An 832,693-nucleotide genomic window follows, 5' to 3' on the forward strand; every position below is an offset into this window, starting at 1 on the left:
GAATTTGTAGGGGGCAGATGGAAGCTTGTTCCTGGATGGGCTTCAAACTCTGCATTGTTGTCCGAGAAACAAGCTCACCAGAGAAACAGAAAGAGGTGGCAGGGGCCCAAAATCTATTTTAACTTCGCCACGGCCTCACACGAACGGCGGGGCAGGCCTCGCAGAGGGCTGGGGGCTGGGGGAGGACGCAGCCATAACCCGTATGTGGGAGAGTCTGCTAGGAGGGCTTCTCGGACACAAATGCAGCCCCCCTGAGGGGGCTCCAAGGGCAACTGCCTTTATTTTCTCCGTATCTGTGATGTGGGGAGAGGTATCCTGTACCACAGAACGGCAGGGGCGGATGGAAGCAGCATGACCGTGTCTGATCCCTGGGAGGTGTGAACATACCAGCTGGCCTTGAGATGGAGGGACTACCCCGGACTATGGCTGGTGGATCCCATGTGATCACGAGGGTCTTTGTATGTGAAAGAGGAAGGCAGGGAGGAGGGTCAGGGTCAAGAGTGGTGTGACATGGCAAAGACTCCACTGAGCGTTGCTAGCTTGGAATTCGAGGAAAGGTCCATGAGCCGAGGCGTGCAGGTAGCTTGGAAAATGGAAAATGCAAGGACACGGGTTCTTCCTAGAGCCTCCAGAAAGGAAGCTCAGGGAGACCCATTTCAGACATCTGACCTCCAGATCTGTAAGATGCTACATTTGTGTTGTTTCCAGCCACGAAGTTTGGGGGTCATTTGTTGCAGGAGCCGTAGGAAATTAATGGAGAATGGGTTTGCACCTGCAAGACCCCCATGCCACGGAAACCGGCGTTGACCAGGCTGTGGACCTGGAGGGATGGTTCTTTTAATTCTGTGGGCATGCAAATCACCAGGTGTTCTTATCTACACTCAGATTCCTGGCCCCCACCCCGTCACAATTTCAGATTCAAGAGACCAAGGAATGCATTTGAGATGAGATTGCCAGGTGATTCTGGGGGACCTGGTCTTTTATGTTTGGTAATGGCTCCGTATAATGGCTATACGGAGCTGGAATGCACATAGCAGGGAATTCCTCATCTAGAGTCCACAGCTCGGTGGTTTTCCCTATCCTCACAGAGTCGTGTAACCATCACCGTAATCCGTTTCCGAACTTTTGCATCATCCCCAAAAGAAACCCCACACCCTTTACCTGTCACCCCTCAGTCGCCCGTCTTCTGGCCCCTGACAACCACTAATCACTTTCCTGTCTCTCTGGATTTGCCTACCCTGGACATTTCCTGCAAGTGGAGTCTCTAGTATGGGACCTGTTGTGTCTGGTTTCTTTCACTTAAGATGATGGTTTTGAGGTTCATTTATGTGGTAGAATGGAGTCAGTCCTGCATTCCTTTTAATTGCCAGGCGATGTAACATGGTAGGGACAGACCGCATTTTATTTATTCATTCACCCATGGAGGGACATTTGAGTTAACTGTGTGGCTTTCCTTCAAGTGCCTCCTTTAGCCACCGCAGCATTCCCATTTTGTAGATGTGGAAACTGAGGTTCCATAGGGCTCAAACCACACGCTCAAGTTCACATGGTTTGTAAGAGACAGAGCCCGGGTGGGTCCCATCCCCTGGCCCATGATCCAGAGAGACCTCTTGCAGGTGTCTCCACCGGAAGTTACAGAGCTGGTAAAAAAAAAAAGGAAAAAAAATGGAACATCTATTTCTTCCATCTGCTGAATCAGTCTGCCATAATTTCCCTCTGCTGCTGAGTAATGACCCAGGGATACCCTTTACTGAGCGCTAAGCACTTTCTGTATCATATTACCTCACTGAATCCCCGGACAACACGGTGCGATGCGCATTCTTCTTTCCTCTCCTCCCGCATTAGAAGCACACGGAACTATGCGTTCGGGGGAATCCAAGCCATTGGCTGCCACATGGCTGGCTGGTTCTTACGTGGTTTTGTGGAAAAGGCCCTGCCTGGGAATCTGCATTTTAACAAGGGTTCTCCCTACCCCCCCCCCACCAAGTTGTTTCTGAGGACCACACATGAAGAACTCTGTACCATGAGGAAAACTAGTTTCTGGCACTTTCTCCACTATTGCCAACTGTCCCCTTGGCTGCCTGGCCTTCAGGCAGGTCCCCATCTCTGGTGTGCTCGTGGCTGACAGGGCAGGGCTTGGATGCTGAGCCGGCCGCCTCGGGGACCAGGAGCTGACCGGCAGGGCAGGACCACTGGCCAGGATCCTGCCACTTGCTTCCCCAGCAAGGGGGTGGGGGAGGGGAGCAGATACAGTCCTCTCCTCCCCCCTCCCTTCCCTGCACTCTGGGACAGCTGCATGTTCAAGCAAGACCCCAGCTGAGTGCCTGGAAGGCAGGATGATAAATACACGTTGGGGTTCAGAGTTGGCACAGTCAATAATTTGGGGCTTACTTGGGAAAGGACGCGGCAGGCACCTACCATTTGGGCAGCTGGCGGCGGAGGGCACAGGCAGGCTGGGAGGTGCGGGTAGGAGGTGGGCCCAGAGCCTCACCGCTCCCACGCTGACTCAGCAGAGCTCCGGGCCTGCTCCTGCCGACCGGGCGCCCTTCCCAGATGTCCACTCTGGGCTGTCTCTTAAACCTCTCCTGGGGCCGGCTGCAGAGAGCAGAGATGGGAACTAGATCCGGCTCTCCTGCTTCATGAGAAAGAAGGATGAGTGTGAGGGGAGGGTGGGGGCCCTTTATGCCCGGGGGGGGGGGGGGGACACTTCCCTGTGCCAGAGACTCCCGGGGGGGGGGGGAGACACAGGTGCTCTGGGGGCTTCCCAGTCCCTGACCATGTGTGGAGGCAGGCAGGTGCAAATCCTGGGCAGGGTCCAGAGTTTTGACCTGGCAGACCCTGACAGAGAACCCCCCCGACCCTCCCCACGTCACTTTGGATGGGAACCAAGTGGGAGGGCTCAAGGCAGAACTGAAGAGCTCCCTGCAACTGGCTAGCTCTACTCTCTCATTTTCACCAAAGAGGAAGCTCAGAGAGGTCAAGGTCATGCAGCAAGGTCGACCCTGGCTAGACCTAGAAGAAGCTCTGAGACTCAGAACAGGGTAGAGGAAGGGCTTGTCTTGGGCCATTTATGTCAGAGTCCCCTGTATTCTTGAAGGGATGTTGGATCCTGGGATTTTTCTGTACTCTTAAACTTGGGAGTCGCTGCTATAGGGGTTGCAGATGTGGGTTCAAATCCTGTCCTTGTCCTTAGGTGATGGCTTACCCCTGGAATCCTTGGTCCTCATCCATGAAATGGGTGCATGAGACTTTGTGCAAAGTGTTCACACCATGCCGGTGCATGGAGAGTGCTCCGTGATTGGCAGGTCACTGGGCTAGCTCAAGGCCAATCCGTTGCCGGTCCTGGTTGCATCTTGGTGGGGACTGGATGGGGGGGCTCTCTCCCTGTATCAACTGACATGTGCGCTTTGGGGAGCATTTACAGAGTGAAGCTGTGCTCAGCTGGTGATAAGGAGGACGCTTTGGTGCCCATCCCCTGGGGCAGGCCTAAGGCCCATGGAGGGAAGGAGGAAGGATTGGTAGGGCCACAGAGGCCAGGCCTCCTGGACTTTATGAAATTTGGGCCCCACACCCAGACACCAAATACCACAGGGAGAAGAGAGGGCCCATGGCTTTCTGGGGAGAGGAAGGCAGGTGAAGACAGGAACGAATTCAGCACTGTGGGGGCCCCTGTGGCCTTACAGGTCAACAGGAACAGGAATGTGTATGTGAGGAACGGGTCCCAGAAGCAGGGGCATCCAGAAGGAGGCATCCCTCCCCGGGGACCTCCGACAGGCCAGGGCAGAATTTGAGAGCACAAAGGAGACAGCTCTAGGACTGCCCGGAAACACCCAGGGGAACCTGGTGGGCTCAGATCCTGCAGTGTGCACTTGGGGGCCGAGGAACCAGGACCCTCCAGAGAGGAAGAGTGAGGCCTGGGGGTTGGATTACAGCAAAGGCTCCCTTCCCTCTGTCTCCGTGCACAAAGCGTGGCAGAACGGGGCAGCTTTCATGCCGCTCACGCGGAGCATTTATATCCTCTTCAGGAAGGTACAGCCAAAAGACCTATTACTTTGGATTGGTTTCTTGACATTCAGAAGTCAAGAACAGAATTTTCTGGAGATGCTTATCTATACCCAAGCAGCAACATGGGACTAAAATCTCTTTTTGGGAAGGGCAGGGCGGCCTTGTCTTTTGGGGGCAGGGGTGGGGCCCAGAGTCCAGGTGCAGAATGAACCAGACCAGTGTTCTCAAATTTGAATCACCTGGGGGAGCAGGTGACGATCCTAATTCCCAGGCTACACCCCAGACCGCAATTAAAGCAGGCTGGGCAGGGTGGGCAGTGCTTTCAGCCCTCAGATGATTCCAGTACACAAGGGGGTTTGAAAACCACGGTCTCCTTCCTCCCTAGCTGCAAGCTACCCACCTGGGGAGCTCTTCAGCAAACACTGGCAGGCTCCAGCCCAGGGGCTCGGAACAAGAAGCTCCAGGGGTGGGAGTCTTGGTATTGATGTTTTCCATAAGGTGCCCCCAGGGTGGAGAATCGCAAATCATGTCAACGCAGCGGCGGGATTCCTCTGCCACTGGGTACCGCGGGTGCATGGCTGTGCATGTGCGAGAATTTTCTTGGCGAGTTCTAGTAGTGTGACCTTGGACCAGCTGCTTGGCAGCTGTGCTGCAATGTAGCTCATTAACCCCATATCCCAGAGAGGTGAGTGGCACACCAGCCGTGAGGGCTGTATGACCAGCGCACCCAGGACAGCTCACAGGTGGCCTCCTATCTTTCCACTCGGGGAGCCTGTGCGGCTTGTACCGTAGGGACAGTCCTGGTAAAGGGAGCCCAAGGAATCTGGGAAGAAGGTCAGTGTGACTTTGGGCAAGTAGCTTCTCTTCTCAGGCTTTAAGGAAAGATAAGGAGCACCTGGGTGGCTCTGACTTTGGCTCAGGTCATGATCCTGGGATCATGGGATCGAGCCCCGCATCGGGTTCTCTGCTCAGTAGCCAGCTTGCCCCCCCCCCCCCGCCTACTTGTGATCTCTGTCTGTCAAATAAGTAAATAAAATCTTAAAAGAAAAAAAAAAGAAAAGGAAAGATAAAAGAACCCCCCCCCCCTTGGTCCTTCCTGGAAGAGTGGGTGAACACTCTGGGCTCTCTCAAAGTCAGATGTGTTGAGTTTTGAAAAGATGATGTCAGACAGCAAAACCACCCTGGTGAAGGGGAAACTGAGGCTTGGGGGCTAAGTTGCAGGGAGCCTGGATGGAAGGTCAGAGTCACGTCCAGCCACAATCACTCTTTAAATTAAATCCCCCTAAGGACCGTGACAGCATCAGGTGCCAGCCCTGTGTAGTAAGCATGTATCATGTGTCAACCGAAACCAGGAATTCCGGTGGGGCCCTGACCGAGAACTTGCAAATGGCCAGGCATAACCTGCGACAGAGTGTTAAGTCTTGTTAAAACTGTCCCCTTCTCCTTCCTCTCCCCCAGGTCCCCCAAGCCCTCCAATACCTCCAGTAAAACTCCCAGCCCTGGCAAGGGGAACCACAATTTAACCGTAGGTTGGCTTCATCTTTGTACTCTATCCCCAGAATTTACTTTGACTTCAGAAAAAGCGAGTGGTCACCCCACTGGGGCTCGGAGTACGTTCCAAGCTCAGGTGTGCATTGAGAAGAAGCGTCTGGTGCAGTGGACGGAGGTGGGGGCCTGGGTCCTTCTGTGTTAGAAGCCCCCAGGGAGGATGGACAGGCAGGGGTGAGGAGGGAGGAGCCTGTGGTCCAAATCTAAGGACCCTCCAGGGACCTGCCCTGTGCCCTCCCCTGCTGCTCCCCGCTCTTTGCCCCCATCCTGCTGGTCTGACCACCGCAGGATGGTGAGGGAGGGGAGACAGGGAAACGTTACAGACCCTCAGACAGATGGAAACTCTATTTGCCTCCTGTGTCACCGGGCCCTTTGCAGCCCCTTCGTCCAACTCTCTCTGGAGGACCGGGTGAGCCTGCATGGGGCACTGTTGCTGAGCTGGAGACAACCACAGCCCCCACCCCCAAGCTGCTGCTGTGCTCTGATGTCACCAGAAAGCTTCTCCTGTCAGCTATTCTTAGTCTGCAGAACACACCTCCGCCCGTTAGAAGTCTCTAGATTTCAGCTGCCTTTTTATAAATAACTTAGAAACTTGTAGTGTGCCGGGCCCCCATCGGTTAAGTACTTACTTCTTTTCTGCAAGATGTTCTGAGAGTCTGCGTGGGGCGCACCGACTCCGCAACCCCACCCCGCGAACCTGGTAAATACCGTGCGTGTATCAGGACGGCTCCCTCCCACTTGTGCTCAGCGTGGAACTACCCCGGCAGGACTAAGGGCTAACCGAGGGGGGCGCTGTGTGCCCAGCAGGGAGCTGGGGAAGCCCTGAGCCAGCTGGAGGCCGTTCTCGTCGGCCCGATGACCTGGGTTCCAATCCCGACTCCGACGCTCACGGGGCATGGGACCTGGGAAAGCCCCTTCGCTTCCCTTTGCCTCCAGTGTCTGCATCTGTGAAACCAGGAGGCAGGGCTGCCGTGCAGACGACAAGAACCGGAACACACAGCGGCGCTTGGAGCCGCAGAGGGGAAGCCCTCCGAGGGTCTGTGTTGCTCCTAGAAGGAGGGACTGTTCTCCCCGTTCGCACACAGGAGTCAGAGACCCCTGCCTGCAGATTACGTGATTTGCCCACACTAACTCGGTTAAGTACCGAAGTCGGATTTGAACCTGAGGCTGAGGCACACAGTCAGTTATGAAGTGCTGCTGCCCCCTAGGGCGGGAGGCGGAATCAGACCCAACCAAGTGTAGTGGGGAAGGAACTCCCGATCTGTTCCTTTCCCCTTGAGACCTTGGGCAACTCAGTACCCTCCCTGAGCCTCAGCTTCTCCATCTATAGAATGGGTTTATGCCAGTAGCATCCACTCTGCACAGGAACGTGAGGACGTTGTAGGGGGGCACCCTCTTCAGCTTCCTGGATAGGCCAGCCCCCCCACCCCCCCACCCCCGCAAGACCAACTGACCTCCAAGATGCTCTAAGGCTGGCATGTTCCGGCATCCCTCCACATCTTCCTAGAAACCTTTCAGGGCTTCCTCTTCAGTACGGATCCTGGGGACCTGAGTTGGTCGTTTGTGGGCGTCAGCATCTCCCTCGGTGGACCCCGAGGTCCTGTTGATGTCCTCGGCAGGGAGCAGGTGCCCAGGAAAGTCGGAGGGAGGCTGCTTCCCCACCTGCTCCCACTCACCACCCGCCCCCCGGGGCATTACGTACTAGCTCACTTCGTGTGGTGAAACACCATCTGGTGTTGCTCTAGGCTTGCCCACATTTCCCCACATTTGTGATGGAACACCGCAAGGCCAGTGCCCCTCCTGCAGCCACAGGGCATGGTGACAGGACCCCCAGGGGGTCCCTCGCCCCCTCCAGCGGGGCCGGCTCAATGAGCAAGGAGCTGCTCACCCCCTTTCTAGCTTTGCCAGTCCCTTGCTAGCAGCTCCCCCTCCACCAGACTGATGGGAGGGGGGGTGCTCCAAGGTGATGCACTCCGTGGGGCAAAGCCCCGTTCACAAGGTGGGGGTGAGGAGGGGCACCTGGGTGGCTCAGTGGGTTAAGTCTCTGCCTTTGGCTCAGGTCATGATCCCAAGGTCCTGGAATCGAGTCCCTCATTGGGCTCTTTGCTCAGCAGGGAGCCTGCTTCCCTCTCTCTCTGCCTACTTGTGCTCTCTCTCTCTCTCTCTGTCAAATAAAACCTTAAAAAAAAAACCCAAAACACCAAGGTGGGTGTGAGGAAAGAATGTGCCCAGCTGATATTGTGCTTATCAGACTAGAATGCATTCCCTTCACCTCGCAAGCTTTCCTTCTCCTGGTGGCTCATTGTCCAAAGACTGGTTGTCCGTTTTCCCTTCTGGAAAATCCTCCTTTTATTCAGTCTGCTGCCCTTGACTCATGCTATCCTCTCCCCTCTCTGGAAATCTACAGGAGAGTCAGGAGGAACCCGGGGTGCAGAATCAGCAGAGCGTGTTGAAAGCTCCCAGTAGAGCCATGACCCTGGCAGGTGGGAAGAATCAGTAAGGGAGGAAGCTGTACTGACGGATCTGGGGATGGGGGATTGGAGATTCGAATGGGGGGGTGAATTTTAGGGTATCCGCCGTTGGATCCAGGGAATCCAGGCTTTGAGACCACCACCCCATGTGGAGAGTAAAGGGGGCCTGGAATCTTCCATTGGCAGAGTGACTACAATTAGGATTCAGCTACGGTCCCTGGAAAAAAATCAATTCCTTCTTCCTGACCAAAGAGCACTGTGTAGGGTCCTTTCCTAGCCGGGGACCACCAGCTTGCTGCCGATGGCACAGCACTCTCCTTGTTGGGGTCTTAACGCCCCAGAAGGGTTACTGCTTGGTACAGAGAGGGTGAAGTAAAGCAAAGCTGTGGTTAGTTTGTGTTTGTTTTCTCCTATATTATATTGGAACATAATCTATGTATATTTCAAGTAAGCTCTGTGCCCAAAGTGGGGCTAGAACTCACAACCCTGAGATGAAGAGTCCCGTGCTCTACCAATTGAGCCAGCCAGGGGCCCCCTATGTATGTGTGTGTGTGTGTGTGTGTGTGTGTGTGTGTGTGTATTTAAAGATTTTATTTATTTATTTGACAGACAGAGATCACAAGCAGGTAGAAGCGGGGGAAGGCAGGGGTGGGGAAGCTCCCTGAGAAGGGAGCCCAATGTGGGGCTCGAACTCAGGACCCTGAGATCATGACCCGAGCCGAAGGCAGAGGCTTAACCCACTGAGCCAGGCAGGCGCCCCAACCCTATGTATATTTTGTATTTCAAGTGCTTGAAACATTTAAGAGAATTCGGCATCCTCAAACAGGAAGGCTTTGTGATTCCCATTTTTAAATGTACTGCGTAATCCATTGTGGTCAGATCCATTTTTCCTAAATGTGGTAAAATACACATTAACGTAAAACTGATTGTTAACCATTTTTTTAAGTGCACGGTTCAGTGGTATTAAGTACACTCACGTTGTAACTGGACAGATTTTTAATTTGAAAGTTATAAGAGGCTTTTACTAAGTTTGCAAACAGTACGCTACTGTTTACGAGGACTGAGAGCTGCCATATTTAAAAGTTCAACTTAGTGGCTGCCTAAGCATTCATGAAAGACCTGGAAGGTTCTGAAAAGCGTTTAAGAGGAAATTAAATATATTAAATTCATTACTGCACTTACAGTATTTATGGGAAATCAATTACATTAAAAAAACACTTTAAAAGTGATCGTAAAATACAGTCAATTTTATAAGCAAAGTAGTGAGATTCATAAATTCAACACAAAGTTTTAGATAAGAACTGTGTTTTGAATTTGTAGTTGTAATACATAGAATATTAATTGAAAAAAAAAAAAACCAACCAAGAGGTCTCTGAATAACCTTTCACAAAAGACTTTCAAGAGGCCATGTTGACAGAGTGCTTTGCAGCCCTCAAGCTGTTTGTGCATAAAATATCTCCTTGCATCGAGGTTCCCTAACTTGAGTGTGCCTCAAAACCCCTCAGGAGGCACGTTCAGATGCAGAGTTCCTGATTCAGTGGGTCTGGTCCCCACATCCTGCATTTCTAACCCAGGGGATGCTGAAGCTGCTGGCCGGGGGACAGGACTTTGAGACCCAGCACGCTAGATCCGCGCGATACCCAGAGGGGCCGGGCACCCGTGCCCTCAGCTGCTCGCCCTTCTCTTAGCTTGTTACCACTGTTCTTCGAGCCTTGATTCCGCTGGCTCTAGGACGAAAAGAACAGGTCAGTGCTGCCCCTACAGGGTAAGGTTGGGGAGGGGTGGGCTTGCAGAGTATGGTACAGAGGATTCTAACATGACCCCAATCCCCGCATGCCTTCTATGTCCTCTGTGCACCTAGCATAGTGTTGTGCACACAGTAGGTACTCAAGAAATGCTGATGTCAGCGATGCTGACTGGCCCCTGCCCATATACTAGGAACAATCAAGGGCTGGCTTATGGGGGCGCTACTTACCCACAACCCCCAGTGGCCGCGCAGAAAGCGGCTGGTCTCAGGGACTGGTTTCTCCATGAAGGTGAGGGAAATGGAGGTGCCTAGTGACAGGAGCCGGCGAGGCTGCCCCGTCTGTGCCGTTTCCCCACTCGCGGCTTGTGGAGACGTGGGATTACGGATTCTCTGCGGCATGCTGAGGGAACGGAAAGGCAGCGCCGGCCGGGTAGCCTGGTTGAGAGCACCAGCCCCGATCTGGTCCCCAGGACGGGGCTAATCAGTCCCACCGTACAGGGTGCTGAGGAACATGGCCACAAGCCCATAAGCCCTGTGCCTGCCGCAGGGGACACTAGACTTGGAGTTAACAACAGCTCATCGTTGGAGGGAAGAGTCCCTTGGAAGGTGGCCTGGTGACTTTTGCAGTACGTGCTGCCAGATTAGGGACTCCTGTTCTGCTGGTGTGGCTGTCAGCCCGGTGAGGATGGGGACATAGTGGGCTCCGGGGCCTGCTAGAGGTCACTCAGAAGAGAGCACCGGAGTTTTCGTCCCCGACTGTTCTTGGGTCTTTCGTCCCCCATGGCTCCTGCCATGCTTGCTTCAGCCAGTTTCTGGAGCTAAACGCAGAGGGATTATGTGAGACGGGCTTCTCTGACACTGATAGGAGGACACAGATGGCTCTCCCCAGCTGGGGCTTGTTGGGCCCCTGGTATCTAGGTTTTTGCCACAAAACTTCTCCTTGGGGATTCTGCACATTTGGTTGGAAAGTGAACAGGGAAAGATTCAGGATTGGGCAGCCAGAGTAGGAGGAAATGTATTAAGCTGCCTTCTCTTTGTAGGAATGAACATTTATTGATATAGTAAAAACGCATTATTTCTGTTATTTAGGACCTGTGAAGGCTGCCAAGTGAATGAAGAACGCTTGCTTAATATAAACATCACAGACAAATATATGACCTCTCTTACCAAGAAGCTGGAGTTGAGCATTTCCAGGATTGGAAAATTTGGGGCTCTGGGCTGGTACTTCTGTAAATTCTTTGGGCCCTTCCCTCATGGCTGCAATGTGGCTGCCGCAGTGCAGGACATCACATCCTCTCAAACTGGTATTCAAATCAGGAAGGGAGGAGGCAGAAAGGAAAGCTCCTATCATGAGGGAGCAAATGTCTTACCAAACTCTTTTACACACGGGAACTGTGTCGGACTGAGACGCACGGCCTCTCCCAGACCAATTGCTGGCAATTGGGTTAGCTGGACTTGGCTTTAACCACCCGTAGTGAGTGCACATCCAAGGAGGGGAGGGAGGGACACTGCTGCCAGAACAAAGCTTGGGTTCTGTTTGTAAGAATGAAGCAAAAATCAGCTGTCGAGCAGGGAGTGACGTGTGAACCGTCTCGAGGGTCCTACTGGATCCTTGGTTTCATGTGACGTACTTTTAACCAACCACCAGCTCTCTCCCGAGTGTCTGGTACGCCCTGGGCATTCTGCGAAGCACACGGGGACAACCTGGGAAGGGGAGGGACTCGAAGCGGCCCAGGTGACCGGGTGTGTCATCACTGCAGGTGTGGGCAGCGCACAGCTGGCCCCTATTCTTGTAAATCATGGTTTGCTGGGACACCGCCATGCCCGTTTGTGTCGGGGTCTCTGGCTGTTTCCATCCTACAACAGCAGAGCTAAGGAGCTGCGTCAGAGGTGCTCAGGCCTGTGAAGTCTACAGTATTAACTCTCCGGCCATTCCTTTACAGAAAACATGTGTCAGTCCGTGCCTTATTGTGACAAACCTCATTATCTAAAATGCAGAGGCAGACGCCATGCAGTCGGTTAAGTGTCTTGACTCTCGGTTTTGGTGCAGGTCATGATCTCCAGGTCCTGGGATCAAGTTCCCTGCTGGACTCTGGGCTCAGCGCAAAGTAGGCTTGAGATTCTCATTCCCTCCCCTGCTCCCCACCCCTGCTCCCTCACACGCACTCCCTCTCTTTCTCTGAAATAAATAAAATCTTTTAAAAAGAAAATAATGAAATAAAATTCAGAGGCGTGCCTGCCCTCGGGGTGGCGCCCCTCTGGCTGGGAAGAGGACATGTGCAAGTAGAGGGAACAGGAGACACCCCCCATCAATACAGTCTCTGTGTCTGCAAAAGTTGGGGCCCCTCCTGGGATGGATAGCTTCTTCCCCTTTTCTTCTAAAATTATGTCTTCCACCTGATGCCAGCTTCTTCCAAAACATCATGAAGGCATTCCCCACTCAGTGCAGCAAATCCCTAGCAGCAGGGAATGCACAGATAACAGGGATCCAGCCCCTCTGTCTGCCCGTAAGGAGCTCAAAGCATTTTGGGGCCCGCAGGCAAGAGACAAAATTTCCTGCAGGTGCCCCGACAGGGTTAGGCACAGGATGCCACGGGAGCGTAGACGTGCCCTACCCAGCGGGGTCAGAGGGCACAAGGAAACGTGGAGTGGAGTCAGCAGGAGAATGTGAAACTGTGAGGTTGAAGCCGCCCTGAGGTTGATGATGCTGGGGGTAGGGGGTTCCTGGCAGAGGAACAGCCCGTGAGTGGCCCCGAGGCGGGAGCTTGTAGGGACGTCAGGGAGCCTGTAATTTAGGGCCGCTGCAGGGTCTGTGTGCTGGAGGAAGGTAAGTTGCCTGATCTCAGGAGCTGGGACCTTATCCTGCAGGCAACGGGGAAGCCACTGAGCAAAGGAGCAACTCCAGGAGATACGCTTTTCAGGAAGACCAGGTTGGACGGGGTTGAACTTGCTTAAGGCAGAGGCGGTGGAGGCCTGGACCAGGGTGGCAGCAGTGGGGACGTACACAGGACACTGGTCCCCTCGGCAGGACGCGTTGGATGACATGTGGCGGAGACAGGGGTGTGAGTTCTCCACCCATTTCAGGACTCAGCGGACCCTTCCTGAAAAGGAGGGTCCGAGTCCCCGCATAGGGTGGGAGACAGGACAGGATGTCTCTCCTGAGACCCCTCTGATTTACTCAGCGACTGAATGGCCTCTGCGTGCCTGAGACAGCCCCCGATGGGGACATGGCAAGTTGTTTCCAACACGTGGATGGTTCCAGGCCTAGGTGAGAATCAGCCAGTTTGGTCCGTAGAGGACGGGAGGAGCAGAACAGTGTCCTGAGTCTCTGAGGCACTTGCTGGAGCCGACGGAGTCCCGGTTTGCTCAGCAAACCCGCTCCCAGGACAGCATATCCGAAGGCCGGGCCTCTCTCCTGCGACTCCTCCCAGCCTGCTGCGTTCTTGTGCATCTGGGGTGCATTCCACAGAGGCAGCGATGCATGGCCCAAACCTCACAGCGGAGCCTCCTGAGTGTCCCTGGGCCACCAAAGGCTGGTGGCATCTTCACCTAAAATAAAATGAGGACAGCGAGACGGCGCACCCAGGCAAGCAGGTGGCCCCCCGGCACCTGGGGACACCTAAAGATGGGAGACGGAAGCAGATCGTGGGGAGAACTTGTGGTCGGAAGGTAGGGCGGGGGCAGACAAAGCTCTCCAGCTGTTGATCTGCGAGGCTCCCCCAGAGAAACGACAGAAGGAGTAAACCAAGCTGGGAACCGATCTGGTTTTCTTCCGAGTCACCCAGGGCAGGAACGTGGAGCATTCCCAGTCTCCCTCTCTCTCCTTCCCAAACGGGAACACAGGTTCCCTGGAGGGGCTGGCAGAGCCTGGGGTGTGAACCAGCTGGCAGGACACGGGGCCATGGTGTGTGGTGGCTGGCCCCTTTCTGGCTCTCCGGGCGCTCCCTGTTCAGCAGAGTCCTCTCCTGGCAGGTCTCAACATGCCAGAACCCTCCATGGGATCTTAAGGTTGGTGATGCTGATTGTTTGGGGCCGCTGCCTGGCAGGGCTGACTCATGCTGAATGCACCTTACCAGGACAGTGACACGTAGCAGAGTCCGTCACGGCCAGAGGAAACTACACAGGCCGGGCCCCTCACCACGGAACCATCTGTTTGTCTCTATTACCACGTGCGCGACACTGCGGGAGACGTCGGCCGCCCCGCGGCCTGCTGCGGAACTGCTGCTCCATGCAGCACAGACTGGCAGATCTGAGACTGGGAACCGGCCCTTCTGTTTGGCCGCAACATGTCAGCCCCTGGCCCCGCACCCCCACTCCGCCCTGCCCCAAGAGGACAGCGACACCAAGTGAGGCCCCGGCCATCTCAGTGGATACCTAAGAGAAAAGGCAGAAGTCCTAACACCACATAGAGGAAACCTGAGCTGCTAAGTAACATACCCATATGCACAGAGGACGGGGTGGCATCCTGAGAAACCAGGAAATCAACAGGTGGTCCTCTGAACACCTGCGTCTGGCAGCTTCTAATCCCTGGAAAGGCAAGACGACATAGGTCCTAACGCACGCCCGGAGTCTGCCCTCAGGAGTTGAACTAACTCAGCCAAACGGTACTCACGGCGATTTTGTCACCATTTCATGGAAAGCCGTAGACATTTTTACACAAGAAGGTTGCCTTATTCCATGTGTTTCCGGGAGGATAAGGAGTTCAGCTCTACCCGGGGAGTTATCTTAATCCATTCAGGCCGCTACACCAAAATACCACAGACTGGGCTGTGGGGGCTGACACAGCAAACACTCATTTCTCACGTGCTGGAGGCTGGGAGTCCAAGGTCAAGGTGCCTGCGGATGGGGTGTCTGGTGGGAGCTGCGTCTGGCTTCACAGATGAGGTCTTCCCGCTGGGTCTTCGCATGGCGGAAGGGGCGAGGGAACTCTCTGGGGTCCCCTTTATCAGGCCACTAGTTCCTTCGTCACCTAGTCACCTCCTGAGGACCTCGCCTGCAAATACCATCACACTGGGGTTCGTGTTTCAACACACAGACTTGACGGGAGGGACTCAAACATTCCGTCTGCGGGGTCTTCGAGGAGCGTGTCGGGTTCTCTGGTCAGTAGAGCTGGGAAGGGATGTGAGCCCCGGCACTCAGGAGCTGCGCCGACTTGGACGAGTTACTCAGCTTCGCTGAGCCTTACTTTGTGTATGAAACTGGGGTCATTCCAAGGACACCCAGGCATGGCGCAGAATCCAGGTTCCACGGAGCATGAGCTTTGACAGGTGGGATGTTTGTGCAAAGAGTGCTCTATCACGGGAAGGTAAAGGGACTTTGGCAAATGGTCTTGAAGCATTTGCTTGCCAGGTGTGGTGGCCACTGCGGACACAGACGGGAGTCAGTGTGAAAGGGAGTCAGGAGCTCACGCTTGACATCCCCGTGAGGTCTCCGCTCCCTGCCCAAGCAGAAGGTCAGGCTGCTTCCCTGCATAGTGGGAGGAAAGATGCCAGCCAGACTGGGCTGAATGGAGCCTCTGCTCCCCAGAGGCAGGTGTGGTCTACGCAGCTAGGACAGCGCACCTGGGGCCACTGTGAGTCTAAATCACCCACACCCCGAACCAGGTCATTCCAGGTTTGCGAGGATGGTTCCATGGGGTTTGAACCTCTGCTAGCTGTATCTTCCACATCATGAGTCCAGGCCCTGAAGGCAGATGAACAGACTCACCGAGGAGGAGGACAGTGGCCCCGTGCCCAGCCACCCACGCCAAGCACTAGAAGACAAGTGGCCCAGCTGGGTGCAGGCGTGCATGAGCAAAGCTGGAGATTTCGGGAATAATGTCCGCTTAGACCAAGGGGCTCGGCTGAGCCCCAGCACACACAGTATCCCCAGTTCTCACAAGACTCTGGGCTGGCCCTCTCAAGATGAATGCTGGGAGGAGGTCTCTAAAGTCCGGAAGCCCTCCCTTTGTCGAAGACCGTCTCTATTTTCCAAGGCTCAGAAAAACAAAAATCTCCCAAGTCTGGAAGAGGACAAGTGAAGGGAGTTGTGCTAAAGACGCATTTGCAGACGGAGGCGGGGGGGTGGTGCATGGAAGGCATAACTGGGGGGCATGCTTAGAAAAAAACAGCCATCGGGGGGACCATACCAATGGCAGTACATCCCGAGTGCGCCGAGAAGGGTAGAAACTGAAGGCCCAGGAGAGCTAAGAGGCAAGAACATGGGAATGTCAGTGCCTCAGTTCCTCACTGGCTCATTCACATAATGGGCCGACTCAGAAGATGACAGGCTGTCAGGTTCTCTGCATCTGCAAATGGAATTGCCGAGAACCCCCCTGTCCCACCCAGAAAGAGGGCACAGCCCCAGACTGGCATTAGATGGGTCATGTTATTATACCCCAGCCTCGATCATTGCTCTTAGCCAATGCAGTCCACGGAAGCAGGGTCTTAGCTGCCGCTAATGGAATAAACAAGCCACAAGGTAGTGAATGGGCTGCCTTTAGACGGGAACTCTGCCCCCTGCGGTCTGCAGAGCTTTCCGGCTGAGGCCAGAGGACACAGCACTCCTTCTGCAGGCTCCCACTGACCCTGCTTCCAAAAACCTGCCAAAAACCTGCTTCCACTGAATTTTATACCCCTTAGTCAAAGAAAGAACCTTTCAGAGCCCAAGTCTACAGTCACTTCGCTGTCAAGGTCACCTGGGGCAATCGGGGAGCGATTTTTAACTGTTTCTCTTGGAGAACCTCTACCTACCGGCTCGAGCTGCGGGCCAGGGTGCTCCCGGGAAACCCCAGTGGTGACATGGGTTGGTCCTCAAGGTCCAGTCTCATCATCTTGAGGATGTGATTGTTTGTTTCTTCTCTTTTGTAAGAGAGGGAGAGGGGAAGGGGCAGAGGGAGAGAGAGAATCTTAAGCAGGCTCTTAAGTGAGGGACTTGATCTCACGACCCTGAGGTCACGACCTGAGCCGTCACACCAGTCAGAGCCTCAAACGAGGGAGTCACCCAGGCGCCCCTGATCATCACATCATGACTGGTCATCTTTTTTAAGTACTCGTGGCCCTGTGGTCGTGGAGGAAAGTGTTCTCATTCTTAGGAAAGACACGCCAGAAGAATTTAGGGAGAGGTTCCGGGTTGTCTCAGGCACCTTCATATGGTTCATGGGGGAAAAGTGGAAAGGGAAGGAAATAAAACATATGAACTATTGAAACTTGGTGTAGGGTATATGGGTTTCCATTACCCTGTTTCACCCTTTTTTTTTTTTTTAAGTTAATTTACTTCTTAGTCACCTCTATGCCCAACACAGGGCTTGAACTCACCACCCCGAGATCAAGAGTCACACGCTTTCCTGACTGAGCCAGCCAGGCTCCCCTACCCTGTTTCAACTTTTTGATGTTGCTTCTGCTTAGACTTCGGTTTAAACAAAACCGGCCAAGTGGACTGAGCAGTAGGATCAACAGGGGACAGCCCGTGGGCCTGACCCAGCCCGCACTTGTTTTTGTAAATAAAGTTTTATTGGCACACAGCCATGTTCCCTTGTTCACCAGCCGCCTGTGGCTGCTTTCTCTGCTACAATGGCAGGCCTGAGTGGTCGTGAAGAGCCGAAAAGTCCAAAATACTTACTCCCTGGCCCTTTCCAGGAGAAGTCTGCCGACCCACGCTTGAGGACAGATCATATAAGAAGTTACAGTTACACCAGATGAGTAAGTTTCCAAGATCAACTACACCTCCATAAAGCTGGAGGGGGACAAAGAAACTTCCTTTAAAAAGTCTTTGCAGGGGCGCCACCTGGGTGGCTCAGTGGTTTAAAGCCTCTGCCTTCAGCTCAGGTCATGATTCCAGGGTCCTGGGATGGAGCCCCGCATCGGGCTCTCTGCTCAGTGGGGAGCCTGCTTCCGCCTCTCTCTCTGCCTGCTTCTCTGCCTCCTTGTGATCTCTAATAGGTGGAAACTTTAAAAAATAATAATAATAAATTCATTAATTAAATGAAAAGTCTTCATGGGTTTTGGATATCTCCCCAAACTTCAAGAGGACAAAGTGCTGAAATGGTGAGGGATGAAGAACACCGGCTCGTTTTCTGTCCAAGTAAATGTATGAGGTCAGAGGATGTTTGCTGCTGGCTGGGAGGTTGCCACAGCACAGCCGCGGAGAAATAACAAGGTTTTGAATGCCGAGGAATAAGGGCTGATGTTATTAGCGAGACTCTCTGTAGGGCAGGAAAAACCCTCAGAGGAAGCAATTTGGGGGTGAGAGAAACAGCAGTGCAGTCGAGTCCAAAGGCCCAGGCTCGAGTACCTGCTCAGAGCCACCTGCCAGATCAAGGCACGTAACCTCCATGGGCCTCATTATTTCCTTTTGTAGAATGTAGGGAACAATGGTCTAACACTAGCTAACTGTTCAGGAGGCCTTTAGCTTTCAAATGCTCTAATCCTGTGGGAATAGTTTCATACAAAGGTAGCTATTACCCAGAATGTCTGGCAACTGTACTTTCTTTTATTCTGCATTTGTAAGAGGCAGATGAGGGCAAAGACTGTGTAATATGTAACCAGAAAGGCCTTGAAAATACGCAGATTAGCAATTACAGGGGACAGACACATACGTCTCCTGGCACAGCACCTGGCACTAAGGTGGGCACATTAAAAGACACTCAAGGGGGCACATAGGTGGCTCGGTTGGTTAAGCGTCTGCCTTTGGCTCAGATCATGATCCCAGCGTCCTGGGATGGAGCCCCACTCCCTGCTCGGCAGGGAGTCTGCTTCTCCCTCTGTCCCTCACCCTGCTCGTGCTCTCTCTCAAGTACGTTTTTTATTTTAAAATTTTACCGAAATTAAAATTATTTCTAAAATTTTATTTATTTAAGCTTATTTTAAAATTTATTTAAATTTATTTAAAATTTTTATTTATTTTATTTGAGAGAGAGAGAGAGAGAGAGAGAGACAGCGCGGGCCTGAGCGGGAGGGAGGGGCAGAGGGAGAAGCAGGCTTCCCGCACAGCAGGGAGCCCGATGCAGGGCTCAATCCCAGGACCGTGGGATCATGATCCTAGCCGAAGGCAGACACCCAATGACTGAGCCCCCAGGCACCCTGAGTTGTACATCCAGGCGGCCCAAGATTTCTGACATTCTAAGGGAAGTAGATGGAAAACCTGACCACGCAAGGATTCTGTAATGCATGCTCTTCCCACTGGTTCTCCCCCAAATTTCTTTCCTTTATTCTGTCAACTCCTTAAGTTCACTAAACAACTTGCTTTTAGCTCTTTCCTGTCGCCAGAAAACCCGCCATCATTGTCCTCCCCCACCCCCATCCCGCACAGCCCAACAAAGGAGAACTTCCCATGGAAACATTAGCCCACTTGAAACTCAACCACCCTCGCCACCACCCCGGCCACAACAAAAACCTAGACTGTACGGAGTCCGTTTGGCAGCCGGGCACACACACAGCAGGTTGGGAGGTGGGAGGGCTGTGTTTGGGCTGCGCGGGGTAAAATGTGGGCTTATGGTCTGCAAGGTGGACCCCCTGGTGCTGCAGCTGGTCTAGGGGAAGCAGGTGAAGAGGGAGAGGGCTGACTGCCCTTTGCGGCTTACAGCAAGGTACGACATGGGGTGGGGACAGGCACGGGGCAGAGCCGCGAAGGAAATAAAGCAGACCCGTTCAAGTTCTGGAAAAGAACTTGGGCTACGATCACAGGCAGATAGGTTAATAGCCTGCCAAGTGTCCGAAGGAATCGTTGCCAGAAGATTCACAAGCTTGTAAAGATAAACAGAAGTCTGGGGCTGGCCCCCAAACCCTGCAGCAGGCGGAAGTACACGGTGCAAGATGCCCACTTCCCAGGGAGGATGCACCCCCAACCCGTCCTAGTGAGGGGACCAGGGAGGCACAGCAACCACTCTCCCCACAGGATGGTGGTGGGGGTGAGGATGTCTTCACAGTGCCTGCCCGGCAGGATCTCATCACTGCGGCTGCCAGGTCTCCGAATCCCCACCAAATGGGTACTGGGGAGGATGGGTCAAAACTTCTGGGTCATGGGGCTGGTCCCCAAGGAGCCACGCTGGATTGACCCTGGGCAGGACGCAGGCAGTGAGTAGGAGAGGCTTGGGGTGAGAGGCACAGACCGGGCAAAGCCCCCAACCTTTTCTTTTCCTCCTGGGCACAGGGGAGGCCATTCTCCAGCCTCATCTGGAGTTAGGTTGTGGGTCTGTGACTTGTCTGGTTACCGAGTGACATATGTGGCTTGGCATGGGACCTCCTCTTTCCCTCCCATGGTCACCTGCTGCGGTGACTATGGACAGTGGCTAGCAGTGGGACCTGTGAGGACTCACTCCCACCGCCTGGGGGCCGTGGGGTGGCAGGAGCAAGCGGTATGTTTCTAGTCTGGGCCACTGACGCGGGCAATGTTTGCCGCCACAGCTTGACCTCACAGAGGCTGTCTCCCTGGGAAGGGGGCACGTCCTGCTGCGACGAGCGCACACCCAGAGTGGACTGGCCACTGGGTTTCTGGGTCTTCATTCCCAGCCTCCTTTGCGAGATGTGAGTGGCAGTGCCAAGGGCCATCCCCAGCCTCTGTGCTTTGACCCCTCCCGGACATGTCCCTCCATGCTCGCTCCCACACAGCCTCCAGCTGACAGACAGCCGTCTCCCCCCAACCCCATTCCCCTGCCTGGTGGCAGGTGAGCAAGAAAGTTCTTTTGTGTTCGAGCCAGAGGAAATTTTTGGGTCTATTTATTATAGAACTAGCATTACCCTAATACAATCATCGCTAAATGGCCATAATACATTTGTTCTATAATTGCACAGAATTTTATTCACCAAAGGAATGTCCTTTCCTCTCAAGAGTCTAAGTGTTAAAGAACGGAAACGTTTAGAAGTTAAAGTGGCTGCAAGGCAGAAGGTCAAACCGGTGCGAGGTAGTTGCTCAAGTTGGCAGTGGTGACCTTGCCTAGAGCGGGAGCTTGGAGATCACACACCCAGGCGTCCCACCAGCCGTGCCGCCTCCAAGCAGTACACTCCCGACCTCCCGGCCGGACAGTGGGATGCGGGCAGGCCTACACCTCGGCGGGGACTGGCAAACTGCGGCCCATGGGCCAGACCCAGCCCACGGCCGGTTTCTTTACAGCCCTCACGCTGAGAAGGTCTTCTACGTTTATGAAAACAAAGAACATGTGACCTTCCGTGGCCCGCAGAAACACTGACGACCTGGCCCTGCCTTAGAGGGTTGCTGTGAAGAGTCTAGCTGAAGCCAGTGGCGGCTCCAGAGAAGCTTGAATACAAAAGCACAAGCGCAACACAACTGCTGACGTCTCCAGAAAGAAACCGGCACTCAGCCAAATGCTGCATTTTGTCTAGAACATTCTCTCCTTTCCTCCAAAAAACTACAAACAGTAAGACATGAAGAGCTACATCTTGATTATTACGGCCACAGGATACCTCTAAATTAAAAAGTTGCTGGTAATCCAATTTTAGTTACTTAGAATATGGAGGAAGGAAAAAAGAGCATTTCGCCTTCGGATGGTAGAAGAAAGCCTAGAACGTGAACGTTTGACTCAATTTAATACGTTAGGAAAGACTGAGACATTTTAAAATTAGAGCAAGACTTCGAGTAGATATAGAAAATGTACAACTGACGGAGCAACAGTATTAATGCTGGTTTTCATGATTAAACAATTTTGCTGTGTAAATGCACTTATAAAGAGATCTATTATGAGGTTTGGGTGGAGACCACATGAAGCCGGCTGTCCGAAATCCGGTTAGACGAAGTTGTTCACACGAGACACTTGGCCAAACTGGTCTGAGGCAAACGGAGACTAGTTTTGGACATAACTGATGACACAGTGTTTCCCAAAGTACGTCCACAAACACTGGACCTTGGGGCTGCTTTGTGTGTGTGTGTGTCTGTGTGTGCGTGTGTGTTGGGGAGGAAGGTTCTAGGGGCCAAGAAGTAGGTAAGTCACGGCACAGGACATTCTCCTCTCACAAAGTCACAACGCACGACAGTATGTTCCAGGTCTGAGACCCACCGCAGCGCAGATACTGGGGACTGGCCTGTTCCTGGTCCTCTCTGCACAGCACACAGAGCATCGCTGGGGGGACGGGCGCCCTGCGTCCCGCAGCTACCACACCAGTGCTAACAACGCACCGAGAACCCGCACGTCCCGAAGTACCTGCCCTTTGCACAACACAGACTGTAACAACCGACAAGCTGCACTGGACAAGCTGCGCTGTTCGCGTGACAACCACGGGCTCCGCCTCTCCCAGCCGGCTGACGGGAACTGGCGTCTGGGAGGAGCCGGCGGAATAAAGGTGCCCTGTGCACTCACCGACGTTATGAAAAATTCGGTAGAGCAAATGTTTGGATGTTTGGAGCAGAAGAGAAGCCAGGGACATTCTGCTGTTGTCAAGGCTGGACTTTCTGTTCCGAAACGAAATTGGGCAGGCCGCTTGTGTGGTTTCTCTGGGTAAGTTCCATTTTATTAATCATTGTACAAAAAAATCTTGGCATTCATTTGAAGAGAAAAGAAGTGACTATATCCAAATATTTAATATTTTAACATCGTGAAAGTCCTACTTTGTTGTAACAGGGCTTTTTAAAATGGAGAAAACTTTTGGAAAAAATTTTAAAAAGAAACTTATGATTTATTAGAGTACAGGAGATCCAAAACACGTTTTTAGAAAAATATAAAGTGCCCAAATACCAACTTACACAGGTGACACAGGCTTCCTGGAGCCGAATGAAGCATTCATGAAGAAACACATTTAAAAACAGTCTACATACATATTTACATTGGGTCAGTAAAGTAAAACCATCCTTCTTGGCTTCGATGTTACTCTAAGAAAAAAAGGAAATCAAACCAGAAAACCAATGGTTATAACTCAGCATGCTCCACAGTTTCTTAGTAACGCATCTGGTTAGTATTACCTCTGGATTAACTAGTTTCTCACCTTTAAACGAGAGTAGTGTTAGATCCCCGGCCTCAGCAGGCGGGGTGCTGTGAGTGGTCACGTTGCCCAGGCAGATCTAACCCATCGGGCTCTAGATCTGACTGCCGAGGGACGCCGACACTGGCGAGCGTGAACTCGGGCTGGCAGGCGCCGGCCCGCCAGACCCTCACCTCTAGTAACTGCTTACCAGCCGCCAGGTACCATGACATGGTCTCAGGTGGCTTCCCCAAACCTCGGTCATCCCAGGGCTTCCCAGGGTGAAACGAGAGGCAGTCATCAAACACGGCGTGGAAAAACAGCATGCAAATGCACGGATGGGCGGCGAGGCGGGGCCGGATCCCAGCCCCCAGAGCCTCACTCACCAGAACAACTGGGTTCTTCTCAACTCAGAGAGGAAAGTAACTAGGTCCTAACTCCAGAAGTTAGCTTCTACTGGTTAACTACGAATTAGCTAGCTTGCTTGAGAACAGGCAGGTGGAGAGTGGCGGCGTTTGGAGCTGTGCAGGAACTCGGTGCCCTCACGCTCAGGGACGGAGGGCACGGAGCAAGAGCCAGTGGTATCTCCAGGACAGCAGTGCTTCGAGAAAGCAGAAGGACACCCCGCCTCCTTCCCCATGGATCAGACATTCTTTAAGACGTTTTACTTGTCTCCACCCCGCCACACTCAAAAGGGTCTTAGAGTGATTCTTATGGATGACAGGGGGCATGGAACCTCCTCTTTCCTTTTTAAAAAACGTGTAAGGTTCATTATTTCTTTTTTCCGGTTACCAAAGTGAAACCTCCTTTTTAGGTTTTTGGAGACCACCGTGTGTGATTTCTAAAAGTAAACATTTTAACACCAGATTAATACTTCCTACAATAAAGAGAACCCATCACTGACTTAAGATCTAGTCATGATACTGGAACAATTCTTAAAAGGAAACAAAAAGTAGTTATTTTAAAGGGAGGAACAGTGGATGAATGTGGGAAAACCCATCCATAATGGCCATTATTATGTACTTTCTTTAGAAGATTTTATGTAATGGAACAGAAAACTAAGAATTCACAGAGAGATGAGCATAAGTGTGAGAGGAACACGGAAGGAAAAGCTATGCCATTCTCCCAAGTCAAATCAGGGAGAAGATAAAATGCCTGAAATCTGTTTCAAATATTAGAAAAAATAAATGCGGATGACTCTGATTACATTAGTCTGTTAACGTCCCCATCTCTCAGATGCTGCCACCATCACTCACCGCTTCCCCTCTGAACAAGCAACTAAATTCACGGTGAAAAGACAAGCCGCCCCGGTGTTCCGCAGAGAAATCAGAGAGAAAGTATGGCCAACACAGGACCACCCCCTTCCTGCCTGGCAAATGAAATGTTCTGAGACAGGTGGGAGACAGACGTAGGGGAAGTGAGCAGGAAGAATGACTCTAAGAGCGTCGACTGTGAGACCTCATGAAGACAGAATGTCACGAACTGTCACCACAGGACAAGCACACAAGCCATGCCACTGAACACAGTGCCATCAAATGAATTCACTAGTGTAGGCGGAGAGCAACATTGTCTTTGCAGCTGGAGGAGAGCACACGTGATTTAGACTTGGTAGGAGGCAACCAGCACTACTGGTTAAGTGGCTTTCCTGGTGGTGTGAATCCAGAGGGATCCGTGGAGACGTCTTCTTCCGGAATCCTGTTCTCCTGGAGGACAGCAGCAGCGGCAAAGGCGCAGTGTCCTCGACCAGACGTTACTCGGCGTCCTTCTTTGCGCTGTAAATATTCTGCACCGTCTCATACACAGACTCCAGATCCTCTGGATACCGGATTTCTAGCTCTGCGTTCGGGATGTAGTGTGTGCCGGTAAACTCTGAGAAATAGCGTCCGACATCGGGGTGTGAGATTTCTTGAGGCTCCACGTTATACTCCAAGTTTTCTGTTGGTAAAGAGGCACATGGACAATTGCCGTTAAAACGGACATGGCTGCAGCATCTTCCTCTCTCTCACCCCTTTCATGTGGCATTTTGACATGGCGGAAAAAGAGAGACATGTTTATGGAATCTGGAAGAGGTAAGAGGACAATGGCAGCGGGGGGCTGGGGACGGTGGAATGGGCCCCCGCAGCTCCGCACTCAACAGAACGTTCTCCTATTCTCTGAGCAAGAGGTCGGCCCCAGCAAATCTCCAGCTGTCTCTGGAGGGCCAGCGAGCTACAGATTCGTCACGTTCCTCTGACTTGATCGCACTGACAGCCAAGTGTACGGGACCAGGACATCTGAGCCTGCCCTTTGTCTACCAGAGGTTCGACCCGGGAAGCCTCCACACTGTATGGCTCCAAGTCTCGCACCTGCCACCGTTCTTGTCTGCTAATGGAGTGCTCCCGCACAGACGGCACTCCTCCCCCTGGCTCCCTTCAATCCTGGCCGTGTTGAGAGCCCGTGGGAGGAGCTGACGAGCGGCTCGCACCTCCAACCTGTGCATGGATGTGGCTTATCACTACTTGTCCGGTCTCCTAGGAAACCATGCTACCTCCTCTCCCTGCTAGCCATTCTGCCACCAGAGAAATAGCAAGATTCCTCTCAAATGGAATGATTACAACAAACAGATGACAATACAGGCAAGGTATTTAGAAGGCTGAAATCCTTTCACACCACTTCTCCCCTGCAAAACTTTGAAAAACAGCTCCCCCTCGGGGCGCCTGGGTGGCTCAGTGGGTTAAGCCTCTGCCTTCTGCTCGGGTCAGGATCCCAGGGTGCTGGGATCCAGCCCCTCATCAGGCTTTCTGCTTGGCAGGGAGCCTGCTTCCCCCACTCTCTCTGCCTGCCTCTCTGCCTACTTGTGATCTCTCTCTGACAAATAAATGAATAAATAAAAGAAAAACCGCTCCCCAAAGGCCCAATGAAAAGATGGTCTTGAGCCCCCGACCCAGGAGTCACTTAGCCTCGTCCCCCATGACTTGGCACCACGAGGAGCTGGGCCAGGCGGATCCTCCCGCTCTGACCCCCCGGGTGGTGTTGGTTCTGGCCAACACACAGCCACAGCCCGCACAGCTCTTCACTCGGATTCATTCCAGCGAGCCTAACACACGCAGTGCAGCCCTCGACAGCTTGGTTAAACATGCTGACATGCCAGTCCAGGGCACAGCCCCGTCCACGCAGAGGCCATGAGTCCCCAGTCACCACAGGAACATCTCTGGGGAACACTGACTTGCCCTGATGTTGGGAGAGCCGGAAGGAATTGCATGATTCAATCTAACTTTTTTTTCCCCACAGGACAGGGAGGGATTTACAGACATTTTGTGCTAACAGACTGCGGGTCATGGAACCTGCTCAGGTATTCCGGGAGCTCCTGAGGGACATGCACACAAACCTGGTGTAAAGAACACCGCACGACCGCCTTACCCTCACTTAGGAGAGCGCGTGAGAGCGGTCAGACTGCCCAATGCAGTTCCTGGGGCTCACGACGGCACATGCACTCCTCGGAAGACGAGGCAGCCCAAAGAACAAGTGACCGGTTTCCCACACGCTGAGGGAAGGGGCAGTAACGCACCACACTGCTGGACGGCGAGCCTGGAGGCCACACGTCGGGGCCGCCCTGTCCGCAGCACAACTACAGATTGCCTGCGGGGTTTGCCCTGGGGTGGAGTGGGGGGGCTCCTGCCCCACCGGCCACTGTGGCACGTGACCGGGCTCCCGCTCCCAGTGCACGCACACACGCGGCCTTCCCCACGGGGTCCCTGCCAACTGAGTGAACCGTGACACGCACCAAAAGCCCTGGCCCAGGAGGCAGCCGGGACTCGAATCCCGACAGCCCGGGGCAGAGCGGAGGGCATCAGAGTAGGAGACGCACCAGAGCAGGGGCAGGGATGCAGGAGAGGGGACTGACTCAAGAGCCCACCGTGGTCCTGGCAGGGCAGGCTCTATCTGACAGTGCTCTGTGCACACAGAAGCCCGAGGTTCTTCAAAAGGGAGACGGAGTAGCCTGCAAACCCTGACTGCTACTGCAGACGACAAGATCTCTGTAGAGAACTTAAGCTCCTCATTTAGGGGTTACAGGTTTCTAACCTTCCTGCATCTGCCCCTGGCGCCCCTCCCTGAGGGCAGCACTGCAGGCGCACAGGTTGGAACCATGGCCAGTGCCGTAGCCAGGGAAGCGGCTGAGGGCCTCAGAGTCCCCTGCAGAAGAACGCAGAAGTATGGGGGGCTGGGCTCAAGTCTCTGGAGGAACTACCATTACCTGTCATCAGCAGGCAGGATGGAAATATTTAAAAAGAACTCAAGTCAGTAATTCCGAACAACAGCTCTGTTGCCAGTCTATGGAGAGCAGTGCTTCTCAACAGGGGGCTATTCTGCCCCTAGCAGAACAAAGAAATATCTGAAGCCAGATCCGGTTGTCACCGCTGGGGGCTGCCACTGACATCAGGTGGGAAGAGGCTAGGGTCACTGCGAAAGAAATGCACAGAACGGTCCCCACCACAAAGAACTGTCTAGACTAACATGCTGACAGCAACCGTTCAAAAGAATTCAGACGTATGCTTTAGCATTGTCTCTCCCGCCCCGTTTTTGTGTGTATTAAGTAGCAGCTCGAGTACTGGGAGGAGAGCAAAGTCAAGGTCAGATTTTGATCATGGATCTGGAAGGATAATGTGAGCCAGTTCTGTGTGTGGGCCCGAGAGGCACAGACAGATCGTCTGGGAAGTCCCATGAGGGGTCAGCGGCAGCCCAAGGCAGTGGTCGTGGCCCCATGTCTGGCTGGTAAGAGGGACAGGGGCTGGGTTCTGTGCATTTATTTACCTGCCCAGGCTCCTAGCAAAACAGGAAAGAGGTAATAATAATAATAATAACATTGTTTATTTATTTATTTTTAAGATTTTATTTACTTATTTGACAGACAGAGATCACAAGTAGGCAGAGAGGTAGGCAGAGAGAGAGGGGAAAGCAGGCTCCGTGCTGAGCAGAGAGCACGAGGCAGGGCTTGATTCCAGGACCCTGAGATCATGACCTGAGCTGAAGGCAGAGGCTTAACTCATTGAGCCTCGTAGGCGCCCCAATAAAAACATTTAAAAAAAGATTTATTTGGGGGGCGCCTGGGTGGCTCAGATAATTAAGCATCTGCCTCCGGCTCAGGTTATGATCTCAGGGTCCTGGGATCAAGCCCTACAGCAGGCTCCCAGCTCAGTGGGGAGTCTGCTTCTCCCTCTCCCTCTGCCTCCCTGCTGCTCCTTCTCTCTCTCTGTCTCAAATGAATAAATAAAATCTTAAAAAGAAAAAGACTTTTTAGGCAAGAGAGCATGAGCAGGGGCAAGGGGAGTGGCAGAGGGAAACAGAGAGGGAGAGAGAATCTCAAGCAGACCCCTCGCTGAGTGCAGAGCCCAATGCGGGGTTCAATCCCAGGACCCTGAAATCATGAGATTAAATCAAGAGTTGGATGTTTAACTGACTGAGCCACCCAGGCGCCTTGATAAGAACATTTCTGAGAAGAAAAGATAATGAAGATGGTTGACTATGTATTAAGAGGGGGAAATTCACTAAATAAAGTTTAAAAAAAAATTTACCTGAAGGGGAATGAAAAAACTGAGCAATATAAAACTTTCGTGAGAAAATATCAAACAGGGCCTACTTAAAAGTCCTGGAGAAATCCTAAGACCTTCCCCATTTCCTTGACATTTTTACAGAAATGCGTCTCCTTATCTTATTTTAAATATTCAGCTACCCCAGGGCTGGCTGGCTGGCTGGCTGAGCTAGTACAGCATGCGACTCAATCTCAGGGTCATGAGTTTGAACCCCAGGCTAGGCATGGAGCCTACTTAAGAAAAAAAAAATAAAAAACTTCAGCCACGGGGTACACAAATACAGTTCTATACAACTATGGCAACGCCACGTAGCGTCATCCCCTCCTGAGAAGAAACCGCCCACTGTGAGTGCATCCTTCTAGACCCTCTTTTGTGAACACAAACAGAAGGAGCTAAACATAACTGCATATAAAGAGAATCTGGATTGTTTTCGGTGTACAGCGTAACTGCACACATGTACACATGCGTGTGTGCAGTATGTATGCCACACGGGAAGCATTTATCAGCAACGGGACTGACTGCAGCTTAGCATTCCAGGATTTGGACAGACCCCAGTTTACCAGGGGAGTCGCACGAATGACACCTTTGTCCTAGTATAACAAGAACACAGAGACCTGTGTCACTGTATCTCCAGTGGAAGGACCCAGGGGTGGAACTGCTGGGACATGGCAGAATGGGCACTTGAGACAGTCACAGTTTAAAACCAACAGCCACACCCCGCTCGGCAGTGGCTGGAAATGGATACTCCACGCGCACGCCGCACGTGCGGACTGCCAAAGACGGCTCACGGTGGAAACCCGTTCTGAAGCGTCAGACGAAGGACAGAAAGGGGAGCTGACGCTTGGCGAGGCCTACCATGCATCAAGCATCCTCTGAGGCACGTGCTCATTCTTACACAAGACACACGTAAGGACTGGGTTCTCACACTGCAGGGAATGACGGGCCTTCCAACACGGGCAGCTGACTTGATTCTGACCACCTGTGATGTTCACTTTCTGCAGTAGCTAAGAAGTACAGAGGGAAGCTGAGATAGGATGCGCTGCTCCCGGCTGCTCTCCAGAAAGTACTAAAGCATGCCCCCTAGTGGGAACAAAAGTTAAACACACGCAAGATGCTATCTCCCCCCATTTGGATTTAAGTACAATCTAACATATGAGAGGAAAATTCTCTTAATTATGTAGACTAAAACTACTTGAGGATCTCATGCATGCACGTGGCTTATAATTCACTCTCTCAACTCTCTGTGAAGGGCTTATAATTAGGGAGGCATTCATCAGTGGGCTCTACCCAAGTTAAAAGGATTTCCTGACTCACAGGCTGAAAATTTAAATCAAGAAAAAATTTAAGAGCAAAATAATTTGATGCAAATAAATTAACCCAGAAATGTCAAAAACATATTGAAGTAAGTTGGGTTTTTAAAAATATTTTATTTTTGGGGCGCCTGGGTGGCTCAGTGGGTTAAGCCGCTGCCTTTGGCTCAGGTCATAATCTCAGGGTCCTAGGATCGAGTCCCACATCGGGCTCTCTGCTCAGCGCGAAGCCTGCTTCCCCCCCCCCCCTCTGCCTGCCTCTCCAGCTACTTGTGATCTCTCTCTGTCAAATAAATAAATAAAATCTTTAAAAAAATAAAATAAAATAAAAATATTTTATTTTTAAGTAATCTCTATACCCGAGATGGGGCTCGAACTCAGGACCCCGAGGTTAAGAGCTGCATTAGCAACTGAGCCAGCCAGGTGCCCCAGTATTTTTTAAATTTAAATTTAGCCTCTCAAGGTTTACGTTTGGCTAAACATGGGTTAATCTGAGCACAATTTGTCCCAAATGATTTTAACACATTGACTAAATAAAAATCTAGGAATTTATGGGAGGAGAGGCACAGAGACAGAAAACAGAAGGGTAAGTGGGGAGGGAGAAAGGGGAAGGGGATGGGGGGACAGGAGGCAGGAAAGCTCTTGTTGACAGAAGCAGGGAAAACAACAGCAGTAAAAATCATCATTCTGCAGCTCTCCTATAATAATTTAGGCAAGGAGATTCAACAGATGCTACAACAAAATGAGAGACTGTGGTCATCGGGGAATAGGATATTCACAGGACGTCACAGTGTTAGTTGCAAAGGGAAAACTCCCTTACAGGATCTTAGCCAAGTGGCCAAACTCCACCTACTGACAGTGGGACATCAGACAGCAGGGGCTCTGGAGAAGATGCACGTGACAGACATGCATCTGACAAGAAGCATTCTAGCTCAAAAATATTAACCTGATCTAATCAAGCCTCAGACCTGATCGGCGTCCGGTTTACAGACAATACAGATAAGGAAACAGTGAGACAGATCCAGAATGTTAGGCAATTCCTATGACAACCGGCCTGGAGAGTTCAGAAAATGAAAGTCACATGAAAAAGGAAGAAAACAAGGTGAGGAATAAGGACCTAACGGGTTTTATTAAGAGAGGACTATGCCTTTAGAGAGACAACAGAAACCGAGTGCAGAAGCATTTGTGTGAATCCTGGCTGGATCATGGCGTGAAAACAAACCAATAGCTATCAAAGTTACACTGTGATAACCGGGATGAGACAGGAGGTCAATGTTACTTGCTCTGTGTGGTGATGTAACTACAGTAACGCAGAGAAGCATCTTATTCTTAGAAGATGCGTGATTCAGTATTTAAGTCCTGATGTCTGTAAGAGTCTTCAATGGTTCAGCAAAAACCTGAAATCTCTATCTATAGATAAAACACAGACGCTAAATGCTAGTTGTTGTATCTAATGGAAGGTGTATAGGGTGTTTGAGGTTTTAACCATATTTTAAGCATATTTGAAAAATATGCTTAACTTTAAAAAAGTCATAAAAAAAGCTAGCACCTGATTAGTGACCTGCTACTTACATGCATCTCATTATCATGCACTTCCGTTTGTAGGCCACTCTGTCAGAGATGTGAACATCTACGGGACTCATCACGGGACAGGCAGACTGGGCTCTGGTTGTGCTCTCATGGAGCTTACTGGGCTGAGAGCCAGATGGTTCGATGAGAAACACTGCAACTTTCCCAAAGGTGTGAGGACTCAGGAGGGGAGTGTGTCAGGGAGCTCAGGGCAGGGACAGATGACTCGATCTGAGCCCGTGGGGGAGTGGCAGTGGAGAGAAAAGAGCCTGTTCACAAGGGACAATCACCTGTGTGAAAAACATTCAAGTAGGATGGTCTCAAGGAACCACAAAGGTTGAGGGGCTGGGAACAGAGATGAGGCTGTGAGGGAGGGTCCAGATCACCTCTGGGCCCTGCAGGGGAGTCTGGGGGATACCATTGAGAAAGTTAGCATGGTGCAGCCAGGAATACCTGTAGCCCTGTGGGGAGAAGTGCCAGGAATAGCCACTAGTGGACAGAAACACAAGGGACAGGCACTGAGGAGATGGAGTTGGTGTCATCTGCGGACTACCGTGACCACAGAGGAGGGCGAAAGACAGAGAAGTCAGAGATGCTGCAACCAGAACTTGAGACCCCTCAGGGACCCCTGAGCATGTCCAAGTGCACAGGACCAGGGTGCTGCCTGGACACGTGATGCCGCACCAACCTGGCACACAGCAGATTCCGGGGAAACCGCAGGCCGTTGGGAGCCCTGGGAGAAGACGGACCACTCTCATAGGGGAATTCCAGCTGTTCACGTCCAAAATGTTCTGAAAGTCTCAGAATTTAAAACTAAAAAAGACAACTTGCTGACATTACCCACAATCACTTTGCTCAATCTCAGTTTTAGAATGTAAAACTGTGGGAGAGGAGTCAAGATGGCGGAGAAGTAGCAGGCTAATAAGACTACTTCAGCTAGCAGGAGATCAGCTAGATAGCTTATCTAAAGATTGCAAACACCTGCAAATCCATCGGCAGATCGAAGAGAAGAAGATCAGCAATTCTAGAAACAGAAAAACAACCACTTTCTAAAAGGTGGTATCACGGGAGAAGTGAATCCAAAGCCAGGGGAAGATAGACCCCCGGGGGAGGGGCCAGCTCCCGGCAAGCGGTGGAGCAACGGAGCATAAAATCAGGACTTTTAAAAATCTGTTCCGCTGAGGGACATCGCTCCAGAGGCTAAACCGGGGCGAAGCCCACGCGGGGTCAGCGTGGCCTCAGGTCCCGCAGGGTCACAGAAGGATCGGGGGTGTCTGAGTGTCGCAGAGCTTGCGGGTATTGGAACGGGAGAGCCGGCTACAGAGACAGAGCTGACAGTAAGCTCACAGCTGGGGGTTACCTTGAACCGGTCGCAGGCTCCGTGAGCTCGGAGCGCGGCCGGAGGTCAGGCAGACGGGAGTCACTGGGTGCTGTTCTCTGAGGGCGCACTGAGGAGTGGGACCCCGGGCTCTCGGCTCCTCCAGGCTGGGGACCAGGAGGCCGCCATTTGTATTCCCATCCTCTGGAACTCTAAGGAAAGCGCTCAGGAACAAAAGCTCCTGAAAGCAAACCTAGCGGATTACTCAGCCCGGCCCCTGGTAAGGGCGGTGCAATTCCGCCTGGGGCAAAGACACTTGAGAATCACTACAACAGGCCGCTCCCCCAGAAGATCAACAAGAAATCCAGCCGAGACCAAGTTCACCTACCAAGGAGTGCGGTTTCAATACCAAGGAGAACAGCAGAATTCCAGAGGAGGAGAAAGCCAAGCACGGAACTCATGGCTTTCTCCCTGTGATTTTTTAGTCTTGCAATTAATTTAATTTTTTTCTTTTTCATTTCTTTTTTCTCTTCTTCTGCTAAAATTTTTTTTAACTTTTACCCTTTTCTTTTTTAACGTTTTTTAACTAGTTTATCTAATATATATATTTTTTCTTTTTTTATACTTTTCTTTATTCGTTTTCTTTTTTAAATTCTTTTCTTTTTTTTCTTTTGTTTTTTCTTTCTTTTTGAACCTCTTTTTATCCCCTTTCTCCCCCCTCACGATTTGGGATCTCTTCTGATTTGGTTAAAGCATATTTTCCTGGGGTTGTTGCCACCCTTTTAGTATTTTACTTGCTCCTTCATATCCTCTTATCTGGACAAAATGACAAGGCGGAAATATTCACCACAAAAAACAGAACAAGAGGCAGTACCGAAGGCTAGGGACCTAATCAATACAGACATTGGTAATATGTCAGATCTAGAGTTCAGAATGACAATTCTCAAGGTTCTAGCCAGGCTCGAAAAAGGCATGGAAGATATTAGAGAAACCCTCTCGGGAGATATAAAAGCCCTTTCTGGAGAAATAAAAGAACTAAAATCTAACCAAGTTGAAATCAAAAAAGCTATTAATGAGGTGCAATAAAAAATGGAGGCTCTCACTGCTAGGATAAATGAGGCAGAAGAAAGAATTAGCAATATAGAAGACCAAATGACAGAGAATAAAGAAGCTGAGCAAAAGAGGGACAAACAGCTATTGGACCACGAGGGGAGAATTCGAGAGATAAGTGACACCATAAGACGAAACAACATTAGAATAATTGGGATTCCAGAAGAAGAAGAAAGAGAGAAGGGAGCAGAAGGTATACTGGAGAGAATTATTGGGGAGAATTTCCCCAATATGGCAAAGGGAACAAGCATCAAAATTCAGGAGGTACAGAGAATGCCCCTCAAAATCAATAAGAATAGGCCCACACCCCGTCACCTAACAGTAAAATTTACAAGTCTTATTGACAAGAGAAAATCCTGAAAGCAGCCCGGGAAAAGAAGTCTGTAACATACAATGGTAAAAATATTAGATTTCCAGCAGACTTATCCACAGAGACCTGGCAGGCCAGAAAGAGATGGCATGATATATTCAGAGCACTAAACGAGAAAAACATGCAGCCAAGAATACTATATCCAGCTAGGCTATCACTGAAAATAGGAGAGATTAAAAGCTTCCAGGACAAACAAAAACTGAAAGAATTTGCAAACACCAAACCAGCTCTACAGGAAATATTGAAAGGGGTCCTCTAAGCAAAGAGAGAGCCTACAAGTGGTAGATCAGAAAGGAACAGAGACCATATACAGTAACAGTCACCTTACAGGCAAAATACAATGGCACTAAATTCATATCTCTCAATAGTTACCCTGAATGTTAATGGGCTAAATGCCCCAATCAAAAGACACAGAGTATCAGAATGGATAAAAAAACAAAACCCATCTATATGTTGCCTCCAAGAAACTCATTTTAAGCCCGAAGACACCTCCAGATTTAAAGTGAGGGGGTGGAAAAGAATTTACCATGCTAATGGACATCAGAAGAAAGCAGGAGTGGCAATCCTTATATCAGATCAATTAGATTTTAAGCCAAAGATTATAATAAGAGATGAGGAAGGACACTATATCATACTCAAAGGGTCTGTCCAACAAGAAGATCTAACAATTTTAAATGTCTATGCCCCAAACGTGGGAGCAGCCAACTATATAAACCAATTAATAACAAAATCAAAAAAACAAATCGGCAATCATACAATAATAGTAGGGACTTTAACAATCCCCTCACTGAAATGGACAGTTCATCCAAGCAAAAGATCAACAAGGAAATAAAGGCCTTAAACGACACACTGGACCAGATGGACATCACAGATATATTCAGAACATTTGATCCCAAAGCAACAGAATACACATTCTTCTCTAGTGCACATTGGACATTCTCCAGAATAGATCACATCCTCGGTCCTAAATCAGGACTCAGCCGGTATCAAAAGATTGGGATCATTCCCTGCATATTTTCAGACCACAGTGCTCGGAAGTTAGAACTCAACCACAAGAGGAAGTTTGGAAAGAACCCAAATACATGGAGACTAAACAGCATCCTTCTAAAGAATGAATGGGTCAACCGGGAAATTAAAGAATTGAAAAAAATCATGGAAACAAATGATAACGAAAATACAACGGTTCAAAATTTGTGGGACACAACAAAGGCAGTCCTGAGAGGAAAATATATAGCAGCACAAGCCTTTCTCAAGAAACAAGAAAAGTCTCAGGTACACAACTTAACCCTACACCTAAAGGAGCTGGAGAAAGAACAAGAAAGAGGGGTGCCTGGGTGGCTCAGTGGGTTAAGCATCTACCTTCGGCTAAGGTCATGATCTCAGGATCCTGGGATCGAGCCCCGCATCGAGCTCCCTGCTCAGTGGGGAGTCTGCTTCTCCTCTCTGCCTGCCTCTCTGCCTACTTGTGATCTCTGTCTGTCAAATAAATAAATAAAATCTTAAAAAGAAAAAAAAAAAAAAAAAAGAATAAGAAAGAAACCCTAAGCCCAGCAGGAGAAGAGAAATCATAAAGATCAGAGCAGAAATCAATGAAATAGAAACGAAAAAAACAATAGAACAAATCAATGAAACTAGGAGCTGGTTCTTTGAAAGAATTAATAAAATTGATAAACCCTTGGCCAGACTTATCAAAAAGAAGAAAAGAGAAAGGACCCAAATAAAATCATGAATGAAAGAGGAGAGATCACAACTAACACCAAAGAAATACAAACTATTATAAAAACATACTATGAGCAACTCTACGCCAACAAATTTGACAATCTGGAAGAAATGGATGCATTCCTAGAAACATATAAACTACCACAACTGAACCAGGAAGAAATAGAAAGCCTGAACAGACCCATAACCAGTAAGGAGATTGAAACAGTCATTAAAAATCTCCAAACAAACAAAAGCCCAGGGCCAGACGGCTTCCCGGGGGAATTCTACCAAACATTTAAAGAAGAACTAATTCCTATTCTCCTGAAACTGTTCCAAAAAATAGAAATGGAAGGAAAACTTCCAAACTCATTTTATGAGGCGAGCATCACCTTGATCCCAAAACCAGACAAGGATCCCATCAAAAAAGAGAGCTACAGACCAATATCCTTGATGAACACAGATGCGAAAATTCTCATCAAAATACTAGCCAACGGGATTCAACAGTACATTAAAAGGATTATTCACCACGACCAAGTGGGATTTATTCCAGGGCTGCAAGGTTGGTTCAACATCCGCAAATCAGTCAATGTGATACAACACATCAATAAAAGAAAGAACAAGAACCATATGATACTCTCAATAGATGCTGAAAAAGCATTTGACAAAGTACAGCATCCCTTCCTGATCAAAACTCTTCAAAGTGTAGGGATAGAGGGCACATACCTCAACATCATCAAAGCCATCTATGAAAAACCCACCGCAAATATCATTCTCAATGGAGAAAAACTGAAAGCTTTTCTGCTAAGGTCAGGAACACGGCAGGGATGTCCATTATCACCACTGCTATTCAACATAGTACTAGAAGTCCTAGCCTCAGCAATCAGACAACAAAAGGAAATTAAAGGCATCCAAATAGGCAAAGAAGAAGTCAAATTATCACTCTTCGCAGATGATATGATACTATATGTGGAAACCCAAAAGACTCCACTCCAAAACTGCTAGAACTCATACAGGAATTCAGTAAAGTGTCAGGATATAAAATCAATGCACAGAAATCAGTTGCATTTCTCTACACCAACAACAAGACAGAAGAAAGAGAAATTAAGGAGTTAATCCCATTTACAATTGCACCCCAAACCATAAGATACCTAGGAATAAACCTAACCAAAGAGGCTAAGAATCTATACTCAGAAAACTATAAAGTACTCATGAAAGAAATTGAGGAAGACCCAAAGAAATGGAAAAATGTTCCATGCTCCTGGAATGGAAGAATAAATATTGTGAAAATGTCTATGCTACCTAAAGCAATCTACACATTTAATGCAATTCCTATCAAAGTACCATCCATCTTTTTCAAAGAAATGGAACAAATAATCCTAAAATTTATATGGAACCAGAAAAGACTTTGAATAGCCAAAGGGATATTGAAAAAGAAAGTCAAAGTTGGTGGCATCACAATTCCAGACTTCAAGCTCTATTACAAAGCTGTCATCATCAAGACAGCATGGTACTGGCACAAAAACAGACACATAGATCAATGGAACAGAATAGAGAGCCCAGAAATAGACCCTCAACTCTATGGTCATCTAATCTTCGACAAAACAGGAAAAAATGTCCAATGGAAAAAGGACAGCTTCTTCAATAAATGGTGTTGGGAAAATTGGACAGCCACATGCAGAAAAATGAAATTGGACCATTTCCTTACAGCACACACGAAAACAGACTCAAAATAGATGAAGGACCTCAATGTGAGAAAGGAATCCATCAAAATCCTTGATGAGAAAACAGGCAGCAACCTCTTCGACCTCAACCGCAGCAACATCTTCCTAGGAACATCGCCAAAGGCAAGGGAAGCAAGGGCAAAAATGAACTATTGGGATTTCATCAAGATCAAAAGCTTTTGCACAGCAAAGGAAACAATTAACAAAATCAGAAGACAACTGACAGAATGGGAGAAGATATTTGCAAACGACATATCAGATAAAGGACTAGTGTCCAAAATCTATAAAGAACTTAGCAAACTCAACACCCAAAGAAAAAATAATCCAATCAAGAAATGGGCAGAGGACATGAACAGACATTTCTGCAAAGAAGACATCCAGATGGCCAACAGACACATGAAAAAGTGCTCCATTATCACTCGGCATCAGGGAAATACAAATCAAAACCACAATGAGATATCACCTCACACCAGTCAGAATAGCTAAAATCAACAAGTCAGGAAATGACAGATGCTGGCGAGGAAGCGGAGAAAGGGGAACCCTCCTACACTGTTGGTAGGAATGCAAGCTGGTGCAACCACTCTGGAAAACAGCATGGAGGTTCCTCAAAGTGTTGAAAATAGTATTGCCCTATGACCCAGCAATTGCACTACTGGGTATTTACCCTAAAGATACAAACGTAGTGATCTGAAGGGGCACGTGCACCCGATTGTTTATAGCAGCAATGTCCACAATAGCCAAACTATGGAAAGCACCTAGATGTCCATCAACAGATGAATGGATCAAGAAGATGTGGTATATATACACAATGGAATACTGTGCAGCCATCAAAAGAAATGAAATCTTGCCATTTGCGACAACATGGATGGAACTAGAGCATATCATGCTTAGTGAAATAAGTCAAGCGGAGAAAGACAACTATCATATGATCTCCCTGATATGAGGAAGTGGTGATGCAACATGGGGGCTTAAGTGGGTAGGAGAAGAATAAATGAAACAAGATGGGATTGGGAGGGAGACAAACCATAAGTGACTCTTAATCTCACAAAACAAACTGAGGGTTGCTGGGGGGAGGGGGTTTGGGAGAAGGGGGGTGGGGTTATAGACATTGGGGGGTGTGTGCTTTGGTGAGTGCTGTGGGGTGTGTGGACCTGGCGATTAATGGACCTGTACCCCTGGGGATAAAAATATATGTTTATAAAAAATAAAAAATTAAAAAAAAAAAGAATGTAAAACTGCAACCAGATATCAAGGGTACTATTTTTTTTTTGCAAAGTCATTACCATATCATAACTCTAAATTTTACATTGCATGTTTACTTAGATCTGTTAGAGATGCATTCCTGAATCTTCAACAGACACCAAATTCAGAACACCTAAAACCAAATACCCCGTTTTATCAACTCTGAAAAGCCCATTTCATTTTATGTTATTTTTTCACTTTTAAATTTCTTTAAAAGATTTTATTTATTTATGAGAGAGAGAGTTAGTGAGAGAGGCAACGCAAGCAGAGGGAGTGGGAGAGGGTTCCCACTGGCTCGCCGCTGAGCAGGGAGCCCCATGTGGGGCTCAATCCCAGAATGCTGGGATCATAATCCAAGCCTGAAGGGAGACGCTTAACTGACTTGAGCCACCCAGGAGCCCCTATGCGATTTTCTTTTCTTTTTTTTTTTTTAATATGGCATGACTTAAAATTCAGATAACCTCCCTGTCGGCCCCTTGCTCTACCCAGGCACACACACTCTCCTACAAATTCCCTGTTATACTGAAGCAGATTAAGTGACTTGCAGCCTCAATGAACAGACTTTCTCTTGATTCTCTGCACAATTCTCTCTCAGCTTCTGATGAATCAACAGGAATAGGAAACTTTTGATACTTCTGAGATTTTTACACACCCAGTACCTTCATTATTGCCTTTTCCAACAGCTATGGACTGCAGTTCCCATCATGGCCACTCGAGGGGGTCTCCAAGGACGCGGGGTGGGGGGCTTGGGGCAGGGGGGCAGGTGGAGCACAACTGGAGGCCAGTCTCAGGGCGCCAGAGGCTGCTAGGGTAGTTCCCCCCCAACAGTGTCCACTCATTGCCCTCGAGCTCCAATAAGCCGTAAGCGCATGGCACAGGCTTATTATCCCTTCTGCCTGGAGGGAGCCAATTACAAGGCCTGGCAAGCAAGACTTTCAGGAATTTGACTGACAAAGGTAATGACCAATCAGAACAGAGGTCGGCAACAGCCCTGGAAGAGGGTCTGGGTGTGGTGGTGATGGAGGGGAGCATCTGGGGGATGGGGGGCAGTGAATAACCCATGGCATGGCCACACTAGGGCATACCTGTCCACGTTTAGCAGGGTATCGGCCCTGATGAGGTTAGCCATGGGACAACTGTCAACTGTCATCTCTAGATAACACTGATGACTGTGCCCACGGTATCAGCGTGCTCAAATGTGTGCTTAAGATGCGCCTACCTGGGCTGCCTGGGTGGCTCAGTGAGTTAAGCCCCTGCCTTCAGCTCAGGTCATGATCTCAGGGTCCTGGGGTCAAGCCCCACATCGGGCTCTCTGCTCAGCAGGGAGCCTGCTTCCCCCACTCTCTCTGCCTGCTGCTCTGCCTACTTGTGATCTCTGTCAAATAAATAAATAAAATCCTAAAAAAAAAAAAAAAAAAGCATGCACCTGCATGTCATTACAGGTACACAAAGAACTAACTACTTACCTTGGGCTGCATATCTACAAGAACCATCCTCCACCAGAACATTATAGAAAGGCTGATGATGGCCATGAGGCAGGCTGTGAACGTTCATGTTTCGGATCCACTCGTGTCCCATCATGCAGGTGGGGTCCCAACCATAGATCACACAGTTATAGCCATACCTAATTAACATAGAGCAATGGCAAATCAGTTCCCTGGGACCCTGGCACGGTAACTATGGGATGTATAAATAATGGCTTGGTTTTCCTAAGTTCATGTCCTTACAAACTTACCTGCATTTATCCCTGTTAAGCATTTTTCAGGACACTCTTGGCCCCCTTTGTAAGCCACTCTTATTTATCAAAATAGCACCGCAGTTGGAAAAGAAAAAACTTTAACCAACCATCATGGGACAACTGGTTATCCAAATGGAAAGCGTATCAAGACTCGGGCCTGAGAGCAATGCACAATGTTAGCGGGACGAAAGCCTCGATATAAAATGCAGAATTTCTAAGATAGCTTCATGACATAGGACGGGTCTAAGATTCCTTAAGCCACGTAGGAACAGTTCAGTCCCTAAGAGCAGAATCTCAATCCATTCAATAGTATTACAGGAGCCAGATCCAAACAGACTGTTAAAACATATACAGGCCAGGCCACCGGGCAGCAGGAACCCTGACCAGACTGCTGTGACGAGGTGAAGGACCAGTCTTTCCTTAGGTGCGACAAGAGGATGGTAAATGTACTTCTAAGCAACAGAGCAAGCCTATCCCTTTTAGGGACACGAAATTCAACAGCTACAGCGGGAATGACATCTGGTACGGGCCTGGGAAGGTGGGTGTGTGGTGGGCCTCGGGGAGGAACAGTGAGGGCGAACCCTCACAACGGCTGAGGCTGGGTACGGGAGCACGTGTCCCTGGTTCGCTATACTCGTCTTCACAGGTGTATGTCTGAAATTTCCATAATGAAGTTGAAAAAAAAAATGCAATAAAAGAATGAAGAATGCTAGTACCACACTAGGAATAGGTATTTGCCATGTACACGCATACAGACGCTAGCGGCAGGACACATGGCTACGAACCAACAAGAAAGGCAAATGACTCAGGTGAAAAGTAAGAACACTGGAAGAGATGCTTCATAAAAAGAAACCTAAAGGAGCTTCTTTTTGTACATTACGAGCCACTCTGCGTAATCAGACTGCAATCTGGGAAATGCACACGAAAACCACGGTGAAATACTACTTGCCATTTACTACGTAAGTAAGTGCATTCTCAACAGTGGGGCAAGAACACAGGCCAGTGAGAACGGGCACCCCCGCTCCCAGCCAGCGGGGGCTAGGGGGGCATTCAGCACAGTTGCTGTGGAGACACTTGCATCTCGCCTAGTACTCCAGCACCGCAGGCCCTAATACCCAGCAAACCCTACTCTCGACTCAGACGCAAGGGGATGCAGATGAAAAGCAGCGTCAGAACAATGAGGAAACGAGAGGGAAAAGAACCCTGCGGCTTACAGATCCTCCTGACAGAACAAAAAGAGTGGATCCGGTTCAGACCAGTTCAGCCTTCGGTGGTTTCTGCGGTGGACACTCAGACGCAGTGGCTCCTGAGAAGCATGCTTGGGGGTCACGCTGGGCGTCCTCTGCAGGCGCGGGGGGATGGGCGGCACAGGCACTCACCTCTTATGCTTCATAATGAGCCCAATGGAGTAGCAGACGTCTCTGTGCTTCTCGTGGGAGCGCAGCTTCACCTCCACGCCCACCTCCTCCTTCTTGCGCTCAATGTGCTCTAACGTGTGCTGCACCAGATAGCCCACTGCCCCGTGCTGCCCGGGGTCTAGGGTCTGAATGTGCTGGAGGATGTCAAGCACCTTCAAGACAAGACAGAAAGACTAGGAGATAATATTTTCATTTAGGCCTTTTCTTTTTCACGGCACGGGATTTAGACCTACATAACCTGGCGAAGGACGGCAAGGCGGGGCCGTGCTGATGGCCCCCGTGGTCTGTGAGCTGCTGGTCGCCCTTCAAAGGCTGGGCACTGGCCCCAGACTTTCAAATCCGACCAGCAGGAACAGAAGAGTGACTCAGAAACTCGGTGTGCTGCAGTAAGCACGGGGGAGGAGGCCGGGTGGCCACGTCTGGATTATGGCACTCTAACAGGTTCTGACAGTCTTGGTCAGTATGGGGATTCGGTTTTTTCATACACTGAAAGGAGACGATTATAATCTGCCACTTGTCAACTGCGGGGGTAAGATAGCTGCCAAGCTGCTTTGGTCCAGCTCAAGAGGACAGAGCTGCCTTTGCCGCACAAAGTGGAAGGGGCGACAGAGAAGACACCAGAGTGATACGAAGGAGCTCAGCTGATGAAGAAGGGTCTCAGGTTCTAGAAGCATACGCATGGCTTTAATACTATAACTCCCCGTGGAACACTGTACTTCAGTGGGCAGGGAGAGACCACATCTCTGTGGGACGGGAATGACTAAGCCACTAGCAGCAGAACTGTCTGACTCCAAGGTCACGGTTCCTCCTACTGTACACAGTGCCTCTAAGGAAAACTGCAGATTCAAATGAAGCTTCACACTCACACACACACACAATCATCCAGCGCCTGTTCTACTATAGCATTCAGCAGAGGACCTTGGACGTGCTCCTCCTTGGGGAACAGGATCTCTTCCTCTTTACGGAGTCCTGAGACAGAGCATTCGAGCAGACAGAATGACCTGGATTCTAGTCCCAGATCCATCAAACTGGCTGTCTCTATGTCTAGTTTGTATTCACTTACCAAAAGATGATTAATAACTGTCCTATTTCCTGATACATTTTGACCCAGTAAAAGTGTTGTGAAGACTAGTTATTCACAATGCTGGATGTTATTCCGAAACCTGATCTTGTCTTCCAAATCGAGACTTCCAGGATCTCAGTATTTACCGAACGCTGCTTCTCCGCGATTACTGTGCCCAGCCCACCACGTCTTACTTCATTTCCTCCTCCCAAGCTGAAGGTCGGCAGTACCATCAGCGAGGACTTCCAGAAGAGGAATCAGGCACTATGAAGTTAAGGAGCTTGCCTGAGGTCCCCGGGCTGTGAGGGGAAGGTGTGGACCCGAAGCTGACTTTCAGTATCAGGTCTCAACCACCATCTTTCCAAAGCGAGATGAGGAGCATTTTAATCCACTGTTAGGAAAATGGACCAAATGGTACAACCCTAAGCACCTCTAATCCAGTTTCAACAAGTAGCACCCGAGTGCCAGTTTCCTCCCACATCCCACCTCTAGCAGTGGGGGACACGGACAATATGTATACTTCTTAGCTGAAAGCATGGGATTTGAATGGCGAGCTTCTATTTCCTCTGCGTGCGTATGGCTTCCCTTGTGTTCCCACACGCAGTTCCAAGCACAGCGGACCCTTGGGTTTGCACTGTGTGGGTCCACTCACATGACAACTGTTTCTAGTACAGGGCTGCAAATCTATTTTTTCTTTGTGATTTTCTTAGTAACATTTTCTTCCCTCTAGCTTACTTTATTGTAAGAACACAGTACGCTTTCATATAGCATATATATGCTTATCAACTTCTTGCTACCAGTAAGGTGGTGGAGAGCAGGCTGCTAGTTAAGTTCTGGGGAAGTCAAGTTGTATGTGGATTTTTAACCACATCAGGGGCCAGCACCCTAACCCCCCGGGTTGCACAAGGGTTGACTACAGTTACTTTTAACTGCATTTCTGTGACGTTCTACAGACACAGCTCCCCTCCCAAACTAGCAGCCCCTCCCTGGCAGATAAGTGGAACAGATGTAACTCTTCTAAGCACGAAGGAAGTCTCCAACTCACCCGGAGGATCAGGAGATACGGTTCAGGGGTAATTACGGCCTCTTCTCCTGATGTGTGCATGACAGGGTGAAGGGAGAGGGCAGAAACAGAAAAGAGAGCGGGCTGGGGCCCTGGCGTGCTCCTGAAGAACAGCAGAGATGGTGAGCTGCCGTGACGTCTCCAACCAAATGTCCAGGCCAATAATCCCAGGAGCCCACAGTTTTGGGGGTAGAGATCTTAGAACGAGGGGTGGAGGTGTCTATCACTCACATTTGGCAACCCTTACTGTAAAGAGCCCCAGAACAAATACTTCAGGCTTTGTGGGACTTTGTGGGCCTTAGGGTCTACGATCCAACTCCTCATCTTTGCCCTCTGTGGCTGGAAAGCAGCCAGAGACGGAGAGTAAACAAATGGGCCTTCTATGAGATGTGCCTTCGAAGAACGTGACAAAGCCAAGTGGCAGAGTCTGCCGGCCCTATTCTCTTCTCCTAACTACAGGTTTCCCGAGACTCTCTACGATGCGCTTGGCTCCAAGCCTCAGACATCCATTTGTCTGTGGCCTCTGCTGCTTCTGGGGCTTTGGCCACCGGGTGCTGATGTGAGAAGCCCCTGCCGAATGCCATCACACAGCTGCCCTCAATGGCCCCAGATTGTATCAAATCCAGCACACCCCAAACTGGACACCTTCTCCTGTCTCTGAAACAAGTCTGCTGTCCAAATACTCACTCTTAATGTGGCCAAACATTGTGGAAAAGCTGGACATCCTCTCCCTCATTATCTAATGAAGCTCTGTCACTGGTTTTTTTTTTTTTTTTGAAGATTTTATTTATTTGGGGCCCCTGGGTGGCTCAGTTGTTAGGCAGCTGCCTTTGGCTCAGGTCATGATCCCCGGGTCCTGGGATGGAGCCCCACATCGGGCTCCCTGCTTGGCGGGAAGCTTGTTTCTCCCTCTGCCACTCTCCCTGCTTGTGCTCTCTCTCTCTCGCTGTCTCCCTCTTTGTCAAATAAATAAATAAAATCTTAAAAAAAAAAATTATTTATTTACTTGAAGGAGAGAGAGAGAAGCAGACTCCTCACTGAGCAGGGAGCCTGATGCGGGGTTCAATCCCAGGACCCAGAGACCATGACCTGAATTGAAGGCAGTCACTTAATTGACTGAGCCACCCAGGTGTCCCGAAGTTCTGTCACTTCTTAATCATTCATTCCAGCACCTTTCTTGAGCACCTACTATGTTGTGGGAGCAAGGGAACACTTCACTTCACTGTAGTGCTAATAGCAAGGGAAGCAGCTACGCTCAAGAACAAAGCAAATGTGGTCCTTGTCCTTAGACAGCCTAGTCCGTGGTGAAGGCACAGTAAACAAACAGCCACGGTATGCTTACAGAAAGTTCTTCAAAAGGACGAGCACATGGCTGGTGGGCCAGGGGAAGCTGACTGCCACGGAGGGACCAAGGAAGGGCTTTCTGAGGCGAAGCTGAAGCTTGGCAAAAAGTAGCCGACACATGGGACTGAGGGCTAAGGAAAGGTGTTTTAGGCACCACCTTGAGCCACGCCAAGGATCAAGGCAAGAGAACAGGGATGACTGGAGGACATGGCTGGGGAGTGGAGCACCAAAGGGGCAACTGTGAAAGCTGAGAAGCTCAGGCTGGCAGGGCCATACCCTCAAGGAACTAGTAAGCCATACTGAAGACAATGAGCCAGATTGCAAGGCACCAGGGTAGCCACTCAGAGGGCTCTGAGCACTTGAGGAAGGAAGACTCTGGCTACAGTGTGTGAAACGGGTTCAAAGGGTCTAAGGGCAGAGGGAAGAGCAGTCAGGCGGCCTCTGCAACACTCTAGGAGACAGAGCCCTGTGCAGATGTGCAGCACACATGGGGGGGTGTGGGTCTGGAGCCCAGGGTCCAGGCAGGACGTCGGTCAGGAGCAGTCAGCCTACAGATGGTGACTGGGGCAAGGAGACCCAGCGGCATCACTTCGGGGAAAGGAATGGAGTCAGCAGAAGTCTAAGAAACTAGCCCGCAGTGAGGAGCCTCTAGGGAAGAAACACAGGACAAGGAACTAGCAAGAGCTGAGAACCAAGAGCCACAGAGTCCAAGGGAACGGAGTGTTCGGAGCAGGAGCGGCCCCAGTGATCAAGAGAGATAAGGAAAGACAAGTTATCTGTGGATCTGGGAACAAGAATGGTCTCAGTAAGAAGGGGTCATTGGCTCCCTTGGCAAGAGCAGTGTGTGTGGAGGGGGAACGATCACCGTGTGCAGGCGCACGGGAAGGAGGCAAGGCAGGTGGCTGTCCCGCGGCACGGTCGCACGTAGGCATAGCTGGCGCGGGCTTGAGCCCTGCGGGGGAGGAGAGAGATAAGGAGGCAGCCGCAGGGGAACGGCAGAACGGCGGTCATGGGAGTGCTTTTTGTTTTCTTCTCCAAGGATGAGAGATATTTGAGTCAGTAGAATCCTGATGGCAGAGAGCAGAAACAGGGAGTTGTAGACAGAGGAAAACAGAGTGGGATCCAGTGCACAGACAGTTGCCTTGGAAAACTGGAAGGACATCTTTTCCAGCGAGACGTAGAGAAAGAAAGGGGAAGGCAGGGCCAGGGGTCAAAAATAAGCAGGAAGTCCGGCAGCAGAAAGCAGACTTTGCCTGGCCACAGGCTTCACCTCTCCCCGGAGCCTGCCTGCGCACAGGGGTGAGGCACGAGGGTGGGCTTAGACACCGAACTGCTCTCCCACAACTCCTGAGCCATCAACACCTGTACAGGTGGCCTCAGCAGGTTACCCGACTTCAGCTGCCTCAGTTTCATTATTTATAGAATGGCAAAAACCCAGCATCCATCCCACAGGGTTGGAAGGACGTGTCTGATAAGCGCCAGTGACTTTTCAAAATGAGACCATCCTACACTTTCTCTTCCCATCACGATCACAGTAGCCCTGGATCTTGGCCACAGTGACCCAGTGGACCTGTGTTTCTCAGCTCTTCCTGATTTACCTCAAATGAACACAAGGTGACTTTCCCGTCTTCCCAGTTTGGAAACAGTTCCCTTTTATCTAACAAGGCAAACTAAGGGGCGCCTGGGTGGCTCAGTGGGTTAAACCCTCTGCCTTCAGCTCAGGTCATGATCTCAGGGTCCTGGGATCAAGCTCTGCATCGGGCTCTCTGCTCAGCACGGAGCCTGCTTCCCTTCCTCTCTCTCTGCCTACTTGTGATCTCTGTCAAATAAATAAAATCTTAAAAAAAAAAAAAAAAAAGGCCAAACTAATTCCAATTTTGGAAACTGATCCAAAAAAATATTTTACACACACACACACACACTCTCATGTTCATATGCATATGTTTATGTGTATAAACCCTCGTCAGCTGGGCCTGAAGCACCGAGCTGGCCCACCTCTGTGCCACGGATAGGTGGAAATAACCTACTTTTCTGTCCTCTCAAACGGTTTCCCACCCTCCAAGGTCCAACTCAAACCCTTGTTCTGGAGAGGAGCCTTTTCTAACTGCTTCAGTGTCCCCCGAATACTTCCTCCACAGGAGCCCCAGTTTTGCTGCTCCGTCTCAGGTCGCTCGCCTAGTTCAAGGACACATACAGAGGGAAGTCACCAGAGCAGAGAATGGGCTACTTTGCACTCCTGATTCCCAAATGAGGGGGCGTCTAAGTGCTTGAGCCCCAAAGCAAATGAATGGTCATGATGGGAAAAATGTTCTGGGCATAAGCAATCTGGAACTCGTTTTCGTGACATTTGCTTGGCAGGATGGCGTTCCTGGGCCATCCAAGGAGGATACGAGGTTACCTCCCCAGTGGGCAACGTGAGCGCTACACTGAGTCCGTCATCAAAGGTTAAGGATGTGAGAGCTCCTGCAGACTCTCCCCCAGAGCCAAGTTTCACCTTACCCCTTCTATGGCTCATGGGTAATTAAAGTACAGAATTTACTTATAAAAAACCATGTTCTGAGAGGGTCTCTACATTCTATAAATTATCACAAAATTCCTTAAAGAAAAAAGTGACAGGAACGAGTTATGTAGACCCCAGCCTCAAAAATAAAGTGAAAAAATAAAAAAAAAACAAAACTGAACTCTGGACAAGGGGGTTCTGGGAAGTGGACGGTCACTTCAGCAGAGAATCTAGTTCCACCAGATCACGGGATGTGCTGAGAGGATATCTGCTAGCTGGACAACATGGCATTTTAAGATAGATCCCTTGGGATTTTCCCACTGATGTGTCCTTTCTAAGAACTATGTTAGACCACTGAAGTGGGGAATAGATAAGCCAGTTTAATTCTATGCAATGTGGGGTTGGACTATGCTCATGAGCAGATGATTTTATGGCGACGTCCCTGTGAGCACTCAGAATGAGAATTCTCTCGGGAGGCTGCTCTACACAAACGAAATGGATTACCAGCACATTCCCACCGCCAAGCCAGGGCATGATGGAAATGCGCAGCTGCTCCCATGCTGCAGCCACTGGGCTCCCTCACTGCTGCACCCCCAGCTCGCGGAGGAGTGTTTCCGATCGCAGATGGCACGGTCCTCTTCAAGGGCTTGCCGCTGGCCACAGGGGCCATGAGGACACGGAGAAGCCCAAGTGGGCCCGGCTCAAAATTCAACAGCTTTCAAAGACAGAGCCAGTCCTTCAAGGCCAGCAGTGGGACCTGAACACATGGAAGATCCATTTTTTCCTTGTCAAACAGGGGTGTTTATGTACGGTCCCTTTCTGGACTACCAGCACAGCTGGATGGGGAACACTGAGAGTTTTGCTTCCCTTTGCGGAGTCGGGGTGACCTGGGGAAAACACATGTTTGGACAAGAGCAGGTGAGACGCAGAGCTGAGGCCTCATGATTCTAGGGGCTTAAGGCACAGACCACAAAGAGAAGAGGCAACTCCTAGCAGTATATGCAATTGTTTTAGAATAAAGGAGACAAAAAAGATTTAACTGAGGGGCCAAGATCGGGAGAGTGAATCAATTTATGTTTATTATTCCCCAGACTGATACAAGGATGAACTTCCCAGAGCCGCCTTTTCAAGCTAGAATTTCCCTCTCTAAGGCAAGAGCAAAGCAGCAAAGTCAAATAATTACCTTCTCTGGCCAGATTCCCAGGTGGAAGTAGAGCCTGGCTTGAAGGAGGAGGAGCTGCACCTGGTCCGGGTACATGGCCAGATAGAGATCCAACGAGTCTCTCAGGAGCTGGTAGGACTGGTCGATGCCTTCCCTGGCAGGGGACATAAATCACCATCTTATTCTGGTGCTTCTAGGCTGAGACCCTCCATTTCAAAGCCCGGGTTGTAAAAGTAATGGACACAAATGCCACACCTTTTCTAATTCTGGAACTGCCTTTCTGTTCAGTACGTCGCTACAATGATTTTAGTAATAATGATAGTCCCCAAAGAAACACAACTTTTGTATCCCGCTTTGGTGATGGGCATTAAACTAAACTCACAATCGCGTTCCCTATACAATCATCTCAGTAACCCTGTACATAATTAAAAATAAATTCTGAACACATAGAGCCCAAAGGACTCTTATGCGACAGGAGAACTGTTCTGTACGAGACCACAACAGTGGACACATGTCATGATGCATTTACTCAAACCCACAGAACGCGCTACAAGAGAGAAGGCGAATGTGGACCATAAACTCATTAATGACCTGGCCTTGGAGGTGCATCAACCACAACTAACGTCCCACTCTGATGGGGGACCGTGCCAGTGGGAGAGTCTGTGGCGGACAGAAGGGCCAGGGGCGATACGAAAACTCTCTGTACTTTCTGCTTCATTTTGTTATGAACCTAAAATTGCTCTAAAAAAAGAAAACCTATTTAAAAAGAAACAAAACTATGACTTCAACAACCTTCTATTTTCCCGTAAGACAAATCCCCTGACTCAGAAGCAAAATAGTTTCATACTTTTCTTATCTAAGTGATAGAAATGCATAAATCAAGGGATTTGACAAAGCACTTCGACGTGAGAACATGCTGCCCCCGAAAAATAACCTTCACCCATCTAAAATACCCTTGTTACTCAAGAATACTTTCAGTATTATGGACAGCTTGCACGAGCAGACTGCAAAGGTGTCAAAGAATCACTTAGCACATCTTAAACTGGACAGCACCGTGTCACAGGGATGAGTTTCTTCCCGCAGTGGGTTGACGGCTGTAGATAATCCCAGCTGTGCCCCACAGCATCCATGGCTTCGCCAAACCCACCATTCGTGCATCAAATAAAATCCTCCATAAGGCCATCCATGCCTCCAAAGACATGCACTTGGCACGAGTGCTGGAAAACCAAGAAAACCTTACCGCTTTCCCAGGCTTAAAAGGTTTCCCACCATGCGCTGTAACACTTTCTTCACGTTGACCACCCCGTACAGCGCTGCCGTCACGTGCTGGCCAATCAAGTATTCACACTCCTTCACGGTCAGCTGCTTCCCCTTCCCGAAGGCGTCTATGTAAATGTAGTCAAAGATGTCCAGGCTTGCCCTATGTGAACGGCACACGAAGTCAGCCAGATCTCAGGTCAGAGCTGAACAAAGCATTTATCCAACCACCGCCCCCCCACACCCTCACCTCTACTGAAATTAGAGCCTGAGTATGAACACAGCAGCGTTCCAAGTATTAGAGCCTTGTCTAAAGTTCAAAATCTACCTGCCCTGCTGCACAAAGACTGCAGGACACAGGTTTAAGGAACAGCACTGACGTGTGGCATCAAATACAGTTTTGGGGGCTATTAGGCCAGATTAAACCAAGTTTGAGAACAAACTAGAATTCATCGACGTGGTCTACAAGACACTCAATCCAAAGTTTGGTAGACAGCAATACTGACGGAAGGCTGAGGCCCTCTGTGCACTCTGCAGTTGGCACAGTGCCTGTGGGCTCTGAGGCTTGGGGGCTGTGATGAAAGTTACGGAGCCCTGCCCCTAAGTCTGCAGACACGTTCAGGTGGTCAGCTCGGCCTGGGAGTCTGCACCAGACCAGAGAGCAGGGCCCCGGCACTCAACCATGCCGTCCCTCCTATGAACCGTGCTCTCGAACAGGGTGGCCCACGCTGAGTGAAGCAGTGGGAGGAGGTCACACAATGCAAGTCCTCACCGCATTACCAAGAACATTCTATGAGGATTCCTAAGAGATTCAGTGGGTCTTTGTTTCAGAGATAGTTGGTTTTTTTTGATCTTATGCCCACTGCAAGCCATGTTAAGAGATTTTCTCTTTGGCTTCTTTAAAAAACCCAGTCAGATTCCTTCCTAGAGTCCTACCAATATCCCTTCTGTGGCAAGACAGATGGAATGTTCCAGAAACAAGGAAGGCTCTTCAACTCTTAATATGAGTCTAGGAGAACCACGTATGTACACACAAATTTATAGGCAAAAATCCTAAATAAAGCACGAGCAAATCATACAACGTGTTTTTAAAAATCCATATGATTAAGAAAGATGTACCCCAAGAATGAAAGGAGAACTGAACGTTAAAAATCTATTTCAACACACATAGTCTCTAAAAAAGAAAACTACATGATTATATCAGACACAGAAAGGATATTTTGGGAAAAAAAACCAATGCCCACTTTTTAATAAAACTGAAGCAAACTATAAATTTAGAAGGCAGCTCTGATAATCCCAATGGAAGAAAATACCCCAAACATCATGCTTGATGATGAAATTTTAAAAGCATTCCACCTAGGGGCGCTTGGGTGGTTCAGTAGACTAAGCATCTGCCTTTGGCTCTGGTCATGATTCCAGGTCCTGGGATAGAGCCCTGCATCAGGCCCCCTGCTCAGCAGGCAGTCTGCTCTTCCTTCTCCCTCTGCTATTCCCCCTGCTTGTGCTCTCTTACTCTCTCAAATGAATATATAAAATCTTTTTTTTAAGCTTTTATTTATTTATTTGTCAGACAGCGAGCAAGCACAAGCAGGGGAACAGCACGCAGAGGGAGAAGCAGGATCCACGCCAGGCAAGGACCCCAATGAAGGGCTCAATCCCAGGACCCCGGGATCATGACTGGAGCCAAAGGCAGCCACTCAGGTACCCCTGAATGGGTAAAATCTTTTAAAATAAATAAGTAAAGAAAGGCATTCCACCTAAAGTCCTACCTAAGACAAGGGTACCCGCTATCACTGTTTCTACTCAACTTTGTGCAAGAGGACCAGTCAGCACAGTAAGTACAAGAAACAGAAATGTACAAGGGCTAGAAAGAAAACAAACAAAACTGTCATGATTCACGGACAATATGATGCTCTACACAGAAAACCCAAGAGTTGACAATGAGCTCTAATAATTTATTCAGCAAAGGGATTATCAGGGGCACCTGGGTGGCTCAGTGGGTTAAAGCCTCTGTCTTCGGCTCAGGTCATGGTCTCGGGGTCCTGGGATCGAGCCCCACATCGGGCTCTCTGCTTGGCAGGAGGCCTGCTTCCTCCTCCCTCTGCCTGACTTTCTACCTGCTTGTGATCTCTGTCAAATAAATAAATAAAAATCTTTAAAAAAAAGGGGGGGGATTATCAGATCTATCCCTAAATATCAATCATGTCCCTATACATCAACACTTAGTAAACGTAATTTTTAAAAACTACCATTTATAATAGCAACAAAAAATTTAAGGTTCTTAATGAATAAAACTAGCAAAAAGCCAAAGAACTCCATGAAGAACACAATAAAATCTTTTTAAGGGGTCACCTGAATGACTCATTCAGTTGAGCGTCTAACCTGACTTCAACTCAGGTCATCTCAGGGTCATGAGACTGAGCTCTGCACTGGGCTCTGAGCTGAGCGTGGAGCCTGCTTACGATTCTTTCCCTCTCCCCCCCTTCCCTCTCTAAAAATAAGTAAGTAAGTAAGTAAGTAAATAAATAAATAAATAAATAAAATCTTCTTGAAGACCTTAAAGACCAATGTTTAGGGAGGTATTGTGTTCACAGACTCATTGGTCAAACACTGACGATACTGTTCATATTCGTCTATGACTCAGGATAAGCTCTGGTGCCTGTCAATATCCATATGGGCTTCTGAAGGAGTCTGGTAAATGGATTTTTTTTTTTTTTCATTTATTTGAGAGAGAGACACAGTGACGGAGATAGTGTGAGAGAGAACAAGCAGGGAGGAGAGGTTGACGCAAGCTCCCGCTGAGCAGGGAACCCGATGCAGGGCTCGATCCCAGGATTCTGGGATCACGACCAGAGCCAAAGGCAGACGCTCAGCCAACTGAGCCACCCAGGCACCCCTGCTAAATGGATTCTAGAACTATAGAAGAGCAAAAAGCTAAGCATAGCCAAGGGAATTTTGAAGAACTCACTGGGGGTCTAACCAGCAGGTACTAGTTAATGACAGAGCTACAGTAAGTAGACTATATGGTTTTGGTGCCAGGACAGAGCAGAGACCAGATTAACAGGGAACATGGGTGGAAGTGAGGTGGAAGTGAGGACCTGGAGGGCCTGCAGCCCTGTGGTGTGCCCCCCACTACTCTCACCAGCTTCCTCTCTTCCCTGAGGACCCAGCCAGGAGGCTCAGTGTTTACTTCTGCCAGGTGCCTTGGGTGCTAACAAGTTACTTCACTGTTCAGCTGCATTGCTAGTGTGCATTTGCTGCAGCCTAAGGAAAAATGACAGTTACCACACACAACTGTACCCAGCAATAAGTTACTTTGGCAAATAACACGGTCATTAGTTTTAAATGCTTTATATCATGCAGAGATCCTTGGTGGATTATTACATGGCCATTTAAGATCATTTATGAGGTATTTAGGGGAAATTGGTTGGGTTATTTAGGGAGAGAGAATGGGCTGAAAAAGCATACTTCCCATTTACAGTAATGGAAAATGGGTGTCTGTTATCCAAAAAAGAAGTCATGCAACACATTTTTAGAAATAGATATTGGAAAAGAAAGGAAGCCCATACACACCATTTAAGGAAATATACGTATGTGATGAACTATAAAAATTTGCAGGGAAGTAAGAAAACTTCCAGATAACTGGTGGGGATCTCTGCAGAGCGGGGGGGAAGAAGGGGATAAGGAAGGATATCCAGAAGGTTCCAACCATACACGTTTTACTTCTTGAACGAGGTGCAGAAATAGAGATGAGTGGGGCACCCAGGGGACTCAGCTGGCTGAGCAGATGTCTGACGCCTGACTTTGGCTCAGGTCATGATCTCAGGGTCCTGGGATGGAGCCCCAAGTCAGGCTCCGTGCTGAGTGTGGAGTCTGCTTGAGGTTCTCTCTCTCCCTTGCCCTCCGCCCCTCCCCGAACTTATGCATGCATGCTTTCTAATAAATAAATCTTAAAAAAAAAAAACAAACAAAAAAACCCCTTTCTTCTAGGTAGGTCTCAGAATTCTACTAGGTGTGTAAAGCACTGGGTCATCTCAATCCTCCAAACCATTTGAAAAACACGTGCCCCATTTTTCACAGAGTAAAAAACTGAGACTCAGAGGAAGCAGGTCTGAACCCTGCCCGACTTCAAAGCTCAGGTATTTTCTATTATTCCATTCACCAAAGGATATCACAGTCACCCAAAGAACAGGATATGATTAAATAATGTTTCTTTTTTCTCTAAATGGCACATTCAATGAGAAGATAGTTCTGCCTATTTGACGAACTGTTTCTTTCAGAAAAGCGAAGCAAGCCCCAGCTGGTAAGAAATCGAGCATTTGCTTTGCACACGAGTGAGAACGTGGCCACGCGGTCCTTCCCTCCACCTCCCTTGTTGCCCTCCCCCCTCCCCCCTCCGTTCTCTGATGAGGAGGGAGGAGATTTTATGGAAGACCACAAAGTAAGACTTTCTTTAAGAACTCTTTGATCTAGATGGATTTCACAGATATATCAGAACATCTCATCCTAAAACGGCAGAATACACATTCTTTTCAAGTACACATGGGACATTCTCCAGAATATATCACGTACCGGGTCACAAATCAGGCCTCAACAAATACAAAAAGATTGAGATCATACCATACGTCTTTTCTGACCAACCACAAGAAAAAATGTGGAGAGACCACAAATATGTGGATATTAAACAACATGTTACTAAACAATGAATGGGTCAACCAAGAAATCAGAGAAGAAATTTAAAAATACATGGAAATAAATGAAAATGGAAACACAACTGTCCAAAACCTCTGGGTTGCAGCAAAGGTGGTCATTAGAGGGAAGTATATAGCAATACAGTTATACAATACATTAGAAGCAAGAAAAAATCTCAAACAATCCAACCTTACTCCTAAAGAAACTGGAAAAAGAACAAGAAATGAAACCTTAAGTCAGCAGAAGAAGGGAAATAAGAAAAGTAAATGATATAGAAAAACAAAACAAAACCCCAATAGAACAGATTAATGAAACCAAGTACCAGTTCTTTGAAAAATAAAATTGATAAACCTCTAGCCAGACTTATCAAAAAGCAAAGCGAAAGGACCCCAAAAAAATAAAATCACAAACGAGACAGGAGAAATAACAACCAACACCACAGAAATACGTCCAGTTATAAGAGAATAGTATGAAAAATTATGTCACCAAATCAGACAATCTGGAAGAAATGGATAAATTCCTAGAAACAAAGTACCAAAATAAACAGAAAGAAAAAGAAAATTTGAACAGAGCAATAACCAGCAAAGAAACTGAATCAGTAATAAAAATAAATCTCCCAACAAACAGAAGTCCAGGGCCAGATGGCTTCACAGGTAAATTCCACCAAACACTGAAAGAGAAGTTACTACCTACTATTCTTAAACTATTGCAAAAAACAGAAAAGAAAGGAAAACTTCCAAACCCCTTCTATGAGGCCAGCATTGCCTTTATTCCAAAACCAGATAAAAACTCCACTAAAAAAGAGAACTACAGGGGTACCTGGGTGGCTCCATCAGTTGAGCAGCAGACTCGACTTTGGCTGCGGTCATGATCCCACGGTTGTGAGACTGAGCCCTGAGCTGGGCTCCACACTCAGCACAGAGTCTGCCTGTCCTTCTCCCTCCCCTCTTGGCCCCCCCTCACATTGGTGCATGCACATGCACGCTCTCTCAAATAAATAAAATCTTAAAACAAAAACAAAAACAGAACTACAGGCCAATCAATATCCCTGATGAACATGGATGCAAAAATCCTCAACAAAATACTAGCAAACAGAATCCAACAACACATTAGGAGAATCACTCACCATAATCAAGTGGGGTTTATTCCTGGGTTGCAAGGGTAGTTCAGTATTCACAATCAATCAACGTGATACACCATAGTAATAAAAGAACAGAACCAGATGATCACTTCAGCAGATGCAGAAAAAGCATTTGAGAAAGTACAGCATCCACTCATGATAAAAACACTCAACAAAGTAGGTTTAGAGGAAACATATCACAACATAATATAAAGGTCATATACAAAAAACCCCCATCTTCAGTGGGAAAAAACAGCGCTTTTCCTCTATGGTCAGGAATAAGACAAGGATGTCCACTCCCACCACTGTCATTTAACACAGTACCGAAGTCCTAGCCACTGCAATCAGACAACAAAAATAAAAGGAATCCAAAGAGGCAAGAAGTCAAACTCTCACCATCTGCAGATGACACAAGACTCTATATAGAAAACCCAAAAGATTCCACTAAATAAAGTCACAGGATACAAAATCCGCCTACAGATATCTGGTGCATTTACATACACCAAAAATGAAGCAGCAGAAAGAAAATTAAAAATCAATTTCATTTTTAAAAAAATCAATTTCATTCATAATTGTGCCAAAACAGTAGGATACCTAGGAATAAACCTAACCAAAGAAGTGAAAGACCTGTCCTCTGAAAACGATAAAGCACTGATGAAAGAAATCAAAGAAGACACAACGAAATGAAAAGACATTCTGTGCAAGAATCCATTTGGCAAGAATAGCCAAAGTAACCATGAAAAAGCAAAGCGAAGCTCGAGGCATCACAATTCCGGACTTCAAATATAGTATAAAGCTGTAGTATCTCCAAACAGCATGGTGCTGGCATCAAAACAGACACGTAGATCAATATAACAGAACAGAAAACCCAGAAATAAACCCACAATTACATGGTCAATTAAACTTTGATAAAGCAGGAAAATATCCAGTGAGGAAAGACAGTCTCTTCAACAAACAGTGTTGGGAAAACTGGACAGGAACACGCAAAAATCAAACACAAAAATTCAAAATGGATGAAAGACCTAAATGTGAGACACGAAACCATTAAAATCCTAGCGAAAACAGGCTGTAACCTATTTACATCAACCACAGCAACTTCTTTTTAGATACGATTCCTGAGGCAAGGGAAACAAAAGCAAAAACACACTACTGGGATTTCATCAAAATAAAAAGCTTCGGCATAGTGAAGGAAACAACAAAACCAAAAAACAACCTATGGGATGGGAGAAGATACTTGTAAATGACAAATCTGATAAAGGGGTTAAGATCCCAAACCTACAAAGAACTTATACTGGGGCACTTGGCTGGCTCAGGGAAGTGTGCGACTCTTGATCTTGGGGTTGTGAGTTTGAGCCCCTCATTGGGTATAGAGATTATTAAATACAAAAACAAACAAACCAACAAAACCTTAAAAAACTCAGCACCCAAGAAACAAATGATCCAGCTACAGGATGGGCAGAAGCCATGAATAGATGCTTTCCCAAAGAAGACATCCAGATGGCCAACAGACACATGACAAGATGCTTAGTATCACTCATTACCAGGAAATGCAAATCAAACCTATAACGAGCTATCACTTCACACCTGTCAGAATGGCTAAACTCAGTAACATAGGAAACTACATGTATTGGTGAAAATGTGGAAAAAGGGGAAACCCTCTTGCACTGTTGGTGGGAATGCAAACTGGTACCACTGAGGGAAACAATATGGAGGTTCCTCAAAAAATTACAAATAGAACTGACCTATGACTCAGCAACTGCATTAGTACAAAATTAGTACAAAAATACTAATTCAAAGGGATACGTGCCGTCTGATGTTTACAGCAGCTTTATCTACAACAGCCAAACTGTGGAAACAGCCCAAGTGTCCATCAACAGATAAGTGGAGAAAGAAGTGGTATACTTATTCACAATGGAATATTACTCAGCCATCAAAAAGAATGCAATCCTGCCACTTGCAACAATACCGATGGACCTAGAGAATATAAGACTAAGCAAAGTAAGTCGGTCAGAAAAAGACAAATACCATACGCTTTCACTCATATGTCAAATTTAACAAACAGAAGAGCAAAGGGGGGGGAAAAGGAGGTGCAAACCAAGAAACAGACTATTAACTACAGAGAACAATCTCATGGTTACCAGAGGGGAGGCGGGTGGGGTGTGGTAGGAAGGGTGAAATAGTGATGGGGATTAAGGCTTATGGTGAGGAGCTCTGGATATTCTACAGGAAGTGCCAAATCCTCTGAAACTAACAGTACGCTGTATGTGAACTAACTGGGATTTAAGTAAAAACGATTAAAAAAAGAAAAAAAAAAGCAACATTCCTTAAAACAAAACAAAAACCTCTTTGATCTGTTGTGCTTTGTAACGAGGGACTTGGAGATCCACCTGAAATGCCGAACTCCTAGTCCTACTCTTTTTTTTTTTTTTTTTTTTAAGATTTTATTTATTTATTTGACAGACAGATCACAAGTAAGCAGAGAGGCAGGCAGAGAGAGAGAGGGAAGCAGGCTCACTGCTGAGCAGAGAGCCCGATGTGGGGCTCGATCCCAGGACTCTGGGATCATGGCCTGAGCTCAAGGCAGAAGCTTTAACCCACTGAGCCACCCAGGTGCCCTCTATCCTACTCTTTATACATACTTTGAGAGACTTGTAAATTCACGTGCAGCTTTAAGAAATAATACAGAAAGATCCAGAGTGCCCTTCTCCCAGAATCAGAGTCCTGACACGGATGGCCAAGGATCGGACAGCTGGCCCATCCCCGTGCTCTGGTGAACCTCTGTTCAGTTCCTGTGCTTCCTCTCACCACCACGGGAGTGAATCCTGAGGCCCAGTCGTGACATGGCCTAGTGACTCACCCTTCTGCACCTTGGCACCACCTTAACAAGAAGTGACTGGGGAAGTTGACAGGCTCCAGTGGGACCCCCAACTGCCGGGCAATTGTCAAGTAGAGCAGAGACATGCTGATCGGGATTCCTGTTCTGCGAATCAAAACCTAAAGGAGAAAAAAAATCCTTCAGCTTCACGGAAAGGAATCGCACCTCATCGCTCCTACCATGTAAGTGCTATGGGGCACCCGCTGTGCACTGGGAATGACACTAGGTTTTCGTGGCTTAAGTGGAGGAATATTTGATTTATTTAGATAAGGGGTCTGCAAACTGCAGTCTGTGGGCCAGATCTACTCCACTGCCTGTTTCTGTATGGGGCCTGCATAAGAAGAGTGTCAACACTTTAGTATTTTAAAAAAACAGCCAAAAGAATACTATTCCGTGACACATAAAAATTACATGAAATTCAAATCTCCGTATCTGTACAGGAAGTTTCAAAGGAACACAGCCACACTCATTTGTTTTTGCGTTGTCCATGCCTCCTTTCAACTCCAGCAGCAGATCTGGGCATTGAGGACACACGGCATATGGCCTGCAGAGCCAAAACCTCTGACCCTTGACAGAGAAAGTTTGCAGATCTGGGATTTAGGGGGTCTGTCTTCCAAAAAGAATAAAAGGCCATTCCAAGGAAAGAAAAAAAATTAGGGTAGCACCGAGGGCAAAAGAATAGATTTGAAAACGGTGCCGAGGACAAAGGACATAAAAACTAAATATCAATGATACAGCCGGCCAAGTTTCTTCTGACCCTTTGAAAGGCCAGTGCAGAAAAAAGACCTGATTAGTTTTAACAGTTTTGTGTTTATAAGACACAAACTGACCAAAGTCAGAGAAATACCTATTTCCAGACAGAAAATGATCTCAAGGGTTTTCACACAGAGTTAAGGAATAAAAATCCAGAGCAATATCCTGATGGTAGAGGCAAAAATGAGTTTCCCTGGGCACTGAGAGATGAAAAGACAATGCATTTGCCCTCAAAGATGACACAACTGGTCAGAAATGAGCTGAAAAAATATGTATTGTTCTGTTTTAATTCACCCACATTTACCTGGTGCATGTACAAGTTGAGGGCATTATAGTAATCCATCCGGTTCCCCTTAAACTTGAGCTGGTCGTAAAGGACATAGTTCATGGCATCCAACACCTGGCTCTGGAGTTCTATCTCCATTATCATGGAGGATTCGCCTGAAACACAGAGATCTACTCTGAGGACACAAGTACTCCCCAAGGTGTGACCATCGCCCCAAACAACCCGCACCACGAAGACACTAGCAGTGTCCCAACAGGACCCAGCAGGTACTGCCGGTCCAGGGTGGAGAAACGAGTATGAACTCAGAAGTCTTTTCGCATCTCCCGGTGAGCACGTGGTAGTGTCACTAACTGCTTTTCTGGTGACGTCAGAGCAATACCCTGCAGAGCTTCTCAAATCAACCAATCGCTCTGCTAGGTTCTCTTTTGCAAATATGGCTGGATCGAAAGCAATTCCACACCTGCCTTGAAGGCCAAGCTGGGGTGCCGGCTGTTGATGCCCCGGAGGGTTTTGCAAACGAGCTCCACGATGCTGTCAATCTGGGCCTGGATATCTTTGAGGCTGATGTCAGAGAGAGGATTGCAGTACTGGTCAATATATACAGCACCTGAAAATGAACAGGAATTACTGAATAAGCTATTTGTACCCTTTCCCTCGCAGTTGCTCATTCAGCCCAGACACCGAGGGCCACAGTTCTTTGCATCATCTTCCCAGGTAAGCTTCATTCGTGGAGGACAGACCTTGCTGCTAGTACACGGAGAAGGAGTCACATTCTCACAACAAAGGAGTTTAAACACTTTATTTTTAAAAAATAAACCAGGGGCGCCTGGGTGGCTCAGTGGGTTAAAGCCTCTGCCTTCAGCTCAGGTCGTGATCCCAGGGTCCTGGGATCGAAGTCCTGCATCGGGCTCTCTGCTCAGCAGGGAGCCTGCTTCCCTTCCTCTCTCTGCCTGCCTCTCTGCCTACTTGTGATCTCTCTCTCTCTGTGTCAAATAAATAAATAAAATCTTTTAAAATAAATAAATAAACCAAATCCTCTCTCAAAGGTTATGGACTCAAAAATGGGCATGAGACAAATCATGTTCCCATATTCTATTACAAAGAAAAATAAACGCTATAAAGGAGCTCCTTCCAGGAAGTCTGAAAACATAATGGCTTAAGACAATCACTTTACTTAAAAAAAAAAAAAAAGGTTGAGGGGCACCTGGCTCGATGGTTAAGTGTCTGCCTTTGGCTTGGGTCACAATCTTGGGGTCATGGGACAATCTTGGGGTCATGGGATCGAGCCCCGCATGAGACTCCCAGCTCAGCAGGGAATCTGCATCTCCTTCTCCCTTTGCCTCTCCCCCTGCTTGTGCGCGCTCTCTCCCTCTTTCTCTCTCAAATGAATAAATAAAATCTTTTAAAAAATTTAAAAATTGAAACCCTCAATGAGGGATTTCTACAATTTGTACCCCTCAAAGATGAGACAGTGAATGAACTTTGGAGAGGAGACAGTACTTTCAAATCAGAGAAATACTGACACTCAGCCAACCTGCTGCTGAAGACTTAGACAAAGTAGACCAGAGACATAGTCTCTGGAATCCAGCTTGGTTCTCTACTGCCTTAGGCAATTTTCTAACCAGATGCCAAAGGGCTAACTTGATTATTTGGTTATAAGACCTTTTCACTTGAGAAGCTGCAGTTATGACTTTTTTTTTTTGGAGTCATTTTAAATTCAAGAGGTCAGGTTCTTGATCCCCTACTTACACTGCAAGGAGCTGAAAGCAGGCATCAAAAGAGCCAGTCCCAGTTTTGCCCCTTAGCTAGTCACGGACTCCTGGGATTTCTTGGGATGGTTTCCTCACCTATTGCCTGAAGTCCAATCCATCCTGATGCTATGATTTCTAGACTGCATTAGTCCTATCAGATTATTCTTGTTAGTCTCCATGGATCAAAACCCTGGAGCTGACTTCCACTTGCTCAACAACCTTCAATGGAGCACTGATCTGGATGAGTCAGTGAAAATCGTACTATTACTTCATATTTGGAAGATGAAAAAGAAATCAGTCTTCATAAATAAGCTACAGAAAACAAAGCCTGTCAAATCATTCCTCACTGGGAAAAAACAGATAGGGGTAATTCTCCACTCCAAGACACACAGGAGAAGATTCCGGGGTGGTGAGGCTGTTGGAGTTTAATCAACTGAAACAGATTTTTCACTTCCTTCCGGATGATGAGACTTTTACAGCATCAAGAAGAACCTGCACTAGGCAATGTGGAGTACACAGTGATCAGAATCATGTTAAGGTCAAGGGACACAAGAAACTTCATGATGAGCTGGAGAACAAATAACCCACACTGTGCCGTGGTTTACTAGTCAGTGCTAGGGCACGCAAGCCTCCTGAGGCGAGTAAATCTGCAAGCGTTGCAGTAATCAGCAGAAACGCAATGGAAGTTTAAATCTGAACTGTACTTCTGCGGTCGAGCAGGATTTAAGAGGGAATTCTAAGAAAAATGAAAATACCACTAATGAAGATAAGCAGCCAGGAGGGGAGGACAATGATCCGGCTGGAACAAAGGGGGTGTCCTGGAGAGTAACAGGCAAAGGTTTGGGCGAGGGATCCCAGATTATGGCAGTCACTAAAAAGCAGGCAGAGTTAATTAAAAAAAAAAAAAAAAAGGCCAAGTTTCAGGTAGGACCGGCGCTAGGTCTCAGCGGCCTTGAGGCTCAGGAAAGCAAATACTGCTTAGAAAGCGGCTGCTGGGAGAGGCGGTGACAGCCCACACGACCACAGGAATAAAATGGGGACACAACCATGCCAGCACTGGAAAGGAAGAAAACTGAAGAACAGGGTAAGTCACAGGGAGGAGGGAATGAAAGTGAATGAACAGGGGCGCCTGGGTGGCTCAGTGGGTTAAAGCCTCTGCCTTCAGCTCAGGTCATGATCCCAGGGTCCTGGGATGGAGCCCCACATCGGGCTCTCTGCTCAACAGGGAGCCTGCTTCCTCCTCTCTCTCTCTGCCTGCCTCTCTGCCTACTTGTGATCTCTGTCAAATAAATAAAATCTTAAAGAAAAAAAGTGAATGAACAGTCCTATCTGTACTTCATAACCGTAATTTATGGCAGGGCTTATGCAATACACTAGGAATTTAAATTAGTTTAAAAAAATGAAGTCACATTTTGTTCTTGTCTGACTTAGCAGGAACAAAGTTATTCTGTTTGTCATGTCTGTCCACTCGACTTCTTTCTCCTCACTTCTTGTCATGGACATGCAGACTCACTGATGCACAAGAACACTGGGTCCTCATTCAGCTCCAACCAGGGAGGGGAGCTGAAGGGATCTGCCCGAGGTCACACGGAGACAAAACTGGACAAATTTATTTCTGATTTGGAAATGATGCTTCAAAGCTCAGAAAAAGGGAATTTAACCTCATTAGCTCAGTTATCAGCCTCGTGCTTTGAACCGACAGTACATCTTTAGAAAACACTGTCTCTTTAACTGACAGCCAAACACTGGCAAAATCTTAGCTCTGCAGTTAGCAGTTCTGCCTGTCTAACTGATCAGACTGTAAAATCCCGCCCTCAAGGATGGTCTCCACTACTGTACTGAGCGACAACTCAGCTGCTAGTTAGAAGGTCTCTGTCAGAGCCTCACCTTCAAGATACGATTCATAGTCATCAGGCTGCTGAAGAAATGCCTTAAGGTTATTTAAAATTTTCTGTTGGCGTAGGTAGTAGAGAATTTTTTTAGCGTAGTATTTCCAGGTCAAAGCTTTTCTGGAAAACAAACAAAAATAAGTCAATGAGAATCAAGATACTAACACCTTGATTACCTTAATTTTTATTTCACACTGATCATAGGATGTAAAGAGCCTACTTAACAAGAATAATATAATTGCTTCGTGATCACACAGCACTTGTTATCATGGAGGCAGACAGCACAATTTACGACTTTGCATCTGTCACTAACACTAGATTATTCGTGCTGAAATCTAAGAAACACTGACCTGTTCGGCTTCAGATTGACTAAAAAGAAATCCAGGAGAAACCTGAAAGCCGGGGCAGCTGGCTGAGGCTCACAAACCGGGGTGAGGTATCTGGAATCCTTTGCTGGTCCCTGGGCACCTGCCTTAGGGAACACAGGCCTTGGGCTAATGCTTTTCTCTTTCTATGCTTATTCCATGGTGATCTCATCCCATCTCACGGTTTCAAGTATTATTTCCATTATTTTCCAAATTACTATTTCCACTATTATTTCCAGCCCTCAGTTTATTTTCCAGTATGCATTTCTGCTCTAAACTCCAGATCCGTATAACCGACTGCTACTCCACATCCCCATCTGGGTGTCTGGTGAACTCCTTACGCATGTGTCCCCTCCCAGTCACCCCCCCTCAGGTAAAGGTAATCTGCCATTGCAATTAGGCTAAAAACCTTGTAGACCTCCTGGCCTCCTTGCTCGCTTGCTCTCAGAGGCCACATCTAACCCATCCACCTGTGCTAATCGATCTATCTTCAAAGTCTACCAGACATGTGAACACTTCTCAATCACTCATCTAAGTCCCCAACATCTTCTGTCTGCGTTATAAAAGCACCTGAACTGAGCTCTCAGCTTCAACCCTGCCCCTTCCCAGTCTCCCCTCCACACGGCGGTCCAAATGCCTCACTGAGCATGCTAAGTCACAGTATGGGTTTTCCACTTTGCTCAAAGTAAAAGCCCCAGTCCTAACGATGACCTAAGAGGTCCTTTAAACTCTCCCCTCATGGCCCCTCTGACCTCAATTCCTGCTCTTCCCTGCCTCCTCCAGGCCTCTGGCCACACCGCTTCCCTGTCGTTCCTTCACTGCGCCTGATGGTGCTCACTTCAGGCCTCGGCACTCTCAGCTCCTCGACGACAACATTCCCTCCCTGGGGATCTGCACTCTGCACCCTCGCCTCCTTTCAGGGTTTCATTCAAATGTCATCTCGAGTTAGGTCTTCTCCTCTCACCACCAAGCCAAACACCCCTCCTTGATTAGTATTTGTTTACAGCAATTCGAATCTGCTAATGTAATCAATCATCTTAAGTTGGTTAGTGACGATCTCCCCCACTAAGAATGGAAGCTCAATGAAGACAGGGCTTTTTGTGTTGTTCACTAGTGTATTCTCAGTGCCTGAGAGAGAGCCTGGTACACAGAAGATGCTTAATACTTGCTAAGTAAATGAAATGCGTCACCAGATATTCCAAATGCACACATGGATCATGGGAAATAGGAGGGAGACTGATTAGTTTATCAGTGTGGCTTCAGAAATACAGAACTCTCTGGAGCGCCTTGGTTGCTTAGTCGGTTAAGCAACTGCCTTCAGCTCGGGGCATGATCTCCAGGTCCCGGGATCAAGACCCACACTGGGCTTCCTGCTCAGTGGGGAGCCTGCTTCTTCTCCCTCTGTGCTGCCCCTCTTCCCCACCCTGCTTGTGCTTTCTCTCTGGCTCACTTTCAAAAAAAAGAAATCTTTAAAAAAAAAAAGAAAGAAAAGAACGACAGAACTCTTACTCTTCGGTTAGTAAATGAAAATCAGAAGAGCTAGGTTCCACTAGCTTTTAACCTTTGAGTTGTAAGGTATGCCAATCTAGAAAACTGCATGAAACAAACAAACAGCTTCATGAATTAAGCTCAATGCATGATAAGACAAACATCCTCATATCCACCCATCAGGCTAAGAAACAACTTTGCAGACCCCCCAGAGCCCTCCAGGGCCCTCTCTCCCATCTACAGCCATCACAACCCACACCTCCATGCTCACGATTGCCTCACCAAATGTATATCCCCGAACACTCTAAGTCTAGCCCATTTTGAGGTCATTCAAGTCTCTTAATGCATGGGATCCCCCTCCATCTTTTCTTTCCCTTGCACTTGATTTGTTGAAGAAACCTGGTTGTGTGACCTGCAGTTTCCCACAGTCTGGAATTGGTTGATTGCTTCCACAAGGTATGGTTTCACATGTTCTTCTGTCTTCTGAATTTCCTGTAAATTGGATGTAGATGCTTGATCAGATTCAGATTCCATTTATTTGGCAAGACTACTTCACAGGTGGTAGTGAAGTCCTTCCATCAGGAGGCAATCATGCCTTGGCTGGCCCTTTCGGTGATGTTAGCAGCCACTGCTCCTCAATGCCCAGGTCCATTAATTCATTAGAAGTTGCAAAGTGGTGATATTCTAATTCCACCATCCTTTCTTCATTTATTAGCTGGAGCATTTCTATAAGGAATAATCTCCACTCATCTACTATTTGATTCCCCCAATGGCACAGTATTTAGGAAAGGCAGGATAAACGCTCGTGTCTTTCCTTTTGTTTTTCAAAATAATTTGGATTCTTATTATCCTCCAAAGGTGAACAATCAGTTGTTCCTGAGTATTATTATGAACTAACAGAGCTATACACAGTTGGTGTGATCCAACCCATCCCAGTTATTATTCACTCTGCTGCTCAAATCACATCTCTAGCCAATGGAAGCCTCTCCATGTTGGCCCCTGAACACTTAAAACATGAAATATTGGTACTTCTACTGATATCTGGTTCCAGACTTCCAAGATGCTCCAGCCTCATCTTTTTACAATGACCTGGAATCAGACCTAGAATCAGCCCTTTCCCCAAAACCATGGCTTCTTTTGATGGGAAAGGGTATATCACGATTGTCTTCTGGGTACTAGGGATCATCATTTCTACTGGATTGGTTATTGTTTCTAGACCTTTCCAATAGACAGAAATAATAAATCTAGTGTATCTATATGTGTGTATCCACATACACACCCCTACATATTTTTAACCATATCTCGGGAATTCATACCGACACTTCTAAATCAAATTCAGAACTAAACATCTTCTGTTTTGTGTCTCTAACTTTTTTTCTTGCAGGAATATCCAACTTCTCCAGAACACCAGAGATGAATTAGAATACTACCTAGGTACTCGTTTGCTTTATTCCACATCTCAGAAGCAAACACATGCCCAGCCTCAGAATAACAAGACCAGTATTTTCATCACCTTGATGAGTACTAAAAACAGCTAAATATTTGTTTCCATTCTCCCCTATTCTCTGCTCATTTCTTTAACAACTGTCCTAGATCTATACTGGAAACGCTTATGACCATTACATACAATACTTTCGACCCTATTAACTAAGCAAATACATATTTAATGCTCACCATTAGTCCTTGTGCCAGTGTCCCTCTGGTAGTTTTGGTTGTTTGAAGCTCATTTTCTACCACATTTCTCCTGAAGGACTCAAAAGTCCCCAAGTCCCCGCAAGCTGGTTAAGTTTGTCTGCAGCCTTTATACTTGAAGTCAGTTTGGCTGGATATAAAAATCCTTGGCTGACATTTCTGATCCTTCAGCATCTTAAATACATTACTCTTTTTTCCTCTGACATAGTGCAATTGTTGAGAAGTTTGATGATACTCTCATTCTTTTAACCTTGTAAGTGACTTCGTTTTTTTTTTTTGGTTGGCTGCCCAAAAGACTTTTCTGTCTTTAAAATCCAGTAGGTTTACTGAAATATGTCTCAGTGATGGTCACTCTGGGTCATTTTCTCAGGCACAGCATATGCCATTTTTAATAGGTTGTTTCAAATCTTTATTGTAGATGCACTCTTTTTAAAGATCACAAAGAACACCATAAATGCAAATTGTTTTCAAATATTGAGATTGGTGCTTCAGCATTTATGGAAAACTATCCTTCCTTCCGATGCTTTCCATATTTGCACAATAAGCACTTGCCAGGAATGAATACAAACATGGTCCTTCAACAAAACCAGCATCCGAAAATATTTTAAAATGTGAGTATTCCTTTTTATTTAAAAATAACAATTTTAGGCTCAAAATATGTGTCAGGCCAAGAGGTAACATGTCTATGACACTCACTTCTGAAAAGATAGTAACTGTGTTTTTTAGCTGGCTGCACATGTTTAGTCATGTTTACCAGTCTGCTAAGTAAAAAAGTCAGTATTTCGTTGTTATTTAAGATTTCCTTGCAGAGTGAATTTAAAGATCTACAGGATTCTCAGCCCTTTGGATCTGCTCTTCTGTGAATGTCCTCCTCTTTTGTACCTTTTTCAATTTCTTCTTAGAAATTTTAAGAATTTGGGACACCTGCATGGCTCAGTCATTAAGCGTCTGGCTTCGGCTCAGGTCATGATCCCGGGGTCCTGAGATTCAGTGCCACATCGGCTCCCTGCTCAGCAGGAAGCCTGCTTCTCCCTCTCCCACTTCCCCTGCTTGTATTCCCTCTCTTGCTGTCTCTTTCTCTGTCAAATGAATAAATAAAATCTTAAAAAAAAAAAAAAAAGAAATTTTAAGAATTCTACTGACTTCTTTATGGTTTCTTTGGTCAAAAGAAGTTTATTTTTTATTGCAAAACTCTCTGTCTAGGGATGCATGGGTGGCTCAGTCGTTAAGCATCTGCTTTGGGCTCAGGTCATGATCCCAGGGTCCTGGGATCGAGCCCTGCATCAGGCTCTCTGCTCTACAGGAAGCCTGTTCTTCCTCTCCCACTCCCCCTTCTTGTGTTCCCTCTCTTGCTGTGTCTCTGTCAAAAAAAATTTTAAATCTTAAGAAAAAAACAAAAAACCCTGTCTATATTCTTGTATTGTTTCTGTATCATTGGTCTTAGTTAAGTAGGTCTCCCTAGATTAGACACAAAGTTTGCTATTTTATTGAGGGATTTTCATGGTGATAATTTTTAAATTTAGGTTATTTAATCTTCTGGAACTTAATTTTTGTATATGATAGCAGTTTTACTTTCTTCTAGATGACTATTCAGTTACTTCCAATAACAATCACTATATATGGCACCTTTTCCCCTCTGCCTTTAAATATATTAAATTATGTTCTATGCTGGAACACGTTTTCGAATTCTTCTTTGTCACTGATGTAGCCCTCAACTTCTAATTAAACACTGTTTTGGTTATAGCGAGCTTCATCTATGTCCTATTACCTAGTGATGCAAAATTTACAATGTGATTATTTAAAAAATTTTTTTCCGACTTGTCTAGTGAATTTATTCTTCTCAGCATATCATCCAATTAAAACAAAAAAACTCTTTTTGGATCCTAATTGGAATGGCACCAGGGTTATGTGTTAATTTTAGAAGAACTGACATTTTTGTAACGGTAAGTCTCCCCAGTCAAGGGCATGCTATCTTTTATGATTTTCATAACATTCTATAGTCTGACCTTGGACATTCATTCCCAGGAGCCTATTACTTAGAAATTAGACCACAAAAACCAATATCCTCCACAATAACATAAGATGGAGAAGAAAGTGGTTGGTCATCAACAGTAGGATAGTTAAATAAGTTACAGTGTGTACTGTAAAATAGTATATAGCCATTAATAAGGTGAATTTGACGTTTTATCAGTTGATTAGATTTCCACAAGGTAATGCTGAATAAAAAAAAAACGATACAGAAAAGCACCTATTTTATGATCACAATTCTGTGAAATAAATCATCTCCCTCCATTCCCATATATACTGATGTGTATGAGCACGTCAGAACATAGGCTAAGCTGTCCTCAGTAACTACAGGGGTGGGACAGGGAAAGCCAATGCAAATGCAGGGAGTGGGGAGGAAGAGAGAAACAACGTAAGCAAGAAAAAACAAAGTCTGCACTCAACATCAAATCAAAACTAAAACAACCAATAAACTTAATATATTTGACACTACGTTTATGTATTTGAAAGTATACTCATATATATGTAAAAAAGACAGGTCAGCTTTTATTTTTAAGGCTGCACAATACTGACTATTAGATCATACTCCAATTCATTTATAGATAAACCAAAATAGAAACGGAAAAATGACCTCTGCATCTGAACTCATCCAAGGCCTAGAATAGTGGCACATCTTACCTCTCCCCTACAGTTGTTCCACTGATAGATAGCTCTCTCTCTTAAACCCCTTTAAAAAGAACAAGGAAAATATCCTACAACTTGTTTGTGAGATATTTCACAGTAAGCTCTAAGGGAGATGCTAAGCCAGCCTTCTTATCTTCTATCACTAATAGTTTCCAGAACTTTCAGAGCAGAAAATCTTTTTCATAGGTATGTCAAACTGGAAGCCAGGTCATCTTTTAGATAAATTGGAAAATAACCTTCGCAGCAGAAAATATGAGACATAAAAAATTTTAAACAACAAACAAAAGATGGTGGATTCTTCTTGATCAGAAGAGAGAGAGGTTCAATCAGATGCCAACAATGTTCATGGCCAAAGTAAGATTATTTCTTAATGAAATTCAGAAATCATAAAAAAAAAAATCCTCCATTAAATTAAAACATGCCTAATTAATTTTAAAAAATCCATAACAGACAAATTTGGTGATGGTAGGTGGAGAGATCATAAAGGAAGGGTAGTTTATATTACTAAATGACATAATAGATATGAGTGCCGAGCACAATATTTACCCCATAGCAGGAATAAACACGAATTCTCTTTTTCTTCCAAAAGGATTTTTGTAAGGTTTCTTTAAACATCAATTGTCTCAGTGTATTAACATTATTTATACAGAATTTTTTAAAAAAATATAACTATAGCAAGACACGAAATATTTGGAAAACATATCCCAGGGTTCAGCCACATACAAATTACAGCAGTTAATTCTGGGCATTATTAGAATGAACAAACAAAAAACAATCCCTGCTAAAACCATGACTTACCTTCCTTCCATATTTAGGATGCACACCAATTCATCCTCAAAAAATATCTCGGGTCCCTCAAGATTCTCAATGTCACTAAAACCGTTACAAGGGACCTATGAAGGAGACACATACAAACAGGCCTCAATAACAGGCAATGAATAATCTGTCACTCTCACACACAATTCTGAGTTGCAAACAGAGATGCTCAAGTGCGTGGAAGCAGTAACAGCTGTCCTACACTAGCCTGCACCACCCACCATGGGTGGAAAGTAACATGGGGAGTAACAATAATTTGTTCAGCTCTTACTGCCAGTTGTAAATTAATTATATTTTCATGGTCTGGAATTTCTGAAATTACTCAGAGTACTAATGTGAGAAAAACCAGCTCTGAAACAAGGATTAGAAATACAAAATATCATAATTTACAACAGTGATTTCATGCAATTTATGTTGTACTCAAGCTGGAGCAAAGGGCCAGAGAGAAGCCTAGTACCTTGGGCAATTCACTTAACCCACTGGGCCTGTTTTCTGCGAGGTAAATTAAGGTGGTGGTACCAGTGAGCTTTAAAATTCTATTACTTCTCCCATTTTGTTTGAAAGTAGGCAGGAAATTTCATATAAACCTGTGTGCACGCAAGAATTTAAGGGTCCTGAGCCAAAGTAATCATCCGCCCACAGATCAATCTTAAGTCTATTCCTGCTATGTTCAAAGTCCTTGACATATTTCTAATTAGGCAGTCATACACGGAAAGAGGGAGCTAAGGAAAAAAACACAATAATTCATCATTATTACACAAATACACAGGCTGTTAAAAATGCACACAAAACCAGCTGGACTAGAATTAGAGGATGCAAACTAGTAGGTCACAACCAAGTGCGTCAAAAACATCTAGCACCCAAATATGTGTGTACAGACATTTTGTATCAGTTTTAAAATGTGATATGAATGCTTCTAGCCAGGGCAAGGCTTATCCAGAATAGAACATCAATTCTGTCCACCTTAGTATCAACAAACACTGAGTGCAAAAACTACTTAAAAATAAAATCTTAAAAAAGAAAGGAAGAGAGTAAGAAAAGCAGAATTAATCTTCAGTAAACCAGGGTAGTAAAATAAATCAGGGGTACCTGACTGGCTCACTCAGTAGAGCATGTGACTCTTGACCTCAGAGTCCTGAGTTCAAACTCCACACTGGACATACAGTTTACTTAAAACAACAAACAAAAAAACCCCAAGCCCCAAAAAATAAATAAATCAGACTGGCTTTACTTCTAGGTCCTCAATCAGAAATAAATGTATGGGGTGCCTGGGTGGCTCAAGACTGTTAAGCCCTCTGCCTTTGGCTCAGGTCATGATCCCAAGGTCCTGGAATAGAGCCCCACATCAGGCTCCCTGCTCAGTGGGGAGCCTGCATCTCCCTCTCCCTCTGCCATTCACGATCTGCTTGTGCCCTCTGGTTCTGTCAAATAAATAAATAAAATCTTTTAAAAAATAAATAAATAAATTCAAAATAGTAACATGAACTATGCCCCAGAATTACGAAAAGTTAAGAATCTTAACCTAATAAACTTCTGAAACACTTTGTGGGAAAACAAAAATAACTACAAAAAAACATGCATTTCAGCAATAATAAAAAAACATAAAAAACTTTTCATGGACAATGAATGCAAGATCATTTAACTGAGGGAGTAATAATTCTGATTTGCAGATAGCTTCTAATCCTCTTGTTAACTTAAGAAACAATGCTATTCACTACTGGTTAGTTAGAACCTGCAAAGCCAGAGAAGAAAAACCGTATGAATTTCGTCAACCCTTCTGGGAAAACAACTGGGCAAAAAATCTGTAGTGTTCGATCGCCGGTGATCTCCTAACTCAAGCAGAGGCTGTGAAAAATACGTTTAACCTCCTGGAAGAGAAATAATGCTGATCTGGATTCCCTCTACATTGTGCGGCAGGTCCCTCCCTCCCTCTCCACTCCCCATTCTCTCTCTGGCTTTAGAAAAGTAAAGCTGGCAGGGACAAATGGCTTCGTGTTGTTGGACGGGAGGAAAAGGACACAATGACTCTTGCGGCCATCTAAGTGAGTCAGGGATTGTGAGAGAACTGAAAAAGGAGTTATCAGAAAGAGCTAGATGAGCTAATGCCTACAGACCCAGACCCAGACCCAGACCACACTAGCAGGCAAAAGCGGGGAGCTACATCAACGGATCCTTACGTGCTCTGAAAAGAACCTCTTTGAGAATGAGGCTACAATCTTCCGGGCTTCTAACCCAGCTTTTTGCCGAACTTTATACTCCTCCAACCAATTGACGTAGTCGGTGGGGCTGTAGTGTTTCATAAGGGAAGGCCACCTACAAGGAGAGAAAAACCCTCTCAGCTTAACAGAGACTCAAAGGCAGACACAGGAATCAAAGGCAGCCTTGAGAAACAGGGCAAGCACTATGGTTTAGTGGCACCAGGGGCCCCGGCGGTGGCCCTAGTTCAAATCTCCACCCGGCACGCAGCTCGCGGCGTGACCTTGGCGTAGCAGTAGGAATGGCTCTGTCTTCACTCCCCATCAGTAAAATGGGGACAGCTGCAGCAACAATAACAGGGACCACAAGGGCTGCTAACATTGATCGCGCGCCTCCCAAGGGCCAGGCCCTGCGTAAATGCTCCTTACACATCATCTCATTTAATAACCACAGTGAAAGGTAGGTGTGATGATCACCGTAGAAAGTCGATGAATGAGGCTCAAAAGAAAAGGGAAGTCGCTAACCTCCCCACCAAGGTCATAAGGCAAGTGTGCCACGGCCAGATTTATCCAGGGTCCCCACACCGAAATCTGTGCTCTCGGTCCGCAACCCGGGAATGCCGCGTCCGCTTCCTCCAAGGGCTGTTAGGATCAAGGCATCGCCAGATCCATGTAAACATTTTAGCTCGTTGTCGGGCACAAAGAAGCGCGCAGGATGGATCCGCGGCGATCCTAATCGTCGTTACCCTCTATGGCGGGCCCCGGCTGCCAGGCGCTTCCCGATGCGAATTTGGGCAGCGGCGGGTCCGCGCGGCGTGGACCTCAGGGGCCCGGGGAGCCGGCGGCCTGGAGGCCTTTGTCTGTCGGTCCGCGGGCAGGGGTCCTGGGGTGGCCTCCGGGAAGGGGGTCCGCGCGCGGGCTGGGAGGCGGCGGCGCTGGCCGGCCAGGCCGGGACCCGGGGGGCGCGGGGCGGGGGCACGGGCGGCGGGGCGGCGGGGCGGCGGGCTCACCTCACCCGGAACTGCTCCTTCCACACCTTCCCGCTACTCTGGCACAGCTCGCGCAGCCGCCGGCAGGTGCTGGAGACGCGGCCGATGTCGGCGGCCGTCAGCGAACCGCTGCACAGGATGTACTCCAGCACCTCGCCGGGCAGGTTGACTAGGCAGCTGAGGCCCGCCGCCTCCGGCGCGGCCTCCTCCGCCAGCGCCGGCACCACCTCCATAGCGCTGTCGACCACTGCTGCCGCCATCTTGTCCGCGTACCTGGGCCCGTCGCGCGCGCGCGCGCCAGGGCGCCCCATTCGCCCCGCCTACCCGCCTCGAGGGGCGGGTGTACGGATCGCTCCGCCCACGCCCGTGGCCACACCCTCTCGACCCGAGCTGCTGGCTGCGGGCTGCGGGCTGCGGGCTGCGGGCTGCCCGTTATAGCCCGCGGAGGGAAACCCGATCTTGTCAACTGCGCGGTGGGTCCCGCAGCGGCGAATCGGGGTGTGGGGGGGGCCGGGTGGGGGGGTTGAGGGGGTCATAGCAGCTTCCATCTTGTGTGTCCGGAGCGCTTCCTGTGCATGAGCTCAGCGGTCCTTCCCAATAACCCCAACAATTCTTACCTCCCCGAGTTACACATGGGGAAACTGAGGCTCAGGGATCTAAAGGGCCTTGCTCAGAATCCCGTGTACTAGATGTTAATTCAGAGCCACTTGACTTCTGCTTGACTGTGCTCTAAACCAGTATGCTGTAATAACCGCTAATTTAATATTCTTGAGTGGGTGCTGTGCCAAGCGTTTTTCATTTCTTTCTCCTCTAGTAGAACCCTCTCTGTTGGATTCTGTAATTAAACCTATTCTACGAATACGGAAACCAAGTCTCATAAAGGTGGAAGTCTCTGGTTCAGAGTGACAGATACAGAAAGTGATAGAGCCTGGCTTTGAACCCTTAAAGCAGGAATTACCATCCAGGTAATTCAGTGCCTGCACCAATACTCTTACTACTACTAATTATTATTATTAGAAGCATGCAGGATGGATCAGCAGCGATTCTATTATTATAATAATATTTATTAAATATACAAAATCATTAAACATAATTATCATTATAATATAATTGTTATTATTAAATATTTATAATATACAATGTATATAATACATATATATTTATTATTAATAAATATGAAGTAAATATTTTTAACCGGAGCCCTGTGTTGTGTGCCTCGGGGATACAGATGTGAGTAAGATGGTACCCTTGCCCACGGGAGCTCAAAGTCCAGTTGGGGTCAGGGTCTGCTGTCAGTACAGGGAGGCTCACTTACTGCCCTCAGAAATGAATCTGAAATTCCTGGGACGCCTGGGTGGTTCAGTGGTTTAAAGCCTCTGCTTTGGCTCAGGTCATGATCCCAGGTTCCTGGGATCAAGCCCCACGTTGGGCTCTCTGCTCAGCAGGGAGCCTGCTTCCTCCTCTCTCTCTCTGCCTGCCTCTCTGCCTACTTGTGATCTCTGTCTGTCAAATAAATAAATAAAATCTTTAAAAAAAAAAAAAGAAATGAATCTGAAATTCCTTACATTGTTGCAAAGGGATAGTCCCCAGTTTACCTCTCCTTATCTATTTGAAGCCATTCTTTCCTTCACTAGTCACACCCCAGCCAGCCTGGTCTCTTTCCTTCCTCTTCTGGCCTTCACATGTATGCCTGGAATATATTTTGTGCTAAAATGACCTCCTCCTAGCTACTTCTCCTCTTCCTCCAGGGCTTGGTTCAACCTCTCCCGATGACCTCCTTTCCCTCAGCGCAGCCCCGCTGCCCCAGACAGGATTCCTTCCCAGCACTTTGCAGTCTTGTCATTACTTACTGAATTAACATTGAACTGTTCCACCTTCGTCTTTCCTGCTAGATCAAAAGCAACTTTAGCATCAGGACTGTATTTGATTCACGGGTGGGTGTCCCGTGATTTGGCTCAGGCCCCCTACATAGCAGATCCTCAATAATTAATTACCTGTTATTTGCAATTGTCCAACCAGCTGTTTAGCTAGAGCAGGTCAGACTTTCTGAGGGAAAGCCTCTCATCTGTAAAATGGGGATATTAAGAAGAATGCTGGCCTCCTGGGATGGTCATGAGAATTCAGTGAGTACATTGACGTAAAGTGCATAGCACAGAGGCCTGACACAGGGAAAGTGCTGGGTAAAAGGGTGTCATGGGGGAATCGGGAGATACTGCTTCATGGGTACAGGTTTTATTTTGGAGAGATGGCAATATTTTTGGAACTAGATGGAGGAGGTGGTTGCACAACATTGTGAATGTACTAAATGCCACTGAATCGTTCATTTTTAAATGTTTAATTTTAGGAGCACCTGGCAGGCTTAGTCAGAAGAGTGTGGGACTCTTGATCTCTGGGTTGTGGGTTTGAGCCTTGTATTGGGCATAGAGCTCACTTAAAAAAAAAAAAAAATGAACCGGGGCACCTGGGTGGCTCAGTGAACAGTTAAAGCCTCTGCCTCAGGTCGTGATCCCAGGGTCCTGGGATCCAAGCCCCACATCGGGTTCTCTGCTCAGTGGGGAGCCTGCTTCCCCCTCCCTCTGCTGCCTTTCTGCCTGCCTGTAATCTCTGTCAAATAAATAAATAAAATATATTTTTTAAAGATTTTATTTATTTAATGACAGAGAGAGATCACAATAAAATATTTTTTTAAAAAAAGAACTAAAACATTTAATTGGATGTTGTGTGAATTTCAGCTCCATAAATTTGTTCAAAAGGGCATTGCAGCTTGCATTAGTCTGCTAGCACACCATAACAAAGCAGCCCAGATTGGCTTGACAGAAATTTATCTCTCCACAGTTCTAGAGGCTAGAAGCTTGAGATCGGGGTGCAGGCAGGGTTAGGGTCTTCTGAGGCCGGTCTCCATGGCTTGTAGATGGCCACCTTCCCCACATGGCTCTCCCTGTGTCCTCATCTCCTCTTAGAAGGATACCAGTCCTCTTAGATTACAGGGCCACCCTGATGACTTTAAAGACCCTCTATTAATTTAAGTGGTTTTATTATTATTATTTTAAAGTCATCTCTACACACAACATGGGGCTTGAACTCACAACCCTGAGATCAAGAGTCACGTGCTCTATCTACCGAGCCAGCCGGGTGCCCCAAAGATACAGTCGTATCCTGAGGTCTTAAGGGGTTAGAGCTTCAACGTAGGAGTCTGGGGGTAGGAATGCTGCATCTGTTGCTGCTACCACAGTCATGAAAATAGAGAGGTTTAGAGCAGCGCCTGGAGTGTGGCAAATCTGGGACAGAATCTGGGCCTTCCCTCCTGAAAATCCAGTGGCAGAGGTGGACAGTGTTCACCAAGCCTCTTCGGGAAATGCGGGGTTCTCACCTTCTCCTGGGTCTCCCTCTGGGTGGCTGCTGTTGGCGGGGGGTGGGAGAAGGAGGGGTGCCTTGGGACCTCAGCCACAGCCTTTCACTCTCTCACCCTGTCCACACCTTGAGCGATGATCCAAACCTACTTCAAATGTTCACACTCTCTCTGTAGCCCAGTTCACTCCTCTGAGATCTAGACGTGCTATCCTACCTGCTCACCTGACATCCCCTTTGGGTCCCTAAAACTCACTGTGTCCAGGAGAAAACACACAACCTCTAGAAACTTCACTTGTCCTCTCCCAGTGGCTCCTGCCTTAGGAACGGCTGGCCGTCCATCCATTTCTGCAAAACTAGAACTAGTGTGAGTCTCCTTGGCGCCTCCTTGTCCCTCACCTTCTACATCTGAATGCCCAATAGAGGTTAATTTCTCTGCGCCTTGGTTTCCTCCTTTATAAAACGGAGATAACAACAGATCTTCTTATTAAATCAAACAGTGTTTATTTGTCAGTTACTTTGGGCCTCATAACAAATAAACCCAACACCCAACAGCATAAAACAACCTTGTTTTTATGCTTTTGATTTTGTGGACCAGGAACGGGGAAGGTCTTTGCTGGGCAGCTCTGAATTGGAATGTGGCGGTGGTTCCAGATTCCATGCTCTCAAACACTGAGTGTACTTACCTCGGTCCGATCCTACAGTGCTTGAAAAAGGAGTTGGGATCTTAAGTGTGCTGAGAAGCCCTCTCCATACTCAAATGCCCAAACAGAGGTTGTGTTCTCTCTGCCTGTTTCTTTGAGAAAACTTTTCTTGCTTCTTTTTTTGTTTTTGTTTGCTTTTGGAATAAGGAAGCAATCTTCTTCTCTAAAAGATCACTCCTAATTGTTATCAATCTGTCTCTTTCTGTTTCCTTAGCCACGGTCCCCATCCATGTCCCCGGCATGGCTTCTGAATGTTCCCTGGGCTTTCTCCCTGGCTCAGAGAATGTGAAATCAGCCCCAATAACACTCAGACTTTGGTAACCAAAGTTTTCAGCCCCTTAAGTGGAAGGCAGACCCCAGATTTGCACAGGTGATTGGAAAGCTGTTCTCATGAACAACTACTGTTTCCTCATCAATGCCACCCAGACCCTCCTTCTTCCTATTGCATTTATTTATTTATTTATTTATTTATTTATTTATTTATTTTAAAGTATGCTTCACAGCCAAGTGCAGAGCCCAATGCGGGGTTCGATCCCACCACCCTGAGATCAAGACCTGAGCTGAGATCAGGAGTCGGATGCTTAACCAACTGAGCCACCCAGGCGCCCCTACTTTCTCCCATTTCTGATCAAAGATGACCAAGATGCCGTCAGGGGGAAAAAATTAAAATCTCCTAAAAACCCAGAAAAACCTCTCCACAATTCTAGAAAAGAATAGTTTTAATGGTGAAGCATTAAACTAGATTTGAGGCACAGCACAGGAAATCTGCTAACAAGATTACAAAGACGAGAGAAATCCCCCCTTTTCATATACAGCCAAATACTGACTGCATCCCACACATGCTCTCGAGATTAATGTTAACTTATCCTCATGTGGAAGGACCTGATCGCATCTTTCCTAGTTCATCCTAAACTCACTTGATAACTGCGGTACACATTGTGCTAGCTAATTGCCTTTGTCTCAAGGAAATAATAAAACTTCTCATCTCAACCAGCTTGGAATGCGTTGCTTAGGCTAAACCCTCCACTGCCCCAGGGAGTTAAGGACATGAGCTTCCTTGGTATTTACATTTCAAAGAGATGTTTCTCAGGCCTCTAAGGAAAACATTCCTGGGTTGTACTACTGGCAAGAGGCTTGATGGGCGCTTAAAAAAAGATTTGCAGGGAAGTCTGGGTGGCTCAGTCAGTTAAGCACCTGCCTTTGGCTCAGGTCCCGGGATTGAGCCCCACATCGAGCTCCCTCTGCCCCTCACCCTGCTCATGCTCCCTCTCTCTCTCTCTCTCTCAAATGAATAAAATCATATTTTAAAAAAGAAAAGAAAATGTGATGCTAAGTGAAAGAACCGAGCCACAAAAGGAAACTATTGTATGATCCCTCTTACACGAAACATCTTGAACAGGTAAATTCATAGAATTGGAAAGTAGATCAGTGGGAGGGCTGAGAGGGAGGAGGCAACGGGGAGTTACTGCTTAATGGTTATAGAGTTTCTGTTTAGGGAGATTGAAATGTTCTGGATGTTCTAGAAGTAGATCCTGGGGATAGTTCTACACCATAGTCCTTTATTTTTTTAAGGTTGTTTTGTTTTGTTTTTTGAGAGAGTGAGAGAGAGAGAAAGTGCATGGGAGCAGGGGTGTGCAGAGGGAGAGGGAGAGAATCCCAAGCGGATTCCCCACTGAGCATGGAACCCCATGCAGGGCTCAGTCTCATGACTCTGAAATCAGGACCTGAGCTGAAACCATGATTTGGAGGCTCAACTTACTGAGCCACCCAGGCGCCCCCACCATTGTCCTTTATACCACTGGATTGTATACTTAAAAATAGCTAAATGGGTGGCTCAGTGGGTTAAACCTCTGCCTTCAGCTCAGGTCATGATCCCAGGGTCCTGGGATCGAGTCCCGCATCAGGCTCTCTGCTCAGCAGGGAGCCTGCTTCCTCCTCTCTCTCTCTCTCTGCCTGCCTCTCTGCCTACTTGTGATCTCTGTCTGTCAAATAAATAAATAAAATCTTTTAAAAAAATAGCTAAAGGGTAAACTTTCTGCTACATACAGTTAACCATATTGAAAAAACAGCAAAAGATCTACATACATATCAAAGACACAGAGGAAAGATTTATACACGCACATAGTTCTCCAGGAAACGCTCTAAGAAGGGAAAAAGGGGATGAGTCTCCTTCTGTTTGGGCAACAGGGAAATTTATAAATTTCACAATTTATCTTGTAGTACCCTCTTACCAAACTGCTGACTAATTGTATTGGACAGAGAGCCGATCCCCACACCCAAAATTCCTGCTTAAAATTACCTAACACAAGTCTAAATCCTAGACTAATTCCCTCTGGCCCCTCTCCCCTGACACCCCAGGTCCCCCCCAGGGTGCCCTCTCCCTGCTCCAGCAAGCAATAAACCCATCTTTATCAGTTACCAGCATACAGTCTGGTTATTTTTGGCTAGATGGTTTCAATATCTCTCTCCAAAGAGAGCTCTCTGCCCTAACTAGAGAGACCACTCCCACGACATCTTCAATGGCATCACAATAAATACACAGACTCTTTCTCTTCTGGTCCATCTCCCCAGACCCTGTCCCTCCTGAGGGCCTTTGCTAATTCTGTTCTCTTTTATCCTCGAGGGCTGGCTTTCCAGGTCCTGACTCAGCATTTAGATGGTCTAACTCAAGCTCTGTGTCCGTAGAAACACACATTGGGGGAGCATGCCCTCAAGGGGTCCCCTTCCATTCATTAAACACTTCCAAATTGTCATAGTACGCACACTGGCATGATTATTGGGTTCACTCACTGGCTCAGGCAGGGTTCCGCGGGGCCTGAAGCTTACACTGTCTGGAGGCCCTATTTCAGAAAAGAAAGGCATACAGATGAGCTCATAAGTGAACAGGGGTGCATTTGGGTAGAATGAGAGAAGAAAGAAGCTTAAAAGGATCTTTCTTTTATTTATTTATTTTTTAAATTTTTTAAAAGATTTTATTTATTTATTTGACAGACAGAGATCACAAGTAGGCAGAGAGGCAGGCAGAGAGAGAGGAGGAAGCAGGCTCCCTGCTGAGCAGAGAGCCCAATGCGGGGCTTGATCCCAGGACCCTGAGATCATGACCTGAGCCGAAAGCAGAGGCTTTAACCCACTGAGCCACCCAGGCGCCCCTGAAAGGATCTTTCTAAGTGAGGAGACCCCGGAGTTAAGCTTCATCGGCAACACGGGAAACACACCCCTGTTGGGCTGGCAGGAAGGGGGCTACCAAAGATGGCGAAAGTTCCCGCCACAAGACCTGAGCTCGGACAGGAGAACAAAGGCCCAAGCAGGAATCTGAGACTCCCGCCCCGGGCTCCTGTGGACCAATGGGATCCCGATGAGCAGGCGGGATATCCAAATAAGGGAAACTTCCAAAAGACCCCTGAGCTTCCTCCGAGACCCCTTAAAAGCCCCCTCCTCCCTGCCTTGGGTGCGACTTCCGCCACTCTGCTTTCCAGAGTGGCGGAACCTCGCCCGAGGGTGCCCACCTCCTCCCTGCGCAACTTTCCTGGCTCCCCTTCTCCTGAGCCCTGAAACTTCGCCGGAGAGCGTTTTTAATAAATCTTGCCTTGCACCCACTTTGCCTGGTGTTGTGTTTATCTCGCCGGAAAAAACTTTACATTTGGTGCCGAAACCCGGGAAGGAGATTGAGCCCCCACACAGTGGGGAGGCTCTCTCCTTTCCCTGGCTGAACCGGACCTGCCTTTCCGAACGCCACTTCCGAAGCTGTGGTGAGTTTCCCCGATTCCGCGCCTCCTTCCGGAAAGCCCTGCCCTAATCGCGGCCGCGTCAGGGTGGACCCCGCCGGTCACCAGGTGACCTCCGTGACTCCGAGAGGCTGGGAGACGTCCTAACCTCTACGGCAGTCGACACAGTTTTTCCGCAACCCAGTGGTGGACGAGGGGACGCCTTCCTCCAGCCCTCGGGTTGCCCGGCAACGAATCGTGGGGACCTCCCAATCCAAATTCGACCCTAAAACATCCCGGGGGTGTTTTAGGCCTGCTGGCCAATCTTAAAACCCTGGAACTGGACCAGGACCTGCGAAAACGACGTTACTGTACTGTCGCTTGGCCACAATACCGATTAGACAATCAGTCCCAATGGCCTCCGGAAGGCACGTTTAACTATCAGACTTTCATGGACCTAAATAACCTCGGCAGGCACCAAGGCAGATGGGCCAAGGTCCCTTATGTCCAGCTTTCTGGACTCTGCACTCTCGCCCCTTCCTCTGCTCTCACTGCTCCACCTCTCAGGTCCTCTTGGCCCGCTCCCCTCCCCCTACCCTGCCACCCACTGCTCCCAAAGACTCGGACCTCTCCTCCCCGTCTCCTCTCTCTGAACCCCCGGAGAGCTTCACCCATCCACTGACAAGAGGGCCTCTGGTTCCTCCTCCTCCTCTTTACCGCGATCCTTCACCCCAAGGTCCCTTAAATTCAGGATTTCTGAACCAGTGCTCTCGTCTACCCCTCCTTCTCCCCCTCCCACTCCTATCCGAACTCCTGACAAATTTATCCGCAGTAAACGGGAAACTCCAATCAAAGTTTACTGAAGGTCAAATAGGCTCTTGTTATTTGTTAAAATCTGCTAGCAAAGAGATGACTAGAACTGCTGGTTACTTGTGTCTCAGAGTTTTAATGGGTCATTCTTAAGGTAGCATTCAAAGTCTTTGGTAACCTTTAACAGAATGGGATAAAGAACTAGGTTTATGCTTTTGAAATCTGTTGGTAAACACCTTTTGTGCTTAATTGAATTCTGTTGTAACAGCCGCAGGGCTACTGTTTGAGCTAGATGCTTTCGTAAAGAATGGAAGGGGAGACTGATCACCTCCCATTAGCCAGGGATACCCAAAGGGGAGGGTGTCCAATCTGTTTGAATCTGAAGAGTGCCTGACTGCGTGAATGTGTCTGTGTGGCTCCAGCCGCACTAGGGCTCGAAAGCCCCCCGCTGAGTTAGTCTGACCCCCAAGGGAGGTTGCTGGAGCTGAGGAAGTTTGAGTTCATGCGCCCTTCTCTCTACAGGACCTTTCCCAAATTGAGAAACGTTTGGTCTCCTTTTCGGCCAGTTCTGATAACTACATTAAAGAATTCCAGTATCTGGCCCAAGCCTATGACCTCACCTGGCATGATTTACATGTGGTCCAGACCACCACCCTCACCATAGAGGAGAGGGAATGCATCCAGGCTGCTGCCCAGGAGCATGCGGATCAGGTCCAGCTCACTGATTCTGGAGCCCGGGAGGTCCCAGCTGTAGAACCAGGTTGGGATTATCAGGATGGCCAAGATGGCCACTGGCACCGCGACCGCATGGTCCAGTGTCTCATAGCCGGCATGAGGGCAGCCTCTAATAAGGCCGTTAATTACGACAAGATTAGGGATATTGTCCAGGCCCCTACGACAACCCCACCATGTTTCTTAACCAGTTGACCTAACTTTTAACCCAGTACACTCGCTTGGACCCTGCCTCTCCTGCGGGGGCCACGGTACTGGCTACTCATTTTATCTCTCAATCGGCACTGGATATACAGAGAAAGTTAAAGAAGGCTGAGGAGGACCCTCAGACCCCCATTTCTGACTTGGTGAAAATGGCATTTAAGGTCTTTAATTCCCGTGAGGAGGCGGCTGAGCTTAAACGACAAGCCAGACTCCAGCAAAAGGTTCAGTTGCAGACCCAAGCCTTGGTAGCAGCCCTGCGGCCGGCCGGCTCTGGGAGCCAGCAGAGAGGGGGGGAAACCAATCGCACCCCGTCGGGGGGCCTGTTTCAAATGCAGGGCCGAGGGACATTGGGCTCGCCAGTGCCCCAATCCAAAGCCGCCAACTCGGCCTTGCCCTCAATGCCATTTGATGGGCCACTGGAAATCCGACTGCCCTAACCTCGGGGTATCTTCGACGCCTCAACGTGGGGGACCCCCCGAGATAGTAAGTCTGGCCTTTCAACTGCTTGGATTGGAGGACGACTGACGAAGCCCAGACTCAGCCACCCCTCTCACCCAGGCCAAGCCCAGGGTTATGCTCCAGGTAGCGGGTAAGTCCATCTCTTTTTTGCTGGACACGGGGGCTACCTACTCTGTTCTGCCTTCCTACTCGGGACTTACTCGAACCTCACCAATTACTGTTATGGGGATCGATGGGACCTCCTCCAATCCTAGGGTGACCCTTCCCCTTACCTGTAGCCTGGATGGGTTTCCCTTCCCCCACTCGTTCCTATGATTCCTTCCTGCCTGGTCCCTCTACTGGGTAGGGACATTCTCCAGAAACTAAGGGCAACTATCTGCCTCTCCCCTTCCTCCCCTCTATCCACCTCAACCCGTCTCATCCTACACCTCTCCACTCCCTCGACCCCCGCTCCAGATGACCTACCTACTGTAGACCCTCAGGTGTGGGACACCTCAGAACCCATCATTGCTTCCCACCTTACCCCGGTTCAAGTACAGCTTAAGGATAACTCTAAGTTTCCCTCAAACTCAGTTGCCTATTTCCTTAGCCCACCGCCAGGGCCTGAAACTATCATAGAACGGCTTTAACGTCAGGGACTCCTGATCCCCATCATTTCCCTCTGTAACACCCCATCCTCCCAGTACGCAAGCCCTCAGGGGCTTATCGACTGGTACAAGACCTTAGGCTTATCAACGAGGTCGTGGTCCCCCTCCACCCAGTCGTTCCTAACCCTACTGTCTCGCGTTCCCCCAAACACCTCTCACTTTACTGTACTGGAACTAAAGGACGCTTTTTTCACTGTCCCCTTGCACCCTGATTCCTATTTTCTTTTTGCCTTCACCTGGGAGGATCCTGACACGCATGCTTCTGGACAATTAACTTGGACTGTTCTACCCCAGGGGTTCAGGGACAGCCCTCACATTTTCGGCCAGGCCTACAGACTTAACAGCAGTGCGTCCTTAAGGCCAGGACTCTACTACATATGTGGATGACCTCCTCCTCTGTAGCCCCTCCCTCTCGGTCTCCCAAGACGACACCTCCACCCTACTTAGCTTTCTGGGGGCCAAGGGATATCAAGTACCCCCCTCTAAGGCCCTCAACATGACCTTAGGGCAGCCCATCACAGTCTACTCTCCTGCTGACTCACAGAGCTCCTTAGCCACCGATCCCTGGCCCATCTGACTCCCGTCTCCAGCTATTCCATCTGCTATTCCTAGAGAACCCGCATCTCTCTCTCTCTCTACCTCCCCCCGCTTAAACCCTGCAACTTTACTGCCTAAACCCTTGCCAGATAAGGGGTGGATCCAGGACAGGATTGCCCTGCCAGGCAATCTGGTGCACACCTTGATTACTGACATCCACCAATCCCTCCATCGTGGCCCATAGGCTCTCCACTAATTTCTTCAGCCATTGTTCTATCATCCTTCCTTATCTAAGGTAATCGAAGTTGTCCACAGGGCTTGCAAAACCTGTTCTGCCGTGAATTCACAAGGAGGAATCTGCAGACCAGGGCCTAACCAACAGCTCCGAGGTCATCAGCCGGGGGAAGACTGACACCTGGACTTCACTCCCATGCCTTGCCATAAAATTCATTCACAGGCTGGATCGAAGCATACCTCATCGCCCAGGAAACAGCAGACGTAGTGGCTACAATACTCATCGAGCGCATCATCCCGAGGTTCGGATTGCCCCAGACCCTCCAGTCGGACAACGGACCTGCCTTCATCTCCAGTGTAACCCAACAGGTAGCTGAGAGCCTCAACATAACCTGGAAACTTCACATCCCATACCACCCACAGTCATTGGTAAGGTAGAAAAGGCCAATGGGCTGCTCAAAGCCCAACTCACCAAACCTACTCTAGAAACCCGTCTTTCCTGGCCTACACTTCTGCCTAAGGCTCTCACCAGACTCCTGGCTACGCCCCGCGGGTCTTCAGGCTTAAGCCCATTTGAATTAGAAATCACAGCCCTCCAGCCATTTCCCCACCTCTTTTATCCTATCTACCTTACCTCACTCCTTGTCGTAGGGATACCCCACCCTATTGACTGGCCACTGCCCAACTTCAGGGCCACAAATAATACGGTCCATATGGGCCCCATCGGGGGAAACATACCTATTATTAATGTGTCCTCCCTTACCACCGCAGCTGCCATATCACTAACTCCTCCCTCCTGTACTGTACTCCCTTGGGAATATTTCTCTTGTGCCCTCAGGGAATCTATCGCTGCCTGACCACTAATGACTCCCTGGGCTGTATATTCATTCTACTATCTCCTACCACCATCTACTCTGAATCCCAGCTGCTGTCCATCCTATTTCCCCAACACCATGGAGGAAGGGCTGCCCACCTCCCATTCATAACAGGGGCAGGAATAGCCACAGGGGTGGCAACTGGAACAGCGGGGATAGGAACCTCCATAGACTTTTTCTTACAAACTCTCCCAAGCCCTGAATGATGACACGGAACGGGTTGCTGACTCCCTCACAGCCCTACAGACGCAAGTCACCAGCCTGGCAGCCTTAGCTCTACAGAACCGACGGGCCTTAGACCTTCTGACCACCGAAAAAGGGGGGACCTGCCTATTATTAAATGAAGAATGTTGTTACTTTGTTAACCAATCATATAGTTACCTCCAGGATCAAAGAACTCAGGGGTCGGATCCAAGCACAGTGGTGAGACACATCCTCCTGGGGCCTGGACCCCTACAACTGGGTAACCTGGCTGCTCCCTCTGGCGGGACCTGTAAGCATAATCCTCCTCCTAATCTCAGTTGCTCCCTGTCTTTTCCGGTACTTGCAGGGTCGCCTACAAGAACTTGCCTGAGTATCTGTCAATCAACTCCTCCTCCAGCCCTACTCTCGCCTGCCCACTTCCGACTACCCCTATGACGACGCCCCCTGTCAGCAGGAAGTAGCCAGAACGGAGTCGACGCCCTTGACACCATTATATTAAGCAAAAGGTCGGAATGTTGGGCTGGCAGGAAGGGGGCTACCAAAGATGGCGAAAGTTCCCGCCACAAGACCTGAGCTCGGACAGGAGAACAAAGGCCCAAGCAGGAATCTGAGACTCCCGCCCCGGGCTCCTGTGGACCAATGGGATCCCGATGAGCAGGCGGGATATCCAAATAAGGGAAACTTCCAAAAGACCCCTGAGCTTCCTCCGAGACCCCTTAAAAGCCCCCTCCTCCCTGCCTTGGGTGCGACTTCCGCCACTCTGCTTTCCAGAGTGGCGGAACCTCGCCCGAGGGTGCCCACCTCCTCCCTGCGCAACTTTCCTGGCTCCCCTTCTCCTGAGCCCTGAAACTTCGCCGGAGAGCGTTTTTAATAAATCTTGCCTTGCACCCACTTTGCCTGGTGTTGTGTTTATCTCGCCGGAAAAAACTTTACAACCCCTTCCTGTAAAATGATGCCCTTCATGATGGCAGGGCCTCTATCCGATTTTGCTAGGGTATGTGAGAGGGTGTCACCCTATCCTACAGACATTTCTTCAGACCAAAGAGCCCCCCTATCCCCCCAAGCATGCTTAACCTGCTCCCTTAGGCCACCTCAGTCACAGGGGTGATGAGACCTTCCTCAACCGCCTTCTTTCTGTAAACTCTCCGTCACTCCGCTGTTTTTCTCCAAAATTTCTTATCACCATCTATCATTGGGACATACTCCTTCAAAAAAAATTACTGTCTTGGGGCGCCTGGGTGGCTCAGTCCTTAAGTGTCTGCCTGTGGCTCAGGTCAGGGCCCCAGGGTCCTGGGATGGAGCCCCCCACTGGGTTTCCTGCTCTGCAGGAAGCCTGCTTCTCCCTCTCCCATTTCTCCTGCTCGTGTTCCCTCTCTCGCTGTCTCTCTCTCTCTCTGTCAAATAAATAAATAAAATCTTAATAAAAAAATTTACTGTCTCTCTCCTTCCAACAGAATGTGAGTCCTCTTGGTTGACCCGCGGTGTCTACAAAAGGGCTCAACCCATAATAGGTCTTCATTATATTTCTGGTGGAGAAGGGGTTCACCTTGTAAATGCAAATCAATTGAGCTGGTTGTAAATTGCACAGGGGAGGGGGGTGGCGCACCGGGGTGGCTCAGTGGGTTAAGCCTCTGCCTTCTGCTTGGATCATGATCTCAGGGTCCTGGGATCGAGATCTGCATCGGGCTCTCTGCTCAGCGGGGAGCCTGCTTCCCCACGATCTCTCTCTGCCTACTTGTGAATAAATAAATAAAATCCTAAAAAATAAATAAATAAATTGCACAGGGGGAGGGGAGAATGAATGTGACTCTGGAGGGTCAGAGGGCAGCCAATGGTAGGCTGAGTAACAGCCCCCAAACACATCCACATTCTCACAATCCTGGCGCCTCTGATGGTACTAGGAGTCGTGTGCTTTCTTCCAACACCACCAAGCAATCCTCCAACACTAGCGGGGTATCCTACAATTCAACCCAGTTCCGACACTGTCTACCTGGATCCAGCGTCAGACACCACAAGTTCAGGGCTCAGAAGGGCCAGACTGCCCCCCTCCCCCACTTCAGCCCATACTTAGAAGTGGCGGTTGTTGCCTGCGGTTCTGATTGGCTGCAGAAGTTTCCAGGACCCCTTCACCAGTTTGATTGATTTCCTGGAATGATTCACAGAACTCAGAAACATTTCACTTCCTAGATTGCTGGCTTCTTAGAAAAGGATGGAACTTGGGAACAGTCCGATGGATGAGAGGCATGAGGCAAGGTTTGGGAAAGAGGCCTTAGAGCTTCCATGCCTTTGTTTTTTTTTCCTTCCATCTTTTTGAGCACAGAGCTGTCCCCAAAGCCCCAGGAGCTCGCCAACGCAGATGCTTCCGCATCCCGTCCTTTTGGGTTCTCGTGCAGGCTTCCGTTACAAAGGCCGGACTGATGGACTCATCGACCATTGGCAATGGATTCCACCTGCAGCTGCCTCCTGGCTCCGCGGGTCAGGAAAGCTGGGATGAGAAGTTCCAGCCTTTGATCATGGGGTTGGTTCTCCTGGCAACCAGCCCCATCCCCAGGTGCTTTCCATAAGTCAATCCATTCACCTAAACTCAGATGTGGTGAAAGCGGTTTGTTAGGAACAAGGAGAATTTATCGCTCTTATCATATTAAGAAATTCCAAGGACTGGGGCGCCTGGGTGGCTCAGTCGGTTAAACCTCTGCCTTTGGCTTGGATCATGATCTCAGGGTCCTGGGATCGAGCCCTGCATCGGGCTCTCTGTTCAGCAGGGAGCCTGCTTCCTCCTCTCTCTCTGCCTGCCTCTCTGCCTACCTGTGATCTCTGTCAGATAAATAAAATCTTAAAAAAAAAAAAAAGAAATTCCAAGGATTTTAGGAACTCTGTGCAGACTGCTAATGTATTTTTTCTTTTTTAAAAAATGTATTTCTTTTTTTTTTAAAGATTTTATTTATTTATTTGACAGACAGAGATCACAAGTAGGCAGAAAGAGAGAGAGGAGGAAGCAGGCTCTCCGCGGAGCAGACAGCCCGATGCGGGGCTTGATCTCAGGATTCTGGGATCATGACCTGAGCCGAAGGCAGAGGCTTTAACCCACTGAGCCACCCAGGCACCCCTGTATTTCTTATTATAAATCACAGTACCACAGTTTCCTTACATGGCAAAAGGGACTTTGTAGTCGTAATTAGGTGAGGAATCTTGAGATGGGAAAATTTTCCTGTGCAGCCTGGATAGGCCCAGTATAATCACAAAAGTACTTAGAAGAGGGGACAGGAGGGTCAGAGGCAGAAAGAGAAGGTTGACAAGGAAGGCAGAGGTGGAAGTGAAGCTGGTCATAAGCCAAAGAATTCAGGGAGCAGGGCTCCTGGGAGGCTCTGCCTTCTGGGTTAAGCCTCTGCCTTCTGCTCAGGTCATGGTCCCTACATCTGGCTCTCTGCTCAGCGGGGAACCTGCTTCCCCCTCTCTCTGCCTGCCTCTCTGCCTACTTGTGATCTCTCTCTCTGTCAAATAAATAAATAAAATCTTAAGAAAAAAAGAAAAAGAATGTGGGATCTTCTAGAAGCTGGAAGAGGCAAGGAAGGGGATTCTCCCCTAGAGCAGGGGCGAGAATCAGAAACTAATGCATATTAAACACACGCGTTGTATCAGTTTTCCATTGCTGCTGTAACAAATTACCACAATTTACTGGCTTAAAACAGCTCAAAGTTATGATCTCCCTGCGCTGGGTGTCAGAAGTCTCTGATGGGTTTTGTGAAGTTAAAATAAAGCGGACAGCAGAACCGGGACCCCTAGCAGCATGACCCCAACCTCTGCTGCAGCGATGCGGTACGCCAGGGACATATGTGCTTGCTTGTTACTCAGAGTTCAGTGGCAAGAGGTAACAAATATATGGAGGCAGATAAAACATGCGCGTGTGCACACACACACACAGCTATTGCACACCAATACCTACATGCCAAGCGATGGGTACAGACAGCTGAAAATGGTTGAATCCAACCATTAGCAAGAGAAGTGGGATTGGCCTTGGAAGGGAGGGGGTGGGCTTTCCAGTTAAGGGGAGTAGCAAAAATACAGAAGGGAAGTAAAAGCTACCTTTAGAACCATCGGGGTGAACCTGCAGACTGGACGTTGGCCTGGAGGCGTGGAGGACAAGGTCATTGAGAAGGCTGCCTGCCTGGGCCAGAGCATGCGCTGAATGCTGGTGGGAGGGGTTAGCCCTCCTCCCCTGGTCCCTGGTGGCACTGATTGCCTCGTGGAAAAAGCATGACGGTTAAAAGAGATATTTCAAGAGGGCAATCTCGGGGCAGTGTGTGTTTTTCAAGGAAAGCGAAGCCACCAGCTTGAAGGAAAAAGGAACAGGTGTCTCTCTCTCCCCACAGATTCGCCGGCAGCTTTTCTGCTAATAACTGCATTTCCATTAGCCACTCTTTTCAAAGCCTTCAAACCCAAACTGATTCAATTACTGCCTACTGTTTGATCGAATACGACCCCTTGTATTTATGGGGGTGTGTGTCTCAGAGCCTTTCCTGTGCTTCGTGTCTTTCCCCCCACCACTTCCTTGGGAGACCAGAAATGGGAGCAGACGGAAGAAGGGTTCATATTGAAAGATTTCAAATTCTTGGAAACTGTAAGGAAAAGCAAAGAGACCAAGGCTTCTAATATCAGCTCCGAGTTCTGGCGGAGGGAAAGACTGAGAGGCAGAGAGACCAAGAGACGGGTCACCCCTGTCCCCCCCACCCCCACCATCCTCAAGTCAAGCAGTACAGAAAGATTTGTTTTTGTTTTTTGTTTGGTTTTTAAATCACTTCACTAATTACTCAGGCTTAATTGTCTGTTATTTGATTAACTTAATCTTATTTTCCTCCAGAGGCCATTGCTAAAGTGATTTCCTTTTAGTGATGTGGGTTCCAAGCTCTCTATCAATCCACTGATTGTAAATTTTTTTCCTTGCTTTTGTTCTCCTGGTGATTTTGCCAAAGGTACAGTGAGGGAAAAAAAAAAAAAGGTGCATTTTTACTATTTAACTGATGGTGAGGCCCCTATTCTATATTGACTCCTAGTCACTCAAAAATCCGTTCTTTCCCCTCCCCCACTTGTTTTCCACCCTTTCTTTGGATTTGTGGTTGGGAAGGTTCTTTTTTGGTGTAAACTGGGATTCCCCCCCCACCTGGTTGCCAGGCAACAGGAGCCACCCCAATCAGATGCATAAAAGTGTTAAATTGTTCCGGCCACCTCTGGAGGCTTGGCCTGTTGAAAATCCGGTGCATGTGGGTGGTGGTGGGGGAGGTGCTGGTTAAAATGTCCGAAGTCGGACTTTATCCCCAGTGAGCACTAATGGGCAGCTAGAGGGAGAAGCCCAGGAATTGGCTTTTAAAATTAGAGTCTTCTGTGATGACAGGTTGTCTTAGGGGCCTAAGGATCCCAGGGCTGAATAGCAAATGGCAAATTAGATCAAGAGGGAGCGAGAAAAGCGGAGAACATTCGAAGCTAGATGTTAGTTTATTTACTCGTATTTACTCATATATACTTCTATCCTGTTCTATGTGTGTTGAATTAAATGAATATTAATTCATTTAATCCTGTTGCAATGCAATGAAGTTGAAACAATCACAGGCTACTTGACAGTGAAGAAAGGAAGATACAGAGAGGTTGAGTAACTCCTCCCACGTTGCACAGCGAGGAAGTGGAGGAGCCAGGACTTGAACTTCAGCAGTCTGGGACTCTTAGCAGCAGCCCCAGGAAGTGGTGAGGAAGTGGAGTTGAGTTGAGTTGGACAGTCTGGGTTCGAATTCTACCTCTAACATGTACTAGTTATGTTCACCTTGTACAGACTCTGCTTGATCTCCTTGTGCCTCAGTTTCCCAAGTTTTAAATTGGAGATTGGGTAATGATTTAGTAAGTTAAATTAGAGATTGAGTAATTTAAATTAGTTAAATTTGAGATTGAGTAATGATACCTAAGTAGTCCCATGAAGACTGGCATTTTTTTTTTAAAGATTGTTTTTATTTATTTGACAGAGAGAGATGCAGCAAGAGAGGGAACACAAGCAGGGGGAGTAGGAGAGGGAGAAGCAGGCTTCCTGCTGAGCAGGGAGCCTGATGCAGGACTCGATCCCAACAGTCTGGCATCATGACCTGAGCTGAAGGCAGACACTTAACCACTAAGCCACCCAGGAGCCCCTGAAGACTGGCATTTAGTCACTCTTAGACATTATTTAAGTTAACTTCTATGGCGCAGGATATAGCAGGAGACTGACAGGGTTCTCTCATTCTACCCCATCTCTGACCCGCCTCTCACATTTGACCTTGGGCCAGAGGCTCAGGGATGGGGTGGAGGAGGCAGGAACCATACACGGGGAACGTCTGACGTTGGGTAAATTATTTTGTAACTTCAAAGGCTATCTGGTGGTTTGTGCTTTTTGGCCAGGAAATAGGTGTGAATGTCAAAATGGTCACAGCGTCCAAATGGCCATGTCCAGAAGGGCATGACAAAGCCCTGGGGGCGCCCAGCCCCTAGCTGATCCTTTTGTACTCACCACCCTGTCAGGGCATTTGGGGTCAGCTCCTCTTCATCTGTCCTGCCAGTGCTTTTGAGGCCAGCTAGGAATTAAGTTTTAGAGTCCTCAGCGTTGTGTACATAGGAAGGCAGGACTGGGGAAAAAGATGGTACAGTTTCTCTGGGGCCCACTCAATGGATGCAGCCGTTATGGGGACAAAGGTGCTGCAGGCAGGATGGAGAGGAAGCTGAGATGCTCCACTGGGGTCCGGAGGACTGAGGAACCATTCCCCAGCCGCTGGGAGCACCCTCAGCAATAAGCCCTTTGGGGATGACTTCTGATGCAGAGAGCGGGCTGGTCCAGGGCTGAATAATGGAGGGCTATGACACCCAGCCTTCTGGCCCCAAATCATGGACAGTTCTGGAAGGTCACCTTCAGAAACCCCTCAAGGTTGGCTGACATTTCTACTGCAACAATATGGCGGCTCAGCCTCTCCCTACCCCTCCTTCCCAAGACCACTTCCCAATCAATTTCCACCACCTGGCTCAGGGCGGGCTTCCTGGGGGCCCCTGACTGGTGACAGTGGGCACAGGTGAGAGAAATTCCCACCAAAGCAAATGACAGAACACAGCCAGTGAAGTCAACTCCACTTTTTTTTTAATATTTTAACCATAATGCAAACAGGCATAAGTAGACTTTTGTTGAATTCCATCGAGTTAGAAGAGGAGGACAAGGCAGAAGGAGAGCATGCGGTGAACACAGCTTGGACAACCTCGCGAGGAGCGTGGGGCGGGTGACGGTCCTTGGAGGAAGGTGCTGGAGTGCACGGGACACTGGGCAGACATTAGCAGCATCGAGAGCTCAGAGGTAGGGGGACGTCCGAATTTCTGACTCTGCGTGTGTGTGTGTGTGTGTTGACATGTGACAGCCGCTCTGCCCACCTCCCCACCTCCTGAGCCCCGAATGGAAACCCACTGGCACAGCAAGGAGGGATGGCCAACTGCGTTCTCCTTCTCTCTCTCTCTCTCTCTCCCTTCTGGGAAATCACTGCTGAGCCCAGAGTGGATCCTACGATCACAAGATAGCACAACACAAGGAAAACAGAGCAAGGCGGGGTGCACGGCATCGGGTCTCCATGGGTCATAATTAGAGCGATGCCAAGGGCACAGCATCTTACCAAAATGGGACTGTCATCCTTTCCGTCTTGGGAGGAAATTTGTGAAACAACATTTTCATCATCCCCGGCCCCTGAAACCTTCTCCAATAACAGAAACACAGCTGTCACCTGAGGGCTGCTCTGCTGATACCAGAGGGTCCAGGATCGAAAGGCCTGGGGCAGCCAGGATAGATTCTTTTGCTCCCAGGGGACATGTCACAGTGGTGGGGGTATGGTGGGGAGGGACTGCTGCTGGCTTCTGGTGGGTGGAGGCCAGAGATGTCCCCAGAACAGCCTCCACCACAAAGAATTCTCCAGCCCCAAATACCAATAGTGCTGAGGTTGGCTGACCCTGGACCGGAGCCGAGTCTGGGCACTTGGACATCCTGGAGTCATTTTCTAGAAGACTATGGAAAGCAGCATCTGCAGGCAGCTTTGCTCCTCCCTGCCAGGAACACCTCATTAAGAACAGTCTCTGTCCTGGACCAGACACGCCTTGCTTGTTCAGAGCTATTCAGATCTTCCAGGACAAAACACACTCAAAAACAAACTAAGGCATGTTGACCCCAGACCGCCTCCCTTGCACGACTGCACGTGGCTCTGACAAACAGTAATCAAGGAGAGCCCCAAGACCCATGTTCCAGGGTGAGAGTTAACCTAGGTCCCCATGCAGGTCATCTTTTGGGAAGAGGCAGCCTTTGTCACCTGAGGTGGGGACTGGGAGTGGATTGAGGACAGGGAACATATGATAGAAAGGGCAGAGACCAGGCTGGTGTCAGCCCCAAAGGGTCAGATTCAGGTTCATGGAGACCATCTGTGTTGAGTTCCGGGGGTGGGGCGGGGGAGCAGGGCTTCTCAGATCTGTCTTCCTCCATCCTTTCATTCTTGAGCCAAACAGGACATTTGGATGCACGAAACTCTACAAGGGTTGGGAAACATCAAGGTGTATGGATAAGCCCTATAGGACGCCCAGATGAAGATTTCTTTCTCCTTGTCACCTGTAGGCCATCTCAGATTACCTTGCCAATTCAGACGGAAGGCTTTGTGGGTTAGGTGGGCACGGTGACATGCTGGAGGTCAAGGCAGTGGAGATGCAAATATACAAGGTAACGGTTGGCTTCACACAGAAGCTTAACCCCATAGTTTTCCCAACGGCATGAATGGCCAGAGCTCCAGGGGTGAACCGGCCCAGACATCTGGCTCGCTCATCTTGGCAGTGATCTGGGTCAGAAAAATCTCACTTGTTTTGGACTTAGGGCAAAACCTGACCTCCTTTTGGAAGTCTAAAGCAGGTGGCTGTTGAGAATGTGCTTGGCAAGAAAATCCTTTGTTCTAAGGCCAATGTCTAGTTGGCCTGGGGTCAGTTTTCTTTCCGTGCATCTAGGCCTGGCTGGACTTGGAAGGATGCACCCTGTTGGCTCAGGGAGAAGCTGGCTTATCATATCAACAACAGCAAACTCCTCTTTCCCTCCAGGCTGTTTGGTGCCTCCCCCTCCCCCCGGACTTTCCTTTCTTAGCCTAGAGATAAGACTTCTGACTTTCTCCTCCCCAGCAGCGAGGTCTTCAGGTCCTGATTTAATAACTGCGGCTAGTTCAACAGACCAGCTGTCCACGTCCACACTCTGTCCTGCAGCCGGAACATTCTTTCCCAAGCCCAAGTCCAATGACTTTATTTTTCCCATTTGAAAAACATTCCCAGGGATGCCCTGCCGCCTTCCAATTAATCTAAATTCCTGGACATGCGCTCTTCTGTCCCTAACACCTGCTCCCGGCTCACCTGCCCAGCATCTGGCTCAGCACCTTCCAAAGCTGTGCCAGAAGCAAAGTGCTCCCTTCTGTGCCTTTCCTCTCACGCTTCCTCCTTCCCGGAAATCTGATCTCCCCAAACCTGCGGTGGGATCCACTCATTTCTCAAACCCCAGACATTTATATCCAGTCTACGAGTTGTGTGTCTACATACCGAGATTCTCATTGCCTACAAACCAAAACTGTTCTGGGCTCCGTATTCTCCCTTGTACCTTCTGCATAGTTATTAGTGAAGTGGAAAAATGAAATTTGAAAGCTTCAATGGGCCAGGTACCATAAGTGGTTGTTTTATGGGCATTATCTCATTTAACTCACTTTGCTATATAAGTGGATATATAGACTCAGAAAGGGTACATCACCAGCCCAGGGATGTCCGTGGAAACGGGGGAGGGGGAAGAGTTAGCATTGGAACTCAGGCTGCTTACAAAGGCTCCATTTTGGTGGGTGTGAAGCATTTCCCTGAACCGAAGGATAGCTGGCTGTCTCCCTCCATAGAAGTTATGCGGGAAAAGACTCCTCCGCTCAGGGAGTTTAATTAGCTCTGCTTCTTTCCTAACACAAGGTGCTGGCTCTGGATTCACAGTGATGAATGGGGGGGGGGGCATAGCCATGTCAGCTTCTGCGGAGGGGGAGGTCTCCTTACTCCTGGCCAAGCTCCCTTTTGTTAAATGGGGTTGGAGCCACTGCAGGGCAGTCCAAGGTCTGTAATCTAGGTAACTCCCAAATGCCCAATCAATCTTACTTTTCTGCTCACCTATTGTGAAACCAAATTTTGCACCTGGGTTTGGGCTACTGGGACCGAAATAAAAAACCACCACAAGAGGGCAGCATTTACCCACCCTGCATCAGAGCCAAACCCTAAATCAGGACTCCACACTCTACCTCTTCAAAGGCTCCTTACAGGGAGGTTTTTCAGAACAGGGATTCTGGCAAATGAGAGAAACACATCAGGCCAGCCTCCAGTCTTCTAGCAGGGAGTCCTGAGGCAGCCAGTGTTGGGTGTTGAAAGGCATTTCTTTTAAAAACAAAAATCTTTCTTGGGAAGAAAGGATGCACTCCGATTCTGGGATCACTGCTTTGGACTCCTGGGTGCAAGGAGATGATGCTTCCATCTGCGAGCCTGCTACTGGAGGGGAGGGGTGCATGACGGAGGTGCCCGGCACACAGGAAGTGCACAGGAGCACTCTTCGGGGATGGAAAAGCACTCACAGGCAGAGGTTGTCTGGAGAGGGAAGCACGGATACATTCCTCCCCGAGTGAGGCTGGACACTGCAGTTCAGGGGCTGGGGAGCAAGGGCCCTCTTAGCAAGTGTCTCTAAAGGGCTCAAAAGGGTTGAAAGAAAGCCCCCGTGGGGGAAGCTGCTAGGAGCCAGAATCGTGTATAAAATGGGCGTCTGGAGTTCCAGATTGGCAGAGTAGGGTAGCACGCTGAGTGCCCAGGCTTGGTCTCCTTGCCATGGAAGCCCCAGCCAGAGGAAACAGGATTAAAGGAAGGCTGGGAGGTGGTAACTGGAGGCAGCCCAGCTCCGCATGCAGGGGGATGGGACCCCAGAGGGAGGGGGGCTGCCGTGGAGGCTGGAGAAAGGCGAGGGCCAGTGTGCCTTTTGCCTTTAAGAATCTCGGAGGTTGTCCCTTCCTGAGGACATCTCTTTGGCACTCCACGTCCTAAGGCTCTTCCAGAAAGGGCCAGGGCACTTTCTCTTTGGCAGGCTCCCCAAACAGCATCAAGAAATACCCATTGTGCCCTACAGAAAGGCGGAGCTCTCTCTCTGGGCAACAAAACATAAAACAACAAAACAGAACAGCCCACCCGCAGAAGGCTTCCCCTCCAACCTCCAGCAATTTCTTGGCTCTCTCCAGGCCTTCCACTGATTTTGAGCACTTGCGGGGGGCAGGGGCTCCCAGCCCATTCATCCTGATGGTGGGCACAGCACTTTACCTCCTAGGGTTGGGGGAGGGGGGAAACTAAACTGACCCTGATTCCCACTGAAGATTGTGTTGCCCACTTTTGATCGGAGTCAAGGTTCATTTCTTTGGCAGAATTATTTTGTCAGGCTAGGAACTTGGGAGATTGCTTTTAGAAGGCCAGGAGTATGAGGGCCAGGCCATGCCCTGTGGTGGTCCTGGGGAGGAAGCCGCGTGACGCCTCATGATGTCTTCCCTCTCACACTTATCTGCTTTAAGGGCCTTCTGTTATTTCCTTCCCGGGGTGGAAGGGCCAGCCCTATTTGGGGCAATAAAAAAATAGCAGTGATATCTTCCTTGAAACTGTTTCCAGTCTCTACCACTCTAAAGGCTGATCTATTCAATCTTTTTTCACTTCATAAATTATAAAAGGAAACTGAGGACAAGGAACTTGCCCAAAGTCACCCGGTGGCAAAGACAGGATGATTCTTACTTCCCCATACTCCCTGGGACATTACTTCCCCCTCTTGTGGATGGGATGGTCCGGGGAGGGCCAAATCAGGTGATCCTGTCTGGGGTGGGGGGTTGGGCTGGGGAGGAGGTGTGTTTAATCCACAAGACGGGTTAGTTTCCCAGGGAGGGCTCCACTAACTGGTACCAGAATCTAAATGCAACCGATTCTGTGAGCCCCTTTTTAACGGAGCACCCCCCCCCTTAATCATCACACTTGCTTCCCCCTGCCCTTTGTAACCAGGACAATGAGGGTGCCTCCCAGTGTTTCAGGGATGTGAGCATAGACAGAAATTACGGACGTGTGGAGAACCAGGGCACGGTTCTTGGCACTGAAAGTCTGCAGGCCACACGCTGCCACAGGCAAGGGGACAGATGGAGACCCAGGCCTGTCCCACATGTGCATGCATGTGCACACACACACATACACACACACACACACACACACACACACACGACCAGGACGTCATCATAAAAAAGGACAAGGGGGGGCTTCAGCAGCAGAGAGACTGGCTCAGAAGACCCTCCTGACCAGTCCCTGGAGCCTCTCCGGGGGAACCCCAGAGCCACGGCCACGTTCCAGTGATGTCATGCGCCGGGGATCTGCCCTCCTCGGGAAGAGAGGGAGGGGGAAACAGTTTTGTAAGAGCCACTGTGGATTATAAAGGCATTGCATTGTAGCAGGACAACTCAAGGAGAAAACCCAAGAGGGCCAAGGAAACCACCGAGGGGCAAGGACCCAGAAGAGGAAAAACCACAGCGACAGGACGAGAGGGACAGCAGGGGCCACGCGGGGTCCCGGAGGGAAGGTTCAGCAGTGTCCACGCTTAGAAAACCTGCAGCCGCTCCGCGGGGGTGCACGGGACAGCCCCCCTGCCATCCATCTGTGCAAGAGGATCCAGTTAGGAGCTGAAAACCCTGTGGGAAGACAGGGCGGGGAGGGGGTGGGCAGTTAGTGTCCTGGAGGCAAAGCTGAGCTGTTTCCTTACAGAGCCACAGAAAAGCCACTAAGCTCTGGGTTTCACTGTTCCTTCCTCTGCAGGCTCCCCGCCTCAGACAGCACCTGACCCCTAGCTGGGCTCGTCTTGAATGAACGGATGAATTAATGAAGGAATGAAAGAGTGCTTGCTCACCAACACACCCGGCCATAAAGAGGGGCAAAGAAAGGGGCTTTCCGACAGCCAAAGGGGTTGGAATCTGGAAGGTGAGAAAGCCTACCGGACACAACGTATGTTTTGTATGCAGACGGAAAATAATGAGGCTGTTGAGAAATGGGATGTCTTTCCTACGCCACCAAAAATGAGACAACCCAGTTCCTACCTAATTTAACATAAAGGGCACACGGCGGTGGTTTGCAGGCCGTCTGTGGGCAGGCGTGGGTGAGTGCCACTTCCGACCCGGTTGAGAGGTCCCGGCCTTAAGGGGAGGTTTAACTAGTGAGACTCAGTCCAGTTTTGTGGTGCCTCAGACTGTTCCCAGCAATTTCTAGAGGACCAGTGAGGTTGTCAAAATAATACCGGTTGGGATCTGCATGGATGAGAACAGTCTGCGCAATTTGGGGGGTGCGGGAGGTGCTGTAAAAAGGCTGGGAGCAGCGGCTGGGGATACACCTTCCTGAAGACTGGAGACGTCATTCCACTAGGGGGCGCCCCAGGCAGACTCAGGGATCAGAAGCCAGGGCTCAGAATCCCCTGGAGGGCCCCTTAAAAACATCAACCGTGGTTCTCACTCCAGAGTTTTAGAGTCAGCAGGTCTGGAGCGGCCTGTGAATTTGCATTTGTAGCACACCTTCCACTGTGGGAAAGCCAGGGCAAACAAAGAGACATCCCCCAGCCATCAGCACTGGGAAAAGAGGGCTCTGCCCGCCCCTCTCCCCAGGGATGGAGCCAGCTTACTCATCAGTGTCTTTTTTGCTCTCCTCAATGAAGGCAATGGATTCAGATCTAAGGCGGTTGGTCACTTCATATGTTCGCAGGGTGACCCCGAAAATATCCTCATGGTACCGGTTGTCATCCTGGGGGACAGAAATAGCCTTCAAATGCCAGCCAAAGGCAGGAGAGAGACAGACACACTGACAACCTGGAATGGAATGTCCTTGAAAAAGATGGGTTCTAAACAAACAAAGAGCCAGAGCCCCCTGGAAGACCTCTTTATTCCCAGACTGTGCTTCATAAGACCCCATGCCCTAACCCTCCAGGGCTTGGGGTCTCACCAGCCCAGGGTGGCAAAAAACATTTCAGTTCACATCCGAACTGGCACAGCTTGGACAAACCTTTTTGTGCAGTACTCAACCTGGACAACTGCACAGGACAGCGCTGCAGCTTAGTTCTGGGGGCAGGAAGGGTCGGTTTAGGAAGTTTTCTATCCAGTTACCCAGTGGTCCACCCACCTGTTATTTTCACACACCACAGCCCCCATCCATATTTAATACATGCACCTGCACACCCAACACCCAGTCCTCCTCCTCCTCTCTCATCTATGGTTGGGGACCACAGGTATCCTCTACCTCGAGCCATAAATGGGAGAATGGGAGCAGGTGGGGATGTCATCATGGCCCCTCTAATCACTGAGACAGGTGGGGTGAGGAAGAGGAGACAGGAACCGGATGCTGAGAAAGGGATCCAAGAGGCCACTCACCCTCAGTCTGCTGATGAACACGCCCGCATCCTCCGCTGAGAGTTTCCCCTGCTGGGTCATGATGCGCTGGATGGCTTTGAGGACATCAGCGGCCATGGTGACGTCCCCGCAGACATAGATGTGGCCCCCTTGCTCCTGCAGGGCTCGGTACACCGGTTCTGCTAGCTGTTCCTGCAGGATGTCCTGCACGTACTTCTGCAGGGGGCAGCAAGAGCTGTGAGAAGGAGCTGGATCCTGGGCAGCAGCACACTACCCGCCCCCGGGACAGCAGAGCCTGACATAGGTGACCCAGGGGAGCAGGAGGAGCGAGGAAGAGAGGGAAAGCTGATCCGAGCGTGTGTGAGTGAGCTGCCCCTGTGCTGGAGCTCAGCAGGGCTGAGGACCCTGGAAAGGGTCATGCGCAACACGCTCCAGAGCCATAACCCAGTGGGGCATAGGGTGGGTTCACAATCTACCCACTCCCTGTCCGATGGCCAAAGGTCCCCCAGGGTGTTGACCCCTGTACTCTGATAGATGCTGGCTTCAGCCTATGCTGGGGTGCCAGAGAGGCAAGACAGCAGGAGATGGGGGAGGCGAGGGGCTCTCAGCTTTCACCTGTGCAAAGCCTGCTGCTGTACAACAGCTGGAGTAGAAGGTGGGCTAAGAGAAAGTGGGGTAGGCACGGGGGGGGGTGTCCAAATCAGCCTCTGGGGGATTTGCCCTATCTGTTCAGGATGCCTTTCACTTGTCTAGGAAACTCCCCTGGGGTGAGGCGGACATGCAGCTGGTAGGTCTTGGCACGGCTGTCCTGCTTGTAAAGACACTGGGGCACTTCCACACCAGCTACCAAAGGGCCCCTGCCCACCCACTGACAGCCCACCCCACCCCAGCTCTCCCGGCCCCTTTCCTGGGACCCCTCTGGATCTCCCCCAGATCCAGGAGGAGCACGCTCCAGCCCCACGGCCTGTGTCCGTATTTTGACTTTGTGCCTCTTGGGGACTGTTACTTTTTTTTTTTTTAGTTCGTATTTTAAAAATATTTGTATTTTGGTAAGATACGGAAATCATTTCATGTACCATTCAACCATTTTCAAGTGAACAATTTAGTGGCATTTTGTGCACCACTATCTTGTGCAACCAGCGTCCTATCTGGTCCTAGAACTTATTCATCACCCCCAAAGGAAATTCTGTACCTAGGAGCAGTCATTCCCATTCCCCTGTCGCCACAGCCGCTGGTAACCCCAGATCTGCTCTCCGTCTCTACGGAGTCGGCTGTTCTGGATAGTTCACATAAGTGGCATCCTATAATATGGGCCACTAGATATTTTAAACTGATATTTCTATGCTCCTGCTTCCTGAAGCACAGAGAGACGCCCCAGAGGAGAATTCAGACTAGGTGAGGGGGTGCCCAGGGGGGTGGGAGCGCATGCGCGTACAAGCATGCGTGCGCATGCGCGTATCTGGGGCTGCGGGGCGGGGACAGTGCACGGCCCGGGAACAGTGCACGGCCCCGGGACAGTGCACGGGCCAGAAGTTACCTTTGGTTTGTCTGGCTCTCGGGAGTAGGCCGTGTAAAGTTCTCGGAAGACCCCCTTGTTCTTGGCCTGCAGAGTCTCCTCTCTGTAGATGTGGTCTGTCTTGGATTGCCGGCACCCGAACACCAGGACCATGGGGCAGGGGCTCATTCCTGAGGACCAGAAAGATCTCACGTTGCTCACACCTCCTCAGATGCCCGATTTGGGGGGGGGGGTGGCTGGTGGAGCCAGGAGAGGGCGCTGGGAACCTTCACGCGTGCCACAGGGATAGAGCACACGAACCCTGGGACAAGTGGGGTCTATGTATTTGCACACATGTACACCCACGTCTACACGCGCATGCCCCTGCTCACACCGAGCAAAGTTGGTGAAGGGTGAAGGGTGTTCAGATTTTAGCAGACCTCCTTTCTCTGGGTCTCAATCCCTCCTGCTGCCCCAATGGCTACTTAGCAGCCCATCCCCGACTACTGGGTCATGCTGAAAGACCAGACCATGGAGCCAGGTTCAAATTCCAGCTCTGTCTGACGAGGAGAACTTGGCTTTCTATGTGCCCATTTCCGCAGGTACAGAGCACAAGTTATCACAGCATCTACCTGCTAGGGTTACTCTGAGACCTAAAGCATTAGAGCCCAGTGAATATACAGTGACTCCTTCATCGATGTTAGCTATTCTGCCAGAATGACTGCTCCATGGGGTAGCTTTTTTTTTTTTCTCTTGCTGTGTGTCTGTCTTGTCTAGTGCTGTCCCTTGACACCTACACCGATGCTTGGCATTTATTAGCCGCTCAACAAATCCCTGGCCAATGCACACCTCAGCTGTGGGTTTCCTTCTCTCTCTTCCCGAAGCTGATCTGCTGTGTCTCTCACACAGCAAAGCCTGCTCTGGAATAATAGCCTTTGGGACAATCCCATAAACATACACACGTTTGATAAGGCTTAATGTTTACTCTCCTAGGGCTGCTTGAATTTGCAGAGGGGTCCTATCTTAACAAAGAAATGTCTTCTGGGGATGGAATTTCGGGCCCTAGAACAAGCTATGTGGGAGACTGGTTGGGACAGGTCCTTTGAAGCATAACCATGAACTTCAGCCCTGGGTCAGGTCAGTACCATGAGCCCCCTTCCCTCCGCCAGGGAGAGAAGCAGGGGAGAGAGAGCTCCCTCATTCCTCCAAGTGGCTGAGACACAGGTGGGGCTGCCTGGGCAGGGTGGACATCGCTGGGCTGCTGAATTGCAACACCCACCTTTGTGTTGGATGTCAAATTGCCGTTGTTGCCAGAAGCTTCGGAAAGGGGCAATGCCAGTGCCTGGGCCAATGAGGATGCAGGGCACTTGGGGATTTCGGGGCAGGTGGAAGCTGGGTGCTCTGGAGAAGAAGGAGAGAATCAGAGGGCTTGCTGCGCTCAAGTCCGATGAAGGGTGGCTGGGTCTTTGGTAGACCAGAAGGCCGTCGCAATAACCCAGCGGGATTGCACTCTCCGGCTGGGGTCGGGTGCCCCTTATCAGGGTGACAGGCTACATGGATTTGGGGAATTCCCAAAAGAGGAGGTCCTTGGGGTCTGGCTGCCACTCCAGTTCCCAATTTTCCTCATTGCTGAGCTAAGCCACAAAGGGCAGTGGGATCGTTTCAACCCAGGGTTTCCAGACCTCAGGACTGCTGACAACATTTGGGGCTTCACACTTCTCTGCCGTGGGGGTGTCCTGTGCATCGTAGGCTACAGAGCAGCACTCCGGGTCTCCCACCTCCTAGAGGCCAGGAGCACCCTGTAACTGGGACAAAAATCTCTGCAGATGTTGCCACGTGTGCCCTGAAGGGGAGCACCGCCCTGTACTGAGAACCGTGGATTTAGCCCACAGTGAGGCTAAATCGGGGAGCAGATTTCATCGTACAGAAGAATCCCCAGGCGGTGTTAAAAGTACACAGTCCTGGGCAGTGGAGCAAGTCTGGGCTCAGGACCCTGCATTTTTGAGACACCGCGGGGGATTCTGACACTCAGGGCAGGTGCACCATCCCATCAACACCCCAGTCTCAACAGCTGAGAAAAATCAGCGGTCAAGACCACTGCTGAGGTACAGAAGTCACTGGCTGACATAGCAGGACCCTCCAAGGGGCCCACGGGCTCAGCCAGAGCCTCAGGGTGAAAAACATTTTGAGCTGTATTTTTTATCTGATGGTGGTAAGGACACATTCAATGAAATCTACCCTCTTCACAAAATTTTTAAGTGCACGATACAGTACTGTTCATCGTAGGCAGGAGTGTCCTTTAAAACTGAGCTTAGGGGGCGCCTGCGTGGCTCAATGGGTTAAAGCCTCTGCCTCGGCTCAGGTCATGGTCCCAGGGTCCTGGGATTGAGCCCCACATCGGGCTCTCTGCTCAGCGGGGAGCCTGCTCCCCCTCCCCCCTCGCCTGCCTCTCCGTCTACTTGTGATCTCTGTCTGTCAAATAAATAAACAAAATCTTTAAAAAAAATAAAACTGAGTTTGGACAGCAGGGGTTGGTTGGGGGGGACGCCTGGGTGGCGTCTGTCTTCAGCTCAGGTCATGATCTTCGAGTCCTGGGATGCTTCTTGCTCAGCGGGGAGTCTGCTTCTCTCTCTGCTCCTCACCCCGCTAGTGCTCTGTCTCCAATAAATAAAATCTTAAAATAACAAAAACAAAAACAAAAAAACCCCAACCAGCTGAGTTTGGGAGGAAGAGCTCTGATTGAAGGGATGAGGGTTTGGATCTTCCCCATCTCTGAGACAGCGGGAACAGATAGGGTAGCTGGGAGACAGCGGAGAGAATTTCCGCTGGTCTGCAGATTTCAGGAAAGCGAATGCTGCATTTACTGTGTTGTCTACTGTACCCCAGCCTCTAGCACAGTACATGCACTTGATAAATATTCATTGCATCGACCTGACTTTGACTGTGTGGGGTGGGGCGGGAGGAGGTACCTGCTTAGCTGTTGCTGTGTTGCCCATCCCGCGATCCTATTAACTTAACATCTTGGAGGGATACAAGAGTGTTGATCTCCATTCCGTCTGACTCAGCCATCTCTCCAGAACCCATGAGGCTGGTCCACCCAGACCAGCTCACGAGTACACAGATTTGGGACAACTGCTCGTTTCTCCGCATTTGCCACTCACCCTCTCACGAAACACGGGACTACTTCGTCAGCCTGTATCCGGTTGAGCCAGGAGGAGCACACGCCGTGGTGAATTGGTCCTTCTCCATCTGGCAGAATAATCAGGCTGGTCTGGCGCGCCTACTGCCCCCAGGGTTCCCCGCCACTGGCTTCCCCCCTCCCTCGGGTGCGGAAGCTCACGGCCCTATGCCAAGTTTCTGCCTTGGAATTCCCTGTCTGGATCCCTTCCTCTGAAGGGGAAGAGGGAATGATGAAACCCTGAGAAACTGCCCAGGATTCCCATGGGGGAGGGTGGGTTGGATTCAGACCCCGCCTACTGAAAAGGTCTCGGTCAATGTGATCCCAGCGACCGTCCCAGTCCAGGATCCGGGTCTTGGAGCTCCCTCAGGCACCATGCATTCTAATTGCTTTATCAAGGAGGGAAGATATGGGAGACAAATGCTAGGAGACAAAAGCGCTCTCAGGCTTGGGGAGCAGAGGAAGCTTTCAAGGGCACATCTTCCTTCCCTCCTGATTCTGCACAGGGTTGGCTCTGCCTAAGGGGACAGTTTCCCTGTCCTGCTTCTTTCCCCAGTTCCTGGCCTCGAAGTGGGTCTCCTCTCAGGACTTTGGGATATGGCAGCCCCGCAGAGGCCCCCGGGGGGCAAATGCAGACCCGGAGGCTCTCCCAGGGCCTCTGCCCACCTCGGGTGCGGTAGGAGACAATGGCCACGGTGAGGTGCACCTCGTCGGGGTACATGTCTGGGGAGGAGCTGATGGAATAGTAGCGGGGCTGCAGCAGGGACAGCTGGGTCAGGAGCAGGGTGGACGGCATCTGGATGGACGGGAACTCCTCCAGCACCTCCACGATGGTGGGGTTCTTGCCCCATTTCCATTCCTCGTATTCCTGTAAGCCCTGTGCCAAGGAGAGGGATGGAGAACTTACACCCTGCTCTGGGTACACACTTCCAGTGGGGGCAACAGAACATCCGGGGAAGAAAGTCAGGAGAGGGCGCCTGGATGGCTCAGTATGTTAAAGCCTCCGACTTCGGCTCAGGTCATGATCTCGGGGTCCTGGGATTGGGTCCCGCGTCGGGCTCTCTGCTCAGCGGGGAGCCTGCTTCCCCCCTGCCTCTGCCTGCCTCTCTGCCTACTTGTGATCTCTCTGTCAAATAAATAAATAAAATCTTAAAAAAAAAAAAAAAAGAAAGTCGAGAGAAGGAAGAATACCTAACACTCACACAGTAGTAACTCCACACCAGGTCTTAATTCTTACGACTTTATACAATAAGTAAGACTGCTGTCCCTATTTTATAGCAGGGAAAACTGACAATTACAGAGGCTCTTTGGCTTGGAGGCAGTGATTCTGGGTTTGAATCTAGGTCGGGGGTGGCAAAAGGTCAATGTGGCTTACTACCTATTTGCAGGGCTCATGAGCTAAGACCTGTTTTTACATGGTTTGTTGGGGAAAAGGAGAAAAAGAAGGATACTATTTCATGACACAAGAATGTGATATGAAATTTGAATTTCTGTGCCTACAAATACGATCGGATTGGAACCCAGCCATGCCAACTCACTTAGGTAACGTCTATGCTGTTGGGCTATAAATGGTGGAGTTTAAGAGTTGTGATACAGACCTCACGGACTGTGAGCCTAAAATATTTACTACCAGGCTCTTTATGGAAAAAGATTGCTGACACCTGTTCTAGGGGGTGTGAGTGCCTAACCATAATTGGTCCCGCCATATGCAAACATCAAGAGAGAAGCACTGTGGAGAGAGTCATGATTTGGCGGTATGGAATGCAGACCTGGGACCTGTGAGTTTGCACACCTGGAGATGCATCGGCAGAGAGCATAGGTCAAGTTCAAGATGGTGAATGACAGCCCCAAAGGAAAAGGTTCGAGTGTGGAGGCCCACAGTCAGGGTTTGTGGCCAGCAAAACTCAGCTGCTACCAGGGAACAGAGAAACTCTCTGGGGCTTTGGAATTGTGTTTTCCTACTTCGAAGCTGCTTTGGGCAGACCCCGATTGCATGTAAGAGGCTCAGATTTTGAGGAGTAAAGTACTGTATTATAAGTATGGTATAATAAAGCTTTCCTCCATGTCCCTCAAGATCATTCTTGCCTTATTGATAGGGTATGGCATCCTTGAGAACGTGCCTCCCAGACCTCCAGCCTCACTGACCTCGAGCTGCAGGGGAACCATCAGCCAAGAGCCTCAGGAATTGCGCTCTGAAATGGACATCCACGGGAAACAGACATGGTTCACCCGTGCTGGTCCTTCCTAAGGCTGTGGCTGCAGCTCCGGATGTTTCCACTCACACATCCTTCTCTGTCCTGCACTCAGAGTCAGACTGGTTGGAGCTCTGATGGTTCTCTGTCTTGTCGGACTCCTGCCCATTTTCCCCTCCCACGGGTGTTTCCCTTAATCAAAATCCTTGATCATTTAATCCTACCTTGGAGTTTCTGCTCTTTGGAAGAAACGGGCTAATATGTACAGATTATGGGCTAAGGCGTACAGTTTATCAAATTCTACTTGAAATTGTCCCATGAAATCTCTGGTCCCTCTAAAAGTAGCTCCTCCCTTTAATTTTAATTAAAACTTTAAAGTTATATATGTACATCATGTACAAAGGTAAACAATTCTGTGATGCTTACTGATGAAAATTAATGCTCCACTTCTCCAATCTGTTCCCAGTTCCCCAGAGTGAATTACTTAATCTAGTGTTCCTTTTCACGTCTGTTTTCTCATGTCTAAATATAGCCGACCCTCCAACAACATGGGTTTGGTCCCATATTGGGTCCACTTATATGCAATTTTTTTTTTGATGAATATAATAGAAGACTGTAAATGAATTTTCTCTTCCTTATGATTTTCTTAACAATTTCTTTTCTCTAGCTTACTTTATGGTAAGAATATAGTATATCATACATAAAACAAGCAAAATATGTGTTAATCAATTGTTTATGTTATTGGTAAGGCTTCTGGTCAACAGTAGGCTACCTTAGTGGTTAAGTTTTGGGGCAGTCAAAAGTTGTATGTAGATTTTCTACTGCACAGGGGGTCAGCACCCCAGTTCCCACATTGCTCAAGGGCCAGCTGTAATATACATTCTTTGAAATTAGTACCTTCCTGTCTTCCCATCATTCGTCTCTCTCCTGGACAGCAGAAGAAAGCTAAGCCATCCTTTGCTGATGGCTTGCTTAGCGGGGAGGAGCCCCCACTGGGAGAAGTGTGGGTGGTCCTCCTGGGTAGGAATCATACTGAGCAAAATTTTGTGGCAGGTTGGGGCAAGCGAGTCCTAGGTTTCAAAGCAAGGATGGTAGAAATGTTTGATGCATTTTACCATCTGAGGGCTTCCTCTATCTTGCAGGTCCTACCAATAGCTCCTTCGTGTTGGGAAAGGCCTCTCTCTAAAACAGGGCACTATGGGATTCTTTTTTCTTTCTGTTCCTTCTAAGCATGGGCTCAGATGGAGCTAAGGGAAGCTCAGGAGTTCCCAAGGAAGGAGGAACAAGAGTTAGAAAAGGAATCTCTACCGGCCCAGAGAGCTCTGAGATTCAACAGGGCGACCGTTGTTCCGTCAGACCTTAGTTAGCACGAGGGGAGATGGTGAGGACAAGCCAAAATGCACTAGCCAATATGGCGTCCCCCTGCAAACGAAAAACGAGGAACTCTTGCTCCACGCTGCCATCTTCTGGACAACTGTTGTAACAGCTATATCGCTCTCCAGGGACCAGGACAGGAAAGATGCCCTGGGGGTTGTAGGAAGCCAGGGACCCACCTTGCTGAGGACCAGCAGACGCTGCTTCTCCTTCTCGCTGGTGGCCAGGGAGGCAAACTGCTGCAGCTGCAGCGGCGTCGGGGGCGTGGTGATGTCCAGGTAGTACTTGAAGGCCTGGAAGATGGTGCAGGGCGGGAGGCGGTGCTCGTCTGTCCAGTTACTGATGACTCCTATGGAGGTACAATGGACATGAGGGGTGGATGGGGGGAGGAAAGTCTGAGCTCCAAGGGCTTGGGTCCAAGTCAGGAAGGCCAGATTTGTTCCTGGGGTGGGTGAGCCAAGCAACCCCTTGGCTTGTCACCTTCCATGTCCCACATCTAGACCCAGGCTTCTCGGGACCATGGGATCACCTCATGCACGCAAGGAGCAGATCCAAAATCAATTGTGCAAATTAGTTCAAAAATTAAAAACATGAACCAACATTAAAATAGCATGAGACAGTCCATCTCTGGTGTTTTATGCAGTGAGCCCCCCACTGAGCACGAGCTAGGAGTCTATTTTGGTTCTGTCTGCCCTCTCATGGTATTGGCCTCTCAAACCCCTAAGTGGGATTCCAGCATTTAAAATGACAAACATGCCTAACACTTTGCTAGCACTTTCTATATGCCAAGTGCTATTCTCAGCACTTTATATTATTAACTCACTTAGTCCGCACAACAATTCTAGGTGGTGGGTGCTATTTTTATTCCCACTTTGCAACTGAGAAAAAAGGGAAGCACAGAGAGGTCAAGGAATCTGCCCAAGGTCACACAGCTCATAAGTGTGAAGTCAGGCAGTCCTGTCCCAGATCTTGTTCTAACTATTACGCTGTACTCCCGTATAATTTTCCATTGGATATAGTCCTACACACAGTATCTGCTTTAAGGGGCTCAATCCAAGATAAAAAGTGTTGCTCCAACACAAAGGAAGAGCCGGCTGGGTTGGATTTATTAATATAAAGAATTATCTCCCCAAAGCGGTATCTCCCAAAGGACTTTTCAGTGGGGCTTTGACCGCATGCTATTTCCACACTCTGCCCTGACCATACACTCCAGCTCCTTTGTGAAGGTGACAGGTCACCATGTCTTGGGCTGTCAGGTGGTTACTGGTTACCGTGGTTACTGGTACCTGAGCCCTGAGCTCACCTGTGCCTCCTGAAATGAAGCCCTGAGGCCTATTTGCCTTTAAAATTCTTCAATGAGAAGGTCAGGGATGGTCCCTAAAACAAACTGGAACCCGATCTAATGATGACTCAACCTTGAGAGCGCCATCGAGTTGCATGTAGTGCCTCTTGATTTTAAGAGGAGGGAGGGGTACACATCGGCGGCTGTTCATTGGTGGGCAGTGAGGCGGGGTGATGGACGGCCGAAGCCCCTCCTAGGGATGCTATGGATGTCCTAGCATCAGGGACACTGGGTCAGCCAGTTGGGCCAAGGTGGTTCAGCCATGAGAAAGGAGGAGTCTCAGGAAGTGACAGAGACCCTCGTTGGAGGTGACAGAGACCCACTCTCCCCGACCTGGACTGGCGACTGGGAAGAAGGATGGGTCTCCTTTTCCCCAGACACCGGGGCACCCCACCCTGCCGTAGGTACCCAAAGCTGTGTTCCGCTCCTCCAGCAGCTCCACCTTCACCAGCTGGTTGACCGGGGGCGCGTCCTCCAGCCGCTCGATCAGGGCATTCACGAGGTCCTCGCGGTTGCCCGGGAAGACGCCCAAGTGGTCCCCAGGCTGGTACTGCAGCTCCTGATTCCCGTTGGTGTGCAGACGCACGAAGATGGTTGATCGGCTGGAGGGAAAGGTGGGGAGCAGTCAGAGAAGAGTCACCAGCTACTGCTTCCTTTCTTTGCTCCTTTGTCTCTTTTTGTGGTTGCAATCCCCCTCCTTTCCATTCTCCATGAGGCCCACGCCAGGAGACCTCTACCCCCATCATTCCACACCATGGCTTTTAGCAGGTCCCCCGTGAGCTTCTCTGCAAATCCAATGCCAATGCCATGGCATTCATCTTGCTCATGGAACCAGCACTGGACGTGGCTGGTCTCTTCCTCTTCAAATCCCTTCTCCTGGGTTCTGGCACCCCAGCTCTCCCAATCTTCATTACTTTGGCAGTTCCTTCTCATCTCCCCAAACTCTGGGCACCAGAGCCCCTCAGGGTTCAGTTCAGTCCTCAGATTCCTTGCTTTTCTACCTTCCCAAACCACCTTTCTCCGTAGCACTGACCGGCGTCTGCCTTCTTGTGGAGCTTCCATCATCCTGTGCTTCGTGGTCTGCCTTCCCCAGCCTCCTGACCCTCCCTCCCCAACCCCAGCCTCCAGAACAATGTAAATTCCACAGGGCAAGGAATCTATTTTGTCCACTGCTCTCTTTCTGGCAAATAGGATAGTCCCAGCACGTAGCTGGTCCTCAAGAAATATTTATTAGACGAAGGGACCTCAGGCTGTCAGGGTTTACCAGTTGCCAGAACAGACTGTGTTTTCATTACTAACTGGGGTTCTCCCAGGAATCAGGACCCCACTGGAGCCAAGGCAGTGGAGTCTGCAGTCTGCATCATGCCATCTCTCCTGGGAATCCCAAGCTCTGTCCCCCCTTTGGTAAGTATGTGTGTGTGTTGGGGGGGAGCAGGCTCCTTATATTATCACCTAAGGGAAACACACATTTGGTCTTGGTTGTGCAAAAATCCACCCATATAAATTTGAGAGATCTAAGGAGAAAACACACAGAGGAACTGATTTATTTATGATTTGCCTGATCCTCCCCTTTTCCACTGGTTTTTGTATTTTAAGGGCAGGATTTTAAGGGCCCATGCTAAGGGAGGGCAACAAGAATGAACTCTCAGACTCTATGATCATTCCGGTCCTTTAAAAGGTTTTAGAACAGACCTACTGCATTTTACACAATGCCTGAGAACTTGGGAGCTGATTACGCTTTTGGTAAATCAGATTCTTTGTCCTCTTTGGGTTCCGTCGGCATTTCAGAATCTTTTCTTTTCTTTTCTTTTAGATTTTATTTATTTGAGAGAGAGCGAATGAGAAGGGGGAGGGTCAGAGGGAGAAGCAGGCTCCCTGCCAAGCAGGGAGCCTGACGTAGGACTCTATACGGGGACTCCAGGATCACGACCTGAGCTGAAGGCAGTCGCTTAACCAACTGAGCCACCCAGGCGCCCCTAGATCTGCTTTTCTTCATTGCCAACTGGTTCTCAGTAGAGACACTTCATATCCAACATGAAGTTTCTACGTTCTCCATGGTATGTAAATCAACACTTGAATAGACCAATGGGACTCGCTATATAAAGTAGTCTCTGGCACACCCAAGAACCCTTTTGTGCTGCAAATAGCCACCGTTATTAAAAATAGTTGTGCTAGCACATTTACTTTTTTGCAAGTATTTTCTCGAAGCAAGGCAAGGCACCCCTGTCCTTTGTATGGTAGGGAAATTGGTGGCTGACATTGGGAATGATGGTGTCAGGGCCTGGGGTCCCATTCTCCTTTCCTGGACAGATTTTGCTGTCCCAGGGGCACTCATCTTGTCAATTATACAGACTTACACGACTGATTCTGGTCTGAGCTCATGTGGGTTCCTGATTCCTGGAGAGCAATGACAACCACCAGCTCCTGCCTGCGCCAGGGTTGGAATCTAGCAGAGGCTGATAGCCAGCAGGGGGCGCTGTGGGGCTGCTAATTAAGGAGCCTCCGGCGCCAACCACAGAAGCCTTTGAAAGGGCCCCACAATTCCCACTTTCTCCCAGATCATCATGATTCCTTTCCGAAGTATATTTGCCTCCGTTCTTCTGGCCGGTACAAAATAGAAATGTGGAAGACCCGAACTTGCTGAGCTGGCTCACACTCCCAGCCATTTCCCCCAAGTTCTCTTGAACATGACATTCGGTGGTCAGGCAGACAAGGGGCAGGAATGGGGAGGCAGCCGGCAGATACGCCAGGTGCCCCAGGCTCTGCCCATGCCGGGAATTTAACCAAGGGGATGTTGCAAGCCTCTGATCAGGCATGGCTTGCTGAGACCTCCCAGGGATGAATGACTGTATGGCCTTGGAGCACCCTAATGGGCTAGTCTTTGAAGCCTTGTGGGGGAATCAGATTCCCCTAACCCTTTCTCAGTAGCACTAACTTGGGAGACCAGTTGTCTCAGTTCTGCTGGGGGTTTGTAAGTATAGAATTTTGTAAGTTAGTTGTGTGTGTGTGTGTGTTTAAGCTTGGGACACATTAAGGTCATTGAGAAGGATGGGGAGAAGGAGAAAGGACAAAAAGGGGGCGCCTGGGTGGCTCAGTGGGTTAAGCCGCTGCCTTCCGCTCAGGTTATGATCTCAAGGTCCTGAGATCAAGCCCCACATCGGGCTCTCTGCTCAGCAGGAGGCCTGCTTCCCTTCCTCTCTCTCTGCCTGCTTCTCTGCCTACTTGTGATCTCTGTCTGTCAAATAAATAAATAAAATCTTTAAAAAAAAAAAAAAAGAAAGGGCAAAAAGGGTAGTGTGGGAATGTAGCAGTCATTGTGGCCCCTCCATCCCAGACTCCAGAAGCATAACAGACAGACACAGACACACACACACACACGCATGTATGCTCGGCAGTGGCTCAATGACAGGTTCACGGATGAAACAAGAGTCAGTTAATGTTCAGCATCAAATGGAAAAAAGAATACTCTTTAATGAAAAGAGTAAACATTGTAAGTTTCATTCGTGCAGCAAATTTGTAGTGAGTGTTGGGCCTTATTCTAGGCACTGGTGAGACAGTGATGGGTCTGGGGTCCCATTCTCATCGACTGTACTAGTTTCACTGAGGAACAACTTAAAGAAGTCCCAGAAGGATGGGTGGGTGTTGATGGGTTGGGGGCAGCAGGCCCAGTGATTAGCAGATAGGACGGTCAGGGAGCCTCTGAGGTGATGGGACATTTGAGGAGAGATCTGAACAATGAGAAAAAGGGGACATGCAAAGACCTGTTTGGGAAGAGTGTTTGCATGTGCAAAGGCCCTGGGGTAAGAAAAGGTGTAGCATATGTGGAGAAGGGAAAGAAGGCTGGAATGTTTGGAGAGTGGTCAACACAGATGTGGGGGGGGGCAGAGCTGAAGAAGGAGATCAGAATGGTGGCCAGAGCCCACTCATACCATCAATGAACATGGATTTGCTCAACGCAGCAGCTGTAGGTCTGAGATGAAGTTGAAAGTCAAATCCCAGAGGACAAGATGAGGGCTGGACATGCAGTGTAAGGGAGGGAGAGGAGGCAAGGAAGATGCTTGAGGTTTTGGCTTAAGGCAACTGTTGATGATCTCTGTTGAAATGGGAAAGGCTGGAGAGAAGCAATTTCATCCAGGGAGCAGTAAGAATCAAGAGTTTCCTCACCAAGATCTGTCCATTGTAATATCCCACCCACTGTCCACAATGCCCCAACACTCAGGACCCCTTCTGCACCTCTACTCCTGCCAGCCTCTGCCTCGATGTCCCTCCTCTCCTTCCCTTTCTAAAGCCTACCATGCACTTCTCTTCCTCCCGAAATGCAGGACTCACGGCACCCATTACCGCTCCATTATACTCCCTGCTGTGTTGTTTGTTAATTGGTGTACCTAGAGAATGTATTTCCTGGCCAGGCAATGACTGTGGTCACTTTTATCTTTGGTTGTGCAAGGATCACCCTCAGGAGGTGGTTTACTTCCTCTTAAGCACTTTGCTTGCAATTAAGTATCTGGGAGGCGGGGAGTAATTTGTGACATCTCGCTTATAGCCTCCTGGCCCAAACAGCCTGATTTTGGGCCGACTTGGGTGGGGGAAAACAGAAGCATATGAGGCTTTTTTTTTTTTTTTTAACTCAATTATCCCTTAAAACAAACCAACGACTTACAAAGCTGGAGATGGTAGTAAGCCTGAAAATAGGTCATGCTCCAGAGTGTGCTTCCAAAGAGAGAGAGATACCTACATACAACTTGATCCTTTTTGTGCTAATTCACGACTGATTTTAATACAAGGTTCTCGTCCCTAAACCTGTTGAAACAGTCTCTTCTAAGTCACTCAGCATAGAGTCAGAGGCCCTTTCCAGAGGTGAGTGGGGGTTATTCCGGGACTTTGGTCCAAGTTAGCATCAGAACATTTGCAAAGGACCTTGCTTTTTATGTACCATGGTGTAGGGAGTAATTTTTGTTATTTGCTCTTTCACGGTTTGTTGCTGAAGGAAATTTCCAAGGGTTCTTAGTCACTTCTCTTCCATGTTACTGAAGTCATCCCTTTCCACAGGGCAGAAATGGGAAGTAAGGATGTGTATTTCAAACACAAGGTCCCTCTCTGTATCAGAGATCCCTATGCTCCTGAATGCTGCATATAACAAATTATTCAAAGGGTTTAATTTCCCAACCCATTTCTTTAATGTTGGAGGATCTAAGAGAGTACATGAGACCTTGGGGGCTTCCTGCTGCTGATAACTCCATCAGAGGTCTGACATCCACACAGAAAGCATGCATACTAAATGTGTAGGTGTTTGAAGCTGGGCCGGAGAAGGAAGAGTAACGGGAAAGTATGAGATACTGGTTGCCTTGTGCACCTCGTCGTTAATATAGCAGCCTTGCAATGGTCTTGAGGACACCTGGGTAGCCATTCAGCATGCTGACTTTAGAGTTGGAGAACCGAGTCTATGTGACCTTGATAAAGTCACTTGCATTATCTACTTGTCACTTTTCATATTTAAAACATCGATGATGGGGGCGCCTGGGTGGTCAGTCAGTTGAGCGACCGACTCTTGATTTCAGCTCAGGCCATGATTGTGGGATCAATGTGGGATCACCCCCACATTGGGCTCTAAACTCAGTGGAGATTCTGCTTGAGATTCTCTCTCTCCCTCTCCTTCTGTCCCTCCCTGCCTAAAATAAATAAATAGATCTTTAGTGGGGCGGGGTGGGGGGGACCAAAACCAAAACTTCGATGATAATAGTCCCAACTTCCTGGGCTGGTTAAGAGTTCTGGGAGATTCCTCAGAGAGAGACACAAAGCAGGGCTCGGCACACAGAAAACACTAGAGAAATGTCAGCAATGTGTAGAGATACCCTTCTTGTTCTGTGTAAGGAGATGGGCTCGGAGGACCTGTATGACTGGCCTGCGGTCACACAGCTGGTGTGCGACGGGACAGGGGTCAGAACCCAGGCCTGTTCAGCTCGCAAGCTCACTGACTGTACTAAAGAATCAAGATTTCAAAAGCTCAACATGGGCTGTAACCGGGATGTGAAAAAAGATGCCATTCTCTAAGGATCAATGCAAAGGACTTCATGAAGGCTAAAAATCTTATTTACAGAAGTCGAGGGACAGAGAGACTTGGTTCACTCACTTTGACCACAGCAGCAAGGGTGGAAGCTAAATGGGACAGCGGCATGGCCACCAGGACAAAACCCACGATCTCAGGTGGGATCACTGTGTCCTGCTCAGGTCCAGGGGTAGCTTTAATGGCCCCAGTGCATGTGGTAGCTATGACAGATTCTCTGTGTGCTGTGACTGGGTCTGAGAATGACACTGGCAGCAGGACAAGAGTGCGTCCTTTTACTAAGGTGAAAGGCTTGGGAAACCTGGTCTTAGGAAGCACAATTTGAAGAAATCAAAACCCAGGAAAGACTGGTCCTTGTCCTTGGCTATCAGCAGGTCTCTCATTTGGAAGAACGGAGTTTGTTTTGGGTGTCACCTGAGGATAACTGAGATCAATGCAGAGAGCTAGGAAGATGCCCTTTGGTTAGAGCAACAGCAAAATCATGTCTAACAATTAGGACTCTGAAACACAGAGTGGGCTGCCTGGTAAGGTAATGAACCTCCTGTCATCCCAAAGGAATTTAAGCAGCATCTGGGTAGCCAGTTTTCGGGACTCTAGAGAAGAATTACCCACAAGGAGGAAATGTTCTCTGGCTAGGATGTTCTGGTACAATGAACATTAGCAGTTCGACAAGGGTGTGGTCTAGATTAAAAATTCCTCATACAACCTTTCTTTTTCTGCTTTCCACGACGATCTGTCCTTTCTTGGTCCCTCTAGGGGGCTTGGCAAAGGGAAGGTGGGAAAACCTTGGTGCTACAAAGCAGCAGGGGCATCTCAGTGGTACTGGGGATGGTCATGGGAAGCCAGGCCTCTGAGTCAACCAGGGCTCCTCCCCGCAGGTGGGTGGGGGGCATCTGGAGCACAGATGGGAAACCCTGAGCCAAGCAAGGTGTTCCTACCTGGATTTAGGGCTCTGAAGGTTCTGACGGCTGAGGAGTCGAGCAGCCGAGACCCGCTTTTTGTGGACATTGGATAGACCTGCGGTGAGAACAATGACAGTCTCCCTGAGATGGGGTTAAAGCATGGCCAGTACAAAGCCTCCAGCTTCTCCTGACCCTCTCTTCACACTTGCACTGTCCTCTGGAGTGAGGCGAAGAGATGAAATAGAAGAAGTTGGGTGGGTTGGGGGAGGGCTGCGGATAATGGAGAAGGGAAGGCAAATCTAGTTGAGCCTAGCAGAGAAGAACAGTTTCAGGGTAATGGCGCCGCGCTGCTGGAGGGAGAAACATCCAGGCGCAGGTCGGCTGGGTGTGGGGCACTGGCCATGTATTTATTTTCAGAGGACTGCCCTGAAGAGAGATGGAAGCCATGACACCCAGCTTCTTGTGGCACCTTTTGGGTGGGGGTGAGGGCTCCTTTCTCCCCCAACCCACATGCATGGCGGGCCCTGCATGCCCCCCAGAGGTTGCGGAGAGGTACCTTGTGTAAGTTCTGGAGCTTCGGCCACGTAGGTGAGGCGGAACTTGTTCCTCTTCCAGCTGCGGTCGTTGCTGATGAGGGAGTTGTTGGCCTTCTCGATGTTGACATCGTCTCCCACACAAAACACATCACAGGCTGCCTGTGGCATATGCAGGGCTCTCGGTGACCTCCTAGGCATGGCCTGTATTCATCCATCCGTCCGTCCATCCATCCATCCATCCATCCACCCAACCATCCATCCATCCACCCACCCATCCATCCATCCACCCAACCACCCATCCGTCCATCCGTCCATCTATCTGTCCATCCATCCACCCATCCATCCATCCATCCACCCAACCACCCATCTGTCCATCCATCCATCTACCCATCCACCCATCCATCCATCCATCCGTCCACCCATCCATCCATTCATCCCTCTATCCCTCCATTCCTCCACCTACCTGCCCTCCTTCCCTTCTCCTCTCCCTTACTTCCCCCCTTTCCCTTTCTTATTTCCTTCTATCCATCAATCCATCCATCCGTCTTTCCTTCCCTCCTTCCTTCCATCTGTCCATCCAACCTTCCATTCTTCCATCTATACCTTCCCTTCCCTTTCCTTCCTTCCTTCCTTCAATCCACTCACCCGCCCAACCACCCATCCATCCATCCCACCACGGACCGGCCAGCCATCAGTCTATCCACTAATCCATCCTATATGTTTTGAATGCTGTTGATATGCTGGCTAGATCAGCTTTACTAATTAATGACTTTAAGATTTAACCTCTAGGGGTGCCTGGGTGGCTCCGTGGGTTGGGCCTCTGCCTTTGGCTCAGGTCATGATCTCCGGGTCCTGGGATCGAGTCCCGCATCAGGGCTCTCTGCTCAGCAGGAAGCCTGCTTTCCCCTGCCCCTCTCTGTCTGCCTCTCTGCCTGCTTGTGATCTCTGTCAAATAAATAAAAATCTTAAAAAAAAAAAGATTTACCCTCTACTTAGTATGTAACTTTTATGTCATTTATTCCTAAAACCAGTATTTGTAGAGGCCTAACATTAAGCAAGAAAATAAACACCTTAGGAGCACCTGAGTGACTTGGTAGATTAAGCCTCTGCCTTTGGCTCAGGTCATGATCTCAGGGTCCTGGGATCAAGTCCAGCATCAGGTTCTGCACTCGGCAGGGAGCCTGCTTCTCCCTCTCCCTGCCCCCCACCCCTCCATTTGTGTTTTCTCTCTCTCTCAAACAAGTAATAAAGTTGGGGCACCCGGGTGACTCAGTCAGTTAAGCATCTGACTCCAGCTCAGGTCATGATCCCGGGTCCTGGGAGTGGGCCTTGTGCCTGGCTCCTTGCTCAGGAGGGAGTCGGCTTCTCTCTCTCCTCCTGGCCCTCTCCCCAACTTATGCTCTCTCTCACGTGTGCTCTCTCTTTCAAATAACTAAAAATCTTTAAAAAATAAGTTAAGTCTTTAAAAAAAAGAAAATAGACACCTTAGAACATCCTAGCTATCTTAGTCTAAAGATTTAAACACATTAAAAGCAGAACATATTGAATGTTTGAACATCTCCCTATGAATTTTGCTTTTTTTCTATTCTTTTATTTATTTATTTATTTTTTGGGCCAAGTTCATAAGTTCTCTGACTTTAGTAATCCTAAGAATTACCATTTCAAATTCAGGTTTTTGGGAAAAAAGCCATGGATAATTGTTTTTTTTTTAGGGAGACAGAGCACGTGAGCAAGGCGGGGAGAGGCAGAGGGAGGAGGAGAGAGAGAATCTCAAGCAGACTCCATGCTGAGTGCAGAGCCTGATGTGGGGGTCTGTCCCATGACCCTGAGATCATGACCTGAGACAACACCGAGAGTCAGATGCTTACTGACTGACCCACCCAGCTGACCCAGTTCAAGAGGTTTTTAAGGGTAGCTTTAACCACTTTTTGGCTGTGTGTCGATTTTCAGATAATCTAAACATCCATCAGCTGATGGACAAAATACGATATATACATACAACAGAGGATTGTGTGGCCGTAAAAATCAATGAAGTACTGATAAATAATACAATGTGGATGAACCTTAAAAATGTACGAAATGAGCCAGTTTGAAAAGACCACATACTATAGGATTTCGTTCACAGGAAACGTCCAGGAGAGGCAAAGCTACGGAGATAGAAAGTCGGTTAGTGGTTGCCAGGACCGGGAGTTTGGTGGGAGTATGGATGGGGCGGGGGGGAGATAGCTAAAGGGTACAGTAGCTTAGTAACAGGCCCTGCGTCTGGGGTGCTCAAAGTGGCCGATCGAAGTCAAGAACCATAGTGACCTCAAGGTAACAGGAGAAGTTATCACCATTTTCCTTGTCTAGGGAGAAATGCAGAAACAGGCTGATGGACACAGCCTCCCCCCACAGATATCCAGATAGCCCAGGGCCTCAGTTTCCCTCTTTTTTCCCTATGTGCTTCTGCATGTAGGATGGAAAGTGCCAAAGGAGTGACAGGAGGTTGCCTGGTGTCCTTTCTTCTGTGGCGGCTTGAGAATGTGGCTCCACACATTCCGGCATGGAGGAAGGAGCGGGTGGAGGTGGTGGGGTCGGTACTCAAGGCTCTTTGTTTTTTTCCAGGATAGCCAATCACATCATGTCCCCCATGCAGATAGAAGGCCATTGTTCATTATTCTCCTGTGACCTCATATGTCTAGAATCGTGCCATCCAATAGGATGTTCTATCATGATAGGAATGTTCTGTGCTGTCTCCTGGGATGACCACTAGCTTGGGACTACTGAGTATGTGAAATATGCAGCCAAGGAATGGGCTCTTTAAGTAGAATCTATTTAATATAGATACTAAATAGAATTAAAAACTAATTAAAAATGATTAAAATTTTATACATCCATTATGGTGTATAAAATATATAAGTAATTATTTTATGCAAGATAAATATATTTATGCAAATATGCAATATATAATATTTCTGTCATAATATACAGTATTTTATATTATAATTAAACATTTTATTATTTCTATGTATATATATACAGACATTTTTCATGCAATATAAAATTCATCATTTTAAAATGTACTAAAATGTACAATTCCATGGTTTTTAGTGTGTGGAGAGAGAGAGAGAGTGCAACCACCACTGCTATCCAGTTCCGGAACATTCTCGTCCTCCCAGAAGAAGCCCTGTACCCATCAGTAATCATTCCCATTTTCCATTCCTCGAGAGCCCAGGCAACCACAAATCTAATCTCTGTATGCATTTGCCTGTGCTGGACATTTCCTATAAATGGGAGCATAGACCTTCTGTGCCTGTCCTCTTTCACTCTGCAGGTTTGCAAGGCTCATCTGTGGTGTAGCAGGTGTCAATGTTTCATTCTCTTCATGGCTGAATCACATTCCATTACCTAGACATACCATGTTCACTTGTTCATTCATCCTGTTGAATGTGAATTCATGAATACTGACATTTAAATTGCATACGGGTTGGGGCACCTGGATGGCTCAGTGGGTTAAAGCCTCTGCCTTCAGCTTGGGTCGTGATCCCAGTGTTCTGGGATTGAGCCCCGCATTGGGCGCTCTGCTCGGTGGGGAGCCTGCTTCCTCCTCTCTCTCTGCCTGCCTCTCTGCCTACTCTCTGTCAAATAAATAAAATCTTAAAAAAAAAAAAAAAAAAAAAGCACACAGGGCTAGTGGCTCCCATATTGGTCAGCGAAGATCTAGCACAAGAGGGAGAAGCTTGTCCAAGTAGACAAATCGGAGACCTGAGCTCCAGGATGAGGCATGGCCCCCGGTGTGGCTACCCAACTTTATGTTTTTGGCCTACTTGTCTACCAAATGCAAGGGAGGAATGGATTCTTCCCAGCTCTGAAATCCCAAGACTATAATTTTTTTTTTATAGATTAAGTCTCTAACCATAATGAAGGGGGTTGGATTCTGGATGGAGAATGTGTGTTTTAAGACCATCTAAACCCATCTGAGTTGTTGACAGCTGTATCCTGGCTGGATACATGAGGGAAATACCAGGGGTTCTCTCAAGTTTCTTCTATTTCTGATGGTGTCGGTACTCTGTCTTTGGAGGTCTTGAGGGTGGGTCGTGAATTCTCCCCTTAGGTCTCCAAGATCTGGGCCGGTGGTTACCTTGAAGACCTTCTTGGCCCAGGTCCTGAAAGCCTCTTCTTGCCCACAGAGCTCATCCCCTTCCCTCATCTTCAGGATTCTCTCTCCTCCCAGCTCCTCCAAGAGGGTGTCCACGGCATGTCCAAAGGCGCAGAAGTGAGGGTAAGCCCGGGAGCCAAGGCCAAACACAGAGAACCTGCCAAGAAGACAACAAAAGGTCCGTGTTAGGGGACTGTGGGGCGTGAGAGGGTACCTGGTATCATGGACACTGTGTCCCCCTCCCCAAATTCATATGTTGAAATCCTAACGCCCCAATTGTGGTTGTATTTGGAGATGGCACCTTTAAGGTGGTACCTGAGGTTAAATGGTGTCATAAGGTTGGGCCCTAGTCCAATAGGACCAGTGTGCTTAGAAGAAGCGGAAGAGATGCTGATAGCACTCTCTCACTCTGACGGTGGAGAAAAGAAAGGCCATGTATGGGCATAGCAAGATGGTGGCCATCTGCAAGCCAGGAAAAGAGGCCTCACCAGAAACCAATCCTACTGGCACCTTGATCTTGGACTGCCAGCCTCTAGAACTGCAAGAAAATAAGTATCTGTTGTTGAAGCCATATACTCTGGTATTTTGGTTATGGCAGCCTGAGCAGACTGAGATATTTGGTTATCTCCAGAAGGACTGTGTTTAGCCCATGGTGATCAGATGTCCCTAAGCCCACCTGGGGAAGGCCATTTTAAAATCTGGGAGCCCCTGGGGCCTCTTCTTATCTCCTTCTAGTTCTCTGTTAGCTTCAACGATCCTTGGGAGAAAATTCCCAGTGGTCCTAAGGAGGATGAATTAGGGATAGTGAAAACCCAGAACCATTGGTTTAACTTCTCATGCATCCCTTTCTAAGCCAGAGAAATTAGTCTACTTTTTTGGGAAGGCTTGAATTCTATCATGGACACAACCAGATGAGTTTTAAGTACAAAGGTAACGAAAATCATAATACAGCAGTCCTCAGGGTCCTATATTAATGAGGAGATCAGAAGGACTTGTCATTAACACATCAAATGTTGTATGTTAACAAACTGGAATTAAAAACAAAAACTTAAAAAAAAACCCTCACATCAAACGTTGGTGGGTAAACAGGTTCTTCTAAAAGGGGATGAAAGGTTTATCAATATGCAGCTCCACCTCTTGGGATGTCTATGAAATTCATTTGCGTTGTTAGGGCGCCTGGGTGGCTCAGTGGGTTAAAGCCTCTGCCTTTGGCTCAGGTCGTGATTCTGGGGTCTTAGGATCGAGCTCCGCATCGGGATCTCTGCTCGGTGGGGAGCCTGCTTCCTCCTCTCTCTCTGCCTGCCTCTCTGCCTACTGGTGATCTCTGTCAAATAAATAAATAAAAATCTTAAAAAAAAAAAAAAAGAAATTCATTTGTGTTGCAAACCCTCTTCACCTAGATACCACCAAGAAGGTGGGTGTTTGAATCAGTGGGGGTCCAGTTAATGAGATTTTTCCTCTCTGTTAAGGTGGGCTGCCTTGACTTGAGTATGAGAAGGGAAGGGCTGTGTCTCAGATAGCCGCTCTTGCTAGTTTGCTGTCCTAGAGACACTTTATGTCACACTTACAGGGCTCGGTCCTGGCTGTGGGTCTGGACCTCACCGGGACCGGAGTGACATGTTGGTGAGTGGGACAGGAACACCGCACCCCACTTTTTTCCCGGGCTGGAGTTTTCCGCTGCAGACGATCATCTCGGACAAGCCCAGATGTGGGGCTCTGTAAGTTATTTCATGGGGGCTCTGGGTCTGAATCTCTTTGTTTAGGATGACGGGGTCAATTTGGCTAAAGACTGAAATGGGGCATGTGGGGAAGGAGGAGGGGAAAGGGGCTCCCATTCTCTCTGTCATTGGAGAATGCACTTGAGATGGGTTCAGGCATCTCACAGATCAAGTGAGGGTTAGCAGAGGTTAACATCTGGGAAGGAGCACTTTTGCCCCAAGCCAGGCCCCTTAGCTTCAGCCCAGTGGGGATCAGAAATTCCCAGCATCAGTCATGACTTGTGGTTACGGTACTTGTTCCTCAAACATGCAATATTTATGTTCATGGCATCTGCCATACCGACTTCCAGTGATACTATTGTTTCCTTATTACTGCTGTTTAACTTGCTCTTAATTTGTACTCACTAGCTTATCAAACCCACCTGTGTTCACTAACAGATGGCTCAGGCGATTCATTCATTAGTATATTTCCTGGTACACCTGAAGCCTGCAGCCCAGTTACTTTCTAGGCTCACGTTTCCACCACGATCTTCCTATTATAAACCTCCAAACCAGGAACTAGCAAACTGCTTATACATGGGGCCAGAGAGTAAATATTTTTAGGTCTCTAGGCCAAGAAGCAAAATCAAAGCTATCATGTAGATACTTATGTGACAGACAGAAAACAAATTCCTGCACATTTTTATTGACAATAAAAATTTAAAAACATTTTTATTACACTTACTAAGGATCATGTTTTAGTACTATGTTTACTTATGAGGATTTATCCTCATAAGTATCCCTTCCCCTCATGTTTGAGGGGGAGGGATAGCATTTTGCTTCATTGGGATTCAACGGTAATGTTTCCTATCATCAAGTGAGTTGCAAATGTTCCACTAGAAAAACCATTCCCAGCTCATGGGTTGTGGAAGAGTCCACAATGGCCAGGCTGAACGCACCTGCGGGTTGTAGCCTGCCAATGCCTGCCCTGAGCCGTGATAGATTTAATATGGGAAAAGTGGGTCTGGCCGTCAAAGTACAAAACCGATGTTCAATGTCAAAACTAAAACAATGCACTGATGTCAAACCCTGTGGAATGAATAACACCAAGGGTGAACCCTTGTATAAATTATGCATTTTGTGTACTCATGATGTGTTGGTGTAATTTCACCCATTGTACCAATGTACTACTCAGGATGGAGATGGTAGGGGTGGGGGAGGCTGTTTTTGTTGGCAGCTGGAAGGAAATCGCTATATCTTCCTCTCAGTTTTGCTGGGAACCGAAAGCTGCTCTAAAAAAAATAAAATCTATTAAAAAGGGCACTGCTACAGACAAAAGGTTGATATCCACGATCTATAAAGAACTCCTCAAACTCAACACATACAAAATAGATAATCATGTCAAAAAATGGGCAGAAGACATGAACAGACACTTCTCCAAAGAAGACATACAAATGGCTAACAGACACATGAAAAAATATTCATCATTAGCCATCAGGGAGATTCAAATCAAAACCACATTGAGATACCACCTTACACCAGTTAGAATGGCCAGAATTAAGAAGACAGTAAACAAGTGTTGGAGAGGATGCGGAGAAAGGGGAACCCTCTTACACTGTTGGTGGGGATACGAGTTGGTGCAGTCACTCTGGAAAACAATGTAGAGATTCCTTAAGAAATTAAAAATAGAGCTACCCTATGATCCTACAATTGCACTACTGGGTATTTACTCCAAAGATATAGATGTACTGAAAAGAAGGGCCATCTGTACCCCAATGTTCTTGGCAGCAATGGCCACGATTGTCAAACTGTGGAAAGAGCCAAGATGCCCTTCAACAGATGAATGGATAAGGAAGATGTGGTCCATATATACAATGGAGTATTATGCCTCCATCAGAAAGGACGAATACCCAACTTTTGTATCAGTATGGACGGGACTGGAGGGGATTATGCTGAGTGAAATAAGTCAAGCAGAGAGAGTCAATTATCACATGGTTTCACTTACTTGTGGAGCATAAGGCATAACACAGAGGACATTAGGAGAAGGAAAAGAAAAGTGAATTGGGGGAAATAGGTGGGGGAGACGAACCATGAGAGGCTGTGGACTCTGAGAAACAAACTGAGGTTTTGGAGGCGGGTGGGGGTGTTGGGAGGGCCTGGTGGTGGGTATTAAGGAGGGCACCTATTGCATGGAGCCTTGGGTGTGGTGCAGAAACAATGAATCTTGGAATACTGAAAATAAGAAAAAAAAGGCACCGCTGGACATAAAACTTCAATATCTAGGACCCCTGTGATGGGAATGCATCTACCAAGCATTGCCATGAGCAGGTATGAGAAGCTTCGGTTAGCAAAGTTCAGGAAGATTTGTAACCAGGCCCAGATGTTCGGCTTACATTAGCCTTGTGTTAACTAACATCGGCAAAACCAAGGATGTGACATCCAGTTTTCTTTCTCGTCGAACTGAATTCACAACTGTTGAAAAACAAGATATCTGTCTGTGTCCTACCTAAAATGACTTCTTGGTATGTGACCCCTGTACTTTGGTAAACATGGGGTTGGGTCCATGTTTTTTGCATCTGACCACACGTTAGAGTCACCTGGGAAACTAAGAAAGTAAAAGGCAATACTTGCGCCCAATTCTAGATGAACTACATCAGAATCTCTGAAAATGGGGCTTGGGTATTGGTATATTGCAAGCATCTCCAGATGATTTTGATGTGTGTGCAGGGTTGAGAGCCACTGGCACACGGCAGGGGTGACTTCAGAAGCTTCTATCAGGTGTAAAACATATCACCGGGAAGCGTAGCTCATTGAGTAATTTCTAGGGACTAACAACCTTCAGCACACAGGATGATAGGCTGAGATTTGGGCGATGGAGCTCTGAGAGTGTGTTTAGGAAGAGGTGACCGGAGAGCCCAGCTAGTGTGCTTAAATAGGTCAGGAGGAGACAATGACAATACAACTGGTTATTCAAGAGAAGGTTGGAAATAGAAGGGAGACGCCCTAACAAAGAGCTCACTTTGCAACTGAATCCAGCTCACCAAGATGTCTTCCCTGATACCCTCAATCCTTGCTCACCTCACGTTTGCCAGGGGTCCAGCACTCTCAAAGTTGTCTCTGAGGTCTGGCCCGTCACCCGACGATTTATGGGAGTCAGAATACGAGGAAACGCTATTGAATCGGACCTTGTAGCTCCTGCCAAAACAGAAGAGAGCCTGTGAGTCCTGACTTGGAACCCCTTGTTGAGGTAGACACCCCAAAGGATCTTCAAATGACCAGTCCTGTTTCTAGAACTTTCTCTCGCATGTTGAGACCATAAGTCTTCTTCTTCTTCTTCTTTTTTTTTTTTTTTTTGAGACCATAAGTCTTCTATGGACTCTTCCAGAATGGATCAACTTACCTTCATCCACCATGATGATAGCTAGTCATCTGCACATGATACCACTTGTATTTAAAGGGTTTCTGACCCCACTCAACTCAGGAATCTTGAGAGCAAGATGGTCAAAATGATTTAAAGGGGGAAAAAAAGTCACAAATAGAACAGACCATCCCCTAACCATTAGACCAAACTTCTTGGCTTGCCAAATTGTGATGAGCACACAAACCCTTCCGGGATGCTGCTAAAGGGCAGATTCTGATTCAGCGGATCTGGGCAGGGTGTGAGGTTCTGCATTTCTAAGAAGTACCCAAGAGATGCCCATGTTGTCAGTCCCCAGACCTCAGTCTGAGTAGCCAGAAGCTAAGTCAGTCTGAGCCAGTCAGCTAAGAACTAACTTGTGCTGCCCGCTATGGTAGCTCTGGGTATTTACTGAAACATAAAGTTCAATGGATTCAAAAGAAACACAGTTAAGTATTCTGTTCCTCGCTTGTACTAGTCACTTATTGAGCGTTCAGGAGCCACATGTGGCTAGTGGACGCCATATTGGATAGTACAATTGTAGAACAGTTACACCACCCTAGAAAGTTTTCCTGGATTATGCCAGACAACTCTCATTCAATGTTCTCTCTCATCAAGTTATGGACCTTGGACGTTTCAAGGAGCTGTCACATTTCCCATTTCAAGAAATGTGGAAAACGTTCTAGCACTGGGACATGGCATGAAAAGAGATTGAATCTTTTATTAAACTCTTCTGAAGGGGATTGAAGGGGAAGGAAGATGTCACTGGACGCAGACCTCAGCATGAGAGGCTCAGGAGCCTTGAGACTTCAAAGAAAGATCCAGTCTTCCTGTTCTCCTCCAAAATTGGGAAGTGTTGTTTTCAGGCAAAGAAAAACAACAACAACAACAAACAAAACATAAAACAAAACAAAATCCCGAGACCAGAAAACAAAACAACCCCCCCCAACAAAAGCCCAACACCCAAACCAAAACAAAACGATACCCCGCAAACAAATCCAAGAGCAAAAGACAAAAAAAGACACTGCGTGTTCTGGCAGGCAGGGCTTCTGAGCTGGACGTTCTTCAAAGTTTTCGTTCCAGCATCAGGAAAGTTCTAAATATATGTAAGTGTATTTTCTGCCCTAAAATAGTCTCACATTGAGTCATTTCTGCAAATAAGTCATGCAACATATCAGGGGGTGGCTGTGTTGTTAGTGTGGGAGGGATGGTTAATGCTTGTGGGTTAAAAATAACGGCACATGTATTTGTATGAGGTTTGAGGTTTTTCCAACCGCTTTCCTCTTTGTTTTTATCCTTTGATCCTCTCAGCCGCTCCCAGAGATGGCTGGGGCAGAGATGGTTTCTCCCCATTTGGCAGATGAGAAAGACTGAGGCCCAGAGAGGTCAAATGCCTTGCTCAAGGTTGCATGGTGAGTTAGTGGCACAGCCTGGGTTAGGACTCAGGTCTCCCTGAGATGCAGGTGTGTGGCCTTGGATGCTTGGGCATTGGGCACACCCACCCGCATGCATACACGAACACAGGGCACACACGCCCATGTACACAGCACACACACACTCTACCTCTGCTGGCTGTCACGGGCTGCAGCCAGACCACGGACTCCTGGGTCACCTTGGGGGAGGGGAGGCCCTTTACGGGGAAAGAAATGCAAGGGTTCCGGGTACCTAGAGGGGAGAACAGATGGTGCCCTCTCTCTCCCTGAAGGAGGGGTGAGGGGGAGCCTGTGATGGTCACCTGGAAAGGGGAGGGGCAGGGAGAGCAAGGACAAAGATGGCTAAGCAGGAGGGACGCAGCTATCCCTTGGGAATGGAGCGTATGTGAGCTCGGCAACAGGTACTTTGCTAAGGAGAAAACCAGGAGAGGTTTTCTGTGGACCAGGGTCTCTAAACACCAGTCAGCTAAGGCATTTGCTCTGCTCCGTGCTGGAGGAGACGCCGTATCGGGCTCCTTGAAAGAGAGCTCGGCACGCACATGCTTTATGTTCTCTGCTTTATGTGGGACTTACGGCTTTGCAAGGGTACTCGTGATGACAGGCCACCTCATGAAATCTCTTTAGAACCCAACCCTGCATTGGGACGCAATTTCACCACGAACAACCGTGGCTACGGTTTTTTGTTGTTGTTGTTTTCTTTTTGTTTTTTTTGTTTGTTTGCCTTAGGAGGTATCTCATCTTCGGAACTCAACCTCTATACTAGCTAGAACTCCACAAGGAGCATCCCATAGAACAGTTCTGGGGAAAGAAACTCATTTCCGCTGATTTCAAATGTATGTTTCCAAAGTGGAGAGATAATAAGAACCAGTGTCCACGGTTCTGAGTTTTCAAAAGATGCCCACATCTATTTTCTCTCTGGGTTCTTACAAGTTAAGAAGTTAGGGCAGGTATAACAAGTCCTATTTGATGGAAAAAGAAACTGAGGCATGGGGCAGTAAAGTCACCCAAGGAGCCAGAACATGAGCCCCTAGTGATCCCCAGACACCCACCAGCTAACATTGCTCACAAGGGGACCTTAAGTCACAAAAACCAGCCCACACTCAAATGTGAACCCCAGATGCCAAAAGACAATCTTCAGTTACCCACCCAAGTATGTGACGTGACCCTGGAGGGTCATTCACTTACTTCCTTTCCTCGTGCACAGAGTTGGGGTGCCTCATTTCCATCAAAGCACAGCCGAATTTCTGGAAGCCAAAAGAGATGACTGAAACATGGAGTGGGACTTAGAAACCTGGAACAGGGTTGGGCATCCGGGGTCCTGGCTGACACATCAGGCACATGCCTGAAGCCTCTGGAGGCCAGGATGCTAGAGACAATCAAGGGTTCGGGCTGGGCAGCTGTGTCTTCCACGTGTGTGGGTACACGTGGAAGGACACGCTGATGAAGCGACTCCAGGTGTGGACCCGCTACCCCCAGCACACAAATCCCCACTGTGGCTTTCTCTTTATAAAAATACCATCCCCGCTTCTCTTATCTGGAGCAGGGGATGTCAAAGTCCTGATTGGGGTATTTATTCCAAAGCAGCACAGCTCACTCAGGAGAGAGCATTTTCACTGAGGATTGACTCATCAGTAGACATCATGGGACTGAGGTCTTGGAATTGTCCAATCTTTGTGGAACTTGGATCCAAACAGAAGTCATGGGATTTTGAGGCTCTGGGAGGATTTCCAAACTGGCAGGTGTACCTTCTGCCCTCTCCCCACCCCCACCCCAATGGAGAACATGCTAGAACAGGTGGAAGGTAATCTTACCTCCCCATTCTCAGGGGGGTCTCCATTGCCAAAAGTGCTGGTAACCACAAGGACGAGAGTTTCATGTTCCAGATGTACAATGTCATATTCTTCCATGGACATCACCTAGGTGGGTGAGGATGAAGGAAGGGGGGAGAGGAAGGGAGAACGTGACAAGGAGAAGAGGTGAGAGAGAACAAAAAGTGATGGGGGAAGGAGAAGAGAGGCAGAGGAAAAAGATGAGTCATCTTTGGAAGTCATCTCCTTTGGAAGAAGAATCAAAAGTTCTGGGTGTCACTATTTCAATGGGCTCGAGTGGGTAGAACTAGAAGATTTTTGGCAGTGTGGGGCCTTTTAATGGTCACAGTGGCCTGAAGGACCATAAAGAACCTGGGAGCGATGGTGGAAGGGGTTGGTCGCTAATAGAGAGAGATCTTGATTGAGATCTTTGGGCTTATACCTAACTGATCCTGGAATCTTCTTGACCACATTTAGACTGGGAATGGCCCAGTTGGCTCTGACCAGGTCTGCTTAAACAACTTGCTAATCCTCCCTCCACCAGCATGGGATTTGGGCCAAATAAGTCTGAGATCCCTGTTCTAAGGAAGATTATTGCCCTATATCTTAGCATGTCTTGAGCAACGTTTCTCTAAGTAGGTTCTGGGGAAACCCAGTCCCCTGAAAGGCCCCTTGAAAATGTGAGCCATGAACAAACATGCTTATATTCTAACCCCTTTTCATTTGGAGATTAGAATACAGTAGACCTTGAACAACATGGGTTTGAACTGTGTGGGTCCACTTATACGTGCATTTTCCCCAATAAATACGGTACAGTACTGTCAATGCATTTTCTCTTCCTTCTCGTTTTCTTAATAACATTTTCTCTAGGTTCCTTCACTGTAAGAATAGAGTATATAATACATACAACATACAAAACAGGTGTTTATCAACTGTTTGTGTTATCATTAAGACTTCTGGTCAGCAATAGACTATTTTAGTAGTTAAGTTTGGGGGGAGTCGAAAGATATATGCAGATTTTCAGCACCCCGACCCCCCATGTTGTACAAGGGTCAACTGTATGGACTTGCTAATTGAAGGCTCTGAGATCGAACTGTTTTTAATGCAGAGCTTTCCAAACTCACCCCAGAAGATTTTCTCATAAACCCTCTAAGATTTGGCTCTGAGATGGGGTTTCATTTTGTGATTCCTGGACTCTCCTGGAAGGACAAGGGAAGACGGGCCTCAAAGTCCCCTGCAATTTATGCAAATATGCATGTGTATGCCGAAGGGCACCTCGAGATGCCCTTTCATTCATTCTCAAAGGTTCTTCTCTGTTGACCTCCCTCCTTCCCTTCCCAACTGTGTTCACCATGAAGGGCCAGGGAGCTGGCACTACCCCCTACCCACCTTGGCATCAAAGGCATGTTTGAAGATCTCACACAAGGTTTTAGCATAGGCCTGCGACTTGCCCGTTTCTGTGGCATAAAGGATGGTAGCCTTGACCCTCTTGGCCATTGCTTGCCCCATGAGCTTGGCTGAGAACTTGACGGCTCTGGGGAGAAGAGGATGGAGAGGAAAATGGGAAATGTAGAAAGGAGGGAAGATGCTAGACTGGGGCTTTTGGGCAAGAACCATGATCCCTGAAAAGTAGTGGGAGAAAATTTACTCTCTTGATGTTTGATGGTTTCAGGGACACTAGAAGCCTGAGTCTAGCAACATATTGACCTCTTTATTAAACTCTCCAGAGCAACTAGTCATGAGCTAACACAGTTGGTTAGTTTTGTTAGTTTGTTGCTTGGTTGACCAATTCTAGTCTTGAGAACCTTGGTTTGCCAAGCATGGCCCCCATATATGATCCTTCATTCATTCATCAAATGTTTGTTGGGTGCTAACTCATGTATTGGGCAGAGTTATATGAGCTGAAAAATATTGACATGTAGCTATCATGAAGCTTTCATTCTAGTATGTGTGTGTGTGTGAGAGAGAGAGAGAGAGAGAGAAAGAAAGAGAGAGAGAGAGAATAAATCACTAGGTATTGAGTTAGAAGGAATTTAGAGGTTTATAAATCCACAAAGGAAGGACTTAATCAGGCTGCATCTTCAGGGTCTTGCACAGAGCCTGATAGCTAACAGGCACTAAATAAATATCCATCGAAAGAGGAAATGAATTTTAAAGATGCTGTTCCTACCAAAGCCCTGGGGAGTTTGAATAGCAAGGCTGGGCTCTTTCCAGTTAAATGGAGAATTCAGAACCTGGGTTCCTTCCTTCCTGTTGATGAGGGCATAGGGGTGGCAGACAGGCAGAGGCTCAGGAAGGCCTGGGCTCACCTCCTGAGCCAGCATCCCTGGTCCAACGAGGATCCTTAGCGTAGGCAAATTGTTAATTACCCCCACCTGGGGATGATTGGTGGCAAATACATTTTTGAGAATCAGGGAAACCACCCACACTGCAGGAGGACCCCGAGCTCAGGGGGAGAAACAGAAAAGAATAAAAGGTGTCTGGAGGATTCCCTTTGAGTGATTGGAGCATAAAAAAGCATCTATAATTAACTACCATTGTTTCTATCCCACACTTAATGGTGCAATTAATGTTTTAGATTTCTTCCTCCTTTTTCTTCCCGAAACAGTTGAACTGAAGTGAAGCCCAGGGCTGCCCTCCCCGAGAATATCTGTGATTCTCTTGTTAGAGAAGGAATGGTTGCTGATGTGTTCTTGTGTGCCTGGAAGATGGGGATTAGGTGGAAGGAATGAGAGGGGAGGAAGACAGAGGGAGCGAGATGGCATGAACCATGTTAATGGAGCCAGAACCTAGGTTTGCAGTCACCAGGGCCTGGCTTCTGGGGTTCATGGAATGGATGGCATCTGTAGGGATTGCACCCTGAGAGTGTTGGACCAGAGAGTGCTGATGGAAGAATCGCTCAATGCATGCCCAGATCCTCTGCCCAAAGGTTAACTCCAAACAGGGGTCTGTGCTGACGGAGTCTGTGGAGTTCACTTTAGGAGAAGGCTGGTCTCCCCATTGGATCATCTCAGTCACCCCCTACCTCATTAATCAGCGGGTCCCTTGGTTGGCCACACATTCTCCAGGAATTATTACTCTTTGGTGGCTTGGCCCATAACCTCTTTCCCTCCCTCCTTTGCTCAGTTAAGTCTCTTCATCTCATTCTTCAGCCCAATTGTCATCTTCTGAAGGAAGCCCTCTCTGACCTCCCAAAGTCGGTTAGCTCTCTATATGGCACCATGAATCAGCCCTCAATGGCACTTGCAATGTTTACTGTATTTGTGTGATTCTTGGAGAATGAAGGGCTGTGAGCTTTGACAGGAACAACATTGATCTGGCTCATCAGGCATCACTGGAGACCAGCAGAGTGCCTGGCACAAGGTGGACCCTCAGTATTCATTTCTTGGCCAAATGAATGAATGAATGAATGAATGAAGGAGTCATGTTAGAGTTCAGCCCTGGGTGAGAGCCCTCTTGAGTTGGCTCATCCCAGTTCCTCCCACTTCTGGTTTCAGTGACTTCCTGTTGATAGCTTGAAATTGGCCATGGAGGAGTAGTTACACCATGGAAATTGGCAAATGTTACAAATCTACATCATCATTATTATTACTAGAACCACTCTTGTTATATTTTGGAGAGCTGGCTTATCAATAGGCCACTGCCCTTCAGACAAGAATTTAGGACATGGAAGTGAGGAACGTGAGGTTGGGAAGGACAAAAGTTGAAGCAACATCCATATCTCAGACCCTCAGGCAAAGAAGGCATGAGGGGGTCAGAGAAGATGGAGAAGCCACATCACATGAGGGGTCAGAGGCACAAGCATCTGCCGAGCCTCCTCTTTTGGGACTCTCTGAGTTTGGAGGCACTTCTATTCCCCACCCACTTGAGGTGACTTACTCTGCCAGTTTCTTGAAGCCGATGGCTCGCCGCTTTGTGGGGGTCCCATTGGTACCTTTCCAGACGTGGGTGTTCCAAGGCTCAGGCTGGGAAGAGAGGACCATGGTCAGTGCAGTGAGGAAGTCTAGTTCCCCTTAGGGGACATGCAGGACTTCCTGGGTGCTTGTGGTTGCCCATCTATGTCCACCTTCAGTCCTTGAAGGGACTGATTCTGCTGCTGGTGTACACAGGGATCTTTGTACAGAGTGGCTGGTCCAGTCTCCCTGCATTGTCCATCTAGACTTTCCACTCAGCCCTCAATCCTTCTCAAACACTCTCCAGAGGACCCCATTAGTCTCTGAGCTAGAGCTGTGCTGGCCAATATGGTAGCCATCAGCCACATTGGCCATGGCACCCTTGAGTGCTCAAAGAGCAAGTCTGAATTCAGAAATGCTTGAAGCAGAACATGCATCCGAAATATTGAAGATTTAGCACCAAAGAGGCAGAGAGGGGCAGGACCTGGTATTCGAAGGAGGGGGTGAGCCGATAGTTGAGCATCTCCTGGTGGAAGACTGGGGTGATGCTGCCGGACATGGGGGGCACAATCCACACCCAGTCAGCAGGGCAGCCCCCCCGGCAGCGGTATTCATTCTCCATGTGCTTAATGAAGGACTCGGTGGCCGAGTGGTGGTCAACGATGGTCACTTTGTCACTCTGTGGGAGGAGAGGGGACGGGGAGTCAGGAAGGAAAGGAAGCTGGGTTATTTCAGGACTCCTGTCCCCATCGAGCAGTGTTTGCCAGAGGGGGTCCCGGAGATGACATGAGGCCGTGTGAAGTGATTCTCCACACGTCCCTCTCAGTTGTACCCAGGGGAGAGTCTCCTTTTGGTGCGAACCCGTTTTTAACGCTTCTCTTGCCAATTTTCCTCTCTCCTTCCTCCCCCACCGCCATTTTTCACCAGAGAGCAACCTCAGGCAGCACTGAGCCAGAATTTAACAACTCTGTATTGTTTCCCTTGTGTTTATTTGCTTATTAATTTATTTAATATTATATTACCTTCTATTTATGGCAACTGATACTGACCCTCCATTTATAGTGCTGATATAAAATCCTCTTAAGCATTTTTAAGTACTCAGGAGGAGTTTATTAAAATTAAGACACAGAAATTGCGGTGGAGGTGGGTGGATTGCCTATCTAGGTAACCCACCCCCTGGGGCCCGTGCTGGTTGGCTGGTCTGGATTTGAACCTTGTCTGAAGAGCACTTTCCCTCTCTGTCCACAAAACCTCCCCTTTCCGCATCTTCCTTCCTCAATTCCTCATCCTGCTCATATCTCTCCTATCTCTGGCTCACTGGTCTTCATGCCAGGCCCCCAGCCCACCAAACTGCGCTCCATCTTTATCAATGACTCCCCAAAACCCACTCCTCCACACTTAAGACAGAAGAGGGAACTTCCTTCCCCCTCATGCCAACACAACATCCCTCCCTGGGATGTTCCTGCGTGTGCCCACTCTCCCTGAGCCTGACATGGAGGCCCATGGTCCATATTCATATCTACCCATGACTTGATCCATTCATTCTACAGCCATCCTATGTAATTCCACCTACCACTGATCCACACATTCAGAGGGACGATATGCTTCTGATAATGAAGATGGGTATTCGTGTCCGTTATGTGATAGTCTGAACCCCAAAGAGGTGGCAAGACACAGAGGATGCCTGGCGTCCCAATTCCAATAAATCATAAGCAACAAGTCCCAATGCCCCTCCCCCCACCTATTCATCTCTTCCTCAAATGGTCTCCACCCAAGTTCCAAAACGGAGATCAAGGCATGTGTGTTGGAAAGTAGAACTTGCTGGTGAACAGATCTCCCCACTCCTGGCAGCCAGGTCTCTTGACCTTCTGTTCCAAGCCTCTGGAAGGCTTTAGTGCCCCCTGGAGATGTGCCAACCAGGGCATGTGCCCTGCGCTACCTGGAAGCTATAGAGAACAGCAATGTTGATTTCCACCAGCGCCTGATCCTTCCACAGGGAGGATGTCTTCCTCATGTCCAAGTTCATCTTCTTGGCCACTTCCTGGAACAGGAACGAAGCACAGACTCACAGGCTGGGCCCCCACAGGAGAGACAGGGCTACCAGTGAACTTCTTCACCAAGTAGCCAACTCAATGCCAGGCTGTCAAACTCACTCTAAAGACTTTTCTATTGAGAACCTGCTGGTAGCAAAGCTTACCTTCTAGTGAGGGAGAGAGACAATTAATATTGTGATAAATGCTAATTCCTAGGGAGAAAATAAGACAAGGGAGGGCGATGAAGAGGGGTGAGGGGGCCAGACTGAGCCAGGGTAGTCAGGAAAGACCCACTGTGGAGGTGGCATTATCGGGTGAGACCCGATAATGATGAGACCAGATGATGAGAAGCAGCAAGATGATATCTGCAGGTCTATGGAGGGAAGGTTCTAGGCAGAGAGAACAGTCCAGGTGCAAAGACCCTGAGGTGAGATGAGGCTTGTACCATCTAAGATATAGAAGGAAAGCCAGTGTATTTGAGGGGCGGGAGCAGTAAGCCAGGGGAGTTGGTGGGAGAGAGAGGCAGGACTGGATCGTGCAGGATTTGGGATAAGCCTAGGAGTTAGGATTTCATTCCAGATATCATGGAGAGGGTCTTTGGAGGGTTTTAAGCAGAAGAGTGGGTCTGGAAGTGACATCATCTGCTTTCTAGAAGGAAAAGCTCTCCACTGATCCTGCTCTATGTCTGGAGAGTAGCCATGCTTGGGACCCACATTGCAGGGGCTTTGAGCTCAGGGAAACACCTGCCTTGAGTCTATCTGACAGATAAGGAAACTGAGGCTCATTGAGATCCATAGAGCCATTTGGCCTTGGAGCTGGGGCCCAGGCAGGGGCCCAACCTCCAACACCCGAGAGCAGCTACCCAGCTAGCTGACTGCCTTGGCTATAATGGAAACAAACCAGCTCCTGACGTGTTACAACTCGAGCTGAACCAGGGGCTGATGTCAGGAGAGGGGAAGACCCAATGGCAAATTCATTAATTAGAGCTTTGCTTTTCCTTCCTCTGTCAATTCTAGTCACTTGTGGGAGCCCAGGTCTCATTATGGGGCTAGGAGGCGACAATTTCTCAGGTTTGGGGAAACGGCTTCCCAGCCCGGCTGTCAACATTTGTATATAACAGAGATCAGACTGGGAGGGCTGGCGCAGGAGTGTCTCATTTAAGTTACTCCGGGAGGACTGCCTACAATGGAAATGTAAGCAGAGACCTCGAAAGCAGATCTCATATTAATCCATTCTTTGCGGCTGGGGTGCTAGGGTCTGCTGTGGTCCTTTGGCAGTGGCATATCCACAGAAAGAAAGACATTTTCCGTTTTCCATAAATACCTACAAAACTTGAGTTATCTTACGAGAGCAAAGTGTCTGTGGCCATGATGTTGCCATTGTAACTGCCCCACCATTACTGTGGTTACAAAAATGGAAAGCAGTTGCAGGAAAAAAAAAAAAAAAGACTCTATGATTTAAAAAAAAAAAAAAATCCCCAAATGTGATTGGAGTCACATCTATGGAAATTGCCTGAAACATCTTTTCCTTTCCTGCTGTAAGTTTGCAGAGATCAGTGGCTGCCCAATAGAATCTTCTAGGGAGCTTTGAAAAATGCTGGTATTGAGGCTCTATCCCTGAGCAATTACATCTAAATCCCAGTGAGTGGCACTCAGGCATAATATAGTCCCCTAGGTAATTCCAGTGTGTGGCAAGGCTGAGGACCCCTGGCTTCCGTTTCCAAGCTAATACCCATGGGATTTTTTTAAAAAAATTGAGACATCGTGGGCATATAACATTGGTGTGAGTTTTAGGTATACAGACTTAAGGTGCTGGTTTGATACATTTATATGGTGCAATATGATTACCACTGTTAGTTAACACCTCTATCATGTCACATAATTATTATTTCTTTTTCTGTGTTGGGAACAATTAAGACCCAGTCTCTTAGCAACTTTGAAGTTTATAATTCAGTATTGTTGACTATAATTACTCTTCTCTGCATTAGATTTCTAGAACTTATTTATCTTTCCACTGCAAGTTTGCACCCTGAAACGTCTCCTCCCTAACTCCCCCACCCACCAGCCCCTGGTAACCAGCATTCTGTTCTCTCTTTATGAAATTGGCCTTTTTAGATTCCACATACAAGAGATATCGCAAAGCATCTGTCTTTCTCTGTCTGTCTTATCTCACTTAGCACAATGTCTTCAAGGTTATCCATGTGAATACCCATGGACTTTATTTTGTTATTATTTTTTTAAGATTTTATTTATTTATTTATTTATTTGACAGAGAGATCACAAGTATGTAGAGAGGCAGGCAGAGAGAGAGGGGGAAGAGGGCTCCCCACCGAGCAGAGAGCCTGATGTGGGGCTCGATCCCAGGATCCTGGGATCATGACCTGAGCTGAAGGCAGAGGCTTAACCCACTGAGCCACCCAGGCGCCCCTATTTTGTTATTATTATTTCTAAAGATTTTACTTATTTATTAGAGAGAGAGAGAGAGAAAGAGAGAACAGTCATAGGCAGGGGGAGTGGCAGAGGGAGAGGGAGAAGCAGATGCCCCACTAAGCAGGGAGCCCGATGCGGGGCTCAATCCCAGCACCCTGGGATCATGACCTGAGCTGAAGGCAGACACTTAATCGACTTGAGCCACCCAGGCGCCCCACACCCACAGATTTTAACAACAGAAACCTAATGCTCGATTATGAGTTCCAGTCTTGCTTTATTTACTGTGTGACACAGGCCCAGTGCTTCACTTCTCTGTTTCTCTTGCCTCCTTTGGAAACACCGCCAGCCACGGCAGACAGTTGTTAGGAATAACAGTTGCTGGCAAGACCACAGCTATCCTGAGGCATCTGCCAGATTCGAGCTCCAGACGCTACCCTAGCAGCCCTTAGTAGATGAGGATGACTCAGCCAAGGAGGGAATCAGACCCTCCACAGAGACGTGCATATGCTGACACACCAGCGCCAATCCTCCTGCCTTGTTTTTCAGGAAAGAGGCAAGAAACATCCCGAGTTCATGGGTCATTTTCAAACCATTCTAATAAAAGGCTGTGTAAGCCGGATGGTTAGGAACTTGGACTGTAAGTCAGACTGAGTTCTCATCCCCACTCTGCCACTGGCTAGCTGGGTGACCTTGATCTTGTCCTCTAATCTCTGAAAGACCTCAGCTTCCTCACCTGTGAAATGGGGATTATCAGACGCAGAGGCAATACACAGTGCTTGGCACAGTGCCTAGCTCACAGCCCCTGTGCTGTTCCCGCCGCAGACAATCTGGGATTACCGGGGGGTTCACTCGTGGTGCAGCCTCTGTTCTAACCTCTTCGGGTTTCCAAGAGCCAAAGCTCGGACGTGGCGACAGAGCGCTGGGCCCGCCCCCTCTGCCTCCTGCCTGCCCATTGCGATGGCCAGGGAGGGACCTCACCTCCAGGATGTTGTATCGAGAGTTGTCACAGTAGTCACGGACGCCGATCTCCGTGCCCATGTACCAGCCGCTGAAGGGGCAGGCGCTGAACTCCAGGCCGCCAATCTCCAGCAGCATGTTGGACACAGCGGGGAGGCCATACCACTTCAGGCCCAGATCCTTGAACCACTCAAACCTGCGAACAGCGACACGGCCCAGGTCACCATGGGGCAGGAGACTCTCAGGCAGACGCGTGGGTGGGGCAGTCGGAGTCCGGGGATGTGGAAATGCCAGCAGCCTCCTGGGCCTCGCTAGGTCAGTCCCTGACCCCTGGGCTCCATTTCAGACCAGTAGGATCGCCGGCTCCAGAGCTGGGCCCAATGATACACATTTTTAATGTGTCTCCCAGGTGATGTGGAGGAACATGCAAGCCTGGGAGCCCCTGTACTGGGCTGCCACTGATCTCCCGAACCCATTCTGAAAGCTAATTCAGGAGGAAGGGAGTCTTGCCAAATTCCTTCCTACCCCAGGGCCTTTGCACGGCATGTCCTTCCTCCCGGGATCCTTTCTCTTCCTTCTGTGTCTGCCCAGCCCTTACCTAACCTTTAATTCTCAGCTAAATTATTGCTTACTCTGGAAGCCCTCCCTGATGCTCAGTTTAGGCTGGGTCAGGTGACTTGATGCCTCTGGGGATCATCCAATTTCTTTTGTAGCACTTTATTAGAATTAAATATTTATTTAGGTAAGAGTATGTGCAAGTTCTCCTTCTTGGGATGGAGAACACCATGGAGGCAGCGACCAACTCAGCTATGAAGGGCTGCACAATGCCTGGCCCAGAGCAGGATTCATAAACCATGTTGATGGAATGCATTGATGAATGTAGGCCAGGTTTCACCGGGAAGATTGGGTGAGTTCCCAGATACTGGGCAGTGTCAGGAGCTTCAGGAGCTTCAGGGGCTCCCTCTCCAGGGACGGGACGAGGGTGAAGTCATTAAGGCTCTAGCCTTGGGTGCAAAATTTAAGACGGCTCTAACAAACTCAGTAATCAAGACCAGTACTTTTTTTTTTTTTTTTTTTTTTTACATTATATTCTAAATTAACTCCATGTTTTCCAAACAAAATCAGTACCCCCCCCCCCAAAAAAAATCCACAACAAACCATCAAAACTTTAAATAAAGACAGGTCTCACTTGCACAGGCATGGCTCACCTTGCTTGCTTTACCTGAATTTCAGCCCTGAACTGGATCCCGCCTTTACTTAAAATTTTCACATAAACATTTAAAAATTAAAGTTTGATAAATTTTTTGGTACAAAATTAATTTTTATAAAAAGATTGCATTAAAATAATATTTGGATTATTGAGTTTTTTGCCCTCCCCACCCCCATTTTGCCTCCAAGGTCAGGGTCTCACTATGGATTTCCTTCACTCTCAAAGTGTGAATTCTGCTCGTGCTGCTGGCCCGGCTCTTACAGTTCCTTCCTGGCTCCAAATTCCTTCTGGACTTGACCCACGTCAGGTCACATAGTTTTAAACAGCTCTGTTTAAAATGAGTGCCCACAACAAGACAGGAGGTGCTTCTGGCTTTCTGGAAAGCTGGAAAAAGGCTGGAAAAGGGCAGGTCCCAGTTGACTGCATAGGAGTGGGGTGAGGAGGGAGATTATGGCTCAGAAGAGATGGTCATCTCCTGGCTGGTCAAGGAGGACTTACTGCTTGGGGGAATCCACTGTGAGCAAGGAACCAAGACCCACTTTCTGCCTCTGTCTGGGCTAGAGGGAGAGTTAGGGGCTTAGGGAGAGGCAGAGAGGGGCACTGGGTGAATCCTCCCCCACCTCCCTCCCCCTGCCAGTTCTTCTTACTTGGGGTGCCTAATAGGCACTTCCAACACCAGCTCTGGGGGAATCTGGAACAACTCGGGGTCGTTGCCGTTGGCCTGGAGCAGGAGTGGCAGGACGTCGAAGCGGCCCCTTGGGGGTTTCCAGCCCTGCTGGACGCAGATCTGCAACCAGAAGTGGCCAGGTCACACCACCTCCACTGCTACCGTACCCCAGGCTCCCTAGCCACAGCAGCGGGGGGAGGAGGCCCAGAGATCCCAGTGCAAGCCAGCCAATGGCACTTTCCTCTGGAGGCTCTGGGCCAAGTTGTTCTTGTCCACTAGGGACTCCCGGATGGCAAGAAAGGAATCTGACTGTTTTATCTACACACCACCCTCAAGCCCAGGGTCTGGTACATCCTAGGTACTCACTCTGGAACTGTGTGCATTGGGTACTCTGAGATAGAGAACCTACCACATTTGATGAGGGTGGAATGATTAGAATTTGTGCATAAATGCATCTGTTAGAGCAGATGTTGAATCGAAATATAAAGCAAGCCACATAGGTAATTGAAAATTTTTTAGTAGCTACATGTAATTTAATTTAATTTTTAAATTTTAATTGTTTAAAAAGATTTTACTTATTTACTTGACAGAGAGAGACAGAGTCAGAGAGGAAACACAAGCAGGGGGAGTGGGAGAGGCTTTCCGCTGAGCAGGGACCCCCCTCCCCATGCAGGGCCCGAACCCAGGACCCTGAAACCATGACCCGGACTGAAGGCAGACGCCTAACGACTGAGCCACTGAGGTGGCCCTTAAATTTTAATTTTTTAAATAAGATTTTATTTATTTAAGAGAGAGAGAGAGACGAAGAGTGAGTGGGAGAAGCAGACTCCCTGCTGGTCAGGGAGCCTGATATGGAGCTCGATCCCTCATAATCTGAGCCGAAAGCAGACATTTAACCGACTGAGCTACCCAGGCTCCCCTTTAGTAGCTACATTTAAAAAAGTGAAAAAGGAGCCCAAATATAAAGCAAGTGAAATAATTTCGATAATAGGCTCATTTAAATAATATATTTTAATTTCAATAATATTAGATTACTAATTATCATCATAATTATAATATTTATTATATCAATATTAACTTACCAATATTATATTAAATACAGTACCAATAGCAATATATATATATATATTCTAATAATATATTTAACATTTACGTTAAATATGTAATATAGTTATCCAATATATCAAATATATATAACATATAATTAAATGTATTAATCATTAATGTCATGATAAATTCTTAAATACATTATTAATATTACTATAATAAAAGACATTTAACAAATGTCAATACACTTATTAATTCAATTGGTATATTAATTTTTAATAAATATAATAGTCTAAAATTATCTACAATATTATTTCAATATGTAATCAAGATGAAAATTATTAATGAGCTATCTTCCACTCTCTGTCTTGTTCTCAATCTTCGAGATCTGGTGTTACACTTACGACACACCTCAATTTGGATTTTTCTGGGGCTCACCAGCCACATGTGGCCAGGGGCTGCCCCACTGGACAGCACAGGGAGAGTGGGTTTCAAAAGACACGGTTATGGTTATGTTTGGGGTGTTTCTGTCTGCAGTGTCCATAGAAAGAGGAAGCACGAAATCAGGGGCTTAGGAAAACACGGGCTGTCAGCAAGGTTTCTGGAGACAGAAGGGGAAGAAGATGCTGTGGCATTTCTGTTCCGGTGGCCAGGAGGACAAGGTCAGCCAACTTTGCAGTTAGCGCTCAGCCAAGTGGAGCCGAGAGTCTGGCTGAGTCGGAATCGGCACAGGTGCAACTCCTGGTCGCCCTGGTTACAGCCCCTTCTCCTCCATAATAGTATTTTAATAAGAAAAGCCACATGCAAATGAAGTCAGCTGTCTTGAGGGACTGGAGAAGCATTTGGTCTTGCCAGCTCTGTCCTGAGGGGCGGTGTTTGACGAAAGAACAGAGATGAACTTCAGCTGGGGATGAGCGGGTGATAAGTAAGAGGGGAGCTGGGCTGTGTGCCCAGGAGCATGGGTCTGCCTGCGGTGTCTCCTACGGGCACAGGTGCGAGAAGCTCCTGTGCATTTCCTGTGCTACCTGTCTGCAGCCCCACAGATGGGGAGATGGTGGTGTTCATTTTCCTGCCAGCTTTTATGAACTGACTTGGGCCACCAGAAACTGGGGTCATCTTGGTACGATGCAGAGACAAGCCCATCCAAAGAAGGGCTGGGTAGGTAGACCCGGGTAAACGGATGAATGAATGATAGGAGTCTGATGTATTACCGGGCTCAGAACCGGTATGCGTGTCAGCTCCTCTCCGGCTCGTGGGAGGCAGATGTGGACTGCATGTCCAGCTTTCTCTGTGCTCATTTGGTGGCTTTGGGTAACTCACTGGGCTACGGTGAGACTCAGTCTAGTCATCTGGGAAGTGGGACAACAGTTCCTATCATGAGAGCTGGGGGAGGTAATGGATGAAGATGACCAAATGGCCAGCTGGAAGGGCACCAGACGGAGTAGGGGCAGCCAAAAGGAGCAGGAGGTCTGGAGAGGAGTCAGTGGTACCCCACTGGCCGCTTTCCCTATGACGATCACATTAAAGTAAGAAAAGGTTGTGGATGAAGCCAGTTTGGGGGATTTAGAGCCCAGGCGGGGGCCACGGGGGCACATACCTCTGTGAATTCCACATTGGCTGGGTCCCCAAGGATAGAGCCATCGGGTTGCTTGTAGCCGGCATAGCGGATGAGCTGGGAGTTCCAGACCCGGAAATCGTGCTTGCCGTCGGTCCTCTGCGGAAATATGGTGATGGCAGACCTGGGGCGGAGAGAGGGGGACATGTGCTGTCAGGGTGGGGCTTAAGCCTCACGGACTTGCTGGAAAGGGTGTCACCCCGTGCGTGAGGCTCAGGATGAATGACCTCTGTGCCAAGGTCCCCAAGGGACCACAGAGCTGCTGTTGGAAGGGAGGGACTATGTCCTGTTCCTCCACAGGAGCACTGGTCTGAGGCAGGGTGGAGGATGGGAGGTCCCACGCCAGCCTACAGAAAAGCAAAGATTGCTGCCCTAAGTGGAGACTCAATCACTCTTGACGTGGGCTAGTTTCCCAGGGGTCTTTGGCAGGAGGTGATCTGCGGAGAAACAATGTGAGATCCTCCTTCCCTCTAAGAGCCACCACTGATTCCCAGTTCCAGTCTCGCTCTTATCTCCAACTTTAACTTCTCGCCCCACCCGCCCACCCCCAGTACCATTCGGAAGTCTACACACCTACAGCTAAGAAGAACCCCTAGTGCTTCCCCTGCACTCCTATTTATTCGCTTTAAACGAAAACCGGAGATCGCCACTGGCCTCGCCTACCTAAACAGGTAGCTAGGAGACCATATACCGTTATTACATTGCAGGAAGGTGTTGTGCTCTGGGGAGCACCTCTGATGGGGAGATCAGCAGCAATAGAGAGGTGTTATGGAGGTTTCCTCACCAAACTGAGACTTCCTCTTTAGCATCATCAGAAGGATTGAAAACAATAGAAAGGAGAATGACTTCTTCACAACGTGGTTCAATGTGAACTCATCCCAGGAGCTCCGGCCACCCTGACTCGTCAGCGCCATCTGCGGACTCAATCCCAGGCTAGGGGAGCCGCCACCCTGGCTTGTGTCCACGTGAGGATCATGGGGCAGGTCTAGCCCATTGCTTAGAGATCTCCTCCTCTACACATTCTGCCACTGCAATGTGGCCCTGCTGCCCATGTTGGCGGAACCCTTCTCTGCTGTCATGTGCCCAAATTCAAGGCCGGACTCAGATTCACTTCCTCTACAAAGCATCCCGTCTTATCTGTTCCCAGGGCCACCTCCTTTCTGAGTACCTGTGGGTCTTACCGTATGCCTAAGACTGTATTTCAGTTACTACTGCAGGGAAGGTGCATTGCACCAGGTGGGGATGAGTCTAGAACGAGGGCTGAAGGTAGGCGTCCCACGGAGCCAAGAGTGCTCTCAACAGCAGCCTAGCAAGGGCGCCATATTGGAGATGAACACAGAATGAGTCAAACTGACAGCATTCCCTTCAGCAGTAAAACACGCTGCTGTTTCTTTGGTTGAGCACCAGATAAAGGGTGTTTGTGTAACATATATATTTAAAAAGCGTGTTTAGAAACACCAGAATCACACTCAGCGGGTGGAATGCTTACTCTGTGTGCGGGAACTGAGACCAACAGGAGAAACAGAACCCATTTATGTCTCCTAAACATAATTTCACTGAATGGCAGATTGAACGCCTTACATCTCCCTCTCCCTCCCTTCTTCTCCTTTGCCTGCTTCTTCTGTTATGGCTAGATTATTTCTGTATATGGTATACATTCTCTGCTGGCCTTCCTATCATGTCCAGATGTGTGGTTGTCAAAAAAAAAAAAAAGAGAGAGAGAGAGAACCAGTTGAATATTTTCTTTAGGAGAAGATCTCAAGAAGCCCCACAATTAATAACTAAAAAAAGGGGAGGTGCACTGTCTGGCTTTTGGTGACCCCCCCCCTCCAATATTGCTTTGTAATAGCACCATTTAGAAACTACCAGAACAGCCCCTAAGCTCCTGGAGGACTGAGACCTCACGGGGTTCTCCTTTGACACTCAGGATATAGAATACGGTTCTTTGATGTTCTCCGAGCTTTGAGGTCTTTTAGGAAAAGATTGAAAGACCGATTCCCCAAGCAGGCTCCGGGCTTCTGTTAGAGCCTCCTTCCCCCCTGGCGGGCTCAGCTGGAACGGTGTTTCCTTCTCAAGGAAGGGACATGGCCAGAAAAACTCATGCTTCATGCAAGCAAGCCACTATGGGGATGAGTTCAGTGCAGGGAATCTGCATCTCCTTTCAGGGACTCTCCCTACAGTGGCACACCGGGACCCACCACGGGGCTGGTCCTCAGCAGCTGGGACCAGATGCTGGGCCAGAACCTGACAGGGCAGAAGCCTGACAAATAGAACTGGCCAGCTGCAGGGCCCCCGCTGTTCCATCCAGCAGCAACTTGCCAGCGCGGAAGCCACCAGCCCACGCCGGAGCCTCCCTGCCTTAGCCTGCTGCCCGGGGCATTGTTCTTTGTTTGGGGCGAGAGGAGTCCAAGGTGTGGCTCGGCTTGGTGGAACCTGAAGGAGCCATGCCCACCGCAACAGGAAGAGACATTGTCTTTTAAATCCAGGAACATTCTAAGACAGCCCCAGGCTACCGCAGGAGCTGGTACAAGCAGGTCACCACTGGCACTGGGATTTTCCGAGTCCTGGGAATGGGAAACACCCTTTCCTGCCCTTTCCACAGGGTTGATACCAAACTGTGGGTTGAACGTGATTTTGGCCGCTGCAGCTTTGCAACCCATGCAAGAGTCCCAAGAGTATGGCAGGTGGGACAAAGCAGCCAGGACACCTCTCCCAGCTGGGCACCTCTCCCCGAGAGGAGAGGGGGAGCATTTCCTTGGCAGACGAGCCAACTCCAGACCCAAGGGTCAATGCTTTGGGGACTTCAGACGCCTCTCCCGCAAGCTGGCAGGCTCACCTGAGGTTCCCTTTGTTGGTGGCATACTTGATGTGGTTGCAGATGTAGTTGAACATCCCGTGGGCCGTGGTGCAGTCGCGGGCATCAAACACCTGCCAGGGGCACGTGGTGAGAATGGGTGCCTCCTCCCTCCCTCCTCGGCTCCCCCAGGGCAGCCGAGGAGAACCCAGGGCCCACTCCACCTGCTGTCCCACTCGGAGAGCGAGCACTCTGCTAATGAGACCTGGGCGGGTTGGGTTTTATAGTGTGTGTGTGTGTTTCTCTATCCTAATAACCAGTCCATCAAACCAGGAAAACCCCCCTGAAAGCAGGCATGGTGTGTAGGTACAGGTGGCTACAGGATGATGCGTAAAGGAGAGACTTGGGTGGGCTGGATATATTTCCCGCTGAGTTACTAGGGATCAGGGATTTAAAAACAAAACAAATAACAATCAAACAAACCTCCCTTGGTCTTGATAACGAAACTACCTGCAATTTCAGACTATTCCTGTGGGGTGCGGTGGGGGGGGGGGTAGAAATTTTAGCAGAGGATGCAGAATCTAATGCTTTCAGTGAGTACACAGAGAATATAAATCAGAGAGTAGGAGGAACGCAAAAGAGAATGGTAGGGTCTGTGGTAAAGTGGAGAGCATAAGTCTCACCGATAGATGTGCAAGTTCCTTTAAAAAACAAAACAAAACACTGTGTTGGCTCAATGAGACATGACTATGAGGCAGAGTCGGTCATGACCTGAGAATCTGGGTCCCTGTGACCACCACCCACTATCTCACTGTGACTTCCAGGTACCCCTGGAAAGAGCTGACCCTTGGTAAGGCTCTTCCCTCCCCACCCACCAAGGAGCTCACTGCCTACCTGCAGCTTGGACCACTGGATCCTGCCAACGCAGCGGGACGCATTCCGCCAGGCATGCTTTGCCCCATAGATGAGCTCCGTGTCTTTGAGCTGGTAGGTGCCCGTGGTTTCAATCTCTTTGTTCACCTCTTCCAGCCTCTCTGTGTGCGCTTTGGAGCCAAATCTGAGTGAGGAAGGAAGGGACATGGGAGTGTCACCTTCTCTCCTGAATTAGGGGTCAGTGGAAGGAGCGAACCATTCCAGGAGGGCAAAAGCCACAGCAAGTCTGGGCTGGTATGTGGACACAGCCCAGTTGAGTTCAAGCACAAGCAGACTGCGAACTCAGATGCCCACAAAGGCCCAGCAGTGACCGAACTGGCTGGGTGGGGACTATGGCCAGCGGGCGAGCCTACGTCTGGTTCAAAGGGGGTAGCTAGCACTCTGCTGGCAGGAATGGGGGCCCAAGGAGGCCAAGTCTCATTTCAAGAGAAACTAGAAATCTGATTTTTATTTTTCTGTATCTATTTATTTATTTTTAAAGATTTGATTTTTAAGTAATCTCTACATCCAAGGTGGGCCTCAAACTTATAACCCCAAGGTCAAGAGTCATGTGCTTCACCAGCTGAGCCAGCCAGGTGCTCCTGGAAATCTGATTTTTTAAAATTTATAATTTAGTTTACTTTTGATTTATTTTTAAATATTTTACTTATTTATTTGATGGAGAGGGAACACAAGCAGGGGGAGCAGGAGAGGGAGAAGCAGGCTCCCTGCTGAGCAGGGAGCCAATGTGGGGCTCAATCCCAGGGTCCTGGAGTCATGACCTAAGGCAAAGGCAGATAGATGCTTAAGCGACTGAGCCACCCAGGAACCCCTGGAAATCTGATTTTTAAAGAGAACTCTTCTAAATTTTAAATGATGACAAGGAATTCAATTTTAGGAAGTTGAAAATATTATTATGAAAAATTTGGGGCTTACAAAAAAGTATTGAGAATAGTATATATAATGATGACCCAGGCCTAAGAAATAACAAATGAGAAATATTATAGTTCCTTGGAGACAATGTTCCCATTATAACCCACTTTCTTCCCAAAAGTGTCTCATGCTTGCTTTCTTTCTTTTTTTTTTAGATTTATTTATCTATTTCAGGATGTGAGAGTGTGCACGTGCACATGCTCAAGTGGGGGGAGGAGCAGAGAGGGAGAGAATCCCAACCACACTCTGTGCTGAGTGCAGAGCCTGATGTGGGGCTCGATCTCACGACCCTGAGGTCACAACCTAAGCTGATTCAGGGGTCAGTCGCTCGACCAACTGAACCACCCAGGGAGCCCCATCTCATACTTTTCTTTATATATTTGTCACATGTATAAATATTCCCTAAATCACGTACAGCATTACTCTATTATGTTTATTTTTTTTTTTTAAGATTTTATTTATTTATTTGACAGACAGAGATCACAGGTAGGCAGAGAGGCAGGCAGAGAGATAGGAAGGGAAGCAGGCTCCCTGCTGAGCAGAGAGCCCGATGTAGGGCTCCATCCCAGGGATCACAACCTGAGCCAAAGGCAGAGGCTTTAACCCACTGAGCCACCCAGGCGTCCCTATTCTGTTATGTTTAAAAAGTTTATATAAAGGGTGCTACCCGGAATGTATTATTTTACAAACTTAGTCTTTCTTCCTTTTGGTGTAGTTATTTGCAAGCTTTGTGCCCATGAACATGCTGGGTGCTGACTGGCTCATTTTTTGCAGCTGTATAATATTCCACGACTTGGAAAATACCACCAGTTACTCAAACATTCTCCTGTTGAAGGAGTTGAGGTGATTTCCTGTTGGTTCTTTGATTTTAATTTTTTTCCCTGCTAATAACAATATTTTAGCAAACATTTTTATGTATGTCTTCTGGTGAACAAGAGAGTTTCTTGTGAGAGTTTCTTTAAGGTAGTATGCCTAGACATGGAATTACGTGAAATGCTTCAAATTTAAACAATGCTTTGCAGGCCAAACAGAGACATTTCTGGGGGCCAGATGTGGCCCTGGAGCCACCAGCTTTCAACTTGTGTGTGTGGAGGGCAGAGCCTTCATGATTAGATCTTGGTTCAGCTATTGTAGTGCTGGGGCTGAAGTCTTTGTCCTGGTACTCGGTAATTGACCCCGGGGTCCCAGAGTCAACACACACTTGCCTTTTAATTGACGAGTAGTACTGATCAATGAACTCTTTGGCGAGAGGGAAGAGCTGTTCTTTCGTGCGGACGTCTTCAGGCCTTCGTATTTGCTGAGAAGGGAGCATGATGGAGCCCATACAGATGTGCTCGGTGCACCCTGTTTCCTGGAGGGAAAAGAGAGAGTTGGAGGATCGCTTGGTTTTAGCACAAGGGGGGCTGTGGGCCTGGATCTGATGTTTGTTGTGGAGTTTATCTGGCCTTTAATTCCCAGATGGGATTTCTCAAGTACCAGCTTCAAATAATTGTAGGATGCGGTCATCAGTTAAGGGGAAGATAGACAGGGTTTTAAGGTTCTAAAAATGTTTGCTCTACTCAACGAGGGGAAGAGGGGCTTTCTGATTGGCACTCCCCGGGAATCAGATTCACTGGTACCTAAGTACTTTTTTGATTCCATGTTGACCATGGAATCATGTACACGATTCATGTTATAGTCACTCATTCAAACACATCTGTGGGACGCTGACTGCAAAAAAGTAGCCCCAATTCTTCTGTGCCCTATAGTCACACCCTTTGCAGTGTGACTTAATAGCAATTCTCATTGAGGGATGGAGTCTAAATCCTCTTTCCTTGAATGTGAGCTGGTTTTAGCCAATAGAAAACGGCAGAGGTGAGGCTGGGTCCACCCCATGCCTAGGCCTCAAGAGGTCTCATGTGCTTCTGCTCATTCTCTCTGAAAACCTCGCAACCACCACGGGAACAAGGCCAAGTTAGCTTGTCGGAGGATGAGAGATCACATGAAACAGAGTAGAGTTATCCTAGTTGAGGTCACCCAGACCAGCCCACCCACAGCTGGCCTCTCAGGTGGACTGCTGATGCTTGAGATCAATTGAGACAAGACCACCAAGCCAATCTGCGGACTTTTGAAAAATAACAAGTGATTGTTGTTTTTAAGCCACTGAGTTTCGGGGATGTTCGTCACACAGCAATAGCTAACCAATACAGTATTCTTCCAAGAGGGTCATTTTCAACAAAAGTGTAAAGCAACATGTTGCCTGGCTGGCTATTAAAAAGAAATATGATATAAAAGTTCAGCTGACACACAGTGAAAGCAAGGAAGGGCTAGTTCCATATTTCATTAGTGGTCAGGCAGTGAGAGACAGAGAAAATGTGTTTGGAATGAGCAACTCCTCTGCTTGGATTCTTTTGGGTTCAAGGTACCCAATAAAATATTAATAATATTAATACTAAAAAATATTTAGTAATAAAAAGTATTGCCATGAGTGAGTCAGTAGCTATCAGCAGTTCTCAAATGAGAGTGGATTTCCCACCCAGGGGACACTGAGTGATATCTGGAGACATTTTTGTTGTCAGAACTTCAGCGGGGTGACTGGCATCTTGTGGGGACAGGTCAGGAGTGATGGTAAACCCCCCACAGTGCACAGGACAGTCCCCACCACAAAGACTTAGCCAACACCAAATGCAGTTAGTGTGAGCTGGGTCTACATTCTGCGGGCATACTCACCAGTGTGCTCTTAAGGTGAAGGGTGTCGGTGAGAACCACGTCAGTCTCCCAGTTCTTGACCTTGAGGAAGCGGGGGCACTTGGAGGGGCTGCCATTCTTTGTGGGAGACTGTTTTCCCGAGGCAGGGGGCTTGAGGAGAGAAGGAAGGATGGGACATTAGACAGGGTCCTGAGGGCACTGGAAAACTGTCTCCACGGGGATGGGGAGTAAAGAGTCGCTTTTCCTGGCATCTTTCAGAGTCACTAAGTATCTGCACAGAGTAAGGACTCATTCTCCCAGGGTGACGCATGCAAGGTGGCTGGGAACCTGGTCCCTCTGTCTATGCAGAAGGAGGCACTGTGAAAAAGCCTTCTGGGTTCTGTTCTGCAGGGAGGGGCCAGGAACTCAAAGGTGGCCTCTCTGGTGTCTAGTACAGGTCCCAGCATATAGCAGGACCTCACTGAATGTTTGTTGAATGAGGAAATATCCAAGGGACGCTGTCGGCTTCTCTGAATGGTACCAGCTTTCAGGGCTGAGGAATCAAACCTGAAGCTAGGTCAAGTTTTTTGGATGTTTGGGCTTTCCTGCTACATACAGTCCAAACTCACTACTTCTAGTGAGTACTAGGAAAACAGAAAAGATTCAATGAGAAACTTTTGAAGCATAGAATATTTCACCCAAATTTCAGGTTTCTGCCTTTCAAAAATGCCAAGTGAGTCCCTGCCTCAGGGCCTTTGCACTGACGGGCCCCTCCGTGTTGAACAATTTCAGTCCCCCATTTGTCTTCACTTCCATATACAAAATGCCCAGCCAGCGGTGGGGGATAAGTCCTGGGCTCGCCAATGTTGGCCTGTCCAGTTTAGACCTCATTAATAAAGATTACGTTCAGTCTGAGGTGTTTCTGAGTAATTGTCTACCTGCCTATGCATCAGACAAGCGTCACTCAGTCAGCAACTGGAAGGGAGAGGCAGCAGGCACACCCTGCCACGTCAGCTGAGCGAGAGAGGGAAGACAAGCGAGTGTGGAGTGACAGTCATGCCAAAGAATGGAGCACTGCACAGTGACCTTGCGGCAGGGTTTTCACACATTCAAATGGTATTTATTGAGCACCTACTGTGTGCTAGGCATTGTTAGGCACTGGGGACACTGTAGTGAACAAGACAGAAAGTGCCCTGGCACACTGATAGGAGAGAAGTGGAGATAAATCATAAGTAAAGCCATAAATGAATGACAGAATATCAGTTAGTGATAAGGATATATGATGATGAGAGGAGAAAGGCAAGTGCAAAGGCCATGAGGTAGGGATAAGCTTCAAAGGATCAGCAAGAAGGCCAGTGTGGCTGGAAGTGTAGGAGTGTGGTTAGCGCCAGGAGATGGGTCCTCATTTTTTTGGCTTGGGAGAACTCAGGTGGGTGAGGAAGCTATGAATTACCATTTAGTGGGCTGAGTCCAGGAAAGAAATCATAGACTACACCGAAGGGCTAATACTGAAAACTGGCATTCAAGAAGCACTTACTATATGTCAAGTAAAATCTTATCATGCCCATTTTACAGATGAGGAAACTGAGGCACAGAGAGGTTAATTAGGTTGTCCGAGGTCACACAGCTAGTACACTGGAGCCAGGCATCGAATCCTGGCAGTCTGCCCTGCAAACCATGTCCTCAACTGCTAGACTCTCCTGCCTCTTGGCCTCTTGGTCATTATGCATAATTCATTTATTCATTTGTTCATTCATTCATTCAGCATGTGTTTATTGAGTATCTCCTATGTTCTAAGCAAGGCTGCAAGGGCCAGGGCTACAGTGACAAACCAGACAGAGGTGATCTCTGTCCTCAGGGAGTTCAGTGTACATTGCGGGGTGGGGGGAGGGACGACAGTTGTCACGGTCATTATAACCAAGTGCACGGTACTATAATGTGGGATGTTGGCAGTGTATAAGGGACTGTGGAAGCACATAGGAGAGGCACCTCACTCAGGGTATCTGACTCCTGAATCAAGACCTGAAGGGCAAATAGTTGTTAATCAGGCAAAGAGAGAAGACCAAGACCTTTTGGTCTTTTGCAGGCCAAAAGACCAGCCTATGCAAAGGTCCTGAGGTGAGAGCATGTCACAGCCTCCAGAACCGTGCAAGTGATAGCAGAGAACACATGGGAGGTACCATGACTCCCTGCGGTGGCCAGATCCAGTTACCCCCAGTGGTTCCCATCTCAGTGCTGGGCCTCACCATCCATCTACCTGTGCAAGCCATGAGTGGGAGCTATCCTGGACATCATTCTCTTTATCCCGTGCACCTGATCCATCCCCAAGCCCAACCATTTTAGCTTCTCAATAGCTCTAGAATCCACCGCCTCCCCGTTCCCGATCTTGTTCTCCCTGGCCAGACCAGCATCATCTTTCACTTGGATGAATCCAATCACCTCCTGAATGCTGGCCACTGCATACCGCTACTGGCGTTCTAATCCACGCCAGAAGACTAGGGCACTATAATCTTTTTTTTTTTTTTAAAGATTTTATTTATTTATTTGACAGACAGAGATCACAAGTAGGCAGAGAGGCAGGCAGAGAGAGAGGGAGAAGCAGGCTCCCTGCTGAGCAGAGAGCCCAATGTGGGGCTTGATCCCAGGACTCTGGGTTCATGACCTGAGCTGAAGGCAGAGGCTTTAACCCACTGAGCCACCCTGGTGCCCCTAGAGCACTATAATCTATACAGTCATCTACAGTACACCTGTTAGTCCTATCAGTGCGACCATCGCCACAAGTGTGACTAGTCTGATCACACCAGGAGCAGAAGAAGGATGCGGAAGAATTCTTCCCTTCGCTCTCATTTGTATTTCTTGCCTGCTAAGCTCCAAGCTATTTTCCTTCTGTCCCCTCGTGAAGCCACACGGACAGTGCCACTTCCTTTGAAAGCCTGGCCAGACAGCCCCAGTGCTTCTTTAAGCTCTGTCTCCACTACGGTCTCCTCCAGCCGATACGCAGGTGATGGACATCACACCTTTGGGCAGGATTTGGTAGCGACTAATTCCTCTGACTATGCCAGCAGCCTGCAGCCAGGAGAACCCCCCACCCCCAAAAAAATCGGATCTCGCCCAAGTGGGAGGCACCCCGGCCGTCCTCCCTGAAGACTGAACATCACGCAGCCAGTTTGCAAACTCTCTTGACCATCCCCATGCCGGCCCCAGGGGCTGGGGAGTGGCTGGAACCCAGACCGGGGTCGGGGTGGGTATCAGACGCAGTGCTGGCGCTGGGGTCGGGCCCAGGACCCGTGCAGGGGGTGGGAGGGCCGACAGGTGGGGAGCACAGGGAGGCGGGAGGAGGAGGTGTGGGCTGCGGCCGGTGGGTGAGCAGCCAGCAGCTGGGCAGGGTACGGCAGGAGGGACGTAACCGGCATTGGGAAAGAGGCCGTCTGCTGAGGTTCCAGTTGTGCGAGGGGTGGTCACTATGAGCTGAGAAACTGGGGGCCCGGGCGTGAGCCGTGCCTTTCCACCCTGGGCTGTGCTGGGCTGCACACTTGAAACCAGGCATTAGGAGGTCCCTGGCAGGGCTGTTGTACCTGGGGCTTTGATGTTTTAATTAGCCAGCAGTAATATTAGATGACTCAGGAGGGGACAAATGGGGAGATTAATATAGCAGTCAGGGGCCCTGCATGGGGGATGCAAATGACTTTTCTGAGTGGGGACGGGAATGTTCTCACTAAAAACGCAGATTAGGGCACTTGTGAGTTATTAAGCTGTGGACAGGGCACAAGTGGGCTTTGGGCAGCGGCTACACGTGTCCTTTTCTGGATTTGTGTCTGGGGTGGCCAGTGGAAGCTTCTCAGGTGGCAGGAGGTATGGCTAGATCTCCGTGGGCTCTGTGGGAGGGCGGCCTGGGATGTTTGGTCCTAAATGGGGCCAGGAGGCTCTGAACTTGTGGGCATTTCAAATGCTCTGTCAACACCTCTTTGCTTCTGGAGGCTGCACGAGCCCTGAAGAAATGCACGGCAATGGTCTTACTGCCCAAGAGGAGAGAGCGAGGAGAGGTCCTATAAGCCCAGAGCCCTGAGCCCGGAATTCAGCTTTGTAGGCGCCCTGACACCCTTTCCCTCTGCCTTCTCCGCCCTTCTCTCCTCCCTCTCCTTCAACAAATAACCTGTTGAGCACCTGCTATGTGCCGGGGACTCATGTTCTTGGACCTACCATGGTCCCCACTCTCATCCAGCTGCGTGCAGGGTTCTGCAAACTGCAGCCCATGGGCCAAAGCTCAACCACTGCCTGTTTTCACACATCCCAGAAGCTAAGGATGGTTTCTTCATTCTTCGCCTGACGAATAAAAGTATCAAAAGCAGACTGATGTTTCATGACATACACAAGATACAGGAAGTTCAAATTTCAGTGTCCGTAAATAAAGTTTTATTGGCACATGGTGACACTCATTTGTTTGTTTTTTTTTTTTTTAAAAGATTTTATTTGTTTGAGAGAGAGGATGAGAGACCAAGAGATCATGAGCAGGGGGGCAGGGGTAGAGGGAGAAGCTGACTCTTCACTGAGTGGGGAACCCGATGCGGGACTCGATCCCAGGACCCTGGCATCATGACCTGAGCTGAAGGCAGAGGTTTTAACCCACTGAGCCACCCAGGCACCTCAAACTGCAGGCTCTTGAGCCAACGAATTGACCTCCAGTGGCTGACCGCTTAGGTTGTTTCACTTATGTCCCCATCTGCTTAAACGGCACAGCATTAGAGATCTTTCCTGATCACCCTTTAAAACAGTGCCCCACCCCTGGTAACCTCTACTCCCTTTGCATGCTTTATTTTTCTTCAAGGCACTTTTCACTGCACTTGCGAGGGTATACGTATCTGCATGTATCTACATCTTACGACTTACAGACCCGTATATATAAAGTCTACAGATACTTACATACAGATAGAGTTTTCCGCCTACCCACTGTCTACTTTGCTCTATGTCCAGCCCCTAGACCAGTGTCCAGCCCATAGTACATACTCAACAAACACCTGAGGTCCACCACGGACTGAACTGCGTCCCTCCTGAATTCATACGCTAAAGCCCTAACCGGTTGGAGCCAGGACCTTGGGAAGTAACTAAGATGAAAAGAGGCCATAACAGGGGTGGCTGGGTGGCTCAGTCAGTTAAGTGTCTGCCTTCGGCTCAGGTCATGATCCCGGGGTCTTGGGATCGAGCCCCACGTTGGGCTCTCTGATCAGTGGGGAGCCTGCTTCCCCCTCTGCCTCTGCTCTTTGTCCCTTTGCACACAAGAGAGCTTGTGTGCTCTCTCTCTTAAATAAATAAATAAAACCTTAAAAAAAAGAGGCCATAAGAGTAGGACCTAATCTGATAGGATTGGTGGCCTAATAATAATAATAAGAGAAACCTCTTTCTCTTTCTCTCTCCACGCACACACAGAAAGGCAGAATAAGGACACAGTGGAGGTGGCTGTCTCCACGCCAGGATGGGAGCCCTCGCCCGACAATACCATGCTGGTGGCTTGACCTCAGACTGCTAACCTCCAGAACTATGAGAAATAACTTCCTACGTCTATGCCACCCAGCCTGTGGTATTTCGTGATGGCAGCCCAAGTCAACAAACACGTGATCTAAGTGCATTTCAAAACTGTAGAGCCCCTTGGATGCTAAGCCAAAGGCTTTTGTCTTGATTGAGTAGAGACCGGGGGACTCTTGAAGCTGCCTGATTCGGGGAGGGGGGGAGCTTTTCAAAGCTAAGGGTTAGGACACACGACCGCAGGGGTTGTGGGAGGGAGAGGGTGAGGGCAGAGAGACCCAAGGCAGGAGGGTGGGTGGGGCACAGGGGGGGGCGGGGAGGGCGGATGCCATGGTGCAGGGGGGAAGCCGGGAGGGCGGGGCATAGCTGCAGCAGCTGTGGTGGGGTGGGAGGTGCAGGAGAGTAGGGTGCCAGAAGCAGAACAGACAGCCGCAGGCAGGGGAGGACCGCGAGCCTTCTGCGGAAGTTGGGGAGTAAGGAGCAGAAGTGACGGGAAGGTGCAGGAAGGGGGCTTTTAAGGCAGGAAGACAGACACAAGGCCTCAGGATCTGGAAGATCTAGAAACAGAAGCCAAGCCCCTTGCCCTTCCCCAGTTATGGGCTGTCACAGTCAGGAGCTCACTGTGAACTGGGGACAAGCACGTGACAGCAGGAACGGAGGGCTCTTGGGAGATACAACATTTTAGGAATTGTTAGGGTCCAAACTATGTCCCTCCCAGATTCATAGGCTGGTGTCCTAACCCCCAGCACCTCAGATTATGGTCTTATTTGGGGTCTCTAGTGAGGTCATTAAGTTAAAGTGAGGTCTTTTGGGTGGGCCCTACTCCACTTAGAAAGAGGGCAAATTTCGAGACAGACCCGCACCCAGGGACCAGGCCGCACAAACACAAGGACGCCATCCACAAGCTCGGAGAGAGCCCTGGGGAGGATTCTCCCTCACGGCCCTCGGAACCACCCAACCCGTCAACACCTTGATTTCAGGAGATCTCCAGCCTCCAGAATGTTCCTGCTGTTTAAACCACCCAGTCTGTGATGTTTTGTGATAACAGCCCTAGGAAATAATCCAGGAGCTAGAGCCCAAACCTGTACGAAGCAAGTAGCTTCTGACTCTGACTGTTGGCGCCCGGGACAGCGTCTCCCTTCTAGGCCTGCAGCAGCCCGTCCTGCTTGGATTGTCCTAAAATGAGGGCAGCCTCCTGGGCCTGAGCTGGGGACCGTGCCAGCCACCCCAGGGGCCAGACACACACATCGTGCCCTCCACGGCCGTCTCAAGCAGCACCATGGGCAGCAAGCGTAACCGGGTTGTGAGCTGAGGCCCGTCAGGGTCCAGGATGGCAGACACATAAATAAGCAGGCAGGCACCCCCCATCTGTGTGATGGAAAAAACTGCTACTTATAAAACTTAACCAACTGTGCTTCGGACTTTCCAGTATAATTTCCTAGTAGTGTATTCAAAGCATTATTTCTAAAGCGATTCATTCTGTATAATGACTCCAAGGAAGCTCGAAATCACTGACTCTCTCCCCCCCTTTTTCTCCCCCCCATCCCCGATTCAACAGGCTATTTTCTGCAGAGGGTGATTACAAGGAGGTGCTCCACAGCCAGACCAGCTATCCCACAGCTGGGATAGACAAGGGCCTCTGAAGGGAAGGGGTCTTTAAGTTACGTCTTAAAGGGGTCTTTAAGTACGTTAAGTTACATTGCTGAGTAGATGCTGACGTGGCACTGATATTGCCAAGTGGCCAGATGTTATTAGACAACTTTGAACTTGGTCCCATTACCAGACCAAATGTATATGAGCACAAGGAATTGATTTTAAAAGAAATCCTGTAATGATCTTGTGGTCCAACCCCATTCTATTACGTGTGTACTATGTGCATGCGTTGATTAAAAGCATTAACTTGCTAAGTATTTAAAATGCACAAGGCTTGTGATCATGTTTTGAGCTTTTTACCTTACAAGGTATCTTGCGACACTCAGAAAATGAAAGTCTTATGAACCTCTGAGAATCTCTGTTTGGAGGGGTGTCCGTGTGCACAGTGTGGGAGAAAAAGGACTTTGACCTAACTTGGCTTATCTGGGAAAAGAACACGAATGTGGTTTGATGCCGTGAATAAGCGTGGGCGTGGTATCGCCGATTCCTGAACCAGACATCATTGTCCCACTGGAAACAGTCAGGACAGCTTGCTTTGAACATACTCACTATTAAAACAAACAGTTAGCAAAATATGTGGAAATTCCTGCAGGGCTGAACCCAAACCCCCATCCATTCAGGCCCCGCTTCCTGGCTCCGCCCTGGCTCTGCCTACCTGGGGTAGCAGGACCTGGAGGGCTGGTCTCATGGCGAATCGACTGAGAAGAAGCCCGAGGGTCACCAGCTGGTGATGGCGTGGGTAGAGGGAAGCAAAATATCAGCAAGGTTTGGATTCTGCTGTCACTGGGGGCTGAGGGAGACTCCGTTCCACATCCGTTCCCAGAAAGTATCTTTGTTGAGGCTTTTTCTTGGTCTCCAGTTTGAGGGCAACCTATGACAGTATGATAACTGCTGTGTGTGTGTGATGTCTGTAGCTCATCTCAGACGTGGAAGTTTCTGGAAGTTACTGGAAGTCAAGGCAACCATTTGATGAAAAGACAATGCCCAGATGGTGAACTTCTCAACTTCCATCATGAGCAATGTTTAGCAAATGGCTATTTGGTGGCTGAGCAGGGCTATGCTGCTGGACATCTCCTCCTCCTCGTGGTGACCCATCTTTGGGAGGGGAAGACAGAGGCTCTGAGAGGTGAAATGACTATCTTCAAATTAACAGCTAACAGGCAACAGAGCAGGCCGTGGGGTTCAGGTCCTCCAAGTCTGGGCTTTCTACTGTAGACCCTGGCTGCCGGCCCCTGTGGACTCCTAGAGCCTGACCCTCAGCCCTGCAGCAGAAAGACGCACGCTGCCTTGATCACGATCAACAAGGAGTCACAAAGGGAGAGGGGGCAGCTCTGTCACCGAGACTTGGTGGCTACTCACATTCCCTTTCCAGGCACGGAGATGTGCTTCCCGCGCTATCGGTCTCACGTTAGCCATGCAACAAAGAGCAGTAAAACTGTACCTAAACGAACCTGACCGTAATCAGCCAAAGAAAACAACGGCAATAATAATAATGATGATAATGCACATTTTAGAGCCCTCATTCTGTGCTGTGTTCTTAAGCATTAAGAGCGGGCTGTGGGGCTTGGCCCCTCACTAGTCACGTGACCTTCCTCAAGTGAACCCTCTGTGCCTCAGTTCAGTCATCTGTAAAATGGGGGCGACAGTACTTCATTGGGTTGGAGTGGGGGGGGCTCCGTGAGACTGGGGACCTGAGGTGCTCAGCACCACGCCCGACGGGGCTCAACACACATTATCAGCTGCTATTCTCACAGACGTGGTCATCTCACCTCACCTCCCCAGAACTGGACGAGCCTGTTAGGAAACGGGCCTCCGTGCAGATGCTGTTTTGTAGTCTGGCCAAGGTCACCGGGAGGAGGAGACCCAAACGGAGAGGTCCCCAGAGCTGGGGCTGGGGAGTCCAAGAGTCCGAATGGCCACACCCTACAACGGGGCACGGGGATCCACGTTCTTGTTACTTTTACCCTGCTGTCATTAACGTGCATGTTTCCCGGCAGCTGGCTGGGTTGTCGCTGAGAGGCAGGGAGTGTCGCCTGTTTGCCTTCACTGAGATGCGGCAGCCCCGCTGGGGCTGGCTGCCTGCTTTCGGCTTTCAGCAAAGCCAGCACCCGCTGGACAGCTGGGGTGTGTGCCTGGGCGGAGAGGCGACCTGTCCCCCCTCTGATCCTCTGATCGCTGGGGACCCACGAGGACTCCCCCTCCCCTCGCCTCCTAATTTGGGGCTTTCTAGGCACTGGGATAATGCTAACACTTCATAGTACAGAAAAGCTTCTCAACAGATTTTGACATTTTGAAAGCAGCTAGCAAGCTCCGTGTCCCCAGGGGTGAGGAAATGCCAGGCTCCAGATGAGGTGGTGGGCAGGGGGATTTTGATGTAACAGTCATCTATCTGACTACCTGATTGCCAGTGTCAGCAAGAGGCTGGAGAGAAGGGCAGAGAGTTGAATAAGACAGGGGAGCCGTATTGGAAATCCCACCTCCCCCAGACCCAAAATCCTTCCTCACATCCACGGAGCAGACTGATGCTTAATAAGTAACTGAAAAATAGACATTCGGCCCTGAAGCAGGACACAATTCACGCTTTCCCCCTTCGGAAAGCAAATCTGGCAGGTAAGGAAAGAATTGCCTAATAAGAAGGGAAGCACAGGGGCGCCTGAGTGGCTCAGTCAGTTAAGGACCCAACTCTTGATTTTGACTCAGGTCATGATCGCGGGGTCGTGAGATCGAGCCCCGCATCGGCCTCTGCTTGGACATGAAGTCGGCTGAAGATTTTCTCTTTCCCCATCTGCCCCTCCCTTTCAAATAAGTAAAATCGTTTTAAAAAAAGATTTTATTTATTGGGGCACCTGGGTGGCTCGGGGGGCTAAAGCCTCTGCCTTCAGCTCAGGTCATGATCCCAGGGTCCTGGGATGGAGCCCTGCATCGGGCTCTCTGCTCAGCAGGGAGCCTGCTTCCTCTTCTCTCTCTGCCTGCCTCTCTGCCTACTTGTGATCTCTGTCTGTCAAATAAATAAATAAAATCTTAAAAAAAAAACGATTTTATTTATTTATTTGAGAGAGAGAGAGAGAGAGCACAAGGTATGAGGGGAAGAGGGGTTCGAGGGAGAGGGGGAAGCAGATTCCCCACTGAGCAGGGAGCCCAACTCACTCGATCCCAGGACACGGGGATCATGGCCTGAGTGAGCCGAAGGCAGATGCTTAACCGACTGAGCCACCCAGGCGCCCCTCAATAAATAAATCTTAAAAAAAAAAAAAAAAAGAAAGAAAGAAAGAAAAGAAAAGAAGGGAAGCAGAGAAAGGCTTGATTCAAATGCTGAGGTTTTGCAGGGAGAATGGACCAAGGGCAGTTTCTCAAGACATTTACATAGGGCAGCATTTTCACTTAAGGGGATTCTTATGTCAAGAGCCTTAAGAATGGTGTCAAAAGTCCATATGTGTCCCAGGTGGTATCAGCCCTAAAGATGACCTCAGAGGTCCAACAATGATCCTTAGCAAGAAAAAAAAAAAAAAAAAAAAAAGCAGTGTATCTGCCACAGTGGTTCCTTTTACTATAATACCTTTTCCTACTTTCTACTTGGCAAATTCCTATTATGACCTTCCAAACCCAGTTCAAATGTTACCTCTTCAGCTAAACACTTCCTGATGCCTGCTGAGGTATTTATGTTCCCACAGTGTTTTGTGTCCCTTTGTATTTTAGGATTAATAGCACTGTACTGGTGTCTGTCTCCCCACATTCATCCGTGAAGGTCTTATGGGAGGGAGGGAGAGGTTTGGTCATCTTTGTTTCTACCCCAGGGCTACGCATGTGGCAGGGGTCAGGTAAAGGTTTGGTGATGGGGGAGCTGATTTATTCTATCTACCAGCCCAGGCCAGAGAGGGTTTGCAAAGGGATGTTTAAAGACGAGCGTTACATGGGTCAGTTAAGCATCTGCCTTCGGCTCAGGTCATTTGATCCTAGGGTCCTGGAATCGGGTCCCATGTCAGGCTCCCTGCTCCTACTCCTGCTATCCATCTTCAAATAAAGGAAAAAAAAGAAAAGAAGACGAGCACTACAGTCACTCACACACTGTGTTCTGGTGACGAGGGACTGGAGTCTCACTGGCTGTACCGCCTGCAGAAACCGTTAGCAAGAAAAATCACCACTAGATAGAGATGAACATCTCAGCCTCCAGAGACCGACTGAAGAGAAGGTGCTTCTGTGGCTGATTTTCCTTGACTGCGGATAGAGGAGAGAATCAGGAAGGAAGGGGAAGACCTCACTATTCCTTCAGGGAGCTAACAGTCTTCTGAATCAGGAAGTTCTTTCTCTTGTCTAGCCTGTATCCACTCTGCTTCCCCTGGACTCTGTCCCCTTTGGCCCCGTCCTTGGGGGAAATGCAGACCAGCTGTTTTTTTCACCTCCCCCTGTCTCGTCCTGACTCAGGAAGGCAGGTAGTGGCTGGGTCTCTTTTTGTGTTATTAACAATGCTACCCCCCCCCCCCCGCAGATGCCTAAAAAAGCAAAGAATGTGGGTTACAACTGGGAGGAAGGAAGCCGGTCTGGAAAGCTCCAGGTAAAGTGGCTTTGAGCAGGTAGAGAAGAAGCGAGGCATATACGCCGGTCTTTAAGGGTGAAAAGAAGAACATTACGTTTTCTATTAATTTGCTCGGCCTGGGAAACATTTCCCAGCACTGTGGCTATGGAGATGTCTAGCAGGAAGTAACAAGGCTGCTTCCATAGCGCTGGGGCTGGGACTCACATATACCCAGCCACTTAGCTCTCTACCCTCTTCCAGCTGTATCTCTGAGATGCATTTGGAAAACTGAGGCACAGACAACGGAGTCAGGGTGATCTTGATAGCCGGTGGTTTTGGGGTCAAAACGACACTGAGGATTTGCCGGTGATAAAAGAGAGAATGTACCTCCTGGCAAGTGTCTTAGGTCAGGCAGGCTGTTCTAATTCCAGAATTCCATGAACTGGGTGGCTTACAAAAAACACATTTATTTCTCACAGTTCTAGAGGCTGGGAAGTCCAAGATCAAGGCTACAGCAGTTCAGGGTCTGCTGAGAGCCCACTTCCTGGTTCATGGCAGAGGTCTTCTCTCCCTGTGTCCTCACAGGGCAGAAGAGGCATCTCTCTGGGTCTCTTTTAGAAGGTGATCTAATCCCTTCCCCAAGCCTGCTGATCTGCATGTCCTGAATCTAGAGGCTCCCTATTCTAAAACTATCTTATCTTTAGGAAGATGTGATTGTTCCTACCTTGCCCAGCACTGTCTCTCCTTCTCCAGGCAAAGGGAACGACCATTTTTGAGGAGCTCTAAGGCAAGTCCTCAGCACCCCTCCCTGATGGCTATGGCCAAAATGTTTAAGTCCCTCTGACTCCCAAATGCATATGTTGAAATCTAATCCCCAAAGTGGGGGTATTCGTGAGTGGGGGCATTCGTGGGTGGGGGCTTGGGGAAGGGATTAAATCACCTTCTAAAAGAGACCCAGAGAGATGCCTCTTCTGCCCTGTGAGGACACAGGGAGAGAAGACCTCTGCCATGAACCAGGAAGTGGGCTCTCAGCAGACCCTGAACTGCTGTAGCCTTGATCTTGGACTTCCCAGCCTCTAGAACTGTGAGAAATAAATGTGTTTTTTGTAAGCCACCCAGTTCATGGAATTCTGGAATTAGAACAGCCTGCCTGACCTAAGACACTGATCATTGCACCATGAAGCTCTGAAAAGAGGGCCAGTGGTCTTATTAATCACTTCTGCCCCATTCCCAATATTGAGAGTCCCACTCCTCAGGCCTGAAGTTCAAGGTTATGGTTTCTAAGCTATCACTGTCAAACCGAGGTAAGCAACATAAAAGGAAATGGCCATCATCCTGCCATTGCTTAGAATTCAGCAGTGACTTTAAGGGTCTTTCTGGCGGGGTCAAAGCATCCTCTGTTTTGTCTCTGTAGGTCAGGTCTCAGGAGTTAATGCAAACCAGCAGTTATAAACTCTGACACCTGGAGGGATAGGTACGTAGGTAAGGTAAATTAGCCAAGCAGGCTAGCTAATTTCAAGATGAAACACTCGGCTGCATGTTAAACACATAAGAATAGTCTTCATTTCTGTAAAATAAGAAATCTTTCTCGTGTTTCCTGAAACATACAAAACTCCTGGTTTATTTTTACCTGCCACTTACAATAAAGTCATGGGTATAAAAATATTTCCCTTTCATCCTAAGAAAATCAATAGTACTAATGTTACAAAAAGAAACAACAGACAATGGTCTTAAGGGGAGGGGTACAATAGGGAGTGGTGGGGATTGTGGCAAACTGGAAAGCCCATGCTCTGTCCATGCAGATTATTGTCTCATAAGAATATAGGCTCGAGGTGGTCAGTGTGTCCACCTTTTTAAAGAGAAGCTGTGAATACAACACTTATATAAAATTTTAAAACACTGGCAGTAAATTCAAAGTACAAATACAAATTATCCTTTAAGGCAATGTAGTACAGACCTAACAAATCATGTCCAGAGCCTGGGTCTAGCCTGAGGCCGTCTCTTTCTGTTCTTCTTTTGTCTTGCAAGGATTTGAATTATGGCAATACTCCTTTCTTTTCAGTTAAGAAAGGAAATACAAAGAAGAATGTTAACTTCATTTGCTCGATTAATCATGAATGGAAAATAGCGCCCTCACAGCTCACGGTGTGGCCCTGAGTTTTGAGGACAGCATAATAGATGTCTCTATTGGTGTTCCTCCTCCAAGCATTCCTAGATGTCACTGCAAGAGGGTGAGTCACTAGCCAGGGGGAGCAAGCTCTGACCTACCGCAGAATCCCTGACATCTTATCTTCCTGGCTAGCTATCAGCTGCTAGGGAAAGCAATCCCCGCTGAGGCTCTGGAATGTTCCCTCCTTCCCTTGGGAGGCTATGTAGAGAGGCCTTGGGTCATTGCTCAGGTGAGCTGGTAGTGAAAGGTGCCATCCATCCAGATACATCAGAAGACAGAACCTGGCCACCTGCCCCGTGCCATCTAGGATGGATGAGAAGAAGGAGACTTGGGCCATCTCCCTGTTGTGACCTCCCACACACCATTCCTCCCATAAATCGTTGCAGTGCAGAGGATAGGTAGCAAATTCGTCTGCTTTAATAGGGTTGCACTGGCCTGGTCTGTAAGCTGCCCAAGCAGGTGGGAATGAGGCACTATCTCTAGCCAAATCTCTCTATGCTCAGAAACAACGACTCAGCTGCCAAAACACACCTCAGCAAACTGGCAAAGACCGAAAGTTTGATAATACGTTAGACTGGTGAGGCTAATACCACTGTGGGGGATACCACTGCTCTCCTGCTTAGCTGGTAGGATTGGGACAATGCTTACGGTGAGCCATTTCTCCATTTCTGCCCCAATCACAAATGTATATGATCGCTGAGCCAGCAATTCCATGTCTAGGAATTTATGCTGTTGAAAAGATTGCCCATGTGCCATGCGGGGCATTTAGGCAATGTCATGGCAGAATACCGGCAAGGACCTAAGTGCCCATTATGGAGGATCGGCTCAGTAGGTGCGGCAGAGCCATGCAATGGAATATTATACAGCTGTGAAAAAGTGCCAGGCCTTCCCTCCCCTACAGATTGGGGGTAATCACCAGAATATGTTGATAAGTGAAAAGCAAGGTGCAGAGAAATATGTACAATGTGTTCTCATTTGCATGAAAACAGTGTGTGTGTGTGTGTGTGTGTCTATGCGTAAAGTATTGCGGAAAGAAATGATAAATATTGCTGGAATTGCTGGAATGTGGCTGGAATTAGGGGAGAGAGGAAAACTTTTTACCATGTATCTTTACTTTCTAAATTTGGGATGTGAATGGCATGGGAGTGCCTCTGTTGGTGAAAACAGAATTGAATTTCAAAAAATGGCAAGATCATGAACAAAGCAAAACAAAGCCAAAACCTATCTCCTAGGAGGCATGCTCCTGGCCTCAGAGCCCCTGAGCTCTCCAGGTGTGGTGGTTCATCCCCATCCCAACATGGTTTGATATTTGCCATCCCTTCCCCTCCTTTTCACGCCGGGGAAGGTTTAGGGAGCCGTGCAGTGTGGGAGCCAAGCTGGCACCACCCGCTTACCTGCTCCTTCTCTGAATAAGGGTTGTTGAGGATGACGGGCACATGGTCCTTCCCCCACAGGTCACTGAAGACTCGGTCATTCTCCACGCCAAGGGGCAGCGGTTTGTGTGACTTGCCATCCACACCTCTGGAAGACAACGTAGGGGAAGTGAGAAAGGCATGCTCTCAGGGGGCACAGGCTGACGGCCCCGGTCTGCAAGACCTACATCTGTACAGAATTTCTGCAGTCATCTTCAGGACTCTGCACGGAGCCAACACGCTGTGGGTGCTCAGCTTGCTGCTCAGCAGAATCACCAGCAACATGTGGGAAGGCAGGCAGCCCCCTCGCCAAGCACAGAGGTGAGCTCACTGATGTCGGCGCTGATGGCTGGTACATACCCAACTATGTGGGCATCACTTCCGGATGGCCATGACCTGGCCTTGGTCCTCCTTCTCACTTCCCCATTTCAAAGATCCAGGGACACAGAAGCAGAACCCTGGACAACTTCAGATGTAGGAGGCAGGACAGACAGAGAAGACAACAAGCCCCGGGGGACAGGGTGATGGGTCATCCTAATTCTGAATAAGCACTAATAATGAGACTAATGATAGCTGCACCAAGAGAAACAGAAATGATTCTGAAAATGAGGGGAACAGAGCAACAAAATAAATAAGACCATAAAAATGATAGCTAGTGTTTATTAAGCATTTATGTGTCAAGCACCTTACAAGGGTTTTAATTTAATCCTTTTGACAACTCTATGAGGTAGGGATGGATATTAACGATGTTTTATGGATGTTGTAAGCGAGACAGACACTAAGATGCTCAGGGTCACAGTTTTTCAGTCCAGTATTCACAGCCATTCTGAATTGGAGGCCCTCATTATCATCATTCATCAGCATCGTTATCACCCTCATCACCATCACCACCACCACTCTCGACAACATCACCATCATCACCCACCACCCTCATCACCATCACCACCACCACCCTCATCACCATCACCACCACCACCACCACCACTCTCATCACCACCACCATCCTCATCACCATCACCACTACCACTTTCATCACCATCACCACCATCACCACCACCCTCATCACCAGCACCAGCATCACCACCATCCTCATCATCACCACCACCACTCTTGTCAACATCACCATCATCACCCACCACCCTCATCACCATCACCACCACCACCCTCATCACCATCACCACCACCACCACCACTCTCACCACCACCACTCTCGTCAACATCACCATCATCACCCACCACCCTCATCACCATCACCACCACCACCCTCATCACCATCACCACTACCACTTTCATCACCATCACCACCATCACCCTTATCACCATCACCACCACCCTCATCACCATCACCAGCACCAGCATCACCACCACCTTCATCACCATCACCACCACCACCACCACTCTCATCACCATCACTGTCATCACCACCACCACCCTCATCACCATCGCCATCATCACTACCACTTTCATCACCATCACCACCATCACCCTTATCACCATCACCACCACCCTCATCACCATCACCACCACCACCACCACTCTCATCACCATCACTGTCATCACCACCACCACCCTCATCACCATCGCCATCATCACTACCACTTTCATCACCATCACCATCATCACCCTCATCACCATCACCATCACCACCCTCATCACCATCACCGTCATCACCACCACCACTCTTGTTAACATCACCATCATCACCCACCACCCTCATCACCATCACCAGCATCACCGTCATCACCATCACTACCAACACCAAGATCACCATCATTACTATTGTCATCATCACCATTGCCACCATCACCACCATCATCCCTATCACCACCACCATCATCACTATCACCATCATCACCATCAATACCACCAACACCACCATCACATCAACAGAATCACATCATCACTATCACCATCCCCAGTACCATCACATCATCATCATCACCATCATTACTATTGCCATCATCACCATCGCCACCACCACCCAAACTTCCATTGATACCACCACCACCACCATTATTCTGATGATCATCACCATCCAGCTTCTCCTCATCCGCATAACCATCATTGCCATAATCACTCTCATCATCACCATCATCACCATCCCTACCAGCATCACCATCCTCCTCCATTGTCACCATCATTAGCACCTTCATTACTATAATCATAATCCTCATAATCATCATTGGATAAGGAGATGGAGGCCCAGAAAGGTTAAATCATTAGCCCCAATCACACAGCTATGTGCAGGAGTTGGGATTCAAACCCAGACTTGTTCTCTAAATGCTGACTTCTTAACTGCAAAGCTTTCCTGGCTCTCTGCTCTTGAACTCAGATTCGGGAGGAGACAATCTCAGCTATGTTCCGCAGCCTGGTCATCCTCTAAAGATGGAGATAAGTCATGGCTGAGATGGAACTGACTTCATATCACAATCCAGACCTTCTGAGCAGCTCTGCCTTACCTCTGTCCTTCTTCCCTCTGAGCTCTGTCCTCCTGCTTCCTGACAACGGGCCTCTTTTTAACCCTCCCTTCCACTTTCACTCTATAACATCTGTCTGCTCCCCAGCTTCGGGCACCATGGCTTCTCTGGAGCCCCTCTTGATTTTGGTCCCAGGTATCAAGGCTTACCCTTACCTAGCCCTCTGTTCTACCTTCCCAGCTTTAGGGATTTATAATCCCGGTGCCATCATTTCCCCCAACCCCTAGTCTGCGCTGATGGTCATTCAGGGCTCGAGCTCTGAGGGCAGGGCCCGAGTGGCCCCTCTAGCTGTTCACTCGGGGCCAGTCACACCCCCTCCTCGCTGTGTTTCACAAAGCGCTGGTGGCCTGCGTCAGAGCCACTTCCACTCTTCTACATGGAGAGGTCTGCAATTGTCTGAGGGAACATTCTGTTTTACCCTCTTGAAAATGTCACCAAACACACTGGGAGTGGTTCTTGATTACAGACATTCCACAAGCCAGTGGTTTACCTACATGGTGATAAACAGAGGAATTTTCTGTTGAGATGGCTGCTCAAAATGTCACTCATCTTCCGCTCAGCTGTGAAACGCCCGATCTTATGATATCATGTGACTATAATTGGGGCTTCAGCAGAGACGAAAGGCCGATACTGTTTGAGGGTCTGTAACATACCAGGTGCTGGTGGAGAAGTGACTTCATTTACTCTCAACAGACTGTTTTGCAGAGGCAAAAACTGAGCCCAGAGAGGTTATGTATGTTTCCCAGGCTCCCACAGTAAGCACAGAGAAGATTTGAAACTAGGTCTGATTGATGCTCGCCCCAGATCCTTCCGTTTTTAAGCAGAGACAGGAGAAAGGAGTTACTCCAAGCCAGAGGCTAAAGAGCAAGGAATCCAACCTCTCTTGCTGAATGAGGCCAGTCTGCAAACATTACAGGGAACAATTACCTAGGCAACTCCGAAATGGCTCACATAGCTTGTCTGTCTTGAATCTTCAGGGAGACCTGCTTTTATCCTCACCCTCCTCGCTCCTTTTTTAAGAGCCTTTAACACCTCTGTTTAAATAATGCATTTGAAGTGTTTTGTCAACACAAACTTATTTAAGAGGCCCGTGTGATAAGCTGGGGAGGAATATTTTTAATATGGGACCAAGGGGAACACCCAGGTTGAGCTATTTTGTTTCCGTTCACCCAAGAGCAAAATCAGAAGTAGATTTCCATAGATTCCCCGCTCCTAGTCTGATAGTGATACCAGGTCTGAGGGAAAATCTAGTTAATTGCGGCGAATCTGCTCACCCTGGGATCTAGCCGCTTCATGGGTTCCTACGGGAACCACCAGGAAGCTACTGGTTAAGAGGGTGGGCTATCGGTTGGGTGGCATTGGGTTCAACTCTTGGCTCTGCTGGTTATAAGTTGTGCAACTTTGGATATTTATGCTGTCTGAATCTCCATTGATTCATCTCTAAAGCAGGTTAATAATATCTAGTTCATGGGGTTGCAGCAATGGTTAAACGAGGTTAAGCTTATAGCCCTTAGCTGTGTGGCACCTGCTGTTACTTTTTCCACTACTGTGTTCATGGGCTGATCAGACAGAAACAGATAAAGGGAAAATGCTGGTTCTGTATAAATCTGCCAAGGTTGCTCTAAGCCAGCATGGTCTGGTAGAACTTTCTGTGATGATGAGAACATCCTACGTCTACATTGTCCAATTTTATAGCCACTGGTTACGTGTGGCAATGAGTATTTGAAATGTGCCCGTGGTCAGTGAGAAACTGAATCCAAAATTTTATCTAATTTTAATGAAATTTAAGTAGCTAAATGTGGCTGGCGGTTATAGCACTGGACAGTGGCCCCTCAAGGACTTGGAACATTAAGTTCCAAGGACTTAATGTCTTGGAAGCCTGGGAAAGGAGGCATTCATCGCTTTTGCTGAGAAAAAAGCATGTTCTCTGGGGGTTGGACGGCACAGGTAGGGATACTCAGACCCTTTCTGAGCTGTTATGTCTTGTTCCCAAGGCACAGGACTTCAGGAATTCTCTGCTTCCCTTCCAGACTCCTACCTCCCATCATTCTCAGTCCTGATCTCCACTCTCTTTTCCTCCCAAAGAGCACCCTGTTGCCTGCTCTTACCTTTATACCTGACCTCTCTGGAATGCCTTTTCATCCTCCCTCTGCCAGGAACCAGCTCCTACTCAACATTCAACACCCACTTCACACCCCTCCTCTCCTGTGGGTTAAACAAGGTCATGAGCGTAAAATGCTCAACACATAGTCAGAACTAATTAAACATGGTGTCTTCATTGACAACGAAGGTAACTTAAGCTCAGAGAGATTAGGTAACTCATCAAAGGTCACACTACCGATAAGCAGTGGAGAAAGCCTGAAAGTCAGATGTTTCCTTCTTGCTGTTCCCCTAGCTGAGAGTCACTGAGAACAGTGGTGATGGGGGAGACGTTTGGTTGAGCTGCATACTGGTGAAGAACCTCAAATTCAGATTTGAGCTTTTCCTCCAATGGGGTAGAGGTGTTGAACGTATTTATCTGTTGAATAATAGCCTGGTCACTTTCATGTATCATTTCTTCTTTCAATAAATAAACTGGGAGCCCATAGATGGATGGGATAGGGTCTGTCTTGACTTCTTAGAAGCCTGGAGGATGACTCTCCTTTGCCAGTACTTATGAATGTTGGTCCTGCCCAGCTCCCTGGAGTGCTTTTGGTTTAGATCAGGGTTTCTCAACCTGGAACTATTGGTATCTTGGGAGCTGGACCTATCTTTGTTGTGGGAAGCTGTCCTGATCTCTGCCCATTAGATGCCAAGAACTACCTTCTTCCCTCCACAGTCCCTGCCCGATGTGACAATCCAAAATGTCTCCAGACATTGCCCAATGTCCCTTTGGGGAGGAAGCAAAATGTACCCCTTGGTGAGAAGCACTGGCTTAGCTGTGGCTGGGAACCCAACCTCATGCTTCCCCCACAGTCCCTCCAATCCCTGCTCTATGGCCATCTCTACGTCTACGAGGATTTATTCACTAGTTGCCCCTTGTTCCCAGATGGGACTGAAGAACCTGCCTTCCGTATGTGGCTTCTACTCCTTCTCAGCCATCCATGGTCCCCTGTATAGGCCATCCTCCAGTGGGCTTGCTTTCCAGGATAGACCAGGATCCCCACGGCCATCATGTGGTCACGTTAGGCAGTTCTCACACTTAGGAGGCATCAGAATCAACTGAGGGTCCTGTTAAAATTTCTCTGAACTTGCCCCCTGGACAGTCTGAGGTAGCGGGTCTAGATGGGAAGCCTGGAATCTGCATTGTCCAAAGCACCCCATGTGGTCCATGGACTTCCTTGAAGACCCATCTTCCTGGGAGTGCTACGGGCCTGACTCTAGCAGGGAACAGCAAGGTTCCTTCCTGGTTAGAAATGTCAGCATCCTCCAAGCTCCTTCTCTTCTTTCTCCTCATAAGACCAGGCATGGTGCTTTACCTTCCACTCGGCAAGCATTTTCTGTGCTTTCTGGCAAGGACCAAACTAAAGCCTCTTTTCTTCCATTTCGCTAGCTGGACAGTCAACCCCAAGCTAACACAGTCAGTCTGGCATCTCTAGACCTTTCCAAAACTCTTGCCATCTCCTTCCCACTGAGGCTTCCTGGGGGCCAGGCCTTGGGCTCTCAGGCAGGGCGGTCCTGGGTCAATGCCACAGGAAGTTTGCACAGGTGTGAGTCACCCCAGCGCCGACCACTAACTAATCCCGAATACCCAGGATGGGGAGCAGGTGGGCCAGGCCTCTGTGTCGGGCACAGTCTGGAGGTAGGGGCTGCTTGCTCCGCCCTGACCCGGCGAGAAGGCTGCTGAGGAGCAGCTGGTCCTGGCAGGAGGCCTGCCGCGTTTCTCCTCAGACATGGCACTACGCTCTGACCCCCTTCTCACCGTCCACGCTCCACCCGGTCTCGGATATTGGGAGTGAAGTGAGAGCAGGAAGACTTGGGGGCCATGGAAAAATGAGTCTGAGGTCTCTGCAAAGCTCTGTTCTAGATCTCATCGTGCTGGAGTGGGGGAAGATGATGAAAGGGGAGACGAGGCTCTTGAGAGCTAGAATTTTACTGCAGTGCTCTAGCTGAGAAGCGAGGTGAGGGCCTCTGGGCTCAGCAACAATCAGGACTGTAATTCTTCACATCACAAAAACTGGACAGGATCCTCAAACTCCAGTGTTTACAGCGTCCACGCTGAGCCGATTGGCAGACTCGGGTTCCTGGGGAGCTGGAGAGCCCGCGCTAGGCCCCGCCCAGCTCCCCGGGCTGGCTGTCTCCCCACGAATAGACTTGATGCTAATAGCTCTTCTGATATTCTCTTTATTTTTGAGAGGCTGGAAATCAGTTTCATTGTGAAACCTCTTGCTTTCTCTATTTTGCCACAAAATCATTCTTTAAAAAACTCCGTAGGCCTCCCAATAAAACTCGTAGACGATCTGGGTGGGACCTTCAATCTCCCGTTTGTGACCTGTGACCTAAAGGGATGTCTGAGCTCCTCCCCCTAGAGTGATGCTCTGGAGAGTGTACTTTCGGGGTGGGCTGGACAGGAGGGGGACTGGTCAGCTGCCTGGCCTGTGATGAACGTGCTCGCTACTGACCTTAAGGAGGAGCCTGGAAGGAATCTTAGGGCTCATCTGGTCCACATACTACTTTTACAGATGGGGAAACTGAGGCCCAGAGAGGTCCAGGGGCTTTTCTAAAATATGTAGGTGCTGAGTGGCAAAGGGAGGACTCAAAGTAAGGTCACGGAACCCAGTCCAGTGAGACCTCATAGTAATGGCCAGTCCAGGACCTGGGCACAGCTTTCTCCAGGGGGCTTGTTGGATGAGTGCAGTGGGCTAAAAGTGGCCCCCAGAGACATCAAACCCTAACCCCTGGAACCCATATATGTTACCTTACATGGAAAGGGGGTCTTTGCAGGGGTGATGGAAGTTGAGGATGTTGAAACTGGGATTATCTTGGATTAACTGGGTAGGCCCTAAATGCCATCATACATCCTTAGAAGAAGGAAGCCGAGGGAGATCTGCCATAAGAGAGGAAGGCCATGTGACCCTGAAGGCAAGAGGCCGCATGCTGCCTCTGAAGGGTCAGGAAGGGGCTGGGCTACTAGCCAAGCAAGTCAAAGAATGCAGCTCTCACAGCTGCAGAAGGTAGGGAAACAGATTCACCTCTAGAGCCTCCAGACCCAAGACCTTTGGAGCTGTAGGAGAATAAATGCGGGTTGTTTTAGGCCACCGCGTTTGTGATCTTTGTTATTGCAGCAAGGAGCAGGGGAAACTGAGACAGTGGCTGGGGCAGGGATGGCGTGCAGAATTAGTGTCCCAGCCCACACGTGGGGTCACTGCCTACCTCTTTATTCCTACTCACTATGCTCACGTCCCACAGACCTTCTTTCCGTTCCTTGAACATCCTACCTTGTTCCTGCCTCAGGGCCTTTGCTCCTGCTGTACCTTTTGCCAGGAATGCCCTTCCCTAGATTTCACATGGTTCACACCTTCTGGCCTCAGTATAAATGTTGCCTTTTTAGGGAGGCTTTCTCCGACTCTCTGATCTAGTTTTTTTTTTTTTTTTTTAAACCTAACCCCAAGCCTTGTTTCTTCAAATCACCATGTTATTATTATTATTTTTAATGTTAGTCGCCATACAGTACATCATTAGTTTTTAATGTAGTATTCCATGTCTCTCATGCAATTTCTAAAGCGATTGCCTGAGGCTACCTGTTTTTTATTCCCTTCTTGTCTATGACTTCTTAATGACAGAGGCTCCTCGGTGGATCCCCAGTTCCAAGGACAGTATCTAGGGCAGAACAGATGCTCAATAAATATTCGTTGAATGAAAGATGGTGAGAAGGCCCCTGGTTACGGCTGTCTGGGGTGAGCAGGTGGCTGGGTGGGCTTAGTCTATAGCTCTTCCCCAGAACGAGGGGCTGGGTGCCCACATGACAAAGTGGCAGGGACACAGACGGAAGAGAGGGTAAAGCAAGAGTAACGACTCCATAACTACGACTCCAGTCCCTTCCCCAGGAAAGGACGGACTGGGGAAGCCCCAGGTGTTCAAACGGTCAGGATGAGAATGAAAGCTCACACTGACACTCAGTGCAAAGGCAGTCATCGGAGTCCATGCCAACAGAGTGACTCAAAGCCATGAGTCAAGTGCAGCCAGAGAGGAGGTCCTCTACTGCAGACAGCCCTGGAGTCAGGGCTGCTGTTGGTTGGTCTGAGATCAGTTCTCCAGGGGTGCTCTCTCTCATCTCTCTCTCCCTTCCGGACTGAGAAAGTACTCCAGCATCCTCAGCAGCTTGATGGCCAGCGGTCAAGTACGCTGTGGCCAACAGTGCCATCTATGTTGGTAGCAGCCAAGACCATGGGCTCGGGGTCAAGTCCTGGCTTTGCTACTTGTGAGCTGTGTGACCCGGCAGAAGGGACTGCACCTCTCTGAGCCTTGGTTTGCTTATTAGGAAAACAGGTGCTGTGAGGAGCAAATGAACTCATCAATGTCAACACCTGCACATGGGGGCAGGCCCACCTGGAGTATTCAGTACACGTTGACCCGCATCACGATGATGAAACGCAGGCTTGTCACAGGTGACCTCCTCTCCCCTGTTAAGCTCTTTCTCTGGGCTCAAAATGGACTTCTGTGCCTCCGGCCACGTTCTCTCGCCTGGTTTGTCTTTAACTGTAGATGCCCACAGTGAGACGTCCAGGTAGAAGCCAGGCGGCACCCTGTGGCCCGTGCTAGGTGACCCTGGACAAAACTGCTCCAGCTCTCAAAGTTTCAGTTTTCTCACTGATAAGGGAACCCCAACCACACAGCCCGCTTAGGGAGCTGAATTCACCCCAGCCCTGAAGACATAGGGGTCAGGAAGGTACTCTGTAAGGAGCCGAGTCCCCTGCAGGTGGAGGGGAAGCGATCCCAGCACAGGGCGAGGCTGACGGCTGGTCCAGATGGATGCTGGGCCAGGGACCTTGGCCTCTTTAGAACCCTCCTTCAGGGCAGCAGAACAACCTGGATATCCTCTGACACGCAGCATTTTAAAGTGACCGCTCCCAAGGGCAGAAGGTTCCAGAAGCCCCCAGATTTCCCTTCCTTACACACCCACATGCTGCCATCACCCGCCAGGTCCACCTCCCCCCAGATGCAAGGTGAGGCTGTACCTACACGAGCCATCGCATCTCCCCCCCGCGAAGGGCCAGCATCCCAGCAACAGGACCAGGGATGCCCTGCAACGGAAAGGAACTAGATAAAGCAGGAGAACAGGTCCGCGTCCAAGAGGAAAGAGGAAAGGAAGGAAATGAAGCCAAGAGAACAGGAAAGTCAAGGGCACCGCTGAGAACTAGGGATGGCCCCAGCCTCTGCTTGGTCCCCCAGAAGCCACATACTGCTGCCGTAGCCGGGGGCTCCAGGCCTGGCGGGGGCCACCCGGAAGCCAGCTCTGATCCCACCCCACAAAGCAGCCTGGATGGGGAAGCCCCTGGAAGGGTGCGTCATTTCCAGGCCACCGTGTGCTCCAAGGGGCTCGGATGCTCCCAGGCCTGCCAGGCCCAAGAGTGACCCTGAAGACCGTTCTGTCCCTGGGCTTCCGTTTCCTGACTTGGGACGCTGACACTCAGCACGGCATTTAGCTCAGCCACTGGGAGGCAGGCTGGTGATTCCCGAGGGCACATCTGCAACAACCAGAAGTTTGGGTCGTTCCAACGATCTCGAGGGCTCCTGCCATCACAGTGGGAAGGAGGTGGCCTCGGAGGTGGGGGGACATCTTTCAGTGCCAGGGACAAACCCACACAGGGAAGACGGGGCCTGGCTGCCACGCACCTTTTGGACATTCACCCAGATCTGAAGCAAGCTAAGCTTTGATTCCTGAGCCAAGATTCCAATTGGGTCGGACATATAAACACGGCTTTAAAATATCGTGAATATTCCTTGCAGCCACCGCTGGGTCAAATCAAGACAGGACACCGTTTTATCGGGAGTGCAGTCGCCACTTCGGAAAATCCCATACCACATCACTAAGACGACCCTACTGGTGGTGTCTGAGTTGCCAAAATGACACACTTGTGTCAAATCCACATTTGACACTGTCATGTGCGGGCTAATTCTACGTGTAGGGGCAAATATCCAAGTACTGATCTATTACATTAGAGCTTCTATTACTATAAGTTACTTTTTTTCTTTTAAAGATTTATTTTTTTATTTGAGACACACAGAGAGAGAGAGAGAGAGAGAGAGCACGCACAGAGGGGGTTGAGGCAGAGGGAAAGGGAGAGAGACACCCAAGCAGACTTTCCGCTAACCAGGGAGCCTGATACAGGGCCTGATCTCACGACCATGAGATCATGACCTAAGCTGAAACCAAGAGTCGGACACCAACCGACTGTGCCACCCAGGCACCCCTACAATAAATTGCTTTTATGCTTGGTGTCCTTTCTTTTATCGTTAGGGCATTATATTTATTAAAAAATGTAAAGTGTGAGTAGGTTATATGATCCATGAATTTGCTCCTGGCTAGTAGAGGAGGCATTTAAAAATACTCGTTAAGGGGCACCTGGGTGGCTCAGTGGGTTAAAGCCTCTGCCTTCGGCTCAGGTCATGATCTCAGGGTCCTGGGATCGAGTCCCGCATGGGGCTCTCTGCTCAGCAGGGAGCCTGCTTCCTCCTCTCTCTCTCTGCCTGCCTCTCTGCCTACTTGTGATCTGTCTCTGTCAAATAAATAAATAAAATATTTAAAAAAAAATACTCGTTAAAGTGGCGGAAGGTGAGGGAAAGTTCTGAGCCCAGCACAGGTGTGGGTCATCAAGCCAGGGAAACCACGTGCTGGCATCAGACAATACTCCTCCTTCGAACCGCTTCCCTCAGCTGGGTTCGTGGAGCCCTGGACTTGCCCCGGGCCACTTTCTTCCAAACGATGCCTCCTCCAAAGCAGTGTTTGCTGCTCCTTTTGGTCACTGGAATGAAGGCTGTGATGGACGAGGGCAGGTCAAGAGCTCGGGGCAGCCCCCCAGTTTGGGAAACTAGGGCCGCTGGAGGAGACCCCACATCAGACCGGCGTGTCGTCCCTCCACCCTCGGGGAAACCAAGCCTGCTTTTCTGAGTTGGGGTTTGGAGAGGCGCCCCCTCAGGCCTGGCCTATGAGAGGGCTGCAGTTCAAGTCCTTTGTATTTCATGACCTCCGCCAATCCTAGTGTCCCGCGCCGGGCCGGGCTTGTGTGTCCTGCCCTGTCAGCTGGGAGAGGGTCATACTGGCTTCTGGCATGGGGAGGGACCTGCCAGGGACTTCTCCACGTCACACAGGGAGATTCAGGCTCCTGGGTCCGGGATGGGACTGAAATAAAGCCCCAGCGAATTCGGACGCTCCTGACCCCACGCCCGCCCTGCGCCCAGCCAAGACTCAGAACCAAGTGTACGGAACGCTAGATACGGCCCCAGGTAGAACACCCGATGTAACACTCTTACTCAGCTTCCTGCTGCTCCTCCTGGGAGAAGGGGTGTTGAGGAAGAGGGTCTACCCAGGAAACTTTGAGGGGAGGCACTTCGGGTGGTGTCCCAGAAAAACCAGGCCAATGACTGAACCTGGATTCTCCAACTGCTTTAAGATTTAAATCCATTGAATGAGACTTGGCGGCTGCTGGCTTCCCAGAAGTTATCTCAAGACTATGTTGTCTTTCCCGTGTGAGCCGCTGAAGGGAACCCTGGGAGGCGGCAGTGACCCTGAAGACTGGGTTCTTGCCTGGGGTGGGGGTCTCGTGTTTAGTCGTGGGTGGACCAGGCCCCAGATCTCTGCAAACCAGGACAGCTCCAAGGACAAATCCTGGCCTCCAGCTCTGGAAAGGAAGGTCAGGATGATAGGAGCTCCCTGACACTTGCCCCACCAAGAGGGTCACACCATGAGCTGTGTACTGGGGCCAAGACACTGTCTCCTGTAGAGAAGGGACCAAAGGTATGAGGGAAACTCCAAGCTGCCCCAGGAATGTGCAGAAGACAGAAGAGAGCAGGACGGAGGACAGGAGCTCAAAGGGCAGCAGGGGATGCCTGGCGGCTTCTGATACAGGCTCGTCTTCCTTCTTGGTGTCTTGCTGGAATTGGTTTGGTTTTTGCCCAGGTGGGAAAAGTTTCAAAAGTTCCAGGAAGCAATGGTGGTCTGAGATGGGGTGCCACAGACTGAGCCCCCACCAAAAGGCAGTTTGGGGGCTGACCCATCAGGAAGGAAGACTAGATCCTGTGCAATTCCTCCACCATATAAGGCACACTCCTACCTCAGGACCTTGGCACCTGCTGCTCCCTCTGCATGGAATGGCCCTTCTCCATAAAGCTTCAAAGAGCCTTTCTTCCCCTTCTACTGGGTCTTCCAATGTCACATTCCTGGAGACCTGCCTATCCTCACTCTCTAAAACTCATTCTCCCCAACACTTCCCGACCCCTTCCTTGTTCCGTATATCTCCTTAGCACATATCACCGATGGCCTACATATTTTAACATCTTGATCTCATTTACTCTTCATCTTTCCCACAACACTATAAGCTCCCCAAGATCAAGGGGCTTGTCTATTTCATTCACTCACAAGGTCAGAGGGTTTGTCTGTCCCATTCATTGCTTTACCCCTGGTGCCCAGAGCAGTGTCTGGCCACAGTAGACCTTCAGTGAACAACTGGTAAATGAATTGGTGCACGGGTCTGGAGAGTTCTTTAATCCACGTCCCTGAGGGACAACTTGGGGACCTCTTCATGCTCTCCAGATACTCAGGGGTCCTTGGACAGAGGGTTGGGAAATCTTGGCCTGGGTTTCTGGGTGGCCCCACACCTCAGCTTCCCCTGTAGTGGGGGCTGTAGAGTTAATGCTAATCTAAGATGACAGCAGAAGGGGGCAGAGAGAAATTTCCCTCTCTCTCATATCTCTGGACCCACTATTCTCTGACCCCTGGCCCACCTGACAATTCCTCCCCAAAGAAGGTGCTAGAATCACCCAGGTCCCGGTTCCCCTGAATTTGCCAGGTGGGCATTGCCTGTTCTCTTCCTCTCCAGAATCAGGGGGACCGGGACCTGGGTCTTCGCGTTCTAGCCTTAGCTCCTGCACAACCTAAGTAAGCCCAGTTTTGGGGGAACTGGGGCCAGTTCTCTGCTTTGATTCCTCGCTTGTTCCCAGCGGCTGTCACAAGGACAGCTGGGTTAGGCTAAGGGTTACCCAGGCCTCAGCTCATCCTCTCCCAATTCCCGGGACCTTGGCCTTCACCCTGTGCCAAGACTGCCACGGACACGCGCCTCTCGCTCTCTGGATGACCCGGGAGAGGCCCCTTCCCTCCGAGCCTCAGTCTTCTGCCCCATGAATTGCAGATTGCAAAAATACCCACCTCGAGGGGTTGCTGGAAGACACGGCATCAGCAACCATGACTCCTAGCTCTGGGTCTCACGGCAAGAGATACAGGCCTGAAGTTACACCCATTTTGCTCTCACGAGTGCTGTTTTAAGGGAAAGAGGCAAGAGGGGCCGAGCGGATGTGCCTGGGTGAGCATCTGCAACAGCTCAGGTTGGCTCCCGGGTCCGACACCGAGTAGCAGGACACGCTTCCATACAGGACACACATGCACACACACCCGTGCGCACACACGCCCGTGCGCACACACCTGTGGCACTTACCTGTCCACCTGGACTTCCGCGTCTTTTGTCTCCGCCTTGGAGGGTCCGCCTCCGTTGATCCCTTTGCTCCCACTGGTGAGAAGGCTCAGCACAGGCTCTATCTCTTTGAGCAATTCACTGTTCTGGCTGTCTTGGGGGGCGCCCCCAGTGCTTTTCTTGGTGGGGTCCTGGCCTGGGGGTCTGGGGGCCAGGCTGTTGGTGTTCGAGAGTGAGCCTGCTTCCTGCCTGCTGTCCTGGGTATGCTGGGGGCCGTTGCCAGGGCCCGTGGTCCCGTCCACGGCCGGCATGTGCTCCTTGCTGGCTGATGACTGGTGAGAAAGATCGACGGCTGTGGTGGGCAGACCCAGGGGCCGCGTCACCCGGATGGTCTTGGGGGTCCCATCCCCGGTGAAGGTGGTCTCCAGGTGAGTGGTGAAGCCCTCAGGGCCCCTCAGAATGAGGACCACGTGGGTCTCAGAGGCGATGCCCCTGAGCACCTCCAGGGCACTGTCATAGCTCAGGTCCACCAGGGGCTGGCCGTTGACGGCGAGGATGATGTCGCCGGCCTGGATGAGGCCGCTCTGCTCCGCGGCACCCCCTCGGATCAGGTCGGAGATGATCACGGGTGGCTTGTTCACCCGCTCCTTCACCAGGAAGCCCAGGCCCCCCACCTTGCGCTTGAAGAGGCGGACGGAAATGACGTTGGGTTGGATCTGCTGAACACTGAACACCTGACTCTCCATGGCGTCTAGTGTCCGGGGGTCCGAAGACTCAAAATAGGTCAAGCCAAGTCGAGTTCACCAGGAGGATCCAGGCTTTACGCTGTGCCAAGAGGAAGAGCCAGGGGCTGGTGGCTCGGGGAGGCTCAAGAAGGAGCTACTCTTGGGTTCGTCCTCTCCGTCTCTGACGTCAACTCGGTATCACCCTCTCACTCCCATCCGGCCCTCGGTGGCATGATTTCATGCGTCTGCCTTCCTCCTTGTTCTCTAGGAAGTGATGGTCGATCGGGCAGACGTCAGGAGAAGCCGTGGGGCGTGTCCCGAAGCCACGGGTCAGGCCGACTGGGGAGGAGAAGTGTCTGGTGGAGGCGTCTAGATGTGTCTCGAGGTGACGCAAACTCCTGGGCACTATTCCCTGGGCATTGCCGGCCCGTCAGACCTGTGCTGGAGAGAAGGAACAGAGGAGGGGTGAAGCGACCGGACAGAGATCGATGTGGGGCGCCCAGCGCCATCTTCAAAAGCGAGATGGAAAAATGCAGCCAACAGAGAAGTCTAACCACAAGACACTAGGGTTTGGAAGCCAACCTCGAAACGGAATCCTTCCTCCTTGAGGGGATGCGGGCCCTTCCCTGTTAGCTGCAAATTGCCTGGTTTCCTCTCCCATGATCAGAGCCCCCTGAGACCAACAGTCTCCCTGGGGAAACCTGATAGCCTAGAAACCAAAAGGCAGAAATCACGATCTCATCTCTTATCTCTCCCATCATGAGGAGTCACCGTTCCAACTTGTCTCGTGGCCTTTGGCTCTCTGGGTCTAACCCGCATTTCCACTTGCCTGTCAGGAGCTCAGCCAGGACAGATCCTTGGGCTCTCTGTCCCACCCACTCCCCAAGTCCCCAAAACAAGCCCACTGGAAGGGGAATGCCGCCAACAGTGTCAACCACCCTTTCTGACCATCTTGGTAACTATCAACTTGTTCCCGGCTCCAGAGGACACATGACAGACCATTATAAAGGCAACGGGTCCACACAAAACTTTAGAGGACATCTGTACTCCACAGACTGCCTGCAACCCTAATGGGGGAACACTAAGGAGAGGGGACGGTGTACCCTCAGGGTTATTGTGAGCACAGTAGGTGCTCCATGAGTACTTGTTGAATGAAGAAAAATCCCAAAAGATTAAGCATAGTGGAGACTTACTAAACAGGTATGCTCTTAATGTATGTATGTGTGTGTATATAAATACATTGGCCTTTGATCCTCATGGTAACCCTTCAACAGGCCTGGGAAGGGCGTTAGTTAGTTGTCCAAAGTCACGTGGAAATGACAGCAAAGAGAGGCTTTGAACTCAGGTCTGCCCCACTCTTGAGCCCGAGCTTTTTAAACTTACACTCCAGTTGAGAAAAGTTCATATTCTGGTTACTTTCTTAACTCCCTCTGGCTCCCCCAGGTTTGGAGAAATGGGGTATGGCTGGGAGTCCAGCTGGGGACACTGTGGCCCAGGTGAGATGTGTGCCCCTGCGGCATGAGCACAGCGGGCAGTTACGTTAGTGTGTCCCGTGTGTCTGACCTGGAGCGGGTGATCTGTGTGTTGCGGGGGTGGGGGGTGGGGGCTGGTGGGAGATAGCAGAGAACCCCTCCACCTTGCTCTAGCCCCCCCAGTTCAAGCCCAGTTTCCAGTTCTATCCCAAGCAGCCTTCCCGGCTGACATCCTCGCCATGCTCAGCGCAAGGAGGGAGCCCCCAGCTGTCACCACGAACAAAGTGACGCTCACTCCTCGTTTCCCTTTTAGCGAACTCCCGGGGTCATCCAGGGGCTGAGGCAGCCGACAAGCTCCCCGCTGCCTCTGTGAGCGGGAGATGGGTGCAGACACCCGCCCCCCCCCCAAGAAAGAGGTGCCCCTTCCTGGATCCCCTTAGGGCAGGGCAGTTAGTAAGCTAGCCTCCCCCTTTTGCAGCCCACGTTATGTAACTCTGCCAGCCCCTCTGTGTGGGTGAGGGAATAATGAATACCCAGGCCCGGCCCCGGGCTGTGTTCTCCATCTGGTGTCACGGTGTGTGTGTGTGTGTCTCTCTGTATTCATGCATTGCCCTCGTGCTGTGTCATTTCTCCACTGGGTGTGTGAGCATGTGTGGCCCGTGTGTCGACTGGCTGAGTGTCTTTCAGCTTCTTGCTGCTGGGGTTCTGGTTTGTGGAGAGAGAGAGAACCATCCAGAACCCCTGTGTCTTTCCTCACAGGGGAGGATCGGTCCTTCCCTGACCCCTTTGCTTCCTTAACTCTCCCAAGCCCCATTTCTTCTGGGTACCAAACCCAGGATGTTGGTTGTTTAGCTGGAGGCAGAGACAGCTGAGACCTCTAGCTCTCTCTTGAGTGTCCAACTTTGGCTTTGGACTCCATTCTTTAATTAAAGAAGGGACTCGCAGGTGAGCTTTTGGGAAGGCAAGGTTTCCAAAGAGCTTTTCTCCCACTGCTGGCTTGGGCCAGACCCTAGAAAAGGACAGATCCTGGGCCCTACCTCAAGACAAAAGAAAAAGGATAAAATGACCCACAAGACTTCCCAGCCACGTTCAGCTTTTCAAACTCTTTCTCGGCTGGTTTTCAAATCAGGGAGGGCTACTGGCCGGTGCTTGGGAAATTGGGGTGCTGTTTCTCACACTTTGACCTAAGAAAGGCAACCTGATTGTTGGAAGGAACTGGAAAGAGGCTGGGCTTGGGAGAAGCAGGGATATTCAGTGTCTGCAGAGAGGGAGAGAGGAAGGGACAAGCTCTGTGTCTCAGCCAACAGATTCTGAGCTCTATTCACCCATCCACCTTGATCCTAATAATAACCCCACAACACTGTCTCCCTCCTGTTCCTCCGCAGAACACAGCCTCATCTGCTGCAGTAATTTTATTCTCACTCTCACCAAGGTCAAGTTTGAATATCCCCATTTTACAGATGAATAAATTAAGCTGCTCTAGGGAGAGCCACTTGTCCCAGCTTATGAATGTCCGGAGTCCAGGAGGCTCCTGCGTCAATGGGGGTGGCTGGCGACCCTTCTGCCCCGGGGAAGATTTTTAAGGCCCCTTCCTGGCTCTCTCTGTTTCCAGATGAGTTCTTTATTTTCTTGGAACTTCTATTTCCTTATCTATAAAACGGGCTTGTTAAGCAGCCACCCCTTTCCTGGGTAACCAGAAGGAGTAATTAAAACGGCGAGTGCGGGGTACGCAGCAATGTCGCACAGCCAATGCCTAGAAGAAAGGGCTTCCTGTTACTGTTATATAATAGGTAACGATCTGGGCTTCCTGGCTTGTCGTTTTAATTTTCTCCACCATCCCAGTTTCGCCACAGGTAGTTTCATGTGCCATCTCGAAGGGGCCCTTTGCTGGAAAGCTGGTGGGATCTGGCACTGGTCGTGGAACAGGGCCCTGAACACGGGGATCTGGGTGCTGGGCGGCACGTCCTGCCAAGCCAGCCTCCGCCCTTTGGAACAGTGATTTTAAACAAATCACATGCGTGCACGCCAGCGTACATACCATGGAAACAACACTTGGACCCGGGCCTCATTCGAGTAGTTCAGCGGTTTTGGGTGTATTTATTTCATTTACCTTGCTGCGAGGAAATTAGCGGCTGACTTTTGGGACAGTTGCCAGCAACAAGGAGGGAGCCAAAATAGGGCAGCGTCTGCTACTACCATCTCACCGTGACCTTGGGCAAGCCACTCCCCATTCTGGGCTGCGTTTCTGCGACCAGGGGGTGGGGACAGCGGCGGTTTCTAGTACTGGAGAGTTTCCTATGAGCTAAGCAGGGTGCCCAGCCCTCTGCACGGGTGCCTTATTTGATCCAAGCAGAGACTGTATGGAGAGACCTCTAGCCCCACGTTACGTTACCCATGGATGAGGTGAGTAGGGTTCAGAGAAGTGAACCCGGTCAGCAACCTTGGGTCTAGCGAGTGGATTCAGCGCACTCACTGGGGTGAATCCCAATCCTCACACCAACCCCACAATGTGCCTCATTTCTCTTCCTCCCCAAATCACTTCCTCAACGGCTGCCATAATTTTTCATCCTCACTCTGATCGGGGTGACACCGGATTGTCCCCATTTTACAGATGGTGAGATTAAGCTGCTATATCAGACCTACTTGTCTTGGCTTGTCCATGACCTTCCATTTTTAGCACTGAAGGTCAGAAGACATTGGGATGAAGGGGAGCTCTTGAGATCATGCAAACCAACTTTCATTCAAAAATGAGAGGAGACGGAGGCCTAGAGAAGCAAGGGGTCCATTCAACATGGGTCAGCGACGGATGGGGGGTGCTGTCTAGGGCTGTGCTCTCCAGTAAGGCAGCTGCTAGCCGCATGTGGCCACTAACCCCCCTTAACTGTGGCTTGTTCCACTGAGATCTGTCGTAAGAGCAAAATACACACTGGGTTTCAAAGGCTAGTTAGAAAAAAAAAGAACGTAAAATTGGGCCGGTCTAGAGTCTGACCTCTCTGTATTTCCTTAGGCCCCCTTGAGAATCTACTGGTAACTTCACCAGGCAGAAGATAATTATTCTTTCTAAAGAAACCAGAAAAATGGTACAGAGGGTTAGCAAAGATCTTGCCACGTTTGAGGCTGACCTCTGAGAACAGGCGTGATGGGGATGGGGCAGGGGAGAAAAATCCACCTAGAACTATGTGAAGAGGGAGGCAACAGCAGGATGTCACCAGGACTAAGAACAGAGTCTGCAACATCCCATTGTCTGAAAGTCCTTTGAAGTCTAACCCTCTATATAATGCCCGTTTCTTTAAAAAGAATGAGGCAGACCTCTACTCACAGGTATGAAATGAGCCCATGATACAAAAATACATGTAAATTCTGCATGTGTAAATGCAGAGAATATTCTGGAAGGAATGGGTATTAGTGGTTGCAATTCACAAAGAATATTACAAGTCAGAAGTAGGAGGGAGACATACTTTGCAGTCTATCTTATTTTTCTATTTGAATATCATTTAAATTATGTTTTTAATTATACGTGTATTACCTTTTAAATGAACAATATCGAAGGAAAAAGACAACACCCAGCCTGTGAACTCCTGGGTGTTTTCCGTTCGCACTCCCACCAAATCTCTGATGGGTTACAGCTCTGTTTCCCATCTCCCTCCAATCTTATTTAAAAACAAATCTCAAGTCTCCATGTCTTAAAATCAAAACAAAATACCGCCACCCTCCACACACACAAAAGACCCGCCCCATAACCCAACTGTGCTCTTTAAAAAACAACAACAAAACACCACGAAGCAACCAACTTCCTTACATCTCCCGAACTGCTAATTTGCAGTCTTTCCCCGGAGAGAACACCACCCGGGGAATCAAGGCGACGTGCTTTCTCCCACGCTGACAAGTCATAGCTACAAACCCGCCAACCTCTGCAAATCAGGAGGCTTGAGTTGGCATTCTGTGTCTTGGGGATCCCTGAGACAGGGGCACCTGGTCCCCATGGGGTACCCCAGACATGTTTCATGGCTTTGGTTTGCTGATAATGACCTCGATCTCCCCAGACCTATTGCCCATACCTCTTAAGCATAAGTCAGAGAGAGCAGGATAAGTTCACGGGTGTTTCCAGGCTGAGATGACACCCTGTCGCGAGGCAGTGGGAAACACTCGCTCTCTCACACTGCCGCTTTGTACTACCTCTTTGAACGGCAATTTGACAGGATCTACCCTACAATTTAAAATACACAGATCTCTGTCCTGGCAATTCAATTTTTAGGACTTTCTCCTGCAGATAAACTGGAAGAAACATCCTTACACACAGAGTTGCTCAGAGTATCAACAGATTAAATACACAATGGCACATCCATACGATGGAGTCCTGTGCAGGCATTAAATAAGGGGACAGGGATTCGATTTAAAAGGACCCACGAGGAACGCTCTTGAAGACACACTGTGAAATTTCAAAAGATGAACAGCACAGATCTATAAATATAGTTACACATCCATCCTATGTTTTCATCCATCCTTTAATAAGTTCAGAGATGCACTCAGTATCTCTGGAAAAATATCCAAGATACCGGTAACAGTGCTTGCTTCTGGGTGAAGGGACCAGAAGGCTAGGGATAGGATGGGTTGGGAAGAAAACTTACTTTTTATTGTATGTTCTTTTTTTTTTTTTTTTTTGGTATGTTCCTTCATAATGCTTATTTATTCATCTTTTACTATGTTTTTGTATCCTATTTTAAAAAAAGAGCACCGTCTGTGAAGTCAGACTGTCTTAGATGTGTACTTAAGCTTCTCCACTTGGCTTTGTGACGGTGGGCAAGTTGCTTAACCACTCTGAGTCCTGGTTCCTGCATCTATAAAATGGGGATGATAATAGCATCTCTTCAGAGTGTCTGTGAAGATGGAATGATAGTTCATATTTTCTGAGTTCTTACAATACGCCATACACTACAGTAAGTGCCCAGCCGATGAGCCCTCTTCCCACTGCTACTACTAATAATTATCATACAAGCAGCCTTTATTCTATTGGTCGTCTACGCTATCACGAGGACCTATGTTGCTTAAAGCCCTCTGTGCTGAAGAACCAAGAGAAAGCTGTGGACCCACAGGTTGGTCTTACTTTTCAGAGGAGCGGATCCTCCCACTGAGTCCTTGGAACACCGAAGGGGTGGGATTTGGGGTGTTGAGGCATGGAACTCAAGAGAGGCAGCCAGAAACTCAGGCCCTGGATCTTGGGGGTGAGTCAACACCACTGGGGTGAGATGGGGATGTCATGGGTCCATTATCAGGAGAGAGCTACAGGCTATTATCCTCATGTTGGAACAGATCTGGGGAATTATGGACTCTTCATTTTATCTTCATTTTGCAAAGCTCATTTTTATGAGTGAGTTCAGCCAGCTGGAGAGTACTATATCCATCACAGAGACAGAACACTCCAGGGTCTGGGGCTAAGGTAATTAAATTCTTCCATCACCCCTCAGTGGCACAAAAGTCACGAGAGATGCACCCCTCCTCCCCCCCACCCCCCACCAGACATACTCCGTTCCTGGGGGTGTCATGGAGTGGTCAAAGGCTGGAGAGTTAGAGCCAAAAGCCAAGACTTTGTGACCCACTTCTACTACCTATTGGCCTCAGATTTGTCATCTGTAAAATGGGAACATGACGGTTTCTACCTTGAAGATAGAAACCAGTATATTACATGGGGTAATTAAGTGGGAGTACATTCGATGGGATAATCTACGTTAAATGTGTGGCAGCCCTAAACCACTCTTTTTAGAGTCGCTTTAGATCGTACCTCAAGGAAAATGAACGATCTCAAGCCAGGTATGTGACTATTATCACAGCCAAGACGATGGCCTCTTTACTGTAAAAATGACACACTACTGGTATTAATGTAAAAATGAAACACAAATGGTTGCAAAAAGACAGTGTGTATTTCATACCCTCAATTAACCTTTCCTTCTTTTCCTCTTTCTTCCTCCCCTCCCTTTTCCTCCTTCCTCTCTTCCTTCCCCTCCCCCCATTCACACCATCTATTTGCTCATTATGAACCCTTACACAGCTCTCACCCGGGCCAGCAAGGAGCTGGGGCACTGGAAATGCAGGGATGGATAAGACAGACAACTTCCCTGTCCTCAGAGCTTACTGTCTGGTGGGGACAGGAGCAGGGAGGGTGGAGAGAGGTATTATGACAAATGTAGCATATAGTGCAAAGTGGAAATACAGGGTGGTAATAGCAGCATGGGCAGGATGCCTAACAGTCTGGGTGCTGGTGGTCAGGGAAGGCTTCCTGGAGGAAGAGTCAGGATATAGAGTTAGCCACACTGAATGCGTAGATGGTGGGAGGGAGGGGTGGAGGAGAAAAGGCACGGAGAAGGGAGACAACAGGCATCTAAGCCACTCCCCCATGCCCTCTCCACTGTGGCAGTAGAAGAAAGCCAGTGTCTTATAAAGCCAGAGAGGTCTTCAGAAGCTGGATCATGCAGCTCTCTTGAGAGCCAAGTTAAAGATTTTGGACTTCATTCTTACAGTGATGATAAGCTCTGAAGAGTTTTGAGGAGAGAAATTCTACGGTCAGATTTAGATTCTAGAAAGATCACTCTGGCTGCTGCCTGGAAAATAGGGCTGGGAGGCAAGGCTGGCTATGGGGAGCCCGAGTTAGGAGGCTGCTGCAGGCCAGAGATGAGAGATGACAGTGGTTAGCATTGTGAAGGGAGGAAGTAGGGACGGGGGTAGGTTTAAAAGATATTTAGGAGGTTGGGTCAACAGTTTGTGGTGACTGAATCAGTAGAGGGGCAAAGGCCAAAGCTTCTGGATTCTACAAGTAGAAGGATCATGATGGCATTTCCTGGCTATGAGAGCAGAGGAGGGCAGGATAAAAATAGGGCAAAAGAAAGGATAAGAATGAATGAAACTAATTTGATAAAACTGTCATTCCTGAGTAGTAATAGATAATTTAACTGTGGTCTAGTATACTGATGAGTCAACATTTCCCGGTATCATTATTTCCATAATTTTGAGAATGAAGGGAGATTATAGAAAATAAACACTTGATTTGGCTCATTCCCCAGCCATTTGATTTTGGGCAAGTCATTCAACACTTTGAATGTCAATTTCTTTTTGTGAAATTGAAAAGGTAATAAAACCACTTCCAAGGTTTTTGTGAAGATTCAATGGACAGGTGCTGTAAAGAGCACTCTGCAAACCGTGAATGTCAACCGTCGTAGCAATGTTGAGTCTTTATTTCAGGGAGGACATCAAGAATGGTACCCTTCAGACTGCCGCTCAGTGTTAACTTGACACTCAACCAAGTTTCTCCTCTCATGCCTGGTATCCTTGGTTGTCCCTGGTGAAGGAAAACTAGGTTAGGCAAAAGGTGCCCATGGAAGGAAAAAGAAATAAGAATGGTTATTTTAAAGGCAAGAGGGATAATATCTGCTCCTTTAACTTGAAAGTCCCCTGCAAATAGGTCACACCATCCAGGTAGGTCTGAATCAGTTGCAAATTCGTGTCAGTGAAGAGAGAATACATTAAATAGAAAACACAAATGGCAATATTGAAAATGACACCACGGATGTCAGATAGATCAGAAAAAACAATAAACATAAATGGGTTAAACTTGAGTAAAAGATCCAAGACTCTCAGATTGACTAAATGCATTTGCACCTGCTCTATATTAGCATGGATGTGGGGACAAAGGGTGAAGGACAGGAGGAAAAATAGCTCTCCAAGGCAGATATGGGTGTGATGTACATTTGCACAGGCAGCATAGGTCTGCTTTGATTTGAAAGATATAATTCACTCTCTTCTAAAATATGTTAGGGCCAGGTAAGTACAAAATAAATATTCACTGAGTAAATGATCTGTTATCCACAGCAATTTTTTTCATTGAATTTTTATTAATTAGGTTGCACTATATTAAATTAGTAGGTTTGGAAATGATCAAATTCACCACCGTCTTATAATTCAACCTAATATTTTGAACATTCATATATGTAAGCACTTCACTGAATTATCTAATTTTATCCTTGCAACAACTATGTGAAAGTCATGATTGTATTACTCCCATTTTATAGATGTTGAAATTGAGGCACAAAGAGGTTAACTACATTGCAGAGTTTATCCAGCTACAGTCAGTGACCAAGAGACTGACACAAACCAATTTTATCTGAGCTCAAAATCTTTACTTTTTATTTTTAACTTACTAAACTCTTTTATTCGCTGCAGTAAATTTTAGACTCAGATTTTCCAAGCAGATAACTGTATCACCTGCAAATAATGACAGCTCAAATTCTTTGCTGTTGCCGCTTTCCAAATACTATGTATTTTTATTTCAGTTGGCCTGATCACCATGCATAATGTTAGTAATTTGTGCTGAAATGGACTGTGAGGTTTTCTATTTTAACTGCTCACAATAAGGAGTCTATGGACCCTCAGCAGGGCTCGGGGATTGCTGACAATCCTGGAATTGTGTGCACAACTTTTTTGTCTGTGCATATGCATGTTTATATGGGGAGATAGTCCATAATATGCTTTTCTAAGCATTCCATTACCCAGTAAGAGTAGGAGTCACTGGATTAACCCTACATTTTACAGATGAGAAATTTGAGGCTTATAGATAGGGAAGGATTTGCCAAATGTTCTTAGAGACTGAGTCAGAGTGACGATCTCTCTTGTATGGTATCTTCTCAAACTCAAGTTACAGGCTCATCTTCCTTGCTTTCCCCATGAAATCTGGAAATTTACTCATGGTCCTACATTTGACGGTAATGCTAATTTCAGGATGTGAGCTGCAGCCTTCTTGGTAGATGCTTTTTATGTATGTTATACTATTTCTTAATTATTCAAAATAAGCCTGCGCAGTCCAGAATCTCCTTATCCCTCCCTAACTAGTGAACCACCTCCAATTATTAGCTCCCTATCCAGATTGATAACAGAGGCTGTGAAGACACCATGACAGGTGAAGGGAGGGCAAAAATCATCACCAAACCTCTATAGGGGTCCACAGACCCCATATCAGTTGCTTGTCAAAGTAAATGCTTAAATGGTCAAATTCAAAATTAGGATAAAAACCTGATTATGCTCATTCAGTATTGCTTAACAGAGCCATAAATATCAATGTAGGATCATAATATCAGAGACCCCACCTTCATGAAGACAACGCCTTCATTTGCTCATTTATTGAGTAACTACTTTGTCCCCAAACCCTATCATCCTAAATGAACTATGAGATTGTACACTCCTTGAAGACAGGGATCATGTTTTTCTGGTTTATCATTGTACCCTTGGTGCGCAGCAAGGGGCCCAGCGCATAGTAGGTCCTCAGTAAATCAAAATCTCAATCTCTGGGCCCACAGCTATCGGATGAAGTAGCCCAGGTGGGAGGTGAGAGGGAACAGTGGGGGCCAGTGGAAAACCAGAGCATCCCTGTCACAGCCAGAGCTCCATTCTGGCCATGTAGGAAGGCAGGGTTGGTATGAGCTCAGTTCTGGTCAGGCAGCTGTGGGGGTGGGGGTGGGGGTGGATAATGCAGCCCATTATAAATCAAAAAGCAAATACACAAGACCACACATCCTCGGGTAAGAACACCTGGATTCAGAAAAAGAGGAGGTCAAAAGGGGGGTCTTGGGCACCTGGGTGGCTCAGTGGGTTAAGCTTCTGCCTTCGGCTCAGGTCATGATCTCAGGGTCCTGGGATCAAGCCCTGCATCGGGCTCTCTGCTCAGTGGGGAGCCTGCTTCCTCCTCTCTCTTCGCCTGCCTCTCTGCTTACTTGTGACCTCTCTGTCAAATAAATAAAATATTTAAAAAATAAATAAAAGAGGGGGTCTCAATGTAGTTTGTAGAATCACCAGGGATGGACATGGTCTAGTGCTGCTAGACACGGTGTGGTTCATGGACAGGAGGTATCAGCTGAGAGCTGGTTAGGAACGCAGAACCTCAGGCCCCACCTCAGCCCTGTGAATAGACTCTGCATTTTCAGAAGACCCCCAGGTGATGGGTGTGCACGTTATGGCTTGAGAAACATTGCTCCCATTTGCCTCTAAATGCCTGTGTTACTTTTTTTTTGCAGTCTCATGAAGCTTCGAGCAGGACACTTGAGTCAAGGGAGCAATAATATTAGGCTGAACTGAGTACAATTGCAGATTTTCAATGATTTCGTGACCTGCAAAAATGGCCATTGCAAATGGAATTTCATTTCTACCTGAGCTAGAAACTGTTCTGCACAAAAGTGCTTTAGACCCAGGATATCAGTTGCTTCAAAAAGTCTCAGGTCAGGGGCGCCTGGGTGGCTCAGTGGGTTAAAGCCTCTGCCTTCAGCTCAGGTCATGATCCCACGGTCCTGGGATCAAGCCCCACATTGGGCTCTCTGCTCAACAGGAAGCCTGCTTCCTCCTCTCTCTCTGCCTACTTGTGATCTCTGTTGTTTGGTCAACATAGCTAAAAACATTTTATTTCAAATTGGGCACCACCACATAAAAACTGGAAATTTCACATGAAATGCAAATTTCTGGTTTTCTTGCAACACTGGATGAGTTCAAGGACTGGGTCTGTATTCCTGAATGTGAGCAGACATATGGAGTGGGTGGTGGCACCCCCTTTAGACAGGTTGTAAGCTCTCCAGTTCCTCTGGGCTCCCACGCAGCCCCCCTCATGCATGTGTTTGTTGTCAGGACCCTTCAGGTATTTATTTGACCGTGGGAACCCCTGTCTGTAGTGAGTTTTAAAGGGAAACAAGGAAGGTCACCTTTAGAAGCTGCTCAGTGCAAGGACAGATGTGCTTAGTGACTTGGGTCCTGCCATAGGTGACCCTGGGTGATCCAGGGGTTTGATGGATGCCTACCTTCCTGAGAGCCCTCTGCACCTGTTCCCGCTTATCCCCTGTGGCTGACACTCATTGTGTCTCATTATCCTCGGGTTAAAGCTACTGAGAACGGTAGAGCATTTCACATAATTGTCACCCTTAACTCTTAGCTGCTTCTTCCCTCAAATCGGTGCGTTTACAAAGACCCTTTCTGGACTGACACCTTTCTCTGTAAATGGAGCTCTCACTTTTGATGTCAAACCAGTCTGCCTACTCATTCCAACAGGAGCTGGACAGAAACCAGCTTCCCTTCTTCATTTAGAGGGAACACACAGTCCAAGACCCCATTCGTTTTCCTTAGGGACTCTACCTTGGGGTTACCTGAACTGGCTGGGTCTTCATCTCCTGTTGTACCAGTGCACCTGGTAAGCCCCTAGAAGTCACCCCTCCCTCAAGCCCGAGCGACACTTTCCCTCCTGATTCAGCCCTACAGAACAGAGCTCCGCAAACATTCCCCTGCAGTAAAATCGCAGAGAAAAGAGAATGACGCCACCATGAGTAGCACCAAAGCTGACATCACAGACATGGCAAAGAAGGCTTGTTGGGGGCGGGGGCGGTTGTCAAGGGTAGGACTGTCGATCCTGGCTTCAAATGCTGACTCTGCCATTTACTGACTTGGCTGGCCTTGGGCAAGGCACTTGGCATCTCTGTGCCTCTTGTTCCTAACCTGTAAAATGGTGAATGATAGTATTTTCTTTGCAAGGCGCTTATGAAATTTACATAAAATTTACATAAAATGGTGTCAGTTCCCCCCAGTGGTCTTAACCACCTTCTTATCTCTGTGCTGTACCTGTGTCTCATCCTAGGCAATCATCTACTATTTTTCCTTAGAGCTGACTCACGTTTTACCCTAAATCCTAACGACAGCCTTATCCTGAGGAATAACATCCATGAAATCACGGTACAAAGAGGGCCAGCTACGTTTTTCTATTATCGATCAAAACAAATATTTAATGAGCAAATAAAACAAACAAATGGGTATCATCTTGTCCCAGTCACGAGAAAAGCACTGAACAAACTCAAATTGAGGGACTTTCTCCAAAGTCATCAACCAGTCATCTTCACAACTGTCAAATTCAGGAGAGACAGCCCGTGTGATGGACTATCACAGATCAGAGGAGACCAAGGAGAAATGAGCTCTGAGAGTGTGTGGGATCCTGGGTAAGAGCTGGGAACAGAAAACGGCCACTCATGGGAAAGTGAAATTCAAATAAACTGTAGTTTCGTTCATGACTATGAGAAAACAATACACGGCGTTAACATTAGGGGGTGCTGAGTAAAGGGGATAAAGAAACTTGCTGCACTATTCGGCAACATTTCTGTAAATCTAAAACTACTTCAAAATAAAAAGTTTTAAAATGGGTACGAGTTAAGCAGTCTCTCCCCACTGCCTTTTTTGCCCCTCCCTTCAGCGCCTGGCAACCACTTTCTGTCTCTACGGATTTGCCCATTCCAGGCATTTCCTACAAATGGAATCCTACGATCTGTGGCCTTGCATTCACTCGCTTAGCAGCCTGTGTTCAAGGATCATCCATGCCACAGCACACATCAGTAAGCCATTCCTTTTTAGGGCTGAATAGTATTCCATTATATGGACATGCTGCATTATGTTTATCTGTTGATGGACAGTTGAACTGTTTCCACCTGGGGTAGTGTTGGGGCACCTGGGTGGCTCAGTGGGTTAAGCCTCTGCCTTTGGCTCAGGTCATGATCCCACGGTCCTGGGATCAAGCCCTGCATTGGGCTCTTTGCTCAGCAGGGACCCTGCTTCCCTTCCTCTCTCTCTGCCTGCCTCTCTGCCTATTTGTGATCTCTCTCTCCTTTGAATAAATAAATAGGATCTTAAAAAAACAAACAAACAAACAGGTAGTGTTGCTGTGAACATTTGGGTACACATTTTTGCCTGAACCTGCGTTTTCAATTTTTAGTGGGGATAAGGTTTCCTGCTGGGGTGATGGAATGTTCTGGACCTGGAGAGAGATGATGGCTGGACAATACAGTGGATGCCCTCAAGGCCACTAAATTGTATACCTTTAAAATGAGAAATTTCATGTTATGTTAATTTACCATTTTGGAGAAGCTGTGCTTTGGTGAGCCCAGCATTTAGCGCAGCTGCTGACCAGAAGAATGCTGGTCCGTGCTATCATCATCCCTGGACACCCCCATCGGCCTCCTGGCGCCCACTCCGTGAGCCTTTCTACACCATCACTCGGCTTTCATCAAGAAAGTTCCTCCAAGTTTGATCCATTAATCTCTTTGAAGATCAGCAATGAAGTTTCCGGGTCCCTGGGATAGCACCGCTAGAATGCCTTGCTTTGGCATCTGAGAACTCCTGCTTCACAAAGTGTGTACCTGACAGGTATGATACACCAGGCCATCGCCTCCAGCTACGTGCTCAGAGCCACACAGAGTGGACATTCAACAGACACTACACTGCTTCCTTGTTGACTGAACACTAAACCTCTATCAGCAGCTTCTCCAATAAGGCTTACCCCCTCGGTAGATCAGAGGCTTTATTTTCCCGAGACGCTACCCTACAATTTGCTGGTGAAGTTGCAATGCCTTGAAACTGTTCATTTGATTTTATAATGCTCGCTCCCATTTCCTCAAAGTACCTTGGGATGCATTTTGGTGTTTGAAATGAACGCAAAGGCCCGATTTGGTTTGAGAATTTCATGGGGATCCTACAGAAAGCTGGAGACACTCCAGCACATCCCAGATGACGGAAGCAGGTTTCTATTTGGAGCTGACGAGTTGGGGGCTGGTTTTCTTCCTGATTATCAGTGAGGTCTTCCCCTTTTCCCTGTCCACGTGAGGATGGATGCCCCCTCCTGGGGGACCTGCCCCCAGGTCCGTTCTCCACCCTGGGCCCCAGGAGGAGGCTAACCTCTATGGATATCAATAGGCTCCTTGTCCTCTGGCTTCTGATTGGGTTTGGCCAACGGGAGGCACAAAGGAGATGAGAAGGAGGAGGGAGAGGGGGCTCCAGGCTGCCCCAGTGCTGTGGTCTGGAGAGGACTGCACTCCTCTCTGAGCACAGCTTCCACTGAGAGCCCCCCACTCCCCACTGCATGGCCCACAGGGCTTCGGGAACAAGCTCTCCCCACCTGCTCCATCAGTCCTGCGGTGGTCGTCACCCCCCTACTCTTGCTGGTCCCTGGGTGCTTCCCTCTCCCTTGTTAGCATCTTAAACTGTATCCTTTCTTTAAAATAATTAATTAATTTGATGGAGACTGAGAGAGAGAGAGATCACAAGGAGGCAGAGAGGCAGGCAGAGAGAGGGGGGAAGCAGGCTCCCCACTGAGCAGTGAGCCCGACACGGGGCTCGATCCCAGGATCCTGAGATCTTGATCTGAGCCGAAGGCAGAAGCTTGACCCACTGAGCCACCCAGGCACCCCCTTAAACTATATCCTTAAATAACACTTTCATTGTGTTATCTTGGAATCAAAGTGTCATCGCTACAGGTGTCTCCCGTGTCCTGCTCAGATCCGGGCTGACAAACTCTCACCTCTGTTGCATCTTGGGCCTAGGGATGAGGAATAGCAGAAGCAACTCCAATGCTCAAGGGTGTAGCATGTCTTCAGAGGATCCTAACGGGGGTCCTCATCCTCACGAAGAAATGTACGGAGCACAAAAAGGCACCAAGTACTTAAGGGTCCCGATAACCTGGTAGAGTAGAGTTATGCTCAGGTTTACAGAAGAGGAAAAGGCGGTTTAAAGAGAGATGCACAGCTACCCGCAGCTCACAGGGTGAACACGTAGCAGTGGCTGCATTCGACTTTGGCTTGGGTGGGCTCCAGAATCCTGCCTCCTGCTGTTGCCTCATATCCACAGGAGTCTCACTCATCCAAGGGCCGATGTCAGGGCAAGTCAGACCTCCCCCTCCCACCCCCGCACCCCGTGCCAGCGAGAAAAGCCTGCTGTCTCCAAGAAGGATGTCCAGTCCTCAGGTCTGGATCACCTTCAGCAGCTGAAAAGCACTCAAACCCCACCAGGGCTATTAACCTCAGCAGAAGAAAAGGGGACCCAGGAAGATATTCCAGGGACGAACCTCAAGCTCATTTCTGAATTCCTCAAGAGGCCCGGAGCCTGTTCTGCTGCTGACAGAGAGAAGTGTCGCCTGCTCCCTGCTCAATGCCCCTGATGTAATGAGCGCCGCAGAAGAAGGCTCGATTGGGATGCTAAACAGCCGTAAATGACATTGTCACCAGCCTTCATAAAGCACAGTGACTCACAGCCCTAATTAAAATGCTGAGGGAAAAATGTAAAGAAAGGCTGCCATGGAAAACAGTGACATTCTGCTAAACTGCAGGATTATTTCTTCCAGGAAAAGCAGTGCTCATGAGTGTGTGTGTGTGTGTGTGTGTGTGTGTGTGTGTGTATGAGTGCGCGCGCGCACATGCCAGCGTGTGTGGGGAGAGGGACAGAGAGGAGGAGGCTGAATGCTATCCTCGTAAGAAACTTGGGAAAATTTAACCCAGAGGAAAGCCTGAAGCTATTCTTGCCACCCAACTTATTATGAAATATTTAAGCACGGCGAACTGAAAAGAATAGTACAATAACAACTATAAACTTCCAACTGCATTCGACGACTCTTGGCATTGGCCTTTTTTGTCCTGCTTGTGGTGTCTGTCTGTCTACCCATCCACCCGTCCATCTATCATCTCTCTCTGACTTCATCTATCTGTACCACTCTATATCATCGATCTGTAGCTCCCCTGTGCTGAACCATTTGAAAATGAGTTGCTGATAAGATGCTTCAGCCCTCGATTCTTAAACATGAATATCTTAGAATAAAGACCGCTCCCCCCGCCCCTCACCAAACCCCAAAGTACCATTGTTGCGCTGAAGGAAATGAACTCTCCTTGCAAAATGTTCCCAGACATTCAGCGAAGGCTGTGTTTTCAACAATGGGCATTAAAGTAGTAAATCTAATCCCTCCGGCTCAGGAGAGAGAAACCAATCTGCCACATGGCAAGAGGCCATCAAGAGGTTCCCGAGTGGGAAGATTTGGGGCTTCATGGGGCTGGTTCTCGTCATCAGAATCTCGAGAGGAAGAGTGCATGGGGCATGATGCTGTTTATACACTTTTGTTTTGAAAAAGAGCCCCTCCTGAAAACAAAATCTCCACAGGATCTCATCCCAATGTCATCACCCATTTTAACTACAAAATGTGGCTCCCAAGGACTTGTTGTTTCTAAAAGACAAATGCACCCTAAAAGGCCCAATGAGCTGTCACCAGGCAGAAGAGTCAGAAAGAAATCTGTAATTTTGGAAGGCAAGTCTTGGAGGAGGTAACCCTTTGCCAGAAATCCTGTGCGTTGAAGACAGTAGTTAAAGAAACATTTACCTACACGTAGGAGTTTTGCATGCTTGTTAAAAAAAAAAATAATCAAAACCAATAAAAATACCAACCCCAAACATCATTCCTGTCTCATTATTTTATACCCTGCCTGGCGAGGAAAAAAAAAGAAAGGCTTTTATTTCAGGGACTACAGTGATACTAGGAAAGAAATGACAAATGAAGGTTTTTCCAGCTAAGACTTATCTTAATAAACTAGTACAGAGATGTTCTTGACTCTTTTCATTACCTGCATTCTGGTTACACGAACGTAATTGTTTTCATTTTCCTTATTGGATATTGACTATTTGGAGCTATGAGAGTGCCTTAAAAATCCAAAGGGGAAAAAAAAACATGCTCAAAATATGTCTGTTGCTATCGAGTAGTATTTATTTTGACTTATCCCTCTGGGTTCCATTTTTGTGCTTAACATTCCTGTAATGAAATACAGCACGATGAGATCCCATGGCTGTTTTAATAACCAAAAAGGATGGGCTGCCTACACCAGGTACCCCACTGTATTGTAGTTATTGGCAAGTCGGTCCCTTTCTTGGACACCCGAGGTACTAGAGGGTAGGGACAGTGTCTTTTACTTCTTTATGCCTCAGCTTCTCTCAGGGTTTCTGCACAGAGCCGGGAGCTTGGGGCATGTTTGTTTGAGGAAGAAGGGGCTTCCCAGACTCTCCCTCGTGACAAGAAATCCTCTAGCGGAGAAGCAGCCATGATGGCTCACCTACCAGCATCTAAAAAGTCGCCATGCTCTCTTTTTCATTTCAACCTGGAAACAGGTTCCAGAAAGGCCCACCCTGTAAGTCCCCCATTGAGCTCTCAGGTTTTTGGATAAGGAAGGGATTCCCGAGTGTTACTTAAGGCTGGTGGGTCACGTTTCCCAGCAGAAGCAGAGGCACTTTTCAGGACACCCCTGATACTCTGTGGCATTTCTTTTAGGTGACTTCAGGGCAAGACTCCTAAAGCAGCTCGAGTGGCCAAAAAGAAGACCTGTGGTTCCTGGGAACCCCACCTGAGAAGAGGTGATCTCGTGATGGTAGGGGACAGGGCATGGAACAGCAGCCCAGGCTGGAAAGGGGAATGTCCCCTCTGCAGCCGGCCCTGTGCTTCCGGGGCTCACAGAGGAGGCTTTCTTCAGACGCTGTCAGCAGAAATCACGAATGCCACTGATGGACGAGAATCGGACAAATGTGTGTCTCTGGAGAGCCGCAGAACGTCAAAGTGGAAAAGGTCTTTGTGGGGTTGTAAATGGAAAATGTCTACAAGGGCTGGGCAAGTGACATAAACAATATTTAATGGTGGGGGGTTGTGACCTAAAGGTAAAAAAAAAAAAAAAGAAATCCAGACCAAAAGGAAATCCTGTAGGAGCCCCAGCCAGACAGAATGTATCTGTAGGTTTCTGGATGCAGCTGCCTTTGAATGCTAAGATCGTTTCACAGATGAGAAAATTGGGGCCGGGTGAGGGCAACAGGCTGGGTTCCACATCGGCTGGCTAACTGGAGGGGTCTTTCTTTTGTGCATCTCTTTGCTTTGTGCTGAACATGACCACGGGCCTGATGCTGTTCCCATGCCAGAGCTCCGCACATACTCTCTCACGCTGCGTGTGTCCTCTGGCCAGCCCCGCACAGCAGCCAGAATCTCCATTTTATGGACGACGACACCTGCAGTTCCGAGGGGGGTCACTCAATCACCCCGAGTCATGGAATCCACAAGTGCGAGGGCCTGGTGTCGATGCTTCCCCAGATGACACCCTCTTTCGACTCTCAGTCTGGTGCTCTGCCTTTCAACCCAGCTGCACTTGACCCAGTTTAGCACCGGAGACCCTGGAGACCCTGTCACGGTGGTGGGTCGGGCGGGGGGTGGGGAGCAGGGATTGCTACAAATCAGAAGCCTCCCAGTCCCAAGCCTGCCTCCTCCGAGAAGCCCAAAACTGATGTCTCCAGTCTTTCCTCCCGGATGCCGCACTGCACTGCTACCTGTCCCACACAGCCATCATCCCCGGGAACAAGGCTTGTTTGGTGCCCACTGCCTGGCTGGACCGCAGGCTTCGTCAGAGCAGGGCTCACGCCACCTTCATCTGGGCATCTGCCCTTGGGGTCCGGCACGGAGCCTGCCATTTGACTCTCATCATTACACATCTGACAAACGTCCTGACGTCTGCCGCAGAGCCACACATAACTGATGCTTGTCTTCAGCTTCTCGTCATTAAATATGCCTGTGTCTGCTGGACCCCGCCAGCTACGCTTGTACTGGGGACTTACGGGGATTATCTGTTGCTAGATCATTTTTACTTAACAGATTCAAGTAGACTCAAATTTGCCTGCATTGCTGGGTGCTGCTCCGGGGAACAGGGATGTGAGTGACATAAAGACGTAGGACTTATAAAGGGTTGGGAGGGGTGCTGACTCAGCTGTCAAAGAGCTCAAACCAATGGTTTTGGTGAAATCAGCGGTAGTTAGGGTTTATTAGTGTCTGATTACTTGGTTCCTAGAGTTTCAACCAACAGGTCCCTTTTATTTTTTTATTTCTTTAAAAGATTTTATTTATTTACTTGACAGAGATCACAAGTAGGCAGAGAGGCAGGCAGAGAGAGGAGGAAGCAGGCTCCCTGCTAAGCAGAGAGCCCAATGCAGGACTTGATCCCATGACCCTGAGATCATGATCTGAGCCGAAGGCGAGGCTTTAACCCACTGAGCCACTCAGGCGCCCCAACAGGTCACTTTTAAATGAAATCCCCTCCCAAAGGAGAGATGGAGCCACCCATGAGACTCATGCCCAGCATTACACAGGGACACAGGGCTGATGTGCAGAAAGTTTAAGTGGAAAGGACTCTGCTCAGTCCCTCCTGAACAATCTGACAACAACTGGGAGAGAGAGACAGAGACAGAGGTAATTAAATCCTCTTTAGTTTGGAATCTACAGGACTTCTCTATCCTGGAGTAAATTTGCTGTTATCATAACGGAGCACTGGGCAAAGAGTCAAGACACTGAGTTTCTACCCCAGCTTCATGGATACAGTACTGTGTGGCTTTCGGCAAGGAACTCACCTTTTCTGAGTTCAGCTTCTCCGTCTGTAAAATGAGGGTGATGAACAAGAGCAGAGGGCATTAGAATCTGCTGGAGAAGTCTTGTTAAGAATACAGAAATTTCAGGTCTCCCTTGGAAACCCTGACTTGTTAGATTAGATCCGGGGTGGGACCTGGCATCTTGACTTTTAACCAGCACCTGGGTGGATTCTGACGGCAATAGTCCACCGGGGCAGTGCTTGGCATGTGCTGGATTAGATGAGGTCTAAATGCTATCATGTATGAGAATGAGAAAAACGTCAAGTCTATGGTCATTGCAGCCACTGTGTGGTTAAACACACAAACCCGCACCGACCTGTGGTTGGAAGCATGCCCCTTTGTTCAAATAGACCGAGTGAAAATTGGTCCTAAAATGCCAAATTCAACTTCTACACATTCCAGTTTCCAATAGGAAAAGGCTCCCAGTTCAAAAGGGCCCAGATTGCTGCCAGTGATTCTCAACAACGTTCCAAAGCTCACCAAGACACGGAGACCAAAGAACTTGAATGACGGGCAATATATTGAGCCTTGTCATAAGACACCCCTAAACATGCCCCCGAGGAGGCAGCACAGCCAGACCTATACATGCTCACAGTACCCGGGGGAACCACCCCCAGATTCTCCCCTGTCCTAGGAAACTCAGATCCCCACCAGGAGGAAGGTTTGGGGGATAAAGATCCAGTTAGTACCTTGGACAGCGCCTTGTGACTCAAATGCAGAGACCCTCAGGTAGCCAACTGGCCTACCACACCACTGCTAGCCCCTCACCCTTTCTGGCAAGGTCCTTCTCTGTGGATGAAGCCTCCCAGATAGCCTGCTTTGGCCATTTGGGGAAAACAAAGAAGAGGCAGAAAAAGTACAGGACAGACAGGTCTGGAAAACCACCCCTACTTTACTGGCCCCAAAGAGTACCACAGAAGACTTCCTTCTAGAGTCTCTTTCTTCCCCAGTCACCAACTTTGGCATAAACCTATTGCTTGCCGACTATCTTTCACATAGATGATGAAGAAAATCTTCAAAACAACCCTGCGGGAGTTATGTTTTCAATTTGCAGATAATGAAACTGAAGTTTGCAGAGGTTAAGTGGCAAGGCCTCAAGCTAAGACCCTTCCCAGATCTCTACCAGGCTGCTGGCTCTTTCCCTATGCGGTCTGGGACTTTGGGGAGGGATATTACAATTTCTGGAGACTCAGTCATGCCCATGGCCACTGGAATGGCCTCTGGGAAAGCAGATGGATCAGGAAATGAGACTTTGAGTGCTAGGGCAGGAGCATGTCCTTGTCAGACTGCCTAGGTGTCCAGACGTGGGCAAAACCCCTCGGTTAGAAAGACAAAACCTGGGTCTATGGTCTCTGGTTATGCCACTTACCAGCGAGGCGACTATGGGCAGGTGGCTTGGCTTCGCCTGCCTCAGCTTCCATATCTGCGAAATGGGATTCAGATGGCTGACTGGTGACCTGGGGGAGTTTTGGGGAGCATTCTGGGCATATTCCAGGGGAATCTTGTGAGTGACAGTGCCTTGGAGGTGGCACAAAGGTGTGTACTCTTTCAGAGGCTTCTGGAACCTGGACTGGTCATAAGGATTGGGGTGGTGGTGGTGGTGAAAGGGGGGTGTAGAATGCCTCCCTTCGGGTTCTTGCCAAAGCTTCTTAAATCTGTGATGCAGAGATGCCCTGGGGGGCAGAGAAGAAGGGACACCACTCTGCCAGTGGGGCACGCAAGGCCCCTTCCCTGCTTTAAGTTCAAAATAACAATGGAGGAAAATCAGTGCACCTTGAGTCTGCCAATGGGCAGCATCGGACCCAACACCAATGAGAGAAAGAGCTAGAAAAAAGGGAGAGGATTTTTCACATTCCTTCTGGGGGACTGGCCTGAGGGGTCAGTTCCTTCTTCCTCTCTTCCAAGGTCCTGGTCTACCTGAGCCCTGGTTGAGTGGGCTGGCTCACCCGCACCACTTCTCTGCTCAGGGACTCCTCCCCGTCCCCCCCCCTTGGTGGTGCTCCCTCCCCAGCCACTTGTACATTCTTCAGGGGCCTGGGTGAAGTGTTTGAGCTAAAATAAGGGATTAGAGGGGGTCTCATCTGCCAGGAAGAACACCGTGCATCTTTTCTTGGGCGACTCATTTGCACTAGACGTAAGTGCAACCCACCAGAGCCTGGGGACCTTGAGGGGCCCCCCAGGTCCTACCGGCAGGAAACAACTCGCCCTTGAGCCTCCCGGAACTGGTTCAGGGGTGTTATAACAATAAAATTTCAGCAACGTTCCCCATACTGACCATCTGCGCTACACCCTACATTCCCATTCATAATTTTTTAATGTCCCCACAACAGCCCTGCCAGAAAGGAATCGTTTCCCCCATTTTACAGACAGGAGAACTGAGGCCACACACCCAGTAAAGGGTAAATCTAGGATTAGAACCCAGGCTCCCTGCCTGACTCAAAAGCTCCCTGCCGTTGTTCCATAGGCTTCTCAGCGGGTGCCTCTTCCTCCTGGTGCCCACCCCAGACAGCGCAGTCTCCAGCCTGCGGAGAGCCGAGGACTCTCCGGCTGCAGTGCCCCTAAGGTGGAGGCGAGTCTTGTGGTTTCTAGGGCGCGGTCCGGAGAGCCCTACCCGGACCTTCGGGCCCAAGGGTCCTTAGGGTGGCCCTGGAAGTCGGATCTCACGGGGACGCTGCCCTGACCCTTGATCACCTGGAAGCAAAGCCTTCGCGCGCAGTGCACTGCCTGGCCCCAAATCCCGGCGGAGCGCGCCCGTCCTCCGTCCGGGGAACGCGCCGGGAGCCCCAGAGCCTCTTCCGAGCGGGAGGCACAACTTTGCCAGGTCTGGGAGCCGGCGTTCTTACACCCCAATCCCGCCCGGGCTGAAGAAGTAAGAGGTGCAGGCGGCCCCGCCACGACCGCGGGAGCGCAACCAGGAGCCTCGCAAAGTTGGAAGCCAGGCCGGAGCAACGCTTCCCAAGAGCAGAGCCCTCCCAGCCTCCCGGCCCCCGCCGAGGGCGGCGAGCGATGCCAACGAGTCCGCCATTACCGCGGGCGCGCAGGTGCCATACCTCCGGAGGGCCGGGCACGCAGGAAAGCTTAAAGTTGAGGCTGGGCAGGTGCGGCGATCCTCGGGCACGGGCGGCCCCCAGCCGCGGGCTGCCCGCCTTGGGTAGCGAGCGGTGCCAAGGGGTCCGCCATTACCGCGGGCGCGCAGCTCGCAGGCGAGCGCGCGGCTCGAGAGGGACGCGGGTCCTTGCAAAGTTGGAGCGCGGCGGGCGCGTCGACCCCCGGCCCGGAGCCCCCCAGCCTGGGGGCCGCCCGCTGCGAGGAGAACCGGGTCGCCCGAACCAAGTTGGGACGCACGGCAAGCCCCGCGCCTCCGGTGCGCACCGGGAGGCTGGCGCCCGAGCTGGGAGCCCCGGGGCACGGGGAGGGGACGCGGGACGGCTGGGCCGAGAACTCACCTGCCGCCAAGTCGGGCAGCGCCGAGGCTGCCTCTTCGCGCTGCGCACCCGCCCGCCCGCCCGCTGGTCCGCTCGCCTGCCCGCCGCCGCCTCCTCCTCCTTCTCCTCCACCTCTTCCTCCCGGGCGCCCGCGGCCGCCGCGCTCCCGGTTCCGAATCCTCCGGGTCAGCCGCCCCGCGCGGCTGGAGGGCGCCAGTCGCACCCACTCACCTCCGGATGGGAGCCGCGCGCGTCCCTCCCCCTTCGCCGCCGCTTTGTGCCTCTCTGATCCTTCCCCGCCCCCTCTCGCCGAGCCCCCACCCCTCCGAGTCCCCTCCCCTCCCTCCGCCCCAGCGAAGCCAAGTTCGGGACGGAGGCTGCGGGCTTCCCCGCGCGCGCCCCTGGCTCACCCAGTCCGCCCGGCCGCTCGCCGCCTGGCCGCCCCTCGGAGGAGCCGCGGCGCTAAGTGGCTCCTCGCCCGGCGGCTGGGAACGCGGCATAAATATGTAGGGACTGAGCCGTGAGCTCAGCGAGGGTCGTGAGGGGGAATTTATTTCTTAATGTCCCTCCTTTATCCTATCATCGCTGAAACGAATTAGCGGTGACGTCCAACCCGGCTGGTTTATGGGTGTGGGGAGGGAGACGTCGCAACCCTCATTAAAAGAGCCGCTCTGGGCTCCGAAGCATACATCTTTTATATAACCTAATTTCCATTTTTTTTTTTTTTCCTATCAGGAAATACACACACCACGACAATTTCTTGGGAGCCTGGAGGGGGCTCTGAATGTGGTGGCCACAGGGCAGCCCTCTGGGCAGACAAGGCCCCATGGGAAGCAGGGATGGTTCTTTCGGTCTCTACACCAGTGTTGGGAGAGGATTCCTTAATGGGACAGTGGGCCCTACAGCCCCCCCCCCACGCTGGGCAGGGTTGGAAGCTCCCAGCAGTCCTCAGGAGATTGCAAACTGAGTTCTGGCCCTGGCTCTTGGGTGGGCAGACTGGGAGACAGGCAGCCAGGTCTGAAAATATTGCCTTATTCTGCTTTTCCAGGGAGCAGCACTTAGGCGGGGCAGCCGGGCAGGGGCGCGGCTCACCTGTGGCCTGGTAGACCTGCAGGTGAGGAGAGGCCTAGGGCTGGGCTGGGGGAGGAGAAGATAGAGATCCAAGCTTTCCTTCCTTTCTTAGGGGCTCTAACATATGGGTAACCATATAAACCCGTCTCAAAAGCTGTCTTTTCCTGGGCAGATTGCAAAGGATTTTGCATTTCACTGTTACTGCTGCTCACACACTCTTGGAGGAATGGGAAAACCAAGGAAAGAGAGGAGACTCCAGACACACACAGACACACAGACACACACAGACACACACACATGCTGAGCTCCTGGCTCCTGGTTGGCTTGAATCTGACCTCCTCCCCAGCCTTGCCGAGGGAAACAAGCCTGTTCAGGTTCTGAGCTGTGCAGAGGAGAGGCAAAGAGGACGCTCCCTCCCCCTTGTCACTAATAAACGCTTTTCAGATTGTCTTGCACACCCAGCATGGGGAAAGGGGCGTGACTTTGGGGATAGGCAGAGAGGTGTGGGGGATGAGGAAAGGAGGCAGAAATAAAGAGTAAGCTGGCAGGGGCGTGGAGCTCTGTGTTTTCTTCAGCATGCTAGAAGGAAGACACCAGCAATTCCTTCTGGGCCGCGGGGCTATGCTGCCACTTCCTAACTGTGCCGCTTGGGGCAAGTTCCAGAGCCTCAGTTTCCCCAGTGGTGAAAAGGGTCTGCAGTCATTGGAAAGATGTGTACGATGGGAAGACGATGGCGAAGCTCTTGGCGTCGTGCCTGGCATGTAGTAAATGCTCAGTAAACGGTAGCCAGGAAAAATAATAACAATGCTGAGAATCATGAGGACAAAGGTTGGATGGGGCATCCCAGGGAACTGGGGCTGCAGCTGAGTCCTTCCAGCTTCCCCTGCTTGAACCGTTTCAAAGTTGAGCACTGGGTTTCAGTGGTGTCAGACTCAGAATGCTGTTCCCCTCAATTACCATGGCAACTGGGGAAAATCAGAAAGCCAGGGGAAGGGAAGCCACTTTTCCACTGGGCTGGCCGTTTACCTGCTCAGAACAGCTACCTCGCCTGCCTGTGTGCGCTTCAGGACCAGAATAGGCCTCAGGCGGGCCACCTCCTCTCCCGGAGCACCTGCTGTTCTGATCTGGGGAGAAGGGTGGTTGGGAGGGAATAGGCAGCCACAGATGGTGAGGTCAGGGTCAAGGCTGAGCTGTGTTTGCAAAAGGCAGGTTTGGCTTGGTCTTGGGAAGAGGGAGACAGAAACCCCACTCCCCCAAGTCTGTCCTTGCCACCAGCTGTCCTGGCACAGTTGAGAGCAAAGAATGGAAACAGGAGCTCTCGAGACAGAGATTGGGGAAGACGCGGCCTCTGAGCCCAAGGTAGGAGCCTGTCATCACGAGGGGTCCTGTGTGTGGGTATGAGAGCAAAAGAGAGAGAGAGAGAAAGGAGAAGGAGAGAGAGAGAGAGCGTCCCCTTCCCTACTCTGCTTGTTTCCATCAGGTTAGGGGACTAGGACAATCCTGGTCATAGTAGAAAGAATAAAGCCTATCTTGTACCAAGCACTTAATCATTTTATCAGTCTGAACCAAGTGTTTGATAGGGCTCTCGTTGAATGACCATAAAAATGGTAAGAGGCGATTCCTTTCCTTATTCCCATTGTACGGGGAGGAAAGGAGAGGCTCCGAGGGGCAAAGTGACTTGCTCCAGGTCACCCAGTGAATTGGCGGTAAAAACTCGGGTCCTACTGACCCCAAAGTGGGTCCCTTCCTGCTGCCTTGTGGAGAAAAAGAGTGACTATGTCAGAGCTGTCTTTCTGGTGGCAGGGGAGTGTCTGGTGTGTGTGTGGGGGGCTCCCCTCACTTGTGCTGAGTATGGACCCCAGGGGGCTTCAACAGCTGCAGATGGGCACTGACACCAGAAACTCACAGCCATGGGGGTGGTCCTGGGACTATGCAGAGGGACGGTCCCCCAAAACTCCTCTGTGGTGCCCCTTCTCTGAGGCTGCTCAGGCATTCACTCTAAGCTGATTCCAGCACGACCTCCTTGGTGTTCAGGGGGAGATGCTGGTAAAGCCACCCTTCTCCCCCACCACTGTAGGATTTGAGAAGCTGAGACACATCCAGGGGTCAGCTCAGAGCAAGCCCCCCATCAGTGGTCATCAGGAGAACAATTCCTGTGGGATCTTCTCCAGGGCCCATGTCCTCCATCCCTGTGTGGATGGTGGGTGTGCAAAAGGCCTCTGCCAGCCGAAGGGAGGCTGCCTCCTGTCCCCCGTCTCAGCCAACCTGGACCCTAACCAGTCCCCACACGGCTGCTTAGAGGTGGGCCCAGGGGAGCACAGTGTTCCAGTGGAACCACGGGGAGGGAGGAGGTTTGCTGATGTGGCTGCCACTGAGGGGGGTAATACATTATCCAGGGCTAATGAAAACATAATTATCTTCTTTTGGCTGCAGAGAGGGGCTAATTTAATAGGCTGCGATCGAAAGGCATCTGTTGAATTCACCCAGCAGTGAAAACACTTGAAGGGCTTGGGTGAGGGGCGGGGGAGCAGCCTAGTGTGGCTGGCCACCCCGCAGCTGTGTCTAGGCGGTGGCTCCCCCAGGGGACGGGGAGGGGGTGCTGGGCAGAAGCGGCAGAAGGGCAGCTCCTGAGAGGTGGCCTGTGCGGGGACAGGCTGGGGTTGCTTTCTTGCTGTGTGATATTCGGCTAGTCCTTTGCCTCTCTGAGCCTCAGCTTCCTCATCTGTAAAATGGGATCAATCCTGCCTCCTTCCCATTGACTGGGAAGATGAGGAATGTGAGAGGGGTTCTGGCAGCTACTAAGTAAGTGTTTATCTTTTTTTAAAAATTATTTTTATTTATTTATTTGACAGAGAGAAGCAGCGAAAGAGGGAACACAGCAGGGGGAGTGGGAGAGCAGGGAACCCAACTTGGGGCTCGATCTCAGGACCCTGAGATCACGACCTGAGCTGAAGGCAGATGTTTAACAACTGACCCACCCAGGCGCCCCTACTAAGTTAGTGTTAAACTAAAATCTCCCCCTTCTGCCGCTTTGCTGGGCCATTTCTACTTAGCCTTCAGGTCTCAGTGTAAACACCTCCTCTTTGGGGAACCCCCTGCTCTGAGCTCCCCTAATGCCCTGTCCTTCCCCTTTCTTAAGGCAACACACTTTAGGATATTTACTCCTTTAATGCTGCACTGCTGGAAGCTCCCAAAGGTGGGGGGGTCTGTCTCATCTGTCATTCAGAGTCAGTGTTTCTCAAACTGAGAAACTGAGCATCCCCTCAGAACTCATTAGCAATGCCAGGTGGGGGGCCCTTCCCCGGACTTGCTGAACCACACACTGAGGTGGGGACCCAGGAGTCTGTGTTTCCTACACGTTCTCTAGGAGATCCTGGTCCACAATCAAGTTTGAGAATTTCTGCTCCAACCAAAAACCAAATTAACATGTGTTGAATAAATGAATGAAGAGCTTACTGAAGTCCAGCTACGTAATGACTGTAGCTCCTTAATTAACCATCAACTGTATACCAAACCCTGTGCCCCTCCTGGCCGCCCCCTTATCTGTCACTCACCATCTCCCTCACTCCTGCATCCCCCAGCAATGCCTCTTGGTCTTCCTCTCTGTCCTGAGTTGAAGGTTCCCGAAGGTTCTCTGGGTACCCCCTGACCCCCATTGCACACAGATTCCCCCCCCCCCCAAGTAGTCCTCCCACCTTTGATTCTGGAAAAGAATTTGACCATGCCTGGCTGGGGAAGTCACTTAGATACGCTTATGAAGGATCATGCCTGTGGGGCAGTCTTGCACAGAGTGAGAGGGACCTTGAGATGGCTGTCCCGAACCGTGGCTTTTACACATGGGGAGGCCAAGGTCCAGGGAGGTTTGGTGATTGATCCAAGGGCAACAGCCTGTCAGTGGCCTATCGGATCCCTGTCCTGGCTCCCAGCTCAAGATGCTGGGTCTGGGGTCCCTGAGAGGGGTGGGTCACTGTAGTGGCCCTGGGGGATCTGGGGAATGGCAGAGCAGGCGGGCCAGAGAGTGGGGCAAAGGGTTGTCTGAGAGCCTAGAACCCCTGGGAGGGGTGGGGGCACCCCAGCCCTGGAATGGTTACTGACTTGTTAAACAACCCTGGCAGACAGACATCCATAGGAGTCCCGCAGGGAAGGAAGCAGGAGGAGCCCTTTAAGTCTTAAAGAAGCAGGCTTGGCACAGGAAGCACTAGATTTGAAGCTGGAACATCTGGCTTCCAGATCTGGTTCTGCCACGAATGAGCTGTGTGAGCTCGGACAAACCCCTTGGCATCCCTGGGTCTCAGAAAGTGATCTGAACCAGAAGATGGCCCCTGGGATTACATGCAAAATCAAGTCCAGGTGTGTTTTTCTGGGGTAGAGGATTTGTAGTACTCAGTAGCCTTTTTCTAAAGGAGTCGGATACCTTGAAAAGGCCACAAGCAACTGAATCAGTGATCTTTCAGGGTGCTTTAGTGAGCAAAAAGGAGGCAACTTCTTGCCTGAGAAACCCCACACGGCAAGTTTGCAGGTGCCCTTTGCTCTACGCAGCCCGATGGCCAGAGAGGCAGTTCCCGGAATTACCGACAGATGGCGCTAAACCTTCACTGTAGCCTTCCTGTTTCTAGAGAGGACTCCGGTCCCTCCTGCTTCTGTTTACTTAGCTTTGGAGACCTCTGAGCGTGGGTCCCCTCTGTGCTGACCTGACTTGAATGGGGTGAGAGTGTTGGGCCACCCTGGGGACTGTCTGTATCTTTCGGCTGCCACCTTGCAGTGTGTGTCCCTAGAGGAGACATCAAATGAGGGTGGGGCATTAGGATGTGGGGGGGGGTGTCTTGAGCACCCCAGAGAATCAACTGAAAACTCAGAAAGAGCCCTAAGTTTGCTGTTCATACTCCTAAGTTAGTCTTTTCATTGTCTCCTGCACCCCCAATACAGGATGCCCTCTTAAACTCCCCCATCTCGATTCAAGCTGCTAGATCTTAGAATTCTCTAAACCTGGCATGTTTGAGGGCCTGTCACACTGGACTGTGAAGGGGAATCAAAGTATTTGCATTCTGAAGGCAATGGCAGGGAGAGGCCAGTGCTTCTAGGGAACAGATGAAGTGGGCTGGTTCTGAGACATCAGGGAGTAGTGGGGCTTGTGGCTAACTGGAGAGTACAGCCTACCTAAAGGTATTTACTCAGAATGAAACAGGCGTCAGCACCAGTATAAGAATTCAGACCAAGAAAATGGATTTCGGGGTGCCTCGGTGGCTTAGTGGGTTAAAACCTCTGCTTTCAGCTCAGGTCATGATCCCAGGGTCCTGGGATCGAGCCCCGCATCGGGCTCTCTGCTCAGCGGGGAGCCTGCTTCCTCCTCTCTCTGTGCCTGCCTCTCCGCCTGTTTGTGATTTCTGTCTGTCAAATAAATAAATAAATCTTTAAAAAAAAAAGAACGAAAGAAAATGGATTTCAATGCCTGGGAGTGGACGTGTTTGAGTGCACGGGAGATCTTAATCAGAACATAAAGCAGGGGCCCTTATACTTCTAGGTGCTTAAGAACTGCCTGAGAAGGGGGCACCTGGGTGGCTCAGTGGGTTAAAGTCTCTGCGTTCAGCTCAGGTCCTGATCTCAGGGTCCTAGGATCGAGCCCCACATCGGGCTCTCTGCTCAGCGGGGAGCCTGCTTCCCTCTCTCTCTCTCTTCCTGCCTCTCTGCCTGCTTGTGTGCTCGGTCTGTCAAATAAATAAATAAAATCTTTAAAAGAAAAAAAAAAAAGAATTGCCTGAGAAGGGGAATACCAGTTCCTGGACTGTGCCTCCATAGATTTTGAATCTGTAGGTCTTGGTGTGGGAGAGAGGACCCAAGAGGCTGTATTTTTAGCAAGCTCCTCAGGGGGAGCTGAAGCAGGTCTCAAGTTGGCTACTCTGTGGCCAGAAGGCACAGAGGTGAGCTGGGTTGGGTCCTCACCCTCAGCTTGTAGATACTTGGAGTTCAATGACACAGCTTCTCAGGGACAATGACGGCTTCCTCTCCCCATCAAAGCAGCAATCTCTTGCAGTTCTGCTCCTCACCCCATACCAGAGACATGCACAGAAAAGATGATACACTGGAACTTATTTCTAAGAGTCAAGAAAATTCCGAGACCAATCCCTGGGAGACGGTAATGGGGAGATAGTAGAGGGAGGAGCAAGTGAAATTCCAGCTCAGTATTCTGGAAAGCTACCAGCCTAGAGCCTCAGTGACTTCTTATCTGACTCAGTCCTCCATTCAGGATGCAACCTGGGGCAGGCCCCTCCCCTCTCTGGGTCTCTTTTCCCCCACCTATAAAATTAAGGTTGGCCTGGAACATAGCATCCCTCTCTGTTCCAGGACTTCCTTGGGTACTACATCAGTGTCCTGGGGGCTGCAGGTAGAGGGAGAAGGCTGGCGAAGGGTGCCCTGGACCCCCTAGGGTCCCCCTCCATTCTGAGTTGATCTGACTTCCTCATAGCTTTCATTCGAAAAACAAACTTGAGAGCGACTGGCCTGGGAATTCTCTGTGGCATCTTGTACTGTGCATTTAATCAGCTGCTGTCCCCTCTTTTTTGATGGTCTAGGTACCAGGCACTGTGCCAGGGGCTGGGGCAACCAACACCCCAGGCAGGATTTCTGGCTCCTGAAGGATTCAGTGCAATGAACAAGTCAGACAAACTCAAAGTCCAGGCTGTGCTGTGTGCGGCACTTTGCAGTCTGTGCCACCCTGAAGCCCAGAACACAATTCTGCTGGCCTCATCCTGACTTTTAAAGCCCTAATGAGAGAATCCACTTTCTTCTTCTCAACCTGACAGCCTAGAGCACCATTAGCTTCATATGTTTTGGCATTTGATTTATTTAATCTGACACTCAAGCAAACTGTCTTATACTCCCTCTAATTGTGTGGAAAAGGGGAGTGTGCAAAAATATGGTGTGATTTAAAAGCTTGGGAGTTAGTCTTGGGTTTTGCCACTTCCTGGCTGTATGACCGCAGGCAAGTTAATTACCCTTTCTGAGCCTCAGCTTTCTCATCTGTCAAAATGGGGATGACAGTAGTCACTACCTCCCAAGACTGTGCTCATTAACTGAGATAATGCACATGAAGTCCTTGGCCTGGTCTTTGGCACATAGTATGTGCTTAGTCAATGATAGCTCCTCCTCCTTTTATTATTATTATTAAAGATTTATTTATTTGACACAGATCACAAGCAGGCAGAGAGGCAGGCAGAGACAGAGAGAGGAGGAAGCAGGCTCCTGCTAAGCAGAGAGCCTGACACGGGGCTTGATCCCAGGACCCTGGGATCATGACCCGAGCCGAAGGCAGAGGCTTTAACCCACCGAGCCACCCAGGTGCCCCAATTATTATTATTATTATTATTATTAGTTTATATGGGGTTCCTGTCTCTGGTTCAAAACTTGGAGACCTTAGAGAAGTATGGGCCATGCCTGAATCCATTTTTATGGACTTCAATATGCCCAGCAGTTTGCTGGTACATCCCAGGCCCTCAGTAATTGAATTCTGTTGCATGGAAGAATCAGGGTGGTTTCTCCACAGCAGTGGCTCTCAAAGTATGGTCTCCAGACCAGCAGCAGGAGGAGCACCCAGAAACTAGTTAGAAATGCAGATTTTCTAGATCCACCCCAGCCCTACCGAATGAGCAGCTCTGGAGGTAGGGTCTGGTAATCTGAGCTTCAACAAACTCCAGTGATTCTGACACATTTTTAAGTTTGAGAATCACTTTCCAACACCAATGATTTCTAAAATTGTTTTAGCCATTGCAACTTCTTATCTGACTATATATGTATATTAGTCTAATAGTATCTATTAGTTTCCAAATGGAATTGTATACAGAAGCCAATATATAAAATAAAATAAAGGAGGAGTTACTGAGAAATCACTGGGGAGGGGACAAGACCCCTGGCTGCCCTATGCTCCTCTAGGGAAACCCTGAAGCACCTATGGGTTCCAGAAACACAGCCTAAAAAGCATTGCCTTGCAAATTTTAATTCTCCCACCCATCTACCCATCCATCCATCCAGGCATGTATCTATCCATCCATCCATCCATCCATCCATCCATCCATCCATCCATCCATATATGTTGGGAGACCACGTATCTTTTTCACTCCTGCCTGTCTTGCCAGCAGAGGCACTGATTGCCTTTTTTCCAGACTATCTTTTCAAGATGTTTGTATAGCAGCTTCAGAAGATAGAAATAGTATTTCCCTTCAGAGCAAAAGGCAGGCATGCCTCCTGTCCTGTATAATAATGATACGGACTCCCTCCAGAGCAAAGGGCAGTTTTGCTCACTCATGTCATGAAGGATTCGGCTTCTCTAAATTTGGGATTCCTCTCCTCTAATCCGAACTACAACATCCGGTCCTCTTCGTGTTGCTCTGTGGGAATGGGGCTTTGGGCTCCTGGAGAAAATGCTGATGCCCCGGTTACTGCTATTGCTGTGAGTAGTAGAATCCTGTGTCTCTGATCCAGGAATCTCTTGTCTCCTGCTGGCATCCATATAGAATACATATGGGCAGCATAGTGTGTTGGCTACTTCATGGCCTACAGAAGAAACTTAAGACACTGACTGCCCCAGCCTTGCAGAGCTTACAATTGGATTATTGAGGGGAAGCATGGAGATCCACCAAGCTCTCTGGCTGTGCTGTAGGGGAGGAAGTGGGAGCTCTGGGGCGGAATGAGAAGTATGGACAGAGGGGATGGCAGTGTGTTCAGAGAAAGCTGTGTTTGGGGGGCCACAGGGAAGGGTCTGGATGCTATGGCTTCTTCACTGGATGTGATGTTAATGCTCTTCTGGTCCTCCCACTGTCCCAGGGCTGATCAGTCTGTTCTGTATTTGCTGTCCTCTGGCTCTGCTTCATCATCTGACCCCATGCTTCTTAGGACGGATACCCTGTTTTCTTCATGTCTTGGGCCCCAGCACTCCACCCAGTGTTGGCATACAGTACGCGTCTAATAAAGCTTTGCTGACTCACAGGAGGACTTTTAGGTGATATTAATGATGATAATAAAAAGAAGTATGATGATACTAAATACTTGGACAGACACTTAGTAGCAAGCGAGCACTCATAATATGGCAGACACTTTCTATGCATGAGAACTAGGTAAGTGGCAGAGCCAGGATTTGAGCCCAGGGTCTATGTAATTCAATAGTACATACTGGTTGCTGATATTGAGGAGGAAGTGGATAGAAGAAGATGGGGTAGCAAGCTAAGTATCACTGTTTTGAGATCATGGTTACCATTTCTTGTGTACTTACTATGGGCTGTGCTAATCCTTTCTAATGTTCACAGCCCCCTTGCAGGTTGGGTGTTATTGGCCTTCTTTGGGGGAAACAAGGCACAGAGACGTAGAATGACTTGCTCCAGGACACAGAGCTAAGTTGTGGCAGCTCTAGAACTTGAACCCGAAGTCTACTGGAATCAGAAGCCCACACACCTTTAGGGGAAATTCTGACTAAAGTGAAGCCCTGAAGGGTTGTAGTGACCTTAGGGCAAGGGGACTTTGGGGCTGATGCAGACCTGGAGCCAAGGAGAAAGTAAACAAGATGAATGAGACAGGCAAGGCCAGAGTATCCACATTGCTATTGTATCCCACCAGCTGACATTACAAAAGAGAGAGTGGGTGGGCATGGAACCGGACAAGACCGGGCCAAATCTAGGCTCTGCCTCTTGCCTGCTGTGTGACCTTGAACAAGTTACCTAACCTCTCTGAGCTCCAGTATCTACCTGTCTTTCGAAAGCTTTGCCAATCACATTAACAAACAGCTACAAGGCACCTGGTATGTAGTAGGCATCTGACCAATGTCCATTCATTCATTGATTGATTCATTCAATAAATATTTACTGTAGCACCTTCTGGTGGTGTCCCACCTGTATCCCCTCGACATCTACAATTCTCATCGTGCTGATCCAAATTCCAGCTGCCAGCACCTGTACTCTTTTGTAGAAGGAACATCAGTTACAGTTGGGTTAGAGAGCCTTCAATCAATGCCTGATGGGAACTGGGGTATAAGTCCCCTTGAATGGGATAACTCTGAGATGCGTGGTCTATACCGTCCCCCAAGGCTCCCATGCAGGATTCAGCTCTGGTCTCCCACCATGGTAACTTGCATGAGAACAATGTATCTTTCTGGGGTCACCTCCCCAAGAAATCTAAGCTCTGCCTCTTGCTTGATGACTCCAACCCTCATCTCAATCTCCCAGCTAAAACGAAAATAAGACAGTGACTGAACTACTCGTTGCCACACTCTGTCCCGCGCCTAGATTGGTGGTGAACTGGACAGACAAGATCCCCGCCATCAGCCTACGATCTGTAGTCAGGCGAAGAGAGGAGACAGACAGGAAAGAATGACCTGCAGCCGGTCTAGGACACTTTCCCCTTCTCTCTTCCCTGGCCCTCAGAGAATGGCAAGGTTCCGCTCTTAGAACACACCCAATTCCGCCCAGAACTGTAACGATTTTTCCTTGACTCCCCCACCAATAAGCATTTTGAAGCCAGAACCCACAACTTATTGTTCAATTTTCTTCCCCTGGCAAAGTCCCTGACCCCGTGCTTTGCATGCATTCATCCGATAAATATTTGAGGAGCGCTCATTGTGTGTCCTGGGCTGTGGTGACACAGCAGTGAGCAAAGCTGACCCAGTCCTGGCTCTCAGGAATCTGATGCTCTGGTCGGGGAGACTGACCATAAAATGAGTAAAGACACAAAAATCATATAAATCCACAAGTAAACAAGTAAAGTAATGTCGAACAGTGATAAATGCTATGGCAAAAACAGCAGGGCAAGGGGGCCAAGAGGGGGTAGGGGGGAGGGTAATTTCAGGTAATGTGACAGAGAAGACCTCTCGGACGATGTGCATACAGTTGGTGCTCAACGAAGGGCTGATAAACACAGAAAGTAAGACCTTCAGTTACTTAACCAATGACTAATACCACAGATGAGGATAGCACCTCATAAAAGAAGACTTTTTCAAGCACTTCAAGGACCGCTAACCCCACTCTGAGCTGATGCCGTGGGAAAGGTATCAATGATTTCATTCAGAAATCTGTTAGGCTCCCCATGCGCACAGTTCTTGGACCAATTAACAACCTCAAGAGGAAGGCAGTCTTGATATTTGATCAATACTAGTAGGAGTGCTGCCAGAATCAATGAGGGGCCATCTGAGGTCTTGGGAGATCACATGGCTCCAGAAAACCAAGATCTGTAGCAGATTCTGTGCTAAGTCTCATGGCTGACTAGTGGCTAAGGTGAGGACAGAGAATTCTCACGGCCTGCTTAGTCTGCTCCAAGTACCATTCTGGGTGCATTGTAAGGGCCACATCATTGAAGGCTCACAAAGACCCAGTTAGGAGGCTACTATTACGACCCTGTTTTCCAGGGGAGGAAAGGGAGGCTCAGAGAAGGCGAAGTCACTGCTCAAGGTCACATAATGACAACACATTGTATCAAGGACCATAAAGGGAGGAGGTGGTGGGAGCAGAGAAACTCCTACCCTGTGGGTGTAACTTCCAAGCTGAAGTCTGGAGAAGATTGGAGTTGGCCCAGGGAAGGGGGGAAGGGAGGAGGGGGAGGAGCTCGAGACACACAGAGACCCGGAAGTGATGGCACATTCAGGAACCCCTGGGAGGTTGTATTTTGTTGAAGGCAGAATTAACCCCTTGCCTAATTTTCTGTGACTCAGGGTTTGGCTGGGTGCATGTCACAATTCTGGAGCCATAGTTTAATTTTGGGCTGTACCGTATTCCCTGGAAATGCTCTATGCAGGATATGGGCACCTGCCGGGTGATTCTGGGTGGTCCCCTAGTCCTTCTTTGGGTGGTAAGATTATCTTTGTGCCCATCTCTCTGTGCCAACAGAATGGAAGATCACTGGGGCCAGTGACTGGGTCTCCATCATCCTGGCAGGTAGAGGATATTCATATTGGTTTGCGGGACTGGCCGGGGGAGTCAACAGCTACGGTGGGTTAGGGGTGACCATAAGCATCTCCTGAATTGCCAGCAACTCGTTTATTTATGTATTTGTCAGAGAGAGAGAGAGAGAGCACACAAACTGGGGACCAGCAGACAGGGAGAAGCAGGCTCCCTGCTGACCAAGGAGCCTGACACGGGCCTGGATCCCAGGACCACGAGATCATGACCTGAGCCGAAGGCAGACACTCAACTGACTGAGCCCCCCTGGTATCCTTCCCCTCCCCCTCCACATGCAGTCCTGGAGTGCTGGTTCCTACCCCTACAGCTCCGTTGTTCAGATTTCCTTGAAATCTTGGAGTTACCCGAATCCCTCCAATACATTCCTTCTTTTTTTTTCTTTTGAATACATTCCTTCTTTTGCTAGAGTTTTGCCAGAGTCAATCTGGCGCTTGAAATCAAAGAAACCCTCATGGATGGAACCACTTCTCATCTTTCAACCTGAAAGTCTCATGGGCTAGCTGTCTGTCCCTTCTGGTCTACTCACCCCCCCCCCTTCTGTACCTCTGTTGGTTCCTCTGGAGGCTCACCCCATCAGCGGAGCGCCTTGCCTCTAGCTTCTGGTTGGATTCAGCCGATGGGAAGCTTGGGCAGAACGCCAGGAACTGGGAACAGAGAGAGGTGGGTTTTATTCCCTTCGGGGTCCCTCCCTGGGGGCTGGAGGAGCAGTGACTATGTTTCCCTGTTAAGGACAGTCCTTACGTGTTCACTCTGCAGGTTCCGCTAGCCTCTCCCTCGTCTTGCTCTGTGAGGAGCCCCACGCTCCTGGGTCCTATATGCCCCTGTTCTATCTCTTGACCATGACCACACCTTTGTAAACAGACTCTGCCTTTATCTCTCTTGGGTTATTACGAAGTTTGAATGTGCATACCCTTTCTGCCAGGGCCCTGGCTGATTTGAGGAAGGGGATCTGTCACAAGCTGGGCCTGCTTAGGGTCCAGAAGAGGCGGGAAGTTGTGTTGAGTTTCCCAGGGCCTTGGGAGGTGAGAAGAGGATGAGAAATCTGGAAGAAGACAAAGTCTCCCAAAGTATTTCTAAATAGGACTGCTGAGAAGAGACCCAGCTAGAAAGAGCTCGGTAGGTTTACCATTTCCTTCCTTACCATTTAGGAAAAACTACTTCCTGTCTCTGACTTACTGATGAATTGGCTATTATGGTTGAATGAGAAGATCAAAAACAACTTCTAGGGGCTCCTGGGTGGCTCAGTGGGTTAAGCCTCTGCCTTCGGCTCAGGTCATGGTCTCAGGGTCCTGGGTTCGAGCCCCCCTCGGGCTCTCTGCTCAGCGGGGAGCCTGCTTCCCCCTCTCTTCCTGCCTGCCTCTCTGCCTACTTGTGATTTCTCTGTCAAATAAAGAAATAAAACCTTTTTAAAAAATTTTTAAAAAACACTTCTAGGGGTCCCTGTGTGGCTCATTTTGTTAAGTGTCTGACTCTTGATTTTGGCGAGGTCATAATCTCAGGACCCTGAGATCGAGCCCCACATAGGGCTCTGGATTGGGTGCGGGGCCTGCTGAAGATCATCTCTCTCTCCTTCTTCCTCTGCTCCCCACTGCTCACATGTGTGCACTCTCTCTCTCTCTCAAGAAAAAAAAAAAGAATAACTTTTAAGTTTTCATTTAAGCAACTGTGGAGATAAAGTTGGTATTTCTTGAGCCGGGGAAGATGTGAGAGAGTGTTTGAGTGTGGTGGGTGCGGTAGAGTTGGATTTAGAGCACGGCCGTTTGCAATCTGGGAGACATTCAAATGGCAATGTCAAGTAGAAAGATGTAAAGATTCAAAAAAGTCTGGGCTGGTGACATAGTTTAGGAATTTGTCTTGTAGACAGCGTTTGAAGTGCCTAGTATGTACTTCATAAACTCTCTCTGAATCAGGATATGAATCACGTCTTCCTACTTCTACTTAGTGTTGGGCAGTCCATGGACACAAGTCATCCAGGAGTGATTAGCCACCCCCCCACCCAGCCTGAGAAGAAGCCAAAGAACCATCCATTCCTTGCTCTGCTCTTATATGCCCGCTGAACAAGAAGCTCAGAGAAGCCTGAGAATCCGGCCTTTCAAAGGCTGAATGAAGGTAATTCTGACGATTAAAACCGCCTTCCTGACACGTTGGGTAAAACACTCACTCATCTTTGATGTGATGAAAAGCACTTGAATCTCTGCCTTTTATTCCCTCAAGTGCCTTCACCTAATAGGCTGGGTTTTGAAAACAGAGTGTGAAAGAGGCAAGTCTGGGCTTCACCTGCCTCTGGATGGGGCCACTTGTCTCTCTCCCCGGGGTTCAACATCTTTCACACCATGAAGGTTTGGGAGGCGCTGCTGCAGAGGGAAAGGCTTCTGGGCAGGCTTGGAGGCAGTGTGACAAGGCAGAGACCTGGGCAAAGATGATATTTTCACCCAATGGCCTCTACTCCAAAGCAGCAAATGTGAACGCCTACAGGGACCAATCAGTTCACGACGCAGAAAAATGCATCACATGAGAACTTTGAAGAATGGGAAAGCACAGGTCCTGTTTTAAGGAGTGACCACAACGTAGCTCTGGCCCATCGTTGCCATGTGGAACATTGGTTCATTATTACCAGGCCTTCTGGCTTCCTAAGAGAAGCCTCAGATTCAGATTTTAGAAATCTAGTGAGTTTTAAATGCTGGCAACAAAGTACATTAAAAGTGTTCTGTGCATATGATGCCTGGCTTGGAGCCAGCTTGAAAGCCTCAGGGAGTTATGGAATGGGCATGTGCCTCCTTCCGAAGAAATTGCCCAAGGGGGAAGAGATGTAATCGTTTTGGAATTGTCACCGAACCAACACGAGCTCTTTGACTCAGCCACGTAAATTGTGAACCATAATTCATGGCTCTTTTTATCCCCTCTTTGATGAGGTAAACATTTCAAACTTATCAACATGTGAGGGGAAGGAAGTAGAGATAAATCACGTGTGTCTTGTTCACTGCTGAATCGTCAGGCCTGAGAAGGTGCACAGAAATATTGTTGAATGAAATAGTGAATGAAAGAGACTGGCGGATAAAAGAGAAACAACTACAGAAGCAAGTTTGCATGTTGCAGGGTGTGGGAACGCTTAGTGAGTGGTCCACCTGTCCCCCAACCTACCCCCCATTTTAGTTCTGCTACATGTAAGTTATTGTCTTACAATTACTTGTAGACAAGTTATTGTCTACAGAGGACACTGACAGAATGCAGGTGCAACCTATGATGGTCTCTACAGAGGTAAACATGAACTTGGCATTAACAAGGTCTGTGTAGCAGAACTACTCTCCCCTCTAGAACTTTCCCAAGAAGCTGCAGCTCCAGACTTGTCTACACACAAAGTGTCACTGACTTCCCCAGAGAATGGCACCGACAACATTCCCATTTAATGAGCAGCTACTCCATGCCAGACATGGTCCAAGGTATTTGTAATGCATTTTAGTAACTTTTTAAATCATCTTTCCTTTCATAAGGAAATAAAGTATCCTACTTTCTTGGCCGTAGTGGTGAGTACAAGAGTGAGGTGTGGCCAATCATAGCACCTCATATGCTTCTCCCAAAGTGATTTCTCTGAAGAGTGAGCACGTGACTCAAGTAGGACCAATCAAGGGCCTTCCCTGGGACTGATACACTGTTACTAGGTGAAGGAAGATTTCTCACTACTGAGGCTGTGGGTGGTAATGCTCATGCCATTTGGAAGAGGCTCAACTGTGGGAGGAGAGACCGAGGAGGGTTCCATTGTAAGAGAGGAAGAGACAAACAGAGAACAGAGGGAACTAGGGATGCAATACAGTCTTTTTAAAATCTGTTTGGAGTTGGGTTTCTGTCACAACCAAAAGAATCCTGACCAATACAGCCCTTTATATATTTTGTCTCTCTCAACAACCCTGTGAGATGGTATTAATAATCCTTACTTTATAGATGAAGAAATTGAGGCTCAGAGAGGTAAGGTGACTTGTCCAAAGCCACACAGCCTGTAGGAGGTAGTTTTGATGATTCCTGAACTGCCCTATTTCCACTGTTCTACTCTGCCTATCTTGGGGAATCAGCTCTCTGAATTGGAGCTTCCACCATATTTTCTCTGTTGTGAGTGCAATAGGGCAGAATTGTCTTCTGCTAAGAAACCCTTATAGGGCAGAAATGTCTTCTGCTAAGAAATCCACCATTTTAGGATTAGAAACAACTTTGGAAGTTGGCTGGGTTTCTCTAGAAATAGCAGGGGACTTGGAATCAGAAGGCTCCCAGGGCAACTTCTGTTTATTACTAGCTGGAAAAAGCACTTCACTTCAGTGAATTTGAATTTTCTCATCTGTGAAAGGGAGATAATATTCAATATAATAGTGAAGATACATGGATATTATGACAATTAAAAGAGACAAAGTATACGAAACTGTTCTAGAAATGTGAAGTCCTATACAGAAGTCAGTTACCAATGCTGTTGGTTCCCCCTGTGGTTCGGAATCCTATCTCAGTCTGTGCTTCAATGTTCCTCAACACAGAGCACCCACTGCCTCTCAAGGCCAGTCTCTCCATCTTTGGGCCAGTCTGATGGTTATAAAGTTCTCTCACATGCCAGGTTGAAGTATTTCCACCTTGAACTTGTATTCATTTGTTTTTGGGGTTCTATTCCTTCCTCCCTCCCTCCCTTCCCTTCCAATTGTCCACTCTCACAAGTACTGAAGATAATCAGAGAACCAAGAAGCTACAACCCCACATTCACACTAGCTTTACCCCATAGAGCCAATACATTTTCCTCATAGCAATGAGAATGACATTTTAAAGCACAAATGTAATCAATCCTGTCACCCCGTCACTTCAAGCCTATCAATGGGCTTCCACTGCCCTCATGATAGGGTGGACTCTAGGTCTCTATCCAATCCAGTCCCTACCCACCTCTCCAACCTCTCCTCTCCCCTCCTCCACTCCATGACCTAGGCTCTGGTCAAATCGAGAATAAGGTGACTGACAACTGCTAGTGTGAGCCACTGTCTTCCACCCCTGGGCCTTTGCACAAGCTCTTCTTTATGCCTGGAATACCTGCCTAACCTTCTTTACCTGGCTAAACCTTACTTCTCCTTCAGATCTCAGCTGAGATGTCACTCCCTCCAGGAGACCTCTCCTACCTCTGGAGACTGAGACAAGTGCCTCTTCTGTATTTCCTGAGTCCCCTGGGCTCACCTCCAATCCAGCATAGACCATACTCCCCTTGGCTCCCTGCTGCTTCTCTGTCTTTCCATCATGTTCATGACTGGCTGGTTCCTCAATGCCTAAGGGAGCTGCAGGAGAGTTTTGAATGAATACCATCTCTCCTTTCACCTCTGCCTCTTGCCCCCTGCCACGACCCTGCAGGGCCCTGTAATTACAAAGCGAGTGACTGCTCCTCCACAAGGTTAGGAGGGAGACCTGCCCTGTCCCTGTCCACCGCCGCTCTAACCTACTGTGGTGCTGGGAACACCATCACGAACAAGTCATTATTGAAAGTAAGGGTTGTGTCCTCCTGGGGGATCCTCAAGTAGAGACCCCATGTTAAGTGGAAAGTGTCCCATAGGACAAAAGACCCAGAGAGGAACGCGCACATGCGCGCGCGGGTGTGTCTACTCCATGCTGCAGTACTTTGCACATTTGCCCACAGTGATGCCACCAGGGGCCAGGTAAGATGCCATTCCCGGGAGGCTGGGTGGCACAATGGTTACCTTCTCGGGCTGTGGTGTCTGGCTTCCCGGGTTTGAATCTTGCCCAAGTCATTCAACTTACATATGCCTCAGTTTCCCCTTCTGTGAAATGATCTTCATGAGGTTAAGTACTAGCCTCTGGGGTCAGCATGGGCATTCAGGGCTATGTTGCCAGTGAAGTGTTCAGTGTGGGGCTGGGCTGTGGTAAGAGCTTTATGAAGCTCAAGTTATTACTATTATTCTCCTTTAAATTTAAATGGAAATTATTTGGCTTATCCAGAAGACCTGGCCTCTGGTCCCAGCTGTGCTGCTGACTCTTGGGTGGCCCTGAGCAAGTCCTTTCCCTTCTCTGGGCCTCCCCGGTGGCTCTCAGATTCTCCTACCCTGGGGAACGTGGCCTTTGCCAAGCAGCTGGGAGACAGCTGTTGGACCGCCTGGCCCATGCCTGCCCTTTTGGAGGGGTTAGAAGGCTGGCTGGGAGGAAGGTGGGGCTGATTCGCCCACAGGAAGCCCATGGTGGTGTGTATGGCCAGTGAAGGGGACACAGGGTGACCAATCTTGCTGGTTTGTCCGGGATTGTCCTGGTTTTAGCACAGAAAGTTCCACATCCTGGGGACCCCCTCAGTCGCCCTATCATGGCAGATGTCCCCTGACCAGGATCCTAACACTTCAGTGTGTAATGAGGCTGGAAGGGAACAGATGTGGCTACTGAGGTGTGGCCCCACTGGCTTTGGGGCAGAGATCCAGGGAGAGGCAGAGGGAGGGCTGCTACCATTTCTTTTTCTGCACATCTCCCCCCCCCCACCCAAATTTGGCTGCCCTGTGGAATGAGAACTGACTTTTCCATCCTTGGGGCCTTATCCAAGCTCTACTGGCTGCCTAGACCTCCCGACCTCCCCTCCTTTCCTTAAAAGCAACCCCACTAAGGGCTCAGGACCCAGCTCAAATGTCAGCCTCTCTTTCCTGACCCGTCAGCTGGGTGACCCTTCTTGGCACCGTGTCCCAGGAGCCTCGCGGAAAGCCCTCCATCACAAGCCAGTGCCCTCGGGCAAGTTATTGAAATACCTTCATCTCTTAGTCTGCACAACAGATCACTTCTCGGCCTTTTGGCTAAGATCAAGTGTAGTCTGCACAACAGAAATAATCAGAGAGGTCACCTCCTGGGGCCATCTGGATGATTACTGAGATGTTGATGTAAGTTCTTAGAACCTTGCCTGGAACAGAGTGAGTGGCGAACAAACGCTAGTAATCATAATAAGGCCAGAAAAGTACGTGGTGACAGAGACGAGAATGATGATCCGTTTGTGTCTCTGCTGTGTTCTCCCTCCCGCCGCCTGCCGTCCCTGGGGTCCCTTTTCTCTTACCTACTGAGACCGGGCACACGTATGGGTCCCTCCCAGGCTGGTCGGTAGCTCTCCCTACATGTTTGATGCATGAATGTCAAACCCCAGATTTAAAACCTCTTTTCAAAGGGCTCAAAAGGGGGAGGAGGGGGTAACAGAAGGACGGGCATTAAGGAGGGCGTGTGATGTGATGAGCACTGGGTGTTATACGAAGCTGATGGATTACTGAACGCTACATCAGAAACTAATGATGCACTATAAATTGGCTAATTGAATTTAGACAAAAAAATAAAAATAACAATGAACCTTGGAACACTACATCAAAAACTAATGATGTATTGCATGGTGACTAATAGAACACAATAGAAAAATTTTTTTTAAAACACAGGAAAAAAAATAAATAAATGTATGTATTTAAACATCAAAAGACAGAAACAAAAACAAAAATGAAACAAAACACAAAACCAAAGGACTCGAAAGGTCCCTTTTCGAGAATGGTGGGGCGTTTGCCGCGTGCCTGGCAATGTCGTAAGCTTCCTGGTGGCTGGTCTGCTGTAGTCTCTGAGTATCGAGTGTTCATCATGTGCCAGCCAGAGTACAAAACACTCCACTGCAGTGATTTTTGGGTGGGGACAATATTGACCCTCAGGGGACAGTTGGCAATGTCTGGAGACATTTTTCGTTGTTGCAAGTGGGGGTGGGGTGCCAGAGGCATCTCTCTAGTGGGTTGAGGTCAAGAATGGGCCAAGGGTGGGGGTAGACCCCCTACAAAGCACAGGGCAGCCCCTTGCCCAAAGAAGTATCCAGTCCAATAGATCAACAGCATCAAGGCTGAGAGACCCTCTTTCTTCTTTCCAATGGCCATGTGACGTAGGGACCACACAGGAGGAAGCAGAGGCTCAGAGAGGTCCAGGTGAATGCCCAGTAGAGCCAAGACGTGACCAAAACCTGGTGGATCTCAGATCCTGTGCTCTTTTGGCTCCTGGTCCGGCAAAGCAGATTCGGAGGGGGGAGCAGAAGCAGCTGGCTCAGCAGGGGAGGAAGGAGGCACATAGCAGGAGTGGGGAGGACCCTCCTGATCGGCAGAGCACAACAGTCCTGTCTGAAGGGTCACTGGAGGGTTGGGTCCGGGCAGAGTGGCTGGTCCAGAAGCCAGAGCTGGCCCATGGGGAATTCTCCCGGGCAGCCAGAGCAGCCACCAGATGGGAGGCAGAGTAGAATTTAATGTCTGACCATCTGCAGCCCGCAGCCCCCAAACTTGGCCGGCAGCTCTCCTGGCGGACGGGAGGACCCTGCCTGCAACCCACCATACTCGATTCACTGCCGGTGAAGACGCGGCCACTGAAGAGTGTCCCCTGCCTTAGACACTCTCTCTCTCACACACACACACACACATGCACACGCATATGACTGCCGGGAGCTCTGATGGGCTCTGAAAACGTCCATCTCTCTGCCATAAGCTTGTTCTCCGCTATTGATGCTTCTCCTTACGATACTGAGCTATGACGGACGGTCCCTTTGTCCCTTACGCCAACACCAGATTTCTGAGTGGAGGCACAATGCATCCAGGGTGGACATCTGGAGGTGGAAGCTGACATTCGGATCTTTCCTATTACCTGTTCCCAGCCCACCCTAAGCCTGCAGAGAGACCCTAGTCCCCTCTCCCTCATGTGAGCTGCCCGCCAGCGCCCTGCTCCTCCTTGATCTACTTCCAGGGAAATACATCTAGCTTTACGCCTTGGGACCCAAGGGGGCCTTTAGGGCTGTAGAATCGTTCTAAAGGAGCACACAGCAACGGGGAGCTACCAGTAACTGAAGATTTATATCAGGCACCAGACCCTGCGGTTCCTGTGTCACTTTCATGTCCTTATGACAGCTCTGTGGGTGCTGATGGGAACCCCTTTTACTGAAGCCCACAGAAGTCAAGTCTTCCTTCGAGATCACAGAGCAAGTATGTTATTTCAGGCGTTTCTAGCAAGTTGAGAATTGCCGCAGGTTATTCCAAAGGGCCCAGGGGAGAGTGGGCGTGTGGCAACCACCCCAGATTCATCCGTGTCCCCATGGGGATCTCAAGAGGGGACAAGAGCTATTGCTAACCAGCCTCGCCCCTGGTTACAGTACAGGCGTTGTGGGTGATCTGCTCTTTCCAGGTGGTTGAAAGACACCAGATTGCCAAGCAGGGGCTTCACATCCTGGACTCCTCTGGCCGAGGCTCTCTATGGAATAGGGCTCCCGTCCGTTTCGTGCCAACTCTGCAGCTGGGAAAGGTGTCGGCTCCTGAATGTGCCTTTGCTGAGCCTGACCCTTCTCAGAAATTACATTTTTCCTTGATGCCCTAATCAGTTAGCCCAATGGGACTAAGGGCCGAGTCTGTGCCAGGCACGAGGGAGGCAAGCTTGAGGGTGGCACAGCTCTGCCTGGGATGTCCCCCAAGCCGAGAACAGCCCCCCTTGGCTCGGCACCTACTGTCTGCAGGGTACGGCGCAGGCCCTCACGGGGGTCCTGCGAGCTTCCATTACCATCTCTTGCATTTCGCAGGTCTGGAACCTGGGGCTTTGAGGGTTCCGCGGCTTGCTCGGGGTTCTACAATCAGATGGTGGCGAAGACGGGAGGGTGGACCAGGCTGGCTGGGGTATGAGTCCCCGTCCCTTCTGGGTAGGAGCTCTGCCTACCTCTGAAAGGCTGCCCCGTCCTGGACTTGTTGGGGGTCAGGAAGGAATAGGACCCTTCCTTTGGCTTCCTTGCTTGTGCCACTGTGCTTTGCCACCTTTGTGGGGGGGGGGGGAGTTCAAGGCAATTTCCTCCCAATGGGATCAGTTCTGCTCTCTTGATTTTCCCCTGAGCAGACAGTGCTGGCTGGTTGCGATTCTTCGGGAACTTTCAAGTCTCCAGTGAGACCAGTGAGATAAGGCTGGGTGTTTGCTCCCCGCTGGCCCAGCGTCCTCAGTCTTCCCTGGTCAAGCCAATTGCGCCACTGAATTCGGGTTCATTTCTAAGGTTCCCCTGACCAGCCAGGAATCAGATAGTCAACTTCCCAAGTTCAGGGCAGCCCAGACTATCTGTGGCTGGATCCCAAAGTGGCCTGACCTTCATGGAGTGAAATGCCAAAGACAAAAACCCAGTTCAAGTATCAGTAGCTCTTCCCAAATTCTGGGTCAGTTACCTAACTCCTCTGAGCCTCAACTTTTCACCCATAAAACAGGGATAGTAACAGATGCTGGCAGACTTTTTCTTCACCCTCGTAAATAGAGATTATGTGGGATGATGCTGGCAAGCATTCAACCTGGTGCCTGGCTAACTGTCCCTTTGGGGCAGGTGGCCCCCACAGAGTCCCCCCAGGGATCCCTGTCCCCTTGTGGTCACATCGGCATCCCTGGGCAGCCTCCCCCTCCGGGTGTGACTTGCTTCTAAAAATAGAGTGAAATAACGGATGTCACTTCGGAGACGAGCTTCCAGAAAGACAGAGGCTCTGTCCCCTTGCCTTCTCTTGCCTTTGCCTTAGTGACGATGGCTGCTGAGGGGTCAACCCAGTCCCCACCGGTCCCTCAGAGCCCTCACCCTAGGAAAAGTTGTGAGCAACCGCATGGAGAGGCCCACGTGGCAAGGAAGGGAGGTCTCTGTGGGACAGCCAGTGAGGCCCTGACACCTGCCAAGAGCCCTGTGAGTGGGCCTGGATGTGGATCCCTCCCCAGGGGCTCCTTGACATGACTGCCGGGCTGCCTCCTTTCCCTGGGCGTTAGAAGGATCCACGGGGACTAGGGTGTTCAAGCATCCTGTAACCCCTGAATCCCACTAAGACATTTGCCATTTAGGTGTTAACTACTGCCCCGGCGACTGCCAACAGCACCCCCACTGACCGAGTACTCCCTGTGTGGCGGGCAGTGTGGGAAGCCCATCTGCCTACTTGCTTTTTGAAATTCCCATTTTCCAGATGTGAAAACTGAGGCTTGGAGAGGTCAGGAATCCCGTGCATGGTCACACAGCGGCTATATGCGCAAGTCAGAGTCCACCTGGCCGCTGAGGTTTTGCTTCCTGACAGACTGGGTTGGGCCTTCCGGGGACTGGGCCCCGAGGACCCCATTTCTTGCTCCAGGAAGCACCCTCAGCCTGCGCCTGGGCTGGAGAAGGGCAGCAGTGCTGTCTTGCCCAGAGGGACATCTGAAGCCGAGAGCGGTCCCGAGAGACCTGGAGGTATGTGGGTTTGTGGCATCCTCCTCTTAGGCTCAGGAGCGGTCTGAGAGGTTGAGAGGGGGCTGAGGGACCTGTTTGAGCACAGGGTGACCTGGGCCCCTCCCACATCCTCCTAGACCTGAGCTCTGAGGCCCGGGCCACAGGCTTCTGGCTCTGGGTCCCGGGAGGGCCCGGTGGAGAGTGGCCCTGCCTGTGGCACTGAGGGGAGAAGGACCCCTCTGCCGGCCCCATTCTAGGGGAATCTCATCTGAGCCAGAGGCTCACGGCTGCTGTGACCTCATCCCCCTGTGTCTGTCCCTGCTTCCCCATAATTTATGTTCACGTCCACATTAACTGATGTTGCAGAGGCCGTGAACCGAGCTAATTGTTTCCAAATATCGAATTGTGAGGTTTCTTGGCTGATTACAGAGCATCAGAGTTGGAAGCAGCAAGGTTCTGTTGGGTCATAATTAATGAAGGACCCAGGGGACACCATCTGCAACAGACGGGACTCAGAAGTCTCCACATGGTGTGCTCACCCAGTGGCCTCGGATGCCCTCTGACCCCAGACTGTGGGAGCGGAGCCTCTCCTGGACACAGCGAGAGGAATTCTTCTCTATGGTCACTTCTTCTACCTCCCCAAGTTCTTGTGGCAATGATGCAGCAGAAAGAAAGGAGCCTAACGGTGGACTTCTAAGCCAGGATGATAAACAGTGACCATGACTACAGTGATCACAGCATCTGCTATGTGCCAGGGACGGTGCCGGTGCTTTCCATAAGAATCATTTAATGAGCACATCCCAGCTGCGAGGAAGGCACCCTTACTCCTCCCACTGTGCAGATGAGAAAACTGAGACCCAGAGAGGTATGGCACACAGCCCAGGGTGAGGCAAAGCTGGGCTTCCAACCCCCCGCGGTCTGGCTCCAGAGCTCATGCTGTTAACCATGACTCCCCATAGGCTGCCCAGGAGGTGGTGTGCCAGCTGCATGAGCTTGTATTGCTAGTGGGAGCTCTGGAGCTGGTTTTTCTACACTTCCTGCTTTTTTCCAGTTGTTCCAGTTTCGGTTCCTGTCTAAATAATCCCTTCTGAACCTTCTTTATCCAGTTATCCCTGCTTTTGTACCTCCCCAGGGTGGATGGCTATGAGTCGGGGAGAGGGTGGGAAGAAGAGAAGTAGGGCCCATAGAATCATTTTGCAGGTATGACCTCATTTAATCCTTACAAAAATCCTACATGATAGGGATGATGTTGTTGCTATAATAATGAGATGAGGAAACCAAAACGACGGGACATAGGTGACTTGCCCAAGGTCATACAGGACACAAGTGGTGGAGGGAGCCAGGAGTGGTCTAATTCAGAGTCTGCTCTTCATTGTGACATGAAGTGTTGGGACAATACCTTTGTTATCACTCTGCATCTATTTTTACCTGGGCATTTTTCACCAGGATGCACGATATTCTCCATTTGATCAGGTAAATATCTGGCATGTGTGCACTACCTACTATTCCCTTGTCCCTGGCAGACATTACTAGTAGATAACAGCATACTGTGATCCTATATCTGCCAAGCCCGTATCTGTAATCAACATGGTGACCCTGGCAGCCATTTCCAAACCCTCTGGGAAGACATTTGAGATGAAAACAAGGAGTTACTCTGTCCCAAAGGTCATCTTGAGGACAAGACATTTCGAAGCCCTTGGTCACTAATCTCACGACCTCAGATGACTTCCCAATGACATGGGGGACCCCCAAACCCATCTAAGATTGCTGAAAACAAACCGCACCCAAAGCTTGGCTCTCTCCCCTCACATAACTATTTCTGGGAATCGGCCTTTCTGGAGCAAATATCCATTTAGAATCCCTAAATTGCAATTCTTGGCTTTCACTCTTCTAAGACCTACAACACTGATAAGGCAATATGCCCTCATGGGCAGGCCTGATTTTAAGACCATGAAAACATTTTGCAGAGCAATAAAGCAGTGCGATAGCTGGTAGCCACCAGGACAGCCACCTCCCCCTGGTCCTTCATGGCATCAGGCATGGTCTGGCTGAAATAGGGCAGGTTGGTGGTATCTGTGGGGACTCAAGGTCCTTCTCACCTGCTCGAGGAAGCTTCCCAGTTACCGAAAGGGACATATTTATGGGGACCTCCTAGAGTCTGTTCTGATGTATTTGAGTCGGGTCTTCATACACTTGGGTCCTCTGGTGTCTCTTGGAGGATCCTGGATCCTGACACACCACCACCCTACCTTGTAGGGGGAGAGCCATCACCCGAAGCCATGAGGCCCGAGATGACCTCTCTCATACAGGGTCCCGAGCCTCTTCCCCAACACTGGGCACAGAGGAGAACACGCCCTGTGCACTTGTTGAAGGAGTACAGGCCTGAATCTTGAGAACCTGAACATAGTCCCTGCACAGTTGGAGAAGATCGTCTCCTGGGCTTGCCCAACTGGCTCCCTCCCACCCTTTTCTGGGAATAGCGCCCCATTTGCCTTTAGGGAACAACTTTCCCCTTCTTCTCACTACCATGAGATTGGTCGAGGAGCAGCTGGCTCCAGCCTGGGCAATCAGAGGCACCATACATCACCTACCTCTGCCCATGGCTCTCCGACCCCCTCCCAGTTACAATGGTTTTAGAGAGCTTATTATCCTGACTTACTCATGGCCAGCCTCCACCGCCGGAATGTAAACTCCAAGAGGGCAAGAACACTGTCCATCTTGTTTACTGGTAACTCTCCAATTCTTAGAACTGTTCTCAGAACATGGGAAGTACTCAACAAAGACTTGTCAAGGGGCACCTGGGTGACTCAGTCAGTTAAGTGTCTGCCTTTGGCTCAGGTCATGATCCCGGGGTTCTGGGATCGAGTTCTGCATCAGGCTCCTTGCTCAGCAGGGAGTCTGCTTCTCCCTCTGCCCGCTGCTTTCCCTGCTTGGGCTCTCTCTCTCTCTCAAATAAATAAATAAAGTCTTTAAAAAAGAGAGAGAGAGAGACTTGTTCAGTGAGTAAATGGTGATTCAACTCTGGCTGAAGTGAATCGGAAAGAGAGCCTCTTTTTTCCACTAGAGTGACTATACTGGTAGAACAAAAGCCTGCCTTGAGGGCAAGAGCAAGCTTGCCTGAGAATGAAGACAGCACAGAGGAAAGCAGATCTAAGTGAACAGGATCCCACTGTGCCTGAAGCCAGCTTGGAACCACAGAGCAGGTGGCTCTTTTTCTCACTCTACTATGTGTAATTCATTGTGCTGGGCTTTTACTGGTAAATGAAACATCCATGGTCCCCATTTTCATAGTTCAGAGGAGGAACTAGGCAGCGTATATGCAAGCAAATGAACAAAAGCTGTATTTATAAGACATTATAAAGAATATGAAGAAATGCCATAGGGTGTGGTGAATAAGAATGATCAGGGAGGGGCGCCTGGGTGGCTCAGTGGGTTAAAGCCTCTGCCTTCGGCTCAGGTCATGATCCCAGGGTCCTGGGATCCAGCCCTGCATCGGGCTCTCTGCTCAGTGGGGGGCCTACTTACCTCTCTCTCTTTGCCTACCTCTCTGCCTACTTGTGATTTTGATCTGTCAAATAAATAAATAAATCTTAAAAAAAAAAAAAAAAAAGGAATGATCAGGGAGACTTACTTAGGCTAGGTATTCTGGAACATTTACTCTGACTTGAAACCAAACTTGAAGCCCAAGAAGGAATCCCTTACCCCTCATGCAAGAACGGGTTATTCTTGGCAGAGGAGAGAGCACATGCAAAGGCCCTGAGGCTGGGACAAACTTGGTATGTTTGAGGATTCTAGAAGCCTGATGTGGACAGGGTGAGGGCCCACATGGCTTAGGAGGAGGCCGGACAGTAGACATGAGGTCGTCACTTAGACTAGAACTTGGAGGTCAAGGTGAAGCATTGAGATTTTCTCTGATGTGCACTGAAAAGCTACAGAAGGATCTGGAAGAAGGGAATGACAGTCACTCTGTTTCTAGACAGATCTCCTATGAAATACCTATTCCCAGCCTGATCCTGAGACACACTTAGTCATTTCCAGGCCCAGCGTCTAAGACTCATTCTTTTACCTGCTTTTCTCTCTGTTTTTTAAGCTCTTCATTACCTCCTAATTGTCCTGATTTCAGTTCTCTCTTGTTCTTGTCAAACACCAATTTAAAAAATGAGTCATCATGAACTTCACGCCACTCCGCATTTATAATTAGGCCCATTTCCCTGCTCTTCCTTTTTCTCTCTCTCTTTCTTTCTGCTTCGAAAAATCAGGGGAAGGAGAAAAAAAAGATTCTTTTTTACATCCTTTTAAAAAAAACTCTTTTTTTTTTTTTTTTGCTACCATCAATGCTATTGGCTGTTTGGTTGTCTCACCAGTCCCTTCCATGGCCTGCCTAAGCTGCCTTGGCTTTCGGTGGTTTAAATCACATATGGGGACCCAGGAAGCCTCCAGAATGTCTGGGAAAGCAATGTACTTGACTGTGCCCTTTGATGGCTCCTGGAGACATCTGTCAGGGATCCTGAGCTCCAGGCCTCTAGATTCAGCTTCCCAAAGTGGACAGGTAAGGTGTGAGTCAAGCTGGGGTTAGATCCCTGGGGACATGAATCCAGGGCTCACCTCATGAGCAAAGCCAGCCTGACTTTGAGTTACCACCTGGGAGGGAATCCTAGGTCCCTTCAATGTAGCAACTCCAAAGCCCAGCAAGACGGCTGCTTTAAGGGGGTTCATTTCACCTAGTCAGTCAACAAACACAGATGGCATGTCTAGAGGGTCTCAGGGCTTCACTGGGAGGGAAGGCAGGATAGTCCAGTGGCAAAAGGACAGGCTCTGGATTCACATGGCCCGAGGTTGCTCCTTAGAGGCTGTGGGTTTTGGGGCAAATGTCTTAACCTCTCTGAGCCTCATCTGTAAAATGGTAGGAATATAAACACCTTCCTTAGGGGCTGTTTTGAGAATTGGAACAGATGATACAGAAGCCTCTGTCTGGCTTAGGGCAATGAGCAGTAGGAAGATGATACTTATGCACTCTATAGAGAGGAAGAGGCACAGGGAGCTGTCGATGGAGGGAGTTTTTGGAGTGAGTGAGAAATTAAAAAAGACACTGTCCAACTATCAGGAAGGGGCCTATGGCACAAAAAGAACATTCTGTGTGTTTCCATTTTAGCAAGTTCAAGAGGAAGGACCCCATTCCTTCCAGAACAGTAGTTACCTCTAGGGGTAGGTTGTTGATTATGAGAGCTCATGAGGGAGACTGTAAAGTGTGCTAGAAATGTTCTGTATCTTGGGGCACCTGGGTGGCTCAGTGGGTTAAGCGTCTGCCTTCAGCTCAGGTCATTTTCTCTGGGTCCTGGGATCGAGGCCCCTGTCAGGTTCCCAGCTCAGCACGGAGTCTGCTTCTCCCTCTCCCTCTGCACCTCCCCTGCTTGTGCTCTGTTTCTGTCTCTGTATCTCTCTCAAATGAATAAATTTAAAAAAAGAAAAAGAAATGTTCTGTATCTTGATCCAGGTGGTGGGTATACAGGTATATATCTATGTAAAAACCCACCAATCCTGTGCCTTGAAAATTAGTACACCTTACTGGACATGTGTTATACTGCCATTCAAAAGAGAGGGAAAGAAATAAATAGAGGGTCTGGGGAAGACTGCCATAAGGGCTGGGCTAGGGGAGAAAGAAGGGGTTGAGCACCTTCCATCCCAGCCATGCTAAGGTTCCCTCCTCTTCCCAAAGCCACCCCTCTATGACGCTGTGGTCCATGGAGCAGCTGCTCTGGCTGTCAAGGGGGAAATGTATTAGAAATGCACATTCTCAGGCTGGCCTGGGATCAGGTCTCAGATTGGCCCACCTTACGATGAGCCCCTCCCAGAGGAAGCTTTGGCTTTGAGACCCCCAGTCACACGAGAGACCCTCCTCTTATGATTTTCACAGCTGCCTTGTCCTGGCCCCTCCTCGTTCTGTGTCCTCCTATACATGTTTCTCTGTTCATGGCTTCCTCTCTGTCACCTTTTCTCCCTCCATGGCCACTCCCCCCCCCCCACTTCAGCTGTCATGTCCCCACACTGTCCCATCAGGTCACACCTCTGTTCTGAGCTACCAGCAGGTCCCTAGACCCCTGGCTGGCCTGAGTCTCAGTTTCACTGCACCTGAACCAGGGGAATTTTATTCCCTGGGGTGTCAGTTGCCTCACCTTAAAGTGGAATTGTGATGCCTCCCTCATCAGTCTACTCTGAGAAGTAACAGAGATAAGATATGGATTCCCATCCTGGCTGTGTTGCACACGGGTGGTGTGACCTCCACTCCGTTCTGAGTTTCTTCCAATTAAATGCAAGTACTCAGTGGAGCAGTTGGGAGCCCCTCTCAGTGCCTGGAAGGAGAAAATGTTGGCTGGACCTCGGGATTTCTGATTTTGCCGAAGCCTGGGCTGTTGGCTTAGTTGGGGTAAACTTGGAATTCACGTCAAGGTGTCAGGGAAAGGAAGCAGCCAGCCCCAGACTGCCCCTTATTTAAAAATAGGCTTGATTGATGGATTTGAGAGAGAGAGCAGGTGTGTGTGGGCGTGCAGGTGCACCACTGGGGGAGGGGTAGGAGGGAGAGAGAGAGAGAGAGAGAATCTCAAGCAGACTCCCCCTGAGCACGGAGCCCGATGCAGGGCTTGATCCCAGGACCTTGAGATCATGACCTGAACAGAAATCCAGAGCCGGCCACTTAACCCACTGAGCCACCCAGGCATCCCTACTCCTTATTTAAAAACGAAAGCCCCTCCAAAGCTTCAGGGGATTTAGTATAAACCTTCTTCTTTTTCTCCAAACCTGAAAGTGACTCAGTTCCAGCAGAAAAACGGGCCCTAGGCCATGATTAAACATCTACAGCACACTTAGTTATATGAGCAATTTAGATTTAATAAGAGGGTTCCTGGATTATTTAATAAAATACAACAAGTGGGTTATCAGGTGAGGTCTGATCTCTATTTAATTAGATGCCAGCTTCCTGTGGCTTCGGGGGACAGCAAAGGGCTTCTGGGCTGGATGATAGCTCTGGCAGCAGGGTCTGTGTTCCTCTTCAGGATATCTGTTGAAATTAGCAATGGAATATAAAAACCAAGAGAAAGACTACTGGTGTTGTAAACTAGGGAAGCTTGGTGTTCACATCACCCAAGACTTTAGATAGATTATGCAAAATAGAATATGGATGGGATTAGATTGTGGGGAGGTCTGAACAGATCCATGGGAAGTCCTATGAGGATGAATAAGTCACTGTCAAGTCAGTAAGAGACCTCAGAGCATACCACTATCAGGAATGGGGAGTTACAAGCAGCTCAATTAAGTCCAGCTGGTGCCTATGGGAAGGGTATATTATGGGCTGCAACGTTATGGGGAATCCCAAATGCACACTTCCATCAACAGCTGCCGCTGAGTAAAGCCAGGCAAAGCTGAGCTTCCTGATAAAGTTGCCCATGGTACAAGTCTCCACCCTGGGCCTCCAGGTGGCTGGAATCCAAACCAGAAATGTTCCACTGTAACAACTCCAATTTCCCCCTTCTTGCTTTTCCTGGACCCCAAAGTATCGGATGTGTAATCTTAGAAAAACCCCATTCAGTTCCCTACACTGTATCACCAGAAAAGCACCTGTAGTGAGAATGATTAAACAGGAGAAGCCGTGCACCCAAAAGAATGGGACAGCGTATCCTTATGTAATGGATCTAAAGGAATCAGGGGAAACTGTCAGATTTCTCATTTGTGTTCTTGAGACAACTCCAAGTGGTGCCACATCTAAGAACCTGTAGGAAGCATTCAGGAAAGAGGCATTTCTGAGACTAGGGAGGACTAGGGAGAGGCAAACATGATTGCTGAATTAAAAGCTACAATGGAAACAGGAAAAGAAGATGAAGTATTGCCAAGAACTAAACCAGAGAATAAAGGACAAGCAATAAGTCCATGAAAAGGTTGTCAATATCGGTCATCAGAGAAACACAAATTAAAACCACAGTGAGACTCCTCCCCACCCAGAAGAATGGTTGGAACAAAGCAAAAACAACAAACAGCCATTTTTAAATATCCTGGCAATTTCAAGAGTTGTACAGGATGTGGAACAAGTATAAAATGGTCTAACCACATTGGAAAATTGTTTGATAGGTTCTTACAAAGGCGAACATTGAGTGTCCCTACAAATCCAGCAGTTCCGCTCCCAAGTGCATACAGAATGTCCACAAAAAGACCAGCATGAAAGGACAAGTCCCAAATTGGAAACCACCCAAGTTTCCATCTACAGGAGAGCAGAAAAGCGAACGGACACATTAATTCAATGACTACTCAGATGGAAAAAATAAAAGGAGTAAACCAGTGACACACATAACAACGTGAATGAATCTCAGACATTGTGTTGAGTGAACTGAGGCAGACATACGGGTCCGTACCGTATGATTCCATTTACATGAAGTTCAAGAACAGAAAAAATGAGGCTATGGTTCTATCAGAACTCATCATGTGGTGGGCTGAAGAACAAATACAAAGACCACAAGGGGAATAGTCTGTGGTGGTGGAGACATTTTATATCTTTGATCAGTTGATGGTTACAAGGTTAAATGATTTGTCAACGTTTTATTGAATTGCGCACTAAAGATTTCTGTGGTTTGCCATATGTTTATGATAACTGAACGTGGTACTTTCACACACGTGCGTATGTGCACACACATAGCCCTGGGTGATGAATCAGGGTCCAAGAATTCTGCACCCTTTAAATTGCCTTTATGTGCAAAGGCACCAGAAATACACTCTCACACATGCACAGACTTACAAAGTTTGCCACTTTTGTGTTCTTAAAGAAAAAAAAAAGTACTCAAATATAAGCTCCAGCTGACCAGTAATAAGTCAAAATAAATAACCCCAAAATGGATGGGATTGTGGTTTTTAAGCGCTGATACTGAGTGATAAAAACCAGGAAATTTAAAAGATAAAATCTATTTTTTGGTCCATGGTTATCGACAATACAAATATAAAACAATTATCTAAAGGGAGATCTAGTCCATGAAACTATTTTATAATAATAATAATAACAATAATAATAATTTGAATCTAAGCTCCACAGAAATGGGGGAAACAGGGGAAGAAATAAAATCTTAAGGAAATAAACAGACACAGGACAAAGGCAAAGGTATAAGGCAAAAGGCAAATGTATAAGGAGGATCATCAAGTTATGGACCAGAGAGAGGAAACAAGAGAACAATGGGGGATGGAAATTAGGAAGTCCATAAAACTATGTCCTCTTCATTATCTGGTATCTTCTTCTTATAGGGTAGGAAACGTCACATGAGTCTCTTCACCTCTGAGCCTTAGATTCCTTGTCTGTAAAGTAGGATCATTTATTCCAATCTAACAGGGTCATTCATCATTTGTTCACTCATTCAACAAATGTTTTTTGAGCACCTACTAAGTGCCAGGCACTGTGCTAGGTCCCAGGGACACAGAGTGGACACACCAGGTACCTGCACTCACAAAGCTGACATCTGATGTTCTACTGTGTCAAGGTAGTGGTACTCTGAAAGAATTAGGACAGGGTTAGGAACATGGTGGGGACAGGGAATGCTGGGTGGTTACTAAAGGTCTCTTTGATGAGGAATCATTTCATCAGAGACCTGATGTAGGTGAGGAAATGAGACACGTGGATACTTGGGGGGAATAGGTTTCTAGTTAGAGGGAACAGCCAGTGCAAAGGCCCTGAGGCATAGACATACTCATTGTGATGGAGAAACAGCAGTGTGGTTTGAGCTGAGTCAGTGAGAAGGGAGGGTGATAGAAAAAGACCCTAGAGATAATGGGGGGCTTATGGATCATGATGAGGACCCCGGACCTTACTCTGAGTCTTCTGGGAAGTTACTGGAAGGCATGATGGAGAGTGATGTCATTTGACTCCTATTTTAATAGAATCCCTTTAGGTGGGAGAATAAACATAGGCGCTGTAAGAATATAATCAATGACCAGGGTCCTGGGGAACACATAGGATACACAGCCACGCTCAGTCATGTTTTTTTTAAACCTTACTTCTCTCATACAGAGGAGGAAGCGGGATTCTCTTTGTTGTAAGGGATGGGAAAAAAAGTGGCCCCTTAAGCGTCCACATGGTCCCTTGCTTTTCTAATAATGTTCCTTCCAGAGGGCTGTGGCTATGCAGCGACTGTTTGCAAGGCCGATGGACATGCCATGCTTTGCTCCCGTGGCTACGGCTTCTGGCAGGCGCCGAGAAGTGTGTGGTACAAGGAGTATGTAATCAATGTGAAATCAGTCCAGAAAGTCCAAATAGTCCCTGTTGCTACACAACGCTTGTGCAGAAAGATGGCACAAGGTGCATTTGATCTGGAGGAGGCTGGAGAGAACAGTGGTTTGCCTCCCCCTCCCCAGGAAGAGCCCTCTGGATCATCTGTCTGCTTCGCATGTTCTGGTGTGTATCCCTCCCACACCCTGTTCAATGTCCTGGACTATTATGGAGCCAGCTGAGTTGAAGGGACATGGTGTAGCCACTAGAGTGTGAACCTCAGAGTCGGACGGAGCTGGTCTGAATCTTCGTTCTCCCACCTCCCAGCTGCGTGACTTGGACAAATCCTCTCCCTGCCCCGGGGCCTCAACTTTATCATCTGCAAAATGGGGATGGTAACCAGGACGCTCACTTGGATAAGTTGTTGCAGCATTAAATGGGACCATCCCACACCTCCCTGGGCCCTCTACCCTGGACCCCAATGCCAATTATAAGGATGCAACAATGAAAGAGACAAGAATAATCCCCACCCTCGACCAGGGGACACTGTCACAAAATCAGCATGCAATAACTAGTAGCAATCAGTTATAATAATGAAATGACAGTATTCCTTCGCTCTCCTCTGCTCCAAATAACCCAAAGACCCATTTTCCTAGCAGGGATAATCATGTTCTTCTTTCAGTGCTGGTGGCCTGAGTTTTTCCCAGGCTTCTGGAAGACTTACTGGCTGATCTCTGGGGTCCCTTGCAAGAGGCTCACCGTGCTTTCAGCCAGCCTGACACTCTTCTGCAGACCTGGTCCTGTCCGGGAGGACCCAGCTCTTTTGTGCTCTCCCAGAACCTATGGCTTATAAGATGTCTCAGAGGGCCTGGGTGTGTTCACTAAATGAGAGCCTTTGCCAGTGCGTCAATGAGATGAATTCAGGGCAAGGAATCTCAAAAGTTTGCTTTTAGATCAAATAACAGAGCCAGAAAAGGGGCACTTGGCTGATGCTTAATATTCAAACTTGAGAAAAAAGGTCCCGAGATTGTTCTGGCAAAACCACTTGGGTTTTCCCTGGGAAAGCAGACAGGAGGATTGATGGAGAACCACCGGGGGCTTGTCAAGCTTTGGCTACTGATGAATTACGGGAGCCTCAGCTCAGGGGGAGAGAGGCACGTGCCCAGCGTGAGCAGCCAGGCTTCCTTCTGTTTCAAGGACAGAAAATGAAATGATAGGCCTTTCTTTCTCCACTGTCTTATGTGAGCTCTATGACACCCGATGAGGCAGGCAGGATGGGTATATTTTACCTATAATAGAAACGGAACAAACAAACAAACAAAAAGCTGAGGTCCAGAGAAGCTAAGTGACTTGCTGAAGCTACCTAGCTAAGTACCTGACAACTTCTTAGAGCCAGGTTAAGTGCTGGTGCCACTGGCCACAAAGATGCCACGTCACCACCTGACCCGGGCCAGGAAAGAAAATGCCATGGTGGCAGATTACAAAAATGACAGCAACCCTGTGTGACTCTTCCTGCTAACCAATTTATTTCCTCACCCCTTGAATCGGGGCCAGTTGTGTCCCCGGCTTTGACCAACAGGATGCAGCAGAAGTGACATTTCCCAGTGCCTCATAGGCTTTCAGAGTCCTCTGCAGCTGCTGTCCCACACCAGCACAATTACAAGGGCGGACTCACCTGCTGGGGGCAGAGAGCAGCTGGAGCAGACACCAGCCAGCCTAGCTAAGGCTTTCCAGATCAGCCAGACCCTGGTTGCTCTGGTTCGCTGATGCCCTGTTGTCAGTGACCACATGGCATCAGTGAACCCACCGGAAACCAGAAGGGCCACTCACCCGACCCAGCTTACACTGCCAACTTGCAGCATTATGAACTGAAATAGGGACTTAGAACGGTAAGCACTTACATCGTGGGATGGATCGTTACACGGCAAAAGCTGACTGATACATCGTGAGGAGAGACTGCTTCGCAGGGCCATGACTGACCCAACATCTGTCCAGCTTGGAGCATCCGTAGGGAGAAGACTTCACCCCCTCATGGGAACAGAGCCTCAGTAATTGCTGTCTCATGGACAGATCTCTCGGGTATGCACCCAGCCTGCCTTCAAGCTGGGACCACAGATGCCTCGTACACAATAAATAAATGTAGTTGAATCCTGTTTCGAGGAAGCGTTCTAAAATCTCTTTGTTAGCTGACTCATCGAGTAACAGTGTTTAAGAGCAAGGACCGGCCAGTCTCAACTGTGCTAATCAACACCACTACCTCTCTGAATCTCATCTTTTTTTAACCTGCAAAGTGATAAAGCAATAATCTAATAACGTACACTGCCCGCTACAGGCCGAGCACAGAGTGAATGCTGACATGGGTTACGTGTTAGCATTTCTGGGCCTCTTCTCACTGTGGGCTTTAAACAGCCCCACCTAGCATCTTGACTTCTCTTTTCTGCGTTTGCAGGAGGAGACCGTAACATCCTCACACTACGACAAAATAAAAGAAGTAGAGAAACCCATGGCCCAGGGGCTCTCAACCTCAGCACCATGGACATTTGGGACCAGAGCATTCTTTATGAATGGGGGACGGCTGCCCTGTGCCTTATAGGATGTTTGCCAGCATCTCTAGTCTACCCACTGGATGCAAGGATCCTCGCCCCAGCTGTGATGGCCAAAAACATCTCCAGGCATTGCGAAAAGTCTCCAGGGGGACGGTGAGGGGGGAATGACAAAATTGTCCCCAGCTGAAAACCACGGACATCGCCACCCTCAGATGCCCACAAACCAGGGCAGAAATTCCTCCACCGCGGAGGACAGCAGAAGGTGGAGAGAGGTGGCTAAAAATAGCGCTGCCCAGTCAAGGATCATAAATCAGTGCGAAGGGAGCTCTCTCGCCCAGATGATGCCATCTGCTTCCAAGTCGGCGGTGGAGGTGCCTGAGTGAGGCAAAGGCAGAGCAGGGAGGAGGCGTGGAGAGCAAGGAAGGGATGGAACCAGGTTGGAAGGGAGGAGCTTTTGGGAGGCCGACGTGAAGAGAGATGCTGCCTTTGGTTGGGTTCCCCAGAAGCAGACCCTGAGATGAGGATTTGCTTGGCTGTGGTTGATTGGGACACATCTCCATGAAGAATGGTAGGGGAGAGAGGGAAGTAGGAGGAGGGAAGGTGAACACGGGAGGCTGTGCTATCAGTAAAGTCCCCAGAGGCTCGGTCATAGGGAAGTGCTGCAGACAGTGTGGACGAGATCCCAGAGTTGCCCCCGTTAGGGCGTGAGGAGACTGCGCCCCTCGATCACTGGGTAGGGATCACCCCCAGGAGGATGTAAATTTCCAGACCCTCCGGTTCTCTCCCACACAGACTGGGTTCTGGCTGTTGGGAGCGAAGGCACACGGAGAGCTGGTGTGCACAAACACGGGGAAGACATCCTCGTGGGGTACGCGCAGCACACCGACCGCATCTGCCACAGACACTCCGAGAAAGAACTAGACTGAAGACATAATGCAGAGAAGCATTTGCCTTTTCTGGAACAAAGTGCCAGGTACTGTGCCCACCGCTTATGGGTATGACCCCATCGCCTCCCCACAGTGACCCATGAGTCGGTGTCATTATTGCTCCTGCTTAAGAGGAAGAGGTAAACTCAGCTTTTTCCTGGCACCAAATTCTGAGCTGTGAGTACCAGATTATGGAAAGGGTAAGGAGAGGCTGAGGCGAGTAAGTGGAACGGGGCGAATCGCCTCAGATGAGGTGGAAGGAGGTGTGGTCCCGGCTTCCTCTTTTTAATTCTCCACCTTCCTTCCCTGGTTTCCCTCTGTCTGGCCCGATTCGCGCTGCCGTGCACCTGACTCAGCTGGAGAGATGCCCAGAGCAGCCTCTCTAGCTATGGGGGCTTGTAGCGGGGGCTGAGAGCTTAGGACCCTCCACGCACCACCCTAGATGCCCTGTTGCCCCCAGGGGTTGCTGACTGAGTATGTGGGGTGGGAGGAGATAGGGCAGCTCCCGGGGTATGTTGGGACCTTGACATGGAGGGACCCAAGGCAAGGACCCCAGCCCCCAATGCCTCCTGGGGCCAGGCTGGGTGCATGTCAATGAGGAAGTGGGCTGGAGATGGGGTGGGGGGCCCCCGAATGAACTGAAGAGACCCTCCCCCATCTACTGGGGGCACCCGTGGCTGCCCCTCAGCTCTGGTGAGAGTGGGGACGTTGCAGTGTGCCCCGACTAGCTCCTCTTTCCCAAGAAGCTGGAAAGCTAGAGTTTCACATTAAAAGAATCTTACATTCTTTTAATGTAAAATCTCCTGAATTTTAAATCTGGAGACCCACCCACCCCAAAAGCTAACCCAACAAGATAGAACACTGCAGACTAAACAGAATGTGACTACCTGAGAGCCGTTCCTGTGTGACAACTGGCTTATTGGGGGGAGGGCAGCAGGAGGGCTGTGGGAATGGTGAGACCATCACACTATGCCTTACTTTATGGGATCCTAAACTTTTTTTTTTTTAAGTCTCTTTTTCTCTTCTGGTTTTCTTCTGTTCGCTCCTTATTCCTATCACCTCCTTTAACCAAAACCGTACACACGATGAACTTTCCAGCTTGCCTCAAATACACTGTTGCCATTTTGTGCCCCTGTGCCTTTGCTGTGCTGTGTGCGGGGGACGCCCTCCCACACCTCTTCCCCTCGCGCTCAGCCTCTCCTCATTCTACGAGAGGCAACGCATTGCTGATTTCTCTAGACTTAGCAAGGCAGAGTCAGGCCAGCTCCAACATCTCTAATACAGGCACTGTGTTGCTCAAGAAATATATCATCCCTACCCTCCTAGAGTTAAGTATATGGAGGAGTATAAGTCAAGGAAACAGCAGATTAAAATAATGGGAGTTACATTCTGTGTTAGCCAGAGATATATGCAAAAACCACAACAGCAATATCTTTAATTAAAGAAAGTCTGGGGGTGCCTGGGTAGCTCAGTGAGTTAAGCCTCTGCCTTCAGCTCAGGTCATGATCCCGGGGTCCTGGGATCGAGCCCCGCATTGGGCTCTCTGCTCAGCAGGGAGCCTGCTTCCCCTTCTCTCCACCTGCCTCTCTGCCTACTTGTGATTTCTCTGTCAAATAAATAAATACAGTTAAAAAAAAAAAAAAAAGAAAGAAAGAAAGAAAGTCTAGCTGACCTGACTTAGAGCATTAAAGACTGAATTCCCGAGTACATCCGGGAGGACATCAGTCTCTGTGTCTGCTAATGCGCTTCTCCGTCCTCAACAGTCCTGCCACGGACTTTGGCCAGCCTCCTCTGGCCAGTTCCTTGCCATGCCCTCCTCTGGGAGCCCCCTCTGTACCCTTCCTCACATGGCTCACACTTGTTCATCTTCCAGGTCCCGGGTTAGACACCTTCCTCTTCCAGGAAGGCCCCCAGGCTTTCCCAGGCTGGCTGAGATGCTTCCTTCACGCTCCCATGGTGCACCACTGCAGCTCACAGATGAGGGATGGAAGCAGAAAAATGTTCACCTTTAGACGGAAAGACTGACCTACAGCCTGCCGAGCTCGGATAAGGATCAAATACCTGTGGGGTAGCCACATTCTTTAAGGTCCTCCTGAATTGCTTGTATATCATACCAGAAGTTCATACCAAACTGAATGATAAGCACCAGGGAAGTCTTGGGAAAGTAGTTTCCAAGTAGAAATCTGAAGAAGACACGTACGATCTAGTACTCCCTGCACAGCCCCTGCCCCGGAGCACCAAGCCTGTAACCATCAGCCTCACACAGCAAAAGGGCAGTCCTTTCTGCCCTCTGTGCCTGTCTCCTTGCAACTCAAATAAACTTACTAAGTTGCCCCCTACATGGTCTCAAGAACTCTTTCTGGGGTCCCAGGACCCTACAACACAACTAACTACCTCTCCCAGAAGTCCCCCAGGTCTCCCTAATGACGTGCCCTCAGGCCCTGCTCTGCAGGGGACGGGGCCTCAAACCCAGACACTGACCTTATCTCTGGGTCAAATGGTGGGCGCTCATACAGCCTTGGAGATGCCATGATAAGGTCCCAAGCGGAGACACTCAACAGACAGCTTTTTTTTTTTTTTTTAAAAGATCGTATTTATTTATTTGACAGATCACAAGTAGGCAGAGAAGCAGGAAGAAAGAATGGAGGAAGCAGGCTCCCTGCTGAGCAGAGAGCCCGATGCCGGGCTCAATCCCAGGACCCTGAGATCATGACCTGAGCCAAAGGCAGAGGCTTAACCCACTGAGCCACCCAGGCGCCCCTCAACAGACAGCTTTTAACTTCTTCCCAGCCCCGGGCTATGCCACCTGGGGTTTGTTATGAATTCATATTTAAAATACATCGTGTTGTTTTCCTGTGACCAGCCTACTTCCATTGCCCTGTTGAGGCTGGGTGTTAAATGTAGTCCCATTAGTTCCTTGCAAGTGTTTAAAATACCAGAAAGAGGAGTGCCTGGGTGGCTCAGTGGGTTAAAGCCTCTGCCTTGGGCTCAGGTCATGATCCCAGGGTCCTGGGATCAAGCCCTGCACGGGGCTCTCTGCTTGCTAGACAGGGAGCCTGCTTCCTCCCCTCTCTCTCTGCCTACTTGTGATCTCTGTCCGTCAAATAAATAAAATCTTAAAAAACAAATAAAAAATAAAATACCGGAAAGGTTTCAACGCCCTGTTTAGAAATGTCCTCATTTTCCTGTATTTGGGGAACCTCGGGAAGTGAGGGTGGTCTGGATCTCTCTCGAATGCTGAGATGTCCTGCTCTTGGCTCCCACTGTGCTCCCTCTAGGAACACCTTCTCTGCCCAGCCAACACTACCCTGACCCCTCCCGTACCCACGCTAGGCGCTTTCCTTAGCCAAATTCAGACCCGGCCCAGGACGGTCAAGTGGGTGGGGGGTACGAAGTCTTGGCAGAAGGCCCCGCCCTAGCAGCAGAAGGGCTTCGCTGCTCCCTGCCCAGCCCTCCTACCTGCTGGGACCCTTCAAGGCTCCTCCTCCTCCTTCTGCTTAGGAGCTGGGCGGGCGGATCCTGTGGGCACCTCTCTCCTTGCCTTCCTGGAGGCCTGGCCTCTTCTTGCTCCTGGAAACCTGGCACTGAGCAGATCTGACCCCTGGCCCTAGGAAGCCCTCCCTCCCAGGGCTCCAGGTCGTGAGAGCCAGCCCAGGTGTGTCCCCTGGGGCCCTGTCCCCCGGGCCCAGCTGTCCCCATGATCCTGGAGCTGTACCTGAGGCTCAGGGCCGCAGCCGAGGGTAGGAGGGAAAGGAGGAGCTACGCTTCCCCACACCTACGCAGCACACACCAGCTTGTCGGAACGGGGAGCTTGCTGAACACTCACGGTACTTGTGTGGCTGTCTCCAGGAGAGTTCTAGAAATCTGTATTTTTAGCAGGTGCACCAGAAATTCTCAATTGGGTGAGTCGGGACAAGAGCGAAGGCAGGTTCTGGGAAGGAGCCCTTGGGCTCCTGGGGACTACTCCAGGCTGACGGGGACAGACGGAAAAATGTCAGGAGAGGTAGGAGTGCTCGCAGGTGGATGGTCAGTCGGACAGACAGACAGCAGCCTCCTCGTCTTCCCTTGAGTCTCCATCCAACGTGAGTGTCTGTTTACTTGGAATTGCTGTGCCCCCACGAGACTGTCAGCCGCAGGAAGATAGGTACTGTGTCTGCCGTGTTCACAGCAATGTCCCAGGCCTAGCCCAGTTCCTGGCACATAGCATATGCTCAACTAATATCTGTGGAATAAATGAATGAATGAGTGAAAGGGAGGCATGAGAGGACGGACTGGGGGGCAGACAGGCAGGTCGGAAGGCAGGTAGGAGGGGTGGAGAGTTGGGCGGTTGGCTGTATGGATAGATGGATGAATGGACAGATGGACAGATGGGCAGACAGGCAGACGGGCGGAAGGATAGAAAGGTGAGTGGACAGGTGGATGGACAAGCACCAGGGCTCGTGCTCTAGGCGAGCTCCTATCCAGTCCTGTGCCCTATCTCTGCGTCCTAAGAAACCCTCCGAACCTTGAAGCTGCTCCCACTTTCTTTGCCAACCCGGCCCAGGCCCCTCCCACCTCCTCAGCAACTTGGCTTCTCCTCATGTCCACTCCAGACAAAGGAAATCTACTCAGAGAGAGAAGGTGCCTCCTGGGTCATGCCAGAGCGTTCCATGCACCAGGCCACAGCAGCTGTCCTGAACAGCTCTGGAAGCATCAGACCCGGGCTCTGATTCAGCAGCGGAGGCCCCAGAGACAAGTTCCCTGCCTTCCAACCTCAAGACGGAAGGGGTGGTGGTGGTGACATACTTTTTAAAAAGCACAAATAATAAAAGAGCCACCCTATGTATTCCTACTACCTTCCATTAACTTTGATTAACATGTTGACATTCTAGCTTTTTTTTTCCTAGACATTGGCTTTTTTTTTTTTTAATAAATTTTAATTTTCAGGGTGGTTTTAGATTCACAGCAAAATTGAACAGAAAGTACACTGAGTTCCTACATCCTCCTGCTCCCCACCCTCTGTCTCCCCCATAGTCAACATCCTGCACCAGGACACCTGTTATACTCCATGAACCGACACGGACACGTCCTCACCGTTCTTATCAGAGCCTGTAGCTTACACCTGGGCTCCCTCTTGGTGCTGCACATTCTGTGGGTTTGGGTAAATGTATAATGATGTGTATCCTCCGTCACGGTATCACACAGAACACGTTGCCTGCTCTAAATATTCCTCGTGCTCTGCCTATCCATCCCTCCCTCCTCACTAACCCCTGGTAACCACTGATCTTTTTATCTTTCCCCTAGTTTTGCTTTTCCAGAATGTCCCAGAGTTGGAATCACACGCTGTGTGGCCTTTCAGATCGGCTTCTTTCACTTAGTAATAGACATGTAAGTTTCCTCCATGTCTTTCATGGTTCCTTCCTCTTCCGTGCTGAATAATATTCTACGCTGTGGACGGACCACAATTCATTCATCCATTTACCCATCGAAGGGTATTTTGGTTGCTTCCAAATCTTGGTAATTATGAATAAGGCTGCTATAAACTATAAACATCTGTGTGCAGGTTTTTGTGCGGAAAAAGATTTCAACTCCTGGGCACCTGGGTGGCTTGGTTGGTTAAGTATCTGCCTTTGGTTCAGGTCATGATCTCAGGGTCCTGGGTCCTGCATCGGGCTCCCTGTTCAGCGAGGAGCCTGCTTCTTCCTCTGCCCCTCCCCCTGCTTGTGTGTGCTTTTCTCTCTCTCTCAAAAATAAATAAATAACAATTTAAAAAGAGAGAGAGAGCTTTCAACTCCTTTGAGTAAATCCCAGCGAATGTGATTACAAGATTGTATGGTAGGAGTATGTTTAGGCATACATTTTTAAAAACATGAAAACTTTGTCCCTCTAAAAATACAGCTACCATTATTGAGCTCCTAGTGTATGCCAGGAAGCGTTTCTACACATTTTATACAAATTACCTCACATCATCCTCTAGCCACTCTCGGACATAGCATTAGCTCCACGGTACAGATGAGGAAAGCATGACCAGAAGAAATTAAGTAACTAACCCAGGGTCACACACCCATGGGGCCAACTGGAACCTCAGAAGTCTGACTTTGGAGCCCATGTTTTTAGCGACTATGCTGGAAAAAGTTAGAAAATTACAGGTAAAGCCGAAGTCCCCTTTGATCCCTAGCCTCGACCCTGATCTGTCCCAGCATTCCCTAGCAATGATGAGTACCAAGGGCAGGACTTGAGGGGGTGGCCCATTATGAAAGAAGGCAATAATGAGCTGTCTGGAGAAAACTTTACAGTAATAATAAAACTGGCTGAAGTCAGTCTGCTTTTTATTATCACTGAATACTGTCTATTGTAACTGAAGTCAGTGATCAAATAAATATTCCACCCTGAGAAAGTATTTTGTTTGTCTAAACTATAAACCACCGCTGCATTACTGTTCATTTTTTTTTTTAAGATTTTATTTATTTATTTGACAGAGAGAAAGAGATCACAAGTAGGCAGAGAGGCAGGCAGAGAGAGAGAGAGGAAGGGAATCAGACTCCCTGCTGAGCAGAGAGCCTGATGCAGGGCTCGATCCCAGGACCCTGGGATCATGACTTGAACCCAAGGCAGAGGCTTTAACCCACTGAGCCACCTAGGCGCCCCATCATTACTGTTAAGTTTTAAGAATAAGTTTCAAATGAGTCCATTTTTATTACTTATCCTTTAATGAACATGGTGTTCTACCTGTAAGCAAATTCAGAGAACCACCCCTCGCCCTTGCCCAGATTATACACTGGCTCCTGCCACAGGTGGACTCAGCTACATGTAATCGTTTCAGAAGTTCTTAACAGTTTGGAACTGTCCAAAGTCACTTTTGGCTTGGTTTGTGTTTCCAACCTCTGAGATAATACTAATACATATTCCTACATTTAAGCAGCAGATTAAAAATAAACAGTGATTACAGACACAAAGAAATAGCACTTGAGTGACTTCTGTCATTCTTCGTCACTATCTGGAGTGGCGTTTAAAATATACCTGTTTAAAATTTAAGAGTGAAGTGAAATACAAATCACTAGGTGTCATAGGTTTTGTTTTTTTGTGAAGTGTCAATGTTTAGTTCATTCATGATCTATTTTAGTGAATTTGAATCTATCTCTAACATTGAGATTTATTCTTTTAAAATGACTGGTTTAAAATAAAAGACCAAGCCATGGAAAGGCTAATTATTAGTATAGAATTATTACTGCAAATGATCTTGTCATATAGAGGAGAAGGGTGTTTGAAATCAAACTGTTGTAGATATCAGGGTCACCTGGGTGGCTCAGTGTTGGTTAAGCCTCTAACTTTGGCTCAGGTCATGATCTCAAGGTCCTGGGATCAAGCCCCACATCGGGCTCTCTGCTCAGCATGGTGTCTGCTTCCCCCTTTTTCTTTGCCTGCCTCTCTGCCTACTTGTGATCTCTTTCTGTCCAAAAAAAAAAAAAAAAAAAAAAATCTTAAAAAAAAACCACCCTTAATTCTTAAAAAAAAAAAAAAAAAATCAGTCTGTTGTAGATAATCAAATATCCTCTCAGTTAACTGCTTCCCAGAGACTCTCTATGCTGTGAAGTTTCTGTGTATCTCTCCCAACTTGCTTTATGTGGCTAAATACAAATGTATGTATCAGTAAAATATATCAAATGTTATTTTGTATATGTACACGTGTTTAAATAGGCGTAAATATTGACTCCTTTTACACCATGCCCCCAGACTTTCTTTTCTCCATCTATGGGCTATGTTCGAGATCTCGTCATGTGAATGCTTACAGATCTCGCTCTTTTAAAATCACTATCCATGAAAGAAACCACATTTTACTTATTCACTCCCCTCCTGATTGGCATTTAGGCTGTTTCCAGTTCTTTACTATTATAAGCAACACGTCCCTCTGTGGCTGTTGCCCTAGACATGGCAAGGTCGGGGGCAGGTGGGGTTCTCGGGTTAATAGGTCCCGTCAGGTGCCCTGCTGGGGACTGTTCCAACCTTCGGATGGTCCATGGTTATTTGCACCCTTGCCCTTTTCTCAGGATGGCCCTGGGCCAGGCGAGGCTCAGGATGCCTTTCTCGTCTCCGGCGGCGCCTCCTGCCTGGATCCCGTGACCCTGTGGTTGTCACAAACCCGGCACCGTGAGCCTCGTGATCTGGGCTATTTAGGCAGACTCACCTACACCAGTGCGCGCGTGTGCGCACACACACGCACACACGCCCCATCCCTTGGTCTCTCCGTGCCAGTGAGGGATTTCCAGGCTTGATCATGTTACTCTGCTCTGTGTCCCGGGCTGACAGCTGGCGCTGGGGATCCCAGGGGCTGTTCTCATTGCCTGTCTACACCCACAGCTTCTTTCTCTTCCTGCAAACCCTGGCCATTGTCCGTGCCCGTGAGGCATACTAGGGCTGATTCACTCTTCTCTTCCCTTTTTACACATGTCTGCTTTCCCAACTAGCCTGGGACATCCTTGAGAGTAGGGTCAGGATCTTGTTCACCGTGTCCCCAGAATGTGGCACAAAATAGGTACTGAATCATTGGAGAGTTAACAATTGATAAATGAAATAATCCCTGTGACTGTTTTGGGTCCTCACTCTTGGGCACCATACTTTATGTGCATTTTCTCCTCACGCAAGAGTAGATGATGTTATGTTGCCTGTGAGGTAGGTTAAGTATCCTTATCTTATGGTTGAGAAAACCAAGGCTCAGAGAGCTTAAGTGTGTTGCCTAAGGCCACACAGCAACGTCCTCTGTGACGGGGATCTGACCCAGCATGCGCCTGACTTCTGCTGGGAATACTCTCGGGCCCTTTGCCATCTGACTAGGTCAAGTTTGGAAGTTCAGAGTTGAGACAGGCACCATTTTTATCCTCAATTCCTCAGCCACATGAGAAAGCCTTAGGCTCCCACCATCTTTCCCCAAGATTGCTGTGAACCCCTGCTAACTGGTGTCTTGCCCATCCTTCACTCCCATCCGGCCGGGGCGGTCGTCCTAAAGTACTAATCTAAATTCAGCTCCCTTCTTCCTAGCGCCAGTCCTCTCCTTGATTCCCCACTGACCAAAGTCCTCAAGATGTCTGACTGCTGCTCCACGACCCAGACCTGCCTTTGTCCTAGGCTCACCTCCCTTTACCACCCACCCCCAGGCTCCATGTTCCAGCCACACCTAGCTGCTTACAGTTCCGCAGTTGCTTGGGCCACCCTCTTCCTCACCCCAGGGACTTTGCACATGCTCCTCCCTCCACCAGGAGCACGTCCCTCTCTCTCCTGACTCAGCCTTCAGGTCTGTCCCTTGAGAGCTGGGGTCTGGCCCTTGTTATCAAGCTGCAGCCCTGACCTGGGGACTCTCCACTCTGGGGACTTGTCTTAGCCACAGGGACATATGGTAGCAGGAGCAGAGGAGGGGGACGAAAGCCATGATTGGCAGCCCCAGCTGGGAGGTTGATGCCACCCTGCAGATACTCTGATTTCTTTTGTGCCTGGAAGCCTCTCCTTCAGGAACAGCCATAGAAGAGAGAAAAGAGTCAACGCTGTATTTGCCACATGCTGGGAAAAAGGGTGTCTACCTGAGGGATAGGGAGAGGACCAGGCAGGAAACAGTGCCCAGTACAGGACCTGCCTCATTTGATCTTCAGAACAGCCTAGGAGGTAAGTAGTCTTGGGCCCAGTTTATAGATGAAGCAGCTCATGAAATAGAAAAAGGGGGAAGTGGGGCACCCTCCTGGCCAGCAGCCCCTCTCTGGTTCTCCTTCTGAGCCAGACACATCGTCACTCAGGCAGGAGGCCCTGGGCCCCAGCTTTGCCCCAGAGCTGCCAGTGTTCACGGGTTAGTTGGTGGCACATGGTATCTGTGTGATGTTCATAGTCAGGGTCTGGGCCCAGGGCGAGGAGGGGCCTGGCAAGCAGCACCAGGGGGCAGGGACCCCATAACCCCGGACTCTCTTTATGGGGCGGCCTCCCTGCCAGTGGCTTCGGCCCCAGGTTTCCAGTGGCAGCTCTGGGTTCAGCGGTCATGTGAGGATACCAAGGCTGGACAGGTGGCCGCTGGGGCCCCCACTGTGGGTGCTGGGGGTTACACCATGCTTCTCAGGCCCCCTGGAGAAGGGCCTGTTGGGGAGCAACTAGAGGTGTCTAGTGGGGAGTTGCTCCTCTAGACACCCTGGGAGCCACTCTGCCTGATGTGGGCCTGGAGCTGGAGGTGTGGCCTCAGACAGCCACGGGCCTCGTCTTACCCCTGGACTGGCTCTGCGAAACCACCGTCCGCCCACCACTGCCACCAGCTGCAGAGGCAGGTATCAGAGAATCGAGTCCCACTGTGGGCGGATGACGGTACAGGTGCATTCTCCACATGGGTGATATGCCCTTGTGTGACCAGCAATGGCACTGACCAGTGGGGACCAAAGGTAAGACCCCCCGTGTGGGGGGCCCTCAGGGGATGCCCTTGCCCCCCTGCCCCTCAGGGGCTTAGCTGGGCCCCCCACGCACGCTGGGCCTCTCACCCAGAGGACCCTCGGCTTCCAGCCTACTGGGGGTGGGGGGGAGCTGATGAATCTGGTGGTGAACCGCTCCCCCACCAGGGGGCAATGGGGGCCAGTGGCTGCCCAGCCCCCTAGCGCGGCGGCCCCTCTGGCACATAGTAAACTTACACAGTACGTCTGTCCTGGTTTCCTGCAGCTGCAAAACAATTTGTCACAAACTTGGTGGCTTCAAGTAACAGCCTCTTACTGTCCCTCAGCCCTGGAAGCCAGAAGTCCTCCATCAAGGTACCTGCAGGCCCACACGTCCCCTGAAGCTTCTAGAGGGGCATTCATTCCCTGCCTCTCCCATTTCTTCTTCTTCCTTCAGGAGCACGTGTATCTTATTCTTTTTTCTTAAAAAAAAAAAACAACAAAAAAAACAAACCCCCCCAAAACCCACAACTTTTTACTGGGAAATAATTACAGAGTCATAGGGGGTTGTGACACTTTATGGGGAAAGGGGGGTCCTTGCTATCCGCACCCTTCCAGGGTTTGCTGGCAAGTCATGGTGTTCCCTGGCTTCCAGGAAGGAAGGAACCCAGTCACTGGATTTGGGGTCACCCTACATCCAGGATGATCTCATCAATGAAATCCTGAATTTAATCACATCTGCAAAGGTCATTTTTCCAAATAAGTTCCCATTCCCTGGTATGGGGGGCTAGAAATTGGACATATCTTTTGGGGGACACTGTTCAACCCTCAGCAAGAAGTAAAGATAAGAATGAGAATTAAGGGGCACCTGGGTGGCTGAGTGGGTAAAAGCCTCTGCCTTCGGCTCGGGTCATGATCTCAGGGTCCTGGGATCGAGCCCTGCATCGGGTTCTCTGCTCAGCAGGGAGGCTGCTTACCCCCACCTCCGCCTGCTTCTCTGCCTGCTTGTGATCACTGACTGTCAAATAAATAAAATCTTTAAAAAAAAAAAAAAAGAAAAAGAAGAAGAAGAATGAGAATTAAAAGCGTCTAATTGGGTACTAAGCCTCACTGATTGATTCCTGTGGGGGTTCGTGGCTGGAGGTGCCCAAACCGACCCCCCGCCTTCCACTTCCCCAACTTCTAATTCATACATTGAAGTCCTAACTCCAGTTAATATGAGGTCCCCCTGGGGTCTGGGGACCCCTTCAGTATGACTGGTGCCCTCCCGTAGAGAGCACACGTGAAGAGCCAGACACGCAGAGAAGAACACGATACAGAGTAAAGTTAGGGAGAATGTCACTTCTAAGTCAAGGAACACCCGAGGCCACCAGAGCCAGCAGAGAGGCAGGCAGCACATTCTCTCCCATGGCCCGTAGAAGGACCCCACCTCTGCCAGCGCCTTGATCTTGATTTTCCAACTTTCAGAAATTTCTACCATCTAAGCTTTGCCGTCTGTAGGAGCTTATTAAGGCATTCTAAGCAAACGAACACATCTCTTATTCAAGACAGCTCCTGCCCCGTGCCCCAACTGCAAAGTAGATACTGCCCCCCACATTTCAGTAGAGGGACTGTGGTGCTCAGAGATGTCAGTAATGGGCTTGGTAACCCCCCGCACTTCCGGGCCTGTGCAAGGGACCGACTTGGTACATTTCCAGGCTGCCTCTTTCCTCCTTTGTGTTGTGATGCATCTCCCACGTTCCGTGGGTGGAGGTGACAGAGGGAGACAGAGTGTCCACTGGCAAGGGCTCTAATCGGCATGAGCTGGTCTTTTGGGCACACCCCTGTGGATGGCGGCCAAGCCCAGACAGGGACTGAAGCTGTCCATTTCGGTGGGTCTTTCGGCCTTTTGTGTGGGAGGACACGGCCATCAGGCTGTCAGCCTGGTGCTTTTCTGCCTATCAAAGTCACGGCAGAGAAAAACCCACTACTGCTTCCCTTCCAAGAGACAAAGCCATTGGGCAACCAATTTCCGATGACTACACGGCCTAGTGCTTTCTCCTATTATTAGACAGTCGCAGAATTCGAGGAATGAGACTGGCCCTCCGATTAAAGGATGCCCGTGTGCTGTCATTAAAATGCCCTCCGCTGTTCCCGGCCACTGTCAGAAGAGCAGCCCGTGTATCTCCAGGCTGGGAACCTTGGGAGGCTTTGGGAACAATGGGCTTAGGGAGCTTCGGGTCAGCGCGCAGCCCACACAGTGTGTCCAAGGCAGGGGGAAGGTCATTATGGCCACCTCAGGGGTCTTACTAGAGAGGTGGGGGCTTTCACTGTACTGTGCTGCTTCTGATCTAGCCCCGCGAGCTCTGCTCCAACAAGGATGCCGACTTACTACATTGGTCTTTGGGGTGTGAGTGGCGACTGGCCACCTTAGTCTTCTCACATCAGAAACACGACTATTAGAGATTTTATTTTTGTCAGAGAGAGAGCAGAAGCAGGGGGAGAAGCAGGCAGAGGGAGAAGTGGGGAGCCCAGTGTGGGACTTGCTCCCAGGACCTTGGGATCATGACCTGAGCCAAAGGCAGATGCTTAACCAAAACACGACTATGAAAATTAAATGCATTCAGGTTCGAATCCTGGCTCTGCCTCTTCTTGAATGATCCTGGGTAAGTAACCACCTCTCTGAGCTTCCGTGTCTTCATCCATAAAATGGGGATCACAGCTGAGATGACTTTGTTCAGAAAATGCTCACCCACGTAAGAGTCTTTGTGTCACGCTCAAAGCACAGGAAATGTTCAAACAATGGCAGTGGGGCTTTGTTGTTGTTGTTTTTTTGTTTTTTAACAATTCACAGATGCTTTACATTTTCTTGCTTATCCATAGAGAGACCTTCATCTATAGCCCCTTGGGTTTCCAAAATCCCAAATCACCATAATGCTAATGTGAGTAACTATATGACTTACACCTTGGCCTTAAGATCAGGAGGTCTGACCTTGTACCCGCATTGGCGTGCCAACCTGCTAAGATGACGCACCCAATTCAAGATGGATTATATATTTTGGGTTTTTTTGAGAGAAAGTTTCCAGGGGTGCCTGGGTGGCTCAGTGGGTTAAGCTGCTGCCTTCGGCTCAGGTCATGATCTCAGGGTCCTGGGATTGAGCCCCGCATCGGGCTCTCTGCTCAGCAGGGAGCCTGCTTCTCTCCCTCTCTCTGCCTGCCTCTATTTCTACTTGTGATCTCTCTCTGTCAAATAAATTTAAAAAATCTTAAAAAAAAAAAAAAGAGCGAGAAAGTGTCTAGCTATTTTCAGACTCTCAAAGGGATTCTATGTCTTCAAAGGGAAGATCTCCGAGAATGATCTGAGCAGGTTGCTTGTGCCCAAGAGCCAGGAGAAGGGACTCACCATTTAGTGAGCCCTACTATGTGCTGGGCTGACATACATCGTCCCTGTACTAACAGTTGGGCAAAATAGACACCATCATTCCCATTTTCCAGATGAGGAAACAGAGGCTCTGAGAACTCAACCTGGAAGACCAACACCAGGCTTAGTCACTTCCCTGTCCCATGGCTGGCACAGGCTTGGGATCCCAGCTCAGGTCTCTCTGACCCCAAGCTGGGCCCCATTCTCAGCAATGTACTGCCTCTGAGATCCAATGGAACAAAGTAGCCTAACGGGGAATGTCCTGACCTTGGACAGAGTCTCAGCTCAGGCTTCACACCAGGGAGTTCACCAGGCACTGAGGTATCAGGGACCACAGGACAGCTCCTCTCCAATTCTGTGAACGAGCCCCCTTGAGTCTGCAGAGCACCCACCACCCTGAGTAAAGTCTCTGCCTCTCCTCCAGGAAGAGTTCCACCCCGACTTAGACCTCTCTGGGTCCTTCTCTTGTGTTCTGCTGCGCCTGTGCCATGGGCTGTGTGGTTCTTTAAAGCCTGGGCCCTTGACACAGGGAGAATTCCAGCTCTGACATTCATCCACTAGCTGACCTTGAATTAGCCCGCTAAGCCCTCTGTACCTCACTTTCTACATTGATACAGTGAAGCTAATAACATGTACCTCCCATGAGGGGGTATTGTATTTTTCTCGTACTTTCTCCTGTCAAGGACACTCTTCCTTCTTTCTCCATCTATGTTTCACTCTCCTACTAGTCAGAGTAGCAACAGAGCCAACTAGCCAACTAGCCAGTGGCAGCAGCATTGACGGCCGTTGTCTCCCATGCTGTCAACTCCAAGAAGGGGGTGATTTTCCATCTCCACATCCCTAGCACTTACCATAGTCGCTGGGGCATAGTACATCCCTAGGAAATATTGTTGCCGAACAACAGACTCAAAGGAAGTCCTGCTTATACCGTTGATAACACACATCTTAAATTAAGGGCTCCAAATTCACTCTATAAAAGTATAGGTTCCATGAAGGTTGAGAGACATTAATGAATGAAATATCCCTCATGAGTTACTGCAGAGCTGGGAAAAGTTGAAACATGAACTTAAACTCAGCACTCCATGAAACAGGGTCAAACAATAGGGCACAAGCTTTGATGTCTCCATCCATGACAGAATTTGAGGATAACAGAAATATGAAGTTTTTTTCCCTGTGGCATTTCTTATTATGGATACCTTTATCGGGGACCAAAACGTCATCAACGGTCTGTCTTTCCAATCACTAACCTATTCATTCACATGCATACCTATCCCTCATTCCCTCCATCTAAATATCCATCCATCCCTCCAGTCCTCCATCCATCCACCCATCCATCCATCCACCCATCCCTCCATCCCTCCATCCACCCATCCATCCACCCACCCATCCATCCATCCACCCATCCCTCCATCCCTCCATCCACCCACCCATCCATCCATCCATCCACCCATCCCTCCATCCATCCACCCATCCACCCATCCACCCACCCATCCACCCATCCATCCACCCATCCACCCATCCATCCACCCATCCGTCCATCCATCCACCCATCCGTCCATCCATCCATCCATCCATCCCTCCATCCATCTGAATATCCACCCAAACCTTCATCTCTCTGTCCATTTCTTCCTTTATCCATCCATCTATCTACCCATCTATTCCCACGTCTATCAGGTCATCTATCCACGTATACCCTACCACGAACATAGGTACTGAACACTTTCTACCTTCCAGGCACTGTCGTAAGCACTCTTGCAACCTAACACTAAGGGACATATGGATTCCACCTCCAAGGAATTTACATTCTAGAGGGGGATACAAATAAGCAAATAGGCAGTCTCGATTCGGTGGGCTATAGGTTATGATTGGGATGCACACAGAGGCTAGGGAAAGGCACAAGACCTAGGGGAGTCAGGCACAGTGACATCTCAGCTGAGGCAGGAAGGCCACGGAGAAGACACTGAATGGGGAGATGGGCCTTCCAGGCAGAAGGAACAGCTTTTCTTGGGCACAGAGGAAGGCAAGACAAAGTGTGCTGAGCTGGGGAACTGTGGGGGCTCTGTCTGACTAGATCAGGCGAAGTGAAGCTGGTAGGAATGAATGAGTCGGCTAGAGTCCAGGGCCTTGGGTTGAGCTTGAGTTTGGACCCCATCCTGAGACCCTGGGAAGCCTTGGGTGGATGTTAGAGAGCCCCGAGTGAAGACAGCAGGCTCTAGAAAGGTCTCTCACAGGAAATGGATTCCCTTTTTGAACAAGAACACTACACAGGAGGCAAGTCATCCAACTTGCAAAAGATCCTGAAATGACTTCTTCCTTCTGAAATTTGGTCTTGCTGTTTCCTCTCCCAGAGCCATTTTATGCCTGGCTGAGAATCTAGTGGCCCTGGCAGGAGGGAAGCTAATGATTCAGACAGTCATTAACAGTCTCCCGAAGAAGCTTCCTTGAAGCTCTAGTGGGAAATTCAGACCCAAGACCAGGAGAGGATTCCTATGGTGCATAATTATGGGCAATGATGTCCTATGGTCAGTCAGGAGGGAGAAGCTTGCATTGCATCAGTCCTTCTCTGTCCCCTGGTCATGGTGGTGGCTGGGGGGGGGCGGTTCATTGCCCAGACAGGCAGCCAGGGTAGGGGCTACATATGACAGCCAAGGGGCAGTGCACAGGACACAGACTTACTGCCCCCCACTATGTCCCAAGAACTGTGCTGGGATAGAGGAGAAACCAAGCCAGATCCCTACATTCTGGAAGCTTAGAATGATGTTAGGTATACAGGACCTCACATTGAAAAGAGTGGGTTATGAATGGTGCCAGTGGAGGGAAAGGAGGTGCGGAAAGGAAGATGAAACGGCCAACATGTATCTGAAAGAGTGTGGAGTCAGAATACACTGCCTGTAGTTGAGGAAATCAGAAGTCGTAGAGTGAAGGCATTTCTTTACGTTGCCAAGGTAACCGATGTAAACCTAAAAATAGTGATAGACCTCTATTGGGAGGACAGGGTGGGAAATGTTTGTAGATAAGATCCAAGGTCTGTGAATCATTAAATATCAGAGAGTTGCAGTTAACCACAGAGGGGGCAGCTGGAAAACACAGGAACAGGAGCCCCTGGGAAGCAGGCCGAAGGGAAGAGATGAGGCAGGCAATGGCTTCCCAAGACAAGACTTGTTCTTACCCTTGATTGCTTTTTTAACCATGCGTGTGTGCTTAGATTAAAGATTTTTAACATTTGAACAGAGATAAATTGTAGCTTAATAGAGTCAGTGGCCAAGAGCCAAACCCATGGCCCAGGCAGTTAACACCACCGGATTTGGAGCCAAGGGGTCTATGGATACAATTCAGAGAGGCCGTGAACTTGGACAGGAAAAATAATTACATCTTTATTTTACTAACTCCTCACTGAAATTCAGCACTTGCTTTCCTGACAAACGTAGGCAAAAAGGCACGGTGGTGTGACTTTAAAAGGCACAGACCTGTGCCTTTATCACTGACAAAAATCATAGGTATTCTCTATCGCCTTATCATTGTTGTAAATGGTTCGAGATATTTCCGCACATCCGTGCTGCAAGACGAGAGAACTGGCTACACTCAGAGCTTGCTAATGCACCGATGGAGAAGCATGCTTATTATCATATTATGTTTGTTTCTTTAAGGTAAAATTTTGGTAGTTCGTTGTCCATATACTTTGTTCTTTTCAATCCGGCGCGTCTTTTGGTTTTTGTTTTTGTTTGCGTTGAAAAATATTCTTCGGAGGAGTCTGTGGGCTTTCCCAGATTGCCAGCATGGCAGGAAGTAGGTTGAGAACCCCCTTCAACCAAGAGGAGAACAGTTGGGGGGTGAGTAAGGCATTTGGTAAAGTCGTGGAGGCAGAGAGCAGGACCCACGTGCTGAGGGAAGCTAGGACCAGGCAGATGGAGAGGCAGAGAGCAGGTGCATGAGGGAATACGGCTGGCACAGTGATAACCATCATGTAACAACATCATCTGGACCCTGCCCTAAGCCCTTCGCAAACGATGTTGGGTTCAACCATGACAACAACCATAGGAAGGTACAAGATTTCCCTTTTACAGCTTAGGCTACACATCCCCAGATGGGTTTAGGGACAAGCGCAAGGCCCTGTAGCTGGTAAGGCATAGAGTAGAATTCAGACTGTGGTCCGCTGGACTCCCCAGCTTGTGCCCTTAAGGGGTCATCTCTACTGCCCAGTATAAAGGGAAGTCTTTATAACCAATAAAGTAATCGAGGATCCCACAAATCAAGTGTAGTAAAGCCCAGGATCCCAGCACCCTTGGGAACAGCCCAGCTGAGGCTTTCTCCTTGCCCAGCTGCCTGGGGATTCCTTCCTCAACCCTCATGGTTTCCTGGGGCTCTGAGAAGCTCAGGGAAGCCGTGTCAGTTCCCTGGGCATCTGGACCAGCAAGCTTATGTCCTGCCCACTTGCATTGGCACACTATTCAAATCTTCCCTCCTGTTCTAGCCCTTGGAGCACTCTTGGCATTCATGTCACCTTCATTCCACCATTGCGTCCCAATTGGGCTTCCCAGCTTTGATGCACCTGCACCCGAGTTCCTGCAATCGGGGTCCCCTGAGGGGTTGTATACCACTGTGATGGGGGTGATCATTTTTAAGAGTTAGAACTGCATTGTTATTTGTAGGACATTACCACCAGCCCTTCCTGGACTCCCCGATAACCATCTCATCACTAAGAACTGCCACCTGGCTTCGGTGGCCGCTCTGTTTATGGTGGCACCTGGGCTGAGCCTCTCTGTTTAATCACAGCACAATGGTAAGAAAAGGCTGCGGATGTAAGACGGGAACGATTCTCTCCATGCCTGGCTATAAGGCCAGCCACATTGTGCAGACAGAGGATCGCAGCGGGGTGTGGAGAGGAGAAATGGCAGGAAACGGGGCATCGTGGGGCCTACCTCCAGGCTGGGGGAAGTCTGAAAGCCCCTCTGGACAGCATGTCCTACGCTCACACAGTCAGTAAACCCCTGCTCTGCCCGCTTGCATTACAGGCTTTGAATTCAAATTGGATTTGTTTTGCATTGAGATTGGATCTAATTTGTGGATTCGTTTTGGTTTTACTGTGCTATTAGGGTGACAGACTCATCATACCTGCTGCTTTGCTACACGCGCAGAAGCTGCCTCGTAAAACAAGTATTTCACGGCCGTGCTGGGAACGCAGTGTCTGGTGCCCTTTAAAAGTACTCTGTTTGCACATGTCATTTTGCGGGCCAAACCCGTTGTTCAAAAATCGTGGTGCATTTGGAGTTAATATTCCAAGTGCTTAGCCCCCAGTCCCCGTATCCTGCTGATCGCCGGGGGCAGGCCCTCCGTGCCTATTCAATTTTCGTCACCTAGTGTGTGCTAGCTCCCAGCCGCGGGAGGTAAGGCTGGGGTGTGCCAGGGGCCCACGGCAGCCCCCAAACCCTGATCAGTGTCTGATGCATGGTGAGCCCTGGGAAGACTAGTACTACTCTGTCTCATGGGGCTTAGGGAAGAGACGTCTAGTGGTGTAAAAATACCCTCTCCTGGTGTTCTTGTCTCTGTCTCCTACATCTGGGTCAAGAAAGGAGAAGGAAAATGGAGATGCAGTGGCCAACCAGAGTGGAGAAACACCTGGGAGGGAGACACGGGAGCTCTATGATGCTGTCAGGAGGAAGCTTCTGGACTGGAAAACAGATCAGCTGGAAAGACACAACTCTGTGTGACCTCGGGCAGGTTACCTAACCTCTCTGAACCTCTCGGTCTCTCTATATGTTAAGGAAGACAAGGAACCATTCCAGCCTTCCCCCACCCCCCCAGCGCTGTGCAGCAGGTGGGAGGAGCCATGGGGTCAGGGATGTGACAGGTGTAAGTGGCAGGAACACGAAAGGTTACTACTATGAGAGTCACGGTAACAGGGCCGAGTCAGAGAGACATTGGGGAGTCAGTGAGGGATGGGGATCCAGGGCAAGAGAGAGTCCCCTGAATCCATGGAAATTGCTGGCCAACAGCACTGCCGGCTTGCAGAAGACTGAATTTGTGTTCCCTGCTTTGGGGCTTAACTCTGTGAAAATATTTGGTCTTTATTTGAGATCGTTTGTTTTCCCTTGTAAGCATTAAATGTCTCTTTATAATGCATTGTTCTTGGGGAATCATGGGGAGCATCACTAACCAATTTTTTTTTCCCCTAACCGTATTTTCTTGAATAATGAACTCCACTTTGGTTTAAACGTTTTTATAAGAATTTTCCTCTTAATTGAAAAGTGATTTTTAAAATGCATTTTGGCAGAGCAGGAGGTGAGGGATGTTAAAGTTATGGTCTCATTTATTCTCGGTGGAGTGGAACCCAGGGGAGAAATCAGATACAAAAAGAAAGTAATAGAATCAAAGGAGGAAAGAAATAATACAATGAACGCATGTGGGCTTTGAACGCGTATCTAGTCACCTCCATAAGCACCCGAGGTAGAAGAGATATGGAAATGAGTAGTCAGAGCAGACATCTGACCCAAGACCAGTTCCCGTGACTTAGCAACACTGCCATCGCCTTCGAGACTCTGGGCCTCAGTTCCCCCATCTGTGGAATGGGGCAAAGCCATTTTTACCGGATTGCGGCGAGGGTCCCAGGGACAGTGGGGTCAAGGGGGAAGTATGCATTGAATAAGCTTCAAGACTCTTCTAGCTCTAAGAATCCAGATTTTGGAGAAAATGCACTAACACAGAACACACTCTCAGGTACACACACACGTTCACGAACAGATGCATACTCACACACAGATAGACACACACCCCCTCACACACTCATTCTCGCACATCACTGTACCTGTGTGTAAACCACATGCGTGCCAGCTAATTCATACACACCCTCGCACACCCATATACACACAATTAAATACACATGCCTCACATGTATACCACCCCCCCACACATTCATAGCCACACACACTCACTCTCACACACATTTTTGCACGCAGTTCCCCACACACACATGCACAGACCCTCACAACTTTCTCATAAATAACACCCCTACACCTTTATACACAACCTCCCGATACTCCCTAACGTGCACCCTTGCACGCACACACTCACCCCACACCCCCACCTCAGTCCTCCATACACAGCCCTGCACACACACACCCTCACACACGCACACACCATGTTCTTCCATTACACAGTTCCTAGCTGGAGGACCATGTCCCCTCCACCCCTTCCCAGCTGAACTTGGGTTGAAAGCCGAGCGCCTTCCCTGCCCACTCCCCATGCTGAGCTCACGTCCTCACAGTCCCGCCACCGGGCTCTGCCCCAGGATGCCCAGAAACTGCCCAATGCTTCCGGTCCTTGACAATGTCTCTCTTGTTGATCCCTAACCTTGGCATTCGGTGACCTCCCTACTGTGAACTCTGAGCTTCCGAGTAGGGGTCCTTCCTGCCTTATTCAGGAATGCATCTCCAGTGCCTCACACAGTGGGTGTTAAGGGAGTGAATGAATGAATGAATGAATGAATGAATGAGAGAGACCTAGGGAAGGATACAGGCTGCTCAGCTCAAGGCTCTGGGCTCCGGAGTGGGCATGGGGAGAGAAAGGAGGCCTGCCCCTGGGTCAGCCCCAGTGCCCTGCCCTCTTGGGCACTCGGTCAAGCCCTGAGCCAACTCTGCCCCGTCCACACACATCCCACCTTTGCCTCCTCCTGAGGGACCCAAAGTGCTGGTAATATTTGGGACCTACCCCTGGTAGCTCATCTACCAGGGCCTCCCAGGTGCTTTCGGAGTTTGCAGGAAAGGACACTGTTCCTCGGGAGCACAGGCATTCTGCCATCCCAAATGACCTCCACACATGCTCACCAGCACGGCCCCCATCGGTTACCACGGGCCAGAATGGGGCTGTGTGATTCCCACACAGATCCTGCCAAGTGGCATCTATATTCTAGACCTGAGCAAACACAAGCTCCAGCAGAGACATAACTGGCCCAAGGTCTCGAGCCGGCAGGTGGCAGTCCTAGGATTTGAACCCAGGCCCCAAAGTCTTCGATGCTGCATTCCCCTGACTTGCCCACTATTGGGTGTGGCACGCCATCCTGGGTTCCCTCAGCTTCTGTGCTTCTCCACTGGGGCAGCACACCCTCCATATTTTCCTCAGCTGTCCACTCACTGCCTGTCTCCCACGCTGGGCCAGGAACCACCCAGGGGCAGTGAGGTAGATGATTCTGGTGCCTTGTCCGGGCCCCCTTTGCCGGGCCAATGCACCCATTCCCCAGATGCTGACTTTTTTCTGGAACATTGCTCAATATAGGAAAGCTCTCTTGCTGGGGAGATTATGACACCACCTGCCCAAACTGGAGAACCAGTAACTGACGGGCAAGGGGATACACACCAAAGGCCGCCTCCCTTTGCCTTCAGGTGGGATCCACTCTGGTCCAATTCACTCCACACCTCCTCATGGGATCCGGCTGAGGCATCTCCTGCTGAGACCCCAGCCTTACTAAGCCCCTTCGGCCCTCTCCTGCTTTCCTCGCTTGCAATTTCTAGAAAGTTCTTCTTCCAGAAACTAGGTGCCCCAGTTATCACGTCTCAGGCTCTGCTTCAGAGCTGAGAAAGGCAAAGACAAGCCTGATGATCACTGAGACCCCAGTGCCAAGGCATTTGGAGGTCATGAGTATTTACTGAATGAACAAGCCATTTTTCCTATGCTCTGTGCAAAGCCTCTGCTCTGATCAGGCCTCCTCGGTCAGGCCGTGCAGAGAATCATCTCTTGGCCATAGGGAGAAGTTTGGTTCCCTGTGGTCCCCCCTCCGTCCCTGTTGCCTAGACCAATGCCTGGCACAGAGTAGGAGCTTAGTGAGCATTTGCTGAATGTATGGATATGCACGGAATGGCCGTCTGCTTTTCCGGATTCCTGTTCATACCCCCTCCAACCCTCCAAAGCCACCTCTACCATCACCTACCAGGTAACCTCACCTGCCCTGCTCACCCTGGCCGGCTTTGACTTCATACCAAAGTGCTTTGCCAGCTGTCTGCACACCTCAGGGGTTCACCGAGGGCCCTCAGGGGTCCCTCAAGGGCAAGGGACGGGGGGAGCCTAGGGATCAGTGTTTCCCACGGAACAGCTCTGTTTGACCTATTTCCATGAGGTTTTGTTTGGACTAAAGGGCCATGTCACTGCAAAGACTAAGAAGCCGGTCTGCTGTCTTGAATTTTTTTTTTGTCTGTCCGCACCCCCTCTCCTTTGACGTGGGGCACACCCTCCCTCATGCTGCCCTGTCCAAATTCTGTGTGTGGACAGACATCCTCTTAGGTCCCCATGAACTGGGGGCTCTAAGTCTGGAGGTTAAAAGCACAGGCTTTGGAGTCAGAAAGGCCTGGGGCCAGTTACTTAGTCCCTCCAGGCCTCAGTTACTGTACGTATCAAATGGGAAAACAACAGAGCTGCCTCTTGAGAAGGTTAGGTAAGAATTCAATAAGATTGATCATGAAATGTTTTAAATGAGTGCCTGGCTCCTGGAAAAGTCATAAAGGGTATCTTGTAGGATTTTTTCATGACCCAAGCAGCGCTTTGGGCATACTTGGAAATTAACTGCCAAAATTATCATACCCTCCTTTGGCAAAGGGAGCTCAATCATGGATGCGCATGAAGTTTATCTTGTCTCTGTGTGTCTCGGACACCCAACACCATGTATCATGGCCATGATCACCGGGTGCTAGTGAAAGCCACTAACCCCAGGTAGACAGTGGGGACATTCCAAGAGGCAGCTGCATGGCTAAGTAGAGCCCTCGTCCCTTGCTGTCCCTGGCTGCAAAGGGCCAGAGAAGGAACCCCAGTGTTCCTCTGCTTCTCAAGCCTCTGGCGCATTGTGTTTAGACGTGGGAGAGTCAGTAGAGAATATGATTTCTCACTTCCCGGATCCCGGTGTCTAAGGCAGCTTGTGCACAGCGAACGCTCGGTGAGTGTCGCGGAGCGAAGGCAGGCGTGAAGGAATGCATGGATTCGAGCTCTGCCACATAAGCTCAGCGTCTAGGATAGGTGTGTCTCCATAAACGTTTTGGAGAGAATGAATGAATTCTAGTTTCACTGCCCTAGTCTTGGTTCTGAGCCGGAGTCCCAGCACAGAGGCCGGTCATGAATATTTATGGTGGGAAATGAACCAGATACAGTATTTCCCTGGATAATAACCGGGTGTCAGCTGTGGTTGCCCCCCCTACCTTCCCACTCGCCCCAGAGTCACAGAGATGGGTTCCAGGGACGGAAGGCTTGAGTCCAGCCACCGGCCCAGCTTGGCCTCAGCCAGGGGCAAAGGGGTCTGGAAAACAGCAAGTGAGTCTCCCCAAGGTATGCAATGGGGAAACTGGCCGGCTGGCTTGCAAGTATGCTCACCTGTTAGGCCCTCGGGAAATGCTCCCCCCCAGACGGACTGTGCTGGAAAGAGCAGAGCGCGGTGACCCAGGGGTGCTTCCAAGGAGCCCTCGCCTGCGCGGCGTTAGCATCCATATAACCTCACGCGCATGCACAGACGCGGACACGTGGCCATGCCCCGATGGGCACAGAGCGCTCTACTGTGACCCATCCTTCCGCCCCAGCCTACGCGTTGCAGCCACGGTCCAGCACAGGCTCAGAGACCCACACGAGGGATCCTGTTCATCTTCCAGAGGCAGCCCAGGTGGCACAAGTGGGTGGACACACAGCCAGCAGCCCCTGGCATCCCCCAGCCCTGGCATCCCATCCAAACACACCTTGCCTCCACCCCAAGCAGATGGTGGCCACAGACCACCCTGGGGTACCACCAAGAGATAATACCACCTGTCACGAGGGACCCCCCTTCCTGGATCACAGAACGCCCAGCAGCCTGGGGATGAGGCTCAGAGTTCACAGTGCAGAGCCAGAGACATGTCATGTGTCCCCTCATTTCTTGGAGGGCCGGAGCTGTCCCTCTCTAGCCCCTCGCGCTGTGCCATGGGCAGGCGGCTGCTCCCTCCTTTGCCACTGCTGGGATTGATTCCCCACCCCTCCCCTCCGGGAACCAGGAGGTGGCTCAGCCCCTAGAGTGTTGCCTGGCCTGCAGGCTGGACCGGCGTCCCCAGAAGTATGTGGATCCCGGGCCAGGGCCCTACTTGGCCCCCCACCAGGCTTCAAGACACGTGGTGCTGTGAAGCCAGAGGCCTCCTCCCAGGCTTGGGCTTGCGGGGCCGCAGCCTCCCCCTGCCTGCCTCCTGCAGGGGTCTCCAGCCAGTCAAGCAAATGGGGCCTCCCCACAGCGTGATCCCGAGAGCTGGAGGAACGCGGCCTTCGAAGCCCAGACAGGCCAGCACAGAGAACGAGCCCCACCTGCCGCGACGAGGAGGCGGCTGGGACCCTGACGCCTCAGTCTGCGCCGACTGGTCCTTCATTCACCCACCAGGTTCCCTGTAGCCATGGTCTGGGGTTGGCCCCAGCAGCTGCACGGTCCGGGGGGAGATGCTGGGCTGGCACTGGGCCCCCTGGGGTACCCTTATGGAGGACGGGGATGCTGGGAGGCCCCAGAATGCCCCAGGAGAGCAAACCACACCAGGACCCCTTCCCGAGATGCCCGGGCCGGGTTCACCACGCCCGCCTGTCCCAGGGGGCAGGGCCCCCGCTCGGTACTCACCGGCTCCGGAGAGGCCTCGCCCCGGCGTGGTGGCGGCCACCCCCTCTCAGGCGGTGCTCCCCATCTGGAGAGCCCAGCGGCACTAATCAGCCGCCTGGTGTGGTGCGGCCGAGTGGCTGGGGTTTAATTGACACCAGGTGGCCCCTCCCCAGGGGCAGGCTGGGAGGCGGCTCTGCCCGGCAGGGAGGCCAAGCCCTGGGCAGGGGGGCTGCACCCAGGCCTGGCCGGTTCAGGCCTCCCCTGGAGAGACCAGGGCGGTCAGGCGGCCGCGGGCCACCCCTCCCCGCCTCTCCTCCGCTGCTTCCATAGCACACCCCAGCCCTGCTTCCCTAGGCTCTGACCTTTCTTTTCATTTCAGAGACAGCAGGGACAGTGACAACGTCTGCCCAGGAGGAGCGTGGCTCAGGTTTCTCCCTGGCTGGCTGTGGGCAGCCAGAAGTGCGTGCCCTGGGTCGGCCGTGGCCAGGCCCGGCCGGCTGGATCCTCAGGAGGGCCACCCGCTGTGGTCGTCGAGGAACCCCCAAACCACCTTTTATTGAACACTTACTATATGCCAGGCCCCGCACGGGGCCCGCACGGGGCTCTGAGGGATGGGTGTTTATTAACTCCACCTTGTAGGTGAAGAAAGAGAGGCTCAGAGAAGCTAACGTCTTCCCTCAGTCACACAGCAGGAGAGATACCTAGTCAAGGATTTTAACCCGCAAAGCAGGCCACCATCTTTCAGATCAGGTGGCTGGGGGAGGCAGTTCCCAAGGGCACACAGCAAGGTGTGGTATTTGGATCTGTCACCAGATGTGTTGGGCTGCCCAGAAAAGCCAAGCCCAGCGCCGGAACATAAGCCTTCTCTCCTGACCCACGTGCGACCCTGCTTATAGTAAGGTTCCAAGTGAGCCAGAACTGGGGTTTAAGGGGAAAGAACATTGGGAAGTGGAGTCAGAAGACCTGTGTTGAACCTGCTGTGTGACTTTGAGCAAGTGACTCGACCTCTCTGGGCTTTGCTGCCACCGTGGTGAGCACCCAACAGGAAGCCAGATGGAAAGTACTTCGTGACTGAGACTCACTGGGCAAGACTAGGGATTGCCGAGATGGTGCCTCTTCTGTCCCAGTAGCCTTGCCCAGCGACCCCCACCCCTGGTTGTCTCCCCTTACCATCAGAGGCAGTGAGACCCGGCAGTGAGAGCACACGCAGTGTCTGTAATAACACACCTGGGTCCAAATCCTGGCTCTGTGCCGCATCAACCACATGACCTTCAGAGGTCACTTCACTTCTCTGGGTCTCAATTTCTCATCTCCAAAGGGTGCAGAGGAGCCCTCCTCGCTCCCCACCTGGGCTGTGTGAGGGCAAAGGAGAAACTGCCCAGCAGCCCCCTCTTCAGTCAACACTGTTTACTGAGCACCTACTATGTGTGGGTCACGGTGTTGGGGACATAATGGTGGGCAAAATAGAGTCAGTCTGTGCCCTGGGGGTGGAGAGACAATACATAAAAGAACACACAAAAAATTATGTAGTTCCTGGTCGTACGTCCTTGAGAAACAGGTGGTTATTGTTCACACACTTACTCAATAGAAGAACTCACGCCCCTACTATGTGCTAGATAACTCAGGACCACAGGGCAATGTAGCAGTGAGCAGGGTGGACAGGTCCCCGTGCAGAGGAAGCTGGCACATTCTAAAAATTAACCATGACAACATATAGCAATAATAATTATTGTAATAGCATTCTCAGGCAGGACGCCCCCCCCCCGGCCCCCATCCCTTCTGTCTTGGTTTCCTTCCTGATAGAATAACGTGTCTCTCCGCCGGATCTGCCCCTTGGGGAGCTCCAAGGTACAGTGTGGGATTCCAGAACATTCCTAGGTCTAATCCTCAGTGAGGCTCATGGGCTCCTTTCGGTCTGACTTACGGGCACCCTGGCAGGCAGCTCATCCCTCTGGCCCAGACCCAGGCCCCACGTGGGTTGGGAGGAGCTGAGCCTGTGACTCAGCCTGCTTGGCTTGTCAAGCGGAGAAGGGAGCAGGCAGCTGGCTAGGTTGTCAGCCATGGGGCTGTCATGAACCAGACGTGGGGCAGGTGCCCAGGGTACAGACTGGACTCTCAGGATGGCAAGGGAAGGGCTCCGAGCTCAGGTGATGGCATCCCGGCGCCTGGCAGTGTGTGTTACTCCTAAAGAGAATATTCTGGTACAAGGCAGTGAGAAATCATGGAGTGGACTGCTTTGTGAGTGAATGATCTCCCTGTCAAAGTGTTCCAGTGTTGTGTAAAGGGGACTCCAGAAATCGGGAGAGGGTTCTGGAAAAGCAAGTTGATTTCTGTGCCTAATTTTGGACATCACCTTCCCCTGGAAGCTTTTTCCGAGACCATCTCCCACCCAGGCAGGTGCTTCCTCTGAGCTCCCGCACCCCAGGCTTCCCCCTACCCTGGCACTTACCTCCTCGTGCTAAAATGGCCTGTTCACTTGTGTAATTAAGCCATAAGACCGAGCTCCAGCTTTTCTGTCTCATCCACACTGAAACACACCCAGCGCCTGTCCTCTGTCTGGGCTCGCCAGCCGGCTGTCCCCAGTCTTCCGGGCCGGCTCTGTGCCTTCTTGCACACGGCAGGGACCGACACCCAGCTCTAGAGCAGTGCCATCCAGTAGAAATACGCCGTGAGCCCCAGATCTAGCCATATGTTTTCTAGCAGCCACATTAAAAGGGTAAAAAGCAACAGGTTACTTTATAACCGATTATAAAGTATTTTTTTTGAGGGGCACCTGCGTGGGGCAGTCTGTTAAGCATCTGACTCGTAATTTCGGCTCAGGCCCCGAGTCGGGCTCCGTACTCAGAGGGGAGTCTGCTCAGGATCCTCTCCTTCTGCCTGTCCCATCCCCTCTCTAAAATAAATAAATAAACTCTTTACAAAAATAAAGTGCTTTCTTTAACCCAGTATGGTCAAAAATGATCAATCACATCGACGTGTAATCAATATAAAATTTTTTAATGAGATACTTTACATTCTTCCTGACTTTTTTGAACGCCTTAGACATCCGGTGGGTAATACCACTTTCATCTCAAATTAGACTTGCCGCATTTCAAGGTGTCCATGGCCACATCTGACCAATGGCTGCACTGGGCAGGCCTGGAAAGTCTTGTTGACTGTGAGAATGAGGATAAGAGGTAAGATATTCTCAGCTCAGTGGGTAAGGCGTCCCTGAGCTCACAGAGACTGTGGGTTGCCATGCTCTCTCTTTTTTTTTTTTTTTCCTCATTACGCTTCTCTTTTGCTTGGCCGGTGATTCCTTTATGTTCTTTCTGTCCTTGAAGATCCCAGTGCTGAGATGGAAATGAACCAGCTTTTTCAGAACTCTCTCCCGATTTCTGGAGTCCCCTTTACAACAACCCACTGGGACACTTTGACAGGGAGCTCACTTGCAAGGCAGTCCCCTCCTTGTTTTCTTACGGCTTCTTACTAGAATATTCTCTTTACTACGGACAATAGATCACCCAGCGGTTTGAACTCAGGGGACTGAGTGCCAATCCTGGCTTGGCCACGTAGTTGCATGACTCTGAGCCTCAGATTTTCAGATTTTACTTGATGAATTAAATTTTAAATTTAAATCGCTATGTGGTGGCTACTGGCCATCAAGTCAGGAAGAACAGCTTTCCAGTGTCGTGGGAGTATTGAGGGTAAAGCCCCTGGCAGAGAGCACAACTTCCTCTCTTGATGCCCCGTGGACCTGGCTACTGTGTCTGTAAAGATTGTGGAGGTCCCTCTTGAGTAATCACGCATCCTGATGGTGAGTGGAAGAAAATCACCCAAGGCTGGGAAAGAAGTATCTGAGGGAGTTAAGGATGCAGAAGTGGCAAAAACCCCTCAACTCTCAGAGACCCTCCTCTCCCAGCATGTTGGGAGATGGCAAGTTCCTTCCAGCAAAAGCCTTGAGTATTAAAGGTCAACTGTAGATGAGACAATGAGAAGGTAAAGATGGACCAGGTAGCTCACAGACTTGGGGGAGGTGGAGACTGCAGGATTGCAATGGAGGTAAAGAGATGCATTGGAAATAGCATTGACCTTCATCTGGGTGGCTTATCATAAAATTGTTCACCATAGCCAGCAGGTATCTGGTTTACCACGTGCCTGGCTCTGTGGTAAGTGGTTTACATGTATCACCTCATTTAATGTTCACAATGACCCTGTGGCATAGAGACTACTATTATCTCCATGTTATGAATGGATGGTGAAATGGAGGCTCAGAGAGGTCAGGTGACTGACCCAAAGTTGCCCAGCTAGTGAGTGGACAGATCTGGGATTCCAGCATTAAGTCTGGCTGACTGTGAAGTCCTTGCTCTTTCTCCACAGTGTGTTACTGTTTTCCTGTCCAACCCTCTTTATATTTCAAAGTTCCAAAAACTTTGCATCAGTCTTGAAATTCATCCTATGAGGTCATGTCATATCCGCATTTGACAGCGATGAAAAAATTTGAACCGCCAATAGGCTCAACAACTTGCCTAATAAAATATTAGTTTAAGGGAATATTTAATGAAATTGCCTCAGAAATCATCTTGAACAATTTTCTTTTATATTTAAAAATAAACCCTTAGTCATATTCTGCTCTGTTCAGATCTTTCTAATTTACTTAGAAGGTAATTGTCTTCTTCTTTTTGGCTCTGGAGTTTTGCAGAGGAGAAATGACATTAAGACCTGACTTGGTATCATATGGATCTTGAGCAGAGTTCTGGGCTAGAGACCAGGTCACTCCTCAAGTTTGTTTGTTTTGCAAGTGGTGAAAACGATTCTAACTAAGCTTTGAAGAAAGAGGAAGAGGGAGAATTGATTAGAATATAGAGCATCTGGAGAATCCAAGGAATCAAGGAAAAGAAGAAACCATCTGCTGGGGCGGGGGGGGGGCGGGTGTCAGTAAGAAGAAATTCTCAGACCTTCTTTGAGCAACACATTTAGCTCCTAATACTACATAGCCCCCAACCCCTGCCTGCAAATCCCAGGTCAGAATTCCAAATTCCCAGGGAAATAAATCTGATTGGCTCAGCATGGGTCATGTGTCCACCCCTCTGAACCAATCAGCTTTGGTGGGCAGGTGGACTCATGCAGGGCTGTCTTCCCAGGGGCTACTGGGGATGCATACACCTGCAGGGTGCAGAGAAGGTGAGCAGCCGGGCTGTTAGGGGCTGCTAGGAGAGCAAAAGAGGGACTCTGACATCTGGGAAAGAACCTTCCCAATCCCAATCTACTGTGGCTGGATGTCCTTTCACTGTCCCCTGATGAACAGACTTGTCTCCTCCTTCCCTAGAGAGTGCTGACCATTTTGTAATGCAGGAGTCAGCAAACAATTTCTGTAAAGGGCCAGATAGTAAATATTTTTGGCTTCACAGACCATACCTTGGGCATGGCTGTGTTCCAATAAAACATTATTTATGGGTGCTGACATTTGAATTCTATATAATTTCCATATGTCATGGAATATTCTCCCACTTTCCCCCAACCACTTAAAATATAAGAATCAGTCTGTGCAGAAATAAGTGGCAGGTCAGATGGGGCTTGGGGGCTGTAATTTGCCAAGTCCTGCTGTAATGAAAAACAGCACTAAGTCCTTTGATCTAAATGTTTATGTTGAGATAGAGAAATCAGCAATGGAGGCAAATATCATTTCAAGTAGGTTGCAAATGCAAACTTAAAAATCAGCCATAAAAGGACTTAATTTCATATTTACTACAGTAACTGCAAAGGACATCAGTGAGTGATACTGACCAATCTACCCCCCCCCAGGTCAGTGTCCAGGGGACATCACTCAGCAGTGTTTCATATCTGCATCCTGGCCAAAGTGGTATCAGCAATGAGCAAATTCTGGTTTCCTGAAGATCTTCTGGCCATTGTTCCTTAAGTTCCTTAAGATCTGGGGCACCTGGGTGGCTCAGTGGGTTGGCCTCTGCTTTCGGCTCAGGTCATGATCTCGGGGTCCTGGGATTGAGCCCTGCATCGGACTCTCTGCTCAGCGGGGAGCCTGCTTCCCCCTTTATCTCTGCCTGCCTCTCTGCCTACTTACGATCTCTCTCTCTCTCTCTCTCTGTCAAATAAATGCATAAAATCTTTGAAAAATAAGAAAAAAAAAGTTCCTTAAGATCTGACTTTCCATTCTTTAAAAAGATCTCATTAGGATTGGAGAGTGTCACATAGAACCAAGAACCAGGATAGAGCCAGACTAGAACACAGCAGGCCTGCTGCCCACCCCCTCCCCACCAAGCCCGACCCTGCAGTCACACTGCTGGTATGGAATTAGACGTTAATTTAAAAAAAAAAAAAAAAAGAGGAAGAAAAAATAAATCAAAATCCTAAGATATTTTTTTGGAGGTGTTGAAGCTCCATTCTTTCTGAATAAAAGTCAGAGGGAGGGGAGCCCTGTACTAGAGGGGACTTGGTTCCAGAGCCTCAAGCTCCAGCCCCTGTCACCCTGGCAGGAGTGGGGAGGGCATTTGCAGAGAGGCTGAGTCTGCAGCTTCGGCTGAGATCCCAGGTGGGTCGGGACTCCACAGTCGGTCTTTCTTGTACCAAACTGATCTCTTGGGTTTCTGGACTGGGGAGAGCTGCTGCAAACCCCAAAGACACATGGGTTTCATTGGCAATGGAAGAACAATAGCAAATATCAGCCTTTCTTAAATTAGGAGCTAGGCTCCCTGCTACTGTTTATTAAGGAAGCGTTCCCAGGGGAGATGGGGAGGGGAAGGGGCGAGGGAGGGGCTATTTCAGGGGAGGTCCCAGCCTCAGTGTGACACTGCGGGGTGGGAAGCCTGGAGTATAAGTTGCACCTCAAAGGTCATCCTCCTTCAAGGGTTCCGACTGGCTTCTACACCACCCGTCACCGCTAACGGCTGCCCTGGAAGGATGTGGAAGCTTCTCCAGCATCCCAAGGACAGTCTTCCCAAGAAGTCATAGGAGCAGCCTGAGAAGCAAAGGTACTCGGAGGTCAGAGAGGGGAACCCCTAACTGCAATTATTCAGGGCCAAGTTTCCTGAGTGGGAGAGCTGGGTTCAAAGCCCTGGTTTCCAACTCCAGAGCTTGGAACTTGAACATGAAGCTGGTGTGCCCCCCCCACCTCTTCCAAACACTTGTATATGGCTTGTATATGGACTCCTGCTGCATATGGACAGGGCTTTGGAGAAATGAGAAAAATACAAGTGTATTTGAATTTTATTCCTCAAATTATGGTCACCTTATTTTTTATTTTTTATATCTTTGTTAATAATAGCCTTTCTCTTATAAAACAATGGTGACAATAAGTTGCAGAAATCATATTTGTGTTTTGCTTTCTTCTTCTGATGTCTTGTAAAATAAAAATCTGAGACAATATACCAGTGTCCCTAAAGTTTTGTTTTTTTTTTTTTTTTCTTTCTCATTTAATGGTCCAGGACATATGAACCGTCAGGGTCCAAGAATATACTTTGAATTTTTTCCATGGCTGAGACCAGTGTTTCTCAAAGCATTCCATGCAACAGGAATCCCCTAAGATACAAGGTTCTGGGACAGATAAGTTGGGAAATCTATATCCTCTAGCCCCCTCTGGGAGAGTTTATAAGGTACGTGAGCATATTAAAAGCTCTGACAAGTCCTGCAGCAAAGAAACGTACTTAACTTACTTTCACCCAGTGTCCTTTTGCTTTTTGATCACACTCATTTACCTGCCATGAACATATTTCAGGAAAATTCCATACACCGGCTAACGCCACTGTTCCTGGGGCCCAAGACTGTGTTTTTCCTTGTTTGGCTCATTAGTGGCTGAGGTGGCATTTCACATGAGCGTAAACCCCCAGGAGAGCCTCCCGAGTTATAAATGGTGCAGGGGAAACAATGACCCAATTGTCAGACACTGTAGTGATTTAGAGCCCTTGGAAGGGCAGAGACATTTACGACACGGCACAGAGCTGGATGCAGGCAAGTCCCAGCCTGCCTGCCTGCCGGCAGCCCCAGAACCCACGGCCCACTCCAGGAGCAATGATCCTGGGTTCTTCAGACAAGCCGTGACCTTCAGGCATGTCTTAGCAACACAAATGGCAGTAGTCAAATAAGGCTTGCAGGTATCCAGCTGCAACCAGAGGGAAGGGGTGGGTTGGGAGAGTGGGGGTGAGTGAGCGTGGGGACCAAGGGGTGTGGGCATGTGGGTGAGTTGTGGGAAGTTGAGCGTTCTGAAAGTGGCTGATTGCCATTGTGTGTGTGTGTGTGTGTGTGTGTGTGTGTGTTCATGTGAACACACAGAGATCAGCTCTGGCAGGTAAAGCAGGTAAAGCGGGGGTTTGAGGGGGGTACACCCCTGCAAGCTGTAAGCCCAAGAGAAGAGGTTGTAAGCCAGGGACTAGGGCCTCCTCTTTGCCCAGCTCCACTCCTCCTGGAGCTTGAACCTCCTGCAAAGCCCATACCTTTGGGCGCTGCCTGGACCTCTCGGAGCATCTTGGAAGATGTAGGAAAGGCCCAGGAGGTATCCTTCCCCCAGGAGGGGGGGAAGCTATGGGACTCATGGGTCTGACCACTTCCCATCCACTGACTGGGACTCCGGATTCCCACCACTCATCAGGCCCAGCCCCAACGCCTCTTCCTGGCAATTGAGGCCCTCCACACAGTCCCCCATCCAAGTCCCAACACTGTTTCCCAGAACATCCCAAACTAAAATATGCCCCGCGGGCTTACCCTGCACTAAACACTAAGTATTTTGTGCCATGTCACTGAGTCATGAAGGAAACACTGTCGTGATGCCCACTTTAGAGATGAGCAGACGGGGTCTCCAAGGGACAAAGTGACTTCCCCAAGGTCACAGAGCTGCTAAGTGGTTTATAGTCCGGACTCGAATGCAAATCTAGGGCTTACCCCGCTGCCTAGGCATCAGGATGCTTCTGGCTCAGGCAGGCCTCTCTGAGACTCAAGTTTGCTACATCTGCATAAGGGGGACAATGAAGTATTTGCTTCAAAGGACCACGGCGACGGTTAAATGAGATGACAAGTGTAACTTGCTTAGCACCGTGTCTGGGAACAAGCTGTGGGAGATGGGAGATGAGGGTGGGCTCTGGAGGGTCTCAGTTGAAGCAAAGGTGAGGAGGAACCCAGGGGCCAGAAGGGTCTGCAAACCCTTGTCCCTGCTACCTGGACAACGGGGTGGCCTCCTCTGCGCCTTGCTTCTGGCTCCCAGGTACTTCCCCTGCAGCGTGTGCACGGAGGTTAATGAGCTGTTCAGTTCCGTTGACTTGCAAGGCCTCCCTCACTCACTTCAACACCTGCTGTGCCTGATTAATGGTGGCCCTGCGGCCACAGAGGACCACAAGCCAGAACCAGGACAATCAATTAGTTCCAGGCCCCAGGGAAGACTCTGGCCCCTTCTCTTCTGCTTGAAATAGGAGCAATAAAGATGGAAGGTTCTGGTCTCGTTCCACACCTCCTCCCCAAGTCAACGCTGTCCCAGGGCTAAATGTCAGATCTGGGCTTGAAATAAATAATGTCTATTGGTTGTTGATGCCAGGAACGGTGTGAAGTGTTTTACTTACCTGCTTTCAATTCTGAGCGCAGCTCTCTGAAGTAGAGCAATTATTATCCCCATCTCACAAATGAACCAGGGCTCTGAAAGTCGCCATCCCTGTCCAGCCGGGTCACACAGCCCGCGTGAGTGCTACAGCCCAGGACTGAAGCCAAGACACCACACGAGACTCTGATTTTCTGGAGCCTCAGTTTCCCCATCTGTAAAAATGGGTCCCCTCATGCTCACCTCCCAATTTGACTGTGGTGAGTGGGAGGAAATGGCCCTCGAGAAGGTGGGTTGACAATGTTAGAGCCCGAGTCAGAGTTGTCCTCTGTTTCCTTCTGCTCTTGGACGAATGGAATATTCCCTGCCTCACTGGCTGGTTTTCCAGATCAGAAGAGGTCTCGTTTCATAGAAGTACTTTAGTGGGCTTTAGCCATCCAAGGTACCTGGGACCCGCTGTGCTGCGTGTGTCCTCAAGAGATCATGAGCTCTGGCTTCTTGCCTTGTGATTGGTCAATTACTCCATCCCCTGAACCCAGCTTCCTCATCTGTCAAATGGAATTGGGAGGTGGTGGGGAGGAGTGGGTTGGGCACAGAGCAGGTGGTTAATACGCAGAGCCATATTTGTGTGTGCCTATGTATATGTGTACATGTGCGTGCACGTATGTATGTGTGGGTGTATTAATCACCCCGTATTACCCCTAGGGAGAAAACTCACCTATGGCTGGCTGGCTGGGATACTTGGCCAGGCTACGATAACTTGCATTAGTTACCGTTCAGCAAGCCCTCACTTCCCTCCACTTCCTGGTCTGGGTGAAGTTTACGGCCCCATCCTGTTGAAAGTCTGGGTCAGGGGAGCCTGGGTGGCTCAGTCCGTTAAGCGTCTGACTCTTGATTTCAGCTCAGGTCTTGCTCTCAGGGTCGTGAGACCGAGCCCCATGTCGGGCTCTGCACTCAGCGTGGTCTGTTTGAGATGCTCCCTCTTCCTCTGCCTCTCCCTCTGCTCAACTGTGCCCGCTCCTCCCCTCTCTCTCTCAAATAAATAAACAAACAAGTAAAAAGAAGGTCTGTGTCCTATGACTCGATTCAGCCACTGGATTATAATGAACATAATTTGAGGAGAGGCTTTGAATGTATTTGCGCAGTTTGGCTTGGCGCTTCCGATCTGGTGATCAGCTAGAGGATGAGTGTGCCCCAGGAAGCTTCTCCTTCAGGGAGACATGTGAAACAGACTTGAAGTTGACCAGACACCTAAAGGGGAGACTTGGTTAAGCCAGCCAAAACCTACAAATACAGGAGCTCGAGAATAAACGCCAGTGGTTGTAAGCCATGGAGTTTTGGGAAAGTTTGTTATGCACTGTTATTATGGCCAGAGCTGACTAATACGTTGGCCAGTGTCACATCTCAGGATTTCTTCCGTACGGCAAACAACAACAGAATTCACACTTATTTTGGCGGCAGTGTGATGCAGTAGTTCTCAAATTCTTTATTGGCATAAATAATTCAGACAATTGGATTCTCACTAAACATTGCACTAAACACAAGAAACAATAGTCTTGCCGGCTCAGAGGCTCACAACCTGTCCAACAGCCCAAGTTAGAAATACTTTTTTGAGAAGTGTAGAAAACTTTATAAAGGATTCTGTACACATATACACAGTGGACCCTCTATCCATCTGGCCTTCTTTTCCTGGATGGCATCTGAATCGACTGTTCTTTCCCAGCGACGAGACGTTGGCAATGAGTAAGAGAGAGACAGAGACTGAGACAGACCAAGATAAAAAGGGAGGAAAAGAAGTGGCCCCAAAAGGAAAACATGAAACCAACTTCTTACATTAACCCATTCTGCAACAGTCAGCACAAACACAGAGAAAACAATTTGGACCATTGGTCCATATCAGTCTGTACAAGAATTCATCTTTATATATATATGTATATATATATATATGTATATATATATATAATATATATAATATTTATAGGTATATATACTTTTTGTATAGAAAAGGTAACAGCGTAATTTACATAGAGAGAAAGCCTTTTTACAATTGAGAATTTTCCTAAGTTCAATAACTTTGAGAGTAATCAACCGAATGAATCATGCGGTAAAGTTCATGGAGTGGGCCCCAGTGCAAGTTCAAAGCACAGGGAGAGAGAAACAAGCTCAGGGTGGGACCCGATGGCCCACGTTTGGGGCACTCACCACATGTGACCAGACTCATCCAGCCCGTGAATGCCCTTGGCCTCCATCTTGAGGCCTTGGAGAGGACTGATCTTGCCAGAGGCTCTCCAGTTTCCTAAGTTTGAGCCTCTCCCCTATGCATGATGACCCCACAGCAGCTGGAGGGTGTCTTTATGAGTCTTGGGTTGCCCGCCCCATGTCCACCAGAGCACCAGCCCCTAAGAAAATGGATCACACCCACCAACCACCTCCCCATTCCAATCCTCCATTTTTTTTCCTAGAATAATTTCCTGGAAGTGGAATTCCTGGGGATGTTTTGGTTGGGCCAGTGAGACGAGAAACCACATTTACTGAGCACCTACTGTGTGTCAGGTATTGTGCAATTCTATTAACATTCATTATTTCGTGTACTCCCTCCAATAACCTTGAGGGTTGGGGCATACTAAGTGCTAGTAGGCTGCATGAAGCCAAGGAAAATCCAAAGAACCCTTTGGGGGAACTGCTGGCACTGAGAAACTGATGGTGAGGTCATTATCCACAAGAGGGGGTGGCTTAAGAAATGCACGTTGAGTCAAGTTGAAGCAGGTAAACCTGATAAATTAAGCAACCACACGCACACCACGGGAGTCCTACAGTCAGCAAAGAAACTCTGTTTCCCATCTTTCAAACCCTGACATATATTTATAAGGATAGTGGGATACAATATCCCACCAAGAGGACACATCCCCACATTTTATGCTATATTACAGACCTGGCCTGTGGCCCACTCTGATCCCTGGGTCTTCTTCAACGACTCTGTAACAAACCAGTGTTTTGCCCATTACACCTGTAACGGTTAGTTGGAAACCCCTAGAGTGGGGTCTTTCCATCAGTAAATTTCCATATTCACGCACATCCTCGACCTCAATGCTCCAGTGGCCTATGCCACAGAGTAACATAAACTCTCCAGGAAAGAGGCCACAGTGAGACAGCTTTCTGTTATGGCAAGACAGTGGTGTGGGCCTCAGAGAGATCAGAGACACAGGCCACAAGAGGAGGTAGGAAGGATTGTGAAGCAGAAGCAAAGACAGGGAAGAAAATGCTTTAGAGGGAAGGCTGATCGCCAACCTATCCATAGCAGAGATACCCGTGGTTTGAAGAACCCAGTGAAAGGTCCTAAGACACAGACAATGTGTGCAGACAGGCAGGGACACAGAGGGAGGCCCGCATGGCCAGAGAGGGCTCCAGAGAGAATCTGAGGCAGCCAAAGGACCACCTAACTCTAGCAAGCACGAAACCCTTCCGGGACATTATCTTCTCCAGGAACCCTAAGTCCAGTCGCCAGGACCAAAACACGGCAGCAGGTGGTGAGGTCTCTATGCGCCAACGGCACCTGTGTTTGGGGATGGGCTCTCTCAGACCCTGATGCCATGCTTAGGGGAAAGCAGTTAAGAACAGAGCAAGTACCCAGCATCCAGCTTTCAACAAATCATGATGTTGCCTCTGCCCATGGGCTATTCCCTCTACGTGACACACTGTTCCCTACACCGCCCACTCCTCTCCTCAAATCTCAAGAGGAGGTGACGTCCCCTCCTCTGAGAAGGTTTCCTGGAAGGCCCTTGCTGGGTTGGGTGCTCCTCTGGGGTCTCAGGATCTCTCTCAGAACCTGTCTGCCCCCTCCTCTAGATTCCGGGGTTCCCTAAAGGCCGGTGCCACTCTCCTTCCCCAGTTTCCCAGGGGGCACGGGAGGCACTTAATAGATACTTGTTGAATGAGTTGACATGCAGTCTTGGGGACTAAAGGCATTAGGGTTGCTTGATGCTGGGGAGTGTGGCTGGGGACACAAGCCTTGGAAATATGGGGAAGATTGTTCTAGAAGCCTTCAGCAGCTCAAATGGTGGCACTTAAAATCCACGGACAGGCCAAAAAGTGGAGCATGTGGAACACGGCATGGCAGCAGTGCCTTGTGGAAGGTGGGGCTGATGCACGAAGCCACGGAGTCTGATGCATGGGGAACATGGGGCCCTCAGGTGACCCACAGCTCAGCAGTGGGGGTCCAACACGCTTGGGGGACCAGATGACTGTATTGGGGCTTCCGGCCACTCTGTACCAAGGCCTGGGGCCTTCTGAGGACTTATTTCTGACAGCAAGCTTGGGAAGCATGTGCGGGGGTGCTGGGAGAGGAATAATGGACAGCACTCCCTGGGGCAGGGAGCACAGGGACCCCAGGGAAGGGCTGCTTAAGAAGGGGGAGAAAGGAGCCAGAGAAGACATTGTGCATCTCCCAGTTGTGCTCAGGCCGAGCCTCAGGCAGCCCGCGTCGGCCGTGCCCTCCCTCAGCACCCGCTCCAGCCGGGCACTGCCCAGCTGGCCGCCCAGGACTTGCAGGCCGCTGCCCAACACTCCGTAGGAGGCTGGTTGGGAGGCCAGTGGGCTGGGGTGGGAACCTTGCTGTGGCTGGGCCAGTCCGTGAGGGTAGCCTGTGTCTACACTGTAGCTACATAGCAGTTACTTGAACTTACACAAGTTCATATGTACCCATTTTAGTATTATTATTAGCAACACAGATAGAAAAATAAACAAAGGAAGATGGCTACAATCTTGGATGACCAATGCATTGCATTAATTGTCCAAGACACACTGAAGCGGCCACTGCCCCCGAGTCGGGCAGAGCTGGGGTGGGGAGAGGTCAGCCCCCACCGAGGGAGCAGGACCCCCATCAACTCGGCATCCTTCTTGGAAGGTGCTTGGCTGAGTATCCCCAGCTTACCAAAACAGGTTTCCCAGCCCCAGTCCTTTTGCCGTGCCCGGCTGCCTTGCTGCCCAGTCCTGGGACCGCTGAGTCCATGGGATCGGATTCTAGGGGTAGAGCCACAGGCCCTGCAGAGCTCGACCACACCCACTGCCCGCAGCCACACCCACATCAGCCACGTGGGACCGGATCCAACTGCCCCCTCTCATCCACACCATCCATTTTGCTGCTTATGCTCTGCCAGAGACACCTGTGTTAACTCCTCAACAGTAAAGTAGGGGATCGGAAGGAGGCTGGCATGTCTGGGGACTCTCCTTCCCTGGGGAAGAGAGGGGATTTCCCTGAGTGGCCCTGGAGAGCAGCACTAGGGTTGCCTGAGGCCAAGGTCAAGGAGAAGAGCCGCTTCCTAGAAGGACCATGGGAATGTGGACCAGGACGGAAGGAAGGGGAGGATGTGACCGAGATTCCCACCCACACCTTGTCTCGTCCGTGTAGATGGGGAATGGCCAGTCAATGCCCTCCCTCCCTAGGCTGCCTTCAAACCATTGAAGATGCTAAATATTCCATTTAAAGCCCATTTTGGTGCCGCTGACACTTGAGGATCTTCTTCCCCGAGGTTTCCCATTTCCCTTTGTCTGATTTCCCCTTTTCTCTGCAAGGCTGCAGATGGCTGCAAGCTAGATCCGTACCCTAGTGACCTGGCCAGGAGACAGCACACTCAAGACCTCGTGCCTTGCCTCAAACCAGTGAAGATCAGATGATGACACGATATTCCTGAAACCCCCCAGTGCTCTGCCACTGCCCTCAGAAAATCTCCGACACCCTCGCCAGCCTGGATGCTCCCATCGGGCCCCCAGTGCCCAGCGCGGCTCATCCCCTGTCCACCCTGCTCGCCGGCGCTGGCCTCTGCCCTCCCCTGGGGTGTCTGTGTTTGCAACTGCTTCTGTCAAGAATGGTGGTTCTCAACAAGGTGGTGTCGCCCAGGGGACATGTGGCAATATCTGGAAACATCTTTGGTTGTCACAACTTGGGGGTAGCAGGAAAGGAAGGGTGCCATGGGCATCTAGTATGTGGAGGCCATCCTGCCACGCATAGGACATGCCCCCACCATGACAAACGGTCCCCAGTATCAACAGTGCTGCATTTGAGGGACCTTGGCCTAGAAGGATCGTCCCTTCCTCTTTCCCCTCCTTGAGAGCTCCACTCAAATGTCACCTCCTCAGAAAGATCTTTGCACCTGCTCCCTCCACAGCAGGCCCCCCCACAATCTCCTGTTACCGGCCGACCGTTGGTTTTCCTTCCCTAAGCCTCCATGAGTTGTGATTCATATATTGCTGAGCGGTTCCTTGTCCAGCTCCCCCACCAGGCTCTAAGCTCAGAATGACTTTGTTTCCCTCATCACTGAATGCCCAGGGTCCAAGATGTAATAGATGCTCAATAAATGATCCATTGAATACACGGCCAATGACGAAATAAGCCCACCGCATTCCGAACCAACCCGGACGTCGGCATCTGCATGAGGACGCAAAGACCCCTCTCCTGCCTTCACCAGTCATCACTGTCCAGAAAGGCCTCTCTATTGTCTGCCTGTGTTTCTTCCCACTATCCTAGCCACAGGCTTTCCAAAATCCTCACTCTAGCTCTGGAAGTCAGGGTATTTTTAAACAGGAGGAACTAGCCAAGCTGGTGGTTTTTCTTTTCTTTTTTTTTCTTAAGTGGTGAAAAAGAAAAACTAAGATTTGTTTTTAATCATTAGACTTTCAGATCTAAGAAGGCACGATGCAAATAGCACGTTGGCATAAACAATTGCTCAATGGAGGGAGGGCGCCTTTCTTCTGAGCTAATTCAAGCTGAATACATGCAGCTATTTTTCGTCTCTACTATTGTGTGACTTTCTCCTCAGCTCATAGGCCAGCCGGGGCAGATGTTATCTGGCAGGAGGTGGTGGTGGTGGAGGATAAGGGGAGGAAGGAAGCAAAGAGGCAGCACCCGGAAAGCACACTCTCAGCCTCCAGCTGCTTATTAGAGGCATTTCAAGAGTTTAGGGGTAGAGCTGGTGGTCCACTAGGACCCCGGGGAATTCCACCTGGGTGAAAATTTGATTTTGAGCCTTCCTTGCAGGGAAGAAACCAAAAGCAACTGGAATCAGATTCCTTTTCCTCCTCCTCCCTCTGCAACATTCCTTAACTTCATAGATGTCCAGATCGAACCACAGAAACTTCTACAAAGAGCTCCAAGAACAGTCTTTTTCCACTCCCCTGCCTAGGACCACAACACACACACACATATTGTATTTCCTTAAGGTCCCCAGGCCTTCCAGCCCAGCTGTTACGTGGTTGGTGGCAGCATTCCGGCCCGAGGAGAAGACACTCCCTGGAAGATAAATGATGTCTCTCTCCAAGCAGGCAGATGCCCAAATAGGATCATACACTGGGTCTTAAGGACAGACTCTTTCTGCATTCTCCAAATTTCTGGATTGAAAATAAACTTCTGCAAAGTCCTTACAGCTTGTCGCCAGCTAGAGCCAAGACTCCAAATGACTGGGCTTTTGGAAGTTTCCAAGGCCTTAGGACCAAACCCACCTCTGCCTCTGAGAAAGGACCTAACTTGGGAGAGTTTACCTTCCTCTCTGGGCCTGAGCTCCTTCTTCTCGGAAAGGAAAGCTGCCATGAGATCAGGGATGGTTACCCGTGTCCTCATCCAGTAGCAGCTCTGATGCCCTGAGGCTGCATCTGTGCTCTGCAGAAAGGCGTGCTGTGATTGATTAGTAATGTCTGCCAAGAGTACAGGACGGGGCAGTGGTGGCAGAAAGGGGGATTATTTGCCCTCGTTGGACTAGATCACTCATCTAGATCTTCTAGATATAGATCATTCTAGATAGTCATCCCAATAACCTAGCTGACCCCCCTAAGAGTATGACTTGTCTATTATTTCCACATTGGTCATCAAGCTGTTTTATGTTGGGACAGTTACCCCACACAGCAGATTTGACCCATCCATTGAAAGACAAGCAGCCATAGTTTTCTGCTTTGTGGCATCCTTGTGCATGGAACCACTGTCCACGTACATGGAACTGGGGTTTCCCATCAGCAGGCCTGGAAAGAGGACATGGAGTGGCAGGAGCAAGGTTTCCTGGGGCTCAGCATTTCTTAACAGTATGGAACGGAAAAGCAGGTGCGTCTGGTGGCCAGTGGTCATCCCCAGCCTCATCTCTCTGCCCAGATGCATCCATGATCTTCATTGACCTTCCAGGTTCACCATTCACAGTGCCAGCCTCCCGGGGAGGCCAATTCTGAGCAAGTTGTCTGTAAATACTGGTGATCAGCTGCTGTCTGTAAATACTGGTGATCAGCTGCTCTTTTCCGTGGGCTAGCACACTGGCCTTTGCCCTCTGTGCAAGGTATCAAGTCAGACTCACAGAGATTAATCGTGTGGATTCAGAAATAAGCCTGGGAAAGCTTGGGAAGAGCAGCCTGCTGTCAACCTTTTAAAGATTTTAAAATCTTTACCACACAGTAGTGTGTTAAATGCTCTGATAAGTCCTACAACCAAGAAAAAAATTTTAATCTTATTTTGCCTAAGCATTTCCCATGTGTGTTTGTCCCAAGACCCTTCTAATAATGCAACATTTTTTCCATCTAGTCTGCTATGAAATTAAAGGTCTTTGGAACATCTTGGTAAACTGCGCCTAACCTAGATCAGGCAAGCTCCAGGCAAAGCCCATTTCCTCCAGTTCGGTCCTCAACAGGACAGCAGCGATTTCAACCTCATGGAGAGGAATCCTTCGTATTCTTGGGAATAAGCGTTAAGGAAAGGGGTTGTGTGATCTCAGTGAACAGGAAGGAAGGAGCCCTTCCCAGCCCTGAGAGGGAGGAGCACTCACTGGTGAGTTTCCTGGGACAGGGGATCACAGTTAAATGTCTAGTCCAGTACAAGAGACACAGAGGGCTGGGCTGATGGTGCAGGCTGCCTGGAGCAGGGGAGCTGGAAGGACCCAGGGGCAGCTCTGCCAACCCAGACACACACTTCCTGGAAACCCGGGCCATTGCTGGCAGCCGGTCAGTCTGGGAACACAACAGAGAGCTTCCATGCAAACTCCTCCAGGGGTCCCCACCCTCTCCTGCACCCTCCTTCAATCACTTCCTGTTTTCTCTCCCTCTCTCCTGGTAACAAGCTACACATAACCACAGAAGCCGGTAACAGTAACCTCCTGGGGGACAGTGGCACACAGAAACCACTCAAACAGGGCTGGGTTCCTTGGAACCCACGAGGCCAAAGACTCATATTTAAAACGTTGGCTCTACCTCTTAACAGGCTGGCTTGCATTTGCCGCAGTTTCTTCATCTGCGAAATGCAATAACGGTACCTATTTCCCAGGACTGTTGGCCTGGTACATAGTAAGTGCTCAGTGAATAGAGGCTCTAAGGGATGGATGACTACTCTTGCCCTTCACACTTAGATGCCCTGGGACACCTGGCCAATGGGTCTCTTTATGAGTCACATCCATGGAACCTGGCCAATGCACGTTGCGGGGGGCGGGGGGTGGAATCCATAGCACAGAGCCTGGTTGTGGGAATCTCATTACTGCCCGGGCCCCACCTGTGGAGCCCTTCCGCCTTCCCTGCAAGGAGCAGCTTCTGGCCCCCTAGACCAGTGCCTCACCCTCTCTCTGCATTCTGTAAGCATTTACTGAGCACCTACTATGTGCCAGGCCCCATATCAGGCAAGGACCTCCCCCCGACTCTGCCCCAACTGTTTAGAGAATGACGTAGCTGGTAGGACCTCAAGACAGGAACCTGTCACTTGTGCTGATCATCAGGGGCAGTGACTGGAGAGGAAGGTGGCCTACTTGGCGTGACTCAGAGAGAGTCGGGGAGAATGAGAACCTTCAAGACCCTGGTCGCCATGTTCCAAAGCCCACCCCACATTTGCTTCTCCTTGCCCTCAGAGGTCAGGACCAGTCCCATGCAGGGGCGTGCAGCTGATGGCAGGGGCAGGGGGCAGTTAGCGGAGGCTGGAGCCCAGGGCTGGCATCCACCCGAGCCTGCTCAAAACCTCACAGGCACAGCCGAAGAAGGACACGGCAGGCACACGGCTTGCCATGATCCGTTCCTCTGCCGCCGAGCCAGAACGTAAATAAAAGCAAGTGTCAGGCCACCAACCACTTCAGACCGGGCAGAAGCACTGGCTCAGCAGTCAAGTGCATGTCACGCAACAGACCCGCTGTCCACCCCCACCCGTGGAGTTGACGTCCAGGACTCTCAGACCTAGGGAGGAAGGGATCCCATGTGACAAAAGCAACATCAGTGTCCTGGTCCTCATGGCGCAGGGGTTCTGGGATCTTTCTCCCCAGAGGTCTTCTGTGACCACAGTGACCAGTCAGGGTGTGAGAAAATGCTTCTTAGTGGGTGTTAGGGGTTGAATCATGTCCCTTCCACATACACACACACACAGAATAAATACGTTGAGGTCCTAAACCCCAGTCCCTCAGAGTGTGACATTACTTGAAGGTAGGGTCATTGCAGGTGTCATTAGTTAAGGCGAGGTTAAGCTTGAGAAGGGTGGCAGCCTTACATAAAGAAGGCCGTGTGAGTTTGGAATCAGAGGTGAGGAGATCCATCTGCAGCCAAAGACGACCAGCAAACCACCAGGAGCTAAGAAGAGGAGGCCAAGGAAGGACCCCTTGGCAGAGGTGTTGGGGATCAGGGTGCGGCCCTGCCGACACCTTGATTTTAGGGTTCCAGCCTCCAGAACAAGACCAGTCCTTGGAGGAAGGGGATCAGGAAAGGCTGGCAGGGCATGGGGACGGGGAGGGCCAATCTGGGGACTCAAGGTTGAGCACAATGTGGGAACAAAAGCCAGGAATAAGAGTGTCGCCCATAAAGTCCCTATAGTCACAGTCTCAGGAACACCAAGGGTCTTCATGGAATTGGAATGGGATGGAATTGTGGCCCCCTGCCGCAATGCACACCTCCCCCTACCCCCCACCCCGATCCCTAGGTCAAAGTCCCAACTGCCAAAGTGATTGTATCTGGAGATAGGGTCTTTGAAGAGGTAACTAAGATGAAATTAGGTCCTAAGGATGGGGTCCCATCCAATCTGACTAGAGAAACAGACCCCAGGGTTGTGCGGGCTCAGAGAAAAGGCCACGTAAGCACACAGCGAGAGGCAGGATGACTTAAAGCCGAGGAAGAAGGTCTTAGGAGAAACCGGTCCTGCCCCCAGAACTGTGAACCATCCTGCCATGGAAATCCCCCTACCTAAGGTGTCTTGTTATATGCCAGCCTGGACGTAATAGGGTCTGAAATAGAACCACTCCTTTCATCCTCCAAAGCCCGAATTCCCTCTACATCACGTACACCAACCAGTCCTCACGTCTGCCCAGCCCTCTCCAAGGACAGGGAGCTTCCCACCTCCCCAAGCAGCCCATCTCGCATCGAGGGTCAAGCTGCTAGAAAGTTCTTTCCCCACTGGAATGAGTTCTCTGCCCCCCTAACTCCCAGTCTGGCTCATGTTCCTCCCTTGGGAGCCCTATGCAAGTTGGCTTCTTTTTCAGTAAGCCAGTCCCCTAGATCAGAGGTTGGCAAGTGTCTCTTGTAAAGGGCAAGGTTATAAATATTTCCAGCTTTATGGGCCACGCTGCCTCTCTCATAACTAGTCAGCTGTGGCAGCACAGCCCGCAAAACCCATGGTTCGTCTGCAAACGAATGGCGATGGCCACGTGCCAATAGGATTTCATTTATTGACATCTGAATTCTATAGAGTTTTCATGTCTTATGAAATCTTCTGGTTTTTTCCCCCAATTAGAGAATGTAAAAACTTCTTGGGGGCGGGGTGGTTGCATATGGCCCCAGGCCATACTTTGTTGACCTCTGGTCTAGATTTCACAAGATGGGGATTGGGCCTGGGCCAAGTGTATACCATTTCCTTGGTGTTTCCTTAGATGATCGGCCACTGGCAATGGGGGGGTAGAGGTGGGGGACAAAAATGGTGGGAAGAAATGAAGCCTGGTTTGGTGGGGTGGGAAAGGGGCAGGACCAGGGATCCTGGATACAAAAGTCTAGTTGTCAGAGACCAATCCAGGGCTCCTATGGACCAAAGAACTGAAAGAGGAGGGCTCTGTGGCAAGATGGGGTTTTTCCCTTTGACCAGCAAAAGGAAAACCCGGATGAAACACCATTAGGTAAAGACTTTGAGTCTCCAGCTTCATGCTTGGGGATAACCCCACATATGACCAAGGGGGGCTGGAAAGGTGGGGGCCGTGGTAGGAAATGCATGTGGTCTGAGAAATGGTAGCATTCAGGGTGCAAATCCATGTGCCCTTCGGAGATGGTAAGTTCAAGGCTTCCCAGGCATCTTCACTCTGGGGACTGGTGCCCTTGGGAAGCCTGTGTAGGTAAGGGTTTGCTCAAAGCAGGGCCCAGAGTTAAACAGCTCGCTGTCGGCCACAGGGCACAAGTGCACACACACACACACACAGTCTTTGTTATGCGAATTCTATAGAATGAATCAAAGGCAAGGCTGGCAAGTACTATGTAAACACACACACACACACACACACACACCCACCCCTCCCGTTTGTTTTTCCTTTTTCCTCGCAGAAGATGAATGAATGTGACCTCCTCCCAGTACTTGACTCATGAATAAGACTGAGGTCAGGGGGGAAAGCAGAGGTTTGGTTCTTCCTGAATTGCAAGGTCTGCAAATGAAAACTACCTTCTAAACAATTCAGGGTGGCGTCGCCAGGAGGAGGGTGGCAGGAAGGGGCTTTGGACGTCTGGATGCTATGGAGACCGAGGAAGGTGAGGGCAAGGGAAGGACGCAGGTGAAGGTAGAGAAGTCAAGAGCAGGTGGTGTGGGGCCAAGGACAGATGCAAGGAACCCTGTTTTGCAAAGCAGAGACGCTCCTAGGGAGCAGGGAAGGCGGGGGTATCCCCCTGGATCCCTCAGACCTTGTCCTTAATCTTAAGCTGGTACTCACGAAACAGACAGAAAAATCAGCCTTTGGTGACTCTCCCCCACGGTCCCCCGCATTGCAGGTCTTGCCAAAGGCTCTGGGTGGCCATGTGAGTGAATTCTGGAAATGACAGCGGCAGGAAGGAGCAGTCCTGGCGAGCCTTCCACCAGCAGGGTCGCCGTGTCCCGCCAGCTCCTTCCCTTCCTGACTTCCTTGCCTGCACTCAGGTCCCCAACGACGACTGGGGTCCACAGACCCCAGAAGTCCTGGTTGGATTAGAGGAACCAGGACTGGATTCCAGGTCTCTGGGGAGCTGGTGGGCAGAGCCAAAGCAGGCCCAACCCCATGTTCAGGGTCGGCCCTTCAGGTGGCTTGCTGGGATTCGTGTGGGTGTGTGTAAGATGGCCCGAGATACACAAGTGTTGAGCCACGAACCACAGTCACGGAAGTCCCCAGAAGAGGAACATCCACTTAGAATAGCCCACAGGAGTGTCCTTAGTCTCTGGTCCTGTGCAGGTGGGAGCCCATGCAGGAAGGCCCTCTGGGAGGCTCAGGCATACCCCTTGGCCAGAGGTTCCAGAAGCATGACCATCTCATTATTTTTTCCAGTTTGGAAGCAGGCTTGGCCCCCACAGCATGAATCAGTCTGGGATCACCCAAAGTGGGGAAGACCCCCACACACCCCTTACATCAGGTGGGGTGCTGAGTCTGAGCTCGGGTAGGATTTTTGAAGTCTTAGGTCCCCTCTCTGGCAGGGGGATGTCGGGATAAGGTTGAGACCAGAAGAAAACCAAGCCTGAGCAGTGCCTAGGGAGGACAGTGAGGCTGTGGGCTTACCCTGGGTGTCCTGTCTGCCGCCCAGCTGCCTGGCTACCACCCTGCTAGGGGACAGGCCTCCTTTCGCTGCCAGGTCAGACAGGCTTTGTGATCAGAAGACATCCATCCCCTCCTAAGGGCTGGGACCTAAGAACAAAAGACAAGAGGCTCGCCATGTTATTCTGCCTGACTGACCTGCTTCCTGGATCCTTCCTGCATAACCCTTGGTCCCAAGGTGGCTGGGAAAATGCACCAGCTCAGGAGGGAGCGAGAGGGAGGGATGGAAGGCATGAGCACTGAGCAAGCGCAGACAGACCTCTCATGGGGAAGCCGCTCTGGGACTTGGCACCAGGTAGGAGCTAAGAACACAGACCCTCTTACAGTCTCCCTGCTTGCCTCCCCAAGAGGACTTACTAAGGTGAAAGCATGGGGGATCCTTTGCGAATTTAACCCAACACACATCGATCAGGGACCCACGTCCGTCGCTGTGGTGGACAAACTTAGCTGGTGTCGATGCCAGAGCAGGAGGGGAGAGAAGGAATGTTCTCGAACTTCCTCCCCAGACCCCCCAGTTCTCAGGCCCCAGACTTCAGGGGGTGTCAAGGATAAAGGTGAGCTGCAAGGCGCCCCCTGAAGTCATCTTGGCCAGGAAGCCATTGTGCTTCTCAAACGGCAGGGGAGCGCAGGGGCAGTGAGACAACAAGGGACGGCGCTCTCACAGAACAGGAGAAGGCGGCAGAAATGGGGACCCATGCCCCAGAGAGGCCCAGAACTCAAAGACATGCAAGACTGTTTTGTGCACTTCGGAGCTATGTGCAAAGGAGCCACAGATCATGACAGGCTTGGGTGAGAGCCTCTGAGAACAGATGTTTACAAAGGAACAACTGAGCTCCCCGGCCCAGGTCTTGGCCCCGTGGCCTCCACGAGGTGGGTGCTCAGCCCCAGACCCCACCCCATCTTTCCAGACAGTGCAGCTGGAACCCACAACCCAGGGACTGAGTCAGCCAAGGGGCGCTCCAGGGCTGTGGCAGCAGAGTGCTCCTGCTTGTCGCCGGGGATCGAGAGCAAAACGGTGTCGCGCACGGAGACACACATGTACACACAGACCGGTCCTGCGAGCCTGCCCACGCGGGCCTCTTGCCCTCGTCTCCATGGCCTAGGGGCTCTACCGACAGCCTCCAGTTTTCTTCTTGACACGGTCTCTGGGCCTCACGCATCAATCTCGCTTCTCCCTGGCTGGTCCTGGTAAGTCCTAGCTCAGGGGTCCCGAACCCTGCCCGGGGAAAAGGGCACAGGTCTGGGGAGTGGGGAAGCTGCCGAACTTGGCCGTGCAGTGCTCCCAGGCCGGCCGGGGTCGGTACCCTCTGATGGTGAGCCTCTGGCCTCCTGAGCTGGCAGAGGGCAGAGCAGGGAAGGAGAGGTGGCTTGGGGGCTGAGGCAGCTGAGTGCTGTCCCTTTGTCCAATGGTCACAGCCTGGAGTGGGGAGAGAAGAGAAGGGCACGAGGTCACTGGATACAGCAATGCCATCTTTGGTGAATGAGCACCCTCTTGGTGGGCTAGGAGGCTTGAGATGAGCTCTTTCTGTCTACAAGAAATGGTGGAAGGAATACCCCTTTATACCTAGGTCCTACTATGTACCAGGTTCATGGACCTAATCTCATTTGAACCTGAGAATAACCTGCAAGATAGGCACCTTATACCCATTTCACAGAGGGGTATAAGATGGAGGCACAGAGAGGTTAGGTGTTTTGCCCAAGGGTGCACAGCCAGGAAGCAGCAGGTTCAGTATTGGAACCTAGAACTCTTCCCACTCGGAAGGGCTCCTTAAGGGCTGGAAATACAGGAAGAGGAGGTGAGACCAGGAACCACCCCATACACTCCTGCTAGGAGCGAGGCTTTGCTGACCACTGTTGAACCAAGGATCTGGGCAATCGTGTCATATGTCAGTGCCCACTCTCCCAGCAAGGTTCTGGAAAGAATCCTGAAGGGACACAGGTAATCTCTGTGTAGAAGGAGCAGGGTAGAGGTATCAAGATGATGGATTTGGGGTCCAGACCAACCTGGGTTCCAAAGCCTCCTCTCCTCATTAGCTGTGTGACCTCTTGGAAGGTACTTAGCCTCTCTGTGCTTTGGTTTTCTTCTAAGGAAAAACATAATTGTGCCTCCCTCCTAGGGGGAGCTTCGAGGAGTCAGCAAGGCAATGCAGATAGAATGCTTGACCCAGTGTCTGTCACATATGTTTGGTAAGTGGCACCCAGAGGATGGAGAGCATGCTGATGGTCATGGGGAAGATCTGGACCAATGGCATGCAATAGACATACAGCGCTATTGAAAAAAATCGGAAGCAGGGACTCCAACAGACACTTGTATGGCACTGTTACGGCAGCCTTATTCCCAGCAGTGAGAATGCAAACAACCAGCGTATCCACCAACAGATGGAAGGACAAGCCAAACACAGTACATATGTACAACGGATTAGTGCTCAGCCGTGGCAAGGAGTAACGTTCTAATACGCGTCATACCGTGGATGAACCTTGAAGACAGTCTACGTGAAGACCCCAGACACAAAAGAACAAATATCGTTGGACCCCACGTGTATGAAATGCATAGAATGCGCCAGTTCACAGGGACAGGAGATGGGGGAGAGGTTACTGGGGGCTGGAGGGAGGAGGGACTGGGAGTTATGGTTCAGTGGGTCCCCTGTGTTCCAAGGGGACGAAGGCTTTGGAAATGGTGGTCGTGGTGGCACAGCACTGGGATGTGATCTGTGCCACTGAACTGCACCCTGAAAAGTGGCTAAGATGGCAAACTGTATGTGATATATATTCCAATACTTTTTTTCTTTTTTGAGTAGGCTCCATGCCCAGTGTGGAGCCCAACACGGGGCTTGAACTCGTGACCTGCACGGAGATCAAGAGTCGGATGCTCAGCCGACTGAGCCACCCAGGTCTCCCTCTACCACCATTTGTAAAAACAATGTCATATACCCACGCCCTCGGAGTTGTGTATTTTAAGTAGGAGGATTATATGATGTGTAAGCTATATCGCAACAAAGTTGTTTTTTTAAAACAAAGAAATGCCATGCAAGTCATGGAAGTCATAAATTTTCTAGTCATATTTTAAAAGGTTAAAAAAAGGGTGAATTTAATAGTGTATTCTATTTAACCCAATGTAACCCAAACACTGGAATTTCAAAGTATCACCAGTCCTATCTGTGTAATGGGACAAATTACTGAATGTCCTTTTTTTTTTTAAAATCCTAAGTCTTCAAAATTTCCTGTGGATTTTACATTCACAGGACATCCCATCTCACTATATTTTGAGTGTTCGAGAGCCACATGTTGGGAGTGGCCACTCTCGGTCAGCGCAGGTCTGGACCCTCGCACCCCAGAGGGTGGTCCATGGACCAGCAACACCAGCATCACCTTGAAGCCAAATCTCGGGCCCCGCCCCAGACCTACAGAATGGGAATCTGCAATTCCCCTGCAGGTTTGGAATGCACAGGAAACTTCAAGATGCCTTGCTCTGGAATGCAGGCTTGTCCCAATCTTCTCTCCAGTTCACCATGTGGCAAGGTGTACAGGGATTCTGGAAAACCCAGCTCCTCAAGTGTGACCCACTGGAGAGGGAAACCCAAGGCCCCAGACGTAAGTTTGGAGTTAGCTGCTCACGTCCTTGCAACATGCTGGCTACTGTGGAGACCTCCTGGTTGGCCTCCTCCATGGATTCCCAAGACCTAGATAGGATCTACTTTAGCCAAGCCCTCGGCTAATCCCCTGATGACACAGCAGGCTTCTGGAAGGACTCCAGCATTGACTGCACCACTGGAGTGACCATCTCCAAGCCAGATGAGTGCGATCGAGAGAGCCATGGGGTCTGATGTTGTGGGAAGAGAACATTTCAGATTAGGAAGTTGGAGCCTGACCTGTGTTCCCAGCTTTGTCAACACCCCATGTAGATGTGGTTGAGTTCCTGAATGTCTCTGGGCCATAGTTTCTCCAAATGGAGGAGGTTGGATCAATCTGGAAGGTGTAATGAAGGCATCCCATGCATTGATTCTGAGTAACTGGTGGTGGCTAGCAGGTGGGGTGAGTGATGGTGGATGTGCTGGGATTGATTCGCCATGCCTGCCACAGGTGCAGGAATAGAGCACAGATGCCACACACATCTGCATCCATCCTAGGTAATCCCTCTCCGAATACAAAAAGACACTATAAATTGAAGCCTAAAAGGAACAGAAATCATCTTTGTTTCTCGGTATCAAAGTAGAAAAGTCCTGGGGATTACAAACCCCCATGTGGAGGCCTGGCTTCCCTCCAAGGGCTTTGCCTTGACATGACCTCCTCCGAGGGGCATTCCCTGACCCCTCCCTTCCACCCAAAGCCCCCAGTCATCCCTATTGCAATTTTGTCTTCTCAACACAACTCTATCTGAAATGATAACCCTTTTAAAACACATCTACCTGCCTATTATACCTGCTCTAGAAGGTCAGGGAGCTGACTGACTTTGTTCGCCCTTGGATTTGCACTCTGAGAACCAGGCCTGACACAAAGCAGGTATTCAACACACACAGACGGAGTAGAGAACGGAATGAGTAGGGGCGCCTGGGTGGCTCCGTGGGTTAAAGCCTCTGCCTTCGGCTCTGGTAAAGATCCCAGGGTCCTGGGATCGAGCCCCACATCGGGCTCTCTGCTCAGCGGGGAGCCTGCTATCTCCTCTCTCTGCCTACTTATGATCTCTATCTGTCAAATAAATAAATAAAATCTTTAAAAAAAAAAAAAAAAAAAAAGGAAGCGAATGAGTAGAAAATTTCACTGACCCTAATATCCCATCCTGCCAGACAACAGGGTCTCTGTTCCTGTCTCAGTTCCCTGTTTCTCAGCCCAACTGTTTGCAAAAAAATGGAAAACAAGGCCCCCAGCTCTCCCTCCAACCAGAGAGCTTTAAGCCCCTCTATTCAGTTGACTTCTGCTCTCTCCTCCCTGATGCCCAAGAAAGCAGAGGCCATCCGGGTGATGGCCCAAATGACACTGGTGTTTGTTACACTGGGCACTCTTGGGACCCCATCTGGGCTCTGACACTCACTGGCCAACTTGCCTGCACTAGGTTAGCTGGGGAGAGTCCTTGCCTGTCAGAGCCTCCCTCTCTCTGTTCTCACATTCAAGCCATTCCCAGTCTTGGAAGGCCAGCAGGACGCGGCTGACCCTCCCTGCCGGCAGACAAAGGCTGCTCAAGTATACGGAACACCTGCTGTGGGGGGACACTGTACCAGCTGCCCCAGCTCCCGGGCTATGGTCATCCTCACCACACTCCTGCTAGAGCCGTCTGCCACCCTCATTCTTTAGAGGCTGCCACTGCTGCTCAGAGAGGCCGAGTAACACGCCCAAGGCCACACAGCTATCAAGTGACAGAGTGGAGATTTCCAATCCTTATCTGCCTGATCTGGGAGGTCTGTGCTCTTTCCAAGTGTCTAGGGAGAGGCTGGGCCGCTGGGGCCTGTCCTCCAGGCTCAGCAAGGTCAAATGGTGGGGTGAGGGGTAGCCTAGGGCCTCTCAGGTGAGATGCTGACAACTGCTCTGGTGTGCCATGTCACTCTGTGTGTGTGTGTGTGTGTGTACACCTGAGTCCGCCTCCAGGTGTGGGCTTTGAGCACAGGGCTGTATATTCCTAGAATGTTCTTGTGCAGTGTGTGTGTGTCCCTAAGTGCTCCTGTATGCATATGTGGATACAGGTGTGTTTTTAGCTTAAGTTTCTGTGGTGTGTGTGTGTGTGCGCGCATGCGTGCGCCTGGCTGTGTGCGTGAGTGTGCACAACCATCTGTGCCTGGAACAGCAGGGCTGCGGGAGCAGGGACCTCTTGGAAGCCTCATCCGAGCCAGTCTTGCTCTCACCTTCTGGAGAAACCACTAAGGCTGGGCCTGGAAGGGAGGCCCCCAGAGAGAGGCCCCATGAATTACCTCATTGAGAACCACTGATCTCCGTCTAAGAACGAGGCGGGGGAGGGCTCCAAGGAGGAAGCCTGAGAGACACTTATGGCCAGGAGAAGCTGAGAATCTTCCCTGCCCTTGTCTTCATGCAACAGAGAGTTCTGGAAGCTGTGAGATGCCATGGTGGGGAGAGCTTGCTGGCCCCAGGGGGACATTTCCTGAAAGCCAGGCCTCCTGGAGGAATCCACTGTGTAGCAGACATATGGGGCTTGCTGGGTTCAGGCCATCACCTCGCACCTGATGATCAAACTCCCTGGGCCATCAGCCTTCATCAGGAAGAGATGGGCAAGGAGGTAGCCATGGTAGCAACAGGGACCAAGGCCCTGGATGGCAGACCCTAGACTCCCCTGAACAGGAACCCGGTAAGAAGGCTGGCAGCCGGGAGAGGAAGGTGGGTGTGTGGAAAGGAGATGGCTGGCACAGGTATGGGGGAGGGGAGCAAAAAGGCAGCAAAGGCCAGAGGACAAAGGCAGTGGGGAGAGATATGAAAGGAGAACACCTACTCTGCAGACTTCCAGAAATGTCCGGGGTGAGACAGGCGGCGGTTTCGCTTTGGCAGTTTCTCCAGCATGTCCATGAGCTTAGTGAAGGTAGGTCTTTCTTCTTGTTCAAAGGCCCAGCAAAAGAGAAGAATGTCCTAAAAGAAGACAACATGTGGTGATTTAGTGTAAATAGTGATGTCTTGATACCCTTTGGCATCTCATTGGGTCTATTTTTCTACCCATTTGTTCCACTTGCATATATCCCCATCATCCATCCACCCCCCCATTCATCCATCCATCCATCCACCTACCCATCCACCCATCCACCCATCCATCCACCCACCCATCCATCCACCCACCCATCCACCCACCCATCCATTCATCCATCCATTAATCCATCCATCTATCCACCCATCCATCCACCCACCCATCCATCCATCCATCTACCCATCAATCCATCCACCCATCCACCCATCCATCCATTCATCCATCCATCTATCCACCCATCCATCTACCCATCCACCCATCCACCCATCTATCCACCCATCCATCCATCCACCCACCCACCCATCCACCCTCCCATCCATTCATCCATCCATCCATCCACCCACCCATCCATTCATCCATCCATCCGTCCATCCACCCATCCGTCCATCCACCCATCCCTCCATCCATCCATCCATCCATCCACCCATCCATCTACCCATCCATCCATCCACCCATCCATCCACCCACCCATCCATCCACCCACCCATCCACCCACCCATCCATTCATCCATCCATTAATCCATCCATCTATCCACCCATCCATCCACCCACCCATCCATCCATCCATCTACCCATCAATCCATCCACCCATCCACCCATCCATCCATTCATCCATCCATCTATCCACCCATCCATCTACCCATCCACCCATCCACCCATCTATCCACCCATCCATCCATCCACCCACCCACCCATCCACCCTCCCATCCATTCATCCATCCATCCATCCACCCACCCATCCATTCATCCATCCATCCACCCATCCATCCATCCACCCATCCCTCTACCCATCCATCCATCCACCCACCCATCCATCCATCCACCCATCAATCCATCCACCCATCCACCCATCCATCCATTCATCCAACCATCTATCCACCCATCCATCTACCCATCCACCCATCCACCCATCCACCCATCTATCCACCCATCCATCCCACCCACCCACCCACCCATCCACCCACCCATCCATTCATCCATCCATCCATCCACCCACCCATCCATTCATCCATCCATCCATCCACCCATCCATCCACCCATCCACTCATCCATCCACCCACCCATCCACCCATCCATCCACCCATCCATCCACCCACCCATCCATCCATCCATCCACCCATCAATCCATCCACCCATCCACCCATCCATCCACCCATCCATCCACCCATCCACCCATCCATCCATCCACCCATCCCTCCACCCATCCATCCACCCATCCATCCACCCATCCGTCCATCCACCCATCCATCCATCCACCCATCCGTCCATCCACCCATCCGTCCATCCACCCATCCCTCCATCCATCCATCCATCCATCCACCCATCCATCTACCCATCCATCCACCCATCCATCCATCCACCCATCCATCCACCCATCCATCCATCCACCCATCCCTCTACCCATCCATCCATCCATCCATCCATCCATCCATCCATCCATCCACCCATCCCTCTACCCATCCATCCATCCATCCACTCATCCATCCACCCACCCATCCATCCACCCATCCACCCACCCATCCATCCACCCATTCATCCATCCACCCATCCCTCCACCCATCCATTTATCCATCCACCCATCCACCATCCATCTATCCACCCTACCCATCCATCCATCCCAATTCATGCATTCACCCTCATCTATCTATCTATCTATCTATCTATCATCATCTTTCTGTCTTTCCTTCCACCCACCCATCCATCCATCCATCCACTCATCCAACACATGAGCCCATAGAGCAAACTAAGTAGGTCCTGTTCTAGAAGGTCTAGGATACACTGAGATCAGTAATGCTCCCCAAGGAGTTTCTTGGCCATTTTTTTTCCTCAAAGGGAGGGAGAAAAGTGTATCCTGAGGTCTCTATCCATATCCCAAAACCATAAGTGCTCTTCAAAGTTAAAGCGTTGGAGGTTACTTTTTTTTTTTTAAGATTTTATTTATTTATTTAACAGAGATCACAAGTAGGCAGAGAGGCAGGCAGAGAGAGAGGGAGAATCAGGCTCCCTGCTGAGCCGAGAGCCCAATGTGGGGCTCGATCCCAGGACCCTGAGATCATGACCTGAGCTGAGGGCAGAGACTTAACCCACTGAACCACCCAGGTGCCCCTGGAGGTTACTTTTAATAATCACCTCATCCGAGATAGGAAAGCCTATATATAGGTAATCCTTAAAAACATACCAGGTAATTACTCCTTCCCTGATTTATGTGTCTTCTGATCAAAAGACAGCACTCTTCCTGCTGTGTTTTAGAGGGTGATTATTAATTTATACTCAGGCTTCTCTGTTTGTGTGTATCTTATTCTGAGATGGATCATGACTTAAAAATTTTTATGTAGAAGCAAATAAATTAAAATCATAGCATGGGTAATATTTTAATGAATATCTTTTAAAAGTAACAGAAAAGGAGGAATTCACTTTTTCTACTTGATGTAGCAATTCATTGCTAGAAATAGTCTGGACAAGTGCTACCGCACCCTTGAGGCGGGAGCCTGAATTGCAGGCATAGTTCAGAAACCTCCCTTCCTAAGCTCCAAATCACGTGATCTGAAAAGGCTGTGGACTGGCTTTTGTGCCACCCTTTGGGGAAGCATTCGTTACCTTAACACATGGGAAAAAAGTTGCTCTGAACTGTGTCTACCTCTCTCCTTGACCCCCAGAGCACTGTCCCGGGACTTACCGAGATTTCTTTTCCCATGCCAATCTGGCTGAGGTTGGGTTTCATGCCTGTGCCCATTTGCCAGATTATTGCCTCTGCTGGTTGAGTCTTGAAAGGCCACTCCCTGGCGTGGAGTTCATACCATATTGTGCTGTTGGCAGATATAAAAGAGGTCGTTGATGTGGTATGTCACTCACGACCCTATGTCCCCTCACCAACACACATCTACCCAGCCCTCCTGCTGGCTCAACCCCTCCACTTTCTAGTCTCTTCCTCACGGGACTGTTGTTTTGCTAGCCAGGCCACACCTAAAGCTTTCTTGATGTCTTTGAAGTCATGCTTGTCCAAGGATACCTTCCCTGGTATCCTTGAACACCTTGAACCTACCCCTAAATTAAAATGAGTCAAAACCTAGAACCCAAAAGTGTAACAGAATGTGGTTAGGATTTCTGACCCCCACACTTGTAATTCTAGGAAACCACTGTAAGGAAATACTTCAGAGATACAAAAAAATCACTTCCAAGGATATTCTGTACAGCATTATATATAATATAAAAACAAGGAGAAATGACACAACTGTTCATTGAAAAGAATAGGTTGCATGTATTATGGCAAATCCAGAAAAAATGGAATATGATATTATTATTAAAACACTTCAATGAAATTTTGCCGACATGAAAAAATGTTTACTATCTAATTTTAAATGAATAAAGCAGGATAGGAGACTGTATATAAGGTAGTACCTATTCTTTTTTTTTTTTTTTAAGATTTTATTTATTTATTTGACAGTGAGAGAGACAGAGAGATCATAAGTAGGCAGAGAGAGAGGGGGAAGCAGGCTCCCCGCCAAGTAGAAAACCCAATACAGGGCTCGATCCCAGGACCCTGAAATCATGACCTGGGCTGAAGGCAGAGGCTTAATCTACTGAGCCACCCAGGTGCCCCAGTAATACCTACTCTTAAAAAATTATATATGTATCAGCAGAAGAATAAAGAGAAACTGCAAAATGTTAATTAATAATGGCTAATTCTGGGTCATAGCATATGATTTTTTTAAAAAATAATTTTGTTTTCTAAATATATGGCATCCCGTGGAATAGTGGGGGAAAATGCTGGGGGATAAGGGTGGCAGTGATGGCCTTGGTGGGGTGCCATGGGGTGCTCACAGGATGCTGCGAATTGCTGAGCTGTACGAAGGGACTAGGTCTCCGCTCACCGGGAACAAAATTCCCCAACTCAGGAAATATCTGAAACGAGCCTTAGGGAATGATCTTTCCTCTAATCTAAATTAATTTATGCAAATTTGCTTTAGATGAGGACTGTTGTCATCGTAATAATCAGTAACACTGAGTTGTTGTTTTTTTTTTTTAAGGTTTTATTTATTTATTTGACAGAGAGAGATTACAAGTAGGCAGAGAGGCAGGCAGAGAGAGGAGGAAGCAGGCTCCCTGCCGAGCAGAGAGCCCGATGCGGAACTCGATCCCAGGACCCTGAGATCATGACCTGAGCCGAAGGCAGCGGCTTAACCCACTGAGCCACCCAGGCGCCCCAGTAACACTGAGTTTTGACTCCCGCTAGACCCTATTCTAAGCCCTTTGCATTTATTATGATTACAGGGGAGGTGTGAGAAGCATGCTTTCGTATTTTAGTGATTTGACATCTGGGGGTCTCCCTGACCCCTGGAGGGACTGCCCTTCTCCCCAGGGGCCAGCTCATTCCTCCAGATGGTAAATGACTCTCTTGCGAGTGCATCTTTCATATGCAAACTAACCAATCCAAAGCCCCACCCCCACCTCCATCAGGCTTTCACTGGGGCCCAAATTCTCTACCCTGGATACCCCACACCCTGGAGTCCACTGCATTAGGCAAACCGGCCCATCTTAGCCTGCTTACCCTGTCTCACCGGTTCCTCCCTGAGGAAACCACACTGAAATCTCCTGCTCGCATTTTCCTCTTGCTCCCTCTGCCTTCTGACCCTGGTGCTTTCCCTGTGTGGTATAATGTGCTACCCCCCCCCCCCACTTTTGGAAATCATGAACAACAAACCATCTTTCTAATGATCCTTGCTTCCTACTTGATTGCCCTCATCAGACCCGAATCAAAGTAAGACCTACATTTTCAAACAGGAGGCACGATCATCATCCCCATTTTTCAGAAGAGGAAAACTGAGGCTCTGGAAGCTTCTGTATCTAACCCAGGGCCACACCGCTGATAAGAGGTGCAGGCGAAGCTGAATCCATTTGATCTGACGACAGAATTGCAACCCTGGCCATTACGCTACGAGGAAACTATAATTGATCCTATTTCAGAGTCCTCTGTGAGTGTAAGTGTAGGATTCGGGGCAGGGGGCAACACTGCAGCTGACTGTTAGGGCCTTGGGAAGGAGGCACAAAACAGACTGCAGGCAAGGGCTCATGCAGAGGGGGAAGGGAGCCTAGCAGGAGCCTGGGTGCAGGTGCCTTACAGGCCTTTTCTTGCTGGGTCCTCAGTGTCTGTCATGCTGGGTTTATTATCTTTTATTTATGGTTGAGGGAAATAGAGTTTTTTGTGGTGAAATGATTCTGAGGTCCTAAACCCTCCAACTCCGGGGTTAGGATGTCCCAGGGTGGCTCCCAGATCCACCCCGGATTACCATAAGACAAGTCAGTCACTGAGCCGCCTGGGGCCTGTTCCCTCCTCTGTCATTCGGATGCCTGTCAAGATTTCAGGAGACAGCACCCACAAGAACCTAAACACGGTGCTCCACAGGCTTTTAAAAGTCCAGTTTTGTTCTAAGTCATGCCTAAGCATGATGTTCCCAAGCAACCGAGAGGCACCTAATTGACAGGAAACCAAGAGCACCAGGTCCCCCAGAATTCAGCAGTGTCAGGAATAAAAGCCTCATTAAAACTTCCTTTCAAACCCAACTTCCAAGAGAAACTCACACTAAGAGAAAAATAAATTGCTAAAGATCAAAACTCCAGTGGAAAACCAATTACTTATTTTGGTGCATTTGTTAATTATATTCTTGTTTCTTTTGCTAAATTTACACTACAATATATACCAACTTAATTACTGCAGCTTGGTTTCAGATAACAGTATTTAACTAGATAAAGTTTTGGGCGTACACTAATCAAGGCAAACGACATCTAAAGGGGTCGAGGGATGAACGTCTAGAATCCTGATGTGCCCGCAAACACCCCCCCACCCCTCCTCCCCGGGCTTTACAGAGAAGACATAGTGGGGGTACTTTTCCATGGACGACGGTCTCTCTAACGTCTCTTGGTGGTGCTAAGTCTAATTGGACACACCTGCAGGGCTGCACTTTGCCAAACAGCTTGCCCAACCTTGTGTCTGTTTGTAACCAGCCATCTTCGCAACTGCTCCAGTGGACAGGGTAAGGCAAAGATCAGCATGGCTATTTGAGGGATGGGAGCCTAGGAGCCTTCCTAGATGCACCCTCTTGGAGCCCTCATCCTGTACCTCCGGGCTGAGTCCTGCACCTTCTATCTGTCTCTACACTTCCAAAGACATCCCGTTCTCTCTCATGAGTGCAGTTTCTCTCTCTGCGGAGTAGCCCTAAACTCTGAGAAGCCCTTAAACAGCTGAAAAGCCACAACTCCAGTTGTGTAGATACAGCTGCCTTCTGGTTGGTTCCATTGGCCATCTCCAAGGAAGCCCAGACTCACTGTGTCCAAGACTGCTTTCTTTGCCCTCTTAGCATAGCCTACATGTCCCCTCCAGGGTCTCTACCTTGGTGAATGACACTAATCTCTCCCAGTTGCCTAAGGTAGGTATCTGGGCACCAACCACATTCAACTCAACATCAGACCCCATCCTCCCCCCACACTTCTCCATCCATTTCCAGGGTCCAAACCCACTGGCAGGGATTTGGTAGAGAAGGTCAGCCTCTCCGCCTGGATTGGTCGCCCAGCCTCCTAATCTCATCCTTCCTCCCATTCTCTGCACAGAAGAAGGATTATTCTGAAACTCAAAATATTATTACATCCCCCGGCTTAGTAACCATCAATGGCTCCCCAGTGCTGTGAAGATGAAGTGAAAACTCCTTAACTCAGCCTCTTAGTCCCTGTAGGATTGACTCGATTTCCCATCCTAGTCTCTCCTGTTACCACCCCCAGCTCATATTTTCCTGCTTCCCCATCTCTCAGCTCCCTCCCCTCTCCACACCCCATATGTTCCTTCATTGTAGGAAATCTGTATTCTATGCTAGGCCTCTTCACATGTTCCTTCTGTGTAGACAACTCACCCTACCCTCATCAGGCCCACTTATATTCAACCACTAATTTAGGTGCAGGAGTCACCTCCTCTGGGAAGCCCTCTCTGATCTCCCAGGCTGGGATTAGCTCCTCCTTTACTCCCCCAGTCCTGCTGAGGCCTTGTGTCAACAGCCATGTGAGGGGGCCCCCTTGGAAGTGGATCCTCAACCCATCTAGCCTTCAGATGAGACTGCAGCCCCAGCCAACATCTTGACCATAACCTCACGAAAGATCCCGAACCAGCTCAGAACCATTCGGCTAAGCACCACCCCCACCCCCAAGTTCCTGACTACAGAAACTTGAGATCACAGATGTTGCTTTAAGCCCTCAAGTTTTGGGTAACTTGTTAATGCTATGTGTTCCATACATATTGCTTCAGCAAATAAATGAATGGGTCAGTGACTTGCCACTGTCATGTAACCAATTAGAAACCCAGCATATTACGGTTTGCTAGAGTCACTGTTTCTCCTACACCCCACTTGGATACCCCCATCTCACCCAGAACACTGACCACCTAGGCCCCAGCAGGTAGGTGCCCCGTCTCTTCCAAAAGAAGAGAAGGAAGGGTTGGAAATTGTCCCTCTGCCTGGGCTGGGGCTCCCCACAGCCAGCATGGGCCACCTACCCTAGTGCAAAGACATCTGAGTGCTTGGAGAAGGGGAGCTTGTCCTCTTCTGTGTCGGGAGACAGCTGGCGGATGATCTCTGGTGCCAGGTGGCAGAGCCAGCCGTTCTGGATGCGTAGCTTGTCCTCCCGCCTGGAGATGCAAAACACAGAGTGAGCCCGCTTCCCAGCCCAGGGAGGACGAGTCCCCCAGCACCGACCCCAAGCCTCTGGACCACTTCCACTGGCTTTCTCACATCTCCTGCAACTGGGCACTGCCTGCCCAGCAAAAAAGGGGCAAGGAAATCTGGTCTGGAGGGAGACACTCGACACCCAAACCATCCTCGGGTCCCTCTCCCTCTGAGGCATCCCCTCCTGCATATTCATTCCGCCCATACAGCTGAGTCTTGTTACTCGTGGCAGTTATGTTGTATAAAGTCTCTGCAAAGAGAGAATTAGCAAATACAGAATCCTGGCTCCGAGAGGAAATATGTATTCACGCACACACCTCACATCGGGTATATCTTAAATCCTAAAAACAGCTCATTCTAGTACATTCTATTTTCATTATTTTAAGGAAGAGAAAACAAGGCTCAGAAGCATTGAGTGATGTATCTGGGGCGGCCCCACAATCACGTGCCAGAATTGCAAATCTCTGTCCCACTGGCCCCGAGGCCCAGGGCTTCCTGCACCACACGGTCCCCTCCTGTCTCTGTTCCCTGGTCTTCTCTGCCTGCTGGTCCTCTCTGTACGAGAGTTCAAGCAAGAACGAAGGGCAACCCCTTGTCTGACCTCAGCTGGGAACACATACACCAGGTGATGCAAACTTTCACCACTCTGCATGGCTGGGAATGACTGCGAGGTTGCCGTATTGATTTGGGGGTGCAAAGAGGTTGCAGTGAGTAGGCAAATTCGCAAATGTGGAATCCACGAATAATGAGGATTCACTGGATTTCTGGAGAACTGCTATGCCTAAGCTCTCTGGTTTTGGCACCGGGAACACAGAAGTGATGGAAATGTGCAGGGTCTGTGCCCTCCTGGAGCCTGTGCTTTGGTAGGAGAAGGGGGTGACAAATGAATTCAATAAATAGGAAAAATACAGACAATGATAAGCATTATATGAAAAAATTTAACAGCGGAATGTGTCAAAGATAAGAGGGATCTCACTTTAGATAAAATTGTATCTGGAAAAAAATTTTTATCTGTATTTATCTTCACGTGGTAAGACTTCAGTTAAGTACAGAGTTTTCCATTTGAGACTGAAATCTGAGCAGATCTCCTACAAGGCTTCCACTGACTCAAGACTCCCAGGAAAGGGCCAGTTAGTTACTACAGGGAGAGGGGGCAGTGATGGGGGATGGGGATGGATATCTCCAACCATAGGGAGTGAGATCATGATGGCCCAGAGCCTCCAGAATGTGGAGAGCTGGGGCTGGCTGGATTCTCCGGTTCCCCTAGGGTGGCTTCTGAGTCATGTCAGGTGCGATGCGCTGCTCCCTGAACTGCACCCATTCATATCCTGTGACCATGACTCCTGCCCTATCTGAACATCTTCTAGAGCAGCACTATTTCATAGAACTTTCCAGGATGATGGAAATGTTTTCTGCCTGTGCTATCCAATATGGCAGCCATGAGCCGTCATGGCCATTGGGCACTTGAAATCCAGCTAGTGTAACTGAAGAATTAAAGTTTTAATTTAATTTTAATCAGAGTTAATATTCGGAATGCCTGGGTGGCTCAGTTGGTTAAGCATCTGCCTTCAGCTAGGGTCGTGATCTCAGGGTCCTGGGATCAAGTCCCACATTGGGCTCCTTGCCCAGCAGAGAGCATGCTTCTCCCTCTGCCTACTCTGCCTGCTGCTCCCCTGCTTGTCCTCTCTCTCTGACAAATAAATAAATAAAATCTTTAAAAAAAAGTTAAAATTACATAGTCTTATGTGGCTGGGGGTTATTGGACAGCACAACTCTCAAATATTATTTACTACAAATGGGGTTTTTTCATTTACTTCTTACCATGACCATACATAGGAACTAGAATAGATGATGCTTATTAACATCATCCCTAAAGTTATCTTGTGGACCACACGGGGAAAGAGAGAACCCAGAAAAGAGAGGTCTCAGGAGTTTGGGGGTTGGATCATTCTTTGTGGTGGGGGCCTGTTCTGACCAGCATCCCTGACCTCTCCCCACTGGATACCAGTCTTCCCTCCTCCCCTGTTGTGACAACTAAAGAGGTCTCCAGACATTACAAATATCCTGGCGGGAGACGGGGACAGAAGAGCCCCAGCTGAGAATCACTGTTCTCATTTATATAGAAAATAAGGAAATGGTCCAAATGTCAGTCTTTTAGCATCAGTAACATAGGACTTGTTACACAGCAGACCCAAATCCACTGGAAAGCCCTGAGTTGGCAGGGCCGTGTGAATTCTTGCTTCTAGAACTGGGGATGCCTTCAGGAACTTAAGGATCTATCTGCTGCTTACTAGCCATGTGACCCTGAGCATGCCCGAGTCTCCACTTTCCCACCTGCACAATGGGCACATTAATCTCACACGAGGCTGACGCAAGGCTGTGTCAGCTGCCAGGGTCTCAGGATTACTAGACAGAATTATTACCTATGGATATGTTTACATCTTGAGGATTCAGAGATGGAGTTGAGACTATAGCCCAAGGTAAGAACATCACGTAAGAAGGTAGGGCCATGGCCTGAGCCAGAGGACACTCTCCAGGTACAGCCAGGTCATGGTGGGGGGCTGTGGTGAGATGGGGTGCCGCTGCCAAAAGAGAGAGCACCCCAGTTCTGATGGCATTCTGACCGCCCCTGCTGCCTATTCTGGACTCGATGGCTAAATGTCAGTGGTTTGCAATTGCTGGCTGGGCCGGGAGGAGGGATGCTGGCCACTCCCCAGCTATCAGCCCAGGGTGAGAGGGGGCACACACCCGGGAGGGGGCCGGATGCCAGGCCTGGGATGTCCTATTCCCTTGGCGATGGGCCCACCGGTGAAAACTCAAATCATCGTCATTACGGTTATTATTATGATTAATAACAGCCTGCAGGGCGCTGGCATGATAGTGCTGGCGTGGAAAATGATACCTAGTCGATGACAATGGCAGCACAGCTGTGTGCTTGCAATGCTGGGGACCAGCTCGCGGGGAAGCCCCGGGGTGGGTCTGGATGTCCAGGACATGCTCACTTCACCGGGTAACCCCTACCCCTGCCCAGGCCCAGCCGACCTTCCACTGCTGGGAACCCAGCCCTGTGAATGCCCCAGGCTCTAACTCGGGAAGGAGGGGAGAGGTAGGACATCCAGTAGCCCCTGCTCAGTGCCTCCTGTGCACCAGCTTATCTAACACACTGCATCTCAATAAGCCCACTATGGGATGGACAAGATCCTGTTCTGTGGATAAGGACACATAGCTTCAAAACACTTAAGCGATCTGCCCAAAGCTGCAGAAGTAACAAGTGATCCCAAAAACTCCCAACCACAATTTTCCAGCAGTTCCTGGGGAAACAGCACCCTTAGGGAGCAAAGTGAAATCCTACATGAAAACTAAGCTCTACATATAACTACAGCAGGAAACACTGAACCACCAGAGGAGATCCCCGATGGGGACTCGTGGGAAACCAAGAAATGTGGATTCCTTCTAGGAGAGGTCGCTGAGAGCTCCTTGGCCTCTCCCAACACTGCCCGCGTTTGTGTTGAGGACGAGGCTGGGCAGGGGCGGGAGTGGGGGAGTACCGGCGGGACAATGAGGCCAGCAGCCACCTTGCCCTTGACTTGAACTTTCTTCCCCGGTTGACACTGGGTCTCTGTGAATGAGGTAAAGGAAAGGAGGCTCACGTCATTCCACTTCCTTTCTTCCTCCTTACCCTGGGGCTTTAGAAAAGCGAGAACCAGAAGGGAGAAAATCAGAGGTCTTGCCCTCCTTTTCTCCACCGGCAGGAGAATTCTCTGCCAAGGACGAAAGGGGGAGGGGGAGGGTATGTGGACATGCCTCTGGGTTGGAGGAATCGGATTTTTGTTTTTTTGTTTGTTTGTTTGTTTGTTTTTAAGAGCCTTGAAGCAGGTTCCACGAAAGCATCTGCTGGGCCTCTTTTTGTCTGGACACAGATATGCGAGTTCGTAGCGATGTTACCAACTGCTTCCTCTGCCCCTTGGCCCGTGTGATGGATGAATGGACGTGTGGACGTGTGAGCGCGTGCGCGCCTTGCAAGTCCTGTGCCCGCAAACCCGCTTCTAAGTGCTGCTGGGAAGACGGACGGAAGAAGGAACACGGTTCAGCCCTCCTGGCTTTCTCATCTTAGGGCCTTATTGATAGTTTTGGAGACGCAGTGAAATCTTTTGGGGCGGAGTCAGGAAACTTAATCTTCTGTTGCGCTTTCTGTATCTAGATCAGAAAGCAGCTAGATCAAGTGTTGCTGGTTTGGGGATGCTCTTAGATCCAACGTATGATGCAGCATGAACAAAATTCACCTTGGGGGGCCCTGGGGTGGACCTCAAAGAGATCAGTACCGCACAGCAGCTGAAACTGAAGTAAAAGGAGAGCGTGGGGCTGCCATCCGGAAGAGGTTCGGGCAAGTTATAAAAGGCGTGATTAGAGAAAACCTGCAGGATTTCAAAGTGTGTGTGTGTGTGTGTGTGTGTGTGCGCCGTGCCAGCACATGGCTCGTGTCCACACTCCAAATTAAAAGTCAGGGAGAGCCGACCTCCTGAATCATGGGATGTTTATTTGGAATAAGCTGTTTCTCCTGGTCAACTCAAGGCAGCTTGCCCTCGGGTGAGTGGCTCCTGAGAGTTAATTACTTAAAGACGGTTAATGATTCTCCTGGGTGACACCAGGGGAGGTATATGCAAATCTATAGTAATTACAGCAGCTCAGCAGCAGCTACTCTGTGCTGTGTGCCCCGTGCTCTGGGCACTGCTGTTGGATCCTTGATTGTGTTCTTTCGGCCCCACGAGGATCCCATGGACGTAGGCGTGATGACATCGTCATTTTTTCTTGCAGGCATGGAAACCAATGTTTGGGGAGGTTTCGGGAGTATAACTAAGTCTTAGTGATTAACGGGCAGAGTCCAGGGTGGGGGCCGCAGGTGGGTCTGACTAAATCCCTCAGTACTCTTGCTGCATAAAATGGATCAATTCATAAGAAAACTTCGAGCAAGGACTGTTGAGGGATTCCAACTTCCAGGTGTGTCCTCGGGGCAAAGGGGGATCTTCCAGTTAAATACAAGGGCAAAGGCTTTCAAGCATTCAGGGATGCTCTGTGCCCAATAATGCCCATGCGTGGGAAGAGCACCACTTGAGAGAAAGCCTCCCCCAGGGAATCACAGCTTGCTCTAGCATCGGCAAGAGCCTAGCTACCCAATTCAGTGACCTCAGGCCCTACACCCAGTCGTGGTCACTGATGCCATTTGGGTGGCTGACTTCCCGTCTCCCGACAGTCATCGGCCAAGAACTCTGCTGGGCCCTTGCCCCGCCGCTCACCTGCCAGCCTGCAGGACCCCGGAAATGCTGAAGAGCCCGAAGTCTGTGATCACCACTTTGCCGTTGTCATAGAAGACATTCTTTGACTTGAGGTCCTTGTGAAGGATCCCCTTGGCGTGGAGGTAGCCCATGCCCTGCAGGGAGCAAGGAGATGGGAATTTTCAGGGAACACCTGCACGGTCGCTGCTGCTACTACTCTGGCTTGGGCTCACTGTCCTTGCCTTTCCTACAACAGCGCCCCAAACAGCCGCAGTTCCGGGGACCCCAACGCAGAGGCTCAGAGGCCGGGTAAGAAAAGTCACGGCAAATGGGAACAGGAAGGGTCCCCAAGACACACATCTGCCACCACCCTCAGACCCCCGCCAAACTGTCCCCACCTAGCTCTTCTACCTCCTGAAGAAGAAACAAAGAAAGATGGCCCTAGTGGGGGCGGGGGGCAGTGAAGACAAAAACTGAGAGGTCCCCAGAGAAAGGAAGTCCATTCACCACCTCCCTGCACTTCCTTTTTGAAACATAACTTCTCTGCAGAAGATGTGTTTTATATCCTCTTAACCCGTATCAGTGCAGAAACCCCTGCCCTCCTCCAGGGATGGATCACGAGCCAGTGATCAAGACCATGGAGGGGAGAGTCTCGTGGAGGTCTCGATCAAGGGTGAGTCTCTAGATTTTTGGTTTTTCGCCTTTATGAGCAGTCACATTTTATCTCTTCTAACAGCTTAGTCCTGACACTTCCAATGGGAACTCAAAGCCCCAGTCAACTGACTAATGAGGCACCTGCCAGAAAACACAGGATGTTCCAGTTTGTTTTAATCCCAAACAACTTGCAACAATTGGATGTTTCCCCAGCAGCTGCGGAGAGAGATGGCATGTGCTCATGGGGATTCAAGCATCGGAAGGGTAAGGGATTCTAGCCGCACAAACTTCCCCGGGTCCCCACGATGGGCCCAATTATCATGATGATGAGGCAACAGATGGCAGCCAAACATCGGGGGACCAACCCTAATGTGGTATCCGGGCAAAACCCCTCCTCACCTACAGTCTGGTATTTTTCAGATCGAGTCTAAATTTTTTTTTTTTTTTAATCCAGACTGATGCTCTGAAGCCAGACCATGCATCTCAGGAGGGAGCCCCAGACCCTACGGTACCTTCACAATTTCTTGGGCAATCTGCCTCGTTTTGTTGACATCCAAGACGATTTTGGCGTCCCGCACCACAGAATAGAGCGTCCGTCCCTTACACAGGCTGGAAAGCAAAAGGACAAAAGAAACGATCAGCAGTTGTTCAAAGGCGAGTGACCCCCAATGGTGGCTGGACGGGACAAGTGCGACGGCAGGTGCCACCAGTTTGCCTATCGGATACCGAGCCTGTAAATGGACCTCAGATCTGGCTCTAGGATGCAGATCGGGGCGGGGGGCACGTTCTGTCACTGACACGCCCACCCTGGCACCGAGGTGCCTGCAGAAGCTAACCCAGTCCAGAGGGCAGGCTTGCCACTTTCCATCTGTCCCAGACTTGCACAGAAGGAGAGCCACGCATAAACCAACAACTTCTGGGGTCCTCAGACAGCACTCAGACAGCACTCTGCCAGCCACTTGTCGCAGCTGCTCCCGCTCGCCCGAAGCTGCTGAGGGACAGTGATAAAACCCCAGCAAAGTGGTGGCTCACGTCCACCAAGTACCATCGGCCAACGATGCATTCAAGCCTTCAGACGGCGGCGTGTCAACACCGGTACTCCTCCCCCCACGCCAGATGCCTGTTGAGATGGAGGGCTTCACTTTTTCAGCCTCACTGAGTTCATTGCAAGGACCAGTGGTGTAAGATAAATGACAAGATGACAGAGGACGTTAATGCAGGGACGGTGACACCTTCCCCGTTTAGTTGCCTGCATACCCCTCCGTCTGTCCCTCCCGCAGTGAGCTCAGTTCCTGGCACACACACACGCAGCCGGCCCTCAGTACATGGTCACGGAACGGGTGAGGGGATGAATGATCTCTAGATTCACCACCACATTCCCAGCCCCTGGCACCACTTCTGGCTCACGGTATCGGTGTTGGCTGAAGGAGGAAGGCATGGTATTAGGAAAGTTCATGTTCCATCTCGTGTCAAAATAATGGCTTGAATTTTTCTTTTAATCTAGGTCTTCATCGCTAAAAGACTCATAGTCCTTCCTTTAGTATTTTTCAAGCCCTTGTTACATGCTGGACTTAACTGAGATCGTGTGCTTGGAGCTAGAACTGTTGGCAGAGGGACCTCAGTTTGGATCCCAGCTGTGCTCTTTACTGTGTGCCTTTGGGTGGGTTACTTAAACCCTTTGGGCTTTGGTTTCCACAGCTATCAAAGAGAACACCTACCTTGTAGAGTCACTATGAGGACTGAATGAGAAGAGGCCAGGGAAATGCCTGGCACCTGGTGGAAAGGGTAGCACAACGGTTGGAACAGGGGCCTAGTCAAACTCTGTGGGTTAGAATCCTGACTTGTCTGTTAGTGGCTGTGTGACCCCAGGCAGGTGAGTTAACCTCTCTGAGACTCATTTTCATGATCTGTAAAATGGGGTCAATAGTTCCTGCCTTACAAGATTGTTAAGGAGACTCACATGGAATCAGGTATGTAAAGGGACGGGCATCTCTCCATGCCTGACATATATTAAGGGCTGGCTGTTAGGAGAAGTAGTAAATGATCAGTAAAATGGCAAAGGCACACACACCCTTGTGCAAATATGTATTATATATTAATACACATATCACATCTGTTTGTCCAGCTATTATATCCCTGCCGATATACCTAGCTATGTATCCACTCATCCACCCATATATCTGTCCAAAATGCTACCCATGATCTTTGACTAAGATTCATTTCTTCACTTCCTTAAGGTGAGCTGCTCAGGGAAGTGGACTCCCAGGGAGTCTGATTCACCTGTCCAAGGTCGCCCAGGAAGCTGGCAGGAGGCAGCCATGGTGACTCAAGGTTGTCCCCTGCTGTTGCTGTCCTAGGGAAACATTTGCTATGGCTGCTGTGGGAGAGGGGGAGGGAGGGGGCTGTGCAGCCAATTAAACCATACTGACATTTAAATATTGGGGATGGTGGAGACCGTGGGCGGATTTCCTCCCCTGGATACTCAGTTCTTGAATAGCCACCTACACTCATTATAGGCCGGAGCGCAGAAAAGACCGTCCCCACCGCATATGGCAGAACAGATCACCGCACCAGGCTCCCAGACTTCCAGACTCTCCTTCCTAGGGTGGCCGCAAACAAGTCACAGGCTTCAAATATCCATCCCATCTTTTTTCTCTGCTCACATCTTCCTCTCCAAGAGCAGCTGCTGAAACCTCTGCTTCTCGCTACCCTGTGGTTTCTGGGGCTGGTGGAGAAACCATCAGCCACTGGTGGGATGTAAATTTGTACAATCACAGCCTGGCACGGCTACCAAAGTGAAATATACAAATAACCCCCAATCGGCATTCTCTCCTCTAAGTAGGTATGCAACAGGCATGTATACTCGTGTTTACCCACGGATCTGCCAGAATGCACTGCCGTGTGAACAGCAACCCATTCATAATAGCCCCACTCTGGAGCTAATCCAAATGTTCCTCAACAGAAAGATGGATAGACTGTGATAAAGCCATGTAACAATATAACAATATAGGTCTCTACTATACTATGTAACAATAAGCTGCTGCTAATGGCAAAGAACATAAACACCATGTTGAACAAAAGAAGCCAGACACGCAAGACTCACACAGAATAATTCCGTATGTAGAAAGTGCAAAAGCAGACAAAATGGACCTGTGTGCAAGAAGTCAGTGTAGTGGTGACCCTTGGGGGCACGTACGGTTCTGTTTGACTGGAGGGCTGATACGGGAGTGTGAATATAGTGGAAATTCATCAAGTTGTGTTCTTAGGATCTTGACACTTTGCCTTATAGTATACTTTTAAAAGTTTGCTTTAAACAAATCGGCAAGTTTGCACAATACACAGGTGTTGAAATTTACAAGAAAATCTAAACCAACACTGATACTGCAAGCATCCACTTTTTTTTTTTTTTTTAAGATATTGCTTTTTCATTCATGAGAGAGAGGCAGAAGGAGAAGCAGGTTCCCCACTGAGCAGAGAGTCGATGTAGGTCTCCATCCTAGGACCCTGGGATCATGACCCGAGCTGAAGGCAGATGGTTAACAGACTGAGCCCCCCAGGTGTCTACTTTGAAGCTCGTTACACAGTTCCGAGAGGAATTCTCTGCAGAGGAACTGGGGGCTCCCAGCCTGGCTGTGCCTGCCAGGTGTATTGGGAGCCCAGTCAGAGAGCAGGTGCAGAGAGAAGGTTGAGGTCTGAGCATGAGCAGGCATCAGGCAAGTGTCCAGGGTGGCTGAGGCTCAGATACTCCAGGCAAGTCAGTCCAAGTCAGTCTTTGGCAACTGCTCTGGCCTTGGGGTTTCTGTGGCTAACAGCAGTGCTCAAAAAGCCACTTGCAGGGCGGGAGGTGGAGAAGGGAACAGATGAGAGGATGAAGATTTACTGAGCATATGTGTGGGACCTGAGTCACCTTCACGAATCCTCAGAGCACCCCCGCAGGGTCCACACGATTGCTCTATTCCTGCAGATGAGGCTATGGAGACCCAGAGGGGCGGAGGACCTGCTTACAGACACACAGACATACAGACAGACCTGGTGTCAGCCTGTTCCTGACGTTTTTCTCATCTCCTCCGTGGTGTGGGTACCTAGTTACCAGACATGATTTTGGGGCCACTTAAGAGACACACAGGCAAGGGAATCCAAATCTGACTCTCCCATTTACTACTTGCTGGGTGACCTTGGGAAGTGACTTTGACCTCCGTTTCCTCATCTGTAAAACGGGGGTATTGGAACACCACCAGCTAACGTGCATGAGCCCTTTCTAGGTGCCAGCCACCAGCAAGCCTCACATGGATGGTTATTTTTGCTGTAGTCCATGGATTCTAACACGTGCATTTCCTTGAAATTTAACATCTCAGGAAGCAGAATGTGTCTTATTCATGAACAGGTAACAGTTGTTACTTCTTTCTTTATAGTCCATGAACACATGGTGCACATTGTAATGGACAGCATCTTGGACTTACTGAAGTCTTGGATCAGCCACGTTTTACAGATAAGGAAACTGAGGCTCAGAGAGGTTCAGCGGAGCTGGAATTTGAACCCAGGCAGCCTGATTCTAGAGCTTAGGCTCTTAACCCCCATCTTTTTTTTTTTTTTTTTTGAGATTGTATCTATCTATTTATTTGACACAGAGAGAGAGATCACCAGTAGGTAGAGAGGCAGGCAGAGAAAGAGGGGGAAGCAGGCTGCCTGCTGAGCAGAATGCCCAATATGGGGCTCGATCCCAGGACCCTGAGATCATGACCTGAGTCAAAGGCAGAAGCTTTAACCCACTGAGCCACCCAGGTGCCCCCAACCCCCATCTTTTGCTCCATAACTTTCTCTGAGACTCCAGCACATCACACGTCCTCAGTAAATGGTAGTCACAATGTCACTACCATGACAATGAGGATGAATGAGCCCGCTGGCCTTGGTGGCAATCAGCTGGAGGTTAGGTGAAGGTGTTTTAGTGGCTTAAAGATGTGTTTAGTACTCCTTAAGGTTCTGGGGCAGTACACGCGTGCGCGCGTGTGTGCTAACACACACACACACATACACACACACCACTCCCTGGAATCTCTCTCTCTCTGCAAAATGACCACATTTTTCCAAGAAGAAAATAGTGGAAATTTAGAGAAAATTTCCCACTTTATCTGCAGGCTGATAGAGAGGTCTCTCTAGCCCTGACCCCAGGCAATTCATATGATACTCATTCATATAATTCTGACCTTGGGCCCCTATCCCAAGTGACCCAGTGGGCCTTCTGGCCAGGAAGGCACCCCAAGTGTAAGATGCTTTGCTGTAAACCAGCATAAAAGAGGATTACCAGAAACAACGAGATAAATCCACCTAGAAGGCTTATCTAGGTCCTCTGTCCAAACTGGCTACTTTCTGCCAAAACAGAAATCCAGATGCCTTGGGGCAGCCAATTCCCTTCCCTCCTCCCAACCCCTCAGCACCAAGCAGGACCCAGGCCTGTGTGAATGAAAGAGGGGTGGGAGGGAGGGGAGTGTGGCTTTCAGGTATGCCTGGTCTTAAACTGGAATGTTCTAGACTGTTCTAGATTGGGATACCCACTTCCCCTCCTACAGTTACACCTGCTGAAACCTCAGAGGTGTTAAAGTATGAGGCCACTGGTTCACAAACTGGAAGGTGCTTCTTAAAACAAAGATGACTGGTCCCACCCTGAGAAATCCTGACTCTGGCTGGGGGTCTGGGTTGAGACCCAGAGAACTGGCATTTCTAACAAGTTTCCAGGTCATGTTCATGCTGGTGGTCTAGGAACCCCACTTTGAGAACCACCACTCAAATCCAATCTCACTTGACTAGGGCCCAGAGAGAGTAACGTTCACAACCTATTTAGTGAGTGTGGCACTGTGAGCATGGCAGTATTTTAGGGGTAGGTGGTACTATTCTAGGTGTGCACAAGACAGGCATGGTCCTTAATCTCATGGGACTGACTGGCCAGGGGAGACATCAGGCAATAAATAAGTAGACAGGCAAATAGAAGAGATATTCAAAGAGGCCCAAGTGCTAAGGGGAAAATAAATTGATTTATTGGACAGCGAGTGCTGGGGCTGGGGACCTCTTTAGCTAGGATGGTTAGGGTAAGCCCCTCAGGAAAGACGACCTTCATGCCAAGAGCTAAATGAAGAAAGAAGGCAGCCATGTGAAAATCTGGAGGAAGAGAGTTCCAGGCTGAGGGACCAGCCAGTGCAAAGGCCCTGAGGTAGAACCAAGCCTGGTACACTTGAGTAATATAGCAATGGCCCTACAGTGGGGCTCTAGAGAATACCTTCCGGGGCGAGTCCCCCTCAAGTATCGATCTTCCAAATGGAAGAAACAGTTGGGTGGAAACATTCCTTAGCTCTGCCTGATCTGAGAGACCCAAGGCAGTTGGTTTCAAAGTCAGCTGTTATTTTTAAAACACTCTATTCTGTCAGAATGGATTTACAACCCTTTGGTTGTTCACTCACTTCTAAGCATTCCCCACCTCTCAAAACTCTAAACCCACTTAATTGCCCTTCCCCTCCCCACCCTTTCCCTTGAGCAAATAAATCACACTTCAAGTGACAAGTTGTGTGCTCTGTCGAATTCCAGCCACAGGCAAGCTTTTAACTTCCAAGTTGTTCATGAATCTAACACTGAAGATATTAAACCTCGGGACTCGGGGGCTTTCTAATAAAAAATGCCAGGTTCACTTCCTATGAAAAAGGGGAAAATGCCAGAAAGCAAGTGAAAAGTGTTAGCTGTTTGCCACCGGCTTAACACAACATTTCCGGGAAATGAAGAGTTACAGAGTTCCATTTAGTAAGAGGTTGGTGGCAGAAGGCTCAAGTCCCAGCCAGACAAGGAGGGTGGTGGCCGGCCAGACACTGGAAGAGGCAAAGCAGGAGCCTAGCGGCTCAGGAAAGCAGGGCTTACGTTTTGCTAATGCACACCCTTCCAGCCTTTGATACTGCTGCAAACTTGGGGAAGTGGGGAGGGACAAGGTAAGCTTGGACCCTCTCTTACTGGATTGTTCTCTCCAGGACTGGATGTAGTTCTGCTATGTGCAGAGGCCAAAGGCTGCCTGGTCTGGGCCCTTCAGAGTACAGAGACAGGGCTGTGCCAATTAGTGAGAATTCCTGCCCCTGCCCCTGACCTCATGCTTCTGGGCATCTGGTGACATTCTGCCCTCTGTGGTCTGGGCTCTACAAGGGAAGGAGTGCTCCAGGGAAAAAGGCAGCCTGCTGGGCAAACATGAGCCTTCAGCTCACTACAGGCAGAACTTCCAGGAAATGGTAGCCCAGCTGGGCCTCTGTCTCTAATCACATTGTGTGGTCCAGCTGCCATCCGAGACCTGTTCTTCTTGACCTTGTCCAAAGACGTCCCAGGACATGATCCTTCCTAACTCTGCAGCATAGTTTTTTATCATCCCCTAAAGGTCAGATGCCGTGTGCATCTCACGGCAATCATTCCAGAACCTCCTCAAGATCTTTGCCAGATCGACCACCTTCCTTTACTTATCACTTGCTAGTAGTTTCTTTTGGAGGCACTGCCTTGGAAAAAAAATAAGTGTATTTAAAAAAAAAACTTTTATCATGACCTCCTGTATTGCCAGGTGGAAAGCCAGCTGAAGAGGGCTGGGCTGTTTAAGAGGGGCCTTCAGAGCTCTTGGGTGCACCCCTGCAGCACACAGCTGGCCAGGCCCAGGGGAGGAGCTCCAGAAATGCTCCGGGAATGAGTGAATAAACACATGGTCCGACCCCCTTCCTTCTTCCCATCACCCACTGGTGCTGGAGGAGAGCTGTCTTGGGCACCAGGGCAGAACTTTCTGAAGCAGACTATGAGCCAAGCCAGAGCCAGTCAGCGACAAAGCTGCCTTCTCCCTGTCTGTGCAAAGTACCAAAAGACCACACTGACCACCGGCCCTGCCTTCTGGGGCTGGATACCCAAACATATCTGTTCCTGTGCTCCCTGACCGGAAACACATTTTTTTTTTTTTAAAGCTGAATGGTAAACTGAATTATCATTTTTAAAATGTATACGAATACCACCTAATTTATATGCATTAAAAAACCAAGAGGACAGATTCCAAGGTGTCAGCATGGTTATATCTAGGTAGTGGGATTAAGAGCTTTACAAGGTTGTGGTTTTTTTCCCCTTGCAGCTTATCTCTCTTTTCTAATTTTTCTCCCAATAAACACATGGTACTTTTGTTAAATGAGAGAAAAGGGAAAAAAAAAAAAAGGCTCCTCTGAGTCATGAAACCAGACGCACGTTCACTCTAGACAGTTTGGAAAATACTGAGCCGGCCACGGACTGGAATGAGGAGGAGGATGGTGTGAACCGCATCCACGGCCCGAGCAGCTCAGCCTTGGCCCTGCTCATAATGCTGTCGGGCTGTGATTCGTTCAATGCAGGAAGGGTTTTTTGAGCCTTGTCCTCTGCAAAGGGGTCCGCACCTGCTGGGCACACAGCCTGTGACTGATTCTTACCTGAAAGCCCCAGTGGTATTCTCTCCCTGGAAAAGCTCAACCCCTAAGGAAGAAGGCAGAGTCAACGATCTGAGTTTTTAAAGTAACTGTGTGTCCCGTAAGAGGAGAAGGGGCAGACACCATGAGGTATGCATCACCCCACGAATGGCTGTGTCCTTTCTGCCCACGGGGCCCTGGGGCGCAAGCAGGTGGAGGGAGATGGGAAGATTGGGAAAGGAAACAGCAGGGGGACGGGAGAATGCTATCTTCCCAGGAGACAGACCTCAGGGCGGCACCTACCTGGCCATGATGTAAGGGAGCATGTATAGAAAGTTCTAGAATTCAGGCTATAGACTCACATTACAGATGACTGGTCCACCTCCTTCATGGAAGAAACGGGGACACAGAGGAAAATGGAATTTCCCAAGATGAGAACTTTAAGTAGCACAGCCAGGCTTGAACCCCCAGATCTGCCTGAGGCTAAATTCTGTGTTTGTAGCCCCAGAGCCAAGCTGCTTCCTAAGAATCAAGAATACCATTCGCTGAGAACCTTCCCAAAAGCGCTCTGCTAAGCATTTGACAGGAATGATCTTAACTACAACTGACTCTTTAATGACACAGGGGTTAGGGACATCGACCCCTGACGCAGTTGAAAATCCTCATGTAACTCTTGACTCCCCAAAACCTAACTGACCAGAAGGCTCACGGGTCACATAAAGTCAATTACCACATATTTTGTATGCTGTATGTATTATATACATATTCTCATGATAAGGTAAGCTAGAGGGGCACCTGGGTGGCTCAGTCGGTTAAGTGTCTGCGTTCTGCTCAGGTCAGGATCCCAGGGTTCTGGGATGGAGCCCCGTGTCGGGCTCTCTGCTCAGTGAGGAGCCTGATTCTCCCTCTCCCTCTGCCTGCTGTTCCTTCCGTTTGTGCTCTCTCTGTCAAATACATAAATCTTTTTTTTTTTTTTTTTTTTAAGGTAAGCTAGAGAAAAGGCATTGGGAGACCCACAAAGAAAATACATTTGCTGTACTCTATTTCTAGAAACCAGTCTGTATATAAGTGAATTTGTGTGATTCAAACCCATGTCATCGAAGGGTCACCTAGAGATGCACTCCCAACCTCGACCTTATTAGGGAAGTGCCACTCCTATTTCAGATGGGAAAACTGAGACTCAGCGAGTCAAGTCACTTGCTAGGCTCGTGCAGAGGACCCTTGCAAAGCAGAACTAGCTACCCCCCATCTGTCTGCCACCAGCCTCTTGTTTTTAGCCACTGAACTGCATGGCCTCTTTGGGAAGTAGAAAGAACAGGACTGAGGGAAGAGGGAACCGACACTGCCCAAGCTCCCGAGACAAGCCTCACCAGAGCCCTGTGGGAGAACTGTTCATCTTCCCACTTTCTGGATGAGGAACCAAAGCCTCAAGGGAATGAATGACTTGCCCGGGATTCTTCACGGCCAGGACATGGCACAGGATCTGGGTACCGTCTGCCCGAAGCTCCCTTTCCACCGCCTCTCCCTTTCTTGAGAATGGGATGTCCCAGCACACACCCAATGAGCTCATTGTTGGCAGGGCTCTAGGTCAGGGGTTCACAGAGAGTTTGGCAGACCATAGACACACGGGCTTGGGAGAGTAAATACCCAGTAAATGCTGCTTTGTGGGAACATAGGGACACCCTTGTTTGCACACTGTTCTATAGATGCTTTTCTGCTTAAATGGCAGAGCTGAGTACCCATCACAGAGACCGTATGGCAAAACTAAGAATATTTACTTTCTGAAAATAATAAACATTAAAAGAAAAAAAATTTTTTAGATTCACTGTCTGGCACTTTACAGAAAAGATTTGTTCATCCTTGTTCTAAGAAACTGGAATGGGTCAACAGGAATCGGGGCCACTAGAACTAGACAGAGTTGAACAAACCTGACTCATTCTCCTTTTGCATTGGGAACTCGGTGCGGTCAAGGTCAAGCGTATTTTCCACTCGTTCAACCATTCACCCGTCCATGCGTGTGAGCCAACGCTCCCACACTAGGTGTGGGGGCTACTGAGTCCGGACGGCAAGGCAGACACCACACAAGAATGTCCCCGAGTGTCACAGGTGCGGGGATGGGGCTCTGCTTGGGGTTCCGTTGGGCTGATGAGGAAGAAGGAAGGAGAACCGGAGAACACACACGCAGCCCAGGAACGTACATGCCAGCCCGTGTGACACAGCAGTGGCAATAGGCTCCAGGGGAAGACACACCCGGGTCCGATGTGCCGGGACTCAAACATGGACGCACATGTCAAGTCAGGGCCCTGGAATGTATATTTGAGTCTCCTGTGGCTTCTTCTCCATAATCCCTTCCTGAATCCTCCGACCGCTCCCCGCCAGAGCCTTCCCAGGGGACCCCGGGGCGCTAGATGAGCCGGACCAGTGTTCTTCTGAGTGCAGCAAATCCCAAATTGCTTTACAGATCACCGGTTTGCATAGGGTGACCACGAGGGAAATCACTGATCCCTTGCCACCACATAGTGGGTCATTGCCACTGAATCAAGAGCCACAGGTATGACATATGTCCGTGAGTACCCACATATATGCATGTATAGTCTTATTTCTATGGGAGCCAGTGCCCCCTCCACGTGCATAGTCTGAGGTCCTCATGAGTACGTGTGTATACATGTGAGTGAATCTGTGTGTGTGCGTGTGTACATGTGCGTGTGGGTGCGTGGAGCAGGACACACGTGCATGCGTAGTTAGGTCTGTGATCCGTGTATGTGTGTGCAGGCACCTGGACATTTATGTGCATGTCTGTGTTATCGCCGGGTGTGTTTCTGAGGCCGGTGTCGGAAAGAGCCCTGCAGGGATGGCCCTGCCAACCTCAGAACTGGCCACGGCCTCTCCCACCGCTCAGAAGACGCTCTGTGTCTGCATGTCCCTTGGCCTTTGAAATGCTCCAGTAAAAACGTGGCTTCTTGGTCTGAAAGACGGTTGTGAGAGCCTGGCGACTGAAGAGGGTGGGGGTAGGGAGCGACTGTGGGCAGAGCATCTACAGTTAGACGTGGGGATAGCTGCACAACTTGCAAATATACTAAAAACCACTGAGCTGTATGGATCCTGTCAATGAGCAAATTTAAGGAGATACGGAAATACAATCAATACAGTTGTTCCAAAAAGAAAGAAAATTAGAAGTTTACAAAAAATCCCCACTTATTTCTTGCTGCTGCTTTGGCCAAGGGGTAAAGGAACCCCGGTTGGGGGAAGAGGAAAACCCCCTGATTTCACAGAGCTGTCCATCAGGGAAGGAGCCCTCCAACCCCAACTTCTACAACCTCACGCCTCTGCCAGCCTGACAGTGAAGAGCACTGTGCCCTTTGCACTGGAAGCTTTTTAGATAAAGGCAGAACACCGAGGGGATCGGAGACAGGCTGGACGGGCAGCACTGCTGGAGCGACGACTCGGGCAGAAATGAACTTGAGCTACAGGACGCCAAGAGGGATGGAGACGGATCTAGAGACCGGGGAATGAGCGTTCCTTTTGTGGGTGGCAACAGCAAGAGAGAATGGAGGGGACAGAGAACGCATCAGAGAGGCAAGAGCATCTTGTGGCTAGGACCTCAGAACTTGCAGGTGGGCAGAACAGAGTTCCACGTCCAGCCCGGGTGCTCTTATCTTTTTAAAGATTATTATTTTATGTATTTATTTGAGAGAGAGAGAGAGAGAAGGAGGAGGAGAAAAGAATCCCACACTCTGCACTGAGCACAGAGCCCAAAGCAGGGCTCAATCTCACGAGCCTGAGATCACGACCTCAGCTGAAACCAAGAGTCAGATGTTCAACCGACAGGTCCACCCAGGTGTCCCGGGTCTGGGTGCTCTTAAGCTTTGGGGCACATCACTTAAAAGAAATGCAGATAGACAAGCCAGACTCTGCCTCACAGGTCTGGGGGGATTAAATTAGAGAATGTGCAGGGAAGAGACACGTCATGTGTTCTCTGAAGTCTGTTCCGCGTTGCTCCCTCCAAGCCCCACGCGAGACCACACTGCCCGTTCTCTCTGCAGTGAGGCATCACCAGCTGACTGCTTGGGGCCCGTGAAACGTGACACCTGTCACTTTCTGGTTGGGATGCAGAGAAGCCCATCTATTATCTCTCTTTAGATGATAGGATAGTGCCACCGTCTGCAATATCCTGGACCGCTGAGGGACTGTGTGGAGGGGAGCCCTCCAGCAGCACTGCCCAAACTAGAGCACACCCTCCGTGACTGAGAGGTGAACTTTCTGAGTAAGTTGTCAGGGTTGACCATCCCTGTTGCACAAGTCTATCCTCTCCTGACCAGAGCTCCCGGTTCATAGGTAATAGGCAGGAGGCGGAGGTTTACAGGTATAGGGGTTAAGTGAATCAGGGTTTCCCAGGACACAAGATGGGCACCACCAGCCCCATACAGTACTGAATCACATAGACACAGCATGAGTGAGGGCTTAAGACGAGCATGAAAGAGACAACGGCAACATGAAAAACAGGAGACTCTGGCCAGGGTCACCCCTGCGCAGTAAACATCACCGGGGAAAACCGGTCTCTTCTTTGGAAGCTGCCTTCTTCTTGGTGCCGAAGGAACACGGTTCTCTTCCAAATGCCCACAGATGCCTCCATCTGTACGTAACTGGGAAGGCGACTGGTTTCAAAGAAGCAGAGGCGAATGGGAATCTGTGCTCACTGAGATTCAATTTCATGTTTTTGTTAATAGCTTTCTCCTGCTTCTCACAGATAGAAAGCAAGTCACCCCAGGGATGTGACCTCACCTCTCAATCATTTAAAAACAGCAAATAAATGTCCAGAGAGATTAAAAACAGAGGTTCCGTGCCCTGAAAGGTGGCCGTGTGACAATGCTGCATCTTCATGGGAAAGATGAAAACTCCATGTAATCCTATTACAAATATTTCCATTAGTCACCAAGCCTCACCTTGGTAATCTGTTTCAATTCAAAGTCCTGTCATTCCCCCAAAACCCAATTTAGAAGGTGCACGAACAAAATGTAAGTTTGTGCCAATTTCTCAGAGAGACCCCAAAAATCATCACTCAAGTTCATTTGGGGTTCTTCCCCCCCACCCCTTAAGCTCTTAACTCTGGGGCACCAAGAGAATTCCTCCCCGACATCTGCCGGGTAATCTTGCCCTCTCAGGCCTCCTTAAATCCCCAACTCCTATCTGCAAAGCCTCTAGGGCAGAGATGCAAAGATCGTAGCATGCAAGGGTCCAGCCGTCTCAGCACACAAGGTGCATGCACCTTGAGATGCTCTAGGGAGGCCCGTAGGAGAAGATGCCCAGGCCCGGGGCTGCCACTATATACACAGAGTTAGGACCAGCCAGACCACTCACTCTACACAGCTCAGGGCCAGAGCCCAGATGTCAGATCAGCCTCTATACCATCCCGTCGGCCAGTGTGGGGACTGTCCATCGCACCATCGCAAGCACACTGCGAACACGTGGGTAGAGTCGGTGACATTGTACAGTGGAGAGAGGCTCAGGGTTTAACCCAAACCTGGAGCTGGTATGCAGTGATGTTGCCCCCTTCCCTAAAACCAGAGCCCAGACATTCTACTTCCATGTCTTGGTGAGTTTCATCAGCCCTCCACGGCCTCCTGCTTACGCTGAGTTGTGCCTCTGTGGTTTACACCCAGGAAGCCCTGGACAAGGAACGGAAACTTCCTGGAGCCTTCTTGAGGATGAATGCTTGTGTCCACCCCCAAATTCCAGCTGACATTTGCAGGTGGGGCCTTGGGAGGTGATTAGGTCATGAGAATGGGATCGATGTCTTATCAAAGAGATCCCAAAGAGCTCCCTTGTCCCTTCTATCCCAAGAAGTGGCAGGTATGAGACTCTGTGTACCGAGAGTCAGGCTCCCACTAAGCGCAAAATCTGGTGGTGTGCTGATCTTGGACTTGCCAGCCTCCAGAACCATGAGAGATAAATGCCCATTTCTAAGCCCCTCATTCTATGGTATTTTGTTAGGACAGCTCAAATGGATTAAGACCGAGCCTGATCTATGGAAAGGTGATGAGTGATCAAACTCACGTCCGTGATTGGCTCTGAGCGTTCAGTAACACAAAGTAGCACGTCTGTTCAGCACTGTGCCTGGCAGGCATTAGGACTCAAAACTCTCTACTCTTAGAATTATGATTACTCATCCCTGAGGGTCCAGATGCCTTAGACGTTGGGACCGACCATACCCCGCCCCCCATCAGTTGGCACCATCTTTTCCAATCCAAAGAACAATCGATACTTTTCCAAATGTGGCACCTTCTTTCTTGCTTGCTTTTGAGCCCACCATGCCCTCCACCAAGAACGCCCTTCCCTCCCTCCATCCCCCACTTCTTCAAGAGGTCTTACTCATCAGGAAACAGCCTACCCTCCCTCTCTGTGAGTTCCCGCCACACCCTTCCCACGCCCGTGTTTCCTCTCTCCCTAGATGGTCTAATCCTGAGTTTCTCATCTCTGCTGGGTGGGTAAGCAACAGAAGAAACACATACATTAATGACTAACAAAGCCATTTCTAACGATTTTGACTGGGGACACAGGTTTAGAATGTTTGTAACTAGGAAAGAGCCTTTGAAGTTGACACACATGCCACCCTATTGGGCCAACAAAACATCATCTCTATCAAAATTAGAAGCTAAATGTCAAGGCTCTCAGATGTGATTTCATAAATTATCTCAACGAGGCAGCCCAGAAGAATTAGACTATGGATTTTATCGGTTCTCTAGATCATATGTTAACACTCTTTTTGGCAGCCTGAAAATGACAATTCTCTTCCCAGCCAATATCCCCTCTTTTCCCACTTAGCAAACATTGTTTTTTTTTTTTTCCCCTGACTTGTCGGTTTCAGGTTGCAGCTTCTGTCCCTGCTTGGTGCATGCACACGAGGGTCTGTTTGCTTCAGGACACCATCTTCTCAGGGTCAGAACAGCCCCATGGTATCCACCAACCTGACTGTCACCGCCCACGGCGGCTTCAAAAACCACACAGAAGAGGAGAGAAGAGAACCCAGTGTGGGGGCCTTTCCAGGGGAAAAGCGGACAAGCGGACCTCAGATTCTCTCCCGCAAGAGGAGGAGCTGGCCAGAGGCCCAGAGACGGCCCATGGGCTCCCAAGAGCTTCCTAGTCAAGTAATAGAGGCACGTGACCGAACCTCTCTGAGCCTCACTTCCTTATCTGCAAAATAAGGGTGACAGTACCATCCTTGTGAATTGTTAAGGAAATGCCCAGATGTGAACCCGGCCTCTACCACTACATGTTGTTTCATCTTTCTGAACCTCTGTTTATTTCATCCATGAGCTGGATTTAATGAGCTGAACTCACTATTCTGAAAATTAAACAATTCATCTAAAGAGCTTACCGCTGTGCATGGCACAGGGAGAGTCCCAGTGAAAACACTGCTCTTCCTTATAAGGATGAGAAACAATTAACAGTGCGTTCATGTCCTCTCTCCCTGTAAGTAACCACCCAAGGCATGAATCCACAGAACAGACAGGTAACAGTCTCCTGGCTCACAGGCTGAGGGCTAGACTCTGGGGTAGGTCACATGGCTCAAAAGACAATCCAGGATGGCCTGTGCCTTCTGGTGTAGTCGAGGAGGAAGGTGTGACAAGACCCTAGTCTGGCTCAGGTCACACATGGTGAGACGGGCACAAGGAGGAGGCAGAGCCTGCTGTGTAGGGAAGGGCTTCCGGCAGCGGAGCAGAGAAGGCGGAAGTGGAGACTGTCAGCTATCATTCAGATACTGTCCCAGTATCATTGGGGTGATGGGGACCAAGGAGACCTCCCACTGCTGTCAGGAAGTTCTAAGAGCCCTTCTTGGTTGGTGAGCCCCGGGGGGTCTCTCACTGACCTTCCTCCTTCGCTACCTCCAACCTCCTCTGCACGCAGCCAGGGAATGAGCTTCGGGACTCAAAAGGGAGATCCCGTTAGGCACCCCACCCACTGTCCTAATAAAAATCCTTTTAGAGGGGTGCCCGAGTGTCTCAGTCGGTCAAGCGTCTGCCTTTGGCTCAGGTCATGATCTCAGGGTCCTGGGATCGAGCCCTAACCCAGGCTCCCTGCTCAGCGGGGAAGTCTGCTTCTCCCTCTCCTTCCGCTCTCCCTCCCACTGCTTGTGCTCACTCTTTCAAATTAAAAAATCCTTCTAGAATCCTCCATAGCAGAATGATGAAACCTTGTCCCATGCAACATGGCTCCTCCTACCTACTGCCACTTTGGCCTCTTCATGTGACCCTCGTCCCTTGTAACCACCCAAAGGGAGCCCAAGACTGCTCCTGGGGCTAGGGGGCCAGTTACTGCTCTTATGGACTTCTGGAGCCCAAATGGGCAATCGCCTTCATACAGGTAATCACCAGAGTGACAGGTAAGGGAGGACCAGGGCAGTGCCTAAATCCGGGGGAAGACAACTGCCAGGAATCACATCTGGGTGCCTCAGGGAACGGCCATCTCTTCTAAAAGAGGAGGTAAGGGGCGCCTGGGTGGCTCAGTGGGTTAAGCCTCTGCCTTTGGCTCTGGTCATGATCTCAGGGTCCTGGGATCGAGCCCCACATTGGGCTCTCTGCTCTGCAGGGAGCTTGCTTCCTCTTCTCTCTCTCTCTGCCTGCCTCTCTGCCTACTTGTGATCTCTGCCTGTCAAGTATATAAATAAAAATCTTAAAAAAAAAATAAAGAAGGAGGTAAGATAGACAGGTGGGCACAGTCTCAGCCAGGGCTGAGTTCCCAAGTCACACCACACCATGTCAGAGGGACATTCGCTGCGGTGGAACAGCCAGACCCCACCTGCCCTAGGAGACATGAGGGCTACCTGGAAGCGAATATTCATTCCTTCACTCATTCTCTCCTTCATGGATCTACTCAGCGCGACTATGGCATCAGCTACTGTTTTAGGTAATAGGTTAAAAAGCCATCTCTCTGCCCTCGTGGAACTTACATGTTAGCCCAAAGAGAAAGAAAGAAACAAACAAATGAATTAGGAATATATTCATGAGAAAAACAGTAGCAACAGCTAACACTCAGCTGTGCCCTGTGCTCGTCTAAGCATCCAAATACTCGGCAGACTTTCATTCTCAACAGCCCCCTGATCAGGAGGGGACTATGTTGTCCTCACTGCGCAGAGGAAGGGAGGAGGGGCACAGAGAGGGGAGGTGCCCAAGGACGCACAGCGAAGTGGCAGAGAGAAGTGCCATGGTCTGCGCAATCCCCAAGAGAAACAGTGCGGCTGAACTGATCACCGCCTTTCACTAGCGTTCCCCACATGCCCTGCTCCAGATCCTTCCCGTAACCCCATTGTAGTCTCATCATCCCCGTTTTACAGGGAGGAAACAGAGGCTCAGAGAGGGGGAGGGACCGCCTGAGCACCATCAGCACTGAGTCAGGGAGCCTGGACTAGAAGCCGGGTCGAGATTCTCTTGAAAAGACAACATGTGAGAATGGTCTCTTTGCTTCAGCAGAACCTAGATGAGCTGACACACCCTCCTAACCATCCTAGGTAGGACCACCATGGTCTCTACCCATCTCCTCCCCAGCTCATAGTGCAGAGGCTGGAAGGCTGCTGGCCTCGACTCCCAACCTTCCTGCCTCCTCCCTGGAGGGCACTGACCTTGGGTCTTTTGTCTGTAAAATGGGAATAAGAGTTGTCTGCTTCAGGAGGAGAGCTATAAGAGGACCCCCAAATCATTCAAGTAAAGGCTTTAGCAGGAGCCCTGGTCCCTAGGAAGTCCCTGAGAAATTGTAATTCCCCTTACTGTTGCGATTTCCAGTCTTCTCATAAGAACTGTTCCTATATATCAACACAACATCGGCTGCTCTTTGGAAACTGTGAATTTCGTCTCTGAGCTTTGCCCCAGGGAACCCCAAAAGCTACTTGTAGCTGAGACTGTATTAGCCAGCCCTAAGAGCCAACAACAGTGATGTCAGCCACCAATAGTCAAGCCCAAGGCGTGCCGTGGAGCCTCAAAGAAATGTGCTTTCCCTGTGCTCTGACATTTATTCTTCTCAACGACTCTGATAACTAAGACACAATCTGCCCTTTTAAGAGAACAGAGAAGCCAGGAGGTTAAGACTCCAGGGTCCCTGTCACAGTGCTCTTGTGATTGGGGATGGGCGTGGGGAGAAGTCTAACGTGGCTCATCTGGGAATTGTACAGCGGTTCCTAATCCTGGTTCCAGGACAGAATTACAGGGAGAGCTTCAACAAAAGGACATCCAGGCCCCACCCCAGAACCTTTGCATCAGGACCTTCTGCGGGGGTGGAGTCCTGACATCACCCATTAAAAATCAAAATTTAAAAAGCTCCCCAGGGACCCCTGGGTGGCTCAGTCAGTTAAGCATCCGCTTTCAGCTCAGGTCACGATCCTGAGGTCCTAGGACTGAGCCCTGAGTGGGGCTCCCTGCTCAGTGGGGAGCCTGCTTCTCCTTCCTCCTCTGTCCTTCTCCCCACTTGCGCTCTCCACTCTCTCTCCAATAAATAAAATCTTAAAAAAATAAAATAAAGAGCTTCGCAGATAATCCTAATGTTAAGTCAAGTTTCAGAACTACTAAAAAAAAGGAAACCGCTCATTTTGACCCAATAAAGGACAACCCACCCCCCAATCCTCTCATTTTCATTGACTTTCATCCAAAAAACGATCTGCCCCCTCACATCTGTTCTGAAATTCTTTTGTTTGCAAAACATGGTCTGGTTTTTTAAATTATTTCTTAGAGATGAGAGAGCGCAAGCAGAGGGAGGGAGAGAGCGAGAAGCAGGCTCCCCACTGAGCAGAGAGCCCGAGGCGGGGCTCGATCCCAGGACCCTGAGATCATGACCTGAGCCGAAGGCAGAGGCTTAATCCATTGAGCCACCCAGGCGCCCCAGAACACTGTCTGGCTTTATCTACTGCTTGAAGCAGCTCTGTGGCATCGAGTTCACAAAGCCCATCCTACAGGATCTGTCAGCATCCAGCACCCAGGGAGGAAAACAGGTGTCCCAACTTCAAGTCCAAGAGGACGTCCTTAAATAAAAGGACCGGAGATCTTTAGGACATTTAAAGAAAACCATGGCCATCCATCCATCTTACACAGGGAAAGGAGCTCAAGAGACCTGGTTTTGATACTTGACCCCCAAAGATACTCTTAGTAGGACTGACTGAAGGCTTTTACTGCAATACTGAAATGCCACAGAGACAATTGCCCAGATCGGGCTGGATCGGGCAGGGAAGGGGAAGAGATGTGTTCCTTAGAGAAGGGCCACTTAGAGATAAAGGGAAAGTTTCTGGAATCGCAAGGCAGGCACCATTTAAGGCCAGTGGGTGTCTGTCTGTCCCCAGCAGCTCCATCTGCCTGTAGACAGGGCCCTTACTCTGCTCGGTTTTCTTGAGTGGGTTAAATCTAGCCCCCTGTGATCTTATTTGAACTGCTGATTTGCTTAGCAAACTCTTTCCCTATAAATAATGAATAAGTAAACTCCAGCCTGCCACTGATAAATTATTACAAGTTGGGAGTTAATGGGGTGTAAAGTAGACAGGCAACAGCCCTGCCGTTGGTTCCCCTCCCCACCTCCAAGCTCTGGAAAATGCGCTAAGCCACTCCGGAGCCTACTAAGTCGGCATCTTCCCTCCCCACCCCGACCACCCAAGACCACCGTCTCTTCCTCCATCTTTTTCCAGGGTCTCGGCTTCCATGCTCACCAGGACGGAATTCCATAAAAATGAGAACCAAAGGCAAGGAAACAGGAGGCAGAGATGGTTCTGGGTCTTTCAGGCTTGCTGCCTGGTGTTTTGTTCGGACGGTCTGTTTTCTTTTCATATCTGGGAATGTGCCACCCACTGTTCATTTCCATGGGCGTGCAGGCCACTGCAATTCCTGTCTATGGACACTCCCGACCCTCCTTGCTTTGCTCCAAGGAGTTGGCTTTAATTATGACACACTCTCTGACTCCATCAGGCCTCGGGAGGAAAGCTCCAAACGCTCATTCCCAGCACCTACCAGTGCCTAATGGGCTCTCAACAACCATTTGCTGAATGGCTAGAAGGCTAGATCATGACATGAGTGGGTGGACAGGCACAGGAACAGACAGATGGGAGGATGAGTTGGTAGGAACAGGGGTGCTTGAGCACATGGATGATGGGTGGGGAAGACAGGTGAATGCTGGATGGGTGGAGGGAAGGAAGGGTGGCAGATGTTGAATGGGTACCTCTGTAAAGTGGGGCAGGGGGATGACAGGGGTGGATGAACTGATTAGAAGATGGATGGATGGATGGAGGATGGATGGAAGATGGAGGATGGATGGACGGATGGACAGAGGGATGGATGGATGGACAGACGGACGGACGGATGGATGGAGGATGGATGGAAGATGGAGGATGGATGGACGGATGGACAGATGGATGGACAGACGAACGGACGGACGGATGGAGGATGGATGATGGATGGACAGACAGACGGACGGATGGATGGAGGATGGAGGATGGATGGATGGACAGACAGACGGACAGACAGATGGAGGATGGATGATGGAGAATTGATGGATGGATGGATGGGTGAATGGATGCATGAACTGATGAGAAGATGGACAGATAGATGGATTGACAGACAGGTGGGTGGATGAGTGGTCCTTCACTCCTAAGTATTCAGCTGAGGCTAACAAGCCCCAGCCAAGGAGATAAAGGACCCAGATAAAGATGAAGTGGGTAATGTTCGAATCATTCCATAAACAAGCAGACTGGGAGCCGGAAAGGTTAAAGTTTGCCTAAGGTCATAGCAGAAGTAGTGCTTGAATTCTTGTTTCCTTTTTTTTCCATGCCTTTTCCTTGCCAAATTCAGCACAAGATGGAAAGTCCAGCCCTCCAGATGCCATGTCAACAGCACCCGTTTCCCACCTCGATATTCTGTAGCTGGGTGAGTGAGATAAGCCCTAGGGATGTCCCTGCACCGAGGCTGAAAGCTGGAGAGGAAGAGGGGGCAGGGCAGGGAAGCCAGAGAAGGCAGAGTTCCTGCAGGAGGAAGGGGGGACAAGCCCAGCTAAGCCCAAGAAACAGCAGTTTATTAACAAGACAGAATAATCCACCAGGCGAAGGCACAGCATCTCTGGTTCCGGGAGCCTGTCAAAGGCAGCCGTTGTTGCTCAGAAAGAGATCAGATTCTGGTGACGGATATGCCAGGACACACCTCCATGGTCTACAAAAAATGCCAAACAAGCCCACTGAGAACCCTTGATCTGTGCCTCCACAGTCCCAAGAGGCCGCACTAATAATGGCCTGGGAGGAACTGGGTCTCAGCTGGGGAAAGTCTGAAGATGGCTGGGACCCGTTCCTTGCCTTTGAAGATACTTGGTCTGTTCCCTGCTCAGTGCTCCTTTGGGTCTTTTGAACACCTAGAAGAAACGGAATGTGCTCTTGAAAGGGATTCAGGGACAAGGCTTTTGATTAAAGGCAAGAACAACTTCTCAGCCCCAAGACTCTCTATTTCTGTCAAAGGGAGGTGACAGCTGGGGACAGGTGTCCCTGCTTCTCATCTGTCAGTCACGGTAGAGGGACGGTCACTGCCCAGGAGACCACATGAAGGAGCCCCAAGAAGGGGGAAGCCCATTGCCCCTCCCCTCAGCTGCAGTCCTGACTTTAAACTTGGGTTACTGCCTCCTGCCAGTTTAACGAGGAGATTTTCCTCACCCATACAGTGCTAAGTAGACCTGCTTTGACAACAGCAGACAGGAGTTCCAACCCCAGCTCCACCAGTACGGAAGTACCAACCCCACCTGGTAGGTGGGAAAACTCATAGTGCTTGGAACAACAGCAGACATGTGGTCAATGCTTCGTAAACTGTCACCAATATATGATTTTTTAAATTATCCCACATTTCTCCGGTCCTGGTCATTCCATGCTGAATTTCCAGTCTCGCCATTCCCATTTGCTCCTCCTAGCCACCCAGGGAAACAGACACTGTTGTCCCCACTTTATAGATGAAAACACAGAGGCTCAGAGAGGGGAAGTGATTTGTCCGAGGTCACACAGCCAGCACGCTGACAAAGCTAGGACTCCTAACTCCGTGTCCAAAGTTCTCCCTGTTGTGGCACAGGACAAGAGTTGTGTTTGCATGCCCTCCCTTGGGTACCCACGACGCAGGGCTACTGGTGATAATCACTGCAACTACGAGACTTGACAATACTTACAGAGCACCTGATGTCATTCGCCTTCAAAATGAAACTGCCAGCTGTTTTACCAGCCAAAAGGGGTTTATCTGAGAAGAGCAGAGAATTGCAACCCAGGATAAGCAAGCTATGGCAAAGCCATAGGCAAGTCCAACAAACAAAAGAGAATGTTACTTTATGGCGAAGGAAGAGAAAACTGGGAGGGGTTGTTTTGAAAGGAAAGTCAGCAGGAGAGAAGTAAGAGCTCAGGGTGAGGAGTTTCTCATTGGCTAAGTCCCAGGGGTAGTCAATTCTGGTAGAAGATACAATGTACATCTTTCCCTGCTGGGACTTAGAATTGATGATTCCTTCCCATGGAGATTTTTCTGCTAGGGGTCTGTCACTGACAATTCTTCTGGCCATTGGCATCCCATGGCACAGCTCCCCCTTCTAGCCTTCCCTGCTAGCATCCTGAGTTCACTCTAGTGAACTCACTCTAGTGAGCCTTTCTTTATCAATTTCCACAATGTGTAACAGGCTCAGTGCCTTAGATGTAGAAACCCACTTCCTTCTCAATCATCTCACAAGGCAGGGCACTGTACAGATAGAGAAACTGAGGCTCAGAAAGGCTAATTACCAGTACAAACGAAAACCTTACACTGACAAACCTGTATGAAAGCCTAATTCCTCAGATCCAGACAATGAGTAAACCAACATTTTTCTGGAGCTTATTCTGCTGACCATCAGCTTGTATTTTTCTGATGACCCACAAGGCCAGGCACTGGGAGATACACGGAAGCTTGACTTTGACATTCAAGAACTTTTTTTTTTTTTTTCTGTTTTAAATTTCTAGATGGGGGAAATTCCCATGCATTTTACTCTGTACCCAAGGATGAGAGAAGTGATCAGACCATGACAGTGATCTATGAAACTCATCCAGAGGGCCTTGGAGAATAGCTACAAAGAATATTCGAACAAAGAATTAATTCATTTCTTAAGATGGCACAGTACAGCCTAGTGGGGTTAAGGGCCAAGCTCTGGGATCAGAGAGATCAGTGGTATAACGTGACTCAGCTTCACCCCAGCTGTATGTCTTGGATGGCCCCCCTCTTTCCCCCAAGTCCCAGCCCCCTCATCTGTAAAATGGGGACAATAATGAAATGAAACAATAGATCCAAAGTCCTTAGTGCAGAACTCAGCTTGCAGTAGAAGTTCAAGAAACAAGTTCCCCTTAATACCGAGTGTGCCAGGCCCTCTTTTATGTTAACAAGGAGTCAACCAAGGGTGCCTGGGTGACTCCTTCAGTTAAGTGTCTGCCTTTGGCTCAGGCCATGGTCCCAGGATCCTGGGATCGAGCCCCACATCAGGTTCCCTGCTCAGCAAGGAGTCTGTTTCTCCCTCTCCTACTTCCCCTGCTTGTGCTCTTTCTCTCTGTCAAATAAGTAAATAAAATCTTACAAAAAAAAAAAAAAAAACACCCAAAACCAAAAAAACAACACCACCAAAAACCAACCAAATAAAACAAACAAACAAACAAAAAACCCACCAAGGAGTCAACCAAACCGTAATCTTCCCTTTCTTACTTTTACTTATGGCTGAACATCAAGGATTGGTCTTCAAAATAATACTGTGCCGTGCCCAGAGAGAACATCTCCCAGGAGTGGATTCATTTCCAGCCTCGGTGAACCCATACAGTCTTTCTGATGAATTTCAGCTCTTGCCTGCTGGGAACTGTTCCCGGCAACGGATCTTCCAGCTGTGCCTCAGCCCCCTTTGAAACAGTCACCATCCCTCCAGTTCAGAGGGTAAAGAGCTCCATTCCCACCTGAACCCCAGCCGTAACCTGGAAATTCACATGGTATGCACCTAGGCGCACAGGTGCGGTTGTCAAACATCAGGGCACAGGTGAACAGGGAAGTCTGGGAGTAGGTGTAAAAACCACAAGCCAACAAAATGTTAAGGCCGCAAGAGTTCCCGGGGGCACTTTTACAGATGCATCTCGCCTGGCCTTTCCATACTAGCTTCTGAAACCGCTGACCACTCTCTCCCTTGCTGAAACACTGTCTGCCCCGGGCTTCCATGATCACACACCCTCCTGGTTTTCCTCCACTCTCTGGTCCTTCGATCAGACTTCCTTAGAGGCACCCTTGGCCGCCTTCTCACCTACATCTCCCTCCCCGACCCCCTAATGCCTGCAGCCTCAGCATCCCCTGGGAACCAGTTAAAAATGCAAATTCTCAGGCCCCACCCAGGAGTTCCCCTTTGAGAAAGCCCTGCCCCAGGCCTGTGGTTCCTCGTTTCTCATAGCACAGACGGCTGCCCGTTCTGGACCTCTTGTCCAGACAGACCTGCACTCTGCACAGCGATCGATCCAAATACCTACTTGACATCACCTGGAAGGCTCAGAAGCACTTTACACTCAACGTGTCAACCAGACTCTTTTGATGTTGCTCCCTGTCCCGGACCGAGTTCAGGAATCTCCTTCTCACTGGGTGTTGCCTGCCCCTAAGCAGCCTGGTCTCTGCTCCCCATCATTTCTAGTCTTTCCCTCCTCTCTTTCCTCCCAGAATAAAGGTACAGGGCAGACGGGATTTCTGGGCACTCAACATTCAGAGAATGGAAAAAAATAAACACCAAACACAGTTTCTCCTTAAATCAGGGGTTTCCGTGGTCCACCAAATAAATAAATAAATAATAAAAATAAAAATAAAAATCAACGAGTAGCTAAGGCAGGCCAGACACAATGCCTGCCTCAGGGGATCCTGATCTTCTGTCTCTCTCTGCTCCCTGCCTCCCTGGCTCCCCTCTTCTGCCAAAATAAACTCTTATTTTGCATTCAGAGATATAGGCTCCCAACGTGTATATTAGTAAACCTATTGATTTTCCTCTTGCCGGTCATTATCAAGATTTATCTATCCCCCTGGCTCCCTATTGATTGAGGAAAGCATTATTCCCTCTGGTCAATCAATCCTGATAGACTCCATGACAAAGAGTCAATATCTATTTATTATTTGATTTATGGGCTTAATTATTTTAAACACGGCCAGGCAGGAACAAAGCAGAAGTTGAACAGTGCCCAAGCAACCGGGGCCGGTTTGGGAAGACATCAAACCACAGCCCGGGGCCCGGCAAGTTCCCAGAGCAGTGAAAATACACTCATCTGATGCTTCCCACTCCCCGCCCACCCACGACACCCTGGAGGCCGCCACAAGGAGAGGGGAAGGAAGGGACGCATGCCGGGGTGTCTCCGTGCACCTGCCAGCTCAACAAGTCGTAAACCGGGTAGGTTCGGTGGTTTGGACAATGAGCCGGACTTGGAGGTGGGTCAGCTTTTCCCATCGCTGCACCTGGGGGAAAGGGCCAGCAGGGCAGCGTCCCCAGAGGCTCCAGGGGTGTTCAAAAGAGGGAAGGACGTACCACAGCTGGGAAGGAAAGAAAAGGAAGGGGGTGGTCTTGATGGGAACCTTGGTCTGAATTAGAGGACCCTGAGTTCAAATCGTGCCTCTCCCCAGCTTTCTATAACCTTCGCCGCTTTGCTTCCGTGGTGTCCTTGTCCATAAATGGGGGAGTGGAGTGGTACCTACTTCAGAGGGTCGTTAAACCCATTCAAAAGACAAAAAAGCCAGTATTCGCACGCAGGCCCATCAGAGGGCAGGGAACCAGCTTCTAATTACAACCTTGCCTTCCTCTGTGAAGCTACCCCCGTGCTCCTGAATTTGTTTAACCACCGGCTGACAGCAAAGCTGAGGAGACCGTCCCTCTGGTTTCTGGAACACATGTTAAGGACCTGATGTTGCCCACACTCGCCTTCAAAACATGGGCGCGCAGCTGGCTATTTTTAACTCGGGTAAATAGTGAACGCTGTTGAAAATGCCTTTGTTTCCAAGGGACCGCCAGCCTGCTGTCGCTCTCCCCTCAGGGAGTCGGCCCAAGGATCTTTCAGAACCAAGGGCGTGAAAACCCGTGTTTGTTCCCGCTGATGTCTGATGAGGAGCCACACTGTCCACCCCATCCGTGGAGGGGGCAGGGGGCGGGGAAAAGATCTGCTGCCAGCTCCGCTAAGGAAAGGGATTGCCCCATGTTGGTCTTTCTGCTTTGCAAATTAAAGGCTTCGCTCCTCTGGCTATAACTCTGGTGGCTCCCCCGGACTCTGCAAGCAGAGTCCAGATTCCTAAGCTTGGCCCACAAGGTCCTTTCAGGCCGTCTCCAGCTCCTTCGCCCTTGCTAGGACCCGTATGAATCCCACCCTCCAACCATGGACTCTTCTGCCTCCTTCCCGGCCCCTCCCACCTCCAGCCCTCTGCATTACAGATCTGGCTGTTAAGAATGCCAATACTCCGGGGCACCTGGGTGGCTCAGTGGGTTAAGCATCTGCCTTTGGCTCGGGTCTTGATCCTGGGGTCCTGGGATGGGGCCCCAGGTCAGGCTCTCTGCTCAGCGGGGAGCCTGCTTCTCCCTCTGCCCTTCCCCCTGCTTGTGCTCTCTCCCATAAATAAATAAGATCTTCAAATAAAAAGAAGGCCAACACCGTCTTGTCCATCTGGCTAATTCCTTGATTTGGGGAAGGGGCCAGATCTGGGACCCCACAGCTCCCTGGGATCTGACAGCAGAAATCGAGGACGCTGAGAATCATCCCAGTCACCTGTTTGTGAGTTTCAGGGGGCAGAGGCCTGAGGAGGCCAATGCCTTCATTTCCTCATTCCCACCATGATGAGTGTTTGGGGCCAATAGAGCCCCACAACACTGGACTCTTTACTGTCGGGATGGTAATTTACATCACACAGTCGGCATCTCCTTCTTTGAATCCCTGTTAATTCTCCCACATCCTATAGCCACCCCCCCCCACCACCCAGTTTGTACTCTATTTTATATGTCCCACTCATTTCTCAGTGATTCTGAGTAAACAGTACCATTCATTGTCTGCAGCTACACTTGCCTAGAGGAGCGGGCTGTGATAATGCGTGTGAATATATTTTTGGCAATAGTTATTCATTCACTCCACAAGTATTTAAGGGGGACCCCGGGTTTTAGAGGCTGGGGATGCAGAGGTGAGCCAAGTAGCTGAGGTCGTGCTCTCCCCAGGCTTATGTTTTAGGGTGGGGGAAGGGATGTAAGGAAGAGACAAAAAACAAGCAAATTGAGGAACAAGATAGTATCTTATGGTGAGAAGTGCTCTAAGGAAAATAAAACACAGCGAAGTCATACAAGGGAATGGGGGGGAAGGGCGGCAATGGGGTGCCACTTCGGATTGGTTCCAGGATTCCATGCTCTTCTGGGGTCCTCTAGCTCTGTCTGCTTTTTCTCAGTCCCCTGTGCCCAGTGACCCTCCCCCACCAAGACACCCCACGCCAGAGGGACTCCAGGCTCCGTCCTTGGACAGCCTCCTGCTCCTCCCTGGATGACCTCAGCTGCCACAGAAGCCCACAGCTTCAATCACCACTTCTCTGCAGATGACTCACACACGGTTATTTCCAGCCTCAACCTTCCATCTGAGCTGGAGACTGGTATATCCAGCTCCTTTCTCAGCATTGCCTTGTGGACGGCTTGAAGCTCAGAGAGGTACAAGGTATAAGGCACGAGTCCAAGGGGTCAAATCACAGCCATCCCCTCAGATCATTTTATGTCATAATAAACACAGAACACCTGCTACTTGAAGACCCAAGGAGATCTTGGTACCTGGGAGGAAATACACGCCTCCTGTTAACTGCTATCACTATTATCGCCATCATCGTGGTGAGAATAGCATCCTATTACCATAGCAACTGGGAGATACAAGGTATTGAGCATCTCTGGTGATAGGAGGCATTAAGCTATAGTTTGATCTCTAATTCTTATTACTACCTTACAAGAGAGAAAAAGCTCATCCCATTTTACAGATGAGGAAACAGAGGTGCACAAAAGTGAAGGAATTTACGGTAGACCCAAATCCAAAAGACGGGACATTCCTACTTGTATTTGGGGAAAGTAGCAAGTGATAGTATGGGATTGCCAGATCAGCCTATCTTCAATGGAGTTAGAAGATCTAGCCATACATGTGTGTGTGTGTGGGGGGGGGGTATGTGTGTGCATCAAAGGGCTCTTGGCCCTTCACCAAAACCCATGTCATTGTCCTCCTGGGAATACAGCTGGCAATTCCTTAGCCTCCCTCATAGTCAGGGGTGGTCGAAGGACTATTCCAGCCCATGACACAGGGGTGGAATGATGCCCACCACTTTTAAGTATGGCTCACGGAAACATCACATGCAACCTCTATGTACTTTCTTCTTTCCCTAGCTAGAAGCAGAGAACTCGGAGCCCTACAGATGGGCCCAAAAGATGGGCTTGGTCTTATATCCCTCCATACCTGAGGAAGAGCCACCAACCATCCAGAAACACCCATCTTGGACTTTTATGTGAGCAAGAAATGGGACTTCTTTTGTATAAAGCCATCAGATACTTTAAGACTTATTTGTTACAGCAGCTGTTACTGTTACCGTGACAGATACAAACCGGAAGTTTGCGTGTTTATTAGGAACACTGCCTGGAAGGCTACACACGAGAGTATTCACGTGACCGCCCCTGGCTATAGACATTACAGGTGAATTTCATTTCCCTTTTTTCACGGATCCACACTTTCAATAACAAGTTATCACTTGCCTAATAAGACACACAAGTTACTTTTTAAGTGATAACAGATGGCCCGCTTGCTAATTTAGAATCTTTGGGATTCGAGGAACGTGGTGGCCAGGGGCGAAGTCTTCACCCAGGCAAGTCCTCGGCTGGTCATACGATCGTTTACCAACAGGCATAAGCAACGTACATGAGATGATGTTAATAATAATGAAGATAATGAGGCAGTGCATTTATAGCCTTTCCTTCACAAAAGTCCCAGGGTGCTTCACATTCCAGCACAATTAAAGGCAGTCACAGACAAAAAACCTTTTCAGCTGTGCTTTATAAAGGGAAAGCAATTCAGCTTTTTGAACATAAAAGGAAGACGATTCCACTAGATGATGGGGGACGGAATCTTCATGTGTTCAGAACCCCAACCCCCACTTTTGTATGTTATATTTAGGACAATCAAACTGGCCTGAAAGGGGAAAAGAAAAAAACATCAGAAACCCCACAAGTATAGAGTTACTGGAAAAGCAAGTCAAGATCTCATTCGGGCACAGAGTTACTACGGTCTCTAGTTAGCAGAAGGCAGGGTCCTCCGTCTGTCTGTCAAATAGAGCAGCTTGGCACTATTCTGTTTGAAAGCATGAAAAGCAAGGACTGATTTGGAGTTGGAAGTAGTCTATTCAATACCTCCTGATATCTACCAGATTTAGAATGCTGTGCAAACAAGGCCTCGTGGGATTTCATTACTACCTTGTCCCGGGGAGCCGGGTGGGGCTGGATGTAGGGTGTGCACAGCGAGGGGATCCAGCCAGCCTCACACGACTTCACAGCTGCATTTAGACTCTGGGTACCCAGCGACTGGGTGGGACTGAGGACACTTGCCCAATAAGAAATTTTTAAAAATCCTCCTGAAAGCAGTGGGGAAATCCTGTTTTTCCTTCTCCTTCCTGGGGCACCCATGCCAAGCCCCTCTATCACAATGAGTGCCCCTATAGTCCTGTTCCCTCCTACCCCCATCCCTGAGAAAGCCTCCTGAAGTTCGTGGCATTTCCAAATACAGAGGAATCCTACTCAGCATCCCCCACACAGGTGGGGACACTACAGTGACAGTCAGGACACCCCAGAATCTCATTTCCTCTGATTGTGTCCTTCAGGGCTGGGCTACGTTGATGCTGTCACTGCTCTCAACAGAATGAGGTTTTGATACACTGAACCAACTAAATAGCCGAGTCTAAGAGGAGGCAGCAAGCAGCCGGGCCATTAGGAAACTTCCAGAGCGGTGGGAGTTAGCTCCTGTTTAAAATCTCTCACTGGCTTCCCACTGCCATAGAATAAACTCTGCACCTTTATCCATACCTTTGAGACCCTACAGCTCCTCCCTTACCACCCTGCTATCACTCACGTGCTCCATTCTGGTCCTTGAAGGTGCCCACCCCATTCCCACCTCAGGGCCTTTGCACCCGCTGTGCCACTGCCTGGATTGCTCTTTCCCTGCTGCTCCTGCTCATTAGGTCTCAGCTCAAAGGTCACCTCCCCTCAAAGGTCACCTCTTCTCAGCCCCTCCTCCAAGCAGCCCTCCCGTCAGTCTGACCCATCCCCCATACCCTTCACAGCACTTAACACAATGTTTAATTATCTTACTTGTCTGTTCAATTTGTTACTGACCGTCTCTTCTCCTAGAATGGAGGAACCATGGGAACGGTGTTCTCAAAACATAGCACTCAGCCATGGGCCCGGACATGTCTTCAGAAGGCACATCCGTGAACTCACACTAGCGCTGAAGCTAACAGGTGGTTCTCGGGCCCCTGCTGGCCTTCGCTTTGGGACGTTCCGGGCCCTTACTCCTCTAGGACCCAGCTGTTCACCTCCCAGGGCTGCCTGGCAGAATCACTCGGTGAGGGCTCCGGGGTGTGCAGCTCTTGGCAGTGGAAAAGTCTCGCTCGGGGTAAGACGTGAGAACCAGTTTCTTTAGAGCAAGGGCTCTGAGCCTGAGCGCACATGAGAGATTTCCTGCAGAACTTCCCGCAACTCAGAAAGTGGGTCCTCCCCGAGAGCGTCTGATTGGGACGGAGGGGATTCTTGATCTTCTATTTGCCTTTCTTAAAAAGTTCCCAGGTGATGCTAGTTAGGGGTCTGTGGTTTTAAATAATCTGGGGATTCTAGAAAAAGACTGGCCGGAAGGGGGGCAGCTTGTGGGCCATGGGAACTTTGTCAATTGCTGATATCAATAATACAAGTCTTTTGCAGGGAAAGAGAAAGTGAGTATGTTTTCTTTTCTTTTCTTTAAGATTTTTATTTCACAGAGAGAGAGAGAGAGAGATCACAAGTAGGCAGAGAGGCAGGCGGGGGGCAGGGGAAGCAGGCTCCCTACTGAGCAGAGAGCCCGATGCGGGGCTCGATCCCAGGACCCTGAGACCATGACCTGAGCCTAAGGCAGAGGCTTACCCCACTGAGCCACCCAGGCGTCCTGAGTGTGTGTTTTGTAAGATAAAGAGCAGGACAGAGAAAGAGGAAGGGAAGTGTGTGATGTGGAGAATATATGAAAGAGAGGTGTGTGTGTGCGCATGTGTGCATACTGGCCCCATAGTAACTTATAGGGTATTTTAGTACATAAACAGAATCAAAGCTACAAAAAATGAAACTGCTTTAATAAGCCAGTGGCTTGCAAACTGTGGTGTACCAAATCCTCTGGAACTTAAAAAAGACAGAGACTTTGGCACACTGGACTAAGATGGGGCCTGGCTCTTACAGCACTACAGGTACCCAGGTGCATCTGATGAGATCAGGGGTGGTGAGATCCCATGATATATTCCTGCCTACTCCCCCTGACCCCACTGATGCAGCCAGGGCAACGGAGGATGCCACAAGACTAAAATCAGACATACGTTTGCTTAATTCTAGGTTCTGCCAGGTGTTTGTTCTATGACCCAGGCAAGGGCTCCCTTTGCCTTGTCTGACCTCAGTTTTTGCACTTGGAAAATGGGCACAGTCATAAATGGGAGAAGATCACCGTGCCTGGCTTGAAGCCGAGTACTGGCTGAAAGTTCGTGGACCCTGTTGCCGTTTTGGTGTATGGTGGGGTCTCTGCGTTTATGAACATTAAAGAAATGCCCCTGAAGGAGGGAAACGGTTTTAGACATGATGATCAGCTGTGCCTCCTTCAGCTTCAAAAAAAGGCACCCCAGGGTGGTATGTGGTCTCCAAGTGACCCTGGAGCTCACTGTGTCTTCCTTTCCAGAGAGACAGGGCTGGAGCAGCAGCTAATGAGGGCACTGGGACATGGTGATGTGCCTTTCTGGGAAGACTGGAGAAGCGTGTCTCCCTCCTTAGGCTCACCCTTGGTGACGACAAGGGTAGAGCGGCGGCTTCTCTGCTGCTGATGGAGACCCACAGGCAGAACGCTAACCGCGGAGGGCAGCCCTCTGAACACAGTCCTTCCTGGTCCAGCCAAGGGTAATGGGCTGGGCTGGGGGAAAAGGACGCTTGGCGCCTGGTGAAGTCATCGCGTCTGACCATAATGGGAAGTGAGGGCAGATAAACGGCCATTTCCTTGAACTGTGAATGCCTCTGCAGTCATCAAAATACCCTCCTCTGGCCCCCACCCTTTATTTTGGGAGTTTCTCCATTTTTGTCCTTAAAGATACCAGTTCCCACCCCTGCCCATGACCCTCCAAGGGCTGCCTGCTCTCCTGAGCATAAAATCCAGACCTCTTGCCAGCCCTCCGGGCCCTATAGCAGAGGGTCTTGGTGGGGGGGCATCCCAGCTGCCTGAAGAGTCGTATGGGGGAGGTTTTGTACAGAACCCGAGGCCTTAAGTCAGAGACTCTCTGCTAGCGGTTCTCGACTGGGGGTAACTTTGGCCCAGGGACATCTGACAATATCTGAAGACATTTTTGGTTCTCACAACTACGGACTCAGTACTATTGGCATCTTATGGGTAGGGAAGAGGATCCTAACTATCCTACAAGACACAGGCCAGACCCTGTAATGAATGACCTGGCCTCCAATATAGTGCGGAGGCTGAGGGGCTGCTGTAGGCATTGGTGCCGACTTCAACCAGGCATGAGTGCCCTTCTCCCCTCCCCCAGTCTGGCTCCTGCCGGCTTCTTTTCTCGCCTTCCATCCTCTCGTCCTTACCGACCATGTTCTGCCACCACAGTCTTCTCTCTGGTTTGAAGCACACCCTGCTCATTCCTACCCCAGGGCCTTTGCATCCACTGTTCCTTCTGCTGAGTGTGCCCTGCGCCATGTCTGCAGAGCTGGCTCCTCATACTCAGGTCTCTGCTGCCGGGATACTCCCTCCCACCACGCTCACCTAAAATAACTCCAGTCCCCAAGGCCCTCTAGCACTGCTCTGGTTTGGTTCCTTCAACAGGCTGAGACCTACTCAAATGATCTCATTACTACACAGCACTAGTCTGTCTGCCCCACTGGAATGACAGCACTCTGAGAACAGGGTCCATGTCCATCTTGCTCGCCACCCTCCCCTAGCATCCAGCAAAGTCCCTGGTACTCAACGTCTTTACTAAAATCTGATGACTGAATGCGTGACTGGACAAACATTGGGGGAGAATGAGTTTTCAACCTGTTGGAGGATCAAGTGCATTGTTAGAGAGCTGGGCTCCCGTCCTGGCCCTACTTTACTCTCCTGGCCTCAGTTTCCTTATCTATAATATGGCCCAGATGCATTTAGTGGGATCAGGCTCCTCCTAATGAGGCCCTCTTGGAGACATCAACTGTAGCATTTTGCTTTAGTCTTGTCCCCATGGCACCCAGCTAAAGTAGTTGGTCCACGTTCCTGTCACTAGACAAATAATAAATTTCTTCCCACTAAGATCTTAATTATTTTGTCATTTTGTCTGGTCTTTAAAAACAATTTTTTTTTAACTTTCCTGTTTCCATTTGCCTCTGCACCAACTAGACACATCCAGCATCAGCCCTGGGCACACAGTAGGTACTCCCTGGTAATATTCCCCACGGTGTGGCTCCCACATGTTAATCAGATTCGAATGGACTGGGGAGCTTAGTTAGAAAGTCTTAACCTGGGGCGCGTGGGTGGCTCAGTGGGTTAAAGCCTCTGCCTTTAGCTCAGGTCATGATCCCAGGGTCCTGGGATCGAGCCCTGCATCAGACTCTCTGCTCAGCAGGGAACCTGCTTCCTCCTCTCTCTCTGCCTGCCTCTCCGCCTACTTGTGATCTCTGCCTGTCAAATAAATAAATAAAATCTTTAAAAAAAAAAAAAAAAGAAAGAAAGTCTTAACCTTCAGAGTGACTCGATTCATTAGGTCCAAGATGATGTGACAGACTGAATACTGGAGCCCGAAGATATCCAGGTTCTAACCCTGGAAACCATGTATTGCAAAAGGGACTTGGCAGAAGCTGAGCGTCTTGAAATGAGAGATGTTTCTGGATGGCTGGGTCCTAGACGCACTCACAAAGATCCTTATATGAGAGAGATCTGACTGCGGAAGCAGGCCATGTGCCCACAGAAGGGAGGGGCGATAATGCTGGCCTTGAGGATGGAGGAAGGGGCCACAAGCCAAAGAATGCAAAGAATGATCTAGAAGCCGGAAAAGACAAGGAAACATTCTGTTCCAGAGCCTCCAGAAAAGAGCAGCCCCCTTGACTTGAGCCCAATGAGAACCACTCTGGATGTCCGGCCTTCAGAACTACAGAACAATAAATGTGTGTCACAGTAAGCCACCAAGTGTGTGCCCATCACCACACCCCTAGGAAACTTGACACTGGGAGCACCCAGCATCTGCACCGGCAGGGCCTTCCTCCCTTTGCTGGCTCTGACGTAGGAGGTCTAGGAAGAGCGTACTTCGGGAAGCATCGCTCCAGGGCCGTTCCAAGCTGCTTTTCAACCAGAGCATTTTTGTCAGTATCAGAGGGACTCTGCTCCAAGCACCTACTTCTACCTCCTGATTTCGCAGATGGGGACACTGAGGCCCAGGCAACTGCAGGAAGACAGAAGGAGGAGAGATGTTTCCTTTCAGCGCCATCGGCTTTCAAATTCCACTCGGAGTTTTATAAAATGAGCGATTGTGCCGACTGCCAATAGCTTTGCAACAATCTCATAATAACCCAATCGTGAAACGATTTAGCAATCCTGCTGCTAATTGTATTTGTGGATAGAGCAATTGGGTAACTAGTCGGTTATTACTCATTCCCCAAGAGCCATACACATCGCGTTACAGGGAAGCTAATCTTAGAAATACTTGTTAACTCCGATGATAATTACTAAGTAATTGGCGAGAACACGCCATTGTGAATTTAGCTGGAATATGCCAGGTAATTATCTGGTCTTATGTTCCCTGTAAAATAAATCCAGGGTCCAAAGATTGTTCTAGTTGGCTGGCTCTTGTCCAACCATGGGCCTCGGCCAGCCAATTACGCGGATGCAGGTGATTAATCAAATTACTCAAATATCGGGTTTCGAACTGAACATTCGGATAAGAGATCTGATGGTCGACAAGTGGGCGGTGCTGAATGGGAGAAGGGGGTACACAGAGCACCCCCTGAGATACATATATAATGACACAATAATAGGGAATAAATACCACTTCTTTGGGGCTCATCTGGCTTCTTCACACAAAATACCAAAACACTTCAGAGACCAATTACATGTCCCAAAGCTGCAGAGTCTTTATCAGGGTGCCAGGAAAAGGCTGCGCTATTTGTGAAATCTGCAGGCAGTTATGGTGCTTGGGGGTGGGGGTGGGGCAGAGTTTGCACATAATAGAAAGGGGCCACAAACGCAGCTGGCTTATAGGATGAGTGACACATTTCCATAATGACCACTCATTTCTCAAGGGGGGCTGCTGACCGAATCAGTCCACTTCCAATTAGCCCCTGGGAAAGAGGGGAGGGAGGCTTGGGGTACTGGGCTCTACCAATAACCCTAAGGAAGTCAGTGGGCGGGGGGTGGGGGGGTGAAAGGTCCTTAGAAGGGCAAGGCAAAGGACAGGAGATGGTGGGTTTTGTGTTTCTAGTTTGGGGACGTCTAAAAGAGGGGTCAGAGGGCCAGAAGGTAAGGAGCTGACCAGAGAGGAATTTGGGGTGACGGGCTGGTGGGAGCACTAGGCAGAAGACCAGTGTGTGTGTATGTGTGGAGAAGATCACCTTCCCACCAGATGTGTGTACCCCAAATAAAGGGCAATGCATGAGGACGATACATTCTGGATAACAAAGAGAGGAGGAAAGACACTGTGGCAGGTTGTACAAGTGGCCACAAACTGTCCCTCTCCCTGCATCTATGCCCCTGCAAACCCTCCCATGCAGAGGCAGACTCTGTTCCTCCAAGCCTTGAATCTGGCTTGACCACGTGACTCGGTTTGGCCAATGACCATCGGTCAATGTAACAAGGACAGAGGTGTGAAAGGCACTTGCCCATCAGCACTCGACCTCTTGCTGCCCTGGGAACCCTGAGACCACCCTGGGAATGAGCCCAGGCTAGGCTGTTGGGGAGTAAGAGACTGTGGGAAGGTACGCAAGAGTGACCAGCCCCCAGTCTGATCTGCCAGATGGCCACAGATATGTCCAAGAACCCAGCTATGGAGCCTGGCTCAGTGCAGACCTATCCACAGGATAGAGGAAAACTCTGAAGGGTGGGGGGTTGTTTGTTACTCAGCACAAGCATACTGATACACTCGCCTCGTGAGAACAGCTAAGCCCCCGAATATGATCTAAGCTGGGAATGTCAGGGCTCCTTCTGTACTGTTCAGGGTGGAGAACCACCATTTTTACCCTGGTTTAGGGAGGATTGAAAGGCCAGCTCTCGATCTCCAATCCTTCCAAAACACTTACCATGGGTTACATGGATTCAATCCATCATCTGCACAGTCAGGGCTGACAGACAATAACACACCTTCGTCGGGCCACTGAGATCTTATAAATGGGCTCAAGGATGCTTTGTGTCACAAGGGACCAGACCAAAGACACACCAGCTCTTCCCTGAGCTCACAGCTCCTGCCAAGTCGAGAGACTTGTGCATTTGGGATCTCATTGCTTGAGCTGGGAATGGGAAGGAGAGAGCGGACTCTCGGCATCCCAGGCCGCGCCAGGAATGGCACTGCTGTGGTCAGTCCTAAAGTAACAGCAAAGCAACAGCCAGAGTTTAAAAACACACCAAAGGATTGTTTCACAATTTTCAACTTTCAACTGAAGTGATTTTATTTTTTCTCAACACCCCATGTCCCTGGGCGAGATTAGAAAGCAAGTTCAGGAAAGTTGTTATCACCCAACATTTTCTTAATGTCAGATTTTCTCACTACCCTTCCTGTGCAGCTAGAGATCAGGGATCCTGGATATTTAAAATAGCAATCCTGAAGACGTGCAAACGTAATATGCTGCTTTCATGAAAGTCAGAATAACAGTCATCACGATCTTAGCCCACAGTTGGCAAAACTAGGGTCTGGGGGCCAAATCCAGCACATCGCCTGCTTTTATAAATAAAGTTTGATTGGCACCCAGCCAATTTGATCCAAGTGAACAGAGTTGAGCAGTTGTTACAGAAACTCTGTGGCCGGGGCACGTGGGTGGCTCAGTGGGTTAAGCCTCTGCCTTCGGCTCAGGTCATGATCCCAGGGTCCTGGGATCAAGCCCCACATCGGGCTCTCTGCTCAGCGGGGAGTCTGCTTCCCCCTACTCTCTGCCTGCTTCTCTGCCTACTTGTGATCTCTCTCTCTGTCAAATAAATAGAAAATCTTAAAAAAAAAAAAAAAAGGAAACTCTGTGGCCCATGATACCACATTCACTACTGGGCCCTTTACAGAAGAAGTGTGCCAACCCCTGATTGGATCCAATCAGTTCAATTTTCATATGGAGACTGTGAGTCTCAGCGCTGTTGTTCCACAAATACTAGGAGCACAGGGGGCTCCGAACCAACTTTCCTAGTTTCCCACTCGGTGCTCTCCCCGTGGCACTGGTCTGCCCAAAGAGCTCTAGAATCAAAAGTATTTTCTAGAATCTCAAACCGTAAAAACCACACAATCGTGAACGGCAGAACTGGAGACACTCCCTTCGCGAGAACCATGCCTTAACCAGAAGCCCCCGCTTCTCAACCCTGCCAGAGGCAGGACTCTGGGACTGGGTTCGAGGGTGAGGGGCCCCGGGCAGGACTGACCTGGTGATGATGGCCAGGTGGGGCGGGCTCATACAGGCGCCCATGAAGAGTACCACATTCTCGTGCCGCGTCTGCCTGTAGGCCATCACCTCCCGCTTGAAGGCCTTTAACTGCTCCTCGTTATCCCTCTCGATGTCGATCAGCCGGATGGCCACCTCCCCGTGCCAGCGGCCGTGGTACACCTGCCCGAAGCGGCCCTTGCCGATGAGCTCGCCGATCTCCAGCTGCTCAAAAGGGATGTCCCACTCCTGCAGGAAGATGCTGGTCTGGCTGGCCTTGCGCGGGAAGCTCCGGGCTGAGAGCAGGGACAGGTTCATCTCCTCGAAGTCGTCCTCTGACTCCTCAGCCTCATCGTGGCCTTCTTCATTCTGGGGTCAGAAAAGGGAGAGTGGTCAGAGCGGCACCTGCCACTGCTCCGCCTTCCTACGAGTTTTCCCTGGGTCCGGACACATCCCTACGTGCATTTTTGGGGGTGGGGGACATGTATCTATTCGCCCCAGGTTGCTTCTGTCTAGAATCATAGAAGAAAGAGCTGAAAGGGAGATCGTGATAGTCCAATGCTCTCTTGCCAAGGGGGAAACTGAGGCTCCTTCCCCCTTGCCAAGGGGGAAACTGAGGAGAAATGATGGGGGACCACCCATGCTGGTTTGCTGGAGGCTGCTGGTTTAGGCAATGGAAGCCTCCTGGGGGAGAGGGTGCCTGACTGGCTCAGTCGGTAGAGCATAGGACCCTTGGTCTCAGGGTTGTAAGTTTGAGCCCCACATTGGGTGTAAAAATGACTTAAAAATGAAAATACCCTTGGGAATCCCTTCAGGCCCAGCAAACGGGGGTGCCTGGTCACCCCCGGGAGGTTGCTTGACATCACATGGCCAGGCAGAGCTGGGGCTGAAGAACAGGTGTCTCGATTCCTAATCTCCAATGCCCTCCTATTCCGTCATGATATTTCGACCTGCCTGCTCATGCGTGTGTAAGACAGACAACAGGCTGAACTGTGGATGCATCAGGGGTCTGTCTGCACAGAACACCTCAGCAGGGAGTGCCTTTTGCTTCCCCCAGGGGATTTGGAACTGATGAGTCTGAAAAGGGAGAGGTCAGAGCTCCTCTACACAGGGCAGACCCCTGGGCTTCCTCAGCCGCTGTGAGGACAGGGTATAGAAGGGAGGCTCTTAGGAGGGCTTACTTAAATTGGACAAAATGAGCTGGAATCTGGTCTCTGTGTGACTTTGAGTGAACTGCTTGACCTCTCTGAGACTTTCTTCTCTCATCATAAAGTAAAGCTAATAAAACCTGGCCTCCACCCCCGAGATGGTGTGAGGTTTTCAAGGGATGAGAGCCCTTGGACATGCCTGACCATTTGCATCCAACAGCCGCTGGCTTCCAGAGAAAATGCAGATTCCTGGGCCCTACTCAGAGCTACAGAATCAGAGAAGAGAAGGCCGGGGCCAGAATGCTGCATTTTTGTCCCCGCAGGAATGCTTAGGTGTGACCATGGAATCATTAGACACTGAAGGTCCGGGGACCTGACTTCCCAGCGTGGTGCCGGGACTGTCCTGGCCCTTGGGTTCTTTTACCGTATGAGTGAGGAAGCAGCAGGAGCCCCAGCCGGTGGGGATTCCCAGAGGCTTGGGGCCTGACGAGGCAGCCTGAGGTCCTCCTGCCCCCAAACCTGAGCAAGCTGCCCCTTGTGGCACACTTGGGAGAAATGACACACTTTCCATTGGTTGGCTTCGCCCAGGATCATTTTTCAACTAGCCCAGTAATTACAGAAAGGACAAAATTTTCTCTGGGCTCTGCTCCGTTCGCTTTAGACACAGCGACAGTGCTGCATAGTCCATGGTTCTAACTCAGGACACTTCATTTGTTCCTCCAGTAGTTTCGGCAAATGGAAAAAAGCCCCAGAACATTCTCGAAAGCTCGCGCCAAGCTCCTTGTCCCTGGGGACCCTGCCTCCCCTGGTGTATTCTTTGGAAGGCAGTGGGGCACAACCTCCTCATATTCACCTGGCCCTAAGCTGACTTTTCAACTAAGAATGCAAATCTCTTGGCAACTTCTGCAAGACTAGCTTTTCCATGATGCACACCATATAATAGCCCATTAGTCTCAGTGCCGGGAGGGGCCCCCCGCCACTTGTCCGGAGTTAGAACATCCATCAAACAGGGTCCCCCGGCCCCGACCCACCCCAAGCCCTCTGCATCATCCATCGACCCTGCCAAGGGCTGGGCAGCCCCAGGAAAAAGGTGCTTCTCGCTCTCCGAATCTCACCTCTGAAGTTGGCTCCACTTCAATTTGAAGTAATGGATTTCCTTCCAAGCTTTAAAGAAAGGAAAAGAAATGTGACCCTCAGGTGAAAAGGAGGTCGGTGTCTTGTTTATCCATGTATGAAGTCTTAGAGTGAGAAGCCCTCCCCATCAAGGCTTAATCTCAACATTCACTTCAACACTTGGGTCCAAAATGATCCATAACCTCGCCATGAAAAAGCAATGACAAGGACACTGTCTTAAATAGATTTTCGGGACTGCTCAGGGCCTCATTTTTCTTTATGGCTTCGGTTTCCACTGATCTGGAAGCTTCCTTATACACTGGCCGAAATGCCACGGGTGGAAGAGTTCTCAGAGCCCCGGGTGTTTGCTAGGAAAGGATTAACGAGATTGCTCAAGTTCACTTGGGTTGGGAATCTTACGGGAGAACCTTAGGGTTTGGGATTACAGGCACTGCCCGCTTTCCGCAAGCTGGCCTCACGCCACTTCTCTTTTATGAAAGGCTGACGCTGATATCTACCAAAAGAAATTCAAAGAGGGTTTTTGCTTTCATGGAAAAGGGTAAAAAGTGAACATCGCATACAGCTTGGTTTTGCACTGAGCCATTACAGGGCGTCGTGCACCCGAGCAGTGTGAGGGCTGCCTCCAAGCTCCTTCCCCGGGACATACCCTGGGCATCTCAGCATCCGGCCACCAGAGATGTGACCTGTGTCTACGAGCATCTGGGCTTCATCTCCGTGTACTTTGCGAATCCCTTAGCAAGATGTGTCCTAAAGTATCAAAAAGCCTAAGAGAAGTAATTTTGGGGGTTGGGGGACACCCCCAATTTTTCCATAGAGATGAATGATAATTGCTTCTTTGCGTGACACTCTTTTGGCTCATGAAAGGTTTCCCAGGCACGCTCTACTTTCGGATAGCGGGGAAAACCTGCGTGTGCCAGGACAGGGGCGAGGCCGTCCAAGGGATATGGAGTTGGAACTGGAACCGGCTCCTGACTTTGAGAAATATTTCATTACTACCAAAGGGAACGAAAGCAAGCACGGAGACATTGTGCAGAAAGGCTAAGCGTGACAAGGGCCCAGAGTTAGGTATGAATCGAGTAAATGGAGTACTGTGGAAATGCCCTGGAGAGATTACTGGACGTCTGTTGAAAATCCTCAATGTTTGAGTTAGCTGGATGTTGCCAATTACATAGAATCAGGATGCGTGGAATGGGAACGAGAGAAACCGTATTGGACTGGAAGACACAGGTGTGTGTGTGTGTGTGCACATGTGCACATGCGTGTGTGCACACACGTATGAGTCCACACGCGAGGGTGATGCAGTTATGAGGTCCTGTGCTGCAGCTGGGCTAAGCTTGGGCTCCTGGTGCGGGGGGGTGCTGGGGGCCACAGGGTGCTTGCGTGTGTGCGTGTGAAGTACGTGTCGGGTATCACGTGGGTGCGATGGGATGTGCTCTGTGTAGGGGTGGTTCCGGGCGCATGGGAGTGGTGGTGCCTCCTGGGGATGTCGTGGGCACATTGTATGTTGACAACGTAGCTGGGTATGTACTGGGGTGTGAAGGCTTTGTTGGAGCACATGGTATGTGATGGGCACGGGAGGTGTTTCTGGGGATGTTTTCAGAGGAGAGGGTGTGTGTGTGCGTGTGTGTGCGTGTGTGTGCGTGTGTGCGTGTTCTGGGATGTGTTTTCAGAGGAGAGGGTGTGTGTGCATGTGTGTGTGTGCATGTGCGTGTGTACATGTGCATGTGTGCATGTGTGTGGGTGTGTAGGGCTGCAGAGAGACAGTGACTGGGCTGCTGAAGGCCCAGAAAAGCTGAAACCAGGGGCAGGAAAAAAATCACAATGAACACCTTGCCCCCTTTCTATTTCCCCTGGGGACGCTTAGCAGATCCCCCTACCCACCCCTCATTTGAGGGGCCACTGCTCTCCTGACCCTGAGACCCCTCTGACCCAAGACCCAAGAAGTTGCTGACCCTGCAGACAGAGCCAGTCCACTTGCTGGAGGAGCTCCAGGTTAGAGGGAGCCTGAGGGGCTGGAAGAATGAAAAGAAGGGGAAAGAAGGGAAGGTCACAAAGTGCTGTTTGCTTTCCTGTTAATGAGTTATTTGCAGTCCCGGGAAGGCCGAATGAAAGCACCTGGTGACAGCTGAAATGCCCCGAACTTAACGCCTTGAGGAGAGCTGGGTGGAACAATGCGCTGGATTCCCTCTCACACCCAACAACAAAGCAGGCAGCCCTCCTCTGCTGGCATCCAGGCGTGATTACGGCAGCCCGGCAATTAAATTATTTCCTTCCGTGAAGAGTTAGTGCCCATCGCTCCATGCCCGTTAAAGCAGATCACAGGCAGCTACTGAATTTCGCGGGCACTCCCTGCCTGCCAGTTAATAACCTGGGGTTCGTCTTGCACGAATTGTGGAACTCGTGTATGCGCAGCAGAGAAATGATCCGGAGCTGGATGTCAGCACAATATTCCCAGCAAACTGCCGCTCCTTCGATTTCACAGATGTGCTACTTGGGTCTTTAACAAAGTCCGTAACCCGGGTCAGAAAGGATAGAGTAGTTAGGGGAGCAGAAGAACAACCAAGGAAGAAGAAAATGTCAAATCGAACCACCAAGGAGCCAGTCAAATCGAAATCAGGTCCCCTAGCACGCCCTCCACTTCGGCCACAACTAAAGAAGTGAAGTCAAGGGAGGTGGTTTGGGCTGTTGGGCTACACCAACAACAGACCACCTGGAAAGAGTCTGTGTCCCAAGGACGCCTGGAGATGCCACATGCAAAGGCGTTCATTGCAGTGTTGTTTACGACAGTGATTTATGCGAAGATCGGAGATGGGGCAAGAGCGAAACAATGAAGGACATTTTCCACATCAATAATGATATTTTACAGCCCTTAAAAACAATGCCTATAAAGAGTCTAGAAAAATACGGAAAATGCGATGCTATAGCTTTACGGGATGACAAAGCCGGCTGGAAACGGCAGAGACCATGAATCACGAGTATGTAAAATATGAATAGAAAGAACACACGTCAAAGTTCTAAGAGTGCTATGATTATGAGGGATGATTTTTCTTTTCTTTTTTTATAGACAAGTCCATGTTTTCCAAAATTAGCTTAGATTATTCTGATAACGGTATAAAACCAGAGGTCAGCAAACTTGGTCCATAAAGGGCCAGATGGTAAATATTTTGGACTTTACAGACCCTACAGCCTCAGTAGCCATGAAAGCCATATAGACAGTATGTCATAAACAAATGGGCATGGCTGTGTACCAATACATCTGTATTTATAAAAACAGGGGGCAAATTGGATTTGTCCCATAGACTGTAGTTTGCTGATCCCTAATCTAACCCTGAGTTGTGCTTTTTTATGCTTGCACAATTTGTGCAAGACGAACCCCAATTATACTTTTTAGAGGTGGGCAACAATGATATACAACAACTGTCCTTTCGTTAGCTCTAGCTATTTCCGAAAGTTATCTTTCTGATCACAGAAGTGTCTGGGGATCCTAAGGAAATGGTCCAGCCCCTGGAAATCACCCTTGACAAGCAGGGCCAGGACACGAAGCAGAGCGGGCTTGTCCACTGGGTCCAGGCCGAGAGAAGCTGTCACACTCTCCCTCTCTTTACCTGAGTCATTCCCTACGCCTCTCTCTCCCGCAGTCTCCCACTCCGTCAATTCCAGGAAGAGGAAGCAAGAAGACAGAGACCCTGAGCAGACTGAAGACCCAGCACCGGAGAAGGAGGTCTCTCTTCTACTTACATTGGATTCGAGGTCACTGGATGCAGGATGACCTGGGGCGCCCGGGTCGGCGTCTCTGGCACCACATCTGAGAAGCCGACAGGAGATAGTCAGAATCCCAGCACGGAATCCACAACCTCCCCCAAGGACCTGATTCCTGGCAGATGGGGCAGCTAGTAACTTCTCACCGGACTGTGGACCATTTCCTTAGGATCCCCAGACACTTCTGTGATCAGGGGCTGGCCAATCCCTTCTTTCCCTTCCTCGATCACTTGAACTTGTCCCGCTCACACGCACCAGTATTCCAAGATGGCACCCTGGACAAAAGGTCCCACTGACGACATGAGAGCCCCGAGCTTCTGACCGGAAGCCCCCAGCTGGTCAACTCCGAACCCCCCCACCACCACTCCTGAGTTCCATGTGGTGAGGCCACACGGTTTCGCATCTCCTGGTGCCCAACACAGCCCCTCCGAGCACCTACTACCACGTGGCTCTGGACCCCTCCTCACCCTGGCCTGTCCTTCTACTGCAGGCCACTTCTCGGGCTGTTCTCTTGTGCCTCAGGTTCTCCTTGGTACCACGGTGCCCTTGGGACCACCCAGCCTCTCCTCTCCCACCTCCATGGCTTGCCATGATCCTGGGGGCTGGTGTTTCCACTCCTGCCCTCTTTGAGCTCGACCCCCCCCCCAACAACTCTTGCCTTCATCCATTCCAGCAACGCATGCCCCTCTGAGGGCCTGCTTGGGGGGGCCTGTGAGCCCTTGGACTCACCTGGGAAGATGAACTGCTGCTTGTATTTGTAGTAGTGGGATGCTTGCAAAGGAAGGAAAATACCAAAGTCAGTGCTGTCCCTGGGCTGTGCCTTCAAATTACAAATCGGGCTCCCACAGCCACGGTGTGGGTTCTCTGCCCATCCTTGAGTGTTACCAGATTCCTGCAGACACCCTAAATTATAAGGGACTGAGGGCATGTATAGAAGAACCCGAGCGCTATACATCCAAACCAACCTCCCCCTGCAGCTCCCTAAAAACAGAGCGTCTCACCTCAGAGAATCACCAGGGCACAAACCCATTTTTGTTAACCACATAGGGTCACACATACACAAAGTCTTTGTCAAGCCATAATATAAAATATCATTTTTTTCCCTTAGCCAGAGTGATTAGAGAGGCTTTAAAAAAATACTTTACGATACAATGAGCTACGTCTCACACCTGTTAGGATGTCTACTCTCCAAAAGATAAGAGAGAGGTGCTGGCGAGGGTATGGAGAGAGGGAAGAGTGTGGGGCACCGTTGGTGGGAATGCAAACTGGTGCAGCCATTGTGGAGAATGGTCTGGAAGGTCCTCAAACAATTAAAAATAGAACTACTGCAGGATCCAGCAAGCCCATGTCTCAGAATATGTCCGAAGGAAATAAAATCTCTATTCTGGAGAGATATCTGCCCTCCCATGTTCATTGTGGGGTTATTTATAGGATCTAAGACATGGGAGCAACCCAGATGTCCCCTGATGGATGAATGGATAAAGCAAATAGTGTGTGTGTACACACACACACACACACACACATACACGTGTGTCACACCCCCTGTATATTTACATATGTACACACAATGGAGTACTATTCAGCCATAAAAAAGAAGGAAATCCCGCCATTTGCAATCACATGGATGGACCTCGAGGGCACTGTGCTAAGTGAAATAAGTCAGACAGAGAAAGATAAATACTGTATTATTACTACTTAATATGTAGAATTTGACAAAACCATATTTATAGAAACAGAACCAGCTGGGTTAGGGGATTGGCTGAAGGTGGTCAAAAGGGTACAAACTTCAAGGGATAAGACAAGTAAGTCCTGGGGATATAACGTGCATCACAGGGACTATAGTTGACAATACTGCTTCATATATTTGGAAGTGGCTGAGAGCATAGATCTTGCAAGTTCTCAACACGAAGAGAAAAATTTGTAGTTGTGTGTTGGAGATGGAGGGTAAAAAGACTGGTGACCATTTTGCAACCTCCTACATGTATCAAATCATTATGCTGTGCGCCTTCAACTTATACAATGTTATATGTCAAGTATATTTCAATAAAATTGGAAAAGTATGCATTTCCCGTGTTTTCCAAATTTTCTGCATTGAGCATTGTGTGAGCATTCCTGCTGCTGTGGTAACAAATTAGCACACGCTTGGTGGCTTAAAACAACATGTTTACCTTCTTATAATTCTCAAGGTATGAGAAGTGTGGAATGAGTCCTAAGGGGCTAAAATCAATGTGTTGGCAGGGCTGGTTCTTTCTGGAAGCTCCAGAGGAAAATCAGTCCCTTGCCTTTTCCAGCTGTTAGAGCCCGCATTTCTTGGCCCAGAAGCCATCACTTCAGTCTCTGCTCTGGTCCTGACATCACTTCCTACCGACTCTGACCTTCTCATCTCCCTCTTATACGTCCCCCTGTGGTTCCATCTGGATAATCCCACCTTAATTTAACTCAACTCAGGATCCTTAACTTCATCACATCTGCAAAGACAAGTCACATAAAAGTATCACAGTCACAGATTCTGGGATTAGAGCATAACCATCTTTGGGGTACCATTATTCTGCCCACCATGAGCACGAGTTGATCTCTATATTTAGGGATAAAAGAACTTTCCTCAACTTTGCTGCTGACTCACCTACAATTCATTTCACTTCCGGTTCATTCACCAGAGACCAGCTGTTCCGGATATCCCCAGGATTTCTGATGTTACCAGTTACTCCAGTGGGATGGATGGAGGGGCTAGAGCAGGGGGGGGCAAGGGTGTCACGGGCATTGGGGAAGTCACACAGAGTTTCAGCTCCCCAGGCAGAGGAAGTGAGCAGGAATGGGGTCAGACAGCAGTCTGAACGGGTGAATACGCTTCCAGAAATAATTTCATTACGTCCGGGACAACATATGACGTGCAGGTTGACTCACCAGGAACTCGCGGAGTGGATCAGAGGCTGGGGCAGGGGGTTTGCCAACCATGGCCCATGTCTGGACCATCACCTGTTTTTGTTCATAAAGTTCTACTGGAACACAGTCTCGCATTCATTCATTTATATGCTGTCTCTCGCTGTTGTCACGCTACAATGTCATAGTTGAATATTTGCAACAGTGTGGCCCATAAAGTCTAAAATATTCCTGTTGGGCTCATTATAGAAAAAAGTTGGCTGACTTCAAGTTCAAAGCAAAGATGAGCTGGACAGCAAGACTAGGAGGCTGATCCTAAAGGGTCGAACCCTGGCTCTTCCTTTGGCTGTTCGTAAAAGCTTGAGCAACTCTCTCCTGAGCCTCAGTTTCCATGTGTGTAAAATGGGGATAATAACAGTCTTTCCCTCCCAGGGCTGAGATCATCGTTACATGAGATCAGAGTGCACAGTAGTGCTGAGTAAGCATCAGCTGCAGGGGTTAAGCCAATATCTTTCTAAGCTCTCTTAATAAACAGACAAGAATGATTTATAATTAAGAGAAAATCTGTTTCAGAGAGCAAAGTCATTAGCTGCCCCTGAGGTTGGAACTGATTTATAAACTCCCCCAGGACAGAGAGCCAGTGTTGGCATCTCAGGATCCCAAAGGCCCTTGCACCAATGGGCGCACGACTCATGTTTGTGGAATTAATCAACTCTCTTCTAGCACAGCGATCCCCAAATATCACAGATAGTTGGAATCCAAACGGATGCATTTTCTAATTCTGGAAAATGAGGTGCCCGGGGAAGGGAAGCAACTCATTCGAAGTCACACAGCAGAGCTTTAAAAGAGAACCAACCTCCGTGATTTCAAGGACCTTCTTCTGTTAGATAGCTTGGTTGGTTTTTGTTTTGTTTTGTTTGTTTTGTTTTCCTTTTCGTTGCACCCTGTCAACAAGGGGCTAAAATTAAAAAGGAAAAACTACCCGGAGTTCTCAAGAGGCTTAGCTGATCTCTTCTCTCCTCAACTGGGAGGGGGAGTCAGTGTCTGCAGAAAAGGCTAGCTGGCAGTGCCATTCGTTCACAGAGCAGCAGCTGGGGGAGGGAGAGGAGACGCTGCTCTGAAAAGGGACAGGTGTCAGGCAGAGGGACGCCGGCAAATGCCTCCAAGCTCATCGCCAGCCCGGTCCTCGCCCCTCTGTGTGCCGGAGAACAGCTTGTTCCTGATGACCGAAAAGGAGACAGTGGCCAGAGAGGACTCAAGGCGTGGCCATGGGTCTTTTCCTTGCCGACAACAGGCACCAGACAGGAGCGATTCCAACGGGAAGCTGATGAACCCAAGTGGTCTGTTCAGGAAAGCTGAGCGACTCCCAGTCTTGGAACGGAAGAGGACTCGGGGGAACTGGGAAGCTTCAGGCGGCCTGAAGCCAGAGACGTAAGCAGACCACTTTGAAGTCGCCTCTACTCTGAAGCCCTCCTGCCTACCCTCCTTCCCTAAGGCCTCCCCCAAAAGCAGCCTGAATGGTTTTCGAGAAGGATCTACAAGGAAGAAGGCAGGATAAGTCATCTCCTGCCTACACCTTTTAAATAAAATTCAGATTTAAATAAAACCCAGATTCCTGCCATGCCTTGGAAGGCCCGGCCCGACTCTTCCCTGCAGCCCGGAGGCTCATCTGGTGCCGTTTTCCCTTTACTCGTGGCACTCAGTCACTGGGACATGTTTTCAGCTCTTTCCTGGGGCAGGGCCTTTGCACATGCACCCTCCCTCTGCCCCGTCAACTCTCCCCCATCTTCGGAACTCAGCCCCCTCTGACTCTTCAACCTAAATTTGTCCTCCTCCAGGCTGGGAATAGGCAAGCAGGTGGATTCTCTCCTAGCTCCCCCAGGAGAAACCAGCCCTGTGGACACCTTGATGTTTAGCCCTGTGAAAGCGACTTTGGACTCGTGACCTTCATCACTATAAAATAATATGTTTGGGCCGTTTTAAGCCACTAAGCTTGTGGAGATTTATCACAGCAGCCACTGGAAATTCATAAAGGGCTCGGCTGGTGTGTGTACAGCTTCATACCTAGTGCCTTGTATAGTACTGGTACGTAGTAGATGCTCAGTAAATATGTGTCATGGAAACAGATGGGTGAATGCAGTGTGAGGGGAAGGGGGCGGTTCTGGACAGGAGTTAACAACCATGAGCCACTGGCCAGGTCAAATATGGCCTAGGATTTGGAAGCGAGTGGTGGGAGAACAAGGAATTCAATCCCAAATTCTACCAAGTCTGTGCCTAATGCACTTGGTTTTCCAACTAAAAACTCTTTCAGAAGTCATGAGGTTAACAAGTGAGCCAAATGCCTATTTACCCCATGGACCCTTTTAGAAAAGAACGTTCTAGATCAGTCAATGCTGGTTATGCCAAGCATTACCTGGAACAGTCTTTAGAAAACTCAACAGCTGGGGAACCATGGTCAAAGCAGCTTTCCCATCAGCAAAGGCTCACAGTTGAGAGTGTGACAGTGACTAGGGTCTTATATGAACAGGACAGGCACTCGTCATCCTGAGGGAATTTTGCTAAAACCTCCTAAGTCAAGGGAGAAGATCTGGCTGCTCATCTGGAAGGCCCTATTTTGCTCACCATTTCCATATTGCATTTTATTATTACCATCCGGTTATAAAACCGGCGCACTGCTCCTTGGTATCTACACATTGTAGCGATGCATAAAATAAAACTCCTCTTCCTAGAAACAGCTGCCAAGTGAAGTTCTTGCAGACTTTTTTTGTGCATATACAAATACACAAGTATATATACACACACATATAAACATACGTATACACCTGTATGTAATTATTTTAGAATGCGAAGGATGTTATTACACCAACTGCTTTGCGAATCACTTATTTTCCCACTGAAATGATATTGTGGATCTTGTTCATGTCAGGATATCTACAAGGAGCCCCTCCATTCTTTTTAAGGGCGGCTGAATATTTGGTTATGCAGGAATATGAAAGCATATCAACCATTTCCCCTCTGGATTGTAATCAACGATTCCCTTCTTGGGTTGAGTCCAGATTTCCCACGACCACAATGGAATCCTTATGCACTGATCCCTGTGCCCTATGCAAATATAATCTGTATATAGAGTCTTAGAAGTGATATTGCTGGTCCGAGGAATGTACATATAAAACTTTGATAGACAATGCAAAATTACCTTCTCAGAAGGTTGAATTCAATCCCTACTCCTAACAGCAGGGTATATGAGGATTTCATCTTTATTTCCAGAATTCTGATAAGGGCCTTATGAATTAGCAGTGATGGTGGGAAATGCCAAAAATGGTAGCCATGGTGTTTTTTGTTTGTTTTGTCTTTTTTTTTTTTTTTTGAGAGAGAGAGATAGCAGAGGAGGGGTAGAGGGAGAGGGAGAATCGTAAGTAGGCTCCATGCCCAGCCATGAAGCCTGATGTGGGGCTCGATCTCATGACCCTGAGATCACAACCTGAGCCAAAATCAAGAGTCAGGTGTTCAACCAACTGAGCCACCCAGGGGCCCCAGCATTTGTTAAGATCTTCAGGGAGACAGGCACTCTGCTCCGCTCTGGATATGTACGACAGGTTTAGGTCTTCAGTGATTCTGTGAAGTAGATAATACTATTATTATCCCCATTTTACAGAGGAGGAAACAGAGGCTCAGAGTGGTAACTGATTTGCTCGGCAAGATGCAGGTATGAAGTAGCAGAGCAGGCATTTGAACCCCAAACAGCCCAGCCCCAGAGCTCAGACTCTTAACTAAATTGCCTTCACTCAGAGCACCACTCAGCCCACTCCCTAGATGTCACTATTATGAGACACTCCAGAGGATGTGCAGATCCACACAGGCAGGCGAGTAGCCAATCAGGGAGGACCCTGCCTTGGGGAACCCAAACGAAGGAATGAAGCAGCTCAGGGAGACAGCGATCACCCCTGGTCAACGAGGTGTCTTGTCTAAAGATGCCAGCAGAGTCTTTGAGGGGCAGAAAGAGTTGTGGTATTCAGACACACGCTGCTCCCTTAAGAGGTCCTTTCTCAGCCCCTGGTCATCAAGCAAGCAGCGAACAGTTTCAGGGACAGTACCCTAAAGTCAGTGACCAGGGGTGGGGTCGAGCAGCTCTAAGAAAGCACCCAGACACCCACTTCCCCTCAGATTTGCGGGGGGCGGGGGTCATGAAGTGTCCATTCACCCCGTTCCAGGGAAGTGGAAATGGACCACCACGGAGGTGGGAGTGGGAGCCCCAGCCTGTGGACAAAATGGGCAGTTTTGGCCTCATTGACTCGGGGAAGCACACGCCGAGATGATTCCAGCTGTTGGCTCACGTTACGGTCCTGGGTGGCTGCCAACTAAGTGGCCTTCACATCAGACAGATACAAGACTACCTCAGACTTGAACTTCACAAAAAATCCCCATATTGTCAAGACTTCAAAATGTGCCTTATTCCTATGAACATAGCCCCAGATCAAAACAGTGTTGGCAGGCAACAGCTTGTCCTTAAATCAGTAGTAGTATCAGGGTGCTGCCTAGGTGTGCGAGTGGGCCCCCTCTGGCCTACCCACCATTCACTCGTGGCTGATTGGGTTTGGAAGTGTGACCCGTGCCTGAGAACCTTTTCCTCCCCCTGCACGAAGCTCGCTGGCTCAAAGGGAAATCAGCCCCCAGATCAGCACTGTCCAGTGGGACTTTTTGTGATGATAAAAATATTCTGTATTCTGCACTGGCCAATATGGCAGCCACCAGCCCCAAGAGGCTAATGAGTAATCAAAATGTGGCTAATGTAGCTGAAAAATTAAAACTTTAATTATATTTACTTTTAATTCATTTTGGTTTAAATAGGCACATGTGGCTATGGGGCACCATATTGAACAACAGAGATCTAGATTCTGGTTCCCATTGGCCAACCCAGACCTCATCCCACCAGCCTCCTTCCTGCAAATATGGCCAAGTTAGAAAGTCTTAAGGGCCCTAGAAAAGGTAGTGAGCTGGGCCTGGACTTCAGAAGATGGGGGTGTACTCTTAGATCTAGCCCAACTGAGCAGAGAGAGATCCCTTAAGTCTAATGACAAAAGAGGCCAAGAAGCCAAACATCTCATGAGTGGCTTTTCCAGTATCTTATAACCCCATGCATGGTCTCAGGTCAGCAGCCAGGTGCCTTGGAATTTGTGGACTGGAAGAACCTTCCAGATCCTCTCATCCATCTGTATCCTTTCAAAGGTGGGAAAGCTCAAGTCAGAGGTCACATGGCATGAACACGGCAGAACCGGATACTGAATCCAGGACCCCAGCTGTTCATTCCGAGCCCTATCCTGACAGCTGGAGTAAGTCTCCATCTGAATGCAGCCCTACCCAGCTGCGAGTCCAGGATCCTGAGGCCAATTTCAAGCTATTTAGCTCATGAGACAACTGCCAGCTTGAGTGGAGCCCCTCCCACCCCGCCCCATGACTGACCTAGCTGGAGACACTGGGTTGCTGTTGACCCAAAGTCCCTTGACCTCTCTTAGCCTCAGTATCCTCACCTGTAAAATGGAGCCAAGAAGGCTTACTTCATGGCTACCCTAAAGATCAAATAAGGTAATAATGTGGTGACTGCCCCGCCTATGGGAAGACTCAGCCGCATGCCTTCAACTCTTTGCCTTTAAGCATGGACCGACCCAGACACAGCTCTGGTTCGAGCCCAACCCTTCCTCCCAGCACAACATCCCAAGTGCAGAGGTACCTGGCAGGTTGAAGTTCTTCTGCTGCCTCGTGCACTGTGGGGAGGGGTGCAGGGGAGAAGGCGGCGTGGCGCTGGGAGGGAGGGGCGGTGCTGGCGAGGAGGGCGTGGAGGATGTTGTAGATGAGGGATTGCTGCTCGAGTCTGGCTGGTAAGGGACAGGGATGTGGTCCTGCAGAAAGAAAACAGGGCAGGGACCAGGGGGAGGCAGAGAAGCAGAGACACTGCAGTGAGAGTGGGCGAGCAGGAAGGAACCCACGCCGGCATCCTTAGCCGCTTCCCTTAGCCGCCAGACCCTTCCCACCAGCTTCATCATCCCCACCCACCAGCTAGTTGCATCCAGCTGTGGAAGGAACAGTTCCTGGCATCAATTTCCCACCCGCTGCCTGGACTCCAGAGCGAAAGGTTACCACGTAATGAAAGGCACGTAGGTGACAGCCATGCTCTCTGTGCCTTTCGATTTGGGAAAGCCCCACGCCAAGGTGCCCAGAGTGCTCTTCCCATCCTAACACCTCTCCTCCTGAGTGTTTATTAAAGAATCAACAGCCTGACAGCTCCAGAGAGGGCGCGAGAGCGAGCCTTCAGCTTCTTCCCTCCCATCTCATTTGGAGGCGCCACTGCCTCTCCTGGAGCCCGAGCTGGCTCTAAGTGAACATGAGGACATAATCGAAGTGTGCAACCTCAGAATGGTCCCTCGCTGGGGGGTGGGCAGCGATCGGGAGCAGTGTCCCCCACAAGCCCTGGCCCTTGGGAAACTCAGAATGTGACCTTCTTTGGAAAAAGGTCTTTGCGGATGTAATTAAAGATCTCAAGAGATCATTCTCGATGAAGGTGCTCCCTAAATCCAATGTCAAGTGTCCCTATAAGAAATGGGGACTCCCTCCTGCACAGAGGGAAAGGCCACATGAAGACAGACGTACAGATCACACTGCCACGACTCTAAGCCAAGCCACGACTAGGATGGCCAGAGCCACCAGAGGTTAGGAGGGAGGCATGGAATGGATTTTCGCTCAGAGCCTCCAAAAGGAACCATCCCTACTAACACCTTGATTTCAGACTCCTGGTCCCCAGAACTGGGAGAGAAAAAATATTTGTTGTTCTAGCTCCCCAGTTTGTGGTTAGTTGTTATGGCAACCACAGGAGACTGAGCCCTGCAGAGGCCGCTGAGTCAGGCAAACCCAGACTCACAGTTCCCACAGCCACGCCCACCCACCCCCCTCCCCGCATCTGGGACCAAATGCTTAACCTCTCTCTCTGGTCCTCAGTTCTGCCCACTGTAAAATGAGAGTACCAGCAAACCTCAGTGCCCCGTAAAAGTGATTCCTGCCTCTCAAAGCCGGAGGAACATTGCCTGCCCCCTCACAGGACGCCCGTCACCTAGTCCCTGCATTACTGAGGTCCATCGCTCCGATGGGCTACGGTGCCTGAGGATGGTTTTGTGCAAGCCCCTTATTTGACAATGGGTATGTTTACCTGCCAAACTCCAGAGTCAGCATAATAAATACCAACCAGCATGGGCCGGGGGAGGGGGGGGTGCCGGAGGAAAGGGGTAGCAGGCACTCTCTGTCTGGCTGCCCAACAGATGGCTGTGCTGTGCATGTCACCCTCCCAGAACACACACACTCCTGCTGCCTCCAAGTAAGCTCACTTCCGTGAGCTCCAGCCTCTCCTCGTCCCTTACATGGGCTAAGAACCCCCACCGGCTGGGTCTACTATGTTTAGATGTGCTTACCCATGCACCTACGCCCCTGGCATTGGGCCGAGGCCCTTGGCTGTCAGTAAATGGGAGCAATTATGTTGGTGACACAATCTGCAATGAAACTTCTTATCCGGGATACCTGTGGATTCACAGGCGGTTTTAAGAAGTAGCAGCAATCTCGCGCATCCTTACCCGGTTTTCTTTGATAGTTCTGTCTTGTAAAATTACAGCATAGTATCCCAATGCAGACATTGCGTGGATACAGCCACGAAAGAGAACATTTCCACCACCATGGGGATCCCTCACATGGCCCTTTCATGGCGACCCCCACCTCCCTCTCTGTCCCTCCCATCTGGAACCTTAAGACACAACTAATCTGGTCTCCGTTTCTATTATTTTGTCATTTCAGGAACGCTATTAGGCAGAATCATACAGTAGGCAAACTTTCCGGATTGGCTTTTTCTTTTTTCCACCCAGAAAGAATTCTCTGGAGATTTCTCCAAGCTGTTGAGTGTATCAATAGTTTGTTCCTTTTAATCTCTGAGCAGTGTTCCATGACATGGATGTATCCCAGCGTGTTTGACCGTTCAGTCACTGAAGGACAGCTAGGTTGTTTCTCCTCCAGGGCTACTGTGGATAAAGCTGCTGTTAACATTCGTGTACAGGTTTTGTATGCACAACAGTGTTTATTTCTCTGGGATAAATACCCAGGAGTGCAACTTCTGAACAGCATGATAATTGCATGTTTAATTTTTAAAGAAAATGCAAATATTGTTCTTTGGAGCAGCTACACCATTTTATACTAACAATGTATGAGTGATTTTCTCTGCCTCCCAACCAGTGTTTGGTGTTATCACTAAGTTTTACTTTAGCCATTCTGATAGGAATGCCATGATATTTCACTGTGGTTTTAATTTGCATTTTCCTAATGGCTAATGATATTGAACATCTTTTCATGTGTTCACTTGCCATCTGTATATCCTCTTTGGTCTTGATTATTATTAACTATATAATGAGCCTTGAAATCAGGCAAACTGATTCCTCCTACTTCATTCTTTTCCAAAATTGTTTTTCAGCTATTCAAGTTCCTTTGCTTTTTCATATAACTTTTAGAATAATCTTGTCTTTATCTATTAAAAAAATCTTGCTTGGATTTTGATAGGAATCGGATACCGATTTTAAGGAGAACTGATATCTTAACTATGTTGCATCTTCCAATCCATGAACATAGTATGTGTATTGGTTTCTGAATTAGAAAAGTAGGAACAAGGGTTTATGTTTTTTGCCCATGTCGAGAAGTTTTTGCCCATTATTTCTTGGGGAACTTTTCAGCTCTGACCTCTTCCTCCTCTCCTTCCAGGACTCTGATGACACCAGTGTTATACCTTTTATCGTTGTCCAAAGGGTCCCTGAGGCTCTACTCATTATTTTTTTTTAATCCATTGTCTAATTTCTACTGCTCTATCTTCAAGCTCACATACTCTTTCCTCTGCCCCTCCATTCTGTCACTGAGTCTCTCCACTGAGTTTTTAATGTTAATGAATAAATTTCCTAGTTGTATGTTCTAAATTTTTCATAGGTCCTGCTTTATAACTTCTACTTATTTGCTGAGACTACTTCTTTGCAGCAATTTCCTATTTTTTCCATTTGTTTCAAGATTGTTCATAATCACTTATTTTTGAAACATTTTTGATTGCTCTAACAATCTTTGTCAGGTAATTCCAAAATCTCACTTGTCTCATCTATTGACTGTCTTTTTTCATTCAGTTTGTGATCTTTCTGGCTCTTGGTGTGACAAGTGATTTTTCATTGAAGCCTGGACACCTGTGTATTACATTGTGAGACTCTGGGTCTTACTGAAACCTTTAGCTTCAGCTGGCTTCCTGTGACACTGCCCTAGCAGGGAAGAGGGCATGTGCTGCGTTGTTACTGCTGAGTAGGGCAGATACCTAGGCTCTCTGCCTCTGTTGGCACCTGAGAGCAGCAGGGTTCCTCCTGTTACTGGATGGGAGTGGGAATTCCAGCTCCTTCATAGGCCTCCACTGATACTTCTTTTGGGAGAAGTAGGAGTGCCTCATCACCACTCCCCATGTAATCACTGACACCAAAGAAAGGGGGAATAGCCTCATTAATGATGGCTGCTGGGAGAAGTCCTGACTCTTGACCAGGCCACCACAGACGTTAACTCATTAGGAAGGGGTACTGCATTATTGCTAAGTGAGGAGCTCACAGTCCCCAACACAAACCAGGCCACTTCACATCTTCAAGGCTTGGGACATGCTGTTATTTCTACTAGGAATATCTGTCTAGCCCTAGTCTGCCTATAAGACAGAGCTCACCCCTTCCATCCACTGAGAAGTTCCCCCAACCCCTGCTCTACCAGGTAAAGCCCATCATTCACTCCTAGTGTTAGTTCTGCATTATTCCCTCAGCTTCAGCTCTTGCTTCTACCCAGTCACTTCTCAGCCTACTTGTTTGTCTCATCCTCTAGGCTAGGAGCTCCCTATTCTCAGCACTTAGAAACACACCAGGCACACTGTGGTCCTTCCATTGGATGGAAGGACCAACAATGAAGGAAATGATGAAGCCAAAATGAAGGAAAACAAGAAACAAATGAAAAGAGGAGGGTTGGAGGGATGAAGAGAAGGAGAGAGGGATGGAGGCAAAAGATCTATCTCATTTGACTAGACTGTGTCTTATCCATCTTTGAATCTGCAGAACTTAGCACAGGAATAAAAACGTAAGAGATATCAATAAGTGTTATATGAATGAGTGAGTTAATGGGAAAGAGGAAGAAATGGAAGGCGAGATAAAGGGAGGGAGGGGAGAAGGAATTGTGTTCATAGAGAAAGGAATTATCTCTACGTCCTTGAGGGTAGAATTAGGTTTTCCTCATCTTTGTAGCTCAGGACTGTTGTGAATACAGAAAATCATCCCAAGAGAGCACTGCATATGGTGCCCACATTCTTTGGCCAAATTGCTACAATAGGAGGGGAAATTCCTTCTGGTCAGACCCAGGTCTATGGCCCAATGGGACCAGCAATTAGAGGTTGCATTCCAAACTCTACCAGATCATTCTGGGAAGGGCTAGTGGCATAATTCCTCTTTCTGAGCACAGTTAAGATGCAGAAACATCTTTCAGAGACCTCCCAGTCCAACCCCTTATTCTGTAAATGGGGACACTAAGACTCAGAGAGCAGGAGTGACTTGCTGGAGTCATATAGAGAGTTGGTGGCCCAGGTCCTAATCTCCACCCCAGCAGCAGAAAGACAATATTGTGCCAAGTCACAAGAAATTCACAGTTGACTCAGGAATCAAACCGAAGCATGCTCATCTCCCAGGTTCCCATTTCGCCCAGTTGTGCACTGGTCTGGACATGGTGGTGATGGTAACTGCCTCTCTCATGGACTTTTCCTAAGAAAACTGTCCCTACCCTCCAACCCAATAGATGGTGCTGAATAGACAGTCCTAAACAGCCATACTTGTCTTGTGACCTTCAGAGCCCACCCCCAGTGCAAGACCACAGGTCAGAACAAGATGGCAGCTGGCTCATGACTATAATATGGAATGAAAAGATGAGCTGGTCGACAGGAAGAATGGCAAACAGCATTAGGAGCACAAGCAGAGAGAAGATGAGGTATGAGGTTCAAAGCGAACAGAAGAGCCACAATAGGCCAGAAAACAAATAAGCCAAGGTTATAAGGAGTAGAAACTATATGGTGGCTGAAGCAAAGACACAGAGAGAGGAAGGTAGAGGATGAGGAAACCAGTCAACAGCAACAGACTAGAGCAGACCACAAAGAGTAGCTGAGTCAAGGTCGTGATGGGAGAACAGAACAATGATTCATGGTCTTGCTGTAGGTCCAAGGAGCTGGCCTGAGCCCAAGACCAGCTGAAAAGGGCAAGCCGGCGTGCAGCTGCTCCAAATAGTATCATGGCAGCAGGCAGACCTGCAGCCTTGGACACCACTGCAGATGGGGTTTGGATGCCTTGATGTGGAAGCGTGAGTGCTGTAGACTGCTCCCCCAAGGAGGTGGCAGAGGCGGCTGTTTCTCCCCCTCCTCTGCTGGCTCCTCCACCATCTCCTGCTCCTCTTCCTCTTTTCCTTCCTCTTCCCTTCTTCTTCCTCCTCCTTCTGTCCCTCTTCCCCCTCCTCATTCTCTAGTCTTCATCATCAAGCCATTCTAGGCCCTGAGTAGCCAGTGTTGGAGTAAGTAATTTACGGGTACCATTGCATCTAATCATTTCCACGATCCCAATCACACCTGCTATATTCCTGCCTCTTTTTTTTTTTTTAAGATTTTATTTATTTATTTGACAGACAGAGATCACAAGTAGACAGAGAGGCAGGCAGAGAGAGAAAGGGGGAGGGGGAAGCAGGCTCACCGCTGGGCAGAGAGCCCGATGCGGAGTTTCATCCCAGGACCCTGAGATCATGACCTGAGCCGAAGGCAGAGGCTTTAACCTACTGAGCCACACAGGCGCCCCCATCCTGCCTCTTTAATAGGGATTGGGGATTGGAGGTGGGAGCCAAGGCAGAGAGAGCTTGCTATGACCACTTAGTCAATGAAGAAACAAAGTTCCAAGCCCAGGCCTTCTGACTCCAAAATGCAACTCTAAGTATTCTGCTGGAAGAAAAAGCTAGGCTTTTTGTGAACCTGGATTGACTGAGCCAGACAGGAGAGGAGACAGAGCAATGAAAAGGAAGTCTTCAGACCAAATTGGCTCAGATATCTGTTGCACTAACCACATCATTGCCTGACAAAAAGAATCTGTGTGAAGCCAGTGAGAAGAGAAAGAGAGGAAAAAATAACCTAGCTCTGCGATAGATCCTGCCCACCTTCAAGTCGAAGCTGCTTTCTAAATAGAGGTTAATTTATTTCTCTTATCAAATTCTCCTGCTGGCAGACAAGCAGAACGATGTCGTAGTCACTGATCTATCTGACCTGCATTTCTGTCCCATCTGATCGAGAGGCTCATGGTGCCTACAAAGCCAGAGGGGAAGGTCTCGAGATGGCTCTGAGCAGCCTGCCCCCTAAGATGTGACAAAGAAAAGGACGGGTTACAGACATGCACAGTTACTTCTCAAGAGCTGAGCAGTGCGAGTCAGAGCAACCCCGGAGTGGGGATCCCTTCTAGAGACCTGTATGTATCCTTTGCAAATAACAAAGAAGCAGCAGACCCCACCTGACATTTGGATTGGAAGCCCAAGCCTGAATCTGATAATGTTATCTAGAATATCCCGGGCACTTACCATGTGCCAGGAACCTTACTACATCTTTTTATGCTGATTTCTCATTTCATCCCGAAAACAACTCTCTGAGGTCAGGACTCCTCCTAGCCACCATGGATACTTTGTTTTTTATTTTTTAAAGATTTTACTTATTTATTTGAGAGAGAGTGAGTGAGTACGAGCAGGGGGAAGGGCTCAGGGAGAGAGACAGAGAGAGAAGCAGGCTCCCCGCTGAGCAGGAAGCCTGATGTGGGGCTCCAACCCAGGACGCTGAGATCATGACCTGAGCTAAAGGCAGATGCTTAAATGACGAAGCCACCCAGGCACCCCATCACGGACACTTTAACACATGGCCTCAAATTCCTTGGGCTCCTCCCATCGATAGGTGGGATCTATGCCTCTTCCCCTTGAATCTGAGTGGGAGCGTGACAGCCCCCATCAGTATGGTGTATACATGTATATACCAACCCTTGGCTAAGGACAAATCAAGACAGTGCGCTGGCTGTTATCGTGCTAGGTTATAAAAGCCCCAGTAGGCTGAAACACTTGTTCTTTGGGCCCTCACCTGCCATGGAGGAGACCCACTACCCTGCAGCTGCTCAACTGTGAGGAAGTTCAAACCATAAGGCAAGTCCCTATATAGAAGCTCCCACTGAGTCTCCGCTGAACCCTGCCTCTGATGCATCCCATTCCAAACTCCCGAAGCAGGCTCTAGACCTGGGGTTGGCAAACTTTTCCCTGAAACGGCCAAATGGTAAATATTTTAGGCTTTGTAAGTCACGTGGTCTCTGCTGGACCCACTCAATTCCAGCTTGTAACGTGAAAGCCGCCATAGACAATATGGGCATGGCTCTTTCCAAAATAACTCTAGTCACAAAAACGGGTGCAGGTGCTGGGCTGGTTTGGCCTGTAAGCCATAGTTTGCCAATCTCTGTTCTAGAAGATTCCGGCCCCTAGGTGTTTGGGTTTTCCCAGGTGAATCCTTGAACATCATGAAGCAGAGCCCAGCCATCCCCACTGTACCCTGTCCTAATTCCTGGCCCTCAGACTCCACAAGCATCATTAAAAGGCTTTGGTACACCAGTAAGTTTGAGGAGCTTTGTTGTATAGCAGTAGATAACCGGAATACACCCATTTCACACATGGGAAAACTGAGGCCGAGAAAAATGAGTGGTTTGCCCAGAGTCTCACAGCTAGTACGTGGGGAGAAGCCAAGGTTGACTGCAAGGTTTGCCTGACTTCAGAGGCCAAGCTCTCAACCATTCAGATGATGTCACAAGGAACCAGATGGTGAATGACTGAGAGCTAGTAGTAAAAACGGTGGGTGATAGCGCGCTCGAGAGAGAACATATGGGCTCTGGTGGGGAGGCATGCAAAGGGAGGTCCGAGATGGAGCAAGAGGCCAAATTACTCATGGCCTTGCAGGCTGCGTAAGGAGCTCTTTGTCTTCTATATACAGTAGAAAGCCACTGTATGGTTTTTAAGCAGAGGAGGACAGGATTCAAATTACATTCATTAGGAATTACTCTGGCTGCCGCGTGGAGGGTGGGCGGGGGAGGGGCGGACGCTTTCTCCAGCTGAGGCAGAGAAGCCAGGCTGAGCCTTGCCAGGGAGAGATCACTCAGCCATCTCGATGTTCCTCTGGGTTCTGAACACAGGTGGTGACTTCCCACATGCTTGGGTTGATTTATACTTTATGCACCTCCCACACAATGCACAAAAGCATTGGGGAGCTTGAAAACTCACCTGTTGGCATGTGCAGCCTTTGCTTCCTACCGTAAGGCTGCAGGTCTCCCTGGGACAGTTCTGATGCAGTCCAACCAACAGACCAAACACAGGATGTGGAAATCACACCGGAAATTTCCATGCCACGGTGGAGAGAAAGATGCACAGAGAGGCTCATTGCTGACCACCCTGTGAGGAGCAGCCGGAAGCCAACCAAACTGGCCAAGGCTCAGAGCTTTGGGCCCCCCCACTTATCCATCCACAGAGTCTCCAACAGGAGCTCAGAAATAGACCCCCCACCCCCAATCTCTTGGTGGTCTGACTCAGCAGCTGTGTCAGCCCAGAACCATCTGCGAAATTAATCCTGGCAGATGGCTGAACATCTCACAGAGCAAAGAGGGCAGGCCTGGACCACTCAGGAACCTGCTCAGGCTCTCCTGCTCTCCCTACTGCCCCCTCCTCGACAGACTCATTCATTCTCACCTCTGTGTGCCCTCTTTCAAAACCAGACAGATTTCCGGCGCACTGAATCTCCACTGATGGCTGGACGGCCCCCAAACTTTACTTGCGCAAACAGCAAGGAAGGAGGAGAACCCAGGTGGGCTGGGAGGTGCGGGTTCCCAGAGTCATCTGCATAAGCCCCGCCCCTGCCCTGCCCCCACCCCCTCACCCCTCCTGGCAGCTGCCGGCCCCAGCATGTACCCGAGGGACAGGACCCCAGCCTCACCTTGCTGATTTTGTTGGTTTTGGGGAGCGTCTGGCTGATGTGCAGGTCCGAATACCGGGGTGGCTTTCGTAGAGGGTTGTTGATGTCACACGGGACGGACTCTGTTCGGACTAACCTTGCTGGATCCGTAGGGGTAAAAACAGCAAGTTGGGAGTTTAAGTACCACTTTGGTTTTAAAAGGTTTGGCCAGGGGAGCATAGCTCCGACCCCACCCCGAAGGCCCGCCCCCACTCCCCCACCAGGAGCAAGAGGGAGTTCTCCAAAAATGATAATTGTCCTGTCATGGTAGTAAGATCAGGTGTTCTCCGGTTTCTAAAATCTTTATATTGTCGATAAATGACTTGTCCATTAGAAATTTTAATAATAAAACTGAAACTATCAGGTTGTTTTCGACATCGTAATGGTCTCACACTGGGGTTCATTTCAGACTTGACCCTCCTTTGAAATACAAGAGGTTCCTGATTCCTTAGGGTCTGCAATCAACAGACAAGCTCAGAATGGTCACCTGTCCCTGGCCCCATCTAACTTTTGTGTTGGGATCGTCCTTTGCTACTTGTGGGTTTCCTCAGGCCTGAGCAGTCTGGTGTATGTCAAAACACTTCTGTCATAAACACATTTGTCGTAAACCAGGCCACCAGGATCCCTGAAAGGAAGGCTTAGTATGTCCAGACCTCCCAGCCACACAAGAAGCTGGGCTCACAGCTGGTGCTAAATAAATGCTTCCTGATCCAAACCACACTATCCAGGCTCCTCCTCGAGTTACCCCTCTGTTATTCTGACTTCTTATGGGGCCTCTGGGAGCGGCTGATTGAGCAGTTCAAATTCAAATTCGATGCCTGGCAGTGTTACTTTTTTGCTGTTTTTATTGTATGGGGTGTGGGGCATTGGTGGAAAAGTTAAAGCTTTGCACTGACCCGGGAATTTAATTTCTCTGCTTAGCCTGAGCTGCCATCTCCATGGAAACCAACTATATTTTAAACTTCCTATCAACAGGGGTGTGGGGGGGGGGTGTGGTGAGGAGGAAGCAAGAACCTGGGGGACTTCTGGAAAGATCCATGGCTCTTGCATGTACAGGCACCTGTTGCCTTGGAGTGAAGGGGGCACAGCCAGGAAGGCGGGTCGGGGGGAGGGAGCCCTTCCTCGGATGTCAGCCTCTGAAAGCCAGTCCCCATGCAGCAGGCTGGTTCTGGTCTGCACATGGAAGCTGGGCTCCAACAGAGTCCACGACAAAGAGGAATTTCTCCAGTGACGCTGACCCAAGACTAGGGCTCGAGAGCTGTTGAGAATTCACGTTTAAAAATAGCCTCGTTGAGTGTATACAGTTGTGCAAGGAACAGATGGTTCTTGATTAGGATGTGGGTGGAAAGGGGCAAAGAGCTGAAGATTTTTCCTTTACTCGCAATTTCCCTCCTCGTGGAAGTAAGCAACGCAAAGATCACGGACAACCAACAGCCCGTGGGCTTCGGAACACATCCCAGGACTTTGGGCGGCACTCTGCTTCCATCTTTACCTTTCCCTTGGGTTCACTCTAAAACGGCATGGATTCCCCAGAGCCTACACTGACTAAGGCCAGGGGAGCTGCGAGGGACACAGTGGGGACCAGAAGGGACTCTGTCCCAGATCAGCAGGTGGTATATGCAATGTTGGCTCCATGGCTCCATCCAGCCTATTAGAAGGAGGGTGATGGGGAACTGGCCAGTGAGAATTTTTAAATAGTTAATAAGTTGTGAGCGTCTTCATACAACTATTTGGGTTTTTCGTGGAACTGCGAAAAAATGCAGAGCAGGTCCACGTTGCCTCCATCACTGCTGGAGCAGCTGTCCTCTCTAGACGGCCCCTGGGTGCCCTCTCCACTGTGCATGGTTTCACATGGCCACCCTCTCTCTTTTCCGATCCTTGCTTGGCTGTGCTGGCCCCTGTGTTGGCGATGTCTATTCTAGGGCCTTGCTTCTTAACTTTAAGGTGGCAGAGAGCTGCCCGAAGGTGTGGTGAAAGAGGCAGGTTCCTCTTCAGTAGGTCTCCAGTGGGGCCAGAAACCATGTGTGTGGAACCACACGGCTCCCCAGGGATTTCCAGGTTATCAATACACAGACTGCACTTTGAATAGCAAAAGTTGGGGCCAGTGATACCCAAGAGAACTCTCAGCCACAAGGAGAGCGTTGGTTATCTGCACTGGCCAGTATGTAGCCACCGGTGGCCACTGAGCCCTTGAAATGTGGCTGGTGTGGCAGAGTCATTGAATTTTTACTTTTATTTCATTTAATCTAAATTTAAACAGTCAGATGTGGCTAGCAGCTGCTGTATTGAAGAGCACAGGCCTAGAGGGTCCCCTGGTGAATGAATTGCAATGTAGATAATGACAATGAGATAATTACCCCATGAGACAAGTCAGGGGAACTATTGTCAAGGTTGGACTGCCAGGTTTCCCGAGGAGATGCTTCCCACTGAGTCCTTGGGAGGCAGGGCAAAGCCTTTCCGTCCAGTCTTTCCTTTGCACTCAATTGGTCTTGCTTCCCCCCCCACCACCACAGGGTAAAGGCTGGTAGTGGCTCTCCTAAGGGTAGCTGTTACCTCCCTAGGTGGACAGTTTGGCCCAGACACTCCCAGGGCCCCAGGGGACAGAACACAGATGGCCCAAATCCAGAGACCCAAGCCCGCCCCCTCCCCATGCCCACCTCTGCAGGGCCAAGTGATTGAGGAACACTCAGCCAGCACCCTTTCTACATGTGAAGGAAAAGCAATGAGATTGGGGGAGCGAGAGGAGAGTGGAAATTAGGAGAGCAGGCAGGAATGAGAGAAAAAGACTTTGGAAGGGGGAGATGAATCTGAGGGCTAAAGTAACAGAGAGACCATCAGAGGGGCAAGGAAGATGGAGAACAGGCACCAGAGATGGGTGAAGGAGACAGATGTCAGGAAGAAGAGTGTCAGAGGGCAAAAAATCAGGTAAGTATCAGAGGATTAAGAGGTACTCAGAAATGGCCTGGATGGGACAGCTATCTCCGAGGGTCTGCAAGAGCCCCCACCCCAGCCTACCCCTACGGTAGGAAGTGTTAAATACTTACCTCCTCGGTGGATGATCAGGAGATGACAGGGAGGGGCTTCTTTGGTGCATTTGTTGTGGCACTTTAACCTGAGAGAGAAAGAGAGACAAGGATGGAGAGATGGGTAGTGGATGGATGGATGGATGGATGGTTGGGTGGATGATTGGTTGGATGGATGGATGGGTGGATGGATGGATGGATGGATGGTTGGTTGGTTGGATGGATGGATGGGTGGTTGGGTGGGTGGGTAGATGAACGGATGGATGGATGGATGGATGGATGGGCAGACAGGTGGGTGGGTAGGTGGATGGATGGATGGAGAGATGGGTGGACAGAGGAATGGATGAGTAGAGGCAAGAGTGGGTGGAAGGCTGAGTGGGAGGAGGGATGGATAGATGAACAGGATGCCCTGATGGTTCAGAAAGCTCTGGAAGCTGTGAATACCAAAATATGAGATGAGATGGGGCAGCTAAAGTATCTCCTTGGCACCTAGGAAATTAACTCTCGATAAAGGCTATTGTCATTCCATTCTCTCAGGTCAGACTTGGGTGGTCCAGGTTGAGTAGCAACTCCTTCACCAATAGTGTCCACTTAGATGTTATGCTTTGAAAGATATCTTCGCCTTTCAGTCTGTACTTTTCTCTTTTTTATTTTAGGGAGAGTGAGAGTGCACGAGAGTGAGGGGATGGAGGGAGGGGCAGAGGGAGAGAGAGAGAGAGAAAGACTCTTAAGCAGACTCCAAGCCCAGCTCTGAGCTCGACACAGGGCTTGAACTCACGACCCTGAGATCATACCTGAGCCAAAATCAAGAGCTGGACACTTAACCAACTGAGCTATCCAGGCAATCCACAGTCTGCATTTTTTATCCTTATCATCATCATCACCCAATCCTAATAACAATCCCCTGTCTCCTTGCAGACTCGTCTGCCAGCCATTGTACTAAGCATGATACAAATGCTATGCTATTGGATCTTTATAAACACTTTACACAATGGATATTATCATCATTCCCATTTTACAGATGGAAAAACAGATTAACCAAGCTTTCCTGGCAGAAAACTTGGGTCGGTGGTGCCAAAGGTGGCCTCTCATTTGTCAAGCAACAGGTGACAGCTAACCAAGGCTTCCATTTAGGATGAGATTCATGAGAGGTATTCAGTTTCAGAGGTAAGAAGAGTTTAGAGTCAAAGTGTCCTCTTTTGAGAGAATGTCATCTTGTTCTTTCCCAAAGCCTGGCCAGGCTTCCAAAGGATAAAACAAAAAAACAAAACAAAACAAAAAAACCCAAAAAACCAAAAACCAAAACCAACTAACTGTGACCTGGCTTTGTCTTTTCCTTTTAGAGTATATATGTCCTTAGGAAATTCTTCCAAATTTCCATACCAATACACACTGTGGCAGACGCGATGGGTGTCCTGTCTGCACCCCTTTGTTCCCCTTACCATTTTTGTGCACGCCAGCCTGACTGCCGACAGCAGACTTTCTTGCCAGAAGGACCCTGCAGCCTGCTTAAAGGTTTCCCAATAACAAACTCCATCCAGAGAGGTGGAAGCTTTAGAAGCTCAAACTTCTTGCCCTCCAGGGACCTGATAGTTCTCTCTAACAGAATGACTTGAATGTCCAGCCACAGACTCCACTTGGACTCCCCCCAGCCTCAGTGGTTTTCCAAGCAGAGTCCCAAGACTGGCAGCATGAGCACCAGTGGTCTCCGAACTTTTCAGGAGCGCAGCTTCTGGGGTAGGGATCCTAGATCTGATAGAAACGGAGACTCAGAGCTGAAATGCAGTCCCCTGTTTCAGCAAGCTCTCTCCCCGAGTCTGCTACGTGCTCAGGCGTGAGAACCACTGGTCTCGCTGATCGTTTGGGAATACCTATGCACATTTCCCGATTCCTCCTGTCTTCAGTCTGTGGTGGACCCAGTAGGGCCCTGGATTCCACTCTGAGATGGAAAAGTTGGACCTGGGGCCCCTAGGAGTGCAGAGGGGAAGCAAGGAGATATGTGGGCAGAAAGAACATTATTAGTCTATCTCCAAGTCACCTTCACTTTGACTGCATCTGGGAGAAGGCTTCTGGTGCTAACACATCTTTACATTTCTCTACCACATGCTACCACAGTACCAGATTTGGAAAGGCAACACTATCGACAGGAAATTTAATAAATTAATTTTTCCATCTGAACATCTTTTTTTCCTGGTTGCCACATATTCATGGAAGTGATGCTGATTTTCCACTCATGGTGATGGGATACACTTTCATCTTTAAATACATTTTTTAAAGATTTTATTTATTTATTTGACAGACAGAGATCACAAGTAGGCAGAGAGACAGGCGGAGAGAGAGGACGAAGCAGACTCCTGCTGAGCAGGGAGCCCGACATGGGGCTCGATCCCAGGACCCTGAGATCATGACCTGAGCTAAAGGTAGAGGCTTTTACCCACTGAGCCACCGAGGCGCCCCTCAATACATTTATTTGAGTTAAAAAGGTGGTAAGGCGTAAATAAATAAAAGTAGGGCTGCTATGCATATATGATAAAATAATGACAGGGAGGTGAATGAATGACTGAATTAGATTGGGACAAGCTGGCTTACATAACTTGGAATTGTCAGAAAGAGGGGACAGCTTTTGGCATCTGAGTCTAAGTTTTACTGGTTGAAAAACATTAAGAGGTCCTCCCGGTCACGGATGTCACAAAGACACTGTGACTTAGAGAAGAATAAGAACTTCCACTTACATGGTGCTGGTGAAGTACCAGCCATGCCCCCCGGGGCTTTACACAACTTATGTAATCCTTGTAACAATCCTAAACAGTAGCAACTATTGTCATCCCCATTTTACGGAGGCTCGGCAAATTTGGATAACTTGCCAAAGGTCAAATAACCAGTAAGAGACAGAGGTCCCAAGCCCAGGTCTAACCAGCAGATGCAGATGCCTCCAAAACCTCCACTCTTCTTCGTTTACATCTTGGGGGTGGCAGTGAATGAACAAGAAGCTTTGGGTAACCAGCAAAATCAAAAGCTCCTCCTTTGAGATAAGCCTAAGATGTCACCTTGTTCTTCCCCCTACAGTTACCTGACTTCAGAAGGATAATAAAAATCCCACCTCACTGTAAATTGCTTTTTCTTTTTTTTTTTTTTTTTTTTAAGATTTTATTTATTTTGGGTTGCCTGGGTGGTTCAGTGGGTTAAAGCCTCTGTCTTCCGCTCAAGTTGTGATCCCAGCAGCCCTGCATCAGGCTTTCTGCTCAGTGGGGAGCCTGCTCCCCCACCCCCGGAACCGGCCTCTCTGCCTACTTATGATCTCTGTCTGTCAAATAAATAAATTAAAAGAAAAGATTTTATTTATTTATTTGAGAGAGAGAGGAGAGCATGAACAGGGGGAGGGGAGAGGGAGGTGCAGACTCTGCCCTGAGCAGGGAACCCAGCGCAGGGGCTGGATCCCAGGACCCTGGGATCGTGATCTGAGCTAAAGGCAGATGCTCAACTGAATGAGCCCCCCAGGCGCCCCCGTCTTTCTTTTCTAAGGCCCACAGACTGTCTGACCTACAGGAAGGTCCCAGCCCCCAGGGAGGACATGGATATTGCATCCACACTCCAGTGGGAAGCTCTGCTGGATGTACAACTAGCCTCTCCATCATTCTGCAAAACACTTAACTGGGGTCTGGGACAGGACAGGAGAAGCCGCTATGTTTATGGGGAAGGACAAACCACACGTAAACAAAGATCAGATCATCACAGGTGTGGTAAGGCGGAGGAAAAACATCATACAGGGAAACAGGATGGAGAGTATGGGAGTGGGAGGGGAAGAGCTTCCAGCCAGAGCTAAAGTGTGGGGGCAGGAACAAGCTTGCGGGTTCAGGGATCAGAGGTTAAAGGCTGGTCAGGCTGAAGTACAGAGAACAGCAAAGCCATAAAGACAAGAGGAAGGGGAGGAGGGCATGGGCAGGGCCCCCGGCAGCAGGGGCAAAGAGTCTGTATTCGATTCTGCAGGCACTGGGGGGCCACGGGAGGCTTGTGACAGCTGTGACAGGTCGAACTGATGCTTGGGAGGCCCCCAGCTGGGGAATCTGCTGATGCCAAATGAAAATGGAACCAAGAAGTATCTGTACTCATTCCTGTTTGAAATAGCTTCATTCCACCCTGGAAGCTTCCAGAAAGAAATTTTTCCTTTCTGCCTCTCCCGCCTACGAGTCTTCTCTAACAATCCCAGCTGGAAGGGTGACGTGCAGATGTGAAGAAGCTTGTTCGCTCTCGTGGGCAGCGCTATGCACGGGGGCAAGCAGCTTCATGTGACCTCTGGACCCCGCCCGAACCAGGACAAGGCAGGCCAAGCCTCCTGGGACCTTGGTCATCTCCTGCCTCCCCCTGGTGTTTTCCTCTCCAGGATCCCTTGTTGCCTGTCTTTTGCAGTTCTGGAAAAGCCTTCCTTCATCTCTGGCCAAAGGGTGGGAGATGGAATGCCTGCCCCTCCAGGCGGCATTTCAAAGGGCAGCCCCGGGGGATGGGGCCAAAGCCAGTGCTCCTGGAGAAAGGCCCAGAGAACTCTTTCATGCTAACGCACTTAACCCTTTGCATGGAGGCTGGTACGTCAAGAACTAGCGCCCGCATGTCCAGCACCTGCTAATCGAGTTGGCAGGATTAGCCTAGCGCTGAAATCACACAGACCCTGGAGGGCCGGAGAAGAGGCTCTCGCACAATGCAGACACACCATGCCCCACTTACAAAGAATCGTTTTTTTTTTTTTTTCCCCAGCAGGAAAAACGCAGGATTCCACTCAAAGGAGACTTTTCCTTTCACTGCCCACAGAAGAGCAAGCTAGGACCACACACTGTTAAAATCGACCACCTGCTTCCAAATTTGATGCCTCCCATCCCCCAGGCTTACCCTCTAATTCGGTCTGTGCTGGGAATGTGGGTTTTCGTCAAGGGCATGCTGACGACCCAGAACCACTCTAGGAGGAAGACACACTCTACTTCCCCAAATGAGTGATGTCTAGAAGCCTAGATTTTCCAGAACCCAGCATTCTACTCCCCTACCCCAACAAAAAGAGAAATGGGGTCCGGAGAGTATGGAGAAGGAATCTGGGTTCAAAGCCTGGCACTACCTCTTCCTGGCCGTGACGGCTTGGGGAAGTCCCTGACCTATTCTGAGCGACAGTTTCTTCATCTGTAAAATGGGGACAATCATAGCACCTGTATTTACAGGGAAACACAGTATCTGTAGTTGCAGAGAAGACTGACCACATGAGGCGGGCAGGGTGCCCAGGGCAACTGCTTGAAGTAGCAGGTAACTGTCATTTTGTTACTGTTGCGAGTTTGTGCATAGCTTTCCACTCAAGCCCCTAAGACCTTGCCTCTTGCTGAATTGTGGGCTCGCTGCAATGCCTGGAGATCTGAAACACCCATGGGTGGAAGCTGGTTGAGGACTATCCTAGGGTCCTCTCCCTTGGATGGGACAAGTCAGTGGTATGCAGATGTAGGACTGGACCTCAGCTGCCCAGAGCCCTTACCTGCCCTACAAGGCACCCAGGACTGGCTGCCTTCCCCTCCCTGTCTCTCTCCCCTCCTCCCCTGCTGGTATGGCCTGGATCGTGTCTCAAATAAACCACCTGCCCTTAAATCCTTGTTCTGAGGTCTTTAGAAAGACAGGAGCCCAGCCAGGGCACTATGATGGTTCAAAACCCAACGTGGCCCGTCCCAAAGCTCTCACACCAACCCCAAGCCCTCTCTGCAAGTTGTCCCTTGTGTGTCCTCAGCACACATCCCTTCATGAACGTGTTCTCCAGATGCTCCATTCCACCCAGAGGAAAGGAAGGGGGACTTCCCACACAAAGCCCCCATCAAACGTGGCCGGGAGGCGCTCCGTGAATTAGCATGGTAGATCTGAACAAGGCCTGACAGCAAACAAAGGTCAGATGTGTTTCCAGAAGTGGGCAGAAGCCTGGGCTTCTGAGGCAGGCCAGCCTAAGCCTGAATCGCAGTCCTGTCCTTCACACACCCCGGGGAACTCCATGTGCCCTGTGGAGCTCCGGGCTTCTCATCGGCAAAAGTGTGGTGAGAATCTAACGAGCAAATGCCTGAATGGGGCCCTCTGAGGCAGCAAATAGGTCAACATTTCTCTAGGCAGGGTAAAACGCACGGGAGTGGACACACAGAATGCCATGGGAACCTCCTACAGCCCGGAAACTTGGAAAGGGCTCATTTAAAAACTTTTCCTTGAAGGGGCTTACACCTCCTTTTTTTTTTAAACATTCAAAGCTAATAGGATAAGCTTCGGCTATCGAGAAAAGTTGCTTACATGGAGTATCTCGTTCCCCAAAGGAGCTGCTGGCTAAATGAGACATCCTCTCCCTCTGAAAGTTAAATATGTGCCTTTATCTGGAGGGCAAGATCTGGGTCTTCCTCATTTTGTAGGGGCCGTTCCTGTTCCCCTTTCAGTGCCTGGTCTGTGCCTGGTGCATAAAAATGCCAAATAAATACTACAGACAGGGAAGGGCAGAGAAGGACAGACAGAGCAAGGAAAGGCAGAAGGGAAAGCCATCACATGCCACTGGTGTACGGCATTGAATCGTCTCTGTCAAAAGGCTTCTTGAAATGATTCCTGCTTTTTTACAAATGATATCCCCTGCTGCTTATGAAATGCAGGTGTGTCCCTGTCGGTGTCCCCTTCTCGCTGCCCTCCCTCCCAACCCCCGTTGCGAGGACAGGACAGGGTTTGGGCTAGAAGAACACCAGACTTGCATGGACCTCACCCGGGGAACTGTGGGGGACAGATGTCCCCTTTATGAGCAGTTTTGTTGTTTCCTTAATGTCATGTCCCCCAGCAGCCCTATGGGGCAGATGTGACCCCAGAGCCTGTGTGACCCGGGGATCAGGATGTTAGTTTTCCCTGAAGAGGTGGGCTAGACTCCTGCCTGTGAACACAGTCCTTCATCCATTTCAATGGTTCACTGAGCTACTGTAATCAATTTAGGAGAAGCTGGCTCCAAGCAGCCCAACCCGCCTTTCTCTGGTGCATACCAGCTTGCTTCGCAATCCCTCTGAGCAGGACACAGTCTTTCCTTCCTGAGGGCCAGTGGTGTGTTTTAACAACCCAGCCCCCAACCTCTGATGGAGGGAACGTTAAAGAAACACCAACTTCGGGCCAGGTGTTCTTACATAACCTGTTTGCTCTGAACAACAGTGCCATGAAGGGTGGATACCATCACGTCCATTTCAAAGTTAGGAAGACTGAGGCTCCATAAGCAGCCTGATCATACAGACAGTAAAGGGCAGAGTGAGAATCATTCACTCATTCATGCTCCTGAACATGACTGTCTTCCCTCTTTGTGCCAGGGGCTCTGTGAGGTCCTGGCCATGTGTCATAAGACAGGGCCAGAATTCTCTCTTCAATCATCTCTCTTGCAAACATTTAGCATGGAGCTCACCAACCAGGTATGTGAACCCACCTCTCACTATTTTAAGCATGAACACCTCTCCTCGGCTGCCTCTGAGTGGATGTGACCTGGCTCTTGGGGCCTTGGGTTGGCAAGAACCCCTTTCTTTCCAGAAGTAACTTTGCAGGTCTATGGCACAAACAATATTTACTGAATGCTTTCTATGTGCCAAGTACATATGTGCTAGCTCTGGACATACAAAGAATGAACAACACGGACAGAGCCCTACCCTCAACCAGTTTAAAGTCTGTCAGAGAGACAGGCAGGTATGCTGCCCAACACATCCTAGTTATGTGATACAATATGACAGTAGAGGATAGGGTGTAGCACTTTGGACCTGAGAGAAGTCCCGGAGGGCTTCCTGTAGGAAGTGGCAACTGAGCTGAGACCGAAGGATAAATGCGCAAGTGCGTAAATTCGGCTATATCCGAGTTATATATCCAAATGTGTATATCCAAATATAGCCAAAGTGCGCAAGAGAGATCCAGGCAGGAGCAAAAAAAGGCAGTTCAAAGATGTGCTGATTGATATGCATGTGGCCCGCCCGAGGGGTAGACATCTCAATGTAGCTAGAGGTCTGGGTGTGAGGAGGGACACAGTGAGAGGGCTGGAAGGACCAATGAGCAAGGGATGGTGCCATTTAGCCTCGTGAGCCCGGATTTGCCCTGAGAGCAAGAGAGAACCAAGGAAGGATTTTAAACAGGGAGGTGAAGGCTAGATCAGCATTTTGGAAAGCCCCCCTCTGGCAGCAGATAGCTAAAATTAAAGGGCATCGCTCACTCATTATCTCTCTGACTTCCTCCCTCTGTTTTCTTTTTCCCAGCTCACAGCATTAAGAGTTCCTCAAGGCTTCCTGCACAATCACCAAACCAAATCATTGCCCCCTTTCCCATGGGGCTTGTTTTGTTGAATACCCCAACCAAACAGTTTTGTTTCATCCTGGTTCCCTTGCGGTCTCTCATTTGGGTTGATGCTTCTAGAAATGCCCCCATATGCTCTCAGTGGAGGATATCCTCAGTGGAGGATAAAACACTTCTTCCCCTCCCTGCTGACAACTCAGTGAGGCTGAGCTCTTTGGCCCAAGACTGGGTTAGGGAAAACAACCACAACAGAAATGAACAAGGTTGGAGGGGAATATTAATGTATAAATCATACTGGAAATGTCAGCCAAATAATGAACAATGATTAGAAAACCCGGCACTTTTCTCCATAGGAGGATATAGTGCAGGACAGCTGTGCATTTATTAGCTGTTGGAGATGTCCCCCTTCTCATCTCGCAACTTCTGCCAAGAGAGGAGAGAGTGACCCCAGAGTCTTCTTGGCTCCCAGGCCCCAGAGGTGCTCATCCAAACACAAAGACCAGTTGGCCATCTTTCAATTCAAGAGATGGGGAGAGGGTAGCCAGCTGCGGGAAAGAGGATGAAAAGATGATCAGCTCCGGTCCAGGATCTGGTTGAGAACATTCTGCCTCGGGGCTAGCCTTTGTGGCTGGCCTACTGTGTGACAGGCCCTTTGCAAAATGCTTAAGAATCTGGGATCTCGAATCATAGAGGTGGTTTGATGAGCAGATCTACCCACTGGGAGACTCTGGCTTTACTCCTGAAGACCAGCGTTTCCTCATCTGTAAAATGATGGTGAACAGACCCTACCTTCCACGATTGTTGCAAGGATTACATGAGATCATGCATAAAAGTGTTCAGCAAAATGTCCCGCATTTAGTACGCCCTCAACACATGTTACCATGGACGCCATCATCATCCCATTCAATGCCCACCTCGGCAACCAGTAGACTCACAATCCCCCTTCCCATACAACTGTAACTGGATGCAAAGTTTTGCATGTACTAGGTAAAAACTCATAAAAGGGAACACGAATTCCCATTATGATCGTTGCGAAACACAGAAATGTTTCTATTAATGGAAAAGTAAGTCTGGGCTTTAAGCTGGTGATCTCTGAAACGCAAGCTCGTAATTATATCCTGCCAATATCCTGTGTGTCGAGCAAATTCCTGAGGCTTTCAGGAGCCTTGCAGCAGCTGTGACATCAGTGCTGATCACCTCCCCAGTGTTTCCAGGGTTCGGAAAATTAGTGCAGCCAGTGGCTCAAACCAACCATGGCTTACTTTTTCCTCTTAGCTAGCTCATCACCTGTGGCCGGAGTCGCTGTACAAAGCCAGGACGTTTTCAGATCAAACATTATGTTTTGAGGCAAAAACTCAGGTTAGAAGATGCTACAGGGCAAGACAGGAACTGAGAAGAGCGGAAAATCCAAGTGACTAGGTCCAGTAATGGAGCAAAACTGGATAAAGTAGTGCACGGCTCTTTTAAATAAAAATTAGTAAAGTGACAGCTTACAGAAAAAGAAGTGGAAAGCATGTCCAGCCGGGCTGCTGGGGAGGTACAGAAAGGGCATGCAAACAATGGAACAAATCGGAAATCCTGTGCTGCTTAACTCAGTTTTCCAAGCTCACTCTTGACCTTTCCAAGAAAATACTTATGGGTCTCACCCCTCCAGAAGCAGGCAGTGACCTAGTTTGGAGCACATGAAGTGCCTTTATTTGCAGAGCTCTGCCCCGACCCACCTAGGTCCTCTGTGACATGGGACTTTCAGTGCTAAATCCCAGGCAAACCGAGATGTTTGATCACTCTGTTGAATATTTCAGTAATGGTATTCTAACGCTGACACTTCAGAACTGAATGATGTGTGCCTCAGTCACACTGGTTGGCGGTGACTGATTCATTACATAAACCAGCTGTTTTCCACCAAGGGTAACTTTGCTCCCCCTGGGGAGATCTGGGAAAGTCTGGGGACACTTCTGGTTGTCACAACAGGGGATGGGGTGTGTATCTGTGTGTGTGTGTGTGTGTTTGTGTTGCAGGGTTGCTCCTGGCTTCTGGTGAGTGGAGGCCAGCCATGCTGCTCAGGATCCTGCAAAGTCCAGGACAGCCACCCAGACCAAGAATTATTTGGGCCCAAATTTCAACAGTGCTGAGGTTGAGAAACCCTGATGTAAATGCTTGAACATGTCCCCCAAGAAGTGGGATGGTTTGGAAAATCCCAAAAGACCAATGGGGAACAAGTACTACAGAAAAGAAGGGAAGGTGCTGAATTTTCCAGAACTTGAACCTCACATCAACCCACGGAGGGGATTTAGCGAGTAGGTTTCTCTTCCCACCTTGCATTAACAGAAAATCAGTTTCTACAACTAAATAAATGCTGAATGATTTATTGAAAGATTCTGATTGGAGGGAATCCCCAAGCCATTAATGTGATTGGTGCATTCACATCATATGAGTGGTTCAGCCTCATTTTACATCAGAGAGGTTTAGAAACTTCCCTAGAATCACACAGCTGGGAAGTGGAAGAGCCAGGACCCAAACTCAGCTCCCTCTGGCTCCAGGGTGTGGATCCTGCTGTCGTTTTATGGTAAGACAACAACGCTGGGTTCCCTAGATGCGGGTCCTAAGATGGGTGTTCTCCTGAGCGATAGATGGAAGTTCTCCAAGAGAGGCCGATTCCATTGTAGGGGGAGCAGAACAGGAAATGGGGGAGAAGCTAAGCTAAGATGTGGTTTCAAGTGACTCTGGTCTCAGCTTGATCCGTCTGGAGCTCTGGACCATGAATTGGATCACAGAGGGTGTCTGCCCTGAGGCAAGCTAGCTGGCCTACTGTATACCTACCCCAGTGAGTGCCTGGCTCTGAGCCAGTGGGGGAGGGGGAGGATCCCCGCCCCCCCCCCCAACAGGCACCTCGGGGTGAGGCAGCTGCAATTCCCCAAGAGCAAACCTCCAGTGGAGGGCTCAGGTTTGAGATGTTAGTAGCGTCCACAGCCACTGGTAAATGAGGTCCCTGGATATACATCCAGACATACATGGGTAGGGGAAGGCGGTGCTCTGTGGTCACTGACTTCATCATCCTGTCTTCAAAGGAGAGGAGTGAGTACTCCTTCATGGTCTTCGAGAAAAATGAGTCATAGCATCTACAATGCATTCTGACACCCAAGCCCCTCCTGTCTCGGACTGTGAGAGCAGGTGACTTGGAGAACATCAGAACCCCTGGCTTCTGCCTTGCACTCGACTGTCAGAAGGAAAGGCCACCCTGACAACAGCACTGTTCTCCCCAAGGCCTTGGGCGACTCCCTCCAGCAAGATGACAGCTCCAGCTCCCGAGGAATGGGGCTGGAGGGGGAGTGAGCAGTCCTTACTACCCAGGCCTGGGGCTCCAGGTAACAGCGCCCACGAGTCAGAGTGGCAGGGCCCGGTACTGCAGCTGCTGGCAGAATCAGCGGTCTCTGGACCAAGCCCCCTGCCCGGTACAAGCAACTGCAAAATATGCTCAAGTTCTTCTGAGTCCTGATCCAAGCTTTGCCCATGCTGTGTCCTTGCCCAGAACACCCTTCCCCCTGCTTCACTTGGCTAAGTCCCACTCCTCCCTCAAGACTTCAAAGGCCTCCGGGAGGGCCTCCCCTGATGCGCATCAGGTATCTCCCACCCCCATCCTCCCTCTGGAGTAATAATTAACCTACTGGTTCACCCCCACCCTAATTCTAGACCCCTGTTCCTCACTTAGGCTGCAGTGCAAATCTGACCCCTCTGAGAGGCTTATTAAAAATGCAGGTTTCTAGGCCCTATCTCCAGCATCTGGGCCAGGAAGTCTTGGGAGGGGCTCAGGTGGGACAATTTTAAGCAGCCATGTCTCTGACAATGCTGACCCAACCAGAACCACAGCACACTCTAAAAACAGAGTGGGGGGAAAGGGGTTACAACACACACAGGAGACAGACAATTCAAATGCTTCTCCAATGACAGTTTTGAAAGATGTCCCCTCCTTTCCATACCCAGTCCCTGCAGTTAAAAACAAAAAACAAAAGAACAAACAAACAAAACGCTTGGTTCAAACTCAAGTTTCCTAGAGCACAAGCCACCCGAATTCACCACCGAGCACTTTTCCTGCAAGAAATGCAGATAGGAGTGGCCAGGTTTCCAAGGATCCAGACCTCGGTTCTGCAGAAACCTGTGGAAAGACCTGGAGAAGGAGGAAAGCTGCAGATAACGCACGAATGAGAGCTGGGAAACCCATCAGCATCTTCCTGCAGCTGAATCCACAGTCATCAGACAATACGGGGATTGTGCTGACATCCGACCACTTAGAACGAAACTCCATTCCGCGCTCATGAACCTATTAGATGAAAAGTCCTCAATTTAGATAACTGCAAATTGCTTTCTGAGCATAATTTCCTATTAGTTTGCTAATCTCTCTATTCAGAACGCCAACAAGACAGCTGATGATAATTCCGGAGGAAGTGGCCATTAAGCCGAAGGAGGAGGAGAGGGGGTTAGACATTCGCGAGTATCCTGGCTTCCTGGGTAGGGGGGGTACCCCAAAATTAATCCATAAATTTAGTAACAGTATTTGCTTTCATGTATGATGTTCTTATAATACACCAGGTACCGGGGGCTGAGCTTTTTACCTTACTTACCCCACTTAGGGTTTTGGGGGGCTTTTTGGGTTTTTTTGTGTGTGTTTGTGGTTTGTTTTCTTTTTTTAACAATCTAGTGAGGGAGATATTATTTTCCTCTTTTGACAGAAGAGGAAATGGGGCTCAGAAGTGGTCACATGACTGTTAGTGGAGTCAGGATTCAAATACAGGTGTATGCATGTGACCTACAACCCCGGATTCCAATCATGCCTTATCTTTTGGCTTATCACACAAATACTTACTGGATGAGATGATGATGAACAAGACTCAAGTTTACAGAATGAGGCCAAGAGATGAAATAACATAGAAGCCTAAAAAATAGTTAGCAAAGATTGACCCATCTATAAAAACAAAAACAAAACAAAAACAAAAACAAGAAAAAAACCAACCAAACAAACAAAAAACACACAAAAACCCAAAACAAAACAAAACAAAAAACAAACAAAAAGCCGCCGCTACCACCAACAAACAAAAAAACAACAAAACCTAAAAAGCAAAACTCACCTACTGAAATGTCAGGCTGGAGAATAAAGTTTGATTTTGTCAAATTGCTACTTTTATGTAGAGCAGTGGTTCTCAAAATGCGGTCCCAGGACCAGCAGCACCAATGTCACCTGGGAACTTAGCAGAAATGCAAATTCTGGGGCTCCACCCCAGGCCTGCTACATTGGAGACTCTGGGGCAGGCCTAGGAATCTGTGTTTTAACAAACCCTCCAGGGGATTCTGATGTCCACTTGAGTTTGAGACCCCTGATCTAGACAAAGAAAATCAGCTCTACAAGGAATTTGGAGATCACTCAGAGCAGTGCTTCCCCAACCTTAATGTGTACAAGAATCACTTGAATAATCTTAAAATGATACCACAGGTCTGGGCAAGGTCTGAGTGTCTGCATTTCTAACCAGCTCCCAGGTGATGCTGATGCTGCTGGTCCAGGGACCACACGTGGAGACACATGGGTCCAATCCAATCCTTCACCCAGCAGGTTTCTGGCAATAACAGAACCACCAATGCTCTAGGTTTCAGGGCGGGGGTAGGGGGAGGCACTGTCTTCAGGGTAGATTGAAACTCACACCTCTGGGATGCTTTAGGACAACAGGAAATGACTTGTGCCACAGACTACTACTTTTCCCAAGTTCCCATTGGAGTGTGAGATCTCCCCTGGGCACTTTAATTCAAAGCCTAGCCCTTCCCCCAGCCCATCCTTACTCCCCTCGCTGCTTTGTTCTCCTTTGCACTTAGCATCCTCTGAACTTAAAGAATGACCTATTTCGTAGGTTTGTTGACTGTCCTTCCACTCACCTGGCATTGTACGTTCCCCAAGGGCAGCGCTTTTGTGTGTTTTAGTCACTGTGATTTCCCTTCAGCCTAGAACCGTGCCTGGATTATAGTAGGTGCTCAATAAAGAGCTGAGCAAATGAACACCCCCCCCAAAAAAGCTGCTTCCTGGTTCTTGGTGCCACTGCTCTGCACTGTCATCTATCATGGCTCTTTACGCACACACTTCGGTTCTACCGAAATTCATTTCTCTATAGGTACATCTTTCCCAAGTTCTGTTGCAGCTAGACAAGCACAAAATTGCTGTAGTTACACAAATGTCAAAAAACTGGAAGCATACCGGACCTTTGGAGCAACTACAGGCTCTGCTTCCACCGTTCTGGAGGCTTCTCTAAGAGCTGAGCAAATTGGTGAGATCAACAATGCAATCCAACCTCGGTTGAATTCTGCTTCTTACACCCCAGGAGCCATTTCTGCACCAGGTGGAGTGAGGAAGAATGTTCTTTGACAGACCACGGTCATATGGGGTGAGAACATTTCACTGGCTCCTTCCCACAGCCCCATGGAAGGGGCCAGCATCACCCCCACTTTGCAGAGTGGAAAACTGAACCCCAAGATGACGGATAATTTGTCGGCTCAAGCTCATACAGAGAATGCAGCAGTGGGACTGGGACTCACATTCAGTTCTGGCTACTTCCAAAGCCTGTGCTTCTCCCCCACGTTCCGATCCCTCCTCCAACCTTCCCCGCCCCCCACCCCCAGCAGGGTCTGAGTCTTTGTTCATTACTTCTAGAACGGGGAGCAAGAGCAAAGGCCGCCTCAGAGTTCCGCCTCTCGGGCTGAAAATTAAAACGGCTCAGGAAGTGTTCAGCCTCACTGACTCCTGGCTGCGTCCCTGTCACCTAATTACCCGACATCAAAGCCTCCAGTCCGCAGGTGTGAGGATGTGAGAGCTGCCGCTTCCCTCAGAACGCGGTGTGACTGGTGTGAGTACGCAAGGATGAGACAGGCCCCCCGGGGGCAGCTGGTGTGTGGGGAGTATCAGTGCACCCGAGGGCCTGGCCTCAAGCCTCTCAGAGTCAGAAAGGCCAGGGTCACCATCCTGAGGGCTCCCTCACCTGAGAGCCAGGGTCTAGTGGGCACCAAGGCAGTCGTTCTGGACCTTTGCTCCCCACTGCCCCTTATGCCTGGGAGCTTATGGCCCCTTATGGCTAATGAATCCTCCCCAACTCCGGGAAGGAAGGGAACTCAGCCTTACCTCTGTTACTCAGGTGAGACACCCAGGCAGGGGGAGAGTAAGCGCTCGGCACCGCTGCTGTCCCCTCCACCAAGGGGCAGAGATGTGCGGAGGCCAGAAGGAGCCCAAGGGGTGTGGCCAGCCTGGGCTGGACAAGGAAAGAGAGATTCCTACATCCTTTTCAATTGAACCGTTGCTATCAAGCAGACAGGCACTCTCACGTGGCGTTCTCAGATATAGTTAAATATTATTGACAATCTTACAGGAATTGGACCAGAAAAGTATTTTGCACACGCTTATGGCAGGAGCGAGGGAGGCCAGGCAGAAAGGCATTCCCGACCTCTGACAGAGGACAGAGCTCTGAGCCTGGCACTGTGCTGTGTCCCTGAGTCCTGATTTGTTGGATGCTAACTGCCACATCAGGCAGGAAGAAGGATTCTTCTTTTCATGCAGATTAAAAAAAACCAAACAAAAAAAAAACAAAACACACAAAACTTGGAAGAGAAATGTGGGGTGACTTGTCCAAGGTCACAGTTAGAGAGGAACAGAGCCAGGATTTGAACCCATCTTAGTCTGACTACAGAGTCCACGTCGGACATTTTTTCTGCCACTTTTCCTGCCTTTTGCCAGCCACAAGCTGGCACGTGTGTGCAAGTGGGGGAGCTTTGCAAGGTCGAGCCTTCCCGACCAGAACTCGAGACCCACATGATGCCACGGAGGGGAGAGGAGTTAGGGGTCGGGACTGTGTGACCTCAGGCAGGGGGCTTCTCCTGGCTGAGACTCGGCTTTCACATCTGTAAAACACGGAGAATCAGGATACCCTCCTCGGAGGACGAAAAACAAAGGAGGAAAGGACTTCACAAACTCTAACTCAGGAATTGACAAACTACATGTGACGGGCCAAAGCCAGCCTGTAGCATATATTTGTAAATAAGGTGTTACTGGAATAAATAAATGTGTCACACCCGTTCGTTGACATACTGTCTGTGGCGGCTCTTCCGCCACGCGGCAGAGTTGAGTCGTTGGGTCTGCAGACCCTAACGTGTTTACTATTCAGCCAACTGGACCAAAAGTGGACCAACCCCCGATCTTAGAGGCTACAAATGTGCAAATACGGCGGTGCCTTGGCAAACAGTTTTCCACATTTCCCACATCATCCAATGGCTCTGCTGCTTCCTCCAACTGCCCCCTTGACCCTTTCCCCAAAGGTAGAGGTTCCCTTAAGACAGGGTTCTGAAACATGGAGCAAGCGATCCTCCGGAGATCCAAGAAATCAAACCTCTATAAGCTACTTCAAAGCCCAGCATGGCTCCCGTGGACCTCAGACACCACGAAAACATTTCTGGATGCAGCCACTTACTTGCAATTTTTACACTTGAGACCGAAAAGCATTCCTTTCCCACAGACTGTGCACGTCTGAGACATCCAGTACTTGGTGGAAAACCTATGGAAGAGAGACAGAAAACGTTCAAGGGCAAGGTCGTGGTGACCGGGCTAATCTCTACAAGGATGAGCTGCTTCAAGAGGAAGCACACAGGCCCCGGATTCTAGTCTTGCTTCTTCTAAGACGTGTGACTTCATCAGGTTGTCCAGACCACCGGAGACTTGGTCTCCCTGTCTGTAGAGTAGGGATGATAGCCAATGTCACAGGTGACTGTGGGGACCCAACGGGCCATGCATGTCAAGGGCCTCCCACTGCCTGGCAGGTAGTAAGGGCTCACTCAACTGGGCTGTAACTTCATTATTACCTGGACATTCGTGACAAGTCTTGCCTGGTGCCAGGCTATGTGCCGAGTTCAGTACTGGGATGGGGCGATGGATGGGGCTAGAGCTGTCCTCAGAGAACCACAAAGCAAGGTGGGGGCTCCCAGGAACCCACCCATCACCCCTCACTGCCAGTCACATCATCTGGGACACTTTGATGGGGGCCTACCACCCCCAGAAGAGCTGAGGCCTCAAACTTGAGAAGAGGGTCCCCAAAGTGAAAGCTCTTGTAGGCGGTGAGCTCACCCTCCTCGCCAATCACCACCGCTTGCCTTGCGGCAAACGCAAGGCAGTTGGGAGGGCTCCGACAGACAGCTAGGGAGAGGGAACCATCGGGAACAGAAGTGCATCACATTAACTTCCCGGGCTCTTGCTGCTACTGGGGTGCTTTCTTCCCTCAAGAGATACCAGGCAGCAGCGGGGCTGGCCCCAGAAAAGTGCTGAAGGTTGCTGGGTCAGAGTTAATTTTCATTTTCAATTTTTGCCACCTTCTGCAGGAGTTGTATCTAATCTCCTCTGCCTCTGAGTGTCAAAATGAAAATCAAAAATGATTATGTAACTCGGTGTTTTGAGAACTTTGAGGGCAAGGCTGCATCCCTCTGCGGTACCAACATGCTTGATTTGGGTCAGTCACCCTCTGAGCAGGACCAGCCGCAGCCCAAAGCCTGTGTATTGAAGCAAATAGTAATATTTGGAATGGGGACTCTTGTGACTGAGGAAATTTCCTCTCCAGTTCTGGACTGGGGGGTGGTCCAGTCTTTTTCTGTTTCTTCCACGGGTCCAGCAAGTCTGGCAGGCCCTACCTTGTGCTATTTGGCAGCTCTTGGGGATGAAGAGAATAGGCTTGTGCCCCCCCACCCTGCAACCAGCCCACTGTGTGGGGACTGCGGGCGGGCAGCACGAGCCTTGGAGCCTAGAGTTCTCTTTCTTTTCCAGTCCTCTCCCATCTCTGGGATCAGCTCTCTCTCCTCCTGAACTCTGGCTGGGGTGGCTCTGAGGACGGTGGAGGGAATGGGATATTAATTTCATTTCTTCACCAAGGCTGGGGTGAGTCTAGGTCTCTTCCTCCTAGCATGGAGCCCGGGGAGAAATACAGGGTGACACAAAAGAATAACAGGGCATCCCAAATCCCGGCTCCTCCAAGAAGACCTTTCTAATGCCCAAGATCATGACTCTGCCTCTGGGAATCAGGATCTGAGGACAAGGTAGAACCAGATCTAAAACACTCTAGTCGCTAGAGCCGTGGGATGAGAGCCGCGGGATGAGGCCGAGCAAGAGGGCGAGGCTGCGCTAGGGGGAGGGTCAGTCCAGGGGTGAAGCCCGGCCAGGGGTGCGGCCAATACCGGATGAAGCTAAGCAGGGGTCTACTGAACCCACTGCGGATCTGAGCCAGAGATGGGTTCAAACTAGAGGTGGAGCTGAGCCAAGGGTGTGGCGGACTTAGGGGTGGAGCTAAGACGGGGTGTGGCCTACCCAGGGGTGGAGCTGAGTCGGGGGTGGCCTATCCAGGGATGGAGCTGAGTTGGGACGGGACCAATCCAGGGGTGGAGCTGAGCCAGGGGTGTGGCCAACCCAGAGGTGGGACCAACCGAGGGGTGGAGCTGAGCCAGGGGTGTGGCCAACCCAGAGGAGCAGTTGTGCCGGGGGCAGTGGGGAAGCAAACAGCCAGGGCCGTTCTCTTTGCTGCCTTTCTCGCTGCATCTCCCGCCTGACCGTGGACGAGTCTATCACGTATTTCTCACGGCTTCCTCCACCGTTTCCTCATTTAGTCTTAACAACTATCCTGTCAACATGTTTCTTTCAAAAACTGTTGACAAGGTGCCATTCCGGGAGAGTGTGCTCCTTCCGCCTGGCCCCGCACCCCCAATGGCGATCCGTCTGCCCCCGATACTGCCCCCACCTTTGTAGCCCCGCTCCCAGGTACCGCAGTCTGTTAGCCCTCTAACCCTCCACCGGACCGCGAGCTCCACAAGGGCGCAGGCCCTAGGTCTTGCGCGGTGCTGCTACGCAGGCACAGATATGCTCTACAAATACCAGCGCAAGAAATCCATGAATGAGTGCACAGGTCCCTCGGCCACTTCCCAGAGGCCTCGGTACAAAGAAAACTCTGAGCAGCAGTGACCGAAGAACACCGAGTGCGAAGTTTAATTAGCTTGTAGGCGCATCACTTAGTCGTCCAGGGCCTCAGTCTCCCTGTCAAATGGACATGACCACGCTTGTGCTACATACCCCCACTGAGCTTATGGGAGACTGTGAGGATAACGACATAAAATGTAGAAAGTTAAATCTGGAAAGTTAATGAACTTCTTACAAGGGATGTTTAGTAGATACAAGTCTCCTTCCTGAAAGGACAGCGTACCCCTGGGGAAGTTATTGCCACGGACCCAATAGGGCTGGAGATCTGGACGGACCTACACCTCAACAGAGAGTGAGCACCTCTGAGTTCAGTATGAAATCTTGTCTTCTGGGAGGGGAGACCCAAAATTAAGAATGTAAGGCACTTGTTTGACAATGGTACCGTTTACTGAGTGCTTATTATATGCCCTTTGCTTGGCACTTGGCATATATTATCTCATTTGACCTTCACCACACCTATGGGTAGGCAGAATTACCTGATGAGAGAACTGAGCCTCAGAGAGGGTAAGTAACTTCCTCAAGGTTGCAAAGCTTTACTAGCCAGGATTGAAACACAGGAAAGTTGGACTCCAAAGCTCTGGCTTTCTAACCATTACTTGCTGATTTTACCAGGGCCAGGTTAATAAGATGCCACAACGAGGTTTCGCTTGGCAGAGGAGAGAGGGGCATGATGACACCGGAGCCAGAGCAAAATTTCTGCCCAGCCTTTCCCCACTCTGGCGGCCGAAGATCCCAGCCTTCACTGTGCTGGGAGGTGGGCCCCGGTGCCCAAAGGAAACCAGCCTACCTGTGCTTGATGGAGTTGCCGAGGTCTCTGCGAGGGATCTGCGGGGACCAGCGCGGCACGGACAGCGTGTCTGCAGGGAGAGGAGAGAGGAGAAGAAGAGCCCGTTACACAGAGGGTCAGAGGTTGAGGCGGGTTCCAGCGCCCTGGGAGGAAGAGGGAGGCTCGCCGGCTTCAGTGACCACCAACATCACTCACCAAACCGAAGCCAAATGGAACACTGGGTTAACGTGTTACTTTGACTGAAGCAAGATCCCCTGAGCAGGGCAGCTAGAGAGTGCCGTGAAAGAAGCCAGCTGTGGCAAGAATAAAAATGAGCATCGCTTCCATTTATGGGGTGCTTAGTGTGTGCCAGGTATGTGGCAAGTGACTCACATACTTTCATTCATTACATGCTCAAAACAATCCCAAAGAAAGGGGTGGTTAGCATCCCCACCCTACAGACAACACCATTGAGGCTTGGAGCAAGGAAGTCATTGGTGTAAGGTCATACACCTTGGAGAATGCACAGCAGCTGTGAATCCAGATTTGAGAGACTCGAAGGCACACGCAGAAATGTGCGCAAAGTTCTAAAATGGTAGATTCCAAATGTCAGGCACGGATGCACCACTTTTCCTGTTTTTGTTCTGTCCCGTAAAGCCCATAAAATTATTTACTTATTATCTTAAGGTAACCCTCTTTGTTTGTTTTAATATACTTATTTTAAAAGCACGCTCTATATTGAAAACTAATGTCACTTTCTGTATATTGTCACTGATTCTTTAAAATATGTCCAACCACGTACCACTTAAACTCATGCTAAAATAAGTGGATGGAGAGCCACCTGGGTGCCTCAGTTGGTTAAGCATCTGAGCATCTGATTCTTGATTTCAGCTCATGTCATGATCTCAGGGTTGTAGAGTGAGCCCTGTTTCAGGCTCCGTGCTGGGTGTGGAGCCTGCTTAAGATTCTCTCTCCCTCTTTCTCTTCCCCTCTCCCCACTTCTCTCTTAAAAAAAAAAGTAAGTGGATGGGTTGAGGAGTGAATGCAAGAGTGAGTGGATGTATGGATAGACAGATGGGTAAATGGATTGGTAAGGGATGGTGGATGAATGTTTGGAGAGGTGGGTAGACGGTCAGATGAGCAGGTAGATGGATGGATGGGTAGGTGGGTAGTTGGATGAATGAATGGATGGATGGATACATGGATTGGTAAGTGGGTGGGTGGATGGATGAGTATTTGGATAGTCAGGTGGACAAGTGGTTGGATAGGTAGGTAGAAAGATAGGTAAGTAGTTAGATGGATAGGTGGGTAGGAAGGTGGTCAGAATGGTAAATGGGTGGATGGATGGATGGATGGATGGATGGTTGGATGGATGGATGGATGGATGGCCGGATGGATGGATGGATGGTCAGATGGATGGATGGATGGTCGGATGGATGGACGATGGAGGGATAGGTGGGTGGGTGATGGATGGGTAGGTGGGTGGATGAATTGGAAGGTGGGTAGATATATGTACAGATGGATAAAAAGATGGATAGATAGACTGATGGATGGATGGGAATGAGCAAGAAACCATAAATCACATGGACTTCAGACTGGATGCTTATCCCCATCTGGTCTTTCTTTTCATGCCTTAAACTAAATCCCGGGGACTTCCACTAACGCTCCACCTCACATCCCTCCTCCTCGACCTCGAAGGCCCCGAGGAGATGTGTGAAACTGCAGCAGAAATGAAGCTGCACTGTGTGTGAAGTCTGCACCAGCTAGGCAGAGAGGAAGCGAGTGGCTGACCAACACACCAGCTCTCCTTTCGCAGGCCAGATAGATGGAGCCAGCTCCCTGTTTTCGGAGCTAACACATGCCTATCCCATTTTACACAGCCATTGTTCCAGAGTGGTGTGTTCCCTGGGAGCTGGTCATGTCTGAACCGATCAGAGAGCATTTAACCTCCAACCCACTCCCTCCTCTCTTCTGTCTAAGGACACCATTCACAGCCATCTGAAAGCTGTTTCCAGGAACCCCAATTCTGCCCTTGTAAAGCTGGGACCCTTTCTGGGAGAGCTAATGATTTTCCAAGCCCAAAGGGCAGAGAAAAGCCACTCGAGGAGCAGTATGGTGTATCAATCAGAGTCATAGCCAGTGGAATTTCCTCCAGTTTAACCAAAAGCTAAATGTCACCCCATCCAAGCCATCTTGCCAGTTGTTTCAGTTTCTGAGGGCAACAAAAAGGACAAGAAAGAAAAAACGATTTTAAAAAAAGTGAAAGGGAGCATTCTTTCCATTCCAAGCTCCTCTGGGGACTTAAGTCTGTTTTCGGAAGACGGATGCTACTTTCTAACTCCTTAAAATGCTTTCCCCAGCGCCAGGGCAGGTGCAGATAGGACAGCTGGGCCGGAGAGAAAGCGCTCGCTAGCTCTGATGCACTGGCTCCTCACGGGAAATCTGCAAAACTAGGAGTGCCGACTGGGCTTCATCTCATGGGACATTCGTAGTGGCTGTCTAGAAAAGTGTGTTGAGAAAGATACTGAGGCCCAACAGGCAAGAACAGGAAAAAATGATCAGCCATGTCCACCATGGGTGAAGAATAAGGTAGAACCAACAAGTCTGTGTATATGTGCCCCTCCTGCAAGGATGGGGACCCCAGCCTCATTGTTGCATCACCAGGAGCAAAGCAAGTTCTTCTTATATGTTTGCGGAGTCCAAGTGTATTATGATGGAAGCGCGAGTTAACTGATTGCTCGGTATGTGTTAGGCATCAGGCTGTGCAGTGTAGACCTGGAAATTATGTCTCAGTGCATCAATGGGCTTGTTCTTCCCGACAAGACTCAGGGCTCAGAGACGCAGTAGCGTGCCAGAGGTCATGCAGCGAGGCACAGTTGAACCTCACAGAGTAATTCTGCCATTTCTTATAAGTCTTGCAAAAGCCCCTTCACCAGTATTCTCAGCCAAGGTAACCTGTGCCTCCCAAGGGACATTGGGCAATGGTTGTCACAGTGGGGTCAGGAGGTGTTATTGGCACCCAGTGGGTGGAGGCCATGGATTCGGGTCAACATCCTATAACGTGCAGGCCAGCCCCTCCATCAAAGAATTAACCAGCCCCAAATGTTGAAAGCACCAAGGCTGAGAAGCCCTGATCTAGATATTTTCCACTTTCCTAACCACCTCACACCCCCTGCCACCAACCCCAAGAAACCAACATGGTACTTCTGAGGCTCAAGTCAGCAGAGAGCAAATCCTCTTTTATTATAAGCACATCTCACTTTCAGATTCATATCCCAGTTATGCTGTTATTCTCAATTACAGCACCTTCTCAAGAAGTAGAAGTAATTAAGTTTAGTCGTTTGGTTTCATTTCCTTCTGGTTGAAGGGGTGAATTCTGTCAATTACATCGCACATTTACAGCGTCATTAGTCTCAAGCAGTAATAACCAGCACGCGGCTTCGAACGTGGGTGTGCAGACCTGAACTTTGAGATCCTTGCTTTACTTTCTCCGTGTGGATTTTATTAAACTTGCCAACTCGAGCCTAAAAGCAAAGGAAAACTGTTTAAAGGGAAGGGGGGGTGGTGGAAATCTATGAAAATCCAGGCCTTATCATAACAGAGAAGGCAAACAGCATTTACAGCAATTAAACTGATACAGAAACTTCTGTTTAACAATCAAAGCGCCTATTAAGATGTCTCCATAGCTGAACAAAAGCTTCTTTTCTACTCTAATTTTCTGATAACAAGTCATGCAGACACGGAGACAGAATTGTGCGCGTCCCTGGTGCCTTCAGTCCCAGGGGTAGAATAATAGAAATCTCTTCTCAGATGTTTTCATTTCCAGTGCATAGAAAGGGAGCGGTGGAGGGAAAGAGGGTCCGTCTCCCCTTCCACAGGTCAGTCTCTATGGTCTCTCAGCTGTTCCTCTGTACAGAAAGGGGGTAAACCAGGACCCTCAGTCTTTGAAATCCCCTTGGGAGCCAGATGGACAGACAGAAGCCCTGACACAAGGAACCGGCATTAATAAAGCATTCATGTTATACAGAGCTTTGAAATGAGAAGCTTGGGCTCTGGCCTGGCAGGAAGGAACTCAAGCCAAAAGAAGTCAGGTGTGTGGAAAGTACTTTTTAAAGATTTTATTTATTTATTTGATAGAGGGAGACATAGCAAGAGAGGGAACACAAGCTGGGGGAGTGGGAGAGGGAAAAGCAGGCTTCCTGCTGAGTAGCGAGCCCAATGCGGGACTCGATCCCAGGACCCCAAGATCATGACCTGAGCAGAAGGCAGACATTTAATGACGGAGCCAACCAGGCACCCCTGTGTGTGCAGAAAATATTTAAAAACATTTAACACAGAGATACCAGGTAAAAATAGGGCATGATAAAGCAAACGAAGAGGAAAAGAAAAAGTATGAGAAAAAAAGATGGTGAAGACAAAGACAAAGAAAAAGAAGAAAAGAAATGAGAAACATAATGATAGATCTGCTTTTTGTTGAGTACTACGGTGTGCCAAGCTCTAGTGCCAAATAAGCCCTTTCTGGACGTGACCTCATGTAATCCAGCCCCTGCGGCCTATGATGCATGGAACACAGCAGCTGTTAGGATTAGCTCCATCTCACCAAGAGGTAAGTCAGGAAGTTACGCCATTGGCCCAAGGTCACACAGCAAATAAAGGCCGGGACTGGGGTTTTTAATTCAGGTCACCAGAGCTTGGGTTCAATAAATGACGGCCACTTTCATCCCCATTTCACAGACAGGAACACTGAGGCTTAGAAGTACTAAGCCATCACCCATAGCTAGTGGCTGCGTTGGGATTAGAACCGCAGACAGGAACAAACCAGATGCTTCTAGTCCAGGAGGCTCTCTAGCTACATGGAGTTCAACCCATCCTGGAGTGTCCCTGCCTCCTGTCCCTGCCTGGGAGGAGCGAAGGACACGAGGAACATCGACCCTTAACATGCTCAGGGAAGAGCTGTCGGAGGCCTGGCGGGTGGTGTCAGGCTACGCTGTTCATTTCAGCCGTCACCCCTGCAGTTAGCCAGCAATATTTTCATGAGTAGAATCATGCCCACACCCTTCCCCAAGAAGTCCTAATCCCTAAAACCCGTAGGTAAGTCACCTAACAGGCAGAAGAGATTTTTGCTGTTGTGATTGCATTAAGGATGACCCAGGCGGGTCCATAGTAATCATGAGTCCTTAGGTATCAAGAGGGAGGCGGGAGGGTCTGAGTAAGTGGAGAAGATGTGACAGTTGCTGGCTTTGAGGATGGAGAGGGCCAACAGCCATGGAAGCTAGAACAGGCAAGAGAATGGATTCTCCCCTGGAGCTTCCAGCTCTACCGAAATACCCTGACTTCGGCCCTGGGAGACTAACTTTGGACATTTAATTCCCCCAAACTGTAAGGTAATAAACTGGTGTTTTTGAAGTCACTGGGGTTTGTGGTAATTTGTTAGTGCAGCTGTAGGAAACCAACACGGCACCTTTGTTGTGCTGGGTTACCGTTTTAGGAGCTAGGTGTATGGTGAACAGGATAATTAAATTTTCTGAACCTGGAGTCAGATAGTGAGTAAACAAATAAAAACCCAAGGTAATTTCAGACAGTGATAGATTTCATAAGGGAAATAAAACACGGGCTTCGGGATTTGTTTTAAGGCGATGGGAACCCCCAAGTATATCAGAACAGAGGCTAGGGATGCCTGGGTGGCTCAGTCATTAAGTGGCTGCCTTTGGCTCGGGTCATCCTGGGATCAAGACCGGCATCAGGCTCCCTGCTCAGCGGGAGGCCTGTTTCTCCCTCTCCCCTTGCTTGTGTTCCCTTCCTTGCTGTCTCTCTCTATCAAATAAATAAATTAATTAATTAATATAAAATAAAAGAACAGAGGCTAGATGCTGGGGGTGAAGGTGGGGTGGGCTCACTCATTGAAGAGCCCCCTCTGGTGGCCAAGCAGAGAACAGCCCATCAGGCTGGGACAAAACTAGGAGCCCCCATTTCCACCCCCACACCCAATCCTTCCTCCCTTATCCTCTAACTCCCCACCCACAGCGGGGTCCAAAGCATCAGCCCTGACCCTTACAAAGCCATTCTTTTCCCAGCCCAGGGCTTTCCCACTTGAGCTTGAGTCATGATCCCAGTTGCCGCGCCCAAGTAAGAAATCCACACCCCAGAGTAATCAGTCCACTACCAGGCACGGGAGCAATGCTTGGTCTTCTCCCTCTGTATGAACCCCAAGCGGAGATAGGCCTCTTGGAGCCACTTCTCACTTAATCCAAACAATCCTATGAGGTTGTAGTCCTAGCTTAAAAGTAAGGAAAATGAAAACGTTCATTGTTCAAAGTCCCACGCGATATTTGGCGCACTTTGGGACTGAACTCAGGTTTCCTGCATCCCTGCACCACACTATCTTCTGATAGCCTGTCTCCTTCCGAGCCGGGTGTGAGAATTACGGTCTAAGTGATTCAGTCTTGGAGCTAGAAAAGACCACAGGCAGCTCTCTGTTGCCACCTCGGAGCCTCTCAACCTTCTCGGATAGAAGGTTTCCATGGAGATAAAGACCTCTGAGCCCAGAAAACTATTAATAATCACAGCTAACATTAATTGAGCACCTACTGCATGGCAGAACTAGATTAAGTGCTTTGGATGTGTTATTTCATTTAATCTCCATAACTCCATCTTCGCTGGGAGAGCTGGGGCTTGAGCGAGGGCAGTCAGACCCCGAGAGCTCATCCTCAGAAACACCACAAATAAAATGGAAGTTCCAAGCTGCCCTTAAGCTTCTGGCCCAGGGGCATGACAGCTGGAGTGAGTTCTTAACAACAGAGCTGCATTCAGATCAAGTAACAAATTCTTTGGGCTCAAAGATACCAGAAACTAATAAAACTTTGACCATAAAACTTTTCTTTTGGGGTCACAGGCCACTCGCCAGCTAAAATCCCCCCGGATTTATCCAAGGGGCCAACCAGTCCTTGGCTAAAGCCACTCGCGATTTTCTTCACATAGCAGTGAATACGCTGTTTGCTTTAATATCCAATTCAAATAGATCAGATCTAAAAGTTTCTTTAATTATGTGCTGTCTCTAAAGGTTACACTTCCGTGGTGCTTTAAAGCCAAATTGGGTTTCTTTGCATATTTGGACATCATTCTCTTGCTGAGACAACTACAAGCCGTTTCCCCAGATCCAAATTTCATTATCTATAGGGCCCTCAATGGCTATGGGCGCATCCCGGGAGCCACCTGGCACTCGTCAGTGTCTACATAAGACCACCACCCAGGTGCCCCTGTCCTGGGGGAAGAAACAGGTGGGGGAGGGGGACCTAACATCAGTTAGAGATGTGAGAGGTAAGCAAGGACAGTGCTGTTTGCTCCTGATGGAAGAGAGCATTCAGAGGAGAATCAGGCATTCCCATGGCATTGAGTCAAAATAAAGAGCATGGCAAAGCTCTCTGTCTAGAAATAGGAGGACTGCAGACACGGAAGTATCAAGGTCACACTGATCCACATGTGTATGGCATGTAAGGGAGGTCCTGCACGTGGAACTTCCTTGGAAACAATGGAAACTACTTTCTGAACGGGAAGGGCTTCCTGGTCATCAGCTTGCCCACTGGAGTAAGGGAGAGAGTGTGGGAATCCGCAGTGAGCAGACCCTGTGTTCAGACGTCAGCTCTGCCACTTCTTCCCCCAGGAGGCTTGGGTCTTCTCTGGGTCTCCTTTTTGACTACTAGGAAAAGGGAGTCAGATCTCCCTCACGGGCTTGCGAGGAGGAGCAGGACTAATGTAGCTGCACAAGGACTCAGCCAAGTGCTGGACGCATTACTGTTACTATTGTCTCTAGGATTCATACACCAGTTAGAACAGGATGAAGCTCTCCGAGGAGGAAGGCTGAATGCCTGGCTTGGCACACAAGAACCCCCAAGGCCAATCCAGCCCACACCAGGTTTTCTAGGTAAAGCTTGATCAGCCTCCGCCACACCCACTCATTTGCATATCACCTGTGACGCTTCCTCCTAGGAGGGCAGAGAGAAGTCACTGAGACAGAGAGGGTTTGGCCCACAAAGCCAAAAGTTATTATTACCCGGCCCTTTACAGGAAAAGTGTGTCAACCTCTGATTTAGGGCTGTGTAACTCATTTCCTTGGGCGAGAGATTCCCCCTGCCTTTTCCCCCACCAGTTTTATTGAGGTGTACCTGACAAAATTGTAAGATATTTAATGTATACCTTAAGGTTATTCGATATACATATCCGTTGAGAACGATTTTTTTCTCTGAAGCCAGAAGGCCTGGACTGTAGACCCATTTCTGTCACTTATGTGGTATGAATTCTTGGACAGATGCCCTGCCCTCTCCAAGCCAAAATGGGCATGACCGCTTGGTGGCATCCCTCTGCTCACCTCCTGCTAGCACCCTGTGAGCCCTGTCACATGTAAAATGCCCATTCTACAGAAGAGAGGAGCAAGGCACAGTATGCAATCCAGCTAAGATTCTAACCCACAACAGTCTCGCACTCCCCGTCTTCTGGTAGAAGAATCCGTAAGAAGGTATGTCTTTGATTGCCCGCCACTGCTGAAATCCATGTCAGCTGGTGAAGGCAGAGGGGAAGGAAAATCAACTCCCTCCTCTTGCTGCTCCTGACTGAGCTCATTAATATGATTATTCAGTTGTCATTTTATCAAGGCAGAGAGAAGACCTTGAGGATGTGTAAGTTACAGTTGGAGGGGCAGTGGTGCTGTTCATGGCCAAGGGGAAGAGACCAAGAAAGTGGCTCCTGAAGAGTGTCTCCAGGTAGAAGCCTACCTCTGTAGGACGGATGAGCAGTCAGGGCACTGAGCAAATGGCAGCATAGCAGACGGAGGGCTGATATGTGGGGCCAAGAGGCAGGAAAGTGCAGACACAGGGTAGGAGGGGAAGACACGACAGGGAGACCCAACCAAAGTTCTCTACACCCATTCTTCCTGACCCCAAGTTATAATTTTTTTAAAAAAGTATTGAAACCATTGCTTCTCAGCCTTTTGGCTAAGATCAAGTGTAAAAATTATTGAAGCCCAAGAGGAAGCAGCTTTGAGATCTAGTGGACAAACTAAAATCATTCTCTCCCTTTAAAAAGGCCATCACTATCTTGGGTCTGGGTCCTGGTGGGTCTCTACTGAGCTAGGATCCCCTGAATTGCCCACAAATGAGCGCGTGGACCGTGACGCCATCACTCCATCTCCCGGAGAGGGATGTGAATCCTGGAGTCATCACCTGTGATTTATTTCAGCCCCCTCAGGTGGCCTCAATTAAATTTCACTGCCGGTAAAGAAAGAGAGGATGGCTGAGGCATTTAATTACATTTTATAATGTGCTCGCTGCTGAATTTATTAAAGTGTATCAGGGATTTTTAACCTCGTAACCAAACAATGGGAGACCCGGGTGCCACGCGAGTAATTATCTTCCCAGTGGGGATGATGGATGGAGAATCCAAGTTGTTAACAATGGGGGGAGTGCGTGTGGGAAGAAGTGGGGGCTCATGGGGGGGGCATGACAGGGAAAGTGGGGCAATGGGCCTCGAATTCCATGAGCCACTACCCCACAGACTGGAGCGGGGGAGGGGCATGGTATTAATGATCAATATTCCCTCAAAAAATAAGATGTACTGGGGAAATCTGGTTTGTTTTTTTTTTTCTTTCTCCTATCCCTACTCCAAACCCTCTCCTCGAATTTCCTCTTGTTATTTTTTCTGCTCTGATGTGGAAAGGGGGAGGGGGTTATCTTAAAATGTCAAAAGTGGTTTAGATAAGATAATAAAATTAAAATACAAAAAGGAAATAAAATCTTATCTAGAAATCCAGAAGAATCTTATTAGGATAATGAACCCACCTTGGTTTATTTGGGAAATAAATGACCAATAAGGAGTTTGGGGGGTGTGTGTGTGTTGGGGCGGGGGAGGGATGCAGGTTCCTTAAATATGATCCTGAGAGTGGGCTTGGTGTGTCCACTATCGTTGTCTCTAGGACCTTTGTTATAGGTCATATCTACCACTCAAGTGACAGAGAAAGGTTAGATGGGGAGGAAGAATGTGCTGATCTTGGCCAAAGAGAACAAAAATGCCCCCATGCATCTGGAAGAAATCAGGAGAGAGGTAAGGGCCCAATGCCGGCTCCAAACTGCTCACGGTCCCATTCCTGTCTCCAGCCCCCGCCCAGCCCTCCCCGAGTCCCAGTCACACCATGGATCTGCTATTTGCCACCTCTCACCTTCAAAGATGCTGTTCTCTCTTTCTAGAACATGCTGCCATATCCCTTCCCCAATACTCGTGCAATTCCTCTTCCAAGACCCAGCTCAGGGGGGTGGCTCCTCCAGGAAGCCCTCCCTGAATGCACAGGGGGTCAACGCCCCTGCCACGACCCTATCTTAGCATCCTGTGCTCATCCCTCCAGGCCAGCTGCCTCATCACACGGAGAACCTCTGCTTAGGACTCTGTTCTCCCTATCACCCTTGACCTTGAGTTCCTGGAGAGTAAGAGCAGCTAGTGATTCATCCTTATGCGTCCAGTGTCCCATGCCGAGTCTGGCTTAGAGCTGAGAGGTGAACGTTTTCCTTGCTAACTCCAGCAAAAATAAGCCAGCAACCCAACCCTCTGCATGAAGGCTTCACTTCTTCACGCCCTGCAGGGCCTTGGCCCGTCAGGGGTCCTGGGAAGCGAGGAACCCTAACTCTGCCCCAGCACTCAAGCTCTGACTCGGGGTTGGGACCTCAACTAGGGCAGAGGACCAAACAGAGCCCATCTGCCCAAAACTGGAGCCCAGCCCTTCCTCTCCCAAACCTGTCCCCACATGCCTGTCTGTCCAGGGCCCCAGGGTTTCCTCAGTTGCGCCAGGGTTGGGACCCCTGGACCATTTTCAGCTCCTCCTGACTCCTGCCTCTATTGGAACCACTGATACAGTCCCTCCTGAGGGCAGACTTGCCATTTAAGTCAATTTATACATTCAGTCCTCTTAGGAACCCTGTCGGGGAAGTCTCATATTGATCCCATTTTACAGAGGAAGAAACCAAGGCTCTGAGAGCCTCAAACAGAGAAGCAGAGTGATCAAAAGAATGCGGTCTGGAGTTAGAGACCAGGGTTATTGTCCCGTTTCCACCCCTAACTGTATCTCTGAGCTGCAGTGATAATAAACAGTTTTATTAAGGGCTAACACGGACTGGGCATTGCCCAAGCCACATCCCAAGCTGTCAGCATGCTGGAATCATCCAGTGCCTGCGCTCCTCCCCCACATTGTGGCTTAGTGCAGGGGTCAGCAAAGCCTGACCCCTAGGCCATGCATCTGGCCCCCTGGTCTGTTTTGTAAATAAAGCTTTATTGGCACACAGCCACACCCAGTGTCTATGGCTGCCTTTGTACTCTAAGAGCAGAGCTGAGCAGCCATGACAGAGACACAGGCCCTGTAAAGCCTAAAATATTTATTATGTGGCTCTGCTGTGACGTTTGCTGATCTTTGATTTAACTGTGCTGGGATATGGCCTGGCTTTGAAAATTTTAAAAGATCTCCAGGTAATACCAATGTGCCGTCAAGTCTGGGGATCCCCTGACCTAAGTGTCTGACATGTGGTCACTCGCTGACTGTAATAAACCATGTCTCTCCTCCATTCTCTCCTGCATCCTCAGCTGCCAGCACGATGAGGGGCAGTGTGGCACTTTCATGAGATTTCCTGAATGAATGAATGAATGAATGAGTGAATGAATGAGTGAATGAATGAGTGACCAGCCTGCCCTATGAGTTAAGTACCAATTATCTCATCTTGCAAAACTGAGGTTGGGGTTCAGGTAAGGAAAATGTTCTTCTGGGATCTGAACCTTGATCTCCTTAACTGGGGAGCCTCCTCTGTGAGCATCATGGTCTCTCTTCAGATAATGAGGAAGGGAGCCCATTAGCAAAGTCGGCGAGGGAGTCCTCTTATGCACCCTTCCTGGGAGAGGAGCCCTGAGGAGAGGCAGCCTGGAGTCTCGGACAGCAATGCAGAGCCATCTCAGACCACAAAGATACAGGACCTGTCTCCTTGACCTGAAGGAAAATGCTAATTGGAAGAGGCTGGCTTACTGTGCCCGGCTCAGGCTTAAATGAGAACAAAACAAGAGTTGACAGACAGAGGCCCCACGCTGCCATCACCACAAATGTCCCTGTGAAGGGAGAAAAACAGCCAGCCCTGTGCTCCATCAATTTCAATTGTAAATGGTCTCACGTTGAAATAAACCAACCGAAACAGCAGTATCAGTGACAGGCGTGGGGCAGGGAGGGGTGGGGGACACGCAGACCACAGGCTGGAATCTACAAGTTGGGCTTGACATCTGGACCCAGACACGGATGACAGGACACGTTTGTGGACCACAATGCAGGCCACCCAGAGGCCCGAGCTCCCTCTTTTGCCTAAGAAGCAGAAGGACAAAATGGAATTAATCTACAGGGGCAGACCTGAATTGAAATCCCAATTCTGCCCTTGTGATTGATGCTTCGTCTTCCCCTCTGCAGACCTCCTCCTCTGTACAATGGACGTGATCAAACCCATCTTGCGGAGTTTCCCTAAGGACCATCCATGGATATGAAGCAAGGGCCAGGCACATAGTAGGTGTGCAATTAAAGGGGGCTTTAATTGCAACTCAGATACTCATTTGCAGCTTTCCCTAGAGGCGCTTCTCCCTGGCCTGAGAAGATAAAACCTAGGGAGGAGGCTCTTTAGGGAAGAGGCCATGACTCCATGGAGAACAGCGGTGAGTTATGGGGAGGGCAGAGCTGTCTAGGTCCCTCTGACCATTTATTTCCCTCCTCTTGTCCTGTTCTCATAGCATGTTCACAGCCCTTGCTTGCCCAAGTGTGATGGATGGGTCTTAAGTTCCTCGCGCACTATATCATCAATTACCTACATATTTATTGCCTCGAACTGAGTTTATGGATCTTAAATCAGAGCCATTCCGAGTTACTTGAGCTGAAATTCTCCCCCAGTGGAAATGTGATGTTTTTTAATTATGCAGTCGCCCGGTAGTTAATGTTCAGTGGAAGTTAATTGTCCATAGAACAAAGGACTGCTGAGAAGTTCCCCACACAGAGTCGCTCCTCGGAATTTACTGCCTGAGTGGGCTCAGCAGAGACAGACCAGGCGAGCTGGCTGTGAGAGACCCCGGCCCAGCTTTAAGAAACCCAAGACACCAGGCACCCTCGGTCTGAATTTCACACAATACATTATCTCCCTCTCTCAGTTTCCTGATGCTCAAAGCGCCCTCCAGAGACCTGTCACACTGTCTGTGGTTTGCAGACGGCCTTGAAATGGATCACATTCCAAGGTCAAGACAGGGTGTCCACACTCCAAAGCATCCTTAAGTGGGACTGAGGGGCTGGAGATGGGATGGGTCTGGTCCTGATAGGATGGCTGTGGAAGGGGAGGCCACAGAGAGAGGGGACCTCAGCTACAACGGGGCCATGGTTTCTCAGTGAGAAGTGTTGCCAGGGGGTGGGGGGTAAGGGGTGTATAGAGAAACTTCACCCCTAAGAACTTGAAGATGAGCAAAGACGTTGACCCTCCAAGAATGAGACTAGCCCAACTCTGACATTGGACAGAGAGACATCAGCAGGGGGATGTTGGCCCCAGGGGACATTTGGCAATATCTGGAGACATTTTGGGGGGTTCCTGCTCAGGGAAGGGGTCTGGGATGGTGTTATTGGCATCTAAAGGATGGATGTCAGGGATGTTACAGAGCATCCTACAGTACGAACGATAGCCCCGGCACAAGAACTATCCAGCTTCAAATGGCAATTGTTCGGAGCGTCCCTGCCCAAAGCACTGGAAGGAAACTCGATCAGAGCCTGGTACACGTGGATTAAATATACAGACAGGCTGAAAGAAGGGCTCAGTCAACTATGGAAGGACGGACAGAGTGTCGGGGCTGGGTGCCGGCTTGACCCTCCCAGCCCACCTGGGGGACAGGCGTCTTTGGCACTGGAGCCACTCCTTCTAGAAACAACAGCCCCGTTTTCCTTGGCATAATAACCTTTTGACATCTCAGCCCTAGAGCCCAGGGCAGTCTGAGGCTCCCTTCCAGTCCTAGGAGGAGGGCACTTAATCCAGGCATGGGAAGTCCAAAGCACTGTGATTGGTTCAAGGGTAGGCATGTGACCCAAGATGGGCCAATCAGAGTCCACGAAATGCCCTGGGACATTGTTCCCTCCCCTCCCTTCCCATCTTTTTTTTGTTGTTGTTAAGTTCTCCTCTGTCCCCTGGAGTTAAAGCTTCAACTGGTGGGTTGTCAGGAGGTCCAGGAAGGAGGTCCCTGCAGGAAGGGCCCACCTGAGAAGGAAGCCAACACCCTTAAAAAGCAGAGTAGAAAGATGGAGAGAAACCAAAGACTGGTAGGTTGTCTGAGCTCCTGCAGCTTCTCCAGTGACTGTCAAATCCTCATTTTCAAACATTTTAAGTAGTTTGAGTTGTTTCACTTACAAGCAGAAGAATGTAGACCTCATGCAAGGTCATGGAGACGGATGGAACTAGCAGATTTCTGATAGCTACAGTCCCTAGGGCAACCCCACCACAACGACAAGAATGCTCGTTGTCATAAAGACGCTGGTACACCATTTATGGCCCAGGTACTAAACATAATACCAAACACTTTAAGGGTATTATCTCATTTATTCTACACAATAATCTTATGACTCCTTTGTTATTATTATCTCAAGAAGGGAAGTAGTTTAGAGAGGTTGAACAACTTGCTCTAGGCCATACAGCTAGCAAGTGATGGTGCCTGGATCCAAACCCGGGCCATTTGCCTGAACTCTCAGTTTCCCTGCCCCGAGACAGCAGGCTGTCCCAGCGTGAGGCCTTCAAATATTCCCTACAACAAACTTCCCTTCTCCCTATTCCATGTTCGGGATCAGGAAACCTCCTGAAAAAAATCTGGTGTTCAGGAAGGGTGGACTGCAGAGAAAAAATGGGATAATCACCCAGTCCTTGAGAAATGCAGTGCTTGTAACAGCAAGTTCTCTTTGTACATGAATAAACAGAAAGTCTGGCTTTATACATCAGTCTCCAAAGTCTGGTTAATGTGAATCGGGCTCTAAGAGAATCTGTCTTCCGAACAGACAAAGCAAGATCCAGATTTCTGGATTCTGATGAATTCTCTATAGCACTGGTTCTCAAACTTGAACATTCATGGCAGCATTATTTGTAAGAGCCAAAAAGTAGAAACGACCCCATGGCCATCAATCAATGAATGGAGAACCAAAATATGGGGTGTCCCTACAATGGAATATTGTTTGGCCATAAAAAAGAATGAAGTAGTGACCCGTGCTACAATATAGATGCGTCTTGAACACATCGTGCTAAATGAAAGGAGCCAGACGCAAAAGCCAGGCCGCATATTTTAAGATTCCATTTATACAGATGTCCACGATAGGTATATCCATAAAGACAGAAAGTAGATTAATGGTTGCCAGGGGCTGGAGGTCATGAGGGTAAAGCCCCGGAGATCTCTCTCGCCCCTTCTGCTGTAGGAGTACACAGCGAGAAGACAGCCATCTACGATGTCACCAGGTATCAAATCTGCTGGCACTTCAATCTTAGACTTCCCAGTCTTTAAGAACTGGGAGAAATAAAATATTGGTTGGGTAAGCCGCTCTATCCATGGTATTTTTGTTACAGCAGCCTGGAAGAACGGAGACTATGCTGGACTCCCCCAAACTCACCCATGTCCTAATGCCCAGAACCAATGCCTGTGACTTTATATGGCAAAAGGGACTTTGAGGATGGGATTAAATGAAGGAGCCAGAGATGGGGAGACTATTCCAGATGATCCGAGTGGGCCCTCCATGTAATCACAAGGATCCTTATAAACGGGGTCTGTGACCTCACAGACCCCTGGGGGAGAGAGGATGATGTGATGCTGGCGCTGACCCAAGGAAGGAGGGCTGTTTGCTTCTAGAAGCTGGAAAAGGCAAGGAAACAAATCTCCACTGGAACCTTGATTAGGAACCAACCCTGTGGACACCTTGATTGTGGCCTCAGTGGAAGCATTTTGGACTTTTGCCCTCTAGGACTGCAAGAGAATGAGTCTGTGTGGTTTGGAGCCACTATGTTGACGACAGTTTATTATAGGAAACTGTGACCATAGGAAACATTCTTGTCTCCCAGCTTGTACTTCATAGAAAACGTGCAAATGGGCATTTATGAACTTTTTCCGTGTCTGATGAGCCCGAGACTAGATCCTCCCAGCGACCAGAAAGACCAGGACCACATCCCACTTCACAGGAGAGAAAACTGCCGATCAGAGAAATTCAGTAATTGGCCCCACACAGCCAGTGAATTGAGGAGTGGACTTCTTGCTAATTCCTTTATCAGGAATTTCCCATAGGGAGGAAAAAAAACCCCGAAGTCTGTTTATCTGCCCAGTGGCCTGAAGCATTGGGACTGCTGTGGCGGTCATATCGGTGAACAAGATTCAATAACCCATAAAAGCTGGGCCCTTCCTGGAAGCAGTTTAATCCCCCGAGCCCACGAGACAAGGGACCCTGCAGAAAAGCCCAAGGTCTGCTCTCCCTTCCAAAGAGTCATTTAGCAGGTCGCAACGTACCTAGAAAGTGTTCTGGCCTCTCAGACTGACCCTGGGCCCTGACAAAGAGCATTGGCTATTTGTAAAATGTAAAATGGGACCAAGACGCCCCGAAATCAGAGTCCCATCCCCGCCATATAACCGGACCTATGGGGTCCCCCAGTGTTAGAGACCACTCATGGCTCTCGGTCAGTGCTGCTCAAACTTCTTGCATCAGTCGGGGCTAGGTATAATACCAGTTTCTGACCCCCCAGACCCTTGAGTCTGGGGTGGGGACCAGAATTTGCATTTCAGTCAAGTTCCAGGGGGATGCTGAGGCTGCTCGAAGTTTGGGGACTGCACGTCGAGAACGAATGTTCTAGATCAGGGTTTCTTGACCTCAATACAGTTAACATTCTTTGTTATGGGGGTTGTTCTGCACATCACAGGATGAGCAGCCTTGTTGGTCTTGACCCACCAGATGCCAGCAGCTCCCTGCTCCCCCGCTGTGACACACAAAACTGCTCCCAACATTGCCAAGTGTCCTCAGGGGCTAGAAGGGCCAAACTGGCCCCAGTTGAGAACCACCGCTATAGAGATACCAAGAATGCTCAAGAGGAAGAGAGTCACTGGATGTGACCCCCAAAGATTTTGGGGCTCTTGACTATAGTCCCAACTATTTATCAAGAGTGTGGGCTGAGGGGCATCTGGGTGGCTCAGTAGGTTAAGCCTCTGCTTTTGGCTCAGGTCATGATCCCAGGGTCCTGGGATCGAGCCCTGCATCGGGCTCTCTGCCCAGCGGGGATCTGCTTCCCCCTCTCTCTGCCTGCCTCTCTGCCTACTTGTGATTTCTTTCTCTTATCAAATAAATAAATAAAATCTTAAAAAAAAAAAAAAGAGTGTGGGCTGAATGGTGAGCACGGGGTTGGGACAGGTCGCCTAAGCCCATCACTCCTTCAGGCATCGTGAGGTCAGTCAAGCAGCCATTGGTTCTACTAGCCAAAGAGCTCACTGACTTCTCAAAGTTTCCCCAAGTTCTCAGAGAAGCCACCTCTTCCAGGTGACTGACTCAGCCCAGTCCCTAAGGACAGAATAGGCAATCTCGGCCAGTCAGTGAGGAAGGTGTCTGAGCCAGAGAAGGTGCTCAGGGCCAACACTCAAAGATGGTCTGATTGCAAATTGCAAAGAGGAGAACATAAATTCACAAAGCGGACCCAGTTCCCAATGCTCCAACTCAGCAAACCAAATCCAAAGGTGCAATCTTCTCAGGCTTTTGAAAGGCCACGTGATTGATAGTCTGGACGGAAAGGGAGAGGACGGATCCAGGACTGATGGATGGGTGTGGAGGCAATCAGATGCATTTTCAGAGCGTCTCCGCTCTGACACCTGCCCCCATTCTGCCCCATTCTCCGGGGAGCCGGGCTCTGAATGCACCCCTGGGCCACACCCGTCTCCTCTACCTGCTGGTCCTATTCTTGTGGGAAGGAACACCGCCTAATGATGGATGCCTTCGGGGTGATCATTCTCCCTTATGTACCAAACAAAGGCAAGATTGATGAACTCTGAGGAAGCACATTCACTGGCCTGATCTATGCCTTTTACCTTGGAGCAGGCAGCCCCGTCTCTGAGCGCATGTCTGCAGCTTTGCATTTGTCAATAGGACCTTGATTCTCTAAAGGCTGAAAGGGGTTTTCATGGGTGAATGCTTGGAGCCAGCTCAGGGTTCTTGGAGCCCAACTCAAAGCCTCCAGGTGACTTGTTTTGCATCTGCTGGCTCCTTTCATCCCTGGATATCACCCTTGTGTGAGGACAGGGGGAGAAAAAGACTTTCTACACGCACGTAAGGAAGAAATGGGAAACTCAGAGGCACAGGGGTTGCGGGGAGGGGCTGCCCTGTGCTGGGAAGAGCAAAGTCCTGCCTCCTGAGTTCTCATCTCAGCTTTGCCCTGGCCGAGTCTCTAAACCGTCGTGGAGATGGCTCCCTTATTTACTTGCAAGATGAGAATTTAAACAGCAGCCCGGCAAGGAGGCTGTTGGAGCTAACAGAGGCTCTGGAGCCCACGCTCCCCTCCCCGACCCTGGTTTGGCGTCCTGGCTCCGAGACCGGCAGCTGTAAAACTGGGCAGATCCTTGCTTTATCTCTTTGTGCCTCACTGGTTCCTCGGAGAGTTAGCCAAGCACTTCTAGAATGACACTTAGCACTTAGAAAGTGCTTAATTAATATTTAATTTAGCACTTGATTAATATCCCTCTCTGCTTATTTCACTCCATCTCAGAGTGCAGTAGATAAGGCATAAAGAGTTCATGCTCGTTGTTTCGAATCAAAGGTCGGGGGACGGGGTCTGATGTATGGGGTTGAAATGTCCCCCTCCCCCCAAAATGTATGTCCACCCAGAACACAGAGACACACAGAGAGAGGAGGACATGGCATGACACGCAGAGAGAATACTGTGTAGGGACAGGCAGAGACCGGAATGGGGCATGTACAAGCCAGGGCAAGGCCAAGGATGGATGGCAGGCACCAAAGCCAGGCGAGGGAGGATCCTGCCTGAGACCCATCAGAGACAACACGGCCTTGACAATGACTTGACTTCAGACTTCCAGCCCCAGAAGGAGGAGAAAATAAATGTCTTTTGTTTTCAGCCCACCCAGCGTGTGGTGGTTTGTTAGAGCTGCGTCAGGAAACTACAACTCCTAATACCAAGGGAAGCTGGTTTGCTCACCCCTCTGTCTCCAGGCACAAGCCCACTGACCACTCCCAGCTCTCAATTCTTGCATCTGACTTCTCCCTGCCTGCCGTCACCTGGCTGAGAAGGACGCAGAGCCCAGGTCAGCAAACTCGGTGAGCAAAGTAGCAGGAGGAAATATTTTGGATATCGTGGGTGGTTACAATCTCCGCCACAGTTTTCCAACAAAACTGCTTATGGACGCTAAAATTAATTTCATAGAATGTTCACACGTCATTAAGTATTATCCTTCTTTTGATTTATATACGTATTTAAAAATATGAAATTACCTTCTTAGGTTTTCAGCCATGCAAAGAACAGGCGGGGGGCCAGATTTTTGTTTTTTAATCGAGGTGAAATTCACATAACATAAAATGACTTTAATATGTACAATTCGGTGGCATTTACTAAACCGTCCATGTGGTGCAAACCCCCCTCTGTCTACTTCGGAACCATAACCATAACCCCCCCAAGGAGGCTGATCAGGCAGCCCCTCCCTCATTTGCTTCCCCCAGGCCCAGGCAACCACCAATCTGCTGTCTCTACAGATTTACATTTTCAGGACGTTTCATAGAAATGGAATCATGTGCAGTGTAGACTTCCGCATCTGGCTTCTCTAAGTTAGCATCATGCTTTTGAAGCCCATCCATGCTGAATTCACAGCAGGTGTCACATCTTTGTTCCTTTTGATGGCTGAATAACAGTCCATTGTAGGGAGAGACCACATTTTGTGGACACAGAGACCACACCGTGGACATTTGGTTTCTACCTTTTGACTACTGTGAACACTGCTTCTGTGAACATTTGTAGACACGTATTTGTTTAAAACCTGCTTTCGGTTCTGGGTGTATATCCAGGACTGGAATGCTTTGATTGCATGGTAGTTCTAATGTCTAATTTTTGGAGGAACTGCCAAACTGTTTCCCACAGCGGCTGCCTGCCCCATGTGGCTTTCAGTGGGCCAGATTTGACCGACAAGCCACATGCTTTGGCAGTCCTTGATTTACAGCGAGGATATATGATAACTCAATGCCTTTAAGTTAGACAAATGAGAGATAAGTTAGAAAAATAAAACATGGGCCCTTTTGATTTTTCCATCATTTTCCTAATTTTCATAGAGATATGGATGCAGGAAATTGCTCATAAACATTAATACAACTAACATATGATCTATATATTATGTGTCGATTACAATGATGTCCGCGTAATGCTAGGTGGCAGCTGCCACCAGCCTCGGTGATGGGGAAATGCCAGGATCATGGGTCCAGTGTTGCTGGATTTTCTGATTCTTCTAAGAGAACCCAGAAATTCAGACTTTTATATGAAATTTCCTAATTTTTAATTAATTCAGGGGAAAAATCAATCCATTTGCATAGACCAAGCAAAACGTATTTCCAGGCTATAGTCAGGACTCATGATCACTCGTGTTTCCTTCTAATACTGGTGGCTTCTTCTAGAGAAGAAGTCAAACAGATTCACTGGGGTCTCTGTGGCTTTGCCTGTTCCCAGGTTCTTCTAAGAATCTGTCGACAGATGGACACATGCACCTTAACTTGGAGTGAGCGTTACTATGGCAACCTGGTTGATTTGGGTTTTGAGGACACTCTCTCTGCAAGCCGACAAGGTTCCAGTGTCCATAAAGTTCTTCTGGTGCTGCTGACAAGGATCCCAAGCTTCTTACCCCATCCGTCGGGGGCAGGGGGTTCGATGGAGTAAATCACATTGGTTTTATTTTATGCTGCATGTAGATTCCAGAAAGAAGCAAAAGAAACCAAAGAAAAAACAATGAGGCCTGAAGTGGAGAAGATTCGTCCATAAAAGGAAGAAGGTTCTTTAATGTTAGGGCAGGGAATCAGGAGATGTGCAAAGAAGCTTTGCCTGTTGGCGAGAGTGCAGGTTTGGGGTTCAGGCTGGGTTTTAGGGGTGCTCTGCTATGAACTAGAGCAGTCACATCACCTCTCTGTGCCTTGGTTTCCTAAGCCAAGGAAAGAGGTTATGATAAGCATTCTCCTGGCTTCTCTGACCTGCACATTGAAAGCATCTGGGGTTGGAAGATACAATTCAGCCCCTTTAGCGCTTCTCACATATGCCACACTAACCCCGAGAGCTGCTTCGTGAAGAAAACTCTGATTCTGGGATAATTAAGTTTTGAAAAGTCACCGTGGACATCACTGTAAGCTCTGAAAAGTCCTGTAGTAAAAGAGACCTCGTGTAACTTGTTAGAACCCAGAATTTTCACACTTGTTTGAGCCTGGAATTCTTTCTTCTCCCCATGACACCTAGAAACATCACACTTTACTAGTATTCAACAAGCACAATGGATGGGCAGGTTTATCATTCTTTGTGTGTGGCAGGTCCACCTAGCCTACGACCCCTGGAACCTTCTAGGGAGCTTCCATTAGCCCTGTGCTGACTTCAGTCTTCCATCTCCAGCTCCTGGTTCCTGGTTCCTGTCTCCAGCCATGACCATGGGGAAAAATGCATGCATATCCTCCTTTTGCAGATAATGAAACTAACTCCGGGGCACCTGGGTGGCTCAGTGGGTTAAAGCCTCTGCGTTCGGTTCAGTTCATGATCCCGGAGTCCTGGGATCGCACCCCACATCAGGGGTCCCTGCTCGGCAGGGAGCCTGCTTCCTTCTCCTCTCTCTCTGCCTGCCTCTCTGCCTATTTGTGATCTCTGTCTGTCAAATAAATAAACAAAATCTTTAAAAAAAGAAAGAAACTGAGCTCAAAGAGAGGTACAGCTGGTGGGTGGCAAAGCCAGCACTAGATTGGGGTCTACACTAGCCTCCAGGGGTTTACGCCCCCTCCTGACATGAGGGGCTGGCAGCCTCCAGATCTGTTCGCCTCTCAGAGGTCCCCTACTTTCTCCCCCAGCGAGATCTCCAAGGGGGAATCAGGCAAAGCTCCGAGCTGCCTGGCCTCATGCTCTACCACCCACCTTGTATCAGCAAACCTCCCTGGAAACTTCGAAGAAGCAATGGGCAGGCTTGATGGGCAGAGGGTGACAGTGTCAGGCGATTCGGTTGACAGGAGATTAACCCAGGGGTTCTGTGGATCTGAGGCCAACAGACAAATATGACAGCCTGGTACAGGGTTTCTGACACCACAGGTGCCCCTCTGGAGAGAGCGGGGCAGAGTCTGGGCACAGTGGCTGCCACATGTGACACTGGGTTGTCCCTGAGGCCACTGAACAGATGCTCGGCCCACAGGGACCACCACCATGCAGGGCCAGCTCAACTATGCAAGGGGAGCATCCCCCAGGGAAGATCATCTAACCTCCCCAAGCCTCAGTTTCTTCGTCTGGACAATGGAGCTGAAAATAGTGCCTACTTCCCAGCCTTGTTGAATGACAGATTGCCTACCAAGTGCCTAAGGATGGCTCACACTTGCCAGGACTGTAGGAAGAGCTCACCTGGACCACAAGCTCCTCAAGGATGCAGCTGTGTCTTACTCACTGCCTAGAGGTACAGGGCACATAGTAGCTGCTCAGTTAAGGGGGAAACCTTCCAGTGAATAATGCAATGAGCAGCCAAATGAGTGAAAGCCTGGCTCATTTTATTGTCACCTCCTGATGTGGACATATAAGGTGTCACTGTTCTAATTTTAATAACAAGGACATCTCAGCTCAGAGAATAAAGAAGCTCACTCAGGAGTGCCAAGTTTTGCAGGTATGACTTGATCCTGGAACTCTGAGGAAACAGCATCAGAGTAGCCACTCCATCTGGCACAGGAAGGACAGAGCCCAGGACCCACGAAAATGTTTTCATTTTCATTTCTTAAGTTAGAAGACAAAAATGAATGTACTAATAAGGAATATACAATAATGAATCCAGCAGGGATCACAGCTGTCTTGAACACAATCATAAAATACTATTTAAAAAAGGCAGGGTGCCTGGGTGGCTCAGTGGGCTAAAGCCTCTGCCTTGTCATGCCATGTCATGATCCCAGGGTCCTGGGATAGAGCCCTGCATTGGGCTCTCTGCTTCCTCCTCTCTCTCTCTCTGCCTGCCTGCCTCTCTGCCTACTTGTGATCTCTCTGTCAAATAAATAAATAAATAATCTTTAAAAGGAAAAAAAAAGGCTTTTTCATGGAGGAAGGTGCAATAGTGCCTCCTTGGCACTATTGATCTGCCACTTGGTCCTCCTTGGACAGTACAGATCTCAGTGGGAGGGAGACACAACTGAGTGCCTTGCGTGGACACCACTGGGAAGCAACAGCTCAGACTAGGGTGCACAGGGCATTCTGGAAGTCTCCTCCCCCAACTGTTTCCCTGACATGCTGCATTTCCCCAGGACTGGCCCCCATCAGTCTCCCTCTTATCCCCACTTCTCACATTGGTCCCAACCTTGGCCAGACATGTCTAGGCCTGGGGAAGGGGCACGTGATTTGGAAGCCCATTGATTTTATGCACTGGCTCCAGAAGAGGTCACACCGGGGTTCGAATCCCAGCTCTGCCACTTGTAACTGAGACGTCGTGGACAGGTGACCTCATCTCGCCCTGCCTCAAGTTCCTCATCTCTAAAATGGGAATAGGATCCCTCCAGAGGGGTGATGTGAGAGTGAACCAGGTGACGACCCAGGCATAGCAGTGGGCATATATAATAAAGGCTCAATAAAGTGGTATTTATTGCCTCTGTCTGCCAAGACTCTCGAAACTCAGTGGGTAGCAATCTACCTTGAACGCCTGCCCTCTGTTTCTGCATGGCTTCCATCTAAGAATGATCTTTGCAAACAATGTTTTATAGGAAGACTTGGTGACACGTGACAAATTATATGAAATTCAGATGTCAGCGCCCACAAATAAAGTTTTATTGGAACACAGCTTTGCACGGGAGTGACAGAGTCGAGTTCGTTGTGACAGAGACCATATGGCAGCCTTTCTCAACTGTGGCGCCACTGACATTTGGGGCTGGATAAATCTTTGTGGTGACGGCCACTCTGTGCCTTGTAGGATGCTGAGAAGCATCCTTGGCCTGTACCCAGGAGATGCTCATGGCCATCCACCCCCAGCTGTGACTACCAAAGATGTCTCTAGACACTGGGAGCAGAAAAATTGCCCCCAGTTGAAAACTACTGCCATATGGCCCACAAAACCTAAACTATTTACTATCTGGCCTTTTAGGGAAAACATTTGCCAGCTTCTGAGCTAAACCAACTTCCTCGCTGCACAAAAGAGAAAACCCCATGGTGGAGGGCAGGGGGTTTTCTTAGCTTTATATTGTTTTCTTAGTATTCTTTTGATTGTATTACTCACCCTCCTAGGTAGGAAGATCTTTAGCTCTCAGTGAGTATAAATCAATACAGTTTTCATACGGTAATTTGGCAATATAACTCAAAAGCTTTATAAATATGCACGCTGTGACACAGAAATTACTCTTCTACGAATGCCACCTAAGGAAATAATCATAGTGCACACCAAGCTCTGTAGCTATGTAGATGGTTTTGAAATTGTGGAATTATTCAAAATGCCCCCAAATTAGAAAACAACCCAAACATGAAACAATAAGGAAATGGGTAAATAAAACACAGAACATATTTTGCTATGACATTATGTAGTGAGAAAAACTTACCAATTAGAAAAAAATGCACACAAATATATTGATGTATTTGGGGGAGAGAACAGTAAATACTAAAGACATACACATTTCAAAATATTTTTTAAATATTTTATTTATTTATTTGACAGATCACAAGTAGGCAGAGAGGCAGGCGGCAGCGGGGGAGAGGGAGCAGGCTCCCCGCTGAGCAGAGAGCCTGAAGTGAGGCTCGATCCCAGGACCCTGGGATCACGACCAGAGCTGAAGGCAGAGGCCTGAACCCACTGAGCCACCCAGGTGCCTCCACATTTCAAAATATTACTAAGAACTCTAAGTAATGAAGTATTTTCTACAATATTAGGTTAAAAATGAGTGAATGTTGTTGACCGTAATTTTTCAAAGAACCTGAAAATCATCTCACTCTCTTCTCTCCCTTTCTTGTACTCTCAGCACCATGTATAGGCTTGAAATGAAGCCCGGACGAGTATAAACCCTTCAAGGGGCAGGAAGTCTTTTGGGAGGTCTTGAAAGGAAGCTTCGGGCACAATGACCCGGTTCTGATTTAAAAAAGAAAATTCTGAAAAGTCACACAGAGTGTGGTGAGGTCATAGCTCATATATGGTCTCTAAACCAGTGAAATCAAGACATGCCCGTGAACTTCACAGAAATCTGTCACGAAGTGGGGCACCTGGGAGGCACAGTCGGTTGGTCTTCTGACTTTTGGTTTCGACTCAGGTTGGGATCTCAGGCTCATGATCTCAGGATTGTAAGATGGAGCCCCCATGTCGGGCTCCACACTCAGTGTTGGGTCTGCTTGAGACTCTCTCTCCCTCTCTCTCTGCTCCTCCCACCCCTAAAACAAAATAAATAAATCTTAAAAAGAAAAAACAACAACAAAAAACCTGTCAGTAGTTGAAAACACACACACATGCACAAGTGTGTATTTACTGCAGACTCCCTGATCTCAGCAAGCAGGTTGACGAGTGGCTGGGTCATGATACAGGAAATAATGACTGAGCTTATGTTCAGGGGAAAGGAGATGGGAAGGGGAGGGTGCACTCGAGCTGGCCAGGAGCAGGTCCTGAGCAGGAGTGACAGCTGAACCAGTGCTCAAAGAGCAAACTCGAGCCTCTTCTAATAATCACTTCAAAAACCTACGGTATGCTGGAGAACCATACATAATTCCAATCAGTAGTAACTCAAAATCACATGTATGTTCGGTTTTAAAAAGGAAAGAAATTCTAACACCTGCTACAGCATGGACAAACCTTGAGGACATTACGCTGAGTGAAAGAAGCCAGTCACAAAAGGATAAGTCTTAGGGGTTCCTGGGGAGCTCAGCTGGCTGAATGTCTGACTCTTGGTTTCAGCTTAGGTCATGATCTCAAGGTCATGAGATCGGGCCCTGCATGAGGCTCTGCACTGGGCATGAAGCCTGCTTAAGAGTCTCTCACCCTCCCTTTGTGCCCCGCCCCCCACTCTTTCTCTCTCTCCCAAAAAAGGACAAGTCTCATGTGATTCCACTGATATGAGAGAATAGTCAATTCTTAGAGAGAGAGGTATAATGATGGTTTCAGGGGCTAGTGGGAGAAGGAAATGGAAGTTAATATTTAACGGGGAGGAGAGTTTCATTTGGGGAAGCTTCGAAAGTTCTGGAGACAGACGGTGATGGTGGCACAGCAATGTGAATGTATTCAATACCACAGAACTGCACACTTAAAAGTGGTTACAAATCGGAGCACCTGGGTGGCTCGGTGGGTTAAGCCACTGCCTTCGGCTTGGGTCGTCGTCTTGGGGTCCTGGGATCGAGCCCCACATCGGGCTTTCTGTTCACCAGGGAGCCTGCTTCCCCCTCTCTCTCTGCCTGCCTCTGTCCCTACTTGTGATCTCTCTCTCTGTCAAATAAATAAATAAAATCTTTTAAAAAATGGTTAAAATGGTACATTTCATTTTATGTATAACTTACCACAATAAAAATTTTTTGAAAAAAAATCATATATGTGTCTGACTTCAGCTGACTTCAGAAGGAATAAAACAATTCTTTTTGGTAGAAAGTGCCCTTTCTTTAGGTTCAATCAGGAACCTACTTTAATGTCTTTGTACATTATTGTAAAAACATCCTAGAAGCTCTCGAGGAAACAATTTAAACTTGTTCCAAAATCTATGAGCGGGAAATGCACAGAAGAAAATCCAACAGCCAATCTGTTCATTAAATAATTGCCCATTGACACACAACTGTTTCCACCTAACAAGTTGGAAAACGTTGATGAAGATTGATAGTAGCCAGGGTTGGTGGAAGGACAGGAAATGACTCTCTCATGCTCTCTTGGTGGGGCTGTAAATCAGTGTGACCTGATTGGAAAGCAATTTGTTGGAATCTATCAAAATTCCATACGCACACACTTTTATCTAACAATCGTATTTCGGTAGAGATTGTTGTTTGCCAGACACGTCATTGGTCAGACTCTCCCAACCTCAGTGCCCCTCAGACCCTCAGCTGTTCACTCTGCTCCTGCTGCCAACCTACAAGCTGATTTCACTTCTCAGGTGTATTTTAGCCACATAAGGCTGATTAATGGCACATCCAGAACCTCTGGAATCTCTAACTCTCGCCTCACGTGATACATCAAGCCACGAAGCACGGGACCTGGGCTCTTTGAGCAACTGATAAATGGACTGGATGATACAACCTAGAGGAACAGGAGGGTTAATGCACTGTGGCTGAACCACGATGCCTGGAGACAGACTGTGACAAGCAGCTAGGCAGATCCATTTTCTCTCCCTTCCCTTCTTCAGTGGGCTGTTCTTGAGGCAGGATTTCTCTGTGAAGCCTGTCCTAGGACATCCCATAAGGAAGAGCAGATGCACCTGCTGAATGATGGTTGTGTCCCTTTGTAACTAACAAGGAAGGAATCAGCGGCTGCCAGATAATGCTTCACTTTATACTGCTTCTCCTTCTGCCTTGCCTCACTTCCCATATCCCTCCTTCTCAATGCCCTGGGGCTGCACCTCCCAAATAAAGTATTAGCACTTAATCCCTGCCTCAGGCTCTGTGTTTGGAGACAGGCTAAAACAATTAGCATTTTACTCAGAGACCTAGGAACAAGACACTGTTGCTCTGACACAGTGAAAAGATGAGTAAAATAGGTGAGCAAATAGATAAATTATGGCACATCTCAAGGGTGAAATATTGTATGTTATTAATGCCACGAACATCTATGTACTGATATGAAAAGATGTACTTCATAGGCTAAGTGAAAATATGCAAGGTGTAGAATAACACGTGTGGATAATAACAGTCATTCAATCTTAAAAGCAGAACACTACTATGTATAGAAAAAATTCAAGGAGGATTCACTCAAACTGGCTTAAGTGCATACACTCTGGTAATGGAATTTGATCTTTTTACTTGCTAAGTTTTTTATTGTTAAAATTTCTTGCAAGAAGCACAAACGATCTTTTGCAATTGAAATGAGTAAGTTGTAAAAAATGTGAAGAAAACTTGTTCTAAGGAAAAGACACACAGAAGGAAGCACACAAATGGGTTATTGAGAATTGACTGCACTTGTTCAGGTTCAATGAAAAATGCTCTGAACACAGCTCCCTGGGTGGGCTGCTCAGAATTCTGATTCCTTATCTGATAAAATGTGAATTTAATCATGCTATTAGGAGCAAATGATTGATCCTGTTGCAAAGGGAAGCTAACAGAAGATAAAAGGGAAAGCTGTTGACATCTCCATGTGGAGAAAGGCCTCTTAATATCTTTCTGCCGTCCTTTTGTGAATTCAACTGTGGGAACTTGGGGAGAGGAAAATGAATCAACATTACAGGGCTGACTTTTAATTTACACCCATGAAATAATTTTGACGGTCGTTCTTAAGTGTTTAACTAATGTTTATTCTGGAAATGTCACCACTGCCTCTGAAATTTACTTTGATATTCTCTGAGTGTTATCTCTCTATTAATATGTGATCATGGGTAGACTTGCTCTCTGTTTCCTGTCCTGACATCTTTTTTGATGTGCTAAGATTTGGCCTGAATTTGATAGTAGTGGTGGCAGTTAAGATAAAAGTTTACCTTAAGAGGAAATCTATTTAGTTCTCTTCTCCTCCAACCCAAAATATGCATTGGGGATACCCAGAGTACCTTTGCCTCCTGGGGTGTTCCCAGTCTACCTAAAATGGGAGGATGAAATTTGGGGTAACAGCTGAGGGGACCCACTCTGTCTTCTCCTGGTAAGGCATACTCAAAGTTCATGAGAATATGAGAGAAGTATGTTCCCCTTCTCTCTAGTTACACACACCCACATGGGCATCATATTCCATTTTGGTCTAGAAGAACTAATGCTTTAAAGACTTTGGAGCAGCTCAGATATAGGGGGTTACAACCTGCCTCATGACCCAGGGATCTCTGCTAACCAAGGTTAAATGCATTGCTCTTCTTTGCTACTCTCCCTCCCTCTTTACATGCCCACTGCCAAGCCTTCAGTCCTCAGGAAAACATCAGCTTATGACTACGTCCACCTTGGGACAAAACAGACTAGAGAGACCAATGCAATGAAAAGAAGTGGAGGTGAGCTTGTGTGAAACGAGGGTTGCCATATCACGAAGACACTCAAGCAGCCCCTAAAAGAAGATTCATGTGGGAGGAATGAAGTTCTCCTGTAAAAGCCTGCACCAATTTGCCAGCCATGTAAAGAAACCATCTTGGAAGGGGGTCCTGCAGCCTCTGCCACGGTCATATGTTGAGATCCCAACCTCCAAAGGTGATGGTATTACTCAGTGGAGACTTCGGGAAGTATTTAAGTTTAAAGATGGAGCCCTTATGAATGGTATTAATGCCTTATAGAAAGAGCTTCTGGAAAGTTCCCTAGCTCCTGCCACCATGTAAGGACATAGCAAGAAGATACTAGCTATGAACCAAGAAGAAGGTTCTCATCTGTCCGTGATGGCACCAAGATCCAGGACTTCCAGACTCCAGAACTATGAGAAATAAATACCTACTGTTTATAAACTACCTAGTCTGAGGCTTTATGTTACAGCAGCCCCAATGGATGAAGATTGGCTTGGTCAAGAAGTCAGATGAGACCACAACCCCAACACCATCCTGCATGCCCTTTCATGAAAGACCCTGATCTCAAACCGCACAGCTCAGCAGCTCCAAAATTCTTTACAGAATTCTTTATGTGAGAATAAATATATTCTCTTTCAAGCTACTAAGTTCTGAGATAACTTGCCATACAGCAACAGATGATACATAGAGATTTTAAGGAGAAGGAACTCCAGGAACTAGAACAGTGCTTCAAAAATATTTTTATAAATATTTTCATACTGATGAATCATTAAATGAGTGAATTTCAAGAAAAGAGTCAGCAAAAAGCAGGTTAGGTAAGTGGCCTTTGTCCCCCATGCCTGATAAGAGAAATGCATTTTCTTCATTCATATAATATGAGGACTTAGTTATTGGGTATAAGAAACTTAGTTATATGGGTATAAGAAATTGGGTAGCTCCAGAAGGCTATACAACTTGGGGTTCTGGGTTCCTATGTCAGGGCTATATGGCAAAAAGGAATGGAATACCAGAGAGCTAATGGATACTTTGGTGTACCACCCAGATACCCACTGCCAGCAACTGCCATTGGCTAAAGACAGAAGCCTTGCCCAAAGTCATTCCCCATTCCCGGGGTCAGCCCACTAAGGGTTGGTCAGTGCTGTCATATAGAGACTTGGGGTCCTTCAGCCCAATTCAGAACAAGTCTGCATTGTCAGCCCAACTCCTGACTGCTCTGAGGTTCAGAGGTCATTTTTGAGACCATATCACAGCCCAACTTCTCCTTCTCTCCAATTTTGCATCCTTTATTTCCCCACTTCTATTGATTCCAAGAGGCTCCTTAATAAACTTCTCCATGCTAATTCACATCTCAGATTCTGCTTCCCAGGAAGCAACCTGCAACACATGGCAAATCAGGGAAAGAAAGCTGGGCTCCAGACTGATCTCCCTCCTTCTCTTCCTTTCTCCTTCCCATCCCTTTTCCCTTCTCTTCTCTTTCTTTCTCTTCCCTTCCCTCGCTCCCTTCCTTCCTTCCTTTCTTTCCACATGCAGGCTTGTAAAGAGCAGTGGCTAAGAGCCCTCCATGAACTAAGATCTGATTATGTAGCCCACTGGACCTAGCAGTTTTACAAGATGTTCTTGGGTGTAGTTTTCTTAGTATTTGTTCTGTTTGGGATTCAAGGCACTTCTTGAAGCTATAGTTGGATATCTTGTCATTTTAGAAAACTTCTCTGTCATTATCTCTTCAAATTTTTTGTCGCTTTCTTTATCTCCTCCCCCTCTGGAATCCCAATTACAAATATATTAGACCATTTTGGGATCTCTGTAAGTCTCACATGCAATCTCTTCAGTATTTTCTATCTTTAGTTTCCCTTTGTGCCTCAATCTCGATATTTTCTTCTGAGTTACCTTCCAGTTTATTAATTCTCTCTTTAAATGTGTCTGACTTGCTATTAAATCCACATATGGATTATTAATTTCAGTTACAATACTTTTGAGTTCTAGAATGTCTGTATGATTTCTTTATTGTTTGCAGATCTTTGCTGAAGCTCTCTTTCTCATCGTTGAATTTCTTACATTTCTTAATCATAGTTGTTTAAAGTTCACACCTTCCCATGAAATACAAGCAACAGCAAATTACAAACCACTGAGAACTGCAACCATACAGATGAATTTCAGAAACATTATGCTGAGTGAAAGAAGCCAAGCACAAAAGAGCACATACTGTACAAGTCAAGGTATATGAAACTTGATAATGTAAAATCATGTGTAGTGACAAAAGGAAGATAAGTGGTTGATGGGACATGAGGGATGGAGGGACTAACTGCAGAGGAATATGAGAGGACTTTTTGGGGTGATGAAAATGTTCTGTATCTTCATTGTGGCAGTTCTTACAGATGTACATATACTTGTCGAAACCCAACCAACAGCAAATTTAAATGGGAGCAAGTTATTATAACTCAATAACATTGGTTTTAGAAAACATAAACTAACCAAGAGGGGAGACAGCTTCTAATTCTGGTAAATCCCAAAACACATGAATTGAGAAATTAAATCATGCAAAATACCAGATAAAGTCCATGTTTCATAACTCATATATCTGGATCTCCTCTGGGTCTGCCTTTTGCTTCTGGTTTTAAGTCATGTGGTTTTGCCTTCTAACATGCCTGGTAATTTATTTTTTTATTGAATTCCTAAAATTGTGTATGAAAATTGAGATAATTTGAGTTTCTGGATGATGTTATTTTTCTCCAGAGAGAACTGAAATTTTGCTTTCGGCAGGCAGTTAAGAGAGGGCAAATCACATTAATCCAATCAGGAATTGAGCAGAGTTGAAGCTTGGCTTCATTTTTATAAGCACTGGTCTATTTCTATTTCTAGTTTACCCTTCCTCCTAGGGCACAGCCCCTCGGGGTTCCTACTGGACACACTGGTATTTACCAACATCCCTTTCTGTTTATCTTGAGCTCCAATGTTTATTCCTCAGCTTTGTGTGATGCAGGAAGTCCCCAGCTTCTCAGTCTCTCAGCCACCGTTTTGGAACTAGCCATCCTTCGAGGGGAAAAGCAATATTGAATGTTGGGCTCACTTCTCTGTGCCTCTTTTCTCTCTGGCACCCTCACTACTTATGTAGCTTGCCTTCAAACAAATCTTAAAAAAAAAATTTTTTTTTGCCCCAATTCTCCAGTTATTCTTGCCAGGAGGGTTGGTCCACAAAAGAACAGTGCACCACTGCTGAAAGAAACTTCTGCCAGACCCTGGGGAGACACAGATCCAGAGCCACCTCCTACCTTCAAGAAACTTACAACTTTCAATTTTCCTTGAATTACTACAATGATGTATGCTAGGCTGCCCGGCTACCAAGCTGGTGCAATCGCTCTCCCCCAGCAACATTTCCTGTGTGCAGTCAGCTGCAGAGAACAGTCTACTTCCAATTTTGAAGATGCTAATGATAATGTACACGTGGACAGCATGTCATAAACTCTTAAGTGATTCCAATTCATCAGCTCACTTAAGCCTCACAATTGATACTTTTTTTAAACAGCTTTATTGAGGTAGAATTTACATATTGTAAAACTCACCCATTTTAAACGTATAGTTCAGTGACTTTTAGCAAATTTAGAGTTGGGATCATCGTCACAAGCCAGTTTTAGAACATTTCCATCACACCAGAAGACCCTGTATCCCTGTTTGCAGTCACTCCCTGTTCCCATCCCCAGCCCCAGGCTACTCCTAATCTACGACTTTCTGTCTCTATATATTTACGTTTTCTGGACATTTTATACAGATGAAATTGTACAGTACGTGGTCTTTTATATCTGCCTTTTTTCATTTATCACAGTTGGCTTGCAATGAAGAGATCATCCTCACTTTACAGGTGAGAAAACTGAGGGTCAGAGAGGTTAGGAGACTTGCCCAAAGTTGATCAGCCGGTCAATGGCACGGGCACCAGGACTTGCACACGTGTCTGAAAGCTCTGTCCCTCTAGAAAACTGCAGCCAACACACTGCAAGCTGCCCCAGAGTCAGAGCTAGGGTCCCCTAGATCCTAAGCGGTGAGCACAACATCTGGTCTACCATGGGTGTGGGGTAATAATTTTTTTGAACTGAAATCAACTTGTCCTATTTGGTTCCTGCCCCACCCTCATTCACTAACCCCAGGTACATTTTTGTTTATGTTCATGTCATCTGCCACTCATTGATATTTAGCTGGGGGCCACATATTTGTGTTATGGCTGACTGAAGGAACACAAAGAAAGGAAAAATGAAGAAATGATGGAAGTAGACCCAGCATGAAGAGTTTGCAGATTAACGACTGCTGAAGCTTACACACTACAGAGCTCCTGGCGAGCAGGTACCTGTGTCCCAATAGAGATAAGTTGGGTCCATTATGGGGGACCCAACTCCATTATGGGCAGCAAAGGCCAGAAAGGCGGACCCATTCTTTGCCTCCATGACTTATGATGCTGGTTTCTGGTCAAGGCACATCTCTGTGGGCCATGACAATGTGTAGGTATTTCCCATTCTTCTTGTTTGTTTGTTTGTTTTTTCCAGACTCTTTCCTTCCTAGTTCTTCTGACTTACACTCACCAGCAAGTTCTGGGAAAGTAAGAGGAGCCAGTCTTGTCATATTGCATCATCCCTACCTATGTACCCTCAAAACCAAACCTAAATGCATCGTGAGCCCCTACCATCTGCAAATCACTGTAGCAAGATCAGAAAGGGGAGTGATCCAAGTCCTTACTTCCAAGGAATTGTATCACTGAATCAGGAGGCAGCAAGGAAGTTCAGAGCATGGGCTCTAGAGTCAGATTCTAGGTTTGTCTCACGCCTGCACCACCTCCTAGCTGCATGCCCCCAGGCAGATTACTGATCCTCTCTTTGCCTCAGTCTCCCCATCTCTAAAATGGGGATAAAGGCAGTACCCACCTGAAAGTGTTCTTAAAAGGATTTAAATGATATCGGTTGGTAAAGAGGTTAGCACGAGCACAAATCCAGTTTCTGCCTGCACATAAAAAATGCAGACCTTCTCTTGTCGCTTGGTTCATTGTAACCTGCCAGTGTCATATCCCTGGTTTGGGTGATGTGCTACGGTTATGTAAGATGATGTCACTGGGAGAAGCTGGGTGAAGGGTCCATGGAACTCCTCACCACTTTTGCATCTTCTCACAAGTCTAAAGGTAGGTCAAAATACAGAAAAGGCTATCTTCTAAAATTCCAAAGCCACCTATGAAGAATCATAATGCAGACCTTCTCCCCAATCATCAGCCTCTACCTCCTACCCCCCCATCACCTCTGTGCTTTAGCCTCTGCAATGCAAGTGTGCAAAAGGAGAAGGATAAAGGGATCAGAGACATTCCATGCACATCTTGGGGACGTATCTGCATCCTATTCTGTCAGTTTAGGGAACTGAGGGATGATGATCTCATTCAGCACATGAAAGTTATATAACAGCTTTGGCCTCGCAAGCAAGATGGTGCCCATCGCTAGACTCAAGCCCAGCTGGACAGGAGAGTCTAAGATCATTCCCACTCAGGACTCCCCAAACAACCTGAGGCATGCCCCCATACCTTTCTGCACTTCTATTTTTAAAAATGGGGTGGGGGAGGGACAAAGAACTCAGTCCTCTGGGAATCCAGGATTTGGGATGTGATTTGCTCAAGATTAAATCATCATTTCCTGCATCTAATTTTACATGTGTAATTCAAGAGCTCTGAGAGCCAACACTGTTGAGATTTACAATCAGCCTTCACAGCCTCTGCTCCCAAAACATCTGCAAAGCAAAAGAAAGATTCTCTTGCAGAGAGCCTCTTTGATAAGACAACAAAAGTTACTTTATTCAACTAGCCTCTCCTTCGGAATGAGCCTATTTGTGCAATTTGAGGGTTGTACAATTTAGTTATCAAGATTCTTTTCTCCCTGTCCCCAACAGAAAAGGTCAAACAGGATTAAACTCATGTTACTACCTTCCCCTGCCTTAGAACAAAGGTAACCCTATGTCTAACTTGGTATGTCTAACTGGCTAGAAAGGCTTTCTTACCATTACAGAGAATGTCCAGGACGTTATCTACTGAGAAGCTTTGATTTAATAGAATGTTCAGAATCTTGAATTGTTTGGAAATGCTCTTTACTCTGCTTTTTGGAATAAGAGAAAATTGTTCCCCCCAAACCCAGCCCAAGCTGATACCCCTTCCACAAATATTTATGGAGCCCCTATTGTATCTCCAACATGGCGGCAAATTCCAGAAATACAAAGGCAAGCCAGGAACACTGCCCTCCTGGAATTCCCAGTCACGTCTCAGAGAAAGACAAGTAGCCAAATAATACAATGCAGGAAGTTCAAGGTAGTGATTCAAAGCACCAGTTTTAAAGAACAGAGTTGACCTTCAAACTAGACTCTGCCAATTACCAGCCTGCGACTCTGGGCAAGCTACCTCATTGTGCCTCCTTCTCCCTTTCTTTGAATTCCATCCTGCAAATTTGGTCATGTGTCTGGCACACGGCAGATGCTCCATGTGCCCTCAGGGCTGAACAGTAGTGGAATCGAGTGATGAAACCTAACATCTGCACGTGTATTTATGTCTTTCTTTATTCTGCAAAGGATTAAAAGGATTACGCTCATTAGAGGGGAAAGAAAGTCTTCTGAACAAGCTAATAAAAAAAGCTGAGCCAGAAAGAAATAGGAGTAGGAAATCAATATGAAACTAAGAAGGAGAACAGACCTAACCCCTACACTGGTGACTGTTAAGAAGCTGGTCAACGATTTGGTCTTGAACTTCCTGGTGGCCAGAGCAAAGAGGAAGACATGATGGGTCACCTGACCCAGCTGCTGGCTCCATAATATAAAAAAAAACAAAGGCAGGTGAGAATCACGACTCTTCCTGTTCCTAACATGAGAACTAAATTTCCCCTCCAGGTCCTTGACAGTTACTACAGCAATCAGCGTCCTCAACAATACCCCCTTGGATCTCTCCTGCATTGTCTCTCAGTTAAAGATGAAGACATATAGGAGCCAAAATGTAAGTCAGTGAAGGTCATTCTATGGGAAGTCAGAACGATGCAGCCCGGGCATCTTCAAAAAGGCACATTTTGGCATATCAAGAAGAGCTACACATATCCTCCATAAACTCTACTTTCTTGGTCGACCTTTTCCAAGGTAAGTTACATCAGTGAGTCCCCTACCAAATAGGCTGTGTGCAGCAGCCACTCACTTTACCTTCAGCTCCCCAGGCCCACACAGAAGTGGATCACAGGAGTGTTCATGGGTAGGCCAAGGAGATCCTGTGGAAATCAAGTCGTTTTGGGTTCCTCCAAATGCACAGTGGAAGAACCAGGGAAACCCCCAAAGTTCTAAGGCAGTGGTGTTACATCTGCCTAATGTACCCCCATGAGTAATGTCTCTCAGTCTCCCCTTATGTTAAACAATCTACCATACTTCAGGCTGATGGGTGACACGTGTGTGCTCATTTGCATTCCAGGCTGAGAGAAGAGCATGTACAAAAGTCCTGGGGTAGGAGAGAATATGGTGGTATGAGGGGCTGAAAGAGACCAGTGTAGCTGGAAGAGAGAGGAGGTAAGGGAGGGGCCGAGAAAGACAGGGAGGGCGTGTGTGTGTTTGGAGGAAGGAGTTGGTGGGTTGGGGTTGCAAAATGAAACCCAGAAGCACACAGAGCCTAGTGGCCACTTTGAGAAGTTCTGTCTCTGGGGAGTCATGGAAGGCTTGTAAGCAGGGAGGAGCTGATCCAATCCTCCCTTTTGCACAGATCCCCTGGGTGGCAGTGTGCAGAATGACTTGGAGGAAGGCAAGCAGGGAGAGGCTGTGGCTGCGGCAGTCATGGCTCTGACCCAGCAGTGGGAATGTGGATGGAGAGAAGCAATTTGGGAAACCACAGGCAAGTGAAAATGTCACTGGAGAAAGTGAAGGTCAAGACTATGTCTTCTGTAAAAAGCAGGAGTCCCACGATAAATGACAGCAGTAGGGCTCCTGTTGGTATCAATTCCCCCAAAGACCTGGGGGTTTACAGCCCAGGCCAACGGACTCCATGACAAGTGAGAATGCTTCCCAGGCTGACCCAGACGAAGAGTAGCGCACAATTCTCAATACATGTTTGTTGACTGAAGACAAGAAGAGCCAGGTCTGGAGCTGCCAAGGAGACACCACGTTAAAACTATACGCCTAGGTGAGGGCCTGACCTCCTATCGCTATATCTGTGTTTGAAAAATATTTTAGCCTCTTATTTTATGATCAAAAAACAACTGGGCGATTCTTCTTGGTGATTATAATTAATCTAGGTCGGTTAGTCTCCATCAGGAAAAAAAAAAATTCCTGACTTTTATCTACATTTCTCATGCCTGATTATTTTTCTTCATCTATATTCCAATATGCTAAATATTGTGATAATAAATCCAGATAATCGTCGGCCAGCTCCTTTTCTGAGCATACTAAGTGTTCATTAACACCCGGAAACCAAATGGAACTCCAGTGTTTTCTATGTACTCACAAATAAGATGAATCAAGTTACTTGGGGGTAGGATGGGGATAATTATCATGATTTATCAGATGATATAATACACAAAAAAGTACTTTTAAGCCAAAAAGCACTGTACAAAACGCGAGCTGTTATTATCGCTCATTAAACAAAATTCCAAAGTCAAAAAGGAAATCATTAAAGTCCTCATAAAACATTAATTTATTCTGATGGAAGGAGAAAGGCAGGATGCTCAAGACGGAGCTCTAAAGGGCCTCACACGGCTCAGGTTCCCCGGAGAGCCCAAGAGCCCCTGGATATAGCAGCTGCTCCTCGGTCGCCAACCCAGGCACAGGCCAACACTGACTGCAGAGACTTGCCCGGCCCCGATTAAAAGGAGGCGAGATCTTACTCCAGGCAGAAAGGGGGCTCCAGGGAGATGCTTCCGGGATAAAGTCATAGGGGAGTTGCCTCTCCCACAAGCTACCGTTAACAGCAAGTCAAACACTGGTCACCCTAGGAACCGGTCATAGGGAAGGCAGGAGGTCAGGGTTGCGTCCTCTTAGACCAGCTGGGCCTGGCACCTGTCACCCCAGAAATGGTCAGCCTGCCCTGAGAAATCTGTGATTCCCCCAGGGGTACATCTGGATAGATGGTATTTGTAAGCGTGGAGATCAATCCTATCCATTGTGGTTTTGGTTTGTTTGTTTATTTGTTTGTTTTTAAAGATTTATTTATTTATTTATTTATTTGACAGAGAGATCACAAGTAGGCAGAGAGGCAGGGAGGGAGGGTGGGGGAAGCAGGCTCCCCGCCGAGCAGAGAGCCCGATGCGGGGCTCGATCCCAAGACCCTGGGATCACGACCTGAACTGAAGGCAGAGGCTTAACCCACTGAGCCACCCAGGCACCCCTAATCCTATCCATCTTGCCGAAAAACTTGGGTGGGATCCGGAGGCAAACTCTCCAGCCATCCTGAAGCAGAGGACTGAGCTTAAGCCCATGCAATAGAGGACACCCAGACACCCAAGCCACAGATTTTTCAGGAGGTGACACAAGATACGTGGCCAGCCCGAGGCATCATGGCGGTGGCCACTCCAGCAAACCAGACATCATCTATGCACAGAGAACCGCAACCTGCAGAAGGCTATCCTGCAGCCAGTCTCGTGCGTAGAGGCTCCTCCTTTAGTAGAATCTGCAGCTAAAACTCAACTGTGGAAGGAAGTGAGCCTCTTGTCTCCCCCATTCATAGGGTTTGCTCCTTAGTGTCTCTCTGTGGCAGTGTCTCTATGTTTATAACAGCAGGAAAGCTGTTATAAACATAACCAAAAATTTTTAAATGTATCATAAGGAAGCAGGGGAGGGAAGAATTATATACCTTTTTAAAAACTATAACTGACATATAATAGCCTATGAGTTTCAGGTGTACATCAGAGGGATTTGATATTTTTAAAAAATATTTTATTTATTTATTTGACAGACAGAGATCACAAGTTGGCAGAGAGGCAGGCAGAGAGAGAAGGAAGAGGCTCCCTGCTGAACAGAGAGTCCGATGCGGGACTCGATCCCAGGACCCTGGGAACATGACCTGAGCCGAAGGCAGAGGCTTTAACCCACTGAGCCACCCAGGCATATTAGGAAATGATCCCCGTCATAAGTCTAGTTAGCATCTGTCACCATACGGAGTTACTCCACTACTATGAACTCTATCCCCTCCACTGTACATTACAGCCCCACAAATTACGACGTATCATAAATAACGGAGGGTAGATGATTATGAAGAGATTAAAGCTGAGAGCAAATGAGGGGAGATGAATAACGTAAAAAAATGCGAAAATTGAGTTAGCATTCCAATACATAGGAGACACTAAGAATGTTTGCCTTGAGCTGTGAGATGAAACAGAGGAGAGTGAGGCTAAGATGTCAAAGATGGTGGGTCACAGAAATAAAAGATAGATGTTTTAAACCCCAGAGATGCTAAATGAACAACGTAAAAGTAAGTGTGAATTTAAGAATTTAAGGCGTTAATTACAGAAAAGGCAAAAAAGAATTCTTTAAAGAAATGAGAGAAATCAGGGGCACCGGGGTGGCTCAGTCAGTTGAGCATCTGACTCTTCTTTTTTTTTTTTTTTAAGATTTTATTTATTTATTTGACAGAGATCACAGGTAGGCAGAGAGGCAGGCAGAGAGAGAGGAGGAAGCAGGCTCCCCCCGAGCAGAGAGCCCGAGGTGGGGCTCGATCCCGGGACCCTGAGATCATGACCTGAGCCAAAGGCAGAGGCTTTAACCCACTGAGCCACCCAGGTGCCCCAGAGCATCTGACTCTTGATCTCAGCTCAGGTCTTGATCTCAGGTTCATGAGTTCAAGCCTTGCACTGGGCTCCACACTGGAGGGAGGAAGGAAGGAAAATCTTTCTACACTGAGATTTATTTTGGCATACTTTTCGACTGACAGAAAAGCCGCAATGAGAGTCTGGAGAGTTCCCATCTACCTTGCACCCAGCTCCCACGCATGCTGGCATCCCGCACCATCTGTCAAAGCCAAGAACTTGGTATATTACCATCAAGTCAACACCAGACTTCATTTGGATTTCACTAGTCTTTTCATTAACATCCTTCTTCTGTTCTGGGGTACTGCAGTGGATTTAAAGAGAGAACTATTTTCTTTCTTTAAATCAATGCAAAATTTGAAAAATGATCCAGATACCTATAAAAAAGGAAAAAAGCAAAGGCCAGAAATGAGTGACAACCAGTGGAACAGGATAAGAAACAAAGGAGCGGTCGTGAGTGAACACAGGCTACCTAATCAATGACCAGTTGGCACAGCACATCAGTGGGGACAACGGAAGGCTATTTGATAAATGGCGCTCGGAAACTGGTTATCCATTTAGGGCGAAAAGAAAATAACACCCTGCCTTATTCCATATGCCAAAGTCAATTCCAGGTGGATTAAGGACTTAAATCTGAAAGGCAAGACTTCACACCTTTCAGAGGAATATCTAGGACAATATGTTTATGACCTCAGGGCAGAAAAATTGGATTAAATAAGATCTTTCAAAAGCAAAAAAACCATACAGGGGAGAAATGATCGATTTGACTACATTAATGCTAAAAACTTCTATTCATCAAAAGAGACAATAAAGAAAGTGAGAAGACACGCCACACATCAGCAGGAGATATGTGCCACACGTATAACGAAGATTTAGAATCCAGAAGAGTTTTCCAGTTCTTAAATATCCATAAGAAAAAGAGAGACAACTTGACAGGAAGGAAAGGAAACAAACAAACAAACAAAAAACAACAGGCAAAAGACACAGACATTTCACCGAGGATGAAACACGAGAGACCAAGGTTGTGACAAGATTACAACCTCATCAGCCATCAGGCAAACAGTTACTGAACCTAAGCAGGGAAGCGCCTTCATGTCACCAGGTGGGCAAAACAGTTAAACAGTCTGGCCACAGGGAAGCTGGCGAAAATATGGAGCAATGGGACCACCTCTGCATTACTGGTGAGCACATGAACTGATGCGACAACCCTTTGGACCACTGGTTATACATCCTCTGATCCTGTGGTTCTCAGCCGGGGCTGCTTTTGTCCCCCGGGGGACATGTGGTACTGTCGGGAGCTAATTCCAGGCTTCTCCTAGAGAGACACGGGAGACTCAAGATGAGACCCACAAATCAGTACTTTTTTTTTTTTTAAGATTTTATTTATTTATTTGACAGAGAGAGAGATCACAAGTAGGCAGAGAAGCGGGGGGGGGGGCAGGGGAAACAGACTCCCTGCTGAGCAGAGAGCCCGATATGGGACTCGATCCCAGGACCCTGGGATCATGACCTGAGCCGAAGGCAGAGGCTTAACCCACTGAGCCACCCAGGCGCCCCAAATCAGTACTTTTTAACAAACGCTCCCCAAATAACCGGCACCACCAGAGAAGTTTGGGAAAACTTCTAGATGCTCAAGTACACTGGGAGAATGTCTAAGAATACTCTGGAGTGAGAAACTTGGAGAGAATCCAAATGTCCATCAACAGAGGAAAGCGTACATTTGTTGTGGTCCTGTTCATACAACAGACTAGTACCATATTTCATTGACTTTTAAGATGCCACTGAGTGTAAGGTCATTAATTTACGAGCCACTAAGAAAGGGAGCGGCTGCCAGTGAATCAAGGCACAGTGCTTTTTTTATAGTTAAATTTTTAAATTGAGTGTTATTTTCCAATCTCTCTTAGATTGATTTAGACATATTTGACCATATATCACACGGCTGTAAGCCCGTGCCTTTCTGCACAGAGAAGATGCATAGGGAGTTTTTTGTTTCAAGGCCAAGGGAAAGCACGATATTTTTGAAACCTTTCAAACTCCAATTAACTTCAACTCATGTAGGATCAATAATGCACCTTGCCTCACAAGTGATGACACACTGAAGAGCCACATCCGTGTTCCTGGGGACTGGCAAGCAGTGACCAGTGCAGCCCGACCCAGACAGACAGCAAGGAGGTGTCATAGACTGAAAAGCACAGCCTGATTTCGGAGATGCTAATCCAGGGGTAGGGGGGTGGAGGCGTCACAGAGTTGGCGAAAGAGTATGAGGCAGCATAAAAATGAATGAACTACAATTATTCCCGTAGACTCGAGTGAATCTCAGAATCAGGATATCCGATTAAAAAGGCAGACTACGTGCAGTGCGATCCCATTTTTATGAAGTTCGAAAACGTGCCAAACTAAATGATAGATGTTTGCGGACACGTGTACATGAGGTGCCCCACAAGGAAAAGTCAGACATGATAAAACAGGTTCCCGACAGCAACCTGTCCAGACAGCAAGCATCATCTCTGGGGCGGGGGAGGGCAGGAAGAGGAAGAGAAATGCAATCAGGAGATGCACTTAAAGGGTTTACAGGAACTTGTGATATTCTCTTTCTCAAGTTTCTGAGGATTTTTATCAGGGCCGGGACGAGGGGGAGGGGCAAGTGAGGCACAAACTTCGGGAACAAAATTTAAGGGAGTGGCCCAAACACTCAGGGATCAAAGTAAAAATTTTCTAATGCAATGGTTTTTAAATAAGTGCAAAAGAAACATCCATGAATAAAATACCAAACATGTATAGAAGGACGGGATTCCACCCTGCACTCACATGACCCGGCCTCGCTCACCACTCCCTCATCCCGGCCCTCGTTCAAATAAAACTTTATTAACAAAAACAGGCCGCTGGCTCACAGGCCACAGTTTGCCATTTTTAAAAAAAATTGCCTTTGAATTTTATTATTCTTTAAGTATCTATAGATTAGAAACATACATGTAGCTGCACATCTACGTGTGCAAATACACTGTTTTCTATTTGCGATATTTTTTAAATTAAAATTTTATGTATTTATTTTAGAGAGAGGGGGCACAGGTAGGGAGGGACAGAGGGAGAGAGAGAAAATCTCAAACAGATTCCCCGCTGAACACAGACCCCAGGCATGAGGCTCGATTCCATCACCCTGAGATCACAACATGAGTCAGAATCAAGAGTCAGACGCTTAGCCGACTTGAGCCACCCCGGCTCCCCAGTGATATATTTTTCAAAAAATATTTTGCAGGAAGGGAAAAACCAATGAGAAGAACACCCAAAGCAACACCCAGAGCCCCACTGCCACAGCCATTCATCAGTTACTACCATAAGATCAAGGGCTGTTTCCCACCACAAACCCCAAGCAGAGAAGTGGGGGGCTTCCCTCGAACCTCTGCCAGCCTACCCTCAGGACCTTCTCAGTCCGCTTCCCCCAGTGGGACAGCACTCTCCAGTTTAGAAGCCTTTTGCCAACTGTTTTTATTTATTTTATTTTTTTTTAATTTTTTTTAAAGATTTTATTTATTTATTTGACAGAGAGAGATTATAAGTAGGCAGAGAGGCAGAGAGAGAGCGGAAGAAGCAGGCTCTCTGCTGAGCAGAGAGCCCGATGCGGGACTCGATCCCAGGACCCTGAGATCATGACCTGAGCCAAAGGCAGCGGCTTAACCCACTGAGCCACCCAGGCGCCCTGCCAACTGTTTTTAAATTCAATGATGATCTTACTGCTCTGGGGGAGGCAGATGGGGAAACGGAGTCTTGGAGAGGTTAACTAACCCGGCCAGCATTCCATAGTAAAGGACAGCAGAACCTGGCTCCTGCTGGGGGTCTCGACTCCATTCAACACTCATTCCATCATACGCCAACTGACAGGTGGGCCTTTCTGAGCTAAGAACTGCCATGCCTAATTTACTATTAAATTGGAAAGTGGGGTGACAATAGTAAGCAAAGGGGGTTCCAGTGAAGCTGTCACGGCTGGGAGAATGGTTTCATCCAAAGAGCCCGTTGCCACCGTGCTGCAGGCAGTAGAGACCCGTGTGCCTGAGGGTAGGTGGTGAAAGCTGTGTCTGCCGGGCCCCCACCCCCTCCTCCACGGAGAGCCCCCATGGGCTGCCTGTCGAGATTCTCTTCCGAGGCAAACAGCCGTCTGGGGAGCCAGGAGGGCATTTTGGGAAGCAGCACTTAACTCTTCATGGTCACCGGGAGGCCATCTGCGAGGTGATCACTCGAACGCACTGGCTGATGAGCAATTTCACAGCTGAGAAGAGCTCACGTCGTTTTCACAAAAAGCACCCCGTTTACTCCCAGACTGATTACGCAGTCACCGGGAGACTGACTCATCAGCATGGCAGCCGTACACTTTGGGGTTGAAGATGTACCCCTTACAGACACTTGTTAGTTTCCTCAGACTGCCGTAACAGAGGGCCACTGTCGGGTGGCTTGAAGCAGGAGAAAGGCACCCTCGCCCTTTCGGAGGCTGGAAGCCTGGCTCAGCCTGTCGGCGGGTCCAGGCTCTCTTGGAGACTCCGTGGACTCAACCTTGCCCCTTCTAGCATCTGGGGCTGGCTGTCAGTCCTCGGGGCTCCTGGGCTTGCAACCGCATCCCTCTGATCTCTGCCTCTGCAGTCACGTGGCATTCTCCTTGTGCATTTCTGTCTCTACGTCCAAATCTGTCTCTATGTCCAAATGTCCCCGTCCTTATAAGGACTCCAGTCCTACTGGATTAGGGGTCCGTGCTACTCCCTCATGACTTCTTCTTAACTTCATTAATTACCTCTGCAGCACCCCAGTTCCAAATAAGGTCACATGCTGCGGTGACTGGTCCTGCCCCACCTGGGACGGACACTCATGTCAACCCGTGACCGACACGCCTCTCAGGTAGCAGAACTCGTCACTGAAGGGAAATGCAGAAACAGTACCTGATCTTGAGGCCTGAAGATTCCCCCAGCCCTGAGATTAAATCCCAGATACCAGACTATCAGCCCAGATGTGGTTCCTGCTTACCCCTCCCTCTCTCCCCTGCTCCATCCACAGACTTGTGCACCTGTAACCCGTCCAACGCATTCAGCACAGGGGTTCCTTCTTTCTTTTTTTTTTTTTTTTTAAAGATTTATTTATTTTTTTTGACAGAGAGAGATTACAAGTAGGCAGAGAGGCAGGCAGAGAAAGAGAGGGGGAAGCAGGCCCCCTGCTGAGCAGAGAGCCCGATGCGGGACTCGATCCCAGGACCCTGAGATCATGACCTGAGCCGAAGGCAGCGGCTTAACCCACTGAGCCACCCAGGCGCCCGGGTTCCTTCTTTCTTAAATACACGTCCCCCCTACGTGTCATCTGGCTAACCCTCCAAGTCTCTGTGTGACAGGCTAGGTTGGGTATCCTTGCTTCCGGTTTTAATTCTCTATAGCGTCCAGGCATCCACTCACGACCACCATAACTGGCTCTGTGGTATCTGTCTCCCGTTGCCATCTGGATGCTCTGTGAGAACGGAGACCTTGAATGCCTCGCCATCTCCATAGGCCTGGTACCCACACAGGGGGCAGGCACTCCCAAATAGATCTGGTTGGATGGACAGAGGGAGGGATGAGTCTTGAAGTCATCAACTCAAGAGTGGCATTGTTGGGAAAGCTGTACTTCCCGGATACAGGTTTTCCTGCTCTCTGGAAGTTCACTTTATGCCCCTTTGCTTTCACGAAAGACCTGCCTTAGGACCTGTGTTCGCCACGAGAAAGAAATCCAAGGAGGATTTTCGCTTTTGCAAAATGTTCATTACTTCTTTGCTTCACACCATTCTGGCTCACAAAAGGTTTCACGGGAATGTTCTGCGGGGACCTCCTAATTCCAAAGCTCCCTCCAAGACTCTAGACCCAACTCTATAGCATAGGAAAAGAGGACAAAAGCCCTGGATCTTAAGAGAAACATATGTGACCCCGGCCCTTCCGCCCTCTTGGTGATGCTGTGACAGCCAAGTAACGTCCCTTGACCATGCTCTTCTCTTTTTCAAAGTAAAAAAATCAGATGCTGCCTCCTCCCAGGGTTGTTATGATGAGGACTCTACCCCTCGGCACCCACAGGTGCTAGATGCATACTGAGGTTGGGAAGGGTCTCTAACTGGTCAAGGACATGTCAGCCTTGGGATGACTGAACCCAGTCAGGAATCAGAACTTTTGGAAAATATTCTCCCTTCTAAGGGCCCTGTGTTTCCCATTCTTTCATTACACTTACAGAAATACCTAGAGGAGCAGTTTACAAACTGAGTTTCAAAGAAGGGTCCCAGGGTCCCCACTGTCAGGGGACAGGAGGAAGGAATGGGAACAGGACACCAGGCCCCCTTCTGCACACAACCCAGAACAACTCTGCTTCTCTCTCTTTTTTTTTTCCATCTATATTTCACATATTTTCATGCTGATGCTGTTATTTGGAGATAAAGGACTCCCCCCATTCAAAAGGAGAAACAAATAAGTAAAATGCCCGGCATCAGAGTTTTCACAGCTGCCCCCTAGGAGCAAACGTATAGCAAGGAGGACGTGTGGCATGGGAGTGACGGGGGAGGTCAGGAGAGGACCCCAGGAGCACCGTCCTGAGGATGAGAGGAAAAGCAGACCCTGCCACTTTGAAACCTATGCCCGGTTTCTCTGAGGAAATCTGGATCATCTGGTGACACTTTGTCCCCTTCCCATAGAGCAACAGTTGGCTGGAAGTGAGTGGTGGCCACTGTCTTTAGAAAGGGTGGGTGCTCTGTGTTTTTCCACAGTCCTCACCTCTCCCTACTGCCCCACGCCAAGTGCATCCTTTACCCGCTATGTGCTCAATCCTCATTTACTGAGGAATGACCAGGCCCCTAGCAGGAGGCATTGGGCTTTATTTATTCGTTCAAAGCCTACTTTTCAGTATCCACGATGAGCCATGCCTTGAGGATGCAGAAGTAAACAAAAGGGACAGACATCACCTTTAGGGAGCGGGGAAGCTGACCTCAATCCAATCACCTACAGTCTTCAAAACCACCCTGCGGAGGACAATATGGCTATACTCACTTTACATACCAGGATACTGAGGCTTGAGGATTGTCTTGTGTTTAGTGAAGGAGGCATTTATGTGTCTGAGAACATTTAACAATGGTTATGGGATGGGCACTGACCAATCAGAATACAGATCTGACCAATCAGAACACAGGCCCAGCCAATCAGGAGATAGGCTCAGCCAATCAGAGCACAAGCCCAGCCAATCAGATTAAACAGCGTTCACAAGAGCATAACAGCCGAACATCTGCACCGCCTGTCTGTATTGCTTCTTACTGGGCAGGGATGATGGTATTTTGTCCATCTGAACAATTTCTAGTTTTCAGAGGGTGGTCACAGACTTCCCAACAATCAATATTCCCGTGAGATGGGCAGGGAATCACTGACGCACCCATTTGCCAGATGAAGAAACCGGGGCTCAGAAATGTTCAGCGATCTAACAAGGGCCACCTTGCCAAGGGTAACCGCTCTGGGAGGAGAACCCCCATCTCCCAACTCTTGGTCCAGAGTTTTTGGCTGTGTCTTACGTGGCTTCTAACCAAGCAGACTGCAAGTTCTCTGAGGTCGGGGATGGTACCAGACATTTATTTGATTTCTCGATGACACTCAGTGCTATGGTCTGAATGTCTGTAGCCCTCCAAAATTCATATGTTGAAATCCTAACCCCCAATGCGATGGTCTTAGGAAGTGGAGTCTTTGGGAGGTAGACTTAGGTCATGAGGATGGACCCTGATGGATGGAATTGGGTGCATATAAGAGAGGACCCAGACGGCTTCCTGGCCCCCTTCCACCATGTGAGGATACATTAAGAAAACACTGGCCAGAAGAGGGCCCCCACCAGAACTCGACCATGCTGGCACCTCGATCTTGGACTTCCCAGCCTTTAGAACTATGAGAAATAAATGTCTTTGTTTATCAGCCACCCAGTCTGTGGTACTCTGTTATGGTGGCCCTAATGGACTAAGACACTTAACATATCAGGAATTCAATTGGTATTGATGACTCCATTCAGATATGGCAGCCGGTGGGGTGACTGTCCAGCAGAAACCAATGAGGATCAAAACTGACTGAAACCCAAACACCATACAGTAGTTTCGATGACCACGACACTTGGGTAGTGCTTTCTATACTAGGCACGGTGCTCAACATTCTCTCATTTCAGCTTCGTAACCATTCCACAAGAAAGGCGGAGTATGCCTATTTTAAAGATAGGGAAATCGAAGCTCACAGATGTTAGGTAACAAATGGCAGAGATAAGATTTAAACCCAAGCTTGTCCAACTCTCAGCTTGGTCCTGGCCAACAGTGGGATGCTGTTTGTCTTGGGAATGGCACTGAGGCTCTCCCTGGCGCCATGGCTTAACCTTCTCAGGTAGGCTGTGTGCTCTCTAGAGACTCCCAAGGAATGTCAGAGGGATAATAAAAATACTCCTTGCCAGGGATCATAGAGAAACACAGTCCAACAGAGATGCTTGGAGAACTGAAAGGGTTTTCTGTACAATGTGGAGATGTGTCCCCACCAATTTGGGTAATGAATTAATTTGGCCAGGAGGATGTTCCTCAAAACCCTAGGATAGGGACCTCCGTTATTCATTACTGCTATAATGGACACTCGTTATCAGCTTCCCTGGCATTCATTCTCCATTATTAGACAAAACCCACAATTTCTAAGCCCAAAAGTAAAGATCACAGCCCAAGATTAAGCCAATATGCTAACCAGCCACCTGTCTGACCCCACTGATTGGTTTAGATGTGAGCATGTGGTCATGCTGGTTGAATCAGTGAAACTCATACCTAAACAATCTCATTCTTCCACTCTGGACCAGAGCAGGGAAGGGACTTCTGAGGTCATCTGATCACCACACGTAGCCAAAAAGTGAAACCACCCTGGAGAAGAGCCAAATTTAAAAATACAGAGAGATCAAGACTGGACATGAACTGAGTCCCTTGATCCAGCCATACCTGAAGCCTATACAACCCCTGGGCTTTTCAGTTACATGTGCCAATAAATGACCTTCATACTAAAAAAACAAACAAACAAAGCTCAACTTGGATTGTTTGTCACTTGTAAGTGTCAAGCTCTATGTTAGTACGACTACCACCATGCACGGATAAAGACCTGTCTGTTTTCCATCAACAAAATGATTTTTGGCAGTTTTGCTTTGAATGCCCATTTCTTTGATCAGTTAAGGCAGAAAACTATCTATAATATCCCCAAGACTGCATCAAAGTCCAAGGACTTCAGTTCCTGCCTCGATGATGCCAAATTTAGTCAGCTTTATAGTTCTGGAGGATGACAGAGTCCTTTCTCCTTTGTCCTCTAGAACCTGAGCAGCTGAAGGCTCCCAGCACTGGCTGCCCAGCGAATGCTCAAAAATGTCCATTCAAAAATATTTATGTGGGCCAGCTCCATGCACGGCACAATGGAGTAGTTACAAGTGAGACAGTTACAAGACAGTTACAAGCGAGAGCAATGTGGTCACAGCTCTTGTGGAAGTGATACTGGAGGGAACAGGACATTAAAGAAAGAGATGGCTGTGGATCGTGATAAATGTTTCAGAAGGAAAGTGCAAGAAGCGAGAGAAGACGTAACGGACATAACTTGGGAAGTTAGGAAATGCTTTCTCAAGGAAGTGGGGATTGAGACAAAGGGACAGCAATGATAGGGTGTCCAGTCACCTACGAGTGCAAAACAGAAGAGATGCAGTTCATGTAAGATCATGGTATAATCTTAACCTGGGTTTGGGGGCCGATCACTTTGGTGGACTGGATATGGAAAGATCCACTTGGAGACTACTGAGTAGTCTGGACCAGGGTGTGGTGGTAGAGGAGGAGATGGAAAAGACTGGAAGAACAGAACTCACAGTCTATAACCCACGAGGCAAATCTGGCCCCTTGCCAGGTTTTGCAAATAAAGTTTTATTGGAACACATCCACTTTATTGGAAGACGATCTATGGCTGTTTCATGCTTCAGGGCAAAACTGAGTAGTGGTCTTCGAAATCCTATGGCCTGCAGATCTGAAAGTATTTCCTACCTGGGCCTTTGCAGAAAGTCTGTCAGCCATGATTTAGAAGGTCAGCCAGACAAGACTTGGAAATGGGGCATCGTGGAAAGGTAGGGCCACAAATCACATTGGATAAAATACAGACTTGGTCAGTTGGATAGATGTACAAGAGGGGACCACCAGAGATGAATTAGTTTTATTGGGGATGGAAACAAATTTGATTAAAACAAGCACACCAGACCCCGATGTTTTGTCTCACGGAAATGCAGTCAGGTCAAATTATGTACAGAGAGCACATGCAATCTGGAGTCTGAGGGTACCATGGCTTCTAGTCTCGGCTCGACTAGTCTCTTCTAGTCTCTGATGTGTTATGGAACCTGAAGCCATGTGTGGATTTCTCCTCTTGGAATATCTGCTTCTTCATCTACAGAATCGGGATGCAGGGGCCCGGGCAAGGAATAGGAATGGCACTTGCACACCGCATAGTTCTACAGCAACACTACTCGCTACTTCTTCTCTTGTTGCTATGAAATCGGTTGAAGTACTCAGCAGGGGTTGTGGGGGGGATGTTACTGGGACAAAGGTACAGTCAGACATACGTCCTGATGATGGGCAATGGGACTGCCCAGGCCAACAATGTGTACCTGACTGAGGACCAGGACTCACTCCAAAAGATATAAAGGACCCCCCTGACTGCTACAGCCAACCACTTACCGATCAATTTGTGCTGCCACAATTCCTGGTGGGAGCAATCACAACAAAAGGTCTGAGGTTGTCTAGTGCATGCTGAGCCCAAGCAGTTTGTGCTAGGGAAAGAACTGCAAAATTACAGAGAAGAAAGGGCTGATGATAACCCAGAAGTTGTCTCACCTAGAACATTCATAATTGCATGTGTGCAACACACACACACACACACACACATACATACACACACATATTAACTGCCGTCCACACACACAAAAGGGGTCACCTTTTTTTTTTTTTTAGGATTTTATTTATTTATTTGACAGACAGAGATCACAAGTAGGCAGAGTAGCAGGCAGGTGGGGTGGGGGGGACAGGCTCCCTGCTGAGCAGAGAGCCCAATGCGGGGCTCGATCCCAGGACCCTCAGATCATGACCTGAGCTGAAGGCAGAGGCTTAACCCAGTGAGCCACCCAGGTGCCCCAAGGTGTCACCTTTTAAAGAAAGTCCCCGTTTCCTTCCTCTGGAGCACGTTCAGAACGTGCTGCAGAGCCTATAATTTTGCAATTATCTGGGCATGAGGGAGAAAACTACTAGTTGGGCATCAGGAGATCCAGGTTCAAACCCCAGCTCTGAAACCCTGGGCAAGTTCCTTCTACTTTCTGGCCTCAGTTTCTCCTTCTGTAAAATAAGAGCTTGGACTCAGTGACTTCTGAGTTCCTTATCAGTTCTGATCTCTATGATTTTAGAACAGAAGTTAAAAATTGGGAGCCCCAAGACCAGATATAATTCACCAACCTATGGGACTTTTTTAATAGCATCTCAAACGGGGTTAAAAGATTTTTCACTGGGTATTGACGTTTTAAAATTGGGAGATTTCTCCTAACATCATGAGCTTAGGGCTCCTGGGTGGCTCAGTGGGTTAAGCATCTGCCTTCGGCTCAGGTCATGTTCTCGGGGTCCTGGGATCAAGCCCTGTGTCAGGCTCCCTGCTCAGCGGGGAGTCTACTTTTCCTTCTCCCTCTCCCTCACCCCTCCCAGCTGTGGTCTCTCTCTCTCTCAAATAAATAAATAAAACCTTAAGGAAAAAAAAAAGTCACAATCTCTGACTTCTTTGGAAAAAATGCAGACACCAGGTCCACAAAGAGGGATCCACCGAGAAGAACATGCCCCAGAGGAAGCAGATGTCATGTGAAAACCGCCAAGCCTGGGTCTACCACAGAGAACCACACACAAACCCAAATCCAGAACACTCTGTGAAGAAGTTGGTCCCCACTCTTCAAAGACGTAAGAGTCACAAGCAACAAAGAAAGGCTGAGGAGCTCTCTTCAAGCCGGACGCAAGCACGTAATACAATATGTGATTCTGGATGGCCTTCCGTGCCAGGAGAATGAATTTTTGTGAAAGATGCTCTTGAGACAATTGCTGAAATAGGAGTATGGTTCGATGAAAGTCTTGAGTCAATGGCAGGTTACTGAGGCCGGCACCTCTGTGTGGTTATGTAAGCGTATAGACGACCCACAGCCCCAAATGGTTCACAAAATTGAGACGGAACATGAGGTAGGGGATTACAGAGGAATCAAACACAAGCAAATGTTAAAAATGGATGAATCCCTGTGAAGGGGGGTGCAGGAATCCTTTGGGGTATTCTTGCAACTTTTCTGTAAGTTTGAAATTATTTCAAAATGGAACTAAAAAAATAAAAAAGGCTGTTGTATAACCGAGTGTTTCTCAACTGTTAGTGCACAGAATCCCCTGGAGGTTTGGTGAAAATTCAGACTGTTACACCCTCCCCAGCGTTTCTGATTCAGTAGGTCTACGAGGGGTAAGTAAGAGTTTGCATTCCTAACAAGCTTCCCGGTGATACAGACGCTGTTGGCCCGGGACACACTTTGAGAAGCTTAAACAGTGGAAGTGACTTTCAAAAGAACAAGACACAGAAGGAGTTGTTAAAAAGCAGGACCGAGGGGCACCTGGGTGACTCCACTGGATAAGCATCTGCCCTTGGCTCAGGTCAGGATCCTGGGGTCCCAGGATCAAGCCCTGCATTGGGCTCCTTGCTCAGTGGAGAGCCTGCTTCTCCCTCTCCCTCTGCTGCTCTCCCTGCTTGTTCTCTCTCTCTCTCTAATAAATAAATAAAATCTTAAAAAAAAAAATAAAAACAGGATTGACAGAGGGATGGTTCATAGTGTTCACCATGAACCTTTTTGGATTTTGTTTCTAGGTATATACATTTTAATGCCTAAAAGTGCCTTGACCAGCACCTGCCTGCCAAGGAGCCGGTGAGGATGTGTTAGGGACCTGCTTGCTGGTATCAGAGTTCCTGAAATACAGCAAAGATGCCAGGCTACAAGAATGCTTCCTGTATCTGCCAGGGGGCAGGGGGCGGGGGAAGAGGAGGAGAAACAGCATTTTTACCTGCTCATTTTAGGGGAAGAAACATTCTTCGGGGGGTACTCTAGTGCAGTCTATGGGTTCCCCCTTGAAACTGCCGCCACTGAGTCAGGTCAGACACAGACTTCTCAAAATCCCAAAATTCTAAGACGAGAACAGGGTTCAAACAGCCAACTTCTGTCAAGACACGCACTCCTCCTCGTCCTCTTCCTGGAGGTAATGAACCTTGGCCTCGAGCCTCATTAAACCCCATTATATAATCACCCCCATCCCGATGGCTGGTTTCTTGGGACTATACGGTTCAGCTTCATTAGTCTTTACTGTTACCTGCTGTCTCCCTCAACAAATCAGCCTTCTGACTCAGCCTCGAGGCACATGGGGCCAGGCCCTCAATGGAGGGTCAACTCTTTGTTGCCTTGGGTCCAAGAAAAAGTACTGGGAAATGCTCGGCGAGGAGATGAGGAGCGCACGGTGAGACAAGGCAAGCTGAGGGCATGTCATCTTTCAAGGTGCCACATGAAGGACAATATTTTCTAAGACTGGGGCCCTGTATAAAACTCCAGCTGGGGCCATTAGGACCAAGAAGGGGCTGTCTGGGAATCATCAGTCACCTGTTCCCTTTGCTGGCTGTAGCCCTGAAGTCCTAGACCCCCAGAGACAGCTAATTTAAAAAAACACCCAGAACACTGCAGGTGGTAAAAAGTAGCCTGTCGTTCCTCATCTTCTACCAAAGATGTCCAGGAAAAATGAGTTGCAGAAGCTGTCTGCAACTTATTCTTCTGGCTGCTCTCTGCAGCTGCCTAGCCGCCCCCAGCCCCCACCCCACCCCAGCACAGCTACCACCTGGGACAATGGATTCCCTGCATATCAACACCAGAGTCTGGCAAGGTGACAATTTTCCAGCCCGTGTGGGGGCTGCTTTCTGACTGAGCACAGCATGCCGAGAAACAGGAGGCATCCTTGGAGCAAGGCTGACCCCCACAACACAATCCCCTAATGAGGCCAGGGTGTGAGAAAGGAAACTGGGGCAAGTTAAGGTCCCTACTTGAGCAAAGAGGTCTCAGCGAAGACAGTGTGGCAGCTGCGTTCCTCAGCATTACAGAACGGGGGATTTAGGACGAGCGCAAACTCCACTTCCCACCTGCCCTTGTGATCTCGGGCCAGCTACCCAAACCCTCCCGGCCTCAGTTTCTTCATTGGCAAAATGGGGATAAGAAGAGAAACTACCTGATGGAGAACCGGGAAGCTTATATAATACAAGTAAATTGCTTTGTCTGAATGAACGGCGCCTGCAACATTGTCAATGCACAATAAATGCCAATTGCCATTATTATCGTCATTTGCAATCATTGTTACAAGCGATCCCACCATAGGACAAGCAGAAGAGTTGCCAAACCTACTCTTTATTGAGACTTAGTGCTCTAAGCACCAGCCCCTGCGCTGGGAAACTTAAACCCATTCCTCATTTTGCCCTCACTACACGCTTGCCAGGTTGAAACAGACGCAGGGGGTTCCGCGAGTGCCCAACGATATGTCAGCAACTGCTCAGTTGCTATATTCCCCAAATCACCTCCACCAGCCACTAATGGATGATGAGGAGTCATCACTCCTTCCCATCTAGACAGTATGTTTTTCATTCCGAAGAAGACTCTTTATTGGGAAATACAGCTGCCGCCTGATACCCTACACGGAGCCACCAGCAGACAGCTGGTTGGACCCAAATTGGTACATGGGTAGAGGGCATCCTATCAGACACCATCTGGGCCACATGGCATGCCGCAGCGAAACAGAATAAATGCAGCGAGCATGGGGAGCTCAGTCCATTGTTCTCTACTTCTTTGGGAGGTAGGTTCCCTCCTGAGCCACCACCTTCCACGTGGAACAGAATGGTTTAACAAATTGTGTTTTGTCTGTGGTTAGCCTTCGAGAAGGTTCCTCTGTAAGCTGAGGCTCCTGACTCTCTTCTCCTTTGCCCTGCTCATCACTCCCAGACCAGGGACATAGGGTAAGGCCAAGGAGGTGAAATCCTTCTCATGGCCCATCGGAGGAGGCTGGGCACCCTGAGGGTCTGAGCCTTGACCACTCTACAGCCAGATCTGTCTAATGCTGTCCCCAGGCATCCCTAGCAGGGGTAACGAGATGGCAGATCACCACTCTTTGCATCAGCCACGGCCAGAACTGACGGTGACAAAGGGGTTGACAGCCTCTGCCTGTCAGGGACACAGCATCAGGGGCTCCCTCCGCTGGGTTAGAGGGAGGAAGGCTGGCACTGGGACCCAAAGGCAGAAAGGTCTCTTCCGAAGCTCAGAGTAGGGGGAGAACAGGACTATTACAAGCAAGAGAGGACCAGAGACTGACCCCTGTGTCCTCCCAACCATCCAGCCCAGAGTCCTCAAACCCGCACTCTAAGTGGTCAAAAGATTTGCCCAGGTAAAGCTCACTGGCTTTGCCTTAGAATCACTGAGTTCCTAAGCTCCGGGCCGGGCCCTTGTGGAGTCTTTTATTATGCAGTTGGGGAAACTGAGGCCCAGAGAAAGGAATTTGCTTCACCAAAGAACAGGGATGCAAGCTAGAGTTGGATCGGATTCAAAATGTACCATGTGGGCACGATCATTTCCCCCTTTTGAGTCTCCGTTTCTTTATCTATAGAATGGGAATTAGAAAGCCTGACTCGACGTTTGTGGCAAGCTTTAACTGTGACGAGGCAGGGACAGAGGTCACACAAGCAACTGGTGGCATCACAGAGACTCTAACAGAGAGCTTCTCATTTCCTAACCTGGAACCTATTCTCAGGGCTGTCCCCTGTTTCTGTCATTTGTAAGGATCAATGGAAATGGGACTGGTCCATGAGATTCCAGCTAACATTTGGGGACACCCTCGTCCTCCTACTGAGACCCAAATGTTGATTTTCCTTCCTTATGGTAGACAAGAGGGCGACCTCTCTGCCTCCAAGGACCAGGACAGCCCAAAGAGGCAACTGTGCTTCTCTGGCCTCTTAGCGCTAAGGACTAATTTCATTAAGGACTTTGCTCCTGGCCACAGGCAAGAGGAGAAACCTCTCCTGTCCCGTGGAGACCAGGGCAGGCAGGAAAAGCTGGGAGCCACGTCAGTCCTCATAAAACTTTCTGGCAGGAGAGAAAGGGTCAAAATGTTCACATGGGTGGTTTTTTAAGCAAGCTGAAGATGTTTTTATCCTGGACAGAGCTAAAGGGCAGAGCTGTGGGCCAGTCCCCAGGGATGATGATGCCCAGAGACAGATGGCTGCTGGAGGTAGCCACCCAGGTTCCTGCCAAGGTAAATTCCAAGTACTCTTAGGGCCATGGGGAATCATGGCGGGGTGGGGGGCCTCTCACTGAAAGGCATTCACTCACAGCCCTCAAATTAATCAGAAAGTCAGAGCATGCAAACGCTGCCGGGGAAAAGGAGCTGATTAACATCGCCACGACAGCCACCGTGTAGAAAGCAGCTACTATGCACCAGGCCTTGTGCAGGTGACTTGACACACAGGAGCCGATCTAATCCTCATAACCACCTATGGAGGGTGTCTACTGTGAGCCCATTTTACAGATGAACAAACTGAGGCTCAGAAGGTCTCTGAACTTGCTCGGGGTCAGGCACGCTGCTCCAAAGGACACAGAACTGGGACTGACCCCCAGCATCACCCTCCCGGGCTATGACATCCTGTCTCGCCCACTGCTGTGACACATTTGCTACATCATCACCCCGCTGGTCCTTATCTAGGCTCCCAGGACACCCTCACACTGCCACACAGGCCCACCCCCACTGAGGAGTTCTGGTCTCTCTGATAGTGATTTCTCTCGACAAATTAATAAATTAATTAACGAATTTAATAAAAGTTAGTAAGTTGGCCTTCCGGTGTTGCTATGTGTCAGGAATGCTGAGACCAGCCAGGCTCTGGAATTTCTTCTGACTGACATCCACATGGGTCTCTTCTGGTTTTGGGCCCTCAGCAGACTCCTACAGGGGACACACTCTGCACACGTGTGGACCGACTTCACCGTTCCGCCCAGGCCAACCATCCAGGGGGACTACGACAGCTCTGAACCCAATGGAAGTTTTGTGTGCATTTTCCCAGAGAGAGAAATAATGGATTTCATGAAATTCCCCAAGGGTCCACAGCCTCCCCAAAAAAGTTCAAAAAGCCTCATGTAAATAACAGAATAGAACCCTACCTCCAGAGAAAGGGGCCCTGATGAAAGTCGAGGGATCTCGGCTCAAATCATGTGTGATGGCGAAGCGTACCCATTCCGGAGCCAGGGGGAACCACTTTCAAACCCTGGCTTAAGGACTCAACAGCTGCGTGAGTTTGCCAAATTCTTCTGATGTCCCTGAGCCTCTGTTTGCTCATCTATACAATGGGACTCACTCATCCGTGCAATGGCTTGTCGCAAGAACCGAACGAGGTTGTGTGTGTGGGTGAAAGGCATGACCAAGTGTTCAGTAAACATTGCTTATCACTAATCAGAGCAGCGGCATGGTCACCCCCGGGGCGGTGTTGGGGCCCTGAGTTATTTCCATCCCGTTCCAGCAGCACGCACCCCCCTTCCTGAATTCCCAGTCCATCAGAGCCGGTGTCTGAGCTGCAGGACCGGTTGGGCTTTTTTCAGGGGCTCCCCTCTGACCGCATCTGTGCCTGTTCAGCAAAACGGGCCTCTGGGCAGAGAAGATGAAACGTCTTCTGAAACCTCAGCCCTTGATCACCAGAAAGTTCCATTTCCGCTCCGAGTAATAACCACTTTGTCTCCAGCAGAAATTCGTGGGAGCAGAATGTAAAACACCCCAGGCCACGCTCAGCCCAGTTTGAACCCACATACATCTTTGAAATGAAAGGTGATACGTGTTGACCTGAGTTGGGGGGGGGTGGGAATTACAAAATTTAATCATAGATGCCTGATCCGCAGCGGCCCGAGAAAAATCCTAGGACCGGGCAGCTGAGAAGCAGAGAGAAAAAGCTGATGTCGCCTTTCCTGCCCTGCCTGCCTGCTTCCCTCTGTCATCCCTACACACCTGCAGGCAAAAAAGAGTAGGGACGGGGACCAATGACAACAGCCAGTCAACCTCCCCGCGCTAATGACGCCCCTTTCCTTCAAAACCATCCCGAGGGGCGGGAGTGGCGCAGGTGGGAGACGCGTGAGCCTCGTTCAAAGCATTTCATGAGCATTTCTCGAGAGAGAACAGGGAGCGTGCACCTGGCCCATGAGAAGGTGCGGTGGCCCCGGCGGGTGACTTACTTGCAGAGAAGTTGGCCTCGGTGTGGACAGGAGGGGTGGAGGGCAGGAAAGGTGCATGTCCCACAAAGAAGGAGCGGAGGGAGCGCTCCGACAGGAGCGGGGAGCGTTGCTGAGAAGGAATATTCTCGCAGCTGCCCACGCTGCTGTGAATCTTGAGGTTCAAAGGTTTGCTTTTCTTCTTGGCTCTGAAAGAGAGACAGAGGAAGAAGAGAAGGGAGTGTATCCATAAGTGCACACAGAACGAGAGCCTGCAGACCCAATCTCATTAACATGGCACCAGTGTCCGCTCCCCACACTGAACTGGCCTACTGGGCTGCCCCATTCCCCCTTCCCTGAGCTCCAGCCAGGGCTCTGTGCTGTTTCTCACCTGCAACCCTTTGCTCCTGCTATCTCCACAGCCCAGAAAAGCCTCCCCTTCCCTGCCAGCTTAATCTGTCTTCTCTGACTCCTCTCTGGTGTCCCCTCCTCCAGGAAGGCTTCCCTGATACTCCCCTCCCCGCCTGAACTGGGTGTTCCTCTTCAATTTGTCTACAACATTCTGAGTGTATCCCTGGGGCTGTACTTCCCTATTTTCTCAAATTTGTTCTTTTAGCGTTTGTCTCCCAAGTGAACTATGGGTCTTTGAGGGCAATGATTCTGTACTGTTCATTTCCTGGTCCTGGGCAATTAGCACAGAACCTGGCACACAGTAAGTGCTCATTAAAAGCTTATCAAATGACCATTCTGGATCATGACTGGCACATAATCCCGCTGCACTCTAATTCCTTGAGGGCAGGAACCCTGTGGTTTTCATTGCTGACTCTCTCAGCCCCTGGCTTGGCACCAGCTGCATGGAATGAACTGTTGGAGCTGCTCTGGAAACACTTTTCCCCCTCCCGAGGAGCTTGGGTGATCAGTTTAAGAGAGTGTGATTTAGAAGAGGATCCCAAATTAACCACTCAGCACCCCCCTCCCCGCCTCCCCCTACCGCCCCATTCTCATCTGGCCCGGAGTTGGGCGCCACCTTGCGGCCAGAGCGAACCCTCCTTGCAAACTTTCTCCCTTCTAGATGGAGAGCCCAGGAAGGTGCCTTAATTAAAGACTGGAGGCCTCCCACACACGCAGCCTAAAAGTCACCCTCTTCAGGAGGCCTGCTGCTCATCAGCTTTAAGGAATCCAAGCGCACCTGCAGAGTCTCTCCCTCCCAGGGCTTCGGCTGGCAGCCCTGCTTATTATATCCCTAGGGGTCTGCAGCAAGACCCAGGAAGGCACTTCCCATTCGAGCCGCGCGCGTTAGCTCTCCCTGCCCACGGCTGGAGAGGAGAGGGAAACAAGGGAGTGGAATTTCATAAGTCTCCCGTGGTGGAGATTCAAAGAGACATCTACACTGAGGCGGGATAATTTTGGAGTTAGACTCGCCAACTTTGGGGACGGGGCAGGGCTCAGGTCCTGCTTGGGACCTCAGCAAAGTGATCTCATCTCTTTGTGCCTCAGTTTCCTCACCCGGAAAATGGGGGAAATAAGAGCACCCACGTAAGAAGGACGCTGTGGTGGATCTATGAGGTCACGTGCTTGGCACAGGCCCGGGGACTGAGTGAGGGTTCGGGGGACCCGTTATTAACGTCACTATGAGCAGGTTAAACTCGGCGTCTGTATGGCATGGAAGTAACCCGGAAGAAGCCAAAAGTTGAACCTGAGCCATGTTTTTCACCTGAAGCCTTCAGCAGCTCTCAACCCACCACTACCCTTGGCAGACGAATAGGATACAGTCATACCCTCTGGCAAGAGATACCATCATTATTTCCAAAACACTGACGGCAGCCTTGAGGCACTGGGCCATCAAAGGACAAGGCCAGATCCCTTGTATAAGGAGAACCAAGTCCAACTCAGCACGAGTTCAACAGTAGCTCAGTGACGGCGGACCGTCAATTTGCTTTACGAACCCAAGACCACCGATGAAACAGAGAAGGGGTATATATAAATAAATGTGAGTTGGACAGATGCATGGGTAAAAAGCTTGATGGACAGATGGATGGACGGAAGGATGGACAGATGGCTGAGCGGACGGATGGAAAGAAGGAAGGAGGGAAGAAGGGAGGAAGGATGGATGAATGGATGAGAAAATAGACAGACGGATGAATGGATAAAGAGAGGGATCCAAGGATGGACAGAAAGACGGATGAAAAGGCTGAAGGACAGAAGTTGGGTGGATGGACGGAGAGGTAGAGTAAAGAAGGAAAAGAGAGAGGGAGGAAGAGAAATTCGGGGGTGAATGGCTATGTGATCAGAGTAGGTGACAGACGTCCTGCATCACTTCCTGCCCACCGAGGAGCCATGAAGGCTCTTCATGGGCATGAGGGATTCACCTTTGCCATCTGCCCTCATTACCCGGCATGCTCAGAGGAGAAAACAGACGCAAACGACTGGGACTGTGTAAGATTCAGTGCCTATTTTGCGTATATCCTGCAGGTGTAATTAAAAAGAACATCTTTCCATGATCGCAGGAAATTAGAAATCTATTACATAAATGTCTTCCCTGGAATCGGGGCCAATTCTGGGCAAAGCAGCCAACTTAGGGGGCACAAAGCATCGGCAAAGGCAGCTCCATCCTTTGGAGGCCGTATGAGCCCCGGATGGACCGTGCTGCTCTCTGTACAGGCGGGCAAGTCAGAGGTCCCTGACTTGGCTCTGGGGCTGTGCTGAGGGCAGCCCCAGAACTGGGCTCAGCCAAGGCGGCACATCCATGGCGGGAAGACACCCGGCTTAGGGGCCATTCACCTGTGCTTAGGGAAAATGCACGCTGTTTTGTTTTCTTTCCTAAAGATTTTTTTAAAGATCTTATTTATTTATTTATTTGACAGAGAGAAATCACAAGTAGGCAGAGAGGCAGGCGGAGGGGTAGGGGGAAGCAGGCTCCCTGCTGAGCAGAGAACCCGATGCGGGGCTCGATCCCAGGACCCTGAGACCATGACCTGAGCCGAAGGCGGAGGCTCAACCCACTGAGCCACCCAGGTGCCCCATGCATGCTGTTTCACCAAGTACAGCAGAGGATTATTCATTCTAGGGTTGGAATCTAGCAAAGTTCTTCTAACCTTCCTGAAGCCCAATTTGCAGACACTATATCTGCACTAAAAGGGTCCTGAGAACCCTTACTTCTACAATTGGTTCATTACTCTCCATCTCCAGCCTTCCAGCTCTGGTCCAAGCCACTTTCTGCCCTCATGTCAGCTGTCACCGCCATCACTGTGCCTGAATCAGACCCCAATCCCATTTTTTTCTTTTTTCGCTTCTTAACATATTTTATTTTCTGTACTTTTTATTTATATTGAGGTAAACTTCACATCATATATATTTGCCACGCTAAAGTGAAAAATTCAGTAGCCTGAAATATATTCATGATATTACACAAACACCATCTCTAGCTAGTTCCAAAATATTTCATCATCCCAAAATAAAACCCTGTACCCGCTAAGCAATTCCTCTCCGTGCCCTTCTCTCCAGCCCCCGGCAACTACCGACCTGTCTTCTGTCTCTGTAGATCTGTCTATCCTGAATATTTCATAGAAATGGAATTATATAATATGCGAACTTCGGTGTCTGGCTTCTTTCACTGACCCTAAAGTTTCTGAGGTTCATCCACGTGGTAACAATGTATCAAAACTTCACTCCTTTTTTTTGGTAAGATTTTATTTATTTATTTGGCAGACAGAGATCACAAGTAGGCAGACAGGCAGGCAGAGAGAGAGGAGGAAGCAGGCTCCTTGCTGAGCAGAGAGCCGGATGCAGGGCTCGATACCAGGACCCTGGGATCATGACCTGAGCCAGAGTCATGACCTGAACCAAAGACAGAGGCTTAACCCACTGAGCCACCCAGGTGCCCCAGCTTCACTCCTTTTTATGGTTGAATAATCCCATCTCACTTTTGATTCTTTATAATCTATTCTCCATCCAGGCACCAAGGTGAGGTTTTAAAAAGCATATACTGCATCATGTCACTCCCTGCTTAAAAACTCTTGAAGGTTTCCTTTCAAACGCTTCAAGGGACCCTCAAAGATCACTCTCTGGAGAACTTCTTGTATTATCATCACTTTGTCACCCTCTGACTCTAGCCACTCTGGTCATCTTTCTGATTTTGGACCATTCCGTATTCCCATCTACCTTAGGACCTTTGCACATGCTGTTCCTTCTGCCAGGAACACTGTTCCCCATCCTATTAGTAGAGACCTCCTTTAGGCATCACTTCCATAGAGGCACAGTCTTCAATCCTCAGACCCAGTCAGATCTCCAGGTTACATGCCCTCCCTGCACTATCTGCTCTTCCTTCACAAAATGCATCCCAGTTGGAATTCTGCTTTTACTTGTGTGGTTGCTGAGTGAATGTCCAGCTCTCCTGTGGCTCGTGCCCACCACACATGGGACAGGCCTGTATCCCAGCCACTAACACAAAGCAGGCAGAGCACAGTTGCAGAGCCAAGACCAGAAGCTATAGGTCTATAGACTCCCACCCAAGCCCACATCCTCCAACTCAAGCAAAAAGAACCTGGCATCTTCTGTCTTGGGAGAATGCTAAAGGCATGTAGCCCAGTTTCCATCTGCAAGTCAGGAGGGCTGGCTTGGCAGCATCTTCTCAGTTAATTCCAGCCTTGGGCTCCTTGAGGGCAGAGATACACCTGATTTCTTTTGCCAGCCCCTGGCCACTCCCAGCCTTGGTCTGGCAAACAAACAGCTCTGCACTCCGAAGCCTTTTGATCAATGCCCATTTGCCACCTGTCCCTCAGAGCCTTGCTTGCAAAGATCGCTGCAGGGGTCCCAAACTGATGATTCGTGTTTGCACCACTTTCTATTCCAAAAGCTTGCTGGGTGTTGAGTCAAGCAGAGCCGCCAGCTCCTGTGGCCTCTTTACCCCCAGCTTCCTCGCATGTGGGGTTGTGTCCCCTTGAACTCGAATGCCTTCACCCGGCCATAAACTTCAGCATCTCATTAACAGTGTCTGGAGCATCTGGCCCAGCCAATTGGGAGGAAATGACAGAGCTGGGGGCAGACAGGCTCCTCGCAAGCAAGGCTAGAGGACAGGCACAGCATACATTCTCCAATACCAGGCTATGCAGCAAAGCACTCGCCCAGCAACCATTCCCCCAAATAGGAAAATATGCCCACTGGCCGTGCATGGGGCTGTGTGAGCCAAATGGGGCCACTGAAATCCTTCCCAGTTGACATGATCTGATTATCCAAAATGAGGCCTCCAGGCAAGACCCTTTTCAAAACCAAAGAATAGCACCATGTTCTTGGGGGGAGGAAGGGGAAGACAACAGCGGATGCGCACAAAGCCCAGGGACGAAGGTTTGGAAAAGCCAAGGGCTGGTAAGTCTAACCCCAGGAGGATGTTTAGTAGACTCTGCTTTGCTCCTTGACCACAGGCTACACCCCTTACTTCTGGCTCTAACACACCCCGAGCACAGTATTTAATCCACCCAAACACTGGCAAAAAGGAAGCATGAGCGACTCAAACACTGTAATTGCACTTCCCCCAGTGTGGACGATATGCAAGACTTTGAGAGGAGACACAGGTGAAATTCTGATTTCCTCGTATACAGTTTTATGTGAAAGAGGCTAAGAAGGAAAAGAAGAAACAAAGAAGGAGAAAGAGAAGAAAGAGGAACGGGGGGGAGAAGGAGAGACGCTGATCGGAAACCATGTTAAGTAGATTCCAGGACAGGTCGCGCCAGCATGGCTGAAGCTAAGAATTAAGAATACCAAATGTTGGCAAGAAGAGAGAGAAACCAGAATTCGCCCCCAACGCTGGTGAGATTACAAACCTGTATGGCCATTTTGAAAAGTTATCTGGCACTATCTACTGAAGGGAACATAGCCTCCGACCCCAAAATTTCACCCCTGGGTAGGCACCCAACCAAGAGGAGTGTGCCCATGTCCACAAAGCAACCCATGCAAGGATGTTCATAGCAACGTTATTCATACGGCCCGACACTGGGATTAACTTCAATGTCCGTCAATAACAGAAAGGATAAAGAAAGCAGAGTATGTTCATACAGTGGATTATTGCGTGGCAATAAAAAAGAGAGTCTGGCTAGACTGTAACACCACCGAATCTCAATGATATGGTGTTGGGCAAAGGAAACCAGTCACAAAATCACTTGTATTGTATGGCTCCATTATGATTCTATTTACATGAAGTTCAAGAACAGGAAAAATTAAGCTATGCTAGAGAGTCCAGAAGAGTGGTTTTCTTTGGGGAGGTTATCGACCAGCCCCCCATGGGAGCTGGACATGTCTCCAGTCTTGATTGGGTGGTGATGATGTGGGTATTGCGATATATAGAGTCATCAAACCATATTGAGAAATTGTGCACTTCACCTCTAAATCAAAGTTACGCCTGACAAAAAGTTTCTTAAAACAGTACTAAAATAGGGGCACCTGGTGGCTCATTTGGTTGAGAACCTGCTTTCAGCTCAGGTCATGATCCCAAGTCCTGGGATGGAACCTCGCTTTGGGCTCCCTGCTCATTGAGGTGTCTGCTTCCCCCCGCTCGACTTTCACTCCCCCTGCTCATGCTCTCTCCTTCTGTCTCTCTCTCAAATAAATTTTTTTAAAAATCTTTTTAAAAAAATACTAAAATATAGATATATAAGCGAGCCAAGGACTGGAATAGACATTTCTCCAAAGAAGATACACAGCTGGCCAAGAAGCACATGAAATTTGCTCTGTATTATTGGTCATTAGCAAAGGCAAATCAAAACCACAGTGAGCTACCACTTCATACTCGCTAGGACGGCCGTGATCAAGAGGTCAAAAACAGAACAAGGGTCAACGATGATGTGATGTAACCAGAACCTTCCACATCTCTGGTGGGATTATAAAGTGGTACAGCCACTGTGGAAACATCAGCATATGACCCAGCAATTCCACTCCTAGACACATACACCCAGAAGATCTGAAACAAACAAAAACTGTACGCCACACTTATGGCAGCAGTATTCATGAGAGCCAAATGGTGAAAACAAGCCAAATGTCCGACAACAAATGAATGGACAAATTGTGGTCTGTCCATACAATGGACTATGATTCAGGATTTGAAGCACTGATTCATGCTACAATGTGGAAAGACCCCAAAAATGTTAGCTAAGTGGAAAACACACACACACACACACTCAGATACACACACACAGACACACACCCCACACATTATGATCCCATTTAAATGAAACATCCAGTAAAGGCAAATCCACAGAGACAGAAAGCAGATCAGTGGTTGGCCAGATCTGGGGACAAGAAGGGGACTAAGAAGTGACTGTTTAATAACTCTGGGATTCCCATCTGGGGTGATGAAAACACTCTGTGGGAATTGAAGAGTGGTGACAGTTGCATAAGCCTATGAATTGTACACTTTAAAATGGTTAAAATGGTAAACTTTGTGCTATAGGTATTTTTCTACAATTGGAAAAATATATAATAGTAACACAGAAATTAGATCTCTCCTCCTTACTAGCTGTGTGACCTTTATGAAGTCACTCAACCTCTCTGAACCTCAATGTCTTCACCTGTAAAAAAGCATAATCATTTCTCTATTTCCCCAGATTGTATGAAGATGCAATGAACTGATGGACTCTGAGTGCCTGAGAGGACATCTGGCACCTGCTAGGTCATAGTCTTTCCTGCCCTGGTCCCTTGCCAACATAGTTTCTTCCTCTAGACAGACTGAGGCTCTTTATGGGCAAAGATGATGTGAAAGTCGGGCTCAAAATAAGGGAAAAGGGAAAAGTATCCATGAGGACGACCAAAGAATTCCTCTTCACCCTGGACCCCTTGCCTCAGGGGAAACACACGAAGGTCTGCCGACCACGCTGACCGGGACAGGAGGCTGCCCGTCCCTGGGAAGCAGTGATGACCAGGCCAGGCAGGCATGAAGGCTTTCTGGAAGAAGAAAAGTTACAACAGGATTTTTAAAGTCATCCAGAGAAAACGCTTGGCAAGGAATGCTTGTTCAAAGCACCCCTTTCCCCTCCCTGTGTCTCCCTAAGACAAGAAAAATACAACAAAATAAAAATTGGCTTAATTCCAAAAACGAACCCAGTAACTATCCCAAGGACAACAAGGTGCTTGGACTTGAGCGGGGAAGGAGATAGACAAGACCCATGTTCTGCCTGGGCTGGTATCCCAGTGGAAGAAACAGAAAAATGGATAGGGAAATAAGGAAATACTGGGGCATAGGAGGCGCTTCGTGGATAATTAAAAATCAGGTGATGTGGTCGTGAGTGGGTGGTAAGGCCTTCCTGGGGACATGGCATTTAGGCTGAGAACCGAATGTCAAAAGAAGCCAGATTTGCAAAGATCTGGAAGGAGACAGGACCAGGCAGCGAGGCAAAGGCAGTGCTGGGGAGTCCCAGGCCGAGGCAGGTCAAACTGAAGGTGATTGAGAAGAGAGGGAGTGTGGGATTAGGGGCGGGACTGGTCACTGTGACCAACCAAGTCCTTGCCCCTGTAGGGAGATGGGGTTTGCTTGTAGAGGAACGAGCACCTGCCAACGGATTTTAAGAAGGAAGATGACAAAACCCAATTCTATTCTTTTTTTTTTTTTTTAAGATTTTATTTATTTGACAGAGATCACAAGGAGGCAGAGAGGCAGGCAGAGAGAGGGGAGGAAGCAGGCTCCCTGCTGAGCAGAGAGCCCGATGCGGGGCTCGATCCCAGGACCCTGGGATCATGGCCTGAGCCGAAGGCAGAGGCTTTAACCCACTGAGCCACCCAGGAGCCCCAACACAATTCTATTCTTGAAAGACCACTCTGCCAATGTGTAGAGAGTTGACTGTGGTGCAGGTAAGAATGGGATTCTGGGATTCTGAAGAGGCCATCACCCAGACAAAAATGAAGGCGGTGGCATGGGCTTGTTCTGGACATCAGAGGGGGAGGAAAAGGAAGCATCTGGAACACAGCTCTGCTAGGACCTGGCAGCCAACAGGGCGGTGGGGTGAAATGAGGAGGTCTCTCTCCTGAATCTGTGTGCCACGTAGTTGCCCAGTCTTAGCAGCATACTCTCCCTTGTATAGAAACATTTTCTGGAAGGATCCACAAGGGGCAGTCGGCAGGCTAGTGAGGAGGCTGTGGATTTGGGGAGTAAGCACTTTGTTACTTTCAGACTTTGAACTTAGTAACCATCAGAACTGAGAACCAGGAGTATTCTTTGATAATAATAAAACATCATTGCAAAAGGACATGCAGTATTTGGGGCTGGAGTTTTTTTCTCTTTATTTTATTAAAACAAAACAAACCAAAAAATCCTCCTCTAGAAAACAGAGGTACAGACATGGAATAAAGTGGTCAATCGTTATTTAATATTTTAATGATGTTTCATTATTTTTCAGTAAGCTTTAAATTGAAGATCAAATTTGAGATGGATTTTGCTTCCCACATGGCTTCTATCAGTCACCTGGTAACTAGTATCTCAGATTTAGTTGACAGATATAAAAATGCGGTCATTTATAGATTCCTAGAATTAAATATACATATATATATGTTTCAGTATATATATTATGTGTATTATATATAGCCTTACGTATTTAGAGTATATAACATGTAGTATATATAGTATACACTTGTATATATAGTGGCGTATATGTAGTGTATATAATATACACTATGTTATATACTCTAAATACAGTATAGTATTATATATGTAAATTTATATATAATACATATTCAAGTACAATATATAATATAGTATTTATTATATTTATTATTTATGCATACAAACATATATTCATATACTATTTTATATTATTTGATATTATATTATCTATTTATGTATATATTATGTATTTATGCATATTATATATATTTATGTATTGTGTATGTATGCATAGTATATATTTATGTACATCAATTTATATATGTACTACAGTGTGTGGTTAAATATATATGTTATATAGAAATGTATGTACTTAAAAATCATGCAAAATATCTTAAGAATAGATACACAGTATTTTTTATAAGATTAAACATGGCTCAGTGACAGATCAGCTCTCAATAACAAACAGACCTTCTACTAAGACTTGATTGGGAAAAGAGCCAAGTGTCCTATATACACACACACACATAAAATATGGGTATATGTGAAATATATACACTATATATTGTGTTCCTCTATATACTGTTTATCTATCTATTCCTCTGTTGTCCCATAAGACACCACTTCAGATCCAGAGTGAGTATGAGAGAAGAAGCAGGAATGAGGACAGGAAAATGTTCCAGCGCAGAGGCTGGTGAATTTTTTCCGGTAAAAGACCTCCGTGAGTCGCACGTTCTCTGTCGCCAACTACTCAGCCCCGCGCTCAGCCAAGATCAGCCCGAGACCACGTATGCATGAACGGATGTGGCAAGTTCCATAAAACCATTGACAGAAACAGGCAGGGGGCTGAATTCGCTCCGCCGGCCGTGGCTGGCCAGCCCCTGTTCTAAAAGTCTGGACTTACCTAAAAGTAGGAAGTGTAAAACAAACCCCCCAAACCATGCAGCATCCCCCTCCCCATCGTCTGGTTCACCCCAAGAGCTGCTACCCCTGCCACATGGGGTCTTTCCGTCCCCCTCCTGCCTGTTCTGGGGGTAAGCTGGGTCCCGCCATAGCACGGACACGTTTCTCCAAAGCTCTGGCCCCATTCTGGAGTACACACTTACGGCTCTGAGGATCTGCTGAGTGTGGGCCCCTCCCACCCATGGAGGGGTCCTGTGTGACCTGTTCTCTGTGAATCCCCAGCGCCCAGCACCGGGCCTGGCGTATAGGGAGCACAGTGGAAGTCTGTGTGTTTCCAGTGCACCATCATGGGAACGCTGGCGGGCTCCAGGGCATCTACTTGGCCTCCATGCTGTACGGGGAGGGGCCCGGGCCACACCCGACCCTATACAATCCTTTCTAATAGGAGGCGCGTGCCGCCTCTGCTGGCCAAGGCGCGGGTTGATCTGCAGGAGGGGCAAGCACCTGTATTGGCCCACCCGGGACCATGAATTCAGCACCCCCAGGACAAGCAGGCCTCGGCGCTGAGATCTGCCTGGCCCAGATGCCGGGAGCAGGTGCTGCGCTTGGGACCTGCCGTCTCATTTGAGCTAGTGACAATTATAACCCCTGCTTTGCAGTTAAGGTAACTGGGTTTCTCAACAGTTAATGGACCCAGGTCACAAATCAATAAAGGCCTGGGGTGTGAACACAGATTGAACGGACTTCAAAGCCTGCTCTTAATGTCTCCATTAATTCCACTGTAAGAGCTGATTACATGCATTCCCTTTTTTTTTGTTTTTGTTTTTTTAAAGATTTTATTTATTTATTTGACAGAGAGAGATCACAAACAGGCAGAGAGGCAGGCACAGAGAGAGGAGGAAGCAGGCTCCCTGCTGAGCAGAGAGCCCGATGCGGGGCTCGATCCCAGGACCCTGGGATCATGACCTGAACCGAAGGCAGCGGCTTAACCCACTGAGCCACCCAGGCGCCCCACATTCCCGTTTTATACAGGTGCCTGTGCATACTTGTGGTTGTGGAGGTTGGTGATTTCAGGGATCCCTGGGAAGAGACGATCTTGTGCCTACAAAGTGGGCATCTTGCCACGAAGCTGCCCTCTCTCAGTTCTTTTTTTTTTTTTTTTTAAGATTTTATTTATTTATCAGAGGGAGAGAGGGGGAGAGAGCAAGCACAGGCAGACAGAATGGCAGGCAGAGGCAGAGGGAGAAGCAGGCTCCCTGCTGAGCAAGGAGCCCGATGTGGGACTCGATCCCAGGACGCTGGGATCATGACCTGAGCCGAAGGCAGCTGCTTAACCAACTGAGCCACCCAGGCCTCCCCCTCTCTCAGTTCTTGACCTGCACATGGACAAGGCCGCCTCGGCCCCTTATTGTGGAATAATCCGGAAGCACACAGCCCCCTCTCCACGTGAATACCACCGCACAGCCCGGCCCAGTGTCCCCACCCGCCCGCCCCCTCCGAGCTCACCCAGACAGCCAACCTCACTTCTGCCTTCTAGGCCCGTTGATCTTCCTGCATCCCTGTGATTAGCGACTAATCTTATTTTTTTGTTCCCCAACCCATAAATCAGTTACAGACCAAATATTTACACAGGCCATCATTTCCGGCTGAACCAGGGCTCTGACAGCCCTCATTATTAAAAAGGATGACTGATTTTGGGCAGAGATTTCACAGGCCTGTGGCTGGATGCTTTCTTTTAGGCTTCCTTCCCCCTCCCCTTGCCTGAAGAAAAGACAATTTCCAAGATAAACTGGCACAGAGGTCTGCTCTCGCTGTCTCCCTGGGGCCAGTGGGACACGGGCCGCCTCCATCAGTGCAGTAAGTGATGACCGGCGCTGGCTTCCTCCCACTTTCCTGAGCCTCCCCATGGGCAAGGAGTCGTTTGACTCCTAAACATCCCCTAAAATCAGAACCCCGAAAGGAGACGGAGAGGGGAGGGGCCAGGAAGGGTGAGTCACCACACTTCGCCCCTCCACCCAGGACATCCACCCTACTGGGTGACCCCGAGGGAGGCCATGTGTTGGGTTGATAAGATGACGGGGTGGGGAAAGCAGGAGGCTGAGTTCCTGACCTGGCTCTGTCATTATTAACAAGTCACTGTGGGCTTTGGGGCTGGTTTCCCTTCCCATGTGAAGCAGGGATTTGCTGAGCGGTCCCTGTCCCTTTCTGCTCCAGGTATCTTGGCTCTAACTGTGACAGCTGCCGTGCATTGAGTCCTTACTATGTGCCTGGCCGTGTATTAAGCATTTTAGGAGCATTAGCCTGTTCTTTTTTTTAAGATGAGGAAAATCATCTCCAGGTGAAGAAACAAGAGTCAGAAAGGCTAAGCAACTTATCCAAGGTCGCACAGCCTTTTATAAAAGGCAAGGAATGAACATTTGAACTTGGTTCAGTCTGACCCCAATACTTGGGAGTCCTAAAACATCCTGCAGCCTCCCTAGGACCTGAACTTGCTCAGGACACTGTGGCAAGGAAGCATGCGGTCATCTGAATTCTCAATACGAAGACAACTCCGTATAAAATCATCCTGGGTCAGCACCCTAAGCAAAGGCAGAATTGCCGATCGTCTGCTCAAGGGTTGAGCCAGCAAAGGGCCTTCTCTCGGTGAGCTGGAGTTGGCTAGAAATATTTATTCAGGGAAACTGAGTACTTTGCTGCTTATGGAGTACTTCAAAGAAGCCACCTTTACCCTGAAGGAAATGCACTGAGAGTGAATCTTTATGGGCGCGCGTGAAGAGGGCCGATCTGTCAGCCTGGTAGTTCCACGAGGGCCCCACTGAAGGATTTGCCATCACAGCCTGGGAGACAGACAACCACATCCCCAGCTGCTGATGGCTCGGGAAGGACTCACAATTCCGGGGGCTAGCTGGGCGCCCCAGGCTGGCCGCCGATCCTGGCATGACCTCAGCATCCTTACTTGTAAAATGAGGGCTAAGAGCAGACCGTCCTTAAGAGCTCATTCATCCACACTGCGATGATTCTGCCGCGTGGCTCCCTTTCCTCCAGACTTACAGCGCGACCTTGGGCGGGTCAGAATCTATGAGGCTTCCCAGTCTCCTTATTTATACGGTGGGATCACCTCCCCAGACCCTCCGTCTGCCCCTTGCTTCGGTGGGGGGCAAATGAGTCAGCAGGAACTGAGCAGAGAGCGCGGCAAAACCTCAGCCAGTGTGATCCCAGCAGCGCAGGGTTTCCGATAAGTCATCCGTGACTGTCCTACAGAGACTCCAAGAAGCGAGTCTGAAATGCGTTTTCCATATGAGTGTGAAGAATTGTTGCCTGAAATCAGTGGGTTTTTTTTCTTCTTCAAACGAAGGCCTTCGACCTGCTTTCACCTTTTGCCTCCAAGAGTGACTTGTTATGATACAAAATGTGTTCATTTGAGGAGGAAATAATATAGAGGATGGGCCTTTTGGGGACTGCAACTTGACAGTTCCCAAAAAAGAAGGCTCATGTATTTAAAGATGCCCCGAAGGCTCATGTATTTAAAGATCTCAGCCAATGACCTATAATGCTTCTTTGCAGTGAACTGTGACCATCAAGCATTTACCCTGCCCCCACCCCCACCCCGAGGGAATTCTCTTTCCTCTGGGCACAGTCTCGTTGGGGATCTTACACCAGGGGACAGTCCACTACCCTCTGCAAGTCCCGAGATGCCAAGTCAGACTAGCAGGAATCTCCCTGGGGACATAAGTCGTGATTGGCATGACAATGATGGGGAAAATCTTTGAAGCTCAGTTAGTCTACTGGTGGCTCCCCCCCAAAACCCCATCAAGCCCTTCCTGCTACTTAGAGCCTCCAGGATGCTCTGGGTCTGGCTCCCTTCTGAGCTTTCCTATCTATCCTAAGGGTTACTCTAGAATCTTCCACAGAAGATTGGCTTAAGCCAACCACAGATGGCTTCCAGTTGTTCGCAACCAAAGACCCTTAATGCATCTTTGAGACCAAAAAAGCGGAACTTCTCTCTTTAAAAAAGTTTACAGTTTAATTTTTCTCTAAGTCAGGCTAAGAACCTTCAGCTCTAGAGTTTCTCAAAACCTTTGATATCAGGTGGGGCCCTGACCTTGGTGTTTTAACAAGCTCTCTAAAAATACCTCCCCAGTTCTGTAAGTCTACATCGATGACACTTGCCTATGGGTCTGGCACAGGCTGATATTCCAGAACAAAATACCACTCCCATTGCTAGCATCTGCTCAGGCTCTCTACAGACTCGATGACGTCAAGGCTGAAAGTTGGGGCCAGACCAGGGTTAGAGCATGCCAGAAGAAAAGAGGTAATGAAGCAGTAAAGAACATTCTCTGGGACAGCCACAGGGACACAACCACATATGCCATGAAGTCCATTACTGCACCAAGCACTGGAAACCCAAGCTCCACGCCACTCTGAATCAGAAAAGTCCAGAGTATTTATGATAAGCCCAGGCTCCCCGAGACAGTTCCACTTAGCAGGTCCCCCACTGGAGTATGTAAACAGAGCAAGGCCAGAGACATCTTCATAAGGGAGGGATTTCATAGAACATGATGGAGCCATATTTCAGAATACTATGACGTCATTAAAAAGAACGAGGTGGCTCTAGGCTGGGGTCAATAAACTTCTGTAAAGAGCACAATATTGACCCTTTACGCCAGAGAGTCAATATTGTGGGATTCGTGGTCCATACAGTCTCCATGACAACTACCCAGTTCTGCTATCCAAGCACAAAGCCATTCTAGGCAATCCGTAAACATGTGGACGAGGCCCTGTCCCAATAAAACTTTATTTACAAAAACAAGAGGTGGGCCAGACTTGGCTCCAGGGCCATGGGTCATCAACTCCTGCTCTCCAAAAGCAGATCTGTTAAACCTGAAGACACACTGACTAGAAGACACTAGAAGAAAACTCTCTGCCAAGCAACATATAGAGTATGAGCTCATTTATACAAACAGAAATATATAAATATGTATACATGCATTTATGAAATGTTTGAATGTACTTCCTGTATATTCATATCATGTATTTAAGGTGTGGAAGGTGAAATAAAATGGAGTCATTCACATCAAGGGGTTTTAAAACAAAGCCTTATGCACATTCTCCCCAGGTAGCACCATGAACTTCTGAGCTGGGCCAAACGGCATGTAGTCCAAGAACACATGCAAGCATTGCAACTTGCTATAGTAAGAGACTTTGCTTAGTGAAAGCCTTAGCAACCAATTATGTTCAGCCAAAATTAGTTTTCTGCCACCAACACCAATCAAAATTATTTGTCAACAACGAATAGAAACGTTCCTTTCTGCCTTTAAAAACCCTGGACTTGTGCTCCCTACTAGGACACAAATTGGGTTGCTACCTGAACCTTTGCTCCCCAAATTGCAATCCTAGACCCCAAATAAGTGCTTTTGTTTTATTTCAGTTCTACCTCTTCTTTTGTTTGCTAAAGGCAAAAAAAAAAAACCAAACCCAAAACTGGAAGGGTTTCCACTGAGAAAAACAGTGGGAGGAAGGGGGCTGGCAAAACTTCCATATTTGACTCTGTGTGTGAATTTTTTACCAAAAAAAAAAAAAAAAATTTAAAAAAAGGCCTACCATGGGTGTAACTGTGTGTAACTTGGGAGGAAGAAAAAAGAAGGAGGAGGAGAAGTAAGATGGGAGAGAAAATGAATGGAGAGAAGGAAGGAGGGAGGAAGGGAAAGTAAGAAGGAAGGCTGTGTTCCAATAAAACTTTATTTACAAAAACAGACAAGGGGCCACATTTGGTCCACAGGCCATAGTTTCTGACCTCTGGTCTAGACTGCAGATTCCAAGAGGGGAGGGTCATAACAGTTTGTTTATCTGTCTCCACTGACCTGGAAAATGAACAATTCAACTATTATCTTAGCCTCTGACACAAGCACGTATAAAGGGAATTTGGCTGCGTGTTACTTATTTAAACATCTTGAACTAATTGCTGCCAGCACACAGGTTAATTAAATGGCAGTGATCTCAAAATTAAAAAAAAAAATTCCATTCTCGTTCTCACATTATCGCATCAAAGGGGTCTCATTCTGCGGCACTTTGCTGGCTTAGGAAAAGAAAAACAAGGCTGATGGCTTCTGTTCCACAACTAGAGATCTGTTTTCCAGATCCCACCAGGCACAAGAGCTGGTCTGTGGTCACGCAGGTTCCCAGATCTGCAGGCAGATGTTTCCATCTCCAAGGAAACCACATCTCGAAATGCCACGCAGTGTTTTCCAACCACCAGCAAACCAATTCTGATACGGAGGAAAATCTGCAAACCCTCCCTCTCTTGAAAGGAGGATCAGGGCTTCCGGGAGGGATCCGACATGGCCTGGCGATGCCACAAAGGTGACTTTCAAAAGAATCAGGGTTGTAGTTTTGAGGGGAAGGGAGGAAAAATGGGAAGCTGCACGAGTGGCTTTTTAAAGTAGAAAGAAAATTGCTGCACTTTTGGACACTTTGTTCAAGGGGGGGGGGCGCCCTGGGATCAAGGGCAATTGACGTCTCCACTGGCGGACCAGAGGAACAATTGTCAAATGCAATCTTTAAGTCGTTGGGAAGGGACACAGCCCAGAGACTTACTGCGGCAAAGAAAGACTCCAGCCGTGGCCACTGAGTCACTAGTCCTCACCTGGAGCAACCAGCCAGGGAGGTGGAGAAGAGGCTCCCCTCTTTCTCTTGTATATGCAAAGTCACCTGCCCTTCGGGGGCTGCTGCCTACCGTGTGACTTCAGCATCAAGATGAATTATGCATCAGAGCAGCTTTGCAGGCTGACAGAGACAGACAGCTGCCTACCCAAGGCCATGCTGGGTGCAAACAGAGCCATCCCATCAAGGTGTTTCAAGAGGCCCCTTCCTGTCCCCTGTTTGCTAGGGTGCAGAATCCCTATACTGGGTGGCTGTCCCCCTCACTCTCCAATGTCCATACCAGATCTATTGCAGGCTCCCAAGCATCTCAGAAGGTAGGATGGGCCACGGGCCAAGTCATGAGCCGCAAATGAAATTGAGAAGCAGGAGTCAAAATCAGGCTACTAAGAAGACTTATTTAGCACCACCTGGGGGCCTCCCTATGCCAGAAGCCAGGATGAACATGTTCCCCTCGTGACCTCCAATCCTCAGAGCCCAGAATGGGAGGTAGTGGGCCAGGTGTCCCCACTGGGGAAGCTTCTTGCCCAAGGGCCCACAGAGAGGGCATTCCACTCCCCCTCTGCAGGTGCCCCTGGGACAACCAGACTGGTGGGGCTCTGGGGAAGGAGAGATGATGAACATGAATCAAAGAAGGGTATGGAACACAGAGACAAATGACTCAACGGAAAGAAATAAAAGTACAAAACACTTGAATAGACATCTCTCCAAAGAAGACAAACAGTGGCCAACAAGCACATGAAAAGACGTTCAACATCGAAGGTAATATGCAAATAACAACCACAATGAGATAGCCCTTCATCCCTATGACTCTAGTCTTTTGAAAAATGGGGTGCCTGGGTGGCTCGGTCGGTTAAGCAGCTGCCTTCAGCTCAGGTCATGATCCCAGCGTCCCGGGATCGAGTCCCACATCGGGCTCCTTGCTCTGCGGGGAGCCTGCTTCTCCCTCTGCCTCTGAGGGCACAAGGGATTGTGAGGATGTGGAGAGACGGGAGAGCAGGCGAACAAGTGGATTCTGATCAAGCCCATGGGCTCAGAGGGCTCGATGGTGCCTCTGCCATGCAAAGGGCCCATTCCCAGTGGGGGGGGGGGCACAAGTCAAGGGTCCTGAGTAATTCCGGGAGAAGAGACATCAGGCGCTATGTCCCAGGCTGCACTCGGGGGCTCCTTCGGATTGGCTTGGCCAATGGAGACGAGCCCCATCAGAAAGCCCTGCAGAGAGCGGCTGGTTCCAGACCCCAGGCGGGCAGGAACTACCTCCACACCTACTGCTGGGGCGGCCACAAGGGAGAATGTCCGGCATGGGAGGGGCATGGCGGGGGTGGAGGTGAATGGCATGCACAGTGGAGGGGGACCAGAAGCAGTAGGAAAGGGAAGGGGAAAGCGAGGGGCTCCAGCGCTCCCAAGCTTGCTAAGCTATGTGCTTGCGTGAGTCACTCCGGTACCCCCGAACCTCCACTTCCTCGTCTCTACAATGGGGCTGGAAATAGCGCCTGTCTCCAAGGCTGAGGATGAAACAGAGGGGATGCGTGTAAACAGCATGTGCCGGGCACTTAAGGAATGCTTCGTAAGTGTTCCACGGTTCGCCAGTCTGTGAAGCCCCGTATTCCATTGCAAACAGCATTGTAATCTCTATAAAATAACATTTTACTCGGGGCTTCCTGTTTGCCAGGTGCCGTCCTTCAAACCCCGTAATGTGTACTCCTAGTTAATTCCCCCAACCAGCCTGTGAGGGAGGTCTGATTGCTGTTGTGCCCATTTTACAGATAAGGAGACTGAGGTAGTATCCAGCCTGACATTCGGTCTTTGAACAAATATTTACTGAACGATAGGGCTGAATACACGTTCAGGGACATGGAGTAGTATAAATCAAGGCACTTGCCTTCAAGCTGCCAACAATCTAGTTGAGGAGCCAAGACAGATCCCCCCCACCAACCCCCGACCCAAGAAGTTACACAGAACAAATGAATAGAGATAAAGGGGAACACACAGAGGTATATAAATGCCCAGTGCCTGTCAGCCTTTGTTAATCAAAGGAGAATATAGGAGATGCTATAGAGTAAGAATTAACATAAAATGAACCACCTACGGGCCATGAATGGACAAATGAAAGCCCAAAGAATGGACTCAACTTTCTAGAACATTCCTGACCCAGAGGAAGAAGCTCAGTGTTCAAAAACTAGACTTCCTCTCCCAACTGCATCTCTGCTCAGGTCGCTAAAGTTGAGTGGCCGCTTCTAAGGATGTCTGCACCTCAAGGACTGAGACTTGAGACGCAGCAATCACAATAGACCATACATGCCTATGTGAACCCCCAAGGCCTAGCATAAGCAGGTGGTTCATAGCTCCTAGGTAGATAAAAACCTCCACCCACAGGGATATTCCCAGGGTGCTTATCTCCTGTGAGACCCAGCTGGATGCATTCTAGATATGACCTCATGGAACCCTCTCTACTCTAGGAAGCGGGTCCTACTACTGTCCCCATTGACAAGTGACACCTGAGGCTTAGAGAGGAGAGCCATCTGTTCAAGTCAGCTGTCCCATGAGCAACAGACTCGGGCTTCAATTAGACCATCTCTGACTCCTTGCCTTTGGGGCTGAACTACTCTGTTCTTCCTTTCATATAAATGACTTTCCCCAATTCCATGTTTCTTGAGCTAGCCTGGCTCAAGGGTCATCACTTGGCCCTTGAACTTTGTCTGAAGGGAGAGACCTAAAGATGCATGGAGGAGAGGCAGAAACTGATGCACTGACCATACGTGATTTATCCGTATGATGGAATATTACTCGGCCTTAAAAAGGAAGGGAATTCTGGCACCTGAACCAACACGGACGAACCTTAAAGCTATTACGTCAGGGGAAGTCAGAAAGTCACAAAAGGACAAATCTTGTAGGAGGCCATTTGCAGGAGGGACTTAAAGAATGAAGAATATACAGTTGAAGGGTGGCTGCCGGGGGGCTGCAGAGAGGGAGGCTGGGGAGTTAGTGTTTCACGATTACAGAGTCTCCGTTTGAGAAGATGAAGCCATTCTGGAGATGGACGGGAGTGAGGGCTGCGCAGTGACGTGAATGTACTTAATGCCGCGGAGCTGTCCATCTAAAATAGTTATCACGGCAATGTCCCCATAGTATACATTTTATCACAATAAAAAGGATGTGTCGACAAGTGGAACACCCACCTTCTGACAATGGAGAGCTGAAATGGATAGGGGAGAGTCCTGAGGGGAAACAGAGAGAGAGAGACTTGGAGACAGAAGTGCTTCTCTTTAAGAAGACCAAAGGGAGAGCCACAAGGCTCGTAGTAGGGACAAGGTGCCAGCCCTCGGGAAAAGGGGCCGAACCCGTGGGAGTGAGCGCCAAGAGCTAGCAGAGCCGGCTGAGTCTGACTCCCTTCTACTCCCTCTGCAGCTGTTAAATGTCTTCTGTGGCTGAGTGCTCTCCACCTGCTCAGATCCAATTTAATTAGAGGGTCAGGGCTCCCCAAGTACCAGAAGCGAATGCCAAGTTTATGACCATTAACAAAGGAGCTGTAAAACCCAGGCCGGCGGAGTACAGCACTGTGCCACCTGCCACCTGCCACCCCGGGCGGCTTGCCGGGCCCCAGCTTGGGTTTCTTTGGGGTCCCACTGCACCCATGATCAACACATTATCTGCATCATAAGAAAACCAGTGGACGGTGAACCCCAAAAGAGAGCAGATTTCTCAGATGCACAACGTGTACAGACTTTCAGAAGTGATCACGGCAATAATCCTCGAATAAATAACCTGAGCCAACCTTACAGCTAAGTTTCATGGTGGTCACCAAGAAAAATGTGGATCTGGACTCAGACGAGCCTGGAATTTGCCTCTGTGCACCCTGGGTTTCTCTCCCATAAGAAGGGAGGGCTTCCGTCCTAATGCTGTTGGAGGCAGTATTATGAAGTCATCCGGGATGTGGACCCAAGAGTTGGAATAGGAATCAGAACCCAACTCTGCAGTCAACCAGCTATGAGATTCTAGCCGGGTCATTTACTCTCTCTTATAAAGAGACTAAGTGGGGTTAGGTAATGCCATTCCCCAGGAGGACCCTTCTCACTCCAATTCTCCCTAGGACTCATAAGTGTCAACTAATGAGTGATTCCAGACATCCAAAGACGTCCGAGACCTCCCTTTGCCACATCCAGATGTCAAGACAACCCCCAAGGCACCAGACCTCAAAGTCACCTCGCAGAGCCTCAGTCTTCACATCTGTCTAATGGGACTAACTGGAGTTCCTGCTTCCCTGGGTGGCTGAAAGGGTTTCCTGAGATGGTATGTGTCAAGCTGGACTCCTCAACTTTTTTCCCTTCCTGACACAGAAAGTGACCCAAGGCACACACCAGCGGGCCCTGGCAGGCAGTCTGGAGCCTGAGCTGATCGATACTTGGAGGTGACTTGAACAATTCTGCAGGACGCTGGTTGGGCAGCTCCACTGCAAAGCTCGCAGCACGGAGAGCAAAGCTGCCCTCCTCTCCGGAGGATGGATGAATGAATCCGTATCAGCTCTTTCTCCTTGATCGGCCATCAGCTAAAGCTCTTTATTTTTAAGTTCAGTTTGGTTTTATTGTAAAAGTAAGTCCACACAGTTTTAAAATGTTAAAACAGTGTAGAAAAGTACACAATGAAAAACAGAAGCCCCCCCCCCTTTGTGGAGGGCTTCTGGGGATTCTAGATCTGGAGGCTGGTCACAGGGGTACATTCATCTGATGGGAATCCAGGCAGTTATACATTTACTAGTGTGCATTTCTGTGCATACACATTCGATTTCAACAAAAAATTTTTTTTTATATAACCCTGTTATGGCTTGAATTGTGTCCCTCTAAAATAACGTTGAAGTCTTAACTCACAGTACCTCAGAATGTGACCTTATTTGGAAAGAGAGTCATGCCGAATGTAATTAGTTAAATGTGGACGCACCCATGCTAGAATAGGGTGGGCTCCTAATCCTCTGGGGCTTGTGTCTCTGATGAAAAGGGGAAATTTGAACACAGACACACAGAGGGAAATGAGGGGAGGAGACATGGGAGAATGCCACATGGAGATGAGGCAGAGATGGGGTGACATTTCCACAGGCTGAGAAACACCAAACATGGCCAGTGAACCATGAGAAGCTAGGCAAGAGGCATGGAACAGGTTCCCTCACAGCCCTTGGGAGGAACCAACCTTCCAACACCTTGATGTGGGGTTTCTTGCCTCTAGAACTGTGGGACTACCAATTTCTCTTGTTTAAGCCGCCCTGGCCGCAGTTCCTGCTCAGGCGGCCTGAGGAAACTAATACACTTCCTCTGTCTCTTCCTCTAAGCCTCAGCCAAGCTCCCGAGAGGCCCCGGCTGTAATGACCTCCTGGGCCATTTGTTTTAATCACTGCATCTGTCAACCTCTCCTAGCTTTTGTCCACGGCTTGGCTGTGAGCGGCTACACGCACCTGCATTCGGAGCTCCAGACCTGCTTCACAGAGTGGAGCCTGGGGGGTGCTTGGGGACACGAACCCAGTAAGAGCAGCCCCCCACGAGGCTGCCCCCCCCCAAAGCTGAGATCACAGTCACCCTCAACACCAAAGAGCAAAGAGGACACTGCTGAGCCCCTCCCCAAAACTGGCAGTCTAGAATGTGCATAGTCCTGATATCAAGATCCTCAGGGAGACCTTCCTTGACCACCCACTGCAAAGCCTCCAGTGGCTTCCCATGTTATGTTCTGTCCCTTCATTCACCTTATTTTTCTCTTTGTTTATCCCACCGCCACCTGACATTATGTTACTTCTTGCATATTGATCTCCCGCCCTTCTCTTAATGGGGGCCGTCACACTCTTTACTGGCTACCACAGGGCCTTTGCACCTACTGTTCCCTTAGCCCAAAATACTCTTTCTACAGAAATCCATATGGCTTGTTCCATTACTTCCTCCAGTTCTGTGCCCCAGTGTGTCCTCATCAGAGAGGCCATGCCAACCACCTCATCTAAAGCATCAGGCTTCCACCCAATGTTTTCTGCCTCCCTACCTTGGTTCTCATTTTCCTTATGGCATTTATTAGTTTACGCACCTACTCCCTAGCTCCCTCACCAAGCTACGTGAGCACAGGGACTTTGCAGGCTGTGTTGTGTCTACAGCCCAACTCCTAAGGGTGCACCGCGTGCTCTCGGCATTCACCAAATCCCCGTGCACAAATCCACATGACAGCTTCTGTGTAAAATGTCAGTGATAACGATCGCCCCTTGTTACTGAGGACGGCTGAGGCATCATCCCACCCAATTGTCTCAAGAGCCCAGTAAAGTTGATATTCTTCTCCCATTTTACAGGTGGGGCACAGGGTGATTAATGACCTACCCAAAGTCATTCAGCCATGGGCTGCTGCAGGTAGGAGCGGGCCATGAGATGCCACCCCCCGGAGCCCACGGGCTGGACCATCTTGACACAGCCTTGCTCTGTCTGCCCACCTCCCACACAGACCATGTGACCATGACTGTCACTGTCCACCTCCCTGTTTGCCTTCTCAGCCATGATGTGACCTGAGTATCAGAACAGAGTGAGGTCCTTCATGAAATGCAAATTAAGTGCAAGCCACAAGCACCAAATTGCCTTTCTTATTTATTTTTCCCTGCGCAGGACTGTCCTGGTTGTTATAAAAAAAAAAAAAAAAAAAGCCACTGAAAAATAATGATCCTGCATGGATGCCATGGAGATATATGGAGATATATAAAGCCTGCCCGTGCTTTAATTGGCTTCCTGCCACTGTGTGCACTTAACTAGATGAGAATGCTATTAACTGCTCTGAAGAAAACATTTATTCACAAGAAAGTCACATAATGAGGGATTCATCAACGTGGGAGCAAATGTCGGCATCTCTCAGATAAGGGAGAATGGCTCGTTGAAACAGCAGAAACGTCCCCTTGCCAGGTCTTTGTACAGTTCTCCACACCAGGGCCATCGTGCAGGGTGACACGAAAGAAATGGTTCAAGCTGATAAAATCAAACTTCCAGTTTTTTCCATCCGCTCCTCAACGCCCCTTCCTCCACTGCTCCTGGACCTGCCACCATCACCTCTCACCAGGTGATCCGGGGAAAAAACCTTTTCACTGCACCTGACGGCCCACCGACCCTCTCCCCGTGCACTAAGAAGAGAAAACTTTTTCAAAGTTTGCCTCTGATCACACCAGATGTAAGCCTGCTTAAAACGCCTCAGAGCCTTCCCAAGGCTCCCAAGATCAATACCTAATTCTTCACCACGGCCTCTGTCGTCAGTGGAAGGTTATACAAACACCCCCCTCCAAATACATATCCGCTGGGACCTGTGAATGTTGTCCCATTTGGGGAAAAAAAGGGGGTCTTTGTAGATGTAATTATGTTAAGGATCCTTAAACAAAATTATCCTAAATCTAATGACAAGTGTCCTTGTAAGAGAAAGGCAGAGGGAGCTTTGACACAGAAGAGAAGACGACACAGAGGGGAAGGCTGTGTGAACAGTGAGGACATATTGGGGTGAGGCAGCCAGAGGCCAGGGACATGCAGAAAGGGACACCCAAGGCTGGGACACACAAGAAAGGATGCTGCCTGAGAGTCTTTGGAGGGAGCCTGGTTTTGCTGACACCTTAATAAGACTTCTGCCTTCCAGAACTATGGAGAATGAATTTCTATTGTTTGGAGCCACCCAGTTTGGGGTCATTTCGTACAGCAGCCAAAGGAAGGTAACACAGTCTCCAAAGTCTCCATGGTATCTGGCTTCTCACACTTGGTTTCTCCTCTGCCGGCCTTCACTCACCCAAATGCAACATGCTTCCTGCATACCCCAGGGCCTTTGCACATGGTACTGTCTCTGTCTACTCCTAGTTAACTTCTTCTCTACCTTCAGAGAGCAGCACAATTATCTCTCCCCTCAGGAAGCCTTTCCTGATGTCACTGGCCAAACACTTCCTTGTTTGATTCCCTGTTACAGAACCTCCCAATGTCAAGTAGCTCCCACCACTTACTATTGCACAGGTGCGGGGCTCAGTCACCTCCCTCATCAGAACTGCTCTATAAGGGTGGGGATCACATCTGTCTCCTCCACTCCTGTCTCCAGAGCGACATGCATAGCGCTTGATGCATAATAGACCCCCACATATTTGAATGAGCGAAGGGAAGAGTAATTTAGAGAATTTCGAAACAGGTGCAATTGCCAGATATCAAGTAAACCCATCAAATGAAAAAGGTAAGAATAAAAAACAAACCACAACAACAAAAAAGGGTCTCTGGGGTGAGCAGGCAAATTAGGCCGGCTTGTTTTCCCAAAACCACATCAAAGTTTTCAAAAACAACTTCCAGAGCCTACAGATGGTGTCAAACCAGGACTCCTTGTCTCCCAGATTCCCCAGACTTGGCAGAACTAATTTCCTCATTAAGGATCATTTTTAACCCTGCTCCCACTGAACTGGAATTTTCCCAGAGAACAAGTCGGAGGCTCCAGCCACTTGCGAAACAATAAAAATTCAGTGAAGTGGTGGCCGGCACACCGTGGGCCTTTTAAAAGCTCCTCTCTCGCTAATGGGATGTACAGCTCAAAATGGGAACTTTCAGAGCTGCATTAGCACACGTTTTCTGTTCGCAGCTGGACACTTGACTGGAGGGGAAGCCAGTCGGCTCTCCGGGGGGGCGGAGAAGCAGCGAGGAAGGACCATCTTCCAGCAACAGACTTGTTTCCTTCTCATCCTCTCCAGACTCCCACTCATCCACCCCCTACGAAAAGCCAACCCAGAAATGAAGGGGAACAGAAGAAAGCCAGGATCGGGTTGAGGTCAGGGAGAGAGAGACAGATGGCTCTGGAGTCAGGCTTGGGTCAAATCCCAAAGTCAAGATCTGCCATGTGCCCAATCCCGGGCAAGATCCTTAACCTCCTTTATTCTTGTTTTCTCAGCCGTGGCGCAGAGGTTTAATTGGTCCATTCAACAAACACTTGGGAAGTGCTTGCACTGTGCTGGGCAGAGCCGGGACCCAGGGGAGGTGAGCAGATGCCTCTAGCACAGAATTAAGGTGCCACCTACCCTGAGGCACGTGCCCAACCCCAAAGTGAACACCTTGCGGGTTGTTCCCCAGGCTCCTCCTGTGCCTTGCCTTGCCCCTGGGGCTAGACCACCTCGGAGGCCGTTTTGCTGTTCTGCATAAAGTCCAGGAGCTGAAGGGGAGGAAATGTGCCTACACCTCACGACACTAATCCCTGGCCGCAACAAAAACAGCAAAGAAATTGCACCTGCAAGTTCTTAAAAGGTAATTCCGCCTCCCGCTGGAAAACCACTCGTGTGTCCCAGGCTTGGCTGAATTTATCAAACACACACAGCTACCTAGCAATCTTCCCAGAGAGCAGGATTAGAGGCCAAAGGAAATGAACGCAAACAGACCCCATAAAGATCAATCTCTCCCAGACCCACTCTGCTGGGCGTGTGTGTCCTCCCCACCACACAGGGGTCTAGACCGCCAGCACTGAAATTACCTCCGCTCCATGTGGTGTAAATAAAACGGGCTGAAATCGGGGAGTCTCTTTACTCTGCAAAGAAACCATGGCGAAAAGGACAAAGCAGCCCATTGTATAGTCGGGACGTAGTCATGTAAACAGAAGGCATTTGGGCAATTTCTGGGTAAAAGCTGAATCTTGTCTGGGGCACGATTTGATCATGCTTCTTATGGGGTTCCAAGAGAAGACCTGTAATCTCCAGGATTATCTGGATTTCGAGGAAGATATTTCCTATTCTCGGACGGAGGAAATTCATACTCGGACCTTCGAGGTGAATGGTTTCTGAACTCCGTGTGCTCCTGGAAAGATCTTGTGCCTCCATTGTTTACAGTCATGGAAACTCCACTTTCCAAAGAGCTGTAGCCACTAAAACCGTATGCCAGCCACCACCACCTCCTGTAGAGTGGGCACAGGGCACAGCGTGTTTCCTGCGGGGAAGGGGAAATGGGTCATGGGTAAAATCGAAGGAATCCAACTGCCACTGATCTCGGATCTGAATTTTGTACCTCTTCAACAGCTGGGTGGTGCAGCCATTGCTGGCAACCAGACCACGGGCGAGAGAAAGAATCCCCGGAGAGCACTGGATTGGGGCCCAGGAAGGCCGAGAAGCGAGAGTGCCAAAAAGCATGGGTGCCTGAATCATAACCCTGGGTCCAAATCCCTGGTCCACTCTGTACTTAGTGAAACAAGACAACTCAGTGTCTCCAGACCTCGGTTTCTTCATCTGTAGGATGGGAAGGATAAGGTCTCTATCTAACGCGGCCATTGTGAAGACCGCATGAGATGACCACAGAAAGCTCTTAGAGCTTCTGGTGTATTGGCCATGTTGGCCATTGGCGGTTCTGAGCAAGGCACGTGGTGAGAGTATTTTTTTTTTTAAGATTTTATTTATTTGACAGAGATCACAAGTAGGCAGAGAGGCAGGCCGGAAGCGGGGGGGTGGGGACAGTCTCCCTGCTGAGCAGAGAGCTCCAGGTGGGGCTCGATCCCAGGACTCTGGGATCATGACCTGAGCTGAAGGCAGAGGCTTTAACAACCCGGAGCCACCCAGGTGCCCCTAGAGAATATTAACCTGCCTTCGTCTCCTCGGGCTGCTGTAACCAACTCTCACAAACCAGGTGGCTTACAACAACAGAAATTTATTTTCTCACGTCTCTGGAGGCTGGAAGTTGAAAATCAAGATGTTGGCAGAGCCACATCCCTTTCAAAGAATCCCTCCCGGCTTCCGTCATCTTCTGAGAGCTCCAGGCGATCCTTGGCGTTGCTCGGCGTGAAATTGCTCTCTCCCGCTCCTTTCTATCTCTGTCTTTGCAGGGTCTCTGTGTCTAGGGGCTTCCTCCTCATCTTCTAAGGACACCAGTCTGCAGATTTAGGGCTCACCCGAATCCAGAATGACCTCATCATAATTTGATTCCTTCTGCAAAGACTCTTATTCCAAATGTGGTCACATTCCGAGGTTCCAGGGGACATCGTTGTGGGGAGATACTACTCAACCCACTCGCTACTGATGCTCTCCCTAATCGCCAGGACGAAGACCCCAGCACCTTCTTTCAGCAGACATCTTTCAAGATGCCCACAGCCTAGGCGGTGCAGGTCTGAAGATTCCCACCACCCAGAGCGGGGCTCGCAGGACAGGGGCCCGCCCCCCTCAGCAACAGGTGACTTGGTGAGGGGGGACTCCTGACCTAGGATGAGCCGATCAGATTCTCTCTCTTGGGATTTTGGAACAGGGACCCAGTGCGTCCAGTTGGTTAGCTGCAGATGCTACCCGGGGAGGACGTGTGAGCTTGGGGATGAGGCTGCCACACCGGGTACCCGCCTCCTCCTGTGTGCACAGAGCCGGGGAGGTCGACCTGCCAAGGGACAGGGCGTAAACAGAGGAGCAGAGAGATCACCTCCCTCTCCCAGGCTTTACAATGTCAGATCTTCCCATTTTTCAACTACAGTCCTCTACACCTGAACTCAGCACACCGTAGCCCTCGCACCAAATGTACCCCCCCACTTGGCTTTATAAATAAAGTTCTATCGGAACATAGACACGTCCAATCACACTGTCTAGGACCGCTCTCACATGGTAAGCACTGAATTAGTTACAGCAGGGTCTTGCAAAGCCAAAAGGACTATCTGGCCCTTCACCGAAAATATCTGCGGACCTCTACCTTCCACCAAGCTCAAGATCCAATGGAAACGAATCTCAAGAGGAGATGATTTTAGTTAGAAGGCAAGTCTACTCACTTAGTCTAAGATTAGAGAGGAGGGCACAGTCAGAAGAGCTCACGTGTCTGGCCTTTTATTTAGTGGTGAGTCTCACAAATATTGCCTATGAAGAGCCTCCTCTGTGCCCTGCCCCAGGCTAAATGCTGAGAATATGACCTAGACCAGCCGGGCACTACCCCAAGCAGCTTGGAGTTCATTCGGGGATGTTTAATTCCAACTCTGGAAAGTGCTACAGAAGGACAGTCCTGGTTACTCTGAGGGGGGGCCAGAGCCATGAAGCCTAGTGAAGAAAGCCTGGAAGGTTCCCTGAGGAAGCTAAGACCAGTGGGGAGAGCAGAGACTAGTCAGGCAAAGGACATATGTGCCATTTCTCCCCTGCACTGAAAAATGTCGGCCTTGTCCATTTCTTCCAGTGCTTTCCTGGTTACTTGAAATGTCCGCTGATATATCAAGAATCAAGGATGGGGGCGGGGGTGGCGCCTGGGTGGCTCAGTGGGTTACGCCTCTGCCTTCGGCTCAGGTCATGATCTCAGGGTCCTGGGATCGAGCCCTGCATCGGGCTCTCTGCTCAGCAGGCGCCTGTTCCCCACCCCTCCCCTGCCAACCTCTCTGCCTACTTGTGATCTCTCTCTATCAAATAAATAAATAAAGTCTTAAAAAAAAAAAAGAATCAGGGACATGAGACACAAGATGCTGCGGCTTGGGGACTCCCCTTTATAGCTCCTCTATGCACAGCAACAGGTGCTCTGATGGGGTCCCTGGAGACACCAAGCAGAGGTCTCTAGCCCAGTCTTTATCCTGAGAACTTCAGATCCTATAGTTCAGGCCTGAAGCGTGGGACGTGACTTGTGGCAAACAGCTGTGCGTGCCTTTTGCTGCTGGGTGACTGTTTCCAACTGCTTCATTACCATCAGTACCCAGAAACCACATTTGCAGCTAAGTGCTCTCAGCCCTAATTGGTTCCTGACAGATCGGGCCATAACAAAGCACTTAGAACCCGCCAGGCAAGGTCGGGGCCAGGGGTTGCCCTGCTCCATGGGAATTCTTGCTGGGAAATCTGGCCTGCTGGTGAGGTGGGAGGGCCCAGGCTCGGGAATCCACCTCTCTGGAATTCATTCCCAGCACCTTCACCCACTGCTCTGAGCCTCAGTGTGCTCATCTGTAAAATGGGGTGATGACACCGCCTCACAGAGCTGGTCAAAGTGGGACGTGACCGTAGGGTCTAAAAGTCACTGAGTGCCCACCATGTGCGGAACACTTAGCTGACTGTTTCAGGTGCATTCAGCAATGACACCCTCCAATCCCATAAAATCGTCTGTGACGATCAACCCCACTGATAAGGAGGCGAGACTCAAAGCAGTGACTGTACTTGTCAACGTGCCAATCAGGGATAGACATTTAGAAAGGATAGACTCTTCTCTCCCAGTATCAGTCTTTCTGCTTGGAAAACAGATTTACAAGGGTCCCATTTGTGTATGTAGAGACGGAAAAGCACATCAGCAGTTGTGTGGGGCTGGGACAGAAGCGGGGATTCACGGCCAATGGGCTCAAGAGGTCTTCTGGGGGGCGACAGGCATGTTCTAAAACTGGGGTACAGTGAAGGTTGCATACTCTGTAAATTGACTAAAATGCATTGCATTGTACTTAAAACAGGTGAACTTAAGAGTATGCAAATTAACACATAAACGCATATGATTGCTACTTTAAAAAGCAGCCTGGTCAACCTCATGAAATAGAGGCTGTAATCGGTAAGAGGGTTAAAATGCGTGGGAAAACGTATGTTCACACAGAAACCTGAGCGCCCATGCTTATAGCGGCCCTACTCAAGCAGCAGAAAAGTAGAAACAGCCGAACATCCAGCAGCTGATGCATGGAGAAACAAAATGCGGTCTGGCCATACAAAGGAATACTACTCAGCCATGAAAAGGAACGGCATACTGACATGGATGAACTTTGAAAACGTGATTTTGAGTGAAAGAAGCCAGATACAAAGGCTCACATAGTACAGGATCCAATTTCTATGAAATGATCAGAACAGGCAAAGTTAAAGACACAGAAAGGATTTTAGTGGTTGTCGGGGGGCAGGAGTGGGGAGAAAGCCGCAAGTTGTCAGTGCAAGTAAGGAGTGACTGCTCGTGGGGACAAAGTTTCCCTTTAGGGTGACAAAAATATCCTAGAATCGGATGGTGATAATGTTGTACAACTCTGTGACAATACTAAAAACCCCTGAATCGTATGTTTTAAACAGGTGAACAGTATGGCAGGAGAATTTTGGTTCAATACAGAATAAAATTTAAAAGGGGGGGGGGTTAGGGAAGATTACTTGTCATCTTGGATGGCCAGGGTTCAAAGCTGAGCAGTACCACCTTCTAGCTCTGTGACCCTGAGCCAGTACCTTGGCCTCTCTGAGCCTCGGTTGCATCATATACAAAAAGGAGGGTGTGAATAATAAGAGGTGAGGACAGCAGAGTCCCCTGGACTGGTCCCACCATAACCATCTATTCCAACTGGGATTCTCTCTTTTCTTTATTTTTTAAAGATTTATCTGACACAGAGAGACAATGAGAGAGAGAACACAAGCAGGGGAAGTGGGAGAGAGAGAAGCAGACTCCCTGCTGAGCAAGAAGCCGGACTTGGGGCTGGATTCCAGGGATGATGGACCTGAGCCAAAGACAGATGCTTAACGACTGAGCCACCCAGGTGCCCCGGATTCCGACCCTAAAACCAGCATCAAGGCGTGGCCGTCTGGGGAGGGCTGATGGCGAGCCCACCCAGGCCATCCGATCAATGATCTATAGGAAGAGACAGCAGCTGGAATTTTCAAAACCGACCTGGCCACTACTTTTGCTAGTACTTCTGGTGGTCCTCCAGTTTGGCGAAATGAAATAAGACCAAGAAACAAAATACAAACCAAAAAATCCCTTAGGAAACAGGGATTTAGGGCTTCAATCAAACCCAGCCCCCAGCCTCCTGCAAATCCACTGCTGGGTGTTAAATCAGAGAGTGATACCTACAAACTCAAATCAAGACTCAATTCTTGCCCCCCACCCCCCGATTCCAGTGCCAGGCTCTCTGCACTTCATCCCGTGGGATCCTCTTGGGAAAGGGACATGGGGGCTGGGATGTCCCCTCCTCCTGCTCAGCGAATGGGCAGTGGTGTTAACACTTGAACTTCCTTCAGGGGTGGGGCCCCACCGTAAGACGGGGCGCTCCCAGGAGATCACTCTGGCATACACCTCCCTGTAGGGCCACCAAGGTCTCCGCTAAGACTCCTGTCCTCTCCTAGCCACCTCCGCCCCCTTCCCGACTACCTGGGGCTCCCAGGGCTACTGGAACAACGACCACAAGCTGGACGGTGTTACACCACCTAGATGGGCTATTGTCCAGTCCCGTAAGTCAGAAGGTCAGCAGGTCCTGCAGATCTAAAGTCGAGTTGTCAGCAGAGGCTCTGGGGGAAAAGTCAAGTTGCCTTTTCTGGCTCCTGGTGGCTGCCCACGTTTCTTGGCTTAGGAAGCCCTGCCTGCACCTTCAGATTCCCGCGTCTGCTTCTGTTATCACACTTCTGATCCTCCCCCCACCTCGACCCCCATGCCGGCCCCGGCTTCCTGTTGCAAGAACCCGTGTTCTTTTCACCTTGCCTGTACACAATTCTTATCTTAATCACATTCTTAACTTTTACCACGGACAGTCGTGTATCCACAAGTCCCAGCATGCAGACCACTTTGGACAGGCCGTGACTCTGCTCCTCCACCCATCCGGCTTCCAATCTTTTCTTCCCCACATGTTGATCCCAAGAGCACTTCCTAATAAATGCACTGGGTCCTATATTTGATCTGAGAGGCTGCTTCTCAAGGAACCTTACCCAAGGATCATTGGGCTACATGCCCTTTATGTCTTATCGACTTCAGTAACCCAGTAAGGACCCCAAGGGGTCAAGTGTCTTGTCTAAGGTCATCAGGGTAGCTGGTAGCAAGTTGGGTTGACCTCAAGCATCTGGAGTGAGTTGAACTCCAGATAGATACATCTAGGTCCCAACCCACAGAAGGGGACCTTATTTGGAAATAAGATTTCTGCAGATGCGATGATCAAGGTGAGATCATCCTGGATGTAGGGTGGCCCCAGATCCAAGCACTGACTCGTGTCTTTAAAGAAGCTGTGAGATACACACAGGAGACAGCCGGGGAAGATGGAAGCGAAGATTTGAGAGAAGCATTTACAAGCCTACGAACATCAAGGGTTGCCGGCAACCACCAAAAGCTAAGAGAGGCATGCGTTCTATGGTCCCCGTTCTGCAGCCCGAGGAGATATACACAGCTCCCGACTCCTAAAATATCAGTCCTTAACCTCCATGTGATTTCTTCTTCCCTGAGAGAGAACTCTAAGGGAATGTCGGGGGATGGCAGTCGGCAGGAACAGGAAGTGGGGTCTGGAGGGGGCGGGTGATGATACAGATGGGCCACTCGGGAGGGAAGGCATTGTGCGCCATACCCACAACTGGGTGGATTTCACATGGTGACGAGCACTACAACTGGGTGGGCAGAAAGCACAGAACGCATGCTTTTGATAACAGAAGTGTATTCTGCTTGGGAGGCCAGAAGTCCAAAGTCAAGATGGCTTCAAGGTTACTTCCTTCTGGAGGCTCTGGATTCGGAGGAGGGGCACCAGCACACCCGGGGGAATCAAGGAAGGCTTCCTGGAGGAGACACCTGACTTGAGTGTTAAAGAGTAAATGGGAAAAAGGGGGAAGGACAATAAAGAGCATGGAGAAAGGAACAAGTAAAGGAAGGGCATGAGGTTGAGGGTTGCTGGAGAGGACCGTGGAAGGATGGGACACACAGATGGAGAAGCAGCTCTCCCCAGACTCCTGGCTGAGAGCAGCTAAATAGATCATTCACTCAACCAACATTTACCGAGTTTCTACGGAGTCCAGGCAGCGGGCTGGAGATCCAGCTGGAGAGGAGACAGCTTCCCCCAGGAATCACAATCTAACGGATGGTCTTTCGGACTCAGCACTGTTGGCATTTAGGGCTGGATAGTTCGTTGTGAGGGGCGGTCCTGTGCATTGTAGGTTATCGAGCAGCATCTCCGGTCTGTGCCTGTGAGACGCCGGGAGCATTCCCATTCCCCATCATGATAACCAAGACTGACTCCAGGCATTGCCCTGTGACCCCTGGGGAGCGAAGTCACGCAGATTGAGAACCGTGGGCCTATATGAGAGACAGATTCTAAACACACTTGATTGTGAAGAGTCTAGATCTTTGTCCTAAGGGGGAAAAAAGGTCACAGGGTGGGTTTGCGCCCACCTCTCAAGGGGGCGGATCTGGCTAGGACCTTGGTATCAGAGAGCTCTGAGAAAAATCATGTACAAGCCGGTGGAATATTCACTCCAAGTCCCGAATCCAAGGAGAGAAACAAGTGAATAAAACATAGCGAGGCCCGACAGATAATGATGCCATTTGAATATGGCCTCTTGCTCCGAACCATCAAACCACCGCTGCTGTTTTGTTTAAAGAAAAAAAATGACCAACAGAAAAATTGGCAGGTGACATCAAAGGCCTTGGGGGCATCTGGATTTCATTATCCGCCTCTCATCTTTTATTTAACAAGGAAGTGGGAATGCTTCTAGGCATTTGGGGGAATGGAAATCGTGGAGCATTCAAGCGCATTACGAAGAAGGCGAGGTATAAGGCCAGGGGCAGGGGGTGGTTATTGGGGGAGCCCGGGGTGCTCACACCTCCGTACCCCAGCTGGCCCTGGACCCTGGGGCAGAGGAACCTGGGACGGGAATGCAGTGTAGACAGCAGCAAGTTTAAAAGCTTTGGAGTCCTGGTTTCAAATGTGATCTGCCCCTGCTGGTTGGAGGGTGGGGTTTTGGGCATGTTACTTTCACCTCTGGGGGACTCAGTTTCTTCAGTGAAACCCTGAGAACAGTCAGACCCATAGTTGTAAGAATGCAAGGACATACACAAAGCCTTTAGCTTAGGGCCTAATGCATACTAGGGATGAGAAAAAATGGGGAGTACCATGACCCTGATCGTTTTTTAACAGATGCAAGCTCTGTCCCCAAACTACCTCCCTAACACCATGTCACACATCTCCTCATTCACCATGCTTTATCCACACCAAAGTAGTAACATTGTTCCTGCCTCAGGACCTTTGCACATACTGCCCCCTCTCTGGGTAGGAAAATATCACTTCACTCTGCACTTAGCCAATGTCTACATGACCTTAAGAGCTTGTCTTAAATGTCACTCAATCGGGGGCACTTGGGTGGCTCAGTGAGTTAAGACTCTGCCTTCGGCTCAGGTCATGATCTCAGGGTCCTGGGATCAAGTTCCACATCAGGTTCTCTGCTCAGCAGGGAGCCTTCTTCCCCCTCTTTCTCTCTGCCTGACTCTCTGCCTACTTGTGATCTCTCTCTGTCAAATAAATAAATAAAATCTTTAAAAAAAAAAAAAAGTCACTCTATCAGAGATAATTTCTTCAACTGTCCAGCCTAAGCCAGATCCTCCTGGCCTTATCCCTCATTGGGCCCTTTATTTGCCTTCCTATTCCTTACCACAATTTTAGGGTTTGTAAAATTCTGTGGTAATTAACCTGTTTATGGGCTATCGTTGCTCCTATGTACTACAAGAGCAGGGACATGGGTTGGCTGATGGGCTTGTAATCAAAATACCCAAGATCATTTCAAAGTGTCCCAAGTATTACGAAGGAAACACATAGGGCACTGAGATTGAGGATGACAAGGCGGTCAGGAAGGCCTCTCTGAGCAGCTGAAGCTAAAATCAGAAGGATTAGAAGGAGTTAGTCATGAAAATAATAGAGGTAGAAATGGGAAAGGTGTTCCAGGGAAAGAGAAGGCACGTGCAAAGGCCCTGAGGCAGGAAGTGTTTGCATGCTCTGGGAACTCACCGGACACCAGTATGGCTGGAGCTCTCTGGCGAACGGCTTGGAGGACGATGATCATGATTGGGAGGTAGTCACAGCCAGCCAAAGGAGATGCCAGCAGGAAGAGCCACATGAAGTGTGGATGGAGTGAAGACAGATGTTGGATCTGTCATGACCTTAAAGTCTGGCAGGGGGAGATGCCCTTTGCTACCTCCCATAATATACAAAACAGTGGGCAATCCCGTGGTTAGAGAGACAGCCTGAGGAACCCCCCGTGGCCAGCTGTGTGCCAGCTGGAGTTGGCCCATGGGGATGGGCGAGACTGATGACTGGTCCATACCTTTCCTCTGCTCCTCCCACAGCCTGCCCTGCATGGATGGAGGAGGCACAGCTGAGCTCATGGTCCATCTCCCCTTCCATGCAGGCCTCACACATGCATACATGTGAGGCTTGCTGGGGTGTGAGGCCCCCAAGACCCAGGTGTGAGTCCCCCACGCCAGCCTCCCCAGGCCTGGAAGAAGGCTGCCGAGGGGCTTGTGCGTGTCTTATCCCCATGTCAGCTGTGACCAGGACTCTCGCTCCTTGTTCTCTTCTGCTAGGGGTGGATGGGGTACAAGACCAAGAGGCATAGCCTTCCTTACCTTCCCAGAAGCAAAAGGGAAAAAAACCCTCATCTCCACTAACAAGACACTCCCAAGCTCCCCTCCAGGACACAGGCCTTGGGAGGCAATGACAACTCTTCCTAAGAAAGGATGAAGTCTGGGAACAGGGTCCCAGAGTAGGAGCGGGGAGGGGAGAGGTGGGAGGAGCCACAGAGACCACAGCCATAAACACCACGGGGGTTAGGCAGTGTAGACCCTCAGCAACACCACTGGCTGGAGTCAGAGACTCCTCCCTGCCCTGCAGCAGGAACACTCTCTCCATCTCCCACCTGGGCTTCCTTCCTCCCACCTGTAAAACAGGGCAATGAGTTTAGTCTCTACCCTCTAGATTAAGTGATACAATAGCGTTAAAGGGCTTCACGAGGCACACGGGAGGGAATTCTACGTCTGGACTCAAGAATGCAGCATTAACTCCAAGCCAAGACGGCCTGCCTGCAGGCTTGTCTTGCGGGTTTGCGACTCACCAGTCCTGATAACTGCCTGAATCAATTCCCTAAGATCTCTCAGGCAGTCATAGAGATAACAGAGCTGGAGGGGTAGAGATAGGGAGATACACACACACACACACACATCCTGTGGGTCTGTTTCTCTAGAGAACCCTGAGTAACAGTTCGAGATGCAGAGTGAAGGGTTCAAAGCAGTTACTTAGAGACTGCCGGGGTGGGGAGAGGCAGGAGTCTATTGATTAGTAACTAGAGTACTGTGCACTTTTGTGTAACTTTTATCTGTTATACCAGCACAGATTAATTGCCTTTATCATTTGAAATAGGGGAAGTTAGAGACAGGAGCAGGAGGGCAGGAACGGACAGAACAAGAAGAGGAAAGTCTGTCCAGCCTCCCCCGTTCTAGCCTCTGCCCTCTCCTCCTTCCCATCCTCTGCAAGCCCTGATGAGCAGGTCCTGGAGACAGGGCTTCTAGAGTGAGGCGAGACGGGGCTGCTCCCCAGGGAACGAGGCGAAAACACAAATTACTCCCGCAGGCTGACTCAATTTCAAGGTCTTCAGCTCCCCGGATGCCGGCGACCCACTGCTTCTGAGTCGGAATTAAATGAGTTCAGCGCAGCGTTGCTTGTGATATTTGGGAGCTGTGGGGAGGGCAAATGATTTCCCAATCTTTGACTTTATCCTTTTCGCATGCATCGAAGGGGTCAGCATGAAGAAGAGGAATTTTCTTTCCTGATTTGGGGGCAGGACCAGGAGAAGCAGCAGCTCTTCGTTATCAAAGCCGGGATTGTTAAATATTCATTCAAATGCCTGTCACCCTTGCAGGAGGATGGGTGGATTTAAGGTTCGAATCTCACTGATCTATTATTCTTTTTGGAGCCCCAGGTGGAACTCTTTCAAGCAGCTGCAAATTATAAGACCGCGCCATTCTTTGAAGGAAACTTTAAGGAATCAAATGCAACTTTTTCTTCACCCTGACATGTGACCTCCTATGCTGAATCTCATCAAGAAAGGCGAGAGAGGGAGCAGGAAGAAACTTAGGAGGGCGGCCTGTGCCCATCAGCCCTCAGCGATCAGCGAAGAGGGAGAAAGATTCTCAGAGTCTGGGGTCAAGGGAGGAAGAAGAGAAGGAGGAAGAAGACGGGAGAAGGGCAGCCAGGAGAGAAAGAATCATCCCATTCATCTCTACAACAACCTTTGAGGCAGGAATTAGGTTCTGAGAGGTTAAGTGACCTCCCCAAGGTCACACAGCTAGCCGTGCGCACCCCGGGGATTTGAATCTGACCTCTTAAGCCGGGTGCTCGATACAGCTGCCTCCAGACTCACACAGATGACATCTGATGGGTCCTTCTATACCAGTGTTTCTCAACCAGGGATGACTTTCCCCTCCAGGAGAACTCTCTGGTTGTCAAAACATGGGGACGGTTGATGCTGGGGAAGCTGTTACACACCCACCACATTAGAATTACGTTGCGTCAAATGTCAACAGCATTGAGGCAGAGAAAGAGCTATGGGAAGGGCACTCACTATCGCCCTTGTGAATCCCAGCTTCTCGCTCTCATCCTGGGAATCTAGAAACTCCACCCAGCACTCATACTTTCGCCCCGTGCCCAGGACAAAACTCACCCAGTAGTGAGAAGGTATTTGGGGGGAATTCTTGCCTCTTGTGTTGGCCCTGGTACATAAATTCTCATCTAAATTCATGCTCACGCTCACAATTTCATGGTGGCGAGAGAGGCGCAAACTTCTCATTAAGGGGCATGGTCTAAGTTTCTCTCCACGGAGAGCAGTAAGAATCTGGGCTCCTTTGAAATGAAGTGCAGCCGTAATTAACATTAATGAAGCTCCTAAGTCAGCCCACGTGCCAACATGCAAGGATCACTGCCCTCCCACCCCCTGCAAATTATATGTAGCATGCAGGAAGAACTGGGGACAGGGAGGAATCCAAAGAGGAAACTCGGTCTTCAATTTCAGCTGCCTAGGAACAGGAAAGGTCCATTGGAGCATTGGACCAGGGGCCCAGAGGAGGATTTGAGGGAATTAGGGGAGAAAATTCAGCTCTTTTGAGTGTATACAGAGATTAGTGTGAGGCAGACAAGGGACATCCTCCTCTGATTTAATCCCCACAACTGTTAAAAGAAGTTAATCTCAGTGTTGTCCCCGTTTTATAAATAAGAAGTCAACATACTTTTCTCAGGAAAGGGCCAGATGTAAGTATTTTTTACTTGTAGGCTATAGAGTCTCTGTTTCAACTACTCAGCTCTGCCATGTTAGCACCAAAGTAGCTGTATACAACATAGAAGGAATGCACCTTTCCGTCCATCCATCCATCTGTCCATCCAACCACTCACCCATCTACCTACCCAACTATCCAAACATCCATCCATCCATCCATCCAACCCATCCAACCAACAAACATTTCTTGACAACCTACCAAGTGTCAGGCACTTTGGATATCAAAGCAAATGAGTCTCCTCCAAGCCATTCCCCAGATAGCTTTGGCCATACTGGTCTTCACTCAGTTCCTGGAACATGTAGGTGCTTTCTTGCCTCAGGACCCTTGCATATGACTTTTCTCCCACTAAAACACCCTCTTCCATCTGCCCCCCCCCCCCCGCAACTCTGTAGGGCCACTTCTATGATCCTTCTGATCTCAACTTTAGTTGCACAGAGGAACTTTCTGACCACCCCCCCATCCCCCGTCATTCTCAATCCCAGTACCCTCTGTGTTTCTTTCTTAGCACTTTGGACAATTTGAAATATTTTATGTATTTCATTTTGAATTTGTTTTGTGGGAGCCTCCCTTATTAGAATATAAATTCCAGGAAGGTGGAGATCAAGTCTTTCTCATTTGTCATCATAACCTCAGCATCTGGCACATAATATATATTCCACGAGTAGTTCCTGAACTGAATTTGAATCCAGAGAAGATGGTTCCAACCATTCCATCTAGCTAAGCTCAGATTCTACCATTCAATATGGCAGCCACTGGCCACATGTGGCTTACTGCACACTTAAAATGTGGCTAACCTGAATTGAGATGTGCTGTAGGTATACAACACACACTGGGTTTTGAAGACTTCACACTGAAAAAAAAAGTAAAATACATCAAGTTTTTATATTGATTATGAGTTGAAATGATGTTTTGGATTCGGTGGGCACAATGAAATGAATTATTAAAATCAATTTCACCTGTTTCCTTTTACTTTTTTTAATGTGGCTACTGAGGTTTTTTTCAGTTGCCTATGTAGTCTGCATAATGAGTCTACTGAGTGGCGTTGGTCTAGAACCTCCCCAACTCTGTTCCCAGACTTCTTAGTAATTAGCTCTCTGATGTTGATCCAGTCAATTAACCTCAGTAGGTCTTGGTTTCTTTATGCAACAAATGGATATAAGGATTTCTGACCTGCCAACCACATGGGTTGTGGCACAGCTCAAGAGAGATAATGGCTATGAAAGTGCCCAGGAGAAAATCTATACAAATACAAGCTCTTCTGTAATGAGATTTTCAGACTCTCTCCAAATCCCCTAGTGGGTTCTTCCCTCCCTCGCTCGCTCTGGGATATGACCTAGCGTCTATCTTTCCCACCTTCCGATCCTCATGGTCTGACTTCTGGAGTCCTTATTGCCATCAAGTGACACACTGACACTCTCAAGTCTAGCCCTATGGGTGGGATTTCAGAGATGAAGAGTCTGGCAAGACAAGTCCATTGTCAGACTCCTCAAGTTCACCAAAGTCATTGTCTACCTTCCCGTCCTGCTTTGGGTGATCTTTCAAATAAAGATGGAGCCATGGAAACGTGGTAATTTGGACAACCTCCTCTTACATCCCAGCTGCACACTCTTAACTATACCTTCAAGAAAGTCCTGTATAATTTAGGCTAACCAGGGGCTGAGGTCTTAATTATTTTTTAAAATGTGGATGAGATACACTGGTCTAGTCTGCCTACCATCCATCTCCTTTGGATCCCACAAAGGGCACAATCAATTTGCTCTTGAGGACCCACTCCTTCCTGGGTCTCTACCCACTTGTTTTGTGTAGAGCAGACAGGCGTGTGCATACCTGTGCCAACCAGCTTATTCCACCTCCCTGGACACAACAGTGGTTTCAGAGACGGACATGAAACAAAGCTGATTTAGGGAGGGCCAATCCCAGGACTTTGCAGGAACCTTTGAGAACCTTGCTTTTACCACTGAGGCTGGAAATCTGGAACTACTTGAGACATGCAGTTGGGGGAAGCAGCCAGTCAGAAGGAAGCAAAGATATCATAGAGAAAGAATCTAGATGGAGTCCTTTCAAACTGTTTAAGCACCTAGATCCAACTATACTTGAAGCTGGATATCCCTCTGAACTTCACAGTCACAAAAGCCAACAAATACATTTTTGGGGGAAAAGTCAGCTTGAGACTTTATCACTTGCAACCACAAGAATCCTGTCTACTGCAAAGAGAGTACAAGTATAGTGCATTTTCAAACAAATTTACTTTTATGACTTTTAATTAATGTTGTAACTCCCTCTGGATTAACAGAGTGTTGGCTAGAGGAGCTGCTAAGAATCTTTTGTAACTAGATTATGAATTAAGTATAAAGAGGCTCTTCTAAGGTCACTAGAAATGCACAGAGGTCCATGAGAAGGGCACTTTCTCTGGGAGTATTTTACAAAATCTGATTATTCATTGTCTGTGGAAGAAAAAAAAAAGTGCTCGGCAAAACCAAACTTTAAATTAATGTGGCCTGTAGGGTTTTATTCTTGTTACTTGAGAGAAACCTCCTGTCAGACTGCTACCTGGCAAACCTCCACCTTGATTTTGAAGTTCTGGCCCCAGGTCACCCTGTTGGCCAGCCCACGAGGTCACTGGGTGGGCGGCTCATGGACAGATGCAGATGGGGAAACTGAGGGTCACACGTGCCCAGCCAGAATTAAGTGTGTGAAATTCAAAGTCCAGCTTTGCCCTCCAAGCCAGGCTCCCCGTTGTGAAGATTAATGAGGCGACAGTTGTCAAGAACTGGAGGTGTTTAAAACAAGACAGCCACCCCTCCACTGGAGGCTATTTTTATCCTCTTCTGTTGGGGTTTGAACACCTATGCCCACAGTGGCTTTGGCTGAGCATGGCCTTTCTGCTGTGTGCTGGCCTCTGCTCTGTTCCCTCTGTCATATATAATTTGAATATGGAGACCCTGACAAAGTCCAAGGCAATGACATAGCGTGACCACCATCTCCCTAAGAGAGAGGACTTCTAACCTCCTGACCAATCGCCCAGCAACAGACCCCAACAGGATTCCTATTTGGGTGAACTTCAAGGAAAGAATGTGAAATGGGTTCACAGGGGGTTGGATTTAGTATGCAAAGAGATGACCTGGAGAGTGGCATCTCGACGACAGATGAATTATGGCTGGCTCTCATGAGGCTTACTTATAGATGCGGTGGCAGCATTTTTTTAATAGAGAAATGTTGCATTAAAAACTCCCTACTTCTGGGGGTGCCTGGGTGGCTCAGTGGGTTAAAGCCTCTGTCTTCAGCTCAGGTCATGATCCCAAGGTCCTGGGATCGAGCCCTGCATCGGGCTTTCTTCTCAGCAGGGAGCCTGCTTCCCAACATCCCCCCCCCCTGCCTTTCTGCCTACCTGTGATCTCCGTCAAAGAAAGAAAGAAAGAAAGAAAGAAATTCCCTACTTCTGGCTTCTTGGGATAAGTTAAAATAATTCAGGACCTGCCTCCTACACGGCAACAGTGAGGTGGAGATGAGGAGTGGCTGCCCTCCGTAGGTGCGCCATGGGCTGGCCTGTTGGCCCCACTCTCCACCATGCCCTATAGTGACTCCTTGAGTCTGAAGTAGAATGTCACTTGCCATTCATCATCTTAGAGAAGGGCCCCTTCCTCTATTTGCACTTCCTGAAGGATCTCACTAAGTACTGGAGTTTGTAAGCTCTGCAAAACATACAGGAATCAACTGCACAGTACATTGTTTAGGTAACATCTAAACAAGCGAGGAGGTGAGATAAGATGTTCCTAAGGTCCCTTCTAGCTCTGGCCTTGTATGATTATAGAAAAAGGCAGGGTCAGAATACGAGAAATGTCAGGAGGAGCCTGGGGGAATGGGTGTGTCTCTCTCCACCCTCACTGTTTCCACCCTTGTGCAAGGAGCTCCACCGGCAACCTCTTCGGGGTCCCTCTGCAGCCTCAATCACTCCTTCCAAGGAGAGAGGGTGACTCAGTGACACGAGTCTGGCAGAAGAGCTTGCACATGTGCCCTCTGTCCTTCTATGTTCTTCAGACTGGCAACAAACCACCTGCAGAAAGTGCAGAATCCCATCTGCCCCTCCAGATCTGAACTTGTATCTACAAGCACCAGGTTCACCCCTACTAAGGGGGGCCATCCCTGATCAGGTGCTGCCGGGGAATGGGTGGGTCTGATCTATGTTGGGGGGCGGGGGGGGGGTGTTTCGTACTCAGAAGATGGATCATCCATGGATGGAAGACACATTCTCCTATAGCTCTGAGTAGCAAAGGGGTATATTTTGATCCCCTCTGCATCGTTATTTAAATTCTATTTCTCAAGTGATTCAGAGCACATGCAGAGAGTGGGGGAAGGAGAGCTAGGTACTGAGTGTCCTGAAGACCCCACAATCATCCAGGCTGGCTGTTCTTAACATTTTAGGGTTCATTACCCTTTCCTAAATCTGATGAAGGTCATGGCCCCATCTTGCCTCCCCCTCTTGAATGCCCCTGTTTACACCATATTCCTGTATCCAATAACAGGGTATTCACAGACCCCTGAAGCCCATTCATAGGCTCCCTGGATTTGGATCCCTGATTTGTTTCCATCCCCAAAGAGGAGTCCTTCAAGGTGAGAAGAGACAGAGGACAGATTGCTCGAAGCCCCAACATCCTGACTGGCATCCTCCTCGCTTGGCCGTATCAGATGGATTTATTCATTCAACAAACTCTAACTGCCCCCATGCCAGACACTCAGTGGCCGTGCATTGAAGAGCGCCACCATTAGTCCCAACAAGGGATTCGAACCTCAGAACCCTTATTACACAAATGGAAGTCTAAGCACACACCATGACCAATGCTCTCATGGAAAAGAACCGTTCTTGACAAAAGAGTCTGACATTTGGAGGTGGTGAGGTAAGGAAAAATTTCTTGAAGAAAATGACCCTTCAGCCCAGATCTGAGATCTGAGGAATACATAGGAATTGACGAAAGAGGGGTAAGGAACAGAGAAGAAGCATCCAGAGGGAAGGGCGTGGGCAAAGCCCCTGAGACAGGTGGGAAAAGAGAGTCGCACGAGATAGAACTGGGAGGAAGAGATGGGGAAGGTAGGGCAGTGACACACAGGAGTGCTGAGCAGTGGGACCCTATGGGACCCTATAGGCGTGTCGGTCCCATTCACCCATCAGACCTGCAAATAGTGTGTGTCTGAGATGGGGGGGTGCTGAAGGCACTAATTTAAGCTCTGACAGAGAGTTAAGAGATTTGTAAATTCAATCCTACTTCCCACTTCCAGGACAATTTCTCCAAAGGAAAGAAATCACCGAAAACAAGGAGTTAGATAACCCAAGATACTCACAGCGGTGTTATCCTTAACACAGAAGCTCTGGAAATAATGGAAATCTCCAACTAAAAGAGGAACCACTCAAGAACCATGGGTCTCAACATGATACTATGGGCCAATCTGAAGAAACGGAAATTCCAGTCAAAGGAGAAATTCGGGAGAAATGTTTAGGGTACACGAAGGGCTCTATATGAATGTAGGCAAGAAATGGAAGGTAGCATATCTGCGTACTTGTAGGTAAGTCTAGAAGGTTATACAGTCAGAATGAAGCTATTCACAGTAACCATGTGATATCAGATGTCTCCTAAAAAAAAAAAAAAAGAAAGAAAGAAAGAAAAAGAATTATGGTAAAGGCCCAAAGCTAAAAATAAAAGACGTAAATGACTCTACTCTCCAAAGAGAGCTGCCCGTGAGCCAGGGTTAGCACCAGACTCCTTCCCACATGGGTAACAAAGAGGGGGCGGAGCCAGCCCCACACCCCAACTCACACTGTCCCCTCCTCCCCAGTCTATGGAAGAAGAGGCAGGCGGATGGGGTGGGTTTGGGTCTCCCACCCTGTGAGGGTGTAAGATCCAGAAAGAGAGTGCATTCCTATTCCCCAGAAGTGCCTGTAAGGAAGAGAAACTGCTTTCTCATTTCCTAGTTGTACAAAAGAATGCCTATTGCGTATTTCTTGAACTTCTAGCATATGCTTTAAGTAAGCTAATCATTTAAAGATCCCTGAAAGTCTAAATTATTTTATCTAAGTATTTTAGACTCAAGCTGTCTTTAAGTCCCGCTCTTACTCTTTATTTCAGTTTATTCTTTAAAACATAACACATTTGGGGGCTAGGATTTAAGGTGTATAGATATATTTTTAAAGATTTTATTTATTTATTTGACAGAGAGATCACAAGTAGGCAGAGAGGCAGGCAGAGAAAGAGGGGAGGAAGCAGGCTCCCTGCTGAGCAGAGAGTCCGATGTGGGGCTCGATAGCAGGACCCTGAGATCATGACCTGAGCTGAAGGCAGAGGCTTAATCCACTGAGCCACCCAGGCGCCCCAAGGTGTATCTTTTAAACTATACCTGGACATACATGGCAATGCCTCTCAGATACTGAGGAATTGGTACAGGTTCTCGTTTATCTGGTGCTTATACCAAAATCAGACTTTTCCTAAATTGTGATGCAGTGAACGATATAACCTTTGCATTCGGTCCCAAAGAGTCATAGACTCTTTGTGGTTCTGCTGCTGCTAGCGACCCAACCAGCATCATCTCTCTGGGTCATTAGCAAAAAATAGTCTTGACCCCCTACCTCCTCTCCACGCAGTTTTGGGCTGCTAGATGCTCCATGATCCACATCAGACAGGCAGGGGGTCTGCACTGCCAGGACATCGCCAATAGCATCATCCCAGATGCACAAGAACATGCCAAGAATAAATGGGAGAATCAACAGAGACAAGAAACACTTTCGATCCCTTACAGAGATGGCTGTGAGTGTGCAGCCCTGGCTTGATGAGTCACTCATTAGGAAAGAAGAAACATGACCTTTTATTATTGATTCCAGGAAGACTCGGGGGTGGCAGGCGGAGAGATTTCAAGAAGTCGATGGAGTCAAAGACAAGGGGAGGAATCAGACTTGGCCAATCTGGTTAGATAGGATGTTCTTGGGACAGCGAGAATTGAGGCGATGACTGAAAAAATTAGAAAAACTGGTTAATAAGAACAGGGATGCTGGGTAAAGTCACTTTAATGTTATTACTCCTGGCTTAATCCATTTTCATACATACACACACACACACACACACACACACACACAAAGAAGATGACAAGGGACACAGACTGCAAGAGGCAGGAAAGAAGAAGAAATTCACCTAGTTTTTCTCTCCCAACTGTCCAGCAGCAAAAGGGAATTGAGAGAGGAAGAAACAGAAGGAGGGGGGCAAGGAGAGAAGAGATCAGGGAGACGACAGTGATGGAGACAGTGTGCTGCTGGCATAAGAACAGACCAGAATAGAGAGTCCTGAAATAGACTCATATACATGGCCAGTTTAGATCCAACAAAGGTACCAGGTAACTCAGTGGGCAGTGGGTGCTCTTTTCAACAAACGGGGTAGGAACCACTAGATGTTTGTATGGAGAATAATGAGCCTCGACCCTTACCTCACACCATATGCAAAAACTAATGTGATACGAATAATATACCTGTTGTAAATGCTAAAATTATGAAGCTTCTAGAAGCAAACAAGAGAATATCTTGGTGTCTTTGGGATTTGCAAAGATTTCTTAGGATAGAAAAGCACTAAGCATAAAAGGAAAAAAAATGTGATAAATGGAATTCCATTAAAATGGAAAACTTCGGCTCTTTGAAAGACAACCTTAAGAGAGTGATAAAGGAAGTTCCAGACCGAAAGGAAGTAGGCATAATAATACTTATCCTTACAAAGGACCTACAACACAGTAATGGAAAGATAAGCAACCCAATTTAATAGCCGGCAAAGATTTGAACAGATAATTCGATGAGAGAGAGAAATGGCTAGTAAGTCCACAAAAAGACATTCACCGTCTTTAGTCATCAGGGAAATGCAAATGCATGAATTAATTAATGCAAATTAAAACACAATGAGATATCATTCTCTATTGCTACTTCAGGTCGGATAATTCTTTCCGGGAGGGTGAAGGTGGGGTTGTTCCGTGCCGGGTAGGCTGGCTATCAGCCTCCTTGGTCCCCACCCCAGGGGCTAGATGCCAGTGGCACCCTCCTCCCAAGTTAAGACAACCAAAAATGTCTCCAGACACTGCCAAATGTCGCCCAAGGGACAAAACTGCTCCATGCTGAGAGCCAAGATGTAGAGCCACTCACTTCCCTGGTGGGGTTGCAAACCCTACAAGCACTCTGGAAAAAGTCTGCTGGTTTCTTCGAAAGGGAAGCAAATACATACACTTGACCTAGGAATTCTACTGGAGGGTATGTACCCAAGACAAATGGAAACGTATGTTGACCAAAAAAGAAAAACAAAAAAGCCCATGTAGAATAACCATAATGGATTCCTTCTCAATACTCCCAGACTGGAGATGCTCCAAATGTCCATCAGTATGTAAGCAGTGAGCTGTCCTGTGTCCTCAAAAGATATCCCGACGTCTGGGGCGCCTGGGTGGCTCAGTGGGTTAAAGCCTCTGCCTTCGGCTCGGGTCATGATCCCAGGGTCCTGGGATCGAGCCCCATGTTGGGCTCTCTGCTTTCTCCTCTCTCTCTGTCTGCCTCTCTGCCTACTGTGATCTCTGTCTGTCAAATAAATAAATAAAAATCTAAAAAAAAAAAAGATATCCCAACGTCCTAACTTCCAGGAGCTGGGAATGCGACCTTAGTTGCAAACAGGGTCTTTACAGATATAACCAAGTTCGGGGAAGATCATACCGGATGAGGGCGGGCATGAAAGGTAAGAACTGGCATCCTTTTTTTTTTTTTAAGATTTTTTTTTAAATTTTGTTTATTTATTTGACAGACGGAGATCACAAGTAGGCAGAGAGGCAGGCAGAGAGAGAGGAGGAAGCAGGCTCCCTGCTGTTCAGAGAGCTCGATGTGGGGCTCAATCCCAGGATCCTAAGATCATGATCTGAGCCAAAGGCAGAGGCTTAACCCACTGAGCCACCCAGGCGCCCAGGACTGGCATCCTCATAAGAAGAAGGGAGAACATACAGAGAGAAGAGGCATTGGTAGACAGAGGCAGAGACTGGAATGATGTAGCCAAAAGCCAAAAAAAAAAAACCAAAAACAAGCCAAGGAAGGATTCTCCTTTAGATCCTTCAAAGGAAGCCAGTTCCATCTGGCACCTTGATTTTGTACCTCCAGCCTCTAGAACTGTGAAATAATAAATTTCTGTTATTTTTAAGCCACCTAGTTGTGGAACTTTGTTTCAGTGGCCCTAGGAAACTAACACTGGGAGGGTGGCTTAATAAACCGTGGTGTATTCATACAATGAAATATTTTTTGTTTAAGATTTTATTCACGTATTTGAGAGAGAGACAGAGAGAGCATGAGTCGGGGGAGAAGCAGAGGGAGCGGGAGAAGCAGACACCCTGCTGAGCACGGAGCCTGACACCAGGCTCAATCCCAGGACCCTGAGATTGTGACCTGAGCCGAAGGCAGACACTGAACCGACTGAGCCACCCAGAAGCCCCGAAATATTATTAATATAGAGTAATAAAGTAATACAAAGGAATGAACTGATATATACAATATGGATTAATTTCAAAAAGATTATATTGAGTGAAAGAAGCCAGACACAAAAGCATACATCATACATGATTCCTTTTATATGAAGTTCTGTACGAGACCGAAACTATAGGATAAAGGCGAGGACGGAGGTTCCCTTCAAGGCGGGGGAGAGAACTGGAGAGGAGAGGCACGGGGGGAGCTTTCCAAAGTGCCGGGAAGTGTTCTAGAAGTTGACTGGCAGGGTGGGTACCTGGAGATACCCATGGATCAAAACTCATTTAACTTAAAACCTGTGTTTTTATTGATATAGAAATTAATACTCAATTTTAGAAGCTGTAAATCAAGAGGCTAAAGGGGAGAGAAAAAAACTGGGGAGCATGTGACCCTTTCACCAGAGTAGGGGCAGAGAAGGAGAAACGGCAAGGGAGGTCACAGGAGAAAAATGACCAACCGAGGGATACCGGCAACTTTGAACATTTCCAGCAAGTTTCGTCATTTTGTTACACCTGTGCTCGTCACCACGGTTAAATGAACTTCCCAATTCTCCACTGGAGGCCAAGTTTGCCCAGCCGCTCAACAGCAAATTGGCCCAGGCAGACATCCCAGCTGTTGTCCATTATACCCCGCAATGGAACATTAACTTCTGAGAGGCCCCTCTGGCTCCCACAGCGCCCCTAGACACCCCACACTTCAGGAGCATTCTTGGAAATCTAAATGGACAACTGAGAAAAATTGGAGACACGGTGCCTGGTGAGCAATCCGTGTGCATTCCCAAGGCCATGAAGCACTCCGAGGGCGGACGACGGTCCTGCAGCCCGAGCCCCCTGCCCCTGACAGCACCAGGCTCCCATCTCTTGCAAAGCTGCAGAACTTGCAATGCCAGGGCGAGCTGCCGGCGTCATCAGGTAAGGAAGTAGCAACCAGAGGCCGAAGTCTCTGGTGCCCACGGTCAGGGCCAAGCCAGGCCAGGGGGTCACCGCAAATGTGGGGAGAGGCACAAAACCCTTAACTTTGGCTCCGGATAGTCCAGAGTTCAAGGGCAGAGACCGCTTCTCCCCGAGGCTCTATAAGTGCCATCAATTCCTCATCTGGGAAATGGGAAAAATGTTACAAGCTTTAAGGGATGCTGGCATATCAGGAACCTGGACTCCAAAAATACTGGTTTCCTTTTGTGAAATGCAGTCCGGAGCACCCTTGACATGAGGTTGTAAATGCCCCATGAAGTCTATCCCTTGCTTAGAACAGTGTACCCTGCCAGGACTTCCTTTTCTATAGCATTGGCGTTTGATAAAACACTTCTACGCAAATCGCAGAGTCTGGCCCCTTTCAAAAGGGTGATGCTGCTTTGACCCTCTGTGGACTTCGTTCCCAGCTGGATCAGCACAAGAGCACCCTTCTTGCACAGATGTGTTAGAGCAGCTCTAGGGAAAGGCCCCCATAAATTCACACTTGGAACTGGGCTTGCATGTGAGTCGATAAGCACTGCTTGAATACAATGGCATATTAGTCATGTTTAAAAATTGAATTCCAGGCAAGGACAGCTCTAAGAGGTTTGTCAAAAAGAAGGTTAAAGAATGCTTCCTCTGGCACTGGCCAGATACTTCCACATCCCTCCGCCTGCAGGACCAGGCCTGGAAATGATGAGGCAGGTGTCTTCAGCAGGGCCAATGTCTCTCATTTCCACTCCTGTCTTAAAGGGGCATAGCTGCAAAAGGGCCATCCTGTGCAGCTTCTCTCATATTCACTATGTAATACGGATAGCACTGCACCACGAGTCAGGAGGGACGGCCACCAATGATGCAGGGGACTGGGAAAGTCATCCATCCATCCATCCATACATCCATCCATGTACCCATCCATCTGTCCATGCATTCCTGTATCCAATCATCCAAAAAACATTCGTTGAGAATTTAACTATGTACCCAATGCTGTGTTAAGTAGAGAAGTCAAGAATGAGTAACATTCTTGAAAGTCTACTTGAAAGAACTCACAGGCCGGGAGTCAGGAAAGCAATAAACACTGACTTAAAATCTGCTGGATGAACAAATGACAGGCACAGGCATAGCAACTATAGACACAGCCTATCATACGTATGGTCATGAGTTCAGCCTCTGGGTCAGATCTGTACCACGTCTGCAACATTTTCTGGAAGGGCCAAATTAGGCTCTCCGGGGTATATAGTCTCAGTCGCAACTAGTCAGCATGAAAACAACTGTAGAGAGTATCTCAATGGATGAGTGTGATTGTGTTCTAATAAAACTTTATTTACAAACACAGGCAGAGGGCCAGACTGGGCCCTCAGATTAGTTGTTTGCCATTCCCTGAGAGAGAAGGTGTGACCCCAGGTGAGTTATACAATCTCCCTATGTCTCAGTCTCCTTTACTACATAAGATGGACGGTGATAACAGCTATGTCATAGGGTGATATAAATTGATACTACATGAAAAGTCCAGTGCCCATGAAATGGTAAGGATGTGATTGATGTTAGCTCTTTCTATTATTATTATTATTATTATTATTATTATTGTTAATTGCACTACAGTATGATGATAGAAGTGGGTAGACAGAGGCAGAAAGGAGTGCAGGGTCAGCTCCACATGAGGGAAACCAGGTATAACTAACTGTGGGTCCCTGAGCCCCTCTGCACTGACCTGTCAGGACAAGGTCAAAGCCCACCTAACTTCCCCGCAGGGCCGGGTTCCTGTCCAAAATGCTTTCTGAAGACCGAGAAACCCTCAGGTTCTTGCACGCAGTGTTTCTGTGACACAAAGGATGTAAGAAAATGCATCTGTACCTTCCCAGAGTGAAGAATATGTCTCTTAGACATTCCTCCTCATCCTCCCTGAAAACAAAGTGATTTACGTCTCAACCTCTTAGAGAGTGAAATCCAAGCCGGTGCCAACCTCAGGTCCCAGGAGAGGACCACCCCTGCAGCTTGACCTCCAGCCCAGATGCTCGGTGATGAAAGTCGAAGAACCTGCTAACTAAACCTGTGACCCATTCAGCTGAGAGATGCAGAAAGGCCACCTCCCTCATGTACACTTCATGATCCTGACGCCCGGCCAGGCTGGAAGGAATGACCCAGTGACTGTCTCCTGTGAGAGCACAGTGACAAGCACCACTCTAGAAAATGAACCTTGCCGGCCCTCCTGGTAGCTTCCAGAAAGCCTAGCCACGGCAGAGGGGGCCCCAGCTGGAGGCCTAGAGAGCTGTTAATATTTTTATTCTTCCTCTATTAATTCAAGTTAATAAATACCTCCAGCCTAAGGGGAACAGGAGGAGGGGGTGGAGAGCTCATTGCTAGCAACCAGACAGCCCCCAGCCACGTTCATTTCAAACTACAGAGTCCCAACCGGGCCCATCAGGAGCCAGAGGCCAGGAGGCCATTGGAGATGACACACGTGGGGAAGCAAACAGCACTAAAGGGGGGTCAGGGGCTCCCTTCTCTGCCACCGGCCACCAGAATAAGATGGCACAGTCTCCCATTGACTTCTGCTCACCTATGTCACCAGGGCCACACTCTCCTGTGTCCTGGAAGGTTTGCTGCATACCTGAAAGAATTAATTCATGGGAAACAGGATGAAAAGGACTCAGAGCAATTGGACTGACGCCTCAAGGGCAAAACCAACCTCTCTGAAAATGATGCACAGAAGTCATGCCCCTCCATGTTGAGAGTCTTTTCCAAAGGCTCCCTACTGCCTGCCTCCAGGATAAACTCCAAACTGCCCAAGAGCACTTGCTAAACCCTCTCCTCCCACCCACACCCTGCCAGATGCACACACGCACACACAGACACACACACAAAGCCCAGCCCCCCAATTTTCAGTTCCCCAACCGGCCCTGGCCCCCAGGCGTTTTCACCTGCTATTGTCCTACCTGGATACTTTCCCTTTCTTCACATAGCCAACCCCTACTCAATCTCATCTTGGGTCAGGGGTGGGCCAACTACAGCCTGAAGGCCAAATGTGGCCCACTAGTTGTTTTTGTAAATAAAGTTTTATTGGAACACCACTGTGGAGAGCCATTCAGCAGATGCAAGGAGTCACGTAGACGGCAGTGCCTGTAGATTGAGGAATTAAGAATGATTGGTTTAGGGGGATGTGGGTGCGCTCGTGGCTGACGCATGAGCAGCACCAGGAGCCAAGAGAGAAACGCATGATCACCGCTAGAGAACAATAGAGTCCTGTATGGTTACATAAGAGTGTCACGAGGACGCTGCGTGCGCGGCATTGTGATTGGGCGAGAGTGGGGGATGAACGCGCGTGCATAAATATCGCTGTGTGCTTGGTTTGCGGCGGCCGCCATTATTAAAAAAGAAGCTTGCCACTCACCTCGTCTGCGGGTCGTTCTTGCGGGCCGAGAGCGACACACCACCATGCCCATCCACTGGCAAACCACCTATGGCTGCTTTTGCTTTACTATTGCAGAGATGGGTGGATGTAAGAGAGACCATAGGGCTACAGAGCCTAATGTATTTACTACTTGAGCTCTTACAGGGAAAGTTTCCAACCACCATCTGAGATGATGGTTCCTCCAGGAAGCTGCCTCTAGCTCCCTCAAGCTCTTCAGTCGGGTTCCTTCAGCCCTCGTATTATTTCCTCTCCCCTAGACCTTTCCGCACTGAATTAAACATTGATGCTTCCATCCTAGCCACAGCAACTAAACAACAACAAAGCTAAAAAGCAACCAAATCAGTAAGGAAGAAGTCCAACTTCCACTGTTTGCAGATGACAGGATACAGGATTCCTATATAGAAAACCCAAGCGACTCCACGAAAAAACTGCTAGAACTGATCAATGAATTCAGTAACGTCACAGGATACCAAACCAGTGTACAGAAATCTGTTGCGCTTCTATAAATCAATAATGAAGCAATAGAAAGAGAAATTAAGGACTCAATCCCATTTGCTATTGTGGCAAAAACAATAAGATGCCTAGGAATAAACATAACCCAAGAGGTGAAACCCCTGAAAGCCCTGAAAACTATAAAACACTGATGAAAGAAAGTAAAGACGACACAGAGAAATGGAAAGACATTCCACGTTCTGGGATTGGAAGAGGAAATATTGTTAAAATGTCTATTGATGCAGCCACTCTGGAAAACAGTATGGAGTTCCCTCAAAAAGTTAAAAATAGAACTACCCTACCACCAAACTACTAGGCATTTATCCAAAGGATACAAAAATAGTAATTTGAAGGGGCATGTGCACCCCAGTGTTCATAGCAGCAATGTCCACAATAGCCAAAACATGGAAGGAGCCCAGATGTCCACCACCAGATGAACAGATAAAGAAGATGAGGTATAGATCTACAAGGGACTCTTACTCAGCCCTCAAAAAGAACATCTCGCCATCTGCAACAACATGGAGGAACTAGAGGGTATTATGCTGAGTGAAGTAAGTCAGTCAGAGAAAGACAAGTACCATATGATCTCACTCACATGTGGAAGTTAAGAAACAAAACAGATGAACATAAAGGAAGGGAAGGAAAAATAAAATAAGATGAAACACAGGGGATAGCAAACAGACTCTAGACTCTAGGGAACAAACTCAGGGCTGCTGGAGGGGAGGCGGGTAAGGGGGAGAAGTAATTGGGTGATGAGCATTAAGGAGGCGACTCGAAGTAATGAGCTCTGAGCATTATATGCAACTGATGAATCATTAAATTCTACCACTAAGATTAATAATATACTACATGTTAACTAAATTGAATTTAAAATAAAAAATAATAAAATAAAATGTCTATACTATCCAAAGGGATCTATATATTTAATGCAATCCCTATCAAAATACCACCAGTATTTCTCACAGAGCTAGAACAAACAATCCTAAAATTTGCATGGAACCACAAAAGACCTTGAATAGCCACAGCAATCTTGAAAAAGAAAACGAAAGCTAGAAGCATCACAATTCCCAACTTCAAGTTATATTACAGAGCTATAGTGATCAAACAATACGGCACTGGCACAGAAACAGACATACAGATCAGTGGAACAGAACGGAAAACCCAGAAATGAACCCACAACTGTGTGGTCAACTAATCTTTGGCAAAGCAGGAAAGAATGTCCAATGCGGAAAGACTGTCTCTTCCTTAAACAGTGTTGGGAAAACCAGACAGCCACACGCAGAAGAATGAAACTGGACCGTCTCCTTACACCATACACAGAAATACACTCAAAATTTGGGTCAAAAAGACCCAAATGTGAGACCTGATACCATTAGAATCCTAGAGGAGAACCCAGGCAGTAACCTCTTTGACATCAGCCATAGCAACGTCTTTCTAGATCTGTCTCCTGAGGCAAGCAAAACAAAAGCAAAAATAAACTATTGGAAATGCATTAACGTAAAATGCTTCTGCACAGCCAAGGAAACAATCAACAAAACTAAAGGGCAGCCTTCAGAATAGGAGAAGATATTTGCAAATGACACATCTGATAAGGGTTAGCATCCAAAATACAAAGAACTTAATGAAACTCAACACCTCCATAAAATGAATAATCCAATGGGCAGAAGATGTGAGTAGACATTTTTTTCCAAAAAAGACATACAGACACATGAAAAGATGCTCAACATCCCTTACCTTCAAGGAAATGCCAATCAACTCACAATGAGCTATCACCTCCCACCTTCCAGGGTGGCTAAACTCAGTAACACAAGAAACAACAGGTATTAGCGAGGATGTGGAGAAAGGGGAACCCTCTTGCACTGATGGTGGGAATGCAAGCTGGTGTAGCCACTGTGGAAAACAGTATGGAGGTTCCTGAAAAAGTTAAAACTAGAATTACCCTACAATCCAGCCATTGTACTACTGGGTATTTACCCAAAGAATACAAAATACTAATTCAAAGGGATACAGGCACCCTGATGCTTAAAAGCATTATTTACAATGGCCAAATTATGGAAGCACCGTGTATCCATCATCCAATGAATGGATAAAGAAGATGTGATATGTGGGTACACGGAATATTACTCAGCCATCAAAAAGAATGAAATCTTGCCATCTGCAACCATGTGGATGGATCTTGAGAGTATAACGCCATGTCAAATACATCAGTCAGAGAAAGAAAAATGCCATATGATTTCCCTCATATGTGGGATTTAAGAGACAAAATGAATGAGCATAAGGGAGAAAGAGAGAGAGAGGCAGACTCTTAGCTATAGAGAACAAAGTGATGGTTACCAGAGGGGAGGCAGGTGGGGGGATGGGTGAAATAGATCACGGGGATTAAGGAGGGCACAGTGTCTATAAATCACTACACTGTGCACCTGAAACTAATAGCACATTATGTGTTAACTAACTGGAATTTGATTAAAAACTTAAAAAGAAATAAATAACACATAAATGGATCCTTCCAGTCTGTCTCCTCGAAACCCTGAGCTCCGTGAGAGGAAGGCGGGGTTTTTTTACAACACGGGCACCCCCGATCTCGGACCCATCAGAAGCCCTGGAAAATAAGCTGGCGGAATGAAAGGATAAGCAAAGGAGTGAGGGTTTGCTGTGGTGCTAGAGAGCCCAAGGACCCCACTAACGAGAAAACAACTAACCTCCCCCTCAACGCCATGGATGCCCTGATCAGGGGACCACACTGCAGCGGTCTTTGGAGGAACAGAGGAAAGGGGAAGGCCCAAGCATTAGTCCCATCCGAAGAACAAAAAAGGCCCCAAAGTGCCTCCTGGGGAACGGTTCCCAGAGCGACACGAGGGAGGAGTGAGGAAAGGTTCAGTAACAGGTGGGGCGTGGACTATTATTCCAAGTTGGGACCCAAACTCTAGATCCTACTGTTGCTTCTGGTCCTCAGCACCCCACTCAACACACATTACTATTTTAGTCTGCTAACTAATCGTTCTTTTCTGTTCCATGGTAACCTCCTGGAAAGCAGGGGTCATTCGCTCACCGGGGAATCCGTGTAGGACTTGGCACCATGAAGGCAAAAATGTATGACCCATGAATGAAGGAATGAATGAATGAATGAAATAAAACTCATTCATCAAAGCCTTCCATCTGGCTTAGAGCGGTACAGAGTTACAGGTGGGGCCAGATTTCACTCTGGGGTGGACCAAGGACTGGCCCCTTACCCAATAAGGAACCAAGAAGAGCCCTACTTAACAGGGTAGTCATGACTCTTTCATGGCTGCCTTCCAACTGGCATGTTGAGGCCGCACACTTGGCCCTGAATAGCTTCTCCATCATGGCCTCCAGGTTCTGGATGCGTTTCTGCGGTCTCAGCTGTCCCCAGCCTTGCTCCAACCTCTGCCTTGGCTTTCAAAGGTCTCACTGCCTGCCTGGCTTGGTGCAAACACTCCACATGATTCTGATATCATGCCCCCTAGACATACCCCCCCCATTATCTTAAATCAAAGTGCCAGGCAGATGTGCACAGGTTCCCATCGAGGAGCCAACACATAGTGGAGAAGGTGGCTCTGGAAGGAATGTGTATGTCTCCCCATTTGACACACTAAAAGGCTACATGTCCAATTCCATCGACGGGGTCAAATATCAAGATAGAGAGCAGTGACTTCTCTTTCCAGAAATGGCACCGCCCTCTGGAGCAAGTAGATTTGGGGCATTTAATTTGGCAACAAGTGACATTCCCTCCCGGAAGGCTGGCGTCTGCCAGAACAGAACAAAGGGAGGGGAGCAGGAGAAGCAAGAAACTCAACACGATTACCGCAAGGATAGATAAAAAGAAGCCATCAATTCTGCTTGATGAAGGAAGTCTCTTGGGAAACCCCGCAGCATCCTGGACGCAAGACGGGAGCTTATGACTGGGCACCTCAAACCCGAATCTACACTTTTCCTTTTATCAGGGTAATAACGATCCCTGTAATTCTGCATTCGAGATACCAGTGCCAGGCAAACCGTAGTGTTTCACTTGCGGTGAAGCATTCTGTGGTTTGCATAAACAACAGGTCTGTAGGATGATGCTTCCAGATGATTTGGGGAACGTGCATCTAGGAGATAATCGCAGCGCCATAAAACCACAGGGTGCCCTGAATAGTAGCTAAAAAAAAGAAATATGTTTGCCAGCTTAAGGATGACACCCTCCCTCTGGTTCTTTCTTAACCTCTAGCTTCATTTCACATTCTAAGTCCCCTTCCCATCAAGAGAAGAACCATTTGCCCTAATCTATAGAATAAAGGGCCCTGGGAAAAGATGGGAAATCAGATATCCATCAAACATTCCACTTTGGATGGATGGATAGCAACCTTCCCAGAATGTTGTGTTGAGAAGGATTCTGAACTCATATCGGGGTCTACAAAAAAAGCCCGCCCTTGGAAGTGGATGGGGAATGATGAGCCTGGACTTCTCAGATATGCCAACACTCCCTTGGGCCATTTAATCATAGCTGAACCAGGTCAAAACAGGTACTGAAATGTCTCCCTGTCCGTGCGCTCAGCCAACTCAAATACATCCCTACGAGGCCCCATTAAAATGTCACTCACTTCTGCATGCCTTGGCTTTGTTCCCTTCTGCTCAGGGAAAATAAACGCCCCCTTGCTCAAACATGCAAAGTGCTCAAACGTGTAAACGTTCCATCTGCCTCTATTCTCCCCCTTCCAACGCTGACCAGGGAACTCTGCCTCCACTTTCCTCTCTATACATCCCTATTCTTAGCCCAGCGCCTGGTCCACGGTAGGAGCCCCACAAATACTTGCTGGATTCATGTTCCATCACACCCTCATCTCACCCAGAGAGTTTTTAAAACTAATAAGGGGTGTGGATATATTTCCCCAAAGGGGAGATTTCTAACAAGCTCATTCCACAGTAGGAGGGCTCTCCCCCTCCAAAACCCAGGCTCTGCAGCTCCGAGGGAGGCCTGGAAATTAACATAGTGGAGAACCACAGGGGAAACTCGACACTGCCTTGTTATCCCAACTTTTCCACCTACAATTCTTCTTCCTGCCTCCGTGGACGTGTGTGTTTCACCCACTTTTGAAAGTTAAATCTGGCCTTTTGTGGTAGGAAGATAATGTTGAGGTGGTCCTTGCCAAACTTTTTTCATGGTCGGAACCGCTTTCTGAAACTCTGCCCTATTAAAGGACCACCTTATTCACTTACTGGTTCTTTAAAATGATGATCTGCTGGTCTCATGTGAAGCAACAACTTCTAATGAACCCTGAATCTGATGTGTCAGCCACACTTTTCTTGAATTAAGACGTAAATGCTGACATAATTTGAAAGGTTTCTGGTTGTCCCACGTGCCTCTTAAAGCCATCTTGCCTGCAGGGCTTGGAGTTCCGGAGTGCCCCTAACAGACTATGCCACAAATACACAGATGCAACAAGGAAGCAAGCTGTGCCTTCTCCGGGACTGTCCTCACCAGGGATTCGAACCCAAGTCTCTCTTGGGCCAAGTCAGCACTGTCCAGGAAGCAGTAGCGTGCAGCAGTTAAGGAATCTGGAGTCAAGGCTGGGTCCGAACTCTGGTTCTCACGACCCTAAGCAATTTGTTCACCCTCTCTGAGCCTCAATTTCTCCATCTATAATATGGGGATAATGATAATAACCACCTCACATGGGGTGCTGTGAAGATTAAACAAGAAAATGCCTGAGGCTTCATGGGCACTCAAAAAATCACAGATGCTGACATTATGATTATATTTTAAAGATGTATTTATTTATTTTAGAGAAAGAACACTTTTGTGTGAGTGGGGGGAGGGCAGGAGGGGAGGGAGAGGGAAAATCCTCAAGCAGGCACCTCACTGAGCATGGAGCCCAATGCAGAACTCGATCCCAGCACCCAGAGATCACGAGCCAAAACCAAGAGTTGGACCCTCAACTGACTGTGCCACTTAGGAACCCCAGATACTGATATTATTATCAATACTCATTCATTCAACTAATGCACACAAAATTCCTGTTGATTTCTCATTAAGAAACTAGCACTGAAAAAATAAATAAATAAATTTAGATATATGCAAATCTAAACAACAACAACAAAAAGAAAGAAAGAAAGAAATTAGTACTGAGGGGTGCCTGGGGGGCTCAGTCCTTAAGCCTCTGCCTTCAGCTCAGGTCATGATCGCAGGGTCCTGGGATCAAGCCCCACATCGGGCTCTCTGCTCAGCAGGGAGTCTGCTTCTCCCTTTCCTTCTACCCTTCTCCCCTGCTCATGCTCTCTAATAAATAAAGTCTTTTTAAAAATCTTTAAAAAATAAAAATAATAGGGGGGCGCCTGGGTGGCTCAGTGGGTTAAGCCACTGCCTTCGGCTTAGGTCCTGATCTCAGGGTCCTGGGATCAAGCCCCATGTCGGGCTCTCTGCTCAGCAGGGAGCCTGCTTCCTCCTCTCTCTCTGCCTGCCTATGATCTCTCTCTCTCTCTCTGTCAAATAAATAAATAAATCTTTTTTAAAAAATACTTCTAAAAAATAAAAAATAAAGTAATAAAAATGAAACAAAAGTCATCCAAATTTAAAAACTTAAGAGGGAGCAAGACTGTAACAGCTAAGGAGAGAATTCATGAATTGGAAGACAGACCTAAGGGCCACATGGGTGGCTCAGTCATTAAGCATCTGCCTTCAGCTCAGGTCATGAAACTGGGGTTCTGGGATGGAGCCCCGCATCAGGCTCCCTGCTCCACGGGAAGCCTGCTTCTCCTCATCCCACTCCCCCTGCTTGTATTCTCTCTCTTGCTGTGTCTCTGTCAAATACATAAATAATATCTTTAAAAAAAAAAAAAGAAACTAGTATCAAGAAAGACTAGCAGGACCCTCACAGCGCTAAGAGGAGTGGCAAAGACATTCTAGGGAATAAGACAGATGGAAACAACTGTAGAAGGCCACTGGAGATCGGCAAGGTGAGCCATGGGGAGCCGGCATTCGGGAGCTGGGAGCGGACCTAAGCTCCCAACCCTAACCAGGGCACAGGATCGGGGAAGAGTCCCAAGAAGGAGCTTGGGCATGTGGTTAGACTGCCATATTTGGGATCTATTTTTTTTTTAAGATTTTATTTATTTATTTGACAGAGAGAGATCACAAGTAGGCAGAGAGGCAGAAAGAGAAAGAGAGAGAGAGGGAAGCAGGCTCCCTGCTGAGCAGAGAGCCCGATGCGGGGCTCGATCCCAGGACCCTGAGATCATGACCTGAGCCGAAGGCAGTGGTTTACCCCACTGAACCACCCAGGTGCCCCATTGGGATCTATTTTTAATAGAACCTGGCACATTCCAGCCAGACGACAAAAATGAAAGTGATAAGGATAAGAAAGACAATGACATTTAGTAAAAATGGTCTCCCAGCAGGCTGGACCTCAGCCACTGTGCCTGGGGGCCCTCTGGGCAGCTCCTCTAGAAGAACCCCTGGTCTTGTCATCCATCTAGGATAAAAAGAAAGTAGTGAGGAGAGAAGGACGTCACTTTCCCCCTGTGGCTCTGAATCCTTACCTGATGGCCAAGAGCAAAAAGGCAAACAGGTGGCAACACCAGCCTTCTGAGAGCATCTAATCTCATAGACTCTGGAAAAATCCACTGGGACCAAAGTGTCTGTCCCATCCCCAGTCCTAGTGCCTGAGCCTTCCTCTGATCCTTGAAAGAGCTGCCATCTCAAAGAGATTCTCCTTCCCCCAAATACAACTTTCACGTATTAAATAAATACATTGGCCCTGCCATTCCCGTCTGAAGGATGCCTCTTAGAGAAACTCTTGCACCTGTGCACAAGGAAATACGTACAGGAGCTTCTACTGCAATTGCAGTTACAGCAGGAAAGGTGTGGAGGCCACTGAGATGTCCATCAACGGGGGAATCAGTACACAACGGCAGGTCCATACAACAGAATATCATAAGGCGGGTGAAAGTAAATGACTAGAAGCTGTGTGTATCACCATGGAGAGCTTCCAAAAATGCTGAGTGAAGAAAAGCAAGTAACAATGTTATATCCATAGTTACATACCAGTGATGAGAAAAGCATGGAGCCCACAAAACAATACCTACCCATACACAGGAAGGACATGCTCTGAAGTGGGTTTGCTGCTGCCTATGGGAAGAAGTAGCAGAAATGGGTGGGGGGGTTCGGGGGGATCTTCAACCTCACCTGTGAATTATTGTTCTTGTTGTTGTTGGGGAAAAAAGAGCAAAGCAAATAGGAAAAAACGTTTGTATGCATTCATTCTGAGTCATGGGACCTAAAGGTCCCTCCTATTAGTCATTGCATTTTTCTATAAACCTTATAATTTCTCAGACATTTACACCCCTCAGGGGACAATCCCTGAGGACTGTATCGCTGTGAGGTAAGGGTCTGGGAACCGGAAAAGAAGAGAGACTACATGCCTTTGTGGCAGCCGGCTGTGTTCTGGCAGAGCCTGCCTGCCCACTGCTACTAGAAAAAGATCAGGAGATCTGAGTTTCCATCAAGGACCAGCACATCTTCATAAAAGCAATGCTATTGATAAGAGCCAACACTTACTCTGCACCATGCATAGAGCTAAGCTTTAAACAAACAGTATCTTATGCATGAAAAAAGAGAGAACACCTTGCCTTCAGCTAGAGTCTTCATCTTCTTATGCCAGAAAACAGGGCCATCCTCAAAGTAAAATAAGAACATGTCTATAGGAGGCAGGACCCAGCTTGAAGGGGCTTCTGCTGGCCACATGGAAGACAAATGAGCATCAGAATAAATAGTGCCAGTAAAGGACTACAACCGACTGAATTAAGTAAGAATCCATGAGACCACATGGATATAAACAAAGAAGGAAGAAAGAAGTTTTTTTTCCTTTCAGTAGAAAGCTGCCTGGCAAATACAGAAGAAGTGATGGAATTAGAAGTGACCGTTTGGAAACCATCACAATAATACTTGATTCGGGCAAGAATCTTCAGTGGAGTTAATGTCAGTGGTGGAATTTTGGCAGCAACAAAATATTTACATGGTTTCCAAGTATCTCCCCACTAGGTACGTACTAACCTCAGTGGGTAAAATGGGCAGACATCACTTCCACCGAATGATCAGGATTAGCAATACCAGTAACTGGCCAAATCCAATGTACATTTCCTACTCTGATCACTGCTCTGCTAAAATTATATAACCTGAGTCTAATTGTAAGGAAAGATCAGACAAATCAAAATTGAGAGATGGTGTACAAAACAGAGTGTGTCCTAGGGATACCTACACATCAAAGGAAACTAATGGGTCATGATAACGTGATTCACCCCATGATCTTCCATTTTTCATTTGCATTGGGACAACTGGAATCTGAATAAAGTTACACAACTGGGAAGTGGTGAAGTCAGGACGCTGACCCAGGCCATCTGGCTCCAGAGCCCATGGCCTTACCCACCCCATCTTCCAGGGTCCCTGCAGGCTTTGGGTAAGAATGGGCTGCAACTCTAGTACTTAGTCTGAATGAGGCTGGACAAAGCATGATCCCTCTTAAAGTCTATATCCTCACTTGCAAAATGGGATTAAGTAAAATAAACCATGCCAAGTAAGTGATGGCCATCACGCATATTACTGGAGCTATTACTCAATCAACAAAGATTTTCATTTAGCAGAAATGTGCTGTGTATTGAGCTTAATGCAACTATATATTAATGATCACCTGTTTTAGTTTGGGTTCCCCCAAAATCAGACACTAAGGGAAATTTTGGGGGTGCAAGCAATATATTTGGAAGGTGATCCCAGGAAGTATGGAGTGGAAAGGTGAGGCAGGAAAGGGAGGAAAGCCCATAAAGGATGTGCTATGAGAGAGGAGTAGGGGTGAGGCTCCCCCCATCGTGGAGGAGTAGGGGTGAGGCTCTGCCATCGTGGGGCGGACCCGGTGGGGCTCAGTCCCTCTGGGGATCCTTCAAGAAAGTCTATCGAACACAAAACAGAGGCAGGTGTTGGGTAAGTCCAACTTCTCCTGGAAGTGGGCCTGGAACCTGGAAGAGGAGGCACCAGGTCAGTGCTGGCCAGGAAGATGGGGTTGGGGATGAAACCCTCTTATGCAAAGAAGTAACAATACTTTAAAAAATTGATAAGCACAGATTTAACTGGAAATATTTATAAATTATATTATATACAATAGACATGTGATATCATATATGGATTGCAAAAGATCTTATTAAAAGACCTCACTGATTGAAAATAAGAAACTCAGCGTGATTCGGTGACAAATCCACCTTACAAGATTTTTAAGAGATGCTACGGAAAAGAGGGAACACCTCCTTTTCATCTTCTGTGAGTGGGAATTTGGCCTTGGCCTGATTCTCTAGGTCTAATCCTCTGAATACCCCTTAAAGGGAAATATCAACTATTTTAGTAGACCTCACTGCTTGTGGTAGAATTGCCCCGGTTGGCACCTTACATATGGACTGGGAGTTCTCACCATGAACTTGAAGTATCTGAGGAGGGATCCACAGCCTTAGGGTCCCCTGAGCAGCATGACTGTTAGAATTACACGTGTCCCCTGTAGTGTCCCTAGGAGCTACGTGGATGGAGCTCTTCCAAGAGCGACTGCTCCCTAAGTCAGGATGGCTCCCACACCTCCTTAATGTTCTTTCCACCTTGCGCTCGAAATGCCACTTGGAGGTGAGGGTGAGGAAGAGTAGCCCCTTGAGGGTCTGCAGAAAAGACACCTGAGGCTACCCCGCATCCTCCAAGGTCATTCCAATGCCAAGTGTGACCTAAATCAATTCGAGTGTGTGTCTGAATGCTTAATTAGACCTAAAAGGACCCCTTGAGTGAGCATGGCAGAAGCCTTCCTTTTTAACGAATATACTATCATACACAAACTAATCTCTCCACTAGGGCCCTTACACATCTGTTAGAGTTTGCTGAAATCATCAGCCCAATGATCTATAGGTATGTGTCAGGGAGTTTGAGGGCTTGGACATAATTAGTTTTCTAAGACAAACAAAAAGATCCCTCCTGAAATCTTATGTGCATAATTAACCTGTTGAGCAAAGCGTGTTCAAACTAGCTACAAGTGATATATAGCCCAGACCACGGATAGATTCTGAATTCTTAGGAACCAGAATGAGGATGAGTGTGGATCTCAGCCTGCCTGGCTGCTTTCCTCGCCAGCCACCTGAGGATTTTCCCACGCTCCCCCAGGACAGCAGGGGTGCAACTGTACAGAAATAGCCCAGAAGTCTGAGAGCAGAGGCATGCACAGAGGCGCCTTCCAGCTGTGCTTTGGGGAGAACAGAAGAATTTCTAAAAGAGATTAAGTGTGAGGAGGTCGGAAGGGGAATATTCCTATTTATGCAGGACTGACAAAGGCAAGTCGCGTGAGTAAATGTATAGAATGTGGTTCTGATTATGAAGAAAGTAAACTAAATCTATTATATATGCACATAAAGACACACTATGTGTGTTGATGTAAAGATTCCCAGCAAAGGATTCCTGCAGGTCTAGCCTCTTTCTATGGCAAGGGGAAGGGGGACTTAGACCTTGTATGCCTGTATTTTCAAAATAAAGATATGGCTTCTGTAATGAAAACAAAATTATAATTGAAAACCACCTTTAAAAAAGATTTGCAAAAAAGGGAAAGGTTCACAATGGGATTCTTCTTGAACACTGAGCTTTTCCCACGCATTTAAAATGGGATCTGTAGGGCACCTGGGTGGCTCTGTGGGTTAAGCCTCTGCCTTCAGCTGGGGTCTTGATTTCAAGGTCCTGGGATCAAGCCTGTATTGGGTTCTTTTGCTCAGCGGGGAGCCTGCTTCTCCCCCTGGCCTACTTGTGATTTCTCTGTCAAATAAATAAATAAAATCTTTAAAAAATAAAATAAAATAAAATGGGATCCATTTTCAGAAATCCAGCCTACCCTTTCAGATGCTCTGCAAGAGAAAGCAAGTCATTGGTATCACGGGCAAGCAGACAGATGGATGAACGTGAAGACTTCTAACTCCTATCGCTCATCAGAATTGTTAGATTTGGGGGTGCTTGGGTGGCTCAGTGGGTTAAAGCCTCTGTCTTCAGCTCAGGCCATGATCCCAGGGTCCTGGGATCGAGCCCTGCATCGGGCTCTCTACTCAACAGGGAGCCTGCTTCCCCACCCCCTACCCCCCGCCGCCTGCCTCTCTGCCTACTTGTGATCTCCATATGTCAAATAAATAAATAAAAATCTTTTAAAAAAATAATTGTTAGATTTTTCCTTTTTCCAACACTGTGGCCATGGGATCCATGGACTGAAGTTAAGGTGACCAAAATCCCTGAGATGGTGTGGATTTCATTTTCCAAACGGCTGACCATAAGGAATCGGTGCCAACTGATTCATACAAGTGTGGCCACAGAGCCTGAGGGAGGAAGACTGATAAGAACACCGGGAAGACTCTTGATAACCCCCAACGCTTCAGTCTAACTGTATCTACAAGATTAGATTCATAGAGCTATGTCAGTGTTTTTCAATTTTTTTTTTCAGCATGAAACTTTAAGGAAACATTTTGGATTTTTGTTCTAATTGTCATCCCTAACCCTCAATAAAATTTTAATACCACAAATATACCATATCTCTCTATTTATGTAAGTGGCTCTTTGGAGGGTCATAAACTATTGTAATATCAAGTGGGGGTTTTTTGTTTTGTTTGTTTTTGTTTTTGCCTTTTTCTACCAAGAACTGATTTTTGCTCCCCTGGGGATGATATTAACCCTGTTGAAAAAACACTGTGTGTTTATATTATTTGTATGTAGATTCTATACACATACATACATAGAAAACCAAGGACCAGATATACTTTCCACTTTCTTCATCGGTTTCTTGTGTTGTCTCAATTTCCACAATAACCATATTACTTTTCGGGGGGGGGGGGATTCCCTGCATGTAGGTATGTGTGTGTATGTGTGTGTTTTTAAAATGCCATGTAAGTAAAACCACACACTTAACCCAAATGCAAAAAAAAAAAGGAAAGGAAAAGAAGAAAGTAAATATCATTTTGAGAATGAATACTAGGCAGGAAAAATGGTTTTTAAAAAGAGCAATCATAGTAGTTCTGGTATTTTCGAGCATACCAAGGCTCCCAATGGAGGTGAGAGATGTGCTATGGCTAATATTTTCTTTTCTTGCCATGCTTTTTTCTAGAAATGCCCATGGTATATTATTGGGGACCAGCTTGGAACCCAAACAGATCATGTGACACCCACCACCATGGGTATGCCAAGGGTAAAGTGTCTAAAACCTGGTCTTCCTCCAACCCCAAACTTCCAGGGTGTTGGAGCCTGAAAACTTATAAAGAATCAACAGTCTTGAAAGACTCAGATCTTGGGCGCCAGGGTGGCTCAGTGGGTTAAAGCCTCTGCCTTCAGCTCAGGTCATGATCTCAAGGTCCTGGGATCAAGCCCTGCATCGGGCTGTCTGCTCAGCAGGGAGCCTGCTTCCCTTCCTCTCTCTCTGCCTGCCTCTCTGCCTACTTGTGATCTGTCTGTCACATAAATAAAATCCTAAAAAAAAAAAGAAAGAAAGAAAGACTCAGATCTGTTCAGAAAGACCCGTGACTTCTGAAATTCTGCTTTATCCGTTATGGGGAAATCAAGGTAGACTTATGACAGCCAAGTTGTCACAAAGAACCATGCCCAGCAAGGGTACAAGGTTGATGGTGAGAAGAACCCAGACATGAAACAGAACAAGGAAACCAGAATGAGTCGAGTAATTCAGGATGAAGGGCTGGCTTCTCAGACCTTCTCACCTAATCCCTGATGGGGCTCATTCTAGTAACAAAGCTGTCCAGAGTAGAAAGAGCCCCCAGAGGAAGGAAAAAAATACGTATGTGTATATATACACATATGTACACACACACACACAAATATGCGTGTGTTTCACAAAACAACACTAATAGACTCTTTACATGCAGTACATTCCAATAGCAAGCCTAGGCTATTCTATTTCATTTCCTTAATGGGCAGGTCGCAGCTCATTAAAATGGTGCCACCATCCACAAATGAGTCACGACCACGGACTCCAGAGCACACATGAATTCCAATCTCTCTGGCTCACAGATGAGAAAACTAAGATGGGTTAAACCCAAGGTCACAAAGCTACTCCCCTGCAGAACCAGGACTAGCTCAGACCAAGACACATGGTGGCAGATGTCATTCTACTTATTGGAATTCAACTCAACTGATGTCTCTCTGAAAACCCTTCCTTAAGCTCCCTGATTCGATTTAATCTCTGCCCTTGCTCCCCAGGCCCACACAGTCCAAAGTGCCATTGTCTCTGCCTTGGATTTTTTTTTTTTTTTTAAACTTCCAAAGGCTAGGTACTCGAATATCCCTGTGGATCGGATGGCTGGGTCCAAGGCCAACCGCTCACATCACATCTCTATCTGGACCCTCTGCTGCTTCCATGCCATGAATCTCAGCATCCTGTGAGGTGAGGCAGGAGAAGTACCTTCTTCAGGGAAGTGGAGAACTCACTACACTGGACAGAAGAACCCTGATGGGCAGAGCTGAACTTGGCCTGAATCTGATAGACAATTTCTAAAACAGCTGATGGTAGACGAGTTGATTTGGAAGGCCTTGAAAAAGTAGGTGATTCAACCCTATCCAGACAGAGTAAATCTTTCAGGAATCTGGGGAAAGGCTCACATTTAAAGTGTGGTACTGGCATAAAAATAGAGATACAGGCCGATGGAACAGAATCAAAGGCCCGGAAATAAACCCACGTATATATGGTCAACTAATATTTGACAGGGGAGCCAAGAACACTCATTGAGGAAAGACAACATCTTCAATCTTCAATAAATGGCATTGGGAAAACTGAATATTCAGAAGCAGAAGAATGGAACAAGAGCCCGACTTTACACCATTCACAAAAATTAACTCAGATGGATTAAAGACTTACATGTGAGTCCTGAAACCATAACTCTGAGAAGAAACCATAGGCTAAAAGCTCCTTGGTGACCTCTTTGGATATGATACCAAAAGTAAAAGCAACAGAAGCAAAAATCAAGAGATGGAATGATACCAAACTAAGAAGCTTCTGCACAGAAAAAAAAAATCAAAAAATGAAAAAGCAACCTATAGAATGGGAGAAAATATTTGCCAATCTGATAAGACATTATCAAGTTACATAAGAAACTCTTATATAACAAACTCTTACAACTCAATAGCAAATTTCCAAGTTATATAAGAAACTCTTACAACTCAATAGCAAAAAATAATCATTATCATCTGATTTTTAAAAGGGGAGGGAACCTGAAGAGACATTTTTTCCGAAGACACAAAAATGGCCAACAGATCCACGAAGAGCTGCTCACCATCGCTCATCCTCAGGGTCATGCAAATCAAAACCACGATGAGACATCACCTCACTCCCACTAGAATGGCTATTATCAAAAAGGCAAGACACGATGAGCTCTGGTAGGGATGTGGGAAAAAGGGAACCCTCACGCACCTCTGGTGGGAATGTAAATTGGTGCAACCACTATGGAAAACCACTATGGATGGTTCCTCAAAAAAAGTAAAACAGAACTACCCTATGATCCAGCCATTCTACTTCTAGGTATATATCCAAAGGAGAAGAAACTGCCATCTTGAAGAGATATCTGTACCCCCTTGGTCATTGCAGCATTATTCATAGTAGCCAACACATGGAAACAACCTAAGTGTCGACAGATGAATGGATAGAGGAAATGTGTGTACACACACAGTGGAATACTATTCAGCCGTAAAAAGGAAGGAAATCTTGTCATTTGCAACCACATGAATAGACCCTGAGGGGCATTATGCTGAGTGAAATCAGTCAGACACAGAAACACAGATACAGCTTGATCTCACTTATATGTGGAATCTAAAAACATCCAATGTAGGAACAGGGAGTAGAAAGGGGTTGCTAGGGGTTGAAGGCTGAGGGAAATGGGGAGATGTTGGCCAAAGGTTGAAAACTTCTAGTCATAAGACGAGTAAGTTCTGGGGATCTAGTGCACAGCTAGTGACTATAGTGAACAACATTGTATTATGTACTTGAACGTTACTGAGGGAATAAATCTTAAATATGCTCACCCCCCAAAAATTATGTGAGGTGACAGAAATATTAGCTAGCTTTATTGTGGTCATCATTTTGCAAGGCCACTTTGTGTTCAATCATTACCTTGCACACCTTAAATGTATAGAATATTATATGTCAATAAAGCTGGAGAAAGCCCCAAAGGTCATCCTCTCTCACTTCATCCCTTCCTCACAGAGAAAAGATCATGTGTCCATGGAGCCTTTTTTCATGTCCCACAACCCACTGTGGGTCAGCACAGGACGGGTGAGGGAGATGTGCAGTTGGAAGAAACCACCATGTCAGACCATGAGTGGCCATCCTATGTGATCGTGCCTTCCACCTTGAAGACCTTCCCAGGGCCTTAAAGGGAGAATGACTCTCTACAGCACAGCTTCTGACCCAGCGAATGACAGCCTGGGGCACCAAACTCAGCCAGGCCCTGATTTTTTTTTTTTTAACAAATAAAGTTTTATTGGTACATTGCCATTTCCATTCAGTTACCTGTTGTCTATAGCTGCTTCCACTCTGCTGGAAGCAGAGAGTTGCAGGCTGCATGGCCCGCCAGACCTGAAAGTTTCGTTATCTTGCCCTCCACAGAAAAAGGTTGCCAACCCCTAGCTCTTCTGCCTCTTTGCTGTTGTTGCTCTTGTCAATCTGGGTACCTCGTGTAAGTGCCTTCCTATGTGACTGGATCCCTTTGTGACTGGCTTCTTCTACTTGGCATACCAGTTTTGAGATTCATCCACACTGAAGCTCGTGTCAGAATTTCTTTCCTTTTGACGGCTGAATAATATTCCACTGGATAGAGGGCACACACTGTGTTTAGCCCTTTATCCACTGACAGACACTTGGGCTGATTCCACTCTGGGGCTGCTGCAAAGAGTGCTGCCTCCTGGCTAACTCTTGAGTCTCCTCCTGCAACACCTGCCTTGGTGTCTTAGCCGCCAAGGCCTTCTGTCGCCTTCTGTCGATTCCTCAAATGTATAGTGCCCCCTTCTACCTTTTGGCCGGAGTACTTCCCATGCCCTCCACCTCCACCCGTTCACCCTCGTAACCCCTCCTTAGCCTTCAGTCTAAACCACTTCTGGGAACTCTCCATGACCAGCTCTCCTAGTTCCCCCACTCACCTCCCTGCCAGCTGAAACTCGATCAGCTCGGTCTGGTCAGGAGCCCTGACGGTACCCTGCACAGCATCGTTAGAACCTCTCATGCTGTCTGTAATTACTGACACAATCTTATAATATTTATGTGTGGTTATGTGATTAATGTCAGACTTCATGAGACCAAGGCTATGTCTTTGCTTCCTGCTATATCCCCACTGACAAGCCTAGAGCTGAGAACGAACCACTTACATATACACATGTATATGTAAGATATACATATCTTTTATATTTATCACAGGTTGTACTTTATAATCAGGTCTGGGATCCCCTTGCACATGGTGATGAGAGCTCATGAGACACTGGCTCGAACAGTGAAGACCCTCACAGGCAGGTGTTCCTGTGAAACCCCCAAGGGTGGGGGGGGATTGAGGAAAACAGAAGGGGTCAGGTGTTAGTCCTAGATGGTCCTAGGACTGTGTTGCAAAAGTAACAGATGACAGTCAGGTGGGCTCTGTTTGCTTGAGACAGGAGGCAGGGAGAAGGTCTGAGAGTGGGGGAGGCCCCCTGAGTCCCTCTGCACACTTGCCCGGGACAGAGAGCCAGCTCTGGATAAATGCCTGAGTCAAAGGTGAATGAGTACAGCTAGTGGGGTGGGGGTCTGAAAATCCCTGAGAGCCTTTGCAATGTTGCAGGAAGCCAAAGTGAAGGTCAGGTGCAGCCAGGGCCCCTACCCTCTGTTTCCTACAGAAGCATGGGACAGACACTCTGTCTCTGGCTGGCCTCAATCCCCCCACATGGTCCTTCACATACTGGAAATGCAATAGAGCTCTCCCCACTGCTCCCCCACAGCCTAGAGGCAAGGATCCCAGAGCAGGGGTCCAGGGCTCTGACATACAACAGGTACCAAACTCCGACTCCTTATGGTGTTTCCTAGTAAGATTATAAATTATCATTTTTAAAAATATTTTATTTATTTATTTGAGAGAATGAGAGAGAGAGAGAGAGAGAGAGCACTAAAGCCAAGGGGACAGACAGAGAGAGAAGCAGACTCCCCTCCAACCAGGGAGCCCGATGCAAGGCTTGATCCCAGGACTCTGCGATCATGACATGAGCCAAAGGCAGATGCTTAACCAACTGAGCCACCCAGGCTCCCCTAAACCATCATTTCATGTTCCATGCCTTAATGGCAATTTTGTTTAAGTGTAGATATGTAAAACATGCTACCCACTTTGGGAAGCCTGTTTAGCATTTCTTCCAGTTTTAAAACATCGAGAACCTCAAAAGAATGAAGGGGACCTGGGCACTGTCAGCCTCTGAGGGTCCCTTCCACCGGCCAGTATGTAGCTACCGAAAACTGTGTCACCCTCTGCGGGCAGCCAGATCCCCACCAAACCAGAGCCAGGCACACACTGCACCCCACTTTGATGATGTTTCCCCCAGACGCCTACAGGCTCACCATAAGCTTCTGTATGAAGTCCTTTGCTCGAATAGTCTAGTTCTCCACTCTCTGACCCGCCCCCAACCCCTAGCAGACCCGGACATGCCTCCTCATGGTAAGCACTAGCAGGATCCAGCAGGTGCTGCCCATACAATAGCCCCTTGCCCCTCCACCCCCCGGGGCCACTGCACACTTAAAATGCAGGGAGTCTGAACTGATAGGAGCCAGAGGTCTAATATACACACTGGATTCTGAAGCCTTCCTAGGGAAAAAAATGCAAACTATTTCGGTGTTAATATTTTGTATCGATTCTATGTTGCAATGGTAATATTTTGCCACATTCCATTAAATGACACCTATTATCAAAAGATCACTTGTTTCTTTTCACTCTCTTTAACGCAGTACTAGAAAATGTAAGGTTAGGTATGCAGCTCACACCTCCTGTCCAGGGGCAGTGCTGGCGAAGAGCCTGCCGGAGCCAGCCAGCTTTCCCCATCCAAGGTCTGAGGGCAAACATGTCCAGCTTTGCGGGTCATACCCAACTCATCCGGGCGGCAGGAAAGCAGCCACGGACAATGCACACAGGGATGAACCTCACAGTGTTGCCACAAGTGCAGATTTGGCCCCTAGGGGATGGTTTGCTGACTCTTGCTTTAGAGAATCCCTTGCTTAAAAGGGTCATTTCTAGAACATTCCCTAGCTTAAAAAGGGATGCACACAGGGATGAACCTCACGGTGTTGCCACAAGTGCAGATTTGGCCCCTAGGGGATGGTTTGCTGACTCTTTAGAGAATCCCTTGCTTAAAAGGGTCATTTCTAGAACATTCCCTAGCTTAAAAAGGGTCATTTCCGGAACGTGCTATTCATTTTTCTCATGGGCTGTCAGTGAAAAGCCACCTTTCGTTCAACCGAAGAAAGAATAACACAAGTGCATTCGAGGTTCCCCTAATGCGGGGTAGTCCGGGGGCCATGAAGCCGCCCCCTGGCAGCCCCCAGGGCTCCGGCCTCCCGGGCCCCCACCACACACACTTACTTGGGCGTGTGGGCCTCCTCCACACGGTGACCCAGCTGGAACTCGTGGGACTTGCTTCGATGCAGGGCCGTGAAACCCGGAATCAAGTGGATCAGCTTCCTCGAGGAGGGCGGCGGGGTCCCCGGGGGCTTCAGCTTGTTCTTCCTCCGCATGGGCGGTGTGCCGGGCGGGGTCACGGTGGTGACGATGTTGGGCGTGCGCGGCGGCGTGCGCACCGCGTGCCGCTGCCGGGGAGACGGGGGCAGGGAACGGTGGCCTGACTCCAGCGGCGGTGGCGGGCACAGGCCCGGGTAAGCGTCCACGGTGAGCCTGTCCACGTGGGTGTACACGGGGGCCCCGGGCGAGGGGCTGGCATGACAGTAGTGCTGGACGCACTTGGCCTGGACCCTGGGGCTCTGGGAGAGGTGGGTGCGGATCCACGGGGTGGGCTCCGGGGGGCACACGGGATTGTTCTCCTTCCCGGTTTCCGTGGTGGGCCACTGGATGGTCCAGTCTTGTTTGGAAAGGTTGCCTCCTGAGTTGGAACAAGGAGCAGAGAGACAGCAGATAAGCCGGGAGACAGGCCTGGTAAGTTACACGTTAGGCACCTTGCGGTATAGACGCTTTACAGGGCCTTTCCTTACAGCGTCTGCACATCACACCCCACAGACACCACTGCGTGTGCACGTTATGCCTTGTGCGCCTCAGAGCACGCCTGTTGTCCAAGCCTCCTAGTCTCTGGTATTTGTTAGAACAGCCTGAACAGACGGTTACCAGGTTCGCTCTGTATTATTTCTTACCACGGCATGTCAGTCTGCGATTAGCTCCATAAAAGTTTCAGCTGAAAAAATTGGAAATAAAAGCATTGAGGGCAGGGCCGACTTAGGTAGAATGTGCAGCCTCCTAAGGAAATGACATCGAAGCTGGCATCAAGGACAAGAAGGGGACTGAATCACTAAGAGCCAAGGACAGAGCATGGCAGGCGTGGGGCGAGGGAGGCAGAGGAAAAAAACATACAGACAGGAAGGGTTGGTTTTTTTTTAAGATTTCTTTTTTTAATTTATTTGACAGAGAGACAGCAAGAGAGGGAACACAAGCAGGTTTCACACTGAGCAGGGGCTTGATATGGGGGCTCGATCCCAGGATCCTGGGATTATGACCTCCTTGCTCGGCAGAGAGCCTGCCTCTCCCTCTGCCTGCCGCTCTGCCTACTTGTGCTCTCTGTGTGTGTCAAATAAATAAATAAAATCTTTTTTTAAAAATCCCCACTGTCTGGGGACGCCCGGGTGCCTCAGTTGGTTAAGCAGCTGCCTTCAGCTCAGGTCATGATCCCAGCGTCCTGGGATCGAGTCCCACATCCGGCTCCTTGCTTGGCAGGGAGCCTGCTTCTCCCTCTCCCTCTGCCTCTGCCTGCCACTCTGTCTGCCTGTGCTCACTCTCGCTCCTCTCTCTCTGACAAATAAATAAATACAATCTTAAAAAAAAAATCCCCACTGTCTGAATGCAAGCTGGGGTTTTCAGCCCCGGTATAAGTTAAACCAAAAAAATTAAAATAAAAATTAAAGGGGCGCCTGGGTGGCTCAGTGGGTTAAGCCGCTGCCTTCGGCTCAGGTCATGATCTCAGGGTCCTGGGATCGAGCCCCACATCGGGCTCTCTGCTCAGCAGGGAGCCTGCTTCCTCCTCTCTCTCTGCCTGCCTCTCCATCTACTTGTGATCTCTCTCTGTCAAATAAATAAATAAAATCTTTAAAAAAAAATAAAATAAAATAAAAATTAAAAAACTCAATTGTACACGAACATCTTCACTCCTTTGCCATGCTGGAATGGCAAACACCAAAGTGGTCTACATATACAGACTCTGTGCTAAGAGATACAAAGAGATATAAAAGCATAAGGGTTGGGGCGCCTGGGTGGCTCAGTGGGTTAAGCCTCTGCCTTCGGCTCAGGTCATGATCTCAGGGTCCTGGGATCGAGCCCCACATTGGGCTCTCTGCTCAGCGGGGAGCCTGCTTCCCCCTCTCTCTCTCTGCCTGCTGCTCTGCCTGCTTATGATCTCTCTCTCTATCAAATAAATAAAATAAAATCTTAAAAAATAAAAAACATAAGGGTCAAATAACACCAAGTGGACAGGCTCCAAACCCATCTAAGCTAGGGTAGGCACTTTCCTAGGTCCCTTTTAGGGGTAGCTCCTCGGAGGCAGTGTGCCCAAGGTGTGGTGACAATGGGTGAATGGCTCAAGGAGAGGCCGAAGGGACAGGCCACCAGGACCACGGGCCAAACGCAGTGTAGTTTTAATGCCAAGGTCAGTGGGAAGCCAATGGGAGTTTGATATGAAGTTCCTTTCTCAAAGATCTTGCGTGGACAAGCAGAATCTGTGGAAGGTTCTGCAAGGCTCCTGGCGCGAGATGATGCTTGGCACCACGTGGGTGGTGGCTGCAAAGACGGAGGGAAGTCAGTGGGGATTGCTGCATGACGAAGCGGGACCTGGCAGAAAGCTGTCGAGGGCCCTCCCGTCAAGGGCCAAGGAAGTGACGAGGGGCAGAAATGAATTCCAGCTCGCGGCCGGCTAGCAATAACCATAATAATTACTATAAGGACCATAACAAGAGCTAATTTATAGAACATCTGACAGTTTACAAAGTGCTTTCATGAACACTGACTCACTGCCCCATTTTTAATTAAAACTACTCATTTGGTTATTATATATTCATTATAGAAAAATTAGAAAACTCAGATAAGGAAAAAGGCAATGTTGGTCCACAGCCTCTAACCACCATCCCTATTAATGTTTGGCTGTGGAGCCTGCCAGATGGTTTTTTGTGCATCTTTTTTCAAGAAATGCCATAAGATCTTATTGAACGACTTGTGATCTGCTTTCTTCATTTGTTACATTCTGATTGCTTTACATCTTCTCTCATGTTTATGACTCTGTGCAAAGGGCCATTTTGGTCTCTACTTTGTAGGTAAGGACAAGGAAGCACAGAAATGAAGATGTGCCCAAGGTCACACCAGAGAGGGGGACATGCAGCTGGGGTTCAAACCCAAGGCCTGGGCCACCTCCACAACCAGGGCCTAGGGGCAGCTGAGACAGAGGCCCGGGACTCTTCGGAGGCCCCCAAGCCATCATGGATGAGCCAAATGGGAACAGAAACTGGAACAAGGGCTCATTTCTGACACGGGTCTCCCTTTTCCTTCTCCCAGCCTTTGACAGAACATTCTACCAAAGTCACCATCACTATGGTGGTATGTAAAGCTCTAAATATAGACAAACATACTATTAGCTCTGTGACTATGAGCCAGCTCTTGAGTCTCATGACTTGGCCCTCTGTCTGGCTACCCACTTATTGGCTGTGTGGCCTTGGGCGCTTGTCTGACCTCTTTGAGTCAGCTTTATCACCTGTGAAATGGGACAACAATGGGACATGCCTCTGGGGAACGGAATGAGGAGAAATGTGACAGCCCCAGTGATGTGCTTAAGACAGCCCCAGTGATGTGCTTACTTAGCCCAGCACCTGACACACGGCAGCGCAGCGGACTGTGCATATTGGGACTCTCAACACCGTGGTGATAAGGGGCTATCTCCGGTTTAAAGAATGTGTCCGGTTTAAAGAATGTGCACTCATGCTGAGAAGTGCAGCCATCGCCCAGCGCACTTCCCAGAAGCTATCGCCGGGGGCGCTGAAGAGCTCTGAGAGGGGGTGGGGGGACCCGGCCCAGCCCAGATCAGTTTCTCCATCTCCCAGCAAGCTTTGGATTGGTGCAGTTGCTCAGGGAATACAACAAACCAATGGTTTAAACGAACCTAAGACATGTTTAAGGGACTAAACCTATGTTTTAAGTCATTCATCATATCCTGCACCCTAAGGCCACAGAAAAGTACTGTAGGCATTATTGCTATAATTTTATATATATATAGAGAGAGAGAGAGCAATGTATTTTTGCTATAATATTATTATAGCAAATATATATTATTGCTATAATTATATATTATATGTATCAACAAATATAATTATAGATACGTTTATACATTTATATAAAAATTATATAATATATATTTATATTAAAAAGCAATATATAATTATAGCTGTTGCCCCTATCCCGTGGAAACTGGGAGAGAATATGGGATTGGGACTCTGGGAGATCTGGCTTACAGCCCTGACTCCACTCTTAATAGAGATCTGTGACCTCAGGTAAGTTCCTTGACTTCTATGAGCCTCAGTCTTGGGGTCTATAAAATGAGAATGATCATGGTTCCCTTGGGGGATACAGTGAGGAAGAAATGCATTCATTCATCCATCTGAGTATTTCACAAATGTTTCGATGCCTCTCGTGTACCAGGCACTGTTCCAGGCATCAGGATAGAGCAATGAATACAAATAAAGACCAAGGTCCCTATCCTCGCAGGGCACATGTTCTTAGTGGGGAAACAGAGTAAAAGGGGAATGAACAAAGAGATGGCATACATATTATCCATTAGATGCCATATAAAATATATTGTCTATAATATATGAGTGGTAGCGCTATGGTGGGAAAAAAGTGGACACTGGTGGGGGAAAATGCTGTGGGACTACTGCAGTCGGATAAGGGTAAGGAGGTAACAATGGACAAGAGCAAATATGGCAGTAAGTGAGAGAAAAGGAGTCATGCCATCGGCACAGAGCCTGGATGACTCAGACCAATGGGCAGATGACTGAAGGGGACTAAGACATCTACTCTGGATGCCGGGGACTCATCCAATTTGCTCCTGGTGCTCACTGTGCCCGCCCCTGGGGTTGGGTGTGTGCCTCTCCCCATCCTCAAGATGCTCCCAGTCTGGTGCAGAGACTGACAATGAAATGAGCACGCACTACAATTCTGCTCCCATATTGACCCGAAGGAAGTGAACTCGAATGCTTGGATGTCAATGTTCCCAGCAGCCCGGGCACACCAGGCAAAAGGTAGAAACACCCCAATGTCCACTGATCTGTCAGACAGATACACCAAATGCTGCGTGTCTCTACAATGGGACATTATTCTGCCATAAGAAAGAACGAGGTGCTGATACGCGCTACAACTGGGATACACCTCAAACATATTATGTTAAGTCACAGAAACCACACATGAGAAGCCACATTGTGTGTGACCCCATTTATGAAGGGCCCAGGATAGGGAAATCTACAGAGACAGAAAGCAGATCGGTGGCTGCCAGAAGCTGGGGGCAGGGAGGGGGGGAATGGGAAGCAACTGTTTCATGGGTACAGGTTTCCTTTTGGGGTGATAAAAATTGGGGGGGGAACTTAACAGAGGCGGTGGTGGCACCATATTGTGAATGCACTAAATGCCATGGAACTGTTCTCTTTAAAATGGCCATTGTTCTGTGAGCTTCACCTCGAGGAAGTAAATAAAGCAGTACCCACAATGGGGAAGAGGGAATCTGATGTCATAGAACACGCTGGTGTGTGAGAGCAGAGGCCAGGAATCTAGCTCCTGGGAGAGGGGTAGGGAAAGGTATCCTGGAGGAGGTGGCACCAATGCCCCGACCTTGAGGTTGAAGGAGAACTCACCAGGAAAGCAATGGAGTCAAGAGTAGAGGGAGATGGGCGGAGACCCGACAGCAGGGTCAAGGCCAGGAGATGACCGAACAGGGTGAGTATGGAGGATTACAAGGAGCTCGTGCGTTGTGGCTGCAGCTATCTGGAGGGAAGAAGAAATGCAAGCCCATGCCAGAAAGGGCAAAGAAGAACCATCTGCGGACTTGCTCTCCTAGGTGCAGGAGGATATTGAGAGGGAGAGATCAACATGACCGATCCCCTGCGGCTAGCCTTCCCAAAGGGATGTGGTCTCCTGTAGGTCATCACGCACCTATAAGCTAAAGGCTGAGACCTCAGCCCTGCAGTCATGCCAAGGGAGGGACCAGCACTTCCCCCAACCATAAACAACCACAGCCAAGTTCCTGTCTGGCCATACTACCATATTCACGAGACTTGGGTCCCCAAACTCCTGCTCACGCCAAGGGTAGGGCTGGCTCTCCCAGTGGGCAAAGGCTGAGAAGTGGTATGGGGCTGGAGGCCAAGGTTCTACCCATGATATCACTGTTATATCCCAGCCCCTGGTCACATAGGGCAAGAGCTGGTGTTCCCTCATTGTGTGGCTTAAAAATCCGTCCATTTGCCAACAAGTCTGCTGGAGCCCAGAGTGCTGGCCCTGTCCCTGTCCCTTTGTGATCAAAGTGGGCACAGGCTGTGTGGGAAACCAATCTTTTTTTTTTTTTTTTTTTAATTCCAGTTTCGTTAACACACAGTGTTATATTAGGTTCAGGCGGACAATAGAGTGATTCAGCACTTCCATACATCACCCAGTACTCATGCCCACAAGCACCCTCCTCCATCCCCATCTCCTATCTCCCCCACGCCCCCCACCACCTCCCCTCTGGCAACCATCGCTTTGTTCTCTGCAGTTGAGAATCTGTTGCTTGTTTTGGTTTGGTTTCTTTCTCTCTCTCGTTTCCCTTGCTCATTTTTTTTTTTTTAATTTCTTTAGTTCCACATGAGTGAAATCATATGGTATTTGTCTTTCTCTGACTGATTTATTTCACTTAGCATTATACTCTCTAACTCCAATCACGTTGTTGCAACTGGCAAGACTTCATTCTTTCTTACATCTGAGTAATATTACACTGTATACATATATGCCACATTGTCTTTATCCATTCATCAGTCGATGGACACTTGGGCTGCTTCCATATTTTGGCTGTTGTAAATAATGCTGCTATAAACACAGGGATGCATGTAGCTCTTTGAATTAGTGTTTTTGTACTCTTTGGATAAATACCCAGTAGTGTGATTGCTGGATCATAACGTTGTTCTATTTTTTAACTTATCCATCCCATAGCCCTAAACTACAGGACAGGGAGGGGAGGTAATGAGCACATCACCCACTGCCTGGCTCCTGCAGAAGAAAGAGAGACAGCTCCAGGTTTGGGAGACTCACTTTCTGAATCGGAAGAACAAGAACGGGTTCTAAACAAACATCGAGCAAGGAAGCAGCCTTTTTATATGCACCGAACACCTGAACTTTGCAACATGATGCTTGGAAATTAACTTGCTCTGACCTCGCCTCACTGTGACTCAGCCACTTCAACTATAAAACAGGAATCACAGCAGCACTTTCCCCCAGGACTGGTCTGAAGATTAAATAAGACAATGCAAGGAGAGCAGTTAGCGTATCTCTGGCCCGCAGCCAATGTTGCATAAATGTTCATGTAAGATGGGAATAAAACCATCTATTTCACACGATACTGGGGGGGATTAAATGAGATAAGCATGTAAATCGACGCGCATTCAGTGACTATATCCCTGACCTTGCCCTATAGAAAGCAAACCCATGAAGCAAAAGCCAACGAATGAGTCCTTATGGCAGTTACATTCTATCCAACCAAAAAAAAAGTTGAAATCCTAACCCTCGGGACCCATGAATGGGACCTTATTTGCTAAAAGGTTCTTTGCAGATGTGATCAAGTTAAGATGAGGGAACCCTGGATGGGGGGGTAGGGCGTCCTAAATGCAATGATTGGTGTCCTTATAAGAAAAGAGAGAACCCAAAGAAGAGACCATGTGAACACAGAGGCAGAGATTAAAGGGATGCAGGTACAAACCAAGGAATGCCAGAGATCACCAGAAAGCCCCAGGAGTTAGGAGAAGGGCCTGGCACAACTTTTGCCCCCAAGCCTTCTGACGGAGCTTGGCCCTGCCCATATCTTGGTTTGAAACGTGAAGCCCTCAGAACCATGAGAAAATACATTCCTGCTGCTTAAAACCACCTGCATTAGGGTGGCTTTGTTAGAGCGACCCTAGGAAATGAAGACAGACCTCAGCCAGGAGCCAAGGATGCTTACTAACTAAAGACTGGGGAGTCATAATATAAAAGGAAGCATTTGGAGGGCACCTGCTGGACCCGGGATTCAGTGCTCATCTTACCTGCCCCGTAAGGTACGTTCTGTTGGCCCATATTCTAAATTAGCTCTGGATGAGTGACAGGACGTGGCTAACGTCCCATTGTGGGTAATGAACCTATACCTTTCTCTCCCATCTTTGTCACAGGGCATCCTGCCATTGAGCCGGCCTGAAACCACCAAAGCCTGAAAGTTCCTCCAAACACACACACACACACACACACACACACCTTCCCCCACCAGGTTCAAGGAAGCATCGAGGTACCCTCCAAGAATCCCTGTGCTAAAGTTGTTTTAAGTCTGAAAGATGAAAAGAGCGAGCACAGCTTTACCCCTGCCAAATTGCCCTCTCCATCAATTACTCTTCCTCTCCACCCCTACATTTCAAAATCAGAAGTTTGGGAATGAAGAAGCCAAGTGCCTCATTTCATTACCCAAATTGTCAGCTGCTCAATTGACAGGGATAGGCTTCTCTCTGCCGAGGCTTCAGAAGTGCTTTCACTGATGGGCTGTATTATAACAACTCTTCCCCCTCTCTCTTTTGATCCTCTTTTTAATAAAGTCGGAGGGAAAAAGGTAATTTTTCATTTTAAATAGGGAAGGTGGGGCACCAAGGTGCTCTGGGGGTTATTAATCGTGGCTCTTGCTATCTTGTCATCCGTTTCTAGAAAATCATTTTATTTCAAGTCTTGAAATGGGCGGGGAGAAGGGAATAGGTTTTAAGAAATGAAAGGTCTGAGAATTGATTAAAGACATTTCAAGGTGTAAGGGTTTTTCTTCTGACATTCTCCGATAAGGGACTAAGAGAAATAAAAGCCATTCTCAAGGGAGAAAATGCTGTCAGAAAGTCTAGGCAAGTGTCTAACTTCTTTGTCCCTTCCCATTAAAATTTATAAACAGGAAAATGTGTGACTTCGAACTCGTCTGAATTTCAGAGCCAGCAGCAGAATGCAGAGATGCTCGAGCCGTTCAGAGGCAGAAGGGAAAGTCTGCAATTTCAGCATCGCCACTGCTTGTAATTTTCATGACTATTTCAAAGCACCTGTTCGCTGAATCCTTCCAACTTCCTAAGAGAAATACAACTTTTAGATGTGGGCTGCAGAGATTAGATTGAAGTCATCGGGGGAACAACCGAAAAGTTTTTACTTTAATCTTCCTAAGTCTGCAGCAAGAGACAGAACTTCTGGATGTTGGTTGAAAATGTTTCGCTGGAATCATTGGTAAAGGGGAAAAAAAGTAACAATAACAATCATTATTCACACTAATGATACTTACTATTTATTGAGAACTGTGTGTCAGATAGTGTTCTAAGTATTTTGTATGCATAACTTCACATTATCCTCATCAGCCCCGGGGAAGAAAATTCTGCTCCCGTCTCCATTTCACAGTGGAGGAAGTAGGAGATGATCTGAGAGACTGGGTTGCCCAAGATCCCACACTAGCAAGTGGCAGACTGGGATTTCCAGGCCAGGTCTCTATCCCTCACCTTCACGGCCTTCCAGGACACCCTCCAGAAATGAGAAAACCATCCAGAAAGCCCTTGAAAGGCTGAACCGTTTTACACAGACCTGCCAGGTCAGCACCAGGAGCAGTACTGGAGGACCCTTCAAAAAGTCAACTAACGATGACGCTTGCTTTAGGGCACAATCCCTGAAAGAGTGAAACCTGAAATCTAGGAAGAATTTCAAGTTTCTAGCGGTACTTACAAAAAGAAGCAAATAAGGACAAATGAAAAACACAGTTGCCAAAGCAATTCAACCCTGGCAAGAATCTTAATGTAAGACCTCATTAATGAGCTTGACATCTGGCTGAGCCGTGGGTCCCGCTGCGCCCTGTTCTCCCCAACCCCGGCGTCCCCAAGCAGAACCAAACAAAGGCACTGACCCCAGTCTGTGCAGGTCATCTAGGAGAAGGGACGGGGCTGGGAGGTTGGGCTCTGTCCCAGTAATGCCTCTCAGGCCCTACTCTCTACAGCATTTCCAAGTTTATTACCCACCAAAGATCCAGGGAGATCAACCTTCAGTCACAAAATTCGGGGGAGCTTTCCAGTTCTAACAAAGTTCTTTTTTTCCTCAAACCAGGTACACTTTGCATTAACCATTTTAAAGAGCAGAATTCAGTGGCATTTGGTACACTCACGATGTTGCCTCTATCCATTCCAAACATTTGTCATCACCCCAAAAGAGAATCTCATGCCCATGAAGCAGCCACTCCTCCTCCCCGACCCCTATTCTCCCAGCCCCTGGGGAACCACTAATCTGTCTTCTGTCTCTCTGGGTTTACCTATTCTGGATCTTTCATATAAATGAAGTCATACAATATGTGACCTTGTGTAACTGGCTTCTTTCACTTAACACAATATTTTCAAGGCTTATCCATGGTGTAGGGTGTATCAGAATCGTATTCCTTTTTGTGGCTGAATAACATTCCCTTCTAAGACTAGCCCACCTATCATTTAACTGATCGCCAGCTGATGGACATTTACTGGCTTTTGCCTATTATGAACAGGGCTGCTAGGAACGTTGGCATTACAAGTATATGAACAACTGCTTTTCGGTCCTTTGGGGGACAAAGCCAGGAGCAAAATTGCTGGGTCCCGGGGTAACTACTGTGTTTAACCTTCTGAGAAACTGGGGCACAAGGGTGGCTCAGTGGGTTAAAGCCTCTGCCTTCAGCTCAGGTCATGATGTTGGGGTCCTGGGTTCGAGCCCCGCATCGGGCTCTCTTTTCAGCAGGGAACCTGCTTCCCTTCCTCTCTCTCTGCCTGCCTCTCCACCTACTTGTGATCTCTGTCTGTCAAATAAACAAAATCTTTAAAAAAAAAACAAAAAACAAAAAAACCTTCTGAGAAACCACCAAACTTTCCCACAGCAGCTATTCCATTCACATTCCCATCAGCAATGTACAAGGGTTCTGATATCTACACATGCTAGGCTGCTCGTTATTTTGCCTCGATGTCGATGATTGCCATCCCAGGGAGCATGTAACAAAGCACTTTTTATAAAAACCATAGTTAAAGTTTGCCGAGTGCTTGCTGCGGCCACGCTCCCTCTCATCCTCATGCCTTCTTGCATTTAATTCTCTTTAACAATCTTATGGGCTTGGTGAGGGCTTGGAAAGGTTGAAACACTCGCCCAAGGCCAAGATATAAACTCTGGTAGTCTGATCCCAAAGCATGGTTCTCTCGGCGGCCACATGGCATACAGCACATCTGAATTAATCCTCACAGCCACCCAAGGGGAGGCCTGGTATCAGCCCCATCTTTCAGATGGAGAAACTGAGTCTCAGAGAAGAGCAGGGACCTTCCCTATGCCCACCCATCGACAAAGCTCCAGGTCTATCCCAATCTGAACCTCATGATGTTTTGCCCCCACCGTGCAAATACTCTTTGACAATATTCAGTGTTTTCATTGTCAAGAACAATTAAAATTGTGACTGGGCTGCTTCCTGCCTCCAGAATGAAGAGAGCAACTGTGACCATCTGTTGGGCATTTTCAACTGAAAACAACCTTCCTGGTTAATATCACAGTTAGAATCTGCATGGGGAATGGTGCGATAAAACGCACGCCAGATAGTCCTGCGGTTGGGGCGTTTGACAGAGCAGCCAGCAGCAAGCTCTGTTCAGTGTTGAAGCCCCAATTCACACAAGTCCAGATTTCAGGGCTCGAGGGTAGAGGCAATATTCAGGGTAAGATCTACAACACCTGCGTTGTTGGTAGTAACGGGATCTGACTTTGGATCCTACAGTCTCACTGGAACCATGGTTCTGAACCTCCCTGACTGTCCTCATCAAAAGGCAACTCTAACGTCCCAACATCCCAACTAACGTCCCAACGTGGATGGCGAGCAGAGGAGACTGCAGAGTGCGCCGGGCCAACCTCGGGGATACCCGGGATCGGCTGCAGGCACAGCCCTGCCCCCCTTCCCACAATGCCAAGCGCTCATCAGCGTCAGTCACTACCTCCACCCTCCTCCTCTCCGTCCTCCCTACCTTCCTACTCAGTGCGATTATTTTGTTATATAGTCAATTCTTGTTATTTGCAGCCATTACGTTTTATGAAGATGCTGCAAACACTGAACCTTTGCTCCTCGTGGAAATAATGAGGTTAGATTCCTAGAAGCCTCCACCACATTTTGTCAATGGATTCATAGGTCATCCTATTTTTATGTGGGTTTTTGTCTAGTATAGATAGCCGATTCATTAACAGCAAACTCAGCAGCCAGCAGTGCTACCACTTGAGATGGAAAGCCGGAACAAACCTTATGTAACAATGTCTTTTTCTCCATAAGGCATGAGGCAGCCTTCTTGTGCTCAGACGGCACCTCAGCCCTGTGCTCGGTGTCATCTCAAACAGTGAAATCACCAACCAAAAAAACCCACAGAAACTGTGAAAAATGTGGCACTAAATTCAAGACCACCGAAAGGACTCTAGTTCATACTATCAGAGCTGAAACGAGAAGGCGGAACGTCACCTTTTTGGACCTCAGCTGAGGACGTAAGCATCAGATGACTCAAATTTTTCACCAGTCTGTACACACAGGTATTGATTTGGGGGGTTCAAATACATTTTAGCAAGTATGAAAATCTGCAGATATGGAATTCAAGAATGATGAAGATTGACTGCATTTACCTGTTTCTTTTTTTTTTTAAGATTTTATTTATTTATTTGACAAAGAGAGAGATCACAAGTAGGCAGAGAGGCAGGCAAAGAGAGAGGGGGAAGCAGGCTCCCTGCTGAGCAGAGAGCCCAATGTGGGGCTCGATCCCAGGACCCTGGGATCATGATCTGAGCCAAAAGCAGAGGCTTAACCCACTGAGCCACTCAGATGCCACTGGATTTATCTATTTCTTTATCATCTGTCTTCCCACTAAAATACAAGGTCTGAGAGGGCAGGGACCCAGGCTTTCTTGCCATGGTGTTTGCTCAGCACCAAGCACAGTGCCTGGCAATAAACAAATACAGATTTTTTTTTTTACAACATATGTGTATATCACATCATCATGTGGTACACTTTAAACCCCTGCAATGCTATTTGTCCATTATATCTCAAGAAAGCTGGAAAAATTTAATAAATATAGATATTTTTATTATGGTACCTAAATGATATGTTGCTTCAACACATATTGGGGGAATGATTCAATTCTTCAACACTCACAAATCCTAACTGCCACAATTAATGCTATCAGTTGTACCACCTATCCTGAATTCAGGCAAGAAATGAGGTGAGAATGCCATGCCTTAGCCAAAATACCATGCATGCCTGGGGTTGTCCTGAACAGATGAAGTCTTGGGAAATAAAGGTCTGGTGACCCAAGAAAACAGGTAGAAGATGTCCTTATCTCAAGCCTGTCTCCCTTTGGCTCTGCATCCTTTGAGAAACAGCCTGCCTTGGGCCGCCTACCCCCTCCCCCAGCTTCAGCTCTCCGCAAAGGATGGGCAAATGGGCTGCCCCACCCGTGGGGCCTGGGAGGAGGAAGAGGGAGGTGGAAGCTGGGGAGGCCCACCCGGCTCAGCTCAGCTCTGAGGGCTACAGCAGGGAAGAGTCCACACCAGCAGAACCTACATTGGAAAAGATGACCTCTGAGACTCTTCTAATTCCAGAACTCACCTCCCTTTGAGTGACAGGCACGATATTAGTTTTTTTAACCTCCTGTGTTGGCAAATTCAAGAAAGCCGAAAGCAGCATTAGATCACCTTAGGTGCTGCAAAGCACCTTATTTTTATCTCCAGACAACTGGGTTGGAGAGGGGCTTTTCCCAAACTTCCTGTTTGCTCCCTTGCCATGTGGACTGAGTATGACCAGCATCTGCCTCGCTTTCTCCCCCAACTGCCCTCTCCAGGGACAATGCTTGTGACGGTTTGCAGCCTGGTGCAGCAGGAGGTAAATTTTTTCAGGTTATACTCACAATCTTGATCCAGAGGTGGAGATAAACGCAGATGCCTCCAAGAAAAAGGGTGTTGCGTAAACTTTTATTATCCTTCACCCCTGTTAACAAAGGCGGACACCTCCGTGGGCACCAGGGGGCTTCTCCAAGACGTCTAGGTTTAGCACTTCCTGAGATAACTGCTTGCCACAGGACAATAGAACCCAGCTGGGTTTGGATCCCAGCTCTACCATTCCCTAGCTGTGTGACCTGAGGTATGTTGCTTGACCTCTCTGAGCTGCTGTTTGTACACCTACAACCGAATGATAAAAGTACCCATTTTATAGGTTGTTTGGAGAATTTGTGAATAAAGTGCCTCGTGAACAGTCAACCTGCCTTCACTGTTACTATCACTGCTACTGTTAGCAGGAATTCTGTTCCCAGCAGCAGGCAACTAAGCCTAGATATCTTTAGATGAGACACCCACTACGTACAAGGCACTTGGATCCACAAGGTAGACGGTTTCTCCAGCCACACAGAGCTCACACCCCACAAACCACATTAAAATGAAGACTCTGCAGGAAAGTAAAACAAAATTGTTCATTAATAATTTGTTTGGGCGCCTGGGTGGCTCAGTGGGTTAAGCTGCTGCCTTCGGCTCAGGTCATGATCTCAGGGTCCTGGGATCAAGTCCCGCATCGAGCTCTCTGCTCAGCAGGGAGCCTGCTTCCCTCTCTCTCTCTCTGCCTGCTTCTCTATCTACTTGTGATTTCTCTCTGTCAAATAAATAAATAAAATCTTTTAAAAAATAATAATAATAATTTGTTTATTGGGGGCGCTTGGGTGGCTCAGTGGGTTAAAGCCTCTACCTTCAGCTCAGGTCATGATCCCAGGGTCCTGGGATCAAGTCCCGTATTGAACTCTCTGCTCAGCAGGGAGCCTGCTTCCCCCTCTCTCTCTGCCTGCCTCTCTGCCTATCTGTGATCTCTGTCAAATAAATAAACAAAATCTTAAAAAAATAATAATAATTTGTATATTGATTACACATCGAAATGGTCCCTTTTTGGAAATACTGGGTTCTGTAAAATATATTATAAAACTTCATGTCATTCCTCATAAGGTTAAACACAGACTTACTCACACAATCCAGCAACACCAGTCCTAGGTACAGACCCAGAAGAACAGAAAACAGGGCGTCAAACAAATATTGGAGGTACAAATATCCGTACACCTGTGTTCACAGCAGCGTACCTCACTGTCCCTAAAAGACAGATACAACCAAGTGTCCAAGACGCATGAAAGGATCCACAAAATGTATTAAAGCCATGCGGTAGAACAGCACTCAGCCATAAAGGGAAAGACGTATTGATGCATTCTTGCGCCTGGATGAAGGCTGACATTCACAAACCTCGAACATGCTGCTAACTGAAACAAGCCAGAACCAAAAGGACACGTGGTATTCAAATTTTCCCCTTAAATGCGGTGGTGATTATGTGGGTGTGAATGAACTTCAAGCCACTTTTTTTTTTTAAAGATTTTATGTACTTGATAGAGATCACAAGTGGGCAGAGAGGCAGGCAGAGAGAGAGAGAGGAGGAAGTAGGCTCCCCGCAGAGCAGGGAGCCTGATGTGGGACTCGATCCCAGGACCCTGAGATCATGACCTGAGCTGAAGGCAGAGGCTTTAACCCACTGAGCCACCCAGGTGCCCCTCAAGCCACTTTTAACATAGTTAAAATGGTAAATTTTCTGCTATGTGCATTTAACACAATAAAAAAATACTGCCACCTGTTTCTTGGTATGTTTTTAATTTTTATTTTTTTTTAAGATTTTATGTATTTGAGAGAACGAGTACAAAGCACAGAGGGAGAGGGAAAGCGGGAAGCCGACTCCCTGCAAAGCAGGAAACTGACACGCGGCTCAATCCCAGGACCCTGAGATCATAACCCAAGTTGAAGACAGGTGCTTGACCAAGTGAGCCACCCAGGAGCCCGTCTTTGTATGTGTTTTAAAAGAGTAACCAGAAACGTTAGATCACATACATGGCTCGCCTTATCTCCCCCGTGAGACATACAATGTCCCATGTGGGTCTAGAAGAAGAGGCAGACACTAAATGCAGGATCACGCTTCCATCATTTAGTTAGAACAGAAAAGAAGGAGCTGAGGGCTGGGGAGAAGTTTTCCAAGAGGAATCTTTGAGCTGGGGTCTGGCGGATGTGCGGTGATGAAGCAGGCAAAGAAACAGGGCAAGTGTCCCCACTGGAACCAGCACGTGGGTCAGGAGGGGGCCCGCCGGAGGAAATGCGAGGGGCTAGTGGGGCCAGGGTGGGCAGGAACTGAGCCAGGAGAGGTGGGCAAGGACCTACGGGCCAAGGCGGGGATTTGAGGGCGTACTCAGAGCACGGCGCCATTGTGCTCCCACATCCCTGCTCACCGCCCCCAGAAGCTGAGCCCATAGCACTTAAACAGCAGATCTGTCCATGTCTGCAGGTCAACCGTGAACTTCTGGAGGCCACGTCCTGGCACCTTCCACCCCAGCCTTGGGCACAACCCTGGCACCAATAAATGTTTGCAGGCTTGATCTGGAAGCGACCAACACACGTGGGTGCATCCCTGTAGCCCCTAACCTTTCCCCTGTACCCAGCCTGCCCCTGGAGCCCAAACACCGTGTTGGCCATGCTTCCAAAGGATACTTCTGAAAGCAGATGCTGCCAAGCCCAGAGATAGAGGGCAAATGCATAACTAAAAACGTCCCCCCGCCCAGGTCTAAACAATAATTAAACCTCCTACACTGATAAAAATCACAGACCAAGAGGAAAACAAGCTTGGCTGGATATTAGCAATGTTGATGCTCCATGTGAGAGCCTTCCACCCCCAGTGACTACCCCAGGGGGACAGTCTGATGCTGACAAATAAAGTGCCAAGCTTGAGCAGTCCAGTTGCTTATTTGTGGAGCACTGACTACGGAGCGAGCGAGCACGGGGAGGTGTTGGAAGTCTCAGCTTCCAGCTAGCTGTATCTGAACCAGAACTCCTGTCTCCGATCGGGAATGCCTACTCTCCCATCGCAGCAGGAACTTCTGGCTATCGTTCAAACGATCGTCAATACGGTTCATGAGGAAACTAACATATTTTTTAAGGACCTACTATGCGCCAGGAGCCACGCAGACACCTTTCCCATACTATCTCATTTCACTTCTTAGAGCTACATCATTCACAGGGTACAGATGAGACTTGGAGGGGGGTGTACAGAGGGTCCTAGTTTTACTTGGTCTAAAGCTATATAGCTATTATTAAAAAGAGCCAAACTATAAACCCAGGGCTCCTCCTTAACCCTCTTGTCGGGGAGGGGCATAAGGAAAAAGAAAGTGAAGTTCAACTAACCAAAAATAAATAAATAAATAGACAGATAGATAAAGAGGCAGAAAATTGGAGAAAGCACAGGAATGGGAACTAGCCCTCCAGACCCCCTGCGGACCCCCTACGTGAGCAGTATCAGCAGACAGGGGAGCCAAATTGGTAACGGCTAACATCTTTCTGACATAGAAATGACAAAGTAAAATCCACTTCATTTAAGCATAAAATGGTTTCACAAGTGGCTGGACTCAATAAGTATTTCAATAAATATTGACGGAGCGCTACTGTGTGCTGGTGGCTGTGGGCTCTGTGCTCACTACGCGTGGAACAAGTAATAAGGGTGATAATGACCTTCCGGGAGAGTTAACTCCTGGGAACCAGTTACTGCTCCCAATGCTTAGATCTCCTAACCCAGTCTTTGCAATGGTGCCATGAGGGAGATGCGAAGACTTCCCCCATCCTGTAGATGAAGGATGGGGGTGGTGAGGCCCCTGACCCCCAGGGTCCCCAGCGCGGGGTCGGGGGAGAGCAAGGTGCCCAGGAAAGCGGTTTCAACACCATGCAAATGCTTTAGGCAAGACACCAAGGTGGCATGATGATGGTTTAGATCCTGACTTCGCTTCTCTCGGCCTCTGTGTTCTCCCCTGTACAAGGTGGATAACGTCGCATACCTCCCAGGATTACTCTGCGTATCCACTGAGCCAAGATTTCGAAAATATCCATCCCAGTTCTGGTCTGGCCTTGATGGAGTAGCCCAAGAGTAGTCTCTTCCCGCTTCTGATTATCCATCATTGCAATCCCACTTAGCACCAACTCAAAAAGTGTTATTTATGGGAGTTTTGTTGTTGCTGCTGTTATCATTGTTCTTCTCCCCAGAGACTGTAAGATCTTCCTCACTGGTGACAGCCAAAAACTCTGGCTGCCTGAGGGTTCAAAGAACATAAAGAAAAGCAGGGCAATAGGGGAGGGAGGTAAAAAAGTGAAGAACGACCATACGGTAGTGGTGCGTTTCCCGCAATTCCTAGCTCCGCTTGGCAAGTGGGCAGAGTCTAGGAATGCTGTGATGCGTGGGTGTGCGGAGCCAACCTTCTAGAGCTGCCCCGCTTTCCGCGCAAAGAACCAAAAACTGAGGCCCTGCGTGCGCAAGAATGTAAGGGAAAGGTGCCTGGGTGGCTCAGGTGATGAAGGTTAAGACTCGGGGCATGATCCCAGCATCCTGGCATCAAGCCCCACATGGGGCTCCTGGCTCAGCGGGGAGTCTGCTTTTCCCTCTCCCTCTGCCTCTCCTCCTGATCATGCTCCCTCTCTCTCTCTCTCTCTGCATCTCTTTGTTTCAAATAAATTTTAAAAATCCTTAAAAAAAAAAAAAAAGAATGTAAAGGTAATATTTTTTTTTCTTTTCCCTCTCCCAGCACTGCCCGAGGTCAGCTGAGCCATAAAACCGCACTCACATGACACAGAAAAGGCACAGACACCTAAGCCCCCAAGAGAAAACCCATCCCTTTGGAGAGAAGAACTGGGAATAGGGACCAATGTTTTGTGAATCACGGGAGGGAGAATCCATGGGGCTTTTCTCTCTTTTCTCTCACCGTTTTACCGCAAGGACAGGGTCAACTCATTCAGAATCTCGCAACAGGACAGAGACGAAAAGTTTTGGCCAGAAGAACTGGGAGAGAGAAGTTCCTGGGAGCCGGAGAGTTTGGAAGAGCTCCCCAAAAGGAAGTAGGTGGAGGGCGGAAAGAGCTCCCTAATTCTGTGTGTGAGACACCCTGTGCGCTTAGAACAAACCCAGAGAAGCATCACCGAAACTTGGAGAAATGGTCTGGCGCTGGACCACCACCCCCAGAAGGCAAGACAGAACGTGCCGCCTGAACCAAACAGACTGATGGCTTAAGAAAATCAACACAAAACAGACAAAAATCAATATTCCCCAGAGGAGACCCAGAATCTCGTAACAGATATTCCAAATGTCCAGGAGATACTCAAAAACTACTCGAGTGCTTACTGATGGAATACATAGGACAGCTATAATATGAAGGAAAGTGAAAACCACAATAGCTATCTTTATACTAAGCACAATATGGAAAAACTAGTCCCCACCCTCTGGGGTCTTATAATCGATATGACCGATTATAATGATACAATCAAATAGAATTAAGGAACCAAAAGCAGCGATTTTCAGTCAGTTGTGTCTGCTTTTGGCTCAGGTCATGATCCCAGGGTCCTGGGATCAAGCCCCGAATCCGGCTCTCTGCTCAGCGGGGAGCCTGCTTCCTTCTCTCTCTCTGCCTGCCTCTCTGCCTGCTTGTGATCTCTGTCTGTCAAATAAATAAGTAAAATCTTCAAATAATAATAATAAATTAATTAAATTAAATAAATTAAAAAAGAAAAGACACCAAAAACAATGGGTTACAATTCCCCCAGCTCTCAAGCTTCCTTCCCTAAGCGCCTTGCCTGGGTTGGTCTCTTCCCGCTTCTGATTATCCATCATTGCAATCCCACTTAGCACCAACTCAAAAAGTGTTATTTATGGGAGTTTTGTTGTTGCTGCTGTTATCATTGTTCTTCTCCCCAGAGACTGTAAGATCCGCACACACCTCATCGGTCTTGCTCAGCTTAGGCTCTGAAGCACTGCACAGAGGCTTGGCCTGAGGCGGGCACACGCAGATGTTGGAATAAAGGAATAAATGGGTAAATGTTTAAAAAAAAAAAAAAAAAAGGAAGTCACTCAGATCAACAGGTTCATTAGGCAAGGTGACGTGCAAACGGAGTTTAGGAATGGAAAGGTAAGCCAACCACTTGGATAGTCATGAGGAGCTTTAAGATAAGCCAAACTTGGGGCACCTGGGTGGCTCAGCCATTGAGCGTCTGCCTTTGGCTCAGGTCATGATCCCGGAGCCTGGGATCGAGCCCCACATCGGGCTCTCTGCTCATGCTTCTCCCTCTCCTACTCCCCCTGCTTGTGTTCCCTCTCCCGCTCCGCCTCTCTCTGTCAGATAAATAAATAAAATCTTTAAAAAAGGGGCACCTGGGTGGCTCAGTGGGTTAAAGCCTCTGCCTTCGGCTCAGGTCATGATCCCAGGGTCCCGGGATCGAGCCCCACCTCGGGCTCTCTGCTCAGCGGGGAGCCTGCTTCCTCCTCTCTCTCTGCCTTTCTCTCTGCCTACTTGTAATCTCTGTCTGTCAAATAAAATAAATAAAATCTTTAAAAAAAAAAACTTAAAAAAAAAAAGATAAGCCAAACTTCTGGACTTTCTCACGAGAAAGGCTGTGATCTCCCCAGATCCCTAGTAACAGGCGGGACCATTACCTGTCTCAACCAGATGGATGGGGATGAACTACCAAGGAAGAGTCTTAAAACCTCTCAGCTCAGTGATACCGTTGGTGCTTTGTAATCACGTCTGTGAAACCGCACTCGGCCAAGGAGCCGTTTGAAAGAAGCAATTTCCCTAGACTTCACACTCGCTTCGGAAGTCAGACTGTGTCTGTGGGATGGGCATCATAGCAGAGGAGTCTCGGGAAGATATACGGTAGATCGACTGGTGTCTTTCCGCGGCTGTCCCGCAAAGGAGGAATTAGCCCCGTGCTAGGTGGTTCCAGGGCTCAGTGCTCAAACCCACAAGAGAAAATTAAAGGCAGGCAGATTTGGCTTAGTTTAAGGCAAATGATAACAGTTACTACCAGTCCCTTAAAAAAAATACATATATATATATACATTTTATATTTATAAATGTATATGTATATAGATAGATAACTATAGATACATGGCCTCATAAAGTCAACAACTCCTTGTATGTAGACGCCTTGAAGGAAAGACTGAATAATCATAAATTTAGAGCTAGGACTGTCCACTTGACGGGAGACTGGACTAGATCCATGTTTCCCAAACTGCGTGCCATGGAATATGAGTCCTAAAAGTACATTTGAGAAAGACTGTGTGCTATACTCCTCCACTGGAGATTCACAAAGCTTATTAGCATATTAAAGGCTCTGATAAGTCCTTCACAAGAGGAATTGTGCTCTATGACGCTCTGCATCTTTCAAATTTATTTGATCATGGAACCCAAATCACCTGATTTCCACCACATGTGGGTGAAACTAATGTTCTACAGAGCACATTTTAAATGAGCTGGGCTAAAAGATAAGTCTGATCTCATTCTGACCATTCTGATCCTCTCCCCATTGGAGGGAAAAACGTATTAGAAGCTGGAAGCTCTAGGCCAGTGGATCTCAAACGTGAGCCTGCATCCAGATCTCCTGGAGGGTTGTTAAAACACTCAATGTGGGGCCCACCCCTGAGGTTCTGATGCCTTTGGTCTGGGGTAGAGTCTGAGACTTTGTACCTCCAACAAGTCCCCAGATGGTGCCAATACTACTGGTCCAGGGATTTTCCTTTGGAAACCATCAATCCAGACCTTGAGCTTAAGACCTTTCAGGTCTCAAACAACCTGAAGTCAGAAAGCTTCTTACATCTCATTCTGGATAGTCTCCAAGCCCTTATAATTCGTTCCTTCACGGAAGGTCGAGAGGGAAGGCAAAAAAGAAATCTGACCCTTAAGGATGTAAATGCAGTCTGCAAAGCTGGAGAAATCCCAGATGGCATTACTGAGGGAATTCAGTCACAGCCAGCCGTGCTCAGGCCTCTCGAGTTCTAATGCAATCACCTACGTACTGGTTCCCAGGCACTGTGGACATGGTCTCACTCACACGGCCTCATTTATCCCAGCAGCTACCACGAGGCCCTCCTTACTGTGGTTGGCCAAGGTCACGCAGTAGAAAGAAGAGGAAGTGGTGTTTGAACCCAAGCCATCTGAGACCACCTCGGGGACTCTTCCTACTATATGCCTCTTTTCTCACCAGTAGGATACCCTTCTCCTCCTATTCTCCAATCCCTGTCTTTATAACAGGAATATATTCTTGAGGAAGCCCCTCCCTTCCAATGACCCTCCTGTAATCAATTCTGCTCACTTTCACGGAGAACTACTGAGCATCAGGTACCTGGAGACACAGCTGTGCAGCAGACAGACGAGGCGCCCATCCCCGCTGAGGTCAATGTCATGCAGCGTGTGCAATGTCTCGTCCACACATAGACACATGGCGCGTCTGGTGGCTCAGACAGGGTTTCTGGGAGGAGATGGCGTCTTAGCTGAGTCTTGGAAGGGAGGGAGTTATCTGGGCACACTCTTCAAGTGGAGCCCTGGGGGAACCTTCTATTGTCACCCCCGCACACTCCCCAGCCCATACACTCCCCAGCCCCATACACGGCGCTGCCAATCACTCAGCCACTTGGGGTCGAAACCTAGGAGTGATCTTGATGCATCTCTGTCCCTCCAGACCCTCTGTAGACCTCATACTCCCTCTACACACATCCCAAAACCTACTCTCTCTGTCACCCTTGCCATTGTCTGGTCCAAAGTATCACCACCCCATGCCTCCCGGCTGCCCTGTCTCCCCTCCAGGTCCTCTACAACCCACTCTCCAACAACAACTCATCTGGTACAGTTCTAAAACAGACCCTCACTCCTCTACTGTAAACCTCAATGGCTCCCTATTACTCTTGAAATTAAAATTCCTTCCTGGCGTGCCTACAAGACTCTTCCTCATCAGGTCACAGCCCACATTGCTTCTTCCTCACCCCACCTCTTCCCCCACCCTCTCTTCTCCTGCCACATTGGCCTTCCTTCTTTCCTTCTAATATACCAACTCACCTCAGGACCTTTGCACCTGCTGGTCCCTATTTGGAAAGCTCTTCCCCTATAGATCCTTCAGGAACTCACCCCCTGTCCTGCAGGTCATTAGCCTACATGTCACCATCTCAGGACAGACTCCCCTCTCCTCCCACTCACCCCCTATTATATCAAAGTTGTATTTTCTTCAAAACACTGAGTCATTCTCTGATATTTTCTGGTGTATTCATTTACCATCTGTCTCCCCCAACTGGAATATAAGCTCCATAAAAGCAGGAATTTAATCTTGTTTACTGTTCTTCCACCTAGAACTGAGCTTGGCACATAAGAAGTCCTCAAATATCTACTGAATGAGTGAGTGAGAGGCCAAAAAAACCGAACAACAACAACAACAATACCCCCACAAATCCATTTGATGGGAAATTGGACTGATAATGGAGGGAAGGGAGTAGTGTGCCTCTTTCCCAAATGTATTTTCAGAGCTCGTATTCCATGGCACACAGTTTGGGAAACATGGATCTAGTCCAGTCTCCCATCAAACAGACTGTTGGCGGAAGGCGAGGAGGAAGGGCAGACCTGACAGCAGGAAGATCCTTCTGGAGACTGGCAGGGAATCCAGCGAAGAGACCAGGGTGGCCAGACAAGCCACAGTTGTGGGCACGGAGGGACCCACATCAATTCAAGGGACATGTGGACAGGACATGTGACCGATGGGTGTGGAGGAGGCAGGAAAGGGAGTCTCACCAATCAAAGCGCCAGCAGTCCATCCCACCACTCTGCCCAGAGATGCAAACTGTGTCCAAGCACCTGTCGGCATTCTGTACCCTAGCTAGACCGCTCCCTATAGATAAACCAGACATGCCTTTTCCGTGTCCCTCTCTGTCCTTCTCTCCGCCCCCAAGAGAAAACCCACATGGCTCTGTGTCCAGAGGGAAGACCATCTTGTAGGCACGTGGATGTTTTCCAAGGGGAAGGACCAGAGTTCCTGCAGTAAGACGAGAAGAAACAGTGGTGAAGAATGGGGGTCCCAGAGTCAGCCGGTTACGCTCCAGGTAACCCCTCGGCAGGCTGCTGAACTCTGTGCCCCAGTAGCCACGCCTGCCGCACAGGGAACGGGGTCCCCATCTCAGAGGATACTTGCACCAAGTCCTTGGGACGCAACATACGGAGGGCTGGGCGCTGGGCAGGGCACACAGCAAGCCCTCCACCAAGGGAACTTTGGTTAGGAACCCCGGCCCCTTAAGTCAGATCAGCTGCCCCTCGTGGCCCCGTGGCCCCTGGCCCCGTGGCTTTGTCCCCTGGCGTCTGACTCACTCTGCATCTCTCCCGTGCTTTCGCTGCTGGTTGGCCGCTGTTTCTCCAGAGCTGGGAGATGTCATAATGTGATTGATGCACCCAATAGTAAAAATAACCAGTTATTTTGATGTCGGGTGCGTCATCCCTAAAAATAACCGGGTGTCTTGGAACCGAAGGCGCCACGGGGAATGTTGGGTTGCTTCAGGCACATGCACATCAACACACATACACACACACACACACACACACACACACTCCCATCAACACACAAGACACATGCACCCGAGAGTCACTTTAAACGGGATGGGAGAGCACACCGATTTTAATCAAGGGGCAGAAGTCTTTTCCTCCTCTATCATCCTCACTGTGAGCTGGGGACAGTGATGTTTTCCTAGGGGGCTCTTGTCAGAGGCAGCTGGATGGGGACAGAATGAGGCAGCTTACCCTTGGTATCAGAGAACACCGCCGCGAACAGCTGTCCCCAGGCTGCGGCAAGGAACCCATTTCCAGCTCTACCTACCTCCCTGGACTTCATTTGCCACAAGAGCATCCCTTATTCTAAGCTGGTATCATGCTTCCTTGCTTTAGCAGAGAAATGCCCCCCAGACATGTCATCCTGATTTGCGCTGCAAAGGGACACCGACTCATCATTCTTCAGTGGCTGGAAACCCGTCCCTTGCTGTTGAAAGTGCTTGAGAGACTGGGACTGTTTGCTTCTCTCCTGTTCACTCCAGGGGCTACGGGCACAGGGTTTTAAGACCTCTGGGCTTTTAAGAAAATAGACGAGGCCCAATTGGTACAGGATGTCATCCCTCCAGCAACACAGACCCCTTGCCTCCTGGCGACACCTCCTTTTCACACAGACATCCAAGCGCCAAGTGGAACGGACTGGAGTAACTGGGAAGGGGTGACAAGTTTTGGATTTTCAGGACATGGAGACTCTCCAAGCATGATCCAGAATCTTCCCAGATGCCCCCTGTCACCTGGAGAAAAACACCAGCCTCCACAATGCAAGAAAGAGGCCGCACCAGCCTGCCGGCCGGAGAACACAGATTTAAGATGAATGGAAATCGGGGTCAGAAGACCACGTTCAAATGAAAGTTCTGTCTCTGGCTAGTTAGGTCTTTGTGAGCAAAGGATTGTGTGAGCCTCAGTTTTCTCGTCTGTAAATTGGGGCGAATGGTATCTACCCAGTATGGTGATGAGTGACCACTCAATCTCATAACACAAGGAAATGACTCAGCACCACATATTAAGGACTGAGATGTCATCGTCTTCGTTTCTGATGAGATATGTAAGGGATAGAAGCTGTCTGCAAATTTCTAGACCTGTGTTGCCTTCCTGAGAGGGAAGCTGTTTACCCAAAAGAACACACTGTGTTGGGCAAAGAGAGCACCCTTCAGAGTCCAACAGACCTGGGTTCGGATCCCAGCCCTACCGCTCACCAGGCTTGTGCCCCTAACTCCAAGCCTCGGTTTCTTCCCTTGTAAAATGGAGCCTGACCCCTTCCACAGATCTCCAATCCAAGCCACTTGCCAATACAGCCGATGGCATTCAGGGCTCACAGACCCACTGCTCAGCCTCCAAAGTGCCCAGAATTCCCCCGCATAGGAAGGTCAGCCTACGGTCACTTTATTGACCACTCTCGCTCACTGGACAAGCATTTGCTAAGTGCATTCTGTGTGTCAAGTTCGGAACCAGAGTCTGGGAACACAACAGAGAGTTGGGAACCAAGATGGCCCCAGGGGTGCCTGGGTGGCTCAGTCGGCTAAGCATCTGCCTTCAGTTCAGATCATGATCCTGGAGTCCTGGGATCGAGTCCCACATCGGGCTCCCTGCTCAGCCAGAAGCCTGCTTCTCCCTCTCCCTCTGTCCCTCCCCTACTCATGCTCACTCTCTCTCTAATAAATAAATAAAATCTTAAAAAAAAAAAAAAAAAAAAAAAGAACCAAGCAGCCCGGGCTCTCACAGGAAAAACTACAAGAGTGACAGAAATCATCACACAAAGACTGATTTGTGGTTCCTCAAAAAGTGAAACACAGAACTGCCACGTAACGTAGTAATGTCACCGCTAGGTATGAACAGCAAAACTTGAAAGCAAATGTTCACAGTAACACATTCCCATTCGCCAAAGGACGGAACCACCCAAAGGTCCGTCGGTGGGCGAATGGATCCACAAGATGTGGTCCAGCCGCGCAACGGAAAAGGATTCAGCCGTAAAAAGGGATGAAACATTGCCCCACCACAACATGGTCGGAGCCTGAAACATGCTAAGCAAAAGAAGCCACACACAAAAGGAAAATGTTGTACAATTCCACGACGTGAAATGTCCAGAAGGGGCAGATCTACAGAGACAGAAGGAGGACTGGTAGCTGCCCAGAGGCCAGGGACGAGGAAATGGGGAATGGCTGCTTAATGGGTGTGGGCTTTTATTTGGGGTGATAAGAATATTCTGGAACTAGATAGAGGTAAAGCGGCACGATATTGCGAGTGTCCTAAATACTCCTGAATCGTTCACTTTAAATGGTTAATTTTATGTTCTGTGAATTGCACCCCAGCCACGATTCACCAAAAGCCTGAACTATGTATAATGGAGAAAGTGCTTCGGAAGCACGAGGTGCGGTGGGCAGCGTGAGGCAGGACGCCGTTGCTCCTGGCGGCTTTCTTCCCAGGAGCCAGAAAGTGGACCCAAGTTTCCTTCCATGGATGACGGGTTGAATAACACGCGGTGTCAGTGCACCCTGACCCAGCCCTAAGAAAGAACAAAGCACTAACCAGGCCTCCACACGGAGGAACCTGGAAAACATACGGTAAGCATCATAAGACAGTCACCAAAAAGGCAGATGAATTAGCCAGAATAGACAAATGCATCGACACAGAAAGCAGAATAGCTTAGCCAGTGGTTGGGAGAGAGAGAATGGGAAGTTATTGCCTCATGGGTACAGGGTGTCTATTTGGGGTGAAAATAAAGTTTTGGGAAAAACAAGGGGGATGGGTGCACACACCGGGAATGTCATGCTGTACACTTGAAATGTGGCTGAGATGGTCATTTGACATAATGCGCATTTTGCCACAATAAACACACATTGAAAAAAAAAATCAGAGGTGATGAGCCCGTCGTTGGTCTCATTTGTCCTAAAAGCAAAATTCAGAGGGTTGGTTGGTGTCAGGAGTCAAGCAGATCAGTGTTTACTGCTCGACAAAGCCCACCTCCATGCTGTGTGACCTTGGACAAAGCACTTGATGTCTCTGAGCCTGTTTTCTAACCTATAATAGCACCCGGGGCTGAGGGTGGTTTTCGACATGGATACAAGCCATGATGCCTGGCTCTTGGCGGAGTAAGTAGTGATGATTTTTAAGAGCCTGGGGAGCCTCGAAGAGGCACCAAACTTCTCCACCTCCCACAGCTGGCTCCACCTGGAGACGTAGAAGAAGTATCCGGAGGCCATCTTCCACGAGCGGGTACACAAGGGCACCGCCCCTCAGGCATCGCATGCCCCCAGGCCCCACCTGCGACTACACAGCTCTGGGGGCTGACAGCTCACCTCAGGCAGAGGCAGGAATACGGACTGGACGGAAGGTCCAGGGGCCTGCTGGGCCCCACGCCAGAGGGTCACAGGAACTAGGAACCAAGATGGCTGCTCTAGTGTTGTTACGGGGCCCTCACCTGTGCCGGCCCTGGGGGGACAGGGAGCTGTGAGTGTGAGTTCCTGTCGGTCTCCTCACCTGCTCTTCCTGATTCCCCAAGCATAATCCCGCCAAGAGTCACAGAGGCCTGGGGGTGTGTCCCCTGCCGAGCTGGGGAGGCCGAGCCCCATTGGCCACTCATGGGAGAAAAGCAGATCCAACCAGGTACAGAAGGGGTAAGGAGAGCCCAGGGGGAGTCCGGGGAGCAGGAGGTGCCTCTAGCTGAGAAAAGGCCACCAGGCACCTGTGTGGGGCTCCTGAGGGGCCCTGGGGCGGGAGAATTGTACCCGATCTGAGTTTCCCGCATGGAAACTGCCCCGGAGGAAAGGGTAACAGAAGGTAATAGAAGGGGTGTCAGACACGCTTGCAGAAGGGGTGATGAGCAGACCCGCTTGCCAGCCAGGTCACCTCGGGCGGGTACACTGACGCTGGAGCAAATCAGGACAACTCCGGGGCTCAAGACGGCGCACATTCATGACCTTTTCCAGCTTCCGGAGGACCCTGCCCTCCCTGGCTCACCACCCACCCCCTGCCCTTTCTTTACTTTCTAAACCAATGGCATCCCCCTTGCAATCCTGCTCCTTGTCCCTGTCCCTCCTGTCTTCCGCTCCCTCTCACAGGGACCCTTGGGATGACACGGGGCCCTCCAGATGACCCAGGATAATCTCTCCATCCCAAGATCCTGAACTGAATCCCACCCACAAGGGCCTTTTGCCCTGTAAGTTACCAGAGCTGCAGGTTCCGGGGATTAGGAGGATGTGGACATCCCTGGGGGCCATTATCCTGCTCCCACAACAAGCACCTTCTCCACACCGAGACTCTGTTTTCTCACCTGTCAAATGGGGATGAGAATCGTAATAGTAATAAGAGCACCGGTGTCCCGGGTTTGTGTGAGGACCCCAGCGGGAACAGGATGATCTCAGAACGGCGGCTCTAACAGCAGGTGGGGTGTCGGCTGGTACCCCTCCGTCCCTTCTCGCCCCTCCCTCTTTCCCAGAAAACCCCAGGAGGCCCGCTGCATCTCTGAGTTCAGGTCTGAGGCTCAGGAGGGAGTAACATTGGACTCCCAGCCCCAGCGCTGACAAGAGGGTATCATTCTTCATATAAAAGTGAAAAATGGATCTTCACACCCCCCGATCTGGGAGCAAATGGGATTTTCTAGGCAGGCTTCCTGACAGCGTCTCAGAGCCATTTGACTGATAATTGCATTGTGAAGCCAGAATTGATAAATTGCCCATGCATTGTCATTACTGGATGTTTACCTGATCTAGCTGATGAATATTAATTCACCAAAAAAAAAAAAAAAAAAATCTTTCCATTCCCGAAGCAGTTCCAGGCAAAATGATGCCTTTCTCTGCACCCCTCCCCACTCCTACCAGCAACTGTGGAAACAATGTACGGAGTTAAGTAATAACAAGCCCTTGTCAGGGTGATTTATTGGGTATGAAAACAGGGAGGGAAGGACTCGAGCTTCCCCTTCGTTAAGCAACACCTGGGGGAAGGAACAAGGCGTCCTTCCCCAGAGCTGGGAGCGTATGTCAGTGGAGAGGTAGCGTCTGCTGGCCGGGCTGGGGAGAGAGTTTGGACAACAGAGATCATCCTCCTGCTGCCAGGGTTTCTGAAAGAGGTGCCTGAGGCCTCCTGTGGACCCTGCCCCACGCTGGGGAGCTCATATGTAAGCATTTGCTATGATGCAATCCGTCGGGACACACCATTAATCCCCACAGCAAGGCTATGAGACGGCGGGGGTGGGCAGGGCATCCCTGTCCCCATTTCACAGATGAACACACTGAGGCGCACAAAGGACAAAGTCTCACTGCTCGGAAGTGGCAGAGCCTTATCGGGAACCTAGGTTTGACTCCCCGGGACGGTGCTCTTTCCACCACACCAGCAATTGGCAAACTGCAGCCTGAGGCCAGCCGTTGTTGTAGATCTGATGATTCTAGGACATCGTCAGATTCGTTCCTTTATGTATTGATTATGGCCGATTTCATCCTTCCACGCGGCAGAGAGGAGAAGCCGTGACAGAGACCATACAGCCTTGAAAACCTAAAATGTTTCCCATCTGGTCCTTTAAGGAAAACTCTGCGGAACCCGGCACGCGGACAGTCCATCTGGAGACCCTACAACCGCGTGCTCAGTAAATGGTGGCCGAAGTCATCGTTACCATCATCGGCAGCCCTGTCGTCATGACGCCACTCCTGTCACTGCTGCCTCCCCGAGACAGAGCTTTCCCACCAGCCCATCAAGGAACCAGCCCTCAGAGAACAAGCGCTGTGTTTCCTGCAGTCAATCAGAAAGGCCTTCAACATAGTTAGCAATATTTTTAAGTCTTTCACTGTTTCTGGGTTCTTCCCGGGAACTCAGATCACAGCTGCGTCCTTCAACAGAAGCTTCCAAAAATGTTAAGTGGCTCTCCTTCTCGTCACGGACCAAGGCCAGGGAGGTCCAAGGGCACATAGTTGGAAAAGGTGTCTTTAGTAGGACCAGTGGGAATGGTCAAGGTGGATCTTCAGACACCCGGCTCCGCTGGCCTCGGCCAACCTAGCATCCTCCGAAGCTGGGAATGAACCCCTGAACTCTACATTGGGGATCAATCATCTCAGTTAGCCAAAAACTAGAGGTTGGGGGACTGGGGATTGGAGGGGTTGATCTCTAGGGATTCGTGACTCTCTACTCCAAAACCAGGAAAATCCCAGGCAAACCCAGATGAGCTGGTTGACCTCACCCCGAGACATCTGAAGGTCACCACATCAGAACCAGGTGGGAAGCCCCAGTGAAGCCAATCACAGGGCTCTTAATTTAGGGGACCTACTTGTTGAATCTTAACCCACACGTGCCTTTGTGGGGATTAGCCAGGCTGTGCTCAGTGTGAACTCTGAATAAAAGAGGGTCATCTAGGAACCATATTGGGGGAAGGCGTGCAGGGCTGACCCTCCCCAGTCACTCCTCTGGGGGCAGAGAAGGGTAGAGGTTGAAAGTGCAGACTCCCAGCCCCGCCACTGGCTAGTTGTCCAAGTGTGGGCAAGTTACTCCTGCCTCTGAGCCTCAGTGTTCTCATCTGTGAAATGGGGACAATTGAAATACTCATTTCATAGAACCGGTGTCAGGATGAAATGAGTTTGAATGACCCAAGAGCATACAAGAGAGCTTCACACTCGATGACTGCCTTGTGCTAATTGGGCTTAAAAGATATCTCTGCACCCGAATTGTAACTGTGTTGATTTCTTTGCATTTCAGACCCTGATGAAGCGTGCTCCTGGGGCCCACAGCAGCAGGGATTGCTTAGGAGCTGGTAACACGTACAGATTCACATACCCCATCCTGAACCTGCTGAACGTGACCATTCCCCGTACGGGACGCTCGTGCACATTCAAACATGAGGAGCACTGTTTTTAAACATCTGGCATTTCCTGACAGTTGAACTCCGGAGGGACACGGGTATAAAGAAAGAACACAGGATGAGAGGGTGGGATTCAGGAGATGCTTGTTCCAGCCCCAGTTTTGCTGCTTACCTGACACATTTTCTAGTCCCTGCTTCCTGCGGCCCAGACTCCACCAAAGACCAGTTACATCAGCTCTGGGGCTGGAGCAGCTCCGGCAGCCAGAGTTTTAAAGTTTTAAAGGTCATTATAATTATAGCCTGGGGTGAGATGCCCCACTCTAGTCCAGACCGGATCCCCAAATACCTGTTGGGTTCCATGTCCTACCCTCTACATGGAAGCAGTCAGACAAAGAACTTTTTTTTTTTAATTGAGGTGAAATTCATATAACATAAAATTTACCGTTTTCATGGATACACATCGGTGGTATTACATTTACAATACTGCACAACACCTCTCTCCAGGTCCAAAACATTTCCATCACTCCAACAGCATCATACCCAACAGCAGGAGGCGTCATACCCAACAGCAGCCCCTCCCCAGCCCTGCTTCCCCAGCCCCTGGCAACCACTGATCTGCTTTCCACCTCTGTGGGTGCCTCTCTTCTGGACTTTCCCCAGAAATGGGACCATACACGGTGTGGTCTTTTGTGACCGGCTTTGTTCACCCAGCTAAGGTTTCTGAGGCTCCTCCACACTGTATAGCCGGTGTCAGCAACTCACTCCTTCCAAATCATATTCCGGCTCTAGCATTCCATGAATCGAAACTCAGATTAATCCCTCTGGAGGCTTAAAGACACCAGCCGGGTCCCAAGAGCTCTGCTCTGTCCCCCACCCATGCCTGTCACCCACCTCCGCCCGCACCCCGCACACCCTCCTCCCTGTCAGGATCCATTACGGGGGCGGGGGTTGGGGGGGCGCAGGTCACATGAACCTGTTCTGCTCAAGCCCCGCTCAGACTCAGCCAGAGCAACAGTGACACTTCCTTTCCATGGTGGGGAACGCACAGTGCCACAGGGAGGCTCCGAGGCCCTGATGAAAACTGACAGCGGATCATTCTCACATGCTGGCTCCAGGAACCAAGTGAGGAGAAAATGAAGCAGATGTTTCCTGGGTCTCTTGGGAAGCTCATGGCTGCCCTGTATTTTAGAAACCCTCCTCCCAACTCCACCAACCACCAGCATGTCCCTTGACCACCTGAAAAACCACAGAGGGAGGGCCTGAGTGGGACGTAGAAGAAGCAAGAGAGATGGGGAGAGAAGATGCGTAATGAAACCACTGTCACTGGAGAACATTCCCCAAACTGGACTCCGCCAGATAATACTGCTCCACAGTGCATCAGTAGGTGCTATGGGGAAGACAGATCTGATGCGCTCATAAGTTTCGATATCACTGTATATCAGCTCCCCACTTTGAAGAGATTCTCCAAGCAACTTTTCAAATTAAAGGCTCTGACAAGTCCTGCAAGAAAGAAAACTATACTCAATCTACTTAATGCATCTGATCAAGGGAATCTTTCTCTGTGCGTAGGGACCCTCATCTATAAAAGCATGTTAGGAGTCCCTGCACATGTTGAATTCTTTGTTTAACAAATGCCAGGCGATATGCGAGAGACTAAGGATGTGTTGATGGAAAAGATGGTTACAATCCTATACCCAAAGAGCTTCCATTCTGGAAGCAGAGACAGATAAGAAAATAAAAAAGGAAATAAATAAAACAGAATAACAACATCTGAAATCCACTCTTTGGTGCCTGCCTCGAAGATCTCTTTATTCAAACTATCCTCGCCCCCTCCAATCAGCGGTGATGGCTCCCTCTTTTAGCGCCTACAACATTTACAGTAGGCACCATTTGGGAGGTAATTAATTGTGCTCTGCCTGCAACGGCACCCAGATAATTATGCTGAGATTTCATAATCTCTTGGGTTGTTAACGTTCCCTGCTTTATGTCTTGTTTTCTCTGCCACGTTGTAAACTCTTTTAGGAAAGTAAAGAGTAAAGAGTCTCTGTTTTCTCCCTCCCAACTCCCCTTGTGTGCAGCCCGAAGAAGGTGTTCTGGAAGCCTCTCTGCGAGGACTACAATGAACCTATCTTACACAGACGGCCCTCTCCTCGGGCTCCCCCAGACCTATCAATGCAGAACACAGAGGTGGCCCAGCCATCTTGCTTTACCAAGCCTTCCAGATGATTTTAAGGTGGGTGCACCCCAGTCTGGAAAAACCACTAGCTTACGGTCTCCACCCCTGCCTCTGAGAGCCCAGGATTAAATCCCAGATCAAACCTTCATTCGCTGTGTGACCATGGGCAAGTAATACAACCTCTCTAGACCTCAGTTTACCTCACCTCTGAAACGCGGATCCAAACAGTACCGACATCAGAGACTCGGTGCAAGGAACTGGTGAGCCTTTCATTGAAAGAGGCTTAGCCCAGGGCTGGGCACACAGCTGAGGTCCGATCCCTGCTACCTCTCACTGGTCAGGATTATTAAGAAAACAGAGCAAGTCTCTCATTGCATCTCGAGCTGAGGCCCCTGCCCATCTCCCCTCTTCTTTCTCCCCTCACCCTATTCCAGGGAAGAACTCGCTGGGCTTTCAACACACTAGCTCATCCCCACCCTGACTGGCCGAACACAGAAAAGCTCCTCTCTTTCCTCCGGGACCCACATTACACACCATTTCCCAGCCTCCTTTGCAGCTAGCACTCCGGCCAACAGAACAAAGACAGAAGTGAGGCCCGGTCCCCCAGAATCGCCAGTGCAACCCTCCACTCCCGCCCCACCCTCCGGGTGCCGGTATCCAGGGCAGCCTACGTGTCCAGGAGTCCTCCTGGACTCCTGGCTCTGAAGGAGCCTGGAACTGAGCACCTGCCCCGCCTGCAAGCACAAGCATCCATTTCAGCTTTAAATGACTTAGAAATAAACCCTGGCTCTATTCAGCTGCTGAGACTTTGAAGCTAACCTTCGACAACAGCCACCATTGCCTTAACTAATACATCACCTTAGGGGTTTAGGCTTGTTCCCACTTTCTGGAAGTTTCTTCCAGGATTTTGTAGATGTTGTGTGTCTGGCTTCTTGTTACTAGTCCTACCTCTTACCAGGGTTTCCTGGCAGCACTGTTGACATTTTGAGCTGGGTAATTCTTGGAAGGGTGGGGGGTGTGTGTCTTCTGCACTGCAGGACATCTGCTGACCCACTGGATATAGCAGATGTCCAGCCCCAGCTGTGCCAACCAAAAATGCATCCAGGGGCTGCCAAGCATCCGATGGGGAGCCCCCAGCTGAGGCCCAGCTGCCTTCTCAGAAAGCTCTTCCCTGACCACCCCCCTGCAAATTACCCCCTCACCTCGCTCGCACCCCCTCCGCCCCCTCACCCGGCTTGCCGCCTGTCGTTCATAAAATGTGTCACGCGCTGGAATTAGCTACTCATTTGTTTGTGGACTCCCTGCCCGGCCCCAACATTAGTCCCACCTGAGCCCGGCCCAGCCCGTCCTGTTCCGTACTTCATCCCTCATGCTCCCCAGCACTCAGCACCCAGCACCCAGCACCAAGCACCCAGCACCCAGCACCCGGTAGGGACTCAGTAAATATTTGCCAAAGGGATGACAGGTGAATGGGATGCCGGGATGGCCAATGGACCAGGATGGGAAAGTTGGGACTCAGGAAAACACCTGTGATGTGACCCCTATTAACTCCGAGATTCAACAAAGCACTAGGTGATCTGATACAAGCAGCGGGAAGACAGAATAAACATCGTTTTGTGGGTCATGGGGCGTTTGTGAGGTTCGGTCCCTGCAGCCCTGTCAACAGCAGCTAGAAGGAAGAGGCGTCCAGAGTGACCCTCAGCTGAGGCCACTGCCCCTCGGGGACTGACCACCAGGGAGCTGCTGGCCACTGGGAGCCAACAGACCCACCTGGTCTTCTGCCTCCCTGCCGTGGCTTGAATGACAAAGAACCCACTTCATTCCTGAGCTGGGCCTCCATGAATCCAGACTCTGCAGTACCTCAGTCTAACACCAATGTAGTAGAGAATGAATGAATTCTGGGCACGTTATCTGACTGGAAACTCAACCATCACATCTTGTCCCTCCCTCCCCTGAATGTCCCCATCGAACATGCAGAGGGAAGGAAGGACAGCACCGCACTGCGGGGAGCTATAAACCGCGCCTAACCGCCCCGGACCTTCAGCTCGTCTCGGTTTTTTTGTTTTGTTTGTGGGGAATTAGTTTTGGTTGCTTTTAGCAAAGGGAAAACAGGAGGGGAAAAAAAAAAAAGTAAAGTTAATGAGCTTATAAGAACAAAGCTAAAAATAAATGAATCAATGAGAATAATGTTGTGAAACAAAATAAAATGCAATCAAAATTAAAATGGGCTAGGATGTTTTTTTAAAGAGTGTCAAACTCGGCAGATTGATGAGTCTTGATTGAATCCACCAAAGAAGGGATTTTTTTTTTTTCTCCAGCTCTCCAGCCCATGCTGGGTCTCAGCCCTAACCCTCTTGGTCACAGGTACTTTAGAAGTCCCTCACATAGAGGGCCGGCCTGGTGAATAGAAAGTTCTTCCCAGGGCGCCTGGGTGGCTCAGTGGGTTAAGCCTCTGGCTTCAGCTCAGGTCGTAATTTCAGAGTCCTGGGATCGAGCCCCACAGCAGGCTCTCTGCTCAGCAGGGGGCCTGCTCCCCCCCCCCATTCTCTGCTGCCTCTCTGCCTGCTTGTGATCTCTGTCAAATAAATTAATAAAATCTTTAAAAAAACAAAAAAAGAAAGAAAATTCTTCCTTTCATGAAGCCCAACTCCAGGTGAGGTCCTCTGCTCCTGCTGTGTCCTCTACACTCACAGCACAGCCCCCCTCCCCCCCGACCGCCCTTCTCCTATGTGACAATGAGGTGTTGACCATGTCTCTACCCACTTCTGCTCCAGAGTAAGTATCTTTAGTGCCTTCAGCTCTTCTGCGAGGGAAATACTTGGAGCAAGGTGTAACTTTAACGAGGTGCTTCTCAAACCCTAGTCCCCAGATCAGCAGCATCAGCATCATCTGGGAGCTTGTCAAAAATGCAAAATCCCAGACCCTGCTCCAGACCTTCTTATGGAGTCAGGAATTCTGAGGATGAAATGGGGGCTATTTGTGTTTCTTATAGGCTCTCCTGGGGAATCTGAAGCGTGCTCAAGTTTGAAAGCCACTGCTTTACACGAAGACGGTTTGTAGCAAATTACTTTAACCGCTCTCTGCCTCAGTTTCCCCTCTGTTAAATGGGGGTCTGAGAAGTATCCCCATCACAGCGTCGTTGGGAGAAAGCAGTGAGATAGGGTCTGTGACGGAGTTAACTTGGTGCCTGGTGCCTGGGAAGGAGGTCTGTAAAGGGAGGGCCTGTTTGCTAAGGGGTTTGGTAGCTACAGAGAGGGCAGGTCCTAATTTGGTGGAGGTCTTCCCAGGTTTTCCTGCTCAGAAAAAGAGATGCTTTGGAGATTCTGCAGGAGCTCAGAGGATCTTCTGGCAGTACCCCAAGGTTCTCAGCCCCACCTGGAGCTCGGGAAAGGACTTGGTTATCCTTCTCTCCCTCTTCAGCTAAGGAAGCCAAGAGAAAGTCCCTTCAGGGGGACCCAGACCACTGAGCCTGGGTCCCGGGAGCAGGCAGAATTCTGTCTGGAAGGTTAAATTTCCAAGTGTGAGGGGTTTCTTGTTCATTTTCATCAAACACCCACCTGTGAGAGCTCTAGGGGTTCCTTGTCCAATAAGGAAAACACCAGCCACACACGGCCGGCCACAGGACACTGGAAAGATGGGTAGTTGGACTGAGATGGGCTATAAGCAGAAATACACACCATGTGGCAAAGGCTTAGCATAAAATAAAAAAAGAAAAAAATGTCTCAATAATTTTTTTATCTTGGTGACATATTGCAATAATTATACTTTGCATGTACTGGGTTAAATGAAACACATCAATGTCACCTCTCTCAAAACTCGAATGTATTGGGGCGCCTGGGTGGCTCAGTGGGTTAAACCTCTGCCTTCAGCTCAGGTCATGATCTCAGGGTCCTGGGATCGAGCCCCACATCGGGCTCTCTGCTCAGCAGGGAGCCTGCTTCTCCCTCCCTCTCTCTCTGCCTCTTTGCCTACTTGTGATCTCTTCAAATAAATAAATAAAATCTTAAAAAAAAAAAAAAAGAAGAAGCCACAGAGCTGGCCAACAAGTACAGAGAAGGATGTTCAACATCCCTCATTGTGTGGGAAATGCAAATCAAAACTACAATAAGATATCAGCTCACAGCTGTTAGAATGGATATTACAAAAAAAGAAAAAAAAAGGCGAGCGATAGCAAATACTGAGCAGGATGTGGAGGAAAGGGACCCTCGTGCATGACTGGTGGGAATGGAAATTGGTGCAGCCTCTGTGGAAAACAGCATGGAAGTCCCTCAAATAATTAAAAATAGAATTACCCTAGGAGCCAGGCTTCCTTTATCCAAAGGAGAAGAAACGACTAATTCAAAGAGATACGTGCACCCCTGTGTCCACTCGAGCATTATTCACAACAGCCCAGTTAACCTAAGTGTTCATCAATTAATGGGTAAAGAAAATGTGGTAGGTAGATAGAGAGAAGAAATATTATTCGGCCACAAAAAAGAAGGAAATTCTGTCACTTGCCACAGCAAGGATGAACCTTGAGGGCATTATGCTGAGTGAAAGAAGGCCCACGGGGAAAGACAAAAGCCACGTATCGTGTGACCTCACTGTGGAGGGAATCCAGACACAGCGGACTTAGGAAGAGGGAGTGGAACGGTGGTTGCCAGTGGCTCAGGGGGGTGGGGGCAATGCGGAGAGCTTGGTCAAAGATGCGAACTTCTAGGTACAAGTGACTAAGTTTTTAGATACCTAACGGACAGCGTGGTGACTATAGCTAACAAGCCGTATCATATTATTGATGGTTGCTATGAGAGGGGAGCTGTGATGCTGTCACCACAGCAACAGGATGACGAGTGGTGACTAAGTGAGGTGAGGGAGGCACTAACTACCCTTACTGTGGTTGGCATCTCCCAACACATCTGCAAATTAAATCATCACATCACACACCTTAAACTTTCACGGGGTCACAGGCCAATGTATAGGTCAACAGAGCTGGGAAAAAAAAATGTTACCTGTTTCTTTTTCTTTTTGGTGTGCCGTGAGGAAGGGCACCCAGCCATGTGGCAAAGGCCACGTGTGGAAATTCCACAGAGGACCCAGCTGAGCTTTTAGTCCACCTGCAGACATGTGAGTGGGGCGTCAGCTCTGAGATGTTTCCAGCCCCAGACTCCATGGAGCAGAGACAAGTCAACCTCACCTGTACCCTGTCCCGGTTCCTGATCCTCAAAATCCACCGCACAGTACAACAGTTTCGCACCAAGTTCAGAATAATCTGTTACAGAACAGGAACAGTAACATGGGGCAGGCGTCTGAGAACTGGTTTTTGTCTTTTCTTAATCATCATGGTAACCTGCGCTCTGAACCATTACACAAGGCAGCACAAAGAAGCCTCTGGATAAACAAAAGGGATACTACTGCCCTCATCCGATGGGCCACAGGGGAGAACATCCTTTGGCCAAAGGTTCACCCCAGTTCAATTCCTACGTGTGCCAATTTTGATAAGCCGTGGCAGAAATTTCAGAGTCTTTCCATGGAAGTTTCTTTTCCTGTGGAAAAGAAAGTTTGCTGACAAAGAAAAATCCCTTAAGACCTGCTGTCCCTTTGCTTCTGGATTTCTAAACCATTCTTGCAAAACTTCATCAGACTCTGAGCGTGGCATGGGAGATAATGATCTGATTTCTCCCTGCCTCAGACACCCTCCTCAAGTTTCCAAACACGCACGGTGTGGGAAATTAGACAGCTCTAATTAATGACTCAATAAATACAGAAAAAGGAGAGAAGTTGGCCCAACAGTCGCTCCGGATCATACAAATCCATTTCGGCTTCTAGAAAGTTCCCTTCCCACAGCGGGCTCACTGATCTCTCAAGGTGCCCCATTCCAGATCTGAGCCGGGGTTCTCATTAAAGACTCTCTCCCAGGGACTCCTGGGTGGCTCAGTTGGTTGGACAACTGCCTTCAGCTCAGGTCATGATCCCGGAGTCCTGGGATCGAGTCCCGCATCGGGCTCCCAGCTCCATGGGGAGTCTGCTTCTTCCTCTGACCTCCCTGCTCATGCTCTCTCTCACTGTCTCTCTCTCTCAAATAAATAAATAAAATCTTTAAAAAAAAAGAAAAGAAAAGACTCTCTCCCAAACTCCCCTGTCCGTGCGCCAACACTGATGCTGTCCATGATGCCCGGAGTGGACCCCGAGGACTGTGGTGACGGATCAAGAAAGACCCCTTCCCCCCTGTAGAGGCTGGGACCTCCCCCAGCTAAGGTCCATTCCTCCAGATGTTCCTTCAAGGAAGGGGTCAAACAGAACAGGGACTAAGGGTGACCACTGGAGTCACATTGCTGGGGCCAAATCCCGGTGCTGCCGTTCAGCCCTGGGAAGCTTCCTTACCCCCACAGAACCTTAATTTCTTCCCCCTGGAAACCGGGAACCATAAGAGAAGCAGTAGAGTGCTTCAGTGGCTCTGACCACAGGCCGTGAGTGTTTGAGCCTCACTGTGTGGCCTGGGGAAAGTTGCTGAATCTGTCTGCCTCAGTTTCCCCATCTGTAAAGTGGGAATCATAAAAGTACCCACCACATAAGGTGGTCTATAAGAATTAAGTGAGCTACGATGCAAAAACCACTCATACAAGAGTCTTCACTCCCCCATGCCATGAAGGGTTGGCTCCTGTGTCATTAGTGGGCGAACGAGGGGACCGAGCGCCTGGAAATGCTCAGCACAGGGAAGAGGCGTCACACAAATGCTCACAAGCATTGCTGCCTCTGTTGCGGTTCTGAGCCAGCTTTGCTCCTGCTGAAAACGTCCTGTGGCTGGAAGAGGAAACGTTAGAGCAGGGACTGGCTGCGTGATTAGGCAGATCGTGTCCTCAGAGGTGGCTCTCAGTGTCCTCCGAGCACAGGACACCAAGATAAACAGCAGGCAGCGGACTGAGAGGTCGAAACGTCCTGCCCACGGAGAATGGCCCGAGGGACTGAAAATGTTTATTAGTCTGGAGAAGGGAACCGAAAAGAAGAATGTAAAATACCATTTTCCAAGAAGCAAAAGGCATATTAAGAGTCACTTTCCAGTCACTCCCTGACCATGGCATCCCTCCAAACCCCCACCCCAAGAAAGACCAGATCCCATTATAAGCTCTCAATGCTCACGCTGGGGTTAAATCATTATTGACACAGTTAGCGGCTGAATGTCTACCTCCCCCACCAACCTGAGCTGTATGAAGGCAGAGGCCCGGTGAGTCCCATTCACCGCTATGGTCAGACTGTTTCGCATCAGACCAGTGGAAAGATGAACAGGAAAGGGGCAGCGATCAGGAGGGACAGGGAGGGGGAGGGAAGGGACGTAGAAAGACGCCGTGTGGACTCAGGGGTTGAGGTAGCAGAATTACCAGACTGAAAGATGTACTAGGAGGCCAGTTTGAGATTGCTCGAGGACGGACAGTGCACTGCAAGGCAGCCGTGGAAGGGGGCTGACTTGTCTGGGAGTGAGCTCCCTGTCATTGCAGGCATTCATGGCAAGTAGCTGCCGACACCAAGCAGGGCTTTAACTCGCATGCATTGAGAAAACATCCACCAAGGCATCTTCTATGCGCAGGACCTGCCCTAGCACGTGTCACAGGCACCTCGAGGGGATCCAGAGCTGCTGAGAACATTCTAGACCACGGTTGCAATGAGGACACTTGGGGCTGGCAGGTACGTTCTCATCTTGATTCATGATGATGGTTTCCCTCGTGTATCTATCACAGGTCAAAACTCATTAAATTGTACACTTCGTGCAGTTCATTACATACTGTTTATATCTCAATGAAGCTCTTAAAAAATAGACCATCTTGGACTCCAGTGGGTTAAGCATCCAGTGGGTTAAGGATCCAGGGGTCCTGGGGCTGAGTGTGACATCGGGCCTCTGCTTAGCAGGGAGTCGGCTTCTCCCTCCCCCTCTAATTCTCCCTTTCCCTCTGCTGTTCTCTCTGACAAATAAATAAATAAAATCTTAAAAAAAAAAAAAGACATCTTTGACACCCGGCAAGCTCAGCCAGTAGAGCATGAAACTCCTGATCTCAGGGTCATGAGTTCGAGCCCCACATTGGGTACAGAGATTACTAAAAAAAATAAATAAATAAAACTTTAAAATATAGACCATCTTTTTAGAAAGTGGAATGACAGTAAATAATATAAGGACACCACAATGCAAAGATGTTCGGGGTGGTGAACATCACCGCAAAGCACAACATAACCAAAAACCAATGGTTATGCAAATTTGCCATATCCATAGGAAGAAACGGAGTGTGGCTATTAAACGTTAGTTTTTCGAGGTGCCTGGGTGGCTCAGTCCTTAAGTGTCTGCCTTCAGCTCAGGTCATGATCCCAGGGTCCTGGGATCGAGCCCCATATCAGGCTCCCTGCTCAGCGGGAAGCCTGCTTCTCCCTCTGCCTCGCCCTCTCCCCGTGTTTGTGTTCCCTCTCTTGCGCACTCTCTCACTCACTCTCTGTCAAATAAATAAATAAAATCTTTATTTAAAAAAATAAAATAAGGGGTGCCTGGGTGGCTCAGGGGGTTAAAACCTCTGCCTTCGGCTCAGGTCATGATCCCAGGGTCCTGGGATCGAGTCCCGCATCGGGCTCTCTGCTCAGCGGGGAGCCTGCTTCCTCCTCTCTCTCTCTGCCTGCCTCTCCATCTACTTGTGATCTGTCTGTCAGATAAATAAATAAAATCTTTAAAAATTAAAAAAAATTTAAAAATAAAATAAATTAAATAAATGTGAGGTTTTCAAATGCTAACTAAGGCATGACTTCTCCTCAAAAAATAAATAAATAAATAAGGTGAAGGGAAAAGGATATAAGAGAATTTATATAAATTTGATATTGTTCCGATTTTGTTTAAAATACACTAAAAAAAACCCCAAGAATTATCACAATTAAAATGGAATCCTGTGTTACTTGGGTAATTTTAAAAGCATTTTTGAACATTGAAAGGAGCCACCATAAAATGTGAATCTGGACACGATTATGATAGGTGATTTTGGTTTTCTGTCTTTACATGTTTCTTTTCCAGAACTTTTGCAAATAAAAGTGATTTCAGTATCAAAAAGGGAAATAAAGATAACTTTAAAACTATAAATAAAGGGTAGGTAAGGTCCTTGGGGCGGGTGAATTCAGGGGAGCGCTAATGTCCCTTCCAGATAGAGGTTTGGGGGCACAGAGGTTGTGAGCAGGACATGGGGATGTGCTGCCTGACACAGATGCCGATTGGATTAGGGCCTGCATCTGTTTCCCTCTAAGTAGATTATGCTTTTCTTGAACCTGCTCCAGTGGGTCCCGGAAATTCAGCCCAGGACAGTCCTGCGGTTCGTTTTCAGAGCTCCCTGGAATATGTTTAAGCATGTAATAAATACATTTAAGTCTAATCAGATAAATCACTAAATCAAATCGTTATCTTGCAATTTGAAAACCAGGCTCTGGCTCCAGATCCCAGGGGCAGGAGGAATAGGAAGAAATGGAAAGGCTTCGGGCAGAGAGCAAGGTCACATTCCTAACCAAGACTATCCAAAGAGAAAGGCAGAGAAGCACAACACCCTGGCCCCTGCCAAACCAGACGCCCGTCAGCCATAGACTGCCCTCAAATTTGCAACAAAACTTGACAGCAGTCAGAGTAAGTGTGAAAAAACATCACGACGCTACCTTCAACGTCAGACCTTCTAAGAAACGCCAGTGCTGGAGTTCCAGGTGTGGGTCATCTGGTCTACCTCCCTGCCGCAAAGCAAAAGAATGTTCAAGTTCTCAGCCAAGACTACCCTTTTCCAGTCCGGAAACCTGTACTGAGCTTCTGTACTTGAAAACCCTGTAGAGCTAAGATGAAGGGGCAAGAACTCAAGAATCACACAGATCTGAGTCCAGACCCCAGCCTGGCCATGAACTGTGTGTGAGAGCCAGAACAAGCTCAGGTTCCTATGCCTCAGTTTTTTCATCAGTAAAATGGGAATAGTAAGAGAACCTACCTCATAGTGAGTGCTGTGGGTTTAAATAAGATTATACGTAGAAAGCACCTTGCACCATGCTGACACAGAGTAATTAATCCATGTTACTTACTGCTATTGTCTGAATTATCTTTATAGAACTTCTTATTATCTAGTATATTTTCAGGTGAACAGACAATATTCATATATGATATAAGCTCCCTGAGAACATTTTCATTTTATTTTAATAAATATTATCCGAGTCTCTGGAAGAAGTGGTAGGGACATAATGGTGAACAAAGCAGAGATGGTTTTTGGCCTCAGGGCATTCTACAGTATTATGAAAATAATGTTAAACAAATAAGCATACAAATATATATGTAACTAAAAACATAGATGCGTGTCACAAAGAAAAGCAACATAGTATCCCAAGAGAAAATAGAGGGGTGCTCTTTTGAGTTGGGGGGACAGGAAGACTCTCCAGAGGAAAAAACTTGTAAGCCAGAAAGTAGAAGTTCAGTAGGAGTCCGCTAGGGAAAAAGAAAGGACAGAATGCTACAGATGGAGGGCACAACATATGCAAAGGCCCCGAGGGGAGAAAAGCATTCAAAGAACTGAAAAATAAGGTCAGTGTGACTGAAAGGTTTTTGAGTAAGAGAGAAAATAAGGGATGAGACCATTGAGGTAGGCAGGTAGGTGGAGGGTTTTAAGCAGGCAAATCACATGACTCGATTCAGGATTTTAGGAGGTTAATCTGGTTCCAGGTGGAGACAGCAGAGCCATTAGGAAAGCAAGGAAACCAGACAAGAGGCTGCTGCAGCCTTCCAGGAAAGGCTGGAGTCCTGGCCACGAGAAGCAGGCAGATTTGACATACATTTCAAAGACAGGATTAACTTGACCTGGGGACACGCAGCATGCGAGGAGAGGGGATAGGGCTGGAGTCAGAATGACTCCCAGATCTGCAACTTAAACAACTAGAAAGACGGTGCCACCCTTTACTAAGAAGAAAAAAAAAAAATCTAGTGGAAGAACAACTGTGGGTTCTAGAAGATGAGTCCATTCATCTTCTAGATGAATTGGCAGGCAGGGGCCAGATAAGACAGGAGTAAAACCAGGAGAGCGTGCTTTCTTGGTAACCGAGAGAAGGGAAAGTTTCCAAAAGGAAAAAGTGGTCAGTTATTTATGCTGCTAGGAGGTCAAGTAAGAGAAAACAGATGTGTCTGACATACAGTAGGTTGTCAATGAATGTCTGTTAGATGCATAGATGGGGCGATGAGTACATAAATGCATATGTGAATGGGTGCATGGGTGAGTGGATCTCTGCACAGACGGATGGGTGCATGGGTGGACAGATGGACAGATGGATGGATGCACGGATGTGCACAAAGATGAATGGACAGGTGCACAGATGTCCGGGTACATGCATAGGTAAACGGATGTATAGAGGCATGGTTATGCATAGATGGATGGGTGCATGGATAGGGCACGGAGGTAGTAGCCCCAGCCACAAGAATTCTAGTTAGTTCCTCAAGCAGGAACCACGTTCCCCCCTTCATGCAACCATTCCCTCAGTCTAGAGAACTCTCCATGCCCCTTCCTCTCCCCTTCACATTCTTCAAAGCTCGGTTCAAGGGTTACTTCCTCAGACAGACTTTCTCTGACTACTCTACCTAACCTGGCTCTCTCACTACTTTCTTCGAAGTGTTTATCAGGTTTTCAAATCATCTCATTTCTTTGTTTAATGGTTGGCCTCCCTCATTAGACAGTTTGGTCCTCAAGCGCAGGGACCTTGTTCATAATTTCTAAATCTCCAGCACTCAGCAGAGCACCTGGTGCATAAAAGAGACTCTGTGCCCAGAAAATAGATGAGGGGAGACAAATGGATAAGCGGGTGAATGCAGAGGTGGGCAAAGAGGTAGATGAGTGGGTGGATGGAAGATGGGCGGGTGAGTAAATAGAGAGGTAGAGGGGTGGATTGGGGGATTGGGGGGATGAATGGATGGATGGAGAGACATGTGGATGGATGGATGGATGAACGTTTGGATGGATGAGTAGATAAGTGAGTGGATGTGTGGGTGGATGGGTGGATGGATGGATGGATGGATATATGAATGGATGGATGGACGGACGGATGGATGGATGGATGGACGGACAGATGGATGGATGGATGATGGATGGATGGATGGACGGATGGATGGATGGACGGATGGATGGATGGACGGATGGATGGATGGACGGATGGACGGACGGATGGATGATGGATGGATGGATGGACGGACGGATGGATGGATGGATGGACGGACAGATGGATGGATGGATTATGGATGGATGGATGGACGGATGGATGGATGGATGGATGGATAGGTGAATGGATGGATATATGGAGGGATGGATGGGTGGATTATGGATGGATGGATGGACGGACGGATGGATGGATGATAGATGGATGGATGGACGGACGGATGGATGGACGGACGGACGGATGGATGATAGATGGATGGATGGATGGATGGATGGATGGATGGATGGATGGACGGATGGATGGATGGATGGATGGATGGATAGGTGAATGGATGGATATATGGAGGGATGGATGGATGGATGGATGAATGGATGGATGGATGGGTGGATGTGGATGGATATACGGATGGATAGGTAGATAACTGGGTATATGGATGGATGGGTGGATGGAGCAAAGGAGAGGACAAAAGAAAGAAGAGTGGCTGAGGGAGGGAGAATGGATAAATGATTAAATAAATGAATGCACCCCGCTCCCTTCCAACTTATGCTCAGAACACTTGCCCCCTTGACCTGGTCTCCCTCTACCTGTGCTCAGCCACCCACTGACAAAGACCACAGTGTTCTCAAAGAAGATGCACAACCCCTCCAGGTGCTAAAGGACTTAAATTCTCTCTCTGCGAAGGCCATGGCAATTCTCCTCTGCAGCCTTAGCCAGAGCTGTGGGAACATCCCATCCCTGGGGGGCTGGCATTAGTCTGCTTCTGCTTTCCTGTCATAAATAAGCAAGGTAGGGTCAGGCTACCAGGCACCGGGAAGGAGGAAAAAGGGAGATTTTAAGAGACAAGGAGGGGGAAAAAAACCCCCACTCTAATAGGCAAACAAACAACAACAACAAAAGCATTTTTAAAATACACTGCCTCCTAGGGAAGGAGTCAAGCACCCCACTCTCAAAAAATATTCAGAAGATGACAAGCGAGAGACACATAAAATCTAAAGGGTGACCTCTATGAATCACTGCCTGACATTAGCAGAAGCAGGTATTAGCATTTGACAAGATCTTTTTAAAAATACACACACACAGAACTGATTAAAGTATCAGGGCTCCCCATTTTCTTAGGGAAAGTAGCTCTCTCTTTTACAGATCTGTTCTCAGGAGCCCTGAACTCTACTTGTGACTTCAAGCAGTCGTTACAAAGCATAGAGGAGGAAGAAAGAGAATCAACCTCTGTATTTGTGAATGAGAGAAAGGGCAAGGCATGATTAAGATCCCAGACACTGGAGTCTGTTAACCAGCTTTAAGGCTTAGTTTCTTATTTATGTACCCCTGGCGATGGCTTAACTATAAGTCTCAGTTTTCTCATCTGTTAAATAGGGATGATAATAATACTTATCACAGGGGCATCTGGGTGGCCCAGTGGGTTAAGCTTCTGCCGTTGGCTCAGGTCATGTTATCAGGGTCCTGGGATCGAGTCCCTCATCGGGCTCTCTGCTCAGCAGGAAGCCTGCTTCTCCCTCTCCCACTACCCCTGCTTGTGTTCCCTTTCTCGCTGTCTCTCTCTGTCAAATACATAAAATCTTTTAAAAATAAATAAATAAATAATATTTATCACATAAACTCATAGCGAGCAGTAAATTAGAGAATCCGTGGATTGTGTCACTGTGGGTCAACATTGGCTGTTATTAATGTTATCATAATACTTACAAAGCCCTTTCTTCATAACAACCCCGTGAGGTACTAGGAGTCATCTCCTCATTTCATAGAAGGAAAGATAGAGGTGCAGAGAGGTTAAGGTACTTGCACAAGGCCCCACAGCTGGTAGGTGGCAGAGTTCATTCTCTAACCTCAGCCGATGGATGCAGGGTCTATGCTCTTAGCTCCTGCGTTATGCTTACGTATGACCTTCCCACAGCCCAGTTTTATTAACCCCTCCCCAAGCCAGAATCTCATATGATCTCTCCAACCTCCTCCTAGTGAGATAATATGCAGCTGGTGTTCATACTGTTCATACTGTTCCCATTTTACAGACCTGAACCCTGAGGGGCAGAGCAGCTCAGGACTCTTGTGTTAACTCTAGGAGCTATCACCAAAGTCCATGAGGCCAGGTCTGTGTTCACTCTTGTGTTCCCTGAGCCTAGCACAGTGCCTGGAACAGAGGAAGTCCTCAGGAAGTATCCCCAATACCAACAGTTTCCTTAAACAGCATTTCCCAAAGCCTGCTTCATAAGACTCTTGTCTCAACATATGCACAGGGGAACCAGAAAGCCAGAGCCAAGTCCAAGTGGAATCATGCTGTTCTAAGTAAAATCATAGCACACAGCAAAGTACAAATTATACCAAGCAGCCCTACAGGAAAGAAACCTGTTTGAGTGTTGTTGTTTTTTTTTTTTTTTTTTTTTTTTTAAGTAAAACCCCTAATATCATTTAGAAAACGCTTCCCTGGACAGTTATTTAATTACTAAACCACATTACCGAATGCTTACTATATACCAAGCATTTGCTTTATATACTGCAATTCACTGAATTCTTAAAAGAACCCCAAGAAGTGAATGTTACAAGTATCCCTATTTCACAGATGAGGAAGCACAAATCTCCTCCAAACCTCATTATCAAAGCAAATGTGCAAACCGTGCATCCACCCTTATGGTCAAGCTGTCCTGAGTTACAAGGACAGTCAGCATCCAAGGTCAACTAATTCCAATCTTGCCAGCTCTGGGACCTCTCAGCCCTGACCTCAAGCCCTCAAAGGGCATCCAGAATCCAGACCACATTGCTGTCCCTCTGGAACTTGTCCAGACATTCTATGGAAGGCACCAGACTGCACGTCCTTTTCCCCGGGCCAGTCTCCTCACTGCCATCTGCACTCCATTGTGATAGCAGAAACTGTGCCTTGGATAATTCTAGTGCTAAAATTTCCATTGGCCTCAGAAGGCAAGGAGAAAATTCCAAAAAGAAGTCATTCTGAAGGGCCTTGGGAGACCTCTGAGACATTTGAGATGGGTATAAAAGTGGAAAGCCAACCTGAATCCGGATTGGTCAGCTCCAAAGCTACCTGCAGACGAAGTGACCTTGGGGTGCACCCCTCCCCCATCTAATGAATCCCATCAACTGCCCCTAAGCTGTGGTTTGGAGCTAATCACCATGGAATCAACACAGGAAGTCATCACTCCTGTTCATAGAATGCTCCTCACATGGCCCCTCTATGTCGCTAACCCAACCTCCCTCCCTCATCCCCCAAACCCTCCTCCAGGTTGACATCCACTTCCTGAGCTGGTCTTGTTTCATCACAGCTACACACCTCACTGCAGGATATTCCCATACCTGGGAGGTCATGGCCCCCCAGCTTTCAGGTAACTTTCCATTTTTATACCCATCTCAAATGTCCCCTCCTCCATGAAGGCTTCCCCAGCTCTCTCCTGTACTCAACCTCTGAAACATTGCCTGCCTCCTCCTTTAAGTCACCACTGCAGTCAAGACGGTCCTCTGCCCTACTGATTTGCAATAATTCCTCAAAGACAAGTAATACTCCTTGTATGTAACATGGAACTTGGCACAAAGAAAAGTGTTTCCTAAATGCATGATGAATGAGTAAGTCAAAGAGCCTCCTTGTTTACAAGCATCAGAAGCAGAAACACCATAGTGGATCACAGCCATGGACTAGAACAAAGGCTGGGAGACGCTCTCTGTATAGGACAAGACAGCAATCATTTCAACTTGGGAGCCAAATGGCCTCTGTTGCAACTTAGCTCTGCCCTTACAGAGTAAAAGCAGCCTCAGTCTCCACATAAGTGAGCAGGTATGGCTTCATCCCAATAAAAGTTCATTTTAAAAAGCAGGTAACTGACCAGATTCAGCCTGCAGGTCACAGTTTGTCAACCCATGGATTCGATTATTTAATTAATAAATTGGATTATTTAATACAACTCAAAGTGGCATAAAGAAGATAGGCTCATCCTTAGCAAGTCATTCTCTTTCGAAGAGATCTGGGCCTGGCGGGAAGAGGACAGAAGGAGAGAAGGAAGGAGGGTCTGCCAGCTCCAAAGAAAGCCTGAATAGTTTCTGGATGATCAAAAAGATTTTCTTGGAATTCCCTGAGACCTCAAGCTTCAAACCCTTGAGGTGGCCGTGAAAATAAGATCTAAATAAACTACGAGCTAATGACAGAGTCCTCCGAAGAGACAAAGTTGACTTCACAGACTTCAGATGACAGAGGATATGGGTGTCATGTGGGTTTTATTACCATGTTTTTCCGTTATGACCAATACTGTCATTCCCATTGATAAATTCTGCCCTGACCGATGGTTTAGGAAAGAAACAAAACAGAAGAGAAAATTAGCTCAAGGGAAAAACCGAACTCGAAGGAAATTTAATTAAATAAATAGATTTCTTGACTGTAAAAGAAAAGAGAGGTGACATGTCCCCAAATCCAACTTCCTCCTGTCTCTAGGGGAACCGGCGGAGCATGAAAACTCCAAATATTTGCCCCAGAGCAAGAAACTCCCTGGTATTATTGTCAACATGCCCCTGGCCATGTTAAATCACATCTGCCCAGACAGAACTTGTTCTGTTTTGCTCTTTCTTTCCCTTCCCAACAAATGCACTTGGAAAGAAAGTTGGGGTCGTTTTGTAGCTCCTTTCGTAGCTCCTCTTACTTTTGGGCTGACAATCTCTCTCCACCAACACTGGCTTTGTCTTTCCTTGGGTGGCAAGCATCACATCCACCTGGGGCATCTCACTAGAGGCAGGCAAGAGACCCCTCTTCTCCGCCTTCCTGAGATCGCAGCACGTGGCTTTGGCGGCTGTATTTCTTTCTTCGTCTATAAATTGGGGCCGTGAACGCCAGGCACTTAATTCACACGGAAGACAGCGTGCAAAAATGAAATGGCATCGAAAGAGAAGGCAAGTCACCCTTACAGGACTGCCGGAAGCATTAAATAAGATCAGACGGGTGAAGACACTGAACAGTAGCCATCATTTAGCTCCATCATAACAGCAACAAGGACCAGCTATCCAGCAGCCACAGTAAGTCTGTGCCAGCCACTGTGCCTTGCATATTCGATCTCATTTCGTCCTCACAGCAAGCTGAGAAGCAGAAAGACAGGACTACTAAATTTCCACACCAAAATTGATGTCACAGAGAGATCAGAGACTCTTCCAGGGCCACAAAGCAGGGGGAATCTCTCACATGAGGCTGGGAATACAGTAGGTGTTCAATAAATGCTGGTTAGAGCTGAGTACACACACGTGAACTGCACACTAAAATATCACTGTGTGTTGGCTGCCACCACCTCTCTCAATGGCTCCCTGGCAATTAGAGGCTCAAGGACTTTATTTCAACCCAGAGAAACCCTGTGTCTTCTTTCCTAATGGCCCCGATGACTTTGAGGCTACAGAGCCACCTGTCATGGCCCCTCCAATTCTCAGCACTGGACAGCTGCCGAAGCACGTTTGGGACCTCACCCTGCTCTGCCCTCACCAAGGATCCAGCAGGAAAGGAAAACAAGAATTTTGATCCTCTTTTTTAAAAGGAGAAACCAGAGAGCTCGAGCGATGTGACTTCCTTTGTGAGCCAGGAAGCCAGCACAAGGGATCCGAGGCAAGTTTCAGGACAAAGTCCAGGATCCTCTACCCTGAGCTGTTTCCCCCACCCCGGGACACTGAGCCCACAGCCCCAGTCTGCGAGGAGGCTGGTGGGTCAGAGAGAGCCAGGGACATTCTGGGGCCCCCCGGAGCCATTAAACCCACAGAGCCGGTGGCCAGTGGTGTCCACACTGACCTTTGTCCCTGCTCAGCTGCATCCCCTGCCTGCTTGGTCACTCCTTCTCCAGCTTGCTAACTCTCAGGCAGTCCCTGCTCACACAGTCCTTCCTCTGAAGCCTCACATAAATGCCCAGCCTCATCCCCACCATGCAGATGGGGACACCAAGGGCTGGAGGAGCCAACAGACTTCCCAAGGTTCCAAGCAGGTTAGGGGCAGGAGCCCAGAGTCTGAGACAAGGACCATGTGCAGCAAAGCCAGCACTTAGTGGGATGGTGCTTGTTTTGTGACTACAGATCCAAGGTCAGGGCGGCAGCTGCCTGAAATCCAAGGCAGGACTCTCCTGCAGACCTTGACCCCTGATGTCACCTCTCCCTCCAGACCCACCTGCTGAGTGGCTCTGGTACCGTCTACTCACAGGGCCTCAGACTCCCCACCAGCATGACCTGGACGTGGGCCAGCAAATCGCCGCCACCCCACGGCTCATGTCCCCCAAAGCCATGGCCATGCGGTGAGGTCCACGGGCTTTCTGTCACCAGACCTCGGGTGACTTCTGCAGAGCACCTTGGTTCTCAGTAAGTGCCATGCCCCTCCTTTCTCGCCTTCAGAGCCTCGGGGTGTGGTGTAAAGCAGCGGTCACCCTCCAAACCCCCAAGGGTGAGGCTGACTTCATGACTTGTCTAAGCTGTGCCTCCTCGTGCAAATCCACCCTCCTCTCTGAAGACCGCCTCCTCCCTTTTTAACGACAACAGGGCAGCCCCAACCTTACAGAGTCTTGATAAGCATAAAAGGAGGCCACACTTGGACAGTCCCCACACACAATGGGTCTACCGTCACAAAGGCAGGGAAGGGGTAAAAACCTCTTTTCCACATGCATTTAGCACCATGAATATTTGGAAAGATCTACAAGACACCAAGCCCTCCCTTCATAGAGGAACCCCTGCTCTCCTCCACTCCAACACATCTGGCCTTAGCCTGCTGTCGTAATGTCCGTGTGCCCAAATTTCAGTGTCTTGTCATAGAAGTGGCTTGAACCAGGAACCCGAAGGGCACTGCTGAATAAAGCCCAGGGTCAGGGGTTATAAGGAATCCCACTTAAATTCCTCTTTTGTCTTCTGGTCTTTGGTACAAGGACCAAAGGAAATCAGATGTAGTTGGGTAATGTTCTGGCATTTTCTCTGCATATTACCTTCTTTTGAAAGAAACAAAGAAAAGAGATAGGCATGCCTTCCCCCAGAATGTGTATGTTACGGGCTTCAGCACTGAAAGTGTACAGACAGCTTTTACAACACAAAATGGTCCAAGAAGATATTGAAAGAAAAAAAAGCAAGTCCAGAAAGATATTGCAGGGGGCCGGGCAGGGAGAATTTTTGAGCTGTGATCATCTGAAAGAAAGCACGTCCAGCAGATTTGAGAGTCAGCATTTGGAGGGCAAGAAAACAAAATCATTAGCCCAAGAAGCAAGCAAGGAGTCCAAACACAGCCCGTCCCCTTGGAACCAAACGTAGCCCGTCCTTCCTCTAGAAAGTGCCCCTGAGCTCGCTTGGCTACATTCGGGTCTTCCCCCTGTGCCCTCTCACCTTCCCCCCAAGCTTCCCCGTCTGTGACAAAAGGTCATACTACTATCGTGGGTTGAGTTCTTCCTGCAGCATCTGAGCGAGACTAGGAAGCAGGAGGAGGCCCACAGCCTCTGCTGCAAGCAGAAACGAGCAAAGGTGCAGAGTAGTTTCTTATGTTCAAAGAATCCGGAGAAGATGCCACCAGTTGATATGGGAGCTTCATACAATCATAATGAACCGTAATACCAACTAGAGACACCGTGAGAGCCGGAGAGCTATCTACGAGGGCGGTGACCTGGTTATTGCTGTCATTTTGCCTGCCAGAGGAGAAAGTCAAACGTCAGACATGGGTGGAATCACTGGGGAAGGATTTTATTGACCATCCTTCCTGCCCCCCGAGCATCTTACAGACCAGGACACCAGGCTCAGCCAGGCCATGTGGCTAGTCCAGACTCCCAGAGCCGGAGAAGTCGGGGCAGGGCTAATCCAGGCATCCGGCCTCCCCCCACCCCCAACCCCAGAACAATGTCCGCTCTTGTCCCCTTTCACAGAATCTTTCCTCAAGGAAAAAGATGATCGGGAGCTGTTTACCTGCAAAACTCAAGTTGTAACAAGGTCCCTGGGATGAGAGGGGGAGATTGTGTGTGTGTGTGTGTGTGTGTGTGTGTGTGTGTTTGCGCGCGCACGTGTGCGAGGGAAGAAGCCACATCAAAACTCCTAGCTTTCATCTGGTTCCTGTAACTGTGACTAAGAGCCCCTGGGAAAACCTTGCTCTGGGCTTGATAAGCTAAAGCCCAACTCTCAACTCAATTATGGTTTTCTGTGCGTTTACAGACCCTCAGTCCGTAAAATCTCCTGGCTTTCATCTGGCCTCAGAATACTTAAGTTGTCATCATCCGAGCCAGAACATCATCAAGGCAGTGGTGTTCAACCGGGAACCTTTGACAAGGTCTAGAGGCATGTTTGATTTCACAGCTGAATTGGGGGGGTGGGGGGGGTTGGAGGGATGCTACTGACATCTGGTGGTTAGAGGCTACAGGTGCCACCAAACGCATGGACAGCCCACGCCATGAAGAATTATCCATCCCCAAACGTCAACAAAACCCCGACCCAGCCCTGTCCATGTTATGATTGCCAAGATCTCCTTCTGGGGGGCCTGAGATCTGGTGAGGTCCAATGTTATCAACAGATAATGATTACATTCTTAAGCACGGCTCCCCCACCCCCTAAGCCTCGAGGCCGTGCTCAGTGAGGAAGGGCCACATGTAAACCCACAGATCCCCTGCCTAAAAGCCCCGAAGTCTAGAAGCTTGCTCACTTTGGGGGGATAAATATAGTCCCGTGGTTCTATAAAAGACAATGGGAATTTCTCCAACCTTCCAAATATGTTAAAGGAAGACTGTGATTGTTACCTTTTTTTTTCTGCTCCAAGATACTAAGAAGGTTGCAAAGCCCCCACTCCATGGAGCACCAGCTCCGTCCAATTCAGGGGCTCCACCCAAGTACTGGCAAAACCCTCAGCTGCCCCCACCCATCACAGCCTCGGCCGCACCAGCTCTGGGGCCCCATGGCCATTCAGCTCCCGAGGAACCTGCCTTCCCAAAGGAGGCTGGAAGCAGAACAGGAGAACAGGGAGAGAAACCTTTGACTCAGCCCATTCATTTGGGTCGTAGGATTTCCAACTCATTCCAGCCAAAAGAACTAAAGAAAGGTCCTGCTCGCACAGGGGGAAGCAGACCCAGACAGAGGCGAAAGCGTACATCATCTCTCTTATTCCTCGTGATGACACCAAATGGTTAGGAACTTTGATGTCTGTTTCAAAGACAGGCTCTGATGGGAGAAGGGGCTGGACCGGGTTCCCTGCCGCCTGGGGTCTCCCATGCCAACGGCTGTGTCTCTTATGTATGTGCCCCCGTGGCAGGCTCGTGCAAAGGGGAAGATGCCGATTTTAAATCTGGCTGCTTCTCTTCTTAGCCTTTCCTCCGGGAAGGCTCCTGCCACAGGAGTCACCCCAAGTCTGGCCCCAAGTTCTTTCACGATGTCTCCCGAAGAAAGGAAGCCACAGTCTCTCTGAGCTGCCTTTGCATCTCTGCCCGCTACTATCTGGAGCCTGCTATTCAAGGTTTCTCGTTTTCTTCTCTTAATTGGTCTTGCAGCCTGGCGGGGAGACCAGCGAGCAAGCGACAATGACATGAGCCTCGCAGGGAGGTGAGTGGTGGCAAGACCCCCATCTGAGCCAACTGGAGGTGGGCAGGAACCCCAAGCCTGCTTAGAGGCTGTGTAACAAGAAAAAGCTGAGCAGAAGGAAGATTATCAGACAGCGCCTCCTGGCGGCCATCAGGAATCATCGGCACAAAGTGGCCCAGGGTGGCATGGTGCGTCCAGGGCAATAAACAGAGGGAAGAAAAAGTATCCAGGGGTTTGCAGCCCACCGGCATCTGGACGCTAACTGCTAGGGTTTATAAAGCAAAACTCCAGCCCTGCCTCTCAACCCCTCCACCCTCCATGACCATGAAGGCGGAAGGCGTCTAGAAGGGAGAGCTTGAAAAACAATGTCAGCCTCAGTCACTGAGGGCGTCCTCGTATCCGATTACCAAGCCTGTCCGCCTCCTTTCTCCTCCACAAAGTACCAGACAGCGAAGGGAAAAAACAAAAGCGCTAAAGAAAGAAAGTGATCAGATGATAGAACTAAACTGAGCTCTGTGCCCAAGGACGGGGCTGACGCGGAGGCTGGAGGTGGCAACAGGTCCTCGGGTGGCTGGGGGAAGGGCGGCCATTTGGAGTTTCCTTTTTTAAGTGAGAGGTGAAGTCAGGAGGGAGATGGGGAGCCTGAGGCAGCCCCATGCTCAGAACCCCACTGGGGTAGTGGGTCGCTTCGCAAAATACTAGTTGCACGGCAACTCCAGAGATAAGGGGCTGTGGTCCCCGCCCCCCCCCACCCCCCAGAGAACCCATAGTCTGGCGGAGACAGACCAGAAAGGTCAGCACACAGGACACTGCGAGATGAAAGTGAATCCTCTGGATGAGACCGGCATGGGTTTGAGGCCAGGCAGGCTCCATCATGTCCTAGCTGTGTGACCCTGGGCAAGTTACTTAACCTCTCTAGACGGGCTCTTTATTCCTTCCCTTAAGCACACAGTATTGTAAGGAATCAAAAATCAGCAGCTCCCTGTACACGCCGTACCACTGTGCAAATAGTAATTCACTCTTAGGACTGAGATCACCAGGGACAGCACCCTCTTGTCCCCGGACCTCTCTGCTTACTTATTCCCTCTTCCCTCTTTACATCAGCCTGAGATCTCATCTGGTTTTGACCACGCATGCCTTTGTTTGAGGAGACACTCATCTCTCGCCTGCTCTTTTGCAGCAAGGATGACCAAACTCTTTCTGTAAAAAGTCAGAGAGTGAATATTTTAGGCTTTCTCGGCCATACCCTGCCATATTGCTCAGCGCCGCTTCTGTAGGATGAAAACAGCCATGGACAATGCATAAACGAATGGACACGGCAGTGTTCCAATAAAGCTTTATTTACAGAAGCAGACAGAGGGCAGAATTTGGCCGTGGGCTGTTGGCGCACCTCCGTCTTAGAGAGAACGCTCTCTTATTATCTGCTCATCTCTCTACCCCGTGAGCCTGTCACTGACATAGAGACAGAAACTGTCTTCTGCTCACTTCTCTCTCCTAGGGCAAATCTAAAAATGCTTCCACCTTCCACTCCAAGGGCACAGTTCCCATGATTAAATTATGACAGTTCATTTGTTTGTTAATTCATTCGATGACACTTTTGCCACCGTGATGAGTACGTCACAGAAAACTAAAGAAGCCGTGTGGCTGTGTGGCCGGTGTGGCCGGTGGAGCTCAGGTCCTGGCCGCTGCTGGCGGGTGGCCATGTGACCTGGGGTCACTTAGATCCCCCTGCCTTGTGACTTTTTTCTATCATCTGAAAATTGATAGGGACTAAGAGTCCCTATCCCCTGGGGAAGTTCCATTTTTATTTATTTATTTATTTGTTTGTTTGTTTGTTTGTTTGTTTGTTTTAGAGAGACAGAGCGTGCACATGTGTGCAGGCAGGGAGAGAGGCAGAGGGAGAGGAAGAGAATCCCAAGCAGACCCCCTGCTAAGCATGGGACCTGACGCCGGGCTCAATCTCATGACCTTGGGATCACAACCCCGAGATCACCACCTGATCCAAAACCAAGAGTAGGATGCCCAACCGACTGAGCCACCCATGTGCCCCTGTCTGGGGGAAGTTCTGAAGCGTAAGTGAAGTTTTCCTTAAAATTAGGATAATACCTGATACACAGTATGCTTTTAATATGTTATTATTTTTGTTGTTACTAAGAGATGGTGCCTGTGATGTTAGCAATCTATCAGCTGATCTGGGAGGTTTCTATATCAAAACAACTGCGAGATAACTGCCAAGATGAGATCGGGGCAATCAAGGCAGGCTTCCTGGCAGTGGTGGCATTTAAGCTGTGTCTTGCTCAAAGCATCATTAGGAGTTGCTAAGACATGGGAAGGTTTACTTCAAGACAGGCAGGCAGGAGGTTTTCTCTTTTGAACAGATGCAAGGAACAGGATGCCTGGGTGGCTCAGTCAGTTAAATGTCTGCCTTTGGCCTAGGTCACGATCCCAGAATCCTGGGATCAAGTGCCTCTTTAGGCTTCCTGCTCAGTGCAGAGTCTGTTTCTCTGCCCCTCCCCAGCTCATTCTCTCTCTTCTCTCTCTCTCTCTCTCTCACTCATTCTCTCTCTCTCTCAAATAAATAAATAAAATCTTTAAAAGAAGAAGAAGAAGAAGAAGTGGGGTTTAATAAGTAGATGAAATCATCAAAGTCTGTAGGGTCCGAACATTGAGCGCCACCAGGCACCAGCAGCCGAGAGGAATGTATGGCAAGAGAGACAGATTCGAGTAGTTTCTTCCCTTCGATTTTGTTTTTCTTTGAAGTTATACAACTACTTGTATCTTGCCCAGAAAGACAGAAAATGCAGACAAGCATAAGAGAAATAATAATCACCCCCATCTAAGACAACTATGCTGAGTATCCAAGTGTATCTCCTTCTAGAATTGTCTTCTATGTATCCGTTTTTAAAACACTAGGTAACTTGAAGGGGCACCTGGGTGGTTCAGTGGGTTAAGCCTCTGCCTTGGGCTCAGGTCATGATCTCAGGGTCCTGGGATCGAGCCCCGCATTGGGCTCTCTGCTCAGCGGGGAGCCTGCTTCGCCCCCTCCCTCTGTCTGCCTCTCTGCCTACTTGTGATCTCTCTCTCTCTCTCTCTCTCTGTCAAACAAATAAATAAATAATCTTTTTTAAAAAATTAAAAATAAATAAAAACTAGGTAACCTGAAAATTTGGTCAAAACTGTGCCATTTGGGGGGCATCTGTAGGGCTCAGTCGGTTAAGCATTCAACCCTTGGTTTCAACTCAGGTTGTGATCTCAGGGTCCTGGGACCCCGCGGTGTCAGCCTCTCTTTCAGCGGGACGCCTGCATGAGAGTTCTCTCCCTCCCTCCGCCCCTTCCCCGCCTCGCTCTTTCGCACTGTCTCTCTCCCAAATTAAATACATAGACTCTTAAAAAAACAAGACAAAACAAAAACAAACAAAAACCCAGTGCCTTTTCTTCCCCCTTTCCTAGACAGTAGCTGGAGCGCTTGTCATACAAGACTCTGTCGGTATTCTGGAAAATAATTGAACAACACAAAAGGCCACCTGAGTGCAAAACCTAACCGTAATGAACTGGAACTATCTCCTTGTTTCCAGTAATGCTGTGTCAGAGTACTGAGGCATTTGCGGGTCGTGGGGGGGTGGGGGGTCAGGCGGAGCGGGTGCGGGGGGGCAAATTTGGTTCCAAATAATACCACCACCTGAGAACACTCCTCTCCACTCCCCCTACCCTCCCTACATTAACTGCACTTTTCACATATAATCACTTAGCCAAGGATCAGAAACCCACTCTCTCCCGGGACCAGTGCTAAGAATAGGGCAGAAAGCCTTGCTGGGAGAAGGGGGGCCCTCCCAGGGCTGCGAGGCTCCAGGGACTTCTGACCCTCCACACCCACCTCAGGGCAATGTCCCAGCTCTGCAGCTCTGGGATTTGACCTGGAGGGGCTATGTGGCCCCCCATCAGCATTCCCAAATACCCCACAGTAGAAGGGGCTCGGCGCCGAGCGGCAGGAACAGGTGCTGCTGTTCCAACTCCGGCTCTGCGGCAAGTCGGAGTGGCCTTCTGCTGGCCTCAGTTTTCCCACCTGTGAAATGGGTGTTCACCCCGGTCGGCCCACCACCCACACGTCCGTGAGGATCGAACGGGATCATCTGCAGCCCGGTGGCTTCTTACAACTGAACGTGCTCTGTGAATGTGCAATGCGCTTGTCATTTAGTATTGACATACATGCTCTAAAAAAATGTCTTTTTCTCTTGTTTCTGGTTTCAGCTGCTCCACCCCTGTGAGCCCCACAGAGGGCTGAGCACTCCAGCTGAGAGAATGGAAATATATGGACGCCCCCTGCCAAGGTTAAGGAGAAAGCCGTCCCCACCCACAGCCGGGCTTCCAGCCCTGGCTCTGACACACTCCTGGGTGACCCTGGCCAAGGAGGCTGCCTCTCTGGGCTTCAGTTTTCTTACCAGTAAATAGAAAAAATAAGCATTTAAACCTCATGAGGTTGTTGAAAGCGTTAAATGAGCCAGGGCGGCTGGTCAATTAACCAGCACATCATTGCTCTCAGTAAGAACCCAAACGGTATCTGCTCTTACTATGATCATGGGCCACCATCAATCACTTAATCGCTCAGCGACTACTTTCTACTCGACAGTTCTGAGCCAGGCTCTGGAACTGTGCTGTCACAGTAGTTCTCAAAGTGGTGTCCCTAGACCCGTGGCAGCAGCAGAAACGGGAACTTCTTAAAAATACAGGTGCCTGGGGTGCCTGGGTGGCTCAGATGGTTAAGTGTCTGCCTTCAGCTCAGGTCATGATCCCAGGGTTCTGGGATCAAGTCCCACATAGGGCTCCCTGCTCATCGGGAAGCCTGCTTCTCCCTCTCCCTCTCCTGAGGCTTGTGTTCCCTCTCTTGCGGTCTCTCTCTCTGTGTCATATAAATAAATAAAACCTTTAAAAAAAATATATGGGTGCCTGGGTGCGTCCCCAGACCAGCTGAAACAGAAAGTCCGAGAGCCCTACTGGGGATTCTGGTGGACATTCAGCTTTGAGATCCACTGTTCTGGCAAGGAGTAGAGAAACAAACCAATAAATAAACAAATAGGAACCATGAAGGAAATAAACAGCATAATGGGATTATGAGTGTCTGAGGTGGACGTGGGATGCTCCGGGAAGGCGGCATTTCAACAGAGACCAAAATGACAAGGAACCAGCCACCGACAACATTCCAGGCAAAAAGGAATGTGCAAAGGCCCTGAGGGCAGGCTTTTCAAGAAAAGCAATTAGGTCAGGGTAGCTGGTGTGATAAGCTAATGAAGACATCTGAAGATGGACCAACCGGGAGCCTGGGGGAAGGAGCTGGGGTCTGATTCTCAAATGGAACCATCAGTTTGGGTCCGATTTCTGCTCATCCGGTTTAGTGGACACAGAACCCACGATAATCAAACAGTGCAGCCCCTGCCGACTACACAGTTCAAGTTCAGTCTCAGTTCTGTGACCAATTCTTCTGCTCTGTTACCTCCCAGGTGCAGGGAATTCAGACAGGGAGGACCATGGCTCAGATCAGAGAGGCCAGCCGGGAGCCAGGTTCCCTTTGTTCTCACTGGGGGATTCCTACAAAAGCCAGAGCTGACCGCATGAAGTGGCACGGGGGTTTAAGAGAGGGGCCAAAGGTGGCCAGCAAGAAAAGAAAAGTAGCAGCTATATCGGGAAGAGCAGATGAAGCCCTGGACCAGTTTCTCAGCAGGGTTTCTGCTTCCCCGGCTATAAGGCAAAGGCCAGGGGCAGGATGGGTGGGGGGCTGACTTAAAAAAATAATAATAAAGATAATCAGAGCCAGCCATGTCCTAGGCATGCAATCTGTCAGACATCAGGCTAAGCGTTTATTGATTAACTCATTTCTTTTCTGGCAACAGCGCCGAAGGAAGATACTACCATTTTAGCTCCAGCTAAACAGGGAGAGTTGAGGCCAAGCCCAAGGGAGGCAGGACAAAGGCATGAAGAAGGAAGAAGGGAGATTGACCAAAGGACGGAAACTTGCCCCAGACCAGCTCCGTTCACCCTTAAGAGTCGAATGAAATCAAATCAAGACAATTCCCTTCTTAAAACCCCTCCGACAGCCTCCTACTCTGCTTCAAAGAAACCCGAGCTTCTTGCCATGGTCCTGAGGCCCCCCGAGAAGCTGGTCCTGTCTGGCTGCGCTCCCCTGACCTGCCATCCTGCTGCCCCCGCTCCCTGATCTATACTAGTGTGTTGTCAGCCTGGCGAGGTTCGGGCACCTGTGTTTCCAAAATCCTGTCTCTGTAGAGTCCCAGGTTAGAGCTGTCCAACGTACAAAATTTGGGACATGCAGGAAGCAGCAGCTATGCGGCTCTGAGACGTGGGTTAGGGACAACAGGGGACGGATGCAGAGGTGCCGGTCTGGCTTCTCCATCGTCATTCCCACTCTGGGGCCAACTTCCCATCCTGCCGGTGGGCCTTGGTGACCACACGGACCTCAAATCCAACACCAGACTGGTCCCTGCAAACCCACAGAAGCAACAGCTCCAAAGAAACAACCACCTTCCATGAGCGTCTCCTCTAGTCCCTCTTCTTGGTTTCCCTGCAACAGATGGACATGCTGGCTTCCAGAGGATTCCAACAACCCAGGCTGGCTTACCCACATCAGGGCAGGTTAGAGACCTTTCTCCGAGTCCTCAGTCTCCCCTTATGAACTTCTGCTTCCCCAGTTCTTCCTTCAGTTGTATAAGGTCTGTACACCTAGGATAAATTCATTTTCCCCTTATACTCACAGCGGTTCTCCCCTCCAACTGACCCTCACTGATACAGTTCCCAAGCAGAAGGAACACTGTACCTGTTCCAGAACTAGCTTCTGAGATACCTGACAGCTTCCGCTTTCTCCCTCTTACAACGCTTATTCTTGCTATAAGAAACCCAAGCCACACGGAAAGGCAGTATGTGGGTGCCCCCGCAGACAGCCTGAACTGAGCTCCCCCTCAACAGCCAGTGCCAACCGCCGTCCGTGTACGTGCGCCATCTTGAATGTTCCAGCCCAGTCAAGCCATAATGCGTGGTACCAAGGATCGACCCTGCTGAGCCCAGGCAACACTGACAATCACGAGAAAAAACAAAGCAGTGGTTGTTTTGGAGTCAGCTGTCACCCAGCAAAGAATCACCAGAGCACGCGCCATGGTTCAGCTCTGAGAGCCTTCTTTCGGCTTCTTCAGAAAGCTCTGGAGACTGGCATGACCCACTTGCTCTCCTCAGAAGGCGCTCTCCCCGCTCTTCTCATGGCTACGTAAACCTTCTTGTCATTCAAGGCTTAGTTTAAATGTCACCTTCTCAGAGATGCCCGCTGGGATGGTCTGACGTGGCTAAGCCGGAGTCCCCAGGTACTCCATCCAGCATTAATCTGTGGATTGCTTTACAGGTATTTTGTGGATGTGATTAAAGTCCCTAATCAGCTGACTTTAAATCAGGAGGATTACCCTCCATAATCTGGACGGGCCTGATTCAATCCTTCAAAAAGCATTAAGAGCAGAACAAAGGCAGCCGGCTCTTCCCGATGGGCGATGGGCGGGCCCACCCTCCCCAACAATAAGGCGATCCCCGCCCTAATCTCTTAATACATTTATCCTCCGGGGTCTGCTTTACTGGTAAGCTCTGAATGACACCCCCACTGCGACCATCCCATCAAAGAGAGATACCCAGTCACTCCCCTGTCACCATATTTTAATTCTCCGCATAAAGCTGATCACCATTTGTCATTTTTCTTATCATTTTTCTCAACGTAGTCTAGAGCGGCACCATCTAATAGAACCTTCTGCGGTGATGGGAATGTCCCAGGATTCTGCTTCTCCCGTAGGGTACCCACTAGCCCCATGCAACCATGGACCACTAGAAAGGAAGCTGGTAAGACGGACGAAGTGAATTTTTTATCTTATTTCATTTTCATGGGTATCACATGAATCTAGCGGCCGCTCAGACTGGGCAGCGCAGGTCTAGAATACAAGGTCCATGGGAGCTGAAAGCATGTCCAGCTCTCACTGTGTCCCCGTCCCCCATGGTGACCGAGACAGGAAGTCAGATCGTTGCTCACGGAGTGAACGAATGAGGCGTTGGTAAGGTTGCATTAAGTTTCTATCACTTGCCACGGAGAGACCCAACATGGCGCTCCGTGTGTGGAAGGGCTTCCTGAGAACCCACAGCTCGGGTCTGGAGAGTGTACCAAGATGGGAAGAGAGGACCTCAGCGCTGGAACATACCAGACCCTGCAGGCTTTGGGAGGGGCCCTGCTCTCCCTCGCCCTACCCAGTCTTCCCAAAGTTAGAAGCAGCTGGAACAATAGGGCAATCAAGACAGCTCTTACTCTTTGTTCTAGTCAAAGGAAGGCTGCCGTGAAGGCAGGGCTCTAGTGGGCTGCGCTGAATACCCCAACAAGGAAGGAGGGAGAGAGAGAGAGAGCGCGTGCGCTCGAGCGAGCCCGGGCTTCGAGGCTATTTCGGGGCCATTCTGCACCCTGTCCTTTCTCCTGGCTGCCGGTGTCCCCCGGCCAGGCAGGAGGAGCCGGAGAGCGCCTGGCCGAAGGCCCTGAGAGGCCCCCGGGGTCTGGGGCTACCTGCCTGCTCTTGGCACCCTGGCCTCCTCTCCGGCCCCCGGGAGGAGGGACAGAAGCAGAAACATGTTCTTCTTTAGCCCAGAAGGCTGGCCTACAGCCTGCAGAGCTGCGATATGGATCAAAGACGTGCTGGTTGCTACATTCTTCAAGGGCCTCCTGACTGCCTGTGCACGGCTTAATGTCAAGCTCAATGATAAGCCGGAGAAACATCCTGGGAAAGTAGTTTCGTGAGTAGAAATTCGAAGACATTTATGATCCACCTCTGGCGTGTCCCTTCCCCCTCGAGCACAAAGCACATAATCAGCTTCATACAACCAAAGGGGCCACTTTCTCTGCCCACGGGCCCTGTCCCCGTGCTCCTTAAGGAAACTTACTAAGTTGCCCCTTATGGCATCCGGAGAATTCTTTCTTGATCTTTGAGATCCACAGTGCTGCAACGTGTGCCTGTCCAAGCCTCCTCCTGCACCTCCTGGCAACTCGCTGTGAGCCACCCCTCCCCCACATGCCGCAGCCAGAGGGCTTGCTTGCAAACAGGACAGCGACCCATGCATCTTCTGCTCCACACCCCTCGATGGCAGCTCCGTGCCAAGGTCCACCGCAGAGGCCGGCCCTCCTCAGCGCTCACAGTCACACGGGTCTGTCGGTGCCTCCCACATTACACTCTATCTCCTGACATGAGGCACTTCTGCATGCTCCCCCCACCCACGCCCACCCCAGTCATTAGGAGAACTCCTCCTCCTGCTTTGGGTCTCAGCTCCCCACTGAAGCCCTGAGAAAGTCCCCAGGCCCTGGAATCTAGCACAGTGCCTGATATATACCAATGCATGATAAGTGATAAATAAATGCAGGAAGGAAGGAAAGCAAAGGAAAGATAAAAGCAAGGCCTTCCATTACCTGGGACCTGGGTTTTTTCTGGGAAAGGAGAAGATGCAAATGACTGCCCATTATTGGTCTCAAAACAGTCAAACCCCCAAGAGGAGAAGGGACCAAGAGGAAACAGAAGAGAAGGAAAGGCACAGCATCTGCACTGTGGTTTCTGAGTCTTGTCCCCCTGGGGTCTTCTTTGATAAGCAGTTGTGATCTAGGGAGGAAAGTTCCAGGAGGGAGCCTGTGGTTTTCAGGCCTGAGGCCGCCAGTCTGGGGCTGGAGGGACAGGGAGGGGTAGGGAGCAAATGGCAGGTAGACACTCTTCTGCAACAATCCATTTACCCCTAGGGCCTTGGCTCTGTACTGACCATGATGGAGAAAATGGGTGCCATGGAAAAATGCTTGGTCAGGGGGAAAGTGGGCCACCCCTAGAGAACAGTCAAGTCAAACAGAGTGGGGAGAATAGGTTCTAAAGAAGAAGTTATGTTGAGGGAGAAAGTGGCTTAGAGGGAAGGGAAATCAGAGAAACAAAGAATGAGAAGCATGATTAGGAAACTAAAGGTCATGGGCCCTTTGGAGAGAAAAAGAGAAGATGATGTCAAGAAGGTAGAGGGAAGAGAGTTGAGGTCAGAGAAAGTCTAGAGGACCCTGGTGATGGTGATGATTGTGGTGATGTTGGTGGTTATGGCAAGGTTGGTGTTGATGAGGATGATGATGGTGGTGGTGACGTTGTGTATGGTGGTGGTGGTGATGATGTTGGTATTGATGATGGTGGTGGTGATGGTGATGATATTGGTGTTGATGGTGTTGATGGTTGTGGTGGTGGTGGTGACAGTGATGGTGGTAGTGACAGTGTGGATGGTGGTGGTGATAGGTGATGATGGTGTTGATGGTGGTGGTGGTGATGATGATATTGGTGTTGATGGTGTTGGTGGTGGTGGTGGTGGTGGTGAAAATGATGGTGGTGGTTATGGTGTGGATGGTGGTGGTGATGGTGATGATGGTGGTGGTGATGTGGGTGATGATGATGTTGGTGTTGGTGGTGTTGATGGTGGTAGTGATGGTGATGATGATGTTGGTGTTGATGGTATGGATGGTGGTGATGATGGTGTGGGCGGTGGTGGTGAGGCTGATAGTGATGATGATAATGATAATGATGGCAATGGTGTGGACAGTAGTGATGGTGATGGTGTGAATGGTGCTGATAATGACAATGACAATGATAGTGGTGATGATGGTGTTGATGGTGGTGGTGAGGTGATGATGATGGTGGTGGTGATGGTGTTGATGATGGTGATGATGATGGTGGTGGTGATGGTGTTGATGATGATGGTGATGGTGATAATGATAGTGATGGTGATGGTGGTGATGATGTGGTAGTGATGGTGACAGAACTTCAGTGGCGAGGGTGGTGATGACGAGTGCAGGATGGGGGTAGGGATAGTGATAATGATGACCATGACAATAACAGTAACAGTAAGACTCATGATGTACCTAATCCAAGTCAGGCCCTGTGCTTTGCCTATACCATCTCCTGTAATCCTTCTAACAACCAATGGGTAGAAATGATCATCATCTTCATCTTACTGCTTAGGAAGCTAAGCTCAGAACTGTGAGATGTCATGTTGAAAATCACATCCCTGAGAGGTGGCAGGCCCAGGACTTGGCAGAACCAGAGTTTATCCAGATTTCATACCGTTAGCAAACAGTGAAGCCTTAAGAAGGAGAAAGCAGAAAGGAAAACTGAAGAGGATGGAGGCCTGCCCTGACCACACTATTTAGCAGGACAACCTCCCCCCATTCCCAGGGGGCACTGCCATCCCCCCGAGACTGCTCCACTTTTTTCTTCCCTCAACCACACTTATTCTAACATACTTCACAATGCACTTATTTACTATGATTATAACACATCGTCTGTCTGCCCCACCCCCGCTAGAATGGAGAGCCCTGAGGACAGGCGTCTGAGTATGCATTTTCAGAGATCAGACCGGTACCTGACATACTGCAGGCATTCGACAAATTTTGTTGAACAAACGAATTTTTTTGGTTTCAGGCCACATCTGATATAACAAGAAAAAGTTAAGATATCATGGCTTTGGGGTCCCCTGAACGTGTTGAAAGGACAATTGAGGATTCTTTGGATTCGGACTAAGGCTAATCTAACAAGCTCTGAGAACGGAAGAAGGGTTCATTTCTTCCTAACTTGGGGGCTTCTTGGACACGGGGAAACAAGGCTATCCCCAAAACCGAGGGAGAACACTAAAATTAGAGTCACACGTCTGAAATAAAGGTGCCCCAATGTTCTAAGAGGGAGACAGAGAAGCGAGCACACATTTCCTCCAGGCATAAAGCTTGCTTGTCTCCGTCTGCTTCCATGAGTTTCTCCACACAAGTTGTATTCCTTCAGTCGTTTAACAAACATGCTTTGAGTCACCAGTATGCAACAGAATTTTTTGTAAAGATTTCCTTTATTTATTTGAGAGAGAGAGAGAGATCCCAAGCAGGGGGGAGGGGCAGAGGGAGACGCAGACTCCCTGCTGCGCAGGGAGCAGGACATGGGACTGGACCCCTGGACCCTGGGATCATGACCTGAGCCGAAGGCAGATGCTTCACCGACTAAGCCACCCAGATGCTCCACACCAGAATTTAAAATATCTGACATCATCACTGTACAAGAGACCAGCCGTCCAGATGAGAGCTGGGGTTACCAGGGCAAATAAATATGGGATGGCGCTTCAGAACCAGTCTCATGGGAAAGATAGTACTGTGTTCCCTAGTTTGGGATAACATTTTTGGTTAAAGTGTAGGGCAGGAAATGATGGAATCATCCAGCTCCTAAGATAGTTAGAAGCTTCTAGGAACCAAAGATCATATTTGAGGGAAGATTTAAAAGGATGGCTCCCTGCTTCCCCCTGGTGGAGATCAGTAGCAAGTACATGAAACATCTTGAGTCTTCTCTCAACAGGGGAACCCTGAGTCAGAAGCTAGGCTTGTAACTGCACCTGCCCCACAGGAGGTCACAGTCAGATGAGAGAGGAAGGCCAGGAAACTGACAACCACTGTAAGACATGGTCAACTGGTGGCAGAGCATTCATTCATTTGTTTGTTCATTCATTCATTCAACAAAGTGCAGAGGCTTGGAGGCAGGGGTTGGGCTTGAGGATAAGCAGGGGATTCACCGGGAAAACAAAGAGAAAGGGAATTCTAGACCATGGTGCCCAGAGCAAGATGTGAAATGCATGCCTGATCCAGAAAATTCTATGTAACTAACAGACTTAGTCAACAGTTAAGGCTTGAAGGGGAAGTGGGAACGGTTGGGGCTCCAAACGGAAGCCAAATCCTGAGCTTTCTCTGCAACCCATGAGAAGGATCACATACTTTAAGCCCCTGGTGATCTGCACGGGCTACATGTGGAAAAAGGTGAATTAATTCAGAAATATTGGGGCACCTGGGTGGCTCAATCAGTGAAGCATCTGCTTTCAGCTCGGGTCATGAACCCAGGTTCCTGGGATCCGGCCCCACACTGGGCTCCCTGCTTGGGGGGAGTCTGCTTCTCCCTCTCCTTCTGCTGATTCCCCTGCTTGTGTGCTCTCTCTCTCTCTCAAGTTAAGTCTTTTTTTAAAAATTCTTTTAATCCAGGGGCACCTGGGTGGCTCAGTGGGTTAAGCCCCCGTCTTAGCTCAGGTCATGGTCCCAGGGTCCTGGGATCGGGCCCCGCATCAGGCTCTCTGCTCAGTGGGGAGCCTGCTTTCCCCTCTCTCTCTGCCTGCCTCTCTGCCTACTTGTGATCTCCGTCTATCAAATAAATAAATAAAATCTTTTAAAAAAATAAAACTTAAAAAAAATTCTTTTAATTCAGAAATGTTTACTGAGTTCCTACAGTGTATCAGATATTGATATCAGGCCTGGGAATAAAACAATGACCAGAAAGAGGTCCGATCCTTTGCAGCTTATGGTCTGGTGAGGAGACAGACACCCATTGTTTAAAGAAAAAAAAAAATCACTCCACCCAAAAGGTTAAAATTTAAATTAAAATGTGGTGAGCAAAAAAAAAAAAAAAAAAAGTGGTGAGCAGCCCCGCCGCAGACAGGAAAAGCAGAAGTAAAGTATGACTCTGGGGAAGTTTGGAGCTGAGCTGGGTGAGTAGACAAGACAGAGTTAGGTGTCCCCAGAAAAATGAAGCTGAGATGCAGCTTTCTTAACATCAGAGAAGTCATGTGAGGACCCCGGCAGGTCTGTGAGCAATGCCTGGCCGGCGCTATTCGCACAAGCACATTTTTCGCAGAACTTCCCGGGATGCATTAAAATTGCAGGAAAAAAAAGGGGGGGGGGACCTGAGCAGTTAATGGTTTTCAGGGAACAAAAGAACATAAAAAAAAAAACAACACTCCCAAGCCAGGACATAGTCTGACCACAGCAGAGACCATAAATCCTCAGTAAAGCTCCCAGTGCTTTTTCAGAAGTTAAGACTGACCTACTGCCCACGCTTGGGCAGTGTTTTGGTCATCTTTGCAGGATTTAAACCCCTTTGAGCGCAAAAACACGGGACTAAGTGCAGGCAGAGCACCGACGAGCCGACCCGGGGTGGTCTGTGACTTCAACCAGCTACGAGCTGGACTCCTGTCCCCTTAGGATAGCTTCTGCCCCAATTCTAGACTGAACTGTCCTTTGCCAAGCACCTCTGTGTATACGCACGCACTGGCAGCTTAAAAGTCCCCCGATTTTGCTGTTGGGAGGGGCTGTGCTCAGCCATCCCCCTGCCTCGTTCTTTATAAACAGTCGTACAAAGTTCTTTGCTTCCAACACCTTGGGTTGTGCGACCTAATGCATGGCACTGAGTTGAGTGTTTCCCCATTCTGACCTCAGCACCAAGAGCCGTAGGATTTTGACAAACGTGCAGGACTTGGCCACCATTGTCAAAGTCCCAGTGGCCCTAAGGCTGGAAACAGAGCAGGACCTTGTAGACAGGATCTGAGCTGCCTAGGAAGGGTCGGTAGAGGCAGGAGGATGAAGGGGAGTGGAATCTGCCACTCCAGAATACATCCCTTTGGCAGAAGGGCTATTTTAGGCTGATTATTTTGAAGAAACAGCAGACAGAGGGGAAGCTCTGGTACCCGAGTAGAAGTTGTACTTTTGTAAAAGGCATTGACATTGATAAGGGAAACCTCCATGGATAAGGATGTCTCCAACTCGGTATCAGAAACTTCTACCAGTGGAGAAGGCAGAGATTTCTGTACAACCACCTTCCCCTTGTTGATTGTGCTTTGCCTGGTCACCGCCCATAAGGGCCTCCCCCCACCCCCTGAGTGTAAAACCCTCTCTTTTGACTTTAGCTAGAGATGTGATTTAAGATGATGTCTTAGGGCTACTCTGAAGAGTGACTCAGTTTCCCCAAGGCTCTTCTACAATACAGGAGGTATGCATGTTAGCAAACCTCTGTTTTCTCTTGTTCATCTGGTGGTGGTCTCATCTAAGGACCCAGAAGGGTAGAGAGAGAAAAATTTTCCCCCACGAGGATCAAAGAGATCCCTGTCTTTCAAACCACAGCTCACAACCAGTGAGGTGTGACCTGAAAGTGATGGGTCATTACCAGCGTCGGGTAAATGATATGAAATGAAATAGAAAAGAATGCAAAATACCACATACAGTAAGAATGAGTTTGATGCCAATTCTTTCTTTCACAAGACTCATTTCAGGTGTGTATGTGCATAGAGGTGTGTGTGTACAGAGTTGTCATGTAAATCTGATTCATTTCTGTGCAACTCAACCAAAACTGAAAACCGGCAGATTAGAGGCCCTCGCAGGGTTTCACGCAGCCCAGGATGTCACCAAGGGTGAGTGCTCAGCCTCGGGAAGGTGGACAGAAACACCTGTTTGGGGCAGAGCTGGTGACTAGTTCCACTTAGAAGAACTTCACCAAACTCTGATGGGAGGCTATAAACTCGGAAAAGCAATTAAGAACCTAACCTCAGTGCTCACTCTCGAGCATTATATGGGGCGGGGGTGGAGGAGAGGCCAGAGGTAGAAATCGATACAAACTTTCTGGAAAGCTACTTGGTAACGTTCACCGGACTATCTGGGGACATTTTTGTTTGTCCTAACTAGGATTGGGAGGAGAGAGGATGATACTGACACCAGATCACTGAGCCCAGGGATGCTGCCAACATCGTTCAATGAGACGACAGCCTCTGACTCAGGGTCCCTTCTGAGGATGACTGTAGCTTTGGTAAGGATGTGCCAGCAAGAAGGACTACCAGAGGGCGTGCACAGGGATTCGGGCCAATGACCTGTTTCAAATATGTTCTCTCTTTCATTCCCTGCTGGCACACAGCAGGCAGGAAATACCTGTTGAACGTTCCATGCTGAACCCAGCAAAGGCTTTTGTGGCCAAGCAGCGGCCTCATTGCTCCAGACTGAGGTTCTACAGTGACACCTAGTGGCAGAAACCGAAACAACCATGCCGATGGACCGGATTTAGCTCGAGTTTGCATAGCGGATCCCTTCCAGCTACAAAGGCCCCAGAATTTGTGGGGGGATCATGAGGCTAGAGAGAAGAAGCAGGGAGACTCAAGAGGAGCTAATAGCGGCAAATGGGGATTTGCGCGATGAATGGGAAAGAGCAAAAAAAAGATGATGTGAAAAAGAAAAACAAAACAAAACAAGCCTCTGATGTCTAAGGTACACGCTGGTTCAGTCGCTTAAGCGACCAACTCTTGATTTCCGCAAAGGTCTTGATCTCAGGGGGGTGAGTTCAAGGCCCACACGGGGGCTTACTAAAACAAAACAAAACAAAACAATCTCCAAAAGGAGTTTTCACCCTCACAAGATAGCAAACCCAAACTTAAGATTGTTTTAGCCTCTCAGGAAACAACCCTCTCTTTTGTTTTGCTAATAACTCCCGTGCCTCACCCTCCGGTCTATAAAAACGACTTCTCTGCGTGCTGGAAGGGATTCTGGCAGATTCATAACTGATCTCCAACTCATTCAGCTGAATTTTTTTTTTAACAATTTGGATCCCAAACTGATAAAACAAGTCACAGAGGTTATTTAATTGGGGGGGCATCTCAAAATGTGCATGGATAATCATAATCATATTGTTTAAAAACAGGACTCATATACCCATCTGTCTGGAAGACTTACACCAAAACTTTTTACCAAAATGACAATGGTAGGTTCCCTAAAGGGCAGAGCCTGGGATAGTTCTTTTCTTTTTGTTTATCTATTCTCTGCTTTGTTTTACATTGAGAGTCTATTATTTATGTAAAGAAAATAAGAAGTTAGCTGGATGTGGACCCAACATGCAAAGGCACTTAAGAATGTCTAAGGTACCGGGGGAACCTGGGTGGCTCAGTGGGTTGAAGCCTCTGCCTTCGGCTCGGGTCATGATCTCAGGGTCCTGGGATTGAGTCCCACATCGGGCTCTCTGCTCCGCAGGGAGCCTGCTTCGTCCTCTCTCTCTCTCTCTCTCTGCTTGCCTCTCTGTCCATTTGTGAGCTCTCTCTGTCAAATAAATAAAATCTTTAAAAAAAAAAAAAAAAAAGAATGTCTAAGGTACCAGTACCCTGACCAGCTCTGCACTCCCGGATTTCCATATCTGGGCCATTATTATCCAGAACCAAATGCCCTACCAGCTCCTCACTCCCTTGAGCACAAGCTTCCAAGAGCTGCCTTCACCCCCTCCGGCTTCGGAATTCCCCTCTTTGAGGAATTTGGTGAATTTGGTATTTCCCAACCAAAGCTGACTGTCTCATCCTGGCCTGCAGCTCAGGTGCAGAAATCTGGAGGATCCAAGGATGACGTGTTGGGGACGAGCCTCCGTCCCCAAGGCCTGCTCACCTGACATGTGGACGTTCCGCAGGCAGGTCAGGGAGGCATTGAGACGGGCACACTCCTCTCGGTTGGCTCCGTATTTCTCCACGGTCTCACACACCTGCTCATCTGTCATCTCCAAGAGGTCCTCCAGACTCAGCTGGCCGGGGGTGATCTCCTAGAGCAGGGGAGAAAGAAGTATGGTGAACACATCTCAGGAGCCCAGAGGGGAGGAGAGCGGGCTGAGCCTCCACACTGCCACCTAGCGGTAGCTAGGGGGAACAGGCCTGGGCTTGCCTCTCAGCTTAGCCACTCATTACCTTGGGCAAGTCACTTACCCTCTCTGGGAGCCTCACTTTATTCATCTGTACAATGGGAGTCTTAAGTGTTCATACTTTGTGAAGTAGCCCCTTTTGTTAGCACACAGCCAGTACTCTATAGATGGTGGCAGTTAATTATATGTCCTCCCTGAACTCCTTATGGGCAGTCTCCAATTCCTTTGTCTTTGGATGGCCCTCTGCTCAGCTTGGCTTACCCCAAATACAGGATGATCTCAGAGCAGAGCACACTGGATAGGCCTAGTCCCTTGATGGCTGTCCTCCCCGGCCATTCCCGTCTAGACTGGGGGTTTAGGAACCCTAAGGGGTGGTAAATTGGAACCCTATGTGTAGCTCGGTGCTGGAAATGAACCTGGATTTTCTTCTGAGCCCAACGGGGCAAGGCTGTGCATTCTAAGACAAAGTGGTAAGACTGGAGTATAGCATGAGGTGGGGACCAGGACACTTCTGGAGAGGTGGACTGAGAACAGAAATGGTAGGATTGCCAGCTACAAATGTCCCTTCACCACCAGCAGCAACCACTCCCCTGCCCCCCATTTCCCAAAATGATGTGTCCCGGGATACCATGAAATTTGTCAGACTTTGATATTTATGCATCTTTATGCATTTATGCATATCATGCATCTATATCCATATATATATACATAATAGAGAGACTTCATTTATAGCAGTTAATGGCATTCAATGTTTTTACACACATTATTTAAATAAGAATTTTAGACACCTAAAGATGGAGAGTCTAGTGTCCTATTGTGGGATACTACTGCCCTCTTGTGGCCACATCTGTGTATTACAACAAAATCTAATACCTCCCCCCCACCCCCTCACCAACCCCCAATACAGACATTTAACTGGCAGCCAGAAGGAGGAAAACTTCTTTTTTGCCTCAAAACAGATGCAGGGCAAAGGCCATGAAGCCAGATCAGTGCCTTTCCAACTCACTAGGGCAGGGAGCAGGAGAAAACAACACTTGAGTCATTTAGGGTTTTTCTCAAATAGGGACACATGGCTCAATAAAGTCCACTTTAAGAAAAGTGATGGTCCAGGAGCTGAAGGTACAAAACAAATCACATTTAGAGGGACTCATTCACAACCTGACAGATTTCTCCTCTTTGCTGCAGAATTCACTTGTGCATTTCAATTCTATCATTTACTCTCCAAATACTCAAATTTCCCTAAAATTTGGGGTCACAGAAAAAAAATCACAGAAGTAATAACGACATAAAAAATGGACAAAGCCTAAAGAAACCCGGACTAACAGAGCAGATTCACTTCCGTTCAATAAAGTGATAATAAACGAAAATGAAATGAATGATGCACTGTTTTAAGTGTTTTTTGGGCTTTCTTTTAATGCCACAAAGACCCAGTAAAGTAGTACTTTCATCATCATCATTGGTCTGTAATTAGGACACTAAAATTCAGAGAGGTTAGACCACTTGCCCAGGGACGCACAGCAAGTAAGTCTGAACCCAAGCTGTTAACTTGGGAGCCTTGGCCATACTGCTGGTTTCTTCTCGGAAAGGGGCCTCTGGTGGACGCAGGCGGGAGCTGCAGGCAGAGAGCTGGAACCTCAGCGTTCCCTAGTTGGTGGACTCAGGATTCTAACAGAGCCAGAGCTGGGGCACTTGCAGGCCAGGTAAATGAGCAAAACTCCCAAAAAGCCAGAGCCTGCAGGATCCAAAGGGGCAGCAGTAATCAGGTGACTGCCACTGGACAGGAATTCAGCTCAGTGTGCTCAAAAATTTGGCTTTTTCGAGAAGGCAGAGATCTGGGTTTTTTTTTTTTTTTTAATGCAAACTCTTTAAGCTTTTAAATATTGGCTCAAAATTTTTTTTTGCAAACACCGTATCAGACAAAAAAAAAAAAATGTCTGTGCATCAGATTCAAGGGATAGCTTGGGGGCCGCCAGGTTTCAACCCCTAGCTGAGAAGATTTTGTCTCTGTATTCACCACACTTGATAAATAAACAGTCCCCAAAGCCTCCAAAAAGGGGACTGGCCCGTGCAAATAAAATGAACTGTCCCTAGTTATACGTGACCTTTCATTTTTAGGCTATTCACATTGAAACTCCATCCTGGGGGGCACCTGGGTGGCTCAGTGGGTTAAAGCCTCTGCCTTCAGCTCAGGTCATGGTCCCAGGGTCTTGGGATGGAGCCCCGCATAGGGCTCTCTGCTCAGCAGGGAGCCTGCTTCACTTCCTCTCTCTGCCTGCCTCTCTGCCTACTTGTGATCTGTCAAATAAATAAATAAAATTTTAAAAAAAGAAAGAAAGAAAGAAAGAAACCCCATCCTGGGAATGAGATAAAGGAACATAGAGTCATACAGCATCCAGTGCACATGCATGCAGTGCAGGGGCAGGGACGGAGGCACCTGTGGGCCCTCCGTCTAGCTCAGCATCTGGTGGGTTCTAGGAGAGCTCACATTAGAGGTCAAGGTCTGAAAAAGACAAAAGGTGGAAGACAATCTTCCAGGCCTCTTCAAGCGAGAAGGGTGCGCCGTGAGAAATGGTACTTGGTCCCGCAGGCAAGGGGAGCACCCCCTTGTCTACCCAGCTCAGCGAGTCCCCAGCAACAGAAAAAGGAGGAGAAAGCGCAGAGCTTCCCACCTGCCCCAGAGTCCTTCTGAGCTGCTTTCTCCTGTCAGCCCCATCCACTCCCTAGCAGGAGTAGTCGCTTCATCTCGGAGCGTCAGATTCTTGCTCTGCACAAGGGGGAACATTGTTCCCACCTCCAAAGATCATTGTGAGGGTCTGAACAGTCTCAATCGTAGAGATCCTGGCTATAAAGCCCTTAGGACAGCTCCTGGCCCCAAATATTCAGTGACCGGTTTTTATGAGGGCTGGACTGGTCCCTGGAAACAATGAGGCCTTGGGGTCCAAGAAGGTAGGGGAATCTCTTTGTCCTTGGGATTTTAAGGATGTGGTCCACTCCGGTTACTTCCAGAGCTTTCAACAGTAAGAACAAGCTGACATTTACCGAATGCTATCAGGTACCAGACTGCGTGGAACATGTTGGATGGATCATGGCATTTTATCATTCGAGTCACTTCAGAAGAGGAGGCGATCATTACCCCCATTAACAGATGAGAAAACTATACAATGGAGTATTATGGCTCCATCAGAAAGGATGAATTCCCAGCTTTCGTATCAATATGGACGGGACTGGAGGAGATTCTGCTGAGGGAAATCAGTCAAGCAAAGAGTCAATTATCATATGGTTTCACTTACTTGTGGAGCATAAACAGTAACACAGAGGACATGCGGAAATGGAGCGGAGAAGTGAGTTGGGGGAAATTGGAGGGGGAGACGAACTATGAGAGACTGCGGACTCTGAGGAACAAACTGAAGGTTTTGGAGGGGAGGGGAGTGGGGGATGGGTGAGCCTGGTGGTGGGTATTAAGGAGGGCTCGTATTGCCTAGAGCACTGGGTGTGGTGCAGAAACAAGGAATCTTGGAACCCTGAAAAAATAAAATAGAATAAAATAAAATAATAAAAGTAAATTAAATTAAAACAGATGAGAAATCTAATACCCTCAGTCTGTAGTGTTCACTATGGTGGCCACCAGCCACATTCATTAACATTAAATATAAGTAAAAATTCCATCCATCAGCTCCAGGCACTAATCACACTCCGAGCACTCAAGGGCTCCCTTGGCGGCCACTGCATCAGAGAGCATAGATACAAAATATTTGCATCACTGCAGAAGTTCTGCTGGACAGACCCATTCTAAAAGGTAATGTGACTCGGCCGAGGTGACTGAGCTCATGAGTAGCGGAGCTGGAGGAAGACGGGGCTGAGCTCTTAACGACCCACTTGGACAGCATCAAAGATCCTCTATACCTTCGTCCAACACATTTTTTTTTAGGGCCTACTATGTGCCAGGCACAGGCAAAAACACACTGTTTCTGTCCGATCGGGGGCAGGGAGCAGGGGGCCGTCTCTGGTCACCTCCAAGACTTCCTTGCGCACGTCGACGATCCGGAACCAGTGCCGGAGCTGGGGGAAGCCGTCCAGCTCAGCGTTGCGTTCCTGAAGGGCCACCTTCTTTTTGCAGGACAGCTGACGGCTGAAGTACTTCACCAGCTTGCTCTGTGGAGACACAGATAAGGACAGAGAGCGGGTCTCAGAGGCACAGCCACGGGAGGAGAAGCAGGAACCTCCCTACGGCCCCCTCTCTGCCCAAACCCCATCCAAAGCCTGTTCTAAAGATGGATTTAACTGCGGGGAGGAGAGGCAAGCAAAAGGTACCACTTCTTCAGGGGGGACTTTTGGCTGCTGTCATGTACATTTCCACTGCACAGATTCTTGGACCAAAGGACTCCGCTTCTAGGAACTCACCTACAGACGCCACACTGGGCCTGATGACTGTAAAAGAATATTTCTTCCAGTTCTCCTGGCAATGGCAAAAGACTGAAAACACCTTGAGAGTCCATCAGCAGGAGACTGATCTATCCAGGGAATTTTACACAAGGGAGCACTAGGCATCTATAACAAAATAAGGAAGCGCACTATGTACTAGTACAGAACCACGTCCAAGATACATTGTTACACAGAAATACTCTCCAGGCATGCGGGAGATGTCAATGTCTACTTTTATGTATCTTTGTAAATGCAGCCACTCTCTGGGATTTCTAATAATCTAGGAAAGGGAAGAGGGACGTGGGGAAGAGGTGTGGAAGAAACATTTTTTGTTTCTTACTTTTTTAAATTTGTACTTGAAGTAGCGTGAACACACTATATTATATTAGCATCAAGCGTACAACCTGGAAATTCAACGATTATATATTCGATGCAGGGCTCACTACCAGCAGCAGAGACGCATAATGACATTTGTCACCACATCAAGTTATTACAAAGGTATTGACTCTATTCCCAAGGCTGTAGTTTTCAGGGTGTAAGAGGTACAAGCTTCCGGTTGTAAAAGAAATAAGTCACGGAGATGAAAAGTACAGCAGAGAAACATTTCACGGAAATCCTTTTTGTACTTCGTGAATCTGAACTCCCATGCAAATATTCACAAATCCACAAATACTTTTAGAATGAGATGGATATGAACTCATGCTATGGAGAGATGCCATGACACGAGAAAGGAAAACTAGTTCTGTAAAAACTAACAACATCTGGCACACATCTGTCACTTCCAATGTATTTCTAAGGACAGTGTTGCTGTAGGGCTTTATCCTAAAGAGATAATTAAGAATATTCACAAAGCTTTGCTCTAAATGGAAAATAGCCACAAAAAAGTGGAGAACCACCCAAGCCTTCCACAATAGGGGGTGATGTAAGTACATTACAAATATATCTATATGATGGCATATCATTGAAAATAATGTATCAATAAGTATAATATAATGTACAAATAATGCATTAAAAATTTATAAAACTATACATGTACAGATGCACAAAAAAAGCCTTGGGAGGGTATATAACAAAATATGAGCAGTAGCTATTTCTGAGAGTGAGATTATAGGTGATGAAGATAACTCACATTAATAATTATTATAGTTAAGATTATTAATAAATATTAAGATTATTGATAGAGATTTTTTCTATTTGCTTCTCTACAACAAAATTAGAAAATACAAGATATATATATCATCTGCTTATTAATGGGAAAATGTTCAGATGGGTTTGGCAACATTTCTTTAACACTGATGCTATCCAGTGTCAGCAAGAATGAGAGAAACCATTGAGAATTGAGAATGCCACTGGCGGGCAATCCAATTTTTGTCTCAACATTTTAATATTCTCACTTTTAGGAAACCACCCTAAAAAAGACTTATTTGTATGTGTACATAGGATAAAATGGCTCATTACCGTAGCACAATAATTTTAAAAACTTGAAAAGGTAGACTGATACATATTGAGTTGGGAAAATCTCCAAGATTTTCCTCTTCCGTGAAAAAGCAATCTGCAAAGACAGAATATATTGTGATTACATTTGTATTTTTAAAACTCTGTGTGTGTTGGGGCGCCTGGCTGCTTCAGTCGGTGGGGCACATGTCTCTTGATCTCGGGGTTGTGGGTTTGAGCCCCATGTTGGATGTAGAGATGACTTAAAAATAAATTCTGGGAGCACCTGAGTGGCTCACTGGATTAAGCCTCTGCCTTCCACTCGGGTCATGATCCCAGGGTCCTAGGATCAAGCACCGCATCAGGCTCTCTGCTCAGCGGGGAGCCTGCTTCCTCCTCTCTCTCTGTCTGCCTCTCTACCTACATGTTATCTCTGTCTGTCAAATAAATAAATAAAATTTAATAAATAAATAAATAAATTCTGGAAAACAAGGTTTAAAAAGGCACGTTAACCGAGGGGTGCCTAGGGACGCAGTCGGTTAAGTATCTGACTCTTGGCTTCAGCTCAGGTCGTGATCTCCGGGTGGTGAGATCGAAGCCACGTGGGGTTCTGCGCTCAGCATGGAACCAGCTTGAGATCTTCTCTCTCGCTCTCATTCTGCCCTCCCCACCCCGGCTCTCTCTCAAATAAATAAATAAAATATTAAAAAAAATAAAAAGGTACATTAACCCAAAAATTAAGTATGAATGAATTCCAGCCTATCCAGAGGACAGAATTCTGTATAAACTTTCATGTGGTGCATAAAACAATGAATTTTGGAACACTGAAAAAAATTTTTAACTTAATTTAATTTAAAAAAATAAAGTACATTATGACTTTAAAAGCAAAAAAAAGGTAGATTTTGCTATGAAACCTGTCTCCAGCAGTTACCACTCTCTCTATCAATTCTAGTAAGTTTGAGGACAGAAAAGACCTCAGAATTCCAACTTCCTTCACCGTGCAGAAAAGAAACTCTGGCAATTAACAGCAAAATGAATCTCTCAGACCCTGAGATGGTGCCATTTCTTACTCGCAGTAAACGTGCCGGCAGACTTGCTTCCTTTGTGCTGATTTAAGTTCGGGCTTATTAGTAAATGCGAAACTAGAAGAGCACACCGTGAGATGTGTAAGCCTGATGATTCACAGACCTGTATTCCGGGGGCAAATAATACATTGTATGTTAATAAAAATAATAATAAAAAATAGAAGAGCAAAGTATGGAACCAGAAAAAGAGAACTCTACTATATAAAGTCTTTAATTTTTTTTTTTCCACTCGGCGTCAGGAAGGGGCTGGAATCTTGGGCACCAGAATCAGGCTAACCTGGGCTCCTCAGCCTCACTGGGCTCCAATTCCCACTATGAATGACCTCAAGCAAGTTTCAAAACTGCTCTACACCTCGGTTTTGTCACCTGGAAACCAGAGGTTTAAGTGTCCCTACTGCACGGAACTGTGGGGAGAGTTTAAAGGAATTATTCATGCAAAGCTGTGCTGAATGTCACAGCAACAACGAGGCTGACTTTGTGCCCCACAAACTCACAAGTATCTGCCACAGTTTCCTTGGAGGGGTCCTGCCCCAAACTTACCAACTCTCAGTACCAGCAAAAGTCTTAGCTAATAAATTAAAGTTAATCTGTGTCAAAATATATATTCCTTAACAAATGTATCCTTTCTCCAACGTTTAAAATGTACAGTTATACTGCAAAGAAATACTTTTAAGTTGGATTAAACTAAAAACTGTCTCCCTGACTCATTATTTAAATCCTCATTCTGAAATTCATAGGATTTAAATCGAACCAACTTACAGAAATTGCTTAAAAGGAATACATGCTTATTTTATTAACAATATCTATAAATTTGGAATTTCTGCTAACTGAACTTCCTCAAGCTTTTCACCTAAATAAATCAAGTTTTTCTGTTTATTATTTTATGCCTATATAGGCCCGTGTTGAATTTCAAATATGGTAAAAGAAATAAGAATGTGGCTTTTTTTTTTTAAGATTTTATTTATTTATTTGACAGGCAGAGATCACAAGTAGGCAGAGAGGCAGGCAGAGAGAGAGGAGGAAGCAGGCTCCCCGCTGAGCAAAGAGCCCGATGTGGGCCCAATCCCAGGACCCTGGGATCATGACCCGAGCCGAAGGCAGAGGCTTTAACCCACTGAGCCACCCAGGCGCCCCAAGAATGTGGTTTCTTGACATAATAAAAAAAAAAAAACCAATGTGGTTTTTTAAAGGAAGGAAGGAAGAAAGAAAGCAGTGTCAGAGAGCCAGTGACATCCTATCTCTCAAACCTTTTTTTTTTTTTTTTTTTAGTTTTTATTTATTTAAGTATGCTCTACACCCAGTGTGGGGCTCGAACTCACAACCCCGAGATCAAGAGTCACACGCTCCACTGACTGAGCCAACTAAGTGCCCAGTCTCTCCCACTTTTGATTAAGCTTTCATTATCACAGAAGACTGCAAAACCAGACTGAGGCTGGATGGGGCCAAGGAGCCATGCCACGACCCCGCTCAAACACACTCTTGAAGGGCAGATCTCCCAAGTATGGGTCACAGCGATCACTGCAGTGACCATTGGCACTGAGTGACAATGGGTTATATCAAGGAGACGGTTTCTGTCCAGTGATGCTATGTCTTTAACATCTAGCATGTGCTGATCTCTCTCTATAACAGAGAGCAGGACACAGACTCATAGCCTTGGACAGGTAACAATAGCGAGCGTGATGCAATGACCCTGGGTTTTTCTGGTTTGTCTGTTGTTGTTTTTTAAAGGTTTTATTTATTATTTGTCAGAAAGAGGGTGAGCACAAGCAGGGGGGAGGGGCAGGCAGAGGGAGAAGCAGGCTTCCTGCTGAGCAAGGAGCTCAATGCAGGACCCCATCCCAGGACCCGGGAGATCATGACCTGAGCAGAAGGCAGACACTTAACCGACTGAGCCACCCAGGTGTCTTGTGATACTACTGTTTTTATTGTGTTAAATTTTCTCGATTGCCTTCCATTCATGGCAAGTGATACTAGTTTTCCATTACAATAGTTGCATAAGGTTTGTATTTTTTTTAAGATTTTATTTATTTATTTAACAGATAAATCACAAGTAGGCAGAGAAGCAGGCAGAGAGAGGAAGGGAAGCAGGCTCCCCGCTGAGCAGAGAGCCCGATGCGGGGCTCCATCCCAGGACCTTGGGATCATGACCTGAGCGGAAGGCAGAGGCTTTAACCCACTGAGCCACCCAGGTGCCCCACATAAGTGTTTTGAATGTGTGTTTTATTTAAATACATGTGTGTTTTGAAGAATTGAGTCAGTTTCAAGAACATACACAGACATGGCAAAAAGCGCGGTCATGGTGTCAAACTTATGAGCTGGGGAAATGCTGTTCTATAGGCTATCATTCAGACTCAGACATTATTCAGGGCTCAACTGTAGTCCATTTCTTCTCCCTTGCCTCTTTCTTTTCCGTGTGATGCCCTGAACACATCACCTCAAATGTGCCCCTTCTATGATTTTGTCCAGGTTCCCCCATCTAAAAGTGCTTTCCGTACCCACATGTGGTTGGTTGTAAAGATGCCCTGATTCCTCTACACCTCCTGCCCCCATACCCTTTGCAATGTGCCTTTAGATTTCACTCACAAGGGGCACCTGGGTGGCTCACTGGGTTAAGCCTCTGCCTTCAGCTCAGGTCATGATCTCAGGGTCCTGGGATCAAACCCGGCATTGGGCTCTCTGCTTGGTGGGAGCCTGCTTCCTCCTGTCTCTGCCTGCTTCTCTGCCCACTTGTGATCTCTGCCTGTCAAACAAATAAAATATTCAAAAAAAAAGAGAATTCACTCACAAACAAGGCAGAGTCGATGCCCACAATCCTCCAACCGGAAGGTTCTTGCCTCAGCCAATAGAAAAAGGCTTTGCATGGCTCTACTTGCTGCCTTGGATCAGCCATGTCCATGAGAATGTGTCCGTGCCAGTCAGTTAATCCGCTGAAGGAGGACCATGGAGAGCAAAGCTAGGTCTTCCCCGACATCCCAGACAGAGCCAGCCTTCTCATGTCAGACAACAGCCTACTGCTACCTGGTTATTGGCCGTGAGTGAGCCCAGCCAAGATGAGAAGAGTCGGGGTATCGGCGACCGGTCCCAGACGCATGGTCAACCAACGGTCACGTCGTCTGCAACTAAGGTGTTTTTTTTTTTTTTTTAAAGATTTATTTATTTATTTGACAGAGAGAGAGATTACAAGTAGGCAGAGAGCCAGGCAGAGAGAGAGAGGAGGAAGCAGGTTCCCTGCTGAGCAGAGAGCCCAAGGCGGGACTCGATCCCAGGACCCTGAGATCATGACCTGAGCCGAAGACAGCGGCTTAACCCACTGAGCCACCCAGGCGCCCTGCAACTAAGGTTTTATGGTTGGTCATTACGCAGCATTACTGGGACGCACAGCTGACCTACACACCATCCCATCAACTCCGAGAAATCTGACTTTTTCTCCAAAGTTCATCTCAAACGTCACCTTCTCCAGCAAGTCTTTATCAAACCTCCCCTGGCATTGAATTTTTTACTTAACTCCGTTATAACATTTACCACGGTTTTTTTTCTTGCAGTATAATGGGCTAATAATGAAGACACTGGGTATTTTAAAGGGTTGAGGGGCCCTTTCCAGACTTGGAAGCACCAACAAAATAAGAGCAATAATAGAAATAAAGGTACCATTATTGAACACTTCATGTCGATACAGCCACAAACCCCCAGGGGCTAGACGCGGTTACGATCGACATTTCACGAATGGAGAAATTAGGCACAGAGAAGTTAAGCCTTTTGTTCACATTCTCACAGCTAGTTAAGTAGAGAGCTAAGATGCAAACCCAACCTGATTCCAAGGCCACAATATTGCAGAAAGGATAGATTTAATTTAATGTTAATTAGTTAACAAGCACCTGTGTATCTTTTCCTTGTGGAAAAAGCTAGACCATTTAGGATAAGGCCAAAGCTTCCTCTGTGATCTTCTTCTCCCTGGACATAATGGAGGTAACCACTGAGACTAGCTTGACCTTCTTCTACGCCTCTCTGCACGTCCATACGTGTGTGTGTATGGGGTGGGGGTAAACTCTGCAATGTAGTTCATGTGTAGGGTTGTGGGTTTTTTTCCCACATAAATTGAATCTTACTTTTTTCACCCAGTTGCAAGCCTCGAGCATCTTTCCCTTTTAGTTCATACAGATCTAATTCATTGCTTTTAATCTTCTGCATGAGGGATTCCTTTGATTCCAGGGTCAAAAGCCAATGATGTGAGCAGTTCTGTGATGTCCGCTGGGGGCATCTATGTCGGCTATGACAGAGCATTTTTCAGGAAGAACAGCCCCGAGAGAAGCCACCATTTACTAACTGCTTGCAGTGAGCCTGACCCAGTGGGATAAGTGCTTTGAATGTGCCTGCTCAGTTTTAATCCATGCAGTGGTGCTGTGAGGGGGCATTCTGAGCCCATTCTATGAACGAGAACACTGAAGTGGCAAGAGTTTAAATCATGAACCCAGATCCACAAAACTATAGAAGTTGGGGAGTCAAGGCAGGAGCCCAAACCTCTCTCCCTTTACCAAGATGCTGCACTGAGATGCTCATGGGTCCTTCCCACTGGACTGGAAATCCAAAGCCTTCATGGACGCCTCACTCATCTTGGAAAGGCTTCCAGGTATTATGGGAGAGGTGAGTTTCTAAATTCCAGTTCTGAGGCTTTGGTGATTCATGTTTGCTCCCTGAGACTCTACTGTCTCATCTGTAAAATGGGCATATACCACCTTTCCTCACAGGCCTGCTGAGACATCACAGGAGATGCTGTCTGTGCAGAAGGCAGGCTGAGCCCTCTTCCGACCCAAGCACCGTGTCCTGGCTGTGGAAGGAATGCTTGAATTCTGGGAGGTATTTTCAGCATCACCCCGAGACTGGACCTACATCTGCCCAAGACCAAGAATCAAGGGGCACCCCCACTATGATGCATTAGGAACGAGGGAGACAGAGACGGGTTCAGGAAGCAGATAGAGTAGGGAAGAGAGGCAGGGAGGGAAGCTACAGGACCAGGGCTGCCCCTCGAGGCAAAAAAGGAACAAGAGTCACTTTTCGGGACAAGAGCGCAGCTAATCCGAGCAGGGAAGAACCCAGAAACCTGCCCCAAGTGTGAAGCTGGACTAGGCAGAAGTCAAGCAATACTTCCCAAATGGGATGCATTCCTCTGGCAATCAGCCGCTTCCCATTCCAGGTCCCCAGGGTTGGTGGCATCGGAAAATTGCAGCTGTTGGCCAACAGGGGTTCTCCCCGAGCCAAGTGCTGCAATAAACACTTCTTACGAATTGTCTTTAGTCTGCACAGGGACATGATGATGTAGGTCTAATTACTGACCCCATTTAAAGTTCAGAAAAAGGGCGTCTGGGTGGCTCAGTGGGTTAAGCCTCTGCCTTCGGCTTAGGTCATGATCCCAGGGTCCTGGGATAGAGCCCTGCATCAGGCTTTCTGCTCACCAGGGAGCCTACTTCCCCCTCTCTCTCTGCCTGCCTCTCTGCCTACTTGTGATCTCTCGTTCTCTGTCAAATAAATAAATAAAATCTTAAAGAATAAATAAAGTTCAGAAAAAGTTAAATTCCATCTCTGGGTTATCATAGGTGAGATGTATTTGCTTATTTCTGGATGTGTATATCTTATCATTTTTTTCTTAAGCTTGAATTGCTTATAGGATAACTAGTTACAAACCTCATGAAAATCAGACACTTACCAACAATAAAAACATGTGGGACCATGGCCAATGTCAGCCACTTCATTAAATATGTTCTAGAGTTTTACTGCAGTTCATTTTTAATCCATGCAACAATGCTAGCTGGGAATGGTTCGATTAGACACCACATATGTGAAGACTACAGGAAATCGTGTATTTAAGGCACTTAAGCAATACTTGGTGTATATATATATATATGATACATACAGTGTCAACCATTTCATTAAGTTTGTATATAAAAGTTTCTGTATAACCCTATATTATACATTTGACAATTATATATAACTAAACTGTATATAATTATATATACTATATGTTATACTTAGTATACATTTTATATAGTAAGCATATAGTATATACAGTATATATAGATATATAGATATAGATATAGATATAAGATATCAAGTATTCTGCTGAACATTTCATATGCATTATTTCATTTAACCTTTGCAACCCCGAAGATATGCCCATTTTACAGATGAGGAGACTGAGGGCCACTGAGCTTTAGCAGCTCTCCAAGGTATCAGATAATTTTACATAGAAGTTTCCTCTTTCCCCCATTCGCTGACCATAAAAATCATCTGGAGGACGTGTCTGTTCAAAAATCAACCTTCCAGGGCCATCCCTTAGGAAGCCTGGTTCAGTGAATCTGAGAGGCCCCAAGAATTCATAAAAACACACGTACCCCAATGACACTGTGAGTCAGTCACCCATCTACGGTCTAAATTATGGAATGAAAGCTTAAGCATCGGGATCCTTGGACAATAAAACCGGGGCAGAAACCTAGTTCTGGAGGCCAGTGTGGCACCTGGGCGAGCAGCCCCCTTCCAGAGCGGTGGGCTCCCGTGGGCAGCAAGCATTCACTGCGCAGCTCCAAGGGACAACACCCTGTCCAGGGCCCCGGGGAATTCGAAGAGCTGTCTGCCCCCAGCCAGGCCTGCAGGGGCTCCCAGTGGGGCAGAGACTGGTGTGCCAACACGAATCAAGAGGCCGGATGAGAGGAGACAGAACGGAAGGGCAGCCAGGCTTCAGCACCGGCCCCAAGGATGCAAAACGAAGAGAACGGTCTCGTGGACAGCAACTCGCCAAGACCACAGGATGGTAATGATGGGAGTTCTATGTTTATTCTAGGAGAAGCAAGGCCCACCCTTCATTCTTTTACTCTGTGTACACACGTGCGCGTCCCAAGTGCGTGTATGTGTGTGTTTGGGGGTTCAAGAGCGAGGGATATGAAATCAGTTACACGTCCTAGGGCAGGGCTCTTCAGCTCTGCTAGTGTGGCCTGAAGACTCGTGCTCTGAAGGCTGTGAAGGCTGGGCTCCTCCAGATGAGTGCCGAAACCAAGAGCATTTAGTTACCTGGAGAGCTGTTTGAGTGCTTTTCTGTCCGCTGAAGCTAGTACCTTCAAAGTGAGGCTTGTATTTTGTTTGGATATTTTGGTCTCCTTCATTTTCCGCTACATCGTTTTATCCTATCTTACAAAGCATTGGCTACAAAGTACCGGGAAAACAAAAAAGCTGTTTCTTCACCCCAGAGGGCAGGATAGGCACTGACCTCCACACTCAGACAGTTTCAGCGAGGAACCTGAATCCCCCTACATCACTAAATAACCTTCCAAGGATTCTGCCTTTAAGAGCACCACAGCAATGCTGAAGTCAGTGTTAGCTTGTTATGGGCATGCTACAGATGGGAAACCGAAGTTCAGGGCCATTGGAATCCTGCCCGAGCTCACAGGACTAAAGCAACACCAGGTCAGTATTTAAACTCAGGGTCCGATTACAAGTCATGTGCCCTCTTAGCAATAGCTCTCTGCAGAAGCAGAGGGCCCAAACAGCCTAGAGGTCAAGGTTGAGAAGCACAACTGGAAATGTGTCTTTGTATGTCCTCACCCTGCCAGGTGTCCTAATTGATTTTTAGGTCACCCTCAATTCAAGTCCATGCAGAACCGAACCGCAAAATGTCCAAAGGGTCCACCTTCAAGGGAAGAAACACAGCGTTCCCGGAAATAGCACAGCCATGCTGAGCCCGCCACCTGCCCTCGCCTTGCCCTGCCTCCGTGCAAAATAAGGACTCTGGGCCCCTGGGGTGGGAAGGATCCCAGAAGTCTTCAGAGAGGGGACAGAGGGATGTAGTTCCCCAACTCTACACCAGGGGGCAGCATGGCACCTTCCACCGCAGATGGAAAAATTTCTCAGACCCTCCTGGATGCGAGCACCCTCAGTGTCTTATTACCGTACTCCGTATTAGCATGATGGTAAATTTAGCCGCATAAACAACAACGAAAAAATGTTTAAAGTCAAGACATGTGACTGAGCTATAAATAATCATGTCTGAAATCTCTAATGTGAAATGGGGAACTTTTCACTTAGACTCTAAAGCAAGATAAACCCCAGGACCCCTGGGCAAGCCCCTGGGGTTGGGTTCACTTAGCCCCAAGCCATCACTGTTTACGTGCTACTTTGTTTTGTTTAATTTGTTTTAAGTACTCTCTACACCCACTATGGGCTGGAACTCAGGACCCCAAGATCAAGAGTCACATACTCTTTGGATTGAGCCAGCCAAGTGCCCCTTAGGTGCTATTTAAAAATAATGAAAGAAAGAAAGAAAGAGAGAGAGAGAGAGAGAGAGAGAGAGAAAGAAAGAAAGAAAGAAAGAAAGAAAAGGAAGGTAGGAAGGAAGAAAAGAAAGGCTAAGGCAGAGAAGATCTTCTGTGTGATCTTTCACAAATCATCTCTCCTGTAAACCACATGGCCATTGTCTAGGGGAGCACCTCGGCTCCCACCCATTTTACACATAAGGAAACTGAGGCTCCGAAATGCAGCATAACTGGCCTTAAAATCCCACAGATGAAGAGGCAGACTCCACAGCACCCTGTCCCCCCTCAGCTAGCAGCAGAGAGCTGAAGCCACGAACCCACAGCGTCCCCGCCTCTGTGCTCTTCTCGCTGCCCAGAGCGCTCTCCTCCAGCTGCAGGCACAAATGGCACTTTCCTACCCTTCGGGTGCCACCCCTTCCCAACCGCTGCCACCCCTCCCCCACCCCGTGTCACCATCACACCACCCTGCTTTCTTCCTCTGTAGCACTTATCCTTAGCCCACAAATGATCCTGTTGATTGGTTTCCATGGTTACGCCCCCCATCAGCACCATCTCACTCACACACACACACAAACACACACACACACACACCCATCAGAATGCCAGCTCCAAAGAGCACCACAGGCTTGGCCTCCAGCATGCAGAGCTGTGTCTGGCACACAGTCAGTCCCCGGGACATTTTTCTGGGTGGTTCAACGGGGTTTGGCGGGGGTTGGGGGGGCCAGGCCTCTCCCAGAAAGTCCCAACCCCTTTTCCAGAGGGTGCAGCTTGTTCAGAACCGCCCCCCCCAACCCGGCTCTGCGGCCAAGGTTCTGCGTTCCCTGGGCTGCTGCGGGGCCCAGCCAGACGCCCGACGCCTTCCCGCGGTTGCCAGGACGACCATTGTCATAACATCCCTGGCGCTGCGCGCTCGCGGGGCCAGCTGACAGGGGAGAGAATGATTTGACTCGCTAAGGTCTCAAGTAACTGGCCGATTTGCATCCGCAGGCAAATTCGTAGCTGAGGGCTGGGGGCCTGGGATAGGGCACCCTTCCTTCTCTTCCTACCCCAGATCCCTTAGGGCGGCAGCATCCCTCGGTCCAAAGCAGACAGGACCCACTACCAGTGGGGGGTGGTCCCCCAGGAATGCTGGATCCACGCCTACTCTGTCTTTAGGGGAAAATGCCCACTGCACGCTACTTGGGGGTAAAGCCCTCAAGACTGCTGGTGGCTTTCCTTTTCTTTCCGTTATTATTACTAACAAACATGACAAACAATGGAGGCAACTTCACTGATTTAGTGAGCACTTACTAGATGCCAGGCCCACTGGCAACTTTCTCACGTGGTCATTATTACAATTTTAATATTTATGCTATAACAGAACACTCTCGAATACAGTAGTATATCTATATACTGTATAATATATATTTGCACATAAATCATAGATAGGGGTTCATAGACATATAATACATTATAATTAGAAATATAACAGTATGTATACTATATGCATATAGTATGTACTTCTAATGGTTAAAACTGACATTTGTTGGTCCTTCTTAAATGCCAGCCTGTGCCTGTTTCACTACAATGATGCTGCCGTCAGTACGCTATCATACAGTAATAAAGTCATAAGCATAACCTTAGCTAAGTTTTACTGAGCACTTACTATGTGCCAAGCACTGTGCTAAGTTTATTACATACACACACAAAGGGCTGAGAGCCCAATTATCCCCATGATGAAGGTGAGAAACAGGAAGCGCACAGTAACAGTGCAACTTGCCTGAAAGTCACATGGAAAACAGGCAGGACCAGAGATAGTCCCCGTGCCGGCCGGAGCCTGTCCCATTCCTTATTTCCACACCACACCTTCAAGTGGTCCCCTCGGGACAGTGTTAAAAAAACACATTCAGAGTCCCCGCTCCCCGCAGCCCACACAGGCGGAGTCCAATGCTCTTGGGGACAAGGGGGCTTCTCGTTTCTTTTAAACAAGGTCCCCAGATAATTCTGACAAAGGCAAAAAGTCAAGAACCACTGGCTTCACTTTTTTTTTTTTAATCACTCATTACCACTGCAGTGCCAATTAGGTGATCTGATTAAATTAATGAGTCTTGAGGGGCTGAAATTCCAGAGAGGGCAGTTCCAAGTGATGTACGTACGACCAACGATCCTAAAAAGGAGAAGATGTGGGGAGGAAAATAAGACGCAGGTCCCCTAAGACAAACTTAGATGTGACCACAGGTGTAACCACTCCCAACCTTTTTGGAACGGGGAGGGCCTTCGTGAAGAGTAATAAGTAATAACACGAATTCTGTCCAGGGCTGACTTTAGGGGAGAGCATCCAGTCCGTCTAAATTACCTCCCACTGCCCATCTCCCCGAGCCCCTCCTTAATCATTCACCAGGGATCAAGATGTGCAGAGAAACATAAGCTCGTAGGGTAGGGGCCCACTTTTGTACCTACATTTTGAACCATGAGACCTCCTGGCACGTAGCAAAGCTAGATAGAAAAGAAAGAAGGAAGCCAGGGGAGGGGAAGACAGGGGAGGGGAAGGGGAAGGCATTGCTCTAGAAGCAACATAGCTGGGGAGGAATCAGGCAGGAGTTCTGGGATGCCGTGTCTGTGGTCCCTGGACAGCTGGGGGGACAAAGCTAGATGTCACTAGTAACCAAAAACATATGTGAAGGGTCTTCCCTAAGCAATACATTGCCTTATTATCCACTGCCCGAACTATAGGAGAAGTAGAACTAAGACCCCAGAAATAAAGACCAGACATATCAGGGGGAAAAAACCACAAAACACATATGCACTAAAAGTAAGTCTCTTTTGGGCAAATTCTTCCTTTTGACCATGGAAACCTGTTCTGCCCAGTCCCACACTGCTCGATAGACCAGCCACTCAGCACATGTGGCGATGAACAGGGAAATAAAAATGAACTAAAATTACACAAATATTTAACATAGCAAATTAACAGGGTGAGAGCATCCTATGGACCCCACTGACCAAAAATCCAGAAAGCATCCCTCATGGCCATTATGTGACATCAGACAATCACAGAATTCGACTCCCAAAAAATGTCATTATAATTTGAGCTTAGAATTGTGTGAGACAAACTAGTTTCCTTAATGGGTTAGCACCTTTAAATTCTGAGAAAATATAGAAAGAATAATAAATATATTTAAGGGGCTCCTGGGTGGCGCAGTGGGTTAAAGACTCTGCCTTCAGCTCAGGTCATGATCTCAGGGTCCTGGGATCCAGCCCTGCATCGAGTTCTCTGCTCTGCAGGGAGCCTGCTTCCTCCTCTCTCTCTCTCTCTGCCTGCCTCTCTGCCTACTTGTGATCTCTGTCTGTCAAATAAATAAATAAAATCTCTAAAAAAAAAATTTAAAAAACAGACATATTTAAGATAATTAAACCCACAGCATTGCTATTTGAATGAAAGAGTCCGTGCCTTTGGAATATTTATATTCTATTCTCTTAAGGTTTTAAGCAATTTGGCCAGTTAGAGTAAGAATTCACCTTTCTTGTTTGATACATGTCATTGAATAACTGATTTATATGTGCATTTGACATTGAAATTGTATTCAATGTAGGTACACTATTAGGAAGTGGCTTAAGGCCCAGCATATTTGCAAGTTTGACTTTTTTAGATTTCTATGTGCTATGTAAATAGTTGGGAAGGCTTGTATATCAACAATTAGAGCACTTTTTTTAAAAATTCCTGTATATCACATTTGTAAATAGAGGTTACATTTTTTGGCGATGTTTAATTCACTACAGTTGTCAGTGGAAGCAAAGAAGATACAAAATCCCCTGGATGTGACTGCTGAAATTTCCTAGACTCACACAAACACAATAATACTGTATATGCACTGAATTAAAAACACAAGGAGAGGGGCACCTGGGTGGCTCAGTTGGTTGGACAACCAGCTCTTGCTTTTGGCTCAGGGCATGGATCTCAGGGTCCTGGGTTCAAGCCCCGTGTCGGCTTCTGTGCTCAATGAGGAGTCTGCTGGGGGTTATCTCCCTCTGCTCATCCTCTGCTCACATACACTCTCTCTCCAAAATAAAAATAGGGGCACCTGGGTGGCTCAGTGGGTTAAAGCCTCTGCCTTCAGCTCAGGGCATGATCCCAGGGTCCTGGGATCGAGCCCCACATCAGGCTCTCTGCTCCGTGGGGAGCCTGCTTCTCCCTCTCTCTGCCTGCCTCTCTGCCTACTTGTGATCTCTGTCTGTCAAATAAATAAATAAAATCTTCAAAATAAAAATAAATAAAATCTTTTAAAATGTTATTTAAAAAACATAAAGGGAAGAAGGGCATGTAACTTTTTCTGTAAAGGACATGGCGTTAATAAATTAAATATTAATTTTAAAACCAAAATGTATTACATGCAAGTGAACATTCAGTGTCAGGTGCACTAACCACATTTCAAGCACTCAGTAGCCACATGTGGCCAGTGGCCCATGGCTGTTGTGCTGGACCCCACAGATACAGAATACATCTATCATCTCATGGGGAAGGGGGAGTTCCTCTAAACCACAAACATAATTTTGGCAGAGCTCTTGGGAATGAACACTCCAAAGCCCTTTCTCCTCAATGCACAATATAACTTTTTCCAAGATTTGTAGGGCTGGGATATCTGGGGGGCCAGTTGGTTAGGCATCTACCTTCCGTTCAAGTCATGATCCCAGGGTCCTGGGATCAAGTCCTGCATCGGGCTCCTTGCTCAGCAGGGAGCCTGCTTCTCCCTCTGCCTCTGCCTGCTGTCCCCCTGCTTATGTTTTCTCTCTCTCTGACAAATAAATTAAAAATTTAAAAAAAAAAGAAAAAGAAAAAGATTTGCAGGACTGCCTCAATGGAAAATGCAAGGCAGGCCCCCCAAGGACACGAGACAGGTATATACAAAGACAACCTGAGTGGGAGAGGTTAAGAACAGAGCAGGGAACACTGGCCATGAAATTTACCCTCTTATACAAGAGAAATGTATAAAATCCTTGAGAAGGAAGGTCAAAAGCTATAAACATATCCACTAACCCCTCTCCATTTTATTTTATAAGGATAGAAGGATTTTTGGCAAATTCTCAATATTACTGTCACCTTGACCTCCACTCAATACTGAGCAGCTTTGGGTGGGAAAACAGGAAGTGGTTCAAGAGATTTTGATTTTTTTCCCTCCAATTGGTAAATTTCACACACACAGAAAAAGATTCTGACCCCAAAATACAGCTGGAAATTTCCAGGTTAGCCAGAAAATGGTCCAGCCAAGATGAACCATACAACATCACTAAGTCCTCTGAATGCACAGACGCTGAAAAGACTAGAATCAAAGGTGGGGGCCCGGCATTCAGCTCCCTGCTCGGCAATTAAGTTGCTGTGGGACTTCTCACAGGCTCGTTTTTCTATCCATTAAATGAGAGGTTAAAAAATGGTTGCTCTCCAGAGTGACTCCAAGTTCAAAAATTCCAGGATTATTCCTGTAGGTGATGCCAATGGGGGAGGGGCAAAAGTATCCTTTGAAGGTTTACACTAGTCTCAGCTTTGCTGGGCAAGGAAAAGCATGTTTGCGGGTCTCTGTGCTGCACCTGGGACCTTAGCAACTGTGTTCAAAAGAGAACACTCGCCAGGCAGGTAGGGCTCAGGGTTGGGGGGTGAGCCTCCTGGTTTTGCATTGTAAACAAAGTAAGCTCCAAGCCGTGAGACTCTCACACCCATGCCTACCATGGATGAGCAGAGGGAAGAGTGCCAAGCTGGGAGTTGTTCAGAAGACCGGATTGCCATCTGGCTCTCTCCTGACCAAGATGCTAGAACCTTGCTCAGCCAATCACTTAAGCCAGTGCTGTCCAGTAGGACGTCCTGTGACGGTGGCAATATTCTACAACTGTCCTGTCCAAGATGGTAGCTAGTGGTCACATGTGTCTATGGAATCCTTGGAATGTGTCTACTGCATATAACTGAGGAGCTAAATCCAAAGTTGTATTTAATATTCATTAATTTAGCTTCAAATAGCCATATGCAACTGACCAGTGGCTACCATCTTGGAAGCAAGATGTAACGTTTTCTCCATAGTGTTTCTTCTCCCTATTTTCTTCCCCCTCAGCCAAAAGCTGTATCTAGTCTTTTCTACTCTCTAGGTATGTTTAGGGGTTGAATAAAGGGATGACTATAGAGAAGGAAGGATTTGCTAAGAGAAGGTCCCTTCAGAGATGTGAGGTGGTTCTATCAAGCCAAGTTTGGGGCATTCTCCCACTCAGATCCGTTATGCACAAAGGCCCAAGGTCCTGACAATGTCACCCAAGACCTTCCTTTCCCATGGCCTCAAGGCTTTCCATTTTCCCCCCAAAGATGTATTCTATAGATTCCCAATGCATGCTGAGTACCATCCAAATGCCTTACCTGGCCTGCAGCGCCCTGCCCACTTCTCCCCAATCACGAACCCCACAACCCCTTACTCCAAGTCCACAAGAAGACCAAATGAAACTGTGGGAGTGACATGGCAATTAGTTCCTTATAAGGTGATTCTGATGCACATTCTGGTTTGAGAGCACCTGCTCTAGACCCTTGTGTACTTCTGATCTTACCTCCCTGCCTTTTTACCTCCCATTCATCCTTCAAGTTCAAGCTCAAATGCTCACTCCCTCTGGAAGCTCTCTCTTCCACACCCAGAATTATAACTCACCACCCTCACCACCCAAACCACAGTGTTTATGCTAGCCACCTGTAATATATTCCCTTATATTAGGGTTATTTATATTCATGTCCTGATTCCCCCACCAGATTTTACCTACCGAAGGGCAGGTGGCCTTGTCTTTGTCATCTTTGAATTCCCCCAACTATGAACACAGTGGTTTCCTGCTGGGAAATCATTAATCCATACAATGGATTCATGAATGAATGAAGGATGTGCCCACAGGAACAAATGAAAGGCCTTCTCCATGCACAAAACCCACAGCTGCCTCATTGGACCTGGGTTTGGATTCCCAGCCTGGACTCCTGATTACTTTGTTTTGTTTGTTTTGGCTTGTTTGGGGGTGTGGAGGGGGTTTGGTGAAAAAAGAGATACAAACACAACAGATTGGCAACTCCTGCCATCTGCTACTAACCTAACAATGAGGTTGTTGAGAGCAGAGAGAAGTGAAAAGCTACTTTCTGCAGAGAAAGAGGGAGACACTTCTTGGGTCCTTTTAAAGGACTTCTTGGGTCCAATTGGGACCCTTTTTATATGGTAACATGCTACCACTGTGCCCCACCCGCCCAGCCCTTGCTGTCCCTCTCCTCCCAAGTGTCTCCACAGTTGAGAAATTGTGACAGCAGTCTCCATGTTTCGGGCTCTTTATGTATCTTCTCTCAAACCTATGGGTTGGCCTCACTGTCAACATGAGGAAAAGAAGAGGTCAATGGACTTGCTTGGCACAAGCTTAGCTGGGCAGTGGCACAGCTGGCCCCAAGGCCATCTGGCTCCAAAGCTGCAGTCCTTCCACAAGCCATCACAGCCAGCTGAGTTGGTAAGAGATGGAACCAGAGGCCAAGGTTGTAGATTCAAGTCCAACAAGGTCAGTTAGGGACTATGCATCTTAGAATAATTCATATCTTTTAAGGTCATAAGAGCAGAGAGAATAGGAGACTCAATAGCTTATGGGGTCCCACCCTCTGTACTACAATCCTATTCAGGGACCTTGTAAGGGGAGTTTGTGGGGTCCTGTACACATTTATAGAGGGCACACATTTCCCTGTAGAGGTACCTACAGACCTCAGCAAGAAAACACTGGGCAGCTCTAAAAAGCCAGACCACCTAAAGGGGAAAACACCTTGCAGCTCCCAACAAGGACCCCCTCTCAAGGAGCTCAGGATGTAGAGAAGGGAAGAGGTCCATGCACAGCTACTTCATCTGACTGAAGGGGCAGTGGGAGCTACAGTAGAGGCACAAGCAAGGTGTTCCAAGGATGGAGATATGATGTCTGGGAAGGACAGCCAATCTGAGATAATTCCCTGGAGGAGGTGGCAGCCAAAACAGGCCTTGACAGATACTTATAATTTCCTGTGTTCCAAATCACCATTCAATTGTCAGCTACACATCCACAAACATACCTACCCTGGCTTCCACATGAGCCGACAAGAATCACGCATGGATGGGAGGTTGAATTAGATGAGTCTTAGGGTTCCTTTTAACCCTGGGATCCCATGATTTCAGAGATATGGGACCTAACTATTCTTCTCTCCACCACTGCATCCATGCAAACATCCATCCACCATCTGCCCATCTACCCATCCATCCACCCACCCATCCATCCATTCTACCATCCACTCACCATCTGTCCATCCATCTACCCATTCATCCATGCAGCCACGTATCCACCATCTGCCCATCCAACCATCCATCTACCCACCCATGCATCTACCCACCCATCCATCCATGCAACCATCCATCCACCATCTGTCCATTCACCCATCCATCTACCCCTCCATCCATTCATGCAACCATCTACCATCTATCCATCCACCCATCTAACCATCCATGCAACCATCCATCCACGATCTATCCATCCATGCAACCATCCATCGACCAACTGCCCATCCATCCATTCATCCATCCACGCAACCATCCACCCACGATCTGTCCATCCACCCATCCATGCATCCATGCAGCTATCTATCCACCATATAACCATTTCACTCATGATACTTGCTGGGCACCATTTAACAAAAACACAGGGAAGACAGGATTGACTCCCATTTTTAACATAAATGACATCACAGTGGGCTCTTCATGCTAGGTGTAGCTGTTACATCCAACTGATATAGATTTCTATTACTACTCTTCATAATAAGGTTTGTTTGTAACCAAACACATAGAATAAAATAATGTTTTCCAGTGCTTCTCATAGTGCCTGGCACATAGACCACAATGAATAAATAGTTGATTTCCTGTAAATGCCAACCACTGTGCTAAGGCCTGGGATAAAATGAACAACAAGGTAGACTTGATCCCTGCTCATATGGGAATTCTATTTTTGTGGGTAAAAGAGATAACAAGTAGGCAATAAAGGGTTGGCACAAAACCCACAGGGTTTTGTGATAAATGCTATGGTTTCAACAAAGAGCTTGGAGCCCATAGCAGAGAAGGATGGTTTGTTAGCTGGTCCAGCCAAAGAAGTCTCCCTACAGAGGCGGCCAGGTGGCCGTGCACAGCATGTACAAAGGTCCTGAGCTGGGAAAGCACTTGGCATGTTTCAGGAACTGAAAGTTGGAATATCATGGGTGAGGGGAAGAAGAGATGATGTCAAAGATAAAAGCAAGGACCAGTTCATGTAGGTCCTATTACAGTCATGGCAAGGAGGTGAATTTCACTCCTATGTGGTAGGGAATTGCAGAAGATTTAGAAGTGTGAAGTGACATTCTTTGACAAAATAGGTAAAAAATATCATTTGTCCCGCAAAGTAATTTTGTGAGAGATGCTCCCAGCCAATATCATCATCATGCCCATTTCACAAAGGGACAAAGCAAGGCACCAGTTAGTTGACCTGCCATTCTAGCCATCTGGGCCCTTTCCTGCCTCTGTAGAGTGAAGCCCCTCCCACAGATGACCCCTTTGTCCAATCCTCAGTCCCACAGCAAAATAACACAACAAAAGAGAGAAGCAAAGAAGGCATGAGACCAAGGATGAGGAGAAATCCTGTCTCCAGAGAGGCCTCTGCACGACGTTCTTTCCCGAGCATGGACTTGAGCTGGAATGGACATTAGGAGCTGCTCACCAGAGAGTCAGAACCCTCAGCTATGTCAGCTACTGCTAGAACAAATTTCAGAAACATCTGAAATCCCATTTCTTGGCGTGGTGGACAGGGAGAGCCATCCCAGCAGCCTGATGGCCAGCCAGACCCACATCTTCTGTTTCCACCGAAAGGTGATAATCAGGAGAGATGTCATCCAAAATGCCGTCTCCAGCTGAGGAAGCACACCATCTTCTATTTCTGTGGGCTGTGTACTTTATTCTTCTTTATTTTTTAAAAAAATGTTATTTACTTATTTTTTTAAGATTTTTTAAAATTATTATTTATTTAATAATTTAACAATTTAAAAATTATTTAATTTTTTTAAATTTTTCTTAAGATTATTTAAAATTAAAATTTTTAATTTATTTATTTGACAGAGAGAGAGAGAGCACAAGCAGGGGGATCAGCAGACAGAGGGAGAGGGAGAAGCAGGGTCCCAGCTGAGCAAGGAGCGCGATGTGGGACTCGATCCCAGGACCCTGGGATCATGACCCGAGCCCAAGGCAGCCTCCCAACCAACTGAACCACCCAGGCGCCCCAGTTGTGCACTTTATTGTATCTTTATGAAAAATAATCCAGTGAGAATGATTAAAAACTCAAGGTATATATATCCTTTGGCCCGAGGCTGTTGAAGATTGAGCAGAGAGGAGAAATGACAGAAAGCTACACTGAACTGATCTCTGGGCAGCCCAGCTTGGAGAATGGGGCCCTAGAACTCACCTCCCTTCTCTGTCACCCTCTTCTCTACCACCTGCTCTAGTCCTTCTCTTTGCCTAAAAGCCTCCCCAGCAATGAAGCGGGGCAGAGGCCACCATAGCTCCTGCCACAGAGAAAACACGCATGTCACTGAGGCCTTTCTGTCTTCCTTTGCAAGGCGCAGCAGGTAACAGCAAAGCAGGTCCCTGCTGGGAGAAGGGAAGACAGGTCCTCGGCTGAGTGTCCTAGGACACATGACTGATGTGGGTCTTGGATTCCACCACGATGGGCATGATCACCACAGCCCTGCTGGACGCAGAGACGCCCAGGCTCAGCGAGGCAAAATGATTCCTTTGGGCTGACCCAGCTAAGAGGTGGCAGAGCTGGATTGAGATTCTGGGTCTTTCTGAAGAAGGTTGTAGTTGTCACCGCTGTCCCTATGTCATGAGTGTTCACCACATGTGGGCATCATGCTAAGCACTTTACGTGTGTGTCTCCTATGAAAGCACGCACAACAACGCTGTGAAGTAGGTATTACGATTCATCCCACTGAGGAAGTAGACAGAGACGAGGGGCAATTTGCCCAAGATCACACAGCCAGGAAAGGTGGAGCAAGGAATTGAAAACAGAAGGTCTAGCTCAGAGCCCAGATACCTAACCACTAGGCCACCCTGCCAGGGTTCCCTCTGGGGGAAAAATTGTGTCTGTGCGTGTGTGTGTGTGTGTGTGCACATTACATATATGATGTACCTATAATCACACATTCACATATGCATATAATATATAATATACACATATTACAGTCAGGATGCCTGGGTGGCTCATTCAGTTAAGCATCTGCCTTTGGCTTAGGTCATGATTCCAGGGTCCTGGGATCGAGCCCCACATCGGGCTCTCTGCTCAGCAGGTAGCCTGCTTCCCTTCCTCTCTCTCTGCCTGCCTCTCTGCCTACTTGTGATCTCTCTGTCACACAAATAAATAAATAAAATCTTTTTAAAAATTTTAATAAAAAAATCATATATATACACATATTAAAGTATACATATAATCTGCATATATATAATATACATGCATTGTATGTAATTTACACACACATTCAGATATGTGTAAGTAATTATTAAATGTATCCTTTGTCTTTGTTATATATATATTTTATGTTGTAAATCTCTATTATCTGGGTTATTAAAAAAAAAGAGGGGCACATGGGTGGTTCAGTCATTAAACGTCTACCTTCAGCTCAGGTCATGATCCCAGCATCCTGGGATCGAGACCCGCATTGGACTCCCTGCTCTGCTTCTCCCTGACTGCTTCTCCTCTTTCCCACTCCCCCTGCTTGTGTTCCTTCTCTCGCTGTCTCTCTGTCAAATAAATAAATAAAATCTTAAAAAAAAAAAAAAAGTCATCCCTAGGAAAGAGAAAGAATATCCTGTCTTTTAAGAATAGGCAAGGATTGGGGAGGGGTGCCCAAGATGTGCCCATGATGATGCCCAGTTTGGTCAAAGGCCAATACACACTGGGCACAGAGTATAAGGGCCAGTGACCAATTCCTAAGAACCCAAACTGTCAGTAGGATACCCTATTTTAGGAAACTAAAGACCTTATTTTTTTTAAGATTTTATTTATGTATTCATTCGAGAGTGAGAGAGCATGAACAAGGGAGGGAGAAGCGGGCTCCCCGCTGAGCAGGGGGCCCGACATGGGGCTCAATCCAGGACACCAGCATCATGGCCTAAGCCAAAGGCAGATGCTTAACTGACTAAGCCAACCAGATGCCCCAAACTGCTTATTAAAAGTGGCTTCATGGGGGCGCCTGGGTGGCTCAGTGGGTTGAAGCCTCTGCCTTCAGCTCGGGTCATGATCCCAGGGTGCTGGGATCGAGCCCCACATAGGGCTCTCTGCTCCGCGGGAAGCCTGCTTCCTCCTCTCTCTCTCTGCCTGCCTCTGCCTACTTGTGATCTTGTCTGGAAATAAATAAAAATTTAAAAAAAAAAAAAAGTTGCTTCATGGGGCTCCTGGGTGGCTCAGATGGTTAAGCATCTGCCTTCGGCTCAGGTCATGATCCCTGGGATCGAGCTCCAAATGGGGCTCCCTTCTCAATCCCCATTGTTCCCAGTTTGTGCCCTCTCACTCTCTCCATCAAATAAATAAATAAAATCTTTTAAAAATAAAAATAAAAGTGGCTTCAACAGACTTATCTTTTAGTTACAGAGCAAGAAATCCCGAAACGCAGTGACTGCCAGAGCTGGTCCATCCAGTGGCTCATGGATAATATCAAGGACCCAAGGTACTAGGTACAATGACTTCCCTCCTACGGGCACAAAACAGCTGCAGCAACTCCAGCCTAACAAAAACGTGCACAGCATCTACTCCAATGCATCTCTGAATGACACAAACCTTTGCCAGGAGCCCTCCTTCATGAGACTTCCACAGGACGAGGAGGGGGACTTGCTCTGGTCAACCAACTGCATGGAGAATGTCATTGGCTTAGACCAGTCCTGAGTGAGCTGTTTCGGGGCATGCTACTCAGATGAACGAAGCAGAACAAAATCAGAGTAGGATTTGGGAAGCAAGAAGGAAGGCACAGGACTTTGGAAAGGCAAACGAGAGTGAAGACGGCACTCGGTGCTTGCCTAAAGAAAAGCAGAGTGTTTGGGGCCAAACTTCCCATGGCTTGCAGTCTCTTTTCCAACGCCAAATAACTTCTGGCCTAAATCCCTATTGAGGATAACTGTAAAACCACCAGCATTTTTATTTTTATTTTCATTTTTTTGTTGTTTTCATTCAGCTATCTGACCTTTGGCTTTTCCCCGGGGCACTTCCAAACTTTTCACTGGAGGTCAGACTCAGCCCGGGATGAGGCGTCTGGGAAAACTCAAAGGGGATCAATGCTACGAATAAAAGCTTCTGCCATCTCAAAAGTATGTTCTCCCAAAGGGCAAATATTGTAGGAGGTTCCTAGAATAGTCAAAATCCCAGAGGCAGAAAATAGTTTAGAGGTTGCCAGAAGACAGTGATGGGTGGAGAGTCTTAAGGAGTGTTTGTGTCGCCCCTAAATCCATACATTGATGCCCTAATCCTCAGTGAGATGGATTGGGGGCAGGAGGGCTGTGGGAGGTACTTAGATTTAGATGGGGTTGTGAGAGTCAGGCCTCCAAGATGGGATAAGCAACCTTATGAGAAGAGGTAGAGTGGTTCCTGGGTAGCTCAGTCGGTTAAGCATCCAACTCTTGATTTTGGCTCAGGTCATGATCTTAGGATCGTGAGATCGAGGCTTACATCAGGCTCCACAGTCAATGCGGAGTCTGCTTGGGATTCTCTCTCTCTCTCTCTCTCTCCCTCTGTCCCTCCCCCTGCTCTCTCACTCTCTCTCTCAAGTAAATAAATCTTTAAAAAAATAAAAAATAAATTTAAGTAAAAGAAGAGGAGGAGCTATCCTCAGAGAGACCAGAGACAACAAATACTGGTGAGGACGAGTAGAAAAGGGAACCCTCGCGCACTGTTGGTGGAAATGGAAATCGGCGCCATCCTTGTGGAAAACAGTATGGAGGTTCCTCAAAATATTAAAAATAGAACTACCCTAGGAGCCAGGAAACCCCCTCTGGCTATGCCCCCTTAGGAAATGAAATCACTACATCAAAGAGATACCTCCCGCCATGTTCACTGCAACAGTATCCACAACAGCCAACATACGGATCAATCCAAGGGTCCATCGACAGATGAATGGACAAAGAAAATGGGGTGTATACACAACGGAATGCCATTCAGCCATAAAAAAGAAGGATATCCTGCCAATTGCAACAGCAACATGGATGGCCTTCGGATTAAGTGAAATAGGTCAAATACTGTATGATTTCACTTCTATGTGGGATCTTTGAAGAAAAAAAAAAGACTCATAGAGAAAGATCAAATTTGTGATTACCAGAGGTTACGGGTGGGGGGGAGTTGCCAAGTAAACCCTACACATTCTTATCATAAAGCCAAAAAAAGAAAAAAATGTTTTCTTTTGCATCTGTATGAGATGAGGGATGTTAATTTATTGAGTTCGAGTCATTACGCTGTACCCATTAAACTGATGCAGTCTGCATGTTGATTCTGTCTCAATGAAGCTACAGAAGGAAAAAAAAAAAAAAGAGTAAGAAATCCGCACACACTCTGTCCGCCATGTGAAGGCATAGAAGGCCATCGTCTACAAGCCCAGGAAGGGGGCTGTGCCTGGAACCTCAGTCTCGGATCTCGGACTTCCAGTCTCCAGAACCATGACAGCCTGTGGCATTCTGTTAAGGCAGCCTGAGCTGACAGGGAGCTATGGAGAATGGGCACAGAGTTTCAGATCCGGATGTGGAGAAAGTTCCAGAGAGGATGGTTGTCACGGTCAGCCAAGAGTGTGAATCCACTTACCGCCACAGAACTGCGCCTGTGAAATGGTTAAAATGATCAATGTTATGTTATTATATAAAACATGATATTTGGGGCACCTGGGTGGCTCAGTGGGTTAAAGCCTCTGCCTTCGGCTCAGGTCATGATCTCAGGGTCCTGGGATCGAGCCCCGCATCAGGCTCTCTGCTCTGCAGGGAGCCTGCTTCCTCCTTGCCCTCTCTCTGCCTGCCTCTCTGCCTACTTGTGATCTCTCTGTCAAATAAATAAATAAAATCTTAAAAAAAAAACATATTTTATATTGCTGTGCACATTTTACAGATGTGAACACAGAAGCCCAGTTAGGGCCCTGCATGACTTGCCCAGCATCTCTGCTGCAATCTGGCAGCAGCAGAAGTACTGGAACCCGGGTCACCCAACTCCAAGGCACCACATGGGGACAATGTCCCCCATTCCCAGCCTCAGATGTCTGTTCAATCTTACGTCTCACAGGGAAGGATAATCCAAGCATGAGAGACAGTTCGCCAGCAGAAGACAGACCTCATGTGGTTATTATTAGCAGGAGGAGGCAGCCAGCTGTGGTTTTCACGGGAGAGAAACCCAAGGTGAAGTGGAGGGAGCTCGTGCCCGCACTTCTGGGCAGCAAACTCCACAGTCACGGTGGCCTAAAACTTTCCACCAAAATCCCCATGCGAGGCTACTTAGCTCTTGGGGGAGAATTAACGCGAGTCCCCGGGGCCAAGATTTTCCACGTTTAGCTTTAACCCAGAGGAAAATTTTGTTAGAAAGTTTTAAGGGTGTGACTATATTTAAATGAGACATCAGGCCACAGTGTCAGCCTGCTCGCAAAAGTAAAAAAGCTCTCATCTTGCCTCTTTTTTTTTTTTTTCCTATCACAATGCAAAAAGCCAAACTGCAAAAGAAAGTAAAGATAATTAGTACTTTGAGCCTGCCGTAGGCCAGGAGCTCGATTTACCCTAAACCAGTGGTTCTCAACTAGGGGGTGATTTTCGGTTCCCAGGAGACATCGAGCAATGTCAGGAGACATTCTTGGTTGTCACAACTTGGTGGGTTGGGGAGAGGTCGCTGCTGGCATCTGGTGAGTAGAGCCTAGGCATGCCGCTCAACCCCCGAGAGGGCACAGGACAGCACCTCCTCCCCTGCAACCAAGAAGCCACCAGCCCCTAATATCGATAGTGGTGAGGTTGAGAAACCCACTCCTAGGCCAGCGGTTCTCCAACTTGAGCGTGCATCAGAATCCCCCGGAGTGCGAGTTAAGACAGATCGCTGAGGTGGTGGGGGGGCTTGGGCAGCAGGGATGAAGGGGAGAATGGGAGGTACAGGCTTCCAGTTCTGGAAGGAATAAGTCATGGGGATAGAAAGGCACAGCACAGGGTTCAAAGTCAGTGGTATTATAGTAGCCTTGCCTGGTGAGGGATGTTATTAACACTCGAGGTGAGCAAAGGTACACCTGAAACTTATACACCATTGTGTGTCAGCCATACTTAAATTTAAAAAAAAAAAATCTTTTCCCTCCAAAAAGAAAAAAAAAAAAGTGGATTGCTGGACCCCTGCATCCCCCCCTCTCCCAAAGTTGTGATTCAGCAGGTCTGGGGAGATGCCCAAATTTGCATTTCTGACAAGTGTCCAGGTGATGCTGATGCTGCTGGTCCAGGGACGATAATGTGAGAAACACTGTCTTGGGTTATCCTCACAACAGCCTGGGGGGCAGCGGCACTGTTCTTCCTATATCAGAGATGCGAGATCTAAGACTTCGAAGGGGTAGACAAGTGTTGTCCAAAGTCACTCCAGCTATTACCAACAGAACCAGTATTCAAACCCAGATTGGCACAACATTCAGCCACTTTGGGTGCCCATAGGCTTCAGCGTTCAGCCAAGTGTCCTAGGAGCCCAGGACACTTGCTATGTGTTGTCTCCAGCCGAGATCAACCGCTTCAATGGAACTTGTAAGTTTCGGATTCATGGGCTCAGCCTCAGAATTCCACCATAGTATTCTGGAAACGTGACTTATAAATGAAGTCTTTTTGAACAAGATCACTATTTAAAAGAACCTCTCTGTATGGGGTGCCTGAGTGGTTCAGTGGGTTAAAGCCTCTGCTTTCAGCTCAGATCATGATCTCAGGGTCCTGGGATCGAGCCCCGCATCGGGCTCTCTACTCAGCAGGGAGCTTGCTTCCCCCTCTCTCTCTGCCTGCCTCTCTGCCTAATAGTGATCTCTCTCTGTCAAATAAACAAATAAACTCTTAAAAAGAAAATCCTCTCTGTGTTAAAGCCCCTTTGCAGGTTCTAAAAACTTATTATAAAAGAAATATTTTATCCATGGTGTCATGCCCGATTAGCTTTACGTGGAGACCCCTCCCTCATGCTTCATTCAGATCCATTTTATTGCATTTGAAGTTGTTTATATATCCATAAATTAGAGTGGGTTTTTTTTTTCCCTCTTCCCACTTGGATCCACCCTGGGACATTTTTCTGCCAAACCTTGCATCACACTTGAATGGTGTAATGGAAATAATGCTGGACTGGGAGCCAGGAGACTTGAGTTCCAACAGATGGGAGAAGGAGGTCTCAGAGTGGAATATTGCAACAGCCCATCTTCTACCTCGAAGGGCTACTGGATTCCCTTGTTGACGAGGAGTTACCACTGGGTCACCTTGCTGCGTGGTTAAGCACTGTCATCTCTCACTTGAGAAAAGTTAAATTATTCAAAGGTCACAGGAGAAGTGTGCAAAGCGGGGGACATGAGATTCCTACATTCTTCGCCCTACAGTCTCGATCGCTAGAGCTCACTTTTTACATTAGGAATGTCTTGTTACATCTGAAATGATTTTTAAAACACTGGTGTGAGGGTAGGGGAGAGAAAATGAAAAGTTGTTAACCAACAGGTATAAGATCTCAGTTAAGCAGGGTGAATAACTCCTTGAATTTGCTGTAATCATTGTGCCTACAGACATCTATCTAACAGCACCGTGTTGTACCCTCAAAATCTGTTAAGAGGGGGGTTCTCATGTCAAATGTCCTTACAACAATGAAATTTAATAATAATTTAAAAAGGAAGATGAGTGTCGAAGGGGGAAAAAACAGCAGCTTGTATGTCTTTTTAAACATATCTTTTCTAACTTATGTTCTTTGTTTCCTATTTAAAACTCAAGAATAGGGGCGCCTGGGTGGCTCAGTGGGTTATAAAGCCTCTGCCTTCAGCTCAGGTCATGATTCCAGAGTCCTGGGATCGAGCCCTGCATTGGGGGGTCCCTGCTCAGCAGGGAGCCTGCTTCCTCCTCTCTCTCTGCCTGCCTCTCTGCCTACTTGTGATCTCTGTCTGCCAAATAAATAAATAAAATCTTAAAATAAAAAATCCATTCTTTGATAGTACCACATCCTCGCTCAAATCTCACTGTCAAAATTTATTAAAAAATTAAAAATAAAAAAATAAAGCTCAAGAATAAATTAAAAGCAACTTCCTACCCCCAAGAACAAAACAATTGGCTTTTTTTTTTTTTTTTTTTTAATTTCTTGTGCCTCCCAGACTGAGGGCTCTCCTCACAACACAATATTCCCACTTCTTCTATTTCTTCCCTTTAGGATCCTTCCCACTTTGTTTACAGTCAAATGCTCTTCCACTGAGCTATACCCCGGATCCTTCCCACTTTGTTTCCGGCCTTTCAAGATTCTCTCTTCTTCATCAGCCAACTTCAGACTCTTCCAAGCATTTTCTCCTATACTGGCTTCTGTTTAAAGAAACACCTTCCTCTACACACGGAGTCAGCAAACTAATGCCCAAAGGCCAAATCCGGCCCTCAGCCCGTTTTTATAAATAAAGTTTTATTAGAACACAGACACACCTATTAGTTTAGATACTGTTTGTGGCTGCTTTCATACTCTAGCTGCAGAGCTGAATTGCTGCAATAGAGACTACATGACCTGGGAAGCTTAAAGTATTTACTATCTGGTTCTTTATAGAAAGTTTGGAGCCCCCTGCTCTACATACAAAAAAAAAAAAAAAAATTCAATTTCATGAGAAGTTGCTTGTAAAGTGAATTTTATCAAATAGTACTACATCTCTACTTTACATGCAGGATGGTGGCTGTGTGGTCCCTGACCCATAATCCACAAAAGACAGGCCACACAAAAAAACGCTGAGCCAAGTTAATGGATTGAAATTTAAGGAAAACCTGGAATGAGATTCTATGTAAACTAAAAAACCCTTTCCAAAAAAAGGTGATCAAGGGTCCAGTGAATTAGAGACTCAAGCTCAGTGTTCTCCTCTGTAGATGGGGACCGACACCTTCCATTCTTCATACTTTGCATGGTAGAGGCTTATAAACTTGAACATGTCACATATCCTCACAGACAGCAACACAGCTCTGTGCAAAAAGCATAATCTCTGGGCTCAAAAATCTGGGTCCAAATCTAGATGGCCCACACGCTAACTCTAGACGGACCACACAAAACTCTGATTTGGGTTACCGCACATTATCTCTTTGAACTTTGTATCTTCATCTATAAACTGATGATTCTATCATCTCCTTCAAATGGATTGTTGCAAGAATTAGGTGTGATGCAGTGAGATCACACACAGTAACTAAAAGTACCCAAACAGAGTGGGTGCTTCATGAAGTATCTGGAGGCAGACAAAGGCAGAGCCAGGAGAAGGGTGAGAACAATGAGGCATTCACCCCCGGGTACAAAATTCAAGGGAGCACCCGAAAAAATCAACCAGTAATCAAGCTGAATTCTATTTTAATGTAATTAATTTTAAACCAAAATTAATATTGCCCCCCAAATCCATGAAGAACAAACTTACACAATTTTAAATAAAGACATGATCAAACTGTGCCAGGTCTAGGGTAAGCAGAGGGAGGTAAATTATGCAGATGCTGGGACGTAGCCTTTCTCTACATCAAATATTGATATTTTATTTATCGTGAACTTTTGCATTAATTTTGATTTTTTTAAAGATTTTTATTTATTTATTTGACAGAGAGAGAGGGGGACACAAGCAGGGGGAGTGGGAGAGGGAGAGGCAGGTGCCCCGCTGGATAGACAGCCCGATGCAGGGCTCAATCCCAGGACCCTGGGATCGTGACCTGAGCTGAAGGCAGACGCTTAACACTGAGCCACCCAGGTGCCCCAATTTTGATTTTTAAATATTACATCGACATATGATATATGATAATGAATGATATATCCTGATCACTAACTTTCTCTCTCTCTCTCTTTTTTTTTTTTTTCTCTTTTGCTCCTTAAACTTTGCACTCGAGGGAACTGCCGAGACTCGTTCCTGGGTGGAGACCTACTAACTATCTTATTTGTACTAGAACGTTTTCCTGGCCCAGTAGTTCTCAAATCTAGCTGAGTACATGAGAATCAACCAGGGAAATTAAAAATACAACCATAACAAAAGCAATGCCTACACTCTTCCCCAATCCAATTAATCAGAAGTAAAGAGGCGGTGGTGTGGGCATTTGGTATTTTTAAAAAGTTCTCCAGACCACTTCACACCCACTAAGGTGTCTATAATCAAAAAGAGAGACAGTAACAAGTGCTGGCGAGGATGCAGAGAATTGGAACCTTGTACCCCCCGCTGGTGGGAATGTAACAAGGCACAGCCACTGTGGAACACAGCTTGGCAATTCCTCCAAAGCTAAACATAGAGCTAAACATGACCCAGCAATTCCACTCGGAGCGATATGCCAAGGAAAATGAAAACATATGTTCGTACAAAAACTAGTACACGAATGAACACAGCAGCACTGTTCACAGTCGCCAAAACGTGGAAACAGCCAAAACGTCCATCAGCTGAGAAATGCATGGCAATGGGCACAGCCATACAATGGAAGACTAGTTGGTCATAAAATAGGACCGAAGCACTGGCGCCTGCTACCATGAGGATGAACCTTGAAAACGTTATGCCAAGGGAGAGAAGCCAGATGCAAAAATCCACATACTATAGGATTCCATTTCAACAAACCATCCAGAATAGGCAAATACAGAAGGACAGAAAGTAGATGAGTGGCCGCCAGGGGCTGGCGGGAGGGATGGAGGGGAGTGACTGCCAATGGGTGTGGTGTTTCCTCTGAGGTGATGGAAAGTTCTGGAATTAGATTGTGGTGATGGTTACACAAGCCTGTGAATATATTAAAAACCACTGAACAATACGCTTTAGAAAGGGGGATTTTATAGGATGTAAATTATATCTCAATTTTTAAAAAGTTTCATGGGGCACCTGGGTGGCTCAGTGGGTTAAGCCTCTCTGTCTTCAGCTCAGGTCATGATCTCGGGGTCCTGGGATAGAGCCCCAGGACCTGCTTCTCTCTGCCTGCTTCTCTACCTACTTGTGATCTCTGTCAAATAAATAAATAAAATCTAAAAAAAAAAAAAAAAGTTCCCCATGCAATTCAAACACACAGCCAAGGGACTCAGTCTCCATCTTTACAAAATGGATATGCTGGGGGGCGCCTGGGTGGCTCAGTGGGTTAAAGCCTCTGCCTTCGGCTCAGGTCATGATCCCAGCGTCCTGGGATCGAGCCCCACATCGGGCTCTCTGCTCAGCAGGGAGCCTGCTTCCTCCTCTCTCTCTGCTTACTTGTAATCTCTGTCTGTCAAATAAATAAATAAAATCTTTAAAAAAAAAAATGGGTATGCTGGTAGTTGGCTCCCTCTCGGGCAAGGTCAAGGCTCTGCTAGGATTCAGACACAGAGAGCTTGACAGGGCAGGTCCAGTGCCAGGCAGCACTTCCCCCACTAACAAGGAGGTGCTAGGGGGGAGTGGTTTCCTGCCCTCTGCCCTGTTCCTCTTTGCCCAGGTCAACAGAGATTGGTGTTCAGCTCGGAGGTTTGTGGGGGGAAGGCAGCACCCACACTTTCATTATCAGGCATTAATGCCTCATTAGTATCCATCTCCCAAGCAGTGGCAAATGCCAATTTCAAGCTATATTATGCACAGCAGGAATGATCTGGAGGAAAAAAAAAAAAAAAAACCCAAGGCATGGGTGCCAAGGAAAGGCACGTGAACTAAGAATAGCTTTGGCACTCAGCGTGCTGTGCAGAAGAAAGGTGAGGGGGTTGCTTTCCCTGACCCAGCAAGTCTGAGATCTCGGCTTCTTTTAAGAGAAAAAGAAAGCACTCCAGTCTGCCCAGCAGCTTCCATTATCAGGCGGCATGAAAGGTTGACTAGGAAACCACACCAGCTTTGCAGGGTCCAAAAATACAATCAAAGCCTTGCCAGCACCTCCTGTGAGTCTCAGGCAAGGGGCCGTGTTCTGGCTTCCTCCTGTCTTCGTGCGCGTCCCCATTACCTGGCTGAACAGACATGCCTTTGAGGTAGCAACGGCCTTCAGAGGAGAGGAAAACTTCTCCCCCCGTGGAAATCCCCTTTGGTACAAAAATAAGCACCGGGTTGGTAATTTTCCTATTTTTTTTTTTTTTATGTGAACAAGGCGACTTGGGTGCTAGCTTTGTGCAGAGTGAAGACACCCAGTGACGGCAGATCATTAATGCGGCAGAAGCCAGCAAGCAGATGCCCCACGGATAGAATGGGCTCAAGTTCCCAAATTGTTGGGAATACAGTTTTATTTTGCAGTCGCCTATGAAAACACCCCCGCAGAAGTTTCAGTTGGCTTGAGAATATGTCCACCCACACAAAAGGGTTGGCAGTGTGTTGTGCACACCGTGTGTGTGTGTGTGTGTGTGTGTGTGTCTGCACTCACGCATGCAAACACTCCTATATTACGCTCTGCTCAGCAACCCGACACCTCTCCTGGGTTGCTTCCTGCGGACTCCAGCTTTCTCCACATCACCCGCCCGGCAACCAGGTCCCCCAGCTCAGCTTGAGGGTTAGGAGACTCAGATGCACTTCAAAGGGTGATGGATTGTGAAACAGACACCGATGGTCGACCCTCCGCCTCCCCACCACTGTCTCAGCGCAGAGCCAAAAGCAATCACACTTCAAAAAGTCCTCCAACCTCAGAAGGGGTTAGTGAAGCTTTTCTTTTTCCACTTTCTCGAAGAAAACAGGAGGAGGTTTTTTTTTTTTTTTTTTTTAAGATTTTATTTATTTATTTGACAGAGAGAGATTACAAGTAGGCAGAGAGGCAGGCAGAGAGGCAGGCAGAGGAGAGGGGAGGAAGCAGGCTCCCTGCTGAGCAGAGAGCCCGATGCGGGACTCGATCCCAGGACCCTGAGATCATGACCTGAGCTGGAGGCAGCGGCTTAACCCACTGAGCCACCCAGGCGCCCACAGGAGGAGGTTTTTTAAAGGGCTGTCTTGTCTCCTAGATTCTTTTTGTTTGGGAAAGCTAAGTTCTATCTAAAGTAAATCCCCACTTGGATGCTGGAGGAAGGCTCTTCCTTTTGTGTAAACTCTTGTTAAAAGTCCCTCCATTTCAGGTTCCTCGAAAAGCTAAAAATAGAACTACCCTACAACGCAGCAATCATACTCCTGGGTCTTGACCCAAAGAATACAAAAACACTACTAATTCAAAGGGATACGTGCATCCGTATGGTTTATAAGCAGTATTATCTACAATAGCCAAATCAAGGAAGCAGCCCAAGTGTCTATCAACTGACGAATGGGTAACGACAGCACCGTGTAAATGTGCAATGGACTATTACGCAGCCATAAAAAATAAAATCTTGCCATTTGCAATGACATGGGTGGAGAGTATAAAGCTAAGGGAAATAAGACAGTCAGGGAAAGGCAAATACCATACGATTTTACTCCTCTGTGGAATTTAAGAAACAAAACAAAAGAGCAAAGAGGAAAAAGAGAGAGGCAAACTAAGAAACAGACTCTGAGCTGTAGCTAAACTAATGGTTAGCGGGGGAGGTAGGGGGTGGGGTGGGGGAAACAGGTCATGGGGATTACGGCAGGCACTTGGGATGAGCACCAGGTATAGTATGCAAGTGCCGAATCGTGCATATTGTACGGCTGAAAATACTGTTACACTGTATGCTAACCGGATATTAGAAACTTTCAAAAAATGTCTTCCATCACATAGGACCTTGATCCTATGAATCCCAACATCTTGTAAGCATATTATCTCAACAGTTTTATAAATGTGATTGGTGTATCATGGACACTGAGCATGTCATAAAAACAGATAATTCTCTAATTATCCCAAGGCCACATATCCACGAACTCCCCAACCCTTTCAGACACAATCACAAAGTACATTGTAAATGAAGTCCTGTGAGAAGTTGAAGCCCAGGCACTAACATCAGGGTGTTTTCTCCAAGGACACTGTGGTTGGAAGAGTTCTAAGATGACCTCATGAACCGTTATGACATTGTACAAGCCTTGCCCTTCATGGGTTAACACCCTGACAGAACATGGGACTTGCTTTCTCACCCAAAGAATATGGCAAAGATGATAGGATGTCCTTCCCATAATTAGGACTTATTACATAAACTCCATCTTAGCAGATTGGAGAGAAAGGCTTCCCTGCTGGTCTTGAAGAAGCAAACAGCCATGTTGTGAACTGCCTACAGAGATGGCCATATGGTCGGGGAACTCTGAGCGACTTCTAGGATGTGAGGGTGGCCTCCAGGCAATAGTCAGCAAGAAGTCGGGGCGCTCCATCAAAATGCTACAAGGAAATAACATTCCGCCGATGACATCAATGAGCGCAGGAGCAGGTTCTTCTCCAGACCAACCTTCAGAGGAGAATGCAGCCCAGCCAACACCCTGACTGCAGCCTGGTGAGGCTCTGAGCACAGGACCCAGCCAAGCCATCCCTGGACTGGTGGCTCCATGGAAACTGAGCAGTAATAGATATGTATTGTTTGAAGCCACTACATTGATGACAATTTATAGACAGCAATACAAAGCTAACACAGAGGCCCTTAACTACATACTCAGAAGTTTACTGACCCTTGCCTACTATCTAATACAGAGGCTTACTGACTCTTAGTCAATACCTAAATTCAGGTGTGTATTTCTCTGGGACACAATGAATGAGAAACATAATTCTAAAAAGACATACCCATAAGGAACAAACCTTCTATGAAAGAGACTCTTTGACTCTAAGCAAAGGTGCTATAATTAGTCTTTAGCGCACAGTAGGTACTCGAAGAACATTTAATGGATGCATCACAAGAAAGGCAAGAAAAACAGAAAATATACATAAAATGCAAAATGATAATAACTACTATTTTTTTTTTAAATCCAGCATGTGCCAGCCACAGTGCTAGGGGCTTTTTACACATACGTGTCTCATCTTCATGGTAGGCATAACTGGTTGGTTATCATTGCTGTCGATTGGATTTTTGAGCAATCACAAATAGGCAAACCCTACCTACAACTTGTAACCCACTATTTTTATGATCTTTCATATCATTAGAACATCAGTATCACGACCAATACCCGTACTTAAGAATCCACCCAACGGGGGCGCCTGGGTGGCTCAGTGGGTTAAGCCGCTGCCTTCGGCTCAGGTCATGATCTCAGGGTCCTGGGATCAAGTCCCACTTTGGGCTCTCTGCTCGGCGGGGAGCCTGCTTCCTCCTCTTTCTCTCCCTGCCTCTCTGTCTACTTGTGATCTCTCTCTGTCAAATAAATAAAATAAAATTAAAAAAAAAAAAAAAGAATCCACCCAACGCCAGGGCACCTAGGGAGCTCAGTCCGCTAAGCATCCAACTCTTGGTTTCAGCTCAGGTCATGATTTCAGGATCATGGGATTGAGCCCCTCATTGGGCTCCACACTCAGCTTGGATCTCTCTCTCTCTCTTTTTCCCTCTGCCCTTCCCCTCAAAAAAAAAAAAATCTTATTAAAAGAAAAAAAAAAAAAGAATGCACCCAACTCTGGTAAGGTGTTGAGTCAACTGACATTAGTTAGACCCTACTATTAACTATGAAAAGCAAATGGATGGGCCAGCACGTGAGGCAGACAAGCTCTGGGCTACACAGATGCTCGATCTGACATAGCAAATTCACAGGCCTCTAAACCAACAGTGATTCTGACAAAGGCATCTTTTCCCTTCAAAGTGCTTAGAACAGCATGGCAAGACATCAAGTCATTAAGACCAAAACATGGTTTTGTCTTTCCCAGCAAAGAACCTGTTGGCATAATAAACTCAGAAGCACCAAGGGCTCTTCCCAAAAAGTCAGCTTGTGAAGAGACTACCATCATGACAAATGTTCAAGAAGGAAAAAGCATGCAGTGGGGTGGGGGGGTGTCACTGAAGTGGAGAACCAGAGCTGGGGTGAGGAAAGGGATCAGCCAGGCACCCACTCACCCTGGGTGCAAAGTTTGAGCGGTACCAAAAGATTTTGGGGAAAGGATATTAGGAATATAATAAATAAATACATTTATATTAAATACATAATACAACAACAAAAAACATGAAAATATAAATAAAATGCACAATATTTGAATGCAATGCTTTTCGAAATTCAAATCAATGCAAAAAAAAATTCATGATGAACAAAATATTCAAATTTTTTACAAAGGCAGCGGTTAATTGTTCTTTTGAAGATCCTGCATGACTGTGTAATGGGAATTGTCCCTTTCAGTCGGCTGACAGTTCCTAAACCCACGAGGTTGCCATGTCCTCCAGCGGGCAGGTTTATGAGGGCTGACAACAGTATGCAAACAGACCAGACCATGCCTGGCTTTCCCTACCGTCATGTGTTTTGATTGCAAAGCTTTGACTAACTCTCCCGCTTGATTCAGGGTATGGGAAGATATTTTGATAAAGGTGTATAGGGGCACACATTTTTCCTTCTCCCTCCTGCCCCAACAGGGCTCTGCTCGGCACTAAGAGGAACCGTCAAAACTACCTCTCCCCCGGCCAGCACTGCACGGTCAAAGACTCCTATCTTTACAAACACTAAATAGACAAACATAATGAACATAATTTTGAACTTGGCTTGCAAATTTAAAAATTCTGCATGTACCGAAGCCTGTCTATGCTTGCTTGCTAAAAGTGAATTTCCAGGAAAGGAAAAAGGGAATCTTCATTACAAATGTCAAGAGACTCCTATTATAAATGTCTCTGCTAAGCCAGCCCTGATGGAAAAATTCCTCCAAAGGCTCCAAAGATTTTATTTACGGATTTATCATAAACATATACTGAACAATGCAGAGGGGTTAACCACAGCATCTGGAGTCAGGCTGCTTGGATTCAAACCCTGATGACCACTTAGGAGCTGTGTGACCTTGGCCAAGCTCCTTAACCTCTCTGAGCTGAAAAAAAAACAGAGGATAATCCTGCTCTCTGCTTACAGTGTTGATGTGAGGATTTAAGGATACATTTAAAGCACTCTGAACAGAGCCTGGTGCAGAGTGAGCCCCTGACAAGTGTGAGCTGTGTGAATCAGGCCAAGAGCTTGGTTTTCATACTTAATACATATTTATAAAGACATTTATTTATAAAGACATTTCCCTTTGATTTTTCTTTTCAGTTACATTTGTCGCCAGTTTTGATAAAGTCATAGTGAAGAAAGACGACAATTTATAAATAAAGCACATCTAAAAATAAGGGTTTGACTTACATCTTCTGATTCTCTGGGGTCATAAAACAGGACGGGTCAAGAGCTGGCCCTGGTTTCTACATCTAAGGGACAAGAGAGTGTGCTTCCTATCCAACAGTGCAGTGGCGAATCGTGTAAGGCTGGGAGAGTTGCCAGATTTAGCAAATAAAATAGAGGACATCTAGTTAAATCTAAATTTCAGAGAAGTGAATAGTTTTTTTGTTTTGTTTTTAAGATTTTATTTATTTATCAGAGAGAGAGAGGGAGAGAGAGCGAGCATAGGCAGACAGAATAGCAGGCAGAGGCAGAGGGAGAAGCAGGCTCCCTGCTGAGCAAGGAGCCCGATATGGGACTCGATCCCAGGACGCTGGGATCATGACCTGAGCCGAAGGCAGCTGCTTAACCAACTGAGCCACCCAGGCAGGGGTCCCTTTGTTTTTGTTTTTTAATAGCATATGTCTCAAAGACTGCATGGGAGATCCTTAAAACAAAACAAAATCACTGTTTATCTGAAATTCACATGTGATGGTTCATCTTTTACTGGACCTTGCAACCCTACCCGGGGGGCAAAGAGTTCAATGATCTGGTCTAAGCCCTACAATATCACTGTAGGTGAATGTGTATATTCCATACGGTTAATGATGAGGACAATAACCAAAGGTTACATTTTGTCCTATCGTTTCTGTTGAAAGGGCCCAAAAAATGTTTCTTTGAAATACAGGAGAAAAAAAAAAGAAAGAAAGAAACACTTAGAAATGCTTTGTCCAAAATGATTGGCGTGTCCAGGGCGGAGTGATCATCGCAAGCCTGGGAAAATCACTGACAGGGGACAGGATAGTAGCCCCCTTCCCCAGGCCCTAGGGGCTCCCTGACAGGACTGCAGCCTCACAGGGGAGCTCCTCCCCTTGAGGGGCTGCTCCTGCCATATTCAGTATGTAAATACATTGAATGAGATTGAAATTCAGCTGATGGGATTACTGTGGGTGGTCCGTATATATACACCCATAGTCTCCTCTGTTCTCAACCAACCACCTGGAGACTAAAATGACAGAAGAATTCAGAAGTCCAGCCCACGCCATTCATATTAATGTTTTCCACCTCAATGCCCTGCTTAAATGCAGGCTGTCTTTAAAAAAAAAATTAGAGGGGCGCCTGGGTGGCTCAGTGGGTTAAAGCCTCTGCCTTCAGTTTAAGTCATGCTCTCAGAGTCCTGGGATCAGCCCCGCATCGGGCTCTCTGCTGGGGAGCCTGCTTCCCCCTCTATCTGCCTGCCTCTCTGCCTACTTGTGATCTCTGTCAAATAAATTTTAAAAATCTTACCAAAAAATTTTTTTAAAAAAATTAGAAAACGGATTCCAGTGACATAGTAACATACGGCAAGCGGGGAGGCAGCTTCTAGACACTGGGAGGAGGGATAATATTATTATTCACATTTATGAAGGTGGACATATTGTTCAAGGATGTTTAATGGCTTAGCCAAGGTCCCAGAACTGATAAACGGCACATCCCGAACTCAAACCCAGCTCTGTCAAAACCCTAAAAATGAGGCTCTCAGCCCATGGGTTTTTTCCAACCTTACTACCTGATTACCACCTTCGTAACCTTTGACCCTGCCACTGCTGTTTATTTAAAATCAGTGATTGTTACTTCTTTAAAATTTGTGTTCAGGTGCCTGGGTGGCTCAGTGGGTTAAAGCCTCTGCCTTTGGCTCAGGTCCTGATCCCAGGGTCCTGGGATCGAGCCCCGCATCGAGCTCTCTGCTCCTCGGGGAGCCTGCTTCCTCCTCTCTCTCTCTCTCTGCCTGCCTCTCTGCCTATTTGTGATCTCTGGCTGTCAAATAAATGAATAAAATCTTTTAAAAAAAATGAAAAAATAAAAAATAAAATTTGTGTTCAAGTTAATGCAGACTTACTATCATGACTCATGTTAGCCTTGGCCTACATAATAATATCCGAGAAGCCATCATTTTGACATGCTAATTATATATTTTCTAATACAAATAGACCACGTGGCGATTAAGATGCAACATGTTTTGCCCACGTGCCACACCCCAGGCCCAGTTTCCTGTGTGTACATCAGTGGTCAGGACACCACACTCTGGGATGCTCAGAACTCCAGAATTAGGAAAAGCAATACAGGAGGGCAGGTGTCCAGAGGAGGGAGGAGAGGGCTGGTACCCCAGCTGTGGTACACTGCAATGAAAAATTATGCAGACCAAGAACTGCTGTGAATATATATTCTCTTCCCCGCAAGGACAGCACCTTGTAGCAGAAAAACCTATTATGCTGAAGAGTGAGGGGAAGAGGGCTGGAATCACAGCTCTGCCTTATGCCTGGGGATGAGACCCGGAGTCATAACAAAAGGAAAATGCTAAATTAAAAAAAAAGAAAACCCACAAAGTAGGAATCATATGTCTTTCTGTAGAGATTTGGACTAAACTATGCCAAGTTCCCCTTTTTCTGATCTGATCCCATGATTTTTTAAAATTTTATTAATTTATTTGACAAAGAGAGAGAAAGAGAGAGCACACAAGTAGGGGGAGAGGGCAGGTGGAGAAGCAGACTCCCCACTGAGCAGGGAGCCCCATGAGGGACTTGATCCCAGGACCCCGGGATCATGACCTGAGCCGAAGGCAGATGCTTAACCAATTGAGCCACCCAGGCACCCCCTGATTCCATGATTTTAAAAGAAGGGGAAAAAAATAAATACATCAATTAAAAAGTAGGAAGATAGTATGTAATAATCAGTAATAAAAATGGCAATAGGGTGATTGATCATGATCACAGTTAACATTCATTCATTAATTCCAACAATATTTACAAGTACCTACAAAGTGCCAGCACTGTTCCAGGTGCTGAGAACACATGAATAATAAACATTTAAAAATCACTCACCAAGGGGCACCTGAGATTGCTGGGTCCTGGGATTGAGCCCCACATTGGGCTCCCTGCTCATCGGGGAGCCTGCTTCCCCCTCTCCCTCTGCCTCTTCCCCAGCTATGCAATCTCTCCCTCGCTCTCTCTCTCTCTCTCTCACACACACACACACAAATAAATAAATAAAATCTTTTTTTTTTTAAAGATTTTATTTATTTGACAGAGAGAGATCACAAGTAGGCAGATAGGCAGGCAGAGAGAGAGGAGGAAGCAGGCTCCCTGCTGAGCAAAGAGCCCGATGCAGGACTCGATCCCAGGACCCTTAGATCATGACCTGAGCCGAAGGCAGTGGCTTAACCCACTGAGCCACCCAGGCGCCCCAATAAATAAAATCTTAAAGAAAAAAAAATATCACTTGCTGGGACACTTGGGTGGATGAGTTGGTGGCTCTCTCTCTCAAATAAATAAAATCTTTTTTAAAAAATAATAAAATAAATAAAAAATAAAAAATCACTTGCCTTCAACATATAGAAGCGTTGAATCACTATACTGTATACCTGAAACTAATGTAACACTGTGTTAATACATTGGCACTAAAAAAATTTTTTTTTAAATCGCTTGCTTTCACATGGCTTCGACTCTGGGCAGGTATAAGCTTTGGATGCGTCCACCATGGTCTTGCTGACTCCTTACAGCAGTGGCTCTCAAAGGTTTTTTGGGGGGTTTTGTTTTGGATTTTTTTGGCTCAAAGTTTAAAGCAAATTCCATCCCTTGGAAAGCTGGTTAAAACACAGACCCCCTGGGGGCATCTGGGTGGCTCAGTGGGTTAACCCTCTGCCTTCGGCTCAGGTCATGATCCCAGGATCCTGGGATAGAGCCTCGCATCGGGCTCTCTGCTCAGCAGGGAGCTTGCTTCTCCCCCACCACTCCGCCTGCCTCTCTGCCTCCTTGTGATCTCTGTCAAATAAATAAATAAAATCTTACAACAAAAACAAACAAACAAACAAAAAAGATCCCTGGGCCCCACTCTAGACTTGCTGATTCAGTAGGTCTGGGATGGGATCTGAAAATCTGTATTTCTAACAGGTGCCCAGGTGATGAAAATTTATGCTACAGGTCGGGGATCCCACCTAGAGAGCCACTGCCCTTCCCCAAGTCTATGAGGTAGGGGCATTTTTTTCCCTCACTGGACAGATCGGAAAATAGAGGCTCCGAGGGGCCAGATTACTCCATCAGATCAACACACCAAGATTCACGCTTGGTTCTTTCTGACGTCTATGAGATCAGCCGTTGCGATCTGCCTTTGTTTAGAATGGGGAGTTCTGCCACGCTGACTCCGCAGAGACGAAACAGGTGCGCTTTCTTTCAGCCAGAATTTATAAAACTCAAAGAAACGTGTCCTCCATCCTGTAAAGCCGGATGCGCCAGATCTGGGAGCCCAAGATGACACTCGGCAGGCACCTCAGGTGAGCTCTGGTCTCCAGCTGAAGACACGCCAGCTGCACCTCTCTCCCAACACCCTCTGCTAACTAATCTGCCGGGCTGGACTGACGTCAGCCCCAGTGGAAACTGCTCTCCTGACCTGACCTGTTTAGAGATTAAGAGAACACAGAACACAGAGAGAGAGAATATCAGAAAAAGTGAATGGAAAAATCTGCGCGCAAACCAACCACCTAAAGAGTACAAGGTTAAAGTAAGTTGACCTCACACTATTTAGTCATGAAATGCAAATGAAGAGAAATTAAGGGGATCGCTTTCCAGAAATATCTGGAAGAGGAATTTCAGCCACACCTTTCTTGCATTTTCTTTTCTTTTTTTTTTTTTTTAAGATTTTTATTTATTTGACAGAGAGAGATCACAAGTAGGCAGAGAGGCAGGCAGAGAGAGAGGAAGGGAAGCAGGCTCCCTTCTGAGCAGAGAGCCAGCTGCAGGGCTCGATCCCAGGACCCTGATCATGACCCAAGCTGAAGGCAGAGGCCCAACCCACTGAGCCACCCTTTCTTGCATTTTTAAGTCTCCTTTTCTTCTTCCTGTAAAGCTATAGAACACCGACTTCATAATCATCCCTCCACTGACCCTCTTTGCCCACGGAGAAGGTATTCCATACAATCACACTACGTGTCTTCTAGAAAGAAAAGAAGCAAGTGGAGGCTCCTGGCGAGAGCTGGAAAATACTGGAAAATTCAGGTTGGCTAAAAGTGAAGTGACAATGAGTTCCCAAGAAAGAAGATAATAAGGAAAAAAAAGAAAAAACAACGCTGGGTGTGGGTATTTGCAAGACACAGTGGTTGACAGCAATCAATTTACAAGATGGTTTCAATAACTTCAATTTGTATTTCGTGTTGAAATGAAAATGACTCATAATGGAAAAGCAAAGCACAGAATCGATTTACATGAGCTTGTCATATATCCATTTTACATGCATTTCCAAATACACATCAGTCACGAATAACTAGAAAACTCATTAACTGTGGCTCCGTGGATGCTTTTTTTTTTTTTTTTTTGCAAGACTAATGACTGACTTATTGAAGTTTAGCTTTCTTCTGGATTACCTTTTCGAATCCGCTGGCATGTTTATGGAGCGAGGCTGCTCTGTGAGAAAAACAAGCCTTCTAAAGTCTGAACAAATGTGGAAATGCACACCCACCTTCACCTTTAAGGGACATCATCAAGACAGAATATTCCTAAGCAACCGGCCCTGGGGGTAGAACTGTAAACAGAGGCTATCTCATGAAAGCTGCCCTTTCCACTACCTGCAGATGACTTCGGTGTAGCTCCAAAGGATCACGATGACACAAACACATAAACACGATACCCCATCTTTGAGATCGGAATGCAGAATCCATAGAGTTCTGAGGTCAGAGAGACTCACTCTGACTCACACAGGAATGGGAGAGGGTAGCGTATTAAGGCTCCTTCTACTGCCAAGCTTCTAACACAACACAGAGAAAAGCTATCTGCTTTGAATAAGTCACACATGGGGGCGCCTGGGTGGCTCAGTGGGTTAAAGCCTCTGCCTTCGGCGCAGGTCATGATCCCAGGGTCATGGGATTGAGCCCCACCTTGGGCTCTCTGCTCAGCAGGGAGTCTACCTCCCCCCCCCCTCTCTCTGCCTGCCTTTCTGCCTGCTTGTGATCTGTGTCTGTCAAATAAATAAGTAAAATCTTAAATCTTAAAATAAAATCTTAAATCTTAAACTTATATATGAGTAAGTCACACCTTGGTTTGCAAACCCAGTGTCAGGGTATTCCTTGGAACGGATCAGGCAATGAGGTAGCTGGGTAATGAAACGTCCTATTGGCTCCTGTATTTAATTCACCGTGGTCTATCACTATAGAGAATACTGAAGCTAAAAGGGCAGCCAACCCGATTTTGCAAGTGAGGAAAGGGAGACACAGAGGAAGGGCAGGACACGGAAAGTTGAGAGAGAAGCAAGTTATCTCAGTACCAAGCCTCATACTTGATCTTGACTCCCAAGACCAAAATGCATGGTTTATACTTGTGGTTTTCAAACTGGGTTCCTTTGACCCCTCAGGGGTTCCATGCAGAGGCTAACCGGCAGGATTCCAATACCCCCAACAGTTTTAAGCTAAAGTAGCTGTACTTTACCTACTTTATATGTTGGAGTCTTCCTAAGATTTCACTCTGGAAAGAAGGACTCTATAGACTGAACAAGAATTGAACATCACTTTCCTACCCCTACAGTTGTCTTTTTTTTTTTTTTTTTAAGATTTTATTTATTTATTTGACAGGGAGACAGAGATCGCAAGTAGGCAGAGAGGCAGGCATGGAGGGCAGGAAGCAGGCTCCCCACCGAGCAGAGAGCCCGATGCGGGGCTCGATCCCAGCACCCTGGGATCATGACCTGAGCCAAAGGCAGAGGCTTTAATCCACTGAGCCACCCAGGCACCCCCCTCCGGTTGTCTTTTATAAAACAAATTCCCTTCGTACCAGGTCTAAGTTGCCTGACATTGTTTACCAAAAGGATGGCAGCAAGGCCTCTCCAGGTCCCCTTCCACTGCTCCCAACCCCAGCCCCAATGCCTTTCAACAGGCTTTATCCTCCAGCACAATTATCTAAGATGCCATTTTCCCTGAGTATGGTGTGTGTACACCTGTTAATATCAAGGAAGCCTGTAGCTAGAAGGTGCCCAGGGCATTACAAAACCCTGACTCACGTGGAATGAAAGTTACTCCCTTTTCTAATTCTTTTCCACTCACATCAAGTTCATACCAAGAAAGTCTCAGTTTAGTGCTATTATATCCTTAACAACTCCCCAGTGGTTGCTAATCTCCTTCTAAACAAGGAACGACCTCAGTGTCCTCATTCGCAATAAGAATACGTGCCTCGTAGGATGGCTGTGAGGTTCACACTAGAGACTGCATGAAGAGAGCTCAGCACAGTGCCTGACACAGAAGAGCCCACGCTGGCCAGTGGGATTTTACTTTGTACTTACTCCTGCCTAAGGCTCAGGAAGGCAGGGTTGAATAATTGCCCTCGCCCTCCAAGGCCATGTCCCCAGCCATGGTGTGATTTTTTATGGTATCACAATTTAAACTTACGTTGCCTTTAGAAAAGCTTCAAGAGGGGCGCCTGGGTGGCTCAGTGGGTTAAAGCCTCTGCCTTCAGCTCGGGTTGTGATCTCGGGGTCCTGGGATCGAGCCCCGCATAGGGCTCTCTGCTCAGCGGGGACCCTGCTTCCTCCTCTCTCTCTGCCTGCCTCTCTGCCTGCTTGTGATCTCTGTCTGTCAAATAAATAAATAATTATTAAAAAAAAAAAAAAAAAGCTTCAAGATTTCACAAGATCCCTTGTAGACAGCTAGAGAAATGTTCTGAGTACCACAGGCAGGCCCAGATCTTCACCTCTTACTATAGGGCATGGTGTTATACAGCATCGTGGGGTTCTTAAGAAGGAGGCTCCAGAGTATGTTGTATCGGGAAATCTTTCTTCAAGTGTCAGTTTAAAAGGCAGGCATGAGTCTAGCATGAAGCACACCACGGTGCGATCCTAAGAAGGGAGGTGGGCATCCGTGTACTCATCAATGCTGCCTTATCACTAGCAAAGGGAAGGATGTCATTCTCGAAGACCAAAGGGCTCAGTGCCTCCTACAACTGATAACGTCTGAAATTCACTACCAGACACCCATGCCATATAGGCCACAGAGAACCCACTAGAGCAAATGATTGTAGGGCTCACTACTTTGTCTTTAAGAGACCATGTGTTTCTGGGCCTCCAGGAATCAGCCATGCCTGATGAACTTCTATGCAAACTTCTATCAAAACCCAACTGAAGGTTATCTCCTCTGCTAAATATTCTCTATGGTAGATTGTATTATTGATTGGCAAATATTCTCTCTCTCTCTCTCTCTCTCTCTCACACACACACACACACACACACACACAGAGAATAACCCCCACCCACTAATGATGGACTTGGCTAAGTGACTTGCTGTGGCCAATGCCACACTGAGCATACACCTGGTTTGACTTGACCTCCTATACTACTGTGATCTATCATAAGAAGATGTCCCAGTTGCTGCTGTCCCTGTAGTATGGGTCACAGAATAAGAGTCCCGTGGGGAGACTCCAACCCAACCCACCACTTTACAGAACAGTGGCTGCAGTGACTCGCAGACAAATGAACAAGAAATAAGAATGTTGGGTGCCTGGGTGGCTCAGTTGGTTAAGCAACTGTCTTCAGCTCAGTTCATGATCCTGAAGTCACAGGATTGAGTCCTACATCAGGCTCCCGGCTCCACATAGAGTCTGCTTCTCCCTCTGACCTTCTCCCTTCTCGTGCTCTCTCTCACTGTCTCTCTCTCCCAAATAAATAAATAAAATCTTAAAAAAGAAAGAAAGAAAGAAAGAAAAGAACTAAGAGTGTTGTAGTAACCTCTGGAGTTAGGGACTATTTGTCACCACAGCAAAAGCTGACTAATACATTCTCCAAATAAGAACTCCCTCTTCTGCTTCTGAGAGTACTTGAAGGGATATCCAACCAAGGGCTTCTCATCATATTAAAAATTTTTTCTTTACAAGTTCATGTCCTCATGGGATGTTTCATCCCTTGAAGATAAGAACCATCTCTCTTCCAGGTTCTTACAAGGCAGACAGTAAATACAGTTGCTGAACACATTGGAGTACTGACCAAAGAAATGCCATGACTCACAGTGATCACAAACTCTCAGAAACTATGGGCATAAGCAGCACACACAGAAAAATTTAAAATTCCCTCAACATATTGCTTGGCAAGAAGCGATGGCTAGTGCTTCTTAGATGAAGAGGTCCTCGGCCTGGAAGCCAAAAAGGAGCTCCAATTCAGACATCTGATGCCATCCCAAAAGGCCATGTGAAACATTAGTCACTGTATCGTGTGTGATAAACATGTTGATTTTCCAAGTGAAAACATTTAAAATATATCACCAACTTGCATGATTCTGTTGGGCCTTTCCTTTTTTCTTTCTTTCTTTCTTTTTCCCCCTCTCCAAAAGAATGGGAAGCTAAAAAGAATGTGAGTGGCCTGGGCCTCTCTCCACTTCTAGAAGGGGGTGCAGTAAACAAGCGTCTTAGATTTCCAACGTCACATGGACTAAATATGAAAATCAACTTCTCCAAAGATGGAACAAAGCAGCCCCCGTGGTGAGAAAACCTACTTCACTGGTTTCTGACTGGTTGGATCTTAAACCTGGCTTAGTGCTGTCTTTTGGCCTCCTAGTAAAAATGAAAGGAGAGATTCCTATTATTCAAAGAATGGTATGTTCTAGGGTTCTGAGAAACACAAAAACATGTACCTGGGACCTTCTGACCATTTGGAACTCTGGAAACAGCAAAACCACGCCGGTAGGAAAGGACCGCTTTCTAATAGATACCCTTATGGCAACAGTAGTTCTGTTTGCCCACAGGACTTTAAAGTTGTCTGAGAGTTTTGAAATGATACAGGCGGCCTAATAAGGTGAGGTTAAGCCAGAGAAACCGACACAAAGCATTGCATGTCAATGACCCCAATATATAAAAGGGGGAAACTACCAAAATTGTTCAGTGAAGACCTTTGGGTGGTGGGATTATGGGGCCATTCTGCACTTTTTCACACTTCTGCATACTGTCTAAATGCTCAACAAGGCGTCGGATTTTAAAACACCCTCTAGTAGAGGGGAGGCTTAGCACCCCAGAGGACAGAATTTCCTCTGATCGCGGCTCTTTGAATGTTGTATTTCAGGAAGAGAGCGAGCGGGGCCTGGAAAGATAGTGAAATGCCAGCCAGGGAGGCTTACCTAGTTAAAAAAAATTCATTGGCAGTCAGTCCCCTCAGGGCAGACACTGTTTCCAGCAGTTCTGAAAACAGTTTGTTCCAAATTAACCTTTTGATGAGAGTCTCCAGCAGGCCCCGAGGTGAGAAGCCCTACCCGGGGCAGGGGAGCTGGGAATAAAGATGGGGTGCCTGTGGTATCTTAGAGTAGAAAATAAATGGCATCTCCTGACCCCTCCCCAAGTTGGCTTTGGAAGCAGAGTGCTTGATCCCCAGGTGGCCCCAAAGCAGAAACAGTCTGCGATTGGTACAGTGAGTTTCTAGACCAGGACGCGGGGACCTGGTTTCTTTCTGCTGCGAGCCTCCCTCAGTTCCCCCAGGAAGCAGTCGCCACCGCCAGATGCTGTGGCCCCCTCCCCTTCGTGCCTCTGGACCCCTGAAATCTGTCCAACCTCCCCACAATTTAGTGTCTCCCCAAAATTCATGTCCCCCTGGGACCTCAGAATGTGACCTTATTTGGAAATAGGATCTTTGCAGATGTAATTAAGATAAGAATTGAGTGGAGATAGTATTAAATTGGGATGGGCCCTAAATCCAGTGAGAGTGTCCTTATAAGAGAGACAGAACTAGGACACACAGAGGGAAGCATATGAGGACGAAGGGGGACGCTGGATGGAGGGCGGCCAGAAGGCAAGAGAGCCCCCAGGAGCCAGAAGGAGCCAAAAAAAAAAAAAAAATCCAAGAAAGGATCCTCTTTCTACAGCTTCTAGAAGGAGGCTAGCCCTGCAGATACCTTGACTGCAAGAGAACACATTTCTATTGTATTGAGCCACCGGTGGGTGGAATTTGTTTCAACAGCCCCAGGAAATGAATACACCTACCCTCCCCCACAGTCTCCCGCCAACCAATGATTTGCCTCTTGGAACTGACTCCTACACATCATTCTCTCTCCTGACTTTTCTTCTCTGTTCCTCTTTTCACACTCAGTGAGGCCAGTGGCTCCAAAAGGATCCTGAGGAGGTCCTGCCCACTTACTGGCTGTGTGGCCCTGGATCTATACCATCAGACTCTCAGGCATGCCATCAGACTGCCTATCTGCAAACCAGCATTCATGGTATTCTGGGCATGCGCTGCTATGGGGGAGCGGGTCAAAGAAGTAATCCACACAAAGCATTTCAGCGAGACCCCTGACCCTTAATCAGTAATGCTTTTACTCAGCTGTGTATGCCCCTGCTGTTGGCACTTCCTCCTGGGTCCATCTGCACAGCCTTGGACAAAAGCAGAACTGAGAGAATAGTGAAGGATTCTGGGCTTCCAGGAACAGTGTAGAAAAACTCACAGTTACTAAATACTAAATCCCAGAAATGTTACTTACCCCTTCAGAGTTTGCAAACTACTTCCACTTTGTGATCTGTTCAATTCTCGTAATAACTCCGAGATGTTGAAGTCATTATCCCTCTTATATGGGTGGGAAAAAACAACTCAGAGTGCTGGATTTGGACTCAACGAAAGCTCTTTGAGCCCTTTCTGCTGTCTCACTGATCAGATTTCCCCTACGGTAAAGAGATGACAAGATCTCTGGGGTTTTGCCCCTTCCACCCCTGCATCTGTCTCAGTGCCTGGCATTAGGAAGTGCTTGGCTCTTCGGTGCTTTGCCACCACTTGGGTGAAAGCGGCAAGTGATGCATTTTCATAGGCATAAGCTAAATACAGCCTAAAGCCAGGAACCGATTCTCAAAGTGTGGAGGGCTGTGGGTCAGCAGAGCAGCTCAGAGATTCCAGATCACGTAGTGAGAGTCAGCACATCGCATGTAAGCAGGGGTCCAAGGTCATCCAAAGTCATTATTGTTGCAGGAACAGTCTATGTCAGCAGTGGATTTTTTTTTCCTCCCCCAGAATCAAGATTCAGCATCTAACAAGCCCCTAATGGAGACATTAGGACAGAGAACTTTGCTGAGATGACCATGCATTCTTATATACACTGCATACACATACCTAGCAGGCAGTGGGGGAATGACAGTCACCACACTGATGTGGCCTCTGCTACTAGGCTGACCACAGACTAAACTTAACCTTGGAACATTGTCCTATCTGTATGTCCATGGATCCTGACAAATTTAGAAGTTTAAGCCTGAGATATATCCTAAAAAGTTTTCCTGGGTTTTTTTCCTCCCGAGACCTGATTCAAATATCTTTTGCTCCTTGAAGCTTCTCCAAGACTTAGAGAAGATTAACGCTCTCTCACCTACACTCCCAGAACACCCTCCCACCATCTGCCCCACACTCAAAATTACCAAAACCTTCTCCACTACTTAAGCAGACTTTGAGGAAATGGCCAATTTATCACTCTGCCAACTGAACAATTAGCAAAAACTCCACTATCATTTCTTGCCTTTTTCTTTCCCCAACCCAGTGCCTTCTGATATTGTCCATGTTAGTGCTCCCCAAGTTAGGATGCATGGAAACCAGAGTGTCCTGGGGTGAATTCTCGGGGGTCTGCCAAAGATAATTTTTAAAAATGGAACACAGAATATACACCTGCCGGGGCGCCTGGGTGGCTCAGTGGGTTAAAGTCTCTGCCTTTGACTCAGGTCATGATCCCAGGGTCCTGGGATCGAGCCCCACATCTGGCTTCCTGCTTGACGGGGAGCCTGCTTCCCCCCGCCTCCGTCCCGTCTGCCTCTCTGCCTACTTGTGATCTCTGTCTGTCAAAAAAATAAAATCAAATCTTAAAAAAAAAAAAGAATATACACCTGCTGGATGGTCTGGATGCCCACTTTATAAATTAGTCCACCCTGGTAAATTTAATGCCTGTAATTTAGGAGCCTTTTGGTGCCAAGTTGTTTTGCTTTAATTATCACAAGCTAATCAAAATAGATAATGAGCAACACCTTCCCCCACCACTGAAGGCCAAATGAAGTCACGCCTACCACTCTTCCCTCCTTGTATTATAGGAGAACTAAGCCACCAAGGGCACACACATGAAACTCACCAAAGACAAAACCACCTGCATAAGAGTAGGCAGAGTCCCATGCAAGTTTCAGTGACTTTCAGTAAAATGTCATTTGCCCCAGTAATGTTATCTGTTGGAATGTACTAGGCTTGTAAAATAGTTTAGATTTCATTTTTATAAATTTGCTTTGTCTTCATAATTGTTTAACATCTCTAAGCCAAGGACTTTTATATCTAGGTTTCTGTCGGGATTCTCCACATGGGCACTATTGATATTTGGGGCCAGATAATTCTTTATTGTGGGGGCCGCCCTACGCATTATAGGATGCTGGTCAGTCTCCCTGCCTCTACTCACTAGATGCTGGTATCACACTGTGCTCCCCCAAACCGCACCAACCAAAAATGTCCCCAGACATTGCCAAATGACCTCTGTGAGGGGACAAAAATCAGCCCTGGCTAAGAACTAGTCTTGTGTTGGTAGAGACGTAAATCACATTACAACAATGAAATCTCTAGAACATATCTAAAGGTCTTTTTTTTTCCTTTACGAGAGGTTTGAGAAACGCTAGCTGACTTAAGAGCAGCACCTATGGAGGGATGGACCCGAGGGTGAATCAGACGATAATCAATACCCTGAGTCCTTCGTGTCTGTGGCCTGGGATCCCTCGCCCCGCCCCTCACCCACAGCAGCACAGCGTGAAAATGGGCCACTCCCAGGCCATGTCCGGCCCACAAAAGTGTTACAATTTCTACCTTGGTACTAAGAACAGGATTACTTTGCAGACCTTGTGTCTCTTTGCAGCTGTCAACTAAATGCCTTGAACAGAATAATAGGTAAGAGGAGCATTACAAGCAATAGTTCAGATTATCATCAGCTTTACCCAATGTGACGAGGGTGCCTGAGTGGCTCAGTCGGTTAAGCATCTATCTGCCTTTGGCTCAGGTCATGATCTCGGGGTCCTGCGGTCTTGGGATTATTTATTGATTTATTTTCAATGTTAGAATGAAATGTTAGAAGAACTAGCCAAAACCAGCAAGAACAGAGAAGACATGAAAAAGGAGTAATAGGAAATGTTACTAAGTAAAAAAAGAGGATTATGGAGTGATGTGTATAATAAGTGTGTAAAATATATATTTATATGCAAAACAAGGTTGTGTATACACAGAAATACATAGAAAACAGTCTAGAAGGAAACAGAAATAGGCGATACGAATTAGTCCAGGGGAATGGGGAACAAGCCCCCATAACTAGAAGAGCAGTCAAGGATATTTTAGCACTATTTATAATATTCTAATTGTTGACCAGGAGAATAAGTCATGCATTCCATCAATAATTTTTTAATGAATTAGATGAATGAAAAATAAAGGAGGTCCTGTGATAGTGGCTTTGACCTGGAATAAAGGAAGAAGAAGACCACTGCCTATATTGAAATAAAACAGATGACGGGGCGCCTGGGTGGTTCAGTGGGTTAAGCCTCTGCCTTCAGCTCTGGTCGTGATCCCAGGGTCCTGGGATTGAGCCCCGTGTCAGGCTCTCTGCTTCCTCCTCTCTCTCTGCCTGCCTCTCTGCCTACTTGTGATCTCTGCCTGTCAAATAAATAAATAAAATCTTTAAAAAATAAAAAATAATGAAATAAAACAGATCAATAATAGTAATGCATTGGTGCCATTTATTGAGCACCTACTGGAGGCCAGGCACTAATGCTGCTTCACATGCATTCACTTGAAACCCAAGAGCCCCATGAGAGAGGTGCAGTTATGATCTGCGATTTTTAAATAAAGGCATGGCTACTCGGGGAGGCGAAACACCTTTTCTGAGTTTACATTCTCTAATGCAGTCTCTTAACTTGAATAAGTAAACTTCGTGCTTAGGGTATGAGATGGCAGATTCCCCGTGGGGCTGCCCATAGCCCAGAACGGGGTAGAAGGGGAGGAGGACAGGAGCATAAAGATGCAGCGTCTCTGGGGCGCCTGGGTGGCTCAGTGGGTTAAGCTGCTGCCTTCGGCTCAGGTCATGATCTCGGGGTCCTGGGATCGAGCCCCACATCGGGTTCTCTGCTCAGCAGGGAGCCTGCTTCCCTCTCTCTCTCTCTGCCTCCTTGAGATCTCTGCCTGTCAAATAAATAAATAAAATCTTTAAAAAAAAAAAAAGATGCAGAGTTTCTGAATTTGGGGCCCACCTTCTTCAAAACGGATTTGGAATAACAGGTGGCAAAGTTCTAGGAGGGCAATCCTAGGAACCTGTGGACTCACCATATATGGGCACCCAACAACCCCCACCTCGGTGAATGACATCGACTTAGGTCCTGTTCTTACTCCTGAGGCTCGAGCTTTATCGGCCTTTGAGAGGCGGTTCACAGTGGAGTTCTAGCGCAGGGACTCTGGTACCCGCGTATGAATCCTGGCTGCTAGTCACTCACGGTGTGACTTTGATTTCTTGTGTAACGCCGCTGGGACTCAGTCTCCTCATCTGTAAAATCAGTGTAATAATCAGACCTACCTCAAAAGCTTGTTCCAATGATCCCATGAGCCAATATGCATAAAATCTGCAGAACAGCACTGGGCACATAAAACACGAAGTGAGTGCTGGTCGCTGATGCTCTTATTCTTAATGGCACCAATGCCACCTGTGGGGTCTGGCACATAATAAACGTTCGGGACATATGAAGCAAGTTGAATAAGGCTGTCACTGAGACCACACAGTGAGCCCTTATCCTAAAGAAACTTTTATAGACACTTCTCACGGAGGGGGTCAGCACACTGGCTCTGGAGGCAGAAAGACCTAGATTCTGCCAGGCTGTGTGACTCTGGGTGGATTACTTTACCTCTCTGAGCCTCAGCTTACTCATCTGTAAAATGGAGATGCTGGTATTATCTACTCAGAACTGCTGTAAGAATTAAATTCTATCAGTATTAAGCTCTTTGCACCATGCCTAGCTCATAACATATACTCATGAAGTGACAGTAATTCTTATCAACAACTAAGTCCATGCACTGGACTCGCTTAACCCTACACCTTCGCATAATAAATAATGTCATAGGGCACCTGGGTGGCTCAGTTGGTTAAGCAACTGTCTTAGGCTCAGGTCAGGATCCCGGAGTCGCAGGATCGAGTCCCGCATTGGGCTCCCAGCTCCATGGGGAGTCTGCTTCTCCCTCTGACCGTCTCACCTCTCATGCTCTCGCTCACTGTCTCTCTCTCAAATAAATAAATAAAAATCTTTATTAAAAAAAAAGACTACTTAAAAAATAATAATAAATAATGTGATAATGGCATCCACAGAGAATGCAGAGCTAATAATGTAGTTTGTTTTTCTAAAAAAACATTTTATTTATTTATTTGACAGAGAGAGAGATCACAGTAGGCAGAGAGGCAGGCGGTGGGGGAGGGAGCAGGCCCCCCGCTGAGCAGAGATCCAGATGCGGGGCTTGATCCCAGGACCCTGAGATCGTGACCTGAGCCGAAGGCAGAGGCTTAACCCACTGAGCCACCCAGGTGCCCCTTAGTAATGTAGTTTGAACCTTTGAAAATAACAAGAAGCAATCAGTAAATTGTAGATGTTCTTCTTACATATAAGAATGCAAATCCCTGAAGACTTCTGCAAATGTATGTTTGTGTGACAGATATTTATGGAGGCTGTATACTTTTATTTGCCTAGAATTTGATGCACTAAATGTAAACAAAGTATGATGAAGACTCTAATAGAAACAGAAGCCAGGGCTCCTTCCCAAGCTCTTTGGAAGCTTAGCTCCTCTGCAGGCATGTTGATGTGGTATATTTAGGCTGCTAATCACACCCAGAAATGTTCCCACCTATCTGAAGACAGGGCAAACCCAGCGAGTCTCAAATTAGCAACATCCTACAAAATCTCATCAGCCAATCTAATGCAAATGCTTTCACTTCCGCTCAGAGAAAATTCTGTAAGAAATTCTAACTGGCTAAAGTTCATGACTTGAATATCAGCTATGAGGACAATGAGCTTCTTGGTCTGGGTCTGAATGGCTGAAAAAGTACACATTGGTCAACTTCAGGCAAATGAAAGCACAGTTGGCGCATATTAGTAGAGTTCCCTAGTTATAGAAAATCCAGGCAGATCATATGGTAGGGTGAATAATAGTTACAAATAAAGGACTTAGGGAATTTTACATGAGCTTGACTTTGTGTAAGTCATTTCTAAAGACTCAGAATTAACAGAGTTCATAGATTTGATGAGTAACGTGCTGGACTGCATCTTATTGACAAAGAACTACTATTTCAGAAGAACAGAAATACATCTAATGCAAATCAAACACAAATACTTAGAGCTGTAAGACCCAGAGTAGAAAATATCCATTCTCACTTGGGGATTCATTCATCTGTCATTAGTAAGCTTCTCCTGTGTACGAGACACGCACAAGCATGGTCTCTTCCGTCATGGGGCTTCCAACTTTGTGGAGATGGAGGGAAAAGAAAATTAATATAAGCAAATCAGATACAATCCATCCCCATTATTCACAGATTTCCTAGAGCAGATTTGCCTACTTGCTAAAATGGATTTGTAACCCCAAAATCAATACACATGGTGTTTTCAGTCATCTGGGGACAAATGCTGAGCAATAAACAATTTGATTTGCCCACTAAGGTCAAAACAAGTTGATGCTCTGGCCTCCTGTTTCAGCTCTTTTCCTATGGTCTATTTAGAACCACATTTCTGTGCCTTTTTTTTTTTTAATTATTTCACTGTTTAAAATGGTCCCCAAGCATAGTGGTGACATGTTGTCTAGTGTTCCTAAGCACAAGAAGGCTGTGATGTGCCTTACACAGAAAATTTGTGTTAGAGAAGCTTCATTCAAGCATGAGTAGCAGTAGTGTTGGCTATGAATTCAAAATTAATGTACATTAAGTAAGGTGTCTTTGAACAGAAATGCACATATAACAAGGTTATGTATCGATCTGTTGGTGAAAACGTGACCAGAGAGTTGCAGGAACCCAACCTTGTATCCCCTAGAGCAATGGCTCGGTGCTCATTAATTTAGTGATGACTTCATAGAACATAACTACTGTGAATAATGAGAATCGACTGTAATTCAAATCTATAAATGCAATGAAGCAAATAACTGAGTGGAAATAGAACCAAACAGGGGGTGCCCTACTTTAGATTATTAGAGTATGGAGTGTTTATGGCAGTCTAGATTTTGTGTAAGAGGTAATATTAATTAATATGTTTTAACATATGCATGTATATTTGTTTTGTTGATGAAGGCTAAAACTAAAATTAAATTTAAAAACTCAACAAATGAGCTTATCTGTATGTCAACTTGGTGATACAACTATGCAGATAATTCTTTTAAAATTACACTGTTTTGAGTATATATGTATCTAGCAGGATGTATCCTAATGACAAAAAGAACTATAAAATAATTAATTATATTAAATATTACCTTAATTATGTTTTATTTAATAGTAACACTATAAGTATTATTTTGAAACATATACAATTATACTATTATCTTAGTTATATTAAGTATTCTTATTTAATAAAATAATAACAAAATGTCTGAGGTTCCTTGGAAATGCTGCACTTTTTGTATTTCCACCATTAGAACAGTGTAAGAGGATGTGTTTTGTTTATTGTCTTAAAAATAAAAAAAGAAAGTTCTCTAAGAATGACAGTAGAAGTATCATTATTTTGAAACATATACAGTAAGTATTCAGGTCAATGTAATTAGAAACCAAGATTCTTAGTTTAAGAGAAATGAGATACAAATAGAAAATCAAAAGTTAAGTAAAATCATATAATCTTACATTTAAGTTGAAAATATCACTATGAATTCATTTTTCTCTTTCTAAAAAGTATGTGTTTTCCAACTCTATCTACTGAAATGATAACCCAGTAGCAATGAGCACCACTGGTGCCGAACTGTGGTTTCTAAACACCATTCTCTCTAAAAGGAATCAAGGCTTCTTCCTTTCATTTTATTTTATTTCTTTTTAAGATTCATTCATTTATTTTAGAGAGATGGAGAGAGAACATACAAGCCGGGGAAGGGAAAGAGAAAGAGAATCTCAAGCTGACTCCCCAATGAGTGTGGAGCCTGACATGGGACTTGATCCCACAACCTTAAGACCATGACCTGAGCCAAAATCAAAAGTAGGACACTCAGGCCATTGAGCCACCCAGGTGCCCTGGAATGAGGGCTTCTTTTGAGAAACAGCTGATTCCCAAGGTAAAGGGAACAAAATAATCCTGGAACAACTTATCGTACCAGAAGGCATGGAAACCATTCAAGCCAACTGAGATAATATCCAGAAGACCTGGAAGGCAACTTAAAGTGGATCCCATTGGCCAAAAATGGGAGAGTTGGAGCTTCAAAAAGAATAATGACTGCAATAGGTTGAAACATAACAAGTAAAAATTCTTAATCCATTAACTTACAACAGCATTCTTAAAAATCGCTGGTCATCTTGGGATGTGCTACTATACCAACTCTATATTTGAAAAATTGGCAAGTTAAGGGAAAAGAACAGGCATTTATCCTGCCTTTCCATAGAAACTGCGTTTCAGGGTAACCATAAAGGTGAGACATAAAAGTTATTTATAGGTAGTCCTAGCTTCAAATGCATTAGGAATGACAATTCGAAAAGCCTCATACTGCAACCCCTAATGGAATAAGAACTCTTGATTCATTTGTCAGTGTAGGCCAGTTGCTGGGTAAAAGACTGTAGGGACACATTACAACGGGTAGATCAGACTGACAAAACCTGATCCTGTTGGATCAATCTTAGCATCACTAGGAGTACAATATCCAGACATTGCTTCTGGTGTGAGCATGACAAATACAGGTGACGTATTCTTGCAAAAGAAACATAAGTAAACAAGCCTGGATCTAGTCAACCACTTCTGGATATCACTATCATCAGAGAGGAAATAGAGAGATACACGAACAAGGTAAACCATACACCAAGGAAGCCCCAGAACTCTACAAGACAAATGACTCCATTTCTTCTAAAAGTAAGTGCTGTGGGGAGGGGGAGGGGGAACGATGAAGATTCAGAACTTAAGAGCCATAGAAACTAAATGCAAAGTGACATTTTCTTACAAATCCTCATTCAAAACCCATCAACAGCAAAAAGGTTTTTTAAAACCTCCAGAGAAATTTGGACATGGATTGTGTATTAAATTATATAGAGAAATTATGGTGTTTTTTTTTTAATTTTGTAAGCCGGGGTAAAAGCTTTGTGTTTGTATAAAAGTCCTTATCTGTTTGAGATGTGTGCTGAGATATTTACAGATAAAAGTCTATAATCTTTCAGATTTGCTTCAAAATTTCTCTCTCTCTCTCTCTCACACACACACATACACACACACACAGTGAGATGAAGGCAAATGAAACAAGATTTGCCAAGTGCCAAGTCTGGGTGAAACATACACAAAGCTCGTTCTCCTATTTTTTTCTTTCATGTTAAAACTTTCTGTTAAAAAGGACTTCAAAAATAATACACTGGGGAGACTGGGTGGCTCAGTGGGTTAAGCCTCTGCCCTCAACTCAGTCTCAGGGTCCTGGGATCGAGCCCCACATAGGGCTCTCTGCTCAGTGGGGAGCCTGATTCCCCCCTCCCCTGCCTGCCTCTCTGCCTACTCATGATCTCTCTCTCTCTGCCAAATAAATAAATAAAATCTTAAAAAAAAAAAAATACACTGTCTCCCATGGGCCTTACTCCTTAAAGGGGAAAAGAGTTCATGCTGATCATTTTAACATGTGGTGGTATTTTACATAATTATAGAATAAGGGCAGCCTCCATAAGCTATTGATATGATCACTTCCTGTGTGCCTGATACAAGGCCGAGCATTTTACATGTGTTCTCTCATGAAATCCTGACCCGGAGAGGAAGGTCCTGTGAATATCTGTATTCTACAGATGGAAAAACAAAGACACAGACTTGTTCACAGACACACAGCTAATAAACAGCAAATCCAAGATTTGAATGCAGAACTGATTCCCAAGTGCGTGTTTATGGAACGTGGCCCAATATCACTTTTTCAAAGTAATGCCTACCTTTTGATCTTTCTCCTGTACATGCGGAATCAAACAACAGAGGAAAAAGAAGAAAAAACAGCGCTCTCCCCATCCTAGCCCTGATTTTGCTCCTGGGGGAACAATGCAATGCTTCACTAGCCCATTATATTTTCTGGAACAAAGGCGAGAGTCTTGATAACTGGTCGACAGGGAGGCTATGAGCGCAGAACCTCACGTGCAAAGCACACCGAAGGATGCCAGGATGGTCCATAATTCCTCATTAGCATCTCTCAATTAGGAATCTGCAGGCCAGCTGCTTTGGAGATGAATTATGAGCTGGATTTGCATATGTCAGGGCTGCTTTAGAAGGAGGAAATTGGTTGGTCTGTCCCAGAAGGGACTCCAGTGGAGGCACTTCCAAGAGCACTTTCCGGCACCAAGGAAGTTTCCCTGAACATCCAATCTCCTCGTCTTGTGTTTACACCAACCCCGAGGAGAAAGATCACTCAGCCACCGGCGGTGAAAGCCACAGATGGTCTTGTTTTTGCCAGAAGTGACCCAGTGGCCTTCACCACCTACCCTGTCCCTGTGACATAGAGGCACGATTAAGATCGGAGACGGCTCCTGGTAAACGGCCTTTGGGTGGGCATCCTGGAAGGCAACACGGCGTGGCCTGTGGAATGGCGCATCCCAAGTCCCCAAATTCCTGCTTCCACCAATAACAAGCTGTGGACGAAAACAGGGTGATATATGGGAAGCGCTCTGCCCAGTGTCCGACACACAGACAGAGGCCAGTAACAACACCGATCATTGACGGGTAATGATTTGATTATCATTCTATTATTACAAAAGAAAAAAGAAAAAAGAACCAGGATTTTCCCAGGCACCAACCAAACATGGCTAATGTGAAAGCAAGATGATCGGTGCATGCCAGTGTAAAATCTAAACCTAGAAGTCATTCTTCCCTTCTTTTTTCTCCTTTTTTTTGATCGTAGTAAAAGATGCATAGCAAAAAATGCCCAGTTCGGACTGATTGTAGGTGTGCAGTTCGGGGGCAGGAAGCACATTCACATTGTTGCCCAGCCATCACGCGACACCATCCATCTCCAGAACCTTCCATCTTAACAACCTGAAACTCTGTCCCCATGAAACATTAACTCCCCATTGCCCTGCCCCCTGCCCCGAGCATCCAAAATTCTCCTTTCTGCCTCTACAGACTTGACCATGCTGGGTATCTCACAGGAACAAAAGAATACAGCACAGCTGACCTTTGAACAACATGGGTTTGAACTGTGTGGACCCTCTTACATATGGATAGTTCTCTTCAATAAATACTATACAGTATTGTCAATGTTTTTCTCTTGTGATTTTTGCCATAACATTTTCTTTTCTCTTAGTTTGTTGTAAGAATATAGTATATAGGCACGCCTGGGTGGCTCCGTCGTTGAGTGTCTGCCTTCGGCTCAGGTCATGATCCCAGAGTCCTGGGATCAAGCCCCACGTTGGGCTCCCTGCTCAGCAGAGAGGCTGCTTCTCTCTCTCCCTTGGCCTGCCACTCTCCCTGCTTGTGCACTCTCTCTCTTTCTCCTGTCAAATAAATAAAATCTTGGGGGAAAAAAGAATATAGTGTATAATACAATATAAATATAGTATATAATACAACATAAAAATGTGTGTTCGTTGACTTTCTATATTACCAGTAGGGCTTCTAGTCAATGAGAGGTTATCAGTAGTTAAGTTTGAGGGGAGTCGAACTCACAAGTGGATTTTCAACTGCGTGGAGGGCGGTCATTTTTCCGAACCTCTGTGTTGTTCAAGGGTCAGCTCTATATATATGTCTTCTGGTGTCCGACTGATTTGACTTAGCCTAATGTTTTCTTGCGTCTTCCACACTGGCACTCTCCTGCTCGTGGCTCACTACCATTCCTCCGTGTGTCTATACCTCCTTCGATTTATCCATTCCTCCCTTAATGGACGTTAGGGCTATTTTCACCTTTTGGCTATTCTGAATAATGCCGCTACGAACAGTTGTGTACAGGGATCTGTCCAAGCCCTTGCTTTCAATCCTTGTGGGTATATACCCAGAACTAAAGTTGCTGGATCATAGGATGGTAATTCTGTGTTGAATTTTTTTTTTTTTTTTGAGGAAGCTCCTTATTTCTATTAGCAAGCAAAATTGTTCTGCATGTTGAATACTTATAAGCCAGGCACTCGGATTATTTTTTTTTTCCTCATTTAATCCTCCTAGCAATTGCAATGGTCATCATCATCTCATTTAACAGATGAGAAAATGGACCTCAGGACCTACTTGAAATTGTGTAGGTGATGGGTCCAACACAAAGCTTTAGCAAGGGCAAAATGCTGGGATTTGAACTCAGATCTCGAAGACTCCAAACCCAGCATTTCCCACCAGGCTGTGCTGTCCACTCTAGAAAGGAAGAAGAACACCCAGCTTTCTCTTTAAGGTACACACGCATACGGCCTTGGGGGTCAAGGGAAGGGACGGTGTAAATCCGGAAACTCAGCGCCACTCCCACACAGCCGTGTCATTGCAGGGAAGTCCTTGTCATCACTGCGTCCCCATCTCTTCATATGTGAAGGGAGATAACGCTCCCAGGATTACACCCAAAAGAGCTGAAAGCAGCTGGGACGCTTGGGTGGCTCAGTCGGTGAAGCGTCTGCCTTCGGCTCAGGTCATGATCCCAGGGTCCCGGGATCGAGTCCCGCACTGGGCACCTTGCCCAGTGGGGAGCCTGCCACTCCTCCTGCTTGTGCTCTCTCTGGCAAATAAAATCTTAAAAAAAAAAGAACTGAAAGCAGGGAGTCAGATACATGTACTCTCGTGCTTGTAACAGCATTATTCCCAAAGCCAGGAACTAGAACCAGCGCAAACAGCCACCAGCAACAGATGAGCAGCTAGACAAAATGGGGTCTGTTGGCGCAAGGGAATAGTATTCGGTCATAAAAAGGTGTGGGGTAACAATACACGCTACAACACAGGTGAACCCAGAACACAGCATGCTGCGTGACATAAGCCAGACAAAAGGGCAAATACTGTATGATTCCCCTAATACAACACGCCGAGAATGTGCAAGTTCGTAGAGACAGAAAGCAGAGGTTACCGGATGCTGGGGGAGGGGAGGGGAAGGTGCTATCTCACAGGGGCACAGAGTTTCAGCCAGGGATGACAAAAACACTTTGGACATGGCGAGTGGTGATGATTACACCACCCTGCCATTAGACCTCCCACCCCCGAATCATACCTTTTTTTTCTTTTTTAAGATTTTATTTATTTATTTGACAGACAGAGATCATAAGTAGTCAGAGAAGAAGGCAGAGAGAGAGAGGAGGAAGCAGGCTCCCTCCTGAGCAGAGAGCCCGATGCGAGGCTTGATCCCAGGACCCTGAGATCATGACCTGAGCCAAAAGCAGAGGCTTTAACCCACTGAGCCACCCAGGCGCCCCCCCCCCCACCAATCATACCCTTACACACGGTTAAGACGATATGGGGCACCTGTGTGGCTCAGTGGGTTAAAGCCTCTGCCTTCGGTTCGGGTCATGATCCCACGGTCCTGGGATCGAGCCCCGCATCGGGCTCTCTGCTCAACAGAGAGCCTGCTTCCCTCTCTTTCTGCCTGCCTCCCTGCCTACTTGTGATCTCTGTCTGTCAAATAAATAAATAAAATCTTAAAAAAAAAAAAAAAGAAGAAGATGATAAACACTGTGTGTGTTTTGCCACCATAAGACCTGTCGTGTTATTAATAACACTGTGTCGTTCAGAGGATTGAATTGGTGCTTCTCAAACATTAGCATGCACACAAATCTCCCGGTCGTGTTAAAAATGCAATTCTTAAAAAAAAAAAAAAAAAAAGTGCAATTCGATGCGTCTGAGCCAGGGTCTGAGGCTCAGTGTTTCTCGCTGGTTCCCCCGTGACGCCGATGCCACCCGCCCACGGACGATGCCTTGGGCAGGCACGCACGGGCCGCTCCCGCGCGCGCCCAGGATGTAGCTGGAGCCAGGCAAGTACGAGTGAAGGTTCCAAGATTACCACGGAAGTCGGTACAGACTTTTCAAACAACTTTGTCTTCCACTGGTAAAATGCTCATTTCAAGAAGAAAGGAGCACATTTTGATCTGCCCCTGAAATTTCATAACCCCCGAGCACATTCTTTTTACAGAAGCTACAAGAGCCTTGCAGAACAGAGACTTCGGCGGCTGTGTCTCCCACAGTCATCTAAAAACATTTCTCTCTAAGCAGCATATGGATAAAAACACCAAGCCTGAAAAACATTTCCATTTTAAATGATCTCAAGCAAAAAAGAAGCAGGCATAACACACAGTGTGAACCTCGGGCTAGCCCTGTCTACAACCTTGTCCTTGGACAGCCCGCACACACAATTCTGAAGACCCCGGAGGTCAATTTTCAGACTCCGGTCCTCAGCATCTGTTTAAGGCCTGCAAGTGAGAAATAATGGAAATAGAGACCGGGGCTGCAGACATGGACTCAAAAGGGGACCACATGTCCATGGCTTAGATCCAAGGCACGCTCGTAGGTCCATCCACCTTGCAAACCAGGACATGTCTGCTTGGACTCGGGGCAGAATGTAGAGTCAAGACTGTCAAAATCAACCCCACTGAATCTAGAAACAACAGTCCTCCCCTTCCTCCCTTCTCCCCACCCCAACTCAGAGCTGAAAGTCTCCTCTATATGTCAAGTTCAACCCTGCATCCTGTCATTCTACTTCAGGGGTTGGACCCGCTAAGCGTGACCCCAAACCAGAGGAGCAATTCAGCTAGAAAACTTTCAAATGGAGCTGAGAAGTCAATATGGAAAAGCAAACACAGGTTATTCTAGACCAGCCAGATGAATCTCTATAGATTTACTCTACCTGCGGCATCGAACTTTTACAAGCACTTGTCACAGGCCAGACACTAAGCTAAGTGCTTTGCACATTTTAGCTGACCCTCATAACCACATCATGAGGTGGGCACAGCATTTTCCTAGGTGGATGGATGGGGAAACTGAGATGCTGAGAAGGTGAAGCCCAACGTTAGGGCTCAAACCTGGAAGAGCCGACTCTGTTACCCAAAACTGAAGCCTTTCTCAAAATAAACATTCTTAAATGTGGTATAAAAGGTTTGACATATACATGCAGTCAAATTCGAGAATTCCAGCTTAGCATAAACCCGTAGTCAAGAGGCTTCTTGGTGGCTCAGTCAGTTGAGAGACCAACTCTTGGTTTTGGCTCAGGTCGGGATCTCAGGGTTGTGAGATCGAACCCCATGTTGGGCTCCACACTCAGCAGGGAATCTGCTTGAGATGACAGAGTGGCTCTTCAGCGACCATCGGGCCACCACAAGGATAGACAGTTGGAGTGAAAGCAATCCAGCAAGAAAGTAGAGCTCTAGTATACCTCATTTCACTATAAAACTCTTTATACGATAAACTATAAAACTCTTTATACTAGTCTTACTTTGCTGCTCTGTTATGATCCTCAACGCTCTATTTCAATCATACACGTTTCCTGGCTGTTCCTTCAAGGCCTCAGGACCTTTGCATGAGCTGTTGCCTCACCCTGAATTTCTTCTGCCTGCCCTGGATATCTTCACTTGCTCACTTCCTTTAAATCTTTGCTCAAATGTCACCTTTTGCCTGAAGCCTGTTTTACTTTCTTTTTTGTTTTCTTCTTCCTTTTTTTTTTTTTTTTGCTATAATACTTACTGCTTTTGATTAATTTTCCTTATTCTTATTTATTAGTTTCCTTATTCTTGTGATTATTTGTTGTCTATCTCCCGACGAAGCACAACAGCAGACTCTTTGCTTGTTTTCCTCAAAAGATGTGCCCCCCCCCACACATACACACAAACTAGAAGACTGCATGACACACTGTAGGCCCTCAATGCCGGCAAATCGTGACCCAGGAAGAAGGAAACAAGCTCAGCAAACAGAAGAGCACTGTCAGGGAGCCTGGACCACAGGGAAGGGAGCGTTCAGGGAACCTTGTTACATGGGACCCTGGTTTCCAGGTGGCTTCTGGGCTCAGCACCCCCTCTGCCGGCCTGGTCTCACCTGTGGAAAGAGCCCCCCGTTCCCATCTTGGCAGACAACTAGGGCGACTGGCTGTGAGGAAATGTGATTACACACATATGACTGAACAGTAAGGGGGAGAGCCCTCCTCTTAATCTGAGTTCATTTAAGACTGCTCTCATTATTGTTAATCTGATCAAACAATGACCAGCTTCTCAGACCTGTAGCACGCTCCTAATGAATTTTTCATAACTCTGTAGAGACATTTTCTGCTCTGCTGTTAATAATAAACCACAAAGCATGGGATTTTAAATGTATTTCCATTTCGCCACCTCCTTCATCCTGGTTTTATCCTTCCTCCCCTCCCCCACCCTCTTGCGAGGTCTTGCCCATATATTATTATTATGGGATGGTCTGTGTTTGTTGTGGTGGTTAGGACTGGCCTCCACCTTGGGGGAACCAATAAATTCATGTTATGCTTTCAAATCGTATTTCAGAAAGGGAGATCATAGATTAGACTTTTATTCAATTTGGCAAATGAGACCGCCTCATTTTTCTGTAATGAGGAGGAGATGAGGCAGGAAAAGGATGCAAAGGAACCCAGTTTAGAGAAAGGAAAAAGAGCTGCTCCATTCCCTCACCTTCAAACAGACCTGAAATACCCTATACTTCAGCCACGTTGGACTTCCTTGGTCCCTCCAACACCCCACGATGGCTCTACCCCTGGACATTTGCACACACCGTCCTTCTGCCTGGAACAGCCTTTCCTCATCTCTGGTTAATCCCATCATCCTTCAAGTCTTTTTTTTTTTTTTTTAAAGATTTTATTTATTTATTTGACAGAGAGAGATCACAAGTAGGCAGAGAGGCAGGCAGAGAGAGAGGAGGAAGCAGGCTCCCTGCTGAGCAGAGAGCCCGATGCGGGACTCGATCCCAGGACCCTGAGATCATGACCTGAGCCGAAGGCAGCGGCTTAACCCACTGAGCCACCCAGGCGCCCTCATCCTTCAAGTCTTAGCCTAAATATCGCATCACTAGAACCATGAGCAAATAATGTGTCCCAGGACCCAGCACAGTACCTAGTACTCAGCACCCAGCACAGTGCCTGATGTGCAATATACATATTTGTACGTCATAAGCCCCGTGGGGGCAAGACGCTTCTGCATGTCTGATGCATTTAACAGGAAGCGGGAGGGACAGAGGAAGGGTGGACACATGCTGAAGCTAGCCAGCAGCTGCCCTTATAGAGCAGACACTGGAAATGACTGACGACATAGCCCAACACCAAAGGTAGGACTCCTCTCTGAGCTTCCTCGCAGACGCCGTGCCCAGAACACAGTCGTGATTGGCTTCAGTGGCAACGCCTCTTACGCATTGAGAGCACACTTGAATACTGTCATGTTTTAAATAGACAAAAGTCATTGGAAAATCCAACATCCATTACGAAGGCCTTTCTGTTCAGGGTAAAGAAAAAATAAAGAGACTTGTTCACTTGCAAAAAAATAATAATAATAAAAAACAACCTCTACGGCTGGTTTTCGAGAATGTCTTCAGTAATGCCAGCAGAACTGGGGAAAAGCTAAGGCCATCCGCTGTGGCTATTTCAAAAAGCACAGCTGTCTTTTGTGCATGGGTATTTTGATTTGAATTTTAGGGGAATATCTGACTAAGAAATTGTTGGTACAATAGGAGTCGTCTGGCTATGCTGAAAACAGGGTACTCAGTATTTATTAGAAATACACATGGAGGGGCACCTGGGTGGCTCAGCGGGTTAGACCACTGCCTTCAGCTCAGGTCATGATCCCAGGATCCTGGGATCAAGCCCTGCATCAGGCTCTCTGTTCAGCAGGAAGCCTGCTTCCCCCCTTTTCTCTCTGCCTGCCTCTGTCTACTTGTGATCTCTGTCTGTCAAATAAATAAAATCTTTAAAAAAAAAAAAGAAAAAAGAAAAGAAATACACAATGAAATTTTTTGAGGATGCAATGTTATGATGGTTTAGGAATTGCTTCAAAATAATCTATGGATGAGGGTGTGAGGAGTTATTGGCAATAATTTGATATTGTTGAATTTGTGTGACAGGTACCTAAAGGGTCCGTTATACTCTTCTATTTTTGTACAGGTGTGAAGTGTGTGTGTGTGTGTGTGTGTGTGTGTGACCAGGCACAACTCTTACTTCACTGTAGACTGAAAATAAGCAAAGATCATAAAATCGAGAGGTCATTGTCATCCTAACTTCTCCAGACTTGGAAGTATGACCTTAATTTTTTGGAACCCCTAGGTGGGTGGGATTGGGAGAAAAACACCTGAAAAACAATTAGCAAAACACTGGTGTTCACAAATTATTTCAGAGATGTTGATTATCTGTATCTTCCTTTTCTTCACTCAGTCTTAACCATAGACACACATGTGAATTAAAGGGGGAGATGGTAAAGGTCTTGATCAGGTAAGTGAGACAACGTCTGCTTTTATTTATAGTTTTGATTTGGGGGTTCCTTTGGAAAATGGAAACACCCCACAATATCAGGCCCAAATCCTATCCACTGGCAAGGTTGATATCTGTCGATGGGACACAAGCTCTCCATTTAACCATGCCCCCGACACCACCTCCCAAGTACCCTACCCCCGGCCTATTTTCTGTCCCTTTTCTGTTTCATGCCTGGTCCCAGAAATCAACCGACTGGGTGATTCCTGGAGCTCAGAAGCCTCATTTATTGTAACACGCGCCTCCCCTTCTGATGTCATTTCAGAGAAGATTTCATCTCACATTAGGCTTCCCTATCAAGGACCTGATTCTGATTCCGCATCTCCTTCAGCAGAAAGGGTGCGTTTACAGGCTCCAGCCTTGCCTCAAGCTTCTCAGCTCATTACAAGTTGATTCACAGATGCCGTAAAGCGACTTTATGTATTTTTTATTAAGTCACAGATTTATTGGGAACATTTCCCTCCTCCAGTTGTCATTCCTGAAGACACAAAGCGACAGACTCTTGGAAACTCTAAGAGGGCTATAATCGGGGATCGTTCTAAAGGACCATCGGGCTAGAGAGGTAGAAAAGCCTTATGAGCATGTAGGAATTCTACTTCTCGGTATATTTCCTAAAGAACCAAATAGAAGCGCTTTACAAAAGATTTCATTTGGGGTGCCTGGGTGGCTCAGTGGGTTAAGCCGCTGCCTTCGGCTCAGGTAATGATCTCAGGGTCCTGGGATCCAGCCCCGCATCGGGCTCTTTGCTCGGCAGGGAGCCTGCTTCCTCTTCTCTCTCTGCCTGCCTCTCTGCCTGCTTGTCATCTCTCTCTGTCAAATAAATAAATAAAAATCTAAAAAAAAAAAAAAAAGATTTCATTTGGAAAGTAGTCATTAAGGCTGTGTTTATGAGAATAAGAAAAAAAACAAATAACTCACAAAAGGGGGGCAGTCGACTCAGTTATGCTCTCTCTTTATGCCGGAATGTTACTAGTCATTTGAAATGCTTTTGACAGGGAGAAACATTCACACCTTAAATCGACTTTGAAGATGAAAAGAGGCGACTACAAAATACATAAAATACAGCTATTCTTTAAAGTCACATAAAAACCCAAGTTTGTATGAGGGGAAGCCTATAAGACTGTGTAACAAGGTGCTAATAGTGTTCATCTGTGGGTGGCAGGAGTAGAAGCGTGTGCATTTTTCTTTTTAATTCAGCACGTATTCCATTTTTCCTACAATGAATATGATTTGCTTTGATGTCTATAAATGTGTTTAAAATGACATTTGTATTTAATGACTTCTGTTTCTGAGGCCTGCGTGAACAACTCCTAAGCCAGCATAGATAACCTAATGAGCACCCACAAGAGCTCCAGGAAAGCATCCTAAGACGGTAACGGACAACCACAGAGTGTATGTAAAGAACTCTGGACTCCAGAGTTCCTCACTGTGTTCCAGCCTGAACCCGGGATCGTTTCCTTAGTTTCCAGCCTAGGAAAGTCAGTTGACTCCCGAAGTGCCCCAACTACCTTCGCCAAACAGATTCCACAGCAGCACTATTCACAATAGCCCCAAGGTGGACACAACCTCGTAAGGATAAACCCATGTGAGGGAATTCGATTCGGCCATAAAAATGGATGAAGTAGTGATACATGCTGCAAAGGGATGAACTTTGAAAATATTATGTTGAGTGAAAAAGCCAGACAAGGGCACCTGGGTGGCTCAGTGGGTTAAGCCTCCGCCTTCGGCTCAAGTCATTATCTCAGGGTCCTGGGATCGAGTCCCACATCAGGCTCTCTGCTCAGCGGGGAACCTGCTTCCCCCTCTCTCTCTCTGCCTGCCTCTCTACCTACTTGCGATCTCTGTCAAATATATAAATAAAATCTTTAAAAAAAAAAAAAAAAAGCCAGGGGTGCCTGGGTGGCTCAGTGGGTTAAGCCTCCACCTTCGGCTCCGGTCATGATCCCAGGGTCCTGGGATTGAGCCCCGCATCGGGCTCTCTGCTCGGCGGGGAGCCTGCTTCCTCCTCCCTCTCTCTGCCTGCCTCTCTGCCTACTGTGATCTCTCTCTGTCTGTCAAATAAATAAATAAAATCTTAAAAAAAAAAAAAAAAAGCCAGACAAGGAAGGTCACATACTGCATCATTTCATCTACATGAAGTTCCCCAGGATAGAAGAAAAACAGAAAAACACAGCCACAGAAAATTGATTCATGGTTGCCAGGAGATGGAGGGCAGGGAAATTGGAACCAACCTTAACAAGTAGGTATGAGCACACCTCATTTTAGCGGGCCTCCCAGATGTGGGTTTCTTGTTTTTGTTTTTGTTTTTCAAATTAACAGTTTGTAGCAACCCCATGTAGAGCAAGACTACTTTTTGCCACCGGCATTCACTCACTTGGTGTCTCTGTGTCACATTTTTTCCAACATTTTCATTATCAGTATATTTGTTCTGGTGATCTGTGATCTTTGAGGTTACTACTGGAGTTGTTCTGGTGTGCCACAAAGCGCGCCCATATAGGATGGCAAACTTAATTGCTAATTGTGTGTGTGCTCACTGTTCCACCAACGACGGTTACCCCATCTCTCACCCTCTCCTCGGACCTCCCCACTCCCTGAGACACAACAATGTTGACATCAGGTCAGCTAATAACCCTACAGTGGCCTCTAAGTGCTCAAGTGAAAGGAAGAGTTGCACGTCTCCTCACTTTAAATCCAAAGCTAGAAATAATTAAGCTTAGTGAGGAAGGCACATCAAAAGCCAAAAGAGGCCAAAAGCTTGGCCTCTTGCGCCAACCGTTAGCCAAGTGGCGGAGGCAAAGGAAGAGATTTTGAAGGAAATGACAAGCGCTACTCCGGGGAACACACGAATGATAAAGAAAGAAAACCGTCTTCTTTGCTGATCTGGAGAAAGCCGGGTATGGTCTGGATGAAGATCAAACCTGCCACAACACTCCCTGAAGCCGAAGCCGAGCCCAGAGCAAGACCCTGACTCCCTTCCACTCTCTGAAGCTGAGAGAGGGGAGGGGCTGCAGCAGGAACGTCTGAAGGTAGCCGAGGTGGTTCACGAGGTTTAAGGAAAGACGCCGTCTCCATAACACAGAAGCGTGAGGGGCAGCAGCAGGTGTAGAAGCTGCAGCGAGTTCTCCAGAAGCTCCAGCTGAGATGGTCCATGAAGGCGGCTCCACTCAACATGATTTTCAGTGTCCATGTAAGAAAGAGCCTCCTATCCGAGGAAGACACTGTGGAGGACTTTGGTAGCTAGTGAGGAGAAGTCAGTGCCTGGCTTCCAAGCTGCGAAACACGGGCTGACTCTCTTGTGAGAGGCTAATGCAGCTGGAGCCTCGGAGCAGAAGCCACTGCCCGTTCTACAAACCCTCGGGCCCTGAAGCACGATGCTGCGTCTACCCGACCTGCGCTCTGTAAATGGAACAGCAAAGCCTGGACGACAGCACCTCTGTTCACAATGAGACTGCCTGAATGTTTCAAGCCGGCTGTTGAGACCTGCTGCTCAGAAAAAAAGAGATGCCTTTCAGAGTACCACTGCTCACTGGCAGTGTACCCGGCTGTCCGAGAGCCCTGATGGCATGGAGATGTACGAGATTAATGTTGTTTTCATGTTTGCTAACACAACATCCATTCTGCAGTCCGTGAAACTTTCAACTTTCAAGTCTTATTATTTAAGAAAGACATTCTTTTGGGCACCTGGGTGGCTCAGTTGGTTGAGCATCTAGAGTCTTGACCTTGCCTCAGGTCTTGATCTTAGGGTCATGCGTTCAGGCCCCATGTTGAGCTCCACACTGGGCATGGAGCATCTTAGAAAGAAAGGAAGGAAGGAAGGAAAGAAAGAAAGAAAGAAAGAAAGCCTTTTCTAAGGCTATCACTGTCATAGACAGTGATTCCTCTGATCTAGGAAAAATAAATAAAAAACCTTCTGGAAGGAGTTCACCATTCTAGATGCCATTAAGAACATTTGTGATTTGTGGGAAGAGGCCAAAATATCAACATAAATGGGAGTTTGGAAAAAGCTGATTCCAACCTTCATGGAGAAGTAGCTGCACATGGAGTGGGAAGAGCAAGAGAATGAGAATCAGACATGAAGCCTGAAGATGGGACTGAATCGCTAGAAACTCACGATACAACTTAAAGAGATGAGCAGTTGCTTCTCATGGATGAGCAAAGAAAAATGGTTTCTTGAGATGGAATTTGCTCCTGGTGAGGAAGCTGGGAAGACTGTTGATACAACAAAGCATTCAGAATGTTCCACACACTCGGTTCATAAAGCAGCAGCAGGGCTTGAGAAGACAGACTCCAATTTTGAAAGAAGTTCTGCTGTGGGTAAAACACTATCAAACACCATCGCTCGCTACCAAAGAATCATTCGTGAAAGGATGAGTCTATCAATACAGCAAACTTCCTCACTGCCTCAGTCTCCCCGACCCTCAGCAACCACCAGCTTGACCAGTCAGCAGCCATCAGCGTGAAGGCAAGACCATCCAACAGCAAAAAGATGATGACTTGCTGAAAGCTCAAATGATGATTCGCATATTCTGGCAATAAAGGTTTTTTTTATTTTTTTAAGAGTGTTTTTTTTTAAGATTTTATTTATTTTTTTGACAGGAAGATAGAACACAGTAGGCAGAAAGGCAAGCAGAGGGAGAGGGAGAAGCAGCCTCTTCGCGGAACAGAGAGTTCCATGCAGGGGGCCTGATTCTAGGACCCTAGGATCATGACCTGAGCCAAAGGCAGACACTTAACCGATTGAGCTACCCAGGCGCCCCAATAAAGGATTTTTTTAATTAAGATATGCACATTGCTCTCTTAGATATAATGCTATAGCACCCTTAACAGACCACAGTGTAGCATAATCATAACTTTTAGGTGCTCTGGGAAACCCAAAAAAAAATCATTCAACCCATTTTATTGTGATATTCACTTCATTTCCGTGGTCTGGAACTGAACCCGCAGTATCTCCAAGGTGCGCCTGTACAAGGTATTTATGTGTACATGTTTGTGATGATGGGAATGTTCTAGAATTAGATAAGGGCAATGGCTGTACAACATTAAGCATATACCAAAAACCACCTCATTGTATACCGTGAAGTTGACAATGTGGTAAATTTTATGTTATGTGAATTTTACCTAAATTTAAAAAAAAAGTAAAAAGTAAAAGCTGGCGTGGCTATATCAATATCAGAGAAATCGTTTTCACTGTGAAGAGTACCAGGCATGAATAGTAACTATACATAACGAAAAAAAGTCAAGTCACTAAGAAAATAACCATCCCCAATGTGTATACGCTTAACAAAACAGCTTAAAGTACACAAAGCAGGGACGCCTGGGTGGCTCAGCTGGTTAAGCAGCTGCCTTCGGCTCAGGTCATGATCCCAGCGTCCTGGGATGGAGTCCCACATCGGGCTCCTTGCTCTGCAGGGAGCCTGCTTCTCCCTCTGCCTCTGCCTGCCACTTTGTCTGCCTGTGCTCACTCTCTCTGTCAAATAAATAAGTAAAATCTTTTAAAAATAAATAAATAAAGTACACGAAGCAAAAACTGTCGGATCTGTAAGGAGAATTGGACAAATCCACAGTGAGGGTAGGTGCTAACAACACTCCTCTCTGTGTAATCAATAAAACAATTTGAGAGAAAGTCAGCAAGGATGTAGAGGGTCTCGACAAAACCATCGACCAATTGGATCTAATTGATGGCTGGAGAACTCTGGGCCTGTCAACAGCAGAACACACATTCCTCACAAGGACACATGTTACGTTCACCGAGCAGGAAGATATTCCGGGTCCTAAAAATAAACCTTAAGCATTTTAAAATAATTGAAAGCATATAAAATGTGCTCATGGACCCCAAACGAATTAAACCAGAAAATAACCACAACACTTGGGAATTAACGTGAGTCTGAAGGGTGTATGCATCAGACTCAGTGGGTTAAAGCCTCTTGGTGGCTCAGTGGGTTAAAGCCTCTGCCCATGATCCCAGGGTCTTGGGATGGAGCCCCGCATCGGGCTCTCTGCTCAGCAGGGAGCCTGCTTCCTCCTCTCTCTCTCTGCTTGCCTCTCTGCCTACTTGTGATCTCTGTCAAATAAATAAATAAAATATTTAATTAATTCATTAATTAAAGGATGTATGCATCCGAGAGTAAGAAACCAAAGAAATGAAAATATAATACCAAAACTTGTGGGATGCTGTTAGCGTAATCCTTCAAGGGGCATGTGTGGTGATGAATACGTAGAAAAGGAGAAAGGTCTCAAATTAACAATCTAAGCATCTAGCTCAAGAAAACAGGGGAAAAAAAAAAAGAGAGAGAGCAAAAGAGACCCAGAGTAAGCAGAAGGGAATAATACCGAAAACAAAAACCAATCAAACTGAAAACAGAAAAACAGAGAAAAAGAAATGAAGCCCAAACCTGGTTTTCTGAAAAGACGAATAAAACTGATAAACCTCTAGCCAGACAGGCAAAGAATCAAAGGGAAAAAAAACACGTATTACCACCATCAGGGATAAAGGATCCGGCAGACACCAAAGGATAGTAAAGGAATACCATGAGCAAATCTAGGCACATAAATTCAATTATCTAGATAAAATGTAACAATTCCTTAAAAACCACAAACTGGGCCGCCTAGGTGGCTCAGTTGATTAGGGAACTGCCTTTGCCTCAGGTCATGATCCCAGAGTCCCAGGATCGAATCCCACATCAGGCTCCGGGCTCCCTGGGGAGTCTGCTTCTCCCTCTGCCCTTCTCCCCTCTCAGTCTCTCTCTCACTGTCTCTTTCAAATAAATAAATAAAATCTAAATAATAATAATAATAAATAAAAACAACAAACTACCAAAATTCACCGAAGAATACATTTTTAAAATTGAATTTGTAGTTTAAAAAAAACTTCCACGTGCAAAAAATAACAATAATAATCTCGAGGTCCAGATAGTTTTACTGCTGAATTCTACCACCATTCAACACATGATGAAATAACATCAGTTGTGCTTCCAGTGCCTTCCAGAAAACAGAAGGGGAGGAGGGGGAGCTTCCCAACTCATTTTATGAGGCCATTGATACCCTGATACTGAAACTGAACAAAGATGGCGCAAGAAAGGAAACCACAGGCAATATCCTTCATGAACACAGACTCGAAGATTCCTCAGCAAAATATTAATAGATTAAATCTAGCAACATATGAAAAGAATAATATTGCCTTTAGGGTTTATCACAAAGGACTGTTCCTCCAAGCCAGATAAAAGTAAAAATAAAAATGTGGCATCTAAACTTGCTCTGCCTCTTGGGGCGCCTGGGTGGCTCAGTTAGGTGAGTGACCCACTCTTGGTTTCCGCTCAGGTCATGATCTCACGGTCGTGAGATCAAGTGCCACATTGGGCCCTGCACTGGGCATGGAGGCAGCTTGGGATTCTCTCTCTCTCCCTCTCCCTGGGTGCCTCTCCCCCCGACACTTTCTCTCTCTCATTCTCTGTGTCTCTTGAATAAACAAACAAGCAAGTAAATAAATAAAATCTTTTAAAAAACAAAATCTTGCTCTGCCTCCCAGTAAAAACAAGGTCCCTGAATGTCCCACTTGATGGAAGAGTTCTTTTCTATACCTACTTGCCTCATTGCTGGGTCCAAGCTACCCTCTCCCTCTGCACTCCCCCGCAAACACTTGCACCTGCAGACACAGGCTGTCTCTCTAAAATAAATGAATGTTTTAAAAGATTTTATTTAATTATTTGACAGAGAGAGATCACAAGTAGGCAGAGAGGCAGGCAGAGAGAGAGGAGGAAGCAGGCTCCCTGCTGAGCAGAGAGCCCACTGTGGGGCTCGATCCCAGGACCCTGAGACCATGACCTGAGCCGAAGGCAGAGGCTTAACCCACTGAGCCACCCAGGTGCCCCTAAATAAATAAATCTTTAAAAAAATTAAACATAGGCAGTGCCTCTCTGCCTGCCTCTCTGCCTACTTGTGATCTCTGTCTGTCAAATAAATAAAGTCTTTAAAAAAAAAAATCCAACATAGAATTATCATATGACCCAGCAAATCCATTCCTAGATACAGACCCAAAAAGAATTCAAAGCAAGGACTCAGATACTTGTACATCAATGTTCATAAACATCATTGTTTGCCATAGTCAAAAGATGGAAATGACTTAAGTGTCTATCAACAGACGACTAGATAAACAAAATGTGGTCTCTATGTACCGTGGAATATTAGACAACCATAAAAAAGGAATGAAGCTCTGACACCAGCTACAACATGGATGAACCTTCCTCCAATAATCAAATTCATGCACACAGGAAATGGAGGTTACCATGCAGCGGGGGAGAGTTATTGTTTCATCGGTACAGAATTTCTATCTGGGATCATGAATAGGTTTCTCAGATAGATAGTGATGATAGTTGTACAAGATTGTGAATGTATTTCATGCCACCTGAGCTGCACACTTTAAAATGGTTACAATGGTAAGTATTATGTGATACCTATTTTACCACCATAAAAAAAAAATTAAAGGCTGCCTTATGAGGTGGGTCTCACCCCAAAGCACCATGCCAAAGCTATACACTAGCCAAGGGGTAACCCTAGCCAACCTCTTAAGGGTCCTCCTACCTTTAAAAGATAAGATTTTCAAGCAATTGGAATACCATGGTTCTTTCTATCACATAAGCTTAAGAGAAGTTCAGGAGGTACAAGGCCCAACCAACCCCAGAACTGTTAACCAACTTAGAGGTGGATGAGCACATGGTTTAAAGACTAAAGCCTGCCAGGCACTGATGGGAAGTGAGTCATCTGTGGGCGAATTCAAAGACCCAGACCTAGTATCAGAATCTTGTTCACTTACGTCACCTGCAGCCCCACAGGTGTGCCATTATCCCATCGAAAGCTTCTATGGGATTCTTCTTCTCACACCTTGCTCTCATGCACCAGGAGCTCAATAAGAGTCATTGAATGAATGAATGATACATGCAACCATGGCACCCCCACCCAAAGGCTGAGCTGTCCTAACCTCCCCATGCCAACCTCCTGAAGGGAATGCTGGAAGCATCTGCCGTGTGCCAAGTGCCCTGCTCAGCTCCTTAATCCACAATTCCATGTAATCAGCATAACAATCCTATGTAACATGATCCTAATTTTATAAGCAAGGAAACTGAAGCTGAGAAAGGAGAGCTCATTTGCCCAAGGTTACTTAGCTAGTAACTTGAACTCAGACTGGAATCCAAGCAATCTCATTGGCAGATCCCAAGCTCACCTAATCACTAGGTTATACTGCTTTAAGCAACCACGAAAATTTCTAGAGACTCAATTACGTTATTATTTCTGAGTCTTCATCTCAATTTTCCACTGGTCCCAGGAAACTGAGGGCATGCGTCTTTGGAACGCAACCACTGCTTTAATCAACGACTGCCTAGTAACCCCCAGGGCAGGGGTGGCATATTTTCGGTCTTTTTTTTTTTTTAAGATTTTATTAATTTATTTGAAAGAGAGAGAGAGATCACAAGTAGGCAGAGAGGCAGGCAGAGAGAGAGAGGAGGAAGCAGGCTCCCCGCTGAGCAGAGAGCCCCACGAGGGGCTTGACCCCAGGATCTTGAGATCATGACCCGAGCTGAAGGCACAGGCTTTACCCACTGAGCCACCCAGGTGTCCCATATTCTCAGTCTTTACCAAGAGCAGAATTTCTATTCCAACAAAACAGAGAAATCACCTCAATGGCCAAAAGCAGCAACTGTCCAGATGAAATACACAGCGAGCCACCTCCGTAATTTAAAATTTTCTAGTAGCCTCAGGAAAGAAAGAGTAATAAGATACAGGTAAAATTAATTTGAACAGATTTCATTAACCCAATCTGTCTGAAATAACATCATGGCCACATGCTGTCAATATAAAACATGATTAATGAGATATTTTCTATTCTCTTCTTCATACTAAGAGTTCAGAACCTGGTGTGGATTTGATACCAACAGCACATTTCAGTCAGAAGTCACCAGGTTTCAACTGCTCAGTAGCCAAGGTGGCAACTGGTTGGACATCCTTGAGTCTGTTTCCCTCTTTTTGTCATCCTTTCTTATGTCTGTGGATGCCCTGCTTGGTCTCCATTGGTTCTGCATTTCTCCCCAATAGCTTTCATCTTAAGGGTCCCCCTACCCACGAGGGCGCCTGCGTGGCTCAGTGGGTTAAAGCCTCTGCCTTCGGCTCGGGTCATGATCTCAGGGTCCTGGGATCAAGCCCCGCATCGGGCTCTCTGCTCAGCAGGGAGCCTGCTTCCCCCTCTCTCTCTGCCTGCCTCCCTGCCTACTTGTGATCTCTGTCTGTCAAATAAATAAATAAAAATCTTTAAAAAAAGAAAAAAGCCTACCGTGAAATGAAAGTATCTGAGTGACAGAGTATGCGCCACCATGATGGTTCTCGCTAAACCAAGAGCCATGACCTCCAACCAGCTCACCGTGATCACCTGCACGTCCCCTTCGCCTTCTATCTGCTCTCGTTTTCTTTTCTTCCCTTCCAGGCCATGCCCCCTTTGGGGCACCCAAAGTAGAGCAGGAAACCTCTTTCTGGATCTGCAGCTGTCTTAGCATCCAGATTGGGACAAATCAGTGACTTTAAACCTCAGTAAATTCACTTGAAAAGCAGGAAGAACCACAGTTGCAGTCACTGCCCCCTGGAGGGATGTTGCAAGGGTCCTAGAAGTCCTGCTGACAGTGATTCTCTGCTTTGACTGTCTCCTCCCCATTCCTCGGCTTCTCCATCCTCCGTCCCAGCTGCCATGTGTCCCTTGTCTTCCTCAGCTCCCGAACCCCTCCCCATTCCCCAGCTCCAGAGCGGCACTCTGGGGGCGAGGACGAACAGCCAGGTCCCAACAGTAGGAGCCCAGTGGGTGGGAGCCCAGAAAATGGCTGATGGTCTGGGGGAGGAGAAAGACTCCCCAGTCTTCTGTCCATTAGAAGAAGAAGTTTCTGCTCCAGAACAGAATCCACTCCAAAAACCCAAAAGGGAGAGTGAACCCTTCAGAAACAACTTTCACCACTGACTCAGAGTTGTGAGACCACCCCCCAGCCATATCTTTATGAGAACAAGGCAGAAGGGCAAGGCTAGGTCTTCACAGGCTGGCCACTTGGTGTGGAAAACCAAGTCCTCCTCTTGTGTCCACAAGTCCCCAGATCCTTCCCAACTAGAAACAGAAAGATGAGATTCTAACCCGAGGCAACTGCCTCTTTAACCCTGAGCTCTTAGTCATCAAAACATAGGCAGGGGTGCCTGGGTGGCTCAGTGGTTTGGAGCCTCTGTCTTCGGCTCAGGTCATGATCCCAGGGTCCTTGGATGGAGCCCCACATGGGACTCTCTGCTCAGCGGGGAGTCTCCTTCCCCCTCTCTTTCTGCCTGCCTCTCTGCCTACTTGTGATCTCTGTTTGTCAAGTAAATAAATAAAATCTTTAAAAAAAAAAATAGGCAACCAAAGAATAAAATAAAACATAAAGCCAGGGGCACCCAGGTGTCTCAGTCAGTTAAGCATCCGATTTCAGCTCAGGTCCTGATCTCATGCGTTGTGGGATTGAGCCACGCATCAGGCTCCACACTCAGTGGGGAGTCTGCTGGAGATTCTCTCTCTCTCTCCCTCGCCCCTCTCTCTCTCAAATAAGTAGATTAAAAAATTTTTAGTAAATAAAAATAAGTGGATAAATTTTTAAGATTTAATTTATTTGACAGAGAGAGAGATCACAAGTAGGCAGAGAGGCAGGCAGAGAGAGAGGGGGAAGCAGGCTCCCTGCTGAGCAGAGAGCCCCACGCAGGGCTCGATCCCAGGACCCTGACATCATGACCCGAGCTGAAGGCAGAGGCTTAACCCTCTGAGCCACCCAGGTGCCCCAGATAAATCTTTTTCAAAAAAGCATAAACTCATACTGAGGATAGGGGAAAACAGGCCCTTTTCACATGCCTGGTGAACAATAATTTGGCAAAACCTATTGTAAGTCCTGAGACTTTGCATATCCTTGAATTCAGCAATTCCCCTGGAACTGAAGGACTGATACAAACTGCAAGGATGTCTACGACAGTATTATTTATAATAATGGGAAGTTATAACATACACATCTGACAGTAGAATTTGTTAAATCATGCTACATCCATGTATTATCCCACAGCCACTAAAAAATATTTAATACTATGAGAAGTTCCTGACATATTAAGTGCCTTGTGTAGCTCCAGCCTTCCTCGGAGCTATAGGTTCAAATACCTAGTTGTCTACCTGACACATGGAACGTGTCCAGATAGGACTTGACTGTCGGGCCCAACCTACTCCACCTCTACTCCCCATATTTCAAATCGAGGTACCACCAGTCACTCTGTTGTTAAGCCAAACGCCCAGGCATAATCCTCCAACCTTTATTTTCCCCATATCTGATTCACAGGCACCTCCGTCCACCTGACCTTCTGGATCCAGCCACCTGCCCCATTCCCCCAACCAGCATAACCGTCCAAAGCACAGTCACTCCTGGCTTTGGTTTCCACACTAACCTCCCAAATTGTCTCCCTGCTCCCATTCTTACACCCCACAGTCTATTTTCCCTGCAGCAGTCTGAAAGATCTTTTAAAAACATAACTCAGGGGCGCCTGGGTGGCTCAGCGGGTTAAGCCTCTGCCTTCGGCTCAGGTCATGATCCCAGGGTCCTGGGATCGAGCCCCTCGTGGGGCTCTCTGCTCAGCGGGGAGCCTGCTTCCCCCTCTCTCTCTGCCTGCATCTCCACCTAATTGTGATCTCTTTCTCTCTGTCAAATAAATAAATAAAATCTTTTAAAATATATATAGATAGATAGATAGATCAGTCACCTCCCTGTTCGTGCTTAGAACAAAATCCAAGTATCTTATCAAAGCCTTTTATGATCAGGGCCCTGCTTCTGTCTCCCACGGTGCCCTCACCCCTTCCCTGCCCACCCACTCCACTCCAACCACAGTGGTCTCCTTGCTGTTCTATTAACATTCCAAGCACGTTCCCACCCAAGAAATTTGCATCCGCTGTTCCCTCTTCCTGGTGCATTTCCCAGATAGGTCTCGGCTTGCTTCCTCAAGTCAGTGAAACCTCCTTGAGGGGGCCCTTTGCAGATGATGCCATGACCCTCCCTCTTTCCCATGCTATTTTGGTTTTATTTTGGGTAGAGGGGGGAGGTTTTCCCATAGCAACGCTACCTTGTTACATTAGATTGTTCACTGGCCCCTCTGAACCACACCTCCTAGAATATATGCCCTTAGATAGTAATTTCTACACTGACTCTGGGCTTACCCACTTAACCTGCTTTGGCAAATGGGACACCGGCCAAGGTCATGGAAGCAGAGCCCTGAGAGGGGCTGCGTGACAGGGTGTATTGTCTTGGAACACTGCTGCTTCCACCAGGGAAGGAATCTGCCTGTCCTGCTGGAAAGACCATGGGGAGGGAAACCAAGGCACCCCGACCAACCACTGGCCGTGTGAGCAAGGCCGTCTTGGACCGTCCAGCACAGCCAGGCCGCCCAGTGATGGCAACCACATGAGTGATCCAGGAAAGATCAGCAGAACTAGGCCGTCCACCCTACAGATCAGAGATCAGCAAGCTACCTATTGCCCATGGGCCAAATCTGACCCACCACCTGTTTTCGTAAGTCCCCAAATCTCAGAATAGTTTTTATATTTTTAAATGTAAAAAAAAAAAAAGTAGAAAATAATGTTTCTAGGACATGGGAAAATTATTTCAAGTTGGGATTTCAGGGTCCATAAATGATACCGCACGGGGAAACGTTCATTTGTGGATATAGTTCATCCATGGCTACTACACGGGACAAGAGCAAGGCTGAGTGGCTGTGATGGGCCGTGGGTGTGCGTCACCCACAAAGCCTAAACTATTTACTCTCTGTCCCTTGACAAAAAAGGCTGTCAGGCCCTGCTTGCAGGCTGCCATCGGACTAACCTTTAAACAAATTTTTATCGCATTTACTCCGAAACCTTTGAAGATTTCTACCTCCATCCTCAAAGGAGGGAAGCTTTGTCAGTCTGACTCCCTTGTCCTTAGTCAGATCTCAAGAGCTTGTGATCTAAATTCATTTCCTTGGACACTCTATCAAGGACTCTCCATTCTGGACCCACGGGTCTCCCTGCAGCCCCACGAAGGCATCAACTGGCACAAAACGCCTTCAGCTTGTTGTCTTGCTGCAGGCTCTCCCAACCTACTGGGATCTAAGCCTTTAGACCCATCCTTCTCTCTGTTCAGGGTCCCCAGCTCCCCAACCAAGAAAGCTACCCTAACTGCTCTGCCAAATGTTTCTCTGGGTGTATTCTGTGGAACATCCGACCCAAGGGATATCCTTGGAAAAAGGACCCAACCCTCTCTTGGAGTCACCATGCCCATAGTTAGTATAGTAAAGACTCTGAGAAGTCTGTTTCCCTTTAACACAATCTTTCTCAGGTGTTAGCACCCAAGGAATTCATCTTGTCTTCAGAGTCCTGGTTGACCACCAGCATCTAGCACAGTGCCTAGATCACTAGTATGTGTTAGAAGAATGGAAAATGCTACCAGACGACAGAACTAAGGTTGCACAGAACATACTTTGGAAATGCTGCTCAAACTCTTCCTTCTCTCCCTCTGATCTGAGCTGTTCCCTTCCATGTCATCTAGCCCACACCACATAATGCTAATCATATCATCATCATAACTATGATTTATTCGACCCCTGCGGGCTGTGCTAGAGATAGCACTAGACCCTTGAAAATGTCCTGTCTTTCAGTCCTCGTAACCACTGAAGTAGGTAATGTTATCTTTTTTTGCCATTGTGCCAAAAATTAAACCATGGGTCAGAAAATTTAAATTACCAGCCCAAGATAAAGTAAAGCAGAAAAGCTACAATTTAAAACTGTATTGGTCTCACTCCAAAGCTCATGGCCTTTCTCCTCTGCCAGAATATCTCCTGATAACATGCCATGGCCAGTCCTGTTGGCTGTCCACCCAACGTCCCTTCTTGACAGAACCTTGACTGTGTATGGAGTGACAACAGGTCAACCGAGGCAATAGACCACGACCCATCTAAACCACTCACGATGCTGTTCCCGCTTCCCCACCTCCCAGCATTGCAGCTGGGACTACCTATCCGACCAAGTTTCGGCCAATAAGACATTCTTAAACGTCAACTGGGTGGCTCAGTGGGTTAAGCCTCCGCCTTCAGCTCAGGTCATGATCTCAGGGTCCTGGGATCGAGCCCCGCATTGGGCTCTCTGCTCAGCGGGGAGCCTGCTTCCCCCTCCTCTCTGCCTACTTGTGATCTCTCTCTCTCTGTCAAATAACTAAAATCTTTAAAAATAAATAAATAAATAAAAATAAAACATCATCTGTGGGTTGGGTAGCAACCTCTTCCCCCAGCGCTTCTGGGGAAGCAAAAAAATAAAATAAAATAAAATAAAGACATGAACCCTTTATATCTGCACACTCCTCACCTGGCGCCCCCCATCCCTGCCTTGAACCTGGGTGTGATGGCTGAAGCTTGCAACCATTAGAAAAAGGCCACTGACAGCTCAAAGAGACGACAGCCCCGACGTTACTATCTTACTTGAGCCAACTCAAGCAGCCACATCCCTCCAGACTTGATGCCACACAAGGAAAAGAAGCCACTGTTCCCTTGAACATGTGGTTGAAATTTCCATTTCATGCAGTTTGAAAATATTCTTCACAGACCCACATGCTGCCCTCCCGTATCATTTGCTGTTTGGACTTGATCATTATTTCTCACACCTATACTGTGAGCCTTGTCTCCCTAATCATGCAGGACCCTTCTGGAAGGCTCAGTCCACGCTGTATATTTTTGTTATCATGGAGTCATAGGCATGCTACCAAATTTTGCTTATTATCATGGTTTTCCAGGACATTCCATGTACTGCTTACTTCAGTGTTTGTGAGCAGGGAGTTCTCACCATCAAACTGCAGAAATATGTCCTAATCGGTGGGTATTCCTCAGAGTGTCAATGTGAAAACATGCATCAAAACACTTGGACTGTTTTTTAAATGCAGATTCCTGGGCCTTCCCTCTCCCCCAGTCCCACCTGAATTAGAACCTCTGGGGTTAGAGGCTGAGAAGGCACATTTTTAATAAGTTCCCTTGGGCGGTTTTGATATACAAAATGTGATATACCTTTTGATATACAGAAATATTTGGTTGATAAAGAACCTTGGTCCAAAACCTAGGCGAGGTTTGGCAAGATTTGGCTGTACCGGGAGTCACCAGCGCTTCCTCAGTGGCTCCCCCTCCTCGCCCCAGGGGCCCGGGAGAAGCATAGAGCTGGCAAGACTGCTGGAGACCCTTCCCTGCACAATATGTGTAAAGCAGTGGTGGGCATGCTCTTTGGCGTCCTGGGACCAGGAAACTGACAACCAGATGCGCTCCAAGTAATTGCAACCTCTTGCAACTCCACCCCCGGTTTTCAAAGAAAACCACGGTGCAGGAAAGAAGCCACAGAGGCCAGGGTCCACTGGGACCATCGTCATCATTCCAGAAGCTATCAGAGGATGGGCCATGTTGAAAAGAGTTGAAAACTAAACCAGGGGAACTTACACAGGGATACATAAATGAGCACTTGGGACTCCTGACTCAAAGGACCAAAGAGGACTGAGGTGGCCCTTTTGGGTTACTTATTTATTTACTGCCTGCCATTCTGTGAGTTCACTGCTCACACAGAGACAGAAAGGTGGGCCAGGGCATCCCACACTTTTTCTTGCAGCCACAAAGTCCTAGCCTAGACTATTCTCCCAAAACTCCGAGAAAGCAAGTACCTGGTCTCCCAACAGAGTCCCCACTCCTCTGATCCCTCTTGACACGTATTTTATTTCATTTCTGAGGATCATTTTCCCACATGACAGGTGCACACAGACATGTATTCTAGGGGACCAAACAGCATATCACACACACACACACACACACTCTCTCTCTCTCTCTCTCCTTTCAAATTGATGACCTTCCAAACAGCCAAAGTTAAAATCATGGGGCGGGGGGGGGGGGGGGGGGGGGACAACTTTAAAGTGAATCAGAGAGTGGAACTTATCCAGGCAGGAACCGGGGCACAGGGCTCAAAGATTCAGCAGGGACGGAAGAGTTCGGGCCTTGGAAACTCCTGGAGTGGAAACAGAGGGCACCTCCAGCATCACACATGCCCACTTCTCCAGAGGGAGAACCCCTTTCCTGTGCTCCCAGCCTGCACAGCCACTACCCTCAGCAAAGGCCAGCTAATGGGAGTTCCCAAATTTAATCAAGCCATGCGTACAGCTGTTTTGAGGGAGAAGTAGAGGAACCCTTCAGATGTTTCCAATGTGGATGCCCAGTGATTACGTGCACACCAGACATTTTCTAAAGCTCCTGAAACCTTCCTCCTTTGACCAAGCTGCCTTGGGAAGAAATAATTTCTGCCATCTTCTTTCTGAATAACTTTGCATCCAACCCCATCCCCCAAAACTGCTTCAAACTCGCCCTCAAGTTCTGTTGGAGACAATGTTACAACTCGCCAGAGATGACTCCTCCTCCGACCCCTTTCCCCGCGGTCCCACCACGGATTCAAGAGTATTTTCCCATACCGCTTGCGTGTGCCGATGCAGGCACATTTTCTCTTATCTTTTTACACGTTTCAGGCCTGCAACAGCTCCCTGCATCAAACGGTTTGATTGGAAACTCAATGGGGATTTTTTTTTTCCTCTTTACCCCTTGAACTAAAACAAAAACAAAAACAAAAGAACAAAAACAAAATCCAAGGGGCAAAAGCGAGCCAGGGAAGGAGGCTGAGCGCCGAAGAGGTCTGTATTTATAGGCAGCCCCATTCTGCGAGCAAAAACCACCTTTGACCACCTGCAGAATGCGCAAGGTCACGTGGGTTCTCTGCAGCGCCTTAATGCCTTACCCAGCACACAAGCCCCCGTGGCACATAAACAAACCCACAATCGGAAAAAAGAGAGAACTCCCTCCTCGGAGGGGAAGCGAATGATAATAACAGCCGCAAGAATAATAATACATAAGGAATCACAATTACTACTACTACTACCACCACCCAGCCAAGCGTAGACGACAGCGGTACAGTAAAGGGACACCCAGGGCAGACTTTGCAAAGAAGATAAATCACAGAAAACCAAATCCTGCCCACCTCGATACCTTCCCACACCCTCCCGCCCCCCAACAAACAGAATCAAAGGAAAGGGGGGTTGTGGGGAGCAAGGAGAGGGAAGGAAAGATTGCTTTTTTTCTTTTTTTTTTTCCACAGGCAACACCTACCTCCAGGGTCCGGATCTCTTTTTGTGTGAGGTCGTTGGAGGTGGCACATTTGGTCCTAAGCCCTTCCAGGTTGGAGATGCTCAGGTCTATCATGTTTTGGACCAACTCGCACTGCTGTAAGGCTTTTTGCAAACTCAGAGGCTGCTGCTCCTCGCTTTTCGTCATGTTTTCCTCATCCATCGCTTGCTCGGCAAGCCCCCTTCCCCTCCTCCTCCTCCCACAGAGAAAAAAGGGGGGGGGGCGTAGAGGTAGTCTACCCCCTACGCTCTCCAACCACTGCGACTTCTCAACAATGTCTCATGAAGAAGAAACCCAACATCTCACACAGGGTTGAGGGGGTGGGGTGGGAGGAGGGGACAAGAGCCAAAATTTATTATTTTATTTTGGGGTATCAAGCAGACTCCATTCGAATGTCTCCTCTTTTTGAGTCTCTGGTCCCTGAAAAGGAGAGATGCTGTTTCTCCGAAGCAAACCAGGTGATGTGATGCTGTCTGTACACTTAGGGAGGAGGAGGAGGAGGGGGAGGAGGAGGAGGAGGAAAAAGAGGAGGAGGAGGGGGAGGGAGAGGAGAGGAGAGGAGGAGGCGAAGGAAAACAGCGCTCACTCTTTACACACCGGCTCCGTGAAGGACAAATGTATATATTTTTGGCTGGCTGGCTTTTATGTCAAAAAAAATCTGCTTTGCCCCCCTCCCAATTGCAGTGACAGGGCATTGTCCACCGTTTGGAGTGCTTTAGCGCGTCCTCAAGATGCTGTCTGCATTGCTCCCGCGGCTGCGGCGGCGACTGCGGCTGGCTGCTGTCTCCTCCTCGCGCTGCTGCTGCTGCTGCTGCTGCTGCTGCTGCTGCTGCTGCTGCTGCCGCCGCCGGGCTCCGGGGGTGACGGCTGCTGCATTCGCTCCTGCCTCGCTCCACACCGACATCTTGCCTGTCAATCAAAGGGCGGGGGGGAGCGAGCGCCGGCGAGGGATGGAGAGCGAGCGAGGGACCTGCGGGGAGCGGGTTGGTGGAGCGGCGCCGTGCGCGCAGCCGCCCCGGCCCGGCGCGCCAGGGACCCGCCGGAGGAGGCGGCCGCGGCGCGCGCAGGCTCGCGCACCTGCCCGCGGAGGGGCCGGCCGCCGGCGCGGGCCGGGGTGAGGGGAGGGGAGGGGAGAGGGGAGGAGGGGGGAAGGGGAGCGGAGGGGGGGCGGGATTCGCGGGGATGCGGAGCTCGCGTGGCGGAGTGCAATTACTACCGGGCGTGCGTGCGAGCCGGCGGGCGGGGGCGCGGGGGAGGCGCGCGCGGCGGGGGAGCCGGCGGGGAGTGTGCCCCGGCGCGGGGGCTGGGCGCGGGGGCGGCGGTGGGGGGAGGGGGTGGGGGGCCACTACTACGGCACGCTCTCGCGAGACGAGGCCGGAGTGCTGCTCAGCAGGTGCGCTCCGGCTGGGAGCAGGTGTGCACCCAACTTTCAAACCCTTAGTGCGTGCTGGGGAAACGTCAGCGTGAACCTGGGCACGTCCTCTCTGGCTTTCTGGCTCGGGGATGTGTGTGTGTGTGTGTGTGTGTGTGTGTGTGTGTGTGTAAAACGAAACAAACCTGATCATCTTCCGTGAGCCCTGCGTGTGTGCGTCTGTCTCTCTGTCTCTTGTCCTTTCTTGTTACTGGAGAAAAATGGAACAAATCTGATAATCTTCCATGAGCTCTAGGCTGCTGCTTCCCAGGGTGCGTGCGTGTGTGTGTGTGTGTGTGTGTGTGTTCCTTTGTCCTTTCTTGTTACTGGGGCAAAGTAAAACAAACCTGATCATCTTCCATGAGCCGTACGACGCTGCCCACCCCCGGAATTGGTACCCCGGCCTGCAGTTACCCAGAGGGGTGGCTTTTCCATTTGGAGGGGGAAAGAGGCTTTGCCTTAATCTGACTGTTATGCCCTAGGTGTCCTGCACTATCTGATCCCCACCTACCTAAAGGACCTTAGGCCAGCAAACTGTGGCCCCAGAGCTAAGAATGGTTTTTATATTTTTAAATGGTTGGGGAAAAAATAAAAAGATTTTGTGATGTGTGGGAATTATAAAAAAATTTTAATTTCAGTGTCCATACACAAAGTTTTATTGGACCACTGCCACAGTGGTCCACAGACATTTTTCTGTCTGTTTACTGCTGTGTTGTCACAGCAAAAGTGCATAGTTGCAACAGGCACTGTATGACTTGTAAAGCCTAAAATATGCGTTGTATGGCCCTTTCCAGAAAAGTCTGCCTACCCCTGACCAAATCACCAAACATATTTTTGCCTCAGAGTTCTTTGCTCTCTATATCCTCTCTGCCCAGACCACATTTCCCTCAAATTCTCTCCTGGTTGGTTCCTTGTCACTCAGTGTCGACTCAAATGTCATCCCAGAGAGCCTTCGTCTTCCTGATCATCTTAACTACTGGCAATCCCAACACCCACTGCTCAAAGGATGTGTTCAGGATAATTAGCAAAAGGCTCCTCTTTCTCCCGGTGAACAGAGCTCCATGCCAGGCAACTGGGTTTATGGAGCAGAGTGACTCAGAAAACATGGTAAAATATGTGTCCCTTAAAGGAAGCCACTTGAAAAGTAAAGAGAACGACAGCCAGTGATGGCAAGCTTTTTTTTCTTTTTTTTTTAAGGCTGGACCATGAGGTTTTACAGCTCATATAGAGCTGAATCAGCATTTTCTTTTCTTTTTTCTTTTTCTTTTTCTTTTTTTTTTTTTAAGATTTTACTTATTTATTTGACAGACAGAGATCACAAGTAGGCAGAGAGGCAGGCAGAGAGAGAGGATGAAGCAGGCTCCCTGCTGAGCAGAGAGCCCGATGTGGGGCTCGATCCCAGGATCCTGAGATCATGGACCTGAGCCAAGGCTTTAACCCACGGAGCCACCCAGGCGCCCCAGAATCAGCATTTTCAAAAGCCCTCTGTCGATGAGAAACTCACTATGTCCTAGTCTTTTGAACTAGGAAGTTCATGGATTCCAATTCTCTGGTAAAATTCACTTTTCAACTCTTTTCTCCTTCTTTGGCTTTGCGTCTCTTGAACATATTAATCATGGTTATTTATTTACTTATTTATTTAAATTTATTTGACAGAGACACAAGTAGCAGAGAGGCAGGCAGAGAGAGAGGAAGGGAAGCAGGCTCCCCGCTTCACAGAGAGCCTGATGTGGGGCTCAGTTCCAGGCCCCCAGGATCATGACCTGAGCCGAAGGCAGAGGCTTTAACCCACTGAGCCACCTAGGTGCCCCAATCATGGTTATTTTAAAGCCCTGATTTTATTTCAGGGCTTTGATCACCTGCACACTCTGTTTCTATAGCCTGTTTTCTATTTGTTTTCAGGGATTTGTTCCTGTCTCTTGGCAGACCTTGTAATTTTTGTTGCATGCCATACAACATCTGTGTATGAAAAATATATACCAAGTCTCCGGGTGATCTCCAGGAGTCCTGGAGAGGGCTCACCGTTTCTTTGCAACCAGATGGCATGGGGACTGAGCACTTTAATCCAATCAGGGGCTGAGCTGGGTGGAGGCAGGGCTGCAATTTTTTGTTTTTTGTTTTTTTAAAGAATAAATAATTATTCATTTGACAGATAGAGATCACAAGCAGGCAGAGAGGCAGGCAGAGAGAGAGGGAGGAGGAAGCAGTCTCCCTGCTGAGCAGAGAGCCCGATGCAGGGATGCAGGGATGCAGGGATCGATCCCAGGACCCTGAGATCATGACCTGAGCCGAAGGCAGAGGCTTTAACCCACTGAGCCACCCAGGCGCCCCAGGGCTACAGTTTTTATAAGACTCCTATGTAACTCTGGTTCCCACCGCTAAGGCTTTGCCTTTCAGAGATTCCAAATGAGAACTTTAGGTCTTCACTGAGGTCCTTCCCCTGGTCCTGTGCTCTAATCTTTGTAGCCGTAGCATGGGAAGAATGCTGGATACACTGCTTTTCTTCAGGGGCTTTCTGTTTGGCTTCTAGCCTCTTGGCCTGCACTGTTGCAGAATTGCCAAATATCTTAAGAGGAAAACCACTTTTCTACCTTTCCTTTCTCTCTAGGATAGTCCCTAATTTTGTCTCTCCAGCCCTAAGATACCACCAGAATTCTGCCGGTTTCTCTGGCCCCCAGCAGCAGCATCCTTGCCTGGGAAAAGTCTAGATTTCAAGGCCCAAATTTGCAAATGCCCCAGGGAAAAAGTGGCTGCTGTTTGTCCCCCCACGTCAACCTTCCAGAATCTTGGCCCCTCTAGTTCTGGTTGCTTCCGCAGCTCTCTGAACGCCTTTAAGTAGGTGATGATGATGATGATGATTTGACTTGGCTTTCCTAGTTGTTCTCGGGGGAAGCAGAAGTTTTAAAAATGGAGGTAGCCCATAGTTCAGAAGTCATCAACAGGCAGGGCTGTAAGCAGCACACAAAGGCATTCCGTTTGCCCCCGCTTTCCCCATCTGATCACCACCAGCATGTCTTTCCAATTAGTTGCAAGAGTGGACAATTGTTACACTTCATATCCATCCAGCCCCCTTGAAGACCTTCCCTGTGTTTGAAAATGCCCACCTTATGAGTCCCACCTCTCTGTAAGAGAAACCAAAGCACTCTTCGAGAACCTTCCTTGCAACCAAGTTTCATGTGATCTGGACTCTACCATTCCACGCGTCACATGAGATTTTATACTTGAAAGCGAACGACAAAGAGGAGCCTATCTGATAGTGAGCGTGGCAGCCAGTGCGACGGTGTCGGGCTGTTCGGCCCCTGTGTAAGCATGGGATCTGTGCTGAGGGGCATGGCCTGGCATTCACAGGGGCCGTCTATGGAGCGGTGTGGGCATCACTCCCAGCTGGACAGTCCGAGCCTAACCCTCTCTTCCTGGAGATTCCTGGAGATTCCGCCACCTGTCTTAGGTTGCCTTGGCTAACATAACAAAATACCATGGATGGGTGGCTTCCATGACAGAAATTTATTTGTCTCCCAGTTCTGGAGGCTGGAGATAGTTGTGCCGGCACATTCGGGTTAAGAGCCCTCTTCCTGGAGGTCAGAGGGCGTCTTCTTGCTGTGTCCACACAGCAAGTCCACACAGCTCCCGTGGTTCCTCTTCTTATAAGGCCATCGCTCTTTTCAATTAGGGCCTCACCCTTTGGCTTCACCTAACCCTAATGACCTCCCAAACATTGTAAAGGTCCATTGAGGGGGTTAGGGCTCGAGCGTGTGAATTTGGAGGGGACCCAATTCAATGCAGCGTACCCCCGTTAAACCACTTGTACTTGATCCACCTGGAATAGTACACTGTGTCCTTTGCAACAAAGAACCCTATATTCTTACCAATAATGTTGACATCAGGAGACACTTTCAAAAATGGATCTGGGAAAACAGGAAGATGTGGCCTCATTGGGCAACAACTGGTAGATCTGAGAGATAGCTGTCCCTCTGCCTGGGACACAGGCTCTCCAGTTCACCATGGACCCCTCCTAACACCCCTCCACCTAACCCCCTTCATTCATTGTATCTCCTGCCTGGCCCCTGTTGGCATGTGCATTGGTTGCCCCTGGGATAGCATACGGCAGTTTGCACCCCAGAGCAACAGAAATCTCACGGATATCAAGGTCGGAGAACAGGAGCAGATGGCTGCACGTTGTGCTATGGTTGCTGGGACTTCATTCTGGAAAGTGCTCGGCACTTTGGATGCTGCATGTCTCACAGCGCCTTTATCCCTTTTTTTTTTTTTTTAAGATTTTATTTATTTATTTGACAGACAGAGATCTTAAGTAGGCAGAGAGGCAGGCGGGGTGGGGTGGGGTGCGGGGAGCGGGCTCCCCGTCGAGCAGAGAGCCCGATGCGGGGCTCGATCCCAGGACCCTGGGATCATGACCTGAGCCGAAGGCAGAGGTTTAATCCTCTGAGCCACCCAGGCACCCCCCTCACAGTGCCTTTAACAATAGTGGAAATAAATTCTTCTTACTGGGCTATGAAAGGAGCTGAGCTTGGAAATATCACATCAGACCCCATAGCTCTGAGTTTCAGCTGTAAGAAGAGGCTCATATTAAAAGTCCAGTCCAGTCCGATCAAAACTGTACTCTCATATGCGGTTTAATACCTCTTCCCCACCCCCTCGGTTCTGATCCACAGGTGGCTCAGGAATCTGCAGTGGAGATGAGCACAGGTGTGTCCTCTCCTGTCCCTTCCCAGCTCACCTTGCCGGAGCATAGGAGCAGGAGAGCAAGAGGAAAAGGGACCCTTTGCTGAGAATGGGTATAGTTCTCTTGGGTGTCAGATGCCCCCCACTGCCTGCCTTGGCCTGACAAGTGCTGGTTGCACTGGGAGATCTTTGGAGAACCCTGTCGGGACCTTGTGAGCACTCAGTGCATTGCTGGGTGACCTCTTGCACACCTCGTTTCCATTCAGACCCTGGGAAGCACCCCCACATTCTTTTTCTGAGGTCCTGGCTGAGTCCTCTTGGGTGAGTCAGGATGACTCAGACCTACACACATATTCGGGCCCCTGGGATATAGGGTGCACCTTTGCCCTCTGCCCTTGCTTCTTGCCCTATTGTCATGGACAGCCCCAGGCAACCTTCAGGTGGCACTGAGGTGCCGGTCACCACCCCCCCCTTGGTGTTCCCAGTCTCATGAGTGATTCTGCTTTGAGCTCTCCTCTCCTGGCTTGGAGATCAGAGGGGAGAAGAAAACCACCTACAAAGACCTGTCAGAGAAACATTCTCTGGATAAAATCTGACCTTGTTTTATATAGGCTGGAAGCTGATGGTTACTGACGGTCAAGGGACCGGTCTGGTCACCTCTTGACAGGAGGAAGTATTGTTACGCATTGCCCTCAGCTTTGAAGCTTTAGCTGAAGTTCTGGGTCAACAGGAAAAGTCTCATTCCACATCTCGTTATATTAGCGATAAGCTGTCCCCAATATTTTCTAAGTTGCCTGGTGAATAGGGACCCAAATTGGAAAGTAGCGCGTTAGGAAGTAGGGGGTGGCCGACGCCCCTGAACATAACAAAACTGACATGACTTCTCCTTGAAGGGCTCGACACACCGCCTTCCCAGGGCATTTCTTTCTTTTTTTGCTTTTCTTTTTTCTTTTTTCCTTTTTCCTCCTGATTCTTTGCTGGGGGATCAATCTCAGGACGCCAGCCCCCAGGATACAACCGAATCTTCCATAGCTGTGAGAGGACTATTATTGTTCTGTTCTAACTCAGTGATCCCCAAAACATAAATGGCTTTAAAAAAAAAATACCTTTGAGGAGTGCCGGCAGAATGCTCCTATCTTTAACCTTGTGAAGTCTTTCCAACATCAGAAAATGGACTTTTTCTAGAGTTCTCCTCCTTTTGGCCTTTTGCCTCTTTGTTTCTTAATTTTCCAGTGCAGGCAAAGCAACAGGATCCCTCTCTTGATGGCAAGATAACTTGAGCTCTCGGTAATGGACAATTTAGTCCGGTGATTTATGCTAGCTTTACAAATTAAGCACTCAACAATGCAGTGAATTTTTCAGAGACAGCGCCCTCAGGATGGGAGACAATGTATACTGTGACACCGGCCAACTCCTTAGTGTACATTGAAGGATTTCGCTGAAAGTTGCAGTAAAGTGAGGCCATTGACCAAACTTGCTTCCTTTTTTTTTTTTTTAAAGATTATTTATTTATTTATTTCACAGACAGAGATCACAAGTAGGCAGAGAGGCAGACAGAGAGAGGGGGGGAAGCAGGCTCCCCATGGAGCAGAGACCCCGAAGTGGGGCTCGATCCCAAGACCCTGGGATCATGACCTGAGCTGAAGGCAGAGGCTTTAACCCACTGAGCCACCCAGGTGCCCCCCAAACTTGCTTACTTCTTACACCATCTTGCACTCCAAAGAAATCATCTGCTCTGCTTGGGTACTGGGGGTCACGGCTTGTGGGACAGATTGAGGCCATGGCCACTGCCCCCAGTCTGGGCCCCTGACAAAGGAAACAACGCCCACGCATCCATCTGTGGCAGCCCCGATGAAGTTCCAGATTCTTTTGTTTGGTTTCTATTGCAGCTGAATGTACATAACATAAAATTTGCCACTGGTGACATTTATTACACTCAGGATTGTGCAACCATCACCACTCTATACTTCCAGAATGTTTTTGTCACCCAGAGGAAAGTCCCGTCCACATTTAGCAGTCATTCCACATTTCTGCCTTCTTCGGGCCTCTCGGGACCACTAATCTTCTTTCTCTCTCTGTGGACGTTTACCTCTTCCGGATTTTCCGTAGAAGTGGAATCTTACAATATCAGCCCTTCTGTGTCTTGCTTCTTTCACTTAGTGAATGTGTTTGACCTTCATCCATGTTGCAGCATGGATCGGTGCTCTGTTCCTTTTTTACAACTGAGTAATATTCCACTGTATGGAAGACCATATTGACACCTGGCCATCTGCTGGTGCATATTTAAGTTTTTCCATCATCTGGCTATTGTCAATAGTGCTGTTATGGACTTTGTGCACAAGTTGTTCCAACAGTGTCATGCATTCTTTTGGGCATACAAGCATCCCTTGGAGATGGATTTGGTTCCAGACCACTACAGTAAATATTACAAATGTTGCAATAAAGCCGGTCACGTGAGTTTTTTGGTTTCCCCGTGCATATAAAAGTTATGTTTACAGGGGACTGCAGATATTAAGTGTCATAGCATTATGTCTTTAAAAAGCAATGTATATACCTTCATTAAAAAATACTTTATTCCTGGGATGCCTGAGTAGCTCCGTTAAGCCTCTGCCTCGGTTTCAGCTCAGGTCACGATTTCCTGGGTCATGTGATTGAGTCCACATCTGGATCTGTGCTCAGTAGGGAGCCTGCTTAAAGATTCTCTGCCTCTGGGGCTCCTGGGTGGCTCAGTGGGTTAAGCCTCTGCCTTTGGCTCAGGTCATGATCCCAGGGTCCTGAGATCGGCCCCCGCATCGGGCTCTCTGCTCAGCGGGGAGCCTGCTTCCCCCTCTCTCTCTGCCTGCCTCTCTGCCTACTTGTGATCTCTCTCTGTCAAATAAATAAATAGAATCTTTAAAAAAAGAAAAAGAAAAAGCTTGAAATATTACAAGAACTACTCAAATGTGACTCGGTGACACAAAGCAAGCAAATATTGTTGGAAAAATGGCACACACAGACTTGCTCAATGCAGCGTTGCCACAAACCTTTGATTTAGAAGAAAGCACAATATCTGCAAAGCTCAATAAAGGGAAGGACAATGAAACGAGATATGCCTGTATATCCAGGAGCAGGGATGATGGTCATACGATAATTCAGTTTAACTTTTTGAGAAACTGCCAAACTATTTTCTATAGCTGTTTGCACCATTTAACATTCCCCCAGCAACGTGGGAGGCTTCCAACTTTTCCACACCCTCCCCTCCTGACTCTTCTTGCATCGACAGCATCTCTTGAGAAAACATAGCGACGGGACACCTAGCAAAGTCTGCACGCACACACGCATTTCTTGAGTGCCTAGCACGTGCCAGGATGGTGCAATAATATAAGATTTAAATATTAATTAAAAAAAGAACAGTGCATTCTTCAGTTTTCTTTTAGTTGGAAGAGATGAAAACCCAAAATGAGCAAAAAAGTGATTCACATCACCAGGAAGTTGAAGGGAGGAAACTCGCTGCAGCCTGGCATCGTTCCCATTCTGTCCCTGTCCCTCGGTCCTGCTTTCTTCCAGGGAGGCTTCCCTTCAAGGCGGTTTCTCCCCCAGGTCCTGGCTAAGCTGGCCACCGAGAGCTTAGCAACCCTATCAGAAGTAGAGTTCCTTCCTCCTTATTTCTGGTTTAGTTCCAGTTAACTTAAGTTGCAGGACTGATTGCGCACTAACCTGGTTCAGGCCACGATTTCCTGAGCCAGTTGTGTCAACCAAGGAGATGGAATGTGCTGACCGGCCACGTCTGGGTTGCTGAGGACTGGTATCCACTCCACCCAAAGTGTGTTGTCTGAGATTAGGGGACGGCTGGCGCCCCTAAAGGAAAAGAAGAATGCTATTGTCAGAAGAGGGAATGGATGTTGGGCAGACCAAAGCCTAGACCACCTTCCACTATCCTTGAGGGGGTCATGGTCTAATGGGGGAGACCCATGCAAATGCATCCTGTAATTATACGATGCTTCTGGAATAAAGGAGAGGAACCCATTACCCCTTTGCAAGGGAAGAGACTCTGGGAATCTCTGTCGTGGGCATGAGTCTGAAGCTGAGACTGAATAAGGAATAGGAATCCTCCAGGCGACATCAAGGAAGCTTGTGCCAAAGCCCAGCTTCCTGAAGTCACTGCCATTAGAGACAATTGCAAGAAACAGACTTGTCCCAATGATTTTTGAAGTCGGTCAAAAATACTAAAACTATTGGCCTTGCCTTGAGAAGGCTTTTGCTGGTGGATGAGACCACTGCCAGACCTCCCTCTACTGGTTTACTAGATGTGGGCCCTTCGTGTTAAAACCGGGACAATCCAAGGCAAAGTGGGACGGTGTGGTCCCCCTATTCTTAAGTCCCTGCCTCATGGACACGTATGAGTGGGCTCAGAGTTGGGATTAGTGCTGTGGGGGCAGCTGTTATGTAAAGATGATCCCTCTGTTGAAACAAAACATGCCCACAAAAGTTCACAGCAGCACTAGTCACAATAGCTGAAAGGTGGAAACCACCCAACTACCTGTCACCTAAAGAGCTGGACAAACAGTGTGTGGCATATCCATACAACGGAATTGTATTCAGCCGTAAATAGGAAGGAAGCACTGAGGCATGCGACAATGGGCAATGAACTTGAAAACATTATGCAAAGGAAAGAAGCTAGACACAAAAGGCCTCAGCCTGTAGGATTACATTGATAAGAAATATTCAGAATAGGCAAATCCACAGAGAGAAAGCAGGTGGGTTGCAAGGGGGGGGGGGAGGGGATTCATAGGTATTGGTTTTCTGTTTGGGGTAATGAGAAAGTTCTAGAACTAGATAGAGGTAATGGGTGCACAACATAGGAAAGGCTATTCAACTTTGGGGCCCAGAGTCTCCGCCCCACTCCAGTCTCTGCTCCCCAAGCTTTCTCCTGATGTCCTCATCTGCTCTACCTGCTGGTCCCAAGGCACTAGAGGGCAGGACTTCCAGTACTTGCACAGAACAATGAGAAGAAAGGCAGATGCTAAAATATGGAAATCAGGCAATTGATGTGGTGATTTCCATTTTCATTCCTCCAGAAATGAGAGGTCAGTGAATTCCGTTTCCCAAAAGTCTTACACGACTTTCCAAAGGGTAAGGAAATTTCCCCTTCATGCAATGTCTATGCGTAGGAATCACCTGGGAAACTTTTTTTTTTCTTAAATGTTGGTGCCTAGATCCTACCCCCGCCCCAGAGATTCTGATTTATTTGGTCTGGGGCGGCATTGGGATTTTTAAAAGCTCCCCAGGGTAATTCTGATGTTGAGCCCAAGTTGACACCTACGGCTTTACATCTTCCTTTTCAAGAAGGGCCCCTTTTCTGGCCTCAGACATCACAGAGCAAACGACACACACGTTGAGAATCTTTACAGCTTTTACTTTAAAGTAAGTGTCTTTTGTTGTTGTGGATAGCTACCCCGGCAAACATATGCTACCTTCAGCTGCTCCGAAGTTATCTTGACGGAGACAAAAAAGCAGAGGAATTAAATAATCTACGTTTTGGTAGGGGACTCCGTGGCCTCCTTATCAACAACAGCATCGAAAGCACCTCATAAAAACCTGAAAGTGAACCCTGCCTTTGTGTCACTGACGTGAAGGGCTCCTGCCTATACATAGTGTGCCATAGACTAAGGAAACAGTCTGATAAAGGACACATGCTGGGGCACCTGGGTGGCTCAGTGGGTCAGGTCATTGTCCTGGGATTGAGCCCCGCTTCCGGCTCTCTGCTTGGCAGAGAGCCTGCTTCCCCCTCTCTCTCTGTCTGGCTCTCTGCCTACTTGTGATCTCTCTCTCTCTCTCTCTCTGTCAAATAAATAAATAAAATCTTAAAAAACAAATTTAGGAGCTCCTGGGTGGCTCAGTGGGTTAAGCCTTTGCCTACAGCTCAGGTCATGATCTCAGGGTCCTGGGATCAAGCCCCACATCAGGCTCTCTGCTCAGCTGGGGGCCTGCTTCCCCCCTCTCTCTCTGCCTGCCTCTCTGCCTACTTGTGATCTCTCTCTCTCTCTCTGTCAAATAAATAAATAAATAAACTATTAAAAAAAATTTTTTTTTTAAATTTTAAAAAAGAACACATGCTCTTTACCTGGGCTGGAGTTTTAATGGCTTGTCACATGAACCTGTGTGCATTGTTCAAAGTGATCACTCCTTTCCAGAGTGCCACTGTGAGGCTGTCGCTGACATCCTGGCTGTGCATTTTCCATGGGCCCCTGCTTGTGAGCGGCTCCACCAGGCTCTCCCAACGGGATGAAAAAGCAGCTGCTGGCAGGACAAACAAAACCTGTTCCCTAGTCTGGACATCCTGAAGGTGTGCTACCTTCCCTGGCCCATGCCATTCCCGCATTCCGCGGTTCTCCTGGCCAGAGAAGAAACCCACGCCTGCCTGGCCAGCTCAGGCCGCAGGCCATGCCTCGTGCACCTGCTACGCACACTGTACCACAGCTGGTCGGCTGCATCTCGTGGCCCAGGGTTGGCCCGTGTTCTAGCACCCATCTGTGACTTCGGGTTGGGGGGGTTGGGGGGGAGGAAAAGAAAAAGAAGAAAGAAATGACCAAAATTGCTCGCATTGCCCTAGACGAGCCTCAAATCCTCCACAATTCGATTGCCTTCTGGAAGGCACAGACCCTGAGTTCATTGAGCCTCTTTTTGTATTTGAGTCTGAACACGGGAGCTGATGGCCCTTTAGAAGTCTCCTCTGTGATTTCTCGACTTTCCTTTTCTTTGAAGAAATGGGGAAAAAATGAGAAATGCTGAGTGGGGCAGATCATAAGTTTTCCCCTGTCTTGGGCTTTTGTGCACAGAATCAGATAAATCAGTACCAGTTTAGTCTACCTGGTAAATTGAGAACGTGTTTTATTTTTGTCATAGGAAGTACAAATGTTGGCTTTTAGTTTTGAAAGACAGGCCTAGGCCACGGTTTCGACTGAGCAGGAAGGTTACAGACCTCGGACCAGGGACCCTAACCTCGTCCGTATTCTTGTATTCATTTAACTCAATGATCAATTAATTTCTGATTATAAGCAAAGAGTCTGATGTACTGATAGGACAACAGGAATCTGCAGAATTGGAGGGGGCGCGGGACCTTCATCATCACACATAGAGGTGGGTCCAGGGGAGGGAACTGACCCCTGCAGGGAAGAATGTGAGCTCTGACCCCGAGCTGATGGTCAGGTTTAAATCCCAACTTTGCCACCTCCCAGCCCTGTGACCTTAGGCAAGTGATTTCACCTCTCTGTGTCCGGGTTTCCCCACCCTTAAAATGAAGGTAATAGTATCTGCCTTCTCGGATTGTGCTGAGGATGAAATGACTCAATGCGTGTGAAGTGCCTAGACCACCGCCTGAAAATTAGATGTGACTGCTTCTGCCCCGGAAACCAAACCCACTGGAGCCACACAAAGGCAGAAGCACACTGTGTCCTGCCAGACTTAGAGGCATGTGGCATTCTTCCTCATCTGTTTCCAAAAAATCTATAGTTTGGGCTCCTGGGTGGCTCAGTGTGTTAAATGGGGTGTCTTGGTTTCCACCCAGGTCATGACCTCAGGGTCCTGAGATTGAGCCCTTCATGGGGTTCTGTGCTCAGTGGGGAGTCTGCTTCAAGACTCTCTCTCTCCCTCTGCCCCCCCAAAACAAACAAATAAACTTTTTTTTTCTGATATTGGGTTAAAACTGAAAGATCCAATTCAGAATTTCTGCAAGTGCCATGTGCTGACTAGTTCACATCAGAACCACTTGGATTGCTTAATCAAAATTACAAAGCCCAGGTCCTGTCTCAGACCTACAGAGGCTCTTTGGGGTTCAAGGCCTGGCTATCTGAATTCTTAACAAACATCTCATGTGATATAATGTACCCTCAAGTCAGGAAAGTATGATTAGAGTCAACAAACAGAGATACCCATGGAGCCTAGAGCCTGCTCTCATGAATCTAGGAAAGCAGTGTCTCTGAAACGCCATTCAAGCGTTACCTTTTTTCACAATTTTGCCCAGTTATTTGACAACTGGTAACAGTGTATGCCTACAATTTTCTCTTACGTGACTCACTATTTTTACGAAAGCAAATTCATTTTAAAGGGGAAATTTATTTCATTACTGCAAATGAGAAACAGACATCTTGCCATAACTAGATGATAACCGCAAGAGTAAATATCATTTTTTAAAATAATGTTATTAAATTCTACCTAGACACTGTTACTGGCTGGAGCTCTGAAATCTGCTGCAGTATTTGTTAAATAGGAAGAAATCAGCAAGCACCAGAGAGGTGTTCCAGAACTAGAAGCACCGCTTACAGACTTTCTCCTTGATGACATGATTGAGAGGGACTCAAAGGAGAGTAACTTCCTCACCGGGTGATTCAGTGCCATTGAACGTTGTGTCTAAGCACCACCTAAAGTCATTTCCTCGTGAGTCATGGCGCACTTGGTACAGAACTCCAATAAAGCCTTCTCCTGAAGTCTACTGACTCTGGATTTGCAAGAGTAAGAACAGGCGTGCCTGGGTGGCTCAGTGGGTTAAAGCCTCTGCCTTCGACTCAGGTCATGATCTCAGGGTCCTGGGATCGAGCCCCGCATCGGGCTCTCTGCTTAGTGGGGAGCCTGCTTCCCCACCTCTCTCTCTGCCTGCCTCTCTGCCTACTTGTGATCTCTGTCTGTCAAACAAATAAATAAAATCTTAAAAAAAAAAAAAGAGTAAGAACAAAAACAAACACATTGACCCAGGCTACTTGAGACACCAGTAAGCATGGTATGCGCAGTCCGTGAGTCTCCAGGACCTCCCTCAGAAGGCCCTCTCAAAGGGTGAGGGTGTCACAGATTTGGATTAGGATCCACCGACCCACTGCCTGTGGTTTGTTACCTTGGGCTAGTCTCCAGAAACTGTCCTTTCTACAACATAAAATGACATGATACTTGCTCACGCCAAGATGAAATCAAATGGTGTTTGAAAAGCCTTAACGCAGAGGATGACGCATGGTTGCTGTTCAATAAATGGTAGCTTTCAGAAATTACCAAGACTTTATATTTTTAACCATTTTTGATAGAACTCTTTGAAGAACGCTCTTCTATTTCCTAAATACAGTGAAACTTGATGACTCAAGGCTATCATTTTGAACGTCTCTGCAGTCATTTTATTGTCACTGGATGCATTTCTAACACCTTCCCATAGTCACCTCTTTGTTCGGGCATTCCACATGTGCAGTGGGCTGATAACCAAGCTAAATGTACCCCAGTAGAGAACGGATTAAAACACAGCAAAATGTGTAGCCAATCAAAGTGCAAAAAGATACTCTAACAGTCATCAGAAAAATACCGAGATGCCCGGGAGGCTTGGTCAGTTCAGCAGCTGCACGCAGCTCAGGTCATGATCTCAGGTCCTAGGATCAAGTCTGCTTCTCCCTCTCCCTTTGCCAACCCCGCCACTGCCACTCAGGCTCACTCGCTCTCTCTCTCCCTCTCTCAAATAAATAAATTAAAAGAAAAATACAAATTCACACATTGAGGTATTTCTGGTCCATCGGCATCACAAATATTAAAGAGAGCAGTATTATCTAAGAACAAAGAGAGAATAGCAGATAAGCACTTTCATACTCTAATGAGTGGTAGTATAAGTGGGTACAACTCTTTTGCAGGGCATTTACTCTTTGACCTAGCAATTCTATTTCGAAAAATCTATGCAACAGGGGGACCTGGGTGGCTCAGTTGGTTAAGCGTCTGCCTTTGGCTCAGGCTATGATGCCAGGGTCCTGGGATTGACTAAGTCAGCCAGGCATCCTTACAATTAAAAAAAAAAAAAGAATGTAGAGCTAAGCCAACAATTGTCACTTTTGAATAGAACTTTGATGCCATGGTGACTTTTTTCTGTTTATTTCAGGTTCAAGACTATGTGTAATAGGGGGACAGGGGATATCATCAATCTAGTCTCAGAATAACCAGAATGTTCCCGAGTTTTTTCATTGTTTCTCTTATTAGTCTTCATTCCCATCAAAATACTAACAGAAAACTGCTAATGTTTATTGAGTAATTAGTAATTAAATAATTAGGTATTATGATACAAATCTCTTCATAAAATAGGTTATGAAGATTCAATAAGTAATATGTAGATATTCAATAAGATTCAATAAGATAATAAGATAATATGTACAGGGGCATCTTGGTGGCTCAGTGGGTTAAAGCCTCTGCCTTCGGCTCAGTCAGAGTCCTGGGATTCAGCCCCAAGTCAGGCTCTTGACTTGGCAGGGAGCCTGCTTTCCCTCTCTTTCTCTGCCTGCCTCTCTGCCTACTTGTGATCTCTCTCTCTGTCAAATAAATAAATAACATCTTTAAAAAAAAAAAAAAGATAATATATACAAAGTGCATAGGTTCCTTAGTTGTTATTTTTGTTATTTTTATCTCATTTAATTTAATTAAATTTAATTATGAAATCATTCTTATGACATAGGTATTATTGATATCCCCTCTGTATAGTCAAGAAAAATCAAGGTTCAAGAAGTTAAATAATTTATCCAAGATCACATAACACATAGCAGTGTTGAAGCTAAAAAGCGGTTTGAGACTCCAAAGTCTGTGTGCTTTACCACTAGGCTGAGAACACTTTGTCAAGTCTTCAGTTTCATGAGATGATTCTATTCCTAAAAGTGCAAAAAAGCAAATTTTAATTTTTTAATTGTTTTAAATTTCAATATATCATTTACTCATTATTATAATCAAATACAGTATATACTACCATCTTCAAATTATTTAATGATTTATTCTAAAGAATATAGTTGAAAAGCACATGGTTTAAAGGACCCCTGTATCTTACCCTCCTCTATCTCAGCTTTCATGTCCTCTTCCCCAGAGGCAACCACCCTCAAACCTTATAGTTTTTCCCCTGGTACTTATTACTGTCCTTCTAGATAGAAAACTAATACTACAATTTCTTGATGTATCAGTTTTAGAACGCCTATTGATTCATTTCTTGTACATTAACACCACTCCTTACTTACCCTCCTGGTATCTCTCCAACATCATTATACAGCCATTTGGGAGTAGAAATGTTTATATTATGACCAGATAAATTTTGTTTTCTACCAAACCAAGTAGATGAACTGTGACTATGTTTCCTTTCTTATAAAACCCTTTGTTTTTTTCCTTAGAGTTTATAATTGACTTGGTTTTTAATTTCTCCAAGTATTGTTTTATATATATATATATATATATATATATATATATATATATAATTTTTCAAGGGCTCCAACATCTCTGCTATAGGCCTGTCAACAATATTTTCTACATTCTAAGAATCAGTTTCATGTTTTTCCTGGGAATCTCCTCTCAGAGTCTGTTTTCTTGCTCCAATCAAGACAAGTTGTTCTCTAGGGCCTACTGCACAGCTGTCATTTTGAATCATCTCTTTGCCATTGTCCTCTGAATTTCCTTTGCCTATTGCCCATTGTGAATCTCCTCTTCCTTCAAGTCTTGTCTCACTCTTTCTTATTTTACTCTCATTTTGTTAGAGTACATTTCCAAAAGCTTATTGAAAGAGGGCAAATGGAAGGTAGTTTTTTTAAGTCCCTGAATGCCTGAAAATATTTTTTTTGAAACAGAAGACCTTTCTGTTTATTTTTTTAAACTATTTTTATTAACATATAGTGTATTATTTGAAAATATTTTTTTTCTGATGTTAATCCCCAGTGATAGTTTGGTTAGATATAGAATTCTAGATTGGAAAGCTGGTGACTGTTCTCCCCTAAGGTATGGCACATCTATAACTAACACATATTTTTTTATTCCTTAATTTTTTTTAAGATTTTTTTTTTAAGTAATCTCTATACCCAACATGGGGATTGAACTCAAAATCAAGAGTTGTGTGCTCTACTGATGGAGCCAACTGAGAGGCCCAACATTTTTTTGTCAGACTCTATGTTCAGTGGGGGACATGACTCCAAGATCAAGAGCTACATACTCTATGGACAGAGCCAGCCAGGTTTAATATTGTCTTAGTAAAGTTTTTGGAAAAGGCAAAGTATTTAGCCTTTCGTATTTAACTGGAAATCCCTCCAACAACCTTTTGTCTCCCAATATTTGTTGAAATCTCTTATCCACTATTGTCTCCCCTCATTCTCTTTATCCTGGTGAGTTAGTACATTCTCATCCCTTTATTGTGTTTTAGCCAGATTTGGGGAGGAAAAGGAAATAAAGGTGCCTCCCAATATGCTGGTTTTAATTGGAAATTCCACAATGGCTTATTAAATAAAACTTAAATGTCTTGAACCATACTATAAATATTCATGCATATGAACAGAGGTGAGGTCTCCAAAGGATGAATTTTGTACTCTTTTTTCTCTTTGTCTGAGGAGAGAAGACCACCTTTATACTCTGTGAGGGCTATACTCCTCAGCTTAACTTGGCTAACACCTAAACAAGGGAAATTGCTTCCTATGCACATAAAATTACAAACACAATTAGACTTGGTTTTCCTGTTTATAGACAAAGGTTTAAAAAACATTATGAACAAAAAACATTATAAACAAAGCTTTAAAAAATATGCAGGATATGTGGTCCCTGCTCTAAATCAGATTTTTGCTTTTATTTCTATTTTAGTTTATTTTTAAGAAAGGGATAGAAGCGTAGTGAAATGCATTTGTGAAAGGATTATGGATAAAATACCAGTATTCTGTATTTTTATTTGTTTACTTATATTTTTAAGATTTATTTATTTATTTGAGAGAGAAAGAGAGGTACAAGGGGGTGGGTAAGAAGCAGAGGGAGAGAATCTTTAAGCAGACTCCCTGCTGAGCACAGAGCCTGACACAGGGCCCGATCCCACAACCCGTGAGGCCACAACCTGAGCCAAAACTGAGAGTCTGAATGCTTAAACAACTGAGTCACCTAGGTGCCCCTAGTAGTCTCTATTTTTAAAGAAATTTAAGAGTTAAAAAAACAAAACAAAACAAAACCCAGACAGTTAAATAGTGGTCTGTAATCTCAAAGGCACTGTCCTTCACTCTCAGATGGGTTTCTGCTACAGGTGGATTTTTCTGGAAGAATACGGAAACAGAGTTTGAAGAACAAGAGTTAGCATTCAACATCTGTGAAAAGAAGCAGGAGGAAGGGGCGCCTGGGTGGCTCAGTGGGTTAGGCATCTGCCTTCAGCTAGGGTCATGGTGCCAGGGTCCTGGGATGGAGCCCTGCGTTGGGCTCTCTGCTCAGCAGGGAGCCTGCTTCCCTTCCTCTCTCTCTCTGCCTGCCTCTCTGTCTGCTTGTGATCTCTGTCTGTCAAATAAATAAATAAAATCTTAAAAAGAAGCAGCAGCAGCAGCAGGAGGAAGCTTGTGAGATAATAGAACATATACATGCGAGTCTCTCGCTCAGTTCCTGACATGGGGCTCCTGAAACCCTTGTTATTTCCTAAGTGATGAGCTCTTGGAGCATTTTTTGATCTATTGAGGTGACTCTGGCCTCCTGGATGGGCTCCTGGATTGGTGCTGGTCACTAGAAAGACCAAGCCAGGATTAGAAGCTTGGAATTTTCAGCCCCACCTCCTATTCTCTAGAGAGGGCAGAGGGGCTGGAAATGGGAGTTAATAATTGGTCATGCATGAGGAAGCTTCCATAAAATCCCAATACTCTGAGGTCTGGAGAGCTTCTAGGCTGGAGAACACATCGACACACTGGGAGAGTGGCATACCCCAACTTCCTGAGGACAGAAGGTCCTACACTCAGGACACTTCCAGACCCCACCTTATGTACCTCTTCAGCTGACCTGTCATCTGTATCCTTTATCGTGTCCTCTCACAAGCTGGTAAATATAAGTAGCTGTTTCCCTGAGTTTTGTGAGATGTTCCAGCAAATTAATTGAACCTGAGAAGGGGATTGTGGGAACTCTGATTTATAGCTAATCAGTGAGAAGTACAGCTGATGAGCTAGACTTGCAACAGGCATCTGAAGTGGGAGTTGAGGAGATAGTCTTGTGGGACCGAGCCCTGAACTTGTGGGATCTGATGCTATCCGCAGATAGTGTCAGAACAGAGTTGAATTGTAGGACACCCAGCTGGTGTTGCAGAATTGCTTGGCGCGGGGAAAACCCCCACATCTCTAGTGTCAGATGTGTCGTGAGTGTGGTAGTCCTGCGAGAGTCAGTGAGACACACTGGAGGGAGAACTGGTTTTTTTCTAAACAAAGCAGAGCTGGGCAGAGAGAAAGGCCCAACTGTGACATGCACCCAATAACGCCCCCGCCAAAACCACGGGACTCTCTACAGTGATGATTGCCTGTCGGGGTTGGTGGGAGTTGGACCAAAGTAACAAGTTCCTGTAGCCCCATCCCACTCTTGCTTCCCTTAGTCACTCAGTATGAACTGTCCCAGAAAGGACGTGACCTTGGATGAACAACTCTCCACAGCTGTGGCTTGAAGCCCAAGGAGCTGGGAGCAGAGCCCATCTCTTGACTGTACTCCCAGCAATGGGACAGCAAGTCTTTGCTTGAATAGGGTCTGGGCAGCCCATCTCTTTGTCCATCATTACTGTCTGAGTCTCCTAAAGCTGCTATAATAAATTAGCATAAACACTGTGACTCAAAGCAACAACAAATTTATGATCTTACAATTCTGGAGGTCAGGAGTCCAAAATCATCTCGTTGGGCTAAAGTCAAGGTGTTGGGTCCAGAGGAGAACTCACTGCTTTGCCTTTCCCCTCCTCAAAAGACTGTTCACGATTCCTGGCTCATGACCCCCAGCCAGCAACACATTACTCCAACCTCTGCTTCCACTGTCACACTTTCACTATTCCCCTGCCTCCCTCTTTCCCTTATAAAGACTCTTGTGATGACACAGAGCCCACTAGGATAATCTAGGATAATCTCCCGTCTCAAGATCCTTAACTTAATCCCATCTGCAAAGTCCCTTTTGCTCTGTGAGGTACTATATTCACAGGTTCCAGGGATTAGGGTATGGATATCTTTGGAGACATCATTCTGACTACCAAAATTACCAAAGAGACATTCTAGAGTAGCTGGTTAAAAGTAGCACCAACCAGATACCCTAGTTTGATCCCTACATTTGTCTACAATAATATCTCATGTAAATCCAGAGATTCCTCTGACTCAAGTACTATGCTAAGTGCTTGATGTGAATATCTCACTTATTTCTCTCCACAGTTCTGAAGTAGGTACTATCATTATAATCTTTATTTTGCAGATGAGGAAGTGGAGGCCCATCGAGGTTAAGCTATTTGCTTTTGGTCAAACCACTAGTAAATGGAAGAATCCTGATTTAAACCCTGGTCTGCCTGACTCCAAAGCTGGTACCCTTAGACCATATCTTTCTAACCCTCCTTTGCTTGTTGCTAAGATTAGGTCTTTAAGCTGCTCAACACAACCACCTCCCCTCACCCTACATGCCAGCTCAGGGTGGCACACGACAAAGGCTCAAATAAATACTTGTTAGATTGAATTCTCCAAAATTTAATCTCTTTCCAGTTTCCACACAACCATTAAGGTATTCTCCAATTCCCATATTCTTATTCTCACATCCAATAAACTTTTATTGGGCATTTATGTGCCAGGCACTGGAGAAATTCAAAGATGAATAAAACATGTGGCTCATTTCCAGGGAGCTCACTTTCCAGTGAGGGAGTCATGATTTTGACCTCAGAGTAATTTTTTATTTCCCTCCTGTTCCATCCCTTTGGACCATCAGCAATGAATTTGAAAACAGGAAGCATCATTATTATTGTTTCTGGACAATTATCTACAACAGGAATCTGAAGAACAAGAAGAGGAGGCTGGAAGCTCTTTGGGGCTTTTTTTCATATTAATATATATTTACTGTGCACACACACATATGTAGAGGTGATTTTAGGTTTTGTTCCCATTTTTTAAAAATGGGAGCATGTTCTATATATATTCTTATGCTTGTCTTTCCACTTAGGAATGCACAGTAGGGTGCTTTTCCAAACTGGCTTCCTACTAAATGTTTTGTTCCCTTACTGACACTCATCAAAACTAGTTTCAAGTGTTTTCCCCCAAAACTTACAGGATAAGAACTTCCTTTTGTTTTGGTTACAACAACCTTGAGGAGTGACAAGTCTACCTTGTACTAAACTATCTGGCACTCCACCCCCAGAATAGTCTTTCCAAAGCCTAAATTTTCTGGTCTCTTCTCTCCAAAATTTCCCCATTGCCTGAAGGATAAACTCAGATCTGCTCTGGTTGGCCTAACAGACAAGGATTTTCAGAATCTGGCCCCTAGAGCTATTCAGCCTCCCATGGTGGTCCTACACATACAAACCAGACCTCCCACTGGCTTTCTGTACTCTGCCATAGTGGTCTTCTTGCAGGTTCTGAACTGCACCAGCCTGCCTTGAATCCAGGCCTTTCAATATTTCTCTTCCCTTTCTGGACAGCATTCTCTCCTTCCTCCATCAGGATAAATTCTAATCACTCTTTGAGTCTCTGCTGAAGCCTCACTTCCTTAAGGTTTTCTTAGGCCCTTCTCAGCCTGCATCTTTCTTTTCTTTCCTTCATCCTGGGTACATACGTTATGCTAGAATTTAACTGCAAGTCTGTTTTGCCTGCAATTATCTCTGCCCCACTGGAAGGTCTGTCTTCTTCACCTGCTGAACAACCCCCCCAACACACCCCCATTTCAGGCATCACACAGTTGGTGGCACATTGCAGGTGTTGATAAATGTTTGCTAAACGAGTGATAATGAATGACTCATGGGGAAATTTTACTGCTTCTGGTTAATATACAATGCGTAGGTGCAGTCTCATGTTGAATATTTGGTTCCACTGATAATGATAAAGAGAAAAAATCACCAAGATGAAGACATCCTAGTTTCTTTTTCAAAAGCACTTCATCTATTTTAAGGATTGTTCTTTTCTTGTGTTTATTCATTTGTGGCTTTAATCATTGTGAACCAGTTTATTTTAAATGGGTCTTTAAGAAACCAGTTATCTGAAGCATTTGGGATCTGATCTTGTGGTTTGCTGTTTCTGTTGACTCTTGCTCATGGTGGATTGTTTCCTTGTGTGTTTTGTAATTTTGAACACAGAGATCTTTATTTGTGGGAATCCAGGACATCTAGACTGAAGGTTTGCATTTAAGAGTTTGCTTAGCTCATTTCTTGGCTTAAGGGTTTCCCAAAGTAAATTTGAACCCTGAACCTTACATGAGTAGAGTCCTACTGTGAACAATTCTAAGGGGGCGTTTCTTTCCCACTCAAGGTCCAGAGTAAAAGAAATAGGCTTTCTTGTTATCTCCCTGTGTTGGCTGGATGACTTTTTCTAGTCCTTCCACCCTTTCCCTTAAGGGTATAGCTCTTTGAGGGTCGTTGAGTGGAGGCCACAGTGCCCTTCCCCCAAAGTTCTGTCCCCTGTCCTTTGGGACTTTTACAACTGAAACCCCTCCCCTGCTCCATGCAGATAAACCCTACCAGTTTAGTTTTCACCATCTGTTTTTCTGACTCCTTGAGATTATTCCTGTTTTCTGGTGGTGTTATATTTTACCCAGCATTATCTAGACGACTATTAACCGGGGAAAGTTTTTACATTATCTAGTCCAAAATAATGCCCCAAAATAGAAACCCAGTAGACTAGTTTATAGACCTTGCCCTCCATCTGTGAGCTTGAGTCTGTTTTTTATTTTTTTAAAGTCACGTTGTTCTCCTGCTATTTTCTGTATATTTACCACTCTTCTCTTATTCTCTCCCTACTTTTACAACAGTTACATTACAGAACAAAATGCCTTATGCTAATAATGTCTCATGTATAAACTAGACTTTTCTCCCCTTAGTATTTGGCTCCTATTACTGGTTCTTTTTCACCTCCTTTCCTAACTATCCTTTTATGTAATTTTCTAGTGAACAGACACCAAATATAGCTAGTATCTGATCCATATGTCACCTGCTAATTTAAATGTTCTTTTCTTAAAAAAAAAAACAAAACTATCCTAATTTTGCAGATAAAAAAAAAAAAATCCTGAGGTCGACAAAACTGCTAGCAATGTTTCCATACATACCATTGTCAAAACGCTGGCAAATTTGGTAACATGAGGTGGCCAAGTTTTTAAAAATTCAGTACTAGTACTGCAAGACATATTTCTAATTTGAATAAAAATTCTAACTTGCTTAAAACATGGTCTAGGCCTAGATAAATTTCCTTTGGTCTTAGGTCTAGGAATACATGTGACACAGGTATTTCTACTGATATGCAAGTACATCAAGTGTACTTTATACAGATAATATTTGCAGCCCTGGAGTGCTTCACAGAGGGTCTGGTTTGTAAGGCTGTTCCTCCTTACTCATAGCTTCCTTGGAATTTCTCATTTACATAACAACCAAGTAAAAATGAGATGAGTATTGAAGAAACTACTTTTGTCATTGTTCTAGTCAAGGTTACACATTAGCTGACTTATAAATAAATCACTCTCTGTGACAGAAATATCAGCAACTGAGATCGTTTATAAGCATAACCACAAAACTTTTTTCAAAAGGACTTTTAAAAAACTCCCTTAGTTATGACAGCTTTGGTTAATGAATATTCTACTTGTCTCTTCCTTTCAACCTCCAAAATGTTTTTAGAGTTGGTAAATCCCAATTTTAAAAACTTGAGAAAATTGTCGCTGTGATGGTCCCTATTGCTACCGCATAACAGACCTAACAGACCACAGCTAAATGTAATGGATTAATATAACAATCACGTTATTTGCTTGTGAATCTGCAGGAAGTAGGGCAGGGCTCAAAGGGACAGTTCACCTGTGTTTCACATGGTGTTAGCTGAGGTGGCTTCGTGTGGGGCTGGAGGTTCCAAGATGGCCTCACTCGTAGGGTTTCCGTTGAAATGGCTTGAACAATTGAGGACTGCATAGGACAGCTGGGCCTCCTTCCTTGTGGTGTTGGCTGGACTCTTTTATGTCTCTGGGGCCCTCTGCTGTCACCTGAGTTCCTGGAGTCCCCTTTCTCCAACAGAAAAGCCTGGACTTCTAGTCATGGCAGATGGTATTCCCTCTAGCTAACGTGTAAACTTCCAGGCCTCAGCTTGAAAGTTCTGGAACAGCATTGCCGCCAAGTTCTTTTGGTAAAAGCAAGTCAAAGAACAGCCTCCAGGGAGTGAGGAAAAAGACTCCAGCTCTTGGGAGGGGAAGATGCATGCACCCCCTAGGGATGGGAGAAATGGGCAGCAACCATCTTTGCAGACAATCTACCATGGTTACTTTATTAATGCATTTATAAATAACTGGCACCCATTCTGATTAGAAAGTTGAAACAAATCAAAGGAGAAGTTTATCAACTATAGCTTAGTATCAGTATTGAGACAGTTTATAGTAGTTGAGACTAAAGACGTCAAGGTATTTTCCCAATATAAATAAGCTTAGGGCAGAGCTTGAATGTCACTATTCTTTTTCTGCACTTACAATTTCAAGTAAGAAGGTCTTGCTTGGTTAAAACAGTAAAGCTTAAGCTAAAGTCACCTAGTCCTTAAGATCTGGGGGGGATCTTTAGTTCACTGCCTCGGTGCATGTCTTCTCCCTGGCGGTCACATTGGGGGGGTACAGGGAGACATGAATAAATGCTGTTGTTTTCTTGTTCTCAAAACACCATATTGCAGGCTTGGACCAACTTTCTAATCCCACTAATTGTTTTTTAAAGAAATAACACGATTTTGATTTTGCAAATTTTATCACACCAAGTTCTCCACAATCGGGTACACCAAGATCTTACCATTGAAACCCTTCCTGGTGTTAAGCAGATGGATAATTTTGAAATATGTACGTATGGAATTAAGTTCCATGACTATCCAAATACGCCAACTATTTCCATGGCATTTGGAATTATGCAATGGAAAACGTTTCCAGTGATGCCTTTTTATGTGTTAATTTTGCAAAATTTATTCTCAATTATAATTTCAAATCACCTGAACAACAGAAGAAAATTAGAAGCTATATCAAAACCAAGAACTTATTTGAATTTAGCATTAAGAAAACATCTTAAGTTAATTAATTGGCACAAACTGAAGATAACCCATGTTTAACAAGCCAGTTCTGGTTGACATTTGCCAAAATAGGACATACTGAATATGTTGTTTTTGTCCAATATCCCTTAAAATTTTAAGAAAAAAATTAAAGCAGAGGGTACAAAATAATTTACTCCCATGAGATTCAGGAAACTTTAGATAATCCTTTAAGAAGGAAATTTGCTTTCGTTAATTTTTTAAAAATCTGTACTTTGAACAATCTTTAAATTTTAAGACTTTTTCAAGACATAATTGTCCAATCTTCATACTGATGAACATGCCAGATAATTTCCTGCACATCTGCCAAGATTGGACATCTTCAGATTGGAATAAGACTGAATTCTAAGGTGTGTCCTTTAAAAAAAAAACAACAAACAATTTCTCTTAAGTTGAAAGATTCATTAAAAGTATATTTTGAACATCTATCTCTTTGAAACACTTAAAATATCTTCGAGTTTAAAAATTCTTCATGTTGACTTGGGATAGTCTTGGCTCTTCAATTTTCAGTACTATTGTCTTTACTTTTCAGTATTGCATTTATTTAAAATAAGTGTATTTTTTAAAACACATTGCCATTGAACTTGGGCCAGATGCTTTGAAAGAGTGAGTTTAGGGGGGTTGGGGGAACAGGAAAAAATGTCTATAAATAGTTCTTTCTGTAGCATCTACTGTATAATAAAGTGTTGTGTAACTCTGCCATGCAACGTAAATAATGATAGTAATTTGCATTTTCTTATTACTATTCATCCTCGAATTGAATCTGCAGTCTTTTGCCAATATTAAGGTCTATTTCTTACTTCGCTACATCCCCAGGGTCCCTGCTATGTTGAGAGAGGGGAGAGAAACGGTCCCTTTGTTTTGCACGCAGATTGTACAACAGGTAACACACCAAATGCTTTTTGCCTTGCAATTCTGTCCCATAGACCCAAAGGCAGTGTGGTCCATGCCTGGACCAGTATCGAACAAAGCCAGGGTAGTGGAACTACACTTCCATCCCCTCCTTATTAACACCTTTTCCTCTTTTTCAATCAAGATGGTCCCAGAGTGTAGTCCAGGGCAATGATGCTGGGCTCAAACTAGAGGGAAACAGAGAAGACTCCAGAAGAAGAAATATTTTTAAAATTTCACCAGCCCAGAGGGCCTATTATTAGTGTGACAGAATAATGTGATGGAGAAATTAATGGACTTACTTTCCACTGCGGACTCATCACCAAAAACTAAGGGTTGTTTTTTATTTTTTTTTTCCTTTTCCCCAAGCAATTAAGCCTCAGAGTCCTGGAGCATTGGGTTTGCCTGGCTCAGGGGAGCTTAGACGCCTAGGAACTTTTGGACTTGGGGTTGAATGATCAAAATGCTAAGCCCCTAGCAGGGAGGAGGTTGGGAGTGTTATGTGAGAGGCCAGTGGTCCCGCTCCCTGAAGAATTCCATACTTAGTGATGCAGAACAGTGGTGAGGAACAAGGTGGTGGGAGAGAGATACATTATGTGGTATCTGGGGCTTCTCAGCTGAAATCTGCACACCAGCTGCTTGGAGACCTTGTTAAAATGCAATTCTGATTGAGGAGTCCTGGAGTGGGTCCAGAGATTCTGCATTTCTAACAAGCTCCTAAGGAGTGTTGATACTATTGGTTCTGGAACCTCGCTTTGAGTTAGTAAGTGGGTGAGAAGAAGAAGGTGGCAGAATTTCAAAGGAGGGGCCCAGGGAAGTCTAAGCCTCAAACTTGATGACAAAGAGCATCTATGCCAACAGACTTTAGGAACAGTTGAAGACTAAAAGCCCTTCCTCAAATATTCTGGCCTATTTCCCTACAACCTCTTTGCCTTCTTGACCCCAGGGTACCGAAGGAACCCAACTCCCACAGAATGAATTTTCACACTCCCTTGGTTTGAGGAAGAGATGGTGGAGGACCTTGAGCCACATTCTATGGAATTTAGAAAAATTAAAAAATGTGAAATTTTTTGAGCCCATGGAGCAAATTCATATGAATCACCCTTTCAATCTCAAAGTTAAAGAGCACCAGATTTGAGAATCAAAAAAGAACCATTCCTTAATTATTCAACGAACACACTTTAGGGGACAATGAATGGATTTCCCTAAACCCTACCGGGTTTAGGGGCTTTCTGGGGCTTCCGACAAAGAGAAAGTCCTTGAAGGCAGCGAGTGCCCCCAAAAGAGCTGAGGAATTTACAGTCCTTATCAGTCAATGATTTGGCTGTGGTCACCAAAGAAAATGGCCCTTCCTCTACACAAACTCTTCGAATTCCCCTTTGAGATTTTTTTCCTCCTTCAAGTCCTTGCTCTTCATTTAAACATGATTTCACCAGTACAAACATGCTCAGGAGAAAGACCCAGTTTGATTTTCTTCTGCCAGCATCTTCCAAAGATAGCCTCGCATCCCATTCTCTCATAAGAACAAATCTTAAAAATAAACTAAGGCAGTAAGTGCTGTGTCCAAAGCCAAGTTTGTTCCAAAGCTGAGAGTAATAAAATCCAGGGCTCCCTTCCCCTAAGTCAATTTTAAGAGCAAATGCTTTTCGTTGGTAATTTTGTTTGTAACTTCTGATCCTGCCATCTCTAGGACCTACGGTTTTATTAAAGCATTTCCAAATCTGGTTCTGATTACATAAGAAAAGTTTGTGCCTATGTTCATCAGTGTCACAATTCACATGGAGCTACCGGCTTTATTTATCCTGATTTCTCCAGAAGGTCTACAATCTAGGCAGAGGGTCAGAAGGAATGACTGCGCCTTCTGCCTGATCATCTGTATTTCAGAAAGAAAAACTCACATGATCCAACATTTGTGCTTTACCAGCAGTTCTTTTTTTTTTTTTTTTAATTAGGTGCCAATGTTTAACATACAGTAATTTACATAAAAATCTAAATTTTTGATGGCCCTTAAAAAAATTGTACACCCTGGCAACTTACAGATGCCATTCCTCATGGCTGAATATCGGCCTGCCCATTTCACAAATGCCAATACTGAGGACCAAAGACATATTAAGTAACTTGCCCAAAGGGCTATGTCTTTAATTAATTCAATTAATAACAAAACCAGAAACACACAAAACTGCAGAGACACACATTAAATGGACACCTCTGTTTTTCCGGCGTATGCGTGTGAGTACCCATTCTCTGTCTTAGAAAGTGATGGCAAGCTCCAGGACTGAGAAGCGGTGGGAGCGGAGGACAGTGGTTCTCAAACGCCAGTGCATCAGAATCCCCTTGAGGGCCTGTTACAGCACAGATGGCTGGGTCCACCCCCAGAGTTTCAGATTCAGTGGGTTTGGGGTAGGGACAAGAATAATTAACATTTCTAACAAGTTCCCAGGGGCTGCTGCTGCTGCCAGTCCAGGGACCACACTAGCTGAGCTCGCTAAGAATTTGAGCTCTTGTCCTGGTTAGATCCAGTTGTGACCATTATACCAAGTCAGAAAACCTACTAAACTTTTGGGCAAGTTACTTAACAAGTCTATGAAATGGAGCTAATGATAGTAGCTTAGGCTTATTGCAACAACTGAGTGGGTATAATAAATGTAAAGCAAAGTACATAGGACAGTGTCCGGCCCCTAGCAACTCTCTAAGAAGTATTAGTTATTATTGTTCATTCCTTCATGGAACAATTATTGATTGATTGCTTCCTCTGAGCCATGCATCAGGCACTAGGAATATAGTGGCAAATAAATCAATGCTTTGCCTTCTAAGAAGCTTACAATCCACTGGGGAGGCACACAACACATGACCTTGTAAATATATAAGATAATGCCACACAGAAGAATTCTGCATTCCAAGCAAACCGAGTAGCAGCTGCACACAGAATTTTATGAGAACTCGGTCTAGTCTCAGTCACATCTTCCAGCTCAAAGAGGTGGTGGCACCGTGTTTCTAAGACAAAGGTCCCTTAGCAAAATGACTATATATACATCATTAATTTTTTATTATGTAGACTTACAATATATTTTACATTGTATATGTAATATTGATATATATGTTTTCTATGTCAATAACATTTATGTATAATAAAATATATTTTGTGTTTTAAATATGTTTTATATTTTTATATTCCTGTTTATATTTTATATATCCTAGGAATGGCTCCCATGATTATGGAGGCCAAGAAGTTCCAGAATGGGCTGTCTGCAAGCTGGAGACCCAGGAGCCAGAGCTGTGATTCAGTCTGAATTCAAAGGCCTCAGAAAAAAGAGCACTGGTGTCTGAGGGCATGAGAAGATGGATACCCCAGCTCAAAAAGAGAGCCAATTCGCCCATCCTCTGCCTTTCCGTTCTATTCAGGCCCTCTGTGGACTGGATGATGCCCACCAGCACCGGTGAGGCCCTCCTTGCTCAGTGCACCAATTCCAATACCGACCACTTTCAGAAACACCCTCCGAGACACAGCCCCGGCATAATATGTTACCGGCTCTCTGGGCGTCCAGAGTCCAGTCACGTGGACGCATGAAATCAGCCCTCGCGGGTATAGTCACACCAGCCGATTCTTGAGTAGGTTTTGCCTGAGAAGAAACATTTGAAACAAGAACAAGGTGGGTGGAGAGTGTGCTAGAAGGGGAGGAGAGAGTAAGGCGGCAATGTGCCGGCTGCTGTACACGTGTTGTTTGATCCTGGCAGGTACCTCTGGAGTAGAGATTACAGGACGAGGAGAGAAGCCGGTGGCAAAGGGGCAGACGAAGGATCTGAACACGCAGAGTCCGAGCTGGTCACTGTCACACCACAAGCCACAGATGACCCTTTCCGCTTCCGAATTCCCAGGCAGGGGCCAGCCTCAAGTATAACTTCCCTCCTGTGTTTGCCTCACTGCCCCTCTACTCTGCTCCTAGAGCAGCTGCCACAGAGGTAATCAGGTGCAGGGAGCAGCCGCTTCTGATTCAGAACCCTTCTGACCCCAGGCCAGCCTCCTCTTTTCTCCCTATTGTCTTTCTCACAAGTTAAAAAAAAAAAAAAAAGCTTTATTCTGGATAAAGTATGTAATCTGTAAGATGCAATACATACTCGTCATACTCATGGCTGGGAAATACAGACCAGCAAAGTAGAAAGAAATAAAAGTGGTCCAAAACCATCTCATTGCAGAAAAAGGCACTAAACTGTCAATACTCGTTCCCCTATCTTCAGATCCTAGGGATCCTGTCCTCTGTGCTTGGTAGCTAGCCCTTTCCAGTTACACGCTATTAAACTAACTGGGAGCTTGGTTTTGGTCTTCACTCTGGGGTTGCTCCTGGAGCTGGGCTCTCCCCATTGTGTTGGGTGAGGGGCACGGACTGGGAGGTAGACCGGAGCTGTGCAGTGTTTGCAGTTGTTTATCCATTCGAAGTACTCACCTCCCAGCTTATTTCGAGCCTTTTTTTTCCTAGGGCATCTATATTCAAGACCTGGCCCCGTCATTTCGGGTTGTTTTCCCTCGGGGTTTTTCCGCGCTGGAGGCTCTCTGTTCCTTCGAACTCTAAGTGTTTGAACTTTGGGGGTAGCTGGAACTGGCTTTCGCCGTGGGACTTTAGTTTGTAACGATGACTGGCCGCTGCAGGGGGTGACCCGGCCTCTCTTGCTTCCCCCGGCCTCAGGAAGCCCCGTCGCACCGGCGAACGGGCAGCGCTGGGCTGAAAGGGCTGACCGGGAGGGAGTCGGGCGCCCGGCGCCTCCCGGTAACCTAGTAACCGGCGCCTTGGCAACGGGGAGGGGGCGGGACCTAGGGAGGAAGTCGGAAGCTGGAGGCTACATCTCGCGAGAGTTCCTTTTGCGCGCGAACTCTAAGTGCCCGGGTACCTGGGCCCGCTCGCAACTAGTGACTGTGCAGGTCACCGGGGCCCGCGGCGACCCCGGCGGACCTGGACACCTTTATCACCCCGCCATGGAGACCTCAGCGCAGCAGGAGCAGCAGCAGCCGGTTGCGGCCAAGATCAGAAACCTGCCCTGGTAGGGGGAGGCCTGTCTGCCGCGGGAAAGGGGATCGGTGACCGGGGTGGGCCAGCGGCCAGGCCGCCGCCCGCCGGACCTCGTCCTGCCGCCCCCGACCTGGCCCGGACGGAGCCCCAGATTTTCTCCTTGACATCCCCAGCTCCTCAGCCCCCTCCGTTCTTCTAGGACGTTTGCCAGGTCTTCCCGCTGCCCTACTCCCACCGCCCCCATTCCTTTTACGCGCTGCGGGTGACAGCACTGGGGTTAGATCCCGCATCTTCTGACTTTGCATCGGCCTCCGTGCCAAAATGCTCTCTACTCTTGCCGGGATCTTCGATGCAATTATTGCTCAAATCCTAAACTGAAATGATCATGATGATAATAACGCTTCCCAGTTAAGTTGTATTTAAATGGCTTCTTATTAGATTAGCAGGGACCCTGTTAGACGTTCCATCTTTACAAAGACCCTAGAAGGGAGGTAGTTATTATTCTAGTTGTAAACCCAAAAGGTTCAAGGACTTGCGTCAGGTCCGGAGCTAGAAACCGGTTGGGATTTGAACCCAGGCGAAATGAGAGCTTGCACTTGTAACCATCCTGCTTTCATAGTTGCCTCTGAATGTTGTTTTAGAAACTGATGGAATCCATCCTGATGTCTTTGAAAGCTCCAAGTTGGTCTTGTCTAAGAAGGAGATCAGTTTGTTTTTATCGTGGAAAAAAACACATAACATACCGTTTCCAGTTGTAAACATTGTAAAGGGTATAATTCCGTGACTTTAAGTACTTTGAGAATGTTGTGCTACTGTGTCACTCTTTAGTTCCCAAATTTTTCATTTTACCGCAGATGGAAACTCCATACTTTATGGGCACTTACTGTCCATCCCCACCGTCCCCTTCCTGCACTGCCAATCTGCTGTCTCTGAATTTGCCTATTGTGGCTGGTCATATAAATAGAATCGGTGTATGGCCTTTGGAGACTGGCGGCTTTCACAGCATCATGTTTTTGGGGTTCATCATGTTGTAGCGGGTGTGGTTGCTTCATTTCTTTTCTTTTCTTTTTTTTTTTTTTTAAAGATTTTATTTATTTATTTGACAGAGAGAAATTACAAGTACACTGAGAGGCAGGCAGAGAGAGAGAGAAGGAAGCAGGCTCCCTGCTGAGCAGAGAGCCCAATGCGGGACTCGATCCCAGGACCCTGAGATCATGACCTGAGCCGAAGGCAGAGGCTTAACCCACTGAGCCACCCAGGCGCCCCTGCTTCATTTCTTTTTATGGGTGAATAATCCATTGTATGGATCGACCACCACTTACTTGCCCATTCATCTTCTGATGTATATGTCTGATGTCAATCTTTTTAAAAGATTTTATTTATTTATTTGAGAAAGGGAGAGCAAGCATGAGGGGGAGAAGCAGACTCCCTGCTGAGCAGGGAGCCCAAGGCAGGGCAAAATCCAAGGACCCTGAGATCAGGAATTGAGCCAAAGGCAGATGCTTAACCGACTGAGCCACCCATGTTCCCCAGTGAGTTCAGTTTTTAATTTACTTTGAAATAGTAGGTGCCCATCCAGGTTGAGATTATTTATAGGCAGATAGCTGGAAAGGTAAAATGAGAGCAGTGCTGTGGGCATTTGGGCTATAACCTTGCTGGGGGCAGGCATGGTGGCTGTCCTGTGTATTGTAGGATGTTTAGTGACAGCCCTGGTGCCTATCCACTGGAGGCCTGTAGCACCCTCCACCCAAATGTGACAACCAAAAATGTCTCCAGATATCACCAAGTGTTTTCTGGAGGATGAAACTGTCCCTGGTTGAGGGCGCCTGGGTGGCTCGGTTGGTTGGACGACTGCCTTCGGCTCAGGTCGTGATCCTGGAGTCCCGGGATCGAGTCCCACATCGGGCTCCCAGCTCCATGGGGAGTCTGCTTCTCCCTCTGACCTTCTCCTCGCTCATGTTCTCTCTCGCTGTCTCTCTCTCAAATAAATAAATAAAATCTTTAAAAAAAAAAAAAAAAAAAAAAAAAAAGAAACTGTCCCTGGTTGAGAACCAGTGGTCTGTATTCAAAGTTAAAGGATTTTATTTCCCTTTCTCTTTTCATTAGGATATGAAAGGATTCTTTTGCATGTGACAGCATGTTCTGGCATTCGTGTGTATTGTAATCCATGCTACATTCTATTTCAGGGTTGAAAAATACCGGCCACAGACACTGAACGATCTGATTTCTCATCAGGACATTTTGAGTACCAGTAAGCATCCGTGTGTCAGTTGCTGTCATTCTAGTTGGAGGACCTGTATAAATTTCTTGGTGATGTCTCTGCTGAGTAATAACCTTGAAGTATCTGACTGAGCTTTATGGAATGTTGTTGTAAGAGCTGAGTCCCTTCAGATTTTTCATTGTTGCGTCTGCCTCTTATTTGAACGTGGACTTGAAGTGCGTTCGAGCCAACTCTAGGGCCCAGGTGAATAAGGCAACTCTTGGAAACTGATGGGCTCTCTCTTTCTTCCCAATCCTCAGTTCAGAAATTTATTAGTGAAGACCGCCTGCCACACCTGCTTCTCTATGGTCCTCCGGGGACGGGAAAGACCTCCACCATCCTGGCCTGTGCAAAACAGCTGTACAAAGATAAGGAATTTGGCTCCATGGTCTTGGAGGTAAGTAAGAGGATTCTTCTCACTCTGCAAAGAACTCGAGTCTCTTAGTTCTCTTAGATTTGTCCTACTTTACAAGTAAGTTGCTGTGCTGGAGGTGGGGAAAGAAACAGACAAAATATCTCGAGTGGCTTTTGTCTAGAGTCGACATTTGGGCATGAGTTGGCATTAGCTAGAGGGCAGTGGTAGGGCTGGATTTTTTTTTTTTTTTTTTCAAAGATTTTATTTATTTGACAGAGAGAGACCACAAGTAGGCAGAGAGGCAGGCAGAGAGAGAGGAGGAAGCAGGCACCCTGCCGAGCAGAGAGCCCGATGCGGGACTCGTTCCCAGGACCCTGAGATCATGTCCTGAGCCGAAGGCAGCGGCTTAACCCACTGAGCCACCCAGGCGCCCCGGGCTGGATATTTTTCTTTGCCTTTGCCAGCTTGCACGCAGCACTCTGGGGTGCCTCAGTGAGTGGTCACTCGGTGGCTTGCTGTCTTCCACATGCCCATCCAGAGTTCGTCTCCATGTGGCTCCCTCCCGTTCTTGCCTTGGAAGGCTGAATTGTCTTGACTACAGGCTGCCTTGTCCTTTGGTTCCCCCGGTTACGTTTGGCCAATAGGGGCCCTGGCAGGAGTCGAGGGAAGGAGAGCGGTGCCTGGTTCTGTCTGGGGGGTCACCACAGGCTGACAGCATCCCCACCTGCTGGGCAGATCCCACAGCCTTCTCCAGCTGAGCACCACTCCCCCACTCACCTCTTAAGATCTGGGGTTGGTAGTGGGTCCCAGCAGTTGCAGAGGAGTTACACAGCTCTTGTGGTTTCCCCATCCCCCCGCCGTTTCAAATCTCTCTACATGTATTTCTCTTCAAATCCCTGAACTTGCGAATGCCATCTGTTTGCTCTGAGAGTGGACTGATACCCTTAGATTACAAAGTTGCAAATATTGTCTATTGCAAGAAAAAAATGTCTAATTTTTTCATTATAGCTCTTAGAACCTTCCTGCCACCAGTGTTCTTCCTTCAGTATGTTAAAGACTGGTAACTTCTGGGTTGCTCTGGGTTGAGGTGGCTCAAATCAGCATGATTCTGTTCATGCCCGAGGTGCTGTTCACTGTGGTCAGGCCAATGAGTTACTCCACCAGAGTATGTCAGTGGTTGTCCTCCCGTGCGGAAGGAAACACAGTCATTTGCCTTTCAGAACGTAACGTAATGGTGTAGTGAGTTGTGAGTTTTAAATACAGTTGTGATCTTGGTTTTTAATAGTGTTTATTTCACAGCTGTCGTTAGACCTGGAGACCTAGCTTGCCGAGCTGGGTGGATGAAAGGTAAGTAAGTTCGTAGATGACATACAAACGTGTTTCTAATGGACTCTGCCTTCTCTCTCCCGCATTAGCTGAATGCTTCAGATGACCGAGGAATAGAGATCGTTCGGGGACCCATCCTGAGCTTTGCTAGCACAAGGACAATATTTAAGTAAGAATTATTTGCCTAATTTCTCTCCCTGGAGACTCTGATCAGTGAGAGGACAGAGCTTTATTTTTTTAATCCTCCCCTTTGCTTGTCTATAAAGGTACAAAATGACTTCACCAAAAGTAGCCATGAAAAAGAGGTACAAAGATGCTAGTAAGAAATAATTCCAGGGACGTCTGGGTGGCTCAGTTGGTTAAGCAGCTGCCTTCGGCTCAGGTCATGATCCCGGCGCCCTGGGATCGAGTCCCACATTAGGCTCCTTGCTCGGCAGGGAACCTGCTTCTCCCTCTGCCTCTGCCTGCCTCTCTGTCTGCCTGTGCTCGCTCGCTCTCTCTCCCTCTATCCCTGACAAATAAATAAATAAAAATCTTAAAAAAAAAAAAAAAAAAAGAAAGAGTTCCAAAATAAAATACGACCTAAGTCTATATTAGCAGGTTGTTTGGGAAGCATTAACTTCATTTGATGAGTTAACCAAAACCTGTTTACATCCTAAGACCAGATGAGCTAGTTTAAATTTGAACAAAAATGAATTGAGATCGAGAGGGATCACGGGGAGGTGGTAAACAAAGGGAAAGATGAAAAGACAGGCATGCGCGAGGGCGACGGTGGTGGAGAAAGCAGAGCCAGGCCTGAGGAACAGGACACCATGTGTGCACAGAAGAAAGGTGAATGTGCCAGGGGGAGCAATGTAACAAAAATACCCAAGTCAGACCTCAGTTCCTCTAAGAGTAGAGTGACAGGCATGTCCTCTGTGTGACCACAGATGCCTCCTTTGCTCAGGTCGAGGAATGGACTCTCTGAGGCAGGGCCTGATGGCACAGCCTGAAGGCACAACTTCTGGTTCGGCCCAGAAGTGGAGGTGAGATTGAAGACATCTTCAGATGGTGCCATTTGTTTTCCTAGGAAAGGCTTCAAACTAGTGATCCTGGATGAAGCGGATGCCATGACTCAGGATGCCCAGAACGCCTTGAGGAGAGGTAGGAAGCGCTCCCGGGGATGGCGTGTTGGCTCAGGAGTGCCTTCGAGAGAGAATTAGGCTCTTGGAACATGAGACATGCGGTGGCTTGTTGACCGATTTCATCTTCTGGCCCAGAAAAATCTGCTGACCTTCCTGTATCCCACTGGATGATCTAGACCAAAGCTCTCGGTACTGGGGGTTTCCCCTTTCAGCAGCTGAAAGATAGAGGCCCTGGTGGGACTTTAAGTCTGACCAGACAGTGCTGTCCCATCCTTTTCCATGGGGTTCAATGTGGGGTTGGGAATTTGTGGGGGGTTTTTTTGGTTTTTGTTTTAGGATTTTATTTATTTATTTCTCAGAAAGAGAGAGAGCGCACAAGCAGGCAGAATCAGAGAGAGAAGCAGGCTCCCTGCTGAGCAAGGATCCCGATGCAGGACTCGGTCCCAGGACCCTGGGGTCATAACCTGAGCTGAAGGCAGCAGCGTAACCGACTGAGCCAGCCAGGTGTCCTGGGAATTTGTAGTCTTAGAATGGGCGGTGGTAGATAGGGAAAGGCTGTCGGTCCTAAACTCCTGGGTAGAACTTTCTGCTCTTGGTACCCTAAGGTAGACAGTAGCCAGGAAAACAATTCTGAAAACGTAGTCACACTCAGAAAGTTGACATGACTTCTGTCTTTGCCGAGGGGCTGATCTGGCAGGGAAGGAGAGTATCAGATGAGTTTTCTATCTTAGGGCCCTGGTGCAGTGGATTTCTTTGAAAGGATACTGGTAATTTCTCTTGCTAAGATTCTGAGGTAATCAGCTAGGAGACAGGAACGGTCTTGGGGAGTTGGGAGAAGGAGTGGGTTTAAGGGGAGGAGGAGGACAGTTAGAGTGTCTTCTGATCTTAAAAGCTTTGGCAGCCTTTCTTCAGCATTTGCTCTGTGCAGTGACTGTCAGTCTGGGCAGGTCCCCATGCAAGAACATTGGGTAATTACAGAATGCACCCGGTGTTTCCTAAGCTTGCTGAATTTGACTAGCACTCTGTCGAATGTTCTAAGGCTTCGAGATAGTCCACTAGGAAGTCCACAACAAGCCACCCCCTTGCCCCCATTAGAAGGTGGGGCGTCATCAACCTGCCAGGTGGAGTTTTATGCAAAAGGACAAAAATACTGGATTTCGTAGTGCCGCGGAGCAGGATGGCAAGGATGCCAGAATCATGGCACCTCAGAAGGAAGGGACTTTTATAAAATCTTGTTTAAGTGGCATGTCTGTCCGCTTGGGGGAGGAGGATGGCTGGCTTCCGGTCCTGGCCACCCCAGCCACAGCGCCTTGCTCCCATAGCACCCCGACCGTGGACGGCCTCTGCTCGTGCACGTGAGCACGGAAGAGTGCGGGGCCTCCAGGGCTCTGGAAGGCTCAGAATGGACAGGAGCTGGTTTTCTTTTCCCTTGCCAGTGATTGAGAAATTCACGGAAAATACCAGATTCTGCCTCATCTGTAACTACCTGTCCAAGATCATCCCCGCCCTGCAGTCCCGGTGTACAAGGTTCCGATTCGGCCCGCTGACTCCTGAACTCATGGTCCCCCGCCTGGAACACGTCATAGAAGAAGAGAAGTAAGTACAGGGGAAAGCAGGAAAGCTGAGGGCCTTGGGGACTGGGAGGCAGGGCCCTGGGCTGGCTGGCGGGTTTACAGTCGAAGGTGATGAGGCGTGGTAAGAGCTAAGGAGGGTGCCTGGCCCAGAGTCGCATCGGGCTCTGCGAGCTGCGGCTTCCCCAGCGTCTCACGGACAGCCTTCGCAGGAGGCACTTGGTTCCTCTCTCGATTCCATCCTCCTCCCCTGGAAGCTGTCCCGACTTCCTCCTACTCTTCTTTTGTCATTGGCAACTGCGTGCTGCCAGAGTCCCTTCTGCTAAGATGCCTCCAGCCTTTTGGGACTAGAAGGGAAGGTACTGAGACATTACCTTCTGTCTAACCAATTGCCAAGCCCATAGCCAGCCCAAGCTGCTGCTTTTTGAAGCGGGGTGCTCTGCCTCCGTGACCACAGCCCTCGCCAGCACACTTGCCTCTCAGAACAGAATTCAAAGCCAGTTGCTCAACACGGCAATGCTTGATCCTCGATGAGGGTCTTTCCCGTCTCGGGGTGGGTGGTCACTGCTAACGTGAAGCCCACAGCCCTGAAGACCAGAGCGGATTCGAGATCCCCCTCCAATCGGGAGAGTACTGTTAACTGTGTCCTTCCCTTTTTTTTTCATTATTTCAAAACCTTGGTCGCACTCTTGGTGAATGCTCGTGCTTTCTGAGGGCCTCTTACTTCCTCCTGCCTCTTTCCTTTCAGAGTGGACCTGAGTGAGGACGGGATGAAAGCACTCGTGACCCTTTCCAGTGGAGACATGCGAAGGGCTCTGAACATTCTGCAGGTACGGTGCCGCTGGAGCAGATCTTGAGGCGCCGCTTTGGAAGCGGTTTTCGAGAAAGACCAAAGCAGTAGCTCAGCTAACCTGTAAATTCAGAAATCGAGAAATGGGTAGGATCTCGATCTCATCATGTACCACTGATGTCCCCCTACCTTTGGGTTTTGAGTAACTGAGATTAATGTGCCGCAAACCAGGGAAAGCAAGGGACGGGCTCTGGAGCCGGAACACCCGCTCCACTGCCTCCGCTCCCTCCTGACCGGCCTGCAGCGTGGTGGCCGCTGTGACAGTCACGATTCTCCCCCTCCGTCTGCACAGAGCACCAACATGGCCTTCGGGAAGGTGACGGAGGAGACGGTCTACACGTGCACCGGGCACCCCCTCAAGTCCGACATTGCCAACATTCTGGACTGGATGTTGAATCAAGACTTCACCACGGCCTACAGAAGTATCCTTCCTCACATCCTGTGGACAGCACACGACGTACCTGAGGCCCAAGCCTGGCCCAGTAGCCCAGGCCGCAGCCAGCACCGAGACCCCGCTGGCCAGAGACGGTGGCTGCTCGTGGGGCTGGTCCGCTTGCTGAGGGAACACGGGTCTGGGGGTGGAGCGGGTCCTTGTCTTTAAGGCCCTCATGTTCTTCCCGAAGGAGTCTGACGTGGGTACAGCTTGAGGCCCCCTTGCTTACGGATGCGAGCAGCAGGACAACCTTGGCGCTGGGGCTGGCAGATGTGCTCATTCTTTTTTTTTTTTAAAGATTTTATTTGACAGATAAAGATCACAAGTAGGCAGAGAGGCAGGCAGAGAGGGAGGGGGAAGCAGGCTCCCTGCCGAGCGGAGAGCCCGATGTGGGGCTCCATCCTAGGACCCTGAGATCATAATCTGAGCGGAAGGCAGAGGCTTAACCCACTGAGCCACCCAGGCGCCCCCGATGTGATCATTCTTGAGTGGCCAGCACTACTCTGGTTCTGCTGTGAGATTTAAAGCCAGGGATAGTGAGAGGCGGCCTTCTGGGGGACGCATTCGGCTCTTTCCTCTACTGGGCAGAGACAGTTCTATCAGAAAGCCCTTGTGGAAGATGAAAACCTAGTACAGGTTAGAATTGGAGCCCACCTGACACAGCTAGATTCAGACATCACATTGGGGTGAGAACCTTTCCCAGAAGTCACCCCCAACGGGCTTGGGATTCAAATTGCTGTGCGGCATGTTTGTTCCGGAACCCGGCCCTTTGCCTTAACTGTTCCTTTCTAGATATTATGGAGTTGAAGACGCTGAAGGGGTTGGCGCTCCATGACATCCTGACTGAGATCCACCTATTCGTGCACAGAGGTAACTCCGTTTTCCCCAGCTGAGAAGCTGCAGGAGGCGGTGAGCGGGGCGGTTAAGGGCAGGAGCGAGGGAACACGAGGCTTCGCTTTTGAAGCAGAGAAACGGGAATGAAGCATAAACCTGGCCCCCGGTTTTCGTTTTCTTTTGTTGCTTTTTAAAACTTTTGTTTTGTTTTGTTGTTCCAAAACGACTCTTAACCTCTCAGACTCTTGGGGAAGCAGCTCCAGGGGGCTTTCTCTCCTCGGAGGGTTTGTATTTTACAGCAGGAAACAGTGTTCTTAATTCACATTTCTCAGGGTATTTTCCCCCAAAAGGGAAGAAAGAGGAGGAACGTCTGTCTAGGGCATAAAGCAGAGCCGTCTGAACTAAACCGTCATTAAATTCCATACTCTGCCATATCTTCTGTACAGAGTCCTGGTTTTCAACCTTGGCAGCACAGAGGAAATCACCCCAGACCTATCACTTGGCCGTTTGGGGGCATCCGGATTTTCTCAGGTTCCCCGGGTGACCTGCTGTGCAGCCTCCTCAGGGCAGCTCTTCCCCCCGCGGCAGCCAACTGCCGACAGTTGGGTCTGCGAATGTTCTGCCCGTGTCTCTCAGGGCCTCACCCAGGCCAGCTGACCAAGAATGTGGTTGGCTGGAGCCCAGCTCTGCACTTGGATTGTGGAAAATGAGTATGAATAGATTTAAAAATCAATGATTTGTTTTTAAAATTGGCAGAACAAGTGAGAACTTGGCTTTGCCATTCACTCCCAGAGCTGCCCTGTTCCTAAAGCAGCGTCCTTACCTCTTCTAGGTTCTTGTGATCACTTTGGAACTTGCTTGCAAAATGGGTAAAAACTGAAGACTCATCCAGTGTTCACTTCCTTAGAGGTGTGGCAGCTAGTGACCTGATGCCTCGACACCTTTAGTGTCTCCTGATGTTTAAGCTCATAACTGTCGTGGGACTTTTTTTTTTTTTTCCTTATTGTATTAGGGAGTGGCAGACCCTCACTCATTTGAATTTGTTTCTCCCCACAGTTGACTTTCCATCTTCAGTTCGAGTGCATTTATTGGCCAAAATGGCAGACATAGAGTGAGTGCTTCCTGATTTTGATTCCTTTCTCTTTTTTACTGTTGTGCATTTTTTCTTTCTGTTTGGTTCCAACTTTGTCCTTCCTACGTCGCATAATCTAGTTTTTGGTGGGATCCATCACTGAAACAAACACGGGAAGGATTTGATTTGCTTGTTCAACATACGAATGAACACAAGGACAGGTTCGGCTCAATGACATGTTGGAGACAAAGGCCTCTCCTTAGACCTCAAAGGCTTGGTCCACATTGGTTCGAGAAGTGCCGTTACCTGGACGGCCCAGTTCCGTTCCTGCATCGAGGTCATTTGGGGACAAGCAACTGCCCAGCTGTTATTAAAGCCTTTTGCTGTAACAAAGCATATTGGGAGGCAAAGTAAACACAAACTCCGTTTTCCACTTTGCCTGGTTCCATGAACAGTCATTAGCCCCCAGTGAAGCTGGCAGCTGGCATAAAGGGGGCAGAAGCACTGGGTTCAGAACAGACGCCAGCATGGGACCAACTGTGATTGGCTATCGCGGGCTCTCACATGCACACGAGGTCACTTCTCCCTACGTGACCAACGTCATGATTTTCCTTTCACTGGCTGGGCCCTGGAAAGGTGGCAAGATGAATCACCAGTGTCCTGCTTTGCTAACTAGGCCACAGAACCCCCGTCCACCATTCTTCTAAGTGAATTAAGAGGAAGAAAATCTCTCAGTGCATCATCTTTCGAGGGAAGAAGTAAGTCTTGATCACTTCAGTTCCGTATACATCTAAATAGCTAGCCAAGTTCAGAACACTGCCACTGATAAACTTTTTAATTTTTCCTTACTAGCTTGAGTGAGCTGATAAATGAGTGTTCAGGGCAGAGAGGAAAATGTCAGGGGACACTGAAGATGACTGGCCAGGATCAAGTTTGATCGCCTGCCTTCCCCCTCCAGCACTCTACTCTGTCTTTGCTCTCGTTCTCTTGTCAAGAGGGAGCTGTCCACGATACTCCATTCTTACCTTTTGTTTAATTTCTTTTAGGTACAGACTGTCTGTAGGCACCAACGAGAAGATTCAGCTGAGTTCCCTCATTGCCGCTTTCCAGGTCACCAGGGACCTGATTGTCACAGAGGCCTGAACACCGAGCCCGTTCGCAGCAATTCGCAGGCCCCACAGAGACTAGACGGCGGGACTGAGTTACAGCTGGGCACGAATGCCACTATCGCCCCAAGCTTTGGGAAAGTCTTCCCAGCGTGGTTGGGCCAAGGTTCAGAAAGTAGCGTTTGAGGCCGGGCACAGCAGGTCAAGAATAGCTGTAAGGCCCAGCTCTCTGCTGCACTGCCCACTGTGTTTTATAGGGAAAAAGAAAGTGCAATGAGCTTTTTGGAGGGGTTCTTTTGTTTTTTAAAGCCTTAAGGCTTTTACCTTTCAGTTGCTTGGAAGACAGGAAATTGGCCTGCCCCATTTTGGTCTGGAACCTGAGGCTTCCCAACCGCCCGTGGGGCAGTGTCTTCTAACTCCAGGTGAACAGAGGAGCCCCACACGGAAGTGCACAGACCTCGGTGGGGGGTGCGGTCTCTGGATCTGCACTGAGTAGGTGTCAAAGAAGAAAAAGAGATGTGCATGGATTTCTGGCCCAAACTGCTGTACTCTTATAAATGGGCTCAGCTGGCTTACTTTAAAATCGTCTTTTTATTTCTTCTCTACTAGCAATTAGTTCCTAATTGTGGCAGGGACAGCAGGGGTAGGGACCTGGGCTTCTGTCAGTGCAGGCAGGGCAGGTGTGCTGGGGCTGGGCTCCAAACCGCCCCCGCCCCCGCCAATGCGGGAAGGATAGGGCCCTGTGGACGGGGTGGCAGTCTCTCTTGCAGCAAACAAACAGGCTGCCTTTGTTGATGGCCTTCTTTTCGGTAAAAATAAAGCAGCTTGCATGTTGGCTGTTACGAGCGACTCTTCCCTTCCCCAGTCAGAAAGACACTGACTTACTCAACTTGCCTGTTTATAGATCCTCCCCCTCCCACCCCCATGTCACAGATCAAGCCTTCTTCAGAGGCTGCTCTGAGGGTGTCAGCTTCTCAGACTATCAAAAGGGAGAGGTTGGTTATTTCCCACATCCACAGACACCTCGCTCCCTGAGGACCCCGAGCAAAGTCTGAAGCTAACGGCCAGAGGGGGCCTCGAGGAAGCCACCCAGAACCTCTTGGGCTGCGCCGGGACGGTTCAAGATGACCCCAAGGAGTAAAACTGGCCCCAGCCGTTCCCCGCTCTCCTCACTTGTTTTAAAAGGTCATATTTTTTTTTCTTAGTGGAAAAATGAAACAGCCAAAAGCTTTGTAACTTTCCTTCAACGAAATCCTCTCATCTCGAAAAGAAATGTTTTTTTCTCCAGCAACAAAGGCGGTAGAGGAGACGCTTATACTTTTGCGACAAGTTTTATCACATTAACACTGGCCTCCACAAAGCACCTAGTAAGAAAGCCAAAGGATAAGATGTTGCATTTCTTTTAAAATAATTTAAAATATATTAAATTTTCCAAAGGCAGATTTCATTGCAATGAGGTGTCTTGATCAGAGAACTACACGCCGCTGAAGGAGAACAGTACTTTCAAGGAGCTATTTTTGTTAAGGGGGAAGAGGTGAAACGGGCTGACTTGTCCGATGAGGCAAAGCAGCAAAGTCAGACCTCAGACGCGACAGTCAGCCAAAGGGGCGACAATACCAATTCTCTACGCCACGAAGAAGAGACATCTTCACAACCGTTCGACTTAAGAACTATGGTTTTTAGATGCCAGGGAGGAAAACACAGTTGTACCTTAACATCTGTTGAGAAAATACAAATAAATAGGCTACCACCAGCAAACCGCTGACAACTCAGTCGCCATTTTGGACAGTCATGCAGTTGAGGAATACGTCCTTGGGTAACCGGACACACGCGTTTGTCATCTCCTGCACATGCACACCACTGCTTATCCAAAAAAAAAAAAAAAAAAAGCCATTTATAGTGTATCAGTCAGGAGCACAGCCTCTGAGTCACCTGTAACTTAGCGAATACCTCACAGCGGACAGCTCCAGGAAAACCTGGTCCTGCTGGTCAGAGGGAAGCTCGAGGAAGGAAAGCACTTGCCACCAGCAAAGCCACTCTGACACAGCGGGAGAGAACTTTCAACAATGTCACCACCGCATCTGAAACACGACCGTGACATGTACCAGGCAGAAGCCAACACTTGCCCACTTGCCAGTCAAGGGAATGATCCCCCCCAACAGAGAGGCTCTCGAGGCCTGGTTACTCTGCTTATCAAATCAACATGAGTTATGCACCCTGGGTCGAAAGGATTTTAGAAGGTGTTTGACGCAGCCGTTTCTAAGTGGGCTGAGGATCTGGGGTTAGGCTCTGCCGCCATGGAGCTGGGATCCCCTCCACGACTGACTGCCACAGGTGACACAGAAAAACCTGGATGACTAGTCCACTGGAAGCTGCTTTTGCTCTACTCTGGTCACCATGTCAAAGAGAAATTCTATTTCAATCCAAGACCAGCCATTTGGCCCATCGTTCCAACTGCTCCTCTGCCAGGAAGCTTGATCCTGCTACAAGAAAACAAGTAAGACTATGGCGTGTGGCTTAAAAAGTCCTGTATGTGAGGAACTCTTTCATTTTCTTGGGGATCGGCAGTGCTAGCACTTGGTAGGTGGTCAGGAAACTTCGAAGGGCTTTCCGGCATAAGTGCTTCAGTGAGGACAGGACCCGAGGAGCCGTCCAGAACTGGACATGGCCATCCCTTGTCCTGAAATGGAACAGAAACCGACGCTTTAAGAGAGACCTTAGAAACACATGTTTTCCCAGTGAGGGACGCTAATGTTTCTACTCTCACTTGCATTAGCAGGAGACACCCGGGGAGTGCGATGCGCGACCCTTAGATGCAATCCTGACCGTCCAAATCGATGTAAAGGGTGTGATACTGATAATTCAGGCCGCTGAAAGGATCAGGACTCAAGACAACTCTGACACCCACGTGCTACCCGTGAGCTCAGCCCCTTCTGAATCACACCACAGGTTCAAATGCAACAGAGGGAAGAGTGCCACCTCCTGAATTATAGATGCTCCCCACAAGGTGGTCTCTGCCCTAAATGGTTTCCCAGAAATTCTGCATCATCCTGACTCAGGCCTCCTTGTGGACGTGGCCCATCAAGTGGTGTGAGTCATAACTCTTCCATTACTCTTAGATTAACTATTAAGAGTAAATGATACAGAATAAAATAATAGAATTTTGTGTCCTCCTGGATTTCCTTAAAGGCTTCATCATAGGCAAGAACATTCTAGAGGCCTAAAAAAGCTAGCTGGTACACTCAGCAGAAACTGCTCCCCATCTGCTCAGCTATCAGACACATACCCTGTGGCGATAACTCCACCATGTGGAAAAAATGTGCAGCAAAGACCATTGGTCATAGGAGCAAATGCGATTGGAGTTTTCAGTTCCAGGGCCCAAATCCTGAGGAGTCTGGACGAGAGAGAAGAGAAACACTGGCACGTTAGTAGCTGTGGGGCCAGCCCCAGAGGGGGATGCTACAGTTCCTTGCGGGGACTTGCTCTGAGGCCACACCCCCCCGATGTCTCTTTGTTACCTGTCATCTGCCACCGTGGCGAGGTACAGGCCTTCGGGAGAGAAGCACACAGATCTCAGGGAGCTGATGTGCACATCACTGTCCTCCACTGGGGGCTCAAGCTGGGTGTGGCTGTGGAAAAAGAAAGAGGACGGCCGGCCTGGGGTGATGGCTACTCTCCATCCTCTGTCCTCACTCTGGTGCTGGGGCTATGATAAGCTCAAAGACCCATCCTTACCCCCTCGGGAAAACCTCGGGAAAAGCAGACTAGGAGAAAAAAAAAAGGCATTTCCCAAGTGTCTGGCAGAAGGGGCTGAAGGGTTACTCACACTCCCTGTGCTCATTTTCTTATGCAAAGTAGGTCAGCCCTCACTTTAATGCCGCGGTACAAACTCAAAGTCTTTTCTCGGCTGAGATACATGATAATTATAGGCTACCTATTATTTGCTTCAGAAAACAACAGAGACAAAGAGAAAAAGATGCAAGTTTGTAAGAACACTGAAAATTCATTTTGGAAATACCAGTTTCGGTAAGAGGATCGTTCCGAACTTGTGACTACAGTTATTAGTAAATGGAAAGAAAGAGTCACTTCGAGGTTTCATGAACGCTGAATCCAAAGTACACACAGCCTCCTACATCGGGAGCCCCGAAGGCCCTCTGGGCTAAACTGAGAATCTAAGTGACCAAGAAGAGCCACAACATGAGCTCCCCACGCCTTTCACCCAGCACCCCCCGCCCCGGACCCTGCGCGGGCCATGCCTAACCCAAGGCAGCTTTCCCATCAGTCCCCCCGCAACAAGGTCCAAAGGAGAGACCCCGTCCTTACTGGAGTAACCTCAGCCTCTCGCCAGTATAGGGGTCCCACATGATCACGTTGGTGTCGTAAGAGGCTGTGACGAGCAAGGCAGAGTCGGGGGAGAAGTCACAAGAGACAACACTGCTTTGGTGGCCTTCTAGCTTCCGGATTAACGTGTAGGACCGCATGCTCCACAGAAACACCTGTGCAAGGGAACAGGTGCCCGGTGAGGGGCAGCAACAACGAACAGTGAGTGAAGGACACGGCGATGCCAGGCGAAGGCAAGCTCTCCCCACCCCCACTTTCATACTGCTCTCCCGGAATGCATTATAGGGGCTTGGGGAAAGCTCCAGGTCTGAATTCTCCAAGTCTGAATTCTCAAGGCACCTGACCAGTGCACAAGTTCAAGGAGCCTGGTCTAAGGGAGAAGAAACCCAGCCAGCCTCAGGAAGCCTACGGGCTGAAATGTATCCAGAGGCTTTGCAGTTCTGCTTCTGAGCCCTGTTTGCAAAATCACAGTGTGTGCCAATAAAGCACTATGTGGTCCTTTCAGTTAAAAGCAAAACCAGGGGTCAGAGGTGAGCTGCCAGGCTTCCAACAAAGCCGTGGCACCTTGCCAAGCCATTTTCTACCATGTGTTCACAGAACGGTGGGGACCTGCCCCACAGCTGTACATACGTCTGACACAGTTCACCTGAAATCTTTTTGAGAATCATGAAAAATGGGATTTTATTTTGTTCCCTTGAAAACACACCGTCACGTAGTTCCAAACCCCAAATGAATGATTAACCACCGGGCTGTTCCACACAGTGAACTCTTCACTTTCTGAGTCAGTCACAGCAAAGCGCTCGATGCAGATGTGAGATCAGACACACACACTATTCCCGGCTTGTTCTTGGGTTTATAGTACTTTCTTAAATGACAGGCCGGATTTCAGAACAAAGTTCAACAAGTAACTGTACATTCTGATTTGAAATGGAAATCCCTATTACCCAGGTTCACATTAAATGGTTCAAAGGAGGGAAATTTGGATCCATACACAGGAGCTGCAACTTTTAAAATCTGAGACTCCAAGGGGAAAGGAAATCTTAAAAGCACACCTTTACCCCATGTTGTAAAAGCAAGCAGCCCTCCTCCAGTGATGAGGGCTTCACCTCTCGTGGGGTTTGTGTCCACACGCAAATCAAAAGAGAAGCGTGCAGGGGGACAGCCCTGCCCAGCAGCATGCCTCCTGCACAGGCTGATCTGGAGGCGCCGGCTTTATTTACCCGTTCAGACCGCCCGGGCTCACTGCACTCGGGCAACGATGGAGGTGGCACCCGCCGCTGGGCCTTACCGACTTCTCTCCAGCAGCGGAGCACAGCATGCTGCAGTCCGGGGAGATGGAGCAGCAGTACACCCACTGCAGGTGGCCCGAGAGCACCTGGATCTGTTTACCTGCACAGAGAGGGGCGCACGGTGAGCCGGTTCCAGGAACCACGTGGCTGCTGGACCGGAGGACCGCAAGCCATGGCCCACCCACCCGGCATCCCCACCGGGTTCCCTACTGGCTGAGCCCAAAGGCCCACCTTTTTAACGCAGAGCAAGATGCCAGGATGTGTCATTTAAACACCTGAAGTCTATTCGTAGGACAGTGTAATCCCCAAGGAGATCACTACCTTCTGTTTCACCAAAACCCGCAAGATGGGCGGGATAAAGGCTGTGCGCACATCACACCTGACAGATCCCTCTGATAACAGAGAACATTCTTTTCTTTCCCCTCCCACCCCAACCAGCTCTGGCACTTTGGAGCATCCTTCCAAACGCTGAGAATGTTTTAGCCTCACTTCTGTCATTCACACTCCTGTAATGGTCTCCCCGCTTCTCAGGGGTCCCACCGCACCCTCTCACCCCGACCAGGTGTCTGGACAAGCGACAGTGCAGAGTAATGAGGGCCATGTGCGCTGCGGTCAGGCGAACCTGGCTTTGAACCCCGACTCCACTGATTACCAGCACCTGCCCCAGGGCCACTCACAAAATTGCTCCAGTTCTGAGTTTGAGGAAAAAATTAAAGGCCCGTCCATTAGCATAAAAGAACAGGTGAATATATAGAATATGTCTATCCCATTGATTCAGATGGTATTAAGATTTAGATTTTCCATGATTTGTGGAAAGAAATGTGGGGAATATGAATCATTTTTTGTGGTACGATGACCCCAAACTTTATAAAAGTAAGTGTCTTAAGTGTCTGAGTAGGACACTGAGGGCAACATGGAAGGCTCTTAGCATGGGTCATGAGGCTGCAGAAGGATGTCAGGGAAGGCAGCGGAGGGGCGGATGAGATAGGGAAAGAGATCTGGCAGCGGGGTTGGGGGGGGGGCAGTGAAAACGAATGTTAAAAAAAAAAAGGAAAAAACTTTTCTGAACATAACAGCCATGCAGATGCATGTATGTGTCTGTGTATGCGTGTATGTTAAGTATATGTAGTATTTTTGTAGTAAGTCATGGTTTCTTCAGCTATCACATTAGAGCAGTACCAACCCCTTCCCGGGGGAGCTGTGAGTACTGAACAAATTTAGGCAGGATGGTGGGGCAGGGCCCGGTACCAGCAAACACTACTGTATCCCCTCCCCTCCCGAGAAAGCCCTAGTATACTCGCCCATCCCCGGTCCCCTTCAGCTAGTCCTGTCTTCCCAATCACCAAAAGATTTTAAAGTCACTTCCAGAATCTTCCTTACATGGTGGCAAGCTGCCTCTGGATACACATTACAAATGGTGTTGCCTTGGAGAAGCCTTCCCAGTCAGCAAACCTATCTCATGACTTCAAGTTCTGCAGCTAAGGGCAGAAACTCCCAGAGTTCTCTTGGTGACCAGATGCCATCAGATGAGGACACCACAAGCACCTGCTTGGCAGTGTGACAATCGTCAGGCTGGATTCTCAGAGGGCAGGAGTTGGTCCCCTCTCGTGGCTGTGGGAGCTGGCACAGTCACGGCTAAGGCAAGAGTACCAGTGCCTTCACGTCATCAGAGGCAAGTGTGCCTCTCTACCAACCATCCACATTCCCATTTTCCCCTGCCACTGCCCCTCCGGCTTCTACATCCCTGCCACGTGGGGAGAAAGGGCTGGCAATAAATTCCTCTTCCCTGTGTCACAATTCTGGGTAACAATCATTACCAGAAAAGTATGGGCCACCTCTGCATCCAGTTCTGCTCAAAGGAGAATTCCACAGAAGTTGACCCTCTCTAGCTAAAAGAGTTCTTCTGGGCAAAGAGTCCACTTCACAAAGAAACTATTTCTAACAGGAAGTAACCAACATGGACGACTTCCTCTAGACTGGTGGTTCTCAACCCGGGGAGACTATGCCCTACACGTGGACGGCGGGGCAATGTCTGGAGACATTTGGGCTGTCACAACTAGAGAAGATACTTCCGGCATCTAGTGGGCAGAGGCCAGGGATGCTCCTCAACATTCTAGAATGCACAGGGCAGCCGGTAACAAAGAACTAGCATGACCAAAATGTCAACCATGCCACGGTTGAGAAAACTTACACTGCAGCATCTATTTTCAACAGAAGTGGTTATCAGCCAGGGTGAAAACTGATTCTCAGTAACCAAAAAAACCCTTACTTTTTAAAAAATACAAAGCATAAATATGCATTCAGTGCATAAATGAATGATATATTTTTGGTATTAATATCTCATGGGGATGAGCTGGGTATGTGATTAGAAAAAATGTCTTACAAAGGTCCTTAGGAAAATCAGTTGTTCTGGATAAAAGTGAGAAATGAGCAGAGAGTACTTTTGGAGCTGCCCAGGAGTTCCGTCATTTGCATACCATGTTTATTCAGGTCCCAGATGCGAAGAGTCTTATCCCGAGATGCCGACACCAAAATCAAACTGCCACTGGGTGTGAAGCTCAGATCTCTCACTACATCTTGGTGGCCGGAAAGATTCAAAAGCAGGAGCCCTGGCGTGGGAGCAGGAGCACTTGGTCAGTGGGAGAGGCAGATACCGGTCTGCTGGACATGGCTACACCCCTGAGATAGTGGGGGGCCGGCGGCCTCTCTGGTCCCTGATGAGAACATGCATGCACCCTGGGACCTTGTCCCAGCCAGAAATGACCTACCTGTCTGTACCTCCCAAATCTTGATCTGCCCATCGTTGAGTCCCGTAGCAAGGATCAGGCAAGAGATATCTGGCACTTGGGGATGGTGGCGTGCCCAGAGCTTCCTGCCGGGTGGAGAAGACCACTGGCTAAAGGCCAAAGCCCAGACAATTTGCCCACAATCCAGAGTCTTCTCCTTCGGGCTGCCTCGCCCTTTTGTATCATTTTTGCTGCTTCGGCTTTTGGCTTCAAACCCTTTAGGGATGCTGGAGGAAGCAGAGATTCCTTAATGAGTTAAAAATCGTCACCAAGTCAACCAACTACTCAATCCATGATATCTAAGATACTAAAGCTCTAGAAATAAATTGGGCTTTGGTGAATTCTGGCGTGACTTAATTTCGTTTTGGAATTCATGTAATAAAGACTTCATTAGCCTTGGTACATCCCATTCGTGATAGTCCTACGAAAGGGTGACCTGCCTTGTCGGGTAACTGGATCACAGAAGCTCCAGGGAGCCCTCTGCTTCCTCAGAAAGTTCTCTCAGGTTTGATGCGTGGAAGGAAAGGTGCACTCGGTTTTTCCTGTGAGGAAGAAAGCCTGCTGTGGGTCTGGAACTAGGACAGAACTTAGAACTTGAACAGCCATCTGCTGCTCCCCTGCCTGGCGAGCGCCTGGCTTTGAAAGGCCCAAGGAGCAGGAAAATAAATCCTTTTCTGGCCCACACAGTTTGCTTGGTACAAGCTGATTTCCACCTTCACTTGCTATGTTCCAACCTATTAGTGAGGCTCTCTCCCTTACTTTTCTGGGTCCATGCAGCACAGGAACCGACCAGCAGGGAGGTCCAAGAGAGAAAGCCCACAGAACTGGGCAGAGCTGCACTGACCTCAAAGACCCCTGAGGCCTATTTTACATTCTACTTACGGTGAAACACAGGCCCAGATAAGCTCCATGAGACTCACTTCCTGAGCTCCAGGCCCTGCCCACCACTCTCTTAGCAGACCACATCTCAGAGGCTTGAGCAGTTGGACAGCCCTGGGATTCAGCCTACACGCTCCCAAGTTTCCCATCGGCAGTTATCAGTGCAAGTATTAAGTCCTACTTTTCTGTGTGACCCTGACCCCACGCTGGGGTGTATCAAACTCAGGGAATTGAAGACACTGAAGCTGGCGCCCAGTTCCGTGAAAAATCCTGTGTTTGATGTGTATGTAACTGGACCTCGTTATGCATTAGACTTGTTCCCCCAAAGTTGCAAGTAAATCATGTTTCTGCCAAGTGTGTGGTTGAAATATATTGAAGAACTGTAACCAAGCTCACCAAGAATATTAGAAGGGAGGAAGTGAGGCAAACATAGGCTCCATCAGCTCTAAAACTCTATTAGTCCACATCAGAGCTTGGCAAGTTATGTCCAGGCTAGCATTCTGTTTTTATAGATAAAGTTTTATTGGAACCATGTTCATTTGTTCACATGCCATCAACGGTTGTGTTCACACTGTAAGAGCAGAGGGGAGGAACCTTGACAGAGACCGGATGGCCCCCAAAGACAAAAATCTCTACCATTGAGCCTTCAAAGGATACATGCTAACACCCGGTCTCAATGGCCCAGTGGAGTTTGAGAACTTGTTGTCCTGAAAAACATATGAATGTGATAATGACTGCCTCTTTAACTGACTCTGCTAACTCCCCACACCTCACAGAGCTGCAGGGCCTTGGCACAGGGGCCCGAGTCGGCCATTCCTGCAGGCAGCACGGAACAGGCAAGCCGCAGAGAAAACCGTAGGACAGCGGGGTGCCACTGAAGCTACAGTTCTTTTATTGTTTTTTTTTAAATAAAATCCTAAATTCTGCATCTGAACTAAAGAATGATCTGGAGCTACTTTATACCACAGGAATTAAGGCCCCTCTGCATATTAATTAATTTTCATATCATAAATTTCATTTCTCTAGAAAGAGACACTAAACCCTCCACTTTTAGGGGTAGAGTTAACTTTCCTAGGGTCACGAAATCAGGGGCTGAACTGGAACTAGAACCCAAGCCTTGGGTATCCAGGCATACTGTTCGCAGGATCCCCTGGGCCTGGGAGTTTGCCAAAGAGTCAAGGGAAGAGTTACGTGGGAGGTGGGTGTTCACACATGGGGACAGAACAGCTAAGTGCAAGGCAGAGTCACTGGGGGAATTTAAATTCAAGTTTCTAAAAACTGTATTTCTAAAAGTAGTACAATTATTTGGTTAGTACGAATTATTCACTCAGTACCCAAAGCACTATTATTTTTTTTTAAATGTGTAACAATCCAAACAAGAACCTAAGGACTTCAGATTTCTCCTTTTATAGGACTTTAAAAATAACATTATTTTCAATCATAAAAGTAATAGAGAACTGTGGGAAAAATCTGGAAGTGAGACAAATAATAAAATGAAAATTACCCATAATCCTAACACCACTCTAACCGCAGTAAGTATTTCACTGTAAGTTTTTATTTGGGCATATATACATATATTTTTAAAAGACAAATCTGGGATATTACATATATGGCTTCATAGCTTACTATTTTCATTAAATCTTATAAGCATTTTCCTAAGTTATTATTCTTTAAAATGTGTGATTTTTCCCTAGAACAAGTAACTTTTCACATAACACATTGAACAGTAACACTTCTCTCATTATATAAAGCAACAGATACACAAAAAGGATTAATACTCAAATTCCCATTTTCTCGAGTTCATACTGGACAAATACATTTACCTATAGTCCTACAGTGATGTATGTGTTTGAATATAAGGGTGATTATTAGGAAAACAGAATGCCCTTTGTATGCTTTTCAAAGATTCTTTTTCAGACCATAAACCTGGACCAGACTGGATATAAAGTTGAGGCTCTTGCATTTAGAGTAGGAGATCAATAAAATAACGAAAGCCCTTGGCATTCTCATTACATTGATAAGAATGAACTGAAAATCACGATTTTAAAAAACCAAAAAAACAAAAAACTCGGGGCGCCTGGGTGGCTCAGTGGGTTAAAGCCTCTGCCATCGGCTCAGGTCATGATCCCAGGGTCCTAGGATGGAGCCCTGCATTGGGCTCTCTGCTCCGCAGGGAGCCCGCTTCCTCCTCTCTCTCTTTCTGCCTGCCTCTCTGCCTACATGTGATCTCTGTCAAATAAATAAATAAAATCTTTAAAAAAACAACAACAACAACTCTTCGATGGCTACAAAAAATGTCCTCTGGCAATGCCATGAGTTCCTTACTGTCCTCTCATCACCAGATTCTAAGGGATTTCTGGTTCTCACTACTACAGAGCTAATTCCGTGATGAAAATCAGTGTATGGAAATAGATGACCCCATTTCTGAGATTCCTAGTAGCGGGAGGAACGTTCTCAAGGTCCTTGATGCATACTGCCGAACAGCCAGACTGTAATCCCAGCAGCACCAGGAGTACCCATCTCGGCACGCTCTTGCCGGCTGGACTTCTCATCAAGGCAGCTTTCAGACTGAACTGACAAAACACTTGAATCTAACGTGCAATTTATAAGAACTGCCCAAAGCAAAACAAAGGAGACCCTCAAGGGCAGGGGCCATGTTTGATTTATTTCAAGTTTCCAAACCCCTAGGCTCTGTGTCAGGCAAAGATTTCCAACAGATGCTGCCTGAGCCCTGTCCTGGCTGGGCCGTCCGACATGGAGCTCATAGCACTCAGACACGGGGCCCTGCCCAGCCCCAAAAAAGAAACTAGTTAATAACAGAAACTAAATTTGGTCCATAAAGGAAAAAACAAAAACCAAACTTAAATATGGGCAAAGGATATGAGCGGATGTTTCTCCAAAGATACAGGAGAGGCCCAGAAACACAAGGTGCTCTGCGTCAGAAGCCATTAAGAAATGCAAATCCAAACAATGAGATGCCACTTCCTACCTTACAGGATGGCTCTGCTAGAACCAAAAAGCCAGACAAGTGCTGGTGAGGGGTGAGGGCATGGGGGATACGGAAATCTCACACACCCGCTGGTGGGACTGAGAACTGGGCCAGCCACCTTGGGCACCAGTCTGTTTTCCAAGCACAGAAACACTGCAAGCCTATGTCCACGCCAAAAAAAAAAAACCTCAAAACAAAAAAAAAAACCATATGTAAATGTGCACAGCAGTATTATTCCTAATAGCCAAAAAGGGAAAACCACCTAACTGCCCAGCAACGGACAGATGTGTACACAAGGTACGCGGTCTCCGTACAATGGGATATTATTTGGCAGTAACGGGAAATGACGTGCTGATTACAGGCTGTCCGAGGGAGGACTGAAAACATTCTCCTAAGTGCAAGAAACCCATCAGAAAAGACTCCACCGTGCACAATACGATGTATATGAAAAGTCCGAATAAGCAGACCTATGAAGACAGAAAGGGGACTCGCGGCCGCTCAGGGCTGGAGAGAGTGAGACTGGAGGGTAACAAGTGAGGGATGCCCGGCTGCCCTCTGTGGCACTGCCAGTGCTTCTGAGATTAATCATGGTGAGAGGTGCCCAACTCCCTGAATGAACTAAAAGCCATTGAACTGTGCACTTTAAAGGCTCGGATTGTACGGTATGTAAATTACATCTCAATAAAGCTGCTAAAAAATAACAGCAGGGTTAACATGATCTCCACAGAATCAACTTTCCCACGTACAGACCGTGGGGCTCTGGAAACCCCCATGATCCATTTCTGAACTGTTGGCAGCCATTCTCTCACTCCTGTTCCTGGGGGGAGGGGGGGCAAGGGGAACCCCCAAAGGGCAGGGAATCATGTGGGAAAGCGCTCCAGGTTCCCCATCCTAAGGACTCCCTCGTTCCTCCAGGCTTGCGGGTACAAGAACTTACAACTGCTCCTCCAGCGGCCAGGGGATCAGCTTGACAATGCAGTGTCCTTGAGACCAAGCGAACCAGGAACCGTCCGGAGAGAAGGCGACACTCCAGGTCTCACAGCTGGACTTCCAATCGAACTGCTGGGGGCGCCCCGGCTTGAGTTCAGCCAGCAGCAGCGGCTCCTCTGAGACAGGAGACATGCTTCAAACAAACGCCTGCCCAGGGACGGGGGGTGGGGGGGGAGGGTAAGCGGGAGCCAAGCTCCAGACCACCTTGCTGACTCAGAACCCGGAAAGCCGCTGTCTCCCCAAGGGTAGGGGTGACACTCAGGATTCCGGGAGGGAGTTGTCATTTAAATGACCTGTGGCAATAACAGTAGCCACAGGCCACATTCCAGCGCGGTTACTCAGCCCTGGCTCTGGCCACTGCTGGTTAACCGTGACTCAGAGTAACCTTTGTGCGAGTGAACCCAGTGAATGGAGGCCTCATTTTCCTATGAATGCCTGAAGAGGAAGAAAGGAGAGCCCGCCCAGGCTGGGACCCGGCTAGATGGTGCAGATAAGGAGGCCTTCCAGTGTATTTAAGGTCTCCTCAAAAGAACCTGCCACCAGAAGCCGGTGGCAGCAGGCACGTCAGAAACTCAACGGCTCCATGTCGGCTCCCTGTCGCTCACCAGCCTTCACCCCCATCACCAAGGCTAAAACGTTCAGCACTTGCCCTCTTCTCCCTGCCGCTCAGACCTCTGGATCTGGCCTCCCATTTCCACCTCTGCTCCGGTTTAAACCTTCATCCCAATCTTGCCCATATCTGAGACTCCCCTGATTTTCCTGTCCCCAGGAACCCTGCTGAAGCTAAAACACGTACCACATCCCCTCCAATGCATTCCAAGGCTCCCACCTGCGTCCACGGTAAGGGCAGCGAAGCCTGGGCCTCCTACCCCATAGCATGGGCCTCCCCTCCTTCCCGTGACTTCTGCCCACGGGCCACACACTCCAGCCGTGGGGGTCACCTGGCCATGCCCCAAGTAGGTCGGACTTAGGAGACTCCCAAGCACGTATGCTCATCGATACGGAAGCGGAAATGAAGTCCCACCCTGCTGACTATTTTCTGCTATAATTATGATGAATTTCCTTCTGGCCCACCAGAAATTAAACACCCTGTTCATACACCAAAATGATTTCATTCTCGTTTCTCTTAGGGCCTAGCAGAGCCTCGTGAAGAGGAGGTGCTGGATTGGTGTTTCTTCTGCCAGCTGACAGGCAGTTCCTCATTCCAGGCTCCACTCCTATGGAAGGTTCTCAATGGCTGACAAGGCTCTTAGGTTAAAGGCGGTCAGAATCCTTTTTTTTTTTTTTTTTGCATTAATTAGGATACTAATATAAAGACTGGCTTCCACTCTGAATGAGGTCATTTCCTGATGTCTATGTTCCCCATCAGTGGTTTTGTTCGCGACCTTGACCCTTTTATACCTTTAACCAGATAGATACTAATTTAAACAACCCTATTTCATGGGACGTCTGGGTGGCTCAGTTGGTTAAGCAGCTGCCTTCGGCTCAGGTCATGATCCCGCTGTCCTGGGATCGAGTCCCGCATCGGGCTCCTTGCTCCGCAGGGAGCCTGCTTCTCCCTCTGCCTCTCTGTCTGCCTGTGCTCACTCTCTCTCTCTCTAACAAATAAATAAAATAAAATTTAAAAAACCCTATTTCATTTATTGTATGACACACATTTATAAGTCTTCTCCCATTTTGACCTTGCCGAAATCGGAATGAGTCTTACAAACGAATTTTTTTAGAGTTAAATAAGTATATTTTTTCTCGGTGATAAGAACAAACCATGGTATCTTGGGTTTAATGAAACAGATGGTAAACATGCATATATAGCGAGATGCCTATCTGTATATGATATTTACATATATATATATATATAAAATACCTCCTAGAATATGCATTATAAGATGTGGTTATTACCTTGTTTTATAAAATGAATGTGTTGCTGAAGAGTCTGTCTTTAAATAGAATTTTAATCCATCAAGCCTTTGGTGGCTTTGCTATTTCGAGAAAAGTAAGTTTCCTTTGCAAAGAGAATATTCATTTCCTGAGGTTCTATGTATAAATCTGGGTTTGAATACCTTAGGTCTGTCTAAACTGGCATTTCTATAGGCCCAGGTAATTCTCCTGAAATCTGTACGTTTGTACATGGGATCTTTTCATTTATAGAATTACTCTAGGAACATACTCCTTTGGATGGGAATATCTGCATGGTAAGAAGTTATTTTACATTTTAAATCCAGAAGAGGTCTCTCAGTGTTGCACAGCAACCCTGTGGTGTTGTCTTCATTCTCATTATTCCTAGATATTTTCTTGCGGTGACCTAGCCCTAATCTGTCAATGAATCCAGTGGTTCTCAACTGGCTGTGTCCCCTGGGGACAGGTGACAATGTCTGGAGACATTCTGCGTTGCCAAGACTGGGGGTGGCGCTACTGGTGTCCAATGAGAAGCAGCCACAGATACTGCTGAGCACCCGACAGTGTGCACAGGGCAGCCCCCCACAATGAAGGATTATCTTGCTTAAAACGTCGGTAGTGCCAAGGCTGAGAAATTCCGATGTAGTTAAACATTAAATGATATCGACTGATCCCGAGGTGCATTTTTATCTCCTGTCTTTATTCCACCCTGATAATACACTTGGTTCACTACCTCTACAACAGGCACATCATTAGCTATCCACAACATAGCTATCCTATCCAGGAGGCACTGAGCAATATAAAGAGGGGTTCTCCCCACTTTCCTTCTTTTCTTTACTTCCCAAACCAAATCCATTCACAAGTCTATCAAGGCTGTCTCCAAAAGGCCTGGCAAACCTAATGTCTCTCCATCTCCATGGCTACTATTCTAATCTATGCAAACCATCTCACCAATGTCAACTCTGGCTAAGCACCCCTGCAACTGCTCTCCCTGGCTTCCACGCTACACCCCAACCTCCAATCCATTCTCCTCACCTCCTAGAGTGATCAGTTTCAACCACTCTTAAAATAAAATTCAGGGGCACCTGGGTGGCTCAGTGGGTTAAAGCCTCTGCCTTCGGCTCAGGTCATGATCCCAGGGTGCTGGGATCAAGCCCAGCATCAGGCTCTCTGCTCGGTGGGGAGCCTGCTTCCTCCTCTCTCTGCCTGCCTCTCTGCCTCCTTGTGATTTCTGTCAAATAAATAAATAAATCTTTAAAATAAAAAAAATAAAAAGGGGCGCCTGGGTGGCTCAGTGGGTTGAGCCTCTGCCTTCGGCTCAGGTCATGGTCTCACATCGGGCTGTCTGCGTGGGGAGCCTGCTTCCTCTTCTCTCTCTGCCTGCCTCTCTGCCTACTTGTGATCTGTCAAATGGATAGATAAAATCTTTAAAAAAAAAATTAAATTAAATTAAAAAAAATTTAAGGGTGGCTCAGTCATGTGAGAGTCTGCCTTGGGCTCAGGTCATGATCTCAGGGTCCTAGGATTCAGCTCCGTGTGGGACTCCTCACTCATCCAAGAGTCTGCCTGTACTCTGTTTTACCCTCTCTCTCAAATAAATGAATAAAATTCAAGCTCCTTAACATGTTCTTGATGTCCTGCATAACCTGGCCTCTGGCTTTCATCTCCCACCTGGGCTTATAACTCTCCCTTCCCTGCCCCTGGCTCTTGCCTTCACTCACCCCTTGACTGTGCTCAATTAGTTCTGACCTCAGGGCCTTTGCACCAGCTAGTCCCTTCACATGGAATGCTCTTCCATGACTGGCACCTTCTCTTCATTCAGTCTTGGCTCAAATAACAACTCCTTCAAAAGCCATTCTCTGACCCCAAGTCAATCTCCTTCACAATCCTTCCTCACATCATGTTCTTTACAGCACAATTACCATTATGTAGCTATCAGTCTCCCCCCAACCAGGACATCACTTCCACGGAGGCAGGGACCTTGTATGTTATCCTTAGTGCCTAGCAGAGTTTTTGGCAGAGAGCATGCAGTTGGTAGGTATTTGCTGAATAAATATATATGGTAGACCTCTTTATATATAAATAAAATAAAGCCCCTTAAACGATTATGTTTCCTATGCCAAACATTTCACATGAAATGCTTCTTAAACATGAGCCATACCCAGATTTCACACTCTATTTCTGTGATTTGGAGATTTAATCTCCTGCTATTTCAGGCTCAGGAATCCAGGAGCTAAAAGAAGAAAAAACTCAGTGACTCCTGTCTCTTCATTTCTAGAACTAAGAAAATTCTGAAGAGAGTCTGGGCCCAAACTAAACTTGGTTGCTGGCGGAGAGGGAAGGGGGTGGAGAGAAGCCATAATAAGTGCAGAACTTAAAAAAACAAAAACCAGAACTTAAAAAATCCCAGCTTTCATCTGGGATTGTACCTGCCGTGGTGCTTCGTGGTAAAAAGGCCCACAGATCAGGGTTTGTAGTTAAACATTGGGATGTATCTGGATGACGAGGCTGAATGAAAAGATATTATCAGCTTCTTCTGTGCAAGGAGATTCACTTGAACACAGACATGGAAGCAACGGACTCCAGCCAGCAGGAAGCCTGGTGATTTGTCCTGCCTCAGAGTCTTGACATTGGCTGTTCCATCGGCCGGGAAAACTGCACGGGAGGCCCCAGATCCTTGTCTGACTGCTCCATCTCACCATCCAGGTCCCAGTGTTGATGTCACCTTCTCGGAGACCTTCCTCTCCCTCTCAGTTCAATGTTCTTTAGGGGTAGGTACCACTCACTCAGCTTGTCTTGATTGCTTACTTGCTTTTACACATTTCCTGTCTAGCTCTTCCCCACCCTCACGCCAAACCTCCCTCTCTGCCCACTGCAACTGACCTCCACTGTCCAATACAGTAACACTAGCCACACTTGACCGTTGACCGTTTGTTTGCAAAATACCAAGTCTGAAGGGAGATGGGCTGTTAGGTATGTAACACACACCATATTTTGAACTTAGTACCAAAAAAAAAAAAAATCTAAAATAGATCAATAATTTTGAGTCCATGCTGCAATGATAATATTTTAGTGGGATTGACATGATGTTAATATTTAGGTGGGATTGATGACTACAATTTTAAAATTGGTTTCACCTTTTTTGCTTCTTTTAATGCAGCCACTAGAAGATTTCAAGTTGCAGATGTGGCATTATTATTTCTATTGGCCAGCGCTGGCCTACAGAGTGCCTGGCACACAGTAGATACTCAATAAATATTTGTCCAAAGAATAAAAGAATTCTAACCACTGCGCTGAAGATATCTACTGTTGGCCATTGTAATCCCATTACAATGGCCTTTATTCAGTTTCAAAAGAATGTAAAAGTCTCTGGCCTCTTTTTTTTTTTTTTAAACAGCAACTTGGCAGCTCTCAACAGCTCTGCCCACACCCCAAAACACAGCCGTCAATCATTAGGGAAAACTCAGAACTGGAAACAGATTCCAGCTAAAAAGGGAGGCTAGCTACAGATCGCTTTCAGTTTTAACTATAAGGAGTCAATGGAAACAACAGCGGAAGCTATAAAAAGATTCACATAAGATTCAAACAAACAGTAGGGGCCATTTAAAAAGTGGTAACACACTCACTGAATAGAGAGCCCTTATCTAGATGGGAAGCCTGAGAGAGTTGCCTCCACACCATTTACTGAATGCCTGACTACAGCAAACAAAGAAATGTCATTTCCCAAATTAAAAAGTTACACCACCCCAGGGAATACCCCGATCCCAACCTACCCACCCACAATCCCCGGCTCCATCAGACTAGCCAGGGAAACGCAAACATCAACAACCAGAATTCTCCAGAGCAAGATGAAGCTTGAAACTCACTGGAAGAGTACCAAGAGATTTCTGGAACAATTCTGAACCCTAGGCCTTGACCCCTTCTGAGAATTTTCCCTTAAGAAACTGCCTTTAAGCATGGAGGTATATTCAAGAGTTGGAACTCCCAGAATAAATCCCGAGTCCACCCCAAATTTCTGTATAGGTAGGGTTTAGAGGCAAGGTGGTTGAACGGGAGAAGACGGAAGGATAGTCTGGAGGTTTTGTCTTTGCCTAACAAGCACACTGAGACTACACTTTCATTCGGGCTGACTCTCCCAAGTATATCCGACAGTCTGACTTCCCCAGTTTTCAGATGACAGCTGTTAACAAGGACGGAGGCATGCACCTCACCCATCAATGTCTCCTAAACTTGCCCTATCAGGCATGCCTGCACGGATCAGCATCCCCAGGCCCACCCCACCCCACCTCTACGAATGCCTCTCCGCGGGGAGAGGTTCGCAACAGATTTTTTTTTTTATAGGTACCCTTGCCTTATGAATAGGCAAGTTTGGGACGCTCCCCACCACCCCCTGGGGCGCGTACTATTATTATCCCATTTTGCAGATACAAAACAGACTCGGGTTAAGTGGCCGGTGCGCGATCACACCGCTGGTAAGAGGCAGACCGGACTCCCACCCTGACCTGCAAGTGCGTCACCTGGCACCTGGGCACCCGCCCCCCGGGTTATCACCCCCTCAGGGCCTGGCGCATCCCGCGTACCCCACCCGGGCGGAGGCGTCGGGCCCCGGGAGCCTCCCACTGTCCTGGCGGATGGGGATCCCCGGCACGCAGTGGCCCGTGCTCCCCGGTCCTGTCCACCTCAGGCGGGAGACGTGGTGGCGGCCGCTGACAGCGAAAGTGAAACAAAGCTGGGCGCCCGGCGCGCCCCCCGCCGCGGGCCCGCGCGGATGGCCCAGGCCCCCGCGCCCCGGCCGTGCCCCTCCCACGGCCGAGCCTGCGCCCCCGCCCGCCCCCCACCCTCGGGAGAACGGGCTCGGCCCCGCCCGGCGGGAACCCGCGCACCCCCGCCCCGCTCACCTCCGACCTCCATGGAGGACGCGCGCGGCCCCGCGGCAGGCGGCGGGCGCCTCAGCCCCCCGGGCCGCCGGCCCTCATGCCACCCCCACGTCGCCCGCCCCCGCCCCCGCCCCGGCCCCGGCCCAGGCCCCGGCCCTGGCCCCGCAGCCGCCGCCGCGCCCGCCGCCGCCGCCCGGAGAGGCCATCAGCTGCTTCCCGTCACATGGCGGCGGGCGCGGGCGGGGACGCGCGGGAGGCGGGGCGCGGCGAAGGGGCGGGGCCGAGGGGAACCGGCGGAGGTCGTGGTGGGGGGGCGGGGATGGTTGCTGAATAAAACGGAGGGGGGCGGAGGGGAAAGCGGGGCGGTGGGGAAGGTAACACCGGTGCAGGGGAGGCACCGTGTGTGGCTGAGAGGAACGCGGGGGCGGGCGGACGGGACAAGACGGGGGGCGGGGCCGAGGGGAAAGTCGGGGGGGCGGGCAGGTGAGCGCCGGCGGGATACAGTTCGGGGGGCGGCGCCAAGCGAAAGCGGGGTCAGGTGAGCAGGGCAGGCTAAAACCCGGGGGCTGCGGGGACCGAGAGAAGCGGGGGAGGAGTGAAAACGGAACGGGGTGGAGGGGGAAACCGGGAGCGGTGGGTGACGACGGGGGGCGGGGGTTGGGTGCTGGAGGTGTGGGCAGAAAAGGGGGTGCGGCGGGCCGAGGGAGTCCGAGGGAGGGGAGCGGAGGGCTGCGGAGAGAACCGGGGCACATGGCGCGGGGAGAAAGCCCGAGGGGTGGGAACCAGGTGAAGAAGGGGGCAGCGAAGAGGGAGGCGACCGTCTCTCGAGAACGAGGACCTGAAGACACCAGGGACCAGAGGCACTGTGGGGACAAAAACGGGGGCCGAGGAGAGAACTGGGGGGGAGGGGGTCCGGGAACCCCCTAGGCCGGTGACAAGGCGGGAACGAGCCTGGAGAATAAAATGGGGGCGCTGAGGCCGGGAGCTCAGAGGTTAACTGGGAGCCTTGGTGGAGGAGCCCAGCTCAGGGGCTGGGAATGAGAGCAGAGGACGGGGCAAGCCGCCGGTTTTTAAGAAATGGGAACCGGGGGCACCTGGGTGGCTCAGTGGGTTAAAGCCTCTGCCTTCGGCTCAGGTCATGATCCTGGAGTCCTGGGATCGAGCCCCGCATCGGGCTCTCTGCTCAGTGGGGAGCCTGGTTCCCCCTCTCTCTGCCTGCCTCTCTGCCTACTTGTGATCTCTGTCTGTCAAATAAATAAAATCCTAAAAAGAAAAAATTTTAAGAAATGGGAACCGGAGACAGACAAGCCCGGCGGAAAATGGAGGGTGAAAACGAGCGTGTCAAGGTTAAAATGGGCGGCAAGAAAGGGGCAGCGGGGCCAGGCAGAAAAAGGGGGGATCCAAGAAGAGTGGGGGTCCGAATACGGACAAGCTGGATAAACCTAGGAGGACGGAAGTTCGCGGAAAGAGGCATTGGGGACAACGGGGAGAGAAGCGAAACAGGCAGGGGTCCCGTGGGGACTCAAACCAGCTTGGATCCAACCCACGAGTCTTCAAAGGGAGGGGCTGGGTGGAAAGTAACTCGGGACACTGGGGTTAAGGTAGGAAGCACGGGTTTGGTTAGAAAGGATGTAAGTTAAGGTGGAGCCGCCGTGATAAAAGCGGGGGAGCAAGGCCAGGGCAGCCTGGAGGGAGCCTGGAGGGAGCCTGGAGGGAGCCTGGAGGGAGCCTGGAGGGAGCCTGGAGGGAGCCTGGAGGGAGCCTGGAGGGAGCCTGGAGGGAGCCTGGAGGGCAGTAAGGAAAGGGGTGGGAGGAGGAATGACCTAACAGCGAGAGTGACTTGAAGCTTCCTCTAAGAACTGCGGTTTAGCCTGGGCCTAGAAACAGGAAAGTGGGAGGTACCGTGAGATCTTGTGGGGGTTACAATGAGCTGAGCCCAGTAAAGAACTCCCAAGGCCACCCACAACTACAGGACAGCTGATAGAATTCATCTTTTCAGCCAGCCCAGCAGATGCGCGTTCTCCCTGAAGCCTGCTACCCTAGCCCTTTCGCGTTAGAAAGCATGCAGTCTGACCAAAAAGAGGCATAGACAGGGAGGGGGAAGAAAAAAAAAAAGATGGAAGAACGGGTTTCTCCGTGGGAATCTCAGTGTGAGAGAAGATCTACAAAGGATACAATGTGATACTTTGTGATTACCAACACAGGGAAAGCTGGTAACAAAACAAAACAAAACTGGGGAGGCAAACCCATTTCTCCAAATCTTGTTTACTAATCAAGTCTAAATCAAGATCATTAAAGCATTTATTTAAAAATAACTTTATTCCATAATCTTTTTAAAAAAAATCCATATTATAACCTCAGAATAAATTTCTCTTACTCCCCCCCAACACACTGCACACCAAATATGAAAATGTAAATAATGCAGAGGGATCTTTGCAGCAGTTCCTGGTCACTCCCACGGTGAGTGAGAATTACCAGTTGGCACTTACTGCGTCACATGAATTTTACCTGGCCAGGATGATATCACAGGTTCCGGTGCACCTTCCATCATGGGTTGTATGCAGTCACAGGGCCTATATGTGCTTATGAGAATCAGAACTAATATCAAAGCCACAGGATTGGCCGAGCCCTTTCCCAGTGTCCCCTTCTGAAATGTTGGTTGTGATAGCCGTTAAGTATTTATCTTCCTGGTTCTGATAAATAGATCTTGGAGTTCAGAACACCTGATAAGATTGTGTAACAGCACAATGTACCAACTTGGACTTTGCCACAGAGTTTGTAACCCACCGCCTCATGCTTGTAGCTTTAGGGATAAGTCATCTTAAAATAGAGGAAAGCCCTAATTTCTTTAACAATCCTTAGGACATGAAGACTGCCAGTTCCTGCACTCTGAACTGACCCAGGACTCAGATATGAGTGACAGAAGTTGTGGCTCAGCTAACACAGGGTGTATAGTGTTTGGCAATAAGATCTTGAAGCACACACATACCACACCACACACCCCGCCCCACCGCCACTGCTAGTGGAAAAACCCTGCCCCAAAGATCTCCCATCATCAGGGATGTGTCCCATCTCGTCCATGTGCAAGAGAAGAAATTCTGGAAAGCATCTCAGTGATCTTGAAGATCATTCTCTGCATTCTTAGGGATTGTTTTTCCTCTTTCTTTTATTTTCTTTTTTAAATATGGGTGCCTCTGCAGAGTGAACTCTCAAAGTCAGGAATTTAATCATGGAAGATTCTAAGGGAGACAGATTCTGAGCTCAGTGACTTTAGAAACAACTCAAGTCTCCTGTTCTGAAACACTAACTTAGACTGGCCAGAGTGGCTAAGACCAGGAAGTCCTGGGCAGCAGAAGCCCCAGCAAGTAAGAATTGCAGTTTGCACCTAATTCCTGAGGAGTGGAAACTGCAAGCAGCTCCTGCAATCCACGCGGCTGAGCTGGGGACAGGGGGCTCACTCCTAGTGATTTGCTCAGTTCAGTCTTTACATCCAAGAAAACAGACCCCTCCCCATCACACCGGCAGGGGAAGGCTGCAGATAACCAGCTTCTTGTCTCACTGGAGTCCCGGTCCCTGTTACTTAGAGAAAGGAAGCTCTCCTTTAAGCCCTAGCTCTTGCCCAGCAAGGGGGATGTGAACATTAAAGAACACAAACTCAAGTCAGACTTTCATGCTCGGCACAATCTTTTGCACCCTTATTACGTCTCTGACACGGAAGGGATTTGGACGAAGTCAGAAAAGAACCATCAGCAGACTGCATGGGGATCTGGAAGCAGCAGCTTACGTGCATCAGATCTCACTTCCTTCAAAACTTTGCCTTATTGATCAATGCATCCTCATACTCTCCTTAAGAAGGAGGAAGGAAACAAGTTTTCCCATACCCATTTCCAAGAGTGGGAAGCTGAGGCCGGATGAACTAGTCAGCCCAAGGAATACTTATCTCACCCTACTCCACTGCAAAACATTTCCCCTGCCTTCTTTCAAAGCCACAGGAGAAAGGGAGGAATGGGGAAATCGGCAAGCTACTCGGGTATCACCTAAGAGGCTTTTGTACAAATATGAAACTCTGCACAATGAGAGGTTCTAATGAAAGGCACTTCCTCTTAGGGGCCCCTGCCTCTTTTGAAAAGAACTGCACCAGGGAAGCCAACGGCATCAGGAGAGCTCCGATAATGCTCTCCTCTGAAACCATCCTACAAAGAGCCGAGAGGCCCAGGTGGCAGCTTATAACCTAGTTGACATAGTGTCTTCCACTAGAGAGGACAGACGAGACGAGAAAGGACATCTGCTGAACACCCGCTGGGCACTTTCCCATCCGCAATACCTCCCTCAGTCCTCATCATACCCTGTAAGGCAGGTGGGATTTCACCTATTTTACAGATGAGGAAACTGAGGCCCAGGGAGAAGTAAAGCAACGTGCCCAAGGCCAGGAAACCAGTAAGGAGCAGGGCCCACATTCAAGCCCAGGTGCTTGCAAAACTCCAAAACCTGAGCCAAACTGCCTCCCTCTGACTAGCACCGGTAGCGGACACCTCCTCACCTTTTCCAGGGAGGTGACGTCTGCCTGGTCTTCCAGCTTACCCGGGCATTGATAAGGGAGGTGTCCCTATCACCCCACACTCTTCCCTTGTGTGTATGGGGCAAGCTGGTCACGGACATCTAATAGAATACCGGGAGCCCTGAACATGAAGGCCATTGCTCCCCCCAAACTCCTGTCCCCTCCAAATCAGCATCGGTCAACCTGGATAAAGCCAGAAGTCACAGTGAAGGGGGCACCGGAGATGCCAAATACACCTGGCCCCCCACACACTGCCCGTTCCCAACACATTTAACATCCATGAGAAAAACAGCAAATCAAACCAATTTAGGGAGAAAAAAAAATGGAAGGAAATCTGTGTGTGTGTTTCTTTTTTGCTGAGCACCCCACACCATTTTCAGCCCTCAGACAGGGGTGCGAGTCAAGTCAAAGCAGAATGAAAAGCTCATCTTCAACGCAGCCTTCCAAGCTTTTAAGACGGGATCATGGAGGACAGTTCTTTCTTCAAACGGGTCTGTCTTCTTCTTGAATGATGTCAATCCGCTCCTGACTGCTGTCGTCTGGACAGGAGGGAAAAGCAGATCGGAGTCGGAGTGGGCTCAGCGAGAGGTCGCTCCGTCCCCACCATCCGTTTTCAATCACTGCCCTTCCCAGTCCTTCACTGGCGAGCCTCGGAACTGAATTCATGGGGGAGCGAGTGAGGCAGGTGCGCATTCCCCTTTTCTCCTGTTCTCTTCACTCAAGCTCCTCGAGACGTGCTTGATACGGTCTACCCGGCATCAGCCGGTTGCTGCCATTCCTCGCCTGGATACTCTCTCCCCTTTCTGCTTATTCAGACTCGACCGACCATCCTGAAAGACTTGCCTCATATCTTCCTCCGGCCATTAAGCGTCTCCCAACCAATGCATCCCTCAAGGCATCTCACCTCTCTCTGAGATCCTGTGATTTTTAAGCCTGTCATTCATCTGGTAATAATCAAATTCCTCCCTGTGACAGCTCCTCTACTGCTCTCTCAAAGTCACGGTTAAATCTTGCTTCTGTTTTAAGTGTTCCTCAGTACACTCTGACTGGTCTTGTAAAGCTCCCTGCCTAGGGTTATGATCGGTCTTTTTTTTTTTATTCCCCCCAACAATGCCAATAGTGTGCCTTTCCCAGAACAGGTCCTTGATACATGTCTGTCAGTTTAATTGTAGTGTGGGGCGTTGACAGTTGATCCTAGGTTAAACTATCTTCTCCACCCTTTAAAAAACTAGACTCACGGGGCGCCTGGGTGGCTCAGTGGGTTAAAGCCTCTGCCTTCGGCTCAGGTCATGGTCCCAGGGTCCTAGGATCGAGCCCCACGTCAGGCTCTCTGCTAGGCAGGGAGCCTGCTTCCCCCTCTATCTCTGCCTATTTGTGATCTCTGTCTGTCAAATAAATAATTTAAAAATCTTAAGAAAAAAAAACAACTAGACTCACCTCTTGGGGATTCTTACGGGGACTCCCACTGCCCCCAGCAGAGTGCTTGGAAGGCGAAAGGACTCACCTTGCAGAGCCTGGAGTCCGTTGCCCATCCAGTCGACATTCCCATTCACCAGTGCGGTCACTCTGTGAATGTGGCCATGCTTACGGATTTCTTCTGGTGACTCCTCCCGCTCATTTGTTTCTTCCTCTTCTTCTTCCTCTTCTTCAGCACCATCTTCCTCCTCTACCTCTTCCTCTTCTTCTGAATCCACCAAAACCATGACATCACCCATGTCTTGTCCCCTAATTTCCAAAGGGGGAGAAATAATCAAGAAGTTACCCCATTCTTCCTGCCCCCCAACATCAACCCTCACTGAACAGAAAACACTAGATTTATGGCAACCTCTTTGGTAACATGGAAAATCCTTTGTGTGTTCACCTCGTTTAAGAGAGGATAGTGTGTAAGGGCGCCTGGGTGGCTCAGTGGGTAAAAGCCTCTGCCTTCAGCTCAGGTCATGATCCCAGGGTCCTGGGATCGAGTCCCGCATCGGGCTCTCTGCTCAGCAGGGAGCCTGCTTCCCCCTCTCTCTCTCTGCCTGCTTCTCTGCCTACTTGTGATCTCTGTCTGTCAAATAAATAAATAAAATTTTAAAAAAAAGAGAGAGAGAGAGAAGACAGCATGATTGTAATGTCAGAGATACTGACAGATTCCTGTAGATTCCTGTAGACTATGCACATTTTCCCGGGTGGGTTTTATTACTTCCCCCTGCTCCTTGGGCAGGTGACCCTTCATCCCAGGAACCTACCATTTCAGTTCCCCTCGCAGCACTCTCTCAAAGTCATGGTTAAAAGTCTTGGTTCCGTTTTAAGTTTCCCCAAGTTTTCTCCGGTGCACTCTGACTGCTCTTGTAAAGCTCCCTGCCTACAGAGTACACGAAGGCTACATTCCTTTCCTGAAATACCATTTATTTCTGCTCTACTTACTGAAATGTTGCCTCCGACTCACCCTTCAAGGCCCAGGTAAAGTCCTCGTCCACCCCGCAAGCCCTGAGCCGTGGACTGCACTTGGAGTCCATGCCCAGCAGTTACCATGAATTCTTCTCTAGTTCATTGCTGGTTCTGCCCACCCGGCCAGCCTATATACACAATGCCCTGGGCCAATCACGGTGCCAGGAGCCTTACATTTTCATATAATCTTCAGTTTCCTGCTGGGAAACGGATGAGGAGACAGAGGCTCCGAGAAATTGAGAGGGATTTTTCCGGGAACACAGGGCCCGGGAGTGGGAGAGGTACAATCCGAACCCAGGTCTCCTAGTTCCAAAGCGTTTTTCCATGATGCTTGCTGCCTCCTCCTGTGAGAAATAAGTCTGGGGAACGAAAGACTCACTGGGAAGATGGCGCTCAAATACAGGGCAGTAAAGGTAACATTTTCCTATGAAAGATCATCCCAGAACAGCAATATCCCTTCATAAACTGGGGAAGAGGGACAAAGAGAAGAGTTTTTTGCTCCAACCCAGAATGCCTTTGGGAAATGATGACACACGTTCCATTTAGTCACCTTGCCCCTACTGAGGTTTCCCTTTTTTTTTTAAAGTGGGTTTTTTTTTTTTTTTTAAAGATTTTATTTAGTTATTTGACAGAGATCACAAGTAGGCAGAGAGGCAGGCAGAGAAAGAGGAAGGGAAGCAGGCTCCCCGCTGAGCAGAGAGCCCCACGAGGGGCTCGATCCCAGGACCCTGGGATCATGACTCGAGCTGAAGGCAGAGGCTTCAATCCACTGAGCCACCCAGGTGCCCCTAAGTGGATTTTTTTTTTTAAAGATTTATTTATTAAAAAGATATTTGGGGTGCCTGGGTGGCTCAGTGGGTTTGGGCCTCTGCCTTCAGCTTGGGTCATGATCTCAGGGTGCTGGGATTGGGTCCCACATCGTGCTCTCTGCGCGGCGGGGAGCCTGCTTCCCTCTCTCTCTGCTTGACTCTCTGCGTACTTGTGATCTCTGTCGAATAAATTAAGAAAAATCTTTAAAAAAAAAAAAAAGATTTTTATTTATTTATTTGAGAGAGAGAAAGAATATGAGATGGGGGAGGGCCAAAGGGGGAAGCAGACTCCCCCCGAGCAGGGAGCCCAATGTGGGACTCCTGGGACTCTGGGATCATGACCCGAGCTGAAGGCAGACACCCAACCAACTGAGCCACCCAGGCGCCCTAAGACTTTATTTTTTCAGAGACAGAGAGTGTGCAAGCATGGGGAGGAGCTGAGGGAGAGCAACAAGCAGAATCCATGCTGAGCGCCGAGCCCGACTCAGAGCTCAATCCATGACCCTGAGATCATGACCTGAGCCCAAATCAAGAGTCAGACGCTTAACTGACTAAGCCACCCAGGCACCCCCTGAGATCTCCTCTTGGGAGGGATTCCTGGCCATGCTCAGACTAATCTTCCAAAACATGCTGTGAGACTAGGACTTGTTCTTCCTTTCAGCTCTTTTTAGAAAATTAAATAAATGCACCCATGCCTGGGCTCATGCACACACACCCCGCCTTTATGCTTCAGTGAGAGCCCGGCAAGTGCCCCGCCCTGAGGTCTGGCATTATGACAAGAGCATAGACTCTGCAATCAGTGAGACCTGGATCTGAACGCAGGTGCTGCCATTCATTTCCTGGATGAGCTTGCAGAAACTACTCACTGTCCTGACCGTCCATCTCCTTATGTGGCAAATAGAGGTGCCACCACCACCCTGAAGAGCTTATGAAACAGTCTCTAACGAGGCCTAGGGAAGGCCCTCACCCAGGGTCTGGCCCATGCCGGGTCCTCCACAGTGGCCGCCATGACTGCTCTTGCAAAAGAAAAACACAGCGGCGAACACAGACCATGGAAATGGGTTTTTGACTCGATTCTAGGAACACTCACCTGAAAGTGTTTCCTACTGAAGGGAAAAAGGAAAAAAAAAAAATTAATATCCAATAACATCCCCTTCAGCCTCCCAAAAGTTTTTAATCTGACATTTACAAAAGAATGGAGAAATGAGAAAATGGACCCAACATGACAGGTGACAGGGTGGTCAGGAATGGTATACTTAATTTATTCATTATTGCACATCTGGACCCAGTCAAGAAGTCTATAGAATGGGACCTCAGGTAGGACAACAACGGGGGCCTCCTTCCCCCTGCCACACCCTTTCAAGAAGCCTCAAAAGTAAACAAAGGGGCCCAAGAAATCCTTACCTTTCCAGCAGAACACAGGGCTATAATACAGCATAAGCCCTGAGATAATGGCCAGTCCCAGCAGCAGGAGGCTCACAATGGTTCCCACAATTCCCCCGATATTTAAAGGTTCTGCAAAGACAAATCACACTGTTGATTCTTCCATCTGACACATGTGCTGGTCAAAGAGCAACGGCTCCCTTCCTCTGCCTGGGTCTTGGTCTTGTTTTGGTTCCATCATCTTCAGCAAGGCACATGACCTCTCCATAAAGCAAGATAAAATCTCATTTCCCAACCTCAGAGAGTTTGTAGGGAAGCAAATGAAGTGTGTGATGCAAAGGAAGACTGGAAAGTTAAAATCTCCAGCCATCGAGACTGTTTACAAGGCCACAGAAATGAAGAGGGTGAGCTATTGCTGCTGTGATGAACAGTGATGAATGGAGCAGACAGAACATCCGAGAACGGACCACACATAAAAGAAAATCTGATAATGACACATTAGTGAGTAAAAGAGGAATTACTCAAGAACGGTGCGGAGGGGCGCCTGGGTGGCTCGGTGGGTTAAAGCCTCTGCCTTCGGCTCAGGTCATGATCCCAGGGTCCTGGGATCGAGCCCACATCTCTGCTCAGGGGGGAGCCTGCTTCCCCCCCTCTCTCTGCCTACTTGTGATCTGTCTGTCAAATAAATAAATAAAATCTTAAAAAAAAAAAATAAAGTGCCAATTTGATCATAACTTTAAAAAAAAATGGTGCTGGAAGCCATGGCTATCCAAATTTGGGTGAGGGAGAAATGAGATCCCCATACCTCACACCTTTCACAAAAATCAATTCTAGGTAGAGTACAGATTTAACTGTAAAAGGCAAAACATTAAAACTTTTTAGAAGTATAGGATAGTATCTCTGCAGCCATGGGGGAGATAAGGTTTCTTGAGACACAGAAATTGTTAATGATATGATTCATAAAATTAACTGCATGAAAGGAAGAATGTCTGCTAGTCAAAGGATAGCAGAAAGAAAGCAAAAAAAAAAAAAAAAAACCAAAACCAAAAAACAAAAAAGAGGCAAACAAGCTAAATGGAGGTATTTGTAACACGTAAAATTAACAAGGGATTAGTAGCAGAGGTTCTAAAGAACTCCTACATATGGGGCACCTGGGTGGTTCAGTGGGTTAAAGCCTCTGTCTTCAGCTCAGGACCATGACCCCAGGGTGCTGGGATCGAGCCCCGCATCGGTTTCCCTGCTTCCCTCTCTCTCTCTGCCTGCCTCTCTGCCTACTTGTGATCTCTGTCAAATAAATAAATAAAATCTTAAGAAAAAAAAAGAACTCCTACATATCTACAAGAAAGGGAAGATGTCAAAAGACACAAGTGAGTATTTCACAGAAAAAACACAAACAGCAAACATATGAAATAATTCTCAATCTTCTTAGTTACCACAGAAGGGCCAATCAGAATGACAGTAAGATTCTAATTTACACGTACTTAAGGGGCAAAAATCACAAAGCCGGAAAGCGAAAATGCGGAACAATTCAACACTCTTAGATAACCGCTGTTGTGAACAGAAATTGGCATGACCACTTTGGAAAATAATTTGCTATTATCCCAGAAAGATACAAATGTGCATAACCTTTCCTTTCTCTTCCGTCCACATATATCCTAGAGAAATATTTGCTGGGGATCTGCTATATATATGTACACAGGAGCTGGGTAAAATATTTTCATGGCAACATTTTTTGCTCATCACAAAAACGACAACAAAATCAGAAACAATACAAAGGTCCATCAGCAGGAAAATTAGTAACTTAGTTGTGGAATCATGACACAGTAGGAAATCCTACAGGAGTGAAGAGGTACAACATACAATTACAGTAAGAACAAAATGCAGAGTGGAAACAGCAAGTATTTCACTAGGTAGAAACAATTTTCTTGAATAAAAAAATTCAGAATAGTGCTTACCTTTTTCAGGAGGCCCAGGATGAGACTGGAAAGGGGTCTAGAGGTAGGGTTGGCCAAAAAAAATATAGCATGCCCATTTAATTTGGATTTCAGATAAACAATGAGTTCCATTTTAGAATAAGTATGTCCCATGGAAAATGTGGGATATACTTACACTAAAAAAAAAAAAAAAAAAGCCTTGTTTTTCTGATATGCAAATTCAAGCAGGCATCTTATTCTTTTTTTTTTTTTAAGCTTTGTCATTTTCTAAATCTGGCCACACTACCTACAAATAACTAGCATTGTAGGCACCGCTCTGTATCCTAAGCAGGATGGTAGTTTCCCAAGTGTTCATTTCACTATTATGACTTACATTTTTCATATTTTTAATATATATATTTTATATTTATAATATATATATTCTTTGGGATGCAATTATTTTTTAAGTTCTATTTTATTATTTTTCAGTAATCTCTACAGTCAGTGTGGGGTTCTGACACACGACGCTGGGATCCAGAGTTGCACGCTCTCCCGATGGAGCCAGCTAGGCGCCCCAACGTAATTTTTTTTTTAATCCCTATGCAGTGTTACAGATTTACGACTGGGTAATAGTTTTTCCACCTTGTCAAGTCACAGGCAAGCGGGTACACCTCCTCCCTGATGGCAGTGACCCACGGAAGGGGAAGAACCAAGCTGTCCCCATGCTGGTGCCTGGTCCTCTGAAGCACTCCACCATCCTCCTTCGGGGGCCCCTCCCCCTCACTCACCTTTCACGCTCAGCCAGATGTCCACCTCCCGCACCCCCACTGGGTTCTCCGCCCGACACACGTAGTAGCCCTCATCCAGGGCCTGGGAGCAATTGCGGATGGTGAGCGTGGAACTCTGGCCATCCTGAGTGATGAGGTAGCGGTCACTGGGCTGGATGGCCACCTCGGGCTGGGTGAGGTTCCTGAGCCACAGGATCTTGGCAGGCGGGTAGGCTCTGGACACTTGGCAGGTGAATGTAACGCTGCCCCCCACGAAGCAAGTCTTCATGGGCTCAGAGAGAAGGGAGGGGCTTCCTGGGGACCAGAAAGTAAAGAAAAACAAATATTCAGGGAGATTCAAGCCACAGCCTGAGCTTTTCAAGAATGTTATTACCTTCCTGATGAAGCCACTCAGGGAATTTCTGTCCTGCACTTGGTCTCATGTAATAATAAAAGCTAACATTTATTAAGCATCTACTATGGTCTAGACACTGTTAAACGTATTAACCCCATTTTGCAGATGAAGAAACTGAGACCCAGAGAAAGTTAAGTAACTTGCTCAAAGGTACACAACTAAATTAAGGGGGGCACCTAGGATTTGGGGTGAAATCAACATTTTTATTTTGGTCCTAGTTTGCTGAAGCCTGAGGGGGTTCCTGGGACATGGAGCTTTCAGTGAGAAAACTGGGAAAGTCTTGGGCAAACCAGGATGAGTTGGCTACTCTTTTCTTAAGACTTTATTTATTTAGTTGAAAGAGAGAGAGAGGGAGAGAAGGGTTGAAAGAAAGAACATGTGGGGAGAGGAGCAGAGAGGGAAAGAGAGAATCCCCACGAGACTCCTGGCTGAGCACAGAGCTGGACGCAGGGCTCGATCTCACAACCCTGAGATCATGACCTGAGCCGAAATCAAGAGTCAGACACTCAACTGACTGAGCCAGCCAGGAGCCCTGAGTTGGTTACTCTTGTAAGCCCAAATTGCCAAACTTCTGTAGCCCGCATTCCCCGTCTAAGCTCTAGGCTTCCATGCATCACAGCCACGCTGCTCATACAAAGAATGGGCACACAGCCTGCCAAGAGCGCTCTACGAGACAGTAAGGCAGCTGCATTAGTTTCCTTTTGCTGCTGTAACAAACTGCTACAAATGGAGTGATTTAAAACAACACAAATTTATTCTTTTCTAGTTCTGGAGGTCCGAAGTTGGAAGTGATCGTAGGGGGCTGGAATCAAAGTGTTGGCAGGGCTCATTCCTTCTGGCAGCTCCAGGGGTGGGGATGCAAATCCATTTCCTTGCTCTCAGCTTTCCGCAGCCACCCGCATTCCCTGGCTCCTGGACCTTCCTTGCATCACTCCAACCTCTGATATCTGTCATCACGTCTCCTGCTACTGAGTCCAACCCTCCTGCCTCCCTTTTAGGAGTACCCTTGTGATAGATGACATGGGGCCCATTCCAACAATCCAGGATAATCTCCCCATCTCGAGATCTTAATCCCAGCAGCAAAGTCTCTCTTACCACGTAAGGGAAAGCCCCAGGGATTAAGACACGGACATCTTTGTTGGGGGAGCATTAGTCTGTCTATCACAAGTCTGTCCTAGACAGCTCCCAATGCAGTGTCCCTACAGCCTTGGGGTCTGCTCTAAGTGGGACACGGAGAACTGTAAGATCTCCAATAGCAATGCGTTTATTTTCTTTGCAGCAGAAGCCTTTTCCCAAAACATACGCCCTCCTGGGAAGGGTCGCAGATTTATCTTGGGTGATATATTAAGCCTGTATTTTCAGCAGCTGAAGGATACAGAGTGGCATGTTGGGTTCCTGCCCGGGAGAGCAAAACCCTACACTTTCCATCCACAGTTGTTCCAAGAGAGAATCTAGGGTTTCACGCCTGGCACCCTGGGAAGAGGGAATGGGGGAATGGATGTTGGGGGGGGGCAATGTGGTGGTGTGGAACAGCCCAAAGCCTCTCCTTCTAAATCAGGTCAGCAAAAGAGAAACCCCAAACCCAGGTTTGCTCAGGAAACTCACGTTACACCCCTTTCTGGATCAACCATCAGGCCCCTGCCCATTATTAAATCCCACCTCCCCTCTCTCTCCTTAACTCGTATCTCCTTTGGGGTCACAAAGCCAGCAGCACTGACAAGCCTCATCAGTATGTTGGAATTCAGGGGCCCCCCTCAAACCAAAACTTGAGAAGTGGCCTCCTCATTCTGTATAAAAAACAAAACGAGCTATCCTCCAGGGGACCCCCCTACTCCCCACAAACAACATATTTTTTTTAATCTTTTTTTCAAAGATTTTTTTTTAAATTTATTTATTTGACAGAGAGATCACTAGTAGGCAGAGAGGCAGGCAGAGAGAGAGGAGGAAGCAGGCTCCCTGCCAAGCAGAGAGCCCGAGGCGGGGCTCGATCCCAGGACCCTGGGATCCTGACCTGAGCCGAAGGCAGAGGCTTTTAACTCACTGAGCCACCCAGGCGTCCCAAAATCTTTTTTAAAGATTTTATTTATTTACTTGACAGACAGAATCACAAGTAGGCAGAGAAAGAAAGGAGGAAGCAGGCTCCCTGCTGAGCAGAGAGCCCGGTGCGGGGCTCAATCCCAGAACCCTGAGATCATGACCTGAACCAAAGACAGAGGCTTAACACACTGAGCCACCCAGGTGCCCCAAAGGTCATATATATTAATATGCTTTTGTCAAACACAGCATTAACCCTCAAAAATCTGAGTCACCCCCATAGCCTGTGTGGCACCTAGACATTCAAAGAGTTTCTTTCACTTAAGAGGATGCTCTATGCAAAGGTGGGGTCATGGGTGGAGGGGGGGAGCAGGGCCCTCAGAGATCTAGAAGAGATCGCAACACATCAGCCTTCACACCATGGGCTGGTTAGTGCTTCAGACTCTCCCGATTTGAGCGGTCTTCTTCAGTGTAGGGGCTACAAGGAATTTAAAGAGAGATGTGGGCAGGACAAGTCCCCCCAAAGTGTCACTTCTCATTGTTTGGGGGGCTGCACTGTTCTGCATCCCAAAGGTGGGCATTAACATTGTGTTTCTATTTTTTTTTTTTAAAGTAAGCTCCATGCCCAATGTGGGGTTTGAACTCATGACCCTGAGACGAAGAGTTGCATGCTCTACAGACCGAGGCAGCTAGCGCGCCTACCATTGCTTTTCAATGGTTTACTGGTCCTGCCAAGTGAAATGATCCAGACTCCCTCTCCCCAGCTATTCAAAGTGCGGCGCCCAGACCAGCGGCATCGGCACTTCCTGACAGCTGGTTAGAAATGCAGAGTCTCAGGTCCATCCCAAACCCACAGAATCAGAATCTGCCTTTTTACCAGACCCCCAGGAGACCTGGATGGACATCAAGGCTGAGATGCTCTGGGCTCACGTGACCGAGAGGGAAGAGGGGAGAACTGGACAATGTCAGGGTCAGGAAGGTTCTAGGCTCTTGTGCCTGCTTCCTCTCCAGTCAGCTCTTTTCTCCAGACACGTTTATTCATCCTGAGCTCGAATCAGAATCACTGGCCCAGTCTCAGGGGCCATAGGAATGGTGACTGAGCTAAGATCTGCATAAAGAAATGAAGGGATGGGGGGAAATCACACCAAATCCGTCACCTGCTGCTGCCTTTTCCCCCCTCTGTCAGGGTCAGTCCGTTACTCAGCCTTTTCTGGGATCTTACTGTCCACACACGCTTCGGGAGTCTTCACTACACACCACTCTGAACGTGTGTCCTGCTTCCAGCTGTAGGGTCACGCCCAGTGCCTCTGCTCCATCGTCCACAAAATGGAGTGCAGAGCATCTGCCCAAAACTCATGTCCACCTGGAACCCCAGAATGTGACCTTATTTGGAAACAGGGTCTTTGCAGATGTGACAAGCTAAGGATCTCAAGATGAAATCCTCCTGGGTTTAGCGTGGGCACTAAACCCAGGGGCTGGTGTCTTGGGAGAGGAGGAGAAGACACAGAGAGACACGCACAGGGAGAAGGCCACTAGCCAAGGAAGACCTGGCAGCTCTGTAAGAGGCATGGAAGGATCCTCTCCTGGAACCTTCGATGGGAGCATGACTCTGCCAATATCTTGATTTTGGGCTTCTAGCCTCCAGCTCCCAGGGTGACTGACCGTGTGGAAAGAACATTGAGCACAGCACCTTGCACACGCTTTGCACTCAGTAAATGTCAATGTCACTATTACTGTGATATTACCTGTTTCATGGTTCTCAGACTTCTCTTTACCGGTAAATTTTAAGTCCTTCAAAGGTCAGGACCCGGTAATTCCTCCATAGGACCCAGTGCCATGCTGAGTACATAACTCTTACTCAAAAAGATTTGCTGGACTAGGTCCTGAGGAAGGAGGTCCCCAAGGGAGGCAAGGGTTCTGGGGTCAGACCAGCCTGGGCTAAGTGACAGCTTCAGTCACTTACAAGCTGGGTCACTCTTGGCTAAGTCAGTTCACACCGTGTCACATCTGCAACTTACAAACTGTCCTGTCTAACCTGCAGGCTATTTTGAGGCTTACAAACAACATGTTGGATGATCTGGAAACAGGCAAAGAACTTCTGAGCCTGGAAACCCTAAAAGAGCAGGACTGACAGAGGGAACACCTTCAAAATCAGAAACTGTGAATCACCAGCAGGAATAAGACACAAATGTAGTATAGGGGCCAATGGGGACAGAAAAATACCTATGACAGACATGACAGTTCTATGAAATTAATTGATAGAGTTAATATAAAGTGTTCTTAGGGAATAATAGGAAAAGATGAACTCAATAGAAAAATGGACAAGATATGAACAGATAATTCATGCATAATATATAGAGACCCAAGAAGCATATAAAAATTGCCAACCCCACCAGGATCAAAGAAACCCAAATTACAACAGTTATGCCATGTCCTAATGAACAAATAGGAAAAGTCTTAAAAAAATTAATGACACTCCATGTCAATGGAAATACCAGGAATAGAGTACTCGTACACAGTCTTTGGGAGTCACTGCCATGGGTAGGGGTCTTGTGTGGTAATGGAAATGTTCTGGAAGTACACAGCAGTGAAGGTTAAGTACAATGATGTGAACGTCCTAAAAGCCACCACATTATACACTTTGAAATAGTGACGTTCATATTATGTGAGTTATATCTCGTCAAAAGTAAAATTGTAAATTACCAGTTGGGTTGGATTTGGCCCATGAGCCATCATGTGCCAAGCCATGTTGTAATGCAGAAAGTGAGTCTTGGTCCCTTCTGTTGCCCAAGGCCAGCCAGGCACTGAACACAGATGGGACCGCTGGGACATGTTTGTTGAATGAGTCAGTGGGGAAGAGACGACCATGTGAATGCCACTTGCCTGAGAAAAGAGCAACTTCTAGAACACCAAGGCTCTCTTCTCAGCAGGCCAGTGCTCCATCGCCGCCTCTCTGAGGATTAACCCGACAGGCCGAGAGGAAGACCCTCACCATGGCCAGCAAAGCCCAACACGAGAGAGTGTGGCAAGTGTAAGCAAGAGTCCTTGCTCACTGTTGTACTAGATCCCCAGGGCTGCTATCGCAAAACACCACAAACTGGGTAGCCTCAAGCAACGGAAATCCATTCTCTCACAGCTCAGAAACTCAGAAGTCTGAAATCAAGGTGTCAGCAGGCTTGATTCCTTTGGAGGCTCTTGAGGAGACACCATGCCATGCCTATGTTTGGCTTCTGGGCGTCGCGGGGAATCATGGGCATTCTGGGCTTGGAGGTGCATCACTACAGTCCCAACCTCCATTATCATGTGGCATTCTCCCCATGTGTCCATGTCCAAATGGCCCTCTTCTTGTAAGGATACCAGTCACAGTACTGGAGCCCACCCTAACCCAGTATAACCTCATCTCAACTTCATCACATCTGCAAAGACTCTTATTTCAAATATGGCCACGTCCACAGGTACCTAGGATTAGGACTTGAACAGGTCTTTTTGGGGGAGACCCAATTCAACCCTCAACAGCCATCTAGCCTCATGGGTACTTCATGTGCGACACTCCGGCTACCCTGGTTTTCTCTCAGCTCCTCAAATGCCAGGTACGTATCCACCTCGGGGTCTCAGCATTTGCTGTTTCCTCTGCCAGGAACACTCAGCCCACCTGGCCAGCTCCTTCTCATCCTTCAGGTCTTAGCTCGAAAATGCTACCGCCACGAGGAGACCTCCCTGCTCCCTAGGAAGAGTGGCCCACTTCCTAGAAGAGACTCTTGAACACACCCCGTCTCATCCTCCTCACAAGTATTGTCACGACCTACCTCACTTGAACTTTCTGTCCTCCCCTGGCCCCCAACCCCACACGTAAGAGCTTGAGCTCTATGAGAGAGGGATGGTCGTGGTTTCAAAAACATGTCCAGGAATCACGTGACCTTCTTCCCTTCAAAAAGTGGAGCCCAATTCCACCCACTCCCCTTGAAAGTGGAGCCAGACTGAGTGACTCATTTCTAATGAACACAAAAGGCAGTCGGGATGCCATGTGACTTCTGAGGTCAGGTTGTTCAGAGAAAGGGTAGCATCAGCCTGGCTTGCTCCCTCTTGCATCAGTTGGTCTTGGGAAAGCCAGAGCCACGTGGTAGGGACAGTCCAGGGGCCCTGTGGAGAGGCCCGCGCGGAGAGGAAGCAATTGGCCCAGCGTGTGGGTGAGCACCTTGGAAGTAGATCCTTTGGACAGTTTCAACCCCCCCCCCCCCAGCTAAGTCTTGTAGCTGAGACCCAGGAATCACGGAGCCAAGACAAACCGTCCCCACCATGTCCTGTCTGAATTCCTGGCCCATAGAAATCATAAGATAAATGAATTATGTGTTGTTTGAAGCCATGAAGTCTGGGGCATTTGTTACATAACAGGAGATGGCTAACAAAGGAACTATGCCTGTCTTGTTCCCCCCTCCACCTTCAACACCTAGAAACAGTACCTGGCACATAGAAGGTGCTTAATTAGCATCTGTCAAGTGGAAAACAGCTTGGATGAGAACCAAGAAGCTTGGTTCAGCATCTTTAAAGTTTTAAAAGGAAGGAAACACAAAACAAAAGAAAAGAAGAAACAATTCAGTTCACTGCGACATCTTGGGATTTCTTTCCCAGACCTTGCAAACGATCCTCTCAGAATAAAGACGGGTGGACCCCAGCCCCGGCAAGCCAGACTCACTGATCTGTACCACGCAGCTTGCTCCCAACTCCGGCCCTACTATGTGGCTCCCAATGCACTTGAACTTCTTGCCGTCTGACAGCTGGGACTGGTTCAGCATCTCCACTCCCAGCTTTGACGTCCCCACGACCACACCTCCTGGTTCTTCGGTCCACAGGAAGTCCGGGTCTGGGTACCCCCCGTCCCAGCGACAGGTGAGCTGCAGCATGAGTGATTCCTGTGACATCTCTGCCCGGCACTGAAGGGCCGATGGAGGGGGGACTGCAAAACACCAGAGGACACGGACTTAGTCGCAGACTCTGAGATCACCGTTGGGCTGGCTCTCAGGATTACAGAACTAGGATATTGGAGAAACATCATGCCCAGTTAGTGTACCTGGAAATAGCTCCTTAGCACAAATTAGTATGTGACAATAGTCCGATTTCCTCTGCTGAATGTAAAATCCCCATGGTTGTGGACCTCATTCATCTTTGCACTTCTCACTAGCCACAGTGGCCTTTAAATGTGCTTATTTAAATTTAAACTCATTATATTATATTACAAATTTAATTCTTCCAACACACCACCCACATTTCGAGGGCTCAGGAACCCTCTGTGGTGGGTGGCTATTGTACCAGACCACAGAGAACAGAACATTTCCATCATCATAAAAAGCTCTACTGGACAGTGCTGGTCTCTAGGGGGAGGTACAGGTGGGATTCACACCCCCCTTAACATATACTTCCTTTTTATTATGGGCATGGCATGTATTATGAAAAACATATAAAAATTTAACAAGTTACAGACCTGGAAATCCAATGCAACCCATGTGTTCATAACTACATATGAAAATCCACACATATTATAGATGTATATTATGTGTGTATATATATGTACATTATATTGTATAGATTATATGTGTATATATATATACATGTTATACACACATGTGTATACAATATATGTATAATACATATATTATACATCTATACATATAAAAATGCATATTATACATAATGTATGTATATATATTGTATATGTACAAATGTATATTATGGATATATACGGTGTCTGGGTGGCTCAGGGGTTAAAACCTCTCTCTTTGGCTCAGGTCATGATCTCAGGGTCCTGGAATCGAGCCCCGCATCGGGCTCTCTGCTCAGCAGGGAGCCTGCTTCCCTCTCTCTCTGCCTACTTGTGATCTCTGTCTGCCAAATAAACAAAAATCAGACATATTGTGTATTATATATGTTTGTTTTATATATTTTATATAATATACACAAATAGAAATAAGTTTGGCTCTTACATGGATGAGTAGATACATGTCATCTACAAGATAAATTATTGATAAGACACCAGAATGATGGTTAGAATTTCCTTTTCTTCTTTACACTCATCTGTTTCCTCTAACAAGCACCTATGACTTCATAAACAATGTCATTTATGACAGAGAACACAGAGACTCGTACAGGCTCTGAACAACGTATGAATTAAGAAGGGTATTATTATCCTGTTCACTAATTTGTTGTTCTGAAGCTCCCTTTCATTAGCGTGGATTAGGAGCATACTCCGCATGTCTACAGCGGTTTTCGTCCAAGGAATCTGCTGTGTTCTCACCCCCAGAAGGTTCGGGAACTGCTGATTCCTAGCAGTGCAAGAGGTCCCGAGTTCATAGGTAGAATGAGGATAGCCTATCGGATAAACAAACTGGTCTTTCCCCACAGTGGGATATTAACTCTGTCACAGAAAGGAACGAAAGGCCGACACCTGCTACGACATGGATGAACCCTGAAAACACGATACTGGGTGAAAGAAGCCGGTCCCACAAGCCACGTGGTTCAGAAGTCCACGACACTCACACAACAGGCAAATGCAAAGGGGACACGGGCCGGCGGCTGCCAGGGGGTGACGAAGAGACGAGGGAATAACTGCTCCGTGGGGATGGGATTTCCATTTGGGGTGATGGGAATGTTCTGGAACTAGACAGAGGTGGTGGTTGTACAACCCTGTGAATATACTAAATCCCACTGAGTTGTATGTTTTAAAATGGTGGTTCTGTGCTTTCAATATAAAGAATATAATATATATTTTTTATATATTTTATATTTGTATATATTTATATATTTTTATATTTCAATATAATAATATATCTCAATATAAGGGCGCCTGGGTGGCTCAGTGGGTTAAAACCTCTGCCTTCAGCTCAGGTCATGATCCCAGAGTCCTGGGATCGAGCCCTGCATCGGGCTCTCCACTTCTCGGGAGCCTGCTTCCTCCTCTCTCTCTGCCTCCTTTGATCTCTGTCTGTCAAATAAATAAAAAAATCTTTAAAAAAAAAAATAATATATCTCAATATAAAAAAAAGCAAGCATGAGGCTTGGCATTAATTTCCTTCTGTGGCTCATAGGGACTCTCCTGGAACCCTACTTAGCAGCAAGCTTCTAGAAACGACTCCCTCTCTGACACAGCCCTGGGTGTGTACATGTGTATTGAGGGAGCCGCAGCAGCACGTTAGGGCCCATGCAGCAAAGGCATGCCTTTGTAGACAAAAGGAAGGGCACAAACATACAGTTCATGAGGGTCAAGGTGAGGGAGTGGGGGAGGGGGAGGGGAGCGCTTCTTACGCACAGTAGACCAGGAGCTCGGTGGTCACCTTTCGCTGTCTCCCACTGCGCATGTTCGTGGCCAAACAGGTGTAGTTTCCTTGCAGGTTTTGTGACATAAGCAGCAGAGTGAAGCAGTTGACAGTCAGGTTATTTCCAAAGGGCTCGGTTCTGGAATCTGGGGCCCGGAACTGCCATTCAACCATTGGTGGAGGCCAGGAGCTACTGCTGCAGCTGAAGGTCACCTGGGAGCCCTTGGCTGCATAGACGGTGCCGTTGGGGAGCTTGCCAGTGCTGGAGATATTGACCTCGACCTCATAGGGGCCCCCTGGGAATGGAGAAACATTAATTACTTAAGAGTTAACCTGAACTCCTTACCAGATCTAGCAGACACAGAAATGATCAGGAAGCGGCTAATGAGGGTAACAACATCCACCAAATACTAATTATGTGATGAATGCTATCCTAAGTGCCCTTCTGCATTCGAATCCTGAGATAAAGGTAGATTTATTGGGGATGGGGGGCTCAATCCTTAGAAGGGAAACATGCAAATCGCTCCTTTTCAGACACACTGGTGAGTGGAGGGGCTACCTGCGCACAAACAGAGTTAACACGGCAGACCCGCTTGCCAGGCCGGCCTTGGCTGGTGACGGCAACATGGATTTCAGGGGGGTCCCGGCCATTCCCAGAACAGACGAGAGCGAGGCTTACTGGAGAACCATTTGCACAAACCGTGTGGTTTAAGTTGAACACCTGCCTCCCCTCCCTCTGGGAGTCTGGAATTTTGGTACGTGCTCAGCAGCGGGTGCCTGTGTGACTAGCTCCCAAGGAAAATCCACGGTGCTCCGTGTCTAAGGGGCTTTCCTGGCAGACAGCATCTCACATGTGTTGCCACAATTAGCTCCCAGAAGAATTAAACGTGTCCCATGTGACGCCCCTGGGAAAGGACTCGTGGAGGCTTGTTCGTGGCTTTCCTTGGACTTAACCCCATGTGCCTTTTTCCTTTGCTGATTTTGCTTTGTAGCCTCTTGCTCTAATAAATTACATGTTGAGTCCTAGGACTTCTCCTAGAGAATCACTGAACCTGGGGGTGGGGGTGGGGAGTCCTAGTCCAATTTCACACCGAAAGACAAGAAACATTGGCTCCAGGCCCCACTCTGGACTCCATTCACTAGCTGTGACCTTAATCTCTCTGAGCCTCCATTTCCGCATCTGTAAATTGGGAGCCATGGGGCACCTGGGTGGCTCAGTGGGTTAAGCCTCTGCCTTCGGCTCAGGTCATGATCTCGGGGTCCTGGGATCGAGCCCCCCATCAGGCTCTCTGCTCAGCAGGGAACCTGCTTTCCCCTCTCTCTCTGCCTACTTGTGATCTCTATCTCTGTCAAATAAATAAATAAAATATTTTTTAAAAATAAAAATAAATTTTAAAAATCGGGGGCCATGCTAGAACCCACTGCAAGGGGCTGCGGTGATACTTCAGTGAGTACTGAGAACACTCAGAATAATGCCGGTCACGTTGGAAGCACTTGGGAAGTGCTGGGTCTTATCTGGGACCCCTGACATTTCTGAACATCTTCTCATTCCCAGGAATGCCCTCCCACAGCTGGTACCCAGTGCATCCAAGATGCCACATCTCTTTTGTTGAAAGAAATATAATTAACACCTATTTATTTATTTATTTTACGATGTTATTTATTTGTTTGTCAGAAAGAAAGAGAGAGAGAAAACAAGCAGACGGAGTGGAAAGAAGAGGGAGAAGCAGGCTCCCTGCTGAGCAAGGACCCTGGGATCATGACCTGAGCTGAAGGCAGACGTTTAACCGACTGAGTCACCCAGTTGTCCGTAGTTAAAACCTGTTTAGACTAAAGCCACCGAGTGTGTTACCTCTCCCAGAGACTACCCCTTTTATTTGTTTTTAAGATTTTATTCATTTATTTGAGAGAGAGAGGGAGGGGGAGAGAGAATGAGCAGAGGAGAGAGGCAAGAAAGAGGGAGAAGCAGGCTCCCCGCAAAGCAAGGAGTCCGATGTGGGGCTCTATCCTAGGACCTCGGGATTATGACCTGAGCCAAAGGCAGAGGCTTACCCGACTGAGCCACCCGGGGACCCTGAGACTACCCCTCTTAAAAAGAAGAATCCAGGGGCGCCTGGGTGGCTCAGTGGTTAAGCCGCTGCCTTCGGCTCAGGTCATGATCTCAGGGTCCTGGGATCGAGTCCCGCATTAGGCTCTCTGCTCAGCAGGGAGCCTGCTTCCTCCTCTCTCTCTCTCTCTCTGCCTGCCTCTCTGCCTATTTGTGATTTCTCTCTGTCAAATAAATAAATAAAATCTTTAAAAAAAAAAAAAAAGAAGAAGAATCCAGGAAGGGCAATGTTTAACCAAAGGAATACATCTATGACTGTAGAATTTGAACAGAAACAGGCCAGTTGGAAAAATTATTCCAGGACGGAAAAGGCTCTCCCAGAGCCCCTTAAAGTACAACACCTACTTCACCTATGTCTCGAGCCATTGTATAACTACAGGAATGGTGGGTTTTCCAGAACACCATTCTTGAGCATATGCTGCTCAGGTTGGGGCTGGCTCCCAATATTTGCACGGACCTGCTGGAATCGTGTCATCTCCCTTAGAGGGTCTGCGGAAAAAATTATGCCATTAGTTTGGGAGGTACCATTTACTGTTGCTGGCTAGTTGGTTAGGTATGCAGACCAACAGGTAATAGGGTGTGCCCAGGTTGGCAGGCATCCAACGGAGCAGAGGGTATCTCTGGGCACTAACAGTCAAAGCCTGGGCTTTAGATTAGCCTGGGTCTTCTGAACTGTGGTCTGGAGGGCCGCAGCGGCCCAGCATGGACAGTGTGGACCCCCCCAGAACCTGGCTGGGAGGGGCTTTTTGAGCAGCACAATTCTCAGCAAGAAACAGCTTTGGATACAGGGAATGGATAAGAAGGAACAGGTGGCAGGATTAGGAAAATAAATCAAACAAGAGAACCTTCCCAGCCTCCTGAATTAAGTGTTCAGAGGTTACAGCTCGCATAAACCCCTTGGGTTAAGTCTGCTTTCTTAATTAAAGCTGACGCCATCTTCCTGATTCCCTGGGGTTCCTCCCTTGCTCCGACTTTACTACATAGAAGGAGGTACCCAATTCCTTCCCTTCCACTGTTTTCTCCACCCATGTGATATTTATTCTTAAACAGAAGCCCACCAGTGCCTTTTTTTTTTTTTTTGGCAGGGTGACAGTGGCACTCACTCAGAGGCAGAGAGACGGGAGAGGTGGCAAAAATAAAAGAGGAAATAAATAAAAATAGAGAGTGGTGACAAAGGTTTGAGATCTAACTGATGCCTTGGTTACTGTACTTTGAGTTCTCAGCTCCGTCCTGGATGCATGCCTCAGCCTCGTGGTTATAAGCTTATGCTCTGAATTCACAGACCTGGGTGTAAATCCCACTGAGGGACAACCTTGGACAAGTGCCCATTGCTCTCATTCCCTCGTCTTTCCTACGAAATGAAAAGAACAGACAGAGGGACACCGGGGTGGCTCAAATGGTTCACTGTCTGCCTACAGCCCAGGTCATGATCTCGGGGTCCCAGGATGGACGCCCACACCGGCTCCCTGCTCAGCGAGGAGTCTGCTGCTCGCTCTGCCTCGGCTCCCCCCTGCCCCTGCTCCTGCTCACACACACACTCTCTCTCAAATAAATAAAATCTTTTTTAAAAATGTGGAAGTGTGTTTTCACTCTTGTTATGTAAGTTTTTATATAACATCCTCGACTTTACCCATCGGGCCATACCATCTAAAATATTTACCATCTGGCCCTCTACAGAAAAAGTTGGATTCCTGTTCTAGAACAATCTACCAGTGCCACTGCCTTTCTCTTCTCTGTGGACATTCCTGACATGGGAACAACTCCCTTCTTTCTTTCTCCTCCATAAACGTCGTTTGGCCAGTCAAGGGTCTCACAGGGTTGACTTATAACTCAGGAGGGAGATTCTCATCTCCGTGTTTTGGGTTCCCCACCAACAGGAAGAGTTGTCGTCAGGCATCTGCTTTCAGACTAGCATTTTGATTTGAAAATGACCTAAAAATGTACCAGGTAGTCTGTGCTAATGAGTGGGCATACCTATAGTTCTAGAGTGGGATAAGATCCTTGGGGGAACTCACAGAGACTTTTTTTTTTACACTAATTTATTATTTTTTCAAGATTTTAAAATTTACTTATTTGTCAGAGAGAGAGAGGGAGAGAGAGGGAGTGAGCACAGGCAGACAGAGTGGCAGGCAGAGACAGAGGGAGAAGCAGGCTCCCTGCTGAGCAAGGAGCCCAATGTGGGACTCGATCCCAGGATGCTGGGATCATGACCTGAGCCGAAGGCAGTTGCTCAACCAATTGAGCCACTCAGGCGTCCCTAGGTTTTTTTGTTTTGTTTTGTTTTTTTTTTAAGATTTTATTTATTTATTTGACAGACAGAGATCACAAGTAGGCAGAGAGACAGGCAGAGAGAGGGAGGGAAGCAGGCTCCCTGGTGAGCAGAAAGCCTGATGCAGGGCTCGATCCCAGGACCCTGGGATCCTGACCTGAGCCGACGACAGAGGCTTTAACCCACTGAGCCACCCAGACACCCCTCAAAGAGACTTTTTTGATATCACTTTTAGAGACTGAACGTAGAGACACATGCAACAACCCCACTGCATCCCAATTTCCCAGGTGACTGCTGTTCCTATCCAAAGAGCTGGACCCCAGAGGTCTTCAGCTTCTTACAAGCACCCATCTCTGCGTCAGATGAGCTTGGCAAGACTCAAGGTAATCAATCTCTAAGCAAGGGTCCTCCATTTTCCGAAGGAAACCAAAAAAAATCTTTCTTCAGTGCGGCCCGAACACTCTTTCCTGAGGACCTTATGTTCTGAGGGGGCACAGTGTCACCCTCGGCATTATAGGATGAGGGCAAAGAGATGAACCCAATTAGTCACGGAACACGGGACTTTCCTGAGGCCCCTTCCTGGCCTCTCCTGATGTGACGGCCACATCGCTCGCTAGATGGGAGCACTCCCAGGCTGACTCCAAAGAGATTCTTGGAGGTCGATACCAACCAGCTTCCTCACAGTCCACGTGCCATCCAGCTCAAATGCCCCCTCAACACTTGAGTGGCCTGAGAAAAACTGACACGGCGAGAGCCTGGCACCACGTACCATGAAGTCTGACTGCAGGCTGCCATGGGATCATCTGATCACTCCGCTCACCAGTGCATGAGAGCTGATATCTTTAAAGAAGAACAAAGTCTAGTGGCACGTGTTCAGGTCTGTGCTACCTTGCCCATCCCTCCAGACTCCCTGCAGGTAAACACAGCAGTTCTAACCTCCTGCCCATCCCAATTTGGAGGCAGAAGAGGGTGCGTAAGTCCATGAAATAAAGTTGGCAGCCCCGAACTGCCCTAGACTAAAGGATTCCTGTCTTCTCAGGAGCAGGGGTCTCAATCCGGCAGACAAGATTCTTCAACTGCAACATTAAATTAGCAAGTAATATAGTACAGTCTCATGTCCTGAGACAACAAAATCACATCGCAGTGCCCATCCCAGGCATATTAAATCATCCCAGTGCACAGAAAACCTGATTCCCTGGAAGGCAGAGACACCAAATGTCCCCCGATCAATAGCCAGTGATCTCAGCAGTAGGGAGGGAGAAGCTACTGGCCCATATACAGCCAGCTTTGTGTCTCTCTGGCACCTCTGGCCACACACTCAAAGTCACTTACAGATAACAACTCGTCACATCTCAGAATTTCCTTTCCCTCCCTTCCAAGGCCATGTTCAAATGTTTCCAAACTTTTCTCCTTCAGAGACTCAGTTATCAACCACGTCAGTGAAAAGACGGGAAAAGCAAGATCAGGACCCGCAGAATCCCTGACCCACAGAAGGTCCCATTCCAAAGGGTTGGGTGTTAATGGATTGCTGGGAACCTGAGATGCATTTTTCCCAGAGGAAACCCATCACCTGTTTAACAAGGTGGCCAAGGTAACATGAACCAAGTGCATACAAGTGAGAGGAGTTCAAGGGACTTTCTCAACGTCACCAGGACAACAGCCCCCAGCACTTGGATTTGAATGCAGGCAGCTGGACCTCAGTGTATGCTCGCAGCTACGCAGCAGTACGATGGCCCTCCCCTCCCAGAAATGGATTAGGCTTAATCCATATTCCAAAATCTTCCATGCAAAATAAGGGCCGAGTCCCATCTAAGATGTCAAGGCCTCCCCTTCAGCCACTGTCAAAGGAGGAGCCACAAGGGGCTCCCTGAGGCCTGGAAAGGTCTGTGTTTGCCAGGGTTTGTCCTAGAATGGGATTGAGACCTGAGATTCTGGAGGGCTCTGGTATGTGGGAAATCACAGGACATCTGTGTTATGGACTGAATGCTTGTATCCCCTCCAAAATTCATGTTGAAACCTAATTCCCAATATGATGGTATTTGGAGTTGGGGCCTTTGGGAGGAGGTGATGAGGAGGTCATGAGAGTTAAGTCCTCATGAATGGGACTGGAGCCCTTCTAAGAAAAGACCCCTCCTTCCTTTCTCTCTCTCTACCTTCCATCAACTGAGGACACAATGAGAAAACCTATCTACAAACCAGGAAGTGAGCCTCGCCAGACACTACATCTCCCGGCACCTTGATCTCGGACTTCCCAGCTTCCAGAACTGCCAGAAGTGTTTGTTGTTGAAACCACCCAGCCTACGTTACTGTGGTTATGGCACCCCAAACTAGGTCTGCATCCAGTTTCCACAAACAAGCCCACAGCAGTCGGGGACACCGTATGTGTCCAAATGAAAACATTCCGTAATACAAATCACATCACAGTAACTCAGGGAGCCCCAAGAGCCATTTGAGTTTAGTGATTCTTTTAAGATTTTAAGTTCATGTGCATTATAAAAAGGCCTTACATTTATGTCCCTATAAGGCAATAATGAAACTAATCCACCCTCCCATAAACTTAGCCAATGATTAATCAATGTCAGATAAAGTCACCATAAACTGGAGAGAGTGATGATTTAAAAAAAAGCCACAAGTTGTTAATGCTGTCTTACTCTGTGGTCAAGAGAGAAGGCCTTTATTGCGGAGACTGCCATGAGGAATTATTAATGACTGGCAGCAGGAATGAGTGGCCCCTGGGCTCACAAGTAGGAACTGAACAGAGCTGGGCCAAGATGGGTGACATTTTTAATACACACACATTCATTCTTGGCAATTCAGCCGTTCAACTGTGGCATCTCCAAACGCAAAACCACTGCAGTCCCAAATTCCAGAGTGGGCAGAAACTTTAGAGACCATCCAGAAACCCAGACACGTCCTTGAAGCCTTGCTTTTCTTCATCCTCCACTTCCAATCCACCAGCATGTCTTATTGGTCTACCTCCAACATCATTTCTGAGGCTGTGCATTTCACCAAGGCCACTGCCACCACCCTGGTTCTGGCCACCAACCTCTAATGCCTCCAGTCGGCTTCCCTATTTTTATCAGTCCTTCCTGAGATCACACACATACAGCCTGCATGTGTAACTGAAATAATGCCACATCCAAGCTTCAGGCTCCAGGAGTTTTCCTCCGGCACCCACCACAGCAACAATAAAAATCTCAACTCCTTGCTGGGTGTATGAGTTTCTTGAGGCTGCCTTTACAAAGTCCCACAAATGAGGTGGCTTAAACAACAGACATGGGTTCTCTCACAGTTTTGGAGGCCAGAAGTCTGAAATTCACGTGTCAGGAGGGCAGGGGAGAATCCTTCCTCGCTCTTTCCCTGGCTTCCGGTGGCGGTCATCAGTCCCTGGCATTTCTAGGCTTCCAACAGCATCTCTCCACTTTCTGCCTCTGTTGTTCCGGCATAATTTCCTGGGTGTCACGTGCCTTTTCCTCTCCTTAGAAAGATGCCAATCAGGGGCACCTGGGTGGCTCAGGTCATGATCCCAGGGTCCCGGGATTGAGCCCCGCATCGGGCTCTCTGCTCAGCAGGGAGCCTGCTGCCCCCCACCCCGCCTGCCTCTCTGCCTACTTGTGATCTCTGTCAAATAAATAAATAAAATCTTTAAAAAGAAAAAAAAAAAAAAGAAGGATGCCCATCAGTTTGGATGAGGGCCCACCGAATGACCTCATCTAAACTTGATTCCATCAGCAAAGACCCTATTTCTCAGTAAGGTCCCATTCACAGATACCAAGAGTTGGAATTTCAGTATTTTGGAGGGATATAATTCAACCCATACCTCTCACACACCGGGCTCCCACCACACTAGTCTTCTCCCCATCTGTAAACGCATCACACTCAACTCATCTGGCCCAGGAAATAGTTCTTCCTATAGTTACTCTTATCTCTGCACAACGGGCTCCTACTCATTGTTCAGCTGAAATGTCACTTCCTCCAAAAGGTTCTCTCTGATCCCCCTCATTTAAAGAGCTCTCAGAGAGGGCGCCTGAGTGGCTCAGTAGGTTAAGCCTCTGTCTTTGGCTCGGGTCATGATCTTAGGGTCCTGGGATCGAGTCCCGAATCGGACTCTCTGCTCGGCAGGGAGCCTGCTTCCTCCTCTCTCTCTCTCTCTGCCTGCCTCTCTGCCTACTTGTGATCTCTGTCAAATTAAAAAAAAAAAAATCTTAAAAAAATATTTTAAAAAATAAAGGGTTTCAGAGAATCACCCCACCTTGACTCTCTGCCCTCATCACTCTGGTACTGCCTGACACATTCATGTACTTGCTTACGGGTCCATCTTCCCTCACTAGGATGTGAGCTCCATGCATGTAGGGGCCCTGTCTGTCCTGTTCACTCCTGTGGCCCAGTGCCTTGACCAGTGCCCGGCACCAGGCTTTCAATAGATATATACTGAATAATAAAGAAATAAATAAATAATCTTACAGATGATAACTAGGGAGCAGTAGGCATCACGCGTCTATTTCTACTAAATGACACATTCTGGATCTAGAACATGGGACTATCCGTCTAAACCAGTATGCAGCACCACTTTCTTTGCAAAGGGCCATCGAGTAAATATTTTAGGCTTTGCAGGTCACCCACCCCGCATCACTGCCACTCAACTCTGCCAGGACAGCACCAAAGGCACTCAGAGCGTGGCTGTGTCCCAACAAAGCCTTCTTTATGGGCACTGGAACTTCATATCATTTTTACATGTCATAATTATCATTCGTCTTTGGGGTTTTTTCCAAGCCTTTCAAAATGTAAAAAATATTCGTAGCCCGCAGGTCAGATAAGACCCACAGATATGGCTCGAGTTTGCCAACCCCTATTCTAAATTCATGCACGTATATCCACAGAGAATATACTGTTTGAGGGAAGTGCAGCATGTTATACAATAGTAGCTCACACCAAAGCCCTATAGTAAGCACCGTAGCATTGGAGCACTAGACCTACCAAGGTCCATGATGTATCATCCTCAATTAACAAATAAGGACAAGTAATGCTCTGAGATCCTAACTCAAGGTGACACAACCCCAGGACTGGAACTTGGGCGGTCTGACTCCATCATGTTATATGCTCTGACTGCGGTGCATAATAAAATCGTATTCACAGCAAGGACGGCACTAACCAGCTGAAAGTAATCGCTAACTAATGTGCCAGGAGCCATCAACAGCAGTTTATTGACATAAACCAGAATCCAGTCTTCACAGCAATCCTAGGACAGGAGAATTCTTTTCACCCCCATTTCACAGATGAGAACATCCAGGTATGAGAGGTGACTGGGCTTGCAGGTAGCAGAGCCCAGGACGAAACGCGGGCATGCCTCCAAAGCCTTCCTCCCGCCCAAGGCTCTGTGCCTGCCTGGCCAGCCGGCCCCAGGCCCCTGCCACCACACTTACCCGCCACCTGCAGCCACACTCGGAACCACCGAGTCTCGTTCAGGACCTCCCAGCAGGTGTAGTTGCCCTCATCCTGCAGCCTCAGCGCCTTGATGTGCAGCGAACTGGCATCTGCCAGAGAGAAGCGTGGCTCAGCCGGCGGGAAGCTGGAATTGGAGGACAGGAGGAAGACAGGCTCCGAGTCATTCCGGTACCAGGTTACCGGGCCCCTTGGTCCCGAGACGTTGCCACAGTGCAGAGTAATGTTCTCGTGAACCTCTCCAATGACCAGAGCCTCCAACCCTGCACGAGGAAGGTCAGGCTGTTACTACATCTCTTCATCTCTGAACACCCTCCCCTGTGCACCATCCCTCTGCATTAGGATTAAAAAAAAAAAAAAAAAAAAAATTAAGGTGTGTGTGTGCTGTTGTTGTTTTTAAGATCTTTTTTCCTTTTAATTTGTTTGACAGACGGATATCACAAGCAGGCAGAGGCGGGAGGGGAAGCAGACTCCCCACCAAGCAGAGAGCCCGATGCACGGCTGGATCCCAAGACCCTGGGATCATGACCTGAGCCGAAGGCAGAGGTTTTAACCCGCTGAGCCACCCAGGCGCCCCCAGGGGTGTGTTTTTAAGCACTCTGGAGATTACTGCCAGGGCTGATGATGAGCCTGCCGTGAACCGCAACCACAGAGATAGCCCCAGATCTCCCCCTCCCCGCACCACCCGTGCCCTGCACCGCAGGACTGGCTGCGCTCCCACCCCAAGCCCCACTGGATCACGTGGCTTGCTCTGGCCAATGAGGGGTTAGCAGACGCGATGTTCACAGAGGCTTTAGCACTTGGTTTAACTGGTCTTGCTCACGCCTCCTGCCATCACCTGGAGCCGGACATGCCCGTGATAGGACCCAGGAAGAGGATGAGAGCTACATATAAAGACCCCAGGTGTCTCAATCATCTGAGCTGAGGCCCGTCCAGGTCAGCCCCCAGCCACCCAGTGGATGCCCAGACACGTGAGTGAGCCCAGGCAAGATCAGCAGAGCCGACTAACCCCAGCCCTTGAGCTATATTGAGCACTTTCGGTCATTTTGTGATTGCCATGCAGTACTAATGTGGCAGGCAATAAATAACCCATACAGAACCCAAATGGTTTTATTTGCCTGGAAATCCAGAAGGGATGGAAGGAAGAGGGCCTGGGCTTTGATCCCACCTTCCTACTGCTGGCTCTTGCCATTGCTGGTGCAAACGATCCTGGTAGTCAAAGCTCTCTTGCTGCTCCAACTTTGGCCATGCCCTGTGTTAGGCACTGGGGAGCCAGTGATGGGCAACACAGAGACAGACCTCCAGAATCTCACAGTCTAGTGGGGGAAACAGACAATAAACCGGCAATTATCATCCAGGGTGATCAATACCATGACATGGCCTCAGAGAAGGGGCTCCTAAGCCCAGCTGGGGTGACTGCCATAGAAGGCCTCCTCCAGGAGGCCACACTGAGATCTCATGGACAGGTAGGAATTAGCCAGGTACACGGAAATTGGGGCTCCCAGGAAGAGGGAACAGCGTGTTCGAAAGCCCAGATCAGCAGCAGCAGTGTCACGTTAGAACTGCCAATTATCAGGTCCCACCCCAGAATATGTAAATCAGATAAATCCCCTATCTAGGGATGGAGGTGGAAGGTAGCACTGCATTTTAACAAGCCCTCCGGGTGATTCTTTTTTTTAAAGATTATTTATTTATTTATTTATTTATTTTGAGAGATCGCAAGTAGGCAGAGAGGCAGGCAGAGGGAGGGGGAAGCAGGCTCCCCGCTAAGCAGAGAGCCTGATGTGGGGCTCGATCCTCAGACCCTGGGATCATGACCTGCGTCGAAGGCAGATCTCCAGGTGATTCTAATGCTTACTCATGACTGACAGGTGTGAAGGGCAACAGATCTGGCACAGACTGTCACCAGGTAACAAGAAGCAAATTTGCTTCTCAGCCCATTTGCTGAGAAGTGTCAAGACATAACAGCCCCCCTCCACAATCAAAGTCCAAATACAAAGAGGCTGCAGGCACAGAACTAATGGGCAGAACCTGTTAGGAGTCTTCTACTCATGTTGTTGCACTCAGTAGATGGGAAAGGTGTGATGCCAAGAAGGAAAGTGGGTTAGATCCAAGTTCTACTGTGAGAAGGTAGCAGGGTGGGACCAGAAGCTAGACTTCTTGCTGTCCTCTAAAATGTTCTCTGTCCACCACATCAGAAGTTTTCAAAGTATGTGAATACACTGGGGTTTGTGAAAGGTGGTATTTCATTAAAAAATAAATTGCCTTTGACAACCGCACAGGGACAACTGGGCATCCGCGTACAAAAGAATGGGGTTAGACCCCTTACCTCACAACATATATAAAAATTAACTCAAAATTGGGGTGCCTAGGTGACTCAGTGGGTTAAAACCTCTGCCTTTGGCTCAGGTCATGATCTCGGGGTCCTGGGATCAAGCCCCGCATCGGGCTCTCTGCTCAACATGGAGCCTGCTTCCTCCTCTCTCTCTCTCTCTCTCTCTGCCTGCCTCTCTGCCTACTTGTGATCTCTCTCTGTCAAATAAATAAATAAAATCTTAAGAAAAAAAATTAACTCAAAATGGACCATAGCTCTAAATATAAGAGCTAAAACTATAAAATGCTTAGAAAAGAAAAAAGAATAAATCTTTGTCACTTTGGGTTAAGCAATGGTTTCTCAGGACACTAAAATCACAAGTAACGAAAGAAAATGACTAAATTGGATTTTGTCAAAATAAAAACTTTTGTGCATCCAAGGACACCATCCACAGAGTGAGAAGACAGACTACAGACTGTGATAAAAATGTCTGCAAACCACCTGATGACGGGTTTGTATCCAGAACATATGAAGAACTCTCACCACTCAAAAATAAAAAGATAAATAATACCATTTTTAAAATGGGCAAAGGGGGCGCCTGGGTGGCTCAGTGGGTTAAGCCTCTGCCTTCAGCTCAGGTCATGATCTCAGGGTCCTGGGATCGAGCTCCGAATCAGGCTCTCTGCTCACTGGGGAGCCTGCTTCCCCTGCTCTCTCTGCCTGCCTCTCTGCCTACTTGTGATCTTTCTCTCCCTGCGTCAGATAAATACACAAAATTTTTTAAAAAATTAAAAATAAAAAATAATAAAAATTTTAAAATGGGCAAAAGATCTGAATGGATATTTCTCCAAAAAGATATACGGAAGGCCAATAAGCACGTGAGAAGACGCTCACTGTTAGTCACTAAGGCAATGAAAAGAAAACCACAATAAGACACGTACCACTTCATACTCACTGGAATGGCTAAAATCAAAGACCACAGCAAATGAACAAATACTGGCAAAAATGCAAAGAAACTGGAATCCTTACGCGTCGTTGGTAGGATTTTTTAATGGGGCCGCTCCTTTGGAAAACGGCGTGGCATTTCCTCACAAGGTTAAAGTCACAACGTGACTCAGCAATTCCACCCCAAGGTGTAGATCCAGGAGAAATGAAAACCTACGTCTTCACAGACTTTACATGTGCATTCACAGCAGTGTTATTCATCACTACCAAAATATGGAAACAGCCCAGGGCGCCTGGGTGGCTCAGTCGGTTAAAGCCTCTGCCTTCAGCTCAGGTCATGATCCCAGGGTCCTGGAATCGAGTCCCACTCTCTCTGCCTGCCTCTCTGCCTACTTGTGATCTCTGTTAAATAAATTAAAAAAAAAAAAAATGATGGAAACAACCCACATGCCCACCGGCTGATGGCTGATGAATGGACAAATAAAATGTGGTATATCCATCCAGGGGAGTATTATTCAGCCATAAAAAGGAATGGAGTGCAAACCACAGCATGGATGAATCCTGCCAACATTACAGTAAGTGAAAGAAGGCAGTTCTAAAAGACTCCATACCCTGTGATCCCATTTATATGAAATGTCCAAAATAGGCAAATCTATGGAGATCAAAAGTAGATTAGCAGTTGTGTAGGGTTGGGGCAAGTGGGTTGTCGGGGGTTGGGGGGGAGGAAGTAGTGAGGAGTGACTGGTAATAGTGAAGAATACTGCGATACTACTTTCTTTCTTTCTTTCTGGAGTGATGAAAACATTCTGGACTCAATTAGTGGTGACAGTTGCACAATCTTGTGAACCTACTAAAAACCACTGAATTGTATACTTTAAAAGGGTGAGTAAATGATATCTTAATAAAGCAGTTAAGAAAATAAATAAACTGCCACCTGCCTCTGAAAAGCCTTCCCTATTATAAACAATAACAGTGATATGCTTTTGGTCTTTTGTCTACTTAGAAGGGGCTCCTTCTAACCCTGGAGCCTGGGGCAACAGGACGTTCCAACTCTCGCCTCATCTTGGGTGCCACACCACTCCCAACTGCCAAACATGAGAAACAAACAAAAAAAAGAAACCAAAAAACCAAAAAAACCACCCCAAAACCAAAAAACTCTAAGTCACTCACTGGAAGGCAGACAATGTCTTGTAATGCTAGAGATTCCAAAACAGCAGGAAAGGCTTCTGAACAATGACTTTGAAAAGCAGGTGAGAATTCTTTTTAAACCATTAGGCCTGAGAACCCAAGTTCTCAGAGGCAATGCGCATGGAGGAGAGAAGATGAACTATAGAATTACGGACCTGCCCCTTCCCAGCTCCCTGGCAGATGAATAAAGAAAGAACCTGGAAAAGCCTTGGCAAAAGTCTCGTTCTGGAACTTGAGCTAACATTGTCTTCTCCAAGGAGCAGAAAGACGCAATCATAAAAGAAGCCATTTCAAGGCATTTCACTTTGCTTTGCTTACTCCATTCTTTTTTTTTTTTTTTTAATTTATTTATTTGACAGACAGATCAGAAGTAGGCAGAGAGGCAGGCAGAGAGAGAGAGGAGGAAGCAGGCTCCCCACTGAGCAGAGAGCCTGATGTGGGGCTCGATCCCAGGACCCTGGGATCATGACCTGAGCCGAAAGCAGAGGCTTAACCCACTGAGCCACCCAGGCGCCTTTTTAACTGCTGAAGCTGAAGGTGACCTTGAAGGTCATTTTGTCCTGAGATGTGGCAAGTCCTGAGGGCTGAGTTCAAGATGAGGCAGGCTGAGCCCCAGCTGAGTGGAAAAGAATTTGGTCATCTGTTAGGGACTTCTGTCTAACAGGGACACCAAGGGGCAGTCCTCGAGGGAGCAATGGTTCCATGCTTGATCTTTCCATACTCCCTCATTTCACAGATGAGAAAACTGAGGTCCAGAAAGCTTAAGTGATTTCCCCTAAAGGCCCACAAAAGTCACTAGGAGAGCTGGGACTGTCACGGAGGTCTTCAGTCCTTTGAGTCACAGGGATTTATCCTGGTCTCCCGATTAGACAGATGAGACAATAAGACATCCTAATAGTTTGCGTTACCAGAAGCTGTCCCCCTGGTATCCACAGGCTTCCCTACCCAAAGGCCTCCCTTCCCCCACCTTAAATTCAGAATATGGACCTAAGGAGGGAGCGATATAAGCAACCATTTCCCAATGCTACCCTCCTACTATAGCTCACAGACCTGGGATTGTACCCCAACACTTATTTTTTTTTTTCTACCAACTTTTCCCCAAGAATGACCCGAGATTTACAAGCTGAGGGGACAGGGCAGGCGTGAACATTGTTGGGAGTGAAGTAACAATTTTTTCCCCTGAGATAACTCCCAATTTGGAAAACAAACAGCAAAAATACAAGCTAGGGAAGCCCCCTGGCACTATCCATGAAGGTGAACTTGGCCTGATAGCAAAATGACCGGGCATGGCAGTGAAGGAAGCGTCGCTGTGCGGTGAGCTGCAGCCAGGCTAAAAGCTGGTTCATTCCAGAATGATGATTGTCGCCCAGGGTTCTGATGTCCCAAGGCCCCTGATGATCACGGCACAGTAAACACAGTAGACAGCCGGTGAGAAGGGAACTTCCGGGGAGAGCCAACTAGAGACTGTCCTTTCCTCCCCGTAGCACAGTGACCACTAAGTGAAACACCAGCAGGGGCCCGCAGGTAAGGTCCATAGAAGAGGGTCAGGACTAAGTACTACAACAGGAGAGGTGGAGCAAATCTGGGGTCACAAGCCCTAGAGAGAAGGTGTAACCACTGCTCAGTTCCAGGTGGGAAAGCCGGGGCTGCCCGATCATCACATTTTTTCCAGATAAACTGGAAACCTAGATTATGGGAAATTTTACTGTTTTTAAATGATTGCCGAAAACAAAACAAAATCTTAGGACAGCCTAATGGTTAGGAACTTTTGGCACTTGCTGCTAGGAAGCTGGGGGCGGGGGGGCAATTCCTGTTACAGGAATCAATCAGCAGTGTGCCGGCATGGGCTACACAGAAAATAACACCCCAGGGCGCCTGGGTGGCTCAGTGGGGTAAGCCTCTGCCTTCGGCTCAGGTCATGATCTCAGGGTCCTGGGATCAAGTCCCGCATTGGGCTCTCTGCTCAGCGGGAGCCTGCTTCCTCCTCTCTCTCTGCCTGCCTCTCTGCCTGCTTGTGATCTCTCTCTCTCTCTCAAATAAATAAATAAAATCTTATTAAAAAAAAAAAAAGAAAGAAAAAGAAAAGAACACCCCAAGTATTCCGGCAAGGTACACCACCTCCCGGCCCCATCTCCTTTCCCTCGACCTGAGTCCTTGCTCTCACTACTTGTCACCCTGCCCCGCACACAAAATACACACATTCGCTGGTGCATTAAATTCAGAAATGCTTTTTCAATATTTCTGTATCCTATATATTTTTGTAAACAACCTGTAAACTTAGTGTTACAAGGGAGAGCACCGATGAAGCATTTGAGGCCTTCCGCCAATCATGTCAAGTGGAAGAGGTCATGTCAAGTGGAAAGGCGAGTTTTCTCAAAGTCTGAAATTACTTCAAAATAAAAAGGTTTGGTTTGTGTTTCTTTACGGCGAAGGACGGAAGGCATGGTTTTTGAATGTGCTAATCCGCACGGTTGGCTTGCAAGGGTGTGTAGGGAAGTCCACAGGTTACAAGTGTAAGGCGAATTCAACCTTGGGCAGAGGAAGCAGAGAATAAAGCAGCCTGGAGTTTGAGCCCCAGCGCAGCAGGTAAAACCAGAAAGCAAATTTACATCCGACGTTATTTAAAAACAAACAAACAAGCAAAAAACCAGTCCACAAAAAAAAAAAAAAAAAAAAAAGCAGCCCACCACAAAATGCCACTTCCCCCCCTACACGTGCCTCTCCAATTTTCCCATCTTCAAAATTTCCATCTCCGCAGGCCCTCTGCAGCCTCGCCGCCTGCCCACTCCAAGAGACTGGGGCTATCTTGCCCTCCATCAGGCGCCCGGGAAAATTCCTTCCTGCAAAAGGAGCCGAGCAGCGAGCAGGAAACTCAAGACCCTCCCGGGGCGGCTGCGGGGCCGCGGCCACAACCGGCTCCCGCGGAGTCGGAGGGAATTGGGTCCCTGGCTCTCCTCTTTGCCTGGCAAAACTCAACTTTTCCCTCCGGATCGCGGCCCCTTACCTGCGGCGACCCAGCGGGCCAGCAGCACCCCGAGGCAGACAAGGACCTGCGGCCGGGACGCCCGGACGCCTGCGGCCATCTCGCCCCAGAGGCGGGTGGGGACTCCTCAGGAATCGCGGGCTCCGGCTGGGTGGGTGCGCGTCCCCACCCCCAGGGCCCCGGCCCCTGGGGTACTGAGTGCTCCTCCCAGGTCCTCGGAACGACAGAGGAGCCCCACTCTCCGCAATCTCCGGGAAGGATGCTTGCGCTGAGCCCGACGTCCGGCGGTGGGAACAGCCTGGGGCTGCCGGCGCGGTTCTGTCTGGGGAGCGCCCGGCCCGGGGTGGGAGGGCGCACCCCGCCCTCTGCGCCCGCCACCCACTCCCGCTCGCGGAAAACAACAGGAGCGGGACTCCCTCCCGCCTCCCATCCAGGCGGGAGCCCAACTTCCTCTACCTTGGCCGGGGAGGAGGGCTTTATGCAAAGGGCGCGCGCCCGGGCGCGCCGAGCCGACTCCGGCCCGGCCGGGGGTGGAGCGCGGAGGCCGGTCCCTCCCCAAGCCCACTCCGCCCGGGACGGCCGCCTGGAGTCGCGGGGACAGCTGGGGCCCGGCAGAGCTCTGCAGCTGCCGCAGGACGGCTCCCCCGCTCCGGCTCGCCGGCTGCTTCCCCCTCCCGGGCGCTCCGGCTGCAGCACCCGGAGGAGCGTGGCCAGCCGGAGGGGCGGGCTGCCAAGCTGCAGAATTCAGGGTCCCCTCGGCGTCCCAGCTTAGCTCTTCTGGGGTTCTCGTGTGCTGTCCCGTGCTCAGGGCGGCTGCCAGGGCCGCCATGGCTGTCTTCTACCCTTTGCCCAACGAAGAAGACAAGTCTAGAGCAGGAGAAAGATGATCCCTTAGACCTCCAGCCAAAAGCGCCACGAGACTCCTGTTCTCCTGTGAACTAGCTGAGACCACACAGCAAGATCGAGAACCCAGGGGTCAGCAGAACTCGTTCTCAGAGCTTTCTGTCTCCTGCGCCCCCCAACCGCAACCTCATTCAGTCTGATTCCCAGAGAGCCGAGATTCCTCTGCCCTGCCACATCCTCGCATCCTGTCCTAGGACAAACAAGGTTACCATATCCTCAGGAAAAGCGGATACTTGAAACTGCCCTAGGCGGAATTTCCTTAAAAAAAAAAAAAAAAAAAAAAAAAGCAATTAGTATAGTAAAATATTACTTGCAGACTCTAGGAGGGGGTACAGCGGTGTTTGCCTTCTTACAACTTTTCTGCATGTTTGAAAATGTTCATCATAAAATACTGGGGCAAAAGCCCAAAAATTGCTATTAAGAAACATCACTGAAGAAAAAAAAAGAAACATCATCTGTTCTGTTGCCCCAAAGGCCCCTTATTGAAATACTTCTTCCATGATGAAATCCTCTTGAAACGAATAAAAACAGTGTGTCTTGCCTGATGAACTGAGCCATAAAATTGCATAAAATGGTTCTTCCCTTTTCCCTCTTTTGCAAAGTGATTTAACTCTTCAGCCAGCTCTCCTTTCCCTTCAGTTTCACGTTTCATCTTTTACCTCGTGGGAAGGTAAATTCTCTCCTAGATGACCTCTTCCTGTTTCCTCCGTGCCTGGCACCATGCAACCACCTACTATGTATTTGTTAAATAAACAAATGAGAGTTCATTGGTTTTGATATTGTAGCTCCCCAAGCTTTTCTGGCTAACTCCTAACTTCTTACCTCACGTTCCCCACCTGAAGCAAACAAGATAGAAGTCGAATCAATAGCTGGCAAGTTTCCTGCTGAGGATCTGGAATTTTCTGTGATCCTGGTGGTACCTCAGGTGGGGAATTGCACAGGACAGCCCATGCTGATTTATTTGCGGAGTTGAATGCAAGGTGCTTATGCCCAGTTCTCCAACTTCCTCAGGGATGGTTTACAATGCTGACTAGTTTGCATGGCTGGGGCCTTTTAGAAACTTAATCTCATTGGGCCCTCCCTACAACCCTTGTACCCAAGAAATCATGCAATCCCACCAAATAAATGAGCTCCAGGAAGGTAAACTCTGAGTCACTGAGCTGGCTGGTGGCAAAGCCAGGACTGGGGTCCATCTCTGTCCCACACCAAGTCCTGCCAAACAGAATAATTTTGTTACTTATAAAAAGGCTACCGTGGTCTGGATGCTTGGGGGGGGTGGTCACTGGGCCGGCGGACATGGGCATGCCCCTGAGCAGGGCTCCTAGGACGGCTGTGTGGCCCAGGAAACACCCACTCTTTCTGGTCTGGGTATGGGCTGTGGCCAACGGTGAGACAGGAGCCGTCAGGAAATGCCCCACTCTGATGTCCCGTAGCGGCTCAGGCTGCTCTGGATAGTAGAAAGCACACTGTCTAGACCAATGACCAGTGGGGGTTCACCCTGGGGTCCCTAACAAAGTAGGGACCTTTTAGAGCCTTAGTTTTATGATCTGTGCCTCACGGATTGTTGGAAAGACACAGTGACTCGATTTGCAGGAAGGGACTCGGTGAAGAGTTGTTAAAGTATCAACCCCAATCTATAGTCATATATTGTATTTATTTGACACAGAGAGAGAGAGATCACAAGTAGGCAGAGATGCAGAGAGGCATCTGAGAGGGAGAGAGAGAGAGGGGTAAGCAGGCTCCCTGCTGAGCAGAGAGCCTGATGTGGGGCTCGATCCCAGGACCCCACACCATGACCCAAGCCGAAGGCAGAGGCTTAACCCACTGAGCCACCTAGGTGCCTCTATAGTCATATATTAATCCTAAATCCCATAGGCACATATTAAACATGAGGCTCAAAGCCCTCTCTGCTCAGGCTACTACTATTTTGTTTTGTTTTCACCTCCAGTGAATTAACAAAACGTTTCGGCTAAGTGCTTTACCTACCTGAATTCACTGACTCCTCAATACAACCCTGAGAGGTAGGGAATTAGAGAGGGTTCGGAGAAGCCAGGTGACACAGCAAGGGAATGGGTGGGTGGGGGCGGGGGAGCTGATCTGACTCCAGGTCCAAGGCATAGTTGTCTTATTCAGTCGTGGAGGGAGGGACAGCATGGGGCTCCTGCCTGACTCCGTAGCCAGCCCTCCTACAGCCTGGGTCTCGGAGGCCATCAAGCTACCTATTATTTCTGCCCGGCTACTCCTCTTCTCCTGTCCTCTCCCTAGAGGTAACACTGAAAGGTTTCTTAGCAACAACCTGCTTCTCTGTTCAACCTAGAGATACTCTCTTGGGGGCGTCAGAAAGAGCAGGTCAATCAGGAACAGCTGGAGTAGCCGCCTGGCTAGTCAGTAGACTCTGTACCCCCACACTTCCAGAAGCATAAAGAGGGGCTTGACCATCCTGCCCGTACCCCGGTGGAGAGGCCTGGGACCCACAGGCTGGCACCTCATGGGACAGGGACAACAAAACCAACCTGGCTTGTTCTCTGGAAAAAAAAAGCTTGCTAAGCCTTCTCCAAACACCACCTCCTCCTACTTCTCCTCTGCGTTCTGCCCAGAGGGAACAAACTGGCATACAGAGGCCATAGCAGGAAAGTTGCTGAAATCAGGCGAAGTTCTAGGAAGAAGCTGGCAGGATGAGATAAGAAAGTGGAAAAAATAGAGAGTTGTCAAATGGGTCTACTATTTTGGACCAGAGCCTCTCCTCTCTGGACTGGAGAACAGGAGGGCGAAGTTTGGTATCTCTGAGCCGCAAGAACCACAGAACGTGGAAGGTGGACCCAAACCCGGAAAGCAAATGGTGCCTACAGCCAGATCAAGGAAATGACCAGCCAGTTCCCTGAGAAATGGGCAGCCGGGGGTGCTGAAGGGAGGGGGATGGTTCACCCACCCAAGAGATGAATGCAGCCTAGCAGGTAAGCTGGTGACTGTCTAACCACAGTCTCTCCTGCTGGTGGTGATTGGGGGAGGGGGGGCAGGGGCGGGGCTTGACTTGTAGTATTTGCCAATTTCCTTGGTGTAAATAATTCCATCATTACCAGTTCCAGGCTATCACTGGGAAGTGACTTTACTGGATGTACAGTCAGTTCTCCCAAGCCAGCACTCCTGGAATACACCTCTTTCCCCCAGTGACATAATTCCAAGGTGGGAAACTTTCGACTAGATGGCCCAGGAGCCGAACAGATGACTCAAGTAGAAAACATTCTTTGATCGGTCTCCGGTTCTTTGATCTCACACTGCTGAATGCCATTTGTTAGCCAAAATAAATGTGATTTTCCTATCTTCAAATTGGAACATATGGGTTGATAGCAGCAAGTGTATTTATTTAATTTATGGCAATAGAAGAAGTTAGTAAACTCGGGATTTCCGGGGAAAACTTGGAGGAAACATCTTTCCGAAGTTGAGACACTTATTCTTAGATGGCATTTGCTTTTGCCTGATTATAAGCATATCAATCTCACTCTAGAATAACGAAAAACAAAAAATAGAAAATGAAGTGTAACTATAACCCATCTAGAATTTGTCAGTAACATCACTAGAAACCTCTAGTCATGTCTGCTGAGTTCCAGTGTGTGTGTGTGTGTTTAACAAAGCTGGGATGACATTTTTATACGAAGTCTTGTCTCCTGCTTGTTTCTTTAGCAGGAATATACATTTCTTTTCTTTTTTTTTTTAAGTTTTTTTTAATTTACTTATTTGGCAGAGAGAAAGATCACAAGTAGGCAGAGAGGCAGGCAGAGAGAGAGGAGGAAGCAGGCTCCCCACTGAGCAGAGAGCCCGATGTGGGGCTCCATCACAGGACCCTGAGATCATGACCCGAGCGGAAGGCAGAGGCTTAACCCACTGAGCCACCCAGGCACCCCAGGAATATACATTTCTTTAGCAGAGATATGCATTGCGATTTTTTTTTTTTTACAAGTAACTAGGCTTTAACTGGAAAAGTAATAAGACATGAATGGTAAAAAAAAAAAAAATTCAAATGCACCTTGCTGACATTGTGCTAAGTGAAATAAGCCCGTCACAAAAAGACGAATACTGTAAATACTGTGTGATTCTACGTATTTGAGGTGCCTCATGCAGTCAAATTTCTAAGAGAGACTTAGAAGCGCGGTTGCCAGGGGCTGGGGGGAGAGGTGTGTGGGGGAGAGGGCATGGGGGTTTCAGTTTTGCAAGATGGAAAAGATGAGTTCTAGAGGCAGATGGTGTGATGGTTGCATAACTTTGTGAATGTACTTAATGCCTCTGAACTGTAACTTAAATAGGTAAAGATGGTAAATTTTACGTTATACATATTTTACCACTATTTTAAAAACTTTTAAATGCAGAAGAAAATGGGGAAGCAGGAGAACAATGAGAAAACAATAATACACACATGGGACAGAGAACAGAGACACTTCACTGGTATTTGTGAACTGAGTCATACTGAAAAAATCCAAGCAATTTTACAGTGAAATTCTTTTTTTTTTTTAAGATTTTATTTATTTATTTGACGACAGAGATCACAAGTAGGCAGAGAGTCAGGAAGAGAGAGGAGGAAGCAGGCTCCCTGAGGAGCAGAGAGCCCTACGCGGGGCTCCATCCCAGGACGTTGAGATCATGACCTGAGCCGAAGGCAGAGCCTTAACCCACTGAGCCACCTAGATACCCCTTACAGTGAAATTCTATCTGAAAATAAGTCTTCTGCTCATCTTCTCCTTGTCTCAGTCCTCTTCCCAGTAACAACCAGTCTCACCACCTTCTGGATATTACAGTTTTTGCTGGTTATCTAGTATGCAACTGTTGGAATATTAAAAAGCCATCAACAGTTGTATTTTCAAAGTTTATGTAATGATAGAAGATTTGGCTATTCCGATTACCCAGATGTGTGAAATTCAATGAGGACTTTTTTCCCCAATAGCTTTATATACTATGAATTCACTCATTTATTATTTTTTTTAAGTAGGCTCTACATGGGGCTTGATCTCAGATTCTGAGATCAAGACTTGAACAGAGGGGTGCCTGGGTGGCTCAGTGGGTTAAAGCCTCTGCCTTTGGCTCAGGTCATGATCCCAGGGTCCTGGGATCGAGCTCCGCATCAGGCTCTCTGCTCAACAAGGAGCCTGCTTCCCTTGCTCTCTCTTTGCCTGCCTCTCTGCCTGCTTGTGATCTCTGTCTGTCAAATGAATAAATAAAATATTTTTTAAAAAGACTTGAGATCAAGAGTCAGATGCTTAACCTACTGAGCCACCCATGTGCCCCTGAATTCACTCATTTAAAGTGTATGGTTCAGGGGTGCCTGGGTGGCTCAGTTGGTTGGGCTTCCAACTCTTGACTTCTGTTTAGAGCGTGATCTCAGATTCATGGGGTCAAGCTCTATTTCAGGTTCCATGCTCAGCAGCTTAGGATTGGTCTCTCTCCCCCTCTGTCCCTTCCCCCTGCATGCTCCCTCTCTCTCTCCAAAATAAATAAATAAATCTTTAAAAATAACTAAAGTATACGGTTCAGTGGGTTTCGGTTGTCAGAGTTGTCCAGTCGTCCTCACAATTTCTTACATTTGCCACCCCGAAAAGAAACACCTCACCCCTTAGTTACCACCCTCAATTCTCCCCACCCCCAGCCCCTGCCAACCACGAATCCACTTCCCATCTCTGTGGATTTGGCTGTTCTGGGCATTTCATATAAATGGAATCAAACGATGTGTGTGGACTCTGGCTGCTTTCACTCAGCCCAATGTTCTCAGGGTTCACCGGTGTTGTGGGATCTACCTGCACCCCATTCCTTGTTGTGGCCAAATTAAATTCCATGGCACGGAGATACCGTATTTGAATTCAGGTAGTGGACATCCAACAAACATTCAGGCCACTGAGTGACCCTGAGAACTCAGGGCACCTCTCTGCTTGTTTCTTCTCTGCCGTATTTATCCATCACTCCGTGACTGTCTTCTGGAAAGAACTTGTTCTTGCTTCCTTGCCGCTCTATGGAGAGCAGGCTGACGTTTATAAAAGCATGCCCTTCTGTACTCCCTTTGGGCTCTGTGTTTGTCAAAGCCCCCGAACGGACATTCAATCAATCAAGTAGCATCTTATGTCATTATTTTTCCTCCTTCCCAAGATTTCAGTCAAACTCCTTGGGGGATCTATTGCCAAGAATTCCCAACTTTTTAGGGTTCCAGCATCTGATCACTGCTTGCTTAGTTCTTCCTCCCGAACCTGCAAAAGTTCCCTCCCACTTCTCAAAGCCGAATGTATTCAGCTTAGTTCAACTTTAAGATTTTTGCATTCCCTGACCAGGAAAACTTAGTTTTGCTGAACCGGTAGAGACATTGTACCACTGGCATCCCATCTTTTTCCAGTGGATGGCTGACTTCCTGTAAGATTTCCAGAAAGTTCCTTCAGAATATATACTGTTTGCGCTTGCCAGGCCCACTCTCTTTGGAGCGTCTCCTTCCGTCTTCTGAGTCAACTTCTGAAGTAGGTACTCTTTCTTACCTACCTTTTACTAATAAGGATGCTGAGGCTTGGCAGGGTGAAATAGCTTTCCTAATGAGGGCACAGCCTCAAGCCCATGTTTAGAAAGTGAATCACTTCTGCTCTGGGCCTCACCTTTTCTTGGAGAAGTAAAAGCTTGGATTGAGGGGGGACACTTCAAGGATTAAGAACCTTGTGATAAGGGGCATCCGGCTGACTCAGTCAGTGGAGCATGCAACTCTTTTTTTTTTTTTTAAAGATTTTATTTATTTATTTGACAGAGAGAGATCACAGTAGACAGAGAGGCAGGCAGAGAGAGAGGGGGAAGCAGGCTCCCTGCTGAGCAGAACCTGATACCGGGCTCGATCCCAGGACCCTGAGATCATGACCTGAGCCGAAGGCAGCGGCTTAACCCACTGAGCCACCCAGGTGCCCTTTTTTTTTTTTTTTTTAAGATTTTACTTATTTATTTATTTGAGAGAGAGAGTGAAGGAGAGAGAGCGAGCACAAGCTGAGACAGGGGGAGAGAGGGAAAGGGGAAAGGGAGAGGAGGAAGCAGATTTCCTGCTCAACAGAAAACCCGAAGCGAAAGCCCGATCCTGGAACCTGGGACCATGACCGGAGCTGAAGGCAGATGCTTACCCAGCTGAGCCACGCAGGCGCCCCGGAGCATGCAACTCTTGATCTCCGGGTTGTGAGTTCAAGTCCCACCTTGGGTGTAGAGATGACTTGAAAATAAAATCTTTAAAAAAAAAAAAGAAAGAAAGAAAGAAAAGAAAAGAAAAAAGGGAACCTTGTGATCAAAACTTTGTACCCTCTTCCTAGAAAAATGCACATATTCCCAACATGTTAAAAGCAATTTCAAGGCGTTAGGAAAACAGCAAAACCGATTAAGCGTGGAACTCTGAAGCGGAATTGTTGGCTGGGCCCTGGAAGAAGGGAAAAACCTCACTTACAAGCTTAAAGCACCAGGTGGCGCTCTCAGCCCTGAATGGACTCAGGGTCCCACGGCCAAGGTCTTCCGAGAGATAAGAGCTGAGCCTAGCTGCCTGGAACTCAAAGAATTTCCGAGATTATTGGTTCAAACAATAAGCCCCACCATCTAGAGGAGGAGAGGAGGCGCAGAGTTGTTAAGGAGCTTGCTCAAGGTCACAGCTCATGGACAAAGCCAGGACTCACTCGCTTATGCAAGTTCACACATTTCTGAAATTATCACATAGTTCCCCTACTCTGAACGGACACAGTGGACACAATGCAGTATTTTCTCATGACGATTCAAGCAATGAGCTTTTGTGTGTGTGGACATTGTGAGCATTGGCTCCTGCGCTGCATTATCTGTAAAAACGAGTGGGGCTTATCCCCCACATGAAATGGCCCTAGCCTGCCATTTCTTTGTGAATTCCGCTTGACACAGGTGACACAGGTGTTGGTCCTCTCACGCGTCAGGTTTGCTTATGTTTCTACGTGTCCTTAGGAAAGTTATCTTCCCCTTTCTGAGCCTCGGTTTCCAGGGCCGATGAGTGGATTTCAAGAGGCACGTGTCAGTCAAGTGCCCAGCAGGTAGTAGAGACCCAATAATTGGTAACTGTTAACATAATTATGATTAGTTTCTTGCTACTGTCAATATGCTACTTTAATTTGCTACTTGAACTGCTACTTATAGGGCGTCAGCACCCAGCTGACGCCCTATAAGTCAGCACCCGGGGCATTGGTAGAAACAGAAGGTAGAGGGCATTGGTGGAAACAGAAAGGAGATGGGAGATTAGACTCCTAGAAAAGTCAGTTGCCCTGAGGTTCGCTATCCCTAGATCTCCTCTTTCCTTTCAACATGTATTTCTGACCATTCCACTGGTAAAATAGTAGTGAAATTGTATTTTTTCAAATATGAGACCTCCACAAGGCAAAACCCCAAGGAATGTGAAATTTCACCTTTCAGCAGATTTGTTCATTCTTTGAAGGATGCACACCCTTCAGGGGCTCATACACTTCAGTGATGGAGGCCAGCCTCACCAAGGAATAAACACAGCCTCGACCCCGCCTCGAGGAGCTCACCCTTATCCCCAAAGCTCCAGCCACAGCAGACAACAGCTGTTCCAACCAAACCATGTTCTCACTACACCTCTCTATCCCTCAACCATGTTCTTTCTCTTTCCACTACAAGGGCTGCCCTTTGTTCCCTCCTTCATCCGGATGATTGCCAGCAATGCTTAAAGTTCAAGTGTCCACCTCTTCCAGGAAGTCTTCTGTGATGTATTCAGGGGGTGCAGGTGCCCTTCCACTGCATTCCCCTAGCGCCCTGCAGAAATTGATATCTTAGCCCTTGCCACGCTGAGTTGTAATCATTGCTCTCCATGACTGCCTTTCCCACTCCAGCCTGGAGCCTCCTTGAAGGTACAGACAGTGTCTCATCTATTTCTGTGTCCCCAGGGTCTAGCATGAGGCTTGCTGCATAATAGAGGTTTTCAGTAAATGGCAAGTGAACAAATAGAGTGTTGGCCCCAACCGAAGTGGACATTGAATGGAAACCTCAGGAGAGGATTTATTCTGGAAACTCTTCTCACAAAACTCTAGAATCTGGCAGATGGTTCTTCTTTGCCAGAAACTACCTTCTTCTTCTTCTTCTTCTTCTTTTTTTCTTCTTAAGATTTTATTTATTTATTTGACAGAAAGAGATCACAAGTAGGTGGAGAGGCAGATGGGGGGGGGAGCAGGCTCCCTGCTGAGCAGAGAGCCCGATGCGGGGCTTGATCCCAGGACCCTGAGATCATGACCTGAGCCGAAGACAGAGACTTTAACCCACTAAGCCACCCAGGCACCACTTAAAAAACATTTTTAAAAAGATTTTATTTATCTTAGAGAGAGAGAAATGTGTGTGAGTGGAGGGTGGGGCAGAGGGAGCGAGCATTTCAGGCAGACTCCGTGCTGAGTGTAGATCCCCACGTGGGGGTAGACCCCATGACCCTGAGTTCATGACCTGAGCTGAAATCAAGAGTCTAACGATTAACCAACTGAGCCACCCACGAGCCCTTAAAAAACATTTCTAAATGAACCACAAAAAAGGAATGAGGTCTTGATATATGCTACAATGTGGATGAATATTAGAAATGTTAAGTGAAAGAAGCCAGACACAAAAGGCCAATGTTGTTTGATTCCACTTACATGAATATTCCAGAAGAGGCAGGTTAGTGGTTGCCAGGGGCTGGATGGACCAGGGGAGGACTCTCCCTGGGCACGGAGTTAGTCTCAAGGGGATAAAAATGATCTGGAATCGGACTATGGTGATGGTTGTACAACTTGTGAATATACAAAGACCCACTGATTTACACACTTTATGTAAAGGGTCTTTTGTTTGTTTGTTTTTAAGATTTTATTTATTTATTTGACAGACAGAGATCGCAAGTAGGCAGAGAGGCAGAGATCAGGGAGGAAGCAGGCTCCCTGCTGAGCAGAGAACCCGATGCGGGGCTTGATCCCAGGACCCCAAGAGCATGACCTGAGCCAAAGGCAGAGGCTTAAACCACTGAGCCACCCAGGTGCCCCTGTAAAGAGTCTTTTAAAAAGCAAGTGTCTTGGGATGCCTGAGTGGCTCAGTTGGTTAAGCCACTCCCATAGACTCAGGTCATGATCTCAGGGTCCTGGGATCAAATCCCACATCAGGCTTCTTGCTCAGCGGAGAGCCTGCTTCTCTCTTTGCCTCCGCCTGCTTCTGCTCTCTCTCTCTCTCTCTGACAAATACATAAATAAATAAAATAAAATAAATAAAATCTTTTTTTTTAAAGAAAGCAAGTGTCTTAAGAATATAGACTGTGTGATCTTATCTGTGGTTTAAAGAAAAGCTGTATCTTCATATGTTGTCTATAATGCATATGCATGTAAATGCATAATTGGAAGGATAAATAACAAATGGTTAAATGTGGTTTTCTTCAGAGAGGAATACAGAATTTAAAATTTGTTACAGGGACTTTCACTTCCCACAAAATGGACTCAATTGTTTTAAATTATATTTTTGCAAATTTCCCTTTTAAAACAATGAACATACTTCTTAAGACTTGACTAGCAAGAAAGGGTTTCAAAGCTAGGAAACTAAACTAAGCTAAATCAGTCTGACGACACTGATTATTTGACATATAAAATATAGAGAAACCATAATTTTTATAATTCTAACGATCAGGGACCATAAATTATTATGAGCCATAGTATAATTAATATAACACATTTATGACATTATATTTTATTAATAAATCTTCATGTGATTAAAATATAATGAAGTATAAAATAAAATAATATGCATGCATATTCTGCATGTCCCAGGGGGCGTGGTGACATTTATTCAGCTCTCTTCTTTATCAGGTTCCATGCTAACAGGTAAGGGCCATCACTATATACCATTCCCATTTTCCAGTGGAGGGAACTGAGGCTCAGAGAGATCTTGTGGCTTGGAAGCAGTTAAATCCCAGTGTGTTTGACCCAGAACCCAGGCCTTATCCTGTAGTTGGTTAGAAAAGGCTGGAATGCAGGCTGGGAAAGAGCACATGAGAAAATGACGTCACTAAGGAGGTAGATGTTGAAGACCAGAGCCGTGGACCCTGTGATCTGACATATACGTAGGTGAAGATGCCCCCAAAAGGTAGGCTGCACCTTGAGGCAGAGAAGAGAAGCAACTGAAGGGAGGGGAGCCTGTGGGGCACAGTCAGTTAAGCCTCTGTCTCTTGGTCACAGCTCGTGTCCTAATCTCAGTGTCTTGGGAACTGAGTCCTGAGTCGGGCTCCCTGCTCAGTGTGGAGTCTGCTTGAGATTCTCTCTCCCTCCCCTCTGGCTCTCCCTTCCTCATGCTCTCTCCTTCTCTCTAAAATAAGTAAATAGGGACACCTGCGTGGCTCAGTCGGTTGGGATGCTGCCTTTGGCTCAGGTCAGGATCCCAGGGTTCTGGGATCGAGTCCTGCGTCAGGCTCCTTGTCCAGCAGGGAGCCTGCTTCCCCCCCTCTCTCTGCCTGCCTCTCTGCCTACTTGTGATCTCTGTCTGTCAAATAAATGGATAAAATCTTAAAAAAATTTTTTTAAGTGTATTAGAAAACATATAACATAAAACTGACCATCTTAATGATTTTTATATGTACACTTCAGAAACGTTAAGCACATTCACCTTGTGCACATGAAAAGATGGTCACCATCACAAATCATTAGAAAAATGCAAATCAAAACCACAATGAGATGAGATAGCACCTCGCCCAGTAGGAGCCTATTCCAACCCTCCCCCCTCCCCCAGAAAATAGCAAGTATTAGAGATGATGTGGAGAAACTAGAGCCCTCATGTACTTTTGCTGGGACCTGTAAAAGGATGCAATCGCTATGAAAAACAGTATGACCGTTCCTCAAGCAGTTACAAATCATAGCACTCCCATACGATCCAGTAATCCTACCTCTGGGTATATATATCCCAAAGAATTGAAAGCAGGGTCTCAAAAAGAGATTTGCACACTCATGTTCATAGCAACACTGTTCACTGTAGCCAAGACGTGGAAGCCCTCAAATGTCCGCTGACAGATGAATGAAAAACAAAATGCTGTATATACAGACAGTGGAATATTATTCAGCTTCAGAAAGGAAGGAAATTCTATCGTACACTACAACACGGGAAAGTCAGTTAACCAGTTAGCCAACATGCCAGTTATGGGTGCTTGGATGGCTCAGTCGGTTAAGTGTCTGTCTGCCTTCAGCTCAGGTCATGATCCCACAGTCCTGGGATCGAGCCCCACAGCTGCTTCTCCCTCTCCAGCTCCCCCTGCCTGTGTTCCCTCTCTCACTCTCTCTCTCCATCATAAATAAATAAAATAGAAAGGAAGGAAGGAAGGGAGGGAGGGAGAAGGGAAGAAAGAAAGTCAGCCTGGGGGCTTACCCCTGTTTTTGGATTTCCACACTGACATTAGATCCTAACTTCTAGGTAAGATATGTGAGATCTGCACTGTTCTCATGTCCCATGACATTCCTTGACTGTGATTTTTTTTTGAAGATTTTATTTATTTATTTGACAGAGAGTGAGATCACAAGTAGGCAGAGAGGCAGGCAGAGAGAGAGAGAAGCAGGCTCCCCAATGAGCAAAGAGCCCGACGCGGGGCTCGATCCCAAGACACTGAGATCATGACCTGAGCCGAAGGCAGCGGCTTAATCCACTGAGCCACCCAGGCCCCCCTGAGTGTGATTTTTTTTAAAAGAGTTTATTTATTTATTTGACAGAGAGAGACACAGTGAGAGAAGGAACACAGGCAGGGGGAGGGGGAGAGGGAGAAGCAGGCTTCCCACTGAGCAGGGAGCCCTATTTGGGGCTTGATCCCAGGACCCTGAGATCATGACCTGAGCTGAAGGCAGATGCTTAACGACTAAGCCACCCAGGCACCCTCCTTGACTGTGATTTTATATCTCAACTCACTATAAAGGCAATTAAGATGCTGTATTTCCCTGAAGTATCTTCCATCTGTCGAGCTCAACCCTCCCACCGGAAAAGTGGAAATAAACCCCCAAGTCATCAATATCCTTGAGTTCAAAGCAACTAGTAACCTTGACTGGGTTCATCTGATGGCAAAACAGATGAAGATGAATATACATGTTTCTGTAAATGTGACATTTGCCCTTCTGGGACTGTGACTCAACCAAAGAAAAATCGTTTGAGCCCCTTTTGTTCCCTATTCTCTCTGTTCCCTTTCCTCGGACTCCTGAACAGCGAAAACTAATTCAAATGAGTCGGGGAAGTAAAAATAAACTCTAGGCCCGTGTGTTTTATTTTATTTTTTTTTAAAGATTTTATTTATTTATTTGACACAGAAAGAGAGATCACAAGCAGGCAGAGAGAGAGGAGGAAGCAGGCTCCCCAAGGAGCAGAGAGCCCCATGCGGGGCTCGATCCCAGGACTCTGAGATCATGACCTGAGCTGAAGGCAGAGGCTTAACCCACTGAGCCATCCAGGTGCCCCTAGGCCCGTGTGTTTTAGTAAATATAGTTTCTTTCTTTCTTTTTTTTTTTTTTTTAAGATTTTATTTATTTACTTGACAGAGACACAGCGAGAAAGGGAACACAAGCAGAGGGAAAGGGAGGAGGAGGCTTCCCCAAGCAGAGAGCCCGATGCGGGGCTCGATCCCAGGACCCTGGGATCATGACCTGAGCCGAAGGTAGAAGCTTAACAACTGAACCACCCAAGGGCCCCATAAATATAGTTTCTTAATTTCTAGAGCATGCTAAACATTCTAGTAAGCTCATAAAATTTTGTTAAGTAGAGAAGGAGTCTAAAAAGGTGACTGATAGCATATGTAATTAGCATGAGATGTGGACTCACTCGAGGCACTTGCCGAAACAGAGCTTACACATTGGTTCGTCCTGAGCTGGTTAATCTCCATGAGAGTGTACGTTACTCATTCGCTCCCTGCAGAGGACATCTCTTGATTTTCTTGTCCCAATTTCTCTTCTTTCGGGCTCATTTGGAGCTGCCCCCAACCCTAAGAAAACATGATTGGGATGGAGCTGCGGCGGGGGGTGAGGACCCAGGGGCGGCAGAGGTGAGTGCGTGAGGGCTGGCCACACGACCCAGTCCAGATTCGCGGGGAGTCGTCCCTGGATGCCGCTGGAGGTGTCGAGCAACGGGAGCCTTCTTCCTGCTGGGGCTGCCAGCCCAAACGAATGTGAGCCTGAAGCCGTCGGCGGCTATTACCAGTTATCTATCGCTGTGCCACAAATGACCACAAACTTTGTGGTGTAAAACAATGCACATTTCTTATCTTACAGTTTCTGTGGATCAGGGAGGGGCTGGGCATGCCCGAGCTGAGGGCTGTGAGTCAGGGTCTCTCAAGCTGTCAGATGTGTCTGGGTCTCATTGTCAGAAGCCCGGTCGGGCTGAGAGAGAGAGTTCTGGCAAAGAACGCGTCCAACCTCTCATCTAAGGGTGACGGTAGAAACAAGAGGCTGAACCCAGCGAACGCACCTTCTCTCCGCACTGCATTCTCCCCCATGGAATGCCACAGAGCGATCAGCACAGGTGTGGGGGGTCATCTTGCTGTTGAGAGAACCCCAAAGACAAGGCTCCAGTGGTTTTTTGGATCCTAGAGCTTGGCGAGGGTGGGGGGGGTGATGCAGAGGATGAGGGAGCAGGAGTGGAGTGGACAATCACTGGTCCGGAGGCCGAGTGGGGGACGTGTCTTCAAGTCCTGTCCTCCCTCCAGAAGGCGTCCTTGGCGCGGGCAGCTAGAGAAGGATCTCTGCCCAAGACCTCAGATAAAGAGACCCGGGAGTGAAGGTGCCAGGGCTCAGAATACAAATGCATACAAGAGCAAGAGTGGTCAGAAGGGTATGAGTCCTTGATGCGTCTCCCTTCAGAGCCTGCCGTGTGCCTGCTGTGCCCCAGGGCTGGTCTGGGGAGGACAGCTTTCCCCTCTGAGCCCTGCCAGGTCCAAGGCCTTTGTCACTCATTACCTCCGGCAGGCCCGGTATGCCCCACATAGGTTTTGAACCAGAAACTGGACACTCCATTCATCAGAAGCCTTGACTGGGGAATCAGCGGCTTCCAACCTCTCTTGGTGGACGATGGTAGGATTCAGTTCCTTGTGGGGCTATTGGATGGAGGACCTCAGAGTCTCACTGGCTGTTGGCCAGAGGCTGCCTTCAGTTCCTTGCCATAGGCCTTTCCACGTGGCAGCTTATTGCATGAAAGGCTGCAAGCTGAGAAGGTTGTAGAGTGTGTGCGCTAGCAAGCCCTAAGCCACAATCTCCTGTAACCTAATCACAGAAGTGACATTCCATGGGCCTTGCTGTGTGCTATTCGCTAAAATTGGGTTACTCAAGGGGAAGGGATTATACAAGGCCATGAATACCAGGAGGTGGGATCACCAGGGCTTCCTTAGAAGCTGCTGCCACAGTGGCTTTCCGGCAACATAAAGGGAAGGTCTACTTGAGATTGAAACCAGCTCAGAGGCAGACAAAGCTGAGAAGCAGGAGGGAGACAGATACTTACGGCGCCACTTTTGCCCCTGGATCCAGACCCTTCTGAAGCCAACCACCCACGGGCGACCCAGGACCCAAACTAATTACTTTTTTTTTCCCCCCAAGATTCTGGTTTACATTGGGTTTTAGTCTCTTGAAATTGAAAGAATCCTGATTAACATAAAAATAAATTGGCCAGATTCTAGGGGTTTCATGGTACAGAGAGGCGCCACGGTCACGTCAAGGACAAGGTATTTGGTGAAAGGATGCTGGTGGCGTGGCCCCCAGCGGGAGCCCTGATGGGGAGGAGGTCAGTTCTGGTGGTCAGTGGTCTCTGTCTCTCCAGGTGCCTGTTTCTCTCTGTGACCCTGTTGTTTCCGCACTAGTGATGGGCCATTTCTCCTCTATTCTATATAAAGGTTGACGCAGACTCCCCAGTGCCTCTGATTTTCAGCCTGGGCAAGACTCTCAGTGCCCCCTATGCACTCTCTCTGCATCTTCTCCTTTTTGTATCAGGTCTTGACATGTACACCTGCCTGTTTCTCCTGATAGACCAGGGCAGATTCTAGACGGTGGATCTGATTGGTCCCAGCCATTGGGGGAGCGAGCACTTGCTGGGTCCGTTTCATAGGTGGTTTGACAAGTCTGTGGATTGGTTGTCAGATGGATTGAGGTGGACTCCTGAGGGCTTCCTAGGGAGCTGTGGGCTTGGCGGGCACAAAGACACAAAGCAAGCCATTTTTCATGAAGATGGTAAAGATTCCAGTTTGAATAATCGTTAATTTGATAGCGCTAAAGTCTGAATGAATGAGGCTTCACTGAGTTTCAGCATGATTTGGGAGAACTGGTTTCTATTTCTAGCTCCCTTTAAAAAAAGTTTGTTTGTTTGTTTATTTATTTATTTGACAGACAGAGATCACAAGTAGGCAGAGGGGGTGGGGGGAAGCAGGCTCCCCGCTGAACAGAGAGCCCGATGCGGGTCTCAATCGCAGGACCCTGAGATCATGACCTGAGCCAAAGGCAGAGGCTTTGACCCGCTGAGCTACCCAGCGCCCCTTCTATCTCCTTTTTGATGAGGAGATCATCCACATTAACTAAGGACTCTTTCTGTTGCAAGTGAACAACCACCAATTTAAACAGGCACAGGTACAGGGCACCTGGGTGGCTCAGTGGGTTAAAGCCTCTGCTTTCCACTCAGGTCATGATCCTAGGGTCCTAGGATCGAGTCCCACATCGGGCTCTCTGCTCAGCAGGAAGCCTGCTTCCCTTCCTGTCTCTGCCTGCTTCTCTGCCTACTAGTGGTCTCTGTCTGTCAAATAAATGAATAAAATCTTAAAAAAAAAATAAATAAACAGGCACAGGTCCAATATGGAATTCGCTGGCTCATGTATCTGCAAAGTCCAAGGGTAGCTCTTGCTTCATGCTTGGCTCCATCCAGAGGTCAGACAGGGTCAATGTCATCATGTCATGATGACTCTCTCTCTCTCAGAGCCACCTTCCACTGTGTTCGCTCATTCTCAAGCAGCCTCTTCTGTCTTGGGGACAGGTGACCTCCTGCAGCCAGGCTGACATGCCTTCTCTTCAGCAGCATGGGCTGGAAGAGAGATTCCCTCTTCCCAGTGGTCCAACCCAAGGTCCCCAAACAGAGTCTCACTGGCCTGGCTTGGTCACCTATGCATCTCTCCCTGAGCCCATGGCCAGGCCAGAGGGATGCAATGCTTTGACTGACCAGTCTCTGGTCACGTGACCATCCCTGGAGCCCCACCTAAACCACACACTGAGAGTAACAGAGGAGTGGTTCCCCAAAAGAAAAGTGGGGAGCTACTCCTTGAAAGAGAAACGGATGCTGGCAAAACACCACTAGGGTCTATACCTGTTAATCTGCTCATTTCTGTTTCCCAGTCTCTCAAAGCATGTGCTATTTGGGGGGTAGTCCTACAAACAACCTCTGAGCCTACCGACACATTTGCAGGTGACTTCCTGTAACATAAACTTAACCACTTTATTATTTTTTTAAAGATTTTATTTATTTATTTGACAGAGAGATCACAAGTAGGCAGAGAGGCAGGCGGGGGGGGGGGCGGGCGCAGGTTCCCCGCTGAGCAGAGAGCCCGATGCGGAGCTCGATCTCAAGATGCTGGGATCATGACCTGAGCCGAAGGCAGAGGCTTAACCCAATGAGCCACTGGGGTGCCCAAACTTAACCACTTTAAAGTGAACAAGGCAGTGGAACTCAGTAAGGTCACAATAGTGTAGAACTACCACCTCTGTCTCACTCCAGAACATTTGTGTTCCCTCAAAATAAAGCCCTGTGCCCGTTACACAGTTGCTTCTCAGTCCTTCCTCCTTGTACTCCTGGTGACCACCCATCTGGATTCTGTGTCCGTGGATTTAACTGTGCTGGATATATCCTATAAATGGACTCATCACATACATGGCCTTTGGTGTCTGGCTTCTTTCACTTAGCGTCAACTTTTCAAGGTTCATCCACATTGTGGCAAGTATGGGGGCTTCATTCCTTTTTATGGGCTGAGTAATATTCCATGGTGTATATATACCAGAATTTGTTTGATTCTAATTTAATATACGTAACACAAAATTTACCATCTTAACTATAATTTTTTTTGAAGATTTTATTTATTTATTCGACAGAGAAGGAGAGATCACAAGTAGGCAGAGAGTCAGGCAGAGAGAGAGGAAGGGAAGCAGACTCCCTGCTGAACAGAGAGCCCAATGTGGGGCTCGATCCCAGGACCCTGAGACCATGACCTGAGCTGAAGGCAGAGGCTTAACCCACTGAGCCACCCAGGCGCCTCACTTTTTTTTTTTTTTGAGAGAGACAGAGAGAAGGTGGGTCAGGGGGAAGGGGCAGAGGGAGAGAGAGAGAATCTTAAGCAGGTTCCATGCTCAGGGCAGAGCCCGAGGTGGGTCTCAATCTCACGACCCTGAGATCATGACCTGAACTGAAACCAAGAGTTGGAGGCTTCACTTGCTGAGCCACCCAGGCGCCCCTACTATCCTGACCATTTTTAAGCACAGTCTGTGTCATTAAATACACTCGTATTGTTCTGCAACTACGGGCACTGTCCGTCTCTAGACCTTTTCATCAGGCAAAACTGAAACTATATGATTAGCCAATTCCTCATTCCGTCTCCTTCCCCCTCCGCCACCCCTGGGCAGCAACACTCTACCGTCTGTCTCCGGGAGTTTGACTACTTTCGCTGTTTCATGTTAAGTGGAATCTTACAGTATTTGTCCTTTTGTGATGGACTCATTTCACTGAGGTTAATGTCCCCAAGTTTCATCCATGTTGAGGTGTGTGACAGGGTTTCTTTTTTCTTTCTTTTTTTTTTTTAAAGGTTTATTTATTTACGAGAGAGAGAGAGAGAGAACATAGCAGGCGAGAGCAGAGGGAGAGGGAGAGAGAAACGCTGGCAGATTCCAGGAGGAGCGAGGAGCCCAACTCGGGTCTTGATCTAACGACACCACCTGAGCCAAAACCGAGAGTCGAGGGTTATCTGACTGTACTACCCAGGCAGCCCCGGGCTTCCTTCTGTTAAAAGGCTGAATTCTGTGTACGGACAGACCATGTTTTTTTTTAATCTGTTCATCCATCAGTGGACATTTGGGGTGCTTCTACCTCTCGGTTATGGTGAATAACACTGCTTTGAATACGTTGTGCAAATAATCTCTTTGAGATTTTGCTTTCAGTTTTTTTTGGCTATATACTCAAAAGTCAGATTGCTGGATCTTGATAATTCTATCTTAAATTTTTTGAGGAAATAGAATTTTCTTGCTTTTAAAATTAATTTTCGCATCTTTTTCCTAAAGATATTTTATGCAGAAGATGCCAGTGAGAACAGAAAGGGTGTTTTGAAATGCGTGGAGGGTGCCTGGGTGGCTCAGTCAGTAGAGGGCGTGAGTCTTGGTCTCAGGGTTGTAAGTTCGTGTCCCACATTGCATATAGAGATTACATAAAAATACAATCTTTTAGGGGCGCCTGGGTGGCTCAGTGGTTAAGCGTCTGCCTTCAGCTCAGGTCATGGTCCCAGTGTCCTGGGATTGAGCCCCACATCTGGCTGCTTGCTGCACGGGAAGCCTGCTTCTCCCTCTCTCACTCCCCCTGCTTGTGTTCCCTCTCGCTGTGCCTGTCTCTCTGACAAATAAATAAATAAATAAAATAAAATCTTTAAAAAAAAAATTACAATCTTTTAAAAATAAAATAAAATGCTTTGAAATTCTCATTGCAGAAAAACAAACATCTCAATATGAAAAACAAAAACAAAAACAAAAACAACCTAGTGAGGGGAATCCTGGAGACCAAGATCCTGGTCAACTTCCAGAACAGTGTCTTGGTCCAGGTTCCATGGCCAACAGCCAGTTCCGGGGTCCCCTGGAGTCACAATTCCAAATCAAGCATGGCCTCAACAATGGTTTCTAAACCGTGGCCACAGGACAAAGCTTTTTTTTTTTTTTTTTTTTTTTTTTTTGTCTAGGCCTCTCTGGTGAAATGCTTTCTCTAGTGGAAGCATGAGTAGCGACACTGGCCCGGAGCCACTCCACCACATAACCACATCAGGGAATTTCCTCCCCTCACTCCACAAACAAAAACAACCTGTGGTTTTTCAGACTCATTCATTCGAGTCGACCCAAGGGCAGCACATACAGGAGATCCCTGTCTAGACACACACACAGACAAGTTAGAATCCAGAAAGGCAAGTATGTAGTGGGTGTGTGTCAATAAATAGAACATTTCTCTTTCTCTTCTTTCTTTTTTAAAAATTGCGTTCTCCACCTCCTTTAATCCGTGAATAGTGCTCTGCGTAATCAGCCCTTTGGGCACGTGCTGTATGCCAGGAGCCTCCCCACTCCCCCAGGGCTGGGTTTTTAACCTGAATTTCTAGGGCACTTCTTGGTTTCTGGGAGAAAACAAGGCTTTCTGTAGGCATTTTCAGGAGCACTTGGTGCCCCCCATTCTGACTGAGGAATGATCTCTCTTGGGTGCCTGCCTCGCTGCCCAGACCTGCTCCGGAATCTGCAGGCCATTCCCCGCAGAACCAGATGGTTCTGTCAGCCTTTTTGGCAAGTCCCCGAAATTTCTGAATTCCTTGTGCTTCACTTTCCTCAGCTGTCAAGTGAGGGGGAAAATGAGAAACAGCCTCAACGTCTACCAACGAACACCTGACTGAATAATCTACAACACTGTGGTATTGGACAGCCATATTTAAAAACAAAAAACAGTTTTTGAAATGTATTTACTATCAGAAAATGTTTAAAATAAAATATTCAATGAGAGGTAATGCAGAATTATGTATGCATTCTTAGGTAAGTCATACGCTCTACATATACTGTCAAAACCATGAAAATAAAACTTTGTGGAGATGGAAACATTTGAAATAAATGACAGGGTGATCCTGGTTGATCACTACGTTCCCTTTCCACTTAAAAAACAGCCAGTCACGGAGGCCCTACCCAGTTTGGGACGTGGGATCTCAAACTTAAAATGCTAGGATTTTATCCTGGAGAGAAAACAATCAGCCAAATAGGTGCCTCAAAGGTACATGCAAAAGGATACGGATTACAGAGATCTTTCTAGAGCATCGTAGTGAGAACGCCTTACATGTTCCCAAAGGGGGGTTTGTGTTTACAAACAAGGGATAATCCATATAATAGAATTCTGTGCAGCTATAAAATTTTGCAGTATTGGGACGCCTGGGTGGCTCATTCAGTTAAGAGTCCAGCTCTTGGGGGCGCCTGGGTGGCTCAGTGGGTTAAAGCCTCTGTCTTCGGCTCAGGTCATGATCTCAGGGTCTTGGGATCGAGCCCTGCATTGGGCTCTCTGCTCGGCGGGGAGCCTGCCTCCCGCCTCCCCTGCCTGCCTATCTGCCTACTTGTGATCTCTCTTTCTCTGTCAAATAAATAAATAAAACCTTAAAAAAAAAAAAAAAAGAGTCCAGCTCTTGGTTTTGGCTCAGGTCATGATCTCAGGGTCCTGAGATCGAGCCTCCTATTGGGTTCTGTGCTCAACACTCAGTTGGGAATCTGGGGGGGATTCTCTCCCTCTCGCTCTTCCGTTGCTCCTCCCCTTGCTCATGCTTTCTCTCTCTTAAAATAAATAAATAAATAAAATCTTTTAAAAATGTTGCTGTAGGGGCGCCTGGGTGACTCAGTGGGTTAAGCCTCTGCCTTCGGCTCGGGTCGTGATCTCAGGGTCCTGGGATCGAGCCCCGAATCGGGCTCTCTGTTCGGCAGGGGGCCTGCGTCCCCTCTTTCTCTGCTGCCTCTCTGCCTACTTGTGCCTAGTCTCTCTCTCTGTCAAATGAATAAGTAAAATCTTTTTTAAAAAGTTGCTGTGTTTATAGACATGACTGGAGAAAGTGAACAGAGGCAAATTACACAACAGTATGTTTGTCATGTTGAATACTGATATCTGTATACATAGAAAGAAGCCTGGACCGCGGCGTCTGGGTGGCTCAGTAGGTTAGGTGATTTTAGCTCAGGTGGTGATCTCAGGGTTATGGAATCGAGGTCTGTATCTTCAGGCTCTGCACTGGGCATGGGGCCTACTTGAGATTCTCTCCCCTGCTCTCCCTCCCTTAAAAAAAAGAAAAGAAAAGAAAAGAAAAGAAAAAAGCAAAGCAAAGCAAAGAAAGAAGTCTGGAAGGAAATACAAACAAATTTTATGTTTGTTTACTTATGAATTTTATTCATTAAAAAAAGTTTTTTTTTAAAGATTTTATTTATTTATTTGCCAGACAGAGATCACAAGTAGGCAGAGAGGAAGGCAGGCAGAGAGAGAGGAGGAAGCAGGCTCCCCACGGAGCAGAGAGCCCGATGCGGGGCTCGAACCCAGGACCCTGAGATCATGACCTGAGCTGAGGGCAGAGGCTTCAACCCACTGAGCCACCCAGGTGCCTTATTCATTTAAATTTTTTTAAAAGATTTTATTTCTTTATTTGACAGAGAGAGAGAGAGATACCACAAGTAGGCAGAGAGGCAGGCAGAGAGAGGAAGGGAAGCAGGCTCCCTCTGAGCAGAGAGCCTGATGCGGGGCTCGATCCCAGGACCCTGAGACCATGACCTGAGCTGAAGGCAGAGGCTTTAACCCACTGAGCCACCCAGGCGCCCCTATTTATGAATTTTATATAATGAACCTGTAATAAAGTAATAGCATCCTCCTTGGACATGCCAGGCTGTATGTGAAGCACATTATAGGAGTTTCATTTGATCCTCACAATGACATTTCAGGGATGCTGGTAAACCCAGTTTAGAGAGGGAGAAACTGAGGCTTGGTGAGTATAAGTCATAAGCTAATGAGTTTCCTGTGGCTACTATAACAAGGGACCACAAACTTAGTAGCTTACAACAACACAGATTTATTTATTATTATTTTTTAAGATTTATTTATTTATTTGAGAGAGAGAGAGAGAGAGAAGGAGGGAGAGCATGGGCCTGGGGGAGGGGCAGAGGGAGAGGGAGAAACAGACTCTCCATTGAGCAGGGAGACCGACTCAGGGTTCGAGCCCAGGACCCCAGGATCACTACCTGATCTGAAGGTGGACACTTAACAGACTGAGCCACTTAGGTGCCCCTGACAATACAGACTTATTATCTTACTGTTCTATATAGTAGAAGTCTGAGGTCTCACTGAGCTAAAATCAAGGTGTCAGCACGGCTACGTTCATTGTGGAGGCTCTAGGGCAGAATCTGTTTCCTTGCCTTATCTAGCTTCTAGAGGCCACCCGGACTCCTTGACTCATGGCCCCTTCCTCCATCTTCAGAGTCAGCAGTGGCTGGTAGTCTTTCTCCCATGACATCACTCTGCTTTTGACAATCCTGCCTTCCTCCCTTTGAAAATATCTTGGGCTCCTCCTCCCCCAGATAATCTGGGATAATCTCCCAATTTTAAGGGCATCTGATTAGCAACCTTAATTCTATCTGCAACCATAATTTCCCTTTGCCATGCATTATTCACAGACTCTGGGCTTAGGATGTGGGCAGCTTTGAGAGGTCACTCTGCCTCTCACCCAGAAGGTTTCACAGGTACTGGGTGGGGGATTTGGAATATGAATTTATTCTGTTTCCCATATCCATCCCCTTAGATTATGCTATGTTGTATATTGAACATTTTATTTTATTTATTTATTTATTTATTTTTTTTTTTTAGTATTTCTTTTTTCAAAGATTTTATTTATGTATTTGTCAGAGAGAGAGCGAGCACAGGCAGACAGAGTGGAAGGCAGAGGCAGAGGGAGAAGCAGGCTCCCTGCAGAGCAAGGAGCCCGATGTGGGACTCGATCCCAGGACGCTGGGATCATGACCTGAGCCGAAGGCAGCTGCTTAACCAACTGAGCCACCTAGGCGTCCCTATATTGAACATTTTAAACTTTGCATAGGTTTAAAAAAATAGAAGGGTATTCCCTTTCCTGTCTCTTTAGCCTTATTTAGATTTATTGCTATGCCATCCATCTGCCCCTACCTAAATGCCCCATTCCAGCAAAACCCATCTGCCCACTGTTCCAAAACCCCAAACTCACTTCCACTTCAGCTTGTCCTCATGCTGTTTATTAAACCTGGGAGCTTCACTCTTGGTCATCTGAGAAGTTGTGCAAAGAATTTATTAGGGGAAACGGCTGTGCAAACAAGCGAGAGGGAGTCAAGAAAGACTGGGAGAGCCATCTGCCCCTGAGAGCCGGTGACAGGGACGGAAGCGTCTACCCAAGGTCCAGTTTCAAGGAAAGCAGGCAAGCCCGTCCTGACTACAGAGGGGCCCTGGTCTCCTGGCTCTGCTTTAGTACCTTTGCAGAGCTCAGTCATTCCCCGGGGAGGGGAGTCGGGGGGGGGGGGGGGGGGAAGCCAGCCAGAGCACAGCAGGGGGGACCCTGGCCAAATTCTCTCCCAGCACTCAGAGCTGACGGACACATTCTCATGTCTGCCAAGTGGGGTCTTGGTGACACCTTTCTTAGAGGAGTCTTTCTGGACTTGAGGTCGTGACTGTGTCACCCTATGCCCTCCCTGCACTCCCAGCTAGAGTGTGCCTAAGGGCTTTGTGTCTGGCTTTTGTTTTCAGCCAGGCACGCTTTCACTGGGTTTTGTCACTTACACCTTCCCAAGCCTCAGTTTACTTATCTATTGAATGGGGTAACAGCAGTGCCTCCCACATTGGGTTGGTGTGAGGATGAAACGAGATGTGGAGTTTCAAGGCCTTCCTTGGGTCAGGGCCTGGCACAAGGCAGTGGTGATGGTTAGTAAATGGTAGGCATCCTCCCTAGAGCACTCTTTGGCCTAGCATGTCCCTAATAATATATTCCTGAAGCTATCTATCAAGTTTTTAATATACGTGTAGGAAGATGTTAGTTCCCGCAATATTGGAAAAAGGGAAAAACCAACAAAGAGCATGAACGTCCAACATCAAGAGCATTGTTGAATAAACTGTGGTGCATCTGCAACAGAAGCCCTTAAAATAATGATCTATTTTTGATACAGACATTCTGTAATGGTAGAGTTTAGTTGTTGTTTTTTCCAGAGAGGGAGAAAGGTGGGGGAGCAGGGGGAGAGAGAGGTTTTTTTGTTTTGTTTTTTTTAAAGATTTTATTTGACACAGAGAGAGACAGAGATCATAAGTAGGTAGGGAGGCAGGCAGAGAGAGAGAGGGGGAAGCAGGCTCCCTGCAGGACCCTGAGATCATGACCTAAGCCAAAGGCAGAGGCTTAACCCACTGAACCACCCAGACGCCCCTAAAAGAAAGAATCATAAGCAGGCTCCACATCCAGCACCAGCCTGACGACAGGCTTGATCTCAGGACCCTGAGATCATATCCTCAGCTGAAACCAAGAGTCCAAAGCTTAACCAATTGAGCCATCCAGGCTCCCCTATGATGGTAGAGTTTAATGCAATTGTTAAGTGAATAAACAGAAAGAAATTGTTTATTGATGTCCAAGTAGTGGAAGAGAGATGATTGTTTACCTCTTTGAGGTTTTTTTCCTCCGAATTATCTACAATGAACTTGTATTACCACTAGGAAAACAAAAGGATTTTTTAATTCCCTGGGCAGGGGCGGTTATCATTGTCAATGGCTGTCCTAAGGTCAAACAGGACAAGGACTATTAAATAGTACCTATTATATTTAGTAAAAAGAAAGCATTAGCGGCTCCCGTGGGAGCAGTTTTGGCAGAGGCAGAGCCCCTTGTCAGCAAAACAGGAATAATAATTATAGCTTAAAAATTTAATTTTCCAAAAAAAAAAAAAAAATCACTTCCCCGGAATTTTGTTTGCACTAACTGGGGACAGAGAGATCAGATATATGTGCAAATACAGTTGTCCGTTGAGAAAAATGCTCAAAATTTCCACCGCACGTCCTCTCAAGCGGCAGTTAATCAAAACAGTGAGCATGCGCGAAAATACAGGGAGGGGAGGGCAATCAGGCTTGCTGTTAGAAGTGGGGGAAAGGCAGGGCCTTACCATTTCTGCATTTAGAAAGTAAAGAATCATGCAAAATATTAAAAAAAAAAAAGGAATAAGAAATGCAAAGCTAGCTTAATTGCATTTCTTGAAACAATGGTCTTGCAAACCGAGCCACGGTTCCCCGGAACTATGCAGCCCCACGGAGCGAGCACGCTCAGCGCAAAGAGACAGGCAAAAACTACTGCATTGATCTGGGAGCGCGAGACGCCCCGCGCTATTGGTTTTGACCAATTAGAGAGCAGGGTGGGCCTGGCCTGGCCTGTGATTGGAGGATCGGGGCGAGGCGGGGCTGCGGCTCCGACGCGTGCGCCTCCCCAGCCGCGGGTCCCGCGCCGCCTCTGGCCAGTTTGCAGACTGCTGGGAGTTGGCTCCGCTCGGCTGTTCCCAGTCTGCGGAGACTCTTCCCCGTTGTGTGCCCAGCTCGGCTCCGCAATGCCGGTGGACCTCAGCAAGTGGTCCGGGCCTTTGAGCCTGCAGGAAGTGGACGAGCGGCCGCAGCATCCGCTGCAGGTCAAATACACCGGGACAGAGATCGACGAGCTGGGCAAAGTGCTGACGCCCACCCAGGTACCCGAGGGCGTTGGGGTTGCAGCCGCTCCAGGCTTGGAGGCCGGCGGAGAGGGGGAGGGTGCTCCGAGAGAAGGGGGTCGCGGGGCCCACGCCGCAGGCCCGCGGACACCTGCGGGCACCGGGAACCCTGCACGTGGCGGGCGGGGCTCGGCCTGCAGGAGAAAGCGATCTACTTTTCTAGCGGCTTCAAGGCGTAGGCTGGGGCCTAGGCCCAGAAACAACCTGGGCCGCGGGCCGGGGGGCGGGGGCCACCTCTTGGGCCCCAGACCTCTCCTAGGGTCTCAGGACTTTAGGCCCCAGTTTGGGGTGCAAACGCCCCACCCGAGGGCATGTGACGCATTATGTAACCGGTGACCAGCATCGCCCAGCGATTCCTCCTTTTGTCTTAGCGCGCAAGAGCATGAAGCCGTGCAAAGGTAAGTGCGTTCTGCAGCTGGAAGGCTCGAGGGCAACGGCCGCGGCCTTGTTCTACCGTTCGCCCTGCGAGCTGATTGGGGCCTGGACACCGGAAGTGGCGGAATTGGAGTGCCCCGCACTTGGCAGTTGTTGGTCGTGAAGCTCCGGGGCAGTGGTGTGCATAAATTGCTCCGACAGTTTATTGTTGTGGATGTTTAGATACGGAGTGACCCTCTGGAAGCCTCTGTTTTTCCAGACTCACTGTCCAGTCCAGCCATTTTCTGTGCACAAAGTATCCAGTTAATTCAGATTCCACTTTAGCAGGCCCCAGCTAAGCTGCTGGTCACCAGATCTAGACACTCCACACCATATGAAGTTGTAGTTCAGAGGCCTCTGTCAGCTCCAGGGTGGAAATCCTGACCCCACGTCTTTCTGTTAATAACATGCTAGGACACCAGTCCTACAGTGAGCTTTGGAGTAAAGTAAATAATGTGTTTTAAACGCAAGCTCCTGGCTCTTAGCAGAGTCCATACACTTTAGCTTTTATTAATAATTTACTGTGTTTTACCTTTGAGGAACCTGAAATCAGAGAGTGTTGGCTTCTTCAGCATTTCTGACTTTTTTTTCCCCTCCATTTCTGACTTTTTTTTTTAACAACGAAGTGGTTGCTTCCTACAGGTTAAGAACCGGCCCACCAGTATTGCATGGGATGGCCTTGATTCTGGTAAACTCTACACGTTGGTCATGACAGATCCAGACGCTCCCAGCAGGAAGGACCCCAAGTACAGGCAAGTTGGGGAAAGATTGGCAACACTAGGTCATCCAGACAGGACCTGATGCTTCTGGCCCTGTGTACGTACGTCCCTTGCTGGACATGCTGTGCCAGGAGGACGGACACCCAGTTTGGGCTGCTCACACACACGCTTCAGCCAGAGTGTGCATTTCCTACCCCTTCAGTCCCTAGAGCAGGAGTCTAGAAACTACAGGTGAGAGCCCCATCTGCCTGACACCTGTTTTTGTATGGCCCCACGAGTAAGAATGGTTTTTACATTTTTAAATGACTGAAATTGAAAGAATCGTACTTTGTAACATGTGAAAATCACATGACATTCAGATTTCAGTGTTCATAAATGAAGTTTTGTCGGGACACAGCATGAGAACTTCTTTATGTCTTGTCTGTGGCTCCTTTCACGCTCTAGCCGCAGAATTGAATAGTGGCAGAGACCATGTGAACTACAAAGCCTAAAACGTTTTACTGCCTGGCCCTTTGCAGAAAAGTTTGCAGAGAACTCCCGAGAGACTCAGGGTGGGAGGGAGGCACCGGGCGCTCTCTTCTGCAGACCAGTGGGGTTTGTGCTGGCCAAGGAAGCAGGACTGTGTGTCTCCTTCATCGCCACAGCCTGGTCTGGAACACGTGCTTCATGCACATTTGCTGGCTGTGCTGTGACTGTGTGCGTAACTTCTGCATCGCTGACTGTTCTGTGTTCCTCGTCTCAGGGAGTGGCACCATTTTCTGGTGGTCAACATGAAGGGCAATGACATCAGCAGTGGCACAGTCCTCTCCGATTATGTCGGCTCTGGGCCTCCCAAGGGCACAGGTCAGTAAAGGCTGGTTTGTCAGGGAGGTGGGGGGCAGGCAGTGGGTGCACATTAGGATTGGCCCAAAGGGCTGCAAATTTTAGTCTGGGTTCCCCGAGATCCCTTAACCTAGTGGAGCTTCTTGGCAGTGCAGTTCACCTCTGAGGCAGTTGCCTGCAGGAGACCTTGAGACCTGGAGTAGCAGTAGCATCAGGTGGCCAGAACCTTGGGTTCTGGTCAGGGGGATCCTCCGTTAGCTTTTTTGCCTCTCAGCTGCTAGGCCTTTCTATGCAGGGCAGTTGGTGAGAGGATTCCAAGGAAGCAGTGTTGCAGAAAGCTTGGAACAACTTCCTGGGGAGGTGGTGGGGGGTCGTGATTGGACACATTTAACACGGTCAGTTCTATATTCAGTCTTTGCCCCGTGGGATCTTTGGGTTTCCAGTTCCCGTGAAAGATCTCAGAAATGATCATAGGTTCCTAAATAAATATAAAAAATTGGCTTCTTCATTTCTTTATAGGTCCTTTTGAAAATCTAGGGTGGTATCATCTCGAAAAGATGTGGAGGGCTTTAAGAAGTATAGCGAAGATACACATGTTCTGCCTATAGAGGGGGAGAATACTGTATTGAAAGTCTGAGTGGGATAAGCTCACAGTGGGAGGTGCACTGTTAATGCTTGTTGTGCATTACGGGATGCTTTCATTTGCTGGAACAAAGTAGTAGTCATGGGTAGACACGTTGTCAGGCCCTGTTAGTCTGAGCAGGTACAGGAAGGTCCCTGACAAGAACAGTTGTCAGACTTGTGCTTTATCTGTTAAGAGGAAGGTGAAGGTACATCTTTCCCAGGGATCTATTAAGTTCTCTAGGGCAGTTACACAATTAGGCACTTTAATTGTGGGACGTACACACATGAGAATAAAGCAGGTCTCTCAAGTAGGACCTGTGTTCTCATTAACAAAAAAAGCCTCCGCGACTTTTTCCGCCCCCTTTTGCTTTTAAAAAATATTCTTTTAGTATAATTTGTCTTTGATAAAATGCGTAAGTCATCATTGTTTTAGTCCACGGAAACTGACAGATGAAGGTGACCACAAAAGCGACTTAGAAAAGATGTTTTCAGCATCTTTGCTACTTAGTCGGTCAGAGTGAGTTTTACCAGGCACAGGTAGGGTAGGTTCTGAATCAACGAGCAAACACTGTTGCTTTGTGGAGTTCGCTTTCTAATGAGGAGACTAAACTGAAAAGACAAACTTTTAGAGAAGTCCCAAGTGAAAGGGGTATGGAGATGCGGGTGGTGGAAAATGACTAGCGGTCGGGGCGCCCGGGAGATGGGCTGGGAGCCCGGAGAGGATGCGCGAAGGACAAAGGTGATGGGGTGAGCGAGGGCCTTCGAGGCTGTGAAGGTAGGTATGGACTTGACCCCAGTTGCAGTGGGAAGCCACTGGGGGATTGTCAGCAGGAGAGTGATCTGACTCCTTCCACCTCTGCGGGTCCTCAGTGCCCCTCTTGTAAACGGGGTGGCTGGGGCCCTCCAAGTTGGCACTTCCGTGAACACGGGGGCCGTCTCCATTCCCATGGCCTAGCTGTGTTACATCTTCCTTCCTGCCTCTCCCTCCAGGCCTTCACCGCTATGTCTGGCTGGTTTACGAGCAGAAGGGGCCACTGAAGTGTGACGAGCCCATCCTCAGCAACCGATCTGGAGACCACCGTGGCAAATTCAAAGTGGCATCTTTCCGCAAAAAGTACGAGCTTGGGCCCCCAGTGGCCGGCACGTGTTACCAGGCGGAATGGGATGACTATGTGCCCAAACTCTATGAGCAGCTCTCTGGGAAGTAGGGGAATGCCAGGAGATAGAGGCCATCCTGGAAACCTCAAGCAGTGTTCTCAAGTTCAGTGATGCATGTAGATTTCTCTGCTTCCCCGTTCCCATTCTCACAGGTGAGGCCTGAGCAGTCAGGTAGTGGTCTAGAGTGACCTTTCCTTCTGCCTGTCCTTTATAATTCTAGAGGGTCACACTGCCCATTTCAGTTTTGATCAAATTTGAACTCCATTTTGGGGGGTATTTTGGTACTGTGTTGGGGTCATCAAATTGTTATGGTAAGAATAGCAATCCAGAATTTCAAGAAGTAAAAATTGAGGTAAAAAGACCAGGTCTTTGGTAGTAGAGCAGAGTGTCATAGAATCTTTAAGGTTAAAAAAAAAAAAAAAAAAAAAGATTGATTGCCTCTGCCTTTGTGAGCCTGAGTCCGGAACTGTGCATGATGGCACTTTTGGGTCGTGTTTTCATGGCTGTGTTTCTCACCAAGACAGCCGGAGGCTGGTGTGTGCACTAATCCCCAACGTGGTACATCTCAGACTGTTTACTAGGGGTCAGTGTTCTGCTCTGGCTCCTTGGAAGAGCAGTACTGGAACAAGCAGTAGGAAGAGTGGCTTTGTGGTTAAGGCACAGCAATCTAGATGCGCTGCAGGGTTGGGTGAAGGGTTGTCAGAAACCCCGAGGTCTGTGTCTGTTGAACTGGTCACACTTTGTGGAAAAGCCGATCTGGAGTTGCGGAATATTGTGTTAATTCTGCTGTTTGCTTATAGTTGAATAAAAATAAAAACATTGTGTGGATGAACAAGGTCTCCAGATATTTTGCCCTTTTTGGGAATGGGGCCTCATAAATGTGGGAAGTCAAGAGACAACCTCAAAGGGTGAGTAGCCCCTTTCCCTGACTCGGACTTGATTCAGGGACCATAGAGAGGATCCTCGCCTGTACACATGCCATCAAACTACAGCAGGAATAACCATTCCAACTGGAGGGTTTGGGGGAAAAAAAAATCACAAAGTTTTAGGCCAGCTCCTTTTGCAGAAAAAGTACCTTTGCTTTTCACAAGTGGTCCTTTTCCATCTGAGCATGAAACCAGTGGGAAACCTCCCCACTGGGTGTTGTTGCGTGGAGAAACAATGACTTGGAACATGACTTAGAGAGGGTACACCTCTCCCTGTCCTGACCTACAGCCCATATAGAATCCACACCCAAAAGGCGCAAGGGTAGGTGGGGGAGATTACAGTTGACCCTTCAGCTGTATGGGGGATACAGCACTGACTGTCCTGTGCAGTTGAAAATCTGTATAACTTTTCATTCTTCCAAAACTTAATTGCTAATAACCTACTGTTGACTTGGAAGTCTTCCCAATAACACATAATTAACCCGTGTGTTACATGTATTATATGCTGTATTCTTACAATGAAGGAAGCTAGAGAAAAGGAAATGTTATTAAGGAAATGATAAGGAAGAGAAAAGACATTTCTAGCCCTGTACTGAAAAAAAGTCCACACGTAAGTGGACCCCACGCAATGGAAATTCCTGTTGTTCAAGGGTCAGCTGTACTTGCACACCCTTTGATGTACCAAAAAAGAAAGGAAAGGTGTTTGAAGGATCCCATCAATGACCTGGTTTGTGTTGGAGAAGGGATCATGGTGGGGCCTGGCGGGTGCTAAGGGTGCTAATTAAGCAAGGCTGGGTCTTTTCCCCACCTTTCATTGTAGTTGCTTCTTGGGAGACATTGTTGGAAATGTTGCTTTGTGTAATCTCCATGGGGGGCGGGGAGTGGTAGAGAGCAATTATTTTCTAATTTAAGGGTTTTAAAATTCAATTTTTAGATAATTTGCAAAACAAAAGTTACATAAAGAAAACAACTACCCCACCGACTATTTTTTATTTTATTTTTATAATTTTTTTTTTAAAGTAGGTTCCACACCCAACTTGAACTCAAGAGTTGCATATTCTGCCTTCTGAGCCAGCCAGATGCCCCCTACCCTGTTGCCTCCTTTTTTTAAAGGTTTTATTAGAGAGAGGGAGAGCACAAGCAGGGGGAGCAGCAGGCAGAGGGAGAAGCAGACTCTTCCCCAAGCAAGGAGCCTGATGTGGGACTCGATCTTGGAACCTTGAGATCAGGACTTGGGTTAAAGGCAGATGCTTAAGCGACTGAACCAACCAGGCGTCCTTACCCTGTTGACTTTAAATGAAGAAGCAATGCGTGCCTGTGGTTAGACAAGGTACACAGCCCAGGAACCGGTGCCTTCCACTTCAACTTTCCTGGGTTTTCAGCAGCGGTTTGAAAGAAGACAGGGCACCTGGGTGGCTCAGCCATTAAGCAGCTGCTTTCGACCCAAGTCATGATCCCAGGGTCCTGGGACTGAGCCCCACATCGGGCTCCCTGCTTGGCGGGAAGCCTGCTTCTCCCTCTGCCCCTCCCCTTTCCTGTGTTCCATCTCTCTCTCTCTCTGTCAAATAAATAAATAAATAAATAAACAAATAAATAAAATCCTTAAAAAAAAAAAAGAAGGAAAGACACAAACATGAATATCCACATAAGCATACATCTGGCATAGATCAACATATTTTTTCCTTAAAAATTACGGTCTTGCTATACACTCCAGGTTTGCATAGCGTATCTTGAGTTAACAGCGCCCTACAATTCATATCATCATTTTGAACAAATACTCTATTTTCCGGGTGTTTCATAATTAACCAGTCTAGTCCCCTACTGTGATTAGATTATATATATACATGCTTCTGCAAAGTAATTTCCTGGAGTAAGATTCTAGCACTGAAATAATTAGGTCAAAGGGTATATACATCTTCAATCCTGATACTGACAAACCACCCTCCAAAAAGATCACATGGTCATATTCAAGTCCATGGTTATGAAAGTATCTATCTCCCCATACCCTTAAGCAGTTTTCTCAAACTCTAAACATTATGATAATTTGAAATTTGTGTACTTAAAATCTTTCACTCTCTTTTTCTCTGAACTGTTTTCTTTGAGACTTGTTTGCTGACCACAGCACTTTGTCAATCATAGAGACTGGAAAATCAATGAGGAATTATGATGGTATGTTAGTTTTCTGGTCTAATATAGGCATAGACTCAAAAATGATGCAGAAAAAAGGTCAACAACTCAACCAGAAAAGGTGAAGTGTATACGTAAGAAGTTCACATGAAAAGAATACATAGGAGACCTATATTAGAGGCATAGAGGCAAGGGGATAGCCTGTCTCACCTATTAAACTTGGAAGGTGAGGTGCCTGGGTGGCGTTAAGCCTCTGCCTTCTGCTCAGGTCATGATCTCAAGGTCTTGGGATCAAGCCCCACATTGGGCTCTCTGCTCAGCAGGAAGCCTGCTTCCCCCTCTGTCTGTCTCTACCTGCCTCTCGGCCTACTTGTGATCTCTGTCTGTCAAATAAATAAATAAAATCTTAAAACAACAATAACAACAAAACTTGGAAGGTGAGGGGAATTTGCCCCAGGGCATCTAGTTGGGAAGTGGGTGATCCAGATTCCCAAGCTTATACATGGTGGTCCATGTCCTACATCCTCTCCTGGGTCTGGGAGCAAAAGACTTCTGTTCTTAAATTGCTGCTAAGTCAATGGCCTCAGCATCCACTTAAAACCTGTGAGCTGTTTGAGTTGCTCGGGGCTGTAGGCCAGATCCTTAAATGGCCCATGGATAGGCTCTGTATGATGTGACTCCCATCTGCCTCCAGCTTCCGGCGGTTGTCTGCTCATCAGGCCCCAAACTTGCCAGCTGCCTCTCAGTTCCCTGACAAGCCAGATTGGTCCTTTACAAATCCTGCCTGGAACCTTCCTCTTCCACGTTCTCGGACCCTTTCTCCCTTAACTGACCTTCAGGGCATCCTGACGAGACTGGGTTCTCCTGCACCATTCCATTGAAGTATTAACCACTGTAATTTTAAAATCTGTAAACTTGTGTCATTTTTTTGTTTAAATGTTCATCTTCTCCCTTAGACTGGATCCTTATTGAAGTCAAGGACAAGCAGTGTCCTGCTCAGTATCTCCAGCACTGGACATAAGAAATCTAATGACCATCAATTGAATGAATCGTTGTAAAGAGGTTCTTAGGTTTAGGGAGTATAGACGTCTTTATATCCATAGACCATACCATAAAAGTTCCTTCTCCCTTTCCCCAAATATATACTACTCACACACAACTAAGTTTTTACAGAGCTCTCTAAAGCCCATTCATCAGCTCCCTAATTCTGATGGCCATGAACACCGGAAAGCTGGTGTTAGTCTGGTGTCCCCTCCATTCAGGAATCTGTATCTTTCAGATTATTATTTTTAAAGGTTTTGTTTATTTTAGAGCGGGGCTTGCTGGCAAGGAGGGCAAAGGGAGAGGGAAAGAATCTCAAGCAGACTCTATGCTGAGTGCAGAGCCCCACGCAGGGCTCAATCTCATGACCCTGAGATCATTACCCTGAGCTGAAACCAAGAGTTGGGACTGAGCCATCCAGGCACCCCTGTAATTAATTTTTTTTAAATGCTTAAAATTATATCTTCTTGACATCCCTTTATTCATAAATGTCTTTTATCTTTGATAATGCTCTTAGTTTTGAAGTCTATTTTAGTTGATAGACCTCTTATGCCTATTTGCATGGTGCTTTTCTCCCCCATTCATTTACTTTGAATTTGTCTTTATTTAGTTGGTCTCTTATAGGCAGCAAATAGTCCTTTTTAAAAACTCACTCTGTCTGTAAATATTTATGTAATTATCCCTATGGTGAATTTAGGTCTACCATTTTTTTCCAAAATATTCTATTTCTTTATTTGAAAGAGATCACAAGTAGGTGGATGGGGCGGAGGGAAGCAGGCTCCCCACTGAGCAGAGAGCCCGATGCGGGCCTCGATCCCAGGACCCTGATATCATGACCTGAGCCGAAGGCAGAGGCTTAACCCACTGAACCACTCAGGCACCCCTAGTTCTACCATTTTATGTTTTCTATTTGTTCCTCTTTTTCTTACCTTTTGGATTATTTGAATATCCAATTTATCTATTGGATTTTTGGCTATTACACCTCTTTTGTTTTTTTTTTTTTGGTAATTACTCTAGGAGTTATAATATACATAACTAATTTCTCAGAGTCTGCTTAGAATAAGAATGGTAAATTCTTCATGTAAAATGTAGAAACATGGTAACCATATGGGTCCTTTAGCCCCCAACCTTTGTTATAGTTGTCATCTGGGTTGCATTTAGATACATCAAAACCCTCCCAAATGGTATAATTTTTGCTTTCAATGAAAAATATATTTCAATATATTTTAAAGAATATAGAACCGGAAGAAGTTTTTATATATATATATATTTATCTAGATATATACCATTTGTTGCTCTTTCTTCATTCCCAGAGATCCAAGTTTCCTTCTGGTATCATTTCCCTTCAATATGAGGAACTTCCTTTAGCATTTCTTGTAGAATAGTTCTCTGACAGTAACTTCTCTTAATTTTTCTTCATCTAAAGATGCTTTATTTCACCTCATTCCTCTGCATACATGGCTTTTCCGTAATCCACCTGCTCTTAGGTTTTTCGGTGTCCTCAAGTAGTTGCTTTTGCATTTGGTCTAGTTTTTAGCTGTAATCAGTGGGAAAGACTTATATGCTGCTAGGCCAAGCTAGAGAAAAAAAATGTATTTTTTATGTCATCATTTCCATGGCAAAATACATTACTAAATTAAAATCATAAGGGGATAGGCGTTCTTACATGGGCATGTTTCCAGATGCCCCAGAAAATGCTTTTTCAACAGATAATAATTACAGATGGTGATAATTTCAAGAAATAATTTTTTTTACTCAATTAGATACGACTGGTAAGTGTTCTCTGATATTTCCTATGAATGTAATTGTCTCAGTTCCTGTGAACTCCTGGTAGTGCCCACCACTTGCATTGTCATGGCTTGTCTACCGTTGGTTAACTCAGTCCCTTGATTTACTTGTTTCAGTGGAGATTTAAACCATGAGCTCCATCAGAGTAGTGGCCCCATCCATCCTATTTACTCCTACACCTCCCTGGCACACAGTAGCTGCTCAATAAATATTTCTGGAATGAAGGAGCAAAAATATGCTGATCTTGGCACTTCAGATACCTCCTCACCCTTCCCTCTTTCCTTATAGCACTTAGAACCATGTAAATCATTGTTTATAATTATTGTGTTGTCATCTTCCTCCTACCCCTAGGGTAAGCTCCAGAAGGGGAAGGGTTTTTACTTAAGACATACGGATGCATCTTAAGCACCTGGCATTGCACCAGATTTAGAAGGTACCCACTGACTGAATAGTTACAAATCAAACATAAGCAGCCCTACCAACACATATGACAAACCTGCAACAATTCTTTCCTTTTTAAACTCAGGGGAGATTAGTATGTGCCAGAAGAATAAGGGACACAGGCTCTCGGCTGCTGTCCTAGTACCTCTTTTGAACCTGTTCTTTTGCTGCCATTCTGGTTCCTCTCTACTCTCACTGCCTCCTCACGCAGGTGCTAGGAGTTGGAAGCCCATCTGTGGCAGGTGTTAGGAGCAGGGACACATGTTCCTCCTTTCTGGTAACTCTACCTTGGGGTACATCACTAACAAACTTGTGGATGGGGCACTTTCCTAAAGATCACTACCTATAACCTCACAGAAATAAAGCCTTTTCACAAGCCAGCTAGATGTTTTCCACTACAGAGAGAAATGAAACTATAGGAACGTTTTCTACCTTATTGATGATTTAATGTCATTCTGAGTGTGTGACCTATGCTTAGGAGTGTGGGTTCTGAAATCAGACTGATCTTGATTCAGACTTCACTGCCACCACCAACCCTGGTCTGAGCTTATTTCCTTGTCTGTAAAATGCTTAATGTAGTGTCCCATCAAATGGTAAGCATAACCACGCAATATCTGTTTTCATGATCTGTTTCTCGTGGACATCTATGAGTATTCTTTCCAGTCCTTTCCAGTGTTATTTTCAGATGTACCTAACATATAAACTTCAGTGAACTAAGCTGCTTAGGAAACTTGATAATTATTTTGATAATTATTCTGTTCGCATTTTATAATCTTTTGAGTGTATCTTCCTGCTTTAGTCTATCACAGTGAACGTGACTGGTCATATTCCTATGATGACTTAACATTCTGTAAGATACAGGAATGATTTTTAGGTCATCATGTTAAAGATAAACTTTAAAAATAAATCTCCAGGACTTAGAACCCTAAAAATAGGAGATCTTACTGAAATTATCTTGACCCCCAAACCTGTCTTAGAAATTACATATTTGGGGCACCTGGGTGGCTCAGTTGGTTAAGCGACTGCCTTTGGTTCAGGTCATGATCCTGGAGTCCTGGGATTAAGTCCCACATCGGGCTCCCTGCTTGGCAGGGA

General features: G+C 48.2%; 7 protein-coding genes and 2 long non-coding RNA genes across 28 annotated transcripts; 3 read left to right on the plus strand and 6 right to left on the minus strand.

Moving 5' to 3' along the window:
- Positions 1 to 20,448: 20,448 nt before the first annotated feature.
- FBXO21 (F-box protein 21) lies at positions 20,449 to 74,022 on the minus strand. 3 transcript variants are annotated; one of them, XM_045073499.1, is made up of 12 exons: positions 73,735 to 74,021; positions 72,707 to 72,842; positions 70,512 to 70,606; positions 63,479 to 63,600; positions 60,301 to 60,447; positions 59,859 to 59,995; positions 58,784 to 58,920; positions 50,098 to 50,277; positions 48,879 to 49,011; positions 41,687 to 41,877; positions 40,036 to 40,193; positions 20,449 to 24,593 (listed from the first exon to the last, which is right to left on the minus strand). In XM_045073499.1, the coding sequence occupies exons 1-12, from the start codon at positions 73,971 to 73,973 to the stop codon at positions 24,409 to 24,411; spliced, it is 1,860 nt and encodes a 619-aa protein (XP_044929434.1). In that variant the 5' UTR covers positions 73,974 to 74,021; the 3' UTR covers positions 20,449 to 24,408. The 3 variants fall into 3 exon arrangements, with proteins under 3 accessions (XP_044929434.1, XP_044929433.1, XP_044929435.1); XM_045073498.1 differs by having other exon boundaries at positions 41,687 to 41,898; XM_045073500.1 differs by lacking the exon at positions 40,036 to 40,193 and having other exon boundaries at positions 24,430 to 24,593; positions 41,687 to 41,898; positions 73,735 to 74,022.
- Positions 74,023 to 81,473: 7,451 nt separating this feature from the next.
- LOC123390151 lies at positions 81,474 to 85,366 on the plus strand. The gene is made up of 2 exons (XR_006604775.1): positions 81,474 to 81,514; positions 85,316 to 85,366. It is a non-coding gene; the product is annotated as an uncharacterized LOC123390151 (long non-coding RNA).
- Positions 85,367 to 98,565: 13,199 nt separating this feature from the next.
- On the minus strand, positions 98,566 to 268,967 carry NOS1 (nitric oxide synthase 1). 10 transcript variants are annotated; one of them, XM_013056573.2, is made up of 31 exons: positions 268,883 to 268,967; positions 180,740 to 181,881; positions 166,615 to 166,741; positions 159,193 to 159,261; positions 151,407 to 151,535; positions 149,903 to 150,048; positions 147,747 to 147,909; positions 146,895 to 146,986; positions 144,041 to 144,182; positions 141,377 to 141,516; positions 139,541 to 139,715; positions 136,040 to 136,141; positions 134,585 to 134,779; positions 134,087 to 134,172; positions 131,597 to 131,741; positions 130,211 to 130,315; positions 129,585 to 129,643; positions 128,530 to 128,631; positions 126,648 to 126,764; positions 121,855 to 122,029; positions 117,755 to 117,893; positions 117,235 to 117,313; positions 110,641 to 110,834; positions 109,070 to 109,239; positions 105,991 to 106,201; positions 105,308 to 105,395; positions 103,426 to 103,547; positions 102,189 to 102,337; positions 100,673 to 100,867; positions 99,931 to 100,049; positions 98,566 to 98,953 (listed from the first exon to the last, which is right to left on the minus strand). In XM_013056573.2, exons 2-31 carry the CDS (start codon positions 181,459 to 181,461, stop codon positions 98,938 to 98,940), a joined length of 4,473 nt encoding a protein of 1,490 aa, XP_012912027.1. In that variant the 5' UTR covers positions 181,462 to 181,881; positions 268,883 to 268,967; the 3' UTR covers positions 98,566 to 98,937. The 10 variants fall into 10 exon arrangements, with proteins under 10 accessions (XP_012912027.1, XP_012912025.1, XP_044929677.1 ...); XM_013056571.2 differs by lacking the exon at positions 268,883 to 268,967 and adding an exon at positions 206,011 to 206,143; XM_045073742.1 differs by lacking the exon at positions 268,883 to 268,967 and adding an exon at positions 205,832 to 205,909.
- Positions 268,968 to 279,837: 10,870 nt separating this feature from the next.
- Positions 279,838 to 693,336, minus strand: KSR2 (kinase suppressor of ras 2). 5 transcript variants are annotated; one of them, XM_013056579.2, is made up of 21 exons: positions 692,293 to 693,336; positions 605,945 to 606,085; positions 601,687 to 601,837; positions 529,415 to 529,928; positions 456,364 to 456,548; positions 397,891 to 397,960; positions 394,564 to 394,647; positions 377,801 to 377,868; positions 374,739 to 374,857; positions 374,033 to 374,092; positions 365,358 to 365,526; positions 357,479 to 357,520; positions 356,729 to 356,795; positions 352,972 to 353,020; positions 350,710 to 351,077; positions 312,945 to 313,041; positions 311,800 to 311,933; positions 306,337 to 306,468; positions 301,477 to 301,606; positions 298,554 to 298,687; positions 279,838 to 293,537 (listed from the first exon to the last, which is right to left on the minus strand). In XM_013056579.2, the coding sequence occupies exons 1-21, from the start codon at positions 692,470 to 692,472 to the stop codon at positions 293,531 to 293,533; spliced, it is 2,901 nt and encodes a 966-aa protein (XP_012912033.1). In that variant the 5' UTR covers positions 692,473 to 693,336; the 3' UTR covers positions 279,838 to 293,530. The 5 variants fall into 5 exon arrangements, with proteins under 5 accessions (XP_012912033.1, XP_044929586.1, XP_044929588.1 ...); XM_045073651.1 differs by having other exon boundaries at positions 374,739 to 374,863; XM_045073653.1 differs by lacking the exon at positions 374,033 to 374,092.
- A 15,554-nt stretch (positions 693,337 to 708,890) lies between these two features.
- LOC101693010 lies at positions 708,891 to 724,075 on the minus strand. The gene is made up of 3 exons (XR_199478.3): positions 723,732 to 724,075; positions 722,816 to 722,909; positions 708,891 to 709,038 (listed from the first exon to the last, which is right to left on the minus strand). It is a non-coding gene; the product is annotated as an uncharacterized LOC101693010 (long non-coding RNA).
- A 55-nt stretch (positions 724,076 to 724,130) lies between these two features.
- On the plus strand, positions 724,131 to 735,806 carry RFC5 (replication factor C subunit 5). Of its 2 annotated transcripts, none has more exons than XM_004753323.3 (11): positions 724,131 to 724,323; positions 726,479 to 726,543; positions 726,813 to 726,949; positions 728,323 to 728,402; positions 729,303 to 729,376; positions 730,794 to 730,953; positions 731,677 to 731,758; positions 732,071 to 732,200; positions 733,004 to 733,081; positions 734,102 to 734,156; positions 735,164 to 735,806. In XM_004753323.3, the coding sequence occupies exons 1-11, from the start codon at positions 724,259 to 724,261 to the stop codon at positions 735,258 to 735,260; spliced, it is 1,023 nt and encodes a 340-aa protein (XP_004753380.1). In that variant the 5' UTR covers positions 724,131 to 724,258; the 3' UTR covers positions 735,261 to 735,806. The 2 variants fall into 2 exon arrangements, with proteins under 2 accessions (XP_004753380.1, XP_044929440.1); XM_045073505.1 differs by lacking the exon at positions 724,131 to 724,323 and adding an exon at positions 724,368 to 724,503.
- A 1,074-nt stretch (positions 735,807 to 736,880) lies between these two features.
- Positions 736,881 to 755,409, minus strand: WSB2 (WD repeat and SOCS box containing 2). Of its 2 annotated transcripts, none has more exons than XM_045073504.1 (9): positions 755,292 to 755,409; positions 748,445 to 748,613; positions 743,622 to 743,866; positions 743,331 to 743,462; positions 740,853 to 740,953; positions 739,547 to 739,719; positions 738,742 to 738,852; positions 738,510 to 738,617; positions 736,881 to 737,903 (listed from the first exon to the last, which is right to left on the minus strand). In XM_045073504.1, exons 1-9 carry the CDS (start codon positions 755,302 to 755,304, stop codon positions 737,741 to 737,743), a joined length of 1,215 nt encoding a protein of 404 aa, XP_044929439.1. In that variant the 5' UTR covers positions 755,305 to 755,409; the 3' UTR covers positions 736,881 to 737,740. The 2 variants fall into 2 exon arrangements, with proteins under 2 accessions (XP_044929439.1, XP_044929438.1); XM_045073503.1 differs by having other exon boundaries at positions 748,445 to 748,644; positions 755,292 to 755,380.
- Positions 755,410 to 757,570: 2,161 nt separating this feature from the next.
- VSIG10 (V-set and immunoglobulin domain containing 10) lies at positions 757,571 to 794,785 on the minus strand. Of its 2 annotated transcripts, none has more exons than XM_004753327.3 (9): positions 794,156 to 794,785; positions 786,686 to 786,967; positions 776,880 to 777,182; positions 774,273 to 774,533; positions 767,152 to 767,445; positions 764,472 to 764,582; positions 764,158 to 764,170; positions 761,333 to 761,553; positions 757,571 to 760,367 (listed from the first exon to the last, which is right to left on the minus strand). In XM_004753327.3, exons 1-9 carry the CDS (start codon positions 794,232 to 794,234, stop codon positions 760,312 to 760,314), a joined length of 1,620 nt encoding a protein of 539 aa, XP_004753384.2. In that variant the 5' UTR covers positions 794,235 to 794,785; the 3' UTR covers positions 757,571 to 760,311. The 2 variants fall into 2 exon arrangements, with proteins under 2 accessions (XP_004753384.2, XP_004753385.1); XM_004753328.3 differs by having other exon boundaries at positions 764,158 to 764,173; positions 794,156 to 794,780.
- Positions 794,786 to 821,266: 26,481 nt separating this feature from the next.
- PEBP1 (phosphatidylethanolamine binding protein 1) lies at positions 821,267 to 826,107 on the plus strand. 2 transcript variants are annotated; one of them, XM_045073625.1, is made up of 4 exons: positions 821,267 to 821,517; positions 822,595 to 822,708; positions 823,418 to 823,514; positions 825,108 to 826,107. In XM_045073625.1, exons 1-4 carry the CDS (start codon positions 821,383 to 821,385, stop codon positions 825,323 to 825,325), a joined length of 564 nt encoding a protein of 187 aa, XP_044929560.1. In that variant the 5' UTR covers positions 821,267 to 821,382; the 3' UTR covers positions 825,326 to 826,107. The 2 variants fall into 2 exon arrangements, with proteins under 2 accessions (XP_044929560.1, XP_004753386.1); XM_004753329.3 differs by having other exon boundaries at positions 821,268 to 821,517; positions 822,595 to 822,704; positions 823,414 to 823,514.
- The last annotated feature ends 6,586 nt before the right edge of the window (positions 826,108 to 832,693 follow it).

This window comes from Mustela putorius, unplaced genomic scaffold (assembly GCF_011764305.1).
Source record: "Mustela putorius furo isolate JIRA1106 unplaced genomic scaffold, ASM1176430v1.1 tig00537248_pilon_pilon_pilon, whole genome shotgun sequence".
Classification (NCBI taxonomy): Eukaryota; Metazoa; Chordata; class Mammalia; order Carnivora; family Mustelidae; genus Mustela; species Mustela putorius.

Coding starts and splice junctions, on each gene's coding strand:
- FBXO21 (XM_045073498.1), bottom strand. CDS start 73,973: ATGGCGGCAGCAGTGGTCGACAGCGCTATGGAGGTGGTGCCGGCGCTG. Junction 72,843..73,734: donor AAGGAGCAGTTCCGGGTGAG/GTGAGCCCGCCG, acceptor CTCTCCTTGTAG/GTGGCCTTCCCTTATGAAAC. Junction 24,594..40,035: donor TTGTAGATATGCAGCCCAAG/GTAAGTAGTTAG, acceptor CTTTACCAACAG/AAAACTTGGAGTATAACGTG.
- NOS1 (XM_013056573.2), bottom strand. CDS start 181,461: ATGGAGAGTCAGGTGTTCAGTGTTCAGCAGATCCAACCCAACGTCATT. Junction 134,780..136,039: donor CTGTTCTCTATAGCTTCCAG/GTAGCGCAGGGC, acceptor CTCCTCCCACAG/AGTGACAAAGTGACCATCGT. Junction 103,548..105,307: donor GTCCCGTGTTTCGTGAGAGG/GTGAGTGGCAAA, acceptor CTTCTTCTCCAG/AGCACCCAGCTTCCACCTGC.
- KSR2 (XM_045073651.1), bottom strand. CDS start 692,472: ATGGATGAGGAAAACATGACGAAAAGCGAGGAGCAGCAGCCTCTGAGT. Junction 606,086..692,292: donor AAGAGATCCGGACCCTGGAG/GTAGGTGTTGCC, acceptor GTGTCTCCACAG/AGCAAGCTGGTGAAGTACTT. Junction 374,093..374,738: donor AAACCAACAAAATCAGCAAG/GTGAGGCTGGGG, acceptor GGACTGCATCAG/AACTGTCCCAGGGAGACCTG.
- RFC5 (XM_004753323.3), top strand. CDS start 724,259: ATGGAGACCTCAGCGCAGCAGGAGCAGCAGCAGCCGGTTGCGGCCAAG. Junction 726,544..726,812: donor TCAGGACATTTTGAGTACCA/GTAAGCATCCGT, acceptor CCCAATCCTCAG/TTCAGAAATTTATTAGTGAA. Junction 734,157..735,163: donor GCCAAAATGGCAGACATAGA/GTGAGTGCTTCC, acceptor AATTTCTTTTAG/GTACAGACTGTCTGTAGGCA.
- WSB2 (XM_045073503.1), bottom strand. CDS start 748,629: ATGTCTCCTGTCTCAGAGGAGCCGCTGCTGCTGGCTGAACTCAAGCCG. Junction 743,463..743,621: donor GATTTGGGAGGTACAGACAG/GTAGGTCATTTC, acceptor CTCCCACGCCAG/GGCTCCTGCTTTTGAATCTT. Junction 737,904..738,509: donor GGTGGAGTTATCGCCACAGG/GTATGTGTCTGA, acceptor GTTCCATTTCAG/GACAAGGGATGGCCATGTCC.
- VSIG10 (XM_004753328.3), bottom strand. CDS start 794,234: ATGGCCGCAGGCGTCCGGGCGTCCCGGCCGCAGGTCCTTGTCTGCCTC. Junction 767,446..774,272: donor AAGCTGCGTGGTACAGATCA/GTGAGTCTGGCT, acceptor TCTGGTCCCCAG/GAAGCCCCTCCCTTCTCTCT. Junction 764,583..767,151: donor CATCTGGCTGAGCGTGAAAG/GTGAGTGAGGGG, acceptor TTGTCTTTGCAG/AACCTTTAAATATCGGGGGA.
- PEBP1 (XM_045073625.1), top strand. CDS start 821,383: ATGCCGGTGGACCTCAGCAAGTGGTCCGGGCCTTTGAGCCTGCAGGAA. Junction 821,518..822,594: donor AAGTGCTGACGCCCACCCAG/GTACCCGAGGGC, acceptor TGCTTCCTACAG/GTTAAGAACCGGCCCACCAG. Junction 822,709..823,417: donor AGGACCCCAAGTACAGGCAA/GTTGGGGAAAGA, acceptor CGTCTCAGGGAG/TGGCACCATTTTCTGGTGGT.